The sequence below is a fragment of the Narcine bancroftii genome, chromosome 7 (genome assembly GCF_036971445.1).
Source record: "Narcine bancroftii isolate sNarBan1 chromosome 7, sNarBan1.hap1, whole genome shotgun sequence".
Lineage (NCBI taxonomy): Eukaryota > Metazoa > Chordata > Chondrichthyes > Torpediniformes > Narcinidae > Narcine > Narcine bancroftii.
The window spans coordinates 167216016-168090811 of NC_091475.1; the positions used below are offsets into that span (position 1 = coordinate 167216016).

General features: G+C 39.8%; 5 protein-coding genes and 2 long non-coding RNA genes across 37 annotated transcripts; 2 read left to right on the forward strand and 5 right to left on the reverse strand.

Annotated features, from left to right (window-relative positions):
* Window positions 1-1084: 1084 nt before the first annotated feature.
* On the reverse strand, window positions 1085-10079 carry LOC138739341 (zinc finger protein 678-like). Of its 2 annotated transcripts, XM_069891168.1 has the most exons (3): window positions 9956-10079; window positions 8826-8930; window positions 1085-4566 (listed from the first exon to the last, which is right to left on the reverse strand). In XM_069891168.1, exon 3 carries the CDS (start codon window positions 4342-4344, stop codon window positions 2200-2202), a length of 2145 nt encoding a protein of 714 aa, XP_069747269.1. In that variant the 5' UTR covers window positions 4345-4566; window positions 8826-8930; window positions 9956-10079; the 3' UTR covers window positions 1085-2199. The 2 variants fall into 2 exon arrangements, with proteins under 2 accessions (XP_069747269.1, XP_069747270.1); XM_069891169.1 differs by lacking the exon at window positions 8826-8930.
* Window positions 10080-19785: 9706 nt separating this feature from the next.
* On the reverse strand, window positions 19786-115118 carry upf3a (UPF3A regulator of nonsense mediated mRNA decay). 2 transcript variants are annotated; one of them, XM_069891181.1, is made up of 11 exons: window positions 114873-115118; window positions 102395-102501; window positions 102060-102166; window positions 101263-101361; window positions 72366-72476; window positions 61480-61575; window positions 61049-61104; window positions 60787-60957; window positions 43854-44002; window positions 41937-42234; window positions 19786-22173 (listed from the first exon to the last, which is right to left on the reverse strand). In XM_069891181.1, exons 1-11 carry the CDS (start codon window positions 114987-114989, stop codon window positions 22003-22005), a joined length of 1482 nt encoding a protein of 493 aa, XP_069747282.1. In that variant the 5' UTR covers window positions 114990-115118; the 3' UTR covers window positions 19786-22002. The 2 variants fall into 2 exon arrangements, with proteins under 2 accessions (XP_069747282.1, XP_069747283.1); XM_069891182.1 differs by lacking the exon at window positions 61480-61575.
* Window positions 114349-115264, forward strand: LOC138739350 (uncharacterized). The gene is made up of 2 exons (XR_011342193.1): window positions 114349-114852; window positions 114997-115264. It is a non-coding gene; the product is annotated as an uncharacterized lncRNA (long non-coding RNA).
* Window positions 115265-137714: 22450 nt separating this feature from the next.
* LOC138739346 (collagenase 3-like) lies at window positions 137715-161739 on the reverse strand. 3 transcript variants are annotated; one of them, XM_069891185.1, is made up of 10 exons: window positions 161610-161738; window positions 161270-161511; window positions 161018-161166; window positions 160800-160925; window positions 159210-159371; window positions 157914-158031; window positions 146706-146839; window positions 145488-145647; window positions 145297-145400; window positions 137715-137825 (listed from the first exon to the last, which is right to left on the reverse strand). In XM_069891185.1, the coding sequence occupies exons 1-10, from the start codon at window positions 161703-161705 to the stop codon at window positions 137818-137820; spliced, it is 1299 nt and encodes a 432-aa protein (XP_069747286.1). In that variant the 5' UTR covers window positions 161706-161738; the 3' UTR covers window positions 137715-137817. The 3 variants fall into 3 exon arrangements, with proteins under 3 accessions (XP_069747286.1, XP_069747284.1, XP_069747285.1); XM_069891183.1 differs by lacking the exon at window positions 137715-137825 and adding an exon at window positions 143631-143983; XM_069891184.1 differs by lacking the exon at window positions 137715-137825 and adding an exon at window positions 144535-144681 and having other exon boundaries at window positions 161610-161739.
* A 15080-nt stretch (window positions 161740-176819) lies between these two features.
* On the reverse strand, window positions 176820-221055 carry dcun1d5 (DCN1, defective in cullin neddylation 1, domain containing 5 (S. cerevisiae)). Of its 19 annotated transcripts, none has more exons than XM_069891192.1 (13): window positions 220952-221055; window positions 219294-219352; window positions 216574-216694; window positions 211507-211549; window positions 211312-211429; window positions 210067-210155; window positions 199457-199527; window positions 188120-188211; window positions 187807-187915; window positions 187607-187711; window positions 187362-187464; window positions 177583-187140; window positions 176820-176931 (listed from the first exon to the last, which is right to left on the reverse strand). In XM_069891192.1, exons 5-12 carry the CDS (start codon window positions 211380-211382, stop codon window positions 187085-187087), a joined length of 696 nt encoding a protein of 231 aa, XP_069747293.1. In that variant the 5' UTR covers window positions 211383-211429; window positions 211507-211549; window positions 216574-216694; window positions 219294-219352; window positions 220952-221055; the 3' UTR covers window positions 176820-176931; window positions 177583-187084. The 19 variants fall into 19 exon arrangements, with proteins under 19 accessions (XP_069747293.1, XP_069747292.1, XP_069747298.1 ...); XM_069891191.1 differs by lacking the exon at window positions 220952-221055 and adding an exon at window positions 220810-220927; XM_069891197.1 differs by lacking the exon at window positions 220952-221055 and adding an exon at window positions 220346-220501 and having other exon boundaries at window positions 211312-211425.
* On the forward strand, window positions 220487-730060 carry dync2h1 (dynein cytoplasmic 2 heavy chain 1). Of its 9 annotated transcripts, none has more exons than XR_011342189.1 (90): window positions 220488-221249; window positions 231807-232011; window positions 235216-235386; window positions 237401-237539; window positions 240496-240614; window positions 241581-241725; window positions 249392-249624; window positions 258653-258787; window positions 258872-258985; window positions 263474-263585; window positions 263685-263809; window positions 266006-266181; window positions 268022-268217; window positions 268362-268457; window positions 278519-278680; window positions 282700-282798; window positions 284726-284865; window positions 287128-287356; window positions 290513-290640; window positions 296836-296951; window positions 297627-297754; window positions 299307-299456; window positions 301937-302142; window positions 302844-302999; window positions 306318-306432; window positions 310822-310992; window positions 318248-318630; window positions 320378-320510; window positions 321368-321485; window positions 328131-328243; window positions 328321-328440; window positions 329659-329809; window positions 333635-333840; window positions 346872-347054; window positions 347852-348034; window positions 352282-352505; window positions 352872-352981; window positions 359972-360171; window positions 363794-364058; window positions 366248-366455; window positions 368507-368636; window positions 379238-379393; window positions 380108-380367; window positions 388103-388349; window positions 389020-389171; window positions 389837-389981; window positions 394559-394661; window positions 401983-402150; window positions 403504-403634; window positions 409125-409373; window positions 417745-417853; window positions 418432-418545; window positions 427547-427689; window positions 433841-433913; window positions 439090-439244; window positions 441932-442069; window positions 443472-443585; window positions 444766-444926; window positions 446858-446981; window positions 447195-447316; window positions 450425-450511; window positions 451173-451299; window positions 454289-454430; window positions 455565-455674; window positions 461998-462096; window positions 463032-463155; window positions 470109-470272; window positions 471231-471350; window positions 479484-479618; window positions 481969-482112; window positions 486521-486610; window positions 500255-500320; window positions 501489-501539; window positions 508717-508794; window positions 511481-511612; window positions 517843-517915; window positions 531527-531687; window positions 535942-536067; window positions 545239-545349; window positions 557745-557900; window positions 558934-559009; window positions 562067-562278; window positions 567885-567989; window positions 613218-613334; window positions 618289-618498; window positions 647228-647317; window positions 699881-699990; window positions 700160-700241; window positions 709505-709584; window positions 718714-718779. XR_011342189.1 is itself a non-coding variant. In XM_069891173.1 (90 exons), the coding sequence occupies exons 2-90, from the start codon at window positions 231817-231819 to the stop codon at window positions 729620-729622; spliced, it is 12921 nt and encodes a 4306-aa protein (XP_069747274.1). In that variant the 5' UTR covers window positions 220488-221249; window positions 231807-231816; the 3' UTR covers window positions 729623-730060. The 9 variants fall into 9 exon arrangements, 8 of the variants coding, with proteins under 8 accessions (XP_069747277.1, XP_069747274.1, XP_069747275.1 ...); XM_069891173.1 differs by lacking the exon at window positions 709505-709584 and adding an exon at window positions 729464-730060 and having other exon boundaries at window positions 718714-718830; XM_069891176.1 differs by lacking the exons at window positions 709505-709584; window positions 718714-718779 and adding an exon at window positions 712192-712357 and having other exon boundaries at window positions 220487-221249.
* LOC138739349 (uncharacterized) lies at window positions 230647-262983 on the reverse strand. The gene is made up of 4 exons (XR_011342192.1): window positions 262815-262983; window positions 262163-262277; window positions 260791-260877; window positions 230647-231912 (listed from the first exon to the last, which is right to left on the reverse strand). It is a non-coding gene; the product is annotated as an uncharacterized lncRNA (long non-coding RNA).
* Window positions 730061-874796: the final 144736 nt, after the last annotated feature.

The window sequence follows — 874796 nt, forward strand, 5'->3', positions numbered from 1 at the left end:
CCACTGGGAGATCCACGTTATTGCAGTTGGCAGAACTGAGATCTCAAATGAAGCATGTCTGTCCATGGTCTTGTACACTGTTGGACTGGGGCCACCTGCAGCCCCATCCCATTCCCTTGATCAACAATATCCAATAACCGAGTAAATAATTCCAAAATATTCATATATATTTATCTTAAATTACATCTGTAAGTATACGTGAATGCATAGAGTGTGTGTGGGTATAGAATGTGCATGAAGTGTGGAGTGCGGGGAACAGAGTGGAAAGTGTGGACTATGTGCTGTGGTCCTGAGAAACGCTGCTTCATCTGGTTGTACATAAGAAACTTACCAACAAATTAATGGCATCTTGTAAAAAGCACATTCAGCGCCTCGACTTCCTAAGGAGTTTGCGGAGGCTTGCTATGACACCAGAAAACCTGGAAAATTTCTGGGTGTGGTGGCAAGTGTGCTGACCAACTGAAATGTTGGTTATGTATCTTTATCTTTGCAACATAAAGTTGCAATTGAGTTTCTCTAGCATTGTGTTTTTGCCTTCAATGGGCAAGGTGTTGAGTACAAAAATTGGACCTAATGATGCAGCTTTACAAGGAAATGGTGAGATCACATTTGGGAGTTCTGGTCGCTCACCAAGATGGTGCCTGGACCAAATGGATTGAGTTATGGGGAGAAGATCGATAGGCTGGTTCTAATTCCTCAGTGTAGGAGCCAAGGGGTGGTTTCCTTGAAGTTTATAAAATCATGAGGGGCACGGATAAAGTGAATGCTGCCCCCCTCCCCCTCAAGGTAGACAATTACAAAGCTAGATGCCATAGGTTTGAGGGGAGAGAAATGAAGGGCTGACAATTACAGAACTAGAAGCCATAGGTTTGAGGAGAGAGAAAGGAAGGGCTGAGAAGGATATGAACCAAATGCTGAAAAATGGACTAGGTCAGAATGCTAACTTGATCAGCATGGAGGGTCTGTTCTGTGCTATGACTCTCAATGACCAAGCAGACACACAAAGGCAGAATGGCCTCTTGTGCCATAACCATTCCAAGATTAAAACATTGCCAGTCTGATTACATTCAAACACACAATGCTACAATGTTTAATATTTTTATTACATTGACAAATCATACATTATCAAAACATACATCATCTGGATTTTTGATATTAATAATAAAGATTACCTATTTACTTACTAAAAGCACTGCAAAACATTACTTATAGTTGAATAGACAAAATGAAGCTAGTAAAAAGCCAATACTATACTGAAGTGATCTCTGAAAGATTCAGCACCAAATTCTCTTTAGTATATGGCTAATACTGTTAGCATACACAAAAGTTTAAACTATAATGGTTATAAAACTGAAAGTTAACCTGTTATATAACCTCTTCAGTAAATACCCAAGCAAATGAGCAGATATCAATTCAAAATTAAAAGTTTGTACAATAAACAAATACCTATATCACTACCGGAAACAAATTCCATTAATAATCTCACTTGAAAGTTACATGTTTAACAAACCTGCTAAAATCATCAGGAACTTAAAGCTCAATGGATTTCACAGAAGTACTGTACTTAGATTCTCACATTGTACGGTATGATGTTACAAGAGAAACAAAACCTTATATTTCCTAATGATGAAATAATTTTACAACAAAAATATCATATTGTAAGTTTACCTAACACAGCTAAGCAAAATCACTAATCAACTGCACATAGAACACAAGGGTCTTGTAAATTGCCACTAAGATTAACCAAGCACTGAAATGATGCATTACCAATTCCTTAACAAAATCTGATTGTAAATTCTTGCAAGATTTAAAAAAAAGTGTATAATTACTAAAATGCATTGCTAAGATCAATTCAACAGTGCATTCCCTATAACCAAGAATGCAATCATTTTCTTCTATTAATAATATGCACAAAAGCCTGTGAGATGAAGTTAGTAAAGAGCAGAAAATATATCACCATATTTAGGGTATATGCAAGAAATAAAGGGTAGCTGAAATGATATATTTTTAATTGTTACAAGGTTTATTTATGACAGAACCTCAGTTTTTCAAGTCTAGTAATCCAGAATTGGAACTCCCTCCACAATATGTCTCTTATCTAGGTTGCATACCTCAAATTGAAAATGTGCAATCAAAACTTGTTTATGCACAAGAGGTCTATCAATTCTCATACCATTTCAACATTTTTATATCCAACATTTATTCATCTCCCTGACTAGATATGACACTGTTACCTTGACTTTGCTGACATTTGTGCTTTCTTAGTTCACCTGGAAGCTGAAAACCATCTCCACAGGCTGTGCAGTGAATGGGAAATTCATTTGAGTGAGCTATCTTGACATGACCTATATAATTTACAAAGAGGTAAGTACTGTAAGAGCAGTAATGACACTTGTAAAGTGTTCTGTTATCGGGCATATTAGCTTGATTAGTCTTTGAAATATTTTGTTTGTGAATTTTTAGATGATCATGTAATTCAATTTGTTTCTCAAATCTGGCACTACAAATCTCACAGTTAAAAATTTTGCCATCATTATTTGGTTTATGAATATTCAGATGGTGCTGTAAATCCTCTTCACTTTGATACCTGACGTTGCATGGAATGCAGCTGAATGTTTTTCTTTCTACATTCTTTTCCACATCATTTGATGAGACTGATACATCACGAGTGAACTCAGAGATTAGTGGCTTTTGGACAGCATGGAGAACTTTGTGCTTTTCGTACAGGTCTTGTTCTTCAAACGTCATTCCACATTCATGACAAATTACATTATCCTTTGTAGATGTAGAATCTTGTTGAAGAGCCGCTATAGGCTCTTCTGCCTCCAAATATTGCAACCTTGAAGCTTCATTCTGCCCAGCTGTCAATTCTAAACCTTTTTTTCCTGCTTCTGCTGGTAAAACAGCTTCTGAAGATTCAACTTTTGACAAAGAAATTTCCTGTGACAGTACTTCTTCCGTACTAAAACTGGGAGGCTGGACTGCAGGTGATTCAGAACTGATCGATTTCATCTCTTGTGTATTCTGCTGCTTCTTTTCTGAACTATTATCTTCTCTCTGCTGAGAAGTACACTGCTTCTCATGATTCTTAAATGCTCTGGCATAATCAGATTCAAAGTCACATTTAGAACATTTGTAATAAGCTTCTCCAGTATGAACTGACATATGACGTTGCAGCTCATTGTCCATGACAAAACATCTTCCACATTCACCACACTTAAAAGGATAAGGCTTGTCATGTACCCTTACAACATGATACAGGGCACTACTTTTGCTTTTACAATGGAATTTACAAGTAACACAGTAAAAGGTTCCTCTGACATACTTAACATTTTCTTGTAAACTTTTTACATAATCTTTTTCTTCAGATGCCTCTGCTGCATCATGTGAAGTTGTCAGCTTTTTCGCATCTGAATTTGTCAACTTGAGGTTATTTGAAACTGCATGATCTGCAGCAATATTTGGCATGGTCAGTTTCTCAGGATTATTGAAGACTCCTGACTTTTCAGATTTGTTCAAATCTGCTGGCTCTTTAGAAGTGGTTTGTGAAACTGCTGAAATACGGGTAGATTCATATTGAGGTGGGTATCGACCACTATAATTGGAATACTCAAAATCAAACAGTGGAGTGTTAGAACCCTTCATCTTTTTCTTCTGACAATTGTGGGTATTTAGCTCATTAGGACTATTGAACCGAGTTTTACATTTTGCACAGTTAAAATCAGTTTTCGCTTCTTCAACTTTGCGCTTTGGTCGACCAGGTTTTCTCTTAATAGGTTGTCCCTCAACTGTACTCAACCCTGTCTCTGTTGGTTTTGTAGGCTTTATTTCAATTGTGCTCACAGCTATTTCTGTACGTTTTCTTCGTCCTCGTCTTCGCCTTTTTGTAGATTTTTCTTTCTCAATCACTTTGGATTCTTTTAGTTTTCTCTTTGTGGCTCGTGGATGCTTATTAGTTTCACTGCCTGTTCCTTCATTTGGATCTTTTATTTGAGAAGCTACTTCACTTTTGCTCAACTTTGGGTGCTGTGTTGCAACGTGATTATAAACATCACTATATACTTTGTTGGTGAAAAAACACAACTGACAATGGAACAATTTGGCAGTTTTCTGATAAATCACAATATTTGTTAAATCAGAGAATTCAGGGTGAATTGAATCAAGGTGCTTTTCCAAAACTTCATGATCAGTATATGTGAAATCGCAATGCACACAGGTTAAAGATCCAGAGGCGTAATTATGCCTTTCAGTTTTCAATTTCTCTTTAGTATTAAACCCAACAGAAGACTCTTCGTTTTGTAGTGCAAATTCCTTTCTGTGTATCATTGCCATTTGTGGATCCATTGTGTAAGTTTATTGTGAAATAGCAATTATTAGTCTTCCTTTTTATGGTCTTCACCTTCGTTAAATACTGTGAATATTTTCCCACTCCTTTTGGGATTATCTTTGGGAATAATTAAGTTATAAGTGCTTCCCAAATTTGAATACAAACTCTACACCAGGCAGATTATACAATTGAAAATGTCAGCCTTATTCTGATTTGCACATGGGAGATGGAACATTCACCTGTAAAGTAAGAACAAAAGAATTCATCTTTACCATTTATGAACAGCCTCTCTATATTTCTGCACCAGGAGAGTCTGATGTCCTTCCGCTTTTTCCTTGAAGACCCATGACAATGAGAATATGTATATGCCATTTTACAGGACGATCCTGAAACTTAAAAAAATCACCGTAAAATCAGGTTGTCCTAATGCAGAGGGTCTAAAATTCTTAGGTCAAAATAAAATTTAAACTTTTAAATGATAATTTGTTAATTATTGTAGTCAGCGGCAACTGCCGTATTTGGAAGGTCTTTTTATTCAAAGGGTGTAGCTCAAAAACAACATTTTAGGTAGAAATTATGGGGTCGTCCTATACAACATATGTGGGTATCCCTTAATATGTACAGATATTTCACATCTGATGGAGCTCAACAGGAGCAAAAGTTATATTTTGTATTCAAGTGAGGTGCATAATTGGAAAACATTAGGTTTGGCTCAGATCACGTCAATATGACTTAGTATTTTATCCAAGACAGGATGATATGCCTCATATTGTGTTTCTGTCCAATAGACCGATCAATACCATATTTGAGATGGCTATATTTTACTGGAATAATTAGATTTGAAAATTAGGGAGGGTCAGATCAGGATTCATGTGCTCTCTGGCAGATTGGCTTTCCATATCATACTCCGACTCCAGGTGAGCTTTTATTTTCTGGAATGAATGCACTATTAGTGATTCATGGCCAGATGCAAAACAAAGACTCGTGACCAACGGAACACTTGCCAGAGTTTCAAGCAACCAACTTTGTGAAATAAAATCTTTCAATTGTACATGAGGTACACTGCGATGCCTGGACTTGCATACAGTATCATCCTTCCAAATAGTCAATCCTAGATAAATATTTCTGCAAACTGAAGGTAACCACAAAATGTTGGAAAAACATAGCAGATGCTGAACTTCAGTACTTCCTGTTCTCTTTTGAACTTCCAGCTAATGCACTATTTAGCTTTTGGATTGATTTAATCAGAAAAGTAAACAATTTCCAGAAGTTTTTCCTTCTACCAATTGCTCCACCTCCCAAGCATTCTCTCCAACATTCTTTAGCTTCTTTTTCCTTTATATACTGTATTTCACCTATTTCATCTTAGTCTTGAGAAAAGGTTCAGACCCAAAACACCAACGAAACGTTTCTACCCATGTATGCTTCCTATCCTTGCTGAGTTCCTCGAGCTACTTCTGTCACTCAAGATTTCAGCATCGGCAGTTTTGGTATTTCTCCATCTTAAGATTCCACACCTGCAGTTTCTTGTATCTCTGACACAAAACATTTGTTTAATCACTCTGTTAATTCCTTATTCTTCATTATAAATTCTCTTTTTCGTCCGAGCAAACATGAATAATGAATAAACAATACAGCCCTAATATAGAGGTGACGGGTCCAATTTTCTAGGTGAAACCAATGCACGTTAATCAGTTTCTTATTAGTCCAACAGAAATCTTATTGGAAGCAAGCTGCATCAGTGCAGCAAGGAAAATGAAGTGTCTGGGCAGATGAATTCTTCATAAGCAAGATACAAAATGTTACTGGAAAAAATACATAGCACAGCTAAGATTATGATGAATTCAGTGATGATCCTATTAAATAACAGAGTAAAATCAATGGCTGAGTTGGCAACTATTAGAACAAAGAACAATACAGCACAGTTCAGGCTCTTCGGCCCTTAAATGTTCTGCCAACCTATATAAACCTACTTAACAACAGAAATCTTTTCTACCTCACCCTCATAATTCTCTATTTTTCTTGCATCCCTATAATATTACTGCTGACTTGCATGTAATGTATGAGACAATTTTTAGGAGTAGCTGTATTTCAAGATGATACTTCATAGTTCCCCCAAAATTTGAGTGAGGTCAAAAGACCAGGTGAAATGATTGATGCTGCTCCCAACATTTCTCATAAATTATCAAGCAGTGAATAACATGGCCTATAATACTCTCGATAGGCAGAATCCATATTACAGTACAATTTAAGGAATAGCAACACCTAAAATACACACTTAAGGTTATGTTTCTCACTCATTTAATTTTCCTTCTATCAATTTCTTGTCATTTTTTTTCCAGAATTCTAAAATGCTTCAATCCTCTTGCAACTTTATAAGCCTTTTCCTTAGTCTTAATAACAACTGTTAAGCATTTAATTATTGCAAATTATGGAAGGACCATTTTTTTGTCTTATGAAAAGTAAACACCAAAAAGCCAGATGTCCAGGGTTGAAAAACCATTTTATCATATAGAGAATGATGTAACATTAAGAGTGAGGGTCGTTCTGCCCTTTACTCATTTGAAATTGCATAAATATAGAAGCAACCATCTGTATCTTTGAAGTGAGAGCTGAGACTTCAGGGAGATGTCTACTTGAGACATCTCTTGACTAGTCATCCTCACTTCCCGTATACGAATTGAACATTTATAATAAAACCTGCAGGCTTTGAAGAGAAATTTTTGCTGTGTGTTCTTATGCAGTCTGATTTCATTTCAGAGGTGTGGATTGACTTCCACGCATTCCAGATATCCACTAACCCAGGGGTCCCCAAACATTTTGGACAATTGGATCCTTCATGGAATCCTTGATACTTCATTGACCCCCAGAGCCATATGGAGTGGGGGGGGGGGGGGGGGTGGGGGGGAGGCTGGGGTGCGGATGTGCTAGCATTGGACACTTACCACCTTCTTCTCCACTCCATCAGTCCTTCACTCTCTATGTATTGAGACGCCGAAGCCAAATGCAACATGGCTACGATCAAGGCCAGCTCTCATGAAAGGTTGGCCACCTCTGCCCTAGATGCTATTTTCAAAAGTTAAATTGACCAACCTCCTGCCCTGCCATTTATCGACCCATGGATTGTCCCATTGACCCCCAGGGGTCAATACTTACACTTTGGAGACCCCCTACACTAATCTATGTGTGAAAAAGGTGCCTGCCAGGTCCCTTTTTATTCCCTTTCCTCTCACCTTAAATCTACATCCCCTAGTTGCAGATTCCCCTACTCTGGAGAAATGGTCAAGTTTATTGTCATCTTATTGCACAAGTTCAATCCAATGAAACAGCATTCGCCAGTACTCAGTGCAAAACGCACAGGCATGCAACAAGACACAACAGACACAGACAAACAATACATATGCTGGACAAATATTCAAATAAATAAATATTGTTTTGTGATTAATGGTTAGTGTGAGGAGTTCCTTGGTTGTTCACTGCCTGTAGGAAGCTGCTTTTCCCCAGCCTGGTAGAGCTGGCTCTGATTATGATTTATGGTTATTTACTTATCTATGACCCCTCTTGAGTTTATCAACCCTATCTCCTTACTTTTTAGACAATTGCACCCCCACCCCCGGCCTGGAATCCCAGCGCTGGGGGGGGGGGGGGGGGTGGGGAGTACTAATATAGGTACCGTATATACTCGAGTAACAGTTGATCCCATGTAATAGTCAACCTACCTTTTTGACCTTTAAATCTGGTGTTTTTAGTATGACCCATGCCAGCCCAAACTCCTGACCGTGGATCCTTGCTCCCGGTGCCTGCCCATTTGAACTCCAAACTGCGGATCTTCGCCATGCTGCCTGCCCACCCAAACTCCCAACCGCAGATCCTCACTCCAGCGCCCACCCATCCAAATTCCCGACTGCAGATCCTCGCCCCGGCTACCCTCCTATCGAAGCTATGGACACCCCAACCATGAACTTTACCACTGACCATTTGAGCTTCAAACACCTTGAATGATGCAGGTATTCACGAGGTCCATGTTAAAGTTGACCCCCTCCTTTTTTGCCCCAAAAAGTGATCCAAAAAATTTGATGATTACACGAGTATAAAACACATACCTCTTTCTGTCCTGTTTGCTCTAAACTAATTCAAAGGCCAAAGTCAAATACAACATAGTGGCCATCTCTGCTCTCGCGAGAGGTTGGCCAACACTCTTCCACCCCCCCCCACCCCACCAGTGTTATTAACCCCTGGTATTTATCGACCACTTTGGAGACCCTTACTATACAATGTTCTCTCTCTCCACCCCCCCCCACCTACACTCCAGGAACAACCATTTCAGTTAATACAATCTCTCATCATGACAGCTCTCCATTCCAGACAACATCCTGGTGAACTCCTCTGTGCCCTCTCTATTACTACCACATCCTTCCCAAAGCATGGCAAATAAAACTTTACACAAATGTAATCTAACCAATGTTAAAATCATTAAAATGACTTAGATTTTCCTTACTGCTGCTTCCTTTTGCTTTTTCTTCTAGTCTGGTTCATACTTTCCACTTCCAGGTCTGTTTCCACCTGTCTTGACTCCTGTCTGAGATTTCTACCATCTGCAAAACTAAAGACACAAGTTAACCCACTTGCACCAATATTGGTGTTGGTCCTGTTGAGGTCTGCTTTCTTCCACAAGAGCAACTTCCCACTGAAAAGCTCCAAAGTCTCAGAAATTTAAAGCCAGCGCTGCAAATTCGTTCAATTCACCAATTTTTGCATCTGTTAGCATGTGGCACCGCGAACAATCCTGAGATCACTGCTTTCCTGTCCTGCGTTTTTAACATCCTTGCTTGTTCTTTAAAAGAGCTGCAGCTCGATTGCCCATCTCACCCCTTTGATCCAAGTCATTCCTCCTTTCCTTCGATCCTTCAGGAGCCATTGAGTGCCAATTGCAAGCCTGACATCGAGGAGGCAATAAACATCTTTGTTGCATCCAAGTGCTCCCATTCACCTATTGGGTTCCTTCTTCCTCCCTTATTTTATTGAGCCATTCGGTGCTACGCTCCCAGTTTTAATTCCGCATCCAAAAAGCAACCTAATTTTTTTTATTTCAATCAATAAACGCTTTGCATAAAGTTCCTCTGAACTTCACTCACTTTCTTGAGAAATTCCAAGTTCATTGCCCCATCGATCCACGACCAGTTTTGAACTGAAAGCTCCCTGTAATCTCGAACACGAACCCCCTCTTCCCCAGGGCCACAAATTCGATTCCCCACCTTACTGTTTACAAGTCAAATTAATAAGATCCCTACGCAAATGTAACACTGCACTCTTCTGCCGCGGCCTCCCGCCCATGCCGAAATCGAGCTGCTGCTTTTATCCTGTACAATGGGCCCACTTGGGCTTCTCGCTTGAAAAGATGACCCGGGCACAACCCCCGAGGTGAACGAACGAGCAGGGCGGGCGACGAGGTAGACGGGCCCGCGCGCTCGCCTGTTACACTCGAAGCGGGGCCGGGCCGAACCAGAAGGGAGACGGGCGCCATGTTGCTGCCGTGCCGACGACGGCGAAAGGGAGCGAGCTGGCCGACGAGGGCAGACTCCGGGCCCGGTGAACGCGACTCGACCCCATCCTTCGGGATTGGCTCACCTTGCCGCTGGCCGCAGATCACGAGTGAGCTCAATCGGCCGCAGCGAGAGCTCGCCCACCCTGGCCGGCGCTGGGCGAGGCGCACGACTGGCGGGCGGGGCTGGAGGAGGGCCGTTGGGTCACGTGTCGGGCGGACGGGCACGTCCCTTGACCAAGGCCCCAGTCCCCAAAAGGTCGTGTGAGACGTATGCACCTTCTATGGCCGCTGTGAGACCTGCCGAACTTTTCCAGCCCCGCTTTTACTGACAAAATTAAGGAGAGGGTTTGGACCGAGGTCTTTTTTTCAAAAGGCAATTTTTACGGACAGGGGTCGGCTGTAGCGGGAGTTTGCAAGTGAGGGGTCGTGAATCCGGATAATCTATGGGCACCATGTGTCGCCAAACAGTTCCACTGAAGTCATCACACGTGGCATGGACGGCGGAAGGGCCTTAATCAGACAGCACAGAAACCAGCCAACAGACCATCACAAGCCTAGTTATAGGAATCCCATTTCATTCTCCAAATCACCAGTGGCAATTTACAGGGGTGACCTGCATAACTCTGAGAGGAAATCCACATGGTCATCATCAACAAATTGCTTAAAAGTATACTGAAGGGAGCAACCCATGACCCCGATCACTAACCCATGGCTGAACAACAACAGGCTCTCATTACCGTGGCGTGATCAATGACCACTTGCAGACATGAAGCAAGAGTCAAAGGCTTTATTGATAGAAGACCCAGACATGCTGCTGGCTCACGTCCAAGGTAGATATGAGGGAGGAGAGAGGGGCTCTCGGCCTTTATGGAAGGAGCTACAACAGGTGGGTCAGCCTGCCCAGCCCAGTGAGGACATACCCATAGATGCTCACAGTACCATGTTCCACTACATTCACCCCTCCTTTTTTGCATGATGTCCAGCAGGGTGACGCGGGGCAATATCCATCGACACGGGTTGTAGTCAATACAGTTCAAAGGTTCAGCCGCTCTGTCGATTTTATTCAGCACTGAGATCTCCAGAGTACTGCTGGCTGTATTGTTGGTTCCAGCGGAACGGTGGCTTGTTCGCTCTTCTGGGTGTTGGAAGGCTGAACAGTGTCTGTATCTACTGGGTCCATGGGGGTGGGGAATTTGTGTGTAACAGTGGGGAGGGGGGGGGTACACTCAGGAGGCCATGTTGGAGGTGGAATCACTACTTCGCCTGTCAGGGTGATCCCTAGGGCCAACTGATCACAGTCCAGGGGTATTAGGTGCAGCTCCCATGCCAGGGTCTCCGCTCGTGCCAGGTCCTGGATGGACACTATTGTTGCGTCCATCCAGGTACCTTACCAGCGCATACTGGTGCACTTCCTTAATCAGTGAGTCAGCCTTTTGCATTCTAACATTCTTCCAGAGAAGCAATATCCCTGGGGTCATCGGCCAGATCTAGGGAAGGAGAACAATCTTCTATGTGGCATTGTGTTAGTTGCCATGCAAAGTAGGGACCTGGTGGCATGCAGTGCTTCAGGAGGGACCTCTTCCACTAGGATACAGACATCCCTTTCAACTTGAGGGACAAAAGTACCTTCCAGATCGTACCATTAACCCTCTCCACCTGCCCGTTCCCACAAGGGTTGTAGCTGGTGGTTCTGCTCGTAGCAATGCCCCTGGAAAGGAAGTATTGCCCCAACTCCTCACTCATGAAGGCGGATCCCCAGTCGCTGTGAACATAACTGGGGTATCCGAAGAGAGTGAATACTGTGTGGAGTGCTTTAATCACCGTGGATGTGGTCATGTCGGGGCAGGGGATGGTGATTAGGAAACATGAGTACTCGTCCACAATGCTGAGGAAGTAGATGTTCCAATTCGCAGACAGGAGGGGCCCCTTAAAGTTCTTGCTGAGATGTTTGAAGGAGTGTGAAAAATTGCAAGTCACTTCACTGACTTCCTCCACTGAGTATGGGAGGTTATGGGCTCTCACAAAATGGTAGAGCCTTGTGACCCCGGGGTGGCAGAGGCTATCATGGAGGGCATGGAGACGATCAACTTCCACCCTGGCGCAGGTTTCTCTGGACATGGTATCGGGTGCCTCATTGAGCTTGCCCAGCCGATACAAGATCTCATAATTGTAGGTGGACAGCTTAATTCTCCCCCTCATGATCTTGTCATTTTTGATTTTACCCTGCTATTTATTGTTAAACATAAAAGTGATGGCTCTCTGGTCTGCCAGCCAAATAATGCCTCCAATGGCGCACGGCCTCCACTATAGCTTATGCTTCCTTCTCGACAGTGGAGTGCCTGCGATCGGGGCCTTGGGGCGTGCGGTAAAAAAAAATGCAAACGACCTGCCTGCTTGGTTCAGTGTGGCGGCCAGAGCGAAGTCGGAAGCATCACTTTCCACTTGGAATGGGACAGATTCATCAATGGCGTGCATCCCCGTCTTGGCAATCTTGTCTCTGATGCCCTCAAAAGCCTCACGGCCCTCTGCCGATGGTGGAAAGATAGTGGTTTTCATTAGGGGTTGGGCCTTGTCTGCATAGTTGGGGATCCATTGGGCACCTTTTTTAAGCCTTGGGGTTCTGTGGCAGAGGTAATTCCGGAAGGGGCTGCATGTGCTCAGGGTCGGGGTGATGACGCTATGCTCCACCACATACCCCAGGATTGCCAGCCGTATTAAACACACTTTTAGTTCAAAGTGGTACTAAACACACTTTTTCTTATATGTGAGATTGAGGGCCTAGGACCCGGCCACCCAGTTGAGATGCCAGCTACCAAAGCCTACAGAGATACTGCCTTCGGGCACCAAAGACAATACCACCGGTTCTGGGGGGGGCGGGGGGTCATGTAGTGGCATGCCGCCGCAGCAATTGGGCAGGTGTTCCAGGTGGTGAGTGCATCCAAGAGCCAGCAGACTGTGCAGCGGCACTGGCCCCAGGAAGTAAACCAGCAGCTAAGGCAACATAGGGGCCAGCATCCCCAACATGTCGCTGGCCCTGCTGCATGGCCAACAGATAGGGACAGGATGTAGAGAAGAAGGTATTGTCAAGAAAGAATGCACCAGTGCATGGCAAACCCACTATTGTTATGTGGTCGGTGACATCAGCAAATGGGAAGACAAACAGTAGTATAAAAGTTGGGCTTCAGCCCCAATAAATGAGAGCTATACCTGACGACACTCTTGTGTGTGTCTTTACTTTGAGTAGTGTGTGGCTACAACATCTATAAAAAAGCAGCCTCTATCCTCAAAGACCCCCACCACCCAGGCCACACCCTCTTTACTCTGCTACCATCAGGAAAATGGTACAGGAGCTTAAAGACGAGTACTCAGTGGCACAAGGACAGCTTCTTCCCCGCTGCCATCAGATTCCTGAATAATCAATCAACCAAAGACACTGCCTTACTGTTTGTGCACTATTTTTTAAAGTAATGTTGTAAGATGGTTCTATTATGAATGTTTACACTGTGACGCTGCTGCAAAACAATTTCATGACTTCTTCATGAGAATAAATTCTGATTCTGAACAGACCCTTTTGCTCACCGAGTCTGTCAACCAATACCACATTTACATTATTATTCCATTAATTCAGGACATCTGGAAGAATTTTATTAACAAAGCTGAAAGGGTCTGGGACTCTGTAAATGGTGTTATGAGCCCAGAAGACCCCAAAACCCAGCAGCAATAGATACTCATCAAGTCAAATGATTACTTAAACAAAAGTTGATTTTAATTATCTTTAAACATGAAAACAGGATCAAACTTTAACTTATTACTATTAACTTACCTAACTTAACCCCCTTCTAATTCTAAGTGCATGTGCATGTAAGTTCAGAAAAGTTTTTTGATTCACAGTCCAATCTCACTTCTCATTCCTCCAAGTTTTCACTGGTTGCAGGCAATTATACTATGGACAGAATTTAACATTTGTGAAATTCACTAGGCTTTAGTCTTCTTTCTTTGGCTTGGCTTTGCGGACGAAGATTTATGGAGGGGGTAAATGTCCACGTCAGCTGCAGGCTCGTTTGTGGCTGACAAGTCCGATGCAGGACGGGCAGACACGGTTGCAGGGGTTGCAGGGGAAAATTGGTTGGTTGGGGTTGGGTGTTGGGTTTTTCCTCCTTTGCCTTTTGTCAGTGAGGTGGGCTCTGCGGTCTTCTTCAAAGGAGGTTGCTGCCTGCCAAACTGTGAGGCGCCAAGATGCACAGTTTGAGGCGATATCAGCCCACTGGCGGTGGTCAATGTGGCAGGCACCAAGAGATTTCTTTAGGCAGTCCTTGTACCTTTTCTTTGGTGCACCTCTGTCACGGTGGCCAGTGGAGAGCTCGCCATATAACACGATCTTGGGAAGGCGATGGTCCTCCAATCTGGAGACGTGACCCACCCAGTGCAGCTGGATCTTCAGCAGCGTGGAAGGTTCTTGTCGGTTTTCAGAGAGAAATTTGTTGTTCCAGGACACAAATTGATCCCTTTTAATCAGCCACATCAATGTCTTGCCAAAGAAACTTGCCCCATCAGAGTTTTCCAGATGATAACCTTTCTTTCAGGTCACCACAAAGTTCCTTTTTGTTTTTCTTATTCCAAGTGAAACATTAAGCAGCCAGTCCTCTCCTCTTGCATGAACCACAAGGGCTTTGACCAGGCTGAACTAAGCACTCACAACCTGTCTTCAAAATAGGGGTTTTCCACAAGCTTGCTAGCTTGTCCTGTTCCAGTCCCAGCTGCTGCTGCTGACTGTGTACTGCAGAACTGACCTCTCTCTCTCCGAGAAAAAAAATTGTTCAACTCTCTCTGCTTGCAAAAACCACATGACCCTCTTAGAACAGCAAGCTGCATTTCCAGACAGCCTGTGGCTCCGAACTCCTCCTCTGATCTCTTTCATCTGTTGCTTTTCAAAACAACAATCCATTAGTGAAGTCTCTTGGGCTCTCCCCAAAGTTTTTTGCAAAGGCCCCCAGGAGCCACCCTGTTTGGCTTGAGTAGAGCTCCAGTTTAAATGAGATCTGTTTTGAAGTCTTTGTATGTGACCTGCACTAAAAACCCTGCCCCAATTTATCTTCCAAAAACATATGCATATCCAATACAAACACAACATAATCTGTCACAATGGATACTCGACATCCTCATTGGCAGGCCCAATGAGACACTCCAAGGTTGCATGCTCTATAACCATAGTACACTGATGACTGCATAGCTAAATTCAGGTTTAATGCAATCTACAAATTCACCGACTACACCACTGTTGTTGCTAAAAATAAACTGAAAATGATGAGTCAGCATACAGGATGAAGATAGAGAACCTGGTTGGATGGTGCCAGAACAATAATCTTGTTCTAAACTTTACCAAGACCAAGGAATTTATTGTTGATTTTTAGGAAGGAGAAGCTGAGGGACCATGCAGGTGTCCTTGTTGGTGGGAAAGATATGGGATGATTAGAATTATTCAAGATCCACGCATTAAAGGACTTCTCCTGGAGTCAGCACATTGAGGCAACAATGAAGGCAGCACACCAATGGCTCTACTTTCTGAGGAGTTGGAAGAGGTGTGGCATGTCATCAGACATAAATTGTATTTCTAGTTATTCCATATTTATCCTTCATTTGTTTAAAGGACATTAACTATCCTTGTTCATAACAATCTATAATAAATCTAACTCCTTTATTGGACCACAATTTCAAAAGTTTGTTATCTCACAAAAAAGGTATCAAAGTATTCTATCTTCCCCCAAATATCTATTAAATGCTTCAGTAAAGGTGTATCTTTACTTCCTGTCATCAACCTTGAATTCCATTTGTAAATAAAAGTTGCAGCTGACTTTTCTCCAATTTTCCTCAGTTCAAATATTAACCCATGCGGGTATGGTCTCTCCCTCAATAAAGGACGCAATGTATCGCATCTGAGCTGCTCTGTAATAATTATAAAAATTTGGAAGTTGTAATTTCCCCCAATTCATATTTCCTTGTTAATTTCTACATCTATACTCTAGACATTTTACTTTTACATAAAAAATTGCTATTTTTTTAAAAAATCTGAGGTATTAAAAAAGGTAATGTCTGAAAGAGATATTGAATTCTTGGAAAAATTGTTCATCCTTATGCAATTAACTCTCCCTATTAAGGTAATAGGTAACATCATCTACATTTTAAAAATTCTCTTCAAGGGTAGGTAGTTTAATTTAAATAAATTCTTCAAATTATTGTCCATTCTAATCCCCAAATATTTGATCCCATTTTTCGGCCATTTAAACTGAGTATTCTAATGACATATTATATAATCATATAATCACCTTGTGTAAATGGCATTACTTCACTTTTATCCCAATTTATCTTGTAACATGAAACTTGTCCATATTCTTCTAACTAAAGATGTAATTGCAACAATTTTGTAATCTGCATTCAGTAATGATATTGGCCTGCATGAAGCAGGCTTAAAAGGGTCTCTGTCTTTATTTTTGGTATCACTGTAATTATTGCAGTAGAAAAAGATTTAGGGAAAGTACGTGTTACTTACACTCTATCAAACTTCTGTAGGTACACTGGATAAAGTATACTGACTGGATGCATCACAGCATGGCGTGCCCAGGAACATAGAAGGCTGCAGAAGGCAACACACATAGCCAGGTCTATTACAGGCTCTGACACCCATCCATTACAGAAATCTATGTGAGGCACTACCTCAAGAAGCAAACTTACATCATAAAGAACTCCCATTACCTTGGTCACAACCTCTTCACACTACTACCTTCAATGAACTGACCCAGTATGTAAAAGTAGAAGACACAAATTTCTTGTTTATTTTCATTGTGTGATGACATTGTTTAATGGGTTTAATGTATCATATATGTTGAGTGAGACGGGGGGGGGGGTGAAGAAGGGAGGGAAGGGAGGGGGGAAAAAGGGGAGAAAATGACACTGTGTATATTCAAGAGGGAAATGTCTGTGAGTATTTTGGTCAGTATGGTTCATAGTGTGAAAAATAAAAAATTTAAAAAAGGTACAGAAGACAGAAAACGAGCACCTCTAGCTTCAAGAACAGTTTCTTTCTAACAATGTCGAGGACATCTACAAGAGGTGGTGTATTAAAAAAACCAGCCTCTAGCTTCAATAATTCCACCCCACCCCCCCCCCCCCCACCCAGGCCATGCCATCTTCACTCTGTTACCATCGGGAAAAAGGTACAGGATCCTAAAGACAAACACTCATTGGCACAAGAACATCTTCTTCCCCGCTGCCATGAGATTCCTGAATAATCAATGAATCAACAACACGGCCTTACTTTGACTTTTCGTGTACTATTTGTATTTATTTTTGTAAGGTGGTTTATATAAATGTTTAAACTGTGATCTGCCGCAAAACAACAAATTTCGTGACTTGTTCATGACAATAAATTCTGATTCTTAAATCTCTCCTTGGTACACAAATCACAGACTGCTTCAAATGCACAAAACAACTGTGCGCTATTGCAAGTCAATTTTTTGGACTAGGATTACTGTGAATATTCATTACCTGTCTTATGCATTTATTCTCTCTTAATTTAATTCAATTAACTTACTATTATACCTTTTCTTTGCAAGTATCTGTTCATTGTACAATGTATACGACAATAAGCTCATTATCATCATCACGGCAGTGCCTTATCTCCAACAAATGGATTCAATATCTCAACCTGTAAACGAGGATCATTTTTCATTACTATTGATTCAGTCTTTTTTAAAAAAAAAACAGAATTCTCCCATTTTCTTTCCTTTATTGCCTATCATTCTGACATGTCAAGGCCCTCAAAGTTAGAGAAATTAGCATAGACGTGCTGTGCCGAATGCTTAACTATCAACTATCTACAGTAAAACCCTGGCATCCAGTACCTACAGGGAGTGGTAAATGCTGGACAAGTGAATTTTTCTGGTTGCTTGAGACTGCATGTTGTGTGAATGGAAAACTAACGGCGAGGCATGCCAATTTTAAATTCCATATTTTTTTTACCCATTTATTTTCTACAATTTTATTTTTTCTGGTTGCCGGTTGCCTGAATTCTGGAAAACAGGGATTTTACTGTATTTACATTAATCCTATATAATCCCACTTTTTACTCTCCACACATTCTCATTAATTTTCCTCAGATTCTACCAATTAACTGTACACTAACCGCAACTACAGTGGCCAATTAATACCCAATCTAAGCGACTGAGATGAGAAGAACCCAAATAAAACCCACATGAAGTACATACAAACTCCATGCAGGCAGCACATGATGTCAGGAATGTACCTGGGTCTCTGGTGCTGAGACATCTACAAGCTGTGCCTCTCTGGAATATTCATTACCAGCTTGGTCACTTTCTAACACTATCTTTATACAATATTAGCCATCAGACCACACCCATTTATTTTCTGTTTATGCCATCAGTTTAGTTATGTTTTTGGTATATGGTGTGCATTCAGGTAAAGAACCTTTCATTATGTATTTTTGTCATTTTTCCCTGCTCTGATTCTACCTGAAATTGTCAGTCCCTTTTACATTACTCACCCTTTCCCTAAACTATTGCATTGCCTTTTCTCTTTATCTTTCTAAATATCTTCTCATTTGATACTCCCTTTTATTTATCTTAAATCCCTCTGTAGCTCCATTACTCAATTTGTTAGGACACTAGTTCCAACCCAAGTGAAGCCTGTTCCAAAACTACTGTAGCATATCAAGAATTGAAATCAAGATTCCTTTATTCATACATGTTTACTTTTGTTTGCCCGTAAAAGCACAGAAAGAGGCACCACTCGTCCGCTCCCCTACCAAGAGAAACAAAAGAGAGTCCTTTCAGTGAGTATTCGTGGACATCGCCACTTTCTCTAACACCGCCGTCTCCTGTGCTCCAGTGACCTCTGAAGCCACATAGCCTCTCGTTTGTTTCACCGGTAAACCCAAACTCCAGACATCCAAGTCACGCTCCCCAGTATCTGGTTCTGAACCCATGATAAGATTAGGAAGTTTGTCAATACTAGAGGTCCTTTGGAAGTTCTGCTTGCCATTGGTATCCTCATGAACGCTGGTCCCGATACATGATTCCCACAAATAAGTCTCCAGAAGCCTGGTGGGAGAACTTCAGCCACTAAGCCTTGCTCTGGCCTGCTGCTGTGGTCTTCTACTCATTAGATTTTTATCCCAGGCTTATCTCTCTCAGCAGGAGGGGATAGTTTTCTCCTGTTCTAATGCTCTCTGCTGATCCATTACACTCCTGGAAACTGCAATCCTCATTGTCTGGGTTGCCAAGAATGGACGCTTCTATCGCGGGCACAGACTTTCAAGCATTATCCAAAGGAATAAAGATGCCACTTGCCTGGTTCTAGAGTATCTGTATGGGGTTGCCAGGTGTGACAATTAGACTGTAGGAATCTGAGCACTGGAAGACATGACTCTGCTCCTCTCGAGACTGCACCAGCAGCGGCACTGCCCTTCTTCTTTCATTCACTATTTGGACTCCACTTTGAACTATCTGAATTTGGTAATTTAAAGTTTATTAATTTTATGTTTTTAATTTAGACTCTAGTTTTTCATACTCTCAGCAAAATCTTCTAAGTGAAATTAAATTTTGTTATAAATTTTACCAACTTGGCCAAAAATACTTAAAAATAATGACGTACTATAGACTCCTATTGCAAATTTCAATTTGAACATTAGGCAATAAAATTCCTAAAGTCATGCTGAAAAGTGAGAGATCAAAATACAAATAATTTCTCAACAAAGATTTAATGGAATCTGATTCATTATCACAACATTTAATAATTTTACAGGGACAAGAATAACTCAATAATCCAATAATTTATAAAATCACATACATATCTTAAATTGCTAAGCAATAAATGCTTTCAATTACAAATCTACTGAAACAATTGTTATTATTTGGTAGTGGAATAGATGATTGGATATTAAAACAACATTAAGGAAATCTTAACAAGAATATCAAATGATTTCCAAATTCATTATACAAATTTCATATTCCCAGATGAAAGCTGAATATTAGATAGTCAACATAAATGCAGCAACCAAGGCTCACTGTTATAGCACAAGAATTTTGTTGTACATAAGGTAATACAGCACAATGATATTCGAATGAAGTTAAAAATACACATTTTTTTACATTTTCCATCCATGCTGAAAATTGCAAAATATTAAACATGCTTCCATATGATAAAGCTTGTGCTTTGCAGTTGTATTTATTCCAATTTGCACAAGAACAGGAAAATGGCATAATTTACAAGCCAAGATCTATTCCTTCTTTGCCTTCAACTCTACTCAAAAGATTTAAGGTTATTGTAAATTCTAAAATGGAATATTGCAACAATTAGTCTCAGATGAATATTTGTGAAGTTAACGTGCTCATCGAGGACTCAGTAGTGAAGAGGGTCAAGAACTTCAAATTCCTGAATGTTAATGTCTCTGAGGATCTGTCCTAGAGCCTCTACGTCAATGCAATAATGAAGAAGGTTTGCCAGCAGCTGTACTTTGTGCGGTGCTTGAGAAGATTGTAACCGAAGACTCTTAAAAACTTCTACAGGTGTACCGTGGAGAGTATTCTGCTGGTTGCATTATGGTCTGGTAAGGAGGGACCAGCTCTCAGGACAAGAATAAACTCCAGTGGGTTGTTAACTTGGCCTGTGACATCACAGGTACCAGCCTCTACTCCATTGAGATGGGGGTACATGAGGGGGATTCTTAATAAAGCAGCCTCTATGCTCCAAGATCCCCACCACCCAGGCCACACCCTCTTCACTCTGCTATCATCGGGAAAAAGGCACAGAAGCCTAAAGATGAGCACTCAGCGGCACAACAGCTTTTTCCTGCTGCTATCAGATTCCTGAATAATCAATGAACCAAAGAAACTGTCTTACCTTCGTGTACTTTAAAAAAAAATTATTGTTGCAAAAGTGGTTTATATGAATGTTTGCACGATGATGTTGCCGCAAAACACCGAATTTTGTGACTCGTTTATGACAATAAATTCTGATTCTGCAGTTGCATGTATAACCTTGAGGTCAGTTCAGAAATTCTGTGTACTTATGTTTGGACATGTATAATATGTATTAAATTTTTGACTGTACATGCACCTTTTAAAATGTCATTTCACATTGATTATAATTAGAACTCAAGTATGTGCTCAAAAATTCCTTCAGTAACATTCTCATTGATTTTGGAGAACCTCTGGCTCATGATTACTTAAAGTGGAGCAGTCAGGATGGTGCTGAGAATCTTGAATATTAGGAATACACAAAAACTGTTAGTGGCCTAATGAGCACACCATTTCACACCCTTCCCACCTACCTGCTGAGCCAGTCAGCTCCTGCTCATCTGTTGATGTCTGCAGCTTTCACATTGTGGGTACTGTAGTGGCTAACAAGGTCAAAGTCAGAGTGGAAGCAAGTCACCCTCAATCCTGAGGGTCTAAGGAGCAAAAGATAATTATAATACACCAAATGTGATAAAACTGTACAAATTGGCATCATGGAGGCAGTGCTACTTTCCTGGTTTCAACATACTTTACAGCTGGATTTGGATCATAACCGAGTCATATTGTCACTTGAGGATTAATGATATCTGAAACTATTTCACATCAAATTGAAAATACCAACTCAACCTTTCTGTTCGCATGGTCATATGTACTGAAAAAAATCTGATTGCTTAAATGAATTTATCATATACTAGTCTTGGAACAATGGACATCCTATCATATACATGCAACTTCAGTGAAATTTAAACATCAGTATATTTTATAAATTGCAGATGTATTAATTTCCAAAGCTCAACATTCATCCTGAACCCTGTCTAATAATTTTATTCAAAATGATTGGTCCAATTATCCACTAATTTTACTCCAAGTAAATCAGAATGCTTCCTCTTCCATAAAGTGGTCCTATACTAAATAATTTTGCTTACCAATTTTCAGCAAATTCTACCTGTTATTTACTACTTGAAACTAAGAAAATCACAGAATTTTTATTAATACCAAGTTAAGCAGCATTTCAGTTTTGAGATGGCCTTATACATTGTGATGCCATTCCTCCGCCTCAGTAAATGTTCTCTCAATTGATCACCACAATTGATTCTCTTTCATTCTTCACAACTCTTCTCTGAACAGGCTCCAACAGAACTATCATCTTCATACTTTCTCTCTGTACTGTCTTCAGAGGACTTACTGCAGCAGTCATATGATCTTCCACCAGATCCCAGCCGGGTTCGGCACCGTGCTCCAGGTTGGTACAATTGCATAGCTGGACGGTCCTGTACAATCAAAACCAGAAAAAAGTGGTACTGTGCAAAACCCATGTGGCTGCTTTGTGATATGTTTTATAAGCAGTGTAATTTCAGTGTGTCATTGTAATATCTAGGATGAGAACATAAGAAATGCCAAAAGATGGTTCGTTAATGTATGTAATTTTGTGAACTGAATCAAAATCATATTTTATGGAAACCAAATTCAATCTAAAGACTAAATTAGATTAATAGAATTGCACATCATGGAAGCAGATAATTTGCCCCAGCTCATCAATCCCAACTCCCAGATCTTGGCCCATATCATTCTACGTCTAGGCAATTCAAGTCCTACAATCGACATCACTTGTTCAATGTTGTCAGTAACCTAGCTTCCACCACTTTCTCAGGCAGTACATTCCATATACCCGCCACTCTCTGGGTGATGGGGTGCCCCTCATTTCCCCTTTAAATCTCCTTACCCAAGTCTAGTTTTATCTACCTCTGAGATAGGGAAAAGCTTCTTTCAATCTACCTCATCTCTACACCATTATTTTGTATATCTCAATTACATGCCTTCTTAAGTTTCTTTACTCGAGAGTGAACAGATCAAGTTTCTCCAGACCTATCACATCCTTCCTATAGCTTGGTAATCACTAGACTTGGGAGCAGAATTCGGTAACATAGCCTGAGTTTGCTCTGCCAATCAAATCATAGCTGACATTTTTTTTTTCAACCACATTCTCCTGCCCTCACGCCACAACCTTTGATACCCTTACTAATCATGGACCTATCAATCTCTGCTTTAAATGTACCCAATGACTTGGCCTCCACAACTGTAGATGGCAACTAATTCCACAGAATCATCACCCTCTAACTGAAGAAATTTCTCTTCAGCTGTTTGAAAGGGATGTACTTTTATTTTGGCGCTGTGCCCTCTGGTCTTCAGCTCTCCCATTACTGGAAACAGCCTCACCAGATTCACTCTATCCAACCCTTTCAAATATTCAGAATATTTCGATGAAATGCATCTCCTCTCCCCATCGAAATTCCAGCAAGTACAGGCCTAGAACAAAACTATCCTCACGCTAACCCAGTCATCCCTGGGATCATTCTCAAAACCTCCATTGGACCTCTCCAATACGCACATATCCTTCCTTAGATCTTCTTTGGCTTGGCTTCGCGAACGAAGATTTATGGAGGGGATAAATGTCCACGTCAGCTGCAGACTCGTTTGTGGCTGACAAGTCCGATGCAGGACAGGCAGACACGGTTGCAGTGGTTGCAGGGGAAAATTGGTTGGTTGGGGTTGGGTGTTGGGTTTTTCCTCCTTTGCCTTTTGTCAGTGAGGTGGGCTCTGCGGTCTTCTTCAAAGGAGGTTGCTGCCCGCCGAACTGTGAGGCGCCAAGATGAACGGTTTGAGGCGATATCAGCCCACTAGCGGTGGTCAATGTGGCAGGCACCAAGAGATTTCTTTAGGCAGTCCTTGTACCTTTTCTTTGGTGCACCTCTGTCACGGTGGCCAGTGGAGAGCTTGCCATATAACACGATCTTGGGAAGGCGATGATCCTCCATTCTGGGCCCCAAAACTGCTCACAATATTCCAAATGTGGTCTGATCAATGCCTTGTTAAAGCCTCAGAATTACACCTTTCCTTTTATATTCTTGCCCTCTCGAGATTAATGCTAACATTGCATTTGCTTTACTTACTACTGACTCAAACTGCATTAACCCTTATGGAATCCTGCACTAGGACTTCTAAGTCTTTCCGGATCTCTGCTTTCTGAATTTTCTCCCCATTTAGAAAACAGTTGACTTTATTCCTGTTACCAAACTGCAGGACCATAAACTTCATTACATCTACATCTACTTTGCCCATTCGCTCAACCTATTCAGATCGCCCTGCAGATGCATAACTTCCTCTACATTATCCACTCCTAACCGATCTTTGATACATTCAAAGGTTTAGCCACAAGGTCATCAATTTGTTGTCAAAACCATTTACATGCCACATGAAAAATAGCAGACCACACTGACTCCTGCAGAACACCACTATTCACTGGCAGGCAGGCAGAAAAGGCCCCCTTTATTCCCACTATTTGACTTCTACCATTATCCATGCAAGTGTGGCTGCGCACATCTCCTGTAATGAACTGGCCCCGCTTGTATTGTTGCACTGGCGGGGCAGCTGCAGGAAGATGGTGCTGTCAGGGCTCACTGATCATCTTGTGACTTAGGCCATGGCTCGCGCCCCGGGCAATGTGATAATGTCACCGCCGCGTGGGCAAGAACTCCTGTTGGCCTTAAAGGGGCGCGCGCGAAATTCAAATAAACAGTTCAACTGAAACCTCCACCTTGTCCTGTAGTGTGTTTCTGTGTGTGTAGCATCCACTACATTGGTGACCCCGCAGAGCCCAGACGTTATCTTGTCTCCAACCATGGATTCATCGGCGATCAGCGCTGTGTCCGTGAAATTCTCCCCCTTTTGGATCCATTGACCTCGCATGTGGTTTGGGCAGGCAGAGGCACAGTTTCATCTCAGACAGATCACCTCTGACTCCACGATGTTCTACCATGTGGTGAGGGTCCTCGATGAAGAAACCATGGCCAGAGTGGACGACCTTATCCACAATCCTCCAGAGGAGGGCAAGTATGTCACCCTCAAAGCCCTCCTCCTCGGCACCTTCTGTCTTTCCCATGGGCAGCGCGCGGCCAGGCTGTTGTACCTTGATGGCCTGAGGGACAGAAGCCCATCCGCCCTAATGGATGAAATGCTCGCACTGGTAGAAGGCCACAAACCCTGCCTGATGTTTGAGCAAGCCTTCCTGGAATAAATGCCGGAAGACATCCAGGTCCTACTGGTGGACGAGGATTTCTCGGACTCCCGGAATGCCGCAGCCCACGCCAATGTGCTGTGGAGAACCAAACGGGAGAACAAGGCCGCCATGAATCAGGTCACCCGCCCTGGACCCAGCCATCCCAGGCAGAAGCAAGAAGAGCACCAAACCACCTGCTGTTTCTACCACCAATGCTTGGGAGCCCATGACCACAAGTGCCGACAGCCCTGCTCATACCAGGGAAACAACCAAGCCAGCCGCCGCTGATGGCGTGTCGTGGTGGACACCGGAGCGGAGTTGAACATGCTTCCCCCAACCACCCTTGAACCCTGCAGACACTGACATAAAGACCTTTGGCACGCGGAGCACTCAGGTTCACCTCGGGCCAAACAAGTACCGCTGGAAGTTTCTGCTGGCCATCGTGGGCACTGTGCTGCTGGGAGCTGACTTCTGCTGGTCGACCTGAAGGGCAAGAGACTTGTACACACCCACACCTTCCAGACCCTCCGACTCGAGTCGTCCAGCGGACACAGCCCAGGGATAGCCACCGTCTTCACGCCCAAAAACGAGTACTCCTGCATCCTGGACGAGTTCCCCGCCATTCTACGGCCACAATTCAATTCACAGCCACCATGCCTCAGCATGGCGTCCGCCACCACATTGCCACAAAGGGCCCTCCACTCCACACCAAGACCATACGACTGCTGTCGGAGAAACTGAAGCTTGTGAAAGAGGAGTTCTCCCGCCTCCAGGAACTCCATAGGTTGGACAGCCCTTGGGCCTCTCCCCTGCATATGGTCCCAAAGGCCACTAGGGGTTGGCATCCGTGTGGGGACTACTGCCAGCTCAACGACGCAACCACGCCTGACCGATACCCCATCCCCCACATACAGAACTCCACGGCCAACCTACATGGCACCAGGGCTTTCTCGAAGGTTGACTTGGTGAGGGGCTACCACCAAATCCTTGTACACCCAGATGATATTGGCAAAACTGCCATCATCACCCTGTTCAGCCTTTTCAAATTCCTGCTGATGCCTTTTGGCCTGAAGAACGCAGCCCAAACGTTCCAGCGGCTCACGGACGCAGTGGGTAGAGGCGTTGATTTCGTGTTCATCTATCTCGACGATATTCTCATCACCAGTCAAGATCACGATAAGCACAAGACCCATCGTCGCACACTGTTCGCCTGCCTGGGGGAATTCGACCTCACCGTCAACGTGGCCAAATGCCAGTTTGGGAAGGAGTCGCTACAGTTTCTGGGCCATAACATCACTGTAGATAGGGCAGCCCCATCACAGGACAAGGTCAAGGCCATACAGCAGTTCCCCAAGCCAGACACCCTCAAGGGCCTGCAGGAGTTCACTGGGATGGTTAACTTCTACCACCGCTTCATCCCAGGGGAAACCCGCATAATGCACCCACTGTTCACCTTGATCTCGGTGAAACGAAAGACCCTTGAGTAGACGATGGAGGCCGCAACAGCTTTTCCCCAAACCAAAGCCGCCCTCACTAGCGCCACCCTACTGGCCCACCCATGGCCCGACGTCCGCACAACACTCTTAGTGGACGTGTCCACCACGGCCATTGGGGGCGTCATTGAGCAAGATGTCAACGGACTGTAGCACCCACTAACGTTCTTCAGCCAACACTTCTGACCTCCCGAGCTGAAATACAGTGCTTTCGACAGGGATCTCCTGGCCCTGTACCTCTCCATCAGGAACTTCCGCTACTTCCTGGAAGGCAGGCCTTTCACCGCCTTCACGGACCATAAGCCACTCACTCAGGCCCTCGCCATGGCAAAGGACCCTTGGTTGGTGCGCCAGCAGTGGCACCTTTCCTACATCTCGGAGTTCACCACCGACATCCAACACCGGGCGGGTAAGGACAATGTCGTTGCTGACACGCTCTCCAGACCCACCATCCACAACGTCCCCTGGCTTGAACTATGCCCAATTAGCTCAGGCCCAGAGAGGGGATGAAGAGATGCAGGCCTTCCAAACTGCCATCACCGGCCTGTGCCTTGAGGACCTGAAGCTACTGGGCAGCCACAACAAGATACCATGCGATGTCTCAACCGGCTCGCCACGGCCAGTAGTCCCCCCGCAGTGGAAACAGAAGGCATTCCAGATGGTCCACCCCTCTGTAAAGACATCAGTACGTGTGGTGGCGGAACGTTTCATCTGGCACGGATTAAAGAAACAAGTGGCCCAGATGTCAATGAATTGTACGCACTGCCAAGCCTCTAAAGTTCAGTGCCATGTCAGAGCCCCAATACAGTGTCTCGACCCGCCAGCCAGAAGGTTTGACCACATCCACATTGACATAGTGGGCCCCCTACCGGTGTCCAGGGACACCTGCTACCTTCTGACTGTAGTCGACCAGACGAGGTGGCCAGAAACCATCCCCATCAGAGACACTTCCACCGAATCCTGCGCCAGAGCCCTGCTCGCTAACTGGGTCGCCCGATTCAGTGTCCCAGCTCACATGACCAGCGACAGGGCCAGTCAGTTCACCTCCGCCCTCTGGGCACAACTGGCAAACTGCCTGGGAATCAAGCTCCACCACACCACGGCTTATCATCCCCAGGCGAACGGACTTGTGGAGTACTTCCATCGGCACCTCAAGGCGGCTCTTACGACGCGGCTAAAAGGACCCAATTGGACAGACAAACTGCCATGGATCTTGCTTGGCTCTGAAGGAGGATCTCCAGGTTTCATCCACAGAACTCGTCAACAGTACACTGTTGTTGTTCCCAAGAGAGTTCTCCGGGGCAGGCGCAGAATCCAGAGGTGAGAGCCTCACCCTCCTTGCAGACCTCCACAAGAGACTTGCCTCACTGGCACCCCCACCACCAAGGCAAACACCCAGTGAACATTCCCAAGGAGCTGGCCTCAACAGAGTTCACTTTTGTGAAGTAGGGCCCGCACCCTACCCCCTGCAGCGCCTGTATGAGGGCCCGTACAAGGTCCTACTCCGGTCGGGGAAGACTTTTACCCTGGATATTGGGGGCAGGGAGGAGTTATTCACAATCAACAGGCTGAAACAGGCACACGTGGACTTGGATTGACCTGTGAGGACAGCCCAACATAAGTAATGGGGTCAGCCACCAAAGCGACGAGATGTGTAAGCCGGTTCTGGGAGGGGTTGTGTGGTGGCGCACATCTCTTGTAGCGTACTGGCCCTGCTTGTATCGCCGCGCTGGTGGGGCAGCTGCAGGAAGATGGTGCCATCGGGACCCACTGATCACCTCGTGGCTTAGGCCACAGCTCGAGCCCCAGGCAGCGTGACGACGTCACCGCCGCGCGGGGCGGAACTCCCGTTGGCCTTAAATTCAAATGAACAGTTGAACTGAAACCTCCACCGTGTCCTGTGTGTGTTTCTGTGTGTGTAGCAGCCACTACATAAGTACCTTTCCTGTAATACTGTGGACTCTTGTTCAGCTGCCTCTTGCCAAAGGCTTTCTGTAAGCCCAAGTAAACAACATTCATTGACTCTCCTCTATTTATCCTGCTTCCTCAAAGAACTCCAACAGATTTGTCAGCCAAGATCTTCCCTGAAGGACCAGCCAATTTTACCTAATACTTTCAAGTACTCTGAAACTTCATCCTTAATAATGAACTCTTAAAATCTCTGTTCATCACTGAAGTTAAGGCAAGCTGCAGCAGTACTCCAACACAAGCCTTTTAAAATTTAGGCATACATCACAGTAACAGGCCCTTCTAGCCTGCACCCAAATAATCAACAGCCCCTGTACATTCTGAAGGGTGGGAGGAAACCAGAATAGCTGGAGGAAGCCCATATGAACGTGGGGAGAATGTACAAACTCCGTAGAGTGTCAGATTCAAACCAAGCTCGATGGCACTGTAATAGCGTTGCGCTAACCATGCTGCCCACCGTTTTATAAAGTTGAAGCATAACCTCTCCATTTCTGTATGCAGCATCCTGACTTAGTGAAGACCAATATCCCATACGATTTCTAACCACATTATCAGAAAAATGGAAGACTGCAGATGCTGTGATTCTAGTGAAAACACAAAAACTTAGCAGTTTATGCATCATCCATAAGAAGCAGGGATATACATAACCGTTTCAGGCCTGAGCCATTCTTCAAGAGGCAAGAGGAAAAAGCAGGCAGGTGCCTAAATGGCTGGGAGAGGAGGGAAGAAAGGTAAGGGAGAGGAGCACAGGCCACAGGCAAAAGGCCATAATTTGACATGAATAGGAGGACAGGAGAGGAAAGGTGAGAAATGATTGGGGGAGTGGGTGGCAATAGTGAAGATCTTCCAGTGGAAACCCATTTAAATCCCCCCCATTCCCATAGCAACATGCCTTTCCATGGTTTTGGACACTGCCAGACTGATTCCACCTATAAATTGGAGGAAAAACATCTCATATTCCTTCCTCCAACCAGAAGGCATTAACATCGACCTCCTGTTTCCCTTAGACCCCTCCTCACCTCAGTCTCTCCCCTATTCCTATTTGTTCTTTCTCTCTTTTCCCCCCTTTCCCTCCTTTCTTCAAACTCTGCATTCATAAATCCATCCCCTCCCCTGATCAATTCTCAACTTTCCTCTTCTGTCCTCCTACTTATGTCCAATTATGGCCTTTTGCCTGTTGACCGTTGCTCCTCCCCTGCCTTTTCATTTAGACTGAGTGAAACACAAAAGTCTACAGACACTGTGATTGTAGTAAAAAAACAAAAAGTTCTCGCAGTGTCCTTAGGAGCTAAAAATATATAAATGGAATGTTTCTCAGACCCGAAACGTTGGTTATATATCTTTATCTGGTATGGACACTGCATGGCCTGCTGAGTTCCTTCAGCATTAATAACCACATTATCTACCTGTATTTTTGCCTTCAAGGATCTATGGATGTACTCTGTGATCCACATGTTCCTCAATACTCCTAAGACCCTACCATTCATTTACCTGTGCCCAGCAAAGATTTAAGAATTTCAGTAAGAGCCCCAGTTATCACTTCCCTGCATCCTGAAGCAACCTGGGATAAATTGTATCCAGTCCTAGAGATTTATCCACTTTTAAGACTGCTAAGGCATAAAGAACCTCCTCCATTTATTAGAGACCTGCATTAGAATTTAATCTGTCATGTTTAATTATCTGTTCATGTTGCGGATGTACATTGCTTTTTGGTACTTTCCCATCTTAACAGTTCAAGTCTTCTTTAAAATAAGAGATTAACACATGATATCACAATGAAATTAAGGTATTTTCACTGAAATGATCAACAGCAAAAGCATGGGTTACTTTGACCAATTGCAAGTTTCATTTCCCTCACCTCCTTGACATAAAATTGCTAACTTTATTTACAATAGATTTATGAAGCATGTGATCTCTTTCTATAAATCAAAATTATACACACTAATAAATTAAGACTCAAAGAAGCTTGAATGATTTTAGGTACATATTTGTCCATATTCTTGACTATAGGAAAATATCACAAATGAAAAATTTGTACATCTTCCTCAGCTGTGGCCTAATGAAAAAGTTATAATCATTTTAATATGACCTCACTTCTCTTTTCTTTATTACCATGGCATAGAATTATCCTTTGTGGCTTCTTAACCAGCCTTGATCCTAGAATCTGCAGATTTTCTTGTTTACCTCCAGCCTGTATGACCATCTTCTCTACTGAACTTGTTTATTTTGTTAGTTTCTGCCACTCCTCTGGTTGGCCAATCCTGGGTGTGACCTCCTCCCACCCAATCATCTTTGGACTGCTGGTGTACCAACTTTCCTCAGTCATTAAGTTTTGACTCAAAATGTTTGTGATCTTGCTTTTATTACTATAAAAAAAAAACTTGGGTTCTTAAACAACTAGATTTATTAACTGAAGCAAACAGCCCTAAGAACAGAACAAATACATACCAGACCTCATGTGGAGGCATCCATCTTGAATGTTCCAAGATGCAACATTCCCCAGATTCTACATTCTCTATCTCTAACTCCTCCTGGTGGTATAACTCTATCATTACATCCCCTTTCCTTGATATGTTTAATCAAACATGACTCAATAATACAGTATTCTTTCAATTTAAAGTTCAACACAAGTGTAACATGGACATCAGCACCATGATCGTTTAAGTGTGCAGTTCTTTTTTCTTTTATAGTCTGTCAGGTGCTTTGTTTACTTGTGTGGATCTTCTTAACACAGGTGCTTGTGTTGGCTCTGCAGATCCAGTATTGTCTTCCACAGGTGGTGTTTCCTCTGTTTCTGTGCAGGCTGAATCCTCTGCATTTATCTGTTCCTGCAGTATCTCTGGTGATTTCAGCAGGCTCCTTCAATTTCTCCTCAGTATTTGACCCTCCTCTGTTCTGACAGTGTAGGATTTACTTCTCCCAGAACAGTTGTCTTTTAGGAATCTATGAGTCTCACTGTGTCATGTTGTGCCAGTGGCCCTAAACTTCTTGCTGACTTGTTATAGTTTGCCTTTTGTTTCCCTTGCAGATGCTTTGGTTTCTGTTCGACATCTCGGTTTTTGCTTGGGCCTGCAGAGGATGGAAGTGTGCTGCATAGTCTACATTCTGTCAGAAGTTCAGCGGGTGACATGCCATGTTCAAGAGGTGAAGCTCTGTAACTTAATTCAAGAGTAGGGAGGTTATGATGAAATTGTACAAGGCATTGGTGAGGCCAAATTTGGAGTACTGTGTACAGTTTTGGTCACCAAATTATAAGAAAGATATAAACAAAATAGAGAGAGTGCAGAGAAGGTTCACGAGAATGTTGACAGGATTTCAAGGTTTGAGTTACAGGGAAAGGTTGTGCAGACTAGGGCTTTTTTCTCTGGATCGTAGAAGATTGAGGGGGGACTTGACAGAGGTGTTTAAGATTTTAAAAGGGACAGAGTAAATGTGGTCAGGCTTTTTCAATTAAGAGTGGGGGAGATTCAAACTAGAGGACATGGTTTAAGATTGAAGGGGGAAAATTATAAGGGGAACATGAGGGGAAATTTCTTTACGCAAAGGGTGGTAGGGATGTGGAATGAGCTTCCGGCAGACGTGGTCGAGGCGGGATCATTGGTTACATTTAAGGAAAGACTGGATAGTTACATGGAGAGGAGAGGACTGGAGGGGTATGGACCGGGTGCTGGTCAGTGGGTCTAGGAGGGTGGGGATTTGTTACGGCATGGACTAGTAGGGCTGAACTGGCCTGTTCTGTGCTGTAAGTGGTTATATGGTTATAGAGCTAGATACAGATCTAAGCCAGTCTATACAAACTCCTTTCTCTGCTTTATCGTTTGACTGTGGATGCAGAGGACTTGAAGTCACATGCCAGAAATCATACTCTTCTGCAAAGTTCTGGAATTCTCTTCAGCTGTAGCATGGTGCAGTGTCACTGTAGAGAATTCAAAGGATTCCATGTCTTGCAAGATTGATTTCATACATTGGATCACACAAGCAGCAGACATGCTAGGAAGCAGCACAACCTCCAGATAGTTCGATAGATAATTAATAACCAGCAAATAATTCTTTCCATATATCTACTGATAGAGATCAGTTCCAACTTTCTGCCATCGTTCTGCTGGTAAGTCATTTATTATCGTGGGTTCCTTTGACTGCTTTGCGTGATGTTTCAAACAGGTCTCACAGCTTGAGACCATTCTGTCAATGTCAGCATTTATCCCTGGTCAATAAACAGCAGTTCTGGCCCTCCTCTTGCAGTTTTCAATTCCAAGGTGACCCTTTTCAGCATCTCTTGTCACTGTGATTGAGGAAAGATAATTTTGAGTAGAAGCCCATTGACAACACTTCGTTCAGCTCTAATGTTGTAGTATGGCTGACATTCACCTCTTGGGCATTCTTCATTCAGATTCTTGATGACATTCTGTAGAATTGTGGCCTTTTCTGTTTCAGTTGCAATTTGCTTGTATTTCATGTCAGATAGTTGAAGAGATTCAGTGATCAGATTCACATGGAGATTCTCATCTTTCTCTGTGGAACTCTCATTGTGTGCTTCACTCTGTGTTGTTGCCCTGGATTACGCATCAGCTAACACAACAAGTTTCCCTGGCATGTACTCCATTTCAAAGTCATAACTTTGTAGTTTCATCATCAGTCTTTGGATTCTCAGCGACATTTTGCTAAGAATTTTCTTATCATTATTAATGGCTTGTGGTCAGTCTCTGCCACAAATGTTGGTAGACCATACACATAACTGTCACAAGTCCACAAACCAGACCTAGACCCTCTTTCTCGATCTGTGCATATCGACATTTAGATGTTGTCATCGTCCTTGATGCATATGCTACTGGCTTCCAATCCTCTCCTATAGCCTGAAGTAGTATGGCACCTATTCCATCTTTTTAAGCATCTTTCTGGATGTCAAAAGTACTGGTTCGCTTGTCAGAATAGTCTTCAGTCTTCTTCCTTGTGGTTGTCTGTCCAATTGAATTCACATTTGTCCTGTAACAACTTCCTTAGGTACATTTTGGAAGACAGGTTTGATATGAATATATCAATGAAATTGATCATTCCCAGCACTCTCAATATGCCTTTTTTGTCTGTGCATCTCTAAAATTGCTTTCACCTCACTCTTGTCTGGTCCCATTTGTCTGCATTTGGTCAGTATTTATCTAAACTCTTGCTATCCATACATCTGTCTAAATGTCATTTCAATGTCATAATTGTACCCACTTCTGCAGCTTCCTATGGCAGCCCATTCCAGATATGGACAACCCTTTGAGTGAAAAGATTGCTCCTCTGGTCCTTCTTAGATCTTTCCCCTCTCACCTTAAATCAATGCCCTCTTCAGCTGTAGCATGGTGCAATGTCACCTACCTTGGGAAGAAGACAGAGCATTCACTTTATCCATGCCCCACATGATCTTATAAATCTCTACAAGATCACACTTTAGCTCTTGCAATCCAGGGAATAAAGATCCAGCCTCTCCCTGTAATTCAAGCTCTCCATTCCCAGCAACATTAGAGTGTGTTATATACTGAGGAAACCTAGGACTATTTTATTCTAGAGCATGAACACTAACACCATAAGAGCCAAATCACACTTGAGAGTGGTGCACGTACAGACACATTGTATCAATACGTGACCCAGTAGCTGAATGTGAGTAAAGAAATGTACTGTTAAACTTACAAGCCTTTCTAATGTTTATTAAGACCTTCGATGGTACAACATGGTGGCAGTGGTGGTATAGATTGAAACCCACACCATATAGAAAAAAAATTGAAATAAACACGGAGAGAAAGAAACAAAGAAAAAGCACGATTATCTGATCATCAGTGCTGGAGAAGAAAATGGCTGCAACAGCAGCACTGCACCCAGTCATGGACGGGGAAGCCAACGACGTCATAGAGGCTTTCAAAAAGTTCAAGCAGAAGTGCAACCTGGCATTCAAAGGTTTTCTCAAGGAAGCTACACCAGAGGAAAAGGTTAGTTACATCCTTCTTTGGGGAGCAAGGACTAGACCTGTTTAATAGGTGGGAGCTGGCTGAAGAGGAAGAAAATAACCCAGAAAGGACATTAGAAAAATTTTCATTTCATCTGCAATCCAACCATAGAATAAAGCGAGAGTTCCAGGGATTAAAACAAGAGCCTAATGAGTTGGTAGATAATTTCCTCACAAGGCTAAAGAATATTGCTGCAAAATGCAAGTTCAAAGAAATAGAGGAGAGAATAGTCGACCAACTAATTTGGGGAAGCGCTCATTCCAAAGTGCAGAAATCTCTCATAGGAAAAGATAGTTTGAAACTAGCAGGTGCCGCAGATGCATCTAGGGCCTTAGAGGCCACGAGGAGGCAAATGCAACCCCTCTCCGTGCAGGCCAACACGCAGTGATAGAAGGGTCGATGTCATAAAGCGCACACAGAGAAAGCCACAGACATCTGAGAACTGTAGGAGGTGCGGCAGACTACACCCCTTTGATGACTGCAAGAAATGCCCGCCTATGGTTTGAAGTGCAGGATCTGTGGGAAGGTCAATCTCTGGGAAAGGATGTGTAGGTCTGGCATGAAAAGAGAGAGAAAACAAGAATACAGAAGGAAAATACACCACGTCAAGGGAAGTAACAGCAGTGACTCTGACATACTGATGCTCGATATCGAAATAATACTCCTCCATGAAGCATCCAAGGGAAGGGAGGAAAGAATTGAACACCACAATTCAAGTGAAAAGAAAGATTGGAAACAAACCGACAATATTCAATTTGAAAATAAAATTGGACACTGGATCACAAAGCAACATCCTCCTGCTCAGACTGTATCATCAGATATTCCCCGAGAACATGGTGAATGGGTACCCAGAGGAAGGCACACTAGAAGCTGTAAATGTCACGATCACAGCCTATTGGTGGCCTCATAATTAAACAACTAGGAAAAGTTCAAATAAAAGACAGACATAAAGGAAAAAGCATCATATGCACGTTCTTTGTGGTTGACGCCAACAGACCAGGAATCCTAGGCCTGAATAGTTGTCAGGAATTACAGCTAATCTCTGTAAACAATTGAGATCAAGGAGAAGAAAATGTCCAAGAGGATCAATAGTGACACCCCGCTTGAGCAATGCCCTCCAATCACAAATAAGGTCAGGCTCAAGGGCATGTACCCTGAGTGCTTTGATGACACAGTCAGGTGCTTTGGAAATTTCAAATACCACATAACCAAAGACCCAGAATGCAAACCAATAATCCATGGTCCATGGAAGATGCCAATAGAGCTGAAACAAAGGCTAGTGCAAAAGCTCGAAGAAAAACGAGTGATAGTGAAAATAGTAGAGCCCACCGACTGGGTGAATTCCATTGTTATAAAGGAAAAATCAAATGGCTGCCTGAGGACATGCCTGGATCACAAAGATTTAAACCAAACAATCAAAAGAGGTCACTATCCAACACTAATGTTGGAAGACATCACTTCTGAATTAGCAGGATCCAAAATATTTAGTAAGCTAGATACAAAAATGGATATTCAATACTCCATTCAGCCAGTACAAGATCCTGCCTTTTGGCCAAAAAGTGAGCCAAAACGTCTTCCAGCAAAAGATAGATGAGACCTACAGGGGATGCAAGGGCACTGTTGGCATTGCAGATGACATTCAGGCCTTTGGTGGAGATGGGAAACCCATGATCTTCACCTACATGAAGTCATGGAGAGAACAAGTGGGACCAGCTTCAAACTCAATGTAGACAAATGCATCATTAAGGAGAAGAAGTGCCAATTCTTTGGAATTTGGGTCAGGCCAAGCCCAGAGAAGGGCTATTGGCAGTCGTATATGAATGCGAAAAATTCAACAAATTCCTCTATGGGAGTGATCATCGCCCGCTGGAACACATCTAGAAAAAGAACCTCAGCAAGGCACCAGCCAGACTACAAAGGCTACTCCTCTGGCTCCAATGTTATGACTTTACCTTGAAGTATAGGCCAAGGAAGGAAATGGTGCTTGCCGATGCCCTGACATGTCTTTCTCCAAATGAAAAATACGAAATGAAAGACATGGAGATCAAGGTACTTCATCAGTGTGACCAGTAACAAACAAAACCTGATTAAAGAAGCAACCGCAAAGGACGAAGTGCTGCATCTACTCTCACAACAGGTGATTTGGGGATGGCCAGAAAGATAAAACAGGTGCAGCCTGGTCTGTCGGAGATGACATATTCCTGGAAAACAGTATACTGCTGATAAGGCCTCGGCTGTTAATACCAGAGACAATGCAAAAAGAAATTCTCCAGAAAATACACGAAGGCCACATGGGAATGGAGAAATGCAAACTCAGGGCAAAGTCAGCAGTTTACTGGACAGGCATTTATGAGGATATCGAAAAAATGGTGGCTACATGTCTAACATGCCAGAAATACAGAAATACACAACAAAAGGGTGATTCCCGCTGGAAGGCCATGGCACACTGTGGGAGCAGACCTATTTACAGAAAACCAAGAGTGGTATCTCATTGTGTCCTGCTACTACTCCAAATTCCCATTCATCAGGAAAGTGAAGGACCTGAGAGCACCAACCATCACTGCTGCAGTATGAGTGCTCTTCACAGAACAGGGGATTCCCAAACAAGTGATATGTGTCAATGGGACCCAATTCACATCGCGTGAATTTAGAGAAATAGCTGTGGAATATGGGTTCACCATCACTACATCATCAGCATATTATCCCAAGGGCTATGAATTCATTGAGAGGCATGGACAGACAATTAAATGCACTCTCACTAAGTGTCGAGAGTCAAAGAAGACCCTTATCTTGCTGTTCTGTCACTGGGCTGTGAGCAACACCCTGAGGGCTGACATGAAGTCCCTGGCAGAAAGTACAAGACAACCCTGCCAAGCAAAATCTGCCCACCAGATGACCAAGAGGAAATAAAAAAAAGTTGACTAACATACAAGGGGAAATAGTCAACATTATAACAAAAATGCACAAACATTACCAGAACCCTTCACAAGGCAGCATGTGCATGTTCAAGAGCCAGTGATAAAAACCAGGAGTCCAGCAAAAATTGTTAGGAAAGCTGAGACGCCAAGGTCATACATCGAGATAGAATCTGGCAGGCAACTGAGATGAAACAGGATCCATATTCGCCTAATACCAGATCTGACACAAAAAGCACCAGAAGTATCGGCAGCTTCTGTAATTCCAACAACTTGTGAGGGGACGCGAGGAGAAACCCCGACCAAAAACACTGCAACAATTGCACAGCAAGCAGCAGGAGAACCGCAGAACTAAACAGTTGCAACAAGGTCTACAAGGAGAAGTAACATCCTACCACCAGTGTAATTCCACTGAAAAGAATATAGAACTGCAAATGTGTAAATAGAATAGTTCATTCTTAATTGCAATTGCAGATAAAGAAGCAGTACAATTTATTTTTAAGAAATTTTTAATTTTAATAATTTTTTTTAAGAAGGAGGGGTGTTATGTTCTGAGGAAACCTGGGACTATTTTATGCTAGAGCATGAACACTATCACTGTAAGAGTCACATCACACTTGAGAGTGGTGCATGTGCCGAGAGACACACTGTATCAATACGTGACTCTGTAGCTGAATGTGAGTAAAGAAATGTGCTGTTAAACTTATAAGCCTTTCGACTGTTTATTAAAGCATCCGATAGTACAACCCAGACACAACAGAGTGAATCTTCCCCACACCTCTTCCAACTTATCGATATTCTTCCAATAACTGGGCAACCAGGACTGCACACAATACTCCCAAATGTGGGGTCATCAACGCCTTGTACAGATGTATCATGAGGTCCCAATAAACCCTAATGTAAAGCACTGAAGTCACCTAAACAAATGCTGATAAGGCTGCTTTTTATGCAGGAAGAAGGTTATAACTTTGTACCAAGGAAAGCATGATATCAAAGAAATAGAAATGTTTAACATTTTATAATGCTTTATGCTATTTCAGCCATAAGTAATCATTTTAAGTGAACCTCAGACCCTAATAATTCAAGACATACAGACAAATTAGAAGATAACACAAGAATAGTAATAGAGAATAACATAGTAGGTTTAGAAAAGCATCCCATGACAAAAACTTAATAAACCGGTCTTGCCAATATAAGACAAGCTTAAAACCAACAAAAGGCATCCTTCTGTTCTTCATGCAAGCATAGAAGGCCTTAGGGGTTTCCTTAAACCAACTTGCCAAGGCTTTCTCATGCCCCCTTCTAGCTCTCCTATGTCCTTTATACCATAAAATTCTCATGTTTCCTGTTTTTTTCTTCCCAAATCTAATGTATGCTTCCTTGCTCCTCTTAACTAGTCTCTCATCTGTTTTGACAATCACTGTTCCCTTTTTCTACCATCTTTTTCCTGTCTCAGTGGGACAAAAACCTATCCAGATCCCCTCATGTGGTCCTGAAATATGCTCCACATAACCTGTGCTTTCTCTTAAGAACAACTGTTCTCAATTTTTTCACCCTAGTTCCTGCCTCATCCCATCGTAATTATTCAATCTTCAATTAAACCCTTAACCATTTTGTCTGCTTTTATCCTTGTCCTAAAGCTCAGGGAGTGACTAGAGGAGTTCTGCAGGAATCTGTTCTGAGATCTCTGGTCTTTGTGATTTTTATAAACGACTTGGACAAGAAGTAGAAGGATAGGTCAATAAGTTTGCAAATTATATGAAGGTTGGAAGTGTGGAAAGTGTTGAAGGCCATCATATTTTATAATAAGATATAGATAGGATGCAAAGTTGAATAGAAAAGTGGCAGATGGAATTCAATCCAGATTGGTAGATCAATCTTGAAGGCAAAGTACATGGTTAATGATAGGATACTTAACAGAACAGATAGAGCTGAGGGTCCAAATCCCTAGATCTCTTAAGGTCATTGGGCAGGTTGATAGAACAATCAAGAAGGCCTATGGTATGCGGGGATTCATTAATCAGGGGATTGAATTCAGAAGTCATACAATTATGTTGCAGCTTCATAAATCTCTGGTGAGATCACACTTAGAATATTATGTTCTGTTCACCACATTACAGGAAAGATTTGGAAGCTATGGAGAGGGTGTACAGGAGATTTACCAGGATGTTGCCTGGATTGGAAAATATGTCTTAGGAGGCAAGGTTAGCCAAGCTGGGGCTTTACTCATTGAAGTGAAAAAGGATGAGAGGTGACTTAATAGAGGACTACAAGATTATGAGGGGCATAGATAAGGTAGGCAGTCGGCATCTTGTTCCCAAGGCAGTGGCAAATACCAGTGGGCATCTGTACAAAGTGAAGGGGGGGGGGGCGAGTTTAGGGGAGACATCAGGGCTAATTTTAAAAAAAATATACACACAAAATTGTGGGTACCTGGAATGCATTGCCAGGGGTGGTAGTGAAGGCTGGAACAATAGAGACATTTATGAGACTCTTAGACAGGCACATGGATGAAAAAAAAAGAGGATTATGAGTTAGAGAGGATTTGTTTGGTAGGAAGATTTGGGTCAGCACAACATCAGGAGCCAAAGGACCTGTACTGTGCTGCAAAGTTCTATGCTAATAGGCACAAACAATGTACAATGCACTCAATACAGAAGATAATAAAATTGTAACAGGTTTCCTCTCTAAACAAAGGTGCTACAACAGAATGCCAGTCACCAGCTCAAATCTTCTAGGTTAATAATTAATAATTCAAACATTTTGTATCACTGCCCCTTCAATAAAAAAGATTTTCTCCAAATCTATCAAGTACTAATGCTACTGAATATGTCATGGATCACAGAGGCTTCAGCTAATCAACAGATCTTCCCTCCTTTCAAGAATTTAGAAACATCAATGAAAATTAGTTACTTGTTCCAGACTATGGGCCAAACTTTCAGATTTATAATGAGGAATCCTGGCAGACTCTCCCAAATTATAAATCTTATTCTGAGAATTGAAATGGGTGTCATTTGTAAGAAAAACACTCAGCATCTGGGTTCACAGTTGAAAGCCCTACCCTGTCCTGGCTATCACTCCATCCAGTAGAACATACATTTATCAACATTTACAATTCAATACTTAATGAATTGGTTATTGTAGGAGACACAATTTGAATTACATTCTGTTTAGTGGAAACATTATATTTGTTTGCAAGTTAAAGTATTTTTAAACTTGGAGATATAGCACAGTAACAGACCCTTCTGGCCCATGACCCCCATGTTGCCCAAATACACCCATGTGACTAATTAATCTACTACCTCCATGCATCTTTGATAGGTGGGAGGAAACCCACATGGACATTTACTTTAAGCTTCTTACTGGCAGAGGCAGATAGAAACTAGAGTCTCTGGCACTAACATTTTAATTCACATAAACATTAGAACACTAAAAGAACATCAAAATATAATGCCTTGAAGAGTATTCCATGGTGAATTTCAAAGCTAAATTCATGGCAGTTTTTGTTCACCATTGTGTAGTGAGACACAACTAAGTTGTTTCTGACGATATTCTGATTTTCTTTATTTTAATACCTTTCATTACACTACAATCCTCATCCCAAAAATTATTTTGAGTTTTAGAAATCTGTTTATTGGACAGCCAATTAAAGCTACATACAAGCAATCCCCACATTACAGTCTGCATTCTGCATTGTAATTTTTCACAAGGCAAAGCCACATCACATTTTCATACGCCAGTTGAAAAAAAGATAAATTTTGTATTTATTTATCTCTCCCCCCAGCATTTTTTTTCATTTCTTATCCCAGATTTATTTTGTTAATGACTTGTGAATTTCCTAAAGGTGATTTTCCATTACCCAAACTGCTGTAACATGGGGTTCACCTGGACATTATTTATGTATTTCTTTGGAGATAGTTTTGAGAGATGTATCTTTGATGAATTAAGTTAAAAAGATAAGTGAAATAGTAATTATATAGATAAAAATATTTCTTTCCATTTAAGAACAGTTAAGGTTGCAATAAATCATTCAATAAATAAAACCTTTCTTTAAAAGGTTTTCTAAATCAAATCATATCAAATCTCGTTTTCTGTAATCAATTTAAGATTTCCATTCCTATTTGAGAAGCTGAAAATGTAATACAGGTATTCCAGAACTGAAAATGCTAATTTAAAAGTAGTTTGAGATCAGAAATTTGGTAGTATTGGAATAAAAAGGGCTCAATCCTTCTGTCAACTGAGTTAAGTAAATCCTTTAATAGGCATGAATCTTCATCAGCCATCACATGTAAATTATGTTTTTTTATTACTTTTGAAATAATGACTTAATTTCTAAAAGATTAACAATTTTTAAGTTGAAGTTTCAAAGCAAACTGAATATAGTAAAACATTAAAGAATGTTTACCACCATCTTAAATAGGAATAGTTTTAATATTATACTTTAAAATGGTACAGTGTATTGATAAAGTACATCAGAGTACCTGTCAATGCTAAATGTTGTCCATAACAAATAATGCGGGCATTTTAATTTTCAATATTTTAGAACATAGGACTGGAATATCCACTCCAATTTATGTTGCCAATATCATAGTAGCTTGAAAAAATGGTGACAGATACCTTATTCCTTATCCGTTCCCTTTTAGATCCCATGTCATCATTTTTGTCTTCTTTACCCAGTTTGTCTATTTTCTCAGCACTGAACATGAAGCTCAAGTTGTCCCCCTTTTCTCTTTCCTGTCCATGTTCTTTCCCTCTTTTTGTTTCATCTTCTTTTCTCAAAGCCCTCTCTACGTCATAACGCTCTTTATGCTTTCTGCGCTCTTCCTCGCGTCGTCTTTGTCGCTCTTGTTCTTTTTCCCTCAGTTTTCTTTCACGTTCCCTTTCTCTGCGTTCTCTATCACTGTCGTTAGGTGGTCTATGTAGAAATAAGTGCCATTAGTATGGTTTATTTTTTCATGGAAGGCTGCCTGTATGACATTTCAAATAATTATATAATAGGTAAATTAGGAAAACTTAAATACCATTTCTATTGTTTGTTATGTAACTCAAGGCAGCTGTAATAGATAGGGCAGATCTTCCACTACCCCAAGTTTTCTGGTCGTCTGTGCCCTAGACATGCTTATCTTTCATAGTGGTCCAGGGAGCAGTTTTCCTCTGGGAGCCTATTTCCAGCACATGGGCAAGGCTCAGGCAAAACTGAGCCTCTCTCAGCGCAAGTGGCCGTCTGTAGTGACAAGACCGGCGTTGAAAGCGGCGAGGCCCCGTTCCCCTCTGCTCCCCAGCTGCCAAATCTCCTGTTAAAACTGTGAACTTTCCCAAGCATTCAGTCAGGACCTGTCAAAAATTAAAAATGTTAAATAAAATTAAACTTAAAAAAATTAAAGTGAGAAAAAAATACATGTAAACAATTAAAACATTTAAATTGACTCATTTTCCTTACAGTAAGTAGTAAGTGCTATGAGTAGCCATCTGCTGAGTGGATGGCCATACACTACAGCCTCAGCTTGGTAATTATTCAGCTTCTGGCACATTCATACAGATCTGGTGAAGATTTTCTCCTCTCTAAATTTAATTCTAAAACAATGAGAAGCTTCAGCATTGTAATCAATATTGCAGCACAAGTTTTAATTTTAATATGACAAAATGGATTGTATGAAATTGATCCAATTAAATCATGTTCGGTCATACAACTGACCCAGATCCATTTCACACAATTGCTTAAAATTAAAATGATCCTTTAAAATTCAATGAATAACAAAGTCTAGGAACTACAAATTATTGTTCTTCATTTCAAACCAATTATTTTACCTGAAACAAGCTCAAACAATATTCATCATTCCAAAGTAATTATTATTGATTTAGAAATAGAGATTTCTGACAACTCTTAAATGTTGTGTTTTTCAGATGACAATAATGATGGCACCCATTTATTATTGGGCAGTGAACTAAAAACATTATTTTATAATTGTAGCAATTTTTGTTCTTATTCATTGAACAAACCATGTATATTTGTTGCCTTGATAAAAATGCTTAAGAGTCCTTTTACCTCTTGGATATAGATATTTTTGCCAGGTAAAATACTTCTAGCAAACATGTTTATCATACTGCAGCTTTGAGTATGGTGTTCATTAGATGTAAATAAAAATGTGTAACATTTATTCTACTGGTCTGTAAAACTGTAAAGGAGTTTGAAAAATGGTAGAGAAAACAATCAAAATAAAATTGTGGGTTTATTATTAATTATATTCAGCCAACTTGAAAAAATGTATCTTTAGCAAGCTAAAAAATGACTGTTTAAAATAATCATATTGTGTTGGAAATGTAATAATGTCTGTAAAATTATATCAGTTATCTGTACAGAACAGTTATAAAGGAATCCCTTTAAAATTTTCATATCGACAAACAAGCTTTAAAATAAAATATTAAAAGAAATAAAGATCCTGATTCTCAATGTCCACTTTCACTTCAGATAAGCAAGAAAAATTACGTACTGAACGATTACAGCTCCATAATAAGTCTGCAGTTGTAACTCACTTTTCCTGAAAATCTTTTTGTGTAATCTCTGATCGTTTTCCTGGACAACTTGCTTTTTCCCACTTTCCTTTATCAGTGTCCACTTCCTCTGCTTTCTCTTTCCATTTATCCAAGTCCCGTTCTTCCTCCTTATCAGCCTTTTTCAACAGCTGAAGATTACAATGCAATTTGATTACAATAAAAATGATTTGGATTTTCTTATTCTACATTAATTTGACCTTGATACTTTGGAACATATTCAGAGGTGTTAATAGCCCCTTTCAAACTGCAGCACCTGGGTAGCCTTCCTGGGACCTGGGTGCGATTACTGGGGCAAAGATGCTGGAAGCACCTTTCAAATCGCTGGGGGATCAGCCCATCAAATCGCGAACCTGTTGATTTATGGGGGATCCCGCCTCCGCAATGACACGTCACACACTTACTGGAAGTACTGCTGGATGCTCAGATGCTGGCTGCCCGACGCATGCACACGCAAGTGCTGACATCATCAGAATAAGCAAGTCAGCCATTTTTTCTGTTCAAATTGCCTGTGGACGTGACCTAGGTAAGTTCAATCGTGTTCCCCGACTACTCCTGAGGTAGGTCAGGGACCCAGTTGGGTTTTGACAGGGTTGACCGGGTCGGACTCTTTCAAATTGCCTGGTTAACCCCATTTTACATTGCAGTTTGAAAGGGCCTAATGACCAAAAATGTTCAAGAGTATAATTCTTTGCCTGCAGTTCTTAGTAACATACCCAGAAGGCACACAAAACCTTAATTTTACCATCAACTCTGATTTAAGCAATTGCTTTCAGCTATCAGACCATATCATACATCCCTGAGAATTAATTTCAGCAAAGCATGACAGTAGGTTTTGTCCTTTAAGTTTGAAAATTAACTGAATAATTTCATGTCCCCTGCTGCACTCCAATTTTCCAATTAGCTGGCTTTCTCTCAAATTCTCCATTTCTTCTTTAAATATAGTTACATTCTACTAGTGTCAATTATGGCTTGGAGTTTGTCAAATGTGTTCAGGAAAGTTTTCTAAATCAATATACTGAGATACCAACTAAAGAGAGTGCAAAACTGGATCTCCTATTAGGGAATGATACAGGACAGGTGACAGAAGTATGTGTAGGGGATATTTTGGGTCCAGTGATCAAAATACTGTTAGTTTCAAATTCATTATGGAGGATATATATGGGCTTTGGATTGAGGTTCTCAATTGGAGAAAGTCCAATTCAGAGGAAATGAGAAAGGATCTAGGATGCGTGGATTGGGTTAAGTTGTTTTCTGGCAAGGATGTGCAAAGACTTTCAAAGGTAACATTTTAAGAGTAGTTTGCATGTTTCTGTCAGGATTAAAGGCAAAGTTAACAGGCATAGGGAACCTTGGTTTCTTGAGAGATATTGGGGCTCTGGGTCGGTAGAAGAGAGAGGTATATTACAGGTATAGGCAACATAGAGCAAATGAGGTACTTGAGGAGTATTAAAAAATGCAAGAAAGAAATCAGGAAGGCGAAAAGACATGAGATTGCTTTGGCAGATAATATGAAGGAAAACCCTAAGGTTTCTACAAATATATTAAGAGCAAAAGGACAGTAAGAGAAAAAAATTAGTTCCCTTGAAGATCAGAGTGGTTGGCTTTGTAAGGAGCCAAAAGAAATGGGAGAGGTCTTAGATTTTTTTTCTCCATCATTATTCACTTAGGAAAAGGGCACAGAGTTGAGGGAAGTAAGAAAAACAAGCAGTGAGGTCATGTAACCTATACAGATTAAAGAAGAGGAAGTGCTTGCTGTCTTAAAGCAAATAAGGGTGAATCAATCCCCAGGGTCTCACAAGATATTTCCCTCAGATCTTGAGGGAGGCTAGTGTAGAAATTGCAGGGGCTTTGGCAGAAATATTTAAAATGTCTTTCGCCACAGGTGTGGTGCCGGAGGATTGGAGGGTAGCTCACACTGTTCCGTTGTTAAAAAAGGCTCCAAAAGTAACTGTGGAAATTATAGGCCAGTGAGCCTGACTTCAGTAGTAGGAAAATATTTGGAAGGTGTTTTAAGAGATTAGATATACAATTATTTGAATAGTTATGAGCTGATTAGGGATAGTCAACATAGCTCTGTGCATGGTAGGTCATGTTTAAACAATCATATAGGGTTTATCGAAGAGTTTACCAGGAAAGTTGATGAAGGCTATGGATATTGTCTACATGGACATTAGTAATGCCTTTGACAAGGTCCCACATGAAAGATTAGTCAGGAAGGTTCGGATGCTAGGTATTAATGGTGAAGTAGTGAACTGGCTTTGACAATGGCTGGATGGGAGAAGCCAGGGAGTAGTGGTGGATGATTGCTTCTCAGACTGGAGGCTTGTGACTAGTGGTGTGCCTCAGGGATCAGTGGTGGAAGCATTGGTATTTGTCATCTATATCAATGATCTGGATGATAATGTGGTAAATTGGATCAGCATGCTTGCAGATGATATTAAGATTGGAGGTGTTGTGGACAGCGAAGAAAGTTTTCAAAGCTTGCAGAAGGATCTGACCAGCTGTAAAAATGGGTTGAAAAATGACAGATGGAATTTAATGCAGACAAGTATTAGGTGCTGAATTTTGGAAGGACAAACCAAGAAAGAAAATACACAGTAAATAGTATGGCACTGAGGAGAACAGTAGAACAGAGGGATCTGGGAATACAGATACATAATTCCTTGATAGTGGTGTCACAGGTGGATAGGTTTGTAAAGAGAGCTTTTGGCATATTGGCCTTCATAAACCAAAGTACTGAGTACAGGATTATGCTAAAGTACAAGACATTGTTAGAGTTGTACGAGGCCAAATTTGGAGTATTCGTGTGCAGTTTTGGTCACCTAACTACAGGACAGATATCAATAAGACAGAAATAGAGCAGAGAAGATTTACTAAGATGTTGCCTGGACTTAAAATTATGAGGGGGGATAGACTGAGTAAATGTAGGTTGGCTTTTTCCACTAAGGGTAGGTGAGATACAAACCAGAAGACATGGATTAAGAGTGAAAGGGGAAAGGTTTAGGGGGAACTTCTTCACACAGAGTGGTGGGGGTGTGGAATGAGCTTCCAGCTGAAGTGGTGAATGCAGGCTCAATTTTAACATTTAAGAGGAATTTGGACAGGTACATGGATGGGAGAGGTATGGAGGGCTATGGACAGGTGCAGGTCAGTCGGACTAGGCACAAAAATGGATCAGCAGAGCCCATATATATCCTCCATAATTAGAAAATATTGAAGGTAGAACTCCTAAACTGAAATTATCAATTTATCAATTGAAATTTGTCAAATTGGTATGAGGAGTAGAGAGAAAATGTTTTGCAAATACTTGGAAATCTGATATATCTTTAATTCTACCAAGGTGGCATGCTGAAATTCAAAGTTGTGTCCCTTTGGAAAAAATTACTTATAATTTAACAAGTAAATGCTCTATATTTTTACAAATTTGGCACCTGTACACTCAAATAATGGGATTAAATTTGTAGTGATATCCTTCTTATCCCTCTGGTCCTGCAGGATTCTCCTCTGTAATGGACTCAAAAGATGCACTCTAACCAGAGTTTTATAGAGCTACAACATTACCTCATGGTTCTTGAACTCAATCCCTCAACTGATAGGGGCTAGCACACCATATGCCTTCTTAATCACCCTATGGACTTGTGTAGTAAACATGTGAGATCTATGGACCTTGAGCCCAAGATCGCTTTGTGGTCTTCCACACTCAAGAATCCTGCCATTAACCATATACTTCGCCTTCAAGTTCGACCTTCCAAAGTGCATCACTTCACACTTAACTGGATTGAACTGCATCTGCCAGTTCTCCATCTAACTTTGCATCCTGACTATATCCTGTTGTAACCTACAACAATCTTGTACAGTATCCACAACACTTCCAACCTTAGTTTCATCTGCAGACTTATTGACCCATCCCTCCACTTCTTCATCCAAGTCATTTATAAAAATCATCAAGAGCATGAGTCCCAGAACAGATCCCTGTGTGGGCCTTACAAAAATCCATATACCCCATATTGCCAACTTACCTTCATCAATTTCTTTTATCACCTCCTCAAAAATCTCAATTAGTCTGAGGCACAACCTACCCCTTACAAAGCCATGCTGACTCTCTGAGAAGACTATGCTTCTCGAAATGCTCATAAATCCTCTCCCTAAGAATCCTCTCCAATAATTTGCCCACCACTGAAGCAAGACTGGTCGACAATTCCCAGGATTCTCCATCTTACCTTTCTTGAACAAGGGGGCTACATTTGCCATTCTCCAATCCATCTCCTGTGGCCATGGAGGATGCAAAGATCATTGCCAACACTCCAGCAATCTCTTCCCTCACTCTCAGTGGTAATGTGAAGTATTTTGTGTCTGGTGCCAGTGACTTATCTATCAGAATATTTTTAAGATGCTGCTGCACTTCCACTTTTTAAAAAAATCTTGAAACATATTCGTCTATTCTTCATTGAATTCACTAGGGTCCCTCTCCCTAGTGAGCATGGAACCAAAGTGTTCATATAAATCTTCCCTACCTCCTCTGTCATCAGGCACATTGTCACCCCTTTATCCCTCATTGGTCTTACCCTCACTCTAATCATCCCTCTGTTCTTCATGTAGATGAAGAACACCTTAGTGTTTTCCTTAATCCTACTTGCCAAGGCCTTCTCACACCTCTTTCTTACCCTCCCAAATCCTCACCTGACCAGTTTCATTATGCAGTACTAGATCCAGTATGGACTCCCCTCTAGTTGGCACGTCCACATATTGTCAGGAATTCTTCTTAGACACATCTGATAAATTCTGCCCCATCTGAACCTTTTACACAAAGGAGGTGGCCATTCAATATTAGGGAAGTTGCAGTCTCCCATAACAATAACCCTGTTATTTATGCACCTTTCCAAAATGTGACTACTTATCTCCTCCTCAGTTGCCTATTGGCTATTTGAGGGTTTCCAAAATACTCTCAATAATGTGATCACTTCCCTTCTGTTTCTGACTTCCACCTATGCTGATTTAGTAGACAAGGTCCCCTATGGAGACTTATTCAAAAAGTTAAGGGGCATGGGAATCCATGGAACCTTTGCTGTTCAGATACAGAATTGGCTTGGTTGTAGGAAGTAGAGAGTAGCAGTGGACAGAAAGTATTCTCCTGCAGGTCAGTGACTAGTGGAGTTCTGCAGGAATCTGTTAAGGGATCCCTGTTCTTTGTGATTTTTAATAATGACCTGGATGAAGAAGTAGAGGGATGGGTCAGTAAGTTTGCAGACAATATGAAGGTTGGAGGTGCTGTGGATAGTGTTAAAGGCTGTCATAGATTACAACAGGATAGAGACAGGATGCAGATTTGGGTGGAAAACTGGTAGATCGAGTTCAATCCAGTTAAGTGTGAGGTGATGCAATTTAGTAGGTCAAACTTGAAGGCAAAGCACATGGTTAATGATAGGATACTTAACAGTGCAGAAGAATAGAGGGACCTTGGGATCCAAATCTACAGATCTCTCAAGGCTGCCGAGCAGGTTTCTTTTTTGAAAATTTTATTTATTAGTATCTACAGACATTTCAAATGAACTTGCTAAAACATTACAAAATAGATACTAAATAAGTTTCAATTTTCACCCCCTACCTCCCACCATCCCTAACCCCTGCAGACAGAAAAAAAGAACACATTCATCGTAATAATTATAACCACATCAATAATACCATAATATTTCTTAATGAAAATACCATATCTTCAAGAGGGGGATTGGATTAGAAGGTCTGGATTAGTCTATTCATAAATCTCAAATAAGACTCCCATATTTGACAATATTTATCATAATTGTCTCTCCAAAAATTCTTGACCTTTTCACACAACCATACTGAATGCAAAAAAATTACCAACCCCTTTTTTAAATCTAAAACATTGAAAAGAAAAATTCAAATTAAATTTATTCAACTTATATGGTGTATAATACATTTGGTGTAAAAAAAATTTATATTGAACCATTTTATATCTAGAATTAATTGTATTAGTTACACTATCTCTACATAATTTCATCCATATTTATTCTTGAATATGTATATTTAAATCCTGTTGCCATTTCAATTTAATTTTGTACAAATCCTTCTTTTCCTTTATTTCTTGTTATTTATTATACATAGTAGTTAAAAATCTTTGAATAATAAAGGGATCTGTTATAACATATTAAAATTGACTATATTTCAGAATTCTCAAGTTCATTCCTATTTTTTCCTTCAAATATGATCGTAATTGATACTATGTAATATCCCATATTTCTCTTTAATTGATCAATGTCATAATCAATCAACCTCTAAAACAATCTTGTATTTTCTGTATTTGTCAAATAAAGAATTATTCATTGTAAACGGAAGAAGCTGATTCTGTTTTAAAGTTAATTGAGCCAACTGATAGATGCTTATACCTCTTTCCACTTGTATCCTGTTCCATATTCAAAACAAAAGCCTTAAAATTGGTATTTCTTTTCTAACTTTAAAATTTTCATAGTATCATTTATACAATATTTGGTCTGAACTTACTTCACCTATATTATTCATCTCAATATCTACCCAAGATATTTTTCATTCACTTTGATAACAAGAAGACAAAAATCTCAATTGAGTTACCTTATAATAACTTTTAAAATTTGGTAATCTCAACCCCCCTTTGATCTTTATTCCATGTCAACTTCTCCATACTGATCCTTGCTGACTTTTCTTTCCATAAAAACTCCCTAACATTCATATTTAATCATCTAAAAACATTTCAGGTACCTGAATTGGTAATGTTTGAAATAAGTATTGAATTCTGGGAAAGATATTCATTTTAATACAATTCACCCTCCCTATTAATGTTATTGGCAATTCCTTCCATCTTTTAAAATCTTCCTCCAATCTTTTTAAAAGTCGTATATAATTCAATTTATACAAATTATTCAATTGATTACTTACCATTATCCCCAGATATTTAACCCCCTCATTTTGCCATTTAAATTTTACTAACTTTTTACATTATGTATAATCTACATTAACCAACAGCATCATTTCACTTTTGACCACATTAACCTTATATCCTGAAACTAATCCATATTCTATTAATCTTTCATTTAATCTATTCAGTGAAATTTCAGGTTTAGTCAAATATACTATAACATCATCCACAAAAAGACTAATTTTATGAATCCAGTCCTCTATCTCAAAACCTGTAATTTCCTCAACCCTTTGAATTATTTCAGGTAATGGATCTATTGCCAATACAAATAAGCATGGCGAAAGTGGGCAACCCTGTCTAGAAGACCTCCCTAATCTAATCAGACCTGACATTTGACCATTTACTATTATTTTCGCCTTTGGTTCATTATACAATGCTTTTATTCCTCTTATAAACGTCTTAGGAAATCCAAACTTATATAATACCATGAATAGAAAGTCCCATTCGAATTTATCAAATGCTTTTTTTGCATCTAAAGTAACTGCCATCACTGGAACTTTCCTTTTTTGAGCCATGTTTATCAAACTTAAAAATCTCACTACATTATCTGCTGCCTTTATTTTTGTATTAAATCCCATCTGGTCCATATTAATCAATTTTGGAAGTACCTTAACCAAACAATTAGCCCACAATTTGGATACAATTTTATAATCTACATTTAACAAAGATATTGGTCTATATGAATCCATTTGTAATTGATCTTTTCCCTTTTTTGGTATTACCATTAGCAATGCCATCTTAAAGGATTCTGGTACATCATTAACTTATCTTATTTGATCTAATATCTCTTTAAAGATTGGTAACAACAATTTCTTAAATTCCTTATAAAATTCTACAGGAAAACCATCTTCTCCTGGCACTTTATTATTTTGCAATGTTTTCATAACCTCATAAATCTCAGCTTCTGTAAATTAATTAGATAATTCTTCCCTCTCCTCCACAAAAAGTTGGTAATTGAATTTGTTGCAAATATTGCTCTATCTTAATTTCATCTTGTTTTAACTCAGACTTGTATAACTTCTCATAAAACTCTAAAATTTTAATTTATTTCCTTTGATTTATAAATCATCTGATTATTCTAGTCTTTCATTGCTATTATAGTTCTAGATACCTGTTCTTTAACTGCCATGCCAACACCTTATGAGCTCTTTCTCCCAATTCATAATACCTCTGTTTAGCTTGCAAAATATCTCTTTCAACTGTATATGTTTGTATCATATTAAATTTGACCTTTTTCCTATCCATCAATTTCTTCCTTTCATCATTTGGACTAATTTGTATAGTTTTTTTCTAAATCAGTAATTTCTTTTTATAATTGATCAACTTCCTTTAAATAATCATTTTTAAATTTTACTGTATAACTAATAATTTGTCCCCTCAAACATGCCTTTAAAGCATCCCATATAACAAATTTATTCTTTACCGAGTCTATTATTTTCCATAAAAAACATTTTTTTCTTACAAAATCACAAAAATCTTTCCTTTTCATCAATACCTTGTTTAATCTCCACCTATATCCACTAATTTTATCTTCCTCAGATACTATTGACAATAACAAAGGGGAATGGTCCAAGATAGTACATGCCAAACATTCCACATGTTGTACTCTAGATTGAACTTGAGCCATCAATAAAAAAATGTCAATTCGTGAATATGTCTTATGTTGAAAGGAATAAAATTAATAATCTCTTTCATTCATATTGTGACAGAATATGTTATGTTTTATATTGTATATGAACATGATTTTGGGAGATGAAATGTGGCAGGTTTTTTTTGGTGTAGGTCACATACAAACACTTTAAAACAGATCTCATTTAAAATACTGGAGCTCTGCTCAAGCTAGACAGCCCATCTCTGAATGGCCTTGCAAAAGCTGTGGGGAGTGCCTATAGAGACTTCACTAATGGATTGTTGTTTTGAAAAATAACAGATGAAAGAATTTGGAGGATTAGGTTCAGGGCCACAGTCTGTCTGACTGTGCTTGCTATTCTAAGAGGGTCATGTGGTTTTGCAAGCAGAGAGAGTAAAACAGGCTTTCTTCAGAGTGCGAGAGTGAGAGAGTGAGAGAGAGAGAGAGAAAGAATTCAGTTCAGCAGCATCAGCTGGAACTGGAACAGGATAAGCTCATGGTTAAAAAAAATCATTTTGAAGACGGGTTGTGAGTGCTTAGTTCAGCCTCATTAAAACCCTTGTGGTCCATACAAGAATAGAGGACTAGCTGCCTAACATTTCACTTGAAATAAGAGAAAGAAAAGGGAACTCTGTGGTCACTTGAAAGAGAGAGGTTATCATCTGGAAAATCCTGATGGGGCAAGTTTCTTCAACAAGACGCTGACATGGCTGATTAAAAGGGATCAGTTTGTGTCCAGGAACAACAAATCTCTCTCTGAAAACCGACAAGAAACTTCCTGAGTGGTAACCATTCACTATGCAAGCACCAAAGCTTGGTGAACATTATAAATGTTAAATTCTGTGCACAGTATGAAAATTGCCTCCAACCAGTGAACTTGGAAGAGTGAGAAGTGAGATTTGATTGTGAATCAAAGAACTTTTCTGAACTTAAATACACATTACATACACATGAGCTTAGAATTAGAAGGGGGTTAAGTTAGGTTAAGTAAGTTAATAGTGATAAGTTAAAGTTTCATCCTGTTTTCATGTTTAAAGATAGTTAAAAGCAACTTTTGTTTAAGTAACCATTTGTCTTGGTGAATTTATTGCTGCTGGGATTTGGGGTCCTCTGGGCTTGTAACAATATGCATTTTACTCCAAATATCTATCAATCCCATATCTACCATTAATTCTTTTACTTCTTTAGACACTTCACTATCTCCTACATATTTTTCTGATCTATCCATTTTTGAATTTAACATGAAATTAAAATCTCCTCCCATCAAGATTTTACCATTGGCATTTGATAATTTCATAAAAGTGTCTTGCATGAAGTTATTATCATCTATATTTTGAGCATATAAATTCAACAAGATCCAATTTTCTGAGTACATCTGACATTCTACCATAACATATCTTCCTGCCATATTCTTTTCTACATTTAAATATTTTACTGGTTGGTTTTTATTTATCAATATTGCAACTCCTCGAGCCTACTTTACCAACCTTTGTAATTTATCTAATTCCATCTCCACTAAATGAGTTTCTTCTAAAAAAAACTATATCTATATATTTATTTCATAAATACATAACATAACAATTTACAGCAGCACGGAAACAGGCCATTAGGCCCTTCTAGTCTGCACCGAACCAAACACCCCTCTCTAGTCCCACCTCCCTGCACAATGCCCATAACCCTCCATCTTCTTCTCATCCATATACCTGTCCAACCTTTTCTTAAATAATACAATTGACTCCGCCGCCACTATTTCTCCCGGAAGTATTTCCACACGTCTACCACTCTCTGAGTAAAGAAGTTCCCCCTCATGTTACCTCTAAACCTCTGCCCCTTAATTCTTAACTCATGTCCTCTTGTTTTAATCTTTCCTCCTCTTAACGGAAATAGTCTATCCACATCCACTCTGTCTATCCCTTTCATAATCTTAAATACTTCTATCAAATCCCCTCTCAACCTTCTACGCTCCAAAGAATAAAGACCTAATCTGTCCAATCTCTCCCTATACTCTAGATGCTTAAACCCAGGTAACATTCTGGTAAACCTTCTCTGCACTCTCTCCACTCTGTTTATATCCTTCCTATAATTAGGCGACCAGAACTGCACACAGAACTCCAAATTAGGCCGCACCAACGTCTTATACAGTCTCAACATCACCTCCCAACTCCTATATTCCATGCAATGATTGATAAAGGCCAGCATACTAAAAGCCTTCTTCACCACCCTATTCACGTGAGTTTCTACCTTCAGGGAACGATGTACCGTTACTCCTAAATCTTTCTGCTCTTCTGTATTCATCAATGCTCTCCCATTTACCACGTATGTCCTGTTCTGATTCTTCTTACCAAAATGAAGCACCTCACACTTATCAGCATTAAATTCCATCTGCCAGCATCTTTGGAAAAATTTAATTTTGAACCAATTTTTATTAATCAATTAAATTATTATATTTACATCCTACGGTCTTAATTCCTACTAATTTACAGCAACCAAAGCCTTTTAATCTTCAACCGGGTACTCGTCAAGGTTGTCCTTCAAGTCCATTACTTTTTGGTTTGGTATTAGAACCTCTAGCAGTTGCTCTTCATGAAAGTAGATTTTATAGGGATCCACAGGAATGACATTGAACACAAGATTTCCTTACATGCAGATAATCTTTTGCGTTTTGTATCTAATGCAGATATTTCATTACCAAGCATATTAGCTTTCCTTTTTTATATTAGTCAGTTTTCTGGGTATAATTTAAATCTGCATAAAAGTGAATGTTTACCTTTAAATAGTTCTACATCAAGATATTTTAATTTTCCTTTTAAGATTGTGAAGGATCAATTTACCTATCTTGGTATTTCAATTACTAGGAATTATAAACATTTTTTTAAAGGAAAATTTTTCTACTTTATTTAATTAGGTCAAATTACTGCTATCAAGATGATCAACTTTATCTAATTTCATGACTGGTCGTATCAATTCTATTAAAATGAATATCACAAGATAAAGGAACAGAAGTAGGCCATTCGGCCCATTGAGTCTTCTCCACAACTCCACCCTGAGCTAAACCGTTCTCACATCTAATTCCAAATTCTGGGCTTTTCTCCATATCCCTTAATACCCTGACTAATTAGATACCTATCAATCTCATCCTTAAACTCCCCCAATGATTGGGCCTCCACAGCTGTATGTGGCAACAAATTCCACAAATCTACAACCCTCAAGCTAAAGACATTTCTCCTTATCTCTGTTTGAAATGGGTACCTTCTAATTTTAAGACTGTGTCCTCTTGTCCTGGACTCATCCACCAAGGGAAACATCTTATTCACATCTACTTAGTCCAATCCTTTCAGCATTCAAAATGTTTCTACGACATCCCCTCTCATTCTTCTATACTCCAATGAATACAGTCCAAAAGCCAATAAACGTTCTTCATATATTAGCCTTTTCATTCCAGGAAATCTGGTAAATCTTCTCTGTACTTTCTCCAATATCATTACATCCCTTTTAAGATAAGGAGCCCAAAACTGCATACAGTACTCCAAATGAGGTCTCACCAGTGCCCCATAGAGCCTTATCAACACCTCTTTACTCTCGTACACTATTTCTTTTGAAATGAATGCCAACATAGCATTCACTTTCTTTACTGCTGATCTAACCTGGTGGTTAACCTTTAGGTTATGCTGCATGAGGACCCCCAAGAATTTTGAATTTTCTCCCCATCCAAATAATAATCTTCTTGTTTATTTCCTCTTCCTAAATATACAATTGTACATTTCTCAACATTATATCTCATCTGCCATTTCTATGTACACTCTCCTAAGCTGTCCAAGTCTCTCTGCAGCCTTTCAGTTTCTTCAACACTTTGTAAACCACCACCTATCTTGGTATCATCTGTAAACTTAACCACAAAACCATTCAATCCATAATTTAAATCATCAATATAGATTGTAAAAAGAAGTGGTCCAAACACCGACCCCTGTGGAACACCACTAGTAACCGGCAACCAACCTGAACAGGATCACTTTATTTCCACCCTTTGTTTCCTGCCTATCAGCCAATGCTCCACCCAATCTAATATCTTTCCTGTAATTCCATGGGCTCTCATCTTATTAAGCAGCCTCTTATGTGGCACCTTATCAAAGGCCTTTTGAAAATCCAAATACACAACATCCACAGCCTCTCCCTTGTTCATCCTTCTTGAGATTTGCTCAAAAAATTCCAATAGGTTGGTCAGGCAGGACCTTCCCTTCATGAAACCATGTTGGCTTGCACCTATCATTTCATGCAACTTGAGGTATTTCATAACCTCATCCTTGAGGATCGACTCCAATAACTTTCCAACTACTGATGTCAGACTAATAGGTCTATAATTTCCTTCTTTCTGCCTCCCTCCTTTCTTAAACAGCGAAACTATATTTGCGACCTTCCAATCCTCCAGAACCATGCCAGAGTCCATTGATTTCTTGAAAATCATTTTCAATGCCTCCACAATCTCCAAAGCCACCTCCTTCAGAAACCGTGGGTGCATCTCATCTCGTCTGGGAGATTTATCTATCTTTAGTCCTAACTTTTTGTATCTTTTCAATCTATACCAATTTTCATTCCCAATCCTTTTTTTGACTCATTGGATTTGATTATATGGCAAGGAAAATGCCCTGCTTAAATAAAGCTCATCTTCAAAAAAGCTAAAAGGAATGGTGGATTGATGGTTCCCAATTTTAGATGTTATTATTGGGCTGTCAATATATGCAATTTACTTCTTTTGTTACACTTTGATAATCTACTTGATCACCATTTATGGATAGAAATGGAACTGAATTTTACTAAAAGTACTTCTATGTTGGCAATTTTAGGGATTTTTTAAAATCCTCCTCTTTATATAAATTCACTGATAATCTGATAATTAAACATAGTTTGAGAATATGGGTACAATTTATAAGCTTTTTTGGATTTCAGAGTTTTTCTCTTGCCAGCCCTATTATATCTAATCATCTTTTTCAATCTTCTTTGCAAGATACTGTCTATAATGACTGGTATCGATTGGGTATTAAATGTTTTAAAGAACTTTTTATTCAAAACAATTTTGCTTCCTTTGAACAATTGGTGGTAAAATTTAACTTATAAAACACTCACTTTTTTTTAGATATTTACAAGTTAGACATATTGTTCAATCTGTGAATTCTGTGAATTCATAAGGCAAACATTCTTGATACGCTTTTTGATTTACAACTTTCTCATAAAGGTTTAACATCTCTTATTTATAATAATTTGCTTGATTTAAGGATGGCCTCATTAGTTAAGATCAAGAACAACTAGGAACAGGATTGAAATCTTTCATTCTCAGATGAGGTGTGGGATTCTATTTATAATCTGATTAATACTACCTCCTTTTGTGCATAACAGTGTTTGTTGCAATTAAAGTGGTCCTAAGAGTTCACATGTCAAAAGTTAAATTGCCTCGTTTTTATTCAGATACAAATCCTCTATGTGACAAATGTAAAACTGGTGATGCTTCTTTGGTTCACATGTTTTGGACTTGCCTTAGTTTAGAATCATTTTGGAAAGGTATCTTTAAAACTATCAGTGATTCTTAAGTTCAAATTTTATCTCTTACTTCACTGATAGCCAGATATGCTATTTTGATTAACCTGCACACAATGGTTAAGTGATATTATATCTTGTTTAAGTTTAGAAAATAATGAGATATGCCGTAAGACGTCAAAAGACACAGGGCTATTTATGGACTATTAACATAACCTAAAGAATTAGGGTTGTTTTGAACTTTTGGTGTTATGCATCTCCAGGTTGTTGTCTTTTGCTTCCTGTGTGTTAGCTTTTAACCTTGCTTAGTGGTTGGTGTTTTGAATTGTAAGGTTTACATTTTTTCTTATTTTTTAAATTGTAGATTACAATATATAACTGTACTATTCAATTTTGCATAATATAAACATCAATAAAAATATTTTAAAAAGAAAGAAAAAAGTGAGATAGAGAGAGTTGAGGGACAATAGTTCCTGTTAGCTTATGGGCAAGCTGGCAGGAGTACTGAAACTTGGATAACAAGAAGAATTGAGGCTCTGGTCAAGAAAAAGGATCATTTCAGGTAAAGGAAGCTGGGATCACACATTTCGTGAGAGGAGTACAAGAGGGAAATTAGAAGAGCATAAAGGAGACTTGAGATGACTTTGGGAGATAAGGCAAGGGAAAATCCCGAGAGATTCTACAGATATTAGAGGATAACCAAGGAGAAAATATGGTCCCTTAATAACCAGCAAGATGGTGTATGTGGAGACAGGGGATGGATGAAATCCTAAAAGAAAATTTCTCATTAGTAATACATAGTGAAGAAAGACATGGATGCTGGGAAATTTGGTGAAGTAAATGGTGATTCTTCAAGACATCTCTCTTGGAGTCCAAATTACAGAAGAGGTGGTGATGGTGCATAAAGGAAAACAAATCTCTGTGGTTTGCCCAAACCTATCCTAGGACATTGTGGGAAGCTAGGGAATAAATTGTAGGGGATCTAACTGATATGCATGTAACATTAGGCACAGGTAAGGTGCCAGAAGACTGGAGGGTGGCTACCCTTATGCTTTTAATTTAAAAAAAGGCCGCAAACATGCCATGGAAATACAGGCTCATCATCAGTCATGTGCAAGTTATGGGAGAGGCAAGGAAAGTCAAGGAAGAAATTGTAGCAGTCATGGCAAAGATACTTGTATCATCATTAACTGCAGGTGAGGTGCTGTAAGACTGGAGGATGGCTAATCTTGTGCCTTTATTTACTACAGGCCCAGTGTACTTAATGCCAGTCATAGGCAAATTACTGGAGAGGATTCCAAGAAATAGGATCTACTTACATTTGAAAAGGAGGCCGAGTGGAGGGAAACCTTGTAGAAGCATACAAAAATCATGAGGGATGCAAATAAGGTAAATAGTCATAGTCTTTTTCCCTGGGTAGGGGAGACAAAAACTACAGGGCAAAGATTTAAAGTGGGATGGGAAAGATTTAAAGGAGACCCATGGTAAACCTATTTCTAAACAAAGCATAATAGCTAAGAATGAGCTGCCAGAGAAAATGGTAGAGGCAGGTGCAATTGTAACATTTAAAAGATGTTTAGACAGATACATGATAGGAAAGATTGAGAGGGATATGGGCAAATATAGACATGGACAAGATGGGCTGAAGGAACAGTTTATGTGCTGTAAAACTCTAAATAAAGAGTAACATAAATGTACCCACTTGCAAAAAGACTTATTGGTGTGTCATTTCATAGCCTGCCTGCAATTGTTTTAGGTAAGAGCTTGGTACTTCAAAATTCAGAATCAGCCAAGGTAAAGGCATGTGATGGCAATCTATTGAGTTCACATTATGAAGCGTTAGGGAGGAAATTTAGAAAAATCCTGATCAGGAAATAAAGGGCTAAATATGGTTATTATGGATCATATCATTAATTTAAGATAGAATTTACCCTTTGTTTATATAAAGGGATTATTTAATTTTGTCTTATCCATTTTCTATCCAGAACTATATTGGGATATATTAAGAGAAAGGGATAAACTTTTAATAACCATATTTATAGAACTTGGAGGTTTTTGATTTACATTATATGTATACGATATGACCTGTTGTTTGTTATTATTAGATGACTTTGAATATAGGATTTATATGTTAAACACAATAAAAATATTTTAAAAAGAAAAGGAAATAAAGGGTCATATTCTTGCTAAGATATTAATAATGAACCTGAATGATGCCATGTTCCTGATAGAAAATTGGGGCTCACCGCAAACTTATAATTATGGATTGAAATACTCAAAGACAGATGTCAGTTTTATATCAGCTCTGAAGAGCTGTTCATGCAGTTAAGACAGCAGCTTTCATGACACAATAAAAGTTTAAACAAAAATATTGGCCATCAAGTTGAAAAGGAGGTGGATGACCTAAACCGAGGAAAATATGTTCAAGCAACATTACACAAGTTGCCAGGATTAAAAACGAGGAATCGAGGATCTCACAACTGTGCATCAATTGTCAGTTTCAAAGCAACATGATAAAGTCTCATTGCTTACTCTTGAATAGTTTATGTAATCTTATTGATATAGTTAATTCTATTAGGGTTTCAAAAGTATTTATATAGCATGGCAATGCAAATAATAGAGTGTCTTTCAGGAAAAGGTTGTTTGCAATTACCAGCAATGTAAACATGTGTGGGCAGTCTAAATGATTAATGTTCAACCAACATTTTACACAACAGAATTAAATTATACATGAAATATATTTGTGCATAAATTCCCCAATCGACAATAGCAAAAAGATTAACCTTAATTTTTATTTCTTCTTTCCTTTCCTTTTCTGCAATTTTTTTCTGTTTCTCTGCTTCTTTCCTTTTACGCCTTTCATCCTCTCTACGTTTTCTTTTTTCTTCCTCTCTTAAACGTTTTTTCTCCAGCTCCCGGCGCCTCCTTTCTTCTCTTTTTTCCTCTCTAATTCGCTGGAACATAAAAATCCAATTGAAGAAAATGCCAGTCTTATGGACAAATATTAGAGTTAACAATCAAGATAGTTTAAAAATAAAATTCCACCTGCTTTTCCAGCTTCTTGTTTTTAATATATTCCAGAAGCGGTGTTGTTCGCCTGGCTGGAAATAATGCATAATTAAATTTAATTTTCTAAATAATTATAAAATCATGACTCTAAAATGAAATGTATTAGCTCTGCTTATGCTTTCAAGGTATTCATGCAAAATTGTACCACTATTACATGCCTTAAGAATTTATTACTTTCAAAAATTATATGAAATCTGATTAATTTAAACACAAGTAGGTCAAATTAATTTCCCTTCTTAATTTAAAAAATAGTACAACAGTGAGGAAGTCAATCTGCTAATTAAGAATGCTGATATTTTGAATTTTCCCAGTTACATTGCAGAATTGATTTCAATTGGCATTAATGAACAAGTGCAATTATGCAGTGGTTCAATAGTCACAACTGTGACTTTAAAACAACTGCGCACCTGTGTTCTTGTACACGTGCAGCTGCTTCCAAGTTCTGTTTACACCTTTAAGTTCCTGGCTATAGACATTCTCCAGAGTTGGGAATTGATCTGTACCTGCTAGCAATGCAAAAAAAAAAAAAAAAAATTCAGGCTGTAAATACAAACTGTGAACTGGAAATGTTACTGAGCCTAATATTGTGAGAACCCACAAAATTTATAGCACAAAGGATGACATCTAGCTCATCATGCCTGTGCTAATCTAGCTTCTTAACAGGAGCTATTAATTTTCATCTCATTTCTCTTGCTTTTTTTTCCTGTATTTTTAAAAAATATGAATCATAAGTTAACACACACAAACATAAATTATACAATTATTAAAATACCAATGAAGCAGAATAAATGAGATTGACATGCAAAATTTAAAAAAAATAATCTAAAAAAATCTGCTGGTGGTGAAGCATCATCTGTAGAAAAAGAATATAACATTTTGAGAAAGGGTTTCAGCTCGAAGTGTCAACTATCCTTCACCTCTCACTGATGTTGCTTGACCTACTGAGATCTTACAGCAGATTGTGTTTAGCCTCAGATTCCAACATCTGCAATCTCCTGAGTGTCTTCAAAAATCTTATGTTCAGTTTAGAACAAGGTGTAAAAATTAAGTCATTGCACATTCAAGTTTATATAGATAAAATAGATAGATGCTGGTGAAGATCTCAGATATCAAAACTGCCAAACAATGCAATGAAAAGACCAGGTATGATTCTGTACAACAACTTGTGCAAGGCAGACCCAACCATATACAAGAAAAGGTTGTATTTATATAATGCTTTTCATGACCTTATGGGGTCCCAAAGCACTTTACAGCCAATGAAGTACTTTTGAAGGGTATTCCCTGTTACCAAATATGGAAACGATAAAATCAATTTGTGCACAGTAAGGTCTCACAAACATCAATTAATGAATGAGCAAGAAACCTTCTTCAGTGATGTTGGTTGAAGGCCAAATATCAGCAGGAATACAGGTAGAAGTCTATTCTCAAAAAAAAAATCATGAAATCTTTTGCATTGCTGCCTCACTATATGGGTGTCATCTGAAGGGTGGCACCTCTAACAGAGTGGAACTCCTTTTACATTCTAATTGCATGCCACTAATTGATGTTCTCTGGTGTGGGACTTGGTTTTTACCTTAAAGATTAGTGTTCTCCATGAAATTAGGAGTATTATATCTCATTCCATTGTTATAACAAGCTTATTTTTCTCTTTATATCCCCTTACATCCAGGTTGATTTTGATATTGTATTTTCTTTAAGCCTACCTCTATGATTCTTGAAGTCTCTTCCAAAGGAACATTTTAAATCTTTAGGATTGCTCATGCAAACTGTCATCTTCAAGATAACCCTAAACATTCTTAATTAAGTTTTGACCACTTTGTGTTCAATCTCCAAAACCTCAGCAAGGGCAAGACCTCAAACTTTTGAAGTTTCAACACTCCATCTGATATTACCATCTCTTAAAGAACACTGGATAATTCAAATTCCAATTCCACATTTGTAAACATGTTTGGCATTGACGAAGAGTTGATGTGCTACCCATATAGATTTTCCCAGAAAGCATGATCTAACTACAACTTAGTCATTTTTCAAAAGGTGCCGAATTGCTAGACTGAAACCAATTGTGGACCCTCAACTAAATCTGCAGAATATATTGGAAAGGAGGCCCTTGTAAGTTAAAATTCATGGATAGATAATCAGGCCCAACTTTAAATGTGCAATAGTTGATGAAGGTTTAGTTTTTTTTAAATGTATCACCAATGTGGATGTATAATGCAGTTACTTTTGAAGAAGATATTAGGTACTTCCCATAAAATGTTTTGGGTTGTTGTTGTTGTTGTTGTTGTTGTGTAGCATTAAAATAATATTATTAAAGGCTTAATTCACAACATTAATTAAGCCTTTCTGTAATGTACTTCAGCAACCTTGGCTTTCTGGGGGCTGAGACAGGTGCAAGAAGGGTCAGGATGGTTTGCAATTCAAAACATGATTGGGCTTGTATTGTGGATGAGGTAATGGTGGGGAGTAATATAGCCAATCTACTTTGGGGGAATGTAGGCATGAAGAGGATGGGAATAAAGGCATTATTTCCTGTGCTGTCTTGTGGGGAGAGAAGTGTCATTAGAATTTAGTGTAGCCCATGGGATTTTAGGAGTGAGGGGAAAGGAGAGTTGGAAAATAGGACCGGGGCTTTGGTAAAGAGACATTACAGTGGTTGTGGCTACCAATTAAGTGGTGGTGGAGATGGGAAGAGCTTAGGAGGGAGAAATTTTCATTCCTCGAGTAACTGAGCGGTTAAAAGTTTGAAAGTGAAATTCAGACACACAAAAAATGGAGGTGAAGGTTTTGAATGGCAAAAGGCATGTGAAGGACTTGCCTGATAGTGGTCCTAGTCTAACACTGGAAAGATAAGGTTATCCTGAAACTACCCAGTGCTGGCTCTTCCAGAAGAATATGGTCCAGGTGCCTTACAATACTCCAAATGCAACAATACATAGTGAAACAATAATTGGAAAACACTTTATTCATACAGCGATGGTGAATTTCATAGATAGATGATCATCTGTATTTTGTCCAAAACATGGTAGAATGTCATGGGTTTGTAGTTACTAGAGCAGCAAAAGTGAAGCTCCTCAAATAGAGGAGTGCTAATTTAAATAAATGAAAAGGAATTTGTACCAGGTCAATTGAGAATAACGATGATATGGTAAATCAATAAATGAGAATGGCAAACAGACTAAGTAATTTAAGACACAAAAATATAAAGCTGGAGATGCTAGGTGACTAAAAATTATGATGAAATCAAATGAAGCTACTGATAAATGCTTCATTCATAGTACAATAGAGAATCAACTAAAGACTGAAATTACAAAGAAACATTTACAAAGGGAGGCAATGAGTAAAAAAAATGATAAAATTATTGAGTGTAATAAAAATGGAATAATGAAATAGTTTATAAACCTAGAACAAAAGGATGATCAGTAGAAATGGAGCCAATTGGAGAACAAGAAAATAGGAACAAGTGTAGGCCACAGCCTACCATTCAATATGATTGTGGCTGATCTACCCCAGGACTTGTCCCCTTTTCCATATTGATTCCTTAGTCCTCATTTCCTTGATCTCAAAAATGTGTCCACTTCCTCTTTAAATACTCCTAATGGTCTATCTCCACAATTCCTTGGGATGGAGGAAAGAGCTTCACCACCTTGCATAATAAAAGACCATTGCATATTCTTATAATTACATCACCTTGGCTCCTGATGTTTTTTAAAATTTTCGACAAGATCACCTAAACTCAAATGAGCATAGATATAATTTCTTTAGTCACCCAGGTCAACTCTCTTATCCCAGGAACCAGCACAGTGAATTTCTTCTGGATTGCCTCCAGTGCAATACATCTTAAATAACATTGTGCAGAGTGTTCCAGATGTGGCCTTGCTAGTATTAACATTCACAAACTTGCTGTGATTAGTGCACTTCGAATCCTCTGCACTTTGTTCATCTGCAATCTTTCTCTGTTTAGATAGTCTGCCTTTAGATGCACTTTACGAAAATGCTCAACCTCACACTTAGCCCATCGAACTTCATTTGACAAGTTTTCATTCACCACCCAACCTATCTATTATTGCAGACATGCCCTCTCACTTATGGAAACTTGGATACTTTGCCTCCTTCAGGTTATTAATACAAAAATTATAAACAATTGAAATCCAATAAATTTTCTTCAAAAAAATCCGTATATTCCAATTCTGTTCTCTGTGCCAGAACCTTCTGAAAATCCTTATAACATTTCCACTGGTTTCTCTATTTCAAAAATTCCATATATTCCAATTCTGTTCTCTGTGCCAGAACCAATCTTCAATCCATGTTAATATAATTCCCCAAACATTATTAATTTGTATACCATCCTTTCACATGGAAACTTGTCAAAATCCTTCTGAAAATCATTATAACATTTCCACAAGTTTCTCTATTTCAACTTTGCTTGTTATATCCTGCACTCTTCTAGCAAGTAAGACAAAACCACATGGGCTCAGTGTAATTACATTAATCTTTCCCAAGTGACTAACTTCTTTGATAATCTCAACATCTTATCAAGAATGGATTTAAGTTAAAAGGTCTATAGCTATTTACTTTTTGTCTTCTTCACTTCTTTAAGCTCCAGAATCACATTTGTGATTTTCCAATCTCCTACTACATTCTGGAACTGGGTTTTGAAAAACTTCAAACAACAACTCCATCATCTCTGCAGCTCTTCCTTTAAAACACTTGGATGCAATCCATCATGACTTAATGACTTACCCATCCTTCATCCTATTTGTTTTTCTAATACTTTGTTTCTCATAATGATTGATACAAATTCTTCTATAGTATTAGAAACTAACCCACTGGAAATCTTTGGAATATAACAGTTAAAATCATCATGAAGACAGCTACAAAGTATTAATTTCACTTACCTGCTATTTCTTTGTATCCATTTATTAATTATCCAGTCTCTCTCTCTCTCTCTCTCTCCCTTTCTCACACCAAGGGGTCTCACACTTACCAGAGATCCTTCCTTGTTTTTCATATACTCATTAAAGTCCTTGCTCTTGGTTTTGACATTATTTGCTAGTTTTCTCCCACAATCAATTTTATCCCTCCTTATTAAATCTCTCACTGCAGATTCTTGTAAAAGAACCAGTCCTTCAGTGTTAATCGGCAAGTTTCTTTTCCAGCAAACAGGAGTTGGAGCGAGCGTGCAAGAACAGGATAGTTTAAATAGGCGAGTATTGTGCTGGTAAGATTTCTTTCCAGCGAATGAGAGTTGGAGCAAGAGTGGGACTGTTTACATAGGTGAGAGGTATAAGTGGAGTGACCATCATGTGAGTGAACCAGAGTTAGAGTGTTGAGTTGTGGCTTTGGCTTGAGAGGCAACAAAGACTGGTGATAGTTTATTAGTGTATTACTGTAATCTGTATTACCGTATTAATGCCAAAGTAGAATAGTTAGAACAGCAACAGGGTTAGAGAGTTTTCATCTTGTGAGATGTGGAAATTCTGCGAGACTTGCCATCTCCTCTATAGCTATATCTGCACCAAGTGCATCAAGATGCAGCTCCTTACAGATCATGTTAGAGAACTGGAGCTTCAGCTCCATGACCTTCAGCTAGTACGCAAGAGTGAAGATAGGAGCTATAGCGAGGAAGTCACACTGAAGTTTTCCCTCAGGAGAGGGAAAGGTGTGAAAAGCGGGCAGATAGTGCAGGTGCCCCTGTGGTCATTTCCTTCAATAATATGTATAATGCTTTGGATACTATTCATTGGCGTGGGGAGACATACCAGGGCAAAGCCACAGTGACAGGATCTCTGGCACTGAGCCTAGTCCTGTGGCTCAGAAGAGAAGGGGGAAGAAAAGGAGAGCGGTAGTGAGAGGGGATTCAATAGTTAGAGGGACAGACAGAAGATTTGATACAAACGAAGAGAAACATTGATGTCTTTTTTTTTGCCTCCTAGGTGGCAGGGATGTCTCGGATCAAGTCCACGGCATCTTGAAAAGGGAGAGTGGACAGCCAGAAATAGTGGTACATATTGGGATCAAAGACATACAGTCTCCTCCGTAATATTTGGGACAAATATACTTTTTTCCTATATTTGCCCCTGTGCTCCTCAGTTTTACATTTGTAATCAAACAATTCACATGTAATTAAAGTGCACATTCCAGATTATTATTCAATGTTATTTGTATACATTTTGGTTTGACCTTGAAAAAATTACAGCACTTTTTATACATAGTCCCCTCATTTCAGGGCCCCATAATGTTTGGGACATATGACTTCACAAGAGTTTGTGATTACTAAGGTGTGTTTAGCTGCTTCATTGGTGCAGGTATAAGACAGCTAGGTTGCTTCTAAGATTTTGATCACCTCTGGAGTCTGCAGTTGCCATTTTTCAACACGAGGACTAGAGTTGTGCCAATGAAAGTCATAGAAGCCATTATGAAGATGGAAAACAAGAATAAAACAGTAAGAGATGTCGTCTAAACCTTAAGATTATCAAAATCAACAATTTGGAACATCATTAAGAAGAAAGATTGTACTGGTGAGCTCAGTCATCACAAAGGGACTGGTATTCCAAGGAAGATTTCCACTGTTGATGACAGAAGAATTTTCATCATAATGAAAAAAAAATCCCCAAACCTATATTGAATAGATCAGAAATGTTCTTCAGGAGACTGGTGTGAATATGTCAATGACTACTGTTCGCAGAAGACTTAATGATAGAAATAGAGGCTATGCTGCAAGATGGAAACCATGGCAAAAGAGGTGCACTTTGGATTTTGGGCAGTTCCTTTACCCCTCCTTCTGATACAAGTTAACCTTAGGGGCAAGTTAACTGTCCACAAAACTTTTTTTCCGGATTTCTGCAGGGTCTTTTAAATATTTGGAAAAAGTGCAATTTGGCCATCTTCTCTGTGGCTGACTAGTGGTTTGCAACCACATAGCCATGTATTTCTGCTCATGAAATCTTCTGCAGACAGTAGTCTTTGACATATCCACACCTGCCTCCTGAAGAGTGTTTCTGATCTGTTGGACATACATTTGGGGAATTTTCTTCATTATGCTGAGAATTCTTCTGTCAACAGCAGTGAAGATCTTCCTTGGAATGCCAGTCTCTGTGATTACTGAGCTCACCAGTACACTCTTTCTTAATGATGTTCCAAATTGTCGATTTTGGTCTTCGTACAGTTTAGGCGATGTCTATTATGGTTTTGTTCTTGTTTTTCTGCCTCATAATGGGTTATTTGACTTTCATTGGCACAACTCTAGTACTCATGTTGAAAAATAGTAACTATAGATTGATCAAAAGCTTAAAAGCAAGCCTAGCTCTCTTATACCTGCAACAATGAAGTAATTAAGCATGTCAGAGTACTCATAAACACTTGTGAATTCAAATGTCCCAAATATTACGGTGCCTGAAATGGGGGGAACTATGTATAAAAGTACTGTAATTTCTGAAAGTTCAAACCAAAATGTATACAAATAACCCAAAAAAAAACCTGAAATGTGTAGTTTAATTACACATGAATTGTTTGTTTACAAATGTAGAACTATGGAGTATAGGCGCAAATAAAAGAAAAAAAAAAGTACCTTTGTCCAAACATTATGGAGAGCACAGTATTTGGGAAAAGGGACGAGGTCCCGAAGAGGGAATACAGGGAGCTAGGTAGGAAATGGAAAGACAGGACCTCAAGTGTAGTAATCTCAGGATTGCTACTTGTGCCACAAACCAGCAAGGACAAGAATAGGATGCTATGGCAGAATTAATGTGGCTGTATATTTCGTGCAAGGGGCAGGGTTTCATGTTTCTGGATCATTGGGATCTCTTTGGTGAAGGTACGATCTTACAAAAAGGACTGGTTACACCTGAACTATAAGACCAATATCTGGGCAGAGAGATTTACGAGTTATTGGGAAGGGTTCAAACTAGTTTGGCAGGGGATAGGGGACAGAATGATAAGGCAGAAAATAGAGCAGGTGGTGGAAAGGTTGATGCAATGTGTAGTGAGATTGTGAGTAAGGACAGGCAGTGGAGGGAGATTAAATGCAGTCAGTTGGAGGGTTTGAAATGTGTTTATTTCAATACAAGAAGCATTAGGAATAGGGAGATGAACATGGATCATGGATCAGTATATGGAATTACAACTTTGTGGCCATTACAAAGCCAAGGATGATGCAAGGACAGGATTAGCTGATGCAGGTACCAGGATTTAGTGATTTTCAAAAGGATAGGAAGAGAAGGGGAAAGAGTAACATTACTAATCAGTGATAGTATCACAGTTGCAGAAAGTTTGGAGTTTATGGAGAGATTGCCTACTAAGTCAGTGTGCATGGAAATCAGAACCAGGAAGGGAGCAATCACACTATTGTGAATAGTTTAGAGGCCCCCAAATAACCTTTTGGACACTAAGGAGCAGATAATTAGGAAGATTTTGTAATAGTTCATACATAACAGGGTTGTTATAGGAGACTACAACTTCCCAAATATTGACTGACACCTCCTTATTGCAAGAGAGATAGGTGGGGCAGAATTTGTCAGATTGTGTTCAAGAAGGATTCCTGATGTAGTACATAGACTAGCCAACTAGATAAGAGGCCATACCGGATCAAGTACTGGGTAATACACCTGGACAGGTGACAGACCTCTTGGGGGAGCATTTCAGTGAAAGTGGCTCCAACTCTCTGACCTTTAGCATAACTATGGACAAGGATAGTAGACAAAAAGGTAAAAAGTGTTTAACTGGGGAAGGGCCAATTAAAATGGGATAGGCAAGAACTGGGGAGAGTAAATTGGGAACACATTCTCAGGGAAAGCACAGAGTAATGTGGAGGATGTTTAGGGACCACTTGAGTGGGGTTCTGAATACCTGGGCCCACTGAGAAGGGAAAAGATGGTAGGATAAGGGAACCAAGGTTGACAAAAGAGGTGAGACAGGTAGTTAAGAAAAAGAAAGAAGCATACACTAGGAAGCAAAAGATGGGAAGGGCTCATGAGAATTATATAATAGCCAGGAAAGAACAAGAAAGGATTTAGGAGAGCTAGAAGTGGGCAGGAGAAGGCCTTGGCAAGTACAAAGGGAAAATCTAATCTATGCATATGTGAAGAACAGAAGGATGGAGAGTGAAGGTGGGGCCACTTAAGAATAAAGGAGGCAACATGTGCTTGGAGGCAGAGGAAGTAGGGAAGGTCATTAATGAATTCTTCGCTTTGGTGTTCACCAAAGAGCTGGTCAATGTGAGATCAGGATAGAACAGGCTTGTGTGCTGGTGCATATTGAGGTTAAGAAAGAGGAAGTGCCGGATCTTCTTAAAAATACTGATTGATAAGTTTCTAGGACCGGATGAATTACATCCCAGGTTACTACAGGGTGTGAGGGAAGAGATTGCTGGGGCATTGGCAATAATCTTTGTACCTTCTCTGGCTGCAGGGGAGGTGCCAGAGGAATGGGAATGGCAAATGTGGTCCCCATGTTTAAAAAAAAGGTAAAACAGAGAATACTGGGTATTATATTCCAGTCCTATATAAGTGGTGGGCAAACTATTGGAGAGGATTCTTAGGGATAGTCTTCTCAGGAATAGTCAGCTAGGCTTTGTGAGGAGCAGGTTATGCCTCACGAGTTTCTTGAGGAAGTAACAAAAGAAATGTTGAAGGTAGGGTGGTAGATGTGGTATATATGGATTTTAGTAAGACATATGACAAGGTCCTCCATGGAACCTTGGCTATATGGATTCAGAATTGAGTTGCCTGCAGAAAGCAGAGGGTAGTAGTACATGGAATATATTCTGTATGGAGGTCAGTGACTCGTGGATTTCCACAGGGATCTGATTTAGAATCCCTGCTCTTTGTGATTTTTATAAATGATCTGGAAGAGGAAATAGAGGGATGGATCACCAAGTCTGAAGATGACACAAAGGTTGGAGGTGTTGTGAATAGTGTAGAAGGTTATTTTAAGTTACAACAGGATGTAGGGATGTAGACAGAATGTAGAATTGGGTGGAAAAGTGGCAGATGAAGTTCAATCTGTTTAAGTGTGAAGTGATGAACTTTGGAAAGTCCAACTTAAAGGTGGAGTACATGGTCAATGGCAGGTTTCTTAACAATGTGGAAGAACAGAGAGATCTTGGGGTCCAAATCTATAGATCTCTCAAGGTTGCTGCGCAGGTTGATAGGGCAATTAAGGTACAGGTCTGCTGGCCTTCATTAGTCAGGGGGATTAAGTTCAAGAGTTATGAGGTAATGTAGCAGGTCTATAAAACTCTGGTTAGACCACACTTGGAACATTGTTTTCTGTTTTGGTCACCTCATCACAAGAAGGATGTGGAAGCTTTGGAGAGAGTGCAGAGGAGATTTACCAGGATGTTACCTGGATTGGATAACATTTCTTGTGAGGCAAGATTAACAGAGCTGGGCTTTTCTCTTTGAAATGAAGACAGAGGAGGGATGACTTTTCAGAGGTCTACAAGATTATGAGAGGCATAGACATGGTGGACAGCCAACACCTCTATCGTGCGGCAACAGTAGGAGAAAAGTTTAGGGGAAATGTCAGGGGCAAGTTTAAAAAAAAATACAGAGCATAGTGGGTGCCTGGAATACAATGTTCTATGATCAAGAGTGACATCGATCAAGTTTTCCAAGTGATCCTGTTCACTTTATTAAGTTTATTAAAATTAAATTTGATAGAAACCAACTGCATTCTGATGCAGTACAATAAAGTAATTAAAGATTTTAATTTTGGCAAAGTTGGAAAAATTTAGTGTTACATTATGCTCATATAAAGGTCAGGAATGTGCTGAATTGGAATTTTAGTGAATATGAATAATGTTTTTGCAAGGATTAAAAAATCCATTTTCTGAAATCACAAATATTGTTAGTGCCAGTCATCAATATCTAGTTCCCTGTGGGATATACCAAAATATTAAACAGAAGGAAGGAAAAATAAACTCTGCCAGCAGTCTTTCATAAAAAAATTGATGATATGAATTATATAAAATAGAAACAAAAAAGCAAAGCTAATAAATCTGGCCTAAATTGAACGTTGATCATTTCAGTGTAGAGGGACGCAAAAGGTCTTTGTGCTCTTTACACTAAAGATTTGATCTCAAAATTTGATTTCAAACACATTTCAAAATGCTCATTGTTTAAAGAAAAATACAATTCCTTACATGTATGTGCTCATTATCTTCTGTACAATTTTAACTCGTACTTGACCAGCTACTGATGTAATGATATTAAATACAAATCAGAAATGCTCCAGAAAAAGCTCTCAAAAAATAATGCTGATAATAGTGGACCTGCAAAATTACTGACAGACTAACCGATCATTTCTCTGGTCTTTGCCTCTATCTCGCCCAGTAATGTCTCTGGATTAGCTGCAACTTTTTCTTCATCTGCACAGTAACTTTCCAAAAACTTCTTGTACTCAGGATCTATGATTACACAAAAAATGTTCAATTATTTATCAAATTGAATGAATACCTCACTATAATAAAAACTGATGATACTTGATACAGTAAAACTGCTGGTATCTGGCACCTATGGGGATTGTTAGATGCCAAATAAGAGAATTTTCCGTTGGCTTGAGATTGTGTGATTAGCAAATTAACGGTGAGGAGTGCCAATATTAAACTTCTGTATTTTTTACCTATTTATTTTCCACGATTTTTTTGCCAATTGCTGGAGGCTGCCGGTTGTTTAAATTCCAGGTAACAGTGGTTTTACTGTATATTGAATTGATATTACAAATAGCACACGAAAATGATTTTGAACACAATTTCTATCAGCAGGATTGGATCAGAGAAATGTTGATATTCCCCTTATCACAAAAGGTACATGAAGATTAGATACCAACTGCTTTAAAAAATTCAAATCAAATGCTATGAACATATATTTAAAGTGATCCTTTTTAAGACATGCATTTCAAAAATTTATTTAGTTATACAAATATGTTATGTTCATGTTTTAGTGCACCAAGGGAATCAAGTGTTGTAATGTGGCGGCCCTTCGCAGCTCCCCACTGGGCCTCACAAAATGAAGGATGAGCATGATGATCCAGCAGGCTGCACGAGGCCCGCAGCGCTGCCCTCCAATTGGCCACAACCCAGAGCTTAACTGGCCTATCAGGAAAAGCGGATCACAAACACACCAATCAGTGCTGAGAGGGTTTTGACCATGCCCATCAGCTTGAGAATGAAAGCAAGACTGTGAGCCCAATAAAGCTCAGGGTTCTACATTCAACTGGGTTTGTGTAATTCTTTCTGGGAACAGCTTGTTCTTTTTGAGCTAACCTGCCTGCAGCTATTACCTCTCCTGTGCTATAGGCTCTGCAGAGCCATAGCTTGTAGCAGCTAGCTACAGTAACATAAAATCAAGGCAAGCACTCAGCTAGGATCTTATGAAATAGTAGAGCAGTATCCATGGACCTCACTGCTTATTCCTTTCACTTGTGCTCTTAATTTTTAGGTTCTTAATTTTTGATATTCACATGATTCCAAAAGAGACCAGAAAATTTCTATTTGTTGGGTCTATTCATCTGATGTTAAAGAACAGGGTACTCAGCTCTTCTAACTTTGCAGTGGTGCTTCAAGGGGAAAGAAGTTAAAAATCCAGCTAATCATTAGGATTAGTTGTTAGGATTAGTGATTAGGATAAGGGTTAGTTATAGAGATGGATTCAATTATAGTGGAGAAAAGGGAGCTGAAAAGAATGTGCATGCTTATGGTAGAAACAAAAAGAGTGGGACTCATTAGAATACTCTTGTATCGAGCCAATACAAACTAGAAAGCAGAATGGCCTCCTTTACTTAACTAATTTGTGATTAGATGTGAAATACTATTTTCAGTTTTATATTAAGATGCATATATTATTGGCGAAGTTAACTTTGGAGTATTGTGTGCAGTTATGGTCACCTAACTGCAAGAAATATATCAATGTGTGAAAGAGTGCAGAGAAGATTTACAAAGATGTTACCAGGACTTGAGGAACTGAGTTACAGGGAAAAATTACACATGTTAGGACTTTATTCCTTGGAACATAGAAGAATGAAGGGAGATTTCATAAAGGTATACAAAATGAGGGGTATGGAGAGAGTAAATACAAACAAGCTTTTTCCACTGAGGTCAGGTGACATAAGACAGAGTACATGGATTAAGAGTGAAAGGCAAAAGGTCTTGGGGGAAATATTGAGGAAGCTTCTTCACACAGTGGTAGAACAAGGTGCCCTCTGAAGTGGTGAATGCAGGCTCGATTTTGACATTCAAGAAAAAATTGGATAGATACATGGATGCAAGGAGTATGGAGGGTTATATTCCTGGTGCAGGTCAATGGCATTAGGCAGAATAATAGTTTGGAACTGACTATAGATGGGCTGAAGGGCCTGTTTCTATGATGTAGTGTTTTATGGTTCTATATCAGAACCAGATTAAATATTGCAATTTCCAGTTTTTGCAGTATTTTGATTAATTAAACTGTGTGCTAAGAACTTGTTTATCGCCCATCATCGAATAGTACATAGGTTTACCATGTAGCTATGTATGTAACAATTCACGAATACACAATTCACTTTAGCAAGGGTTCTTTGTTCCACTTCTTGGTTTTGCTATTTTTAATCTAGGCTAGCTTCTGAAAGACTGGAAATCCAAATTGTTATGTGGGCAGGACTAAATCCTAGTTTTTTTCAAATAGGTAAAAATCCAATACAGATGGAGAAAGCCCAAATTAAAACCAGTTAGCAATTTTTCAGTCATTTGCACAGTTTCTTTAAAGTCTTTCTCCCTTCCACTTTCTCAAAATCTAACAATTGAGAGGAAATATTTTGACTTTCCTCAGCCATTTTATTATCTTTATGAAAACTGATTGAATAGGCATCAATTATGATGGGTCACAGTTTATTTTTCTTTTTATTTTATTGTTCAAACATTAAAAATAATAAAATGACAAAAGTACTTTGTACATTGTGATACATTTAAAAAAAAACTCCTCAAACAATTATGTTGGGGTGACCCAATTACCAGCAAGCGAACTGGCTCCCAAAATACTATGGAAAACGCAGGAAATTGTCCTGCATCCAACACAGATTTTATCTGGGCTGATGACATCACTTCCTGTCCATGTGACAGAAGCAGTGATGTATATAAGCCCAGCACGCAAGCCTGACAGTGTCAGTCTTACACCAGACTCCACAGCATATACATCAACTTCACAGCGTATACATCAACGTGTACAGCGATTCCATAACATGTACATCAACATCTATAGTAGCTCGATGTTGAATACCTTTTTGCTACACTGGTGACCCCGATGGTCTAAAACAGGAGTGTCAAACTCAAATTCACGGAGGGCCAAAATTAAAAACTTGGACTAAGTCGAGGGCCGAACTAAAAATTTATTGAAAATTTTCAACAACATCTGCATGTTTTCTCTTCTTTCAACATATGTAATGTTAAACTTTTTCTTATTAAAATAAATGTTTAATAATAGTTTTGGATAAACTCTTTCCAGAAGCATTAACAAATGAGAAATAAAATATTCAATAAATAATATTTCTCTATAGAGGATTTGTCAAATGTTGCTAGTGTGCTGTCGAATAGTAAAATCTGAGGGCTATTGAGAATGTGGGAGAATAACATGATTCCTGAAACAATCAAATGGGTGACTGATTGTGGGCATGAACTCTAGCAGGGTTATTTGCCATGCCCTTTTTCCATTGGTACAGATATCCTTTGATTTACACACTTTTCAAGTTTTATGCCTAATGAGCTTGTATCCAGATGCAGGACCATTTTTAACCAGGAATATATTTATCACTGTGACATGAAACTATTGGAAGATCGTTTTATCCTGAGATTAAAGTTCATAATCCTTACTCAGGCCTGTGTGCGGGAGGGCAGGGTTTGCGGGCGATCGGCTTGGACAACGACAGTGCGGGGGCATCGGCTCTCGCTGCAGGGCGGCATCTCGGTGGATCAGCGGCCCCGTCACCATGAGTTGCGGGTCGGCCTGCGGCAGGGAGGGGGAGTGGGCAACGGTCCTGTCGGACCCCCCTTGACCTGCTGAGTTTCTCCCGGACCCCCCTTGACCTGCTGAGTTTCTGCCGTACCCCCCTTGACCTGCTGAGTTTCTCCCGGACCCCCCTTGACCTGCTGAGTTTCTCCCGGACCTCCCTTGACCTGCTGAGTTTCTCCCGGACCCCCCTTGACCTGCTGAGTTTCTCCTGGACCCCCTCCCCTTGACCTTCTGAGTTTCTCCCGGACTCCACCCCCTTGACCTGCTGAGTTTCTCTCGGACCCCCCTTTGACCTGCTGAGTTTCTCCCGGATCCCCCTTTGACCTGCTGAGTTTCTCCCGGATCCCCCTTTGACCTGCTGAGTTTCTCCCGGACCCCCTTTGACCTGCTGAGTTTCTCCCTTCTGGTGTTTTTACGAGAACCACAGACTTTCGCTCATACATTGATGAGGGGGATCAAGGGCCAAACATTGTCAGGTACCTCTCTGCTGGATAAAGGATACGGTTTAACCCGCTGAGTTTCTCCAGTGTTGGGTTTTCACGAGGTAGAGTCAAAGGGCCGAAGGGCCTGTTTCTGATCTGTAATGTTCTACGGACCCTGCTCTTCTTTCCGTGCCGATGTCCCAGGACCTTTCCAGGGCAGTCTCCGCGCTCAGGACCGCGCTGGGTTTCCTGTCAGCGGTGGAGGAGCAGGTGAGTGCGGCTAATCCCGATCCAGCCCACGCCACTCCCGAGATTGGCGGGGGGTTCCACCCTACCTGTCCGACCAGCCTCGCTCTCCACGTGTACTCTGGGCACCCGCCGCTGGTCCGGTGGGAAGACGCAGGGCAGCCGGCGCCCCCATCGCCCGCGGGGAGCCCCAATCTTCCCTCCGGCGTCCCGCTTCCATCTGCAGCTCCAAGAAACGCTGTGCCACTGGGGTTCCGGGCGCTGGGAAGCGGCCTTGGCTTCCCCTGACACCGGCCAGGCCGCGCTGCGGTGGGGGGGTGGGTGGGGGGACACGACAGCGTGTTTATAAAACCACCCACCACTACTTTTCAAGGACCAGGATTTTTCTCTCTCTCTCTCACCCTGGGACACAGCGGTTACTGTGCATGTGCTATACTGGCGTGGCGGCCAGCGGGCCACCTCTAATACATTTTTGATATGATCTTGCGGGCCAAATATAATTATTTGGCCCGCGGGCCAGAGTTTGACATGTGTGGTCTAAAAGATATTTGGACCTCAACATGGAAAATTTTTCTTCGATGCATGCTGAGGCTCTGAAACTGCCAATATTTTGGACTTCACAACCACGTGTTGTGGTTTGACCAAGCAGAAGCCCATTACCAGTTAAGGCAGATAACATCTGATTCCACGTGGTACTGCTACGTACTAAGTGCCCTGGATCAAGAGATGGCATGCCAAGTTTCCAGTTTTCTGCAGCAGCCTTTGGAGGAGGGCAAGTATATGGTGCTCAAGAGTCGCTCATCCATACCTTTGGCCTCTCACAATGTGAGCGACCGACCTGTTTAATTCACTTGGATGCTCATGAATGAAATGCTGGTACTAGCGGAAGGGCATAGGTCCTGCCTCATATTTGAGCAGGCTTTCTTGGAGCAGTTGCCAGAAGATATCCACATGCTGATGGCCGATGAGGATTTCAGTGACCCAGAGAATCACAACTTTTGCTGACCTTCCATCAGATCCCGCTCACAGCAGGACTGTGCATCTCCAACATTAGACTGGCAGCAGGGTTGATCAAATCCGTTGTCAGACCGCGAGAGGGCCAGGAGACAACGGAATGAAGATAGCACCCATTTGGTGTTTCTACCATCAACAATAGGGCGCAGAAACTCACCGCTGCCGACCACCCTGTGTGTTTCAGGGAAACACTAGGGCCAACTGTCACTAGTAGCTGCGGAGGCTGGCCATTGAGATAGCCTTTTATATGTCTGGGATAGACATTCCAGCTGGCATTTCTTGGTGAATAAAGGGGCATGAAACATGTAACAGAAAACGTGGGCCATCAATGAAAGCCGCAAAGCACAGAACTATCCAGACATTTGGCACGTGTTGGATCCACTTCAATTCGGCAATACTAAGTTCACGTGGACATTCACATTGGCTGTAGTTGCACAACCGCTACTGGGAGCTGATTTTCTCAGAGCACATGGCCTGCTGGTTGATCTAGAGGGATGAAGGCTCGTTCATACTAACACTTTCCAGACATCTCCCTAGGTGAGGCTAAGCTGCCAGCCCAGCATTTAGACTCCATGACTCTTTCAGAGAATAAATTCACCAAGTTGCTGGAGGAATTCCGTGCAATAGTTATGCCACAATTCACCTTGGTGATGCCGAAACATAGGGTGCAGCTCCACATACCAACCGAAGGGCCACCACTGCACGCCCGAGCTCACAGGCTCCCTTCAGATAAACTTTGTTTGCCAAATAGGAGTTTGAAAGGATGGAGGACATGGGTACTGTACAACGGTCTGATAGCTCCTTTACCTCCCGCTCCACATAGTGCCCAAGGCCAAAGGCAGATAGAAACCCTGCAGTGATTACCACAGGTTGAACGAGGTTACTGAACCAGATCGTTACCCAGTACTACATTTACAGGACTTCATGTCCAACCTGCAGGGAGCCTGTATCTTTTCCAAGGTGGACCTAGTTTGGGGATATCATCAGATACCTGTCCACCAGATGACATTTCAAAAACTACTATTATTACACCTTTTGGCCTTTCTGAATTCAGAAGGATGCCTTTTGAGCTCAAGAATGCCACGCATATTTTCCAATGTTTAATGGACAGAGTGGGACACAATTTCGAGTTTACCTTCACATACCTAGACAACATACATATCACTAGCCACAGTTGTCAGGAACATCTGCCCCTCCTGCACAAACTTTTCACTTGTTTGAGTTTGGGCTGACCATCAACCCGGCCAAGTGTCAAGATACCGACCATCGACTTTCTGGGCCATAGAATTGACAAACACGGAGCAAAGTCACTACCGGCAAAGGTCAAGGCGATCCGGGCATTCACTAAGCCCAGCACAGTTAAAGGCCTCCAGGAGTTTGTTGGAATGGTGAACTTTTATCGCTGGATTCTACCATCAGCGATTCACTTCATGCACTCCCTCTTTCCCCTGGTATCAGGCAAGACAAGGAATGTCACTTGGAACGAAGAATTGTCGGCAGCGTCAACAGAGACCTTAGGTCAAGGGGTGAATTATGATGCACTCGCAAAAGTGCAACAGGCAGTAGATGAAATTTCATGTTACGGAACAGTAGATTTGAACCTGCAGCTGGAAAAAATTCTGGTAGGCCCAGGGGAGCTCAATCTCCTGTGTGACAATATCTACAGGTTGTCCTCGCCCAATCGTTCTAGTAGCCTGGAGGGCAAGTACACAGGTTGGCAAATTCATCAATCAGAATGACTGTCCTGATGGTAGCAAACAGAATTGTGTGGCATGGCCTTCGAAAACAGGCACTCAAAGTCCAACAACACACAAAAGCCCCACTACAATCTTTTGAGCTGATGTATCAGAGGCTGGACCATTATAGGCCCCCTGCTGGTGTCATGTGGTTCCCGTTTTCTTCTCACTATAGTGAATCGGGCCATGCGGTGGCTAGAGGTGGTTCCACTGGCAGACATGATTACTCACACCTGTGCCAGGGCCCTCATTTCCACCTGGATAGCACATTTTGGTCTGCCAGCACACATCACATCTGACGGGGTTCCCAATTCATATCAAGCCTGTGGTCAGCAATGGCCACCCTGCTTGGAACCAAGTTGCACCACACAACAGCATACCACCCACAATCCAACAGACTAGTAAAAAGGTTCCACAGGCATTTGAAATAGGCCCTTATGGCTCATCTGCATGGACCTAACTGGGTTGACAAATTGCCATGGGTACTCTTGGGCATATGATCAGCACCTAAGGATGATATAGGTGCCTCATCGCAGAGCTGGTCTACGGCTCACCCCTGATGGTTCCAGAAGAATTTGTATTAGGCTCACAAGGACAGGAGGAGACACTTGCAGCAGTCCTAAGCAAGATCTGCGAGAAGCTCTGTTCTTTAGCATCCATAGTAACATCTCAGCATGGTCAGGCCAGGTTCCCCAGAACTTGCAAGTACATTTTCGTACAGAAAAGAGCTCACCAAGCATCATTCCAGTGACCATATGAGGGTCCCTTTGAGATACTAATATGCAATGGTTCAACGTACATTTTGGACATTGGAGGTAAAGAGGAAGCTTTTGCAATTGACTGCCTCAATCCTGACAATCTCTGCTTTGATGGAGAAGAAGGCCGTCCAAACAAAAAATAACAGACTTTGGAGGTCTGCAGAGGGATTGCCAGTTCTTTGTTTGGGGAAGGGGGGGGCGGGGTCATGGGGTGATGCACTTATCAGCAAATGAACTGGCTCCTGAAATGGCTGGCAGATGGGCTGTGGAGAATGCAGGAAATTGACCTGCATCCAACAAAGGTTTTTAATTGATGTCCGTGTGACAGAAGCATGATGTATATAAGCCCAGCATACAAGCCTGGAGGTGTCAGTCTTGCACCAGACACCACAGCATGTACATCAACTCAACAAGTAGAGCGATTCCATAACGTGTACACCAATGGCTATAGTAGCTCAGTGTAGAATACTTCACTACAATGTCATTATTTTTCAATGACAGTGGTGGTGGAGGTTAAATCAATTTAAACAAAAAAAAACTAAGAAAGCTTGAAAACACACAAGGGGGATGTCACTTTTCTGTAGTATGAAACCTTTTGTCACAAATTATTGCTATTCCAAAATAACAACTTGCATTTGTACAAAACAAGGTTTGGAAACTTCAGGAATATAATAAAATTGAAATTTGATACTAAGCCATAACCACAGACTTAGCTAAGACTAAATGTTCACTATCTAGATTAAAGAAATATAAAATAGTAAAGTGAAGGAGAGTTTTGCCAAATTTCCAAATGTTTGACCCAGGCAAAAAAGCTCAACATGGCTGCCATAGGTGGAGCAATTATAAAATTTTTTTTTGCTCTCTTGATGGTACAAAGATTGAAGTTTGGAAGGATGAATGAGATCTCAGAAATACAAGAATGGAACAAAGTTACAGAAACAATTAAAAACATAAATGATACTGTTTAAGCAGCAAGCCATCTCAAGTAGGCAAATACAAACATCATACATGAATTGGACGACGCCCTATTATGATTTGAGTGAGAGTTCTTGTTATGTATTCCTGGTTTTAGTAATACACAAGTACGCAGAGTCGTGAAGCTTCTTTCATAGTTTAATACATGTTAAAGATGGTTTTCCTCCAGTACTGTATATAGGAGTGACATTATCATACTCAGCGCGATGACATCATTTGCACTCAAGGCATATATACATAACAGTGATAAGCCCAACATTAATCCTGGCATAGAAGGAAGACATCACAAGAATAGTCATACCCTGAAGGCAACAAATGCCTGGATGATGATACTCAATCAACTGAGAATATTGCAGAACTGGCAGACATTGAGGAAGTGGAAGTTTTAATGATAGAGTAGATTATAGGGACATTCCAAAGACAATAACTTCAGAGGATTTTCTGAAACTGGAACTATAACTAAGGATCTGAATTGTTGGCAGGGACCAAAGGCAAAAATAAAAATCAAATAAACACTGTATGACCAAAGTAGGTCAAGGGCTTGATGCTATGTGCATGCAAATAGTAATGTGTGATATGGACATAATAGAAACAAATATGGAGAGCCTTTGAAATGGTGTAGACTTGAAAGTAAACAACTTTAAAAAGAGCCTGGAGTGTGGGCTCGGGTCATTGTGATCTCAGAACCATTGGAGTAGGAGGAGGGACTCAAAAGGAGTGAGGGATTCATTGAGAACAGGGAATGTAGAAAATCAGCCAAGCTGAGTGATGTTTAAAAAGTTTTAAAAAGGTTTTTAAAAAAAAAGCTCAGAGGGCAACTGAAGGATGAAACAGTGTTGATTTGTGGGAGTGAGTACTTGTGATAATTGGCAGGGACAAATAAAGGGAGGGTTAGCTAAAGAGGAGCAGCCAGTATGAGAGTGGCCCAGCATAGGAGTGGAGCTTTGAGGCTTTGGCTCGAGAGGCTTCAGTAAGCAGAGGCTGAGAAAGAGCTTACTTTCAGTGATGTAAGGTTGGTAGTTTTCTTTAATTAATTTAATTAACTTAGGAGTAGGTAATGGAGCCAGTGGTTAGGGAAGCCCAGTGCTCCAACTTTAGGATGTGGGAAGACAAGGATATCATGTTTGTTCCTGATGACTACACCTGCAAAAGGTGCAACCAGCTGTAGTTCCTGACAAACCGAGTTAGGGAACTGGAGGCGGACGAACTTTGGATCTTAAAGGAGACAGAGGTAGTGATGGACAAGAGTTTCAGGGAGGCAGTGACCTCTAAAAAGTCAGGAGACAGGTAAATGGGTGACTGTCAGGAGAGGGAAGAAGAAGAGGCATAAAGAGCAGAACACCCTGTGGTCATTCCTCGCAACAAGTATACTGTTTTAGATATTGTTTGATGGGGGGGGGGGGTAGAAAATGGTCTACGGCGTAGAGGCTGGACCCCTGGCTCAGAAGCCAGATATCATGGGGGAATGACATAAAGAGAAGAAGGGATGAGGTCCTGAGGAGGAATATAGGGAGTTAGGAAAGATATTAAAAAGCAGGACCTCAAGGGTAGTAATCTCAGGATTGCTGTCTGTGCCACATGCCAGAGAGTGTTGGAACAGGAAGTTGTGGCAGATGAATGCATGGCTGAAGATTTGGTGCCAGGGGCAGGGGTTCAGATTTGTGGATCATTGGGATCTCTTCTGGGGAAGGTCTGACCTGTACAAAAAAGATGGGCTGCACTGAACTGGGGACCAACATCCTAGCAGAAAGGTTTGCTAGAGCTGTTGGGGAGGCTCTAAAATAGTTTGGCGGGGGTGGTGGAAATCAGAATGTGATTGCAGAGATTAGGGTAGAAGAACAAAAGCATGATGCTGAGTTGACGAGGAAGGACAGGCAGGGGACAAAATAAAGGTAGCCAGTTAGTGCTTGAAACGTGTCTATTTCAACGCTAGGAATATTAGGAATAAAGGGATGAACTTACAGCATAGATCAGTACGTGGAACTACCATGTGGTGGCCAATACTGAAACTTGGTTGGAGGAAAGGTAGATTGGCTGATGCAGGTACTTGGGTTTAGGTGTTTTAAAAAGAATAGGATGGGAGGTAGATAAGGGGGATGAGGGGGAAGTAGCATTACTGGTTAGGGATAGTAACACGGCTATAGAAAGGGAGGACGCTGCAGGGCGAATGTCCACTGAGTTGGTGTGGGTGGAAGTCAGAAATAAGAGTAGTTTTTCGGCCCTCCAAATAGCCCTCAGGACACGGAGGAGCAGATAAGCAGGCAGATTTTGAAATAATGTGGGAAATATAGGGCTGTAGTAATGGGTGATTTCAACTTCCCTAATAATGACCGTCACCTACTGACTGCAAGAGGGATAGATGAGGCTGAATTTGTCAGGTGTGTACAAGAAGAATTCCTGACACAATATGTGGACTGGCTGGGTAGAGGAGAGGCTACACTGGATCTGGTTCTGGAGAATGAACCTGGTCAGATGCCGGACCTCTCAGAGGGGGAGCATTTTGGTGAGAGTGACCACAGCTCACTTAGCCTCAACATAGCTATGGAAAAGGATTAAAAACAGTCAAAGTGGGAAAGTGCTTAACAGGGGAAGGGCTAATTATAAAGGGATGAGGCAGGAACTAGCGAGAATAAATTGGAAACAGATGATTAAGGGTGAAAGCTCAGAAGTAATGTGGAGGAAGTTTAGAGACCAATTGTTCAGGGTTCAAGATAGGTTTGTCCCACTGGGACAAGGAAAAGATGGTAGAAAAAGGGAACTGTGGCTGACAAAACAGGTTCAAAAGAAAGAAGCATACATTAGATATAGGAAACAAAGGGCTCATGAGAAGTACATGGTAGCCAGTAAGGAGCTTAAGAAAGGACTTAGGAGAGCTCAAAGGAGACATGAGAAGGCCTTGGCTCATAGAATTAAAGAGAACCCCAAGGTGTTCTATCCGTATGTAAAAAAAAAAGAAGGATGATGAGAATGAAGGTGGGGCACTAAAGGATAAAGGAGGCAACATGTGCCTGAAGGCAGAGGAGGTTGGGGAGGTCATTCATGAATACTTTGTGTCAGTATTCACAAAAGGACCTTGATCATGGTGAGATTGAAATTGAACAGGCCTGTGTGCTGGACAATGTGGACATTAAGTTAGTGGAAGTGTTGGATTTTCTTAAAAACATCACTATTGATAAGTCCCCAGGGCCAGTCGTGACATACCCCAGGCTGCTCTGGGAAGTGAGGGAAGGTGCCAGAGGATTGGAGAATGGCAAATTCAGTCCCCTTATTACAAAAGGCAATAGGGAGAATCCTGGGAATTAGAAACCGGTGAGTCTTACGTGCAAACTATTGGAGAGGATTTTTAAGAATAGGATCTATGAGCATTTGGAGAAGTACAGTCTACTTAAGGTTAGTCAGCATGGCTTTGTGAAGGAAAGGTCATGCCTCAAGAGCCTAAATGAGTTTTTTTGAGCAGGTAACAAAATAAATTGATGAAGATAGGACAGTAGATGTGGTCTACATGGATTTTAGCAAGGCATTTGACAAGGTCCCCCACAAGAGAAATGTAATTGAGATTGTTTTAAAAAAAAATCTAATCTGTTGATATTGGAAAAAAAGTGAGTATTTGGTAAACCTTATTTAACTGAAAGTTGTTCACACTCTTAAGTAACTGACCATTAACCCTGTACTCAGCCTTCTGGTTTGTCCTTCCAAAGTTCATCAATTCACAGGATTGAAATCAATCTGCCACTTTTCTGCCGAACTCTGCTTCCTGTCTATATTCTTTTGTAACCTTTGACAACCTTAAGCTCCATCCACAACTCCTCCAACTTTCATGTCATCCGCAAACTTATTGACCCAGCCTTCCACCTCTTCATCCAGGTCATTTATAAAAATCACAAAGCGCAGGGGTCCCAGAACAGATACTTTCATCCCTCCACTAGTCAATAACCTCCAGGCAGAATACTTTCCTTCCACTACTACTCTCTGCTTTCTTCGTACAAGCCAATTTTTTAAACCACACAGCCAAGGTTCCACTGATCCTGTTCCTTATGACTTTCTGGATGAGTCTCTTGTGGGGGACCTTGTCAAATGCCTTGCTAAAATCCATGTAGACCACATCTACTGTCCTATCTTCATCAATTCATTTTGTTACCTCCTCAAAAACTCAATTAGGCTCTTGAGGCATGACCTTTCCTTCACAAAGCCATGCTGACTAACCTTGAGTAGACTGTACTTCTCCAAATGCTCATAGATCCTATTCTTAAAAATCCTCTCCAATAGTTTGCACACCACTAACGTAAGATTCACCGATTGATAAGAATGTAATTGCTGTAATTTTTAATTTACAACCTTTCTATAATGGTTCATTATCTAACGTTTATGATATGTTGTTGGGAATAAGAGAGGCTCCCTTAGATAAAATTTAAAAAAGCTTGGGAAAAGGACCTACAGCTTTTAATTCCTGAAGAAACTTGGAATGTAATTTTCAAATCAGTTAATATCTGTTCTTTATGTGCCCACCACTCTCTCCTACAATTTAAAGTAGTCCACAAGGCTCACATGTCCAAAGTCAAACTATCTCATTTATAGGTGGATATATCTCCTCATTGTGATAAATGCAACAATGGAGATGTTTCATTTATGACGTTTACACTGCCGCTGAGAAGCTTAAAATTTGCGCAATTTTCCCATAATGCAGGCTGTGTTAAAAAGTTGGAACAGAATAGCTAATTTCCATCCTGGCATTTTTCCTGCAGAAGCCCTAGACTGAACTGCAGGCTGAATGCAAAAATATGCCCGATCGCCTCATACTTAGACCTCACCATCCAGCCACCCACCCCCCCCCCCCCCACCACCAGCTGTCTGTCAGTCCCCGCAATCTAACTCCGATGTGGCAGCAGGGATGCAGTACTGCTGAGCCTGGAATTTACCAGAGTGCCGCACCAGATTGCAGTGTCAGCTCAATGTGGGAGCAATGGCTGTCTTCCTAACCCATAATCCCTGACACAGCTCGAATCACTCTGCCAATGCCAGAGATATGCACAGCGGTTCCAGCTGCGTGGGGGTTTATAGGTAAGGAAGATGGCCATTGGTCCCGCATTGAGCCAGCCATCGCTTGCTTCTCTCCCACTGCGTGCTCAGGCCGAGAGTCACTTTTCCACCAAAGGTAAGAGAGGGCGCCCACGGGGTCAGGGATGATGGGGCACGGGGACAGGGGACTGGGGAGGGCATCTCCCTCTGAAAATGGAGAATACTTGAACAACATTTTAAAAACTCCGTTATACTTGGCAGTAACTTTCAGTAAAATACCACAACTGTGTAAACGCCCTGCCTGTGTGAACAGCCATTCTGGAGGTAAGTATGCTTATTTATTACTGGAAATTAACATTACTTATGTGTAAAAACCGTAAATAATTCATATGTTCTGGACACGCCAGAGTCTTGAGAAATATTGGATCGAAGTATTTCAAACTTTCTCTGCACTTGATGGAGAGAGTGATACAACTTTAGCGACATCTGAGCTGCATGTATTACCTTTTATTTCTCTTATGGCTAGGTGGGCGGTGTGGCTCAGATGGAGGGAGGTTACCCTGCCTAATCATTCTCAATGGCTATGTGATGCCATGTCATGTTTAAACTTACAGAAGATTAGATGCTGAATTTCCAATTTGAATTTAAAATTTGAAACACTGTGGGGATCCTTTTTGAATTTTTAAATGATCTTTAATTTGTTACGCAAATAGAAATGTGGACTAATGAGGTAATTTATCACTCTGATAAGAATTCTCCCTTTTCCTATTTTTTTTGGCCAAACAGCTTCCATCTTTGTAGTGGGTTTAGATTTTCCTTTTTTAAAATAAATTAAAATAACATAAATAATCTGTTTGATTAAAATATGGAGTACCTTGGATGAAATGATACAATTTAAGTGTAATGCATCTTTTTGAATTTTAACATAAATCCATATGCACACTGTATTTTTGGATGTGAAATTTCAATGTTAATAAAAATATTGAAAATATAAAAGAGTGTGGATGAACAGAAGGACTTTGGGATTCAAATCCATACATCCGTCAAGGTCGCCGCACAGGTTGATAGGATAGTTAAGAAGGCCTATGGGATACTGGGAATCCTTAATAGGAGAATTGAATTCAGGAGTCGAGAGGTCATGTTGCAACTCTACAAATCTCTGATAAGACCACACTTAGAGTATTGTGTTCAGTTCTGGTCACCTCATTATAGGAAGGACGTGGAAGCTAGAGAAAGGGTGCAGAGGAGATTAACAGGATGTTGCCTGGATTAGGAAACAAGACTTATGAGTCAAGGTTAGCAGAACTGGAATTTTTCTTTTTGGAGCATTGAAGAATGAGAGGAGACTTGTTAGAAGTCTACAAGATTATGAGGCATAGATAGGGTGGAGAGCCAGCACCTGTTTCACAGGGCAGGATCAGCAAACACCTATGCACAAAGTTAAGGGAGGGAAATTTAGGAGAGACATGAGGGTTAAGTGTTGTTACACATAGTTGAGGGTGCCTGGAATGCCTTGCATTGGTGGTGGAGGCTGAAACATAGGGGGCATTTAAGAGACTCTTAGACACAAGGATGAAAGAAAAATAGAGAATTATGGGGTAGGGAGGGTTTAGTACATTTTTTTTAAAAAAGGAAGGACACAACAAGAAGGGCCAAAGGGCCTATAACGTGGGGTATTATTCTATGTTCTAACATATTCTATATATTTAATCCCTTAGTTAATTGCTGAAGTCATGGAACAGAATTGAAAGGATAGACTTTCAGGAATCAATGACAAAAAAAGTGGAATTATGAAACTTAATTACTCAAACAGAAAACTGTAAAATGATATTGATACAAATGTAATGGTTTCCTGTTAATTACAGAACAAACAGATTAAAGAAGTGCAATCTGAATTAAAACAATATTGTACCACCAGCAGGAATTTAATATTAACATTCTCTAAGTGTACAAGTATTTTCATTCTCTACTGTAAAGAGAATGCAAATTTTTGCATTAAACTAAACCAGAGTACATTACAGAAGGAGAATGGTGCTGAGAAAGAGAGCAAGTAATTAATATTCCTTCAGATTCAAATGATATGATCTGTAGCGTAGGTGTTTAGAATTTGTTAAATACATTCTGATCATATGGTATGTTTTAATAACTGATCAAAATTTTAGATCTTAACCAGAGGCCCTGTATTTTCTTCCATATCTGCAAAATAAAACTAAACATGAACTTTTCCTGCATTCATTTTTAATTGTTTAGCTAATATTTATCAAGATATTAGAAACCCATATCAGAAAATCTCAATTTAGATTACTGAGAAACAGCTTCTTCCCACAGGCAGTGAGACTGCTAAATGACAAAATGAACTGCTCACACTAACTCGACAATTTGTTAGACAATATTTATTTATATTTATACATATACATTGTTCTGCATGTGTATCACTTGTCTGTATGTGTGTTACATCTGGTTGTGTGTTTGGACATTTGCACCGAGGACCGGCGAATGCAGTTTTGTCAGTTTGTACTTGTGAAATTAAATGATAAATAAACTTGACATCACATACACCCTAAGGTTATTTTTTTCTGCGAGTGAGGCAGAATTACCTTTATTGGTAGTGCAAAAACTGTACACAGCATATATATGTAAACAAATAAAGAATTGTAAATAGATAATGAATGTAAACAAACTGTAACAGAGAATTTAAAAAAATCAAGTCCTTAAATTAGTCCCTGATTGAGTTTATTGTTGAGGGGTCTGATGGTGGAGGGGAAGCAGCTGTTCCTGAACCTGCTGGTGTGAGTCTTTTAGCACCTATACCTCTTTCCTGATGGCAGGAGCAAGAACAGAGCGTGTACTGGGTGATGTAAATCCTTGATGATTGCTGCTGTTCTCTGACAGCAGTGTTCTCAGTTGACATCCTCAAGAGTGGGAAGGGTTTTACCTGTGATGTCCTGGGCTATGTCTACTACGTTTTGGGAGGACTTTTCAATCAGGGGTATTGGTGTCCCCATACCAGACAATGATGCAGCCAGTCAGCACACATTCCACCATGCATCTGTAGAAATTTGCCAGGGTTTCTAGTGTCATACCAGATCTCCGCAAATTTCTGAGGAAGTAGAAGTGCTGACGTGCTTTCTTCATGATGTAATTGGTATGCTGGTCCAGGAAAGATCCTCTGAGATAGTAACTCCTAAGAATCACTGGATTGTAAATCCCTGGCTTTCTGTTCCTGAACTTAACATTCAGCTCTTTAGTCTTGTTGTTATTGAGGGCAAGGATGTTATTGGTGCACTTTTCAGCTGTTTTCAATCTCCCTCCTGTATGCTGACTTATCACCTTTCTTTATACAATCCACTACATGATATTATTGTTGTACCAAGCCACACAGTCATAGGCATAAAGTGAGTAGAACAGGGGGCTAAAAACACAGCCCTGTGGTGCTCCGGTACTGATGGAGATTGTGCAGATGTCTTTACTAATCCTCACTGATTGTGGTCTGGAAGTAAGAAAATCCATTATCTAATTACACAGTGGAGTGTTGAGTTCCAGGTCTTGGAGTTTGCTGATCAGTTTTATGGGGACGATGGTGTTAAATGCTGAATTGTAGTTGATAAAGAGCATCCTGATTTATGCATCTTTGCCATCCAGGTGTTCCAGCATTTTGTGTGTAGTCAGTGAGATGTCAGTTACTACCATAGGCAAATTGGAAGGTATCCAGATCACTGTTCAGACAGGAGCTGATATGCTTCATCACCAGTGTGACAGAATATAGGTATGTTTTTGAGAGATAAATTGGGGCAGATTTTAGTGTAAGTCACTTACAAACACTTTAAAACAGATTTTATTTAAAATACTGGAGCTCTGCTCATGCTAGACATGTCAGCCCCAGAGCTTTTGCAAAAGTTTTGGAGAGTGCCTAAGAGACTTCACTAATGAATTGTTGTTTACAGAAAGGTCACAAATGAAAGAGCTTGTCAGAGCTGCATTGGCCTGGAGTGGAACTTGGTATTTGAGGAGGGTCATGTGGTTTTGCAAGCAGAGAGAGTAAAAACGTTTTAGAGAGAGAGAGAGAAAGAGAGAGAGAATTCAGTTTGGCAGTGCTACAGTCAGCAGCAGCAACTGGGACTGGAACAGGACAAGCTGGAAAACCCCATTTGAAAACAGATCAGCCTGGTCAAAGACCTTGTGGTTCATGCAAGAGGAGAGGACTGGCTGTCTCATGTTTCACTTGGAATAAGAGAGATAAAAAGGCACTCTGTGGTGACCTGAAAGAAAGAGGTTATCATCTGGAGAACCCTGAGGGGGCAAGTTTCTTCGGCAAGACACTGAAGTGGCTGATTTAAAAAGGAATCAATTGTGGGTGTCAGCATACAATGAATCTCACTCTGAAAACTGACAAGAACCTTCCTGAGCAGTAACCATTTACCTTTCAAGCACCAAAGCCTGGTGAACTTTATAAATGTTAAATTCTGTGCAACCAGTGAACTTGGAGGAATGAAAAGCGAGATTGGACTGTGAATCAAAGAACTTTTCTGAACTTACACACACATTACATACGTGTGTGCTTAGAATTAGAAGGGGGTTAAGTTAGGTTAGTTAAGTCAATAGTGATAAGTTCAAGTATGATTCTGTTTTCAGGTTTACAGATAATTAAAAGCAACTTTTGTTTAAGTAACCATTTGTCTTGGTGAATATCTATTGCTGCTGGGTTTTTGGGTCCTCTGGGCTCGTAACACCAGCCTTTCAAAACACTTCATCACTGTTGATATAAGTGCTACTGGTCAATAGTCATTAAGGTAGGTTACTATACTCTTCTTGGTATGATTGATGCCTGTTTGAAATAGGTGGGTACCACACCCTGCTGGAGTGAGATATTGAAGATATCCATGAACATATTGAACTTACTGGTTGGTGTTGTAATCAGAATGGAATTTTTAAGGAGTATTTAAGAGAGTCAATATGATCAATTCAAAATAGTTTCATGACTATTGTTGCCTTATGCAATCAAGATGGAAGCACAGCTGTAGCCTGCAGCAGCCTCTCTGGGCCGGGTGTTACAGGAACCCCACCCCCTCAAGTAGGCCCTATGCTCAATCCTTGAGCTGACAAGAATGGAGCCTGGAACACGGAGTCAAATGTTGAGATTTGGGGAGCACCAAGCAAAAGCAGTCCTCCAAAAGAGGCAGTGAAGTGTACAGACCCAACCACTGGGTCAAAAGGACTCAAAAGGCTGAAAGTATTGAGGCTTCTGCTGGGGCGATGTGGCCTTCAACGGCCGAGTTGATGTTGCCGGGGTCATGGAGATGGTGTGGTGCAGTCAGAGAAGGTATCCCAAGGTGTTTGAAGAAGCAGAGTTGGAGGAGGTGACCCGAGTTGTCTGGAGTGGCAGAGTCATGGGGCCAGTTCAGGGGTCACATGAGGGAAGATGCCATGGCTTCGACCTCAAGAGACGGCAAACTGTGAGAGTGGTTTTCCCTTTAAAAGACAATTTAACAGATGCTGGGAAAACCTGGCCTTGATGGCAACGCGGTAGTAGCCTGCAGTGGACACTTCAGATCAGGTGCAGTCTCTAGCAGACATTTTAACACCCTAAAGACACATTTCGACTTCTGTAACCATGGCCCAGCCTCTGAAAATCAATGAATTGTGGCGCTTTAAAAAAAAAAAATACATTTTAAGTTGTTGTGTGTAATTGGAGATGTATGTGTAAGAGAGATGGTGATATTTCACTGTCCTGTGGGGATATAGTGCTGGCTAAGGACCAAGATGGTGGCACAGCAGTGGCATCTTTGGATCTGGTGCCTCCGTTCCTATGCTGATCGTAGTTATGTTGTTTTTATGTAGCACCGCGGTTCAGGGTAAAGTCTCATTTTCTTCTTAAAGTGGCAAATAAAGCCTACTACTAATTTTCAGAATATGGCAGTCAAATACACTACAGTTTGCTCCACCTTAAAATATAATGCATTTTATTACAAAATTCATAGTGAACAATAACGTGAATAACATCACCATATTGGTTTGTCAAAGAGCAAGTTATTTGATTTTTTTTGTTCATTTATCTGACCCATACAGTGTCTCGATCAAATAAGAGTACATATTCTATGTGGCTTTCAAACAGAAAAATCAAATAATGTCATGATACTGTACATCTCAACATTTGGTATACCTTGGTTATAATCCCAATCTTATTGAATTTTCTTACCTAGATAGGTCAAATAATTGGAATACAGGGCCATATAGAATAGATGGAAACTCAGCAATTCAGGCAAATATAAAAGGATGACACAATCTTAAACTCTTTACAGAAAAGTTTGAGACAATATTTAGGTTATTATTTTATAGCTTTATTAAAAGAAACAGCAATTCAAACAGGATGCAATTACCCATTTATCAAGAAAGAAATTATGATTTAATGCTAGGAATTTTGCTTCCATCACTCGACCTAGAGTTCTGAGTTATTAAAGAGTTATCATTGTTTGTGTGAATACTGTATGTTTACTAATTTAAAAACCTCTTTTTCATCATAAAATAAAGTTCTACTTCAATGCTAAACTTTATGATTTAAAGTTTCAACTTTACATACTTTGTACATACCATATTATCATCCTATGTCAAAAGTCTAAGGCCAAATTTAACATAAATTAGAAAAAAAATTATAGATATATCAAACCTTCTTGACATTCCCCTTGTGAATTAATACTCACATTTGGACATGGTAAAACGTTAACTGATAAAACACTCCAGTTTAACACCTATTCCACAATTCTTATCATGCAAGTTAGTGGTAAAAGCACAAAAATGCCTTTGTATTCAGACACCTGCCTGCTTTTTGCTCAGACCCAAAATGTTGGTTATATACAGTGCCCTCCATAATGTTTGGGACAAACACTTATTTTTCCCCTTTATTTGCCCCTGTGCTCCACAGTTTTACATTTATAATCAAACAATTCACATGATTAAAGTGCACATTCCAGATTTTATGTACATTTTGGTTTGACCATGTAGAAATTACAGCACTCTTTAAATACATGGTCCCCTCATTTCAGGGCACCATAATATTTGTGACATAGCAAAGGCACGTCATGTTAAAGTAGTCAAATTTAGTACTTTGTTGGATATATATATATATATATTTCTTTCTTTGGCTTGGCTTCGCGGACGAAGATTTATGGAGGGGGTAAAAAGTCCACGTCAGCTGCAGGCTCGTTTGTGGCTGACAAGTCCGATCCGGGACAGGCAGACACGGTTGCAGCGGAAAATTGGTTGGTTGGGGTTGGGTGTTGGGTTTTTCCTCCTTTGCCTTTTGTCAGTGAGGTGGGCTCTGCGGTCTTCTTCAAAGGAGGTTGCTGCCCGCCAAACTGTGAGGCGCCAAGATGCACGGTTTGAGGCGTCATCAGCCCACTGGCGGTGGTCAATGTGGCAGGCACCAAGAGATTTCTTTAGGCAGTCCTTGTATAATATATATAAAATATATAATATATATATATATATATAAATATATAAAATATATAAAATATATATATATAAATATATAAAATATATAAAATATATATATATATATATATATTTATATATATACACACACCTTGGATGCAATAACTACTTGAAGTCTGTGATTCATAGATATCACCAGGTGCTGAGCATCTTTGGTGATGTTCTACCAGGCCTCTACTGCAGCCATCTTCAGCTCCTGCTTGTTTTTGGGGCTTGTCCCCTTAAGGTTTCTCAATGATTTAAGATCAAGCATATTATTTTCGGATATAGTATGAGCTAAGATTTAGTTGTTTACTTACTATAATTATAGAATTTGATGTCCTGAACAAAACAAAGTTATTTGGTAATCATAACATAACAATTACAGCACGGAAACAGGCCATTAGGCCCTTCTAGTTCGCACCGAACCAAACACCCCTTTCTAGTCCCACCTCCCTGCACAATGCCTATAACCCTCCATCTTCTTCTCATCCATATACCTGTCCAACCTTTTCTTAAATAATACAATTGACCATTATGGTAATGCTTTTTAATTTACAATGGACATGTATATGATATGATTGAATTTATATTACATTAGTACACCTTAAACTTAATAAAAATATTTTAAAAAGAAAAAGATCAAGTTACTGACTTGGCCATTCAAAAATTTTCCAGTTTTTAAGCTTTGAAAAACTCCTTTTGTAGCAGCTACTATGGAAGAGCTATTAAAGTAATACAAACACATGCCAGAATAGTCAACTCAAGACTGATTTATTCAGAGTTTACAAACTTCTTTTATATACTGCACGTCATGAGCTCCACGGGACAAGGTGGGATGTCACTACAGGTTTGCTGCTGATCCACGGGACTGGCAGATTTAAATTAAGCCTTGTGGGTCTCCCATGCCTTCCAGCAGGAGACTCAGCAGATCCTCGGCACTCAGTATCTTTCGCGTGCCTGCTCGGTCTGCTACCTGGCCATTACATCACCCCCCCCCCCCAGAATCGTCGCCAGAAACAAACACCAGTTGTGTGTGCCTTACGTGGACGCCCACACCATCTGGGCTGGAGGCATTGAATGGGTGCAGTGGGATCCACATGGGCAGGCTTGAATCTGCCTACACTAAACAGCTGCAAATGCCCCCCCCATGTCCAAAGTAACAACCCTCTTAATCACACTGAAATCACACTGAAAGGGCCCTCATATGGTCATTGTAACGGCGCTCCTGGGACCTGTCGGCGTAGTTACTAGCCCAAAGGACCCCAAAACCCAGCAGCAATAGACATTTACCAAGACAAGTGGCTTTCAAAACAAGTTATTTTTAATTAACTTCAAACATGAAAATAGAATCAAACTTTAACTTAACTCTATTCTTATACTAGAGTCTATACTAACCCAAATTATCCTCTTCTAATTCTAAAGCACATGTACGTAATGTGTGTGTAAATTCAAGAAAAGTTCTTTGGTTCACAGTTCAATCTCACTTCTTCTTCCAAGTTTCTGGTTGCAGGCAATCACCATACTGTACACAGAATTTAACATGTATAAAGTTCACCAGGGTTGGTGCTTGAAAGGTAAATGTTTACCGCTCAGGAAAGTTCTTGTCGGGCTTGCAAAGAGAGATATTTGTTGCTCCAGGATTTCCACGACTGAGGTACCACCACTAGTCACTTCAGGGTCTAGCTGATGAAACTTGCCCCATCCGGGTATTCTAGATGGTAACCTCTTTCTTCAAGCTACCACAGAGTTCCATTCCTTCCTCTATATCAAGAGAAACATCAGATAGATAGCACATCCAGCCATCTAGTGCTCTGGAACTTGCTTTCATCAATTTCAAACAGTTTTCCCTGGATTGCATTTTTCAGTTACTTGTCAAGTGTCCCACACACTGACAGAGCCGTTAACTCAACTCTCTCTCTTTTCCAACTAAAACTCCAAAGAGAGCTTGTGATTCATGTCTAGCAAAACCCCCACCTTCCTGAGCAAAACAACAGGAGTTCTTTCTTCTGCTTTGGTCTGTTGTTAGATAAAAATCCAGGAGTGACCTTTCTCTGAGCACTTTGCAGAAAGGGTACTGATAGACAGCATGTCTCTAGCAAGACAATGGTCAAACATTTTATGAAGTCAGTTCAATCAACACCTACTTGTGAAAGGTGCTTCCATTTTCCAAGAGATCCTGCAATGTGAATTCTTCAGTCTTTCAAATAAGATCTGTTTTAAAATGTGTGTATGTATGTGACCTACTCTAAATCTTATAAATTCTCCCCAAATATTAATATTGTTACAGTACAAAAACAAAATCAGCGTCCAGGAGCTGTGGGGGCACATGTTGTTTAGGGGTTCCATGCCAGTTGGTAGGAACAGGTTTGCTGCTAGTGATACCACGTCGAAGCTGCTGAAGGATGTCCAGGTCAGAGTTGGTTGCGAAATGAATGTCCCTGGAACTGTAAGCACTGTATCATAAATCATCTCTGCAGATGATGCAGAAAAATCTTCCTTTGGGGCCGTGCGGACTCCCAGTAGAACCCATGGCAATTTATAAACCCAATTGGGCCAAGTTGCTGGTGGAAATGTTCCACAAGGCCATTGGACTGTGGATGGTATGCCGTGGTGTGGTGCAGGTGCGTGCCACAAAAGCGCGCAAAGGCAGACCATAATGCAGAGGTGAATTGTGCTCTGCGGTCTGAAGCTATGTGCGTCAGGACACCAAATCTAGCGATCCAATTAATGATGAATGCCCTAGCACATGTTTCAATGTCACTGGATGGCAACAGGATGGCCTCTGGGCAGCATGTGAAACAGTCCACTACTGTTAGAATGAATCTCATGTTTTGAGATATTGGAAATGGTCCAACCAGGTCCACATGCACGTGTTCAAACCTCCTGCGTACCGCTGAAAAAGTCTGAAGAGGAGCCTTGGTGTGCCGCTGAATTTTGGCAGACTGGCAGGAGGTACATGTACGTGCCCATTGAGCGACATGTTTTTTTAGTCCATGCCATATGTATTTATTTGACATGAGTTTGACTGATGTTCTGATGGATGATGAGTCAAGCCGTGTATCTGGTCGAAAAAGCGTCACCTCCATGATGCCGGAATCAATGGTCTAGGGTAGCTCAAAGACACGTCACAACACCCTGTTGTGGTGCCATCCGTTGTTTGTCCAGGTTAGCAATGGTCGTACTCTATTCCTGAACATTGGGGTCTATGGCCTGTGCACCGGCCGATTCAGAAATATTGATTCCACCCTGAATATGATATACAGTCGATCTGGACAGTGTACTTGCGACGAGATTGTCTTTTCCTGAAACATGGCGCATGTCCGTCTTGAAATCTGAAATGCATAAGTGACGCTGCTGTTTTGCCAACCATGGATCCGTTATTTTGCTGAAGGCAAAAATGAGTGGCTCATGATCTGTAAACACAGTGAAATGCCGACCTTACAAAATATATATCGGGAGTGCTGTGTGGCTAGGTACAACGCCAACAGTTCCCGATCAAACATAATATATTTCACTTCCACTGGCCTTAAATGTCAGCTGAAGAAAGTGAGGGGTTGATAATGGCCATTATCAACTGCTGAAGAACCACACCCATGGCCGTACTCGAGGCGTCAGTGCTAAGCCCCAAGGTAGCCTCAGGGTTGGGATGGACGAGCATTGCTGCTTTGGTCAATACTTCTTTGGCAGTCGTAAACGCAACCTCTGCCTCTGATGTCCAGGTAACGTCTCTGTGATTGGTGGAGACGATCTGAAATAGTGGTTGAAGAATGTCAGTAGCTGGAATAAACCAATGATAAAAGTTTATCAGGCCCAAAAATTTCTGCAGTGCCTTAACTGTGATAGGTTTGAAAGAAGCACAGACTGCGTCTACCTTGCTGAATAAGGGAAATATACCATCGGCTGTGATCTTGTGTCCTAGGAAGTTGATGGTGGATCTGCCATATTGACGTTTGCCAGGGTTGATGGTAAGACCAAGTTCCTCTAGCTGTTGGAAAAGGTGGTGCAAATGCAGGTGGTGATCTTGCTCAGTTTGACTAGCTATGAGGATGTCATCCAAATAAATGTATGGAAACTCCAAATCCCTGCCTAAAGCATCCATCAGCCATTGGAAGGTTTGAGTGGTTTTTCAATCCAAACGGCATTCTAAGAAATTCAAAAAGCCCAAAAGGGGTAATAATTGCTGTTTTAGGAATGTCATCCTTATGGGTAGGTATCTGATGATATCCCTTGACCAGATGAACCTTGGAAAAAATGTGGTAATGGTGTAGATGGGCAGCAAAATCCTGTATATGAGGAATTGGTTACCTGTCAGGTGTAGTAACATCATTACCTATGGTAATCGCCGCAGGGTCTCCATCCTCCTATTTTTTTGGTACCATGTGTAATGGTGATGCCCAAGGACTGTTGGAGTGTCGAATGATACCCAACTCCTCCATTGCCGTGAACTCCACCTTTGCTTACAGCAATTTATCAGGTGGAAGACAACGAGCCTTGACATGAATCAGTGGGCCTGAAGTGACTCTGCAATGAGACACACCATGGACTGCTTTTGAGGCATTGAAATTAGGAGTGAGAATACGGGGAAATTCGTTGAGCAGGGCAGCATGGGTATCCTTTTGCAGGGTATGTACCCCGAGCTGTGAAACTCTCCCTTTGCTGCATGCCAGCGGGATGTCTGAAAAGTGATGGCATGAACCAATTTCCCCCGTTTCACGTCCACCAGTAAATCATGGGTTCATAAAAAGTCCGCACCCAAAATGGGCTGAGCAACAGAAGCTAAGACGCCATTCCAATGGAATGTGGTCCCTCCTATTCCAATTGCGATCCGCCGCGTGCCAAAGCTGGGAATGGTAGTTCCATTCGCTACTTGAAGAGCCAGGTGTTGTTGTTTATGCGTTCTTTCAAAATAGGTCGGCGGGAGTAAACTGACATCAGCACCTGTGTCTACAAGAAACTTGCGCTTACCTGCATCATCATGAAGATACAATAGGCCCGGATTTGCGCCAGCTGCCGAAGCCACTATTGGCAGCCAGCTCTTTAGTTTCCTGCCTTTTTCCTGTAATAGTTACATGGCTAGACACATTTATGGGCATTTTCTCCCCAACGGCAATGGTAAAAACACCACTCTCGACATATGTCAACAAGTTCCTCCTCCTTTGATTGAACTGCAGATACAGGAGGCTCGTAGGACATGGGAGATGTATTGGCTGCCAAAACAGACTGTATTTTAGCAGATTCTTGTGTAGGAGTACAATAGAGCCTGTCAGCCTCCCGTGCTATGTCATGGGGATGGCAGAAATCCATGTTAGCGACAGGTATGGCAACACGAGCTGGGAGCTTTGATAGGAATAGGGTTTCAAAAAGCAGGCAATGAGAATGACCATCCACCAATGCCAGCATCTCATTCATTGGGTCTCAAGGATTCCTGTCACCCAGGCCTTCCATGTTCAAAAGCCACATGACATGCTCATGTCTTGTCAATTCCAGTGTATCCAGGAGAAACTGGTGGAACCTGGTGGAACCTGGTGTACTGGTTTTCTGCTGGGGATTGGCAATAAATTCACTTTCTCAAGATGCAGTAGCAGCATCCAACACATGCCAGAACTTCAAGTCCTCCACCTTTATGCCCCGAAGACAAAACTGGGTTTCAGCCTGAAGAAGCCAAACCCAAGGTTGATGGGTCCAGAAAGGAGGCCAACTGCGTTAACTGCTGCCGTGGCGGCAGTTGCCGCTGCTGCTGTAGTTGCATCCATTATGACTGTAGACTCAGCTACAGATGAATCTTGCAGTTGGGGTCACCAATTGTAGTAGCTACTACGGTAGAGCTACAAAAGTAATACAAACACATGCCAGATTAGTCAACTCAAGACTGATTTATTCAGAGTTTATATGCTTCTTTTATCAGGTGGAAGACAACGAGCCTTGACATGAATCAGTGGGCCTGAAGTGTCTCTGCAATGAGGCATTGAAATTAGGAGTGAGAATATGGGGAAATTCGTTGAGCAGGGCAGCATGGGTATCCTTTTGCAGCGTATGTACCCCGAGCTGGGAAACTCTCCCTTTGCTGCATGCCAGCGGGTATGTCTGAAAAGACATCTTGTTCCGAGCTCCACAGGACAAGATGGGACATCACTATGGGTTTGCTGCCAATCCACGGAACCAGCAGGTTTAAATTAAGCCGTGTGAGTCTCCCGCACCTTCCGGCAGGAGACTCGGCAGATCAACGTGCCATTCCTCGGCACTCAGTATCTTTCACGTGCGGTCCATTAGGCAAGTACCGTGACGGCAACAGTTTGTCCACTAGGCCTGCTACACTTTGTTGCTTTAGCTTCAGGATCTTACTGTAGGATGAAGTGCCAGCCAATTTAAGATAGTTCAATGCACTTCAGAATTCATTGTGTTACTGCCACCTGCAATTACATCATCATTGAAAGTAAGTGTGCCTGTTCCTGTGGTAGCCATACTTGCCCAGACCATAGCTCTCTCACCACTATATTTCACAGAACAGGTTGTAATGCTTTGGATCTTGGGCAGTTCCTTTATGCCTCAACATTTTGTTCTTGGCATCACTCTCATACAGGTTCATCTTGGTCTCATCTGACCTTTTTCCAGAATACTGCAGGCTCTTTTAAATACTTCTTGGCAAATTGTCATCTGGCCACACTGTTTCTGTAGCTAACTAGTGGTTTGCATCTTGCAGTGTAGCCTTTATTTTTGTTCATGAAATCTTCTGTGGACAGTAGTCATTGACACATCCACACCTGTTCCTGGAGAGGGTTTCTGATCTGTTGGATAGGCATTTGGAAATTTTTTCTTCAATAAGATGAGAATTCTTCTGTCAACAGCAGTGAAGATTTTCCTTGGATTTATCACTCCTTTATGATTACGGAGCTCACCAGTTCGTTCTTTCTTAATGAGGTTCCAAACAGTTAATTTTGATAATCCCAAGGATTGGGAAATGTCTTTTTTTTTCAGCCACATAATGGTTTTTTTGACTTTCATTGGCACAACTCTGGTACTCTTATTGAAAAATGGCACCTATAGACTCCAAATGTGATCAACGGCTTAGAGGCAAGCCTAGCTCTCTTATACCTGCACCAATGAAGCAATTAAACATACCTGAATAATTACAAACACCTGTGAAGCCAAATGTCCCAAATATTATGGTGCCCTGAAATGGGGGAGCTATGTATAAAATATGCTGTAATTTCACATAGTCAAACCAAAATGTATACAAATAGCATTTGATTAAAATCTGGAATGTGCACTTTAATTACATGTGAATTTTTGATAACAAATTTAAAAATTTGTGGAGCACAGGAGCAAATAAAGGAAAAAAAAAGTGTCTTTGTCCCAAACATTATGGAGGGCACTGTATCTTTACCTCCAATGGAAAACGTGTGACTTTTATTCCTCCAGCATTTTGGTGTTTTTTACTACAATCATAGCATCTGCAGAGTTTCATGTTTCATAAATTTAGTATTTTTTTTAGTTTTTAAGGTGAAGTGACTGAACATACAAATCAAAGTAATTACTGACAGCGGTCAGTACTTTGCTGTAGGCCAAGATAATTACCTTCTTCAATACTCCCCGATTTTGCATCTTTCTTCCTCAGCTTTCTTTTAGAAATCTTTTGAAATGGTGCAAACTCAACTACAGCAGGGTATTCCTGGCCTAAGTGACAGGAAATAAAGAGTATAAATTTTTTAAAGTAAGTTTCAAACCAAAACCCTGTACCCTGTTCACATGTATGTATTTCATGAGCTTTGAATGCAAGTCACATTAACAAAATCAAATAATAACCAGCAATATTTTTTGAAGATTTTGCTATAATAACAGTTGTTCATCAACTTTTTTTTTAAACATTTAGATGTGTTTTTAAAAAATATTTACGTGTAGCATGTTAACAGGTAATTTCAGCCCATGAGCCCATGCCACCCAATTAACCTACAACCCTCAGTACATTTTGAATGGTGGGAGGGAACTGGAATCCCTAGGTAAAACACACGCAGTCATGGGGCGAACGTACAAACTCCTTACAGAAAGTGTCGTGCTAACGGCGTCGTGCTAACGGCGTCGGCAACCATGCAGCCCTAATATGGAATACATAACAAGACATTTTAAACTCCCAATTTGAAATTTATGTTAACAAATTGATACACAATGTGGTTGGATCCATTGTACAGCACAATGATTTTAGCACAAATAACAATTAAGCATAATTTTTTGGTGCAAATCTATATGCAAGTTGACATCCAATGGACATTACAGGTGACTCAGCAACCATGATATTTAATAAGTAAATAGGAGTTTCCTATGAAATGGGATGTCTGGATTGTTTAATTTGGACTCAAAACTTTTTGCATCATTACCTTTGTTATCAATGAAGATATATCCATCAAATCGGTCTCTGAACAGAATTATATCATCAGGATTTTTAAAATTGATGTAAGCTCTGGAGAATAGATGGGGATAAAGGCTGATAAAAAATAAAAATAATGAGTTCACAATATCACATTCATGCTACAAATATACATCATTAAACAACTGCAGTAAAATAAATCAAAGTAATTCCTAAGATTAGTTTTGTATTTCTCATGACAGGCTAAGAAATGAACGAGAAATAAATATCATTAGGCATGTTTCACTGCTCTTTAATACATCATCATTATTAGCAGCTTATAAATGGATCCAATACATTTCATACCTTACGTCTGCAGCACAAAATTCAAAATAATCATGCGTAGGTAGTGGATGCAATTGTTCTTCTAGTTGCAATTTGGTTAGGTTAGGAGGTAAACGCCGAATAACCACCTATAGACACAAGAATGAAGAAAGGAAAAATTTTTACAAGAATTAGGGAAGTGTAGTGGGCCAAGTGATCACGCAGTTAGATGGGCGAATCGCCACCCCAGTCAGTTGATACAAGATGGTATGGACCCCCCTTCCCTTCTCAGAGAATCCAGCATACGGTGACACGCATTGCTGGGGAGATGTCCCTGGGCAGACAGTGACTCCGCAATGCATTGACATCACTCCTTTAGACCAGCATGTCCCAGACAGGAAGTGGGTTGTCCCCTTCAAGCAACACGAGAGATTCAAATAAAGTTCAGTTACTGGTTCACACTCATGTTGTGTGGACATGCTTCAATTCAGTCGTGCTGTCGTTAGCAGCTGCCATGGTGGTGACCCCAAAGGTTCAAACGTCTTTGGAACCCACTTTGAACATGACAAAATGCAGGATGCTGCTATCACTATAGTTCCAACGGCTGCAACCAATGCTGTGGGTATGCATTTGCCACCCTTCTGGGCCAATCAGACCAGGAACTGGTTACACTGACAAGGAACTGTGACTCAGACAGAGGCATTGACTTGGAGGACACCAAGTTCTGGCATCTTGTCAGCACACTGGATGCTGTTACCGCAGCCAAAGTAAGCTCCTTCATTGAAAATCCTCCTATGGAGCACAAGAACGAACAATTCCAGTGTTTCCTCCTCAATTTTCAAGCATGAGGGTGTTGTTCGCACCCTGAATATGCAAGACCTGGGCGATAGAAACCCCCCAGAGCTCATGCACAAAATGGTGGCATTAGCAGATGGGCACACAACTGTTTCTTGTTTGAGGCTCTGTTCCTCTCCAAGCTTCTGGTGCAGGTTTCCTTGGCAATATCAGACGTGGATTTCAGCACCAAGGAAGGAGACAGACTTTTCCACACCCCACAGCAGAGCTTGATACATGTTCAACCAATCTATGCCATCAGCATCTCTGGCTCAGCCTCTGTACCAGGATTTTCCCCTCCATCAGTTCTGCCAGCGGTAGTGAAAAAATGTATTGCTAGTACATGGAAAGATATAAATATGATTGATATTAATAGATGGCACAATGAGATGAAATATTGTTTAATAATGGAAAAAATTATGTATATTTTGTGTGATAATTATAATTTTTTTATTAATAAGTGGTCATTATATTCAGAATATTTACATTTCAATTTACATTGATTAGATCTTAATATGTATATTTAATTTTTCTTTAATATTTTTTCTTTTTTCTTTCTTTATGGCTCTCCTTAGGAGAGTTGGCTGAAGGGGGGGGGGGGGTTCATTTCTTTTCTCTTTTTTTAATATATAAAAAATAACATTCATGTTTATGGTTAATTGTTGTATATGTCATATTATTTGCTTTTTGAACGAATAAATAAAGTTTTTTTTTAAAAAAAGTTCTGCCAGCGGTAGCCACGGCCTAACCGCAACAAGCACTCAGACAAATGGAACTATTACTGTTCTACTATTGCAGATGGGGCTGCAATGCCCAGCGGTGTGTCCCTCCATGTTCATACCCCAATGCCAAATCGAGCATGGCAACGGGAAATGAACAGCCCGGCCGCTGATAAGTGGCTTCGGCAGTTGGCACACATAAAGGCCTACTCTATCTAAGGGACCAGCGGACGAGGGATTTTCTAGTCAATGCAGGTGCAGAGATAAGCCTCATCCCGATGACAAACTTCGAGCTCAAGCACAATCCCAAGGGCGTTCCCCTACAGGCAGCCAATGGCTCCTCCACTCCAAGCTCTGGCATCCGTCTGGTCACAATCCATGTCGTGGGAACAGTTTTCTGTTGAAAGTGTATGATTGCGTCTGTTGGGCAAGCCCTACTCAGAGCCAATTTCCTCCAGGCACATGAGCTCCTGGTAGACAAGAAGAGATGCTGCTTGGTCGATGCTACCATGTTTCAGTCATACCCCCTCAAGCTACGGCAATGTTCCTTTTTACCATTGGGCATCCACACTCAGGACCACAACGAATATGCCCTTTGACTAGCCAAGTATCCAACACTGTTGGCGCCCAATTTTCACACTAAAGCAGCACATGGCGAAGAGCACCACATCGAGATCACTGGGCCCCCAGTGTACACATGGGCATGGCCCTTCCCGCAGGACAAACTCCTCAAAGCCAAGACAAAGTTTGCTTCCATGGAGGAGTTGGGTATTGTCTGCCATTCAAACAGGCCCTGGGTACCCCGCTGCTCATGGTCCAGAAGAACTACATCTGTTGGTGTCCGTGTGGCAACTATAGACAACTCAATGACATCACAATCCCAGATAGATACCCCATCCCACACATCCAAGACTTTGCCTCATGGCTCCAGGGTTGCTGGATTTTCTGGAAGGTGGACCTCGTCAAGGGGTACCATCAGATTCCTGTGCATCCTAACGATGTCCCGAAAACGGCCATTATTACACTTTTCTGCCTTTTCAAGTTCCTCCAGATGCCTTTTGGATTAAAGAATGCAGCCCATAAGTTTCAGTGTCTCATGGACGTGGCTGGCAGGGACCTCAATTTCATCTTCATCTATCTGGATGATATCCTCATCGCCAGCCCCGATGCCAGCACACACATAGAACGCACCTGACTCGCCTTTTTGATAGGTTGCAAGAGTTCAGACTCATGGTGAACCTGGCTAAGTGCCAATTTGGCCTAGAAACAGATTGCATTGGAGTCTGTATCTCTCATGAGAGTGCCACACCGCTGCCAGATAAGGAAGAAGCCACCCAGCGATTCCCTAGGCCAAAGGCCGACAGGAATTCCTAAGTACAGTGAACTTTTATCATAGTTTCCTCCCAGGAGCAGCCACCCTCATGCAACCCCTATTTGACCTCATCAAACTCAGCGACAAGATGGTCCAGTGGACACACAAAACCATGAAGCATTCCAGGCATCTAAAGCAGCACTAGCGGAGGCCACATCTTTGGCTCATCCTGACTCTTCCTCCCCCGGCCCTTACAACCGATATATCGGACAGAGTGGTTGGTGTGATGCTTGAGCAGTAGGTTGATGAACAATGATGCCCCCAGCCTTCTTCAGCAAATATCTCTGGGCATCAGAACTCAAATACAACTTGTTCGACAGTGAGCTGTCAATATGTACCTGGCAATATGACATTTCCAGTACAAGTTAAAAGGAAGGGTTTTTCTTGCCTACATCGACCACAAGCCACTCATGCACTCAGCAAGGTCTCAGACCCGAGGCAACCATATACAACCCATCATTCCATTAATTTCTTCCCCATTTATATTTACATTTAATCCTGAGAAGGTGGCAAGTTTTAAAAAACATAATTCATTGCCTCTTTAGCATCCAAAAATAATTTTTTCTCCCCTCCTGGCCTTATTTTTTTTTTAAAGTTGCAGGGGTGAAGGAGGGTGAACACTATCCCCTTTTGCTTTAATTTTTTTTGACTAAGAAGACAGAAGGTAACCAGAAATACAAATATAAGAGAGATTGAGAAGAAAAAAAGATGGGAAAGAGAATGAATACAGCAAACCTAGAAGGAAGAAAAGGCTAACCGTATGGCAGAGAAGCCAACCCTGGGCCTGCAAGAACGTCGACAGTGACTGCAGAGCCCCAGACCATCCACAAGAGGAAGACTTGCCTGGAAGAGTGAGAGAGGATTGCCCTGAAGGGGATGGATCATGAGGCAGCTGGGGGAAGGTGGCAGGAGTGCCGGCCACTCCATTTTCAAACTGGTGTCCGTAATTGCGGGCCCCTGCACAATCAGGACTTCCTGGAGGCACAAAGATCTTCAGAGGTCGGGTTATTGTGATAGTTCGCCATCTGCGACGATTCCATTAAACAATTCTGTTGGTTCAGCTCACAGACAACTTCTGTTGTGCTTTATTCACTGCACCGTAATACTTATTTCAGTCAATTCCGTGTTTACTTTCAAAGGGTTTTTTTTTCAGGATTTGAATAAGGTGGTGAGGAAATTTTTATGGAAGGGAAAATTAGCTCAAGTAGCTTTACAGAAATTGATATGGAAATTATTATGAAGCTGCACAGTTGAAGTTTGTTAGTAGAATGATGAATATTAATCAGTCTTCTAGTTGGGCCAAGGTGGAGTTAGCCTGTATTACTGAATTTGATGTTCACCAGTTTATACACAAGTGGAATTTGAATTTATTGCAGGGATACGATATACTGGTATTAAAACACTTGTTAAAGATATGGGTTAAAATAAATGATGTTATAGGGACAAAGGGTAAATTATCAATCCAAATTCCATTATATCAAAATCAGCTTATTCCTTTTTCAATGTTTAAGATATGGTATTCTCAGGGTATAAAAGTGATTCAGGATCATTTTGAAGAGCAACAGTTTCTTTCTTTTAATCAATTGAGGGAGAAATTTGGTATACCAGTAAATTCTTTATTTGTGTATTACCAACTTAGAGCTTTGATAAGGGATAATTATGGTAAAGAGATGAGTTTACCCAAGTTAATGAAATTTGAATCTTTGATTTTCTTTATACCAAAGAGAGGTTTTATTTCAGATACGTTTCGATTGTTACAGGAAACTATGGATAAACCAAATTTGGAGAAATCTAGAAATAAATGGGAAAGCGATTTAACTTTTGTTAGACCTCAAGAGGATTGGGAGGTTATATGTCATGAAGGGGTAACTAAATTACATCTTAATTGACTAATGTAAGATATGGTTTGGTTAATTATAATTTTTTTGCATCAGTTATACTTGACTCCTGAGAAATTGAAAAAATACGGATTTAGTCATTCGGATCTTTGTTTTAGATGTCGGTTAAGTACTGGAACTTTTTTGCATGTAGTTTGGTCCTGTGATAGGGTACAACCATTTTGAGAAAAAGTTAGGTTGGTTTTGGAGAAATTATTTAAAATTAAATTACCATTAGATCCAGAGATTTTTTTTGTTGGGTTATATGGTTTCTTTGACTGGTTTGGGGTTGGATAAGTTTCAAATAGCATTTGTACGTTTGGTGTTATCTGTGGCATGAAAATGTAGAGATTAATATAGCTCATTGGCATAAAGAATTGAGATCGTGTACTTATATGGAGAAAATAACATAATTTACATGATAATTACTTTTTTTTTGTTAAAATATATTTAGAATATATGGGTTTGGAAATATCTTAAAAATATTGTATATGTTTTGTTTTTTTGGCTCCCCTTGAGGGGGCTGGCTGAGGGGCTATGTATTGTATAAAAACCTTTGTTGTTGCTATTGATTTTACGTTGTTTTTAAAAGTTTTAAATAAAGTTTTAAAAAAAGAGACTATGGAGTCCTGGAGTAAGGCAAGAAAGCCCGAATGAGAACATTTGGGTTAAGCCTGATTAGGTTAAGTATGAGCACATGCTGTTGGTCTAATGATGCTCATAAAAACCCAGAATGGAATAGAAAATACCATTACTGGTGTGAATCTTGAGACAAAACAATGGCAGAGGCAAAAAGAATTTGTTCCAATAAAAAAAAACTTTTGAGTATGAAGAAAAAGCTACTAAAACAAATTGTGTCAAACAATTCATTTATGAAAGTAAAAACCATACTACTGCAACTGAGTAGAAGAGTGGAAGTAGATTAGAAAGACTGGCAGTATGCTGAATTTCCTTTTTTAAATTATTTTTAATCATTTTTCAGTTTGTCACTTTAATTGCTTTAGTTGTTTAATTTTCAAAGTTTGGGGAAAGGAATGAAATTGTAAGTAAGCTGACAGTGTTTGTATCTGAGAAGTGAATTAAAATAAAAGTGCAAATATGTTAAAAAAATTTCAGATGTGATGCTATGTTTGTTTTGGAAAAATTGAAAAGTAAAATTTTCAAACTCAGCAAAAGAGCGATTGGGGCACAATTTGCAGTGAACTCAATGCAAATGAAAACGTAACCATAAGAACAGTGCAAGTTCAGGTGAGATAACTTCATTATCAGTGTTTCACATTTCTCATTCATATTTTTGTGACATCACTTATATTGAATGATATCTGCCTTTATAGACTCTGTGGATGAACCTTAAACTGGCTTTATAAAGAGAATGCGGAGATCAGAAGAGAGCAATTTAATACTGGTGGTGGACCACCAAAAAAGACCAAAAAGACTGATGAATTGAGTGACTTGCTGATTGGAATAACAGAGCACCAGCAACTTCTGGATGGTATACCAGAACATGATCATTTGTTCAATTCTGATGAAGAACTGAGCACAAATGGTAAATATAATAAAGAAAGCAAATTGGTTATTTCCTTTGGAAAATATATTCCACTGTCTGTGTCAATCTTTATTCTTCTTTCATTCTAAGGACCATACGAGTTTATTTGTACTTCTAATGGTGTTCTTTCCCCTCCCCCCCCCCCAGAGGAAAGGAATCTGAACACGTTGGAAGAGCCAGTGCACAATGAGTGTGTACCCTTCATATCTGCTATAGCTATATCTGCTATTCCCTGAAAGAAGGTGCTGCCACCACCTTTCAGCAGAGAACAAAAAAATAACCATGCATGAAAAGTTAGCCAGAGAATTTCATGAGGATAAAATGAAATATCTGAGGGAAGAACATGGATTGGATATGAAGTTGGAAGAGAGCTATAGATAAAAATTTTGTCATTTAGATATTCATGAGTGTGAGTATTTTAATCACTACAAGCTACATTTTAAACCAGCCTTTGTTTAGTCACTCATTTAATTTTGCTGCACACTATTTTAATTTAGTACAGAACAAACATTATCAGCACAAAACTAAACCATGATGAATACATTCCATATTTAAATGCATCTCACGTAGTTGAAGTGCTGCAAATGTGAAAGCAACTCTGTGCAAGTCTTCATTGGCCTGCCTCAACAATGAACATATTGGTTTGATCTTTCATTGGAGGATCAGGTCAGCAATGCTGTTTCAGGTAGTTGTGCCCCACAGCTGTACCAATGATCACCTTGGAGCATCTTATTGGCTTGAAACGAAGTGTATTATGTAAACACTGGAATCGATTTTTCCATACTTCAAACACATGCTCGACCATCCCTCTAGTGTGGATATACCAGTAACCTCTGTTGTATCTTTGCTGCTCAGGTGTTGTGGGATTTATGTATGGAATGAATAAAAAATTTACTCTGACCATATCACAAAGTAGTACAGGTACACAATCCTTTATCCGGACATCTAAAATCGGAAAGCTTCAAAATCCGGTAAGTGGGGAGAGAGGGGGCAGGCGCTTGGGGGAGGGAGCCGGCACTTGGAGGAGAAAAATTCTGGGCAGAAAAATCCAGAATTCGTAACACACTGTCCCCCAAGGGTTTTGGATAAAGGATTGTGTACCTGTAGTCCTCTCTGAAACTGAGCACCCAAAGAAGAGTTGAGAAAAATCTTTGAATCGCGAGTTGCACCTTTCCAACAGGCAACAATGTTTGAAAACTCCAAGTAAGGAGTGTATACACCCTAAAACATTGATGGAAAAAACAGTTCTTACAGTTCTTGTCCTCCTCAGCATCAGTTGATGGACCCTTAATGGGAACATGACATTCATCTATACAGCCAATCATTCCTGGAAAGTGCCCACATTCATAGAATTACGCTTTATAGTTAGCTTGGTCAGCAGCATTAGGAAACTTAATGTAAAGACTCCACACTTCACAAATGGCTCTGCAGACTTTGTAAACTATTCTACACACAGCTGCTTTACTGGCACCACACAAATCACCAGTTTCACAATGAAAGATTCCAGATGCCAAAAACCTCAGTGCTCAGAACTTAAGAGAATTGGGTAAAGGCCTTCCTCTTTGAAATTTAAGCAAAGATATTATCTCCAATGCATTTTTTTGTACATATGAAAGTGGTCTTGAAAAGTTATTTCATCAAAGTAATTTAATGGATTACTCCTATCCACAAGTACTTGTCTGGCTGGCCTCCAGAGTGCATGCTGATCTTCATTCAGATATTCCAAATACTCCATGCTCCCTCACAAATAGTACTAAGGAAAAGTTAAACCTGCCTCTTTGAAGGAATAATTTAAGCTTCAATTTAGTCCGAGAGTAGCTCTAGGTCTCCCTCTTGCAATTGGATTTGTTTAATCCAGAACAGGCTAAATCTACGACTATTTTAAGTCTGTGCAAGTTGCTTTGAGTTAAGACAGTGTGACAGTTTGTTATATTTAATTATGTAAAGAAATGTTTTTGGAAGATAGATTGTGGGGTTTTTAGTTAGGTCACACTCAGATACAAACACTTCAAAACAGATCTCATTTAAAATGCAAGAGCTTGGCTCATGCCAGACAGTCCAGGCTCCGAGTGCCTTTGCAAAATTGAAGAATGCCAAAAGAGATCTCAAATAGGTGTTAATTGGACATGCTGTGGAGTAATGGATTATTGTTTTGGAAAGCAACACATGAACAGACTCAGAAGATTGGGTCCGGTCCTGCAGACTGTCTGAATGCATTATGCTGTTTATGTGGGTCATGAGGGGAGGGGGAGAAGCTCATGGGAAAAACCCCATTTTGAAGATGATTGTGAGTTCTTAGGTCAGCTTGTTAGAAGTCCATACGAGAGGAGATGACTGGCTGTGTCATGTTTCATACGACGTAAGAGAAACAAAAAGGATCTCTGTGGTGACCTGAAAGAAAGAGGTTATCATCTGAAAAACCCTGATGGGGCAAATTTCTTCAGCAAGATACTGAAGTGGCTGATCAAAAGGAATCAGTTGTGTCCAACAAGCAACAAATCTCTGTCTGAAAACCAACAAGAACCTTCCTGAGCAGCAACCATTTATCTTTCAAGCACCAAAGCTTGGTGACAATTCATAAATGTTAAATTCTATGCACAGTACAAGAATTGCCTAATACTGTTGAACTTGTAAGATTGAGAAGCAAAATTGGACTGTGAATCAAAGAACTTTTCTGAACTTATACACACATTACATACACATGTGCTTAGAATTAGAAGGGGTTAACAGTAATGTTAGAGTTTGATCCTGTTTTCATGTTTAAATATAATTAAAAGTAACTTTTGTTTACATAACCATTTGTCTTGGTGAATTTCTATTGCTACTGGGTTTTGGGGTTCTCTGGGTTCATAACAACAGCTCAAACAAACATATTAGTCTAGGACCAAGTTTAAGCCCTGTCTGTGAAACCAGCCCTTAATACTTTTCAAAAGCTCCAACACACATTCTTTCTTAACGTCAACATGCTCAAGTACTTCAGTCCATTTGGTCATCTCACAATTACTAAGGTTCTTCTCTCTGGTAAATACTGAAACAAAGTATTCATAAATGACCTCCACTACTTCCTCTGACTCCATGTTCACATTTTCACCATCACCCCTGATGGGTCCTAGCCTCACACAACTAATTGTCTTATTCTTCACGTACTTGCCGAATGCCTTGGGGCTTTAATTTCTTCAAAATTTAAAATAAATGAGCATTTTTACTTCACTCTGTCCCCAAAACATGGGCAGACATACAAAACAGAATACAAAAGAAAAAAAGGTCTGCCAAATTTAGTTGTCACAAGGTAGTCCTATCAATATGAAAATGTAGGATCTACTAAGCAGAGAATACAGCATCTCTGGAGAAACTCCTAATGTTACTTTTGGAAAGCTGTTGTCATTGATAATATTACAAACAAACATGCCCTAAAGTCTCATTTGTTCCAAGCAAGGTAATCACACAAAATGACAAATGGTAAAATTAGCTGGACGGGAATACATTTTAAATAACTTCAGGAATTAGTGAAAGTGTTAATATTTCTGTAGGTCTAGTAGGACAGTCTACATATGTACACAATTTACATAAAAAATGGGGATGAAAGAGCATAAAATGATCACATATGAAAAAAATCTTAAACAACTTGCAGAATGTGTAGAAGACATCAGAAAATTATTAAGTGGTATGAAATAAAAAGAAGCAGGATTTTTTTAAAAATAGCATACACAAATGGTTAAATAATTAAGAATGAGAAACAAAACCAGGCAACACCTCTTTCCCTTGTTTCTGAGATTTAGCAGGTCATTGAATACGCTATCAAATTCTACAGGAGCACTGTGCAACGTATACGAACAGGTTGCATCACAGCATTGTTTGGGAATTCAACTGCGCAGGAATGCAAAAGACTCCAGAAGGGGACAAAATATGCATGGTGGTGTCTCAAGAAAGCAGCCAACATTTAAAAAAAAAGCACCTCCATCACCCTGTTCATTGCTTCCTTTGGGCAGAAGGTACAGAAATCTGAAGACCAGCACATCTAGGTTCAAGAATGGGTTTTTTCCTGCAGCTTGTTGCTCTTGCTACACTGATCAGGGACTGTTCTGACACCCACAAAAGGGCTCTTTGGAGTATTATAAACTTTTTTTGCACCAGGATAACTGTGAATATTTATTATCTCTTTTCAATTCAATTAAGTATACTATTGTATTTAAAAAAACAAAGTACCTGTTCAGTTGCAGCAAGAATTTTGGTTCATTTGAACATTGTACAATGTATATGACAACAAATTCATTATCACTAAAATTAGATCAACCAGAAAATTCTGTTGCAAGACAAAGGAGTTAAACATCAATGACAGAGAGTACTCTTTGAGGGCAAGTACCCACCCAAAAACTAGCCTTCTCTTTTCCATCCCTAGAATTTCTGTACACCTGTACCAGATTGACAGTTTATTAAAGAAAAATAATACAAAAAAAACAAGTTGCTGAAAAAAAAATTAAATCATGTGTCACTAAACAAGGCAAGAAACCTTGTCTTTGCTCAACACTATTAAACAAGGGAATTGCAAACATTTTATACAACATTTCACAATAGCATTTACAAATACACTTTTATAACCATCAGGAAAAGGCCCTCTGTGAGAATGAGTGTTTGAGGAGAGCATTAGGGTAATTCTGGTACTTGAACGAGCAATGATTGAAACAAATATTGTATTCTTGGAAAAATATTCATTTTAATACAATTTACTCATCCTATTAACGTTATTGGTAAATCTTTCCATCTTTTCAAATCCTCTTCTATTTAAAAAAAAGACAAATAATTTAAACAGATTACATATTTTTTACTAATTTTAATTCCAATGTATTTAATTGTTTCATTTTGCCATTTAAATTTTGTCACTCTTTTACATTGAAAGTAATCCATATCCACCATAGGCATTACTTCACTTTTATCAACATTCACTTTATGACCAGATACTAACCCAAACTTTTTTAATCTCTCATTCAACTTATTTAAAGATATTTCTGGTGTCGTTAAATATACTATAACATCAGCAAATAAACTAATTTTATGTTCTTTATTTCCTACTTCAAATCCTTTAATTTCATTATCAGTTATAATTACTTCCGCCAATAGTTCAATCGCTAATGCAAATAAAAAGGGTGATAATGGGCAACCTTGTCTAGAAGACCTTTCAAGTAAAAAGGGTTGTGAGATTTGTTTATTCGTAATCACTTTTTCTTTTAGTTGATCATACAGTGCCTTTATCCAGTTTATAAAATTACTTAAAGCCTTAAGTGTCTCAAATAAAAAATCCTATTCCAATCAATCATATGCTTTCTCTGCATCTAATGCTACCTCTACTGTGCCAATTAGACCATTGATTTTAACTTCAAAGGCATTATCCCACCCCCACCCCCCCCCACCCCCCCCCCACCCCCACCCCCACCCCAACCCCCCCAACCCGGCAATATGCAGAACAATTACATCTATTACTCGGCTTCCGGTCTGTGTGGCAAAGAAACGTCATATCAAGCACAATCAATGAACGTCTCTGGCAATTAAAAATGTGCAAAACATGGGGATCTTGAGCAAAATTTTAAAACACGGATGAAACCCATTTTTAAAAATCTTCAAATGGTAAGTTTTTCCTCATAATTACTGACATACTAATGTAATCACAGCAGCTGGAGATGCTGTCCCTGCATTGAGACCCCAAATCAAGGGATCGTTGCGCATTCCCATGGACTTCCCTTGAGGAAGGACATTTCCCCACGGCAGCATAACTCAGTTGCACAACCGCGACCTAACATCAATTTGATACGCAAACACAAGCTGTTTGCCTCCAATGCTGAACCACTTAGGTTTCCCCGCTCACTCGTGGAAAATACAATTGTGTACTAGCAAATACAAGTGCGTGGACATTCGCCGTACACCGCGGTCACGAACAAGGGCCCGTCAATGAATGGGCAGGTCGGGTCGGGAACCGAAGGAGCGGAGCCGCTCCGAGGGCGGCCACTTGCTGCCGTCACTGCGCTTCAGGTTGGCTCGCGACCCATCAATCATCGAAAGCTCCCCTTTCATTCGTCTTGAGGTTTTAACTCTCACGTCACCATGGAGACCCCGTAACGCTCAGCGGGGGGAAAAAAGCCCCCGGGTTCGCGGTTGAGGTAAGAAAGCCAGCCCCCACCTTAGTGAGCACCTCCTTTTTCTCATCCCTTTCTTTCCGCTTTTCGCCTTCCTCCCTGTCTCGGAACTGAATCTCCACCCGCCGCTCCCGTCCCTTGTTCTCTTTCTCCTCTTTCATCCCGCAGGCGCGCCTTTCGCTTTCCTCACGATGGAATCGCCACCTCTCGCGAGGATTGACGCGCACTCCGCCGTCCCTGGCCTCTCGCGGCGGCGCCTCTGATTGGCTGCTGCCTCCTCCCAGCTGCCCGAGGGTGACCCCCCCCCCCCCCGCGATGTGTCGGGCGGGTTGCTGTGAAGGTTCAGGAGGATGGATCGTCAAGCCCAGCCGCAAACCAGCCCTCCACAACATATGAGAAATAATATTTTTGTTTCCTATAAATTCAAGTGATCGTTTGTGGATTTTTGTAAGTTCCTGTTTGTTCTCTGAAGGGTCCATGTTCTGGGATTGGAGGCACAAGGGGCTGCGAATGGGCGGATCAAACAGTCTGCGGGAGGGTCTCAGCGGTTCGAGCAGCATCAGGTGCGAAAAAAAAACCAGGAAGGGAACGTTCCCTTCGTTTTCTGCACTGGCCCTGTATTTTAGCAGGCAGAATGCTGTTAGAGCATCATTCCCCTTTGTGCATGCTCAGAATTAAAAAAAAATCAATTGATCTACGAAGATGGTCAATTGTTTTGAAAAGAACACGGAGCCAAATACTGAAAAATCATTGAACTCGAGTTGTAGAAATGAAGACAGATGTGGAAACAAGATCCACACTGGCCATTCGGGATGAGACTAAAAACGTGGTGCAGTAATACATAGAGAAAGGTGTACATGAATGATATAATTGGATTTTATGATGACTGCAATGACGCACCCATTCACAACTTGTCCATTTTATTTCCTTTGCTGTTAATTTTTACTCCACTTTCAAATTTCTGACATAAGATGTAGAAGCAGACTTTTGGCCTCCCATAAAAATCCTGGCTATCTTCAGGGCCCTCCATAATGTTTGGGACAAAAACACATTTTTCCTTTATTTGTCCCCGTGCTTCACAGTTTTAAATTTGTAATCAAACAATTTGCATGTGATTAAACTACACATTCCAGATTTTGTATATATTTTGGTTTGACCATGTAGAAATGACAGCACTCTTTATAGATATTTCCCTGATTTCAGGGCACCATAATATTTGGGACTAGCAATGGTATGTGTACTGACAGTAGTGCAAGTATAACAATAAACTAATAAGTACACTAAGAGGTCTTGTCTCTCTGCAAGACGAACCTGGAAGGCTAGACTGTTGCTCTGGACTGCTTTATATACAAGGTCACTGGGATGACCTCTGGTGACCTAATGGTGTAATTACATATCACCACATTCACCACCCCCCCCTTAAAAAATTGTTATTCCCCCCGCGTCTTCCCTTGTTTGTAAGTTCATAAGTCCAAAATTTTTTGTGGCTTCCGTTGCCTTCTGGACCTCCACGGTAGTGGTATAGGGGAGGGGAGTGCGGTCTGCCTTTCGGCCTTTCTTGGTGGAGGTTTGGGAGTGGGAAGTACGAGATGGCCATGTGGCCTCTTGTATGGGATTAGGTCCTGCCATCAAGTCTAGGGTGGTGATATTTTGTGGGGCGGGCGTACCCAGGGTCCTGATTTCCGTGATTATACCAGTGGTATAATCCTCTGGGGTGACTCGATGGACAACTGTTCTAGTGACTGCTGCTGCGCTCCTTGTTGATCCGTAGATATCTGTGTTTCCTCCGCGTTGTTCACAAATCCAGCCGGCATGAGATCCCTGGTGGCCACTGAGTCTTCTCTTCCATCTGGGAATGTGATGAAGCCGTACTAAGGATTCATGTGCCTCAACTCCACTTGATCCACCAGCGGATCCGCTTTGTGGGGTCTGCAGTGCTTCCGGAGGAGAACAGGTCCCGGTGTCATCATCCATTTAGGCAGCACTGTGTCCGTCGTGGTTTTCCTTGTGAAAAAAAATATACAGTCATGTGGGGTCATGTTAGTGGCAGTACACAACAAAGAATGTATAAAGTGTAGGGCTTCGGGCAACACTTCTTGCCATCTAATAAAAGGCAGGTCTTTTGCTCTTAAGGTCAAGAGGACCATTTTCCAGATAGTGGCATTTTCCCTTTCGACTTGTCCATTCCCCCTGGGATTGTAACTTGTAGTATGGTTGGTAGCAATTCCTCTCTTGTGCAGGTACTGCTGTACTTCTGCGCTCATGAATGCAGCATCCCTGTCTGTGTGTATGTAGTTCGGGTACCCAAATATGCTGAAGATGGGTTGGAGGCATTTTATAACAGTGGCTGCTAATACATCAGGACATGGGATTGCAAAGGGGAAACGGGAATATTCATCTATTACGTTTAGGAAATAGACATTTCTATTATTGGACAGGAGTAGGCCTTTAAAATCGAGGCTGAGGCGCTCAAAAAGTTTGGTAGTTTTTATCAGGGTGGCTTTGTCTGGTCGGTAAAATTGCTCTTTGCATTCTGCACAGATGGGGCAGCTCTTGTTCACTGACCTCACTTCCTCTACCGAAAATAGGAGGTTTTGGTTTTAATGAGGTTAAACAGTCTAGTGACCCCCAGGTGGCCCAGCTCATTGTGCAAGCTCTGCAACTGGGACATGTGGTTGAGGATGGCACAAGTGCCTCTGGACAGCGCGTCCTGGGGCTCGTTGAGTCTCCCGGGGCAGTATAGAATGTCGTAGTTAAATATAGACAATTCTATCCGCCAGCGCAGGATTTTGTCGTTCTTAATTCTCCCCCTGTTCTGGTTATCGAACATAAAAGCCACAGACCATTGGTCCGTGACAAGGGTGAAGTGTTTGCATGCCAGATAATGTCACCAGTGCCTTACTGCTTCCACAATGGCTAGGGCCTCCTTCTCTACTGCTGAGTGTCTTACCTCTGACCCCTGTAGGGTTCGCGAGAAAAAGGCCTCCGGTCGTCCATCTTGGTTTAGGGTGGCTGCCAGAACCACATCGGATGCATCCTTCTCTACTTGAAATGGGATCGACTCATCTATGGACCGCATGGTAGCTTTCGCGATATGGTCCCTAATGTCCCTGAATGCTCTGGTGGCTGCTGGGCACAGTGGGAAAACTGAGGCTTTTATAAGTGGGCGGGCCCTGTCGGCATAGTTGGGGACCCAGTGGGCATGGTAAGCGAACAGTCCCAAACACCTTTTTAGTGCTTTCAGTGTGTATGGCACTGGGAGGTCTAGGAGGGGGCGCATACGGGCTGGGTCTGGGCTGATTTCCCCGTTCTGCACTATGTAGCCCAGGATTGGTAACTTCCTGGCGCTAAAGACACATTTGTCCCTGTTGTGTGTTAGGTTCCTTTCCTCGGCTGCTTGGAAGAAGCATTTTAAATTTGTGGCATGATCCTCCTGAGTGTGGCCACAGATTGTCACGTTGTCTAAGTAGGGGAATACCGCTTTCAGTTGGAAGTCTTCTACTATTTGGTCCATTTCTCTCTGAAACAGGGACACTCCATTGGTGACACCGAAGGGGAGTCGCAGAAATTTATACAGCCTGCCGTCTGCCTCAAATGCCATGTAAATGCGATCGCTGTTTCTAATGAGCAGTTGGTGGTCTGCTGCCTTCAGGTCTATGGTGGAGAACACCTTATATTGCACAATGTTGTTGACCATGTCTGCTAAGCGTGGCAGGGGGTAGGCACCTAGTTGTGTAAATTTGTTGATTGTCTGGCTGTAATCCACTTCCATGTGCAATTTTTTTCCTGACTTTACTACAACCACCTGGACTCTCCAGGGGCTGGTGCTCTGCTCTATGATGCCCTCCTGTAGTAGCCTGCAGACCTCTGTCCTAATGAAGGTTCTGTCCCTTGGGCTGCACCTCCTGCTCTTTGTGGCTATTGGTGTGCATTCTGGGGTCAGGTGTGTGACTAGCAGAGGGGGTTCTATGTTCAGGACAGATAGGCTCCAATGTTGTTTCTTTGTAAGGTGTAGTGGGGGGGTGAAGTGTCGGACTCTGGCTTTACCCTACCCTCAATTTAGTCTATGTGTCGACTGAGTCCAGCGTGCTGGTTGAATGAAGTGATAGGAGAAGGTATTCAGTTTCACAATCAGTTTATTACATAGTACAAGAACAAAGCTTAACAGAGCTCTGGTCCAGTCGTTAGTTCATAGGTCACCTGCTCGGTGAGCTATTCCCCAAGACTGACTCCTACTGTCCTGACTCTTCTGTTTATATAGATCAACATTGTTACATTGACCACGAGTTGGCTTTCTTTGATAAACTCCTTGCATAAAATTTATCTCCAGCAATTTCCTGCTCTGCAATTATCGATGGTGTAGACCTCCTATCTTAATCCCCAAGGCCAGAACATCCTGTTGTTTTGATCAGAAGTCAATTCATACCCCAGATATTTCTAATTATTTCTTTGTTCTCGTCTGGCCATAGTCTTCTGTTCTACTCAACACCTCCCGTGTATCCTTATGACTTAATTTCTACTAAATTGGTTTATCCATTTTGTTTGTCTCTGACATTCTCAGTCATGGTACTTTTATCACTTATCCTTGCAATCCTCTTATCTTCCTGTCACTGGCCTGTTTCAGAATAAATCACTGTCCCTATGGTTCCTCCAACCTCATCCTGTCTGATTTATCCATTTTGTTTTTGGAGGCAGCAAATTCTACACATACTATAATCAGCCAACTTTTCTACATACTGTGGCTGTTACTTAATTGCATTAATATTTCCCTTAAACAGTGTAATTGAAGTAAATAGTAAATTGTTACATAGTAATGGATTAATGAATACATAATGAATAGTACATAGGCATATTTTCCATGATTACAACCCCTTGGTTCCAACAGAAGCCTGTTGTGCACTATTGGAATGCTTTCTAACTGGCACTGAAAATCTAACCCCAGTAGTACCGGGGCACAGAGGTGAGGGAGTGCTAGTAATTTGAACCCTTTGTATTTTGTGCCCTGGATTTTTAGAGTAACCCTGCAAAGCTGTTTTACCTCAGCCGCAAGGCTGCTGGCAGATAACAGGATCCGGTGCTCACTCGGGCGTGTGGGGAGGGCAAGGTGGTTGACTAACCCCTGGTCAATAAAACTTTCAGTGATTCCACTATCTATTAAGCAATTTACCCTCACTTCATTAATTTTGATGCACACAGTGGCATCAGATAAATTGTGCGGACTCGCCTAATTCATGTTTAATGTCAGACTCTGGCTTTACCTTACCCTTAATTTAGTCTATGTGTTGTCTGAGTCCAGCGTGTTCGTTAAATGAAGTGATAGGAGAAGATATTCGGTTCAACAATCAGTTTATTACACAGCACAAGAATAAAGCTTAACAGAGCTCTGGTTCAGTCATTAGTTCATAGGTCACCTGCACAGTGAGCTATTCCCCAAGACTGACCTCTACTGTCCAGTCTCTACAGTTTATATAGCTCAACCTTATCATACAGAACAAAAGTTGGCTTCCTTTGCTAGATTTCATTATCATACAGAACAAAAGTTGGCTTTCTTTGCTAGATTTCTTGCATAAGATTTATCACAAGTAATTTCCTGCTCTGCAGCTATCTGGGGTGCAGAGCTCCCATCTTAATCCTCAAGGCCAGAATATCCTGTTGTTTTGATCAGAAATCAATTCATATTTCTTTGTTCTCATCTGGCCATATTCTTCTGTTCTATTCAACACCTTCTGTCTTAGCTTCTTATTGAGTTAGTTTCCATTCTCTTTGTTTCTGACAGTCTCTGTCAGGATTCTCTTTGTTCTTGTCTGGCCATCGTCTCCTGTGCTCATCATCACCTCCTTTTGCCTTAACATTCCTACTAAATTGTTTCATACATATCCTCTCTTTTGTATTTGGGGAGCAGACAATTCTAAACCTAGTGTAATCAGCCATCTTTGCTACATACTGTGGCTGCCCCTGACTTACATTACTCTTTCCCTTCACCATGAGGTAAATATTAAATTGTTACATAGTACTGGATTCATGTATACAAACTGAATAGTACATAAGCATATATTCTACATATTTTCTATGATTAATTAACCCCTATATTCCAACAGTAGGCAAGCAAGTCTGGCGTGTCCTTTGTGTCCTTCTATCCGATAATACTCGGTGTCATATTCATCTCCTGAAGACTGTGTCCTCTGCTCTGTAGCATTTGTCCAAGATGGCCGGCTGCACATGGCATTCTTCTTCTGTTTGTCTGTGGAGAAAGAAGAGCTTTTCTGCCTCTCATTTGCATGAAAATGGGCCTTGGCTGTGCCCTTGGGGCTTCTGCAGACTTTTGCATAAGGCCCACGTTTTCCACAGTTGGAACAGACATTTTCTCTGGCAGGGCAGAGGGCTCTGGGGTGCTTTGTCCACAGAAAAAGCACTTGGGACCCTCAAGGTGCTGCTGCTGTGAATTCCTGTGAGGCAGCATACTTTTCTTTTCGTGGGGCTAGAGAGTCCAGCTGTGTGACATTTGTCCCAGCCCCAGGGTCCTGTGAATACTCCTCCAATTCTTTCCTGGTGCTTTCTAAAGCTTCTGCAATAGACTCTGCCTCATCTAGCCCCACCATTCCTTTCTCCAGCAATCGATGTCTAGTCTCAATGGACCGTATGCCTGCAACAATTCTGTCCCTAATAAGGTCCTCCGCATACTCCTGAGCTGATACTGCTTTTAAGTTGCAGCCTCTCGCCAGGTCTTTCAGAGAGTTATAAAGTCTCTGGCAGACTCCCCTACTTCTTGTGACCTGTTCATGAGCCTGTACCGGGAGTGGAGTTCACTATGCCCCTTACTGTAATGCCTCTGTAAAGTGCTCATTGCCTCTTGGTAGGACCTGGCATCCTGTATAAGGGAGTAAAGGTGGTCTCCCAGCTGCGCTAACAGCAGCATTAATAGCTCTTTATCCAATGCCTCAGCACCCTCCATGTAATTCAGAAAGCATCTCTGCCAGCGGCCGAAGTGCGTGCCGGCTCCAGGATTTCTGGGGTCGAGCTCCATCCTATCTGGTCGCAGCACATTGCTAAGCCACAGTCTCTGGTCCCTTAGGTAATGTGGGGACACCCCGGGGTTGTTCCCGGTCTCCATGTGGTCTCTGGGTCTAGGTGTAGCAAGGGCGGACCATGGGGTACTGGGAGCTGCTGGTAGAGCCTCTGTGGGGCTTGTATCTGCTGGAGGAGTAACCTGGGTGCTTGGGGCTGTTGGCTGAGTCTCTGGCTTTGGGCTTAGGGGGGATTCCAGCAGTCGCGTCAGGTGTCCGTGGTACTGGAGAAACTGCTGCTGGGTGAGTGACGGTGGCATTGTCTGCTTTCCCTGGCTCTGGAGTGGTCGGGAATTCTACACATACGTGGCGATGGGGAACAAAACTTGTGGAGATCCTTCCACTCGCCTTGTAGTGGCCCCTTTCTGATCGGACCGGGGCTTAGGGTCGATGACGCCTGTACTGGTCAACCCATGGGCAGACAGGGCTCTTGGCCATTTCTTACCTGTCCTATTGTACTTCTGTGGTCCTCTCCGCATTCCACCATGATTCCAGTACAGCGGTCCCTCGCCGTCTCCATCCTCAGATGCACGTGTGTGCTGGTCGTCCCTGGATTCCATTCCTCAGGAAGAGTCTCCAGGTGGTTGGGAATGCATGTTGCAGCAGAAGCAGCTTCCTTCCTAGCAGCTATGATATTTGTTTATTAAATTGTACTGATAATAACCACACCAGCAGTGCGAGTATGAGACAGCTTTAATAAACTAATATGTACATTAAGAGGTCTTGTCTCTCTGCAAGATGAACCTGGAAGGCTAGACTGTAGCTCTGGACTGCTTTATATACAAGGTCACCGGGATGACCCCTGGTGACCTAGTGGTTTAATTACATATCACCACAGTATGTATATTAAAAGTATGTTTAGTTCTTGTTGCATATTGTGAATATACGCCTGCATGTATATGACATCATCATGCAGATATATTGTGTACTGCGGGGAGCCATTTTAGATTAGTAATAAAAGATGAATGAGGCATCACGTCTCCGTGTGCTACTTACTGTATTTCTAAACTTAGAATATACAACAAATTGACGATAAGGATTGTAATGAACTTCTTCTACACTCTAAGCCAGGGGTGTCAAACTCAAATTCACGGAGGGCCAAAATTAAAAACTTGGACTAAGTCGAGGGCCGAACTAAATATTTATTGAAAATTTTCAACAACATCTGCATGTTTTCTCTTCTTTCAACATATATAATGTTAAACTTTAGGATATAACTTTAGGAGGATAATGTTACAGGTCAGGAGTAGGTAGCTCAAGTTCACCCTTTGCTTGACCTGAGGGAAACATATTTGGTCCCTGTGGAGATGTAGTCAGCATTCACAGGCTGTGTCCATTTTGGCCTGCATCAGGACTCAGCATTTCCTGCTCACTCCTCAGGCTCTAGGCCTCTATTCACCCTCAACCCACCATCCCTCTACCTCACCAGTCCTTTACCCAACCTCTACTCACCCCTCACTCCACTCGCTCTGCCTCTACCCACCCCATCCTATACATGCCCCTCTACTGCCTCTCCCCTCAACCTGTCTCTCTCTCTACCCATCTCTCACCCTCTAATCACCCCTCCCCTACTCGCCCTGCCCCTCCCCTTTTACCTCTTCTCTATCCACCCCTCCTTCTACTCATCCCTCCCTCTAACTGCCCCTCACACCACCATAACTTCCCCTGCCCATTACTCCTCACCTACACCCTCTGCCCACCCCTGCTTACCCACCCACTCAGGCCCAGCGCGCTGCCGATCAGTTTTTGCGGACAGCCACCATCTCTCTCTTCACGTGCAGGGCCAAACCAGCCGTCCCTGGGGTCCGCGCGGGTGCAAGCGCTGAAGGCCGTGGCGACCGGGAGAAGTGCGCTCGCGCTGTGGAAGGGCCATCTGGTGCCAGTCACGCGGGGCTTGCGCTGCCCGGGGGCCGTGCGCAGCCTGTCATGTCCGTCGCACCGACAGGAAATTACAGGCGCTCGCCCATCCGCTGCACCGCTCGACAGGTGGGAGAAGTGACTGGTTGTGCGGGGAGCCTTCCAACTGGCTTGCCGGCTGATGACATCGACAGACTTCTCGTGTTACAATTTCTCGTGTTACAATGGGGAAGGATGTGCAATGAAGGGGGAGGATGGTGGGGGTGACATTACCAAAAAACAGCATCGGCTCTCGCTGCAGGGCGGGCCACCTCTAATACATTTTTGAAATGATCTTGCGGGCCAAATATAATTATATCGCGGGCCAAATTTGGCCCGCGGGCCAGAGTTTGACATGTATGCTCTAAGCATTGAGAAGATTTAATCAAGGCTACCACAGCCCTGTGGGCTCAAACACAGTGAACAAAGGAAAGGGAAAAGACACGGGAAAAATGACTCAAAATGGTGGAAAGCCATTTTGGAAAATTCGAGACCTCAGAGGAAGATGGGTATGACTATAGAAATCAAAAGATTTGATCAACATTATCTTGCCCGTAATATTACCGACACACCAGTTTTGAGGAAAAAATGGCGCTGCTTCTGAGTCAAATTGGAAGTAAGACATTTAAACTGATGAAATAGCTGTTAGCCCCTGAAAGATCAAATACAAAAACTTATGCATATTTGTGTGCTGTAATAGGAGATCAGAAAACAGGCAAATCTGTAAGCGAATATTTGACTTAATTACGTAGAATGTCAAAAATCTGTGAGTTTGGTGCATTCTTAAATGAAGCATTAGGATTAGTCATGGGTTTAGCTTACTGCAGTGGCCCACAGGGATTGCTAAGTACAAGAGATATAACCAGTACGTCTGTATGAAACAGCCCTGGGTTTCAAGATGGCCGATTAAAAAAATTTAAATTCTACAAGACGAACCATAGGTCATGGGAAAATTTAACCGACAAGAATGCTTCCCTGCAGAAAAAGCAACCACAGTCCGGATAATCGTTATTTCAGAAAAGTTAAATGTTATCTATGTGACAAGGAGGGTCACATCAGAGCCAAATGTCAAAGAAACTAAGTGTCAACAAGGGGGAAAAAGGAGGAAAAGCAAAGATCCAGGTTCGAAAAACAGCTGTCCAAAGTAAAAAAAAACACATGGAGGAGAAGGATAAATGCCCTATAGAGAAACTAATGACTCGGAGGAAGACAAGGCACTGGAAGTAATATATATTCGTGGATTAATGGATAAGAAGTTGGAAATCTACATCCATGTGAAAATTAACAATGAACCTCTCCAAATGGAGTTGAACGCAGGAGCAGTGTTGTTAATGCCAATAAGGTTAAAAACATGTCTGTTACCTCATATTACAATGAAAGAGTCCGACATGGTGTTGAAAACTCACAGGGAGAAAGTCAAGGTGTTTGGGAAATGCAAAATAAATGTTGAATATAAAGGACAAACACCGAAAAGATTATCCCTCTACATCACACATGTCAAACTCTGGCCCGCGGGCCAAATAATTATATTTGGCCCGCAAGATCATATTAAATATATATTAGAGTTGGCCCGCTGGCCGCCGCGCCAGTATAGCGCATGCACACTGAAGGTGAAAATGAAAACGCCGGAGGTGTGGAGGGATCTCAGAGTCCCGAATCCCGGGGATCAGAGCGCCGCACTCAGCCCGCCCGGCTCCCGGACACACAGACGCGGCTGGAGTTGGGGACCATCCTCGCTGGGTCTGCGCTTCAGCGGCGACACCAGACCGAGCGTCTCGTTGGCGATGCCTTCCCCCTCGCTCCGTGCGCGGCGGACCCTGCCTCCCGCTCCTTTTGTTGGAGACGAGCCCGGCGCCGTGAGATCGCAGTTTAATCCCTCTCCAACCATGGGAGGGGGGTGGGAGCAAGGCGCTCTTCTCAGCCAATTCCTCCACCGACCCGGACGCCGGCATTTCAACGGGGGGTTCGGGGCCTTCGTCAGGCGACCGACCTGTTGGTCCAAGACAAGGGGAGAGCATACAAACTCCACACAGACAGCACCTGAACTCGGGTGAACGTGGAGCTGCGACCCCACATTCCACATCAGGACTGTGTGTAAGATTGGGAGCAGTGAGACGGAAGCTTATTTTGTTCCTGAGATTTAAGCCTTTCTTGGGGTGGGGGGGGGGGGTCCTTCTCTGACCACTTGCCTAACAATTAACCTAATCAGATGTGGAGTTACCACAATACAACAGTTCTCAACCTTTTTCTTTCCACTCGCTTCCCTGTGCCATTGGTGCTCTGTGATTAGTAAGGGATTGCTTAAGGTGGTCTGTGGGTGGAAAGAAAAAGTTTGAAGACCACTGCTTTAATCATCCCTCATTGACTCGTCATGTGCACGGTTTCAGATGCTAAAGGAAATGGGCCAATGACAATGAAAGAGTTTATCCAAAACTATTATTAAACATTTATTTTAATAAGAAAAAGTTTAACATTACATATGTTGAAAGAAGAGAAAACATGCAGATGTTGTTGAAAATTTTCAATAAATATTTAGTTCGGCCCTCGACTTAGTCCAAGTTTTTAATTTTGGCCCTCCGTGAATTTGAGTTTGACACCCCTGCTCTACATTGTTGACACCAAGGGGCTGGCGTTATTTGAAAGAAACTGGTTGTCGCACATCCAACTGGGTTGGATGGGTTTTGGATCCACAATGAATGTATGTATGGAAGGTGAGGCCAGGCCAAAACTGGATACAGCTTGTACCCAGGCCATCTGCAGAGCACCCTACCAATCGAATAAAGCTGAATTGTTAACTATTATGGGAAGCACATTCCAAATATGTCAATGCTGTGCAGCCCACTGAACCAATTGTTAAGAAAAGAACAGAACTGGTGCTGGAATGAAGAGACTTGTAAACAAGTAATGCAGTCACATGTTTAAAAAACTGCTATTATCAAGTGATAATATTCTTGTCCACTATGACCCAGAAAAGGAAGTGGCAGTTGTGGTGGATGCTTCTCCTGTGGGCTTAGGTGTGGTGTCACAGGTGACGAAAAAGGGGTGTTATGGTCCCAGAGGACTCCAAAACCCTGCAGCAATAAAAATTCACCAAGACAAATGGATACTTAAACAAAAGTTGCTTTTAATGATTTTTAAACATAAAAACAGAATCAAACTTTAACTTATTACTATTAACTTAACCCCCTTCTATTTCTAAGCGCATGAGTATGTAATGTGTATATAAGTTCAGAAAAGTTCTTTGATTCATAGTCCAATCTCACTTCTCATTCCTCCAAGTATACTGGTATCAGGAAATTCTTTTTTTTTTAAATTTTATTTTACATTTGCATCAAAACATATACAGTATTTATCCATAACATAAAAATAATAAAATCTACAACACAAAACCGTAACAGTTTTTATGTATTTTCTCCCCCCCCCCATATCCACCCCCCTCTCTCCCCAAAAATGTAAGAAAAATAGAGAAAGAAACTTATATCTTTTAATTGATTAATTGCAGTTTACAAAACAAGCTTAAATCATAACTAATTAGGGCGGGTGGGATGGGGGCGTGGTGGACGCTGCAGGTAAAGTTGGGGCAATAAAATCCATGTAGGGTTTCCAAATCTTATCAAATTCTTCTGGTTGATTTTGTAAATTATACATTATTCTCTCTAATGGTATACAATTTAATAATTCCATTCGTCATCTATTCAACCCCACAATATCACCAGATTTCCATGTTACAGTTATAGATTTCTTTGCTGTTGCCATTGCTATACTTAAAAACTTCTTTTGATAAATATCTAACCAATTGGGAAATATCTCCCAATAAAAATACTCTGGGATCCTTCAAAATTTGCGTCTTCAAAACTCATCCCAATAAAATACTTACATCCTTCCAAAACTTTTCTACCTTTTCGCATTGCCAGACTGCATGCAGGAAAGATCCTACTTCTTTATTACATCTAAAATGTTGATCAGAACAATTTGAATGAAGTGCATGCAATTGAGTATAATATAATTGATGTAAAAAATAAAATTGTACCATTTGATATCTAACATTAATATATTAGTTACACTTTCATAGCATAATTTTGACCATACTTCTTCTTGAATCTGTATATTTAAATATTTTTTTCCCATCTGAATTTGGATTTGAAAAAATCCTTTTTCTGAATAGTCTCTTGTAATTTGATATATATATTAGTAATAAATCTTTCAATAAATGTATCCATTATTAGATATTAAAATGGACTTTGTTCTGGTAATTTAAAATTCCCTAATTTACTTTTTAAATATGATTTAAGTTGATAATAAGAAAAATAGTATTATGTGGTATATTATACTTATCTTTCAATTGATCAAAAGTCAAAAAAAGGATCGCAAAAAAAATCTTATTTTTAAAAATTCCACAATTATACCAAACGTCAAAATTGCGATTATTAACCTAAAAAGATAAGAAAAGAAGAAAGATAAGGAAAAACCCCAGAGGTGTGTTATATTAAAGTGTCTCTATCACCCTGATCTGTGCGTGATGCAAAACTGGTCGCATTAGTGCCCATGAGAGCTCTGTGGTCAGCATCATATTCCCCACTAACTCACTCGAAACATCATACCATCCCTTACTATAAACTTAGCTATAGACCTTTTAATCCATTAATCTTATTCAGTATATTAGATCAAGCACAATATAGGTTAAACCTTCTTCCCCTTTTAAACTCTTTCGAAATTCAATGTATTTTCAGTTACAGCTAAACCTCTCAGTTATATAATGAATTCAAGTGTCTACAACCATCTGCTGATCTTTAGCAGGCAAAGAATCAGCATATACCTTTGCCTCATTAGGCTCAGTAAAAAGTCTATTCCTCCCTCCTGGGATGAATACTTTCAAAAAGCTGGATATCTCAAACAAACGCATAGCCTTTTTTCCACAGTACATCTTTAACTAGATTAAACTCCTTCCTTTTTCTCAACAGATCAAAACTTATATCTGGATAAGAAAAATCTTATTTGCATTATAAATTAAAGGTAATTGTTTCGCTGCCAGCTCCAATATCTTCCCTCTTACTTCATATCGAAGGAATCTGACAAGTATTGGACAGAACCTTTGGTCAGGCTGAGGTTTAGGTCTGAGTGCTCTATGGTCTTGTTCTATCTCCAAATCACTTTAAAATGCAGCCTGACCCAAAGATTATCCACCATTGCAAAATTTTTTTCAAGTCTTGACCCTCGTCCCCTTCTTTAAGTCCAATAATCTTGATATTATTTCCGTCTACTAAAATTTTCCAAAACGTCTTTTCTTTAGCATTAACTGATCATACCTAGCAGCTGCTTCCACTTGTGCTTTCTTCATTTGATCTTTAAGATTTTGAATCTCTAATTCATTCCCTTTAATTTTTGCATCCACTATTTAAAATCTAGTGCCCACCTGTTGTATTAATCTTTCGATCTTATCCTTATTTCATCAGTTAACTCTTCCATGGATTGTTAAAAAAAATCTAACATTTGCTTCAATTCACCAGAAGGTAAAGAAGCTTCTGCACCTTTTACTACTTTTTTTCTTGATTGTAGGTCGTTCTTGTTCTTTCCTTTGCTTTTCCAGGTTTTCTTCTTGATCACTGGAACTGTGAATATCTGGATGATAACTTACGAACAGCTCCATGATCCTTTCTTAAGGCCTCTCTTCCTTTTCTTGCTCAGTGTCTTGTACAACAGTAAGTCCTTTATCCTCCTTTGGTGGCATTATTGATATCTTCTATGTGTCTTCTGAAAGTTCTTTCATATATTTTCTGTAACTTTTATAACCTTTTTGTCACTTTTTCTCAACTTAGCACACTCCTGGTATCAGGCAATTCTTAAATTGTGCATAGACTTTAACATTTATGAATCTTCACTAGGCTTTGGTGCTTGAAAGGTAAATGGTTACCACTCAGGAAGGTTCTTGTTGGTTTTCAGAGAGATTTGTTGCTTGTTTGACACCCACAACTGATTCCTTCCGATCAGCCACTTCAGTGTCTTGTGACAGATTATAGATATGTTTTTGGGAGATAAATTGGGGCAGGGTTTTTAGTGTAGGTCACATACAAACACTTTAAAACAGATCTTATTTAACATACTGGAGCTCTGCTCATTCTAGATAGGCAGGCGCCAAGAGCCTTTGCAAAAGATTTGGAGAGTGCCAAAGAGACATCATTAATATATTGTTGTTTACAAAAAGGCAACAGATGAAAGAACTCACTGGAGCCACATTCTGTCTGGAGTGGAACTTGCTATTCTAAGAGGGTGATGTGGTTTTTGCAAGCGGAGAGGGTAAAACAGGCTTTTTCTCTGAGAGAGAGGGAGTTTAGTTCTGCAGTTTTACAGTCAGCAGAAGCAGCTGGGACTGGAACAGGACAAGCTAGCAAGCTTGTGAAATATCCCATATGGAAGATGAGTTGTGAGTGCTTAGTTCAGCCTGGTCAAAGCCCTTGTGGTTCATGCAAGAGGAGAGGACTGGCTGTCTAATGTTTCACTTGAAATAACAGAAACAAAGATGATCTCAGTGTTGAGCTGAAAGAAGGAGGTTATCATCTGGAAAACCCTGATAGGGAAAGTTTCTTTGGGAAGGCACTGAAGTGGCTGGTTACAAGGAATCAGTTGTGGGTGTCCAGCGACCAACACATTTCTCTCTGAAAACTGACAAGAACCTTCCTGAGCCGTAACCATTTACCTTTCAAGCACCAAAGCCGGTGAACTTCATAAATGTTAAATTCTGTGCACAGTATAAGAATTGCCTGCAACCAATAACTTGGAGGAATGAGAAGTGAGATTGGACTGTGAATCAAAGAACTTTTATGTACTTACACCCACATTACATACATGTGTGCTTAGAATTAGAAGGGGGTTAAGTTAATTTAGTTAATAGTAATAAGATAAAGTTTGATCCTGTTTCCATATTTAAAGATAATTAAAAGCAACTTTTGTTTAAGTAATCATTTGTCTTGGTGAATATCTATTGCTGCTGGGTTTTGGGGTCCTCAAGACTCGTAACAGTCTTGCTGAAGAAACTTGCCCCATCAGGGTTTTCCAGATGATAACCTCTTTCTTTCAGGTCACCATAGAGTTCTTGTTTCTCGTATTTCAAGTGAAACATTATGCAGCCAGCCATCTCCTCTTGTATGGACCACAAGGGGTTTAAATTGGCTGAACTAAGAACTCACAACCTGGCTTCAAAATGAGGTTTTTCCACAAGCTTGCCAGCTTGTCCTGTTCTAGTCCCAGCTGCTGCTGCTGAACAGTAGAACTGAATTCACTCTCTCTCTCCCTCTCAGAAAAAACCACGACCCCTTTAGAATAGCAAAATGCACTCAGACTGCAGCACCGGACCCAATCTTCTGAGTTTGTTCATCTGTTGCTTTCCAAAGCAATAATCCATTAATCTATAGCATGTCCAATTAACACCTGCTTGTGAAGTCCTATAGGCATTCTTCAAAGTTTTTGCAAAGGCACTCAGAGCCTGGACTGTCTGGCTTGAGCAGAGCACTGGCATTTTAAAGAGATCTGTTTTGAAGTGTTTGTATGTGACCTACATTAAAAAAAAAACTGCCACAATTTATCTCCTTTAAAACATATAATGATTAATATGTAAAACAATATAAAATATAACATAATCTGTCACAGGGGGAACAACTGGTGGCTTATGCCTCCTGGTCTTTGATGGCTTGTGAAATTAATTATGCACAACTGGAAAAAGAAGAACGTACCATAATATTTGGTGTCAAATGATTTCACCAATACTTAAATGGTAGGAAGTTGACCTTAGTAACAGATAACAAGCACTGAGTTTGATTCTAGGCCCTAAAAAGGGGATTCCAGTGCTAGCTGCAACAAAAATTCAGAAGTGGGCTATGCAGCTCGCCACATATGATTATGATTTGAAATATAAACCAGGAACACAAAAGGACCATGCTGATGCCCTGACTTGCTTACCTCTACCTGAATCTGAACAGATAGATGAGATAATTAAATAGACTGAAGAAGATACAGCTATTAATCAAGAACAACTTCATTACTTACCATTTACAGCAAGACTATCACCAAAGTCATACAGAAAGAAGCTACAATATCAAAGATCCCATATTTCACATTAAATGGGTGGCCTGAGGCCAAAGCTATTTCTCCCAAACTGAAACCTTATTATACACAATGCAATGAAATATCAATTGAAGAAGGTTGTTTATTATGGGGGAATCAGGACAATCAATCCTACAAAGTTGCGTTCCCCTGGAGAAAACCATTTACAATTTAAAGAGGAAATAGAACACATTCATTAGAGTGTGGCATTCCTACCTGAAGTATATATGACTATTCCCCTTTGGAGCAAGGGTACTGAAACAATCCATCCCAGCAGGGAAATGATTGGGATCAATGAAGAGGGACATGACACACAAGATGTACTCTGCTAGTCATTTTTTTATTTTGTTCCTTGCCTTTGGTTATTCAGTTACCATGGATGTTTTTCTCTCTCTCTCTCCTCAGCTTTTTCCTAGGTTTCTGTAGGGGTTGTTGACCTCACCGGTATTTGTGTTTTTCATATCTGTATAATTTGCATGACTTTATTCTTAGTTGAATCGGGGCAAGGTGGGGGGTGGGGGGGATGTTATACTGGTGTTGGAAAAGATTGTATTGCGTGTTTAAATTTATATGAATCTGAAAATCAAAAATAAATTATTCTAAAAATAACAATTATTCCAGGAATGGTTTGAATGAAAGATTTGAGACGTGTATTGTCTGGTGGTCATAATGGACATCAATATTAAATAAATGGTGAGAAGAAGTTGCCACCCAAAGCACCTCAAGCCAAAGCTAACCCATGGAAATGGTTATCGCAACCATGGCACAGGATTTACGTATGTCCCTTTATGGGAGAAAGCTTCCTTATTGTTATTGATGCACACTCTAAATGGCCAGTAGACACACATATGAGAACAACAACAAACCAGACAAATGAGAGACTGATGCACCATAAATTACTTCAAAAGACTAGAAGATATGGAGAAACTGATAGGCTTTTATTAACACAGAATGGAGGAACGTCCATGCTATCCTGGACTGAGGATGGAGCTGTGGCACAGTCGCCTTTATTCAGGGGTCTGTGGGAGGAGCCACAGGCACAGTCAATAAGGGGCATGTCCAAATGAACTATAACAAGTACTAACATAACCAAAAAATATATACAGTGGTTTACCACATTCATCTCTTGTTTTAGACAGCGTCCGGCAGGTGAAGTGAATTAAATGTTCTTACAAATTGAGTCTTTTGGCTGGTCTGGTCTTCCATTGTGACTGTTGAATCATGGACAGTGCGGAACATCTGTATGTTGCCATCAGCATTGGTTTGGTGGATGTGGTGACAGATCTGACCTGCCATCCACTGGGGCTGGGGTAACATTCTATGGCCCTGGTGCATCGTGGGTAGCGATTGGTGAAGGGGGTGTGGGGTGGTTGTCAGTGGTCTTGGATTCCTGAGGGCGCCAGGTCCTAAACGAATACCATGTCCTTGTGCCGATCAGGGTACACATAGGCGTATTGAGGGTTGACGTGGAGGAGATGGACCCTTTCAACCAGTGGGTCAGCCAGGATGGCAGCATAGTCCCTGAAGTGGGCTTCTTAGGGAAGGAAAAGATTCTTTCATGTGGAATGACATTGGTGGCGGTACATAGGGGCCATCTGACTGAGTGAAGTGCATCAGGGAGGACATCTTGTCAGAGGGAGACTGGAAGACTTCTAGACCTTGGAGCTAGGAGGATGGCCTTCCAGATGGTAGCATTCTCCTTTTCCACCTGCCTGTTCCCATGGGGGTTGTAACTGGTGGTCCTGCTTGCGGTGATGCCTCTGGCCAGCTTGTTCTGAAGCAGCTAGTCACTCATAAAAGAGGACCCCCAATCACTATGAAATATGGCAGAAGTACCTGAACAGGGTGAAGAGATTGTGCAGGGCCTTGAAGACTGTGGCAGTGGTCGTGTCTGGGCAGGGGATGGCAAAGGGAAAATGTAAGTACTCATCAATAATGTTGAGCAAGTACACGTTGCAGTCAGTGGAGGGGAGGGGCCCACTGAAATCAATGCTCAGGCATTCAAAGGGGTAGGTCGCCTTTATCAAATGCACTCTGTCTGGATGATAGAAGTGCCCTTTCCACTCCGCACAGACCTGGCAGTTTCTGGTCATGGAGTAAACTAGTTTGCAGGCTTTGATAAAGTGGAAGAATCTGGTGACCCCAGGGCAGCAGAGGATGCTGTGGAGGGCTTGTAACCAGTCTATTTGTGTGCTGGCACATTCCATGGGATAAGAGTATCGGGAGGCTCATTGAGTTTCTAGGGCCAGTACAAGATATCATAATTGTAGGTTGAAAGTTCGATTCTCCACCTCAGTATCTTACTGTTTTTTATTTTACCTCGCTGCTATTTGTTGAACATGAACGTTAGTCAGTCAGCAAGATAAATTGTTTGCAGGTGAGGTAGCGTCTCCAGTGCCATGCCACTTCAAAAATGGCTTGGGTCTCCTTGACAGAGGAGTGTCGAATTTTTGGGCCCTGGAGAATGCAGGAAAAGAAGGCTACAGGACTGCCTGCCTGCCTGCCTGGTTAAGGGTAGCAGCCAGGGCGAAGTCGGACGCATTGTCTCCATCTGGAATGGGGTGTGCATTGCAGCCTTGGCAATGTCTGCCTTGATGTGGCTGAAGGCTGCATAGGCCTCTGACATCAGGGGAAAGGAGGTAGGTTTGATGAGGGGGCGGGCCTTGTCCGCATAATTGGGGACCCACTAGGCATAGTAGGAGAAGAAGCCCAGGCACTTTTCAGAAATTTGAGGCTGTTGGGAAGGAGGAGTTCCAAAAGAAGGTGCATGCAATCAGGATTGGGGCCAATGACTCTGTCCTCTATGACGCAGCCAAGGATAGCAAGGCAGGTTGTGCAAAATACACATTTATTCTTATTGTATGTAAAGTTAAAGAGTTTGGCAGTCTGTTGAAATTTTGAAGATTGGTGCCATGATCCTGCAGGTCATGGCTGCAAATGGTAACGTCCACATACGGGAATGTGACCTTTAGCTCGTACTGGTCTACCATTTGGTCCATCTCCCGATGGAAGACCGAGACCCATTGGTGATGCTAAAGGAAACCCTCAGGAAATGGTAGCGGCAGCCATTTGCCTTAAAGGCAGTTTTCTGGTGGTCCTCCAAGTGGATAGGGAGCTGGTAGTATGCCAACTTTAAATTAATAGTGGAGAATACACAATATTGAGCGATTTGATTTACCATGTTGGATAAGCAGGTAAGAGGGTAGACGTCCAGCTGTGTATATATATTAATGGTCTGACTGTAGTATATCTATTAATGACTATTCTGTGTTTCTTCCCATTCTTTACTACCACCAGGGGCTGGTGCTGGCTTCAATGATCCACTCATTCAGTAGCTGCTGCACCTCCAATTTAATAAAGGCCCTGTCCCTGGCACTGTATTGCCTACTTTTGATGGCAATAGGTTTACAGCTGGGGTTACAGACAGTGAGGTCTGAGGGTGGGGGGGGAGGGAATTGTCATACTTTTAAGGTGGCATTGAAAGTTCAGCCCCAGCAGCATGGCAGCACAGAGCTGTGGCATCACGATAAGTTTAAAGTCTTTGTAGTCTGTGCCCTGCACAATCAGAGTCACTACACAGTATCAGTGAACATATGCTGTATAGGACTTAGAGGCCATAGAGCACACATGTCAAACTCTGGCCCGCGGGCCAAATTTGGCCCGCGATATAATTATATTTGGCCCGCAAGATCATTTCAAAAATGTATTAGAGGTGGCCCGCCCTGCAGCGAGAGCCGATGCTGTTTTTTGATAATGTCACCCCCACCATCCTCCCCCTCCATTGCACATCCTTCCCCATTGTAACACGAGAAATTGTAACACGAGAAGTCTGTCGATGTCATCAGCCGGCAAGCCAGTTGGAAGGCTCCCCGCACAACCAGTCACTTCTCCCACCTGTCGAGCGGTGCGGCGGATGGGCGAGTGCCTGTGATTTCCTGTCGGCGTGACGGGCATGGCAGGCTGCGCACGGCCCCCGGGCAGCGCGAGCCCCGCGCAACTGGCACCGGACGGCCCTTCCACAGCGCGAGCGCACTTCCCCCGGTCGCCACGGCCTTCAGCGCTTGCACCCGCGCGGACCCCAGGGACGGCTGGTTCGGCCCTGCACTTGAAGAGAGAGTGGTGGCTGTCCGCAAAGGCTGATCAGCAGCGCGCTGGGCCTGAGTGGGTGGGTAAGCAGGGGTGGGCAGAGGGTGTAGGTAAGGAGTAATGGGCAGGGGAAGTTATGGTGGTGCGAGGGGCAGTTAGAGGGAGGGATGAGTAGAAGGAGGGGTGGATAGGGAAGAGGTAAAAGGGGAGGGGCAGGGCGAGTAGGGGAGGGGTGATTAGAGGGTGAGAGACGGGTAGAGGGAGGAACAGGTTGAGGGGAGAGGCAGTAGAGGGGCGTGTATAGGATGGGGTGGGTAGAGGCAGAGCGAGTGGAGTGAGGGGTGAGTAGAGGTTGGGTAAAGGACTGGTCAGGTAGAGGGATGGTGGGTTGAGGGTGAATAGAGGCCTAGAGCCTGAGGAGTGAGCAGGAAATGCTGAGTCCTGATGCAGGCCAAAATGGACATAGCCTGTGAATGCTGACTACATCTCCACAGGGACCAAATATGTTTCCCTCAGGTCAAGCAAAGGATGAACTTGAGCTACCTACTCCTGACCTGTAACATTATCCTCCTAAAGTTATATCCTAAAGTTTAACATTACATATGTTGACAGAAGAGAAAACATGCAGATGTTGTTGAAAATTTTCAATAAATATTTAGTTCGGCCCTCGACTTCGTCCAAGTTTTTAATTTTGGCCCTCCGTGAATTTGAGTTTGACACCCCTGCCATAGAGACTTTGAGGCTTACTAGCCTTACCACGAGGGAGTAACATTGCACCGTGTAAAGGTGGATGAAGCTCTCTGTGCTCCCATTGATTGATGTCTATCATCAATCTAGTGAGTTGGTGAGGGCTACCTTGATCCAGTGTGATGGAGGCCAGAGTTGAATCGCTGTCAGACTCCGTAGATGCGGTGGAGTGTTTGGGTGTTTGATCCCAAGGTGGCAGCCCCAGAGCCTGCAAATGGTGCTGCTGGGCTTAGAGGACAACTTGGATTATACACCTTTGAATAATGCCCTTTCTTTCCACTGCTAGAGTAAGCCACATCTTGCGCTGGGCAGCATTTTCAAGTGCGTTTATGCAGTCTGCAGAAGTAGCACTTCGGATGCTCATGGAGTACAGCGGCCATGATTGGGTCGCTGGTGGGACGTGGCGGTGGCGGTGTTCCGAGGCTTGTGGCCCTCCCATGTCTCAAGATAACAGCACCTACAGTAACCACAAAGCAGCCACATTGTCGGCTAAGTAGACGTCCATATTTAGGAGGGCCACCTCCAGTGTGTCTGCTTGATCGACTGCCCTCTATAAGTTAAGCTCACCTTGCTCCAACATTCTCTGGCAGATATAGCTGAATCTGATACCCGTTACATAAACTTCTCTGATCAAGTCCTATGATCACCGCAGACATCACAGCTTTGCAGCTGCAAGCCCAATTGAGAGCTCACAGGACCCAAGGGTACTCAGCGCTTGATTTCTTAGGTCTCTGTTTTTGGGTAGCCAAGAGGTGCCTAGTGTAGACCTCATTTACCTTCCTCAGGTATTGGCTTTGCAGTATTTCCATCACCTCTGATATGAGGAATATACTATTTGCAGTCTGTCGTCTGATCGAACGATAGTAAAGGAGGCCTGCAAGAATGCTTCAAAACAACGTAGCCAGAATTCAAAGCTGTTGGATTCGTCAGGCAATTGTGGGCCGAGTTCCAGCTTTTCTGGTTTCAATATCTGCTCCATTATCAAAAGACTAGCAATTTATGGAAACTGATAGGCTTTTATTAACAACAGAATGGAGGTACGTCCATTGTAGTTCGATTGTCCTGGACTGAGGAGGGAGCAGTGGCAAGTCGCCTTTATTCAGGGGTCTGTGGGAGGAGCCACAGGCACAGTCAGCAAGGGGCGTGTCCAGACGAACTATAACAAGTACTAACACAACCAAAACAAATATACAGTGGTTTACCACAGAGACTATGAAATATGTTTGCATCATATGGATCACCGATAGAACTTGTCTCCAATAATGGGCCGCAGTTTGTATCTGATGCTTTTAAGATGTTCCCACATAATAACTATATATGATACATCTTATCAGCATCCCAAGCACAAATGGGAAAGTGGAACATTTTGTGCAAACTTTTCAAAAGACCATGACAACTAAGAAATCCCTAAACATATTCCTAAGCATACCACTATGCTCTGTGTGAAGAAATTCCCCTTAAACCTTTCCTTTTTCATCCTTAACCCATATCCTCTGGTTTGTATCTCACCTAACCTCAGTGGAAAAAGCCTACTAGCATTTACTCTGTCTATATCCCTCATGATTTTGCATGCCTCCATCAAATCTCCTCTCATTGTTCTATGCTCCAGTAATAAAGTCCCCTCTAACTCAGTTCCTGAAGTACCAGCAGCATCCTGTAAACTTTCTCTGCACTTTTTCACTCTTATTGATACCTTGCCTATAGTTAGGTGACCAAAACTGCACACAATACTCCAAATTTGGTTTCACCAATATCCTATACTATTTTACCACAACATCCCAACTCCTATATCAGAACTGTGATTCATGAAGGCCAATATTGCCAAAAGCTCTCTTTACAACTCTCCCTATCTGTGGTGCAATTTTCAGGGAATTATGTATCTGTATTCCCAGATCCTTCTGTTTTACTGCCCTCCTCGGTGCCCTACCTCACCCTGTATAGCCAAAATGCAACATCTCACAATTGTTTGCATTAAATCCATTTGCTATTTTTCCAGCCCATTTTTCCAGCTGGTCCAGATCCCTTTGAAAGCCTTCCTCGCTGTTCATAACACCTCCAATCTTTTAAGCATATAATCTTGTCTGAGAGTGGAGCTCAAGGGCAACAGTTTTTCTTGTAGTCAAAAGGCTTTGGTTCAATTCTCACCTTAGAAATCGGAACATAATCTTGTGGAAGATTAAGACATGAGATGTCTTTAAGATAAAACCTTAAATCTGCCTTCATCAGTCCTAAATAAATATAACAATGCCTTAGCACTAAATGAAGGGAAGCTGATAAATTCTCCTTGTGCAAATATTTCTCTGATTAAATAGATAATGTGGTTATCTCATTGTACTGTAACTGAACCCTGCTACATAATCCTGATGCATTTTCACGCTGTGCACTGAGAATCATTCAAAATTACATCCACAGAAGATCCACAGATTGGTGACAATGTGACGCACATGGCAAGGTATTAAAACCATAATAGACCACAAGTCAATCCTGTGGATCAGTGATAATGATGCCTTGTTTCCTGACAGGCTGAACCCTTCTATGCATGTTCTAAAGTAGAAAACAACACGATGCCAAAAGCACATCCCACACTAAGGAACAGGAATCCTGCATAGCTGCAGCTGAGGTGAGGAGGTTCCTACCTTGGGTGAACCCACACAAAGCAGCAAGACCAGATAACATACCTTGTCGGGTGCTAAAGAACAATGTGAACACCAGACTAAGGTCTTAATGGACATGTTCAATATCTCTCTCTAGCAGTCCATTGTCCACATAGGTTTCAAGGCAGCCACCATCATCCCAGTGTCAGAAAATAAAGGCAAATAATATTTAAGGCTTTATAAATCTGGGCAGAGTATAGCTACAAATCCATAAAGTTGTGTTATTAGGCAATAATTAGAGTATTATTAATGTAAAGAACATTTCAAGGAAAGAGAAACCATTCCTGACCTACCTGGAGATCGACACCTTATACTCTTTGGCTCAGAGGTTAATACAATCATTCCCCAGAGGCTGGTGGAGATGTCCTCACTGGGACTCAGCACCAATTTGTGTAACTGGATTCTGGACTTCCTAATGGAAACATCAATGTCTGTCCAGGCCAGTGGCAGAACATCAACCACCGTCATGCTGAGCACTGGTGGACCTCAGTGTTGCGTGCTCAGCCACTCCTGTTCACTCTATTGACCCATAACTGCATTGTTAAATCCAGCTTCAAATGTGGAATCTCCCCACCCCCTCCCCCCCCCCCCCACTTCCAGGATCATTGTCTGAAGAGGGCACGCAAAATCATTCAGGACGCCTTCCACACAGCATTTTTCAGCTGCTCCTATCAGGGAAGAGAAACAGAAGTATGAGAGCCAGTACCACTAGGCTGAGGTACAGCTTCTTCCCATGGGCAGTGAAAATGCTGAATAACCAAAAGAATAGCTCACACTAATCATCCAAAATGATCATATTCATGAAATAATATGTATTTATTTATTTGTATATATGAATGCTTCAGGATATATATGTTTATCTCTTGGAGCATTGTGGACAGTAAGGAAGATTTTCAAAGTTTGCAGAGGGATCTGGACCAGCTGGAAAATTGGGCTAAAAAATGACAGATGGAATTTAATGCAGACAAATGTGAGGTGTTGCACTTTGGAAAGACAAACCAAGAAAGGACAAAAACAGTAAATGGAAGGAAACTGAGGAGTACAGTAAAACAGAGGGATCTGGATATACAGATACATAATTCCCTGAAAGTGATGTCACAGGTAGATAAGATTGTAAAGAGCTTTTGGCATATTGGCCTTCATAAATCAAAGAGTAGGAGCTGGGATATTATGGTAAAATTGTATAAGACATTGGTGAGACCAAATTTGGAGTACTTTGTGCAGTTTTGGTCACCTAACTGCAGGAAAGATATCGATAAGATTGAAAGAGTGCAGAAGAGATTTACTAGGATGTTGCCCAAACTTCAGGAACTGGATTACAGGAAGAAGTTAAATAGGTTAGGACTTTATTCCCTGGAGTGTAGAAGAATGAGGGGAGATTTGATAGAGGTATTTAAAATTATGAGGGGGTAGACAGAGTAAATGTAGGTAGGCTTTTTACACTGAGGTTAGGTGAGATACAAACTAGAGGACATGGGTTAAGGGTGAAAGAGGAAAAGTTTAGGAGAACATAAGGGGGAACTTCTTCACCCAGAGAGTGGTGGAAGCGTGGAATGAGCTTCCAGCTGAAGTGATGAATGCGGGCTCAATTTTAACATTTAAGAAGAATTTGGACAGGTACATGGATGGAAGAGGTATGGAGGGCTATAGGCTGGATGGAGGTCAGTCTGACTAGGCAGAAAAATGGATCAGCACAGACTAGAAGGGCCAAAGGGCCCATTTCTGTGCTTTAATGTTCTATGGTTCTATGGTTTCTGTGTTATGTCTGATTGTGTGTCTGCGTCTTTCACATCGAGGACCTGAGAACTCTGTTTCGTCGGGTTGTTCTTGTGCAATCAGATGACATTGAACATGACTTGAGAGCTTGCAATATACATTCACTAGGATAACAGAGATTTAAAAAAATCACAACTGAACAATAAATTTGGAAAATTTATGTAGAGATTCTTTGACTAATATTACTAATGTAAGGTATAGATTAGTTCAATATAATTTTTTTGCATCAATTATATCTTACACCACAGAAGATGAATAGATTGAAATCAGATGTGGTGAGGATGTAGGATCTTTCATTCATTCAACGTGGTCTTGTCCAAATGTGAGACCCTTTTGAGCATCTATAAGTAATTTTTTTACATTTTACAGAAGCTGTTTTTCTGTTAAATCCCAGTCTGTTTTAATTAGAAAATATTGAAGGTAGAACTCCTAAATTGAAATTATCAATTTATCAATTGAAATTTGTCAAAGTGGCATTAGCAGAAGAGAGAAAATGTATTGCAAATACTTGGAAATCTGATATATCTTTAACTTTACCAAGGTGGCATGCTGAAATTCCAAGTTGTGCCCCTTTGGAAAAAATTACTTACAATTTAATGAATAAATGCTCTATGTTTTTACAAATCTGGTGCCTGTACACTCAAATAATGGGATTAAATTTGTAGTGATATCCTTCTTATTCCTCTAGTCCTGCAGGTTTCTCCTCTGTATGTTTATGTTCGAACTGATGAATTGCACTGCACGACATCTCTCTCTGCAATCCAAATATTCTTTTTTACTTTCTCTTTTCTTTTTTTCTTATCTTTTTAAACCTACAATTTTAAAAACTTCTTTCCAATTTATATTTTTCTTTGTGGGAGGTTGGGTGGAAGGGAGGGGCTTGGGGGGGGCAGGGTGGTGAAAACCATCATGTATGTAATCAATTTGTTTTTTTATATCTGTATAATTATAATTGTAGTTACTGCATATATTGAGCATTAATTAAAATATTTTTTAAAAGTCAGCTGGAATAATGGAAATAAATTAATTTAAGATTTTAATATAGTAATAAGGAATCATCAGTTTAGTATGATCATGAACAGAGAGAGAGGGAGAGAGAGGAGGGAGAGAGAGAGAGAGAGAGAGAGAAGACAGAAAAAAATTACACAGAGAATTCTCAGAGCTTGCAGTGAATTTTCACAAGGAGTGATTAAGGAAGTTACCTTTGATACTTATTTCCAAAGACAAAAAAATCTAATTATTTAAAACAGAAAAATATAGCATGTGGGATATTCCATTGAAATTTTCAAATGAAAATTATTTTTTTGATATGCTGTAATTTTGTGCTTGCATGATTTTCCATTGAGAGGAATATCATTTAGTAAGAACAGTGAATAAATCCCCCAATTTTGTCATTTAAAATGCATGCAAACTTCATCAGTGTCTCCTTCTGATTGCAAGACTGGAACTGATCAATTCAGTGAAACCGTGACATTACAATGATTAACATAATTGTGCTGTTCCATATCCTGTTAAATACATTTCTTCAAACCAAAATATAGGTATAATGAACTGATTTTAGCTGTTACAAATGATTTTTCTTTACTTTTTGGAGCAGGGGATGCAGTGTGATAGTGTTTATTCCAATGACATATTATAAGTATTATATAGATTTATAATACATGCAAAAATTCTAATGTCACATTCTTGCATGCTTATTAAAAATGTCCCAAAGCAGTTTGCAAAAACAATCATGTATATGATTGAATAAAGGGGAAGAAACAATGGGTATGAGAAATAGAAAGACTGGAAATTTCAAAGGTTTGGTTTTCAAGTCTTTGAAAGTGAAAGGAGAATTTATGGAAATTATGCCGTTGAATACAAAAGAATATCTTTTTACAGTTGAATCAGACTTAGTTCTCTCAATGATGACTTAGAATGATTGGATTCAAGCTCCACCCCAGATTTGTAAATGTATGATTTCACTTGGCATTTTAGTGTTGTCTGCCATGAAAGGTACCATATCCTTTTTGGATGAGTTTGACCTGTTCTCTTGCATATATGCCACAATACCATTCGAATAACACAAAGATGGCTTTTCCAGTATATGAGCCAACATTTCTCCACCAATGTGCAAGGAGATGACCCATTCACTTCATCGGGTCTTGTTGATCGGACTTGCGTCGTTTAAAAAAAAAATTATCAAAATAGACAAACAACTGCAGATGCTGGAAATCTCAAGTACGACTGAGAAACTCAGGGGGTCAGCCTCATCTGAGCTGAACTGCTCTAGTATTTTATGTTCTTGCAAAAGTTGGATAGGTAAAGACACTGGCCAGCCTATAAAGGGTGAATTTCAGAAAATTATCAGCAGTACAAAAAAAATGCACTAGTAAGGAATGGTATCCTGCTCTTCCAGGTAATTATGTGGATGCACTGAAAAGGGAAGGGTCACTGGAAAATTTTCCCTATAAAATACTTCGCAATTCAAAAATAAATATGATTGCAGACACAATGCTTTAGAGCTTTAATGTCCTTAAATTGGTGCAACATTAATTAACCAGTATATAAAATTAGGAATGCAAGTAAAGAAAATAACTCAAAATAATTCAACAAATATAAATGCATATATCAGGTGGAGAGTAAAATAAATTGGCAATCCAAAGACATACTACAATATGGTCGAGTTCAATGGCAAAAATAGTAATTCTTGAATCATCAAATTAATTCTGATTTTTTTCAAAAGGTGGGACAATTATTTGCATGTGTTTGAATATGCATACACAATACGAATGACTTCCTTGTTTTCGTAGTTGAAATGAAATGTCATGAATTTGTGGAAGAGATAAATCAAATCTGGAAAAAATAATAATAGTAAAATAATGTTGAAAGTCAAAACTTACAAATATAATCCAAATTTTTACCAAAAGGAAATGATATGAACTCTCTAGATATTTTTGAAATCCCTTCAATGGCCATATAATAGGCACTTGAGAGACTTGCTGCACATAAAAGTTGCAGCTATTTCAGATGCAATATGTCACGTGCTTGTGACATATGTAACAACATGGTTTCATGATCTGTTTATGACAGCCATGTTAACAAGAAGGAATCAGACTAAGCTCCACAATTGGCAGCAAAATACATATTTTCCCTTTGTAATCAGAATTTTAAAAAAAATATGGTGTTCATTATTGGCTGATGGTCTGCAACTTCATCTTACGACTAGATGGCTATTTGAAAATGTGTAGAATATAGTTTGAAGGATTGTGTATACTGAGATACCAATGCATTTCAACTAATTCTTTTGTATAATATAAAAATAAATCTAACCAAAAATGTACCCAAAACTTTACCTTTCATCTACTATAAGTACTTTTGAATTAAAGATGGCAGAAAGTAGCACATTTTCATTCCTAAAATAAAAATTTTATTTATCTGATAAGTAACTGAATATGTAATCTACAGTCATGCGCCACATAACGTCCTTTCGAGCAATGTCCAACCACATCTACATCCAAGGTCCCATGAAGTTATAATAGAGTTCAGAAATCCTGATCAGAGAATGGGACATAGTGGATATAACCAAACATAGCAAACATCTCATGTCTCTAGAATACAAAGCAATTGAACTGCCAAGTGTATAATGGTGCAGTACATATATAACCTATAAAGCACATGTCTTGATATTCATAATAAACATCTATGTTTCTGGCTTATGTGTGTACTGTACTTCACTTTCTATTATTATTTTAATGTGAACTTTTCCTACTTACAAATAAAAAGTTTGCAGTATTGCAAATATGATACTACATTATGGGACAGTCCTCAAACAATGATGAGACTGAGAACAGAAAGGACATAGAGAGCTTAGTGTCATGGTAGTGTCATACTTAGTGTCATATTCAACCCATATATTACCTTACCAGATACATTAGCTGAAATACAGAACTGTATGTGTACAGTATCTTGGCTATTTAGTCAATACAGGTACAATACCGTATCCCATATAGCTTTGCTAAGTATATAATGTGGTGTTTGCACAACCTCCAAAGCACATAATGCCCTTTTTCATAGAATGTATCATGGACGTTAAGCAATGCATTACTGTATTCTAATTATAAGAAGTGCCTGTTGTAGCTAATTGAAACAAATTCTATGATACATACCATTTTCCTGAAGAGCGGCATCTATAGGGCTCTTAACGCCAGGCCAGCCATCTTCTATCAGCTTTGGATATCCTTCATCCATTCTGTTACTTTTTTCATCATAACTAATATGCAAAAGAACATAATCTGTTACACAAGAAATAATGCTCATTAATTTTACTGGAGCATTTAAATAAAGTTAAAATTCATACCTCCAGTATTGGTTTCCCACAAAGAAGAATGACTTTCCAGTTTTTGAAATCTGTACAGCTGCATCAATTTTCTTGACAGTATGAGGAAAACCAAATAAATATATAGATTGAGGGAAACGAGATAGCAAGTCATATCCTTTGACAGGCCAGAATTGTGTTCCTGAATTTAAAAAATGAATAGATTCTGGGATTATATTATACAAACATTGCATATGCATTCAAAATTTAACATGCTGAATCAAACTGATGGACAAACTTGGATGTTTGAGATAAGCTGGAGGTCACATGTGCTGCCACTAGGCTCACCACAGAGGTCAATAGTAAAATGCTTATGCACAGAGAGGGATCAAATGCTCTTTACATCCCATCCTCCATTTTTATGTCAAGGTTGGCAGTTAAATAAAACATTTTTAATAATGATTATGAATTTTGTGTATCTTTTAAAATTATTTAATTTTATTTGAATAATTTTTAAATGCATTGACTGTACTATCTGAGGTCTACTGACCCAGGCTTTCTGTTCTCCTTCACAGGTATCAAAGGCAGTGAATTTGGGTAGTAGGTCAGGTCCAGCACTACATATCCTATATACTTATTTATAAAATTGATTAAACAAATAATATGACTTTATTGGTGTGGATTGAGCAGTTTCACATTATGATAAATTTTGGAATCTATTTCACAACTGTACAATATGAGAAAGAAAAGTAAAATAGAACCCCTTCAGAGAAACCAAGTGTCTATGGATCCCATGGCCTCCTCCAATGCTATCATTGTCTACAATTAAAGGTGAACTCTTTGCAGTTGAACACGTCTTCATTCATTAGTCCATTTTACTCTGAACCATCTTGATTTGTTTTTGCTAAATGTGTTGCTTTGTTACCTTTTTTGCCTAATCCTCCACTTATTTGGCTTTCTGTGCCCTGTTCCAATTCTCTTCCGTAAACCATTGTTCTGCTGTATTTTTCTGTCCAATTTATGTCCCTGGTTTGCCAAATGACGTCACTAACCATTGTGGAATACTAGAGAAAATTTACTCTCCAGCTGGCTCATTCCATAAGTAACATGTGGTGCCTTGAAATTTCCCAGTTTCATTCCTGGCTATAATATGCCCAAAACTGAGTATAACCTATCGTGTAATGATTACATATTTCCCAGTAATTGCATTATGATGAACTTGGAAGAAAGATAACCAACCTTGGAAGAAAGATAACCAACCTTGGAAAAATACGTTATGGTCTTTGATTTTGTTTTCATAAGAAGCATCAATTTTAGATGTAAGAAATGGCCATTGGCTACTGATAATAGCTAACTCTGCTCTCTGCTGGTACGGATGAATACGCCACATAAACCTAAATAGACATCATAGAAGTTAGTACCATGCAACCATTTCTCAGTGTAAATACTCATTTACCATCCTCATGTTAGTATTAAATATTGGACTTTGCAGACATACAATAAATTTCAATAATGTTATGATTAATATATTAAAAATGGTACACTTAACTGCTTATATTTGTTTTAGAAAGAGTATATTTTTATTAATAGAATGAATGTAATCATCATTTAGTTTATGTCTTCTTAACAGTATATTAAAATATAGACAAAAAAATTCCAGAAATGTCGAGATCCAAAAATATCAATAAAGAAAACTGACAAGAGAATGTTCTCAGAATGGAGGCTGTATTTTACACTTTGCTTACCTGTGATTGCAGAGTTCATCAAAAGGGAAACTATTATTTCATTTTCTCTGCAATGGGTGGATCCAAGAGCATGCAGGCAAATGCTAAGGGACTTAGCAATTTCAAGTTTTCTATACCATCTTATTACACATCCTTTCATCACCTAAATAAAGGAGACTCTTCCCATGGCTGAAATATGGAGCTTGTATTAAGACACTGTATTTTGAATAAAAGTGAAAGTACACGGAATTGAAGACAAAATTGATAGGAAATTGATTAGGAGACAGAAGACGATCATGCGTTTCCATTCAAAATAACAGCAATTTTCTCCAGGGATCTCAATGAAACATTTCACATGTTGAAAGGCATGGACAGAGTAAATGTAGCAAGGTTGTTTCCCATGGTGGGATAGTCTAGGACAAGAAGCCACAACTTTAGGATTGAAGGGCAACCACTGAGAGCAGAAATGTGTGGAAAAATTTCAGCCAGAGGGTGGTAAATCTGGAATTTTTTGCCACAGGTGGTTGTGGAAGCTATGTCATTGGATGCATTTAAGACAGAGATTGATAGGTTCTTGATTAGCCAGTGCAGCATAGATTATGGGGAGAAGGCTGCACAGTGGGGCTGAGTGGGAAAATGGATCAGCTCATGATTAAATGGCAGGGCAGTCTCTATGGACTGAATAGCCTATTTCTGCTCCTATGTCTTATATAGTATGACATCTCCAGGACCTGATTAAGTTTAACCTTGGACCTGATTAAGTTTAAGTGAGGAAAAAACTTACAGGAACCCTGGCTGAGATTATTTTATCATCTTGAGACATGGATGAGGTGCTGGAATACTGGAGGGTGGCAAAATGTGCCTTTGTTTAAAAAAGATGCAAGAATAAGCCACCAAATAACAGGCCAGCAAGGTTGACATCAGTGATGGGCAAGTTGCTGGAGTGGTTTCCGAGAGTCAGGATCTCCAAACATTTGGAAAAGGCACAGTCTAATTTGGGAAAGTCAGTATGGCTTAGTGGATGGAAATCATGTTTCACAAATTTGAAGAGGTGACCACGCAAATTGATGAGGGCTGGATGGTGGACATTGTCTCCTTGGACTTTTGCAAAAGTCAGATCACATGGGATCTATAGTAAGCTAGCCAATTATTACAAAATTGGATGATAGGAGTCATAGTGTGGTAGTGGAAGAATGTTAGAGTGAAAGGATGCCTGTGACCAACATATGCTAAAGTGACCAGTGATATTGTGAAGGGATCAGTGCTGGATCTACTGTTATTGGTTATCTATATTAATACCAATGGTTAGTAAGCTTGTAGATGACACCAAAATTGATGGCATAGTACATAGTGAGGAAAAATATGTAAAATTACAACAGGATCCAAATGAACTGGGAATATGGGTCAAGAATGTCATATGGAATTTAACTTGGACAAGTGTGAAATGTATCACTTTGATCGATTAAACCAGGAAAGGACTTGAACGGTCCTGGGCAGTTTTGTAGAATGGAAAGACTTTAGGATTCAGATTCATATTTCTATGAAAGTAGCGACACAGAAAGACAAAGTGGGTAAAGAAAGCATAAGGACATCATATTACAACTGTACAAGATATTGGTGAGACTACACTTGGATTATTGTGCACAATTCTGGTCACTCAGCTATAGAAAATATATCATTAAGCTGGGAAGGATATAGGAAAGATTCATGAGAATGTTACTCGGACTGGTAGGCTCAAGTTATAAGGAGACCCTTGATAGGCGGGGACTCTTCTCCCTGGAGTGTAGGAGACTGAGGGGGATCTTATAGAGTTTTATATAATCTTGATGGACATCAAAAAGGTAAATAGTCATAATCCTTTCTCCTCAGAGTAGGGAATCTAAAATTAGAGAGAATTTACTATATTTAAAGGGAGAGGAGAAAAATTTAAAAGGTACCAAAGGGCACCTTTATCACACAAAGGGTGATGGATATATAATTCGACCTGCCAGAGGAAGTGCTTAAAGCCATGGACTATGGTAATGTTTAAAAGATATTTAAACAGGCGCATGGATAGGAAAGCTTCTGAGAGATATGGGTTGGATGAAGGCAAATGGGACTTGTTTGGTCAGCATAGACAAATTGGGCTGAAGGATCTGTTTCCATGCTGTAAAACTGTGACTCTAGTTCATTGTTTCCTAAACTGGGTTCTGCGGAACCCTGGGGTTCCCTGGAAAGGCCTAGCGGGTTCTGCAGAAGAAATGACAGGGATCTATCTGTTTTTCTTTAAATTACCTTTTAATTGAGGTCACGCGATGAGGAGCGAGCAGTAAGACGACCACCCCCAGAGCTCCCGGACCACAAGAATAAAAAACGGTTTAAAAGTCAAAGAAATTTTTAAAAATGACAAAAACAAATAAATAAAAGCCCCTACCTTGCTACAGTGGGGAAGAAGAGCATCAATCATGCGAAGACAGCCAACAAGGTGGGAAGAATGGTCGGTACCTGATCGAGACCGCCTCGAGGAGGACAAGAGGCTTCAAATGCAGGCCCGAGGCCTGGGAGGCCCCATTGATGGAGGTCCGACTTGCCAAGGACAAACAAGGCTCACCCAAGATGACAGCGGGAGCGTCGGGAAATGAAGGACCTGAGCTACGGAGCTGGGCACGCATTGCATCCCTCCCCCCTGAAGATAATGAGCAAAGTGCGCTTGGGAGTTGTGATAGTACAGATCTATCACCAATGTACATAGTGTATATAGTTACTGTATCTAGACTGTGCTTACAGCGATTGGCTGAGAGCTAAGCCACACCTATTGTTTGGGCCTTAAAGGGTTGTGTCCCTAGCCAGGTCGGATCATTCCGGACTGGTCGGCCACCTGTGAAGAGCTCCGGTCTTTTGCTAATAAAAGCCTTGGTTTGGATCAACAAGTCTTTGGTTCTTTCGACGAGCTCTACAATTTTATTAGCAAAAAGAATTTTTTTTGAAAGGGATGGAGCGTTTAACCATATGGAGAACGGTTACACTGGCTCTCCGGTCTAAAGGTCTCCCCACCTCTCACTGGCAGGAGGTTCTCACTAGTGCCTTACACTCCATCCGCTCCCTCCTATGTACTGCAACAAATGCCACCCCCCACGAAAGGATGTTCCTTTTCCCGAGGAAATCCGAATCGGGAACCACTGTACCGGCATGGCTCACCGTCCCTGGCCCCGTCCTTTTGCGACGCCACGTCCGGCACTCAAAGAACGACCCCTTGGTCGACCGAGTGACTCTACTCCACGCGAACCCACATTACGCATACGTGGAGTTCCCAGACGGGCGGGAGGACACTGTTTCGGTGCGGGACCTAGCTCAGGACGCGGTAGACCCAGCAAACCCCCCAACTCCTTATGCTCCAGGCCCCGTGCCGCAACAGAAGGACCAACAGCACCCCAATGACTCGGGCCACCCTGCCGACAAAACGACTGGGGAATTGAGTGACGGAGCAGTCGCACCCGATGAGCCCGCTGGTGACACCACTCCAGCGACCCCAATCCCGGCACCACGGCGGTCACGCCGGATGGTCAGACCCCCTGACCGCTACAGTCCTTGACCTACCCCTTCCTTTTCATTCTCTCCCTCGTTTTTGTTTTTTTTTTTCCCGGGTCAATTCTCCAAGAAGGGGTGAATGTGATAGTACAGATCTATCACCAATGTACATAGTGTATATAGTTACTGTATCTAGACTGTGCTTACAGCGATTGGCTGAGAGCTAAGCCACACCTATTGTTTGGGCCTTAAAGGGTTGTGTCCCTAGCCAGGTCGGATCATTCCGGACTGGTCGGCCACCTGTGAAGAGCTCCGGTCTTTTGCTAATAAAAGCCTTGGTTTGGATCAACAAGTCTTTGGTTCTTTCGACGAGCTCTACAGGAGTGCAGTACAATGGGTGGTGGGAGTAACTTACCTGGGGACATGGGAGACCTCAGCCCTGTGTCGGGAGATGGCTCCAGTGGTGACCCTAGCAAGGCTGACAGCAAACAGGAGGCAGGAGGCAACGTCAAGGGAGAATCATAGGGAGGACCTGGGATCCACTGTGGTAGCAATCTGGTGTCGGCAAGAAGGGGTCAGGGCTCATTACTTGATATCCTACAGGCTATGATAAGAATGGAAGAGAGACTGGCCAGGGATTTAAAGGAAAAGACAGGAGAAATATACAACAAAATGGATAGATGGGAGAATGCCCTAACTGGATTATCAGGAAGGGTATCTGAACTAGAAGATAGAACTGGCAATAATGAGGACAGAATTAATAAATTAGAGACCGAGGTCGCTGCATGGGAGATGGAAAGGGGACACCTCTGGCAGAGGATTGACACCTTAGAAAATCACAGCTGGAGGAATACCATCAAGATTTATGGGGTTGTTAGAGGGTTGAGAAGGGAGAGACCCCATAGCTTTTTTTCAACATTGGCTCCCACAAGTCTTGGGAAAGGAAAAATTGGAGGATCTGGTGAAGGTAGAGAGGACCCACTGGACCCCCTTCCCATGGTTGGGCACCAGTCAAAAGCCACGCTTGGTCCTGGTGAAGCTCCTGTGTCACAGGATCGTGAGAAAATTTTAAGGGCATCAGCAGTCGGTGCAAAAGCGAGGTGGGGGATGCGATGGAGCTGGAGGGAAAAAAAGATTCTATTCTACACAGACATAAGCGCACAGTCCTCCTCAAGCAAAGAAAAGAATTGGAGCCAATAAAAAGTATGGCGAAGTAGAAAGGGTACAAAAGTGTCCTCAGGTACCTGCAACCCTAGAAGTCTTAATGCCAGGAGAGGTTGAAGAAAATTCTTGTCAAAGACTAAAGAGACTCAGGAATTTGTGAAGTGGCTACCAGTGTGCCAGAAATAATGTATATCGGTGTAGTACCAAATGAACAACGTTAGTAATTTTGTTGTTTATAAGAGTATATTGTTGGAAATAGTTACATGTGAAGAGAGTAATAGTAGATTCAATCGTTAGAGATATTAATATACTATTGAGAAAATTTGTGAAAAGGAAACAGACCTGGAGTGGATGAGGGTGGAGAGGTGTGGGAGGCAGATGGGTGCAAAATGCACAGCCTTTAGAAATGAGGGGGATGGTGACAATATAGAGGGTAAAGTCACCAGAGGTTGGGGGAGGAAGGGTTAGAGGGAATTAGATGTGGGAAGAGAAAGTATATGGGTGAGGGGGTAAAGTCTGGTGTAGTATTTTATGTTCTCTTCATCTGTTTTGTCTTTTCTTTTTCTCTCTTTTGTTGAATCTTCTTTCTTTTATTTTCCCTTCTGGGGCTTATGACCCTTGTCTCTGTTTTATTTTCTTAGGGTTTGTTGTGGGCCTGGCGGGATGGAGCTGATAGCTAGAGGAATAAATTTGAGCAAGGACAGACATGGGGCAGCAGAGACATGGAGGGAACATGAATCTGGAGGTCCCTGAAGCAATGACCAAGAGCACAAAATACATTAGTTTTAACATTAATGGTTTGAACAGGAAGGTAAAGAGGAAACGAGTCTTGGCGCACTTTAAAAAAGTGGGAGCAGATCTGGCCTTTCTCCAAGAAACACATTTAATGGAGTGAGAACACCAAAAGCTAAAAGGGGGATGGGTGGGTCAGGTAATATCCTCCTCATTCAGTTTGCATGCAAGGGAGAGAGCAGAATGTGACCATAGACAAAATGGGAAGATTTGTAATGGTGCGCTGTCAGATGAATGTATACCAAACTTTGATGATGAAAAGTTCATACAGAGCACTTTCCTAAGATTGCCAGAAGGAAAGGAGAACATCTTGATTGGGAGAGATTTTAATTTTTGTCTGGATCCCATCTTAGGTAAGTCAACAAAGAAAATAGCTAAAACAAAGGTGGCAAGGGCTGTAGGAAGGAGCAGAATTTGATAGATGTGTGGAGGGATTATTCCTTCTACTCAAAATGCATGACCCCTGTTCTAGAATTGACTTTTTCCTGGCTTCAGCCCATATAGAGGATAGGATCATGAAAGCAAGATTTCTGTCAGATCACTCACCCCTGACACTAATAATAGAAATGCCAGATAAGCAGGATGCGGCATATAGATGGTGTCTTAACATGTTGCTGTTAAAGAAGCTGGAGTTTTGTAGTTTTATAAGAACACAGATAGACATATTTTGCGAGGTCAACCGTATCTCTACTCCAGATAAATTCCTCTTATGGGATACCCCCAAAGGATATTTGAGAGGCCAGATAATTGGATACACCAAGACAGTGAAGAAAGAATATATGAGGGAGGGGGATGAATTGGAAGAAGAATTTACTCACCTAGGAAAGAATTATCAAAATTCAGGCTCAGGGGACCACTACAGGGCTCTAGCAAACAAAAATATGAACTATAATATGCTTCAAACGTATAACATGGAAAAGGCCATAACATGGTCAAAACAAAAATACAATGAATTGGGGGAGAGAGCCCATAAATTCCTTTCTTGGCAGTTGAGAGTAGAATGGGCCTCAAGGATGATCAATGCAATATAAACTGGGAATGGCAGCACTAAAAGAGATCAATGAGACCTTCAGGGAATTTTACGAGTTTCCATACAAATCAGAGATAACTGGGGTGGGGGGGGGGGGGTGGTCTGATAAAGTCAACAGGTTTCTGTCCAAATTAGAACTTTCAAATTTGGACCCAGAGAACAGGATAGCCTAGATCTTCCTTTCACAAAGGAAGAGATGGGGAAAGGATTGAACTCGCTGCAGATTAACAAGTCTCCAGGGGAGGATGGGTTTCCACCTGAGTTTTATAAGGAATTTAAAGATTTACTGATAACCCTCTATATGGAGGTGGTGGACCAGGGAATGGAGATCCCAAAATCTTCATCCACAGCAACCATTATGACACTACTTAAAAAAGACAAAGATCTGCTATTGCAGTCCTCCACTTGACCTATCTCACTGTTAAATACAGATTATAAGAAATTTTCAAAAGCCCTGGTGAATAGATTGATGAAATATTTGCCAAAACTAATAAACAAAGACCAAGCAGGCTTTGTGCAAAAGAGACAGGCAGCGGACATTATTGGCAGACTGTTGAGTACAATGCATGTGGTACAAACCAGGAATGGGGTGGGGGGGGGGGGTTTGGTCCTGCTGTAGCCCTGGATGCGGAGAAGGCTTTTGACAGACTGGAGTGGGATTTTCTATTCAAAGTGTTGGAAAAATTGGGGTTTGGGCCAACTTTTACAAATTGGATAAGGGTGCTGTATAATTCACCCAAGGCTAAAGTTGTGACCAATGGACAAATTTCTCCAGCATTCCCACTGACAAGATCAAGTAGACAAGGATACCCACTCTCTCCAGTCCTGTTCATATTGGCCATGGAGCCATTAGCCAAAGCCATTCACCAGGATCCAGACATTAAAGGTTTTACAGGAGGCCAGGAAGAATATAAAATCAATTTATTTGCCGATGACGTACTGATATATCTGACAGAACTGGTAAAATCATTGAATAGGCTGCACTCTACACTAGAGGACTATTGGGAGATCCCTGGCTACAAGGTTAATTGGATTAAGAGTGAAAATATGCCATTCACTAAGGGGGGGGGACAACTGTCAATGTCAGCAGAACAGTTATCTAAAGTGGCCACAAAAAGGGATCAAATATCTAGGAATGAGTATAGATAACAACTTGAATAATTTAAATATATTGAATTATACCCCCTTGCTGTAAAGGATTGAGGAGGACTTAAATAGGTGGATATTCCTGCCAATAACCTTGCTGGGCAGGGTCAGTTGTATTAAAATGAATGCTTTGCTGATGCTTAAGGGAGCCAGGGTCTCTATGGAAAAATTGACCTGTGATTATAGTCTGGGTGGATTACAAATGCCAGACATCAAGAAATACTATTGGGCAGCCCAGTCAAGATACATTGCCTCACTATTTGAGGGAGGAGATGTACCATCCTGGGCACAAATTGGCCTGCAAATGTGGATGAAAAGGTATACAGAGGACTTTATTTATAAATGGGATGCTAAATGTGTTATCTGGAAAAGTAAACAGTCCTATATTAAAATGAATCATCACTATTTGGAATAAAATTAACCAATATTTAGGTATTGTGATGTAATATTTGTAGATGCATTTGGGAGATAAATTGGTAAAATTAGAATAGGTTACATACATGCACCCATTTTAAAACAGATCTTATTTGAAATACTGAATAATTCATATTCAGTGACTTTACAGAAACTATGGAGAATGCTATGCATATTTCACAAGTAGGTGCTAATTGAAATTATGTCATGAAATGAATGGACTGGAGACACTCTGGCTGTTGAAAGCTCTTTGCAAGGATTTTGACAGAGTGCACAGAAAGGTCATTCCTGGGGTTCTTGTTTACCTAAAAACAATAGATGGGAGCAGAAGACTAATTTCTATTGTTTGCTGGAGAAGGAGAGGGGGAGAGGGGGTTTTGAGTTAAAGAGAGAGAGAGAGAGAGTCACAGCTAAAAAACAAGTAGGAGAAGTTTGTTGGAACTGAAACAAGAGTGGCAGATGGCTAGAAGTGCTATCTGTCTAATGTTTCTCTTGGAATAAGTGGAATAGAAATAAACTTTGTGGTGGCCTGAAAGAAAGAGGTTATCATCTGGCAAACCCTGTTGGGGAAAGTTTCATTAGCAAGACATTGAGGTGACTAATGGTGGTACCTCAGTTGTGGAAATCCTGGAACAACAAATCTCTCTCTGCAAACCTATAAAGAACCTTCCTGGGCCATAAATATTTACCTTTCGAGCACCAAAGCCTGGTGAACTTTATACATGTTAAATTCTGTGCACAATATAAGAATTGCCTGCAACAGTGAACTTGGAAGAATGAGAAGTGAGATTGAACTGTGAACCAAAGAACTTTTCTTGAATTTACACACACATAACATACATGTGTGCTTAGAATTAGAAGGGGGTTAAGTTAGGTTAGTTAAGTTAATAGAGATAAAGTTTGATTCTGTCTTCATGTTTAAAGATAATTAAAACCAACTTTTTTTAACTAACTACTTGTCTTGGTAAATGTCTATTACTGCTGGGTTTTGGGGTCCTTTGGGCTCATAACAGTATCAAAGTGGGGCTGTCCCCAAAAACACCCCTGACTCCAAATAGATTAATACCATTAATGGTAGGTAACAAGATCCTGGACACCTGGCATCGGAATGGTGTCAGGTGCATAGAGGACTGCTACGAGCAGGGGAAACTTATGTCATTTGAACAACTCATGTATGGTTTATCAAATAAGAAGTTCCACTGCTACCTCTGATAAGATCTTTCATACAGGACAAATTAGATCCAAACATGGTCCCGCCAAACTGCAGCGAAATAGAGACCATGATTTGAAGGGGGAAACACACGGAAGTTCATCTCGGCAATGTATTTCTTGCTCCAAGTTCAAGGACCCAAGCCAGGCCTTCACAAATCAAGACAGAGGTGGGAGTCAGACTTGGGAATACTAATTGATGAGCAGTGCTGCTCCAACTTATACCAGATCAGCGTAACTACGACCATCAATGCATGGTACAGCTGGTTCAGTAGAATATTCTGCACCATCTGTATCTGACACCACAACATTTGAACAGATCTAAATCGGAATTATCAGATCAATGTTTTAGATGCACCATTGAGACAGTAATCTTTGCACACTCAACCTGGACATACACCAAGGTGAGACCCTTTTGGGTGGAGCTAGGACAAGCCCTAGGAAAAATCATGGACAAAGAATTCCCAAAGGACCAAGTTGTTCCTGTTCGAAAATATAATGGACATAAGATTTTCTCCCTGGAGAAAATCGCTTACAATTTAAGGAAAAAATATGATACTTCCAAAAAATTTGGCAACCATATTTAAATTTCGTGTCTTGCTGCCCCACCTTACCTGACCACTCCACAGCCATTGGTGGGGGGGGGGGCACGGGGGGCCCAACTCATCTTGACCAAGTAAAGTCAAGAAAATGAAACAGCCTTGGCTTTGACTGCCATTCCATGACAAACCTTCAAAATCCTGACATACGTTTTGTCCCTTTGTTGTGAATATCTTTAGTGTCCTGAGTAATTGTGATTACTTAAACATCTACTGTTGAATATGGGAGTTGGGGAGGAAGGGTGATAAAAAGAGCTTGATCTCTGCAGAAACTGTATAAAATGGACAATTGTAAATTGTTGTCAATGCTGACCATGTTAACATTGATGCTGATAATGTTTGCCTCATAGGAAAATATATCAACATTTTCTTCACTCTTTATAACCTTCTCTTGAGAGTAAAATTAATTGAACATTCCAAAAATTCTTGTTTTTGTTATTTTAATGGTTATGGATAAGGAATGTAGATGAACTAAAGATTTGGATTAATCTGATATTATTGAATGGTAAAGTGGGATCATGGGAAGAATGGGGTACATTCCAATTCCTAGTCTTAAGGTACCAAAATGAAGTAACTTCTTTTTTTTCATGCCTTCTTTTTTTTCAGTGTTCTTGAGCACAGCTCTGAATATCAGAGGTAAAGTTTTTTTTTTCTTCTAACTAACCATCTGGAGGTTACAGAAACGATACCAATTGGCTGTAGAAATTTAGCCAATCTTTTCCCTCCAGAGACAACTGGCAGGGAACTGATTGTAAATGTACCTGTTCAATTATATTAAAGCAATGGTTAACTTCCAAAACCTTAACATGCTGTTAAAAGATACTTCAGCAATAAATTTCTAATAATAATAATGATGAAATTTTCATGCAAAATTGTTGCCCACCTGTCTTTAAAGAAAAACTTTTCTCCTCGCAGTGTACAGGCTGCATCAAATTCAAGGCTATTGTCACATTTATTTGGAGTTTTTGGATGTCTTCTTCGGTCAGGTTTATTTGAAGGACCTAGGATAGCATTTTAAATCAAATCTAAATGTTAATTTCAACCAGTTTACCTATCTCGGCTGCACCATTTCATCAGATGCAAGGATCGACAATGAGATAGACAACAGACTCGCCAAGGCAAATAGCGCCTTTGGAAGACTACACAAAAGAGTCTGGAAAAACAACCAACTGAAAAACCTCACAAAGATAAGCGTATACAGAGCCGTTGTCATACCCACACTCCTGTTCGGCTCCGAATCATGGGTCCTCTACCGGCACCACCTTCGGCTCCTAGAACGCTTCCACCAGCGTTGTCTCCGCTCCATCCTCAACATCCATTGGAGCGCTTACACCCCTAACGTCGAAGTACTCGAGATGGCAGAGGTCAACAGCATCGAGTCCACGCTGCTGAAGATCCAGCTGCGCTGGATGGGTCACGTCTCCAGAATGGAGGACCATCGCCTTCCCAAGATCGTGTTATATGGCGAGCTCTCCACTGGCCACCGTGACAGAGGTGCACCAAAGAAAAGGTACAAGGACTGCCTAAAGAAATCTCTTGGTGCCTGCCACATTGACCACCGCCAGTGGGCTGATAACGCCTCAAACCGTGCATCTTGGCGCCTCACAGTTTGGCGGGCAGCAACCTCCTTTGAAGAAGACCGCAGAGCCCACCTCACTGACAAAAGGCAAAGGAGGAAAAACCCAACACCCAACCCCAACCAACCAATTTTCCCTTGCAACCGCTGCAATCGTGTCTGCCTGTCCCGCATCGGACTTGTCAGCCACAAACGAGCCTGCAGCTGACGTGGACTTTTTACCCCCTCCATAAATCTTCATCCGCGAAGCCAAGCCAAAGATTCAGTTGAAAATAAATGTTTATGATTTGTGCTGGCGATTTTATATTGCTGGCTGAAGTATGCTAAATTGTATGCTGACAGTTTATGCATTGGCTCGTGAGCTTTCATATATCTGCTTTTGCTATGAGAGACTGAACTTTACATTTCAAATCAATATATTGATTTATTTCTGAAACAATAGAGTCACAGTTTACCTGATTTCAATAATAAAGTTAGGGTTTTATATTTAAAGCTTTAAGAGCTTTAAATTTAAATTTATAATTCAAATTGAAACATTTAATTTCATTAATTCTGTAAGCTATCCTTTAAAGCTTTTGCTGTAAAATAAAGATTTAAACATACCATACAGTGCCTGAATTCCTTTAACATCATCAAGTGGCAGTACATAATCTTTGGTATCAATGTATCCATATGTAGGGTACATCAACGCTCCCACATCTTGAGAATGGCCCATTCCCAGAGCATGGCCAATTTCATGAGCAGCCACTAGAAAAAGGTTGTATCCTGCAAATCCATACAAAACAAATCTAGTTTAACAGTATTTTCCTGGAATTTCTGGAATGGAGAACCCTAACTCTAACCCCAACCCTAACCCTAACCCTAACCTTAATCCTAACCCTAACCCTAACCCTTTGATAAGTTCAAAGGAAGATAATTAGTATAAAGTCACAGCATATAATAAACAAAGTTAAAATTTAAAAAAATCTATTCAGCATATTTTAATTTGCAAATTATGACATATACTAAATCTTAATTACAAAAAATAAATTAACCAATATTGTTATTGTACTCCTCAAGCATGGATTTCACCTTTTCTAACTTTACTTGATGTAAATGGCTGTTATATGGAAAGGTGATATCTGGTAATCACTGAAATATTCTGATAAACACTACATTAGGAAGTAAAAAAAACATAAATTTTAACTGTCTTTTTAAATCTCACGTAATATATGAGAAGAAGGTGAAAGCAGAAATGTAATTAATCAACACAAGAACATTTTTTTAAAAATCCAACAATTTGAAATAATGTTCTGAGCAAAAACAATCCATCAATATAAAATAATTTTAAAATTGCTAAAGTTGGAAAGATTGTATCTTGGAAAGATTTTTTCTTGAATCTTATAGGTCTTACTGGGTAAAATCATTAATATTTTCAAAGGGCAATTAGGAATGGGCAATAAATGCAGCTATGCAATGTTCAGAGTAAGCTGTTGACTTTCTCATGAGATTGCAATTCAGTATGCTACAGGTCATGCTCAGAAAGCTAAATGTTTTAAGAGGGGCATTCTCGCATTGGGTTGGGTCCATACATTTGACTGGATCCCACATGCTGCTCATGACAGTTTCTTCCACACAGATGGAGACAACATAGAGATTGGCTGACCAGTTTGAATGACACCTTTCTCCATTCTGCAAAGACGACCCTGAATTTAGATCACAACGTACATTATTTCTGACAATTACAGAATATATACAGTAGAATGGTTAGTATGGGAGTGGAACAGTCCTCGGTAACTATCGAGCACAAAGTATATATTATGTATAAATCTAATGAACCCCTGCAAAATCAGTCAAAATTAATTTCTTGTGCCTCTGGTTGTTTGCAATGATTCAGCAGTTCCAATTTATACCTCTTCCAGGTCCATCTTTTCCTTTCTGCTAAATAGCCATTCTTTTGCAATCAACCCCTTGACATTTTAACTTTCAGGGCTTCTAATCTATTATTGAACTTTCCTTTTAAAAAAACAGGGTTAAGAAAAGGAGAAGGCTCTCAGCTCACCTATTTTCAGAATACTAAATATTGTAGAACAAAGTACTGAAAAACAGTTATATGGGATGTTATTTTAATATGTGACTCTTCCCAATAAGTAACTTGCTGAATCTCTTAAGTTACACTGGAATAGATTCTACAAAAACAATTTAAACTTGTACCTTCTGAGTTCATTGTCCAACTTTCCTCCCAATCAAAATGAATGTCACCTCCTATGTTTTTTCCTGGTGCAAAGGCATGGGCCAGAATTCCATTAGGTCCATCAAATGGAGACCGATCACCATGTGCTAGACATAGGAGATAAAGAATAAAGAGATCAATCAATTAACCATAATTGCACATGCATAATTAGGTCAATTTTAAAATGCTGTTAAATTACCTCTATATTGAAAGGAGATCAAAATATCAGCGTCACCATTGAAAATTCTGGTAAAAGTCAATGGTGTGACATCACTCCACACTTTTAAAGCATTTTTGATAGCGTTGTTTACATCTCTCTGTTTCAAGCGATATGTATAATTCACGATGCTTTTGAAAATTAATTGAAAAAATGTTAGAAATCTACTGCTTACTATGCCCACTTCAAAATTTGACAGCTCTTGCCAAGTACCACCCAGAAGCACAAATTTACCTATAAGTCAGGTTCTTATGTTTCCATTTGAGATTGCCTGGACCATGGCTATATTGAAGAGCATCCTGGACTCCACATCGAGGTCTCCTCATAACATTCAGGGTTGAAGAGTCTAATTCCCCAGTTACTTGGAGGCCAAAGAATTCTTGCATTTCCTTAACTTGAGCTCTGAAAGCATCTTGGCTTCCTTGCAGAACACCAGAAGAATCATCTTGAAGGTTGTAAAAATTTTTGAGATATTGCTAGAAAATCAGAACCATAAAATTCAATCAACTTTCTTCAAGTTCACAAAAATACACACAACTCACAAGGTAAGATAAACTTTTGAATCCTCGGATACCTTGGCAAAATAAAGATCACCAGGTGGCATTGGAAATGTGAATACAGATGGAATTTTCAGTAGAATCAAAAGAATTGGAATCTGAAAACTTTCCATCTTGACTGGAGGCAGTGATAGAATCTTTGGTGTTTCAGCTTCTTTTATGCCTTTGCATGATCAAGGTGTATTGCATCATTCACAGAATCCTTTCATTAGTGATGCAAACCAACATATTGCAGCAGAGACCAGAACATAATTCTAGTTAACATAATACTTTAGAAATTAACAGGAAAGTGAATTACAAAATTTTGTCTGTTGCATCACCATTAATTGGTAGACATTTTATGTATTCTCTTCATTCATTTACCATTTCTTCCCGAAACTCTTCTTCGGGACACTAACCTCCTAATACAAACATAATAAACATCTGGACAATTATATCATTATTTTAACATCAACCATTTGCCTGCCTCTGCTCCATGTCCTCTTCCCCATGCCTTTGCTCACCGTTAATACACCCCCAGAGTTCTCTCCCTGTATAGTACGTGGATAAGAAGATTTAGACTAATATGGGCTGGATTGAGGCAAATGGGACAAGCTCTGGCAGATAATTTGGTTTGCATCGTGGGTCCGGGACTGTTTCCATGCTGTCTGCCTCTCTGACTCTGACTCGAGAAGAACCTGCATTCTTTTCTCTTTTCAATGTCTTTTCATCAATGGAATCTGTTCTCAATCCCATTAATTACATTCCTATCTCTCTTTGGCTTGGCTTCGCGGACGAAGATTTATGGAGGGGTAAATGTCCACGTCAGCTGCAGGCTCGTTTGTGGCTGACAAGTCCGATGCGGGTGCTAATCCCCCATTTACCATATTAGTCCCATTGTTCCTCATTATGAATGGCTCCCTCTTGTTAAATACTGTTTTCCTCACTTTTAAATTGCAATCATCAATCCCTCCTTCAAAAATTCACCAGTTTTCTTTCCATTCTATTAATTATTACCCAAACTGATCATTATCCTCAATGTCCTTGGGGGGTGGGGGGGGGGGCAGATCTTCTGTTCCCCTGAAATCACTCATTGCCTGATCCTGGGCTGTGTTGCTGTTTCAGCCTGCCCATGGGTAGTTGTTTGCTGAGATACTGGTTCACAGCACTTCAGCATAGCTGTCATATCTGTCACTATTGGCACAGACAATAATATTCTCCAACATTCAGTAACTCTTGCAATCTGCGAATAAATTTAAGATCCCCATAGCGTTGGAACTGTTGTCCTTACACGAAGATCTCTGTATAAAAGGTGGGAAGACAGCAGGAGTTTGCGCTGCCCAAACAGATTCCATAAAGAAGCCACCAGCTTTGCACTGCAGGGGCAGATGACAGAGCAGAGGGTACCATTGCCAGTTCCAGCAGTGGAAACTTTGTCATCCATGGAACAACATGGCATTAATGCTGTTGTAGAGTCAACACCTGCCAAATCTATGGATTCCACTGTCACAGCGCACTGTCACAAATGATACTCTTTATAATATTGGTGCACTATTCCTCCCCATCCTGCTCAGTCGCTGCTGCCTCTAACATGGATGAAAATACCATCCTTTTTCAAAGGCATCTCAACAGCACAAGAGCAGATGGAAACGAATGAAAGAACAGACTGATGTTCTGGTGACCCACATTTGTTTCCAAAGCTATTACTGCTCTCTGCATTCCAGTAGAGTTTAATTCTATTAGTTATGTCAATATTTCTCAGTAGCCACAAAAATGTAACCCTGCAGTTAACAGTAGTGTGGAGGGTAGAAAATGCGAAGAATTTCTAATATATGCATCAAGGACAATTTTATACAGTACTTTGTTTCTGGTCCAATGAAGATGGAAGCATTGCTGGATCAGGTTCTGGGGAATGATATTGCTACAGTTCACTGTTTTATTTTGATAAGAAAATGTTTAGGAGACAAAAGAGAATGCAGATGCTGAAATATGGAGTTTAAAAAAAAAATGGCTGGAGGAATTCAATGGGCCGAGCACAGCATCTGCAGGGGGTGGGGTAATGGGAATGAATTTCAAGTTGAGACACTGAATCAGGAATGAGAATGAAAAGGGAAGACAGCCAGAATGAACGGGGGAGGAGGAGCGATGAGACGGGGACCAGCAGACGGGGTGAAGGATGATAGGTAGCTGGAGCTGGATGCGGAAAAATGGTGGGTGAAGTTGGGAGGCAGAGAAAATATTAAGAAGGAGGTGAAGCTGGTCGCTTGAAAAAAAATTACAGTGGAGAAATTCCCAAGGTCTGATGAAATCTATTCCAGGACACTGAGAAAGGAAATGAAAAGATTGCTGGGACTTTGACATGGACCCTTGTATTTGGAAAACAATGGACTTATTAGGGATAGTTCAGCATGGCATTTTTTTTGAAGAGGTGATGAAAATAATTAGAAGGTAGGGCAGTGGAAGTTGTCATCATCCAGTTTCCTTTTCTACCTTCCTATGGCCTCCTACTCTGTTGCAGTGATGTCCAACACAAGCCTGAAGAACAACACGTCATCTTACTTCTTGGAAAATTGTAGCTCTTCAACTCTGGATATTTCTTCCTTTCTTTGGTCCAGTTTTACTTTTCCACTTTCTCCCTTTTCTGTATAGTCTGTGCTGCTGGGAATACCCTGCAGTCTTCCCTTGGCAACATGTTACACAGACAAAGAAGCATCATCTGTTCTTACTGCCTTATCTGTCCTTCACTCCTGTGTTAGTCTAACCCTAATGTATCTAATTTGTTCCACCCAACCTTACTCCCACCTTTTTTTCTACCTCAAACCAACTTGTTTTCTTTTGTTTCCAGTTGTGGTGAACGTTGACACTTTTACTCTTTCCACATTAATAGCTCAGTAGTGGTGAGAGTGAAGTGCACCAAGTTCCTTGTAATCCACTTAACTATGACCTATTGTGGACACACATCTCCTCACTTGTCAGGAAGACGCAACAGTGACTGCACTTCCTGAGAAGATTGAGGTGGGCAAGGCTACTGGTCACCATCATGTCAACCTTCTACAGAAGCTCTATCAAGATTGTCATGGTTGGCTGTATCATAGTATGGTACAGTTGCTGTAGAGCATTGGTGTGGAGGTCAATCCATAGGACCATAAGAGAGGCAGAGAGGATTATTGGGGTCTCCCTCCCCCACCCTTGATCTACTGGGATAGTCGTTTGAAGGGGCTCCCAAAATCATTGAGGACTCCTACCACACATCATCTTTTAGCTACTTCTGTCAGGAAAGAGATACAGAAATTAGAGCCAGCACCACCAGGCTGAGAAACAGCTTCTTCCCATGGGCAGTAAGAAGAAGAGATGAGAGATGCATGCTTATATCTTCCTCATCTTGTAAATCTGAAGAGATTGTGAATTGAGGGAAGTGGGCTTTGGTATTAGGATACGGTCATCTTCAAGGATATCTCCATTGCTATCAGCTTAGAACTCCGAGGTTCAAGATTCAAGATTCAATTTATTGCCATTGTAATAAACAGTATCATAATTCATGAAATTGCTTTTGCCGATTCACCATTGGCAGAAATTGCCTGAAAGGCCTCTTACAATCAGAGAAAAAGAAGCAAAAGAGAGTCCCCCCAGAATCACTGAGTGTCTGTAGATTCATCTCCAGTGCTTCCACAGCCACACGGAGTCCAGATCTGAACCTCCAAAAGAGTCAGAAGCCCTTCAGCACCCCCTCACATCCTGGTTCCAAATACCACGTACCCTTCAGCCAGTTTTGAGCCAGTCTCTAGCCATCGGCAGCCCGGCGCAAGTCTCCCAACTGCAGTCTCCAGCAGCCCACAGCCTCTGTGGGTTCCTCGCCTTGAGTCATTAGCTGCAGAACCCATGGTCACTGCCCCACGGGTCATCTCCCCTGCTTCTCTTTCTCAGATGGAGGAAGGTCTCCCCATTTTATGGTACCCAACACCAGTACTCCGCTTCCCTGGAGTCTGCAACCCCTTGTGGCTGCTGCCAATCATAGGCACCACCATCTTGGGTACAGACCCTGCGGTTTAAATAGTTTAAATAAAACTATCGTTGGCCTGTGTGGAGTTGACGGCAGTTGGCTGGGTGGTTGGACCCCATGGGAGCACCGTATCTCTGCTCCTCGATCCCCACGGGTCACCAGCGGCAGCGCTGCCATTACAGTGGCTCCAGCAGCACCACCATTTTTAATTTCCTCGTTAAGCCACTGGATATGGACTCTCCAGCCGCCATTTCCTGAAAGAGAAAGGAAGCTTTGAGTATTGTGCAATATTTCTCATGAAGCTGTGCTTTAAATATGTGGGGAAAATTATTGTATGGTGTTGAATTTTGATTTTGTAAGTTAGCAATAATTGTCCAGTTAATCGAGTCACCAACACGCACTGCTTCCCAAAATGCTAAATGAGCACTTACTTTGAACATTCCCTCCTGAAGCCATACCAAAATATTCAGTGGCAAAACTGTGATGATGTCATTCTGTTGTGTAAAGTGGGAATAGAGGGGTGAGCCCTGCTGTGCGAATGATTCTGACGCAAAGTCCACAGACTGTACAACAGGCTTTAATTAGCTTAAACTTGTACACCAATCTTAGTATCTTTGCTGACTCCACGCTTCTGACTGTTCCCCAAAGGTGCTGGCTCGAGTCTTTATATGGGCCGGTGATTGACAGCTAGCAGGTGGGGCCAGTCTCCCAGGTTGCCTACATGTAGGTACAGTGGTTGCCCCCTGCAGAAGAATGCGGCCAGTGTAATGGTTGTAATAAAGAGGAGGTAGTGTAGACAAACCCCAGTACAAAATGGCTGAATAAAATTGACAAGTTGTTAAGGCATATGTTGTCAGTTACAAAACATTGGAGTCTTTCTGAATACTGCTAGCATTTAAAACTAATAGAAATTAATGAGCATTAAAAATGTGAAAAGATAATAGTATTGAAATAAATTTAAAACAATTAATAGATTTTATTTAAACTGAATTAACCAAACAATGTCAATGAATGGATTCTGTTATTATTTAAGAATGTAAATAAAACTAAAAATTAAAACAAAACTCTCAATCAATTATAATGTTTTTCAATTCTTAACCATAGATTTAAAGTAAAATGCCTGCCATGACTGAATATCCAGCATTGTGTAGGGCTGGAGTCTTGGATTAGGAGTATGTCTGAGGGTATATGGTAATTTATGGAGCTCTGAAGGTACATTGCATGGTTCAGTGATTGTTGTTAGTGATATTCTTATTGAGTTTTTTGATCTCTTCATGGACCTTTAATAGAAATAAAAGTTCATGAATCTTCTTCCAGCACACTTATATCTTAAACTTGTACATCAATCTTAGTATCTTTGCTGGCTCCACGTGTCTTTCATGACTGTTTAATCATTTAAAAACTCTATATTTTAATTTTAATAATTTTTCCATCTGGTTAGCTTCTTTGACCTTTGCAAGCATAGAAATTTTCTTCAACTTCAGCCGCAAGGTGTCCAGGGCTGTGGCGAAAATGAAGTATCATCTCTGCCCTGTTATGCTATTGCTTCCATTAAAGTTCCTCAATCTTTGGAGACATTAAAGATCTAAGTGAACTAGTCACATATAAAATCAGTGTTGCTGGTCCCTCAAGAAATATAACCCTATGGTAAATGATTATGAGAATAAATAGTGTGGACAACTCTAACTGGATGTGCAACTTCTACTCCTGGTCCATACCAGTCCTGATGGATCTCTTAATTGCATACCCCAGTTTTGGTGCACATTTTCTAGTGCTGTCTAACTATTCCTCACATGTCTCTCTGAATAGTGAAGAGAGCCGAGGACAGTCAGATTTGTAGAAGTAGTCCACAGTTGCTTAGTAGATGGGAAAAGCAGGAGATGGTCTCCGTTGCTGAGCATATCCTGACAGCTCCATGTTCTGACAGCGGTTCCCATTCCCAGCTGCTGTTCCTCCTAGGAGAAATATTAGAATTTTTAAATCAAGTTGCTTAGATCATTACTAATGAGCAAGTGTAATGATTAAAACTCTGCATTTAATGAAAACAGTTAACACATTTCTGAAGGATACCAGACTTCCAGATTTTATAGAGCTACACAATATACAGGGATTAAAAAATAAAATCAGCATTTGCATGAAATTTCATTCTAATGTTTGTAAAAATAAATCTCCAACTTTTGTGATGTTGAAAGGACCTCATATTCATATATGACGCTGACTTGCACTGTTTTAATTGAACTTTTTTTCTGTTGCACAATGTGCTTTATTTCCACGACCTGATGTGCTCCAGGATAGATCAACTCAACAGGATTTCATGCAAAACAATTTTTTTTCCATTGTATCGTATCTTGGTACATGACATTAAATAATTACATTCCACAAACCTTGATCTTAAAAATATAAAATATAAAGTTTCCCCAGTATTGAAAACACAACGGCAGAGTACATTTATATTTCACCAGCGTATTACACAACTTAATTGCTCAAGAGCTTGCTTTAACCTTGATGCAACAGGAAGCATTAGATGGCAAATAAAACAATATTGCAAAACAAATGTTGAAATGTACCTGAAATCCAAAGTTATTGTGTTAAAAGAGATGGCACCAACATTATGAGAAACCATGCAGCAAACTGCTTTTTTGGAAAAATGTAATCTTCCCTTAGTTTGAAATAGAGTATGCACAGTTGTTTTTTTTTCATTAATTGGGCAGTGTTCTATTTCTCAATTAGGAATCTGGTAAATAGGAATTTAATTGCCACCTTAATTATTTCAAAATTAGAATTTGGTTTAAAAGAGCAGAACATTTTTAAAAAGTGTTTGCAATAAGACTCTCCACCATTGTAAAAGTTGAAAAGGTTCACAATGACTTTCACAAAAGGAAACTTTTCCATCAGTCTCACTGAAGCATTGTTAACTCACCTCTGAAGTGGTGTAGCAGGAAAAAAGTTAGACAAAACTGTTTGCTAATTAAATTAATTAAAGGTGTATTTGGCCACAAATACACAGAGCTTGAGAAGAGTTCCTTAAAATTCATGGGTTATGGTCAAATCTGACATTTGTGGCACATTTGCCTCAAAAGTAAATGATTTTTCAGACAACTTAAAAGGATAGGTAAGACTCAAAGCTCATAATGTAGTAAGGAACCATGTAAGATAGCTTGGGTTTTACAATAATCAGATATTGCCTTGGTCACTTCACCTGTGTTAGTCCTTGAAATAAATATGTTGAATTATTTCAATTCATATTACCAGGATTATTATTTTTGTGTAAATTTTGAATGTATCTAGAAAACAAAATGGTGAATGAATTCAAAACTAATCTTCAAGTCAAAAATTCATCTGTGTCAACCAGAACCTGTACTCATTTCCTATCCAAGCACAGGTGCCTGTGCAAATGTCTTTGTTGTAATTCTACTGGGAGTCCTTGCATGGAGAGAAATACAGATCGATGTAGGAATAGCAAGGCAGCACTGTCATGAAAAAACAAATAATATAAAATGTATTTAGTGATAGAGTGTGAGTGATCCTCCTGACCACTAGAGGGAGTCAGTGACTAGTTTGTTTGCAGCTTGGGTTGGATTCAAGATAGATGCCTCTACACAGTCATGAATGAGTTTTATACCCGATAAAGAATAGTTGTTTTAAAATAAACTAAGTTTCTTTATTACAATAAAAGAAACATCACATGGTACCAGGAGTGTGCAGAGTGTGTATCAGCTGATATCAGCAGAGAAATAGAAAGTATGAAGGCTCTTGATGCTGAAAATTAGACTGAAAGTGCCGACCACAAGTTGCAAACCTGATGCATGTAAGATTGCACTTCGATTTACTGTGGTGGGACCTCAAGCACTAGAGGTTTATAATTCATTTGTTTTTGCTGAGGCAGATGTGCAGGACAAGTTCGACCAGGTTATCGAGATGTTTGATGAACACTGTTCACCAAAGAAAAGTGAAATACTGGAGAGGTAGGTGTCTCGCTCACGTACACAACCTTTTTAATGGACCCAATCAGAAGCAAGAACATGCAATTTTGGATCATTGCTAGATTCAATGATCAGTGATCAAATTGTGTTTAGGATTTATTGATAAGAAAGTGAGAGAGAGGTTGCCATGAGAGATAGACTTACCTTAGCTGGAGCTGTGAAAACATGCCACACCAGTGAATTAGGCCTGCAGCATGCAAAAAAGTTCAGTGAGAGCGTAAAAGCCAGTGAAAACTAAGGCATAGCCATAGCCATAGAGTGTGCCCACACACATAAACAAAAATCAAGATATAGGAAGCCCACAAAAATGGAGAGACATTGAAGTGCAAATGATGTAGCACTCAACATACGCCAAAACAATGCCTCTCCTATGGAAAAGTCTCTAATAAGTGCTAAGGGCACTATGCAAAACAATGCATTTCCAAAGGGAAACAAAACAGAAGTGAAAACGTATACACTGTACACACTGTAGAAGAAACTGCTCACAGTGATGTACTTTTTGTTGGCATGGTGCTGCAGGAAGATTATAAACCAATAGACACTGAATAGCCAAGTGTGAACAGAGGTGAGCAAGACAAGTGAACTGTGTCATTACATACAAATTGAACAAATATTCCTTTCAAGCTGGACACAGGAGCAAAGGTCAATTTGATCTGTGAGCACAACATCAGGGCAATGAAGATAAAGCCATACATCCATGCAAATCCTGTACAACTCAAATCCTACAATGGATGGAGCATCGACACGAAAGGCACATGTAAACTCAAGGTGAAAGTTAAAGATAAACACTCCCACCGCAGGTTCGCTGTAGTCCTAGATGAACATGAGTCACTGCTTGGTGACAAAGCATGTGAAAACTTCAATACCACAAGAGGACTGCCTTAGGTAACATTTTCTGCAGAACAATGCTTTCTTGTGCTTTTGTTTATTATACTTACAATTCGTGATTTGACAAACTCTATTTTCTCAACTAGATTGAAAAGTAAGCTGGTTGAATGTACAAGGCTCCACAAAGTGCAAAATAAAGGCTTTATTTATTTTTCAACTTGTAGTTTTGGGGTCCTTATTTAAGAAAGGATGTGCTGGCATTGGAGATGGCTCAGGGAAAATTCACAAGAATGATTCTTGGAAAAAAGGGATTAACATATGAGGAATGTTTTACACTCTTGAACTGTCTTCCTTGAAGTTCAAAAGAATGAAGGGGGACCTCATGGTTGGGAACAGATGGGTGTGAAATATACTCATACTCCTCTACATGCTGGACTAATACACAGATTGCTTTCTGGGAAGGAAGTATGTCAAGTGGTGTTTTGCTATGGTAATGGAGGTAGGTGACTTTGTTAAAGTGCCAGAAAAATATTCTGAAGCTATATTTATTTAAACATCAAGATCTCTATGCAGGTATTGATTTGTTCCTTTGTACGATGTCCAATTTTGCCATCAGGCCTGATGCTGCTTTCCACTTCACCCCTGAAATATCTGGCTTTGGCATGAATAAGTTATCACTCACACTCCAGAATAAAAATTACTTTGTTGGTCAACCGTGCAAAATCAGAGGTTAGACAGAATGCTGGAAACATTTACTCCTGGTGTTTCATCTTGTATTCATATGTGTGAGTTCTTAGACAAAACATGGATGAAGGAAAATGTTCTTTACAGGGGTGGTGGCATGATGGTGTAGGAAGAAGACGTGGAAAACACCTCTCTAGCAGAATTAATTAATCCCTGACTTTTTAAAAACTTTTAAAAATTGTGAATAGTTCTAAAATTCTTCTAAAGGTCTGAAAAGATGGCTGCAAAAAAAAAATCTAAAACACGGACTGCAAAAAAATGGCTACAACTGAAGTTACAGTGATGGAAGAAACTGGGCCGACCTTGAAAGCTCAGCCTCCGATCCTGATTCCTCTCCAGCTATGATCTACTAAGCCCCCTCGGGTAAGAATTCAAACTCCAGTGCCACATTCTCAGGGAGCTGGAGAAGCTGGCACTGGAGCACAGAAAAAGATTACAGAAATGACTTGAACCAACACACATGCGTGGAATCTATTTTGATTAAATGTTTACTTTATCAAGATAGAGAAATAATTTTGAAAATGGCAGTTCAAAAAGCCAGGGAACAACAAACCCCTTTAATGATCCAGAATAACAGAGTATTCTTCTATACGGATTTAAGTAATGAAATTGTTAAAAGAAGAAAATAATTTAATTCAGCAAAGTCAGTCTTGTGGAAGAAGGGATATAAATTTGCTTTCTGATATCCAGCAGTTCTTAAAGTCTTTTATGGACAATATCAAGCACAATTCTTTGCTAATGAATCTGAAGCTTTGGAATTTGCTAATTCACTGCCTAATAATAAGCAGAATGGAAGACAATGTTATTCATCTCAACAAATGGAAGGGGATCAAAATAAATCAAAGGGAGAGATTCTAACAGGAAGTCAAAAGCCGACCGAGGTTCAAGTCGAAAATGATGATGATCAAGTTGTAGAGCTCGTCGAAAGAACCAAAGACTTGTTGATCCAAACCAAGGCTTTTATTAGCAAAAGACCGGAGCTCTTCACAGGTGGCCGACCAGTCCGGAATGATCTGACCGGGCTAGGGACACAACCCTTTAAGGCCCAGACAATAGGTGTGGCTTAGCTCTCAGCCAATCGCTGTAAGCACAGTCTAGATACAGTAACTATATACACTATGTACATTGGTGATAGATCTGTACTATCACACAAGTCAATAATAGAGACCTTGAAGAAGCTTACCCGACTTGATTAAACTTTGATATTCTGTCAAGGGGAGGCAGATTCTCTTTTGCTGCTTTCCTCTTCTAGGGCCTCATGCCACTTCTTGTAATTAAAGGTGTTAGTTCTGACCTAATCAGGGCTTTTGGGTTTTTTTCTTTTTTCTTTTATTATTATTTGGGGTTTCTTACTTTCTATAGTTGGAGATGTTGTATGTTTTGAAGGTTGGCTGTGGAGACAAGATGAGCCAGGGTGGAGAAGGGAATTGAGTATTTTTCAAATTATATTATGGCAGCACATAGTTTGAATTATGTATCATTTAATGTGAATGGGCTCAAGAGAGTTTTAACTTGTATTAAAAAGTTGAAAGTAGATATTGCTTTCCTGCAGGAAACCCATTCAGCTGAGAAAGAACATCAAAAGTTAAAAAGAGATTTTATTTAATACCTGGTTTGGATCTTCCCAAAACTTTTCCACTTTCTCACATGCCCAAATTGCATGTACTGTTGTTCCCGTTTCCTTCTTACAACAAAAACATCTATCTGATATTGTTGGGTCCCATTTATTTAACTTTTGGGGCGTGGCATATAGCCTGTGTAACCAATTATATTGCATCATGCATAACCTTGTGTTTATTGTATTTCTCATAGTTCCAGAGCATAGCTTTTCTCATGTTTCATTTTTTATCTTTATGTTTAGATCTTGTTCCCATTTTTGTTTGGGTTTACAGCTTGTTTCCTCATTCTCTTTCTCTTGCAGTTTGATGTACATGTTTGTTATAAATCTTTTAATTATCATTCTGTCTGTAATCACATATTCAAAATTGCTTCCTTCTGGTAACCTCAGACTGCTTCCCAATTTGTCCTTCAAGTAGGTTTTCAGTTGGTGATATGCAAACATTGTACCGTGAGTTATACCATATTTGTTATAATTTATTTCCTGAAAAACAATTTTCTATTCTTTTGATCCCTTTTCTCTCCCATTCTCTAAAGGAAAGGTTATCTATTGTGAAAGGGATTAGTTGATTTTGCGTCAATATTAATTTTGGTAGTTGGTAATTTGTTTTTTTTCCTTTCTACGTGAATCTTCTTCCAAATTTTGAGCAGATGGTGCAGTACTGGTGAATTCCTATGTTGCACCAGCTTTTCATCCCACTTATATAGTATATGTTCAGGTAACTTCTCCCCTATTTTATCTAGCTCTAATCTGGTCCATTCTGGTTTTTCCCTTGTTTGATAAAAATCTGATAGGTATCTTAATTGTGCTGCTCTATAATAATTCTTAAAGTTTGGTCGCTGTAAGCCCCCTTGTTTGGACCATTCTGTTAATTTATCTAGCGCTATCCTCGGTTTCCCCCCTTTCCATAAGAATTTCCTTATTATTTTCTTTAGCTCCTTGAAGAATTTCTCTTTCTACCAAAAAATCCAGAAATCTTTCTTCTAAGTAACATAAGAAGTAAAGAACTTGGACTCGATTTGGATGGAGCACAAAAAAGATTTATTATGATAGCCTTAGCTGTAGCAAAAAAATGTATTATGTCAACCTGGAAATTAGAAGATAGCCTGAGAATACACCAATGGTACATAGAAATGAATAAATGTATTCCATTGGAAAAAATAACATATAATTTAAGAAATAACATCACAGAATTCGAACAAATTCGGGAACCATACATGGAACACAACAGAAAAGTCCTACTGTGGACCTCCACCACCTAAAATGACAGAAGGAGAAGATGACGAAATGAACTGACCCAGTGTGTAAAAGTAGATGACACAATTTTCTTGTTTATTTTCATTGTGTGATGACATTGTTTAATGGGTTTAATGTATCATATAGGTTGAACGTTGAGTGGGTGGGGAGGGGGGGGTGAAGGAGGGAGGGAAGGGAGGGGTGAAAAGGGGAGAAAATAACACTGTGTATATTCAAGAGGGAAATGTTTGTGTGTATTTTGGTTCATAGTGTGAAAAATTAAAAAAATTAAAAATAAGTTAAAAAGAGAATAGATTGGTCTAGTTATTGCTTCATCTTTCAACTCCAAAGCATGAGGAGTGGCTATTTTAATTAATACAAAGTTTCCATTTAAATTACAATCAACAGTTATTGATCCTGTTGGTAGATTTGTTCTGGTAAATTGTCAAATTTATGAAGAATCCTGGATTTTTATGAATGTGTATGCACCTAATACAGAAGATGAAAAATGTATTCAAGATTTTCTTAATCTGGTAGATAATTGGTGGAGATTTTAATTGTTGCTTAGATCCAATTTTAGATAAATCTACAAAGTCCTTAATGAAAATAAAAACTGCTAAAAGAATATTGATGTTAATGAAAGCTTTAAATTTGATGGATATTTGGAGGAAATTGAATTCTAGAGAGAGAGAGTTTATTCATTTTATTCTTACCGGTTTGATTCTTATTCTAGAATAGATTTATTTTTAATCTCAGCTCATTTACAAGGAAGAATTGAGCAGGTACAATATAAATCTAGAACTGAATTAGATCATTCACCATTATTGATGTCATTTTTAAGTTCTGTTAGAATTTAATTTGTCATTATTAAAAAATTTAGAATTTTGTGACTTTATGAGAAATCAAATGTAGATATATTTAGATATAAATACTAATTTGGTTTGTAATAAATTTGTTTTATGGTATGCATTAAAAGCTTATTTAAGGGCCAAATAATAAGTGATTCAACTAAAATTAAGAAAAATTATCTTAAAGAAATGGATAAATTAGAGAAGGAAATAGAAATTTTGGAAAAAAATTACAAAAAAGACCCATCTGAAAAAAAAGGTTGGAATTGATAAATAAAAAATGCATTATAATTCAATTCAGACACATAGAACTGAGAAATTAATTGATAGAACTAAACAAAAAGTATTATGAATTAGGAGAACGAGCTCATTAAATATTAGCTTGGCAATTGAAAATGGAGCAAGCATTGCTATGAGCCCAGAGGACCCCAAAACCCAGCAGCAATAGATATTCACCAAGACAAATGGTTACTTAAACAAAAGTTGCTTTTAAAACTTTTTGGGTACAAGTTAAATTATTTTTGGAGGAAGTATTGAAAGTGAATCTTCGTTTGAACCCATATAGTTTTTATTAGGGGATAGTAAGTTGATTGCCTTAGGATTAAGATTGACTATGTATCAAATTGAATTTCAACGTTTAGCTTTGACTGTTTCTAAAAAATGTTTGGCCATCACCTGAAAATCTGATTTAGTTTCAGAAATGCGAAGATGGCATACTGAAATGAAATCCTGTATTCCTTTAGAAAAGATAACACGATTTGAGGGATAAATATCATTTTTTTTTGTAAAAGTGTGGAGTCCATACCTTAAAAAATCTTGGTTTGAAGATTTAATCTCTCAATCCATTCCGGTGGGCGTCTTGGTTTCCACAGCTAAATAGTTGAATGTTTCTCAAGTAATGGTCTCTTTTCTTCTTTCTTAGTGGGTAGAAGGGGGAAGAGGGTGGGTGTAGTGGGGAGGGAGAGGGAGGTTATTCAATTATATACTTTCAGTATGAATATATTATAATTGAAAAAATTATAAATAAGATATTTTTTAAAAAGTTTCTTCACTTTAAAGTTGCTGTAAACAGCACCATGAGGCATGCCATGACAGATCTTGCATACTGTGTGTCAGTTCCCTGCTGGCAGCCAAGTCTAATCAAACAGTAAGGCATTGCTAGTTGTCAAGCAAACCTGATCATTATTATTACACCTAGGGCAAACATCATCTATCATTTTATTTTCCAAATCACATGAGCTCTCTGTACTACCAACAGACCACATTTCTTGCACTACCAGGCACCAACTGTGAGTGTTTATTATTTTATTTCCTTTTGTCTTCATTTTATATTTATTATCTTTTTATCTCTGTGTGATGTCTTAATTATTTTTAATTTGTGTTAGCGTGCTTTATGTAACTGGCAAGCTGCAGTAAGCAAGACTTTCATTCCATCTGTATATTGTACTTACAGTAAGTCACAATAAACTCTGACTCATTCATTAACATTGTTAACTGCCATATATATTTGTGTAAATGTCAATCTCATGTGAAAGTCGACCCCCTATATTTGGCCAAAAAATCTGGAATCTCGTGTAAAAGTCAACTCCAGTCTCACACCTCAGACCCAGATGCTTGCAGGCCAGAGCTCCTGACACCTTCGATGTAGATTTCCCACCCTGCCCTGGCTGCTCACAGACACCTTGGTTGCAAACTCTCACCTCAGCACCAGCTGTTTGGAGGACAGAGCTCCCAATGCCTTCAATGCGGATTTCCCACTTGGTCCCGACTGCTCACAGATCAGGACTCTTGATACTCCAACTTCACAGGTACTTACCCTGGACCTGACTTTCCCCATGGTAGGATATGTGTTTTGACTTCTATTAATAATGTATTATTACTTTAATTCATTGAGATTTTGTTCTTTATTCATTTAGAGATCTTTTGGACCTGCTATTGATATGGATTCCAATGTGAATTTCAGCCCCTCAAAAGTAGTACAGGTGCCTAACCTTTTATCCAGGATTGTCAGGACCAGACATCTGCCGTTGTTTGGAATCTTCCAGATTTCAAATCATTTTAAAATGATGGTCCCTTTAAGCAAATCCAACGTTTCAAAAAAAACTGCACAAAATGGGGGGGGGGGGGGGGCGTAGGATGTTAAATAAATTTAAATCAATAAATACCCATAAAATATCATAACATCACTAGTATGTTTTTTTAAAATTTTGAAGTAAAACTTCAAAATAATACTGGCAGACTTATCAAACAGTGCAAATGCAGTAAACACACATTACAGGTCAAACATTGCATCAGAATGTACTCTTTTTAAAGACTTCTTCCAATAGGGTCCCATAGGGTCCCATAGGGAACACTGCAGCTCTGCCATGAAAGCTGTCTCCAAATATATATACACACATACATAACACACACACACACACACACACACACACAAATATATATATATATGTATAAACACACACGGCAGACAGAGAATGAAAATGATAGATGCATTAACATTAGGTTAGAAAGAGGGGAGGCAACAACTACAATTCAAAGGGTCAGAGACCATGATGAATGGAGAGACATGATCACCCACATCAAATGGCAAAGCTCCTGAACAACAATATAATGTAATAACATTGTTTCTAACTATTGTTTTTAGAATATTTTACCTGATGTTAATTTAAAAGAACAAGTATTTTGTGGCTAATACTACCAGAACTTTCAAAACAAAATGTATGCATACCAAGCTAACAAGGATAACTTACTTACCAGATCTTTTCAAAATCACCACTATTCTTGAAATATGACCTTGGTATTTCACAAGATACATGTCAACATTTCCCGTAGGGAATGAGTACATACCAAGTGTCACATCCTAAAGTATTATTTTCTCAAGCATAGTGCATTTGCTATTTTAAAATATCTTTGTCTTTTCTTAATGCCATGCACATCTCTGCCTTGATTTTTCAGGCTCTGGAAGAACCATGTTTGATCTTCACTTTGAAGGAATACGTTTGATAAGGTATGTCTCTGTGTTACTTGGGAGGCTTCTTAAATAACTTAAAGATTCAAGATTCAAATAACAGAAGAAGCTACTTGCTGATGCCTTCCACCATCTCTCTCAGGAAACTGTTCACACACTCACATATACATATACCCCACAGTGGTGCACTACAGTTACTACAGTGAGAAGGGTGTATTCTTACGTGGATACAAAATAGTTCACATTATCCTGACTATATAATATCCCTCCTTCTTAAGATAAAGAAAAAATTAGTGTTCTTTATAATTTTCTTTCCAGTACAATTTAAGTAACTGGACTTGTACGTTAGTTTATTTACACAACTACTTTAATTTTTTTTATCGACATCGCACTGGCAGTGGTATGTTGCTTCGCCATTTTGTGGATTTGGCTGCAACTATTGGGCTCTGTGTTGCTGGTCCATGTGTAGGTGATGTAGCTTGTTGTGCTTCACTAGACAACTGCTGTGTTGATGTTTCAAGGTTGTTGTCTCTTCACTTGATACCTCACTTGATGCAGGCTTTACTGGTATTAAAGCTTTCTGCTTCATCACATCTTGTGTCGGCCAGATGTGAATTCTGTTCCTCCTCAGCTGATTGCCAGAGTCAGTCTTTTCAATGCATGATCTTAGTGTCTCAGCTTCTCTGATGGCCTTTGCTGGGATCCTGTTTTCAACATCAGCACTTGAATATGTACATTCTTCCCTCTGATGAGTTCTGGCAATGTTTGTGCATATTTATTATAATGCTGGCATCCTTCTTCTTGCTTGTCAGCCAGTCTTCTTCTGATTTCTTCCTGGACTTTTGGAGGATATATTTTGCTTGGAAGAATTGTTTTATATCTCCTGCCATTTAGAAGTTCTGCCAGGGACTTCATGTCAGCCTTAAAGGTGTTGCTCATAATGATAGAAGAGCTAGGTCTGGGTCTTCTTTTGTTTCGAAACCCTTAACTAGTGTGTGTTTCAGTTTTCACTTGTCTTTCAATGAATCCATAACCTTTGGGATAGTATGGGGATGACGTAGTGATAACAAACTCATACTCTGCAGCCAGCTTTCTGAATTCTTGTGACATGAACTGTGTTCCATTGTCACATATTACTTGCTCGGGTATTCCTTGTTTAGCAAGGAGCACTCTCATTTCTGAGGGGATAGTTGACGTTCTGTAATGGAGAGGCTGCAGCCACCACATGGTGGTGCTGCTGCGTTCCTAGTCGGAGGACACATTGCATGCCAATCAAAGTCAAGACTCACCCCAACCATCAAGGTGACCCTTGGAATTGGACCATCTAAGTCACCAGGTGCTGCAGTCCAGGCAGCCTGCCCAGACTGTCCTGACCTTCACTCAATTGGCCTAGGTGAATCACCTCGGCTGACCCCTGCACTTGGCTTCGAGCCATTGGCCACAGCAGCCAACAGGGCCCAGCCTACCCAGAGTGATTGCTCCCCCCAAAACCAGCTGCAGAACGGAAAAGGACCATGAGCCCCTTTGTTCTGCCTCTTTCGAACCCTCACGTCACGCAAGTATCACCTTTTGCACTGGGTTGGGGTGAGTCCTGAGGTTAGGTAGTTAGAGCCATGTCCATACTGGTCAAGGGGTGGGGGAACATAGTATCACCTTGATTCTGACTTTTGGATTGATTGTATACTCAAGTATGTTCCCCAGTTTCTGTCGGTTTCTCCCTTGTTACCTGAAGTGTATATTTACCTCTTGTGTATTGTGCATGTTGGAAAAACCCAACACCCAACCCCAACCAACCAATTTTCCCCTGCAACCGCTGCAACCGTGTCTGCCTGTCCCGCATCGGACTTGTCAGCCACAAACGAGCCTGCAGCTGACGTGGACTTTTACCCCCTCCATAAATCTTCGTCCGCGAAGCCAAGCCAAAGAAGAAGATTGTGCATGTGCATATAAGTTCATTTGGTATTTTGACCCTGCTGCCCCATTTGAATCCCCAAAATAAACTTGTGCTTTGTACCTCAACCTTGGTCTGATTCTTAACCTGTGGGATCCACACAAACCCTTACAACACACTCTCAGGTCTTTCACCCTTTTGACGAATGGAAACTTAGAGTAGTTACAGGCTACTATTAAATACCAGTCTTGATTCTCAATGAACAAGTCTGCTCCCACTGTGTGCCATGGCATGGAAGGTACTTCTATGGAAATAATTTCCTCTTTTTGTTGTGTGTTTCTGTTGATCCTTTTGGATATGTTTTCATAATTGACAGAGATCAATTGCAACTCCCAGCAGCGATTCAGTCCTAGAATTGCTGGTACCATCTAGATCTACTACATAGAATTTACAGAGGATGTTCTTTCCTTTATGGGAATCATTGATCTTAGCTCTCCCTAGCTGCTTGATCATGGGTCCAACATAGGCTGTGAATGTTACATTTGCTGTTTCCAGTGCACTAGTTTTTGGATATCCTTTTATTATGTTCTCTGGTGGTAGAATCTGAGTAGAAGGATGTTGCTTTGTGATCCAGTATCCAGCTTCACCTTTAGGTTAAATATCATAGGCTTGTTCTGGATTGACCTCTGTATTTGGATCTTTGTGTGCAACTCGCTGTGGTGGAACACAATCTACACTGGGCTGGGCAGACTGGTCCGCCTTCTGCACCTGTAGATCCTCCCTATAAGATCCCCTAATAAAGGCCGAGCCGTAGTCTCCTCCCTCATACCAGCAGCATGTAGAGGAATGTCTGGGTCTTCTGATCAATAAAGCCTTTGACTTCCTGTTTCATGTCTGCGGGTGGTCATTGATCGTGCCGCAATTTATTATTAGAACTTTGAAGTCCCATGGACAAGGCAATCTGACTGGAGAAGTTGGAGATCGATTCAAAGGATCCAGAGGCCTCTGTAAAGTTTGATATGTGGCTACACTGTTTGAAGGCCAACCTGAGGCACCACAAAATCACAGCCAATGGTGATCAATATGACCAGCTCTTCACAGATTTCAGGCTACCAGGCATACCAATTAATTCACAATTGCACTGGATACAAAGAGGCAATGGCCCAATTCTGACAGCAGTATGGAGCCCCAAGGAATGCAATGTACACATGCTTCCAGCTTGCCTCACAACGCCAGGGTCCGCATGAGTCGGTCAATGATTTTGTGAGGGCCATGTGGGAGCTGGGATGAGATTGCGGATGCCAGGACGTAACTGTGGCGATCTACGAGGAGGAAGTCATCCACAATGGACTAGTTGCTGGATTCAGTTCCCATAAAATACAGGAATGACTCCGAGAGAAAGGTGAATGGTCCCTTCGGAAAGTGGTGCAGAGGCCTGAGGGATGGAGATTGCTCAAAGGAACTGTAATGATATGGATTGTACATAGTCATTGGCTGGTAAAGGCATGGGCTGGCCCACCCCCTGATGACACTCTCCCTTGGACTCCTCCCCTGTGGCCTAGACCATAAAGGTCAAGCCACCTCTCCCTTCCCTGCACTTCCCTAGCTTGGATTCAGGCCAGCTCAAGTCTTCTGTACAATAAAGCCTACCGTTAACCTCAGTCTTTGTTTTTGTGGTTATTGGGGCAACTAGTAGTGCCCATCAGGAATGCAGAGGCCTAATGGTCGACACAATCTTAGGACTTGGGGCCCCTGACTGTCGCTGCCACTGCCGAGCATGAGGTGCAGCTACTGCGACAAAAGCAAATACCCGCGAAAGTACTTCCCGGCCCATAGCGCAACCTATATAACCATTTAACAATGACAGCACGGAAAACTGAATGTGCTTTCAACAATGGCTAATCAAACCCAGGAATGACTGCAATTCTGCTTGATTTGTTGGGTAGGGTGCTCTGTGGACAGCATCAGTACCAACTGTATCCATTTGGATTCCTTCACTATTATAAAGCCTAAATATGTTACAGAAGGTACCATAAATACACACTTGTCCTGCCACACCCATTTGCTTGCTGAAATCATGCTAGAACGCTAAGTTAGATAGGTGCTCGGAGTTATCTTGACCTGTAATTATGATGTCATCGAGGTAGCATCCTACATTTATGCCATGCAATAATTTGTCCATGACTGCTTGAAATATTGCCGGGGCCGTTAATATTCCATCTGACAATCGTATATAGGTGAATAACCCCAAATGAGTATTGATTGCCACATATTTCTTTGAAGCTTCATCCAATTCGATTTGTTGATATGCTTGGGATAAGTCCAGCTTCATGGATTTCTTTCCTCTATTTGGGGCCTGAAATAATTGCTTTGGGCATACTATGTTCAGAAATTTATAGAGCCTGATTAATGGTGACTTTGTAATCACCACAAATTCGGATTTCTCTGTTGATTTTTTGCACTGGCACGATGGGAACTGCCCAATCACTGTATTGAATTCTTTCCAGGATTCCTTTTGTTTTTCAATCTTAAAAGTTCCAATTCAATCTTTTCCTTTATTACGAACGGTACCAATCTGGGCTTATAGAACCTGGGTTCAACATCTGATTTCAAGTGCAACTTCGCTAGGACTCTTTTGATATTCCTCAGGCTGTTTTTTTTCCTCAAAAACTGATATTTCTTAAACACTTGTTCCAGTTTTGGCTTGGCCTCATTCTCCAAGAATATGTTAATTACAGATCCAATTTCCATTTAATCTAGTTGAATGTCTGATAACCAATTTCTTCCGAACATCGACCCCTTGGTGTCAACGATGTAGAGGGGTAATCTTTTCGGTGTCTGTCCTTTATATTCCACGTTTACTTTGCATTTTCCAAACACATTGACTTTCTTCTCGTGACCATTTGTAACCATATGTTGGACTCTTTAATGGTGAGATTAGGTAACTTTAGTGGCATTAACAATAACGCTGCACCCCCCGTGTCTAACTCCATTTGAAGTTTGTTTATTTTCACATGGAGAGCTGTTTTCTATATTTAGGTCTTCACTTTTTCTCCTTTTTCCTTTGGTAATACTGTCTTTCTTGGACACTTGGCTCTGATGTGCTCCTCTTTGTCACATAGTTGTTATTTCAGAAGATCTAGATGCCATCTAACTAGACCATGGTTGGCTTTACCACAGTGGAAACATTCTTGGCAGGAAAATTTATCCATCATCTGTGGTTTGCTTTGACCAAAGTCCAAGTTGTTATCGGCCATCTTGAAATTCAAGGCTATGTCACACACTGACTTAAGGGTTACTTCTTTTGTACTTAGCAGTCGCTTTCTGGCACTGTGGTCCATTAAACCCATTACTAACCGGTCTCTTAATGCTTCGTTCGAGAATGCACCAAACTCAAGAGTTTTCTGACAGTCCACACAATTCTGGATTTAAGGTAAAACTACTGATTCCTAAAATTCAGCGATAATAAGGAACACTTCTGGGGTCCATGTTCCTTCTATTCACCATTATTGAGTAAGACACTTAAATAAACAGTTCCTTTTTATTATTATACAACAAAAAAAAAGCCAGAGTTCACAGTTCTTGGCGTGCCAGTAATCTTGCTTTAAGTTGCATTGCAATAGGTTTTCTTTTTTCTCATCAATATCTTTAAATACGAAAACATGCAGTCATTTTATATTCCATTATGAACTTCTTTATAAAGTTTATCATTCAATTTAAATAGTTTGCAATTAGGCAATGCAAAAATATATAACATAATTCCGATCGAAAGGAACCAGTGAGTGGATACCACTGAGTAAGAGCAGTGAAATCAGACAATTGAGCTCCTTTCGTAGGATCGTTCCAACGATGCAAAGTTGTAACAAGTTGAAATAGTATTTTATTAAGTCATAAACTGGATTGAATTGTTAACAATACTGGATTCTCTATTCTTTTCGCATGACTTTAAAGCATAATAATCCCCTTGTTGCATTCCACAATATTAGTTTGCCTCAGATTGAGGGAAAACTGAGGGATTGAAATGCACTTATTGGAAAATGACAAAAGAAAAAAAATGTTGCAATTATATATTCAGCAGCATATTTTAAAATCAAAAATACACTAAACAACTATAGGTTTCACCTACAGTATTCTCCTTTAAAAGAAATGCTATTAAGTACATTCAACCCACACAGGGAAGCTTATTCAATTTATATTGATATTCTTTCTAAATACTGCAATAGTATGTTTCTCAAAGATTAGGGTTTTATTTTGTGGACAAGGTGGAAATTATATCCTTTTTCTCATGCACAGCACATTTTGCTGTGTTGGCATGCCACAGAAATTAAACACCCTTTTAAAATTCTGGATTTAAGGTAAAACTATTGTTTCCTAAGATTTAGAAAATATGTTCTGTGCATCTTCGAATTAGGAAAGAAAGGAACAAAAAATTGACTGTAAATTCCTTGGATATCTTTTGGCTTTTCACATTTTTATGACTATAATTTCTCATGTGTCACTGATTAAGAAACTCATCATCTGACTTAGGTTTTCTCTTCTAAAGATAACTGAATACAAATGATGGGAAACAAATAAGGAATAGGGTACATGTTAAATTTAGACATACAGCACAGCAATAGGCCTCTGACCCACACGCATCCCGTTTCCCTCCCCCCCCCCAACCCCAGACACCAATTAACCTACAATCCCATACATTTTTGAAGGGTGGGAAGAAACCAAAAGTACCTGGTGGAAACCCACAGAGACACAGGGAGAATGTACAAATTCCCTACAGACTGCCGGATTCAAACCTGTGTAATAGCATTGCACTAACTGCTAAGCTAACTGTGCTACCATGACCATATCTAAACTATGGAGTTAACTACAAATGGAAGTCAATTAGAGTATTTCCAAATTTGCCCATTAATTTTTTAATTCCCCTCCACCAGAAGATGGGGTTCACAACAGATTATAAAGAGAGCAATGCAAAAATAGTGATGCTATTATTAAGATTTAAAGTTTTAACTTTTGAATGTTAAGTACAAAGCATAAAATTGTACTTGAAGTGTCTGCCAGAACAAAAAAAATTAAAATTGCTTGTCTATTTAAATGTTTAAGGAATAAAAGAAAAAAATAATTTGAAAGTTGGAAGTTGATGATGTAACTTTAAAAAAAAATGCATAAATACCTTTGCATGATTTTTAATCATCTAGAACATTATCAATTAGTTCATGTCTTCTTGCGGGAAGGCTTTTCAGATACATAAACAATAGGCTCCTCAAGGAATCTCAAGAATTTTCTGACTTTGGGTGTCAAATTAATGCCAGTGAGGCCAGAAAAAACATTATAACAGCTAGTTATATATGGGAAAATTGTCGATACTTCTGGAAATTACATCAATGCATTAATTCCCTGGTGAAATTTAACAGAACATCTTCAGAGGTTAGAAATACATGGCAATATTAGAAAAAAAAAACCTTTTAAAAACAGAATACTTGAAGAAAACTTGAAACATCCCTTATAGTTTTAACAGCCACACAAGATTTACTGAAGTTTTGATAGAATTTTTTTTACACTTTTGAGTAATAACCCAATTGGTCGCAAGGATTTATTAAGAAAAAAAAACTTTTGTTTAAAGATTCACTGTCTATAGAGACTAGATTTAATTATATTTTGTTAGTTATTTTACTGCAGGGAAGAACTTGTCCCTGAGCAAGAGCATATTATTTCAGATAAACTGTCCCAGTAACTAATTTAGCAGTTTAAAAAGCACTCTTTTCAAGTAAGCAATTGTACAATAACAAGCCTCATTCACATTAATAACTTTTGCTAAGAGGCACTGTGTATGATCCATTGGAACAGATCACAAATTCACTTTTCGCTCCAGCAATGTGTGCATAATGGCTCATCATGTGCAAGTGGGTGGAAGAAGGCAGTGGAGGTTTTTTTTATCCATTTATTGGTTACTATGTTAAGCAATTGATGTTAAAAGTTGAGCATTCAACTTTGGGCCCTTTGCACTCTTAAGCCAAAGAATTTAGTTAAAAATCTGTAAGACAATTTTAAAATGTGAACTTATAAAAAATACACTACTTTTAAATATCAACTGGCACTAGGATGTACAGAAGTGTGTAAAGTGCATCCCAAAACACCACTTAACATTTGACTTTGTGGGCCTTTGAATAAACAGTAATTCAGTAGCTTTTACTGTTTCTGAACTGGTCATACTGTTCCAGTAATTAAATTGCCCCAATAGCTTCTGCAAAATAAAACTTAAGATTTGGTAAGAATGTGCTCCAATAGAAAGTCCTGAAAGAAAATTCGCAACATTTGTTTCAAACTGAAGTATTTAGATCATACTTTCTATTTCCTAGAGATCCACTGTCTGTATTTCAATGCATAAGAACTTTCTTTTAAATTTGAGATCCCACTCCATCACCTTTGTACGGAAGCTTTCATGATTAGCACAAGATAGTTAGTTCAAGCTAATGACAGCTTTCTATCCTGGAGAAGGAAACATTGGACACTGTATAATCGAATAATGAACTTAGCACAATAGGGCCAATTACGAGTGGTGACAACTTAGCTTCTGTTGCTAAGAACTAACCAAAACCATATTGTTTGCTCATTAAGTACTGAAGAATTATGTTAATTATTGTTACGATTCCACCTTTTCCTCCAATTCCTAATTCAGGTTTATATGGCAATTTTCCATTTGTTCTTGATGGGCATATAATAAATAAAAAAAAACTCCTGAAAACAGGCAAATCTGTGGAAACCTTAACAATGTCAATGAACAAATTTAAATATACATTTGTATTACTTGTAATCTTCTGTTACGTGGCATTGCAGTGGTGCTACTGTCATTACCATTAACCCTGAGCTCACAGTCCTATTGATATACACCAGTACCTATTGATATAGTAGATCACCACAGAAAAGGTGCTAAAAAGTCACAACAACATATGATGAGGTTCAGTCAGTTTTTGGTATGGTAAAGAATGGCAAATGTCTGGTACAATTAGCATACACTTTTCAACACCTGAAAAACACACCCATACAATTCAAGACCTTTCATCTCGCAGTCACACATGAAAATTCTTTCTGTTTCTAATGAAAACCTATAATTTTTAATGTGCTTCATCAAAGTACTTATGAAGTTATAACATTGCCAAAAGCATTAAGACTCAAGACTGGACAAAATCCCAACATCAGGTGCCATAGTTGATGAATACATATTGAAATGCTTAATATAGATGCAACTTGAAAACCTTCTCTCTTCTTGTAACACTGAAAAGTCTGTAGCTAGGATAAAAGATGGCTTTTGACAAATACTTTCCATTTCATAATTAAAGGTGAAGTTTGGTTGGATAGCAAAGCATTATTGCTCTCCTTTAGTTCTGTTTCCTTCCAATGTGTTATGATGATTGCCTTGCTTTCTGCCACTCAACAAATTCATCAAGCAGCACAGGCCCTGAAAGCAAAAGATAACTTAGCATTACAATTTATTGGGTAACCAAATTGGAATAATACACAGCAAGGCCAAATTGGAATAATACACGCCAAGGCCAAACTGGAATAATACACGCCAAGGCCAAATTGGAATAATACACAGCAAGGCCAAATTGGAATAATACACACCAAGGCCAAATTGGAATAATACACGCTAAGGCCATATCTGGGAAAGAAACTTACATGCACCATCTTCATCATAGTTGCTAAGGTCTGCAAGTACAGTTCTACTGAATTCCAAGACATTGAACCATTGATCCTTATTCATAACTCTGTATTTTGATTGCTGTAAAGAGAATGTATGCATTATAAAAAAAAAAGCCCTGTAAAAAACTCTTCAGTTATTCTATTTTTTAAAATTTGTGGTTGCACTTGCAATATTTTGCAATCATTTTCTAGAGTTATTTAAAAAATATTATATGAAGTACCTCCAAAAATTGGTAGAAGGCAGAGAATAGAGCCCATGTTCTCCCGAGGAGTAGAGCTAACATAGACTTTGCAGTATCAATATCAAGGCTACGTTGGTCTTTATCCTTAAAAGAAAGGACACAGAGTAGGATTCAAGATATATTTCACCAAAGAAACAATTCAAAAATCAACACAATAAAAATGTTTATTGTTGTCTTACTCTAGCAAAATCAAAGGCATATCTGTATATTTGTTTGAAAGCTGATAGGTCATTGAGTTGCGAGCGCAAATAATCAAACTTGCTCTGTAGCCTCTCTGTGCAGTCACATCTAAGGTTAAAAAAAAGTTGTATTAAAAAATCAAATTTTCCTCAGCAAAAATCCAAAAGGATAAACAAAGTTTTCATACAAGTTTACTGGGAATAAGCATGAATTGTAGCATGTGGTTGCTTAGCAATTAAACAGAAAGGAATGGACTGTCATAATTTAATTTTATATATTGTAGAACAGGCATAATTCACTGAGATTTCTTACTGTAATGATGTCATTCCTTTTAACCACTCTTCTTTAGTGAAAAACCCCATGTTTTGAGCCTCCAGCTTCCATGCTAATACTAACATGATAATCTGCAGAAAAGAAAAAAATATTAAGTGTGTTTTCAGCACATTGAATACATTGGTCTACAACATATGGCCTTTGGGCCATCCTGAGCCCAAAATGCCTGTCTTTCTGGACAGCCCAGAGATTCCAACATGGCACCAAATGCAGAGTAGAGAGATCATACTGGTCAATTTGTCTTCCTTTCAGTGGACACCATGCTTTTCTTTGGCTTGGTTTCGCGGATGAAGATTTATGGAGGGGTAATGTCCTCGTCAGCTGCAGGCTCGTTTGTGGCTGACAAGTCCGATGCGGGACAGGCAGACACGGTTGCAGCGGTTGCAAGTGAAAATTGGTTGGTTGGGTGTTGGGTTTTTCCTCCTTTGTCTTTTGTCAGTGAGGTGGGCTCTGCGGTCTTCTTCAAAGGAGGTTGCTGCCCGCCGAACTGTGAGGCGCCAAGATGCACGGTTTGAGGCGATATCAGCCCACTGGCGGTGGTCAATGGGGCAGGCACCAAGAGATTTCTTTAGGCAGTCCTTGTACCTCTGTCTTGGTGGCCAGTGGAGAGCTCGCCATATAACACGATCTTGGGAAGGCGATGGTCCTCCATTCTGGAGACGTGACCAACCCAGCGCAGTTGGATCTTCAACAGCGTGGATTTGATGCTGTCGGCCTTTGCCATCTCGAGTACTAATACACAACTAATGACTTATATAAAAATATTCTCTAATGCAAGTTAACAACCTGTTAGAAATTGCTGTGTAACACAGCATTAGAATTACCAAGACAATTACTGAGCATTGATCTTTGGATCTTGAACGAGGCCTGACTAAGCAAGGTATGTGCTTGTTTCTGGTCTCCAAATAATCACTTCAAATATACCCATGTGTTGTGAATCAGAAGCCCAGCATGTGATCACAACATATTGCATACATCCGTGTAAAAGTTGATCTCATGCAAATGAAACCCTACTTTTGGCCATAAAATCTTGAAATGTTCTACACATCTCATGTAAAAGTTGACCTTAGTTCTACACAGATTATATATCAACAGCTGCAAGAACCTGAACATAAATATTACGATGAAGACATTTTTTCTGTATTATGTGTTTTGATGTACAGTTCTTACAAACATTAGGTTACAGATTCCTTAAATTCATTAACGACCAAGCACTATAATTACCAGTAGTGTAATTCGTGTGATTATCACAAAGTACTGTATATTTTGGTTTATAAGTAGTCTTGAAACCCTAAAAAAAAATCAGGTGTCCACTTATATTCCAGATACAAAAATGAGACCATAAATTCAACTAACAAAAAAGCTTGATGTAGATTCAGCGTATAAGATGATCCAAAACGAAAGTAGGGCCCATTTTGGCAGGATTTAGCCGATACACTAACCAGGACCCAACATTGTATCTCCTGGGGAACCTCATGGATATAGGCTATTAATTAACCAAATTCAATTCGAATTAAATGCTTTGTTCCTAGCAAAACAAAAAGCGATATCCTGGAAGTCTGACTCCCCCTCTTCTTATCAGTAGGTGAACTACAGAGATGCATAGCAGTATTCCCAAGGAATTAAAAAAATCACATACAATCTTAGAAACTGACATAGAACTTTTGTTAAAATATGGCAACCATATCTGACGTACACAGGAGCACAACTGTAGCCACATCCTGACAAAAATACCAATAGGTGGATTAATAAATTACATAAGGAGGTGGCTCTACAGCCTCCCCATTAGAATCGCCGAAACCGCACCAAGTGTTCTCTCTTTTTTTTCTTTCCTTCTTTTCTTTTTAAGGGGGTGGGAGAGGGAGAGGGAATATCACATGTATGTAGATTGTTGGGGGATATCTATACATCTTGAAGTAGTCTGTAATGTTTGTTTCTTTATTGATGGATAACAAAAAAAATAAAATATTCAACAAAAAAGACGACCCTGAAACACCAAAAAGAACCAACCTACAACAAATTTTCTTGCAGCAGCACGGTTGCTGGATTTTTTGGCCATTTCTATTACTTTTTTTGAATATCTTTCGCATGGACAACCCCCCCCCCCCCCTCATTTCTATTAACTTAAAACTTGCTTCATACTTTTGTCATTTTGTTGGAGGCTCCATAACAACCACCTTCCAGCAACACCCAACAGCTCAGTCAATTTGATTTTTTTTGGGATGGGTGTTGACTTATTTTGCTGATATATGATTAAAACAATGAAAATCAGGCTGAAAATAGGGACCCGACATCTGAAATATGCAGTATATCACACCACCATTTCTTATACAAATGAAAACATGTGAATTTACTTCAATATAATTACTGTATCCCTAAATGGGTGCTTAATATCGTAATTACAGGCAGTCCCCAGGTTAAAAACATCTGATTTATAAACAACTTGTACTTACGACTGTCAAGTCAGCTGGAAGTAGAACGCTGTCAACTTCCGGTTCAAGTGTGGTTGAGTCAGCACCTCAAGAGAGTATGCTGTGCAAGACACTCGCGCGATGCTGCCATTGCCCAGCATCATGAGAGAGTAGCGCACCACACATAGCAAGTGCAGGAACAAATTCAAAATGGAAAAGTACCGATTCAAACATTACAGCTGTATAGTATTGCATACTCTTATTTCACGTGGTTTACAAGTGATTCGTGAACAGTTTGGTGACTCTACTGCCTCATTGGGTTAAAGGCAGCTAGAAATGAACAGATGCCTGTTTGTAGTTGATTCCACTTCCAAGTTTCACATGGGAAAAATCCTAATAAAGCTGTTCTGTACAAAATCTACAAGGGGATTTAAGGCCATTTATGATGAGAAAAAAAACAGCTCTTGATGTCTATTTCAAGAAATCAACTCCCCCCCTTCTCCAGTAGCAGAATCAAACCCTGACTCTCCAGCACCAGGTCCATCTTCTCCAACAGTGGCCATCTCTCCATCATCTTCTCCTTCATCATCTAATTATGTACTGTATTATTATGTTTAAGATGTTGCACTGTATTTGAAAGTGTTTCTTAAGTGTTTTACATGCATAGAAAGGTAAAATATATATTGAATACTAGGGCACACATTTGACTAACTGCTAAATAAGGACCACATGCACATGTTCCAATTTGAATACAAATTCGAGTTAAAGACAGACCTAGGTAACAGAACTCGCTTTTAACCGGGGACTGCCTGTACTGTAAAATTACAAAAGCTTTAACACAAAACTTTGATCGCTGTTCGCAGATGTAAATAGTCACGGATAGGAACTCAGCTAGGCTGAAATTCATTAATATATTACCCTATTACTAAGTCAGTACCGTGTATATCACATCATCATTCCTTAAATACTGTAAGCTAGGTATTAATGCATTTACATATCTCTGAATGGGTACTTCATTAACTTTTGTTACAGTATGTTAACACAGTGCTTGGTCTGCCAATGCTTGGTTCACAGATTCTGGATAGCATCTTGGCTGATTCAGCTGAAATGTATTATTATTACTGTCAGTTTCAGATTGTCAAATATTTGTTAATATTGGTAAATCACTACTGATCTATTTTTTCCAAGGCCTAACAAAGTTTTTACTCCTTGCTTCATGCAGGATTTGATTGTACAAGCAGCTACTGATTTTTCTCAGCTACAATGATCAGAGAGACCATATGTGTGTTAAGGGTCTGATAACTTTAAAAAAAACTTGCTTAAAATGTTAGTTTAAACATTATGAAAAAAAAAATCTAGATTAGAAAACACAGCAAATGGAAGAATTTGGCATGAAAATTTAAAAGGTAGAGTCACAACCCGTTCTCACACAGCACTCGTGGAATACAGCCGTACAGCTGAGGTTTTAAAATTTTGCTGCTATTTTGTGTAAAAATGCACTCCAGAAGAAACCACAAATATACAGCATAATTTAAACTAAAAGTTATTGAAAATGCTGAGAAGACTAGTAACTGTGCAGCAGCAAGAGAATTTGTTTTGGAGAAACTTGAGAGACTGTAGAATGATATCAAACAAGCTTCAGTCAATGCCAAAAAGAAAATGTGCTAATAGAGGTAAACCTAGCAAGTGGCCACAATTGGGGAAAAAAAAGTTGCTGAGTGGGTGATTGAAAATCATCAAGATGTTAAATGTATTACTTGTGGTGTCATTCAAATCAATGCATGAAAGGAATCTGGAAAGGAAGGAATTTCGGATTTTATGGCAGGTGGTGGACTAAAGTTCATGAGGCAGTCTTACTTTCCACTTTGGCAGAGAATTAAGTTTTCACAAAAGGTGCCTGATGATCTAGATAAGATGTTACACTTTTACCAGTTTGTAATCAGACATCAGCAGAATTGAAGTCTACAAGTCAGCATGCATTGGGAACATGGATAAAACATTTATTACTTTTGGACGTGCCAGAGAATTGAACCGTGAAACAAAGGAAAAAAAAGTGGTGAAAACCAGTAGCCATGAGAAAAGTAGGCTTACTTCACTTTCTTGTATGACTGAAGCTACTAAATTAAAACCAATGGTTGCTTTTAAAGAGAAAAATCTGTCAAAGGAGAAACTGCCAAAAGGATTTGTTATCTACATACATCCACAAGGCTGGATGGATAAAGGAAATTTGGAATTTACAACCTGCTCACCTGGGAACAGATTAGGGCACTTCTAGTGAAGAATGTTGTTGATAACCTCCAATTACAAAATACTGACATAGCTGTAACTCCCAGTGGACTTGCAAGTGTTTTGGATGTTAGTATCAATAAGCCATTTAAGGATATGATGAGAATGAAGTAGAATAACTGGATGCAGGAAAAAAATACATAAAAGGAGAATGTATGTGGGTTCTATCACCATCTGATCTGTGAATGGGTCATTGATTCATGGAAGGAAATGAAAGCTGACATTGTCAAATCATTCAAGAAATGCATTGGATGGTACAGAAGATTATTGTCTATGGGATGACTTGGATGAAGAAGCAGATGATGTACTCCCTCTGACTATGGGCAGCAATGATGAAGATACTGATGATTATGATGCATTGTTTGGTTCTGAAGACATCGAAGAATATATTACAGGATTTTATGAACTTCTGTGTTTGAAATGCTCGACTCTTTGGACTTCATGTCCATTTTCAGGGACTACCAACAAGTGAATATACTCTGTATTCCCATTTTCTGGGACTGGTTTTAGACCCAACCACCAGCTGGTTCATACAGAATTTTAACCTTTCATACAGTAGTTACCCATGGCCCCTCTCCAGAATATATGATAAAAATTTAAAAATGACTGAATCCATCTACAATTGTGTGACAAAACTGTTTTATTATTAATATTTAGGAAAAATTATATATATGTTTTAGAAAAGGCATTGTGGGTGGACAGGGATACACACAGTCCCTTACAGACAGAAATCATTTTGAAAGTCAAAATGTCTGCTAAACCACTGTTGGCTGATGCTGTGTAAGCAGCTATAAAACCTGAAATGTTGAAGGCAATGCTGTTTACTCAGAGAAGTACCTGCGGACATAAAGCAGGCTTTTGCTTCAATGATCTATATACACACAAAACCAACTGCTCATTAACTTTTGGAAGAACTGCAAACAAAATCAGCAGTTAGGTCATGTCATGTGATTAAAGACACTTCAAGGAGATTTTTAATTACACTAGTTTTCATCGGAGGTCAGAAATGCCATAGCCCCTAGTGAGAGAGGTAATGTTCTTCTTGTATTCTCTTTACCATGAGAGATACAAATCAATGGCAAGGAAGAGCCACTTCAGCTCTTACACAGCCACTTCATATAACCCTTGCCGGGGATTGTGAAAACACAAGTTCTGAAACCTCTATGCAGTTTTCTCCAGACTTCAACATTTGTATGAAACCAGTCAGACAATGTTGTCACTCAACAAAAATACACCAGAAATTCTACTGAGTCCATTCTTTTCTTTCCTTCTCCTTCCATCAACTTAGGTAATGATTGTCCCCGGTAGGTTTTCGCTATTGTATTTAATGTAAGGCTCCCATATTTGTTCGAATATTTCAATATTATTTCTTAAACTATATGTTAATGTATCCTAGATTGTATACCTTAAATGGATGGGGGGGGGGTGGGTTGGGAGGAGGGAGGGGCGGGGGAGAAAATGTCACTGTATATGTGTGAAAAGGAAAAAGTGTGTATCATGGCTAATGTGATTTATGGTGTGAAAAATAAAAAATTAAAAAAAAACATTTGTATGAAACAATTTTCTGAAAACAATTCTACAAGAATTTCATGAGTTTGAGAACTTTTTAAGAACAGCAGTAAAGACTGAGTTTTGACAAAATCTTTTGGAGACTGAACTTTAAAATGATCTCCTCAGAATTATGCCTTAACTGTAATGGTTTGGGTTTTGCTACACACATATATACATTTGTGCATAGTAGAGTGAAGTTAGAGTCAAGTTTAGTAAGAAGTGTCAACATTAATAAAAATTATTGTTTGTTATGGTGAATTTCTATGGGTGCTGGTGTATGTCATAACAATTGTAAGCCTTATTACAGTACATTTTACTACTTATTTTTGTATGTATACAAAAATAAAAGCTTACCATCAACCATTATTTGTTTCAATTGCCAATTATTTTGATAATTTTATTATATTTTGTGGATTTTGATGCATTGAATGCTTTAACAAAAATGCAGTAAACCAAATGATATCAACATTCCGAATCCAGATATGATGAAAGTGAAGAAACTTGTTCTGTGGAGAAACCATTTAGTGGAGAGTGGCACTGTATTTCTATGAAGTTCTGTATGTCTTTACCATTTTGGTATTACAGCCTTAAGTTACATTGAATTACCTGTAGATGAATTAAAAATGAAAATGCAGCATTGATATACCAGGTTCTAAACCATAAAAACAGTTTAACTTGAGGAGAAGGATATTGTGATGCAAGAAAGTACAGGAGAGTTGTAGCCATGTGCACAGCATAACAGTGGGTACTGGTAATGATAATGTACTGTAATTATGAGCTTTGAACAGATTTGACCAAGCTCGTCTGTTGGGTGTGATGATTACAAATAAAAGCAAATATAGGAAGACATTTCTTAGAGCTACAACACCTTATTTATGGTTTTTATTACTTTGTAGGGTGTGGATTTTGACGCACAGACTATTATTACTTTAATTCATTGTATTTTTGTTCTTTATTTAGAGAACATTTGGCCTTCTACTACTGATAAAACTATTATGGATTCTACTATGAATTTCTGCTCCTCAAAAGTAGTATCCATATTACAGCTGACTCCATGAATTTAACATTAAAAATGGTCTAGAAAACTCAACTTTTCCACAAGTATATACAGTATAGCAAAACATTATAGAGTCAGTCAGCACACACCTTGCCCTAGTATTTCTCGAACACTACTTGTGGAGGCTGGGAGAGAACTTTTACTCCATTCAATGTTTATGAAATATTGAAATTGCAAGTAGCCTGCATAGACAATGGAAAATTGTGGGCTGAGTAAAAGAAAAAATAAGATTGACAGCATTCATTCCTCTCTTGTATTTTCAAATTTGGATAGGAGCATTAGATTAGATCACAAGGATCTTGTCTGGAAATGTTTTGGGGCCTGGTGGTGATGCCTTTGTTGAGATTTTTGGGGATAGAGGAGTTAGGACAAGCAGGGAGGTTGCTTCTATTGGCTACTTCCAGTGCAAGCGGTTAAAATGTGTTTCATGCTTGCCACTTGCCTGTCAGGGGTTTCGTTTAACATATTTTTAGGCTGTCTCCCAGAAACATCCTTACTTCAGGGCCATATCTAGTTTTCTTGGGAGATAAGATTTTTAGTTTTTGTTTGACAGAATGGAGGATGCAGAGAATATTCGACATTTTCTATTGACCGTCTAACAACATTTAATAACTTATAACAGTAGCAATGTTTAATATCATTGAATAAACTTTTGAAAACTCAACTTAAGTATGAATTTGTTTAAATGAGTCGTAGACAGGATTCTTTTCCTCATCCAAGCAACTATAATGTAAAGTAGTCACTACACAGGGAGTTATCCATGGGAAACAGCAGTTCCATCAGTGTTCAGAAATCTGGCTTTATATTTGGCTCAATAAACCTCATTTCCTGCATTGTTTACACTTACCTGTTTCACTACAATTTAACATCTGAAGTGAACACGGTTGTATTAATTGGAGTTATATCCAACAGTCCAGAAAAATCTGTCTGTACAAAACCCAACTCGTGAGGATGTTAATTTATTGGAGTTTTACTGAAAATACCATCTCCATCTCTGTTTATTAGAACACTTGGGGCATGATGTTTCATTTTAGTCAGACAAACCTGCATAAATCTGTTGGGCATTTATTGTCTTACTCTGACAAAATCAAAGGCCTATCTGTAAATTTGTTTGCAAGCACAAATAAGGAGTTTGTACATCTTCCCCATGTCTGCATGATTTCCTCTGGATGCTCCAATTTCCTCCCACCCTTTAAAAACATATGGGGGTTGTAGGTCAGAAGGGCCTGTTACCATGCTCTACGCCTAGATTTAAAATTCAGCAGGGTATATTTGGCAATTTGAGATTTGATTCAGTGTTTAGGACCAATGCTCGTCGTTTCATGAACTTTAAGAACAATGACATCACTTTACTAGTATGTTTCTTCGTAGCTTTAGAATTTCTGAGATAAAATGCTCTATAGCAGAAGTCAAAATGACTAATGTATTCATCAGGGCAAATTGATCCTGAAAACAAAACATTCCTACAAAAGAATTATTCCTGGAATGGCAAAATACAACAAGTATGAGATACATGCATGAATGCATACTGGGATCTTACTTTGGTCATTGCAGGGACAAATATGACCACATTCATGAATGAGTGAGTTGGATAAATCCCAACTTCATACTCCTCTGATTAAAATTCAGTGGATCAATAAGTTTTCATTTTGTGGATGACATTGTTTGTTGCAATTTAAGGAGCTGCACAGATACACATGTCTAAAGTTGAATTATCTCATTTTTATCCTGATGTGATCAGTGTAAAATATTTGAAACTTCATTGATTCACGTTTTGTGAGTGTCCAAACTTGGAACATTTTTGGATAGATCTTTTCCAAACTTTATCAACGATTCTTAAGAATCAATCGGAACCATGCCCTTTGTTTGCTTTTTCTCTAGAAGAGGATATATCTGTCCTCGACCCAGAAGAGAATTCTAGCTTTTGCTTCATTGAGAAACAATTTTGATGAAGTGGAAAGATAATGTTTCACCCCACTCACATTCAAAGGTTTATGATATCATGTCTTATTGAAGATTGGAAAAAATTAGATATACTATTAAAGATGAAAAGTCTGAATTTGATAAGATGTGAGGCCCATTCATGGGTTATTATCATAACCTGAGAATTTAAGTGGTGTGGATGCTCTAGGGCAGGGGTGTCAAACTCAAATTCACGGAGGGCCAAAATTAAAAACTTGGACTAAGTCGAGGGCCGAACTAAATATTTATTGAAAATTTTCAACAACATCTGCATGTTTTCTCTTCTTTCAACATATGTAATGTTAAACTTTAGGATATAACTTTAGGAGGATAATGTTACAGGTCAGGAGTAGGTAGCTCAAGTTCACCCTTTGCTTCACCTAAGGGCAACATATTTGGTCCCTGTGGAGATGGGACCATAGGCTGTGTCCATTTTGGCCTGCATCAGGACTCAGCATTTCCTGCTCACTCCTCAGGCTCTAGGCCTCTATTCACCCTCGGCCCACCATCCCTCTACCTGACCAGTCCTTTACCCAACCTCTACTCACCCCTCACTCCACTTGCTCTGCCTCTACCCACCCCATCCTATACATGCCCCTCTACTGCCTCTCCCCTCAACCTGTTCCTCCCTCTACCCGTCTCTCACCCTCTAATCACCCCTCCCCACTCGCCCTGCCCCTCCCCTTTTACCTCTTCCCTATCCACCCCTCCTTCTACTCATCCCTCCCTCTAACTGCCCCTCACACCACCATAACTTCCCCTGCCCATTACTCCTCACCTACACCCTCTGCCCACCCCTGCTTACCCACCCATTCAGGCCCAGTGCGCTGTCGATCAGCCTTTGCGGACAGCCACCATCTCTCTCTTCATGTGCAGGGCCGAACCAGCCGTCCCTGGGGTCCGCGCGGGTGCAAGCGTTGAAGGCCATGGCAACCGGGAGAAGTGTGCTCGCGCTGTGGAAGGGCCGTCCGGTGCCAGTCGCGCGGGGCTCGCCCATCCGCCGCACCGCTCGACAGGTGGGAAAAGTGACTGGTTGTGCGGGGAGCCTTCCAACTGGCTTGCCGGCTGATGACATCGACAGACTTCTCGTGTTACAATTTCTCGTGTTACAATGCGGAAGGATGTGCAATGAAAGGGGAGGATGGTGGGGGTGACATTACCAAAAAACAGCATCGGCTCTCGCTACAGGGCGGGCCACCTCTAATACATTTTTGAAATGATCTTGTGGGCCAAATATAATTATATCGTGGGCCAAATTTGGCCCGTGGGCCAGAGTTTGACATGTGTGCTCTAGGGGTTCCCTGTCTGGGGGCTGTTATTTGATTCATATTTACAACATATACTGGTAACCTTGTTTAGAGGGAAGGGGTAGATTACTAGGGACAATTTTTTTCCACTTTTTATTATCAAGACAAGGGGTTTAACTACAGATTACAATCACAGAACAACACAATCACATCAAAGTAGTACAAAATATCATACAAGGGAATTTTACATGTATTATTTGCATAATTTTTTGTATTTAATGTTTTTGGACATAGTACAAGTTATGATTTAATTGTTTAATTATGATAGAATTTGATGTCCTGAAGTTATGTAATAATTATGGTTATGCTTATTTATGAGAGAAAATTTATACACACATACACACGGGTTTTTGTTAAATGCAATAAAAATATTTTAAAAAGAAAATTCATTGGATCAACCAACATTAATTGGAATGCATTTATACAGTTTCATAATAAAGCATCAAACGCCAGCCACTAGCTGATCATATTTCCTTTTGGTAACCAGGTATTCCTTCTTACTCAATTATTTTTAAAGCAAATCTTCGACTTTTCAATCATTAGTATCTTGTACCAATCAAGTTTAAGATGATTAGACCACAACAGCAAGAGGTAAGCAAACACTGATATTTTGCTGAAAGCGTTGAAGTTAATCAAAAATTGGTTGTAGACAAATTATTAAATGATATTCCTATCCAGTATTGTTTTGCAGTTATTTCAATTATTGGTTTTTAAATTATTATTTTTAAAGGACAAAACTTACATTTTCAGGCTCCACACCTATATCTTCACAAAATTTTTCCATTCCCTCAGGACCAACAACTTCATCTGTTCCTTTAAGATATAAATGGAAAAAAAAATCTTGTTTCTATCCAAAATATCACCTTGTCCTGCTGCATTTGGATGGAGTTTAGATAGACATTGTGATCATGGACTCTACACAGCAAGCCAAATTAGAACCAGAAAGAAAATAAACTGACCCTAATGGAGCAGTTTGAAAGTAACAAGCACACAAACATTAACATTTTAAAGAATCAGATGCGTCTAGAATAAGAAATCAAACTCGCTTGAAACGAAATGGACAAAACAGGTGTTTAAATAAAGTTAGCAGCAAAACTCTGAGACCATGTTTGGAATATTGTGTTCAGGTCTGGTTGCCTCATTACAGGAAAGATGTGGAAGCTATGAAGAGGGTGCAGAGGAGATCTACCCCAGGATGATGCCTGGATTGGAGAATGCATCTTATAAGGCAAGGTTAACAGAGCTAGGGTTTTTATCTTTAGAGTGGAAAATGATCAGAGGTAACTTGAAGGTGTCTACATTATGGAAGCCATAAATAGGGTGGACAGCCAGCATATTTTTACCCAGGGTGAGAATAGCATACAGCAGAGGACATGAAGTGCCTGCAATTCATTGCCAAGGAGTGGCGGTAAGAGTCTGGTACAATTAGGACATATAAAATGACTCAGGTACATGGATGCAAAAAAAATAGATTTTATGGGTGTGAGATAGGGAAGGTTTAGTTTGCGAGTAGGTTTTCATAGGTTGACACCACATTGTGCTTTGCAGTAATGTTCACTTTGAGGATACAATCCTTTAGACATAGAAACAGGCTTGGACAATTCAGCCCATTGAGTCTGCTCCACCATTCAAATCACAACTGATACATTCTTCATTTCAATCCCATTTTCCTGCTTTTCCCCACAACATTTGTTTGACAACCTTATTAATCAAGAGCCCATCAATCTCCCCATTAAATCTACCAAATGACAGCCTCCACATCTTTCTGTGCCAATCAATTCATCGATTCACTCCCCTCTGACTGAAAAAATTTCTGGTCTGAGTCTCTCACTACTGGAAGCATCTTCTCCATGTCCCCTCAATCCAGTCCTTTGATGATTCGTTATCTCTTTCTTCTCTTTGGCTTGGCTTTGCAGACGAAGATTAATGGAGGGGTAATGTCCACGACAGCTGCAGTCTCGTTTGTGGCTGACAAGTCCGATGCGGGACAGGCAGACACGGTTGCAGCAGTTGCAAGGGAAAATCGGTTGGTTGGGGTTAGGTGTTGGGTTTTTCCTCCTTTGAAGAAGACCGCAGAGCTCACCTCACTGACAAAAGACAAAGGAGGTTGCTGCCCGCCGAACTGTGAGGCGCCAAGATGCACGGTTTGAGGTGATATCAGCCCACTGGCGATGGTCAATGTGGCAGGCACCAAGAGATTTCTTTAGGCAGTCCTTGTACCTCTTCTTTGTTGCACCTCTGACACGATGGCCAGTGGAGAGCTCGCCATATAACACGATCTTGGGAAGGCGATGGTCCTCCATTCTGGAGACGTGACCTACCCAGCGCAGTTGGAACTTCAGCAGCGTGGATTCGATGCTGTCGGCCTCTGCCATCTCGAGTACTTCAATGTTGGAGATGAAGTCGCTCCAATGAATGTTGAGGATGGAGCGGAGACAACGAGATCTCCCTCCCTTCTGGCCCAAAAATGCTCACACGACTCAAAATATGGTATGACCAATGCCTTGTCAAACTTCAGCATTACATCTTTGATTTTGTATTCTAGACCTTGAAGTGAATGCCAACATTGCATTTGCTTTAATTGCTACCGACTCAACGTGCAGGTTAACCTTTGGGGATCCTGCACTAATACTCCCAAGTTCCTTTTGACCTCCAATTTCTACGTTTCCTCCTTCAGAAAACAGCCAACATATTTATTCCTTCTACTTTAAGTGCATGTCTCTACATTTCCCCATGTCATATTCCAATTGCCATTTCTTTTCCCATTTTCCCAACCTGTCCAAGTTCCTTTGCAGACTTCTTGTTTCCCTAACAACCTGCACCTCCACCCATCTACGTAATATTCACAAACCTGGCCACAAAGCCATCAATTCTGTCATCTAAATAATCCTGGAAAGCAGCAGACCTACCACCACCCACTGTGGAACACCATTAGTCACCAGCAGCTAGCCAAAAAAAAGGCCTAATTTCTACTTTTTGCCCTTTTACAGTCAACTAATCTTTAACCCGTGCAGTTCTTTTTCCACAATACCATGCACTCTTATTATATTTAGCAGCCTTGTGACACACCTTATTAAAGGCCTTCTGAAAATCCAAAATAAACAACAAAGATTTCATAGAGGTCAACAAGAGTAAGAGAGACACAGACTGGGTGGACAACCAGCACCTGTTTCCCAGAGCAGTATCATCACCAGAGGACACAAGTAAAAAGTTAAGGTAGGGAAGTTTAGGGAGACATCAGGGATAAGATTTAAAAAAAATTATTAGTTTAAAACCACATAATTAAAAATAATTCAAAACAATACAAATACATGTTGTATATAAAAGAGAAAGTATGAAACCCTTCTTCCCCCCATATATATATATATATCTATATAGATATATATAGAGAGAGAGAGAGAGAGAGAGAGAGAGAGAGAGAGAGAGAGAGAGAGAGAGAGAGAGAGAGAGAGAGAGACCCCCCCCCCCACTCAATCCCCTTACAAAAAGGAAAAATGAACAGGACAAGAGACCCTCAACAGGGGTGCCTATTACTTTTAAGTCTCTTTTTATTGAGACCTTAAAGAGAAGGGAATGCCAAAGTTTCATTTAAATATTAAAATATTTTGTAATCAAGGGCTCTATATCTTCGAAAATATATTGGTCTCTTAAATTACAAATAATTTTCTACAGACTTCAACATGTCATCGTTCTTTACCCAAATCTGTATCAGACTTCCAAGTTATGGGAATACATTTTCTTGCTATTGCTAAAGCAATTTGAACAAACTTTTTATACATATTCAATTTCAACTTTGGTTCAATATTCTTAATATCATCCAATAACAAACATTGGATCCTGTGGGAATTTAATCCCCAATATTTGTTCCAATAATTTATCTATTTCTAACCAAAATGGTTCAACTTTGGGACACTGCCAAGTATAATGCAAAAAATTCACCAATTTCTTCCAAAACATAAATCCGAAAGTTTGATTCAATTTTTAAAATTTATATGGTATTAAATATAACTGATGAATAAAATTATATTGCACCATTCTGTATCTCACACACATACACACACACACATTTTTAAAAAAAACCCTATCTAGTTATTTATTTATTTATCTATTTTTTTTTATTTTTTTTTTATACATACCCCAATCTAATCTCAGCCATCTATTTGTTTATTCAAATCTACTTCCCATCTTTGTCTTGAATTATTGAAGCCCTATTTTTGGGCTCTCTTTTGTATTAACCTATACATCATTGAAATAAATTTCTTTATATTTCTATTATGTAACAATAATTCTAATTCCCTCTCTACTGGTATTAAAAGAAATTTAATACCCTCTCTATTAAAAGAAATACATTTCCCTGCTTCAAAAACATCTCAATTCCCTGACCTGCCAAATCTTAAAAATTTTATTTGCCACAAAAAACAGAATCAATCTGTTCTGAAATAATAGTGTTTTTCCAGACAATAATCCTCCTCCCCCAATTTCTTTATCAACCTTAATCCAAAGCTCAATTAAATGCTTCAATATAGGAGTCTCTCTATTCATTGTTAACAACCATATACAAATAAAATCTTGTGGGTTTGGTTCCACTATTTTTAACCAAGTTCTATATATACCCAAGCTGGAATTTTATTTAAATCATACATTAGCAACTGGGCAACTTTATAATAATTCATAAAATTAGGGATCTGCAAACGTAAATCATAATTCCAAGTTAATTTATCTAAAGGAACTCTTGCCATCTTCAATAAAAAAAATTCTTAACACAAGCATTTAATTCTTAAAAAATTTTTTGAGGAATTGGAATCGATTGAAAAAAATATTGTATTCTAGGAAAAACATTAATCTTTACACAATTTACTCCACCTATTAAAGTAATAGATAACATATTCCAACTTTATAAATCTTCCTTTTTTTTTTAAAAATAATGGGGAGTAATTTAAATAATTTTCTAATTTAGCTTTCACCCAAATACCTAAATATTTAATTCCCACATCTGGCCACTTAAAATAAGTTACCTTCTTACAATTTGTATAATCCACTTTTAATAAAGGCATAATTTTATTTTTTCTCCCAATTAATTCTATAACCAGATACTTCTCCATATTCTTTTAATTTAAACTTAATTTGATACAATGAATTTAACACATCTGTTAAATAAATCAAAACATCACCCACAAACATTTTATGTTCATCCTGATTCACTTTAATACTTTATTTTAAAATCCTGCGTTATTAATTCAGCAAAGGGTTCAAATGCCAAAACAAATAAAGCAGGCGATAATGGACAACCTTGTCTACTTTATCTAGTTAATTGAAAAGTTTTTGAAATTTGACCATTAGTCACTACTTTCAAAGTAGGGTTATTGTAAATTATTTTAACCCAATCAATAAGTGTTGACCCGAACCTATTTTTTTTTAGAAAATCCCCTTCTAATCTATTAAATATTTTTTCTGCAATCTAAAGCCACTGCAACATCTAAATCACCTCTTTTTTTTGAACAATGTATTAAACAAATCAACTTTGCCACATTATCTGCAGATTTCCTATTTTTAACAAATCCCGTTAGATCCATATGTATTAACTTCTTGTCTTTGGCTTGGCTTGGCTTCGCGGATGAAGATTTATGGAGGGGTAAATGTCCACGTCTGCTGCAGGCTCGTTTGTGCCTGACAAGTCCGATGCGGGACAGGCAGACACGGTTGCAAGGGAAAATTGGTTGGTTGGGGTTGGGTTTTTCCTCCTTTGTCTTTTGTCAGTGAGGTGGGCTCTGCGGTCTTCTTCAAAGGAGGTTGCTGCCCGCCGAACTGTGAGGCGCACACCAAGACACAAGAGCAACTTGTCCGTGAACTAATCTTTGCAGACGATGCCGCTTTAGTTGCCCATTCAGAGCCAGCTCTTCAGCGCTTGACGTCCTGTTTTGCGGAAACTGCCAAAATGTTTGGCCTGGAAGTCAGCCTGAAGAAAACTGAGGTCCTCCATCAGCCAGCTCCCCACCATGACTACCAGCCCCCCCCACATCTCCATTGGGCACACAAAATTCAAAACGGTCAACCAGTTTACCTATCTCGGCTGCACCATTTCATCGGATGCAAGGATCGACAATGAGATCTTGTGCTTTAAAGTACAATGAAACCATATCCTTAATTGTGGACTCTGGAATGCTACCACTGAGGTCAGGCTAACCATCCTATAGATTCCAGTTCTCCACCCCCCCCCCCCCCCCCCCCACCACCTTCCCTTCTTAAAGTAGAGTGACATCTGTTTAATTTTCCAATGTTTTGGAATCATTCCCAACTTTATTGATTCTTAAAAGGTTGCTGCTAATGCGTTCACAATCTCTTTTAGAATCCTGAGGTGGAGCCCTTCCAGTCTAGGTGACGATCCACCTTCAGCTTCCCACGCAACTTCTCCTTAATAATGGCAACTATACTCACTTCTGGTCAACTCTCCAATTTCAGGCACGTTGATGCTGTCTTCCCCCATAAAGACAGATGCAAAATACCCATTTAGTTTATCTGTCATTTCTTTGTTCCCATGACCAGCAACAGAAAATTCAAGACCAAAGAAAAACCATACCCATGGTCAAAATTCTGAAGGTACACAAAGCTGTAACCTATATTTACAATAACTCAAGCTGATATCCCACAAAGCCTCATAATTATACTGAGCATGCATTTACAATAACAAAAATATCTGAAATTCAAAGAATTCATGTATTTTTTTTTAAGAATTCAGAAATGTTGATGTCATGCTTTAGGACAGCAATTATTACCCAAATCAAAGCTTCTTCAACTGAGCAGCTAAGGCATTTCAGAGGGTAGTCAACCACGTTACTGTGGAGCCGATGTCACATACATGCCAGCCTGATTAAGAGCAACAACTTTCCTTCTCTTAATTACATTAGCAAATGAGGTGGGTTTGCACAACAGTGGTTTTGTGGTGATGATTATATTGGGCAACAAAGATTTTTCTTCCTGAACACGTATTTTATTGATTTTTAAAGTAAATCACTTCAAAATTTACTTATGTACTTTTTAAAAGAGCTAGCCTATTTTTTGTGATTGCCTGTCATATTTTAAGTCTACTTCAAGAACACAAAACCATGAAGTGCAACAGGTCATTAAAAATTAATTTTCTGGATTTGCACTTGGACCTCTTTCCTGCTGATCTTGATGCAGTCAGTGACGAACATGGTGAAAGATTTCACCAGGACCATGGAAAGTGATATCAGGGCAACAATGTTGGCCGACTATTGTTGGACACTGACATGAGAGGAATCAGATGCCAAGTACAAACTAAAATCAGGGACAAAACAGTTTTAGGTCAGTTGAATCATGCAATGTGTCAGCATTGTTATGTGATCAAATATGCTAAATTCAATAAAAGTTAACAAATGTTTCTACATGATGCAGCAAATCTGAAATTATCTGTGTTCATCTTGAAATTGCCTATCATATTCCCAAATTTTTTTTCAGCAAAATGTGCACCTTTTGGAAAAAAATTGCTGTTAAGTGTTATTGAAACTAATTTTCTATTGCTTATTTATTTCATGAACTGAATTTAAATTAACTTGCTGCCATGGTGAACCTTTGATGCCTGATATATAGCCCGGGACACTCAATCTCAGTCCAGTAATGTAACCACAGGCTATTGAATGCAAATATATTAATCAGCTCTGATTGCTCTAAAGAAGCCATTCTCAACGAAGCCCATGTGACCCCCTTGGTGGCCATAGCACATTTTGGGGGGTGGGGCTCCAGACTGAAATCATAATTTAAAAAAAAAATGTAATTGGTAGAAAAGTATGGAAGAAACCAAAACTTACTGCTTCATAGGGAAGGGGACCCATAAACTTTAAGCAGAGTCCAAAGGGGCCATAACCAATAAAAAGTTGAGAATGGGTGCTCTAATGTAGGCATACAAACAGGTGGATACACATGTCCCTACTCCTTTCTACCCTTAGAAAAAAATTGAAATTCAAGTATTATACATTACTCTTTTCCTTACAAACTCCAAGGGAATTATAATACAAGTAAAATGCTCTTTAAAATTCTGCATCACACAATAAATATCTGTAGCAAAGGAATAATTGTATTTAACAGTTTCAGTTAGCCATTTTATCCCACATCAAGCCCATTTTATACACCTGCAGCACCATCTTCTGGAGCAACTTAAACAACTCCACTGACTGACAAACTGACATGTTTGGGTTTTATACTTCAGATTTCAAAAAAAGTATTTTGCTGTTTTCTATTCTCAAATGGCAATGTTTAGTTTGAAAAGTCTATACATATTCATTTACGATTTTAATGCAAGGGCATGGAAATCATATTATACTAAAATAACAATGGATCAAAATGCTTTCCAGAAATATATAGTTAAGATGAATCATATTCCATTGGCTTCTTGATGATTGTTGCTTAAGAGTGAACAAGCTCCCGGCAACAATTTTGTATGTAGCCATAAAAATTGAAATGCTACTTCCACAGGCAGTTTAAAAAAAGTTTTCAGGTTAAGAAAACCAAAGTTTTAATGGAAATTATAAAAGTACAGATTATAATGTTTGCATCAACCTACACAAATATTCAGCTCTGCCTAATATCTGATATCCAACTTTCCCTTGTATAAAATAATTATTGAATAAGCATGATCTTATCAAGATATTGTTAAGTGGATGACATGTAAATAACTTAATTTAGACATACAGCACGGTAACAGACCATTGGGTCCATGCTGCCCAATTTACCCCCATTTAACCTACATTACTGGTACATTTTTGAAGTGTGGGAGGAAACCGGAGCTCCCAGAGAAAACCCATGCACATACAGGGAGAATATATGGGGGGGGGGGGGGGGGTATTTGAATCCCCTGTCCCGATTGCTGGCGGTAATCGCTGCACCAACTGCGCCGCCCTCACTTAAGGCAATTGTAGTAAGAATGGAATGTGGTTAAAGGACAATTCAAGTTTCTGCATGTAATCCTAAAGGGTTCCATTGAACAAAACTCGATCAAAAAATTATTACAGTTAATTATAACTGAAAAAGATTACAATATTAACAGGTATTTCATAGAGAACATCTAGTTCTAAATGCTGCTACTGAAACACAGAATCCATTAACAAAAATAATTTGAATGCAATTGTTAGAGTTCTGTGTTGTGTGGTTTTGTGTTGGAAAGTGACAATTTGCCCTAGAGAGACAAGGTGAAGGTGGACTGCTGAGAGAGTGGGAGATGGACTGAGCATGTGCAGAAGATGATTTAGAAATTTCTGGAATTGGAAGACAAACAACCACTGGGTGTGGCTGTGAATTGGAAGGAGGCCCAAGCAGAGTCATTGTCTGGGAGGCAGTTTAGAATGTTGGGCATTTTAAAAGGGATGAACATTCCAAAGGCAGCCAGAAGGATCTGGACCAAGCCATTGTAACTCTCTCTGCAAGCAACACAAGAAGACAACTTCAAATTTGGTGCTCTCTCTCACACAAAGATCTTTTGGCTTCAAGTTTACCAAACAAACTGAATTTTGTTTACGATCTTTCCTTCGGTTGAGATCCAAGTTTTGAGAGTCTTATGTGTTTTGTGTCTAAGCTTTTCTGTGGGCTGGTTGGAAATATACCTTAGACTTTAATTGGACATGTTATAGAAATTTGCATAGTAACCAGTGGGCATTGTTATAAAGTGGGGGGGGGGGATTTTGAATTAAAGTTTGAAGGTGAATTTTTGTTAATAAAGTAATTGTTCATCTTTACCCCTGTGTGATATGCCTTTTTTTGTGGTTGCTGGTTTGATCTTGTGACACAATGAAACATACAACCCTGAATAAGGTCACAAATACACAAGCTACTTGTTTTGGTGAAAAAAAACCCCACATAGAATCACCTGGAAAGCAAATGAAAACAAGAAATGCTGGAAACACTGTCTATGAAAGAGAAAAGTAATTAACATTTAGGTCAAAGATCTTTCACTCAATCTGGCAAAGGGCCTTGTACCAAAAATGATAACCATTTCTTTTTCCACATATGCTGCCTGAGCCAAAGTTCATGGCATTTTCTGTTTTGATTTAATTTGTCTGACAGTGGTTGATTTGTGGTGGTAATAATTACACAAAACAAACTTCTGTTTTGCAAAATGTTTGTTATTAACGTTGGGTAGCTCCATTCTACTTATTGGACAGTTTTAAATTTTGCTGCAAGAGATTAAATCCAAAATAATTTCTTGGCCCCATGTTAGAGAAATTATCAATTCCATCCACTCAATTGGTAATGTTAGCACTTAAGATAGATACAGGTGGGACAAGAAGCAGCTGCACTTTAATGCTATATGTATAAGATTGAATTCAATCTAATTGTTCAATGGCATAGTATGCTAAATCACACCAGTGTTTGGAGAAGAGAAAAATCATGAATTGTACCCCCCTTCCCTCATTAATTCAGCCAACTGGAGCTCCGTATCTTCAATGAAATGGGAAGGCATTGAAAAGTTTCATGTTTTACAAGAGGGAGAGAAGATCCAACTGCACAGAAGCCATTTATGTGGTGTTGCAGTCCATCTCCTAACATTTGTCTAGAGTATCACCAACAGTAACCTAGCATGAGATTGCCTGATTATCCTTGATATCAGCCAACATCTAGAATAGCAGGGGAAAAAAAGAGATACATTCTCTCATATTAAGTAAAAAAAAGTATATTCTCTAGAATGTTGCTAGATACCTTTTAAATACTCACCGAAGGGTTAAGTAAAGATAGAATTTGTGGTGCCATGTTCAATGACAATTTTCTTATGAAAGTGCAATGTGATTTTGTCCAAAACCTGTTACAAATGATAAGCTATAAATAACCATAATCACAGAATACTTGGGTAGAGCAATTCAGAATGAGCTCAAAGCCTCTACATTTGGGAAATACATTTAATAATTTGTACATTTGTGATGGTACATTATTTAAGACCAAAAGCCACTTACCATTCATGTACCAATATTATTGCTCAGGTTTGTTCTTGGACAGGAATATGTGAGGGGGGGGGGGGGGGGGGATCAATTTTTTTTGTAGAAATTCTGGTCAACTACTTGTAATGTGAAAAATTCTATTTAACAGACAGAACGAACATGCTCTTCTCATCTCAATTCGCTGTTATGCAACTGACATGCAACATACTTTACAGAAGTGCTGCCTTACAATAACACTATTTAGTAATTTTTCACTGCTCCAAAAGACTTAAATAACATGCTTTGGTACTTAGATCCTGTATATAAAAGTGCTGATTTTAATCTTCATGTTATACATTTTTTCATGACAATTACATTTTAAGGCAAAATAACTTGTCATAACATAACAATATACCTTTATAATTCTTACCTGCATATTCATAAAACCAAGCTAGGCACTTTTTGCTTGAAAAACTGTCTTCACTTATTAATCTAGATGGTGTCTGTACTCTACAGAAACTTAAACAAAACAAAAGTTGGTCAGTGAGCCATGTTCAATGAACAGGTTAATTTTTATTCCACTTTTCAAGTTCTTGCTTGAAAAAGGACACAAATATCCAGAGAACATTACAGCACAGAAACAGGCCCTTTTGGCCCATGCTAAACCATTTTTCTGCCTAGTGCCCCTGACGTGCAACCAGACAATAACCCTCCATACCTCTCCCATCCATGTACCTGTCCAAATTCTTCCTAAATGCTAAAATTGAGCCTGCATTTGCCTCTTCAGCTGGCAGCTCATTCCACACTCCCACGGAGTCTGAGGAAGGTCCCTTTATGTTCCCCCTAAACTTTTTCCCCTTTCATCCTTAACCCATGTCCTCCGATTTGTATCTCACCTAACCTCAGTGGAAAAAGCCTACCTACATTTACTCTGTCTGTCCTCCTCAATTTTAAATACCTTCATCAAATCTCTCATCTTCTACACTCCAGAGAATAAAGCCCTAACCTATTTAACCTTTCCCTGTAACTCAGTTCCTCGAGTCCAGGAAACACGCATTAAAACAAACCATTTTGCCTAATGAATCCAGCTTGCAATCTTCGTTCTTTTATAGATAGATATTTCAGCCTTTGCGCAATCACTCCAGCCAAAAAATCCTAATTAAAATATTACAAGAATCAAAAAGGTTATACAGCAGCTATAAATGAAGCCATTTTGTCAACTGGGATGTACTCTTGCATGTTAAATGTACATAGCCAAAATATACCTCTTTTGTTTGAGTCAGATAACTTGGAATAAAAATATTTATCCCCAACCAAAATAAAACTTTTGGACAATGCATGCCTGCCAGCCTATGTTAGAGTTGCTTTAATTGATTGGAGATTACAAAACAATGTTTCTTAAAAATTTGAATTATCTGAGAAAATACAATTGTTAAATTACTAGATTAATCATTAGGAATTTATTATTAAAGTCTGGAAACATTGTTCTATGTTTATAACAGGATCTATTATGCAAATGTCTCATGCTAGCATTTAAAATAATCCTTGTCGTCAACAACACAGAACATCCAAGGTTTTCAGTGAATTTGAATGACAAAAATATTAACAAATGTTAGTCATTTCATCCACATCAGGACGATGAAATAAAAAGTTTTAAACCTAAATTGGTACCTACCTGCTTATTCTACATTTTTTCATGCTGGCGTCTTCTGATCCTGAAGATTTTCTCTTCTTCTTAACAGGCATCTTGTGAGCACACCAAAAGACAGAACAGGTGCACTGAAAGGAGCTGCCTAAAACAGTTTACACTTTAGTCAGTTCAACCTTTATTATAGCTTCTTTACCAAAAAGAATTTTCTATTCTGCTCACCTATATTTCGATCACCTTGGCCATGCAGATCTTCTTTCAAATTCTGTTCAATGACAAAAAGAAACTAATGACAAATAACTTACCAACTCCCACAACTATCTCACCCATTCCCCTGTATGAATTCTAATCTTTTCTCTCAATTCCTCAGTCTCATCTACTCCCAAGATGAGGTCTTCCATTCCAGATTAGACATATTCTCCCAAAAAAGACTTTCACCATCAACCCAGCCCTTATCTGCATCTCCTCCATTTTCCACAATCTGTCCTGGCCCCCTATGCCTCTTGTCTTCACCTACCACCCCACCAGCCTCCACATACAGCACATTATCCTCTGCAATTTCCGTCACCTACAACAAGACCCCTTCCCTCCTTCGGTAGGGTCCACTCCCTATGACTCCCTCATCCATTTATCCCTTCCCACTAATCACTCTTGGCACCTTCCCACAACTCCTCCTTCACCATAACTTGGGGAACCAGTTATTCCTAGTGAAGCATCCCTTCAGTTGTGAAACTGCAGGAGTCCTCTACTGCATCCAGTACTCCCACTGTGGCCTTCTCTACTGGACACAAACTGGGGGATCGCTTTGCCGAGAACCTTTACTCTATGTGCAACATTTACAAAGATCTCCCACTGTGCAATCATTTCAATTCTATGGCTCATGCACTGCTGAACCAAGGCTACCTGTAAATTGGAGGAGGAACACCCAATATTCTGTCTGGGCACTATCCAACCAGATGGCATTAACATCAACTCAAGTTTGTCTCTCTTTTCCCTATATCTAACTCCTTTTCCTCCAGCTTTCAACCCCTTCCCTCTTCATTCAGAGCTATTCCTCCCCCATTTGCTATTGTGCTATCCCTCCCTTATCCATCCATTACCTTTTTCCCATGGTTCTCCCCCTGCCCCTTCCCTCCCTAACATTTTATTGAGACACGTACCTACATTTTGCTCATATTTTGATAAAGGGCTCAAATCTGAAACATTGGTTATGCACCTCTATCTTCACTATATAAAATACTCTGTTTGACCTGATGAGTTTCTCTAGCATTGTGTTTTTGTTAATGATAAATATTTCGTAATTTCCCACAAGGACTCGAGGAACAAATATCGAACCCAATTGTGCAACTTTTAGATATTGATCACAAGCATGGAATTCATAAACGTTAAAAACAATTCAATCTCCCCATTATTTTTAAAGTCTACCATGAGTATTCCAGTTAGCTTGATAATAAATTTTACTTAAAAAATTAGTTTTATCAAGCAATAGAGGGCATTGAAAATAAAACATGGTCTGGCCAAGTACAACTGTGTTGAATCCATTGGTAAAGTCAGAAATGAGAAAACTCAATGCCCCAGAAACTTGGACTTAACATTTAAAAATAATACTTTCCTTAAGAATGACAAATATCTTACAACTAAATCAACTTTTAAAAAAAAGTGATTCTCCATGCATGAATTGTGGCACTGAATGTGGCACAATTTTTTCCAAATAGCTTAGAATATATAGCACAGGAACAAACCCTTTGGCTCATGACTGCTAAACATGTCAAATTAAACTGCACATTTATGCATCTACCTAGAAGCCTCTTAAATGCAACCATGTTATCTGCTTTACCTTGGCAGCCTATTTGAGCCACCTTCTACTCTATAAAACAACTTGTCTCACACATCTCTTCTAAACTTTTTTCACCTCAACTTAAAGCATGTCCTCTAGTGTATGTAATTTTTTTTAACCCTAGAAAAAAGATTCTGACCGTCTTCCCTAACTATACTTCTCAATTTTAACATCTACAAACTCTCCCTTATTCTCTGATGCTCCACTGATAAGTTTATCCAACCTCTCCTTGGAGCTCATCCCCTCTAAACCAGTCAACATTCTGGTAAATCTCTTCTGTACCCTTTTCACAGCCTCCACATCCTTCCTACAATGGGGTGACTAGAAATGCAAACAATACTCCAAATGCAGTTTAATCTATGTTTTAATATAGCTATTACTCTTGTATTAAAAGCCCTGACCAATGAAGGCAAAAAATACCATACATCTTCTTTACCACTATCTAATTGTGTGCCACTTTCTGGGAATTATGTACTTGGACCCCTAATAGCAGGAGTCCTGCTATTAAATATATATTCTTCCCTCCCATTTGACCTTTCCAAGTGCAACAACACACACTTGTCTGGACTAAGCTCCATCTGCCATTTCTCTGCATACATCTGTAAATATAACCCACCAAACTCTGATAGCCCTTTATGCAATTCCATCAAAATGTTATCTGAAAATTTGCTAACCCTGCCTCCTAATTTTTCCATCCAAGTCCATAGGGGTTCCAACAAGATTCAATTTATTGTCATGCAATAAAGACAATGCAATATTACACAATTGCCTGAAGGGTTCCTGATTGCATCGGAGATTTGGATCTGGAGCTCGAGTTGCTGATGGTTTGGACTGTGTGGCTGCAGGGGTGCTGGAGGCAAATCCGTGGACACAGTGATTCTGTGGGGACTCTCTTTCTGACTGTATGAGACACTTGAGGAAATTTCTACCAATGGCAAATGTTTGCCTTAATGCAGACAAAAAACAAATTTTGTGTGCTATTACACTGAACATTGCACATCACATAACAATAAACTGAATCTCAAATCCTGTTAAACATTACTGGTCATAGACCTTAGACCTTCAGCTAGAATACCTCCCTTCTACCACCGTCTATGGGCAAATCTATTCTAAATCCAAACTATTAATTTACCAGATTCCATGCACCAATATACCATGAGGGATCGCGTTAAAAGTCTTATTAAAGTCCATATGGACCTATATGCAACCATTTTTATTACCTTTTCAAAAAAATTTCAAATTTGCATGGCCTGTTTCACAAAAAGCCCTGCTGAGTGGAGTTTAGATTTTAATGATTAGAAATAGGAAAATGGTAGGTCTTGATTTTCACTTTTTAATATAATTGCATTAAATAATATCCATGTTTACAGTCAAGCATTTAACCCAATGAGCTGGTATTGCTGCCAAGCTCCTTGGTTGTGCTGTGGGTCCATCCAATAATTCCTTACTGTTGTAATACAACATTGGCAATATTTGATTAACCTCCTATGAAGTTATCCATCAGCCATGCAGTTTAAAGAGAATGTGACCCAGTTTGTGATTGTTTGTGGCTTATGCAATTTTCTTTGACCACATCCATGCACCTCATTCTGTGAGGCAAAAGTGACACAGATCATTACTAAGTATGCAAATTTTACTTAAAATAAATTCCCATCTTGCAAATATCATTTGGGTGGTAAGAGTTGGAGAAGGACTTATTGTTTTTAAACCCACACTACTGTAAAAAGAAAACCCAAGTGGGTCTCCAGTTAAAGTGCTCCAAATTATGTATCTGTTGGAATGCTGCCTTCATCTCACTATTTCCTTCACAACAAATTCTTGAAAGGGTGGGATCTGAATGTATGCCTATTGAAATCTGATATTTCATGCATACAGTAATACCATTTGAATCACATTTCTGGAAAATTCAAATTATTAACTGGAAAGAAGATCTCTTAAATTTTGAATTAAATCATCTTCAAAATGCTATTGATTTTTCTACAGCACAAGTTTTTGTGGATAGTTTCAGTAATCTCTAGAAGAGCTTGATCTTACAATTGCCTGAGCTGTTGTACATCTATTTAGATAAAATTAGATAATGTTTGCATAACACAGAGTTAACAGTGATGGATGTTCTAAGACCATTTATTCAGTCAAGACATCTATAGTTCTACTGTGGGTAATGAACTCATTCTTTCTGGGCAATTATTGACAGATTTTCTACCCAAGTGTCTCAGTACATTCATGCCTTACTCAGAATTTAGTTGTCATTATTCACTGCACTTCAATTTAAGATCCAATACTAGTGTCTAATTGTTTGCTTGGAGTAAATTCTGCACCATAAAGCAGCAGCAGTAGAAAGTGAATGAAGTTAGAAAACATGCATTTGTATAAAACACAAGTCTTGCCCTATATTTGTATACCTGTGAGTTGACTGACATTGTAACAACCCACTCAGGAGCATTTAAAAAATAAAACCAACAGAATGGGATGACTTTTTTTTCCCTTTTTATCAACAGAGCAGATTAGTGTTGCCAACACAAAGTAAATAATCTTGCCCCTTAAAATCTATGTTGCAGGAATTCCAGAGATGGCAGTCTTTTTAGGGGCAATCAAAATCATAATGATCTGACAACTCTGTCAACCATGTGTATTCTACACTGAGCAAGCAACACAACTTCTGTCATGCCCTTTCTGGTGTGGATTCTGCTCATGCATCAACAGAGCAAAGTTGTATAAGCTCTGAGTGTACTATATTTTACAGACCATTCCATTCAGGCTCATTTTTTGAAGTGTGCAAATAGTTGTCACACCATCACCTCTACTTTTTATTTGCTCTTGGGATTGACTAAAGAAGACAAAGGTGAGTCTTTCTTCAAGACTATTGAATTTTTGTGATGCTGTTTGAAATCCCACTCAATTGACAGAATAGCAGAGACATTATTCCAACTCAAAATAATATAAAACATGGGGTAATGGCACCCCTATGTCTTCCTGTCTCAGGTCACCCAGAAGCAAGTTGCTATCTATCTTCCAGTTGATGCAACGCACCTTGTGGCTAGTTGGTAATGAAAGGGTCAGATGGAGACGAGCAACAAGGATAGAGTTGATTGGTCAAGTGCTTTGAGTGCTGTTGCAACCACACCCATATAGACAAGGGATCAGCAATCCAATACACTAGTGACTTAACATTTTATACAACTGTGATGCTTTGTGAAATCATTTGAGTTTCCCAAAGCTTGTTTTAGAGGTGTTGCTCCAATTAGTTTTAACCCATGGGATATTGAGAGAAGTAGGTCAGATTGTTGGCTTACATATTGAAGGTAGCAATTACCTAATGCATGTTATGAATGTTATGTCATAATTAACAAATAGACATTAGCAAAATTGGTAGCTTTGCTTTTAATATGTCTAAACTACAGAATTAAAGCTATGCCTACTAATTGTCCACCTCTATTGCATGATCCACCTACTTCTACTTTGATATCTTCTTTCTCAACTCTTTGCACAGGTTATCAGATGCTGATGTCTTCATCCAAACCTTTATTACCTTGACTCAATTCACCCTCTTCCGACGCCTATTCTTGCAACTTTCTGTAAACAAGCATATAAAGTACCCTGCTTATTTGGCTCCCAATTTGTACTATCCTAATCAGTTTACCAATGTTCAATAGTCCATTTTACATCCCAGCTCAGCAACAGCTCAATTTCAATGTTCTCAGTCAGTCTTTCCACTTCCTATTTCTGTAACTTCAAATCACCAAGATAGTTCTGCTTCTTCAATCCTGCCTCTCAGAAATAATCTTAAGATACTTTGTTCAATCTTTTAGTGACCTGGGCACATTCTCAAATTCACTCCTCCTTTCTTGATCTGTCTCCATCTCAAAGAGATGCACCAACTCCCAAAGCTATCTTGACTACACCTCTTCCCACCCAGTCTCTTGCAAGGGTAACATGGGGTAATGGCACCCCTATGTCTTCCTGTCTCAGGTCACCCAGAAGCAAGTTGCTATCTATCTTCCAGTTGATGCAACGCACCTTGTGGCTAGTTCCATGACATACTTTGGCTGCAATATATTGGTAATGAAAGGGTCAGATGGAGATGAGCAACAAGGATAGAGTTGATTGGTTAAGTGCTTTGAGTGCTGTTGCAACCAGTTTCCCAGTCCCTGTTGTATCTGGTCTTAAGAAGAGTCTTCTATTCCAGGATATTTGAAATGTCCTCCTTTTTCGGTAAACGTGGCTGGCTTTCCAACATGATTTACGGAGCCTGCTCCTTGTGTGTTCTGTTTCCTGAACTTGAGCTCTTAGTTTACTCCCTCTGCCACAAATAGAATAGAGAGTGCTTCCATAGTCCTCATTTTTCACCTTACTACAATGACCATCCATCAAATCATTCTTTGTCATCAGCAATGGGATCCTACCACAACCCACATAATCCGCTCCCCACTCCTTTCTGTCTTCTGCAGGGACTACTGTCCTCATTACTTTCTGGTCAGTTCGTTGCTCCTGACCCATTCCTGACCACTGCACTTCTTCTGGAACTGCAAGTGGTGCAACACTGGCTCCTATACCTCCTTCCTAACCCAGCATCCAGGAAACTAAATAGGCCTTCCATGTGAGGCAAAGATTCATTTTCACTCTCCTAAAAATATCTACTGCATTCAGTGCCCCCGATGAGAACTCCTCTACATCAACAAACCAAACAGAAACTGGGTGACCTGTGTTTTGTCTGCACTGGCTATCCTGATCTGCTAGCTGTGTGCCCTTCTGAGCCTCCCACCCCTGTCAATCTTTAGCAATCTCTAGTACCAAGATGAGGTACAACATGCACAAGAGGAACAACACCTCATATTTTTGCCTGGGTATTCCACAACCCAATGGGACGAACAATTTTCCAGTAACCCTGACTTGCAATGTCACCCCCCCCCCCCCTCTCCATCCATCTCCAATCCTCTCATCTTTGTTTAATTTCTCAGACCTATTCTCCAGTCCTCTCTCCAATCACCCATTTTCATCTCCCTGCTGGTTCCATTAAAACCCACTCATTTCACCCAGCAGATTCCCTTCCCCACCTGGTTCTATCTGCCCTTCATCTCTCCTTTCATGGCATCCATTATTACCTATCTTACCTTGCAGGGAAAAAAAGATGTTTTTTGTACACTACAATAAATTGAATCTTCAATTTGAGATTCCAGCACTGATAACATCTGTATCCCCATTCTCCTCTTCTAGCTCCATCTGTCCTTTTTCTCTTCCTGTCTTCCAACTAAACCCATCTTCTCTCCCACACGGCTCCATCTGCCTATCACCCTCCATCCCAACCCCTCCTCTCACCTCTTGGTTAATGGCCCCCCTGGTTTCCTGGCAATCCTTCTGCCATTTTCAACCCTGATACAGGGTCTCATTCGTCAGCAATTCCTCCCCCCCACCCCCCCCAACAAAAGCCACTTTGGCCAACTGAGTTCATCCAGGAGTTTGTTATTTTTTGCTCCAGATTCCATCATCTTCAATCTATTCTTTCCCTCACGTCTTGTACATAATGTTTCAGTAAAATACTTGAGAAGTTTATAAAAGTCATAGGATTGATTTTATCATCTGACTTATCACACTTTATTCCAACCATTAGATTTAAGAGGAGTTTCACCTGGACCCATCCCACATTTTCACTGATGGTCAAATTCACATTCTGTCAATAACCAAAACATGAAGTCTCATCTTGTAAATAATATGTTCTTCAGTCAGTGCCAACAAATCTGCTCCTTTTATCAATCAACACATCATATAGGTTAGTGCTAGAACTGGGGACTCAAGGCAATTCTCCCCACTGCATTTACATGACCTCCCGCATCAGAATAAAATCGATAGTAAGGGATGTATTTGCCAAGATTAAAAGCTCAGAATTAACTTGTACCTTCCACGATCATAAAAAAAAAAATACAATGCAGGGACTAGGACTGATCAGTTCTTTGATTCTTGCATCTCACTCCTTTCCTTTTATCAGCAACCTTCATGTCACACCCATCAACTCTCCAACAATTGTGCCGGCTGGTAGAAAACGGAATGTTTCGAACCAATCTTCGACTCTCACATTTCCACTTCAGCTTTTCGACCTGAAAGGACCTCAATAGGTTTCCACCCTCAACCATCGCTGACCCAATTAAGCTGCAGATGGCAATATTCCAACACTTACCAGCCGATTGAATGTTCGAGCTATCTGATGAAAGTCTGCCAGTATGAGCCAGGATCCAACTAGAAAACATTAAAATGCACAATGTCAACACGAGTCCATGTGCAGATCCCGAACGAGACGGTGAGACGACCGCTTTCAGCGAACATGACCTCCCCCTGCGCTCCAACGAAACCAGGAATACATTCTAGGCCTGTTCTAATCGCGTTTCCGACATGAACGTGAGGCGGAGAAGCAGAAAGAGGGTGCAACAAAAAAACGGAGACTTCACACCCACAAGCTACATCTAAAAATATCGAGACACACAAAAAAGGCTCTGAGTGTTGGGCTCCTCTTTCAAATCACAATCCTCTCGCGGAACAGTCGCTCACGTTTCTCGATGGGCCTAAAAAGGCAAGACATCGACTGGACACCTTTTTGGGTTTCTGAAGCAATCATTTAATCAAACCCCATGAAATCTTGCCGTCGGTGACTCACTGCGCAATCTGTAATGGGGACAGGGGCCCTCACCGCAGCCGCAGGAGCGACCGCCGGAGCAGAGCTTTGACAGGCTGCATCCGCTCGGATGCCTCACAATTGCCGAGCGACGGAGAGGCCAAGCCGGAGAAAAGAAATGCTAATCACGTTCGGCGGGGCCTTTTTGCCGGGGTGAAGGACCTAGAGTCGGGGGGCGGGGGGGACCAAAGTTGCAAGAAGATTCCGAGCGACAGGGTTTCCCGGCCGAAGGTTGAGACGTTCACGATCCACCGAAACTAACTTCCCGAACAGATACCGAGCTCCAACGACGGGCAAGAAATTGGGTCCGTTTCGGGCATTTGGAACTGGGGTCTGCCCCTTACCTACTGACAAAGAAATCGCTCTTTCGGCTCGCTACGTGCTCCTACTGCGCAGTGGATCCACCTCCTCCCTCTCGCCACCCCCACCCCCACCTCCTCCAATGGGCGACCCGGCTCAACACCGGCTGGCTCTGGGGAGCGACTCCAAGGCTTTCCCGGGGTGACGGCCGAGCCAAGCCGGATCAAGGAGCCGGCGTCCGGCCGCTTTGCGGACCACACCTTTGGGCTTCTGGAAAGGAGCGGCTGCAACCGAGCGACCTGAGCGCCGGGGCACCTGCCAGCTCGGCTCCGGGCTTGCCGGGGACGCGCGGCGCGGCTCCGGTCCCCGCGATGCCTTCACCGCTCGCTCTCGGGAAGACACAGACGCCGGCAAGACCAATTACTTCCGGGGCTGGAGGACAAGGGGCGGTTCACCCACCTCGGGGAGGGGAGGGCCACCACTGGGACCCTGGACCATTGCACCACTTGCATTAATTACACGGCACGAAACCACCCACTGAAAGTCGCAGCTGTTAAATGTTCTTCCACCCTCCATAAATATATGCCCCAGGGAAGACTCTCCCGCCCCCGGCCCGCGGCAACCTCAGTGCGCGCACCGCAGTGGCATGAGGGAGAAATGACTGTCTACCAACTTTTACACCACGTGTCCACATGGATAATTAATTATGTTTGGAGGTACTAACACTTTCATCGGTGCCGAGACCCATACAAGTCTATGAAAGTCATTGACATGAACAGTGGCGTCCGCTCCAAGGTCTCCCTCCCTGCCTCGCAGTCGCGGCGCCATTTGCCTGTTAAAGGGCCAGCGCCCGCACCTTCACTTACCGCCTCTTTCTCCAGCGTCAACGGGGGCGCCTCTTTAAACCGGAGTCATCTTGTCAGGGATCCGTCATTTCCGGCTGACATGGGTGGTTGCTGTGTTGTGTCACCGTGGACTCTCTGCGTTGCTAAGAACCGCCGGAGGCGCTGATTGCGGCCGGTCGCTGGCGTTGGCTCCTCTCGCAAACCTCTTCGGCTGGTGGAATCGAGGAACGTCATGGGAACGGCGGGACCAGTGAGAGGCTGAGTTAAAGGCAACTTTAATTCCTCGTCGGCGGAGCGGCTGGGTTCCTTTTCTCTGGAGGTGAAGTAGTTCATTGAACAAAAGTTAGGTGTTTTTATGCCAATGGGCTGATGCTGGGATTTCTCTGGAAGTTGGGTTTTTTTTATATTGGAAGTGTCTAGGAGGTTGAGAAAGGGCCCAGGCACAGAAGACTGAACAAAAAAAGTTGCATTGAATACTCGTTCTACAACAATTGGAGTCCTCTAACCATTCTGGTTATCCCTAAAATTATTCTAAAAGTGGGAAACACGACTGTGTAGAAAAGTTTAGCTATTCACCGGGGAACTCAGGAGATCTACTTCGAAACCTGGCAAGATATAGACTGACTAGAGAGAGAGAGAAATGGTTATTCGAAGAAAGGTCAAAACTGTTTAAACATTGGATTAGGTATGTAAAGGGCTAATAGATATTTGAGGTCCATCCAGAATTGTTTCCCCCCACCCCCTCCCCGGGATGTTGGTAGATCTATAGGAGAATGTGGATGGAATTACTGGTGGAGGAACACTTTGGAGATCGTCACCATAACTCTAGTGATGATCTCCAAGTGGTAAGGGAAAACGATACAGATGAACCAGGATTAAAGGTCTTGAATTGCACAGATACATGAGAGACCTGGGTTCAGTCCTGAGGTTGGGTACTGTCTATGTGACTTTGTGGATTTATTCTGGGTGCTCTGGGTTTTTCCACACATCTCAAAGGTGTGCAAGTTGGTAGGTTAGTTGACCACTGTCAATTGCCCCTAGTGTGCCTAGGTGAGTGGTAGAATCTGGGGAGAAGTGATTAGAATGCAGAAAGAATTTTAAAAAATTAAACTAGGGTGACTGTAAATGGGTAGTTGATGGATAGTGTGGACTCAGTGGGCTGAAAGGTCTTTTTGTGAACTGTGTGTTCTATGACTTGTAATGAAGGGCAATTCCACTTAAATAAGATGGGACATGGCAAAGGTATACTGGGAACATTTACATGCAGTTAAGTATCTACATAAGGACAGAAGAAGTAGGAGCAGGAGTAGGCTATTTGGCGCGTCGAGCCTGCACCATTATTTAATAAGATCGTGCCTGATCTGGTCGTGGACTGAGCTCCACTTACCTGCCTTTTCCCCACACCCTACTTTGCAAATCTCTATCAGTGGAAAGGATTCAAAGAAGGAATAACAAGTTCCAGGCCATTATGCTCTTCCAATCGTAAAAACCAAGGATGACAATTACAGGGAGTTGTGGAGAGATATGGTTCGATAAAGAGAAAAGGGAAATATGAAGAAGGAATAGAGAAATAAAGACTAGGAGGCCTGTCAAGAGGCAAAGATTTTGAAGGATGTTTTCTTTTAATAGAAGAGGAATTGAAATGCAAAGAGGGTTTTATGAAATATCGCTGACAGGCTGAAGACAGTCTTATATTAAGACCAAAATAATAATCAGGGAAATGGTAGGGCTTATCAGAGACAATCTGTGTGTGGAGCCAGAAGGTGTACAAGAGTTCCAAAATGAATGCCTTTCTCGATTTTTTTTTTTTTTTTTTCATAAAGTAAATAGTATTTGTAGTTGGAGGGCTTGGAGGAGGAGAAGGTGACACTCTTGTGCAAGTCTCAATAAATAAAGAGAAAGTACTCTATACCTGAATAGGTTTATAGATAGATTAATTATTGTGGCTGGATGAAATTTATCCAAAGTTGCAATGGGTGGTAAAAGAAAAGATTGCTGGGACTCTGGCTGAGATTTTTAAATCTTTCCTGGCCACAAATGAGGTACCTGGTGACTAGAGAATAACAAATTTGGTCCTCTTTTAAAGAAGGGTAGCAGGGAAAAGCCTGGCAAGTATAGATGTGTGATTCTACATTTCTGTGGAAAAGATTCTGAAGGACAGGATTATTGATAACTTGGAAAGGTAGAGGCTGACTTTGTAAAGGGGAGATCTTGTTTGACTAATCTAATATAATTTTTTGAGGAGGTAGCAATGATGGCAGTATGGTAGATGTGATTTACATACAGTAGACTTCATTAAGGCCTCTCTAAGGTTTTACATGAGAGATTGGTCCAAAATATTAGGGCCTATGGGATCTAGGGCAAATTGGATCGAAAATTATCTTGGCAATATGAATCATAACATAAGAAATAGGAACAGTTGTGGGCTATCAGGCCTGTTGAGCCTGCTTCATCATGTACTAAGTTTGTGACTGAATCTGGCCATGGACTTAACTCCACTTACCTACCTTTACCCCATAACCCTTTTTTCCCCTACTATGGAAAAAATATCCTGTATGCAAAAAAAAAGTAACGTTGGAGGGTTAATGTTGTGATTGGATATATGTGGCTAATTGTATTCCAAATGGATCAATGCTGGTCCCTTGCTATTTCTAATAGATGCAAATGATTTGTATGTGTTTTAAGAGGCATGATTGCTAAATTCGCAGATGACCTTAAAATTAATGGTTGTTAAGAGTGTAGATTAGTTTTAGAATACAAGGTGATATTGATAGGTTGATAAATGGCTCGATGGTGTTCAATGTGAGGTAATGCATTTTTGGGAGGACTAATGAGGTTAGGGCACATGCTATGAATGGTCATCCTAGGGATTATTGGGTATTGGAAGGAAGGACCTTGGTGTGCCTGTCCAAAGATTCTTGAAAGTGCCAATATAAGTAGATCACATGGTTTAAAAAGCCATATGTAATACTGGTTTTAATCTATCTTTGTAAAGCTGTGGTCGGATTGAAGTTGGAGTACTGATTGCAGTTCTGGTTACCATAGATATGCACTTGAATTACCTTGGCTAAATGCTAACATAGAAAAACATAGAAGATAGGAGCAGGAGTAGGTCATTCAACCCTGCTCCGCCATTCAACAAGATCATGGCTGATCTTAAAGTTCAGTACCCCGTCCCCACCGTCTCTCTGTAACCTTTAATTCCCTTATTCTGAAGAAATAGATCTAATTCCCTCTTAAATAGATTTAATGAACCTGCCTCTACTGCCCTCTGTGGCAATGAATTCCACAGATTCACCACCCTCTGGGTAAAGAAATTCCTCCTCATCTCGGTCCTAAATGGTTTGCCTATTATCCTCAAACCATGGCCCCGGGTTCTGGATTTTCCCATCATTGGAAACATCCCATCTGTATCCATTCTGTCCAGTCCTGCCAGAATTTTATATGTCTCTATGAGATCCCCTCTCAATCTTCTAAACTCCAGGGAGTACAATCCCAATTTGCGCAATCTTTCCTCATAAGTCATTCCTGCCATTCCAGGTATCAGCCTGGTGAATCGCCTCTGCACTCCCTCCATTGCAAGAACATCCTTCCTTAGATAAGGTGACCAAAACTGCACACAATACTCCAGGGCCCTGCACTCCAAGGCCCTGTACAGCTGCAGTAAGGTATCCTTGTTCCTATACTCAAACCCTCTTGATATGAAGGCCAACATACTATTTGCCTTTTTAACCACCTGCTGTACCTGCATGCTCGCCTTCAGAGACTGATGTACAAGTACCCCTAGGTCTCTCTGCACTTCCCCATCTCTTAATCTATTGCCATTCAAATAGTAATCTGCCCTCCGGTTTGTATTACCAAAGTGGATAACCTCACATTTATCCAAATTGTAGTGCATTTGTCATGTATCTGCCCAGTCCCTCAATTTATCCAAATCACACTGGAGCTTTCTGACCCCCTCTTCCGTGCACACAACCCCTCCTAGCTTAGTGTCATCTGCAAATTTGGAGATATTATATCCAATCCCCTCATCCAGATCATTAATGTAAATTGTGAACAGCTGGGGTCCCAGTACAGATCCCTGTGGTACCCCACTGGTCACCGCCTGCCACTCAGAAAACGAGCCATTTATCCCAACTCTCTGTCTTCTACCTGCCAGCCAGTTCTCAATCCACATCAATACTTTGCCCCCAATCCCATGAGCCTTGATTTTGGAAGCCAGTCGTTTATGCGGGACCTTATCGAAGGCCTTTTGGAAGTCCAGGTACACCACATCCACTGGCTCTCCCCCATCTATTTTACCTGTCACCATCTCAAAGAATTCCAATAGATTTGTCAAGCACGATTTACCTTTTGTAGATCCATGTTGACTCTGTCTGATCCCTTCTCTGCTAGTCATATGCTCCGCTATTACATCCTTAATAATGGATTCCATCATTTTGCCCACTACTGATGTAAGGCTCACCGGCCGATAATTCCCTGCTTTTTCTCTACCCCCCTTTTTAAATAGTGGGGTAACATTAGCTACCCTCCAATCCATGGGTACTGATCCTGAGTATATCGAGTTCTGGAAAATAATTCTTAAAGCATCTGCTATCTGAATGGCCACTTGCTTGAGTACCCTTTTCTCTCGTCTGCTTGAGATGGAATTATGGGTCAGTATGGACATGGTGGGCTGAATGGCCTGTTTCCATGCTGAATGACTATGTCTCTAACATTATCCTGTCATAATATATTTTAAAGATGAAAAACTATAGTTCTGAGGATACAGTATTGAGACATTCCCACTGAAATTGAGGAAACTGGTAGAAATAGAATTGTAAAAATTATAAAATGTTTTAAGAAGGGAAATATTTTTATTTAGGGACTCATTGACAAGTGATTATGGATTAAAAATTCTCACAGTGTGAGAAATGAAGAGATACTTTTTCCATGCAGACCTTTTCAGCTTCCTATTTATATTGTATGATGATGAGATTGAAGATGGGTGGAACACTAATAGCCTGCATGCAAAATGTGCAAAAATGCAATTACTTTCTTTAGCAACATTGTTTTGAAAAGCTTTCATTGCAATTGTAAAGTATGGCCACTAATTCAGTAAATTACACGTTTTTTTTTAAATATTTTTTTATTTATCACACTGTGAACCATAACATGTACAAACATTTCTCATTAAATATACACAATGGCATAACCTTAGTAACCAATTATACTGTATCATGCGTAACCTTGTGTTTATTGTATTCTTCATAGTTCCAGAACATAACTTTATCTTTATGTTTAATCCTTTTCCCACTTTTATTTAGGTTTATAGCTTATTTCATCATTTTCCTTACCTTGCAGCTTAATGCGCATATTTGTTATAAATCTTTTAATTATCATTGTGTCTGTAATCACATATTCAAAGCTGCTTCCTTCTGGTAATCTCAATCTGTTTCCCAATTTATCCTTTAAATAAGATTTCAGTTGATGATATGCAAACATTTAACCAGAGTTATTCCAAATTTGTACTTCACCTGTTCAAATGTTAATAAATTATTTCCCAAAAAACAATCTTCTATTCTTTTGATTCCTTTTCTCTCCCATTCTCTAAAGGAAAAGTAATGTATTGTAAAAGGGATTAGTGGATTTTGCGTCAATAACAATTTTCGTATTTGGTAATTTGTTTTTTTCCTTTCTAAGTGGATCTTCACTTAGTAAATGATGCATCTTGATGATGCATCATTAAGTAAATGATGCAATACTGGTGAGCTTTTATATTGCACCAGCTTTTCATCCCACTTATAAAGTATATGTTCCGGTACCTTCTCACCCATTTTTTTCTAGTTCTATCTTAGCCCAGTCTGGCTTTTCTTTCGTCTGGTAAAAATCTGATAAATACCTTAATTGTGAGGCTCTATAATTATTTCTGAAGTTTGGTAACTGCAAACCACTTTGGTTATACCTCTCTGTTAATTTATCTAATGCTACCCTCAGTTTCCCCCCTTTCAATAAGAATTTCCTTATTATTCTCTTTAGTTCATCAAAGAATTTCTCTGTTAAAGGAATTGGTAACATTTGAAATAAGTATTGTATCCTTGGGAACACATTCAGTTTAATGCAGTTCACCCTCCCTATCAACATTAAAAGTAGTTCTTTCCAATGTTCTAAGTCTTCCTGCAATTTCTTTATTAGTGGCTGATAATTTAGTTTGTACAAGTGGCTTAAGTTATTGTCTAACCTGATACCTAGGTATCAGATTGCTTGCACTTGCCATTTAAATGGTGATTCTATTTTATGTTCTGTATAATCTGCATTACTTATTGGCATCACTTCACTTTTATTTGCGTTGACCTTGTACCCCAATATTTCTCCATATTCCTTCAATTTCTTATGTAATTCTTTTATTGATATCTCTGGTTCTGTTAGGTATACTATGATGTCATCTGCAAATAAACTGATTTTATACTCCTTCTCCTATATTTTTATCCCTCTTATTTTGTTTTCTATTCTTATCAGCTCTACCAATGGTTCTGTTGCTAAGGTGAACATTGAGGGGGATAATGGCTGCCTAATCCCTGCCTAGTTGATCTACTTAATTTGAATTGGTTCGATACATATCCATTTACTACTACCTTTGCCAACAGTCCATTATATAATGCTTTAATCCAATTAATATATTTTTCTAGCAGATTGAACTTTTGTAATACCTTAAATAAGTAGTACCACTCTACCCTGTCAATGGCTTTTTCTGCGACTAAGGTAACAGCCACCATTGGTTTCTTATTTCCTTGAGCTGCATGAATTAGATTAATAAGTTTACAGACATTATCCGCTGTCCGTCTTTTCTTAATAAATCAAGTTTGATCTTATTTTACTATTTTTGGTACAGTCAGCCAATCTGTTTGCTAATAATTTCGCTATTATCTTATAATCTGAGTTAAGTAGAGATATTGATCTATATGATGCTGGTGTTAATGGATTCTTCCCCATCTTTGGTATTACTGTAATTATTGCTTTCTTACACGAGTCTGGCAAGTTTTGTGTTTCTTCTACATGATTCATTACTTCCAGGAGAGGAGGAATTAATAACTAAATATTTTATAAAATGCTATTGGAAATGCATCCTCTCCAGGTGTTTTATTGTTTAGCAGCTTTTTTAATTCTTCCTCTATTTCAAATGGTTTTATCAGTTTGTTTTGTTCCTCTTCTTGCAATTTTGGCAGTTCAATTTTAGCTAAAAACTCTTCTATTTTATCCTCTTTCCCCTCATTCTCAGTTTGGTATAATTGTTCATAAAATTCCTTAAAGTTTTCATTAATCTCTGTTGGGTTATATGTGATTTGTTTGTCCTTTTTCCTTGATGCCAATACAGTTCTTTTAGCTTGTTCTGTGTTTTTGTGTTTTTTTTTTTCTCCCAATTCGTAATACTTTTGCTTTGTTTTCATTATGTTCTTCTCCACCTTGTACGTTTATGTTTTGTATTTTATTTTTTGTCCGCCAATTCTCTCTTTTTCTTTATATCGTCCCTTTTCACTGGTTCCTTTTCTATACATGCTATCTCCCTTTCCAGCTGCTCTGTTTACCAATTGTAATCTTTTTTCATCTTAGTTACATATCTTATTATCTGTCCTCTAATGAAGGCTTTCATTGCGACCCATAGTATAAATTTGTCTTTCACTGATTCTGTTCATTTCAAAATATGTTTTAATTTGGCATTCAATAAACTCTCTAAATTCCTGCCTTTTAAGTAGCATGGAGTTTAACCTCCATCTATATGTTCTTGGTGGGATGTCCTCCACTTCTATTGCTAATAACAGGGGTGAATGATCTGATAGTAGTCTAACTTTATACTCAGTTTTCCTAACTCTTCCTTGAATATGGGCCAACAACAAAAACATATCAATCCTCGAGTATGTTTTATACCTACACGAATAATATGAATTTTCCTTCTCTCTTGGGTGTTGCCTCCTCCATATATCCATAAGTTTCATTTCCTGCATTTATTTAACCATAAATTTGGCTACTTTATTCTTTTTGCTTGTCTTTTGTCCAGTTTTATCCAACATTGGATCCAAATTAAGGTTAAAATCCCCTCCTATCAATATATTTCCTTGTGTATCTGCAATCTTCTAAAAAAATATCCCGCATAAACTTTTGATCCTCATCGTTAGGCAAATTCCAAAATTCTGAGTATATCTGACACTTTATCATTACATACCTCCATGCTGGATCTGTTAATTCCTCCTCTATTTTGATTGGTACATTTTTGTTAACTAATATGGTTACACCTCTAGCTTTTGAATTATAGGAGGCTGCCGTTACGTGTCCTACCCAGTCTCTCTTTAGTTTATGTTCCTTTTCAGTTAGATGAGTTTCCTGCACAAATGCTATATCTATTTTTTCCTTCTTCAATAAATTTAGTAGCCTCTTCCTTTTAATTTGGTTATGTATTTCATTAATGTTTATAGTCATATAGTTCAATGTGGCCATCTTGTATCTTGTATACACCTCTTTTCCACCTCTTTGCCACCTCCATCCCCCTTTTTCCCATTTTCATCTCTTATTACACTTAATGTATGACAACACATTTAAGACATAAAGTACCCCTGCAGTTCCCACATCCACTAATACCTTAACCCCAAAAGTTTCCCCCCCCCCCCCCCCCCTGAGCTGCGCCATATCCCTTGCCGGGCAACAACAACTCCCCTTTCCATTTGGATTGCGGTCTTGCTCGCAAGCGTCAACTGATTTTGCAGTGACGGTTATTCCCCCTCTACCCAGCCATCTCCAGAAATCACTTTTTTTCAAAATTCATAAAACAAAGCTCTCTTTTTTCTCCCCTTACTCCCTTCCTCCCCTTCTCTTTTCCCTCTTTAGTTCTTTACATATACATTGTTTTTACATCTTTATATATACTTTATCGCCGTTCTTCATTCTTGTTACATCTCTTCATCTCTTCTCCTATCCTGCAAACATACTGCGAATTCTTGCGCTTTCTCTGGATCTGAGAACAGTCTGTTTTGCTCCCCGAGTATAAATATTTTAAGCATGGCTGGATGTCTTAACATGAATTTGTAACCTTTTTTTCCATAAAATCGATTTCGCTGTATTAAACTCCTTCCTCCTCTTTAAATGTTCAAAACTTGTGTCTGGGTAAAAAAATATTTTTTGACCCTTGTATTCCAATGGTTTATTATCTTCTCTAACTTTATTCCTTGCCCGTTCCAGTATATTTTCTCTTGTCGTGTATCTCAAATATTTTACTAAGATGGATCTTGGTTTTTGATTTGCCTGTGGTTTCGGAGCTAATGCTCTGTGTGCCCTTTCTATTTCCATTTCTTCCTGCATTTCTGTCATTCCCAGGACCTTCGGGATCCATCCTTTTATAAATTCCTTCATGTCTGTGCCTTCTTCACCCTCCTTCAGGCCCACTATTTTTGTTGTTTTGCCTACTATAATTTTCCAACATATTAATTTTCTGAGATAACAACTCTTGTGTCTCTTTAATTTTTTTGTCACTTTCTTCCAATTTTTCTCTTGTCATTCACTTCCATTTCTATAGCCGTTTCCCGCTCTTCCACATTCTCTACTCTTTTCCCTACTTGCCATTACCAGTTATAACCTTTGCATTTTATCTTTTGTTCTTTTCATTTTCCTTTTAATTGCATTAAATTCTAATGATAACCATTCTTCTAGTGATCTCATTTGTTCTTCAAAAAAAAACTTTATCTATATTCTGTTCATCAGTTTTACCATTTATTTTTTTGTCCATCAGTTTTACCTTCTATTTCTCTGTGAAGATCTTGGTCCTCTTCTTCTGTGTCTGTATCTGTGTTTGTGTCTTCTTCTCTGTGTCTGTCTCTCTTTTTTTCTGATGAGCTGCTTGTAACTTTGTCGGGCCTCTTCTATCTGGGCCTCTTGTTGCTGGTCCTCCCCTCCTGGGCTGCTCGTCTGTTGTGCTTCCTGACGTTGATCTTTTTGTCGGTCATCCCTCCGTCTATCTCCCACGTCTGTTTCATCACTTTCTCTTCTGCTGCCTTCCTCGTCCTGCAGCTGAGTGCCCCGGTGCCGGGCGTCCCTCAGCTGTTCGCTCTGTGGCAGCCCGCTCCTCTGCTGAGTCCCCCTCCCGCCAGTGTCCTCTTTCTCCTTTGATTGCGCACTTTTGTTTAGCTCCAAGAGCCATTTTTGTCGTCCACCGGCTGGTGAGTTGCAACTCCGCAGGGCAGGCATTGACCTCGAGGGTCGGGCCTTCCTTGCCACCTCAAAGCCCTGTTCCTTCTTGCAGGTAAGGCCTTCTTCTTTCTTCTCCAGAGATCATTTTTTTCCAGTTGTTTTTACTTTCTTCTGATTGGAAGCCATCTTCTTTCTCTTTTTATCTTTATCTTCTATTTCTTATATTTTATTTTTGTTATGCTTTGCTTTTTCCTAACTTTTTTCCTATTTTTCTGGAGAGGGCTGGTTTCTCGACCGGCCACTACTCCATCACATGACTCCTCCTCAACTTCTTAGAATGGTTGAGGCTAAATTGTATGTTGCATGATTCTCCTGGTTTCTCACATCTTGAGATGACAGCATTAGTTCGATTGTTCATTTAATTAAAACATGTTCATTGTGAAATTTTACATTAAAAAAAAAAAATGCTTTGAATACAGGAGGGCCAATTTAACGTCTAACTTGTCTAATGTTTCTGATTAGTTCTCTAGAGCTTTAATTTCTGAGAAACATTTATTGTTGATCTTGAGCCTGTACATCAGAACTCATTTCTGGCTGGGTCAGAACAGTATATTTTTTGTTGGAGTGATAATTCAAGATGTGTGCATGTCAGTTAATCTCAGTGTTTTTTTTATGCTGTAAAATTCAGATTGTTTTTCACTTTTTAAAATTTCTGTTCAAGGGAAGACAACATGCCTGCAAGTCTAGAAGATACGAGAAAAATATTCATTCTCCGAACAGCAGGAAATTATTTTGGCATTTCCCCATCAGATTCTTTCATTTCATCTCTGGAAGACAGAAAAGAATTGAACAATTTTTTGGATGATGGCAACGTGTTTGTTATCTCGTTACAGAAATCGGGTGACCGTCTGGTTGTTTGTAATAAGGTATAATTTAATTTTACTTGTATAGTACACTTAATGTCAGTTAGTACAGATGGATCTGTATGTCCACAAACCACAATTTTAATTTAACTCATTGCAGATTTGGTAGCCTCATTCTCCAATAAGAAATTGTACAGTGGGTAGTACTGTATTGAGGTTGAATAAGGTACATTGTTAGGTCAGGTGGTTGACTGTCCAACTCTCATTTCTCCAGGGAGTTATTGATGGTTATGTTTGTTTGGTTACAAATGTTAAGGATACCCTATTCCATGGCATTGACATTCCTTAGTTTTGAAGCATAAATTTGATCAGAAATCCAAATTAGTTTAAAAAAAATTTTTTTCTTTGATAATTTCAGACTTTTTATGTTAATAATAAATATTGTTTCAGATCTGAATTGGATTATAGTATTTTAGGACAAGTTACTATTGCAGTTAGCTAACACTAGCATCAAGAGAGCAATCAAAGTAAGAAGTAATATTCTGGGTCTGCAATTTATCTTTTACCTTGTCAGTAGTAAGGTTGGACAAAACTTGGGTGGCAAATTTATGCAAATAATTACCAATAAAACCATGGTGGTGAGGGGTTTGAACACTCCTAATCCTTGTCTTAGAATCAAATTAGCTTATTCAGAAACTCACAATGTGGATATTTTTCAATAAATGATCAGTTAAATCATTGCAATCGTTCAGCATTTGCTGTTTCACAGATTTGATCGGTCATTATTGTACAAAAACAAAAATTGCATCATCTACGATCAAAGTTGTTTTGATACAGGGTATTGTTAATTTTATTGTGAAAGTTTTTACCTTGATTTTATTTATTTAATCTTCCTGTGCTTTGATTTTGTCATTAAATCGTTAAGTATTTTGTAACTAGTATTATGCCTATAGGATATAGCAGATTATATAAACTAACATTTCTCAACAATGAAGGAATATTTTAAACACAGTAGTACATACCACAGAATAAATTTTTTTTGTCATTAGTAGTGCTGTTAGTGAAAATGAGGATTGGTAAGTCTTCTGGTGCAAAATGTGTGGCATTTTATAACTATATTCCATTAAAGAAATCTATTTATTTATTTTTGAAATATAATTTCTAGCAATATTTGCACTTGATGCTGCTGCAAAACAATGAATTTTGTGACATGTTCATGACAATAAATTCTTATTCTGAATTCAATCTGACAATGAAGGCCAACATTCTATGGCCTACTTGATTATCTGTGGCACCTACAAACCAACCAACGCATGCATCTTTCTTGACTGTGTACTGCCTCGTGCACGCGACCCGAAAGACATGCCCATTGATGACATGGTGAAGCAGGGCCCCTGGTGGACGGACTGGTGCCTTCTGATGGTGGGTCAGTACAATTTCCCTGGTCCCTTCTCTTCCTATATGCCACAGCAATTATTACACGCTGGTCCATCACGAGGGTTACGATAGATTGTTAAAGATGGGCCTCACGCTGTATATATCATGGTCCTCTGCCGACGTGGAGTTCCTCATCTGCCTCGGTGACAGCCCTGATTGGGGGGCTGCCACTGCCCATGCCCTGTTCAGCATGAAAGATATCCTGATGAAGCTGTCAGACCGGCGGATTGTCCGCCCCCTCCATCAATGCCTTACCCTAGATAGGGAGGCATGCCAGTCAGCCTGCACGGACTGTTTGTTAATCACCCACGGTATCGGGATACCCGATCGAGTGTGTGTCGTTGAGAAACCAGAACTGCAGCACTCAACTACTAAGGTGACGTACTGCATTGACCCAAAATTGATGCTGCAGGAATACATCTCCTGGGGACTAGTGAAAACCCTTCTCACCCGTCAACAGCTGTATGACATGTACACAGTCCTGCGTGGCCACAGCGATGGCTCAGTCCCCATGGCGGCTGGAGACGTCAGGCAGCAATAGACAACCTAAACTCTGTTGACTTGCAGCCATCCAACATCCACTTCTTTCGCACTGATGCAAGCCTTGCGCACATGCACTGCAAGCCACTTGCTAAACCTCACCATGTCTTCCACAGACCTTGCATGACCGACAGGTGCAAGGATTCCACTGGCACCAATGCCGGCGGTCCGACAGACATTGAGGAATGCCCTGTAGGAGAGTCCCCAGTGATGTGCGACAAGGTGCCCCGTCAGAATGGCTGCCATGTGTCCGGCGACACCCTGCTTTGCTACCAGACGCGTAAGATTTCCTTCACAAGCTGCGACCCCTTCTGACACTAGTACATGCACTTTGCGATGGGTTTCCCTTTCACACTGACAGATTGACTGCATTGTCAACATCAACACGTACAATGGCATGCTGCAATATTTCACCATTTAAATAATAATATAAAGCAAACTAGGTCAAATTGCAGATAGATCAGGTCATGGCCGCAGGAGAGGGGGCGAGGGGGCACGGCAGCACAACAAGACTGCTTTCAGTGCACAAGTCCATGGACTAGAGCTGTTTCAGGGAGGTGGCCATGTGCTGAGAATCTGAACAAGTTCACTGAGGCTGTTGCATACTTTATCAAAACAGCTGTGATTAGTGTGTCCCCTCCAAATCATTCAAGATTTTCCCCAACCAGAATGTGATGTACAATGAAATTCCGATCCTGCTGAGATCCAGATTGCAGGCATTTAAGTCTGGAGATCCAGATCAGTACAGCAGGAGCAGGTATGACCTGCAGAAAGCTATCTTCTAGGTGACGTGGAGATTCCGGATGAAAATGGAAACAGTAAGGGACGCCCGACAACTGTGGCAGGGCCTAAATGCCATAACCTGTTGCTGTTCCAAATCCAGTAAAGCAGCAGATTGCAAAGCTTCTCTCCCAGAGGAACTCAACGCCTTCTACACTCGATTTGACGATAGTGACAGGGAAGAACCACTCCTCCGCACCCTGACGACCACCATCCTGTCTGTATCTAGGATGAAGTGTGTTGCCCTCAGTAGAGTGAATCTGAGGAAATAATCTAGCCTGGATGGAGGATCTGGCTAAGTATTAAAGATCTGTGCTGACCAACTTACCAAGGTCTTAATGAATATTTTCAATCCCTCACTCCAGCAGGACATGGTACTCACCTGCTTCAAACCTGCATCAATCATACTGGTGCCCAGGAAGACTCCAGTAACCTGCCTTAATTTGTTGTTGCTGATGTTTTTTACTTTAGTAATTCTGGAATTTTGGTGTTTTTTTTTAACAATGATAGGTTGAACCAGGGGACACTAAGGGTAAAATTCTGGTGTTCTTTAAAATGCGGCCAGATGTCATTACTGAGGAAAATTTACACACCAATATACTTGTGTCATCAATGCTGGATTCACCCATAAGTGTTTTTTATCAAGCAATACGTCAAATATTTGCACCAATACTCTTGAAGGTGAGTTTTTGGGTTTTGAGAAGCTACTTTTTTGATCTGATATCTGTTCCCTAATTTCAAAGGCTGAAATATGTGAAGGAAGTTTGTTATTCTTGTTCTGTGTTCATCTGTATGCATTAAAGTGTACTCTGCAATTACTTACATATAATTTGTAAGGGGGAAATCAATCAGATTTTTTGATAATACTGTAATTATGTTTTAACAATTTCTTCAGTAATTGTTGCATATAGTTTAAATTTTAATCAGATGTTATTAGTTTTCCTGGATCTTATAATCTGCGGCAGCATTCTTGCTGTGGATATTACAGAATTGACTGAAATTGAATTACATTTTAAAATATTTAAATCTCTTTTAATATTGATATAAAAATTTCATCATTGTTTTCAGCATTAATGTTTCTATTGAAAATAGTATTCTTAAAAAAATATTTTTATTAATTTTTAATATCTCTGATATTCTTCAGAGAGGGTATTCAAAGTTTTAAGGATTCATTTATTGATGGATCGTTTGCATAATTTGAGCAGCTTTCTGTTTAATTTCACCTGCCTAAATCTTAATTTTTTCGTTATTTGCAAGTCTGACATTTCTTGAATCACAGTTATCTGATTTTTCCAAAGGAGTCTGTATAAAATTTTGTAGTTGAGTTCTTTAGTTTAATACCTTCTTGTAAAGGTTTAATACCAATTATTTACGATAAATTGTTAAGTTTAACTCAGTCTTCATTAGTTAAAATTAAAAATGCTTGGAAACAGGATTTAAATTTGAATATATCGGAGGTAGATTGGGACACAATTCTTAAGTTGGTCAATAGCTCTTCATTATGTGCTTGTCCTTGTTTATTACAATTTAAAGTGGTACACAGAGCACACATGTCTAAGGCTAAATTGTCTTGTTTTTACTATGATATGAGCCCCTTTTGTGACAGGCAAAAGAGCAGAGAAGCGTCATTAATTCATATGTTCTGGACTTGTCCTAGTCTTTTGGAAAATACTGGAGAGTGGTTTTCCATACTTTTGTCAAAAAATTTTAATATAGGTTTAATACCGAATCCTTTGGTGGCCTTCTTCAATACAATAGGAGGGAATAATTCTTCCTTGTCTCTGGTACAGAGTCATGCTATTTCCTTTTCATCTCTTTTGGTGAGGCATGTGATTTTACTTTAATGGAAGGATGCTGCCCTGCCTACTCATGATCAGTGACATCATGGTTGAGTGACATCAAGTCTTGTTTGAATATGGAAAAGATTTGTTATTCAGTTAATAATTCGGATATAAGATTTCAGATGCTGTGGAGGTCATTTATGACTCACTTTCTGACTTTATAATTTTATTTCAATGTAATTAAATTGTCTGACTCGTAACTTTTCCATATTCTCTTTCAGAATTTTTTTCTACTTTCATTTTTCTTTTAATGTTAATCTATATAGCATCTGGAAACACTGTTAGGCAGAAGTTTTGTGTTTTCCTTTTTGTTTTGTCTCTTTTTACTATTTCTTTTCCTTTTTTCCTCTTTTTGCTATTAGTTCTTTTTTAATAACAATTTATAGCACTTGGAATACAAAATATGGATATGATCTCCAACTTATGTTTGCTTTTGATATGCTGATTGTTTTACTAATCTTGATTTATAACTATTCTTAACATATTGAATTGTATAAATTCTTTCATTAGTATAAATAGTTTTGTGTTGTAGGTTGAGCTTTACAGTTAAAATCTGTTGAGATCAGGATATTATCTAGATACTGACTTTCTGTTTAGTTTTTCCAAAGTATTAAAAACCCCTTGCTATATATCATCAACAGATAAATGCAAAATAAATTGGGCTACTTAGGTTAAACATTTTGATGAAAAGCTCATGATAAAAATAATCAAGTTTTCAAAAATGTTAAATTCTAGTTTAAATGCAAAACAAAAAAGTAGAAGGAATAGTCGAGGATATTGGATTTATTTTAAAGTTCAACTTTCCGGCAGAGTTTTTTTATGATTAATGTATTTCTGATTTTTTTTTTGCTTAGGATGAGAAATGGAGTAAGAGTTTTGACCCTAAACTTCAAAATTTATTGACTCAACTTGAAGCAGGTCTGGGGTCTATTGTAAGGCACTCAGATCGTTGTCGCAGTGGAACAAAATTCGGAGGTGAAGAAGATACTTCAGGTTTGAAACCTAATGCTGGAATGCATTAAATTATTAAAAAAAAAATTGTAGTTTGATTTTTCTCTTCATGATTGGTGTAAATATTGCCTAGTCTTTTCAAAATTTGATTAAAGCAGGGAGGAAAATGGATAAAATTTATATAAATCTATATTTTTAGAAAATTTTATCCACATGGGATGGATTAAACTCATGTAGCTGAAGTAGGTGGACATAGTTTATTAGGAGGGAATATTTATATCTAATAAACAATTACCATTACATTAACAAACACTCACCTGATGAATCGAGAGAGTTTCAGTTTGGAGAAGCCCAGCTATATTTTTTTGGCCAAATTGGGATTGTGATATCTGTCTCTGAGGCCAACGGTAGAACATTAATCAAGAGGATGAACCCTCGCAAGGCATCAGGCCCTGATGGTAGTGAAAATCTGTGCAAACCAACTAGCCGGAATGTTCATGGATATCTTCAATCTCTCATTGATGCAGTCAGAGGTTCCCATCTGCTTCAAAATGGCACCAATCCTATCGGTGCTTAAAAAGAGCAGAATGAGCTGCCTTAATGACTCACTCAGTAGCACTCACATCCTCTCTGATGAAATGCTTTGAGAGTTTGGTCATGGTCAGAATTAACTCGTTCCTAGGTAAAAACCTGTATCCACTGCAAATCGCCTATCGCCATAATTGCTCCATAACAGATGCAATCTCACTTGCTTTCTACTCAGCCTTGGATCACCTAAACAACAGCAGCATGTACATCAGGCTGCTTTTCATTAATTACAGCTCAGTTTTCAAACCATCGTTCCCTCAGTACTAGTCAGCAAGCACCAAAACCTGGGCCTCTCAACCTCCCTCTGCAACTGGATTCTTGTCCGGGAAGACCACAGTCAGTGCAAATCAGTAATAGCGTCTCCTCCTCACTGACAATCAATGCAGGTGCACCTCAAGGATGCGTTCAACTCTCTACACCTATGACTGTGTGGGTAGGCACAATTCAAATACCATCTGCAAACTTGCCAATGACACCATGGTCATCGGCAGAATCACAGATGGTAATGAGAAGTGTACAGAGGGAGATAAATCAGCTAGGTTTTTAAAAATAGTTTATTTATTCAACATATATAATGTCAAGAATTAAGAATATTATACTGTAGAAACATAATAAAATGTTAACAAATATATGCTGAAACTATATATAAAAACTAAAAAACAAAATAAAATGAACTACAAAAAATCCACCCTTCCCCCTAAACTTATCTAATCCCAAGACTAAAATATATTTCATTATAAGATGATTACAAATAATTAATTTGGATTGCATCAGTTGACACTCAGAGACCTCAAAAACATCATAAAATTGTTATACTTTTTGGAAAAACTTCACTGATCAAGAAAGATTAATACAATCATAGTTTTAATTTCAGAATTTTGGTATACGGACCCCAAATAAATCAGCTAGTTGAGTGGTGTCACAACAGCAACCTTGCACTCAACCTTAGCAAAACAAAGGAGCTGATTGTGGAGAACATGAACCAGTCCTCATTGAGGGGTCAGCAGTGGAAAGGGTGAAGAACTTCAAATTCCTGGGAGCAAACTTCTCTGAAGAACTGTTCTGGGGCTCCATATTGATGCAATCATGATGAAGACTCACCAGTGGCTTTATGAGGAGTTTGAGGAGATTTGCTATGTCACCAAAGACTTACAAATTTCTACAGGTGTACTGTGGATGGCATTCTGAATGGTTGCATCACTGTCTGGTATGGAGGTACAATATACAGGACTGGAAGAGGCTACAGAGAGTTGTGATTTCAGCCAGTTCCATCATGGGCATTAGTCTTCACTCCATTAAGGACATCTACAAGAGGCACCTACTCAAGAAAGCAGCCTCAAACATCAAGGGCACCCACCACCCAGGCCAAGCCCTCTTCTCACTTCTACCATCAGGAAGGAGGTACAAGAGCCTGAAAATGCATACCCAATATTACAAAAACAGCTTCTTCCCCTCCACCATCTGAATTCTGAATGGACAATAAACCACAGACACTACCTCACTTTTTCTCTTTGTTTTGCACTAATTAATATATTAAAGCAAAACATGTTTTTGGTGGATTGGTTTCATTTGAAAATAATGAATTTATCCTTTCTCATTGTGCTGTTCAAGCAATTCAGATACTGCATCATTAGTGTAGTGAGGTATGTTGCAAGGAACATTCCAAAGAATGTTAGAAAAATGTGACTGGTGTTTGCAAACTAAAGGAGGAAAATGCAAGAGCTAATGTAAAGGTACTATCATGTAGTACTACATTTAGATTCTTACTAAAAACAAGTTCCTCATTTCAAGATGGAAATCTTAGAAAACAACGTTGATTGCAGAGAAACTTCAATTTGAAGTGTCAAAACAATCCTTGAAAATTGGATGCTTGTGAAGATGTGGGTTATGTGGGTGTTTACTGAGCATGGCTCCTTTATTTGTTTGTGATGGTCAATTAAATTACCAATACAACAGCAGGATTGTTTTGCAGAAATCAGAAATTATTTTAATTTGTTAATTTGACTGACAGTCATGTCCCATATCATTTGTCAAGTGTTCTTCATGCCACATATAAATGTAGAGTTTGCATTTAGTTCATGCCAGATGAAATTGTGCACATGGAAAAATGTAATGTTCAAACCAACACTTGACTACCTGCTGGCCATTATTGCATGAATGAGCTGTTTATGCCTGGGATGTGTGCAGAGAAGAACTACAAAAGGCTTTCTCCATATAGGAGAATTCAACATGGATTTAAAGTGAGGAATAAGTAAAACAAAATTAATGTTTGCTAAAAAGATTGATTCACACCTTTATGATTAAACCATATTCTTTTCTTAAAAAAAATGTTGAAAGTCTCTAGCCTTGTATTAACTTTGTGAAATATGACCTTCAATACTAAGCAAGCATTTTATTTCTGTTTTGAAAGGAATTCTAGAACCTAGTGATGAATTTCAGTTCTGGACAGAAGTTGCTACAACCAATAGTAAAACAGAGAGAAGGGAAAGAGCCCTGTATTTTGAAGAACTATTTAAAACCATTGCACAGGTTTGTTTACAAACACAACTTGTGCTGTTTGAGTTGTAGTTTAAAAAGTTTGATAATTGGGGTTCTTTAATATCTCACCATATAACTGTAATTCAGTGTTGCAAAGTTTGCAGCTGGCTTAATATTTATAGTCACTGTCAAAATGCATGGAAATAGATCTTGTTAATTTTAGCCATCAAGTACCTATCTTTGGTAATCCCTTTTTCCAGTGCTCATTGAAATATTTCTTAAATGCCTCCATCAGCTCCTCAAGTAATGTGTTCCAGATTTCTCCCACCCTCTGGGTGAAAAACCTCTCTTCAGATTCCCTCAAGCTCTGCTACCCTTTGACTTGATATCTGGTAGTAGACACATCTGCCCTTTTGTATCATTTGTATACATCAGTCAGGACCCCCATCAGCCTTCCCTAATTAATGTCTTCAGGATTCCTTTGTCATGTACACTAAGGTCACTCTGTTTCTCAGTACTTCCAAATGTTCATTGTGTATGCTCCACCCTATCTTTTCTCCCAAAGTGCATCATTACACATTTTTCAGGGTTAAGTTCCATCTGCCACTATCATTTCCATCTTGCCAACTCACCAATATCATTTTGTATCTAGACTACCTCTCTTCATTATCAACAATATCACCGATTCTTCTATAATTGGCAAACTTGCTGTTCACATCTCTTACATTTGCATTCATTGTATTAGAAATAGCAAGAGTATCAGAAGTGATCTCTCTGGTAGGCTCACAATTAATGCAACCTTCAGCCATCATCTCTAACTCCCATCACCTGTCCACTTTGATATCCAATTTGCCAAATTACTCTGAATCACATTGGCTATTTATTGGTCAATATGGTTCGTTCCTCCCACAGCTGCGTTCACCTCTCTCGTCTCTAATTTAGTAATTCTATGGATGCAGGACTTGACATTTAATTTAAAACAATGATTATTTTTAACATGTTTATGTTTTTTATTAGCAATACAATAATTTGGGTGCTCTTTCTTTGGCTGACGTGGTGGATTTGGTTGAGACTACTCGTGATACCGTGGATGATATATGGAGGCAAACGGAGCATGATTTTTATCCAGAGTCACGCATGCGGCATCTACTTGATATCCTAGGTACAGTCCTTAGAAAAGTAAACAGCAGTTTGCTCAAGCACAGTTTATACAACTGTATCTATGTTTGATTGTTAGTTTTTCATTTAGTATGGGGAAATTATCCAGAATTTTTTGATTTTTAAAAACTTTTTACATTAATTGCAACATCTAGGAAGTCTTTCAAATTGTTCCTTGGATCTTCTTCCATCTCCATGATAGGCTTCATTTTAAAATGACTGCTTGAAAAAAAAAATTTTTTTGGTGTGGAATGGATATATGCTTTAATACTTTTTTTTTAACCGACAATAGACATTATTCACAATTAATTACTGGGGGTATTTACAAAAGAAAACTGTTCAAAGTTTGTTCCCACCCTTAGTTTCATATCTATACATTCCTGTCACTGTGCATTTACATTTGATTCTCTTTACACTATTACACTACTCTGGTACATTGTTGCTTCTCCCCACTCTGTTGTTTGAGAGGCTTCCCCTCAGTCTTAGCCCCTCAATGTCCAGTAATTGGAGGGCTCTAGAATTTGGTCCTTCCCCACAGTACCCTCATGTTGGCTGTGCCAACCATTCATATTTCTCAAGCTGTTACATGCTAACAAGTGTTTGTGAATATCTGTATTGTTACTTTGCTATGAAATTAATTCCTAATGATGTGAGAATAGGGTTAAAATGGGATGAAAGATGTCAAATGAAATTATTTAGAATGCTGAATGAAATTTTAAATTAAAGTTACCACATAACTATGTTGACTTAACCCTTGCTTGATATCATTTGTAGAAGTAATAGATTTCTAGCCATTTTTGTGTGTACCAGAGATCTTAGTTGCTGCCTGCAACTGTTTGTTGAATATGTATTTTCAGTTTCAACAGAAATTGCATATTATACCATCTGACGCCTTTATGTTTAAAAAGTCAAAGGATGCCTCAGAGTAACTTGGAAAGTGCCTTTGATTTCCAGTTCATTTGTCTATTTCCATTTATTTTTTTCCCCCATAAGTATACATAGAAAAGCTCTCCAGTACACACGCGTGCAACACATACATACATGTGTATAACTTTTTATTTAAAAAAAACAAAATAACTCCTCCCCCACCTCTGTTTCATAATATAAATCCACACACTGTCAGGGCTCACATTTATGTTGACCGTTAAAAATTCTATAGGGGAAGTTGCTTGCATTTATTACTATAAGCAGCATCTATTATTGTCCTTTTTATTATATTTATAATTACGATTGGCCCCTATAATGATCCAAATATGGCTGCCATATCTTAATAAATATATCATATTTGTTCTTTAAGTTGTATGTAATTTTTTTTCCATAAGTATACAACTATTCATCTCAGCAGTCCATCGTGCTCTATGTAGAGGAAAATCGGATTTCCAAGTAATTGCAGTACATTTGTTAGCCTTTGCTAAGGCTATTTTAACAAATGAAATTTGGAATTTAGTTAAATTTATTGCACCTATCCATATCTTGCATTTATAATTGATGTCATGCTATCCAAACACCAATCAGACCAATATCTTTCTATGACTGCAACACCTAGATCCCACTCCAATCTTTCTCTCCATCTGTGTAAACCTGGTTTCGCACTTACATTCTGGAGAACATAGGACATCTGGGTTATAAATTTAGGTGTATTCCCCAGTCAAATTGTTTGTTACATTTCACCAATTTAAAATGGGGCCAAACTTGACCACCATCTTTCTCTTAGGAACAATCTTAGCTGGAGAAAACAAAAGAAAGTCCCATTAAGCACTCCATATTTATTTCTGAATTGTTCAAAAGATATAAGAGATCCCTCCATATAATAATTATCAATATATCTTAATCCTTTATCATATCAGAAATTCAATATTTTGTTACCCAGATTTATAGGCACAAGTTCATTTTTACATAATGGTGTTCTTAATAAAATACCTGCTTTTTTTCCAATGCACTCATTTATTTCTTGCTATATTCTAATCCTATGTATTAATATAGGGTTATCTGTCTTTTTTGTTATTAATGTAACATTCCACTTTATAAATAAAGTCCTTTGCTGTTTCTTTTATTGAATTCAATCCCATTCAGAACCAAGAAGGAAGACATTATTCTTCAAAAAAGAATGATAAAAATCTTGCTTGTGTGGATAAATAATATTTCCTAAAGTCTGGAAGTCTATGTCCTCCAAATTTATAGTCTCAAGTTAGCTTTTTCAAAGAAATTCTCGGCATTTTAAAATTTCATAGCAATTGCCTTATGTAATTATTCTATGTTAAATAAATTTTAGGTAGTGCAATAGGCAACAATTGGGAAAAAAAACTATAATCTGGGGATCACATTCATTTTAATACAATTTACTCTTCCCACTAGAGTAATCAGCAGGTCTTTCCATTTCTGTATATCTTTTTTTTCTAAAAGAGGAGTGTAATTAAATTTATATAGTTCAGTAAATTATTATGTCATTATTCCTAAATATTTGATTCCATCTATCTTCCATTTAAATCTACTAACTTTTTTGATATCTTTCATAATCACAATTTTTCAATGGCATTATTTCACTCATTATATTTATTTTATAACCTGATAAACTTTCATATTTTTCTAAACTTGTAATTTGTAAAAGATTCAGCCGGGTTTGACATATATAAAAGCACATAATCAGCAAATATGATAATTTTATGTTCTTCCTGTCCAACTTTGAAGCCCTTAATGTCTGGACCTCCTTATAAACTCTGTCAGTGGATCAATAGCTAGGATTAAAAAGTGCTGGTCTACTCAATCTCCTCAAGGGAAAAGCTGCTGATGTCTGATTATTAGTTATAATTTTGGCTTGTGGGTTATGACAAAGAATTCTTATCCAGTTTATAAATTTTCTGCCTTTACCAAATGTTTCCAATGTTTTAAATAAGAAAGACCATTCTAATCAGTCAAATGATTCTTCTACATCTAGAGAGATGGTTATACTTGGATTCAATTTTGATTTTGCCATAGGTATTAAATAGTCTACCTAGACTATTTGAAGAATGTCTTCCTTTAAAAATCCCACCACCTGATCTGTATGTATTAATTTTGGTAGATATTGTCCCAATGTATTAGCTAATGCCTTTGCGGATATTTATAATCAGCATTCAGGAGAGATGTAGGTCTATATGATAAAGTTTTTAATGGGTCTCTACTTTTCTTTGGTAACACTGTAATTATAACAGTTGAGAAAGATTCCAGGAGGATCTGGGTCTCCTCTGCCCAGTCCAATACATCCATCATAAGAGTCATCAATTTTTAAAAAATTGTATGCAGGAAACCTATCCTCCCCCAGAGATTTGTTAGCTTGTAAAGTATCCACTGCTTTCTTGAGTTCCTGTCTTGAGCAAGAGATATCTAAATAAATTTGTTCTCTATCTTCTAATTTTTGAAATTCAACATTTGTTAAAAATTCTTCCATCTTATTTTCAACTCCTAATAATTCTGATTTATGTACTTACACATAATATTGTTTAAAAGCATTATTATTTAATTTTGATTAAATGTATAATATTGGCCTCTTTTTATTGCATTTATCATTCTAAATGACTCCTCTGCCTTTTTAACAGCCAAGATAAAACTTTAGGCACCTTTTCCCCTAATGCATAATACTTTTGTTTGGTTTTTAATTTTTTTTGTTCTATTATTTGTATTATTTCAATTTTTTTATTCTTGAATATATTTTTCTTGTAACCCTGTTCTGATATTCTTTTTTCCAATTTTGTTATATCTTTCTCTAGACCATCTTGTTCTGTAGCATGTTCTCTCAAGATTTTTTGTATAAGAAATAATTTGTCCCATTAGATAAGCTTTAAGTGTATCTCATATTAAAAAGCTTGTATCAGTAGAATAAAAATTAATTTCACAAAATAGTAATTATATTAACAAAATAGAGAGAGTGCAGAGAAGGTTCACGAGAATGTTGACAGGATTTCAGGGTCTGAGTTACAGGGAAAGGTTGTGCAGACTGGGGCTTTTTTCTCTGGAGCGTAGAAGATTGAGAGGGGACTTGATAGAGGTGTTTAAGATTTTAAAAGGGACAGACAGAGTAAATGTGGATAGGCTTTTTCAATTAAGAAAGGGGGAGATTCAAACTAGATGACATGGTTTAAGATTGAAGGGGGAAAATTATAAGGGGAACATGAGGGGAAATTTCTTTACGCAGAGGGTGGTGGGGATGTGGAATGAGCTTCCGGCAGACGTGGTCGAGGCGGGATCATTGGTTACATTTAAGGAAAGATTGGATCGTTACATGGATAGGAGGGGACTAGAGGGGTATGGACTGGGTGCTGGTCAGTGGGACTAGGAGGGTGGGGATTTGCTACGGCATGGACTAGTAGGGCCGAACTGGCCTGTTCTGTGCTGTAAGTGGTTATATGGTTATAGTTAAACCTGTCTCTTGATAAACTCACAAAAGTCCTTCCTTTTCAACAGTGTTGTATTGAGATGCCATCTGTATACACTTTCTTGTCTTTCCATTATTACAATAGTTAAAGTTAATGGACAATGATCTGATGGAAGTTATGACAAACATTCTATATTTACCCTTCTATTTTTTTTTTAACTGGGCAGACATTTAAAAACAAATAAATTCTTGTTTGTGAATCATGTATCCTTGAGTAGAACGAGATAGTCTCTCTCTATGGGGTTAAGCTGCCTCCGTATAGCAATCAAATTTAAATCCTTCATAAATTATAGTGTCTGCCTTTGTTACTGTTCTGGCTGATTTATCCAATATTGGATTTAGACAGAAATTGAAGTCTGTTCTGACCATTATATTTTGTTTTCCCTCTGCTGTTTGTAAAAAGATATCCTTCATTATCATAATTTGGTGCATAGACATTCAAAAAGTCCATGCTTCTGCATAGATTTTACAATGAGCTATTACAAATTTTCCAGCTTGTTCAGTCAGTGTCTTATTATTGGTATATTTTTATTAATTAGAATCACTTACTCCTCTTGCTTTTGAGCCCAATGAAGATGATACTACTTGTCTCTCTTTTTAATTTAGCATGTTCTGATTTGGTAAGATGCATTTCTTGCAGAAAGACTATATATCAGCCTTAAATTTATTTTAGGTGTGCCAAAACATGCTTCCTCTTTACCAGCCTGCTTATCCCATTAACATTAAAATTAATACATTTTTATGTTCTATCTCGATTGATGTTTTTTCAAATATTGTTTAACAATAAAACCTTTTCAATTGTTTAAATAAGTGATCTTTCCCTTTTATTTAAAAAAAAACACATACCATGTCCTTGCCCTGATGGTGATGTAAACAGGAAACCCCAAAAGCACAATTCTCCCTCCTAGAATGGAGTGTCCACCTTGCTACTACTTTTCCCAAGTTTTCTCTCTTTTCTGAGCTGTCCCTGAACATTTCAATAAAGTTTTACTTTTCTACAATAAATAAAAGATGTTTTAAAAAAAAAAAAACTTTTGCTTAGTCTTATTGTAAATATTCTTCACAGTCGTCCTCTGGCAACCTTAGTCTTTTCATTAACCTCGCAAGAAGTCTTCCACCTCGTTCTTAGTTTTGAAAAATCATAGGTTCTACCCTCAGAGTCGTGGGGTATATCATCAAATATTTCAAGTTTTTGGAACGCTGTTGCCTTTTACATCGTCAAACTCCTTCCTTTGCTTAATTAAAGTAGTACTATAATCTTGAAACAGTAACACTTTTTCATGGTCAGTCTTGGGTGGACCTTTATTTTGCTTTGAGTATTCATATGCTGCTCCCAGAATTGGCTCCCATTCCCAATAATTCAGAAGTCTTACCAGGACCGGACGTGGTCGCTGCTCGTCAGCTCTCTTGGGTTTGAAGGTCTGGTGAGCCTTTTCAATGTGCAGTTTTTCTCTGAATTTGTCTTCTCCCAGCACTCATGGGATCCATGTTTCGAATAAATTCTCTGGATATTTTCCCTCTTTCAGTGCAACAATTCAACATTACTTCTTCTGCTAGAATTCTCCATGTGTTCAATCTTGTCCAGTAGATCTTGTCTGTCCGACTCCCATTGCTTTGTGTATTTCTTAAAGCTTTTAGCTCATTTTATGCTTTTACCAAATCTGTTTCTGCTTGGGTCATTTTTTTCCATTAAGACTTCAACAATTTCTTTAATTTCAGTCATCCTTTCAGTCTTGTCTCTCATTACACTTTCAACGCCAACAAATCGGTTGCTCAAGTTTTCCATTTTTTCCAGGATAATATTTAGTTCTTGTCCTGACTCCCTAGCTCTGCTGGGATCCACCGGTCCCAAGAGCACTCACGCCACTCCCTTTGAGCTTTCGCTTGATGTTCTTGGCTGAGTAGAAGCATCTTCATATTTTTTTTTTTTAGTCGTTTTGTCCATTTTTCAGTTTAAAAAAAAAAATTCTTTATTTTAAATTTTGAACCATTTTTGATACGCTTCACGGCGAGCTCTGTCTAAATCCTTCACGTGGCTGCGTCCCCTATTCCCATTTACCCATAATTCAGATGAGTTTTTTGTTATTCATGAATCTTCACCATCTTTACCAAATTTTAACATCATTTGTTTATGCACAACAGACACAATTTAGAAATGCGATTAAACTACTAGGTGGGGCAAAACCATTTGTTCATTGGCCCTTGACTCATTTTGATCCAACTTGTTAACTTTACCATCTCCTTTTGGCTGACATCACCATTATTTTTATTGTCATTCTTGTACCTATCGCAGACATTCCTCTGTGTAACATCCCTTCCAAACTTTGAAACCCCTTTTAAAATAAAATTTTCTGATTCAAATGACCTGAAACATTTACAGTTTCTTTCTTCACTGCTGTCTGATCTTGGAGAAGCTGAACATTTGCAGCATTTTTATTTCAGATTTCTAGCATTGGCAGTACAGAGGATCCCCTTTATCTGACACCCGCAGGGAACGCAAATGTCAAATATGTGAATTTGCCAGTTGACTGAGTTACTCTTCCAATGCCGAACTAATGAACCTGCATTAAGAATACATTTAAAAGACAAAAGACAGTGCAAAATGTAAAGTAATTTGAAAAAAATAAAATCAGTATCGTATTCTTTAATGATGCAAAGTTCACTTTAATCAGGTAATTCCCGTATGTTAAAAAGTAAAATTTGAACCCCAGTCACTGCCGCTTTAATAGTCTTACTCTAGCCACTATGTTAACTGTGCTGCTGTCATAATTAACAACCTCTCCCAAGTAAACAGATAAAGCCTTACTAGTATACCTAATACTAATAAAGATAAAGACTCTAACGAGGCAGGGATTGGGTGACATCTTGGGAGATTCGCCCAAGTGGGGAGTAGCATCATCCGGCTCCTTATCCTGGGTGCTGCCATTTCATTCCAATGCAACTTTACTGAAACTTGATTCAAACAGCTGTCATGACTGGGGCGCTATGCTGCCTGAATGTTTGCTCCTATCTTCACCAAGGGGTTGTGTGTTGCTTCCGAGAACATTTACTTGAACACCTTCTTTGTGCTGACAACCTAATTCACCTCCATGTAAGTTTTCCAGTCAGGCCTTCAATGCCCCTTCCTTGTACTGACTACCTGAATCACCTCCATGCATTTGCAGAGGGTGCTGTTTCCAGTTGCCTGCAATCCCTGTTATTAGTGATATTGGTTGTGAGTTTGTAATAAAATTAATATTCCATATTTTCTTTTCTCTAGGAAATGCCTTGAGTAGATTTGTACAGAAGACTTTAATGCAGTTAAACTTATGGGAAGATGCTTTCCACATTGTAAAAGAAAGCCTCAGATCTGGCATCACCATCTGTGAACAGTGGGTGTCAGCATGTGACCACCTGACTGGACAGGTTTGGCGACGTTATGCTCCTCATCAATGGAAAAATGAGAAATATTATCCTGAATTGTTGGGTAAACTTGCCAAACGACTAGAAGAGGTACAGTCGTAAAGTTTATTTTTTCCTTATTTTTGAAAGTGTTGTAATTGTGCTGTTCATGTGGTGCATTTTTGAGAAAAATGCCATGTATACGGTTAAAATTAACAATCCTGCACTGTAAATATAAGCCTAAATTATGCTTAAATATTTTTTAGTGTTTAACAATAGCAGTTTGAGTTACCCTTTCACTGTTTGGAAAATTCTCTTTATGATCAAGCTCTTAAATTGCAAGATTTACAGAAAAATATTGTCAAATTGTGCAAAGCTGTGAACTTTCAGCACAATGTGCTCTATTGATCTAATGGTCGTTTACAAGTTGGCTGCAATCGGTCTCTCTGGTGTGATGTCTTTAGCCAGATCTTAAAGGGATTGTTATAGAAACATAGAAACATAGAAGATAGGAGTAGGAGTAGGTCATTCGACCCTTCGAGCCTGCTCCGCCATTCAACGAGATCATGGCTGATCTTAAAGTTCAGTACCCCGTCCCCGCCTTCTCTCCGTAACCTTTAATACCCTTATACTGAAGAAATAGATCTAATTCCCTCTTAAATAGATTTAATGAACCTGCCTCTACTGCCCTCTGTGGCAATGAATTCCACAGATTCACCACCCTCTGGGTAAAGAAATTCCTCCTCATCTCGGTCCTAAATGGTTTGCCTATTATCCTCAAACCATGGCCCCGGGTTCTGGATTTTCCCATCATTGGAAACATCCCATCTGCATCCATTCTGTCCAGTCCTGCCAGAATTTTATATGTTTCTATGAGATCCCCTCTCAATCTTCTAAACTCCAGGGAGTACAATCCCAATTTGCGCAATCTTTCCTCATAAGTCATTCCTGCCATTCCAGGTATCAGCCTGGTGAATCGCCTCTGCACTCCCTCTATTGCAAGAACATCCTTCCTTAGATAAGGTGACCAAAACTGCACACAATACTCCAGGTGTGGTCCCACCAAGGCCCTGTACAGCTGCAGTAAGGTATCCTTGTTCCTATACTCAAACCCTCTTGATATGAAGGCCAACATACCATTTGCCTTTTTAACAGCTTGCTGTACCTGCATGCTCGCCTTCAGAGACTGGTGTACAAGTACCTCTAGGTCTCTCTGCACTTCCACATCTCTTAATCTATTGCCATTCAAATAGTAATCTGCCCTCCGGTTTGTATTACCAAAGTGGATAACCTCACATTTATTCAAATTGTAGTGCATTTGCCATGTATTTGCCATGTATCTGCCCAGTCCTTTAATTTATCCAAATCACACTGGAGCTTCCTGACCCCCTCTTCCGTGCACACAACCCCTCCTAGCTTAGTGTCATCTGAAGATTTGGAGATATTACATCCAATCCCCTCATCCAGATCATTAATGTAAATTGTGAACAGCTGGGGTCCCAGTACAGATCCCTGTGGCACCCCACTGGTCACCGCCTGCCACTCAGAAAACGAGCCATTTATCCCAACTCTCTGTCTTCTACCTGCCAGCCAGTTCTCAATCCACATCAATACTTTGCCCCCAATCCCATGAGTCTTGATTTTGTAAGCTAGTCGTTTATGCGGGACCTTATCGAAGGCCTTTTGGAAGTCCAGGTACACCACATCCACTGGCTCTCCCCCATCTATTTTACCTGTCACCATCTCAAAGAATTCCAATAGATTTGTCAAGCACGATTTACCTTTTGTAAATCCATATTGACTCTGTCCGATCCCTTCTCTGCTAGTCATATTCTCCGTTATTACATCCTTAATAATGGATTCCATCATTTTGCCCACTACTGATGTAAGGCTCACCGGCCTATAATTCCCCGCTTTTTCTCTACCCCCCTTTTTAAATAGTGGGGTAACATTAGCTACCCTCCAATCCATGGGTACTGATCCTGAGTCTATTGAGTTCTGGAAAATAATTCTTAAAGCATCTGCTATCTGAGTGAAAGATTCGATGGTTCTCAAAAGCAAGGACTCTGAACACAATCTGACAGTAAAAAAAAACTTCATTTACAGAAGACTATTGTAGCAATAGGGATCTCTCTCTCATACCACCCCCCCCCCCCCCCCTCAACAATGAACTAGAGTACACAGTACTGTTACATACAGTCAAGGAAAAGAACCAAGAAGATACCCGCCACCCCTTAACTTCATGTAGGCACAGCTCTATGGGTTTGGCCCAAGGCCAAGTACAAAGGTAGTTAAAGGGGCCAATGGTTAGGTGTGCACAGATCGGTGTGGTGGAGCCAGACCTTGATTGGCAGGTGGTGCGCCTTCTGACCTGTAATTGATGATGCTGTCACACGACAGCCACGTCCCTCCACAATGCAGGAAAATAGCATAATTCAAGGCACACTGTTCCAGCTACAAAGGAATGTTCCTATTTAATCATTTTATGCTGCTTTTATGGGAAAGGAGTGACTGAACTTAGTCAAGATGAAGAAGAACAGTGCACACATGAGACATGTACGAAACTACGTCCTGAATCTCCTGGTAGGAGGATACCAGGGAGATCCCTAAAAGGAATAATACTGCATGAGTACAATATTGGAGTGTCTGAACTTTTAGGTAGCCTACAATGGAGGATGATTCCTGTATCTGTTCTGTCTGACTCTGTGGGGACAAAAGGAAAGGAAGGAAGGGGTGTAGCCATGCAAGGGACTTAGACAAATGTGTTTTGATCACACTCTCCATGGAGTATCAAAAAGATGGTTAAAATCTAAAAATTAAGAATTTTTTCACTAAAAGAAATTGACAAAATAAGGACTAAGAAACAAAGACAGCGAGAACAAAATTGAAGAAGTTTCTAAATTGCCAGGAACATTGAGCGAAAGTCCAAATGGGAGCAACATAAGAGTGGCCTTGGGACTGGCAGAGCTGGGAAGTCAGGACAGGAACTAAATATTATCCTGGAGAAAATGGAAATCTTGAGCAACTAATTTGTAGGCGTTGAAATTTACTGAGAGATATGACTGAAAGGATGATAAATTTAAAAAAAATCATTGAAGATTTAATGGAAAGAATGACCCAAGCAAAAGAAGACTTTGTAAAAACATATGATAAGCTAAAGCTTTCGAAGAAGATGCGAAGCAATGGGAGTCAGACAGACAAGGCCTGCTGGACAAGATCAATCACACGGAGAATTTTAGCAGATGAAATAAGGTTGAATTATTAGACTGAAAGAAAGAATCGAGGGAAGAGATCCAGTGAACTTTTTTGAAACATGGATTCCGTGAGTGCTGGGAGAAGACAAATTCAGAGAAAAACTGCATATTGAAAGGGTTCACCGGACCCTTGAACCCAAAAGATTTGACGATAAGTGACCATGATTGGACCTGGTAGGACTTTTGAATTATTGGGAATGGGAGCCAATTCTTGGAGCAGCATATGAATACTCTAGCAAAATAATGGTCCAGCCAAGATGGCCCATGAAAGCGTGCTATTTTTTCAAGATTTTAGCCCTACTTTAATTAAGCAAAGGAAGGAGTTTGACAATGTAAAAAGGCAACTGTGTTCCAAAAACTTGAACTATTCAATGATGTAGCCCATGACTTTGAGTTTCAAAATAGCAGAAAGTAATCGACAATTTTTCAAGACTAGGAATGAGGTGGAAGACTTCCTGCAAGGTAAATGGAAAGGCTATGGTTGCCAAGAATGTTTACAATGGGACTAAGCAAAAGTTGTACTTTTTTAAAACCGTCCTGTATTTATTGTTGAAAAATAAATTTTAATGTTCACGGATAGCTCAAAAAAGAGAAAACTTGGGAAAAGTAGTACCAGGGTGGAGACTCCGGTCTAAGAGAGAGAATGAATGAATGGTGTTGGAGAGGAGTAACTAGAAGAGATAGCGCCAAAAGGAAGGGTTCTTCTTCCTCGAAAGATTCCGTGGGCTTTTGGGGATTCCGTCAGGGCAGGGACATTTTGTGTTTTTTTTTAAAAGGGCAAGGATCACTATTATTTAAACAATCAAAAAGGTTTTATTGTTAAACAATATTTGTTTGATGGAGGTATCTTAACTCTATAGAAATAGACTACAGAGCTGGATGGTTTAGAGTAGTGGTTTTCAAACAGGCCCCCTAAACTCACATTCTACCTTAAGCAATCCCTGTGCCATAAGTATTCTGTTCTTAACAAGAGTTTGCTTAAGGTGGTACATGAAACTATATAAATCAGAATTATTAGGAGATGAAAATGAGAATGGATGAATTTTTAACAAATGCCGAACTTCCAAAATTAGAAGATAGAGAATTAATTGATTTAGATGGCCCTTGCACATGAGAAGAAATTAAGAAAGCTTTGTGTACTTTACAAGCTAACAAATCTCTGGGGGAGGATGAGTTTCCTTCTGAGTTCTGCATACAATTAAAAATATTTATTGATGCCTCTTATGATGGATGTATTGGACTGGGCAGAGGAGACCCAGATTCTCCTCTTTCTCAACTGTTAGAATTACAGTGTTACCAAAGAAAAGTAGAGACCCATCAAAAACTTTATCATATAGACCTACATCTCTCCTGAATGCTGATTATAAAATATCCGCAAAGGCATTAGCTAATAGATTGGGACAATATCTACCAAAATTAATACATACGGATCAGGTGGGATTTTTAAAGGAAGACATTCTTCAAATAGTCTATTTAATACCTATGGCAAAATCAAAATTGAATCTAAGTATAACCATCTCTCTAGATGTAGAAGAATCATTTGACTGATTAGAATGGTCTTTCTTATTTAAAACATTGGAAAAATTTGGTAAAGGCAGAAAATTTATAAACTGGATAAGAATTCTTTGTCATAACCCACAAGCCAAAATTATAACTAATAATCAGACATCAGCAGCTTTTCCCTTGAGTAGATCAAGTAGACCAGCACTTTTTAATCCTAGCTATTGATCCACTGACAGAGATTATAAGGAGGTCCAGACATTAAGGGCTTCAAAGTTGGACAGGAAGAACATAAAATTATCATATTTGCTGATTATGTGCTTTTATATATGTCAAACCCGGCTGAATCTTTTACAAATTACAAACTTTAGAAAAATATGAAAGTGTTATCAGGCTATAAAATAAATATAATGAGTGAAATAATGCCATTGAAAAATTGTGATTATGAAAGATATTAAAATAGTTAGTAGATTTAAATGGAAGATAGATGGAATCAAATATTTAGGAATAATGACAGATAATAATTTACAGAACATATATAAATTTAATTACACTCCTCTTTTAGAAAAAAAAAAGAAAGATGTACACTCTAGTGGGAAGAGTAAGTTGTATTAAAATGAATGTGATGCCCAGATTATAGTTTTTTTTCCAATTGTTGCCTATTGCACTACTTAAAATTTTTGATAAAATTCTTATGGAATAAGAAAGTGCTGAGAATTTCATTGGAAAAGCTCACATGGGATTGTAAACTGTGAAGACTTAGACTTCCAGGCTTACTATTTAACAACACAGGCAAGATTTTTATCATTCTTTTTTGGAGAAGACAGTCTCTCTTCTTGGATCTGAATGGGATTGAATTCAATAGGAGAAGAACCAGTGAAGGACTCTATTTACAATTGGATTAAGTTAATAACAAAAAAAGATAATCCAATATTAATACATATAATTAGAATATGGCAAGAAATAAATGAGTGCATTGGAAAAAAAAGCAGGTATTTCATTTAGAACACTATTGTGTAAAAATGCATTGATGCCTATGAATTTGAGTGACAAAATATTGAATTCATATGATAAAAGAATAAGATATATTGATGATTGCTATGTGGAGGGATCTCTTGTGTCTTTTGAACAATTAAGAAATAAATATGGAGTAGCTAATGGGGCTTTATTTTGTTTTCTCCAGCTAAGATCATTCCCCACCTGACATTAGTGAAATGTAAGGAATGATTTGGCTGGGGAATGCACCTAAATTTATAAACCAGATGTACTATGCTCTCCACATTTAAAGTGTGAAACCAGCTTTACCGAGATTGAGAGAGAGAGATGGGAGTGGGATTTAGATGGTGCAGTCATGGAAAGATGTTGGTCTGACTGGTGTTTGGATAGCATGACATAATTTATAAATGCAAATGTAGATTAGTGCAATATAATTTCCTGCACCAATTTGATCTCACACCACAGAAGTTGCACAAGTCAAAATATGCAACATCAGAGATGTGTTTTAGGTGTGGGACACAAATAGGAACACAAATATGAACATTTTTATATGCTACATGGTTATGTGAAGGTGAGACCTTTCTGGCAGGATATTACTGAAATATTAACAAGGATAACGGTGGTCTTCACGGGTGATCTGGAACTTTATTTTTTGGGCAACTTTATTGAAATAAGCAATAAATTAACTAAATTTCAAATTTCATTTGTTAAAATATCCTTAGCAGTGGCTAAGAAATGTATTGTGATTACATGGAAATCTGGCCCCCCACTACACATATCATGTGCTGTTGAGATGAATAGTTACATATCTATGGAAAAAATGACATACAACAAAATATGGCAGCCATATTTGGATCATATAGGGGCCCAATTGTAATTATAACTACAATAAATAAATGGATAATAATAAATGCTGCTACAGTAAAAATACAAGTGACTTCCTCATATAGAATTTTGATGGTCAACATAAATATGAGCCCTGACAGTGTATTGATTTATTTTGTGCAAAGGGAGGGACGGAGGGGTTGTTTCATTTGTTTTTTTTTAAGAAAAGGTTTTTTATATCTATGATAGATGATATTCTTTGATATTGGAGACTTTTCAATGTATATTTATGAAAAAAAGAACAACAAAAATAGTTAAAAAAAAAAATGGATTGTTGTCAAATTTGGCAGAGATCAGAAGCAGCAGCTGGAAATAATCCTGAGTCAAAGCAGCTGAGAATGACAATAGCCTTGACTTGTAAATGGGAAAGTAGTCAAGACTCTTGTGTGAGACTATGTTTAAGGTTGCAGGATGTCACAGATCTTGGTGAGGATAAGGAATGCACTGTGACTGTGCTTTAAATAGCATAGCTTTGGGATAGCAGAGTAAATAATATTTGGTTTGCAAGTAAATAAGAACTGATGGTATTGTTGATGTAATTTGGGAATCTAAACTGGAAGAAATGTGTGGTGAACAAAAATTCCACTGAAAGCCTGAATTTGAAAACTGAGGAATGGGCATAAAATTGCTCTGACTTGTTGCTGTGCCATTTATAAATGTAGGGACCATTTTTATTTGGTGTTGTAATAAAACATTACTTGAACTAGCAATTGCAGTGTGTCATTCAGATAAATATTGAACAATTCTTTTCACTCTTCAATGAGCAATATATTTGAAAATGATTCTTTGAAAATATGATTCCAACTCGTACTGAAGTTTAAACAAACGATAGCAAAAAATGCTGGAAATACTCAGAAATTTAAATTTACACACTCAACATGGTAATAGGCCCTTTTCAGCCCACGAGTCAGTGCCGTCCAATTTACAGCCAATGGTGGGATGAAACAGGAGCCCCTGGGGAAAGCCCACGCAGGCCCAGGGAGAACCTCCAAACTCCTTATAGACAGCTTGAGATTTGAATCTTGGACCCGGTTGCTGGAACAGTAAAGAAATTGTGCTAACTGTTATGCCAAACATGCCTCAATAGATACCATTACATAGTATCTATTGGAACAGAAGCAGAATTACTGCATTAGATCATCAATCTTTCTTCAGGAATTTGATTCCTGAAATTTAAACATCTCTATGCCCGGGAGAACAAGTTATTTTCACAAAAATCCATTTGATTAGCTTGCCATTCTTTTCCACAAACATCGCCCTTAAGAGAAATAGGAACATATAGGCGTGGGAATAAATGTTGGTCATTTCTGGGGCTATCAAGTCTGTATTGGACTAGGATCCACTAAATTAAATTCCATACTTACCTCAACCCACACAGTTCTTACCACATTACTTATCACCATATCCACTGATTTCAACCTAGCATCACCCTAATCAGCCAAGGTTCTGATCTCCACCTCTGGGTGAACATCTGTTTTCCATTAAACTCTCTTGATGTTGTAATGATTGACCAATTCTTCCCCAAGCCTCAATTGAGCCTCCCTCTGGTCTTCTTTGCTCCCAAGTCCTTGAACCTGATGTTAGTCTCAGCAACACCTGTAATTTACAAACTAATATGCTTCTCTGGAAGATGAGTTGAAAACAGTGTTTGCTGGTAGAGATTTTGAATTTTTAGAAGTCTTTTCATTTGGGAATTGATTTTACAAAAAAGGTATATGTTTGGAAAAAAGAGTGACAGAATGTTGGTTGCATTATTCAAGATTCATTATACGAGGCTATCCACCTGTTGCATCTGCTAACCAAAGGGCACATTTTCATTCAATATAATTTAGCACTCTGGGGTTGGGTTTAGCACAGTAAATGTTTTAAGGATGGTCAGTTATTTAAAAAAAAAGTATGTTAATTAAATTTTTCAATATTGAAGGTTATTTGTTTGCTTGACTATTGTTATGTTCTTATGGAGATTTAACCTAAATCTTAAATCAACTTAAAATAAAACCATGGAATTTGCAATATGGAAAGTGGTTATTTGACTGAGTAACTCTAAGATATAGCACACCATGCAAGCAAATGGGCCAAATTAGATTTACCAAAACTGGATATCTTTTTACTTGATTTTCTTTCTTCAGCTCTCCCATTTTAGCCATATTCCAGTTGTTTGTCATTGTAATATTGTTCTTATTTTTCAATTAAATTTCTAATAATTTCACATTTTGGAGACAATAGATACTTAAGCATTTTTTTTTTGTCAAAAAAATGAATAAAATGCTTAATAGAGCAGAGGTCTACAGTGGAAAGATACTATGGTACTGGAATAGTTTTGCCACGTAGGGGATACATGTAACTAGTTTGGTTGGGTGCTTTGGATTACGTAGCTTTTCTGGGCTTGAATCATACTAATCCTTTGTTGACTCAAAGCTGATTTTTAAAAAAAAAAAAAATCTAATTGGTAAATCAAAGCAAAGTTTACCATTTAAAACAATTTACTTTGAATTGTTTTGCAGATTCTAACTTGTAGATCAGTCTATGAGAAGCTGATGCGGCTTTTGCCAGTTGGAGAACAGCAGTTGCTTCACAATGCTCAGGTTTTTGAGCCCTTTGCTGGAGTAAATCCAGTTCAGTTTAATCCTTACACTGAGGTTTGTTATACCCTACCTTGTAATTTGTATAAGATAAATATTATAGTTATTACCAGTATAATTTAAAATTATTCAATTTTTCAGCCACTTTGGAAAGCTGCTGTTGCCCAGTTTGAACACTTAATAGCTCCTTCAGAACAGAAGGTCGCAAATAAACTGAAAATCTCTATTGTGGAAGTTCAAGATAATCCTCAACAGGTAAAATAGTGATATATTTACTAATCAAATCAAGGTAATCAAAACTACACTTTTAGAAAATCATTTATAACACAAACCAGTGGTTATTTTGGAATCTCTACAACCTTTTACCTTCATTTACTGATCTGTTAACAAGAGTTAACATGGTCATTTTCACAACTATGTGCAGAGGTATATCTTTTTGTCTGTAGGCTCCTGCATTGTTGCTATTAAAAGCACAATGAAAGTTTGAAGAGCATCACCTTGTGGATGGACAATTACCCTTTTGTAATTTTTCATGATAAGTTCAAAGAGTATTTTCTTGTTTCTTTTGATCTTGTAATAATTCTTTTCTCTTCATTTCTGTTAATCCAATTATTAACATGTTTTTCAGCTTTATTTCTCTTTCATTTTTTTCCTATTTATTTTGCTATCAACCATATTCTTCCATTCCAATAAGCATCTAATCTCTTTCATCTCCTACCTGGCTAACAGGTTAACTGGATTAAAAGAAATAAAGACAAAACAATTACAATAAGATTTTTAAAAAAACCAAGAAAATATTCTTTGACTCTATCAGTAAAAATAGACTTGTTATAAAAAGGTAATTCTGCCTCTCTATTTTCTATTTACAACCCCAAGACTGCTTCATGGGAACTCCCACTGTAAGAGTGTGAAGTTGCCACATCAGTGGGTAAATTGCCAGCAAATTTGAAACTTCCATTCCTGCATGGTTGCATAGAAATCTCAAACTTGTTGGTAATATTCTGGGGAAACGTTGGTTGTATCAGTGGAATTATTGGTATCCACATGAAATTGAGCCTAATAAACTTTATTTCATGCTCAACTTGACAGTCTGTCAGGTCATTTCATCCTCTTTCTTTTCCATTATTTAGAAGTTGTTAATAAACCCTCACTTTAAAAAAAAACCTTCAAATAAAAATGTTATGGGTGCTAAGCACCTTATTCATTCGTATCAAATCTCCAGCGTGAACTTTCAACTAAATTTTCCATTCTGCTTTTCTTACTTATTTGAAGACTCACGTCTGTCAAATTGTGCCTTTTTCTTCCTGGGATTCAAACCAGTATTATCCGCCTTTTGAACACTGCTTAGCTGTGTGAATGCATCGGGGGTGGGGGAGGGGTCGGAACTCATCTGGCTTTTATCTGCCAAGGTAGGTAGTGTCAGAGGAGAAGCAGGGCCAGTCTAAAAGGGCGAGCTGTGTTGCCAGGTCGAAACAGGAAGGGAAGATGATGTCGTGATGATGGTCTTTTGCGTGCGATGTAAGTGAACCGACATCAATTAATTCAGCAAAGGTCACGATACATTCAGGATACATTCACCTCTCACCATGTCTTGCAAATGGGGAGATAACAAAGTCTGTGAGCTCCTAACATTCAGGGCATAGGATGAAATAAATCACCAGGTAACAGGCACGGTGAAGGCTGGTTCGATTTTTCGAAAGGCTGGCTACTCAACTCAGGCACCGCAGCTTTGAACAGAGCAAAGCCCAGGTAATAACAAAGTTGCAAAGACTCCACAAGAAATTTCATCAGGTCATAGATCATAATGGCAGGAGTGGTAGAAGATGTCTGGACTGGCCCTATTTTGACTTATGCCATTCGATTTTTGGGGACCCGCCAATCTACCAACCTGGTTGCTCTTTGGGGCATCTTGGAGGATCCAGCTTTCCCTCAACTCTTTCCTGCTGCATCTCCCTCCTTCAACAGCAGTGCTAATGCAGGAGATGATAGTGGCCTGGAGACTGACGCCACCAATAGAAATTATCAAGCTGCACCTCACAATTCGCCAGGTTTGTGATTACCATTGTTCTCGTGTCTTTATGAATGTATTTGCCCATAAGGACTCATCTCGCTAATGTTGATTGCGTTGTTGTTCTCTCGGAAGCCAGCTGCAACCAAAAAAGCAGAAGCCAACTAAGGCACAGGTCATCATAAAGGAGATAAAGGACCTGCTGCTTTCAATGGACAATGAGGAGATGGAGAGGGAATGCCTTTGTATGGAAAGGCAGAGGAAAATGAGGAGTGGATGCGGAGAGAAGTGCAGGAGGCAGAGAATACAGCATGGGTGAATGGTTCAGATGAATGGTTTTGGCACCATGCTCGAAGGCATTCAGCAAGAGATGAGGAATCAGGCCTCATTTCTGCAAGAGCTGATTTCACTCACTGTACAACAGTGCCCTGCTCTCTCTCCACAGCACCAAACTCCTGCACCCTAGTACACTACTCTTGCATCCCAGAAGCCGCATTACTACTCCCCGCTACACGACAATATTAGCTTTGTCCACTTTCCTCCTCCTCCTCCTTCCTGCAGCTGCTGGAATGATTTAAAATGAATACACATTGATTTGCGCCTTTTACCACTTTTGAACATTGTAATAGGTGTATTCTTACTCTGTACAGTTGTAATTTGCACTCATCATTGTTATTGTTCTTTACATGTTTTAAGTGCACTAAAATATTCTGACATGAGCAATGAACATAAAAGATGTTATTTGTTGGCTTACGTTTACAGAATGGACATAATCAGTTTACAGAATTAACATAGTAGCTTCACAGATAGCCTGGTGACTGTGCTTGTACACCCTGATGGACAACTTGTTCAATCTCAGGGATATTGGGTAGCTCAGTGTTCCAGTCTGGCAAAAAGTGTTCCTTGTTGAATTCACATTTATTGTGCAGAACAACAGGCAACAACAACGTCTGGTACAAATATCAAATCATTTGTCTAGGCACCTCCAGCCTCCTTTGAGCTGTCCAAATGCATTCTCTACCACCATCTTTGCTGAGCTGCCATTGATTGAATGCGTGGTGGTTAGTGAACCCCTTCATCAGCCATTTCCTGAGGGGGTAAGCTGGGTCTCCAATCAGATGCACAGGGATCTCCACTTGTTAACAGTTCTGAATTTCTGTGCGGAGCAATGTGGAGTTATAAAAAGTTATGCAACCTCTGAATCACTAGCAATCAGTTCCCTAATGTTTTCTACTGCCTACTTTACAATAACAGACTAGAACCAGACTCTTGAACTTGTCATAAGTTTCATTTGAGGTCATGTCAGTCAACCATTCCTTCATTTTAATAGATAAACATTTCATTGACATTATATCCTATGTGGTTACATGTAAAAACACGATTTATTGCATGATCCACATATACAGTGGGGTATATAAACTTACTTCACGTGGGAAGAGGTAGCTGCCTTGATCTTTGGCCTTTCTGTAGATGGATGAGTTGGCTAAAACTTGAGCATCATGCATGTGCCCAGGCCAATCCGCATATACATCTGTGAAGCTAGGAAAAACAAAGGAATGAGTGTGGCAAAGGTAATACTTAGAGTAGTATGTGAGTGGAAAGAAAATGGTTGGGAACCACTGGTGTAGAGATAGACTTATGAAACACATTACACATTCACTGATAAATATCACTGATAAATACAGATAATTGTAAAGCAGGCTAAGATCCTTATCGGTAGTTGTGGTAAACAACAGCTTGAAGAACAATCAAGTACTACCCTTTCTGATTGTAGAAGTCTTGTGTGTCATCATGTGGGCCGATGATGAGAAAATGTGTGCCATTGATGGCACCAGCACACATTGGATACCCCCCAATTTGAAAATCCGTCCAATGTCTTCTGGAGACACACATCACTTGGAAGTTGGACAAAATGTTTGGAAAGGGCCCTCTTCAATGCCCCACAGAGGCTGTTGCTAGTTTGTTGTCTTGCGCCTCAGATGAGGCTCAATGAATTCCAAGACAAAGTCAAAAGTGTCCGAGTCATATGAAAGTGATTCTGCCATTCATCTTCGTCAAAGTTATTCAGGACATTACCCCAGAACACAGGCCCCTGTGGTCTCTCTCTCTCCCACATTCTTCTATCAGATACCAGGGCGAATGACTCAGAAGAATCAACTATCTCAATTTACGGCATCTACAGTGCCTTTCTGCTCCAACTGCTCTCTGCTTCTCTTCAAATTCTCCTCGTATACTTTTCTGATCACACAAACCCATTCACATGATTGTGACATCACATACTTAACAAAGTTGATTATGACATGCAGAAGATTTGCTTGCATTCTAAGATTGCACAAAATGTAAGTGGCTAGCAAATGTGCCTGCTGTTCTACTGCCATTATTGTGTACAGACCAATGTCACTTCCTGTTGTGTATGTTTTACATCACACTAGATGATGCTGTTGTGCTACATGTCCTGCCTCTTTTGCTTTGAGAAGCTAACTTCCTGAGTGAAAGAACTCACCAACCCAGCTTTTATTCTGCTTTGTGTGAGTCAGCTTCCAGAGACGGCTCATGTAGTCTGGAATAACCCGGCTTTTCAGTGTAAAAAGGTTATCCTTCTCTCTTCCCCCCACCCCCCCTACCCATTCCCCCCCCCCTCCCTCTCACATTCACATAACAAGCTAACTGCAGTAAGTATTTCTATATTTTCTATATTTTTTTTTACTTTTTAGAACTTGTATTTTTCCTTTAAGCTTCTGCAGGCATTTCAGAAATATCAAGAACTAGTCAAAAGACAAAGCATCAGCAAGGAGCTACTTTCAGAGCGTGAAATGTTGCTGGTAAAGCTTGAGGAATACATCAAAGGTACAAGAACCGCAAGCAAATTTGTAAATACATTTACTATTACTGATTAATAATTGAATAGAAAATAGTTGTCTCCGATGATGATTCTTTTTGAATTAGGCATCCACAATGATTTTGAGAATCGACGATGTGGTATTCCTGGAGAACCTTCAGGTCCTCTTTCAGGCAAGAATCTTCCTGAGGTTGTTAATAATATTGTCTGGGTGAGACAGCTGGAACTAAAGGTGAGTATTTATATAAGGAATGTTTTCCTTTTTACTTTATGAGAGTTTAGATTAGTTAACTGAATTTGGGAAATATGAAGGAAGGAAGGAAAACCCATTTACTTTTAATGTGTAGAATGATACACCATGGCAATATAAATTCTATGGCACTATTTCAAAAAAGAATGGGAAAGTTATCTATGTTATCTTGACCATTTGTTTTCCCTCAATCAACATTTCTAAACAGAGTATCACATTATCATTACCACATTATTGTTTGTGAAAATATTTCTTGTGGAAAAAATAATAATAAAAGCAAGACTTCCTTTCTTCAAACAATGTTTTTGTTAATTTGTGTTTGCTGCCATTGTCAAATAGAAACGTTTTGCAGTTATGTAGTAAATGAGAGTTGAGTGCAAAGTTTCAATTGCTCTAAACTGTAAACTGATTTAACTTTTCAAGTCAAGATTATTATCATCTAATTGTACAAATACAACCTGATGAAACAATGTTCTCTGGTCTTTGGTGCAAAACATGCAGATACACAACTAGACATAACATAACTAGACAAATAATACACATGGAGGACAAGCATTTTATTGATAAAAATAAATAAATATTGATTTTTTACAAATGAGAGTCTCGAATGGTTAGTGTGAGCAGTTCCTTTGGTCGTTCAGCATTCTCGCTGCTGTGGGAAGAAGCTGTTCCTCAGCCTGGTGGTGCTGGCTCTGATACTCCTGTATCTCTTCCCCGATGGGAGCAGCTGAAAGATATCGTGTGTAGGGTGGAAGAGGTACTCAATGATTTTGCGCGCCCTATTCAGACAACGATCCTGGTAGATCACGTTGATAGGTGGGAGGGAGACTCCAATGATCCTCTCTCCACTCTTATGGTCCTGTGGATTGACCTCCGATTCATTTCTCTGCAGCAACCATGCCACACTGTGAAGCAGCTGGCCAGAAATACTCAATAGAGCTCCTATAGAAGGTTGACATAATGGTGGCTTGTACTTTGACCCACTTCATTCTTCTCAGGAAGTGCAGTTGCTATTGCACTTTCCTAACAAGTAAATTTAATGAAGAATGGAAACCAAGCAATTTTTTATTTTGAAATTAAATTGGGAATACTGTATATCAACAAAAGGAATTGCAAAATGCTTCCAATTTAAGGATTATTTTAAGTAGTTTCTTTATTTTGTGGGATTGTATTTTTGACATGATGTTAGTCTTTTGCATACCTGTGTAACTCCAGGAAGTAATAATTTACTTGCAATTGTACTTTAGTATAAGACAAACATTTTTCATCATGAGAAATGGGTTACACAAATTTTGTGCAGGAACAGAGGACTGGAATTTGATTCTGGCAAGTGATCAGAATTTCTGAGAATTGTTTATACATAGTACTTGACATTTTTTTATGCCATTTCAAAGAGTGGTTAAGAATGATATTTGTGTTTTTTAAAAAAAAAAACTCATGAAAGGACTCAGCAGGTTAAACGTAATATGTCGAGGCAAACAGATTGTGGAAATTTTCTGTTAAGACCTTGCATTAGGGCTGAGAGTGTAGTCCAGTTAGGTGATGGGCAAAATGGGGTTGGGTTTGGGGGGGAATGATGGGCTGATGGAGCCAGCTTGAGGACAGGGATGTTGATATAGATGCTGGTAGATGATAGATGGAAACAGATACAGGAGAGGGGTGAGTAGAGAGAACGGCCAGTTAGTGATAAATGGAACAAAATAAGGGAGTGATATTGGGCTGGTGGAAGCAGGTGAGATAGGAGGGGAAAGGAATGCTGAATCAAAGGGAATGAAACCCGGGGGGGGGGGGGGGGTGCGGTTGTAGGAATATGGGTGTTGGACAGATGAAACCTGATGGGAGTGGGTAATGAGTTGTCGTTTCAAAGAGGGGAGAGGTGAGATTCTTTCCCTATCCTCTTCTCTCCACTGCCTCTCTCTGGTTCCATCCACCCATCATTCTTTCTTAATTGATTCCACATTACCTATTAACCTCTGTCTCATCTCACCCTCTTCTCCCTCCAGAGTCCACCATCTGCAGTCTCTTGTGCCTCCATAGATTTCTGTTTCTTCTTTCTCATTGCAGTGGTATATGGGGGAAGATTATAATATTTAAATAGATATTTAAAAATTAAATTAAAAAAATTAAAGATGAAAAGCAAGTTACATTCCCAATATTAACATTGTGCTTTTATTTTAGGCAGCAGATACTGCGAAGGTTGCTGAAACTTTGCTGTGTGACTTGCCAGGATTTCAGTCATTTCGGCAAAATTGTAATGAACTTCTGGACCAATTGAGGATCTATGAACAAGAACAGTTTGATGACTGGTCAAGGGAAATACACTCCTCTGTATCAGATCCTACAGCTGACATCAGGTATTATTATGCTGTGTACAAAAAAAAAATTAAAAACGCAGAACACAAGTTAAAAAATATTTTCTTTTATTTTGCTGATTCCAAATTCAGTTTGTATTTGCAAGTTCTCTTGGTTCCTGTTATTACTGTGGAAATTAAATAGACTGAGAGTTGTTTCTTTGATAAAGAATGCAAAATGTTCACATCTTGGGTGAACTCAAACAAAAATAGATTATGTTGTGTGGTTTCCATGTATTTTCCATATTTTTTTGAACAAGGTCTCCAGTTCCAGGAGACTTGGAATATTCTGATGTTAAGTAGCTGCTGAATTTAAGCTGCTAGTGGTACGATGGGAGCAGCAATTGGAATGATAAAACTTGAATTCTATTCTCACTGGGAAGAGGAGACTAATTTTAAAGATGGCATTATCAATCGTCACTGGCAAGTTTTAGAGTAATTGTGTCACAGTATCATACGGTACAGAAATAAAAAAATAGAAAATGGTGGCAAATCTCAGTTGGTCAAGCAGTATCTGTGAGAAGAGAAACAGTTAACAGATCTGATCTGGGGTCCATCATTGCAACCAAGAAATGAGAAATGAAAAAAAAAACTTTCAGATTCCAGTCATTTATGGCAGTGGTTCTCAACCTTTTGCTTTCCACTCACATATCACTTTAAGTAATCCCTATGCCATAGGGATTAGTAAGGAATTGCTTAAGGTGGTATGTGGGTGGAAAGAAAAAGTTTGAAAACCACTGTTTTAATCGTACCTAATTGACTTGTTATGGTCAAGGTTTCATAACTCCAAAGGAAATGGGCCAATGACAATTTTTTTCAGGCAAAATATTTCAGTAACAAATGATTCTAAACATTCTCTTCCCATTCACATACCCCTTTAAGCAATCCCTTACTAATCACAGAGCACTTATGGCATAAGGATTACGTAAAGTGGTATGTGAGTGTAAAGAAAAAGGTTGAGAACCACTGATTTATGGCCAATAACTTTAGACACCTATGTGGAAATCTTTCCCATGATCAGAATCAGGATTTATTGTCATGAACAAGTCATGAAATTCGGTGCTTTGTGGCAGCATTGTAGTGCCAGCATAAATGTTATATATATTGCGACATTGCAACAAAAAATAAAATAATAATAATAGTAGAGAATGAAAAGTGAGACAGTATCTTTGGTCCATGATTATTCAGGAATCTGTTGGCAGTGGGGAAGAAGCTGACCTTGTGCCGCTGAGTGCTCATCTTTAGGTTTCTGTACCTTTTCCCTGATGATAGCTGAGTGAAGAGGGCGTGGCCTGGGTGGTGGGAGTCTTTGAGGACTCTTGTAGATGTCCTTAATGGAATGAACGCTGGTGCCTGTGATGTTGCAAGCCGAATTAACAACCCTCTGGAATTTATTCTTGTCCTGAGAGTTGGCGCCTCTATACCAGGTAGAGATACAACCAGCCAGAATGCTATCCACGGTACACCTGCTGGAGTTTACGAGAGTTTTCGGCAACACTTCACAAAGTATAACTGCTGGCGAGCCTTCTTTATAATTGCATCAACGTGAAGGCTCCAGGACAGATCTATCCTATCATAATTTTGCATACCTTCATAATTCCATCCCTCAGCCTCGTCAGCTCCAAAAGAATTTTATAAAGTTTAAGACAAAATATTTATTTTTTTGTATGTCATATTGCTTTGAAAATACAATTTTCAACTCTTATAATTGAAACAAATAGCAAGTTAGCTCCACTTTATGAGAGTGCATTAAAGATATTTTATTACTATTTAATTACATTTATAAATTTGTGGAAGTGTACAGTGTATATAACCATTGACATTTTTGTGTAATTTGTGTTAGTTTACAGGCAAATGGTCGGGTTATAGAATTGGATCACTCTGATGGGAAGTTGAAAATACATTACTCAGATCGCTTAGTGTCTTTGTTGAGGGAAGTGCGCCAGCTTTCTGCTTTGGGGTTTGCCATTCCTGGAAAAATTCAACAAACGGCAAATACTGCTCAGAGATTTTACAGACAAGCAGTTATTCTCAAACAAGTTAGTGCCAAGTTTCTTCATTTGATTTTTCCTTTGTTCTCGCCTTCATTGCATTTTCTTTCTTTTTCCTGTTATTTTCATAACTGTTTTCTAGATGATTAAATGTTAAAGAGTGAGAAATCATGCTTCAATTTTCCTTTTCAGGTTGCTCATTTTTACAATACTATTGATCAGCAGATGATTCCGAGCCAGAGACCCATGATGCTAAACTCTGCTTTATCCTTTGAACAGATAATAAAGGTAAGAGAAACTGAATGCAGAAAAATTAGTTCTTTTGTTACATAGGCCAAGAAATCTATTATGGCATTAATGGCTAACACTGCTAAAAGGGTCATTATATCTCATAAAAAGAAAATATGCTGATGAAAGATGGGGAAGAGGGGATCAATTCATTTGGATTGGGGAGGAAAGATGAGGTATGGAGGGATTAGGGTGTTCATTCCAAAGGAGGAGATGGTCATTACCATGTGTGTGTTTTTATTTATTTATATTATGTGTGTATATACACACACACACACACACACACACACACACACACACACACACACACACATATGTTTATAAAAATTAATATGGAAGCCTATGACCATGTTGTCATTTGGAATGGCCATCCTAGGTAGGATGCTGTGCTTTGGGAGGTGGTGCATGGAGAGGAGCACCATAGTGAAGTGGTGGGTGGTACTCAGAGATTGGAACATTGAATAGGGAGGGCTTACCCAGAGATTGGTGATAGAGTGGGGTGATGCTGATATTGCAGCTTTGGTCAGATGATTGGTTGTATTCAGGATATCATTGGGTGATAGGTTTTAATACAGTTGTGGCGGAGGTAGGCAGCACAAGAAGAGCAGGTAAACTAATGAAGTTCGAAAGGGAGCCACCAAAACAACCATCATTAGGCTGGGCCTGCTTCAGAATGCACTCATTCAGTAGTGCTGAGAATATAGTTGTTCCAGGAGTGTCCATTAATTTCAAAGTTAGTTCAAAGTTAAAATTTATTGTCAGAGTAAATACATAGGGGGAACAGTCGGGGGAATTTCTTCACACAGGTTGGTGGGAGTATGGAACAAGCTGCCAGCTGAAGAGATGAATGTGGGCTCAATTTTAACATTTATGAAACATTTGGATGGGGTCATGGATGGGAAAGGTTTCACAAGATACAAGAGCTGAAGTAGGCCAATCGGCCCATTGGGTCTACTCTGCCATTTAATTATCAGCTGATCCTTATCATTCAGCACTATTCCCGGTCTTCTCCCCATACCTCTTGATGCCCTGACTCATCAAATACCTGTTAATTTCTGTTCTAAATTCATCCAACAACCTTGTATCTTCTCCCACCTGTGGCCACAAGACCCACAGATTTTCCAAAGAATTTTCCACAGAAATTCCAAATAAATTTCTCCACATTTCTGTTTTAAATTGACTCCCTTTTATCCTGAATTGTGGCCATCATGGGAAACAACTTTGTCATACCTACTCTGTCCATGGCTTTCAGCATTTGAAATGTCTTTATGAGGCCCCCCTCATCCTTCTGTACTCCAACGAGTACAGTCCAAGAGCTGACAAACGTTCCTCATATACTAACCATTTCATTCCTGGTATCATTTTAGTAAATCTCTGAACCTTCTCCGATGCTAGCACATCCTTTCTCAATTAAAGCACCCCAAAATGTACACAATACTTCAAGTGAGGTCTCACCAGTACCCTATAAAGTCTCATCATTACATCCCTGGTCTTGTATGCTATTCCTCTAGAAATGAATGCCAACATTGCATTCGCTTTCTTCACCGCCAACTCAATTTGCAGGTTAACCTTCAGAGTTTCCTGCACGAGGACCCACAAGTCCCTTTGCACCTCAGTGATATGGAGGGATATGGAATACGTGCAGGTCAGTAGGACTAGGCAGAATAATAGTTCGGCATAGACTAGAAGGGCCTGTTTTCTGTTGTAATGTATGGTTTTATGACATCACATACAACCCTGAGATTCCTTTTTCTTCAGGCCAGGCTTAGCAATTTCTATACCAGTAATTGTAAACTGTACTCATCCAGAACAACTAATGCAGATGTAAATCTAAATATACTGTGACAGAAGATGTGTTTTATATTGTATATAGATATGATTTTGGGAGATGAAGTGTGGCAGGTTTGTTTTAGTTTCATTCACAAACAAACACTTAAAAACAGTTCTCATTTAAAATATTGGAGCTCTGCTCAACCTAGACTGACCAGCTCTGAATACCTGTGCAAAAGCTTTGGGGAGTCTTCACTAATGGATTGTTGTTTTGAAAAGCAACAGATAAAAGAACTCGGAGGGTTAGCTTCGGAGCCGCAGTCCGTCTGGGGACTGCTTGCTGTTCTAGGAGGGTCAAGTGGTTTTGCAAGCAGAGGGAGAAAAAAAAAAACAGGATTTTTTCAGAGAGGGAGAATTCAGTTCAGGAGCAACAGCTGGGACTGGAACAGGACAAGCTGGCAAGCTTGTGGGGAAAAAAAAACATTTTGAAGATGGGTTGTGAGTGCTTAGTTTAACCTGGTCAAATCCCTTGTGATCCATACAAGAGGAGAGGACTGGCTTCTTAATGTTTCATTTAAATAAGGGAAACAAAAAGGAACTCTGTGGTGACCTGAAAGAAAGAGGCTATCATCTGGAAAACCCTGATGGAGCAAGTCTCATCAGCAAGACACTGACATGGCTGATTAGAAGGGATCTGTTTGTGTCCAGGAACAACAAATCACTCTCTGAAAACTGACAAAAACCTTCCTGAGCCGTAACCATTTACCTTTCAAGCACCAAAGCCTGGTGAACTTCATAAATGTTAAATTCTGTGCACAATTTAAGAATTGCCTGTAACCAGTGAACTTGGAGGAAAGAAAAGTGTGATTGGACTGTGAATTAAGAACTTTTCTGAACTTACACACATTACATATACATGCGCTTAGAATTAGAGGGGGGGTGGTGGGTTAGGTTTGGTTAGATAAGTTAATAGTAATAAGTTAAAGTTTGGTCCTGTCTTCATGTTTAAAGATTATTAAAAGCAACTTTTGTTTCAGTAACCGTTTGTCTTGGTGATATCTATTGCTGCTGGGTTTTGGGGTCCTCTGGGCTCATAACAATAGTAATAAATAATAAGCATATGGGTCCTTAAATGAGTCTCAAATGAGTATTATTATCCCCTGTGGTTCAAGAGATTGATGGCTGAGGGGGAGAATCTGGCAGAATGTTTCCTGAGACACTCATACTTCCTGATGGCTGCAGGGAGAACAGAGCATGCCCTGGGTGTTACAGATCCTTGATAATTGTTTAAATTTAAATTAAATTAAAATCATGGTAATAGGCCCTTTCGGCCCATGAGCCCATGCTACCCAATTATACAGCTTACAAACAAAGATTATACTCATTTGTTTCTTTCAGCTCTCCATGAAGTCGACTTTCTTTATTTTTCACTGGACACAACAATGCTTTCTTCAATTGTCCAAACGCCACCCAGCCAAACCCCTCTGATCTCATTGGCTCACTGCCATATGCGTGATCCTGACGCACTCACTCTCCTCCTCCTGTGTCTGAGATCCATCACCTGTATACTGACTCTTAACACACCCGCGCATGCGCGCTATTACTCCCGCGTGTTGCTTCACTTACATCAGCGGCAACTGGCACCATTCCTGATGAAGGTAAGTACGCAACTGCAACAGTTTCCCCCTCAGCCTTGGAGCCATGTAAGAAGGCGACTGATTGGAACTGTCCCACCATGTAACAGTCTGGAGAGCTGACAGGTCGGCCCAACCTTGCAAGATGGTGCAAAGCACGGTCCGACTGGCAAGGGAGCGACTGGTCCTCTGATTCTGGCTCTGTTGCAGAATGTGGAGATCGATTTACACCGGCTTCCATTGTAAATGGGCTGAAATGGTTTGTGAACAGCATCATGCTGAAGGAACACACAAGTGCAGCATTGTAAATCAATCAGCACATACATTGGAGTAATCTCATGATATCCTGAAGGTGATCAACATAACTAGCTGGATCACAGAACGTTGTGCTTGGACTCGGATTTACAAACTTGCCTGGCAAGGTTAATGTATGCAATATATTTGCTTTGCCGATGAACATCCAAGATCTGCCTTAACATCAGTATGCACTCCAAGAACAGCGATTGATAAACGTTCATTCCTCGTAGATACATCACAACCTGCTGTCTTAAATTGCCAATGGAAATATTCAACGAGGCCATTGGCTTGTGGATGGTAAGCTATGGTGCGAATACCGATAGTTCCCAGAAGATCAGTGAGAGTTCGGGACAACGCCAACTTGGACTGAGACCCTTGATCCATTGTAATAGTGACAGGAACACTGAAAGATGGAATCCAACGATCCACGAAAGCCCCAGCGACTGTCTTCGCAGAATGGTCTCCTGCCATCTGGTAGTCTGGTCTTCACACGAGCAGATAAGTATATCCCCAAGATGGCAGAAGCGGGCCTACCAAGTCCAGATGCACATGCTGGAAGTAGGAACAACAAAATCCCCCAGTTGGATTTCGTGTGTCTGGAGACTTTAGAGGGTTGACGTGGCAAGCAGGTTCTTGCCCATTATCTAGCATTCTATTTAACATGAGGCCAGGTAAAATGCTTCTTCACTAATTTGATTAATGCTCTTCTACCAGGATGTGATAAGATTGTGAAGAGACTCAAAAATCTCCCGCCTTATAGCTGCCAGCACAAAAGGATTAGGGCTTCCTGTGGAAAAATTGCAGACTAACTTTTCACCCGAATCATCCAGGGTCACATCTTGAAGAATGAGACCAGAGTTAATCCGGTGATACCAGATGAGATTGGAATGGAGCCATGGCGCCTCATGGCGATGATATGGATGGCAGTAGTTGTATGTAAGATGTCAATGTCATGCCTTGGCAGGATTTCAGCCATGGCATTCACTTTTTCTCAGATGTGCTGTATGACCAATGAAAATTGTATAAAGTCCAATGTCGAATTTCTATGGGCGAGTAGAGATGTGTGCTTGTACTTGCAGATTGTGTAAGAGGCTGGTAGTCTGTATAAATGGTGAAAGAACGAACTTCCAATTAAAAAGCAGAAATGTTTCACTGCGAGATAGAGGCCAAGAGTTCTCGACCAAGTGTGCTGTACTTTGCCTTCGCCGGAAACTAGCTGAAAAAAATGCTAGAGGTTGCAATTGCCCACGGACTCATTGTTCTAACACTGCTCCCATTGCACTGACAGATGCATCTATGGTAAGAGAGAGCAAGGAGTTGGGCTTTTGATGTATAAGCATCGTGGCATTTGCAAGCACAGTCTACACATCACTGAAAGCACACACAGCATAATCTCCCAAAGGTAGTAGTCTTTTTGATACGGTCTTATCGGACCCTTTTAATAGGGATAATAGAGATATTGAAACATTCAATGATTAAAAATTCATCATGCCTAAAAAAAATTAGCTATTGGCCAAATGTAACTGGTGTAGAAAATTCTTGAATCTCTCACATTTTTGATTCATTGGGAAAAATACCATGTTCTGTAACTTTATGTCCCAAAAATATAAGATCATTAGTGCTAAAAATGTATTTAGATGGATTGATCACAATGCCAAATTCATCAAGCCTTTGAAACAATGAGATAAGGTCCTCCTCTTTATTCATGCTTGTGACCAGAATATCATCAATGTAAACAAACACAAAATTGAGGACGGAGAGTATGTGGTCCATAAACCGCTGGAATGTCTGCGATGCATTCTGTAGACCGAAAGGGTTAAATACTGACATCTTCATGACACCAGAAGACTCAACTGGAATCTAATAGTAAGCACATACTAAATCTATTTTCGTTATTTTGGCTTGGAGATTTGCTGAGAAGTCTTGTAAATTGGGAATATTGTATTGGTCAGGCACAGTAGAATTATTCAGGGCATGATAATCACCACAAGGCCACCAATCCCCAGGAGGTTTTCTTTGGAGCCATATGCAAAGGTGAAGCCCATCAGCTGTGAGATCTGCTGACAATGCCCAACTCTTGCATGTGGTCAAATTCCGATTTCACGATTTTAAGACAGTCTGGAGGTAATACATAAGCCCATGCCTCCACCGGAGGACTCCGAACCTCTGGTGGGTTACTGTATGTTTAATGTCTATATGACTATGCGATGAGGTCACTCAGTGAGGGAAATACTTGAGCAATGCTCAGAAAGGGTAAGAGCCAGGTTGAAGGTTCGTCAGGCGTCTGACGACATTGGAGGAACAACAAATGATGCTCACCTGCATGCGAGAGCTGCGGCCCACAGCACAGCGATTTTTCAAATCCACCAACAAAGAAAATTATGACAAAAGATCTGCTCCCAAAATGGAATTTGCTATGTTTGCAACAGTGAAAATCCACCAAAAAAGTTTCTTGAGACTGAAATCCAAAATGAGCGACCTCTGGCCATGTGATTGAATGTGAAAAAGCATTTGCGGCTGAAAGAACACATATTGGGGTGTCTGTGTTCCTCCATGGTTGGAAGGACCACTGAAGCGTCTGCACCGGAATCGACAAGAAATTGAACACCTGAGAGATGGCCTTTGAAGAAATAATGATGGCCGACATGCCCATGGGCAGCCATTGCCTCTACTGCCATGCCTGGTCATTTCTTGGCTGCCAAGCCACAAGGTGACAGGACCAGGCAGCAGTGCCAAATCTCCAGTGCTTCCAACAAATATGCAGGCAGTTGCCTCTACCACATCCTTGACCATCACAATTCCAATCAGGTCAATGGAAGGAATTATATTGCATACCCAAACCCTAGTTCTACATAGTCAGTGCTGCCATTTGCTGTTCCAATTAAGTTATCTTTGCCTTGGGTGCTGCATATGGTATTTTTAATTGAGTAGATGGTGGCGCTACTTTCGATTGATAAGGTGCTGGTGCTTCACAAGGCACTGTGAGCAATTGTTCCAGTTACATTTGCTTCTGTTGACTTGGGGGAAAAAGTTGATTCTTCTATTTTTAATGCGGAGGTTGTGGACATAATGAAGTTGGTATGATCCGCCAACTGATTGAAGGTGGACATTTGAAAGACACTCGCTAAATGCTTTTGATCATGAAGAGGTAAACATTGAAGGAATCTCTATTTCCAAATATCGCCTTTAATGGGGTCCAATTCTAGCTAGCCTGCATGACTTCCTCAACAACTATGACGTTAGTCTATTGCTTAGGCTGTCATCAGCTAGTAATTGGGCAATACAATTCTCCCTAGATGTCTAAGTATATTGCAGAATAGCCACTTTAAGCTTGTCGTATGGAAGATTACCATTCGGATCCACTTCTCTTCCACTTCTCAGGCTATATGCTCTGGAAGATGCTCCACAAGTAAATCATATTTCATCTTCTAAGTCATCACACTGAGGGAAGAGAAGCACGCTTTGAGGATCGTGAACCATTAGTAAAGATGGAAGGGGGGGATGATCTTCAGTTTGACCTCCCCAACTGCTTCTGTAAGGGGTTTATCCATTTTAAATTAGACGGTACTGTGAACTGATGGGTGTCCACTTGTAACGGCAGTAATTTACCACAGCTTACAAACAAAAAAAGATTACACTCACGTATTTCTTTCAGCTTTAAACTTTCTTTATTTTTCGCCATTCCACAACATTGCATTCTTCAATTGTCCAAACACCACCCAGGCAAACTCCTCTGAGCTTCTCATTGGCTCACCGCCACATGGGTGATCCTGACGATCTCACTCTTTTCCTTCTACGTCTGAGATCCACAACCCGTAAACTGATGCTTAACACACCCAGGCATGCAGACAGCTGTAGAAGATTGCCAAGGTTTTTGATGCCACATGGAACTGCCACAGACTCCAGAGAAATTAGTGCTCCTTGCAACAATGGACTGGATTGACTCGGCTTGGTCTGTGCTTTGTGTTCATCTCTTATGGGGAGTGCAAGATGATGAACTATCAAAAACTCAAAAGACTAGAGATATGGAATGATAGGCTTTAAGTTACAATAAACTTGAAGGTCATCCTGTGCTGTGACCCAGGCTTTCTGGCGAGGGGTTATGGAGTTGAAGCCTTTATTCAGGGTTAAAAAGGAGGAGCCATAGGTACAGTCACAGAACAAGGTGGTGCCAGACTAATGAGTACACAGCAGGTTCACCACACAGCTGCTTGGCCATCATCATCCTGCTGGTCACATACCCCAACAGCTTGCTGACTAATTGTCCCATGAATTGAGCAGTCTGTGAATGGACATTGGATAACAGATGGCAGAAAATGAGACCCTGCCCACAGTTTTGCCTTGTGGCCATCTTGCATCTTGTTTTGTCAGATTCCCTTTTGCACTACCCAATTGTTTCTGATGATATTCAGAAATGGTTGAAACATATTTAAATAATTAAAAATATCAATGATAAATTAATTAAAAATAAATTACACTGAACAATGAAGATTTTGCTTCCTCAGCACTTTTGGATGTAGTTTGTGGATGTTGGGCAGCTAATCACTGCCATGTACCATTTTTTAGATATAACCCATTTTGTGATTTCATGTCATATTTTAAGTCTACTAGAATATTGCCCACAATGCAAACTATTTTAGTCAGTCCAAGAATGCCTTGGCATGCACTCAGTGCAGTTGCTATGCAAATATTGCCTTTAGCCTGGGCATGCTTAGTCAGGATAGATGCAGACAGGCTATAAAAGCAGCTCCCACATACAGATGCTGTGCATCTGTATATAGATTGAATGCATGTTGATGCACATGTTCTTCAGACAATAGCATAGTGGGTGTTCTTAACAATAGCATTTATTGTCTTCAGGAAGATTCAATACAGCAAAAATGACTCGTCAATGTTGCAATAACTGCGATTCATTCTGTTACATTTGTGGCGAGTATATGCTTCATGGTAAATTCAATAAAAGCTCATATAATGTTTCTCCAACCTCCTACGTGATACAGCAGATCAGAAATTATCTGTGTTCATCTTGAAATTGTCTATCATAATCCCCATTTTTCTTTTAGGAAGCAAACCTTTTTTTAAAAAAAAATTGTTGTCGGGTGTTATCTAAGAACATCAATATCATTGAAAGTAAATTCATCAAAACAATTCTCAGGGCATATAACTGGATAGGAATGGCATTGAGGGTTACAGGCATAAAGCAGGCAAATGGGATTAATGTAGAAGGCATTCTGGCAGGCATGGATGAGGTAGGCTGAAAGGGCATTCTTTTCACTCCATATAACACCTAGTTCGCAAAGGTTGGTGACTTGATTGAAACGAATGTGGCAGCACAAGATATGACTTATGTAAAGATGAGAGGCTAGTATGTCACAGAATACCCCTGGACTCGATAGAGAGTATGGGAATGGAGTGAAATGTGTAACACCAAAAAACGACTGAGGTAAATTGGAATTTTTCAGTTCTTCTGTTTTCAATTTGTGAGTTTGTGAATGATCTATTTATCTTTGTATAGACAGCTTGACATATATAGGTATTTCTAAAACTGTTCCCGATTTTCACCAATATTACAACGTTCTTATTTTTATAGCAATTGTAATTAGAGAAAAAAACAACATTTCAACAAAAGTAATGAATAGGATAAATATCATTCACCTTTTAAGTGACTTTAATAAAGAGAAGTATTCGAATCTTCTTCAAGATAGTAATGTAAACAAAATTGGTTGCTTTGGCAAAGTAAAAGGATGTAAGTGATATCCCCTCAGAACTGGTGCCTATAACCAGAGCGCATAGGTTTACAGTAAGGGGGAGGAGATTTGAGAAAGAATTCTATAATTGAGAGGATAATTAAAATTTGTAAAGCTCTTCCTGAGGGAAAGGTTGATTTTAGAGGTATTTAGATTAACACAGGAAATATCATGACATAGAAGGATATTGGCCAAGTGCTGGAAAATGAGATGTGAATGGAAAGGTACTGCATGGCTGGTATGGTGGACTAAAGGTCCTCTTTCCATGTTATTTGGTTTAGGGTGTCACTCCATTGACTGAAAGCTTGGTTAAAGGGGGAATGTTTATGTAGAGAAATGAGAGAGGTAGAGGTGTTTATATCAGTTTTGTTTTTGATGTATAGTGTATACCTGTTGGGACCAATGTGTGTTGATCTATCTCAGACTTAACAGAGTTAATCTATGCATGCATGATTTTATGGTTTATTTGCATTTGGCACACATCATTGGTTAATATCTGTTTCTGTCTTAGCTATTTTTGTTGAGCCTGTTTAGATGCCCGAGTCACTCTCTGATTGCACAGTAGTCAAGGTATTACTGATAACGTACAATTATTTTCATAATCTTTAATTAGAACCCAAAAGTTGGAACCAAAGAATCTAGTGGAAAAGTACAGATCACTTGGGATAACCCCAGAGAGCTGGAGGCCTATATTCAGAAACTTCATGCTGCAACAGAGCGTCTCACTACAGAGAATAGAAAGTTGAGGAAGTGTCACACCGATTTCTGTGAAAAGGTAGGAATGTTATGTCTGGAACACCTGAGGCTTTTTAACTCCATTAAATTCATTCTTACAATGACTTTTGAATCTTCTGTTGGGTTAAGCAAGCATAATTGAAAAATAAATTTGTTAATTGTTACCCTACTAGACTGCATCTTACAATTTTTTGGCAAGTAATTATATAATCATAATCAAGTATATTTCTTCCTCCCTTCCTTAGTTCTTAGCCTCATGTACTGAATACGAGTTTTCTTTTCTGCAAATGTTCTCCTTCCTTTGTTTGTTGAACTCTTGGGGAATGATAAACACAAATTTATATGAAGCCAAGGCTTCACTTTCAACATTCCTATGATTATAAAAGTCAGTTTTAAATACATTTCTTCCTTCCTTTGTGAATATTTGCAAAAAGTGATATTGCTCATTGTACAATTATGTCAAATTACTTATGTTTCAGATTTATTGTCAGAGTACATACATGACATCACATACAACCCTGAGATTCCTTTTTCCTGTGGGCACAACTGAATTACCACTAGTTGGTAGTGCAAAAAAAACAGTGCACAGTGTAAACTTGTAAACAAATAAAAGAACTGTAAATAGATAATAAATGTGAACAAACTGACTGTCCAATACAGAGAGAACAAAAGAAAATAAAGTGCACAAATAAGATTCCTTAAATGAGTCTCTGATTGAGATGGTGGAGGGGTAGCAGCTGTTCCTGAACCTGGTGGTGCGAGTCTTTTGGCACCTATACCTCTTTCCTGATGGTAGCAGCAAGAACCGAGCGTGTGCTGGGTGGTGTGGGTCTTTGAAAATTGCTGCTCCCTTCTGACGGCAGCATTCCCTGTAGATGTACTCAATAGTGGGGAGGGTTTTGCCTGTGATGTCCTGGGCTGTGTTCATTACCTTTTGGAGGGCTTTATGCTCAGGGAGATTGGTGTTCCCATTCCGGACAATGATGCAGCCTGTCAGCACACTTTCCACCACACCTCTGTAGAAATTTACCAGGGTTCCTGATTGTTATACCAAACCTCCGCAAACTCCTGAGGAAGTTGAGGTGCTTTCTTCATGATGCCATTGGTATGTTGGGTCCAGGAAAGATCCTCTGAGATAGCAACTCCCATAAACCTAAATTTCCTTCCCCTCTCCATCCCCCAATGATAACTGGATTGTATACCTCTGGGTTTCCTTTCCTGAAGCCAACAACCAGCTCCTTCATTTTGGTGACATTGAGTGCAAAGTTGTTGTTGGTGCACCATTCAGCCAAGTTCTCAATCTACATCCTGTATGCTGACTTATCCCCTTTCTTTATACAACCCACTACCAGAGAAAAATTAAATATCAACAAAGATACTGGACTATCCTGCCAGTTAAGGAACAAACATATCCTTATTGATTTTTTTTTTCTCAACCTTCCTCACAGAATATGGCAATTGATCTGTTTTATTACTGACTCTACAGCAGCTTTACTAATTCAGTTTCATCCTGTGAAAGTGATACAATGTTTACCACATAATGATAGGAAATAATGTTCAATATTACTTATATTTGAGATTGGCCCTTTGAAAGGATTCAGTGTGGAAAACTATTCCACTTTATCTTGAATATCTTTTTCTATTTTTTTTAGCAGGGTAAAGAATATTTCTTAAAAATTAGAATGAAAAAAATAATGCAACTGGGAAATGGTATAACAATATTCCTCTGCATTTTAAATGTGACAGAGTGCCAAAAATGGAGAATATCGTTGTACAGTATTATACAAACCTGGTGAAACTCATAGGATTGCATGCAGATGGGTAAAAATAAAATTTTCTGGTCAATCTTGTAAGCTTGCAGCTTGGATCAAAACTCTTATGTTTTGCTACATTTCATCATGGATAGCTGTGGATAATTAATTTGTTAACAAGGGAAAGAATCTCAGAAAAATCTCCATCATCAACAATGGGAGATTAATCCTACGTGTTTCAAATGTGCTGAGAAGCGTGACTGTCCTGGCCTCCTCCAAAGATTGCTACTGTTGCAGAAGCTAGTCTTCAGTCACCACAATTCACTCCATGTGATGGTGAGAAACAACTAAACATGCACATGGTACAGCAGAGGCTATAATTTGAGAACGAGCCACATTCTACAATCAAGCTGTTTAAGTGGAAAATTATCAAAAAATACAAATAATTGCTCAAATAATTTAACTAGTCATCAATCAATGCTGAAATTGTTTTTACTAATTTATGGGATCTGGACAATTCACACAAAGCTAATAGCAATTGTCAATCCTCATTTATCCTTTGAATCCCCACAATCCTTGGGGCAAAGGAAGTCCCACAGTGTTGATCTGTAGAGTTCCAAGAAGCAATCAAAAGCAAACTGGTTCTCAGCTAAAGCAATGGGATTTTGGAAGGAATGACAAAAAGCTAGTCAAATAGAAATGTTAATGACAATTAAGTGATGGTGATATATTTCTGCGTCAAGGTATTCTGGGGGAATCTGTCATCTATTGCCCTCGGTGTTTTGGAGGTATTATCAAGGTTGCCATGGTGAGCAAATAATTCATACTAAGGCTACTCCGGTTAGGTTGTGGAAGATGTGAATGTTTAAGATGATGGGTTTTTTCCTTTGGAATCTCACAACATTTGTAGTCTAACCCTGTTTGCCCTAGAGAAGGTTCTGGTGAGCCACCTTGTTAGTAAACACACTGAAATGCTGGAGGAGCTCACCCATCCTTGTTAACCCATTCTTGCCATCTGGTAAAGATACTCCAACAATACTATTGGGAAGGAACTTGCAGGAATTTGACCCAACAACAATGAAGAAATTATTATTTATTTCTAAGTTTTGGGATGGGCATCTTGGAGGGGAAGGTAGCAGCACACTCTATTACCTATTACCCAGCATGTACTTTACTGTTAAAATGAAGCCAGTGATCAACTTGTCCTTCTGCAATCAATGTCTACATGACTAAAAATGATTTGTCATCCAGATGAAGATACCACACAGGATTACTATGTGCTAAGCAGCAACCATAGAATTAAGCAACCTCACAACCAATAGATTTAATGCAAGATCTACAGTCGTACCTCATCAAGTTGTCGATGGTGTTTGACAAATTAGACAGCTAATGGAAGAGGATGCTCCGAGAACATGTCCATCCTCCACACTTAATTTTTTTTAGATTAGATTATATTAGATTCAACTTTATTGACATTGTGCCAAGCAAAATACAAAGCCAATGAAATACAATTAGCATCCAACCAGAAGTTTAAAAAAAAAAGTGCTATATACAAATAACTACATGTGAATAAAAACAAGTGCATTCAGCAAGCAAACAATTATAAAAGTAAAAATTATAAAAAAAGATGTAGACATTCAGCAATTATATTTGACAGCCTGTCGGCTTTGGGATCAGACCATACCAACTGGTAAAAATTTCTAGAAGCCCACCTGGCTACATACACTGAGGGAGCCCTTTATCATGACCCAATGCAGCTGGGTCACCATCTAGCTACCAAAGGAAGATTCTGCTCAGAACTACCTGAGAAGAAAGGCAAGCAAGTCGTAAATCTTGGCAGATTAGGGCCATTCAACCCCATAATTTAACCTTTTGCCAGTTAACCTAAATGATTAATATACTCATTCTTTGAATTAATTTACCAGAATTGAAATCCACAAGTCTTTATTGCACATGAACTTTGTAGTAGTATGGATTCTGGAGGCATTCTGGCTTGATTTAGATTTTGTGTTCGTGTTATCTTAAAAGTAAAAGGAATTGTTTTTTCTCTGTAAAACAGAAAATGCCAGAAATATTCAGTGGACCTGAGGAGAGAGGAAATAAAATTAAAGTTTAACTTTGAAGACTTTTCTTTAATATATTTTCTTTTTCTTTGTTGTATTTTAAGGTTTCAGTACATTGTATGTATCTTGATTGCCCTTTATAGGAAATTATTAAAAAAAAAAGTTTACAAGTCAAATAATTAAATTATAAATTATTAACAGTTTTGTTGGTTTTACTACTGGTAAAAGGGATCTTAATCTTGCAGGTTGTAGCTCTGATGAACGTTGACTTACTTCACCAACAGCAACGATGGAAAGATGGACTGCAGGAGCTCAGATTTGTTGTCTCCAGCTTGAAATCACAGGTGCTGTGACCAGGACATTTATGGCATTGTAATTTGACAGGTCCTTATTTTAAAAAAAAACCCACAATTTTAATAGGATTTATTGGATTTTCATTATTTTTAGTTGGACAGTACGAAGACTATTGAAATGGTGATCATTCTCGAGTTAAATTCATTTAAAAATATTTAGTTAATACTCATTTGCTAATGCAATATTATGATATTCTATCCCAAGTTAAGATTCTGATCTGATATCTAAAGTTTTCTCATTGACCTGAACCAAGAATTTTATTGAAACAGGCAAAATCGAGCTCTCCTTATTGAACTGTCTGTCTGAATCAATTCTTTGCATCAAGTACACTGCAAAGGTTTGCTGTTATCTTCAAGGTGTAGCACTTCTTCTTCTCAGCTCCATTAGGTGTCTTGGAGATGAGGTGAATTCTCACCTTGTTGATTTATTTCTAAACATAGGCCAAGCTAGATACAAAACAGTAAAAACCCTTTATCTGAAATTCAAGTAAATCAATAGCTTCAAGCAACTGGCAAAATAATTTCGGAAAATAAATTGGCTAAAAATACAAAAGTTTAATATTGCCCCCCCCCCCCCCCCCCCGTAGTCAGTACACCAATCTATGCAACATGCAATCTCAAACAATGAGCAAATTCACTTATCCGGCATCCCCCCCAATTGCCAGAGGTGCCGGATACCAGGGGTTTTACTTTACCATGTTTACTGTGGTTACTGTATCTCCCCATCATTCTTCCTCAGTAGATGTAAAAAAAAATGCTCTCTCAGCTGTAAGCTTCTTCTTGAGAGCTGCCATTGCATGTGTACTATAGGCTAGTTCCTGTTATCTAGGATTAGATAGTTTTAATTTCTAGTTTCCCTGTTCTGTAAATGCATACTCAGCTTGAGTTGCACAGCTGAAATAATTGCTTGCATTGGAGCATGCTTCTTCATTTTGCCATCGCATTCAGGATAAAACAGCTTGCTTGGTGGACACCCTATTAACCACCTGTGGTCTCTGTCACAAGAGCAAAGTAATTTCTATTTGAATCATGTATAAAATAAAGTGAAGTTATACAATGGCTGCACTGACAGCACCTTCTAACTATAGAAGACTACCACCAAGGAAGAAATAGTAAACAGGATTTCGGGAGCCCAGTGACCTACAGGGCCCCCTCCTCCCAAGTTAATCACCATCCTGATCTGGAATATATTCCTGGAACATGTCACTGGATGTAAATCATTGAATTCCCTATCAAACAGCACTGAGGATTTTTTGTTTCAGCAGAGAGAAAAACAATTTTCTCAAGAAGGCGTATCATCACCAGTATCCTAAAGAGATTTGAGGGTAGGCAATGAAATTTAAAAAAAAACTCTTCAGTTGCTGAAATTCTGAACTCGATGTCAGGGAGCATCAATGGGAAGTGAAACCGATTCAGCGTTTCAGATTAATGTCCCTTAAGGTAAAAGAAAACAAGTAACTTTTCATTGGTGGAGAAGGTGGTGAAGGGATGGATAGCACAAAGGGAATATTTTTGATGGGGTGAAGCCAAGTTAATTTTAAAATGGACATGTTGTCGATAGTTTTATTTGGGAGGAAAAATAGCACCAAAGAATTTTTGGATCTATCCCAAAGATATGTAGGTTTACAAGTTACTTGGCCACTGTGACTTACTCCAAGTATATCGTGGAGTGGCAGAATCATGGGAGAAATGTGTGGAAAATAAGATAGGATTAGTATAAACTGATGCTTGGTGATTGACACAAACTTGGTCATCCATGACTGAGATAAATTAACTCTTACATAAGGACATCAAGACTAATATGTACAGATGTAGTAAAGGTAAGGAATGATTCCATTTAATGGTAGATATGCTTCATAATATATTCATGCATAAGTAAACTTATTTGCAATTTTGCATTTGAATATGATTTTAAAAGGGATTTCGGTCTGTTGATATGAAAGCATGGCGTCAGCATTGGAATCACCAGTTATATAAAGCATTGGAACATCAATATCAGATGGGCTTGGAGGCCTTGAATGAAAACCTTCCTGAAATCATTGTTGATCTGACATTCAAGTAAGGTTTTGATCATGTTATTTAAATTATTATTTCAGTTTATTGAATATTTGCAATTAATAAACAATATAAACATTCTCAATATTATAAATATAATTATTTGTGGCGCCATCACCAAAAATATTTATACTGTAATATCTGTAGAAAGCTTTGTATTCCATGATACTTAACCATTCTGTGTCAAAGTTTGTTTTGACAAAGTCGATACCTAACTGATAATAGAATAAACCACACTCTTAACTTCCAGTACAGGGGTTTTCCGGATTGCAAATACCTGATATACATTGGTGGGAGAAAAAAGAATTGTCAACATTTCAGGCTGAAATCCTTTATCGAGGCTGGAGATACAGAGAGGAGAAACTAGTGCAAAGAGGACAGGGTGCTAGGGGTAGGACATGGCCCCATATAGGATTTGTTAGCCAGATAGAGGTAAAGCAGAAACAGTAGATTGGCTGATGAATCATTCAGCATGGAATGGATCATCAAAAGACAAAGGGTGCCAGAGGAGGAATCTGATAAGAAGTGAAGGTCATAATAATGGTACAGAGTGCAGTTAGAATAGCTTGAACTGAAGCAGGTTGGGTGGAGAGAGCGGAAGAATCCAGTGGGGAGATGGGAATGGATAGGGATGGAACTCAAAAAGGGTGGGAGCATTAGGAAATGGTGGTTGGGAAAGGGGACAGAAAAAAAAGAGGTAAAGAGGAAGAACAGAAATTGTGCAGTAGAAGAGGGAGGAGACTTTGCCTGAAATTAGAAAATTCTATGTCTGTATCATTGGGTTGCAGCCTTTCAGACTCTCCGCTTGTGCCTAATTAAGAGCTGAGCTGTATTAGAACGATTTTTAAATTACAGCAGTATTTATTTGCAATGTAATGCCTTTCTTGCTCCAGGTTTTGGTTGCCAGTGACTTGATTCTGTTTTTTTTTAAAGAAAGAAATGCAAAATAATATCTAAAATTTACATTTAGTTCAGGCAGTGGTTCTCAACCTTTTTCTTTCCACTCACAATTCACCTTAAGTATTCCCTATGCCATAGGTGCTCTGTGATTAGTAAGGGATTGCTTAAGGTGGTATGTGTGTGGAAAGAAAGGAAAAAAATTGAAAACCACAGTTTTAATCGTACCTACTTAACTCGCTATATGCACGGTCTCATAACTCCAAAGGAAATGGGCCAATGACTAGTTTTCTCAAGCAAAATATTTTAGTAACAATTTGGTCCAGAGCAGTGATTCTCAACTTTCCCTTCCTACTCACATACCACCTTAAGCAGTCCCTTACTAATCACAGAGCACCGATGGCATTGGGATTACTTAAAGTGGTATGTGAGTGGAAAGAAAAAGGTTGAGAGCCACTGAGTTGAGGTCTGTGAGCTTTTAAGAGAAGAGCATCTTTGATTCCTCCTGTTTATTATTATTACTATTATTAAACCAAAAATGATAAGGAGGTGTTCAAAATAATTTTAGTTGTCATAGACCTGTACTGCTCAGAAATTGAGTTCTATTTGCTAAGAGAGTTGGCTATGCTGGATTAAAGGTGGTAAAGAACAATGGAAAATTTTTAAAAAACATACAGAAATGTAAAACATAACACACTGATGAATAGCAGAGATCTAATATGGCAAAGCAAAGGTGGTAATTATAATTAAGAAATGCAAAGGATTATCATTAAAGGGTTTTCAATAATATTGGGGAAAACAGTGGTTAAGAACAATACTAAACCCTAAAGATTAATAATAGTGATTTAAAAAATCAAATCAAGGATATGGCACAATTACTTTGTCAGTATGTCTCGATGAGAAATGGATTGTATACTAGACTTCCCAGAAAACTACTTCTAAGCAAGAAAAAACTGCAAAAGGAATGGCACTAAAAGCTGACTAATCACAAGGATTAGATGGGTTTCTTCCCTGTGTACTAAAAGCACAGATGATAACCTGGTAAAAGCACTGATAGTGGTCTTTCAAAATTCTGTTGATTTGAAAATTGTACATGCATTGATATTAAAGAAAGAAAGGAGAAGGAAACCAAGGAATTATGGACTACTTGTTGATACCAGCAGTTGAGAAGTACATTTTGCTGCTTTTCACAGACATAGATTTATAAAGATTGATTGAGGTATTTGAAGTACTGTACCATGGTTGTTAGCTGGAGATGTGGTTAATACATTGTCAAGTTGTGAACTTGATGCTAGAAAAGTTTTGCTTTATTCTCATAAGCTTCGCTGTTAGGGATAATGTATTTTGTTTCTTTATTATACTCTGTAGACAAGGAAGGCTGCAATTTAAACCTCCATTTGAAGAGATACGGGCAAAATACTACAAAGAAATGAAGAGGTTTATTTCTATTCCAAACCAATTCAAAGGCATCAGTGAGCCTGGTGAAGAGTCGATCTTTGTTACTATAATCGAGAGAAATGCAAAAGGTTTTGTCACTGTTTTTAGTAAAGCAGAAAATCTGTTTAAACGTCTAGCAGCAGCATTGGATAAGTTTCAGGTAAAGTTTTTTTTGTAAAGTATTATGCAAAAACCTAATTTTGATTTTATAATTTGAAATGTCTAATGGGTGTCTTATTTGAAATGTCATATTGGTGTTAGTATTTTGGAAGAGCTATCCAAATATTCTTACACCCCTGATCTTGCCCAAAAACCTACAAGTGTTTTCTTTTCAAGTATTTATGTAATTTCTTTTGCTAGTTAGCATTGAATATGCTTCTAACATCTTTCCATACATTACAGATGATATTAACATGCTGCATCTTAAAACATTCTCGTCATCTACCTCTTTTTTTAATCAAATCCCTCATATTTGGTTTCTCTTGTCAGGCCAAGCAGTTTTTCCTCATTTCCTCTGGAAAAACTTCCTTCACGAATTTTAGCATTTCAATCAAATCTCCCCTTAATAATTTTTGCTGTAATGTAAAACAAACCATCTCTCGTCTTCCCAAGGCATTGGGATCCTGCGTAATCCATAATTCGACTGGTGCCAGAGATAGTTTAGAATAAAAGCATAGTGTCTCTGGTTCATTGATTATTCAGGAATCTGATGGCAGCGGGGAAGAAGCTGTCTTTGTGTCACTGAGTACTTGTCTTTAATCTCCTGTACCTATTTCCCGATGGTAGAGTGAAGAGGTCAAGGCCTGGGTGGTGGGGGTCTCTGAGGATAGTGGCTGCTTTTTTAAGATATTGCCTCATGTTGGTGTCCTCGATGGAGTGAAGTCTGGTGCCTGTGATGTCACAGGTCACGTTACAACTCTCCGGAGTTTATTTTTATCTTGAGAGTTGGAGCCTCCACAACAGGCAGTGATACAACCAGCCAGAATGCTCTCCATGGTACACCTGTAGAGGTTTACAAGAGTCTTCCGTGACATACCAAATCTCCTCAGACACTTCACAAATTATAGGTGCTGGTGAACCTTTGGGATTGCATCAACATGGAGGCTCCAGGATAGATCCTTGGAGATGTTGACACCCAGGAATTTGAAGTTTTTCCCTCTGCACTACTGAGCTCTCGATGAAGACGGGTCATGTGCCGCTGACTTCCTCCTGAAGTCACAATCATCTCCTTGGTTTTGCTGACATTGAGTGCAAGGTTGTTGTCGTTATACCATTCAATAAGCTGATCCATCTCCCTCCTGTACACTTCCTTGTTGCCATTTATGATTCTGCCAAGAACTGTGGTATCATCAGCAAACTTGTAGATAGCAATGGACCACACAGTCATGGGCCAAGCACTCATCCTTGGAGTACACCTATGTTTGTAATCAGTGAGGAGGAGATGCTGTTACCAATTTGGGCTAAGCACTCATCCTTGGAGTACACCTATGTTTGTAATCAGTGAGGAGGAGATGCTGTTTCCAATTTGGGCTAAGCACTCATCCTTGGAGTACACCTATGTTTGTAATCAGTGAGGAGGAGATGCTGTTTCCAATTTGGGCTAAGCACTCATCCTTGGAGTACACCTATGTTTGTAATCAGTGAGGAGGAGATGCTGTTTCCAATTTGGGCTAAGCACTCATCCTTGGAGTACACCTATGTTTGTAATCAGTGAGGAGGAGATGCTGTTTCCAATTTGGGCTAAGCACTCATCCTTGGAGTACACCTATGTTTGTAATCAGTGAGGAGGAGATGCTGTTTCCAATTTGGGCTAAGCACTCATCCTTGGAGTACACCTATGTTTGTAATCAGTGAGGAGGAGATGCTGTTTCCAATTTGGGCCAAGCACTCATCCTTGGAGTACACCTATGTTTGTAATCAGTGAGGAGGAGATGCTGTTTCCAATTTGGGCCAAGCACTCATCCTTGGAGTACACCTATGTTTGTAATCAGTGAGGAGGAGATGCTGTTTCCAATTTGGGCCAAGCACTCATCCTTGGAGTACACCTACATTTGTAATCAGTGAGGAGGAGATGCTGTTTCCAATTTGTACTGACTCTGGTCTTCTGATGAGAAAGTCAAGGATCAGATTGCGAGGGGGGGGGGGGCTGAGGGGGAGTGTGGGATACAGATGCAGTTTGGAAGTGCTCATGGGGCCACTACATATGTTATGAATGGGAGGGTCCAAAGGAATATTGTGGAACAGAAGGAGGTACAAGTCTAAAGATCCTTGAAGGTGGTAGCTTATGTCGATAATATAATTAAGAAAGCATCAGGGGTGTTGGTTTTCATCAGTTAGGCTATGGAATTATTATAAATCACTGATCAGACCTCAAATAGTAGTTCTGATCACCACACAAGAGGAATGATGTGATAGTACTGGAGATGCTACAGAGGAGATTCAATAGGATGTTGCCTGGGATGAAGTGATTCACTTACTGGAAAGGCCATATCTGAAATGGAGATTAAAAAGGATCCAATTGAATAGCTAAAATTTTGAGGGATATAGACTATAGAAAACTTCCCAATATCAGAGATAGATGAAAATAGAGGGCACAGATTTAGGTTAAGGGAGAAAAAATTTAGATGGGTTATGAGGGGAATGTTTTTCACCTGGGGAGTGGTGAGTACTTGGAAAACACTGCATAAGAGAATGGTGGAAGCAAAGTTGCTAACAGGATTTAAGTAGTGTTTATATGAACACTTGGATTACTCTGACACAGAGGCTATGGGCCATGTGTTGAAAGGTGGCATTGATACAGATGAGAGCTGTTAGTTGTTGTGGACATGGTGGCCAAATGGTCAATGTTCATGCCGTGTGATTCTATTACCAGGAACCCATGACTCTTTCTCAGTCTGACTCCCCACACTTTTGAATAAAGGGTGGAGTTAACCTGTAAGAGGTGTTTAATATTATATGCTATTAGCTTAAAATCTAATTTGACTTCTTGGAAAATGATTAATAATTTATCAATATCTAATATTAAGCCATTGTTTCTTCCTACTTGTATATGTCACCAGTTTAGGACGATATTAACAATATCAAAGATCTTGCACAAAACAAAAGTATTTATAAAGAGAATTGTTTGTAAATTGTAAAACACCTTATCTAATTTTATTTTGTACTTGCAGTTCTTTCCTTTTGTTAAACTATTTAATAATGTTCAAAGGAAACCAGAAAGAGTTAATAAATATTAGTAATTTATTATAAATATAACTTTTAATTGTCAATGCATTAAATGTGTTTATTAGTAATGTTAAATTTTGTTTTTTAAAAGGATTGGGTTGTGTTTGGACAAGTGAATGTTGAAGCATTAGTTGAAGAAAATCTCCAAACGGTACAAGACTGGGAGAAGAATTTCAAGGCTCTCAAAGGAAGAGGAAAAGATTCTGAGAGGCTTCCAAGGTTAAATTATTGGCTTTACAAACAGATATTTTTATTTAAAAAAAAAAAGTAATTATATCATAATATGAGAGAAAGAGCCATCGAAAGTGCAATTGACAATAAAATTTGTCATTTACGGCTTTATTGACTGCTTGCTTCATGTTGCATTTATCAATTCTGAAATGAATGGTTATCACAGGAATGAACATAAAATGTAGACCACAACCTCTTGATTATTATGAATGCTAAGTTGTCAAGACATTTATTCAATAGTCAGGATTGGGCAAGTTTTAGATATCATTTTTTTCCCTTCGAGTCACAATCAGTGAAGGCAGAGAAGTTCTCCTTTTGCAGAATGTGGGTCATCAGGGAAGCCAGCAGTATCCCTGATAACTTCATCTGTGAGAAGTGCATCCAGCTGCAGTTCCTGACAAGCTGAGTTGAGGAATTGGAGCTGGAGTTGGATGAGCCCTGAATCATTTGGGAGGCAGAGGGGGTGATAAACGGGTGTCACAGGGACGCTATCATACCTCGGAGGCAGAAGGAGGATAGGTGGGTGACAGTCTGAAGAGGGAAAGGGAACAGGAAGGTAGTGCATGGCAGCCCTGTGGCCATTCCCCTCATTAATGGGTACCGTTGAGGGGAATGACTTACTAGGGACAAGCCACACTGATCAGGTCTCTGGCATGGATTCAGGTCCTGTAGTTAAGAAGGGAAGGGAGGAAAAGAGGTGAGCTGTAGTAATAGGGTATTCCACAGCTATGAGGTTCTGTGGAAGAGTTGAGTGTCCTGGATGGTATGTTGCCTCCATGGTGCCAGGGTCTGAGATACCTCAGATCGAGTTCACTGTATTCTCAGTGGGGAGGTTGAGAAGCCAAATGCCATGGTCCATATAGGGTCCAATCCTGTGGGTTGTAAGGGTGAGGAGGTCCTTCAAGAAGAGTTCCAGGAGTTGTGTTCTCAGGATTGCTACCCATGCCACGTTCTAGAGAGGTTAGAAATTGGAGTATAATGCAGCTTAACACTTGGCTAAAGACATGGCGCTAGAGGGAGGGCTTCAGGATTCTGGATCATTGGGCTCTCTTCCAGGGAGGATGGGACCTGTTCCGACGGATGGTTTGTATCTGAACTGGAGGGGACTAATACCCTTGTGGGAAGATTTGCTAGTACTGCTCCAGTGAGTTTAAACTAGATTTGCAGTTGGATGAGAACCAGAGTGCCAGAGCAGATAGAGGAGTGGAGGAGAGAAAAGATGATGTAAAAATTGCATGCTCTGTTAGAAGTCAAAGGGTTGGACATGGTGGAAATGTTCTCAGGTGCATCTATTTCAATGAAATGAGTATTGTTGGAAAGACAGACAAGCTTAGAGTGTGGATTGTCACATGTAATTATGACATTGTGGCCATTAATGAAGCCTGGCTTCAGGAAGGGCAGGACTGGCAGCTCAATGTTCAGGGCTTCTGTTGCTTTAGACATGGTAAAACGGGGGGATGAAAGGGGGAGGAGTGGCATTGCTCATCAAGGAAAGTATCACAGCTGTGTGCAGGCAGTACAGACCAGAGGGCTCATCTACTGAGGCTATATGGGTGGAGCTGAGGAACGGGAAAGATATGACCACACTCATAGGGTTGTATTATAGACACACAAATCTGTTGAGAGATAGCATACAGTTGCTAGACACATAAGATTGTGATGTTAGAAGATTTTAATTTTTCACATATTGACTGGACTCCCACACTGAAAAAGGGCTGGATGGCTTGGAGTTTGTCAAATGTGCTCAATTAAGTTTTCTAAATTAATATATAGAGGTACCAACTGAGTGCAATACTGGATCTCTGATTGAGGAACGAGACCGGACATGTGACAGAAGTATGTGTAGAGGAACATTTTAGGTCCAGAGATCATAATGCGATTAGTTTCAAGTTAATTATGGAGAAGAATAGGGCTGGGACTGGAGTTGAGATTCTAAATTGGAGAAAGGGTAATTTTGATGAAACGAGAAAGGATCTAAAATGCATGGATTGGGATGTTTTTGGGCAAGGATGTGTGAGGTAAGTGGAGAACCTTAATAGGTGAAATTTTGAGAGTAGAGTTTGTATGTTCTTGTCAGGCTTAAAGGAAAGGTTAGCAGGCATTGGGAACTTTGATCATCAAGGAATATTGAGGATCTGGTTCAGAAGAAGAGAGAGTGCATAGCAGATATAGGCAAAATGGACAAATGACGGACTTCAGGAATATAAAAAATGCAAGAAAATTCTCAAGAAAAATATCAGGAAGGTGAAAAGAAGGCAAGGTGGCTTTGGCAGACAATGTGAAGGAAAATCCTAAGAATTTCTACAGGTATATTAAGAGCAAAAGGATAGTAAGGGGCAAAATTGGTCCCCTTAAAGATCAGAGTGGCCAGCTTTGTATGTATTTAAAAGAGATGGGGGAAATCTTAATTTTTTTCACCAGTTTGCACTCAAGAAATGGGCACAGAGTCATGGGAAGTAAGGAAAACAAGCAGGAGGAGGAAATGTCTGTCTTAAAGCAAATAAGGATGGATTAATCCACAGGTGTAAGGTAAAACATCATGAGATGGGAATGTGTAAGGAGTTACAGGGAGTGTTTGGGAGATGGACAGGGCTGTAACAAGATGTGAATGCATCCTTGTACTTACAAGATAAGAGAGACATTGATGGATTGAGAGGCAGGAAGCTAGCAGTGAAAGGATAGCAACAGTTTTAGTCATTGGACAAGTAATGATATGATGATGTTCTAAGCACATATCCAAGGGTATAAAAAATCACCATTTTGCTGATAACGGCAGAATGCATTCTCCGACTAACATGGTTAGTCGCAAGTGTTACAATCCGGTAATAAAGAACAAAGAACCCTGATTTCGACTCAGCCTGGTGTTTGTCTCACTCATTCATGAACAAAGCAGACCTAACACAGGGCATGGCAATATTCCCTCAGACCTTGAAGAAGGCTAGTGTAGAAATTGCAGGGGCTCTGGCAGAAATATTTAAAATGTCCTTAGTCAAGTGTATGGTGCTGGAGGATTGGCGGGTAGCTCGCTTTGTTTTATTGTGTAAAAAGGCTCCAAATGTAAACCTGGAAATCATAGGCCCATGAGCCTGATGTCAGTAGTAGGTAAATTATTGGAAGGTGTCCTCAGAGATTGGATGTACAGTTATTGGGATAGCCAGGAACTGATTAGGGATAGTCAACATGGCTTTGTGCTTGGTAGGCCATGTTTAACCAATCTTATAGAGTTTATTGAAGTTACCAGGGATATTAGCAAAGGAAAGGCTGTGGATATTGTCTATATGAACTTTAGTAAGGCCTTTGACAAGGTCCCACATGGGAGCTTAGTCAGGAAGGCTCAGATGCTAGATATTCATGGTGAAGTAGTGAATTGGATTCAACAATAGCTGGACAGGAGAAGCCTGAGAGTTGTGGTGGATGATTGCTTCTTAGACTGGAGGCCTGTGACTAGTGGTGCGCCTCAGGGATCGGTGTTGGAACCATTGTTGTTTGTCACCTATGTCAATGATCTGGATGATAATATGGCAAATTGGATCAACATGTTTGCAGATGACACTAAGATTGGAGGCATTGTGGACAGTGAAGAAGGGTTTCAAAGCTTGAAGAGGGATCTGACCACCTAGAAAAATTGGCTGAAAAATGACAGATGGAATTTAATGCAGACAAATGAGAGTTGTTGCACTTTGGAAGGACAAACCAAGAAAGGAAATACATGGTAAATGGTAGGGCACTGAGGAGTGTAGTAGAACAGAGGGATCTGGGAATAGAGATACATAATTCATTGACAGTTGTGTCACAGGTGGATAGGGTTATAAAGAGAGCTTTTGGAATATTGGCCTTCATAAATCAAGGTATTGAGTTTTGGAGTTGGGATGTTAGGGTAAAGTTGTGTAAGACATTGGTGGAGCCGAATTTGAATTGTGTGCAGTTTTGGTCACCTAACTATAGGAAATATATCAATAAGATAGAAAGAATGCAGAGAAGATTAACTAGGATGTTGCCGGGACTTTAGGAACTGAGTTACAGGAAAAAGTTTATTCCCTGGAGTGTAGAAGAATGAGAGGAGATTTGATGGATGTATTTAAAATTATGAGTGGGGGATAGACAGTAGGTAAGGCATTTTTCACTGAGGGTAGTGTGAGATACAAACCAGTGGACATGGTTAAGGTTGAAAGGGGAAAGGTTTACGGGAACATGATGTGACAGATTATGTTGTGTTTGTATTGTGTGTTTTTTTTAATATATATACACAATTGGGGCAGGTTTTTTAGTGTTAAATACTGGAGCTCTGCTCAAGCCAGATGGGGCAGCTCCTGGGGGCCTTTGCAAAAACTTCGGGGAGTGCCCAAGAGACTTCATTAATGGATTGTTGTTTTGAAAAGCAACAGATGAAAGAGATCTGAGGAGTAATTCGGTTCCACAGGCTGTCTGAGAGTGCAGATTGTCTTGTCTAAGAGAGTCAGGTGATTTGCTGCAAGCAAAGAGGGAGTCAAACAGGCTTTCCTCTGAGAGAGGGAGAGAGAATTCACTTCTGCAGTTCCACAGTCAGCATTAACAGCTGGGGCTGGAACAGGACAAGCTGGAAAGCTTGTAGAAAAACCCCATTTGGAAGACGGGTTGTGATTGCTTAGTTCAGCCTGGTCAAAGACCTTGTGGTCCATGCAAGAGGAGAGGACTTGAAATAAGAGAAACAAAAAGGAACTCTGTGGTGACCTGAAAGAAAGAGGTTATCATCTGGATTACCTTGATGGGGCAAGTTTCTTCAGCATTATACTCATGTGGCTGATTAAAAGGGATCAGTGTCCAGGAGCAACAGATCTCTCTCTGAAAGCTGACAAGAACCTTCCTGAGTGTAACCATTTACTTTTCAATCACCAAAGCCTGGTGAACTTGATAAATGTTAAATTCTGATCACAGTATAAGAATTGCCTGCAACCAGTGAACTTGGAGGAATGAGAAGTGAGATTTGATTGTGAATCAAAGAACTTTTCTGAACTTACACACACATTACATAAACATGTAAGTTAATAGTAATAAGTTAAAGTTTGGTCCTGTTTTTATGTTTAAAGATAATTAAAAGCAACTTTTGTTTAAGTAACCATTTGTCTTGGTGAATATCTATTGCTGCTGAGTTTTGGGGTCCTCTGGGCTTGTAACAATGAGGAAGAACTTCTTCACACAGAGAGTGGAGGGATTGTGGAATGAGCTGCCAGTTGAAGTGGTGAATGTTAGATCAATTTTCACATTTATGAGGAATTTGGACAGGTACATGGTTGGGAGAGATATGAAGGGCTATGGATTGGGTGCAGGTTAGTGGGACTAGGCAAAAAAAAAATGTTTGGCACAGATTAGAAGGTCTAAAGGGGCCTGTTTCTGTACTGTAATGTTGTATGGTTCATCAAATGAAATGAATGCTGGATAGAAATTTGTTTCTTGGAGATAATAGAAAAAGTGCCTTATTGCATAATTAAAAGTAAATTGAATGCAGGAAATAAATGTGGTGTAAAAGCAATTTGGAGAGTTTTGCTTTAGCCACCCTATCTTGTCCAAATCCCCTTGTTTCTTTTAAATTAAGTGAAATGTCCTTGTTGAAGTTGGGAGATCAGTGGAATTGGAGACAAATCACCTCACCTTGGCCAAAACCTTGTGATGTAACATGGGATATCTGTCTTTCTATTAAATTAATTCTCTGTTTATAGTTGCAGAAAAAAACCCATATATCAGCAAAGATATGCTTATGTTCATCAGAGATTGATGTATTTTTGGATGTTTATAAAGATGGAAATTTTTTTTGATATTAGAGATTGATACATTTTTAGCTATTATGAAGAGATATAGGGTTATTGCTGGGAAAGTGGCATTGATTTGACAGATTGGCCATGACTGAAAGATGCAATTGGCAAGCAGGAGAGGCCGAATGCTTTTTCTTCTACTCTTTAATGTTCTTCTGACAGCAGATATTGCAAGTTTATTAAACTATTAAGTGACTACCACTTTATTGGACAAATTAAGTCAATGTGGCTAGATGTCATTGTAAATTTTGCTATACTCCTTTAATAACTGCTGAAATTGGACTAAAAGTTTGTATAACATGTCAATGAATCAGTTAGATTAGGGCATATTTATAATTTTATCCTAATTTTGTGACTGAAGTGAAAGTGACAAAAGATTTTTCAAATCTTGTAGTGTCATGAAAGTGGATTGTATTACAATTAACTGTAACCCAGTGAAAGCCGTGATTGACGACCTTATTCAGATGCTGTTTGACGCCTTGCTTCAGTCATTAAGGAAGTCTATACAAGGTAATAACATTTAAAGCTTGTTAGATGCAACTATAGTTTGGTTTAATATGTTGAGGTCTGTCAAATTTATTCATTTTTTTTAAATTCCTGGACCACGGGCATCACTGTCAAGGCCAAATTTCAAAAAAATACCCCAGTTATCTTTAGCAATATTGTGGTGTGCCATCTTAGAGTCAAAGGTTTCTACAGCATGAAAATGGGTTCTTCAGACCAACTTGTCCAGCTGACCAAGCTTGTCTTGCTGAATCTTCCTGAACTTGTCAGTGTTGTGAAACAGTTAATTTGAAGTTCTGTAGAATTGATTGAAAATTGAACCATGACCTGCATATCTCCAGCTTATAAAGAAGTGAATAGAAATCTAGATCCATCTGGAAAATATCAAAATGGTGCAATATGAAGTTCACAATGAACCATCACTGGGGCCACAAGATTGGTGGTCAGATTCCTTTGGAAATTAAATTTGTTTTGCACGATCAGCCACTGAGGCAAACTACTTGGAATTTAGTTTAACATACTTCTTGACCAATTGAAATTCTGACCCTATATTTCTGTGCTAATATAGTGCAGCTAGTGAAAATCACAAATTCTGTATTAAACCTAAGGGATCAATTTGATCAGGATATTTTGTAACCATTGCTTATTCATCTTGTTTTTACTTGTAACATTGTTTTTCAGCAAATATCCATGAGATTGACTGTTTTGTAAGTGATGCAATGGAATTATTATCAAAAAGACCTGAAACAGTGGAAGAAATTGGAGATGCAAATTCAAAACATATGGAGATTACTTCCAAGAAACCTCAGGTAAGAATCATTTATTATAAAAGGCAAATTATATAATTATTTAAAAAAAAAAACTTTGAAAAGTAATACTTAAATTCTTAATTTTTTAGATATTCATAAGATTATTAATCAGAAGACAGAGTAAAGTAGTATGTTTTAATATTAAACATGGAGATATTCTTTGATAACTACAAATTTACATATTTTATACATAATTGCATTTTAACCAGGGCTCTGTTTTGTTTTAGTATTTTTAAAATATTTAAAATATCCATTGCTGGTCTTACTGAGTGGAAGTGAAATCAAGTTGGAATGTATGAGCAATTAAACCGAGCACATTGGGTCAGAATTTACTATCAAAATAGCTCATAATATGGTACAGCAGCTTCAGATGAGGTCTGGATTGCAGCTAAACTCAAATCTGAGTCTGCCTGTGCTCTTCCATCACAAAAAAGTCTTGAGATGCTTTGTATAGTGTCTTATTGTGATATTGCTGCCATGGACACAAATCAGACGCACCACAACATATTGAATTGCTTCAATCTAAGTACCATTTTAATTATATAAGTAAGATAGGTCATATAAACGCAAGGAAACCTTTTAGCTTCATGTGTCTGCTTTACCAGCAAATAAGATCGTGGATGATCTTTTGCCTCAGCATCTTTTCCAGTGTTATTCCTATATTGCTTTGATTCTCATAACATCTAAAAGCTATGTATTGGTGATGTTAATTCCTATCAAATAATCTCTTCACTGAAATTTAAGTGCTAGATCACATGGATCTCATTATTTCACTTTAAAAAATTTTATTGGAGATTTGTAAGTGTTATTTAAAGTTGAAATATTTTGAATATTTTGTTTTGATGTTTTCCAGTCTCTTATATAAAATGATTTTCTGTACCTGATTTAATATTTCTGTACAATTCTAATTTATATTTCCTTATTTGTCCCAGACCTTCAATCTGATTGGTCATGAATCTAGGTGAATATGTGCTGGTGACTTTCTGTTGTTGACCCATATTCGGCTTCACCGTCAGTAACTTGCAATGTTAAAAAAAAAATTAAAAAAAAATTAAAACTAACTGGTGTGAGTGATTCTAAAGATAGGGAGCAACAAATTAGGACTCAGTGTATCTGTCAGTTTTATTTTTGATAACAAGTGATTCCTGAATAACAGGAACTCCTTCTGGTATAATTTAAGGGTTAAAGATGTTAAAGAAATAGAATGCACTTAGAGTTGATTCATAATTTATCCATATTTAATTTATTTGAACCAAATATCATGGTAGAAGCCCATTCTGGCCATTTTTTAAAGCCCTGGCACCCAATTATGCTCAATTAATCTACCAACTCCATATGTTTTATGAGGGTGAGTGAAAACTGGAGTATCTAGAAAAAACCCACATAAGTCATTGGAGAACGTACAAAATCTCCTTACAGACAGCATTGGAGTCAAACCTAGGATGCTGGTGCTATAATAGTGTTGTGATAACTGTGTTGCCTATGATGCCTTTGCGGGTTATGTCTCTAATAAGTATTTTATAATTAATTTGAATTTTATAATTTCTATAAGGTTTTACCACTATTTCAAGATGCTGAAGATAAAAATAAGTTGCTGCGCTCTGTAGCAGGTGGTGGTCTTGACACTCTTAGCAGCCTTAGAGCAAAATGGGACAAGTTTCAACTCATGATGGAAAGCCATCAGCTTATGGTGAATGAACAGGTAAGACCATGGCATTTTCCACAGAGCAATGTAGTGCAGAACTGGAAAATTGAAATAAAACCGGAAATGCTGAAAATAATCAGCAGGTTACACATTAAGATAGGAACTGAAACAGTAATTCTATGGCCAAAGAAGCTTAATCAGAACTGGAGATTTACAATTTTTAGCATTCCAAGGGGAGGAAATATAAGGAAGGACAAAGACTATGGTCTGAAAAAATGTGGAATGCAGCAGAGGTTAAGAGACAAAAGGGATGATGGAAAAAAGAAAAGTCGTAATAGTGGAACAAAGGAAAAAGATGATCATGTTGAAATGAAAACTCTTGATTGAACTGTTGAATTCTCTATTCACTGGAAAGCTAGTAATAAGTTTAGACAAAAATTAGATTCTTTTCTTTGCACTGAACATGATCAGCATGTAGAAAGTCAAGGACAGGCACATGTAACAGAGAGTGACTGGCAGCCTGAAGCTCAATGTTATCCTTGCTGGCCACAAATGTTCACAAAGAAATCATCAATTATGAATGTGGTGCTTTTGGTGTAGATGAGACCAAATTGTGAGTGGCAAAATCAAATCTGAATGTATGAGTAAATTGCTGTTTCATCCAGAAGGAACATTTGGGAATCTGGATGCTGTGAAGGGTCAAGGTGAGGTGGCAGGGACTGCTGCATCTCCTGCTATTTTGTGGGAAGTTTATGGTGATTGTACATTTTTTGTGGAGGGAACTGTTGCTACAGAATGCTGGAACTGTAAAAGATTCGTATAATCCTGGCAACATGCTGGAGTGGTCAGAATATGTAGAGGATGAAGACTGCATTTACTTTCTGCTTTATCTTAAGAATCACTTAAAAAAGTCAGCATGTACTGTCTTTTATCCTGTGTTTCTCTTGTCAATTAAAAACTTGTACTGACCAGGGATTTAGGGAGAGGAGAATAATTGTCTTTATGCTGAGATCATTGTTGTTGATTTTACCAGACCATGCAATTCCCATGCAACTTATTTTTTAAATAGATCAATGACACAGGGAGCTGGTCCCTAATAAGTGTAGATAGGGAAGTTGGACCATTCTGGACTATTCAAGTCTTGACCACCGTCTATTTGTTGGCAACTAAAATCTGAGGTAGCTGACCTTAAGCATGCTAAATTGATGCTATTAGGTACAGCGCAGTCTTCATATCAGAAAGACTTTGACATTGTAGAATGTTTGACAGCTCTTCGGCTTGTACTCATTGGAATTTAGGAGAATGAGGGGCAAACTCTTTGAAACATTTAAAATGTTGAAAGGCATGGACAGAGTAGATGTAGAAAGGTGGTTTCACATGGTGGGAGAGTTCAGGGTAAGAGGGCACAACTTCAGGATTGAAGGGCATCCACTTAGAACAGAGATGCGGATAAATTTCTTTAGTGAAAGGGTGTTAAATCTGTGGAATTAGTTGCCACCGGTAGTTGTGGATGTCAAATCATTGAATGTATTCAATGCAGAGATTGATAGGTTCTTGATTAGCCAAGTATTAAAGGCAAGACAGTGGGGCTGAGTGGGAGAATGGATCAGCTCATGATTGAATGATGGGGCAACCTTAATGGGCTGAATATGCAACAAAGATGCAATGAAGCTATACAAGGAGACTCTATGTTGGGATCTATTTTAACTGGAACTGTTGAAAGCTTATATTCTGCATGTTAGGGTGACTTCTCTAGTGATAGTGTAATTAACAACTTTTTGTAGCAACCTGGGACAGAGTAAATAATGAGGCAAGTACATATTCTTTTTTAGTGGATGAGATGGAAGAAAGACATTTAATGAGTCCGCACCCACGACATGTTTTCAATGTATGAAAATTACAATGTATGAATGTTATTTTGCTTTCTGAAATCTGGAAAAATCCGAAATTCGGAAAACAGTGTCCCCCAAGGGTTCTGGATAAAGGATTGTGTACCTGTAATAACTGCTGGAGTAATGTTGGTCTCCTCATTGATGCACTTGCATTCTGATAAAGCTACAAATACTCTGACCTGCAGCCGTCAAGTGAGGAAGTCATGTGACACCAGATTAGCTCTGCCTTAGAGTTCTGTACAATGACTGAAAAGAGAAGTAGCAGGAAGATTAGCCTTCCTCAACATCACTGCAATCATCAAGACATGTCTGTAGAGTCTTGACAATGATCTTGGAGACAAGAATCAAAGATTAGTGAATTTACCATCTTGCTGAAAGGGAAGCAGAATAAACGATAGGACATCATCAAGTTATCTTGGAAAACTCCACCTTGCTTCGCTCCACATTTTCTGGCTTATACATGAGGTCCAAAGCAAACTGGAGTTTTGCACTCAAATGCACGTGACAGCCTTTATGATTACTTTTTATTATCATGTGAATGTTTTTATTTTGATATTTTTCATTTTTATTGCCTTGTTTGGATTTAGTTTAAAACAATTGGAGTACACTTCTGCAGCTTTGACCTTAATGTATTTACTCCCGTAGATCGAAATCATGAAAGCAAATGTCGAATCCCATGTAAAGATGTATGTCCAACAACTCGAGAAGTTTGAAGCTCGCTGGAATCAGTTAAAGCCAAGCGATGATGTTATTGAGAGTGGAACCAGGAACATTCTCAATAAATGTGTTGAATGCATAAAGGAAAAGAGAATTGAATTTGATGAACTGGAGACGACTAGAACAAAATTGATGTATGTTTTTTTTAAATTAATCTGGAAAGTAACATTGCATTGCAAAATTAAGTCCTTACCAGATAATGCTGAAATTTCTAAAACATTTATTAAAGAAAACCTTGAAATTTAAAGCAAACAGGGTTGAGGGTGCCACAAACAAGATATGATTAATTGAGTGATAGATCCAAGAAATTCACTTTTTACTGTGTTAAATGGTTCCATTGAGTTCTTTCAAAATTTTTTCTGAGACTGGACTTTGAAATGATATGATAGCTAAATATTAAGATGTCTTACTTTAATTAGTTTGGGATAATAGAAATTGTTATTAAAAAATGAATATCTATAGTATATATTAAAGTAACCCAGAAATGAAATGACATAATAATAAAAAATGCAATACAAAATATTTTATTATAGGTTTTTTTTCCCCCCTGTTTATGACTTCCCCTTTATCTCACCCTTTCAAATGATTTTATGGATGGCAATATCTCAAACACTGCATGAATGTTCATTCTTTATATATAAATTCATAGTTGCAGTAGGCTATTTGACACAAGGACGGTCAATCTTATCCATATATCTTTGGGTGGTCTTAAGCAGGTTTTTTTTTTTTGTAAACTGGTTTGATGTAAACCAGGCAACCTAAGATCAAAATTTTCTGGCCTATATAGTAGCTAATTATCTTTTCTTAAACTGCTGGTTTTCTGTAATTGTTTCAGTGAAGACTGCCGCCATTTTAAAGTTGAAGAACCTGAATTTGAGTTGGCAGAGTGCCTTCGTGGGGATCTTGAACAATGTGCAAACATGTGGTCATTATATGAGGAGTTTACCAATGGATTAGAAAGTATGGTAAATGAGGACTGGATCTCCTTCAGGCAAGTGAATGCAGTTGTCACAAATAATATTTGTATTCTGTCTTTTCAAGCTGGGTTTTCTACAAATTCTGAACATTCAATAGATTTGTTTTTTTCCTGCTTTTTAACTTTATTTTACCTTAAAGCCAATCCTCTATTCACAATGCTTTCTAAGTAGGTAGGTAAGGCAGTTAAAGGATGCCTGTCGACATTTTTCCATACCTTGATGAAGAGCTCAAGCCGAAACATCGGTTACTTATTTTTATCTTTGCTATATAAAAGACACTGTTTGACTTGCCGAGTTTCTCTAGCATTATGTTTTTAATTCAACCACTGAGTCTGCAGAAATTCGTGTTTTACTTCACAAAATTATTCAAGTTGCCATAAAGGATTGATGTGTTGAAGTGGATTGGCTGCTGGTGCTAGAAATGACCCTTTTGCCTCCACTGTTACTGTTTGACCTACTGACTTTTTCCAGCAGTTTATTTTTTTAGTGCTAAAAATGAATTGAGGTGCTGCAAAATGTATTTTTTTCAATCAGTTTAGGTACTCCAGTGGTATTCACCAGAATTAACAGCACATAATCCAGCCACTTTAGGCAAATCTGAATGACTAATAATTATATAGCATTTTAGTTCATTTTATATGAAATGTAGGTATAATTAGTCAATGTGATTTCAGTCTGGTGATAATCAGGTTTCTTTTTTAAAAAAAAAAAAATCCATCAGCAAATATCCAGGAATCTTAGGCAAAGAAATCAGAATTCAGTTAACCTCGACCATTGTTTGCTTCAAAAATTCTGTTGTGGAGCTTCAATATAATGTGTTCCAAATAATGAAACCATTTTAATTTCCTAAATTAATCTGTAATAATTTAATGAAAGACAGAATTATTCATTTAAAATATCTATATTTTGTTGCAACTGGGTCGCAGTGCGAAATGAAAAATGAGAAAATGATCAGACGAAGTTGAGTTGAAGTTCAGTAAAAGTCATTACTCAGTCACGTGCAGCTTTTTAAAAGCCTGCACGTTCCAAATGACATCATTGCATTGTGATGTCATGATGTCACTCGGAACTTACCGAGCCAGTTCGATTAAGCCTCCAGTGAGCCGCTACAATTTATAGTAAAACTTGATTTATCATTAGTTGACACTGGAAGTCATGTTAGATATTTTATTTGAGTGGTAACAAATAGATTGTATTTTTATAGTTTCCTTCTCTCTCCTAAAAATACTGACATTCATGGGGTCTGAGTACTCTCTACTTTTCCTCAGTAGTTATTTTTGGGCTATTTGATTGTACTTTTGTGTCCATAAAAAGCACACAATTTTTTTTCAAAAACCTCTAAAATACCTTCTCTGAATGAAGATCCCTATCTTTAATTGTACTTCAAAAATAGCTACCTGCTGACTATAAATTTCAATTTCCTGTTCTTTTGTTGGCAATCGCCTTGGCATGGTTTCTAAAACATGTCTGTCAAAGAGAGATGTTAAGCACTTATCTGTTATTATACCTATGCTTTAACTTAGCAGCCAATGGATGATAAAGGAGAGTGAAATTATATCTGGCATTTACTGCCAAGGCAGTTGGTGCACCCAATATATTTCTTTTAATGAGTTCAGTTAACCAGTACATCTGACAGTTGTATCTTAAACTTAGAAGTTTTATTGCTGATTGATATTGTTCCTTTAATAATTGTCAAATGAGTTTTTTTTTAAAAGAGTTATGCAATTGCAGTTCATTATAATCTTGTTTGGATTAGTTGTTTTGCAATGTATGAACTAGATTTCAGAATGCAGAAAGTGGTGAAAAAGAGACCCAATTCGAAAGGTTGACTGACCATTTTTATCAACATATGGTGTGTGACCCATTGAGTTCCTCCAGCATATCATTGTTCGTGCAAGTAGAGAATGGTGTTGCTTCAAGTTCTGTTCAAGTTCATTAAACGACACCAGGTCTAACTCTTTTATGAGAATGTAGAAAGTGATTAAGAGAAATTCCTATATTTATGCAAGAATTGGATTAAGCTTCACAAATTTCCACTCTTCCAGAATAATTTTAAATGGCAATAATTACTGTGATTCCTCAAAAAAGAGATCCTTTGAAACCTTCATGTTAAAAATCTATTTTATTATTAAATGTAGATTATAAAATAGTAGCAAAGGTTTTGGCAAATAAAATGAATAATTTGTTACATAAATTAATTAATATGGATCAGACATGGCTTGTTTATAAAAAAGCATAATCTTCGTAAAATGCTTATTATAATTCATTTAGTGAAAAAAAGAGGTGACTTAAGTGTTACATTGGCTTTAGATGCAGAAAAGGCATTTGATAGATTAGAATTGGATTTTTCTGTTTACAGTATTAGAAAAGTTTGGATTTGGTTTAAATTTTTAAAATTGGGTTAAAGCATTATCTAATAGTCCTAAAGCTAAAGTAGTAACAAATGGACAGGCATCTATACTATATAATTTAACAAGATTAAGTAGACAAGGATGTTCCTTGTCACCAGCTTTATTTGTTTTAGCTATAGAACCGCTTGGCCAGATGATTCCCTCGGATTTAAAATTAAGGGCTTTAGGGTAGGTTAAGAGGAATATAAAATCAGTTTATTTGCAGATGATGATTTAATATATTTGACAGAACCTGAATCATCTTTACGTAGATTGTATGCCCAACTGGAAGAATATGGGAAACTTTTGGGTTATGAAATCAATTGGGATAAAAGTAAAATTATGCCTTTGACAGTAGGTGATTGTACCCAGTGTCAGAGAGGTACTTAGTTTAAATGGCCAAAGGAAGGCATTAAATATTTCGATATATGTACGGATAACAATTTGAAGAATTTATATAAATTGAATTATTTATCTTAAAAAAAATTGAGGAAGGTTTTTAAAAAAAAAAATGGTTAAATATACCTATAACTTTAGTTGGAAGGAGGAATTGTATGAAGATGAATGTATTTCCAAGGATACAATATATTTTTCAGACGTTACCAATGGAATGCCTCAAAAATGTTTTCAAGAATTAAATAAGCAAAAAAGGAAATCAATTTTTTTTTTGATATCTGTATACTAGAATTGTAGTTACTGCATGTATGGAGTATTAAATAAAATATTAAAAAAGTCTTATTCACTTTGTCAGTAATTGTGCAGAAGTAATAGTGTTAGCTGTCATAGATAACTTAAAAATGGATTCCAGTACTCAAAGGAGTACTAAAGGATAAACATCTTAATGAAATGTGATTTTCCTTCTTAAAATCTTAGTTGTTTAAATAAGAAGCCAATGTTTGTTTGATTTCTTCAGTTTAACTCATTGTTTGTGAATCTTTACAGGAGCAAATCTTATATTTTTGAGGAATTTATATTGATGTGGCATGACAAGTTGAGAAAGAGAAATGAGCACACAACAGTGACTGTAAAGCTGCAGAAGGACATTGATAAATATAAGGTACAAATAATGATCTTGCTATCCAGATAAAAGAGGAAATCTTAGATTCTGACCTTGTACCCTAGGGGGTTTTAAATGGGTTAGATGGGATCATTTGTATACTTATAATCATTATTAGCTGTGGACTTAATGATTTAAAAAAAAAAGTGAGGCCATTTTAATGTTTTATATATGTGTATGGGTCCGTAACTTGGCAATTTTGGAAGAAGAATGGTTTAGGAAGGAAAATATTGTGTTGCCATAACAGATTATAATATAATGTATGAAGTATATTATTGGAACTGAGCTTCTTTCTGAATCTAGCTATTTGCAAGATCTTAATTGCACATGCTGATTTTTAGCATTGGAATTTCTGTTTACCCGAGAAAAGGATTCATTGTAGTGGCGGCTACACTGCTCCTCCAATAACACACGCAACCAGACGAGTTGAGCTCAGTGAGCCGACTAGTTTATTGCAGGCTGCTGGGCTGCACTTATACTCCCAACCCGGACCTGGCTGAGAACTGCGCTGGAGGGCGCTGACGTCATCTGAGCATCACGTGGTCTCCAAGCGCGGGTTTCTGAGCCCCGAGCTGGAAGGAAGGGAAAAACCCCCAGCGGCACCATTTTGGCCGGCTGCCCCGCTGCATGGCTTACAAGCGGGGCCGATTCACCTGCCTTGTGGTGAGCTGCCACACAGTCCCCCCCCAGAACTGGTGTCAATGTCATTTTTTGCCGGACGGATTTGCCTCTTGGGCTGGGCAACGACCACAGGCTTGGTGGGATCGAAGTGCGATGGCTTCAGCCTGTCCATGGTAAACAGTTCATGCCTGCCTCCCAAGTCCAGCGTGAACGTGGAGCCGGAACGCTGTATAACCCTGTACGGCCCCTCGTGCGGTCGCTGCAGAGGTGCCACGGTCGGGTCTCGTCAAATAAAAGCGATCTCTGTGGAAAGCATCTTGCCAGGAATGTGAGTCGGGCGGGTGCCATGCCTGGGTGGCGGTGGGGTGGGGGTTTGAATGAATCCAAGTGTGGCCTGAGATGAGGAAGTAGTTCATGTGGCGACCGCTGGGGATTGTGAGGTATGTTGACTAACTCACCAGGTAGTGCCAGCGGCGCACCATAGATCAGCTCAGCTGCTGACACCTGCAGATCTTCCTTGGGAGTGGAGCGGATGTCCAGGAGCACCCAAGGCAGTTCGTCCATCTAGTTGGGACTGGTGAGGCGGGCTATGAGTGCCAACTTAAGGTCGACAAGTCCATTGGCCTGCGGATGGTAGGCTGAGGCTGTGGTGCGGTGTAGCTGTATCCCCAACCTGTTGGCGAGCTGTCCCCAGAGCGCAGATGTGAACTGGGCGCTCCGATCGCTGGTGAGGTGAGCTGGGATGCCGAACCGGGCGACCCAACTATGCAACAGAGCTCGGGAGCAGGAATCGGTGGAGGTGTCTGGCATTGGGATCACCTTGGACCAGCGAGTGGTGCAGTCCCCCACCATAAACAGGTAATGGTTGCCCCGAGAAATGGGTAAGGGCCCAACGATGTCCACATGAATGAGGCTGAACAGTTCCTGGATGTGCTCGAACCCCTGTATGGACGCCCTGGTGTGCCTGTGCACCTTGGACATCTGGCAATGGGTACATGTTCTGGCCCAGCCCGCGATCTGCTTCCACAGCCCATGCCATACATACCGTTTTGCCACCATCCGGACCATGGACCTGATGGACAGATGTAAAAGGTCGTGGATGTGATCAAAGACCTTCCTGCGCCACTGCTGCAGAACCACTGGCCGTGGGGTATCCAAGGAGATATCGCACAGGATGGTGCCTTCGCCACTTTGAGTCGGGTGGTCTCGGAACCGCAGGTTGGTGATGGCGGTCTTGAAGGCCTTCATTTCCTCATCAGCTTCCTGGTCCCGGGTGAACTAGTCGAGGCCGGGCGTCAGTGCGCAGATGGCCAGTCGCGAGAGTGCATCAGCAACCACATTGTCCTTCCCCGCCTTGTGCCGAATGTTGGTGGTAAACTCCGACGTGACAGAGAGGTGACGCTGCTGGTGGGCCGACCAGGGATCCTTTCCCATTGCAAGCATCTGGGTTAGGGGTTAGTGGTCGGTGAAGATGGTAAAAGTCCTCCCCTCCAAAAAATAGTGGAAATGCTGCACCGCCAGGTACACTCCCAGTAACTCGCGGTTGAAGGCATTATACTTGCGTTCTGGCGGGTGGAGCAGGCAGCTGAAGAATGCCAGCGGCTTCCAAAGCCCATTCACCTGCTGCTCCAGGATGGCACCGACAGCTATGGCAGAGGCATTGACAGAGAGTGCCATATGCAGCTCGGTATGTGGGTGGGCGAGCATGGCGGCCTTCGCGAGGGTGTCCTTGGTGGCCTCGAATGCGGTACAGGCTTCTGGGTTCCAAGCGAACGTCTTGTGCTTGGCTGTGATGAGGGCGAACAGCGGCTGCATGATGCGTGCAGCTCCCGGGATGAAGCGGTTGTAAAAGTTGACCATACCCGCAAACACCTGCAGCCCCTTGAAGTTGTTCGGGCGTGGGAACTCCCTGATGGTGGCAACCTTCACAGTGGCGGGCGTGGCTCCTTCGGCCATGATGTTATGGCCCAGGAACTGCATGGACTCTTTCCTGAACTGGCACTTGGCTGGGTTGATGGTAAGGTTGAAGTTGGCCAGCCGACGAAATCCAAATCCATGCCCACCAAGTCCATGAGGCGCTGGAAGGTCTGAGTAGCATTCTTGAGCCCGAACGGCATGAGCAGGAATTCGAACAGGCCAAAGGGGGTGATGATGGCCATCTTGGGTATATCCTCAGGGTGATATCTGCACACCAGGTCAACCTTGGAGAAGACCCTCACGCTGTAGAGGTTGGCCGTAAAGTCCTGGATGAGAGGGATGGGGAGACGGTCAGGAATGGTTGTCTTGTTGAGCCGTCGATAGTCTCCGCAGGGATGCCAGCCACCGGAGGGTTTCAAGACCAGGTAGAGCGGCGAGGCCCACGGGCTGTCGGACTACCGAATGATCCCCAGCTCCAACAGATGCGAAAACTCCTCCTTCGCCACTTGGAACTTGTCAGGCGGGAGCCGGCATGAACTGGCGGGTCCTGGGTGGGGATGTGGTGGAACACCCCATGGCGCAGCGAGGCAGCGGAGAACTGTGGCTTGAGGAGTGTCAGGAACTCGTCCAGGATCTGCTGGAACTCGTCTCTGGGCATGCTGATCGTGACCATCTGCGGTTGCTCTGAGCGGGAGGTGTCGAGGCGAATGGCCTGGAAGGTATGGGCGTCCACCAGGCGCTTACTTCGAATGTCCACCAGAAGCCCGTGTGTGAGGAGGAAGTCTGCACCCAGGATGGCAGTCGGGAGGGACAAGAGGGTGAACCTCCACGCGAAATTCTGTTGGCTGATCTGGAAGCACTTGCTTGATGGTCTCGTACTTGTCCTCAGTGGGTGGGTACTGAACAAGGTGTAGTACGTGTCTGGCAGTGGTCTGGTCCAGAGCAGCAACCACATGGTAGAATTTGGTTGTGTTGGTTGAAATCTGGCGGAGGTGAAACTGGGCCTCAGCGTGGATGAACCAGGTCTCCGGCTCCTGAACCCAGAATTCAGGCAGTTTGACAGTTATAGCGCTGATCCCAAGCTTGCTCATGATGGGTTCAAAGACGTTTGATCCAGTCGGGTCGTCAATTGTAGCGGCAGCTACACTGCTCCTGCAATAGCACACGCAACCAGACGGGTTGAGCTCAGTGAGCAGACTAGTTTATTGCAGGCTGCTGGGCTGCACTTGTACTCCCAACCTGGACCTGGCTGAGAACTGTGCTGTAGGGCGCTGACATCATCTGGGCGTCATGTGGTCCCCAAGCGCGGGTTTCTGAGCCCCGAGCTGGAAGGAAGGGAAACCCCTGACGGCGCCATTTTGGCCGGCTGCCTCACCGCGTGGCTTACAAGCGGAACTGGCTCGCCTGCCTTGTGGTGAGCTGCCACATCATCATCATTTTAAGCGAAAAAAAACAGAAAGCTTTTGAAATATAAATTAAATTTGGTTGCTCTTCACAAGTATGATTAGAATTTCATCATCTTCGATAAACACTAATTAATTAAAGATTTTTGCTGTAGGTTCATAGGCTCCAATAGCTCAAATGGTTAGAGCACTGGTGTTGTAAACCAGGGTCACGAGTTCATTCCTCATTGGGGCTTCATTTATGTGAGGGGCACAGGACAAAGTGGCGACTCTCTATCTTCTTTACAGTCGACAAATTTAAAGAATTTCATGCATGTTACATTCTAAATGTAGTATTACGTTCCAATAATGGAATCTTTATCCTTATCTTTATATTCTTGATAAAACAAGGACACTCCGTCAAGCTCTGCATAGCTCTGTTTAGAAATAATGTTTTCTCTCTTCACAGACTGTTGTACCAGTTCTAAAGTATGTCCGTGGGGAACATCTTTCCCAGGATCACTGGCTGGATCTATTTCACCTGATAGGCATGCCCAGAGGCACCACATTAGAAAAATTGCAATTTGGGGATTTACTGAAAGTGGTAGATGTCTTGGTGGCAAAATCTTCAGAATTAAAGGTATTGATTTATCATATTTTTACGCATATAATGCACGTATATGTTTTTTTTTTTACAAACCAAGCACCACCACCCCCCGCGCGTTATATGTGTGTCCGTTCTATCCAAGATTACTTTTATGTGGAAAGAATGTGCACAATTTATAGCAGGTTTGGGAAAGTTGCACCATAATTTATAGCGATCGTGGGAATGTAATAGCAGCAATGAAAGAACACACACAATTCGTAGCAGGCGTGGAAATTGTGTACATACAAAATGGCAAAAATTCATAATTTTGATCTTGGGAATCTCTCTTTGGCCTGAGTGCCATGGTATTCTGAGAAACAGGATTCTCTGGCTAGGTCACTACACTTTACCAATATCCACTTTCAGGTGGAATCGCCAGGAGAATGCAGCTCCAGGGCTGGCTGCGGGTGTCTGCGAAGGGACGTTCAGGTGGCAGTGCTGAATGCGGTGTTCTGCAACCTGAAAGGTCCGCAGTGGGGAGAGATGCCACGGAGCAAAGGCCGGCTCCTGAGTCAGGGCAGGGGCAGCCGTCTGACAGGTTGCCTCAGATGATTCTGCCCTATGGCATCAGTTTAATCATCCTCATTACATCATATCAAACCATAAATTTCTCAATTGCGCACTATTTTTAACAAGATAAGGTTTCTTTTAAAGAAAGGGTTTTTAAATCATGACAGAATTAAAATCCTGCTTAACTCTGAAGCCTGTCTGCGATCTTTTTAATTGATTCCTCTCCAAAGCTTGTTAGTGTTTTGAAGGAGGAGATCATCTATATAATGGGCGATTGACTTCTCTGGGGGAAGTTTAATGGGTGTAAATTGTGAGAGATTAACTGGGGCAGATAGTGGGACTATGGACTCATTGTAACTACCTTCTCCTTCAACTCATCACACTTCCTCCAAATCAAAGGAGTAGCCACATGGGTCCCAGCTATGCCTGCCTATTTGTAGGCTTAATGTAGCAATCCATGCTGTAAACCTACCTAGGCAGACCCCCCCAACTCTTTCACTGGTTTAGAGATGACTACATTGGGGCTGCCTCATATACCCATGATGAGCTTGTCAGCTTCATCCACTTTGCATCAAACTTACACTCTAATCTCAAACTCACCTCTTCCATCTCCAGTAATATTCTCCCCTTCATGGATCTCTCTGTCTCCATCTTGGCAGACAAGCTTTCCACTGATATATACTACAAACCCTCCAACTCCCACAGCTACCTGGACTACACTTCCTCTCACCCTGCCCTCACAAGGATTCCATCTCTTCTCTAAATTCCTCCGTCTCTGCTGCATTTTTTCCCAAGATGAGGTTTTCCAGTACACAGCTTCTGAAATGTCTGCCTTCTTCCGCAAATGTGGCTTCCCCTCCGCCACTATCAACTCAGCCCTCACCCGCATCTCTTCCATTTCTTTCTCATCTGCCCTGGCCCCCTCTGCCCCCAGACACAACAAACATAGAATCCCCCTCATCCTCACCTACCACCAGCTTCTGCATCCAACATATCATCCGCCAGAATTTCCAGCATTTACTAGAGGATCCCACCACCAGATACATTTTTCCCTCTCCTCCCCTCTCGACCTTCTGCAAAGACCGCGATTCCCTCATGCACTCATCCCTCCCCACCCATTGAACCCTGGCATCTTCCCCGTGCCAGCAGAAGGTGCAACATTTGCGCCTACACCTCCTCCCTCACCACAATCTGGGGCCCCAAAACCGGCCTTTTATATGAAACAACACTTCACTTGTTCATTCAGAGGACTTATCTACTGCATTTGGTGCACCCTTTGTGGCATTCTCTACATCTGAGAGACTGGTTACAGATTGGCAGATCGCTTTGCTCAGCACCTTCGCTCTCTTTGCATCCACACTGACCTCCCAGTGGCCAACAATACGCACGTGTTCACATGTTTGTTCATGGCTTTGTATACTGTCCCACCCTGACCACCACAGATTGGAGGAACCACACCTTATTTTCCAGTTGGGCAGCCTCCAGCCCCATGGGATGAACATTAACTTTACTGCTTTCCATTGAACCTGCTTATCTTTTCTTTCCCTTCTCCCTTTCCTGTCCTTCCAGTTCTTTCACCCACTCAGCCATACCACACCCCCTCCTCATTTTTGCTGTCCCCTGCTTTCTTTTTCCACCTATAATCTCCTACCTTGCCACCTCCCTTCTCCCTCCTACCCTTTTGCTTGGACGCTTGCAGCATTTTCTCATACTTTGATGAAGGGCTCAAGTCTGAAATGTCGGTTTTGCTACATAAAAGATGCTGTTTGACCTGCTGAGCCTTCTCCAGCATTTTGTATTTTTACTTCAACCACAAGGCTACAGAATTTTGTGATTTACTACATGGGACTATGGAATCTGTTTTGTCTCTTGTCCCAAGTAAATGCAAATTGCTCTCTTAAGTCAGAATGTAGAATACTATACCCACGTGCATGCTATTCAAAAATATATTTACTCAATTTATGATTTTCTGCTTTATATGTATGTGCATATTATATGCATGTGCATTTTATAATGAGTGAAAATACTGTACAGCTTACACTGAAAATTTTAAAAATATAGAGCATTTGTAAAATGGTTACACAGTGCACATTCACCAAAGAGAGACCAGTTTGGTTTTATGAAGTTGAATAGAGCTTGAACCAAATACTCTTCTCTACATTTTGGATTTACTCGTATGTACATCGTATGTACTTTGAAAGACAACTAATCCAAAGAAGATCAGTTGTTCACTGAACTGCAATGCATACTTTTAAAAGCATATAGTATTTGAGAGTTTTACACAAAAATGCTGGAGAAACTCAGCAAGTCACACAGCATTCTTTATCTACCAATGATGAAGATACAGTATATAACCAATGTTTTTGGGCCTGAGCCCTTCATCAAGGTATAAGCTAAAAGCAGTCATGCAACTAAATAAAATGGTGGTGGGAGGAGCGCAGGTCCATAGGGAAAAGGCATCATATTTGGTAGTGCTTTTCATCCAAGAACTACTAATGTATTTTTTTTATCTTTTCTATCAGCAAAGTTAACAGAAATACTAATAACAATGTCTAATTTTGCTGAATTATCATGCAATCTTCATGCTTGTATATGATTGCCTGCAGTTATTCCATAAAAGGCTGAGATTAGTGAAGTTGTTTTGACACCTTCAATTAGTCTTCCTTAAGAATACATTTTCTTCTTTGTTTTCATTGTTTTGAGCTTGTGATTGTTCCCTCCATTAAGTTTACTTTCTGTTTAGTAGCTTCATATTATTTGTCGTACTCTCACAATTTCACTTCAGCTTCACAGAAAAGAAAATCACAAAATAAATATTTTGATATGGTCTTATTTTTGGACCCATTTGCAGTATTGTACAACTAGTGTATGCAACAAGTAAGAGTCCCAAGGATCATTGAAAATTGATGCTTGAATCTTATCCACAGAGTTGGATGAATTGCGAATTTTGGTTTTGTCTCCCAAAGCAACTTGATTGAAAGAAGACTTCACTTTCTCCCATTGCCTGTGAATATGCTATAAAGTAATTTAAAACATTTAAAAATTCATATAAGGGCCTGTGTGGCACCTATCATTTAATTTTGGAATTCCATGCCTCAACAGATTTTATTTTCCATTGTTTCAGTGAATCATGATTATTTTAGTTATTTAGGATTTGGGAGATGAGTAGTAAGATCAGCACCCACTAAGACTGGGTATGAGTTTTTAACTTCTAAATTAGTTTGACCATGTCGGTATTGCATGCAACAAAACTGGCGTACCAGTATCCATTTCTGTCCTATAGCCACGAGAGAAGAAAGACATATTCATGTGGTGCCCTTCACATTCTTCTAATATACTGTATAGCCAAAGAAGTATAATCATTGTCACGGTGTATGAGATGCTACAGCAATTTGTTCAGCATGCTTCCACAAATATCACGTTGATAATATTTTCCATATTTCCTTTTACAAAGGTTGATTGAAAAATAAACATTACTAACTCCTGAGCTCTTTTGATATTTCCATTGAATCTGTAGGGTTCCACAGCTGTCACTGACAAACTGCATTTTACAAAGTATCCATTAAATTCAGAACCAAAATAAATCTTAGAAAAAATATTTGAAAGAGTCGAACTATTGATAAGGGAAATAAATGTGGTCTTGTCAGAACATATCTGTTCCTTGTTTGGAGTGGCTTATTTCTTTCTCTTCATATGGTTTCTTGGCTGTTGTATTGTTCAGTATGTGCCAATCATTCAATCCATCTTCCTTTTTCATTCACACCAATAAATCATATTTTGTTATTCTCTTTCCCAATCATTTAATCTGTCGTAAAACAAATATCAAAATATCTGCAGATGCTGGAAATCTGAAATCAGAGCAGAAAATGCTGGAGATGCTGATTGATTAATTATCTTGGATCTGAATGGAGTTATACTGCATGGAAACATCCCCACAGCCCCAGCTTGTCCATGCTTAACTATGTGGCTTCCTGCTTTTGCCTCAATTGCCTGCGTTATGACCATATCCCTCCAAGCCCCTCTCATCCATGTCATTATGCAAGTGTTTCTCAAAGGAAAATAAAATACCTGCCTCTACCACTTTGTCTGGCAGCTCTTTCTATATACCTACCACCTCTGAGTGAAGAACTGTTCCCTCACATACTTTGAAAATCCCACTCCTTCAACTTATTGTTATGGTCTTTCATCTTAGATTCTCCTAAGGGAAACAGACTTTGACTATTCACCTCATCTCTGCCCCTCATAATTTTATAGATCTCAATAAGATCTCCTCTCAACCTCGCACACTCTAATAAAAGCAGCCGAGTTTAAACATAGAACAGTGCAGCATCGTATGGCTATTCAGCTCATGATGATGTGCCAACCTACAATCAACCTTACCCTTCCCTCTGTCAAGGCCCATAAGCCTAAAGTTTTCTTGTAGCCATATACCTAAGTGTCTTTTAAATGTCCCAATTGTGTCAGCCTCTACTACCATCTCCAGTGATGTTTTACAGGCACCCTCCACTCTCTTTGTCAAGAAAAAGTAACCTCTGATATCATTCCAAAGTTTCTTCCATTCACCTGAAACAGATGTTCAATGATGTTTGCTATTATCACCTTGGTAAAAGGATGCTGACTGTCTCTTCCTTTGCAGCTCATATACTTCTAATAAGTTACTTCTCATCCTTCATCCCTCCAAAGAGAAAAGCCCTAGGTTTGTCAGCCTAGCTTCATAAGATCTGTTCTCCAATCCAATCAATATCATGGTAAATCTCCTCTGCACCTTATCTAAAGCTTCCACATATTTCCTGTAATGAGGCAACCAAAACTGAATACAACACACTAAATGTGTTCTATCTAGAGTTTAATAGAGCTGCAACATTACCTCATCCCTCTTGAACTCAATCTCTCGACGAATAAAGGCCAACACATCATATCCCTTTTTAACCACCCTATCAACTTATGCAGCAAACTTGAGTGATCTATGAAGCTGGACCCTAAGATCCATCTGTTCCTCCATTCTGTTAATAATCCTGCCATTAACCATATACTTCACTTTCATATTTTCACATTTATCTGGATTGAACACAATCTGCTACTTCTCTGCCCAGCTCTACATATTATCCATATCCTGTTGTAATTTTGATAATCTTCTACATAATCAACAGCACCTGTAACCTTTGTGTCATTTGCAAACCCACTGACCCACCACTCCACTTCCTCATCTAAGTCATTTATAAAAATCATAACAGATCCCTGTGGAACTTCACTAGTCATTGACCTCCAGGCAGAATGCTTTCCATCTGCTTCTACCCTATGCTTTCAGCAGGTCAGCCAATTCTAAATTCAAGCAGTCCAAGCCTCATGAATTTCTGAATGAGCCTACCATGGGGGTCCTTGTCAAACACCTTACTAAAATCCAGATGCACCACATCTGCTGCCTTGTCTTCATTAAATCTCTGAGAAGACCATGGTTTTCTAAATACTTGTAAATCCTACTCAGAAGAATCCACTCCTATTAGTTTGCCTACCACTGCAAAACTTGCTGGTCTGTAATTCCTGTGATTTTCCTCCTTACCTTTCTTAATCAAGGGGACCTCATTTTCAATTCTCAAATCCTCTGAAACTTCTCCTGTGGCCATAAAGGATACAAAGATCATTGCCAATGCTCCAATCTTTCCCCTCAGTTCCTGTAATAACTTGGGGAATATCCCGTCTGGTGCCAGGCACTTATCTCTGAATATTTTTAAGAAGATTCGGCACTTTTTTAACCTCTACATGCTCCAACATATTAGCCTATACTAACTGACCTCACATTCACCAAGGGTTCTCTCCCTATTGAACACTGAAGCAAAATATTCATTTGGGACTTCCACTACCTCCTCTGCTTTCAGGCACATGCTGCACTCTTTATCTCTAATTAGTCCTACTCTCATTCTTGACATTCTTCATGAACGTATTAGAACACCTTTAGGGCTTTATTTAATCCTATTTGCCAAGGCCTTTTTGTGCCCCTTTCAGGCTCGACTAAGTCCTTTATTAAGATCCTTCTTAGCTACTATATAATTCTCTATAGCCCATCCTGACTTTTGCTTCCTGAACCTTAATCATGCTTCCTACTTCCTCTTGATTAACAGTTCCATCTCACCTGTCAGCCATGGATCTTTTTCCTTATTATCTTTTCCTATTCTTGGTTAAACAAACCTCTCCAGGACCCCCTGCAAGTGGTCTCTAAACATCCTGTGCATCAGAATATCCATTCCTAATTTAGTCTTCCAAGATCTTGCCGAATACCATTGCAATTAACCATTCGCCAATCAAATACTTTCCAATTTCATCTACTCCTATTCTTGTCCATAGCTATGTAAAAAGTCAGGCAGTTATCAGTGTGTCTGAAAAGTTCACCCACCAAGAAATTTGTCACTGACCAGCTTTGTTAACCAGTATTAGATCCAGGATGGCCTCTCTTGATTTGCTTGTCCACATCCTGTATTGAGAATCCTTCATGGGCGTACCTCACAAATTCTGCCTCATCTGAACCTTTTGCACTAATTTGCAATCCGTCAATATAAAGGAAGATGTATTTTCCCATGAAAACAACCCTGTTATATTTTCACCTTTCCAAAATCTGCTACACACACACCCACCCACCCACCCACCCACAATCATACACACATACATACACACACACACCTCAGTTTAAACTATTTTTAAATATTTGCTTATGTATTTCTAAACATTTGATGTGTTTGAACAGGAACTTAACAGTCGAGCACAAGGGGAAGTGTCCATTAGAGAAGCACTGCGGGAGCTTGATTTGTGGGGGGCTTCATCTGTCTTTTTGATGACAGATTACTGGGACAACCAAAAAACAATGATCAAGCTGATTAAAGATTGGAAGGACATTGGCAACCAGGTTGGCGATAACCAGTGCCTACTCCAGTCTCTGAAGGACTCCCCTTACTATAAAGGATTTGAAGATAAAGTGTCAATTTGGGAAAGCAGATTGGCAGATCTTGATGAATATCTGCACAATTTAAATCATATTCAAAGGAAATGGGTCTATCTGGAGCCAATATTTGGCCGTGGAGCTCTTCCGAGAGAACAGGGTCGTTTTAAGAGAGTTGATGATGATTTCAGGTAAGTTTTACATATGATTTTAACATACTATTAACTTTAATACTACAATTAATAAAATAATGATAACGCTTATTAGGTTAGACTTCATGTTTCCAACACTATATTTGTGCTATCACAAACCTAGTCCTAATCCTAAAGAAATTGGGAAGAATAATCAAATCTAATAATTTAATTTTTTTTCAATAAAAAACATTTATTAATTTATTTGATAAACATAGCCTTGTCCACTTCTTAAACTCAACAACAACATAATGTTACAATATTTAAAATGCCACTTACTGGATATACTCAGTAGTAACAAAGTAAATTTCTGATTAATTAAATTAATTTATGGACATTCATTCACTTGAGATGATAGTTACATTTTATTGGAAATTATGATTTATTTCTTTGGGATTATTCTTCTGTGATAAAGGCCAGCAATGCTGTCCCTAAAAGCCCTTGGAAAAATGATGGTGGGTCATCTCCTTGAACCTCTGGTGTCCTGCTCGTGAAGAAAATTTCCAGGCAATGTTAGTTTGAAAGTTCTTGGATTTAGACCCAGTGAAGAAGAAAGATGATGATACATCTGTTAATCAAGTTACTTGGCAAGGTTTAAGTTTCCATTGTGGCTGTGTCCTCTTCAGCTCTCTACCCTCATGCCTCGACTTGATATTCAAACTGAGTCTCTCTCCTCTTCCACCCACCCCGTCACTAATGACCCAAACTCTCAGTGACCTCTTTTCCTCAAGGATAGGCAGGTGTTAGCATAGCTACTGGATCAGAATTTTACATAGGAATCATACTACAAAGTATTTGCTAGTGTGATGGGAAATTTTAAAATAATGAAGATGGATAATTATTGAACTACTGGATCTGTAGAGGGAATTAGGAGGTTTTTTCCTCTCCTTTTTTTCTCTTTTTTGGGGTTTTTTTTTCTCTTTTTTCTTTCCTTTTTAAGAAGATAAGTAGTCAAAAATTGAGGATGTTGAATTAGATGAAGAGGAAGATGAGGGGAAAGGTGATAAGAAGAAAAAGAAGAAAATTAAGTACAAATACATTGAGGGAGAAGAGTTTAATAAAATTAAGTTAATTTCGATAGAGAATTTTGAAGATGTCATAAATGAAGAATATGGAGAATTTTATAAGAGTTTGAACTTTTTTTTCTTTTTTATATAAGGGGAGGGAAGGGAATAAAAAGTTTATCTGATTGTTTTTCTAAGGGATGTTTTTGTTCTCTCGATGAATTATAAAGGAAACTTGGTATTAATGGAAATTCTGTATTAATGTATTATTAATTATGATTTTTTGTATAACAGATATGTGGTTGATATATGATTTTAATATTTGAACTTAGTTTTAAAGTGGATTTCATTTGTTAAATACATGTATTATGTTTGATTTAAATATATGTTTAAGGGTATTATTTTAGTATTGATTTTTTTTGTTCTTAGTAATTTTTTTGTTGTTAAGTTTTATCTTTTTTTTGTAAGTGGGGTTTTTTATTTTATTTACAACATTGTTAATTAATTCTTCACTCTTTATTTTGGGGGGAGGGTTGGACTAATTTTAAATTGGATGATTAATGTTGTGTTATAATTATTGGGGGGGTTAATTTGTGTAGTTTAATGATGTAGTATTCTAATTTTTATTATCTTATTTTTTATTATTTCTTTAAATGTAATTTTTATTTTATTCATGTCATAAAATTTTAAATAAAGTTTAAAAAAAAAAGAACTACTGGATCTGTATAATTTTGCTTCTCCAGATCAATCATGGCAGATATTGAGAGGGACAACAGAGTAACTTCACTCTGTGCACGAGCTGGCATCAGGCATTCTCTCATTACCATATTAGATCAGATGCAAAGATGTCAGAAGTCACTCAATGAATTTTTGGAGGTAAGAACATAATGTAATTAAAAGCCTGCATTGATAAACAAAAGCAATCCAAAATAATGAAATCAAATCTGATGTTCTTAGATTCTTAAATTCTTAAGATTAACGATTCAATGTACACAAGGTAGATTGTGAAGAAACAAAAAAGGAAGCAATAGAGGCCCCTTTCAGAGACATCAAGCGGCTGTGGATCTCACTGTCTCCTCCGATATAGCCACTCTTCATGTTGTTCAGCAGTGAGCCAGAGCTCGAGATCCTGTATTCAAATTGCACATTCTTGTCCATGGTTCTGAATCCCCAAAACACAAGGAAACAGATGGCGTCTGAAACCTGTCAGAACCAGTTATTTAGATGTCTGAGATGAAGAAACTTAGTATCCCATTTTGGAGCCTCTATGTCACAGAAATAGCAATATATATCTATCACTTGAGGATTCTGTTTGCCTGACGTTCAGTTGAGAGCTGTTAGTTGGGTGTGGAATAGATAGTTGATGTAATCTTCAGTTTCCCACAGTGCTGGTGAGATCAATATTTACATATTCCATTGTTCTGAAGTTCATGTTAGCATTGGTACTGACTGTTAATCATATCTCCAAAAATATATTATTAATACCTCTCCAAAAAGTTATATTATCTTAACTCCAAAGCGAAGTGTTTCATTCAAGTGGGAATTGTCAAATTGATGTGATATAGAGTCATAATTGATTAACTGGGTTGTTATCTTTTCACAATAGGGATTATATCTTGTAAAGTAACTTCAAATTCAATGAATATCCAAATTTGAATTTTCATTAAATTACATTATTGGTGCCTGGAGTACATATTAGTAACAGACTAATATTTTTAAACATCTCCACCTAGGAGAAACGTTCAGCATTCCCAAGGTTTTATTTCATTGGCGATGATGATTTACTGGAAATTCTGGGACAGTCAACCAACCCTTCCATCATTCAAACTCATCTCCGAAAGCTTTTTGCCGGTATGTCATCTAATTGTACTGGCTTGTGAATTCTAATTGTGTTATTCCTCAGCAAGTTTAGTTATAGTTCATCTGGCTTTTTTGTATGTTTGTTTTGTCACCTTTTAACAGCAAGCTGTAAATTTTAAAAATTGGAATATGCTTGTCGTTGAATTAGAGAATGGTTTAACCTTCCATTGATTTACGTGATTGTAGGTACTAAATAACTTGATGATGATGCATACAATATAGTGTATAATACCATGGGTTTCATTAATATTTATTTTTAAAGTAATAAATAGGACATGGACATTTTTCCTTACAAAATTATTGATTAACATTTGAAATAGAGATTGGAAAACTAATTCCATGGGAAAGTAAATATTCTTTTAGCAGGAATTTAATAGCTTGCTGATATTGCCTTGTGTCGATGATGGGGAAAATGCTGTTGGATCCTGAGCCACAGTCTCTTTGAATGGGACTCATAAACCCATTTATTTGAATAGAGGTTTCATGATCAAAAAGCAGAAAGATGAGAATAATGTTCATTAGCAAGTGATGAATTGGAAATTCAAAGGATCTTAGAGGAGGTTCATTGGTGCTCTTGTTGTAGTCCATGTCGTGACCTGACTACATTGCTCAAGGCTCTTACTGTACTGCATCTTTGTCCAGAATGTGAGACCCTTAGGAAATATTCAAAGCAAGTAGAAATGCAGAGAAGACTCATGAGATTGAGTTGTAATGGAAGAATAGAGAAATCTTATTTTCAGCTTTGAAAGGACGTGAAAAAAAACATTGTTTACAGAGTAATTCACAGTATTATAGGAAATTACAGAATGTATGTAACCATACAAGAATTACAGTACATAAACTGGCCATCTCGGCTCCTCTAGTCCGTACTGATTTAACTGATCTCCTCTTGTCCTACTTAACTGCACCCTGCCCATAATCCTCCAATCCCCTCACATCCAACTTTTTCTTAAATGACAAAATTGACCTTGCTGCACCACCTCTTCTGGAAGGTCATTCCACTCAGCCACCACTCTCTGAGTGAAGAAGCTCCCTCATGTCACTTTTAAACTTTTTCCCCCAGCCCTTAACTTATGACCCCTCGTTCCAATCTCACCTACCCTCAAGGGGAAGAGCCTATTCACATCTACTCTATCTATCCCCCTCATAATTTTAAATACCTTTATCAAAATCGCCGTTAACCTTCTATGCTCCAATGAATAAAGACCCAGTCTAATCAATCTTTCTTTGTGTTCTAGATATTGCAGTCCAGGCAACATTTTAGTAAATCTTCTCTGCACCCTCTCTGCATTATTGATATCCTTTCTATAATTTGGGGACCAGAACTGCACACAGTATTCCAAATTCAGCCTCATCAATGCCTTGAATAGTCTCAACATCACTTCCCAACTCCTATATTCTATGCTTTAATTTATAAAGGCCAGCATACCAAAAGCCTTCTTTACCACTCTATACACACGAGATTCCACTTTCAAAGAATGATGAACCATTATTCCTAGATCTCTCTGTTCCTCTGCATTCCTCAATGCCCTCCCCTTCACTGCATATGTCCTGTTTTGATTATTCTTCCCAAAATGAAGCACCTCACACTTATCAGTATTAAACTCCATCTGCCACATTTCAGTCCACTCTTCTAAGTAGTCCAAATCCTCTGCAGTCTCTGAAAACCATCTTCACTATCCACAACCCCCCCTATTTTTGTATCATCCGCATATTTACAAACTCAATTTACCACTCCATCATCCAAATTATTAATGTAAATGACAAACAACAAGGGACCCAACACCGATCTCTGAGGCACACTGCTCATCACTGGCCTCCATCCTGATAGACAGTTATCCACCATGACTCTCTGGCATCTACCTTCTAGCCACAGTTGAACCCATCTGACTATATCAACATTAATACCTAGTGCCTGAACTTTCCTTACCAACCTTCCATGTGGAACCTTATCGAGGGCCTTACTGAAATCCATATAGACTACATCTAGTGCTCTATCATCATCAACCTTCCTAGTCACCTCCTCAAAAAAATTTAACAAGATTTGTCAAGCATGACCATCCCTGCACAAACCCATGTTGGGTGTCCCTGATCAGTCCCTGCCTCTCTAGATACTTATACATATTATCCCTAAGAATACTTTCCATTAGTTTACTGATGACCTACGTCAAACTTACTGGCCTGTAATTGCTGGGCCGACACCTGGAGCCCTTTTTAAACAGAGGAACCACATTTACGACATGGCATTTCTGCGGTACCTTGCCCCCCCCCCCCCCACCCCCCCAGCGACATTTGAAAAATCACTGTCAGATCCTTCGCTATTTCCTCCCTGACTTCCCACAAGGTCCTGGGGAAAATCCTGTTGGGACCTGGAGACTTATCCACCTTTATATGCCTCAAACGTTCCAACACCCCCTCTTTCCTAATCCCTACATTTTCCAAAATGGCTCCTTCTGCTTCTCTTATCCTACACAATTCCATATCCTTTTCCCTAGTGAATACTGAAGAGAAGAACCCATTGAATATCTACCCCATCTCATTTGGCCCTGCACATAGTTGACCACTCTGATTCTCTAAGGGACTAATTTTATCCTCCACTCTCCTTTTGCTATTGATATATTTGTAAAAACCCTTTGGATTTACTTTCACTCTGTTCGCTGTAGCCACCTCGTACCTTCTTTTCGCTATCCTAATTTCTTTCTTAAGCTTTTAACAATCCATGTACTTTCCAAGCATCTCATCTTTATCTTGTTTCTTATATTTAATGTAGGCATCCCTTTTAATTCCAACCAACTTTCTAATCTCCCTTGAAAACCACTGATCTCTCAAACTTTTGCTCTGCCTTTTATCCTAACAGGAATATAAAGATTCTGCACCCTCAAAATCTCACCTTTAAAAGATCTCCAATTCTCCTCTACCTCCTTCCCATAAAACAAATCAGCCCAAACCACTCCTTGCAGATTTCTTCAAATCTGGCTTTCCCCCACTCAAAAATCTTAATCTTTGGACCAGACCTATCCCTTTCCATAATTATGTGGAAACGAATGGTACCATGATCACTGGATCCGAAGTGCACCCCAACACCTATCTCAGTCACCTGCCCTATCTCATTCCCCAACAGTAGATCCAACACTGCCCCTTCTCTAGTGGGTACCTCAACGTATTGCTGCAAAAAATTGTCCTGCATACATTTTACAAATTCTAATCCAACCAGCCCCTTCACAGAATGTGTTTCCCAATCTATATTAGGAAAATTAAAATTCCCCACCAACAGCCCTGTGCTTATTACAAATCTCTGCTATTTCATTATACATTTGCTCCTCTATTTCTCACACCCCACTAGGTGGTCTATAATGCACCTCTATAATTGTAACTTCTCCTTTTCCATTTTTTAATTCCACCCATATCACCTCCCTTGATAAGGCCTCCAATCTATCTCGCATCAGCACCGCTGTAATATTTTCCTTGACAAGCAATGCCACACTACCCCATCTTACCCCTCCAATTCTATCATACCTAAAGCAGCGAAATCCTGGAATATTTAGCTGCCAGTCACAACCCTCCTGCAACCATGTCTCATTAATCACCACCACATTATACTGCCAAGTGTCTATCCACACCTTCAGCTTGCCCACCTCTTTACAGTATTCCTAGCATTAATAAGTAAATGCACTTCAGAGATTTCCTCCATCTTTCCTTCTGCTTGTCCCTATCTTTACCGTCAACTCAGATTAGGAGACTGGGCAAAATTATGGCAGATGAGATTTAAAATAGAGAAATGTACAGTTGTACATTTTGGCAGTGGAAATAAAGAGGCAGAATACTATTTGAATGAGGTGAAAATTCAGACCTCGGATGTGCAAAGGGACCGGGGTGTCCTTGTGCAAGGAAACCTAAAAGTGAATGACCAAGTGAAATTGGTAGTGAAGAAGGCGAATGCTATATTGGCATTCATTTCAAGAGGTGTTGATGAGGCTCTATGGGCACTAGTGAGACCTCATTTGGAGTACTGTGTGCAGTTTTGGGCCCCCTATCTTAGAAAGGATGTGATGTTGTTGGAGAGGGTGCAGAGGAGATTTATTAGGATGATTCCTGAAATGCAAGGGCTGACGTTTGAGGAGCGTTTGGCAGCTCTTGGGTTGTATTCATTGGAGAATAGAAGAATGAGAGGAGATCTCATAGAGGCATTTCGTATTTTGAAAGGTTTAGATAGGGTGGATGCGGGTAAGATGTTTCCCTTGGTAGGTGATCGAGGACAAGGGGTCATAGTCTGAAAAGTAGAGGTTATCGATATAAAACATAGATTAGGAAGAACTTCTTTAACCAGAGGGTCGTGGATCTGTGGAACTCGCTGCCACATACAGCAGTGGAGGCCAGATCACTGGGAGTATTTAAACAAGAAATAGACAAGCATCTCATTAGTGAGGGAATCAAGGGATATGGGGAAAAGGTTGGAAATTGGAACTAGTGTAGAGTAGCTTAGTGTAGATTTACGGAACAGACTCGATGGGCCTAGTGACCTGCTTCTGTTCCTTTGTCTTGTGATCTTGTGAACTCTTATTTATTATCATCATTCCCCCTCCATCACTGCGTTGATCATTTTCCTTCTTGATCACCTGTCTTTCCTCCCCCAAACTTTGTCTACAATCCTTCTGTATTTGTGGATAAACCTTCTCTTTGCTGTTCTCCTTTATATGGACCCCTTCCCCCAACCATCCTTAATAGCCCTAGCAAATGCCACCGCCAGGATCCTGGTCACTCTGGGATTCAGATGCAACCCGTCCATTCAGTACAAGTCCCATCTCCCCCAAAAAAGGTCCCAGTAGATCCAAGAACTCGAATCCATGCCCCTTACTCCACACATTTCATCCTCCACCTGATACTATTTTTGCCTTCACTAATGCATGACACAGGAAGTAATCCAGAGATTACCCCCTTTGCAGTCCTTTTTAGCTCCCTACCTAACTCCCTATATTCATTTTTTAGGACTACTTCACTCTTCCTCCCTAAGTCGTTGGTACCAACATGTACTCGTCAAAATCGCTCCACCTCCTCATTACCCTCTCCCCTTAAGATGTCTTGGACATGAGAAGTTACATCCCGGACCCTGGCACCAGGGAGGCAAACCACCAACCAATTTTCTTTATCGTATCCACAGAATCCCCCATCTGTCTTCCTGACCATTGAATCCCCTATAACTATTTCCCTCCTCTTCCTTTCGCTACCCTTTTGGGCTACTCAGGCTGATCTTGTGCCAGAAGTACAGCCATAGATGCTTCCGCAGTCTGACTCCCTCCCCCCCCAAAAAAGTACTCGAGGATTACCTATTGTTGAGGGCTACAGGCACAGGGGCCCTCTCTTGTTCCTATCTGTTACCTTTTCCTCTCCTAACTCTAACTCACTGATCCTCCTCCCGTGGCCCTGATGAGACCACCTGGCTATATGATGGGCTCACTCTCCCTGACCAGAGCGATGTTATCGAGCTGCAGCTCCAGTTCCCTAACACCGTCCCTGAAATGCTGCAACTCAGCACACTTAGTGCAGACGTGGATGTCCAAGAGGCTAGAAGATTCCAGGACCTCCCACTTCTGACACTGAGAACAGCAAACTGCTCTCACACTCATCCCTTCTCTTTCCCCTTCACCATATAAAGAGAGAAAAAAACAAAAAAGATAATATGTGAAAAATATATAGTCTTGCCTTAATCCAGATATGTTCGACCTCAGCCTCTGCTCGTCAAAATCTCTCAAGCCCTCTCCTTCACCAGGTCACTCATTCACTGGGCCTCTCCTTGCTGACCGCTCCTTTGCCTTACCCTCCTTTTATTGGCTCTTGACCAATTAACCATGTCCCTCTCACCTTGCTCCTCCTCCTCCTCAGAAAACTGTCTGAGCTCTGGTTGCCACCTCCTCCGACTCACTGCTCGAACCGACTAGGCCCGAGTTTCTATAAGGACCTTAATTTATTGCCTTACCTTCCTCCTCACTCTCACCTCGCTCCACCTCCTCTGACTCACTGCTCGAACTGACTAGAAAAATTTGAGCTCATCTGTGAAACTAGGAAAGAAACCAGAACATTTAATATAGTTAAGGAGTTTTTTTGAACAAAAAATAATCAGCACATTTGAATGGATGTCCTAAGGAGAGAGTACAGCAAATTTGTACCATTGAAACAAGGAACTTGTGAATATTTTAAAAAGGTAAGATTAATATAACCTCTATTAAGATTATAAAGTGAAATTTGTTAAATTAACATTTATTCCAATTAACTCAGATAAATTCTTAGAATAAATGGAATTTGCACTTCATGTAAAAAGGTTGATCACAGAATCATTTTGAGGTGTGATTAAATTAAGACATCATGAGGTATAGTAAAAATTTAGTATTCAATATTATATATTTTACTTGCATGTTATTCAACAAATTATTTAAGAAAGAGAACATGGATTAATAACTATTGAAGCAAACCTCTATTCTCCTGCATTTGATTATTTTGCTGTACTCCACCACAGGTTTGACAACAAAAACATTGCCAATTTAATTTTCAATTTCTGTAAAAACTATTATTAACTTTCCCAGTTTTGCAGATAATTTTACAAACTTGACAAATGCTATGTTAATTTTTGATTATCTCTAGGTATTAATAGTGTGGATTTTGATGAAGATTCCCAACACATTGTTGCAATGAGATCTTTGGCTGGAGAAATTGTGCCTTTAAAAAACAAGATTCGCATTTCAGATGATGTTGAGGTAATAATATTTTGATCATATAAAACATAATGGAAAATTTTTTTGAATTCATCCAACTATTTTTAAAAATTTCTCAGGTTTGGATGAATAATTTGGCTGGAGCAATGAAAGAGACACTGAAGCAATTGTTAGTTCAGTGCATTGATGCTTGGAAACAATCACAAGGTGCTGTTGACCCATCACGCTTTCCATCACAGGTACTCTCTATGATAACTGATTAATGTCCTAGTCTATTTCTTAAAACCTCTGTCATTGGAAAAAATACAGTGAGTTGATGACAACATATAAAAATGAACAATTTCATCAATATCTAAAAGTTCTGTGATTCATATTAATATACAGTATATTTAAAACATGTCGGCACAACATTATGAACTGAAGGGCCTGTGCTGTGCTGTAAAGTTGTATGTTCTATAAAAAAGTAAAAAAGTGTAATTGCCAATCTGTGATGTAAATCAAGTTGCTTTGGTCATTTAACAGCAAATAATATTTCAATAAAAATACCATAAATGTAATTATCCATCAGGAATATCAGCTACATATTTGAAATGAGCTTCATCATGTTGATATTGGCATTGAAAGATCTAAAATTGATATTTAGACTCAACATATTAAGATTTTTGGCATTGTTTAATATTCTCTAAACCAATCAACTTAGGTCAAGAAAACAGTAGTTCCATAAGACAATTGAATTACCTTTATATTTACTGTTATATTTGGAATAGTGTACCTTGAAACAGCAAATAATCTTTATTTTATATTGAGTGACCAGACACTAAAAAATAGAAAATCACATGCCTTTAGGATAAGACAAGCAGATATATTAACACCAAAAAATTACAAAAAAAATGTATACAGCAAGGCACAGAGCAGCTGCTTGCAACTGTAAACATATATTTAAAAAAATCACTTTGTTCTATCCTAACTGGAGATTGATGAATTGAACTAAGTTAGTTCACTAACTTCATATAATACACTATTTATATAATTGGCTAACTTGCAAGATTTTTTAGGAGTAATGTAACACTTTGTAGTTTTTCTAATTTAAAGATTACAAATGTGTGAAACTATTTATTCCAATGAATCACGCAGATTTTGAATTAAAAATACAGAGGAAAATGTATTTGTACATCGTGTAGAAAGACCAAATCCAACAATTACTGTTATTTCTAAAATAGATTTGACCTTATTTTAAAAAAAAATTAGCTATAGAATAAACGCATTTCTACCTGAATTGACATTCTGTTTTTGTCATGCTCTCCGTTGAGTTTACACCAGAATAATCTTGCTGATGCATTAACTTTTATTTCCAAGTTCAATGTTATGTTTGGGAATATAAGAGGTTTTGGAATTTTAAGTTATATTTTTTAAATTTGTACTAATTTATAAATGTTTTATTATCTACATGTTGTCAGATCCTTTGCTTGACTGAGCAGATTCAATTTACCGAAGAAGTTGAAAATGCTATAAAAAAGCGTAGCTTGCAACAGCTAAGTGTAGAACTGCAGGCAAAACTAGAAAACTACACAAGCATAGACTCCTATAGTGAGGAAATGGGGAATACAGGTAAGAAATCTCTGGCAGAACTTGCAATAACACCTGTCAACAAGTGCAAACATAAAATAAGATTCAACCTATCATCTTTAATAATTGTAAATTGGCAATTCAAATTTTGATATTTTCTATTATCACTCTTCTCACTGATTTAAAATTTAAGAAGGATCATAAATTGTGTTATTTACTTAAATTATTGATCATTCTAGATATTTTTTTGTTTATTTTATTTCTTTTGTATAATTAAGTCCACAGTCAGTATTTTGTGATGTCTGTTTGAGCCTTATAAGGTCGAGTGTAATGCTAAACATTAATTACTGTGTTTTAAAATTTATAATAGCAAAGTAGAGCTACAATTCAAAATGGGAATTGCCTTGATGAGCTATATATTTGAATGAAATGAACTTTTAACAGCCAATGTGCTGACTGAAATATCTACAAACCATATTTTTATAAAATATCTATATATAAAAGTTAAGACATCCATTATTTCATTCATGTTCATGTAACATATTTTTCTTCTCAGTTGCTGCAAGAATGTAAAATAACTACATTCCAGTGATCATATTTTTGTGATTTATTTTAAATAAATTTCAGAAGAAGACTGTAGTTTCCAAAAGATTTGTATACTGTTACGTGAGTCAATCCTATGAGTGTCCTTTCATTCCATCTGTTAGATCTGGAATGCCAAATAATTTTCCCATTTACTTGATTGGCAGCACCAACTGAAATCCAGCATGTCTAATATGTAAAACAAAGGACTAATAAGGTCATTGTAGAAAGGCAAAGTTCATTTGACAATGAATGAGCTGTGGGGATTTTTTTCAGCAAGTAAATTTAGTTTCATTTCTAACAAATTAGGTTTTAAATATTGTTCAAAGAACTGTAATCTAGAAATGAAGGAGTAAGGAAAGTTTAATATATTACTCGTTTGTGCAAGGTTGACTTGCGATAGGAGTATTAATGAGTGTGTAACAACATGAAATTTGTTGCTGTAGTTAGGAGGATAATTTTAGGCTACAGAATGATATTGGTCAACTGATAAGCTGAGTAGGGCAATGGTAAATGAAATTTAATCCTGACTTGTTAATTGATGCATTTTGGGAGGAGATCTAATAAATGGACGTATATCACAATGGGTTTGAAAGGTAAGAGAAGATGGCAGCCTAGGTAGGTATCCAGGATGTTTGCCTTCATTATCTGGGTCAAAGAGGGTAAGATCAGGCAGTTTTGCTAAAATTTCATAAAACATTGATTAGGCCACACTAGAGTGTAGTTTTGGTCATCACAATATAAGAAGAATATAACTACATGAGAGAGAATGAGGAGGAGATTCACCAGGATGTTACCTATAAAAATGTTGCCATATTTGAGGTGAATTGGATAGGAGCGGTTTGTTTCATTGAGGGGACCGATGAAGGACCTTTAAACAGAGACTGATGAGATTTACAAAATTACCAGAATTATAGATAAGATAGATAATAAGAAACTTTTTTCCCAAAGCCAAGACGTCTGAGACCAGAAGACATTGAATTAAAGCGAGGAATAAGGGGTTTAGAGGAGATCTGAAGAAGAATTTTTTTTCCAACCCAGAGAATGATTGGATTTTAGAATGTACTGCCTGAAAAGGTGGTGAAGGCAGGTACTCACACAACACATATAAGAAGCATCTAGTCAACCATGTGAATTTCTGAGGCATAGAAAACTACTAGTCAAATTCTGGTAAGTGAGATTAGTATAGATAGGTACTTGATGGTTGGCATAGACATGGTGGGCTGAAGGGCCTACTTTTCTGCTGTTTGACTCTCTGGCTCTATTAATGCTGAATAGCTGTGAACCATATAGTGTCATTCTTTGAGTCAGCTATTTCAGTGCAACATTTTATTAATATAGAAAAAAAAAATTGAACCTAGTCAGCTACGATCCAATCTCCTCTTATTCACCCCTAACATGTCTCTCAGAGTACAGCCAGGCAGTACCTATATATCAATAACTTTATACCAAATGTTTATTTGCATTCTGCTTTTTATGTAATTTGAGACATCATTACGGCCTTGGCTGATACTCTAGTGATATTGGAGATGCTGTGGATTAAGCATGATTTTATATTTAGACCCTATAATCCTCAAATTTCTGGCCAAAATATTTATCACTCAATTAATATTGTTGGAGGAGATTTGCAGTATTATTTCATTGTTACTTATGAAAATAGCTGTGAACTGTTGATTTTTCCGTCATATAGCAATGACTACATTTCGAAAGCACTTCATTGCCAGTAAAGCGCATCCTTAAAATCATGGGGAAAACATATAAACATCCATATTTCTTATTTTCTAATCAGCTTTGAATTTGATTAGTATTTTATAATAATAATTCTGTTTAAATAAGCAAGGTGTGATTATTTGTGGTGGTTTGGTCTAATGCAGGGGTCTCAAACTCAATTTACCCGGGGGCCGCTGGAGGTAGAGTCTGGGTGAGGCTGGGCCGCATCAGGTTTTCCACAAGAAAAGCTCTTACAAAAACATTCCAATTTTATCAAATGTCTTTATTTTTATTTTTTAACACAAAATAAGATGAAAAAATAAATTAATTAACAAGTCATAAGAAAAAAATAAAATCAATCAGTAATAAATAAATAAAATGAAAATAATAATAATACAGCAGATATAGAAGACTGAAGAAACCACATATAGTTGCTGACTGGAGAAATGTAATTATTATTATTCAGATTCAAATGTCTGAATTAACAGTTCTTTAACCTTTAACTTTCTGAACATGAATGGAACATTGAACATAAACTGTTATGAACATGTCTTCTTCTGCCTACTTCTTACTGATCTGGCAGCGCTTCCTCTTGCATAGCCGAGCCACATTTGGCTTAAGGGAGGAGGCAGTTGAGACCCTCAGTAGGACTTGAAGATGCTCATCAGTAAGTCTGGACCTGTACTTGGACTTATTGAAGTTCAAGGTAGAGAAGAGCTTTTCACGCAAGTATGTACTCCCAAAAAGACACATGGTCCGCTTGAACATTCGGGAAAGCTCAGGGAAGCTGGGGGGCAATTTTCTCAAAAATTGGCCAAGCTTGTCTGCGTTTCCACTCATCTCCCTGAATTTGGTTTTGAGTTCAGAGTTGCACTGCAGGTCAATGAGCTCTATTTGAAGCACAGGAGGGGCATCTTGCACATCAAAGGAGAAGGGGTCCGCAAAAATTTGAAATGTGGCTCTGTTTCAGTGTTTAGCCGATGGGTCTTTTCCGCTTCTTTTTCTGTCCCGCTGAGCAACAACTTCCAGGTTCAGACTGGACGCCAAAGCGCGTGAAGCGGGAGCAGCTGCGGAAATTGCGCATGTGCCGCGTGCATATAATGACAAATAGAAAATGCACACAAATATGCTTATATATGCAATAAGCCCAGCCGATTTCCCGCCCTCGAGAGCAATATACCCCACCGTGATTGGTAGGTTCGTTCAGCTCCGCACACAACACTGAAAAGTGCCAATCATATCAAACTCGCGGGCCGCACTAACATTAAACTTTCATATTAAGGCGGGGCCACAAACTATCATCCCGAGGGCCGCAGTTGGCCCGTGGGCCGCAAGCTTGAGACCCCTGGTCTAATGGGTTCTTTAAGGATATTAACTTAAAATAGAGTTGTGGCATTTTATACTGTTTTAAAAAAAAATGTCAATTTGGCTCCTCATTTATGCCTTGATAGCTTTTTTTTTGAAAGACATGTAAACAAATTCATTTCCATGTAATTTGGAAAAGTATGAAAGGCTTTAAATGTCTGTGAATTTTTGTGTTGAGTATATTTTTTGTATGTTTGTGTACATTTTCAGAGACAGCCATATTGGAATTGAAGCTCAAAGCCCTCATTCTTGACGTCGTTCATAATATCGAAATAGTTAAGCAATTGAATCAAGCACAGATTAGCAGCACTTCAGATTGGGTTTGGAAAAAACAACTTCGGTTCTACATAAAGCCAGATAATAATTGTTACATTCAGATGGTGGATGCAGAATTCCAATATACTTATGAATACCAGGTGTGGTTTTTTTCAATACAATTCAAATCATGATGTTTATGTTTTGTGTTCTCTTTAAAAACATTTCTCTTATTAAGAGTTAAAGGCAGTAATAAAAAAAGATCTATTTTGCAAGGATCGACATAGTGGAGGGACATTTTATGCAATCAGTATTTATCAGATGGTCACAAGCATACTGCTTCTAAATTTCTGATTTGCACTTTCTAAAAATACTGTTGAAACTGTGAACATCACAAAATTTTACTTTTTCAATCAAGTCAAGTTTATTGTCATCTGATTGTACAAATACAACCTGACAGTGCCCTCCGGTCCTCTGTGCAAAACTGTATTGATACACAACCAGACAAAAACAAACATGCAGATGAATAATGCATATGCAGGTCAAGTATTTTATCTATTAAATAAATAAGTAATGTTTTGTACAAATGAGCGTCTCAGATATTTAGTGTGAGCAGTTCCTTTGGTCGTTCAGCATTTTCACTGCCCGTGGGAAGAAGCTGTTCCTTGGCCTCGTGGAGCTGGCTCTGATCCTCCTGTATCTTTTCCCCGATGGGAGCAGCTGAAATCCTGAATGATTTTGCACGCCCTTTTCAGACAACGTTCCCAGTAGAACATGTCGATGGGGAGACCGAGACATGTGGCAAGACTAGAACACTTTAATGAAATAATTAACCTCTTGTACGTGATGTTTGTGTGTTGATAAAATGCATTATGTCGGCTGCTTATGGAGATTAGTTTGTATTTGTAGGTGTGTTGCAGAGAGAATGATAGAGAGTTGCTTATCTGTTATACACCCTTCTGCTTTTCTTTTCCATTGTGGGTGGGGGAGGAGTGGATGATGTATAATATTTTGCAATCATGTTCTGATCCTGCCAGCATTGAATTTATTTTACTTTTGTTAAAATGTCGATGTTATGTGGCTTCTAGCTTTAATATTTATAACATATCTACAAAATTATTAGATGTTCTGATACTTCAGAGGGATAAGTATTTTGAATTAAATACTTTAGCTGATCACTTCTTTTTTTCTGAAACTGATTACAATGTATGTGTTGCCAAATGTGTTATGGGTGGCATGGTTGGCATAGCGATAGTGCAGTGACTTTACAGCGCCAGCAATTGGGACTAGGGTTTGAATCCCATGCTGTCTGTAAGGAGTTTGTACGTTCTCCCTGTGTCTCTCTGTGTGGGTTTTCCCTGGGAGCTTCGGTTTCCTCCCACCATTTGAAATGTAGAGGGGGTGTAGGTTAATTGGGTATAAATTGGGTGGCACGAACTCATGGGCCAAAATGATCTGTTACTGTGCTGTATGCCTGCATTTAATTTAAATTTAAAAAGATGCTTCACAGTTTTCTGCAGTAATCCTATTTTTGTGAAAAGAAATTCAACATACCAAAATAAGAAACCATTTCCCCCTGAAAGATAAAGAAATGACCACACTTACAAATTTCTACTTCTGTCTCAAGACCTGCATTCTCTTCTATTTATACTAATGCAAAATAAAAGTGTCAAAGTGTAATACACAGGTTAAAAAAAAAGGCACATTCTTTCAAAGTATGATTTCTTGCACTTCCAAGTTTGTTTACTAGACTTCAGCGAGTTCCTCAGAAGTAAAGTTGTCAATTTGAGCTGAAGCTGAACCTTGACTGATCTGTAGTAAATTTGGCCAAATTTACGACTTGGAATCAGAGGCTAGTGGACCAATTTAATCGCTATTGAAAGTTTCAGCCTTCATTTGTCTATTGTAAGGTAGTCCAATGCTAAATCAAAAATAAACGTCTTTTAAACCCAACGTAACTAACTTTGTGACATTTTTAAATGTAAAATTTACTGAATCAATGGCTGAATACTTGCCATTTGCTGACTTTATGGTAGTCGAATTGCTTAGGAATTAACACTGGTAGCTAGAAATTATCAAATAGAAATTGGATTTCTAAAATAATCTAATGAAATATTTATTCAGCATTGTTAACCTTAAACATTATAACACACTGCAGGTGCTTTGGCTCATGATGTTGTGCCAACCTATATAAACCTACTCAACATCTAAACCTTCCAATAGATTGTCTAAAAATTGTTTAAATTTCTTTATTGTACCACCCTCCACCACCACTCCTGGCACTTCATTCCAGGCTCCCACCACTCTCTGCATTATTTAAAAAAATGCTTACTCTTGACATCTTCCCTGAACTTTTGTGAGGTGCAACCTACCCCTCACAAAGCCATGTTGGCTCTCCCTGAGAAGACTATGCTTCTCCAAATGATCTTAAATCCTGCTCCAAAAAACTTCCCTGTTAGTTTACCTACCACTGATGCAAGACTCAATGGTCTATAATTCCCAGGATATTCCCTATTCCCTTTTTTAAGATCAGTGCAATGTATTACAGCGCTAGCGACTTGGATTCAAATCCGGCGTTGTCTGTAAGGACTTTGCAAGTTCTTCCTGTGTCTGCGTGGGTTTCCTCCTGGTGCTCTCATTTCCTTCCAGCGTTCAAAACATGCAGGAGTTGCAGGTTAATTGGAGTATTTGGGTGGCACAGGCTCATGGGCCAGAAGGGCCTGTTAGCATGCTGTAAGCTCGCATTTAAAAATTAAAAATGTACTTAATTTGCCATTGTCCAATCATCTGGTGTCGCCTCTGTGGCCAGGGAAGACACAGAGTTATTTTCCAGCCCCCAACAATCTTTTCCCTTGCTTCCTTTTGTAATCTGGGGATTTATCAATCCAAATCTTTTTAAGATCCAGCACTTCCTATTCCTTGACCTCAACATGCTCCAGCACATAAGCTTGTTCTATCCTGACCTTACATTGACCAAGATCCCTCTTTAGTGAAAACTGAAGCAAAGTATTTATTTAGGACCTCCCTATCTCCTCTATTGCCTCCTTTATCCATAGTTTTGCTCGTCATCCTTCACTCTTTCTTGTATGCATAGAACGTTTTAGGATTTTCCTTAATCCAATGTGTCATGGCCTTCTCGTGCCCCATTCTAGATCTGCTAAGTCCTTTCTTAAGTTCCTTTCTTGCTATCATTACATTCTCATAGGCAGTTTTGTTTCCTAAATTTTTTTGTGTTTTCTTCTTCCTCTTGACTACCTGTCTTACCTCTTCTGTCAACCACAGTTCCCTTACCCCTGTCTCTATGGGACAAATCTAGCTAGAATCCCACACAAATAGCCCCTAAACATCCTCCACATTTTTCCCTGAGAATATATGTTCCAGGGACGTGGCAAGATGGCGTAGAGTCTAGACGTGTAATCTCGACCTCTCTGGCCGGACTTTTAAGTACCCGTTTTTTAACCCTTTGTTTTCAAGTTTAAACTTCTTAAATTTTAGTTTAAAGTATTAAGGAACTATTATGGCCATTAATGGTAAAAAGATTAAACCTCAAGTGCAGAAGAAGTTATATTTTCGAAGTATTGAAGATTTGGGGCCTAAACAACTTGCTATAGCCTCAGGTTTAATTTCTTCAGTGCCTAAACTACAAAGACTGCCTGTGGGAGCTGAAAAAAAAAGTCTACTACTCACCAAGTGAAGGATAGCACTGGAATTACCTGTTCTCTGGAGGAAGGTGCGTGTTCCCAAGAAGTGGATCCCGATTCTGGTAGCCTGCTGATTTTAACGGAGGGAGCACGGAGGAAGACGACTCCATTGTCTGAAACGCATCAGGAAGCATTTCAACCTGAAGATATTGCTTTTCTCCGTGATTTTTTTTAAAAACAGCGAGCTGCGGGGGGAGACCAGCGTCGACCCCCTGATGAAGTCGGGGTGCCGTCGCTGGGAGTCTAGACCCGCAGTAAAACCGTTAAAATGCCTTTTGTTGAGTTGCAGCAGGAGCTGCAGTTACCTGGTTCTGCCACTACATTAGAGAAAGCAGGGCTGAGCTTTCTGAACTACAATGTAAGCAGTTAAATGCTGTCATTCAGCCTATAATGAATGAGCTGGCTCAAAGGATAAGTTCAGAATTGAATACAGTTAAAGCACGTGTAGAAGCATCTTGTGAAGATTTTTAAAAAATTCAGTCTGCTTTTTTGGAATACAGAAAAAGTGTTGAAGGTTGAAAAATCCGTTATAGAATTGCGAGAATGTGAGAAGGAGTTAGAGAGGAAAATAGACTATTTGGAGAATCAAAGTAGAAGGAATAATGTGAAAATTGATGGTTTGCCAGAAGGTATGGAAGGACAAGATCCTCTTTGTTTTTTTAAAGACTGGATCCCATAAGTACTAAGGCAAGAATTTTTTTCTGAAGGCTTGGTATTGGAAAGAGCTCATAGAACTTTAAGGAGATCACCTTTACCTGGTCAGCCACTGAGACCTGTAATAATTCGATGTTTGAATTATTTGGATAGAGAAGTAATACTTCGACTGGCGGTGCAAAATGCGAGAAAACGACAAACTTTGTTATTGATTCAGAATAGCAGAGTTTTTTTCTATCCTGATTTGAGTCAAGAGGTTACGTCGATTTAATCCAGTTAAAGAAGTTTTGTGGCGTAAAGGTTATAAGTCTACTTTTCGCTATCCGGCAGTGTTGAAGGTGTTTCATGGAGACTATCAAACTTGGTTTTTTGAGGATGATCATGAAACAATGATTTTTGCTGATTCATTGCCAGATATAAGAGGACAAAGAAGTAGTCCACCATTGTCTCCTAAAGAAAAATCTGGTTGTTCTGGAAACAGAAGAAATGGTAGAAATGGGAAAAATGGGAATGGAAAGAGTCCAACTTCTTTTGAAATGGGATCTCCGAGTTTGGAACCTCTTGGATGAATAGCAGAATCTTCTTATTCTTATTTTACTTTTTACGTTATTACGATATTTTGAGATTATTTTTTGTTCGGCTGGGGAGGAAGAGATTTGTTCTAGGTTCTATTAGTCATCAGCCACTGGTGGGTGATCCACATCCAAATTTTGTTTAGGGATTACTACCTTTTGGTAGTTTTTTTTTGGGGGGGGGGGGGTTTGTTAATTTTTAAAAATTTTCATTTTATCTAGCTTTTAATTTGTGATTTTTTTCTCCTATTGGAGGGCCTATATACGATGATTTGAGTTTTTATATAAAGATATTATTGGTCTTTAGTAATATTAGTAGATATGTTAAAGTTGAGGTTTGCTACTTTTAATGTTCGAGGTTTAAACAGTTTGATTAAGCATAAAGATGAGGGACAGCTATGGTATTGATAAGAATTCTTTGTTTCTTTATTTTTAAATTTGATCTTTGGTAAAATGTGTGTTTGGTAGCGATATGATTTTACCTGAAATGACTAAATTTGAGACTTTTCTTATGAAGGTACCAGAGAAGGGTTATATTTTATTCATGTATTAAACATTATAGGATAGTATGGATAAAAAGGGTTGGGATAAATCCAAATCTGTATAAGATTAAAATACCTTTAGATCTGATAGTATCTTTATTGGGTAGTTTGCAACCTCTGAAAGGTTTGGGATTAGATAAATTTCAACTTGCTTTTGTATATTTAGCATTATTTGTAGTGAAAAAATGTATTGTTACTACGTGGAAAGATACAAATATGATTGATATTAATAGATGGCATAATGAGATGACATACAGTTTAATAATGGAAAAAATTACATATGTTTCGCATGATAACTATAGCTTTTTTATTAGTAAGTGGTTGTTATATTCAGAATATTTACATTTTGATTTACGTTGATTAGATTTTAATATGTATGTTTAATTTTTCCTTAATTTTTTTTTCCTTTCTTTATGACTCTCCTTAGGAGAGCTGGCTGAAGGGGGAAGGGTTTTTTTTCGTTTTTTTCTTTTTTTTCTATAAAATATAACGTTCATATTTTTGGTTTATTGTTGTATATGTTATTTACTATCTGTATTTTGAACGAATAAATAAAGTTTAAAAAAAAATATATGTTCCAATTTACTCTCCCCAGTTTCTGTCCAATCGCACTGTAATTACCCCTTCCCCAGTTAAATACTACCATTTTGTCTACTCTTATCCTTGTCCATAGTAGCCATGCTGAAGGCTGGAGAGTTGTGATCATTATCACCAATATACTTTCCACCAAGAAGTCTGCCCCCTTACTAGGTTCATTAACCAGTTCTTGATTCGAATCAACTTGTCTGAAAACTATGTCAGGAACCCTTGGACATATCGACAAATTTTGCCCCATCTATCTCTCTTGCAGTAAGGAGGTGCCAGTCAATATTAGGGAAGTTAAAATCTCCCACAACAACCACCATGCTATTTCTGCACCATTCCAAAATCTGCCAACTTATCTCATCCTATAGGCAATTCCCAATAGAGTGGTTCTATTTCTGATTTCTACCCACACTGCCTCAGTTTACAATCCCTCTACAATGTCCTCTCTTTCTGCATCTGTGATACTATCCTTAATCCATCATAATAAACCCCCCCCCCCCCCTTTTACTTCCTGTTCCATCACTTATGAAACTTAGATAGCCAAAGATAAACAAAAAATTCTACACTCCGGATGACAGAATCTATGGGATTTTGAGTAAAGAGGACATCGGAGGTGAGAATTCTTGTGATGAAAACGACAACTGGGTCAAACAGCCATGGGGAGAAAGCATGTGTTTGTCAGCAGTGGAAAAAAAATCGCAATGAAGACAACAAAAGAGTGAGAATAAACTGTACTTGGATAGTGGATTTATTTTGGTACTGAATGTTCAATAGTGAAAATGGCAGATGGATGGTTTGGGGAGTGTAGAGAGACTGAAGACTGGTTTGATTATATCGAGATAGGTTTGATACATACTGCATTGCGCATGATGAGAGATACTGAGACTTGCAATAAAAAAAAACAAGCTTTGTTTTTGAGTGAGGTGGGGAGTGAACATTATGATCTGATCAAGACTGTTAACACTGGTAAAACCACATACCAAGTCTTATAAAGAGTTAGGTAACCTTGTCAAAGACCATCTGTCCTCAAAGCCAATAGTGATCGCGAAAAGATACAAATTCTATACCAGAAAGCAAAAGGTTAGTGAAACAGTGAGCCAGTATTTGGCCAAATTGCGTAAGTTTTCGAAAACGTGGTTTTGGAAATTTTTTTGGATGAGTCCTTGAGATTCATGTCAGAGGGCAGCAGCAATCATCAAAGACCCTCACCACCCAGCACACACTCTGTTCTTGATGCTGCCATCAGGAAAGAGGTATAGATGCCACAAAACTCACGCCACCAGGTTCAGGAATAGCTGCTACCCATCACTATCAGAATCCTCAACGACAAACTCAGAGACTCATTTAAGGATGCTTGTGCAGTTTATTTATTTTGGTCTCTCTGTATTGAACAGTCAGTTTGTTTGCATTCATTATCGGTTTATATTTCTTTTGTTTACATATTTACACTGTGTACAGTTTATTTATGCACTACCAATTATTGGTAATTCTGCCGCACCCTCAGGAAAAGAGGAATCTCAGGGTTGTATAGACAACACTTTCCAAGTTCTAGTATTTCCCAAGTTCAAAATGTATCATCTTCAAGGAAACGAGAGGACGATATTCCGAATTACTTATTAATCCAATAAACCAAACTTTGTAGATGCAGCTTTATGTAGCTTTAATTCTTTGATAAAACAGATAAACGTTTTGAATAACTGCATTAAGATTTTCATAATAATGAACAAACAATGCATACTGTATAATGATATTCAACTTTAAATAGATATAAGAAGAAATAGATGAAATAAAATGATATAAGATGAAATAAGACGAATTCAAAGAAAAGTATCTCGAGCTCACGCCTCCTTCATGGTTAGTTGAAGAATGAGAATCAAACTCTTGGTCCACTTGGATATTATGACATATTACATCATAGTCATTATGGTAACACTACAAACAATACTTTTTCTTAAAGGGATAGGCACAAAATTAGCTAAGAAGCAAAAACACAAGGTTTTAACCTTTACAGGTTGTATGTACTCTTGACAATAAATCTGAAATCTGAGCAAGTGAAGGAATAATCGAGAAAATTCAGTACAGTGACTGGCCACCTTTTATTGTACTGGTCAGAAAGCCCAGTGGTGAAATTCAAATTTGTGCTAACTATAAGGTCACAATTAACCAAGCCCTGCAAATCCCTGGACATCCAATTCCAAGAATGGAGGAATTATTTCAAGCTCTGAATGGTGGAAAAAAGTTCATGAAACTAGACTTATCACAAGCATGTCAACAAGTCGAATTGGGTCCCAAATTGAGGAAGTATGTTGCTATCAACACTCACCAGGATGCTGTATGGAATATCATCACTCCTAGTGATGTTTCAAGCTGTTATGGACAAATTATTGAGAAGACTGAATATTGGATGTTATCTAAATGATATTATCGTCTCGGGTTGTGACGACACAGAGCATCTAACAAACTTGGAAAAGGTCCTGGCCCAGCTAGAACAAACTGAAGTCCGACTGCGTGTATTTATGATACCCTCAGTAACATATTTGGGATTTACGATTGATCTTGAAGGAGTCAGGATGGATGCAGCTGTCACTGAAACTTTTCGCAGTGCACCCTGCCCATCGAGTTAAGCAGCGTTGATATCATTCTTAGGTTTGGTTAATCATTATTGAAAGCACATCCCCAACATGTCAACACTGTGCAATTCGCTCAAGCAATTATTGAAAAAAGACCAGAAATGGTGTTGGAAGGTTGAAATCAACAAAGCTTTCAATTGCTTGAGAAATTACTGACCTCAAGGGACAATGTTCTCATTCACTACAACCCAGAAATGAAGTTATCCTTGCTGTTGATGCTTCACCTGTTGGTTGGGGTGTGGTATTGTCACAAGACACACAAAAGGGAGAACAACCAGTTGCAAATGTGTCCTGCTCTTTGGCCTGTGAACAAAAACTAAGTGCAACTGGAGAAGGAAGGACTGACCATAATCTTTAGTCTCAAGCGATTTCACCGATACCCACGTGGTAGAAAGTTCGCCGAAGTGACAGACAGTAAACCACTGAGCTTGATCTTAGGCCTCAAGAAAGGAATTTTTGTGTTAATGGCTGCAACAGTTCAGTGATGAACAATGGAGCTCACGGCATCTGATTATGATCTAAAGCATCACCCTGCAGACAAGAATGGTCAAGCTGATGCATTATCACGCTTACCTCTGCCTGCAACAGAGCAGACAGAAGGGAACATCAATTGGACTGTGGAAGCCACAGCTATCAGCCACTTGCCCATTACAGCTAAAACTATCAGCAAAGAGATAAGAAGAGGCCAAACTATCGAAGATTTTGTACTTCACCTTGAATGGGTGGTCTGAGGCCAACAGTGTTACTTCTGGCTTGAAAGCTTTTTATACTCGACGATACAAAATCTCGATCGTTGTGAGGAACAAGAAATGGCAAGAGGCCATTCTAAAAAATCTCCACATCAGTCATCTAGGAATGGTCTGGATGAGGCCTCTGGCACACATGCATGTCTGGTGGCCATCCATTGACATAGATATTGAACAGATAGTTCAGAAATGTACCCGAACGCACCATAAGCAGAAGCTAGCCCATGGAAATGAGCATTATAACCATGGCACCGAATTCATATTGATTTCGCTTGTCTATTTATGGGGGAAAACATTCTGATTATTGTTGATGCACACTCTCAATGGTTGATTGTGTGGCGAATGCTGTCAATAACAATGGAAAAGACAACTGAGAGACTACTGTGTGTGTTGGCAGGTTATGGACTGCCCATAGAACTAGTTTTAAACAATGGACCTCAATTTGTATCAAACGCTTCAGCAGTTCCTGCGAAACAACAATGTGTGGCACATATTATCAGCACCCTACCATCCGAGTAAGAATGGGGAAGTGAAGCACTTAGTTCAGTCTTATAAACAGGCGATGAAAGCAAAGAGCTCATTAAAACTTCACAGAATCATAAAATCACAGAATTTGTGTTATCTGACAGAACTACGCTACAAAACGCATTCTGGCAGAACTGATGTTTGGATGCAACTTGAAGACTTATTGTGGTGTACACAAACTTCACCCATCATATTCAGCAGTCAATTTCCCCGAGTAAGCGAACAAGATCTCTGGAGATCGGAGAAAAAGTATTGGTATGAAATTACAGAGAGCATAAAGGAACACAAGTAAGAGGTGTGCTTCTCAATAAACTAAGTCCATGTTCATATTCAGTACTAGTGGGCGACAAGATATGGAAACAACAAATTGACCAGTTAAGAGCAAAATAGGACCTCATTTCAGTGACGATTTCAGATGATCCCCCTGAAGTTCTGCCTTTAGCACAACCTGACTCTCTGCCCCATAGATAGCCTCATTACTGGTTACTGAAACACCACCCTTATTGGTTACAAAGAGCAAGATCCAAGCCAAGCACTGGACACACAGCCAGTAGTGTCAACCAGCAATCTGTTATCTGTTCCAGAAAAGACGGAAGTTCGTATTCCTGTTCTGTGTTTTTCATCCCTGAGAAGATTCAAGAGAGAAAAACATTCTCTTGCACATCTCAAAGACTGTGTACTGTGACTTAAAGACTTTGTGTGTTTACCCAGTTTAATGCATTTTCAAATTGGATTGTTTGGTACTTCTAGTTAAACTAATTAGTTGAGGTGGTGCTTAAGTTTCACTGCAGTGTCCACAAGGGTTAACATATTTAAGTTAAACTGAATGGTTATTTACAAGAAAACACAATTTTATTTTGTGGGGGAATAGTTTTATTGGGATCGTGCATGTCCACGTGACGTCAGGTAATAAGTTACATTCGTTATGTATGTTCAGTTAGATGCCATCTTAAACAGAAAAAAAGAGTGATCACAGTACCTATTGTGTGAGATTATTTTTTTTTGTATTTTTTTATTTATCGCACTATGAACCATATCAATCAAAATATTTACAGATGTTTCTTGTGAGATTATTCTTTAGAGTAAATACACAACAAAATGTTGACTGTGTGGTTTCAGAACTGGCTCCTCTGCAGAAAGCAGAGGATAGTAGTAAGTGTAATGCATGATGCCACAAGGTCAGTGGAATTATGCAGGGAACTGTTCTGGGACCCCTGCTCTTTGTGATTTTTATAAATTACCTGGATGAAGAAGTAGAGGGATAGGTCGGTAAGTTTGCAAATGACACAAACCATATAACCACTTACAGCACAGAACAGGCCAGTTCGGCCTTACTAGTCCATGCCGTAGCAAATCCCCACCCTCCTAGTCCCACTGACCAGCACCCGGTCCATACCCCTCTAGTCCCCTCCTATCCATGTAACGATCCAGTCTTTCCTTAAATGTAACCAATGATCCCGCCTCGACCACGTCTGCCGGAAGCTCATTCCACATCCCCACCACCCTCTGCGTAAAGAAATTTCCCCTCATGTTCCCCTTATAATTTTCCCCCTTCAGTCTTAAACCATGTCCTCTAGTTTGAATCTCCCCCTTTCTTAATTGAAAAAGCCTATCCACATTTACTCTGTCTGTCCCTTTTAAAATCTTAAACACCTCTATCAAGTCCCCTCTCAATCTTCTACGCTCCAGAGAAAAAAGCCCCAGTCTGCATAACCTTTCCCTGTAACTCAGACCCTGAAATCTTGTCAACATTCTCGTGAACCTTCTCTGCACTCTCTCTATTTTGTTTATATCTTTCCTATAATTTGGTGACCAAAACTGTACACAGTACTTCAAATTTGGCCTCACCAATGCCTTGTACAATTTCATCATAACCTCCCTACTCTTGAATTCAATACTCCGATTTATGAAGGCCAACATTCCAAATGCCTTCTTCACCACACCATCTACCTGAGTATCAGCCTTGAGGGTACTATTTACCATAACTCCTAAATTCCTTTGTTGCTCTGCACTCCTCAATTGTCTACCATTCAATGTATATGACCTATTTAAATTTGTGGATAATGTAGAAGGTTGTCATAGGTTACAATAGGATATGGACAGGATGCAGAATTGGGTGAAAAAGTGGCAGATGAAGTTCAATCTGGATATGTGAGGTGATGCATTTTGAAGGATTGAACTTGAAGGCAGAGGACATGATTAACAGCAGGATTCTTAACAGTGTGGACAGTGTCTTAACAGAGGGACCTTGGGGACCAAATCTATAGATCTCAAGGTTGTCATGATAAGGTAATTAGGAAAGCTTATGATATGCTGGCCTTTATTAGATGGGGGATTGAGTTCAACATTCAAGAGATAATGTTGCAGCTCTATAAAACTCTGGTTAGACCTCTCTTGGGATATTGTGTTCAATTCTATTTGCTTCATTTTTGCAAGGATGTGCAAGCTATGGAGAGGATGCAGAGGAGCTACTCCATCATTCTTTCCATTCTTGGTTGATCTTTTAAAAGAGTGATGGCTGTCTGCACTAATACAGTATCCCTTTGTTTTCTTAATATCTAAAAGTTTCTCTCTCTCTGTCTTGAATGTACTCAACAACTAGGCTTCCTCATCTTCAGGGATACACAGTTCCAAAGATTCACAACCCTATGGCTGAAGAAGTTTGTTCAGTCTCCTGACCTCAAAGTGGAAATCCAGATGTTCTTGAGAGTATTGTGTGTATCGGGACAGCTATCTCTGTTTAACAGCCTTCAGTAGTTGTTTCAAAATATTCTGAAAATATTATACTTTAATTCATAAGATGTAATCCATATTAAATTTTTAATTTTCTGAAAAAAAGTTTGTTTAGGATATTTCACTTTTTAAACTGATTAGTGAACTGTACAATTTAAATTATAAATTAAAAATCATATCCTTTGTTTTGTTTTGTTCTTGGAGACTGCTCTTCATTGAGATTAGCTGGTCTGCCATCTTGATGGTATTAATCATATGAGGTGCAAAGAGATCCCACAGAGATAAATAGATCTTTGTGACAGCTTTCCTTTGGATCAGCAATAAGTAACATCTTTTTGCCGTTGATCACAAAGTTGAAGTCATTGTTTTTTTAAAAAAATGACCCTTCTAAAACAAATTGAAAATGATCATCACATTACAGAAAATATATGTACTTTGTAGAAGCTATATGATGGGAATATTTGTAATATTGTTATTAACAACATTTAAAAATTTCTTTGATAGGGTAATGCTCCAAAGCTGGTTCATACTCCTCTAACAGACAAATGCTATCTGACTCTCACTCAAGCCATGAAGATGGGGCTTGGAGGAAATCCATATGGACCAGCTGGTACTGGCAAGACAGAATCTGTGAAAGCATTAGGTGGCTTGTTTGGCAGACAGGTTCTTGTTTTTAACTGTGATGAGGTAATTATTTTGAAGTTTTTGTTGCATAATACATAAGAAACAAGTTGATTATTAATGATTGTCACTGATTTGAAAAGGACCGTACCAGTTAAAGCAATGAAATTATTTGACTTAAATATGATGCTAATTTAAAATGAAAATCTGTTTCAAGCTGTATGGATTGTAGTACTATTTCAATCATTAGATCAATATTTAATTGCAATAAATTTGAAAAGTGATTTCAAAAATACAGTAATTCATGAGTAGTTGTGGTTATTATAAATACATTTACTTTTCGAGAAATCTAAAAAATTTAACGGAGTCACAGTGGATATACCTCAATAAAAAGGGGAAAGATCAAGCCAGGGTCCCTGGCCTTTGGAGGAGAATGCAGTTGTGTGAATACAAATAAGCTTAACTGTATTACATGACCAGGGTGAAAGAATACTAACATAGCTAACATGCTATAGGATTTTTGGATTTTCATTTGAGCCATCAGCTCAAATATAATTAATACATACAAGATCAAGGGAATGTCTGACTACGTTGATGGAGAGTGAGATGATAAAATCTTTGAGGGAAGCTGTTCATGGCGATTTTTGAACTGTTTAGGCTTCTCTCTGCATCAGAGATTGGAATGTTAAAAAGAGTAGGACTTAGCAAATTGCTGGCACAACTTGCAGCAGGTTATCAGCAATGCTTGTTGGCTTTCTTGCTGCATATTATTGACTTAATATTTACTTTATAATTACTGTACTTGAAATCTCGTTATTGAAGACATTATTTTTGTGTTTGATTTCTCCTCTTTACTCCTGAAGGGCATTGACGTGAAGTCGATGGGCCGGATTTTTATGGGTTTGATAAGATGTGGTGCGTGGGGCTGCTTTGATGAATTCAATCGTCTGGAGGAAGCTGTACTATCTGCCGTTTCAATGCAAATTCAAGCTATTCAGGATGCTTTGAAAAATCATAAGCGGTTCTGTGAATTGCTGGGGAAGCAGGTATAGTTCTTAATTTCACAGGGGAAAAAAAAATCTTGAAGTCTCTGACATTGCATAATAGTATTACAAAGTTTTGACATGATTTTGTAGCAGCGCTATGGCAGCCCTATAACTCCCAGAGGGCATCGAATGGGCCATGTGATGTCCGTACATGATGATGCCGACGCACATTGAGTACGTGATTCGGGCTTTTAAAAAGTTGCACGGGTGATGAAGAGTAAATCCGTTTGATTCACTCTAAAAACACCTGGTCTGGTTATTTCATTGTGTCCACTGCGATTCCAGTGGCCACAGTTTATCTATACATTTGATGGGTAATGAGTTTATTGTCATTTTTCCAGAGGACCTCAAAACCCAGCAGCAATAGAAATTCACCAAGATAAATGTTTACTTAAACAAAAGTTGTTTTTAATTTTCTTTCAACATAAAAACAAGATCAAACTTTAACTTATTACGATTAACTTAACCCCTTTCTAATTCTAAGCTCATGTGTATGTAATGTGTATATGTTCAGGAAAGTTCAATTCACAATCCAATCTCACTTCTCACTCCTCCAAGTTCACCGGTATTAGGCAATTCTTGTACTGTGCACAGAATTTAACATTGATATATTTTCACCAAACTCTTGTGCTTAAAGGTAATTGGTTACTGCTCATGAAGGTTCTTGTTGTTTTCATAGAGAGAAATCTGTTGCTTGTTGGACACACACAAACTGATCTGCCCCTTCAGTGTCTTGTTGGAGAAACTTGCCCCATTGTGGGTTATTCAAATGATAACCTCCTCTTCTAAGTTACCACAGAGTTCCTCTTGTTTCCCTTGTTTCAGGAGAAACACTCTAGCCAGCCATTTCCTCTTGTAAGGACTACAAGGGTTTTCAACAGGCTGAACTCAGAACTCACAACCCATCTTCAAAATGGGGTTTCTGCCAGCTTCCCATGACTGCAGAACTCAGTTCTCTCTCTCTCTCTCTCTCTCTCTCTCTCTCTCTCTCTCTCACGTGAAGAATCCTGTTTGGTTTTTTCCTTTCTCTCTGCTTGCAAAACCACATGACCCCTCTTAGAACAGCAAACTGCAACCAGACAGATTGCCGGCACTGGAATCAGCTTCTGAGCTTGTTCATCTATTGCTTTAAAGACAATATTCCATTTACTCCACAGCATCAGTCCAATTAACACCTACTTGTGAAGTCTCCATAGGCCTTCAAAGTTTCTGCAAAGTCACTGTGGACAAGAAGTCTTCCCTTATGCATAGTTCTTGCATTTTAAATGAGATCTCTTTTGGGAAGTGTTTTTCTGTTTGTGAAGTGACCTACACACTAAACCCACCACAATCTATCTCTTTTAAAACCTATCTATATATAATATAAAATATTAATATAACCCATCACAGTCATACACACACAAGTACAATGCACTGAAATTCTTACTTGCTTCAGTTAACAGGTTATTTCTAAAAGAAAAACCTCAATAGTATACATCAAATTACTGTAACAGAAAGATAATAAATATAAAAGGTAGATAATAAATGTTCATTGTTACAGTTGTTCAAGAAAAAAATGGGACTTCAATCATGCTGGTGTAGTTAGTGATCAGGGTAGTCAGGGGAGGTTGAAGAGTCTGATAGCTGTTGGGCAAAAACTTATATCCATAAACAGTTACAAAGAAAGACGGAGCTGCACTTTTGATTCTGAATAAAAATTAGGAAAGTAACAAATTGTCTGAATAACATTGACATCAGGTACTTGTTTATGAGCTTGAGTTCAGCTGCTGAATTAGATATTGATTGAATTTGAAACATTTACAACTTTAATGTCACTGTAACTTAACACTGAGTTTGGGAATCTAAGACATTAATGTAATCTAGTTAGTCAATTTTCTTTTTTTTCAATATTTTTATTGGTTTCATCTCATATATGACAAATAGGTACATGACAATATAATAAAATATTAACAAACCTTATATAGTAATAAAAATGATATTGAAACCAAAGTTACATTGAAAAGAAGTTTAAAAAAACACTATTATCTAATATCTAGTCAATTTTAAAATCAATATCAATCAGTGAAAGCAGCCTGAAGACCGGTTATTAATTTAATTATTCATAATGATTGAATCACTAAATGTTACAATTGGAAACACATAATTTGCTAAACTAAAGTGCATGGAACAACTGTGGTTCATTTGCTGTAGTTTTTAATTTGGGTAATTGCATCATAATGTATTTTTACAATTACAGTGGGTTGTGTGCGAGCGCAGTGAAAAGAACTGAGACAGCAGGCTGTGAGCTTGTTAAGTACAACTGATTCACTTTGAAGTTCGCTCTGCAGCCTTTAAAGCCATCCAGAGCCTGCCCCTTGTGTACCGGAATTCTCATCACACTGATGTACGCATACTTCTGGTTTCTACCTGAAGAGAAGGACCATCTTTGCCGCAGTTGCCGCATTGACGGCTCGTGACAAGTGGGGCTGGTTCACCGCTGCAATTATACGCACTGCCACACAACCCCCACCCCCCCCACCCCAGAACCGGTGTTGGTGCTCTCACTGAATGTCATGGGTAAGGTCTGCTGCCTTGGTGGCTGACCTCTACATGCTGGTGACAGGACCGTTACCGGTTTTGACAAATCCAAGTGTGCTGATTTGAGGCGGTCCAGGGTGAAAAGTTCCTCTTTGCCCCCGATGTCAAGAAAGAAAGTAGATGCTGTCACTATGTGGTGCTGTATGCTTCAACATGGCAATGGTGAACTGGGGACACAGGATGGAGGGATAGCTGTCAAGGAGGAAGCTGTGTTGGCTGTGCGAAGTCTCCACAGAGGTGAGCTGGCTGGCTGGCTCATTGGACATGCTGAGGGGTGCTGTCTAGAAAGTCTCTTATGGAACAGTTGTTTGCTCTGGAGGTCTACCTGGAAGAGACTTGTCCATGGATGCCAGTGTGAATGACCAATTGAAAGTGGTCTCGCAGAAATGTACAGGGTTGCGCCTCTTGCCAAAAATTTTAATGGAGGTGTTGGCTGCACGCAGGGTGGGGCAGTGTGGTACCGTGCATGTCTCGAGCGACATAGGGGCAATGACGAGCAGCTCCGCATAGTGTCCTTGACAAATCTGCGGCCTGAGATCCTGTCCAAGATGTGGAGAAGGCTGTTCGGTAGGCTAGACACCATGCCTCTAACGGCGGCTGGCCCTGTCGTTTCCCTGAAACGAGCATGGCTGGCAGCACCTGTGTGCTCCTGTGCACCACGTTGAAGGTAGAAACACCATTTCGGGTCAGGCTTCTCAGTTTATGGGTAGGGAGGTTCTGGCTCATCTGTTAGATTGGCCTTGGGCATTGGCTTGGGCGGTGGCCTTGTTACGCAGTTGACTGTGTCGGCGGGCTTGCGTTTGGAGCAGTTCAGAACGTCTGCCCATGCCACGACCTTACGTGGGTCGCTGAAGTCTGTGTCAGCCAGCAGTAGCTTAATGTCTTCAGACATTTGCTCAAGGAACACCTGCTCGAACATGAGGCAGGGCCTGTGTCCCTCTGCCAGGGTGAGCATCTCGTCCACGAGAGCAAATGGTGTCCTGTTCCCTAGGCCATCTAGACGAAGGAGCCTGGCAGCCCTTTTGCATTGTGATAGCCCATAAGTGTTAATGAGGAGGTTCTTTAGAACCATGTATTTACCTTCTGGTGGTGCCTGGATGAGGTCATCGACTCGTGAGGCGCCCTCCTGGTCCAGCGAGCTGGTGACATGGAAGTATTTTGTCAAATCCAAGGTAATCTGCTTGATCTGGAACTGGGCCTTCACTTGGCCAAACCAGATGTGGGGCCTGTTCGTACAGAATGTGGGCAGCTTTAATACAGCGGCGCCTCCAGCTGCGGGGTCCATTGTGTCGAGTTTTCAGAAGCTGGAGACTCATTGGGGTCACCAGTGTAGTAGTAGGTGCGCGAGCACAGCGAGAATAACTGAGACAGCTGGCTGTGAGCTCGTTAAGCACAACTAGTTTACTTTGAAGTTTGCACCGCAGCCTTTAAGGCCATCCAGAGCCTGCCCCTCACATGCTGGAACTCGCATCACGCTGATGTACATGCGCACTGTTCTTGCAGTCTGTACCAGAAAAGAAGGACCCGCGACGCCATCTTTGCCACGGCTACCCCACTGACCACTCGTGACAAGCGGGGCCGGTTTGCCGCTGCAATTATGTGCACCACCACAATATTTTATTCTTATTTTTGTATAAAATTATTATAAATTGGCTTATTTTCAATTTTAGATTGACCTTGATTCAAATTCTGGAATATTCATCACCATGAATCCTGCTGGAAAAGGTTATGGAGGACGACAAAAACTCCCTGATAATCTGAAACAGCTTTTTCGGCCTGTTGCTATGTCACGGCCTGATAATGAACTTATTGCTGAAGTGATTCTTCATTCAGAAGGATTTAAAGATGGTAACGTGTTGGGAAGAAAACTAGTTGCTCTCTTTAATCTGTCCAAGTACGTATTTAAATATTTATTTTCTTTGGTAATTGAAATGAATCTCAATTTAACTTTTCTTTCCTAGACTCACCTGCCATCCAAACTTTTGTTAGCTCTTGTCTTTTATTATAATACTCTTTTGGCTGGTTTTTCACATTCTAATCTTCATTGGCTCTTGATTAAGAAAGCTTGTGAATGGGATTGTCCAGTTACAAGTGCTTACTTTCAATCTTTCAGTTTTTGATACCTGCAGTACAATATGAGATGCACTGCATTTCTTCTGGGACAGGGTTCATCTTTGGAGGTGAAAGTTCCAATATATTCTAAATAAATTAATTTATCTAATCAGGTTTTATTTAAATCCTGTTTGTGGTGACATTTCAGAGAGCTCCTAACGCCACAGCAACACTATGACTGGGGTCTGAGAGCACTGAAGACCGTCCTCAAGGGATGTGGAAGTCTGCTCCAGCAAGTAAAAAAAAGGAAAAAAGAAAGTAAGGTTTCCAATGATTTGTAACAATTTCAGGTATAATATCACTATAAATGTGGCATTTGTATTCTGTCAGATTGACTCTTGTGTATAAAGTGCTTGAAGATGTATTTTAAAAACCTAACCTAGAGTAATTAAATTACAATGAATATGTATAGAATTAATACAAAGACTGCTAAAAATATGGAACAAAACAGTAAATGATGGTAATGCATAATGTGTTGGCTCGTATCTATAATAAGATAAACTAAATTTTAGTGAATATGACTGGAAGAGTTTTAGTTAAGACTAGGCCCATTGAGTCTGCTCCATCATTTGAATCCTAGCTGATTCATTTTTCTTTTAAACCTAATTCTCTTGCCTTCTCTCCATAACCTTTGACACCCTTACTAATCAAGAACCAATCAACCCCCGCAGGCGTCTGTGGCAACAAATTCCAAAGATTCATCACCTTCTGGCTGAAGAAATTTCTCCCAATCTCTGTCTCAAGGGACATCTTTTTATTCTGAGGCTGTGCTCTCTGGCCTGAGACTCTTCCACTAATGGAACTACCTTCTCTTTGTCAACTGCATCTATCCCTTTCAATATTCATCCTTCCAAATTCCAGCGAGTACTGGCCCAGAGCCATCAAATGCTCCTCCTACATTAAACAATTCTACCCCGGGATCATTCTTGTAAACCTACTCTGGATCAATTCCAATACTTGGACAAGGTCCAAAATTGATCCCAGTACTCCATATATGAAGCTTATAAAGCTTCAGCATTACATCCTTGCTTTTATAATCTATCCTCTTAAAATGAATGCCAAAATTGCATTTACTTTCCTTTCTACTGACTAAGCCTGCAAGTTAAACTAGGACTACCAAATCCTTTGTACTGCCATTTTCTGAATTTTCTCCCCATGTAGAAAATAGTCTATATCTTCATTCTTTCTACTTAAGTACATGACTATACATTTCCATATGCTGTATTCCATCTGCCACTCCTTGCCATTTCTCCCAATCTGTCAAAGTCCATCTTCAGACTCCCTACTTCTTCATCACTACCTGCCCCTCTGCCTATCTTTATATCACCTCCAAGCTTGGCCACAAAACCATCAATTCTGTCATCCAGATCATCAATATATAACATTAAAAAGAGTGGACCCAACACCAGCCCCTGCGGAACACCACTGGTCACCAACAGCCAGCCCGAGAAGTCCTCTTTATTCCTACTCTTTGCTTTCTGCCAGTCAGACAATCTTCTGTCCATGGAAGTACTTTTCTTGTAATACCATGGGCTCCTGTCTTGTTGAGCACCTCATATGCAGCACCTTGTCAAAGGCCTTTTGAAAATCCAAGTAAACAACTTATACTGATTCTGTTGTCAATCCTGATTGCTACTAACTCAGAGAACTCCAACAGGTTTGTCAGGCAACATTTTCCTTGAAGAAAGCCATGCTGACTGTAATCTATTTTATCATATGCTTTCAAGTATCCTGATGATACCTTATCCTTAAAAATCTCACTGAAATCAGTAAGATAATTTCCTGTCCTCTGCCTCTCTCCCTTCATGTAAAATAGAGTGACATTTGCTATTTTCCAGTCCTCTGGAACTATTCTTGACTCTAGTGATTCTTGAAAGATCAGTGCTAATGAGTTCACAATCTCTTAAGTTACCTCTTTCAAAACCCAGGGGTGTAGTCTATCCAGTCCAGGTGATGTATTTACCTTCAGCTTCCCAAGCATCCTTTCCTTAGTAATAATGGCTCACTTTTGCCCCTGACTCTTCCCAATTTCTGGCATATGTTGGTATCTTCTTCCACTGTGAAGACTGGCACAAACTACCTATTCAGTTCATTGGCCATTGTTCCCCCTTGCCACTTCTCTAGTATCATTTTTCAGTGGTCCCATGTCCATTCTTACCTCTCATTTACTCTTTAGATATATGAAAAAATTTCTTCTAGTGTCCTTTTTGATTATTGGCTAGCTTGCCTTTATATTCCCTCTTATTTCCCTTTTAGTTACCTTTTGTTCCCACTAATTTTTGCAATACTATATGGCCTCCCTTTTGTCTTTACATTGTCTCTATCTTCCCTTGTCAGTCATAGTTGCCTCACCTTCACATTAAAATGCTGCTGTTTCTTTGGGATGAAGTAATACTGTGTCTTTTGAATTACTCCCAAAAAATCCTGACATTGCCGCTCTACTTTGGCCAGCTCCTCTCTCAGGCCTCACTAGTTACCTTTACTCAAATGTAATACAGGTACTCTCCGATGTACATCTGTGTTCCATTCTGGATGACCATCCATTCTTGGAATGGATGAATATTGAGAATTTGCCCTACCGTGATACTGAAGAGTAAAACGATCAATTTCTTTCCGTTCTCTATCTCTGTATTTTTCTCATTCTCTCTGTTGCTGCGGACCCTGGGCACCCTGCAGACTCTACTGGGCTCTAAAATCTGTCTGACCATCAGAATATTGAGCAACAGAATCAGAAAAAATAGGACACAAGGAGTTAAAATGCGGTGAAATATCTCAACATGGCAGCCACCAAGGCCAGCTCCAACATGGCAGCCACCATAGATAGGCCCGATTTTCACCATAATCATGTAAGTTTGATATTTTTTCTTAAAAAAAAATTAAGTTGTATATTTGGATGGACGTTAGTTGTATAGGTTGCAAGTCTGGGAGAACCTGTACCAACATATCCAATTTTCTTCTTCATCTTCTCAAACTGTGGAGTGAATTCCAGCATATTATGAGATCTAATGTAGGCATTTTACAAATTCCTTCTCTTGGGATTCAATGCCAAGCTGATTTTCCCAGCTAGCCCATTCTATGAACTGTTTAAATCCTGTATGGAGCCACTGGCATAACTACTGGACATTTGGGCTCCGTGGAAGAGTGCTGTGTCTCCACTTCCCACTGTCCCATGTCAGCACCAATGGTAGCAGTGGTGTTGAAACAGTGGTGCCATTTTTTAAAAACTCCCTTGAAGATTCTCAGCTATACCCATAGGATTCTGATCCTATGTCTCTTCTTGCTAAGGATTTTATTTTATTTTTAACAACAGAACCACCCCACTCTGTCCATCAGGGTGATTAGCTCCCAGCTGTGATCCTCCAACTACAGCATCGTATTTATTTCTAATTACACTTTAAGCGCATCTACCTTATTTCGTACACTGTGTGCATTTAAACACATCTTCAGTCCTGTAACGCCACACTTCTCACATTGGTCTCCATGTTGTCTGAGGTTAAATTCTTATATTCTTTCTCCACTTTCTGTCCTATTTTTTCATTCTGGAGACTTCAGTAACCTCTCTTACTCTCATTTCCCTTTAGCTTTATCCATGCTTTTCTTGTGAACTCATCCCCTCTACTATTTTGTCTAAAGATCTCTTCACTACCCCAGTTGTGCATTTCAAACCCACTTCTTTAAGCTGTGCATTTTACTCCCTAATCTTATTCATCTTATGCAAATTTGCATGTAGATCAGGTAGCAATATAGAGATTATTATCTTTTTGGTTCTGCTTTTTAAGATATTCCCTAGCTGCTAAATTTTCTCAGCAGAACCACTTTCTTTGTTCTTCCTGCTGTTGGTAACCACATGGTCCACAGGATCTTTCCCCTCTTTCTCCAAATTCCTTTGTGGATCAGATGAGAGCACCCGAATCTGGGAACCGGGCAGGCAACACCATCTTTGGTACTTTTGCTGGGTATAAGCCCGCCCTCTGCTGGACATCATGATGCCCACGTCATGATGTTCCCCTTCCAGATATATATAACCCTTTGTGTCAGTAGCCATGTTAGTTTATTAGAAGTAAAGAATGAGAAAGCATCACGTCTCCGAGTCTTAATTGTGTGAGTGCATTCACAACACTTTCAATACTTGCTTCTGAGGATTGTATTTATTTCCCTGACTATTCCACCCCCAATTACTATTACATCTCCCCCCCTCTTGAATGGATATCTTAACCACTGTGCCACTGGTAGGTTGTTCATCTTTCCTGCAGATCCCATTCTCACTCGCAAAGGGAGCAAGAATCACTGAACCATTGGATAAGCTCAAGGGCTGAGGCATCTCCATCACTACCTCGTGGATTCCCTTACCTGCATTACTAGCAGGTCATGCCGCCTTGTCCCTAATGACAGACTGATTAGAAGCAATAATCTTTTTGTTTCAAACTTTATTTAAAAGATAACAAAAACAACATACTCTGCCAGCATACCCCTCTGAAGATTCCAATTCAAATGGTAAATTTTTATGAATCAAAATCGCTACTCCTCTTGCCTTAGAAGTAAAAGAAGAAAAAACATGACCAACCCAATCCCTTTTCAATTTCAAATGTTCTTTCTCACTCAAATGTGTTTCTTGTCAAAAAGCAATATCAATTTTCATTTTTTTAATATAAGCCAATATTCTCTTTCTCTTAATTGGATTATTTAACCCCTGCACATTAAAAGTTGCAAAATTCAAGTGAGACATCTTTTTTAACTACTAATATATTTCCACACTTTAAAATAATGCTCCCCTCTATAATTCTTCCAAACCCCCTCAAAAAAAACCACCCAAAGGTAGTGATACCCTAAAAAACTGGGTGTGGTGAACCCACTAGTGGCAGATGACTATCAAAGTTTTCAGTGTAATCCACCACCCCCCCAGCCAGATACATATTAATTATTTAATCAAACACAATCAAATATAATCCATATATTCAGCCCAATGATCCCAAGCCCAACGACTGCTCTGGATCTTCAACATCAAGAAGACTGTGTCATCTCTTTCTTTCCATACTTTGCATTCTTTCCATTCCCATGTCCATTTCCATTTCCATTTATTCTCTTCTTAGGAGATAATGGAGGAGAGTGCCCATTTCTTCACAATTCCGGCAAAGAATTAGCAAAAACCAAAGCATCATGATCATTCTCAAAAAATTAAGATTGAAAATTTCCAATTGAAAAACCTTCAAAATTGCAGGATAACGAAAAGCAAACTTGTAGCCTCTTCGCCACAAAACATCTTTAGCCGTATTAAATTCTCGTCGTCTTTCTAATAACCTCTTGTCTCAAATCAGCATAAAAGAAACACCCTGTTATGTTGAACCATTAATGGAGATCGATTCCGTCTTGCGTTCTGCACTGCCATACGTAAAATCATTTTTCGATCTTGATATTTTAAACAACGAATCAAGACAGCTCTCGGTGCTTGTCCTGCAATTGATCTTCTTCTCAGAGCTCTATGAGCCCTATCCAATTCCAAACCTTCAGGGAAAGGCTCTTTACACAACACGACTGGGATTATTCAGTGCTTAAAATTTTTTATAGGGTCAGCACCTTCAATATCCTCTGGGAGACCAAATATTTTCACATTATTCCTCCGACTTTGATTTTCCAATGAATCAATCTTCTCATTAAATCTCTTTTCTGAATCCCCCAATCTACAAAAGAACCTTCCATTTTTTCCATTTTTTCTTTATTACATTCTACCTGAGTTTGACACTCAGAGAAAGCTGTTTTAATTTTCTTAAAATTATCTTGCACAGTATCAACTGATTTTATACATTTATTAACATCACTTTTAACTAGTAATTTCCTGTTTCACAGTTGACATTTCATCTCACAAAGTTTTCATTTTTATTTTCATCTCCATAAATCCTTGATTCATTTGAGTTGATATTTGTTTTGGCATATTATGCATTTGCTGCATTTGACAAGCAATCCCTTCCAACACAGTGAATCCAGTCCAAATTCCACTTCCACTTTTTGAGATTCACTTTCTTTAACTGCAAGCTCCTCCTCCTGGACGAATTCCAATAAGGTAAGTTCCTCTTCTTCCTCAGTCATCATAGGTCCTTTGACTGAACGGCTGCGGGTCTGGACACCCGACGCTGGCACCCCGACCTCTTCGGGACGCCGTCGTTCGGGCTCCCCCACAGAAACAACTTTCTCCAGCAGCTCTTGGAACCCCGATGCCACACGCAGGCCAGGCAAGGGCGTCGGATGCACAGAGGCGTCCTCCGACGCTACCCTGTGCGCCACCGGGCCGCCCAGCGGGTTCGCGGGTCCCCTTATCGGCCGTGCCACTTGCGCACACGGCTTCACGTGAATGCGAGTCAGCAGCGGCCGAACTCACTGATGTGCTGGCGCCATCTTGCGGATGCAGGATCAGCGCCGGAGTCAATCTCGAACGGGCTGGAGTCCTCTGAGGCTTGGAGACTCCCAGCAATGACTCCATGGATTCAGCTATGCAGGTAGGCATCAATTCTTCTGCACTTTTATATGGTAGTTTTTTCTGAAGCTGAGGTTTAAACTTTTTCACATTGGATACCATCATAAGTCACTGGTATTTAAATAACTGTAAATCTTATTTTTAATTACTTTTATACTATTGAAAAACCGGGTATTTAATGATCCAGCTGTGGAGAGGTGGAACACACGTCTTCTTGCTACGCGATCTTGCCACGCCCCCAGAAGCAGTAATCTGATGTGTGAGATTAGCTCCTGAAACATGGTGCCCAGGTAACTCTTCCCCTCCTGGATGTGTCGCAGTGTTGGAAGCTCAGTTTCTTGGTCATCAACTTTGAGCCCGAGTTCCTACTTACTGGAAATGTTAACACCTGGAGCCACAATGGGGTTCACCAGCTCCTACATCATGCAGTTACAGCATATAAATTGAACCTTCATCCCTACTTTATTTAATTTGTTTTAATCTGGTGGTCATTCATCTAGGTATGTACTGGGATATTCATTTGAAATCAAATGCAAAATACACAATCATGTTTCATAGAAATATAATTCTGAATAGTATATAAATGGCAATTTATAGAATCTTTAGCATTCTCTTCAGGAATTAGCTCCTTTTCGGGAGTACAAGGAAAATTTAAAATGTTGATATCATTGCTTCATTGTTTTACATATTTTTGTACTAGAATAATACAAATCAATCCTGTTATTAATATGTACTTTGGATTATGTAATCAATTATTTCTCTATTTCTTTGTTTTACAGTTGGTGAGAGTCATATTGTAGTACAAGCTCTCCGTCTTAATACCATGTCAAAATTAACGTTTGCTGATTGTACACGGTTTGATGCTTTAGTGAGAGACATTTTTCCTGGTGTTAATTTTAAAGATGTTGAATATGCTGAGCTAACTGCAGCTCTACATGAAGCATTTGAGGAAGCATACCTTGAAATTATACCCAACCAGGTGAGTGTAAAGGCAGTTAGAAGACTAAAATATTGATTTGGCATTATTTGCACATTTCTGAATCTTATTATACAGTCATATTTGTTAATGTGGAAAATTGCAGGATAAATTTAAAAATCAAATAATAAAATAAAATCAATAGTTCAACAGATTTTTACTGAAACACATCCATTCACATGAATCATAGAAATATTTTACTTTGTAAATAGTCCAAAAAATTGTATGCATGGCATTTTAATTAAACAATTCTTCCACATTATGAAATTCTCACAGAACTGCACACTTAATATGGTACAGTACGTTTCCAGTTGTCCAAAAAGCTTGGGATCGGATGTTTGTTGATTAACTGGAATTTTTTGGATAACCAAATAATGGCTTTAAGCAACCTTGTAGCATCAGCATAATACTTGTATCAGTGGTTAAAACACAACAAAAAAAAAAAAACAACAGAATTTCAAGCATGAAATTAAACATTCTTACCAAAAAAACGTGATCTCTAATTGCAAAATAAGGTAAATGCAGATCCCTGATACCTCCCCACTGCTGCCATCGACTCCTGACACCTCCCCACCTCTGTCACTGATTCCTGACACCTCAGAATCAGAATTTATTGTCACGAAATGCGATATTTTGTGGTAGCATCATTGTGCAAACATTCATATTATGAACCATATTACACAATAATATCAAATATAAAAATAGTAATGCATGAAAAGTAAGGCAGTGTCTTTTGTTCATTGATCAGGAATCTGACGGCAGCAGGGAAGAAGCTGTCCTTGTGCTCATCTTTAGGCTCCTGTACCTTTTTCCTGATGGTAGCAGAGTGAAGAGGGAATGGCCTGGGTAGTGGGGATCTTTGAGGAGAAAGGGTGGTTTTCTTTAAGTCATTGCCTCATGCGGATGTCTTTGATGGAATGGAATCTGGTGCCTATGATGTCACAGGGCCGAGTTAACAATCCTCGAGTTTTTCCTTGTCCTGAGATTTAGCGCCTCCATACCAATCAGTGATGCAACCAGCTAGAATGCTCTCCTGTACAAGTTTACGAGAGTCTTCGATAACAGAGCAAATCTCCTCAAGCACCTCGCAAAGAATAGCTGCTAGCTATACTCCCCGCCACTGCCGCTGATCCCTGACACCTCCCCACTGCCACTGGCGATCCTTGACACCTCCCCACCGCTACTGCTGATCCCCAATCCCTGACAACTCGCCTTCTCTGAGCCAACATCCAGCGTTCAGCGTCTGTCTTCCCTGCTGGTTCTGAGCTCTGTTGTTACCAGAGGGCACTATGAGCACGTCGGTTGAAATTCTTTTTGAACTTGTGACATCATGTCTCTGCCGAAAAGGTTCATATTGAATTAATTCAGTTAACCGATTTTCAGATAACTAGAAATATATTGTATTGATAAGTATCTTGAATGTATCTTGAAGTATCTTGAAGTATAAACTAATATTTAAAAATTGTATTTGATTTATATTTTAAAAGAATGACTTTAATATTATTGGATTTGTCAATATCAAGGCAGAAATTAGTTTTGTGTCTATAAATGTTGCTTTATTCTTTTATTGATATACAAATTATATACCCTTGTTAGTATTTTTTTCTGTTTATCTAAATTTAAGTTGCTTTATGTTTCCATTAACCTTTTCTTTGAAACTTGATTATTGATTTTTTTTTTCTGTTGAATTATAAACTCTGGGAAACTGGTATTTTAACTATTTAAATTTTAGCTTTTTACCTTTGAATATACAACATGGTAACAGGCCTTTCCAGCCCATGAGCCCGTGCATTAAAAATACTGTGCACCATTTAACTCCTAATGACCACCCATTTCAATTCTCCACCCCTTCCCTTGCTGGCATGTCTGTTCATGGTTTAATGCAATGCCAGACTGAGACCACCTGCAAATCAAAGAAACAACATCTCATATTCTATCTGGGCACACTCCAACTAGATAGCATTAACAGTGACTTCTCCAAATACTGTTAGCCCACTCCCCCACTGACAGTTTTTTTTCCATCGGCAATATTAAACACCTACCTTCCAGAGTAGCCATTCACACTAGAATGACCTGAACGCCAAAAATTGGGATCTCACTGCACATTTACACTAAATACAGGAGGCATAGTATTTTCGGTTGACCTGGGATGCCACTGTGTTGATGTCAACTAGGACATATAACTGACGTGCGATGTACAGCATCACACGTTATCTTTGTTGCTGCTGAACACCTGCAGTTCTGTGAAATTCTGTAGAGGTCCCCTGAGGGCAAATATCGGAACTAAAGTACTACTCCCATTATCCAAAATGGTCAGAAAAATGTTTTTTTTTGGAGAACCGGTCATTTTCTAAAAACAGCCCAGTAGCAACAACAACCCATTTGTAAGTGTTTAAGCAACAATAAACAACAAGGGAAGGCTTTTTAAGCATGAAAATAATGTTTAATTCTCACCAAAAAAAAATGCTGGCCACCTCCGATCACCAACACCTTTCCCCACTGAGACCCTGCTCGTGCTGGGAGCCCAAGGGTTCGGCTCCTGTCCAGGAGTTTGAGGTCCCTGCTGTTGCCAGGAGCCCAAGGTATGCTGCTGCTTCCGCTGGGAGCCTGAAGTCCGCTGCTGCTTGGAGTCTGAGGTCCGGTGCTGCCGCCGCTGGGAGCCCGGGCTCAAGTGCTGCCACCGCTGGGACCCCGAGGTCCACTGCTGCCGCCATCGGGAGCCCGAGGTCCGCTGCTGCCGCCGCCAGGAACTCGAGGTCCGCTGAAGCCGCCACCAGGGGGCCTGAGGTCTGCTGCTGCTACCGAGTCTGCTTCTGCTGCTGCCGGGAGCCCGAGGTCCTCGGACATTTCGGTTCTGAAAATTTTTCTGATAACTGAGGATATTGGAGAATCCTATTTTGGATAATCGGAGTTGTATATTTCACCTCCAGGTTTTTTTACACAGACTGCGTTCCGGAATTTTGGGAACGATTTTCTGGAATGCAGCAGCAATGTATAAAAAAAAACTGTCTCCTTTTTCCCAGCTCTGCTTTCACTGAGCCAAAAAAAACTCTCCCCAATCAATTCTCACCTTCCTCTCTTAGCCTCCTATCCATCTCCAATTGACTCCTTTTGTCTGTTGGTCTGTACTCCTCCCTCTGCCCATTCTTCCCTTCTTCCCAGCCTTTTAATTCAAGCACTTGACTGGTTTTTTTACACATACTTTGAAGAAGGGCTTGGTTATTTATCTTTTCCTCCTGTGTACGTTGCAAGTCCTGCTGAGTTCCCCAGCATTTCTGTGGTTTTACTACAATCACAGCATCTGCAGATTTTTAAACTTACAAACCCCATAAACCCCATACATTTTTGAAGGGTAGGAGGAAACCGGAACATCTGGAAGAAATCCAAGCAAACATGGGCAGAACAGACATCGTGCTTTGAACTTGGGTCACTGGGCACTGTAATAGTGTTGTACTAACCGCTACTCAAACGATGCCGCTAAATGATTCTTTGAATAAATCAGAGCATTTTCATCAAATCGAATAATGAAGTCAGTTGTTTTTCACAGATAGGAAGTCAGTGACAATCTTTTGTATATGGACATAAAATTTGATTCTGTACTTTTTGCACATCGATTGGTTTCTAGATAAAAAAAACTTTGGAACTTTTTGAACAACTACGTCAGAGAATGGGAGTAGTCATTGTGGGTCCAAGTGGTGCTGGAAAATCAATTCTGTGGAGAATGCTGCGGGTAGCTCTTGGCAAGATTAACAAGATGGTGAAGCAGTACACAATGAATCCCAAAGCCATGCCACGCCAGCAACTCCTGGGTCACATTGACATGGATACCCGCGAATGGTCTGATGGTGTGTTAACAAACAGTGCCCGTCTGGTTGTTAGAGAGCCGCAGGGTAAGAATTAATCAACTGTAGAAAAAAAATAATTATAGCTTTAAAGTAGAAATATATGACTGACTAAAAGTAGACAGCTGTTATATTTATATTGCATTTTGCAGGATGTCATTTGAAGGCAATCTGGAAAACAGTTTGGTATGTGTGTGCTTGTACTAACTCATTTTGTCGAAGTAATTTTTTGAAAAAGTTCAATTCTCTTGTTCATAAATATAAATAAGTATATTTTATTCAGAAATAAAAAAAATCTCCGGATTCTGCAAATCTAAAGGAAAAGTAGAAAATATTAAAAATGCTCAGGAGGCCAGACTGAATCTGTGGGAAAAGTTGATAGTTCAGGTCAGAGACTCTTCATTTGACATAGACGAAGGAACCTAGACAAAAGAAATTGGGAGTTGTAAAATGCAGAACAGGAGGACAAGAGGCATGTTCTCCACTCCCAAAGAGAAAAGAACAAGTTGATCTGCTATCACAGATTGATGATTGGTGCAGACCTAAAATTCAAGCTAGCTGAGGTCAGTTGCATTTATGATATATATGCTGCCTTATTGAGGCAGTGGCTCACATGGATGTGTGCAATGGAAGGGGGGTCAGAGTCTTTGAGGGACCTGTTTATGGTTACCACCTTCAGCATTCCTGGGTGCTTGAATTGCCAAACCAGACTGTGATGAAACTAGCCATTATACTTTACACAGTACTCCTGAAGAAGTTTGACAGAATATCCAATGATATGCCAAATTTTCTTCTTAGAAAGTAAAGGCATTGGTGTGCTGCCTTCATGGTTATCTCAGTGAGCTGGCTGCAGGAAATGTCTTCTGAAATATGGACTCTCAGGAATTTGGTTCCGACTCTCTCCATCTCCTTCCCATGAATACAGACAGATGCATGGTTTCTTGACCTCACCTTCCTATAAGGAACAATCTATTTCTTGGTCTTGATAATGTTAATAGCAAGAATGTTGTTCTGCCATGACACAGATTCTTTATCTTCATCCAGTATTCTGACTTGTTATGTCTAGTTATTAAGTTGGAGCTAAACTTGGCTGTACAGTCATGGGTATACAAGGAACAGAGTAGGGGACTAAGCATGCAGCCTTGGGGTGCCCTGTGTTGATGGTCAGCATGCAGGAGAAGATTTTGTTTATCTGCCCTGCGAGGTGTCTGGAGATGCAGAAATCGAGGATCCAGTTGCAGAAGGACAGACAGAGATCCAGATCCTTTAGCTTCGTCATGAATTTTGCTGATATGATGATGTTGGACACTGAGCTATTGTCAATAAACAACAGCCTCACCTGGGTGTTGCTGCAGTCTAGGTGATCTAACACAGAGTGAAAGGCCAGCAAAATGGCATTTACTGTTGATCTACTGTAATGATAGGCAAATTGAAGTAGGTCCAGGTCCTCCCTAAGATAGGAGTTGTTTGTTCTGTAACCACTCAAAGCATTTTATCACAGTAAATGTCAGTGCCATCTGCTGATAGTCATTGAGACTTGCTCTTTTTGGCAACCAAAATGATGGATGCCCTTTTTTTGGACCTCTGACTTCTGTAGCTCGAGGTCGATAATATCTGCAAAAATTCAAGAAAGTTGCTTTGCACAGGTTTTAAAGGCCCTTCCAGGTACACCATTCACCAACCAGCCTTCACCAACCTCTTCTGGTATGTTACATATGGAATCATTGAAATATTTCATAGTTATTTTATTTTTAAAATAATTTTTGTATTTTGCATATTTATTCATCCCATCTGCTCTGGAATTGGTTGTGAACTGCTCCCATTTAAAGTGTCCCAACTCTTAGTTTTTTTTCCATCCATCTGAACTCTTATATGCTTCATGACTTGCCCATGACAATAAATTCTGATTCTGATATCCTACTGATACCTGTGTAACAGTTTGCAACTGCCATTAAATTGACTTTCATAAGTACCTCTTTTCACTATCTCCTTTTTTCTTTTCTATTTTTGCTAACTATGTTATATCCTGGAATGGATTTTCTGTAGCCACTGAATTTCCGAATTTCTGTAACACAGAATTCTTTAACACCGAATTTCATGACTTGTTCATGACAATAAATCCTTATTCTGATTCTGAACAGAACAATGTTCTCAACTTCACTTAGCTCTTGACTATGCGAAGTTACCTCCAGTTCTCACGTGAACCACAATTAAAATTGTACTATGTTTCTCTTTAGAAGTTCACTCTTGGATTATTTGTGATGGGGACATTGATCCTGAATGGATTGAGTCCTTAAATTCAGTGCTAGATGATAATCGACTGCTCACCATGCCAAGTGGAGAAAGAATTCAGTTTGGGCCAAATGTTAATTTTGTGTTTGAAACTCATGATCTCAGCTGTGCTTCTCCTGCTACAATATCCAGGATGGGCATGATTTTCCTGAGGTAAGTAAACTTACGAGTACTGGCAGTTCCATTTTCTGTGTTGTAAATGTAATTGAACGGTTTCAATGTTTTCTCCGGTATCCAGGTAAAATTAGCTAGAATTAAAACCACAATGCTGGAGAAACTAAGCAGCTCAAACATGGCACTTTGTATAGCAGAGATAAAGATACATAACCAATGTTTGGGACTTGAGCCCTTCATCAAGGTAAAATTTAGCTGCAAGATTTCTTGAACATCTCGTATATTAAAGTTATTACATTTGGTATCCACAAAAAAGCACATTTAAAAAAGATGGGAACTTGTATTCTCGTATTCATATCATGTTTCACAACCTTAGAATCTTCCATTGTGCATATTTTGCAGTGAAGTTTTAAGGTTTGACCATTTTTGTAAAGTAAAAACCACTGCAACTAAATAGCCAGGTATCATTAACAGCAGTAATTAATTGATGTTGATTACAAAATAAATGCTCCCAGGGACACTGAAAAAGTAAAGAGCAGTAGATTACAAAAAGTGTAAAATTCAAAAGGAATACACAGCTTTAACATAAAAATGTTATTTAATCTAAATGATGATCTGCGATAAGATGCCTGTATTTGACTTTATCTTCATGTAGGGATTGAATTACATAATAATAAAATATGATTGAATTGAAAACAAAAATATGGAAATAGAAGAGTGCTTTTTAAGCTAATAAGTCTCCAGACACAAAAGTGCGTACAAAAACCCTGTCTGAGTTTAACTCTGTTATCATGTGTATGTTGTAACCTGAATACAGAATGGAACTTCTGGGTGATACCAAAGGTGCTAATGTTGTGGAAATCAACTGTGCTTTATGTTAGACATTACAGGTTTCTCTTCATCGTCCAAAAATGCAAAGATCACATATTTGTACAAGGACAAGAAAGCTTGGAAGTTAACTTGGGTCATTATTACCCTACTAATACCTTGTGCTAAAATTAATTTTTATTTGTTTGAATGGATGTAAAACATATGGTATATGAACATAAGAAACAGAAGCAGAAACAGGCCATTAGTCCCCTCCTTCTGAGCTCTATAATTCAATTTTACAGCTCAATCTTAATTCAACTTTACTGAGCTAACTTTTCTTGATTTCTTTAATTTCAAAATAAACAATAAATGAGCCTTTGTAGTTTTATTGAGTAGAGAATTGAAAAGTTTCAATTTTGCCTGGGTGAAGAAATTTCTTCTCATTTTTCTCCTGAATGACTCATCCCCTTATTTTGAGACTGAGCCTTGGATCCAGATATCCAAGCCAGGGAAACATGAGTTCTACATCAATCCTTAAGGATATTGTATGTTTCAATCAGATCACGCTCATTCTTCTAAACTCAAGAGAATCCAGATCTGGTTTGTGTGATCTCTTCTCTTCTCACGGGACAAATCTGCGAATTTGACATTCACATTTTACTTCTAGTTAAAGTAACAGAGCAATGGTATCTGAGTCTGGCCCCAAAATCAAAACCAAAGAATGGACTGCATGATGCAACATGAACCATGGGTTTTGTTTTTATAGAAATATTTGCTCTCATTTTGTTTGATTCAGCCACATAACTATATTCTGTGTAACCATTATAAAGGAAACACTCGTGACCTTTGTGGCTGGCTGTGAGATTTTTTTCCTTCCCACACATAGTACTAATAATTGGCAATGGTTCTATTTCATGCAGTTACAGAATTAAATTTAATTTTATCTGTTGTTACTTGGTTCTGGGAAGCATGTGTACAACACAATTTTGAATCATTTCTTTATAATAAAATATATTGCCAGCTTTGTTGAAAATTATCTGGTACTGATCTTTCTTCCTTCAGAGGGCTGTGGCTATGAAGACATCACTGTGAATCTTCCAATTCTTCATAGTTTTATGTACTCATTACAAAAAAGCATTGTACTTAGAGTCAAAAGTTTTGAATTTTTTGCCAGATTTCAAAATAATTTAAAAGTAACAGGAATATTATTAAAATAAAAAGGAAATAAAAATATATTTATTTTAATCTGCCACAAAATATGCCCTTTTTATGATTCTTAGTGACGAAGATACAGATGTAAATTCTTTGGTGAAGTCTTGGCTGCGAAACCAAGCAGATGAATGCCGGAGTAACCTTGAAAACTGGATAGGAGATTACTTTGAGAAAAGTTTGAACTGGGTTTTGAAACAAGTGAGTGTCCATTATAAATCCTAAATTGTTTTGTACAAGATGGATGAAGTTTGCAGGATAAGTATTTTTAGATGAAGATAGTGTTAAATACAAGAACTATATGTGAAGGTCTTTAATTGGGATCTGCCAGCAAGTAAACCCATAATATAGGTTGAAATCTAGCCATCATGGAACATCAGCCTTGAAACACCTGTGTGGTCTCCTTCAAATTCATAGTCATCAGGCTAAGAAATCTGTCCATTCAGCTTATGTTAAGCTAGCTCTACAAAACTGCTGTTACCTAATTAAATAGAGCTGGAGAAATAGGGTGTCATGAGAAAAATCATCAGTTTTTCAGTTAGTTAAATTTTTGAAAATTGTTTTTAAGTTTGTGTTTCTAATACTACTTTGATAGATGCAGCGAGATCATGGATGTGGATGTAAAAACTTAATTAACATTTAGAAACAGTGACAACTTTGATAAGTGAGCCTGAAGACATGACCTCCCTGGCTGTCAAATACAGTTTGTCAGTGTCGCAAGCCACTCACACTGAGAGAAGCACTGCCCTGCAGCATGCTGCTGTGAACCTCACTAAGTGTTGGGAGCCAGTCACCCAGCAGTAGGTTGGCCTCAGAACCATCCTGTAAGAAGAAGAGTCCAAGGGCCACCATCTTGCAATTTCAGGGGAGTGCATGATCAGCTTCTTGTTTATAAAGCATTGAGTTTGTACCATTCCAAAGGTACTTATAGCTTTTCCCACATTGCATGGAGAAGCATTGGTTTCCACAGAACAACAATGACACCTTGTATTTATAAAGATGTCAAGCAATATCTATTTTGGGCTTTAACTTTAGTGTGGTTTCAGATATAGGAGATCTGCATATGAAGGAATGATAACATATGTATTATAAATGTACCTACAGTCTGGTTCTGGTATTGCTAATTTTTAGGAATAGAACCATGGAACATGACAACACCTAAACAGGCCCTTCAGCCATTCTAGGTTATGCTGAACTTTTTTTTCTGCCTAGTCCCACTGACTTGCATCTGGTTCATATCCCTCCATGTACCTTCCAAATTTTCTTAAATGTCAAAATTAAGCCTGCATTTATCAATTCAGCTGGCAGCTTGTTCCACACACCCAACCCACTCTGCAGGAAGAAGTTCCCCCTAATGTTCCCTTCTAAGCTCTTCTATCACCCTTAACCATGTCCTCCATTTTTTATCTGACCTAACCTCAGTGAAAAACACTTGCTTGCATTTACTCTATACTCATCGTAATTTTGATCTCCCCTCATTCTTCTGTGCTCCAGGAAATGTCATTACTTTTTTTCATCTTTTCACTGTAACTCAGTTCTTCAGGTCATGGCAGCAACCTTGTAAATCTCCTCTACATTCTCAATCTTATTTATGTTCTTCCTGCAGTTGTGTCCAGAAATGCACACAATACACCAGATTTGGCCTCCACAATATCTTGTACAACTTCAGCATAACATCCCAACTCCTATACCCAATGCTTTGATTTATGAAGGCAAGTGTGCGAAAAACTCTCTTTACAACTCGATCCACTTGTGATCCCACTTTCAGGGAATTATGTACTTTTATTCCCAGATACCTTTATCTACCACAATCCTCAGTGCTCTAGTATTTATAGTGTATGCCCTACCTTGGTTTGTCCTTCCAAAGTACAACACTTCATATTTTACTGCATTAAATTCCATCTGCCATTTTGTAGCCCAGCTTTCCAGCTGGTCCAGATCCCTTTGCAAGCTCTGAAAGCCTTGCTCACTGACCAGTACACCTCTGATCTCTGTACCATCTGCAAACTTGCTGATTCAGTTTACCACATTATCATCCAGATAATTGATATAGATGACAAACAACGGTGAACCCAGCACCGATCCTTGAGGCACACCACTGCACACAAATGCCTCCAGTGAGAGAGGCAGTCATCCACTACCACTCTTTGGCTTCTCCCATAAAGCCAAAGTCCAATGACATTTACTACCTCACCATAAACACCGAGTGACTGAATCTTCCTGACTAACCTCCCAAGCAGTATCTTGTCCAAGGCCTTGATAAAGACCATTCAGACAACATCATGGCCTTTCATTCATCAACCTTTCTGGCAACCTCCTTGAAAAACTCTTAAGATTGGTTAAACACAACCTACCATGCTCAAAGTTATGTTGACTATCTCTTATCAGTCCATGTCTATACAAATACTTGGATATCCAATCTCTTCAATCTCTTATCTCTTCAATTTGGATACGTGTGAGGAGATTCATTTTGGAAGGACAAACCAGAAGTCTGAGTACAGGGTTAATGGCCAGTTACTTAAGAGTGTGGATGAACAGAGGGACTGTGGGGGTCAAATCCATACATCCCTCAAGGTTTCTGCACAGGTTGGTAGGATTTTTTTTAAATAATTTCCTCAATAGGCCTGGTCATTAACCTTTCTTTTTCTCTCACTGTTGCTTGACCCTTGAGTTCTTCCTGCGTGTATTTTTTTGTCCTTCACATTCCAGCATGTGCTTTAATTTCCTGGATCCTGTCCTTGATATACCATTTGGCTTTAATGTTTAAAATTTAGGCATACCGGTGTGGACTTGAAGGGCCGACATGGCCTGTTTCCACGCCGTAAACAGTTATATGGTTATAGTTATATGGTTAATATTGATCTCACCAAAGCCTTTGACACCATGAGGAGGAAAGAGCTTTGGCAAATACTAGAGCGCCTCGGATGCCCCCCAAAGTTCCTCAGCATGGTTATCCAACTGCACGAAAACCAACAAGGTCGGGTCAGATACAGCAATGAGCTCTCTGAACCCTTCTCCATTAACAATGGCGTGAAGCAAGGCTGCGTTATCGCACCAACCCTCTTTTCAATCTTCTTCAGCATGATGCTGAACCAAGCCATGAAAAACCTCAACAATGAAGACGCTGTTTACATCCGGTACCGCACGGATGGCAGTCTCTTCAATCTGAGGCGCCTGCAAGCTCACACCAAGACACAAGAGCAACTTGTCCGTGAACTCTTTGCAGATGATGCCGCTTTAGTTGCCCATTTAGAGCCAGCTCTTCAGCTCTTGACGTCCTGTTTTGCGGAAACTGCCAAAATGTTTGGCCTGGAAGTCAGCCTGAAGAAAACTGAGGACCTCCATCAGCCAGCTCCCCACCATGACTACCAGCCCCCCCCCCACATCTCCATTGGGCACACAAAACTCAAAACGGTCAACCAGTTTACCTATCTCGGCTGCACCATTTCATCAGATGCAAGGATCGACAACGAGATAGACAACAGACTCGCCAAGGCAAATAGTGCCTTTGGAAGACTACACAAAAGAGTCTGGAAAAACAATCAACTGAAAAACTTCACAAAGATAAGAGTATACAGAGCCGTTGTCATACCCACACTCCTGTTCGGCTCCGAATCACCTACGGCTCCTAGAACGCTTCCACCAGTGTTGTCTCTGCTCCATCCTCAACATTCATTGGAGCGACTTCATCCCTAACATCGAAGTACTCGAGATGGCAGAGGCCGACAGCATCGAATCCACGCTGTTGAAGATCCAACTGCGCTGGGTAGGTCACATCTCCAGAATGGAGGACCATCGCCTTCCCAACATCGTGTTATATGGCGAGCTCTCCACTGGCCATCGTGTCAGAGGTGCACCAAAGAAGAGGTACAAGGACTGCCTAAAGAAATCTCTTGGTGCCTGCCACATTGACCACCGGCAGTGGGGTGATATCGCCTCAAACCATGCATCTTGGCGCCTCACAGTTCGGCGGGCAGCAACCTCCTTTGAAGAAGACCGCAGAGCCCACCTCACTGACAAAAGGCAAAGGAGGAAAAACCCAACCCCCAACCCCAACCAACCAATTTTCCCCTGCAACCGCTGCAACCGTGTCTGCCTGTCCCGCATCGGACTTGTCAGCCACAAATGAGCCTGCAGCTGACGTGGACATTTACCCCTCCATAAATCTTCGTCCGCGAAGCCAAGCCAAAGAAAGAAAAAAAAAGAATATTGATCTCCAATTGAGAATCTAAACCCAAGGACCAGACCTATCATTCATAATTATCTTGAAACTCACAGCATTACAATCATTGTGCCCAAATTCTTCCCGTACACACATTTCTGTCAACTGTTCTGTCTCATTCTCTAATAGATATCCAGTATTACGCACTCTCGTTGATATCTCCACATATTGACTTAGAAAACTTTCCTGTACGTGTTTGACAAATTCTAAACTATCCAGCCCTTTTATATCATTGGAGTCCCAATCAATATGTGGAAAGTTAAAGTCACCTAACATAACAACTTTGTTTCCTGAAGTTGTCTGCATTCTCTCTGCAGATTTGCTTCTCCTATTGGGTTGTCTAAAATACAATCCCATTAATGTGGTCATACCTTTCCCATTCCTCAGTTCCACCCATATAGCCTCAGTTGATGAGCCCTCTAGACCAGGGGTGGCCAAATTTTTAATTTAGACACACAGCACAGTAGCAGGCCATTTCTGCACAGGAGTACGTACTGGGGGTGTTGGTCAATTGGGCAGCACAGACCTGTGGGCTGAAATGGCCTGTTACCTTTCTGTATGCCTAAATTAAATTTTGAAAATTAAAAGGTTGGCCACCTCTGCTCTAGACTGTCCTGTCTGAGCCCTGCTATGATATTTTACCTGACTAACAATGCCACCCCTCCCTCTTTCATCCGTCCCCATCTACTGCGTCTTAAACACCGGAACCCTGGATGGTTTGAAACTGAACCACTACATAGTGGTCTGGAGGACTGACAATCCAGCCAACCCCATACAATACTGAAAGACCGGTGATGCATGGTCCAACTGGCAAGGGCGCGACTGGTCCTCTGATTCTGGCCCCAACATAGAACATGGACCGTCGATACATGCCAGCTTCAGCCTGTCAATGGAAACTGTGTCAGCTTTTCCATTCCTGTCGATCATGAAAATCTTCAGGTGGCTTTGTAGCACCTGAAAATGACCATCGTAAATGGGCTGAAGTGGTTTACGAACAGTGTTTTAAATCATTCAGCATATACACTGCAAGTGACGAATAGGTCAGAGTAATCTCATGTTTTCTTGAAGATGATCACATAATTATCCGGATCATAGAACGTTGTGCTTAGATTCAGATTCACAAACTCAACTGACAAGGTGAACATAGTGCCATATACTAGTTCTGCCGCTGAACATTCAAGATTCACCTTAACAGCAGTACAGATGCCATGTACCCTGGGCAAATGTTCGCGCTACATAAATGCATCACCACCTGCTGTCAATGCTGCTTTCAATTGTCACTAGAAATGCTCAACGAGGCCATTGGCCTGCAGATGGTAAGCTGTAGTGCGAATAACAGGTAGTGCCCAGAAGATCAGTGGGAGCTTGGAACAACGCCGACTCGAACTGAGACACTTTATCCCTCGTAATAGTGCCTGGTACAAAGATGGAATCCAACTATCCACGAAAGCCCCAGTGATCATCTCCACAGAGATGTCAGTGACAGGAATGGCCTCCTACCACCTGGTAGTCGTCCAGGCATTACATATGAGCGGAAGCGGGCCTACCAAGCACATGCTGGAAACGAGAATCTGGAACAACAAAATTCCCCAGCTTGGATTTCGTGTGCTAGGAGACGATAGAGCATTGACGCAGCAAGCAGATCTTTGTCCTTAATCCAACATCCCATTTAACTCGAGCCAGGTAAAATGTTCTGTCACTAGTTTGATTGATGCTCTTCTACCAGGATGTGATAGATTGTTAAGAGACTCAAAAATCTCCCGCCTCATAGCTGCCAGCAGAAAAAGGCCAAAGTCTTCCTGTGGAACAATCATCCAGGGTCACATCTTGAAGGCCAGAGTTGATTCGGTGATACCGGATGAGATCAGAATTGGTGTGCTGTGCTCGAGCCATGGTGGTGGTGAAATCGATAGCAGCTGTTGTACCGTATGGCATCAATGTTGTGTCTGAACAGGGCATTGGCCTTCCCTCAGATGTTCCGTATATCCGATGAAAATTCTAGGATGAAGTCCAAGTGCCGAATCTCTCTGGGCGAGTAGAGATGTGTGCTTGAATTCGCAGTATGTGTAAGAGCCTGGTGGTCTGTATGAATAGTGAAAGGGCGACCTTCCAGTAAAAAGCAGAAATGTTTCACTCTGAGATAGATGGAAACGAGTTCTCGACCAAATGTACTATACTTTGCCTGAGCTGGTGACAGCTTGGCTGAAACAAATGGCAGAGATTCTAACAACAGGCTTGTTGTTCTAACACTACTCCCACAGCATTGACAGATGCATCTATGGTAAGAGAAAGTGAGGTGTTGGGGTTTTGATGAACAAGAATAGTGGCATTCACAAGTGCAGTCTTCACATTGTTTTTTTTTTAACATTTTATTTATATAAAACCACTAGCAAATATATCACAAAATTTCAAACAATCCAAATACATGTGGTATTTTATAAAAAAGAACGTAAAAATTACAAAAGAAAGAAAATCCTCCTATAAATCTGCCATCAAGAAAACCACAGCAGGAGTAACTTCACTTTCTGATGCAGTCTTCACATAGTTGAAAGCATACATGGCATCGTCTCCCAAAGTTAATGGTCTTTTGGAAATGAACATATCAGATCCTTTAGTCATTCAGTAAGGGGTAATAGAGATGCTGCAGCTTTCTAAAGGATAAAAATTAATCCTGCCTAAAAAAAACATCGCTACTGGCCAAACGAAACAGTTATAGGAAATTCTACATTTTTGCGCACTTTCAATTAATCGGGCAAAATACCATGTTTCGTAACTCTATGTCCCAGAAATATAAGATCAACAGCACCAAAAACACATTTTCAGAGATTGATCATAATGCCAAACCAATCAAGCCTCTGAAATAATGGGATAAGGCAGCACTTGTGTCCTCTTCATCCACGCTCATGACAAGAGTATCATAGATGAAAACAAACGTAAAATTGAGGACAGTGAGTACGTGGTCTATAAACCACTGGAATGACTGAGTTGCATTCTGTAGATCGATTGATATTCGCAGAAACTCAAATGTGCCAAAAGGGTCATTACTGCCCTCTTCGTGTCATCTGAAGGCTCACCTAGCATGCACGTAGTAGATCTATTTTTGAAAATACATGTTTGCTGTGAAGGTTTGCTGAGAAATCTTGAAAATTGTGAGTGTTGTATTGGTTAGGCACAGTGGAATGTTCAGAGCATGAAAATTACTACAATGCCGTCAATCCCCAGGAGATTTTTTTTTGGAACCATATGCAATGGTGAAGCCCAGCAGATGTCAGATCTGCAGAATAAGCCCAACTCTTGCAAGTGGTTGAATTCCGATTTTGTGATTTTAAGACAGTCCAGGGGTAATCTACAAGCCTGCGCTACCACTGAGGACCGTTAGTCTCTATGTGGTAGGTTACTGTATGTTTAATAGCTGTACCTATCTCGGCTGCACCATTTCATCAGATGCAAGGATCGACAATGAGATAGACAACAGACTCGCCAAGACAAATAGTGCCTTTGGAAGACTACACAAAAGAGTCTGGAAAAACAACCAACTGAAAAACCTCACAAAGATAAGCGTATACAGAGCCGTTGTCATACCCACACTCCTGTTCGGCTCCGAATCATGGGTCCTCTACCGGCATCACCTACGGCTCCTAGTACGCTTCCACCAGCGTTGTCTCCGCTCCATCCTCAACATCCATTGGAGCGCTTTCATCCCTAACGTCGAAGTACTCGAGATGGCAGAGGTCGACAGCATCGAGTCCACGCTGCTGAAGATCCAGCTGCGCTGGGTGGGTCATGTCTCCAGAATAGAGGACCATCGCCTTCCCAAGATCGTGTTATATGGCGAGCTCTCCACTGGCCACCGTGACAGAGGTGCACCAAAGAAAAGGTACAAGGACTGCCTAAAGAAATCTCTTGGTGCCTGCCACATTGACCACCGCCAGTGGGCTGATATCGCCTCAAACCGTGCATCTTAGCACCTCACAGTTTGGCGGGCAGCAACCTCCTTTGAAGAAGACTGCAGAGCCCACCTCACTGACAGAAGGCAAAGGAGGAAAAACCCAACCCCAACCAACCAATTTTCCCCTGCAGCCGCTGCAACAGTGTCTGCCTGTCCCGCATCGGACTTGTCAGCCACAAACGAGCCTGCAGCTGACGTGGACTTTTACCCCCTCCATAAATCTTTGTCCGCGAAGCCAAGCCAAAGAAAAAAGAAGAATAGCTGTATGATGAAAAGATGGGGTCACGAGGCGAAGGAAACACTTGAGCATGTCTCAGAAAGGACAGGAGCCGGGTTGAAGGCTTGTCAGGTGGCTGATGACTGAAGGGACGACAAATGCAGCTCACTTGCATACAAGAGTTGTGGTCCAGGACACACCGATTTTTCAAATACACCAACAATGGAAAATGTGACAAGAAATCTGCTCCCAAAATGAAATTTGCCACATTTCAACTGTGAAAGGTTTCTTGAGACTGAAATCCAACATGAGTGACCTCTGCCTATATGTTTTAATATGAGAATCATTTGCAGCTGAATGATATATTGGGGTGTCTGCAATCCTCTGAGGTTGGAGGGACCACAGAAATCTCTACACTGAAATCGACAAGAAATTGAACACCTGAGAGAAGGTTTTTGAGGAAGAGTCAGCGGCCCACGTGCCCATGGGCAGCAGTTGCCTTTACTGCTGGGCCTGGTCTTTTCCTTGCAGCCATTTGTGAAATCGCAAGATGGTTGACAGGACTAGACAGCAGCACCAAATCTCCAGTGCTTCCAACAATATGCCATCCATTTCCTCTACCATTACAATTCCAGCTAGGTTGACGGAAGGAATTCCATTGTGTGCCCAAAGTCTGCCATTTGCTGTTCCAACTTAGTTATCTTCGATTGATATGCCGGTGTTTCACAAGGCGCAATAAGCAGTTGTTCCAGGTCCATTTGTTCTTGCTGACTAGGGGAAGTACCCAATTCTTCTATCTTTATTGCGCAGATTGTGGACATAACGAGGTCAGCATGATCCGCCAACTGATCAAGGGTGGACATTCGAAAGACACCAAATATTCTTGAAGGAATCTCTCTTTCCAAAAATCATCTTTGACAGGGTCTTTTCTGGCTCCTGTGCCATCTCCTGAACATCAAAAATAGTTGCCTATTTTCAGGGCTGACATCAGCTAGTAATTGGGCAATATGAGCCTCCCTAAATGGCTGAGTATGCTACAAAATGGCCGCTTAAGCATGTCATAAGGATGATTATAATTATGATCCACTAAGACATCCTCCACTCCACAATCTGCTCTGGAAGATGCACTACAATTAAATTATACTTTGTTTTCTGACCTGTCACATTGAGGGCAGAGAAATGCTGCTTGAGGGTCATGTACCACACTGGGGCATTATTAATAAAAAGGTAGGGGATCTCCAGATTGACCCCCTCAACTGTTTCGTAAGGGGTTTATCCTCATCACTATTCATTTTAAGCTAGAAGGTGCTGTGAACTCATATCGGGGGACACCACTTGTAGTGGCACTGCTTTACCCAGTTTACACACAATTAAAGAATACATTCACTCATTTCTTACAGCACACAATGGAACTGACTTTCTTTATTCTTGGCAGACACATCATTGCATTCTTCAACTCCCAAAATACCACCCAGCCGATCCCCTCTGACCTTCTTATTGGCTCACCACCACACAAGTGATGTTGACGTTTTCACTCTCTTCCTCCTGTGTCTGAGATCAATCACCTGCATACGGACGCTTAACACACCCACACATGCATGCTGTTACTCTCGCGCGTTGCTTCGCTTACGTCATCAGTGCAATCAGCACTGCTCCTGAAGAAGGTAAGTATGTGTGACCACGACAAAAATATCCCTGAACTGGCTGCCATTTTCACTGTCTACAAACAAAATAAAACAACCTGCCCTTACTTGTGCCTTCTTGCTAAATCCTTTTGCACCTCTGTTACCTTAACCTTAACTCTTGCATCACCAACTCTGCCTTTTGAGGCAAAGCATCAAATCCCCACTCTAACTCTGGCCCACTCACATGATGGCCCTTTCCCTTTTTCCTCTCACCTATTTAAGCTGTGCCAGTTTTGCACACTCTCACCATTTCTCTATATTTGAACTGGAAATGATCTTGAGAATGTTCCTGGTGATTCCAGGAGTTCAAAGCAGTAGGTTGTTCATTATGAAGTACTATGGTACACATTGCATTCGCATTTACATTTAATAATTATTCATCTGCAAAAGAATGGTAACTCAGAAAGGTCTTTTTCAAAATGAATTCAGTGTTTGGTACTTGATGTGTACTGAGTGTAATATATATACTGTATTTTCAATTGAATTATATACAAAATTTGCTGTCATAGTAAATGTGTCTGGGCAGCAAATGAGTACATGTGTGACATCTGTTAGCTTTCCATCTGATTAATCACTGTTTTCAACACATCTTTAATTCACTAATTTGTCATCAATAAAATTGGTCAGTGAGATAAAATACTCAACTCACAAATGCAGGATAATAACAGATTAAAATCATGAGAATTATAACTTGTTTATTTTTATTTTGGTGGAATTTTCTCATTTCAGAATGACTTTGTAGTAGAAACAAGTCTTGTTGGAACAGTTTTGAATGGTCTTTCTCATCTTCATGGGTGTATGGATCGTGGACAGTTCATAATTAGTTTAATCAGAGGTCTTGGTGGTAATCTTAACATGAAATCTCGACAAGAATTTTCCAAAGAGGTATGTGCATTTTGTACAACAGATCTGAAATTTAAAAAACGTACTACCAATGATTTTAAATATTAACTTTCTCAAATATCGCATGCTTTGGTAATTTGTGTTGAAAGCACAGAGTATACATCAGATGATTATTTAGTTTAGCATCTTCACTCCCATTTTTATACTCCTCCACCCTTATTTGTACATTTGTTTTTCATTTAAGTATTACAAGATCACCAGCAAACAGAATGATTTGGAGAATGCTGCCACATGTATTGAGAAGCTCTAGGATTAGAATATATGAAGGTTTTTTTTAATATATACTGCGAGTAGATGATAAATAGTGTTTTGTATGAAGCTGTTCTAATTTATTGTACACTTCACATATTTAGGGAACAGCATCAGAATTTACCAATACAGAAACTTGAATTATGCAAAAATTAATGATTATCATGAGTCTAGAGTACTTGAGAAGGCAATTTATCATATTCAATAACTTCAGCGGCATTGTTCTTCTGTTGATATATAATCTATAAACTGGGAGAATGAAGAATGTTTAAAGTTATGAAAATACATTAAAATATTTGATTTGATTGACCACAACCATCTAATGACTTATTTTTATTCTGACAATCAACCAATCATTGCGAATAGCCCACCAATTCTAATCTTAAGCAAATAGTGTTGAGAAGATGTATCCATTATAATGAGTTTAAATTATTAATTTTAATTTAGGTTTTAAATTGGGCAAGAGAATCACCACCTGATCCGCATCAATCTCTTGACATATATTATGATCATCAACGTGGACGACTTATGGCGTATCAAATGGAGAAGTCTGAGAATCTGACGGTTGATGATTTCAAGAACACTCAAAAACTTCCTGTCATCCGAACTCCTGACATGCAAAGAGGTCTAGATTATTTTAAGCCCTGGTTAAATTCTAACAACAATCAGCCATTTATACTGGTCGGACCTGAAGGATGTGGAAAAGGGTAAGATTTAGCAATGGGAACTGCATTTTGAATGATTGATTTTTTTGAAGATAATAGCCAGCATTGTGAATTCTTTAGTGATTAGATTAAAATGTATCATGAATGTAAAGAAGAAACAACTCTTCTCATCTTTTTGGTGTATGCTTCAGGCTTAAGAGCTTGAAGCTTAGTGAGGAGTTCATGTTTTGTGGAATAAACCATATATGCATTATTATTATTGTAGCTCTTACCAGAAGGGAGGGCACATATATAGATTTGGTATCTCTGTACAATGATTAGAATAATATCAGGCAGAGTCCCTGTTTTTGCAAGTTGCCCAATAACTTTTCAGTGGCTAATGCATACAATTTTCCGAATCCTAATTTATTGTCATGAACAAGTTACAAAAGTCATTGTTTTGTGGCAGCGTCACAGTGCAAACATTCATATAAACCATCTTCCAAAATAAATGAAAAATAGTGCATGAAAAGTCACAGCGAGGCAGTGTCTTTGATTCATTGATCATTCAGGAGTCTGATGACAGTGCGGAAGAAGCTGTCCTTGTGCTGCTGAGCACTTTTTTAGGCTCTTGTACCTTTTCCCCGATGATAGAAGAGCAAAGATGGCATGGCCTGGGTGGTGGGAGTCCTTGAGGGTAGAGGCTGCTTTCTTAAGACACTGCTTCTTGTATATGTCCCTGATAGAGTGAAGTTTGGTGCCCGTGATGTCGCAGGCTGAGATAACAACCCTCTGGACTTTTTTCTTGTCCTGAGCGTTGGCACCTCTGTACCAGTCAGTGATGCAACCAACCAGAATGGTCTTCACGATACACCTGTAGAAGTTTTCAAGAGTCTTCGGTGACATATTGAATCTCCACAAACACCTCACAAAGTGTAGCCACTGGCAAGCTTTCTTCATGATTGCATTAACATGGAGGCTCCAGGACAGTTCCTCAGAGATGTTGACACCCAGAAATTTGAAGTTCTTGACTCTCTTCACTATTGAGCCCTCAACGAGGTCTGTCTCATGTTAGTTTCCTTCTGACGTCCACAATCATCTCCTTGGTTTTGCTAATGTTAAGTGCACAGTTATTGGTTTGACGCCATTCAACGAGCTGATCTCTATCCCTCCTGTTCGCTTCTTCATTGCTGTTTGTGATTCTGCCGACAAATGTGGAGTCACTGGCAAATTTGAAGAGAGGATTGGAATTTTAACTCATTAAGTAGGATAAGTGGAGAGATTTGACACGCAACTGGGTGTAGGTAGCATTGAACTTCTTTCTGATGGCTCTGGAAAAGTAGTGAACTGTAGCTTGTGGAAAGCACTTGAGAGTAGATTGTGACCCTAGAAAAGTATTCCATCATAAATTCAGGACAGGAAAATACTGAAAGGCAAAATCAAAGACAATTAATCAAATAATCAATAAGCTGTGATGTCATTGAATCCTGCTTGGATTCTGACACTCCAGCTTGTGTATATTATACAATGTTATATCACAACTATTTTAAAGTCATTGCATTAATAGTCTGAGAATAGCCTTTGGATTAGAATAACATGAAACCTTTGGATTAGAATAACATGAAAATTGTGATGTCTTAGATTATTACAGATGGTCGGGATTGTTTTTTAAAAAAAAAACCCAACAAAATAATTGGTAACTAGTATTTCATTCAAAAGTTCTATTTTCAGAAGAAAGTGCTTTTATTAAACTGATTTTCAATCTGGCCTTCAATTGTTAGAGAATTAAATGATGTAATTTCTGTTAGCCAAAAAGCAGCAGTATGAACATAGGATCATAAGAAATATAAATAGTAGGTTATTTGGCCTTTTGCTATTCAAGAAGATCATGGATAATCTTTTGCCTTAATTCCACTTTCCTGGATTTCCCGCATCCTTTCATTCCCATAATATACAAAAATATATTGATCACTGTAGAATGAACACTTAGCGGGGGGCGTGGCAAGATGGCGTAAGGAACAGACGTGCCTTCCAGTCCTCTCCTGACTCTAACTTATTGTTTTGTCTTTAAGTGCCCGTTAAAACTTTTTTAAAAAGTTTATAAATAGTATGAGGTGTTGAATTAATACATTTGTTTAAAAAAAAGTAAAAGGAAACATCAACAGATTGTTAAAAAATTATATTTTCCGAAATTATCTGAGCCTGCTTGTTTACAAAAAGCCACGACTCAGCGTGAAATGGATCCAGGAAAACAAGCGAAGAATTCGGCCTTGGAGCTCCGTTTTGATTCCGTAAGTCTTTCTGAAGGTCGTTTTCAGCTGCCTTTAGAACAAAGGGCTGGCCGGATGACAGTATTTCAAACAACGTCTACTGAGACTTTGATTCCACAAGAACAGCAGAATCCCACCATGTCTGGATCTATTGATGTTGATATACTTTTCAAGAGTCTTGAACATAAGATATTTTCTTCAATGATGCATTTAGGTGATTCTATGAATAATCTTACTTCTAAGATTAATGCATTGGTGGATGTCAATACTCAACAGATGGCTGATTATGGAGCTTTTAAAGTTGAAACTATTGAAAGACTTGAGATGTGTGATCAAGGATTATCTGATGTACAAGATCAATTGCAAGATGTGAATAAAACAATTGAAACATTACAGATTCAAAATAAAAATTTAGCAAAAAAGGTTGATTATTTGGAGAACCAATCCAGACGGAATAATGTGAAAATTGTTGGCTTGCCAGAAGGCATAGAAGGGCCAGATCCAAGAAAATTTTTCACTGAATAGATTTCACAAGTGTTGGGACAAGATAAATTTTCTGAAGGTTTAATATTGGAACGGGCTCATAGAGCTTTGAGAAGGAGACCTTTTTCAGGACAGAATCCAAGACCTGTTCTGGTTTGCTGTTTAAATTACTGTGATAGAGAGACTATTTTACGTATGGCTATTAGAAATGCGCATCAAAATAAATCTCCTTTGATGGTTCAGAGTAATCGTGTTTTCTTCTATCCGGATTTGAGTCAGGAAATTATGTTTCAACGACGTGAATTTAATTCTGTGAAAGAATTATTGTGGAAAAAAGGATATAAGGCAACATTTAGATACCCTGCGGTACTGAAGATTTTTCAGGATGGATATCAACCAAAGTTCTTTGATAATCCTAAAGAAGCTATGGATTTTGCTCAGTCTTTACCAATTACGCAATTCCAGGAACGACGTAGTCCTCCACGGTCTCCAAAGAGGGCAGAGCTGCAAGAAGGGAATTTGATTTCTGGAAGAAATGGAAGAAACAGTGGTCGCAATGGCAAAGGAAACTCATTTAATAGATAAGGAACATTTGAAACTCAAACGTGAATGGGTTGGGCACGTTTTTTATTCTTCATTTAATTCTAAGGCAAAAGGTGTGGCAATTTTGGTACATGAGAATCTACCATTTTAGTTACAGATTGAAGAGAAAAATGGTGGAAGATTATTAAAATTAAATTGTACAATCTTTAATGAGGCATGGACTTTGCTTGATGTTTATGCTCCTAATGTTGAGGATACAGCTTTTGTTGTGGATATGTCTTTATTACTTGGACAATCGAACTCTAATGTGATGTTGGGGGAGATTTGAATGTGGTGTTGGAGCCTTTATTGGATAAGTACTCAAGAGTAATTAAGAAGTCTAAGATGGCAATCCAAGTGATTAATATGATGGCAGATTTGAATTTAATTGATATTTGGAAGAGTTAATCCTACAGAGAAAGATTTTTCTTTTTATTCCTCGCGACATAATTCTTTTTCTAGAATTGATTATTTTTTAATATCAGCACATTTGCAGGATAGGGTTACATCTGTGGAGTATAAGGCTAGATTGGTTTCGGATCATTCATTATTATTAGAATATTTGAGTTCACAAGATATTTAGAAAGCTTCAAGATGGAGATTTAATATTATGCTATTACGACGTGAATTTAATTCTGTGAAAGAACGGTTGTGGAAAAAAAGACATAGGGCAACATTCAGGTATTCTGCGGTACTGAAGATTTTTTAGGATGGAAATTAGCCAAAATACTTTGACAATCCTAAAGAGGTTATGGACTTTGCTTAGTCTCTACCAATCATGCAGTTTCAGGAACGATGTAGTCCTTCAAGGTCTCCAAAGAGAGTAGAGATGTAAGGTGGGATCCAGATTTTTAGAAGAAATGGAAGCAATGGTGATCGAAGTGGTAACGTTGATTTAAAAAAATAAATCTTTTATCTTTTTTTTGAAAAGAGTTTAAATAGTTTAAATAATGATGATAGTTTAATGAAATGGGAGTTGGGAGAGGGAACTGGGTGGGCACTAGTTTCCAGAAGTCATCAGCTACCTGTGAGTTATCTCACACCCAATATTTTGGGGGAGTTACCGCTTTGGGCGGTTTAAACAGGAGGAGGTAGTTGTGACCTCCGACCTGTTTTTTTTTCTTTTTAATTTTTGGGTTAAGAAGTGAAGGTTTTTTTTTATTATTTTTTTTAAAAATAAATATATATATTTTTTTAACTCTTTATTTTCTGATTGTAATTGAGAGGGAATTAGGAGGGGTTTTTTCTCTCCTTTTTTTTCTCTTTTTTTGGGGGGGATTTTTTCTCTTTTTTCTTTCTTTTTTAAGAGGATGATGTCACAGAAGATAATAAGTCAAAAATTGAGGATGTTGAAATAGATGAAGAGGAAGATGAGGGGAAAGGTGATAAGAAGAGAAAGAAGAAAATTAAGTACAAATACATTAAGGGAGAAGAGTTTAATAAAATTAAGTTAATTTCGATAGAGAATTTTGAAGATGTTATAAATGAAGAATATGGAGAATTTTATAAGAGTTTGAACTTTTTTTCTTTTTTTTTCTTTTTTTATATAAGGGGAGGGGAAGGGAATAAAAAGTTTATCTGATTGTTTTTCTAAGGGATGTTTTTGTTCTCGATGAATTATAAAGGAAACTTGGTATTAATGGAAATTCTGTATTTATGTATTATTAATTATGATTTTTTGTATAACAGGTATGTGGTTGATATATGATTTTAATATTTGAACTTAGTTTTAAAGTGGATTTCATTTGTTAAATACAGTATTATGTTTGATTTAAATATATGTTTAAGGGTATTATTTTAGTATTGATATTTTTTTTGTTAGTAATTTTTTGTTGTTGTTAAGTTTTATCTTTTTTTGTAAGTGGGGTTTTTTTATTTTATTTACAACATTGTTAATTAATTCTTCACTCTTTATTTTGGGGGGAGGGTTGGACTAATTTTAAATTAGATGATTAATGTTGTGTTATAGTTATTGGGGGGGTTAATTTGTGTAGTTTAATGTCTGCAATCGTGTCTGCCTGTCCCGCATCGGACTTGTCAGCCACAAACGAGCCTGCAGCTGACGTGGACTTTTTACCCCCTCCATAAATCTTCGTCCGCGAAGCCAAGCCAAAGAAAAAAAAAATTCTAATTTTTATGATCTTATTTTTTATTATTTCTTTAAATGTAATTTTTATTTTATTCATGTCATAAAATTTTAAATAAAGTTTAAAAAAAAGAATGAACACTTAGCAACTGAGTTTCCATTCTCTTTATTTAGACTGATAATTTCAAAGATTCACAACTTTCTGGGAGCAGAATGTTTTCTTATCTCTGTCTGAATAGCCACCTCTTTATTTTGAAACTGTGGCCTCTGTTTATAGACAATTCAGTCAGGGGAAACATCAACTCCATATCTATCCTGTTGAGCCATTAAGAATTTTGGACATTTCAATGAGGTCCATCATGAAGGAAGTTCAGACTTTATTCTAGATTTGATTTCATTAAGGTTCTTTATAATTGGAGCAAGGAATCTTTATTCTTGAACTCATATCATTTTGAAATAAAGGCCAACATACTGTGCATTTGCATCTCTTATTTTCTCTCTGATTCAACATTTAAAAATTTAAATTTAGACAGACTGCATGGTAACACGCCATTTCAGCCCACGAGTCCATGCCACCCAATTTACACCCAATTAACCTACATCCCCTAGTATGTTTCGAACGGTGGGAGGAAACCGGAGTCTCCAGGGAAAACCCATGTAGACACGGGAAGAATGTACAAACTCCTTAGAGACAGCGTGGGATTTGAATCTTGGTCTCGATCGCTGGCACTGTAAAAGTGTTGCATTAACTGCTATGCCAACGTTAACTTTGAAGTATTTGTGTTAACTATGAATGGTTCTATGATTCAAGTTAACAAGAGGTGATTTATCCAGGTCCCTCTGAACATCGTTTTTTTTCAGAAATTTGCTGGCAATTCTTTATCAAACAATTGGTAAATGCTGGCAATTTCTCTGCTGTGCTTCATTGGAGTAGGATCTTACTGAGAGTTCCCACAGCATTTACTCTGGGGAAAGCTGCTTTCAAATCTTGCCCAGCTTTGAACAAGCACTGATCGATGAATACATTTATTTAGGGTCTAAAAAGAAGAAAAGTAAGAATAAGATGAACTGCAATTTTTTATTTCATTGGTTTATGTTTAAAGTGGTGAATTGTTTTGTTGAAAAAACATCAACCTAAATTTTTTTTAACTTGTTTTAAATGTTTCTGAATGTCAGGGATATCTCTTCAACATTGTTTAAAGCCTTTTTCAGATTATTCCATGACCTTGTCAGTTTTTTATTGATGTTATTTAAACCCTTTGAATTCCATTATCAATATTGTTACGAGCCAAAAAGACCCCAAAACCCAGCAGCAATAGATATTCATCACAACAAATGGTTACTTAAACAAAAGTTGTTTTTAATTATCTTTAAACATGAAAACAGAATCAAACTTTAACTCATCTCTATTAACTTAACTAATCTAACTTAACCCCCTTCTAATTCTAAGCGCACATGTATATAATGTGTGTGTAAATTTAAGAAAAGTTCTTCGGTTCACAGTTCAATCTCACTTCTCATTCTTCCAAGTTCTCTGGTTGCAGGCAATTCTTATTTTGTGCACAGAATTTAACATGTATAAAGTTCACCAGGCTTTGGTGTTCAAAAGGTAAATATTTAGTCTTCTGCTCCCATCTGTTGTTTTAGGTAAACTAGAACCTAGGAGTGACATACTCTGACAAAACCCTTGCAAAGAGCTTTAACAGCCAGAGTATCTCCAGTCCATTCATTTCATGACATTATTTCAATTAGCACCTACTTGTGAAATGTGCATAGCATTCTCCATAGTTTCTGTAAAGTCACTGAATATGAATTCTTCAATATTTCAAATAAGATCTGTTTTAAAATGTGTGTATGTATGTAACCTACTCTAATTTTACATTTATCTCCCAAATACATCTACAAATATTACATTACAATATGATAAAGCTATATTGTATTCTCTTTAAGGACAATGTATTATTCAGAAAGTGTGGTGCATGAAACCGCTCAAGGTCCTTCAGATGTGGTCAAATAAGTGCTTTGCAAAGTTGTGTTACTTCTCTAAATATAATCAGGGAAATTCTATTAACCATTCTATTATTTTATATCTAAATTCATGATGTGATGAAAATTCCAAGTTGCTTTATATGATACTTAAAAAACAAAGATGCATATATATTTTACTGAATAATAATAACTTTCAACAGAAAATGAGATCTTCAGGTTCCTTTGTTAAACATATTTGCCTTTTGATCTATGATTTAAAAATGATCTTTTGAGAAGTTCTGTAAATAAATGCAAGTGATCTTAAAGTGTCCCAACAATTTTCATATTGATTTGCGTCCCCAGTATCATATTGAAGATAATTATGTTACTGTTTCATTTTCATTTTCAGGATGCTTCTTTGTTATGCTTTCTCTCAGCTCAGATCCACTCAGATTGCGACAGTACACTGTAGTGCTCAGACTTCACCTCAACATATTCTGCAAAAATTGAGCCAGATGTGCATGGTTATAAGTTCCAATACTGGTCATGTTTACCGACCCAGGGATTGTGAACATCTGGTATTGTACTTGAAAGATATTAATCTACCCAAACCAGACAAGTGGGGAACCAGCAGCATTATTGCTTTTCTACAACAGGTTAGATATTGGCTTTATTATGTGCATTTGTCAGTTTTGCTTAGTTTTACTCACTGTTACAGTATATTCAGTGTTTTGGACTATTGGCTAACACTGCATTAACAACATAAATAACATGATATACATGAAATTCTATTATGCAATGAGTAGAGATTGATTCTAATTTGAAGAATTTTATTGAAGTTGTGTTATTGTCAGTTGTCACCTTTTTGTCATTTAGTTTCCTCCCTCTCTATAAACTGCTTACATATGCAATAGATTGTGAATCAAGTTCATTTCTGAGGGACACTCTGATAAGAAAAAGAAGAGTCAATGATTTGGAACACAGACTAAAAATCTGCTATTTCAATTTTGTAATTAGTAGATAAGTTTTCAGGCCTCAACAATGACATGGTGTAATCAGTTCTTCTGAGCTACAGAATTACAGCTACGTTGTACTTGGTTTCCTTCTGATTTGGAAATAAAATCTAAGTATCCTTAGCTTCTTCTCACAGCTTGGCTTAAAACGAAAGCATAATTTGGGAAAGTGTAAGTATTTGACTGTATTTCAACAGAATGTGCTATCTGATCTATGATTTTTATTTGGAAGCTCAAGAGCTCTTGGAGTCTTTAAAAATGTCAAAATATTCCAATTACTTTATAAACTTTTATCTCCTTCATGTTTCTGAAGGTATTGACATATCATGGATTTTATGATGATAATTTGGAATGGGTTGGATTAGAACATATTCAAATTGTGGCTTCGATGTCAGTCGGTGGTGCAATGGGACGACATGCTCTAACAACAAGATTTACATCTATTGTTAGGCTCTGTACAATAAAGTAAGTACTATAATATAAATTTGCTCTGATCAACGTAATGTAGAATGCCATTGTGAGTTCCCTAAGAGTGTGGTAGGACTGTGGATTGTTGATTCTATATGCGTTGATATGTTAATATAAGATCTATTCTGAGTGGCTGTGCTCCTTCAAGTTTTCCTACGGCGAGAAGAAAGAAGTAAGAATAATTCTTATTAATGGAAAAAAGTCTTTCGAAGTCAGCAAAAAGTAGAGGTTTCATGCTAGAAACAGAACTGTCAAAATATCATGTTACCAGTAATTTCAGATGAGTCTCTTTTATACCACCTCAGGATCTAATCTAATCTAATCTAATCTACAGCATTATCATTATCATTTGCTGATTGGCATAAACATTTAGAGAGCGTATGTTGTCCATGCTATAAGACTTGGATTTTTTAAAAACATTTCTAATTCTACTTGTTAGGGTTGGGTAGCTGCCATGCAGCCTGAAATTAAGGTATAAATTATGTTAGCTTCAGAAGGATGGCGGTGGCCACAGATGTCATTAACTCCCACTCTGGTGTGCTTGTTGTGTGGGACAGAGATGGATGGTGAAATTCATCCTGAAGTATTGCATAGTGAAATATTTGTGCTACAGTCCCCATTCCTCTTGTTGGGAAATGTTACTTCTTAATTTGTGATTTCAGCTACCCTGATAGAGAGCAACTGCAGGCCATCTACAGTGCTTACTTACAGCCTGTGCTGCATAAGAGTCTTAAAAAACATCTCATATGGGGGAATCTAACCCGAATACATCAACTGGCCAGTTCACTGGTACAAATTTATGAACAGGTATGTTATAAATTGATATTTCTGATTTGCTTAATACTAAATGTAATGTTTTATTAGTGCTGGTATGAGGGGATGGTGATGATGGTCATGTTGTTGAATAAGAATCAGAGTGATAACATCTTCCACCTGATCATTGATGATGCATTTCACTTCCTTTATTAATCTGCCAGCAACTATTTTTGAATGGGGTAACTTGCCCAAAGAGGATCTGTGGTAATTTAAGCAGTATCAATGGTGAGTGTTGACTTTTAAAGCTGATGACTTTTCATGGTCATCAAAATGGAGATGTTCCTCAACATGGTTATCCAACTGCACGAAAACCAACAAGGTCGGGTCAGATACAGCAATGAGCTCTCTGAACCCTTCTCCATTAACAATGGCGTGAAGCAAGGCTGTGTTCTCGCACCAACCCTCTTTTCAATCTTCTTCAGCATCATGTTTACATCCGGTACCGCACGGATTGCAGTCTCTTCAATCTGAGGCGCCTGCAAGCTCACACCAAGACACAAGAGCAACTTGTCCGTGAACTACTCTTTGCAGATGTTGCTGCTTTAGTTGCCCATTCAGAGCCAGCTCTTCAGCGCTTGACGTCTTGTTTTGCGGAAACTCCCAAAATGTTTGGCCTGGAAGTCAGCCTGAAGAAAACTGAGGTCCTCCATCAGCCAGCTCCCCGCCATGACTACCAGCCCCCCCACATCTCCATTGGGCACACAAAACTCAAAACGGTCAACCAGTTTACCTATCTCGGCTGCACCATTTCATTGGATGCAAGGATTGACAACGAGATAGACAACAGACTTGCCAAGGCAAATAGCACCTTTTGAAGACTACACAAAAGGGTCTGGAAAAACAACCAACTGAAAAACCTCACAAAGATTAGCGTATACAGAGCTGTTGTCATACCCACACTCCTGTTCGGCTCCGAATCATGGGTCCTCTACTGGCATCACCTACGGCTCCTAGCTTCCACCAGCGTTGTCTCCGCTCCATCCTCAACATTCATTGGAGTGACTTCATCTCCAACATCGAAGTACTCAAGATGGCAGAGGCCGACAGCATCGAATCCACGCTGCTGAAGACCAAACTGCGCTGGGTAGGTCACGTCTCCAGAATGGAGGACCATCGCCTTCCCAAGATCGTGTTATATGGCGAGCTCTCCACTGGCCACCAAGACAGAGGTGCACCAAAGAAGAGGTACAAGGACTGCCTAAAGAAATCTCTTGGTCCTGCCACATTGACCACCGCCAGTGGGCTGATAACGCCTCAAACCGTGCATCTTGGCTCCTCACAGTTCAGCAGGCAGCAACCTCCTTTGAAGAAGACTGCAGAGCCCACCTCACTGACAAAAGACAAAGGAGGAAAAACCCAACACCCAACCCCAACCAACCAATTTTCCCTTGAAACCGCTGCAACCGTGTCTGCCTGTCCCGCATCGGACTTGTCAGCCACAAACGAGCCTGCAGCTGACGTGGACATTACCCCTCCATAAATCTTCGTCCACGAAGCCAAGCCAAAGAAAGAAAGAAAATGGAGACCATTTATAAATCAAAAGTACATGCAGAAAACTTAATTGATCAATTCACATTGCTAGGTTAGAGGGTTTTTTTTTGGCACAGGAAGACCAAAAACCTAAAGCAGATGGGCTGTCAGGAACCTGGAGCCTGTAAATTTGGCCAACCTAAGGAAATTCGCCTGGTTTTATTGGTGCCACTGAAGAGAATTAGAATTCTTGATCAGTTAATGTTGGTCATTGGTTACAAAAAAATATTTAAACTTCAGAATCAGGATTTATTGTCATGAACATCTCAAGAAATTGTTGTTTTGCAGCAGTATCATGGGTGCAAATGTCGCAAATGTTACATATAAATAAATAGATGTTCATTGTCCATTCAGAAATCTAATGGAAGAGGGGGGGGAAAAAGCTGTTATTGTACCACTGGGTGTTTGTTTTCAGCCTCCTATACCTCCTTCCTGATAATAGCTGTGTGAAGATGGCAAGGCCTGGGTGTGAAGATCCTCAAGGACAGAGGTTGCTTTCTTATGACACTGCCTTTTAATGGAATGAAGGTGCTGGCTGAGTTCACAACTCTCTGTAGTCTATTCCTGTTTTGTGCATTGGCACTCCCATCCCAGTCAGTGATACAACCAGTCAGAATGTTCTCTACTCTACAGGTACACCTTTAGAAATTTGCAGGTGTTACAGAGTTCTGTGTTGTGCATTGGCCTATGTGTTGTGTGGTTTTATGTTAAAAAGTGACAGTTTGCTTTAGAGAGCCAAAGTGAAAGTGGACTGCTGAGACAAACTGAGCATGTGCAGAAAATGAAAAAAATTCTGGACTTGAACGATAAACCACCACTGGGTGGTGCTGTGGAGTGGAAGAAGGCCCAGAGCATGAGTCATGGTCTGGAGGACAGTTTTGAATGTTGGGATTTCAAAAAGGATGAACATTCCGAAGGCAGCCAGAAGGATCCGGACCAAGCCAGTTGTTCCTCTCTCTGCAAGCAACACAAGACAACTTTGCATTTTGTGCTCTCTCTCTCTCTCTCTCTCTCTCTCTCTCTCTCTCTCTCTCTCTCTCTCTCTCTCTCTCTCTCTCTCTCAAAGATCGTTTCGCTTCAGTTTACCAAACAAACTGAATTTTGTTTATGATCTTTGCTTCGGTTGAGATTGAAGTTTTGTGAGTCTTGTGTGTTTTGTGTTTGTTTTGTGTCTAAGTTTTTCTGTGGGCTGGTTGGAATTGTAGCTTAGACTTTGATTACATATGTTATATTTAGGCTGGGTGAATTTATTAGTTTTACACTGTTATAGAAATTTGCATAGTAACCAGTGGGCATTGTTATAAAAGGGGATTTTGAATTAAAGTTTGAAGGTGAATTTTGTTAATAAAGTAATTGTTCATCTTTACCCCTGTGTGATATGCCTTCTTTGTGGTTGGTGGTTTGATCTTGTAACACAGGAGTCATACCAAATCACCCTAAACTCTTCATGAAGTATGGCTGCTGCCAAGCCTACTTTGTGATTGCATTGACATAGAAGCCCTAGGATAGACTTTGTGTTGTTGATCCCTAGGAAGTTAAAGTTCTTATCTCTTTCCACTGTTGACACCTTGATGAGGATTGGTTCATGTCCTCCTGATTTCCTCCTTCTGAAGTCCACAATCAGTTGCTTAGCTTTGCTGTCATTGAGTGCAAGGTTATTTTTTTTAACACCACTCAACTAACTGATCTTTATTGCCATCTGTGATTCTGCTGAAGACTGTGGTGGTATTGTCAAATTTGTACTGTAGATGGAATTTGAATTGTGGCTAGCTACACAGTCATAGGCGTAGAGCGAATAGAGCAGTGGGCTAAGCATTCATTCTTGAGGTGCGCCTGTGTTAATTGTCAGTGAGGAGGAGATGTTGTTCCCAATTGTTACTGACTGTGGTCTTCCGATGAGGAAGTCAAGGATCTGGTTGGAGAGAGAGGTGCAGAGGTTCAGGTTTTGGACCTTGTTGATCAGTACTGAGGGTATGATGGTGTTGAAATCTGAGCTGTAGTCGATGAAAAGTAGCCTGATGTACGAATGTTGTTGGACTAGGTGATCCTGGGCTGAATCGAGAGCCAGTCAGATTGCATCTGCTATGGAGTGATTGTGGCAGTAGGCAAATTGCAGTAGCTCCAGATCTTTATTTAGATACGAGTTAATTCTGGGCATGACCAACATCTCAAAGCATTTCCTCACAGTAGAAGTGAGTGATACTGGGGGATATTCCTTGAGGTATCTCACTGTGGTCTTCTTGGGCACTGGGATGATTGATGCCCTTTTGAAGTAGGTGGGAACTGTTCATTTTAAGGCCAGCAAGCAGAGCTACTTCCACTTAAATTTTAAATTTAGACCTACAGCGCTGTAACAGGCCCTTTCAGCTCATGAGCCTGTGCTGCCCCAATACGTTTTTGAACAGTGAAAGGAGTCTGGGGGAAACCCTTGCAGACGTTGGGAAAACGTACAAACTCCTTGCAGGCAGTGCAGGATTTGAATCCCTGCCGCGAGTACTGTCACAGTGTTGCGCTAACTGCTAACCTAACCGTGCCACTTTTGAAAAATACGTCGTTGGGTATAAAGAAAACTCAAGAGATTGCAGATGCTGTAATCTGAAGCAAAAATGTCTCTTTATCGTAACTGTTTTTTCTCTTTACTCTCACTCCTGATGTTGGGTCTTGCCTCAAATGTCAACAATTCTTTTTACCCCACAGAAGCTACTTGACCTTTTGTGTTCCTCCAACAGTCTGTTTTCTGCTAGATATAAGACATTCTGAAAAACCATGAAAAGTATTGTAGAAATTAAATTCTTTCCTTAACTTTTTAAAAATAATGTTATTCTTGAAAAATATTAGAATTGTGTTAATTTTTTCATAACTTTACAAAGGAAAATAGTATGGTACTTTGCAGTTGAAAATCATTTGGCCACAGGAAAATGCATGGTGTAAATGTCAAACTATTTAAAACTGTTAACACAGATGTTGCAAAGTTAGGTTGTTGCATTAAAATTGCATTCATTTTCTCTCAATAATAAACTGAATCCTGTTCAATACAGGTTCGAACAAAGTTCACCGTGGATGACAATGGCCATTACCTCTTTACTCCTTGCATTCTTACACAATGGGTACTTGGATTATTTCGATATGACCTTGAGGGAGGTAAGATCCTTATTAGCTGAATTTCAAATCATATTTTCTCTCTTTCCAATGATGTAAATTGAATATTTAAATTCAGTAACTATCAACAGAATAATTAGATACTTTATTTGCATTTTCTAAAATTCTCAAATGAGAATTAAAAAGTGTTTGCTTATTAGTCACAAAGGAGAATTATCAAATCTATGGCAGGTGCAGTATAATGTATATAAATGTGAGCATATCCACTGATAGCAATAAAGTTTCAATAAAGTTGCATTACAATAAATTTTATTGTTTACCTTATTCCAGATATTAATTAAGTGTTTCAACAAAGGTGCTTCCCTCTTGCCAGATATTAATTTATATTCCCATTTATATATAAAGTCTTCTGATATTTTCTCTCCTATTTTATCAATCTTAATCCATGTTGGCACTTCTCCCTCATCAAAAAATGAAGCGAGTAACCTAATTTGAGCTGCATTATAGTAGTTTTTAAAATTTGCTAACTGTAAACCTCCTAACTCAAACTTTCATGTCAGTTTATCTAAAGAAACTCTTGTCATTCCTACCCTTCCAAAGAAAGCTTCTTGTATATTTATTTAACTCTTGAAAAAACTTTTGTGGTGTTATTAGTAATGTTTGAAATAAGGAAATATATTCATTTTAACACAATTAACCCTACCCAATAATGTTTTTGCAGTATCTTCCACTTATTCAAATCCTCTCCAATTGTCTTAAATAAAGGTAAATAATTCAATTTATGTAAATTATTTATTATCTACCCGTATCCATAGATATTTTATTCCATTAATTGGCCATTTAAATTGGGTATCTTGTTGGCACTATAGTAAGGGGCATAATTTCATTTTATCCCAATTTAATTTATAACCCAATACACTCCCATATTCCTCAATCTTAAGTATAATTTATGTAATAAACCTATTGTTTCTGTCAAATAGACCAAAACATCAGCAAATAAATTAATTTTATATTTCTCTTGATTAACTTCAAATCCTTTAATATCAGAATCAGATTTAATGAATTCTGCAAGTGATTCTATTGCTAAGATAAATAGAGCAGGTGATAATAGACATCCTTGTCTACTAGATCTGGTTAACGGAAATGATGCTAAAACCTGCCCATTTATTACTATTTTAGGTTCATTTTAGGTAAGGCTCTAACCTAATTTGCAAATACCTGTCCCATCCCGAGTATTTCAAACACCTTAAACAAAAAGTCCCATTCTAATCTATCAAATCTTTTTCTGCATCTAAAGCCACTGCTGCACTTAGATCTCCCCTCGTTTGTGTCAGATGTATTATACTGTTACCTAATTACATTGTTCGCAGATTGTCTCTTTTTTTTAAACAAACCCTGTCTGATCTAACTTTGGTAAAAATTTTGTCAATCTTTTAGTTAAAATTTTTGCAATTATCTTATAAATCTACATTCAATAATGAAATAGCTATTGATGGTTTTAAAGGATTTCTGTCTCTTTTTTGGTATTAGCATTATTATCACAGTAGTAAAAGATTCCAGGAGAATGTGTGTTACTGATATCTGATCTAATACTTTCATAAAAGGAGAAATCAACAAATTTTAAATTTCTTTATAAAATTTAGATGGGAAACTATCTTCTCCCAGAAATTGATTATTTCGTAATGAGCTCAATGCTTCCCTCACCTCTGTTGGGGTGAAGTGGGCATCCAGCTCCACTTGCTCTTGTAAACTTAACCTTGGTAGCCTTATCTGTGACAAAGAGTCTTCTATTTTGTTATCGTCTCTCTGCGACTGATTTATGTAACTTGGAATAAAATTGCTTAGAGCTTCACTGATTTCTTGAGGTTTATAGGTAGTCACATTTGACTCGAACTTAATTGCATTAATCATTCTTGAAACTTGTCCTGTTTTCAACTCCCAAACAAGGACCTTTCACCTAACTCATAATATCTCTGCTTAGTTCTCATTATTGCTTTCTCTGTTCTATGTGCTTGTAATGTATTATACTGAAGTTTCTTACTTATGTCTTAGACATTTTTCCTCAGAAGTCCATCTTTGCAGATGTTTTTTTCTAAACACATTATCTCTTTTTTCCAATTGGTCTACCTCTTTCATATAATCCTTCTTAATTTTAGAAGTGTTACTTATAATTTGACCTCTCAGCTTAGCTTTCATCGCATCCCATAAATAAATTTATTATTAACCAAATTAGAATTAGTCTCGAGAAAAGTTTGAATTTGCCTTCTGACAAAATGACAAAAATCTGGCCTTTTTAAAACATTGAATTAAATCTCCATCTGTAAATTGATTCTTCTTTATCTAACATCATAACTGTTATTAATAAAGGGGAATGATCCAATAAAATTCTTCCTTTGTAATCAACTTGATTAATTCTATCTTGGAGATGTGCCAATATTAAAAATAAATTATCCTTGAATACAAATTATGTCTATTTGAACAAAAATAATAATCTCTCTCTCTCTTGGTGGATTCTTCTCCATGTGTCTTAAATCCAAGTCTTTCATTAATGTAAGGTGCCTTTTGTTGCCTTTGAAATTGTTACTACTCTAGTTCATCTATGTAAAATTGGGTCTAAACAAAATTGAAATCTCCAGCTACTAAAATACCACACTTTTTAAATGATTTTATTAGTTTCTACTTTCACTTTATCCCATTCTTTAAGCATAAAGTCACACAGCACATCGAGTGATGCAGCATGCATTGCCCCGCCTTTAGTGAATGATTTTTCTGCACTCATCATCCAAGTATTCCATTCTTGACGTACATAGTCTTTGAATGGCTTGTTCAAGAGGTTGAAATATAGACGCCAAACCACCTGGGACAGCCGCCATTTAAGTATTATTTAGTGCTAACCTACTTTTAGTCTTCTCAGTTAAGTAGCTACGAAACCTATTCCAGACCAGCAAACTCTGTTCCTTGCATAAACTGCCTGGCTGCTTGTTCCACACATTGTCTATCCATAGTTTTACACCACTTTCATCCATCCATACCTTTTCATGAAAATGTACAAAAATACCTCCAGCGAATTTTATTTTAAGTTTAAGTTTCCACTTGAAGATTATCCTGGATCTTAACTTAGTCCCATTGGCCATGCACAACAATACCACTGTAAACCTGGTCTTTTTGTGGCCTGTACTTCTAGCTTGTGCAGTTTTCACACCTTCACATTCCACTGTTTTATTGCCTATCATGTCAAAATTCATGGGGGTTTTGTCCATGTTTCCAATATTTGCCAGTTACATATGGTGAAAACATAACTTTATGATCAAGACCTTTTGGTAGTTTCTGAGCAATTTTTTGTCATAATACCAGATTCTTCCTGTTCATGAAATGGTTGCACCAGCTTAATATAGCTTCAAAATCTTTACTGAGGTCTAGGTACGACTTTGCCCATTTCATTGCAAATGTTCTGATTTTATTTCATTTGACTGTGTTGCTTCTGTTCACGTACCCATTCTGCAACGTGATTTTTTAACTCTGGCCAACAAAGGAGTCCTCATCGCACATTGCTTCTCTGGTATTTTTCTTAAAGATTCATCTTTCTTTCTCCTGTCTCTTACAAACTCAAAATCGATCTCAAATTTTCTTACAGCTGCATAGTTGCTGGATTTCGTGGGCATTTCTATCACTTTCAATTTAAAACTCGCTTCAAACTTGTGTCATTTTGCTGGAGGCTCAATGATAACAACCACCCTCAGGCAATGCTCAACAGCTCAGTCATCACGATTTTTGGGAGATCAATTTATACTCCCAATATATGATAAAACCATGAAAATAAGTCTGGAAAATAGGGACCCAACTTAATCTGAAGGTCGACTTACATGCCGAAATATACAGTATCTGGTACCTACGGGGATCGCGAATGTTGGATATGTGAATTTTCCAGTAACTGAGACTCACTCTTCCAGTGCCTAACTAGTAAACCTATATTAAGAATACACCATTTAAAAGATAAAGGTAGTGCAAAATGTAAAATAATTTGAAAAATAAAATCGTATTGTAATCTTATTATGTAAAGTTTACTTCAATCAGGTAATTCTTGTAACCTACCAAATTTAAATTTGAGCCTTAGTCATTGATCAGCTGCTACACTAACTGTGTTGTCATCATAATTAACCCCTCTCCCCCATGTTTACAGTTAAAACCTTACTAATGCACCTAATACTAATAAAGATAAGGACTTATGAAGCAGTAAGGAGAGAATGAGAGAGTTGCTTCAGCAGCGAATGGCGTCGGCCGGCTCTTCATCCAAGGTGCCGCCAATTTATTGTAATGCAACTTTATTGAAACTTTATTCAAACAGCTGCTGTGGCCAGTGTACAACCCGGGTGCTCTGCTGGCTGAATGTTTGCTCCCATCTTCACCAAGGGTTTATGTGAGAACATTTACTTTTACATGAGCACCTTTCTCACGCTGACAATCTGATCACCTCCATTCAAGAGGCTTTTGGTGCACCTTCCTTACGCTGACAACCCAACCCACCTTTGTGCAAATGGCCACAGTGAAAAGAATGCACGCATATTGAGGGGCATTGCTAGTTCAGCAGGGCAAATCTGCATGTGTCTGATGAAGGGTCAGCATTCCCCTGTGATGTCCATCTGCCCAATCTTATTTATTTGAATTTATCCATTTATTATTGCTGCTGTGAGTTTCTGGTTGAATTCCGGATAATGTGAATTCTACTGTATTCAATAGAGAGTTCATTGTGGCCCTCATGATGTAAAAAAACAAAGGGTATGGAGAGAAAGCAGGAATAGAGTACTGAAGTCCTATAATCAGCCATGATTGATGGAATAGAGGAGCAGGCTTGAGGGCCTGAATGGCCTTCTCCTGTTCCTATTTTCAAAGTATTTTTGTTTGCATTCAACCCAACTGCGTCCTCAGCTCCATGGCTACTTTGTTCCCGGGTTCCTTAAAGTTGCTACTTGTGGTGTTGAGTGATGTGGTTCTGCCATTCACAGCTACAGAACACTGATCAATTGATATTTTGATCTTAAATTGCATTTAAAAATTGAATACATTCACCTGGTTAACTGGCTTTAATTGTTACAATTTAGAAGTATTGTTCATGCACTGCCACCTAGTGCTCTTGTTAATTAACTGCATTGACACATGAGAAGAAAATTATGTTACCTTAAAAATAAAAAAAACCACAGATTTTGGAAGCATCAATAAAAACAGAAAATTCTGGAAATACTCAACATCTGCATCTGCTGGAAGATCTGTTGGTCAAAGACCCTTTTTCACATATGCAATAACTCGATAAGAAGGTGGGGTTTGGTGGGAATGGAAGTGTGCACTATGTAATCAAAAAGAGAATAATGGTCCATGCATAATGCTAAAACAGAGGAAGATGTGTTATTCCAGGTGGAGCAGAGTCTCTTGTACTTCCAGCCTAGTATATTTCATTCGGCGTTCACAGTGTGGTCTCCTCTCCTTTGGCTAAACCAAATGTAAATTGAGTGACAATTCTGCAGAACACCTATAGTCACACTGCAGGGTAATCCTGACCCTCCCATTGCCTAAAACTTAAATTATATTTCCCAACCCAACTTTGACCTATTTATCAGTACGGTGAGGCCCAGCATAAGCTTGAGGAATAGCACCTCATCTTCTGGTATATTGCAGTCTTCTGAACTTAATTTCAATTTCTACAACTTAAGGTGATGTGATTTCTCTGTCATCTGTAATCTTGCCTCAATCTGTTTGTTTTATTTTCTTATATTTTCTCTCTTTTTTTTCTGTTTCTGACCTTCCAGCATGCCTTCTGGCCCTGTGTTTGGCAGCTTTTTGGTTTATGTTCTTTTGTCTATGTTCTCATTTGCTAACTGCTCCAACCCATCAAAACTAATCAGCAAACTCTAGGGCATCAATACCCTACAATGTAATTGGATCCTGGCTTTCCTCACCTCCAGACCCTAATCAATGCAGATTGGCTAGAACATCTCCTCCAAAATCTCCATCACACCAAAGTTGCCTTACACCTGTGGGTGTGGGTGGGTTTAACAACAGTGCTATTTACAAAATTGTTGATGATACCACCGAAGTGGGCTGTATAAAAGTGAGTGATAAGTCAGCGTACAGGAAGGAGATTGAAAACTTGGCTGAATGATTAAAAGCAGCCTCTCACTCAAAGACACCAAGGCCAAGGAGCTGATTATAGACTTTAAGAGAGGAAAACTAGAGGTGTACGATCCAGTGATCATTAGAGGTGGAGAGAGTGAGTAAATTTAAATTCCTGGCTCTCACTGTCTCATGAAGAAAGCACTCTGGTGCATCTACTTCCTCAAGAGTTTGCGGAGGTTTGGGATGTCATCGGAAACCTTGACAGTCTTCTACAGATGGGTCATGGAAAGTGCATCACGGCCTGGTATGGGGGCACCAATATCTCTGAGCAGAAAGCCCTGAAAATGGTAGAGGACACAGCCCAATACATCACAGTCAAAATTCTCCCCATCAAGAAAATCTACATGGAACGCTGTCATTGGAGAGTAGTCGCAATCAAGAATCCACACCACCCTGGACGTGGTCTGTTCTCATTGCTGCCATAAGGAAAGAGGTACAGGACTCGTACCATCAGGTTTAGGATACAGTTGCTAACCTTCAACCACCAAATTCCTAAACAACAGACTGATTCACTTAAGAAATCTTACTTAACACAATATTACTGGATATTTTTCTGTATTTGCACAGTCAGTTTGATTACATTTCTCTCTTTTGTATGCATATATTTCTTCTTGAATACAATTTACAGTTACCAGTAAGTTGAAATTCTGCTTGGCCCACAGGAAAAAGAATCTCAGGGTTCTATGTGATGTTATGTGTGTACTCTAAAAATAAATTTGTCCATTGAACTTTGAATTCATAACCTTGTTCTTGGAGTGGATGGCCACATCCACAATTAATTGTAACAAAATAGGTCCACTGTACCTTTCAGGCTACTGAAAATCAGCAATAAAACCTGAACTTTTATCGTAATTTTTTTGGGTATATTTGATTTGCTAGTCTGAAGAAGATGTATCATTCCAGGTGAAGCAGTGAATCACTTGTTCTTCTTCCAATCTTGTATAATTACACTTGTCACGGTTCATTGATACAACACCTCCTATTATCTTATTTTTCATTTACGACTTTTATTGGAACATTTGTTTGAATTTTCGTCTTTGATATATTTTCCTAAAACGCTGGAGAAAATGTGTATGTATTTTTATTCTAATATGCAGACCATAGTATGAATCTTAGCAATTACCTTTTCCTTGAAATTTTACACATCTTTTCCTTGAAATTTTAAAATTAAAATTGTTTTGAAAATTATTTTTAGGTGAATCACAACAATCAGCTGACCACATTCTTGAAGTCATTGCGTATGAAGCACAACGTTTGTTTCGTGACCGTATAGTAGGATCCAGAAATTTAATTATTTTTGATAACATTTTAATGTCAGTTATTCGAGGAGATTGGGGATCAGATTCACTGGATAACATGAAGGGTAATTGCATTTTATATTTTTGAATTATTAGGTAAATTACAAGTGATAACAATGGAAAAATGCACTGTTTATCTACTTTTACCCATCAATATAATTTCCAGGGCAAGGAATTCACTTAACAGCTTTGGATAATTACAGATCTGTTGAATAAAGCTTACATTTTGTATTATAAAAACACAATAAGCTGAAGGAACTCTGCAGGTTGAGCAGGAACAGTGGGAGAAAAAGAATTGTCACGATTTCTGAAGAGTTGCGTGGCAATTTATCTGAGTTATATCATACTTTGGATTTTAGGAGAAGGAGAGATGATCTCATCGAGCCATAAAGGATTCTAAGGGGAATTGATAGATGGATAGTGAGATTTTTTTAAGGATATTGAGAACAAAGGAATTTTGTTTCATAATGAATTTTGTTTATGATGAGAGATGAAGAGGAATATCTTGTCTCAGTTAAGACTACCTCAGAAAGGTGTGGAGGTAGAGTTATTTAATATATTCAGGGCCGTGACGGAGATTTCACTACGAGTAAGTCGTGATATGTGGAGAAAGAGTTGGGAAGTGGCATCATTATTTTTGTTATGTAGAAAAGCTCTGTTTTGTGTGTTATCCAGGTAAGTCACCAATACTTACCATAAGTACAGCAAATAGTTCAAAAGAAAAACATGTAGAGAGCAGTGTTACTGAGAAAAGGTTTAGTTTAAACAATGTAAGAATACATGATTTTACTAATGAAAGAACAATTCAATAATCTGATAACATAGTAGGCACAACATCGAGGGTCAAAGGGCCTGTACTGTGTGCTGTAATGTTCTAACAGCAGGGGAGAAACTGTCCTTGATCTGGAGGTCAAACTTATGTATTTTCTGCCAGACAGGATGAGAACAGGCTGTGAATGGGGTGGGGTGGGTCTTTTATATATTGACTGCTATCCTGAGGCAGGAGGAAGCGAGGTGGAGTTTATGGAGGGGAGTTTGTTTGTGTGATGGCCTGAACTGATATGTTCACAATAAGTAATGAGCAATTTCTTGTGGTCTTGGACAGAGCAGTTCTTGGCACCAAGCTATGATGCACTTGATCAGAACACTGTTTATAACTTGAAGAGCAATGTTCATTATTTACATCAATTTGGGTTTTCGTTGTCACCTTGTGTCTATGAATATATGGCTTGAATAAAGATTTGTATATGTAATGGTCAATGTATTGAATGATAATGCTTTAGTGTCAGTGAAGAGACCATTGTTTTTCTTAAATGGTAGAAACAGGATTTTCACAGTTCACATGCCTTGTTGAAAAATGCATTTTCATATAATTGTTCCAAAAAAGTTTATGTTAAAAATCCTGATTTTATTTTAAGGTTCATTTTATGTAACTTGGGGTGCATCGCATGAAGCTGGTTCCATGACTGCCCCAGACCAGCCGTTGCCTCCACATGGAAAGATGTTGGGAAAGTTAAGTTCTTCTGACTTGAAAGATGTTATCCAAAAGGTATTCTTGATTACCAATAATCTATTTGCCCTGCAAGTTTAATTATTGGATAACACTTTTAAAATGAGGCAAAGAAGCTACACATTTGGAATGTCATAATCTAATAAAGTCTACATGGCTTTGTGAAAGGATTTGGTTGTTTTTTGAGGAAATCTCAACCAGAATTGATGGTGGAGCCAGTTGCTGTATTACTGGATTTTTAGGAAACTGGACAGTGTTTTTCACAAAAGGTAAAGTCATAAGATTAGAGCATAGGAGGTGATATATTGGTATGGATAGAGGACTGTCTAACTTGCAGTCTGGATAAGGGAGGCATTTTCAAGTTGGTAATCTTTCATTAATGGAGTTCACCAGAGGTAATTTCTGAGACCACAATCGTTTACAGTATGTATATTAATGATATGGACCTACATTTGTGGATGACAAAAATGGTTGGGAAGATAATCTGCTAGTAAGATGCAAGCAGTTGCAGATACTGATAGATTAAGGGTGTGGATAATTAATATAGTATGGGGATAAGTAAAGATGTTTAATTTGCAACGAAGAACAAAAGAAAAGTATTATTTAAATTGAGAAAAACTGCAGAAAGCTGCAGCATAAAAGGATTTAGGTGTTCCTATGCACAAAATCTAGCGATGGCTAATGAGATATTTTGTTTAGAATCCTACTTAAACTACATAAGGTGGTACTGAGACCACATCTAGAGAACTGCAAATCAAAAAACCCTGCAGATGCTGAAAATCTGAAACAAAAGCAGAAAATGCTACCAAAAGTTAACATTACACTATATTCCAATGAAAAGTCTTTGAACTGAAACATTAACTCTATTTCTCTTTGTATAAATGGTCCCTGACTTGCTGAGTACTTTAAACATTTTCTGTTTTGGATAATCAGCACTCTAAATAGTGTTGGTCTCCTTAACTAAGAAACAGTATTGGAGGCAGTTTAAGGAAGGCTCATGAGGGTGATCCTACATATGGAAGGATTGTGCTATGAGGGAAGGTTAAATGGGCTGGGTTCTACTCTTTGGAATTTAGAGGAATGAGAGGCAATCTTATTGAGACTTTCATTCTTAGGGGGCTAGTCAGGATAAATACTGACAGGATGTTTCCTCAATGAGAATTCCATTGTCCAAAATATTGTCTCAGTGTAAGGAGATGCCCATTTAAGAGTGGGTGGAAGAAATTCTTTCAGATGTGGTGAATCTTTGCAACTCCTTGCCAGAGAATTGTCAGAGTGGAGTCCTTGTGATTATTTAAGGCTGAGATAGACAGATTATTAATCAATAAGGGAATCAAGAATTATGAGAAAATGGAAGGAAAGTGTCATTGAAGAATCAGCCATGACCCTACTGGATGACAGAGGAGGCTGGCAGTACTAAATGGCTTAATCTTATTCCCATTTCTTAATCCTGATGTTGATGTAAAATGAGCCACTCACACAGAAGCAAGTCTGCTTTTGATAAAAACGGAACTGGGAATGATGTTCTAGGTAGCTCTCATAAAGATTTTAGTGTGCAGGCAGTCTCCAGGTTAAAAACTAGTTCCGTTACCCAAGTCTGTCTTTAATTTGGATTTGTATGCGTCAGACAGGTACATACAGTCATTATTTAGGGTCTGTTAGTCAAATGTTTATCTTAGTACATAGTATATATTTTACCTTTATATGCATATAAAGCATTTTGCAATACACTTAAACATAATAATACAGTACATACTAATAAAAATAACTGCATATAGTCATAAGATCATAATTAAAGGTTAACACTCACAGGAGAAGATGATGGAGAGATGGCTACTCTCTTACGATGCTGGGTGATGGCAGTGCTCCGACCCTGACCCCACAGCCCTCCCCCATTTTCACTCCTTCCGATCTGTGCCTGCCTCCTTCGCTCACACTCCTCCCTCCTGCTTGCTTGCTCCCGCCCCCTCTCGCTCATTTCCTCCCTCTTTCTCACTCCCTCCCCCTCTCACTCGCTCCCTCCCTCCCTCCCTCTCACTCCCTCCGCCCACCTCCATCCCTGCTAGGTGATGATAGCATTGCACGAGAGGATCCTACAACATGTTCTCTTGCAATGCTGGGTGATGGCAGCATCATGCAAGAGTATCCTACAGCATGTTCCAATTTCTAGGCCAGTGAGCCTTTTTAAGAGGCATGGAAATATTTCTTCTAATATTAATTGTACATGAAGTTTTTTTTAAATACTTTAATTTTGTGGACAACATGTATCAAGAAATAACCTTTACTTAAATACATAAATTGAAATGAGAAGAAATCAATGGTACAAGTTGTCCATATCTCCATACAGTCCCATCCCCCTCCCACCTGAACAAAGTCCAGAAATAAAAGAAAGAAAATAGATTAGGAAAAAGGAACAGAAAAGCAGGAAAAAAGGAAAAGAGAAGGAACTGTCAGTGTCCAGTTCAGAGAATCTAATTCCTTTTCTAATCTAGATCTCAAGTAGGGGAAAGAACCAGGATGTAGAACTCAGGAACAGAATAAGTATCCCTAAATATTCAACCTGCATTCTGAAAATGTGGCTGCCATACCTGCAAGAACATATTATACTTCTTCTTGAGATTGTAAGTAATTTTCTCCAGGGGAACACAACTATGCATTTCCGCATTCCATCGAGCTATATCCAGAGGGGAATCAGACTTCCAAGTAACTGCAATACATTTCCTGGCCACCCCTCATGCAATTTTAAGAAATTCTAATTGATAGTTGGATAGCCTCATTTTGGATCTTGCGTCCTCAGTATTTCCGAGGAGAAACAAATCTAGACTCTGTGGCAATTGTTTCCCAATAATATGCTGTAATAAAGTTCTTAAATTTTACATGATGCATATTGTTAATTAGCAAAGGTTTCCTTTTGCTGCCTTGTATCTTTCAAAGTCTAAGCCATATATGAAGGAAAGTACATTATGTTAAGATTCTTTGGCTTGGCTTCGCGGACGAAGATTTATGGAGGGGGTAAAAGTCCACGTCAGCTGCAGGCTCGTTTGTGGCTGACAAGTCCGATGCGGGACAGACAGACACGGTTGCAGCGACTGCAGGGGAAAATTGGTTGGTTGGGGTTGGGTGTTGGGTTTTTCCTCCTTTGCCTTTTGTCAGTGAGGTGGGCTCTGCTGTCTTCTTCAAAGGAGGTTGCTGCCCGCCAAACTGTGAGGCGCCAAAATGCACGGTTTGAGGCGATATCAGCCCACTGGCGGTGGCCAATGTGGCAGGCACCAAGAGATTTCTTTAGGCAGTCCTTGTACCTTTTCTTTGGTGCACCTCTGTCACGGTGGCCAGTGGAGAGCTCGCCATATAACAAGATCGTGTTATGTTAAGATACCTAACCTTTAAAGAACAACCTAATTTAGATTTTTTTTGGCTGAATGAAACAATCTATTACAACTGAATTAATATTACCACTAAATTATTAATGATTTGATGTATATGAATTTGAATCTTAAAAGCCTTTTAGACTTTCATAAAATGGAATTGCAAATTCAAAAGAATCAAAGGTATGCTTCTCTCTGTTTTGTAAGGATGCATAAAATTGCTCCTGCAACATCTTGTATTGAAATAATTTAAGAAACTTCCTGTGGATACATTTTCACATTGCTGATTCTGAGTTGGAATAATTATCAATTTGCCATTCAGCCCATTAAAGTGGTGATAATTTCAGACAAGCCAGTGGTTTAAATTTCCACTCTGCATTTTTCAGCATGGAAAAACTTTCTGGATTAGCCTCTTGTTGATCTTTCTTGTGCCACTATTTATCCCTCCATTTGGTCATAGTATTATTTCATGAATTCAGGGCCAGGTCATTTACTTATTTGGAAGCTTCCTACCAGGAACCCTTTATCCTATTGCCCTGAATTAGTTTCACCTTCATGTTCACTATACTTGGAGATAAAGGGAATACAAGTTATGTTTCTTTAACCTCTCCCTGTTATTTTCACAAAAAAAAGTGCAGTCTGCTCTTGTTTAGTCATTGCTTACAATTGCATTCTATTTTCAAGTTTGATCATCTACTAACCAGTGAATTTGAGCTAAGATTTGTTACATTTTGCTGTCTGGTTCTTGTTCTCTTTTTAGAAATAGAGATCACACTTTGCCGTTCTCTGGCACTATCTTTGTTTCTAAAGAATTTCAGGAAATTCTATGCAATGTCTACTATTTCTTCTTGAATTTCCTTCGGCATCTAAGGATATAAATCATCAAGAGCCCATGATTCAACTTTAGATTAAGCACTATTCCCATGTTTAGGCTCTCCAGGAGAGTGACTGCAAAATCACATTTTTAACAAAGCAATATTCCTGCCAATGACTAGAAAATTGTTATAATCTCTGGCATCAGGTGCATTATTTACTCTGGAGAAAATGGAAAGTGAAATGAATCTGAGTTTGTCAGGAGGTTCAGGCATTGTGTTGATGTTGGAATAGCATGGTAAACAAAAAAAAAAGTGTTTGCAGTTCCACTTTGTGTAAATGACATATTAGAAAACTTGTAATTAAACCTAAAGTGTTCTGTTTAATTGTTTTCATCCTTGTATCTTTAGGCTGGCATTTTGCACAAAAATAAGATATAAATTAGATAAACTGCTGTGTGAGAGTCGCTAACAAATTTGATTTTTTTGTTTGATGCATTTAATCTGATAATAATCTTTATAACTTTAATGCAGGTATTGTCTCTCATTTGCTGCATTAGTGCAATAAACAGGATTCTTTAAAACACAATATTTACTATTACTAAACAAGCTGCTGGAGCAACAGTGGATCAGGCAGTATCAGTGGATCAGATGGATGGTTGACATTTTAGGTTGAGATCCTTCATCGGGACTGAGAGTAGGGGGTGGGGTGAGGGTGCATACCCAGTATAAATAAGGGAGAGGAAAGGGTTGACAGGTGATCGACATAAAAACACATAGTAAATGCTGGAGGATCTCAGTCAGTCTCGCAGCCTCCATAGGAGGTAAAGATATATTACTGATGTTTCAGGCCTGGAAGGTGGAAGAATGGGAAGGGGAGGAGTCTAGACCAATAAACAAAAGGTGTTTGATTGGATATGATAAAAGGAAAGGAGAGAATTGACAGGCTCTGTGAAAAGATACAGAGGGAAAATGGAAGAGAGAGAGACCGAACAAGAAGAAAGGAGACAGGGGCAAGAATGTTGGGGGGTGGGGGGGAGAGGTTTTAATGAAAATGGAGGATGCTCAGAAGGAAGACGAGAGAGCCAGGAGGAAGGGGGATGATGGAAAAATAGTGAGCCATTATCCTCCTCTTCATCTGGTTCCACCTATCGCTTGCCAGACTGTCTCACCCTACCTTCTTTATACTGACTATTTCCTTCTACACTTTCAGTCCTGATACAAGGTTTTGACCCAAAATGCCTAACCTAATAGGTTCCGGCAGCAGTTTGGTTTTTTGCCCTGGATTATAGCATCTACAGACTCTTGTGTCTCTGTCTTGGTTTATAATCAATCACTATCAATTCTCCTAGGGCATTGTTCAGTATGGAAGAGACAATAGGGAGATGGATATTTTGCTTTTCTATGAGGTTTTGGATTATATGGCAAGAATTGACCGAGTGCTGAGCTGTCCTGGAGGCTCGCTCCTACTCGCAGGACAAAGTGGTGTAGGTCGTAGAACGGCCACCTGTGTCGTCAGTCACATGCATGGAGCAATATTGTTTACTCCGAAGATTTCTAGAGGATACGAGGTTAAACAGTTCAAAAATGATTTAAAGCATGTAAGTGAACCATATTATTCATTCATTTATGTATAAGACTATTATGTAGCTTTGAAAAATATGTAAATATTTTTATAAACTTACCATGTAGACTGCGTCTCTAGGTTGGCAATAGCAATGCAACATTAGCTTTAAGTAATTGAGAAATGGAATTGGGGATAATGTATCAGCATTGATAGATTTGGGATAAATGGGTATTTCTCTGGATGGTAATCAATGGTGAGCAGAGTGCAATAGTACTACACCTATACTATTGATATTGATAATGATTTTCTTGTCATATACATTGTCCAATGTACATATGCACCAAAATTCTTACTTGCTGCAGCTGCACACATTTTAAAAAGAATTCTTCCTTTCATCTCTTGTTTCCTTAAATCAATGCCATGAAGAAAAGTTTCTTACCGTCGAGCCTTTCTATGCCTCATAGTTATGCATACCTCATCAAGTCCAGCCTATCCACTCTAGCCTCATATCAAGCAACATCCTGATAAATCTCCTCTCCACCTTCTCCAAAGCAATCACATCTTTCCTAATGTGCAGTGACCAATGGTGCATACATTATTTATTCCAACATTTTATAAAGTTGTACCAAGATCATCTTACTCTTATTTTCTATGCCCGAGCCAATGAAGGCAAGCATCCTATATTTTTTATCAGCACTCCATCTACCTGTGCTTCCACCTTCAGAAATCTTTGGAATAGATTCCTCGAGAAGGTATTCAACATATTAAAGCATACATCCCCCTGGTCACATACTCTTCTCCCTCCTCTCATCAGGTGGAAGATACACCAGTTTGAAAACAAGGATACAATGATCTTGTCTGAACCTAAAAGCTGATGTTTTGCCTCTTTAATTGTACTTTTTTTCCCTTTAACACTCTACCCTGGACCTTTGTTTGATGTGATATTATCCCCTGCAATTTTGCTTTTATCCTTGCACTATGTTCCATTAAGTATAGGTTGGCTTGTCTAAGTAGCAAGCAAAACACATATTTTCACTGTATCTCAGTTCATGTGACAATAAACAATTAAAATTGAAGATTCATCACCTTACATTTATCAAGATTAAATTTAACCGGCTGTTGCCTAAACCATTTAATAGCTACTCAATAGCCAATGTTCTAATCAAATTTGCCAATTATTTTGGATATTTATGTGCAAATAAAACACAATTAAAATAGCTAGTTAAAATAATTGTAAAGAAAAAAATGACTATGTTTGCAGGTACATTTCTAACATTTTTCAGTTTCCACAAATGCTGTCTGACTTGCTGAATATTAATTTTTCTATTACATAGCTTTTTTGTTGCACTCTGATATAATGGGCAAAAAATTAAGATTGGTAGTGATTACTGTTTGGGTGCAATGGCATTTGAAGGCCACATTAATATCACATTCACTTGTGTAGCTATTTCCAGACATGGGATTAGTGCAAGAAAATGGAACTGAGATAAAATATCAGCCAAGATGTCACTAAAGGATAGAATTGCACAAGGGGCCAAATAGTCTACACCTGACTCTATTTATTATGTTTCTAAGTTCCAACAGCAGAGTAAAATAAAGTTATTTAGTTTTGAACGGATGAAGCACAGTATCTTCAACATTTACTGGATATATTGATTAAGGTTCTTGACCTATCTGAAGTAGGTTCAAGCCCATTTCTATTAACCTAATATCTGCTTCTTGTGAAGTTTGGTTTGCCCTGAACCCAGACTGCCAACCTCACTTCAAATTCTGACAGATTCCTCCTCCCAACATCCATGATAGCACATCTAATGCCCTAAAAACACTTTTGATGTCTGATTTTACAACTTAGTAAGCCTTCATGTTTTCTCCTCCAAAACACTTGACTAAGCTGTACAGGCTTCACCCACAATTCCATTTACGTTATGATGAGGTCTTCAGGCCAAAATGAGTACCCAATTATCTAACTGGAGCTTTAGCACTTTATGGATGAGAAGCCCTAAAGTATATACCTCTGAATTTCCAGATGTTATGAGCCCAGTGAACCCCAAAACCCAGCAGCAATAGAAATTCACCAAGGCAAATGGTGATTTAAACAAAAATTGTTTTTATTTATCTTAACAGGATCAAACTCTAATTTATTACTATTATCTCAACATTTTTTTTTAAACTTTAAGATTTTATAACATGAATAACATATAGGATTATGTTAAAAAAATTAAGAATAAAATAATAAAATTACAATACAATATCAGTAATCTAAATAAACTATACCCTTCCCAATAATTATTACACATTAATAACCCAACTCAAATTAGTCCAACCCCCCTTTCCCCCAAAAAATAAAGAGTGAAGAATTAATAAAGTTAATAATATATGTGAGAAAAAAAACCACTTACAAAAAAAACAAAAACATAACCGATTAAAATACTAACAAAAAGAAAAATAATTAATACTAAGATATCAGACTTAAAAAACATATTTAAATCAAACTTAAATGCATATATTTAACAGAGTTAAGATGAAACATATATTTAACTCAAACTTAATATAAAAAATTAGTAAAGTTAGTAACATTATCCATCAAAAATTCTTAAAGAATAATCAATTCTTAAAAAAAATTGTCACATAAACCACCATCTTAAAACAAAATTCAAACCTCATTTAGCATTGTACAATTCAATTTTAGTACTCTTCCACCATTTTTCCCTTTTACTCTTGAATAGTTATCCAATAAAAGCTCCAATACCACATTTAAATATCCCCAATCATTACGTTAAAATTCAGATATCCAAATAATAAAAACACATCTACAACAAAATCTATATCTTCAACAAATGGAGCATAAACCACAAACAAAATTCAAGGCTCATTAAGAATTGTACAATTCAATTTTTAACTTTCACCTTTATTCCCTTCGTTCTATAACTAAAATAGCAAAATAATATACACCAGAATTACAACTCCTTTCACCTTAAAGTTAAAGAAAAAATATAAAAAAAACTTAGCCATCCCATTCACATTTAAATTTCAGATATTCCTTATCTACTGAATAAACTTTACCAAAAAAACCACATCAATTTTTAGTTTTTTTTTAAACAATCAAATACTTTCTTATGCTTTTTTTTATATTTAAACAAAAAAAACCCTTCACTCTTTAATCTAATAATACAAAAAAAGGGAAAAAAACGGGTAGGAGGTTAAAAATACCCCCTCCCGTCTAAACCGCGCAATGCGATAACTCCCAAAAAAAAATGGGTGTGAGATAACTCACACATAGCAGATGACTTTCAGGAAATAGTGCCTATCCAGTTCTCACCCCCAACTCTCACTTCATCTTAAACTAACATCATCATTATTTAATATCCCTTTTTTTAAAAAAAAAATTAGAAAAAAAAAGAACAATTCTTCTTTTAATCAGCTCCAACTGCCGAGTCACCATTACAACCATTCCTTCTTGGAGCACAGCTCTTTTCTTCCATCTCTTGTCTCCTTAGAGATCGAGGCGGACTATGTCTCTGTTGAAACTGAGTAATTGGCAGCTCTTGAGCAAATGCTATAGCTTCCTTTGGAGAATCAAAGATCTTTGGTTGGCAACCATCTTGAAAAACCTTCAAAACAGCTGTATATCTAAAGGTTGCCTTGTAACCTTTCTTCCACAACAACTCTTTAGCAGGATTGAATTCCCATCGTTGGAACATAACTTCTTGACTCAAATCCGCATAGAAGAAAACTCGATTATTTTGAATCATCAAGATTCAAAATGTTGTGCATTTCTAATAGCCACTCGTAAAATTATTTCTCTGTCGTAATAATTCAAGCAACGAACCAAAACAGGTCTTGGACTTTGACCTGAAATAGGTCTTCTACGCAAGGCTCTGTGAGCACGTTCCAGTATTATACCTTCCGGGAAATGTTCTTGACCCAGCACCTGCGGAATCCATTCAGTAAAAAATTTTCTTGGGTCTGGTCCCTCCATACCTTCCGGCAAACCAATAATCTTTATATTGTTCCGTCTGGATTGGTTTTCCAAATATTCAATCTTTTTCACCAAATTTTTATTTTGAGTTTGTAAGTCTTCGACCATTTTGGTCACATCAAAAACTTGATCCCATATTTCGTCTATATCTTCTTCACACGAATTAAATTTATCTCTCACTTCAAGCTTAAAAGCTCCAAACTCAGCCATCTGTTGAGAATATATTTTCACCAAAGTATTAAACCTAGTACCAAGTTCAGTCATAATCTTGAATAATCCCTGCATTGTATAAGATAATTTAGATTCAAGATTCACAAAAATCTTTTCAATTGGAAGAGATTTTGGCTCAACAGATTCCTGCTTCTTCTCCAAAGGATCTTCTATTCCTTCCTTCATTCTGGTTGCCTTCCTTGTAGTATGACTGCGTGTGAAAACCCCAGCCACAGCCTCTCCAGCAATGACTGGAGGACGCTGGCCGGTGTTTTCCCCAGTCCATAATGTATTAAATTCTCCCAGTACATCAAGTTGTATAGGTTCTTGTATCTCAAAAGATGGAGTTTGCAGCGCCACCTCTACAGTTGACAAATGCCTTTGAGTAACTCTTTGTTCTAAAGGCTGTTTGGCGCCCTCTTTAGGGGGCTCTACCGATGTAACATAGAGCTCTACATCCGAACACTGTACCTCTCTCCTGGGATCCATTTCATGCTGAGTCCCGGTGTCTTTCCTGTAGGTAGGCTCCAAAATTTGAACTTTTGGAAAATGTAGTTTTTTGATGAACTGTTGTCGTTTTTACTTTGCTCTTTTCCACCAATTGTACCATCATAAGTTAAATTAACAGCACTGAAATTATCTAAACTTTTAAAGAATTTTAATGGGCATTTCTAGACAAAACAATAAGATAGAGTCAGGAGAGGACTGGAAGGCACGTCTGATCCTTACGCCATCTTGCCATGCCCCCCACTATTATCTCAACCTAGCTTAACTCCCTTCTAATTCTAAGCACACATGTATGTAATGTGTATATAAGTTCAGAAATAGTTCTGTGATTCATAATCCGACTCACTTCTCACTCCTCCAAGTTCAATGGTATCAGGCAATTCTTATATTGTGCACAGAATTTAACATTTATGAATTTCACCAGGCTTTTGTGCTTGAAAGGTAAATGGTTACCACTCAGGAAGGTTCTTGTCAGTTTTCAGAGAGAGATTTGTTGTTCTTTGGACACACACAAACTGATTCCTTTCGATCAGCCACTTCAGTGTCTTGCTGAAGTAACTTGCCCCATCAGGGTTTTCGAAATGATAACCTCATCCTTTCAGGTCACCACAGAGTTCCTTTTTGTTTCCCTTATTCGAAACATTAAGCAGCCAGTCCTCTCCTCTGCATGAACCATAAGGGCTTTGACCAGGCTGAACTAAGAGCTCACAACCTGTCTTCCAAATGGGGTTTTTCCACAAGCTTGCCAGCTTGACATGATCCAGTCCCAGCAGCTACTGCTGAACTGTAGAACTGAATTCTCTCTCCCTCTCTCCCTCTCCCTCTCCCTCCTCCGGACCTAATCTGAGTTCATTCATCTGTTTCTTTCCAAAACAATAATTCATTGCTCCACCGCATGTCCAATTAACACCTACTTGTGAAGTTCTTATAGGCATTCTTCAAAGTTTGTTCAAAGACACTCGGAGGCTGAACTGTCTGGTTTGAGCAGAGCTCCTGCATTTTATATGAGATCTTTTTTAAAGCGTTTGTATGTGACCTATACTAAAAAAAACCATGCCACAATTTCTTCTTTAAAACATATACAATATACAATATAAAATATAATCTGTCACACAGGTTACTGAATTTGGAGAGAGTAAATAAATGCCTCAGTCAAGGTTGAAGATGTTATGCTTTATTTTGTTCAAAATGAAGTTATTTTTTTCTCTTCACTAACCCCATATCCTTTGAACCCCTTAGATTTCAGATTTATTGTCAGAGAATATATATGACATCACATACAACCCTGAGATTCCATTTTCCTGATGGCATGACAGAATAACTAATTGGTAGTACAAAAAACTGTACACAGTGTAAATCATGCAAACAAATAAAAGAACTGTAAACAGATAATAAACAAACTGACAATACAGAGAGAACAAAAAGAAGATCCATAAAATGCACAAATAAGAATCTTTAAACAAATTTCTGATTGAGTTTCTTGTTGAGGAGTCAAACAGTGGGGGGGTGGGGTAGCAGCTGTTCCTGAACCTAGTGGTGCGAGTCTTGTGCTACCCATACCTCTTTCCTGATGGCAGCAATGAGAAAAATGCATGTGCTGGGAGCTGAGGATCTTTGAAGATTGCTGCTGTTCTCTGACGAAAGTGTTCCCTTTAGATATGCTCAGTTGTGAGGAGGGATTTGCTGTGATGTTCTGGACTGTGTCCACTGCCTTTTGGAAGCCATTTCCCACCACACATCTGTAGAAATTTTCAAGGGTTCCTGATGTATTACCAAACTTCTGCAAACTCCTGAGGAAGTAGAAGTGGTGACATGCTTTCCTCATAATGCCATTGGTGTGTTAGGTCCAGGAAGGATCTTCCGAGATAGTGACTCCCAAGAACTTAAATTTGCTCATCTTCTCCACCTCTGATTCTCCCAATGATCATTGGATTGTATACCTCTGGCTTTCCTTTCCTGAAGTCAATATTCTGCTCTTTAGTTTTGGTGTAATTGAGAGCAAGGTTATTTTTGTTGCACCATTCAGTCAAGTTTTCATTCCAAAGACTCTCCATCTCTAACTTGATGAATGTATTAATCATTACAATTTAGATCCAAATGTGAATTCTTAACTCGACGTGAGAATGGCCATCATTGATTGCACGTGTCATGAAAGATTCATGCAAATTTGATGTTAATTGGCCAGAATCATATCTGGAATGATGTTTTTTTTTGTTAAGCCTTTCAATCCTGAAAGATATTATTGAAGTTTCACATGGTAGTGTTCACCTCTACGTCAGAGAAACTGGACACAGACTGGGAGATCGTTTTGTTAAGCACCTTGGCTCTGACTGCTGCCACTTCCAGTGGCCACTCATTTCAATTCTCCACCGATTCCCTCGCTGACATGTCTGTCCATGGTCTCATGTACTGTCAGACTGAGACCACCCGTAAATTGGAAGAAGAACCTCATCTTCCTACGGGGCACCCTCCAACTGGATGGCATTAATATCGACTTCTCTGGCTTTTGTTGAACCATCCCCCACCACACCCTGCTTCCCCCGTTGTCTCTCCATTCCCTGTCTCCTTTCACAAAGACATGATAAAATCAATCTAGTTCCTTATCGCATACAATTAACACCTTTTGTTGGTCTGGATTGGTCCCCCATTGTTTGAAATCTGAGACTTTCTGACTTTCTTTTTTCCTTGAAGAAGGGCTCAGGGCGGAAATGTCGGCAATATATCTTTGTCTCTGTTACGAGCCCAAAGGACCCCAAAACCCAGCAGCAATAGACATTCACCAAGTCAAGTGGCTTTCAAAACAAAAGTTATTTTTAATCAACTTCAAACATGAAAATAGAATCAAACATTAACTTAACTCTATACTTAACTAACCCAAATTAACCCCCTTCTAATTCTAAGCGCACATGTATGCAATGTGTGTGTAAATTCAAGAAAAGTTTTTTGGTTCACAGTTCAATCTCATTTCTCCTTCTTCCAAGTTCTCTGGTTGCAGTCAATCGCCATACTGTGCACAGAATTTAACATGTATAAAGTTCACCAGGCTTGGTGCTTGTAAGGTAAATGTTTACCACTCAGGAAGGTTCTTGTAGGGTTTGCAGAGAGATATTTGTTGCTTCAGGATTTCCACAACTGAGGTACCATCACTAGCACCTCAGGGTCTCGCTGATGAAACTTGCCCAATCAGGGTCTTCTAGATGGTAACCTCTTTCTTCAAGCTACCACAGAGTTCCATTCCATTCCTTCCTCTATTTCAAGAGAAACATCAGACAGATAGCACTTACAGCCATCTACTGCTCTGGAATTTGCTTTCATCAGTTTCAAACAGTTTTCCTTGGATTGCACTTTTCAGTGACTTATCAGTGTCCCACATACTGACTGACTGACTGAGCTGTTAACTCAGCTCTCTCTCTTCCAACTGAAACTCCAAAGAGAGCATGTGACTCATGTCTTGCAAAACCCCACCTTCCTGAGCAAAACAACAGGAGTTCGCTTTCTTTTTCTCAAGTTGTTATCTTAGGTAAACAATCCAGAATTGACCTTCCCTGATCATTTTGCAGAAATATTTTTGTTACAAGTTTTGTATGAGGGATGGTATTGCTTTTTGTATCCCAATGTGGATTTTGAACTTCAGCTGTCAGAATTTGTATTGTGTACTCCAGTCAAAGTATTCCTTTATATATTTTCCATCATTGAATTTTTTATCCAGGTGATGCAGCTTGCAGGTCTTGATGGATATCAGGTAGTGTTGCTCCTGGAGGACTACCAATTTGTGCACACTCAGTTCCTTGAGATGGTGAACAGCCTACTATCTTCAGGTCGGTACCTATAGTTCAGAAACCATTGGATTATTGTCTGCTGAAGTACTTGAGCACCATTGTAGAGGCTTTGGGAGAATCAGTGGGTATTGATTAGCATGTGTGAGAGGGAAAGTCATAGAGAAATAAGTAGGAGATGGGATTGATATCCTGGTATGGAAAAATGGCATTAACTCAGTGGGGTGAATGACCTCCTTCTATGTTATACAGAGAAAGAGAGAGAGAGTGATTGAGATTCTTTTTCACTTTCAAAGTTTCTGAAGCAGTGGGCTAAATTCTTCAACCTTTGCTCTTTGTTGCATTTGTTTCTTTGTCTTCTCTTGTTCAGACAAATTATTTTCAGAAATCTAATTTCTGAAAATATAGAGCATATATCAAAATTGCTTTTGAGGTTATAAAATTACTTAGCTTCTGTTATCCAAAGGAGGATCCTGAAATGCATATACTTTTGTTTTAGCATTCACTATGTGCACGCTGTTTAGTTTTGCCTAACAAATATAATTTACCAGTTAGACTTCATCTATATAGACATATCATGTTTAAAATTGTTGCTTAATTCTTGTACTGAATTATGTAAGGTGAAGTGCCAGGCCTGTATACACCAGAAGAACTGGAACCATTTCTGTCACCTTTAAAAGACCAGGCTTCTCAAGATGGATTCCTTGGACCCATCTTTAACTACTTTACATGTAGTAAGTAAAATTTAAATCTGTATAGCAGCATGCATTTGTTTAGTTGGTATGGACTAGGTATCCATGTGCTCAAATTTCACAGTGAATGTAAAATCATGAAATCATATTTTATAAATCAGGAAATTTGTTGGATATTCATAGTAGACAATGCCTGTCTGGATTGGAAATCTTTGCTCTTTCCTGGTTTAGTCTACATGTGATCTTCATTTGCACAATTTGCTGTTGATTCCTCATGCTTGCAGAATGGCTACATTAAAAGGTCAGAGGTAAAACCTGATGTCCTGTTTTTGCATTCCAATTCATGTAACTTTTGATTGTTTACTCCAAAGCCTATGCCTTTCTAACAAAACATACTGTCAATGTAACACTTGGCTCTAACATGACAATGCCTCCTTCCACCCAGTTTCTCTAGCACTGTCATTTCTGTTCCATGTCATACCTTCTACACCAGTGCTCATAATGTCTTTTTGTTAACCGTAGTTTCTTCTCTGCCATAAACTGATAGTACTGTTGACCACCTCTGCTCTGTTTTCCATAATTAGTCTCTCTTACCCATTCCCCCTTCCAAATAGTGTTTATCATTTCCTTCGCTTAAACCCCAACAGCCTCCACATACTGTGGATCAATTTGCATATCCAATATAAAAAAGAAAATGGAGGAAATATCCAGCATCAGTGGAAATCCCTCCACATCTACCTTTTGTAGTTTAACACTCCTTTTACTTGGCTCACTATCCTTTTTTGTGATTTAATTTTGTGCCTTTCGCTTTTCCTCTTGTTTCTCTTCTTCCCCTTTCTGTGTCATGACTTTTTTTCTTTAACTTTTTAAAAAGTAAGTGACCTGAAACTTCTGTTTTTATGCCCAGGGTTGCCTAATCTTATGAATATTTCCAACAATTAAAAAAAATATATTTTCCATCCATCTTTTTATTCCTATAAATAATCCAAATGTAGTGTGGGTGAGTTTCCCTTCTATGGCTACTGGTTTTGTTGCTTCGTGGACTCTTCTCCAGTTTTCATTTAATCAATGCTCCATGCTAACTGATGTCTTGAACTTCCTTTTAATATTTTCTGCAGACTTTAGTGTCATGTACATCAATGCCCTTTAGAATATGATGGGAACACAACTCCATTTATAAAATTGGAGGTGCAGGCATCATATTAGAAGTAAGTTGATAGTTGAGGGTTTCAGTTGACTATTGTTAACTTTGGCTTTAAATTGGTAACTGGATGACATCTGCATGTCCTACCACTAAATCCTCATAGAAATAAGAAGAAATTTCAGCTCCATGAGCTCAGTCTGCCATTCAATTCAAGCATGGCTGATATGGCATTTAACTATTTGTATTGTTCCTAATATATATTTACCAATATACCATTTAAATGTTAGCATTTGGTCTTCTGTCGATTGATATTGTTGGAAAGGTTTCCAAGTTATCTGATGCATGCTTTCTAACAGCTGCTGGAAGGGCTTTCTCTAATTTTTAGATGATGTCCCACAATTTAAGTTGCCCCCAGAAGAGTAAATGTTTCTCTTAATTTACCCTTATCAATTGATCTTAATATTGAAAGTTTGTTCAGCTAAAACCTTTCAAGTTGCAGAGAATGTAGTCATAATTGTTATTAATGAACATGGAACAGTACAGTACAGCAACAGGCCCTTCCACCCAGAATGTCTGTGCCAAATTAAACTAAATCTCTTCTGCCTGCATGTGATCCATGCCAATCTATTTCCTCCAGATATGTATATCTATCTAAAAGTTTCTTAAATGCTTCCATTGTATCTGCTTCCACCACTACTCCAGGGACCTACCATTCTCTGTGTAAAATAAAAGCTTGCTTAACACATGTCCTTTAAATTTTTTCCCTCTTATTTTAAATACATGTTGTCTAATATTTGACATTTCTGACCTATTTACGCTTCTTATAAATGAATTTCAGTTCTTCCCTCAGCCTCTGCTATTCTAGAAAAAAATGTACAACCTCTCCTTATAGCTCATAGCCTCTTATCCAGGCAGCACCCTGGTAAATCTTTTTAAACATTTAAAAATTTAACAGTACAGTAATAGGCCCTTCTGTCCCATGAGCCCATGGCACCAAAATACCCCAATTAGCCTGCAAACTGTATTCATTTTAAAGCCTTCACACCCTTCCTGTAATTGGGTAACATGAATTACATGATCCAAATGCAACTCAACCAAAGTTTGATGGGGGGAGTCACGTGATGGAGTAGTGGCCTGTCGGGAAAAACAGCACTCTCCAGAAAAATAGGAAAAAACTTAGGAAAAGACAAAGCACAACAAAAATAAAATATAAGAAATAGAAGATAAAGTGACAGAGAAGAGAAAGAAGATGGCACCCAAGAAGGAGAAAGTAAAAACAACCGAAAAAAAAGTAGAAAAGTCGCCGGAGAAGAAAGAAGAAGACCTTACCTGCACAAAGGAACAGGGAGCTGTGGTGGCGAGGAGTGCCCAATCCCCGAGTTAGTGCCTGCCCTGCGGAGTCGCGACCTTCCGACTGGTGGACTTCAAAAATGGCTCTCGGAGCCAAATAAAAGTGCACAGTGCGCAATCAAAAGAAAAAGAGGACACCTACGGGAGGGGGGCTCAGCAGAGGAGTGGGCAGCCACAGTGCAAACAGCTGAGGGACGCCAGAGGCCAGGGCACTCAGCTGGAGGACGAGGCAGGGTGTAGAGGAGGGAGCGAGGAAATAGACAAGGGAGAAAGACGGAGGGGTGACCGACAAGAGGATCAATGACAGGAGGCCCGACAGACGAGCAGCCCAGGAGGGGAGGACCAACAACAAGAGGCCCACCAAGAGGAGGCCTGACAAAGAGATACAGGCAGCTCAGAAGAAAAGAAAACACAAAACACGGGTACAGACACTGAAGAAGAGGAAGAAGACGACCAAGATCTTCACAGAGAAATAGAAGGTAAAACTGATAGACAGAATATAGATAAAGCTTTTTTTTGAAGAACAAATGAGATCATTAAAAGAATGGTTATCATTAGAATTTAGTGCAATTAAAAGGAAAATTAAAGAGCAGAAGATAAAATGCAAAGTTTAGAGCTGGTCATGACAGAAATAGGGAAAAGAGTAGAGAATGTGGAAGAGCAGGAAACAGCTGTAGAAATGGAAGTTTATGATTTAAGAGAAAAATTGGAAGATAGTGACAAAGAAATTAAAGAGACACAAGAGTTGTTATCTCAGAAAATTGATATGTTGGAAAATTATAGTAGGCAAAACAACATAAAAATAGTGGGCCTGAAGGAGGGTGAAGAAGGCACAGACACGAAGGAATTTATAAAAGGATGGATCCCGAAGGTCCTGGGAATGACAGAAATGCAGGAAGAAATGGAAATAGAAAGGGCACACAGAGCACTAGCACTGAAACCGCAGACACATCAAAAACCAAGATCAATCTTAGTAAAATTTTTGAGATATACTACAGGAGAAAATATACTGGAACGGGCAAGGAATAAAATTAGAGAAGATAATAAGCCATTAGAATACAAGGGTCAAAAAATTTTTTTTAACTCAGACATAAGTTTTGAACTCTTAAAGAGGAGGATGGAGTTTAATACAGCGAAAATGATTTTATGGAAAGAAGGTTATAAATTGATGTTAAGACATTCAGCCGTGCTTAAAATATTTATACCCGGGGAGCAAAACAGACTGTTCTTGGATCCGGAGGAAGCACAAGAATTTGCAGTACGTTTGCAGGACAGAAGAAGAGATGAAGAGTTTTAACAAGAATGAAGAATGGCAATAAAGTATATATAAAGATGTAAAAATATTGAATATGCAAAGAACTAAAGAGGTAAAAGAGAAGGGAAAGAAGTAAGGGAGAAAAAAAAGGAGAGAACCTTGTTATATGTGTGTATATATTTAAAAAAAAGTATTTTCTGGGGGGTGCTGGGGGGAGAGGGAATAACTGTCACTGCAAAATCAGTTGACGCTTGCAAGCAAGATCGTAATCCAAATGGAAAGGGGAGTTGTGGTTGCCCAGCAAGGGATAAGGGGCAACTCAGAGAGGTGGGGGGGAGCATTTGGGGTTAAGCTCTTATTGGGTGTGGGAACTGTTGGGGTGTTTTATGTTTTAAATGTGTTGTCGTACATTGAGTTTAATAAGGGAAAACTAAGAGATGAAAATGGGAAAAAGGGGGATGGAGGAGGCAAGGAGGTGGAAAAGAGGTGTAAGCAAGATATAAGATGGCCACGTTGAACTATATGACTATAAACATTAATGGAATACATAACCAAATTAAAAGGAAGAGGCTACTAAATTTATTGAAGAAGGAAAAAATAGATATAGCATTTGTGCAGGAAGCGCATCTAACTGAAGTGGAACATAACAAATTAAAGAGAGATGGGGTAGGACATGTAGCAGCAGCATCCTATAATTCAAAAGCTAGAGGTGTAGCCATATTAGTTAACAAAAATGTACCAATCAAAATAGAGGAGGAAATAATAGATCCAGCAGGGAGGTATGTAATGATAAAGTGTCAGATATACTCAGAATTTTGGAATTTGCTCAATATATATATGCGCCTAACGAGAAGGATCAAAAGTTTATGCAGGATATTTTTTTTGAAGATTGCAGACACACCAGGAAATATATTGATAGCAGGGGATTTTAACCTTAATTTGGATCCATTGTTGGATAAAACTGGACAAAAGACAAGCAAAAAGAACAGAGTAGCCAAATTTCCTGCCAAATGCAGGAAATGAAACTTATGGATATATGGAGGAGGCAACACTCAAGAGGGAAGGAATATTCATATTATTCGAGTAGGCACAAAACATACTCAAGAATTGATATGTTTTTGTTGTCTGCCCACATTCAAGGGAGAGTTAGAAAAACTGAGTATAAAGCTAGACTACTATCAGATCATTCACCCCTGTTATTAGCAATAGAAGTGGAGGACATCCCACCAAGAACATATAGATGGAAGTTAAACTCCATGCAACTTAAAAGGCAGGAATTTAGAGAGTTTATTGAACGCCAAATTAAAATCTATTTTGAAATAAACACGGAATCAATGAAAGACAAACTTATATTATGGGACGCAATGAAAGCCTTCATTAGAGGACAGAAATAAGTTATGTAGCTAAGATGAAAAAGGATTACAATTGGGAAATAGAGCAGCTGGAAAGGGAGATAGTAAGTACAGAAAAGGAACTAGTAAAAAGGGATGATATAATGAAAAGGAAAGAATTGGTGGACACAAAAAAAACCAGAACATTACAAACGTATAAGGTGGAGAAGAACATAATGAAAACAAAGCAAAAGTATTACGAACTGGGAGAAAAAACACATAAAATATTAGCCTGGCAACTTAAAACAGAACAAGCTAAAAGAACTGTATTTGTATCAAGGGAAAATGACAAACAAATTACATATAACCCAACAGAGATTAATGAAAACTTTAAGGAATTTTATGAACAATTATACCAAACTGAGAACGAGGGGAAAGATGATAAAATAGAGGAATTTTTAGCTAAAATTGAACTGCCAAAATTGCAAGAAGAGGAACAAAACAAACTAATAAAACCATTTGAAAAAGAGGAAGTACAGGATATATTAAAAAAGCTGCCGAACAATAAAACACCAGGAGAGGATGGATTTCCAATAGAATTTTATAAAACATTTAAAGAGTCATTAATTCCTCCTCTCCTGGAAGTAATGAACCAGGTAGAAGAAACACAAAACTTGCCAGATTCATGTAAGACAGCAATAATTACAGTAATACCAAAGATTGGGAAGGATCCATTAACACCAGCATCATATAGACCAATATCTCTACTTAACTCAGATTATAAGATAATAGGGAAATTATTAGCAAACTGATTGGCCGATTGTGTACCAAAAATAGTAAAACAAGATCAAACTGGATTTATTAAGAAAAGACGAACAGCGAATAATGTCTGTAAACTTATTAATCTAATTCATGCAGCTCAAGGAAATAAGAAACCAACAGTGGCTGTTACTTTAGACACAGAAAAAGCCTTTGACAGAGTAGAGTGGAACTACTTATTTAAAGTATTACAGAAGTTCAATCTACCAGAAAAATATATATATTGGATTAAAACATTGTATAATGGACCGTTGGCGAAGGTAGCAGTAAATGGATATGTATCGAATCAATTTAAATTAAGTAGGTCAACTAGACAGAGATGTCCATTATCCCCCTCAATGTTCGCCTTTGCAATAGAACCTTTGGCAGAACTGATAAGAATAGAAAATAAAATAAAAGGGATAAAAATAAGGGAGAAGGAGTATAAAATCAGCTTATTTGCAGATGATATCAGAGTATACCTAACAGAACCAGAGATATCAATAAAAGAATTACATAAGAAATTGAAGGAATATGGACAAATATCGGGGTACAAGATCAACCCAAATAAAATTGAAGTAATCAAAATGAGTAACGCGGGTTATACAGAATTTAAAAAAGAATCACCATTTAAATGGCAAGCGCATGCAATCTGATACCTAGGTATCAGGTTAGATAATAACTTAAGCCACTTGTACAAACTAAATTATCAACCACTAATAAAGAAATTGCAGGAAGACTTAGAACATTGGAAAGAATTACTGCTAACGTTGATTGGGAGGGTAAACTGCATTAAAATGAACGTGTTCCCAAGGATACAATACTTATTTCAAACATTACCAATTCCCTTAACAGAAATTTTGAAAAATGAACTAAAGAGAATAATAAGGAAATTCTTGTGGAAAGGGAGGAAACTGAAGATAGCATTAGATAAATTAACAGAGAGGTATAACCAAGGTGATTTGCAGTTACCAAACTTTAGAAATTATTATAGAGCCGCACAATTAAGGTATTTATCAGATTTTTACCAGACAAGGGAAAAACCAGACTGGACTAAGATAGAACTAGATAAAATAGGTGAGAGGTACCGGAACATATACTTTATAAATGGGATGAAAAGTTGGTGCAATATAAATGCTCACCAGTATTGCATCATTTACTTAATACATGGAAGAAGATCCACTCAGAAAGGAAAAAAACGAATGACCAAATACCAAAATTATTATTGACGCAAAATCCACTAATCCCTTTTACAATAGATAACCTTTTCTTTAGAGAATGGGAGAGAAAAGGAATTAAAAGAATAGAAAATTGTTTTTTGTGAAATAATTTATTAACATTTGAGCAGTTGAAGTACAAATATGGAATAACTCATGGTACAATGTTTGCATATCATCAATTGAAAGCTTATTTAAAGGATAAATTGGGAAACAGCTTGAGATTACCTGAAGGAAGCAGCTTTGAATATGTGATTACAGACACAATGATAATTAAAAGATTTATAACCAACATGTACATTAAGTTGCAAGATAAAGAAAATGAAATAAACTATAAACCAAAGCAGAAGTGGGAAAAGGATCTAAACATCAAGATAAAAAAAGAAGTATGGGAAAAATTATGTTCTGGAACTATGAAGAATACAATAAACACAAGGTTACGCATGATGCAGTATAAATGGTTACACAGGGTATTTATCATTCCTCAAAAATTAAAAGAATGGGATTCAACATTATCAGATAGATGTTTTCGCTGTAAGATAGAAATGGGAACAACAATACATGCATTTTGGGCATGTACGAAAGTGAATACGTTTTGGGAAGAATTAAATCAGATATTAAATAAAATCACAAAAAATAACATGCCAAAAAATCCAGAGATCTTTCTTTTAAGTAACGTAAGAAGTAAAGAATTAGGCCTCAAATTGGATAAAACACAAAAAAGATTCATCATGATAGCCTTAGCACTAGCAAAAAAATGTATGATGTCAACTTGGAAAATGGAAGAGAGCATGAGAATACAGCAATGGTACATGGAAATGAATAAATGTATTCCATTGGAAAAAATAACATATAATTTAAAAAATAAAGTCACATTGTTTGAACAAATTTGGGAACCATACATGGAGCATAACAGGAAGAGCTTGCCTAGGACCTCCATCCCCTAAAACAAAATGACTCGAGTCAGCGTGTAACAAATAGATGGTGCATTTTTCTTGTTTATTTTCCTTTGTGTGAAGATATTGTTTTATGGTTTTATTGTATTGTATATGTTGAATATTTATGGGTTTTGGAGGAGGGTGGGAAGAGGGGAGGGAGGGAAAGGGGAAAAAAGGGAGAAAATGCCATTGTGTAAATTTAATGAGAAACACTTGTACATATTTTTGATTGATATGGTTCACAGTGTGAAAAATAAAAAATTATAATTACAAAAAACAAAGTTTGATACAGCTGCATCATGAATTCTTTACTCATTTACACAAAGGTTGGACCAATAAAGGTTAGCATGCCATGTGCCTTCTTTAGCAACCTATCTATTTGCATGGCCACTTTCAAAGATCTTTGGATCTAGAACCCCAGATCTGTCGGTACATCCAAATATTAGTTATATGCTTTTCCCTTACCTTTGACTTCCCAAATATGACACCTTACAATTGCTTGGATTAGACTCCATCTGCCATCTGTATCCTGCTGTATCATTTGATTGATATCTACATTGTCCACAATTCAACCAATATTTGTGACATCTTCAAACGTACTAACTCAAACATCCCCTTTTCAAAATCATTAAAGTATATCATGAATGGTTGCTGACCTAGTACTGACCCCCTGCATCACTCTGCTCACCACTGATTGCCAGTCTGCGTTATTTTTGTAAATCTATGCTGTGCTCAAGGTGAACTGTGTGTCCATAGCATAATTTTGTACAGTTTTGTAAACCTTTTCTCTAGATATATAGATCTTGATTTCATTATTTTTTCTATATTATTTTCTGTACCAGTACTTGACACAAATGATCTGTGGACATGGAGCATCACATTTCCTATCATTTGTATTTTGAATTCCCTTATACAATGCCATGTGAGATTGACTATTATTCTATCTAATTTTGCCATAGAATTTAGTTTTTAATTCAAAATGCAACAAGAATGTTCACTTTATTTTATAGGAATTCAACAAAACCTGCATGTTGTTCTTATTATGGACAGCACTAACTCCAATTTTACAATTAATTGTGAAAGTAACCCAGCTTTTTACAAGAAATGTGCAGTGCAGTGGATGGAGGAATGGACTAATAAGAGCATGAAGAAAGTAAGTGAAGGACCTTTAAGAGTTCTGCATTTTTGTGCATTTTTCATCGAGTTACTCTTCAAGCAGATGCTCTGAAGATATTGTTGAATCTTTAAAACAGGTGTTGAATTCTAGAGGGAATATTATTTGGAAAAAATTATTTTACATTTCTTTGTTGACTGTAAATGGACTTGAAAAAAACACTTGTACATGTTGTTTGTATAGCAGAGAAAAACAGATTTCATATTGATTTTCTTTATCAGCAGAAAGACGTTGTTTAGCAAGAGAGAGTTCAGGGTGGAAGTTTGTTCACAGTTGCGTTCAGTAAATATGCATAATCGCGATATGTCAGCATTGCCCTCTACGGTAGACGAAAGTTAAAGGTTTTCATGTATGTTACATTCTAAATGTAGTATTACGTGAGAATAATGGAACCTTTACCTTTTATTTTAACCTTGTTAATTGATATCACTTGTAAGGGTGGTCGCCTGTACTATTTTATAGGCTTTTCATTTGCACAGAAGGCAAATGTTTACCAATAATGATAGAAAATGCTTGAAAACTTCAGCCAAACAGTGTCTATAGAAAGAGAAACTATTTAACATTTTGGTCAGGGAGAAAATTCTGTAAAAGAGTCCATGACCTGAAATGTTAAATGGTTTCACATTCCACAAATGCTGCTCGCCTAGCTGAATTCTTCTGATATTTTTGTTTTTCGTTTCAGATTCCAATATCAGCAATTTTATTTGTTTTCCAGAATTTTTCTTATAATTTTATAAAATTATACACAGATCAAGAATGTGCAAAAAATGAAGCTATTTAGTTTTGTGTGGAGATATGTCATGAATCCATTTATTTCTGTAGTCCTACATTAGAACCTTAGCTTTTGAAAATTCATCAAAATAAACTGGGTGCCATTAATTCACTGTATTAATGATTATTATATTTTGAGCACAATATCCAATGCCACTATATCTCAGAGACTGGTATGACAGTATTTAGAGGTGGTTTGGGAGGAATTGTTAGAGCAGTTTGCTCACACACACATATTGTAAAACACAGAATAGTTGCAGGACTTCTGCAGAATGCTTTTTGCAGGAGGCAACAAAGTATCGACAGCAGCTTGCCTGGGAGAGCATGTGATCTTTGCAGGCAGAGGAGAAGAGTTTTGATCTCGGAGAGGGAGGGTGTGAAACAGAGAGAGGAGTCATAGAAATCTGTTCCAGAGGGACAAGCTGACAAACTTTGGAAGGCTGCCTAGTCAAAGGAGAAGACTGGCGATCTGAAAGGTGACCTGAAAGAAAGAGGATCATCTGGAGAGCCCTGAAGGGGGCAAGTTTCGTCAGCAAGACTGATTGAGAAGCAATCGGTTCTCTCTGAAAACCAGCAAGAACCCTCCTGAGTGGTAACCATTTGCCTGTTAGGCCCCAAAGCCTGGTGAACTTTGTTAATGCTAACTTCTGTGCACAGTAGAAGAATTGCCTACAACCAGTGAGATTGGACTGTGATCCAAAGAACTTTTCTAATCTTAAATATACATTACACATACCTGTGCTTAGTATTAGAAGGGGGATTAAATAGTTAGGTAGGTTAAGTAATAAGTTGAAGTTCAATTCTGTTTCCTTGTTCAAATATAATTAAAAACTACTTTTGTTTAAGTAATCCTGTGTTGTGGTGGATTTCTATTGCTGCTGGTGTTTGGGGTCCTCTGGACTCCATAAACCTGGTTAACTTAAATTCTCTTATAATTGCTTTAGATTATGGCCTTTTAACAAAGGATTTGTAATTTCCAGTCTTTTCTGTAATTTTTAGGTTCAAAACAGTAATTTGACAATGGTCTTAAAAACTGAAGATTTATAAAATGGGAATCTTAGCAAGATGTGTAATAAGAAATGAAGAACCAAAAATAATGCCTCAGAAATCAAACTGAACCGCAGATGTTAGAAATCTAAATAAAAACATAAAATACTGGAAATGGTCAGCAGTTCAGGCAGCATTTTAGATTTCATATTTATTGTCAGAGTACATAAATTGCTGTTTAAGGTATAGGCACAGGGAGAGCAGCAGCGGCCCCGGCCCCGGTCCGGGCGAAGGGTAGACGGCGGCGGCCACGATCCGGACAGGAGCAAGGGGGAGACGGCGGCCCCAGTCCGGGCACAGGGAGAGCAGCAGCGGCCCCGGCCCCGGCCCCGGTCCGGGCGAAGGGTAGACGGCGGCGGCCACGATACGGGCAGGAGCAAGGGGGAGACGGCGGCCCCGGCCTCGGTCGAGTGAGGCAGGCGGAGGCCCCGGTCCGGACAGGGAGTGGGAGGCGGTGGCCCCAGTCCAGGCACAGGGTGAACTGCGGCGGCCTCGGCCCCGGTCCGGGCAGTATGGACCGACCTAGGAGGGGAGGCAGGCCCCTCCAGCCCGGGTAAGAAACCTGCATAGGAGAAGGCCACTCCGATATAAAACCTACGACCCAAGGACCTCGCTGCCACGTCCCAGCTTGCTTGGCCACGGCACACGAACCATGGGTGTAAAGGGTGGGGCCAGTACTGCGCGCACTGCACTCCACCTAAAAGCTCCTTTGCGCAGGCCCGAGTCCATAAATCTTCGTCCGCGAAGCCAAGCCAAAGAAGACATAAATTGCATCACATACAAACCTGAAATTCTTTTTCCTGCGGGCAGAGTGACCACTTATTGATAGTGCAAAAAAAATCTGTACACAACATACACATGTAAACAAAGAACTGTAAACAGATAATGAATGTAAACAAACTGCATTACTGAGATAATAAAAACATCAAAGTGCACAAGTGTGAGTCCTTAAATGAGTCCCTGATTGAGTTTGTTATTGAGGAGTCTGATGGTGGAGGTGTAGCAGCTGTTCCTGAACCTGGTGGTGCGAGTCTTGTGGCACCTTGCCGATGTCAGCGGCAAGAACAGAGCATGTGGCATGTGCTGGATCGTGTGGATCCTTGATAATTGTTGTTGCTCTCTGACAGTATTGTTCCCTGTAGATGTTCTCAGTAGTAGGGAGGGTTTTGCCTGTGATGTCCTGGGCTGTGTTTACTACCTTTTGGAGGGTTTTATGCTCTGGGGTATTGGTGTTTCTATGGCAGGCCATGATGCAGTCAGTCAGTACCCTTCCTGTAGAAATTTGCCAGGGTTTCTGATTGTCATACCAAACCAAAGCAAACCCCTGAGGAAGGGAATGCCATTAGTGTGTTGGGTCTAGGAAAGATTCTCTGAGAGAGTGACTCCCAAGGACTTACATTTGCTCACCCTCTTCAATTCTGATTCCCCCAATGATTCACCGATTTGTATACCTATAGCATTCCCTTCCTGAAGTCAACAATCACCTCCTTGGTTTTGGTGACATTGAGTGCAAGGTTGTTGTTGGTGCACCATTCATCCAAGTTCTCAATCACCCTCCTGTATGCTGACTCATCACCTTTCTTTATACAATCCACTACCGTGGTATTATCAGCAAATTTGTAGATGGTGTTACTGTCGTATCAAGCCACACAGTCGTAGGTGTAAATTGAGTAGAGCAGGGGGCTAAGAACGTAGCCTTGTGGTGCTCCAGTACTGATGGAGATTGAGGAGGAGATGTTCTTAACAATCCTCTCTGATTGTGGTCTGGAGGGAGGTAAGGAAATGCAGGATCCAAGTACACAGTGGGGTTTTGAGCCCCAGGTCTTGGAGTTTGCTGATCAGCTTTGAGGGGATAATGGTGTTAAATGCTGAACTGCAATCAATAAAGAGCATCCTGATGAATGTATCTTTACTGTCCAGATGTTCCAGGACCTTGTGTACAGCCAGTGAGATGGCATCCACCAATTGTTGCTACAATAGGTGAACATGTCGCCGCTCAGACAGGAGCTGATATGCTTCAACACCAGCCTTACAAACATTTCATCACTGTTGATGTAAGTGCTACTGGTTGATAGTCATTAAAGCAGGTTATTACATTCTGTTGGGAACGGGTATGAATGATGCCTGTTTGAAACAGATGGGTACCATGATCTGCTAGAGGGAGATGTTGAAGATATCCATGAATACATTGGTAAGTTGTGTCTATGGAAAAGGTTACCACTAATGTTAAAGATCCAGGATCTTTTGAACTGAGAAGGACAAACAAAATAAGGAAGTACTTAGTAAATGATCAGACACTAAAAAGTGTAAAGGTACAAAAGGATCTTGAAAGTGCATGTTCACAGCTTCCTGGAAGTTACAAGATAGAAAAGAAGTTAAAAAGGCATGTTGATTATTTAGCTTAGCAGAGAAGTCAGTAATTATAGGTTTTAATGTAAAATAATTGTTGAATGATTCAAGGGAAGTTGAGGAGGAATGTTTTTCACCCATTTAGTAAGGTGATAGGGAAAGAAACCCTCTTCACATTGAAATGAAGTACAGGTACTCCCTGACTTATGACCGTAATTGGGATTGAAGGATCAGTAGTATCTCAAAATGAACATAAATTGGAATTTTGCCCATGTGCATGGAGTTCTGAAGTCTTAAAGCAAACTTTTTAATAAAATGTTGTATTTGACAAACTATAACAGGGTATGTAAGAGCATACTTACTTTGTTAGTCAGCGTCCTGGTGTCCATAGGCAGGCAGCGGCCATCTTGGCTCCTGTGTGCAGGAGCAGGTCTTCAGTGGTGCATGCGCGGTGGGTTTATGTATTAGAGTTCGGTTGGCGCATGCGCGAGAGTTGTTACCTGACGATATTGAATTTGTGCTCTTAACTCTTGTGCATGCACCAACCGAGCTCCAATACACAAACTCCAAAACATGTTACTTTGTGTGCCTTTAATGAACAAACAAAGGAAAAAAAGTGTATTTTTTGTAAATGACAATGAAGGAATCTTGAAGATTAACATTTTGAAATGATTTGGAACAGAAATGGGAGGAAAAACATTTCTCATAAATGTATAATTAAAGCTAGAATTACAGATTGCAGCCCAAGAAGATAGTGTGCTTAGTGAATAAAATATGGAATATTGCTCATCCTAAAATGGCACGGTCTTAGTAAAAAGGACTTTGATGAAAAAATTCTATAAAATTAAATGTCAAATTAGGTTACTGAAGACACTTCCACGTATAGAGGTAGTGATATTTCAAATGTGAAACTGAAAATCCTGATGCATAATAAACTGAATTATGCTGGCTGACAGCTGAAAGTTCTGAAGGATAAACTATTGACTATTAGCTATTTGTGCTTCAGTGATCCTTGAATTTCTGCCTGTGTGATGTCAAACACTGAAGTGCAAAACATAATGAAGGTCACATGCTGATATATGTGGCTGTCTCTTTCACTGGTGGATTTACCATTGAGTCCAGAGGTGGAACCATAACTTTCAGAAGGGAGGGTCTGGATGCATTTTGCATCATATCCTTACCCTTTTTCCATGTAAAGAATGCGTAAAAATCGCAGCACTATTAATTTGAATGCTGTGCACAACAGTGGGTACCATATTTAAATTTTGTAACAGTCTACAAAAACTTAATATGCTTTTGATTTTTTTATATAGAAAATGAAATAATGTTTACTTTATGATAGGCTAAACAAGTTGATTAACTCTTTTGACTATCAGAGATGTTTAAAATCGTTAAAAGTCTTGAGCTGTCACGAGCTATTTGGAGATTATAGGGCCTTCAACTGTGATGCCTGAGGCATAATTTGATGTTTGGACCCTGTTCCAGCACGCTGAATGTCTTGGACGTGAGAGGTCAGCATGTCTGGCTTCCTAGAACTGGAAAATATAAACACGGATGGGCACAGATGCCGGACAGTGAATTCAATCAGGACTGTCTTGTTAGCTTTTTATTAGCCAAATCAATGTGTTTTCCTTATACTCAAAGACAAAATTTTCTTGTAAGTTATTTCTCACAAATAGCATTCAAATGACAGCAATCTGCTTCAAGAGTATGAATTAATTTGATTTTATGTTACCTATATCTGTTCTTTATAATCAATTACCTGCACCTTCTAATTCTTTAAAAATTCAGCTACCGGTATTCTGCCAAAATTGTGGCTGCATTTTTCTCTCTTTATTTTTCTGAGTTGCTTTGATTAATTGACCTCACCAATTTTACTTCCATCTATTCAGAGATATTGATTTGTATAATGAAATTTTATGTGACCAATTAATAATTTGCAAGAACTTTTAATTTGTTTCAGATTCCTGATATGTTGTTTTCATTGAGCCATGGAAAAGAGACAAAAGGAAAATCTCGTAGAAATTCCATTTCTGGTTAGTTCACTCTGAATCTAATGTTATATCAGTTTCATAAATTGCAATTCTGTTCCTAGCAGTTTCAACTAGTCCATATTGCAGCACTTAGTTTGGATTTTGCAGTTAAATTTCACAATTTATCTCTTCCAATACAGTACTATAAAATTTAAATTAGTATTAGACTTCAAATTTTATTATGGCAAGTATAAGTGTAAAACTGCTTATGCAATGTTTCAATAAAATGGGTCAGTATATGAGACATGGAACACCAGTAATGGAAATAGTTCAGCTTGTATGGACTTGCATAATTAATCAAGTGAAACAGTGATGAATGTGATAAACTTTGAATGCTCTGTTTCTAAAATGTAGAGACTCAACAAATTGTGTGCCCCTTATATGAAGAGTATTAATATTTCTAACTGATTGATAGGAAAGCACAATTAAATAGGAGTTTTTCCATATTAATATGGTTGGATTATTTTTAATGTTAGCTGACTCACTGGCAGCAGCATGGCCAGTGGTGATCTGCAGTAGTGGACTGACCTGTTTAATACTCCATGACAATTCCATCACAACTCCAGTAGTAAATCTCCAGAGTGGTGTTTCAACAATGACTGTAATCAGTACTGTAAGATTTGATCTCTTTAAACAATGGGAGTCAGAGCCATGATAAGACAGTCTGAATTTTGATAACTCCCAGTATAAATATTTGCATATCTGAGCTTCTTATTCAACTTCCAAAATATATGTGTGTGTGTATGTATTTACGAGGCTCTAAAGGCTGTGTACGGCCCCTCACCCCAAGTCCAAAGTCCGCTGCGCAGCTCAGACGGCAAAGTCCTCCTCAGCGACAAGATGTCCATCCTCAACCAATGGTCAGAACACTTCCAATCTCTTTTCAGTGCCAACCGCTCAGTCCAAGAATCCGCCCTGCTCCAGCTCCCTCAACAGCCCTTAAGGCTAGAGCTGGATGAGGTCCTCACCCGGGAAGAGACATATAAGGCAATTGAACAACTGAAAAGTGGCAAAGCAGCAGGTATGGATGGAATCCCCCCCAGAGGTCTGGAAGGCTGGCGGCAAAACTCTGCATGCCAAACTACATGAGTTTTTCAAGGTCTGCTGGGACCAAGGAAAGCTGCCTCAGGACGTTCGTGATGCCATCATCATCACCCTGTACAAAAACAATGGCGAGAAATCAGACTGCTCAAACTACAAGGGAATCACGCTGCTCTCCATTGCAGGCAAAATCTTCACTAGGATTCTCCCAAATAGAATAATACCTTGTGTCGCCGAGAATGTTCTCCCAGAATCACAGTGCGGCTTTTGCGCAAACAGAGGATCTACTGACATGGTCTTTGTCCTCAGACAACTCCAAGAAAAGTGCAGAGAACAAAACAAAGGACTCTACATCACCTTTGTTGACCTCACCAAAGCCTTCGACACCATGAGTAGGAAAGGGCTTTGGCAAATATTAAAGCGCCTCGGATGCCCCCCAAAGTTCCTCAACATGGTTATCCAACTGCACGAAAACCAACAAGGTCGGGTCAGATACAGCAATGAGCTCTCTGAACCCTTTTCCATTAACAATGGCGTGGAGCAAGGCTGCGTTCTCACACCAACCCTTTTTTTAATCTTCTTCAGCATGATGCTGAAACAAGCCATGAAATACTTCAACAATGAAGACGCTGTTTACATCTGGTACCACACGGATGGCAGTCTCTTCAATCTGAGGTGCCTGCAAGCTCACACCAAGACAAGAGCAACTTGTCCGTGAACTACTCTTTGCAGACGATGCCGCTTTAGTTGCCCATTCAGAGCCAGCTCTTCAGTGCTTGACGTCCTGTTTTGCGGAAACTGCCAAAATGTTTGGCCTGGAAGTCAGCCTGAAGAAAACTGAGGTCCTCCATCAGCCAGCTCCCCGCCATGACTACCAGCCCCCCCACATCTCCATCGGGCACACAAAACTCAAAACGGTCAACCAGTTTACCTACCTCGGCTGCACCATTTCATTGGATGCAAGGATCGACAACGAGATAGACAACAGACTCGCCAAGGCAAATAGTGCCTTTGGAAGACTACACAAAAGAGTCTGGAAAAACAACCAACTGAAAAACCTCACAAAGATTAGTGTATACAGAGCCGTTGTCATACCCACACTCCTGTTCGGCTCTGAATCATGGGTCCTCTACCGGCATCACCTACGGCTCCTAGAACGCTTCCACCAGCGTTGTCTCCGCTCCATCCTCAACATTCATTGGAGCGACTTCATCACCAACATCGAAGTACTCGAGATGGCAGAGGCCGACAGCATCGAATCCACATTGCTGAAGATCCAACTGCGCTGGGTAGGTCACGTCTCCAGAATGGAGGACCATCGCCTTCCCAAGATCGTGTTATATGGTGAGCTCTCCACTGGCCACCGAGACAGAGGTGCACCAAAGAAGAGGTACAAGGACTGCCGAAAGAAATCTCTTGTCTGCCTGCCACATTGACCACTGCCAGTGGGCTGATATCGCCTCAAACCGTGCATCTTGGCGCCGCGCAGTTTGGCGGGCAGCAACCTCCTTTGAAGAAGACCGCAGAGCCCACCTCACTGACAAAAGACAAAGGAGGAAAAACCCAACACCCAATCCCAACCAACCAATTTTCCCTTGCATCCGATGCAACCGTGTCTGCCTGTCCCGCATCGGACTTGTCAGCCACAAACGAGCCTGCAGCTGACGTGGACATTACCCCTCCATTAATCTTCGTCCGCGAAGCCAAGCTCAAAGAAAAGAGAAATATATATTTATAATTTTTAAAAAAAAAATTCTGCTTGTACTATAATGGGAACTGAGACCTTGGCAACCAGATATTGAATCATAATTAGGTCTGAAGCTATTCTCGTGGCATTGGCACAACTTCCATTCTGAGAACAAAATTTTCTTGTGCATGGATCTAGATTCTCCTAAACATGGCACACAAGTTACGAGTCATGCCTGCAATGCCCCGTGCATCACTGTTTTCCAAGCCAGTTGCCCTGGTCTGCAGTTTCTGAGTTCTTGTGAGTGGTGAGTAGCTTGCCTGCAGTCATTTATACCTCATAACCCATCCATCTACAGAATACAAAATGCCAGTGACTCTGCAAGTAACTGAGTTACATCAGGTGATTATATGGTTCTTTCATTGACTACTTGTTGCTGTCAGATTATGTGGACTTTCTTTGCAATCTGATATTGTGAATGGAGGTGGGAATGAGGAGAGATAAAAATAGAACGTTTACACCATTTATAGTCTGCACATTGGAAGAGAATTTGTGAAGAGGAAATACACATTTTGAAAGGAGTATTAGAAGTGAGCATATCAGAATTTTCAGTGACCTTTGCATTATTTCTAACCAAAGACACTGTACCCAGCTGCACAGAGAAAAAGGTTAGGTGATCTTTTCAAAACAGCAAAGTAAGAAGAAATTTTATTGCTCATTGATTTATTCTGCCCCTTCAAATACAAGATAGAAGAAAAAGTGAGTGCCAGTATATGCTATTTGTCTGCCAAAGCCGGCAGTGTGTGGAAGCTGTGCAATGCCTGTAAGGTGTGAAGTACTAGTGAATGTATAAGTTATATGAATTTTGGGTCAAAGTTCTATGGCAACAATCGGTTGTTGAGTATTGTGGTGTAATAGACTTGTTTTTCTTCTTGACCAAGGCACTCCAGCTTTCTTGGTTTAGTCCCTGCCTTTTCAAGTGATCATTAATTCTATTCCTCAAAAAATTTCCAATAACTTCCCTTCCACTAATGTAAGACTCACTGCTCTGCAATTACCAGTCTTTTTCCTGCTTCCCTTCTTCAAAAGTCCTTCAGACATCTGATATATCATTTGTGTCCAGTGAAGATTTAAAAATCTGAGTTAGAGCCCCTGAAATCTCTTCCTTTGGCTCCCATAACAACCTGGGAGCTCTTCCTGACCCGGGAAGTTACCCATCTTTAAGCCCACCAAACCATCAGATACCTCTTATTTAAGATTTTCACTTTCCCCTTTGGTGAATCCTCCACCTACAAAGATACTGACAGTTTTTCCACAGTTAAATGTTGGGATATTTTTCTAAGCAGGAGAGTTTCAATTAGGAACCTTAACGACAAAATAAGGGTCATGGAAATTTCATCTTGCAGATAGTCATCTACTATCTTCTGCCAATATGACCCCAGTCATTACACCCATATTCTTCACAACCATAGTCTCAGTCCTCACTTTCTGCTCTATCCTATCCTTTTGCCCCCTAACCTGCCACCCTACCGCCTCCACATTCAGCATATTGACCTCCAAAGTTTCCTACATTGTGGTTCCACTGCCGCACACATCTTCTCCTTTCCATCCCTCTCTGTCTTCCACAGGGACTGCTTCCTCCATGGCTCCCTTGTCCACTCAACCCTCCCCACTGGTCACCCCCTTGGTACCTACCCCTATGACTGCAGTTGCAGCGCTTATGCCCTCACCTCCTCCTTTGCCATCATTCAGGGCCCTAAAACAGGCCTTCCAAGTGAATCTGCGGGGGTCATCTGCATCCAGTGGTCCCATTGTGGCCTTCTCTGCTTTGGAAGGACTGGATACACATTTGGAGATCACTTTGCTGGGCACCTTTGCTCTGTTTGCGGCAGTGATGGGATCTCCCAGTATCCAACCATTTTAGTTCTGTGCCCCACTCCTGAGCTGATGTGTCCGTTCAAAGCCTCATGCACTGCCAGGCCAGGGTCACCTGTAAATTGGAGGAGCCACACCTGGTGTTCTATCTGGGAACTCTCCAATGAATGGTATTAACATCTACTTCTCCAGTTTCCATTAAGTCACTCCTCTGGCACTCTCACTTCCCCATCCCTCTGTTTCTTTTCCTCCAGCTCTCCACCCCCTTCCCTGTCCATTTAGAGAGGTATACCGCCCCCCCCCCATAGTTTTTTTCACTTGTGTTCTTCCTCCCATGTCAACCTATGACCTCTTTCTTACCTTTGGGCCTGTCCTCTTTCCCCTGCTCATCCCCCACCATTTATTCAGGTGCCTGATTGCCTTTTTGCTCATACTTTGATGAAGAGCTCAGGCCTGAAACGTTGGTTATGTACAGTGTCTTTATCTTAGCTACACCATGTGACTTGCTGAGTTACTCCAGAAATTTTGTGTAAAGTACAAATATTAATTTTGCTAATTTTATGCTTTTGACTACAGGTGGTGGTGATCTTACAAAGTCTTTCCTGATGATTCATGAGTCTTGTAGAGCATATGGAGCTACTCCGCATAGGTATATGATTTTCTTGAATACATACAGCTCCATTTATAATACCAAGAAAACTGACCTCATGAAGCAGCAGAATCATTTACAGGTATGTGTAAGCCAGAGAGGTATTATAAAGTCTTAAGCTGGAGAGGCAATAAATTTCAGCTTGCACTTCATCTATATCTGGTAATTTTCTTAAAGTTAATAAATAGAAACAGCAAGAAGCTCTTTGGCCTCATGCAGCTGCTCCACTATTCAATAAGATCATACTGTCACAATTTTAATTGACCACATCATTGATCTAAGTCTTGAATATACTCAGTAACTGATTCCCCACAGCTCTGATGGACATAGAACTCCAAAGATGCTTTACCATCTGGGAGAAGAAATTTATTCTCAACCATTTCCTGATTGGGTGATCCTTTATATTGAAACTATGGCCTTTCATTCTACATGCCGAAACCAGGGGAAACATCATTCTTGTACCTACTTTATCAATCCCGACAAAAACAAAAATTATACATTTTTCTAAATTCTGAAGAGTATTAAAATTAATGTTTTTGATCTAAAAGGTTAACAGTATTTCTGTCTTCTGAAGAAAATGTTCTCAATTTGATGAGTGCTTTCTGTCATTATTCAAAATTAGTTATAAATGCATTTTACTGAAGTGCTTGTTAAAAATTTCTGTTAAAAATCCTTTGACAACTTAAACCTTTAATTATAAATTACACTATTGGAGTGCATGTGAGGATTGGTCCTCAAAGGTGGAATAAAATACATACTGTATGTTTCTACCAAATTACATCAGGCACATCTGAGGTGTTTAGCCATGCAATGATTTACTTTACAAAAGTTGCCAGTCCTCTGCACGTTTTCTGTATTGTGAAATGATTCCCCTGTATGTATTCTCTCATCGAAAACTGCAAATTTACTTGACCTTTCTGTCCAATTAATTTTATTAAATGAGTCAAATTTGTAGCACGATGCTTTACTAACCTAATTAATGATAAAATAATTGATAGACTTGACACAGTAAAATACCTGGGCCAGCTACAATCTAAAGTGTATTGAAGCCTATCTGCTCCCTCTCAGTCTTTGGAGTCATTGATAGAGCATATCAATTCCACATTATCTTCTTCTTTGGCTTGGCTTCGCGGACGAAGATTTATGGAGGGGGTAAAAAGTCCACGTCAGCTGCAGGCTCGTTTGTGGCTGACAAGTCCGATGCGGGACAGGCAGACACGATTGCAGCGGTTGCAAGGGAAAATTGGTTGGTTGGGGTTGGGTGTTGGGTTTTTCCTCCTTTGCCTTTTGTCAGTGAGGATGTAAAAGGAAATGTGCTATTCAATTATTTACTTTGTAATTGTTTACAATTACTATAGTTCTAAGGTTGTCACCTGCTCATGCCAGCCCAGTCCATCATCCCAGAATTACCCAGATGTTCACCCACATCTGCATTAACCTTGCCTCGATCTAGAGAGCTGATCTTTCTGAGAATGAGGCTTTGCTGGCTCTTAAAGTTCTCGTTGATCTTAAAGTGGTTTGAAAGCTTTTGACATTTAGAGATATGTAAACTGCTATTAGAATAAAAACAAATGATCATTCTTTTAAACCAACAAATATAATACAGTCAGTCCCCATGTTACAAATGTTCGACTTACGGACCACTTGTACTGACTTCCCCCAAATGAAGTTCAGCTGCTGGAAAGTAAATGGTTATTTCGGTATTTTTAGTTATTTAAATTAGGTTGGCTTAAAAAAAAGACAATTTCCTTCCACTCTTAAAAAAATGGCGGCACTGTCGGAGCTGCTGTAATAGCGCCGTTGTTGCTGGTGTGGAGCGAGAGTGTGGAGACACAGTTCTGCTCCAAAGGCTTCAACTGCCGGTCCTAATGCTGGCAGCCCTGTACAGACATTGAACGGCCTGTTAGAGGTGCCAAATGTGTTTTTAAACTAAAACTCCACAACCACAGGTTTCAGTCAGGATAGAAGCTCAGCAATGGCCTTGAAGGGTTGAAGACTCCAGAGAGCAGCAGGCTGGCACAGGGCACCAGAAATGGGGAGAACACCCCATGTTGAGAAGAAGATCCAGAAGAGGTGACCTTGCAAGATGGTGACCATGTCAGTGGACCAGCAAGGGGCTCAATGACTGAAAAACACACGCAGGCTGTGGGTGACTTGCAGTCGAAGGACCCACACACACTGTGGGCTGCTGGAGAATGGCTCATAGTAACCAGGCCAGAGCCGGGATTCAAGAGGGTGCTGAGGATAAGAAGGGCTTCCGAAGACCCATGGATGCCGAAGACTTCCTGATTGTGTTGGAAGTTTTGATCTGGAGTTGAAGTTGCCATTGAACAAGAGTCTGAGAGGCTGTGAGATCACTGGAGATGAATCCACGGACATTTAGTGACTCTGAAGGGACTCTTGCTTCTCTTTCTCTCAAAATATAAGGGACGACAGGCGACACTTATGCCAACTCTTTTCTCTGCCATATGGCATGCAGAGGGCAATTTTGTGTAATATTACATGTTCTGTACTCTAACATGACAATAAAGGAATCTTGAATCCAGTCAAATTATTTGTAATTTCAGCAAGATCCAGCCCAATATTTTTTCCACTCAAAGAATTCTAAAAATGGTGAAAAATAAGGCTATTTTGTCTTCAATCATATTTGAATAGACCCTTTTGACCTACCATATTTTAGATGGGTTAATATGCACCAATAAAATTTCTGAACCATTTTAAAATAAACAAAACCAACATTCAAAGTTGATTTGAAATATCTTGATCCAGGCTGGAGTTTCTAAGCTAAATGAAGCGAAAGCACTTGTTGATGAACTGAAGGGAAAAGCAGCAACACAGAGCATTTTACTTAAAACCAAGCAAGCCGAAGCTGATGCTGCCCTGCAAGAGATTACGGTGTCAATGCAGGTATGCTAATTCACATGAGCTGTACAGTGGATCCACAATATGTAAATATCCCAAACTTCATAAACTTACAATTCTCTCATATTTTAATGTAAGAACAATTACACTTAATTGCTGAAGGTACTTATTCTAAAGTGTATTCTTATAAAGGATGGTTAGCAAATGCAGAAAATTTCACACAATATTATTTCTCCCACAATATTACAATGAGTTATAAGTAACATTAGATAAATGCTTCATAACAAACATATTGTATCAAAATGATTAATAACTTGGTACAAAGATTAATAAGGGATAAGAGACGGAGTGTAGTTACAAAGTTATTTTACTAATTTGAGAAGTGTGCAATGAAGACTACAATTGATAAATTTCAGAGCTACTTGTTTTGATGAGCTAAAGTACCTGCGCTTGATTATATGGAGTACAGTTTTGAAGCATTCAAACAAAATACAATTTCGCAGCAAATGGTGCAAAAAGTACAAACCAACAGTGATATTGGGTGGAAATGTGGTAGATTTAATGTGGACAAAGAAGTATGAAATGAAATGGTTTGTGAGACACAACATACACAAATAGTATAATCTGAATGATTTTTTTGAGGGGAGTAGATTGCATGAATAGAGGAAGTATGAGATGCACATCACTAATCTTCAAATGTGATAATGTAGGTGATAAGACAGTTTAGAAGACTCATAAAGTATTTAGATGTAGAAAATTGCGAGACAGCTAGATGTTGTAAACAAAAAAGGAACCTTTTTTTTGTCATAGGAAAGTGAATCAATTGGGGCAAAGATTTAAGGTAATTAATAGAAACATTGGAGGAGAGCCAAGGATTTTTATTTCCATTCACTAATGGAGATCTGGAAACGGCTACTGAAAGGCTGGCTTTAGCAGAAGAACTATTGACAATTAACTGGATGACCATATACAGTATTGTAACCTTTGACTTTATGGAGAGAGGAATTAGCTTAAATAATTCTTTCTATGGTCAGCACAGAAGCATATGTGCTGTTAATTTCTCCAATTCTCTCATATAGTTCATTTCTGTCATTTTGTTTTGTAAATCAGGCCATTAAAACAAAAAGAAGGAACCAATGCAAAATATTTGGAAATTACTGGGAAATTTTCAAGCAGGAGTGCTGCATACATTTTTTACCACACTAAGTATGTCAAAGATCTGGAGGGTGCAGAAGAAATTTATTTATTAGATAATACCAATGAAGACTGCTGCTACTAATGTGAAAAATTTGAGAAAACAGTTTTTTGGGGAGAAAATCTATTGAAATTGGGAAATCTAAAGAAGACTGCATTTTTGAAGTTTTTTTTTGTTATGTTTTAGTTCTATGTTACTTCAAGAATAGAGACAGAAACTAATGCAAACATTGAATTTTATGGTTCTTTACAGAATGCAAGTGAACAGAAAACTGAAATGGAACAGATAAAGCAGAAGATAGCTGAGGAGATGGTCAAAATTGAAAAGCGTAAAAGTGTGATTGACAATGAACTTAAGGAGGTTCAGGTAATGTTTTAGTATTTTTTATGCAGCTGCTTTTGGAAGATTAAAAGAGGTTGCTATCTAAAAGGATTGAGATTATGAAGCAGAAAATTCAATGCAGCCATGTTAGTGAAATACAATTCAACCAATTTAATGTTTTCTGGTTTTGGAGCTACTTTTTTTTAAAAAAAAAGTATTTTTGATAATATAGAACTGAATAAAACTCAAAAGTGCCCTATGCATCAGCACACAGCTGAATTAATGAGAGTAAACACTCATAAGAAAGGTGACTTTTGACATGTTCCATTTTCTGAAATCTGAAGAAACTTAACTCCAAACCCAAATTGCTTTCATCTTGAAAGTTTACTGCTCAGCCAACTTTTGCCCTGGGCAAATCCTTTTCTGAGAACTTTCTCAAGAAAGAGGGTTCCAATCTCATCAGCAAGGATCTGAGCAACATAAGGCCATTCGGATTCAAATCCCACAGAAATGCTTTGATAGCTCGTAAATTCAACTTCCCAGCTGAATTGCCTCTCAAAGCTGCCAAGTGGTTTGAACATTTGTGAAAGCCTTATCAAACATATCCAGAAAACTATTGAAACAATTACAAAATAAATTGAAATAGTTAAACACAATGTAAGAAATTTAATTTACTTTTTCTAAAGAAGTTATTATGCCTGAATCTCCGTCACCATTTCGGCACCAGTTCCCACCTGCACACATTTGACAGGTAGATTTTCCTGCAGGGTAACTGAATGCTGTTTCCACTCCACTGCTAAATTATGAGACAGTGAACTTTACACCTTTATGGAAATTCATAGACATTAGCACAGAAATCCTGATCCTCATTGTTCTGCTTCTTTGCAAGCATTTCAGGTCATTTGAATAGTTAAATGTTTTGAATTGAAATTCAATTCAATTCTTAATGTGTTGACTCAAATCTTTAAAATTAGATATCTGTGTACTTTTAACTTGGCTTTTCAAGTAATGGACAGAAGTAGTAGATTTTCTAGTTAATTATTCCTGTGTACTGTGAGCCATTGTTATCCAATTTAATTTTCATTTGGTTAAACTAATTCAATTCAGTGTGAGCTGATTGAACCCAAACTATGCTTCCTCAACTGTAAGACTGCTACATCACATTGCATGTGTTTTCTGAACTATTAGCTGTGGCAATGTTCCTTCTTTTTTTAAAATCTTTCAGCCTCATGTAGATGAAGCTAAACGAGCAGTAGGAAATATAAAGCCAGAGTCACTCTCAGAAATACGGTCATTGCGAATGCCTCCTGATGTAATCAGGGATATTTTGGAAGGAGTGTTACGGCTAATGGGTATTTTTGATACGTCGTGGGTCAGCATGAAAAGGTATGAATATATGAAATAGAATCCTATCTGAGTTTAAATATATCAGAATAGTGTAAGATAGCCAGAACAAATGCAACAATCATTTTAACTTTTTGCCTTGTAGAACTTGTTAAATTGAGAGATGTTTTGTAGTAGACGAGTTTTTCTCTGTTTCCATTAATAGGTTTATACAAGATGAACTGCTCCAGTTCACTTGGTGATGAAAAGTATTGTAGGAATCTATATATAATTATGATTCTTTCCAAAAGAAGTACTTCTGGTTTGCTATGTGCAAAATACCACAGTTCCATTAACTTCTCATAAAGCCTCACAGCGATGGCATCACATGATGTAAAGTTTGAGATAATTCTTTGTTACATATGTATTTGATTTATTTTTTAAATACTCTCCACACTATTTTGCAACTTCTTTATTTTGCTGTACCACACCCACAAGTCAGATGGAACCTGCACTAGGGCTGGATGATGAAAACTGATCTGAAATGGGAAGTGATGTCCTAATGGCAACCAGTCTCAAACATGGGAGTGGTACTTTGTCTTCTGTCAAAGTTATAAATGGCTTATAAATAGTTATAAAATATAAAAAATTATAAATAGTTTCAGAATCACTGACTACAGCTGGCAAGGTTCAACCCATTATATTTCTATCTATTCTTGTCAAAGTTGAGCCCCAGAAGGTCGATCAGACAGCAATTAGGATCGAATCATCCTTGATGAACTTTTTACTGTTTTTAACTTCTGGAATAGTAAGTTTGACTCAGAAGCCCCTTTAAGTGCAACTGCACAGATGAGAATTGAACAACTTCTAATCTAATATAACACACATTAGTATTTTCCTATGAACCATTGAATAGCTGTTCACAAACATCTTAATTTAAATGCAGGGTTAGAACTAGAAACATGAGGATTTCATCATGTGATCAATAATAAATCCAGCAATTCCGTGCATGTGCTTTCTAATGCAGAAATCCTGGATGTCTGAATCTATCATTCACTCTGTTTCTAGACTCCCCATGGATATCAGCAACTCAGATTTTTAAAATTCTTCAATACTGGAAAATCTCTGACTCTGTATACAGAATCTAACTGATTTTAGTAAGAATTGAAGGGCTGTGGATTTGGACGTAAATGGGCAGATACGTTTTTTGTAGTTTTCTTGCTTTTGTAAATGTTTGTAATTATGTTATTAGTTTTTTTTAATGCTGACATGTTTTTCCCTTTGATGCTCGAAGAATGAATCATTCCAACATTATTCTCTGTAAATAACCACCTGGTGATAAAACTCAAGAATCAAATTGGACATTTTTGAAAGGGAGGCAGTTGCACAACTCTGCAAAACACTCCTCGGATGTTTTTAATCTGCTTACTGCTTGATATATCAGAATATTCTAGGATATTTAGAACAAATGCAGCAATGAGAAAATCATTAAAATTTTGTGCCTTGTAAAACTTCCAATGAGGTTCTGGCAACCAGATTCCTAGTGATTTCCTGCTGGAGTGCCCTTTGCTCATTTTGCCTTCATCCTCCCATTAATGGAGCACACATTCATTCTTTATCAGCATTCTCCATTTGGTGAAGGAGTGGTCATTATGTTGTGCATTTCCAGAGGTGAAGGCTCTGAAGAAAGGTGCTAGTAGTAAGAGAAATTTGACCCCTAATGTGTGTTATGTCCTTGAAACAGAGGAGCATTATATGAGCAAGTCTTCTCGTGCTGTTTTGATCCTAATGAATTATGATTTATTTTAGAGTTTTTTGATATAGTGTCAGGATGTCTGCCCAACAGGTTATAAAATCAGAAAAACTTCCCAGATGATTTATGAGCCATATCACATAAATAAAATATATTTTACAAAGAATGTCATCTGAAGTGGTAGTTCATTTATAAAGGAAACAGCAGCTTAATTCCAGGTTTTTATTTTTGACCTTTGCAGTTTCTTAGCAAAACGAGGTGTGAGAGAAGAGATTGCAACCTTTGATGCATGGAATGTCTGCAGAGAAATCAGAGAGAGTGTGGAAGGGCTTTTGAAGAAGAACAGTACTTCATTTGACCCAAAGGTATTATCAAAAATGATCATAGTTTTATTTTTAACTCCTCTTATTCGAAGCAATTTCAGAAATAAAAAAGTCTTAGTATCTTTTTTTCTTATTAAATATTATTGACAGAACAAAAAGTCTGAATCTCCTGTAATTGTATTGATCAAACCCTCAATTTATGTTTTGTGTATGAAATTTGTTAAATTTGCTATGAATTCATAAATGAATTTACAGAATGCGAAGCGTGCCAGTGCTGCAGCTGCTCCATTGGCTGCATGGGTTCGAGCTAATGTGAAATATTCATATGTCCTGGAAAAGATCCAACCTCTAGAAAAAGAACAAGCTGCACTGATTGAGTGAGTAGCTCAAAATCACAGCATTATATTTTCATGTTTTGTGAATCAGATTTCTTCTGTCTCATTTCTTTGTGATATATCCAAAGTGTAGGGCTGTGGATTTGGACGTAAATGGGCAGATACGTTTTTTGTAGTTTCCTTGCTTTTGTAAATGTTTGTAATTATGTTAATAGTTTTTTTTTTAATGCTGACATGTTTTTCCCTTTGATGCTCGAAGAATGAATCAATTCCAACATTATTCTCTGTAAATAACCACCTAGTGATAAAACTCAAGAATCAAACTGGACATTTTTGAAAGGGAGGCAGTTGCACAACTCTGCAAAACACTCCTCGGATGTTTTTAATCTGCTTGTTGAGACTTAATTACATTGAGAATGAACTAAACTAAGAGAATAAATTGAGCTACATAGGATACTAAGGGTTTGCTCCTGACTACGCTCGTAAATAAGAGGTTTAATAAATGTAGTCATCATAACAGAAATTATTTTCTATCTCGAACTGTTAAATAAGGTATGTTGTGCATGGAATTTTAAGGAACATTTTTTTGATTTTATTAAAGTTCTAGGTCTTGCTCAAAACACAGAACAAAACGTACATATCCTTTTGTTGCTTCAGGTTTATCTAAATATTTGTTAGAAGAAATTTCAGTATATTTCTGGAAAATTCCAGGTGCTGCATACATAATAATTTTATGTATCATTAAGTGTTTAAATTGAAATGTCAAAAATACTGATCCTAGAACATGCTGAACTTTCAAGATTTTATTTACATGTTTTAGTTGACATTAACTACAATTAAAAGTGAATAAAGTGACCTTTAGAATTATGAAAGATAATAGATCGCTCCGAACAAGGTTATGAAATGGTTAAATTTAACCTCAGACAATTAGCCTCTACACACTGCCGGCAAGCAGTGACACTCCTTGGACCTGGGTGAAATTCCTGGGAAGGCAGGACCTCCTGGGCTCTTTACACCATGGTCCAAATTCCCTCCAGTTTGCCCTTCCTGTCAATTTTGGGGGGGAGGGAGATCCTACCCCCCAGCGATGGCTCGCTACGCCACAGGAGTAAGAGTCCCTCCCCTCACCCCCACCGGCCCCCTGCTCTCTTCAGGCTGCTTTGGCATGTCGCGACAATGGCACAATGTGGGATTAGTGACTGACTTACCCATAATCCCTCGTGCAGCTGGAACCACTCTGGGAAATGCAGAATAGTTCCAGCTGTGTTGGGGGATTATGGGTAATGAGGACAGGCATTGATCCCGCATTGATCTGCCATCACGACGTCCCGAAGTGGCCTGCTATTGTTAGGTAGTATGATCCTTTATTTTAATCACCTATGTGACACAGCACACAAGCATGGACGTCATGACACTTCCCTTGCTTGGCCATTTGCCTTTTCACACTGTAGGGAGATCAGGGGTGCAGACCTGGGTAATTTCCCCAGGCTGACATTTTCACATCACCGGTGTACAGGAGGGTTCCCGGGAAAATTTCCCAGGAATCCCCATTTTACACAGTGGTGTGAAAAGGCCCTAATGAGTTTGAGATTTTATGCTTTTGCTCATTCTATCCTCTACTATTATAGCATAATGCTAAACTGATGGAGAGGATAAATATTGATCACAACATTAGGTTCATTGATAAGTAAACCAAATAATGTTGAGTTGATGCGTATTGTGACAGGGTGAAGATGATTCTGTATTGAATTTAAACTGGAGGTGGGGGAGGGTAGGCTTAAGGAGGAGATGTTTGAAGAAGAGCGGTCTTAAATGTAATTAGGTCTGGTTGTGTGAGTATGAGAGGGTGAAGATTATTCCATGCTTTAATTGTGCAGGGGGTAGAATGAATTGCTGTACAGATCTGTCTTGGAAGATGCCACTACAAATTGGGTTGTATGTCCTTGTCTGCTCCTAGCAGGCTTGGGTTCGGTGTAGAATTGGTAGTCTATATTGAGCTGGCAGTTTAGCATTTTGTAAAAACAGGTCAGGTGGTGTTCTTAATGGCTGTCTTGGAGAGAGCTCCACTTTAATGAATTCAAGAGTAGTGTTTTTGTTTGAGTATGGGTCCCAAACAGCTACTACATATTTCAATTGTGGTCTGATGAGGGTGAGGTACAACTTCTCCTTGACAGAAGTTGAACAATGATGGAAGTTGCGTCTCAGAAAATTTAGGTCTTTGGTTGACTTCACCATTGTATGATACATCTGATCATTCCAAAACAGGTCACTCTGTATTTTGATGCCAAGGTATTTGGTCTGTTTGGTTTCATCAATGGTGACACCCAGGATTTTGTATGATCCTGAATCAGTATTAACAAACACTTCATGACTGCTTCAAGCAACAATTTAAAACAGTGGTTTTCAAACTGCCTCCCTCCCCTAAACTCACATTCCACCTTAAGCATTCCATTACTAATCACAGAGCAAGTTTGAAAACTTGACTCGTTATGTGCACGGTTTCATAACTCCAAAGGAAATGGGCCAATGACAATTTTTCTTGATCAAAATATTTCAGTAACAATTGGGTCCAGGGCAGTGATTCTCAACCTTTCCTTCCTACTCACATACCACCTTAAACAATCCCTTACTAATCACAGAGCCCTTATGGCACTGGGATTCCTTATGATGGAATGTGAGTTTAAGGGGGCAGTTTCAAAACCACTGATTTAAAAGAGCTTGATGTTTCATAATCACTTCTGAACTACAACTTAATAGACTTTGATGTTCAACATGACTTTAAAGTACTGGTCCATAAAACTAACTTTTCAGAATCAAATTTAAACCAAAATACTTTGGACTTCAATACACACAGACATTTATACAATTACATTTGCGCATAGTGGGGTTTAAGCTTAGAATTAAATAAGTTTAGAGTTAATTGAGAACTGTTATGTGATTAATAGTTTAATAAAAATTATTATTTTGAATTTACCACTATCTGGCAAATCTTCCACTGCTGTTCCTGTGTTAGGACTAATGGGGGTTGGTTATTTTGTAACAGTGTAATATTGTATTTAATAGTACTTGTATATCACATGGAGTATTTTGTTTCTCATACCTGAACACTTTTCTATGTATTTACCTTAGTTTCATCTTCTTTTTGACCAGAAACCTAAATAAAACTGAAGAAAGAAAACAGAATCTGGAAACCAAGCTCCACAGTGTGGGACAAAAAGTGGCTGAACTAAAAGAAAAGTAATCTAGTTCCAATTAATTATTTTTTGAAAATCTAAAATAAAATATATTATGGCAGTTTGTACAACACCTTTTCAGCGCCACTGATCAGGATGGGTTTGAATCCTGTGCTGTCTAAGGAGTTTGTATGTCCTCCCCTGTCTGCGTGGATTTTCCCCAGGGCATCCAGTTTCCTCCCACCATTGAAAATATACTGGGGGTGGGGGAGGGGTTTAGGTTAATTGGGTGTAAATTGGGCAACAAGGACTTGTCGGCCAAAATAGCCTATTACCATGCTGTATATCTAAAATTTAAAAATCTAAAATTAAAAAAATATATATATTTAAATTTAGACATACAGCACAGTAACAAGCCAATGTGTATACAGAAGGAAATTATTTTCCTCTTTTAGTTTATTTTTTCTTCGAGAGCAATCCAAAATTAATAACATGGTTCTCATAATCTTGTAAATGATCTTGCTTCAACTTTTTATGAAAAGTTCTCTTACAAAAAACAATGATGTCAATCTATTGTTAAGGCAAAGCATTACTTAGGATCTCCATGAAAATAACTTTTAAGCTCTCTGCTGACCTTTCAGTAATCATTTTATCCAGTTGATCTGTTGAACTGTCTTATTTATTCTGGTTACATACTGAAATTTGTTGCACCATTTACTTATCAGATTCCAGATCAGAACGACTGAAGCAGCAAAACTGGAAGCAGAAGTAAATAAAGCTCAGGAGACCATAGAAGCAGCTGAAAAACTGATTGGTCAGCTTGATGGGGAACACATAAGGTGGATTGCACAAGTAGGTTTCAACTGATTATAATATTAAGGTGGTTTCCAGGAGGTGCAAATTCAATTAAACATGGATCAATACTTGGAAAACAATGCTTGTAAGATAATATAATTCATAAAGCACAGATTATAATTTAGGAGAGGATGATGTGGAGGTTTTTTTGTGAGTAGATGGAACAGATCACAAGTGCTAGTCCTCCCAAATTTTTAATGTTGTCTTGTGTGCTGGTTAATGCAGTGAGCCAGGCCCTTTCCTTTGGAGCTAGTCTTGCTGAAATCATGGCAAGCTGATAAAATTACATTTAGCCCATGGACTTTAGAAAGCATTCTTCTGGATATGCAAGGCATGAGTCAAAGTAATACCTTTCCAACATTATACCTTTAAGTCAAAGGTTATGTGAAAAATAAAAGCTCCCGGTAATACACAAAAGAGTTGTATGCTGGTACAGCAAGATCAGAGAATAAAAACAGTTTAGACAACAATGGTGAGATATAGGCAAAATTAATTTGTTTGGAGTAATGTGGACAACTTAACAAAGAGATGTGTGGAGAAAAAAGTGAATGCAATTCCTTGGGAAATAAAAGAAAATGTTGCATTTCAGCAGTGTAGATATTTATTTGGAGCACATGGCTCACCTTCAGACAATGATTTTCATTCCGTTCAAATAATGGGCAATAAAAATTAGTGGGATCTTCTGAGAGCCAGCCCACCATCCAGTGTCAGCACCTAGTCGCATTTGTCTGGTCAAATTGGATAGTGAGGTTCATTTAACAACGAGGGCTGAGGGTCTGTCCTGGAACACACTTTACCGTTCTGAGATATTTCTTCAACAGAATGAAACTGTCCAAGACATACTAGAAAGAAGGGGTATACCCTCCATGTACTTGGCATTGCATGCAGACTTTCAGCAGGACCCTGTCAATGCTCTACATATTTAATTATGGTATGTTGTGGGCTATGTGGAAAGGTTGATTGATGTGGATTAGACTTGTATTAGTTGGTACAACAAAAAGTGCGATGAAGGGCCCATCCTACTGGGCTGTACTCTTCTATGTGCATCTCAATCAGGCTTTCTCCATCGTCTTCCCTTCAAATATCTGAATCATCCAGGACAAAGTTTCATCAGAGCTTAATCCTGGGCATCTCATTAACAACCTTCACTTACAAGGTCAGAAGTGGAAATGTTTGGTGATGATTTTGGAGTGTTCAGTTATATTATCTTTTCTTGAGATAAAGAAGTACTTTATATCTACAGCAAGTCCTACTCAACACTTGGCCATGAGTCATATCAAAGAAGAGAAGAAGCTCATTGTCATCCAGGTCACCATGGCTTGATTGACACACCATGCATAATCTCAAGCACTTATTAGCTCCGATACACTAAGGTTACAGTTCATAGCAGCAGCAGGATGCATTACAGAAACTTGCAAGAGTTTCATCAACTTAAATATTGATCTATTAAGGCTGTTAAATACCTAGAATTTGAAATGTAGATCTGTAGAATTATTACAACATGAACCATCAGAGTTGCAGCAAAGTCAGCTGTAAGTATAGATACTGTGGCATCTTTGAGACTGAAAGTTTAACTTTTAAAAAAAAAAAAAAGTTTTTCTTTTAATTTTCGTGCACTTATATGGCTTAATAGAGTCTGTTTTCTTAGGATTAAAGTCTCATGGAGCTTTGAATGATGAGCATGCTGGAAATTCAAAGCTGGCATCTTGGGTTGTTGTAGCACTAGTGTTGTTTATGAAAAGGTTTGATTGTCCATTATTTAGTATTCAAGTATTACTCAAGTATTTACTTTTAAACAATATAAAATTGTAATTGTAATGGTTAAATAGTTCATTTTTAGCCTCTACATTTCTGCACATGAGGTGCCAGTTTTGCATTTCAAAACATAAGGGAAGATTATTCTAGTTATTGTTGGCATAATATGTCCATTCTGGAAGTTAAGATTTGTTTATTTGTAATCTGCAGATTTTCTTGATGAAGAGTTCAGTCTTGTTAAAGGGTTCAGATCCAAGACATCGACCATTCTTTTTCTCCAATTGATGCTTGGGCCCCCTTGCCTGTGAAGCAGTCAAGTTTCAGTTACTTCCGTACTTTTTTTCCAACTGACTAGGTAGAAAGCATTAAAAAATATTTTTGTATTGTGAGGTAAAAAGAAAGCAAGGCTTTTACTTAAATGTGCTGTGGCCCCTGGGGCGGGGGGTGGGGGGGGGTGGAGGAGGTGGTGGAGAGTGGCATAGGGCCCCCATTGTGAATGGGTGCTCTAGCAGATTGTTTTTTTTTTTACCCCAGTTCCCAGCATTTTCAGTCTTTCATGGCCTAAACTTGGTTTTCTGTTTCTTATGGAAGGTCAAATGACAAATGATTTTTTTAATGTCGTTGGGTAAACTGAGCTTATCGAATGCACCCTCCAAATACACTTGACAGTAAATCCTCTCTAATTTCCATGTTAAAAAAAAACAGAAAATGTACCAGTAGTTAAAACTCAACAGATGAGACCCTTGATAAAAGACATGTTTCAGGTCCAGGATCCTTCATCAGAACCTTGCAACTTGAGTTCCATTGAAATGACCCAGACAAGATAAAGATTAAATTAGTCTTGGGGCTTTCATGTTAACTTACTTTTGCATATGAAAGAGTTAAAAATATTTAACTTTGAATTTTATAACTAACTGGTCTGAATTTGATAACTAACTGATCTGTATTACTTTTAACTGATCTTAGCCTGGAAAAGTCTAATCTCTTTGGATTAAACAATGTTTGTTTGGCTCTGAAAGTCCAACGTATAATTGATGTTGAAGGGTCTATTAGTTAATATTGTATCCATATAAATGTCACATGAAGATTGTATTGTGGTCAGATATGATTTTGGCCAAGACCAATAGTGCCTTCCCCAGCCAGGACCTCTTGACCAATATCACAGAGTAGCTTGAGTCAGGAAAAATGTAGTAAATAATTTTACAGTGCTTTTTAACCTTTTTTTTTCAAGGTTGCAGAGATCACAGAAGAGCTAAACACTTTGCCAAAGAGGGCACAATTGGCTGCAGCTTTTATAACCTACCTGTCTGCAGCTCCGGAAGATCAGAGAAAAGCCATTTTGGAGGAATGGATGAAATCATCAGGCCTTCAAAGTGATTAGATATATTATTAAACTTGCCAATGGGCTTTTCATTTTTTTCTGGTAAAATGGTTGTAAGATATTTCATTATATTTCATTTTCATTAAATATTATTCCAAAAATCAGAATAAATAGAACAAATTGTTTGTGAAAGTCTTTTTGTGTGACTTGCTACCAACATTTTCAAACCAATGATGGCTTGCTTGCAAGTTATAGTACTGAAGCATTACTTACAACAATTCCAGTTATTAAATGGTAAAATTTTCAGTTGAACTATGGTAAATTATTGATTTTCCTCAACTATATTTCTTCATTATTTAGAGACATATATAGACAGTTATCTGAATATGGGGTTGCATGTAGTATTTAAATTGTAATGTAATCTGGCCTCATGGCATGCAGGGCCTATCATGGTAAAAAAAAATAGAAATAATATTGTCAAGACTGCATTTTTTTTGCTCTGTTACAGTAATATTGGTGACTTTTGGCTATTTTGGCAAAGCACTATTTCTTCTGTACAATGTTATTGTGATTTTTGTCTGTTTTTTAAAAGGTTACTGGCAGCAAATTCAGCAATATGTTCCAAAATTTGAAGAACTAAGAGAAAGACCTGCATTTATATAATACAATTTTTGAAGAAATTATTTTGAAACGGTACAATAGACAATAGGAGCTGGAGTAGGCCAGAAAGGAGTAGGAGTACAGAAAGAGCAGGATTATAAGATGAATTAAAGATTTTAACCTAAAAGCCAACACATGTATAATATTAATATATGCCAGTTGAGTTTAAACTATCAGATTTAACAATTATGTACTCAGTAGTATGCAAAGAAAATGAGTCTATAGAAAACTAGAGTGGCAAGCAGTCATTTATTTCCTCCTCTTTTTCACCATATATTTTTGCCCAGGAGAGCTCAGAGGTTCTGAATAGTAGATAGACAGCAAAGAACAGGAACAGGTCTACACTATGCACTTGTTGGAAACACTTCAAGAGTACCTTCAGTTGAACAGAGATCATAGAAGGTTGGGAAAGGATGAAAATGAGAACTTCATAGTTGTGTTAGGGAGGGGCAGGATGAGTAGAAGTATTCGGAAAATTAAACAAGGCATATTCCATACATCTGTGCCTTTGTACTTGTTTGAATAGAATTTGATCTACGTCGTTTCCTCTGCACTGAAAGTGAACAGTTGATTTGGAAGAGTGAAGGCTTACCTTCTGATGACCTGTCCATAGAGAACGCACTTGTTATTTTGCAGGTAATGTAACACATTTATTTTCATTGATTACAATGTTATGTTTTATTTAATTCTTTCCACACTCCCACCACTCTCTCTATGAAGGAGTTCTCCCTAAATTTTTCCCCTTTCTTCCTTAACCCATGTCCTCTGGTTTATATCTCACCTTCCCTCAGTAGAAAAAGCCTATTAAGATTTACTCTGTCTATCATTTTCATAATTTTAAATACCTCTATCAAATCTCCCCTCATTCTTCTACATTCCGGGGAGTAAAGTCCTAACCTGTTTAACCTTTCCCAGTAACTCAGTTCCTGAAGTACAGGCAACATCCTAGTAAATCTCTCTACACACACACTTGCTCTGTTATTGATATCTTTCCTATAGTTAGGTGACCAGAACTGCACACAATGCTCCAAATTTTGCCTCACCAATGTCTTGTACAACTTTAACATCCCAACTCCAATACTCAATACTTTGATTTATGAAGGCCAATATGCCAAAAGCTCTCTTAATAACCCTATCCACCTGTGATGCCTCTTTCAGGGAAATATTTATCTGCATTCCCAGATCCCTCTGTTCTACCACACTCTTCAGTGCCCTACCATTTCCTGGTTTGTCCTTCCAAATTGAATTGCCTCGCACTTGTTTGCAGTAAATTTCATCTGCCATTTTGCAGCCTATTTTCCAGCGGGTGCAGAACCCTCTGCAAGCTTTGAAAACCTTCACTGTCCATAATGCCTCCGATCTTAGTGTCATCTGCAAACTTGCTGATCCAATTTACCACATTATCATATGATCATTGATATAGATGACAAACAACAATGGGCCCAGCATCGATTCCTGAGGTACACCATTAGTCTGAGAAGCAATCATCTAACACTACTCCCTAGCTTATCCTGTCCTGCCTTTGTTGAATGCATTTCACTACTTCACCATGAATACCTTCCTGACTAACCTCCCATGTGGGGCCTTATCAAAGCCATTAATAAAGTCCATGAAGACAACATCCACAGCCTTTCCTTTGTTAATTTTCCTGATAACCTGGAAAAACTGTATGATTGGTAAAATACATCCTACCATGCACAAAGCTATGTTGACTATCCCTGGCTATCCAAATACTTGTATATTTAATATCTTGGAAGACCTTCCAATAATTTACCTACTACGGGTTCATTGTCCTATAATTTACAGGTTTACTTTTGGAGCCTTTTTTTAAACAACAGAACAACATGAACTGCCCTCCAATCCTCCGGCACCATACCTGTGGCTAAGGACATTTTAAATATTTTTGCCAGAGCCCTGCAATTTCTACACTAGCCTCCCTCAATGTCCAAGGGAATATCTTGTCAAGCTTTTGGGATTTATCCACCCTAATTTGCTTTAAAGCAGACAACACTTCTTCCTCTTTAATCTTTATAGGTTCCATGACCTCACTGCTTGTTTTCCTTACTACCTACAGCTCTGTGCATGTTTCCTGAATGAATAATGATGGAAAAAAAGATTTTAAGATCTCCCCCCTCCCTCCTATCTCTTTTGGCTCCATACAAAGCTGACTACTCAGATCTTCAAGTCAACCAATTTTGTCCTTAGAATCCTTTTGCTCTTAACATACCTGCAGAAAACCTTAGGATTTATTTTACATTGTCTGCCAAAGCAACCTCATGTCTTTTTTTTGGCCTTCTTGATTTATTTCTTAAGGTTTTTCTTGCATTTTTTGTACACCTCCAGAGCCTTCATGTAGGACCCCAATATCCCCCGAAAATCTTTTATCCTGACAGAAAAATACAAACTCTGTACTCTCAAAATTTTACCTTTTAAGGTTCTCCACTTACCTCGCACATCCTTGCCCAAAAACAACTTATCCCAATTCTGGATCCTTTCTCATTTCCTTAATATTGGCCTTTCTCCAATTAGAATCTCAACCCAAAGACCAGACCTATTCTTCTCCATAATTAACTTGAAACTAATGGCATTACGTTGACTGGACCCAAAATGTTCCCTGACACATATGTCTGTCATCTGTCCTGTCTCCTACCTTAATAGGAGATCCAGTAATACATTCTCTCTAGTTGGTACCTCTCTATATATTGATATTGAAACCTTTCCGGAACATATTTGACAAACTCCCAAGCCATCCAGCCCTTTTAGAATATGGGAGTCCCAATCAATATGTAGAAAATTAACATCTACTATCATAACCTTGTGTTTCCTGCAGCTCCTCCAATTCTTGTTGACTATTGGGCCATCTATAATTCAACCTCATGAGTATGGCCATACCTTTGTCGTTCCTCTGCTCCATGCATATAGCTTCAATAGATGAGCCTTCTGGTCTGTCCTCCCTGAGCACAGCTGTGATATTTTCCCTGTTGAGCAATGCCACTCCTCCCCCTTTAATACCTCTCATTCTAATGCGTCTAAGCAACAGAAGCTTGGAACATTGAGCTGCCAGTCCTGCCCCTCCTGCAACCAAGTTTCACTAATGGTCACAATGTCATAATGCCACTTTCTAATCCATGCTTTAAACTCCTTTGCATTGAAATAAATTCTCCAGAGAACATTTCCACCATGTACAACCCATTGATTTCTAATGGTGCATTCAATTTTCACATCATAATTTTGCTCCTCCACTCCTCTATCTGCTCTGGCACTCTGGTTCCTATCCTCCTGCAAATCTAGTTTAAACACACCACCAGAGCAGCACTAGCACATCTTCCCGCAAAGATGTTAGTCCCCCTCCATCACAGAGGTCCCACCTTCCGTGGAATGCAGCCCCATGATCCAGAAACCTGAAGTATTCCCTCCTGCACCATGTCTTTAGCCATGTGTAAAGCTGTATTACACTCCCATTTCTAACCTCACTGGCACGTGGCATGGGTAGCAATCTGAGATCACAATTCTGGAGGTCCTGTCCTTCAACCTAGTGCCTAACTCCCTGAACTCTCCTTGGAGGACTTCTTCCCCTTCCAACCCACGTCATTGGTCCCTATATGGACCACAACATCTGGCTGCTCACCTCACTCTGAGAATGCTGTGAATTCAATCCGAAGTATCTCAGGCCCCGGTACCAGGGAGGTGACATACCATTTGGGATACTCAATCTCTTCCACACAAACTCTTATCTGTTCCCCTAACTAGGGAATCCCCTATCACTAGAGCTCACCTCTTTTCATCCTTTCCTTGCTTAGCCACAGGACCAGATGCCATTCTGAGACCTGATCTTTATGGCTTGTCCCTGGTAGGGCATCCCCCCAATCTGGATGCACTTCTCACAGATGGAGTTATCAAGGATACTGCTGGCTTCGCTAACAACCCACATTCTGCAAGAGGAGCATTCCCCTGCCTTGGCTGCCATTCCCACTGTTTATGACTAGAGGAAATAAAATGTGATCGCTAAAACCTGCCCTTACCTATGCCTACCTGCTGAATCCTTTTTGATCCTTGAATAGGGTGGACCCTCCTTACTTAACCTCAAACTATCCCTTGCCTCTTGCCTGTTCTTGCCAAAGTCTGTTGAGCCAAAGCCTTACCACTCTGACTCAGCCTACCCTGTCGATGACTGCTCCCTCCCTAAGTTATAAGCTTACTAAAGATGTATGTTTTGTTAAAATTATTGAACCTGTATTATTCATCAATCACAATGAATAAAATGAGAATATCTAAAGTATAGCAAAGTCGTAGTATTGGGTGACAGTTGTGTGAGCCAATAAACTGAATAACTCAAGAATAACAGAAATTGAGTAGGTCACCGCATCACTAGGACCTCAATTTCATTTCAATCTAAAATGCAACAAGCTATTGATCACATATCTGCATCAATTGTCTTTGTATTTATTTGCACAGATTTTGATCTATACCAATAATTCTTCTAATTTCAGAAATTATTGTCCATTTCATTTATTGTGACTATAGTATTTTAATTATAAATAATATATTCATTGTACAGTATATCATTTACATCTTGAGTATGCATACAGAGTTGAATAATTGAGTTTGGAATGAAACATAGTAAAAACGAATGTTAATACATTCCATCCATGAGAAAATAAAAAGTTGAAATTGATTTAGTCCTTAATTTTTCAAGCTTTGGATGCTGCTGTCAAGGTGAGCATTTATTTCTTATCCATAATTGCCCTTTTGAAGATGGTGTTAAACCACCAATGTAAACTTCTGCAGTTCTATTGAGGAGGGAGTTCCAGATTTATAACCTAGTAATGAAGAAGGAACTGCAAAATGTTTCTTGGAAGGGAATCAGTTGATGTTCCCATACATCTGCTATCCTTGTCTTTGTTGGTTGAAGAAGTACTAGGCTTTTAACAAGCTGTTGGAGTTACTCAGGTGGAAAACTGCTGTGTATTTAGCGCTGAAGCTTGTCATTGATGGAGAGAATGTATGTTCAGGTTGGTTTATAGTAGCCAATCAAATTGCTTGTTTTTTTTTCTCTGAAATGTTGTTGGATATTACCTGACTCCCTTCTGGGTCCACCTGCTTGCTAATTAACCTTTCTTTGGTACTGCCCATTGTGTCTGTCCAAACTTCCATTGAGACAATCATTCATCTGGTGATATGCTGATGAGTCCAAAGTTAACCTGGTTCACCAAACAGTAATTCTAAATTTATTTTTCAGTAATCCTGTTCCCCACATCAATTAACCAAAGTGTGCTGGGGGATTACTGCCATTGATGCAATTTAAGTGTTGACATTTTCCAACTCAGGTAGACAAGTGAGGTTGTAGATGCCATAAAACTGAAGCAACAAAAAAAAATGCAGCAGGCCAAGTAGCAACCATGGAAGGCAATGGCCAGTTAATGTTTTGGGCCACAGTCCTTCATTGAGGATAGCAAGAAAGAGGCAGATGCCTGAATAAAAGAGTGGGGGGAGGGAGAGGAATGCAGGGGCTAGGTGAATGCAGGTGGGAGGAGGAACAAATTAAATAAAAGATAAGTTCAGATCTGATAGGAGGAAGAGGATGTGGCTGAGAAGATGCACTGATAGGAGGAAGGGTGATGTGGGTAATGCACAAGTAGACAGGATGGGGAGAAGTAGCAAGGAAAAGAGAAGGAGGAACAGAGTCGGAGAGATGAAGTAAAGAAAGGATTGGGTGTTGGTTGAGAACCAAGGAGAGGGGGAAAGTTGCTGGAAAATGCAGGTCAATGTGGATGCTGTCTGATCGGAGTTGGCCAAAATGAAATGCAAGGTGCTGTTCCTCCAATTTGTAAGTGGCCCTAACCTGGCAGTACAGTCGACCATAGACAGACGTGTCAGTATGGGAATAGTAAGTGAAATTAAAGTGGTTGGCTATTGGAAGATCCTGATGTTGTGGACAGAGTGAAAGTGCTCAGAAAAGAAATTTCTTCCTATGTTGCATCCAGTGGAGGAGGCCACACCTGGGGTATTTTGTTTCATGTTAAATTTGGAATGTTGCTCTCTTTATGATTTCAACATCCAGTATAAACCAATTGCTTGAAATTTACAATAGGAGTCCTTGACACTTGCAGTCTTATCTGATTTCATCCACTTTTTGTATTCATGTTCCTGTTTGCTTGAAATGTCATTTCATATGTTAATGACCCACTTCCAATTTAACCAAATCTATTTGTACATGTTACAAAAAATGACACCTTTTTTTGTAGACAACATGAAATTCCTTGGCCTTCAAACTGGACTCATTTTGCGGTTTCGTGCTTCTGTCTAATTACAGATATAATCATTAAATGTCTGTTGTTCTGCAATATTTTAATTCACCATAAGAATTTAAATTGGTTAAACTGTTGTTACTATTATTTCTTTTACCTTGTACATCTCGGTAAAAATATTGTAGTTGAAGTAATTAATTTTCTTTTGAGTTAAAAATATCATGTTAGATTGTACAAGATTTCTAAATCTTTCCATAGTCTCTGAATTAACAGTTAACGCAAGTTATGAGCAAGCTGCATATGTATTTTTCAGTTGTGTTATTTACATTTCATTTTGTCAATTATATTACTGTACATGTAATTTTGTGTGGATTATAGTACTGGTAATTAGAAAGCATTAAACTTCACTGAGATTAATGACCAGTTTTAGTTCTGTGTGTTGGACTTGCTTTATTCCTATAAAGAGAAAATATAGCTCAGTGAAATGGAATCAGCCAAGCAAATTACATGTCAGTGCTTATGTTTAGTGATTAAAAAATATATCTTTCCAAATGCTTTTTCCATTTTCCACTTTAAATTTTGATAGTTACAAAGTTGACAGTGCAGAGAAATAATGGAAATTTTTGGTCTCTTGAATGTGTGTTCAAAATGCTTACATTTTACTTCCTTTAATAACAAATTTCTAATCAAAATACTGTTTTTTTTTGTCAGAGTAAAGTCTGTCCATTTTTAATAGATCCCTCTTCATGTGCCACTGAATGGTTAAAGCATCACTTGAAGGAGGCACGTCTGGAAGTTATTAACCAACAGGTATTACTTCTTGCATCATCTACAACAGCCATTATCAACCTTTTTTTTGGCTATGGCTCCTTTAGGAGTCTGCTCAATGTTTATGGGTCCCCTTCCCTGTGAAGCAGTCAAGTTTTGTTGTTTCTTTCCATACTTTTCTCCTACTCATTGTATACAAAACATAAAAAATATTTTATGATTTCTGTCCATGGCACCCCTTAAATGTGCTGTGGCCCCCGGGGGGTGGGGGGGGCAGTATGGTCTCAGTTGAGAATAATGATCGGTAGTTATCTAATATAGTGTATAAAAGCTAGAAAAGCTGCATTTGAAACAAAAGTTATTCAAGAACACTGGAAGTGATTCCTTGTTTTTTTTTAATGAAAGCATCCTCAAATGAAAGATTGAAAGATGCCATATGCTATTTTGTATTAAAATTCTCAAATATTTATTTGTGACTGTTACTGCTGTTGTAGGCAAACATCAAAAACAATGCTCCTACTAGAAGGTAGGTGCTAGTAGGTTTCTAGCACCTACCTGTTCATAATCAGCAATTGGCATGTGATGGATTTTTAGAGTGAAACCACTTCAGGATATAAGACTTGAAATGTTTTGGTCATGACCAATCATATGGGAATTAATTTCTTGTTGCATGCTATTGGGTCTTTGTGCTTGATTTCTTGCATTGACCTGCACTCAGCGCTTTATAAGCATGTGACGCGGGATATCGTAATCTTCTGTTGGCTGATGACACCTTTCCATCTTTCAGTTTCTTACACTTGGGCTTGCTTTCCCTATGTTGTACCAAATATCACTTTTTACTTGAATCATAAAATTTTAGAGTTATAAAACATGGAAACTGGCTCTTTTGTCCAACTAAACTGTGCTAGATATATTTGCATTTTGTACCTTATTTTCAAATATTAAATACCTCACTGTTTGTGCTATCAACTGAACAGGATTCTAACTTCATTACGGCAGTAGAACTTGCAGTACGTTTTGGGAAGACATTAATTATACAAGAGATGGATAGTGTTGAGCCTGTATTATATCCACTGCTGAGAAGAGATCTTATTGCTCAGGGTAAGTGTTGGATCAATTTCTAGAAAAACATTTTTGGTTTGATGTATTATATCAATAAAATTATAAAATAAAAGCAGACAATGATAGAAAAGTTCAGCAGGTCAGCTTTCTCAATTATGTCATTTAAAAACTGCAGAACTGTGGAGGCTTGCCTGCCTGAAAATCGAACCGGCTTGGGAAGTCTTGGGCAGCGCGATGATGTCATCTTCAGCTCTGTGTGGTTTAGGGGTGGCTGGGAGCCCAGGGTTTTAAAAGTGCGTGAGTCCAACAGTTTGAACTCAACTCAACAATGACTCTTCATTTGGCAACATGTTTCAGCGAGCACATTGGTGACCCCAATGGGCCCAAACAGCATTTGGACCCAAAATGGACAACTCACCGGTTTCCCTCAAACTGCCTGTGTTCTGGACAAATCAACCAGAAGTGTTGGGTTGGACAAGCTGAGGCACAATTCCACATTCGACCAAGAAATAGCAGGTCAAGTAATCAACTTTCTCTGTGATCTGGGTCTTAAAGACTTACTTCTTTGCACATAAGGTCTCTCCCAATGTGAGTGACCTGTGTGGCTCCTCCATATGGATGGCTTGGATGACCGTGCCCATTGAAGCTAATGGCCGATGTGTTGGTGCTGTCAGATGTTCATAAATCTTCCTTGCTCTTTGAGCAAATATTCCTTGAGCAGATGCCAGAGAATATCTGTCTCACAATGGCCGCTGAAGACTTTGCAGCCACACGCCTGTGCAGATCTTCTGTGATGCGCAGAGCAGCAGGGGTGGGTGCCCCACTGAAATAAGTGCTGTGTCACACCCAAAGGCCCAGGCTTCATGCGCACCAGCGATGAAGACACACACAACACCAAATAAAGAAGGAGAGCTAAACTACCCACCTCATATTTGGACTCAGTGGTGTACTCCACTAATGAATTTGCCAATATTCTTGCAGTTCCCGATCATTGTTGTGCCACAGTTCTCCATGGCTGCACCCAAACATGGTGTCGCACATCATATCCTGATGAATGGACCCCCACTTCACACCCAATCCCTTCGACTACAGCCCGACAAACTGCGCCTGGCCAAACCAGAATTCCTCAAGATGGAAGAAATGGGGATCGTGCGCAGGTCTGACAGCCCGTGGGCTTCCCCGCTTCACACGATGCCCAAAGCTAAAGGAAACTGGAGACCTTGTGGGGATTACAGGCAGCTCAACAACGCTACTATCGCAGACCACTATCTTGTGCCTCATATACAGAACTTCACTGCAAATCTCCATGGGTCCAGGGTATTCTCAAAGATTAATTTGGTGCGAGGGTATCATCAGATACTGGTGAACCCACAAGATGTATCCAAAACTGCTATCATAACACCATTTGGTCTCTTCGATTTTCTGGCTTATGGATGAGGTGATATGAAGAATGGACTTTCTCTTTCTGTACTTGGACGACATACTGGTTGATAGCCACTCCTACAAAGAGCACCTTCAGCAGCTGTGTTTACTCTGCCCGCCCCCTACAAGACTTCGCTCTAACAATAAACTCTGCGAAGTGCAAATTTGGGCTGTCCTCAATCGACTTTTTGGGACATAAAAGCAGCAGCAAGGTGTCGTCCCATTATCAACCAAAGTGGAGGCTATCCTCAAATTTGCAAAAATGCTCACGGTTGAAGGCCTACAGGAGTTTGTAGGAATGGTCAATTTCTACTGTCACTTTCTACCAGCCCAGATCATGAAGCCCTGTTTGGCCTCATGTCCATAAAAGCCAAGGACCTGGAATGGATAGAGGAGGTGATGACAGTGTTCAAGAACACAAAAACCACCCTGGCAAACGCAACCCTGCTGGTCCATCTGTGAATGGACCTGCTGACTGCATTAATGGTGGATGCATCAGATTCAGCAGTGGTTGGAGTATTGGAGCAGTATATCAATGGACACTGGAAGTCTCTTGTGTTCTTTATTAGGCACCTACAACCCCTGGAGACAAAATATAGTGCTTTTGATAGGGAACTACTGGCCCTGTACCCTGGTGGTTTGAGATTTCCACTATTTCCTGGAGGGCAGGGCCTTCACAGTATTCACGGACCGGAAGCCACTAACATATGCATTTGCAAAAGTGACAGATCCATGGTCTGCCCAACAGCAGTGCCATCTCTCTTACACCACAAGGATTAAGCACATCTCTGGTAAGAATAATGTGGCACAGATGCATCGTCCCACTCCTTCATTCAGGCATTGTGATCCTCATCTCCAGGGGTTGACTATATGGTGCTTGCTGAAGTGCAACAACAAGACGAAGAGATTCTAGTGTATCAACCTGCAGTCACTGGTCTGTACCTCAAGGACATCACCTTTGGACCTAAAGGAACAATTCTCTTTTGCGATGTGTCCATGAGTTAGCTTCACCCCCTCATCCCAGCTGCTTGGAGACGACACATTTTCGATGAACTTCACAGATTGGCATACGCCTCAATTCACGGGATGGTCTGCCTGGTTTCCGACAAATTTGTCAGGCATAGACTCCAGAAGCAGGTCGCCAACTGGGCTAAGACATGCACGGACTGCCAGATAGCTAAGGTTCAGCGACACTTGAAGGCGTCATTTCAACCCTTCAAGCTACCGCAATGAAGGTTTGACCACATGCATGTCAACATCGCTGCCCCACTCCCGGTGTCATGTGGGTCAAAATACCTTTTCACCATTGTGGACAGGTTCACTAGGTGGCCAGAAGCAGTCCCATTGTCGGATTCCTCCACCGAGTCTTGCGTCAGAGCATTCGTATCCACCTAGATGTCTTGTTTTGGTCTTCCCTCCCACATCACCTCTGACAAAGGTCTGCAGTTTATCTCTGCTCTAAGGGACACACTATCTTGACTGTTGGGAACACATCTCCATTGCACGATAGCCTACCATCTGCAGTCCAAAGGCCTAGTCAAAAGATTCCACAGGTACCTGAAGTCTGCATTGATGGCCTGCCTCCAGGGAGCGGACCAGGCAGATGAGCTACCCTGGATATTCCATGGTTATATGGACTGCACCCAAGGAAGATCTCCAGTTATCATTGGTGGAATTGGTATATGGGGTTCCGCTCGTCGTGCCTGGAGGATTCGTACCAGCAACCCGAGGACAGGAAGAGCCACCATCTGAAGTCCTAAATAAACTCTGGGAGTGGTTCAACACACTGGTCCTAGTTCCCACATCGCGACATAGCATCATGGCATCCTTAGTCCCGAAGGACTTAAAAAAAAAGGTCTGAATTTGTGTTTGTGTGTAGAAGTTCGCATGGACTGCCCCTGCAATGGACTTTTGAAGCTCCATTTAAAGTACTGTTGTATAATGGCACAACCTGTGTGCTGGACGTAGGTGGGAGATTAGAGTCATTCACACTTGATAGCCTTAAACCTGCACACCTCGACCTGGACAAGCTCGTAGCAATACCACCAGCATGCAAATGAGGGAGACTACCCAAACACAGCAGGAAGACAGAGACACTGGTGTTAGTGCCTGTGAAACCCAGTTCTGGGGGAGTGAGGCATGTGGCAGCTTGCCTGCCAGGAAATCGAACCGGCTCGGGAAGTCTCAGGCAGTGCAATGATGTCACCTTCGGCTACGTGTGACACGAGGGTGGCTGGGAGTCCGGGGTTTTTAAAAGTGCCGGGTCCAACTGTAAACTATTGTTTTCTGTTTGAACACAACTCATCTATGACTCTTCATTTTGCACTGCGTTTCAGTGACCACAGACTTTAGTTTACCTGATTATTTCTCATGAAGAAGGGATGAACTAATGCTAAATTTCTATCTCAGTTGCATCCTTGTCAAGATCCTGCTAGTTCCTTTTTTCATTAGTATAAAAATCATTGTCCTGGACTTTTGAAGAGACCAGTGTAGTATCTAAAAAATGGTTCGTCATCAGGATATTCTTCTTTGATTTCAGTTCAATTATATTTTTCAAGTGGAGCAATGGTGGGAGTTTGAACATAACTTTTACTTGGCATCTCAATGATAATGGAGCATCTTTGGAGTTTCTGGATAACCAAAGCTTTTGATGCAGTTGACACCAGATTTGGGAAGGTGTTCACTTCAAGGGTATAAATAATGCTGTTTGATTATTCAAAAATCTACAGATTTGGATGAATCAGTCCTCACTTTTACTTGTGGAACAAAGTAAATGATATATGGGTGTCTTTTTCTGAATACAGTACATGTAAGGTAACCCAAGAGAATGGACAGCAAAGTTTTCCAACTGCTGGTACATCATGTGGCAGAAAAAAATAATTTCAAACAATTATGTTGGATGGATGCATGAATAAAGATATGATTTACAAGGATATCTTCAGGCATTAACTTCTTGGTATTATTCCTGGTATCTTCAGACATCATTTTGAATTATAATTGCAGATTAATATTCGTCAACATATGGTACTGACAGATACTATCTTATCTGATTAGCAGCCAAAAAATTATTTGTCCATATTTTGGTGTTATAGTGCTGTACAGTATGGTGATTAGTGCTATTTATTGTAACATGCCATGTTTTCTTCTAAGCATACTCAGTATATCAATCAGTTTGTGTTGGATTATTGTATTCTTCAATCGAACTTTCAAGAAAATATGTGTAACATTTTTAATTAAAAGTAGAAAAGGCTGCAACACTCGGCAGGCCAGGCAATATCTGTGGAAAGAGAAAAATGTTTTGGGTCCAGGAAGAGAGAAAACAAGTGGGGAGGCATAGGTAGGAAGGGAGCAAAGGCAATAACTCTTGATAGAAGGGTGAGGCCAAATAACTATATATAAAACTCAAATATGCTCATATATCACATTTCGGACTCACTAATGGGGCAAAACATGGACTGACATTATGAAGAAATAAATAGTCATTTTTTTATTTCAAGTATTCTGGATTAAAAGTTACAAGATTTTATTTAATTAAGAGTTTTCAGGTAAATGTGAAATAATCCTGGAACTCTGAGTTTGTTTGCAAGATTTAGGATTTTTGTCTGCCAATTATTAAATTAATTGTTGCTGGTTTGTACCTTATAAATATGTGATCACCCACAGAGTTGCAATAAATAATTTGTGATTTGTAGGAGAAAGGCATTATTTGGGCATAAAACCAGGGCCATTCAGTAACGAAATCAAAACTTGTTTTGCAGGATTTTGCATTACACATTAGAGTGGCAGAATGTAGAGAGTTTGCATTAGTTAGATATTCTCTGGCACCCTACAGTTCAATATCTATTCAGTGTGAACTGATAATGGCACAGCAAGAAAAATCGAACACCTGAGACAAAGAGTGAATAGGACAAGGAACTGTGTAACCCATTAAGTAATCAGATGATGGAGTTCAGAAATAAACATTGGGAGAAGAGAAATATTTTTAATAAGGGTACAAATTTAGTGTTGAATTAGACAAGAAAGAAAAATAAATGGAAAATGTATAGATTGAGATATAGCCAATAAGTTATAAAACTACATTAATTTTGACATAATATTTGAAGGAATGAGGCAAAATATTCATGATTAAATTTCAGTGAGTTAATTGGCAGTACTTCATTATTATATTTTTAAAAATGTATCATTTACTGCGCCTCCACAGCCTTGGCATGTTCTCATCCACTCTATAATCATTTGGCACCATGTATATAGATCTCCTGGTCACTGGGAAGATTTCATTGTTTACATTTACTCAAGTATAGAACATACAGCACAGTACATGCCTTTCAGCCCTCGATGTTGTGCCAACCTACAGATTCTTACCAAAAGAAAATACTAAACCTTTCCTACCTCATATTCTCTATTTTTCTTTCATCATGTGCCTGTTTAAGAGTCTCTTAAATGTCTCCTATGTTTCACCCTCCACCACCACGCATGACAAAGCATTCCAGGAACCCATAACTCTGTGTATATATTAAAAAAAATTACCCCTGATGTCTCCCCTAAACCTTACTCCCTTCATTTTGTATAGATTTCCTTTGGTGTTTGCTATTCCTGCCCTGGGTAAAAGGTGCTGACTGTCCACCTTAAATATGCCTCTGAATTTTGCAGACCTCTATTAAGTCACCTCTCATCCTTCTTCACTCAAAGAGTCCTAGCTCTGTTAGCCTTGCCTAATAAGACTTATTTTCCAATCCAGGCAACATCCTGGTAAATCTACTTTGTGCCCTCTCCATAGCTTCCACATCCTTCCTATAATGAGGTCACCAGAACTGAACACTTTATAAGTATGGTCTTACCAGAGATTTGTAGAGTTGCAACATGACCTCTTGACTCTTGAACTCAATCTTCTGACTAATGATGCTCAGCATCCAATAGGCCTTCTTAACTATCCTATCAACATATGTGGCAACCTTGAGAGATGTATGGATTTGGGCCCAAAGTTCCTCTGTTCCTCCACATCTGATCATTAACCCTGTACTCAGCCTTCAGGTTTGACCTTCCAAAATGCATCATATTGCACTTATCCAGATTGAACTCCATCTGAAGGACTGCTTGGCTATTACCTCTCATCTGTAATTTCTTTCTGCAGGCCCATTTTTCATTAAAATTTTCATTTTTAAATAGAAAATAGGAATCTTCTATCTCTTTACACACTAGTTTATTTCATCCATGCATTCTATCTCATGCACTTCAGCTCTAATTGCTCATTCATGCCCCAGAGTCAATAGAGCATTCAGTTCCTTGTCCATTTTATTGACTTTCCTTCCACTTTGTAACTTCTCAAGTAGGTTTCCAAAATAGAAACATCTATTATTTTACATTCATAATTTTGGCATTTCTCCATTACCACTTAAAATCTGTGTTCTCCCTTATAAAGGTATCCTTGGTTGGTTATTGAGTTGCAGCATATGATATAGACTGTAAATTATTTAGCCAAATCATCAAAAGAATTGTAATTAGAAAGGATTGTAATACACTTGTGCCATGTCCATTTTTATCATGTACATTGATTTTTTTTTTTGAAACAGGACCTCGCTATGTTGTACAAATTGGAGATAAAATAATTGACTACAATGAAGAATTTCGTCTGTTTCTGGCAACTCGCAACCCTAATCCTTCTATTCCACCAGATGCAGCTTCTATTGTCAATAAAATTAACTTTACAGCAACAAGAGAAGGTCTCAGAGGACAGGTAAAGAAATAATAATTTGATTTTAATGTATTTTTAAATTTAATTTTTAATTTAAAGATACAGCATGGTTACAGGCCCTACCGGCTTATGAGCCTATACTGCCCAAATACACCAATTAACCTACAAAATCTGTACATTTTGGAGCTTGGGACGAAACTGGAACATCCAGAGGAAATCCATGCAGGTCACAGAAAGAACATACAAACTCCTTAGAGACAGTGCTGGATTCATATCTCAGTCCCTGGTGCACTAACCACTTCCTTTTTCCTGTATTTTTTTCCAAATTTTTAACAGATATGCAAAACTAATAATAATTTGCTGAATTAGTCATGACAAATCAAGTTATGTAACATGCATTGACGGGGCTACTATGTGGGAATATTAAATGTCCAAATTAGGTCTTTGGCACTTGTGTTCACCTGACTTTTTTGGGAGGTAAGGGATTTGGATATCTCACTACAGCAACCGGATAATAATGGTGTGGGTTGTTGTAAGTTACATGAAAGTAAGTATTAAGAAGTATCAAAAAGAAACTGAACTGTGGGAAGATGGATGGAAAGCAACTTTAAAACTGATTTACAAAAGATTCTTGAATCCAAAAATCGCAAATGTTTTCAATTGTCAGAATGATTCAAAATGATGCTGGCAAAGATAAAAGGGGCACCACTGCTTTTGAGGAAAGTGGTTCATTTCAGAAAAATGGTAATTGTTGGAAGGTTTGTAGAGTTAGAAAAGACTGTAAAGATGAGAAAGTGCAAGGTATTGAGGATACTTTAAATTGTATTTTCTGAAGTATGGAGTGTTGATATATGCTAGCAAAATGGGATGAAAATTAGTTTTTTTTTGTTAAGGTCCATTTGCTATTTTTTTTACCCAATTGAATATTGTGGTCTGTTAATCTTTGTTAAAGATATCAATATACATCAGTGAATAGTGAAGTATTTTTATATATTTGAAGCTGTTAGCTCTCACCCTGCAACATGAAAAACCAGAGCTAGAAGAGCGTAAGACAACACTTCTACAACAAGAAGAGGAAAAAAAGATTCAACTAGCGAAACTTGAAGATTCTCTGCTGGAGGTATTATAAATAAAAACTTATATTTAAATCTATTTAACAAGCAAGCTTATTCAATTTTGATCACCTCATTATAGGAAGCTATGGAAAGGGTGCAGAGGAGATTTACCAGGATGTTGCCTGGATTGGATAATAAGGCAAGGTTAACAGAGCTGGGACTTTTCTCTTTGGAGTGTAGAAGGGTGAGAAGAGACTTAATAGAGGTCTACAAGATAATGAGAGACATGTATATGGGGAGGGGTGCCAGCACCTGTTTCCCAGGGTAAGAATAGCAAACACCAGAGGACATATGTACAAGATGAAGGGAGGGAAGTTTAGGAGAGACATCAGGGGGAAGTGTTTTTTTACACAGAGTTGAGGGATGGTGGTTGAGGCTGAAACATTAGGGCATTTAAGAGACCAAGAAAGAGAGGCACATGGATGGAAGAAAAATAAATGGTTATAGGATAGGGATGGTTTAGTATTTTTTTAAGGAATATATGGGTTGGCCCAACATCGCGGGCAGAAGGGCCTGTTCTGTGCCGTCGTGTTTTAATTAATGCAGTAATGCTACATTACTTGAAAATTTTTATGATTTCAAAATCCATTGAATTTATAATATTTGCAGAAGTCAGATAGTATGAAGATTTGGCTGTGACATAATGGTTGTGATTTGCACATAATTAACTTAACCTATTACTAAGGGAAATATTTTCCAGTAGATTTTTATTGGGATGCTTCCTTTAAACATGCTGGTTTATAGGAATAAGTACTTGATGGGGAGTGGAGGAGGGCAAAGGATGGAGTAGCGACCACGGACTTTGATGCTTACCAGTTTGCATGAAAATGCTGTGAAAGCAAAATTATTCTTTTCTATCCATGTCTGGAAAGTATGGGATAAAACTAAAAGTAATTGCCCAAAAATGGATAGCTAAAGTGAAAACAAAATATTCCTGCTTTTAGATGAAGGTGAAAAGGTGCAGTTGTTAAAAATATGAAATGAAGAAAAATAGGTGAGAAATACCTGGGTTAGGCAACATGTGTATAAACAGAACAGAATTATTGTTTCATGTCAATTACTGTTCATCAGTTTTAGAATAAGAGAAAGGGATGGACAGGGCAAAGAGAAGAATGATGTAAATGGTAGTGTCACAGCTTAGAGAGAATGGTGAAGACTTGTTAATTGCAGATGATACTTCCAGAGGTGATGCCAACAGAAGATGGTGAATAAGGACAGAGGGGAGAGAAATAAAAATACTGGAACATAAAAGGTGCAGAACTATTTAAACCTGAAATAAAAGTGAATTCTGCAAAACTGAGTTAACAGTGTAGACAAATCATTTTGCATCAATAACTGGAGAAGCTGCTTATCTGAAGTTGTTGAATTCTGCATAGAATTCTGAGGGCCTTATTGAAGCTTGGTGGAAGGTGATCCTTCAGTTACTTAGGAACATCTGGAAGCTCAAGGTCATGCAGGCTGAAGGTTTTTTTTCTGAAAAGCATTCACCCACTCATCATTTGGTTTAATGAGTGCAGAGATCACAGTATGAGCATTGAATGCAATCAACCAAGTTGGAAGGAGTGCCAGCGAGTTGTTTATTCATCTCCCATGAAACACAGGTCATTTACCTTTATGAGAAGGAGAGTTTCAAGGAAATTTTTTATAACATTACAGGAGCAGAAGCGTGGAAGATGTGTCTGAAGATTCAGAAATTATGGAGGTTGATGGGAAGCAATCCTTGGGAGGAGAGGGGGTGAGAGTAGAAATGTGGGAAATAGAACAGACATCCTGAATCAAGATCTTCCTCTCCATTGCCTATATTTTATTATTTTCTATTGGGCCACCACTCTTTTTATTTATTTTGTATACATTTTCTGCATATTTTTCAATATTTAATTTACACACTTGAACTCTTTGTAACCATCGTTTGCTTGTGCTATTGACTTATTTTGTTACTGTTGTGCTATTGCTTTGGTCTTTTTCTTAAACTTTTTAAAATTAACCCTCACCAAATTTCCCTCTCCACTTCTCCCACCACCACACCTAAAGAATTACTTCAAACACAAATTCAAGTACATGTCCAATGGAACAATTCCCTCTTCTAGGACTGGTGTCAGGGCCCCATTTCTTGATATTGTTGCAGCTTGCCCACGCAGCAGGTGAACCAGTGCACAGAGTCGTGGGCAAGTCCGCAGCAGATCTGACTGTAAGAGCTCCAAGTGTGGGGCAAGCCCACAGCCTGGCAGCTGACGCCAGTTTTGCCCTGCAGGTCCCGGAGGTTGCTGGGAGAGGGTTCTTAAGTGTGCAGTTTTTGAATCACTAAAGCATTTGGTTCAACTTACCTTTGACTCTGCATGGTCTTTCGCTCATTGTGCGGCTAGCGTGACTACATTGGTAACCCCGACAGTCCAAATGGAATTTGGACCCAACGATGACCAACCCAAGCACGCTGAATGCAGTTTCACTGAAATTGCTGACTTTCTGGACCTCACAGTCACAGGTCTGGTTTGAACAGGCTGAAGCCCAATTCCAGGTCAGGCAAATCGTCTCGGACGCCACAAAGTACTGCTATGTGGTTGGTTCACTTGATCAAGAAAGAGTAGGCTGCATCATTGACTTCCTACACCAGCTACAAGTTGCGGAAAGGTATGAGACAATCAAGGCGCTCCCAATTGTACTTTTGCCCTCTCCTGCCGTGAATGTGCAATGTGGTTGCTGCACATAGGCGGCCTAGGTGACCGCACGCCATCGGCTTTAATGAACGAGATGCTGGCACTAGCAGATAGCCATAAGCCATGTTTACTGTTTAAACAAGTCTTCCTCAAGCAGATGGCAGAAGATATCCATCTCTTCATCGCTAACAATGATCTCAGCGACTCATACAAAGTAGCAGCCCACGCAGATATACTGTGGCACACCAAGCAGCATAGTGGGGCCTCTATCGACCAAATTGCTGAGTCAAGCCCTAAGGCCTGAGCTTTCCCCATGCCACCAACCAAGCCGATGATGCTCGCAGCAGGGTGCAACCCAAGTTTGGACCGTTGGTGTTTTTACCACCAAACGTGAGGTTCAGGATCACACCGTTGCTGTCCATCCTGTTCTTTTCTGAGTAATGCCGGGACTGGCCGTAACTAATGGGTACGGCGGCCAGCTGCTGTGATAGCCTTCTTTACTTGTGGGACCGACACTGGGCTCACCAAGGAGGAGTTAAAGAAAATGGAGGAGATGGGGATCATGCAGCATTCTTTGACAGCCCATGGGCCCAAGTCAGCTGGAGGATAGAAACTAAGCAGCATCTACAGAAGGCTCAATGACGCTACCATGCCCGACTGCTATCCAGTGCAACACTTTCACGACTTTATGGCCAGTTTGCATGGGGCACGCATCTTCTCCAAGGTCATCCTGGTCCTTGGGTATCACCAGATTCCTGTCCACCACAACAAAATCCACAAAATGGCCATCAGCCTGTTCGACCTATTCAAGTTCCTGTGGATGCACATATGTTCCAATGCCTCACGGACTCAATGGGACATGGCTTAGATTTCGCCTTCATCTTCTTAGATAATATCCTGATCACCAGCCATTCGCACCAGGAGCATTTGACGCATTTGTGCTGACTCTGCCGACACCTGAGTGGCTACGGCCTTGTCATCAACCCTGCAAAGTGCCAGATTGGGCTGTTGGCTATTGATTTCCTTGGGCACTGCATCGATCAGCATGGAGTGATTTCCTTGCCGGCGAAAGTCGAGGCCATTCTCCAATTCTCCCAGCCCAGTACAGTCAAGGGCCTACAGGAGTACATGGGCATGATCAACTTTTACCTCTAATTCCTACTGTCAGTAGACCACATCATGCACCCCCTCTTCAGCCTGATGTCTGGCAAGGCCAAAGAAATCACTTGGGACACGGAGTCAACGGTGACGTTCGAGAAAGCCAAGGACGTCCTTCCAAATGCCACCCTCTGGATTAACCCTGTTGACGCTTCCAACTCAGCAGTCGGTGGCGTGCTAGAACAACTAATTGAGGGTCAGTGAAAGCCACTTGTGCTCTTCAGCTGGAAGCTATGACGCCTGGAGCTGAAATAGAGCACCTTTGACAGGGAGCTGCTAGCCCTCTACCTCGCCATCCAGCACATTCAGTATTTCTTGGTGGGGCGGGAGTTCACGGTCTTCATGGACCACAAACTCCTCACCTCCGCATTCGTCAAAGTGTTGGATCCATGGTCGCCACAGCAGCAACACCACCTGTTCTACATCTCTGAGTATACCACCACTGTCAAACAATGTCATGGCTGACAAACTGTCTCGCAACTCCATCCACTCAGTGCACTTCCTTTCTCCAGGTTTGGACTACGTGGTGCATGCCCAGGCACAGCAGCTGGATGAAGAAATGCAGGCCTACCACACCACAATCTCAGGCCTGAAACTTGAGGACGTCCCTATTGACCCAATAGGCAGCTAGTTCCTTGGTGATGTGTCAACCGGCCAACCCAGCCCATCATTCCTGCTACTTGGAGGTGTTGCATTTTCAATGCACTATATGGTTTGGCCCACCTGTCCATTCAAACAACCATCCAACTGGTGGCAGATAGATTTGTTTGGCATGGCCTAAGCAGGTAGATCGGGTACTGGACCAGGACATGCATATGCTACCAGACCTCCAAAGTCCAGAGGCACGTGAAGGTCCCACTTCAACCTTTCCAGTTCACACACAAGAGTCAACGGTTTGAGCATGTTCATGTGGACATTGTCGGTCTGCTGCTGTCTCTCTGGGGGGCAAGGTACCTGTTCACCATGGTCAATAGATTTACCAGGTGAAGCCATAAGCCATACCACTCACTGACATGTCCATAGAGTCCTGCGCCAGAGCCCTCATCACAAGCTGGGTTGCAAGTTTCTGCCTGCTTTCCAACATCACCTCAGACAGGGGATTGCAGTTCATGTCCAGCCTATGGTCGGCTCTTTCACAGCTACCTGGGACCAAGTTGCACCACACCATCCACAGTCCAATGGCCTGGTAGACCATTTCCACCAGCACCTGAAGTCAGCATTGATGGCACACCTCCGAGGCCTGGATTCGATGGACGAGTTCCTATGGGTGCTTCTTGGCATCCGCATAGCTTCTAAAGAAGACTTAGCCACATCGTTGGCAGAGTTGGTATACTGGCGAGTTTGTGCCAATGGCTCAGGGTGTGGAGGAGATACCCGCGGCAGTGCTCATAAGACTCCAAGAGAAGGTGGGAACACTAGCCCCTGTCCCAACCTCATGCCATGGCCCAACACCCTCTTTTGTCCAAAGGATCTCTGGGATTGCGATTAAGTTTCTGCTCATAAGGGCATATACCGGACTCCACTCCAGCGGCCGTATGAGGGCCCGAACAAGGTGGTGTGCTGGAACAGAACCATGCACAACCTCAACATGAGCGGCTGTGAGGAGACTCTCACCATTGACTGCCTCAAGCCATGCACCTTGACCTGGTGCACCCTGTGACTGTACCACCCCCGTGCCGATGATGTCGGCCACCCAAACAGATTAAAGAAGCATTGGCTATGGATTCCACGCCTCCTAACACCAATTATGGGGGGGGGGGGGGGGGGGGGGGGGGGAGGGGGGAGATCATCTGGTGGCTCATTCATACAGCAGGCGAACTGGCTCATTGATTCGTGGGAATTCCGACTATAAGAGCTCCAAGTATGGGCAAGCCCACAGCCTGGCAGCTGACGTCAATTCCGCCCCACAGATCGTGGGGCTTGCTGGGAGAGGATACTCAATGCGTGGCTTTTGAATCAGCAAAGCAGTTGTTTCAATTCACCTTCGAATCTGCGTGGTCTTTCGTTTGCTGCGCAGCTAGCACAACTATAATATGTTCACCATTCTCTATTCGTTATTTCTGACAACTAATTGGACCTTCATTTACATTTCCTTTCACCAGAGAGTACTTTATTATTTAAATAGAAATAAAACCTTTGTATCTTCTAGCTTTCTGAAAATGCCAGTTATTTTCTTTCTCTTTCGTATCATCCAGTATTTATTGCAGCTTAACTGACTCCAGTTAGCAGGACTTGGAGCTTATCCTTAGGTGCAGCTAGAGACAGCTGATTATACTATTGCTGAAGTAGTGCAATGCGATAATTACAGGTGAAATCATACCTTAATGAAGGGCTGAAGCCCAGAACGTTGGTTATGTATCTTTATCTTTGCTATATAAAGCACACTGTTTGACCTGCTGAGTTACTCCAGCATTGTGTTTTTACAGATGAAATCTCTGCCAACCAAAACAAAAATGAGTAAAATCAAGTCAATTCTGTGAAAATCAAATTGGAAAAAAATTATTTCATTTTGTGTAGTATAATATCTTGTTATGACAAACTAATGTATCAGATTCTCTAACGAGACAGCATCAATATTGACCGTTAGTTTCTGGTAGCCTCTTTCTCCCTGACCCAGCTCCTGCTTTCCATCATGACTCTGGCCCCATTCCTCCTTCCCATTTCCTTCTGTGACTGAACAGGTGTTAAACTGGATGAAATCTTTGCATTCTTCAAAGAGAAGGGCTTGTGGATAGGATGGGAAAAGGGATCAGAGTGGGAAGTGGGTGCTGATTGACATGTTTGTTGGGGGCAGTTGTGATAATTGAGTCGAGGCTGTGGGAGGTGTATCTTTGAGGTGAGAGTAGTTGAACTGGAGGCTCCACTTGTTAGCAATGAAAGATACAGTTGTGATGGTCAGCCTTTGGCAGAGCTGGTCAAATGACAGGATCTACAGAGAGTATCCTTGGAGGAGGGAGTTGTGTCAATGGGAGTATGTTGTCATGAGTAAGGGAAAAATGCCAGTGGGTTGAACTTATCAGTTATTAGTTGTGGTTATTGTGTTGAGGGGTCTCCATTTGTTGGTCATTAACTGTTGGATGAGGAGTGCCTGTCTATGATTGGCTGGACTGTGCAGTTTATGCTTATGTTATTAACATTTTTGGAAGTGGCATGCAGATTTATTTAATGAAACTGCACATCTTCAAGATCTGTTCATCATGCCCTGAACAAAAAAACATTGATTTTTAAAACACTTGTAGTGAGCGGTGCAGTGAATAAAGCACAACAGAAGTTGTCTGTGAATTGAACCAACAGAACTGTTATATGGAATCCACGCAGGAGTTAAAAATACAGTTGGTGCCCTATCACCTGACCTCTGAAGTCACGAGCCTCCCAGAGTTCTTTATGCCCCCCCCCCCCCCCCCCCACCCCCGGCCATCGGGAGCTCCAGATCCTGCAGGGTCTGCAACCATGGATGCCGATTTGACAATGGAGTGGTGGTATTTGCCACTCTTTTCATGGATTGCATAGTGTACAAAAAACATGTGGGTTATACTGTCGATCCATAGGCATCAGAAGAAAGTGATATTTTGACAAATTATGCTAATTGGTTCTCATTTTCAAATTTTCTTTTAAAATTTTAGAGTCAAAATTAAAATTGATCTTAGTACATCAATATAATTTTTCTCAGAATTTGATCTGCAATATGTTGAGAATGTCCTTAATGGAAATGTATTGCTTCTAACATTAGTTGTTGGTGACTTTATGGACATTTGACTATATTTACATGAACTGCATTAAATTAAATCTTGGAAAGAAATCGGTGTTTAGTGAGCAAGTAGAGAACTGCAGCAAAGTTGTTAAAGTTAATTTTTCAGTAGTCATTCTTGTGAGGTAAGGATAGGTAAACTAAGAATGTTCAATTAATCTTCAGTACTTTCTATTTTAAACCCTTATTTTAAAAAGAATAAACCTTCAACACTCGAACATATTAATTTAATTTAGCATTTAATAAATGTAGGCTTCTCTTGTTGTCCTCAACACAGGAATGGACCATTTTATTATCAGAAAAATAAACTGAAATAGAAAGAGGAAGTACTAGAAATACTCAGCAAGTCACAGCAGTTGTGCCACCTTATCTGCTGAGTATTTCCAACATTTTCTATTTTATTCCACTTTAATAAATACATGGATTATAGTCTGGTTTTTCCATTTAAAAATTTTTTCTCATCTGTTAAAATCTTCAAGTTGTTTACTCAAATTTTAATCAACTTTTTTTGTTGATGAAATGGATGAATGCGGTTAATAGAAATTAATGAAAAGATATGCTAATGTAATTTATCATAGACTCTGGCTACGTCACAAGGAAATATATTGGAAAACAAGGATCTTATCGAATCACTCAATAAAACAAAGGCTAGTAGTGCACTAATCCAAGAATCCCTCACCGAGTCTTTCAGATTACAGATTTCTTTAGATCAGGTTTGTGAATTTTATTTTCCTACAGCTTCTCATGGAGTCACGGAGTCCTGTAGAATAGAAATGGGCCCTTCAGCCCATTTCATACATGCTGATCTTTTTGCCAATCTACGCTGATCTCATTTGGCTACATTAGGACCATAACCTTCTACACCTTGCCTACTTGTGTCTGTCAAAATGTATCTTAAATTCAGTGAAATACATCTGACCCCACCACCTCCTCTTGCAGTGAGTTCCAGATATCAATCACTCTCTGTGTAAAATAAAAAAAAAACTGATCCCCTTTAAATCTCTTTTCTCTCACTTTAAATTAATCCTCTCTTGTTTTTGATATTTCCTGCCATGGGAAAATTGATTAATTTCTCCTATCCATGTCTCTCTTAATTTTATAAGCTCTTATTGGGTTACCCCTCAACCTCCATAACTCCAGAGAAATCAAGCCCAGTCTTCCCAATCTTTCCCTGCAACTCAAGTCCTCTAATCAAGGCAATACCCTTCAGTACAGTCACATTCTTTGTAATGAAAGAGTTCATATTGTTAATTAGTTAAGAAGTAAAGAATCATATAACACAGATAGGACCCTTTAGCCCAATTTGTTCATGTCAGATTTCCTAACTGAACTAGACCTATTTGTCTTCATGTGGCCTACATCTCTCCAAATCTTTTCCATCCAAGTACCTGTCTGATGTTTTTTAAATGTCATAATTGACCTGCCTCTACAACTTCCTCTGGCAGCTCATTCCATATCTGCAGAAAACCTCTGTGTGAATGGGTAGCCTTTTGGGTTCCTTTTAAAATCTTCCTCCCTCACCTTAATCCTATGCCCCTGACTTCTCACCACTGGGAAAATGAATATGATCATTCACCATATTTATACTGCTCAAAATTTTATACTCAGGCTCCTCTAGAAAGTCACCCCTACCTAGCCTCTCCTTACAACCCAAGCTCTCTAGTCCTGATAACATCCTTATGGATGTTTTCTGAATTCTTTCAAGCTTATTCTGTAGTTGGGCGATATGACCCGACCAATTTTTTGTTCAGTTGTAACATTGCAGCCCATGTTGTGTACTCAGGACCCTTACCAATGAAGGCAAATTATTTCTTCACCACTTTGTCTACCTGTGTGCCACTTTCATGGAACTATGCACCTGTACCATTGTCTTTCTGTTTTACAACACTCTTCAGGGTGCCACCATTCACCTTATAAATCCCGCCCTGGTTTAACCTATCTAATTACAAACTTTCACATCTGAGTTGATTGCAAATGTCATTCCTTTTCCACTTCCCAGTTGATCCAAATACTGCTGCAAACTTAGACAACCCCTGTCACTCCACTATACTCCCAGTTTTTATGTTATCTGCAAAATGTTAAAAGTTTTTAATTTGTATGTGTTAGGGTAGATTCATAGTTGAGGAGTTCTTTGGAGTATTCTTTCCAGTTGAAGCTGACTGACATTTTGTTTTTGGGTCCTAATAGTTGTCCCTTTTATTGGTAGGTGACCTTGTCAACACTGAATTATCAGATCATGTACATGGTTATTAGTGAGTTACTGGTCTCCTCTACCTTTTCCAGCCACTGTGTACTTCATTATGTCTCTCATAATAAAAGCTCTACTTTTCCCTTGAGTCATGTGGAGCATCCAACCAAGAATGAATCACATTTTCTGTTAATTAGTTCCTGGATCTTCTGGTCATTCTTGACAGGCTAATCCTTAACCATGGTTCTGTATTTGACTTGTGTGGTCTTATGATCATTCCACAGGAGATTGTCTGGTTCAGCCTCACTGCTATCTGGCAGGAAGTTGAAAAGATGTGTGCCACCTGAAAACCAAGAAGCTCACAGGAGCAAGTGCTGCCTTTTGCAGGGATTATAAAAACTGGCAAAGAGGAATTTCACAACCTCTTCTTGCACATCTGGGAAGCGGAGGGGCTGCCAGGGGAATCTCCAGTGTCCATAATTACCCCTGAGAAAGAAGACTAACCCTATATGGTAAATTAATTCGACTCCCCTCACCTCCCCAAATTTTACCCCCCATCCGCCCTGTGCTTCTCTCTACCATGACCCATCTATGGCTCTCAATCTATGTCCCTCCACTTCTACAACTCATACTATTTTTTTTCCACTTGACCTGACAATTACTTTTTGCAGTAGTGTCCACACATAAAATATGTGCTTCCCTCACACCATTTCCCATCATGGAACAGTTTCTAGGTTGTAGATTTCAACCATTGTTTTTCTTCTCACCGGTTGTTATTTTATTTGATTTACAGCATTTGTAGTTTGTTGTTATACATTGCTGACTGTGGAGGGCAGCAAAATATCATTATTGATAGAAATTTCTCTTTTTTTCAGGAGAGGGATGCATTTCTCCCACTTGCTGAGACAGCCAGCAAGATGTTCTTTATTATAATTCATCTGTCCAAAATTAATAATATGTATCGCTTCAGTCTTGCAGCCTTTCTGAGGCTCTTCCAGCGATCATTGCAAAATAAGAAGGTATGTTTTGAACTGATGAGAATGATTTGAAGCAGCGTAATTTTCATCTTTGGCAATGACAGAAATGGGCCAACCAGTTTTTAACATAACATAACATAACAATTTACAGCACGGAAACAGGCCATTAGGCCCTTCTAGTCTGCACCGAACCAATCACCCCTCTCTAGTCCCACCTCCCTGCACAATGCCCATAACCCTCCATCTTCTTCTCATCCATATACCTGTCCAACCTTTTCTTAAATAATACAATAACATAACATAACATAACAATTTACAAAAGTAAAATCAGGAATTTCCATTAAAAAAAACAATAAAATAATTATTCCATTATATTAATTTGACATTTTTTAAATTTAAACTGTAGGTTATATGCAAGTTCCATACTTTCTTTTGTTTATTGATATAACCTCCAGTTGATACCTGGCTCCTGAAGTTCCACGTGGCCTTCTTTGCTTTCCCATCTATCACAGGCTCCCAGTGCTTCACTGGGTCTTTCTCCTCCTTCCCCTACTCCATTCTTACTGCAGCCCCTGTGCCTTTCTCCTTTTCCCTGAGCTTTGCCTGAAACCCCTTACATAATCCTCTTCTGACCCCATCGCTTGGCCAAGCTCCAACTCCTGCTGCATCTTCACCTGCTATTTTCAAACCCCCCCCCCCCTCATCCAACCAACCTTCTCTGATGCTGAGACACCAGTCCTCAGCAGAGGCCTTACCTTCATACCCTGATCTTGAGCAAAGGCCCATCCTTTTGTTCTTTGGCAAGGAGTCCTCACCCCTACTCCACCCTCCAAATGCCCTCCAATTTCCCTCTACCATCACTCTTTTGTTCTTCCTCTGAACAGCTTCCCTTTTGATTCTTATTTCCTGAAAATCAGTGATGTAGTCAAGAACATTCACATAGACTACAAGTCTTCCCACCCTGTCTTTTGTAAGAGTGCCATCCCTTTCTTACAGTTTCTCCATCTTTACCACATCTGGTCTCAATATAAGACATCCCATTCTCTCACTTTCCTGTCAATCCAGCCCCAGTCCTCCCACTGTTGTTCATAGCCTCCACCCCTCCCCAATTCTACCTGCACACGTCACCTGCTATATCTCCTCTCCCATATTCCAGCAATCCTTTAATGGTTCCCATTATCACCTTGCTCACTGTCTGATTTAAGTCTTTGGGCTCCCATTGATCACCTTTCAGTCTTTGCATCCACCTCCATCCTTTCCTAACTGTCTCCATCTGGCTTTTTTTCTGTCTTCTTCCACCTATGACCCATCTCAACTCCTCCCCCTCCCACAGCTGGTTCCTTCTGTCCATCATCTTTCATCCTTCCTCAGTTCATCTGTCAGCTATTGGCCCGGTCTCAACCCTTTCATCTTTATGTGGCTATTGTCACTCTCCATTCTCATTCTTGATGCAGGGTCTCAACCTGAAACGTAGAAAGTTTCTTTTCCCTCTCAGATGCTGCATGGCCCACTGAGTTCCTCCTGAAGTTTGAGTTTTGCTTAAAAAAAATCATCAGTAATTCAAGATCCCCTTAGTGTCTTGTAATAGTACAGAACATGTAATACATGAAATTGCCTTTTGCCTGCCATAAGGTAGACAAAGAGTCGCCATTAATGTAGCCCCTAACAGTAAGAGAGAAAGAGAAGCAAAGCAGAGTCCCTTCAGAGCCATTTATGGTTTTTACACAGACACTGCATATCAGGAAATTTTTTGCAAAATTACCACAACTCAGGCTGTGTAAAAGGTTTGGAACAGAAATGAGTGACTCATTCCAGTTCCGAAATATTTCCTGCGGCAGCGCTAGACAATTTTGCGGACTGCCAGCAGTCTAAACTGAATTGCAGGCAGCTCACAACAATGGGCTAAATGAATTGGACGGTGTTGACGCTGTATGTCGCACACAGAGTCTATGTCACAGTCGATGTTGAGCAACTTCCATTCTTCAAAATGACTGTGACTCAGGTATGTAGTGTAAATGTCCTTTTTATTTGAATGGCCACTCCAGAAGATAAGTGAGAAAGTTATCGCCAGGAATTTATCATGGCAGCTGTGTAAAAACCATTATTGAGTGTTTGCGGATTCACCTCATATTCCTGTGGCCTCTACAGCTGCACAGACTCCTGTTTGATTCATTGGCAACCTGAACTCCAGATCCAAATGTCCAACACTATCAGGAAGCCTTCATTGTCTGAGGCTCTTCAGGAGGCCTTTTTGCCCTCAGCATCCTCTCGAATCCTGGCTCCGATAGCTGGTTCCCATGAGTCAATCTCCAGCAGCCTGCAACCCGTGCAAGTTCCCTGACGGCAAGTTGCCCGCAGCCTGTGTGGATCCTTCAGCCACAGAGCCCCTCGCTGGTCCACTGCCGTGGTCACTGTCCTGTAGGATTGTCTCCTCTGCTTCTCCTTCCCAACGAGGCGTGTTCATTCGATTTCTGGTGCCCTTCACCAGTTTGCTGCTTCCCAGATTCTGCAACACCTGGTGTTCTCTGCTGAGCACAGGCACCACCATCTTGGCCACAGACTGCTGGGGTTGCATGATTTTACTTAAAAACACCTTCAGCTCCTTTAACAGGCCGTTTAAAGTCTGTACGCAGCTGTTGTGTCTCCGCTCTTTGCTCTCCTGGCTTTTTTTATGTTATGAAACTTTTTTACAATGAGAAATGGTTTCAAAATATAAAAAAAATGGCTTTCATCTCCAGCTCACACTTCACACATAGCATGGTATTTTTCTTAAATAGGAATCTGGTCATTTTCTCCTTTAGAGGTCTTAATATCAATGTGTAATACAATTGAAAATGCTGACTTTGTTCCTGCCACACCTTTTGTACGTCATTCAGCTGAGGGACACTGAACTATGTTTGAATGCTTTAAGTCACGTGGTGGAAAATTGCTGTTGCAAATTTCTGGTGGTATAGATTTCCTCCTCTGTGGTTGTACATAATATATATATGTATAGTATATTCAAGATGTGTTTTGCTGATATGTTATAATGTTTTGATGTCCTTACCAAGTTGGTTATTTTATGAATGTTTACCTATTTTGAAAACCACCACAACTTATTAGTTCCATTGGTTAATGGTGACTGGTCACTATGGCTGCCAAAAACCAGACCATTCACTCAATTCCAATTCTGCCCCAGGATTATTTTCATAGTTTGACCAAGCTTCTGGTTTTACTTCCACTGTTATTTCAAACCTCAAGGCCATTCCCACATGAAACCACAACTCAATGATCTTGGACAAATACAGAAAATGCTGAAAATACTCAGAAGATCAGGGCACATTTGTGAAACAAAGTCAAAATGTTGGGTCTGAGACCTTACATTAGAACTGAAAAGGAGAGAGAAGAATAGCTACAGGGAGGGTGGGGTGGACCATTCCTTCGGATAGGATAAAAATGGAGTAATTGGAATGAATGGGAGCAGTTGGAGAGAGAGAAAGTAGTAAAAAGATCATTGTCAAAGAATGTGAGAGTGGCAGAATTGGAGGACGTGCCCAACAGGTTAGGCTGTGAATACCCTCCACTGCTCAGAGAGAGGGAAAAAATAAACTGAGCTAATATTAGAGATGGATTCAGCAGTCAAGATCATTCCCAGTGTAATGAAATTAGAACATAGAACCGCGCATCACAGTAGGGGCCCTACAGCCCATAATATTGTGCAACATGTATAAATCTACTTCACTTCTAACACTTCCCTCACTTGGAGCTTATAACCCTTCATTTTTTTTCCCATCCACATGCCAATCTAAGAATCTTTTAAATGTCGCCTTTGTACCAGCCTCCACCACCACCCCGATAATGAAGCACTCACTGTGTGTGTAAGTGTGTAAAAAAAAAAACCTACCTTTGATGTCTCCCTAAACTTCCCTCCACTCGCCTTAAATAGAAGTCCTTTGGTACTGGCTATTGCCGCCTTGGGAAAAAAGGTACAGGCTGTCTAAGTTACCTCATCCTCCTGTCGCCTCAAAGAAAGAACCCTATGTCACTCAACCTTGCTTCATAATTTGTATGATTAAATACAGCTGAACTCCATTCATTGCAGCAGCATTGGTAAATACCACTTATTTATTTCAAATTGGTACATTTTACTTCCTTTTGCTGTGTTTTCTCAGCTTTTATAAGACCCAAAATTAAAAACAAAAATAAATGTCACACATCAAAATTATTACTGACAGAACTAGAGACTTGAATCCCCAAATACCAAGAAAAATTCTAGAATGCAAGTTAGTAAAAATTGAATTTCAGATATCCAGACAATACCCCTGTATAATCCTGGTATGTTTCAATGTTAGATAACAGGAAATCTGGTGACTCAATGTGAGCAATGGTACAAAAGATCTTTTATTCAAATAAACTTTGTTTGCATTCTAAAATTTATATTTTTAAACCTATCCATTTTTATACCCGTTAGGAATCTGAAAACACTGATGTCCGAATCACAATGCTGATAGCAAAACTAAAAACTTCGGTGTATGAATATATTTGCCGATCCCTGTTTAAGGTAAGAGTAATCATTGCTCAGGGTGCTGTTTATTTTCGAACAGTTGTGGAGTTTAAAATCTTTAGTGTTTGTTTCCCATCATTTATTTATGGGATGGAATCATTGTCATTTTATTTGCCTGAATGTTATATAATTTGTTTACTGGCTAATGGCTATACTGAGTGCAGTCAATTCTAATAAACATTTCCCACTAGCTTTTTTTTGACCTCGATGGTTTGATTTTCTGGGGATAGAGGGAGACGTGGCAGGAAATTTTGAAATGTTGATAATCAATAGAAACTTCCAACTAATAGTTACTTCTCCACTAATTTTGGATTATATCTGTTTACACACTTTCATCCCTAGAGTTTCAGAAAATTGGCATGGTTCCCATCTAAATATGGACACCTCTACAGAGGATTGCTAATTTTGTTCTAAAATGTATTTATTTAAATACACTTATTTAAAATACATTTATGTATTCTTGTTCTACATCAGGTACTTGTGGCCATCAATTAACTCTTGTTTTTGAATGGATCCATTCATCCAAATCATCCTTGTTAGTTCACAATCAAAGCATGACCAAAGAATAAAACTTTGGTGCACTTAGTTCACAAATACTTCTTTGCATACAGGATAAACAACAAGATGCTGGGGTCTAGTCCAGTGCACAAAAATGCTATATAGATCATGCTATATAAATTAAAAGCAGAATCAGATTTAAATCCAAGTAGTAGTGGTTTGAGTCTCTCATTGCTTAATTGATAATGATCCTGCATTCCTCTCTAATGTAAAGAAAATAGCAATTTTGGATCCATAAAATGGAAGATCTATCCAAAGGTAACTAGTTTAATTAGATATTTTCATTGTAAAATATAAGGTGATACAGAATCCATCTATTTTTTTTTATCATGCATTCAGATGGTGATCAGTGTTAGAGATTTATTGATACTGTATAAAGATTAATGCAATAAGGAAGTTTAAGAGCTTTGTGAATGGAGTTGAAATCCACAGGTGCCTATGAATAATCTTGTTTTGAAAATACTTTTTCCCTCCCTCCTCTTTCTGTTTTTTTTTTGTGGGAGAATTCGTTGTGGAATTTGGCCAGGACATAAAGTTTATTTTCTTTGGACAGAATGTATGTCATTATTTAGTACGCTGGTAACTTTAATTTGTGTTTCACCAGATTAAAGCAGTTATATTGGAGGTTAAGATCAAATCCGGTTTGTTGGAATTGCCATGGTCTTTCAATGTTACATTATCCTAAATTCTTATTATCATTTGGTCACTTTTCCTTTTATGTTAATGTACCATAGCGGAATTGTTACAGTAACTGTCTTGAATGTTTCCCATCCAGTTATTCCTGTCAATGAAGCACCCAACTCTATAATAGCTAGCTCACTTCTTGTACCCTTCTTTGTTTTGATTAAGGACTCTAATGTTGGATTAAACTATGTCACCTTCTATTCTGCCATGTTATGGTGACTTCCCAAAGGGAGGTGTAAGATTATTAATTAGCTTTCTCAGCCCTGTCTAAGAATTTTTTTTTGCCAGATTGCTCCTTTACTATCAGGTAAAACTCCTGTACTTGCTCCAGAAATGTAATCTCCGTGGAATTATTGCTTTTTACCTGAGATGCACTTGGTTGATATCCTCCAGGTTTTAGAACTTATTATGGAATGTTTAAGCAAACTCAGCAACTGGAGACAAAGCAGCATGTGGTATTTGGACAGAGAGGCAGAGGTGACAAAGGGATGAGAGTTGCATTTTGAACTAAATTCTTACTTATTTTCATTGTCATTCCTCCAGTTGTTCATCACTGTTGCTCCGGTAAGAATGAGCTGCTGAATCCTTTGCTCTATATGAGAGGGGCAAAGAATGGTAATGTAAGATTATCAAATACCCCGGTTGAGGTGACATTGTTCTGTTCGGCTGTGACTGTGTGTAGTCATTCCAAATGCCACATTTGATACTCCTGGTAGGCAATTGTGACGAGATATTAATGAGATTTGCTTATAGTTACTTGTGATTTGTAAGTCAAAGATAAAAATCCAACTATTTTTCTTATCAATGCTATTGAAGTTGTGCCTTAAATGGTACGCAGTGCATATTTATTCTGCGTTATGTTAAGTGCATGGAATGCATTAGTTTGGTAGCTCTTCTCTGAGTGAGAAATCATCTTTTCCATCCTTCACTGACCTCATGGTTTGCTCAGAGGTCCTATGGGTGATTACAGAAATGAATTAGAATTGCTCTAAAATTAATGTTTTATATGATTTATGCCATCATAATTCACTGTCTGCTGATCTTTAATGTTTTGTGTGCTATGTAGTGATGTTATTTAATTCCGCACCAGTTAGCTCTGAGGCCTCTACATTCTGATGGTTGATCAAGCTAAGTCAGCGGTTGTTTGTGAAATGACTAGAGGGGTACTTATGTTTCTCTTCCTATTCCTGTGCTTTTTGTTTTCATCTGGAAGGAGAGCAAGAAGAGGTCTCTGAGTAGAAGTGATGATTTATGCTGTGTTGAAGGATGGAGAGCATTTGTTAAATTTATAAATTTAAAATTAGATATACAGCACGCTAACAGGCCATTTCGGCCCACGAGTTCATAACCGCCCAATTTACATCCAATTAACCTACACCCCCGGTACATTTTGAACAGTGAGAGAAACCCGAAGCCCTGGGGAAGTCCCACGCAGACACGGGGAGAATGTACAAACTCCTTACAGAGAGCGCAGGATTTGAACCCTGATCCCGATTGCTGGTGCTGTAAAGGCATGCGCTAACCGTTACACCAACTGTGCCACCCCATATGGTGACGATCAATGAATTACTTGATATTGAATGAAGGAATCAATGGAGATGGAGGAATTGAGTCAGCAGGTGGCAGTGAGAATACCAGCAAAGGTAAATTAGCATGAGTCATCGAGTCATACGGCACGGAAACAGGCCCAGCTTGTCCATGCCAAGGATTGACCATCGGATGAGTTTTTCACATATGTACTGGTTTCTTATCATGACCCAAAACCATGGTACTAGCTTAACTGGTTGTTGTACATTAACAAAAGAATAAATTGGCATGTTATATGTCCCTTTCTCAGGGACAAGCTGACCCCAGGAGCCTTTCACACTGGACCATTATTTGCAGTTAATTCTGTAACTTGGGATTTTAAGGGGGGAGGGAGGGTCCCATCTCCAGCAGTGACAATGCGAGAGCAAGTTGTGCTTTCACACTGTCAGAAGGTGATTGGTAAGTTAACTTGACCAGGCTCTGACACTTGCTTCCTCCATGGATCAGAGCCTGGTTGAAATCTACTCACCCTGCCCAGTTATGTCATTTCATACCGCACAATTCACGCTATTTAACCTGCGATTTTGGAAAGTTAATTCAGATGTAATTGTCAGGTTAACTCAGATGTAATCGGCAGCATGAAAGGGGCTATAGAGTTACAGGAAAGGAGAGAATGGAATTAATGGGATTGTTCTTCTGGAAGAAAGCATGGACTCAATAGACAGAATGGTCTTTTACATAATTTAGTGAAGCTCAAATGATCTAACATATTCAGGACTTTGATGGTACTGGATTAGCACAATTTCTAGACTATTGGATGCTAATATTGTATTTCAATACACTTTAAAACTTTAAAAAAAATTTGGCATGGTAATATATACAATTTATAATGATGTTACTATGCAACATCTTTTAAAAGAAAGAACCAGATAGGTTGAAAGTGATAGCAGGAACTGTGGTATGGGTGAATGGAAAAGGAGCATCTGAAGTTGGGCCTCATTAAGTAGAAAGGGAATGCAGCAAATGAGATCCCAATGAGTTAAGGAGAACATGGGGACAGGGCACTGGGTGAGTGGAGAGGAACCACAGAAAAGAGGGGCCCAGTAAGTGGAAAAAGAGCATGTCTCTGCTGAATTGAAAGAGTGTGTGGGTAGGAAGCCAGTGCCCTAATGAGTTGAATATTTCCTGGTAACCCAGCAAAAAAATTCATAAATGGTCAAGGATAGGAGAATGACCCATACCTTAAAAATACGGTGTTTTCCCCTTGCACTATATGTTTTTTCTGGTTTTTTTTGCCTTTCATAATTCAAAACTGGAGTTGATGATATGGATTTGTATTGCAGGCAGTGCAGAAATGAGTCTAATGAAATCTACAAAATCTTATTCCTCCTCTTCCCTGTTTTAGATGAGTCTGGGAATTGATCCTCATCTGGATGGATTTCTAAGCGAACATTTTGATCATGCCGTTGGGAGTTTTTAATTGTCTTCAATCAATATTGAATTAAATTGCAAAGGGACATGTGATTGTTTCTTGATAGACGTTATGAAGAATGCATTTGTGCAGAGTACAGAAGAGAAATGAATTGCACTGTGAAAACTTTACTATCTGCAGATATAGAACAATGTTAGAAATAAATATTCAATGAATCATGAATAATTGTCAAGTGGTGCAAAATTCTTTGAATTCCTATGGATGCTGCATAACCTGCTGAGTTTCTCAGCTCTTTTATGTATTGCGTGGCAATGGTGAAGTTTCACTCAAATTTCACATTTCCTGTTTTCCCAGAGTTTATGATGGTAATGTAACCTAGTGTAACAGTGGTGTTGCTTTTGAGGTCTATCACTTCTTTACAATACTGTAGTTATGTGCTAGAATGAACTGCTCACTAGTTGGTGGTTTTGTGGAGAACTATCAGGTGTAGGTCAGCATTTCATGACTTCTGTGGCTATGCATTGCAGAATGGTTGTTAGGAACACAACTAAAATAAAAGCAGGGAATGCTGAAAATACTCAGCAATTTAATCTGCATCTGTGGGAAGATTTCTGTACCAGCCTCCCTCAAGGTCTGAGGAAATATCTTGTCAGGCCCTTGGGCCTTATCCACCTTTATTTGCCTCAGGGCAACAAGCACCTCCTCCTCTGTAATCTGTTTGGGTCCATGACCTTGCTGCTCTTTTGCCTCATACAGATACAAAAAAAATTCATTTAAGATCTGCCCCATCTCTTTTGGCTCCATGCATAGATGACCACTCTGATCTTGGCAAGAGGACTATTTTGTCTCTTGCTACCTTTTGGGCTTAATATATCTGTAGAAGCCCTTGTAATTTCTGTTCACTTTGACTGCCAAAGCAATCTCGTACCTTCTTTTAGACCTCCTGTTTTCCTTAATTGCTTTCTTGCATTTCATAGACTCCTCAAGTACCTCATGTGTTCCTTGCTGTCTATACCTGCTATGAATCTCCTTTTTTGCCAGGGGCCCAATACCTTTTGAAAACTAAGGTTCCCTTTACCTGTTTGTCTGACCTTTAATTCTGATAAGGAACGTTCAAACTCGGAACTCTCAAAACATCATCTTTGAAAGCATCCCACCTATCAAGCATACCTTTGCCAGAAAACCTGTCCTGCTCTATATATTGATTAAGGAAACTTTCCTGAACATATTTGACAAACTCTATTCCATTCAGGCCTTTTACACTATGGGATTCCCAGTCAATATGTGGAAAGTTAAAATCTCCCACTATTACAACCTGATGCTTTTTTGCAACTGTGTACTATCACTTTAAAATTTGCTCCTCCATTTCCTGTGGACTGAAGGGTGGACTATAATAGAACTTCATTAATGTAGTCATCCCTTTCTTGTTCTTTACTTCCACCATATAACCTCAATAGTCGAGCCTTTAATCTGTCCTGTTGTAACACTATTGAGATGTTTTCCCTGACTAGCAGTGCCACCTCCCCTTTCATTCCTCCTTCTCTGTCATGTCTAAACAATGGAGCCCGAAACATTATGATGCCAGTCCCACTTCTCCTGCAACCAAGTCTCTCTAATGGTCACAGTTATACTTTCAGCAATCATCAAAGTTTCACACCACCCAGGACATGCTCTGGACCTTTAGGTTCAGGAATAGCAACTACCCCTCAACCATCAGATTCCTGAATAACAGACTCATTCAGAGATTCAGTTCAGGACTCTTACTTTGCTCAATATTTATTACTGAATATTTATATTTCTGTATTTTCAGTCAGTTTGTTTATATTTCCTTCTTTGTATACATTTCTTTCACCTTGAATGCAGTTTACAGTTACTGGTAACACTGGACAATGAAGAATTTGCTTTCTGGGTGTATTTTATAGATTTTGGGCTGGTGATCTTGAAAATCACCTTAAAAAATTCCTATGAAGTACCATTTTTAGATATAACATATTTTAAGTCCACTAATATATTGCCGACAAAGCAAACCTTTTGAAAATAATTGTTGTCCAGTGTAATTTAGAAAATTTGCCTTGATGACAGGAAAAAAAATCTAAAAGTTGTATGATATCATGTAGGTAATCTGACAATAAATTTGAACATTGATCCATGCTCAAAGCTCATCCCTGCTTCTTACAATACTCCTTGCAATGAAATAGATGCAACTCAGAACATTATTCCTGCCATGCTCAACCATTCTGTTTCTGTCTTTGTTTGCAGGCTTAACATCTTTTCCCACACCCTCTCCACTATCTGCTCTAGTGGTCTGGTTCCCATCCCCCTGAAAATCTTGTTTAAACACCCCCCCCACCCCACCCCCACCCCTGGAGCAGCACTAGCATACCTGCTGTAAGGATATTAGTCCTCCTCCAGTTCAGATGCAAACTGTCCCACCAGTACAGTTCTCACCTTCCCTGGGAACAAGGCCAATGATCCAAAAATCTGAAGCATTCCTGCCCATACCATCTCTTCAGCCACATATTCAGCCATATAATCCTTCTATTTTTGATCATGCTTGCTCATGACATAAGGAACAATCCTGAGATCACAATCCTGTAGGTCCTTTCTTTGAACTTTGCACCTAACTCCATGAACTCACTTTGCAGGACATCCTCACCCTTCCCATCCACATGATTGATCTCAACATGGATCACAACATATGGCTGGTCACTCTCCCACATGAGAATGCCATGGAATCGATCCAAGACATCCCTGACCCTTGCACCGGGGAGGCAGTATGCTATCCAAGAGTCTCAATCTTGTCTACAGAACCTCTTATCTGTTCCCCCAACTATTGAATCCCCTTTCTCTATAGCTCACCTCATGTCCACCCTTCCCTTATGAGCCAAAGGGAAGACTCTGCGCCAGAGATCTGACTGCCTTGGCTTTTCCCTTGTAGGTCATCTCTCTCAAAAGTATCCAAAAGAATATATGTGTTATTGAGGGGAATGGCAACAAGGCTATGTTGCTGTAACTTCATATTCCATTTTCCTCTCTTGATGGTCACCCAACACTCTACCTTCTGCCTTGTAGGTGTGACTATTATGAAAGTAGTGCATATTCCATAGTTTTATGTGCTACATCCACAGGCCAAATTGTTCCCCACCTTTCTCCAGGGACCATGCGGTAACGAGTAGGCTTTGATCTTATCTGCCCGAAAGACTAGATGGTCAGTCAGACTCAGACTTGATCATCAAAAATACCACACCTACACTGTTGGAGTACATTTATATAGTGGGGACTCATAACAGTGGGAGTTTTCAGGTCCTGAATCTCTAACCGGGTTGTGGCCCTTATTCGCTCCAAATCTCTGCCACCAAGAGACGGGAGTAATTTGTCCCGGTGCTTCTCTGGGGCTGGAGCATCACAGCGCTTCTCTAGCAATATTGTGCAGACCCCGATAACCAAAATCAGCCTGCCTGCATTTAAAGCTAAATGCTTGTTCTCACCCTCTGGCTTGACGTGTATCACGTATGTCTATTGGGGTTACTTTGAGGGATCAGTTTTGCTGCCCATCATCTCATCAGGTTCGGGTGTTTCCAGCGGGACCTTGTGGAGGTACATCCCACCATGGCGCAGAACCTGTAAGAGTACCATGGATTTTGCAGTGAGACGGCACTTTGATAACCTCCTTCTTCCTGAGGGATAACTCTACTGAGTCTTAGTTAGTCCTGTAACTACTGTCTATTATCACCCTCTGCCTCCCAAATGATGCAAAGTTCATCCAGGTGTCGTTCCCCAACACAATCTGTAAGAAGCTAAAGTTGCAGTGACCTGATTTTCCCCACCATAAAAGAGGTCTGATTTCCTAACACAGTCTGTAAGGAGCATACCAGTGCTCTGGCTGCCATTCGCACTGTTAACACTGTGCAATAAGTAAAAGTGCTCTCCTCCCATCACCTCCCCTTCCCTCCTCACTGAAGTATTTTCTCCCATAAGGCTGCTATCACTACCAAAGCCTCTATCTGCCAAAGCCTCTCAAGCCAATGCCTATAAGTCTCACTCTTGCACTGGGCCACTCCTGCAATAACTACTCCCCTAGAGCTTCCCTTCCTTTTATTAGCTAGTCAGTTCTTTCTGTCAATTTTAAAGTCTTTCTCTCACTTGCTCTTGCTGCAAATCCTGCCTTTATTAAAGATAAACTCAGCACTCACCTATTAAAACCTCCCTTTCTCACTTACTGTTGCTCCAAATCCCTTCTCGGCAGAGATTTGTCAAGATGTTGCCTGAATTGGAGGGATGGATTGGATCATCTAGGTTTGTTTTCTCTGGAGTAACAGAGACTGAGGGGTGACCTCACAGAAAAATACAAGATTGAGAGTGGTAGATAGTAAATAGAGAGTAGATAGGGTAGATAGTAAATATAAATCTTTCCCCATGTTATATGGTAGAAGACATAGGTTTGAAAGCGGATCTCGGTTAATTTTTTTTTACAGTGTGGTTGATAGCTGGTGCTCACTGCCAAAGTGAGCCAAGAATTTTAAGATCTCTTTTTCCCTCATGGAGCACAGGTCACTGAAGGAACACCTGATAGAAGTTTGTAAAATTATGCGAGCCAGAGGTAGGCGAGATAGTCATAATATTTCTCGCAGGGTAAAAATATCACTTACTGGAGGACATGCATTTAAAATAAGGCAGGTGGTGGCAAGTTTAATGAAGATGTGCGAGGCTAGATTCTATATAGTGGATGCCTGGAATGGACTGCCAGGGATAATGGTGGAACCAGACATGACAGTAGTGTTTAAGAGGCTTTTGGATAGGCACATGAAAATACAGGAGCAGAGAGAGATGTATCAAATGCAAGCAGCAGAGTTTTAGTTTAGTTTCATGAACTGTTGCTGTACTCTTCTGTTCTCTGCTCTATAAATGAGGGAGTTTTTTTCCCTCTTCATTGTAGCCATTCTCTCCTGTACGGTAAACAGTAGTAATAGTTTATTTAGAACATTTAACACAATGCATGTTGATCCAAAGTGCTGAGCATACAATTAGGAAAAAATTGGTTACTATCTAAACAAAATGAAAGGCAGCCAAAATACACCAGTGCAGTCATCTTTTTATATAGACTATCCAACTTAGAACATTAACCCTAACCTGTTCCACCCAATCGCAGCAATGGCAACTGAGTGGATTGTGCTTAAAGGGCCTTGACCTTCTTTGATTACTTGGCAGCGAAGTGCCAGTAGTTGTACTGAATTTAACATATCTGGAAAAATCACAGATAATTAATTGATTACAGAATTGTGATTTCATCAGGCTTGATTGCCAACCACTCCAGGAATAGCATAGTCGCCCCATGCAAGCTACTTTGAAGTGCTTGCTTTAAAAAAAAGTGATTTATTGCTCTTTTTTCTGACATGATTGTGAAGTTTGACCTTTGCATGAATTCTTTGGGCACTGAATCCATTGGAAAATTAATCCTTTGTAAAAATACATGTTAAATAATTATTATCAAATATTAACTACCCTTTGATTAATTCAGGGATACAGATTTGATAAATGTGGTCATTGTGCCTGTGGTTTCCCAACTCTTTGCCTCAAATGTGATTTTCTAAGATTGGCTCACTATTTGATGAAGAGTTTGATGTTTTGTTTAGCACAGTAATGGTTTTAATTAAGTGTTCATACACAAAAAAAAGGTTTGGAGTGAGATGCTGTGATTCTCAGCCACAAAAAATCTTATGGCTAATTCTCAGTTAGCAAATTCTCCTGGTTTGTCAATCACAATTAGAACATTAGTAAAATTAGTGGAATAAACTTCATTAACCTCCAATTAGGAAGAGAAGTGCAGTTTGAATTACTATTCACTAACATCTGCTACAAAGACCTTAGGATGTTGTAAAACATAGAACATATAAATCTACACTGCAAGATAGGCCCTTCAGACCACAGTGTTGTGTCATCGCTATGGGCTCAGTTAATATCAACAGGGTTTTACTATTTAATATCATACATGAAAGATGTTGGATGGGAGGCTTTATTAGTTCTTCTGAATCTACATCCAGAAACACAAGACAAAAGAAAATGGATGAATATTGGAAAGTACAGGTACCTGAAAGTGACCTCTCAAAAATCATATTGAAAGTTATATCCCTGAGTTGTTGATAATTGAAGATTGGCAGAAATATTTGTTATGTTAGTCTTAATGTTTTATTAATAACCTTTAAGGTTATTAACTACTGCAAAACATGGTAATGTTCTTGTAAAATAGCATACTAGGAAATGTCATAGGAATATTCATCTGTTAAAATTGCCCAAAATAACTTGTAGTTCTATATCTTTATTGAGAATGTTTGCTATGATATTGTCATATCTGGCTAATATTGCAGTTTTTAGAAATGAAATTAAGAGTTGTTTGTTATATCTGTATTTCCTCAATCTTGCCTAAAATTTCTCTGAGATGCTTTATCAGTTCTTAACACATTTATCAATAAATTACTGTTTAATACTGTAAAACTACTTTAAATGAGCATATGCTTTCAATAAAAATGTGGTAAATTTTGAAGTTGAATTTGAATGTAATAGCTGTTATTGGGTTGATTTATTTATTCAGCAGATAAACTAATTTTCCTCTGTCCATGGTACAGTTTGATCTTCTGGACATGTTTCACAGCACTACCATGAGCACCATAGAGCACAACAAAAAATTGTAGTCTGTCTCTAACTGCCATTTGGTCTTACTCTACCAAATATATTCCCTTTGTCTTTCCTGCCTTTCACTTTTTTATGAGATCCTCCAGCTTCTCTTTGTTCACTAACCTTTCTTCTTTCTTTCCCAGTTCTGATGAAGTGTCTCTAACCTGAAATATTAATTTTGTTTATCTTTCCACAAAAGCAACCTGACCTGCTAATATTCATTTTCTGTTTTTATTTGAAATTACCTGTACCTTGTTCTTGGTGGGGTCTTGTATCCAAGTTAGTTGCTGTGTTACAGCTATTTCTCTACCTCACCAATCTTTTTTTGGCTGTCATGAAAAATACAGTATGGGTCTGTCTAACAGCTCATCTGCTCACTTTTAAAATCACTTAAAGTTTTGTGACTTTGTGATACACTGATGTGAACCTGTCAACTGAAAATGCTCTCGCTTATAGGCCAATGTGTCAAAGAATCAAATTGCTGATGAATCATTTGATTTATACTTTTGATAATCTAAAAATTAGTGTGTAGCATAAACATGAAAAAATGAAAGAATTTGGATAGCAGCAGCATCCCTTTTGTCAATGAATCATTCAAAGACTGCACCACATCAGCTATTATTAGCCTCAGGCCTGACGCCTCATAGCTTATAGAACAAGCAGCTCCTTTGATAACAAAGTCCAAGAAATCTGGATTCAGGATGGCGGTGCCCACATTTGGCAGCTTCGGGCTTCAAGGAAGCAGTAGGCCCTCATAGGGCACCAGAGTGGGAGAGCACTCCTTGCCAAGAATGAAAAGCCTGGGAGAGGATACTACAGGATGGGAAACCTCAACAGTGGAGCATGCTCCCAGCATGGGGTTTGGAGGTCAAAGGCCTTGCATCAGACCGCAGGCTGATGGTGGCCTTCTTCTGAGAACCAAATATTGTGTCTAGGATTGCTGATGACAAGCAAAGGGTCTTGAGTGCTAACAGCTTGCTAATGCTTTGGGCACTCAGAACCAAGGGCTGAGGAGGGTGACTTGGATGTCTTGAGTTCAGGTTCACCACTTGATTGGATAGGAGGCCATGCAGCTATGGGATGCTAATGGGGCACAGGAAGAAGAGCCTTTGAGAAGATCTGTGGGCACTTAACATTTTTGTTCTCTTTCTCAGCTTGATAGTGACACTTCTGTGTATGACAGATTATGTTGTGTTTGTATTGTATATAGCTATGTTTTTGGGAGATAAATTGGGGAAGGGCTTTTAGTGTAGGTCTCATACAAACACTTTGAAACAAATCTTATTTAAAATACTGGAGCTCTGCTCATGCTAGATGTGTTGGCCCCAGAGCCTTCGCAAAAGCTTTGAGGAGTGCCCAAGAGACTTCGCTAATGGATTGTTGTTTACATAAAGGCAACAGATGAAAGAACTTGTCGGAGCCGCAGACTGTCTGGAGTGTAACTTGCTGTTCTCAGAGGGTCATGTGGTTTTTGCAAGCAGAGAGAGTTAAACAGGCTTTCTCTCTCTGAGAGAGAGAGATATCAGTTTTACAGTCAGCAGAAGCAGCAGCAGATTGGACTAGAACACAACAAACTGGCAAGGTTGTGGAAAACCCCATTTGGAAGACAGGTTGTGAGTTCAAAGCCCTTGTGGTTCATGCAAGAGGAGAGGACTGGCTGCCTAAAGTTTCACTTGAAATAAGGGAAACAAAAAGGAACTCTATGGTGACCTGAAAGAAAGAGGTTATCATCTGGAGAACCCTAAAGGGGGCAAGTTTCTTTGGCAAGACACTGAAGTGGCTGATTAAAAAGGAATCAGTTGTTGGTGTCCTGGAACAACAAATCTCTCTCTGAAAACCAACAAGAACCTTCCTAAGTAGTAACCATTTACCTTTCAAGCACCAAAGCCTGGTGAACTTTATGAATGTTGAATTCTGTGCACAGTATAAGAATTGCCTGCAACCAGTGAACTTGGAGGAATGAGCAGTGAGATTGAACTGTGAATCTAAGAACTTTTCTGAACTTACATACACATTACGTAAACATGCACGTAGAATTAGAAGAGGGTTAAGTTAGGTTAGTTAAGTCAATAGTATAAGTTAAAGTGTGATTTTGTTTTCATGTTTAAAGATAATTAAAAGTAACTTTTGTTTAAGTAACAATTTGTCTTGGTGAATATCTATTGCTGCTGGGTTTTGGGGTCCTTTGGGCTCATAACACATGAGAAAGAAGAAATTGTAAATTTTTGTGTATGCGATAATAAATGGAATCTAGAATATTTTTATTTTCTGTTGCTGGCTCTTTCACTTGCTAAATGTTATTAAAAACCTGTTAATCTCTCATCTTTCCATTCTAATGCGAGGTAGAGTCTCAAAGATCGTTTCTTTTTCCATAGTCCTGATCGTTCATTCATGCACTTTTTAAAATTCACATTTTCAGCATCCACAATATTTTGTTTTTGGTTTATATAGCTGAAAAAAAAGCATGTACTATTGGGGCAGAGTAGGAGTATACCTAATACCTAATCTTTGATATTGCCATTCACTACCTCAAAAAGAATTGTTCATTGATGAACATAACGTTTTAGCAAGTTTCACTTTAGTAACTTGTTTCTGTGAAGTAAGTAAATTTCAATTTTGATGAAGAGTTATTGATCCAAAACACAGGACTGTTTTCATTTCCACTTGCCTTGCTGAGTTTTTCCTTCATTTTCTGTTTTATAGTTGAGAGTAAAGACGTTTTCAATTTTACTTCCAAATTTTAACTAAATTAAATTTTTATATTGCAGGCTGATCAACTTATGTTTGCTTTGCACTTCATCCATGGAATGCATCCGGATCTCTTCCAAGAACATGTAAGAAACAGAAACTTATCTTCTTCATGGTAATGGTTCATTCAGATGCCATTGTTGTTGGTCACTTAATTGTGGTAGTGCCCATCATGTAAAATTTGGAAAATTCTGGTAGAATAAATTAACATATGACCCATTATGTAATCTTCTTAATGACTTTCTATATATTTTTCATAATATACCGTACCTCCAATTTATTTCTTGTTGGTGGCTGTGGCCCAGTTTCAACAATATCAATAATTCCCTATTTTAATTGTACATCTCTTCTTCTATGGTTCCCATGCTACTAAATTTATACCTTCCCATTACCCATTTGTGAAATAATCTTTTCATGCTCTGAACCTCTTTTTGTTTTCATCATATCTATAACTGTAATCTGAATAAATATATGCTGAATATTTAATGGATTGGTCAAAGTATATTTAATTTTGTAGATAAATTCTGATTACCTAAATCAATAAGACTACATTGCAAAATTTTTCTTCATGCTTATTGTTTTAGACCCAGAAACATTATTTATGTTCATCCTTATCAGCAAGTATGTTTTGTTCTTTTACTCCAGAATAAATGTTGGTATTTTCAAATGGTTCCTTCTTTCTTGGAAATTTGTATTTGTTTCAGAATTTACAAGTTCACTATTTACAAGTTTTTAGAATGTTTAATTAATATATGGTGGTAGATCTTGGAATTGAATTATAACTAGAGGCTGGAACCAAAACATTTCCAGTGTTCTCTCTGTAGATGCTGCCTCCTGGCCTGAAAATTTCAAGCGCTGTCTTTTTTTTATTTCAGATTTTCAACATCTGCAGTCTTTTAGCTTTTTGAATAATATTGACAGAAATATAAAAACTGAGATTGGTGGAAATATTCTGCAGAGCATAAAACAAAAGTGAATGTTATGCCATTTCTTATGATAGGTCTCTAATCTGATTGTTAACTCTGTTTTTAATTTCACAGATGCTGTCTGACATAGAGTATAAACAACATTTAATTCTTTTTCGGATTTAAGCTACTGACTGCAATATTTTGCACTTGTACTCACTACCACGCACGACACTTCCAGGTTTTGCAAAGAAAAGTGAAAAATATTGCAGTTCAGCACTTTTTTTATATTTAAAGGCAAATATATCACATAGAAGGTATAATTGTATATTTAAAAACATTTTTTTAGGAATGGGACGCATTTACTGGTTTAATTGTTGGAGACATGTTTCGAAAAACAGTAAGTCTTGATTCAATTATTGATCTTATTTTTGATTTTCATGGAGTAGTTTTATTTTTTAAGAACTAAAAATTTACATGTCAACTGAGCATTCCATTGAGCCTGGGAGGAGCATTTGGTTGACCAACTTTTTTCAATCCTCAAATTGAGCATCATTTGGAAAAAAGTTTTAAGGCTTCCCATCCAGAGGAAATGCTTTCAGAGGGTTGGCCTGATCATGAAGATGGGCTGTGTGTTTGAGAAGTTAAAAGCTGCACATTTCCAACATATTTCCTGGACCTGACAGCCTGAATCCCAAGTGCTCCACTTGAGAGGAGAGAAAGTTGATGCATTTGATGTCATCTTCTAATTTGACTGATTCTGGAACTCAAAGGATTGAAAGATAGCAAGCAAGTATAATCAAGAAAGTAGAAAGAGGGAAAACCGAAAGGCTATTATCCTAGATAATTATCAGCAAAATGTTGGAAGTCACTATTGAAGATGTAACAACAGGGCAGTGAGATGATCATAAAATGGTAGGCTGAGTCAGGATAGTTGTTATGTAGGAAACATAAAAAAATGATCCCCATTCCCTCTAATCCCTCAGTGTCCAAAAAATTTGTCACTTTTAGATTGTTTTGAGGTGAGAACTTCTCAAAGATTTAGAACCCTGTGCAAAACCCTGCTATCTAAATGTATGCTCTCCATGACCTGTTGGCACCAACCTTGTCAACAGAGGAGAAAATAACTTGCATTTCTTTAAGACATGTAAATTTTTAGCCAGTATGATTGTAAACAAGGTATCAACCACCTTTTGGCTAATATGCTATACTGGCCCACAGTGATCTCTGTCTGCCAATCTCTCTTATGACTTGTGGAATCTTATCAAGGCTTTATTACCTTTTGTACTCCAACCCTATTTAAAAAAAACCTAGTGAATCAGTTGTCTTCCAACCAGAGTACTCTTTATATTGCATGCTAAATCCTTCCTCTTTTTAAAAAAATCCTGTTTTTTCACATTCCCATCTTCTGTTTTGTTCTACTTCTGCCAACTTTAAATCTACTCACCTGACCTGTCTACTTCCTAGGTACTTAATGACCACCTTACAGTTTACTTCCTCAACAAGCTTTGTCTCTTCATCAAATCTGGATATGTTACGCTGTCCCCTTTCTTTATATCAATAGTACAGATTATGAATAGTGAGAGAACTATACTTATCACTGACATTATCAGTAACAATCAAAAAATGGAAATGATATTTTGCAAATCTAATAGTTGAGGAAATAACTAGGAGAGTAGAAAGAAAGAATCAGTGCACGTATGATCAGAACTTCAACAAGCACATACATCAAGAATAATAATGGTATAAGATTTAATTAACAGGGTCAATTTCTTCATGTTTACATGGTTAGGAGATTTCTGAAAAAAAATAGGAAAGGCTGTAATTGCTGCGAAATTTTGGGAAGTTGGAATATAAAGGAAGTGTTTGAAAGTAGAAAATGCAAAAAATGATGCAATAGAGAGAGGGAAGATATTGCTGAACTTGGGAGGGATGGATGGAAGGATAGTGTGACTCCATTTGAGAAAAAGAGGATGATCAGAATTACCCCCTTGTCACTGAATTTCTTAAGGGAGAGTGTAACAAAAACCAGCAGGAGGATGTACAAGGAGTGTAGTCCTAACCTGAAATTGAATAGACTTCCCTCCCTCCTGCAGGCGTAAGGTTTATTGAAATAAATATACTTTTGCTTGATACAAAGACATTTTGAGTGACTCTTTGTTCCACAACAAGACAAACAAAAAGGATCAGGGGATTGTGGCTAACATATTTGCATGGTTAGGAGATTTCTGAAAAAAAATAGGAAAGGTTGTAATTGCTGCGAAATTTTGGGAAGTTAGAATATAAAGGAAGTGTTTGAAAGTAGAAAATGCAAATCAGGCATAACAAAATTACCACTGGCAAGAGAAAGCATAGAACATTTGCAAAGGAATAAATGCATCATTGGAATTTGTAAGAAAAAAATGAAATGGACAACAAATTCCATCCTCAGGAAGGAATATTTATAGATCAATGTATATTCAGGCAAGGATTTTCAAATATTGTACATAATTAAAAACATTTTCATGCAAGTCAAAGGGGCTCAGAAAATCTGTGGTGGATGTAACTTCTGTTCTTTTGGCAATACAAACATGCTGCTGTGATGGCATTACTCCTCTGAAGTTCATTTTAAGATCTGCAGGTGAAAGATTAGCATTCAGGCCTCTAGAGACATAATTGCAATCTGATTTTATACAGGAGTAGAAAGCCTATTTTCACTGGGGATTCGCAACTTGGAGAATAGAAAAGGAAAATTATTATCTTACTTTTCTGTAATATTTTTTAGGATTTTATAGGTTTCATTTATTAGAATAATTTCCATGTAATCATTCTGAAGAGACATTTATATAAATACAAACCATGGCCCTTGACAAGAGCTAAAGTTATACCCAGGATTAGCTCTTGTAAAAGTTGCCAGGCAATCCTGTGACCTTGTACCCTATTCCTGGGAAAGCAGAATCAACCAGATCAGCATTCAACATCTACTTTCTTTGCTGTCCACAGCACCTTCAATCTTAGTGTCATCTGCAAACTTGCTGATCCAATTTACCACATTATCATTCCAGATCATTAATATAGATGACAAAGAACAATGGTCCCAGCACCATGGCAGGCAGCAACTGGGGGCAATTGACTGGTTTCTATCATTGAAATTAAAAAAAATAAGATAGAACCATATAGTACTACAGCACAGAAACTGACCCTTTTGGCCCTTCTTGTCTGTGTGAATCATTTTCTTTTGCCTAGTTCCACTGACCTGCACCCAGTCCATAACCCTCCATACTTCTCCCATCTATGTACCTGACCAAGTTCTTCTTAAATGTTAAAATTGAGTCCGCATTCACCACTTCAGCTTGCAGCTCATTCCATACTCCCACCACTCTCTGTGTGAAGAAGTTCCCCCTAAACTTTTCCCCTTTCACACTTAACCCATATCCTATGGTTTGTATCTCACCTACCATCAATGGAAAAAGCTTATCTACATTTACTCTGTCTATCCCCTTCATAATTTTAAATACCTCTATCAAATCTCCCCTCATTCTTCTATGCTCCATGGAAATAAAGTCCTAACCTGCTTAACCTTTCCCTGTAACTCAGTTCCTGAAGACTAGGCAACATCCCAGTAAATCTCTCTGCTCTCCCTCTCTTATCTCTCTCTCCTATTGATATCTTTCTTATAGTTAGGTGACCAAAAGTGCACACAATACTCCAAATTTGACCTCACCAATGTTTGATACAACTTTACCTTAACTTCCCAACTCCTATACTCAATATTTGATATATGAAGCTCTCTCTACAACTGTATTCACCTGTGATGCCTCTTTATTCTCTTTTAGAGAATAATGTATCTGTTGTCCCAGATCCCTCTATTTTACCACACTTAGTACCCTATCATTTACTATGTACGTCCTTTCTTGGTTTGTTCTTTCAGATACCTTTCTTCTACCACACACCTCATTGTCCTAGTATTTACAGTGTGTGTCCTATAATGGTTTGTCCTTCCAAAATGCAACACCTCACATTTGTCTGTATTAAATTCCATCTGCCATTTTTAATCTCATTTTTGAAGGTGGTCTAGATCCCTCAACAAGCTTTGAAAACCTTTTTCGCTGTCCACAATGCCTCCAAATCTTACTGTCATCTGCACACTTGCTGATCCAATTTAGCACATTATCATCCAGGTCATTAATATAGCTGACAAACAACAATGGTCCCAGCACTTATCTATGAGGCATTTGACTAGTCACAGGCCTACAGTCTGAGAAACAATCATCCACCACTACTCCCTGGCTTCTCCCGTCCAGCTTTGCCAATTCCAGTTCACTACTTCACCATGAATATTAGCATCTGAACCTTCCTGATTAACGTCCCATGTGGGACCTTGTCAAAGGCATTACTGAAGTTCATGTAGACATCATCCACAGCCTTTATCAACTTTCCTGGTAACCTCACTGAAAAACTCTACAAGATTGGTGAAGCATGACCTGCCACTCACAAAGCCATGTTGACTATCCCTAATCAGTCCCTGGCTATCCAAATACTTGTATATCCAATCACTTAGAACACCTTCCAATAATTTATCTCCTACTGATGTCAGGAACACTGACTTATCATTTCCAATGTTACTTTTGGAGCCTTTTTTAAATGGAACAACATGAGCGACCCTCCAAACCTCAGGTACCCCACTCATGGCTAAGGACATTTTAAATATTTCTGCGAGTACCCCTGCAATTTCTACACTAGGCCCCTCAAGGTCCAAAGGAATATCTTGTCAGGCCCTGCTTTAATGCAGAAAACACTTCCTCTTTAATCTGTGTAGGTTCCATGACCTCGCTGCTTGTTTTCCTTATTTCCCACAACTCTGTGCCCATTCCATGACTGAATACTGATTGGAAAAAAAAAGATCTCCCACATCTCTTTTATCTCCATACAAAGCCAACCAATCAGATTTTCAAGAGCTCCAATTTTGTCCCTTACAATCGTTTTGCTCTTAACATACCTATAGAAACACTTAGGATTTTCCTTCACATTGTCTGCCAAAGCAACCTTGTGTCTTCATTTAGCCTTACTGGTTTCTTGTATTTTTTATACTTCTAAAGAGCCTCATTTGCTCCATGTTGCCTATACCTGCCTATACACCTCTCTCTTCTGAACCAGATCCAATATCCCTTGAAAACCAAGGTTCCCTAAGCCTTCTAACCTTGCCTTTTATCCTAATAGGAATATACAAACTCTGTATTCTTAAAATTTCATCTTTAAAGACCCTCCACTTACCTCGCACATCCTTGCCTGAAAACAACTTATCCCAATCCACACATTCTAGATCCTCTCTCATTTCCTCAAAATTGGCCTTTCTCCAATTTAGAATCTCAACCTGTGGCCCAGATCTATCCTTCTCCTTCATTAACTTGAAACTAATGGCATTATGATCACTGGACCCAACATTTTACCCTACACACACTTCTATCCCTAATAGGAGATCCAGTATTGCACTCTCTCTGGTTGGTACCTCTATATATTGATTTAGAAACCTTTCCTGAACACATTTGACAATCTCCAAGCCATCCGGCCCTTTTACAGTATGGCAGTCCCAGTCAATATGTGGAAAATTAAAATCTCCTACTATCACAACCTTATATTTCAAACAATTGTCTGCTATCTCTCGACAGATTTGCTTCTTCAATTCTTGTTGACTATTGTGTGTCTATAATACAACCCTATGAGTGTGGTCATACCTTTCCTGTTCCTCAGCTCCACCCATATAACCTCAGTAGACAAAACCTCTAGTCTGTCCTATCTGAACACAGCTGTGATATTTTCCCTGGTTAGCAATGCCATTCTTCCCCCTTTCATTGCCCCCCCACCCCTGTTCTATAACACTTAAAGCAATGGAAGCCTGAAACATTCACCTGCCAGTCTTGCCTCTCCTGCAACCAAGTTTCATTAATGGACACTATGTCATAACTCCTCATGTCAGTCCACACTCTAAGCTCGTCTATCTTTCCTATAATATTCCTTTCATTGAAATAGTTACACCTGAGAACATTTACACCATGTACAACCTGTTGATTTTTAATGGTGCATGCAATTTTCACATCATCTTTTTCCCTCCTCAACTCCTCTCTCTGCTCTGGCACCTTTTGTCCATCCCCTTGCAAATCTAGTTTAAACCCACCAGAACAGCATTAACAAACTTTCCTGCAAGGATATTAGTCCTCCTCCAGTTCAGATGCAAACCATCCTGTTGGAACAGGTCCCACCTTCCCTTAATGATCCAAAAACCTGAAGCCCTCCCTTGTGCACCATGTCTTTAGCCACGTGTTAAACTGGATTATCCTCTTAATTTTAATCTCACTAGCATGTAGCATGAGCAGCAATCGCAACCCTGGAGGTCCTGCCCTTCAACCTAGCGCCTAACTCCCTGAACTCTCCTTGCAGGACCTCTTTACCCTTCATACCCATGTCATTGGTCTCTATATGCTATGACATCTGGCTGCTCACCCTCACTCTTGAGAATACTGTTAACTCAATCTTTGATATCTTGGACTCTTGCACCAAGGAGGCAATGTACCATGTGTTATACTCGATCTCTTCCTCAGAACCTCTTATCTGTCCGCCTAACCTCTTCTCCTCCCTTCCCTGTTTAGCCACAGGACTGGACTCCGAGCCTGAGACCTGATAGCTGTTGATTGTCCCTGGTAGGCCGTTTCCCCCCACCCAACAGTATCCAAATTGGTATACTTATTATTGAGGGGAATGGCGACAGGGGTGCCATGCACTGCCTGCCTGTTCCCTTTCCCCTCTCCTGACTGTCATTTACCTCCACCTGTCTCTTAGGTGTGATAGTGTCCCTGTAACTCCTGCCTTACAACCCCTCTCCCTCCCAAATAATGCAGAGTTCATCCAACTCCAGCTCTAATTCCTTAAATCAACTTGTCAGTCTCAGCTGGATGCACTTCTTGCATAAGAAATCGTCAGCGATACTGCTGGCTTTCCTGATGACCCACATTCTGCAAAAGGAGCATTCTCCTGCTTTGGCTGTCATTCCCACTTTTTATAACTAGATAAACAAAAAATTTGATATCTAAAACCTGTGATTACCTGCTGAATCCTTTTTGTTCCTTGAATAAGATGTTGCCAATTAGGGATTTTCCAGATGAGAGGTTTTGATAAAGAAAACTTATTCCCAAAGGTGAATGCCTCATTAACCAAAGGGGAGATGCCTCATTAACCAAAGTCTTTGAACATCACTCTATGGAAACAACCCCACTAAGTCAGTGTCGACCATCAAGCACTCACATTTGTGCCAACACTGTCTCAACCCATTTCCTGCTCCCCAATTTCCTGTTAATGGAGATGTCAGGAAATATTTCACTCATTTGGATTTCTCTTCCTGAAAATATGGTGGAAATTATTCCATAAACAATTTTAGAAGTGGACTTGCCAGGTATTTGAGCTTGAAACAATTGAAGTATCGTAAACAGAAAATTGTATGGTTGCTTTTTTGAAATCAGAATGGGCTCAATGAGCTCTGGATTTCATTTAATTCATTATTTTTCATTTTCTTGTATGACTTTGACACATGATCTTGATTTCAGGACAATCAAAAATCCAAGCATGAATCAATTCCATATTGGATTGATCAAGAAAGGATTGCAGCAGTCACACTTTTAAAGGTACATTTTAAAATTAAATTTTGAGGAACTTGATTACACTGAGATGCCTTGAAAAAAATTAGAATCCCGAGTCTTCAAAACTTGACTTAAACTAGTGTTGTAGTTAGAAAACAATTTTTATTGACATCCTTGTGATTGCACCATTTTGCAGAACTTTGCCACCTTGCTTTATAATTGAGAGCTAGTTGATATTCTAAATGACAATAAGTTTTTTTTAACTTTATTTACATTTAATGTTTCTTTGTGGGTGTGGCTTCAAACTTTTTCTGTGAAGTTGAAAGCCATGCTTAGTCCCAAATTTCGTGAAATTAAAAGTTCTGACTTAGTCCCAAACTAGGATTGTATTCGCTCGAGTTCAGAAGAATGAGAGGAGATCTTATAGAAACACATAGGATTATGAAGGGTATGGATAGGATAGATGTAGGAAGGTTTTTTGAGCTGGCCGGGGAAACTAAAATGAGAGGACACAGTCTCAAGATTTGGGGGAGTAGATTTAGGACAGAGATGAGGAAAAATAGTTTTTCCCAGAGAGTAGTGAATGTTTGGAATTCTCTAACCAGGGAAGTGATTGAGGCTGCCTCATTAAACATATTTAAAATTCGGTTAGATAAATTTTTACATGATAGAGGAATTAGGGGATATGGGGAGAAGGCAGATAGGTGGAGTTAGGTCATAAATTAGATCAGCCATGATCGTATTGAATGGCGGAGCAGGCTCGATGGGCCATTTTTGGCCTACTCCTGTTCCTACTTCCTATGTTCAAGTTCTTTCTTGTGAAGTTTAAATTTCCTTCTATTTCTTTGATTTTTATCTAATTTTGTTGGCTGTAACATTCAGCCAAATATAACCAATTTAACTCCTCTCATAATTTTAGGATGAGAAGGTTAGATATAATTTGGAATTTTTTAAAAGTAGCTAATTAATTATTATTCTGCGTTTTTAAAAAGTAGTTGTACCTTACAAGAACACATTTATTTATATTTCTAATAAGTAAGCACATTCTTTTAAATGCTTCCTGATGATTAAGTAGATTTAGCCATGGTGTGGCTAAGCTTTGCAAATAAAATGTATAACACTGAGTCTATACTGTGTTTGTTGATTTAGGAGACTAGCAGTAGTTTTGAAATCAGTCTGCACACCTGAGAGAGGAGAATTTCATTTTGATTCCTGTCGTGACTTGGTTTAGGATGGATTTATGAATCATCAATGAAAGTTTGTACATTGAATATATAACTTTATTGACCTGGATTTTGCAGTCATAATGATAGCAAAACTCCTAAGGTTTGTCATTATTATTCTGTAAGACTGATGACAACTTTGGTATTTTCATGTATTTGTAACTGAACACTGAAATCCCAGAGCTGTTGTTGGTGGTCCTACATACCTTCATAATCTAAACGAATGAATGAATGAGAGGTTACAGTCACATGTCTATGCGCAATGCACAGATGCAATTAAACTATTGATTTTACAGGGATGTAAAATGCACAAGCAACCAATACATGTAAATTAAATTAAATTATAACATGATAAGTGATTTTCCATATCCCAATCAAACTGAAATTATTGAAACTGACATCATTTTAAGAGTCCCATCTCATTACAAAAATTCTGTAAATCTTGTACATAAGTACACGGGATCTGAATGTACTTGGCATAACTTATCAAAGTATCTGGCCGTAATACTAATTTTATGAATGTTTATTTTAATTACCCTACATGAATAACAAAAGAAACAGATTTTCAAATATTTGGGTTTTTTTTTATCTTGTGTTTCAGGCATTTCTTTAATTATACGTTTTAAAGTTCATTATAACTGTCTCCTGTCATTGAGAGTTATTTCAACCAGATTGATGACATTACAACAGCTGGACTTTAGAAAGTTCTGAGGCTTGAAAGTCCAGGCTTCAGAATATGTGAATTTGTGACCAGAATGATATCTAGAGTTTTATCTGAAGCCATTTTCAAGGCCAGCAGGATATTCTTTACTTTCTGAAAATTCTGGTCCAGTATGTTTATAAGAATAATTGATGTGACATTCTCCCATTTTTCAGTTTAAGTTAGATAATTGTATATAAATTAGGTTTAGATAAGTTAACTAAATTAGATTAGGTGTTATAATTATTGATTAATAATTACAAATATTATTTTAAATATAACATCTTTTGGGGTAATTTTTATCGCTGCTGTCTGGTATATAACACATCACATTCTAATTTTAAGTAGCCCTACTTCAATCTGGTTCCACTTCATTCTCTTCTTTACCTACTTCTAAATTTAACTGTAGCATGTAAACTCCTTACAGACAGTGTGGGACTTGAATCTGGGTCTCGATCACTGGTGCTGTAAAGGCATTGCGCTAATCTCTATGCTAACTATGCTACCTTTCTGTTCTTACTGTTCTCTCTAATTTTTTTCTCCTCCCAATGGCCTCTCTCTACCTATCCCTCCTCCTCTCTTACCTTTCCAATACCCTCTAAGTTCCTTCCTAGATTCTTCCAGCTTCAAAAACTTAACATAACCCCTTCTTAATAAAGGAATCTGACCCAGACTGTTGAATGATAATTTCTGCTCATGGATGGTGCCTGACCCACTGAGTTCCTCCAGCATCTCATTTTTAACTTAATAGGAGTTACTTTTCTGGGTTATTTGGAAAATAATTTTATGTCATTTATGTATTTTCTAGACAACCTTCCCATCTTTGTATCAGACACTCTGTTTAGAAGATAAGGATCTTTGGCTCAATTTCTCCCAAAGTTCAACGTGTGAACAAGATATCCCCACGTCTATTGCCAGAAGAATTACTCTTTTTCAACAGGTATGTTGTCATATAATTTTAATTTTGAAAATCTTCCTATTGATTAAGGAATAGTGACCACAGGATAGAAAATTGCATGTTATTTTTATTATTTCATTTACAACATAGTATAAGCATATTCCAGCAATTGAGAACGTACCACCCAATTAACCTGCAACACATTTTTGGAGGGTGGGAAGGAACAGAAGCACCAAGGGAAAACCCATAAAGTAGAGACAAAACCAGTAACTATTTTCTATCAACCCTGAGCGTTCTCATTGGTGATTCTCACTTGAGTTTATATCCCTCTCAATGCTGATTACAGCATTGAGATGTGGTCAATAAACAAAAACTCCCTCCTCAACACACTACAAATAATAGTCCATGACTTTATTCAGGCTTGTCTTAAGAAAACCTTGCCCAATTATCACCAGCACTTAACCTATTATACCAGAGGTCCTAGCACACTTGATCACAGCTACTCTAGAAAAGAAAAGGCTATCGTTCTTTAGATCACATTTTGGCAAGTCAGATCATTTGGCAGTGCTCCTTCTTCCTTTATACAGACAGAGCCTAAAAAGAGAGGCTCTCAAGGTCAGGCCAGTCAGAAGAAGGTCGTGGAACACTGAAGAACTGTTACAAGATTTCCTCGAGTTAGTGGATTGGGTCGTGTGCAAGAACTCAGCTGAGGATCTGAATGATTACACCAGGGCCTTTACGGACTTTATTAAAACAGCTGTGGACGAGTGTGTTCCCACCAAATTGTTCAGGGTTTTCCCCAACTGGAAGCCCCGGATTAATAACAAAATCCAGAATGAAACACGAAAGACTGCAGACTCTGTGATTGTAGTGAACACACATCAAAATGCTGGAGGAACTCAGTCAGTCTTTCAGTGTCCAGTGGAGACAAAGATATATTGCCAACATTCAGGCCTGAGCCCTTCTTCAAGTAATAGGCAGAATGAACAAAAAAACCAAGAAATATCAATATACAGACAGTGCTAGGTGGGAGGAGTCCAGACCAACAAAAGGTGTTAATTGGATATAATGAGGGGAGAGGTGAGAATTGATTATGTCTATGCAAAAGGAGACAGAGAAAAAGAAGAGAGACAGAACTGGGGGAAGATGTGGGGGTAGGGGGAGGTTTAAAAAAAGCATTGAAAGCCAGAGAAGTCGATATTAATGCCACCTGGTTGGAGGGTTCCCTGTCGGAAGATGAGGAGCTGTTCCTCCAATTTTCAGGTGACTGGCGAGAATGTTTCCGCTGTGGGAGAAATAACCATAGCCCTGATAACTGTTACTACAAAAAGGCAAAGTGTTATATAAGTGTCCAAAACCAAAAGAAAAGAAGGAGAAAGAGGGTGACAGGATGAAGAAAAAACAGAGATTTAAGTATAAAAAAAAACTTCCAAAGTTAAAAACATCATGGAAAATGATGGAAGTTCTAGCCGTGAGCCAGAGATCAAAAGTGACTCTGAGGAGGATGGGGCATTAGCATTAATGTACATCCGTAGTGTATTTGATCACAGGTCAGAAATTCTGGTTTGTATTAAAGTTAACAACAAACTTATCCAAATAGAAATTGACACAGGGACCGCTGTGTCATTGATGCCGAAAGATCTGAAAGACAAACTACTGCCCAAACTTAAAATGAAACAGTCAGACATAGTGTTAAAGACAGTTACAGGAAAGAAAGTTAAAGTGCTATGGAAATGTGAAGTGGGCATCGAGTGAGTATAAAGAACAGACAAAGAAAGGACTACCTTTCTACATAGTCGATACAAAAGAACCCACATTGTTTGGAAGGGATTGCTTGTTGCACATCCAACTTGATTGGAAGGCAATTGGAGGGATAAAAATTCAAAGCTGAAGCAGTTGCTTCAGAAGGACCAGACAAGTGTTTGGGAAGAACTTGGGAAAAATTCAGGGAGTCCAGATCAAAATGCAATTGAAACCGGAAGCCAAATCTAAGTTATTTAAGCCAAGTTTGGTACCTTTTGCTAAACAAAAGGAATTGAGACTGAACTCAACAGATTAGAAAGTTCCTATGGAACTGATCAAAAAAACCCAGTGGTGAAATTCAAATTTGTGATGACAATAAGGTCACAATTAACCAAGCCTTGCAAGTCCCTGGAGATCCAATTGCAAGAGTAGAGAAATTATTTCAAGCTCTGAATGGTGGAAAAAGTTCATGAAACTAGACTTATCGCATGCATATCAACAAATCGAATTGGATCCTGAATTGAGGAAGTATGTTGCTGGGGTTGTTCACTTATACCAGGATGCCATGTGGAATATCATCAGCCCGAGCCATGTTTCAACCTGTTATGGACAAATTATTGCAAGGACTGAATGTTGGATGTTACCATGGAAAAGGTCCTGGTCTGACTAGAACAAACTAAAGACTGACTGCATCAAGACATATGTGTATTTATGGTACCCTCAGTAACATATTTGGGATTTACAATTGATCGTGAAGGAGTCAGGATGGATACAGCTGACAGTGAAGTTGTTCGCAGTGCACCCTGCCCATCGAGTCAAGCAGGGTTGCAATCGTTCTTAGGTTTGATTAACCATTATCAAAAGCACATCCCCAACATGTCAACACTGTGCAACCCACTCAACCAATTGTTGAAAAATGACCAGAAATGGTGTTGGAATGCTGAAACAGACAAACCTTTTCAATCGCTTGAAAAAGCTGCTCACCTCAAGGGACAATGCTCTCATTCACTATGACACAAACAAGGAAGTGACCCTTGCTGTTAATGCATCACCTGTTAGTTTAGGTGCAGTATTGTCACAGAAAAGGGAGAACAACCAGTTGCATATGCTTCCCGTTCTTTGACGGCCGTGAACAAAATATATGCAACTGGAGAAGGAAGGACTGGCCACAATCTTTGGTCTCAAGTGATCTCACCAATGCCAACATGGTGGGAAGTTATCCTTAGTGACAAACAAATAGACCATCGAGCTTGATCTTAGGTCCCAAGAAAGACATTCCTGTGATAACGGCTGCAAGAATTCAACAATGGGCAATGAAGCTCGTGGCGTATGATTATGATCTAAAGCATCATCCTGCAGACAAGAACATTCATGCTGATGCATTATCGCACTTACCTCTGCCTGCAACAGAGCAGACAGAAGGGAACATCAATTGGTCTGTGGAAATCGCAGCTATCAACCAGGAACAACTTCAATACTTGCCCATTACAGCTAAGGCAAAGAGGAAAGAAAAGAGGCCACACTACTGAAGGTTTTGTACCTCACCTTGAATGGGTGGCCCAAGGCCGCCAGTATTACCCCCCAACTTAAAAGCTTTTTATACTTGGTGATACAAAATCTCAATCGAAGAAGGTTACCTATTGTGGAGACGAGAACGGTCATCACCAAGAAATGGCAAGAGGCCATTCTAAAAGATCTCCACACCAATCATCCAGGAATGGTCTGGATTAAGTTTCTGTCACTCATGCATGTCTGGAGGCCATCGATATTGAACAGATGGTTTGGAGATGCCACATCTGCCAAGAAATGAAACCAAAAGCACCACAAGCATAAGCTAGCCCTTGGAAATGGCCACCTGCCATTGTTTGGATTCTTTTGTAATAATTTTAAAATGGCAGTTCCTTTAAGCCTGCCTGCACGAGTCGCGCTACCATCTCTTCCCCCCCGCCTTGCCTGCCGAAGTTGTGCTGCCATCTATCTGCTCCCCCTCACCCGAGTCACGCTGCTGTCTCTCTACCCCCCTCACCTGCCCACCTGAGTCTCACTACCAAGTCTTCCCCCCAACACTGCCTATTCGGCCACCTGAGTCACACTGCTAACTCTTCTACCCCATGCTCCATACCTGCCCAATTTGCACTGCTATCTCCCCCCACCGCTCGCTCTCCTGCCCGAGTTGTGCTGCTGTCTCCCTCTCTCCCCCGCCCCCCCATCCCCCACCACTGTACCAGCACCAGGGGAACAGCACCCTTCGGTTCCCCTGCACTGGTACAGTGATTTCAGCTGTGTGGGGGACTATGGGTAGCGACAATGGCCATTGATCTCGTATTTGGCCTCTGCTGGGCCAACCAAAAGTGCCATGGCTCTGGACAGGTGTCAGTATATGGTGATTCGGAGGCACTAATGTAGTGGAAAGACACAGAATATTCCAACGTGAGTTGAGCAAGGGACATGCTCAATGGGTAGAGTACGTATAAAGTAATGATGCCACTAATTAGTGATGCAGAATGTGACGGGATACATGGGAGTTGAGTGAGGGTTGCATGGGGTCAACAAAAGATACCTGACAACTACAGCAGGGCTTAAATGACATAAGCTACTACAAAATCAAATCCATTGAAATTTGAAATAGCAAAACTTTACTCCTAGATGAGCTCAATGCCATTTATGCCAGAACAAGGAAGTTCCACTGCGTACCCCCATGTTTCTGATTATCCTCTACTGTCAATATCTGAAGATGATGTGTGGGCTGCCTTCAAGAGAGTGAATCGAAGGAAAGCATCCCTTCGGGCCAAAGTACCTGGCTGAGTACTGAAAACCTGTGCTGACCAACTAGGTAGTGGATTCATGGATGTCTCAACGTCTTACTCTGAAAGGCATGGTACCTACTTGTTTCAAACAGGTTTCAGTGGTAACGGTGCCCAAGAAAAATATGGTGACTTCCCTAAATTACTATTGACCAGTTTCACAACCACAGTGATTGTGTTTGAGGTGTTGAAGCATATCAGCTCCGATCTGAGTGACAACATGGATCTGTTCCAGTTTGCTTCCAAAAGCCACAGATGCCATCTCACTGGTTCTACACAAAACCCTGGAACACCTTGTCAGTAAAGATGCATACATCAGGATTTCTCAGGGGGAAATGCTGTTAATACTATATGCATCTAAAAGGGAGCTTGATACAGTGTCACGTCAGCTGGTTATTGAGATCAAATGCCTTGGAATGAAGTGGGCTATAATATGAATAGAAAATGTTGTATCCACACAAAAAAAATCACAGAAAACAGTAACAAGATTAATCATGATAATGATTAATGATAACGATAACATGATAATGATAACTTTAATATTGGTATTAAAATTAACAGATAAATCAAATTTAAATTTAGAATTAAACAAAGCAGCTTTCTGATGGGAATCTGGCATGACCACAACTCCAGTCACAGGCCTGTAGCTGACTTGACTTCAGTCTGGCTTTTTCCCTGTCATTGAGCTCACCTGGTTTGTATTGGTCTCTGCCCCCTGAGATTCTCCTCTGCCCTTTGTGAATCCTACTGCCTCGCCACTGCCCCCACTGCACACTGGGCATGGCCTCTTGATGGACAGTTCGGCCTCCCCTGCAGTACTCTCATTAGGAGGCAGGAACAACAAGTAGTGCCACAGACTCCACCACTGATCGTTCTGAGGACCCGATCTAGATGTAAAGGGAAGTGACACGAGTAACATCTGTAGGCACATCACCTGGATAGAAAAGAAGCAGATTCTTCTCTTGTGTTCAAAAATAGTTGAATACATTTCTGAAAAGAAAGAAAGAATTTTCAGGACAAGGGGGGGAGAGTGGAAGTGGATTGCTAGTTTGTGTGTGGAGCCAGTATGGACTTGATGGGCTGAGTGGTGTCCTCAGTAGTTAACATTGTCTGGGACTGTGTAGCAAAATTTCAAAAGACAATACAATGTGCAATGGATAAATTTGCACTTTTAACACTAATGAACACAGACATTTTCAATTCCCAAGACCTTTCTTACTTCCAGAAACTGGAACCATTGGCATCTATTGAATTGTATGCTGTTGAAAATAATGAAAACTGATTTCTGTAGCAGTGAGTGAAGTATTCAAACCTAGTACAAACATAATGTTAGCATTATTATGTTTAGTCATTTCAGAATTGTCATTTCTATGCAATCTTAACTTTCATAGCAAAATAAAAGTTGTCTGGTTTGTCAAATGAGAAAAAATGATATAAATAGGTTTCAGTTAAATTTACTTTTTTCTAACTTTATTATATACAGTAGTTCAGTTCTATCTTCACAATCATAAAAATCCATATTTGTATTGGATTTGAATACAGACTAAATTGTGTTCAAGAAAAGAAACAGGATTAAGGAAATTAAGCAAAACTATTAAAGACGTCATTGGTTTGAACAAGGCTGACAGTATTTTTTACTGTTGTACTTTTCTGTGAGTTTTATTGATACCATGTAGCTTTCTCTGAAGGCTCCAGTATGTCATCAACTACTTGTTTTCTTTAAAGGTTCTGGTTGTTCAAGCATTAAGACCAGACAGACTTCAGAGTGCCATGGCTCTTTTTGCATCCAAAGCCCTTGGTGAGGAAAATATTTATTTGGCAGAGTGTGTTTCACTCTTTTATTTTCAGTCCAGATTGGTTCTAGCACAAACTTTACATAATCTTTTGGTTTCAGTGTTTTGTGTTATTATTTGATAATTTTTGGTGGAGTAACTTAAATTTTGAGATCACAATTAATTGTTTTCCTATTTTCCCTTATATGTTGATATTACTTTTGTCAAGCTGTTAATTATTTATAGTTCCAGGAAATTTTCTTGTTTTTTTTGACTTAAGATATTCCAAGTTCCATGAAAATATTCTGGTTTTGTTGAATGATATGAGTTAGTTTTTATATGGTTTATTTAGTCATTTTCTATCAATCCACTAAACCAAGTTGAATCCACCAATGATGTCTGTCTCCCCACACTCACCACTAGATATGCCTCTCCATGATTTCCAGTCTGACCCCTCCTCTCCCTATGAGAGCAAGCTGATAAGATGGTTTACTTGAGTTTATAAATAAGCTAAGAGCTCTTGCTGGAGATTAATTAGGCCTCAGTTGGAATATTATTGATGATTCTGAGCAACACACCAAATGCTTTCAAAATAGCACAGAGGACAATTTCAACTACATTACTAACACATTAGCTTTTAACTTCTAGAGTGAATTTGGAAGGGATAACACAGATTTTGAGGTTATATTAAGGTATTGGTAAAGCAAAAGTGTCTCCTTATAAGCTCAGTTCAATGACTAACAGGTATTTGATTTTGAACTATTAGTCCACTCTGTGCTTCACCTGTTAGCCTCCTCGCCTGCACCACGCCAGCCATCATCATGGCCATACTAACATTTGGCAGCTCCTCATATCCAACAAAAGTCAAGTGTTCATTTTATCTGGCTATCCTGGAAAACAGGACACTCTTCACAGTGATGGAGACTGAACCTGAGGCTTCACCTATGTCCTGTAGACAAAGGCCTTTCCAATAATTTCCAAATGTCTCTAATAATGATAAAAATATATAGCATAATATATACCATAAATGAAGTATAAATACCATAATGTATTTGATGCCATGTAAGACCCCTTTTCCCAAAACATTGGCTCAAAAATATTCCCCGGGTCTTGTATGCGAAGTTGAAATTTCCTTACCATGTCATGGTTCCTGTTCACCAGCCTCAGTTTCCTGACGGACCCTGTGTGCAGTGGACACAGGGCGCTAAACATTGCTGGGAGAAGCAGTGGCCTGACCTGGGCCTGGTGGCAGCGGTATGGACCGCTGTGGCTGCGCTGCTGGCTTCGGCAGAAGGATAAGGAGCCGTAGATGATCGAGGGTGCAGAGGGTCCGTGGTGTTTTCTGATGCAGGAGAGGCTCCATGTGGTATTGGAGTGGTATTAATAGTGAAAACTACAATGGCAGTGTGTATGAAGCTCAGTTTCTGACAGGAATTTGGAAAATAATGTTGAAGTACTGCGTATTTGTTAGATTTAACTGAGTGTATTGCAGCTACAGCAGGTAGACACTTTTTGAAATTTATCAGTGATTCAGGCTTGAATCATTCACAGAGCTCATTTAAATTTGATCAAATCCCCCCGGAGTTAGAACGGACTGCATGGACTTGCATTCGACTCACCCCGACCTGAAGGATTCAGCGTCAAGATTGTAAGAATGACAGGGGAAGCATGGATACCTGCGTGCCAAGCTACGACTAAAACCACTTCAGCCAGTACTACTGATATTTTCTCATTAATCCTCGGTCTCTGGTGAACAAAGTGGATGAATTGAAGACCTGGGTCCTCGCACAGAGAAGGCTTACAGACTGTAACATAATGGTTTTTGCGGAGACGTGGCTCAACAGTGCGGTATTGGATATAGTGGTGGAATTGGAAGGTCGAACAGTTTTAAGGGCCGACAAAATAGCAGCAGCGACTGGAAAAGCAAGGGAGATGGGTTGTGCATCAATGTAAATCAACTATGGTGCACTAACTTTATCATTGCTGGCACTCATTGCTCTGCAGATCTGGAGTATTTGATCAACGAGTGCAGGCCTTTTTATCTACCAAGAGAATTTGCGTGTATCATTGCTGTAGTAGTTTATATACTCACGGATGCAAATGCTAAGGCAGCCATGATAAACCTCAGTGCTGATATCAGCAAGCTGCAGACATTGCATCCAGATGGATCCTTTATTGTGGCTGGAGACTTTAATCACTGTTACTTGGCGCTGCACTTCCAAGATTCCATCAAAATGTAACGAGTAATATGAGGGATATAAAATCTTAGATCAGTTTTATACAAACGTGGCTGATGCTTACAAAACCATTACCCTCCCTTACTCGTGTCAATCTGACCATCTTTCATTGTTTATGATCCCCAAGTACAGCCCAGTTATTAAATGGGTAAAATCCACAACTAAGACTATTAAGATCTGGCTGGAAGATGCTGACTTTGTTCTTCAACAACATTTTCAACATATATGTTGCTCATGCTACAGTAGATTCTCAGGTTAATATTGATTCATATACCATCTCTGTTCTTGAATATATTAACAGGTGTGTGATGGGGTGACATCACAGAAGAAAATGAAAATATTTGCTAACCAAAAACAGCGGATGAACAGTGAGGTTTGCCGTTTTGCTCAGATTTGGTGACCAGGAGACTTGTGGATAAGCCACGACCAACTTAAGGAGGGGAATCTCTCAGGCTAAACATATTATTTATATTTATACATAAACAAAAAATCAAAGAGCAGTTCATATCCTAGGACCCTCAGCACATGTGGCAAGGTATACAGATTATTAATCATCTGGTAATGCGCCTCCTGCTAGTTATGATTCCCCAAAATTCTGAGCTTAACTATTTTGAGTAAGAAAATAGGGAGGTTGCTTTCAAGGTGGATCTTTTACCTGATGAAATACCTCTCTCAATCTCCATCACCCTGAATAGGGTGACTATGTAGAAGGCAGCTGGTCCGGATGGCATTCCTGGCCATGTGCTTAGAGCCTATGCAGAACATTTGGCTGGGGTTTTTACAGATCTGTTTTAATGTAACCTTTCCCAATTTATCTCCCAAAAGTATTTCTCTATACTCTGTCACAGTACTCTCAAAATTTCACCTTTGATGGTCTTCCACTTATCTATCATATCCGTTCCAGAAAACAACTTATCCCAGTCCATGCATTCTAGATCCTTTCTCATTTCTTCTGAATTGACCTTTCTTTATTTAGAAACTCAACCTGAGCCCCAGACCTATCTTTGATCATTAGGGGTTTTGATAGGATGGACAATCAAAATAATTTTCCCTGTGGGTAGAAGTGTCACACACTAGAAGATGAGCATGTAAGATGAGGGGGAGTAATTTTAAGGGACATGTATGGGGCACGTATTTTACACATTCTAGTAAGTGCCTGGAGTAGTGGTGGAAGCAGATGGAACAGTAGGATTTAAGAAATTCTAGATAGATACGTGAATATGTAGGGGATATCTCATAAGTGCAGGCAGCAGAGTTTTAGTTTTTCTTAGACATCACATTAAGCACAGACATGTGGGCCAAAGGACCTGTTTTCGTGTTCTACCTTTTATATTGCACTACTCCATCATACTTTGGCTTGGCTTCGCGGACGAAGATTTATGGAGGGGTAATGTCCACGTCAGCTGCAGGCTCGTTTGTGGCTGACAAGTCCGATGCAGGACAGGCAGACACGGTTGCAGGGGAAAATTGGTTGGTTGGGGTTGGGTGTTGGGTTTTTCCTCCTTTGTCTTTTGTCAGTGAGGTGGGCTCTGCGGTCTTCTTCAAAGGAGGTTGCTGCCCGCCGAACTGTGAGGTGCCAAGATGCACGGTTTGAGGCGATATCAGCCCACTGGCGATGGTCAATGTGGCAGGCACCAAGAAATTTCTTTAGGCAGTCCTTGTACCTCTTCTTTGGTGCACCTCTGTCACGGTGGCCAGTGGAGAGCTCGCCATATACTGCTGCCACATCAAATTGCTTCATTGCTCAATTGTTTCCTCTGAAGCCATAGGTCATTAAACATCTCCAAATATGGTGACAGCAATTAAATAGTCGTTATTGTCAGTACATAGAGGAGACTTAACTATTCCAAAGATTTGCATTGGGTGATCAGATCATTTTAAATAAAGGTCAGTGAAAATATTCAGAGATACTGTCACTTTCAATGTGCTGTATATCATTCTGAGGATTCGTCATTTGGACAATGAAGATGAATCATGTCTATTGAAAAGATGAAGACATTTATTCAGTGTTAGCCATGAAGAATGGCTGCAACATTAAATAAAGTAATCTCTCACGTGTCTCTTTTTCTTTCAACCCTTCATCCACACTGCAACAATCTTGCAATGTTGTTTACCCATCCATGTGTTCTGACAACTTCCTTTATAAGCCAGAAGTATTTGATGTCAAAGAGGAAAGCAATTTTCAGAAAATGATTGGATTACAAGTAAATAGTAATACAATTCATTCCATTACATTTTTAGAGTAGTTTATATTGATGCATGTTTATTTATGATGTGCAGCAAAACTTGTTTATAGAGAACAATTAAATTAAACGCAGCAAAAAAGTTGAAAAGTTAATTTTCAGTGCAAAATTTTAACATGGTAATTTTGATCGACGATCCAAAAAGAAAACAATTTCTCGTTGTTATAAGAAAACCCAAGACCACACTTTGGCAAGTCTGATCACCTGGCTGTGCTCCTTTTCCCTTTATTCAGACAGAGCCTAAAAAGGGATGCTCCGAAGGTCAGGACAGCTAGAAGGCAGTCACAAGAGGCTAAAGAATGGTTACAGGACTTCCTCGAGTCAGCGGATTGGGCAGTGTTCAAGGACTCTGCTGAGAATCTGAACGAGTACACTGAGGCTGATGCAAACTGTATCAAAGCAGCTGTGGATGAGTGTGTCCCCACTAAATCATTCAGGGTTTTCCCCAACCAGAAGCCGTAGATGAACAATGAAATTCTGATCCTGCTGAGAGCTAGATCGCAGACATTTAAGTCCAGAGATCCAGATTAGTGCAGCAGGAGCCGGTATAACCTGCAAAAAGCTATCTCCTGGATGAAGTAGAGATTCCGGATGAAAATGGAAACACTAAGGGGCACCCAACAATTGTGGCAGGGCCTAAATGCCATAACATGTTATAAAACCAAATCCAGTAAAGTAGCAGATAGCAAAGTTTCTCTCCCAGAGAAACTCAATGCCTTCTAGCCTGATTTGACAACAGTAACAACAAAGAACCAATACTCCACCCCCCCCCCCCCATGTCCCCTGATGATCCCATCATGTCCTTATCTGAGGATGATGTGTGTGAATGCGCAGAGGATGACCCCTGCCTTCAGGGGTGTGAATCCAAGGAAAGCATCTGGCCCGGATGGAGTACCTGGCTGAGTATCTGTGCTGACCAACTTACCAAGGTATTCATGGATATCTTCAGTATCTCATTCCATCAGATTGTGGTACTCACCTGTTTCAAATAGGCGTCAATCACCTGCCTTAATTACTATCGACCAATAGCCGTAACATCAACAGTGATGAAGTGTTTTAAAAGACTTGTGTTGAAGCATATCAGCTCCTGTCTGAGGAGCAACATGGATCCATTCCAGTTCGCTTATCGTAGAAACAGGTCTATGGCGGATGCCGTCTCACTGGCTCTAAACAAAGCCCTGGAACACCTGGAAAGCAAAGATGCATACATTAGAATGCATTTTATCAACTACAGTTCGGCATTTAACTCCATCATCTGCTCAAAACTGATCAGCAAACTCCAAGACCTGGGAGTTTACCCCACTGTGTAATTGGATCATTGATTTCCAGACCAAAATCAGTGAAGATTGGTAAGAACATCTCCTCCACAATCTCCATCAGTTCTAGATGGAGAGCACCATAGGGCTGTGTTCTTAGCCCCCTGCTCTACTCACTTTACATCTATAACTGTGTAGCTCGTTACAACAATAACACCATCTACAAATTTGCCGATGATACCATGATAGTGGGTTGTATAAAGGAAGGGGATGAGTCAGCGTACAGGAGGGAGATTGAAAACTTGGCTGAATGGAGCAGCAACAACAACAACCTTGTACTCAATGTCACAAAAACTAAAGAGCTGATTGTTGACTTCAGGAAAGGAAAGCCAGAGGTATGCATTTCAGTGATCATTGGGGGATCAGAGGTGGAGAAGGCGAGCAAGTTTAGGTTCTTGGAAGTCATTATCTCAGAGGATCTTTCCTGGACCCAACACACCTTGGGCATTGTGAAGAAAGCACGTCAGCATCTCTATTTCCTTAGGAGTTTGTGGCGGTTTGGAATGACAACAGAAATCCTGGGAAATTTCTACAGATGTGTGGTAGAAAGAGTGCTGATTGGCTGCATCATGGTCTGGAATGGGAACACCAATATCCTTGAGCATAAAGCCCTGCAAAAGGTAGTGGACACAGCCCAGGACATCACAGGCAAAACCATCCCCACTATCGAGTACATCTACAGGAAACACTGCCGTCAGAGGGCTGCAGCAATCATCAAAGAGCCACACAACCCAGCACAAGCTCTGTTCTTGCTGCTGCCATCAGGTGCCACAAAACTCACACCACCAGGTTCAGGAACAGCTACTTCCCCTTCCCCTTCGCCATCAGACTCCTCAACAACAAACTCAATCAGGGACTCATTTGAGGACTTACTTGTGCAAGTTATTGTTTTTCTTTGTTCTTGCTGTATTGCAGTCAGTTTGTTTACATTCGTTATCTTTACAGTTCTTTTATTTTTTTTTACAGTTTACCCTGTCTACAGTTTATTTTTTACACTACCAATTAGTGGTAATTCTGCTGTTCCTGCAGGGAAAAGGAATCTCAGGGCTGTATGTGATGTCATGTATGTACCCTGATAATAAATCTGAAATCTGCAAAACAGTTACAAATTTTATGAACTAATATAGAGAATATAGATCTTTGAGTAAACAGTATGTATTGCGCATTGAGATGTACCTTGCACAATTTCCGTAAGGGTCTAAAATATTTTAAATATTGCTACGTTGATGATGGATTGGCAGATTTTCAGGGTTATTGGCAATTATTCCTATTAATATGTCAATGCATTTTTCAATTCCCATTTTAGATGATACACAATATTAAAATAAATTTCTCGGTGAACTGTTAAAAACTGCATGTTTTGGAATCTTGAGAAATCAATGAACTGCTGGCTGAACTCGACAGGTCAGGTAGCATCCATGGGTAGAAATAATCAGTCAACATTTCAGGTTGGAACAAGTCTCAATAAAGGGTCCTGACTTAGAACAGTTTGAAGTCGACCTTATTATTTAATGTAAAGATGCAGCAGAGAAATGACCAGTTGAAGTTGTTGGGATATACTGCCAGAAAACTATCTGAAAAGCTCAAGAAAATAAGGTGATTCTTCATATAAATTAGTGACATCTACATCCTTTTCCAGGTATACAGGTTGTGATTTGTCCCCATGTAACAAGGGTGCAGGAACTGCTACCCATGCTAATGGAGAGATGCTGCTTTTCAAAGGGTTTCTTCTAACTGGCATGCATAACATATTTAAATGTGCATTTTTTAGTGATTCCTGTTCTTCATTAAAATGATTGGAGAACAACACCAACAAGTGCTGTTAAGTTTAAAAACAAAATAAGGTCCATTATGAAAATTGGGAAAAAAAAGCAAATAAGTCCTGCTAATTAGTATGCCATTGTTAATGTTTCAGGTGATTTTTTTTGTCAGAATGAGCAAAGTTTAAAGAAGTTTAATAAACACGCCAAAATATTGGAGAAACTCAGCCAGTCTTTTCAGCATTCGTAAAAAGCAAAGATATAATGATGACATTTCAGGCCAAAAGGTGTTATTGGATGTGATAATGGAGGAAGTAAGTATCCCATATGTTTGTGTGAAAGGAGACAGGGAAATGAGAGGTAACAAGTCAAGGAAGGGAGGGTTAACAAAAGGCAAGAGAAGTCAATATTAATGCCATCTGCTTGGAGGATGCCCAGTCAGAAGATGAGGTGTTGTTCCTCCAATTTACAGGTGGTCTCACTCTGGCAGTGTATGAGACCATGGACAGACATGTCAGCAAGGGAATGGGATGGGGAATTGAAATGGGTGGCCACTGAGAGATTCACGCTATTATGGCAGACAGAGCCAAGGTGCTTAACAAAGCAATCTCCCAGACTGAACCTAGTCTTCCCGATGTAGAGGAGACCACCACGGGAGCACCACATGCAGTAGATGACCCCTGCAGATTCATAAGTGAAATGTTGCTTCACTTGGAAAGACTGTTTGGGACCCTGAATAGTGGTGAGGGAGGAGGTGTGGGTGCAAGTGGAGCATCTCCTGCATCATCTCTGAGGTCATCATTTCCTGTCATCTCCCTGACATGGCCTCCAACCTTTTGCTTTCCAACCCCGCAATGCCCATTTCTACCTCCTAACCAAGATCTACAAACCCAATTCTCCTGACAGACCCATCATGACCTTGTGCTCCTGCCCCATTGAATTAGTCTCTGCTTACCTTGACTCTGTTTTGTCCCCCCCAGTTCAGTCCCTCCCCACTTACATCTGCGACACTTCATATGCCCTTCGTCGCTTCAACAACCTCCACTTCCCTGAACTTGACTGCCTAATGTTTACAATGGACATCCAATCCCTATATAGTTCCACCCCCCAAAGTCTTCAATGTCCTTTGTTTCTTTCTGGACCCAACTAGTCTGCCTCCACCACCACCTCCTCCGGCTGGCAGAACTTGTCTTTACCCTCAGTAATTTCTTCTTGACTCATCCCACTTTCTCCAGGTCAAAGGGGTAACCATGGGTACCCACATTGGCTCCAGCTATGCCTGCCTTTTTGTTGGCTATGTGGAGCAATCCATGCTCCAAGTCTACACAGGCCCCCTCTTCCTCCGCTACATGGATGACTACTTTGGTGCTGCCTCATGCCTCATTCACATCATCCTCTTTGCTGCCAACTTCCACCCCGACCTCATATTCACTTGGTCCATCTCTAGCAACACTCTCCCTTTCCTTGATCTCCCTGTCTTTATCTCGGGAGACAAACTCTCGACAAACATCTACGAACCCACTAACTTGCACAGCTATCTTGATTACACCTCTTTCCACCATGTCCCCTGTAAGGATTCCATTCCATTTTCTCAATTTGTCTTCATCACATCTGCACCCAGGATGAGGACTTCCATGCCAAATCATCAGAGATGTCCTCCTTCAATCAACATGGCTTTCCCTCTGCCACCATCAACTCGGCGCTCACCTACATATCCTCCATTACCCGCATATCTGACCTGGCCCCCTCTGCTCCCATGCGCAACAAGGACAAGATTCCTCTTTTCTTCACCTTCCACCCCACTAACCTCCACATCCACACATCTTCCTCTGTTATTTCTGCCACTTACTATGTGATACCACCACTAGACAAATATTCCTCTCACCTCCCCTCTCCACCTTCCCTCCTTGTCCACTCCTCCCTTCCCACCAATTGTCCCCTTGGGACCCACCCCTGTGACTGCAGGAGATACTCCACTTGCATCCACATTTCCTCCATCAGCACCATTCGGGGTCCCAAACAGTCCTTCCACATGAAGCAACATTTCACTTGTGAATCTGCAGGGGTTATCTACTCCATCTATTGCTCCAGTTGTGGTCTTCTCTACATTGGAGAGACTGGATGCAGACTGGGTGATTGCTTTGTTGAGCACCTCGGTTCTGTACACCACAATAATGTAGATCTTCCAGTGGCCACCCATTTCAATTCCCATTCCATTCCCTTGTCTGTCCATGGTTTCATGTACTGCCAGACTGAGAACACCCATAAATTGGAGGAACAACATCTCATCTTCAGACTGGGAACACTCCAACCAAATGGCATTAATATCGACTTATCTGGCTTTTGTTAAAACCGCTCCCCCCCTCCCCTAACTTCTTTCCCTATCGCCTTGCTCTGTCTCTCCCTTCCCTATCTCCTGTCATGCAATCATGATAAATTCTTATCTGGATTCCTCCCCAGCCATCATTGTCTGAATTATGAGACTTTGAGATTTCCTGTTTCCGGCTCATTCCTTGACGAAAGGTTCAGGCCCAAAATGTGGTCAATATATCTTTGCTTTATATGGATGCTAAAAAAAAATAGCTGGCTTCCTCCAGCATTTCTATGTGTTTTACTACAATCACAGTGTCTGCAGTCTTTCATGTTTCACTTAGAGAAATTTAGACCTGGGTTAAATCCTGTTACCAATTGAATAGCTTTCCAATTCAAATATAGTCATAAAGTGTGGAAACAGTCTTATGGGCCAACTCGCCAAAATGTCCCACCCACACTAGTCCCCCAACTGCCTGAATTTGACCTATATCTTTCTAATAATCCTACCCTATCCACATATCCATCCAAATTTTCTTAAATGTTGTAATAATACCAGCATCAACCACCTTCTCCAGCAGCCTATCTCCCCTTTCCAACTATTGGGTTCCACCTGGTCTATCATTACACCACTATTGTCATCTTCTCTTGGCACTTGACCACTTTGCTTCTCTTGCCCGGTTTCTGCCAATCAGCTACCTCTCTTCATCCTTTCTCATCTCTCTTTGGTTCACTAATCCCCCATTGGCTTCTGTCCAACCCCTCACACCCTGTCCTCATTGCACAAGCTATCTCCCTTCTAAAATCTTAGATGAAGAATACTGACCCGAAACATCGACCATCTTTCTTCAACTGAATGTGCTCAGCCTGCTGTGTTCCCCCAGCAGATTGTCTTTTGCTCCAGATTCCTTCATCTGCAGTTTCTAATGTGCCTCCCATGATTTATCCTGATTTATAAGCACCTTTCTGCCAAGCCCCTCCAAATCCAGATCTCTGTCCTGCTTAACCCTGGTGTACATTATAGTGATCAGAATTCAGATTTCAGTTTTCAGATTAATTGTTAGAGAACATAAATGATACCACATGCAACCCTGATTTCTTTTTATGCTGGTGAGGCAGAATTACCACTTCTTGGTAATGCAAATTAAACTGTACACAGCATTTATGGTAATGTAAACAAAGAATGGTAAACAGATAATGAATATAAACAAACCAATACAGAGACGATTTAAAAAAATCAATTAAGTGCACAAGTATGAGTCCTTAAATGAGTCCCTGGTTGAGTTTGTTGTTGAGGAGTCTGATGGTGGAGGGGTAACAGCTGTTCCTGAACCCAGGTCTTGTGGCACCTATACCTCTATCTTGATGGCAGCAGTGAGAACGGACTTTGTGCTGGGTGGTATGGATCCTTGATGATTGCTGTTGCACTCTGACAGCAGCATTCCCTGTAGATGTTCTCAATAGTGGGGAGGGATTTGCCGGTGATGTCCTGGGCTGTGTCCACTACATTTTGGAGAGCATTACGCTCAGGGGTATTGGTGTCCCCATACCAAACTGTAATGAAGCTGGTCAGCAACACTTTCCACCCTACCTCAAGAAATTTGCCAGGATTTCTGGTGTCATACCAGACCTCTGCAAACTCCTGAGGAAGAAGAGGTGCTGATGTGCTTTCTTCAAGATGCCATTAGTGTGTTGGGTCCAGGAAAGATTCTCTGTGATAGTGAATCCCAATTTGCTCACCCTCTCCACCTCTGATCTCCCAATGATTACTGGATTGTATACCTCTGGCTTTCCCTTCCTGAAGTCAATGATCAGCAACTTAGATTTGGTGATATTAAGTGCAAGGCTGTCGTTGGTGCAACATTCAGCCAAGTTCTCATTCTCCTGCCAGTTTGAAAAGTGAGTGGAGCAGGGGGCTATGAAGGCAGCCCTGTGGTGCTCCGGCACTGATGGAGATTGTGGAGATGCTCTTACCAATCCTCACTGATTGTAGTCTGGAGGTGAGGAAATCCATGATCCAATTACACAGTGGGGTGTTGAGTACCAGGTCTTGAAGTTTGCTAATCAGTTTTGAGGGGATGATGGTGTTAAATGCCAAACTGTAGTTTGAATACATCTTTACTGTCCAGGTGTTCAAGGGCTTTGTGTGGAACCAGTGAGATGACATCCGCCATAGACCTGTTGCTATGATAAGCGAACTGGAACATGTCCATGTTGCCACTCAGAAAAGAGCTGATCTGCTTCAATATCAGCCTTGCAAAACACTTCATCATTCTTGATGTAAGTGTTACTGGTTGATAGTCATTAAGCTAGGCTGCTGCACTCTTGGGTATCGATATGATTGACACCTGTTTGAAACAAATGGGTACCACGCCCTGCTGGAGTGAGATATCCCTGAATACATTGATAAGTTTGTCAGCACAGATTTTTAATACTCAGCCAGGTACTTTGTTCAGCTGAATGTTTTCCTTGGATTCACTTCCCTGAAGGCAGCATGCACGTCATCCTCGGATATGAACAGAATGGGTTCATCAGGGGACATGGGGATGTGGAGTGGTGTTTCTTCACTGTTACTGATATAAAATCAAGGCATTGAGTTCCTCTGGGAGCAAAGCTTTGCTATCTGCTACTTCACTGGATTTGGTTTTGTAGTAGACTATGGCATTTAGGCCCTGCCACAGCTGTCAGGTGTCCCTTGTTGTTTCCATTCTTATCCAGAATCGCCATTTCACCCAGGAAATAGCATTTTGCAGGTCCTGGTGAGTCAGGTGCCGAACTATTGGGACTTCTGAACAATTGCATAGTGGATTATCAGAGTTTACTTTATATGTTTGTTTACAGTACGTGAGGTTCAAGTTGATTGCAAAAATGAGGAGTTTAGCCTTTGAGAAATTGAATTTAGAAGAATGAGAGGGGATCTTACAGAAACATGTAAAATTATGAAAAGGGATAGGTAAGATAGAGGTAGGAAAGTTGTTTCCACTGGTAAAGGAGAATAGAGGTTGGGGGACTTAGATTTGGGGGAGAAGATTTAACACAGAGATGATGTTCATTACCCAGAGTGCCGCAAATCTGTGGAAATATTTGCCCTAGGAAGTAGAGGAGGCTGTCTCGTTAAATATCATTAAGACACAGTTGAATAGATTTTTGCACAGAAGGGAATTAAGCTTTATGGGGTAAGTGAAGCTGAGTCCACGTTAGCCATGATTTTTAACATACTTTAATGTAAAGTCCTTAACCTGAAATTCTTTTTTTCTTCCTTATTATCTAATCTGTTGAATATTTTCAGCTTCTTATACAGTAGTTTTAAATGTATATCCAATTGCTTGTTTCTTAAATCATGATTAAAAGTTGCATTGCTTGAGTGGTAGCTGTGGCTTCTGAAGCAAGACACTACAAATCATGTGTTCCTCACATTAATGCTGGAAATTTTAGAAGCTCGGGAGACTTTCAGCTTTTGGAACATAATCATGGAATTTGTCTGGCATCAACTTTATTTTTTAAGAAGGTCATCTACTCTGACTGAGTATTAACTTAAATAATATATTTTTATTCAGTTAGGGAGCTTGTGGAGTCCCAGAATTATCCAAAAATGTAACAATATACCTGTAGCAGCGATATTCTGGATACATATGTCATTTTCATATTTTCTTAGCTTTTTATTGTAATGTTACATCTATAGATATATTTTTAAATGATTTTTGTTCTGATTTCAGCAACTTTTTGAACTTTATCCTGTTAAATATTAAACAGAATCCTTATTTATTTTAGGAATGAAGGAGCTGTCCCTGCCACTTTTAAATTTGAAACGTCTTTTAAGTGAGACACTGGCAACTGAGCCAATTCTCATTATTATTTCACCCGGTGCTGACCCATCCCAAGAGCTTCAAGAGGTGGCCTGTGAAACGATTGGCAGAGAAAACTTTCATGAGGTACATTTTATTCCAAAAGACTTAAACAAATAACCAGGATGAGACAAGGTATTGTCAGAATAAACCTGAGAGCCTGTGGACTTGTAATGGATATTTAACTTATACTTCTTCAAATTAGTATTCTGTATTAGTGATTTATGTGTAGTGACCTCTACTTTGGAGAAACCAAATGCTCACTGCATGACTCAACTCAATTCAAAAGGTGACTGAGATTTCACTTCTGTGCCCTTGGATTCTCCATCCTAATTCTGATCATGCAAAACTATGAGATTAATTATGACAGGACTAGGTAAGATAAAAGCAAGGAGATTGTCTCCAATGTCAGGTGAGACTAGATCTAGGGAACATAGAGTCAATATTTGGGGATTAGATGTAAGACAGAGGAGGAGGAACTTCTATTCCTAGAGAATGGTGAATCTGTGGAATTATCTGCCAAATGAAGCAGCCGAGGTAGCCTCATTAAATGTGTTTAAGACACTAATGAGCAGGTTTTTGAATTGTAAAGGTATTAAGGATTATGGGGAAATAGGCAGGTAAGTGGAGTTGAGTCCTTGGCCAGATCAGTCAAGATCTTATTGAATGATAGAGCAGGCTTAACAGACTGAGTCCTGTTCTACTTCTTATGTTCTTGTATACTGCCACCTCTTTGTCTTCGGCTTCTTACACTTTTCCAACAGAGCCCAATGGATAGGATCTGTTTAGAGTAGGTATGTCACATCTCTCAGTACTTCATTGAGTTCAGATGGCCAGCATTTCCACTTTGCATCAGGACTGCTCAATTCAAATGAGGTATCATCAACCTGTCATATTAATATTTTCCTCTCTCCACATATGCTGAATTCCTTGCTGCCTTTTTTCTTTCAATTCCTTTTATTCAGATTTCCAGCGGTTGCAGTTTTTTGTGAACATTTTTCTGCTCTTCTCTGAACTCATTCATTACCTGCTATACTGCCAATTAGATCAGTTGCAATAATAAGCCTTCAGCAGTCTTTCTAAACTTAAATTAATTCCTAATACTTGCTGAGCATCTGTAACATTTTATTGTTTCATACATTTTGAATAAAGAACAGAGCATTGGTTTTCATATTTCGAGGGTTAAAATTGAATGTTCAGGCGAATGTAAAAGGTGTTGATTTTCTTTACACTGCACCCCCCAAAACAACATTATGCTGGGGTAAAGCAATTTCATGCACATTTCTATTTACATTAACATCTGTTGGGAAATTAGTCTCCTTAGGTTTCAAGGAATTTTGTCCTCCACATGCCTTCCTTTCCTGGCATAAATCACCCCAGATGGCAGCAATAGTTGTTCAACATACCAAATTCACTTCCAGTGAGATTTTTAGCTTCACTGACAAATGAAAGTTCTTATTTATTCATAGAACAACCAGCTTTTACTTACTCTGTTAGATTTACATGGAACCTTCTTTAGGTAATGTCATATGGATGGTTGTGATTTCTAAAATATAGACAAGATATTGATAGTGATTTAAAGCAACAAAAAAAATTGAAGATGGCAAAACTGAGTATGTATAACCATCAGAAAATATGGAGCTGGCTGGGAAACCTTTCTTGGGAAAAGGGAAAGCTGAGGGTTAACCTTGTATCTGTCTTCTAGTTTAATGGACCCTATTCTGCTCAGATGAGGAAATTACAAGCTTTATTTCCTGGCAATACATTATGGTATATACACCCAGTCAGACAGCTGAGGATGAAAAAGAACCTAAATTGTCCTGACTTGGGACTACAAAATATTTGACAAGCTGCTTTCTTGTCTTATCAAAGAGCAGAAACATTCAGGTTGTCCCCGACTTATGACTGTAATGGAGACCAAAGAATTAGTTGTAACTCAGTTTTGGTTGCAAATTGGGGAATGGGACCTTGAGCTGCTTCAGGGAACGGAGACCTTGAGCTTCTGCTAGGAAAGGGTACCCCGGGCTGCCTCGGGGAACAGGAACCTTGGGCTGCCGGGGACAATGGGGACCCTGGGCTGCCACTGGAAAAGGGGACCCCGGGCAGCCGCAGGCAAAGGGGGCCACGGGCAGCCACAGGGAAAGGAGGCCACAGGCTGCCACAGGGAGCAGGGACTTTGGGCTGCTGCTGGGAGCTGGGACCACTGTATACAGTACTTTTAATACAAAATATGTACTTGTACAATAGTTTTAATAAATATTTTTAAAAAATGTTGGTTGTATGTGCAAGTGGACGTAACTCATTTAGGTCGGAAGTCGAGGGCTACCTGGTATTCAAATACATGATAGTTTAACTTTTTAAGTGTCCAGTGTTTTCTTTTTTACATTAAAATACATTTAATCCAAGGGATCCAAGCTAACTGCCATAAGTAAAAACACAAAATGCTGGAGAAGCTCAGCAGGTCAGTGTCCTTTATGTAGCTACGGTAAAAAATACATAACCGATGTTTCGGGCTTGAGCCCTTCATCAAGTTATGAGAGAATGCCAGCAGGCAACTGAACATAAAGGTAGCAGGGGAGAGGGGTGGTAAAGGCAGGAGATGATAGGTGGAGAAAAGAGAGAGGGGAGAGTAGCAATGAGGGGGAGGAGGGATGGGTAAGGGGAAAAGGGAGGGGAGAACTGGAAAAACAGGAAAGGGGGAGGGGAAAAAAAGTCAAGCAAGTTTAGCAGAAAGCAGAGAAGTCAATGTTAAGTTAATCTGGCTGGAGAGTGTTCAGTCGGAAAATAAGGTGGAGTTCCTCCAATCTGTGGATGGTCAGGGTTGGATAGTACACAAGTCCGTGGACAGACATGCAAGTCTGAGAGTGTGACACAGAATTGAAATGGTTAGCTACTGGGAGGTCGCTGTTGCTGGAAACGGAGAGGAGATGCTCAGCAAAGTGATCTCCCAATCTGCAACTCGTCTCTCCAATGTAGAGAAGGCCACAAAGGGAGCACTAGATTCAGTAAATAAGTCCTGTAGATATACAAGTGAAGTGTTGTAAGGCCTGTTTGGGGCCCTGGACTGTGGTGAGGGAGGAGGTGTGGGCACAAGTGTTGCACCTCCTACAGCCACAAGGGAAGGTGCCGGGGTGGTGGTGGGGTGGGGGGGGGGTGCACAAGGGAATCACAGAGGGAGCAATCTCTGCGTAAGGCTGAGAATGGAGAAGGAAAATGTCTCTGGTGATGGTGCCAAAAAATCAAGTGGATGATGTATTGGATGAGGAGGCTAGTAGAGTGGTAGGTGAGGATGAGGGAGTTCTATCTTTGTTGCATCTGGGGGCAGAGAGGGCTAGAGCAGATGAGTGGGTGAGGGCTGAGTTGATGATAGTGATAGAGGAGAAGCCACATTTGTGGAAGAAGGCAGACATTTCAGAAGCTGGCTGTTAGCTGTGCAATCCTAACAGTTCCTTTCTCTTTTTCAATTATTACCAATATTATTGTATTTTCTTTTATATGCTCATCAGTTTCCCCTTTGATAGTATTGCTGCTTACCAGCACTAAAAGCCAGTTATCCAACAGTAGTCCTTTGAAGTGTGGAAGAAAACCAGAGCACCCATCAAAAGCTAACTCAGTCAGCGTGAGAACGCAAAAGTCCAAACAGATAATGTATTTGGTCAGATCAAGTTCTGGTTCCTGGGTAAACAGCTCTAATTGTGACTCCCTTTGCTCTTGGAAGTCAGAAGTATTTTTATATAAATTTGATGATATTATACAGTGGGAAAGCTGTTTTATGGAAATAAGCATGGGAGTTAACCGAATAGTACCAAAAATTCTAAAGTTAATTTTAAATTTAGACATACAGCCATTTCAGCCCCCAAGACCATGCTGCTCAATTACACCCAATTAACCTGCAATCCCTGGTATGTTTCGATCGGTGGAAGGAAACTGGAACCCCCGGAGGAAACCCACATAGACACATGAAGAACATACAAACTCCTTACAGACAGCTTGTGATTTGAACCCCATCCTGATTGCTGGCGCTGTAACAGCCTTGCGCTATCTGCCATGCTCTCTGTAATTATGTAAAAATTCAGATTACAAATATTTAAAACTTGCATTAAATTGCCTATATTAATTGATTATAGGATTTAACTAAATTGCACCTTTTATAAATCTTCAATTGAGAAACAGACATCTAGTTTAATTACTGTGTACCAACTGTATCAACTGTATTATCTGAGCTGAGTTTTAATATGTGATATGGCAGATGTTCAGTTCTTTTTATATTGTTAGTGACTCATGAATGCTTCAAATGTATTAGTAGAGGCAATTTTTTGTTTTTGTTTTTACTATCTGCAGGTGGCAATGGGCCAGGGTCAAGCTGATATAGCTATCCAAACACTGAAGGAATGTGCACGCAATGGGGAATGGTTGTGTTTAAAGAACTTGCATCTGGTTACAGTCTGGCTGCCAGTTTTAGAAAAGGTAAGGACCATTGTTTCAGGCTTATATGTCGACATAGTCAAAGTTTTATACTTTTCCAACTATGCCAATGAATGAGTATTATGTTTCTAGACGCTATTAAAATATTCACCTGATAAATTTCTTATATCAATTATTTCAGTTGGATCTGACTGTTCATTGCCATTGTTTTGAATCATTATTCAAGAAACCTGGTCATCAAAGTAACCTAACATTTGGGATGCCAAATATTCATACACTGAAATTAATTAAGCCTTTATTTAATTATTTCAACTATAAATTTCTGATCTATCAACTAATTGATGGAGCAAATTGGCACAAATGTTGGAAATGCATAATTATCTTAATGCTTTTTTTATTTTAGAGGAACATATTTCAAAAGGGAATGCTATGCTTGACCATTTTTTAAATACAACACAAAGGATAGATAATGGATTGTAGTAGATGTAGCAGATGAAAATTTAACCCTTGAGAATGCGTAAGTTTTGAGAGCAGGAAGAAATTAATATTAGCCGAAGTGATAATTTGCAAAGCTGACACCACCTATCACCTTATTCATTGTTCTTGTTTCAAGCTGTAGACTAGAATTACCTCAAGAGGGGGATTTTGATTATTTTTATATGCTAATCACTTATAAAATTGAGATGACCAAAATGATGATGGTCACTTCCTTGGCAAGTGGAACCGTTTCCTGGAACTTGCAAGTAAATGCAGGCAAGAGTACAGAGACATTAGATGTTAGATTAGGCAGTACCTGCTGTAGACTTACAGCTGAGTTTCTTTCCTGCTGTTACCTGATTCTTGAATGGACTTCCCATTACTATAAGATGATGTCTTGCATTGTTTTATTAACTTTTCTCTTTAACATTACACTCTGCACTTCTGTTTTATTATAACACAGTGGTTCTCAACCTTTTTCTTTCCACTCACATACCACTTTTTTAAAGTAATCCCTATTCCATAGGTGCTCTGTGATTAGTAAGGGATTGCTTAGGGCGGTATGTGAGTGGAAAGAAAAAGGTTGAGAACCACTGTTGTAACACTATGTTTGAATTTGTATTGTACTGTGAAGAGGTTGACTTGGCTGGTAGCAAGCAAAACAACAATTTTCAATGTATCGTGGAACAAGTGTCAATAAAAAATTCAATTCAATTCATGATCATCCCTATTTCCAATGAGCTGTTGATCAATGAGGAACTAAAAAAACTAAAGCTGGCCATAAAATTAATTTGATTCAACAGTACTCAAAATATAAAAAAAATTCTGTGAGGGCTAGGGTGACATCAGGATGTTTTTGATCTTCTCCCATATATAGTATCAACTATATTCTCCTTATTGCAGTCGGAGGTTCCCACCTGCTTCACAGGGGTGTGGTCAAGAAGAGGACAGTGAGCTGTTGTAATAATTATTGTACAGTAGCACTCGACTGTGATGACGTGCTTTGAGAGGTTTGTCATGGCCAGAATTAACTTGTCCCTTAGTAGAGATCTGGATCCACTGCAATTTGTCTACTGTTACAATCACTCCAAACTAGTTCTCCACTCAGCCCTGGATCACCTGGACAATAACAACACGTTAATCAGAATACTCTTCATTGAGCGTAGCTCAACTTTCAATACCATTACACCCTCATTGCTGGTCAACAAGCTCCAAAACCTGGCCTCTACACTCCCCTCTGCAAATGGATCCTTTACTGGCTTATTAGAAGACCACAGTCATTACAAATCAGAAACAATGTCTCCTCACTGACCGTCAACACAGGTGCTCCTCTCGGGTGCATGCTTAGCCCACTGCTCTACCCGCTCTACAACCATGACTGTGTGCTTAGGCACAGTTCATATGCCATCTACAAATTTGCCGATGACACCACAATCATTGGCAAATTCACAAACGACGAAGAATACGTGTACAGGAGGGAGATCGATCAGCTGGTTGAGTAGTGTCACAACAACAACCTTACCCGCAATGATAGCAAAACTAAGCAACTGATGACTTCAGGAAAAAAAAAATTCAAGAAAACAGGAACCAGTCCTCATCAAGGGGTCAGCAGTGGAAAAGGTTTAAGAATTTCAAATTCCTGGGTGCCAACATCTCTGAAGCTCTGTCCTAGGGTCTCCATATCGATGGAACCACAAAGAAGGCTCATCAATCACTATTCTTCAGGAGGTGTTCAAGGAGATTTGGTATGTCACTGAAAACTCATGCAAATATCTATAGGTGTACCGTGGAGAGCATTCTGACTGGTTGCATCACTATATGGTATGGAGGTGCCAATGCATAAGACAGGAAAAGTTGTGAACTCAGCCAGCACCCGTGGGCATCAGTCTTCACTTCTTTGAGGACATCTATTAGAGGTTGTATCTTAAGAAGGCAGCCTCTATCCTTAAGAACCCTCACCACCCATGCCATGCCTTCATCAGTCTGCTACCATCAGGAAAGAGGTACAGGTGGCTAAGATGAACAACTAGTGGCACACAGACAACTTTTTCCCCTCTGCTGTCAGATTTCTGAATGGACAGTGAACCACAGGCTATCTCACTTTCTCTTCTTTTGCACAAATTTATTTATTTTTAAATGTCATTTCTAGCAATATTTGCACTTAATGACGCTGCTGCAAAACCACAAATTTTATGACCTCTTCATGACAATAAATTCTGATTTTGAACATTAATGCTGGACTGCATGGAAAAACTCCTATCATTCTTTGCAGCTATTCTAGAAACATCCTATTCAATGATAATCCAAAGCATGAGTCCAACTGAGCAGACAGTGCCCCATTGAAGTGTGTCTTCACCGCTTCGCTCGCTTACAACTTATGAATCATCAGGTGAAATGCTAACAGTGAATTTTCAGAACGTGTGACCTCTCTGAGGAGGAGGCATCATCTTCTTCTGAAGAATGGCTGAAAATCCAGCTGGAGGTTGATGAATTAGGACTGTTAATATAGACTTGTTTAAAGGACTGTCAGCCACCAGTCAACTGTTGTTTTCTCTGATTACCCTAGATAATGAAGATTTTCTTCCTGAACACTTTTGGGTGAACTGTATTTTATGGATTTTGGACTGCTGATCACAAAAAATTAAATTTAGACATACAGCATGGTAACAGGCATTTCTGCCTATGAGTCCACGGGACCCAACTTACATCGAATTAACCTACAACTCTAGTAAGTTTTGAATGGTGGGAGACAAGTGGAATCCCCGGGGAAAATCCATGCAGACTTGAGGAGGACATACAAACTCCTGACAGACAGCGTGGGATTTGAACCCCAATCCCGATTGCTGGCACTGCAAAGGTGTTGTGCTAACTGCCACTCACCATGCTGCCCAATAAATTTTCCTATCATGTACCATTATTTATATATAACCTATTTATGTGATTTCCTGTCATAATTTAAATCTACTTCAAGCACAAAATCATGACGTGCAACATGTCTTTGAAAATTTATTTTCTGCACTCATACCCTGCTACTCTTGGTGCAGTCAATGACGAACGTGGTGAAGAGTTTCACCAGGACATTTCAGCCATGGAAAAGCGATATCAAGGCAACTGGATTCCATCAGCACTGGCCAACTATTGTCGGATACTGATACGAGAGGCATCAGATGCTGAGTACAAATAAAAATCAGTGGCAAAACATTTTGCAGTCAGTTAAACTCACATAATGTGTCAGTATCATTATGTGACTAAATGTGTTAAATTCAAGAAAAGTTAATTTAATGTTTCTCTAACTTCATATACAGCAAATCTGAAATTATTTTTGTGTTCAGCTTGAAGTTATCTATCGTAATCCCTAAAATTTTTTCAGGAAGCAAACTTTTTGAAAAAAATTATTGTCCAGTGTTATGTGCCATTTTGTCCAAAATGAGAGAAGGATGTGATTTGTTGAGTCTTTAAATCACCCATCCTCAACATGGCTCAGCTACCCAGGGCCACAACACCTCTAAGTAAAAGCCTTGTTTTATTTTCACCTCACATAACAGTAAAAACGTACAAAGCTGGAGAAATTCAGCAGGTCAGGCAGTGTCCTTTATATAGCAAAGGTGAAAATACCAGCCCAAAACGTTGGTTATGCATTTTCACTTTTGCTATATAAAGAATACTGCTTGACCTGGTGAGTTTCTCCAGCTTTGTGTATTTTCACATATCATGAATATATTTTAAGTAGTCGGTAGGAGATAAGTACAGTAGAAACCAAAACTTGACTGCTTCACAGAAAAGGTGCCCATAAATTTTGAGCAGAGTCCTAAGAGGGGCATAGCCAAATGAATAGTTGCTTTAAATAAAAGGTATGTCACAATTTAATAGCTATTTCTATGTGTACACTGTGAGTGGAAAAGATGTAATGGAGCATTTTCTGAAAATCACAATTGGTAGAAATTGTTTTAAATTATTTATATAATTTGAAACAATATCAGAGACCAGAGTTCTTTTAGCACAGTATGGCATTCACTAACCCAAGCCATTCATATGAGGTCATGGAACTTCTTGCAAAATGGTATGCAAGTCTCTGGAACTGACCACCATCTTTTGAATATATAGCAGGGAGGGATTCACCACTCCCTTTATTAACAGGTTACCTCTTCTCATAGAGTCATATAGCATAGGTGCAGGTCCTTCAGCCCACCATGTCCATGTTAACCATTGGACCTATTTATACAAATCCAATTTGCCTGTACTTAGCCCATGGTTTTGGGTATTCAAATGCTTGTCTTTATTAAGTCCTGTGAAACTCACTGTCTCCACCATCCTCTCAGGCAGGGCATTTCAAACTCCAATGACCCTTTGCATGAAAAAGTTCTTCCATCCATGTATCCTCTTTAAACTTCCTATTCCTTACCTTAAATCTAAGGTTGCTGGTTGCAATCACCTTTACTGTGGGGAAATATTTACCACTATCTGCACTAAACACACCCCTCAAAATTTTGTACAACTCCATCGGGCTTCCCCTTAGGCTTCTCTACTTCAACAAAAATTAACAGAGCTTATCTGATGACCATCCTCTCCAGAAGGACCATGAGCATTTTATACTCTCGTGAGAAAAACTCCAAAACAGTATTCCAGATGTGCCCTCAACAATGTTTTTTAAAGCTGCACAAATTTTTTATAAAGCTAATTTCCCTGCTTTTTTTCCTCTACCTTCCATGCAGATTCTTGATTGAGCAAGGAAAAACCATCGACCCCTCTTCACTGTCAGTATCTGTTCAAGAACATATGCTCATGTCTAGTGCAGCCACAACACTTACTTTTAACAGGCACAAAACAGCTTTAAATAGTAGAAATTGTTAGAGCTTCTCTTTCTGCCAAAGTGAAAAGCCAGTTACTGTTGGCTGCACATTTGCATTATTATGGTGAACAGGCACTGAATTTGTAATGCTATTTGTATTGGATCAAATAAATGGAAATTAATCATGCAACCTATATCTTGAGCATGCTTTCAAGTGGTATTTAATTTAGACCCAAAATATTTAATTTCCCGAAAAGAAATTCAGTTTGACCTGTAATGGTGGAGCATACTGCATGTAGGTAGTATCTGATTGTCAATTTACACAAAAATATTGCAATTGTGAAATATCATTGTTAGTTTGAAGGAAATATGATTGACCATGAGAAAATATCATTTTTTATGTATATTTTCTATTTGTAATCTGTATCCTTCCCAACTTTGCTTCACAGTTGTAAAATGCTCTGCTGATTACACAAATAGGTAATAAAAAGCTATACTACAAGTTTGAGCCAAAAAGAGTGAAAGATGAAAGTCTGCACAAAGGTGCCTTGATCCTTCCAGGAGAGAATTTTTAAAGGCATAATCAGATCTATCCCAATAAAGATAATATGGTCTAAATAGCTTATGACTTAGTTTCATTAATGATAGATACAAAAGTTAATAAGGCAGAAGGTTAATATGCAATACAGACACATTAATATTTATGATTTTCAAATGAATTACATAATTACAACCAAATATTCTGAATATTTTAAGGATGAAAGATGTAGAATGAGAGTAGACGTGAAATTTCTTGGGGTGATTGAAATCACTGGGGCAATAAATCTAGAAATATAACCAGGATGCTAATTTGATAATTATAACAAGTACTTCAGTAATAGTTCTCATCTTTGTTTTCAAATCATTCATGACCTTACCATTCCATATCTATGTAACCACTTAAAGCCTTCAGAAATAGTTGTACACCTCCAACTTTGTTTTTGTGCATCCCTGATTTTAGTTCTTCCATTGCGTCCCTCAGTTAATGTGAAGGTCAGTGATGCAATGAGGATCTTGCTGTGAATCAATTGCCTACCCTATTTTCTGCAATATAGAGATGGTAGGAGTTCAGAAGAACCTCAATGGCTTAAGATCCTTTACTGTGAAAAACACTCTGGAGAGCCATATCTTGGTGTCTTAAATTTTGACTATCCAATGTAATTTTATTGGATTTCTTATATGTACTGCTTGCTACAAGTATCATATCAGTTTGAAATCTCGAGACTACATTTAAATTTTATGTGAAGTAATGCATTAAGTTTTTTCTGGAACTGTGCAAATGTAAGATGGACAGCATTGTAAAATGAGCTATCACAATCAAACTGCATCATTTTGCATAATTCTGAATAGAAAATAGATAACTGTAAGAGAAATTACATATATTAGAGCCATCAGCTTCAAAAGGTTTGGAGGATTAGAGAATACTCATATATGGCCATATATGCCCCCTGTTATTATGGCATTGCCTACATGGATAGGAAAAGATTTTACCTTCTGAATCTTCATATTATTTGAAATTGCCCACTTGAAAGCAAAATGATATCGATTGTGGAAGACTGAGATGCCCAGCTGATTCTCAATTGTCATCCAGCTATTTTCAAATAATAAATGGATGGCTATCAGTTGAAATTGCCTGATTGTACATGGGACTCAATTTTCAGTGTTTACCCAGTTAACCTTTCACCTCCAGACAATGTCCTTATTGTATATAATATTGCAAATACTGTAAGAGTGAGAGAGGCTCACCTGGATCTCCCACCCACCATCAACGTGATCTACTGGAATCGTTGACTGAAGAGTGCACACAAAATCATTGAGGACCCCTTCCACCCTGCAGACTGCATCTTTTAGCTGCTCCCACCAGGAAAGAGATACCGTAGTATCAGAGCCAGGACCACCAGGCTGAGAAAGAGTTTATTCCCATGGGCACTGAGAATGGTGACTGTCTAAAGCAGGGGTGTCAAACTCAAATTCACGAAGGGCCAAAATTAAAAACTTGGACTAAGTCGAGGGCCGAACTAAATATTTATTGAAAATTTTCAACAACATCTGCATGTTTTCTCTTCTTTCAACATATGTAATGTTAAACTTTAGGATATAACTTTAGGAGGATAATGTTACAAGTCAGGAGTAGGTAGCTCAAGTTCACCCTTTGCTTGACCTGAGGGAAACATATTTGGTCCCTGTGGAGATGTAGTCAGCATTCACAGGCTGTGTCCATTTTGGCCTGCATCAGGATTCAGCATTTCCTGCTCACTCCTCAGGCTCTAGGCCTCTATTCACCCTCGACCCACCATCCCTCTACCTGACCAGTCCTTTACCCAACCTCTACTCACCCCTCACTCCACTCGCTCTGCCTCTACCCACCCCATCCTATACACGCCACTCTACTGCCTCTCCCCTCAACCTTTTCCTCCCTCTACCCATCTCTCACCCTCTAATCACCCCTCCCCTTTTACCTCTTCCCTATCCACCTCTCCTTCTACTCATCCCTCCCTCTAACTGCCCCTTGCACCACCATAACTTCCAGTGCCCATTACTCACCTACACCCTCTGCCCACCCCTGCTTACCCACCCACTCAGGCCTAGCGCGCTGCCGATCAGCCTTTGCGGACAGCCACCATCTCTCTCCACGTGCAGGGCCGAACCAGCCGTCCCTGGGGTCCGCGCGGGTGCAAGCGCTGAAGGCCGTGGCGACCGGGGGAAGTGCGCTCGCGCTGTGGAAGGGCCGTCCGGTGCCAGTTGCGCGGGGCTCGTTCTGCCCGGGGGCCGTGCGCAGCCTGCCACGTCCGTCGCGCCGACAGGAAATCACAGGCGCTCGCCAATCCGCCGCACCGCTCGACAGGTGGAAGAAGTGACTGGTTGTGCGGGGAGCCTTCCAACTGGCTTGCCGGCTGATGACATCGACAGATTTCTCGTGTTACAATTTCTCGTGTTACAATGGGGAAGGATGTCCAATGAAGGGGGAGGATGGTGGGGGTGACATTACCAAAAAACAGCATCAGCTCTCACTGCAGGGCGGGCCACCTCTAATACATTTTTGAAATGATCTTGCGGGCCAAATATAATTATATCGCGGGCAAAATTTTGCCTGCGGGCCAGAGTTTGACATGTGTAGTCTAAAGGAACTGCTCATACTAACCATACAAGACTCTCATATTCATGAAACTATATTTATGAGTATCTGTATTGTTTGTCTGTATGTGTATTATGTCTGGTGTGTGTCTGTGTTTTGCACCAATAACTGGAGAATGCTGTTTCGACAGGTTGTACTTGTGCAATGAGATGACAATAAACTTGACTTGAAATCATTTTTTATAACCGATATATATAATTATATTTGTGATTAATTTTAAATCTTCAAAAGAACCAAGGATTTCTGAATTTCATCATAATATAATTGTTAAAATGTTAAGCATTATTTCAAAATTGTAATGCATTATTTGATTATTAAAATAACATTATGGTTCTTGACCAATATGTGTACTTTATAATATACCTCATGTGGTTTTGGAGTAGGATAGACATTGGCCGAAAATTGCCCTTTAAATAAATCATCGGAAGATGTTGTTATTCTCAACTTTTATTCTACTTGATATGCCAAGTCTGACCTTATGTCTGTATATTTTCTTCAGTCCTTGCATAGAGTAAATCTTTCCCTAATGAATGCACAGTCAGTGATGGCACTGGGTAGAACTTTGGCCAAAGCTGTTTTTGCCCCAAGCAGTAGTAAGCAGTCTGAGGATTCCTAGCCTCATAAGAAGATTTTTAAAAATAATTGTATGATGTAGATTGCATTTGCCTGTGTTCTGATCTATCTTGTAATTAATAGCCATGCATGATAATGTGATGATTAATTTTTTTTAAATATTGAAATTTGTCCTATGTTAACTTGTATTTTTCTTTAGGAGCTGAATAGACTTGAACCTCATGCAAATTTCCGTCTTTGGCTTACTGCTGAAAGCCATCCAAAGTTTACTCCAATATTACTTCAGTCTAGTCTGAAAATAACATACGAAGTAAGTGATTATAACTGATTAATAAACGATTAGATTAGTGTGGACAAGTATAAAGATACATGTTCTCCATCTTCTCTGGCTGGTGATAATACAATGATTGTGAATGTTTGCACATGAAGTAAGTACTAGTTGCCTGTATCTGCCAGAGGCTATTGCTGGTGGTGGGTAAAAAGAAGTGACTGTAGGTCTCAACATTTAAATAGCTTGGCAATCTCTGGTTGCTTCAGGAGATAGCAGCAATTTGGTTGGCTTCCAAATCTGTCACTAGGTTTGGGACTCACATTTTTGATAGCATGTATGAATGTCCCAGACATTAAGTGACCGTTAATGCAAACTTATTTAAGGGAGAATAATGCAACTATCTGTCATCCATTAATCCGCTGCTGATTATGTGCCATTTTGTCCTATAACAGAGAAGGAAGTCAGTTGGTCAGTCTTTAAATAATATGAATGTCACAATTTAATAGCTATATTTGTGTACAAGCTGTGAGTCGCAAGGATGTAATGAACCATTCCCTGTAAATCCAAATTGGCAGAAATTATTCAACATTAATGATATAGTTTGTTACAATATCTTAAGTCCAGAGCTCTTTTTAGCACCATATGGTATTTACTGGCCTGAGCCATCCATGTAAGGTCATGGAACTTCTTGCAAAGTAGTATGCAGGGCTTTGGAATTGACCACCAGCATCTATCTTTTGAATATATGGCAGGAAGGGATTCACCACTCCCTTCATTAACAGGTTACCTCTTCTTCATAGAGTCATACAGCACAAAAGCAGGCCCTTCAGCCCACACTGTCCATGCTGACTATTGAACCCATTTAAACAAATCCAATTTGGCTGTACTTGGACCTTGGCCTTGGCTATTGAAATAAGTAAAAATCTCTGTCATTCTGATTTTTCTCTTCAAGTTAGTGTATTACCTTCACAAGGCCTTATTTTGTGTAACAATCTATCACATTTTATCAAAGTAGATTTCTTTTGAAAATTCAAATATTTTTTTGTTTTATGCTTCATCAGCAATGACCAGTCGAGGTAATATTTCTTGTGGAACAGATGTAAAAGACACAAGGTTATGAGTAGGAGAGGCAGCAGATGAGATGGCAAAACATTTTATGAGGTCAAATGCAAAAGGAAAGTACACAGTAAATGGTAGGACTTCAAGAGCATACATGTACAAAGGGGTCTTGGGGTGATAGTTGATAGAGTAGTAAAGAAGGCATATAGCATGCTTGCCGTCATTAGTCAGGGCATTGAGTAGAAGTGGTATTGCAGCTATATTAAACTTTGATTCGGCCATGTTTGGAGTATTTAGTGTATTTCTGGTCATTACATTGCAGGAAGGTTGTGGAGAGGGTGCAGAAGAAATTTACTAGAATGTTGCCTAGATTGGAAAATATTAACTAGAAGGAGAGGTTAGACAGGCTTGGGTTGTTTTCTCCAGAGAATCAAAGTTGTGGGTGACCTTATGGAGGTATATAAAATTATGAGAGGCTTAAATAGGGTAGATGGTATTTTTTCCCAGAGAGACAGAGAGATAGGTGCCGGTGTTGTGGGGGGGGGTGGGGGGGTGGGGTGGTAAAACCAGATATAATGGCAGCACTTTAGAGACATTTAGACAGACAGATGAACAGACAGGAAATAGAGGAATGCAGACCATGTGCGAGCAGATGGAATTTATTTTAGATTGGGATCCTGGTAAGCACAGACATGGTGGGCTGAACGTCTGCTCCTGTGTTGAATTGTTCTGAGCTCTTGTTAGGTCTGCTTTGTTCATGAATGAGTGAGACAAACACCAGGCTGAGTCGAAATCAGGGTTCTTTGTTCTTTATTACCGGATTGTAACACTTGCGACTAACAAAGTTAGTCGGAGAATGCATTCTGCCGTTATCAGCAAAATGGTGATTTTTTATACCCTTGGATACATGCTTAGAACATCATCATATCATTACTTGTCCAATGACTAAAACTGTTGCTATCCTTTCCCTGCTAGCTTCCTGCCTCTCAATCCATCAATGTCTCTCTTATCTTGTAAGTACAAGGATGCATTCTGTTACTCCTTAGTACTGGGTGACTCCTTCTCCGGTCCCATCTCATGATGTTTTACCTAACAGGAGTACAAGGACACCTCCCCTTCTTGTTACTGCTCTGTACAGGGTAACTCCCTACACATTCCCATCTCATGATGTTTTACCTTACAATCCCTCCTTTGTCCTCTTTAGAGGACAATCTCGCCCTGACTATGCTACCACCGCGTTACATTAGTTCGCCTATTATTGCCAAGCTCTATACGGGTTCTGTTCACAGGGCAGTTCGGCTGGTGGGCGAGGGCTCCCCCAACCCTCCTTTGCGTACACCCCCCATCCGTCACCCCGATCCCATTGCCCGTTTACAAGTTTCATCCCATTTGCCCCCAAGCAAAAAACTAGCTAACCCCCCGTACATTAGTAAATTCCCAAGTTAACATATGGTCTACAATCTAATTCATAATACTTGTTCTACAATCTGATTAATAATGTTTGTGTTACAATCAATGTTATAATATTTGGGTTACAAGCAAGGTTAAAATTATATGTGTAACAATCTAATTCACAATCCCTCCTTCCCATCACATTCCCCTTCAGACTCCAGATCGATCTCAGCAACTTTCTCCGTCTCCTGTAATGTGAGATAGTCTTGCTCCACAGCCTGCACAGCTTGATATTTCGGAGGCAGTTCATCACGGTCAGCAAAGGCTTTCTCTATGGTCCTCGTGACCAGCGTTCGAATGCATGGAATACAACAACAGCCACAAGTGATAAAAATTGATACAGAAATGAACAAACCCAGCAAAAGTTGTCCTAACAATGTGCTCCATCTCCCAAACACTCCCTGTAACCAGGATAAAACAGGATTGGAGACTCCAGACTGGGCTTTTAATTCTTTCGCCAATGCCCTAAGTTTCGTTAACCCCTTAGTGAGTGATCCATCTGGCCCTGTGTTATTAGAGATAGAAGTGCAGCATAGATCTCCAAACATAGCACACACTCCACCTTTCTCTGCCAGGACCATATCAATCGCTATCCTATTCTGAAGTGTCATAAGGGAAGTTTCTGACAGTTGTTGATGTATTGCCTCAACAACGTCCCTGGTCAAATTTGCAAGGCGCTGGACATTATAGTGAATAAGGTTGATCCTATTAACATTCTTATTTACAGTGATGGGAAAAATTGCACTAAAAACAGGAAAACTTTCAAACCCAGCTGCAATCTCATCGGCTAATTTAAATTCGTCCGGAATATTCCGGGCTTGGCCAATGGCATCAATCCATACCCCATCAGGGTTCCTTCCTCCCGGCCCCAAGAGTCCAACACTCCTCCTTTTTCTCCACAGCCAACTCTCTGTGTGGCGCAATTCTAGGGAATCCTCGTCTCCCTCCTGCATTTTGACAATCAGCACTGGCGCATTAAGGGTTACTAGAGCACACCGACCATCCCAGTTAGCGGGGAGCCAGTTGTACAGCACTCTTCCTCCACAAAACTCATCTGTGTAGTCATTCAATCTGCTACAAGTCTCCTTAGTTTCAGATTCATTTTTTTTGTTATGGGACCTCAAAATCATCCCCTGTATATGTTCATGATAACCAGTAACCTGTTTGGCTGCCCTGTCAGGCACCCATGTGGCGTTTTCCCTGCTAATAGTAGGTCGTCTACATACTGAATCAGTGTAACATCTTCCGGGAGCTTTAATTTCATTAGGATTTCGCTAAGGGCCTGATTGAACAGTCCTGGACTGTCCTTATAACCCTGAGGTAATCTAGTGTATGTGTACCGATGTGCTTGGTAAGTGAAAGTTAACCAGTCTTGCCATTCCTCAGCTAAATTCAAGCAGAAGAATGCGTTTGCCAGATCAATGACAGTATAGTATTCGTGCTCCGGACTCAGAGCCCTAAGTGCTACATATGGGTCTGGGACTGGTCTCCCGATGGTCTTGGTAGCCAAGTTAATCTCCCGGAGGTCGTGTACCATCCTCCAGTCTTTTCTACCCGGTTTGGGAACAGGCATGATGGGCGTGTACCACATACTGTCAGGTGCCGCCCTTAAAACCCCTGACTCCATTAACCCTTCTATCGTTCCTTTAATACCCTCCTCCTGACTGGGCGACAAGCGGTATTGTTTTCTCCATATTGGTTTCTGCCCGGGGTTGGCCAATTCTAGAAATACCTCTCCTTTTATTACTCCCACATCATAGGGCCCCGTTGTCCATATATGTGGACTCAGATTAGAAAGATATTTGTCTGAGTCTCTGTGATCAATATTTTCTCCTTCTATGGCTCGGTCTCTTTCTACTTTCTCATTCACTACCTGGTCCCATGCTTCAATATCCAGTCTGACAAATTTTCCTCCCTCCGAGGTGGAATATCCCGGGATTTCTGTCTGCCTGTATTCACACCCTATCGCTTCCTTTACCATCGGACCCAGCTGTCGAGCGTGATGATCTTTGTCAATACCCAAGGTCACATGAGGCACACTTTCTACTCCTAAGCAGAACCACTCCATTTGTTCTTCTGTCATGACAACCATAGCAGCTATTCCCTCCTTACCTACAAAGATAAATGGACAATGTATCGTTTCTGTCTTCCCTTTTAGAGAGTCCCACCTCTCCTCATATTCCTGGTCCGGGTGGATGGTGTAGTTTAATGTAACATGCATAGGATCTAGTGGATAATGGTAATCCCCATACCGAGGAATACTGGCCCTCCACTCAAAAAACTGTTTAATCAGCCCTGGGCCTGGTTCATCATACAGTAGCCGACTCCAGAAAATACTTCTGAAGCGTTAGATGGGGTCATTACTATAAACTGTCCTCCCCTTCTTATTGTATCCCCTGGGTATGTTAACCGAAGGCCCTTCTCAGAACATTGTATGGTTATTCCTAGTTTGGTAAGAATGTCCCTTGCTAATAAATTAATGGGGCAACTTGGCACAACCAGGACAGGCGTTTTAACCCTTTGTCGTCCAAATGTCATGTCGATGTTATCTGTATAGGGCTGTGTTTCCCTTATCCCGGAGAATCCTATTGTAGATAATGTTTTGCCCGAAAATGTGCTCCCTGGGGGTTTTTTAATCACTGTCGTAATTGCTGCCCCTGTGTCAACCATAAATTCAATTTTTTCTCCATTTACCGTCCCCCAAATTTTTGGTGGCTCCCAGGGAGGCGTGATTTTTGATTCTCCAGGGCACCTTCAATAATCAAATTCAGCACCTTCCTCAATATAGTCATTACACTGAGGTGCCTGGACTTGTTGATCACTCTGCCACCCCCCCGATTCTCTGGGGCCCATCAATATGTCCACCCCTACCCCTTGCTTGTCCTCTTAAGTTTCCTCCTCTTCCCCGATAGCCTCTAATAGAGGGTAATCTTTTTCCCCTTGCTCTCCCAGCCTCCGGACAGTTCCGCTGGTAGTGTCCAGGATTTTGGCAGTACCAGCATACTGCATGTTCCCCTCTATACATTGTACCTAGCTGTCTTTCCCAACCATTTCTTACTTGGGGTCCCGGATTTATCACTGGCCCCATGACCTGTGGGACTATCTGTTGGGCCGCTAATTTAACCCCTATATGTTCTATGGCTCTCACCAATTTATCGGTTGTTTTGTCCACCTCCTTCTGGGACGCACTTTCTGACTTAGCATGCTCTGATTGACGATGTCGTTTGATTGCATGTGTCAGGTGTCTTTTCCACAAATCCTCTGACATTGTCTCTAATCCCACAATGTCCCTTAATTTTGCTTGAACCGTAGCAGGTAGTCCGTTTATTATCCCATTACGAAAGTGAGCCCTTCCTAAGGGGCTGTGGTCGGGTCTTTCTCCAGTCCCTGTTTCCCATAAGTCCCATGCTCGAGTGAAATACTCGTGTGCAGTCTCTCCTTCCTTTAGTTGAAGGGTTACCAAGGCATCCAAACTATAGGGTGTAGGAAATGTGCTTCCCAAAATTTATTCCGAAGTGGGTTAAATTCTATTTCATCCCCCAATTTACTGCTTCTTACAATTCTCTCTATTTGCTTCAGGGCCCCTTCTGCCTTTAATTTTATCATGATAGTTCTGACATCTGCGAGTGCTAATTGTTCTTGGCAGGTTTCTCGCTCAAAACAAGAAATCCATGGACTAGCCCCATTACTCAACGGAGGTAGTTTTTTCATTAAACTCTCTAAGTCCATTCGTGACCAGGGTACATATTTTTGAGTTCCCCGTCCCGTGATCAGTAATGGGCATTGATATCTCAATTTTGGGGATTTCTGCTCCTTCTTTACTCTTGGCATGCATTTATTTATCCCACCTTGTTCTGACTCTTCTTCGTCACTGTCACTGTCCCTATCAGCTTCCAATGTCTCAGGGTCAAAGGTATATTGGTCACGTTCATCTCTAAGATAATCTTTTCGGCCATAGTTTAGTTGTTTCACATCTTTCTCTTTTGTTCTAACTATGTCCAGGTAGGCATGTCTATTTTTCTCCCTCCCGAATCTTTTCCTTTTACTTTCCTCCCATGGTGGATCGTATCTCGTTTCCTCATCTGTACTACACTTTTCGTCCTTTACTCCTATTACCATTCCTTCAGCTTTAATTTCTCCTGACAGTGTTGTAGTTATCTTTTCCACTTCCTTAAATACACCTACCATTAATTCTTTTTGATCCTCACTGATCTGCCCCAGCACATTAATATCTCTGTTTAAGTTTTTAATGTTATCCTGAACCTTTTTCATGTTCCATTTCTGTATCTCTAACTCCTTTTCTATTTTCTTGGACTCCAGAGGGGTCTCTACATCTATTACTCCCCCTTCTATTTTTATTAAAGGGGCCTGTACCTCGTCTGATGTGTCCCTATTCCCGTGGTTCTTGTCACACCCCAGTGTCTCAATATCTGAATATAAGGGACGTGACTCCAGTGTTCCATCTGGGGTGCCAGAGAGAGAGAGAGAGAGAGAGAGAGAGAGAGAGCATAGCGAGAGAAAGAGATAGAGAGGCAGATACACAGAGCACAAGAGATAGAGAGAGAAAATGCCTTGCACTGGCCCCACTGGGAGAAAAGTCTTCAGATTAACACTTTCGTTTCAAAGGTTTTAAAAGGTTCTCATCCTGTGATCACTGGTCTGGATCAGATTGGGTCTCCCACCACTGGGAACTATCACTCCTTCCTTCCCTCCCACCTCGAGTGAGCTACACGTCAGCCCACAATGTCTGCCCTGATCCCGCAATGGTGGGGGTGCGGGAAAAAGGGAGGGAGAGAGGATAAAACAGGATCCCATTTGATGCGGAGCTGGAATTGTGGGCACAAAATTAAAACCAAATTGTATTTCTCTGCCCTGCCCAACCTGGGGATTTCAGGGCAGCACCGCCACAGATTGGGATTGGGAGGGGGAGTGGGTGAGAGAGGAGGGGGGGGAGAAGAGAGAGAGGGGGAGAGAAGAGAGAGGGTGGAGGGTGAAAGGAGGGAGGGAGAGAGCAAACCCGGACACTTCGTGGCTGGAAACTGGAAACAGGCACTTTTCCTTTCCCTTCTGTGTTTTGTTTCTTCCAGCTTATCTAAGACACTACGTTTTAAAATTTTTTTTTTTCTCTCACCTGTCAGGAACATCTCAGTGCCCCCGGGTAACCAACCCCTCTTCCTCCAGCGGTCTACACATTTTCGGAGCATTTTTTGTTTTTCCAATGCCGCATTACTGGTATTTCGCTCCTCTAATTCCTGATTAATTTCCTTAATAACTTGGTCAAAAGTCTTAGCAGGCAACTGTACAGCCATAGCTGCGGGACCGCTTTCTAATGCCTGTTTTAATTTAGGTTTTTGTCTGTTTAGGGGATCTATGTCAACGAAAATTGCTTTTAAAAATGTCCCCTTGCAAGCTGGATGACTAATATCTTTTAAAAGAACAGTCTCGAAGTCTTGTCCTCCAATTGACTTCAGACTGTCCTGTATACTCTGATTGCTCGTTTTCCACTCTCTGTTTTCCCAAAGGGGTCTGAAAGTTAAATTACAACTAGAAAACCAAATATTTGGGCTATACTTTTGTCCTGTTTCCCTGTACCAATCTATGAATTTACGTAACTTTATCTCCTTGGTGATGTTGGGAATACCCTCATTTAACTTATCAAAAGTATTTCGAATAAACTGGGTGTCTCTTAGGAGTTTGTCAACTTTTTCATTAATATCTCCTACCTGATCCGGACACAGCTGTCGCAGCCTTCTGTCGTCGTTCTTGTTCACCAGGCAGGCGTCCCTGAGTACTTTTTTTGTTGTCTCAAGGTCTCTAGTGTCTGCTGTGGTATTCCACCACGGCGAATTGGGGAAATAAATTCTTAACTTCTCAAGTGTACAGACATTATCATACCTACCGGACATTTATAAGTCAGTCTCTCAGATACAATTGAGGCCAATAAGCCTGAACCTTTGTTTTCTTTCAAAGCCCAACCTTCACGTGGGAGATTTCTCCTCTTAATAACCAGTTTAGGGCAGAAAACTCAGGTCCTCAATTGTTTATAGACCACCTTCTCACTCTATTGGACTTTGCAACGACACAATAAAGACTTTTAAACTCTAGTAGTTTCTTGCGAAGCACTTAATAAATGTCATTCAAACACCTTAAGGACTTTTATCTTGTCTGTAATCACTTACGTGTTACAATCCTGGCATGCGACCTTCAATTGTGGTCGTCTAATTTGTCCGATCTCCAGTTCTTACTGACAATCATAAAGATTTTTAAAAAAAAAGAGAATTTTGTTAAAACAGGCTTCTCTGGACCTTTTTATCAGCCGGCTGAGATGATTGTCAGAAAAAACTGAAACCGTCGTCCAGTGTTCACTCACCCATCACGTCGGGGTCACCAAATTGTTAGGTCTGCTTTGTTCATGAATGAGTGAGACAAACACCAGGCTGAGTCGAAATCAGGGTTCTTTGTTCTTTATTACCGGATTGTAACACTTGCGACTAACAAAGTTAGTCGGAGAATGCATTCTGCCGTTATCAGCAAAATGGTGATTTTTTATACCCTTGGATACATGCTTAGAACATCATCATATCATTACTTGTCCAATGACTAAAACTGTTGCTATCCTTTCCCTGCTAGCTTCCTGCCTCTCAATCCATCAATGTCTCTCTTATCTTGTAAGTACAAGGATGCATTCTGTTACTCCTTAGTACTGGGTGACTCCTTCTCCGGTCCCATCTCATGATGTTTTACCTAACAGGAGTACAAGGACACCTCCCCTTCTTGTTACTGCCCTGTACAGGGTAACTCCCTACACATTCCCATCTCATGATGTTTTACCTTACACTCTACAAGAACACATGTTATAGACATTAGAATTTGTCGAATTTGAGGAGAAGACATCTGCAATGCCTTTGGACCTTTGTTAGTCGCAGGCTCAATGAGCCCAAGTATTCTCCCAAGAAGGTAACAGCATCTGCTCCTGGTCTGGCAGAGTGATGGGGATTTCACTCCACCTTCTGCATGAGATTTGGAAAATGTTGGGGTTTTGCATTTCAATGTATGTTTGCATGCATGTGTGTGTTTATTATGCCCACTTTGGTTGAATAGTCAGGTCCATAGGACGTGAAGTCAAGATCAATTTATTGTCATTGTAATAAAACAGTGTCATATTACATGAAATAGCTTGTGCCTGCTACAAGGCAGACAGATTTGCCATTGCCAGAAATAGACTGAAGTGCCTCTTACAGTCAGAGAAAGAGAAGGAAATGAGAGTATCCCCAAAGTCACTGAGTGTCCGTAGATTCACCTCCAGTGCTTCTGCAGCCTCTGTAGCCACACAGAATCCAGTCCAAACCATTGGCAACCCAAGCTCCAGATTCGAATCTCCATCAGTCAGGAACCACTCAGCGACTTCAGCTCCCCGTGCATCGTACCCTTCAGCCAATTTTAAGCCAGTCTCCATCAGTCTGCAACCCAGCGCAAGTCTTCCAACATCAGCCCCCAGCCTCCATGGGTTCCTCGACTTGAGTTACCAGCAGCCCGCTGCATGTGTGGGTCTTTGAGTTGCAGAGCCCCTCACTGGTCCGCCGCAGTGGTCACCGTACCGTGGGTCTTTTCCTCTGCTTCCCCTTCTCAGACAGGAGGTTGTCTCCCCTGTTTTCTGGTGCCCTGCACCAATCCTCCACTCCCCTGGAGTCTGCAACCCCTTGTGGCTGCTGCCAATCATGTTGTGTGTGAACATTGGAGTAAATATTGGTGGATGAGATATAGTGCTGTTTCCACTGTCCTTGACCAGATTTGTTAGATTTTTAAAGCATTACATGTTGAGACCAGCTTCTTAGGGGCACCAACCCTGGAATTGACACTTTGGGCCTTCTTCTTACACAAAACCTTGCCCCTCAGTGGCATCATGGGCCCCTGTGCATGCAGAATGTCTATTTTGATGTCCATCTTTTGGACCATGATATCAAGGTTGACATGTGAGAGGCAGAGAACACCTGTTAATGTGATTTTGTCATTCTAAAATGAGTTCTCCAAGTCATACAATGACTTTCAACACTGGTTGGATTCAATAATCTTCTTTCCTTCAAAAGGCAAAGAATAATATTAATTAACAAAGTTTGGGTTCTTCATGATTCTGGAACTGAAATTAGAAAGATAAGTCCTCACACAATATCATATGTATGAAATTATGTTCTATAACCATTGGTATAAGTTGGGATGGATCTACAATATGTGCAGTAGCATTTTAGGACACGTTTTCAGGTGTGATTGTATTTCTTGGCCAACTTTCTAGCTTTGGATTGCTACCAGCAAATATCCCTGACATGATTTTGTACCAAACACTGTTGTTTAGTTGGAAGATTAGTGCCTTCAACTCAAGATGTTCTGCTATTCTCTCTGGTCTGAGTGATCATACTTGAGCAATACCAAACAAACCCAGAAACGCATTCTAAGTACTCACACAAATGATGGATCATTTTGAAGCATTTAATCATGGTTGATTGTGGATGAATACCAATTTGGAAGAGGAGGTTACATGGACCTCCCACCCTCAAGATGACATGCCCTATGTATGAGTAGTATTGATAAGGATGAATAATTTTCAACCATGAACTTGGTTTTCTCTCAATATCACTACCATTGTAGAAGTTGATCTTTACCCAGTTCAAGTCACTATTTGTTATTGAGGAAAGGCTGAGAGCCTAGGATACAATAAAGACCAAGCAATATCCCAGTCGTACTACTGAGATATGTGCAGCTATTCTAGCTGATCCTTAGCTAAGCTGTTTCTGGTACAGTTACAATACTGATAATAACACAATAATGTGGAAAGTTGCCAATCTACCTCCAAGCACAAAATAGACAAAATACTTGTGAAATTCTCTACCCAGGGAAGCAATTGAGGCCACTTCATTAAACATATTTAATGATAGATAGATTTTTACATAAAAATGGGATTAAGGGAGATGGGTGGAGTTGAATCAATAATCAGATCAGCCGTGATCTTATTGAATGGCAGAGCAGGCTCAATGGGCCAGATGGCCTACTCCTGCTCCTCTTTCTTATGAAGCTTAATTACCACCTTTACCACCTATTTTCAAATATCAGGTACATTTTTGAGGATGTCATCGACTGCATCATTAGATCTTGATGGTGGAGATCATGGAGTTGAGAAGTTGTTAGAGTAGCTTGAGGCAGTAATTGCAGAGATTATGTGACTGCTTTTGTTAGTTTCTGATTCATTTTATCTGAACCATATTCACAAGATATGGATAGTTGTTCAGTCAAACTGAAGTCAAGGATGTGGAACAAGTGTGGAGCTAGAGCTGGGGATGGGGAATATAGGCTGGGTGAGCGGTCTTAGCTAAGACTGGAAATGTGGATAGGTATTGGGCTGATGTTAAGGGGAGTCGCATTATAGGATGGATATTGAAAATTTGGTAGTGAGGAGCCAGAAAATAACCTTACTCTCAATATCACTAAGACCAAGGCGCTGATTTTGACTTTTGAAAGAGAAACCAAGCAGCTCAAGAAAGCATCCCGACTCGAAACCTTGTCCACTTATCTCCATGGATGGTGCCTGACCCACTGAGTCCTTCCAAATTCTCATTGTATGAGTAAATGCTTTATTATTTATTCAAAATTCCTGATCATCAATGTACTCATTACAAGCACTACAGCATTAAAACATTTATAGTGTCAAGTTAGTGTTAAATCAAAAATATATGTGATAGTTGACATATGGTTTACTGCTATTTTTTTCTATGATAATAAAAAGTACCCAACAATAATAATAACATTTTAAAGCATATATTTCTTCACCTTCTAGATCACAAATGTAACTGTTTTGAAAAATATACAGTTATGATGTAACAGTTTGGCTGGATTTTAATACAAAATGTTTGTTCATTTGTGGCATCTAATAGGCACCACCAGGTTTAAAGAAGAACTTGATGAGGACGTACGAGTCCTGGACATCAGAGCAAATTGCCAGAAGAGGTGTATTGGAACGTGCACAGTCCCTCTTCAGTTTGGCCTGGTTCCATGCTGTTTGTCAGGAGAGGAGGAACTATATTCCTCAAGTATGTTATTTAGTTTCAAGCAAAAATTTGTATCAAGCCAAATGTTTAAAGTTTAATCATTTTAACGTATGACAAAGTTTTCATAAATTTTAAAGTTTTATAATTAATTTTCAGTATTTTGAAATTTTTAATTTATGAAAATGTCAATGTGTAGAAAGTTTTCATAGCAGTTTTTTTTACAGTGGCACATTTAATGAACAATATCAAAAGGATTAGGAAAGATAACCAAAAGGAGAGATCTCTGAGCAAGTTTTTAAAATGTTAGGGATCAAGATGGGAGGTAACAAGAGCAAAGCAAATATGGTTGAAGTTTGTTACTGCCAATTGAGTGGTGAATGTGTTGCTGTAAAGGAGATGATAATTGAATGTCTCAAGAGCACAAGCAAGGAATGGGGAGACCACAAGGTATGATAGTCTAAATTCTTTGTAATGTTCCAAGATGAGGATTATGCTGGATATGATGTCATACATCATGTCTGAAATCTGGAAATTACATTAAAATTGCAAGACTGGAAATGACTAGTCAAATTTCTGGAGTGAAGCACGTTACCTTGAAATGGTTCCACTCTTGAAAACAATTCAATTGCCTAACACTAAAACAAAGCAGTATTAAGAAATTTCCAGGCTATAGAAATGTAAATTACATACAGAGAAAATAGAAGCATAAGGAAAAGTAGAAATACAAGTTTATTTTGGAAATAAGGCAATTACAATTCTGTAATATGAGTAAATATTCACAGGTACCTATTGTATAGTAATTATGAAAATGATAATACATGTTGACAGGAACACTGATTAGGAGATGGAACTATTACTGCTATTTGGCTTTTAAACTATTTAATGGCTTCAGTATATTTTAATGGAATCTGCTGTTCATTTCATAGAATTGATATTTCATCAATTCTCGAGAAGCGTAAACATTATTCACCAGCATTCTCAAATAAAACATATTGTTTGTTCTGGAAAACAGATGGATGTTGTAGAAATAATGGAAAAAGATCTTAACTTATATTTGCATATACTCTTATTTAAGGGTTGGACCAAATTTTACGAATTTTCCTTGTCAGATCTTCGAGCTGGATTTGAAATAATTGACAGGCTTTTTGAAGGTAAGCTGGTTTCTAATAAATTCCATTACTTGGTATTACTAATCATTTTCTCATTTTCTACAAAGCAAGAATGGTTAATTTTGACTAGTTTTAAATTTCAGGTGTTGATGATCAAAGCATATGTAGTACATTAGTGAAGAACAATGGGTATAGAATAGCAATGTCCTTTTAAATAAGGATTATCTCTAAAGCCATTTTGTCCAAGCATTAGGATAGGAACAAAATCTAGTAAGTGAGATTACGGGCTTCCTTGTGATACTCAGATGGACACATATGCACCTCCTGGGGCACAGTAAATTAAAAACATGCTTGCAGTTCATATTATGGGAAGCTATTACTTCTCCTTCTTTGATGACGCAATCATACTCTGAACTAGTGCAGAGAATACCTGCTGACTAGGTAAATAATCTTGTTGCCTGCAATTTTCTGCGAGAGAAGCAAAACTGTTTTAAGAACTTTGCGATTCAAGCAGCATCTGTGAAGAGATCAGAGGAAGGGTCACAAACCTGAAATATTAACTACTTTTCCTATTGCTGATTTCCTCCAGCATTTTGTTTTTGCTTCAGATTGTAGCATCTGTATTTTTATTTGTTTGCAAGACTGAAGTTGCAAGATTCTGGATTAACTCCCGCAATCCAGTTTAATTACCTTCAAACATTCTAACAGTGACCTAGAAAAATTTTTGTAATGATCATGGATATGTAAATCAAATCTCATTAGCAGATGTTCAGTTGTTTCAATATGAAGTCCTAAGCTATTTGTGTCCATTAAATTTTTGCTGGAGATGAACACAAAATTAGCTCCTTCTACTTTGGCATCTGGTGTCAAAGTTTCCTGCATCTAGAAATGAATGACAGATGTTACTCATTCAAGATGCAGAAAATCTTTGTGGCCCCGTATAATGTACTGCCCTGCACTAACTGCCTACAGTTCAGAAATACAGGAGGATTTCTCAAAAAACATAGATCTCGGGAAACAGAAAAAGAAAGATAATATTGCAGGAAGTTTAATTAAAATATGATTCTGCTTGATTGTTGGAACTGATTTTCATATGAATTTGTAAATGTCACTTCAATTCAGAATTTTGCAACCAGGTTTACTTTAATGCATAGTGATGCTGTATTTTTTTTTAAGCATTTCCTACCATCTTTTTTGTTTCTGGTCACTTATATATTTGGTTTTGTAAAAACATTTGACATGAAAATTTATGCATTTATCAAAGGGGAGGAGAATTCACAGTATGCTATCAATATTTTAGAACTTCAGTCATTGGGAGAGATTTGCTGTTTTTTCTCTGGTCTACAAGTGACAGAGTGCAATCCAATGGAGGTACATAAAATCATAACAAGATATGGACAAGATAGATATTGGAATGTTCCTTGCAAAGATAGGGTATCAAAAACAATATGTGAAAGAAAGATATTCGAAGGGAGGGTTTCAGGGGATTTTTTTTTACACAAACAATAAATGATATCTGGAATTTGCTTCAAAAGGAGGTGGTGGAGTCAATTTCATAATATTAAGAGACATCCAGGTAGGCATTTAAATAGGCAAAGTGTGGAAGGATGTGAACCTGATTTGGGCAAATAGGATCACAAGTTCAGATGTTCAAAAAGGTCAGCATGGTAGGCCAAAGGGCACATTTCTGTGCTATACAAATGAAATTGCTCAGTTATCAATGAACAAAACACAAATTATAGAATATCATGAGCGTTCATATTAAATTCTCAGAAGTTAGCTACAGAATGCTATTGGTGAGTATTTGTTTCTTTTTCTTGCTGTTAATTTAAATCATACTGTTTATCCAAAGTAAATTAACTAGCATTTTCATCAACCATCTGTTAACTGCATACTTATTCATGGCTGGTTAGTTGAGGAAATGATTGATAATTGTATTACCGTACTGCACTAATGATCAACAGAAGTAAATTGTAAGCTACATATGTATTGCAATTTGTATAAATGTTGACATTCAGGAACTTTGAAAAATTATTAAGATCCAGAACTATCCATTTTATTATCCACTGTGAGTGAGGTTAGCTTGTTGTTCTAATACTTCATTGGTCATTCATCAGTTCACTTGATAAAAGCAGATCTCTTATTCCAAACGTTATTTGTTCTTCAGATTTAGATTTTAACACTGATTGGATTGGACTGATTATTAGATTATAGTCATAAAGCATGAAAATAGGTCCTTTTGTCAACCAAGTTCATCCAGAACCATCAACCACCCATGTACACTAATTCCCATTTTACTCTCCCCTCATTCATTTGCCCTGTAAAGGCACACACAGAGATACACGTCGAATGCCAACATCAAGACAAGAAAGGGAAAGCAAAAAGAGGGTCCCTTCAGAGACCCCAAGTGTCTATGGATCCTGCCAACTCCTCTAAATCCACTGCCTCCTGCGCTCCCAAAACCTCCGTAGCTGCATGTCCAGTCCAACAGTGAATCCAAGCTCAAGACATCTAAGTTACTCTGCTCGATCCCTGGTTCTGAATTCCCTTTGTGATCTGGAAGCTGTCGGTGCCCGATGTTGTCGGGATCCCTCTTTGCCATCCCGACACCTGGTTCACAGAAGCAGGTTGTCAGTAGCCCTTGGTCTGGTGCGAGGCCTTTGGCCATTAAGGCCTGCGTGGGTCTGTTGCCATGGACTCCCGTCAGTCTTCTCCTTTGGGAGGTATGGTGTGGCGTGCTTCCTCACTCTAGTGGCCTACACCAGTCTGCTGCTTCTGTGGAACCTGCAACTATTGACATTAAACCCTTTCATGTATGTATTTCACATGCCCTTACTGTGCTACTGTGGAAAGCAACAGGATAAAATATGTTAAAGGAAGGGCAATGGAATTCAGAGAAAATATAAACTGATGTCTTTCTGTAACTTCTCCATATCATCCTATTGTTTGGCAAGATTGAAACTTTGGCTTCAATGTAAACAAGGTGATATTAGTGTGTAGAGACTAAACATCAATTGAAAAATAGAAAATACTGGTCAGGCTGAGAGAAACATATTTCATTTTTTTATCGTTAATTTTGATTTTTTTCTATGTCCTCAGAATCAAAGGATGTTCAGTGGGAGTTTGTTCGTGGTCTGTTGAAAAATGCCATCTACGGTGGACGCATTGATAACATATTTGATCTCCAGGTTCTGAATTCATATCTGGACCAATTTTTCAACCCCAGAACAATTAGTGGATTACAAACCAGGAGCAAAAATGTAGCTTCATTTCCATCATCCATCACTTTGCCCAAATCCTGCAGCATTATGGTAGGTGATGTTGATGTATGTATATGCAAACAGTGGAAAGCCTCCATCTGGCAGGAAATGACATTTTAATTTAATTTTTAAAGCCTCACTGAGGATGACATTATTTACCATTGAAGAATTTCTTTAGTAACAAACTTTTAAACAGCTGGCATAATTAAAGAGGGCTCACTTGGAAAAAAAAAACATGCACATAAACTTACATGCTTTGATGGAATGAGCTTGAATGTCATAGTGGGAAATCATATAAATTATCACAACATTCAAAATGATCAACCCCGACTTAGGACAGTGATTGCAACTAATGTTTAGGGGAAACATGAGGGGAATTTCTTCATTCAGAGGGTGATGTGAGTGTGGAATAAGCTTCCGGCCGAAGTGGTAGATGCAGGTTCGATTTTAATATTTAAGGAAAAGTTGGATAGGTGTTTGGAGGGTTATGGGCTGGGGGCGGGTCAATGGGACTAGGTGGGAGAAGGAGTTCGACATGGATTAGAAGGGCCGAACCAGCCTGTTTCTGTGCTGTAATTGCTATATGGTTATATGATGAACAAACTGAGCTTAACATCACTTCCTGTTCTTTGCAGATTGCCTCCCTTTTATGCAGATTGCAGTTCCTTGTATTATTCTTTCTCATCATTTCAACTAGTTCCTGATCATCCTGTCAGATCACATGTTCATTATTAGGATGGGTCATAATTTAATCAGTTCGATACCTGTAACAATGAGCCTTGATTAAAAACATTATTGAGCTGCTGACTGAACTACTTTTCAGTTATTTTCTCCACTTAAATTAGTTTATTTTGATTAAATCATGGTTGCAAGCAATATTTTAGTGTGTTCACCAAGCTTCTAACATTTAGTCCATTCAAATAGTATTTTAAAATGGCATGCCTTTTATGCATCACACTGAGGATGACCCTTGGTCATCCCTGAGCTAAGTTCAAAATACTCACTTTGTATCCTTCATCAAGACTGGGTATGGGTGATCTGGCTATGGACTTGGCTCCAATTAACTGTCTTTTCTGTACAACTTTACAAGGCAAAAATCTATTGAACAGTCTTAAAAATATTTAATGAGGAACCTCTTGGGCAGTGACTTCCACAGATTCACTACACTCCGGGAAAACCATTCCCTCCATCCTAAATCTGTACCCCTGAATTTTGAGGCTGCGCACCCATGTTTCACCTATCAGTAGAAACAACTTCCAAAGAACTACATTCACGTTAACCACCCTTTCTGTTTTCTATTATGATTGTTTTTTAAAAATCCTACCATCTCTTTTTATACTTTGGACTAGTTTACCTTCGTAATCTATCTTTATTGCCTGCCTAGTGGTTCTTCGTTATTTTTAGAAATTTTTCCCAATCTTCCAGTTAACCACTACTTTTGGTGTCTTTGTACACAAGTTTTTAATTTCTTAATTAACCAAGATTGGCTGTTCCTACGCTTTTTCAATATTTTTATTGGTTTTATCAAATAAATGTTCCATAGGTACATAATAATAAAATAAAGTATTAACAAATCTCATACAGCAATACAAATAGTACTGACACATCTGTTGCATTAAAAAGAAAGATTAAAAGATAAACATTATACTAAATATCCCCTCCCTTTGGAGGCTACTGACTAACACAAATAATTTAGAAAAGGAAGGTAAACATTGGGTTCAAAAACCAAAAACCAGCTAATCGTACAAATTTTGTAAGTAATTAAGAAAAGAAGCCCATAAGGAAACAAAGTTAAGATTCATTTCAGTAGTGGAATATCTAACTTTTTTCTAAAGTCAGACATGCCATCACAACGGACAACCATTGATTATGAGAGGGAGGGAAAACATCTTTCCACCTCATTAAAATGGACCTTCTTGCGATAAGGGAAGCTGTTCCTACCCTTACTGATGATTTGAACTTGAACATATTTTTGTTGAGCTCTGTGGAAACTCTCTTTAAAAACATCGCATTGTTCTTCATCTGATCCACCATATAGCCTGTGTTCCCAATAATTTGCTGCTGTCTTTAAACTGGGTGTTAATATGGGTTGTGAGAAATGTATGAGAAGTTTTCATGGGAAACAAAGACTCTCAGGGTATAATTTAAATGGTAAGAGATTGATGAAGGGTTAAGAGTTCAGAGGGATGTGAGTGTTCTTGTGCATGAATCACTGAAAGTTGATCTGCAGGTGCAGTAACCAGTTCCAATGGCAAGCAATATTTTGTTTTAATTGAAGGAAAGAGTAATACAAGAGTAAAGGTGTCTAAATTAATTGATACAAGATGAGATCACCAGGATTATTGTGATAAAGGTCTGAAATATCTCAACAATGGAAGAATATTCTTTCAATAGAGGAGGTGCAACAAAAGTTCAGTAAAGTGATTCCTGGGATGAGGGGATTGCTCGATGTTGAGAGAGTAGATTGGTGCTACATTCTCTAAAATTTCTTTGACAAGAAGAGATGACTTCCCCCCGCGAACAGCTTCCCTTATCGCAAGAAGGTCCATTTTAATGAGATGGAAAGATGTTTTCCCTCCCTCTCATAATCAATGGTTGTCTGATGTGATGGCATGTCTGACTTTAGAAAAAAGTTAGATATTCCACTACTGAAATGAATCTTAACTTTGTTTCCTTATGGGCTTCTTTTCTTAATTACTTACAAAATTTGTACAATTAGCTGGTTTTTGGTTTTTGAACCCAATGTTTACCTTCCTTTTCTAAATTATTTGTGTCAGTCAGTAGCCTCCAAAGGGAGGGGATATTTAGTATAATGTTTATCTTTTAATCTTTCTTTTTAATGCAAATGGTGGATCAGATGAAAAACAATGCAATATTTTTAAAGAGAGTTTTCACAGAGCTCAACAAAAATATGTTCAAGTTCAAATCATCAGTAAGGGTAGGAACAGCTTCCCTTATCGCAAGAAGGTCCATTTTAATGAGGTGGAAAGATGTTTTCCCTCCCTCTCATAATCAATGGTTGTCCGATGTGATGGCATGTCTGACTTTAGAAAAAAGTTAGATATTCCACTACTGAAATGAATCTTAACTTTGTTTCCTTATGGGCTTCTTTTCTTAATTACTTACAAAATTTGTACGATTAGCTGGTTTTTGGATTCTCACAACCCATATTAACACCCAGTTTAAAAGTGTGCAAAATTCTCATATGTTTTACAGGATAGGGATTTACAGATATTATTTGTCTAGAACTAAGTATATTCTCAAAATAAGGTGCAGGCTATCCAGGACTATGAAAATAAATTTCTTTATCTAAAGGATTATTAGATCTTTGGAATTCACTACCTGGAGGATGAGTTGCTGATTCTATTCAAGTCAGGGATAGATATTAAGAGAACTGATACAACAAAGTGATGCTGAGGTAACATTCAGGATCTTATTTGAATGATGGAGCAGGCATAAAGAGCTACTAGCCTATTCCTCCTGCTTCTATTTATAATGCTTTTATGAGATTTATAGCACAGAAATGCAGAAGATGCTGATGCAACGGCCTGAATCTAGGGGCTGAGCTGAGGGGCAGAAAATATTTTTACAGCTGGTTCCTTAGCTCAGCTGGCATACTTCATGCAGCCAGATACATTTGCTGGATAAAAGCACTAATTTTTTAATAATCAATTAATATTAAATGTATTTTAAATTATTTCAGTAAAATGTGTTTTAAATAATTTTAAAGCTTTTTTTTTAAATTAGTTACATCTACATCTTTTTAAATATCCTTGACAGCTTGAGCTGTCAAAAGCAATTAGAACATTCATGGGGCCACTTGATTCTGGCACCTGAGGCCAAAGCCAAAGCACTGCCCGCAAGTCATCTGCCTGCAAGGCAGCTGTGGCAGCAAGGTCACCACCCGAACACAAACGACAGTTTGTGCCCCCCGATCAGATTTTTTCTGACACCCGCTCTGGTCACCAGTATGATTAGACCCATCGAAGTGCAAAAGGCTAATAAAGCTGCAAGGATTGTGTCGGTGACGATGGTGTGGTTGAGTCGCATATAATTTAACCCACGGCTAAATGCACAGTGAAATGTAGCTGCATTTGGCATATTTTGCATAATTTTGGGCCTTAGAAATTAGCATGAGGAAAGTCAAGGTTTTGTAGAAGTTTAAATAAACTAAGATACTCATTTGTCAGAGAAATGAGGAAATAAGGCTCTTTTATGACTAAAATGTTAATAAGATTTCTTATCAAGAAAGTATTCTTATTTAGGTTGATATACAAATCTGATGAAATAGAAATACATTTAAAGTTCAGTAGGTTTTGAAAAGGAAAAGGATTTTAAAAAAATGCACAATCCGGGCATGTTTCCATGTTAAAAAAATGTGTGCAAAGTGAGCCTTAGTCTGATTTAAAAATTAGTACCAGGTAATTCAAACAAGAAGATGGAAAATCAATTCATTAGATAGTTTACATCAGTCTTCATTGTACAATACACAAGGAATAACCCAAGAATTTCTCTAAATGAGAAACTGAATGGGGAAAAACTCAGATAACTTTAGATAACCCGGAAGTGGTACTGAGCAAATTGTTGGAACTGCAGACTGACATGTCTAATGGACTAGAGTGTGGTAGAACAGAGGGATCTGGGAATACAGATACATAATTCTCTGAAACGAGTGGGATGTTATGGTAAAGTTGAATAAGACATTGAATGAGGCCAACTTTGGAATATTTGTGCAATTTGGGTCACCTAGCTACAGGAAAGATATCAATAAGATAGAAAGAGTGTAGAGAAGATTTACGAGCACGTTGCCTAGAGTTACGGGGAAAGATTAAACAGGTTAGGACTTTATTCCATGTAGCATAGAAGAATGAGGGAAGATTTGATAATGGTATTTAAAATTATGAGGGGGATAGTCAGAGTATATGTAGGTAGGGTTTTTCTACAGAAGGTAGATGAGATACAATGGATACATGAGGACAATGATTTAAGGGTGAAATGGGAAAAGTTTAGTGGAAACTTAAGAGAGAACTTTTTCACCCAGAGAGTGGTGGGAGTGTGGAATGAACTGCCAGCTGAAGTGGTGAATGCGGGCTCCATTTTAACCTTTAAGAAGAATTTGGACAGGTATATGGATGAGAGGGATACTGAGGATCAGGCATGTGGGACTAGACAGGAAAATGGTTTGGCGCAAACTAGAAGGGCCAAAGGGGCCTGTTTCTGTGCTGTAATGTTGGTTCCTTAGTACAATTGGGTGTTTTTAACTTGGGAGGAATCTGGAGTAACTGGAAGAAACCCAGGGAGAGAACATACAAACTCTTTACAGATAGCAGCAGATTCCAACCTGGGTTGCTAATGCTGTAAAAGCACTCATCACTCATCACCTCATTTTCAGGACCTCATCCCATTCCCTGCATCAGTGTTTATCATGATTTCTGGTTTAACGTTTTCAAATAAACACTGATATATTCCAGTTTTAAAACATTTTGTATGTCTGAATTTCAGAGATAGTGAAAATATATGAAAGGACCGGTTGGTTACAAGATATTTCAAAGGAATAAAATTGGGTCTGGGCCCAAGCTGATAACATATGGGCCATTAAAGTGATAACATTTAGTTTTATTTAATGTGCAGCCAATCACTAATTTTGTTGGTTTTAGGATTATCGTGCCATTATTGCCCATTTACCAGAAGACGACAAGCCTGCCTATTTTGGATTACCTGCCAATATAGAACGATCATCACAGTGCATTTCTAGCAACCAGGTAAATGTCTCAAATCTCTGATTTGACTTAGGAAATAAGTGTTATGAATTTCAACTATTATGTATACACTAGATAATGCTTAATTTCCAGGAACCAGAGACCTAAAAAGAGGTACATTTCCTGGAATGTTACTAAGCACTAAATTTCACTGTTATATAATTGGTTATTAAAAGTGCTGCCAGATCTGAAATGTCTGTTTTTCTTATATATGTCATTCTATGCATGCCTTCTCCCTCTTCTTGCAGCTAAAAGGCATAAATGACCAAATTGTGACCCAGCACAAAATCTACCTCCCTCCAACTCCATATATCTCCATCATTCCCAATCCTGTCAAACTTCAGATTCCCCTGTGAAAATGGATTGTTAATACTAGCAATTCCACTGATGTATTGCCAGATTAAAGAAGCAGATTGGCTATGACTTATTGAGAAAATTATTTCTGGTCAAAAATAGAATTCAAGAACTTACTATGAAATTATTTATGATAATCTTTATAAGTTTGGCCCTTGAAAATTTATCCATGAAGAAAGCAATTATTCTATTTCTCCTCATCCAGTTCTTTCATAATTTAAATTATTTCAGTAAAGTCTTCCATCTCTTGGAGGAAAACAGTGATAAGTCTAATTTCATGGTTAGATCACAATTTCTGGTAAGGTTATAGGACCTTCATTTCTGTTAGAGTTTCTGTTCAGTGCTGCAGAGAGAGAATTGTGCAGGAACTCAGCCAGTTAGACAGCATCAATGGTAAGTCAATGTTTCAAGTTGAAACCCTTTATCAAGACTAAGATAAACGGGTAAAATACATAAAGGGGGAAAGTAGCTGGGGGAGGGTTCCAGGATTGGTAGGACAGAGGGTGAAAATAGAAATAGATAGAGAAACCATTAGGAAGGAGGGGGAAAGAAATGTTTTAGAGAGAGAAAACAAAATGAGCACAAGAGTAGGTAAAGAGATGGAAAGAGTGGGATCAGATGGGGGTGTTCCTAAAATTTAAAAACGTAATGTTCATGGTGTGTCGTTATTCCTCAAGTTTGTGTTTAGCCTTATCTCAGTGATGGGTGAGGCGGAGGACAGACATGTCACTGTAGGTATGGTGGGGACAATTAAAATGGTTGGTTTCTGGAAGCTCAAGTTTAGGTTTTCAGCGAAGTGATCATTCAATCTGCATTTGGTCTAGCTGATATAAAGTAAACCACTCCGGCTATACCAAATGCAATAGATAAGGTTGGACAATGTGTATGTAAAACTCTACCTCACTTGGAAGGCTTGTTTGTGGCCCTAGATCTTCCATTGTCAGGGTGAGGCTAAATATAAACTTGAGGAACAACACATCAGATTCCTCCTGGACAGCCTTAAATTTAATGGCATGACAGTGAGTTTTAAAAAAATTTTTTCATGTAACCCGACCCCCATCTGATTGCACCATTTCCATCTTTTCTTTACCCAGCCCTGTATTTGTATCTCTCACCTCTGTGCCCTTCCTAGCCCCTTCTACTATATCATTTCCTCCTTTATATAGGTTATTTTACCTTTATATATCTGAGTCTTGATAAATAGTTTGACTTGAAACAAACTACCTGCTGAGTTTTTCCAGCAATTCGTTGTCTGTTCAAGATTCCACCATCATTTTTCAGGAGTGAACCATTTGGCTGAACCATATTACACCACATGCAAACATTCAGACATTCAGGCAATCACATGAAACTTTCCTTTCTATTGAAATGAGACTGAAGCCCTGACACAAGGAATATGTCTCCTGAAGGTACTAGTTTTCACCAGCTTGCCCAAATCTCTGTAACCCATTTGGAATACACTTTCAATCCTTTCCCACCTATTTGCAAGAATCACAATTTTTATTGTCCTTTCCTAAACACCCTTTGGAAGGTAGTGGTGAGCAGTCACCTTGAATCCCTATCATCTTTCTGGTGAAGGACGAGCACAGATTTAGAGTGTTTTCCAGAATTTTACTCATCAACTTTGAATATACTTCCAAGTCAGGGTGGTGTGCGCTAAGCTGCAAAGTTAAATTCCAAGGTTTGGAAAGCAGTCAAAGGAAAATGCTGAAAGTGACATTAGTGTTCATGAACTCACAATTGATAATACTGCACTTGATGCAACTTTCACAAACTGTATTAATGCCATTAAAAGGTAGTAGAGAAGTTCTAGTTCCTTGGAATTAGCTGTATCCTTTTTCAAGTTCTCATCTGATACAGTTTTAATTTTACTGGTAAATTGTTCCCATATAAATTGAGCAAAGTTTGGATCCTATTCAATGATATCGGTGTTGAATTTAGTAAAGAAATGAAGCTGAAGAGTCTCTTGGGGGAGTAGTTCAAAGTGGATCAACTGCTTGTTATGCACTTTGTCATTTTTATCATTGACTTATTTCATTATTGGCTCAAACATTTTTATATTTGTTTTAATATAGTTGAATACTGTTCATCATGGATTTTTCTTAAGGGCATTAAAGCTACAAGTTGTATGCATTTGATAGCTGAATAAATTTTCAGAAAGTATTAATTATTAAAATATAAATAAGGATTATTTTCTGAGTTTATGTAACAGAAGTGACAAGTGAAGCACAAATCAGAAATTCAATTATTGTGTTGAAGATATGAACTTAATCCGGTATAGAGTTATAAAGATGAACCAATCTTCTGGAATTCTTTGAATAACTATCTGAAAAGTTGGATGTGAAATTTAATCGATACATTTTAGAAAAATTTCAGAGTATTATGTTATAAATTTCCACCAGGCATTTGGCAAGATGTTTCAAATGTAGTTAAGTTCTGGCCATATGTAAATCATACATCTCCATTTATCTAAAATCTGATTATCCAAAATTTTTTGGACCTGGAAGTGACACCTGTTTGGCTCCAAAAAAATTTTCGGATAATTGGGGATTTCAGAAAAATCAGAAATCAAAATGATGTCATTTTGCCTCTGTGATAGTACAGATCTGTCACCAATGTACATAGTGTATATAGTTACTGTATCTAGACTGTGCTTACAGCGATTGGCTGAGAGCTAAGCCACACCTATTGTTTGGGCCTTAAAGGGTTGTGTCCCTAGCCAGGTCGGATCATTCCGGACTGGTCGGCCACCTGTGAAGAGCTCCGGTCTTTTGCTAATAAAAGCCTTGGTTTGGATCAACAAGTCTTTGGTTCTTTCGACGAGCTCTACAGCCTCTGAATATTTTTGGATAAATGAGGTTATCCAGAATTTTTTCAGAGCTGATCTGATGTCACAGGTTGAAAAAGGTTTGGAATTTTGGAAAAACCTCTGAGTAGAATTTTAAGCTTTTGGTTTTGGATTTATCTTATATTGTTCAGGTTGTTGTTTTGGTGAGAATTAAACATTATTTCAAGCTTAAAAAACCCTTCCCTTGTTTGATGTTGTTTGAACACTGTTACGTGATTTCCTGTTGCTACTGAGCTGTTTTTTAAAAATGACCAGTTCTCTGAAAAAAGCGTTTATCCGAAATGGGCCTCATCCCGACCATTTTGGATAATCAGAATTGTACTGTATTTGGGTGCAGGAAAATTCCTTGCACTGATGTGTTGAGTGAATTTCCATGAAATTTCTTGAATTATGACTTTTACCTATCATGCACATGCAAGGATTTGATTTATAAATGGAGGGATCATATCTAAATTTGTTAATGACCTAATATTGGGAGGAGCAGTATTTCTGATCAAGGCCAGAAGCTGTACAAGGGCAGAACAGAATGAAAAGTTGGATAAAAGACATATTTTTGAACAAGAGCTAGATTAAGTAATAAAATTTTTGAAGGATTGCAGACAAACATAATTTCATGTGTTAAAAGAAGGGAAATTGACTCATATTTTGTGTCTATTGGTATAGGATAAAAATGTAAAAATATACACAGCAATGAGGTTATTTTTGCAGTTATTGTTCACTATGTTAAAATAATGCAGTTGATGCACTAATACATTAGGAAGGATGAAGGATTACGATTACAAGAATTGATTATTTTTTTTATTTTCTGGATCTGGGGAGTTGAAGAGTGTGATATAATTCAATTCTTCAGATTATGCCAAGTTAAATAGTGATTTATTACCTCTATTTATCATCATAATTATACATTCAGTTTGATAAATGAGAGGAAATTAGAAAAAAAAAACTATTTATTGACTGCAACAGCAAATTAGTTGGATTTGAGGAAACCATTCTGACTCAAGCTAATGCAGATTTACTCAGAGATAATGAGTTTTTTGAAAAAGAAAAAAAAATGGAAAAGACATTAACTGATCTCAAAATAAGTAGGTTAATTTCTCAAGGAAATCAGAATAGAGGATATTTGCACACAAACTGCATGTAAACATCACTACTTCTTAGGTAATACCTCAGGATGAAGAATGGTCTACTTTCATTCTCATTTTATAGGTTATGAAGTGAAAATTAGGTTAATGTGCAAACTCCAAACTCTTGTACAGATGGAGAAAGAGGTGGCTGATAGGGTGGTGAATGGGTGGTTAGGGAGGTGGTGAGGTTTCATCCTTCTACCACTTACATAGGCCTTCTCTGAGATGTTAGTGACAGCAGTGAGTCCCTGGTTAGTCTCAGTCAGCTACATTGCCCAAATCTCTGACACCAGATTCTTGAAACAGATATTTTGTTTGAGCTCTGACATAGGGTAAATTAGAAGAATCAAAAATCTATTTAAAGTTTTCCTGAGGAAATGGACCATCCCCACTGACACGAGATAATCTTTTATTCATGACCACTCAAAGAGAAAGGGCGTTCAGGATAATACTGAAACATCTTGAGGTGATAAATTGGGAGCACGTGGAAGCTAGGTTGGAGACAGAAGCAACGATCTGTTGGTGCTTGTGCTGAGAGTGAAAAAGCTAAGCTATTTGGATGAACAATAAAATCCCTGTTCTCAGACTACGCAAGAAACATTCTTTAAAAGGCATAACCACTCCCCCAATTTGTCACTGTAAAATCTTCAATTTTTTGAAATATCTCTAACATTGTAGAAAATATTGAAATGTATGTGACATTTATTATTAAGATTTTGATGATTTGGAATCCATAAAGATTATAACAGGATATTTAAAAAAAGAATGAAGCAAATAGCAGGGTGGAATCAGTTATGGTGAGAAACAAAATGACAGTGTAGGGCAATAGCATGGAAGTGTGAATATTATTATTCCAATGAAATGTGGTTGTTAGTGATAAAGCTAGGATTTATTGCCCATCTCTAATTGTCATTTAGAAGATGTTGTTGGATAGGCATTTCTTGGATTTTGACCCCTTGGATGGAAAAAATCCAAAGGTTCTGTTGAGAGAAGGGCACAGGTTTTCTTTTGGTACCATGGAGATTATTGAGCCTCAACCAACATTGAAAAATACCTGATAACAGGATAATTTATTTGATCAAGCTTGCTGATTGCAAATTAGCTGCTACATTTCTTACTTTACCATATAACCATTTATGGCCTTTCGAGTCCGCACCGGTTCACTGATTTTGTGCGCCCTCTTCAGGCATTGGTGATTTTAAGTGTAGTGTATCTTTGAGAATTTTAACATACATGCCATCCCTCAATACGCGTTTGTGAGATTACTTATTGACTATATTTTAAAGTACCCGCTGTCTATCAAAAGCAATAATAATTTTAGTAAATTATAAAGAATATCCATCCCAAAAATGTACATAGGTGATTTGAATTCTGTACAACAAGCTGCTAAAGCTTAAACTGGGGGTTATCTTTGGCCTTGAAAGACACAATATAAATATCAGTCTCTTTCCAACCTCTTTGGAAATTATTTGAGTCATGTAATCAGAGCCATGAGGTTTATCTCTCCCATCAAGCCACATGAGGAGAGACTGGATGATTTAATCTTGAATTAAGGGATTTGATCTCAGTATGAAATATGTAAATAGAATAAATTAATATGGATTGCCCTAGGATATTCAAATATGTGGTGTGGTTTAAATAGGTTGAACAGTTATGATATGTCCAAGAGACATTTTTCAGACAAAAATTAATTAGTGCTTAGGAAGTTCTGCAACTGGTATAGTGCTTGGTAAAGATTTTGGATATAAGCTAAATGTCTATTCCATGTATTATTTTAAAGAAAAAAAACTACTTACAATTAATGTCTTCAAATCATAAACAATTTCTTTCATATAATCTTGCAATTTAAATAAATAATTTAGAGACTCAGCAAAATTAGATTATCCCCTTTTTTCACTTTTCCTGCTTTATTTATTACATGCTTTCCCATCATTTTTGTAAATGGTTGGAAAAAAGTAATTGCATGAACCTTAAAAATGTGTGCCCCAGTAATATTTGTCTAAAATTACAAATATTGTAACTAATTTAGGCACATTTTCTGCTGGCTTAAGCTATAAAGGTGAAATGCTGTCACATCTATCTAATTTGATGATATCGTTGGTTCTTAGATGAATCTTGTTAAAATAATAATTACAAATAAGCTGTTCTTTTGATGCTTATTAGACCCCTGTTCAAGGTTAGAGAGATGATGTGATCAAAACTGACACTAAATTGTGTACAGCTGTTCACTAATGTAATCCATTCTAAACATTGAAATAAATGTTAGTGTTACCAATAAATACCATATAAAATCTCTTTTATTCAATAATCTATATAATTGTACTTTAAAATAAATATATTTATTTTGTAAATGTTGTCCTGCAATGGATTGGATTATTACTTTCAGGTTTCTGCTGCAGACAGGACAGCTTTCAATAATCTTGGTATTTCCTGTGCACCGTTAACTAAATCCCCTGGGTTGCCTGCATGCTGTATTTCAGCTGGCCAGAAATCTGAACATATTAACTGTATAGACTATACTTCTTGAAGTACGTGTGTGAAATTAAAAACTGTAGAGCAGAGCGAAAGCTGCAAAAAAAATTTGTGCTTTGTGAGACATTGACACATGCCAAATGCCTAGTACACTGCAATTTTTATGAAATAATAGTCTGAACATATATATTGCTGACAGTAACATTTAGATAATAGATTTTATTAGTAAAAGTGTTACTTTTTAAAACCTTTACATTTGTCATGCAGCTGAGAAGAATCAGCATGAAAATTAATGATATCTGCATCATCTGTCAAATGATTTTGCTTTCATGAATCAAGGTTGGGAAATGAAAAGAGGTCAAATAGCCATTGCCCTTCATAATAGCACCAGCTCTCCCCTCTCATTTATTGTTCTACTTGGAAGATTAACTATTAGAAATTCATTGTGGTCTTTCAATAGCATCTTTTCAACCTTTAAACCATATGTTCTACATCATTGTATCACTATTAAAGCTAATGCAACAAACCACTTTGCTAAGGCTTGTGAGTGTATTTACTTCATGAACAATATTTTTTGCATGACTCAGAACCAAATTATAGTGAATGCATTGGAAATGTTTTATTTTGATTTAGTACACCCCTCTGAAATTAAATCTGAGTTAGCGATAGTGAAAATGAGAAATTTTAATTGGAAGGCTGGATTGTGTGCTGACTCTTGCAGCATTGAGCTGTGGAAATAGAATTAAATCTTGGACTTCTGCACATCGAATATACAAATGGCCTCTTGGTTGTATTTAGTGAGTTACATTTCATCATACCTCTATCGGCAACCCACTATATGATACAATGCCTTAAATATTTCATATTATTGGGGTGTACTTGTTCAATCCATGGATGGATAATCATCGGTGTAATAAATTACTGAATTGGCTACAGGATGCTTTCCTGTTCTACTGCATATGCATGTCTAAGTAAAATACGAATAGAGATGAAATAAAACCGAAAAAAAAATCAATGACAAATGTAGTTTTAAGATGTTTTCCTTCTATGTATTTCATTCTGTTTGAAAATGGTATACAATTATGATTTCTTGATCTCTAGCATGCAACCATGCAAAAATACCAAATATTTTCTTTTTGTTGTGAGTATAGAAGATTATATACCCCATATTTTTTTTTTAACATGACAGTCTTCTAAGAAAATCTGCAGATGCTAGGGTGAAGTTCAGTACACACATATGCTAAAGAATCTATGCAGGTCATGCATCTCCTTATGAAGTAAAATGGTAGCTACCATTTCAGGCTTGGGCCCTGTATTTGAAGATTTGTTTGTACCTGCTTTCAAAAATACACTTGGATAGCATAACAGTTATCAGGGGTGTAACCAGAGCCCTGGACTGTCTGAAATCCACCATGGCAGCTGGGGTATTTAAATTAAAGAAATAAAATAAAATATTATGTAATTGTTACTATAAAATATGAGACCCACTGATGTTATAGAATGTAGAAAACTTTGCTCAGTCTAGTGTATGGTTGTCTCACCTCACTTTGGAAATGGCCTTGAAGCTACTCAAAGGTTCATTTAAGGATTGACTATAAATGGTGGCTTTTCCAATGTTGTCACCATCCTGGGAATCAAAATGATAAAAAAAAAGCAGTTTGTTATCATTTTCTAAAATAACTTGAAAAATTGCATGTCTCTGACAGGCTCTGTTCTTTACATTTCTATTTGCTAGCATTAAATTGTTTAGAAATTTCAGTCCGTCAATATGTCAATTGTTTTATGGATAACCTCAAATTTTTATCTCTTATTATCTTTCCAATGAAATTTTCAATACTAAACAACATGATTGCTGGATGATGTACAAAGACAATGTGATTGAATTTAGTCAGCCTGTTAATTGTGGTGAAATTTGTTTTGTGCGATTGAGTTAGAGTTTGACAAATAAAATAATCAGATGAGACTGAATTTACAGCTATCCTTTGGTTTAGAAGCAGCACAATGGTGCTGCAGGTGGAAGGACAGAGCACTGGTGTCCTAGCAAATTGTAACCTTAGAACATAACTCCATGTTCAGCTGATTTTAAATCTTGCCTTCCTGACCTTAAAAATAGGGAAATAAAAAGTTGACTGCACTATGAAAGGAAAACCAAGGTAGGCTTAGATTGTCCTCATTCATTCTAGCAATGAGTTTTCCCCATCCAGTGATAAAGGCTGAAACACATTTAATATTTTCTAACTATAAACTTGTTGGTATTAATCCCATTATGAATCATGATTTGCTGTACTTGGTAATGATTATGTAAATTAGCTTTATTCCAGAAGAAAGAGAATGTAGGTAAAAATTGTGGGAGGTGCATCTTCAGCAAAATAAGCTTTATACTTCTTTGTCTTGGCAATAGAGAGATACATCAAATAAATTCCAAACAATAGTCTGGGGCATTGGCTCAAGATTATATATTGCCTATGAAATACCACATTGAAATGTCTGCCTTGTTATGTGCCTGTGTCTCTGGCGATGAATTTTTATGTTCAACTCTGTGATGAAGAGGAGAGTGTTGCTATTGAACCAAGGTACTACAAAAGATTAACAGGGCACTAGACATTCAAAGGTGAAGAGTCTTGACTTTCTGGACATTGAGATGGGATTTGAACTGACCTCTTGGTTGGTATTTCAATGAGATTCAGCACCGAAGGCTGTTCTGCAGAAAAGATGAAATATCTGCTAAATCAGATTTTTCATCTTCTTCCATTTGCTGGGGATCATGGAGGAGATTGCAGCCTCAGAACGCAGTGGCAGAAACATTTTTTGTTTATAATGTCACATTCCATTAAGAATTTAAACTGAGATGATTACCAAAGTCCATGGCTTCATTAGGTAGATATTGTTTGGCATTAGTCTGTAACCAAGTTTTCCCATTGTCTTGTAAGAGATGAAATACAGTTGAACTTTGAGTGATGTGGGAGTACATTCGGTAAAGTGTAGAATGCCTATGGAAAATAGGAGAATAGGGATCTAGAATTAATGTTTGATAATCTTATTTCATATTAAAGGGGAAATAATACAATTAGAATCCTTGTTAACAACAAAGATCAACGGCTGTTGAATTTACATCAGAACATAAATAGGAGAAGGAGTCAGCCATTTGGCCCATCGACCCTGCCCTGTCATTTAATAAGATCAAGGCATATCTGGTCTTGAAAATATTCAGCAAATTAGATAATGGAGAGAAAAAATAATTTCAGGTTAATGACTTTACAAAAATGTTTAAGATCATGGGTGTCGTGAACTCAAGTTCACTTAACTGATTTTTGCTCATAACCCTTAATTCCTCTTCTCTGCAAAAATCTAACTATTTGAACTATATTTAATGAGGCTGTCTCCACCACTTCTTTGAGCAGATAACTTCATAGATTTACTAGTATTTAGGAAAAGCAGTTCCTCTTCATCTCTTTCCTAAATCTACTCCCCTGATACAGATACTATGTCCCCTAGCTCAAGTCTCATCTACTAGTGGAGACAACTTTCTTGCCTCTTTCTTATCTATCCCTTGAATAATTTTATACATGTCTATAAAATCCCCTCTCGTTCTTCTAAATTCCATTCTTCATAGGCTCACCACCTCATCTCTGGAATCAACCTGGTGAACCTCCTCTATCTTTTTTTAAAAGATAACAAAAACATAACATACAATATAGAAATAGCCAGAGAAATTTTTTAAATTAATACCCCTCCCACCCCTACAGCCAGCTCCCTTAAGGGGAGCAAAAAATATACACATATATATATAAATTATAAATGTTAACAATATTTCAAAGTATATCTAAATGCATATATTTCAAATACGGAGACCACTTATTAACAAAAGAAGAATTATCATGTAAAGTGTAAGTAATTTTTTCCATAACAACACATACTTTCAATTCATTATGCCAACATGCTATATTAATCTCAGTATCATCTTTCCAAGTACTAGCAACACGTTTATGCGCTACTGATAACACCAAACGTACAAAAGCAATTTGAATTTTATCTAATCCCATTCCCCTTAATGAATATAAATTGTCCAACAAGAAAATCATTGGATCTAAAGATTGTATAAAATGATAAAATTTCTCCAAAACTACCTTAATTCCTTGCCAAAATGATTGAACTTTTTCCATACAGCATGTAAAAAAGTTCCAATACATGAACCATATCTAAAACAAGAATCCGAATTACTAAACCCTTAATTGATGTAAAAAAATTATAATTAACCATTCCATATCAATTTAATTACATTATCTTGACACATATTTGCCCAATCTTCTTCAGGGAAAATAAATACTAAATCACTCTCCCATTTAAGTTTAGATTTCTCCCAATATGGTTTATCCATACTATCTTGTAACAAATTATACATAACTGAAATCAAAGATTCAAATCTCGACAAAATAGGTAAAATCATCTCTCTACCATAATTATCTTTTATCAAAGGCCTAGGTTGATAATACACAAACAAAGAATTTATAGGTATATCAAATCTTTCTTTCAATTGGCTAAAATAAAGAAATTTCCCCTCTACAAAACAATCTTGTATTGTCTTTATACCTTTAGAATCCCAAATCTTTAACTGATTATTATACAATGGAGTTAAAATAGATAATTTTTCTTTCGACCCTAACACCCTATTTTTTTTTAAACCAAATCTTTAATAAATGCTTCAATATTGGCATATCATCTTGCTGTAACAAAATCAAATTTCAACAAAATATAAATTCATGTATTTCAACCCTAGGAATACACGCCATCTCCACTTTAGCCCAGCTAGGAGGCTGATCTAAATCCATCAATCTACTAACAAACTTCAAGTGGGCCGCTTCATAATAATTTTGAAAATGTGGTAGTTGTAGTCCGCCCAATGTATACTTCCATGTAAGTCTATACAACGCCATTCGAGCTAATCTACCTTTCCATAAAAACTCTTGCACTGCTTTATTCAAATCTTGAAAAAGCCCCTTAGAAAGTAAACAAGGTAGTGACTGGAATAAATATTGAATTTGAGGAAAAATGTACATTTTAATACAATTAACCCGACCAATCAAAGTTAATGGAAGATCTTTCCATGTAATCAAATCTGCTTTAATCCGTCTTAATATAGGTACATAATTTAATTGATATAATGATTGATAATTCGTATCCATAAACACACCTAAATATTTAATTTTATTTGTCCACCTTAATTTTGTAATCATTTTAAATTCAGAATAATCTCCACTCCATCTGGTGAAATTTCACTTTTATCCCAATTAACTTTATATTCCCGATAATTCTCCAAATTTCAACAAACACTCTTACAATTGTTTCAATGACCGTTCCGGTTCGATCAAATATACCAACACATCGTCCGCAAACAAATTAATTTTATATTCTTCATTCTTAACCCTCATCCCTCTAATTTCGTCATTTTGTCTAATAACCTGAGCCAACGGTTCAATAACCAATGCAAATAGGGCTGGTGACAATGGCAGCCCTGTCTAGTTGAACGAGTCAATTTAAATGGTAAATAAATCTGTCCATTTGTCACCACCCTAGCACTCGGGTTCGTATATAAAGCCTTAACCCAACCAATAAAAAAAGGGCTGAATTTAAATTTCTCTAACGCTTTAAATAAAAAATCCCACTCAACCCTATCAAAAGCCTTTTCTGCTTCTAATGTAACCAGCATAGGATGGTTAGATTGTTTTCGATATGTGTTGACCAAAGTAATTAATCAAAATGTATTGTCTGATGCATTTCTATTCTTAATAAAACCTGTTTGATCAATATGTACCAATTTAGGGAAATATTTAGCAAGTCTATTAGCTAATACTTTCACTATAATTTTACAATCCATGTTTAATAAAGAAATAGGTTTATACGAAGACACTTTTAATGGATCTCTTTTTTTTTGGAATGACAGTTATTAAAGCACTGGAACATGATTCTGGTAACTTCTGATCTTCAGCAACTTGATTCAACACTTCTCCAAATTCATTAGATAAATCATCATAAAAAGGTTTATAAAATTCCACAGGGAATCCATCATCCCCTGGAGACTTTCCATTAGGCATTTCCTGAATAGCTTCCTTAATTTCAAAATCTGAAAATGGAGATTCCAATTCCTGAACATCATTTCCATCTAATACCGGTAACTTTAATTTAAATAAGTAAGAATCAATAGATCCATTATCCTGTTTCCCCTCAGAAGTATATAATGTTTGATAAAATGAATAAAACTGGTCATTAATTTCCTGAGGCTTTTAAGTTATTATTGAATTCTTCTTAACAGCATTAATAGTCCGAGACACCTGTTCAGTTTGCAATACTAGGCAAGTAACTTATGAGCTCTTTCCCCAGCTCATAATAACATTGTTTAGATTGATTAATTAAGCGCTCAAACTGATAAGTTTGTAAGGTATTTAAATGCAATTTCAACCTCTCTAATGCAACTTTTTTTTCTTCTGTTACACCTTTTTGAAAATCCTTTACTAACTCAGCAATCTTATTTTCTAACTTTCTGCCATATATTGCTTCTTAACTTTCATAGAATAACTAATGATCTGCCCTCTCAAATAAGCTTTTAAAGCATCCCATATTACAAAATGACTATCCACAGAATTAACATTTTCAGTCAAAAATAAAGAAATCTGCTCTTTAACAAAAGTAACAAACTCAGGTTTCTTCAATAACATTACATTAAACCTCCATCTAAATGACGGATGTACTACCTCCGAACCTTTGCAAGAAAAAAGTAATAGTGAATGATCTGATATAACTCTGCTTTTATATTCAGCTCGTAATACTCTACCTTGTAAATGTGCTGATACCAAAAATAAATCAATTCTAGAAAATGAATCATGTCTCGAAGAATAAAAAGATAAATCTTTCTCTGTAGGATTAACATTTCTCCAAATATCCACCAAATTTAAATCTTTCATTAACACATTAATATGTGTTGTCATCTTTGATTTCCTTATACTTTTTAGATTTCTGTCCAATAAAGGGTCGAGAACACAGTTAAAATCACCACCAACTAAAACATTTTCATTAGCTTGAGTTAACAATAAAAAAGCTTCTGAAATAAACCGCTCATCATTTTTATTAGGGGCATAAAGATTCAACCAAGTCCACGATTCAGCAAAATTTTACAATTCACTCTAAATAATCTGCTAGCATACCCCTTTGAAGATTCCAATTCAAATGGTAAATTTTTATGAATCAAAATCGCTACTCCTCTTGCCTTAGAATTAAAAGAAGAAAAAACATGACCAACCCAATCCCTTTTCAATTTCAAATGTTCTTTCTCACTCAAATGTGTTTCTTGTCAAAAAGCAATATCAATTTTCATTTTTTAAATATAAGCTAATATTCTCTTTCTCTTAATTGGATTATTTAACCCCTACACATTAAAAGTTGCAAAATTCAATTCAGACATTTTTTTAACTACTAATATATTTACACAGTTTAGAATAATGCTCTCCTCTATAATTCTTCCAAAGAAGAAAAAAAACTCTCAAAAATTAAAGAAAAACACCCAATGGTAATAATACCCTAAAAAACTGGGTATGCTGAACCCACTAGTGGCAGATGACTATCAAAGTTTTCAGTGTCATCCATCTCCACACCCCCCCCCCCCCCCAGCCAGATACATATTAATTATTTAATCAAACACAATCAAATATAATCCATATATTCAGCCCAATGATTCCAAGCCCAATGACTGTTCTGGATCTTCAACATCAAGAAGACTTTGTGTCATCTCTCCTTTTTTTCCATACTTTCCATTCCCATGTCCATTTCCGTTTACTCTCAGGAGATAACGGAGAAGATCCATTTCTTTGCAATTCTGGCAAAGAATTAGCAAAAACCAAAGCATCATGATCATTCTCAAAAAATTGAGATTGAAATTTTCCATGGAAAACCTTCAAAATTGCAGGATAACGAAAAGCAAACTTGTAGCCTTTTTGCCACAAAACATATTTAGCCGTATTAAATTCACATCGTCTTCTAATAACCTCTTGACTCAAATCAGCATTAAAAAAAAACAACTTGTTATGTTGAACCATTAATGGAGATCGATTCTGTTTTGCGTTCTGCACTGCCATATGTAAAAGCATTTCTCTATCTTGATATTTTAAACAACGAATCAAAACTGCTCTCGGTGCTTGTCCTGGAATTGATCTTCTTCTCAGAGCCCTATCCAATTCCAAACTTTCAGGGTAAAGCTCTTTACCTGGTACCTCTGGGATCCAGTGCTTAAAATTTTTATAAGGTCAGGACCTTCAATATCCTCTGGGAGACCAACTATTTTCACATTATTCCTCCGACTTTGATTTTCCAACGAATCAATCTTCTTCATTAAATTTCTTTTCAGAATCCCCCAATCTACAAAGATTGTAGATCTTTTTCTGTATTACGTTCTACCTGAGTTTGACACTCAGAGAAAGCTGTTTCTATTTTCTTAAAATTATCTTGCACAGTATCAACTGATTTTATACATTTATTAATATCACTTTTAACTAGTCATTTCATCTCACAAAGTATTCATTTTTATTTTCATCTTCATAAATCCTTGATTCATTTGAATTGATATTTGTTTTGAGATCTTATGCATTTGCTGCATTTGACAAGCAATCGCTTCCAAAACAGTGAACACTGAATTCAGTCCAGATTCCACTTCCACTTTTTGAGATTCGCCTTCTTTAACTGCAAGCTCATTCTCCTGGACGAATTCTAATAAGGTAAGTTCCTCTTCTTCCTCAGTCATCATAGGTCCTTTGACTGAATGGCTGCAGGTCTGGACACCTGACGCTGGCACCCCGACCTCTTCGGGACACCGACGTTTGGGCTCCCCCACAGCACTGACTTTCTCCAGCACCTCTTGGACCCGCAATGCCACACGCAGGCCAAGCAAGGCCATCGGACATGCAGAGGCGTCCTTTGACGCTACCCTGTACACCACCGGGCCGCCCAGTGAGGTCGCGGGTTTACGGGTCCCCTTTTCAGCCATGCCACCTGCGCGCACGGCTTCACGTGAATGCAGGTCGGCAGCGGCCGAACTCACCGATGTGCCGGCGCCATCTTGCGGATGCAGGATCTGCACCAGAGTCAAACTCGAACGGGCTGGAGTCCTCTCGGGCTTGGAAACTCCCAGCAATGACTCCATGGATTCAGCTATTCAGGTAGGTCTCAATTCTTATGGTAGTTTTTTCTGAAGCTGAGGTTTAAACTTTTTCACATTGGATGCCATCATAAAGCACTGGTATTTAAATAAGTGTAAATTTTATTTTTAATCACTTTTATACTATTAAAAAATGGGTATTTAATGATCCAGCTGGGGAGAGGTGGAACACACGTCTTCCTTCTTCGCCATCTTGCCACGCCCCTGTTAACCTCCTGTATCCTGCTCCAAAACTAGTATAACCTTTCTTAAGTAAGGAGGCCAGTATTCCAGGTGCAGCCTCACCAGCACCCTGTTCAGTTGCAGCTCACTGCTCTTAAATTCAACAGCTCTAGCAATGAAGGCCAAAGTTACACTTGTCTTCTTGATTATCTGTTGTACCTGTAAATGAACCTTCATTCAGAAGCACTCCCAAGACCTTCTGCACAGTAGTGTGCTGCAATATTTCACCATTTAAGATTCAAGATTCAATTTATTGTTGTAATAAAAACAGTGCAATATTATACGAAATTCACTTTAGTCTGCCGTAAGTCTTCATCGGCAGAAATTTACTGTTTTTCTTCCAAAGTGGATGATGTCACATTTACCAAATTTGCTTTTCCACTCAATCTAGTGCCAACAGTAAACTTAGATATGCTAAACTTGGTCCCATCTGCTAAATCATTTGTGTTTTGTAAACAGTTGCAAGCCTACCATCAATCTCTGTGCTACTCCACTCACAACTGTGAAGGCTGACACAAAATTCAAGCCCACGACCATTTTTGCATTGCCATATATTAATTCCCCTGTGATAATGTGGGAACCCCCTGGGTGCTCCAATTTCCTCCCACTTGCCACAAACATGGTGTTTATTGGCAACTGTAAATTTCTCAGTGCATAGGTGAGTGGCAGGAAGAGAGGGGAAGAAGGTGTGAATTGAATGGGACGTGAGAGGAAAAATGGATTTGTGTAAATGGATTCTTGTCAATTGATGCAGACCTGCTGGGCTGAAGGGCCTAAGTATCACTCTGTGCCCTGTTATCCTGTCACTACTCCATGACCTGTTATCTTGTCCTCCACTCCGTGCCCTGCTATCCTGTCACCACTCGGTGATCCCATTATCCTATCCACCACTTGGTAACCCCGTTATCCTATCCATACGTTGATCCCTTTATCCTGACTACCACTCGGTGACCCTATAATCCTACTGTGCCATTTCACTTTATAGAAGGGTGTATTTAAAGCAATCATGTTTATAATTAGCATTTTATGCAACATCGTTTGTAGTTATCTTTTGCAAGCAAATTAAAAGTTTGAATGCCTTTCAGCAAGTCCTTGGAGAATACAATCTTTCAAATTGGCATATTATTTCACTGTAAATTTTTTGACATGTTGAGGACTGTTGGGGAATATAACGAGATTGATTGTTAGAAATTCAGTTCTAAAAATAGTTCGGGTTGCCAATGAGACAAGGTTGTATGTGATTTACCCTCTTGATTATCAGAAGTGCAGATTTTGTTATATTCAGCGTACATATGTTTTACAAAGAATGAAAATAAATTTGTTCTAATTACTCCCTTAATTTTCCAAACTACCTTTGAATGCTGGGCCCTGATCAAATGGCACAAGACAGGTAAACTAAGAACAGATAGTATGTTAACTTATTATTGTTTTGAATCAGTTGAACCAAGGAAGAATAGGAAATGGTCGCATTTAAGGGAATCCTGAATTACGTCATCAATGGTCATCTTTCTCTCTTGCAGGTTGAACAATTTTTTTTCGGATCCAGCCTGATTTCTAACATTTTGCCACATCTTCGTATTTACTGCTTTTTGCTTTCAATTCAGTTTTGCAACCACACTCCTTTTGTCAATATCAATTGATGATATTGATAGTTGAGGAAAAGTTTGAGTTGAGTGGCACTGAAGCCCCTGGACTGTTGTGTAATGTGGGGGAATGTATTAACATTCGAGGCCCAACAAACAAATTTACTGGTTTATCAACACATTTAATGGGAGATATGGCAGCAGTGGACCATAGATGATCAAGATCCTCATTCTCTGGCAAGTTGCAGGTCATGGATGCAAGAATTAGAGCTCCTCTTTGATGGCCTCTGTGGTTATTCAGAAGCTGATGAAAATGAAGTTCAGAGGGAGGGTTAATAGTAAATATCTACATTTATGAAGTCATAGAGCAATTATTTCATTTTATGAATTCATAACATTCCCAGTTGTGGCAAAGTACATTGTCATTAGGGGTTTTATTAATCCACTGTCATTTTTACATTCTCTTGAAGATCATTGTGGCATCTCCATGCTGGTTTGAATGTGTAAAGTCATTATCAACAGTAACAAAAATCCTGGCCCTTTAACCAACCCACTAGGTTTGATCTCAGGTGGAAGTAAGAGTCTATTTTTTGGATCATAAGACCATAACATCTAGAAGCAGAAGTAGGCCTTTTGGCCCATCAGGTCTGCTCCACACTCCATCATGGTCTGATCCATTTTCCCACTCAGCCCCACTCCCTTGCCTTCTCCCCGTACCCTTTGATACACAGACTCTTCAGGTGCCTATAAATATTTGCCTTAAATACACCCAAAGACCTGACCTCCACAGCCACCCATGGTAGCAAATTCCAAAGGTTCACCACTCTCTGGCTAAAGAAATTCCTCTGCATCTCTGTTTTAAATGGGCTCCCTTCAATGCTGAAGTTGAACCCTCTTGTCCTAGACTCCTCTACCATGGAAAACAACTTTGCCACATCTACTTTGTCCAGGGATTTCAACATTTGAAATGCTTCTATGAGGTTTCCCTCAGTTTTCTGAACTCCAAGGAGTGCAGTTCAAGAGCCTTCAAACATTCCTCATATGATAATCCTTTAATTCCAGGAATTATTCTTGTGAATCTTCTCCAATGCCAGCACATTCTTTCTTAAATAAGGAGATCAAAACTGTACCCTGTAATCCAAGTGAGGCTTCACCAGTGTTTATAAAACCTTAACATCACATTCCTGCTCTTGTATTCTATTCAACTAGATGTGAATGTCAACATTGCATTCACCATCTCAACCTGGAGGTTAACATTTTGAGTATCCTGCACATGGACTCTCAAGTCCATTTGCATCTCCAAATTTTGAATTTTCTCCCCATCCGAATATATTATCTGCCCTTTTATTCCTGCATGACTGTACACTTTCCAACAATGTATTTCATTTTCCATTTCATTGCCCATTTTCCTAATCCAAGTCTCTCTGCAGCCTCTCCATTTCCTTATTTCTTTCTATCGATCTTCGTATCATCTGCAAACTTTAGCCATAAAGCCATTTATTTAACATTCCAAATCATTAACATACAATGTAAACAGAAATGGCCCCCAACACCGACCCCTACAGAATCCCATTATTCTCATTCTCTGTTTACTGTCGATCATCTAATGCTCTATCCATTCTAATATCTTTCTTGTAATTCCACGGGCACTCATCTTTTTTTTAAAAAACCTCTTTGTCAAAAGCCTTTTAAAAGTAAAAATTTACAACAACTACTGCATGTCCTTTGTCTAGCCTGCTTGTGGTTTCCTCAAAAAATTGCAATAAGTTTATCAAGTTGACTTTGGCCTATCTTCTCATGCACTTTTCAGCACCTCATTCTTCACAATCGACACCAACAACTTCCCAACTCCTGATGTTAGGCTAACATGTCTCTCTATTTTCCTTCCTGCAGCCTCCCTTCCTTTATAAGTAGTGGAGTGAATTTTGCAATTTTCCAGTCCTCTGGAATCATGCCAGAATCTATTCATTCTTGGAAAATCATGAATAATGTCTCCACAATCTCCATAGCTGCTTCTTTCAAAACCTGAGGGTGCATTCCATCTGGTCTGGGTGAATTATCTCACCTAAGACTATTCAGCTTCCGTGCCACCTCCTCTCTAGTGATCGTAACTGTATGCACCTCTCTTCCCTGACAGCCTTAAATGTCAGGTATAATGCTAATGTCATTCACAGTGAAGACTAATACTCATTCAGTTCCTCTGCCATCTCCTTGTCTCCCTTCATGATTTCTCCAGTGTCATGCTCTATTGGCCTCTTTTTTTACTCTTAATATACTTTAAAGAAAGTTTTTAGTATACTTTTTGATATTATTTGCTTGCTTCCTTTCAATGTTCGTCTTTTCCTTCCTAATGACCTTCTTAGTTGTTTTCTGTAAGCTTTCATCAGCTTCCTATCCTCTATCTTCCCACTAATTCTTGCTTACTTGTATGCCCTTTTGGTTTTACAGTAAAAGTCCTAAATTCCAGACTGCTCAGGGATTGGGTTGGTCCAGATTTTCCTGATTCTCGGGCCATATTTTTAAAATTCAAATTTAAGGAGGAATAAAGAAGAGATGAACAGGTGAATTTTGATAGTTTATTCATTACAAATATAGCAAGCTTCATTTATCAGAGCAAGCTGTTTTAAAGAAAAAATAAAGTTGACAAAAACGTAAAATGTTATCACTACCAAAAAAGTGTGTAATGCTTGAAATGATGTTTAAAAATGAATGTTGTAAAAGAAAAATACAGTGTACAAATAAATTTCTTTGTGATAAGACAGCATAGTTGGCATAGCGGTTAGTGCAATGCCTTTACAGCACCACCAAATGGGACTGGACTGGACTGGGGTTTGAGTTTTTCCTATGCTGTCTGTAAGGAGTTTGTGTTTTCTCTGAAGGCTCTGGTTTTCTCTCACCATTCGAAAACATACTGGGTGTGTAGGGTAATGGGGTGTAAATTGGGTGGCATAGACTCGTGGGCCAAAATGACCTGTTACCATGCTGTATGTCTAAATTTCTTTTTAAAAATTAAGATCACCAAAATTAAGGGTGTTTTCTGTGCATCTATGTTGCTTAATGCATGCACGCACACCCACTAAATTTTAAAAATTTGTATGTTTGGATTCTTGGCTGGTCCAGATTTCTGGCATCCGAATTTTTGGACTTGTACTGTACTTTGGCTTTGAATGTCAGCCACATATGTCATTTTTCAAAATGCCCAAAGTTAAATGCTTAATATTACACTTGCAATTTTTCCCTATTGACTGCCTATCACCTGCTGCAAAAGGGCATCAACTATCCCAGTGCCCAGGAAGAGAACAGTGAGCTGCCTTAATGACTATTGCCTAGTAGCACTCACATCTATCGTGATGAAATGCTTTGAGAGGTTGGCCGAGGTCAGAGTTAACACATACCTAAATAAAGATCTGGACCCATTGCAATTTGCCAACCATCACAAATGTTCCACAGAAGATGCAATATCACTGGCTGTCCGCTCAGCTCTGGATCACCTAAACAAAAACAACACGTACATCTGGCTTCTCTCCATTGACTACAGCTCAGCCTTCAAAACCATCATTCCCTCAGTGGTGGTCAACAAGCTCAAAAAACTTTGGTTTCTGCAACCCTCCCTGCAACTGGACCATTGACTTCTAATCAGAAGACCACAGTCAGTATGAATTGGGAAAAAATATCTCCTTCAATAACAATCAACACAGGTTAACCTCAATGATGCGTGCTTAGCCCACTGCTCTGCTCACTATACCCATGACTAGGTGGCTAGGCACAATTCAAATCCCATCTACAAATTTGCTGATGATACCATAGTTATTGGCAGAAACAGACGGCAATGAGGAAGTGATTAGGATTGAGATAGATCAGCTGGTTGAGTGGTGTCACAATAACAACATTAGTAAAGCCAAGGAGCTGATGGTGGACTTCAGAAGGAAGTCAGGAGTACACAAACCAATCGTCATTGAGGGGTTAGCAATGGAGAGAGTCAAGAACTTCAAATTCTTGGGAGTTAACATCTCTGAGAATGTGTCCTGGGGCTTCCATGTTGATGCAATCATGAAGAAGGCTCACCAGCAGCTATCCTTTGTGAGGAGTCTGAGGAGATTTGGTATGCCATCAAAAACTCTTGCAAATTTCTACAGGTGTTCTGTGGAGTGCCTTCTTTCTGGTTGCAGGACATGGAAAAAACTCCAGAGAGTTATTAACTTCACCAGCGACATCATGGGCTTCACTCCATCGAAGATATCTACACGAGCCAGACTCTATCCTTAAGTACCCCCACCATCCTGGCCCTGCCCTAGCATGAGGAAAATGGTAGAGGAGCCTGAAGTCGAGCACCCAGCAACACAAGGACAGCTTCTTCCTCTCTGCCATCAGATTTCTAAATTTACAATGAACCGAAACACTATCTCACTTTCTTTTATTTTCTTGCACTTTTGTTTTGATATGTAATTTGTAGCAATATTTCTTCTGTAATGCTGCTGCTAAACTACAAATTTTGACCATACTGAGGGAGTGATGGTGTTGAAGGCTGAGCTGTAGTTGTTGAAGAATAGCCAGATGTATCTGTTGATGTACAAGTGATCCAGAATAAATTCTGAGTCTGAATTCTTACACTATCCTTGCTCACAATCTGCCTGCACATTGTATCTACTTGTGAATCTTCTGCCCTATTCATTGCCCTCTCATTCTGGTTCCCATCTCCTGCCAAAGTAGTTTAAATCCTCCCAAACAGCTTTGGCAAACCTGCACGCCATGATATTAGTTTGCCTCCCATTCAGGTGCAAATTGTCGTTTTTGTGCAAATTTCATCTTCCCCAGAGAGATCCCAGTGATCCATGAATCTGTACCCCTGCCTCCTGCACCAACTCTTCAGCCACGCATTCATCTCCCATAACTTCCTATTCCTGCCCTCACTGCCACGTAGCTGTGGTGTACTGTTAGCCAGAATCAGATACACACAAGGTAAAGTCTGTACAACAGGCTTTAATCTACAAAGACTTCCACAGAGCCAGGCTGGCTGTAACTGCAGTAATTCTGAGTGAGCTTCGGGAGGCTGGCGCAGGCTTATATCCCGGAGGGTGATTGACACCTGACCGGGTGGGGCTTGATCCCTTCAGGCCGACTGATTGACAGCCGGCTAGGTGTTGTCCTGTCCCCTTACACTCCTGCAGGTATAGAGGTTTCCCCCTGCAGTAGGCCGGTGGTGTACCACCACAGTAGCACAGGTAGTAATCCCGAGATTACCAACTTTGAAATCCCGCTTGTTATCTTCTAACTCCCTATATTCCCTCTTCAGGACCTCTTCCCTTTTCCCATGTATGTCATAACATCTGTCTGCTCACCCTCCTGCTTGAGAATGCTGTGGACTATTTGAGATATCCCTGACCCTGGCAACTGGGTGGCAGCATACCATCTGGGAGTCTTGATCTTGTTCACAGAACTTTCTATCTGTTCCCCTATCAAATCTCCAATCACAAAAGCTTTTCTCTTCTGCCTCTCCTTCTGAGACAAAGGGTCAGAGATCTGATCATTCTGACTTGTCCCTGGTAGATTGTTCAACCAGTATCCTTATTGTTGAGGGGAACATCCACAAGGGTACTCTATGCTGACTGGCGAACCCCCTTCCCTCTCCCAACAGTCATCCAGTTATGTGCCTCTTGGATGTGATAGTCTCCGATAGCTTCTGTCTATCTTTCCCCCACCGCCTCCTGCATGACCTGGAGTTTATCCAGCTCATTTCCCTAATGTGGTCTGTAAGGAGATGCAGCTGGTGTAATCAGGGACACTTGTGCTGTCCCAGATTTCCCACATCCAGCAGTTGGAGCATACACTGCCCGAGCTGCCACACAAAGTTGATGGTGGATTTATAAGCAATGAAACAAAATAACATATAAAATTATTGTCCCGACAGCTGGTAAACTCCTTGAGGAAATTTTATTCAGAATAGCTGTTCATTCAAATGTTAAAGATTGCTTGTGTACTAGGAGACCAATCTGCTGTTGTAATGTTAAATTAATCCCAATATCAAAGTTCCTTTAACTACAATAGTGCCATGATTTGCATTTTCCCAACTTAAGTGTGTTTGAGCGTACAGGTAGAGAAAGCAACACTGAACTGCAAGAATATTTTCTGAAATGCTCTTCAAAAGACAATTATTGGGAAATATTTTCAAATTTAAACATCTAACTGAGAAGTTAAATCTACTTTTTCTGACCCTTTCTCCAACCCCAATACAAGTCAAAATATTAGAAGCAATTGAAATACCTTGTTTAACATTTCCTCAGTGACATTCATTCTATATGTCAATTATGGAAAGATATTGTATTTCAACATAGCTTGAGGGCCAAGGAGCAGTAGCTTGGGACCAAGAAAACGGCTGGTGTAATCATGCAGGAACAAAGTAAGCAGGAGGTAAGGCTGAGCATTGCAAGTAAATCCATGATTATGAACTCAGAGCCAACATTGAGGAAAGGAGTTTATCATTCAACTGTAGAGCTAACTTAAAATTTACCATATTTGCTCTACAGAGTTTGTTAGAATTGTCACAGATGTAATTGTTGAGGAAAAAAAAACAAGCTTGGTGACTTTCTCTCTTTGCAGCTGTCTAAATGACTTCTGTTTATCAAATAAAGCTTAAATTTGACATTTTCCGTACTGCCACTTGTAGAAATTGGACAGTTTAGCAACTGAAATGTTTGTTGCAATTTACTTTATAGTGGGAATATTGTTAGATTTGGCTTGCAAGAAACTAAACCCATAGGATCTCTAAAACTTGGATTAGTTCTGTTCATGAAGTAGGAATTCCCACACTAAAGGTGAAACTGTTTAATCATTTGATATAATGAAAGCATTCATATCCATAAACTGGAAGGTAACCAATTGATTAATGCAAAGGAGTTAATATCTGGAACTAGATTAATACACCTCCTCTTTTGCTTGCTATAACAGAAACATGATAAAGGAATGGATCATCTGGAGGGAAGTTCATTTTGTTGGCACTAATAACCAAAATAGATATAGGAAATAAGAAAGTTCCTCTTTTGGAAATTTTGGACAAATTTAAAGAACTATTTGGCAGAAAACTTGCATTTCAGTTAGTACATGGGATGGTTAAACATCTCCTATTAGCTTGTTTAAAAAAACATTAGTGTTTATGTTGTGAAATGAGCTGTATTCATTCAATTGCTCTCTTCATTCACTTGGTAGGAAAATAAACCTGTTCGATGCAGGTGTTAATTTGTGTTGTGAAAAATGGACAAACATACTGGCACATGCAGATTTACAAGGATCCAATTCATGTATCAAGGCACTTCATTGAATAGCCCTAGGTTAATGTATTGAAACTACTGAGTGTAAAAAAAAAAATTGGGATATCATAGAAGAGCAACAGGAGCATGTTCAATGGAACATCTGGTTCCGATGTTCAGCTCCCTCATGCATGTGCCAGCTACTTATTTAGGAACTGGGCGATTTTTTTTGTTAACCATACAGGATGAAAGAACTGGAGTAGAGTTAGAAAAGTCGATAAATGCTGAGGACTTAAAAATTTCTTCTCATAATATTGAGACACTATGCCCTCCTTAATATTTGGGACAAATAAACTTTTTTAAAAACTTTGCCCCTGTGCTCCACAGTTTAAAATTTGTAATCAAACAATTCGCATGTAATTAAAGTGCACATTCCAGGTTTTATTCAAGGTTATTTGTATACATTTTGGATTGACCATGTAGAATTACAGCTCTTTTCATATATAGTTCCCCCATTTCAGGGCACCATAATATTTGGGACATTTGGCTTCACAGGTGTTTGTGAGTACTCAGGTATGTTTAATTCCTTCATTGGAGTAGGTATAAGAGAATTAGGCTTGCTTCTAAGCTTTTGATCACCTTTGAGTCTATAGTTGCCATTTTTCAACATGAGGACCAGAGTTGAGTCACTGAAAGTCAAAGACAAGTTGAAAAACAAGAATAAAACAGTAGGCACTGGTGGTGAAGAAAAATTCCCAAACACCTGTCCGACAGATCAGAAACACTCTTCAGGAGTCATTGGTTGTGTCGATGACTACTGTCTGCAGAAGACTTCATGAACAAAAATACAGAGATTACACTGCAAGATGCCAACCAGCAGTTAGCCACAGAAACAGAATGGCCAGATTACATTTTGCTAAGAAGTATTTAAAATAGCCTGCAGAACTCTAGAAAAAGTTCTTGTTGACAGATGAGACCAAGATCAACCAGTATCAGAGGGAAGGCAAGAGCAAAATGTGGAGGCGTAAAAGAACTGCCCAAGATCCAAAGCATATTACCTCATGAAACATGGTGGGGGTGTTATGGCCTCATTTATGGCTGCCATGGGTACTGGTGCACTTACCTTCATTGATGATGTAATTACTGACGGCAATAGCAAAATTATTTCTAATGTGTATAGAAACAGTTTATCTGCTCAAATTCAAGCAAATGCCTCCAAACTCATTGGAAGGTGCTTCATCCTACAGCAAGACAATGATCCCAAACACACTGCTAAATCAACAAAGGAGTTTTTCAAAGCTAAAAATTGGAAAATTCTTGAATGGCCAAGTCACTCACTTGATATAAATCCAATTGAGCATAGCTTCCAAAACAAGCAGGAGCTGAAGGTGGCTGCAGTAGAGGCCTGGCAGAGCATCACCAGAGAAGATACTCAGCACCTGGTGATGTCTGTGAATCACAGACTTCAAGCAATCATTGCATGCAAGGGATATGCTACAAAGTACAAAACATAACTCCTTTAATATATATACCATTTCTATGTCCCAAATATTATGGTGCCCTGAAATGAAGGGACTATGTATAATATGTGCTGTAATTTCTATATGGTCAACCTTTTCTTCTTTGGCTTGGCTTCGAGGACGAAGATTTATGGAGGGGTATGTCCATGTCTGCTGCAGGCTTGTTGGTGACTGACAAGTCCGATGTGGGACAGGCAGGCACGGTTGCAGCGGTTGCAAGGGAAAATTGGTTGGTTGGGGTTGGGTGTTGGGTTTTTCCTCCTTTGTCTTTTGTCAGTGAGGTGGGCTCTGCGGTCTTCTTCAAAGGAGGTTGCTGCCTGCTGAACTGTGAGGCGCCAAGATGCACGGTTTGAGGCGATATCAACCCACTGGCAGTGGTCAATGTGGCAGGCACCAAGAGATTTCTTTAAGCAGTCCTTGTACCTCTTCTTTGGTGCACCTCTGTCTCAGTGGCCAGTGGAGAGCTCGCCATAGAACACGATCTTGGGAAGGCGATGGTCCTCCATTCTGGAGACATGACTCACCCAGCGCAGTTGGGTCTTCAGCTGCATGGATTCGATGCTTATGGACTCTGCCAGCTCGAGTACTTCGATGTTGGTGATGAAGTCATTCCAATGAATGTTGAGGATGGAGCGGAGACAGCGCTGATGGAAGCGTTCTAGGAGCCGTAGGTGATGCCGGTAGAGGACCCATGATTCGGAGCTGAACAGGAGTGTGGGTATGACAACGGCTCTGTACACGCTGATCTTTGTGTATTTCTTCAGGTGGTTGTTTTTCCAGACTCTTTTGTGTAGTCTTCCAAGGCGCTATTTGCCTTGGCGAGTCTGTTGTCTATCTCTTTGTCGATCCTTGCATCAGATGAAATGGTGCAGCGGAGGTAGGTAAACTGGTTGACTGTTTTGAGTTCAGTGTGCCTGATGGAGATGTCGGGGGGCTGGTGGTCATGGTGGGGAGCTGGCTGATGGAGGACCTCAGTTTTCTTCAGGCTGACTTCCAGGCCAAACATTTTGGCAGTTTCCGCAAAACAGGATGTCATGCGCTGGAGAGCTGGCTCTGAATGGGCAACTAAAGCGGCATCGTCTGCAAAGAGTAGTTCACGGACAAGTTGCTCTTGTGTCTTGGTGTGAGCTTGCAGGCGTCTCAGATTGAAGGAACTGCCATCCGTGCGGTACCGGATGTAAACAGCGTCTTCATTGTTGTGGTCTTTATTGGCTTGTTTCAGCATCATGCTGAAGAAGAACCAAAATGTAGATAAATACCCTTTAATAAAATATGCAATGTGCATTTTAATCACGAGTTGTTTGATTACAAATTTAAAACTGTGGAGCACGGGCAAATAAAAGAAAAAAAAAGTGTATTTGTCCCAAAGATTATGGAGGGCACTGTTAACCATTATGTGCAAATGTATATGCTTAACCTGGAGCGGAACAACATTGAACCCATGTACAGGTACCTTAGAATCCAGCAGGACATTCAGCCTCTGCCTCTCCAGTAGAAAGTTTGCCATAATTTTATTTTCCAATTGACGTCAACAAATGTGTGATTCCTATATTTGTCTCCAACATTGGCCTTGAAACCATTCTTGTTTACTCATAGAACAAGTAGCTTTTTTGTCAAACCTGTTTGCATTCAGAGGAACAACAGAAACTACTTTGGAGGCACAAGAGATTGAAGATGTTGAAATCTGGAGAAAAAAGCAATCTGCTGAAGGAACTCGGGTTGAGAAGCATCAATGGCAGGAAAAAGAATGGTCAATATTTTGGGTTGAAAGCCCTGATGAAGAATTTTTATCTGGAATTTTCCTTTTCTCCCATTGATGCTGGTTGGCTCACTGTGTTCTTCTAGCGGATAATTTCAGTAAAATATTTGGCAGACTGCCCCATACCATTCTGCAGACATTTAATCATCCATGCATCTTCAACGATTTCTACATTCCAGATCATCTTCCGGTGGAAATTTGTTCATACCTTCGCTTGTTGAATAGTATGAAGATGGGCCATAGGCATCACCCACATCACGGGCATTCATGGGGAATATATGGAGAGTGAAAATAAGGAGGTCGTTATTTATGATTTTAATCATAAAGAGTTTTCAGAAACCCATGCTCATTGCTAGATCTGATTGAGGACCGTACAATAAAATAGTCCTTTCACAGAATTCACTGTAACCTCCAATACAATTTTAAAAGTTTCTTCATATGTGCCTGGAATTCATTGAACTTGGAGGTCAAAGTCATGATTATTCTCATCATCCCAAGCTGCTGTTGAGCTCTGGAACATCCCACAGTTTTTTGCCCTCAGCATTAGAGAACTCATCAAAATTTTGTACTCAAGCAGAGAAGCCTCCCTTTGTTCTATCTTCAGTTCACAGGAGCATGCAGATTGGAAATGGGGATTTGCCTACATTGCAACCTTTTCCAAAGTCTGGATTCATGTAATATTACATTTTACAGAGATTCCTCAGAAGCCATGTTAGCATTTCCTTGCTTGTTTCCAGAATTGTAACATCCATTCTTGAAGTTGCACTCTTTCTCTGCACGTTGGAAAGGTGCTGTTTATGTTATACTGCCTCTTTAAGCTTTGGCTTATCCAAGTGTGGAATTTGGTATCAGAAACTTAAGGATTTTGTAATAAATCAAACAAATAATGGCCGTTGAAACTCCTTTTGTAAGTTATATGTAAAAATGGCATCTGTGGTGATGGACTAGAAATTATGGAAGAATACATTCGTGGCTTTTCTTTCTTCTGACGAGTTATTACCAACACGGTGTCAAACAATGAATTGGACTTTGTATGTCTCAGAATGAAAGGTCTATAGTCAGCAAATAAAATCAGTTTCCTGTGTAAGCATGACTTTTAAAGACCAGAGGAAATGAGCTACAGTAACTTCTTCCAATAAAAGCAAGGCAATTTTTCCTGAAAATGCAATTGGTGAAGGATAGTTATGTATAAAGTGTGTGTGTGAAAACCTCAGTCATTTTTGGCAATGCAGTCACTAAGCTTGATTGACAATGGCATTACCTGATCTTTTCCATTCTGGCTAGCACTAGCTCGGTCACTGTCAACAGCTTATTTTTGAGTGTGTTAGTTCTGTGATGAGCAAGTTGATCATCCTACAAAGTACCTTGGTACTTGTCAACATCAGCTACACAAGAGCTGAATGAAAATTTTAGTTGCTGAAACTTAAATTGGTTATCTCAGATGTGTTGATGTTTTAGACTTGATATAAACTGAACTCCTTTCAGTACATGTAGTAATTGCATAGAAGGCTGATTGACACTCACCCTTTAGACTTTTGCAAAGGCAGCATCTTATACAATAAATGTAGGCCTATCGCATTGACTGCTAGTATTGAATGCATATAATTTCCTTAGAACCTGGTAATGCTAGTGCCACTACTTGCAAAAAAAATAAAATAAAATTGAAGTTATGATACACTCTTCATTGTTAAGCCTTTGAATCCTCAGGTACTGATCTTAGAGACATGGAGTTGTACAGCACAGAAACAGGCCCTTCAGCACACCTTTGCCTATTCAGGTATTTGTCTCATCCTCCCACCTCATTGTTCCATCCTAGCCACCCCTTATTTCTCCACTGGATTATTCTATTTCCTGACACACACACCCCCATCACCTTCAATTCCAGTTCCATCTGGTCTCCCTTTATACCACCATTCTCACTTCTTCCTATCAGATTTCAGCATTGGTAGCCTTTGACTTCCAATCATCAACTTCACCAGTTTGTATTTTTTGCCTCTCCCTCCCTTTGTCTGGCACCTACCAATTCTCTGCATCTGTTCATCATGATTCCCCTCTGCCTAGTTCACTAATCCCACATGGGGCCCTTCTCCCACTGCTCCTACTCTGTCCTCTTTAAAACTGGGCTCTTTCAACCAGTCTCTTAAAAGGGTTTTGGCTATGCTCTCATTCATGTCCTTAACACATATGACAACCAAGAGTCTCAGCACTGATCCACATTCTACACCACTAGTCACAAACTTCAATCAGAAAAGCCTCCGTTCGATAGACTTTCCACTGCTATCTCCTGCCTCCTGTCTCCAAGTCTGTTTTGCATCATCAACTTGCCTTAGATCCCACATACCTTAACTTCTGGTCCAGCCTACATTGTTGGCCTTGTCAGATGCTTTACTAAAGTCCATATGGATAACATCGTGGATGCATTCAGCCAAGTCTACCCCAACCAAACACCTACACTAAGGCAATCCCAGTCAATATTAAGAAAGTTAAAATAACCTTTTTGTTAAATTTTTTCTGCAATTTGCTAATTCCTCTAATTCCTGCTGACTATTGGGAGTTCTTCAGTATATCTCCAGTAAAGTGATCTTCTTTCTCTTATTCCTAACCTCTTTCCATAAGGCCTTCACAAATTCTTTTTTATGTACTGCCATTAATTTTTCCCTAATTTGTGTGAACCCCCCTTTTCTCTTTTGTATCACCCTTTGTTCTGTACCCTAGAATGTAAAGCTTCCAGTCCTGCCTTTTCTCAACCATTCTTGTGATATCAATAATGTTATAGTTCCAAGTGCCGAACCATAAATTCATCTGAGGTCCTTCCATTAGAGTAAATATAGGATTCTCCCAACATTCTGTTACTAGTGGTCACCCATCTCCTTTCATTTTATACTTGCAGCATGACTAACTCACTCACCACCTTATTTTCTGCATCCCTGATGTTACATAGTCAGTCCAAAAGCAACTCCTGCTGCTCTATGCAGTGTGACAGAACCTGCTGCTGCACACACTTATTGCAGCTGTAGTCAACAGGAGCCTTGTTAGTGTCCCTAATATCCCACATCCTGGAGGAGCAAATAAGCGTCCCAGTCTCCATATCCTTGTACTAAGGAAGAGGATAGGAAAAAAAAGCTTATCATGTCACTATTCATCCTCCTCACAAAAGCCCATGCTTTGACCTCAAAAGCAGCTCTTTGAATTCTCAGCACCTTACTAAATGGTAGCTTCCATTACACCTGGCTCTCCATTTCTTCCTCTTGCTCACAACTAATGTTGCTGGTGCTACCAGCCAGACAGGCTGCTGTCACTTGGTCTTTCCATACTTATTTTTGGCTAGTTGAGTGGTTGACATGGTTAGAAATGCAGATGCGTCATCTACAGGCTTGAAATGGTGTCACCTAATTTTCTTGGGCGGAAAACAGCATTACGAAAATTGCGCAAGAGCTTGACTTCAAAAAGTATCAGGGTTGATGCAATGTTCCAAACGATATGTTTCAACCCCTCACTATTCTCAAGATGAAACACAGCTGTAATCTTTGCAGCTCTCAAAGAATTTATGATATCAGCAACAACCTGCTACTGAGAATTATTGCCTTTTTATTCCTAAATCCTTTATTAGATTTTTATTAAATTCATTCGATACAGTTATTTCTTCTTGTATATGGCAGGGAAAACAATCACGTATAAATAAAGTCCATCTTCAGAATACTATTGGGAATGAGGGAATGTCACTTCCAAATTTTCAGTTTTACTATTGGGCAATTAATATATGGAATTTACTTTTAATATTAAAATTTGATAAATTAGTAAGTTGCCCTTTTTGAATAGAAATGGAACTGAACTTTTCTAAGATATCATCTATGTTGGCAATTTTAGATTCAGCTTTACCTTTTTCATTTTCTAAATTGATACTAAATAATCCGATAATGAGAATTAGATTGAGAATATGGGCTCAATTTTGGAATTTTTTGGTTTTAATAATTTTTATCTGGATAGTCCTATTATAGATAACCATCTATTCCTGCCTTCCATTTTAGATGAAGGTTTTAAGGAATGGTACAGATTTGGTATTAAAAATTTTAAAGATTTATTTATTCAAAATAACTTGGATTATTTTAAACAATTGTCAGTTAAATTTAAGCTCTCTAATAGACATTTTATTTAGATATTTGCAAGTTAGGAACTTTGTTCAGCCTAAATTAAACACTTTTCCTCAAATTGAAGACTCAAATATTCTTGATATACTTTTTGATCTACAATTTGTTTAAAGCGGACTGATATCACATTTATTGGATGTAAGACTAGCCTCAAGATTCAATTTATTGTCATAGTAATAAAACAGTGTCATATTACATGAAATTTCTTTTAGCCTGCTGCAAGGCAGACAGATTCACCACTAGCATGAATTGCCTAAATACCTCTTATAGTCTTACAGTCAGAAAGAGAGAGAGAGAGAGAGGGAAACAAAACAGATTCCCCCCAGAGTCACAGAGTGTCCATAGATTCATGGCTATTGTTGTCAATTAATAGGTGCCACCATCTTGGACGCAGACACATGGTCATGGGATTTCAACCAAAACCACTGTTGGCTCCCTCAAAGGGCCTTCAAAGCCTGTGTGGAGCTGATGGCAGTTGACTGGGCGGCTAGACCCCATGGGAGCGCTGCATCTCTCCTCCCTGGTTGTGGCTGTTGATTATCCCAGAATGTTGGAAAGGAGAGGAGAGATCATTGGGTTGCCAGGTAGGTCTCTGTGAGGCCTTGAGTGCAATCACTAAATGTCTGTAATTTGTGGAAGCCTGCAAAGTAGGCAAATGCCTGTGGTCACTTTGCAGTCAACTCTTTCCTTGAGTTGGGGTGGGGGGGGTGCGTGCCCATGTGAAGGATTTAGGTAGATGTGTTTTGATCGAGCTCTCCGTGAAGGATATCAAAAAGACTTAAAATTTTAAAATTAAGAATTTTTCACTAAAAAAATGAACAAAATAAATACAAAGGAACCAAGAACAAAAGTCTGAAAGGGAGCGGCACAAGAGTTCCCTCAGGTCGGGCGGACCCTGGCAGAGCTGGTGAGTCGGGACAAAAACTAAATATTATCCTAGAGAAAATGGAAAACTTAAGCAACTGATTTGTTGGCGTCGAAACTGTAATGAGAGACATGACTGAAATTAATCATTGAAGACTTAATGGAAAGAATGACCCAAGTAAACTTGGTAAAAACACAAGATAAGCTAAAAGCTTTGGAGAAAGATGTGAAGCAATGGGAGTCGGACAGACAGGAATAATGTCTAAGTTATTGGACTGAAAGAAGGAATCGAGGGAAGAGATCCTGTGAACCTCTTCGAAACATGAATCCTGTGAGTGCAGAGAGAAGCCAAATTCAGAGAAAAACTGCACATTGAAAGGCTCACCAGACTCTTGGATCCAAGAGAACCGGCAATCAGCAACCACAACTGATCTTGGGTGCAACGACTGGCAGTAGCATGTGAATATTCTAAGTAAAATAATGGCCTGCCCAATATGGACTATAAAAAATTGCTATTTTTCCAAGATTTTAGGCCTACTTTGATTAAGCAAAGGAAGGAGTTTGATGATGTAAAAAAAGACAAACTCATTCCAAAACCTTGAAATATTCGATGATATACCCCGCAACCTTGAGGGTCGAGGTAGCAATTTTTCAACCCTGAGAACGAACTGGAAGACTTCCTGCGAGGTTTATGAAAAGACTAACACGAAAACCAACAAGGTCGGGTCTGGAAGACTTCCTGCGAGGTTTATGAAAAGAATAACACGAAAACCAACAAAGTCGGGTCAGATACAGCAATGAGCTCTCTGAACCCTTCTCCATTAACAATGGCGTGAAGCAAGGCTGTGTTCTCGCACCAACCCTCTTTTCAATCTTCTTCAGCATGATGCTGAACCAAGCCATGAAAGACCTCAACAATGAAGACGCTGTTTACATCCGGTACCGCACGGATGGCAGTCTCTTCAATCTGAGGCGCCTGCAAGCTCACACCAAGACACAAGAGAAACTTGTCTGTGAACTACTCTTTGCAGACGATGCCGCTTTAGTTGCCCATTCAGAGCCAGCTCTTCAGCGCTTGACGTCCTGTTTTGCGGAAACTGCCAAAATGTTTGGCCTGGAAGTCAGCCTGAAGAAAACTGAGGTCCTCCATCAGCCAGCTCCCCACCATGACTACCAGCCCCCCCACATCTCCATCGGGCACACAAAACTCAAAACGGTCAACCAGTTTACCTATCTCGGCTGCACCATTTCATCAGATGCAAGGATCGACAACGAGATAGACAACAGACTCGCCAAGGCAAATAGCGCCTTTGGAAGACTACACAAAAGAGTCTGGAAAAACAACCAACTGAAAAATCTCACAAAGATAAGTGTATACAGAGCCGTTGTCATACCCACACTCCTGTTCGGCTCCGAATCATGGGTCCTCTACCGGCATCACCTACGGCTCCTAGAACGCTTCCACCAGCGTTGTCTCTGCTCCATCCTCAACATTCATTGGAGTGCTTTCATCCCTAACGTCGAAGTACTCGAGATGGCAGAGGTCGACAGCATCGAGTCCAGATGTTTTGATCCAGATGCGCTGGGTGGGTCATGTCTCCAGAATGGAGGACCATCGCCTTCCCAAGATCGTGTTATATGGCGAGCTCTCCACTGGCCACCGTGACAGAGGTGCACCAAAGAAAAGGTACAAGGACTGCCTAAAGAAATCTCTTGGTGCCTGCCACATTGATCACAGCCAGTGGGCTGATATCGCCTCAAACCGTGCATCTTGGCGCCTCACAGTTTGGCGGGCAGCAACCTCCTTTGAAGAAGACCGCAGAGCCCACCTCACTGACAAAAGGCAAAGGAGGAAAAACCCAACACCCAAACCCAACCAACCAATTTTCCCCTGCAACCACTGCAACCGTGTCTGCCTGTCCCGCATCGGACTTGTCAGCCACAAATGTGCCAGCAGCTGACGTGGACATTTACCCCCTCCATAAATCTTCGTCCGCGAAGCCAAGCCAAAGAAAGAAGGTTACCAAAGAGGAAGACTGTGAAGAATGATTACAATGGGACTAAGTAAAAGTTGTACTTTAAAAAAAATAAATGTCTTGAATTTATTATGTTCACAGAGAGCTCAGTAAAGAGAGAAAACTTGGGAAAAGTAGTAGCAAGGGGGAGAATGATGCCTGGAGAGGAGAATCTCTAAAAGATGGCGCTAAAGGGAAGGGTTTTTCTTCCTCGAGAGATTCTGCGGGCTTTTTGAGGGTTTCCTGTTTATGTCACTGTCAGGGCAGGGGCATTATATGTGTTTTTTTAAAGGGGAAAGATCACTGAATTATTTAAATAATCAATATGGACAGAGAGTTAAAATTTATTAGTCTTAATGTTAATGGTAAGTGGAACGGTGAAAAGGAGGAGGGTTTTGGCACACCTAAAAAAAATTAAAGGCAGACATAGTCTTTCTACAAGAATCACATCTTACAAAATCACAACATGCTGAATTAAAAAGAGGATGGGCAGGATAAGTAAAATCGCCTACCTTTGGTTCAAAACCAAGCAGGAATATTTGTAATGGCACGTTGTAAAATTTACGCAGAATCATGGATGTTTATGAACATTATGCACCAAATTATGACAATGAAGCCTTTATGAAAGATATCTTTTTTAAAAATAGCAGAGGGAAAACAAAATATACTGGTTGGAGGAGACTTTTAATTTCTGTCTTGATCCAATACTAGATAATTCAGCCAGAACAGTAACAAGGGCAAAAGCTGCAAAAACCACATAATCATTTATGATTGATTTAAATTTGATTGAAAGAATGAGGGAGCTTAACCCCGAAAAAAGTGATTATTCATTCTACTCAAAGGTTTATTGTCTGCCCAGTTAAAAAGTAGAGTGGTTAAAATCAGAATATTTGGCAATTCTTTTACCAGATCATTCAGCATTAACTTTAACTTTAACAGGAAAAAAAAAGTATGTATAGATGGTGTCTCAATGCCACATAGTTGAAAAGGAAGGATTCCACGGGCCAACACAGCAAAAAGTCATTGAACACTACGATCGGGCAGACAGCACGCAGGATGAGACACCCACACCCATAGACCGCAGGAATAGCGGTCAAATTGGCAGATCACGGGGGGTCCAATCCGGGCCCACCAATCAGCAGCTGGCCTCGCTCAAGCGACTGGCTGCCTATAAAGGGCAGAACTGCTGCCCAATAAAGTCAGGGTCAATTGCATTCCCTTGGTGTGCGAGTCTTCTTTCTACCTCAAGCCATAACCATCACAACCCGCTATAGTGGTGACCCCCAGCGTTGGGTCCAAAGTGTCATTTGGACCCAACGATGGAGGAATAGCCTGCGATCAACACCGTGGCGTTGAAGCTGCCAGGCTTCTGAACGTTGGAACCATGGGTGTGATTCCAGCAGGCAGAGGCACAGTTCACCATTCACCAGATCTCTGCAGACAACACGTGCTCAGTGCCCTCGATCAAGACACCGCAGCCTGCATCATCAACTTTCTCCAGCAGACCCTGGAGCAAGGGAAGTGTCTGGCCATCAAGGAGCTATTAACCCGCACTTTCGGGCTCTCAAAGCGTGAGTGCGTGGTCTGACTACTGCAAATCAATTGTTTTGGGGACAGGGCCCCTTCCACCCTCACGAGCAATGTGCTCACTCTCAAAGATAGCCTCTCCTTTTGCCTGCTGTTGCAGCAGTTCTTCCTGGAGCTGCTGCCTGAAGAGATTCAGCTGCTCATTGCAGATGAAGATTTAGACGACCCCAGGAGTGCGGCTGTCCGAGCAGACGTGCTATGGGTGGCGAAGAGGGATACCTATGTTGCGCTTGAACAATTGTCAGTACCTCCTAAGCAATGCCAGGCTAGGAAGCCCATTGATCAACCATTCGACCGACCGATCGACGCACCCCACCGGTGAGCAGTACTCTTCTTTCTATCATCAACAGTGGGTTATTGAGGCCAGTTGATGCTGCTCCCCCTGCACATTTGAGGGAAACGCCAAGGCTGGCCGTCATTGATGGCTGCAACGACTGGCCAACCACATCCAAGACTCCCTGTTGACCGATTTTTCTTGGAGTCCAGGGTACAGTACAGCATCCTTCCCCTGTCCAGCCTGGGAGACAAGAGCTTCAAGCAGCAAACAGCTTCAAGATTTGGACTTTGGCACCCGTACAATTCTCCTCCGCTTTAAGGACAGACAATTCACCTGGAAGCTTACAGTGGAAGCCATACAACAACCATTACTGGGTGTCAATTTCCTGCGAGCCAACTCGCTACTGGTGGATATTAAGGGCCGTCGGCTGATACTTGCCCAGACATTTTAGACACTCTCGTTCAAGGGCACTGAACTTACTAACCCCTATCTACACTCAGTGAGAACTGCCAACATCGAATTCACTCAAGTCTTAGCGGAATTCTCCTCCATTACTATGCCCCATTTCAACTCTGCAGAACCCAAACATGGGGTGAGACACTGAATTATTATGGAGGGCCCTCCCCTCCATGCCAGGGCGCAGCTTCTTCCCCCTCCCCACAAAGAAACTCAGCCTGGCTAGAGAACCGTTTCTAAAGATGGAGGAACTTAGGATTGTGCAACACTCTGATAGCTCATGGGCCTCACCCCTCCACATGGTACCCAAGGCAGCTAGAGGTTGGAGGCCGTGCAGAGACTACTGTTGCCTTAATGAGGCCACCACACCCGACAGATATCCTGTGCCCCATATCCAGGACTTCACCTCTAATCTGCAAGGGGGACAGATATTCTCTAAGGTGGACCTAATCAGGGGTTATTATCAGATCCCAGTTCACCCCAATGACATTCCCAAAACTGGATTGTTTGAATTCCTCCGCATGCCATTCAGGCTGAAAACTATGGCTCAGACTTTCCAGAGGTTAATGGACGCAATGGGCCTGGATCTGCACTTTGCCTTCGTCTACCTCGATGACATTTTAATAGCTAGCCACACCCTCACTGAGCATACCAATCACTTAAATCTATTGTTCTCCAGGCTAAGTGAGTTTGCTTTAACCATCAATCTGGCTAAGTGCCAGTTTGGCCGAGAGACTATGGATTTCCTGAGCCATCACATTGATCAACATGGGGCCAGGCCGCTACCCAACAAAGTGGACGCTATTCGTTTCTTCCCCAGACCAACAACCGTCAAAGAACTGCAAGAGTTTGCAGGTATGGTTAATTTTTAGCTTCGCTTCATACCTGCAGAGGCCCCATCATGAGTTTATTATTTCCACTCATGGTAGGGCCCAGAAGCGACCGAGGCTTTCCAAGCAACCAAAGACACCCTGGCCAAAGCCACCCTCCTTGTGCATCCAAGGACAGACAACTCAACTGCTCTACCGGTAGATGCCTCCAGCACACCGGTGGGGGTGTATTTGAGCAACTGGTTAACGGACAGTGGCAGCTGCTGACCTTTTTTAGGAAACATCTCAGGCCACCAGAGCCAAGGTCAGTGCCTTTGATAGGGAGCTGTTAGCCTTATACCTGGCAATTCAGCATTTCCGTTACTTCCTGGAGGCCAGGAAGTTCAAAATTTACACAGTCCACAAACCATTTACCTTTGCTTTTAGCAAGGTGTCAGACCTGTGGTCAGCAAGGCAACAGCGGCACCCAACCAACATAACTGAATTTTTGATGGACATTGAACATATTGCTGGCAAGTCCATTGTGGTAGCTGATGCCCTATCCCATCCGGCTATCCTAGCAGTGCACGCCCCCGCCCTGGTTATTGACTATGCGACTCTGGAACGTGTGCAGCAAGCAGACTATGATATACCGGTGTACCGGACAGCACTTACCGGCTTGCAACTGGAGGACATCCAGATCATCCTAGGTAACCGCATGCTGCTCCGTGACACCTCAACTGGTCATTCCGGTCGCATGGAGGAGGCGAGTTTTCGATTCAGACCACAATTTGGTTCACCCTGCTATCAGGACCCTCCCAGAATCTTTCTCAACTGCTATAATTACAGTGCTACTGAAGAAAAGTAGAAATGAATTAAAAGCTTCATCATATCCACCTATATCACTCCTGAATGCTGATTATAAAATATTGGCAAAGACACTAGCTAATAGACTGGGACAATATCTACCAAAATTAATACATACAGATCAGGTGGGATTTGTAAAAGGAAGACACTCTTCAAACCGTCTTAGCAGACTATTTAATATAATACATATGACAAAATCAAAGTTGAATTCAAGTATAACCATCTCTCTAGATGCAGAAAAAGCATTCAATTGATTAGAATGGTCTTTCTTATTTAAAACATTTGAAAATTTGGTATAGGCAGAAAATTTATAAACTGGATAAGAACTCTTCAATATAAATTACAAGCCAAAATTATAACTAATAATCAGATGTCAGCAATTTTTCCCTTGAGTAGATCAAGTAGAGAAGGGTGTCCTCTGTCTCTGGCACTTTAAAAAAAAATTATAGCTATTGATCCACTGGCAGGGATTATAAGGAGAAATCTGGATATTAAAGGCTTCAAAATTGGACAGGAAGAATATAAAATTAATTTATGATGTGCTATTATATATGTCTGATCCAGCTGAGTTCTTGATAAAATTGCAAACAATATTAGGAAAATATGGAAGAGTATCAGGTTATAAAATAAATATGGACAAGAGTGAGATAATGCCATTGAGGAATTTTGATTATGAAAGATATTAAAAGGTAGCATATTTAAATGGAAGATAGATGGAATCAAATATTTAGGAATAATTACATAATAATATATAGAACTTATATAAATTTAATTACACTCTTTTTTTGAGAAAAGTTTGAGAAAGATTTACAGAACTTGAAAGACCTGTCGATTACTCTAGTGGGAAGAATAAATTATATTAAAATGAAGGTGATGCCAAGATTACAGTATCTTTTTCAACTGTGGTCTATTGCACTACCTAAATATTTCTTTAAATTATTGAATAATTACATAAGGCAATTCTTATGGAATAACAAAGTGCTGGGAATTTAATTGGAAAAGCTAACATGGGACTTAGACTTCTGGACTTTATTAAATATTATCTATTAGCACAAGCAAGATTTTTATCTTTTTTTTTGAAGACGGTGTCCCTTCTGGAATATGAATGGGTTCGAATTTAATGGAACAAGAAACTGCAAAGGACTTTATTTATAAGTGGAATGTTAAGTTAATAACAAAAAATGGATAACCCTATATTACTTATGATTAGAATACGGGATGAATTAAATGAGTGTATGGGGGAAAAAAAAGCAGGTATATAATTAAGAACACCATTATGTAAAATGTGTAATTGTCTATGAATCTGAGTAACAAAATATTGGAATTCATGGTATGATAAAGGAATAAGATATATATTGATGATTGTTATATGGCAGCAACCTCCTTTGAAGAAGACCGCAGAGCCCATTTCACTGACAAAAGACAAAGGAGGAAAAACCCAACCCCAACCAACCAATTTTCCCTTGCAACCGCTGCAACCATGTCTGCCTGTCCCGCATCGGACTTGTCAGCCACAAACAAGCCTGCAGCTGACGTGGACATTACCCCTCCATAAATCTTCGTCCACGAAGCCAAGCCAAAGAAGAAATAAGAATATATGGAGGGATCTCTTGTCTTTTGAACAATTAAGAAATAAATAAGGAGTAGCTATTGGGTCTTCCTTTTGTTTTCCCCAGCTAAGATTGTTCCTAAGAGAACTTGGCCCCACTTGAAATTAGTGAAATGGAATGAACAATTTGGCTGGGGAATACACCTAAATTTATAACCCAGATGTACTATGCTGTCCAGAATGGAAGTGCGAAACCAGATTTCAGAGATCGAGAGAGAGATGGAAGTTGGATCTAGGTGTTGCATTAAGATGTTGGACTGATTGATGTTTGAATAGCATGGCATCAATTATAAATACAAGGTATGGATTAGTGCAATATAATTTTCTAAACCAATTATATCTCACACCTCAGAAGTTGCATAACTCAAGATCTGAAATATCAGAAATGTGTTTTAGGTGAAGGACAGAAACAGGAACTTTTTATATGCTACGTGGTCATGTGTGATGGTGAGACCTTTCTGGCAGGATATTACTGAAAAGGGGTGGCCTTCACGGATGACCCAGAGCTTTATCTTTTTGGCAACTTTATTGAAATAAGCAATAAATTAACTAAATTAAAAAATTTATTTTTAAAAATAGCCTTGGTAGTGGCTAAGAAATGTATTGCAATTACTTGGAAATCTGACTTCCCTCTGCATATAGCATGATGGACTGCAGAGATGAATAGTTACATATCTATGGAAAAAAAACTACATACAACTTAAAGAACAAATATGACAAGTTTATCAAGATATGGCAGCCATATTTGGATCATATCGGGGCCCAATTGTAATTATAACAACAATAAATGAAAGGATAGTAATAGCTGCTGCAGTAAAAATACAAATGATTTCCCATATAGAATTTTTGATGGTCAACATAAATGTGAGCCCTGACGGTGAATTTATATTCTGAAGGGGATGGGCGAGGAGTTGTTTTGGTTTGTTTTCTTTTGTGAAGATAAAGTTTATAAAAAAATTTTTTTTAATATTGGAGAGTATATTTGTGGAAAAAAACCAAAAATAAAATATTTAAAAGAAAGACTTTTCTTGAGTTTGGGCAGAGAGCATCAATTTCCAAAATGTGACAGATATTAGTAGCTGCTGCCCAGAATGATCTTGTGGCTTGGAAGCAGAGCGACTACAGTCATGATCTCTATGCGTGCAAGGATGAGTTGAGGTCATAAAGAATGTATTTGAATGCTGACCTTTTAAAAAGTACAGTTTTGGGGGAAATTGAGTGCATAAAATCATGTTGTATTTAGTTCTTTAAGCTTGAATGTCGCGATGTAGTCAAATTTAGTGAATTATCAGCATTTGGGTCATTTTACCCTGGGGATTGTGGTTAGAGCAGAGGAGTCAAGGCAAACGGGAGAACAAAAGATCCCATTGAAAATGAAAGTATGAATTTCCCACCACACGAAGACGCTGAGAAGGTTTACAAAATTTTTCAGTGTGCCACATATTTCTAGTTCCAAAATAGCACAGCACCTGATCAGTTGCATCTAAATTGTTGAAATTTGCAACAGAGAGTGCAATGGAATTTGTAGCAAATAGGAATTAAACTAAGTTGCCAAAATTATACAACTTTTGTAGCAAATTAGTTATTGCAAGTGATATAAATTCAATGTTTAGTTTGTGATGTAGATTCACTCTAAAGGGGATTCAGGTTGAGGAATGAGAGAAATGCAAGGATACCAGAACAGTCAGCAGCAGGTACCTCAAAGCACACGAATACTACAAGCAATGCTGTTTCCATAAACTTCAGCAAACCAGCATTCCCAGCACAGAGGCACAAATTTAGACTCACTCAGGCCACATTGTTGGTGACCTAATTCCATAACCCTTGAATGTCCATTCCAAGATTAGCCACAAGAAGAGATCATTAGGGGGATCCTTGAAAAGATTCAAGGATGTGCTCAAAGCTCCTTCAAAATTACAACATCTCAAGGTCCTTCATCGGGAGGACAGAAGGTCCTTGCATAAATGGCAGAAAGAGCACACCATCACAGGAATTAACCACCTGCCCACAAATTGGAAACATAGATGGAGTGAGAATGTTTCTAAATTGCCTTCACCAAGTCATTTCAAAACCCTTCAAACTGAAATGGTAGCAAATCATCCTTGATGCTGATAAAATCCCATAGAAGACAATAATTGCAAATTGGAAACTGCAGCAAGATATTGAGGATATTTGGAGCATGGAGTCATTCATTCTTGTGTTATAATCAGTGCAGACGAATTTACACAGCATTTTACATACCCTCTGATCTAGTTCCTGTGCATTCCTGATTGAAGGTCAGTTCGGTAATTTATTGCCTTGATGGTGCATGGTTCTATTGTTTGATCTTCAGGTTACTATATGATCACAATTATTAGCACTGAACTTTCAGGGAGACTGGCCTTTCCTTTTTTGATTATTGACCTTTTCAGTATCTTAATAATAAAAAGTAAGCTTTTAATATGAATGGGGAGCAGGAAGAGAAATTGCTGGTAAATAGTTGCTGTCTATAGGGCAAAATAGAAAAGTTGAGGAAACTGTATTAGGTGTGAAAAATAGTGGAGTAGCAATTTCTCATTTGTCATGACCATAAATCACCTCCAGGTCTCTGCTGGTCAGGAAGAAAGTGCAAAGGATATGTGGGCAACTTCATCCTCCTTCAATTGTCTGGTTGTTTGCAGCCATTTGTTGCAAGAGATTTCAGGGAGTGTTTAGTCATTTGGGTCCAATTGCTTTTCACAACCAAAGTCCAGTTGAGATGTCAGACATTTCATCTGAAAATAGCATTGGTATGTTGATTAAGCTTACTTGCTCAGGTCTTGGAAATGAAGTTTCAACACAACCTCAAACAAGCAAATGAACCATTATGGAGCTACAGTGGACACCTCATACATAATGTCTTCATTTTAATTTAATTGCCTTGTGATTTCTTACTCAATTAAGTGCAAGTTTTCTTATCAACAATCAAAATAATTTGCTTTTATGGAATGTTTTAATCAAAATAAAACATTCTAGAATCCTTAACAAATATTGTCAGTAAATCAGAGGTTTGCCCTAAGGTTCATCGTGAAGGGAGACAGGACAGAGCTCAGGGTTCAGACATCTGATAGTACAGCTGAAAATGGGAGATGAAGGAAATCATAATACATTAGAATTAGTGGAACCTAGATTTGTTGAAGGTTTGTAGGACTGGGGAAAGCTGCAATTGTAGAACCTGAAAAATGATGGAGCATTGTGAACATGAGGTATAGGTATTTTAAAATCAAAATCATGCAGGACTGGGAACAATTATAAGTAAGCACCCAGAGGGTCATTTAATATCCTTAAATTTATCATTGGGTTAGATTCATACAGTATACTAACCTTCTGGTGGAGATAGTGATTTCGATGTTTTGGTTCTTGATCTAACACGCTGCTCACATATTAATCTTCTGATGCAGCTAGTGATCATGAGAACAATTTTGTAGCAGATCTGAGATAATCAAAAGTTTAAAGAATAATTTACTTAAAACATGAGAATCACTGCCGATTGTTTAGCATTAATTTCAAATATAGAAAAGTAAGCAGAAAGTGTTGGTACCTAAAGTAAATGGAATTTCACAAGATACACCAGCAATGGCGGTCATAAAATGAAGGGCCAATGCATCCAGTGAACACCCCTAGATCCAATGTTGATCATGTTGAAGATGGACAAGACAGACTTGGCAGTTTCTGACATCCAATGCATTCCATGATTGGATATCCAGAATGTGGTAATGCATAATCCGTATCCAGATAAAAATCATGAATTAATGAACTATCAGAAATCCCAAGCCTTACAATTATTGGAGAAGCTATTTGGCAATAGCTTGTCAAGACCAATGTTGATAGTTGGATGACTAGCTAAATTAACAATGGACTTTTGCAGCGTACTAAACAGTTAATTTGGAGGCTTTCTGATGCTAACTAACTAAATTGTGATATTGGTTTCTGATTTCTTGTATTTAGATCATTGTTTCATTCAGATGCAGGCAGTAATGTTTAGGCTAATGTTTCCACGAGGCTACAGAAGACTCCATGGACGTCAGAGACATGATGTTTCACCAAAAGGTCCTGGCACAATTTGAGATTATTCTGGTTGAATTGTGTCAAAACTACAACAGAGATCTCACATATTGATCATTATAAATATATTTAACTCCATCACATTGTGTGAAACGAGACACATAATATGTATCTGTTTTTCACTGTAATGTCAGCAGATATATCTACTCATGTTTGATTATTCCTGGTCACCAATTTCTGCTTCTCAGGTCATCTCCCAGTTGCGGATTCTAAGCAGGTCGATAACAGCTGGGTGCAAATTTGATAGAGAAATTTGGTCCAACGAGTTGTCTCCTATTCTTAATCTCTGGAAAAAACTTAACCAGGTAAGGTGCTGTCAAAATAAAAATCATTTGTGTCCCCATTTAGTGCATGAAACTGAAAATAAATATTTTATGAAATAATTGAATATTTCTCTGGGATTTATTATCTGCAATCAACAGACCACAGATAAATTATGTAAATGACTAAAAATGAATAAAGTTACAGTAGATTCAAAAGATTCTCAAGTAAATCTACATGAAATTCAGTAAAGTATTTGACTGGTGCAAAAGGTTGGAATGCTTGGGAATCAAGGCAGGATTGTCAGGGGATCTGGAGTAGCATTAAGATACTGAAGATATTGATCAGATGGTAAAATGGGCAGATCAATGCCAAATGGCATTTAATCCTGATGAGTGTGAGATGATGTACTATGGGAGGACTAATAAGTTTGAATGGTAGGCCCCTTAGGAGTACTGAGGAACAGTGGGACTTTGGTGTACAAATCCATAAATCCCTAAAGGTGACAGCATATTTAGGTAAAGTGATGAAGAAGCTATATCGAATACCAGTTATTCTTAGATATGCCAAGAATACAACACCAGGGAGGTAATAGTACAGTTCTAAACCCACACTATTGGAAGGAAGTGATTGGACTGGTCAGGATGTAGAAGAGATGCACTAAGTGATTGATCCACAAGGTTAGAGCCCATAGGATCCAAGACAAGTTAATAAATTGAATCCAAAATTAATGTGGTGATAGAATGCATAGGTGGAGGGTGGTTACAAGAGAGACTTGAAAGGATGAATTTGTTTTCCATGAAGCAGAGGAGACCAAGAAAGAGTTTGACTGGGATATTCAAAATAATGAAGAGCGTATAAAAAGTAGATAGTTGAGACTTTTTCCCCATCAGAGGTGCAAAAAAAGATGTAGGTTCAGAATGAGAGGGAGGAAGTTTAGGGGAATTATTTTCTCCCAGAGGATGTCTAAAACTGGGTTACACTTTCTAAATGGGTTAATGAAGCAAGTATTTATGAAGTACTTATGAAATATTTGTGCAAGTATTTGAATTGTCAAGACATGGAAGGCTAAGCATTAAGGGCTGTTAAATAGGATTAGTGTAGAGGGGAAGTGACGACTAGCATGAACATGGTGAACTGAAGGTCCTGTTTCTATACTGTGTGTGTTGGGTATAAGCCCGTCCTCTGCTGGACATCATGACGCCCACCAACCGTGAGAAAGAAAACAACAGAAGAAAGATATTAAACGACTATCTAACAATCCCAAACGAATTTCTGCCAAAAGATCAAGGTGAAAGTGCGCCAAGATGGCAGAGGGAAAGTTCGGGGAATTCAATAAAGTAGAAGAAAGTTGGGATAACTATATAGAACGGTTTAACCACCTTTGCGTAGCCCACAATATTGTGGAAGGTCCAGTAAACCACAAATGTGCCCTCTTCCTCAGTATAGTAGGCAGCAAAACATTTAACCTCCTTTAGACCTTGAACGAATTATGCACAGCTCAAAACGGACACTCCCTGAAGATGGAGTTAGACACAAGTGCAGAGGTATCCCTAATGCTGTTACATGTTAAGGAACGCTTGCTACTATGCCTCCTGGTAAAAACAATTGAAATAACTAAGATCTGATACAGGAGACAGAATCAAAGTGTTTGGAAAATGTACAGTCCAAGTACAATACAAACAACAGCAACCAACAACACTCTCTACATCGTAGATACCCAGGAACCAGCACTCTTTGGAAGAAACTGGTTACAATACATTCCCCTAGACTAGCTGGAAATTAGTCCAATACTCAATGTAAACCACACGGACACCTCCCAACCAGAACTCAACCAAATCCTCAACAACCATGCAGTGGTTTTCCAACAAAAATTGAGGAAAATCAAAGGTGTTCAAGCCAGAACAGTCCCATTTGCTATGAAAGGAAAAATTGAGGCTGAATTAAACAGACTAAAACATGAAGGCATATTAGAACCAATAAAATACTGCGATTGGACAGTGCCCATCGTACCCATACAAAAAGCAAACGGTGAAATTCGCATTTGTGGTGATTACAAAATCACCATCAGTCCATCAATCAAAATACCCGAACTCCCCATGCCCAAGGCAGAAGAATTGTTCCAAGCACTAAACAGAGGGCAAAAAATTCACAAAACTAGATTTGTCACAAGCATATCAACAGATAGAATTGGACAAAAAAAAAAATCAAGGGAATATGTAACAATCAATCCCCATCTGGGACTATTCACCTACACACGGGCCTTACGGAATTTCAGCAACACCTGTGACTTTTCAAGCAACAATAGACAAATTACTACATGGATTCTCAGTTGGGGGTTACTTAGATGATGTCATCATCACAGGCCAAAATGACAGTGAACACTTACAAAACCTTTTCAAGGTTTTAACCAGACTACAACAGGCTAGTATAGATTACGAAAGGACAAATGTGTCTTCATGCGCACCTCAGTAACATATCTTGGGTTTACAATTGACAATAAGGGGGTGCGAATGAATCCAGCAGGAACAGAAGCCATTTGCAAGGCCCCATACCCAACCAACAAATTGGAATTACAGTCCTACCTAGGACCTGTTAATCACTACTGAAAACATATCCGTAATATCTCTACACTATGCAGCCCACTGAACCAATGACTCCAGAAAGATCAAACATGGTATTGGAACACAGAAACTAAAAGCAGTCGATCAACTAAAGGAAATACTAACATCAACAAATAAGGTGCTGATCCACCTCGACCCTAGTAAAGAAGTTACACTGGTCGTGGATGCTTCACCAGTGGGACTAGGAATGGTACTATCCCAAATCACAGAAAAAGGTGAGCAACCAGTAGCATATGCTTTGTGAACATTAACTACAAGCGAACACAATTATGCTCAACTATAAAAAGAAGGATTGGCAATAATTTTTGGTGTAAAAATATTCCACCAATATCTTTATGGGGAAAAAAATTCACCCTGATCACAGACAACAAGCCTCTTAGTTTAATCCTGGGGCCACACAAAGGTATTAGCTGTGGCCAAAATTCAAAGATGGCCCGTGCTACTAGTGGTGTATAACTATGATATAAAACATAGACCAGGAACACTCAAGAGCCATGCAGATGCCTTATCACGCATGCCGCTACCCGAGACAGAACAACGAGAAGAAATTATTAAATGGACGGTAGAGGCAACAGTCATCATCAACCAAGAACAACTTCAAAACTGCCCATTACAGCCCAGATGATCGCAAAGGAAACCTGAAAAGAGGCAACATTAAGCAAGATCCGATACTTCACCTTTAATGGGTGGCCCAAATATGAAGTCATTCCAGAAGATCTAAAACCTTACCACACATGCTGCCATGAACTATCAGTCGATGAAGGACGTTTACTATGGGATATCCATACAATTATTCCAGCCAAATGGCAAACTAGTATGTTATCAGAACTACACCACAACCATCCAGGATTAGTATGAATGAAGACACTGGCCTGGATGCATGTCTGGTGGCCCTCCATAGACAGAAACATTGAAACAACAGTAAGAGAATGCAAAATGCTGCAAAATGAAGCTAACCCATGGAAATGGCCATCCAAACCCTGGCATCGGATTCATGTAGACTTCACTGCACCATTCATGGGTGAGTCTTTCCTAATAGCTGTGGACGCGCACTCCAAATGACCAGTAGTTTCACAGCTGAGAAATACCAAAGCAGATCCCACGATTGACTGTCTATGAACTATCTTTCCCTCATGAATTAGTTATGGACAATGGGCCTCAATTTACATCAGAACATTTTAAAAAATTTATGCGTGACAACAATATCAGACATATTTTGTCCACACCCTATCACCCAAGTACTAATGGGGAGGCAGAACGTTTTGTACATTCAAAAAAAGCAATGAAAACAATGAAACTTCTAAATGCCTCCTGGACACACAAAATTACAGATTCCTATTGGAACACAGTAACACGCCGCATTCTACCTCAAAATGGACCCCAGGGAACTAATGTTTGTCAGCAACCTGCGGACCAGGCTGTCCACAGTTCATCCAGATCTGGGTCTCTGATTGCAAAATACAGCATCACCATAGACCTCACCTAGAACATTGGAAGTAGATGAGAGAATTCTGGTACAAGATTATAGACAATATAAAGACCCAAGGGTGGTAGGAGTAATCTTACAAAAATTGAGCCCCTGCTCATCTGCTGGAGCATTTACTCTGTTCCTCACTCCACAATTGCTGCCTGATGATTTTTTTTCTTTTACTTTCAAATTTCTGACTTCTTTACTTTTCATTTACAACCAATAGCCACAGTGTGGAAAAAATATACAATTTTAAAGAATAAGAAGTGCCTTGATTTCAGTGCTTTTATTAATATTTTACTTAAAAATCTTAAACTCTCAGAGTTTAGACAAGGATTTGTTATATTATCTGTCCAGGCCAGAGACCATGAAAGTTGAATTTGAATTTTACAGCCCATCTGTGGAATGTGTATCTCATTTCTCAAGACAATATCTTGCTACTCTGGTGGATATGACTATGAAATATTTTTTCACTATTTATTTACATGATTGATTTTCTTTAAAAAATGTTATTAGGTGTAAAAAAAATTATTGTGTTACAGGATGAAGCTTCCAGGCTTATATATTCTAAAATCTATTGACCTCCAGTGCAAAGAATAAAAAAAATCATTCTGAAATGTTGTGGGGATAGTCGAGTTGAAATCGAATATGCTTTCTTTGATTCTCATGGTCTGATTTTAATGATCTTTCTAGGTAGGAAACATAAGGTGAAACACTGGTTCATGTGCGCTTCCTAATATAATTCTCCTTCATGAAATTGAATTGAATCTATTCCTATTTAATATTTTAAAAATACATTGAACAGGAAATATTACAAATCTTTTATAAAATGCTAAGAGCAAGAATATCATTTTTGAACTTTTTACAATTAATTTGCCTTTTTAACATCTGCCATTTTCATTTTAGGGCTCTCAGCTAATTCACCAAAAGGTAGCTCCTCCAAGTGAGAAACAGGGTTCTCCTATCCAGTCATTCATAGCTTTGGAACAGTACAATGCCATACGGTTGGTGCAAAGTGTTCATCAGTCTCTGGCAGCAATGAGCAAAGTTATAAGAGGAGCAACTCTACTGACATCCTCAGTGCAGAAGTTGGCCACTGCACTAATGAATCAAGAGGTACCTTCTGAAAATTATGATACATTACAGATTTTATATATGTTGTGCTTTAGATATTTGTGAGTAGCATTACTTCTGAAGTTTTAGGACCCAATAAAGTAATATCCTATAACGCAGCATAGTGGTATAGCTTGTAGGATTGCTGCCTCACAGTTCAAATGACCCGGGTTCAGTCATGCCTCTCCGCTGCTGACTATATGGAGTTTGCATGTTCTCCCTATGACTCATGGGTGTTCTCCCACATACCAAAAACATGTAATTGGTAGGTAATATGACCACTATATATTGCTCAAGTATGTGGGTGAATGATAGAATCTCTGGAGATTAGGAGACTGTGGAGAAAATAAAATTGTTCCAGATTGGGGTAAATGTGCTGATTTGGTGGGGGATAAAGGGCCTGTTGCTGCTTTGTATTATTTAATAACTAATATGTGCCAATCATCGTTTGTGTATGGGTGCCCGCAACACCAATGAACTCCTGCTTGCTTTGAATCCAATGAGACAGACATCAATTTTCCTTTTGTTAATTTCATTGATGCAGTATTAACCAGCATATTAGGAGGAAATGATAATATCCTCAATTCTAGGTGATAATATTTAGGATCATATCAGATATTTAGGATTATGTTGCAAGGACAAGAATTGGTATTTTGGAGGCTGCAATCTAATTTCCAATCTCAAGGCATTTAAAATAATTATTTGAATGAGATCTTACCCTAAAATTGGCAGAAATTCTACAGCATTAGCAGGTGTACCTTCTGCTGCACCCATCAAATAGCTTACCATATAGAATTTACAGACACTGATTCTGTAATTTCCTCCATCATTCGTTGCTTAACAGTAAATTGCTTATTTGTATGGTCTTTCTTGTCAGGGTACATTGTATTTTGAAGTTGGCTGGAGAATGATAATCCACTATTACCTACAGACACTGATTCTGTAATTTCCTCCATCATTCGTTGCTTAACAGTAAATTGCTTATTTGTATGGACTTTCTTGTCATGGTACATTGTATTTTGAAGTTGGCTGGAGAATGATAATCCACTATTATCTGGGTAAACATTCGCAAGGAAATTGGAATGATCAATCAAAAGATTTAATGCAATAGACAGAGAAGCAAAAATAATAATAGACCATAACCCAGAGGAACCATGTTTTATTAAAAATGTGACTATTTACTTGGGTCAAAGGGCTTAATCAAGTAGACGAGGCTCAGCAAGTACAACAGAGGAACAGTACAGCGGAATCTTTCTTGCATCTTGCACCAGAAGAGGGATTTAATCCAAAGTGGAATTTTATCTCATCTGCTTTAGCACATTAACAGTGAATATGAAAAGCAGATGTAAGCATACAGTCAGTGCAATTTGATATTATTCTTACTGCTGGAATTGCATTTTCTGAGGAAAACAATTTGTAATTGAATTCTGATATATTTACAATTCTTTTGTGCCTTTGAGCTTTCAATGTCACAGCTCCAGAGTTTGAACTATATATTGAAAGATTTTAAATTACAGTACTAGAACAATTTATTCAGGGTTTTGATTTCCTTACAGACATACTCTTTCATCAGTCTTTACTGACTTACTGTCCCCAACCAGCATTCCCTCCTCTGCCTAGTTGATCTTCATTGATTGATAGTTATTCTAATTATTTCCTTCAGTTAACAGGCATCACAATAAAAATGAGTATCAACTGTGACCTTGCCAAGGGGGCGTGGCAAGATGGCGTAAGGATCAGACGTGCCTTCCAGTCCTCTCCTGACTCTATCTTATTGTTTTGTCTAGAAATGCCCGTTAGAATTCTTTAAAAGTTTAGATAATTTCAGTGCTGTTAATTTAACTTATGATGGTACAGTTGGTGGAAAAGAGCAAAAAAAAATGACAACAGATCATCAAAAAACTACATTTTCCAAAAGTTCAAGTTTTGGAGCCTACCTACAGGAAAGACACCGGGACTCAGCGTGAAATGGATCCCAGGAGTGAGGTACAGTGTTCGGATGTAGAGCTCTATGTTACATCGGTAGAGCCCCCTAAAGAGGGCGCCAAACAGCCTTTAGAACAAAGAGTTACTCAAAGGCATTTGTCAACTGTAGAGGTGGCGCTGCAAACTGCATCTCTTGAGATACAAGAACCTATACAACTTGATAACTGGGAGAATTTAATACATTATGGACTGGGGAAAACCCCGGCCAGCGTCCTCCAGTTATTGCTGGAGAGGCTGTGGATGGGGTTTCCACACGCAGTCATACTACAAGGAAGGCAACCAGAATGAAGGAAGGAACAGAAGATCCTTTGGTTATGCAGAAGAAGCAGGAATCTGTTGAGCCAAAATCTCTTCCAATTGAAAAGATTTTTGTGAATCTTGAATCTAAATTATCTTATACAATGCAGGGATTATCCAAGATTATGACTGAACTTGGTACTAGGTTTAATACTCTGGTGAAAATACATTCTCAACAGATGGCTGAGTTTGGAGCTTTTAAGCTTGAAGTGAGAGATAAATGTAATTCGTGTGAAGAAGATATAGACGAAATACGGGATCAAGTTTTTGATGTGACCAAAATGGTTGAAGACTTACAAACTCAAAATAAAAATTTGGTGAAAAAGATTGAATATTTGGAAAACCAATCCAGACGGAACAATATAAAGATTATTGGTTTGCCGGAAGGTATGGAGGGACCAGACCCAAGAAAATTTTTTACTGAATGGATTCCGCAGGTGCTGGGTCAAGAACATTTCCCGGAAGGTATAATACTGGAACGTGCTCACAGAGCCTTGCGTAGAAGTCCTATTTCAGGTCAAAGTCCAAGACCTGTTTTGGTTTGTTGCTTGAATTATTATGACAGAGAAATAATTTTACGAGTGGCTATTAGAAATGCACAACATTTTGAATCTTGATGATTCAAAATAATCGAGTTTTCTTCTATGCGGATTTGAGTCATGTTCCAACGACGGGAATTCAATCCTGCTAAAGAGTTGTTGTGGAAGAAAGGTTACAAGGCCACCTTTAGATATCCAGTTGTTTTGAAGGTTTTTCAAGATGGTTACCAACCAAAGTTCTTTGATTCTCCAAAGGAAGCTATAGCATTTGCTCAAGAGCTGCCAATTACTCAGTTTCAACAGAGACATAGTCCGCCGCGATCTCTAAGGAGACAAGAGATGGAAGAAAAGAGCCGTGCTCCAAGAAGGAATGGTTGTAATGGTGACTCGGCAGTTGGAGCTGATTAAAAGAAGAGTTGTCCTTTTTTTTTCTAATGTTTTTTTTAAAAAAAGGGATATTAAATAATGATGATGTTAGTTTAAGATGAAGTGAGAGTTGGGGGAGAGAACTGGATAGGCACTATTTCCTGAAAGTCATCTGCTACATGTGAGATATCTCACACCCATTTTTTTTTGGGAGTTACCTCATTGCGCGGTTTAGACGGGAGGGGGTATTTTTACCCGCTTTTTTTTCCTTTTTTTTGTATTATTAGATTAAAGAGTGAAGGGGGTTTTTTTTTGTTTAAATATAAAAAAAAGCATAAGAAAGTATTTGATTGTTTAAAAAACTAAAAATTGATGAGGGTTTTTTTGTAAAGTTTATTCAGTAGATAAGGAATATCTGAAATTTAAATGTGAATGGGATGGATAAGTTTTTTTTATATTTTTTCTTTAACTTTAAGGTGAAAGGAGTGGTAATTCTGTTGTATATTATTTTGCTATTTTAGTTATAGAACGAAGGGAATAATGGTGAAAGTTATAAATTGAATTGTACAATTCTTAATGAGCCTTGAATTTTGTTTGTGGTTTATGCTCCATTTGTTGAAGATATAGATTTTGTTGTAAATGTGTTTTTATTATTTGGATATCTGAATTTTAACATAATGATTGGGGATATTTAAATGTGGTATTGGAGCTTTTACTGGATAACTATTCAAGAGTAAAAGGGAAAAATGGTGGAAGAGTACTAAAATTGAATTGTACAATGCTTAATGAGGTTTGAATTTTGTTTTAAGATGGTGGTTTATGTGACTAATATGATGATAGATGTGAAGTTAGTTGATATTTGGTGAAGGTTTATCTCTATAGAGAAAGTTTTTTTTTCATCTTTTTTTCATGCTACTTTTTTTAAGAATTGATTATTGTTTACGAATTTTTGAAGATACTGTTACTAACTTTACTAATTTTTTATATTAAGTTTGAGTTAAATATATGTTTCATCTTAAATCCATTTGTTAAATATATGCATTTAAGTTTGATTTAAATATGTTTTTTAATTCTGATATCTTAGTATTAATTACTTTTCTTTTTGTTAGTATTTTAATCGGTTATGTTTTTGTTTTTTTTGTAAGTGGGTTTTTTTCTCACATATATTATTAACTATTAATTCTTCACTCTTTATTTTTGGGGGAAAGGGGGGGTTGGACTAATTTGAGTTGGGTTATTAATGTGTAATAATTATTGGGAGGGTATAGTTTATTTAGATTACTGATACTGTATTGTAATTTTATTATTTTATTCTTAATTTTTTTTAATGTAATCCTATATGTTATTCATGTTATAAAATCTTAAATAAAGTTTAAAAAAAAACTGTGACCTTGCCAGTCTTTTCAGGTAATGCCCTATTCCGGTCTTGTTAGATTTCTCCCTCTTTTCTGACTGAAAACTACATTCATGCCTCTTCCAAGACAGCTGCTCTTTTGCAGTTTTGAATTGTATTTGACTCTCTGATGAGTTTTATACCATGTAATTGTGCATGTTTTGGTACAACTCATTTCAATCTCTATAATATCATCTAATTCTTCACATCTGAGATCATATGTTACTGATTAATGTAATTGTTACTTCTCAGTTTTTATTTGAATATTTTTTTAATTTGTGTCAATACATACATACATCACAATACAATGTAATAAAAAGATACAAAATTATCATTTTTTTCTTTTTATGCCCCCTCCCTCCCCTCCCCAAAAGAGAGACAAAAGAAAAACACCTAAATTTATTTATCATTCACTATTCATATATTCCTAACATCACTATTCATATATTCCTAACATATTATTCTATCCTGTACTTATTAATTTATTAATTGGGAGGAGTGGGTGTTATGGACGATATGAATGGACTCTTCCTATGAAATCCATATATGGTTTCCAAATTATATAAAAATTCTCGGGTTGATTCCTTTAATTATGAGTAACTTTTTCCATTGGTACACAATTTTGAATTTCCATATGCCATTTATCCAACCTTATATTTCTCAGTTTGACTCTTCCATTTAACTCCTGGTTAGCCTTCCTTATTTAATATTCCATGAACCTGAGGTCAATAAGAAACCAGTTGCACCTGTCCTAACTCTCAACTGGGCCCTTCTCAACTTAGTCATCACTCCTTTCTTACTGGCTTACATTGGGGAACATTGTTTTCAGATCTTTCCTTGATTTTGTCACTCCATGTTTCTTCAACCTCACCCTACTCTCCAGCCCTCCAATATCTGTGTGCTCCTTCATCAATTCCAATTTAATTGTTCTTTATTTACTGGCCATACTTTCAACTGCCAAAAGTCTATGCTTTATAATTCTTCAATTCAGATCGATACAGATCAGATTCTATTTATTGTCATGTAATAAAGCAGAAATGTAATATTGCATGAAATTGCCTGCAGACAAACATTTGCCGTTAGCAAAGAAAGAGAAACAAAAGAGAGTCCCCTCAAAATCATTGAATGTCTGTGGATGCACTTCCAGTGTTCCTGCAGCCTCTGCATCCGCAAAAGACTCCAGTTAAGTTAAAAAAAAACTCGAGCTCATATCCAATCCTCTGACACAATGAGGAAGCATTCAACACCCAGGGCCCTATGGGATCCTTTCTTCCCCATCAGCACCCTCTTAAATCCTGGTTCTCATGAGCCAATCTCCAGCAGGTCACAGCCTTAGGGGATTCCTCATCCACAAGTTGGCAATAACTCACTGCCTATGTGTGTGTGTGCTTTAGCCGCAGAGCCCCTTGCTGGTCTGCCACCACCTTCGTCACCATCCTTCGGGGGTCTCCTCTGTTTCTTCTTCTCAATGGGGGAGGGAGAGATGCGTTCTCCCCATTACTGGAACCTTGCAGTAGTCCGCTGCTCTCCTGGAGTCTGCAACCCCCTTGTTGCTGCTACTGAACACAGGCACCACAAATTGGGCCCAGATCCCATGGTCACAAGATTTTAAATAAAACACCATTGGCTCCTTTTACAGGCCGTTATAAGCCTATATCCAGCAGCATTCCTTTTGTTTTAATCCTATCATCTCTTAATTTCTTCTTTTTATAATACTTATTAAACCCAATCTCTTTCATTAGGCTGTTGATTATCTGGTCTTATTATTTCCTAATGTGGTATGGGAATTTTTCTGCAGTAAAGACAGTAAATAAATACAGACTACCCACAAATTGGAGGAACACCACCATATGGGACTTTCCAACCAGATGGCATTACATCAACTTCTCAGTTTCCGTTAGGCCCTCCCCCATCTCTCTATCTTTTTCCCTATCCATTTGTCTCCTTTCCTCTAATTCAGCCATTTCAATGGTGGGGGGGAGGGGGGGTGGCACAACACATTTAAGTAAAAACTTTGTTTTCTCTTCAAATACATTTTTTTAATGTTGTAAGTAGGAGAGAAGTATGGAAGAATCCAAAACTTGACTGCTTTACAAAGAAAAGATAAACTTTGAGCAGTGCCCTTGTGGGGGGGGGGGGGGGGGGGGGGTGGGGGGGAGGGGGGAGGTGGGAGAAAAGGATGAGAATTAGCTGCTCTCCACTCCCTTTCTTCATTCAGAGAGTTACCTCCTCTCCCTACCACTTCTCAGCTGTATTCTCTTTTTATCTTCCACCCTTTATTTTGCTCATACCTTGAAGGCTTCAGGCCTGAAATGTTGGTTACACTTTGCTTCCTCTAGATACTGTGTGACCTGGTGGGTTTCTTCAGCACTTCTGTGTATTGCACTACAATCACAGTGTCTGCAGAGTTTTATCTTTAATAGCATAAATATTTGTTTCTGTTATGTAGAAGTGATGTACTGCAAAAACTAGAAATATTTGCCAAAGACTTGTTCCAGATGGAGCTGTGATGTAATTCTTTTAAATTAGCGCACCATTTACACCAGGGGTGTCAAACTCAAATTCACGGAGGGCCAAAATTAAAAACTTGGACTAAGTCGAGGGCCAAACTAAATATTTATTGAAAATTTTCAACAACATCTGCATGTTTTCTCTTCTTTCAACATATGTAATGTTAAACTTTTTCTTATTAAAATAAATGTTTAATAATAGTTTTGGATAAACTCTTTCCAGAAGCATTAACAAATAAGAAATAAAATATTCAATAAATAATATTTCTCTATAGAGGATTTGTCAAATGTTGCTAGTGTGCTGTCGAATAGTAAAATCTGAGGGCTATTGAGAATGTGGGAGAATAACATGATTCCTGAAACAATCAAATGGGTGACTGATTATGGGCATGAACTCTAGCAGGGTTATTTGCCATGCCCTTTTTCCATTGGTACAGATATCCTTTGATTTACACACTTTTCAAGTTTTATGCCTAATGAGCTTTTATCCAGGTGCAGGACCATTTTTAACCAGGAATATATTTATCACTGTGACATGAAACTATTGGAAGATCGTTTTATCCTGAGATTAAAGTTCATAATACTTACTCAGGCCTGTGTGCGGGAGGGCGGGGTTTGCGGGCGATCGGGTTGGACAACGACAGTGCGGGGGCATCAGCTCTCGCTGCAGGGCGGCATCTTGGCAGATCAGCGGCCCCGTCACCGTGAGTCGCGGATCGTCCTGCGGCAGGGAGGGGGAGTGGGCAACGGTCCTGGCGAGGTCAGGCCCGAGGCCTCTGGTTCCGCGCGCTGGGAAGCGGCCTTGGCTTCCTCTGACACCGGCCAGGCCCCAAAAACCAGAGTCCACGGTGAGACCCTGCAACGTAAACAGAGGAGGTGGGGGCGATTAGCAGGCTGACGCCAATGCATTCTGGGATTTGTTGTATTACTGTGCATGCGCTATACTGGCGTGGCGGCCAGCGGGCCACCTCTAATACATTTTTGAAATGATCTTGCGGGCCAAATATAATGTGATTTACACAAATGACGATATGGCCTCCTCTGCCTACAGGAGATACTAAGCACTAATTGGGTGACTGGTGCTGTCAGACCAGAAATCCATTAAATTCCACAGCTATCTTGATTACATGTCCTTCACCCTGCTTTCAGTGAGGTCTACTGAAATTAGTTACTCTCTGGAACTATTTCTGTGTCTCTGTCCAATCTGTTGTCAATGCCAGCACTTCTACATAACATTAATTAAAAATGAAGGGCTCAAGCCTGAATCATCAGTTATGTATCTTTATCTTTGCAATTTAAAGTATGCTGTTTGACCTGCCAAGCTTCTTCAGGATTGTGTTTTTACTTCAATCATGGCATCAGCAGACTTTTGTGTTGTACAAAAAAGAATGGTTATTATTTTTGTTTCAAACTTACACCATTAGGGATCTTTTGCTTTTTTTTGTCCCTTTCCTATCTAATGTGCCTTTCAATTTTTCAGATTGAGAAACATTCCACTTTCCCTAATTATAATTTATGATGGAAAAATTGATCCCTCTGGATGAAACAAGGGAACACCATCTCAATTATACAAATTTAAGAACTTTGGTGCTTGAGAATGAGCTGAATTTGTTCATTTGTTCAAACTTGGTCAACTGTATTAGTCAAAGAAATAGGATTAATTTAGGATTAATATGAATGGGTAATTGATGTCAGTGCAAGCTCAATGGGCTGAAAGTCTGTTTCTGTGCTACGTGACTCTATGACTCTAAATTGTCCTTTCACTTCCAGATGTGTGAGGGAACTATCAATAAAGAAGATGATGAGTGTGTTCCAGGGCTTGTGGGGGAACATGCTGCACATCAATTGATTAATACATTAAGCATTTGTAGAACTGTTTCATAGTTAGCCAAAGAATTCTTTTATATTATTATTCTATAATTGTATTATTTAAGAAAAGGTTGGACAGGTATATGGATGAGAAGAAGATGGAGGGTTATGGGCATTGTGCAGGGAGGTGGGACTAGAAAGGGGTGTTTGGTTCGGTGCGGACTAGAAGGGCCTAATGGCCTGTTTCCGTGCTGTAATTGTTATGTTATGTTATGTTAATAGTTAGGAAATTCATTTACACAATAATCAAACTAATTTTAACATGTGAACAGACATAATTAACTAGTAGTTAGATGTACAATCCATAAGGTTTGTAAATATTTTCTCTGGGTAAGATTTCAATAATATTAGTTGATTGTAAGCTATTGGGTAACATTTTTAATAATAAAATATTATATTTATTGTAATGTTTTGTGAGCTCCAATGGAAAAATCTGGAGTCACAGTCAAAATAATTTATTTGAGATAAAAATAATCAAAGATGATATTTTTTCTTTAATGAGAATCCACATTGAATTAGTATCATTCCGCTTATTAAACTATGTCTATGATTTAATGATGATTATAATATGTTTGAAATTAGTAATTGCTGTTAAATATTCTTTTGGCTGATGTGATGTTCCCATCAACCATCACCCCATTAAATGTCAATTACTGTAAGCCCAATGGAGTAGATGATAGAAAAACTGGGCCTTATTATCTGCTGCCATGAAACTGCCTAATTCAAACTACCCTCATCACTTGCATACATTTATTGGTTCCTGTTTGGATCACTAACCACATGTTGTGATCGGAGCTCATTCAGTCAAGGAACATGAGAAGTAATTCATGGGAAAATCATGAAGATGTATCAACAGAATGTTTGATCTCAACCAAGTATGGAAATTCAATGATGACATTTTAGGTTATTAAATTTTACTAATTCATTTTTCATTACATACAGGCCAAAAGCCTTGATAAAAGCTGGGTAAAAGGCGAGTTTCAAAGATTCAGGATTGAAATGTACCTGTCAAATGGATGTTTGTTTTTCTTCTGTTTTCTGGGGTTTTAGTTGGATCCAAAGCAGTCTGGTTGTTCAGAGGTTGGCTGACTTTGACAATGCACCCTGCTAAGACATGAAGGCCAAGAAATCTATTTACAACACTATTGAGCATGCTAAAAATTGATTTAAAGTGTAAATTTAATCATCAAGGATGATTAGCATTTTGTCACTACTTAATAAGCCTTCTAATTCTGTTCTTCTGTACAGACAATATGATTGTTGAGAAAGCACAGGGTGCACATAGGGTGATGTCAATCCATGTGCAATGCCCTATTAGTGGCACCTCTCTGAACTTCATACATAGATAGAGAATTAACACCAACTGTGGTCAAACTCAGGAAATTGGGTCTTACCAGAATGTACTTTACATGCTATTTAAAGAGATCATTAGTCACTTTGTTGTTTGTGGACTTACTTGAGGAGATGTTGTAGCTAATTGTGAGAGAGCAGCTATACAGACTGGAGACGAAGGCTGCTAGCTCGGGTATCACAACGGAATGTTTCTTTAAAACTCGCGCGCTTGCTTTTCAGGCCGAGAGTCAGACCGCACGTACGTGCCACTGCTTGTGTCACGCTGATGCAAGCGCACACGCCATCTTCCAGCCTGGGCCAGAAGAGATGGATGTGCGCCACCATCTTTGTCGTGGCTGCCCTGCTGACTGCGAGTAATGAGCGGGGCCGGTTCATCCCGGCACATTTGTGCGTCACCACCCAATCTACCCCCACCCTCGCCCCCCCCCCCCCCAGAACCGGCACCAGTAGTGTCCTGCTGCACTGATGGCAGGTGTTGCTGCTTCGGCGCCTACCTCCGTGTGTTGGCTGCTAGACTCTGACCGGCTGGGATATGTCCAAGTGTGTGGGCTTCAGGCAGCCCACAGTGAAAAGCTCCTCTCTGCACCATATTTCCAAGACAAAAGTGGAACCCGTTCTGTGGAGCACTCTGTAGAGTCCCTTGTAGGGATGCTGCAAAGGTGCTCTGTGACTACCCCTACATACAAAGACATAAGCACAATTCGTTAGGTCATGGGGAACATGAGAAGGAGGCTAGCAGTGTCATGAGGGTGGAGGCGGTGCCAGGGACCCCAGCTTGTCCCTTAAGCACTCTAGGAGGCTCCCTGGGTCGGGCCGGGGTTGAAACTGACCTTGGACAGTGAGGGGCTCCCCATAAAGCAACCTGGTGGTCAACGAGGGCCGTACAGATACCCAGGAGGACCCATTGGAGCTCATCTCTCCAGTTCAGACCCTTGAGTCGTGCCATGAGGGCTGATTTCAGGTGTCGGTGGATATGCTCCACCAGGCCATTGGACTGGGGGTAATAGGAAGTTGTGTGGTGTAGCTGGGTCCCCAGGAGTTTGGAAAGTTCACCCCATAAGGTGGATGTGAACTGCATACCTTGGTCGGTGGTAATGTGGGCTGGGATGCCGAAACGGGAGATCCAGGTGGACAAGAAAGCCCTGGCACACATATCAGCGGCTATATCAAGGAGGAGGGATGGGGTCGCCTCTGTTCTCCGGGTGAATCTGTTCACCTTGGTGAGCAGGTAGCAGTATCCCCTCGAGTCAGGCAGGGGGCCCACGATGTTCATGTGGACATGTTTGAATTGGCATTAGACGGGCTCGATCAGCTGGATAGGCGCTTGTATATGCATCTGCACCTTCGCCATCTGGCCCACTCTGTGACCTTTTTGCAAAGGCCATGCCAGATGAACCTGCCAGAAATCATCTGAACCATTGTATGGATGGAGGGGTGCAAAAACCATGTACGAGGTCAAAGACCGTTTTCTGCCACTTAGCTGGTACCACTGGTCGGGGGCTTCCTGTTGAAATGTCACACAGGATGGTACCATCATCCAAGGGTAGGTCCTGCAGTTGTAAGCCCATGATGGCTGTGCAGAAACATTCTGTGTCCAGGTTGGATTGTTGGGCCTGGGCCAGCTTGTAGAAGGCAACACCATGTGAAAGGGTGCATTCTGATGGCTTGGAGAGGGCATCTGCGGCTATGTTGAGTTTTCCAGAGAGATGGCGAATGGAGGTAGTAAACTCCAAAATGTACAACAAGTGCTGCTGACGGTGGGATCCAAAACCTTGAGGAAGTTGAAAGTTAGCGGCTTGTGGCCAGTGTAAACCATGAAGGGTCAGCCTTCCAGCAAATAGTGAAAATGGCAAACCGCAAGATAGAGGGCGAGCAGCTCTCTGTCAAAGATGCTGTACATATGTTCTGGTGGGCGTAGATGGCTGCTGAAAAATGCGAGTGGCCTCCACGTATCATCCACTAACTGCTTGAGGACTGTGCCCACAGTGGTGCTGGATGCGTCGACTGTGAGTGTGTCCATCTGAGGGTGCACTAGCATAGTCGAACTTGCCAGGGCCTCCTTGGTACTTGTGAAAGTGACCACCACATCTGTCTCTGGTGGAGGCAGTCATCAGGTTGAAGAGGGAGTGCATAATAGCGGCTGCCACAGGGATGAATCTTTTGTAAAAGTTCACCATCCCTACAAACGCTTGAGAGTGGGTGGCCTTGGGAACTAGCAGATGGCCTCTACCTTGTCTGGGAGTGGGGCTGCACCAACTTTTGTGATGCAGTGGCCCAAGAAATCAATCTTCTCGCAGATGAACTCACACTTTGTGAGACCGAAAAGTGCCAGTAGAGCGTATAGTTGTCGTAGCTGCGCCACATGTTCCTCCTGCGTGCTGTTTACCACCAGGATGTCGTCAAGGTAAATGAAAAGAAACAGTAGGTCAAGTCCTAACAGTTCCATTGACCTCTGAAACATCTGTGCGGCATTCTTCAGGCCAAAAGGCATCCTCAGGAACTCAAAAAGGCCAAATGGAGTGATGATGGCCGTCTTCTGGGTGTCATCCGGGTGGACTGGAATCTGATGATACCCATGGATCAAGTCCACTTTGGAGAACAGGTGGGCATCATGAAGGTTTGGCGTGAAGTCCTGAATGTGAGGCACTGGGTAGCGGTACGGAACCGTAGCCTCGTTCAAACGATGGTAGTCACTACAGGGTCACCAACTGCCGTTGGCTTTAGGCACCATGTGGCAGGATGAAGCCCACAGGCTGTTGGACCTACGGACGATGCCCAGCTCCTCCATGTGAGTGAACTCCTCCTTGGCCAGTCTGAGTTTGTCCGGTAACAGCTGGCGGGCTCACGAGTGGATGGGGGAGGTCTGATGGTCATGATGTGGTGTTGGACGCCATGCCGTGGATGTGCGGAGATGAACTACGGGCGCAGAATAGTCAGGTAGTCGGCAAGCAGGTGGGTGTAGCGGTCGCCTGAGGTCTCCACAGTGGCTAGAAGCGTGGTTGACTCATCAGATGTTCCAAGGGGTACCGTCTGAAAGGTCTCCGCATGGACAAGGCATTTACCATGCAGGTCCACCAGTAAAAAGTGCACCCGAAGGAAATCTGGGGTTTGTCCACTGCCACTGAAAGTCTGTCTCCCCGAAACACAGGAATATGCCCTTCCAGCCAAATGTCCAGATGATCGAGTTGTTGGCCGTGTGGTCTTGAGCACATTTCCAGTGAAGTTGGTGGAATGATCCTTATCTTGGCTCCTGTATCAACAAGGAACCTGTGGCCCAAAATGCTGTCCCATACTTGAAGCAGGCTGTTCTGTTGGCCAGCCGTCGTGGCCACTAACAGCAGCTGGCCCTCTCATTTCCCTGAAACAAGCAGGGTTATTGACATTTTTGTGCCTCAGGCACAAAACACAGATATTGATCTGTGGGGCCTTGGCTTGGGCGGCTGGTGCAGTGCTCCGACAGGGGGCTTGTCTTCTGAATGGACTCGTGCTGCAGCCTAGTCACTCATAACCATCTCGGGCGGGAGGGGGTTCTCGCATTTGGTGTGTTAGAGAACGTCGACCTTTGCTGCGACTTTACGGGGGTTACTGAAATCGACATCTTGCCTGATGTCCTCCGGCATTTGTTCCAGGAAGGCTTGCTCATATACGAGGCAGGGCTTCTTCCATCCTAAGCATTTCGTCCACAAGTGCGGATTGTGTCCTGTTCCGCAGGCTAAGTGCAGGAGTCTAGCGGCCCTCTCACGTTGGGAAAGGACGGATATGCTGATAATGAGGTTTTTTTTAAAGCCATATATTTACCTTCCTCTGGCGGAGCTTGGATGAGGTCGTCTACGTGGGCAATGGTCTCCTGATCGAGAGAACTAACAACATAGAAATACTTTGTTGAATCAGAAGTGATTTACTTTATCTGGAGCTGGGCCTCTGCTTGGCTGAACCAAATGCAGGCCGGTTAGTCCAGAAGGTCGGCAGCTTTAATGCTACAGTGCCTACTTGTTGAGTCTTCAGAGCATGGAGACTCGTCGGGGTCACCACTGTAGCGAGTTGTGAGAGAGCGGCTATACAGACTGGAGATGCAGGCTACTAGCTCGTGTATCACAACGGAATGTTTATTTAACCTCACTCGCTTGCTTTTCAGGCCGAGAATCAGACCAAGCGTATGTCTGCAAGCATGCACGCCAATTTCTGGCCTTGACCAGAAGAGATGGATGTGCACCACTATCTTTGCCGTGGTTGTCTCACAGACCACGCGTAACGAGCTGGGCCAGTTTGTCCCAGCACACCTGTGCATATCTACAACATCATTGCATTTAATTTGAAGTCCTGTTATAAGCAAGGATGAGTGCTGAAGTCACAGTCATCTTATTTTTACATTTTAATTGATGTTTTGGTAATAGCCTCATTTTGTCACCCATCAGTGGGAAGGAAAAAATGGGACCTACCTACATTTTTTCACATCTTCATGAAGAGTTTGGCCAGAAACATTGGTTAACATCTTTGCTATATAAAGTACATTGTTTGACCTGCTGAGTTTCTCCAACATTGTGTTTTTACCTCAACGAGTAGACTTTCATGTTTTACTAATGAAAAATGTTGACTGAGTTACATTACTCATTCTCCTAATAATGTAATTAATCTGTTGTGTATATCAGAAACATTTTTCATTTTTCCTCCAGCTATTTGTTTCCAGTATGTCCAATCAGGAAGGTCACAAATATGACTTCCACATTTCCATCATGTATTCTTCACTAAAGCTGAAAACTTTGCACCATTTGTAGTTCTCCCTTTTCTTCTTTCCCCATACATTTTTCACTGTAAAAGTGAATAGGGTTGGCAGATAAATGCATTAAATTACATTCAGTTGGATGGATGAATGAATAAGAGGAGAGGATGAACAGAGAAAGTGAAGAATAGGTAGTTCAGAAAATCTGGATGAGTGTTGTGAAGTAAAGTTTTTAGGTTATTATTCATGTATACTGATCAGTCACATCTTAGTTTTGCATGCTATCCAGCCAGCTTGGATTTAAAATTCATGGAAAATGTGGTAAAAGCAAAGTACCAAGATTGATCATGGCAATGGCACAAATAGCAAGTTGGATCAAGTAAAGCCACTGCTTCACAGCGCCAGAGACCCAGTTTCAAGCCTAGTCTCTATGCTGTCTGCATGGAACATGCACCTTCTCCCTGTAACTTCTCGGGTTTCCTCCCAAAGATGTGAGAATTGGTCAGTAAATTTCCATAGCACGTAAGAGAGAGGTCAAAGCTAGGGCGGGATTGTGGGGGGGGGGGGATTTATGAGAAATAAAATTAATATAGGATTAGTGTAATTGGATGGTTGATGGTCAATGTGGACTCGAGAATGAAGGGCCTGTTACTGTGCTACATCTAATACTCTCAAGGCATGAGAGTATTAGATGTACTAATTCCTTAAAACTAGTTCTGTCATTTCTTCTTTGTGGCTTTATTACTCTATTAAGGTGAAAGTCCTGTTTGCACTAGTATCAATTCAGTGAAACTTGATTGAAACTGAGTGCTGATCTTTTTCTTTGCAATCTATTTTAAAGAACTCTAGTTTCAATTTTTGAATTGTCTCTCTAATATATGATCATGTTATAATATTTTCACTTCATTGCATAGCCCAAAAAATGCATGAAAGAGCAATGTTATACTTTGGTCAAGTTGAAACCAAAAATCATAATCTGGCACAGCTAACGTAGCAGTTAGCGCAACACTATTACAGCGCCAGCGATCGGGACCAGGGTTTGAATCCCATGCTGTCTGTAAGGACCTTGTATGTTCTCCCCGTGTCTGTGTGGGTTTTCCCCAGGGGGTCCGGTTTCCTCCCACTCTTGAAAACATACCAGGCGTTCTAGGTCAATTGGGTGTAATTGGGAAGTGTGGGCCAAAATGGCCCGTTGCATTGCTGCAAGTCTAATTAAAAAAAAAATTTGAGACATGTATCACGCGATTCCCACCAACTCAGCTCTGAATCAATTTTGCTTTAATATGGGAACTTAATACCAGTGAAGAAAGTTGTAATGAGCTATTTAATTAATCTCCTCGTAAGCCAACAACCATCAGTTTTATTCAGCAACTGCTGTGGTTTATCCTTTCCACTGAGTGGAAAATTTCATATTATCAAACTTTAAATACTACATCTAAAACAACATTTATTGCTTTGTCTTGAATTTGACAAAGAATTACTTATACCTATTTTAATTATGTTTATCTTGTATTAACATCTATGCAGTCATTACTTCTAAACATAACTAAAAGTTTGTATTTGCGTGGCTTTGAAATGGCTTAATTCTTAGTGATGGATGGAGCAATTTTTTTTAATTGTACTTACATTTATGGAAACCTTCAGAACACAACATCAACTCCAGATTCACTGCTGAAAGCTGTTTATTCCAATAGCTGTGCTCTTTTTCTTATTCAATGAAGCTAGTGATGAATTAGTTTACTCAACTGTCAAATAATGTATTTAGAAATTGTCACCATAATTGAGTTTCATTACCTGTAATTAATGGCTAGATTCTAATGTCAAAAACAATTTTTATCTAAAAGTTTTGCCATTGCACTAATGAATCACCCAAAATATCATTTATTTAAAATGTGTTTAGACAATTTTTTATTTTCTTCTTCTTTGGCTTGGCTTCGCGGACGAAGATTTATGGAGGGGGTAAAAAGTCCACGTCAGCTGCAGGCTCGTTTGTGGCTGACAAGTCCGATGCGGGACAGGCAGACACGATTGCAGCGGTTGCAAGGGAAAATTGGTTGGTTGGGGTTGGGTGTTGGGTTTTTCCTCCTTTGCCTTTTGTCAGTGAGGTGGGCTCTGCGGTCTTCTTCAAAGGAGGTTGCTGCCCGCCAAACTGTGAGGCGCCAAGATGCACGGTTTGAGGCGTTATCAGCCCACTGGCGGTGGTCAATGTGGCAGGCACCAAGAGATTTCTTTAGGCAGTCCTTGTACCTTTTCTTTGGTGCACCTCTGTCACGGTGGCCAGTGGAGAGCTCGCCATATAACACGATCTTGGGAAGGCGATGCTCCTCCATTCTGGAGACGTGACCCATCCAGCGCAGCTGGATCTTCAGCAGCGTGGACTCGATGCTGTCGACCTCTGCCTTCTCGAGTACTTCAACGTTAGGGGTGTAAGTGCTCCAATGGATGTTGAGGATGGAGCGGAGACAACGCTGGTGGAAGCGTTCTAGGAGCCGTAGGTGGTGCCGGTAGATGACCCATGATTCGGAGCCGAACAGGAGTGTGGGTATGACAACGGCTCTGTATACGCTTATCTTTGTGAGGTTTTTCAGTTGGTTGTTTTTCCAGACTCTTTTGTGTAGTCTTCCAAAGGCGCTATTTGCCTTGGCGAGTCTGTTGTCTATCTCATTGTCGATCCTTGCATCTGATGAAATGGTGCAGCCGAGATAGGTAAACTGGTTGACCGTTTTGAGTTTTGTGTGCCCGATGGAGATGTGGGGGGGCTGGTAGTCATGGTGGGGAGCTGGCTGATGGAGGACCTCAGTTTTCTTCAGGCTGACTTCCAGGCCAAACATTTTGGCAATTTCCGCAAAGCAGGACATCAAGCGCTGAAGAGCTGGCTCTGAATGGGCAACTAAAGCGGCATCATCTGCAAAGAGTAGTTCACGGACAAGTTTCTCTTGTGTCTTGGTGTGAGCTTGCAGGCGCCTCAGATTGAAGAGACTGCCATCCGTGCGGTACCGGATGTAAACAGCGTCTTCATTGTTGGGGTCTTTCATGGCTTGGTTCAGCATCATGCTGAAGAAGATTGAAAAGAGGGTTGGTGCGAGAACACAGCCTTGCTTCACGCCATTGTTAATGGAGAAGGGTTCAGAGAGCTCATTGCTGTATCTGACCCGACCTTGTTGGTTTTCGTGCAGTTGGATAATCATGTTGAGGAACTTTGGGGGACATCCGATGCGCTCTAGTATTTGCCAAAGCCCTTTCCTGCTCACGGTGTCGAAGGCTTTGGTGAGGTCAACAAAGGTGATGTAGAGTCCTTTGTTTTGTTCTCTGCACTTTTCTTGGAGCTGTCTGAGGGCAAAGACCATGTCAGTAGTTCCTCTGTTTGCGCGAAAGCCGCACTGTGTATTAATTTTAGTATTAATAGAAAAATAGCATTGCATCTTTTTGAAAATTCAAAATGGTAAAGTGGCCTTTTCCAAACTACTTACTTGCTGTTATTTTTTTTGATGGTAATGTACTCGGTAGTAAAGTCTACATTTTCAATCTTTCATAACCAATGTATTTTATGTATTTCATTTTTCAAATAACATTGAAATAATCCTCATCTTCAATTAAGATATTTTTTTTAAGAGCTAGTTTAAGACCAGCCAAGACGCTGCCAATGTTTTGTTTAGGACCAGCCAAGACGCTGCCAATGTGTTGTTTAGGACCAGCCAAGACCCTGCCAATGTGTAGTTTAGGACCAGCCAAGACGCTGCCAATGTGTAATTTAGGACCAGCCAAGACCCTGCCAATGTATAGTTTAGGACCAGCCAAGACCCTGCCAATGTGTAGTTTAGGACTAGCCAAGACCCTGCCAATGTGTAGTTTAGGACCAGCCAAGACCCTGCCAATGTGTAGTTTAGGACTAGCCAAGACCCTGCCAATGTGTAGTTTAGGACCAGCCAAGACCCTGCCAATGTGTAGTTTAGGACCAGCCAAGACGCTGCCAATGTGTTGTTTAGGACCAGCCAAGACCCTGCCAATGTGTAGTTTAGGACCAGCCAAGACGCTGCCAATGTGTAATTTAGGACCAGCCAAGACCCTGCCAATGTGTAGTTTAGGACTAGCCAAGACCCTGCCAATGTGTAGTTTAGGACCAGCCAAGACCCTGCCAATGTGTAGTTTAGGACTAGCCAAGACCCTGCCAATGTGTAGTTTAGGACCAGCCAAGACCCTGCCAATGTGTAGTTTAGGACCAGCCAAGACCCTGCCAATGTGTTGTTTAGGACCAGCCAAGACGCTGCCAATGTGTAGTTTAGGACCAGCCAAGACCCTGCCAATGTGTAGTTTAGGACCAGCCAAGACGCTGCCAATGTGTAGTTTAGGACTAGCCAAGACCCTGCCAATGTGTAGTTTAGGACCAGCCAAGACCCTGCCAATGTGTAGTTTAGGACCAGCCAAGACCCTGCCAATGTGTAGTTTAGGACCAGCCAAGACCCTGCCAATGTGTAGTTTAGGACCAGCCAAGACCCTGCCAATGTGTAGTTTAGGACCAGCCAAGACCCTGCCAATGTGTAGTTACATTGAGGCTCTTTTTCGAAAGGGGATCATAAGTAAATTTGTATCGAAGATGTATTTCCTATTCCAAAACTGGGCTTGCACCAATCGAGGGAAAGGTGAGAGAGGGAGAAAAGTACAGTGCATTTGATCGAGCCTGTTGGCGTTGTACCTGGCCACATGACACTTCCGATACATTTTGGAAGGCAACCAAATATGTATGGCATGGATTTAAACTGATGAACAGTGGGCCCAAACGTATTCCCGCTGCCAAACTTCCAAAATACATTGGCACACCAAGGCGCCTCTCCAGTCTTTCCCAGCAGCATGCCAACATTTTGAGTATGTGCACGTAGACCTGGTTGGACCACTGCCAGTATCTCAGAATGTGAGATACAACCTCATGGTCATAGACCAATTCACGCGATGGCCAGAAGCCATCCCATTGCCAGCCAGTGACGCTGAGATATGCACCAGAGTGTTCATTGCCAACTGGATCTCAAGATTCGGAGTTCCCACAAGCGCAATTCACCTCTGCATTATAAACTGCCCTTGCACGCTTTTGTGGCACACCCACAGTGCAATAGTCTAGTGGAAACTGACAACTTAAGTCTGCACTTAAAGCCCGACTCACAGGGCCCAATTCGGTAGGCGAGTTGCCATGCGTTCTGTTGGGAAGACATGCCAGCGTCGTCCGCAGAAATGGTTTATGATTCAGTTCTCTCGGTTCCAGGTGACGTTCATTTCTCGTCCGACTCCTGCCCTTCTGATCTAGACGAGCTTCAGCAGCTTCGACACCATGTCGCAATAAAAAAACTGATTCCAACCAACTGGCATGAAATCTCCAAACAGCATGTGCCTCCAGCTCTCCTCAACACTGTGTGTTTGTGCGTAGATGAGCCCCAGAAACACCATTGCAACAGCCTCTAATGCTACATACAATCATGCGTCTCTTAATGTCCATGATATGTTCTATAAAATAGGACTTTAACCTATTTGGACGTTGTGCAACGCTCGAGATGCACAATACGTGTGATTGGATTCTGCTGCCTATGAGTCAAAGCATACATGTTATTTGTAAGTAGGGAAAGTTCACATTAAAATAACAATATAAAGTACAGTATATACATAAACCAGTAACATAGGCGTTTATTATGACTAGCAAGACATATGTATATGTGCACCTGGTAGCGGAATCACTTTGTATACAAGAGACATGAGATACACACGTTGTGTGTGGGAAGCTGTTGCGTTCGTTATATCAGGTTATGTCTGCTGCGTCCCATTCTCCGATCGGGATTTCTGAACTCTAATAACCTTTTATTGAACTACGAGCATGGCCCGAGCAGTGAATAATTGTGGATGACACAAAAATATGCACTACAATGAAAAAAATCCTGGATATCGATTTCTTTGGATACCGATTTCTTTGGATACCGATTTCTTTGGATACCGATTTCTTTGGATACCGATTTCTTTGGATACCGATTTCTTTGGATACCGATTTCTTTGGATACCGATTTCTTTGGATACCGATTTCTTTGGATACCGATTTCTTTGGATACCGATTTCTTTGGATACCGATTTCTTTGGATACTGATTTCTTTGGATACCAATTGAAGGACTAAAAAACCAACAGCAACAGAAATTCACCAAGACAATGGCGACTTAAACAAAGCTGGTTTTATTTTCTTAAAAAATAATAAGATCAATATTTAACTTATTACTATTAAATTAACCCCCTTCTAATTCTAAGCGCACATGTACGTAATGTTTGTGTGTTCAGGAAAGTTATTTTTCACTGTCTAGTCATTCAATATTCACTTCCCCAATTTCAGGCAATCTTCTATAAGGTGCACAAAATTAAACATTTATTATCTTTATCAGGCTCTGGTGCTTTAGCTTAAGTTATTATGGCTCAGGAAGGTCTTGTTGGTTTCAATAGACAATAGACAATAGGAGCTGGAGTAGGCCCTTCGGCCCGTCGAGCCAGCACCGCCATTTTACAGATCATGGCTGATCACTACTATCAGTACCCCTTTCCAGCCTTATCCCCATAACCCTTAACTCCTTTGCCCACTAGAGTCTTATCTAACTCTCTTTTGAACATAATCAGCGAATCTGCCTCTACCTCCCTCTGTGGCAGAGCATTCCACAGATTCACACTTCTCTGGGTAAAAAAATGTTTTCTCAACTCCGTCCTAAAGGGCCTACCCTGTATTCTTAAACTATGCCGTCTAGTCCTCGTCTCCCCCATCATTGGGAACAAGTAATCCGACTTCACCCTGTCTATCCCCCTGATAATTTTGTATACCTCAATCATGTCCCCCCTCATCTTTCTAAACTCCATCGGATACAAGTCCAGTTTTTCTAGCCTTTCAGCATATGTCAACTCTGCCATCCCTGGAACTAACCTTGTAAATCTGCGCTGCACACCCTCTATAGCTAGTATGTCCTTCCTCAAAATTGGAGACCAGAACTGGACGCAATACTCCAGGTGGGGTCTCACCAGGGCCCGTACAACTGCAGAAGGGCGTCTCTGTTCCTATACTCCAATCCCCTCTTTATGAAAGCCAACATGCCATTAGCCTTCTTCACAGCTTTCTGAACCTGCATGCTAGTCTTCTGTGACCGGTGAACAAGTACTCCCAGATCCATTTGCTCCTCCCCACTCCCTAGCTTGTCTCCATTTAAATAATACTCAGCTTTCCTATTATTGCCCCCAAAATGGATAACCTCACATTTGCTTACATTGAACGTCATCTTCCATTCAGCAGCCCACTCCCCCAACCTGTCCAAGTCCCTCTGCATGTTCCTGACATCCTCCTCACACCGCCACCCAGTTTCGTGTCATCTGCAAATTTGCTCAAGTTATTAATAATCCCCTCATCCAAATCATTTACATAAATTACAAACAACTGAGGACCCAATACCGATCCCTGCGGCACTCCACTCGTCACATCCTGCCATCCTGAAAAAGACCCGCTTACCCCAACCCTTTGTTTCCTATTTCTTAACCAATTTCCTATCCATGTCAGCACCTTACCTCCAATACCATGCTCCCTGATCTTGCCCACTAGTCTCCCGTACGGTACCTTATCAAAGGCCTTCTGGAAGTCCAAATACACCACATCCACTGGCTCTCGCAAGTCCACCCTCTTTGTCACATCCTCGAAAAATTCCAGAAGGTTAGTCAAGCATGACTTACCCTTAAGGAATCCATGCTGACTAGCCCTTATACTATTATTTCTGCCTAAGTGTTCTGCTATTACTCCTTTTATGATAGACTCCAATATCTTCCCCACCACCGACGTCAGGCTGACCGGTCTATAATTTCCCGTTTTCTCCCTCCCTCCCTTCTTAAAAATCGGCACCACATCAGCCACTCTCCAATCCTCAGGAACCTCCCCCGAATCTATGGAACTTTGGAAAATGTCGACCAGTGCTTCCACAATTTCCATAGCAACTTCTTTAAGCACCCTGGGATGCAGCCCATCAGACCCTGGGGATTTATCAGCCCTCAGTCCCAACAATTTACTCACAACCTCCTGTTTCTGGATCCGGATATCCATTAGATCCCCTACTTCCCCAGGAAAGTTCCCCAAGTCTCTTGATACCGCATGACCACTACCCCCTAACTGACCATAACCTATATCCTCCTTGGAGAAGACAGTTGCAAAGTATTTGTTAAATTCCTCAGCCATCTCCTCGTTTCCGGTAATAATTTCACCCTTTTCCATTCTTAATGGACCAATTTTAGACCCAACCAATTTCTTCCTCTTCACATATTTAAAAAAGCTTTTGATATCCTCCATTATATTATTTGCTAATTTCCTCTCGAACTTCATTTTCCCCTCTCTTATGACTTTCTTAGTTACCCTCTGATGCTCTTTGAAGGTTTCCCAATCCTCTAACTTCCCACTCCGCTTCACTATCCTATACTTACTCCCTTTGGATTTGATATTACACTTGATTTCATTAGTTAGCCACGGCTGCCATTTGCATCTCCTAGAGCTTTTCCTCCACTTTGGAATAAATTTGTCCTGAAACCTGTGAAAAATGTCCAAAAATACCTGCCATTTTTCCCCAGTTGTCCTCCCAGCTAGTGTATCTTTCCATTTTATTTCAGAGATCTTTGGACACTCACAAACTGATCTCCTTCAATCAGCCACTGAAGTGTCTTGCCGAAGAAACATTCCCCCTCTTGGGTTTTCCTAAAGATAACCTCTTCTTCCAGGTTACCACAGAGTTCTTCTTTTTCCTCCTATTTCAGTAGAAACGCATTAACCAGCCATGGCCTCTGCAATTGACTGAAGAGATTTATAATAGGCTGAACTCTGAACTCAAAACCCATCTTGAAATGGGGTCTTGCAGCAGGTCTGCAAACTTGCAGGCTTCAACAGTTGCTGCTGAATCTCTCAGACTCTCTCCCCCCAAAAAAAAGAATGTTTTCCTTGTTTGCAAAACCACATGACCCTTCTTGGAACAGCAACTGTCAACCAACAATTTAAACTTCTGAAACAAGTCTTAATAGCAAAAGATTTTCAGTTCTTGAACCTGGCATTGTACAAAAATGCTGATCTGCTAACACCTAGTTGTTGACATGAAGTCTATCCCTGCATAGCACTCGAGATTTTTGTTTGTGAAATGTGATCAAACAACTAAACCTCACAATTCTATCCCTTTTATGATATATTTTATCATAATTTTATTAACCCATTCCGTAACTATATAAAACGTCTTTCCACAGCAGATGCTATCTTCCTGCCCCTCCCCCGCCACTCTGTGTTAGCTCATCTACCACAGCTATTCTCAACCTCTTTTTGGTTACTGGCCCCCTTAGGACTCTGCTCAAAGTTTGAGTCCCCTTCCATTTGTGAAGCAGTCAAGTTTATTTGGTTTCTTCTGTATTTTTCTCCTACCAACTACATAAAAATATTTTATGATTGCAGTCCATGGCCTCCTTGAAATATGCTGTGGCTCCCAGTGGAGTGGAGTGGGGAGAATGGCTGATCTTGACCACAGGAACACCCAAGTCAGGCTATTTGTTCATTGAGTATTTGATGGCTCTGGGACTGTACTCACTAGAGTTTAGAAGAATGAGGGAGGATAACCATATATATAACCATCTAACCACTTACAGCACAGTACAGGCCAGTTCGGCCCTACTAGTCCATGCCGTAGCAAATCCCCACCCTCCTAGTCCCACTGACCAGCACCCGGTCTTGTTGAAGGATCTTGCTGAAACTTAACAGATACCAAAAAGACTGGATAGAGTGGCATGAAGAAATGTTTCCTATGATGCTGGGACCAGAGGGCACAGACTCCGAATACAAAAACATATCCTTAGAATAGAGAGAAGAAATGTCTTTACCCAGAGGGTGGTGAACCTGAGGAATTTGTTGCCATGGACAGCTGTGGAGGCTGAATGATTGGTATATTTAAGGTAGAGGTAGATAATCATACTTAGGAGGTTGGAGTTTGCAGATGATACAAAGGTAGGTGGAGGAACAGAGGAAACACAGAGGCTGCAGAAGGACTGAGACATGGCCAATGAAATATAATGTCAGAAAGTGTATGGGCATGCACTTTGATGGAAAAAATAAACAGAATATTTTTTAAATGGGGAGAAAATTGAAAATAACCAAATACAAAGGGACTTGGATGTCCTCATGCAGGATGGTCTGAAGTTAAAATTGCATGTTGAGACAGTGGTGAAGATGGCAAATGCAATGCTGGCTTTCATTTCAAGAGGAATGGAATAAGAGAGCAGGGATGTGATGTTGAGCCTTTACAAGGCATTAATGAGATCTCACTTGGAATATGATGAGCAATTTTAGGCTCCTCATTTAAGAAAAGACATGCTGAAGTTGGAGAAAGATCAAAGGAGATTCACTAGGTTATTCCAGGAATTAAATGGTTATCATATGAGAAGCACTTGATACCTTTTCGCCTGTATTCATTGGAATTTAGGAAAATGAAGGGGGGGGGTGGATCTCATTTAAACATTTTGAATGTTGAAAGGCATAAAAAGAGTAGATGTAGAAAGGTTGTTTCCTATTATGGTGGGATAGCCCAGGACAAGAGGGAACAACTTCAGGATTGAACGGCATCCACTGAGAACAGAAATGCATAGGAATTTCTTCACCCAATGGGATTTGTTGTTCAGGCAGTTGTGGAAGCTAGGTCATTGGGTGTATTTAAGACAGATTGACAGATTCTTGATTAGCCAGAGCATCAAAGGTTATGGGGAGAAGGCTGGGCAGTGGGGATGAGTGGGTAAATGGATCAGCTCCTGACTAAATGGTAGGGATAAATAGCCTATTTCTGCTCCTATATCTTATGGTCATACATTTTTGATTAGGAAGGAAATCAAGGGTTATGGGGAGAAGGCATGAACATGGGGTTAGAAAGGAGAGTAAATTAGCCATAATGGAATGGTGCGGTTGACTCGATCAGCCAAATGGATGCAGTCTGCTTCCAAGTCTTAGGGTCGTATGAACTACAGCTTGGAGTTTAACACCATCATACCAGCATGAAGGACCTGGGACTCAGTTCATCTCTGTGTAGCTGAATCCTGGACTTCTTCAGAGGGGCAGGGGCAGGGAGCACAAACTTTGTTTGAGAATTCACTCAGCATGAGGGGTGGGGTGTAATGGTGCGGTCTGCAATTGTAAATTAAAACTGCAGTCTTCCAATCAATGCGGTTTTCCACCACTGACAAGAGTCCACCAGGGTAGTGTAAAACGTGGCTTTCAATTTAATCCGTGTTCATTTGTTAATTCATTTATCATTGCCTCTGGTGAATGTCAGCGCCTGAAATTCACAAGAGAACAGTTTCCCGTGGGATCCATTGGTTCGAGAAGATCCCAGTAGAGATACCAAAATTAATATTGATGCAAAATCAACTAATCTCTTTCACAATAGATAACCTTGCCTTTAGAGAATGGGCGAGAAAAAGGACCAAAAGTGAAGAAAATTGTTTTTTTGGGAAATAATTTATTATCTTTTGAACAAATGAAGTACAAATATGGTATAACTCACGGTACAATGTTTGCATATCACCAACTGAAAACTTACTTGAAGGACAAATTGGGAAGCAGGCTGAGGTTACCAGAAGGAAGCAGTTTTGAATATGTGATTACAGGCACAATGATAATTAAAAGATTTATAACAAGAATGATGAAATAAGCTGTAAACCCAAACAAAAGTGGGAACAAGATCTAAACAAAGATAAAGAATGAAACATGGGAAAAACTATGCTCCAGAACTAAGAGAAATACAATAAACATGAGGTTATGCATGATACAATATAATTGGTTACACAGGCTATATACCACGCCTCAAAAGTTAAATAAATGGGACCCAACAGTATCAGATAGATGTTTTCGCTGTAAGAAGGAAACGGGAACAACAGTACATGCAATTTGGGCATGTGAGAAAGTGGAAAAGTTTTGGGAAGATCTAAATCAGGTATTAAATAAAATCACAAAAAATATCATACCAAAAAATCCAGAGATCTTTCTTCTAAGTAATACAAGTAGTAAAGAATTTGGCCTCGATTTGGACGAAGCACAAAAAAGATTTATTATGATAGCCTTAGCTGTAGCAAAAAAATGTACAATGTCAACCTGGAAATCAGAAGATAGCCTGAGAGTACAGCAATGGTACATAGAAATGAATAAATGTATTCCATTGGAAAAAAATAACATAATTTAAGAAATAACATCACAGTATTCGAACAAATTTGGGAACCGTACATGGAACACAGCAGAGAGGTCCTACCGCGGACCTCCACCACCTCAAATGACAGAATGAGAAGACGACGAATTGAACTGACCCAATATGTAAAAGTAGATGACACAATTTTCTTGTTTATTTTCATTGTGTGATGACATTTTTTAATGGGTTTAATGTATTGCACATGTTGAACGTTTAGTGGGTGGGGAGGGGGGTGGGAAGGGAGGGGGAGAAAGGGGAGAAAATTTCACTCTGTATATTCAAGAGGGAAATGTTTATGTGTATTTTGGTCAATATGGTTCATAGTGTGTAAAATAAAAAAAGATTGCTGGATCAGTTCCTACATGTACAAACACATCCCCCAGACTTTCTCAATCCACCCTAGCCCAAATGTGATGGCTGCTGCTGAGATAAGTTTTCATTTGTCTTTTTTTTTGGCCTTCGTGAATGTAATTGGGTAAGGAGTGTCAGTCACTCAGGCATCTAGGGGCTCACGGACAAGCCCATTCCTGTCCCACTCAGGATGATACAGGCTCTCACAGCCAGAGCCACGCACTGTGGAGACTCTGAGCCGACTTTTCCCACAGCCCACAACCCCCTAGTAACGCTGGTGCTTCAGGTGGGTATGGGGGCACAATAACTCATTTGGAGGGGCATTAGCCTGCAAATATCCCACTAGCCCCCCCCCCCCCCCGATGCTGTTTGGCAGACTCAAATCAGTGCAAATCGGCAAAATCACCTCTACACTGACCATTAACACGTGGCACCCCACAGCTGCATGTTTAGTCTAACTGAACATACAAATAAATTCAGAGAAGATACCAGGCCGGGGCAGAAGGGAGGATATATTCGATACTTAAATAGCTGATCATGACCAAATTAAAATATTTTTTTATTGGAGTGAAATTAATGTTTGTCAAGCTTTATTAAGGCATTGGTCCATTGTACATTTTCATTAAAGTTGATGGAAAAGAAAATCAGGTATGGTGAGAGGGATTCTAGAATTTTTAATGCTGAATGTGAAATTCATGGAATGCCATTAAGGTATGTGATTCTCAAAAATTTTTAATCTACCTCACCCATTGTGGTTGTATGTTATCAGGAACCAACAATGATGTGGTTGCTTTTCAACTGCCTGTGAAATGGCAAGCAAGTTGCTGAGTTCGAGGAGAGCACGGAAATGGCAATGAGTGCTAGGAATAGTAATTTCCACATTGTGTGTGCAATTAAATAGGAAAGGGCTGCCAGTTTGTAATTTCCCATTGTGAACTAAATGTGAATTCATTCATTATCTCAGTTTATGATTTTCTTTTAGATTAGTTTGGATATAAACTTATGAAAAGTAGATTGGAGAACTGGCACACATGGAGTAAATATTTCAGCGTCATCCATATACAGGAATGTACTCTTAACTTTTTAAAACATTTTATCTGAACAGTGTCCTTTGAGCTGGCAGAGCAAGTGGGAGGGACCCGAAGACCCGATGCAGTACCTCCGAGGATTGGTAACTCGTGCTCTTGCAATACAGGTAAAATATGCATACCAAAAGCAAAAAAAACTTTGAAAGATTTATTGGAAACAGATGGACATTATAAATATTAATAACTGTTTCATGCACATCAAGTGAACAGAATATGCAGCCTCCAAGGAGAGAAAACATTGGATTTTTTCCTTTCCATTTTGGCTTACATTCTTTGTGTTAATCATTAAAAAATCATTACCTTCCAATTAGTTCACAGGCTTAATGAAGAGTTGCCATAATTTTTCTGCACCTCATTAAACTCTGGGTTACAGTTAAGACACATGGTTATACTTTCAAATGTTGAGTGGAGAAAGCTTGTGAAATATGCGTGTTAGGTGAATTTTTTTTTGCCTCAAACAGAAGAGTATAAAAGATGTTATCAAGTTGTGTACTTTGAGTTATTGCTGAACTGCAAAAAACTAAAACCAAACCAAGGTTATCAAAGAATACAACTGGACATCAGTCTGTTACTGCTAAGAGCAGAGAAATAGCATGTAGTATTTAATCTGGACAGGAGTGACATGTTGCACTTTGGTAGGTCAGATGTAAAGGGAATGTACACAATTAATGGTCGGGCTCTTAAAAGTATTGATGTGCACAGAGATCTGGGAGTCCAAGTCTGGACTCTTAGCTTAATGAAGGTCAGAACGGCATGGTTAGCGTAGCAGTTAGTGCAACGCTGTTATAGTGCCAGTGACTCGGATTGGGATTGGAATCCCGCACTGTCTCTGAGGAGTTTATAGGTTCTCCCTGTATCTGCATGGGTTTTCTCCAGATGCTCTAATTTCCTCCCATCATTCAAAAACGTGCAATTGGGTGGCATGTGCTCATGGGCCAAAAGTGTGTGTTTCTGTGCATGTCTAAATTTTTTTTTAAATTAAAAAGTAGATAGATGGTAAAGAAGATGCATGGTGTGCTTGGCTTCATTGTATAAAAGTGTGAAGGTCATTTGCAACTATGTAATACTTTAGTTTGGCCATACTTAGAATACTGTGTAGAATTTTCAAGACTCAAGATTCAATTTATTGTCATGTAATAAACAGTGTTATATTACAGAAACTTCTTTTTAGATCTGCCATTGGCAGAAATTGCCTGTTGCACCTCTTATAGTCAGAGAAAGAAGGAGAGTCCCTCCCCACCCCAGTCACCGAGCATCTGTGGATTCGCCTCCAGCACTCCCGCAGCCCCTGCAACCACAGAGTTTAGTCCTAACCACCGACAACCCGAGCTCCAAATTTAAACTGACGATACCATTAGGAACCCTTCAACACCCTCGGCATCCTTGTTCTGATACCTGGTACCCCTTGAGCTGGTCTTCAGCAGTCTGCAGCATTGTAATTTTTCCCTTGACTGCAGTCTCCAGCAGCTGACAGCCTCCGTGGGTTCCTCACCTCGAGTTATCAGGAGCCCGCCGCCGCTGTGGATCATCTCCTCTGATTCTCCTTTTCAGACAGGAGTGGGGTGTTCTCTGCGTTTTTCTTAGTGCCCTGCGCCAGTCCTCCACTTTTCTGGAGTCTGCAATCCTTTTTGGCTTTTGCCAATCATAGGCGCCATCATCTTGGATCCAGACCCCCACAGCCATGGGATTTTAAATAAAATTGCTGTTGGCTCCTTTAATGGGTCGTTCAAAGACCGTACCGAGCTGACAGCAGTTGAACTGGACGGTTGGACCCTGTGGGAGCACTGTGTTTCTGCTCCCAGCTGTCCGCAGGTCCTCAGCAGCAGCACCACCGTGTTTTTTTATATAAATCAACCCATTACAGGAAGAACGGAGGCTTTGGAAAGGGTACAAAAGAGGTTTACTAGGATGTTGCCTGGTTGGGCTGATTTCCCTGGCATGTAGGAGATTGTAAAGTGCTTGATAAATGTCTATAAAATCATGAGAGTCATTGATTGGGTGGACAGTCAGAATTTTTTCTCAAGGGGAAAAGTTTCACTTATTAGAGGACATGCATTCAAGGTGAGAGGGAGGAAGTTTAAAGGAGATGTGTGGGGCAAATATTTCACACAGTGAATGGTCAATGCCGGGAATGGGCTTCTAGGTGCAGTGAATGGTGATGGAAGCATATACAATTGTAGCATTTAAGAATTCTGGAAAGACTCCTGGATATAAATGTATATCTATTAGATACAAGCGGGAGATTTTTAGTTTGATCTGGACATCATGTTTGGCACAGACACTTGGGCCAAAGGCCCTGTCTCTGGGCTGTACTGTTCAATGTTTCATGAAAACCACACATTTGCCTTCCCACATGCTCATTCTTTAAACATTCACCCAGTAATAAGAATAATGTAAGGGCCATTTCACTATCTTATGAATCATCTTCAGTGTGAATACAATTTATTATACTTTATATATAAATTGAAGCAAAAAACTGCAGATCTGGAAAATAAAAGAATTCTGGAAGCACTTAGCAAGTTGGGCAGCCTCAATGGAGAAAGATGATGATCTTTGGGGTCAAGGAACTTTCATTAGAAAATAAGCATGTTTCACATTGCATCAAGGGAGAAGTGTAAGAGAACAGAGGCAATACAGGGACACAAATAATCCTTACATGTAAAGCAACGATTCATTCTCACTTTTGGGTGGCACGATTAGTGTACCAGTTAACACAAAGCTGTAACAGCACCAGGGACTGGGATTTGAATCCGGTGCTGACTATAAGGAATTTGTATGTTCTCCTCGTGACGGTGTGGATTTCCTCTGGGTGCTCCGGTTTCCTCCCACCTTTCAAAATGTATGGGGGTTGTAGTTTAATTAAGTGTCATTAGCTGGAAGGCCCTGTTATCGTGCTGTATGACTAATTTTTTAAAAATTCTTCCAATATAGTATGTTGCATTCAGTGATAACACTAGTCTCCTTTACATTTTTTTTGTAAATTAAAATTTAGAGATACAGTATAGTAACAGGTCTGCACTGCCCAATTATATACCCATGTTACCAATTAACCTAATCTTTGTACATCTACATCCCTGTATATCTTTCGAACATGGGAGGAAACCGGAGCACGCGTAGGAAACCCTTGTGATCACGGAGAACACTCAAATTCCTTACAGACACTCTAACAGCATTATACCAACTGCTACTCTAACCGTGCCACGTTTGGTGAACATTTCACAGAATACTTCCATTCAATGCTCAAGGAGGTGTCTGAACTTACATTTGTTGTAATGTTGCTTTACTTAACCCCACCCTCCTACTGACCTCTCATGTCTTTATTTTCCCTCTGGAACACCTCAGAGGTGCTCATCATTGATGAATACTTAGATACAAAATCATGGGCCACTTAATGATCTCCTCTTGACTCAATACAACACTGAGGCAGCAACACTAATTGTCATCATTTCACTTGATTAAGATACACTCAGATCTCATCCTCAAGGTTTCCTTTGAATTGCAGGAGCATCTCTAACAATGCAGCCAATTCAATATGTCAGTCTATACAATCACAGACCTAACTTCATATAGTTTGATTAGGTCCCAATTCTTCCACAAAGCCTTTGCAAAAGCAACAATGCTTCAAATAGATTGTCAATCTTCAAACAGGCATGACTTTTCAGTGTTACTTCTCAAACATGCCATGATAATCGAGTTATGTTAACTTTAATCCAATTTGAGGCCATTACAACCATTTCTCATCAGTGATCTCCTTGAGAAATTGTGCTAAGCCTAATTTGAGTTGCCCTCTGAGGTGGTCCTACCTCTTCAATAAATTGCAATCATAAGCTTTCAAACCATCTTCAAAATTCCACCAATTTTGCTCAGGTGAAAATGTCAAGGTTTAAGTAGGCTGAACAATACCAGCATTGATTGCTCATCCGAGGCCAGATTCCAGATTGTAACTTCATGTGTCCTCAAATCATGAAGGTTGAACACTGGCAGTGATGCTCACAAAGCTATGCTGTCATTTCCTTTGAATGACTGCATGAAGATTAATCGAAGAATAGGCAAGTCTCGTGAGTTTTTAATGAAGTCGGAGATTATGGATGTGCATCCATAATCTTTGTTGTAGGTTATGCCTCCATATCTTTGTTGCCGTCAAAGAAAAAGTTTTCACCTTGCATGGAGTGCCACAAGCTTTGGGTATTATTTCTTTACAGTATTTGTTTGGGAACAATTGCTGAATACATCTGCAATAATAGTGTTAAGGTGGCTGTTGGATTGTTTGCTTGAAAAGTTATCTGATGATCTGGTGAAGATTGGAGGCGTAATGGACAGTGAGGAAGGCTTTAAAGCTTGCCGAGGGATCTGGACCAGCTGGAAAAATGAACTGCAAAATGCCAAATGGATTTTAATGCAGATGAAGTGTTGCATTTTGAAGGACATATCAAGGTAGGACATACATGGTAAATGGTAGGACACTGAGGGATGCGGTAGAGCAAAGAGATCTGGGAATACAGATAAACAATTCCCCGAAAGTGATGTCACATAGAGGGTCATAATGATAGATTTTGCCTCATTGGCCTTGTTTTAAATCAATGATTGAGTATAGGAGTTGGGATGTTATGATAAAGTTGTGAAAGCACACTGAAATGCTGGAGGAACTCAGCTAGTCTTTTTAGCATCCATAAAAAGGAAAAGTATATTGCCAACATTTCAGGACTAACCCCTTCTTCAAGGAAGAAGCAGAATGAGCCAAAAGCAGGAAATCTCAGAGTTCAGACAATGCTGATTTAGGGGAGGAATCCAGACCAACAGAAGGTGTTAATTGGAAATGATAAGGGGAGAAGTGAGAACTTATTTGTGCAGAAGGAGACAGGGAAGGGAGAGACCCCCAACCTCTAAGAAGTGAGGGTGAGGGAGGGGGTGCTTTAATGAAAGCTAGAGAAGTCAATATTAATACCATCTGGTTGGAGGGTGCCCAGTCAGAAGATGAGGTGTCCCTCCAATTTGTGGGTGGTCTCTCTTTGGCAATGCATGAGACCATGGACAGGCATATCAGCAAGGGAATGGGATGGGGAATTGAATGGGTGGCCTCTCTCTCTGATGTAAAGGAGACCACAACAGGAGCACGAGATGCAGCAGATGACCCCTGAAGATTCACAAGTGAAATGTTGCTTCACTTGGAAGAACTGTTTGGGGCCTTTAATGGTAGTGAGGGAGTAGGTGTGGGTGCAAGTGCAGCATCTCCTGTGGTCACAGGGGTAGGTTCTGCCAGCCGGAGAAGAGTAGTAGTGGAGTGGGACTGGTTGGGTAAATTATTGAGGGTGAATTCCCCCTCCACCACCACCCACCACTGACAGGCAGAACTTGTCCTCACCCTCAATAATTTCTCCTTTGACTCATCCCACTTTCTCCAGTTCAACTGTATGGGCCCAGCTATGCCTGCCTTTTTGTTGCCTAGTGAGCCAATCATGTCACAAGCCTATACAGACACTACATGGATGACTACTTTGGCACTGCCTCATGCATCCAGGATGAGTTCGATGACTTCATCCACTTCGCTGCCAACTTCCATCCTGACCTCAATTACACTTGGTCCATCTAAATTTAAAAAAAAATTAAAATTTAGACATACAGCACAATATTAGGCCATTTCGGCACACTAGTCTATCCCACCCAATTAACATACACCTCCAGTACATTTTGAATGGTGGGAGAAAAACCAGAAACCCCCGGGAAAACCTACGCAGACATGGGAAGAACATCCAAACTTCTTACAGACAGCAAGGGATTCGAACACAGGTCCCAATTGCTGGTGCTGTAAAGGCGTTGCGCTAACCACTATGCCAACCATGATTTAGCAACACTCTCTCTTTCCTTGATCTCTTGGTCTCCATCTCAGGAGACAAACTCAACAAGCATCTTCTACAAACCCACCAACTCCCACAGCTACCTCGACTGCACCTCTTCCCATCATGTTCCACATAACAATTCCATTCCATTCTCTTAATTCCTCCGACTTCATCGCATCTGCATCCAGGACACGGACTTCCATGCCTGTTAATCAGAGATGTCCTCCATCAAACAACATGGATTTCCCTCTACCATCATCAACTCGGTGCTCACCCACATATCCTCCATTATCCACACATCTGTCCTGAACCCCTCTACCCCCACGTGAAACAAGGACAGGATTCCTTGTCCTCACCAGACTCCACATCCAATAACGTGATCCCACCACTAGACACGTTACCCTCTCCTCCCCTCTCTGTCTTCCACACGGGCTAATTGTGCCCACACCTCCTCCCTCACCACCATTCAGGGCCCCAAACAGTCCTTCCAAGTTAAGCAATAGTTCACCTGTGAATCTGCAGGGATCATCTACTGCATCCGGTGCTCCCGTTGTGATCGCGTCTACATTTGCAGAGACTGGATGCAGACTGGGAGATCACTTTGATGAGCACCTTGGTTCTGTCTGCCACAATAGCATGGATCTTCCAGTGGCCACCCATTTCAATTCCCATTCCCATTGCCTTGCTGACATGTTTGTCCATGGTCTCATGCATTGCCAGACTGAGACCACCCACAAATCAGAGGAACAACACATCATCCAACTGGACACCCTCCAACTAGATGGCATTAATATCAACTCTGGGTTTTGTTAGTCTCCTCCCCCTCACTTCTTCCCTCATAACCTTCCTCCACCCGTCTCTCTCTCTCTCTCTCTTTCCTGTCTCCTTTCGCACAGATATGATAAATTTTTACCTCTCCCCTTATCATACTCAATTCAGACCTTTTGTTGGGCTGGATTCCTGCCCCAACCACCATTGTTTAAATTCTGAGATTTCCTGCTTCTGGCTCATCCTGCTTATTCCTTGAAGAAGGGTTCAGGTCCAAAATGTCAGTGATATATCTTTCCTTTTTATGGACGCTGACCAGATCAGCTGTATTTTTACTACATTCACAGCATCTGCAGACTTTCATGTTTCAATCTGTTATGGTAAAGTTGTACAGGACATTGGTGAGGCAGGAAAGATATCAATAAGATTGAAAGAGAGAAGAGAAGATTTATGAGGATGTTGCCAGAACTTGAGGAACTGAGTCACAGGGGCAGTTTAGGACTTTATTGCCTGGAGCGTAGAAGAATGAGGAGATTTGATAGAGATATTTAAAATTATGAGGGGTATAGACAGAGTAAATGCAAGTAAGCTTTTTTCCACTGAGGTTGGTGAGATATAAACCAGAGGACTTGGGTTAAATGTGAAAGGGGAGAAGTTTAGGGGGAACTTCTTCACACAGAGTAGTGGGAGTTTGGAATGAGTGCCAGCTGTAGTGGTGAATGTGGGATTAATTATAATACTTAAGAAAAGTTTGGACTGGTACATGGATGTGGAGGGCAGGTCAGTGTAACAATTTGGCAAACAGAAGGGCCGGAGGGACTATTTTCTGTGCTATAATATTTTATGGTTCTTTGTAATCCCTAGTTATGTGTTGATATAATCTCATGGGATGTAGTGTCACCCCCGTGACATGGTGAATGATGTCTTGGCCTGTGGACATTGGCAAATAATTTTTCACCCTTTCAGGGACACCACTTATCCCAGTGTTCTTCAGTGACATGTGTTTTGGACCATTCTTTATAGCATGTTAATGTAATAATGTAATATCCTACTGATGTGTGATGGTTTCATTATTTGAAAACTGGTGTTAATTAAAATTGGAGAAATAATGGTTCATGCCATTAGGTTTAAGGTTGTTGAAGAGGAATATGATAATGTTGTTCAAGTTTACATTTAGCCTCACCCAGGCAATGGATGAGGGCCAGGATAGATCTCGGTGTGGAAATAAAGTGGGCAATTAATATGGCTGGCAACTGGAACTTCCAACTTGGACTGAAAGCACAGGTGCTTGGTGCAGCTATTCCCCAATTTGTGTTTGATCTTACCAAATACAATAGAGCCATAGAATATTACTGCCATAGAATATTACAGCACAGAAACACCCAATGACCCACCTAGACGATGCTGAACTGTTATTCTACCTAGTCCCATTGACCTGCATCTGGTCCATGGATTAGATATCCAGGTCTTTTTGAGGACCTGAAGTAGTTTATGATTAGGGAGTAAAGAGAGGTTCAAGAATCTAATAGTTATTGGAAACAAAGACTGTCCTTGATTTAAGAGATGTTGGTCTGGAGTCTTCCTGAAAGTAGCAGTAAAAACAAGTTGTGACCAGGGTGATGGGAATCCTTTATGATGTTGCCTTCATGAGGCAGTGCTTCATATAGATGTCTTCAATGAATGGGAGGCCAGAGCCTATGATATCCATGTTTCTTCTTACTTTCTGCAGCCTTCTGCATTGCAAGGCATTCAAATTACCAAGGCATAATACAACTACTTAGAATGCTTACCACCGTATTCAATGCCATGCCAAAACTCCTCAATCTTCTTGTAAAATAATTGGCTAGTAAATATACACAAGAAAGAAAAACATAAGCCCCTTTCACACCTGCAAGTGATCCCAGGAGTTAACTGCCAATCGGCCTTTAAAGTGCCTAGGGTGAAAGCAAAATTAGCTCAACACCGGCGTCAGATGATAGGGATTGACGGCCTCGACCCCTAGTACAATCCCCTTCATCTTCAGATGCCAGCATTGCAATGAGGAAGTGCAAAACGGGTAATTGCATTGTGGGATTGAAATAACCCATTTTTGCACGAGTGCAGGAAGATTAAAATGAAGGTATAAACTTTTCAATGGGCAAGTCACAGCAAGAAAGAGAGAATAAATAGCAATAGTAATAGCAGAATTTTTAAACAGTGTGGGAAAATTGGTAGTGTTATAGCGCTCAATTTATAAAGACCGTAGGGAAAAAAGCAATGGCAGACCTGTCTTCCCAGAATGCCATGTGGCAGAAAACCCCTCTATGAATGCTCCATGCATGCAGCCGGGCATACAGCCCTTTCTCTGCCGCTTGGCCTTCTGGGAGGGCAGGTCAGCCATCACTTTTTCCTATGGTATTTGCAAATTGTACACGATAGCGCTACCAACATTCCCACCCTGTTTAAAAATTGCTAAAACTCATCTGGTGCTTTGGCAAAGTCAGGAAGTCAGAGTAAAATTTGCAACAAACGTTACAATTCTTTAGCCCTTTTCACACTTGCACCCCACTAAATTGGCCGTTCAGTGTCCTGGGATAGGAATGAGGGTTTGGCTTTTCATATGACCACTCCTATCTGGGATACTAAACACTTTCACACTTGCAAGGAGCCATCCCAGAGTTAGGACTGTTCTACCTTCTACTGGTGAAGTCATGACGCGTCGAGTGATGGTGGACCTGCCCCATATCCTGATCAATATATTATGATCTTATATTTGAACAAAATTAATCATGCATAATTATAACATCATTAAGCTTTATGTTCAGCACAGTATGAACCCTTCAGCCCTGTTGTTGTGCTGGATTATATAAACCTTTATAAGGGACTGTGGGAAAGTGCGAGCAATAAATAGCAATAGCAGACCATTTTTAAACAGGGTGGGAAAGTTGGTAGTGCTATAGCGCACAATTTAAACAGTGGGAAAGTTGGTAGCGCTATTGTGTACAACTTATAAATTCTGTGGTGGGGAAGCGATAGTGGACCTGCCATCCCAGAATTCCATGCAGCAGAGAAAGGGCTGAATGCATGGCTGCATGCATGAAGCATCCATGGGGTTTCTCTACCACATGCCATTCTGGGAAGTCAGGTCCACCATTGCTTTTTCCTTACGGTCTTTATAAACTGTGCACTATAGCGCTACTAATTTTCCCCACACTGTTTAAAAATTGTCCACTATTGCTGTTTATTGCTATTTATTTCCTATCTCTCTCTCTCTCTCTCTCTCCTCCCCGCTGCGACGTTCCCATGGCAAAGTTTATACCTTCATTTTGATTCCTTCACTCAAGTAAAAACCATGCAATCCCACAATGAAATTACCCATTTTACACTTGCCTGATTGCAATGCTGGCGTCTGCAGATGCCAGGGATTGTACTAGAGATCAAGGCTGTCAATCCCCGGCATGAGATAACGTCATCTGACACCGGTGTTGAGCTGATTTTGCTTTCACACTTGGCACTTTAAAGGCTGATTGGCGTTTGATTCCTGGAATCACTTGCAAGTGTGAAAGGGGCTTTTGTGAAGGATAATGGTTCTTGAAATATTCAAACCTATCACAATTCTATTTCAGTGTGCCCTATTTTGAGCCAATGCTTGAAATATATAAGCAGTTTACTAACCTATAACTGAAGTTAACTATTCACAAAAAGTTACAATTAACTACATTCCCAGAGGAAATTTAAAAAATAGAGCTTTCAAGAGGTAAGTGAAATTACCAGCTAAATTGCCTATAAACGACAATATGAATAATCCATTATTGTATGAATGTAAAGGTCCTTTATCAAATACTCATCTATCAAACATTAAGCATCACAATTAAAAACACAAAAATTTATTACTACCTTTCTAACCTTAATGATTTGGACTTTCCCCAGAAGTAAAGTAGAGTTTTATGAGCAGCTCAGGTCTATTTTGCATAATTATTTAGAATCAGGTTAACTTCAAAATGTGCCTTTTTGAGTGACTTCCCTTCAGGAAGGGCATGGAAAAGCTCATTTAGTGGCCTAGAATTTGATTTTAAAAAAAATACACAAAAACATTATTCAAGTTTTTACACCAAAATAATATAAAAGCTTTATATTACTGACCATTATTCTCTGCCAACATTCTCAGGCTATCCCAACCAACTGCCTGATCTCAAAGCTTCTGATCCAACATCTTATTGAGGGGAAGATTCACATTTGTTTAGAATAAGGGTGGCTGGGGTTGTGCCATGTAATGATGTGGGGTTAGACTGATAATTCCTGCTGTTTTCGATATAGTGGAGAAAAAGTGATTTAAAAAAATTACAAAAGTTACAGAAACTATAAGGAAGAACTGTCTGAAGACATACAGAAATCATTAATAATGCTTCCAAAGAAGGATAAAGGCCTTACTGCAATACAAGAAGCTGAGCAAGAAAAGAAAGAAGGAAGAGAGACCGACCTTGAGAAAGGATCCTGGAGCTGTCCATAAAGTAACATCTAAAGGAGAGAGGCCAGAAGCTGGAGAGACCTTGGACACTGCTGCACAAGGTCTCCTCTGACAATGGCCGCTGACATCGACTGAAGAAATGACCCTGCGCAAGTGTGACTCCTCGCACGTGTGCAGAGCACATTAAAAAAACTGAGGAAATTTTTAAAAAGATTCAAGACACCCACAGCTCCAGTGATCAAAAGGAGGACCTAGTAAAGCAAAGATCAAGAATGACCTACAATCAAGAAAAAAAGTACAGAGACTTCTTTATCTTCTAGAGAAATGAAGCAAGTTTTAGACTTTTTTTTCGACAATCTATGGAAGCATTAACTGATGAAGTAATGAAGAATGGTGATAAAATGGAAAGATTAATGCAACAAGTTGACACTAGATTTGAAATAGTGGATCGTAAAATTAAAGAGAACGAATTCAAGATTCAAAATCTCAAAGGAAGAACATACAAACAGAGGGTGATGCAAAGCATGATCAGTTAATGCAAAAGAGGTTTTGGAAAACGTTAGCAGACAGAATAATATTAAGATTGTTGGACTTGAAGGGGATGAAGGTCAAGATATGAAAATATTTTTGTAACATTGGATACTGGAATCTGGATCAGGCTGAATTCCAAGGGGATTTGGAGATAGAGCAAGCCCATAGGGCATTGAGACCTAAACCTTAGCCTCACTAAAGCTCCCATCCAATTCTTGTCAGATTTCTTCAAATCAGAGAGAAGATATTGGAGTTGGCAGCAAAGCAAGCAAAAGAAGGACGATGACCATTGATTTAGAATGGAAATAAGATTTTATTTTATTCAGACACAAGGTTTGAATTCTTGAAGAAGAGAAAAGAATTTAATCCGGTTAAAGATGTGTTATTGAAAAATGGCTATGACTTTGTTTTGAGATAGCCAGCTGTATTGAAGGTATTCGTCCTGGGAGGGAGGAATAGATTTTTTACTGAGCCTGATGAAGCAAAGATATATGTCAATTCACTGCCTGCTAAAGATCAACAGATAGCCATTGGTATCTCAATTAATTGTACAAATGAAGGTTTTTGCTGTAACTGAAAGTATATTGTATTTCGAGCGAGCTTAAAGGGGGAGGAAGGTTTAACATATAATGTGTGTGATCTATTATATTTGATAAGATTAATGGATTAAGATTAATAGTCTATTAAAGACTATTGTAAGGGATGGTATTTCGAGTGAGTTAGTGGGGAATATGATGCTGACCACTGCAGAGTCATGGGCATTAATGTGATACTTCTTGCATCCTGCATAGATCAGGGAAATAGAGATGTTTGAACCTCACATGTCTCTGGGGGTTTTCTTTACTTTTTTCCTTTTATTTTGTTTTAAGCTTAGACTGTTTATATATGTAGTATATTATATAGAGAGGGTTGTGGTAAGAGGAAAGGGGATGCTGGATGGACAAATGCTTTAATTTTGGAGTCTAATGGTGGGAAAATTGTCTTTTATTAGTATTAATATTAATGGAATTTGGAATCCAATAAAGAGAAAAAAGATTATTGAGCTATATGAAAAAAAACTAAAGTAGATGTGGATTTTTTTTAAAACAAGAAACTCAACAGAAATAGAACATGCAAAATTAAAGAGAGACTGGGTAGGAAGGGTATCGTCTTCTTCATTTAATTCTAAAGCTAGGAAGTAGTGATATTAATAATTTTTTTTAAAAAAAAGGTGGCCAAACTATGGCCCTGGACCAACTGTGGCCATTGCACATTTGTAAGTGGCCCTGGGTGAATTTTAAAAATAAAATGGAATATGGCCTGTTAAGACAGTCTCAACAATAAATGGCATTGTATGAACATTGCACTTCTTAGTTTGAACACTAGATCCCACTGCCATTTTGAACAACTACTGGACTGACCCTTGTAATGTTACTCATTTTTTATTTTTTTTTATTTTTTATTTTTCACACCATAAATCACATTAGCCATGATATACACTTTTTCTTTTTCACACATATACAGTGACTTTTTCTCCCCCCCCCCTCCTCCCAAGCCACCCCCCCAACCCCCCCTCTCATCCATTTTAGGTATACAATCTAGGTTGCATTAAATCAGTCAGACAATGTTGTCATTCAACAAAAATACACCAGAAATTCTACAGAGTCCATTCTTTTCTTTCCTTCTCCTTCCATCAACTTAGGTAATGTTTGTCCCTGGTAGGTTTTCGCTATTGTATTTAATGTAAGGCTCCCATACTTGTTCGAATATTTCAATATTATTTCTTAAACTAAATGTTATTTTTTCTAATGGAATACATTTATTCATTTCTATATACCATTGTTGTATTTTCAAATTATCTTCCAATTTCCAGGTTGACATAATACATTTTTTTGCTACGGCTAGGGCTATCTTAACAAATCTTTTTTGTGCATCCTCCAAATCAATTCCAAATTCTTTGTTTTTTATGTTACTTAGGAGAAAGATCTCTGGATTCTTTGGTATATTGTTTTCTGTTATTTTATTTAATATCTGATTGAGATCATCCCAAAATTTTTCTACTCTCTCACATGTCCAGATTGCATGAATTGTTGTTCCCATTTCTTTTTTACATCGAAAACATCTATCAGATACTGTTGGGTCCCATTTATTTAACTTTTGCGGTGTAATGTATAGTCTGTGTAACCAATTATATTGTATCATACGTAGCCTCGTATTTATTGTATTTCTCATCGTTCCAGAACATAATTTCTCCCATGTTTCCTTTTTTATCTTTATATTTAAATCTTGTTCCCATTTTTGTTTAGTTTTACCATTTGTTTCCTCATTCTCCTTTTCTTGCAGTTTAATATACATATTTGTTATAAATCTTTTGATTAACATTGTATCTGTAATCACATATTCAAGGTTACTTCCCTCTGGTAAACTCAAATTGCTTCCTAATTTATCCATGAAAACATTTACCTCAGATAATTAAACATGGCAGAACTGAAATGATGGAAAATAGCAAGTAAATGCCAAAAATTTCAGACACCGTGAGAAAATGAATACTTTTTCACAGAAGTCGAGGGGAAGTGTGTTTGTTTGATTTGCAAAGAATCTTAACTTTAATAGCCTGTTTTTAATAGCCCATCCACAGCTTTACACATTGCATCATAATCATGAAGGTGGACACTTGGGCCACGAACTGTACTCACTGAGGAATTTTGGAAACTGTCTTGTCCCTTTCTTGATCTTCTCTTGTTCTTATTTTTGAATGAGAGTTTTAGAGTTTTATTGTATTCATTTAAATTAAATTTAAGAGCAGCAGATACAGAAATGCCTACTGTAATGTGAGTACATCAATTAAGAGTTAAACTGTTCAGTAGTGTCATATAGTTATTTTGATAGAAAATAAATTTTGAATGGCCCAAGGGTTTTTTGGACTAAAAACACTTTCTTTTGCAGTGTAACTGGTTGAAAACCACCAGGCTTAATATTGTTTGGCCTGTGACTCCTTATATTTTTTTCTGTATGTGGCCCACAACCAAAAATGTTTGGCTGCCCCTTGTGTAGAAGGCCTCCTGTAGTTGTTACTGTGGTTAGAGTTTATTAGGACTCTCAGCCCAAAGCCTCACCCAAAATTAGGTCACAAACCTCCCCATCATCATCTCCTGATTATTTCCATATCACCCCCTACTCTGATTACCTGGCACAGGGATTCTCCTCTCTCCCCATATTTTATGACCCAATCCTCTCCCCCACAATATTCTCTTCAGGCAAATCATTTCCCCCTTCCCCAATATTTATGACTCAGTCTGCTATAGAATTTATAAGAAAGTTTCACTATTGCATTGGTAGGAAATCACTGAGTAAAACCCATTGCATGCATTTAATTCTACAAGCCTGCTCTACTGCATATAATATCTTGGGCCTAATCTGTATTATATTGTTGCAGCCTTGCTGTACATTGTACAGCTTTAATGTGCATATTCACAAGCATTATAATTTTTTGACTAATGTCTTTAAAATTAGATGGCCTGAAAAATGTGAAAATATTTCCCACGATACATTTCTGTGTAAAGCCTCTTTATCCAATCCAGCCTTGTAAGATTCAGATAGAGAGAAGAAATTAGAATGCTTTGCAGGGCTGAATAGTCAAAAAAAAAATCAGACAAGCCATGCCAGTTCCTAATTTGCTGCAATGGAGACCAGACTGATCTGAGAAACTACTATTTTTGTGTTTTTAATTGCATGGTCAAACCCTTATTAGGCAATGGCCTTCATCTCCCGAGAACAAAGATTAACTCTCTGGAGAGATGTGGTCAGATAATATTTTAGGTTAGGACTCTTTGTTGAGGCCTGGGTCCATTTGCCTTTTCTCCCCTTGTCAGCTTCCACCTGTCATCCACCTATTCCTGTCTCCCAACTCCTCTCCCCCTCTCCAATTTAGCTCTGTCTGTCATCCTTCCCTCGGACCTCCTATCATCTACCCTGTCTCACTCTTCCCCTTTTCTTTATTCTGGGCATCTTCCCTCTCTACTTAGTCTTGATTCAGTGTCTCAACCTAATACATCAACGATGCCTTTCAGTATCCAGATGCTGCTCTACCTGCTGTGTTCCTACAGCATTTAGAGACTCTTGTGTCTCAAGAAATTACAAGATGTGTTGAATTAATTTTCAGAAATTCCCATTGTGGGGTTTGAACTGAGTTCTATTTGATGATTAACTATTCACAATATCCTCTGGGGTAGTTATGGCTCCATGAATCCTGGTGGCCATCTGGTACATCAGTTTGAGATGTTTGCCTTGATTGCTTAAGGTGTTAGAAATCAGCATAGAACTGTATAATACATTATTTAGGCAAAATGCAGAGTACTGGACTAGGTGTATCATCACTATGGTTCAGTCATCTGAAAAATGTCATCAAATTCTGGACTTCTATAAAGAAAATGCTATAACCTGTACTATACATTTTGAATGTAATTTAGTACTATGACTTATTACAATGTTATTTATCTTCTTCTGCTAATGGTACTCAAAGCACATTTGTCTTGAGAGATTAAAGAGATAGACACAAGGTTGATATCACATGAACAGTTTAGCTTCACTAACAAATTGTTCAATCTTCATAAACTGATTCAATTACCTCTTGATCTTCTAGATTCAAGGGAATTTAAGTCTAACCTCTGGACTCCTATCTACTACCTATAGTAGTGTTTTATGGGCTTGGACCTCAATCTCTCTGCCCATTCACCTTCCTACCTCCTCACCTTTCAGGAAATGTCCTGATCTATCTTTTTAGACCATAAGATAGTTCACACCTTCGCCCACTGAACTCCTTAGGCCAACATTTCTGAGTACAGATGTTCTTTTCCAAATGTGTATTTCAAACTATGCCATTTACTTTGCCACCTATGTAATCTGAAACACATACATGCTTTTTTTTGCCCAATCTATAGGCAAGCTTTCAGATCTTAATTCCTTCAACATTCAAGAAAAATGCTTATTAAGGAACAACAAAATGTCAGAATAAAAGTAATGCAAAATTGCAGCTCAGGAATAGGAGAGAATAAGTCCTAAACTTTGACAGGTTGATTTATTGAAATTTGCAGACAAATATTTCATTATTTGCTGTGTGTTACCACATAATGCAGGAAACCACTTTTTCAATCAAATATTCTCTTTTTCACGGAGTCTGCCGGCCCCTTTCATTTTGTATCTGCCTGTCTCTCTCCCTCCTCTCTTGCTCTTTCTTTCTCATTGTGACCGTCTGTCTCTGTTCTCTCTTGCCATCTGTCTCTCTTTTGCTGTGCATCTGCCTCCTCTCACCTTTTTCTCATCCAGTTCCCTAATTATTCCACGACCCTCTTGGTTTACCATCTCTCCCCATCACACCTGCCTTCTCTTCAGCACACCTATTTCCTAATCCTTACTCACCTTCTCCCTCCCTCTTTTCCTCTCTTTGAGACTGTTCTTTCATATCCCTCCTTCTCCATCTTTACTTTCCCCTCACTAATTCCCTTTTTCTCTCTGTCTCTCCCATTTCCCACACTTGCTCTTCCTTTCACTCATGCAGGTTGAATTGTTTTATCTCTAATCTGCAGTTATTGGAGATTAGAAAGTAGCTATTGCGCCGGTGTTATACAGGAAGAATGGAGTCCATAATTGAGCTCACTGAGGTATGAGGAGGGGCGATAATGTTGCTCCTGCAATGTGGAAGCTGATTGATACTGCTTTTTTCATGCCCTTGCAAAACTGATGATCAACTCCATAGTGGCATTACAGAATTTTCAATTTTAGTCCTTTTATTGCAAATTATTGCACAGGCTGCATTAAAGAAATATGGCCCACAGTACTTATTTTACATTCCAAATTGAACATAAACCCTATATGCTAATGAATAAGAACTTACTACTGTGTATTAAAATCTACCCATGCTTATAATAGCCAGCAACTAACTCAAATGTAAATCAATATGGATTTAATACTGCATGACCAAAGAGAATAATAAATAATTCCTTATGTGATACGATATCCTTTTCACTTGAGCTAATAACCTCTGTCACACTGTTAACCAATGAGTTCAAATTAAGAAGTTTTGAACATGAATTTAGCTAATTTTAAAATGAATTGTTACCTCAAACCTACATGGGATATATGATTTTCCATGGAATTACCTTGCACAAAAAATAATTAAACATTGGAAAAGAAAGAGAATTTTATTTTCAAAACAATGTAATCAAAAGCTGGGCATTTTACAAGTTGTTCATTAAATCACATTACACTGAATCAAAATGAAATATAAATTATCATTCTGTAATGCAATTTAAACTTTTTAAGATCACATAGAAATATTGTTTGATGGCAAGAAGCAGCACTAAGGATGTTCTCTCTAGCTCTCATAAAGCTTCAGGTCCAACAGTTGCCACTATTGATACCAGCCTAGAATTTAAAGCAAATCCACTTTTTTTCCCCCACTGCATGACTTCAGATATCTAGGATTTGATTCTGGTTCCTGACAGCAAGGCCCAAGATTAAACTAATAGTGTATTTTCAACAAAATAAAACAGAATACTGGAAGAACTCAGTGGTTGGGTCAAGATATCCATCACAGATGAGAGGGAAGAGGAAAGGTTACCTTCAGATAGAAGTCTGAAGAAAGAGAATGCAGAGGTTGGTAGGGGATAGGAGAAACTAGATGAGCAGGTGGGGGAGGAGGTCAGGATGGGAAAGCTAAACAAAGGGAGAAGAAACCTAGGTAGACAGGTGAATGTGTGTGGAAGAAATACCCTGGAAAATTCAGTATTCATATCATTTGAAACTTCAACTTCTTTATCACTGAACTAGGTAATGATTTTACTCTCCATTGACTTTTAAAAAAAATGCTTGTCAGGGCATAAGAAATAAGAGTAGGAATAGTGCATCCAACTTTTAATTCATCAAGATAATGTTAATCAGCAAACATCAAGACCTGGGAGTTAACATCCCACTGTGTAATTGGATCATGGATTTCCTCACCTCCAGACCACAATTAGTGAAGATTGGCAAGAACTTCTCCACAATCTCTATGTGTACTGGATCACCGTAGGGCTGTGTTTTTAGCCCCCTTTTCTACTCACTTTACACCTATGTCTGTGTGGCTAAGTACGACAATAACACCATCTACAAATTTGCCAACAATACCATGGTAGTGGGTTGTATAAGGAAGGGGATGAGTCAGCATATAGGATGGAGATTGAAAACTTGGCTGAATGGTTCACCAACAACAACCTTGCACTCAATGTCACCAAAACTAAGGAGCTGATTGTTGACTTCAGGAAAGGAACACCAGAGGTATACAATCTAATGATCATTGGGGAATCAGAGGTGGAGAGGGTGAGCAAATTTAAGTTCTTGGGAATCACCATCTCAGAGGATCTTTCCTGGACCCCCACACCAATGGCATCATGAAGAAAGCATGTCAGCACCTCTACTTCCTCAGGAGTATGCAGAATTACACCAGAAACCCTGGCAAATTTTTACAGAGCTGTGGTAGAAAGTGTGCTGAATGGCTGCATCATGGCCTTGTATGTAAGTACCAATACCTGAACATTAATGTAGTGGACACAGCCCAGGACATCGCAGGCAAAACCCTCCCCACTATTGACTACATCTACAGGGTGTGTTGCTGTCGGAGAGCGGAAGCAATCATCAGAGACCCTCACCACCCAGCATATGCTCTGTCCTTGTTCCGGCCATCAGGAAAGAGACTTGCACCCCCAACCGATTCACAAAGAGCTGCTACCCCTCCACCATCAGACTCCTCAATGACAAATTCAGAGATTCATTTAAGGACTCTTACTTGTGCATTTTATGGATTTTCTTTTTTCTCTCTTATATTGCGCTGTCAGTTTGTTTACAGTTCTTTGTTTACCTGTTTTATTGTACTATTAGTAATTTTAACACGTCCACAGGAAAAAGGAATCTCAAGGTTGTATATACTCTGACAATAAATCTGAAATCTAATCTTCTAACTTTGTACCTTTTTGCATCACTGTTCTTGATCTATTGATCACTTTTTTGAATGAACACAATGACTAAGCCTCCACAGCCCCTTGATGTAAGGAATTCCAAAGGTTCAATACCCTATGAACGCAGAAAACGTCCTCTTCTCAGCTCTAAATGGCCCACCCCTTATTCTGGAACTACATCTCCTCTTTCAAGACTCTTTACCCAGGGGAAATATCTACCCGACATCTAATCCATCAAGCTATTTAAGAATTTTGTAAGTTTCGAACAGACATTACCAGTCTACTCAGTTTATTCTTGTCTGGCAAATCCTGCCCTTCTGGAGCCAGTTTGGGGAATATTTGCTGCACTCCCTCTTTAAGAAAGTATATCCATTCTCAAGCAAGGAGACAAAAACCATACACAATACTTAGGGTATTTCAGCAAGCCCTATACATTTCCAATAAGATTCCCTTCCCTTTTCAAATCATTTTGAAATAAAGGCTGATGCAGTATGTCATGTGTCCTCCTAATTGCTTGTTTCACCTTTATGTAAGACTTCAATAATGGTGAAAGTAGACCCAAGTCTATTTGAGCATCAGCACTGCCTAATCTGGATTTCATTTTGGTAATTCAAGTCAGGGCAAGACTCGCACTGTAAGTGGCAGGGTCCTGGAGAGTGTTGTATAATAGAGAGACCTCAGGGTGCAGGTGTACATTTCCCTGAAAGTGCTGACTCAGTAGATATGGTAGGCAATATGGTTTGTTGTCATATACTGCATTTAAGTGCAATGTACAGATACACCATACATTTGTGAGACCACACAAGTAGTGCTTTGTGTAGTCTGGTTGTCCAAGTATATTAAAATGTTGGAAGGGTTGCGAAGAAGATTCGCCAGAACGGTAGGGCTTGAACTGCATGGAGAGATTGGATAAGCTGAATCTTTATTCCTTGAAACATAGGAGGCTAAGAGGTGACCACAATGAGATTAAGGATTCCTTTATAGTCATATTAAAAACAGCGCAATATTATATGAAATTTGCTTTTGTCTGTGATGAGGCAGACAGATTCGTCATAGGCAGAAACTGCCCGAAGTGCCTCTTATAGTCAGAGAAAGGGAAGCAAAGAGAGTCCCCTTAGAGTCACTGAGTGTCCGTAGATTCGCCTCCAGCACTGCCGCAGACCCCACAGCCACACAGCGTCCAGTGCAAACCATCAGCAGCCCAAGCTCCAGATCTGAACCTTTGACCTGATCAGGAAATGTTCAAACAACATGATTTTCCCTCAACCGCCATCAAATCAGCACTCACCCACATATCCTCCATTACCCGCACATCTGCCGAGGCCCCCTCTGCCGTCACACGCAACATGGACAAGATTCCCCTCGTCCTCACCTACCATCCCACCAGCCTTTGCATCCAACACTTCTTTCTCTGCCATTTCAGCCACCTACTATGTGATCACACCACTAGACATATATTCCCTACTCCTCCCCTCTCCACTGCTTCCTCCAAGACTCCCTTGACCACTCCTCCCTCCCCTCCAATCATCCCCTTGGGATCTACCCTGTGACTATAGGGGATGCTCCACTTGGACCCATACCTCCTCTCTAGAACCATTCAGGGCCCCAAACAGTCGTTCCAAATGAAGTAACATTTCCCTTGTGAATCTGCAAGGGTCATCTACTGAATCCAGTGCTCCCACTGGGAGATTGCTTTGTTGAACAGCTTGGCTCTGTCCGCTACAATAGCATGGATCTCCCAGTGGCCACCCATTTGAATTCTCCATCACATTCCCTTGCTGACCTGTCTGCCCAAGGTCTCATGCACTGCGAGACCAAGACCACCTATAAATTGGAGGAACCACACCTCACCTTCAGATTGGGCACTCTCAAACCAGATGGCATAGATATCAACTAACTTCTCTGGCTTTCATTAAAACCTCCCGACCCCACCATCATTTCTCCTTTCCCCATCTCCTTTTGCACAGACATGATAAATTATCACCTATTCCCTTATCATATCCAATTAACACTTGTTGTTGGTCTGGATTCCTCCCCATTGTTTAAATTCTAAGACTTTCTGATATATCCTGTTTCTGCCCTTTTCAGATTTTTCCTTGAAGAAGGGCTCAGGCCTGAAACATCAACAATGTATCTTTTTCTTCTGTAGATGCTGATAAGATTAGTCAAGTTCCTCCAGCGTTTGCAGCCTATCGTGTTTCATCAGAAGTGATTGCCCATTGTTAGATCACTGATAGGGAAATTGTTGAAGAAGATTCTGAGGGACAGGATTTATGTTCACTTGCAAATGCGGAGACTGTTTAGGCAGGAACAGTATGTCTCAAATCAGATCGACGCTTTTGATGAGTTAACTAAGAAAATTAATGAAGGCAGGGCAGAGAATGTTTCATGGACTTTAGCAAATCTTTTGATAAAATTCCACTTGTGTAATTGGTCCAGAAGGTTAAGGCATAATGGATTCAAGGCATGTGGAACCAAAATAGACTTGGCAATAGGATATACAGAGTGGTAAATATCTGGAATGAGCAGACAGTGGAAGTGAATACAGTTACATTTAAAAAGGCATTTTGAAAAGTACTTGCATAGGAAAGGAGTAGAGTGTTATGGGCCTAACATGGCCAAATGGGATTCACGCAAGATATCATGGTTGGGATAATTGGGTCAATAGGGCCACTGAGCTGTAATTTCTACGATTCTACTGTTATATGGCATTTATTCTTTTTGAGGAATTAAAAAGTATTTCTGCTGCAGTACAGGAACTGTTGCCAAATATTACGTCTTCTGTTCTTGACTATACTCAGTAACTCATGAAAACTTTATTAAATCACTGAGCTGCTCTTCCACAATGTATTTGGATAACGCTCACCAGGTCCTTCTGAAACTCATTCTGAATTCCATTTTTGCAGTGATCTTTCAAATACAAAAAATTAGATTATGCTGTGAACACACTTGTATCCTGACCACTCCTGGGGCTCTGCTTACAAAACCCAGAAGTAACTTGCAATTAGGCATCAAAGAGCATCTTCCCACACACATTCCTCCTTCCTGTAATCCATTTGTGTGTAAATGTATGTCTATATCTCAATTTTTTTTTCAATATTTGGTAAGGATAGGCTCCTGCTGTGCTGGACTTTCATATATATGCCATGATTCCTGAGGGAACAGGTTATTTACATTTTTTTCTATTATACAAAAAACCAAACAAAGCATTCTCTGGATAATGCTAACGTTATTTTCAGCAGTTTAACTATTACGTGTAATATTTGAACTGTAACCGACCTTTTTCAGTATATTTGGCCTTGCAAAATGGCACATTTTTAAAAATTGTGTTGGTCAGATCCTTTCAATTGTTACGAACTGCAAAACATTCTTCGCAATGGAAAATTTACTATAACTGATCAATCGAGAGGCTGAAATGGCTGATATACTTTTCACCTCTAACCAAACATTTAGACATAAAATGGTGGAGGTTTGACAAATTCTGCTACTATTTCTGTAGCTCTGTCCAAGACTGTAAGAAACTGCATAAAGTTGTATGTGCAGTGCAAGGCATTGCACACTCCATTGACCATTGACCCTACCTTCACCTTCTGCTACTTCAGAAAAGTCACCAGCGTATTAAATGACACATTCAAACCCTCTCATATTACCCAAGTTTGAGATCATGCACTAAACTATTTAACAATGTACCCTGCACTTTTGTTTTATTCTATCACTACCTGCTGTACTTTAGAGGTTGACTTGCCTGGAATGGGATGCAAAGTTTCTCACTGTATCTCAGTACACGTTACAATTCAATAACTGCCGAGTTAAAGTGAATGGCAGAAGGCAAGGTTCAAACTGAGTGTATGAATTAGAAGCTGGCATTGTACCCCTTGGGTGTTGGAATGATTTATATACCGTCGTTGTAAAATTTCAAACATTAGCATGTACATGACCATCAGTAATAAAGCAATGTTTAAATGGTTTCTCTTTCCATTCTTGCCCTGCAGCAATTACTGAAGTACCAAATAAGGGTAGAGAATTATGTGCTGATGGTTTCCCTTGAAATGTTTTGAAAACTATAGAAAATAGTGAAACACTCAAACTAAGATTGCGAGATTAATATTGTACAAAGGTATGCAAATATTAAGTCTTTTTTTTAAAGAAATGAACAGTATTTTATGCCTTCGTTACTTACCCAAAAGTCTGATAGGTTGAACGTGTACTGAAACAGGTACAGTATTAAACATTTTGGATGTGCAAATAAGGAAACTTGTGCATATTCAGTTCCTCCTCTTTACCAGATTAGTCTATGAAGTGTCTCCCTATTAATATTTAATTGTACCGCCAGATGCCATTAAAAAATATATTGAATATGCTTTTACATGAGGAAGTACAGGTTACTGCCAGTCACAGCACATCCTTACTGTTCCAGTTGTTACCTAGCTTCCCCTTTCAGTGAATATCTTTCTCCATCTTCCAATTATATCCCTCTTTCCAGATCATCCCCCCACTAATTGCAGCTCAAGCTATTTCTTCTCTTGGTTTTTCTAAGACATACCTGCTAGCACACTAACCCAAATTTCAAATTTTTTGTGCTGGCTACAAGCCAGGAGTGACAGAAAAGGAGACTGGAAAATTAAAAATAAAAAAGGTAGATATATTGAATATATGTTTTATACCCATCTTCGCTGTAGAAAACTAAAAACATTCCAATAAATAATAATCAATAGACTGAAGGGAGAAAGGAACAAAATAAAGCATATGGCAGATTAAATGCCATTTGGACTTGAGGATATGCATCTTTGGTGTCTCTTATTTATGTTAAGTGAGACTCAATCCAAGATCAGGAAGGCCTTGCAATACATCTCCTGCACTCTAAAATAGTACCTTGGACATTTTGTTTCCAAGTCAGGCCCTCTTATTGCAATACCTTACTAAACAGGTGCACTTTAAATAATGCAACCTTGCATCTGTTCTGCATTGTTTGGCAAGAATTTTGTCCTCAAATCAGTAGAGTCAGATTTCATATTAAATATTTCAACTGAAGCTAACTATTAGTGAAAAATATTAAAATTAAAGAATCTGTTTCATTTGTGTTTATGGTAATGGAGAATAGTTCCTCTAATTTCAGAAACTTTCCTTTTTATAGGCAATATATCTATTACTTTTAATGGCTCAATAAGTCTTCAAAGCTTTTACTTCTGATATATTTGATGCAGGCTTTTATCCTTTACCTTTTGCTCTTATCCTTTACATTTTGCTTGTGAATCTGTTTGTCATTGTAGAAATTCCAACTATGTTTTTTTCTTATTGTTAAATTTTCTCCTTCCTAAAATCTTTTGCAAAACTGTTTTGGTTGCTCAAGATTGAATTACATCTTGCATTTGTATTTCAAAAAGTGCTTTTTAAAAAGTTCCTTTCCTCTTACTGGTTCCTCCAGAGTTAATGTTCTTATACATGTCTTAGCATATTGAAACAGAGATGTTTGTACTATTTTAGTTGAGATTACCAATCAATGATATTCCAAATGATCTCGTGCTGTTGCTTGGTTGATAAAACTTAATGGTCATGATCAAGTCTGGTATTAAATTTGTTCGTCTTGAGATGAGTGCCTTAAGAGGGTCTTAAAATCATCTTTATGATTTCAGGAAATGTTCACTTATGCAGGATGTTTAGTATATGTTAATTACTATTAGAAGATTGAAATTTGCTATGGATATAGATGAGGACATGGCATGAGTTGGTCTTGCACTGTTTCAGCTATCTCCTTTGGACTGTCAGGAGGCTAATTGATCCTGTCAGATTCACTGATTAGGGTACCCAGGCAAAACCAGAGGCCATTATACATTTCAATTGGCTGCTGCAATCAAGCTCTCCTTGTTCATTACTGCCTTTTCCTTACTGTTACAATTTCATTGCACTGAGAGGTCCTGATATCCACAAATATCTCTGAACCATGTCACTGCTTTAGAATAACCCAAATTGATTGAACACCAACACCAAATTTATTTTTATGATCCAAGGACTTTAAACCATTTCTTCGGATTCTTTTGTTAATACGCAAATGATTGAGCAAGGCTTTCAGAAATCTCCCTGAACCCATTTTGAGTCAGAGCAATTATGACAATTCTGACTATGTTGAGATTATGTTTATGTTGAGTCCAATTAGTGTTTCCCACTAATATTGCACCACAATTTAGATAGGTCTACTTATTTACTGAACATAGCATACAGGAAACCATTAGGGTCAGACAACCATTTTCATCAACATAATTACAGAAATGAAGGGTAGAAGCTTTAAGGATATGCTTTTTTCACTCAAATGAAAACGATTGAACAAAATAATGCCCAATTAGTACAAGGTTAGCAGGTGGCAAAAATATGAAATATAGGGATGCCTTATTTTCCTCTGGGCAAGAGGAATCAATTTCTGATAATGAATATGTGAGCAAAGAAAAAGCAAATTCAATCCTAATAACATTTGTGATTTTAACTTTGTTCAATTTTTTTGTGAAAAATTCAAGCATCTCCTACTAGTCAGTGGTAAAGAACTGAAACCAGAGTATTTGCGTTGAATCTGACTTCTGCAACTTTAAACCACCTGTATTTTCAATCAAATTGCAATTCTTCGAAGGTTATTTTATGGCAGTCATCTTATTCATAGATTATAAACTGTTTCCTCCTTGATCTGTATCTAAATCTAAAATATTATAAGCTGCTTTCAAAGTTCCTTGCTATGCTTTTAAAAGTAATGTGAAAGTGAAAATATATCCCAAGACCAATTTAAGAGTTTAAGTGCAGTTTTTTTGAATCTCAACTGTTAGTGTCTTGGCACTCAAATATTTCTTAAATTATCAGAGATTACTGGAAGATCCCTGTTATAGCCGTTTATGGAACAGAATTCACAATTGGATGGCATGTTGCCTCCCTGGTGCTAGGATCTGATATATCTCAGATAGAGTTCATGACGTTCTTAGGTGGGAGGGTGATCAGTCAGATGCTGTGATCCCTATAGTAGGAAGGATGAGGAGAGTTCAGGGGAATTAGATGCTAGGTTGAAGAGAACAACCTCCAGGCGAGTGATCTCAGTATTGCTTCCCATGCCACATGCTGGAGAGGTTACGTAGAAGGATAAGGCAGATTAACATGTGTCTGGGGATAATGGTGCAGTAGGGAGGACTTGAGGTTTCTCGATTACTTGGCTCTGTTCCTGTAAAAAGGGATCTGTATCAACAGGACAGATTGCATTCGAACTAGAAAAGAATTAATATCCTTGAGGGTAGGTTTGTAGTCTTGCCCCAATGGATTTCAACTAGATTTGCTGGGGGAGGGGTGGGGGGAGAAACCAGAATGTTAGAGCAGTTAGTGAGGAGGAGGATAAAGGTCATGCGAGGACTGCATGTATAGACAGAAATAAAAGGTTTGTACGTGATAGAAGTTTTCTCAGGTATATTTATTTTAATGCAAAAGTATTGTTGATGAGCTTAGGTCAGGGATTGACACATGGGATTATGATATTATTGCTATTAGTGAGACTTGATTGCAGGAGGGGCAGAACTGGCAGCTCAATGTTCTGGGATTCTGTTGTTTCAGACGTGATAGTGGGAGAGGAATGAAAGGGGGAGGAATGGTATTACTAGTCAGGGAAATATCTCAGCTGTGTCAGGACAGCCAGGAGCATTTGTCTACAGAGGCCATGTGGATGGAGTCAAGGAATAGGAAAGGTGTGACCACACTGATATAGTTGTATTACAGACCATTCAATAGTCAGTGTAGAGCAAATCTGTAGAGATAGCAGACTGATGTAAGAAGCAGAAAGCTGTGATAGTAGGAGATTTTAACTTTCCAAATATTAACTGGGACTCCCATACAGTAAAAGGGCTGGAGGGCTTGTGAAATGTGTTCAGAAAAGTTTTCCAAATCAATATTACAGTTAACAACGAGAGATGATGCAGTACTTGATCTCCTATTAGGGAACAAGATAGGTCAACTGACAGATGTGTGTGAAGGTGAACATTTTGGGTCCAGCAACCAAATGTCATTAGTTTCATTAATTATGGATAACTCAGGTCCTCATGTTGAAATTCTAAATTGGAGAACGGCAAATTTTGTGGAAATGAGAAAGGATCAAGGGAGAGTGGATTGGGATATGTTGTTTTCTGGCAAGGGTGTGTCAAGTAAGTAGAAGACCTTCAAAGGCAAAATTTTGAGATGCAGAGTTTGCATATTCCTGTTAGGATTAAAGGCAAAGTTAACAGGCATAGGGGACCCTGGTTTTCAAGGGTTATTGGTGATTTGGTTAAGAAGAAGAGGGAGGTGTGTAGCAAGTATAGGCAACAAGGAGCTAATGAGGTACTTGAAGAGTACAGAGAGTGAAGAGTACAGAGAGTGCAGGAAAATACTCAAGGAGGAAATCAGGAAGGCAAAAGTGAGGTTACTTTGGCAGATAACTCAAAGGGTTTGTACCTTTATTAAGAATAAAAGGATAGTTAAGGGACAAAATTGGTCCCCTAGAGGATCAGAGTGTGGAGCTTCACGTAATGGAGGAGATCTTAAACAGTTTGTTTTTGCATTAGTATTTACTCAGGAAACTAGTAAATAGTGCATAAAGGAGGAAGGGAAACAAGCAGAAGTGTCATTGAACATATGGAGATTAAGGAGGGGGAAATGCCTTAACGCGAATAAAGGTAGATTCATCACCTTGGCCAGATAATGATATTCCCTTGGTCCTTGAGGGAAACTAGTATAGGAATTGCAGTGATCCTGGCAAATATATTCAAAATGTCCTTCGCTACAGGTGAAGTGGCAGAGGATTGGAAGGTAGCTCACTTTTTCCCTTGTTGTTTAAAAAAGGCTCCAAAAATAAGATAATTATAGGCCAGTGAGCCTGATGTCAGTAGTAGGTAAATTATTGGAAGGAGTTCTGAGAGATAGGATATCTTCTTTGGCTTGGCTTCGCGGACGAAGATTTATGGAGGGGGGTAAAAGTCCACGTCAGCTGCAGGCTCGTTTGTGGCTGACAAGTCCGATGCGGGACAGGCAGACACGGTTGCAGCGGCTGCAGGGGAAAATTGGTTGGTTGGGGTTGGGTGTTGGGTTTTTCCTCCTTTGCCTTTTGTCAGTGAGGTGGGCTCTGCGGTCTTCTTCAAAGGAGGTTGCTGCCCGCCAAACTGTGAGGCGCCAAGATGCACGGTTTGAGGCGATATCAGCCCACTGGCGGTGGTCAATGTGGCAGGCACCAAGAGATTTCTTTAGGCAGTCCTTGTACCTTTTCTTTGGTGCACCTCTCACGGTGGCCAGTGGAGAGCTCGCCATATAACACGATCTTGGGATGGCGATGGTCCTCCATTCTGGAGACGTGACCCATCCAGCGCAGCTGGATCTTCAGCAGCGTGGACTCGATGCTGTCGACCTCTGCCATCTCGAGTACTTCGACGTTAGGGATGAAAGCACTCCAATGGATGTTGAGGATGGAGCGGAGACAACGCTGGTGGAAGCGTTCTAGGAGCCGTAGGTGATACCGGTAGAGGACCCATGATTCGGAGCCGAACAGGAGTGTGGGTATGACAACGGCTCTGTATATGCTTATCTTTGTGAGGTTTTTCAGTTGGTTGTTTTTCCAGACTCTTTTGTGTAGTCTTCCAAAGGCGCAATTTGCCTTGGCGAGTCTGTTGTCTATCTCATTGTCGATCCTTGCATCTGATGAAATGGTGCAGCCGAGATAGGTAAACTGGTTGACCGTTTTGAGTTTTGTGTGCCCGATGGAGATGTGGGGGGGCTGGTAGTCATGGTGGGGAGCTGGCTGATGGAGGACCTCAGTTTTCTTCAGGCTGACTTCCAGGCCAAACATTTTGGCAGTTTCCGCAAAGCAGGACGTCAAGCGCTGAAGAGCTGGCTCTGAATGGGCAACTAAAGCGGCATCGTCTGCAAAGAGTAGTTCACGGACAAGTTTCTCTTGTGTCTTGGTGTGAGCTTGCAGGCGCCTCAGATTGAAGAGACTGCCATCCGTGCGGTACCGGATGTAAACAGCGTCTTCATTGTTGGGGTCTTTCATGGCTTGGTTCAGCATCATGCTGAAGAAGATTGAAAAGAGGGGTTTCTACGAGGCTCTAAAGGCTGTGTACGGCCCCTCACCCCAAGTCTAAAGCCCGTTGCGCAGCTCAGACGGCAAAGTCCTCCTCAGCGACAAGATCTCCATCCTCAACCGATGGTCAGAACACTTCCAATCTCTTTTCAGTGCCAACCGCTCAGTCCAAGATTCCGCCCTGCTCCAGCTCCCTCAACAGCCCCTAAGGCTAGAGCTGGATGAGGTCCTCACCCTGGATGAGACATATAAGGCAATCGAACAACTGAAAAGTGGAAAAGCAGCAGGTATGGATGGAATCCCCCCAGAGGTCTGGAAGGCTGGTGGCAATACTCTGCATGCCAAACTGCATGAGTTTTTCAAGCTTTGTTGGGACCAAGGTAAACTGCCTCAGGATCTTCGTGATGCCACCATCATCACCCTGTACAAAAACAAAGGCGAGAAATCAGACTGCTCAAACTACAGGGGAATCACGTTGCTCTCCATTGCAGGCAAAATCTTCGCTAGGATTCTACTAAATAGAATAATACCTAGTGTCGCCGAGAATATTCTCCCAGAATCACAGTGCGGCTTTCGCGCAAACAGAGGAACTACTGACATGGTCTTTGCCCTTAGACAGCTCCAAGAAAAGTGCAGAGAACAAAACAAAGGACTCTACATCACCTTTGTTGACCTCACCAAAGCCTTCGACACCGTGAGCAGGAAAGGGCTTTGGCAAATACTAGAGCGCATCGGATGTCCCCCAAAGTTCCTCAACATGATTATCCAACTGCACGAAAACCAACAAGGTCGGGTCAGATACAGCAATGAGCTCTCTGAACCCTTCTCCATTAACAATGGCGTGAAGCAAGGCTGTGTTCTCGCACCAACCCTTTCGAGATAGGATATATAGGTATTTGAACAGCCATGGGCTGATTAAGGACAATCAGTATGGTTTTGTGCATGGTAGATAGTGTTTAATGAATCTTGTAGAGCTTTGAGGAGATTACCAAGAAGGTAGATGTAGGAAAGTCTGTGGATGTTGTCCACGTGAAATTTAGTAAAGTTTTTGACAAGAACCCCATGGGTGGTTAGTTCAGAAGGTTAAGACACTAGGTATCCATGGAGAAGTTGTAAACTGGATTCAAAATTGGCTTTGTGGAAGAAAATAGAGTGGTAGTGGATTGTTGCTTCTCAGACTGGAGGCCTGTGATTAGTAGTGTGCCTCAGGGATCTCTGTTGGGTCCATTGCGGTTTGTTGTCTATATCAAGATATCTGGATGATAATGTGGCAAATTGGATCAGCAAGTTTGCTGATGACAAAGGTAAATTTTCAAAATTGGACCAACTGTGAGAATGGGCCAAAATATGGGAGATGGAGTTTAATGCAGATAATGATGAGGTAATACATTTTGGAAGGGCAAACCAAGGGAGGTAAATGGTAGGGAACTGAGGAGTGCAGAGGTGAAAAGAACTAAGAACATAAGAAATAGGAGCAGGGGTAGGCCATCCAGCCCATTGAGCCTACTCTGCCATTCAATAAGATCATGGCTGATCTGATCATCAACTCACCTTCACCTACCTGGCTTTTCCCTATATCTCTTAACTCTTTTATTTTCAAATGTAAAAATCTATATAACTGAACCATAAATATGTTTAATGAAGTAGCCTCAACTGCTTCCCTGGGCGGAGAATTCTCTCGAGGAAAAACAATTTTTCCTCATCTGTCTACTCCGTCTTGAGGCTATGTTCCTTAGTTCTGGTCTCACCTACCAGTGAAAACAATTTTCCAACCTCTATTTTATCAATTCCTTTCATAATTTTATGTTTTTATTAAATCTCCTCTTCTGAATTTGAGTGAGTATAATCCCAGGCAATTTAGTCTTTCCTCATAGGTCAACCCTCTCATTTCTGGGATCAACCTGGTGAACCTCCTCTGAACTGCCTCCAAGGCCAATATTATCCTTCAAGTATGGAGGCCAGACTGCACACAGTACTCCACGTGAAGCCTCACTAGTAACTTGTACAGTTGCAGCATGACCTCCCTGCTCGACCTCAATTCCTCTAGCGATGAAGGCCAGCATTCCATTTGCCTTCTTAATAATCTGTTGTATCTGCAACCCACTGTTTGCAATTCATGCATGAGCACTCCCAAGTCCTTCTGCACAACAGCATGCTGCAGTTTTTTCACCATTTAAATAATAATCTGCTCTTCTATTTTTTCTAACAAAGTGGATGACCTCACATTTACTAATGTTGTACTCCATCTGCCAGACCTTTGCCCACTCACCAAACTTTACTATATCCTTCTGCAGCCTCTCCATATCCTCTATACAATTTGCTTTTCCGCTCAATTTAGTATCATCCGCAAACTTGGCTACACTACTCTGTTCCCTCTTCCAAATCATCAGTGTAAATGATGAACAGCTGTGGGTCCAGCACCAACCTCTGCGGCACCCCACTTACCACTGTCTGCCGATCAGAAAAACACCCATTTATCCTGACTACCTTCTGTCAGTTAATCAATCCATGCCAATATACTTTTTCTGACTCCATTCATCTGCATCTTATTGATAAGATTTTTGTGCGGCACCATATCAAATCCCTTCTTGAATTCGAAATATACAGCATAAACCTGTTCCCCTCTATCAACTGCACCCATTATGTCCTCAAATAACTCAAGCAAGTTTATCAAACAAGACCTGGCCTTCTGAATCCTGATGGAACCTCTTTGTTCTAAATGTCTTGCTATTTCATCTTTATAACAGCTTCCAGCATTTTTCAGACTACAGAAGTTAAGTTAATAGGCTGATAGTTACCAGTCGTCTGCTACATCCCTTCTTAAAAAGTGGCATGGCATTTGCTGGCTTCCATTCTGCCAGGACCTGTCCAGAGAATTTTGGTGAATGACTACCAATATATCCACTATAATTCCACCATTTCCTTCTCTGTGTTCTCTGTGATGCTTCCCATCAGGACCAAAGGATTTGTCTGCTTTAAGTCCCATTAATTTGCTCATCACTTTTTCTTTTGTAACAGTTACCTCCCTTTGCATCCCCATCACTCTTTGGCATGCTGGACGCATCTTCCACCGTGAAGACTGACAAAATATCTGTTCAATACCTCAGCCATTTCCTCATTACTCAATATCAATTTCCCTTTCTCATCTTTCAAGGGATTTATGTTGACTCTAGCCACCCTCTTCTATTTTATATATTTAGATTTTTTTTTGCGACCGGTTTTATATTTTGTGCTAATTTACCTTTATAAATCTTCTTCCCTTTCCTTATTTAGTTCTCCTTTGTTGCCTTTTAAAGTTTTTCCAATCCTTCAGTTTCCCATTACTCTTGGCTACATTGTACACATGAGCTTTTAATTTTATACTTTCCATTATTTCCTTAGTTAACCAAGGCTGGCTCTTCCCTCTCTTACTGCCTTTATTTTTTAAAAAAAGCTGGAATATATTTTTCTTGAGCACTGAAAAAAATCTTTGAAAGTCTTCCACTGTTCCTCAACTGTTCTGGCAACTACTTGTGCTCCCAGTCCACACTGGCCAATTCTTTCCTCATCATGTTGTAGTCTCCCCTGTTCAAGCATAATACACTAATTTTAGATTTAACTATTGCACCCTCCATTTGTATGAGAAATTCAATCATACTCTGATCATTTTTTCCAAGAGAGTCCCTAACTACTAGATCGTTAATTTTACCTATCTCATTGCACAATACTATATCTAAAATAGCATTCTCCTTGTGGTTCCTTAACATGCTGCTCAAGAAAGCTATCACTATGAATTCATCCTCCAGACTCCCTCGACCAATTTGATTTTCCCAATCTATTTGGAAGTTCAATTCCCTACGACAACTGCCATTCCGTTCTTACATGCCTCAGCTATCTTTCACTTAGTTGCCTGTACCACTGTACTATTGTCATTTGGTGGGCAATAGACAACTCCCACCAGTGATTTTTTTTTCCAATCTCTACCCAGATGGACTCAACATTTTTCTCTTTAGATCTTTTATCATCTCAGTATTGCCCTGATCTCATCCTTAATTAAGAACACCACCCCACCGCCTTTACCTGTCTATCTTTTCATATTACTTGATACCCTTGAATATTTAATTCCCAATCATGCCCGCCTTGCAACCATGTTTCTGTGATGGCCACTAAATCATATGCCTGCGTACTGATTTGCACCTCAAGTTAAGACATATGGGAATACAGATGCATTGTTCCCTGAAGGTGGTGTCACAGGTGGACAGAGTTGTAAGGAAAGCTTATAGCATCTTAGCCTTTATAAATCAAAGTATTGAGTATAGAAGTTAGGATGTTCATTTGAAGTTATTTAACACATCAGTGAAATCAAATTTGGAATATTGTGTGAAGTTCTGGTTGCCTAACTACAGGAAAGGTATCAGTAAGATTGAAAAGTGCAGAGAAGATTTATAGGATGTTGCCAGGTCTTCAGGAGTTGGGGTACAGGGAAAGATTAAACAGGTTAGGACTTTATTCCTTGGAGCGAAGAAGAATGAGGGGAGATTTGATAAAGGTTTACAAGATTGAGACATGTAAACAGATTGGATGGAAGTTAATTTTTCCCACTTAGATTGGGGGAAAATAAATTCGAGGTCATAGTTTTAAGATGAAAGGGGAATGGTTCAGGGGGAAAGTTCTTCACTCAGATTGGTGGAAGACTGGAATGGGCTGCCATCTGATGTGGTGAATGAGGGCTTGATCTTGAGTTTTAAGAATAGAAAAATGGATGGGAGCAGTCTGAAGGATTTGGAACTAGAGCAGGTCAATGAGACTAGCAGAGTGGTCAGCCCAGACTAAAAGGGCTGAATGGCCCTATTTTCTGTGCTATAGCATTCTATGGTTCTTTTAAAAATGGCTATGCTGTAACACCAGCACTATCGCTGCTGTGGACCCACAGGGTACAAGGAGAGGAGACACAGCACTTTTCTGCAGGGTTCTACTGCCCAGTCCAATTATCCATACTGCCCCATGTCTCCATACAGGCTTTAAATGGTCTGTTAAAAAAGTAACCGGAGGTTTATTTTTAAATCCTGTGACCACGTAGTTTTGGGCCCAAGATGGTGACACCTGTGTTCAGAAGCAGCATTGAGGAGTTACCAACTACAGGGCACAGGACACCAGGAAGCAGCAGGATCACCCCCTACCCCACTTGAGAAGGAGAAGCAGAGGAGATGACTCTATGGGACAGTGACTATGTCAGTGGACCACTGAGGAACAGCAGACTATAATAAATTTTGTGTAATATTACACTAGTTTTATTATATGACAATAAAGGAATCTTTAATCTTTAAAATCATGACCCAAACATTGAGATTATGAAATAAAATGTGCTCTAATGGAAGTTGTGAAAATAAAGCAGTGAAATTTTATTCTTTTCAACTCCAGTTTTTTAGGTTTCTTGATCCATGCTTAAAAAACACAGCTTGCATTATGGGCCATTTTATCGGAACGCAATCTCCCCTGTAATGTGAGGGCTACCTGCATAAATATATCTCAGCACCCAGAGTTGTATATAATGTTGGTGCATGTTGTTCTCAAAAAATAGGGCAGATTTCACATTATTCTACACAAAGAATTCAGATTCATATTTTCACTGTGACATGAAAATGAGTAGGTCCAATTAGGTTTCCATTTGAAAGAGTGGAAAAAAGATTAGGCAGTGCTGCTGTTCAATATCTAACTCCCAACTATAAAATGTTATTGTCAGAGATCCTCAAAAAGGAATTAAACTGTCTTCTTAGCTTGTCAGTGAAATAAATACTTCATTCTGCAGTTTTCCCATTCAGCTACTTGTTATCCCTGGAAGACAATCAAGGACCAACATTTTTTAGAGGATTGAGCAGAGGTTATTTACTGGAGAACTTAGAATACTGAAATGTATTCATGTACAGGAAACTGAATGAGTGCACATCTCTGGGTGATTTGAAAGGCCTGCAACAGTTCCTTTCAAGGGTGATGCCCATCAGGTTTTAAATTTTACATTTTAAAATTTAGACATACAGTGCAGTAACAGGCCCTTCCGGCCCACGAGCCCATACTGCCCAATTAACCTACAACCCCCTAATGTTTTGAAGGATGGGAAGAAACCAGAGCACCCAGAGCAAACCCACACAGACATAGGGAGATGTACAAACTCTTTACAGACAAGGCCAGATTGGAACCAGGGTCACAGCATGGCACTAACCACCGGATTGGTAAATCTTCAGATAACCAAGGACCCCAATTTCAGTGTACATCTTGCTTGGTAAATCAGAATTGCATTTCTTATTAGTCCTCAACTCTTTCTGCCTCTGTTGTTCTGCCTCAGCATTGAGCCACAGGGTTTTGAGATGGCATGGACCTTGATAAATCAGCTGGAGCAATGCTGAGCAGTTAACAGTTTGTTCCTCTCAATTATTTGATGTCAATATCTCTATGCTTAAAAGGAACCTATGAGTGTATCTTTGTACAATTTCCTTTGACATTAGCCATTGGAGAATGAAAAGAGAACCTACTGAGCAAAATGGTTCTTTGACATTCAGATGGAATGGCCTGCAGAACATTACAGTGCAGTACAAGCCCTTTGACCATCAATGTTGTGCCAATCTTTATATTCCTACCAAAAAAAACTAAACCCTTCCTACCTCATAACCTTTTAAGTCTCTTAAATGTTGCTAATATTTCAGCCTCCACCATCAGCCCTGATGAGGCATTGCAGGCATCCACAACTGTGGATAAAAAAAAATTATACCTGATGTCTCCCCTAAACTTTCCTCAGATGTTTGCCATTTTTGCCCTGGGAAAAACATGCTGGCATCGGATTCTTCTTTGCTCCAATGAGAAAACTCCAAACTCCCAGTTCTGCTAACCTTGGCTCATAAGACTCATTTTCCAATCCAGGTAACATCCTGGTTTATCTCCTTTGCACTTTCTCCATAGCTTTCACATCATCCCTCTGAGGTGATCAGAACTGAACAATACTCTAAGTATAGTCTCAGAGATTTGCAACATGACCTCTCACCTCATGAACTTAATCCCTGTAAATGAGGCCCAACATCCCATAGGCCTTCTTTACCATCCTATCAACCTGCATGGCAACCTTGAGAGATGTTTGGATTTCTACCCCAAGGTCCACACTGTCACCATTAACCTTTTACTCAACATTCTGGTTTGACCTTCCGAAATGCATCACTCACACTTTCCCAAATTGAACTCCATCTGAAGTTTTGCTTGGTCATTTATGTCCTCCCATTGAGAGAGGTGACTACCAAGCTACAGAAGGTGCTCCAATGCCACCTTATCTATAGGTTAGCCTGGGAGGGGTTAGTGCAAGACCTTTGTCATATGTTCAACCACAGGCCAAGCCAATCTTGTGAACCATTGAAAAGATTTAATATCCTGTCTAAAAACAGAAGATTGTGTATGAGTTTTGTTATAGCTCAGAAATGTGCAAGATTATAAATTTCCCATTTTATTTGATACTGCCGCACAGTAGATCATTTTGGATGAGGAGATCAATGATAGGTAGGTGAACAAGTTGGGGAGTGATGGGCAACTTTGTTTGACCCATAGTTTGTCTGTTTTTTTTTTGCTCAGGACTGACAATAAAATCACCATGCAGAAATCTTAGCACGGTGAGAAACATTAGTGAGCCACTATCGCTGTTTAAAGTACTGAAGGTCTTGGTCAGGTCACTGAAAACAAGGAGCAGACCCATCTGATAATGCAGACCAGATTCCTCTAATTACAATAGATTTATTGTCCTTTTATTGATTGCCCTGGTCACTTTCTTGGCATCACTGCAGATGGAATTTTTCTTAGCACAAAGGAGGAGCTGATGGTGATGCGAATTGAGAATGAAGCTGCTGCCATGACAGACCCCTGCATACATACCATTCCTTCTAGACTATAGGCTTTATTAGTTTTCATCTGTTGGTTAGTCTTTTCTAATGATTGGCAGGTCATGAACTTGTAGGAAACTATCTGCACCATTTTTTCCTCCATATTTCAGAAATCATGTTAAGGCGCAGAAGGTTCAACCAACAAGTAAAGGTACAAGGAAATTAGCAGAACTAAACTTACAAAAGGCTAACTAGGCAGAGACTATTTTGACAAAAGGATAATCTTGTATCATTTTGTACATGTTTGATAAAGGAGGCAGAGAAAAGATTTCAATTTCCAGAAATCCAAAATTAAAGTTCATAAATAAAGACCGAGTCACAGAGAAAAGAGCAAACATTTTGTTAATTCACTACTTAATGAAATAAACATTGGGGAATGAGGGGAAGAAATATTGATATTGTTGGATGAAGTAATATTGGAGAAGGCTGATGTTGAGCATAAATACAAGTACTGAGGAAGTCAAATGGTCTCATGATACCACAAGTTCTTTGTAGATTCTGGGTAAAAGCATAGGTGCATATGATTTAGATGGCCATTCTCTGAATTACATTGAAAGTTTAAAAACTGTCTAACCAGGTAAAGCAAAGTATGACAGCCCAACTTTATCTAACATCTATAAATATTAGTAAGCTTAACCAATTTTTTTTTCAAATTTCTTGAGTGCTGAGGTTGCTGGTAGTTGATCTATTTCTGACTTTTGTGGTCAGATAATATTGCAAAGTACAAGGTCAAAATGATAACAATTCTAGACCAAAACAAACAAAATGATGGAAGTACCCAGCTGATTGGGCAGCATCTTTGGAGAAATATTTTGGATTGATTACCTTTTGATTAGTATGCCTCAGTATTGTACATGTTATTGCATTTCAGAATTAAACCATCCGAGGGAGGTCTCGGGTGCAAGGATGTACAGATAATAAATAATGTGCAGTTGAGGAACACAGGAAGTTGTGATTATGGCCTTTAATCTATAAATTGGATTAAATGAACATATTCCATTGAAATTCATATGTATAGAAAGACTTGGTTTTAAAAATTCAAAGATGAAAAATCTGGATGCATCAGCATGTTTGAACGAAGGCTGCTTTCATTCTTTGGGGTGGCCCTAATGGTTGTGATGCTTTCCTCTGGTGTCTGCCTTTAACATCTCAATGGTCAACCCTCTGTCACAGAAAAAATCTACACGTCTGTCTGTCCTGCTACTCCTGTAGTGATTAGCAGATTCAGCCCTATAGAATGGATCGATCACTGACCACTCCTTTGAATGCTGCCAGAATTGTGGAAAATGTCCAGGTAAAATAGGAAAATTATACATTTACTTCTGATGTAAGAAAATTAATCAGAATTTGTCATAAACAGGTCACGAAATCTGGTGTTTTATGACAGCATCATAGTGTAAACATTCATATAACCACTTTTATAACAATATCGTGCACCAAAGGTAAGGCAGTGTATTGTTCCTGACTCTGCTGCCTGTCTCATGTGCTTTAATCCCAGTTTCCTGACGTGGTGGTTTCTGCAGCCACCGCCAGGATAAATCCTGCAGACATCTTTTCACATGTTGGCAGTCGTGACCCTAGCATCAGTATCGGCCCCTTCACCTCTTATTGCCCCAGCAACAACTGCTCAGGCGATAGGGCTAAAGCGATCACCCCACCCATCCAGCCCCAAGACTCCTTCCAGAGTCTATGATGAGCAAAACTGGGGGGGGGGTGGAGTTCTGTGGTACTTGATGTCATCATGTACGTCATATTCATTATATATTGTTGTGGACAGCCTGCAGTGCAGTTTAGACTGCAGTGGCCTGCAGAAATTTCTGGATGGATATGAGCTACTAAGTTCCATCCTGAGGTTTTTTTTAAGGAAAAATACATCCATTTGTGCAAATTTCCCACTTTTCAGCAGGTGTGTAAAAGCCATAACTAACAGACCTTCAGAGATAAGGGAGAGGAGATTAGTGTGAGGGAGAGGCATTGTGATAAAAGACCATTCTCCACATTCATCCCACTGCCCTGCTCTCTGCCCTCCCAAGTGTCTCAAGTCACCTTGTGCTGAGTGCAAGCTGGTCTGTGGGTTTGTCCCCAGTTTGAACAATCTGAAGCCTGTTCCCCCCAGCAGCCCACCACCAGCCCCAATGATAGATAGCAGTGATGAGTAAGGGATAACTCAAGATGGTACGTGAGTGGAAAGAAAAAGTTTGAAATCCACTGCTATAGATCAATACTCCAGTAGATTTCCCCACTCTCCTTTTATAAATTGTGGGTGTACGTTTTATTAAATTGTGCACGGATTTTTCCATGCTCATTTATAAATTGTGCACGTGTGGATCTTATTCCTGCTACAACTTTCCCATGCTCATCTATTAATTGTAGAATGTTAATAAAAGTAACGTTAAATTGGAAATCCTTGTCCAGACTCCTCTCTCAAACTTGACACTTTCTCAATGTAACAATGACTAGTGTGGGGACTGACAGCAGATCACCAGGAGTGTCTCCTGGCAGCCACACTAGCGCGCACACTGATCCCATCGTCCCACTCCCCCTGACAGCCGTAATTTCAACTTAGCTTATAAATATTCCCCTAGTCTTGCATGCAATTTTTTGGGTTCAAAACAAAAATCAGCCTCTAAAGCCAAAGTCCCACTCCTTCACTACATTGTTCTTTTAGCAAGCCTTCCTTTTTATTAGTCCCTGCTAATTTTCTTAATTACCCAATGAATCCCTCCCACAATAATCAATTACCAACAGTCACCAGACTCACCTGGCTGAAGGCTCCTCATCAAGTGAACAGCAAGGTAAGCTGTCCTTCCCTTTTTAAATTCTATTGCCCGACCAAGTCACACACCTACACACTAGGCCTCCACCCGACTTTCAAAAACAACTCATAAAGTTAAATAAATAAATATCAATCAATAAATCAGCCCTTAGAATTAATTAAATAAGTAAATGGATAGATAGTAACAATTAAATAAATATCAATAATTACTCACAGATAACCAGTGACCTTTGTGGCTGAAGGCTCCTCACCAAGTCTGCCTAACAGTACCATGTACATTTTTTCACAACGTGGACATGATTGAGGAAGAAGGCCACTCACCACTACCTTCACAAGAATAATTAAAGAAGGTCAATGGGTATCTTTGTCCACTTGGTTCTCAACCCAGTAGCATGGAAGCTAGTACCCTTTGTTAATAATTTAGCTATTCATAAAACCTAAATACCTGTAGATATGATCATTTCCAGTCGCCCTCCATGCTCACAATGGAATAATAATAGCTATTGATTAACCTTATGTCACTTTATTCCTTGGTACATGTTTTACTTTACAATCTTCTCTGAAAAGGTTGGGCTTGAATTAGATGTTTAACCAGTATAGTCACTCTTATAACAGAACCATAGAATATTACAACACAGAAAACAGGCCCTTTGGCCCTTCTAGTCTGTGCTGAACTGTTATTCTGCCTAGTCCCACTGACCTGCACCCAGTGCATATCCCTCCATACCCCCTCCCATTCAACAACTTAATTCCTCAAGTCCCGGCAGCATCCTAGTAAATCTCTCCACTCTTTCAATTTTATTGATATCTTTACTGAGCATGAACAATGAGCCCATATTTTCAGACTATTTCAGTAACATTTCTCAACTGAAATTATTCAATTTCCAACATTTGCTGATTGTCAAACTCCAAGACCTGGGACTCAACACCCCACTGTGTAATTGGATCATGGATTTCCTCACCACTAGACCACAATTAGTGAGGATTGTTAAGAACATCTCCTCCACAATCTTCATCAGTACCAAAGAGTTCTTAGCTCTACTCACGTTATACCTACGACTGTGTGGCTTGGTTTGACAATAACACCATCTACAAATTTGCCAATCATGCCAGACTAATGGGTTGTATAAAGAAAGGTGATCAGCACACAGGAGGGAGCTTGAACACTTGGCTGAATGGTGCAACAACAACAACCTTGCACTTAAATGTGCACTGCAATTTGGCCCACTGTATTATGCAGTCGCTCAGAATCGTTGCCCAAAGGTAATTAACTGGCTGTGCACGCCTTAGGCGGACGTCCTCATCTCCTGGGATGGGGGCAGTGAATAAGGGTAGTAGGGCCCACATGTGCTGGTTTGAGTCTGTTTTGAGTTTGTCTATGGTAAACAGTTGAGAATGACCCCTGATGTCTAAAGTGTACACAACCCCATCCCTTTTAATCACGTAGAAAGGGTCATCGTATGATCATTGTAATGGTGTTCCTTGGTCTTGTCTACACACAAAGACAAAGTTAATGACAAGGAGTGCACATGCTGTTTGGAGGGTCCATGCCACTTGATTAGAATCGACTTTCTTATTGCAATGTGGTGTTGAAGCTGCTGAAGCTTCTAGATTGGAAGGGCAGTACAGGTGAACTTCACCTGTAACTGAAAGAACTGAACCGTATTCCATTTCTGCAGATGACACTGGCATGTCTTCCTACAGGGTGATGTGCATTCCTAGCAGAACCCATGGCAAATCATCTACCCAATTGGGCCAAGTGAGTAGGGCTTTGAGTGCAGCCTTAAATTGCCAGTTTCCACTAGATCATTGCACTGCGGGTGGTATGCTGTGGTGTGATGCAGTTGTATGCCACAAAAGCACACAAGGGCAGTCCATAACGTGGAGGTGAATTACACTCCGTGGTCTGAGGTGACATGTGTGGGAACTCCAAATCTTGAGATCTAGTAGGCAATGAAGACTCTGGTGCATGTCTCAGCATCACTGAATGGCAATGGGATGGCCTCTGGCCATCGTGTGAATCGATCTATGACCATGAGGATGTATCTCATGTTCTGAGACACTGGCAGCGGTCTGACCAGGTCTACATGCACATGCTCAAAACGTCGATGCACTGCTGGGAAAGACTGGTGTGTTGCTATATTTTGGAAGTTTGGCAGTAGTTACACGTTCGGGCTACTGTGCAACATCTTTTTTAAGTCAATGCGAGACATATTTGGTTGCCATGAGCTTGACCGTTGCTCTGATGGAGGAATGGGGCAGGTTGTGAACTTTCAACAAAAAGGCGCCATCTCCAAGATGCGGGGACTACCAGCCTGGGGTAGCTCATAGACATGTCACAAATCAGACTCGGCCTGCCCAGTTCTTGTGCCACATGTTGTATGTCTCGGTTTGAAATGGCAGTTCTGTATGTCTGCACATCCTGGTCTGAGCACTGTACACTTGCCAAGGCAGAGATATCGACGCCACCCTGGATATAATGCACTGTCGGTCTGGACAGCGCATTAGCAACCAGATTATTTTTTTTCTGAAACATGATGCACATCTGTAATGAACTTGGAAATGTACAACAAGTGGCGTTGCTGCCTGGCTGACCACAGTTCCAATATCTTGCTAAAGGCAAAAGTGAGAGGCTTATGGTCCATGAAAGCGGTGAAATGGCGGCCCTCCAAAACGTATCGGAAGTGTTATGTGACCAGGTACAACGCCAACAGCTCTCAACCAAATGCACTGTACTTCATTTCTGGTGGCCATAGGTGGCACCTAAAGAAAGCCAGGGGTTGCCAATGGCTGTTGATGAACTGTTCAAGAACCCCGCCCACTGCTGTATCAGAGACGTCTGTGGTGAGTGCCAAGATGGTGGTGGGTTTAGGATGCTGCATTGGCTAGAGTGTCTTTAGCGGCTGCGAATGCAAACTTCACCTCTGTGGTCCAAGTAACTTCTTTGCGCTTTGTGGTGATAAATTGAAATAGTGAGAAAGAATGTTGGCAGCTGCCTGAATGAAACGATGATAGAAATTCACCATGATCAAAAGTTTCTCCACTCCCTTAACCGTGGTGGGTTTTGGAAAAGCACATAGGGCATCCACTTTGGTGGATAAGGGAAACACACCTTCTGCTGTGATCCTGTGCCCTAGTAAATCGATAGTCGCTCTGCCAAACTGGCATTTGGTAGGGTTGGCAGTAAGTCCGAATTCATCTAGCCACAGGAACAGGTGGTGCAAATGCCGTTGGTGATCTCGCTCATCTTGACTAGCAATAAGAATGTCGTCTAAGTATATGCACGTGAATTCTAAATCCTTGCCGACAGCATCCATAAGCTGCTGGAACATTTCAAACCAAATGGCATCCTGAGGAATTCAAAAAGCCTGAAAGGAGTAATAATTGCTGCTTTGGGAATGTCATCTGGATGGACTGGGATTTGATGATACCCTTTGATGAAGTCAACCTTGGAAAAGACACAGCAATTGTGCAGGCGGGCAGCAAAATCCTGTATGTGCAGAAAAGGGTATCTGTCAGGCATAGTTATATCATTGAGCCTGCGGTAGTCTCCACAGGGTCTCCATCCACCAGTGTTATTGGGCTTCATGTGCAATGGTGATGTCCAAGGCCTGTTGGAACATCAAATGATATCCAATTCCTTAATTGGTGTAAATTCTGCATTGGCCTGCTGTAGTTTATCTGATGGGAGATGATGAGCCCTGGTGTAAATCGGAAGGCCCGAGGTGTCAATGTAATGGACCACACCATGGGCCATCATCAAGGAATTGAACTGAGGAGAGAGCATGTCAGGGAATTGAGCAGGGCAGCATAGGTGTCAGTGCGTAGAGCGTGCACCCTGAGTAGGGAGACTCATCGTTTGCTGCTTGTCAGTGGGTACGTTTGGAAAGTAGTGGCATTGACTAGCTTCTCTCGCTTAACGACCCGGAGGAAATCTGCACGCAAGATGGGCTGTGCGATGGAAGCCAAAATAAAATCCCAATGGAACATCACCTCTCCTATCTTAATCGTGACACATGGCATGCCAAAGCTGGGGATGGAAGTTCCATTTGCAGCTTGAAGGGCGCGTCCCTGCTGCTTATGAGTCTTTTTGAGGTATGTCAGTGGGAGTAAAGTGAAGACGATGGGATCCCCGCACCATCTTGTAGGTGAGTACCTAACTCCCTAGTGCACTGCAACTTGGCCAGCTGCGTGAGCAGCAACTAGGCCCGCGGCACTTCACAGCCATTCGGCCAGCTGCACAGGCAGCGGTTTGGCCCATTGTGTTACACTGCCATTTGGCCTGCTACAAGATGACTATTTCTAGGTTGTTTTGTGCCACTCTGGATATTTGATCAGGCACTTATCCACATAAATAATGCTTATGAATGTAAAATGGCCAATACATAATTAGATAGATTGCATGATTGCAGTAGAGGTTTAGGCACGTCTTTGTAAGTAGTAGCACTGACTTTCTCGACTTTAAGGAAAATCTTCTGTAGATTGTGACAAGCTTTGGGAAGCTATGTAAATTATAAAAGCTTGTTTCTACTGATTGACTGAAGAATGGAATGTAGACTTGGTTCATAACTGATAAACAAGAAAGCAAACTACAACTTTTTAATGCAAAAGATTTAAATTACCCTCAGATCCTATTCTGCAAACACAATTGAATGGAGCCAATCCAACTGTGCACCATAATGTGGAACACAGCAAAACTAAAGTCCACATCAGCTTGATGTACATCTCTTCACTTTCCAAATGAGACATATTTAGAAGGGAATTATTTGACTATCTTTTGGGGGTTGATCAATTGTGTACAAAATATACCAGTTTAGTAGTAAAAAGTCCACTTGTTATTCTTCAAGATGTTCAACCCAATGCTGTAGATTAGGGATCAGGTTCCAGGTATACTTTTAGAATGGTCTCTGACTGTTTGCTGTTATTGCAGTTTCTAACTCATCTTAAAATGAGTCTGCATTATTTTATACTTAAGCATTTAACAACCCAGGACTGTGTTTTGAAACTGTTAAAGGAATTCATTGGCAAAGTGTTTCCTACCAGTGCCTCATGTTTATGTCTGCCCTTTGATTATATAAAGCCATCAACATGTATATATGATGGTGGGAAAAATCAAAAGTTTTGTTGCATGAACATAAAGACAAAAATAGAAATAGAATTAATTTTAACAAAGCTCTTGCCATAAAGCTTGCAAACCCCAACCTGGGATATCTTGGATATGTATAAAAAATATTGTAGTTTAGATACTCAAATGCAATAAAATTCAGTGCAAACTTGCAAAAAATAAACAATAGAACTCTTTACTATTGCCCTTTACTGGCTGTTGATACTAGTTTTGTCTCCTATATTAGAAACATACAAAATTAAGCAATGTTCCAATTGAGGTGCTTCAATTGATTAAGGAGTTTGCAGGGCAGCAATCGAAACAAATTCCTTTGGTAGAGAATCAAGAACTCGGACGATAAATGTAAAATTACACTAATTAGGAGTGAAATTAAATATTTTTCACCCAAAAGCTGATGGAAATTTGGATAACTTGTTACAAAATCTGTGAATGGTCTATCAATCAATTTTTTGATGATTGAGGTTAATTGGTGTTTGTTAATATCATAAGATGATGTAGGGAAAGGTCAGATAAATAGCATTCAAATAGAAGATAAGGGATAAATATTAAGGAATTATAGCCCAATTATGTAAGAAGTGTACTGGTGCCTAAAATTGAAGCATAAGTGACTGAACAGCTTTAACTTTTTAAGCAGGGTAAAGAAGGGTAGCATAGATTTGTGAAGGGTTGACATCCTTAACGGATCTCATTTAACTTCTTAGAGACATGACTATGGCAAGGCTGTTCAATGAAAATAATTTAAGTGAATTTCCAGAAGGCATTTGATAAAATCTCCCAGAAGATACTATTGGAATTGAAAGCCATTTATTGGTCTGTCTAGGAAATTAGATGGGTGATGGGAGACTGGGAATAGGGTAATAGTAAATCATTCAAATTGGCAGGATATAACGAGTGGAATCCTGCAAGGATGTGCATTAAGCCGTCTTTAGTTATGTTTATTGTAAATTCAAAATGATGCTATAGGAAGCTGGGTATTCAAGTTTGTGATTGAAGAAAGGTAACAACACTCTAATTAGTGGATATTGAAACATCACTTGGGACTTAAAAAGAATAACACTGAGAAGAAATTTTAATTTTTTTATTTTAAAAAAATATTTATTTACAACACAGTTGAAAGCCCTTCCAGCCCATGAACCTGTGCATCCCAATTACAACCAATTTACTCCCCAATCCTGTATGTTTTTGGAGGGAGGAAGAAACTGGATCACCCGAAGAAAACCCATGCAATGGGACAACATACAAATCCTTGCACAGAGAGCCAGATTCAAAATTGGCTTGCTGGCACTGTACAGGTGCCTAACCTTTCATCCGGAATTTTGAAAACCAACAACCTTCAAAAACTGGCACTTTTTACACTCGATGACATTTGCTCAACAAAGATGGAGTTTGGTGCCATACATGGCCCGACGCCACCCGGGCTCAACTCCCTTTCCACGTTGATAATTTGAAGTCAATTTGTTGTATCATCACCTAATAAGTGGCCTTTCATGGCACGTGTCGTCACTAATTAGTGTGATTATCACTTTATAAGAGCAACTCCCTGTCGAGCATTATCACCACCCACTCTCCCAGTCGACACTACCAGTTGGAAGCCTATGAATACGGCAAAGGACTGCAGAGTCCCCTATGGGGAGTAGAGAGATGCAGAAAAGAAAGCATCTTTCATTATCAGTTATGCAGAAGGTGTAGTTATTGCAGAATCTTGATAGTGGTGTATCTGTGCATCGTCTTATGGAAGATTATGGTGGGGCTCGTCCCCCACATAAGATATGAGGAAACAGAAAGAACAGTTGTAAAGTTTTACTGTGAGAGTGATAACCACAGTCTGATGAAATAAAGGGAAAACTTTGCTTAGGGCAAAAAACATAGATATTGACTGAGTGCTTAATGAGTGGGTGTGTCATCAAAGAAGTGAATCATGCCACTGACTCTCTGCTTGTAATGAAACAAGCTCAAAAATTCCACAAAGAACTGAGCTTTGAGGGTAAGTGTGAATATTTACATGGTTAACTGCAAAAATTTAAGAAGCGTCATGGTACAAAATATCTTAAAATCTGTGGTGAGAAAGCTTCTTCAGATTATGGACTTGTTAATGCATGGAGAAATGTACCTGAAGCAACATTAAAACATGTTTGGCCTAGACTTTGGCTGTCAACAGTGTTCTATGAAAATGAGGCAACAGGTGAAGACTTTGAAGGTTTTTGTATCAGTAATGAGAGGAGGATGGTCGCTAACCTTATTGCGTATGCCAAATGTGTTGCAGGAGAAAATGTAAACACATCAAAACAGCTGACATGGAAGAAGTGCTGAACATTGACATAGATGCTCCTGTTGTGCATTCCTTGAATGATGGGAAAATTGCTGAAATGATGTTACATATTGATAAACATGAGGAGAGCAGTGATGAGGATGAAGACATTGGTGAAAAAATGCCCATTGTTGATGTGGTTAAAATGTGTGATCAGTTCATTGGTGGATGGAACAACGTTCATTTATCATTGAGCATGAAACTATGGCTGTTTATTCAATTAAAGAGAGACTGCTTAGACAGAAACCTCTTTTAATTAAACAGAAGACACTGGAAGAAGGCTTTAAATAGAGTTCATTCTGACTCAACGTTTGAGTTGTAATGTGCATTTACTGCATTTTTATTGCTTGAGATGTCCGAGATATCTGGCAGTTTTATTTTGAATTTTTACATTAAAATAAAAACATGCTACTGCTATTGTGGTCTTTATTTATCTAAATTCATTTTAACCCCTTGCACTCCCTGTTTTGTGCAATTTTGCAAGATTGCATTTGCTTAAAAGGGTCACCATTTTAAAATGATTCCAAAATTGGAAGATTGTGAAGAACGGAAGGAACCTGGTTCCGACGATTCCAGATAAAAGGTTAGGCACTGTAATAGCATTGTGTTAATCATCATGTTAACTGTGCTGCCCCTAAAATGCGGAGTTTCACGTGGATATTGTTACGAGCCCAGAGGACTCCAAAACCCAGCAGCAATAGAAATTCACCAAGACAATGTTTACTTAAACAAAGGTGGCTTTTAATTTTCTTTAAACCTAATAACAGGATCAATCTTTAACTTATCACTATTAACTTAACCCCCTTCTAATTCTAAGCGCATGTGTATGTAATGTGTATATGTCCAAGAAAGTTCTCTGTTTCACTGTCCAATCATTCACTTTTCCAAGTTCTTAAGTATTAGGCAATCTGTGCACAGAATTTAACATTTATGAATCTTCACCAGGCTCTGGTGCTTAAAGTTAAATGGTTACCGCTCAGGAAGGTTCTTGTTGGTTTCAGAGACATATTTGTTGCTCGTTGGACACACACAAACTGATTTCCTCCAATCATTCACTTCAGTGTCTTGCCCCATCATGGGCTTCCAAATGATAACCTGTTCTTCCAGATCACCACAGAGTTCCTCTTGTTTTCTTTATTTCAGGAGAAACATTCCAGCCAGCCATTTCCTCTTGTAAGGACTACAAGGGTTTTGAATAGGTTGAACTCAGAACTCACAAGCCATCTTTAAAATGGGATATTTCAAGCTTGCCATTTTGCAACCTCAACCTCAACCGCTACTGTAGAACTGACCTCTCTCTCTCCAAAAGAGAAAATCACCTGTTTGTTTTTTTCTCTCTCTGCTTGTAAAAAACATATGACTTCTTACATGGCTCCAAACCCAATCTTTGAAAGATCTTATCAGTATCTGAGTCTGAACTTTGTTCCATTGTCTCTGTAAAGTCACTGGTGACACATTGTCTCACTTCAGCAAAGCTCTTGCATTTTAAATGAGATGTCTTTTGTGAAGTGATACTCTGTGAAGTATAACCTACACTAAACCCCCACAATCTATCTCTTTTAAAGTCATATTTTACCCATAATTTTTCTAACATGCCCTGTAACAATATGTTTTTGAAAATATAAAGTACAAAAAAAGTAAAACAGGTTTGTGGAACTTTGGACAAGGTACAAGGGAGTACAAATAATGCAGAAGTGATACAAAGCCTTCTTAAACCACAGCTTGTAAACATCACACTTCAGGAAATAAATGGCATAGTTGGACATATGCCGAGTAAGTTTACTGGGGTTAAATAAAAGGGAGAAATTTCACGCCCTGGATTGAGACATTAAATTGAGGATTAATTGATAACCTTTTTCATAATATTAAGAGAAACTGTTAAGAAATGAAGGGACAAAGCATTTCTGCTTTTTGGGGGATTTTAAAGTTAAGAGTATAGATTAACAGTTTAAGTGAAGCCTTTCAAGTGCCATTCAGAAACATTTCCATCTACAGATAATGGTAGAAATTTGGAAACCTCTTCTTCAAACAATCATTTATTAATTTTGAATCTGACTTGAATGGATTTTGTTAGCCAAAGAAAGGAATAGATATGGGACCATCTGGGCACATGGAGTTGTCACAGATCAGTCGTTATTTGAATAAATGGTAGTACAGGCTTGAATACCTAAATTGCCTACTGCTCCTAATGACTTGTTCCTATTCTGATCTTCCATCCTGGCTGTGTTTGTAATCTGCGCAATTCTGCTTGAGTGCAAATCACTGCTGCAGAGAAGTTAAAAAAGCTATTTCAATGGTAATTGAATAAGGATGTAATTGTGCTTTTGTCCCATTTTATGCATTTAAATGAAGTCTATTCCTAGAAGCCAAGTTAATGTGGCACTGCCTTTTTTCAGTGATCAGAATGTGTACTGCTTGATGTACATAAAAATAAATTTACAGTGTCCGAGCTTGTACTTGAGTGTCATGAACGATTTGTTGAAGCTCGGCAAACAAGCAGTGGTTCCTGAAGTATCCTGCTTTTTGCACAATAATTTTATTACTAACTGAGGCAAATAAAATGAGTAATATGCCACCAGCATAATTACTTTTCACATATTAAACACATATAATTAATTTTAAAATGGTAGGACAGGTGCATTAATAGGAATTAAGCACAGCATTTTGAGCTAGAAACATTTTATTTGAAAGAAAAAAGATTAACCGTTTATGATGGCTGGCATATTTTAATTTGTTTTGTTTTCTTTTCTACAAGAAAATCAAAATATTCCTTCAAACTATATTTGCTGTATTAAAATGCACCATCAGAAAAAGTGCATTGGCAGATCTTTGGAATGTTTGTCTTAAGATTCAAGTACATTCAAATGCAACAGGAACAGAAGCTGAACTAAATTAAATTCTTAGCAGTAACAGGCATTGTTTTATTTCATTGTTGACATATGTTTCTGAATTTTTAGACATTAAAATTCAGTGATTTGACTCATGTAATATGGCTATTAAATGTGAAATTAGAATATTTATATCATGGCTTTTGACAGACTAAACATTTTGTCAAAGTGTTACTCCATTAATTTTACCTGCAATTATTGTAATGTAGAATTATCAAACAGCATGTTTCAAAATGTAAACTTAATCTAGAAAAGGCCACTTTTTCTTTGGTTGTTGAATAGATTTTGGGTTAACCACAAGATCCTTTACAACATGGTAAATTTTGCTATCCTTTTTCCACATGCAGAAGATACTGACATTTTTTTTCCAGATACAAGAAAAACCAAGCAGTCAGAAGAACTTAAGGGGTCAGGCAAAACCTGCAAATAGGGTGGGATATTTGTCATTTTGAGTTGAGATCCTCAATTAAGATGGAGAGTGTAGAGGGGAGAAATGTGGAATGAAGATGTGAATGGTGAGGCAAAAGCTGTCAGTGATAGGTGGAACCAAGTAAGGCGAGGGATGATCAGAAGATGGATCCAGGTAGGGGGAGGCAAGTGTGAAGATGGAGTCAGAGGCTAGAAGGTGATGAGCAGAGACAATATAAGGCTGCAGAATCTGTAATCTCATCAGTAAGTAAGGTGATAAGTTGAACCAATGGGGAAGGGGTTAAGTGGCCCAGTGGGTTAAGTTTGTAGGTGATAGACAAATGGAACCAGGTGGGAGAGTGCCTGCCTTTTCTTTCTCTACATTTGCATCACTCTTGAATTTTTTACACTGTATTACAACATCATTGGTGCTGTAACCTGCACTCATACAGAATTCATCCATTTTATAAATTTCACAACTAACTTCCATCCCACTCTCATATTTAGTTGGACGACTTGAGCACCCAGATGCATGCCACTTCTACTTATTTTCCCATTCCCATGCCTACCAGTCTGTCCTTGGTCTTTTCCACTGCCGGAAGAGGCCAATCACAAATTAAAAGAACAGCCCCTCATAATCCTCCTGGCTGGCCTTGAACCAATGGAGTGAACCATTGAATTTTTCAAGTTCAAGTAACTTCTTTTGTTCCTTTTTCTCTCTTTCTGATTCATCCAAGTTCCCTTAGCTCCCTCTGCCCCTCTCCTGCCATTACTTACCTTTTTTCCCCTCCCTCATCTGGTTTCACCTGCCCATCACCTACACACTTAGCCCACTGGAGCTCTTAGCCCTTTCTCCATTTATTCCATCATCCCTCCCTTATCTGGATTCATATCACTCTCCTTACTTAATCAGTTTTCAGAATCTCCCACCTTTTGTGTCAACACAGATCTTTCATGTTCTGATGTTTACTCTACCTTCCCCCCGCCCCCCCATCATCCCTCTGCATCAACCTCTCCTCACCTGGATCCACCTGACACATGCCAGTTTCTGCCTGCTCGCCCCCCACCTCCTCACCTTGTTATACTGGCTATCTCCCCTCTGCAATCTCAGTCCTGATGTAGGGTCTCAAACCAAAACTCTACTCTTTCTCCATAGGTGCTGTGTGATCATCTGAGTTCCTCCAGTGGTTTTTCTGTTGCTTCAGATTCTAGAATCTGCAGTGTCTGGTGTGTCCATATAACTTTGTTTTCCAAGTCTTGGTTCTAAAGTGAAACACCCAGTTTTGTTAATGTCGGAGACAAATTTCACCCAGCCAATTCAGAGAAATCTTTCGAACTTAATACCCGTTTAACTCCTCATCTATTCAGTAACTTGTAATTCATTTCCAGTTTGTTCTGCAGAGTTCAGAGATTATTTGATAGTGAGTTCTAAGCATCTGAACCTTTTATAAATAAAATATTTTTTTATAAATGCAATTGGTTATTTGATGATCAGCTCTGACTTGGTGAGCCGAAGACTCTGTATCCATGATATAGCTCCAAGTTGTTCAATCATTTGAAGCACAATTCATTTTGAACCAGATTGCAGGTGGAACAAACATGCAGTAAAGGTTTGCTACAACTTTAACTTCTGTCCTTCTTGTTTCAGCAATGGGTTGAGAAAGCTGAAAAGCAGTCATTGCTGTCAGATACCCTTGACCTATCTGAACTGTTCCATCCGGATACCTTTCTGAATGCTTTACGTCAAGAAACTGCAAGGTAAGCCTTTTGTTTGAAAGCCTGGCAATGTTTATTTTCTTAGTGGATTAAGATCAGGGGTAGTAGAGGAAAAAAACAATTAAGGCAATTGAATAGAACTCAAGAAGATTTTTGAGAAATACTAAGTAGTAACGTTCAAATATTTCTAAAGAGTTTATTTGTGTTGCAGGGTTATTGGTTGCTCAATAGACAGCTTGAAATTTGTGGCAACGTGGAAGGGACAATTACTGGATGCAAAACTTCAAGCCAGGGTAAGAAATCTGTTGGAAAAAAAAACTTTTGTCTGGTGTTTGAAATAATGATAAAGGTTCAGCAGATGTATATGTACACAGGATTGTGATGATCATTTTGAAATTTGAATTGAGTTGAAACACAAAATGTTGTTTTCGACTGATGTCAAAAGAAGATTTTCTGGTCAGACTGCTTCCATATAACCATATAACAATTACAGCACAGAAACAGGGCAATTTGGCCCTTCTAGTCCGCACTGATCCAAGTACCCTCCTCTAATCCCACTTACCAGCAATCTGCCCATATCCCTTCATCCCCCTCCCAACTCTGTCTTAAATGACAAAAATTGACCCTACCTCCACCACCTTTCCTGGAAGCCCATTCCACACGGTAACCACTCTCTGAGTAAAGAACTTCCCCCTCATGTAACTCCTAAACCTTTGCTCGTCAACTCTCAACCCATGACCTCTTGTATCCATCTCTCCTACTCTCAATGGGAAAAGCCTTTCCACATCAACTCTATCTATCCCTCTCATTATCTTAAATTCCTCTATCAATTTCCCTCTCAGCCTTCTACGTTCCAAGGAATAAAGACTTAATTTGCTCAATCTTTCCTTGTATTCCAGATGCTGAAACCCAGGCAACATTTTTGTAAATCTTCTCTGCACTCTCTCTATCTTGTTAATATCCTTCCTATAAATTGGTGACCAGAACTAGACACAGTACTCTAAATTTGGCCTCAGCAATGCCTTGAACAGTTTCATCATTACTTCCCAACTCCTATATTCTATGCACTGATTTATATAGGCAAGCATACTAAAGGACTTCTTCACCACCCTATCCACATGCGCTCCAGCTTCAGGGAACAATGCACCATTATTCCTAGATCTTTCTGCTCCACTGCGTTCTTGGATTTACTGCAATGCCCTCCCATTTACCACATATGTCTTGCTTTGATTATTCTTTTCAAAATGAAGCACCTCACACTTATCAGCATTAAACTCCATCGGCCATCTTTCTGCCCACTCCTCTGAGCAGTTTAAATCCCTCTGCAATCTTTGGAAACCCTCTTCATCATCCACAATTCCCCCTATTTTAGTATCATCTGCATATTTACTAATCCAATTAAGCATCCCATCCTCCAGATCATTAATATATATGACAAACAGCAACAGTCCCAATACCGAACCCTGAGGTACACCGCTTGTCACTGGCCTCCATCCTGACAAACAATTATCTACTACTACTCTCTGGCACCTTCTTTCTAGCCACTGTTGAATCCATTTGACTATCTCCAAATTAATACCCAAGGACTTAGCCTTCCTAACTAACCTCCCATGCGGACCCTTATCGAAAGCCTGACTGAAGTCCATATAGACAACATCCACTGCTCTACCCTCATCAACATTCCTAGTCACCTTTTCAAAAATTTCAACAAGATTGGTCAAACACGGCCTTCCACGCACAAATCCGTGTTGAGTGTCCCTAATCAGACCCTGTCCCTCCATATACTTATATATACTATCTCTAAGAATGCTTTCCATCAATTTACCTACCACAGACGTCAAACTTACAGGCCGATAATTGCTAGGTTTGCTCCTCGAACCCTTTTTAAACAAAGGAACCACATGCGCAACACGCCAATCTTCCAGCACTATACCCATCTCTTCTTTGGCTTGGCTTCGCGGACGAAGATTTATGGAGGGGGTAAAAAGTCCACGTCAGCTGCAGGCTCGTTTGTGGCTGACAAGTCCGATGCGGGACAGGCAGACACGGTTGCAGCGGTTGCAGGGGAAAATTGGTTGGTTGGGGTTGGGTGTTGGGTTTTTCCTCCTTTGCCTTTTGTCAGTGAGGTGGGCTCTGCGGTCTTCTTCAAAGGAGGTTGCTGCCCGCCAAACTGTGAGGCGCCAAGATGCACGGTTTGAGGCGTTATCAGCCCACTGCCGGTGGTCAATGTGGCAGGCACCAAGAGATTTCTTTAGGCAGTCCTTGTACCTTTTCTTTGGTGCACCTCTGTCACGGTGGCCAGTGGAGAGCTCGCCATATAACACGATCTTGGGAAAGCGATGGTCCTCCATTCTGGAGACGTGACCCATCCAGCGCAGCTGGATCTTCAGCAGCGTGGACTCGATGCTGTCGACCTCTGCCATCTCGAGTACTTCGACGTTAGGGATGAAAGCGCTCCAATGGATGTTGAGGATGGAGCGGAGACAACGCTGGTGGAAGCGTTCTAGGAGCCGTAGGTGGTGCCGGTAGAGGACCCATGATTCGGAGCCGAACAGGAGTGTGGGTATGACAACGGCTCTGTATACGCTTATCTTTGTGAGGTTTTTCAGTTGGTTGTTTTTCCAGACTCTTTTGTGTAGTCTTCCAAAGGCGCTATTTGCCTTGGCGAGTCTGTTGTCTATCTCATTGTCGATCCTTGCATCTGATGACATTTGAAAATGCCAGAGCCTCCACTATTTCCTCACTAACTTCTCTCAAGGTCCTGGGGAAAATCCTGACGGGATCTGGAGACTTATTCCCCTTTATATGTTTCAAAAGCTCCAGTACTACCTCTTTCTTAATCACTATAGTCTCCAAATTGTTCAAGACCTCCCCATCTCTTTTGGCTCCATAGACATTTGTCTTTTCTGATTCTCTATTGGACAAATTTTATCTCTCACTTTCCTTTTGCTATTTACATATTTGTAAAAACCCTTTGGATTTATTTTCACCCTGCTTGCTATAGCCATCTCATACCTTCTTTTAGCTTTTCTAATTTCTTTCTTAAGATTATTTTTATATTCAATATAGTACCCAAACATCTTTTTTCCCTGTTTCTTTATTTATTGTAGTACTCCCTCTTTTTTCAAACCAAGTTTCCAATATCCCTTGAGAACCATGGCTCTCTCAAACTTTTATAAACCTAACAGATTTTGTACTCTTAAAACCTCTCCTTTAAAAAACTTCCATTTCCTTCCCAGAAAACAAATTGTCCCAATCCACCCCTTGTAAATCCTTTCGCATCTCCTCAAACCTAACTTTTCCCCACTCAAAAACCTCAACTGTGGGCCCAGACCTATCCTTTTCCATAATTACCTTGAAGCTATGATCACTGGACCCAAAGTGCTCCCCCACACATACTTCTGTCACCTGACCCATCTCATTCCCTAACAGTAAATCTAACACAGCTCCCTCTCTAGTTGGTACCTCCACGTATTTATGTAAAAAGCCCACATTTTACAAACTCCAACCCATCCAGCCCTTTCACGGAATGGGTTTCCCAATCAATATCAGGAAAATTAAAATCCCCCACAATCACTACCCTGTGCTTATTACAAATATCTGGTACCTCCCTACTAATTTGTTCCTCTAATTTGCATTCCCCATTCGGTGGTCTATAATACACCCCTATAATTGTAACTTCCCCTTTCCCATTCCTCAATTCCACCCAAATAGCCTCCCTGGACAAGCCTTCTATTCTATCGCACCTAGGCAACAATGTAATGTTTTCTCTAACAAGTAGTGCAACCCCACCCCATCTTGCCCCCCCCCACCCCCCCCCCTGGTTCTATCACACCTAAAGCAACTAAATCCAGGAATATTTAGCTGCCAGTCACATCCCTCCTGTAACCATGTTTCACTAATCGCTACCACGTCATACTTCCAAGTGTCAATCCATACCTTCAGCTCATCCACCTTCCTTACAATGCTCCTAGCATTAAAATACATGCATTTTAGAGATTTTCCACTTTTTACTTCCTGTAGGCCCCTGTCTTTACCAACACCTCTCTTATGATCTTTTGCAATCAACCTCTGTCCAACTTCGTATAGAGCATCCCCCTTTTCTATCACCTGCCTTTCCCCCCCAAACACTGTCTACAAGCTTTCTTTGATTGCACTCTAACCTTCTCCTTGCTGTTCTCCTTCATTTGGTTCCCTCCCCCCAGTCATTCTAGTTTAAAGTCTCCTGAGTAACCCTAGCAAACATTCCTGCCAGAATTCTGGTCACCCTGGGGTTCAAATGCAACCATGTCCTTTTTGTACAGCTCACACCTACCCCAAAAATGGTCCCAGTGATCCACAAAGTTGAATCCCTGCCCTCTGCTCCACCCCTTCAGCCACACATTCATCCTCCATCTAATTCTATTCCTGCTCTCACTGTTGCGTGGCACAGGCAGTAATCCTGAGATTACTCCCTTTGCGGTCCTTCTTTTTAACTCCCTACCTAACAGGACCTCTTCTCTATTCTTTCCTCTGTCATTGGTACCTACATGTACCACGACTTCTGTCTCATCTCCCTCCCCCTTTAGGATGACCTGGACTCGAGCAGCAACATCCCGGACCCTGGCACCAGGGAGGCAAACCACCATCCAGTTCTCCTTGCTCTCCACAGAATCCCCTGTCTGTACTCATGACTATCGAGTCCCCTATGACTATTGCCCTCCTCTTCCTTTCCCTACCCTTCTGAGCCTCAGAGGCCGAACCAGTGCCAGAGGCACAGCCACTGACGCTTTCCCCTGTTGGGCTGTTTCCCCAAACAGTGCCCAAAGAGGAGTAGGGGTCCTTTCTACCACCTTACTATTCCTCTTCCCTCTCCTAACCGTGACCCACCTGTCCTTCTCCCGTGGCCCTGGCATGACCACCTGGCTTTAACTCCTATCTATAATGACTTCACTCTTCCTGACCAGAGCGAGGTCATCGAGCTGCAGCTCTAGTTCCCTTACACAGTTCCTGAGGAGCTGCATCTGGTGCAGATATGGACGTCAGGGAGGCTAGAAGACTCCATGACTTCCCACATCTGACACAGATAAGAGCAAAATGCTCTCACACTCATCCCTTCTCTCTCCTCCTTCCTCAAATAAGTAGAAATTACTAAAGAATATGAAAGCAATTAAACAGTCTTACCTTAACTTGACAAGCTCGACCTCAGCCTCTGCTCTGCTTCATTAGAGAAACTTTAGCCATGGAACATAGATCAGAATAGCACAAGAACAGGCCTTTCAGTCCATGTACTGCATATGCACTGAACATGATGCCCAAATTATATTAAAGCTGTGATGCCTGTGATACATATTTCTCTACTCTCTGCCTGGTTATGTGTCTGTCTAGAAATCTCTTAAATGCTACTATTATATCTGCTTCCTCCACTATTCCGAGCAGCCTATTCCAGTCAATACCACTTTTTATCTAAAATAAAATACGCGTACATTGCATTTAAACTTTTCCCCCTTTTACCTTAAATATTTTTACCCTGTAAAAAAGATCCTGACTTCCTATGCCATCAATGGCTCTCATAATTATCAGGTCTTCCCCCCTTTCTCACCCTCCATCACTCCAGAGAAAACAACCCAAGTTTTCCAATAGTTCATACCAGTTAATCCAGGTAACATCCTAATATATCTATTCTGTACCCCTTTGAAGTCTCCAGATCCCTCCTGTAATGGGATGACTAGAATTGGACACAGTACTACAAGTGCAGCCTAACCAAAGTTTTATATGGCTGTGGTATGACTTCCTTAAATTTCCCTAATCCTCCCTGCACACCCATAACTGAGTTGCCAAACACTGTTTCAACTCCATCTATAAATTTGTGGATAACACCACTATTGTAAACAAGATCTCTAACAGCGAAAAGTCTTAGTATAGAAAGATGATAGAGAAACCAGTGGTTTCGTGCCAGGACAACAGCCTCTCCCCCAATGTCAGCAAGACCAAGGAGCTTGTCATAGACTTCTGGAAGAGTTCACTTCCCAGTCCACATCAGCAATGCTGAGCTGGAGATAGCAGGCAGCTTTAAATTCTGAGGAGTAAATATCTCCAGTGTCTTATCCTGATCTACCCAATTGATGCGATGTCATCAAAATTGCACCAGTACCTGTACTTCCTGAGGAAATTTGGTATGTCAACTGCATCCCTTAACAAATTATTGCATTCTATCAGGGTGCATCACTGAGTGGTACAAGAATGTCTTGCACAAAGGTACAATATTCACTACTTTCCAGTTCTCAGGGACATGACTTGTTTCTAGTGAAAATATAAAGTCCTTTGTCAAAGTCCCAGCAATCTTCTCTCTTGTCTCTTTCAATATCCTGGGATATGTACCATCAGGCCCTGTGGACTTATCTACCTTAATTTCTTCAAAAAACCCAGCACCACACTTTTCTTTATCTCAAAATGACTTCACATGTTAGCATTCTCCAGACTATGCCCCTATCACGATCCTCCATGTCTTTCTCAATCCAACATGGTGTTGAAAACAGACACTGGAGAGAAAATCAAAGTACTGGGAAAATGCAAGGTTGATGTTGAATATAAGGAACAGACATCTAAAAGATTATCCCTTTACATCGTGGACACAAAGGGACCCGCTTTGTTTGAAACAAATCCAATTGGATTGGAAGGACATTGTGGAAATAAAAAATGTACAGACTGAGCGAGAACAAAACTCAAAACTAGAGCAAGGGCTCCAAAAGACCTGGGGAAAATCCAAGGAATCCAGACTAGACTGCACTTGAAACTGGAGGCCAACCTCAAATTCTTCAAACCAAGGACGGTTCCTTTTGCAATGAAGAAGGGAATTGAAGCTGAACTCAACAGCTAGAAAACAAAGGAATAATTGAGAAACTGCAATACAGCGATCAGGCTGCCCTGATAGATCCTGTTAGAAAATGGTCAAATTTGAATATGTGATGACTGTAAGGTCAGCATTAATCAAGTGCCCGAACATCCAATTCCCAGAACAGAATACTTGTTTCAAACATTGAATGGTGGTAAGAAGTTCACAAAATTGAATTTATTACAAGCATATCAGCAAGTTTAATTGGATTCTGAGTCAAGAAAATATGTGGCTATCAATACTCACTTTGGATTGTTCAAGTATACCAGAATGTCCTATGGGATATCAGCTGCACCCACCATTTTTCAATCGATAATGGATAAGTTGTTGCACGGAATAAATGTAGGATGTTACCTAGACGACATTATCAGTACTGATCGCGACAAAGCGGTACTTGGCAAACCTGGAAAAAATACTAACCCGACTGAAGGAAGCCAAGGTCAGACTATGTCAAGGCAAATGTGTGCTTATGGTACCCTCAGTAACATATTGGATTTGTAATCAACAGTGAAGAAGTTCAGATGAGCACAGCAGCTACCAAAGCCATCCGCAGGGCACCTTGCCCCACAAATCGAGTTGAATTAATCATTCTTAGGTTTGGTGAACCATTATCCAAAATATATCCCTTACATGTCCACATTGTGCAACCCGCTTAACCACTACTAAAGAAGGATCTTTAATGATGTTGTACTACATACAGAAAGAGAGAAAACTTGACCTTTCTGGTCGATGCGTCACCAGTAAGTTTAGGAGCACTATTGTCACAGGTCACAGATAAAGAGCATCTTGGAAAAGGAAGGACTGTCCATAATTTTTGGTGTCAAAAGATTTCATCAATACCTATATAGTAGAAAGTTCACCTTAGTGACAGACAACAAGTTTAATCTTGGGCCAAAAGAAAGGCATTCCAGTACTAATGGCCCCAAGAATTTAAAGATGGGCAATACAGCTCGCAGTATACGATTACAATTTAAAAGATAGTCCAGGGAAGGAAAACTGCCATGCCAACCTCTACCAGAGACAGAACAAATAGAAGGATTGACCTACTGGACAGCTCGGGCCACAGCCATTATCAAAAAACAACTTCAAAATTTGCCAATTACAGTGAAAACTATCAGTAACAAGGTACAAAATGAGGCAACCCAATCAAGATCCTGTACTTAACCTTAAATGGATGGCCCAAAGCCAAGAGATTTGGCCCAAATTAAAACCTTATTCTATGGCAAGCAACCATGTTTGCCGAACTCCACAACAATAATTCAGGGATGGTCCGAATGAAGTCCCTAGCGCGCCTGCACGTCTGGTTGCCATCAATGGGCATAGACATTGTGGGAGGTCACATGATGCCATAGGGAATGCAGCATTCCAGTGGATTTTAATTTACAAAGTACTAATTAAAAGGTTTTTACTATTTAAGTTATTTTAAAGTTCCTCGAGTCTAAATGGTTGACAATTGAAACTAAAATAGAGAAAAGAATAAACTTTAAAAACTACTCCGAAAGAAAAATGCAAACTGAGAAAAGAAAAAGGAACCTGGGCCTAACTTCTCAACACAGACAGCTGCCGAAGTTTCTCCTGGAGCCGCTGGAGACAGCCATGGAGAGGGACCGTCTCACGGAGCCATCCCTGCAGCTCTCCACAAAGATGGCATCGTTGGGAAAGCTCCTTCTGCACCGCACATGCGCGAGGAGTCGCGCATGCAGGCTGTGGATGAAAATAAAGGAAAAAAAATCTTCACCCCTCTTAAAGGGCCAGACCAGCGCTTCAGTGCAGAGGAAGAAGAAGAAGAAGATGATTGTAATGACACTGCAAATGAAGAGGAAGATACAAGCACAAAAGAAGGCAATGTTTTTTTAAGAAAAAATTGATAAAATTGAAACTAAATTTGATGAACTTGCAAATGCAATGAAAAATAATTTTAAATTTTTAACTGGAGAAATACAAAAAGTTAAAATTGATTTAACCAAATCAATAAATAACGTTTCACAAAGGGTTGATAAATTAGAAGAAAGAATTCAAGATGACCGAAAGAACAAATGTTAATGAGAACTCTGTTACTGCTTTGGTTTCTTTGAATGAAAAATTATTGGAGAAGATCGATATTTTGGAAAATTATAGTAGAAGGAATAATCTTAAAATTGTTGGAATGGCCAAAATATTATTTTTTTTAAAAGATTGGATACTGGATATATTTGGATGAGAAAATTTCAAAGAGAGAATTTTAATTGAGAGAGCCCATAGAGCTCTCCAATCAAAACTGGGACTGAAACAGAGACCTCGGTCCATATTGATCAGATATTTAAATTATCAAGATAGAGAGAAGATACTTGGCTTAGCAATGAGAAGTGCTAAAGAACACGGACCTTTGAACTACTAGAGTGATAAGATATTTTTAAAATCCAGATTTGAGTCAAGCTCTTTTGAAGAGGAGGGAAGAGTTTAATCTGGTTAAGAAGGCTTTATATGATAAAGGTTGCAAATTTGTGCTGCGAGATCCAGCTACATTGAAAGTATTTATGCCAGATCAGCAGAATTCCTTCTTCACCAATTATATTCAGGCTGAAGATTTTGAGAAAGACTTGCCCAAGGCTCAGTTACCACAAGAGAACTTGTTGAAATGATTTATTAATAAATGGGGAGTATGTTCTCCTCTTTCTATAATGATTTTTCCTTTTCTCACAGAAGTCGGAGGTTGTGTTTGTTAGTTTCTGACAACTACATGTGTTTTCATGGTTTGACCGTGACCCGTAAAATGGAGGATGGTAATGCTGGTTTTTCTGGCATTTTTGGGAAGGAGGGATTTATTGTTATTACTTTTTTTGTTAGCTTAATACTTTTTGATAATGTTTGTATTTTGAATAAATTCAATGTTGTTGGATTGCACTTGATGACACCTCAGTCCAAGTTAATTTCTGGGAATTCATTCTGGACAGGAATGTATGATAATAATTCAGAAAATAATGGGTAAAATAGTTAAGATATTGAGTTTTAATATTAATGGGATTAATGGACCCATAAAAAGAAAGAAGGTTTTATCATATATCAAGAAATTAGGAGTAGATGTTGCTTATTTACAAGAGACTCACTTAACTGAAAGTGAACATTTAAAGTAGGCCAGGTAGCTTTCTTGACATTTAATTCTAAAGCTAGGGGAGTGGTAATTTTAATTAAAAATAAATTACCAGTTAAAATTCACGATGTAATTACAGATCCAGCAGGAAGTTATCTTTTAATATATTGTCAAATATTTCATGAAGAATGGACTTTATTGAATGTTTATGCACCGAATTTAGATGATCAGAGATTTATACGGGATACTTTTTTTAATTTAGTGAATGTAGACGAAAATGTTTTGGTGGGTGGTGATAAGTCTATAACTTGTATTGAATAAACCTTCAAGAAATATAGTGAAATCAAAGGTGGCTAAAATATTGTTCTCTTTAATGAAAGTTTTTAATTTAATTGATATATGGAGAAGAATACATCCTAAGGATAAGCATGACTCTTTTTATTCCAGCAGGTTTAATATATATTCTAGAATTGATTTTTTTTTTTTTTGCTTTCTGCTCAAAATCAATGAAGAGTGATTGGTGTAGATTATAACCCTAGATTAATATCTGATCACTCTCCTCTTCTGCTTGAGTTGGAATTTGCAAAAAAACAACATTCATCTTACAGGTGGAGATTGGAACTTTTCTTCATTTTGGTCTTGTTCAAAGTATAACCCTTTTGGGTTTCTAATAGTAAATTTTTGGAACAGATAATGGGGAGAACTTTCCTTTAAATCCTGATTTACTTTTGTTAGGAAATTTTGAAAATGTTACTCCTAAATTATTGCTGTCAGATTTTCAATTAAAATTTGTTGTTGGTTTTAGTGATAGCAAGGAAATGTGTCGCTGTAACATGGAAATCTGATGCTGAGATTCAAAGTTGTATTCCATTAGAAAAAATGATGTTTAATTTAAGGGATAAATATTCTTTATTTTTGCAAATTTGGAATCTGTATGCTAAAATGATGAAATTAAAACTATGATTTTATTAACTTATTTTTCCTGATCAGTGAAGTTTTCCCTGAAGGTATAATAATTTTATGATGTTTTTGAGGACTCTTGAGTGTCAACTGATGCAATCCAAATGAATCACTTGTAATCATTTTATAATGAAATACCATCTATTTTAGTTTTGGGATTAGACTGGTTTAGAGGGGGAGGGTGGGTTCATAGGGGGTTTAGTTTTTATTGTAGTAGTGTTTTTTTTTCCTTTTTATTTTAGTTTTTTGATATAGTTTCAGCATATATTTGTTAATATCTTATGTTACTATTGTATAATATTGTTAATTCTTGATATTATATATGTTGAATAAATAAAATATTTAAAAAAAAGACATAGACAATGAATGGACCAAGAAAAGATGTTGCATTGGCCAAGAAATGCACCCTAAGGCACCCAAGCCGAAGCTGAACCCCTGGAAATGGTCTTCACACTCCTGGCACTGAATTCACATTGATTTCGCTGGTCCATTTATGGGTGAAAAGTTTCTGATTGTGGTCGATGCAAAGTCACAAATGCAGACAACAACAGCAGAAAAAGCAATTGAGAGACTAAGGAGTATATTCACACCATTCAGAATGCTAATAGAAATGGTCTTCGACAATGGTCCACAATTTGTGACTGATCCTTTCAACCAAAAAAAAGCAATATAAGACACCTCTACTTCCTGTGAAGGCTGAGGGAAGTCGATCTCCCACCCTCCATCCTCACTACATTCTACAGAGGATATATTGAGAGCATCCTGTGCAACTATATCACCACCTAGTTTAGAAGCTGTACCACCTCAGACCGCAAGACCCTGCAGAGGATAGTGAAGTCAGCAGAAAAGACCATTGGGGAATCACTTCCTAGCATGAAGGACATCTACTGCACTCGATGCAGGTGGAAAGCAATAAACATTGTGAAAGATTCCACATATCCTGCATTAAACTGATCTTCCTTCTGCCAGATGGCAGAAGGTACCAAAGCACTCGAGCCCTTAAGTCCAGACTGGGAAACAGCTTTTTCCATGGGAGTTCCTGAACTCCCAGTACAGATGTTCATAGTGCACCATGGACTTTCAGTGTATATGTCTTAATACTTTAATATTTTAATGTATTAACTGCTTTTCTAACTTATATCTATGTAAATATGCTCCGTAGTCCTGGAGAATTACTATCTCATCCTACTGTGCAACCATGGTATGAATGATTAATAAAGTTGACTTGACTTGATCGTATCGGCACCCTATCATCCAAGTACCAATGGACAAGCAGAACGCTTTGTACAGACTTTTAAAAAAAGCTATGAAGGCCCAGAAATTTTCTGTTATCTTACAGGATAACCCCACACTCTACAACAAAACTCACGTTGGCAGAACTGATGTTTGGACACAACTTGCGAACCATACGTTCCATTGTACACCCAAACATGGGGCTTCATAACCAGTGATCAGCATCTCCTCGTAAACTAACCAGAACTCTAGATATTGGACAGTGAGTATTGGTGAGAGATTACCGAGAGAATAAAAAAACATAGATAAGGGGAGTGCTTCTGAAAAAGTTGAGCCCATGTTCATTATCTGTACTGGTGGGAGAAATTGTATGGAAATGACACATCAATCAATTGAAAGCAATAGATACACCAGGGTCTGTTTTCATGATCTCTTTGACACACCAGATCCAAAGTGGGTTTATGCCAATGAGGCCATGTTGAATCTGACCCCGTTACCAGTTCCAGAGATACCCTCACCAATGGGCACACAGGAAATTAATGAGCCGCGACTGGACGTCCCAACAATAACTACCCAATCTTGGGTCAGCCAATGAGCAAATGGTTCTTCCTCCTGCGAGACCGAAAGTTTCCATGGAAAGACCAAAGGTTCTCCTGAGAAGTTAAAAAGTCCTTCAAGTCTTCCATCGCCAAGGAGATCTAAATGCAAGAAGCATCCTCTGCTACATTTGGACATTGGTGGCAGGGAAGGATTATGCCCTGTGATTGTTAGAGAAGTAACGGGCTTAGTTAGTTACTTGTTGCCACTGACTTATATTGTTGCCATTCATTGCACTTTTTGCACATTCCTTCACTGGTCTTATTACCAATATCAATAAAAATTACCTTGTGATGCCAGGTCATTGTCTTGAATACAATTAATGGGAAAAATTGCCACTCTTTTCATTCCATTCTGAGTACAGCTATCCTAAAACAAGTGTCACTTGATTATCAGAAATAATTTTCAAGCTATGCTTTCTTTACACCTGAAATTTAAAATCAAAGCAATTTATTTTAAATTTAATGTGTTGGTAAAGTAAGTTAATCTTGACCAATAAGATGAACGTTACACAAAGAAACTAGTGTGGGCTATTTCACCAATTAGTTACAAAGATGGATTGATTTCCTAAAATTTTCTAAATGATGATTCTTCAAGTTTATTTATTGTATTCTGATATATATCCCGTTCACCATAATTTACCATAAGAACTATAGATTGTCACAAAATTATATAATTGGTGCATGGGTTGCTAAGTAGAGCAAAGAGAGAAAAATGCATTCAATATACAAAGCCAATTCTATTACAGAAGATTCCTTAGACCTGGTTATAAAATTTTAATGCAGCACCATTTCCAGAGAAAAAAGATCCTAGGCCAGAGAAAGTTCAAAAGTATTTCTAAAGGAATTACATCATATTGGTTAAAATTAGTTTTATAGAATTAGGAATGATATACAGCATTAATTAGGTGTGTTATTAAAACATTCAATTACATCTCATTCAATTATTTTAATGTGTTTTTTACATAAAAATTAACTTTTTCTGCATCAAATGCATCTGTAAAGACCAAATAAAAAGTACCTTATAGAACGTGTTATCTTTGAGTTTCCACAATTAATTGCACTAATCCAGGCATACAAGTTATTTTGGTCTTGTGTAGTAAAATTGGTATAATTACTACCTCAGGGAGTTGCAGGGAATTATTCTTTTCTTTAGAATAAATAACATTTTGTAGCAAGGTCGTTACAGCTACAGCTAGGTTAAATCTCTTGGTTTTAGCCCTAAGGCTGTAGCTCAAATCCGCAGGAGAAGAAAGACACACACAGCAGTAGAATGTATTCGACACTGAGTCAGCTCTGCCACGTCACCACTGGGGCATGGCTTGAGTGGAATGGCTGCCGATTGGTTACCTCAGATGCCTGGGCCCCGATTGGACCCCCTGCGATCCACTGGCAGTGGTTGGCCAGTTTCACTGCTCTGTTGGCTGCCAGTCAACATTTCATGTGTTGGCCCGAGACGTAGGCCATGGGCCGCTACAACCCCCCTCTAGAACCAGGGATCGGGCACTGTTTTTAGGAGACTCACCCCTGCGCTGTGGGATCAGGTGAGTAATCGCCTGGTCAAAGTCCAAGTAGGCTGCTTTCAACCGGTCGAGTATGAAAGTCTCTTCCCTGTCGCCAATGTCCAAAACACAAATGAAGCTGTTGTGTCTAAGGACATGGTATGGCCCCTTGTAAGGCTGCTTTAGAGGTGGCTGGTAAGCCCCGTGCCGAACAAACACGTATTTACAGTCAATAAAGTCATTTGGGACATAAGTGCAGGGTTGGCCGTGGGGTCTAGGTTTAGTGGGGGCCAGGGTGCCTAGGCACTCGCACAGTCGGGACAATGTGGTCATACTGGGGGCTCCCATAACTCCTCAGGTGCTGTCACAAATTCATCTGGTATAACTAGGGCTGTGCCATAGACTAACTCGGCATAGGATGCCTCGCAATCATTCTTGGGTGCGGTGCAGATGCCTAACAGGACCCAAGGGAGTTCATTGGTTCAGTTAGGTCCAGTAAACCATGCCATTAAGGCTCCCTTAAGGTGTCTGTGGAACCTCTCCACCAACCTTTTGGCCTGTGGGTGATATGCCGTGGTGTGGCAGTCCACAGACTGGAAGTGAATTGGGCCCCCCCTCCCCCCCACCGTCCAATGTGAAGTGTTCGTGGACCCTGAAACATGCAACCCAATTGTTGAGTAAAGACCGTGCACGTGCCTCTGTGGAAGCCTCTAATAGTGGCATTGCCTCTGGTCATCTGGTCGACCATAGTGAGGAGGTAAAGTGCACCTCTGGATATGGATAGGAGCCCCACAATGTCAATATGCATGTGGCTGAAGCAGCGACATGCTGACTCGAATGTTTGTGGTGGAGCTTTGATACGAGTCTGGATTTTGGATGACTGGCACTGAGTACGAGTCCTGGCCCACAGGACGACCTCTTTGCAGAGGCCATGCCAGACATACCTGACGGCCACCATTTTGACTGTAGTTCTGACGGTGGGATGAGCCAAATTGAGGACCATCAAAAACCCAGCTCTTTCATGCAGCTAGAATGACAGGGTGAAGTTTACCCATTGAGGTGTCGCAGAGCAGTGTGCGAATGCCAGGGGCTATCTGGATGACCTCCAGTTGTAACCCAGTGAGCGCTGTCCGGTATGCCAGAATGTCATAGTCTGCTTGCTGCGCATCAGCCAGGGCCGTGTAATTGATGCCAAGGGTAGGGCCGCGAACCTCCAAGATAGCCAGATGGGATAGGGCGTCGGCCACCACGTTGGATTTACCAGCTATGTGTTCAATATCTGTTGTAAATTCAGAAGTGTAGGACAGGTGCCACTGTTGCCTGGCTGACCACGGATCTGACATCTTACTGAAGGTGAAGATAAGGAGTTTGTGGTCTGTGTAAAATTTGAATTTCTAGTCCTCCAGGAAGTAACGAAAGTGCCGAAATGCCAGGTATAAGGCTAACAGTTCTCTATCAAAGGCACTGAACTTGAGCTCAGGTGGTCTGAGGTGTTACTGAAAAAGGCCAGTGGTTGTCATTGTTCATTCACCAGTTACTCAAGTACACCCCCGATAGCTGTGTTGGAGGCGCCTGATGTGAGGGCGGTCAGGGCAACTGTCCGCGGGTGCACGTGGAGGGTGGCATTGACTAGGGCATTTTTCGTGGCCTGGAAGGCCTCAGTTGCCTCCTAGGTCAATTGTATATTTTTACTTGGTCCTGCCATGAGGGGAAAGAATGGGCTCATGATGCAGGGCTGCTGCAGGTATGAAGTGGCGATAAAAGTTGACCATCCCTGCAAACTTTTGTAATCATCTTGCTGTCGATGGCACGGGGAAAGAGCGAATAGCATCCACCTTAGTGGGTAACAGTCTGGCTCCACATTGGTCGATATGATGGCCCAGGAAGTCAATGGTTCATGGTTAGGCCAAAATCACTCAACCTGGAGAATAATTATTTTAAGTGGGTGGTGTGCTCAGTACGGGTTTGGCTGCGATTAAATGCCGTTGAGATAGACGAAGGTAAAATGCAGATACTGGCCCACTGCGTCCATCAGATTGTGGCCTACTGCATCCATCAGCCTCTGGAAAGTCTGAGCTGCATTTTTTAACCCGAAGGGCATGTGGAGAAATTCAAACAATGTAAAGGAGGTTATGGTGGCGGTTTTTGGGATGTCTTCGGGGTATACCGAGATCTGGTGATAGCCCCTGATGAGCTTCACCTTTGAGAATATCCATGCCCCTTGAAGGTTAGCAGTGAAGTCTTGGATATGGGGTACACGATATCTCTTCAGTATGGTGGCCTCGTTGAGGTGGCAGTTGTCTCTAAACGGCCTCCAACCCCCGCTGCCTTGGGGACCATGTGGAGAGGGGAGGCCCAAGGACTATTGGAGTGCTGTATATTGCCGAGTTCCTCCATCTTTTTGAACTCGTCCCCCTGGCTAGGTTGAGTTTTTTAGGGTGGAGACGCCGCACCCTGGCATGGAGGGGAAGGCCCTCTGTAACGTTTGGTGCATCACCCCACGTTTGGGTTCTGCCAAATGGAAATGAGGCGTGGTGATGGAGGGGATTTCTGCTAGGACCCGAGTGAATTCATTGTCAGCAGTATTCACTGAGTTCAGGTGGGGGCTGGTGAGTTCAGTGCCCTTGAGCGAGAGTGACTGAAATGTCCGGGCATCCACCAGCAGGCACCCCTTGTTATCCACCAGGAGTGAGTTGGCCTGCAGGAAATCTGGAGCAGTAATGGTTGTTGCATGGCTGCCACCGTAAACTTCCAAGTGAATTGTCTGTCCCTGAAGTGTAGGGGAATGGTGCGGGTGCCGAATGTTCTGATATTGGAGCCGTTTGCTGCTTGGAGCTCCCAGCCCACCTTGCTGCAGCAGCCCTCCAGGCTGTTGGGGGAATGATGCTGTATTGTGCCTCAGTGTCCACCAAGAAACATTGGCCCGACAGGGAATCTTGAAGGTGTAACAGGCTATGCAGTTGACCGGTTGTCACAGCCATAAACGAAGGCTGGCCTGGGTGTTTCCCTGGAGCGCGCAGGGGGAGCAGTATCGACAGGCCTCAGAACCCCACCGTCGGTGATATAAAAAGTACTGCTCACTGGTGGGGAGCGTTGTTCAGGTGGTCAGTCAGATGGACGGTCAGTTGATGATGTGGCTGGGCGTTGATGATGTGGTGCTGTCACCTGCTCGATTGAAGCGCAGGTGTTCCTCTTCGCTGGCTATAGCAGGTCTGCTCGGGCAGCCACCTTCCTGGGGTCATCGGCCTTCCTCCACGATGAGCAGCCAAACGTCCTCAGGCAGCATCTCCAGGAATATCTGCTGGAACAGCAGGCAGAAGGTGTGGCCATCGTTGAGAGAGAGCATGTCGCTCATGAGAGCGGAAATGGCCCTGACCCCCAAACTGTCAATATGCAACAGTCAGGCAGCGTGCTCACACTTTGTGAGTCTGAAAGTGCAGGTTAAAGCTCTTTGATGGCTACATAACATTCCGGGGGCTGCTGGAGGAAATCAATGATGTGGGCTACGGTGTCCTGATCGAGGGCGCTGACCAAGTGGTGGTAGCATGTCATCAATGAAGATCCATCGACTGGCGAACTGCACCTCGGCTTACTACCCAGAAGCTGGGCGGCTTCAATGCCACGGCGTTGATCGCAAGTTGCTCTTCCATCTTAGGGTCCAAAGCGCCATATGATCACTATAGCTACAGCTAGGTTATAGTTCTCGGTTATAGCCCTAAGGCTGTAGCTCGAATCCGGAGGAGAAGAAAGACACACACACCAGTAGAGTGTATTTGACACTCAGTGGCATCTCTGCCTTTTATAGTCAGCTCAGCCGCGTCACCACCGTGGTGTGGCTTGACGGACCGGCTGCCGATTAGTTACCTTGGGTGCCCGATTGGGATCCACTGGTGATGATTGGCCAGTTTCACTGCTCTACCAGTGGCCTATGGAAATGAATGTTCCAACCCACACGATGTTTTGCCAGTCGCCGCATTCGACGATCATTTCCTGTGTCAGCCTGAGGTATGGTCCGCGGGCCGCTACAATTTAGATTTTATTTTTCAATATGCAATTGTGCAATTTTAATGTTTTTTGTGTGTGTGCACCTGGTTAAAAATCAGAACTGTATGTCAGAACTCTCTCAGGGTTTCCATGCAAAACATTGATCAAATACCCATTGTTCTGTAATTCCTGTTATTTTAATGTCTGGTACATCAGATTATAAAATATTGCTTGGTATAATAAAACACAAATTTATCATTGTTTTGAGCTCAATTGTGTCTGCAGGTAGATAGTATGCTTCATGCCAAGAATTTTATCCTCCCATGGAGGAGCAGGGTTTGCCCTCATGGAGATGTTATTTGTTTGAATCAGATTTCCTATTCTTACACGTAAGGTTACATGATTTAGCTTCCTGTTATTTATCAGCAAAAGTGCTTAAGATCTTTTTTTAATCCAAAAGATATTCATCTTTACTAACCCAGTGCTAACTTAATTTTTGCACTGAATGTTTCTGACGCACAACCTAATATTTGATCTGTCTTGCAGGTTGGAGGTTTGTTTCTAGAGGGATGCAGCTTTGATGGTAATCGGCTTTCAGCAAACCAGCATGACTCTCCCAGTGTGTCAGCTGTGCCCCCTTGTTATATGGCCTGGATTACTCAGGTACTAAATTATTTAGAGAATAAACCTTTAAACTGTTTTATCCAACCTAATTGAAAATGATGAAGCCATCTGTGGTATCTCACCAGAAATATAATTTATCTTTGTTTTCAAATTGGAATTAAGCTACCATGCATTTTTAACATTTTCAGTTTTTATTTTAGATCACAATTCACCCATTCAAATTTATGATTTATATATTATGTAAAAAGAAACAGATTAATTGTAATGTTTTTTTACTATGATAGAGGACTCAAAGTGCTCTCCGTGCTTTTAAAATACAACCGCTGTAGTGTGCACACAATCTCTTAATGGCTCTGAACTATTGATCAGGTAATTTTTTTTCTAGGCCTACATGTTGATCAAGTGAATCAACAGCCACTTCAGAAAAATGAGAGAGATATCTGCATGTTAAACAGTTTTAAGCATGGACTTACAATTAATTAATTTTCACGTTGCCATCTTGGCACGGGGGCTTTTCTGAACGATTCCCTCAGATATGTACTGAATCAAATGTACATATATATCCATGAGGCTCAATAGTGACCACTATTTTTACATTTTACTTCTTAGTTTGGGAATTACCATGCATGTTTGGCATGTGATCTCCCTTTCACCACTTAGCTTAGTGATAGGACACTGACATGCTCAGTGGTGGGGATGGGTGGGTATGGCTGGATGCACTTCACATTTAGCCCCTCATATTTACTCAAAGTACTGTTGAGATACATTTGGTGAATCTAAAGTAATCTTTATGCTTGGAGAATGTAGTTCAGATAAAGGTTTGAGTTTTCTTGCTTTATTTTGATATTTTAAACATTAATTTGGTTGTTTTAGATGTTTATTGTGATATTTATTAGTACGATATGTAAATGCACTGTAATTTTTATTTGCCATACAACTGCCAACAACAGTAGAAATTACAATACCACATTACACTGTTTGACCAAAATAAATATAAAAGAACAGATAAATAAATATTCACATTTGCAGTTAGTGCAATATAATGTAGAATTTCAATAATGCAGACAGATCTTTTATAGTCTTTTTTAATTTTTTTTATTTTTCACACTATGAACCATATTAATCAACATACACACAAACATTTCCCTCTTGAATATACACAGTGTCATTTTCTCCCCTTTTTCCCCCCTCCTTTCCCTCCCTCCTTGCCACCTCCCTCCAAACCCATTAAACATTCAACATATACAATACAATAAACCCATTAAACAATGTCATCACACAATGAAAATAAACAAGAAAATTGTGTCATCTACTTTTACACACTGGGTCATTTCATTCCGTCTTCTTCTCATTCTATCATTTTAGGGGGTGGAGATCCGCGGTAGGCCCTCTGTTGTGTTCCATGTACGGTTCCCAAATTTGTTCAAATAATGTGACTATTTTTTAAATTCTGTTATTTTTTTCCAATGGAATACATTTATTCATTTCCATGTACCATTGCTGTATTCTCAGGTTCTCTTCTGATTTCCAAGTTGACGTTATACATTTTTTTGCTACAGCTAAGGCTATCATAATAAATCTTTTTTGAGCTTCATCCAGTTTGAGGCTAATTCTTTACTTCTTATATTAGAAGAACGATCTCTGTATTTTTTGGTATGTTGCTTTTTGTGATTTTATTTAATACCTGATTTAGATCTTCCTAAAAATTTTTCACTTTCTCACATGCCCAAATTGCATGTACTGTTGTTCCCATTTCCTTCTTACAGCGAAAACATCTATCTGATACTGCTGGGTCCCATTTATTTAACTTTTGGGGTATGATATATAGCCTGTGTAACCAATTATATTGTATCATGTGTAACCTCGTGTTTATTATACTTCTCATAGTTCCGGAGCATGGCTTTTTCTCATATTTCATTTTTTATCTTTATGTTTAGATCTTGTTCCCACTTTTGTTTGGGTTTATAGCTTATTTCATCATTTTCTTTCTCTTGCAGCTTGATGTACATGTCTGTTATAAATCTTTTAATTATCATTGTGTCTGTAATCACATATTCAAAGTTACTTCCTTCTGGTAATCTCAGTCTGCTTCCCAATTTGTCCTTTAAGCAGGTTTTCAATTGGTGGTATGCAAACATTGTACAGTGAGTTATTCCATATTTGTACTTCATTTGTTCAAATGTTAATAAATTATTTCCCAAAAAACAATTTTCTATTCTTTTAATCCCTTTTCTCTCCCATTCTCTAAAGGAAAGGTTATCTATTGTGAAAAGGATTAGTTGATTTTGCATCAATAATAATTTTGGTAGTTGGTAATTTGTTTTTTTCCTTTCTACGTTAATCTTCTTCCAAATGTTGAGCAGATGGTGCAGTACTGGTGAACTTCTATATTGCACCAGTTTTTCATCCCACTTATAAAGTATATGTTCTGGTACCTTCTCCCCTATTTTATCTAGCTCTATCCTGGTCCAATCTGGTTTTTCCCTTGTTTGATAAAAATCTGATAGATATCTTAATTGTGCTGCTCTATAATAATTTTTAAAGTTTGGTAGCTGCAAACTATCTTTTTTGTACCATTATGTTAATTTATCTAGCACTATCCTCAGTTTCCCCCCTTTCCATAAGAATTTCCTTATTATTTTCTTTAGCTCATTGAAGAATTTCTTTGTTAAGGGAATTGGTAATGATTGAACCTCTGTAATACTTTGAATAAATAATTCCATTCTACCCTGTCAAAGACTTTCTCTGCGTCTAAAGCAACTGTTGGCATCTTATTCCCCTGTACTGCATGGATTAAGTTAATGAACTTACAGACATTGTACGTTGTTCATCTTTTCTTAATAAATCCAGTTTGATCTAGTTTTACTATTTTTGGTACACAGTCGGCCAATCTGTTCGCTAATAGTTTTGCTATTATCTTATAATCTGAGTTAAGTAGAGATATTGGTCTATACGATGCCTGGTGTTAGTGGATCTTTCCCCGTCTTTGGATTTACTGTAATTATTGCTGTTTTACATGAATCTGGCATGTTTTGTGCTTCTTCTATCTGGTACATTACTTCCAGGAGAGGAAGAATTAGTAACTCTTTAAATGTTTTATAGAATTCTATTGGGAGTCCGTCCTCCCCAGGCGTTTTATTGTTCGGTAGCTTTTTTAATATATCTTGTATTTCCTCTATTTCAAATGGTTTTATCAATTTGTTTTGCTCCTCTTCTTGCAATTTTGGTAGTTCAATTTTAGCTAGAAACTCATCTATTTTGTCTTCTTTCCCTTCATTCTCAGTTCAGTATAATTGCTCGTAGAATTCCTTAAAGTTTTCATTGATCTCTGTTGGGTTATATGTAATTTTTTTGTCCTTTTTCCTTGATGCAAATACCGTTCTTTTAGGTTGTTCTGTTTAAGCTCCCAAGCTAGTATTTTGTGCGTTTTTTTCTCCTAGCTCATAATATTTCTGCTTTATTTTCATTATGTTCTTCTCCGCTTTATATGCTTGTAGTGTTTCGTATTTTATTTTTTTGTCCCCCAATTCTCTTCTTTTTGTTGTATCTTCCCATGTTGCTAGTTCTTTTCCTGTATTTACTATTTCCCGATTGTAGTTCTTTTTCATATTAGTTACATAATTTATTATCTGTCCTCTGATGAAGGCTTTCATTGCATCCCATAATATAAATTGGTCTTTCACTGATTCCGTATTTATTTCAAAGTACATTTTAATTTGGCGCTCAATAAATTCTCTAAAATCCTGTCTTTTAAGTAGCATGGAGTTTAATCTCCATCTATATGTTCTTGGTGGGATGTCTTCCAGTTCTATTGCTAATAACAGGGGTGAGTGATCAGATAACAATCTAGCTTTATATTCTGTTTTCCTAACTCTCCCTTGGATGTGGGCTGACAACACGAACAGGTAAATCCTTGAGTATGTTTTATGTCTACTCAAATAATATGAGTATTCCTTCTCCTTTGGGTGTTGTCTCCTCCATATATCCAAAAGTTGCATTTCCTGCATTGATTTAACCATAAATTTGGCCACTTTGTTCTTTCTGCTAGTCTTTTGTCCAGTTTTATCCATCTTTGAATCCAAATTAAGGTTAAAGTCCCCTCCTATCAATATATTCCCCTGCGTATCTACAATCTTCAAAAAAATATCTCGAATAAACTTTTGATCCTCTTCATTAGGTGCATATATATTGACCAAATTCCAGAGTTCTGAATATATCTGACATTTTATCATTACGTATCTCCCTGCAGGATCTATTATTTCCTCCTCTATTTTGATTGGTACATTTTTATTGATTAATATGGCTACACCTCTGGCTTTTGAGTGATATGATGTTGCCGTTACGTGCCCTACCCAGTCTCTCCTTAATTTCTTGTTTTCCACTTCAGTTAGATGTGTTTCCTGCACGAATGCTATATATATTTTTTTTCTTTTTTCAGGAAATTTAATAGCCTCTTCCTTTTGATTTGGTTATGTATTCTGTTAATATTTATAGTCATATAGTTCAATATGGCTATCTCATACTCTGTTTACATCTCATTTCCATTTCCTCACCACCATCTTTCCCCTTTTCCCCATTTTCATTTCTCAGTTTTCTTTTTTTGAACGCACTGTATGACAACACTTCCAAAACATAAAATGCTTCAACCACTCCCACATCTAAAATTCCCTTAACCCCAAGTGTCCCCCCTCCCTCTCTGAGTCACCCCTTGTCCCTTGCCGGGCAACCACAACTCCCCTCTCCATTCAGACTGCGAACCCGTTCACAAGTGTCAACTGATTTCGCAGTGACTGTTATTCTCTCCCACCCAACCCCCTCCAGAAAAGACTTTTATCTTCACATTAAAACAAAGTTCCCCCTCTTTTCTTCTCCTTTTCTTTCTTTTTTTTACCCCTTCCTCTTTTCCCCCCTTCTCCCGTACTTCCCTTTTCTTCCCTCCTTTAGTTCTTACTTATACATTATTTTTACATCTTTATATGTAGTTTGTCATCGTTCTTTGTTCTTGTTACATCTCTTCATCTCTCTTTCTGTCTTGCAGGCGTTCTGCAAATTCTCGTGCTTTCTCCGGATCCGAGAACAGTCTGTTTTGCTCCCCCGGGATAACTAGTTTAAGCACAGCTGGATATCTTAACATAAATTTATAGCCTTTTTTCCATAGGATTGATTTTTCTGCGTTAAACTCCTTCCTCTTCTTTCGGAGCTCAAAACTTATGTCTGGGTAGAAAAAAAATTTTTTGACCTTTGTATTCCAGTGGTTTTTTGTCTTCTCTAATTTTATTCATTGCCTTCTCCAATATATTTTCTCTTCTCGTGTATCTCAGAAATTTTACTAAAACGGATCTTGGTTTTTGTTGTGACTGTGGTTTCGGGGCTAATGTTCTGTGTGCCCTTTCTATTTCCATTCCTTCCTGCATTTCTGGCATTCCCAGGACTTTTGGGATCCATTCTTTTATAAATTCTTTCATATCTTTGCCTTCTTCATCTTCCTTAAGGCCCACTATCTTTACATTGTTTCGCCTATTTTCCATTATATCCATCTTTTGAGCTAACAACTCCTGTGTTTCTTTAACTTTTTTGTTACTTTCTTCCTATTTTCTTTTTTAAGTCGTTCACTTCCATTTCTACCGCCATTACATGTTCTTCCACATTTTCTAATCCTTTCCCAACATCTGTTATGACCAGCTCTATTCTACTCACTTTTTCTTCTGTACTTTTCATTTCACTAAATTCTAGTGTCAACCATTCTTTTAATGCTTTCATTTGTTCTTGAATTTTTTTTTAATCTATGTACTGTCCATTCATTTTTCCTCCTATTCCTCTGTGCAGAGCTTGGTCTTCTTCTTCTGTGTCTGTTCTTGGGTTTGTGTCTTCTATTTCTCTTCCTTGTAAGATCTTTGATAGTGTTGAAGTGGTTTATGGTCAGGTTGTTTTTAATTAAAATCCTTAATTTTATTGTTTTTCTCCTTTTATATTTGTATATTTGTATGTAGTTGAATAGATATTTCTAACTATTAAACACATTTAAAGCAGTTTAAAAACCTTTTGCAACAATGAGCTGACAAAGGCCATTAGTGCATTTTGGGCAGAGCCTCAGGATATGCTGCACGAAGGTTAATCACCGCTTGGAATCTGCAACGTCTCATGGGAGGTTTTTGGGTGAACAGGGTCAGCAGCCAGAAAGAGCAAGTCCATGTGAGTAGGCAGTGCTGGCAGTCGGACAGGGTAACCAGCCAGGGCCACCACAAACTAGCCCAGTATCTTCCTGTTTTGTCCTTATCCAAGGCTTTTGAAGGAGGTGGCTGTGCGACTAGTAGATACACTGGTTGTCATCTCCTAAATTCCACAGATTCAATAACAATTCCCAAAGAAGGTAGCAAGTGTAACCCCAGTATTTACGGAAAGAGGCTGATAGATAACAAGAAGCAGTAGTTGCCTGACATCAGTAGGAAGGAAGTGGCAACAGGATACATGGAAAGTGATACTTGAAAAGCTGATGACTGAGTGGGTCCTGGAATGTCAGGAAGTCACTGTGAATGAATCTGATTTGCCTATTATGTTAAAATGCAAGAAATCCAGTTTGACTATTGTCATAATTAATCTTGTTACTTCGTTTCCTGAGAATTTTAAAACCCAAAATGGTGCTGGAGTGAGGAGACTTTTTTTTACAATGCCAGGATAACATGCAAAACTACACTTTTCTCTGCATCTCGGTTCATGTGACAGGAGACAATAAATCAAATAGCACTGTGCAAACTCAACACAGACCTTTTTGAGCATGTAACTCATAGAATAGATGAGAGTTAACTAATTGATTTGATATGTTTGAAATTAGAGAGTTTATAACAAAATATGCAAATTACAATGCATAATATCAAGCGTAATGTTTAAGAATGAAAACCAAGTTATTTTCAGGTTTGAAGGCTGTGATTAATGGGGAGTTATAGGGACTGGTGCCAGGGACTCAACTTTTCACTCTCTAAAAATTAATTTGGATGAAGACTGTTTAATGTATCCAAATATAATGTATAGATCTTAATTGAAAGGACAAGAATATGGCAAACAGGACAATTTTGAAAAATGTGAACAAAATGACAGAGAAGAGGTTGTGATTAGGGTGATGGGGTCCGTATGATGTTTGCTGTCCTTTTGAGGCACTGTCTCACATCAATGTCTGCAATGGATGGGAATTGGTTGCCCATGGTGCATGTGTAGGTTTGCCACCTTCTGATTCTTGGGCCTTGAGTTTACAAACCAGGCCGAGTTGCAACCAATTGGTATATTTTCCACAGTGCACCTATAGAAATTTGATAGAGGTTGTAATGATATGCCAAATTCCTCAGACCTTTTAAAAAGTTTACTTGTTGCTTCTTCATGCTGGCTCCAAGGGAGGTCCTCCAATATGTGGACTCCCAGGAACTTGCAGGTACTAACTCTCTCCACCGCCATCCCATCACTGAAGCTAGTTGCGTGGTCCCTCATCCTCCCTCTCTTACAATCCTCAGCAAGCTCCTTGGTTTTGCTGATGCTAAGAGCAGGACTGATGTTGCCAAGGCATTCACAGCAGAACAACAGAAGACAATGAGAAACTTACGGGAAATGTACTCGATGCCACCTCTGTATCTCCTCTATGCCTGATGTGCTGGCCCAATAAATTATCGGTGTAAGTTGATCAAGTCATCTATGATTGCTGCAATTAGCCCTGAATAGCTTTTAGATAAAAAGGCTGTGATCAGTGAAAGGTGGTCCAGTGAATTATTTCACACACATGCCATTGGAAAGCAAGGCTTTGTGTGAAGTTTCTTTTGGCAACAATAACCCTAAAGTTGCTAACTTGTGTCTGAATCCTGTGCCATGTGTTCCAGTTTTTTGTGAGTATATCAGTCGATATTGGTTTTCCCCAAAGCTGTAATTACTGTTGAGAGTGGAGGAAATATGGCCATGCAACTTATGATTTATTAGCTGAATCACCAAATGCCAGGCAATCATCAGTTGTCCTCGATGGACTGCAGCTGCAAGTGCCCGGAGCCAGTTTCCTGATGGTCATTAAATGATGTGGAAATAATCATCAACCCCATCAAAAATGGCATTTAAGCATGATTTACATATAAAGACCATGGAGAAACAGGTCTAAGTTCAAGCACAAGAATTCGAAATGAACTCTTCCAAAACATTCTTTATACCTGTCATTTATCATTGTTGGTGATCCAAGAGAAGCCAGGAGGGACACAAGGGTCAGGCAGCATTTCTGGATAGAAATGGTCAGTTGAGACTAAAAAAGAAGGGGTGAAATTGAGTTTAACAAGGGTGAAGAGGGGGGAAAGAATCTGAGGATGGGCTACTGGACAGAAGGTGAGAGGCAGGAAAGGGTTGGAGAGAAAAGGAAGAATGGGAATATTAAAGAAATGAAAGCAGTGTTACCTGAATTTAAGATAATCAATGCTCGTGATTATGTTGTGTTGTTTCTCATGTTTGTACCTAATCTCACCCTGGCAGTTAACGAGGCTGAGGACAATCGTGCTGTGTGGGAATGATTAGGGAAATTAAAATGGTTAGCAACCAGGAGTTCTAGCATGGACCCAAAGGCAGATCATAGATAGGTGACTATTTTCAACAGTCTCCAACCATACGGCATCAATGTTGACCTCCAATTTCTGTTAACTCTCTCCCAGTCTCTCTCTTTCCCTCTGTCCTCCTTCCTCCAGCTTCCCACCCCCTTCCCTTCCTTCTCCTCTCAGAGAGCTGCACTCCTTAGCCCTCTGCCCTCTCCTGCTATCACTTCTCAGCTTATTTCTGTTCTCCCTTCCCACCTGTATCAACTTCTTACCTGTTAGCCAGTACTCCTCCCTCTTCCCCCTCGCCTTCCTCTTCTTATTTTTGATGATTTTTGATACTTCTGTTGAAGGGCTCAAGCCCAAAACATTGACGGCCTTTTACTTCCCATGGATACTGTGTGACCTACTCAATTTCTCCAGCACTATTGTGTACAACACAAATAGACGACCATTCTGTCCTGCTGAATCCCTCCAGTTTCACTTTCTTCACACAAGATTCCACCATTTATCTTCTGTGACATTGGTTTCACTTCCTTTACTCTGGTTTCTTACCCACACTTCATTTGAAAACCTCGACCCTTTCCTCCACTTTTGGCTCCTGTAGGATTCTTGTTCTGTATTTACCTGCTGAGTTCCATGTTTATTTCTTCACTTTTTTTGTTTAGAGACTACAGCACAGTAACAGGCCCTTGCCGCCCAAATACACCAATAAACCTTCAACTACTCCGTATTAATTTTTAAAAAATTAAAATTTAGATATACAACACGGTAACAGGCCACTTCGACCCACGAGTCCATGCCGCCCAATTTATTCCCAATTAACCTACACCTCTGATATGTTTCAAATGGTGGGAGGAAATGGGAGCCCATGGGGAAAACCCACATGGTGAAAATGTACGAACTCCTTACAGACAGCTTGGGATTTGAACCTTGGCCCTGATCACTAACTGCTGTGCCAACCGTGCCATATCTTTTTGGAGGATGTTGGGGTGGGGGGGTGGTGGTGGGGACTAGAACATTCAGAGGAAACCCACTTGATGATGGGGAGAACATGCAAACTCATTACAGACAGCACTGGATTCAAGCCTGGGTTGCTGGTGTTGCATGAGCATTGTACTGGGTTACTCATATAAGCCTTTTGCATGCAGTATGCATTACTTTCCCTTGTTGTTAAGTTTAAATTTCACATAAACTCCTCTGCTGCCATTTCTCTTATTTAACGACTCTCTGCTTAGAACAATTAAGTCCTGAATTCATCAGTTAAATTTGTAGTGTAATGCTCAAATACCTTTGAACAGAAGTCAAAAGGATTTGGAAACTTGTTCTGAAAATTTGCATTACAATCCAGGCCATTTATTTTGTGCCGATTCATCAGGCCTCCCTTGGCCCATTTTGTCAAAGGTTATCCAAGATAGGAATCTCCTTTAGCTCTACAAATTGCCTTGTTTCTGGCAAACTGAGTTTCCAACCTCTCCAGTCCATGAGAAAAAGTCCATAAACATTTGGAAAAACTTTGAAAGAGAAGCAATAAAATCTACTTTATTAATCTTTACCGAAACAAGAAAATAACAGTACTCCTGGAAACCAATCCAGAGGAAGAAAAGTATCTCCTTAGCAAATTGTGGATCTCCATATAAAATGTGTGAGATACTTGAAATGTCTAGTGTAAATATAAATTGTGTTGCTGGGAAAATGGAGTTTGTATGAAAATAAGACCAAACCCTTTGTATCTTTTCCAAAGTAAAAAAAAGAACAGAGCTAAATCAAAACAAATTTCAAAGGCTTCCTCTCCCTTAGCAGAATAACCTGTCATACCTACTTCCCAACAATATACATTTGCCTTTTAGAAATGTTTATCTGCAAAGATAGGGAAGTTAGCTTTCCACCAAGGCCTTTTATACTCTGATAGTTTACCAGAAAGTTGTCACACAAAAGGACAAGCTGTCCAAGACTGTTCATTGTTTGCTTGCCTTCGTATTTCCTGTTTTGATCAAATTGTTGGTTCCTATTGATTTTTCTGGCCCAGACTCCCATAAATTGTCTGCTGAGATTTCAGAAGACTGTTTCGCTTTATTCTGTTAGTTGTTTTTGGCTTTGAAACTTTGAACCTTTTCTTGCAGGACACTATTGGGCCACACTCTCCTGGAGAATGTATTTCCCTACCTGTCTACGCCAATGCTGAACGAGATCAGGTTGTCATAAATGTTGATGTTCCCTGTGGCGTCAGCCAAGATCAATGGATTCAGTGTGGAGCAGCTTTGTTCTTGAAGAATCCATAGTCTTTGTGTTTCTTAATGAAGTCTCAAAATATGACATTTCAAATTTAATAAAAAGCTAAGTATTTCTTGTTTATGTGTTGGTTCTGCTGCTTATTGCCTATCACTTTGAGATATTATAGTACAAAATCCTATGAAATGTTAGCATCTCTAACTTATGTTACGTTATTTCAATTAAAAATTATCAAAATCAGTTCAATTTATTCAATTTAGTGATTAGTCATTTGTTGGAAAGAAAATGTTTTGAACAACTTCCCCTTTTTTAACCTCAGGAATGTGTTACTTTTTCAATTTCTAATTTGTTCATGCTTGGACAGTTAATTTGGAAGTTTAATGTTACATAGATCCTTCTTGTTAAGTTGTATTTTCATGAACCTGACCAAATACGGGCTTTCCACTATTTTGTATTTAGTTACCAGATTAAAATAGTTGACTTAAGAAAACCCTCTTTGAATCGTTTTATTCATTAATGTCACAGATTAAAAACGGTGCTTGTGGGAATTACTTTCATTGCCTTCTTCATCTATACTATATAAATAGCCATTGTAAGTTTTTTATGTGATTATAAAGTAATTTGATGGGGTGTGGAGGATAGGAGGACTGGTGGAGGCAAGAGCAAGAACACAATCATTTTGTGCTTTCTGGAAGTAATGATACAAATATTATGGTGTGGGGTCTTGGGAAGAAGTGACAACTTAAAGGAAGGAATGATAAATTAAGAGTTGAAGGTAAATATTAATTTATTTTTTATTCTGGGTGAACATGGAAATGTTCCATCATGCTCCTCATTTGGAATTGAAAGAAATAGAATTATTTCCACTTGTGGGGCAATAGGGAAAGGGAGCTCTCATACTGGAGGACATGGCCTTTAAATTAAATCTAGTGTGAAGAAATATTCCAGAAGCTCTTCTTCATGCATAAAAATGCTGTAAATCTTTTTCTGAAGACTATGGAAGCTGTGTTCATTAAATTAAGATTTGGAGTATAGAGGTACTGATCAAAACTTGAGCAAAATTTATATGAAGGTGCTTATAATCCTTGATATTATGTAATGGTAGTAAAGGCTAAAGAGGGTAGGCTACTATATTCCTGTCCTTGTGTTTCCAGTGCCCCAAAATAATAGAATGGGGAAAGCTAAAATTCCCGCACAATTCCTGCTCATTGCATTTCCATAGATGGAAGGTTTAAATCATCTAAATTTAATGTGATTTCTTGCATACCAACTATACATATATTTTGTATGTAGTCAGGATTCTTGAAGTTTTTCTATGCATAAATAAACTGCTGCAATAATTCAGTGGAGGCAAGTGGTCCTAAGACTGAGCATTTTGGGCTAATACTTACTGGAGCTTCGAAAAATTAAATGTAAGCTTCCTGAAACATGTTAACTTCTGAGGGGCGTATGTCAGTTTAATTTCTGCTTGATAAACAAGTATTAAAAGAAGTTTCTCTTTCATGGGGAATGTAGAAATATGGGACTTAGGAGGCAGCCATTTATGATGATAATAAGGATGAATATCTTCTCTCAAAGGGCCATGGATCCTTCATATTCTCAGCTCGACAGACTATGAAGGCTGAATCATGGTCTACAGTGCCCTCCATAGTGTTTGGGACAAATACATTTTTTTTTCCTTTATTTGCTCCTGTGCCCCACTGTTTTAAATTTGTAATTAAACAATTCACATGTGATCAAAGTGCACATTCCAGATTTTATTCATGGTTACCTGCATTTGTATATATTTTGATTTGACTATGTAGAAATTACAATACTTTTCTCTCATTTCAGGGCACCATAATGTTTGGGATATTTGGCTTTACAGGTGTTTGTGAGTACTGAGCTATGTTCAGTTACTTCATTGGTGAAGGTATAAGAGAGCTAGGCTTGCTTCTAAGCTTTTAATCATCTTTGGAGTCTATAGTTGCCATTTTTCAATGTGAAGACCAGAGTTGAGTCAATGAAAGACAAATATGCCATTATGAGGCTGAAAAACAAGAATAAAACAGTAACAGACATCACCCAAACCTTAGGATTACCAAAATCAACTGTTGAAAACATCATTAAGAAGGAAGAGCATACTGGTAAGCTCAATGATCACAAAGGGACTGGTAGGCCAAGGCAGACAGAACAATTCTCATCATAATGATGACAAATCCCCAGTCTAACAAATCAGGAACTCTCTTCAGGTGCAGGTGTGGATGTGTTAATGATTACTGTCTGCAGAAGACTTCATGAACAGAAATATAGAGGTTCGACTGCAAGATGCAAACCACTAGTTAGCCACAGAAACAGGATGGCCAAATTACAGTTTGCCATGGAATAATTAAAAGAGTCTGAAGAAATCTGGAAAAAGGTGGACAGACGAGACCAAGATTAACCTGTAACAGAGTGATGGCAGGAGCAAAGTGTGGAGGCGCAAAGGATCTGCCCAAGATCCAAAGCATACCATCTCATCTGTGAAACATGGGGGTGGGGGTGTTGTGGCCTGGCCATGTATGGTTGCCACAGGTACTGGTGCACTTACGTTCATTGATGATATAACTGCTGATGGCAGTAGCAAAATGAATTCTGAAATGAATAGAAACATCTATTCTGCTCAGTTCAACCAAACTCATTGGACAGTGCTTCATCCTACAGCAAGACAATGCTGCTGAGTAGCAGCAAACATACTGCTGAGTATGCAACTGTTATGGGTTATATATTATATATAAATATGTCTTTAAAGAGATAGATTGTGGGGGTTCAGTGTAGGTTACTTCACAAACAGAGTAAGACTTCACATCTAGATAAAATGCAAGAGCTTATTCATGCACCAGTGGTTTTGCAAAGACAATGGAATTGCTTTGGGAAAGAACTTCAAAAGCAGGTGCAAATGAAAAGTCCGGGCTCAAGTGCTGATAAAGATCTTTGGGTTTGGAGCCCTGCAAGAAGTTTTGGTTTTTACAAGCAAAGATGGAGGAAAGAACAAACAGGATTCTTCTCTTGGAGAGAGATAAGTGAGTTCTATAGTAGCAATTGAGGCTGCAACATGGCAAGCTGGCAGGCTTGTTGAAAACCCCATTTTGAAGACAGGTTTTGAGTTCTGAGTTCATCCTGTTCAAAACCATGGTAGTCCTTAAAAGAGGAAATGGCTGGCTAGAGTGTTTCTCCTGAAATAAGGGAAACAAGAACTCTGTGGAGACCTGGAAGAACAGGTTATCATTTGGAAAACCCATGATGAAGCAAGTTTCTTCGGAGGAAATCAGTTTGTGTGTGTCCAACAAGCAACAAATATCTTTCTGAAACAAACAAGAACCTTCCTGAGCAGTAACCATTTAACTTTAAGCACCAGAGCCTGGTAAAATTCATAAAAGTTAAATTCTGTGCACAGTATAAGAATTACCTGATACCAATGAACTTGAAGGAGTGAGAAGTGAGATTGGCCTGTGAATCAAATAACTTTTCTAAACTTACGCACACATTACATACACGTGCTTAGAATTAGAAGGGGTTTAAGTTAGGTTAGTTAAGTTAATAGTGATAAGATAAAGTTTGATTCTGTTTTCATGTTTCAAGATAATTAAAAGCAACTTTTGTTTAAGTAACCATTGTCTTGGTGAATTTCTATTGTTGCTGGGTTTTGGAGTCCTTTGGGCTCATAACATAATCTAAATCCAATTGAGCGTGTGTTCCATATGCTGAAGAGGAAACTTAAGGGGACAATCCGCTGAAACAAGCAGGAGCTGAAGACAGCTGAGCAGAGATGTGGCAGAGCATTACCAGAGAAGATATTCAGCACCTGGTGGTGTCTATGAATTTCAGACTTCAATTAGTCATTGCATGCAAGGGATATGCAACAAAGTACTGAAATGAGGGGACTATATAAAAAGTGCTCTAATTCTATATGGTCAAACAAAAATGTATACAGGTAGAGTTGAATAAAATCTGGAGTGTTAACTTTAATCACATGAATTATTTGATTACAAATGTAAAACTGGAGCACAGGGGTGAATAAAGGAAAAAAAAGTTTATTTGTCCCAAACATTATGGAGGGAATTATATATTCAAGGTTGAGATACTAAAAGTTCCACTCTCTAAGAGAGTAAAGGTTTAAGGTGAGTGGACAGGAAAATTGAATTAAGGTCACAATCTGATCAATAATGATATATTGAGCTTACTAACAAGAGGCCACAAAGCTCACTCTCATTATCTCTAATAATGTTCTTAAATCTAAACACTTCTGACACTGTTCTCCAAATCTTGGAAAGTCAATTTGTAGTGGGTCTAAATTACAAGCAATTGTACTTTTAACATTGAATGCGGTGTCCTATTCTTAGAATCAATCTCTCTCACACACACGCACGAAAACACACAACCCTATTTATTTATTTATAACACGTTGGACAACATTTTATGTTTTTCCCTTTATAGCACTGAGTGAATCATACACATTGAGTTATATTGAATTAGCCATGCATTGTAATGTCTTTATGTAAATTTCGTAAATAAATTTTGTAAACATATGCACTGCATTTCCCAAAATGGTTCCAGCTGCGTGGGGAATTATGGGTAGGGAAGACAGCCATTGCTCTGCCACATATTAAGCCACTGGCACCGATGAGCGGCTCTAAAGGCCAAAGCAGCCCAGTTAGGTGCCTCAGCCCCTGCCGGCCCGGCCGCCCCTGCCCGCCCGGCCGCCCCTGCCCTGACAGCTCCGTCAACCGCCTCTTCCCTGAGGGAGTCATGGAGAGAGAGGGGTGAGTGAGTGGAAGAGAGAGGTGAGATGGGTTGCAGGCTGACGGCGTTATCACGACACCATCAGCCAGCCGCTTGCAGCAGATATACCTTTATGCAGCGAGTGTACCACTCCACCTCTAGCACTACCTTGGACAGGGATTGGAGTCGCTGCCTTGCAGCCGCTCATGGACCATTTTCGACACGAGGATGGAGAATCTCCACCTTTGCGTTCAAATTTTTGCTTTATAAAAGAGCCTTTAGATAGGGTGGACATCAAGTACATTTTTCCTGGGGCAACAGTAGCAAATAGCAGCAGACATTTGCACAAGGTGAGGAGAGGAAAGTTTAGGGGAGACTTCAGGTTAAGTTTTTTTTTACATACAATAGTGTATGCCTGGAATGAGTTGCCAGGGATAGTGGTGGAGGCTCATACAATAGGGACATTTAAAAGACCATTAGACAAGCTCATGGATGAAAGAAACAAAGGGTTATGAGGTAGGGGAGGTTTAGATATTTGAGTAGGTTTATATTGGTTGTCACATCATGGGTTGTAATGTTCTATGTTAATTACCAAGCTTGCATTCTGCTTTCTCTTCTAGTATTTTTTAGAAGTAAATGTATCTTTTTTAAATTGTTTATTCTTCAAAATCTCTGAATTAGCAATAAAATCTAAACATTGTGAGTGTCAGTGAAGAATTTACATAACAATAGGACACAATTCCTTTACATTAGTGAATCAGTCATCCAGGGTCACACTTTCTTTAAAATTGAAGCAGACTTGGAGCAAACAATGAATGAAAATCAACAAGTTAGTCTGTCATAATCTATAGCCCTTTTTACACAGAGATCCCGCAATACTGCTGTAAAGAAGACCCGTCATTAAGCCGGCTTTGCTTTTTTATACTGAACCAAACAAGGCCGCATCGGTGCTGTGATTACCTCTGATGCTGGACTACAAATGACCACCCCCCATTCCGTGTTCGTACCTTTTACACAGAACAGCATGGCGCAATAAAGGTGCAATATTCCCGCCTTGAGAGGCTACATAAAAGGGGTTTATGAAGGAAGTAACAACATAAAAGTAAATGACTACGCTGTTGTATGACTGAATTGGAGGATTTTCACAGTTTGAACATGTCAGATGAAACACAAAAGTCTGCAGACACTGTAATTGTAGTGAAAACAGAAATGCTGGAGAGACTAAGCAGGACTCACAGCATCCATAGGAGGTAAAGATATTTAACTGTCATTTCAGGTCTGACCCCTTCTTATACCTCCTACAGACACTGTGAGACCAGCTGAGTTCCTCCAGCATTTCTGTATTTTCATTGAAAATGTGTTAATTGCCTGATGAGCACAGGAATAGTCACGTCAGAGGGTAGCTGTGATGAAAAAAAACAGGTTAACATTTGATAAATAATTTCATAAGATATAGGTATTTGAGCAGAAGTAGGCTATTTGGTCCATCAAGACCACTTCATCATTCTACCATGAGCTGATCCACTCTCCCACTCAGCCCCACTCCACTGCTTTCTCCCCATAACCTGTGATACCCTGACTATTCAGACACCTATCAACCTCTTCCTTAAATACATCCAATGACTGGGCCTCCACAGCCGCCTGTGGTAGCAAATTCCTGAGGTTCACTACCCCTGCTAAAGAAATTCCCCTGCATCTGTTTTAAATGGATGCCCTACAATCCTAAAGTTGCACCCTCTTGTACTAGACTGCTCTACCGTGGGAAACAACTTTGCCACATCTACTCTGTCCAGGCCTTTCAACATTTGACATGCTGCTGAGGTCCCCCTTTATTCTTCTGAACACCAAGGAGTACAATCCAAGAACCATTATACATTCCTCATATGTTAATCCTTTCATTTCAAGGATCATTCTTGTGAATCTTCTCTAAACCCTCTTCAATGCTAGCACATCCTTTTATAAATAAGGAGCCCAAATCTGAATTTACACTTTAAGTGACTCCTCACCAGTGCCTTATAAAGCCTCAATGTCAAAGTCCTGCTCTTATATCATATTCCTCTGCTGACGTGGACTTTTTACCCCCTCCATAAATCTTCGTCCGCGAAGCCAAGCCAAAGAATATCATATTCCTCTAGATATGAATGCCAACATTGCATTTGCCTTCTCCACCACCGACTTAACCTGAAGGTCAACCTTTAGTCTATCCTTCATTAGGACTCTCAAGTCCCTTTGCACCTCCAAATTTTGAATTTTCTCCCCATCCATATATTAGTCTGCCCTTTTATTGCTTCTACCAAAGTGCATGACTGTACATTTTCCAACACTGCATTTCATTTGCATCAATGATCAGAATTATGAAAAGTGAATGAGAATCTTTTTTTGAGATCCAGATACAGGAGTGAGATGGAGGAATGGAATAAGGTCAAAGAAAATGCAAAAAAGAGGATGGCATAAAAAGAGTCAATAAACTACTGTAAATGCCAATGTAGAGGTGTAAGTAGGGAAAGCAGAATTTGTGCCTCAAATTATAAAAGAAGAATGCTTTGAAACGAGAAGGAAATGTTTAATTTTGGAAAGAATTTAATGTTTTTTTTTGCTGTATAGATATGTGGCTGATTGGGTCATTTGGCAGATGCTAATTCCTTTAGTTGTTGTGTCTGTTGCTTTGATATAAAGTTAAAGATAAGGAGTTTGGATTTATAACCTTAGCTAGAGCTTATGTAGTTGAGTACACAGGTCTTCTACCAACTGACAAAGCACTTTCTTGTAATACAATGTTCATCTTAGAAGTCTTAAACAAATCTGCTTGACATGTAACCTTATTGGTGAAGGTAATAATATTTTGAAGGTCAAACCTGTTTATTTCCTGTTTATTCTCATTTTGCTCATTGGTCTTCATTACAACTGAAAATGATAAAAGATCCTTGCCCCTTTGGAATATGATCTGACAGTGTTCTCAGGATCAAAGGAGATTGAAATATGACAGGTTTCTCCCACTTTTTGAACCTGGAAGAAGCTACTCTTGATACAAAGCTCATAAAAACAACCCCGTGACTGAGTTTGTGCCTTCTAAATGTATGTAAGGTTAGTCACTTTTTATGCTCAAAAAGCTCCAAATGTTAATAAAAATAGTTGAGTCGTGTACATTGTGTTCTAATTTACCACAAAACCTTTTGATTTTTTTCGCCTTCAATTACTCTAATTGTTAAACAGAAGTATCGGTGGTCTTAATAGCAACAGAATTCCAAAAATGCTCAACTTTGATTTAATATTGGTTTATTTCGCAAAAGCAAATGATGGTCGCATTTATGAATTGAACTAAATAGCTAATTTCTTCTAAAGTTTTGTTCTACAAAGCCCTCCAGTCCCAGCACTAAATTTGCAGAAGTCCTTCTAATAATCAAATAGTAGAAATGAATATGGTAAAAAGTAATAGATTTCTTATAGAAAGTATCATTTTCCCTTTCAGACTGTTCTTAACATTAACAGAGAGTTTATTTTTGTTTGTGAGAAAACATTGGAATGAAACATTTAAGTTGCAGCTGTTGCCCTCAATGCAAATGAGATTCTGGAGGAAGTGAGTTATTCATGAATATTCATTCCTCACAAGGGAAATGGAAATACAAACAACAGGGAATGAATCATTCAGTACCAATCTATGAAGTGTGTGTCATAACAAGGTGCAGAACCAACAAAATGTAAGAGCAAATGTCTATCTGCAAGCAGGAAACATCCATCTACTTTATCCATTTAGCAATAACAAGAGAATCCAAAGGTTGAAGCTTTTCATGTGCATTTATTTGAATATATCCATTTTTTTTCCCAAACACCTTTGTCCACAAGGCCATCAGGCAGTGGTGAGCACAGAACGTCCTGCAGTTACAGAGAGATTGATGGATGCACACCCAATCAAACATCCAGAATGGCTGGAAGACCATTAACTAGGTGAATGGTGCACTTTGGTCTGCTAAATACCTGTTGGTCTTTCAGAACACAGAATGATGCTGACTGGCACATTCCAGGCTGCAGAAGTAAGTGCCAAGGGACCCACTGAGGCTTGGTGCAGCAGATGCAAGGGTACTGTGGGGAAAGACCACAGTCTAGAGTCCTTCCAGGAACTGAGGGGGTGAGACTGAAGGTGTTAATGATGTATATAAAAACGATTGTAACAATGTACAGTGATGGAAATGTAACGAAATTATTGTGAATATAGACTAATTTTGGTTAAAAAAATCCAAAGCAGAGCACCTAGTTCTCTAATTCGAACTTCAAAACGTGGTCCAGTTCTACCCAGTCTCTCTCACTCTCTGGATTTGATCATTTGAGGCAATTGTCATGATAAGATGAGTCCACAAGCTCTGAGCTATTCCTCATGTGCTATGATTCTTCACACTAAGATGAAGGACAATATTCTTTTAGTTCAGAAACTACACTTCCAGTGCTATTATATTATTGACCTTTGATTGTTGGGCTGCATTGTTCAGTCTTAAATAGCTTCTCTTCTATTAAATTTATCTCGATGAAAAGGCTTGAGGAGTTGCTTCTCCAGACCAAACGTAGCATTATTAAACACTCGATAGATTCAAGCATTAGCTCAGATATTTTGCCATAAAATACAATTAGTTGGTGAAAGGAAACCACCTGGGCACATCACTGATACTAGTTAGGAGCTTGTCAACTGAACCATCCTATGAATTGATCTGTACCTGACAATGAAACATATGCAGAAGTTGTGATCATTCCTATGCTAATTATTCTTTCTCTTTGTGCAAAATGTAACCTTGTTACGTTACAAAATTGCTCATGTTTCAAGTACATCATTATGATGATAAAAGGATTAATAGAGCTCTACAGCATGGAAACAGGACCTTTGGTCCATCTTGTTCATGCCAACCAAGCTAGTTCCGTTTACTGAATTTTGTCCATATCCCTCTAAACCACACATGTCAAACTCAGGCCCACGGGCCAAATTTAGCCCGTGATATAATTATATTTGGCCCGCAAGATCATATCAAATATGTATTAGAGCTGGCCCGCTGGCCGCCACGCCAGTATAGCGCACGCACAGCTAATACTACAAATCGCAGAATGCTTTGCAAATGCATTGGCGCCGGCCCGTCAGCCCGCTAATCGCCCCCACCTCCTCTCTTTCCTTTCATTAGCATCTGCGACCTGTCGCCCAACTCACATGTAATAAACCCCTTACGAAAAATGGCCAAACGAAAGACAGAAAACAGGACCTTTCAAGACAGGTGGGAGGGAGACTATATGTTCATCATTTTAAAAGACAAACCTGTTTGTCATTGAAGCAAGTTGTTATTTTTTTTGACTTGTTGGCTTGTGAAAAAAAAATACATTTAAAAGGAGCTTAAAGGCTATAGAGAAATATTATTTATTGAATATTTTATTTCTCATTTGTTAATGCTTCTTCTGGAAAGAGTTTAACCAAAACTATTATTAAACATTTATTTTAATAAGAAAAAGTTTAACATTACATATGTTGAAAGAAAACTTGCAGATGTTGTTGAAAATTTTCAATAAATATTTAGTTTGGCCCACAACTTAGTCCAAGTTTTTAATTTTGGCCTTCTGTGAATTTGAGTTTGACACCCCTGCTCTAAACCTTTCCTACCCATGTTTCGGTCTAACGGCCGCTTAAATTGACTTAGTAGTGGAGATGGTCCAGAACTTCAAATTCCTGGCTGTCAACAACTCCAAGGATCTGTCCTAGAGCTTCCATGTCGATGCAATCATGAAGAAGGCTCCCCAGCGGCTATACTTTGTGATGTGTTTGAGGAGATTCGGTATGTCACCAAAGACTCTTGAAAACTACAGGTGTACTGTGGAGAGCATTCTGGCTGGTTGCATCACTGTCTGGTACAGAGGTGCCAACGTTCAGGACAAGAAAAAAACTAGACGGTTGTTAACTCGGCCTGCAACATCACAGGCACCAGCCTTCATCAGTGGCTACTCAAGATTCATAATACAATGTTCCCACTTTGAATGTTAATCAACAATGCTTATCCCTAAATATATATGGTGTTGTGATGACACAATATAACTTGTTTATTGTTTAATGAATAAAAATTTTCACTGCAAATTGAATGTAGAACAATACAGCACAGTGCAAGTCCTTCAGCCCTCCATGTTGCACTGACTGACAGTGCCCTCCTTAATGTTTGGGACAAAGACATTTTTTTCCTTTATTTTCCCCTGTGATCCACAGTTTTAAATTTGTAATGAAACAATTCACATTTGATTAAAGTGAAGATTCCAGATTTTATTCAAGGTTATTTCTATACATTTTGGTTTGAGCATGTAGAAATTGCAGCACTTTTTATACCTAGTCCCCTCATTTCAGGGCACCATAATGTTTGGGACATTTGGCTTCACAGGTGATTGTGATGCTCTGTCATTGGTGCAGGTATAAGAGACCTAGCCTTGCTTCTGAGCTTTTGATTACTTTTGAGTCAAGTTGCCATTTTTCAACATGAGGACCAGAGTTGAGTCAATAAAAAATCAAAGAAGCCATTATGAGGCTGAAAAACAAGAATCAGACAGTAAGAGACATGGCCCAAACTTTAGGATCACCAAAATAAACTCTTTGGAACATCATAAAGAAGAAAGAGCATACTGGTAAGCTCAGTACAGGCAGTCCCTGGGTTAAAAATGAGATCCGTTACCTAGGTCTGTCTTTAACTCAAATTTGCATTTAAGTCAGAAAAAGTACATACAGTCCTTATTTCGTGTTTGTTAGTCAAATGTTTATCTTAGGTAGCATATATAGTATATATTTTACCTTTCTATGCACGTAAAAGACTTAAGAAACACTTCCAAATACAGTGCAACATCTTAAACATAATAATACAGTACATAATTGGATGCTGAAGGAGAAGATGATAGAGAGATGGCCACTGTTGGAGAGTCTGGACCTGATGCTGGAGAGTCAGGGTTTGATTCTGCTGCTGGAGGGGAGAGGGGTGGTTTAATACTGGAGTCAATTTCTTGAAGTAGGCATCAAGGGAGGTTTGTACAGAGCTTTACATTTTCTCATCATAAATGGCCTTAAATCCCCTGGTAGATTTGGTACAGTACAAATACAGCACAGGTGGATTAGGATTTTTGTCATGTGAAAGTTGAAGGTGGAATTTAAGCATCTGTTCATTTCTAGTTGTGTTTAACCCAAGGAGGCAGTGAAGAGTCATTAAATTGTTGGTTCATGAATCACTTGTAAACCAAGAGTAAACAGTACTATACAGGTGCAGTGTTTGAATTCATACTTTTCAATTTTGAATCTGTTCTTGCACTTGCGGTATGTGGTACACTATTCTCTCCTGACGCTGAGTGATGGCAGCGAGAGTATTGTACTCTCTCTCACTGCTGACTCAACCATTCTTGAACAGGAAGTTGATGGCATTCTACTTCCGGCCCATTTGTCGGTCCTTAAGCACAATTTGTTCGTAATTGGATGTTTTAGATCGAGAGACTGCCTGTAATCACAAAGGGATAGGTAGGTGTGGATGTGACCATGACTATTATCCACAGAAGACTTCATAAACAGAGGCTATAATGCAAGATCCAAACCACTAGTTAGCCACAGAAACAGGTTGGCCAGATTACTGTTTGCCAAGAAGTATTTAAAAAGAGGTGGACAAATGAGTCCAAGATTAACCTGTACCAGAGCGATGGGAAGACCAAAGTATGTAGGCGCAAAGGAACTGCCCAAGATCAAAGCATACCACTTCATCTGTGAAACATGGTGGTGGGAGTGTTATGGTCTGGGCATGTATGGCTGCCACAGGTACTGGCGCACTTATCTTCATTGATGATCTAACTGCTGATGGCAGTAGCAAAATTAATTCTGAGGTGTATAGAAACATATTTTCTGCTCAACTTCAAGGAAATACCTCCAAACTCATTGAACGGCACTTAATCCTACAGCAAGGCAATGATCCCAAGCACACTGCTAAAGCAACAAAGGAGGTTTTCAACACTAAAAACTGGAAAATTCTTGAACAGCCAAGTCAATCACCTGATCTCAATCCAATTGAGCATGTGTTCCATATACTGAAGAGAAAACCTAAGGGGATAAGCCTCCGAAATAAGTAGAAGCTGAAGATGGCTGCAATAGAGGCCTGGCAGAGCATCACCAGAGAAGATACTCAGCACCTGGTGATGTCTATGAATCACAGACTTCAATGTACTAAGCATGAATACTTTAATATATGTACCATTGCTCTGTCTCAAATATTTTGGTGCCTTGAAATGAGGGGACTATGTATAAAAAGTGCTGCAATTTCTACATTATCAACCAAAATGTATACAAATACCCTTTAATAAAATCTGGAATCTGCACTTTAATCATACGTGAAATGTTTGATTACAAATATAAAACTGTGGAGCACAGGGGCAAATAAAGGAAAAAAGTGTCTTTGTCTCAAATATTATGGAGGGTGTTGTATATAAACTTACTCAACAATCTCAACCTTATACCCTAAGTCCTTGGGGATCAATGGGACTATCCAATGGGTTGATAAATGTCAGGGGGTTGGAAGGGAGTTGATAAACACTGTGGGGGGGGGGGGGGAAGGTTGATTTAAGTTTTACCATGGATAGCAGGGGCGTATCAAAAAGAGTGGGCCTTGGTGAGCGCACCAAGGTGGCCTTTGAATAAGTTGAGAGAGAACAGGAGGATGGATGGAATGTAAAAGAAAGATGTATGTGTTCTTTGTATCTTTGGTAGTCCCCCACCCCATTCAGCACCACTGGCCTTCAGTCCAGCTCCGATACCACCCCACTCCCTATCCAGTGCTGCCACCACCCCCACCCACTCCTCCCCCCCCCCCCCCCCCCCCCCAGGATTCCATGCCTTTGGGTCCATGAGGGATCAAGTATTCCATGAAAGGCTCAATGGTCTAAAAGGTTTTGGGACCCCTGGCCTAAACCTATTTTTTTTCCATCCATGTGCCTGTCTAAGAGTCTTTTAAATGTTCCTTTAATTTAATAACAGCTAAATGTTATTGGTTGCAATTTATTATTTTATTGCTTGAGTTAATTAATGATCCAGATAAACTGCTGCAGATAATCTTCCACTCAAAAGGGTGTTATTTTATCATATTTTTCACTAACACATTAGTTTGCTTTGTTTAATAAAGGTTATACATCTCAAGGCTTTATAGATGTGGTGATTTTTTTTAAATATAATGTGTTGTTAAAAACTCATTCTTATTCTAAATAGCCTAAAATATATGGTACTTAACTTGGTAACGTGGAGGGGGTATGGAAGGGATGGCGAACAGTGCATAAAATAGGAGGGGTGCAAAAAATGTCATATTTTCGGTGAGGGTTGAGCTAATAAGGAGAAAAGGAAGAAACACAAAGTGTCAAATTTCTAATCTGAGACCAGGAATGGAATGGCCAAGTCTTACTAATGCCTGCCTTCGACGAGAGTGAACTGGTATTCCACCCAGTTTCTGATCTGTGCTGTTTTCTGTGGATCAGAATCTGTATTGCATCTTCCATTTAACATACATCATGGAGACACATCTCAAGGCGTCCCTGGAAATTCTTCCCACATTGCTCTTTCAAGATCTGAAAGGAAAACTTACAAGCCAGATGTGGGTGTGAGTCTTGTTGGGGCCTTCTGAAACCTTCCATACTCTCCAGCTGACAGCATTTGGAAACGTGGAAGGTGCAGCTGCCCTGATTGCTCAGCTTTTGGCTTCATCAGGCCAGTGCTGGTGCACATATGGCCGTGACTGTGACTGATTGGCTCCATCAGTAGTCATCCCACCCCTATGTTTACTGGAGACTAACTGGGTGCCTTTACTTAAATTTTAAAATTAATTTTGGAAATTGGGGAAATAATTTTGAGCAATTTTTTCTGCATTTCATTCCAAACTGCTTACTTTATCAATATCTTCTCTCCCTCGAACATTTATTTTCCAAGTGGTCAAATCCATGTTAATAGACAGACCCTCAGACATCTTGGGGATGGAGGGGACATCAATGAAATATTTCAAATGTTGAAAGGCATGGACAGAGTAGATGTAGAAAGGTTGTTTCCACTGCTGGAAGAATCTAGGACAAGAGAGCACAACTAGATGATTGAAGGGTGTCCACTTAGAATAGAGAGACAGGAACATTTATCAAGGGGGTGGTGAATCTGTGGAATTTGTTGCCATGGGTGATTGTGGAGGCCAAGTCATTGGGTTTATTTAAGGCAGAGATTGATACATTCTTGATTAACAATGGCATCGAAGGTTATGGAGAGTAGGCAAAGGGGTGGGTCTGATTGGGAGAGTGGATCAGCTCATGATTGAATGATGGGCCAGACTCAATGGGCTGAACAGCCTATTTGTGCTCCTATGTCTTATGGGCATCTTTCTGAGCACTGGTAATAGACGGGAATATGACAAAGCAGGATGTCTAACAATGTTTTCTGTTGGTTAAAAATGTTTCTGCATCTTTAGACCCTAATTTTGTTCTCCAAGTTGCTGAAGGTGTGAACAGATACTTTACAGTGATGAAAGTAGTGAATCATAGAGACTTGAACAAAAGGAATAAGGGACTGGGTAGTTATTTATGCAACAGTATTGGGAAATAAATTGTGGAAACAGAACTGAGAAGGTTGAATTTAAAATGGTGAATTCAATATCAGGTCATACATAAAAAGAGAAAGAAAGAGGTGGATAAAAGAGATTAATACAGAAAGAGAGAGAGGAAAAAAATGGAGGAAGTAAGGAAAAAAACCAAGATTTTTAGATCTCATCCTGTCTACATGTAATAGTTAATGCTCATTAATGGGCTGTTAACACATTAAAGTTAATTCAATGAATTACAAGGCCCTAGTGCCTGTGGTGCCAATATTCAAGTACAACCTGGACAGCAATTTCTGGACGTTTGTGTTTAACCTTCCCCATTGCCTGAAGTTACTGCATTAAAGGTGAGTGCCTCACAGTGATTTTGGGACAGCAATATCTGTTTGTAAATTGTTTGCATATCTTTGTATTTTGTTGTGAAATAGAACAGCTCCAGCATCATAATTATCCAGGTTCAATAAGTCCAAGATATTTTAAATACTCGACAGTATCATTGGTAGTTAGGAGGTACTTGGAGCAACAGACTTAAAGTTTGTTCCAGTTCATGGTATCAACTAAAAACAAGAACACTGACATTTTTACAGTCCCCACAGCTGTGTTTTGATGGTGTCAAGCTTTGCAACCAATTTAACTTGGACCCTAGTGTAAATTTCTAGGAACATTGGATAACAACAGAACAAAAGATAAATCTAACGCAACAAGAAGACCAATAAAAGGCTCAAAGAGGCTCATTAAAACAATATTTCAACTTTTAAAATCTGGAAACATATGTTTGGACTACCTGCTCAATTGAAACATGAACTCCCACTTCATTCTGCTTATTCCAGAGAGTCACTTTGAATGCAAGTCTTGCTGGTAGCAGCACTGTAGTGAAATGTACAGCGATGGTTAAATGTTTCAACACTGGCTTTCCATAATGAACTCACAATAATTTGTATTGAATCTCCTTGGTGGGGAGCTGGCACAATGGATCAATTTTACATGCTGGTTAATATTCGTTTCAATTACTAAGGATGGTTGGTCCTGCTGTGTTAATTTCCCAACTGGTAGTATTGGTCAAAATTACCTCAAAGGAAATAAATTCTTAGAATGAACTCACTGATGCAAAGTTTTGTATCTATAATCTTGTATTTGTGATGTTTTGATTATCTTTCAACGAATATAATTGAAATTCAGATGATGTCATCATTATGTCTTTAATGTTTTGTTTCGCCTGGTATATTATTACAAAATAAAGGTCCAGAATTACATAATTGGCGACCAAAGGTGCAGCACATTTTTCTATCCTTCTTTGTCACTGTTCTTGATTTGCTATCAATAATTCAAAAGACAAGAGGTACAGAACTATAGGCTTTTATTTACAATAAACTTGAAGGTCATCCTCTGCTGTGACCCAGGCTTTCTGGGGAGGGGTTATGGTGTTTCAGCCTTTACACATGGTCAAAAGGATAGGGCGAAGTCTGATTAATGTACAGCAGTTCACTATATAATATTACTATTTATAATATTACCCAACAATCACCAGATGATAATAACATTTTTTTGTCTGGAACTTAAATGGACAAATAGTTTAAATGCCATTATATTGATTAGATCTCAATATTATAGTAAATTTGTGATATTCAGGACATATCCCATCGTTCATTAGCTATTTTTAAGCCATTTTCAACTGTCCGGCTTGCCCTTTAGATAAGTTATGTAGGATCTTTAGGTTTTGGACCTTGTGCATTACACATAAACGTGGCATATAAAGCTTTACTTTAGGAGTGAAGATTGGTAAAATAGAAGTTTGAAACTTTAATTTATTTTATTTATTTTTAATCAGCAATGCAAGTGGGATTATTGTAACATTATTATGAAAGAAATACAATGAAACAGCCTATTGGAACCTAAGAATTATTAATATTTTGTCATTTGATCCAGATAAAGTACTTGAAATATCACCAAGGATTCCCCTTTGATTGGAGATTTCACTAATATCCAATGAAACAACGGTGATACTTTAGTTCATTTTATATAGCGTCAGTTAAGGCAAGGGACAATAAGTTGAAGCCTTCCATATACTACACTGTGTTAGTTTCATACTCTGTTAAATGCACAGTTCCATTTATATTTGACCTCTTGCAATAAGAGAACATTGCACCATCACCACAGTTTTTCCAAGTATCTGTTGAGTGGCTGTAAAGGAGGAAGATGCTCTAAGATGATGAATATTCAGCTTCCTCATGCCAGGGAATTAGCAAACACCTCATTTTCCTTTTGCAGGTATATACAAGGGACAGTCAATTAATTCCCACTAGTTTTCTTGCATGTATTGAAGATCCTGAGGATTGTTCTAGATTGGTCTGGTTGCAGTGTTATAAAACAATCAACTGGTATCTTAATTGTGAATGGTGAACTGTTATTCCACTAATAAGGAGGACCATTTAGGACCAGTGGAAACATTTCAGGGGTCAAGTAAATTGAAATATGCACTCGGGACTGAGGTGATGTTGATTTTCATAAATATAATATTCTTATTTCCACATCAGTGCTGCCCAATTTGTTGCAAACCACACTTCAGTAGAGGATCACTGCAATCCTAAGAGAAATGGGAGAAGGGCCTAAATGTCTAATGGGTTGATGAGAATTCTGCTGAGTATCTGGACTGAGGTAATAATGGATAATAACACAGAAATGGTGACTAATTTGAGATAAATACCAAGAGCTTCTGCAGTGATAATAAGCTTTAGAGGAAAGAGTTGATGTTTGCAGGTACATTATATAAAATGTTGATGAGGTCACAATTGCAATACTGTGGGCAATTCTGGTCGCCCCATTACAGGAAGGAATTGGAAAAAGCATAGAAGAGATTTTCCAGGATGTTGCCTAGGTTAGTGGAGATGACTTATAAGGAGAGGTTGGATAAACTGGTTGTTTTCTCTGCAGTTTCTCTGGAGGCTGAGGGGTGTTCTGACAGAAGTTTATAAAATTATGAGAGGCTTTGATGGGTTGACAATCAGAATCTTTATTCCAGGGTAAAAGTGTCACTTACCAGAGGACATGTGTTTGATGCAGGGCCAGGGCTGGGGTGGAGTTAAGATGTGAGGGGCAAATATTTAACACTGTGAGTGGTAAATACTTGGAATGGGCTGCAAGAAGTAGTGATGGCCCCATATATAATATTAGCAATTTATAGGTTTTGAGATACAACATGAATATGCAAGAAATAGAGGAATCTGTAACATGTGCAAGCATGTTAATTTAATTTGGGCATCATGTTTGGCACAGACGTGTGGGCCAAAGTACCTGTTCTGTGAGCTATACTGTTCTATGTTCTTTAAAAATGTAATACAATAGCCATTGATGGATTCTCAGATCTATCAAAACATTTTATCGCAGCATTTGGTCCTGGATGGGAACTTGAATTTGAACGAGAGATCAGGTTCACTTGTAAGTTTTTTACTGGAGGTTAAAGTTTTTAAGAGTGCAGATAACTCCTGCTGCTAATGTGCAATTTGAAGACTGACCACCAACTGTAAATAATCCGATGATAATAAATTGCTTTGTCTTCAAGTAAATGAGGTTATGATAAGTTTTGGATCTCTTGCTATTCACGTGTTCCAAAATAATGTGAACAATTTTGTTCACAATCTGCATCATGTTTATTTGACTTTCCTGATTTTGTAACTAGTGCACATTTGGAAAAGACGATAGGTAAAAAATAGAGAAGTGGGTCTGTTACTAGTTACAAAACCAGGAAAGTCAAATAAACATGATGGTGGGGGGGGTGGGGGGGTGAACTAGAACAGATTAAAAAGCAAAAAGTTTGTATTGGTGGCTATTATATAATATTAAGATGATAATTTGGAGAGATATTAGCAAGACAAGAACTTGATTGAACAAAACAAGGGAGAGTGCAGGAACACACTAAATGATGGAGGAACTCAATGGGTCAGGCAGGATCCATGAAAAGCAACATATGGCTGTTTAAGGCCAGAACCCTTCATCAGGTTAACCTTTTTTTAAATGTGACTAGTGAGCAGGGAGACAGTATAAATGGATGTAGTACTAAATGATAAAATGATTAAGGAAATAAATGCATTTAAAATAGAAAAAGTACACATTAATTAAACCAATAAAAGAGAATAACAATTCTGCTCTGGAAGGATTGCATCCATACATTTTAAAGAATCCATGGCAATAATAGCAGTGGCATTGCTACTTGTTACAAATTCATTCAATAAACATATAAGAGTACCGGTGGATAGCCAATGCAATCCCCATATTTAAAGAGGGACTCAAAACAGATCTTGGGAATTGTGGACTGAGCCACTAACTATCAGGGCCACGAGTCCCCACTAAAGGAGAGAATAGTAACAATCTCGATATGATAATGAATTGTCAGCATGGATTTTGAAAGTGAAAATCTTGCTCTACTTTGATGAAACTCTGAGTAGAGTAGGCAATGGTAATTCAATAGGTATGATTTATCTGCATTTTTAAAGGGCCGTTGAATAGGTAGCACATAATAATCTACTAAAAGTCAAAGAATGCCGACTCAGGCGACAAGCAGTATCATGGATTATTAGCTGGCTACAGGACAGAAAGCAGAGGGTGGGAGTAAGCATAGCCATTCATAAAGGAAGATTCAAGAAGGTGAGCAATGGAAATCCTTGAGGATCAATACTGACACTACTGCTAACTAAATGAAAGATATATTGTTAGCATTCTTGCAGGATGTATCACAGCGTGATATAGGAGCTAAGAAGTAAAACACAAAAATTTGTAGACACCGTGGTTGAAGTAAAAACTCTGCTGGAGAAATTCAGCATTTCAAACATTGTCCTTTATCTTCTTCTTTGGCTTGGCTTTGCAGACGAAGATTTATGGAGGGGTAAATGTCCTCATCAGCTGCAGGCTCGTTTGTGGCTGACAAGTCCGATGCGGGACAGGCAGACACAGTTGCAGGGGAAAATTGGTTGGTTGGGGTTGGGTGTTGGGTTTTTCCTCCTTTGTCTTTTGTCAGTGAGGTGGGCTCTGCGGTCTTCTTCAAAAGAGGTTGCTGCCCGCCGAACTGAGGTGCCAAGATGCACGGTTTGAGGCGATATCAGCCCACTGGGAAAAGAGGGGAAGATGTGTGTAGTAGTGAGATCCTGTTGTAAATGCTGGAAATTCCGGCAGATGATATGTTGGAAGCAGAGGCTGGTGGGGACAAGGGGGATTCTGTGTTTGTTGTGTCTGGGGACCAGAGGGGGCCAGGGCAGATGAGCAGGAAATTGAAAAAAATGATACGGCAGCTGATCTACTCAAGATTAGAAGAAGCTACAGAAGGCAATGAATGTAGTTTAGAACATAATAGAAACTCCTCCCCGCATCAACTCCATCTACATCTTCTGCTGCCTAGGAAAAGTGGTAAACAAACTGAATGACCCATCACACCCCAGACACAATTTCTTCTTCTTCCTCTCTCTGGAGAGAAGGCTTAAGAGTGTAAAAGCACACATCAACAGGATAAAGAACAGTTTGTTTCCCGCAGCCATCAGGCTCATGAATGAACCCAACCCAACAGTGCGGTTATGCTATCCTCGGTGATAATTGAATTTTCACTTCATTGCAATCCTACACTTTGCAATTGTGCTTTTCACATTGTTGTATGACAGTTAGAGATACCCTACCAGTCTTCTCACAGTAGAGCCTTCTCACTGCATTTTGTGACAAATACATTTCAAAGTTGAAAGTTCCGATATATTGACAGAGTACATAAATGACATCATATACAACCCTGAGATTCTTTTTCCTGCAGGCCAGGCAGAATTATTACTTATTGGTCATGCAAAAAACTGTACTCAAGAAGATACATACACATGTAAACAAATATGTATGTTATGCAGGACTAGATATTAATATGCCTTATTATACTCCTGAGACTTGCTGCCTAGACTCTGCGAGGTAAGCCAAGTGGGTGATGGCATCTTTTGGGTTATCAAGTGGGCACCCTCCTTCCTCAGTGTTTCGCTGATAGACCCACAACACCTCCGGAGGGTTCAGCAGTGAATCCCGGCATCCCGGGCTCACCTCCCTAGATGCCATTCACTCCCTTGGATGCCTAGGTGGAATCCTGTCCCCTAACCCTAACCCTAATATCCAGACCCACTGACTACCCTTTTCACCAGCTCTGGAGAGGTCTTTAACTGCTTGTCAGTGTATATTTCCTCGCACTCCCAACTCCCGGAGTAGCCTTGATGTCGAGGTGGCTACAAATCCTCTGCAGTCTACTTCAACCAGTTGGACTCCTGCTTTCCAGCCATGTTGCTGCACATCAGCTGCAAGCTCAGTGTACCTCAGTTTCTTGTGCTCATAGGACTCCTCCATTGCATCCTCCCAGGGCACTGTAAGCTTGATGATGTAAACAAGATGGAGTGAGGTCGACACAGCAAAAGGTCTGGTCTGAGGTTGGCTTCTGCAATTTAATTTGGGAAGCAGAGCCTTTGACCTAAGTCTGCTGTCTTCTTCCAATCATGTGCTCTGCCTAACTGCCCGGAATCTGATCTTGATATGATGATTCCGGCTTGACCCTCACCTTCCCAGACAAATGCTGTTAACGGCCAGTGGAATGAAGGGGAAGGTAGAGTGTTAACACACGTCTGCCAATTTTCCAGCACTGCTACAAGACAGCGTAGCACCTGGTTATGATGCCAGGTGTATCAGCTTTGAATGTTGCTGAAGTCAGGCAGAGGGGACATGTGGGGTCCTTTCCATACTACTGGCTGTGATTCATGGCAGATGGCAAGGCATTGTATACAGCCTTTTCGGTGAAGTTCGCTCTGAACATCTCCATCTCTTACTGCTCTTTCCAGGAGATCTTGCTTTTCTCTACACCCTCCCTTCTTGTCCATTGCCCTTGATTTTCTTGAGCGGCGACCTCTGCATACTTTGCCACCTCCTCCTTCTGATGTTTCTCCTCCATCACAAGCCTATGTCTCTGAGATGGAGCAGCCTTGTCCCAGGCTGGTGTATTGGCCTCAAGACCAAGTCCATTCCTCCCTTACTGAACTCGGCCCACGATGTCCCTATGCTTGAGTGCCACTTTCCTTGCTTAGTGGCTTCTGATGGAATCCATTTCCTCCCAGTATCCAGGATGATGGCAGCTTGAGCTACAAATGTTAGCATCATCTCCAGTCTTACCTTTGCGCACTTATACTCCTCTGAAAGGCTGGAAATAGGCAGCCCTATGCTGCTGAGGCATCTGGCACCAAGACACTTCCTTACATATGAGTTGATCAGTCTCTCCAGCTTCTACACGCTCGAGACTGGAACTTCATACAGGGTTAGTGGGTGCATGAGGCATGGTAAAAGCCTAGACTGCATATACCAGAGCTTCAACTTGCCAGGTAGTGTGGCTCTGTCAATGCTCTCAAGGCCACTGACAGTGTCCTTCCTGAGCTGACGTACCTGCTCTGTATCTTTGAGGGATGTGTTATACCATCAACTTAAGCCTTTCACTGGTTTCTCAAAGACTTTTAGAATCGTCTATTGATCTACCAGCTTCCCCTTAACAATGGAGATGCTTCTGGACCTGCTCAGCCTGATCTTCATCCAATCTTCATCCAAACCTGCTTGATGTTCTCTTGAAGCTTCCTCAACAGGCGTGCAGTACGAGTCTTGGTTGTGGTTGTGAGATATATGCTCTGATAGGCAGCAGTCTCAAGCCAGATTTTATGCACTGCCCTCCAACCACCTCCATGGCCATGTGAAGGCTAGTGGGGAGATGGTACAACCACCATGATTCCCATCTCCAGATGTGGCCACACTGTTGTCAAAGATTAAAGTTCAGATTTATAGTTAGAGTACATATATGACATCACATACAACCCTGAGATTCTTTTTCTGTAGGTGAGGCAGAATTACCACTTATTGATCATGCAAAAAAATTGTACTCAAGAAGATATGGACACGCAAACAAATAAGGAAATGTAAACAAAAAAAGTCAATAAAGTGCACGTCCTTAAATGAGTCCCTGATTGAGTTTGTTGTTGAGTCTGATGGTGGAGGGGGAGCAGCTGTTCCTGAACTTGGTGGTGTGAGTCTTGTGGCACCTAAACTTCTTTCCTCATGGTGGAAGTGAGAACAGAGAGTGTGCTGGGTGGTGTGGATCCTTGATGATTGCTGCTGCTCTCTGATGGCAGTGTTCCCTGTCGGTGTTATCAATGATTGGGAGGGTTTGCCTTTGATATCCTGAGTTGTGCCCACTACTTTTGGAGGGCTTCCATTTAGGGGTATTAGTGTCCCCATGTTGCAGCTGGCCAGCACACTTTCCACCACACATCTGTAGACATTTGCCAGGGTTTCTGGTGTCATACCAAACCTCCACAAACTCCTTAGGAAGCTGACATGCTTTCTTCATGATGCCATTAGTGTGTTAGGTCCAGGAAAGATCCTTTGAAATATTAGCCCTTATTTCACTGGTATCTCAGTTAATTGGCCATTCAGTGTCCTGCTTAAAGAAGCCATTTTGCTGTTCCCACGGGGCCACTTTTAATCAGGACACTACCTGCTTTCACATTGATCACAAGTCTACCCCGGGGATAGAAGAGTCTACCTTCATCCGGAAACATCCCGTGTTACTTGTCCTTTTCAAACCGAGTTAATCAGTATGCCAGCATCAGCTGATGTGAGGGATGTGAGTAGGGGACAAGGCCATCATCCCCAGTGTGATTTTGCGTGATTTGACTCTGACATGTTGATTAATTCACTTGCCCACTGGACCCTTAACCAGTAAATTGGCTGCCAATTCCTGGGACAAGGTGCCACTGAAAAAGGGGTTAGTGACTCCACAGAATATGAATTTGCTCTCCCTCTCCACATCTGATCCCCAATGATCATTGGATCTTAAACCTCTAATTTCCCTTCCTGAAGTCAACATTCAGCTTCTAAATAAATAATGTTTTCTTGTGAAATGTTTTTGGGATCTTAGAACATTTTCTGAAGCAATTCAATTTAATATTTAATATATAATTATATTCATTATATATTTTAGTAATTTAGATTTTTTTTAGTGGGGGTAGTAGGGGTTGGGAGGGAGGGTTGAGATGGTTTTTTTGGTAGTTTTTAAAATTTATTTAATCGTTTTATAATAATGTGATATATGGTTGTTGTTTGTTATATATAACCATATAACCATATAACCACTTACAGCACAGAACAGGCCAGTTCGGCCCTACTAGTCCATGCCGTAACAAATCCCCACCCTCCTAGTCCCACTGACCAGCACCCGGTCCATACCCCTCCAGTCCTCTCCTCTCCATGTAAGTATCCAGTCTTTCCTTAGATGTAACCAATGATCTCGCCTCAACTACGTCTGCCGGAAGCTCATTCCACATCCCTACCACCCTTTGCATAAAGAAATTTCCCCTCATGTTCCCCTTATAATTTTCCCCCTTCAATCTTAAACCATGCCCTCTAGTTTGAATCTCCCCCACTCTTAATTGAAAAAGCCTATCCACATTTACTCTGTCTGTCCCTTTTAAAATCTTAAACACCTCTATAAGTTCCCCCTCAATCTTCTACGCTCCAGAGAAAAAAGCCCTAGTCTGCACAACCTTTCCCTGTAACTCAAACCTTGAAATCCTGTCAACATTCTCGTGAACCTTCTCTGCACTCTCTCTATTTTGTTTATATCTTTCCTATAATTTGGTGACCAAAACTGAACATATGTGATGATCTTAAATAAAATATTAAAAAAAGCATTCGGCTCCTTGGTTTTGACAACATTGAGTACGAAGTTATTGTTACTGCACCATTTAGCCAAGTTTTCAATTTCCCTCCTGAATACTGACTCATCTTTTTATAGAACCAACAACCATGGTATCATCAGCTTGGCAACAATGGCGTAGTTGTCGTACCAAGCCACATAGTTATGGGTGTATAGCGAGTGGAGCAGATTTTGAGCAGAGATATCTTGAATCAAAAACACATTTTCTCGAACCCTATAACACTACATCACAGAAACATGCAATTAACAGTGCCCTACAGGTGCCACCTGAGGGAATTCAGCATGGTACATCCTTGTGGGACCAGGTGATAGCAGTATTCTAAGTGAGATACCCCTTATTACTGGAGCACTGTAAGAGAGGGAATGACTGCTATCAGGGAACGACGGTTATCAGAGAATGGGCTCTAGTCACTGGGATCTACATAGGTGCCTGTGACTTTCCCAAGCACAGCAAGGGGATCAGAGCACTAGTGGAATACCTGGTCACCACCGCTCTTTTCAGCCACAAGGAGGTAATTCTGGCTCTACACAGTCTCGTGGATGGAAAGACAGTCAAGGAGACCATCTACCTGTTAGAAGGACTGAAATATGGGTATCAAGGAGCACATGCTTGGGTCCAGAAAGCAGAGTCAATGACAGAGGACAGGGTGTCCCTTGGCAATTTTACGAGCTGGGGTGAATGGGGTTGGATTAATGGGATATCCACCCCTGCACTGTATGAGCTGTGGAAGGTGCGATGTGAGGGGAAGCCCAGCAAAGGGCTTCCCCCAAAGGCGCAGGTTTACCCTGCCTTCCCTCAGCTCTTCCACCCTCCAAGATTGAGTCCCTGTGGTCAGAGATCAAAGGCCTGTGATAGGAAGCAGGGGTTGACCGTGGGGGCAGCCAGATGTGCATATCTTCCGGGTCACCGAAGAGGGTGTCCACATTGCAGCAATTGACATAGCCACTCAAATATACACAGCGATGCTGCTCCCTGAGCAGACACACTGCAAGAGCGGGCACCTGGGGGCAGACAGGACTCGACGATAGGTGGAGGACCAAGGCATGGGTGGCTCTAACCAATGACAAGTTCAAGACTGTCATCGCCAGTTCCCCATCCTGCCAACAGGTCAAATCCTGGGGTTAGCCAACACAGGGGTCACTGAGAAAGGGGAGAGATAGTAACATGTGGACTGAGGGACACGTGATGGCTGGCGTTACAAGGAAAACCAGGAATGGTGTGTATGTATACACACTGACTAAGTTGGAGAGAGCAATTCTACCCTTCTTCGCAGGAGACAAAAGCACTAGATGTTGCTGAAAGACCTGCTCCCAATATGGATCCCTCCCAACACTCAATTAGGGGAATATTGTCCAGCTCCAGGGGTTTTGATGCCCTATTTTGGGGGAGGTTGGCATTACTATTGTCCGCAACCTCCATAATTGACAACAAGAGCTGGTCTTCCCTGTGCACAATTAGGCCCATACAAAGTCCCGACTTTCAGTCCCCAACCAGCTTGCAGGGCTCAGGAATGTTTGTGCAGAAGGTAGAACCAGCACTGGCCCAATCAACTGGTGGGAGTGTGAGCAGGAACATCATTTAGGCGTGACATTGTCTGCAGCTGACAGCCCAGGGTGCTCCCTGGACACAAAATGGTATGTCCTGGATATGCAGCTGCTGGGCCAACCCATGGCTCCCCATGGAATGGTATGACTGCTGCACTCCGGGAAGCTTGGAACCTTGAGAATCTGAGAGAGGTGCTGGCCAACAAGACAAATGTGGGATGTCAGCATATGGAAGAATTGGATGGTCCACAACTGCCTGCTCACAGCCGAGAGTGGTGCCTCGACTGATGCAATTAAAGGTAAAGGATGAAATTCTCTAAGGAAGACAGAGAGTTGCAACTTTGTCAAGCACCCTTCACCCCTGGTTTACAGGACCAGTGCTCTAACCACTGAGCTATCGGATCCTCATTCCAAATCAATCAGGGAATATCTCTCCCTTGACAAGAGTTGGTGAACAATTTAAATGAATGAGGGGCCATTTCCTTGAACACAAACCTCCATGGGGCAGCAGGTGCTCTTGGGGCACTGGGAACTTGATGGGCCACCGTTGTTCACTGGGCCACTATCATTGACCTCATAATAGTTGGGATTTGTTTGGTGTATGTCAGTGCTGCTGTATGAAATTCAACACGTGGAGCAGCTCTTCCTCTTTTCCCTGACGAACAAACCCTCGCTCCACTCCAGGTGGTGAATCATGGGCGACATTGGAGAGAATATTACCATTGTAAGGTGTGGGCCATTAAATGGCGGGAAGATACAACTGGTAGATAACTGTGAGATTGTTGTAATTTATTCTTATCTACTGTAGTATCGTGCCTACTGGTTATCTAGGGGTGGTGGGTAAAGTAAAAACTTGGTTATATATCTTTTGATACATTGTGATAGTACAGATCTATCACCAATGTATATAGTGTATATAGTTACAGTATCTAGACTGTGCTTACAGCGACTGGCTGAGAGCTTAGCCATGCCTACTGTCTGTGCCTTAAAGGGTTGTGTCCCTAGCCAGGTCGGATCATTCCACACAGGTCGGCCACCTGTGAAGAGCTCCTGTCTTTTGCTAATAAAAGCCTTGGTTTGGATCAACAAGTCTTTGATTCTTTTGACGAACTCTACATAGAAAGTACACTGTTTGGCCTGCTGAGTTTCACCAACTTTGTGTTTTTGGTTCCCACAGTGTCTGCAGACTTTTGTGTTTTGCTCCTCTGTTTTATACTGTCTAGACTATCACGAGTAGTAGCATAAATCATTTGTTTATTTGCTGCATGTAATCTGTGTGTGCACGTGCATGTGTGCGTGAAAGAGCGTGACCCCTCTTGAGACTTCCCCCCACGCATTAAAAAAGATTCTTTCTTTGTACTTCATCTGTATTCTCTGAACTTGTTCCTCACATCATACCTGATGAGACTGAGAAGCAAAGCAAATATCTGAAAAGTTGTGCTGCAGGTCAACATGGCCATAAAGAAAGGAAACATCCTCTAGGATATACTTGTGAAGAGAAGTTAAACATACCAAAGTTTGTTAGAACACACTGAGAATAATGTGTGCTGCTGTGGTCACCATATTATATAGACAGTCTGGAGAGGGTGCATTTACAAGCATACCAGAAATACCATAGTGTACAGAATAGGAAAGACTGGAGAGGTGACAGTTGAGGACTAATGTAAGAGATTATGAAGGCTTTAGCAGAGTGGATACAGTAGAATGTTTCTACTTGTGAGGAAGAGTTGTACCTTCCACCGATGTAAGATCGCCACCAAGAAATGCAGTAAGAAATTTTGTCAAAAAAAACAACTTTATTCTCAGAATGTGGAACCTGCTGGTACAGAGACTTGGTTGAAGAAAATAATATGACACATCTCGAGATTGATAAGTGTACACAGATATTTATATGAGGAACAAAGGGAGAAAACTCAATTGGTAATGAACACTAGCAGAACTAACGACATTATGAATGCCGTTGAAATAGTTTACTGACACTACATGATGCTTGGAATGGAGAGGAAAGCCATTTATTATTGGACAAAAACTGAAAATGCCTAATCACTGATGACTTCTGTTATGAAGGAAGGTAGATTCTAGAATTCAACTCCTGTTTTTGAGCTGAACATATTGCTGACCGTTTTAACTTAATACAATTTAATAGCCACACCATGTTTAGAAAAACAAACTCCAGGTTATTGATCATCATAAGTGAATGACTGTCCCTTTTAGGTCAGGAACCGATCATGTTTATCCCGTCTCTACACTCAGTGGATTTTATACAGGATTCTGAAAGGAGTATTTTTGAAGAGCACAAATTTAGAGAAGTGGAAACTGTGCCATTAAGCAGTGCTATCTACTGGAGGTGCACATCTTTAATCATTGACTGGGGGTTGGATTTGGTTGGGATGCCTGTCCTGTTGTAGAGTGCCAAGAAAGACAAACACAATATAGTCACAGTGGAGATACAAAGAGTGAAAATGGGACCTGGGAAAAATAGGAAGAGAAAATTGGTAATGAAGAAATGATACTAATATTAAATGGGTAACATTTAAATACCAACTATATTCTAATTGTAATCTTTCTCACAGAATATAAGTGACACTGAATTAAAGAATTATTACAGCTCACAAGGAGATCATTTGGCTGCCAATTGCATTCTGAGTCCATTTAAGGGTATTTCAGTTGGTGTTACTCCCTTATCCCTCCCCATAACCCTTTGCACACGACAATTGGGCCTATCTCAAATAGTCACATTGTTTCCAGACTCCAACCATTTGATGTGTGTCAACAATTTTCCTCATATTGCTTCCTCGTACATTATTCATTCTATCAAATTGAAAGCATTTCCACTTTTTTAAGGGGATATACTGTAAATAATTCTTCCAATTCCAACTCTAGGTTTGAGTAAGCAAACGTGTGTGTATGCACATTGATACATACATAGTGCAGAGCTGTAGAAACTGAGTATTCAGAACAAATTAATTGTTGCTATCTGTTCCTTTTTGGAGCTGTTTGCTGTGTGTCATGCAATTAATTCACTTTCCATGTGAAATGATTATAATCTTTACATGACAGATTTCTAAAAGAGTAACAGGAATTACTATCAAGATCACCAAAAAGGCAACACTATGTAATTAATAGCTTTGAAAGTTAACACAAGAAAATAACACTAGAACAAGAGAGAAAAAAATACAAATGAATACTATCCAAATTGAAAAATGAATGACTTTTGACAATATAACGAGCTTTGCCACAGCTTTGCTCTTGGCTTATTGGTAACACCTGACTTTGAATCAAGTGTCTGTGTTCAAACTGTCTCTGAAGAGCTGAGCACATATTCAAGGATCATTGAAGTATTGAGGGGCAACCACATTATTGTCAATGGAACATTTGGATGAGATGTTAAACGATGGCATATTTCACAGCTTCAGCAAAGGACTGTGCAATTATCCTATTGTCTGATCAGCATTTAATCTTAAAAGAATAACAAATATAGAAAATATATTCAATTTTGTGTTGCTCTTTATTGGAAGTTAATTGTGTAACTATGTTGTCAATATTCCTACACTACTAATAGCTTAAAAAAATCATTATAAATACTTACAGAGTTAAATAGGAAAGTATGCAATATTGTGTAATACACAAAGGTGCTGAAGAAACTCAGCAAGTCGTGTAGCATCTCTTGAAACAAAGACTGACCAACATCAGGCCTGAGCCCTTTGCCAAGGCATGACCAAAAAGCAGCAAACACCTGAATAAGAGAGGAGAGGAAGGAATAAGGGGAGGGACAGGCTAACAGGTAAGAGGTCATAGATGGAAGCAGAGATTGTAGAGGTGGAGCAGTGAGAGAGACTCGCAGAACTTTGAAGAGAGGAGAACTTCAGGGTAAGTATCCCTCAAATACACTTCCCAGTGGAGTATGCCAGGCCTATTTCAGTGAATAAACCTGGTAATAATTAAGTTTGGAGTTAAGATTCAGGTTATTTATTGGGATAGGGTATCAGAATGTAGAATTATGGTATTATTAGTTAACAATGCCTTTAACTATGTGCTCGTTAAATAGTTGTATATTCTCTATTTTCTTTGAACATGTTAATTTATTACTTATGATTAATGAAATGTGAAGAAGATTGTTGGGCTCAGCAGGTGATTAGAGGTGGAACAGCTCACAATGACTCCTCATGAAAATTGGTAATTTGAAGATTTCATGATCTTTCAAAATGATTTGCCACAAAGAAGTATTTAAAAATAGATTCAGCACCTTGATGTTAAGAAGCTAGGCAGTGATATTTTCAATAAATTTACTGCTTTTAGCTTGGACTATGCAAAGGTGCTATACAAAAAAGCTTTTCCTTGCACTGAGTATTATGGCAAATGTACTCGTAATTTTCCATGTGTTTAAAGTTCATTAAATAAGATCCCAGTGTGTGTCTGAATCTTTTCATTAAATAAGATCCCAGTGTGTATCTGAATTTTTCCAATCTTTAGGTTCTGTTTTACTCCCACTCTTACCCAGGACCCTCCACCCCCCCCCACCCCCCCCCCCCCCCCCCCACTCTCCAGATGCAGGTCTTTATCATCTTTTTTAGTGCTTCATATGAAGAAAACATTATTGTTTTGACAAGGTGACCTCAAACAGTATTTTGTGCCTTTGAATTAAAAACAAACATTTTTAAAAGAGAAATATCAAATTTGGAGCTGTCTATAAGATAACATGGTTTATAATGTGGCACAGTTAGTATAGCGGCAATGCCATTACAGTGCCAGCGACCTGGGTTGGAATCTGGGGCTGTCTGTAAGGAGTTTGTATATTCTCCCCATGACCTGTGTGGGTTTTCTCCTGGTGCTCAGCATTCCTCCCATCTTCCAAATTGTACAGGTTGGACAGTTAATTGGATGTAATTGGGCAGCATGGGTTTCAATGGCCAGAAAGTTTCTACCATGGTGTATTGTTTTATTAAAAAATTATATATTTATTCCCTTTTGAATGACGATGAATGATGAACATTGTATAATGAATTGCTGTGTAATCTTTCATGGTGTCATCCCAGATAATTAAACTATGCCTTTCTTTTAATGGAATGATTCCACTGACACCAGTGAGTAGATGTTGGAAAATATTCTTTCCCAAGATGATTGTCTGTTCATGGGTATTTCTCTTCCACTTCCAGTTGATCTTTACCAGTACCTTGACAGTGATTGTTTAGCTTTGGTTCTTTGCAGAATTTGTATATCTTGCTTTTAATTGGTTTAGTATAATTGTCTAATATTGGTCACAGATTTGGACTAACCTGCTGGGAAAAATTGTATCGTCTCATATTGTTTAAAACAATAATTCATTAAAACTATGGTTGTGTTATCCAAAGTTAAGTATGAGTATTATTGGTTACATTGATCAACTATTTAAGAGCAAAAATGGAAGATACTTCAACTCAACATAAGTTAGACATTAAATTTAGGCATCAAGTCAAGTTTATTGACATCTGATTATAAGCACAACCCGTCGAAACAGCATTCTTAAGTCCTTGGTGCAAAGCATGCAGATACAAAGCAAGATATAACACAGAGACAAATAATACATATGCAGGACAAGTATTTCAGCTACACAAATAAATAAATCTTGTTTCATGAATATGAGAGTCTTGGATGGTTTGTGTGAACAGTTTGTTTGGTTGTTCAGCATTCTCACTGCCCATGGGAAGAAGCTGTTCCTCAGCCTGGTGGTGCTGGCTCTGATACTCCTGTATCTCCTCCCAACATACATCACGGTTACAGGCCCTTCTGGCCCATGAACCTGTGCCACTCAATTACAAACTCTGGGATGTTTTGAATGGTGGGAGGAAACCGGAGAATTTGGAGGAAACCCACACAAATGTGGGGAGAACGTACAAACTCCTGACAGTGCTAGATTAGAACCCGGGACAGTGGTGCTGTTATAGCTTTGCACTAACTGTGCCACCTTGTTATTCCTTTCGTGCTCCATTCCTTCTATTTTCCTTCCCTTTCTCTTTCTATCTGTCCATTACCTGCACCTTCCTTCCTCCAGCTCCCCACTCTCTTCCCCTTCATTCTATCAGAGTGCATCTTCTTCTGCCCTCTTCCCCCATTACCTCCCAGATTCATTTTTACCCCCATTTATTCCCCCTTTCCAGTCTCAGCAAAGTGTCCCAACCCAAAGCAGAAACTGTCCATTTCTCTCCATGGATACTGTCTGACCTGCTGAGGCCCTCCTGTTTCTTGTTTGCTAATTATTAAGGATTTCTGAAGGGCTTTTCTGAAAGTCTCTGTAAATCCAGATTTTTGTTTTGTTGTTGCTCTTTTATTTCTCTCAATATACTGCAAGCTCAATAATTTAACCGGAGTTGATTTTGGGAATCTGTGTGGTGGTAACAATTTGATGCTGGATTTTGAGGACGGATCATTCTTAGTAGGAATAGCTGGGATACTAACCTTCCTTGGTGTGAGGACACCCTGAGCCCTACCCATTATCATATATTTGAGGTCACTGAGATAGAAACCACAGTGATGTGACTGAGTGGAGTGGTAGCAGACTTGTCCGTAAGTCCAATCCAACCTATCCCTCCTCCTGATCTGCCTGTGTCACTCCTCCTGCTGATCTGTGGTGAAGAGTCCAAACCCAAAACCTATTGTGGGCCAACAATGTCTGGATTGGTGATCTTCTCATCGCTGATACAGAGTTCAAGACCCACTCCAGAGATTTGTACATGGAAAATTATGTTGCTTACCAAAGACTGTTACTGTGGAGAAGCTATCCTTCAGGTCGGATGCTGAAACTCAGCGAGTTGCAAGTCATATTGTGGAGCTACGGAACCATAGTTTTCTGCATCATGAAAACAGGCTCTTTAGCCCAACTTGTCCATGCTAATCATGTTATCCCCATTTTTCCCATATCCTTCTAAACCTTTCCTATCCATGTTCCAGTCAAAATGTCTTTTAAATGTTACAATTGTCCTTGCTTTGGAAAGTTGTTCCAGATACACAACATGCACTGTATGATTAAAAATTTCTGTCATGTCCCCTTTACAATATTTCCCTTCTCTCATCTTAAATCTATGCTGTCTAGTTTTAGATTCCTCTACTTTGAGGAAAAAGATCTTAACTATTTACAATATTTATATTCCTCATGATTTTATAAACCTCTGCAAGGTCCCCATCCCCCCCTCCCTTAGCCTCCTATACTCCACGGAAATAAGTCTCAGCCTATCTGTTCTCTCCCTGTAATTCATGCCTACAACTTGATGCTGGATTTTGAGGACATTCTTGTAAATAGTTTCTGCCTCCTTTCCACCTTAATATCTTTCTTATAACAGATACTGCAAGTGTGGTCTCACCGAAGTTTTGTACAGTTGTAACATGGCATCCCTGCTCCTATACTCAGTACAAACAAGTGCCTCCTTCACCACTATTTCTATCTGTGACATACCTCCAAGGAACTACCTGTATATATCTGTATCCCAAAGCCTCTCTTTTCCATAACAGTTTCTAGGGCCCATTCGTTGTGTAAAATCCTGCCCTGGTTTAACCTACCAAGGAGTAACACCTCACACATCTGCCATTCCTTGGCACACTTTCCCAGTTCATCTACATCCTGGGAAATCGTTTCAAACCTTTCAGTTGCCAGTGATCCCTCCTCAAAGTGACTGAAACAGATTATCATTGTTCGCAGGGCCTGCTTCAGGGAGGAGTGTTCAAATGGCCCAACAATTCATTAAAAATATTGTTACATGTTTTTCTTTCACTTTAAGTGACTTTTATTCACTTCCATAATAGTTTCTTCACCTTGTCTGTGAGGCAGAACCGAAAGTACACAGCAGGCGAGAAGTCTAGAGAGCCAAGGTCCACAGTAAACAGACAGCCCTGTGTCGCATGACAACATGAAGATGACTCACCCAACTCTTTTCTAAATCCTGGCCCACATCTCCATCAGGAATTATCTAACCTCCAGTTGGCTCACCTCCCAAATAGTTTAGATCATCTGCAATGTCTGAGGAGCCAAACACAATTTAAATGCTTTAACTTGAATGAATGTTGATCTCAGTGTTAATATAGTGGGAAAGAAATAAAACTGCTGTAATTGCTGTTCTTAATTTCAAAACAAAAAGACCAATATATTTCTACTAAAAGGGCCTTGGTCCCATTTTTCTCTATGGATGCTGCCTGATCCAATGGGGTCCTCCAGCTTTTCATTGTTTGCCATATTTTCTGTTTGGCTGTGAAGCATCCAGAAATCAAATAGCCAGCTGTTACTTGTGATTTGCTTTGTTGAAATGCCTGCTGCCCTTGTGATTTCATGACAAGCCTCGTGCTTTCTCCTGAAGTTCCCCTCATTAAGGATTTGGAAAGGGTTTATGGCTGTAAATCTGCTGCCACTGGCAGGCAAAAAAATTAGTTGTGCTGTTTAATGGGATGAGCGTGTGGGAATTCTACAGACATCCACAAAGTCACTTGGCAGCTGTGTCAGGGCTTGCACGCCATCACATCCTACCAGGCGAAACGCAGTGGTATCATTAACTGTGATACATCTAGACCGGACAAAATTTTCACTTTTAAGGGGAAAACAATGATGGATCTTCATGAGTTCCTAGAGCCCTGCAGCAAATCTTTGCTTCCATGTTCTGAGGCTGATGTGAGAAGTACCTTGAACCTCCCCATACTACAAACTATTCCTGGATCACTAAAAAAATCTCCATAATTGAAATGCCACTTTTTTCTAGCACGAATTGCAACTTGTGAATAGTTATTAACTCATCCTTTTCTATGATCTCTTTATCTGTCATGGAAAGTTGTGGTCATTTATGCTGTTGTCGTTGGTGTATTTTGCCAACCTGTATGGCTGCAACAAGTAAGAATTTTGGTTCAACTGTACATTGTGTATATGACAATCAATTATCATCTCATTAAATCAGCCAGATGATGTGAAGAAAAGCTGAAGCAGTTAACTAAAAACATAAAACATAAAATTATTAAAAGCAAAATTATTTTAAAAAAGAACTTCTGTTTTGTCTTCCAAATTTTTGTCCTCAAGTCCCTGATGCCATCAGTAGGAAACCCACACAAACTGCAGGTGGTGGAGTAAACTATGAGCTGCTCGAGGGATTCAACGGGTCAGGCAGCATCCGGGGGTAGAAATGGTCAGTCAACCTTGTGGGTTGAGACCCTTTATTGAAGTCAGTGGAGTTGGAGATCCTGTGGCAGGGTCTGAACGATGTCAGGCTGTGCAGGCCCAGCGAGATGGGTGACTGGCACTAGCCTCCACGTCGCTTCTTGGCAGAAGCTCCTTGATCTGAAATGTTCAGCCGAACCCAGCCCACTGTCCCAGTTGTTCCCCAGCAGACTTGTTCCCCTTTCATGGGTGCACTGCCCCCTAGGCACTATGGGGCAGATCAGTCCATGAGCAGTCACTAGTCTGCAAGTGGTGAAAATGGTGGCCTGATCTTCTGCTAGCTTGTGGCGTCAGATGGAGATGTAGGAAACTGCAGATGTTGGAATCTGGAGCAAAACCACAAACTGCTGGAGAGACTCAGGGAAGCAGGTAGCATCTGTGGAGGAGGAATGGTTAATGTTTTGGTTCGAGATTCTGCATCAGGTCCAGGAGAGAGTAGAGCCAGTATAAAGAGGAGGGGACAAGGGCTAGTAGGTGATAGATGGGCAGAGGAGGCATGAAGGAGGATGGGCAGATGGAGCCAGGTGGGAGAGGGACAGGCTTGTCTAATGTGCTCTGTCACTAAACTTTACCAAGTTATATTAAGAACAAAAGAGAGTTAATGCACTTTCACCCGCATTCTGTTACTTCTTGAACTTAATCTTCCAACTTCATTTGCTTTCTCTTACCAATTCCACCTCTCCTGGCACCTTTTTTCAAATGCTTCCCATCCTCTGTGTAAAAGATTTGCTTCACACGTCTCCTTTAAAATTTCCCCTCTCACTTTAACCAATGCCCTCCAGCATTTGACATTTCCATCCTGAGAAAAAGACCCTGACTATCTGCATTATGACTCTCATAATGTTATAAACCTCCATTGTTCAGCCCTCTGGTTGGTAGTGGATGCTTGTCACTGGCTATTTCCCCTGAATGGAGATAGAGAGAAAGGAAAGGTTCCCGAGAGAGACCATGGGAGTATAAAGTGAACAGTAGCAGCAGTAATGAGATTCACATACTCAGGAAGAAACAACAACAATAGTCTGATTGAATTGGAATAAATGTCAATGAAGAAGATGTAGGAAGGACTAAAACAAGCACAAGTTACAGGTGTAACTAGAGGCTTCTGCAAGTTCGAATGGAAGCACTTTAATCTGGAGGAAGTGAGTGGAACTGAGGGGAAATTCAATGTGAGAATGAGCTTGGCCAGGTGAATGAGCGTGTTGTTGGAAGTAACTGGGGCACTGTTGAAGGAAGTGACAGAGGGGCTTCAGACCATCCTGTTGTGGTGTGGAGGTGTGGAAACTAAAGGTCATACCAAAAAAATCTGTTAGTATTCAGAAATCAGTTAGATAAGTGAATGGATGAAGGTGGAGTGAATGGGAATATTTTACTTCAGTGAAGGGGAAATGCCAACATAAACTGTTTGGTCACAAATAGCCTGATTTGAAGTTGTAAATGGATTTCTATGTTCAAGCAGGAAGTGCCAAAACAAAACAGTTCCTTCAGTTTCACAAATCCATTTGACTGGCAAAAGTAATCTGTGGTCATAACCTGTCTCCACTTCCAAAAGATGCTCTCATAAAGAGAGACTTCCTACTGGTCCCATAGACTTTCAAATTAACCCCGTGAACTTGTGAGTATAAACTGATACAACGTTCATTAAATGACGAGTAACCTGATAGATAAAGAAAGAAGTCTCTTTGCGTAACTCAGATTCTCTGGGGGAAAAAAAAATTCTCAATCTCAAAGTGATCCTGTACCTTCCAGTTAAAAAAACAAATTGGATTTTTTTTTTTGCTCTCTAATATACAACTTCTACAAGAGGTATCGGCATCTTTATTAATCATATAAGTAGCAGTCAAACAGAAGACTGGTCATTGCAAAATCTCAATTATTTAAAGGGAAATTAAGGCATTTTCTTGATAACCCTATCTTTTGTGTGATGGTGATATTTATTTAATATCTTCAGCTGGGCAATAGGCTTGGATTAATAGCATTGTACCTCTGTGTGGTGTATATCATTCACAACATTTAATTTCCTTCTTCTCTGACACAAAGATGTGAAGCTTTCTCCCCCAAGGAATTCTAAGCAGAATTATTTTAGACTGTGATCTGTCTTTGGTTGGAAATGCAAAAATGTGGTTGTGAGGCATTCAAATTGGCCAAAAAGGTACTAAATGTTCCATGTACATTTTTGGCGGAACCCCATATTTGTAATTAATAGTTTTCTCCACCTAGTGCACAGCCCACTGACACATTTAATTTGCATGAGCATTGAGTAGCTGGATTAAAATTATCTCAATTATGCAAGAACATGATTTAGTATTGACGCATCTGTGGCCTGGCAGACACCTAATCACTGGCAAACTCGGCAGTTTCTCCCTCACTCTTTTTAAGGAAGGTTGATCATTATTAAGTGAAAATATGACTAGTTCCTATATCCGTCTTCAGCTCCGTATGCACATTTCTCCAGTCAAAAATATTCCAGTAAGATAGAGTAAGCATTTGCTTGTTGAGAGTAGCGTGGAAATCCATCCACTTCCTTATGCACATTCTGCCCTCCAACCCATCCATCAGAGCAGGAATCCAGTGTTACATTTCTGTTGTTTTACATGAAAATATATTAATGCTTTCAGTCTCCACCCATTCTGCTTGTGTAATGGCCAGTGGGGAATGGACAAATGAAAACTGGAAGCCATGTTCTCAACCTTTTTCTTTCCACTCACATACCACTTTAAGTATTCCCTATGCCATAGGTGTTCTGTGATTATTAAGGGATTGCTTATGGTGGTATGTGGGTGGAAAGAAAAAGTTTGAAAACCACTGTTTTAATTGTACCTAATTGACTCGTTATGTGCATGGTTTCATAACTCCAAAGGAAATGGGCCAATCAGAATTTTTCTCAAGTAAATTATTTCTGAAACAATTGGGTCTAGAGCAATGGTTCTCAACCTTCCCTTCCCACTCACATCCCACCTTGAGCAATCCCTTACTAATCACAGAGGACTGATGGCAGAGGGATTACTTAAGGTGGAATGTAGGTGGAAAGAAAAAGGTTGAGAATCACTACCATTGACAGTGGCTGAGGATCAGGGATTGCATAGTGGCTGAGGACTGGGATTTGACCAAGAATGGGAGGGATGCCTCTGGGACTAGCCTATGTTGAAGGAAAGGAGAAGACAAAGAAGGGCTGTCATCTAGATTTCATCTGATGCCACTATTGGAAGATAACTGAACCTCACAACATTAACTGCATCTCATTCTCCAATGTCCACAGCTACATCTTCCTCCTCTTGATCCTTGAACAAACAGGCTTGTCTAATGTGCTCTGTCACTAAACTTTACCAAGTTATATTAAGAACAAAAGAGAGTTAATGCACTTTCACCCGCATTCTGTTACTTATTGAACTTAATCTTCCAACTCCATTGGCTTTCTCTTACCAATTCCAATTGCATTGGGCATATTCACTAGAATTGTGTGTATGTGTGGAAGAACATGGTAATGTAACAAGCAGGAGTAGGACACATGCATTTGGCCCAGAGTCTGTTCTACCTGTCAGCAAGATCACAGCTGGTCTTCAATTTCAAACGCCTTTAACTACACCTCTATCCATTCATTTCAATTTAATTAATATCTAGCAATCTATCAGTCTCCATTTTTTGTATTAAATCAAAGGATGAGCCTCCTCAGGTTTCTGGGTTAAAGAATTCCAAACATTCATTACCACCTGGTTGAAATTTCTTTGAATTTCAGTCCTCGATGGTCTATTTCCTATTTAGAGGCTGCGACTTCCTCGTTAGAGATATTCTTCCTATATCTGCCCATTTCAGCTCACTTCATGCAAGTTTCAATGAGATCACCTCTCATTTATTTAAACTCTCAAGAAGAAGCAAAGGCATCTCAGTCTTTCCATGATTAAAGAGCCTACCATTCCAGAAATCGATCAGTTATTCTTCACTCCATTTCCTCTGTAGTTACCACACCCTTTTCAAGTAAAAATACCATATCTGTATAGTACACTCAAGCTGTGGGCTTACCAAGGCACTATATAATTGTGCAGCTGACGTGGACATTTACCACCTCCATAAATCTTCGTCCGCGAAGCCAAGCCAAAGAAAGAAAAGAAATATAATTGTAGTAAGACTCCTTTACTTTCCTGTTCAAAGTCGTTAAATAATAAAGGCCATTGGACCATTCTTGACTGCTACATCTGCATGTTGCCTTTTCAATGACACTCCAATCCCTTTGATTAATAACCTTGCCCCATCTTCCCTTTTAAAAGAATAATCAGTGCTTCTGCTGACATGGAAACTTCAATTTTTTTTCACTACATGCTATATTTACCATCTTGTTGCCATACACTCTGCTGTCTACATCTCCACAAATCATCTTTAACTTTCCATTTCTGATCACATTCCCACTTCAAATATTGTCAAAAGCATGTTTGGATATGTTATATTTTGTTATTAATAAATAAGGAGAAAAACAAGTTGCTGCTTTTTTCCCCACCTGAAATTATTTTTTTGCACCATTGCCTAAATTATTTTTTTCTCTTTTTCATTACTTTTTAGCTTTCTTGCACCAAGTACAATCTCTGGCCATGAAGGCAGAGATAAGTTTCCAAATAACTGTTGATGCAACTTCAAAATATATTGATAATATTTGTAAAATATTACATTTTCCTTGGGTTTGACTTGGTTCCCAAATCTGATTTTCTCTGCATAGTCATTCCAAGCAAATAGTTATTTCAAAAATTCCACAAACCTAAGTGAGGAATCTTATCTTTGTTGAGACTATATTTTTCATGTAGAAATTATTCTTGATGTTATCAAGAACTACTGCAATGCAAAATATTATTTTATGTTGTGGGCTGTCTTCTGCTAATGTTCTTGCCGATATTCTGGCCTCTGCTCTAATGAGTGACTGGATTGCCTGCCTTCAATCAATGCATTCAAGAACATTAGAACCTGCAAAGATTCACTGGCACTATCAGATTAAAAGTGCAATTATTCACCTAGCCTTCAACTGCTTGCTAATGTGTACTCTTTTTTTAAATTTATTTTATTTTTCACACTGTGAACTATATCAATCAAAATACATACAAACATTTCCCTCTTAAATATACACAATGGCATTTTCTCCCCTTTTTCCCCCCATACCTTCCCACCCCCCTCCAAACCCATTAAACGTTCAACGTATACAATAAAACCTTAAAAGTATACTCTTTGTGATAGTACAGATTCTATCACCGATGTGTATATGTACAGATTGTAGTGTAGGATGACTGTGATTGGCTGAGAGTGTAGCCACGCCTACTGGCAGGTCTTAAAGGATTGCTCCTAGCCAGACCAGGTCATTCTGGACTGGTCGACCTACTTGTGATATGCTCCAATCTTTTAGTTAATAAAAGCCTTGGTTTGGATCAACGAGTCTTTAGTTCTTTCGACGTGCATTACACTCTTGAAGTGGCTGCTCACGGCAGTGCTACTGAATTGAAGCACGTCCACACAGCATGAGGGTGAAACAGTAACTGAACTTTATTTGAATCTCTCGCTCTGCTTTAAGGGGATGACCCATTTCCTGTCTGGGGCGCACTGGTCTAAGGGAGTGACGTCAGCACGTAGCGGAGTCACTGCCCGCCCAGCGATGCACAACCAGGAAGTGGCAACATCTCCCAGGCAACGCACATCGCCAACTGTGGGCTTCTCCTGAGAAAGGAAGGGGGGCTCACGCCATCTTGTCTTGACTGACTGGGGTGGTGATTTGGCTCACTACACCCTGCTCATTTTAAATAAATAGATCACTCTGCATTTTTGCATAAATTTGGGATAGCATATAGAGTGTATAACTATCTTGAGATTCAGATCGACAAAATAAAGGATAAACATCAGAGAAACAGGCTATTTTAATCAACCAGTCCATGGAAATTTAATGATAGAGCACCGTGGAAGGCGCTTCCGGCCCATGAAACATGTGCCACCCTGTATGTTTTATGCTCTGTTCAATTCTCAACAATGCCCTCCTCCCAAATCCATACAGATAATCTTATTCTGTTCTTCATATTTTTTGTCTAACATCTCCTAAAATGCATTTGTACAATCCATCTTCGTTATTCTCCAAAGCAATGTCTTTTTTATTCTCATCACTCTCCCTGTAAGAAGTTTCTTCTGAAATCCCCAATTGTTTTTTTTTTGATGGTTTCCTTGGGGCTACTGCACAACAATATATATTTATGTTAAAAAATGTAATCACTGCAAGAGAAATTCACAATATTAAAAGTCTAGATGAGCTTTTTTTTAACTCTAGAGGGAAGTTTAGTTTCATATGCCGAGTATTCATTGAGAAGCCATTGCTTTGTAGGTGTAATAGTTCAGATCTCATTTGGAACTTTCATTCAAAAATAGGAGATTAAGCAGGAAGTGTACCGATATGCAACAATGTTCTTGGAGTTTATCTCCAATCGTGTTGCAAGTAGTTTCCAGATTAAATGCAATTTGACATTTGAAAGTGTATGATTCCAGTGTGATGTTACACTCACCAGGAGTACACCTTACTCAAAAGATTTGGGCTCTGGCCTTCAACACTCTAATTGTGAGTGTGTATATTTGCTGCATTCATTACTTCTGTGTTACAGATGTGAACACAAGTAAAATGGTAAAACATTCCAGTTCATTTTTGTAACTTTTGCAGCTTTCAACTTTGTCTATGTGAAACAAATCTGCTTGACTTAACAATTAAATTTTACATATCAGTGTACTTTTGGATATTTTTCAGTGGAAGAACAAGGAGTATTTTTTTTAACTTTAATTTACTAATGGCAGATGTTCATTTCCTGCTGGTCCTTTGTATGCCCTGCTGGTTCCATCACTGCAACCACTTTCTCAGCATCTACCATGTACTTTTGTCCACATCTGATTTTTCCAATGTCTTCTGTATGGCCTTAGTGCTTGGACAAAAGGCTCCCCATCTCCTTGTCTGCTTCCCAGAATACTGAACTGTGGGATCAGGATTGGGGTTTCTAAATGGCCAAGAATTGTGTGGGTTCAAATCAAACGACAGCAACAAGGAGCATCAGGCCTGCCAATATGGTTCTCTCAATATAATCACCTATTCTCTGTAAACCAAATGTGACAGCCTCTTGCAGATTGGAGTAGGTGGGTGTGATGGCAGTACATTAAAACCTCTGGTACATATGGTGATTGGTAGATGCTGAATAAGTACATTTTTTGGTTGCTTGAGAATGTGTGGTTGTGTGATTGGCAAACTAATGATGAGGCAGGCCAATTTTAAACTTGTGCATTTTTTAACTTGTTTATTTTTCTCTTTTTTTAAAAAAAAAAGCCAGTTGCTTGAGGCTTCTGGTTGTTTGAATTCCTGAATCCAGGGGTTTTACTGTAGTCACAGCATTGAGATAAACAGATCCAGTTTTTGTATCACTTACCTCTAGAAGATAGAAGGTGACTACTCTTCATGATTTGTGTTCCCTCTTTCATTATTACAATATTTCAGGGTAATGGTGCTGTGTGATATTCAACATTCCCCAAATGGAATTCTGAAGGAGTTGGTGGACCAGACTGCTCCCACCAACCCTGGGCTGATTTCCTTCATGCCTGCTTGATAGCTTCTTCTTGAGAGTTTAAATAAATGAGAGGTGATCTCATTGAAACTTGCATGAAGTGAGCTGAAATGGGCAGATATAGGAAGAATATCTCTAACGAGGAAGGTCGCAGCCTCTAAATAGGAAATAGACCATCGAGGACTGAAATTCAAAGAAATTTCAACCAGGTGGTAATGAATGTTTGGAATTCTTTAACCCAGAAACCTGATAGCAGGCTTTTAAAATATCCAAGGGCACTTTTATACCTTCCCAGGTTGAATTTTTGTTTCAAATTTGAAGAGCTGTTTTATTTAATGATGTCATAATTTTTTTTAATAAAGGAGGAAAAGGAAAATCTTTAAGTGCACCAATTGTGCTGCATTAGAGTGCTGTATATCAAATATATTTTCATGGTTGAGACAGGGTAGGCATGATTGATTTTCTTCCCTGTAGGACATTAGTGAACCAAATGTATTTGTGCAATTATCTGGTGCTTTATTCATCATCGTCACTAGAATAAGCTTTTAGTTCCAGATTTATTTCATTACAAAATAGAAATACCCCAAAAACCTTCTAATTTAGAAACAAGAGTGCTTAATGCTATTTCACTGCTCTTGGCTGTTCACTAGAAACCTATAAATAGTAACCAAGTTTCATCTCCCTGGACATGCATTCCTCTCCATGGATTGTATTCCTCTCCCATCACCTTTGCTGTGAGAGCAGTGAATGTTTGAGGCATATTTATGCCTACAATTAATTGGGGCTTTGGAACATAATTTGAGCGCCTCATCTTTACATTGGAGCTTTCGCTATCATTTAATTTGGGCTCTCACCCCCGCCTTCCTACCTTGCTTGTTGTAAATAGAAATGGAGTGATGGGTGGGCTTCCTGGTGGTGCTGAGAATCTGGTCCAATTTCTCCGCCATTTCGTGCACTTCACTCTCCCAGCCCCTCCATGCCAGTGCGTGAAATAATTAAATGTATCTATTTTGCAATACTTATATTCATTGTGGTATAATGTATCATAGCTTTTGAATTTATGGCTTTGTAGGATGTTCTGATTGGATGAACATCAATTCTGTAGCTCTATATAAAACTATCAATCAGCTGAATCCAATGACTTTGTACTTGAATATGTTCTAGGATAGAAAATTACTTTTAAAAAAAAAAAAGATATATTCTTGTGTTGCACTCATCGGTAATATTTCAGAACCAGATTTTGAAAGTAAGTGGTTCAATGACTTTAATTGTTATTGAGTTTATAAAACTGCCAACAGCACGGTACAAGATATACTTCCTAATTAAAATAGATAGTTTTCTGGAATTAAAATACATGTATCACTGTATATTGGAAAATAAACCTGGCCAGTTGTTAATAACTTTTAATTAAATATCATTTTTGTTTGCCTACATTAGCAAATTAAATTGAAATGTGAAACAGCAATTGGAATATTGACTTTGAATAAATAGCTTGTGTTGCTATCTATTTTTAAGATAAAACAATTTATTTAGTTAATTTTCTCTCATTATGATATTGAGGTTAAATCAAATTTTTAACAAATGTTTCTTCCACCTGTTCACTCATTCATTGAGACATCATGTTCTTTTTAAGTAACCTGCCCCCATCCAAATCATACTGTGCCAGACAAATGAGCTAGTGTAGAACCCATTTGGTAATGCAATGGACTTTATAAAATAACCTGAATAATCTTCTTCTGATCTTGTTAACAGTGAATTTCCACACTATTAAGTTTAAATGTTCATTAATGGGCCTGAACAGACTGCCAGTGGTGAGCTGCCTTCACTCACCATTGATTTATATGGCATACATACTTTCCCTCTGTAGATTTGTCTCATCGTCACTGACATTCAGAAATATTCAAGAACAAGAAAGTCTAAGAAACACTTAAAATCTTAAAAATAAATATTTGAAAAATAAAAAAGTTAAATTGTTAAAATTTTAAGGATCACACAAATAATTTAGGCATTGAGTAATTTACACGATTTTATCTGTATTCTTTGACGATTTTGACCTTTGAAATGAGGAACCTGTTGTTTCTATGGCTGTTCCAGCCTAACCTAACCCAATGTAAATTCAGCAGACAGAAGGGCAGCATTAGTGGTTAGTGCAACAGTGTTACAGTGCCACTGACCTGGGTTTGAAATGGCACGGTCTATAAGGAGTTTGAACATTCTCCCTATGTCTGCTTGGGATTCCTCCAAGTGCAATGGTTTCTTCCCTCCCTTCAAAATGTATGGGGTTTGTAGGTTAATTGGTATATTTTTGGGGCTTGGACTCATGGGCCTGTGTGTCTAATTTTAAAATTTAGCTGCCCCAGTACAAGGGGTGGGAAAGCTTGTGCTCTGAGACTAGATCCTTTGAGGAGTTCAGGCACGTGGATGAAGGAAAAATAGAGGGTTACTGTGGTGATACTCCTGACCACTAGAGATTAATGCTGCTCCTCAGGTTAGATACAAAGATAGCTGCGCCACGAGGTCATGAGTTGTTAATAAAATATTGTCAATATAAAAGGACCCAAGTTTTTTTATTACTTAAAAGAAACATCACATGGTACCAGGAGTGTGTATCAGTCAGTATCAGAGGGAAACATGTGAATTGGACAGGGAATAGCGATCACGAATGGCGGTTGTTCAACCAACAATTCACACTGTATCTGCAAACCATAGGACTCGATAGCAGAATGGTTGCACAGAAGATTGCACTGCTACTTACCATGTTGGGACCTCAAGCACTAGAAGTTTTCAACATATTTGGTTTGCTAAGACAGATGAACAGGGCAATTTTGACAAGGTTATCAAGATATATGATGAACACTGCTCACCAAAGAAAAATTAAATGCTTGATAGGTATGTGTTTCATGCAGGCACCCAGCTGCTGACAGAGAATTTCAATACTTAATGGACTTGAAACTAAAAGCAAGAACGTGCAATTTTGGATTGTTGCAAAATTCATGATCCATGATCAAATTGTGCTCGGAATTATTGATAAGAAAGTGAGAGACAGGTTGTTATGAGAGACAGAGTTTACCTTTGCTGGAGCTGTGCTACACCAATGAATTCGCTCTGCAGCATGCAAAAAAGTTTCGATGAAAGTACAAAAGCTGGTGAAAATGAAGACCTAGCCATAGCCACAGTGTTTGGACACACACATAAACAGAGAATAAGACATAGGAAGCAACAAAAAGATGGAGAGACATTCAATTGTAAATGATGTGGCACTCAAACTACACCAAAAGAATGCCCAGTCTATGGAAAAGTCAGTAATAAGTGCAAAGGGCAGAATCATTATGCAAATCAATGTTTTTCCAAATGGAAACAAACCAGAAGTGAAAGTGTGTACACTATAAAAGAAACTGCCCTCAGTGATGCATTCTTCTTGGGCATGGTGACGCAGGATAATTTCAAACCAACAGACACTGAACAGCCAAGTTTGAACAGAGTTGATCAGGACAAGTAGATGGTGCCATTGGATGCAGGACACAGGGGGCAAAGGCTAATTTGATTTGTGAGCACGACATCAGGATAATGAAGATAAAGCCATACATTCACATAAATTCTGTTCAGTTGAAGGCCTACGATGGGCAGCACATTGACACTAAAGGTGAAATTTAAAGAGCACCACTTCCTGTTTGCAGTAGTTCCAGATGGACATGAATCACTGCATGTGAAAACTTAACAATGCACTAAACAGTGTGGAGGAAATATTGGATCAATTTCCAGTCATCTTCAAGGGGTTTTGAGTTCTACCCTTCACCTACAAGATACAGTTAAAGGAGGACACACAGCCCTGAGGTGGGTTCCAGCACCGCTAAAAGACAAGTTCAAGTATGCATTCAACTGAATGACATCACTAGGGTTCTTAAAGAAAGTGGAGGAGCCCACAGAATGGGTGAATTCAATGTTGTGTGTCAAAAAGAACAGTGACCTGCTTGTGCATGGATCCAAAAAACTTGAATGCCAATATAAAGAGGGAACATTATTAGATTCCAACCAGGGATGAAATTACAAGTGAGATGGCCAATGCAAAGTTTCTCACTAAATTGGTGCATTTCAGGGCTTCTGGCAAATAAAACTGAATGAAGATAGCACAAAATACTGTACATTCAATACACCATTTGGGTGTCTTTTAGAATTTCCTCAGGTCCGGAGTGTTCCACAAGACAATGGAGCACATCATTGAAAGCATAAATTGGGTTAGTGTGTACATGGATAACGTGATCCTATGGGGGTCCACACAAGAACCACACAAGGAGAGGTTCATCAAAGTGCTACAACACATCCCAAAGTATGGATTAAAGTTAAACAGAAAAAACTGTCAGTTTGGTGTGAAGGAAATCACCCTTCTGGGGGATAAACCATCGGATGCAGGGGTTGAACCAGACAAGAGCAAGGTGAAAGCAATTCTAGAGATACCCAGACCCACTGACAAAAAGGGCACATTGAGAGTGCTGGGATTGATCAATTTCATTGGTAATTTTGTTCCAAACCTGCCTTCCAAAACAATGTACCTGAGGAAATTGTTATAGGACAAATGTGAATTCAAATGGTCAGACGAGCACGAAAAAGAATGGGGACGACTGAAGACCATTCTAACTACAGAACCGATGCTTCTGACATTCTTTGACGCATCAAGAAGGACGAAAATATCTATGGGAAATTCAAAAGATTGAATAGGTGCTATACTACTTCAGACTGTGGGAGAAGATAGAAGAGCAGATGCATACACATCGAGGTTGATGACCACATCTAAATGTTGATGTGCCCAGTTAGAGAAAGAGGGTCTGGTCTATGGACTCAAAATTCCACAGTTATGTGTATGGCCTACCAACATTCATGGCAGAGACAGACCATAAGCCATTAATAGCCATAATCAAGAAAAATCTCAGTGAGATATTGCTGCGAATCCAAAGACTGATGATAAAGCTACAATGTTATGACTTTGAATTGGTGTACACACCTGTGGTGTGCTGAGGTAACAGCAGGCAAGCACAAAACTCAAAAAACTGTACATCAGGCTTTATTCCAGTAAAAGTCTGAACACCAGTTCGTGCCTTGGTGGTTCCCTGTATGACTGGCTCAGGAGGGACCAGCTCAGGTTTATATTCTGGTCGGCTGATTGACAGCCAGCCAAGTGGAGTCAGCCCCTTAGGTGGTCTATTCAGGTCAGCTGATTGACACCTGGCTAGGTGGAGTCAGCTCCTTAGGTGGTTCTTGCTGCAGGTACAGAGATCGCCCCCTGCATTAGGCTAGTGGCCATATCACCACAACACCAGGGAAACTTATTGTGTTAGCTGATGTGTTATCCAGGGCAACGATGCAGAGTGAAGCACACTACAAGAGTTCCACAGAGACAGACATGAATCTCCACTTGAACCTGATCACTGAATCTCCTCCCGTATTTGACATGGAATCCAAGCAGATCACAGCTGAGCTCAATGTTGTCAATGGACTTCTACTCAGACAGAGCAGAAATATTATTCCTCAATCACTGTGGCAAGAGATGCTGAAAAGGGTGCATGAGGGGCACCTTGGAATTGAAAACTGCAAGAGGAGGGCCAGAACTGCTGTTTATTGGCCAGGGATAAATGCTGACATTGACAGGATGGTCTCAAGCCATGAGACCTGTCTGAAACCCCACACAAAGCAGACAAAGGAACCCATGATAATAGCTGACATACCAGCAGAACCATGGCAGAAAGTTGGGACGGATCTGTTTCACATGGATGGAAGAATTACTTGCTGGTTATTGACTATCTATTAAACCATCTGGAGATTGCGCTGCTTCCTGATATGTCTGCTGCTTATAAAATTGATCTTCGCAAGACATGGAATTCCTCAAATTGCCTACAGTGATAACTGACCATGCTACAGCTGTAGAGAATTCCAGAACTTTGCAGAAGAGTATGATTCTCGACATGAGACTTCAAGTCCTCCGCATCCACAGTCAAACGGTAAAGCAGAGAAAAGTGTTCACATAGTCAGGGGTCCTCAGATTTTTAGACCATCGTCCCCTTCATTGAATACTTGATCCCTCATTGACTCCCAGGCATGGAATCCCAGCACTGGACGGGGAGGAGGGGGCACTACCAAAGGTACGCAAAAAAACATTATCTACGCTGAGGTTGTCTTCCCATTTGCTCTCAACTCATTCAAAGGCTGAAGCCAAATATAATATGTCAACCACCAAGGCCCACTCTCGCAAGAGTTTTGCCACTGCTGCTATAGGCATTATTTTCCATTGATACACCACTGTGTTTCCACTGAAAAAGTTCAATGAACACCCCCCCAACTGCATTATTGACCCCCCCTTTCGACCCCCTGACATTAATCAACCTCATAGATAATTCCATTGACACCCCCCACCCCCACCAGGGGTTGTTAATGACCACTTTGGAGACCCCTGACATAGTTAAATAGCTGCCCAAGAAAACACTAGACAGTGGCTCAGATCCTTATTTAGCTCTGTCGAGTTATCGAACTTCACCTGCTGAGCTCCTGATGAGACAGAGACTATGCACCACACTTCCCTACTCTGTAGACCCAAACAAGAACAGAAATACCAAACAGAAACAAACGTGACTGCAATGGGGATAAAAAGCAAATTATGACTACTCAGCAAGAAGCTGAAGGCCACTGCCACAGCATGACGCAGTGAAACTCCGTGGTTCCATCAACTGGAAAAGAAGGCCACCCTTCTGGAGGAAGTAAATCTAAGATCCTACACTGTTAGAACAGAGGACAGTCAAATATTGAGGAGGAATCGAAAGAGCCTGCTGAAAACTCAAGTGACACAGCAAAAACAGACAAATATAGAAGATCCAACCTGCACAGCAACAGGAAACAGCATCAGTGCTAGATAGTCGTGGACCAGCAGAAACTGGTCCACCTGTGTTGAGAAGATCCACACTTGTTATCAAAGCACCTGACAGGCTGAATCTCTAAAAGAAAAAGAACTGCACACTTAAAAAGTTTGTGCTGTTGATATTTGTGTTTGTGTTGTGGTTAACTTTAAATTGAAATGAATATTGCATTAGTGTGCAATGTTGCTAGATTGTGATAATAGTGGTAGTAATACACCTGACCACTAGAGGGAGTTGGAGATTAATGCTGCACCTTGGTTTAGATACAAAAATAGCTGCACCATGAGATCATGCATTAATAAAATATTGTCAATATAAAAGTACCCAAGTTCCTTTATTATTTAAAAGAATCATCATAGTTACGAGGTGAGAAGGGTTTATTTTTTTTTGGTATAAATATATAGGTTGGCACATCGAGGGCTAAAGGGCCTGAACTGTGCTGGCGTATTCTCTGTTACAGTGCGGTTGGAGAATTGTCACCAAGGAACAGCTAGCAAAATCCCAACAAAATTAGTGGCACATAATTTGGAGGTTGGGTGAATGCTCAACAGGATCCAGCCCGCACATCCTTGTAAATGTTGACACAATGGGAAAGCTGAATGAATCATCAGTGAATTTTTTTTTAAGCAGCAGAAAGAATTTGAAAACCAAGCTGTTTAATTGGAAAATGTTTTGAAATATGTCTTTGAACAGTGACTATTTAGTTCAAATTGGTCTTCTTTGTGCGCACTACTGACGTACATTTTTAATCCCAACCATCTCAAAACATGGTTGTTATGGATATTAGTAACAGAAGGTACAGCAAACATTCACAAGTGGAATCACAATCAGGTTTATTGTCATGAATATGTGGCACAAAATTTGTTGCCTTGCAATATCATGCAGGTCAAAGTGCAAAATTTGCAAAAAATTGCATTTACATAAATACACTATTTAAAAATAAATAATTAGGGTGAAAGAAGAAAAAAAGTGAGGTAGTTCATTGTCCATTCAGAAAGCTGATGGAGGGGAAGAAGCTGGTTTTATAATACTAGGTGTTGATCTTCAAGTTCCTGAACCTTCTTCCTGATAGTAGCAGTGAGAAATGGGCATGACCTGGGTGGTGAGGGTCCTTGATCATAGAAGCTGCTTTCTTTAAATATTGCCTCTTAAAGATGTCCTTAATGGAGTGGACTAATGCCCATGATGGCATTGGCTGAGTTTATGACCCTCTGGGCCTTTTCCTGACCTGCACACTGACACTGCCATACCAGATAGTGATTCAACCAGTCAGAATGCTCTCCATGGTATATCTATTGAAGTTTGCAAGAGTTTTTGGTGGCATACCAAATCTCCTCAAACTTCTAATGAAATATAGGCCGCCTTCATGTTTACATTGACATGATGACCCCAGGTTAGATCTTCAGAGATGTTGACATGCAGGAAATTGAAGTTCTTTACCCTCTCCACTGTTGACCCCTGGATGAGGATGGCTTGATGTACTCCTGATTTCCCCTTCCTGAAGTTCATAATCAGATACTTAGTTTTGCTAATATTGAGTGTAAAGTTGTTGTTGTGGCACCACTCAACTAGCTTATCTGTCACTCCAGCATACTTCCTCATTAGCATTAATGATTCTGCCAAAAACCATGGCATCATCGGCAAATTTATAGATGGCATTTGAAATGTACCTAGACAGACCCATGGGTGTAGAGATAGTACAACTAAGCATGCATCCTTGTGGTACTTCTATGTTGATTGTCAGTGAGGAGGGGATGTTGACATTGATCCACACTGAACTGTGGTCTTCTGATGAGGAAGTCAAGCATCCATTTGCAGGGTAATTGGTGGGATGGCAGGTTTTTAAGCATAAAAATGAATATGTAGACAAGGCCTATATTCTCTAGAGCAGAATAAGAAGCAATCACATTGAAACAGGTAAAGTTCTTACTGGGCATGGCAAAGAAAGTGAGAAATTGGTATTTTGCCTGGATCATGTCTGGAACCAGGAGATAGAAGCAGATGGGAAGAAACACTTTCACTTGGAGAGGATACTTTGGAATTCACTACTAAGAGGCCATGAACAGTCATCGAGTATATTCAAGAAAGATATACACAAGTTTTCATTTTTTTTCACCCTTTGGACTCTGGCCATTTTTAACCTTTCATAATTTATACTCCAGTCTGGGTCCATGGATAAACTACAGTATGAACACCACTAGTCATTGGGTATAAAACCAGTCCAGGGAAATTGGGACATGGAATATATGCATTTGTTGGTACAGATGCCTAACCTTTTATCTGGAATTTTAAAAACGAGCAATGTCAAAAAACTGTCGTTTTTTTTCCGGAAGATGACATCACACATAAGTAACGTTAATTTCCTGTAATAAATTCTCCATTTTCAGAGGGCACCCTCTCTTACCTTCGGAGGAGAGGTGACTCTTGGCCCCCAGCACCCAGTGGGAGAGAAGCAAGCGGCGGCAGGCTCAATGTGGGAGCAATGGCTGTCTTCTTTACCCATAATCCCCCACACAACAGGAACCTCTCTGGCACTGGCAGAGCAGTTCCAGCTGCATGGGGGGATTATGGCTTATGAAGATGGACATTGCTCCCACATGGAGCTGCCGCTGTGATCTGGTGTGGTGCTTTGTAAACTCCTGGGCTCGGCAGCATTGCACCTCTGCTGCCGTATGGGAGTTAGATTGGGGTGTTGCACTGCCGGGGTGTGCCTGAGGGCTGGCCCAACAAACTGGTGGAACGCCTGAAAGCTCCCAGTGCTCGGCTCCACCACCCTGACAGCCTGCTCCTCCTGCAGCTCTGTACCTCGTGTCCAGCCTTCTACCCCACCTTGGCCACTGGTTCCGAGCAGCTGACTCTGATCGCCTTTTTGGCTGACCTTCTGAGCCAACCCATCGCCTCTGACCTCCACCTGATCGATGCGTGGGTCGAAAGCCTCCCATATGGCACATGTCAGACCACTGCTCTACCTGGTCAGCACCGACACCCTGCCCCCCCCCACAACCCACACATGGCCTAGGCAGCACCCTCACCCCTTCCCCTCCATGCTCAGCCTGGCCTAGGGAGAAAAATAGTCTGGCACCAGCCCTAGGGGATGGTGGGGGGAGGAAATTGGTGGACGGTGGGGGCTAGGTGCGAGGCATTTGCTTAAAGGGAATCAAAATGATTCAGAAATCTGGAAGATTCTGTACAATGGCGGGAGTCTGGTCCCGATGATTCCGGATAAAAGATTAGGGACCTGTATTCACTGAGGCATGAAAGGTTGGACATTTGAAGCTTTTCTCTGGAACACTGTCAATTAGACTACATGATCTGAGCCAATGTGGGGTTAAGGTCAGTAATGTCTTACAAAGTACTGGTGTATTGTCAATCCTGTATTGGCCCAAAATCTGCAAATTTTCAGTATCATGCGTGCAAATTTGACCCCCTATTTTTGGCCCCGACTTCCTACCCATCTGTGTTCCCAATGCCCCAAACAACCAAGAACCCTCTCCTCAGTCACCGGCCCATCTGAGCTCCTGATGCCCTGTTGTGCTCAAGAATAAGTTTGATGGGTTAAAAGAATATCAAGACTGAACATGCATTATGAACAAACAGTGGTTTTTATTTACACATGGGAATTCATAAAAAGGGCATGCACTGACAGACTAACGTACACAGCACACAAGCATGGAATACTGAGAAACTAGGGTTTAACTTCTTCAACACCTACCACTTACAGACATAATATACCGAGAATCAAGAGTTTAACTTGTTCAGCACCCACTATTCACAAGCACCATATAAACTGCGTAACTAAATGAGTACATACACATGCACTTGACCACCAGCGTCGCCACTGCTCATGACCCATTGCAGTTGGCCCTCCAGAACTACCCATGCTTAGCAGACTGGAGGTCATCAGGGCCACAACTAATGAATAACACAGCAATAATACACATATAGCTGTTCATTGTGTGCAAATAAATCACTGATAAACATTATCTACTCCCGACTGGGAATACAAGGGTTAAACCCACAATGCCCACCGACCCATAGGCACAGCATACTAATGAACAGTAAGTTAATTACAACTAACAAGTTTATCAAATGATCCTGATCTCCAGTATTGACCACAGCTCAAGATCCAGGATGGGCCCATTGCATTCGGCTCTCCGGAGAGCTGCCCATGGCCTGCAGCCAGAAGTTCAGTGATCATCTCCAAGCAGTAGCAAGAACAATGAGTGAGAGAGCCAGAGACAGTATGTGCTCAGCTTTTTCAATGTAAGACCCATCCACATGACCTGCGAGGGCCAATCAGACTCACCTGTGGATAGAGCTAACCATTGATTGGTACCTAGAGGACCAATCACACGGCAGCTTCCAGGTTCAATCATGCATTAGTCTCATGGGTAGGCAGATCTAACCCTTGATTGCCAGGTGAGGTGACTTCCAACTAGGCTTCAGCCAGAGAGGTCACATGAGCCTTTGGAAATCACATATCCACCAGATTCCAGACAGAGGCCACATGATCCTCCACAATCACACTACATGCCTGACTACAGATCCTGGCCCCGGCTGTCCGCCCACTGGATCCTCACCTCGGCTGCCTGCCTATTCAAGCCGCCTGCCCATCTGAGCTCCTGATGCCCCAGCCACAAACCCTCACCTCGACTGCCCACCTATCTGAACTTCCGGTGCCCCAACCACCCACCCATCTGAGCTTCTGATGCCCTGGCTGCTGATCCTCACCCCAGCAGCCTGGCTACCAGAGCTCCCAACGACCCGACCATGGATTCTTACCTCAACCAGCCACCCATCAGAGCTCCCGTTGCCCCGACTGTGAATCCTTGCTTCGGTTGCCCACCAATCCGTGCTCTCAAAGTCTTACTGCAGTCAAAAGATGTATCTGCATAAAAATTGACCCCCTCCCCCCAATCTGACCCATAGATTAGTCCCAAAATGAGTAGATACAGTAATTTTTAACTTCAGAAGAAGAAACAGATTGCAGTGATGTTATATACACTATCGAACTATCATTTCATTGTGGAAAGGAAAATTGGTCTGGGATTATAATGTGTGTCAGTTTCAATTCCATTTTGAGCTCGCTCCAAACCAATAAGTTGCTCCCTGGAGCCATGGCTCTGCCCTTACTGTTGAAAAACATACTGAGTTGGTATTTTTATACCTGGTTTGTCCTCTTGCTGTACAACAATGTTATGATAAGTTAATACCTTTTGGATTCCATTTCTGTTGAATTGGAAACAAAATCAATAAAAACATCTGAAATACAAGGAAAAGGCCTTCGGTTTAATGAGATAGGGATCTGGCTGGATATTGGAGTATTTGGGTCAGTATCAGCACAGAGCTTTAGTGGGGTGTTTTTTCTGAATGAGTCAGCCTACAGTCTATGCTCCACCATTATTTGATTGATTCTGATTCCAAGTGTTGCAGACAACTTTTATATGTAATGTCTTTGTTCTTCTAAATGATCTCTTAAAAATAAAATGCTTGATTAAAAAATTGCATTAAACACAAAATATATAAATAGATATAACTCCAGTTTTGGCCTTAAAGGTTGTCATTTATCATCAGTAATGTAAGATCAGGTTCCATTGATCATGAAAAATATTATGGGAATAAATTACTTGACAGAGAGTGGCTCCATCTTGAAAGCTTCAAATTTGAGCCAAATTATATTTCTTTCGACCAACTATCAGAACAGATTTCCATTTTATTATTCTGCTGTAGTCTCTGCAAAGTAAGCCCACTTAGAAGAAGTTTTTCTTTCATCGAAGGGAGGTGTGTGAGACCCTCTATCATTCCGACTCACATTTCTGAAGCAGGGTTTTAATCTTCAGATCGACCATCCACTCCCTCCATGGATGCTGCCTGACCCCCTGCAGTATGATTTTGCGTAAGAGGAGGAATGCACAATCAATGATTCAAAAGACTGAAGTTGAGCAAAAGAGAGGCTTTTATTTGCAAAGATTGAAGGCACATCCCTGGTGGTCGACCATCCTGAACTGAGGAGGGGGGGGCTGAGGGACAGTCACCTTTATTCAGGAGCCTATGGGAGGGGCCACAAGTACAGTCGGCCAATGGGTGTGTTGAGACAGATAAATATATGCATACTGTGATTTACCACAAGGAGGTAAATGGTTTCTCACTCAAAACTGAGGAAGTTTAGTGCACTTTTACTGTGCACTTATCAATGCCATTTGAAGAATTAAGCTCATTTTAGCATTTTTGGATAGAAATAATGCTTTTCAGGTGATTGGTTTTCACGCTGATGTTGATTTGGCCAGGTGAAAATGCATCCTATGCAGTTGCAGAAAAGAAATTGCAAAGCATCCCAACTCTCAAATCTGCTCAGGAAAAGGGTGTTGACCATAGTTCTCCTGTAAAATAATTCTTAAAGTGATTTTACTGTCTTGTAAAAAGATAGAGCTGTGGCGGCGCACATCCTCATGGTGAATCGCCACGTGGCGGCGCAGCCATGGGGAAATGGCGTCGTCAGAGGTTTCTCTCTGGCTCCAGCATCCCTTCCATTGTGCACCCTGGGCAGTGATTATGATGTCACAATGCACCAGGTGACTGAGCTCATGTTGTCCTTAAAGGGACGTGCTGAATTTGAATAAAAACAGTCATTAATGACCCACAACATGGTGGCTGTGTTTCTTCCACTGCTCACACCACCACAGTGGTGATTCCAACAAGCCCAGACATTTATTTTGGATTCAAAACACCATGAATTCAGCAGAGGTTAATGCTATCTCCATCAAGCATCCCCCCCTTTTGGACTCACCGACCGAGAACTTGGTTCGTGCAGGCAGAAGCACAATTTCAACTACACAACATCTCCTCAGATGCCACGTTGTTTTATCATGTCGTGAGCGCACTGAACCAAGATACGGCAGCGAGGGTGGATGACATCATCCACCACCCCCTGGCTACAGGCATGTACACAGCCCTCAGACCTGCTGCTTGGAACTTTTGGGCTAACTCCCCAGGAACGGGCTTCCAGGCTCCTTCACCTAAATGGACTTGGGAACTGTAGTCCATTGGCGCCAATAGATGAAATGCTGGCGCTGGCAGAAGACCACAAGCTTTGTTTTCTCTTCGGCCAGATATTGCTGGAACAGATGCTGGAGGACATCCAGCTGCTCCTCACAAATGAACCCGAGGAGAGCAGCAGCCCTTGCGGATGCGCTGTGGTGCACGAAGAGGGAGAACGAGACAGCCCTTAACTAGGTGGCACGACCAGGAACCAGCCAACCACAAGCTGCTCCCAAGACCAAGCCAGAGGAGGGTCAGTCGGTCTGGTGTTTCTACCACCAGTGCTAGGGAACGCAAGCCTGTTGGTGCCACTAGCCCTGCGGGTTTCAGGGAAACAACCAGGCCAGCTTCCATTGATGACTGCAACGGTTGGCCACATAAATAGCCTCCTTCATGTGATAGACAGATCCACCGGCCACCAATTCCTGGTGGACATAGGGGCTGAGCTTAGTGTCCTTCCCCCCCCCCCACAGCATTAGAGACTCGCACCCAATCTCGAGGTCCAACCCTGCGGGCAGCCAATAACTCCACCATCAGGACCTATGGCACCCGCAGCGCACAGATCCACATCTTGAAGGAGAAGTTCCACTGGAGGTTCATCCTAGCTTCCGTGGGCACCGCGCTGTTAGGGGCCGACTTCCTCAGAGCTCATGGCCTACTGGTTGACATGAAGGGCAAAAAGTTGGTCAATGCCCGAACGTTCCACTCCACCCAACTGGATATAGTAGAAGCCTGCAGGCCTAAAGTCACTGCTGTAGCCACCGCCAGGGACGAGTTCAATGAGATCCTCCATGAATTCCCCACCATCTTGGAGCCACGGTTCAATGCCGCCTTGCCCCAGCATGGGGCTTTCCATCACATCACCACACAGGGCCCCCTGCTGCATGCTAGACTCAAACAGCTGCCATCCAATAAGCTCCAGAAGGCAAAGGAGGAGTACTCCAGGCTCCAGGGACTGGGAATTGTCCGGCACTCAGACAGCACCTGGGCATTGCCGCTCCATATGGTCCCAAAATCAACCGGGGGCTGGAGACTGTGCGGGGACTACCGTCAGTTCAACAATGCAACCACCCCCAACAGGTACCCAGTGCCCCACATACAGGACTTCTTCGCTAACCTCCACAGTGCACGGGTCTTCTCCAAAATGGACCTCATGTGGGGATACCATCTGATCCCGGTGCATCTAGATGAAATGGATAAGATGGCAATTATCACCCCTTTTGGCCTCTTCGAGTTCCTGCGTATGCCCTTCAATCTGAAGAGCGCAGCCCAAATGTTCCAGCGCCTCATGGACGCGGTTGGAAAAGACCTGGACTTTGTGTTCATTTACCTGGACGATATTCTCATTGCCAGTCACAACCACGATGAACGCAAAGCCCACCTCCGCACACTCTTTGCCCGGCTGGCGGACTTCGGCCTCATGGTCAATGTGGCCAAATGCCAGTTCGGCAAGGAGTCCCTCCAGTTCCTGGGGCACACCATTTTGGCAGCTGGGGCCACGCCGGCGCCAGAGAAGGTAGCGGCTGTTCAACGATTCCCCAAATCCTCCACCCTGAAAGACCTCCAAGAGTTCATGGGGATGGTGAATTTTACCATCGTTTCATCCCCGGAGATGCGTGCACCATGTCCCCATTGTTCATGCTCATGGCCACTAAGGAAAAGACTTTATTGTGGTCAGAGGAAGCAAACAGGGCTTTCATCATGACAAAGGAGGCTCTAGTTAATGCCACGCTGCAGGTGCTCCCGCGGCCGGAGGTGCACACGGTGCTCTCCGTGGATACCTCAGCTACGGCAGTGAGGGGAATTTTGGAACTGTGGCTTGATGGACAATGGTGCCTGCTGGGCTTTTTCAGCAAGCAGCTGTGCCTGCCGGAGCTCAAATACAGCACCTTCGACTGGGAGCTCCTGGCACTGTATTAGGCCATCCGCCATTTCCACTACTTCCTCAAGGGCAGGCCGTTTACAGGCTTCACGGATCACAAGCCCCTCACTCAAGCACTGGTGATGGCCAAGGATCCGTGGTCCGCCAGACAGCAGTGCCACCTCTCGTATGTGTCTGAATTCGCAACTGACATCCAACACAGGGCCGGCAAGGCCAATGCAGTGGCAGATGTGCTCTCCCATCCAGCCATCAACACTCTTGCACCCAGACTGGATTACGAGCAACTGGTTCAGGCACAGAGGAACGATGCGGAGATGCAGGCCTTGCGGACTGCCATCTCGGGCCTCAAACTCAAGGATGTCTGGGTGCCCAGCAGCCCGAACACATTGCTCTGTGATGTCTCAACAGGCATGCTGCGCCTGGTGGAGGGTGAAGGTCTTCAGTCTGATCCACAACCTCACTCACCCAGCAATAAAGACAACCGTGCGGATGGTCGCGGAGTGGTTTGTGTGGCACGGGTTGAAGAAGGAGGTGGCGGAACTGGCCAGGAACTGTACCAGGTGCCAGACCTCCAAAGTCCAGCGACACACGTGAGCTCCCATCCAGAACTTTGACCCGGCAGTTCACAGATTCCAACACATCCACGTTGATGTTGTCGGGCCCCTGCTGGTGTCCAAGGAGGCTCGTTACCTCCTCACAGTGGTGGATCGGGCCACAAGATGGCCGGAGGCCATCCCGATTAAGGAGATCTCCGCAGAGACGTGCATCAGGACTCTAGTCACCCAATGGATCGCCCGTTTCAGAGTCCCGGCACACATCACTTGCGACAGAGGGGCACAGTTCAATTCTGCCCTGTGGACTCGGATGGCAAAGCTCCTGGAGGTCAAGCTCTACCACACCACAGCATACCACCCGTAGTCCAACGGGTTGGTGGAAAGGTTCCACAAGCACCTGAAGGCATCGCTTATGGCCAGGCTCTCTGGTCTAGACTGAGCGGACGAACAACCCTGGGTCCTCCTCAAGATTAGGATGGCACCCAAGGAGGACCTGCAGGCTTCAGCAGTGGTGAGTTTTTCGGCCTAGACCCTGACACCACGGCCACCGACAAAAACCTGCTGGCGGACCTACGCAGGCGACTGGCCTCCCTAGCTCCCTCACCCCTGACATGCCACGGCACCCGGCCATTTCATCTCCCCAAAGAGTTCAACTCGGCCCAGTTCATTTTCATGGAGAGGGGACCACAAGGTGCACCACTACAGCAATCGAACGAGGGGCCATACAAAGTCTTGTACCGTCCGGCAGAACCTTCACCCTGGACGTTGGGGGGAGAGAGGAACTTTTTACGGTGGACCGCCTGAAGGTGGCCCATCTGGACTTATCACAGCCGGTGCAGATGACCGCGCTCAAGGACCGGGGCCGGCCACCAAAGCGACAGGGCACGTAGCCGGTTCTGGGGGCTGTTGTGTGGTGGCGCATATCCTCATGGCGAACTGGCCCCGCTTGTATTGCCACGTGGCAGGGCAGCCATGGGAAATGGCGTCATCAGTGGGTTCTCTGACTCCAGCATCCCTTCCAGCGCACGCCCTGGGCAGCGATTATGATGTCACAATGCACCAGGTGACTGAGCTCATGCTGCCCTTATAGGGGCGTGCTGAATTTGTATTAAAACAGTCGTTAATGACTCTCAACGTGGTGGCTGTGTTTCTTCCACCACCACAATGCATTTTTTTCCTTGTGTTGTTGCCTGTGGATATTAATTTTTCATTCCTTTACATTTGTTGACATAATGATGGAAAGCGCTGTACCTCGTAACTCAGGGCAAGGCTGCTTCATTGCTTATTGTAGGTTACTATATTACTAGCATGAAAGAGCTGGATGAGTCGAGGTGCCTTCCTGAGATAGTGTGCATCGTTCCCATTAACTATTTTTGCGTCTGATTACAGAGGTCGCTTTGACCTTACATGATCAGTATGCCTGAAGTTTGAATTGGAGTCCTGTATCACAACTCAAAACTGTACGTAAATATTTGTAGAAGCCTTGCAATCTACATGCGATTACCTTCACCACTTGTAACTAATATTGACATCTAATTTTGAGCACTTGCATGCATCAAGAAAAATTATAATTGAGGTAAAGGTGAGACAGGGCACATGGTTGGTGTAGTGGTTAACGCAACACCTTTATGACTCCAGGGATCGTGACCTGACCCGGGTTCGAATCCTGTGGTGTCTGTAAGGAGTTTGTATGCTCTCCCCCTATCTGCGTGGGCTTTCTTTGATGAGTCTGGCTCTTTCCCACCCTTCAAAAACATATCAAGGTATAGGTTAATGGGGGGCACAGACTCATAGGGCCGAATTGGCTGGTTATGTCTAAATTAAAAAAATAAATAATTGACTCCAGATATATTCACAATAGTTGCTTCTGCAAACAACTGCTCTATTTCATCTTGAAAGTCTGTGTTTCCTTCTGGACCAATATCTGAGGCCAAGTTGAATTATACAATTCACAGGCTCTGGTTTCAGATTGTGGGGAAGCCGCAGCTCTCAGGGAGGGAAGGACCAGTGATGAAGTAATCTTTTGCTTTAAAAGCTGCAGCTGTCTGCCACAGTTGTTTGGGCTTGGCTTCTGGAGAATAGATGTCTGCAGGATTGGGTTAATTTTACTCTGTTCACAGAGTGGGTGAGTGAGTCAATAAGAGGTAGAGTATCATCACTCCATTTGCTGTCCCTTGGTGTGTCCTGTTTTGCTGTTTTTAATTAAAATTTGTTGCTGAAGGAGTTTTGTTTATTTCACTGAAAATCTGGAAGCAGAAGAAGATCTGCTCATTATTTCACCAAGATATAATGAAATTCGTTCACAAAAGCCTGGCATAAAATCATTGAACACCCTGCCACCTGTTACACAAGTGTAAACCCAATCAAAATTCCAGACTGTAGGGTGCACCCAGGATGAACAGGCAGCCACAGCTCCCAGCATTAGTCTGGGAAGATAGAAGTGAGGCCCAAAGCCTGCCATTGATGACATCTAGCAGGGGGCCCTGTCTCATGAAGGCAGCCAACATCATAAATGTGCTCCATGACCCTGGTGACAATCACTTCTCACTGCCAGCTTCAAGCAGAAGGTACAGATGTACAAAAACAGTTTTTTTTTCTCCAACTGCTATTAGGCTCTTGAACCTCCCTAAACTACTCTAACCATAAAACTAGTCCAGGTCCAAAGATATGTCAGCACAATTGAAACATCAAGTTTTTTATTGCATTAACTGTGGATATTTATTTACCTTGTTATTTTTATCTCTCGTGGTATTTTAATTTATATTTATCATTTGTTGATGTATTTTATGTACCCGAGTTTAAAAAAAAATACGTAGCTAGTAAAAAAAAATTTGTGCATTGGTACATTGTTCTTGTATACATGACAATCAATTCCAACATCATCCTCCTCCTCCTCCAGATGGGTGTAAACCAGCCTCACAATGTCACACTGTACGGAAGCAGACACATCAATCTACCAAACCCATAGCAATCATCAAGCACTAATTAACATAATTTCTGATTTATATTCCTCACATTCTAATAAACAGCCCCCAGATTCTACCTCTCACCTACTCACTGGAGACAATTTACAGTGGCCCATTTACCTACACCCTGCCTACATGTTTTTTGGAAATGATAGGAAACCAGAACACTTCAAGTGCATCCCATGGAGTTCCAGGCAGGGTTGACACTACCACTAGGCAAGCGAGGTAGCCACCTATTGTGTAGACCTCAGAGGGGTGCAGTCAGGGTAGCCAGATGTCCAGTATGTTACTGGACCTGACGTCCAGTGTGAGGGCCTCTGTGATGGTTAGCATCAACGTCCACCACATCCATTTGCACTGCCGAGGTGTGCCCAAGGGACAGCCCAAAGAGCTGGTGGAGTGCTCAAAAGCCGCCAGCACCCGACTCCACCACCCCAACGCCCTGCTCTTTCTGCAGCTGTGCACCAAATTGGCCAAAGCTGATGCGAGCGCCTGCCTTGCTGCCAGATCGGCACTCTCCTTTTCACCCTCTTCGAGGGACTGGACAACCACTTCCCTGGCTGTGTCCACCGTTATGAATGCTGTCGTCCCATCCTACAGCTCAGCTCTCCGTGGCCGTGTCTCCGATATCTTGGGCATTGCCTGTGTGCCTGCAGTGGATGGTGGGAAAGCAGGTCAGACTCTCCATCATCCACAGATGGCTGCACGCAACGTAGCCAAGGCAGTTTCCTCCCTCCTCCCTACTGCTCTTTGACACCAACACCCACAATATCTGGCACTTGCTGGCCAGTGACACCAGCTTGGCCATGGTCTTCATCCAGCTGCTGCTTGATGCCTTGAACTGTGCTGCAGTGCTGCCATCTGCCCAGCTCTGGAGCCACTGAGCAATTGCAGGCTCCATCAGTAGATGTCTACCTGCTCTGCCGAGCGAATCAGCAAGGATGCAGAGAACAAGGTAGACTGAAAAGATACTAAATAATTAACTTTATTAGCACTAATATCATTGTGCAGCAGGCCTCGCGTTACCTAATGCCTTAAATAACCCTTTGTCAGCGGGATTGATGGTTCTCATTCAACCCAGGCAAAAGGTCATCTCGGATTGTAACGACTGGAGTGGGCTCTGACTGGCCGGAGGTTCCCGAGGTTTGGCCGCGGGGGCAGGAAATGTGTGGGTGGTGGGGCCCCCATCCTGCTACTGCCAAGCCCAACCTCATTTTCAAAATGCTAATTCTTCAGTGATGGTCACAGTATATCATTCTTTCCTAGTGTTTTTTGGTTTTAGTGAGATTCATGGTATCTTCTACCACAATGACTAATCAAAATATCTGTCTAACTCCCATAGCATTTCCTTCTTCTTAACGTTATTTCCCCAACTTCATTCTCTGGAGCACTAATGTTCATGATAAATGTTCACTCTCCCTCCAATTTTTGCATACTTAAAGAAACTTGTTATTTTCTTCTATGTTCCACATTCATTGGAAATCTTTGTTTATCTTCTCTCTCCTCTTTTTCTGGATTCTGACTTAATCCCCATCTTTTGGTATACAGTGAACCTTTGCCTCACTCTGTGTATTGTGTTTCAACTTCACATCCTCATTAATTTGCCTTATTGGCTCAACCATCCATTGAAAACCTTGCTCATGTTGATAAAGTTTTGCTGGGTGTCATGAATTACCTCCTTAACTATTTCTCACTGCTTGCTCTCTGATTTTCCTGCTAATTTCTTGGCCCAGTCCACTTGAGGCAACTCCATCCTCATTTCTCGACTTTGATGAGACCATGTATCGACTAGGTGACTGATTTGTGGAGGACTTGCGCTCTGTCTGCAATGGCCATTTCATAATTCTGGTTGCGAACCCTTTAAATCGCCCTTTCCATTCCCATTTTTGGCTTCTCCACTGTCAGAGTGAGGCTCAATGCAAACTGGAGGAACAATACCTCTGAATTTGCCTGGGGAGTCACAAGGGATCGAACATGGAATTTTCCAATATCAGGTCTGGTCCTCCTATTTTTGTCCCTTCCCTATACTGCTAAAGGACTCAGCAGGCCGAACAGCATCTGTGAGGGGTAGAGGAATTATCCAAGATATGGGCCCACAGTCCAGATATGGCTGGAGGTCTTGTTAAGACAATCTTGCTAAATCTTAGCCTGTGGTTTTCAGTAGGCTCAGGATAGCAGTGTAGTTCCCTTTGCACCTCATGAGGTGTTTTGAATTTAGAGATTCAGCACAGTAACAGGGTCCTTCTGTCCCACGAGCCTCCTCCGCACAATACACTATGTGGCCAATCAACCTACTATCTTTGTATATTTTTGGAATGTGGGAGGAAACTGGAGGAAATCCACACAGATATGGGGAGAGCATACAAACTGTGCCGGATTAGAAAATGGGTCGAGAGTGCTGTAATAGTGTTTTGGAAAATGTGTGCACACTTGCGTCCATGATGTTTTTCCAGCGGGTCTTTATGGATGCTAAATAGCAATGGCACCAAGTGTATCTGTGTTCAATAGGACCATGTTTTCAGAATGAACTACCAGTTGCCACAGTGTTCTACAGAAGATTTTAGAACTTAGATTTGCAGATTGACTGACAGTAGGGCAAGAAGCACATTGAAATCCTGGGTGGGTTGATGGCATGCGTTGGATCCATGTGATTTAATTTCTACTGTAAATGCTGCAAAGCTGGATTGCTTCAGAATTGAAGTCATTTTGTACGTGTTAGAGGTGGGAAGTATTTAGTGGGTGTGAGTACAATTCGAGAGGAGAAATGCTTGGATGAATTTCCAGAATTGTGCAATACAATTAGCAGTTTCACTGCACTTTATAAATAATCTATTTTTATTTTGATAGTATTTTAATAAAAACACACTATGCAATTAGGATTTACTTTCTTATTTCACATTTTAGCTTTGGTTTTTCATGCAGTGGCTTTGCTCCTTGATGTGGCAGCATGTCGTATAAAACAGTAACCTTAGAAACGTGTTACACAGTTAATACATGGGGCTATTGACACATAAGGCGAGACTTTAAGAAAGACAAGGAAATACTGATGGTGATCTTTGGAACAACAGAGTATGATTGAATTTGTGCCTTGATTTGCCTAACCAGACATCTGAATGGTGTATCTTTGTTACTTCAGTGTTTTCTGAAGAGGGGTCAGATTTAAAGGGTGATTCTCTGTTTACACAATATAAAATACAATCTTAATGCTTTTTAATGGAATGAGAACATGTCATTAGTCTATGATAAGGATGCTCTTTCAAAAATTATTTCATTTGTTGCGAGTGAATTTATAGCTGCTCTGTTGATGCACCATCAGTAACTCCAAAAGGCTGAAGTTGAACGAACTGATGGGCTTTTATTAGCTTGAGAACAAAAGCACATCCATGCTGCTTGAGTGTTCTGCATTGGACATGGGCCGTGGAACATTCTGGAGCCAGTGGGAGGAGCCACAGGCACAGTCAGCCAATGGGTGTGCTCAAACAGATAAACATATACATACAGTGGTTTACCACATTTTTATATAATGTAAAACACATTTATTTAAATTGAAATAAACAACATTGTTCTTATTTCATTACTTCAAGACTCATTTTGCTTCAAATTTCCATGAATTTGAAAAGTGAACACTTGAGACATTAGGACAATTCCTGTATATTTGTGTTATTAAGAATACAAATGTTTCTCTACTTACAATGGTCTGACTTACAATTTTTCAAAGTTACGATGGTGGTTACCGTTATATTTTATGATTAAAAATTATTTTTTTCCTGTGTGGGATAAAAGGTATTCAACGTTTAATTATAAAATAGGCTTTGTTTTAGATAAATATGCCCAGCTGTAAGCTATGATAAGTGTTCTGAGCATGTTTAAGGTAGGCTAGGTTATGATGTTCTGTAGGTGTGGGTCTGCATTCTTTTTCAACTTAAGATTCATGGGTTCATGGGAATGCAACCCCATCGTAAGTCAAGGAGCACATGTGTTTTGCTCCACATGAGAGAGCAAAATCAATAACAACATGAAACATCATGCAGATTCTAGATCAGTAACTTGTGCCACTGAAGTGTAGGTCAAGGTCAGTGGATAATTTAAGCACAGAGACTAATAGACATGTAATTTTTAGAAAAATACCTTTCCTTTCAAATCATTAGTGAATCTCATTATGCTACTACCTAATATGGATTTACTAAAATAAATGCATCTTTCCCATTCATTCATATCCTGCATTTTCTTTTCTACAAAAAACATGGTGTGCAGTCGTTATCACTTTCATTCTCACAAAGCTAGGTACAGCCAAGTGTGATTTACTTTTGGGACATGCAATTTGTCAGTGCGTGCCAATCCCATCAAAAAAGGCCTAGCGGAGGGAAGAGATTCCAAGATCAATGACCATGAGTTTATTGTGATATACATTGCACAATGTACTATTGTGAGCCCAAAGGACCCCGAAACCCAGCAGCAATAGATATTCACCAAGACCAGGGGTCTGCAACCTGCGAATCTGGAGCCACATGTGGCTCTTCCATCCCTCTGCTGTGGCTCCCTGTGGCTTTGAAAAAATGATGTGAATACAGTAAATGGCTATTTTATTTAATTTTTTTTATTTAGTTAGTTTTATCAATGTAATAATTATTATTTCAGAGATTAAAGTGATCTTGTAACATTAAAATATTCCAAGACATTTTATTTGATCAATCAAAATTTGCGTCACAGCACTGTAGTGGTTGATACCACGGTAGGCGTCACCTGTCGCAGCCTGGCAAGTGGCTTGTTTAGAACTTTCGACCCCCGGTAAGCTAACCGTGGATAAATCCAAAAAAAGTTTCTGATGAAAATAGAACATTTAATGCTTCATGGACAAATGCTTTTACTTTCACTGCTGACAAAGCTGGTTTACCTGTCTGCTTAATATGTGGCGAGAAATTAGCAAACAACAAAAAATCAAATGTTGAAAGACATTTCCAGAATAAACACACAGTTTTTGCTGAAAAATACCCATCTGGAGATGAAAGAAAAAGAGCAATTTCGGAACTGCTGCGGAAAGCTGATCAGAGTAAAAATGCTTTGAAGAAGTGGATGAAATCTACAAATTCAAGTACTTCTGCTAGTTTTGTGGCAGCTCGCGAGATAACCAGGCACAGGAAGCCATTCACAGATGGGGAATATATAAAAGAATCGTTTATCAAGATATCAGAACATCTATTCTCAGACTTCAAGTACAAGAGTGAAATTGTTCAGAAAATCAGAGATATGCCACTTTCTGCAAAGACTGTCAAGGACAGGACCATTAAAATGGCAGCGAATCAGTCAATTGATTAGGGACATTAATTTGGCTCCAGCGTACTCAATCGCCTGTGACGAAACAAAAGATGTAAGTGATCTTCAGTAAATAGCGCTATTATGCAGATATGTGAACTCTGCTGGGCCACAGGAAGAAATCATTGAGTTGATACCACTTAAAGGTCAAACATGGGGGTAGAAATAAAAACCACCCACTCGGTGTCAGTGGCTACTGATGGGGCACCGAGTATGATAGGAACACAGAAGTCACTAGATAGAAAACTGCTGACGTTTCCCTATATTCTGCATCAAGAGGATATGTGCGCTCAAAGGCTTCCTACAGAAGGCACAGAAGTGATGAATCTTGTTATACAGATAGTGAACAAAAGGATTAAACCATCGACGGTTCTGTTCATTTTTGGAAGAAGTTGATAGCACATACTCTGATCTCCTGGCTGCACAACAAAGTCCGGTGGCCGACCAAAGGGGAGGTGCTGAAGCAGTTTGCTGTGTGTCTGGAGCTTGTAAAAACTTTCCTGGAAAACAAAGGGCTCACCTTTCCGGAGTTAAAACAGTCAGATGGGCTGGAAAAGCCGCACTTCATGGTGGATATGACAGCACACCTTAACATGGTGAACATGAAAGTCTTCAGGGGAAAGGAGGCACAGCCCTGCAGATGCTGGAGGAGGTTTTGCCGTTTGAGCGCAAGATGACAGTGTTTGCTAGAGATGTATGCTGTCTCACCTCCCCTCTTTGTGAGAGTTCAAAGAAGCACACAATCAAATCAATTACGAGCATTTACAGCATGCAATCATTACAACCCAAACTGTGTTTGGGGAAAGATTCTGTGAGTTCAGAGAGGAAAAACACATTTTGTCCTTCCCTGTCACTCCCCTGAACATCAATTTATCCCTGTTGAATAGGACTGCATTTACAGATGCAAATCAACCCAATCTTGAGATCGAACTGGCTGACAAAGACTGATCTTGAAGATGTTGCTCGTCAGAAGGCCATTCTTGCTCTGAAGCACAAATAGAGTGAAATTGAAGACCTCCCCAAACCGGACAAACTTGTGTTTGAAACATGGAATTTAATTCCCGACACTTACTCGAACATGAAAAAATATGCATTTAGAGTCCTGTCGATCTTTGGATCCGCATACTTATGTGAGCGGGTTTTCTCCAGCATGAACTACATAAAAAGCAAACATGGCTTGTGCCTCACGGTTGACAGCATGCAGTCCTGCGTGAAGATCAAAGTGACGTCTTATAGCCCTGATATTGATCAGCTGTGCAGTGAGGTTCGGGAGCAGAAGTCGCATTAACCAGGTGAAAGAAATCATTAAATGAAGTTATTATTTTGCAAATATATATTTTTATATTGGACCCTGAACTGATGTAATTGTGTTTTATATTTAGGTTGGGGTTGAGTGCTGTAGCTACACGACGGAGGAAATCAACAGATGATGGCAACCTTCAGAATAAAATACAAACTGGTATTTTTTTTTTGGCTCTTTTTCATTAAACCGAATATTTCTTTAAAAAAACATTCCACATATAAGGGATGGACTCAAAAAGGCCCGCATTGTGTATTTTATTTGAAACTTATTCGTGCCAGTGTCTTTTTCTTTAGAGTTGAAAGGAATTTGTTGTTTTGCTTTGTTACAAACAGAAATAAAATGTCAGTCGTTTTCTGTTCGTAGTTCCTTTATTTCATAAATGTAACAAATTATAGTCCTTATATACATAGCATAAGAGTAATGAAACTATATATTTTGTGTTTTCTTCATTTTAGGGATCAAACTGGTTTTGCGGCTCCAGATGGGTTTTATTTGGTGGGAAACAGGCCCAAATGGCTTTTTTAATGCTGAAGGTTACTGACCCCTGACCAAGACAAATGGTTACTTAAACAAAAGTTGCTTTTAATTATCTTTAAACATGAAAACAGAATCATACTTTAACTTATCACTATTGACTTAACTAACCTAAATTAACACCCTTCTAATTCTAAGCGAACATGTATGTAATGTGTGTATAAGTTCAGAAAAGTTATTTGATTCACATTCCAATCTCATTCCTCCAAATTCGCTGGTTGCAGGCAATTCTTATACTGTGCACAGAATTTAACATTTATAAAGTTCACCAGGCTTTGGTACTTGAAAGGTAAAAGGTTACCACTCAGGAATGATCTTGTCAGTTTTCAGAGAGAGATGTTGTTGTTCCAGGACATCCACAACTGATTTACTTCAGACACTTCAGTGTCTTGTTGATGAAATGTAAATGTGCCTCCTTAGGGTACTCCAGATGATAACCTCTTTCTTTCAGGTAACCACAGAATGCCTTTTTGTTTCTTCTATTTCAAGTGAAACAATAGACAGTCAGTTCTCTCTTCTTCTGTAACCTGGCCAACCAAAGTCACAAGGGAGACATAAAATTGGAGTTTTACTGTACATAGCCCACAAGGGCTTTGACCAGGCTGAACTAAGCACTCACAACCCATCTTCCAAATGGGGTTTCCACAAGCTTTCCACCTTGTCCTTTTCCAGTCCCAGTTTCTGCTGCTGACTTTAAAGCTGTAGACCTGATCTCTGTCTCTCTCTCTCTCACTCTCTCTCTCTCTCTCTCACACTCACACTCACTCACACACACACACACACACACACACACACACACACACACACACACACACACACACACACACACACACACACACACACACAAACAGAAAGCCTGCTTGCAAAACCACATGATCCTCCTAAAACAGCAAGTTCCACTCCAGACAGAATGCGGCTCCATCAAGCTATTTCCTCTGTTGCCTTTTTGTAAACAACATCCATTAGTGAAGTCTCTTGGGCACTCTCCAAAGCTTTTACAAAGACTATTGGCCCCAACATGTCTCGCATGAGCAGAGCTACAGTATTTTAAATAAGATCTGTTTTAAAGTGTTTGTATGTGACCTACACTAAAAATACCTGCCCAAATTTATCTCCCAAAAACATATCTATATTCTATCACAGTACATACAATTTCCCTCCACATATGTTATAAGGTAAAACTTTGATAATCCAACATTTCATGGTCTAGATTTGGACTCACTCATTGGTTAGCACTGTGAACCAAGAACCCAGAATGCAAATGTGTTCTGTATTGTAGGCTGGAGCTAAGATTGGGGCCCAGAATACCAGGAACCAGGTAATGAGTAGCCCTGTGGCAAGACCCAGGGTTTGGAGTGCTTGTCTGTTTTCTACTCCATTTATCTAATATTCAGAATTATCTGTAACCTGGCCAACCAAAGTCACAAGGGAGACATAAAATTGGAGTTTTACTGTACATAGCAAGTTTAGGGTTTAGTGATCAATAATGCTGAACACAAGTAACCTTCCAATATGGGATGTGAAATTTGTTAACTATTGTGTCAAATGAACTCGAACTTCATTAGATGCATTGCAGAAGTTTCAGATAATAAAAAAAATCATAATTTTATTAATGATGTCATGGTTGATGCTAAGCACACTTGCTTTACAATATCTGGGGAATTTAATGTGACTTAAAAAAGAGGTAGAGCTGAATGAAATAACATCATTACGTTTTCTCTCTTGACTTGTGCATTACCTGCAGTTTGTAGCAATTACAATCTTTAGTATATCTTTCCCATCTATTATAAAATAGCCCCGTCAGTATTATTTTAATGTTGAGCATTATGCTCTATAAAAGACAAATTTATGAAACCAAATCATAAAGCCCAAGTAACTTTACCTCTCGTATACAAGCAACTCATATTAAATACAGTTTCTGAAATTCCTTTGCAGTTTATGCTTCAAAATTCTTTCAATTTTTCTATTTCATATTAAAATATTTCCTGTTTGCATTTATTTTTAAAATCTTGTTTGGAGAGGTCAGAATGTTAGAATTTGTTATTATAAATATACAAGGCCTCTATTCTGTATGATTTTTCATTACATCATTTAGAAGATGGAAAATCGACAACTATACCTTCTCCCTTATCAAGGAAAGTCACTTTAAGGAAGACTATTGATTCCACTGGAAATATTCTTCAAAGCAGCAGGACCCATGGAATTCCCTCCTGATCCTGATATAATAATCAGTATCCTTCTCTTCTGCATAATCTTGTGCCAACAATCCAGCAATCATCAGCTAATTTAGAGATTTCCTGACAAGTGTTTCCTGATCTGCATTCTTTTAGATTCTGATTACAGACTAAGGAATTTCAGGAACAGGAAGAAAGTCATTTGACCAATTAATTTTTTAAATCCCCATGGAGATCAAAATTATTTGTTATTCGTTCACACCCACATCCATTTTCTTTCCAGAAAGCTCTTCTGAATTCATCCATTTATACAGTGAATTTCTTTGTGAACTTGTTCATCAATTTTCAATCTCTATCCACACCTTTCCTCACATTCCCCATTCCACCAAGAACTCATTGGGAATGGTTGCTACCCAGTCCCCAGGTGCAGTATTGGGAACGGTTGTTATCCAGGCTGCAACCTCTTGCATGAAAGTCTTTGACCTGCTTCTTGTAACACATGTACCTTCAGTTACTGGGGGAATTTATGATCCATGCTAAACATAATGTTGGAAGATAAAACATATTAATTTCCACATTATTGCCTGCAAGTGAGTCAACACCATGAAGCAGAAGGAAGAGGAGGGTACTGTGGCTATTGTCATTCTTCTACAATTCCATGCCCAATCAATAATGTGATCCCTGTCAATATTTACCAGCAATTGACAACATCAAGGAAATTATAAATATTCTATTGTCCATATAGAAGGAAATCATTTCTAAATATTTGGAGGAACAAATGAAGGTTTACTTGGAATATTGGAAATAATATACAAGATCCCAATGCAAATTTAACCAGATATGAAGCAAAAAAGGAGCTGAAAATATATTTTTCTCTTTAGATGTAGTGATGTGAAATGACTCTCCAGGGAAATAATTTTATTTTAGTTCTTATTTGATGATTTTCTTCTTTTAATCCTCTCTTCACAAGGGCTGATGTTGATGCATTTTACCATCTTATACTCCAACATTTGTGACTTGCGTAAAAGCCTCAGAACATTAGATTTGATTATCAACTGACTAGGCCACAGTGGGGCAGACAGGAAGGTTTCTCCCAGGGAGCAGATTCCAGCTTTTGTCCCTGGAATGAACTGGGTTTCCTAACCACTGATTCCATTCTACTCCTGATCATTTTTAGAAGCAGAACCAGATTGTCGACTCTGAGTTGAACTTCCACCAGAACTCTGTTCTCACAATCATATTCCTTCTTGGCAGCCTTAAACCTAGCAGCATGAACAGCTGATGTTTCTAATTTTTGGTAAATCCCCACCACCCCATCTATTTCTGACTCTTCTTCACGGTCTGGAATGAAGACACCAGTGCCCCTGAGCGTAAAGCCCTCCAAAATGTACTGGACACAGCCCAGGACATCACATGCAAAACCCTCCCCACCATTGAAAACATCTACGGGGAAAGCTGCTGTCAGAGAGCAGCAGCAATTATCAAGGATCCACACTGCCCAGCACATGCTCTGTTCCTGCTGCTATCTTCAGGAAAGAGGTACAGGTGACTCTCACCACCAGGTTCAGGAACAGCTGCTACCCCTCCACCATCAGACTCCTCAACAAAATAAATTCAATCAGACTCATTTAAGGAATCTTACTTGTGCACTTTATTGATTTTTTAAAACTTCTCTCTATTAGTCAGTTTGTTTACATTTGTTATCTGTCTACAGTTCTTTATTTACATGTATATGCTGCGTACTGTTTTTCTTTTGCACTACCATTAAGGGGTAATTCTCGCTCACCCACAGACAAAAGAATCTCAAGGTTGTATGTAACGTTCATGTATGTACTGTGACAATAAATCCAAATTCTTTACTATGCCTGTACCTCTATAATTTTTCTCACCCCTCCACCAACGTTTTCTCCCTCTACCTGTTTCTCTATCTCTTGGACATTTTATCTTGTACTCTATCACCCCTGCCCCCTCCCCCCCAGCTACTTTCCCCCTTTATGTATTAATCGTAGTCTCAATAAATGCTTCAGACCCAAATTGTTGACTGACCAGTTGTATCCCTGGATGCTATCTGACCTCTTGAGTTCTCCAGCAATTCTTTATCTGTTCAAGATTCCACCATCTCCTGCTTTTGGTTCCTCCATAATTCCTTCTTTTCTCCTTAAAACATCCTCAGTTTCTCATCCTGTCCTAAAGTTGTATGAGGTTTAGTGTCAATTAAATTCCACTTCTATGGGGGTGTTTTAGTGTTCAAAGGACACTAAATAAATGCAATTTGCTATGGCTTGTAGAATATGTTTAATTTCCATTCAGATGTGGCGAGAAATGTGAGCAAAGGGATACAAGGCTGGATAATTCATGTTGCCAGATTTCTGCTCAATTGGGATGATGGAAATCTGAACAAATTGACCAATAAAATATTTTTGAACAAAATAACAATGATTATTTTGCCACAAAAATGTTTGAGCTTCAAGTGACAATATTACATCGATCATATGAAAGATTAATTTATGCCCAAATGACAAACAACTTGTTAGTGGATGAAGAGCTTGTAATGGAAGAATTATAAAGTACATGTTTCAAGTGTCATTATCTGTCTGCAATATTTCCTTTATATTGGCAAAAAAAAGATATTTATTCCACTTGCCCTTGCTTGGCTGTTAATTCTGGAGTTTTACTCAGTTCAAGCAATGCTGGTATTATGGATAGTTAACTATCTGTCAGCATCTGAGCTCACTGTATTAAAACTGCTACTTACAATGGTACAGAGAAAGACCTTATTTCTTTACCCAACCAATCCCACTGTCCCAGTAGTGTTCTTGGTTTGGGCAACTGTGGCTTCTTTGCTTATCAATTCCCAAGACATATGGAACTAGGCATTTCTGCATCTCATTCTAGTGTAGACTACTAGTGTAGGAACATACTGTAACTTTAGACCATCTTGTCACATGTTTAAGACCATATTATTTAAAAAAAACCTTTGTAAATCATGTCTGTAATCATTGTCAACTCTCTTGGACATCTGGTGTCACTCTGTTTGATAAATAATGTTTGTTTTGACATACAACCAAGATTTAGATTGGTGCGGAATCATTTTCAGGATGTAGTACCAGGCACAGGGTTTCCTGTTTTCTATTAACTTTACAGCAAGTAAGAACACAAGATCCCTTTGTTTGCTTCCTGTCATCATACACTATAAAGAAAGACCATTGCATTTCCAATGAATATTTGGTGCAAATATACCAAAACAAACAACATTTTGTGTTGAGATCCTGCATCTAGAAATGTTGACTTGTACCATTTGCTTCCACAAATGTTGAGTTCTTTGAATGTTCTGTTCTTCATTCCAAATTCCGCTGTCTCTTTTGACTTTTAAGTTCCACGTAAATAACAATAATTCTGAAAAATTCTGAATTTATAATTAATTCTTTTCAAAAATAGCAGCGCTGTGTGGGAACGGGAGCGGAGACATAACGTTTCACATCAGGGTCCTACTGCCTGGTCCTGATGCCGACGGCTCTGTACAGGCTTTAAACAGTAAATATCTAATGCTTTTTCAAAATTTTTGAGAAAATGGAGCTCTGTGCCCAAGATGTACAGGGAGTAGATCTGAGTATCCTCAAATTTGATTCATGGCATCAGTGATAACGAAACATCTTTCTGTCTGCTGCCTACCTACTGTTCACTCTCAGCAGCCAAATCAGTGCTCCTTGATGGTGAATGTACAGAATGTACTCTGCACAGGGGACTGAATGTCCTTCATCAAGAATCCTGAAGGACTTAGCTGCCATTCTGGCATATATCTGACAATGTGGAAAAATACACAGGTATATTCCATTCACAAATAGTAGCAATACTAATTTTAACAATAGCCCCTTTCACACTTGCAAGCAGTCCCAGGAATTAATGGCCAATTAGCCTTTAAAATGTCTAGTGTGAAAGGAAAATATTCTTGTCGTCAGCGTCAGATGACATCATCTCACGCCAAGGAATGACGGCCTCGACCCCTAGTATAATCCTCAGCACCTGCAGACGCTGGCTTTGCAATCAGGCAAGTGTAGAATGGGCAATTGTATTGTGGGATTGAAATGACTCAAGTTTTTGCGTGTGCAGGAATGTGAAGGAAGCAAAGATTAAAATAAAGGTATAAACTTTGCCGTGGGAAAGTCTCAATAGGAGAGAAAGAGCGAGAGAGGAAATAAATAGCAATAGCGGACTATTTTTAAACAACGTGGGGAAGTTGGTAGCTCTATAATGCAAAATTTATAAAGACTGTGGGAAAAAGCGATGGTGGACTTGACTTCCCAGAATGTTGTGTGGCAGAAAAGCCCCTCCATATGTGCTCTGTGCATGCAGTGTGCAAGCAGCCCTTTCTCTGCCGCACAACATTCTGGGAGGTCAGGCCCACCTTCACTTTACCCACAGTATTTATAAACTGTATGTGATAGACCTACCATCTTTCCCACCCTGTTTACAAATTGTCCACTATTACTATTTATTGCTCGCACTTTCCCATGGTCCCTTATAAAGGTTTATATAGGTCAGCACAAAAACAATGTGGGCTGAAGGGCTCACTCTGTGTTGTACATAAAGCTTAATTATGTTATAATTAGGTAAGATTAACTTTGTTCAAATATAAGATCATAATACATTGATCAGGATTTAGGGCACATCCACCATCACGCAATGCGTCATGACTTCGCCAGTAGAAGGTAGGACAGTCCTAACTCTGGGGATGGCTCCAAGCAAGTGTGAAAGCGTTCAGTCTGTCAGTTAGGAGTGGTCAAGTGTGAAAAGTCAAACCTTCATTTAGTGGGTTGCAAGTGTGAAAGGCGATAATGGTAACTGTTCAGTGTACTCTCAGTTATCAGAAAAGTAAAGGAAGCCATCATTTCCTCCACAATGTCAGAAGTGGGGATGTTTATACATTACACCTTGACAAAAGAAGTAGTCTATCTGTCTGCAGCAAGCACAAATTGATGAGCAACAGATGTAACGTGTGACAAAGCTGGCAGGCAATTATCTTCAGCTACCCTTGTAATTCAATGTCATTGCAATAGTCAAATTTCCCCCACTGTATACATATATATATATATATATATATATATATATATTCAAGGGAGGGTCACCAGTGATCATGAGCTGAACCGTATCAACTATATAAAGAAGTTGGTTAGAGGCTGGAAATTCTTCAGCAAGTGACTCACCTCCTCAAATCCTTTCCACCAATTACAAAGCTCAAGTCAGGAGAATGATGGAATGTTGTCCCTTTGCTGTACCAAGTTCAACATCATCCAGGAGAAAGCAGTCCATTGGAGTTGCATCCCTGTAAACTTTCAATCCCTTCTTTTCTACAGTGGGGAAAGAAATTTTCAACTGTGCCAAGTCATACATCATCCTGATTTAGAATTACATCACTGTTCTTTATTACTGGGTCTTAATCCTGGAACACTCTACCCAGCAACATTTGAGAGTTCATTCACCAGAAAGATTGCAACAGTTCAGGAAGATGACACACCATTGCTTACACAATAGCAACAGGAAATGGGAAATAGCCAGATCTCAAAGATTAAAAAAAAAGTTAAACAATGCCATGAAGTTGGATTAGAAGCACTGCTTTGAACCACTGTGTGATAAAATTTAGTTTTTGTTTGTGTATGCAAAATAGCAAAACCACCATCAGAGTGATGTGGCTCTTGAAATTGAATTTTGCAATTCCATTCAAGTAGTGTGCTGCAACAGGGCAGAATTAGCTACACAGGATGCACAAGGAGCAGCATAATCTGTGGTACAAAGCTCATCAAAATGTTTCCAGTTGAAAATGAGTTTCCTATTTTCAAGATGGAGATCCTTCATGATGTTGGATGCTTTCTTGTGGCATGGTCTTGATGGACTTAGATACGTTTGGTACCTTCTGCAGCCACCTTCTTTCCTGGACACTTCTATTTCCAAAGCAGATCATTCAGTATACTTTCCACAGTACATATGTTAAGGTTCAATAGATTATTTGACAAATGCCAAATCTCCTCAGACTTCTTAGAAAATAGCAACATTGGTGTGCTTCTTCATAGTTGCCTTGATGTGCTATCTTCAGGAGAGATCATTTGATATGTTAACATTGAGGATCTGGTAACTCCTAATCCTCCCTACTATCATCCCACCAATGAAGTCAGGTGCATGATCCCTCAGCCTCCTTTCCTTAAGCTCATCATAAATTCTGTGGCTTTGCTCACACTGAGAGCAGGATGGTTGTTCTGGCACCATGCCACAGAATCGTGATATCCACATTATGTTCTGACTCCTTATTACCAGTTATCTGGCCAATGACAGCAATGTTATCTCCAAATTTATAGATTGCTTTGTGGCCAAATTTGGTAATACAATCATAGGTGAGGAGAAGGGTTAGAGTAGGGGACTAAGCACGCACCCTTGAGATGCTCTTCTGTTGATAGTCATCAAGGAGGAGGTGATGCTACTGATCCACACTGATTGGGTTCTGCTGATGAGGAAGTCATGGATCCAGTTGCAGAGGAAGGAACAAAGTCAAAGGTCCCTGTGTTTCATTGTTAGTTTTGCTGGTATGGTGGTGTAGCTGTTCTCTTGGATATCTCCTTTACTTATCAGTCAAGGATATTTCATGTCTCATGAAATGTCCTCATGAAGTGTACTCTTACAATATCTTCAGTCCTCAAGGAATTGGCCTGACTCTGCTGCAGTCCATCTCCAGTAGTCACTGTTGCACTCCTTTCCCTTCTGGACCAAACATACTATAGGAAGGAGAAGATGGAAAAAGGGTGCAGAAAAGCATGATAATCCTGGCATACATGGAGGGCTTGAATTAAAAGGATAGGCTGGGACTTTTCTCCTGGACCTAACAGAGGTTTATGAAATCATGAAGGGTATAAACAAGGTAAATAATCATAGCCATGTTCCCAGAAGAGGATGATCCAAAATGAGAGCTAATTAGGGAAAATGCATGGCAGATGCAATATAATGTGGATAAGTGTGTGGTTATCCACTTTGGAGGAAAGAATGGGAGGACTGAGTACTATCTTAATGGTATCCAATTAGGAAAAGGGGAGATGCAAAGAGACCTGGGTGTCGCTGTGCATCAGTCATTAAAAGTGGGCAGCAAGCAGTAAAAAAGGCGAATGGTATGTTGGCGTTCATATCAAGAGGATTCGAGTTCAGGAGCAGAGAGGTATTGATGCAGTTGTTTAGGGCCTTGGTGAGACCTCACCTGGAGTATTGTGTTCAGTTTTGGTCTCCTTATCTGAGGAAGGACATCATTGCCATGGAGAGAGTGCAGAAAAGGTTTACCAGATTGATACCAGGGATGACAGGACTTGCATATAAAGAAAGGTTAGAATGACTGGGCTTGTACTCACTGGAGTTTAGACGATTAAGAGGAGATTTAATAGAAACATTCAAAATTCTTAAGGGATTTGACAGGCTAGATGCAGGAAGATTGTTCCCAATGTTGAGCAAGTCTAGAACCAGGAGTCACAGTTTAAGGATAAAGGGGAAGTCCTTTAGGACTGAGATGAGGAAGAATTTTTTCACTCAGAGGGTGGTGAATTTATAGAATTCTCTGCCACATGAAGTGATTAAGGCCAGTTCCATAGCTATATTTAAGAGAGAGTTAGATTTAGTACTTGTGACTAGGGCTATCAGGGGGTATGGAGAGAGAGCTGGAACAGAGTACTGAGTGGAGATCAGCCATGATCAAAATGAATGGCGGTGTAGGCTTGAAGGGCCAAATGGCCTACTCCTACATCTATTTTCTATGTTTCTATGTTTCTAGAGGGCATAGATTTATGGAAAGAAGGAAAGATTTAAAAGGAACCTGAGGGTTACCTTCTTCGCACAGTGGGTGGTACTATCTGAAATCTGTCAGAGGAAGCGATAGGTGGGGACGATTTTTCTGTTCAAAAGATGCTTACACAGTTGCTTGAATAAAAAAAAAATACAGGGATATGGACGGAACATAGTCAAATTGGCTAATTTCTTTGTCATTGAAAAGAATGGCTGAAGGGCCTGTTTCTATGTTGTATGACTACGTATAAATTTACTGGATGTTCCAGGCAATATCTTCTCTAAGTTCTCTTGTAATCTACATCACAACATTCCCTCTTCTATTACTTTCACCTCTAATGTACCTATACCACCTGCATCCTGGAACACTGAGCAGCCCATTCGGTCCATCTCTCAAGCTAGCCTATCCATGCCCTAAGTTCCTCCACCTTACCCATCATCCACCTTACCCATCATCCACCTTACCCATCATCCATTGTGTGCAATAATTTCCCACCTACATTCATCAGCAGGTTCTGAAAATCTGATATGAGTTTTTACATGTTCATTGTTGATATCTACCTTATCTCATTACAACTTGTCCTGATATCTGCACTGACAGTTTGGCCAGAATCAAATTATGGAAGAGCAGGCATTTATTTCAACTAACATATCAAAGCTAGTGAGTTTGGTTCGCATCTTAAAGTGAACTCCCCAAGTCAATACTTTCTGATGATGTGTACAGAATAAGTTCAACAGGTTCAAAGAGAATTAAGGCTGGACATGTGTTATGAACAAACAGTGGTTTTCACTTACACAAAGGGGAAATCATAAAAAGGGCATACAGGCACAGTATTTCGAGAAACAAGTGTTCAGCAGCCACCATCCACAGGCATGGTTTACTAAGAAATGAGGGTTTAACTTGTTCACCCTTCACCAACAAGCAGCATATACCACGTAACAAATAAATGAGTAAGAATGAAATGGTAGTTGTTGTGGGGGACTTTAACCTCCACGAAGACTGGGAAAATTAAGTTGGTTGAGGGAGTCTGGAGGATGACTTCTCAGAATGCATCTGTGATAGCTTTCTTGAGCAGCATGTGAAGGAACCAACAAGGGAGAATGCGATTTTAGATCTAGTATTGTTCAATGAGATAGGTAAAATTAATGATCTAGAAGTTTGGGACCCTCTTGGAAAAGTTGATTATAGTATGATTGAATTTCTCAAACAGCTGGAGGTTAGATCTAAAACTAGTGTATTATGCTTGAACAGGGGAAACTACAACAGGATGAGGGAGGAATTGGTCAGCGTGGACTGGGAGAACAAGCTAGTTGGCAGAACAGTTGAGGAACAATGGAAGGCTTTCAAAGATTTTTTTTCACAGTGCTCAACAAAAATATACTCCCGTTTATATTAAAAAAAAATAAGGGCAGTAAGAGAGGGAAGAGTCAGCCTTGGTTAACTAAGGGAATAAACAAAAGTATAAAATTAAAAGCTCGTGTACAAAGTAGCCAAACTGAAGGATTGGGAAAACTTCAAAAAGGCAACAAAGGAAAACTAAACAAGAAATAAGGAAAGGGAAGAAAAATTATGAAGGTAAATTAGCACAAAATATAAAAACAGATAGCAAAAAATATAAATAGATAGATATATTTATTTTTATATTACATAAATTATACATATATTACACACACACACACACACACACACACACACACACACACATATCTTCTTCTTTGGCTTGGCTTCGCGGACGAAGATTTATGGAGGGGGTAAAAAGTCCACGTCAGCTGCAGGCTCGTTTGTGGCTGACAAGTCCGATGCGGGACAGGCAGACACGGTTGCAGCGGTTGCAGGGGAAAATTGGTTGGTTGGGGTTGGGTATTGGGTTTTTCCTCCTTTGCCTTTTGTCAGTGAGGTGGGCTCTGCGGTCTTCTTCAAAGGAGGTTGCTGCCCGCCAAACTGTGAGGCGCCAAGATGCACGGTTTGAGGCGTTATCAGCCCACTGGCGGTGGTCAATGTGGCAGGCACCAAGAGATTTCTTTAGGCAGTCCTTGTACCTTTTCTTTGGTGCACCTCTGAAACGGTGGCCAGTGGAGAGCTCGCCATATAACACGATCTTGGGAAGGCGATGGTCCTCCATTCTGGAGACGTGACCCATCCAGCGCAGCTGGATCTTCAGCAGCGTGGACTCGATGCTGTCGACCTCTGCCATCTCGAGTACTTCGACGTTAGGGATGAAAGCGCTCCAATGGATGTTGAGGATGGAGCGGAGACAACGCTGGTGGACCATTTCATCAGATGCAAGGATCGACAATGAGATAGACAACAGACTCGCCAAGGCAAATAGTGCCTTTGGAAGACTACACAAAAGAGTCTGGAAAAACAACCAACTGAAAAACCTCACAAAGATAAGCGTATACAGAGCCGTTGTCATACCCACACTCCTGTTCGGCTCTGAATCATGGGTCCTCTACCGGCACCACCTAGAATATATATATATATATATATATAGAGGGTGGCTAGAGTCAGCAAGCAGGCACAAAACACAGAAAGACTGTACTACAGGCTTTAATCCACTTAAAGTCTTGTACACCAGTTTCAGCCTCGATGGTTCCACGTGTGACTGGCTCTAGAGGTCTATATCCATGTCGGTTGATTGACAGTCGGTCAGGTGGAGTCAGCCTCCCAGGTGGTCTTCCTGCAGGTACAAAGATCGCCCCCTGCAATAGGCTGGTGGTTGTATCACCACAGTAATGAGGAAATGGCCAAGGCATTGAACAGATGTTTTGTGTCAGTTTTCACAGTGGAAGTCATGCTAAAGAGTGGTGATAAGGATGCAAAGGGAAGTGAGGGCCTCAATAAAATAATTGTTGCATAAGAGTTAGTGATGAGCAAACTAATAGGACTGAAGGCAGACAAAACCCCTGGTCCTGAAGAAAATGGTGGGAGTTATAGACAATGCGTTGGTAGTCTTTTTCCAAAATTCTCTGGATTCTGGGCAGGTCCCAGCAAATTGGAAGACAGCAAATATCACACCATATTTTAAGAAGTGATGTAAGCAGATGTAAGCTTAATGTCTTTATTCGGGGAAAAAGGTTGAAGCTGTCATTAAGGATGAAATAGCAAGACATTTAGAATGAAGGGGGTTCCATCAGGCAGACATAGCATGGATTCAGAAAGGCCAGGTCTTGTTTGACAAAGTTGTTGAAGTTCTTTGAGGATGTAGTGGGTGTGGTTGATAGAGGGGAACAGGTTGATGTGTATTTGGATTTCCAGAAGGTGTTTGATAAGGTGCCGCTCAAGGACTTAATATTAAGATACAGATGAATGGAGATGGGGGAAGTATATTGGCATGGATGGAGGATTGGTTACTGACAGAAGGCAGAGAGTTGGGATAAATGGGTGATTGGCAGACAGTGGTAAGTGGGGGGCCACAGGGGTTGGTGTTGGGCCCGCAGCTATTCATCATTTACATTGATGATATGGAAGAGAGGACAGAATGTAGTGTAGCCAAGTTTGTGGATGATACTAAATTGAGTGGAAAAGCAAATTGTATAGAGGATGTGGAGAGGCTGCAGAGGGTATAGTTAAGTTAGGTGAGTCAGCAAAGGTCTGGCAGATGGAATACAATGTTAGTAAATGTGAGGCCATCCACTTTGGTAGGAAAAATAGAAGAGCAGATTATTATTTAAACGGTGAAAAATTGTTTGGGAGCGCTCATGCATGAATCGCAACAAATTGGGTTGCAGGCAAATGGAACATTGGCCTTCATTGCTAGAGGAATTGAATTCAAGAGCAGGGAGGTCATGCTACAACTGTACAAGGTACTGGTGAGGCTGCACCTGGAGTACTGTGTCTAGTTCTGGTCTCCATACTTGAGAAAGGATATACTGGCCTTGGATGCAGTCCAGAGGAGTTTCACCAGGTTGACCCCAGAGATGAGGGGGTTGACCTATGAGGGGAGACTAAATCATCTGAGATTTATACTCACTCAAATTCAGAAAAATGAGAGGAGATCTTATAGAAACATATAAAATTATGAAAGGGATAGATAAGATAGAGGTAGGAAAATTGTTTTCACTTGTAGATGAGACCTGATCTAGGGAACACAGCCTCGATTCAGGGGAGTAGATTTAAGATGGAGATTAGAAAAAACTGTTTTTCCTAGAGTAGTGAATCTGTGGATTTCTCTACCTAGGGAAGCGGTTGAAGCTACTTCATTAAACATATTTAAGGTTCAGTTAGATAGATTTTTACAAAAAAAAGAATTAAAGGATATGGGGAAAAGGCAGGTAGGTGGAGTTGAGTCAATGATCAGATCAGTCATGATCTCATTGAATGGTGGAGCAGGCTCAATGGGTCAGATGGCCTACTCCTGCTCCTATTTCTTGTGTTCTATGCACATAAACCAGGTCTCCAGTGTAGCCCCTGCTTGGGATTCGGGGCGGCTCCTTTGCAGTCAGCCTTCCAGGGCTGTCTGCAGTCTGGAGTTCAGCAATGATCACAAATAACAAGCACATACATATAAACCTGATTTCCTGCATCAACCACCACTCAGAATCCGGGATGGGCCCATTGCAGACGACCCTCCAGAGCTGCCTGCAGCCTAGGCTTCTGGGATAGTTTGAAGGCAGTGGAGAGAGACATAACTGCACGTGCTACATTTTCAATAAAGGGCCTGTCCACGAAAGCTGTCAGGACCAATCATGCAACAGCCTCACATGTGGGCAGATCTACCCCTTGATTGGCAGGTAAGGTGAATTCCAAAGGCTCCATCTGGTGAGGTCACATGACTCTCTGCAATCCATAATTCCACCAGGTCTCAGAGGGAGAGGCCACATGACCACTGCAAGATGCAAACCAGTAGTTCACCGCAGAAATGATGGCCAGATTACAGTTTGCCCAAGAAGTTTGCCTGCAGAATTTTGGAAAAAAGGTCTTGTGGACAGGTGAGACCAAGATGAACCTGTATTAGAGTGATGGCAAGAGCAAAGTGTGGAGAAGTAAAGGAACTATCCAAGATCCAAAGCTTTCCATCTTTGCCTGGTTTGCATCTTGCTCTGTAACCTCTGCATTTCTGCTCATGAAGTCTTCTGTGACATTAGTCATTGACCTGCCTCCTGAAGAGTATTTCTGATCTGTCGGACAAATGTTTGGGGATTTTTCTTCATAATAAGAATTTTTCATTCACAAACAGCAGAGGTTTTCTTTGGCCTACCAATCCCTTTGTGATTACTGAGCTCACCAGTACCCTCTCTCTTCTTCATGATCTTCCAAACTTTTGATTTTGCTAAATCCTAAGGTTTGGGTGGTGTCTCTTACTGTTTTATTCTTGTTTTTCAGCTTCATAATGGCTCCTTTGACTTTCATTGGCACAACTCTGGTCCTCAAAGGTCTCCAAAGGTGATCAAAAGTTTTGAAGCAAGCCTAGCTCTCTTAAACCTGCAACAAAGAACCAATTAAACATAGCTGAGAACCCAGAAACATTCGTGAAGCCAAATGTCCCAAACATTATGGTGTCTTGAAATTAAGGGACTATGTATAAAAAGTGTTGTAATGGTCAAACCAAAATGTCTAGAAATAACCTTGAACAAAAGTACAATCACTGTATTGATTCCTTAATGGAGAGGTGAAACGCTTCAATGGAGTGGGCAGCCTTCTTTGATGCCTCCATCTCAGATCTTTAACATATAAACTGCCAATTTGCTATTTGCTCCCTGCATTTTTGCATTTGGTAAGTCTGCTCCATTACAGCAGGCAAAAGGCAATTTCATGTAATAGTACATGTTCTGTACTATTACATGACAATAAAGGAATCATAAAAGTGGCTGAGGATGTTTGGTAGCATGTGGTCTTTATTTTCACAATTCTGAGAGCACCAAGTTTTGGATCAGTTTGGCCCTGATTTTGGAAATAATGATTGATGTGACAACATTAATTTAGTAAGAGCACAGATTAGCAAAAACCCACAGACCCATTGGAGCCTTGGAACTTAATGTTACATCTTGAAATTGGTAGTCAATTTACATGACAATACAACTGCTGAGTTTGTTGTGATTTAACAGAGAGAGTGACAGATTTAATGGTTTCCAAGCCAGTACAGAGATTGGCGTTTGTGTGGATGGTATTTCTATCTCAGCAGTAGAAGCTTTAATCACAGAATTTCTCTGCAAGCATCTCGACTGAAGCAACTTGATTGGATCGAATAATTCCTCATTAACTCTGAACCAGCAGGACTGACTGGCTTTTTCAAGCAGAGAATCATTTTCAAGGTCAGAAAGTCACAATTATATTCCTTATAGCTCTGTTACAACTGCAGTGATTAGTTCCTCAGGACAAGATGATCATTTGTCATAGAGCCATGGTCAGCTCAATACATATTCTTGGTTTCACGATAACCAAGGTGAGGATTTGCAGAAGCAGCTTTAAGTAAGGTTTATTCCAATCAAAGTGAAGAGTGAAACTTAGGCACCAAAGTCTCAGAATTATATTCTGGCAATTGAGCATAATTGAGAAGTGGTCTGTGGAATAGAGTCACTAGGAGAACCTTTAGGCATGGTCAGACCACATGTTCAGAAAGACAAATATGGAAGATGAAGAGAAAGCAGTGAAAGGGTGGCACGGTTAAGGTAGCAATTAGAGCAATGCTGGTACAACACCAGCAATCAGCGCTGTTTGTAAGAAGTTTGTATGTTCTCCCCATATCTGTGTTTGTTTCCTCTGGATGCTCTAGTTTTCTCCCACCCTTCAAAGAGTACTGGGGTTGTAAGTCAATTGGCTGTGATTGTGCGGCACGTGAATAAGGGATGAAAGGGCCTGTTACCATTCTGGGCAATAGTTCAATTTCAGAACTGGTAGCCTTTGTGTTCCTGCTTATCATGTTCCACCTTCACCATCACCTTCCCCATCTGTCTGCTTCCACCTACCACCCACCTGCCTCTTCCACCCTCTCCCAACTTCACTCCTACCTTGTTCCATCTGTCCATCACCTCTCACCTTTCATCAGTCTGCCCTCTAACCTTCTGGCCACTGTCTCACACTCTCTCCCTCTCTTGGCTATCTTCCTCTCCTCTTAGTCCTAGTGCAGGGTCTCTACCTGAAACATTGACAATTCCTGTCCTTCCACAGATGCTGTGTGGCCTACTGAGCAGGTTCCTTTTTGCTCTAGCATCTTCAGTTTCTTGTGCCTGTGTTTAAGTGAGAGGACCAGTTGACGAGACAGGCAGGGGCAGGTCAGTGTGTGTGAAAGCTCCATTTATTTTAATGCAAGGAACCTCTCAATATCTAAAGTGCCAAGACATCTTTGATATATATTTGAATAATATCTTCTAAACTCCAAGGAACACCAACTGTCTATCCTCTTTTGATACATGAACCCACTCATCTCAGGAACTAACCTGATAAATCTTTGGTCTCTCTCCAATGCTACTACGCTTTTTAAAAAAAAAACAAGACCAAAACTGTGCTTGGTTTTCCAGGTGTGGCCTCACCAGCTCCCTGTACAATGTTAACAACCCCTCCTTATTCCTGAGCGTTCCAATAAAAGCCAACATGCTGTTTGCCTTCCAATTGCTTGTTGTACCAATCTGCTATTTGTGATTCGTACACTTAGATCCATCAAAACTTCATTCATGCACATTCTCTCACCATTTACATTATCACCTGCCTTTTGATTCATGAAATTGCACTTGCCCACATTAAACTCTGTTCTTGCCATGTTTTTGCTCAGTCACTCATTCTATCTGTACTCTGTTGCAGAATCACAAACTCTTTTTTTAAAATCATTGTTAAACTTGGAAACTTTACATTTCTGTTCCCTCCTCCTGGTTATCAATGTAAATAGTGAACAAGTGAGGGGCAATAACTGATCCCGGGGGATACTGCACTATTTACATCCCTCCAGCATGAAAATAACTCATTTATTTTAACTCCTTGATTTCTATGTGACCGCAGTTTTTTATCCATTTGAACACGTCCGCCAATACTTTGAATGCTTATTTTATGCACCAGCCTTTGTTCAATATCTTTTCAAAATATAAATCCACTGCACTTATAGGTTCCTATCTTCAACTTTCATAGAATCATAGAAATGTACAGGCCCTGTACTCCACCTCATCAAGATGAACATCCATGCAAATCCCATTCTCCCACCCCGGGCCCCTATTCCCCTCTCCATTTCCAATCTAACAACCTTTTCCTGATGCTTCATGAGATGCATCTTCCCTGTCACATTCTCAAAGAATTCAAGTGAAACTTAGTTTACCTTTCATAAGATGACATTAACATGGTTTGATTATGCAACTTTCCTAAATGATGTTATTTCTTCATTGATTATGAACTCTAGCATCTTACCAACATGAGACATTGAACTAACTGGCACACAGTTTTCTACCCTTCAGCTTCAGGACTTTGGATCTAATCATTTGTCTGCCTTTGGCCCCATGCGATTTCCTTACGATTGAAATTTTTACAGGTTTTCTCCCTTGTTGTTTGAAATTAATCATCTGTTATCTAAGGGATGTTTTCATTGTTTCCACTGACACAAAAAAGATTTTACATATCTCTTGTTTCTGTTATTCATTCACTAGCCTTGTTCTCTAAAGGTTTCACTGCTACCTTTCTTTCATTTCATTTGTTACCTCGTCCCAGTTTTGATCAATGTCTTGAGGATTTCCTGACATCTGGAAATTGGATCTCTCCCTCTATTTCTCAATGCTCCTGTAAGTCTGGGAACTATTCCTTTGTGATCTGCCGATGCTTCCTGCAAGCTCCAAAGGTGTGTGGAATGATTTCCTCTGCTGGTTGCATCCATAGAGCACTTCCCTTTTAAGAAGCACAGGCTGATTTAGATGGTATAGATGACTAGAGTTGCAGTGTGGCCTGCTGTTCTCCAGCACTTTTGTGTACTGTGCTACAATCACAATGTCTGCAAACTTTCCTGTTCGACTCCATTCGGCTGTCTTTAAAGTTAGCTTCTACTAGTGCTCATCTCTCATTGCTATGTGCTAAACTTGCAGTGAGCATGTTTGGTGCTAGCTGATTGCTGACGTCATATTGGAGAGGCTGCACCAGGACAAATAGTTGGGAGTGTGACCTATGTTTCTGCACCTAGATTTAGTTTCCACAATTTCATAGCAAATAGGCCTAAACATACTGATAACAATGCTCATTTTATTTAGGTTGATGAAATATTTTAATAAGGCTGTAGACTGATGGTTCCACTGACAAAACAAGCGTGTATGTTTTCACATTTTGTCAATTATATTTCTTTGCTTAATGAGGTCTATAATTCATCACCCATAAACCATGAATACAACCCTTGAGTTCTTGCTGTTGATCCTGGTTTGGCTTCACTGGGTCTTGTGTTTGGGTCCAAGCTCACAGTGACTCGGTTTCTTTCATACACATACCTCAGTTATACTGACGTGCTGGAGCCAGAATGAATCCCACACCAGAAGCCTTTTGGCACTAACATATAAACAAAAGTTCAAGCCCTGCTGAGCTCCATGGTCAGTGACAGAAAATCTGTTCTTCATTTTCACAAGTGAACCCTTCTCCTTTAAACTTCAACATTTCTGGACTGAAAATCAACTTGTCAAAATAAATGCAAATAGCATTTTCTGCACATATGTCTGTTGCCTCTGTTTTGGCAAACCGAAGCAGCATTAATAGTGAACAGTATCTAGATCAGAGAGACTGATAAGCTCCACCAGAGCAACCAGCAGTAATATCTCATCAATTTGTGGATCATTTCTTCAGCTTCCATCTTAGCGCATTTTTTAATAAAAGGTCAATCACCTTCTTTATTACATAGATCAGGTTTCAGTCTCAGGTTGGCCTACCTAGCCCTTGAACAGATGTAGTGATTCCATAAAAAAAAACATTGTAGCAGATAGGAAAGGATTCGTATTGAATGAGAAACAAATTATTAGCCTGAATATAATGTGCCTAAAGAGAAAGTCTGCAGACACTGTGATTGTAGAAAAATACAAAGAAAATGCCAAGTAACACACCCAGTCTCACAGCATCCGTAGGAAGTAAAGATGTATGTTTTGGGCCAGAGCTATTCTTCAAGGAATAAGCCAAGAACAAGAAGGTGTAAGAATAAAGCCGGAGGACTGGCCATGGGAGGAGTCCAGAACCACAAATGGTGTTAATTGGATATGATAAGACCGCCATCAAATCAGCCCTCACTTGCATATCCACCACTACCCACACATCTGCCTTTCCCCCCCCAACACACACAAGGACAGGATTCCCCTTGTCCTCACCTACCATCCCACGCCTTTGCATCCAACATATCTTCCTCCACCATTTCCACCAACTATTACGTCATTCCCACAACTGTACACATATTCCCCTATCCTCCTCTCTCTGCTTTTCACAAGGTCTGTTCCCTACGTGAATCCTTTGTCCACTGCTCCTTCCCCATCAAACATCCCCTTGGCAGCTACCCCTCCTCCCTCACCACAATTTAGGTCCCAAACAGACCTTCCAAGTTAAGCAACATGCCACTTGTAAATCTGCAGGGGCCATTTTCTGCATCCAGTGCCCTCATTATGCTCTTCTCTACATCAGAGAGACTGGGCGCAGACTGGAAGATTACTTTGTTGAGCACCTTGGCTTAGTCCACCATAAAATTGTGGATCTCCCAGTGGCCACCCATTTCAATCCCCTGCCCTATATGCTTGTTGACATAGCTAACCATGGTCTCATGCACATCCAGACTGAAACCACCTGCAAATTGGAGGAACAACACCTCATCTTCCATCTGGGCATCCTCCAACTGGATGGCATTAACATCGACTTCTCTAGTTTCCGTTAAACCCCTCCCCCATCTTCTCCCACCGTCGCCTTTTTCACCTTTCCTCTTATCATATCCATTTAACACCTTTTGGTGGCCTGCATTCCTGGCCAGTCTTCAGTCTTTATTCTTACACCTTCCTGTTCTTTGCTTATTCCTTGAAGAAGGGCTTAATCCTGAAATGTCAGTAATATATCCTTACCTCCTATGGATGTTGTGAGACTGGCTGAGTTCCTTCAGCATTTCTGTATGTTTTTAATACATCCAAAGGTTACAGGGGATCATTTAAACTGACCAAAAGACAACTCAAACAGTGCGATTTTTCATCATTTATGTCCTGCACTGACATCCCAGGATTTTGTGCGCATATCTCTGGGGTAGGAGTTGGGCTAACATTGCATAAATTGGGCATGCTAAAGGTCAGAGCTCCGTTACAGCACCTGATTTAACAGTTGTAGTGAGAACTGACAGTCCACAGCTGTTGTACAATGGTTGGGTTGACAGATGTTCACAAGGAACTGGCCTCCACCTCCACCCTGAATAGGACAGGTTCCACATTCTACATAGAGCTGTGTGAAAGAACACAGAAATACTGGAAGAACTCAGCCAGTCTTGCAGCGTCCACAGGTGGTAAAGAAATATTACTGGCATTTTGGGCCTGAGCCCTTCATTAAGGTATAAGCAAAAAGCTGACAGGCTTCTGAATAAAGACTGGGGAGAGAAAAGGGGAAGAATGGGAGGGGAGGGTCCAGTCCAACAGCCAAAAGGTGTCAATTGGATATGATGAGGAAAGGTGAAAATTGATATTTGCTCTGTGAAAGGAGACAGAGGGAAAAGGGAAGAGAGAGACAGTCAGAGCTGGGGACAGATGATATGGGGATGAGAGAGACAGACAGACAGGGGGAAAGGAGTCAGGGGTCAAAGATGGGGGGGTTGGGTGGTGGGTTTAACGGAAACCTTGGAAGTCACTGTTAACAGCATCCAGTTGGAGGGTGCCCGGATGGAAGATGATGTGTTGTTCCTCCAATTTGTGGGTAGTCCCAGTCTGCCAGTCCATAAACAGACATTTCAGTAAGGGAATAGGACAGGGAGTTTGAAATGGATGGCCAATGGGAGATCCACGCTATTGTGGCGGACAGAGCCGAGGTGCACAAAAAATCGATCTTCCATCTGTGCCTAGTCTCTCTGATGCAGAGGAGACCACAATGGGAGCACCAGATGCAGTAGATGACCCCTGCAGATGCACAAGTGAAGTGTTGCTTCACTTGAAGGACAGATTGGGGCCCCAGATGGTGGTGAGGGAGGAGGTGCGCTTGCAAGTGAAACATCTCCTTCAGCCAAAGGGGTAGGTGCCAAGGGAACAATTGGTGGGAAGGGAGGAGTGAACAAGGGAGTCACTGAGGGAGTGGTCCCTGTGGAATGTGGAGAGGGGAGGAGGGGGAATACATATCTGGTGGTGGTGGCAGAAATGGTAGAGGAGGATTCATGTAGTAGGTAGCAAAAGTAGCAGAGGAGGAGCATGGAGTTGTGTACAAGACTAGAACTGGACTCTTTATGATCCTTGATATGTTACTCGGTACTTTTTGAATAGTGGGAGGAAACCGGAGCCTCTGGGGAAAACCCATGGAGACACAGGAAGAACATACAAACAGCACAGGATTCGAACCCCAGTCCTGGTCGCTGGCATTGTGCTAACTGTTACGTTAACTATGCCACCCTTTTATTATCTCTTATATTCGTATGACTTCAAGTTTGACAAAATTCATCATTTTCATTTGGGTTCTCCATGATTTTGATAACGTACTTCGATGAGATTAGACATGCTGAGTGGCATCCAATACACGTGCCTTGGCACTACACCCATGCCTTTGGCCCACATACAGTATGGTCCATTTTGTGTTTGAGATCAGTCTCAGTCTATGGTGTCTTATGCCGCAAACCCAGCTCAGGAAAATCCCTGCCCTTCATGACAGCTCTCCCTTGGGAGGACACCCACCCACTGACCATCCTTCACTTATTTCTGGCTTGATGACCCCCATCTTGATTGATCTACACATCCCTGCGTCATATCGCCCACACCCTCCTCAACAATCTCCAGAACAACTTTTCTCACTGACCTCGTGAACTTTGCAACTTGAGGAAAATTTCTTGGAGTGTGTCAGGTCTATTTTGTAGTAAGCGATGTTTTGGACTTGCATCATAGGATATGTTAGAGGTAGAGGCTCAAATAAAATGTTATTAGGCAGCTGAGGTTGGATGATGTGAATACTGACATGATATGGACGTTAGAATTTTCCTATCATTGCACTCATATCTGGGGATCTGGGCGGGATGGGGCTATGTTGGCCTCAAGTACATAACTGAGTTGCATTACTGCTCAGTTAAGAACCTGGATCATTTTCTGGGTTCTCTGTGGCTGGAGGAATTCTTCTTTTTAATTTTTGCCCAAGAGAGGGCAATCAAGTTCAACAGTTGAAGACAAAGGAGGGAGTGATCATCGTTGGAGTGGGCTGCGTCAGAGTGGTAAGGCTTTGGCTCAACAGGCTTCGACGAGAACAGGTAAGAGGTGAGGAATAGTCAGAGCTGAAGTCAGAAAGGGCCACCTTATTCAAGGAACAAAAAAGATTCCGTAGGTAGGTGCAGGTAAGGGCAGGTTTTTTAGATATATATTTTGTTCATCTAGTAATAGACAGTGGGAATGGCAGCCAATGCAAGGGAATGCTCCTCTGTAAAATGTGGGTCATCAGGTAAGTCACCAGTTTCCCTGATTACTTCATCTGCGAGAGGTGCATCCAGCTGCAGTTCCTACAAGCCAAGTTAAGGAACTGGAGCTGGAGTTGAACTCCTAATCATTCAAGAGGCAGAGGAAGTTACAGGGACACTGTCACACCCGGGAGGCAGGAAAAATATAGATCGGTTGACAGTCAGGAGAGGAAAAAGGAACAGGCAGGCAGTGCAGGGCAGCCCTGTGGCCATTCCCGTCAATAACCTTTGGGGGAATGACCTACCAGGGACAAGCTGCAAAGATCAGTTCTCTGGCATGAAGTCTGGTCCTGTGGCTAAGAAGGGAAGGGAGGAGGTGAGCTGTAGTGATAGATGATTCCATAGTTAGGGGAATAGATAAGAGTTTCTGTGGAAGAGATTGAATATCCCGGATGGTATGGTGCCTTCTTGGTGTCAGGGGCTGAGCTATCTCAGATTGAGTTCATGGCATTCTCAGGAGGGAGAGTGAGCAGCCAGATTTCTAGTCCATGTAGGGACCTATGAAATGGGTAGGAAGGGCACGGAGGTCCTGCAAGGAGAGTTCAGAGAGGCGCAAAGTTGAAGGACAGGACGTCTAGGGTAATGATTTTCGGATTGTTACCCATTCCATGTGCTAGTGAGGTTAGAAAGAGGAGGAGGATGCAGCTCAACATGTGGCTAAAGACATAATGAAGGAGCAAGGGCTTCAGGTTTCTGAATCATTGGGCTCTCTTCCAGGGAAGGTGGGACCTGTTCCAATGGAATGGTTTATATCTGAACTGTAGAGGGAAAGTTTTCTAGTGCTGCTCTGGTGAGTTTAAACTAGATTTGCAGGGAGAGGGGTACTGGAGTGCCAGAGCAGATAGAGGAGTGGAGGAGGGAAAAGATTATGTGAAAATTGGATGCACTGTTAGAAGTCAATGAGTTGAATGTGGTGGAAATGTTCAGGTGCATCTATTGCAATGCAAGGAGTATTGTTGGAAAGGCAGATGAGCTTAGAGTGTGGATTGGCACATGGAATTATGACATTGTAGCCATTAGTGAAACTTGGTTGCAGGAGGGGCAGGACTGGCAGCTCAATGTTCCAGGCTTTTGTTGCTTTAGATGCAATAGAATGTGTGGGGGGGGGGGGGGAGTGGGGATAAAAGGGGGAGGAGTGGCATTGGTCATCAAGGAAAGTATCACAGCTGCACTCAGGCAGGACAGACCAGAGGGCTCATCTACTGAGGTTATATGGGTGGAGCTGAGGAACAGGAAAGGTATGACCACTCTCATGGGGTTACATTATAAACTGAATATAGAGGTACCAACCAGAGAGAATGCAATACTGGATATTCAATTGGGGTATGTGTAGGGGAACATTTTGAGTCCAGTGAACATAATGCCATTAGTTTCAAGTTAATTATGGGGAAGGATCTGTCTGGGCCTCGAGTTGAGATTCTAAATTGAAGAAAGGCCAATTTTGATGAAATGAGAAAGGATCTAGAAGAGTGGATTGGGACAAGTTGTTTTTTTGGCAAGGATATACGAGGTAAATGGAGGATCTTCAAAAGTAAAATTTTGAGAGAACAGAGTTTGTATGTTCCTGTTTGGATCAAAGACAGGGTTAGCAGGCTTAGGGAACTTTGGTTTTTGAGGGATATTGGGGATCTGGTTCAGAAGAAGAGAGAGGTATATAGCAGGTATAGGCAACATGGAGCAAATGAGCTGGAAAAATGGGAGATGGAATTTAATGTTGTGACAGAGTATATAGATATGTTTTTGGGAGATAAATTGGAAAAGGTTTGATAGTGTAGGTCACATACAAACACTTTAAAACAGATCTTATTTAAAATACTGGAGTTCTGCTAATGCTAGACACGTTGGGACCTCAGAGTCTTTACAAGAGCTTTGGAGAGTGCCCAAGAGACTTCACTAATGAATTGTTGTTTACAAAAAGGCAAAAGATTAAAAAGCTTGTCGTAGCTGCCTTTTGTCTGGAGGGGATCTTGCTGTTCTAAGAGGGTCATGTGGAGAGAGTCAAACAGGCTTTCTCTGTGTTTGGGTGAGAAAGAGAGAGAGAGAGAGAGAGAGTGTTACAGTCAGCAACAGCAGCTGGGACTGAAACAGGACAAGCTGGTAAGCTTGTGGAAAACCCCATTTGGAAGATGGGTTGTGAGTTCTTGGTTCAGCCTGGTCAAAGCCCTTGTGGTTCATGCAAGAGGAGAAGACTGGCTGTATAATGTTTCACTTGGAATAAGGGAAACAAAATGGAACTCTGTGATGACCTGAAATAAAGGGGTTATCATTTGGAGAACCCTGAGGTGGCAAGTTTCTTCGACAAGACACTGATGGAAGTAAATGTACAACAAATCTCTCTCTGAAAACCGACAAGAACCTTCCTGAGCAGTAACCATTTACCTTTCAAGCACTAAAGCCTGTTGAACATTATAAATGTTAAATTTTGTGTATAGTATAAGAATTGCCTGCAACCAGTGAACTTGAAGGAATGAGAAGTGAGATTGGATTGTGAACCAGATAACTTTTCTGAACTTACACACACATTACATACATGTGTGCTTAGAATTAGAAGGGGGTTAAGTTCAGTTAGTTAATATTGATAAGTTAAAGTGTGATTCTGTTTTCATGTTTAAAGATAATTAAAAGTAAGTTTTGTTTAAGTAATTTTTGTTTTCTTGGTGAATATTTATTACTGCTGGGTTTTGGGGTCTTCTGGGCTCATAACAATGTAGACAAATGTGAGGAGTTGAATTTTGGAAGGACAAACAAGAAAGGACATACACAGTAAATAGTAGGGCACTGAGGAGTGTGGTATACAGATAAATAATTCTCTGATAGTGACATCACAGGTGAATAGGGTTGTAAAGAGAGTTCTTTTGGCATTTTGACCTTCAAAATCAAAGTATTGAGTACAGGAGTTGGGATATTATGTTAAAGTTGTATAAGACATTGGTGAGGGCAAATTTGGAGTATTGCGTGCAGTTCTGGTTACCTAACTTTGGGAAAGATATCAATAAGATAAAAGGAGTGCAGAGAATATTTAATAGGATGTTGCCCAGACTTCAGGAACTGAGTTACAGTGAAAGGTTAAACAGGTTAGGACTTTATTCCATGGAGTGTAGAAATATAAGGGGAGATTTGATAGAGGTATTTAAAATTATGAGGGGGATAGATAGAGTAAATGTAAATAGTGTGACAGATTACAGATATGATTTTGGGACAAATTTTTTAAAAACATTTCAAAACACATCTCATTTAAAATACTGGAGTTCTGCTCAAGCTAGACAGACTGGCTCCAAGAACCTTTGCAAAAACTTTGGAGAGTGCCCAAGGGACTTCACTAAGAGGGTCATGTGTTTTTTTGCAAGAAGAGAAGGAGTCAAACAGGCTTTTCTCAGAAAGAGAGAGAGAGAGAGAGAGAGAGAGAGAGAATCAGTTCTACAGTTCAGCAGCAGCAGCTGGGACTGGAACAGGACAAGCTGGCATGCTTGTGAAAAATCTCCATTTTGAAGATGGGTTGTGAAAGCTTAGTTCAGCCTGGTCAAAGCCCTTGTGGTTCATGCAAGAAGAGAGGACTGATGCCTAATGTTTCACTTGAAATAAGGGAAACAAAAAGGAACTTTGAGGTGATCTGAAAGAAAGAGGTTATCATCTGGAAAACCTTGAGGGGGCAAGTTTCTTCGGCAAGACACTGAAGTGGCTGATTACAGGAATCAGTTGTGGGAGTCCAGCGAACAACAAATCTCTCTCTGAAAACTGACAAGAACCTTCCTGAGTGGTAACCATTTACCTTTCAAGCACCAAAGCCTGGTGAACATCACAAATGCTAAATTCTGTGCACAGTATAAGAATTGCCTGCAACCAGTGAACTTGGAGGAATGAGAATTGAGATTGAATTGTGAATCAAAGAACTCTTCTGAACTTACACACACATTACATACACATGTGCTTAGAATTAGAAGGAGGTTAAGTTAGGTAAGTTAAGTTAATAGTGATAAGTTAAAGTGTGATTCTGTTTTCATATTTAAAGATAATTAAAAGCAACTTTTGTTTCAGTAACCATTGTCTTGGTGAATATCTATTGCTGCTGAGTTTTGGGGTCCTCTGAGCTTGTAACAATAGGCTTTTTTCCACTGAGGGTAGGTGAGATACAAACCAGAGGAGATGGGTTAAGGGTGAAAGGGGAAAGGTTTAGGAGATACATGAGGGGACACTTCTTCACACTGAGTGGTGGGGGTGTGGAATGAGCTTACAGCTGAAGTGGTGAATGTGGGTTAATTTTTAACATTTAAGACGAATATGGACAGGTACATGGGTGTGAGAGGTATGGAGGGCTATTGTCTGGGTGCATGTCAGTGGGACTAGGCAAAAAAATTAGTTTGGCGCAGAATAGAAGGGCTGAAGAAGCCTGTTTCTGTGCTATAATATTCTGTGGTTCTATGGTTTTAAGAGTATCTCTTGCTGTGGTTCCAAAACCTGTGGACTGCTTTCTGCCACCATTGGTGACAATGAACAATTCAACATTAAGAGGTTTTAGTATAGCTTCAGCCATTGAACCAAATAGTGTGGAAAAGGGCAACAGCCAAGCCCAACCAAACTGTACAATCCACAGTAATCTCACCTGTCTGAGTTTGGCCCACATCGCTCTAAACCCACCCTATCCACGTAATTGTACAATTTTTTTCTTAAACATTGCAATTATACCTGCCTCAACCACCTTCTCTGCCAATCCATTTCATACACTCACCACCCTCTCTTTTTTAAAAAAAGTTACCCTTCATGTTGCTGTTAGATTTCTCCACCCTAACCTTAAAATGATGTCTTCTGATTACTGATTTCCCAAACAACTCTCTGCATTCACCTGATTATTCCTTGCATGATTTTGTACACCTCCGTGAGATCACCCTTGTATTCTGGCACTCCAAGAAACAAAGAGCTAGTCTGCTCAACCTCTACTGAAAGCTCAGGACTCTGAGCCATGGCGACATCCTCATAAATCTTTTTTGCACCCTCTCCAGATTGACAACTCTTTCATGTAGCATGGTGACCAAAACTGAACACATTATCCTAAATGGAGCCTCACCAATGTATTGTACAACTGCTACATAATCTCCTTATTTATCTCTAATCGAAAGCCAGTGTGCTGAAAGCCTTTCTTGACCACCCTTTGACATCTGCCCTGTGACACCACTATCAAGATATTATGTATCAGTATTTCTTGATCCCTCTGCCCTCCAATGCTCCCCAAATCTCTACCATTTGATGTGTAGGTCATTGCTAACAGGCTGCAGGTGGTGCTAACTACAATTAAAATTGGACCCTTTGGGCATGATGATCAATAAACACAGTGGATAACACTTCGTGTGTACTGAAAACATGATACTAAGATCAGCATAGATTTGGTGTGACCTTTTCACCTGGCTATAGGGGCAAAGTACATTGTACATTCCAATCCTTGTCTGCATTTTCCTGAATTAAGTTAGCTTCAACAACCTTCTGATCCCGACATAAAATCTTCTTGCTGAGTCTCAACTGACACTTCAAAAGTCCCAAGTTTGATTCTAAATTTGCATTACCAGCTAATTTCACACCAGGACAATTAAGCTCCAATCGCCAATGAAAAGAAGTTGATGGTTGAAGGGATCACTCACTGAACTACTAGCAAGTATCAGCTTTTTGGAATGAGCTGGGAAGAGAAGAGAAAAATCTTAATTATACTGATTTTATTTTAGATTGCTGACAAGAAATTTTTAGCAGATAAAGATGACTAAGTTCAAATTGAGAAGAGCCTGATATGTGAACATTTGAAAGATGAAAGAATTGGAAAGCTGTTAGGAAAAGCCCAACTGTTACCTAGTGGAACAGAACACATGGTACAGTTAATGGAAATATTCTCATTTGTCTTTTACCATATGCAAAAGTCAACAAATTAAGAGCAGTTTTACAAGTTTGAAAATCTTTTTGGCATAATTTCACTATTTTTGGCATAAAAGATAACTAGTCTGTTAGACAGGGAATGCTTGCATGAGTGGAAAATTTGCTGGGGTCTAGGGTGGTAACTGGATAGGCTCCATTGAACATTGAGTTGGTACCATTATGAATAGAGATTTCCCTCATCCCAATCTTTTACTTTGCATCAGACATTGACCATATTTCAAATGGGCACCACAAATTGAAAAACTACATTCTGTTCCAAACAGTTAAATATCAAAAGGGAAAGCATCTTTTTAAGTTAAGATAAACCTTTGTTATTTTGAAAATCTCTTACTTGAATTGAAGTGGACAAAGGGTTCTGGAAGTGGAAAGGTTTTGAACAATTAAAGCATTAGTATTAATGTGCTTTCAGTTATTTTAAGAGAACATAAAGAGCTATAATCATAATCATTTTAAGATGGATAATACATTTGAAATATGGTTAATTTTTAACATATCAATCTTTTATGAGGGCAATATATCCAGTTCAAATACTTAGTTTCTGACTCTTTTATGGAAATAGAGCATTTGTAATATATTTTTCCTATTATAAATCTAACTTGTTCATTAGATGGAGTAAATCTTAATGATTTAATTGGTAGGGTAGCATTCCATAATGGCACCAGAGCATAGCATCAGTATAATTGTTCTGCTTTTCTAGTAACTCTACTCTACAACTATCTGAATTACTGTTTAACTGTACCATCGTCCTTAACACTATGCCCTGCACTTTGGTTTTATTATAACACCATGCTTTTATTCTTGCCCTACCTACTGTACTATGTGGAGATTGACTGACTTATTGGTATGGGGATACTAATACTCTAAGCATAAAGCTCTGCAAAAGGTCATGGACACAGCCCAGGACATCATAGGCAAAATCCTCCCTTCCAGTGAGAATATCTACAGGGAATGCTGTCATCAGAGAGCAGCAGCAATCATCAAGGATCCACACCACCTCTCTGTTCTCGTCGCTGCCATCAGGAAAGAGGTAGAGGTGCCACAAAACTCACACCACCAGGTTCAGGATCAACTGCTACCCCTCCACCATCATACTCAATCAGGGACTTAAATAAGTCCTTGTATTTAAATACAAGGAATTAAACAAATTTGGAATTAAGGAGCTTTACGGCAACCATGAAACTACCAGATTGTCGTAAAAGACTTTTAGAATTTCTTACTTTTGCACTTTATTGTTTGTTTACATTTCTTTATTTGTGTACCTGTGTACGTTGAGTCTGTTTCTTTGGGCACTGCCACTAAATGGTAATTCTGCCTTGCTCACAAGAAAAAAGAATCTTAGGGTTGGATGTGATGTTGTGTATATATTCTAACAATAGACTTGAAATCTGAAGCTGACTTGCCTGACTAGGACACAAAACAATTTTTCACTCTATCGCAATATATGTGATAATAAACAATTCAATTCACGTGTTCATGTTCTTTATTTTCTTTGGCTTGGCTTCGCAGACGAAGATTTATGGAGGGGTATGTCCACGTCTGCTGCAGGCTCGTTGGTGACTGACAAGTCCGATGTGGGACAGGCAGGCACAGTTGCAGCGGTTGCAAGGAAAAATTGGTTGGTTGGGGTTGGGTGTTGGGTTTTTGCTCCTTTGTCTTTTGACAGTGAGGTGGGCTCTGCGGTCTTCTTCAAAGGAGGTTGCTGCCCGCCGAACTGTGAGGCGCCAAGATGCACAGTTGGAGGCGATATCAGCCCACTGGCAGTGGTCAATGTGGCAGGCACCAAGAAATTTCTTTAGGCAGTCCTTGTACCTCTTCTTTGGTGCACCTCTGTCTCGGTGGCCAGTGGAGAGTTCGCCATAGAACATGATCTTGGGAAGGCAATGGTCCTGCATTCTGGAAACGTGACCCACCCAGCGCAGTTGGGTCTTCAGCAGCATGGATTCGATGCTTGCGGACTCTGCCAACTCGAGTACTTCGATGTTGGTGATGAAGTCATTCCAATGAATGTTGAGGATGGAGTGGAGACAGCGCTGATGGAAGCATTCTAGGAGCCGTAAGTGATGCCGGTAGAGGACCCATGATTTGGAGCCGAACAGGAGCGTGGGTATGACAACGGCTCTGTACACGTTGATCTTTATTCATGTTATTGGACTGGCATCCACAGAGTGGAAATATGGATCTATGAATCTGAATTCAAATCCTATCAGAGCAGTTGGAGCATTTAAATACAAGGAATTAAACAAATTTGGAATTAAGGAGCTTTACGGCAACCATGAAACTACCAGATTGTTGTAAAAGACCCATCTGGTTCTGAAATATCCTTCACAGTTTGAAATCTGCATCATTACCCAGACTGGCCTGTATCTCTGAAGGCACTAATAGGTTGACGCTTGGTTCCGTTGGAATCGACCAATGATCTCGTGGAGGAATAATTACAACATTATTAATGATAGACTCAGCTAAAATTTGTGTCTTAGGACTTGCATGAGTTCCAAAAACCAAGTAAAGCAAAGTTGTAACAAGTATTATCCTTGTGAACTTGGGTACTACAGATCCAGGCTGCATTTGTATATTTTTTTTGCTAAATCAAAGTGTTCCTAAAAAGACATAAGGAAGAATAGAAATTATTTGAACCTTTCCTATTCTGCCTGTTACTTAATTTGATTTTGATAAATTGAATTTATCTCATATAAAAATTTATCCCTAAACAGAAGTGACAGGATTAGGACCTTCTGGGGAATAAAACTAGGTAAAAAAAATTAATTATATTAATTAATTCATAACAAGGCATTATTTTTGGAAAAATTAGATAAGTAACAATTTGAAATAGTATACATGAGCCAAATTAAATACAGGTTGAACAATTAAATATAAATCTTATGATGCTAAGCCAAACTAAATGGCGACAGCTCTTGGAATGGAGTGTTTCTTGGGTTGCACGTGGCTGAAGGGCACTTGCATGAGTTGTGAAGGAAACCAGGGGAAGGAAGAGCTTCAGGTCCATATTTGCCATTCCAAATTTTTGTAGCTCTCTGAGCATAATACCCAGCAGATCCAAATCAAAAATGCAGACTGAACAAAAGGAAATTAATGCATACCAGCTTGGGAAGTGCTCATTGCAAAGTTAAGTTCAGAAGAACTTTAGGAATAATTTGAATGAAAGGAATATTTGCAGGTTTAAGATGTGATGATTAAAGAAACTGGGGTGAAACACAGAAGACTGCATACACTGTGATTGTGGTAAAAAGACAGTAAATGGTGGGGGAACTCAGTTGGTCTCACAATGACAATTGGAGGTAAAGATATATTACTGCTATTTCAGACATGAACATTTCTCCAAGGTAAAAGCAAAGCACAGGAACTCATCTGAGTAAAGATTGAAGAATGGCACGAGATAGAGTCCAGACCAACAAAAAGATGTTAATTGGAAATGACAGGAGGAAAGGTAAGAATTTATTTTGTCTCTGTGAAAGGAGTCAAAGGAAAAAGAGAGTGAGAAAAGCCCCTTTTACACTGAGCAGCAGCTTTATTGCCATATACACGACTTGTCTCCGGAAGCTGGCTTGCTTGTTCACACGGAACAGAAAAAAACCCTGAGTCAGTGAGTCCTTTTACACAGAAACCCAGCTTCCCAAAGCAAAAGAGGCAGAATGTGTAGCACAGCAGCGTCGCCGCCTAGTGTGACGTTGTGTTGAGAAAAGTATCAGATTCGCTGAGTTCACAAGGGTTTGCAATCAGACATAGCATTTATTAACAACAATTTGTAGAGGAGTTTTGGAAAATGTTAACGGGAATAAAACACTCATGCACACAATTTATAAAAGATTGTGGGAAAATATTAAACAGTACACAATTCCTTACCCCTTTAACAAACTGTGCGCATGTGTGTTTATTCCCGTAAAATTTTCCCTCGTTCTTTTATAAACTTCACGTGTGTTTATTCCAGTTACATTTTCCATGCTTCTTTATAAACTCTGCATGTGTGTTTAATACCCATAACATTTTCCAGGATCCTTCATAAACTGAGCGTGTGTATTTTTATTCCCGTAAACATTTTCCCACATACATTTATAAACTGCACATGTGTATTTATTCCAGTTACATTTTCTATGCTCCTTTATAAACTGTACATGTGTGTTTTATTCCTGTAACATTTTCCAAAGCTCTGTTATAAACTGTGTGTGTGTTTTATTCCCGTAACATTTTCCCACTCTCCTTTATAAACTGTGCATGTGTTTTGTGCCTGAAACATTTTCCCATGCTGCTTTAAAAAACTGTGTGTTTTAGTCCCGTAACATATTCCCACGCGTCTTTATAAACTGTGCGCATTTGTTTTATTCCTGTAACATTTTCCCATATGCCTTTATAAACTGAGTGCATGTGTTTAATTCCCGTAACATTTTCCCACGTGCCTTTATAAACTGTGCACGTGTGTTTTATTCCCGTAACATTTTCCCACGCACCTTTATAAACTGTGTACATGTGTTTTATTCCCGTAACATTTTCTCACGCGCCTTTATAAACTGTGAATGATATATTTCCGTAACATTTTCCCATGCTCCTTAACAAACTGTGAGTGTGTTTTATTCCCGTAACATTTTCCCACGCTGCTTTACAAACTGTGTGTGTTTTATTCCCGTAACATTTTCCCACGTGCCTTTATAAACTGTGCACATGTGTTTTATTTCTGTAACATTTTCCAATGCGCCTTTATAAACTATGCGCATGTATTTCACTCCCTTAACATTTTCCCACGTGCCTTTATAAACTGTGCATGTGTGTTTTATTCCCGTAACATTTTCCCACGCACCTTTATAAACTGCGTGCATGTGTTTTATTCCCGTAACATTTTCCCACGCTGCTTTACAAACTATGTGTGTTTTATTCCCGTAACATTTTCCCACGCTGCTTTATAAACTGTGAGTGTGTTTTATTCCCGTAACATTTTCCCATGCTGCTTTATAAACTGTGCGTCTTTTATTCCTGTAATATTTTCCCACACTCCTTTATAAACTATACATGTGTTTTTTATTCCCATTAAAATTTTCCCATGCTCTTCTACAAATTGTTGTTAATAGAAACTACGTATGATTGCATACCCTTGTAAATCCACTAAATCTGATACTTTTCTGAACACAACATATTTATAAAGGAGCATGGGAAGACGTTATCAGTACATAATTGCTACTTCACGCAGGCAGTGCCGAAATTTGCACACTATGCACCTAGCAGAGGCCCCTGCTCTACTTGCAGCACACCTATGACTATAAACCTTTTCTGGACCCAACATCAAGAAATCATCTTCCCTTTCCACTTCAACACCCCTTCTAGATTGGCTCCGCATCAATATGCTCCACCTCTGAGACTATCTACCTTAGTGGATTCAAGCTGGAGAAGTTCAGACCCCTTCCCAGTCAGCCTTTGATGTGTTCACACGCCTAAGTGAAGCATTCAAAAGATGAATAATACCCAATTTTTATCGTCGGTGTAAAAGGGGTATGAGAGAAAGAGGGTGGGAACGAGAGGAAAGGAGACAGTGGTTGAAGATTGTTGGGGGGGCGGAAACAGGGTTTAATGGAAACCGACATTAATGCCATCCAGTTGGAGGGTGCCCAGATGGAGGATAAGGTGTTGATCCTTCAATTTGGAGGTGGACTCAGTCTGGCAGTGCATGAGACCATGGACAAACATATCATCAAGGGAATGATATGGGAAATTTAAACGGGTGGCCCTTGAGAGATCCACTCTATTGTGGCAGACGGAACTGAGGTGTTAAATGAAGCGATCTCCTAGTCTGCACCTTGTCTCTCTGATGTGGAGGAGACCACAATGCAGTAGAAACCAGATGCAGTAGATGACCCCTGCAGATTCACATGAAGTATTGACTTCACTTGGAAGGCCCAAATGATGGTGAGAAAAGAGTTGTGTGTGCATTTTCTGGGGTCACATGGGTAGGTGCCTAGAGGACAATTGGTGGGAAGAGAGGCATGAACAAGGGAGTCACAGAGGGAGCAGTCTCTGCCAAAGGTGGAGAGGGGAGGAGAGGGAAATATGTGACTGATGGTGGAATCACATAATACGTAATGGAAATGGCAGAGGAGGATATGTTGGGCACTGAGGCTGATGTGGTAGTAGGTGAAGACAAGGGATATCCTCTCTTTGTTGTGTTTGGAGATGGAGGAGGTCAGGGCAGATATGCAGGTAATGGAGGATGTGTGGGTGAGAGCCAAGTAGATAGTGGTAGAGGGAAAGCCACCATCTGTTTGATGGCTACTTGGACCAATTCTGCTACAAATCTACACAGGCAAGGCCCCTCAGCCTTCATCGATGACTACTTTGGTGCTGCCTCATGTACCCATGATGAGCTTGTTGACTTTATCCACTTGGTTTCCATCTTCCACCCTGACCTCAAATACACTTTGTCCATCTCAAACAACACTCTCCCTTTTCTTGATCTGCCTGTCTTTATCTCTCAACAGATATCTTCAACAAACCCACCAACTCACACAGCTACCTCAACAACATCTCTTTATACCCTGTCCCCTGTGAGGATTCCATTCCTTTCTCTCAATTTCTCCACCTCTGAGATATCTGCTTCCAGGATGATGTCTACCATGCCAGATCATCAGAGATGTCATCCTTCTTCCATCAACGTGGCTTTCCCTCTACCACCATCGACTCGGCACTCACCTGCATATCCTCCATTACCTGCACATACATCATAGCCACTTCTGGATTCCCCTTGTCCTCACCCTCCACCCCACCAGCCTCAGTGTCTAACATATCCTCCACTGCCATTTCCACCATCTACCATGTGATCCTATCACCTGACACATATTTCCCTCTCTTCCCCTTCCACAGGGACCGCTCCCTCCATGACTCCCTGTCCATTCCTCCTTTCCAACCAATCAACCCCTTGACACCTACCCATGTGACCAGAGGAGATGCTCCATTTATGCTTGCACCTCCTCCCTCACCACTATTCAGGGGTTACAAGTGAAGCAACATTTCACTTGTGAATCTGCAGATGTCATCTACTGAATCAGGTTCTCTGTCCATGATCTTCTCTACATCCAAGAGAATGGGTGCAGACTGAGAGATTATTTCGCTGAGCACCTCGGCTCTAAGTGCCATATTGCATGGATTTTCCCAGTGGCCTCCTATTTAAATTCCCCATCCCATTCCCTTACTGAAATGTCTGTCCATCTTCTTGTGCACTGCTAGACTGAGAACACTCGCAAATTAGAAGATCAACACCGCATCTTCGTCTGGGCACCCTCCACCAGATAACATTTGAATCATCTTCTCCAGTTTCCATTAAACCCACCACCCCCATCTTCAACCCCCTGTCTCCTTCCCTCTACTTCTGTTTGTCTGTCTCTCTCTTCCTTTTTCTCTCTGTCTCCTTTCACAGAGCCAAACTCAATTCTCATCTTTTCTCTTATCATTTCCAAATAACACCTTTTGTTTGTTGGTCTGGACTTAACTCCCTCCTAATCTTCTCCCAGTCTTTATTCAGATGCTTGCCTGCTGTTTGCTTACACCTTGAAGAAGGGCTCAGGGCCAAAACATTGGTAATATATCTTTACCTCCTATAGACGCTTGAGACCAACTGAGTCCCTCTAGCAATATTATGAATTTTTACTTTTGATTAAAGAAGCTACCTCCAATGGTGGTCAGTGAGAGCCGAAATTGAGATTCAATGCAGTAGATGAATAATTTACAATGAAATATTCCCTTGCTGGATCTCTAAAGGAAATATCACTCCACTCTTTAAGAAGAAGGAAGGCAAAAGATAGAAAATGATAAGCAGGTTCACCTGACTTTGATGATTGATGAGATGTTAGAATCTATTTATTAAGGATGAGGTTTCAGGGTGCTTGGAGGCACACAGTAAACTCAAAGTTAGCATGGTTTCCTGAAGGAGAAATCTTGCAAAACAAACCTATTGGAATGCTTTGAGGATATAAGAGGAAGGTAAGTCGATGAATGCAGTTTACATAGATTTTGAAATGGCGTTTGACAAGGTGCTCCACTTCTGACACCACCTACCTTGGTGGATTACATCTTGAGTCAACAAGATGAGACACTATGGTATTACGAGAAAGATGCTAGCATGGGTAGATGATTGACTGAGTGTAGGAATAAAATGGTACTTTTCTGATTGGCCACTTGTGACCAGTGGTGCACCTCAGGGCACTGTGTTGCAGCTGCTTCTGTTCTTGTTATATGTCTATGATTTTGATGATGGATTAGATAGCTTTGTCGCCAAGTTTTCAGATGATACAAAGACAAGAGGAGAGGCAGGTAGTGTTGACGAAGCACTGAATCAGCAAAAGATCTTAGGCAGGTTAGAGATTGAATAAGGAAAAGGCAAATGGGGTATAGTTTACAGAAGTGTACGATCATGGACTTTGGTGGAAGGAATAAAGGCATGGACTATTTTCTAAATGGGCAAAATGTCCAGAAATAAGAGGCATGTAGAGGAACATGGGAGTTCTTGTACAAGATTTCTTCAAGGCCAACTTGCATTTAGAGTTAGTGGTAAGGAAAGCTAAAGGAATGATAGCATTCATTTTGCAAGAGAGAGCGAGAGAGAATATAAGAGCAGGGATGTGATGTTGAGGCTTGGACAGACCATGCTTGGAATATTGTCAGTAGTTCTGGGCTCCATATCTAAGTGAGAATGTGTTGACATTGGATAGGAGGTTTACAAGGCTGATCCCCGGAGTGAATGAGGAGCATTTGAAGGCTCTGGGATTGTACTCGCTGGAGTTTAGAAGAATGAGGGAGGATCTAATTGAAACATGGAATGCTGAAAGGCATGGACAGAGTGGATATGGAGAGGATGTTGCCTGTGGTGGGGGAGTCTGAGATCAGAGGGCTCAGCCTCAAAATACAAAAACCTCTCTTGAGAACAGAGATGTGGAGGAATTTCTTCACCCAGAGAGTAGGGAATTGGTTGCCATGGTCAGCTGTGAAGGCCACGTCACTGGTGGATATTTCTTTCTTTGGCTTGGCTTCGCGGACAAAGATTTATGGAGGGGTAATGTCCACGTCTGCTGCAGGCTCCTGACAAGTCCGATGCGGGACAGGCAGACACGGTTGCAGCGGTTGCAAGGGAAAATTGGTTGGTTGGGGTTGGGTGTTGGGTTTTTCCTCCTTTGTCTTTTGACAGTGAGGTGGGCTCTGTGGTCTTCTTCAAAGGAGGTTGCTGCCTGCCGAACTGTGAGGCGCCAAGATGCACGGTTTGAGGCGATATCAGCCCACTGGCGATGGTCAATGTGGCAGGCACCAAGAGCTTTCTTTAGGCAGTCCTTGTACCTCTTCTTTGGTGCACCTCTGTCTCAGTGGCCAGTGGAGAGCTCGCCATATAACACGATCTTGGGAAGGCGATGGTCCTCCATTCTGGAGACGTGACCTACCCAGCGCAGTTTGATCTTCAGCAGTGTGGATTCGATGCTGTCGGCCTCTGCCATCTCGAGTACTTCGATGTTGGAGATGAAGTCGCTCCAATGAGTGTTGCGGATGGAGTGGAGACAACGCTGGTGGAAGCGTTCTAGGAGCCGTAGGTGATGCCGGTAAAGGACCCATGATTCGGAGCCGAACAGGAGTGTGAGTATGACAACGGCTCTGTATACGCTAATCTTTGTGAGGTTTTTCAGTTGGTTGTTTTTCCAGACACTTTTGTGTAGTCTTCCAAAGGCGCTATTTGCCTCGGTGAGTCTGTGGTCTATCTCGTTGTCGATCCTTGCATCCGATGAAATGGTGCAGCCGAGATAGGTAAACTGGTTGACCGTTTTGAGTTTTGTGTGCCCGATGGAGATGTGGGGGGGCTGGTAGTCATGGTGGGGAGCTGGCTGATGGAGGACCTCAGTTTTCTTCAGTCTGACTTTCAGGCCAAACATTTTGGAGGTTTCCGCAAAACAGGACGTCAAGCACTGAAGAGTTGGCTCTGAATGGGCAACTAAAGCGGCATCGTCTGCAAAGGATATTTTTGCAGGCGGATATTTAAAGTGGAGGTAAATACATTATTGATCAGGAAGAGAATTAAAGATTACAGGAAGAATGCAGGAGAATGTATTGTAAAGGGAAGTAAATCAGCCATCATGGAATGGTGAGGTAGACTTGATAGGCCAAATTGGCTAATTCCGCTCCTATGTCTTATAGGCTTACAGTCATATGGCACAGAAACAGACCCTTTGGCCCACAAATCTACATGCAATATTGAACACCAAGTTACCTAAGTTATTCTCCCACATATTCACAACACCCCTTCCCTTTCTTCCTCCAAGCTGCACATTAGAAGCAATTTCCACCAGCCATGTTAGAGGAAGGGAGAGAACTCAGAGGAAACCCCGTCGAGTCACGGGGAGAATGTGTAAACTACACAGCTCTGCAGAATAGGATTGAACTGGGTTACTGGAACTATGAGATAGCAGCTCTAATAGTTATGTCCCTCTTCCTCCAATCCTGTGCTTCATCTTCCTTGTGTGAACTACTCGCTTCTTTGAGCAGATGTGGGGACTGATTGCTTAGAGACAAGATATGACATATTTAACACATGGCTGATGATCTTGTTGATAAGACAGGCAATGGCTATGGTGTGGCATAATCAACACCATTGTTGATGGGAAATCTCATTGTACAAGGTGACAGCAAACTGAATATTCATCTGGAGTGTCCTGATCTACCTGGATGTGTCCCTCCCTCAATATGCAAGAGCTAGGATCTCTGTAAAGGTGGCAGTCTGGTGATCCTTGAACTACACTGGAGAGCATAACAATGGAAGAAATCGGAGAGGGAGTCAGCCATTTGTCCCATCAAACAGGATCCGCAATCTGGTGTATTGGGAAGAGTTGTGGCTGTCATGTGACAGCACTGCCCCCTACCTAGTCAGAGGATACACCAGCTATCAATCAAGGTTTGGTTCCACTCCATTCATTGAACCATGTAAATTACCTGGACTGCACTCTCCAGCCTGCCTGTACTTGGCCATGGGCCATTGGCTCTCTGTAAATGATCTGGACTAGATTTTCCAGCACTATAAAGGTGCCATGTGCTCTTTGTTCTTTCTTTTTTTTGCCAGCTTGGGACCACCCTGTTTCTCTCCAGGCCTAGAAATGTGGAAGGGTGCTGAAGAAATGGTTGGTAAGATGTGCACTTTTAAAAGGATTGAGAGCATTTAATTAGTGTCCCTTGTAGTGGAGAGCCATGGTCAAGGGGTGGTGGGGCATCGTAGTGACCTTTTTTTTTCCTTGATCATTGTATGTACCAGTTCATTGTGTGTGTGTGTGTGTGTGTGTGTGTGTGTGTGTGTGTGTGTGTGTGTGTATTTTGTTCCCTCACTATTTTCCCCACATTCATTATTAATTGTCTGCTATTTCTTTCCCACAGCTGCTGTAAACTGTGTGTGTGTGTGTGTGTGGTGGGGGCGGGGGGGGGGGGTGGGGGGAGGGGGTGGTGCTGCATCAGTTACCATTTCCCACACTTGCCTTCTGTAAATAAAATACTTCCTCATCAAAACTGTGTTCAGAGTCCTTCCCTTTGAGACCTACCAAACCTGTTTCCTCACTCACAATATCTGGTCATGGACCCATTCCACCTAACTGGCTTTCCCTCCCACTATTGCAATCTATCTAATTGCATCTTAAATGCATTCCATGATGCAGCCTTAACTGGTTCCATGATAGACAATTCCACAGATTCCCTATTCTCTGGGGGAAAAAAGTTCCTCAATTTCAGCCCTAAATTTATTCCCTTGAATCTAGTTCTATTCTCAGCTACCAGTGTAAACAACTTTGCTGCCTCCATCTTATCTATTTCTTTCATACTTCTATATATTTTCATTAGATACCCTCTCATTCTTCTTAATTCAAGCATGTATATTCTTAGGCAATTCAATCTCTCTTCATGGTGAACCTTCTCAGCACCACCTTCAAACCCAAAATGTCCCTTCTCAAGTAATGAGACCAGAACTTCACACTGTATAGTTGCATCAGATCGGCCTGCTCTTACATTCAATCCCTCTAGCAATGAAGATGAACATTTCACTTGCCTTCTTCATAAATAACATGTTGCATCTGCAAACCAACCTTTTGTAATTCATGCACAAGCACTCCCAAGTCCCTGCATAACAGCATGCTGGAATCTTTCAAAACTCTTTTTTGAAAATTTTATTTATTAAATCATGATTCATATATCGAAAAATACAATTAATGAATAAAACTTTAAAACACTTTTTAAAAATGCATACATGATATTTTAAAACTAACCCCTACAAACCCCCCTCATCCCCTTCTCTAACCCACCCCTTTCTAATCTACCCCAAAAGAAGAAAGAAAAAAAGGAGATCACCATAACAACAAAATTCATCAGTTAATTACCATGGTTTAGAGAACCTGTGCGGTGAGGGGATTTAAGAATTCAACCCCATATAATCCAAATATGGGCTCCAAATTTTATGATTAAAAAATTATCACACAAATTATATGTTGTCTTCTCCAGTGGAATACAGGACCTTAACTTCGTATGCCATCTCTGAATACTCAAATCAGTCTAATTTTTCCAAGTAATTGCCAAACATTTTCTAGCCACAGCTCATGCCAATCTCAAAAAAGCACTTTGAAATCTATTTAATTTTAAAACTAAACTGATCCTCTTAATATTACCCAACAAAAATACTAAAGGATCTAATGAAAATTTCACTTTCAGAATGACTTTTAAAAATTCCAAAAAGGTTTCACTGTTTCACATGACCAAGTAGAGTGTAAAAAAGAACTCACATCCTTATGACATCTAAAACATAAATCCAAAGAAATAAAATTATATCTCCTTAATTTTTCCTGAGTTAAATATAGTTGATGAATAAAATTATAATGAACTAATTGATACCTTACATTTGCAATTTTAGTCATACTGTTCCTACATTAATTCATCCAATCATCCTGAGAAATACATATACCTAAATCTTTCTCCCATTTATGTATTATGTATATCTGGCTTAAGCATTTTATTCTGTAATAAAGCATACATATCAGATATAAATCCCTTCCTACCACCCTCAGTAAGTAAAATTTCAAACTGGGTAACTGTAAAGTATGCCCAAAATTATCCAACAATAAAGCATAAACATTCATTAAAGTCTAAGACTCTGACAAATTTTTGCAATTAACAATCAAAAGTCTACTAACTGACTCAATAACTGATTCCAATTTAAAAGATAACCTTTTATTAATCAAAATAGCTACTCCTTTTGCTTTTGAATTAAACGAAGATGCTATAACTTGTCCAATCTGATCTCTCTTCAGTTTCTGATGTTCCTTCTCAGTCAAATATATTTCTTGCCAAAGAGCAACATCAACTTTCAATACTCCGCCAATAGTCTTTTTCTCTTAACCGCATTATTAAGCCCATTAACATTAAAAGTAGCAATATTTAAATTAGCCATCATTACAATTCATTTCAAAAAACCATTTTACCACACATGATGAAATTCCTCTCCATGGCAAACACACAAAAAAGACTAAATAATCTCCTCAAAAGAAAAAAATATATAAAAACAATAATACTGTACCCCCCTCAATTATGCATGAGTGACCAATGCCACAAAGTGGCCAATGACTTCGGAAAGATCAATAGTCAAACCACCCCTGAACAGAACAAAATATACTAATCAACAAATCATTTCAAGAATGATATGCCTCCTCTAGATCTCTATTAACATGATCATTGTTGACGTCAATCAACTGCTGAGATTCCTTCTCTCGCCTTCCATTCCTCCCCTTCTGAACTGGAACAGACTGTTTAAAAAGCTTTCTTGACTTTTCATCTGTTTATTATCCAGTGGAGAATTAGCAAAGTGAGAGCTTCAGCATCATCACGAAAGAAATGAGATTGAAAGTCTCCTTAAAAACTTTAAGTACAGCAGGATATCGAAAAGCAAATTTGTATTCTTTCTTCCACAAAACAGCTTTAGCTGAATTAAATTCTTTACGGCATTTAATAACAGCTTGGCTCAAATCAGCGTAAAAGAAAACTATTATTCTTAACTACCAAGGGGCCTTGATTAATTCTCGCATTTTGAATTGCGATTCTTAAGATCAATTCTCTATCTTTTTTTTTAAACTATATTTAAGATTTTATAACATGAATAACATATAGGATTACATTAAAAAAATTAAGAATAAAATAATAAAATTACAATACAGTATCAGTAATCTAAATAAACTATACCCTCCCCAATAATTATTACACATTAATAACCCAACTCAAATTAGTCCAACCCCCCCTTTACCCCCCAAAATAAAGAGTGAAGAATTAATAAAGTTAATAATATATGTGAGAAAAAAACCACTTACAAAAAAAAACCAAAAACATAACCGATTAAAATACTAACAAAAAGAAAAGTAATTAATACTAAAATATCAGAATTAAAAAACATATTTAAATCAAACTTAAATGCATATATTTAACAAACGGAGTTAAGATGAAACATATATTTAACTCAAACTTAATATAAAAAATTAGTAAAGTTAGTAACATTATCCATCAAAAATTCTTAAACAATAATCAATTCTTAAAAAAAAATTGTAGCATGAAAAAAAAGATGAAAAAAAAACTTTCTCTATAGAGATAAACCTTCACCAAATATCATCTAACTTCACATCTATCATCATATTAGTCACATAAACCACCATCTTAAAACAAAATTCAAACCTCATTAAGCATTGTACAATTCAATTTTAGTACTCTTCCACCATTTTTCCCTTTTACTCTTGAATAGTTATCCAATAAAAGCTCCAATACCACATTTAAATATCCCCAATCATTATGTTAAAATTCAGATATCCAAATAATAAAAACACATCTACAATGAAATCTATATCTTCAACAAATGGAGCATAAACCACAAACAAAATTCAAGGCTCATTAAGAATTGTACAATTCAATTTATAACTTTCACCATTATTCCCTTCGTTCTATAACTAAAATAGCAAAATAATATACACCAGAATTACCACTCCTTTCACCTTAAAGTTAAAGAAAAAATATAAAAAAAACTTATCCATCCCATTCACATTTAAATTTCAAATATTCCTTATCTACTGAATAAACTTTACAAAAAAACCACATCAATTTTTACTTTTTTAAACAATCAAATACTTTCTTATGCTTTTTTTTTATAAACACAAAAATAAACCCTTCACTCTTTAATCTAATAATACAAAAAAAGGAAAAAAAAAATGGGTAGGAGGTTAAAAATACCCCCTCCCGTCTAAACCGCGCAATGCGGTAACTCCCAAAAAAAAAATGGGTGTGAGATAACTCACACGTAGCAGATGACTTTCAGGAAATAGTGCCTATTCAGTTCTCTCCCCCAACTCTCACTTCATCTTAAACTAACATCATCATTATTTAATATCCCTTTTTTTTTTAAAAAACATTAGAAAAAAAAGGACAACTCTTCTTTTAATCAGCTCCAACTGCCAAGTCCCTTCCTTCTTGGAACCATTCCTTCTTGGAGCACGGCTCTTTTCTTCCATCTCTTGACTCCTTAGAGATCGCGGTGAACTATGTCTCTGTTGAAACTGAGTAATTGGCAGCTCTTGAGCAAATGCTATAGCTTCCTTTGGAGAATCAAAGAACTTTGGTTGGTAACCATCTTGAAAAACCTTTAAAACAGCTGGATATCTGAAGGATGCCTTGTAACCTTTCTTCCACAACAACTCTTTAGCAGGATTGAATTCCCGTCGTTGGAACATAACTTCTTGACTCAAATCCGCATAGAAGAAAACTCGATTATTTTGAATCATCAAGATTCAAAATGTTGTGCATTTCTAATAGCCACTCGTAAAATTATTTCTCTGTCGTAATAATTCAAGCAACGAACCAAAACAGGTCTTGGACTTTGACCTGAAATAGGTCTTCTACGCAAGGCTCTGTGAGCACGTTCCAGTATTATACCTTCCGGGAAATGTTCTTGACCCAGCACCTGCGGAATCCATTCAGTAAAAAATTTTCTTGGGTCTGGTCCCTCCATACGTTCCGGCAATAATCTTTATATTGTTCTGTCTGGATTGGTTTTCCAAATGTTCAATCTTTTTCACCAAATTTTTATTTTGAGTTTGTAAGTCTTCAACCATTTTGGTCACATCAAAAACTTGATCCCGTATTTCGTCTATATCTACTTCACACGAATTACATTTATCTCTCACTTCAAGCTTAAAAGCTCCAAACTCAGCCATCTGTTGAGAATGTATTTTCACCAGAGTATTAAACCTAGTACCAAGTTCAGTCATAATCTTGGATAATCCCTGCATTGTATAAGATAATTTAGATTCAAGATTCACAAAAATCTTTTCAATTGGAAGAGATTTTGGCTCAACAGATTCCTGCTTCTTCTGCATAACCAAAGGATCTTCTGTTCCTTCCTTCATTCTGGTTGCCTTCCTTATAGTATATCAATTCTCTATCTTGATAGCGTAAACATCTAATCAAGATAGATCGTGGTTCTTAACCTGGAAGAGGTTCCCTTCTTATCGCTCTATGAGCTCTAACCAATTCCGGACCATTCGGAAAATAGTCTTTCCCCAAAACTTCAGGAATCCACTTCTGAAAAAAATGAACTGGATCTGGGGCTTCAAAATCTTCCGGAAGCCCAACAATTTTAACATTATTCCTTCGACTTTGATTCTCCAACGTATCAATTTTCTTCAATAAATAATTTCACTGAATTTCCCAACCAGTAAATGATTCCTCTATCTGACGTATCTTTTCTTTACATTGTTCCACATCATCCTTAAGTCATGAAAATCTTCAATCTTCTTAAATTTGTCTTGTACCTTATGCACCATTTTCACACACTTTGCCACATCCAACTTAATAGATGATATCTCCCCCTTCATAGTTGATCCTTCATAGATGAAAAACCTTGACCCATCTGAGTTGCCAAATTTTCTATCTGTTTAGATATATCAACTTGAGATGGTGGATCTGAATAATGAGGGTCAGATTTAAACTTTGTTTAAACCTGTTTGGATGTGGACCTACCCTTGTATATAACAGTCTTTTCCTCCTCCATACCAGGATAAATTTCTTCTTCCAGTTCCCCTCCAATGTCGCCTTCTTCCTCTTCCGTTGATGCAGATGGCATTTCAGCCCATCTACAGTTTTGGATCTACCCTCCTGTCAGCCCAGCATCTCTGGGCCGAGAGATGTTGGGTCCTCCTGCAGCTCGGACCGCACTCAATATAACACACATGGGTGAAGTTTCGCGCATGCACGGTTGCTCTCATGATCCGGAGGAGGACATCTTCAGGCACCGGCACCATCTTCTGCAACGCTGCGTGAAGTCAGTGCCAGGGGTTGAATGGATCTTACCCAGGGACTGCCGTTGCAGTCTTGGGTGAGCAGGAATCAACTCTGGAGGCTTCACTTCAAAGGTAGGCCCAAGTTCTTCTGTATTTGATAACTGTTCAGAAGTCATTTTTTTTAACTGCTTGCACTTTTGTTTTCCTCATAATTTCTTTCAGAATATATCAGCAATATATTCAATATTTTCTAAAAAAGTACAAAAACTTTAAGATTGGGTTTTTAATAGTTCTGCTGGGAGAGGTGTTTTTCCACATCTTCTCCCTATGCCATCATGCCCTGCCCCAACACTCTTTTTTCAGTGTTACCTTGTTTCCCTTGCCTTCTTGTCTATCCTTCTAAATTATCTGATACTCTTGGATATTTAATCTGCAATTACATTTCTGTAATGACCACTAAATTATACCACAAGCTAATGACCTCATTTTGAACACTACAGGAATTCAAATAAAGTGCCCTTGCACTCATCGTCCTTTTAGAGTCAAGTAATCTTATTTCCTTTTGCAGTGGGGTCTGGGGAGGGGTCGAGGGTGGGGGGAGGGGGTGGTTGCAAACAGAAAAAAGTTCTGCAACCCAGAATTAAACAGCATGAAAACAGACCATTGAGCCAACTTGTCTATGCCAAACACTGGCCACCCTTCAATGTAAAGGCGATTATAAAGAGGATAGTAAATCAAGGTGAAGTGATGTTCAAAGCTGATATATTGTTTGAATGGAGAAACAAATTCTTAAGCAATTCTTAAGAAAATGGAAACTTCAATACTTATTTCAAACGTTATCAATTCCTTTAACAGAGAAATTCTTTGTTGGACTAAAGAGAAGGATAAGGAAATTCTTGTGGAAAGGGGGGAAACCAGGGTTAGTGCTAGATAAATTAACAGAGAGGTATAACCAAGGTGGTTTGCAGTTACCAAACTTCAGAAATTATTATAGAGCCACACAATAAAGGTATTTATCAGATTTTTTACCAGACGAGAGAAAAACCAGACTGGGCTAAGATAGAACTACATAAAATAGGGGAGAGGGTACCGGAACATATACTTTATAAGTGGGATGAAAAGCTGGTGCAATATAAAACCTCACCAGTATTGCACCATTTACTTAACATATGGATTATTCACATAGAAAGGAAAAAATTGAATTACCAAATACCAAAATTGTTATTGACGCAAAATCCACTAATCCCTTTTACAATAGATAACCTTTCCTTTAGAGAATGGGAGAGAAAAGGAATCAAAATAATAGAAAATTGTTTTTTGGGAAATAATTTATTAACATTTGAACAGGTGAAGGACAAATATGAAATAACTCATGGTACAATGTTTGCATACCATCAACTGAAAGCTTATTTAAAAGATAAATTGGGAAACCAATTGAGATTACCAGAAGGAAGCAGCTTTGAATATGTGATTACAGATACAATGATAATTAAAAGATTTATAACAAATATGTACATTAAGCTGCAAGGTAAGGAAAATGATGAAATAAACTATAAACCCAAACAAAAGTGGGAAAAGGACTTAAACATGAAGATAAAGAATGAAGCATGTGAAAAATTATGTTCTGGAACTATGAAGAATACAATAAACACAAGGTTACACATGATACAGTATAATTGGTTACACAGGGTATATATCACTCCTCAAAAATTAAAAGAATGGGATCCAACATTATCAGATAGGTGTTTTCGCTGTAAGAAGGAAATGGGAAAAACAACACATGCAATTTGGGCATGTACAAAAGTGAATACGTTTTGGGAAGAACTAAATCAGATATTAAATAAAATCACAAAAAACAACATACCAAAAAATCCTGAGATCTTTCTTTTAAGTAACATAAGAAGTAAAGAATTAGGCCTCAAATTGGATAAATTGCAAAAAAGATTCATTATGATACCTTTAACAGTAGCAAACAAAAAACTTGGAAAATGGAAGAGAGCCTGAGAATACAGCAATGGTACATTGAAATGAATAAATGTATTCCATTGGAAAAAAATAACATAATTAAAAACAATAAAGTCACATTGTTTGAACAAATTTGGGAACCATACATGGAACATAACAGAGAGAGCTTGCCTCGGACCTCCATCCCCTAAAATATAAAGACAAAACGAATTGATTTAGTGTGTAAAAGTAGATGACACATTTTTCTTGTTTGTTTTTCCTTTGTGTGAAGACATTGTTTTATGGTTTTATTGTATTGTATATGTTGAATATTTATTGGTTTTGGAGGGGGGTGGGAAAGGGGGAGGGAGGGAAGGGGGGAAAAAAGCGGGAAAATGCCACTGTGTATATTTAATGAGGAATGTTTGTACATTTGTTGATTGATATGGTTCACAGTGTGAAAAATAAAAAATGTTAAAAAAAGAAAATGGAAATTTAAGATGCTCTGGATTTTGGAAAAGTAGGAGAGAAGTAGTAAGACTTGTAAGGAAATATAGTCTAGCCTAAATTTGAGGTGTGTGACATTTTTGTGAGAAATCAATCTAAGCAAGTTGTGAAGTCAAGAGTAATTGCAAATTCTAAAACTCCAGATTGAGAGAAAATAAAATTGATCGCCACATCAGTTGTGGAATCATAAATGAGATATGAAATCAAAGTAGAGACCAGATTTTCAGAAATTGTTCTTTAAATTCTTTCTCATTTCTTACATGATAATTTTGCAGGGTGATGTGATTATAACCTTATTAATTGTTCTTTGTTTCAATTAGTATCATATTCTGTAAGCATTCACACCTAACATTTTGATTCCAATTGTTTGTCAATTCACACACTTAGAAGTAGGTTGTTGAAACAGAATGGTTTGAACATCTATGTATATATTGAGAAACTTTGGAGGATGAATTAACTTCCCATTGGACACATCTGATAAATATTGACTGCATTTGGCAGGAATAACAGAGTTTGGAACTTGCGGTAAAGCTGTGAACAAAACTGTACTTGATATAATGGAATGCATAATTATGCTTTTTAAATCTTGTTTCTGAAGGTAGAATAGTTTCCCTGAAACATCAATGTTATAAATAGCACCATAGGGTCATACAGCCCACCCTGTTCATAACAAAGGGTGGAACAGTTAGTGTAAGAGTTAACACATTGCTGTTACAGTGCCAGCAATGGAACCAGGGTTCAAATCCGACATGGTCTAGAATGTTCTCTCCGTGTCTGCGTGGGTTATATCCAGGTGCTTTAGCTTCTTCTGACCGTTCAAAATTTACTGGGGACTGTAGGTCAATTGGGTGTAATTGGGCCACATGGGCTCGTGGGTAGTATGTCGAAATTTAAATTTAAACAATGATCAAGTCCCCAACCGTACAGATCAAATTAATCAAAATTCAATCCATAGGCAGCGATATCTTGGCCATTCCAAATTGCTGGAGGAGTTTCAGTTGGTCAAGCAGCATCTGTGGGGTGTGGGGGTAGGGGGGAGGGGGGAGAAATTGTTTACCTTTTAAGTCAAGACCCAGTATCAGGACTGAGAATGGAGAAGAATATAAAGAAGAGGGTGGGTGAGATGGGGGCCATTAGATGTGCCACGGTCACGGACTTCATCAGGAGGAGGAGAGTAAGAGTGTCAGGATTATCTGTGAGGCAATGAGCCAATGAGAAGGTCGGAGGGATTTAGCTGGGTGGTGTATGGGGAGTTGAAGGATGCAATGTTGTGTCTTGTGAATAATAAAGAAAGTCGACTTCATGGTGGCTGAAAGAAATGAGTGAGTACATTCTTTATTTGTTTGTAAGCTGTGGTAAATCAGTATCATTACCAGTGGTAGGTGAACCAAGGAGGGATGAAGGATGATGGAAGCAGACAAAATGAAACAAGGGGTGAAGTGGGAAAGGTAGAGTTTGGAGAGAGACACATGGAGGAAAGTGGAAGAAAACAAAATGAAACAAGACAGAATGGACTGGGGATGGGGCCAGGCTGGAGGTGGAGAGGATACAACTAGAGACAGCTTCTGGGGAACTGCAGGAGCACAAGGGCTACCAATGTTGGAGGTGAGAATTAAGGCAGATGACAATGGGAATATTTGGGATGATGTACTCATCTAGATACTTCTTAAACATAGTATGTGTACCTGCTTCCACCACTCACTCAGGCAATGTGTTTCAGGTTCAAATCATACTCTGGGTGAAAATATTCTTTGTCAGATTCCCTCTAAACCTCTTGAGCCTTAATCTACTCTCCTGCATCCATTTCCAAGTTATTAATGTAAAAAAATAAACAGTAAGGTTCTCACCACTGATTCATGCGACATAGCACTGATCACAGGTGAACACAAATAATCCTGATGCAGCAAGTGAATGCAAACAATGGTCTGGTTGAGGAACTCAGTGGGTCAGACAGCATCCATGGATAAAAATGTCCAGTCAATGCATTGGGTTGAGGATCTTTATTGGATCAAGGACTCTGGTCTGGACAAGGGAAGACCAGGGTAGATTTGCAGTTATCCTTAGTAGTATAAGTTCCAAGGAAATGAAGTTCAGATGAAGTAATATCCCTAAATTTCATAAATAGGTTTAATCTAGATAAACACTGCACTTTGGGAGAACTTACAAGGCCAGGACTAAGACCATGAGTATTGAGAAACAGAGTGACCTTGAAGTACATGTCTAATAATCTAATGGCAGTGCAGGTAGTTAACATGGTTAGGAAGGCATATGGGATACTAGCCTTCATTAATCGGGACATTGAATTTAAAAGCAGGAGGGGTAAGCTCCAACTTCATAAAACCTTGCTCAGACTTCAGACGAAGTACTGCAGTTCTGGTCACAATATTATTGGAAGGATGTGATAGCAGAGGAGAGGGTGCAGAGGTGATTCACCATTATATGCCCTTGGATGGAGCATTTTGATTGTGAGGAGAACCTGGAGGTTAAGAAGGAATGTGATTGAGGCTACAGATAGGGTTAACTCTAGGAAACCATCCTCCATATCAAGATAGATAAAATTAGAGGACATAGATGTAGGTTAATGAGTGAGGAATTGATATGAGAGGAAGGACCCTTCACACCCCAGACACTCTCTTCTTCCTCTTTCCTTTTGAGAAAGGTGCAACACCAAGCTTAAAGACTGTTTCTTCTTCATCAGGCTCTTGAATGAACCTTAACTACAACAAGGTACCACACATAAGGCTGCTCAATAAAATGAGAGCCAATGGAATTATGGGAAGGATACTTGGGTGGAGAATTGGCTGATCAGCAGAAAACAGAGAGTGGGAATAGAGGGATCCAATTCTGGTTGGCTACCGGTTACCAGTTGTGTTCCACAAGGGTCAGTGTTGGGGTGCTTCTTTTTATGTTGTATATAAATGATTTGGATTATGGAATAGATGGTTTTGTGGATAAATTTGCAGATGATACTAAATTAGGTGGTAGGGTGGGTGGTGCTGAGGACATTGAAAGGTTGCAGAGAGACTTGGATATATTGGGAGAAAGGGCAAAGAAGTGGCAGATGGAATACAATGTTGTAAAGTGTACGATCATACACTTTGGTCAAAGAAATAGACCAGCAGCTGTTATCTAGATGGGGAGAAAATTCAAAATTCAATGGTGCAAAGGGATTTGAGAGTCCTTATACAGGATACCCTATAGGTTGACCTCCAGGTTGAGTTGGTGGTGAAGAAGGCATCTGCAGTGTATTGGCTTTGGAGAAGGTTCTGAGGAGATTTACTTGATGATACCAGGAATGAAAAGGTTAGCATATGTGGACGTTTGTCGGCTCTTGGACTATATTCATTGGAGTATAGAGGATGGGTGGGGGGGGGGGGGTGGAGAACCTCATAGAGGCATTTCATACTTTTAAATGCTGGAAGGCCTGGACAGAGTACATGTGGCAATGATGTTTCCCATGATAGGGTAGCTTAGGATAAGAGAGCACAACTTCAGGATAAAAGGGCATCAATTTAAAAAGAGATACGTAAAAATTTCTTTAGTCAGAGGGTCGTGAGTCTGTGGAACTTGTTGCCACAGGCACTATGGAAGCAAGGTTGTTGGGTATACTTAAGGCAGAGATTGATGAGGTTTTGATTAGTCAAGGCATCAAAGGTTATAGGGAGAAAGGCAGAGAGTGGGGCTGAGGGGGAGGATGGATCAGGATTAGAATGGCAGTGCAGACTCGACGGGCCGACGTCTATTCCTAGATCTTGTGAGGACAGAGCTCTCATTTTGCCCTTCCTTCTTATTGATTGATTTTTCTTTTCATTGTAGCTCTATATTTTGTAAATTGCACTCTTTATATATGTGTATAACTATCAGAGATAACCTCACCATAATGTGGTAAATAATCCTCAATACTTGTGCATGCAATAGATGATATACTTCTAAGATTAGACATTTCAGAAAGCAGGAAAAAAATTAAGGGTATATAATTTACAATTAAAAAAAACCAAATCTAAGTACATGTTTGAAAAAAGCAGTGGGCTGGATTTTAGGAAATAAAAATAACAGGGAGATCTTCCATTGATGAAGGAAGTGCTGTTAAGCATGAAAGTTAGGAAGATGCAGTCTGTGTGGATTTGCACTTACAGAAGTTTATAGTATCAGTGTCTTGAAAAACAGTATTAAAATGCATGGACTGGTGGAACGTGATGTGCATGAAAACCTATGGAAGTTAATATCTAACTAAGTACTGACAAATTTCTAACAGCATGAATTTGTTATTACAGTCTATAAACATCTCTAACATTAAACATCAGCTTTAGCAAGCATGGAATTCCATTCCTTCATATTTTATTTATTATGAGATGAAGGAAAGAGTTATTTTACTTTTTGTCTTTTTATTTCTATCATTTTCCTCAATTATTTAATATTGAATTAATCATCTAACCTTCTGACAGAAAGAGTCCCACTAATAATACTGCTGATAAAACCTTTCATGGTTGAATGAAGTCACCTAAAAGATGTTTAATTATTGAAATGGTTAGACAACTTGCCTTACTATTATATTTCCCAGGGCTTGTGGATCGTGCGGCAGGTCTGTCATCAGATTCTTCATCAGCATATGGGGAGCACTGACATATTCACAAGCTGGAATCTGTCAGCATTGTTGGTGCTTCGAGTTTGAGTAACAAATCTTGCAATTTTGCTAACATTTTACCGGGATAAATTCTGTTAGTTGATTATAGAACATCAAACGTTGACCAGTAAGATTCCCCCAATTGAAATCTTAAGGCTAAGTGTAAATGTAATGAGTGACAGATGGCCTTTGCTCACTTCTAATTGCGAATTCTAGGTCACTGTCTCAAATATGCAAACGGTCCCATTCCATACACGGAAGAAAAATTACTGAAGCAATCCTCCACTATTATACAGAATTTCCATTATTCTTATGACATTTTCTGTTTATTTTTTCTCCAATGTACGGAAGCATTTTCCTTTTACATCTGAAAAATAAACAGGATGTCCTGCAATTTGTGAGACTTAAAAAGAGCTCTGAATTCTACATTTGGCATAGCAGTTAGCGCAATGGCTTTACAGCAGCAGTGATTTGGGACCAGTTGGGGTTTGAATCCTGCACTGTCTGTAAGGAGTTTGTATGTCTCCCCGTGTCTGTGTGGGTTTTCTCCAGGGGCTCCAGTTTTCACCCCCCCATTCAAAATGTACCGGGGGTGTAGGTTAATGGGGTGTAAATTGGGTGGCACGGACTTGTGGGTTGAAATGGCCTGTTACCATGCTGTATATCTAAATTTAAAATAAAAATTCAAATGAAAAACATAAAAAGGTTCTTTACTCTTCCCATTATTTGAGATTATTTATCATTTTTATTTAGAAAATATTTTGAATACTGCAGTTCCAAATTTGGGGCAGCAAGGTTAGCGTAACGGTTGGCACATCATTATTACAGCACCACCGACCTGGTTTCAAATCTCGCGCTGTCTGTAAGGAGTTTGACATTCTCCCCATGTCTGTGTGGGTTTTCACTGGGGGCTCCGGCTTCTTCCCACCGTTCAAAAAACGTATGGGGGAGGAGTGGTTGTAGGTTAATTGGATATATTTTGGCAGCACAGGTTGGTGGACTAGAAGGGCCTATAACCATACTGTATGTCTAAATTTAATTTACAAGTTTCTTTGGATGAAGGTGAACATTGGACCACTGGAAAACGTCACTGGGTAGATAGTGATGGGGACAAAGAAATGGCAAGAAAAACGTAATTATGAATTCTTACATTTGAAGTGGTTAACAAAGCATCTTACATTCTTACATTTGATGTGTTTAAAACACGTTAAAAAGTGAAGCATCTTCATTAACTATTGAAACAAGGTTCATGATTCATGCTTGGAATCATTGTTCTGAATGGTTAGTCCAATGATCTGCAACTTCCATTGTTTTCCCAGCGCTCTGCATTTGAAAATCACTTGTTCCTAGGGTGGAAATGATTGTAAGCATAGTTGGAAATGTGATGAGGTGCTTCCAGCCACAATGAAGCCTGTGACAATCTTTTATTCTGCATCTTTTGTATGGGATAGAACAATTCTCCAAACAGCACCCGCATTGTCCTGATGACAGCTAGTTAAAGAGGAGCTCCTGGAAAAGGTCCAAGCCCAGCAATGTGTCTCTGTGGATCCCATTACTTTCCTTAAACTTCATTTCCACTTCTGAGACTCATCCGTCTCAAGGATCCATGGAACCACTCCCTGCCTGAACTCCAGCCCTGCAAATATCTACACCCATCACCCTCCACCCATTCACATGTCTACACTGATTCTAAGACCAAATTTTCCTCAGGCTTCAATTTCCACCAAGGCCTAGTCCCGCCCTCCTTTTCCTCCTCTTCACTTGGACCTGGCCATTTCCATTCCCATCTAATCCTCCACCATATTACTAACCACAAGACTACACCATCTGTACATGTTGGTGATGCCTCCCTCCCAGATGAACTGAACAAATTCTACACATGATTTGAGGCAAAAAATGACATGGCAGTGGAGAAGACCATCCCTCCTCCAAACGATCAGGTGATGTGTCTTAGAATGGCCGATGCTGAGAGCTGCTGGACCGGAAAACAATCCTGGCAGATTGCTCAGGGGATGTGCGGCTCAGCTAGCAGATGTTCTCACCAACATCTTTAACATCTCCCTGAGTAGTGCTGTGGTCCCCATGTGCTTCAAAGTTGTCACCATTGTCCCTGTGCCAAAGTAGTTGTCTGTGTACTGGCTCAAGGATTACCACACTGTCATACTCACATCCAACATCATGAAGTGTTTCGAGAGGTTCATCATGGGGCACATAAAACACCTGCTGCCCCCCTTACTTGGCCCACTGCAGTTTGGATATAGATCCAACCACTCTACAGACAATGCCATCGTCACCACCCTCCATCTAGCCCTCACCCACCTGGAAAAAAAAAGACTAGTATGTTCGAATGCTGTTTACTGACTTCAGTTTGGCATTCAACAAACTCAAACCTGATAAGGAAGTTGGGCCTGTTGGGTCTAAACACCTCTCTCTGCAATTGGATTCTCAACCTCCTGATGGGAAGACCTCAGGCAGTCCGGATCGGAAACAACATCTCCAAGACCATCACCCTGAGCATAGCCCACCCAACCCCAGGGCTGTGTGTTTAGTCCACTGCTGTTCACTCAGCTGACCCACGATTGTGCAGCCAAACACAGCTCAAACCATATCTTCAAGTTCGCTGATGATGTGACAGTAAGAACAAGAAGGCACCATACAGAAACAAAGTGCAGACATTAATGAACTGGTGCAGAGCAAACAACCTGTATCTGAATGTTAACAAAACAAAAGAGATGGTTGTAGACTTCAGGATAGCCCAGGGAGATCACGGTCCCCTGAATATTGACAGTTCTACCATTGAGCTCATCTATCAAGTTCCTCGGAGTGCAACCAGTGGGGAATCTCACTTGGTCCCTTAACACAAGCTCCATAGCCAAAAAAGCTCAGCAGTGCCTCTATTTCCTGCGAAGGCTGAGGGAAATCTATCTCCCACCCTCCATCCTCACTACATTCTACAGAGCATCCTGTGCAAGTGTATCACTGCCTGGTTTTGAAGCTGTACCACCTCAGACTGCAAGACCCTGCAGAGGACAGTGAAGTCAGTGTAAAAGACCATTGGGGGACCTCTTCCTACCATGAAGGACATCGACAACACTCAATGCAGGTGAAAAGAAATAAATATTGCGAAAGACTCCCGCATGAAAACTGTTCTCCCTTCTGCCATCTGGCAGAAGGTACCATAGCACTCAGGCCCTTGCGTCTAGAGGGGGAAACAGCCTTTTCCCCCCAAACCATCAGGATCTTGAACTTCCATACAGATGTGGATAGTGTACCATGGACTTTAATTGTATACATTTTAATATCTTAATATTTTAATGTGCTAACTGCTTTCCTAACTTATATCTATGTAAAAATGCTCCATGGTCCTGGAGAAATGCTATCTCATCCTATTGTGTGAGCATGGTATGAACAATAAATAAAATTGACTTGACTTGATATACTTCAATCAGAGCCTTGAATTCCAGCACTTCCTTCTGCCAGATGCCATGAATCCTCTCTAGCTCCAGGTTCTCTTCCTTCTCATCACCTTTTGCAGTGCACAAGTGACATGTGAGACATATGATCAGGGGCCTTGTGGAGGGGCAATCTGTAACCAAGCAATCTTTGGCATTCACCCCCCCCACCAAAAAAAAAATGCCATTACACTCAATAACTATCCGGCTGCTTTAGGAAAGCAAAGCATTAAAATTCACCAATTCCTAACTATTCTCAAAATAAACCTTAAATAAATGAATGAAAAGTAATGAAATGAATTAACAATAGGGAATTCATATTGCAGTCAAATTGAAGTTGAAATATCATCTTGTTTAAAATAAACCTAAATCATATTCAAAATAACATAAACAAATTTGAGGCTTTCCATGTTTAAACTTTTATGAATATTTTTGTGAAATTGATTCTGCTTTTTAATTAGTTTTATATTTTCAATACAGCTAAATTAAGATACTGCACCTTAAAGCAACTAATTGTTATCTTTTACATTCTTGCATTCACTTATTATGCTGTATTATTACTTATTATTCATTTAATTCATTGGCAAAAATGCTGATATATACATTGGACGATTTGGTGTGATAAGTATATAATTCTGGATGATCATAGCCAAGTTTATAATCACAGAGCACATTGATCATTTACTTTGCTTTAGTGGAAATTGTTTTCAATAATAGTGCTGTCTAAACCTTCTACTGTATTGGAGCTGGCATTTTGGTGGAGAGAGCAAGGGTGTGCCTGGAATTTTATGTCTGATTATATTTTTGATAGGTCCAAATTTTTGTTTGTTTATTGAGGCAGTAACAAAGGGTAATTATGGCCAATGGCTTCACAGCTTCATTCTAATCACTGTCTTTTAAAATAAATTGTTCATGATCTTTTTCCTCTGCCCCCTCCTTCTCCATCAAATCCAAAATTAAATCCTGCTCCCACATAAGTGGTACCTGTGTCTACTGGCCAGTGTCTCAATGCACAGATGGACATTGTCAATACACTGACATCATCCTCTCCAACGTGGGAAGCACACAATTCTGGTGAGAAATGTATTGTTTCCAAGGGGAAGTTAGCGCAGCTGAAATACATTTTAGATTCTGCTGAGGTTATATTAACCACACTAATGGAAGTGATTTAACACAGGAAAAAACAGACTAACTATGTCACATCTCACATCATGTAACCAGAATACTGAGCCTTGTTTCTGAAATTGCTCCCAATGAGAACCTGGCATTTTCTCTCTGGAGTGTTTAAATGGACACTTTTCTTCTGTGGCTGGGCCATTCCAGTATCCCTTTATCTTAGACACTGACTTGTATTCCTGGAAGACACTAAATGCTGCAGAATTTCATGTAGCCATTCAATAATGATTTGAATCTTGCAAATAGTTACTCCTCAACAGTATTTTCCTTGAGTCTGTTTGACTGTGATGTATCATTGGGTCAGTACTGGTGTATCAATGAAGTATTGTCTAGCTGGGCAAATGACTTTGAAGAATTTGGAGTCTTTGGCCAGAACATTCCAAGTTCGATGAACGTTCGAGTGGGACTGGGATGCTGAAAAGAATTTTGTTTTGGGGCATACTCCACTATTGCCCACTAATTTTGTACCCTATATTATTCTGCTGGCAAAAGAAACTGCATGCATTTTACTCATCACTTAATGAGCAGGCATTGCATTAGCATCTTTAAATCATGGAATTGTATTCCTGTGCTGTGTTGTTCTATGTTCAATGTAATAACCATTCTGGTGCCTGGAATATGTAAACAGTGGTGGTAAATTTAGGAAGTGATGGCTATCACAAAAGAACTGGGCTTTCCATTCCAGATCTGAAATTGAGCAAGAACTCTGAGTATCAATATTTGTAGTACAAGGAGGGAACAAAAACAGCAATTGCAAGAGAAAGAGTAGCCTGAAATAACCTAAACATTGACATCCTCCATGTCCTTCTGCTTCCTTTGGAGGCCCATGTGTTGACCACTCAGGTTTCCAGTCCTGCCTATTGCAATGAGCATGGGAGAAATATGTCCTTGCTTGGAGGACAACACCAAATACTTTTGCAGTTGTGAAGGTGAGCAGAATCAGCAAGTATGATTAGAGATAGGCACACTGGTATCACTAGGGGGGTATGTGGGGGTGCAGAACACACCGGGTGACCATCAGAGGGGGTGACACCAAAATGACTGTCTTTAAAATTTTTGTGTAGTGTTTCGTCAAAAAAATTATTATTTTTGAATAAAACTATTCCTGTAGTTAGTTATAACAACAAAAAACATTATTTGTAAGCCCAGCTTACATGTATCAATATACCTACAAGGCTAAAACTCTATGCTAAGTTACTTTTTGAACCTTCTAATGTGCTCCACTCAGAGCAGTCATTATGACCAATTACAATGATGCTTTGAATCACATGGTTTCTTCTGCACGCACTTCAAGCACTCGCTGTTGTTTTTGTTGCTGCTAGTGTTTTTAGTCACTGCTTTTGTCAAATTTTCTGATGTTTTAGCTGCAATATTGTGGTCATTTTTGAGAATGAAGTGGTAATTAAAGGAAAAGGAGAAAAATCAAAAAAGCTTGCACTCCCTTACTAATAATGTAAGTAATAATGTAATTCAATGCAGAAAGATTTTATAAAACAATTTTGTTGTTAGTATTCATATAATCTAAGAAATATGCATTTAAGCAATTTACAACTATATTTATCACACTATTCTATATTTTTACAACAATATACATATATTTTTTAAATATTGCTGATTTGTCTTTTTTTATTGTGCCGGAATATTCTGTCATGCCACATGAAATGCCTAAATCAATATCAAAGAAGCCAAGTGGATGCCAGCAGAGGAAAGCAGAAGAGGCGAGAATTAAATCACTCAAAACACTTGCTGGATCCATGCTTCAATATTGTCAAAAGACTGGATGATGGCCAACGTTCATCAAAAGACACTGTTCATCAGTCTCCAATTGATAAAGCTGATTCTACTGATGCTAGCATGCTTTCTGCAAAGAGCAAGGAGTGGAAATGGCAGAATTTGAAGCAGAGGAGAGGGCTGAACATGACTCTAGCTGTGATCCTGTAAATGAGAGGAATGATATTAAGGAGAAAATTTATGTGAAGCATCGCTTTGGGCAATACAAGTCCCAGGTAATTTTCGGGTTGAAATCATCAAAAGGGGAAATGGTTCTTTCCAGAACAAAGATGGCCCTTTGAGTGTTGCAGCAAGGCAATGGGAGATGTGCTCTAGCTTTGAAAAGAATGGTTTTACAAGGTGATGCCAAATGGCAAGAAGGTTATGTGGTCATGGATATTTAACCAATCATCAGTGAGATCCTTTACTGGCATCACCTACGGCTCCTAGAACGCTTCCATCAGCACTCTCTGCTCCATCCTCAACATTCATTGGAATGACTTCATCGAAGTACTCGAGCTGGCAGAGTCCGCAAGCATCAAATCCATGCTGCTGAAGACCCAACTGCGCTGGGTGGGTCACATCTCCAGAATGGAGGACCATCGCCTTCCCAAGATCGTGTTCTATGGCAAGCTCTCCACTGGCCACTGAGACAGAGGTGTACCAAAGAAGAGGTACAAGGACTGCTTAAAGAAATCTCTTGTGTCTGCCACATTGACCACCGCCAGTGGGCTGATATCGCCTCCAACCGTGCATCTTGGCGCCTCACAGTTCGGCGGGCAACAACCTCCTTTGAAGAAGACCGCAGAGCCCATCCAACTGACAAAAGACAAAGGAGGAAAAACCCAACACCCAATCCCAACCAACCAATTTTCCCTTGCAACCGCTGCAGCCGTGCCTGCCTGTCCCACATCGGACTTGTCAGTCACCAACGAGCCTGCAGCAGACGTGGACATACCCCTCCATAAATCTTCGTATGCGAAGCCAAGCCAAAGAAGAAGAAAGAAGAAGAAGTGAGAATTTATACTGTTTTTGCTGCCAATTCTTTGCCATTAGTGCTACAGATACGACATCCAAATTTGTGACTGGGTTTCAGAAGTGGTGGAAACTGAGCCTGAAAATAAATAACCATGAGACATCCGAAAGGCACCTATGTTGCCTTGAAATGGGGAAAACATTGGCAGCAGAACTGAGGCCACACAAAACCCTTGACGTCAAAACTATTGCTTCAATGGAAATGGAGAAGGAAAAGTGGAGGGACATCTTGCACAGATTGCCTCATATCACATTATTTCTTGCCAAGCAGAATCTGTGGCCACAAGGAAGATGAACCTTATTGAATAAAGGGAACTTTCTTGAGATGATTGAGATGCTTTCAAAATATGATCCAGTGCTGAAAGAGCACTTAATGTAGTTAAAGAGGCACACATGTAAACTTAAACTATCAGTCTCTTATCTTGCACCAAAAACTAAGAATGAGTTTATAAGTGGTTTGGCAAATCATGTGAAGGAGAAGCTTTTCATGGACATAAAGTCTGCAAAGTACTTTGGGATTATGTTTGACAGCTCACCTGACATATCACAAACTGTCCAGATGTCCGAAGCGATCAGATATATAGGAAAGTTGAAGTATTTGTAGGGTTTTTCCCTTTAAAGGGGGGGGGGGGATAAAAGCTATTGACTTCAGTTCTGACCTTCTTAAAGCGCTGAAAAGTGATGGACTGGACATAATGATGTGCCACGCTGAAGATTACAATAATGCTGCCACTATGGCTGGAATCCATGGAGGTGTACCAGCCATTCTTAAAGGAAAGAACAAGAAAGCTATTTTTAATGGCTGTGTGGACCATTCGCTTGTGCGGTCAGCATTCCTTTGCTGTAAATGCATCATGTGTGAGATTTTTTGGAACTCTTGAGACAATGTTTTCTTTCTTTGTTGCTTCCACCAATTGATGGGATGTGTTAATTGACTCACTGGAGTCTCAGTGAAAAGGTTATCGACAATATGCTGGAGTGCTCATCATAATGCAGTTAAGCCAGTTAAAGAAAAGTTCGATAAGGAAGTTTGTGGTGGTGACTGAAGCTCTTTGCGATCCACATGAACATTTGGACACAAGAGGAGCAACACAAGGTGCTATTTGTGATTTCACTTTTCTGTGCTACCTGTACTTCTGGTGTGATGTACTTCAGGAAGTTAATCTTGCACAGCCATACCTGCAGACTAAGGGCTTAACTCTCGATAAGGTGGTGACCAAGTTAAAGGTGCTCAGACCTTTTTTTGCATGAGGATTGCAGTTGAACATGCAATTAAACAGGCGCTTTTAAAATCAGGCAAATATGGAATTGCAGTAAATAGAAGAGCCAGGTTCAAGAAGAGGCTGGCAGGGGAGCAAGTAAGTGATGCTGGTCTCACTCTGCAAGAAGAAAATAAGAGGGTTGATGCTTGAGTGCATCGATCGCTTTCCTTTTGAACTCCATATCAGATCAAGAACCATGAAGGAAGTCGCAGCCATGTTTGAGGCTGTTCAAGCGAAGAGTCTCATATCTGCCACTGAAGAAAAGTTAAAGGTGTCCATTCCAAAATTGGCCACTTTCTAAGATGAGGTATCTGAGAGTAAGCTTTTAATAGAAATATCAAGGCTGAGAAGGCAGCTGAAAGCAATAGAGATTGATTTGGAAGATGCCAAAGATAGGGCAACATTAGATGTTTTGACATTCCTAGCTGAATGAGACCGTAGAATCTCTCCCAACCCTTTCACTAACCTAAAATTATTTCTGACCATCTGTGTGTCTGTGGCTTCATGTGTGAGGAGCTTTTCAAAGCTGAAACTTAAAAAAGACTATTGTGATCTACTGTGGGACAGTCAAGGCTTTCTGACCTTATGATATTATCAATTGAAAGTGAATTGGCGAAAGGCATTGATTTCGGTGAAGTGGTTCACAAGTTCGCAACTTTGAAGGCAAGGAAAGGAAAGTTCTGAAGTAGTCAAGATGTTCACTGGAATGGCTGTGCATTTGTTCCTGTTTATTTGAATGGTATTATTTCATTTACGAGTATATTTCCACATGCATTTGTCTGCAAGTTCTACATTATTTGGGCCATTATTGATTATGCAAATATAATCCATTAATGTATCTCACGTAACAATAAATTCTAATGTTATTTCGAATTCTATTGTTTTCTTACTGAATTTTCACTTTAACTACATGAAACTGTAAATATATTTGGGATGTGCAAATGATATTGTAATTTAAAGGTGTAATTTTAATTTTGCTAGTTGTTTATCTCACCACCAACATCAAAGTACTCGAGCTGGCAGAGTCCGCAAGCATCGAATCCATGCTGCTGTAGACCCAACTGCACTTGGTGGGTTATGTCTCCAGAATGGAGGACTATCGCTTTCCCAAGATCGTGTTATATGGCGAGCTCTCCACTGGCCACCGAGACAGAGGTGCACCAAAGAAGAGGTACAAGGACTGCTTAAAGAAATCTCTTGGTGCCTGCCACATTGACCACTGCCAGTGGGCTGATATCGCCTCCAACCGTGCATCTTGGCGCCTCACAGTTTGGCGGGCTACAACCTCCTTTGAAGAAGACCGCAGAGCCCACCTCACTGACAAAAGACAAAGGAGGAAAAACCCAACACCCAATCTCAACCAACCAATTTTCCCTTGCAACCGCTGCAACCGTGCCTGCCTGTCCCACATCGGACTTGTCAGTCACCAACAAGCCTGCAGCAGACATGGACATACCCCTCCATAAATCTTCGTCTGCGAAGCCAAGCCAAAGAAGAATTATCAATACATTCAGTGATATATAGGAATTACGATTTACAAGTAACATTAGTACAAAAAACAATACTAAGGATTTTGTATGGTCTGGTACGGAAGGAGGTCCATGGGGTGGGGGAGGGGTGACACCATGAGTTACCACACTGAAGAACACCAACCCTAGTGGCACCCTCATCATTTATTTTGCAGCAAGTAATCAAAAGAATAGAAGTGTGGACATAAGCCCTTGTTCACCTGCACTGAATATGTGTGGTTTGATGCATTTTACTTCACATCTGAAAGTCCATTGGATTGGATTTTCCAGATTAATGCTGTCAGTCTGACCTGGAACTGCTGTTAGTTCCCTAAGTAACTGTCAGGAAGCTGAGACTCTTGCAGAAGTTTGTATGAAAGTGTGTGGCAAATCTTCTCTGAGAATCTCCCTGAAAATTTCTTGACCCTGATCTGACTTTAGATATAGACATGGGGCCAGTTCAACTCCATCCTCTTCAGTGGAGACAAGGGTGCAGTTCTGATTGTTCAGCTATAGGAAGGTTATCAATAAGGTGGAAGGATGCAGAGAAGATTCATGAGGATGTTAACAGGATTGGAGGACTTCAGTTATAAGAGGAGGTCGATAGGCTAGGGTGTTTTTCCCTGGAGCATAGGATGCTGAAGGGTTGCCTTAGGTAAGGTGAATTATAGATACAGTGAATGGTCACAGTTTTCTTCTCCAGGGTAGAGGTGTCTAAAACTATAGGGTGTAGGTTTAGGGACCTGAGAGGCAACTTTCTCACCCACAGGGTAGCAGATTTGTGGACTGAGGTTCCAGAGTGAGTGTGGGGGAACACTGAATTGCAGTCATTGTACTGGTTGACCACCCCAATACTGTAACTCCTCTCCTTCTAAGAGGCAGTATCACCCACCCTCATCGATCAGTACTGCCTTGGAATAGAGCCAACAGCATGTAAGATATGACGAAGTTTATAGTGATTAAAACCTATTAATCTTGACTTCTGGCCTGTTATGTCTAATGGATAGCGCTACAATTTAATCAGTATAACTACATGCCATGGACAAGGCTATTCAAGCGGAGAAGCTGGACACTGACCCCAAGGATCCAGAGGCCTCCGTAAAATTTGATCAGTGGCTGGACTGCCTGAACGCCTTTATGAGGTGACATGACATCTGGGACGATATTGATAAGAGAGACTTACTTTTTGCACAGGTCAGCCACCACATCTTCCAGTTGATTAGAGACTGTGAGACTTACTCAGTCACTATGGGGCTCCTGCAGAAGCAATATCTAGCCCCGAAGAATGTGATCTATGCCAGATACCTCCTGGGAAGCTGTCAACAAGCAGCTGTTGATGAATACATTTGAGCCTAGCTGGGGAGAACTTGTGGCTGCACCGATGTTACAGCAGCCATCTAAGAGGAGGAACTGCTCAGGGACGCCTGTGCGGCTGGTCTCAGGTCTGATCGTATTAGACAAAGGCTCCTGGAGAAGGGCAATCGGTCCCTGCAGGACGTGGCCAATCTTGCAAAGGTGCTAGGGACGTCCCAACAGAACATGGAGGTTTACTCACTCTTGGGACGTGGGGTCCCAAACTGCAGCCACTATCGCCAAGCACCCGAAATGTTATTACTGCGACCAAACAGAGCACCTGTGGAGTAAGAACTGCTCTGCTAGAAGTGCAACCTGTTCCAGCTGTGGAAGAAAAGGTCTCTACACATGTGTAGGTAGGTCCAGATCTTCCCCTTGCAGCACCGCATGTGAACAGCAACTGTCGCCATCTTGGACTGCATCACTTCTGGCCCCACCTCTGGTCATGGTGGGGGCCCGAGCATGATGGCCGGGGTCAACATCACTTCCGGCTTCACTTCTGGCGGTGACCACGTGTGAACTATGGGAGCACCCATCTTCAGGGCAGATATCTTGGAAGCTACTGATGCGCACATAAGGTAGCAGTGAGTCAGACAATGAACTGACGCTGACATCCATCGTTGTGGATCAGAGCAACCCATATCAATTGGCAAGGTCTACCATGGACATTGAGGTAAATGGCTACATTATGAACTGCTTGTTTGACAAAGGAAGCTTCACACTCCCGGGCACTGTACAGCACTGCTCCCTCACAGAGACCACAATTCAGTGTAAAATCTCGTTGGCCTCCATCCAATGCAACCGAAATCCGATGGAGCTGCACAGTAACAACAACCGTGGGTGGCACCAAGTACAAGAATTTTTAATTGCTCGTGATGTCACAACTCTGTGCACCAGTCATACTGGGGCTTGGCTTCCAGCGCCAACTTAAAAGTGTTCTGATGGAATGTAACGGGCCCCACCACTCCCTCACTGTCATAATAAACAACTTTTAAACCGCCCGCCCATTTTCCCATACATAGTCAATTAGTGACCAGAACACCACCCATTGTTCATGACCTATGATCTGTCCACCCTCTCGGTCCCACCTGCCCCCCCCATTCCCACACCCCCACCATTCGAAAACCTTACTCCCGACTGTAAGTCTGTGGCAACTATGAATGGGTGATACAGCCCCAGGGATAGAGCCTTTATAAAGGCTGAGGTTCAGTGACTCCTAGCAGAGGACATCATAGAGCTCAGCACCAGCCCTTGGAGAGCGCAGGTGGTGGTGGTAAACAGTGGAGGCAAGCACAGGATGGTCATAGTCTACAGCCAGACCATCACCCAGTTCACCCTCACATTGCCCAATACTGGGTCATCTCCACCATTGACCTCAAATTGGCCTATCACAAGCTCCTGGTCTGCCTGGAGGACAGCACATACACAAAGTGGATGGCCGCCTCTACCATTTCCTCTGGATCCCCTTTGGAGTCACGAATGGAGTTTCAGACTTCCAGAGGGAGATGGACCGAATGGTGGATGACCACCAGCTGAAAGCCATGATCCCCTATCTGGACAACGTGACCATCTGTTTGGTCCATTGGCCACCCAAGCTCCAGATCCAAACCTCCGCCACATTAATGAAGCCAGTGTCCAAAGCCCTTCATGAGCCCTTCTTGCTCTCAGCACTCTCTCGAATCCTGGTTCCAATACCTGGTTCCCAAGAGCCAATCTCCAACAGCCTGTAGCCTGAATGGGTCCCTTAGCCGCTAAGCCCCTCACTCGTCCACTGCTGTGCTCACCATCCTGTAGAGTTGTCTTCTCTGCTAGAAGACCTCAACCTAGCAGACAGCAGAGCACTGAATGTGGACAATAAGCCACCAGCAGTAACTTTTAGCTCAACTGGAGTGAAGTCCAAAGGACAAATGTTCCTATTATCACATATTCAAAACATATGATTGGTAATGATTTTTTTTATCTGTTAACTATCTCTGATGAAGTTAGAAATTTATGAAATGTCTTTCTGTGCAGGCATTCCTTCACTCTATGTTCAGTTAAAACCTTCCAGTTAAAGCATCACAACCTCAGATATGCTGGAAGCAATAGCTCTCAACCTACAAGTATTTTGTATATACAGATGCACCCTGTTTTACGAATACTCGCTTTACAAGAATTCACTTTTTCGAAAAAAAACCCCGTGTTTGTTTTTACTAAAGGATTTAAATGGGTTTTGAACGGGTTTTCGCTTTTATGAAAATAGGTTTCAGTAGTAGTGAATGGGTCTTTGCTTTACATCATTTTGGCTTACAAAAGGTTTCATGGGAATGCTCTAATTTCGTAAAGTGGGGTATACCAGATTTTCTGTGTCTGATAGGCAAAGCGGCGTTCTCTTTATGTTTTTTTTAATTGTATGTTTTAGAGCATTTCATGATGTGAATATTTGTTTCTTCATTCATTTTCTGCCAACCTATGTATTGCTAAATTTTATAACTGGAATCAAGGGGTTGGGATTAATGCAATAAAATGGTCTTATTGAATGATGGACCTGGCATAAGGGCATGGGTGGCCTGTTGCTACTCCCACTCCTTAGGTTCTCATGTTCTGACAGCTTTAGCTCATGCAATAAGTAGATACATCTATTCCAGTGGATAATTTGTAGCCTGACATCAGTCCGAGCACTCTGGAGGAGTTTGCATACTCACTAATCGAAAATGAAGTATTAACAGTTACGTCATGGTGCTTTATTGTAAGCTTGATTCAATCTAACTTTTGAAACAAAATGAAAAACAATGTCCCATGAGCAATGTATTTAAATACTTTCAGGTGTTTTTTTTTGGAAAAACTGGACCCACAATAACAAATGGCGGCATGGTTGGCATATTGGTTAGTGTAAGGCCTTTACAACACCAGCAATCAGGATTGGATGGGGGTTCGAATCCTGCACTGTCTGTCAGGAGTTTCTACATTCTTCCCGTATCTGTGTGGGTTTTCCCCGGGGGCTCCGGTTTCTTCCACCGTTCAAAAAACATACCGGGGTGAGGTTAATGGGGTGTAATTGGGAGGCACGGACTCATGGGCCAAAATGGCCTGTAACCGTGCTGTATGTCCAAATTAAAAAATTAAATTGTGTATGCTGCAAAAACTCATAAGGAAGTGTTGGTCCACTCTGCCCTTTGATGAACCTTACAATTAGGGGCACTGATATTACTGAAGTATTTAAAAAAAATATTCTGGAATATTCTAAAAATATACCAGTAAATATAGTGATCCAAATGTTAAGGTTCATCAGAGGACATAGTTGGAGCAGGAGCCTATTGCTTGTGTTAGGGTATCTCTGAGGAGCAAGGTGAAACATTCGAATACAGTATTTGTGTGAAACTTGAGTTGGAAAACTTACTGGATGTAATTGAAATCAGCTGTTCAAATGAATGCTAGGGAAAGGCTTTTTGCAAACAAACTTTTATCTAGTTTGAACTATCAAATGCAGGCTTTTAGCCATGAATGTTTGACCATCAAATTGCCAGAGTCCATAAACTATTTAAAGACATAAAATTGTTTGACGATAATAAAAAAAAATATTTGTATTACAGGCAACACTAGCAGCCAGTATCCCTAACTGATACCACCTGGGTAATACTTATTGGACCAGAAATTGTACTTCACACTGACAAGCAAGTTAAGCAAGTTAGAATGGTACTGAGTGCTGGATCTGTGCCAGATTCATCTAGGATTGAGTGTAGCTACTTTCTTGTGCATTCAACTTTCAAAGCCTTTTAAACACAAGCACTATGAAATGGATGAACATATTTTCAAAGATCAGAGAAGGCTTTTGACTTGGATGGCACAGTTGGTGTAGTGGTTAACACAATGCCTTTACAGCACCAGTGATTGGGACTGAGGTTTGAATCCTATGCTGTCTACAAGGAGTTTGTCCATTCTCCCTATGTCTGCATGTGTTTTCCATGGGGCCTTCGGTTTCCTCCCACTGTTCAAAATGTACCGGGGGGTGTAGGTTAATTGGGTGTAAATTGGGTGGCATGGACTCATGGCCTGTTACTGTGCTGTATGTCTAACGAAGCATTAACTTGCCTGCATGAATTACTAACCTGGCAGGAGGAGTTAAAGTGGCTCTTCTCAGTTGGAAATGCTATTATCAGTGGTGGAGTGGAAGTAAATTGGCAAGCCAGAAGTAGAACGAGATGGATGGGAGGGGCAGCCCATGTCTCTAGTGGGCATTCATGTGCAGCAACGGACATTTGGTGAAGCAACAGATTTTATCGAGGCTCTTTCCACCCTACCCTCAATCCCATTCCCTCTTCTTCCATCATTCCATTTGCATGCACAGGCAGCAAAGTGATCATGGCCAGGTAATTTATTTTAGTGACATCAATTAAGCAAGAACTGTCAGCTAGAAGAATCTCTGCTTTTCTTTGAAAATTGAATATATAAAAAAAAATATGTGGACATCGACCATAAGACCGCTTGATCCATTCCACTATTCAATGAGACTGACAATGTACCTCAGGTTCATTTCCCAATCTGCATCTGCACTGATTTATTTTGTGTCCATTCAGACAATGTCACAGGATCTTTTATTGTCTGTGTGACAAAGTATATAGATATGTTTTTGGGAGATAAATTGGGAAAGGTTTGTTAGTGTAGGTCACATACAAACACTTTAAAAGATATTATTTGAAATACTGGAGCTCTGCTAATGGTAGATATATTGGGCCAATAGCCTTTTTAAGAGCTTTGGAAAGTGCCCAAGAGACTTCACTAATGGATTGTTGTTTACAAAAGGCAACTGATGAAATAACTTGTCACAGCCATCTTCTGTCTGGTGTGGAGCTTGTGTTCTAGGAGGATCATGTGGTTTTGCAAGCAGAGAGAGTAAAAACATTTTAGAGAGAGAGAGAGAGAGAGAGAGAGAGAGAGAGAGAGAGAGAGAGAGAGAGAGAGAATTCAGTTTGGCAATGCTACAGTCAGCAGCAGCAACTGGAACTGGAACAGGACAAGCTGGCATGCTTGTGGAAAACCCCATTTGGAAGATGGGTTGTGAGTGCTTAGTTCAGCCTGGTCAAAGCCCTTGTGGTTCATGCAAGAAGAGAGGACTGGCTGTCTCATGTTTCACTTGAAATAGGAGAAACAAAAAGGCACTCTGTGGTGCCCTGAAAGAAAGAGGTTATCATCTTGAGAATCCTGAGGGGGAAAGTTTCATTAGCAAGACACTGAAGTGGCTGCAGGAAGTGAATCAGTTGTGGATGTCCTTGAACAACAACTTCTCTCTCTGAAAACTGACGAGAACCTTCCTGAGCGGTAACAATTTACCTTTCAAGCACCAAAGCCTGGTAAACTTTATAAACGTTAAATTTTGTGCCCAGTATAAGAATTGCCTGCAACCAGTGAACTTAGAGGAATGAGAAGTGAGATTGGACTATGAATCAAAGAACGATTCTGAACTTACACACACACATTACCTACACATGTGCTTAGAATTAGAAGGGGGTTAAGTTAGGTTAGTTAAGTCAATAGCAATAAGTTAGTGTGATTCTGTTTTTATATTTAAAGATAATTAAAAGTAACTTTTGTTTAAGTAACCATTGGTCTTGGAGAATATTTATTGCTGCTAGGTCTTTGGAGTTTTCTGGGCTTATAACATGTCTCTGACATACAGTAAAATCTTGATTTTCCAATATGCGTTGAACATGATGGATGTTGATTAATCAGGAGGTTCACTGGGTGGAAGCTCCCTCACTGGATTGTGTTGAGGTCGTGCTGAGGGTGCACCACAGGTCAACATTGTGCTATCTGACATTGGGTAGCACTGAGGAAGCTCATAATTGATTGAGTAGCACTTGCCAAGTTTGGTACATGCTGGACAATGCTGGTTTACTGAACTGGGATTCACTGGAATTGTGCTGCACTGACCACTAGTCTCGCCTCCCAGCTCCTCCCCCTGGGGCCCATATGTAACCCTGGTTTCCCACCTAAACCCAGAACCCTTCTGAAGCCTGTTCATGAAGCGTATCAGTGTTGTAAGCTAATAAAAGTGTTAGTTCTTCCTCCAGCTGAGTGTGAGCTTTTATCTATGCTACAGCTGGGCTCCATCAACACTGCCCAATATCAATCTGGGAGTTCCTTCAGTATCAGCTGGATAATGTCTTTGAATTTCCAGTTACTGGTGCATTGGTTAGTGAAGAGCCAAGGACTGGGCTTTAACAGTGTGATGTCTTTGACAATGTAACACTGAAGTGTTTGCCTGGATTAAACCCCTATCTCTGGTGGGTACCAGGGTTGGCGTTAAGGGGGGCATTCATGGGCCATGCCCCCATGAGTAATTGTGCTCCCCAAGTCAGATTCAGCGAGTGCAACTCACTGCGAATGGCAGTTTGTGCCCCCCTCCCCACGGTTACCCTAATTCCCCCAATTAGATTTGTTCTGACATTGACTATGATTGGCACCCATTCTGACAGAGAGGAGAGTGCCATGCAAAGGCAGGTGCCTTTTACAGGTGCTGTGTGATGAGACAGGGAGTAAAGTACCATTGAGCTGTTAGGCTTGTGCAAGACTGCAACGGACAAACAACAGGAGGTCGGTGATAGATGAGAGTAAATCCAGCACTTAAAATGCTGAACTGTCAAATTATAAATCACAAATGAGTGAAGGAAAAACATTGACACAATGTAAACAGATTTTAAACTTTAAAAGTCAATTATAAGTCACTGAGCAAGAACAAGATTGACAGAACTTGAAGTGGTTATGGGATGTAGGTCACAAAGTGAGTGTAGCAGTTACTTCAAAACTATTACAGCACCAGTTACTCGGGTTCAAATCCGGTGCTATATGGAAAAAGTTTGTATGTTCTCCCCATCTGCTTGGGTTTCCTTTCACCCTTTAAAAATATATGGAGATTGTAGGCTAATTGGAAAATTTGGGTAGCACAGGTCCGTGAGCCAGAAGGACCTAATGCCATGCTGTGTGGCTAAATTTAAATAAATATAATCTGCAGGGCAATCTGGTTTTCAGGGTGGAGACACCAAGAAGTGGATTGGAATAATAGGTTCTAAGGTCAATCAAAATGTGGCTGAGGATTTCAGAAGCAGTAGGACTGTGGCAAGATCAGAAAGAGATGAAGTTATATGAAGGGATTAAGTAAGCTATTGTAAGCAATGCAAAAGAATGAGTCCAAGTTTATGTAGAAGGTTGGGGTGTAGAGTTTGTCATGTGTACCAAGGACGATGGATTTAGCCACCTTCATTTTCAGCTGTTTGAAATATTAAATATAACTGAATTTTGCACCATTTCAATGCCCTTTCTTCCCACACCATCTTCACTCACACCCATCTTACAGGTTTGTTCTGTATTTAACTTCAGGGGGTGAGTAAACCATATTCTATGTGACTCTGAGATTTGTTTAGGAAGTTACTGAGAGTTCAGGTTTTACAATTCTAGATATTCATGATTAATTTATTTCTTAATACAATTACAGCTGCTTCTGTGCCTGAAAGTAACAATATAAACTTGATACTAGTGATTACCATGTTACACGTATCATTGCCTCCAATCACTTTTCTAATATTTTCCCAATGTTGTTGCATTTTTACAGTTATAATTTATTTTGAGAGTGAATAGGCATTTAAAATGATTTTTTCACGTAGTGGTTTTCAAACTGCACCTCTAGACTCACATTCCACCTTAAACAATCTCTATGCCATAAGTGCTCTGTGATTAGTAAGGGATTGCTTAAGGTGGGATGTGAGTGGGAAGGGAAGGTTGCGAATCACTGTTCTAGACCCAATTGTCACAGAAATATTTTGCTTGAGAAAAATTGTCATTGGCCCATTTCCTTTGGAGTTATGAAACCATGCACATAATGAGTCAATTAGGTACAATTAAAACAGTGATTTTCAAACTTTTACTTTCCATCCACATAGCACCTTAAGCAATCCCTCACTAATCACAGAACACCTATGGCATAGGGATTGCTTAAAGTGGTATGTTAGTTTGGGGGGGGGGGGCAGTTTGAAATCGCTGGTGTATATCATCCCTTGTCAACCAATCCAGAAGAAAAAATTCTCATCAGAAATCTCTGCATAGATCCATGCACTTTGGGATGAAGCTGGTTTGCTAGTTGTACATTTTCAATGAATGTTAAAAGCTGTACTGTCAAAGGAGGCCTCTCAACTCATCTTGTTTTATACTTTTCAAAAAAAGAGCTAAGCAGCCTAATCCCTCCTCCCTGAATCACATCTGTAGCCATCCTGCAGTGAGGGCTCTTCAAACACAAGCCCAAGTGCTGATCCAGTGTGATGACAGTCTCTATCTCTATTCAACTTCTGGACATTGGCTCCAATCACCCTCTGGGTTTAAAAAAAGTTTGATTAATCTTCCCGTCCATTAATACTTACAACAATTCTATTAACTCCTCGTCCCTGTATCTACAGCTCCAGTGAGCTAGGTTCAATCCTGACCTCTGACACTATTTCTATGTAAACCCTTTGTCTGATGGGTTTCATCTGGGTGCTCTGGTTTCCTCCCATGCTCTAAAGATGTGCAGGTTTATAGGTTAATTGGTCACTGTGAATTGCCCATGGTATGTCAATCAGTGGTAGAATCTGGGAAAGAAGATGAGGTGGGAATCTGGTAAGAGTATGTTTGGTGTGCGTGCATGTTTGATGGACAATTGGGCCCTACATGGGAGATGTAACTGAGATGTATGAACTTATTTCCATTCCAGCTCCTTTTGTTTCAAAGAAAACAAGCTAATCCATTTGTTTTCTCATGGTGACAATTCCCAGGGCTGAACAACAGACCATATAATCATATAACCATATAACAATTACAGTAAGGAAACAGGCCATCTCGACCCCTTTAGTCCATATTGATTTAAGTGATCTCCTCTAGTCCCATCTACCTGCTCCCTGTCCATAACCCTCCAATCCCCTCACATCCATGCCCCTATCCAACATTTTCTTAAATGACAAAATTGACCCTGCTGCAACCACCTGAGTGGAAGGACATTCCACTCAGCCACCACTCTCTGATGAAGAAGCTCCCTCTCATGTTACTTCTAAACTTTTGCCTCCTAACCCTTAACTCATGACCCCTCATTCCATTCTCACCTACCCTCAAGGGGAAGAGCCTATTCACATCTACTCTATCTACCCCCTAATAATTTTAAATACCTCTATCAAATTCCCCTTCAACCTTCTATGCTCCAATGAATAAAGACCCAGTCTAATCAATCTTTTTTTGTATTCTAGATATTGCAGTCCAGGTAACATTTTAGTAAACCTTCTCTGCACCCTCTCTACCTTATTGATATCCTTCCTATAATTTGGGGACCAGAACTGCACACAGTATTCCAAATTTGGCCTCATCAATGCCTTGATTAGTCTCAACATCACTTCACAACTCCTATATTCTATGCTTTGATTTATAAAGGCCAGCATACCAGAAGCCTTCTTTACCACTCTATCGACGAGATTCCACATTCAAAAAACAATGAATCATTATTCCTAGATCTCTCTGTTCCTCTGCATTCCTTAATGCCCTCCCATTCACTGCAAATGACCTGTTTTGATTATTCTTCCCAAAATGAAGCACCTCAAACTCCATCTGCCACATTTCAGCCCACTCTTCTCAGCAGTCCAAATCCTGCAATCTCCGAAAACTATCCTCACTATCCACAACTCCCCTTATTTTTGTATCATCCACATATTTACTAACCCAATTTACCACTCCATCATCCAAATTATTAATGTAAATGACCAACACCGATCCCTGAGGCACACCGCTCGTCACCGGCCTCATCCTGACGGACAGTTATCCACCATGACTCTCTGTCATCTACCTTCTAGCCACTGTTGAACCCATCTGACTATCTCAACAGTAATTCCTAGCGCCTGAACCTTCCTTACCAACCTTCCATGTGGGACCTTATTGAGGGCCTTACTGTAATCCATATAGACTACATGTACTTCTCTACCC

Bases quoted from the DNA above. Each gene is read 5' to 3' on its own strand.
- LOC138739341 (XM_069891169.1), bottom strand. From the start codon at position 4,344: ATGGATCCACAAATGGCAATGATACACAGAAAGGAATTTGCACTACAA.
- upf3a (XM_069891181.1), bottom strand. From the start codon at position 114,989: ATGAAAGAGGAGAAAGAGAACAAGGGACGGGAGCGGCGGGTGGAGATT. The intron at 60,958-61,048 runs GTGGAATTTTAT...TTTATGTTCCAG, and splicing joins ACAAGAAGCTGGAAAAGCAG to CGAATTAGAGAGGAAAAAAG. The intron at 44,003-60,786 runs GTTAATCTTTTT...TGTAATCTTCAG, and splicing joins AAGAAGAAATAAAAATTAAG to CTGTTGAAAAAGGCTGATAA.
- LOC138739346 (XM_069891183.1), bottom strand. From the start codon at position 161,705: ATGGAAAGTTTTCAGATTCCAATTCTTTTGATTCTACTGAAAATTCCA. The intron at 146,840-157,913 runs GTGGGCAACAAT...ATGTCTATTTAG, and splicing joins AAGTTTTTCTTTAAAGACAG to GTTTATGTGGCGTATTCATC. The intron at 145,648-146,705 runs GTTGGTTATCTT...TTTTAAATTCAG, and splicing joins CCATAACGTATTTTTCCAAG to GAACACAATTCTGGCCTGTC.
- dcun1d5 (XM_069891192.1), bottom strand. From the start codon at position 211,382: ATGCCTGTTAAGAAGAAGAGAAAATCTTCAGGATCAGAAGACGCCAGC. The intron at 188,212-199,456 runs GTAAGTTTTGTC...TCTTTTCTGCAG, and splicing joins TAGGTGTGGAGCCTGAAAAT to ATTATCATGTTAGTATTAGC. The intron at 187,141-187,361 runs GTAAGTTTCTTT...TTTTGCTTTCAG, and splicing joins CTATGATGAAGATGGTGCAT to GGCCTGTGCTGCTTGATGAA.
- dync2h1 (XM_069891173.1), top strand. From the start codon at position 231,817: ATGCCTGCAAGTCTAGAAGATACGAGAAAAATATTCATTCTCCGAACA. The intron at 258,986-263,473 runs GTAAAATAGTGA...TTTTCCTTTAAG, and splicing joins TTCAAGATAATCCTCAACAG to CTTCTGCAGGCATTTCAGAA. The intron at 329,810-333,634 runs GTAAGAAATCTC...GTACATTTTCAG, and splicing joins TGAGGAAATGGGGAATACAG to AGACAGCCATATTGGAATTG.